Consider the following 1005292-nt stretch of genomic DNA (forward strand, 5'->3'; position numbering starts at 1 on the left):
GCCCCACAATGAAAAGTCTGGCGGTGGTGGAAGAAAGGGGGCCCTACAGGGCACCCCAGCCATTGGGATACATTCAGGGGGGGCACAACATGTGCCCCCTGTCTGTATTCCCCCAAAGTTCCAGCACGATATGGACATCACCGTCCATGCCGTGCTGGAACATTTTTGCCATTCCCATTGAAGTGCCTGTCTTCCAGGCACTGCCATGGTAAGGGCAAAAGACCGTCCGTCTTACACAAGTTCAACTCATAATAAGGTGGGCGGTCCTTGAGTGGCTTTGGCACAGCTGTGCCGGCAGAGAGCGGGCAAAGCTGCGCCAAAGTCATAATCAGGCCCTCAGTATGCATGTAAAAGCCTGCTTGAGACACTTGTCTTCTCATTACCGGCTGATTTACTTCCTACACACCTAGAATTCTCCAAGCCGCCTGCCAGCGAAAATAACATGGTACCCTCACAGGAGCTGTGTGACAACCTTGCCCACATCTTCCACAACAAGATCTCAGCCATATACAGAAACTTAAAATCCCGACCTACACCTACAGACTCCCTAGGCAGATACTCCACCACTGTAACTGACATGAACCACACACTGATGACCTCCTTTCCACCCAGGACACCACTTCCACCATCAAATCCATCCACTCGGGAGCTCCCACAGACCCATCCTCACACCACATCTTCAATCTCAGAAACCAAGGGATCGGCCATGAACTCACCACCATACTCAACAACTCTATTACTAATGCAAAATTTCACGATGCCCACAAACATGCTGAAGTCAGACCACAACTCAAAAAACCCTCCACAGACCCCAGCAAACTCAAACATTTCGGACCAATCTCCCTGCTCCCATTCCCAGCGAAGTTACTGGAAAAGATCATCAACAGTCAACTCATGGCACACCTGGAGCAAAAACTTGAATTTAACCCCATAAAATGATTTGCTTACTATTAGACCTGGCATCCTTGGGTGGTTTCCCCCTAACTTTTCGCCTTCAGACCTCTTTATCTACTGAGTTAGTTTTTACTAGGTAAGGACTCTGCGCTCTTTACCAAGGCTAACCTGTGCTAAAGTGCTTGTGCTCTCTGCAAATATAAAACATATACCATTGGCTTATGCCCAATTGTCATATTTAATTTACTTATAAGTCCCTAGTAAAGTGCACTACATGTGCCCAGGGCCTGTTAAATTCTACTAGTGGGCCCACATCACTGAATATGCAACCAAATTCAGTAACCCTTTAAACATGTATCAGGACTGCCATTGCAGAGCCTGTGTGTGCAGTTGTAACCTGACATGTCACCTCACTTCCGGTCACCGATACTGCAGTCATGGTGCTGACAGCGTACTCGCTACCTCAGGTATCCAGTTTGGATTTTCAATCCCCGGGCGTGATACGGGTCCTTCAAATCCAGCATGCCTTTTCAAACTCAGGAAAGCATTCACATTCGGCTCCATCTCAAGGTCCTTATTCTCGGACTGAAGTCATTTGAAGAACAGCTGGGACGGAAGTACAACTGGCAGAGAGATCATCAGCCAAGTTATTTTGGCAGAAGCACTGAAGAAGTTGTGGGGTATTTCCCCAGACAAAACGCATGTTGGCTGGGAAACCGTTCTGGATTAAAGAGAAAATACTACTCATGACCATTTGTCTCACTCTTTACTATATATATGCGATACTGTGTTGATACTGTATTCGTGTGCACAGACTAGCTGCTATTTGGCAAAAGTTACCATTTGCCAGGCCCAAACCTTCCCATTTAATACATATAAGAAATAATAATAATAATCCATATTTGTCACCCCTTAAGGTTTTAAGGCTCTGCAGGCCGTTGGGGAGATTATGTGCGCTATTTCCCAGAGTCACATGATACTAAGCTGCCCCCAGCACTGGGGATCGAACCGTGAGCTCCATACTCTGGAGTCAGCTGCTCTGGCCACAGCTGGTCCCGGACAGCTCCAAGGACCGGGTGCAGTGTATTTAAAAAGTTGGATACATACTTTTAACTTTGACATGCCCTGGTACTGAAAAACTCTTAAATTTGTTTTTCCCTACTGCAAGGCCTATCTCTAGCATAGGATAATATTGGTGTTGCCTTGTTACATTTTATAAGTGTAATTTCCAAACGGTAAGAGATGACTCTGGATTCCTAACTTAAACTCCTAACTGATGGTGAAGTCGGATTTTAAATTGCAATTCTGAAAATACCACTCTTAGAAAGTTGGCATGTTCTTGCCATAGCCCTTATTACGAGTTTGGCAGTCCAACTGACCGCAGAACCCATGGTTGCGGTCCACTGACTGCCAGACTTGTGGTCCGACCACCGCATTAGGACTCTGGCAGTTAGACCATCACGGAACTGCTGCTGCAGTGGCGCAGCAGTCTGAGGCCCCTAATATGCTGGTGGTGCAACTGCTGCACCGCCAAGCCCATGGGGGCTGCCAATGTAAAAGGTCCACCCCACCCATCCCCAATGCCTGGGCTTCTCCTCGTGCCACTCCAACCACCGCACGCAAATCTCTCCTTACTCCAGGCGATCTTCTCCATCGTGAATGGGACTCTTGGCACAAAACCTGAGAAGGAGAAACTTCAACCGAACTATTTTTGGACTGTATCTGACCTGCGCTCCATTGGGGCATGCCTGAATGTTTGAGACTGATGCAGTCCAGCTCGAGAAGATAGCTGCAGACAGCACCTCCTGCTTTTATGTGCCATACTGCAGTTTATTCTTTAAAAATTCATACCTTCAGTTCTATTGATTGGATGTTTCTCATTATGGTGTTGTTTCATTTATTAAATTAAGTTCAATATTTCTACCTTGATGTAGGATCTTTTTGTTTGGTGTTTTCACTCTTTTACTGTGTGAAATGTGGCACAAATACTTTAAACACTGCCTTTAAGTTAAGACTGACTGCTCTGTGCCAAACTACAAGGGAGTGAGCACAGGTTAATTTAGGGTTTGCCTGTGCCTCACTTTGACTAGGAGTGTGGTTGTTGCTTGACCAGGACTCTTACCCCAGTCAACCAGTTAACTGATTTATAACACCCACATTTAATATTAGACATTAAATCTGCTCTTCGGGCTTCCAAGGTAGTACATCTTGTCAAGAGAGTATACATTAGGCAGGTATTCTAAGATAAGATTTATTCCTGCCAAAATACAAATCACCATGTGGTCCAAGTGAAAAGGTACCCTTACGTTGAATTGCTATGGTCATACCATTTTCATGCTTTTATCAGCTGAGCTTTTATCATGAAACTAGTTGATTTTAGAAAATCAGCAACACCATACAGTTATTCCATAGAGACTAGGTAGTCTTTTTTGCAGTGACAGGTGTTTCTCAATGGGAAATTGGCACCCAAACCATGAAAAACACAAAACTAGTATTACGGTAATAATTGTATACTTATAACATACGTTAATATGCTCATAAATTCTAATGACACACAACCAATATACTCAGTACAAAAAACCCTACACAAAAAGGGAGAGTGTGGGTAGGGGGGGTCCGAGGGATAGGTTTAGAGACCAACTACAGTATAAATCCCCAGTCAACAAACATCATACCAAAAAATACTGTGGGTCTAAAAGTTCTGTGTGAAAACCTGATATATTCAATTGAGTGAAAACCATCTGGGGTATACCCAAAAAGGTTGAGTTCCCATCACCCACCAAGGTGGCTATTCATCATCTGGGAACTCTGAACTGAACCATAACAACCAACCACTTAGGTGATTATGGTGGTTGTATGGTAGTCCCAGTCGTGGGTGCCAAAGATAGGGTGATGGTTTGCAGTGCCAAGAATATAAAAAGGAAAAAGTGCTATTAAAAATGGCTATCAAAACACAAACAATTTTATTCTGGTGCTGTCTTGATGCCACTTTAAAAACAGTGCGTGGACAGCTTAACAAATAACTGTCAGAGTGTCGGTCTACATGTTTCGGCTAACGGACCAGGGAGTCCAAGCTCTCATCAGGACCAAATGCGCCACTGCAAAAACGTGTGAAAAAGGAAACTTATGTAAACTAATGATTGGGATGAGTTCCCAATACGACCTGATTGTTCTAGTACGTTTCCCTGGAGTTTTTGAGGGAAAGGAACCTGGTTACAATGGAAAAAAGAAAATCTACTCATTTCTGAACAATATCAGTATTAAACACAGAACACGGCTAGATATGATGTACTAGCGGCCATTCACACAATACTAGTAGATGTATTGTTTAAACAAAATGATGGTCATATCAATAAACTGCTTATGCACTTACCCGTCAGTTTTCGGGTATGTACCTCGCCCCGCCCGGCATCCGCTCAGGACAGGAGGCACCGCTCTATGAAGAAGAGAGTGTCAAAAAGTAAAATAGCCCCTAGGTAGTTTATCCTGTTTAGTTAAAGTGGGGGGAGGGAGAAAAAACTTCCACGTAGTGTCGTTTGAAAATGCAATTATGAAAGCATGGCAGAATCAAGCAATCTAGAGAAGTCTAATAAGACGATAAAGAAATATACATGTGTGTGTGTGCTGACGTATTTAAAAGTACACTTAGCCTCTTGCAGAAGATTGAGAGCGGGTCTATAATGCAAAAATAGGTATTGCAAATCCGCGTTCAGCCCCAGATTAGTGCAGCCGTAGTGCTCGATCATTCAGAAGAGCTAAGGTGGAAGAGGCTCAAGCTATGTCTACATAGGAGTGAAGGAGCGTGCAGTGTAGCGTGTAGGGCTCGCGCCTAACCAGCAGCTCGTCTATATAGAATAAATGAAATTTGAACATCAAAAATAGAGTATCAAAAATAGAGTATAGGACTCACCTCTCCGTCGGTACCCCGCTCTAGCAACTGAGCTGGAAGGGGAGGTGGCGGACCGACCGGGGGAGTTTCCTTATAAGCACCAATAAGCGTCCAGCATCGTCAGTTTCTACGGAACGCTCAAAGGTACGAAATAGCTCGTATGCTGTTTCCTCATTGGGAAACCTGGGTAATGTAGTTGTTTATGTGGTTACTGTATTCAACAGAGTACGGGAAGGATTTAGGCGACATATTGGAATGTCTGCCGATGAGGTCCGGCCAAGGTAACTGTTTCTAGCGAGCTAGTGCGCGACAAAGCGCCGGCCATGTGAAGGGCCCCTAAATATATTATTGTACGTTCTGTCATAATATCACACCCTGGATGTAAAACTAGTGTGATGTCACATAATCATCGATGGTAGAGATTAATAATGCCATGTGTGGTGTCAGTCTGAAACGTGTATCTTCGTGGTGTTATAATACCACATCATAGATGAAATACTCGTGTGTTATCACATATTCGTCAGAACTAGAGATTTAAAGAATTAAGATATTTAAAGAATTAAGATGCCATATGTAGTATTAGGAGATCCCTTTTGAAGAGGTTACTGACAGATTAGTCATAGTAGACACTGCAGTTTGAGTGAGTAGTGTCCTATTGGCTAAAATGGTAATGGTCTTAACATTTTAGGGTGCACAAAATGTTGATGTCTCACGGAATTACAGGGATGACCATGGGATATCATCGTTTAAACCCATTTGATCGCTCTTGAGTTTAAACACCCATTTCTGTTCTTTTATGAACAGAAATCTACTGATGTCTGTGACATGTGTGGGGATGAAAGGTTGTTCTAAGACCACCCATCTCAACTCCTCCGGTTTATGTTGCAGCGACAAAAAATGGTTGGTAAGTTTGGTAGCTTGTTTGTTCCGTCTAATGGTGCTCTTATGTTCGTTGATGCGCGTTTTGATCTTTCGTGTGGTCATGCCCACATATCGCAATGAACAAGGGCAGGTTATGAGGGAAATAACTCTTTCTGTATTGCAATTTGTGTGCTTTTTCAGGATCCATGGTGTATTAGTACCAATTTCAATGGTTTTGGTGGGCTGAGTTTGTGGACAAGCAGAGCACTGGCCGCATGGGAAATGTCCCTGTACTGGTGGTAAACTCCACAGGGTGTTGGTAGCAGTAGGGGGTTTCACCCGTGGTCTTGTATGTACTAGACTATCTCTGAGGTTGGTACCTCTTTTGAAGGAGAAAAGGGGAGGTGGTAAAACCTCATTCCCTATGTTTAATATCCGCCAGTGTTTCCTGATCGTTTTTTGTACATGGTTGGACCATGTGCTGAATGTATTGACAAAGGTAATTCTCGACAACGGTGGTTTTGGTACTGGAGGTTCTAGAAGTGCTCCCCGATGATTGTTGGTAGCTCTTTTCCAAGCACGTCTGACCAGATTTTTTGGGTATTGTCTTTCTTGTAGCTGATTGGATAGATCTACTGCATGACGATTGAAAGAAGTTAAATCAGAACAGTTTCTGCGAATGCGCAGGAACTGTCCAATGGGTAGATTTTCCCGGAGAGATCTTGGATGATGGCTTTGAAAACTCAAAAGAGAGTTTTTTGAGGAAGGTTTTCTGTATAGCTCACTCCCCAGTCTGCCCTGGTCAGGGCATATCACAATGTCTAGGAAAGGTAGTCGAGTTTTATCATAAGCTACCGTGAAACGCAAAAAATCGTTCTTCTCATTCAGCCATGCATGGAAATCTAGCAGAGAGGCAACAGGCCCATGCCAGACTACCAGAATATCATCAATGTACCTTCTCCATATCTTTATCTGGTCTCTAAATGGATTGGACTGTGTAAGTACATTGTTCTGTTCGAAGAGATGGACATACAGGTTGGCTAAGCTCGGCGCGAAAATACTGCCCATGGATGTACCTGAGACTTGTAAGTAAATCGTCTCCTCGAACCTGAAGAAGTTTTCCATCATGGCCAACCTGGCACACTCCATTATGAAATGGACCGGTGTGATGGTGTCGAGGTTTCTCATTTCTAGAAGACTCTCTATGGCTTCTAAGGTCTCCGTTTGTGGAATAGAGGTGTACAAGGATTCCACATCGAAGCTCACCAGTAGGTCCGATTCCGTGTCAAAGGTAATGTCTGGAAGCAGACGGAGGACGTCCTTGGTATCTTGCAGGTAACTAGGCATCTCCTTAACAAGCGGTCTCAGGAAAAAATCCACAAAAGTGGAAAGAGGTTCTAATAAAGAGCCTATACCTGATATAATCGGTCGCCCTGGGGGTGGTCTTTGCTTTTTATGTATCTTTGGTAAAACATAAAAATATGGCATAACCGGGTGTTTGGTAGTTAGGAAGTGGGATTCTTGTTCTGTGATCCAGCCAGCAGCTTGTGCATCATCTACGAGGGTTTTTATCTTTCTCGTGAGTCTGGGAGTAGGATCTTCAGTAAGCGGTTTGTATGCTGCAAAATCGTTGAGTTGTCTTAGGCATTCAGTGCGGTACGTCTCTGTGTCCAAGATGACAATTGCTCCGCCTTTATCTGCCGGTTTTATCGTGATGGAGTCGTCCTTCGTGAGAGCCATTAAGGCATGTTTGTCCTTCTTAGAAAGATTATGATAAACCTTGTTTTCTCTGGCATTGTAGGTGGTGATATCTTGGATCACTGCTTGTTCAAAGACTTTTACGCGATCTGGAACAAGATGGACTGGAGGGTTGAAAGTGGAGGCAATTTTCAGGCCTGTATTTTTGTCAGAAGAGTCATCTGCAGAAGTTGTGAGTTCTTTATCCTTAAAGAAAAAGTGGAGACGTATCTTCCTGAAGAATTTAGCCATTTCGCAGCGGAGTTGGAATGGATCTCCTTCGTTAGTCGGGACAAACCCCAAACCTTTGTTAAGGACTTGTTGTTCATTGGGTGTCAGAACTTTGGTACTTAAATTCACAACTAACTCGTGGTGCTCGTGCTTGTCCCCGGTTGTGGTTGTCCTTTCTTGCTGCGGGTATTCGGTTGTTGTGGTTCTTCCGTCTGCCAATGTACCTGTGGTTGCCCTCTCCTTCTGCCCCGATTTCGTCCACGGCCTGATCCTAAAAAAGGCGGTTGACCAAAGAATGTAGCCTGAGCTGGAAATGGAGGCGGTGGCTGGGTAAAGGGAGGTTGATAGCCCCATGGAGCGGGCGGCCACCAAGGTATTCCTTGTTGATAAGGGTTTGGCATATTTTGTCTGAAGTTAGGACGGGATTGTCCTCTACCTCTCCTTGGTGGTTGTGCATTGTTCTGGGAATCTGAGTCGGTAGAATAGGTATCTGACCCAGATGAGGAGTAGTTGGACCCGTATCTTCTGCCTTTTCTATTGTACTCAGGTGGAACGTACTGCTCACTGGTGTATGGATATACCTTTTCAAAGGAGAAGTGCGCTAAATCCTTTTTGAACTTGTCTATTTTAGTCAATAAGATCGAGTCTTTATGTTCTTTATTGGTTTTGTTTGTCTCTTCTATATTCCTTTTGAAGATGGCGCTCGAAATGGTGGTCTTGATCTGCCCTTCCAAAGTTTGAATCTCAATAAGTAAGGCATCTGCTACCCTTTTGGCCGTGTTAATGATAAGAATTAACCAATCGCGTGTGCAATATTTTATCTGATAGAAAGAGTCTGGGAGTGTTTGTCACTATTAGGCCCAACAACAGCGCCCCCATGGGCCTAATAGTGACAAACACTCCCAGACTCTTTCTATCAGATAAAATATTCCTCAAAGACTGGTCACTAATCGCGTGGCGTTGCACACGCGATTGGTTAATTCTTATCATTAACACGGCCAAAAGGGTAGCAGATGCCATACTTATTGAGATTCAAACTTTGGAAGGGCAGATCAAGACCACCATTTCGAGCGCCATCTTCAAAAGGAATATAGAAGAGACAAACAAAACCAATAAAGAACATAAAGACTCGATCTTATTGACTAAAATAGACAAGTTCAAAAAGGATTTAGCGCGCTTCTCCTTTGAAAAGGTGTATCCATACACCAGTGAGCAGTACGTTCCACCTGAGTACAATCGAAAAGGCAGAAGATACGGGTCCAACTACTCCTCATCTGGGTCAGATACCTATTCTACCGACTCAGATTCCCAGAACAATGCACAACCACCAAGGAGAGGTAGAGGACAATCCCGGCCTAACTTCAGACAAAATATGCCAAACCCTTATCAACAAGGAATACCTTGGTGGCCGCCCGCTCCATGGGGCTATCAACCTCCCTTTACCCAGCCACCGCCTCCATTTCCAGCTCAGGCTCCATTCTTTGGTCAACCGCCTTTTTTAGGATCAGGCCGTGGACGAAATCGGGGCAGAAGGAGAGGGCAACCACAGGTACATTGGCAGACGGAAGAACCACAACAACCGAATACCCGCAGCAAGAAAGGACAACCACAACCGGAGACAAGCACGAGCACAACGAGTTAGTTGTGAATTTAAGTACCAAAGTTCTGACACCCAATGAACAACAAGTCCTTAACAAAGGTTTGGGGTTTGTCCCGACTAACGAAGGAGATCCATTCCAACTCCGCTGCGAAATGGCTAAATTCTTCAGGAAGATACGTCTCCACTTTTTCTTTAAGGATAAAGAACTCACAACTTCTGCAGATGACTCTTCTGACAAAAATACAGGCCTGAAAATTGCCTCCACTTTCAACCCTCCAGTCCATCTTGTTCCAGATCGCGTAAAAGTCTTTGAACAAGCAGTGATCCAAGATATCACCACCTACAATGCCAGAGAAAACAAGGTTTATCATAATCTTTCTAAGAAGGACAAACATGCGTTAATGGCTCTCACGAAGGACGACTCCATCACAATAAAACCGGCAGATAAAGGCGGAGCAATTGTCATCTTGGACACAGAGACGTACCGCACTGAATGTCTAAGACAACTCAACGATCTTGCAGCATACAAACCGCTTACTGAAGATCCTACTCCCAGACTCACGAGAGAGATAAAAACCCTCGTAGATGATGCACAAGCTGCTGGCTGGATCACAGAACAAGAATCCCACTTCCTAACTACCAAACACCCGGTTATGCCATATTTTTATGTTTTACCAAAGATACATAAAAAGCAAAGACCACCCCCAGGGCGACCGATTATATCAGGTATAGGATCTTTATTAGAACCTCTCTCCACTTTTGTGGATTTTTTCCTGAGACCGCTTGTTAAGGAGATGCCTAGTTACCTGCAAGATACCAAGGACGTCCTCCGTCTGCTTCCAGACATTACCTTTGACACGGAATCGGACCTACTGGTGAGCTTCGATGTGGAATCCTTGTACACCTCTATTCCACAAACGGAGACCTTAGAAGCCATAGAGAGTCTTCTAGAAATGAGAAACCTCGACACCATCACACCGGTCCATTTCATAATGGAGTGTGCCAGGTTGGCCATGATGGAAAACTTCTTCAGGTTCGAGGAGACGATTTACTTACAAGTCTCAGGTACATCCATGGGCAGTATTTTCGCGCCGAGCTTAGCCATTTTTTTAGAACGATTTTTTGCGTTTCACGGTAGCTTATGATAAAACTCGACTACCTTTCCTAGACATTGTGATATGCCCTGACCAGGGCAGACTGGGGAGTGAGCTATACAGAAAACCTTCCTCAAAAAACTCTCTTTTGAGTTTTCAAAGCCATCATCCAAGATCTCTCTGGGAAAATCTACCCATTGGACAGTTCCTGCACATTCGCAGAAACTGTTCTGATTTAACTTCTTTCAATCGTCATGCAGTAGATCTATCCAATCAGCTACAAGAAAGACAATACCCAAAAAATCTGGTCAGACGTGCTTGGAAAAGAGCTACCAACAATCATCGGGGAGCACTTCTAGAACCTCCAGTACCAAAACCACCGTTGTCGAGAATGACCTTTGTCAATACATTCAGCACATGGTCCAACCATGTACAAAAAACGATCAGGAAACACTGGCGGATATTAAACATAGGGAATGAGGTTTTACCACCTCCCCTTTTCTCCTTCAAAAGAGGTACCAACCTCAGAGATAGTCTAGTACATACAAGACCACGGGTGAAACCCCCTACTGCTACCAACACCCTGTGGAGTTTACCACCAGTACAGGGACATTTCCCATACGGCCAGTGCTCTGCTTGTCCACAAACTCAGCCCACCAAAACCATTGAAATTGGTACTAATACACCATGGATCCTGAAAAAGCACACAAATTGCAATACAGAAAGAGTTATTTACCTCATAACCTGCCCTTGTTCATTGCGAGATGTGGGCATGACCACACGAAAGATCAAAACGCGCATCAACGAACATAAGAGCACCATTAGACGGAACAAACAAGCTACCAAACTTACCAACCATTTTTTGTCGCTGCGACATAAACCGGAGGAGTTGAGATGGGTGGTCTTAGAACAACCTTTCATCCCCACACATGTCACAGACATCAGTAGATTTCTGTTCATAAAAGAACAGAAATGGGTGTTTAAACTCAAGAGCGATCAAATGGGTTTAAACGATGATATCCCATGGTCATCCCTGTAATTCCGTGAGACATCAACATTTTGTGCACCCTAAAATGTTAAGACCATTACCATTTTAGCCAATAGGACACTACTCACTCAAACTGCAGTGTCTACTATGACTAATCTGTCGGTAACCTCTTCAAAAGGGATCTCCTAATACTACATATGGCATCTTAATTCTTTAAATATCTTAATTCTTTAAATCTCTAGTTCTGACGAATATGTGATAACACACGAGTATTTCATCTATGATGTGGTATTATAACACCACGAAGATACACGTTTCAGACTGACACCACACATGGCATTATTAATCTCTACCATCGATGATTATGTGACATCACACTAGTTTTACATCCAGGGTGTGATATTATGACAGAACGTACAATAATATATTTAGGGGCCCTTCACATGGCCGGCGCTTTGTCGCGCACTAGCTCGCTAGAAACAGTTACCTTGGCCAGACCTCATCGGCAGACATTCCAATATGTCGCCTAAATCCTTCCCGTACTCTGTTGAATACAGTAACCACATAAACAACTACATTACCCAGGTTTCCCAATGAGGAAACAGCATACGAGCTATTTCGTACCTTTGAGCGTTCCGTAGAAACTGACGATGCTCGACGCTCATTGGTGCTTATAAGGAAACTCCCCCGGTCGGTCCGCCACCTCCCCTTCCAGCTCAGTTGCTAGAGCGGGGTACCGACGGAGAGGTGAGTCCTATACTCTATTTTTGATACTCTATTTTTGATGTTCAAATTTCATTTATTCTATATAGACGAGCTGCTGGTTAGGCGCGAGCCCTACACGCTACACTGCACGCTCCTTCACTCCTATGTAGACATAGCTTGAGCCTCTTCCACCTTAGCTCTTCTGAATGATCGAGCACTACGGCTGCACTAATCTGGGGCTGAACGCGGATTTGCAATACCTATTTTTGCATTATAGACCCGCTCTCAATCTTCTGCAAGAGGCTAAGTGTACTTTTAAATACGTCAGCACACACACACATGTATATTTCTTTATCGTCTTATTAGACTTCTCTAGATTGCTTGATTCTGCCATGCTTTCATAATTGCATTTTCAAACGACACTACGTGGAAGTTTTTTCTCCCTCCCCCCACTTTAACTAAACAGGATAAACTACCTAGGGGCTATTTTACTTTTTGACACTCTCTTCTTCATAGAGCGGTGCCTCCTGTCCTGAGCGGATGCCGGGCGGGGCGAGGTACATACCCGAAAACTGACGGGTAAGTGCATAAGCAGTTTATTGATATGACCATCATTTTGTTTAAACAATACATCTACTAGTATTGTGTGAATGGCCGCTAGTACATCATATCTAGCCGTGTTCTGTGTTTAATACTGATATTGTTCAGAAATGAGTAGATTTTCTTTTCTCCATTGTAACCAGGTTCCTTTCCCTCAAAAACTCCAGGGAAACGTACTAGAACAATCAGGTCGTATTGGGAACTCATCCCAATCATTAGTTTACATAAGTTTCCTTTTTCACACGTTTTTGCAGTGGCGCATTTGGTCCTGATGAGAGCTTGGACTCCCTGGTCCGGTAGCCGAAACATGTAGACCGACACTCTGACAGTTATTTGTTAAGCTGTCCACGCACTGTTTTTAAAGTGGCATCAAGACAGCACCAGAATAAAATTGTTTGTGTTTTGATAGCCATTTTTAATAGCACTTTTTCCTTTTATATTCTTGGCACTGCAAACCATCACCCTATCTTTGGCACCCACGACTGGGACTACCATACAACCACCATAATCACCTAAGTGGTTGGTTGTTATGGTTCAGTTCAGAGTTCCCAGATGATGAATAGCCAACTTGGTGGGTGATGGGAACTCAACCTTTTTGGGTATACCCCAGATGGTTTTCACTCAATTGAATATATCAGGTTTTCACACAGAACTTTTAGACCCACAGTATTTTTTGGTATGATGACACAACCAATATATCCATAGAAAGCTCTATGCTGCTTCTGTTTTGCCTAAATCTAAATTGAAACTCCAGGGTTTTGCTTTAGTGGAAATAGGAAAAAGTAGTTTTTTCACCCCTCATAGCATTCTTATTCTTTTACCTACTTCTCTCTCCCAATTTGGTTATTTTTTCCCCCAGATAATTAGGACCTGGGTCTATTCTTTGTTTGTAGCCCTCATTGTTCCCTGTAATGCACACTAATACCGCTAGGTGCAAACACAACCATCCAAAAGATTATTGCACATTAGGGATGTACCCTCTGCAATACCTTATATGGTTTTTGTAAGACATAAATATCCAGAGGAATCATAGCGGTTTTCCTATTTTGGGTCTCTGAGAAAAAAAGGAGACATTCAATGTTAAGGTCATGTAACTCTGAAGTAGGGCAAGGCAGGGACTATTTATGCAACTCTACCGTTTTGATCTCCTAGAAAGCACTGGAGATTATACTGACTAGGTAGAAGTGTCACCTAGTTTAACATAGAAAATGTTTCACTTTTCTAAGGCTCACACTAATGGGTTGAGTATTCCTCTCAGATTTCTGCAGTTGCCAATAAGACGCAAATGGTCAAGTAAAGATTTGTAGCTGTGTAGTAGATTCAGTCTGTGGAGACTGTGGCAGGTTTATGGGCCTTCAACTGTAGAAGAGTGGACTGTTCACCGATGATAACAGTGCAGGTACAGTGGTATAGGTTTTTCAGACTGGACTATGAAGAAGAACTGAGTGGGATTAAAGCTGTCATAATATTTCTACAGTTTGTCTACTTCCCAAGTGAGAATGCTCAGAAGAGTACTGTTGCAATAGTAGGCTTTCCTTCTTTGTACTATGGATTGTGCAGTGCACATATTCTGAGCCCAGAAACTGATCATCATATTATTTCCATCCATGCCCAAGAAAAGGGGAAGTTTTGGCTGATCAGGTTGGCTTACAATTGTCTTTCTCTGCTCTACTCTTTGACGTTGTGTGGTGATACCTCACTGTGTACCCTCATTCTGATTTCTGATAGAAGATTCCCATGGGGAAAGGCATACTTCGAACTTTAAGACTTTTAAACATACATTTAATAATTAGGGACAGATTGGAAGTATTAATTGTGCTGGTGGTTGTCTGTCTTCTAGACGACTTACCACAAAGGACTGTACATTGGAAAACACCATGAAAATTCTAGCTGAGATTATATTATTTATTTATTTGTGCTTTTATACAATATGAATAAGACCTAGGACAGCTAGAAAGGTGTTTTACATAATTAAAAACACTTACAATAGGAAAAATCTGGAAAGAAAAGTAAGGCACATTTAGGGATTGGTGGACTGCACTCGGTTCTCCAGGACAATGGAGGCATGTACTTCTCTGTTCTGGCAGACTATATCTTACCATATTTTGAGATCTCCATTGGTCTGGTGTAGATGTGGAGATCTATGTGACTTCAAAGGAGCTGCTGTCATGGTAGCTCTTCTGAAGGCATTGTGAGTTTGCTAAGTGGCTGGCTGATCAGTCAAAACCTTTAGGTTTTTCAAAAACAAACTCCCACAGAGGGAGTTTGTTTTTAAAACCCCCAAAACTCTAATGTCCCTGATACCTTTAAGATTTCTCCCAGAGTCGGTGGAGGGGGAATTTTTTTTATTACTCTTTAGGACCACCAGGATTTTCCCTGTGGTCCTGAACAGGAGAAAGTTGTTAGCATGTCTGACCAGCCAACGTCCTAAGATTTCCTCTAGCGTAGCTGGAAGAAACAACGCTTCGGCTGACTCTAAGTAGAGATGGTGGACTATCAGTTTTCTGAATAAGTCTCCTTCACCAGGTTTGTGGCAGGTGAAGGTATTGTAACAGAGTACTCTTTTGGTGAAGTGCTAAATAATGCACAATGTCATTGATATAAGACAATTTTCAGGTCATTTTGAAATTCAGGATTTGTTCTGATGAGTAGAGGTGTGAAGTTCCATGCACTGAGAACACACTGGAAACGTATTTTTAAAAGTGTTGAAGGCTGGAGGAATGAAGATCTTTGTGCTCTTTGCAGATGAATTTAAAAAGGCTCCTTACTTCCAATGAGATCCATGTGAGACCAGTCAGAACTGGTGTGATATGATAAAACCTTCTGGTGCCAGTGACTATTCTATCAATTGCATAGAGTGCTTCCTTAAGAGTGGCGTTGTTGGGTATGCCAACTAGAAGAGAGTTACTGTAGTTAATGCTGGAGACACTATTTTATCAGATTATCTAAGATAAAGTACCTACTCAGGATTGGGTGTGGTGTTATCCTCAAGACTATGAGTCTATTGGACCTCACACTTTTCACAGGGTTATCCCCACACATTTTGCTTTCCTCCTATATTTTTTAAACCCTCTTTTTGTTGGCGTTAGGAGTCTGGGCACTTTACCACTGCCACTCCTTGATAAATTGCACGTGCTCTCCCCCTCACACATGGTATGATTGGTTCACACCTGTTTGGCATATTTAATTTACATGTACGTCCCATGTTCAGTGGTATCTCATATACCTAGGGCCTGTAAATTAAATGGTACTAGTGGGCCTGCAGCTCAGATTGTGTAAACTCCAGAAGCAGCCTTTCTAACCTGTCTCAGGCCACTGCCATTGCAGGCCCTAAGTGCGCAGTTTAATGCCACATTGACTTGGCATTTAAAACTACTTTCCAAGCCTTAAGCTCCCTTTTTACTACCTATAGATCACCCCTAATGTAGACCCTAAGTGCAGGGAAATAGGAGGACATGTGCCCTTATTGTGAGGCATATCCTGGTAGTGACAATCTGCCTATTTTGTTTCTCACTACTATGAGGCCTGCTCCTTCCATATGCTAACATTGGGATTTCCCTTATATACGTTTAAGTGGTAATTCGAGATCTGAAAGGAGTAGCGGTATCATGTTTGGTATGTTTAGAATGGTAGTGAAAAATCATGCTTACAGGTGTAAGTGGATTTTTTATTATTATTTTAGAAATGCCAAGCAGACATCCACTTTGGTGCCCCTCTCAAGGAATCCCCTGCGAGAGGGGTTTGCCTAGGACTGGTGTGTCCTCTTTGTGGATTGTGTTGCAAAGGCGTTGTGGGCACACGCGAGCCATGACTGCCTAAGAACAGTCCCCTACCCCCGGAGCCCAGTGCACATGGAGCACTGTGCACCGCTCCTGTCTACTTTTTCCAGAGCACATGAAGAGTGCTGTTTTCTGCTCCTCTCCCACGACCAGAGTCAAAAGAGGTCTCCTGTGTCCCTCTTGTCCCTCACTGGGATTGCACTGAAACAGCTGCACTGCATGTTCGCGGGCATCTGTTGGCTAAGAAGAAGGTGAGTGACTGAGTGAGGTCTCTTGGACTCCCCACACACTGGTGACAGGACCGTGGAGGCATTGTTGTGGTACCTGTATACGAGTGCCCTGCTTTGGGGCTTGACAACACATATTCCTTGATGGTGGCATTACGGGGTGAGTGCTCAATGGAGGCCCCCACGTGGAAACATGCCACATACTTTGGGGATTACTTGCCTAAATTACCGTAAAGCCCATATTTAGAGTGTGTGCATTTTCTCTCTTTTCTGTAACTCACCAGAAGGGGGCTCATTACATTCAGAAGTATTGTAACCAACTTAGTAGTAGCGCATGTGTTCATGTGTTCGGTAGTTATATATCATGGTGCAGGTGTTGCACTTGTACTGATGTGGTGATTCATGTGATTTATTACAATCTGCTGCATTTTCATGCCCAAATGTTTTTCGTTTTCATCTTGCATTGTCAGGATTCGGATAGCGTGCAGAGTATTGGTGACTCATGTGTACATCTTTGTAGTTGACTCAAAGAACCTGCGTGCTACCTGTCAAGTCCTTCATTTTCTGGTGTGGAGTACCCTTCAAGGTGAAGCATGTTCTGTATCCTCAGCTGCATGTATATATCATACAGGCATCGCTTAGCCCCACCAGTGACCTGGCCATCGATCGCCCTTTACACAAGTGTGCCAGTTCCTGTTATTTCAGTTTCAGCTGCAGCCCAAGCCTGTTCCTGCTATGTCTACAGTGCCTCAACAAGAAAGGTAATTATTCTACCTGAGTTTGTGTCTCCCGTGCAAAGTGAGATGTTTCTGTTTTCCGCAAGCCTTTTTTTCTGCAAGTTCCCTAAGTGCCACACACAATCAATATCATTTGGGACAAGTCTTCGTCTGTACACTGTGAAGTTTGCATCCACTACAATGTTTAAGTGCCTCAAGAACCCACGTAATTGGTGACTCCATGTGTTTGTCTCTCCTGTGCGGACTGAGGTGCTTATGTTTTGCGCAAACACCTGTTTTCTGCAAGTTCATCTCATCAACGGCTTTTATGGGGAATGTTAATGTTAATGTTGATGTTAGTGGTATTTGTAGAGCGCAACTGCTACCCGAAGGTGTCCTGGCACTGTGTGAAGGCCTGCTGTAGGCTGGAGGAGTATGAGAGTTTTAGAAAAAGTTTTTAATGCATTCCTGAAGGCCATGAGATTGGACATTTTTCTCATGGATAACGGAAGAGAATTCCAGGATTTAGCCGCATTAACAACTACGCTTCTGCCACCCCAGTTGGCTTTTTTTTACCCTAGGTACCCTCACTAGTTTTGCGTCCAAAGAGCGCAGTGCTCTGTTTGGTGTGTACCAGCAGAGACGTTGTTTTAGGAATTCAGGTCCGGTTCCCTGTAGAGCCTTAAAAACCAGACAGAGAGACTTAAATAGAGTCCATTTCCTGACTTGCAACCAGTGGAGCTTTTTTATTTTGGCTGAGATAGACTCATACTTTGGTGTGTCAGTAAGCAGCCTGGCCGCTGCCTTCTGCAAAATCTGTAGTTTATTCACTGATCCTTAGTGGATCGTGAGATAAACACTGTTGCAGTAGTCCAATCTGGACATTATAAGTGCAGTGACCACTGTTTGTTGTGCGTCTTTTTGAAGAAGTGGCATAATTTGTTTGCCAGATTTCAGGATATATGATGTTGATGATATAACTGTGTTGACCTGGTCCCTGAAACTTAATTTATCATCTATCCAGACTCCAAGATTTTTCGCCTTCCTAATGGGAGTCGGGCCAGCATTTAGGAGTCCAGAAAGTAGGGTCGTTGCCAAACAACACTACCTCAGTTTTCCCAGAGTTAAGTTTCAGGCAATTTTGGGCCATTCAACTCCCTACGGCTTGCATGCAGTCCTGCAACCTTGATGTTGTTTCCTGAACATCATCTGGTAGTAAGGTCACCACAAGTTGGGTATCATCCGCGTAGGAAGTCAGGGTGAACCCGAAGGACTCAATTAGGGGTGCTAGTGAAGATACATAAACATTAAAAAGTGTTGGGCTCAAAGATTAACCCTGCGGCACCCCACAGGGCAAGGAGAAGGATTCGGCTTCAAATTCACCGAAGGCCACTGTTTGCATTCTGTCAGCTAGAAACGATTTAATGAGCTTCCAAGCATTACCCCTGACTCCCAACTCATCCATTTGGTGCATCAGCAAGATATGATGGACCATGTTGAATGCTGCAGACAGGTCCAACATGATCAATATGGCCTTCCCCCCTTGGTCCAGGATGGTCCTGATCTCTTCTGTGGATTTCAGGAGTGCCGTTTCTGTACTGTGGCCCGCTCTAAACCCATATTGAGTTAAGGGCCTGGGAATCCTACAGAAATTTATTGAGTTGGGCATTCATATTTCTTTCAGTTATTTTTGCCGGGTGTGGAAGTCTGGATATTGGTCTAAAATTGTTAGGATCATTAGCGTCCAGGTTGGGTTTCTTCAGAAGGGGCAGTATTGATGCATGTTTCCAATCTTTGGGAAAGTATCCTTCTAGGTATATTGTAGTAATAATGGTAGTCAGTGTCCGAGAAACTGTCTCTGCTGCCATTTTTACTACAGTACATGGACAGGGATCATAAGGAGAGCCAGACTTCACTTCCTCCAGTAAATTATAGGTGTCTGACTCTGTTAAGGGTGCAAAGTTATTTAGCTGTGGTGCGTCGAAAAGTGATTTCATCTGGTCTTTAGCCAAATCGGTATCCATTTTGGGAGAGGAGACTGAGAAGGTTGAAAAAATACAATTAACTTAATCAAAAAAGAATTTAGCAATTTTATTACACAGCTCTTGGGTTGCTGAAATATTTTGTACACAGGGGTGTGCTAGGGAGTTTACTATTTTGAAAAGTTCCTTAGATTAGTTTTTGGCCGAGTAGATTTTTTTCGAAAAATAGTTTTGTTTTGCGCTTTTCAGCAACTGTTTGTAGTGTGCCAATCCAGCTTTGTGTTCCTTTTTGTCCTCATCTGTTCTATTGCTTCCTCCAGTTTCTTTCCTGGAGTTTGCAGGCCAACTTTTGGTCCCGCAATTCTTTGGAATATCAAGCGGAGGAAGTGTTTACTGTCGTGATAATTTACTGTCACGCAGAGTCCAAGTTGTAGCAACTGTGCTGGCATTTGTTTCACCAGCTTCTACATGTAAACTATTCACCAAATATGTACTTGGATCTCACTTTGTGCATTTTCCACTAGTAGCCCCTTTTGAAACTTTAGGGCTATTTCTAACCGCCGTGTTGCGATTCAAAAGTATGTATCGTGAGTCACTAGCAGAGCGTGCCCTTACCTCCTCCTTCGGTCTTGTGAAGTCTCTATGGCACCAAAGTGATGTCTTTTCCCTCTATTTAGTGATGTCTGCTGCTCTGGCACGCTTTGTTGCACAACAATGTCGGGAGCCACCCGGTGCAACGTAACGAACGTGCCGCCATCTTAGGGTGGCTCAAGCACTTTATGTTTCGTAGTGCTTTGCTTTTATTTCTACAAATGGTGCTGCCTCACTTTTGCTACCAATCTCGAGGACAACCCACAACGTAGTTTTCCTTTCTGGATGGACATGAGGAACTGTCGTCGTCGAGGGTTTCTGTTGATGAGACTCTCAGTTTCATCTTTCTTCTAGGTACTTTTGGAAAATTCCTTCTGGAGCCGTTTCCTGCACGTTTGGTTTTCAGAATGATTGTAACCACACACACACATCCATGGATCATTGGGGAAGAGATTGTTCTGGGTCTCTTTGCTTCAGTTTCCATTGTGGTAACACTGTAATGTGTATAATTTTGCTGTTGCCATGGCCTACGTTTTTTTTTTTTTGTCTAACATGTTCCAGGAGTGGTGCAATGTACGTGTGTTCACAGTGTAGCTTTACTCTTGTTGTTATTTGCTACCAACGCTAAAGCCAATTGTCTCAAAAGTCTTCTTATTTGTAACCCTGGGCGTAGTTCGTGAAGTAGCACTTCGCGAAGCTACGCAAAGTGCACTTCGCACTACGCGAGCTACGTGTAGTACTTCGCGAACTGCGTAGTACCCTGTTCGCACTGTGCAAGATGTCGTTTTCAATGATTGCACAGTGCGAACAAGCAACCGGCACTGTGCAATCATTGAAAACGGCATCTTGCACAGTGCGAGCTGTAGTTTTCTGCCGCTGGAGTAGATTTTTACTCGAGCGGCAGCTTTCTCAACGCAGACTGGTAGTTTCTAATCGCGAGCGGTCGCGAGCATACGCGACCACTCACAATGAGAAACCTGACCTCCTCGCATTGAGAATCTCGCCGGGAGATTTATTTTCCACGCTTACGATCGCCAACTTGATGTTGCTGATCGCGAACGAGGAAAAAGTCTCGCCGGGATGTCATTTTGCTTGCTCGCGGTCGCCAACTTGACATTGTGGACCGCGAGCAAGCAAAAAATGACCGCTGTACTACGCAACACTACGCTACGCGTGTTTGCACTGTGCTACGTGCAATTCGCGTAGTGCGAAGTAGCGCAAACTTCGCAAACTACGCGAGCATAGCGTAGTGCTTTGCCCAGGCTTACTTATTTGGTATATGCTGTTGCAAGTTATGACCTACCACAACTCGGGTGAGAGGTCACTCACCGGCGTCGGTTCCACTGTGATGAGTGATTTTATTTAGAGTAGTTGTGTAATGTTGTCATAATGCTTTACTGATGTGTGGCCATCACTTGCGATTCTTTACATGGGGATAAGTTTGTGTCATAGCACCGTCAGACATGTCCTTACATGGTTTGTGCCTTTTCTCCATTTTACATTACCGTTTGTCTCCTCCACATGGGGAAGTGTTATTGGGTTGTTCCCATATTTACATGTTTCTTAGGATAACCCAAGTACAGGGTTTGGTTATTGTTACGACCACTTACATATCCTAACGTTACATATACATTAGTTAACTACACCTAACCTCCTTTACGTTTCAGGGCAGGTCTCAAGCTTCAAGTACATTAGTTAACTACGTCTAACTTCCCTTGCATTTCAGGGCAGGTCTCACTCAAGCTTCAATTCAATTATTATGTATACTGTCTTCCCACACAGGATGTACAGTTTGGGTTTCTTTCCCTTTACTACAGTGCACAACAACAGACCATACTATGGGTCGTTTTACCCTACTTAGGGGTGTGTTGTATGGGTGGTTGTCCCATCACAACAGTGCACAACATTTGATCCTCTACCCGAGGTTGTCCCGGCACAAACGTTTTACGTGGTGTCATGTGGGTTTTGTCCCATCACTACAGCGCACAGTGTGAACTCTTTCACCACAACTTTTAACTCCTCAGGGTAGGAGTTAGTCATGGGTTCTAGTCTCTCCCATTTTCACATAGGTTGAGTACAATGTTACCCTCACACAGGGTGTATTTCTTTGATCTGAATACCAAGTGGTGTTTCCTTCAACTTTATGTTGTATTGTTTACGTTTTCCAGATTGGAATGCATCATCTTGTTTTCATTATATTGTCATTTCTATTTTAACGGGGAGTAATGAGGGATCTTATTTTAAATTTCTCTCATTTTTTCCTGTCTCCTCTTGCAGTTCAATTCTCCTCATGATGTATTTTATTCTGGCCATCTGTGGGTTCTGGACTCTATTCTTGTAGTCAGTTTTTCTCCATCTTTCTCTTACTGTTGTGCATTTTTTTTTGTCCATTGGAGGTATTTCCTTCTTCTTCTCTTTGTTAGTGTCTGGTTTTTGTTCTGTGGTTATTGTGTTGTGCTATGACTTGTCTCCTTTTATGCCTGCTTGGCCAGCAAGTATGTCTTGAGGTAGACATTTGTGCTTTCTCTTTTCGTTTCTGTTGTTGTGTTAGAAGGGAGGATGGTTAGCTCACCTGTTGCTTTTCTGTTTATCTGTTTCCTCACCTGTTGCTTCTCTGTTTATCTGTTTCCTCACCTGTTGCTTCCTCACCTGTTGTTTCTCTGTTTTCCTTCTTCATATCTTCGTGTTCTCTCTTTGTTGCTCTCTTCTCTTATTGATTTGTGATGTTTCTGATTTCCCCTTTGTCTATTCTCAATCTCGGTTTTTTCTTTCTGCTTACATTTTTTTTATATAGAAGAAAAGGGGATATGTAGTATCCTGGCTTTAATGTTATTATTGCCACCTCATGCTCTGCCAGTGGAATGTTCCTAATGTGATGTATCATAGAATGTTGGAGTCAGAAGTCACAGTTGAAAAGGGCTGAGCGGCAAGCTAGCTGCTCCTGGTGGGGCTAGATCTGGACTGATCATCATATCCTGTAACTAATTTCTAATAAACATCTTCATCTACATCTACCTGCGTGGACTCAGTTACTACATTTTATTATAATCTGTTGCATTTCATACCCTGAGGGTATAATGTACATCAGTTTGGTTCTTGCTGTGTCAGAATCAAGAGTACTGACCGAGTATGTGCATTATAGGCACAGTAGTTATGATTTATGTTGTTCGGTCTATGATTTATGACATAACATTTCCCATTGTAACAGTTGGAGGACCCCACCCATTTTAGTAATTCTCTCTACAGCGTTTGATGAGACACACCCCTTCTGCTTAGAGAACGTTTTTGAAAAGTTTTTTGCTTTGTACACATATCTTCTACTACACACAACATGCAATGATCATCTTGATCAATATTCATGGTCTGTACATTAGCCTTCCATGTGTGATCGCCATACATCTCAAACGTTACATCAAAAATCAAATGTGTGTTACACGATGCCCCTGGTGTGTGTGTGTGTGCACATTATTGTGCTGCCTTTCGGCCTGGGTATTGCTGGCCTGAAGGGGTATCATCAGCCACGGGTGGAGTGCACATCCTAGACAAACAGTGAACAGTAATGTATAAATTGGTATTGTTGTATTCTCTGTTGTCAGGCTTTACCAGTGTAGTAGTGTGTCATATCTGAGACTTTCAGATTCATGGTTGGCATGCATTGCTTAACTATAATGAACGTTATCGCTATTTATGACGTAGCTTCACTGCTGATCCTCCCTCCAGCTGAGCATATTCACATGTGTGTGCTTCGCGATAGCAACACTTTCAATAATACCGCACACCATTCACATGAGTGTCTGTGCATATCCACAACCTTGACAACGACATGTGATGTTGGCCATTCAATGTTTTCGACCAGCATCTCATTAGCGATAGCTGCCGCCCTCCCGGGATATGCTACATTAATGTAAATTGCGCATTCTGCAACGTCAAAACTGCAACAGAAACACACATAAGTACACTTCCTGGCCAGGCAGAAACTGAACAACGCCCAGGTCCCCGAAACTATTATTCACACCCCTACGCTCGCCTGGCATATGAATGCCCAGCCCACTTTGCGTACGTATAAATAGGATAACGACGACACCACATGTCCCAGTTCTTCTACGCTGCCTCAGGTGATATGGCCGCATCCACCTCGCATATCACAATGTGCAATAAAAAAAAGGGATCCATGAGGCATACACCATTGCTGCAATCAACACTGCACCTGAATTGTGAACACTGCTGCCCGTCATGTTTAGACACACAACAATGACAGCAGGTGAGCAGTGGGGCCTGGGTGCACAGGGGCTGGAATTGAGTGCGGTGCTGTGGGAGGAGTGGGGTGCATCAGCCTGGGTGCGCAGGTACAAACAAGCGATATTGCCCTCCTTAATAATGTGTTCTCTGACCTCATTCAGTCACATGTCTGTTTCATTTTAAGGACCTGCTGGACCGTACTGAGCCAGCAGGCAGCGCTGCCCTACAGACACATGTTGAGCGCAGTGCTGCGGGAGGGGTGGGGTGCATCACCCTGTGTGCAAAGGTGCAAAGAACCGATGTTACCCTGCGTACCGATGTGATTTCTGACCGCATTCAGTTACATCTCTGTCTCATTTTAAGGACCTGCTGAACTGTACTGTAGGCGTGAGCCAGCGGGCAGCACTGCCCCACAGACACGTGGCGTTGGCTTTTGGGGCACTGTAGTGAGCTGATTACTAAGTGTACATGCACACAGGCTTGCGCCATTGCATTACACACACGCACATTATACTTCTAGCATGCGCTCTGTTGCTTTGTATATGAACGTTGGCATATTGGCATATTCTCGTGCACTCAAGCTCCTCTTTAAACCACGATTACCACTAACAGTTCGAATATCGTACTTCAAGAAGGAAGGATGAACTCAACTGGTGTTCTCTATTAACGTTGAAAGAAACCTTCATTTACCTCAAGACATTTCCAACATTATATTTTTTCCCCCTTTTCAGACACTGGGTTAGTGGAGCCAAAATGGGCGGAGCGGGTGCTCACCCCGTGATGATGCCCTGGGCATTCTGACACCTTTCACCGTGGTATCAAGACACCGTCCCCGACCGGAGACCTGCTGGGCCACCCTGATAGCGGCACCCCGGAGTTGGAGCTCGCACCGGCACGTCCTTGGACACACCGGTTGTGGCAGGTGAGCAGTCAAGCCTCGGCACCCAGGAGCTGCAATTGAGCACAGTGCATGGGAAGGGGCTGGGGTGTAGGAGCCAGGGTGCACAGGTGCAGGCAAGCGATGTTGCCATAGATAATAATGTAATCTCTGGCCTCATTCATATTTCTGTTTCATTTTAAGGACTTGCTGGACCGCACTCTTTCTCACGGACTCCAGTGTACCAGACACATGGGTGATGGGAGGTGAACAGTGAGGGCTGGGTGCAGTAGGCCGGCGCTCTATCTCCTCCTCCCTCTGTTCTTTTCACTCTCCCTCCCCTTCTCCCTTCCATCCACTCCCTCTCTGTCCCATTCTCACTTTCCTCCTTTCATTCTCACTACCTTTCTTTTTCTCTTAGACATGGCACACAAACGTATGTTTTTTTGTTGTCTTGCAGGTTTTGTACGCTGCTTCCGGAGGAGTCCCACCCACTTCTTTCATGTTTTACTGTTGTTCTAATAAAGTTACATTTCCATTTATTTGTGTTGTGTTAATAAAAGTTATTTTTTTTTACCAATAAATAACTGAGTGTATGGCTCTTCTTTTTCTGACAACACTTGTCTGTAGTTTATTGTGAAAATCGGCGGTTGATAGTAGGTTATAAGGGAAATTTTGTTTAATTTTCCGGTGCACTTACCAAATATAAACCAACACACTATTACACAAATGAAGCCTGGGTAATTGTACAACCGCAAGTGTTCTATGAGTGTATCACTTTATACTACCATGAGTACTGCCCGTGTGATTTCAGAACCAATAAGGCACTGCCTAGGACCACCGAGGCTTCAAGGACTGGCGAGGCCCACCCTCCATATTTAAATAAAGCCCCAGAGGTTGCCGATCCCTGGTCTTGAGTTGGCCTCGAAGCTCCCCGAACAATTCGTAAATAATACCCGGGGAGGTGTCGATCCCCTAGTCTGCGAAACGTCTTTGTGCCCTCCCGCACCTAATTTACATGTGAGATTAAGATCCCCACTGCTGCAGAGATCCCGCAGTATAATAATAGGATCGGCCCCGGAACATTACCCACCAGTGTGCTCATTTAAATGAACGGGTGAGACCCCGCTTCATTTTTTTTCTCCATTTTTACCATCCAGTTCCGCTTATTGAAACAATACGAGGTTTTCCTCCTCTCGCTTCAACGAGGCAAACAAGAATTTACTATCACAGGGTGCAAGCAATGCTCCCGCCCTGTAATAGCAAACATAAATGTCCCGCGCTTGCACACCCCAGGACATTGTATGACCTGCGCCTGGGAGGTGGGCTCCATGGGACCATGATGCTTTGTTTAATAACTACAGAATTAGTATAAACGCATACTAACACTACTTGCACACGTGTGGTACAGCAACCAGAGTATAGTGAAGAGGCAGAGGAAGCCCAAAATCAAAAAAATATAAATCCTACCACAGGTAGGATCACATAGTTTGATCAGCCGACGACCCTGGGATGAGTAGAACAGATTCAACAAGAAAACGGGTATTCAGCACACGACCCTGGGATGAGTAGAAACAGATTCACCAAAAAAAGGGTCTTCAGCACAACGCAAGCAAGCGCAAAATCTTAGTGAGTGCTGCCTTCTTTTCACCTTCTCCCGCTCGTCGCCAAATTTATGTAGTGAACAGGAAGACAGCAGTGGATCCGATAAGTAGATTTATTACAGGAAAAGAAGACAGCTTGAACAGCCACCAACAGGACCAGACCCCAAGGCATCCGTCTTCTCCAGCACCATGTACAAACTCCCCAAGATTCCCCTCATGACAGCCCTACATTCTAACATTACATACTTACATTATAGTATCATTACATACTGACATTGTACTATGACTTACATTGAAATAGTACATAGAGCACATCACTTTACAGCAAGGAGCTCACAGGTTAATCCCCGAGTCTTCAGACCAGTAGGGGTGAGTAGTTCACTTCCACCCCCTGTATAGTATAAACGCGTACTAACACTACTTACAGTTATACTACAGGGGCCAGTATGCTACAGCGCCCACAGCCCATCACTTTACAACAATCCGCTCGGTTTGATCCGTGAATCTTCACACCGGTAGGCACAGTACTTTGCTTCCCACTTCCGGTATAGTATAAACGCACGGTAGAGCTCAGTAGTTCGCTTCCCACTCCCTGTATGGTATAAACGCCTACTAACGCTACTTCCACAGATATCCTACAAACACCAGAGCACATCACTTTACAGCAGTGACCGCCCGGTTTAGGCTCTAGGTTTCATTCCTGACTGTAGCACCATCTCATCTCAGCACCATGTCACTCTGAGCAACACCGCACTTTGAGACCGGTAGGTGTGACTACTTCGCTTCGCACTCCCCCACTGAGGTTGCAGTGCTCCTATCCTCCTGTTTCCTACTCTTTTCGCCCTTTTTCCCCCTTACTCGCTTCGACGGAATCACAAAATGGCGGCCAACATTTTCTAGTTCCAACCGCTTGCAGCGCTCGCAGCCAATAAGCAGCATGCTCGTGCTCGTACCGTCACAGCCAATCTGATGGCAGAATTCCCAAATATCGATATCTGTTAATTTCGATATTTCTCAAAAACTACTGAACCGATTTACACCAAATAAACAAAAGCGTGCTTTCTAGACTAAGCTCCTTCTCCCTGCCAAATTTGGGGTAATTCCGTTCACCTGTTCGACCTGTAGCCTTTTCTAAAGTTTCCTATGGAGAAAACATGTTTTGGGACCCCCCTTTTTTCTTAGCCCCCCTTGACGAAGCACCCCCAAACTTCCCACATAGGAGCTGATATGAACAAAGAATTTGTATGGTATATTTCATGAACATTCATCAAACGACGCCAAAGTTATAAGCAAAACAAAAAATGCCTTTCCTATGGAAACTTGGTCCTAACTAGAACTACCTACTGGTGACCGTCAGTAGGTTATATATATACATATATATAAAAAATAAAAAAATAAAAATATATATATATATATATTCATATAATTCTGTGTGAAGTCTCTTTTGTGATGCATTAATTAATTAAATATATTACTGATGTGAGTGTGTTGCGCAGTCACATTAAACATTGCCTCTGATGATAAGCCTGACTGCTCTACTCCAAGCTACCAGAGGGTGAGCACAGGTTGTCTTTGGTGTGTAACTAACTTGCCCTGATTAGAGTGGTGGGTTCTGCGTGGCTTAGGTGCATATCCTAGCCAACCAGAAACTCAATTTCTAACAGAGTCTATATGAAGTTTAAAGTAAAGATATGCATGTGTATAGATCTTTTGCCTAAAATTGAGAGAGAACGCTCTGGCTCATCTCCAAAATTAGCCCTCTTTTATAGCAAACTATACAGCAAAAATCATACAGCTTGAGGTGAGTAAAATGTTACATACACTCAGCAAATGACAATACAAAAAAAGTGCAACAATACCTAATGTTATCCACTAGATGAATAATGATTAGTCTCCTTTTGCCCTAATGTCATTGGATGTGACAGAAAATATCTAGTCACACATAAAGCAATAACAAACTTATGCAATAAATAGACCTGGCAGGAAGAACGTTAAACACTGACATTTGAGATGTATGGGTGGGGAGACAAAAATAGGAAAATGGGAAGCTCCTTCACCGTATGGCCACTTACCCGATGGCCAACCATATCAACACTGAGGTGATCGGTTCCAATGGAGCGATCCAGTGAGCTCCCATTGCGGTGGCCCAATGCCTCGCCACCTATTATGCTACTCTTTACTCTGCACAGCTAGACCTCCCTGTCACCCCAGAGGAAATCAACAATGCCATATCACGTATGGCTGCAGTTAAGACACCAGGGCCAGACGGACTCCCGCAGGAGTTCTATGCGTCCTATCGGGACTAAGGCTGGGTGTAGTGGGCGTAGTGGGGCTACGCGGAGCATCACAGAGTGGGGGCAAATCTACGCCCCCACCCGCACACTCCACATAGCCCCACTGCACGCCACCCGCCTCCCTCCTGCCCGCTTTTAAAATACATAAAGAAAAATCCTAAACTTTTAAAAAACAAGGTTTAAGTAATTTAAATAACTTACCTGAGCTTCGGCGTCCTGGGGCTCCCTCTTCCTTCTCTCGCCGATGACTTCCTTACAAATGCGCATGCGCGGCCGCCCACGCATGTGCATTTGTCGCAACAAATGCGCATGTGCTGGTGGCTGCGCATGCGCATTTGTGAGGAAGAAGTTGGCGAGAGAAGGGAGAGGGAGCCCCGGGACGCCGCAGCTCAGGTAAGTTATTTAAATTACTTAAACCTTGTTTTTTAAAAGTTTAGGATCATTGTTAATGTATTTTAAAAATGGGCGGGAGGGAGGCGGGTGGCGGGCAACTCGCTCCGCCGTGGGTGTGCGTAGCCTGCATGCCCTACGCCTACTGCACGGATCGCGAAGTAGGCAAAGCTACGCACACTCCGCGGCCGGAGTGTAGCGCTGTGCCCAGGGTTAATCAGGACACGCTGGTTCCCCACTTTCCAGAGGTGTATCAGGAGGCATCTGATCACGGCTTATTCCGTCCCGAGACGGATATGGCCACCATTGTGGTGATCCCTAAGTCTCAGCCTCCCTCAAAGCATTGCCCTGCCTACCGCCTCATCGCCCTCATTAATTTGGAGCTCAAAATATCCGCCTCTGTCCTAGCCAATCGCATATGACCGTACCTGGCAAAAATGGTCCACTCCAACCAGTGTGGATTTATGCCATCCCGGGGAACCAGACACTGCCTCAGACGTCTCGACCTCACTGTAGCGAATCGACAACAGCTGACCCCCAACTTCTCTCTCCTTCTTGTAGATGTTGAAAAAGCCTTCGACTCGGTGGATTGGCGATACCTGGAGGCGGTATTGATGGAAATGGGTTTTGGAGCCCTTTTCCGCGGCCTGGTCAAGGTGCTCTATTGTAAACCACGTGCCCAGGTACTAGTCAACGAAGCTCTGTCATGCCCCTTTCCCATCAGAAGAGGCACGAGGCAAGGATGCCCCCTTTCGCCCCTCCTCTTTGCGTTGGCGATGGAGCCCTTTGCCTGTCTTCTCCGATCTGACCAGCTCCTCATGGGATGGAGATGGCCCGGCTTGGAAGAACATAAGATCACCCTCTACGCTGACGACGTTCTGCTATTCTTAGCAGATCTAGCTCGGTCGGGACCCCGATGCCACCGGGCCTTGAATCTTTTCGAACGAACCTCCGGCCTTCAATTGAACTCGGCCAAATCCGTTCTGGTCCCCCTTCACCTCTCAAGAGAGTGTTTTGATTGGCAGTGGTCGATACCTCTTCGGCAACAGTCCTTCAAGTACCTGGGGATCTGGGTTGCCCTCCTCCCTGACCTCGCTTGGTCACTCAACGTAACCCCGCTAGTGAAACAGGTTCAGGCTGACCTCCTCAAATGGCAAACACTGTCATTGAACCCTGTGGGCAGAATACCTCTATTTAAAATGATGATCCTGCCCAGATTCCTTTATATGCTTCAGAATACACACCTCTCCTTCTCAAGGTCGTGGTTCCGGGAGCTGGACAGCATGGCCACCAAGTTCTTGTGGGGAGGTTGGAGGCCTAGGCTGGCCCTCACCCAGTGCCGGATCCAATCCTTTGATGGCGGCCTGGGGTTGACCAATCTCTACCTTTATTATTTAGCGACTTGGCTCTCCACCGTGAATGATTGGTTTAATGGTGGTTGGTCTGACCCGGCATACTGCTTGGAGCTACACACCCTAGGTTTGTCTAACATTCAGGGGATGCTGTATGGGAGCACCTTTTCCCAAACTCTGCCTGAGGTCACGCGCAGGGTGCTTTTGGCCTGGCGGGCTTCTCTGCATCACACCCACTGGTCAGATAAATTGACCCAACATGCCCCATTTTGGTGTGGCACATGGCTCTGGGAGGTTGCCAACCTCTCTGGTTTTAGAACATGGGATCTCATTGGCATTTCAGTATTGGGGGATGTCTGGGGTGGGAACCACATACGCACTTTTCAAGAATTGCAGACTCCCTCCACACTGCCCAGTTTTACTGTTACCTGCAGATACGCCATGCCCTCCACTCTCACATCTCAGGAGACACCTCCCTGCCCGAATATAGCCCGTCCGAAGCTCAGGTCATGACCGGCAACCTAGGGAATGGAGGGATCTCCCGTATCTATCGCTCCTTTACCAATAACACCCCCAACACACTATCACAACTCAGAGACAGATGGGAGGGTTGGCTTGGGTCCCTGGATGACGCCGATTGGAGGGACACATTGATGGCTCCCAAAACAGTCACAGCCTCAGCAAGGCTTCGCCTAGTTCAAATATACTATCTTTACACTGCCTATCCGACCCAATGCATCCTGTCCCCATTGCAGCCTCCCACAAGCTGACTTTTATCACATGGTATGGCTTTGCCCCACAATCACGCCCTACTGGAAGTCAGTAACAGGGGAACTCACTGAGGTCCTAGGCTGGGAGGTTCCCCTTAACCCAATGAATGTGCTTCTGGGTATCACTGAGAGGAAGGATGGCTCCAGAGCTGAAAAACTTTTTCTAAACACGGCAATGAAGGTGGCCAAATGGGACATTGTGGCCAACTGGATGAGCTCGGCTGCTCCCACCATGGCGCGCTGGCTCAGAGGGGTGGATTGGTGTGCTGCACAGGAGTGGCCCCTGTATGAGGCCAGAGGTTGCCCCAAGAAGTTTCATAGAATGTGGGGCAAATGGGTCGGGTGGTAGAAGACTAATATTTTCAATGAGCAACCAAAACTGGAATGTGTGTGACACTGTTTTTGCCTTGTCTATCAGCTCATTTATGCTGGTGTAATATTCTCTCATATTTGCCTTGCATGACTAAATGTACAAACAGCTGGTATTGTTATCTCTTGTTGGTCTCTCACAAAATCAATAAAATTGGTTATCAAAAAAGATTAAAGCTTGTGGGACTTCCTCAAAGAGGATAAGGAAGAGAAATTGCAAGTTTGATCACTTGAAAGCAGCTACTGAACTAATCACATAAGAAAGATTCCACTCAGAACTATTTGGATTTCCAGATTTTTTAGACAAGACGTGACTGACAGTATCGAAGGCTGGTGACTGTTCAAAAAGAATTAAAGGCACAAGTCATCTTGAATCTGAAAACGAAATGCATTATCTATAATTGTTAGGTTAGTGGTCGAAGAACTGCAGACTTCTCTCAAATCTTGCTGGATGTATTCATAAGTTTAGAGTCAGCACAGCTTTCTAAATGTTACTCAAGGAAGAGGAAGATGAATAGAAATGCAAGAAGTGCATCTATAAGATAGTATATAGGCTGTCAGGTACTTCTACTAACAAGGGGCAGAAGATGACCAGTTTTGACCAGAAGAGCGTCAGGGAATGGCTGGTGGCTTTAATGATATTATCAGGGATAGGGTCCATAAAGTGTAATTTGGGTTTGCTATAGAAATGTTATTGTTTATGTTTATAGGTATTTCTGAATTAGGAGTACGTTCAAAGTTGCTGCAATTGTCAGTTGAGTTTTTGAGGGAGATTTGTGCAGTGTGTTTCAATTTTTTTTATATTCTTTTTTAGTATCCTAGTCTGGCTTTTGGCTGAATTAATTTTGTGCCTCAAGAAGATTGCTTTTGATTAAAATACATGGGTCTTATACTCCTCACTTGCTTTGAGTAGTTCTTGATATTAAACTGGGAGCTTTTTGGACACTAGGTACATTCCATGGATCTAAGAGATTTGTTAAAAAAAAATTCAAACACCATTTACATGTTTTTATATATTTTTTTCAGTGTGAGTGACTGGAGGGTCAACTATTATCAATATCATGCCTTTGTTGTAATGTTTAGTAAGAATGTGTAGGTTAGTGTCATCTGGGGTATCTTGCAAACTAGAGGAGCTCCAGGCTGCAAGGGTTGGTACATCAAAGTCTTTAAAGGTTTGGACACATATTGTCAGACTAGCTTGTTGCTTATGGTATTGATTTGGAAAGGCAAAGTCAGAAATGTTCACACCTGTCCTCCGAGCTAGCTGTTTAGTTTCCAGAAAGCTGCCTTTAGTCGTCTGAAGGTCTCAAGTGGCTCGCTTTGAACGATTGGGAGAAGGAATTGCCACAGATCAGAGACAGTGGAGTCATTGGGATCCGTCCAGTTTAGATTAAAGTATCCCGGAAGTTTTTGTTTTTTCACAATGAGCTCCATCAGCTGTGGAGGAAACTGGAGGTGTTGCCTGGATGGTTGGAGATATGTGGATCTTTGTGTGGGCCTAGTTGGTAGTTTTCGTTTCCAGTGACAAATGTTCAATGGTGGAGAATGGTTCAGATTTCAGACTCTTGCACTGGAGAGAGATCCTGTGGATTACTGCTACACCCCCATATCCTGTGTCTTATCAATTGAGCTGAAGAGTCCAATACCCTGGAGAGAGGAGGAAGTGGATTACTGGTTGGAAAGATTCATTTAGCCAACCTTCAGTTAAGAATCAAAAGTTAGGCTGATTTCTGACAAACTTGTTAACAATCACTAGGGAGTGTTCAGCAACTGGTTAGCAGTTACGTTAGAGGCTGTTGAGGGAGGATAAGACAGTGTTTGTGAAGGTAACTGAAGATGCTGGGATTTCAATGAGCTTATTTGGGGTGGAGCCCTTGATGGATATGTGGGGTTGGGTCTTCCTGCTGTGTCAAGTCTAAAAGTAGGTCTTCAATATCTGTGGAAGTTGACATATGGAAATTCTATGTGTGTGATATTCAAACTTGCTCCAAGGGACAACATGGTATGGGCGTTTGGATAAAGGTATAGGGGAGTTTGCATTTGCGATTTTTTGACGCTGTCTTCTCGGATGGATACAGAAGATGGAATTAGTTTTGTATCTAAAGACAAAGACTCTTTGAGAGAAATTGACTGTTTAGGATTAATTAGGTCAGGAAAGGAGTTTAAATAAAACTAATGCAGAAATGGTGCTTATGTGCAGGAAAGGGTTGGGTGTTCGATGAACATGAGTGCTCAACCAAGGTGGGATAGGGGTAGGAGGTAGGTAGTCATGAGTGGACAAGTGCATCTAACCAGGTGTAGGTAGAGAAGAGTCAGCGTGCTAAAGGAAAGCAGTAGAGAGAAGTGGTGTGATGTCATTGGTAAGACTTGGAAGCTCATCTAGTGGAAGGCTGAATAGTTTTGCATGACCATTTGTGTGTGGTTGATCACGTTGTCTTTAAGGGTTGTAATATTGGGTTACAAGATCACATTGTCTACTGATTTGCAGTATCTGAAAGTGGGAAGCAAAATGTTTGAGGTTGATTTCCGATACATGGATCAAGATTTTAGCTTTGTTGTAGGTTATTTCAATGCTGCCTTGAACATGGGTGCGGCAGTAATGATGAGCCTCCTGCCATAGAGAATTCGGATTGTTTAAACCTTCAGAGAATTTCTGAAAGTTTTGGGTGGCGAGGTGATAATGATAAAAAATAGGATTTAATTTTTTTTTGCATCCTTTTTTGTAAAGCAGTAAAGATTATCAACAAGTGTTTTTGATTTGTTTTTTAGGAATATGTGTTTGAAGCTTTTAGATGCATTTTAAATTTAAATAGGCTGGAGGGTATGTCTTTTTAAAAGAGCGGGCATTTTCCTGTATTTGTGCATCTGAGGCTAGGTTTCGAAGCGTGATAAGTATACTCAAAGTAGAATGGTTAAAGAAAGATCAGTAGTCTGAAGAGGCAAAAAACATGAAGCCACAAATGTAGATTTAGACTGATTATATCTGGGATAAAGTCCCCTAATGTATAATATACGGATATTGCAACCCATCAAGGAATTCCATAATCATATAGAGGAATAATGGTGAAGGCCAAGTTCCTTTTTAAGGTCATGGAACTCTCAGGTGACTTGGAATATCCTTTTAACATATATGACAAACAATTATTTATATATATGGTCATACCATCACCCATTCCACAAACCACTAAGGTCCTGGTATCTTCCTCATTCACATTCATTATAGACAAGAAGAATAAAGACAACATCTGTACTGTAAATCTAATACTGCAAGATTGTGTAGAGACATATAGAGATTCTATCCTTCCTCCAAGTAACTAAACAATTTGCTATAAATATCTCCTTGCTGCTGATCACTTTTTATTTTTAGAAAAAAATACCAGAAAAAAGGAAAAGCAACTCCCTGTTTTCCTTGTTTAAACAGCTGATGCAATTATGCTCAGTGGCCTATATTTCACACTACCTGCTGAATTTAGCATTAGGCATTGTGCCGTCAGAACTCAACTGCAAAAATATATTACAGTTCAGCAGTTATATCATTTCTTTATTGCAGGTGACTAGAGATGTCACATGTTATAAAGAAATTAGAGACTGTCTTTTATAAAGAGATTGCAGATTCCTGTGTATTAAAAAGTGATTTCAACACTGAAATACTTGAACATTCAATAGAGGTGAACAATGGCTTATTGGTCAGTAAATTAAATAGAGCTTATTTCATACTACGATCACATTAAAGGCATTAGACCAATCATTCTGTACAACTGTATAGATAACATGACAGATAGTTTTGAAAACTTCAGAGGTAGAATGAATCTGCCTAATTGAGAAGATACAAATAGACTATATAAATTGATATAAGAATATCACAAAGTGGCTGGTAAAAGATAATGTGCACTTTTGTTTTGCTCAGTGTACATGACAAGTTTACATCTTAGAGGACTTCTAATACTTCCTTACTGTTAACAAGGTCTGGTTTAATAGCAATGTTTGTCCTGTGGGTCTTTATTTGTTTTGTTCGATTTGTACACATTATTATAGGTTTAGACTACAATAACAGTTGTTTGTTTCCCTAATGAATGCACGTTTTAGAATGTGTGCCCCAATTGGTTTGACTCTGACACACCAACCCAGGTAATAATGCAAGCAGACGATTTCATTTACTACTGGTATAGTTGACCCTCAAAGAGTGAACATATACTTACCTCTGTTTGGAGCAAAGAAAATGAACAGGTATCCAACGGTATTCCATGGTTCCTCACTCACACCTTACCTGAGGATGGTCGATTTTGGTGAAGACAGTGAGTCCTGCCAAATATTTAGAAGGTTGATGTTGACATCCCCCTCAGCAAGCCCCAAGAATTAGCACACACACAGAAACAAATGGATTCATTTATATCAGTTTTTAATGCATACCAAACTAGACAAAACTTATGTAGCAACATGTTTATCAAAAATCACAGCTACAATGGCAATAGCGAAATAAGAAAAGAGAGCATAATATAACTATATATTTCCTACATGGACCTAAATGTTAGTTGTTAGTAATAAGCCAATAGGAGATTTGAGATAAACAATCTACATTCCTGAGACCAAGGCTAAGTGCAGGCCAGATTGGGTCATCCCACATTGCATACTGGGCAAACCATTCTGCGTCTGGGGCGAATGGCAAATATCCTTGTAGGACTGACTCCTGATTTGGATCAGTACTCTTTGCGTGAACGGAGATCCCAATGCCCTATTTGTGTCGTTTTACCTTGGAATGTATGACAAAATACTTTTCTGCTCATGACTGGTAGTGTAGTTAGAAAATTTATAATAAATACACTTGTATGCAGGACCTATTATAGTAGTCTCATATATATTGATATTGAGAGAGTGCACATCATTTATGTAGCATATATAGAACATGTGAGCTATCATAAGTACTACTAATAAAAAAATAATCAAAACTTCATTATATAGCCAATTGCATTATGCAAAGCAGTATTTATCACTCAGAAGTCGGGCCTATGACACACAGTCCTAGCGCAACAGAAGTTACAATGTGCATACAACACAGACAGGTATATGGTGCTGCCTGCTTCCTAGGGTAACATAATTCTGTACAAGTCAATCCTTAACACCTGGAATCTTGTATGGTGTGTTAAACTGTCTAGGCATAGACGATTTGTAGGGTCTAAATGATATTTTGTGAATCAATTAGTTGGATGGGCTTGAATTGATGGTACTTCTTAGATTCATTGTCCAGCAAATACATATTTAGGCAATTTATTATACCAATTTATTAAACCATATTAATTTTCTTGAACCACTGGAAATTAACCTACAGCTTTGTTATCTCTTCCTTCCTGGGTGAGGTGGCCATTTCTTTGCTTTGTAGATGTCTGCATGTTTCATCCCAGTCCCGATGTACATTTATGATTACCTTTATGCAAGTGTCATAAAAGTGGAATATCTGGAATTATTGATAAATATATCACAAACATCTATCATTTCTTGTTTAAAGATTCATGTTTTACTTACTTAGCACATGGCACCAGTTTACTTTTTGTAGGGCTACCAATTATAGGTTGTAGGTAATGTCATGGTATCCAAATGTCTTTTAGCCATTTGCTCTGTGCAAGTTTTGGATATTAATGTTTCCTTTATCTTCTTTGACTGATGGAAATGCTTCGCATTTGATATTGTACAAATATATCATGCATTGGGGTAAAATTAATTTCGTAAGACATATAAGCTTTCTTTTTTATTTAATAGAGGAATATCAATTTAAATTTAAAAATGTAATGATTAATTTTCCAAGCCATCTCTCTGGGATGATTAAATAAATCATACTGATTTTCTTTACACACCATATGATCCTTTATGATTTATGAATAACAGACCGAGAATTCTGTCTCTACAAATGCGAATGGAGGTCATCAGTTTGATTATACAAAAATGATTTAAACAGTGAGTCCAAAATTGGCCTCTACTCGTCAGCTTACCACCCCAGGTATGTTGGTTGCAACCCCTGGCAATCCTGCATGATGACAGTGCAGATTCGTCCTCTTCAGGACATATGGTTGTGACACCTGCCTGAGATGATTTTAGGGAGTCACTCCACCAATGGACGGTGTGAGTTCTATGAACATGGGGAGTATTGAAATGGCTAGGAGGAGAGGGAGAAGTCAAAGGAAATAAATTATCTCATCTCTCTTAACGTGATTACATGATTAATATGATTGAATGGTAGGAATTACGGAGGGATGTGCTAGGACTGCAAGCAACACTTGGGCTTTTTGGAGCCACAAGACACATTTTTGAGAGGTGCATGAATTGCAAGCGAGGAATCAAAGAAATCCCCAATGTCTGCCATAATTCAAAATTGGTCTTTGCCCATGACAATTTGCACAGCAAATTCACTTTTAAAAAATCGCTGCGCACCCCCTAACATCTCCACAGAATGTCAGATGTAATTGATAAGAAATGTAACTCTCCTTGCCTGTCTCCTACCTCTTCTTTTACCGTTTGTTTCTGTCTTTTTCTGCCTGCCTCTCTCTTATTTTTCTCTATCGTCATGTGGGGTTAGGTAAACAAACTTGACATAATGTCTCAGTAAACTGATGTATAAGCTGCGCTTGGTACAACCTATGCTAACCCTGTAACAGAATTTCGAATGTGTTCTTGTATAAATTAAAAAATATGTTTAACAATTTACAGGGAAAAAAATCGCTGCACATCTCCGTCTCACTGTAGACCTACATCTGCAATGAATTACAGCTCCTCGGAATTGTAATAAGGCACCTGCTGCTTTTAATCCTTGTGAACTAGAATTTGTACTAAAATGTAATTCAAAAGGGAGCAACACTTGCAAGTTTGAACAGTTTGAATCCCAGCAAGGTCGACTCAGCCTTTTGTCCTCCAGGGTAAGGTAAAGTGAGTACAACTAAATTTCTTAAATAAGCATCAAGTGAACTACACATGCTTCACAATGGGGTGGTCAATGAATGGCAAATGCCTGACAGAGACTATGAAAAAGAAGCTTCTTTATATTATACTGTACGAAACTGGGTTATTGGTTGAGAGGGGTGGGAGTCCCACCTAGGCCACTGCCATAATCCTGGTCAGGTTGAACCACAAAAGTCACTCAATTAACCTGTGCTTAACCTTTTAGTAGCTTGGCACACATGCAAGTCAGGCTTAACTTAGAGGCACTGTGTAAAATGGGTGAGCAGCTGCGCTATTGTAGGTTGAAGATAGGTTTGACTGAGTCTGTGTATGTAAGGCTGAGGATGGCGGTAAAATATAATTTCTTGTCCAGATCAAATATGAGCAATACCCAACGACTATTGAATTTAGTAGTTATATCACATGAACCCAGTGAGACTTGTAATGCCCCAAATGAATGTGTTTTGAGTTTTTTCGCCTGCTAGGGGAATGAATACATGTAAAAGTCAATGAAAGGTCAAAAGAATGATCGTCGTTTTCAGAAAATAGGAGATAGCACATCTCAATTGCTATGAACTTCATAATAAGACATTTGATCACTGTCATCTCATCCTACAACAAGCAATAGGAGTCATTGATTCCCTGAAGCCTGTATCTGAGAATTCTCTCTGACGCTTGTAACATGTGGAGGAGCCAGCTTCATTAGCCTATTTCCATGATGTGACTTGCCGTCAGTTCAACTTGGCAAAGTTCACATTCTGTCCCTTCCAATAATGTCAAGTTAAATCCATATAATGTCGCTTCTTGTGATGTCATTCAAGGTCACTTCTGGTCCCCCTGGCGTCTGGCGAATCGATGTCCGTGTCATTTCTGTACCGTTATCTTTACCTTGCTTTAACAAACATTTTAAATGCATCTATTTTCCTTCAGACTTCTACAACACAGAAATTCAAATATTAATGAGCAAAAAACAGTGGGGCAGATTTATGAGCCCCTTGCGCCACTTTTGCGTCACTTTTCCCATGTTAAAAGTGACGCAAAAGTGGCGCAAGGGGCTCATAAATCTGCCCCAGTATATTTTTATGACGTGAAACTCAGTAGGTCAATCAATAACACGAACATCGCGGTGAATGTTGTCGGCGTTTCGCACTCAGCATTAGGATGTGTGATGATTTACAATCATACGCAAAATAACATGTTTTTCAGTTTCCTTTCGGTGTACGGAAGTAGCGCGCACATCTGAGCTTTGCATGGTTGCGTCACCTATTTCACCCATTGAACTTCGCCAGTTTTACTGCTGAACAAGTAGTGCTTGCCTGTAGCTGAGAAGAGAGAAAAAGTTAATACAATTCACATAAATTATACACCTCCAAGCATCTTAATAACTAAGGGTCGCCTCAGAACTAATACCTATGTCAAAGGCAAATTCAAGTCCATAAAATCTTTAAATGCTCAATGTAATCAGAGGTAGGCAAATAAATGCATACATTTATACGCTTGTTTATCATTGTCCCTTCATAGAATATACATTGTACAGAACATTAATAAAATTGGAGCCAAGGTTTTCCATTTCAGCTCGGAAAGGTCTACTTTTCTGCTGCGCATCCTCTTATACACTAAACTCTAGAAAGTGGATGCAAAATGAAATGCTCCAAATAATGTTGTTTTATCATGTCACTACGGAAATATACTAGTGATAAAGTATCCTTGCCCCTTGAGCATTGAGCATCAGTGGAAATAATAAAATGACGACAATAACATTTATAGTTTAATACCCCAGTTCTGTAGTTTGAATTTCAGAAAATGCTTGAGTAGACCTTTGTCATGAGTGACATATAACTCCGATTAGTTCACCTGCTGGTAATGACTTTACATAATGCTACTTAGTATTGTAAGGATGATATTAGCAATATTTTCCCAGAATAAACTATATAAACTATATAAAGTTACTGAACTGGGGGTAAACTAGCCCTATACAAGAAACAATAAAAGGTACCCAATTATTCGCATAGTCACTTGCCAAAGAAATTTTACAGGACAAATTGTTTTTTAATGTAGGAGTCAGACAACACAATCATAATCCTAGGGAGGAAAGAATATCAAAGTGATGAAGATGCACAGTCGCTGGTTGTGTGAATGCAGAATATTGTTGAAATGAGTAGAAGGGGTTTCTGGGACACAAGAGGTAAGATAGATATGGAGGGGGATGTGTGCATTCGTTTCAGAGGTAGCTAGGGCATGTGGCTTCTTGCAATAGAGTAAAAATAATTCTGGTTTCATAAGCACTCGTAACACAAAGCTTTATGTGTAGCTTTCTTTGGAGGTGAAGGTAGAGATGTGTGAACTCTATCCTATGACAAGGGTTTGAAGATGTTTGCTTTATTTATATAGAATAACCAAAGCGTCTATGTTAAAATATTTTGAATGGTAACATCTTAGGGTCTCATTACGATGTCGGGCAGAATGCCTCCGCCCGACCGTCAGAATCTTCCCAACCTTCTGACCAACTCGGGCGGTTTACATTCTGAATAGGCCTGGGCAAAAATTTCGTTCCGTTCGCGGAAATTGCGATAATTTGACATTTTTGCGTTCCGCGGAGAGCGCGAAAATGTCAAAAATTCCGGTTTCCGCAGCTTGGCGATAATTTGTTTCTTGCTCGCGCTGTAAAATAATACATTCTCGCGCGCGCGCGATCGCCTTACCTGAATCCCTGCGTTCGCCGACAAGTTTTTTTGATCCGGTCGCGTTCTCCATGAGATGTTGTATTGTTTTTAGCCATTTGCGCTGTCTCGCGACAGTTCGCGCCCGCAGTGACGTCATGCGTCGCGCGATCACGTCTTTCTTCTCGCGATCATGCACCGCGAGAACAACTCAAAACAAGATGGCCGCGCCCGCAAGCAACCACATGGGTAAGTTGGCGACCCGCAACCATGCAGAAAATCTCGCGAACATGCCGGAAAAAAACTTCCGCATCTTCGCGATATTTCTGCTTGTTTGCGATAATTTTAAACATTCTCGCGATAATTTGCGAAGGTTAATTCCGCAAATTCCGCCCACCCCTAATTCTGAACGCCCGATTATGATGTTCGTGGTAAGAACATAACCCGCCCAATCATTCTGACTTGGTGCCGACCGTCTCGCGGAGTATTCTTGTTGGTCGGAACCACACTGTAACTCTCTATGGACAGCGTTTATGCCGTCAGGATTGGGTTGTCGGTTTCCAAAAGCCTTTAAGCAGTGGCCTGTCCGACATGGAAAGGCTGTCAGAATTTGACTTTGGGGGCCCTGCCTCTGCGGCCTATGGTTGGTGGCCAAGGGGTTATCTATGGAACCCCCCTGTGAAACCCTGCGCTGACAGGCATGTACCATGGGGTGCCTGCCACAGGGTGCAGGGTTTTCCACACACACCCAATTTCCCTATAGGAGCCTGTGTTATGGCCGGTTCTCTGGCGTAACATGGGCTCCCATAGGAAACAATGGTGATCCGACCAAGCAGTGTTCGGTCGCATCGTAATCCAGCAGTTGGAACCTCTGACCACAAGTCGGTTGTTCCAAAATCCGACACAGTGTCGGGCGGGGGTTTTCCGCCCGATATCGTAATGAGCTCCTAAATCTAAATAAAGTAATGTGAACAGGAGATCTACTTATCTCCTGCTTGGACGCAGCGTAAGGAAGTTTGACATTTCCAACTAGGTTAGACTGGTACAGTTTATACAGCAGGAGAAGCTAAAACTCTCTAGAATGTACCTATTGGTCAATGGGATCTTTAATCTCCCAGATCATGGAGCACAGTAATCAACTCACTCATCCAGGCTGCGCAAAAGGTATATTTCATTAAGGACTGAACCGTAGAAATACATTATTACAGAGGCATAATTACGAGTTTAACTAGTGTAAATCTGATATTAGATATGACTTCCAGTTCCAAAAAATATAAGCAAGATACTGACTGTGCTCTTTGTATCACACGCTAATCCACATGTACAATTTGAAACAGTTTAAACATAACGTGCACAAAAACACACTGTACATTATGCATTTTTAGCAAAAGTAATAGTGTAGTTCTGTTCAGTACCTAATATAATTTAAATCATTTATATTGGACCCTATCTGAGATACGTATGGAAATATGTCTGGCTGAGTGAGGCAGGAGTCTTCCTCAATCGGTCTTCATGTTTGCAGATGCATGTGAGCTATTCACAGCAACATACCTTATTTCAAAAGTGGTCACTGAAGTTTGCAGCTAAACACTATTCTAAAACAGAGCACTACAGTGGATGAGACTTAATTATGGTGAATGTGATTTCAATTTCATGATGAGGGCTCACTCCACAGTAGAAGTCCAAAAAAGAGAGGTCTGAAAACAAGAAAAACTGGGAATTTTTTTAAGTGTCTGGTAGTCATCAATATCATGAACTTAAGCATACCAATGATTATGCTTTAGCTTTTAAAATGGGACTGCAATTTAACTCCTTCAAAAACAGAAATTGATGGACAGAATGCAGAACAATGTCATATATTCACCCCAGTACGGAAATCTTGGCCTAAATCCATCATTTTTTTGCTCACCATGCCATTCCAGTTTGAACCCAGCCATACGCAAATCAGTCTTGACCCTGTGCCTCATGGGAACAGTCCAGCCCAAACTGCCAATCCAGTTCCTCCTTGGACTGGAAAAAAGCATCCTAGGACTGGTTTCAGGCTTTCACCCCTCATCAGCCAGGATAGCGTCACTCAAGTGGCATGGAGAGCATGGGACCCACGTCTGGGCATACCCGTCCCACTCGGGGTGACAAATGCTAAAGCAACAATTGGTGGAAAGAATGCAGAACAATGTCATATATTCACCCCAGTACGGAAATCTTGGCCTAAATCCATCGTTTTTTTGCTCACCATGCCATTCCAGTTTGAACCCAGCCATACGCAAATCAGTCTTGACCCTGTGCCTCATGGGAACAGTCCAGCCCAAACTGCCAATCCAGTTCCTCCTTGGACTGGAAAAAAGCATCCTAGGACTGGTTTCAGGCTTTCACCCCTCATCAGCCAGGATAGCTTGACTCAAGTGGCATGGAGAGCATGGGATCCACGCCTGGGCATACCCGTCCCATTCGGGGTGACAAATGCTAAAACAACAATTGGTGGACAGAATGCAGAACAATGTCATACATTCACCCCAGTACAGAGATCTGGGCCTAAATCCATCGTTTCTTTGCTCACCATGCCATTTCAGTTTGAACCCAGCCATATGCAAATCAGTCTTGACCCGGTGCCTCATGGGAACAGTCCAGCCCAAACTGCCAGGCCAGGTGCCCCCTGGACTGTAAACAAGCATCCTAGGACCAGTTTTGGGTTTTCACCCCTCATCAGCCAGGATAGCTTGACTCCAGTGGCATGGAGAGCACGGGACCCACGTCTGGGTATACCCGTCCCACTCGGGGTGACTAATGCAAAAAAGACAATTGATGGACAGAATGCAGGATTTAACCCAGATCTCTTGACTGGGGGTGAATGTTTTGATTTGTTCTGCATTCTGTCCATCAATTGTGTGTCTTTTGCTTTCTCGCCTTAAGTGAGCTGGGTATGTCCAGACGTGGGTCCCGGGCTCACTGTGCCACTGGATTCAAAGTATTTGTGCAACACACACAGTAGCCCAATGAAAACACCACACAGGTTTAGAAAGATAGATAATATGTATCTGAGTTAAACAAGACCAAAATAACAAAAATCCAATCAGCAGAAGCAGAGAAAATAATTTTAAAGAATAAATGCAAAAACAGTGGTTATAAGTCAATAACGCTAAAATGTCACTTGAGGTCGTGAGGGGCCAGGGAAAATCTAAAGTTCAGGCTGACCGGAACGGAGGGCACTTCAGCTACAAGACTCATGCAGGTCCCGCTGAAACAGTACCTTGGATGGAGTAAAGCATCAACGCTAATGGCACAATGCGCCGGTCTTTTCCATGCAGTCAGGTCGCTGCATCACCATCGAGCTCCGTTGAAATACAGGCAGTGCGTCATTGTCGAGACATGCAGAGCATCATCGTCGGGCCACACACTGCAGAACCACTTTCATCAAACAGCTTCTGCATAGCCGTCGAAGCGCCATGCATCAGTTCTGACCAGTGCAGTGGTGATGATGCATCAGTTTTGTAGAAAATCAGCTGCAGAACCTACTTCTGAGGCCATGGACTGGAGGAGACACCTCAAGCAAGGGTAGAACTGGGAGTCAAATGCAGTTTGGCATGCCTCTGTCTAAATCTCATCTCTGGGCTGCTTCTTAGAAGTCAGCTCTGTCAAAGGGTAACAATGGGGCCATATCCTTTGACAAACCTCCTGTAGCACCCAGAATGCTCTGACCTCAGTTTGGGTTTTGGGGTCTTTCAGGTAATGTAAGTCTCTATCTTGGCATGGAGGAATTGCACCTCACCCCTGTCCACCAGGTGTTCCAAGTACACCACAGACCCCTAACCTATCTAGCACTTACTGGCCTTGATAGTCTGGCCTGCCTGTTGCAAAGCCTGAAGCACTGCCTGGAGGTGAAAAAGGTGGTCCTTCTAACTGCTATTGAAGACAGCTTTGTCATCCAGATAAGTAGCTGAGAAGACCTCTATGCCAGTGAGTACCTGGTTCACCAACCTCTGGAAGGTGGAAGGGGCCTTTTTTAGTACAAAGGGCATCACTCTAAGCTGATAGTGGCCCTCTGGAGGGAAAAAGACTGACCTCTCCTTGACACCGTCTGTTAGGGCGGTCTGCCAGTACTCTGATGTAAGATCAAAGGTACTTTGCAGTACGGGCAGCCCCTAACCTTTCAATAAGTTTGTCTGCCCTGGGGATGGGATAGGCATCAGTCTTTGGCACAGAATTTAGCCCTCTATAATATACACAGTACCTCACTTCAGGTGTGGGGTCCATTGGGGCAGCTTTTGGTACCCGAACCCCAGCAGTGGAGGGTTCTATCACCCCCAATTCCAACATCTAAGAGACATCATTCTTAATTCTGGCCCTCCCTTTATGGGACAACCTGGAAGATTGATTCTTAACTGGGAGGTTGTTCCTTGTGTTTAGACCATGGGTACACAGGTGGGTAGTCCCAGGAGTAAGAGAGAAAAGAGAAGGGTACTGCCCCAACACTTGGTGTCATTCACTCTCTTGTTCAGGTGCTAGGATGGAGGAAAGGATTACTCCTTCCAAAGAGCCATCCTTTTCCTTGGAGTACAAGAGGTCTGGGAGAGGTTCACTGTCCTCTTCCTCTTCTCCATTTGTCACAATAGGCATTGTGAGCTCAGACATCTCAAAGTGGGGTTTGAGGTGTCTGAGGTGAAGCACCCTGTGGGGTTGCCTGGGGTCTTTAGGTCCACCAGGAAGGTAGCCTCACCCTTCTTTTCAATCGGTATCCACAGGTTCCATAACCCACACTTTCTTCCCAGGCTGTAATACCACAGTGGTAGAGTGTTGGTCATACCAATCTTTCATCACAGCTTAGCCATCTGGCTTCTGAAGGCCAGCATGTAGCTCACTAAATCCTTCCTTCACCAGATTTGGGGGTCCCCTGACAGGGTGCCTGTACAAAAACTCAAAGGAGCTGAAGCCCACTCCCTTCTGTGGTACCTCCCTGGAAGCAAACAACATGCATTGTAAGAGGCTGTCCTATGTATTCCTCAAAGCCTTAGGCAGGATTCTAATCATGCCTTTCAAGGTGTTGTTGAATCGCGCAACAAGCCCATTGGTTTGTAGATGGTAAGAAGTGAGGAACATGTAACGTTACTCCATGTTATTTACACATTGTCTTCCTATTAGCAGACATTATGTTTGTGCCCCTGTCAGACACCAATTTGTTGTGGAAACCCACTCAGGGAAAAATCCCCATCAGGGCCTTGGCCACTGCAAGTGCAGTCATGGTCCTCAAAGGAATAGCCTCTGGGTACTGAGTTGCATGATCCACCAGGATGAGCCTCTTGCCTGAAGCAGTCTGGGGATCCATGGTCCCAAAAATCTTGATGGCAACAACTCTCAGTGGGTTGAGGGGGGGGGGGCTTATTCATTTGTCCTGTCTTCACACTAGCCTGGCAGGATACACAGGTCCTGCATAATACATCTGAGTAAGTCCTGACCTTGGGCCAAAAGAAATGTGGGACAAGCCTTGCAAAGGTCTTGTCTTGGCCCAACAGTCCTTCTAGGTGAATTCTGTGAGCCAGCTCTAGTAGGAAGGGACTGTAGCATTATGGGACCACCAGGGCCCTTGCTGTCCCTTGCAAAGAAGCCTTAGGCTCACTGTAAAGGAGGTTGCCCTGCTAGTAAATGTGATAACTACCACAGACATCACCTGCTGCTTGGGCTTTAGCCTGTTTCCTCATGGCCTCAAGGGTGGGACACTCCCTCTGTGTCCTACAGAACTCCTCCTTGGTGGGTCATCCTTCTATATGCTATCCAGCAAGTGTATGAAGGTCACCAAGGGAAGGAGTGCCTTCCTCAGTGGACTCCGGGGCAGTCACAGCATATGCCCCATCCACCTCACTAGGAACATACTCAGAGGCTAGTTTACCATACCCTCTGCCTTTTCCCTTTTTGTCATCCGGCTGGGCCAATGTTCTGTGTTCCAGAGCTTTTTGACTCCCATCCTGCGTAGCCATGGACCTTGTCGATGCACAGATTCAATCAGGTAACCTCAACATATCCAGGGAGGCACTCCCTGTCTCCAGGTGTAGGCCCGCTCTCCATCAAACCAAAGTTTTTGGAGAGCGAGGACTGCCGATGATGAAGCATGACACCTGGTGGTGTGTGAGGACAGTCCTTAACTTTTTGTGAGATGCCCTCACTCATCACTCTTAGTATTTTCTAGGTTTTAGTCACGCTATTTGGAGCATCTGCTGTTGTGATTTCATGCATTTGGAACTACCTGCTCTGGGGACACCAGCTGACTCCTCACCATAGTCATGTTGGCTTCTGTTTCCCTCAGAGTATCAACACCTTTCCCATTGATGGTGGCTCATTGCCAATACTTTTTAGTATTTGAGGAAACATGGATCTTAGGCGCTATCTCACTGTCACCCTGAGACACTAGGGTAACCCCACTAAACCCCCTCCCATTAACTACAATATTCTCCTCCCACAGCACTACAAGAGCAACTCCTGGATTATTTCTGCCAGCGGGAGGTGGTGCTCTTTTTGTACACCTGGGATGGCCCTGTAGTGTCCATTCTTATATCTCTCATAGCACTTGATGGGCTTGGGCTGCTGACCTTTGTCAGGGTAGTTTTTCTTCTGGTGGCCAGATTGGGAAAGAGAACTAGGCCTTTCTCCCTGTGAGTTGCTTTGGGGGCCTTTAAAGAACGCTGGGCCTGATTTAAATCTTGGCAGACGGGTTATTCAGTCAAAACTAAGTCTGGGTGTGAAACTCTGCTCCGCCGGTGGAGTTCACAGAGTTTTTATCACTCTGCACTCCACTTGGAGGGCAGAGTTTGACAAAAACTCTGACTACGCCGCATAGCGGAGTTTTACCGGCAACCACCACATTACAAATAAATAAAACTATAACGCCACAATGTCCCTACCTTCCTGATCTCAACACTTTCGCAAATTGCCATCACTCAAACTCCATAAAAACAGTAGAACGCTTACTGATTGTGCTTTGATTGGATTCTGTGTTAGATTTAGGCATACAGTTCCATGATAAGAGGGCGTGGCTTAAGGAAAGAGACACTCTTGCTCCAAATAATATCATTAGGTTTACTCACACCCAAATTCGCCGCTGCCTCACCCACAAAACATATCAGTGATTGTTGTGCTAGTGTGCCTATCTCTGGGCTGTAGTTGTAGCTCAGCCTACGTGAGTTCGGCCATGGCTATTTCCTTCTTGCAGCAGGTGCTTGTGTGCTCCATGTTAGTGCTCTGCGTGGGCCTGCTCATTCCAAGGTTGCTGGGAGGAAGCAGAAATCAACGGACCCCCGCTTCTGTCCCTGGTCGTCTCCAGCGCCCAAAAACTCAGGACCACCTTAGCCAGGCTTGCAGGTGAAGAACACTCCTAGAGGCTGCACCTGCTACTAGTTGTCTGTTAGTGTTACATGCTCTGGACTACATCTGGGGGGGCACTACAGAACATCTTTGAAAAACCTCTCTTGCAACACTGAAGGTGGGAATTGATATGATTTTTTGACCCACGAACCAAGAGTGAATTGGAGATGCGGGTGTAAGAGTGCTGGGGAAGGGAGTCCACAGGTGAGTCCTAGCCGTGCTGAGTGGGTTTACAGGTGGATTACCACCTTGCAGAAATCAAAATTATTTTCGGGGCAATGCCCTGCAAAGAAGTGCAGATTGCAGAACAGCAGCATTCCGTATTACACAACTGCAGTGCATACCATGCAGTGGACCTGGTTGGTCTGGTACCCCCACTCCGCAGCTGATGTTTTTTCGTATTGTTGAGCGCGGACTAAACTCCGCAACTGGGGTGAAATCCTGTTCATTGGCCTGGTTTACTTCACAGGAGGCATGGCTATATTTCCAGAAACTGTAAAATTGCTAATTTAAGTGAAAGTTAATGCAACTGCAGGCTCAATTAACTAGGGGTGGGTGAGTTCACCAACTCTGTGCACTTGTGGAACTCAATGGAATTCCACTGAGTTTTTATGCAACTCCGTGGAATTCTGCATAGTGCAACTCCGCAAGCTCCACCCACCCTTAGTCACAACTATGACATATATCCCATCTGCTGAAATATAAATCCCATAGGATGTAATAGGATTCATATTTCGGCAGAGGGGATATCTGGATTGCCTCTCAGAGAAACCTGACAGGCAAGATCTAATTCAGGCCCTCTGTCTACTTATCTCCCTACTCTTTCTTTTTTTGGGAACCCTGACCACCCTTTGGGGAATCCCCCCCAGATGCCTTCTTGGACACTCTGGTGCTGACCCAGGTGTCCACTTCCTCAGCAAGATTCCTGGGGCCAGTTAACTTGCTATCAACTAGTTGTTGGTGCAGCTCTGGAAAATAAATATTAAGCATATGCTCCTTCAAAGTCAAGTTTTACAGCCCTGAATAATCATCAACCTTGCTGCCCCTCAACCAGCCCTTCAGTGCCTTGCTAGCATAATCCAGGAAATCCACTCATACATGTGAAGAGATCCTGTGGTTGCCCCTGACTCTGAGCCTCAGTGGTTAGAGAAAACTTACTGTCTAGGATGGCCTTCATTGCAGTGTAGCATGTCTGGTCCTAGCCTCTAGTGTAAGGAGGGTGTCCCTCACCACCGTCGGCATATACATACCTCCACAAACTACTACCCCACAACTCCACTGCGACCTTGTGCACTCTCAAAGCCACTTCATAGATTGCAAACCATTTGTCTATGTCATCTCCCCCCACTTAACTGGGCACTAAATCCTTTGGGATCCTGGCTCCGGACTCACCAGTGACCACTGTCAGTATACTGCCATCATTACTGTTGCTGGACTCCACTTGTAGGGCTTTTATATCCAGCTCTCTGAGGTGTCGCTTATGGGACATCTTCCTCTCCTCCAGAATCAACCTTCTTTCCTCAAGAGCCTGTTCTTTCTCCAGTTTTAGTTTTGCAAGCTTTTCTTCCTGCTCTAACTTGGCAAGCTCCATTTTAAGTTTTTGCTCCACACTCCTGTCTGCTTGCTCCTCTGGGTCAGGCTCCTTGAGGAGACACTGATCTCTGCCCTGGTAACAACTACTGCCCCTGGGAAGTTGTGGGCCCCTTCCACATGTAGTTTCAGACCCATTGAAGATTCTAGAATCAGGTCACTCTACTCCTCAGTAATCTCCTGCTCTTCCTCTAAGATGTAATCCTCTGCATCCTGGGTCTATGTCCAGTCCCTCAAAGCTTTCTGCAGCTGGACTTGCTGGTAAAGCCCTGTGCAGAAACTTGAAAGTGCTTGCAGAAATCATTTTGCTGCTGCATAGTATAGCATTCTAACCTGGCCACCTCAAACTCTAATCCTGCAGGTGCAGCTTCTCCAGAGAAAGACAAAATTTAGCAAAAAAAGGCTAGAAAGGGTGAATTAAAACAGGCTTGAATTGGTTTTCAGAATAGAGTTGTAGTGAACACTGAATTACTATAAGGCATTGCACAAACACAAGTCATATCCTCACTGCTGAGCACCAATGTTAGAAATGGGGTCTCTAATTGGCAGAGGTTTGCATCCTATCCAAGTAGGGACAAAATCCTAGTCAGGGTACGCTAGATGCACACTTTAAATTAACCTGTGCTCACCCTCTGTTAGCTTGACACACAGCATGCAGGCCTAATTTAAGAGGCAATGTGTAAAGTATTAGTGTAATACACACACGCCCAGTAATACAATAAAAACACCACAACAAGTCTCCAAAAGGGTTTAGAAAAATTGAAGCTATTTATCTGAGTAAAACTAGACCAGAATGACAAAAATTAAATCAATAGAAGTCGAGATATTAATTTTCAAAGAATAAATGTAAAGACGGCAGTGCTTAGAAGTCAATAGCTCTAAAAGGTTACTTGAGATAACAAGGGATTGGGGAAATTCAAAGTTCAGGCCGACTGCAATGGAGATCAGGCCGGCTACAAGACTCATGCAGGTCCGGATGAAACACATCCTTGGAGGGAGCAAAGTGTTGACGCTAAGGACATAATGCATCGATCTTTTCCACTTAATTGGGTTCCTACACTGCCATTGAGCTCTGTTGAAATATAAGCAATGCGCTGTCTTTGAGCCTCTCACAGAGTTAATTTCAGGCTGCAGAGGCTGTAGAACCACTGTTATCAATTAGCTTCTGTGTCGGCGTTTAACGGTGATGCATCGGCCCTGACCGGCGCAGTGGTGACGATACATGTGTTTTGTAGAATTTCAGCAGCAGAGCCCACTACTGAAGCCCGGGACTAGAGGGGGCTTTTTGGCAAGGCTAGGACTCACAGATCGCAGAGTCCAGCAGCACAAGCAGGATTGTAGGAAGTCTTTTGTGGCTCGGAGACTTCAGTAAACAGGAGGTCAGCCAGCAAGCCCTTGGAGTCACTATGGGGTTCAAGTGAGAGTGGTCCAGTACTTGTCCTCATCAGGGCAGAGATCAGTAGGAAGCAGTGAGAGATGACTTTAAAACAGCTCCTTAAAGTGCACAGGTCCCTGTTTGTCCCAGCCATGTCTGCCAGGCTATCTCTGGGGGGTAATCAACCCTATGTGTAAGGACAGGACATAGCCTATTCAGATATAAGTGTGAGCTCCTTCCCCCACTTCCTGTCCAGAAAGGCTATCAGAATGCAGATGACTCCTCTTTAACACCCACCCTTCCTGTGTTTGTGGCTGTTTAGAGGGAATGCACAAAGTGTAGCTTTCACCCACCCAAGACGTGTATTGGAGAGAGGCTGCAGGCACACAGAGCAAAGTTAAAATCAGAGACATGCCCACTTTCTAAAAGTGGCATTTCTAAATTAGTAATGACAAATCCAACTTTACCACTAAATAGGTTTTATCATTAGCATTCTAAAGATATGGAACATGATTTAGCTACTCCTTCTAATCAGGAATTACAGCTTAAACGTGTTTTAAAGAATTCCCAATGCTTGCTTATGACAGAAGTAGGGCTCACAGTAGTGAAAACAGATATTGCTCTTTGTCATTACCAGGACATGTAAAACTTAAAAGTACATGTCCTACCTTTCAGGTACACAGCACCCTGCCCATAGGGATACCGAGAGACTACCTTAGGGGTGATATATGTGTAATAAAGGGGAAGTTTAAGGCTTGGAGTGTGTTTTTAAATGCCAAGTCAAGGTGGGAGTAAACTGCACATACTGGCCCTGCAATGGCAGGCCCAAGACAGATTTGAAAGGCTACTTATGTGGATGGCACAATAAGTGCTGCAGGCCCACTAGTAGCATTTAGGTTACAGTTGCTGGGTATAGGGTGTACCATTTTACAAGGAACTTACAAGTAAACTAGATATGCCAATCAGGTATATACCAATGTCTATAACCACACACTTAAAGAGGGCAAGAGGTATCTCTCTTCCTTTATTCCTCTCTAGGACTTATATATCACACACACAAGAAAAGTAAGAGGGAATTAATAACAGCACAAAAGAGTTAAAATTACCTAAGAAAGTGACCACATCATTTTATTCAGGGCCCATCTTTGGTAAGATTGAGAATTACTGGCCAGGGTGCAATTAAACTATAAGTATTTTTTGGGCCCTGCCACCTGTGTTCATCAACATGTTTCGGCCTTCTAATCACCCATTAAGGTCACTGACATTCATCAGGATAATGATCCCTATCTTATTTGACAACCATAATTTTTCCCCTCTAGCTTTTTATTGCCAAAGTGGGGCTACGGAATCACATTTTAGCCATACATGTCACTCGCAGGAACTTTCTTAGGAACAATCTGTAGAAATAAATCTTACCATTAGTTGCAAGCCTTCAGAGGGTAGGCTTCTGGTGAATTACCACATACTTGAAAGTGTTTCAATTCAATGTCTTATCATGGATTCATAAAGTGCACTGACACCCGATGGCAAGAGACCCGAAAGGGCAAATACCCTGGGTCATATGTGTTTGAATGTATGTTTGTGTCATTGTGTGTCCATTCACTGGGTGTCACCAGTAGGTAAATATAGTTACAACCATGTTTTCATAGGAAATGCATTTTTTGACTTTGCATATATCTTTGGAACCTTTTGACAAATCTTCATTAAATTTTCTCAAAAAAAGTGTGCAGGTGATTATTGATGCACTCCGAAGCACTGGATGGAATTACATCAAGTTTAGCAGAAAGGAAGATTTGATTATGCAGATCACACTCAGTATTTGGTGTGAATCTGTGCAATAGTTGTTGGAAAATATAAGAAGAAAATAAAGTTAGAGATATCTGTGGCCGTGATGACATTGCGAAAAATAACGAGCCTGGCATTGACAGGCAAAAAAGGCATTTTTTTAAAAATGCTGTGAATTCACAATATTTGTGAATTCAAGGGAAAGTTAAAAAAACACACACTTTGTACCACCCCTGGGCGGGCCAAGTCCCGGGGGCATACATTAAAAATAGGAGGGGGACACATGGGGCCCACATCTTAGTGCTTACCAAAGCCCCAGGGACTGCCACCTCCCAGGGGCACTGCTTATAATGTATACAGGCGGGTCCACTCAGAACACTCCGGGGACAACCACCTCCCTGGAGCAAAATATATAAAATTAATGCAAAGACACACATGGCCCCCCACAGCCCTGTGGACTGCCACCTCCCCAAGGCTGAAATAAATGAATGTAGGGGGTCAGTCGCAGACCCCTGGGGACCACCAACTCCCTGGGGCTAAATTAAATGTGGAGCCATTTATGCTGCTACCTCCTCAGGTGCCCACACTTGGGAGGTAGCTGTTTGCTTTGGCTTGGTGGGAGCTGGAGGCTCCCACCAAGCAAAATCAAACATAACTCTACTTTCTGCAAGCCAGAGCTGTTGAGCAGCTCTGGCTTGAGGAAGGCGGAGGTTTCATATGTTTCTCTGCATGCAAATATGCGTGCAGAGAAACAGATGAAAACATTACTCTGACAGACAGGGTGCTGCCTTTCAGCAGCCCTCTGCCTGTCACAGTAATGCTGGCTCCTGCAGGAGGCAGGGAGCTGGCAGGAACAGCTGGGACCTAGAGGTTCCCCCAACACATGTCACTTGATGCCCTAGGGGTAGAGAGAATAAAGAGGCCAGGGCTCCAGGGGATGAGGTCCCTGCTGCTGAAATCTGACCGAGGAGGGGGGCCCCCTCCCCATAGTATAATGGCCAGGCCCAGAGCGATGGGGTCTCCGGGGCCAAAACCGATCCAGGCAGAGGGGCCTCATGGCCCCCCTTTCCCTAATAACAATACATTTTTAAAACAGCATGACACAGTAGGATTGCTGATACAAGCCCCCCCCCTTTCTCCACCACTCTGCAACTGCACCTCCTGGCACATTACTGGTTGGGGGATGAAGTTTTCCTTGAGGCTGAGGGTCCTTGGGGGCCAAGAACCCCTCCCATTATATCCCAAACACAGTGGGATTGCTGAGAGCTCATCTGGTGCCCCAACCCCTTTCTCAACCACTCTGCACACATACCTCCTGGTGTACTACTGGTTGGGGGATTGAGTCCCCTTGGAAGCTGAGGGTCCTTGGGAGCCACCATCCTCTCATATTACCTCAAGTAAGTCCTACACAGCAGGATTGCAGAGAGCTTGTTGGAGGCGCGTTCCCTTTCTCACGACTCTGCAAATATGTCTCCTGGTGCACTACTTGTTGGGGCAAGACGTTCCCTTGGATGCTGAGGGTTCTTTGGGGCCAATAGCCCCTCCTGTTACCTCCAGTAAGCCCCACATAGAGGGATTGCTGAGAGCTTGTGGGAGGTCCTGCCCCCTTTCTCCACTAGTTAGGAAATAACATTTAAATTAACTTAGAAACTGGCTGTAAAAAACAAAGGTTACAGGGACATTATAACTGGGAAATAGAGTCAAATTAAACCTTAGAAATTCACAGAAAAAGCAAAAGATTACAGGAACGTTATAGTGAGGCTCACATTTCACTCATGTAAAACCATAGAAATTCAGCAGGTTACGCTAACTATAACTTATGCCCCCGAAATGCACTGAATATGACCTCACATATTACATCATTAATGGCATGGTCACTGATGGCATCTCAAATGACATTACTGATGAGATCTTCCACAGATCCATTGACACCCCCCTTATATCCCATACAATGTCTCATGCACCCACTCTGACACAACTACTAACATACCAATTCAGAAGCCCCTACAAACACTCACACACTACTCACTGATCCATACAGCCACTCAGACATCAGCTCACCCATAGCCACTAACACAACCACAAGCTCACATATACAGCCACTCATGCACTTACTCACTTACCAATACAGTGACTCACACAAAAAGAGACTTTCAAGATCCTGAAAGAACTTAGTCAAGTGAAGGAACAGAAGCCTTCCTTTTGTAGGGAAGACAGCAATACATTTCAAGCCTTCTTCACCTCTAAAGTAAAGGATCTTCTGACTGAAATCCAGCGTACCCCTACGCTCCCCTGCATTTTAGAACCAACACCCCAGGCCCCCTCTTTGATAAACCCCTCACCTCCTTCCCTGTGCTTACGCCTGATTCTCTGGCTCTACTTATAGGGTGTGTGAAATCAGGGTCACCTGCGGACCCTTGCCCCCCTAGGATCTTCAGGATGGCCTTTCCTGGTATCAAGGCCGAGATCCTTTCAATTCTCAACGCATCCCTAGAGACAAAACAAGTCCCCAAGGACTTCAAGGCGGCACGTGTGATTCCGCTCTTAAAAAAAGCGGGGGCCAATACTAAGAACCTGAAGAATTTCCGGCCGATCTCCCAGCTCCCATTTCTTTCAAAGGTTCTAGAACAGCATGTACTTCTCTCACTGTCACATCACCTGGAAGTCAATCATCTCTTGCAAACTAACCAGGCAGGCTTCCGGGCCCACCACAGCATGGAACTGGTTATGCTCTCGGTATTAGATGGATTAAGACTGAGGGCAGACACCAAAAAACCATGACCCTGATTCTGCTAGATCTATCCGTGGCATTTGACACAGTCAATCATGACTTACTCCTGTCACGGATATCTGATCTCGGAGTTCAGGGCAAGGCACTAGCATGGCTCACGTCCTTTCTGGGTGGCCGCTCCCAGAGAACACAACTGACTGACGCTGTATCCAACGTAGGCACACTTCCCTGGGGTTCCAGAGGGGTCGGCACTGTCACCCCTTCTGTTCAATGCCTATCTCCAACCTTTGATAGCCGCACTGAATCAGATGGAGTGCCAGATTTACAACTACGCCGATGATACCCAAATTATCATTCAGATTGATAATTCTCCAATCGCCCAGGCTAGAGTTCAGAACGTCCTCAAATTCACTGTCAACTGGATGACGGCCAACTCTCTAAAGATCAATCCAGATAAAACAGAGGTGCTGGCCATCAGCACTGAGGCCAACCCATGGAGCAATCTCTTCTGGCCTCAAGAACTAGGCAAATACCCAGAGCCGGCACAGGCTGTAAAAAGCCTGGGCTTGAACATCGATGCCAAGCTATCCATGACCCAACAGGTATCGCCAATAGTGGGCACTTGTATAGGCTTGCTGAGACAGCTACGCAAATTGACCCCCTTCTTACTTTTGATACCATTAGATTAGCTGTATCAGCACTAATTATATCAAGACTAGACCTTGGCAACTCCCTCTACCTCGGTCTCCCCGGAAAACTTCTGGCAAGATTGCAGATAGTTATGAATGATGCCGTTAGACTGATCTTTAAGGTACCCAGACAAACGCATGCCACGCCTCTCCTGCGCCAGCTGCACTGGCTCCCAATCTGACAGAGTATAAAATTTAAACGCCTCTGCATTGTACACAAAGCCATTTATGGCCAAGCCCCAAGATACATCAAAGACAGTCTAGCCAAATACAATCCAAGTAGAACTTTACGGTCATCAGAGGCCAGTCTGTTGGTCTGCCCTCGCTTTCGCTTGTCCTCCTTTGGAGGAAGGGCGTTCTCCTCTTGCATCCCCCAAATCTGGAACAAGTTGCCTGAGAATGTACGAAAGGAACATTCCCTGCTCCCGTTCAGGAAAAAGCATAAGACAGTACTCTTTCAGGAGGCTTGGGGCACGCGGTAACATGCGCCATCCCCCACCTGGACTAAGGCAGCACCCTCTCACAGCGCTTAGAGATCGCTTCACAAATTACAAATCCATTCTTAGAGACATAGAGACACACACCCACTCATACACCCATATGACCACTCACACTTTGAATCAGTCACCCACACAGCTACATACACACCTACTCTCTGACCCATACAGTCACTCACACAGCCACTCACTCACCCATACAGTTCCTCACACACCCGCTCAGTTACTCATACATATACTAACACATGTACTCACTCACCTATGCAGTCACTGAGACAAGCACAAACTCTACCATACAACCTCTTTCACACTCATAAACCCATACAGCCACTCACACATCCACTCACTCACCCATATATCCACTCACACACCCATTCATGCACCCATACAGCCACTCATATATCCTATCACTCACCCATACAGACACTTATGTGCCTGCTTAGTCACCCATTCAGCCACTCATGCACCCTCTCATTCACCATTTACAACCACTGACACACCTGCACACCCAGCCATACTGCCCCTTATTTACCCTCATATTTACCATTACAGCCACTTATACACCCACTCACTCACACATACAGATACTCACATAGCCACTCACGTACTCATAGACCCACTGACACACTCACTCACTCATACAAAAACACACACACACTCTTTCATGTATACAGTCTCTCCCATACCCACTCACTCTTCTATATACCACTTACACACCCACTTTCCTTAATATATATGTTTAACACTTTGTAACTTTTAGAAAACACTAGAAATCATTGGATGACGTGAACAGTGCTGTCATTTGAGATGCCATCAGTGATGTCATGAGTGATATCACTGGCCATTTCATGAGAGATGTTAAATATGAGGTCATAAGCAGTGCAGCTGAGGTAAGTATAACTGCTGAATTTCTATGGTTTTGTGCATGTGATATGTGAACCTAACTGTAATGTCCATGTAACTTGGTTATTTCAGTGAATGTCTCAGTTAAAAAATGTCTATTTCCTAACTATAACGTCCCTATAATCTTTGTTTTTTTCTGTGAATATTTGTCAGTGCTCAGAACTGTAGAGGATTACCTGAGAGGTCACCAGGACTACTGTGCTCCCTCCAAAAAGGTGGAGAGCAGAATGCTGCCTGGTCAGAGCAAATGTATCCTTCAATATCATGGGCTATGCACCAAAGCAAATGAGGGAATGCCCCCTCCAGATGGTACAGGAGCAAAATGTGTGACTGGGTGATCTTTTTTTAAAAAAAAGGGATAGCACAAGCATTTGTAACTTCTTCTGTAAGACAGACATGACCTTGGAACACAATGAATATGAACTGATGCTTTTTATGCCTCCAGATCACTTCTCTAATAAGGTCACAGGCTCCTAAGTAGTATGAGTCAGGTAGATTCAAGTTAAGATATAGATTTCATTTCCCTTTCAAGCATACATTCTGAGTGATGTAATCTGCCTATTAAGTTGAGTATGCATGGAAAAAATGAATCAGTTATTGTCTATAGCAGAACTGCTACCCAGTAAAGGGCATTCTTCCAGACCTGTATGTGTAACTTTAGAATACCCTAAATTCATCACTAACTCAGGGAAAGACTGAGAGTCCCCCAAACAAGCTAACTCTTTTTCATTATTGCTGTATATAAATTATCATAATATAACTACATACCTAGGTCAACAGCACGGCCATCAAAAACTGCAGCGGGCTGAAAAAATAAATAGAAAAATAAATGAATCATTATTGCACTGTGAAGCAGACACGTTCATGCTTGAATTGTTGGGCTTAGTGAACACAGGTGTGTGTCTAGACAGTTGCATTTCAGTTAAGGATTTGCGGCAGAGATTAAATAAGGGGGATAGAGATGTTTGGGCCAACACTTAGAGCCCGATTCAGAGTCTAGCCGACAGGGTACCTTGTCTGCCAAACCCTTGGTCCACCAGTCTCAGTTGGAGACAGATGGGATTTAAGTATTCTGCCAATGGAGCCCCAGTTGGCTCTGTCCACCTAATATTTCCTCCGAACTCTCGATGGAGTAGTGACCATCAGAGGAAGGGAATAACATTGTGTGCCCTATCTAGGGTGGACAGTGAAATGCCTTTTTTCCTGGCTATCACCACCAGGAAAAACTTAGCAGTAAGGGATATCAAAAACCATACAATGATCCCCATGCCCTTGGAGAAACCTCCCATGGCGTAAGGCTCATTCATTTTTGTTTTCCAACAACAAAACTTATTTTGTTTTGAAAAACAAAAAAGTATTGACAAGTTTTCCATCCATCATGGCTGACGGTACCATCCATCAAACTTTTACTACATTGAAAGGAATGTCAATGTAAACATGTGTCCATATTGCCGGCAGACAGGTCTAAATTTGACTTGCGGAAGTCCGTCTGGATGGCAGTGGTAATGGTCTCTGCCATCCTGATAGAGTAAACTCTATCCATAAAATTCTAAATTGGCCCTTTAGTGTTCATTGTTCAAATGCAGCAGATGGAGCTTGCACCATTTTAGCATATATCGCTGCCTTCTTAAAAGAAGGTTGATAAAATAAAGGTCAGTTAGTTTCTGGGGCACCTTGTTTTCCGATGCTATAATGGGCCTAGAATATCTAGCCAAATTTCTCCTTCTGTAATTGGACCAAGGTTGAGAATTTACCATTCTAAAGTCTAAAGATTTCATTCACATAGGTTTGCATTAGTGCCAACTAGCTATCCTGAAAATGCAAAACTTCTACAAATGTGGAAATTACCTGTTTATGCATTTGTTGCATAACAAGCCGGTGGAAGGTGTGATCAGACAGGAGCACATCAGCTTTTCTGCTATTTCTATTGGTCGGCGCAGTACATGATATCCGCTTTCATGAATCTGTTTGCGTATATACTGAACCTTGGAAATTTTAAGGAAGTGTACTCCATTTGGAAGGAAATTTGACTGCCAAGCAGGCCAACATCGTGTATTTTCTAAGGTTTTATTTCTGAGCAATATCAATTAAGTTGAGCTAGTAGCGTGGGATGTAGTAGCCTCTTAAACCGTTGCCTTTAACTGAAACATATCTTTTTGCTATTTATATGCTATCAGTTCTAATCTGCACTGATCTCTTCTGAGGCCTAGATGCTGCCAAGGTAGAAGATAAAGTGAGTCAAATGAAATGGATGTTGTAATTCTTGTGTACATGGGTTTTCCTATTTTACAATTGTTATAATGGGCAAATGTATGTGTAAGGGTTTCAAATGGATGATATTTCAATTTTTTAATGCATATGAAATGAGTGAAAGGTCACTTTCGATAACAGCTCCAGGATACGCATAACATAACTTGCAGTGTGCACAATTCTTGAAAATATTTCATCACAGGTTTTAATAAATCTGCCATTTTGTTCTTACAGGACATACATCGATTCTTCAATATTTCTAAATATAACAGTTTTTACACTATATGTTTCTTTTGACCTGTGATGGACAACCTAAAAATACTTGAGATTAACTTTTGTTCCTTACGATGATTCTAAAAATATTTTACTTATATTTTAAAAAGAAACAATACGATATATCCCTTTCTATCCGTTTATTAGGCATGAGGGATGTCTCCTCAGTTTCAAGTTTGAGTTGTCAATTTTCAAGTTTGAGTCATCAAGATACAGTTTGTATGGGGTGCCTAATCCTGACAGTATAAATCCTAGTATTTCAGAGTTCACAAGGAGGTAGGAATAAGGGGGAGAGATTCAGGCCACTTTCGAATGCAAAGAGTAATATTTGATGTATCAAATTCAAATTCCAAGTTTGTTTTTGTCCGTATTTGGAAGGAGGCTTGTTTAGGGCTTCCCTTCTAAATACTGAATGGTATTAGTATTTATTTACATTTTGCAGCTCAAATGAGGAGGCAACCTGGTTACAAACAGAAAGTGGTTCCCAAGGGGCCCCATCCCCTTTGTGGATGTTGAAAAAATATTTTTCAGGAGTAGGCAGTGGGCAAATGGACCACTCACTGCCTACTTTTAAAAAATAACAAGCATTTGCAATGCAATAGGTCTCACATTTGCGAGAGTTTTAGCTATTGGCATTGTAAATGACAATGCTTTTTATTTATCCGTTTTGATAATTACCACAAGAATCAAAGGCATTGTCATTTACAATGTCAATAGCTCAAACTCTTGTAAATGCGAGACCTATTTCATTTCAAAGAAGCAGCCGCCATTGTCCCGGGCTGCTTGGAAAGTGAAAGCATGCATGGCACGCTGAATGTTGCAGGAAAGCATGTCGTTCCTTCAGTGGGATAAAGTCATTAAAGAAAATAGTGCTTACAGACATACCATGTAACAGAAGTAAACGGGCCAGTCCTCATAGGAGGTTACAAATGAAAACAAGGTGGTACTAAGGAAGAACTAACAAGCCTATAACGAATCAAAAGCCAGCATTTACAAAGGAGAATGACACAAGCTAATGAAAAATATTGGCAGAGAGTGGGCGGAGCTTCAAGTCCATACTCGAATACAGCGTGCCTCGCAGAGCAGCGCATCATTGCCTAGACTCGACCTAAAAATATATTCAGGATGGAAAAATCAGTGCAACCAGCTTCAACAAGATTTGTAAAACATTATTGTTGTCGGAGCTGCCAGGCCCTCACCTTTGTAACAAACATTGGCAAAAAGCAAGAATATTTTTGGGCCTCAGAAAGCACACTTTGCCAGAGTAGTCCCTGGCACTGAACACAACTACTTTGTGTGCCGATGTGCTCCTTGCGGAAAAACAGTACGCTGCCATTCACAGTGAAGCCAGTCTATAGATAAATATAATTTTAATAAAAACAAGAGGTCTTGGTTAACTCGGGAATAAATTAGGGGCCCAATTTTGAAATAAAGTCACAAAAGTGCATCCATGGTATATGCCCTTGCATTATTACAGCTTTCGCAAATTCACAATTTACAAAAGTAGGCCAGGAAATCGAACTCCTAGAAAATATTTGTCAACTGCATCTTAGCACAGGGATTTTGTTCATGTGAAAATCTGCTAAGCATTTACAAGTTTACCTTCCCTCCAACCACTTTCTTCTCAACCGTGGAAGAAGTTTGTCTTCTGCCCTTGTCAGGAGTACATTTCTAACCTTTTTCAGTATGGGAAAAGATTCAAGAAGAGCCGGTGAAAACCAACAAAACATGCAAGTAAGTAAGTTTGCACAGATGCAAAAGCGTCTTCTAACCCTAGAACTACTGCTTAAAACTTACTCCAACCCCAGTACGTAAATATGTCGAAAAGTGGCAAAGTGCTGGAATTGCTAGAATTTAAACCCAATAATAGTGTGAGCCCTGGCATAATCAGAGAGGCTTTTAGCAAAGCTCGTATATAATGAGATTGCTGCCATAATGTTTTGTCTTTCTTTTTTATACAAGATTTATTAAGCAACTTGTCCCATGGACAAGTAGACATTATACTAAATTCCACACCCCTGAAGAGTTAAAATGCAATACCCAGATAACTATTAAGTTAGTTTAGCATACCGGTCACAGTTATTGACAGGCACCCCAAGAGTGGCCTCTCCTTCTAGGCTTCGCCCTCACAATACCAAGTGCACAATTTACTTATGTCTATATCGATTCTGCCTCTACAACAGATTTCTGGTGTCTGCGTTAACCAATATCTCCCCCAGCCACCCATAAGAGAGATTGCCTATTGCCAAATCCCTTTTAATGGCATTATCAGACCCTTTTGCTTTGCCTGTGGTATTCCACAACAGCAAGAAAAACAATGCTTGTTTGGAGAGGCAGAATAGCATCAGGGAAAACAACGATCCAGAGTGATGACATGAGAACATTCGCACCATACATGTTATCAGCAGCAGCCTTTTTTTCCTTTATTTTTTACTGTTCTAGGGCGATGGACGCAAATCTTGAAGCAGTATATTATATAAACACATATATAAATAATGCACAAAAGTGCATTAAAAGAAACAGTGGCTTGCTAGCAAATTGACCCATAGCCCCCTCCCCTGCCACCCCAAAACGGATGAAAAATAAATTTCCTCATGGATTGCTAAGTGAGGAATGGTTTTTTGGGGGTGAGGGGGTACAACTTAGAAGCAACAACGTTGTGGGGGAGTTAAAGGCTGAGAGGGATAGGAGAAGCAACACACGAGGGAGAGAGCAAGAACTCACAGGCACTCCCTTGGAATGCTGAAATAAAAATTAAATCAGTTTCCTGAATTTAAGAAGGGGAAAGCCTACAAGTCATTCAATCAAAATGGATGATAAAGAAGCTATGCTCGTGGGTAGAGACTAACACAGGATAAAGGAAATACCAGATAAAATGCAAACAAACTAAACTGACAGGAAAGCCACCTAACGGTAAGCATTGACCTCACCTAAAGCCCACTGCAAGTATTAATACTATCCCTAATGCCTTTGACTAATGAACACGGAGACAGACAAAACTCCAAATAACCTACATTTAAATTTTCCATCAGATGAGTCGTTCCACACGCAGCAAGACGCAAAGTAATAATGCAGTGGTTTTAAAAAGCTCTGCCCTTCAGGTTAGAATACTTTTGATATTTTGATAAGAGCCAGAGTCCTAAAATGAGGGATGGAGATGCCAATGCATCGCTCGTGGCAGTATCATGCACCAGTACCCTCTGATCACAGGCAGCTGGCCTCGCCCCCTCACAACGTTAGCAGACAAGTGAAAAAAGGTACAAGTACTAAGGCAGGTAACAATTTAGCACAGAGTTCGAAAGTTTCTAAAAAATAGTGCTACTTCTCAAGCTAATATTAGAAAAACCTCGTTATAGCTGTCTCACAGAATGCTATTGCAAAAAAAGAAAGTCTGGATAAAAGGGGAAAGCAGCGAGGCTGCAACAATTGTAAACAAGTGCTCACTGCAGAATGGTTCAGGTACTGGCAGCGACGCTCCGGGCTCCGGCGCAGTATGTGAATACACATTTGTAGCACAACTGAAGCCGTGTGTGTGTGTTGCTCAGGGTGATGGCATGCACTTATAGACAACGAGACAAATGGCAGAGAAAACAAGCACAAGGGTGCAAGAGCAAATTGGGCGCCGTGCTGAAACATAAAGCACGGCGCCCACGCATATAGCCGTGTGTTCCTGCAGGACGCCCCCTTGCAGCGGAATAGCAGTCTGCGACAGCAACAGGCGGAAAACAATAATTAAAAAGGAGTTTGCTCAAAGGAATTATGAATGATTGTGCAAGAAACCCGTGCTTGGCCGGTGCTGCTTAGCCTCAAACAGAAGTGAGGTATCGGCCGCCCAACGAGTTAGGAGGTAGGCAAAAAGAGCAATAGTGGTGTGAACCTATGGCAGCAGGAGGCGGGCTTACACTCAGTACGAGTGATTCCAAGAGGTCTTGCAGACAGCGCATGCATGCTGATGCTCGACCTAAAAATGGCAGTCTCATTTCTTTTTTTGTTTAAATGCATCCTGTTTTACTTTAAAGAAACTGTGTTGCATTTAAAGAAAAAAAATATTTATGTAAAAGCATTCAGAGACATGGTAGTCGGCTGACCTCAGCAGGCCACCATCCCTGTGATGGCTGCGAATCCAAGGGGGTCACAATATGCGCCCTGCCTCATTATTATTCATTAGGCCTGTCAAACTGCAGCCCACTAGAAATTGGTGATTTACAAACTGACCTATTAGTACATAGGTCGCTTTGCAAATTACCACATGGTCGAAAAAATATGGGTTGCAAATTGCGACCAGTATTTTGTGATGAGTTGGACGCCCATCGGGCCCTTATATTCTACAATGGTAATTTTTTGCTGCTGAGTCACTTAAGGCTGTACCCTGATTTGCCACCTCTGGCATTTGTTTGTCATAGTGTTGGACTTGGCCCTTCTGGCAGGTTCACCCCTGAAACTTTTTGCTTTTTATTGTGACCTGGTGTTAGTGATTTTTGGCTTCTGCGCACTTTACCACTGTGTCCCAGGGTAAAGTGCGTGCATGTAGTGAGGTTGGCCTGCCCTCCCATAGGAATGCATGGGGGAATGTATGTGTCCTGGTAGTTTCTGATGCATGGGGAGTGCAGGTGCGAGTTTGGTATGTGCGGACTCGTGTGATGAAATGCTGCGCGATGATGTGTGCGGCGTCAATGTACCTAGTGTGGAAGTGCCACTTCTAGAAGAAGGCATTTCTGTGTGCAGTGTGAGATGAGTGCCTTGTCTGGCGATTGGCTGGCTGAGGTCATGTGATGGGCTAGGGAATCCCCAGAGTCAGGAGGAGTCCCCCAGTGGTGAATGGGGAGATCAGCAGCCAGATGGGTGGGAGGAGTACACCTGGGACCTGAATAGGGCTGGGCTTTCCCCACACAATGCTGGCTCCGCCCCCTGTGGTGCGACTGATGACCCTGGCCTGTTCTGTGAATAGGGAGAGGGGCTGAGCAAAACCAAGTGCTCAGGAACCAGTTGTAACTGGTTCGCCCCTTCCCTGCACCTTGAGACAAAGGAAACCTGTGTATAAGAAGGGGCTGTGACCCCATGTAAAATGTTCTCTTCTGATCCTAACTTGAGGGGAGCCTGCTGCTGCTGGGCGCCAGGAGAGACCGCCACTGGGGACTGCCTCCCTGCTGGAGGGCCCTGTGAGCTGGCCCCTGGGCCCAGTCTTTGCCCCCCTGCATCTGAAGACTTTCCCTGGACCTTGCCTTATGGGGAGGAGCACCTCGTCTTCCCTTCTCAAGGAGCGCTTTACTGACCCAAGGAGCAGCGCTTCTAATTGCAGTGGCAGCCCGGAGCTGCGATCCTTTTCAAAAAGGGAATCCCCAGCGTGGAGATTCCCTCGCAACTCCAGTAATTTATGGCACGGGAGCGCACCCCGCGCTGCCTGCCGTTGTTATACCCCCTAGCGGGTGCCCACCCCGCCAGGGACCGTTCTGCGTAAAGGAAAGTGGGAGCCCACCCTGCATTTCTATTGCCTTTGGCGGGTGCCCACCCCGCTTATCTCTTTATTTAAATTGCGGGAGCCCACCCCGCATACTTGTGCCTGCCGCGGGTGCCTTCCCCGCCTTGTGTACTTAAAGAACGGGAGCCTACCCCGCATCTAGCCGGAGATCACCGCCGCGACCCGGAAGTGGAAGAAGTCCTGCCTGGTGGTGGGCGGAGTATTGGGACGCGCGGCTTGCCCGGAGCCTCACGGGTTTCCGGTCCGCCTTCCCCGTAGCTGGAGGAGAGGGAAGGCAAGTGCTGAACAAAGTCCCGGTCCCGAGGACGGGGACCGGGTTAAGCCAGGCGCGAGTGCGGTGCGGGGCTCCCAGGCTTGCAGAGAGCCCCGCGAGTGGTGCCGCCGACTGAGGAGGCCAAAAAAAATCCAGCAAACACCAGAGAGCGCGGGGCGCCGTCCCTTCGATCAGAGGGGCCTCTTCTGCGTGACCGAGCGGTCCCGGACCTGGCAGCGGGCCGCCCCACGGAGACGGCAGAGACCTCGGGAGCCTGGCTGCAGCGGACGGCTGCTGCCTACTTGCTCAGCCCCCAGGAGTGGTGAGTGGGGCTGAGCCTCTCTTCTTTCTCCCCTTTTACGTGTGTTAACCCGGCACAGCAGCGCCAGTGCCAGTTTTACGGGGGCATTTCTCTGAAGTAATAGAGTCCCAGAGTAGGACCCCCGGGGGCACATGGAGTGCACGCCCTCCCTGCTTGGGGCTCCTTGTTTTAAGGGCCAGAGGCACCCCGGGTGCCAGCCCCATTCTTTTCCTCAGGGGCATTCTCATTTGGAGTTCCAGACCAGGGCTCAGGGGGCACGCTGGTGCCCAAGCTCATTTTCCCAGCTGCCCAGCACTTAGTGGGCAGCTGCAACGTTTAGGTTGTGCCCCTGTGCCCTGTTGCTTACTCTGCGTTGGCAGCCCAGCCCTGACTCTGTGGACAAAGGGCGTTTGAGCCCCTGAAAGGCCAAGTTGGCCTGGGGACAGTTTTCCTGTGTTGTGCCCTCACCTAGGGTACATGGTTGTTTTTACCTGTGTACGTTTGCACAATGTGCATTGCCTTTATGCTATTGTTACTCCTAAACTGTGTTTATGCCTAGGAGATTGTTTTGCTAGTAGAAATTATGCTAGTGTGTTCATGGTTCCCTGCGTAATTTTTTCCTAAGGTAGTTAGGGTTGCGTAGGTGGAACTTACCTGTTACCAGTGGTTACTGGTTGTGCGCTAGATTTATTATTTGTTCTACCTTTCTACATTTACAATTTGGTGATTTGTGATAATTCTGACAGTGGTCCATGTGGCCCTGTCTTGTGTAAATAGTCCCCTGTAAATTCCGCCCAGTGCCAGTTGGCACAGTGTAAATTGTGTGAATATTATCTAATGTGTTTTGGTATAATACACAGGCTATTTTCATATAATACCTTGTGTGGAGTTTCTTTTGTGGTGGGCCTTGGGTGTTGTTGCTTGGTGCTCGCGCAAACGCTTTACACATTGCCTCCGGGATAAGCCTGACTGCTTGTGCCAAGCTACCAAGGGGGTGAGCAGGGGTTATCTTTGGCGTGTAACTCACCAGCCCTGACTAGAGTGGTGGTTTCTGCCTGGCTTTGGCGCAAGCCCTAGCCAACCAGAAATCCCATTTCTAACACATAGTATATACATTGATCATGAAAGGATAGATTTTAGTCACCTCATAAAAATGGGAATCCTTTATTTTCAAAACTTACAAAAGGATTGTTAGGCAAGTCAGCTAATTTTTCGTTTATCTTCGGATGACCCTCATTCGGTGCTGCATTCCTGAAACAGATGAAACAATGGTCCCAATAAATACATAAATAATGTTGATACAAATTGTTTTCTTGTTCTTTAAAATATAATACTTCATAACTGCTAATTAAACATTTAAAGATTCATTTATTGTCACGCTGTCACAATATAGCCATATGTATCAAGGGTTTAGTGCTGAAAATAGTTGTAAACCATTCAAAGGGTATCCACTCTCAAGTTGGCCTGGTAACTATTGGCAAAAGGAAAGGGGTTCCCAAGTAACTTATTATGTGTTCAGGAATGTATTCTGATTGGCTGTGATGTTATATAAACTAGCATTAACTCCAGAGTGCTAATAAACAGGCACATAACAATGCACCCCTGTTACAGCTGTCCTTCCAGCTGTCCTTCCATAGAAACCCATAAACAGGCGTAACCTCTATTTCAATCACCCAGCACGTTTACTGTTTACCTTGTTTTAGGAAGGAGAATTGATAAATGATTTAACTTTATTTCTCTTCATGTCAGTTTGAGATTTAGAATTTAGAATGACCCACCACAAATAGTCTATGTGCTTTTTCACTTGAAATAGTACATTAAGGCCAGATCTAATGACTTTGGCAATGCTTGTTTATCTGTTGGTATGTGACCCACCAGTCTTAGTAGAACCACTGGCCACCCTCCATATACAGTCTGTCTTGCAGGTATGTCTATGCCTGCACTGCATCTGCCAGTATGGTGGATACACTTAAGGCGATAACTTGTGCTTGGATCTGTTCAACATAGATTTCTATTTTCAGAAACAAATAGGAATTTGTTATAAACACAAACAAACAAAGAAACAATGGCTCTGGCACTCCAGGAGATTTCTCTAGGTGCAGCAGGGCAATTCATTTTTTATGTTTGTGCTTGAGCCCCATGCCTGCCATCAAATACACAGTCAGGGAAAATCAGTAATGAATAACTCACTCTATGTAGGTTGGAGTAACCACCACTGTTACTCAGCAGTCCTTTGTTTTGTTATGTTGTATTACATATTTTTTGAAAGAGCAACATTCACAGTAGTTTTTTAGTGCGATATTCGCAACAACTAGGGGCCATAAAAAACAAATAGACGATTCCAGGAAACAACTAACAATTAAGAAGCACAGTCTTTAGTGTCCTCAGAAAAAGCTGGAGGTTTGAAAGATTTCTTAACTCTAATGGAAAGGTATTTCAGAATGTTGCAGTGGTCACAGAAAATCCCTTTAGTTAAATGCTATAGCCTTAAACTTAGAAATGTGCAGCTCTCATTTGTTGTAAACTCACAAAGCACAAAGAGTCTTATAGGGCTCAAATATGGCTATCATGAAAACAGAGGAGGATGATGAACTGTTTAGCTGATTTTAACAAGAAATAGGGTATTCTTTACAAGCAGTCAATTTAAAGAATTAATAAAGGGGGTGATATGGTCTCTTTTCTTGTAACCAATAATAACATAACATGTGTTTTGTAAAGCACACGTTCACCCCAAACAGGGTATCTTGGCGCTGAGTAACAGATGTTTATTGTTACCCAACTCAATGGTACTCATTTTATCAACCTCAGATGGATGAAAGGCTGAGTGGACCCGCCGGGATTTGAGCTTGTGGCCATAAGGTCAAACACAGGCCCCTGCAATGCATGCATTAGTCCACTAAGCCACCAGACAGTCTTGAGTCGCATTCTGGAGCTTTCTATCCAGCCATGGTCTGTGTAGGTAAGAGCAGAGGGGCCAGGTGAGGGGGGAATCTCAACAGACGACGAGGGAAAATGTGTTATTTACTTAATTTTCCCTCATCATTGTCTGTTGAAATCCTCCACACCTGGCCCCACCGCCCAACTGCTTTTACCTGTACAGGCCGCAGCCGTTTTTGTCACTTTGTTTTTTACACTAAGATAGATTGTATTGCCAAAATCCAGCCATGCTTTTTTTCAAATATAAATTAAAGTATACAAAACTGATGGATAGAATGCTTGAATTAAATTAATCTTAGCCACTGGTAATTACTTGGCCCTCATACCAGTCCATTGTTACTTTGCACGCTATACCACTTCAGTTTGGACCCAGCCATATGCAAGTCAGTCTTGACCTTTCTCTATTGAGAACAATCCAGCCAGAACTGCCAATCCAGGTCCTCCCTGAACTGGAACACAAGCAACTTAGGACCAGTTTCCCCCTAGGTAGGGCTCATCATCCAGGTATAGCTTGGTTACAGTGACAGTGTGCACAGGAACCATGTCTGGACCAGATCTAAGTCAAAAGTTCAGGATGACCATAATGGAGCACAAGTCAGAGACAGGGAACATGTTCCTCTGGGTGGGAAGTTTACCATCTAATTTAGTTCAAGTCAATGAAAGGTGCCTCAGTCAGAACTTTGCTTGGTGAGAGACTGCAAGGAGATCATTGTTGGCACAAACAGCTGGTCATGGTGGGAGCTTCGCATTGAGGGAAAATGTGGGGTGATCGTTGTTGACACGAAAAGCACCTTGCGGTGAAGTCTGGAGTATGTAGCCATTGGCCGCCGTGAAAGACCTCTCACGTTCATGAAGTGACTGGGGAAAGTTCCTTTGTGATATGAAGAGGAGTACACTCTGACACCAGCCAAAAGTCCAAGATCTGAGGGCACCTCTTGCGGGTCAGTACTCACTCCAGAAGAGGCTAGTAGCAAGGTCCACACAGGTCTAGTTGGTGCTGGTCAGCCAGGCAGTTGAAGGAAAGACCTGTGGAAGCTTGCGGTATCCCTGTAGCTCAAACGGGAGTTCAGCCAACTGATCCTTGGAGTCATTTTTGGGGTCCTGGGTTCAAGGCAAGCAGGTCCATGCTTCAGATAATAGGACAGTCCTTCATATGAGTCTCCACAGCTCCAGAAGTGTTCTGATGAGACGTTCTTACGGAGACGCTTTTATCACTACTGCTAACTTTTGTGTGGGGATCACCATCTGCATCTTGTGGTCAGTTCTTCCCCTTTCTCTGTGTCTGGCTCCAATTTGTCTAGATTAACAAAGGGAAGGTAGGCTCAGGTGTGGCCTGCATTTGTCAGTGATGGGGGACGCATATTCAGAAGTCAGGAAGGAGGTAGTTACAGCCGTCAGACTTAGAACCCCAGGAAGGGCTGGGTACAACCCCACAGGCCACTCTGCTCAGGTGGAAAATACCCTCCACATGCCCAAGGCCCTTTTGTCCCCTGTCTGGAAGAAATACACACCACACCACAGGAGAGCCATTAGCAGTCATGTGATCTAGGCACTGGAGGAAAGGTTTAGGCAGAAAATGTCAACTTTCTAAAAGTGGCATTTTCAGAATAGTAATTTAAATTCAAATTTACCATTAAAGAGCATTTTAAATTATAATTCCCATGAGTCAAAGAAGTACTTCTCTCCCTGCTCCCAAATTGAAGTTAGCACTTAAGTGTAATAAGGTAACCCTGTATCCGTCTAGGAGAGAGCTAGCCTTGCTACAGTGAAAAAAAAACTTTGGGGACTTTCACTGCTAGGACATGTAAACCCTAAATACACATATCATACTTTTAAATGGCATGCACAATGCCCTGTAGGGTCTACCTTAGGGGTGTCTTATAAATATTAAAAAAGAAGGTTTAGGACTGGCAAACGTTTTTTTTTTTTGCTGGGTTGGAAAGATAGTATACAACTGTACTAAATGCTGCAGTGGGAGGCCTGGGGCATGTTTTACTTTACAGGCCCTAGGTACATGTAGTGCCATTTAGTTAGGACTTTCTAAGAAAATTAAATATGCCCGTTTAGTGTATACCAATTTTATCATGTTTGGAAGGGAGAACACAAGCACTTTACCACATGTTATCAGGAGTGAAGTACACAGAGTCCTAATGCCCATAAAGACAGGCTCAGCAAACAATAAGGAAGTGAAGGCACAAATTCCTTCTAGCTTTAAATGAATATCTAATTAGCCTGCTACACACTTCTATACTTAGCAAATTCTGCAGTTGACCACTGATCGATCAACCTATATTCAGCCGTTCTCCGCAGAATGGAACAAAAATGGAGACTGCAATATTCTTCTAAGCTCAAAACACAATATACAACTAAGCTTTCAAATTACATCCAAGAGATTAAGTCTTACAAAAGATATATAACAATTCCTGAATATGTACAGCCCCACATAAATCCAAAGAGCTTTTCATATTAATAGGGGAATTAATGTCACCTTTAGCACTACAAATCCCTATTCTTACTTCACAAGACCTATGTAAGCTGCTACAAAATTGATTTTTTGAAAATGAATGCTACATCCACTGACATCACTCAGGGATCCAAAGCACCTCCTATAATACCACCACCAGAAACATCAGAATCTTCTGAACCTAACAAGTTATTTCAGTTTACGGAAATCAGCTCCGAGGAACTAGAAAGAAAAAGTAGTTTGTAGCTGCTAGTCAGGCTCTCCTGTCAATCTTTGGCCAGATAACATAATGAAATTATTGTGCGCCATCATATAGTCATTTCCATTATCATTATTAAGCAACTTTTTGGTACATGGTTGTTGGAAATGACCATTGTTTGCATGGTTTACCCCTAGTTCTGTGCCTTCACTTACTTATTTTTTCCTTAACCTATTTTTGAGGGCATTATGAGTCTGCACATTTTGCCACTTCTAACCAGTGGAAAGTGCTTGGGCTATTTAAACATTGTAACATTGGTGTACACCCAATTGCCACATTCTATTTACTTGTAAGTCCCAAGTAAAGTGGCGCTACCTTTACCTAGGGCTAGTAAATTAAATGCTACGGGTTAGCGTGAAGCATTTAAACATCCACTTAAGCAGCCTTTTTAAACATGTTTCATGCCTGCCATTTCAGCCTGTGTGGGCAGTTTTAAACTTCCATTTTTACATGTCAAAAGAAACCTTTTACCAGGTCCAATACTTCCTTTTAAATGCATATAAGTCTTTAAGTTAGACCTTAAACAGTCCTTAAAGCCAGGTGCATTGTATTTAAATAGTTGGGCATGCACTTTAAAGTTTTATATTGTTCTGTAGTGAAGAACCTCTGAACTCACTTTTCACTAATGCAAGGCAAACCTCTCCCATAAGATAATGTTGGGTTACCTTATTACATTTGCTAAGTTTTAACTTGGTTCAGTGCAGGTGGGTAAGTCACGTTGGTGCCTGAGGAATTGTAATGTAAAACCCTCTTTTGCTGTGCCTGGTCCTCTCTGCCGGGTCACCCTCAAACCTTTTGCCTTCTCTCATTCTATTTTCTTTGCTGATCTCCTTTTTCCTAGTCTTAAGGCTCAGTACACTTTACCACTGCTAACCTGTGCTAACATGCTAATACGCCCCCCTAAAACATGTAAGAATTGGCTTATACCCAATCAGCACATTTAATTTACCTGTAAGTTCCTTGTAAAGTGGTACTACATTTACCCAGGGCCAGTTAATTAAATGCTAGCAGTTGGCCTGCAGCACTTATTGTGCCACCTACTAAAGTAGCCCTTTAAACATGTCTCAGGCCTGCCATTGCAGCCTCTGTGTGCAGTTTTAAATTGTCATTTTAACCTTGCAAAATAAACCTTTTGCCATGCTAGACCTTCCTTTTTAATACATATATGTCACCACTAGCGTAGGCTCTGGACAGCCCAGAGGGCCGAGTGCAGTGCATTTAAAAAGTAAGGCCAATACATTTAAGTTTTACATGTCCTGATAGTGGTCAATTGGTTTTTCACTACTGCAAGGCCTCCCTCTCCCATAGGATAACATTGGAGTTTCCTTATTGCATTTAATAAATTGTAACTTCCAAATGGGAACAGGTAACCAGTTCACGTTTAGTGTGTTTGGTATTGTAATGAAAAATCCTCTCTTGTTGTAAAATTGGATTTTAAATCGCAAATTTTAAAAATGCCACTTTTAGAAAGTTAGCATTTTCCTCACTTAGCCATTTAGTGCCTGCAGCCTGTTACTGGGTCACATGAATGGAGTATCTGACAGTTTGACTTTGTGTATTCCTCATAGACAGCAATGCACAAGAGGGCTGGTAGTGCTTGGATGGGCCATCGCTGGCAGGATGGGTGGGCATAGCTGGGCACACCCTTACTTACACCTAAATAGGCTGCTTCCTACCTCCACACAAAGGGCTTCATTCTCCTGACAGGACAGCTACTATGCTTGACTACTGCCCTGCTTGCCTACTGTCTTGCTGGACTGCTAGTTTGCTGGATTGCTGCTTTGCTGTCCTGCTGCCCCCTGCCTGAGTCAGAGGGATTGGACTTGCACCGGAACTCAGGACTCTCAGAGTGACTCTAGGGGCTAATCTGCTGGTCACCTTCTCAGAACCATAGGGACAAAACAGGCTCACAACCACCTGAATAAGCACCCAGATCCAGCTGGAGAAAGCCCTTGACCTCCAAGTGATGCACCTCAGGTCCCGGACAGTTGGTGTGGTCTCATTGGAGCTGAATTGAAGTTTGTGGGCTCTTTATGGCCGCAAACTGGCCCGTTGGATCCAGTCGCTCACGCTGCCCTCCAATGCGAAGTTCCATCAACCTAACCCTTCACGCTACAGCATGAACTACTCACAGAGAGTGCCATGGGTAAGCTCTGACCCGACTGCCACAGGATCTTTGTGCTACAGCGATGACCGTCCTCTACGCCAGGCCTGCTTTTTGCACTGCAACAATGACTGTTTGCGATGCTTCCCTGCTCCCCGCAGTCCCCTCTAACACAAACAGGACTCTTGGTGCTTGTTGGACCTGCCCATCTCTGCTTGATCACCCCCAAACCTTTTGTCTTTTTCCCTACACGTTTGCTGAATTTGTTTTTTTGTTTTATTTGCCTTAGCACTGTAACCAGTGCTAAAGCACTTGTGCTCACTCCCCTAAACATGACCACATTGAATTATACCCAATTGGCATATTTAATTTACTTATAAGTCTCTTTTAGAGGGGTATACCATGTACTCAGTACCTGTAAATTAAATGGTACCAGTGGGCCTGCAGCACTGATTGTGCCACCCACTTAAGTTGCACTCTAAACATGTGCCACGCCTGCCACTGCAGCCTGTATGCAGTTTTAAACTGCCATGTTGACTCTGAGTTAAAACCCTCTTCCCAAGCAAGCTGTAAAATCCCCCTTTATTATATATGTCACCCCTAAGGTAGGCCCTAAGACCTTGCAATTGAAAGTTTGGATATGTACTTTTTAGTTTTACATGTCCTAGTAGTGAAAAATGTATTAAGTCCTTTTCACTACTGTAAGGCTAACCCCTACCATTGGGTAACATTGGGGATTCCTTACTACATTTAATACGCTGTAATTTCCAATTGAGAGCAAATAGCCATCTCATGTTTGGTGTCTTTGGGATTTGATGATAAAGTTGGGTTTTTGATTACAATCTTGAAAATTCAAGTTTTGTAAAGTTGAAAATGTTTGCCCTTAGCCCCTTTATGCCTCCAGCTTGTCTTAGGTCACATGAAGGGGTGTAACTGACAGTTAGACTTAGTGTGTTCCTCTCCCACAGTCACACATAAGACAGATTAGGTGAATCTCAATGAGCCATCTGCTGGCAGGACGGGGGTGAAGTTGAGCACAGTCCCACTTGCAAATGAATAGGGAGTGCTCTACCTTCACACAAAGGACCTATCACATTCACATTGTCATTGCAGCCAGCTTTTAGCCATAGCAAGGGACTCTAGAAAACCCATGCACTTTAAAGCTACTGTCTTGAAGCTTCTCCCACATTCCAGAAGGAAGGCACCAGGCTATAAAACTAAGACCTTAGACACCAACACTTCAGTACACTTATGGAACTGTGAATACTCTTCCAGGAAGAAGGACTGTTATGCTGCTGAAAGGACTCCTCCTCTGATGGACTACTACACAGAAGGACTGGTGCCCTGCTGTGCTAACCTGCTGCCTGCTGCCCGCTTGCCTGGGTGAGGATTGGACCTGAATTTGTTGAACCCAGAACCATCAGGGTGACTCCAAGGGTGAGTTGGCTGGCCTCCTAATTCAAGCCTCAGGGACAGAGATTCCAACAATGTTCAACCCAGCGCCTGAACTCTACAATCTGTAAGCCTACCATGTCAAGTGGTGCCACCCCAATCCTGGACCCTTGGAAGCTGGCCTCTGTGAATTCAGCAGAACTGACACATCTCCTCTGCTGAACGGCGTAACCCCGAGCAGAACCGACGCATCACTGCTGCTGCTTGTATCGGTACCTGCATCACGTCCGCAACTTCCTCAGAACTGCCACTGTGCGACGCATCTTCAGCTCATGCCCTCACATCGCTCATTAATGGCAGTCTCAATGACAATTCTGGGCTCTGCATCGCAGTATCACCGCTCCCGGAACTGTCGCTTTGATCTGACTGCTCAACGCATCCTTGATGGGTGACTTTGCATCACAAACTCTCATCCTTGGGATCCTCAATAATGATGCAGGACCTCACCTAGCATCCTCATGGCAGTTGGTAACCAATGCATCACTTCAGCCACGTGAAGAATCTTTGACATGGATCCTCATGACGCTCCGCAAACCAGGATTGGTTGGCACTTTGTGCTTTTTGGTGCTATTTTCCCTAAAATCTTTAAAATTGCATATCTTCAGTTTTACTTCTTGGATTTTTGTTGTTTTGGTCTTCTTTTATTAAAAAAAATACTCTATTATCCTAATCTGGTGTGGCATCCTTTTTATGTGGTGTTTTCACTTTTTTACTGTTTGAAGTGTTGCACAAATACTTTAAACATTGTCTCTAAGTTAGGACTGAATGCTCTGTACCAGGCTACCAGGAGGTTGAGCAAATTTTAATTTAGGGTTGGCTTGTGAGTTCACCCTGGGCAGTATTGCGGCTACTGCTTGACCAGGGCTCCCACCGCAGTCAACCAACAACCTTATTTAATAACAGTGCTGGAATGAGAAGGTAACTTTACAGTGGGATTAACCTGGTCCCTGTATCTGACCCATGCTGCATCATGGTCAGCCGGTAATTGTGACTTTCTCCCAGTCTCGCATGACGAGATAGCCACAAGTGGCGCTTTGGACTTTTTGGCATTATTTACACTTACATTTTTAAAATTGCATATCCTGGGTTCAACTGATTGGATTTCTGTTGTTTTGGTCTTCATCTATTTACTAAATTGTGCTCTAATTTTCTAAAGAGGTGTAAGATTTTTCTTGCGTTGTGTTTTCACTTTATTACTGTTTGAAGTGCTGCATAAATACTTTACACATTGCCTTTAAGTCAAGCCTGGCAGCTCTGTTCCAGCCTATCCGAAGGTTGAGTAGATGGATTTAACCCAGATCTTTTGACTGGGGGTGAATGTTTAATTTGCTCTGTATTCCATCCATCATCTGTGTGACTTTTGCTTTCTCGCCCTAAGTGCATTGGGAATGTCCACACGTGGGTCTCTGGCTCACTGTGCCACTGGATTCAAACTAGCCTGGCTGATGGGGAGTGATACCCCGATGCCGGACTCAGTATGGCTGTTCCCAGTCCAGGGAGGACCTGGCTTGGCAGTTCGGGCTGAACTGTTCCCATGAGGCACAAGGTCAAGACTGATTTGCATATGGCTGGGTCAAAACTGGGGTGGCATGTGAGCAAAAGAATGGTGGATATAAACCATATCTTTTGGCTGGAGGTAAATGTTTGATTTGATCTGCATTCTGCCCATCATCTGCGTATCTTTTACTATTATAAAGTTGGCATTTTATTCCTGGATCACATGATTAGGTGTAGTTGGCAGTTGGCCTTTGTGTATTCCTCCTAATCAGCCACATAATAGAAGGTCTGGGTGTTGGCAGGATGGGCCATCATTGGCAGGATGGGGGGCAGAGCTGTCACTTACTGCACTTGCAATTGTAGTGCTATATGCATTTATATGCATTGTGAAATCATGTGGTGACCATTGACTCCATATGTTTTAATGTGGGATGTGCATTTGAAAGTGTGAGAGAGGAATGTACTGCTCTGTCTCTGAGTCAAACCACAGAGGCTTGGCTAGCTTCTGTCTTGACCTCGACACAGACTGGTACGGTCAGCCTTGGTTTACCAATAGATGAAGGGAGGGGGAATTTCTAGAAGCCTCTCTCTGTGTTATCAAAGGTATTAAAGACAGGAATGTTTGGCAATCAGACAGAAGCTCTTCTGGGTGTGGACACGTAGCCCAGGAGCATTCTTGCTGTCCGTTTGAGACTTCTGGATGACTGAAAAGGGCTTCCCCGTCTGCTCTCTATATTTAATTCTTTCATTTGGCAGTGCTTATTTCTTGCATTGGACATCCATTTTTATCTGAATGTGTTTTATTTCCTTGCATTTGACTTGTGAGTGTTCCATTATTATTGGATTACTTGAGAGTGTTTTATTATTACTTGTGCACATATATAAATGTAGATATATTAGCACGTTGTTTTACCTGTTTCATTTGACAACTGGGAAAATCTTTCTGTTAGAGAGTGATGTATTAATAAAATCCCCCGCTTTATTTTGAAACTGCCTTTTGAATGTTCATTTGCCTTGTTTTGTGAGTGCTGAGTCTCCTTTGCAAGTGTTTCTTCCTACTTTACTGAGTGCCTCATCTTGGGAGTGCTGAATTTCTTTTATTTGGGAGTGTAAAGCAAGAAAGCAATGCAATGGGGCTGCCTCAACATACACACAAAGGACTTCACAGTAGCCGATTGTACCCCCAAACAGACTGGCACCAGGGCAGGGAGGCAAGTAATTCTAGACACCTCTGTAGGAGGAAGCTCCAGAAGCTTCTCCCACTTTAAACTGGGCACCAGGAAAAAAGGGGTCCCTAAGACCCACTCTTCAGTGTGCAATCCTAAACCTGTGGGTACTACGGAAGAAGGACGCCCTGCTGCACTGCTCTTGAGGCCTGCCCTGCTTTCTGAGAAGGAAGACTGGACCTTCTGCAAAGGACTCCCTGCATCTGCCCAGCTGACCTGCAGCCTGGACCTGCAACTGGAAGTGCCTGAACCATGCTTGCCTCTGCTATTGTGAATTCCATGATCTCCATGAGGTGCCCCTTAAGTCCAGAATCCTTGGTGCTCTTCCTTGAAGAAAATGAGGAATCCTGAGGTTTTTACCTCTTTGCCACTGAAAAGGGCTAGATAATGCCAAAATCTTGATGTCCATGCCAATCACTAATGTGAAGCTCTAGTGTACCCAACTCTTTGCACTATAGCAACCACCAGCGATGACCAACAATGCAATATCTGTCCTTCAGGCTATAGCATCAACAGCCCATGGTGGCATCCAACATGAATCTCCAGCAACAACCGTCTGCAACGCCCTACAGGATCTGTGCACTACAGGGATGACCATTCATGACGCCCAGCCTGCTCTTCATGCTACTGAGAAGAACATCCGTAATGCTCTCACTGCTCCACGCGGTCTCCTCCACTGTGAACTGGACTCTTCGCGCTATACTTTGGAAGGTAAATCGTTCAGCAGGCCTAACCTGGTGCCTGTATTTGGCTTGTACTACACTATGGTATGCCTGAATTTGTGACTTTTATCTGGTCTCGTGCAACCAGATAATCATGATTGGTGCTAGTGATGCTTTGTGCTTTTAGGCGCTATGCTACCTTATATCTTAAAATTTGCACATAGCCAGGCTTACTGATTGCTGTTTTGTTTTGTATATAATGTAATTTTAGTCTATTTTTCAAAATTGGTGTGGGATTTTTCTTGTGTTGTGTTTTCACTTTAGTACTTGTCTTGATGTCTCTGAATTGGGCTTTTGGGCCAGATTCAGTACAGAATCTGCCTTGGCAGCAGTAATGGATAACATCAGAATGTCTGTGGACAATGGTCAAGCGGTACTTTTGGTGTTGCTTGACCTATCCGCGGCATTCAACACCATTTCTCACCGGCTCCTTCTCGGAAGACTCTGAGACATCGGACAACAAAGGAATGCAATAAAATGGTTGTCAAACTTTCTATCAGACTGAACCCAGACGATTAATCTGGGACCTTTCCGTTCATAGACTACTAGCGTGACCAAGGGAGTTCCTCAGGGCTCATGTTTGAGCCCAATTTTATTTAACATTTACTTCACCCCCTTGGCGGGATTACTGAGGAATCTAGGTTTCACTCCAATCTCCTATGCAGACGACACTCAGCTTCTACTCTCCCTTGATAAAATTAACCCCAATACTCATACCACCTTTTTGGTTTGCATGAAAGCAGTTGCGGATTGGATGGGTGACAACTTTCTTCAGCTTAATGCTGGAAAATCAGAGACTGTTCGGGGAAGCAATGTTAAGATGGACCCCTAGCTGGTGGCCTGAGGAATTGGGCCCAGTTCCTACTCCAAAAAAGGTGGTCAAAAATGTGGGTGTCCATTAGACCACAAACTAACATTGGGAGAGCATGTTACCTCCATTTAAGAGTCTTGTTTTTTTTCACACTCTTAGTCTTCTACGAAGAGCTTTCCCCTTTCTACCCTCTTCAACACTAAATGTTCTGATTCAGGCATTAGTGCTAAGCCGCCTGGACTACTGCAATGCTTTGCTGTTTTCAGGCAATGAAGCTTCCTTAAATAAACTGCAGCTAGTCCAGATCACGGCAGCCCGCCTAGTTGCCAACGCCTCTCCCAGAACGGCCTCTATACTCCTTTTACAACACCTGCATTGGCTTCCGGTGCGAAAACTGATTAAATTCAAGATCTGCTGTATGGTTCACAAATCTGTACATGAAATGGATCCTAGCTATCTCTCAGATAAACTCTCAAGGTATCTGCCCTCCAGGTCCCTTCGGTCAGGGTCCAAATCACTTTTTTTTACCCCGCGATTTAACAAAGAGCGTTTGGGCGGCAGAGCCTTTTCCCACCTTGCCCCCCTATACTGGAACCAACTCCCCACCCACTTACACCAATGCCCCGACTACCTGAAATTTAGAAAACTACTAAAAACCTCTCTGTTCTGAGTCTTCTTGGTTGATGACAGCAGTCATAGCGCCGAGATACCCCTGACGGGCTGATTCGGGCGCTTTACAAGCTAATGAATATCAAATATCAAATACTGTTTTTGTTCCACATAAGTGCTTTACACAATGCCTGACTTCTTTTGTGCAAATAAACCATGGGGTTAAGGATAGGTTAATTTAGTGACTTTTGTGGTTCTGCCTGAAAAATATTTTGGCTGTCTCTTGAGAAGGACTCACATCCCCCTCAACCAACAACCCAATTTCTCACAATAGGTTTGTGATATTTTACAGATTTAATGGCATCATTCTAGCTATTATATTCACCTTTCTCAGAACACGTGTGTCAATGAATTCTCTTTTTCAACTTCTCTGAGGTTGGGAAGGCAAACCAGTTGTTTCTAGTACTGTGCATGTGAAAAGGTATTTCTCGATTTCATAAGAATTGCAAATACAACCCAAGAACTAATTTTTTATCTACTGTTAGCTGAGCTAGGATTATTTTATTGAACTATGACCTTCATCACTTATAGTGGTTTTCACAATTGAATTTGATTTTACCTGTCTTAATAGTCTTCACTGATTATGCAACGAGAAGTAGCATTCGATGCTCTCATGCCTGCACTACAGGCTTATAAGTGGCCTCATTTTCTATTTTAATTTTGTTCTTTAATTCACCTAATAACGACACAAGTACATTTCTCATAAAATCCAGCAATTAGTCCTGTAACATCTGTGTGTTACTGCCATCTCAAGAATGAGAGATACTCTGGAACCCTATGGAGCTGATACTATGATATGCCAAGCCCTGTAACTTCCACATATTGTATTGAAATCAACCGAAGTATGCCAACATACTTAAAATTTTGATGTAATGAAAGTCATATACATCTCACTGCAAGATTTAAATGCCTCTATTCAATTTTTTCAAAATTATTGACTTTAAAAGGATTTCTTTTCAAAATGTATACATGCTTTATTCCAATCTACTCAATCTATCTTTTTTATTTATTCCTTTTTTATACCCCACCGTCTCTTACTCCCTGTAGTGTATCCTCCTTTTTACAGCCCATTGCTCTCCTACTTTTGTCATCACCTGTGCCCTCTAATACTTGTCTCCCAGTGATGACAGGTAATTCAAGCAGCAGGGTAGGTGGGCAGGTAGGCCATACACACACACATGCACACTCACTCACACACATGCGGGCACCTTTACCTACCATTATCAATCACAAACACATGCACGCATAACAACATGCACTTACATGTAGACATATATTCATACATACACACACACACCAATTTTTTCTTTTAAATAACACTCATCGTGGTGCAGCAGTGGTCTCAGATGGCAGGAGGGAATCCTCAGAAATTCTGAGGATTGAGACTGTTGCCTCCTCTCATTGTCTGATCTTCAGCCAATGACCGGAGCGGCATTACCTACTTCATCACAGAGTGGGTGGTGGTCAGTGAGACTGCTGACTTCATCCCACTCTATGATGTGCTTCTCTGATCGACACTTGGTCCTGGGAACTTTTGTGCTTAAAATTGAAGCACCCAGGTCTGAGCCTATCAGTGATGCTTCTCCTCATCATGAGGGGAAGGACCTTGAGAGTCTTTGCTGGGCTGAGGAGGTCATGCCCACATGGCTGTGACATTAGGAGACTGGCAAAACCTAGCTCAGGCAGCCAAGCGCCTTCACTTTCAGCACAAGTACAGCACCTGACTGCCTGACTTAAATATGAGAAGTGTCTGTCAGACTCAACTTTGCTTTACTCTTAACATTTGGAAAAAGGTGGTGGGTGAGGGCCCCTCTGCTCTTAAGGATGGGCCACCACTGTTATATTCTGGCACTGACATATGAGAGGTGGTGCAAGCACAATGCAGTTTAGCCAGCCAATTATTATTTTCTGATTTTTCTGATGAATCTGCCAGTTCTCCCTATATGTTAGCTAACTCAACAACAGTAATGACATTTATCTTGAGCAATAGGTTAACCATGCGAAAGGATGTCCATCGAAAACCCAATCCTTAGGTCTACACTTGATCTGTTATAAGACATGTACAGCTTGTTACAGAAAATACAAATAATGTGTTTGGTGTTTGCAATTAATGTTTTAGGTCAATATTCACAGTGCAAATAAATATGGTGTGCATTCTTACATCCAGAATAATGTTACCTGTTTTCTCTTACACTGAGGTTCGACATCAGGTCCCAGAAAGACTATAATGATCGAGTCATCAGGTGAACCTGTTAATAGCCAATTCCTGCCTATGAGATACAAAACACTTTAACATACTGTCTGTGGAAATATAATTTGATATTTGCATAACAGTTTCCCAGAAGCTTCAATCCTTTCTCCATAATTATACAGGTGCGTTCTTCTGGCTATTGAGGCCATCATAGCAAGTTCTAACTAAGGGCCATATTTCTTATGAATGGAAAATGTAACAAAGCTATAAAATGGCCGGCGCCATACCTGTTTCTGAACAGATGGCTGAAAATTAAGGTTGCATGAAGTTTTAAATATAATGTTAAAGAAATCTTCTATACAAAGATCAGACTCTATTGATATGTAACATACTTAATTCCAGTATTTGCCTTCTGAGAAGTATCCGACTGTGGATTCTTTCTGGATCCATGACATTGGGGAAAGAACTTTGCATATTTTGGAACACTATAAGGAGAAAAGTGACAAGGTATATGTGAAGAGTCAGCAATCATAAAACTAATTTTGTGTAACAACCATTAAAAACCTTAAAGAAATTTGCATATTCATTTGGCACATGTATATTTCATTCAATATAGAAAATCTCTAAATACATGAAAGACACTATGGAGTGATATTGAAAAAATACATTAAGGCCTATGTATTTACAGAAACTACATCATAAGCATCACCACTGCGCATACAATTCACAATATACATTATTGCTTTGCATCTGATTCACCAGCCACCATTCGCTGATCCATCCAGGACTATCTCGTAAGCTCACCGACAAGCAGACCATCTAATTGGAGAAAAAAGCATTGATGGATGTTCAGAAACAGTAGGCTGCTTCAAACAATGATGCAAGCATTAGGAGCCCTCAAATAAAAAGTGGACAAATCGAGGGTCTTATTTATGGAAGGCTTGTGCCATAGGAGTGTCACTTTTTCTGTCACTCCAATGACACAAATCACTATCCATATCTATGAGGCCACACAAAGCCACTTTGAGTGGCCTCATAGATATGGAGTAAGGCAAGGTAGCACAAGTCACTGTGCTGCCTTACTCTGCACCAGGAATGCATTTCATGGGCACTGCGGTGGGTTTTCCCATGCAACACCCATGGATTTTGACGCTTGACCCAGATTTACTTAATCATGTAACCCTGGGGCAGGACCAAAACCTTACTCCTCCTCAGTGAAGGCGTAACAAGGAGAAATATTTTTATTTCTCCTAATTTTTTCCTCTTTCCATATTCCCTACATTCTGCCGCACACATAAAAAGTAGAAAATGCCTCTCAGGATTGTCGTTTGCAGGAAGGTGCTCCTTCCTGCACAAAAACAATCCTGCATACAATTCAGATTCATCATGGTGCAAGGGTGACTGCATGGGCGCTAGGCAGACAATTGTGCACCAGCACAGGGGAAAAGGACAGAAATGCACTGTATTTCATAAATATGGTGCATTCCTGCCCTTTTACATTGGCTTAGGGCAGCACTTCAAGAAGACCTGCAGCACTGCCCTTGGCCAATTCCACATAAATGAGGCCCCTGCTGCTGTGTGGTCACTACATTGCTGAATTCCCTGAATTATCCATTTGAATTCCACTACAAGTTTAAAATGGACCATTATTTTCCAACTTGTATGCTATTCATTTTCAACTTACAAAGCTTAATGTATTGTGGATTGGGTCATTTTCTGTTCACTCAACTCAAATTATTTTTAAAAGCAAAATACATTTAATTTGTGCTAGTAGAACCATTAAAACTCAGGTGGAGAATGATAGTACATCAAACACAGGAGACAAATAATTTTCACAGTAAGAGACTGCTTGTGACCCCACAGATGCTGTTTTCTGACATGGGCTCTGCAAGAGGCACCCCCACACTTTCACAAGTTAGTGTTCTTGCACCATGCCTTAATGTAGGAGATCTATGAATCAATGTAAAGTTTATCTTGCTTTAATGGTATGGAGATTGTGCTGGGGCAGGAAAAGTGTAATTAAGGGAAAGGATAGACAACTAATAGGTATTGAGTGTGTGTGTGTGGATGATAGAGGTTTAGCTATCTAGCCGACCTAGCCTGGTCATGATTCACACTGGATAAAGACAGACTGCAGCCAAAAGCCGGATATAAGTCAGATAGAAGTGTATGTACTTTTTCCTTCCTCCCACCGTGGGTATCAAAAATTATACAGACGCATGATCTATATTAGGATTGCTTTTACACCTTTTCCTGTGTACCATTTTACCTCCCTCCATAGAATCAATTCTTGACAATAGGTAGAGGCCCTTGATTATTTTTCCCTATCTGTAAGCGTGTAAGACTAAGTGTAAGTGCAAGATAAGTTAATAAATGTTGATGGGTTGCCAACACCTTTTTTTATTACTAAATAGGGCCTAGCCTGCACCTCCTAAGGGATCAGTATATCAAATGATGTGTAATGTTGGAATGAGCACATGTATTTGGCTACAGGAATAGCATAGGGTATATGATGACACCAAAACAAGATGTATAGATCTTTATATACATATATATATATATATATATTCCTCTTCGATGACCCTTCTCCATGGGCTACAAAGGAGGCGCACACTAGGGGATTATACTCTTCTTAATTTATTTCAGCCACAAACAAAAAAACACCCGACAGACGTGTTTCGGCTACACGCCTTTGTCAATGTCGGTAAGGTCAACATTACCATTCGTTTTTAAAATTAAATAATAAACATAGAAAGTGGAAGCATTTCCTTTGCATTATCTATAGAAAGCAAAGAAAGGTTAGCAGTGTTTCATAGCAGAGCATAGTTTTCAATGGCGGCCATCTAATGATCTTTTATAAACCATACAATTCATTGACGCATGCCTGTTTTCTGCTATGCATTACTTGCTTATACATTGTGGGCATTTCTTTTATACTTCCTATATACAACTATTTACAAACTGTACCACTGATTATTCATTTTATATATATATATACTTCAGTGTACTGTAAATTATGCAAAGATTTTAGATAAAATTCGTGTCCACAAGTATTAGTTAATCAACAATGTGTATGATTGCCCTCCCTTACCTATATACAAGTGCGGTAAGTGCAGATTAGTTTTCCTTTCTTCAATAACCTTTTTGGATATTTATAAAAACCTTTGTTAAACGCTTTTATGAAATATGTATCCATAGTTCTTCCTCATTATTCAATCCTGATGGACTTTTAGTTTGCATCTCAATTATATATTTTGATTCTAACTTCCTCAGTTTCCTTATTCTGTCCCCACCCCCTTTCATCTTTGGGGATTTGATCGATACAGAAAAACTTTAGGAGGTTCTGATGGGTAAGTTGGACCTCGGTTCTTTATGGCACGCATGTGCTCGATAACCCCCTTTTTAGTTGGGTGAATGGTGCTTCCCACATAGTTAAGCTCACATGGCCAGGTCAAGCAGTATACAGCAAATTCTGTGTTGCAGTTCATACGTTTGTTAATTCTTCTCTTTATTATCCTGCCCGGAATAGTAAACTCCTTGACCTTTTTGCAGTTCTTGCATGCCTTGCAGTTCATGCATGGATAAAATCCTGTTACAGTGTCCTTCCTTATTGGATTTTTAGAAAAGTGGCTCCTCACTAATTGATCTTTCAGCACTGAACCTCTCCTGTAAGTTATCAGGGGGTTCTTCGATATGTGTGGTCCTACAATGATGTCTGATTTAAGAACCTTCCAATTTTTCTGAAAGATTTGGAAAACCTCTGAAGATTGAGCTGAGTATTCTGTTATCATCCTTATCTCGCCTTTCTTCTCCTGTTTCTCTTCTGAGGTATCTCTATCCCTTATTATCAGATTTTTTCTTTCTAAATGTCCTGCTTTTCTTTCTGCTCCTTTTAACACTCCTTCTTTATATCCTCTCTCTCTTAGTCTGTTGAAGACTTCATCATTTGGATTTGACAAATTCTTTATCTTTTGTGCAGTTTCTTTTCAACCTCACAAGTTCCCCGTATGGGACCCCCTTGATCATGCTATCGGGATGGAAGCTCTCAGCGTGTAACATGCTGTTTCCAGATTTTGGCTTCCGATAAAGTGTTGTCTCTATGCTGTTATCTTCTATGTTGACTAGTAAGTCTAAATAGGGTACTTGTGTGTCGCTAATCCACTCGGTGAATGTCAGATTGCATGTATTGTTGTTGAGGGCCGCCACATAGATTTCCGCCTCCTCTTGTGTCCCCTTCCAGATAATGAAGAGGTCATCTATGTAGCGAGCCCACAACACAATATTTTCCAGCCAGTTTTCATTGGCTCCTGCCCAGGCCATGTGCTTCTCCCACCAGCCCACGAATAAATTCAAGTAATTGGGGCGAAGCACATGCCCATCGCAAATCCCTGTTCCTGGGGATATAGCTCCCCTGAAAAAAGGAAAATTTTATTTTTCAGACAGAACGATGTTAGTTCTGCAAGCATGATGTGGTTGTGAATCACGCGCTCCAATTTGTGCAGTTCTAAACAGAGTTTCTAAAACTATTGATTTTAGTGGGCGTGCGAGGATGTGGCATCCTCTAAACCAAGGTGTCGTAGAATCAGTAAGGTAGCATATCCCTTCTTGGGAGATGTCCCTCCATACGCACTGCCGAAAATGCAAATGTTCAAAAGGAAATGTTTTTTCAAACTGATCAATAAAGTTTTGATGAATTGAAAAATAAGAATTATTCAAGCAATTCTTCGTAGATGTATCATATCCTCATTGTATTCATGAGTTATTTGAGATCCTTTGAAATGCATATGTTGAAAGGGTTATTCCTGGTTGGTGAATACATCATTTGAATGAAAGAACCCCAATGCATTTCGGGCAATGGACTTGCCCTTCGTCAGGGAGTGATTTTCTAAAGAAAATAAAATAAAGATAGACGACAATAAGGCGACCTGTGTCTTCAAGATGCTAAAAAAATATGTATAAACCCAATAAACACCGAAGTGTTTAGATAAAGATGAGAATGAACGTGTATTAATGAAATTATGTGAATCTTCCAAGGTTCAATGAAGAAAGGTGATCTATTAGTGAAGCGTGTCCCTTACGATAGAAATAAAAGTTGTGCAGAAAGTAATGTGCCGTTATAGAACGAATCAGGAAGACAGAGTGTTAATAGTTATAGGTTGTATTTTTTTCACAACAACTGATTCTTTTCTCAACTCTCCGGTACATGGGAAATTACGCAGCTCCCAGCTACGCATATCTTTTCATGCACAAATTTGAATTAGATCACATTCTTAATGTCACCATATGGCAAACACATTTAACAGCATTTTTTCGGTACATTGACGACACCTTTTTAATTTGGCATGGCCCTAAGACAACATTGATCGCAGCCATCGATCCATTACATTCTGTGAATGATCGATTGAAATTCACTTACAACATTGACAAAATTTCAGATTAACTTTTTGGATGTGTTAGTATTTGTCAAAGATCAAAATATTGAGACGACTTTATACAGGAAAAACACTGATCGTAACAATCTATTACACTTCAGCAGTTTTCATCCTCCAGCTTTAAAAGCTCATTTACCCTTTTCCCAGTTGTTGAAGATCAAGAGAATCATTTCTAATCCAGAATTAATTCCCAATAATATATTGGAGATGGAACAACGTTTTCACAGCAGAGGATATCCCATGAAACTCACATCTGCAGCCACAGAACGTGTCTTTTCAATTTCCAGAACTAAACTACTTACCTCTAAAGATCATGTAAAAGGTACATTAAGATCGTCATTTGTCACAAAATATTCCACCAAAAGCATTAGTCTCAAAAAAATCATATTAAAGTATTGGCCCATGCTTCAAGCAGAACCAGACTTCAAGGACACGTTTTTAGAGAAACCCCTTTTTGCATACAAACAAAGCAAAAATCTCATCAAAATTCTCAAACCATCGGTTCCGGCGGAATCTAATCCAGCATACAAGGGCACGGTACCCTGTCATAACTGTGGTAACTGCAACAACATTATTAAAGGCAACACCACACGTCATCCAACACAAGGTTATGACATCAAACTTTATACAACAGCCACTTATGATCCCATGAATCTGGTATATCTATTAAAATGTCCGTGTGGCTTGGTATACATTGGCAAAACTGAGAGGAAAATTAAAACAAGACTGAATGAACATAAAAGTAACATACGGAACAAGAATCCCAAGTCAGTTGTGGCCACACATTTCAACGATCACAATCACAACATCAGCCAACTACGTTTCCTAGTATGTGAAATTGTGGACATTAAAGAAGGAAGAGACAACAAAAAATATCTTCTGCAGAGAGAGACATTTTGGATCATAAAAATGAACTCGCTGGTGCCACACGGCTTGAATGACCGTGTTGAATACAGCTGTTTTCTATAACCATGATATTGCACGTCTTCCAGTATCCTTATAATCACTCCACTTTCAAATAACTATGTACTGTTTGCTTCATGATGTTACACTTGATGTTCTACTTTCTTTACTGTTTATTATCTTTATTTTTCACCTCTACTAACTACTGTTTCTTCCCATATTCTATTTTTTCACACTCACAATTTTTTTAATTCAGCCATTTGGCAACCGTCATAATAACCATGCACTATTTGCATTAATATTTACAATTATCCTTATGGACACCTTGATTTCTTTCTCCTTTTTATGATTTCACGAATTCTATTATTCCTCTCATATATTAGTTTATTTTCATTACGAACATTGTTTCCAATCATTTTTCATTTTAATTATGTATGTATTTATGTTTTACCCATTTTTTTCACTCTTCCTCTAAACTCTCATATTCACAGAGTCTCCGTCCTCTCCCAACTTCATATATCAATCATTGGTATTTAACCTTCGTTATGAAATGTTTTTCAAATCAATATCTTGCGACGTTTTTTCAAATTCACACACTACTTCATGAGATTTATTCACCTTTCTAAGATGTCTGCCATAGATCAATCTCAACAGCATCGACAACTCACACCTTTTTCTCTTTCTAACATCCACTTCCGTGTTCTTAACCGGCGACCGCGTCTTCTCTGGTGAACACATTCACTGCGGGAGACATGCGATCTACACTTTCTTCTTTTTAAGGTAATAACTGATATTTTTTTATCACTTTTCAGCACCGCTTTTAGTTATGATGCGTTTGTAACACTTTTGGATGATATTTTATATAGAATCACTTTCACAGCACGTTGCACCGCACTGTAACCGGAACACTATATCTCGTTTTTGATTTCATTCACGCTCTTTTTAATTTTTTTCATGCTCATTTTGGCAACACAGTAGGACTTCAACAAGTCACTGTGTATTCTATCACCTATAACTATTAACAGTCTGTCTTCCCGATTCATTCTATAACGGCACATTACTTTCTGTACAATTTTTATTTTTTATCGTAAGGGTCACGCTTCACTAATAGATCACCTTTCTTCATTGAACCTTGGAAGATTCACATAATTTCATTAATACACGTTCATTCTCATCTTTATCTAAACACTTAGGTGTTTATTGGGTTTATACATATTTTTTTAGCATCTTGAAGACACAGATCGCCTTATTGTCGTCTATCTTTATTTTCTTTTCTTTAGAAATTCACTCCCTGACGAAGGGCAAGTCCATTGCCCAAAATGCATTGGGGCTCTTTCATTCAAATGATGTATTCACCAACCAGGAATAACCCATTCAACATATGCATTTCAAAGGATCTCATATAACTCATGAATACAATGAGGATATGATAGTTCTACAAGCATAACATTGTGCTTGAAATATTTTGCATTCCATTTCTTTAAAAAGAACTCCATCACCCTCAATCCCTTGTCATGCTCTATACTCGTTTATATAGACTTGTCACGTCTAAAGTTATGAGCAGCATATCCGATTCCCATTGGATATCAGAGATAATGCGTAGAAAGTCCTTTGTGTCCTTGATGTAGGAGCTTAGATCTTTAACTAGTGGCTTTAAAAAACAATCTATGTATACAGAGGCATTTTCTAGCAGACTGTGAAGCAAGGACACAATTGGTCTACCTGGTGGATTTTTGTTACATTTATGCACTTTCGGCAGATGATAAAATGTTGGTATTTCTGGTGTCTCGCAATGCATAAATCTGAAATCCACATCTCCATGTATCTCTTTTTCCCGGCACTTTGTCAGAATTTCATGAAACTCGCCAATACTCTTCACATATGTGCTTCGAGTGACAGTTTTATAGCAGTTTTTGTCGGACAATTGTCTCCACGCTTCCTTTTGATATTGTTTTTTGTCCATCGGCACGACATTCCCTCCTTTGTCCGAGGGTTTTATAATTAAATCGTCATCATTTTTCAGGTCCATGATTGCCTTCCATTGATTCCTTAAGATGTTTTCTTTACTTAGATCAGGGCATCTGGCTTGTAGTTTTTAAGGTCACCTATGACCAGATCATGGAAGGTATCAATTGCGTTGTGTGCAGTTCCGGGGATAATGTGTGATTTGATTTTAATATTGCTGGCAGCTCCTACTTGTGTTATTCCAGCTTCCTCTAAACTTCTCGTTGTATCAATTTGACTCATCATATTTCCCTCAGATTCTAGTTCTCGTAATAATTGTGCAGTCCCAATATCAGCTCCAGTGAGAACATCCCCTGCCGCCTGAGCAGATTCAGATGAGGGTTTGGGTTTCGTAGGGTGCAGGAGGTGCAGTTTCATTAGTTTTATTTTCCTTATGTACTTGAACAGATCTATTCGTACATTTGCATATTCAAATTGTGTTGTGGGGCAGAAAGTGAGACCTAATTCGAGTACTTTTTCCTCTTCCGATGTTAAATGTCTCTTCGATAGATTCATAATTGTTTGCTTTTTAATCATTTTCTCTTTCCCCCATGTTTGATTTGTGTTGTCATCTGTTCTAATGTTGTTGCTTTTTCCTGTCCTACCCCTTCTTGTCCTCCATTTCCTCTTCCTCTTTGAGGTGGATGGATTATTGCTGCCGGTCGTTGTTTCACTTGCCTGATCAGCTGGTATTCTTGAAAAAAAGATGGAATTACTTCCTTATCTTTTCGTGCCGGTTGCTCCCCTTTGGATACTTCCACCTCCGACTCTGATGTCTCTCTGGAAGAGGCCTCCTGTGTTCTTTGTTGCATCAATTGTTTCCTAGGACCTTCAAATTTTTTGGCAAAAATTTGTATTTTTCCAGATTCATAGTCTTCCTCGTCCCAGAGGAACTTCGTTTGCTTACGATGTCTGATTACACTCTCGTAATCCATTGAGCGTTTCTTCATCCGTTGCTGTAGTTCGTCCTTCAGTTTGGTGTCTTTCTCCAAGGCTATTTCTCCTTCGATAGTTGTAATCTCCTCTAATAACTTCTGTCTGTCACTCCAGGCATATTTGATGAGTATTTTTACCATGCCTATGGTGGACTCATGCGTGTATTCAGACCATTCCTGTAGAAGCAAAGGGTCTGAGTTCTCGTAAGAGGGGGTTGTATAAATTCTGAGCCCCCTTGGTATCCGGTTGGCATCAAGGTACCGTTGCAGGGAGGTAGCCTCCCACCAATTTCTCGTTTCTTTTTCATACATATTTTCCAGCCTGTTGTACAAGGATTTTAGGTTATTTGATTTTGTTTGCACTCCCGTGCCAACTTTTAGTTCAGCCTTAGGTTTGCGTGCACTTTTGCAGAAAATACTTTCCTCTGCTTATTCCCTCACTCGGTCAGAAAACATACTCCTTTTCTCTTGTTCTTAATGGTGTCTTTCGCTACATTTTTTGGATTCTTCCCCCAACGTGTCTATCACTCTCGTCAATCTTCAAAAATCAGAAGAAAGAAAAAGGCGGCTCCGCTTACCGGTAGGATCCCTGCCGATCACCCCGTGTCCTCCGACTCGTAGCGCCCACCGTTTCTCCTCACACGGCCCCACGTCGCCCCTCCCTTCTCTCGATTCGTCTTCTCTTGCTGGAGTCTGCTTTACTTTGCAGGTCAAGACATGTGACGGAGTCAGCAGCAATATTCCAATTTTGCAATGCGTTCACCCGCTGCTTCTCTCACGACATGAGTGCAATCCTCCGCATTGGTGAAACGCAAACTCAATTCCTCTTTGATGACCCTCCTCCACGGGTCGCAAATGAGGTGCACACTAGGGGATTATACTCTTCTTAATTTATTTCAGCCCCAAACAAAAAAACACCTGACTGATGTGTTTCGGCTTCATGCCTTTATCAATGTCGGTAAGGTCAACTTTACCATTCGTTTTTAAAATTACATTATAAACATAGAAAGTGGAAGCATTTCATTTGCATGATGTATAGAAATCAAAGAAGGGTTAGCAGTGTTTCATAGCAGAGCATAGGTTTCAACGGTGGCCATCTTACGATGTTTTATAAACCATACAATTAATTGACGCATACATGTTTTCTGCTATGCATTACTTGCTTATACATTGTGGGCATTTCTTTTATACATCCTATACACAACTATTTATATACTGTACAACTGATTATTCATTTTATATATATATATACATAGGTGCAGCCCTGTGTGGGCAAAGGGTGTCCTCTATTTTTTCGTCAATAGTTATATGGATTGAAGTGTTTACTGTTTCGGTTATCATGCCCTGAATGGGCTATCTCCACTCCACCCTTCCATACTTCAGTGTACTGTAAATTATGTAAAGATTTTAGATATAAGTCATGTCCACAAGTATTAGTTAATCAACAATGTGTATGATTGCCCTCCCTTACCTATATACAAGTGCGGTAAGTGCAAATTAGTTTTCCTTTCTTCAATAACCTTTTTGGATATTTATAAAAACCTTTTTTAAATGCTTTTTTGGAATATGTATCCATAATTCTTCCTCGTTATTCAATCCTGACGGACTTTTAGTTTTCATCTCAATTATATATTTTGATTTTAACTTCCTCAGTTTCCTTATTCTGTCCCCACCCCTTTCATCTTTGGGGTTTTGATCGATACAGAAAAACTTTCTGATTAGATGGTTACAAATATGCCAAGCGATCTGCATGCCTGACAACCTAATGTTGGATACCTGCCTGACCCTCACTTAACCAGTTGTAATGACGTATAAAATACGAGGTTTGTGCGCTTGGGCCGCCAACATGGAGGAAGGTGTACTGCTGAAACGCGTTTGTTGTTTTGATTTTGTGACATTAAAATCCAAATGAGGATTTACCTCCTGGGAGGGCTGGTGTTTATTTGTTTGGAGCATGGAGGTTGTACGCAAGTCTGTCATAGTGTACCGAGCACCTGCTACTGAGTGCGTGGGCAAATGGCAGAAAGCGGAGCGTTGACATTGTAAAAAGCTCCCGCACCGCCCTATTGATGCACAGCTGACCGGCAGTGATAAGGATTTCCATCTGAAGATCTGACACCACGTCGAGTATGCGGTAAGAGCTTTAATTTACGATCACTGCTGGACACACGATTTGGAACTTGTATTTTCAACGGAGCATAGCGAAGGGGGAGAGCACCACATATCTCTGTGTATTAATGAAGTTTGAATGTACAGCGAAGTGGCCCGCCACGAAGCGGCCTCGGACATTTTCAGGACAAGAGCTGGGTCTCGTTCTGTCGGTAATGGAGTGACCTCCAGCCAATTGGAACGGCTGTATGAAAGAGAAATAATGAAGTGGTGGGAGACCACTTCCTTTCAACACTACACCAAAGTAAACAGGGTGCCCAGAGGACTGTAGATCTATCTGGTCCCGGATCCCAAGCTCCTAGATGAATGGGTGGAGTATATGGCAGGTTCCTCGAAAGGGATGCTGGTAATCCTTGTGAAGTTTGCTTGGAGTGACAGAAACAAGGCAGTGAAAGAAATAGAGGAAGCCGAAAAGAATATCACCGCTGAGTGTGAAAAATCAACACATGATAAATTATGGGCACAAATGAATAAGCGCCTGGAAAGCTACGAAGGTAAAATCAAGCAAAGGAAGCAACAGAAATGTGATCGGGATGCCAGGGACTATGAACAGGGTAGGATCCTCACCTTCGCCAGGAAATGCGATGCGCCTAGGAGAGACCTTAGAAACAACAAGTCCCACAAGGCTGCTGTAACAAGGGATACTTCGGAATCAGAAGTTTCCAACACAGAACAATCTGAAGAAGAGAGTGGGGGAGCAAAAGCAAGTGGTCCAGCACCGCCCCATTTTCACCAGTAGTTCAATCTTATTCAGCAGACCTGGCTACAGGGAGGCAAAGGAAGACCCCCGGAGCAATCAGCTACAGATAGACAAGAAGGGGCGAAGGGAAACCGACAAAAAAGTGGCACAGGCACTTGACCCAAACACAATCAGAAATTCAGGTAATAGAGAGTGAGGTGGATGAAGAAAATCTCACGATTATTAACCTGACACCAAAAGAATTGACACCGGTGGAAGAATCTGTCCTCAAACTAGGACTCACATTTTGTCCTACAAGCAGATTTGAATACGCCCAAACCAGGATAAATGTTTACAAATTCACGAGGAAGATTACATTATACAAGTTTTTCAAAATGAGAGGCTCTGCGTCCAGAACAAATGCCATCTCGACTCAGCTCACAGGAACTGACATTTTAAGCGGGCAAGATCTAGAAACGCTCGCAGTCATGGAGGAACTGGGAAATGTAGGGAGATAAAGAGATGAAACATCTCTAGAAGAGGTTTAACAAGAGGCAAACTTTGGGATAAAGCAGGAACGGTCACCGAGTACCTTTAGAACTACCTCTTATTTTTATCCACAGACCCCTACTGACACTATTGACATCTTCTGTGAATGAGTTAACCAAGATCTTCTAAAATTAAGAGAGAATGTGGTAAATTTAACTATAAGAAAAAGATCATCTGGTAACAAGTTATCTACCACCTGTACAGAGAGGGATACAAGGTATCACAGGTTTTTACCCTTGCGGTAAGTGCAAGGCATGCGCAAACTGTACCAAAGTCACAACATACACTATTGAAGGACCCAATACGTATTTCCAAATTTATTATCTGCAATACAGATTATGTCGTTTATTTCTTGGTATGCCCTTGTGGCTTGAGGTACATGGGCAGTACCGTACACCCAGCTAAGATTCGTGTCCTAGAGCACCAAAGAGCCATTCAGAATAATGATACTAGTTATCGCTAGACATTTCCAGTCATATCACAACAGCAATCGTAAGCTAGTTAAATATTTTTGTCTCGACCATGTGGCCCATGATCTCAGGGGAGGAGATAGAGAAAAGCGTCTACGAAGATTAGAATCGCGCTACATTCTTGACATGGTAACTAAAGCACCGACAGTGCTGAATATGGGGGAGGAACTGGGGGTACACTTGTAAATATATATAGCACTCTAGGTTGAAAAGGAGGTGAGGGTTCAGGGAGGGAGAGAGTGGTCATTTACACTGTCAGTGTAAAACATTAAGGACATGTGAGGACTTCAATACTTTTTATTTATAGAGGCACAGAGCCCATCCAGGTAACAATTATGATATTAATGAGCAACATAGCAATTTTGCCCATTCAGGGCACGCAAGCTTAACATTTGAGACGAAACGGAAACTGTAATACCGTAAAAGTCTGTGCGCGATGTGTTATGAAATTAGATTTGTGACATTGTTGCATTGGTCTTTTATGTTGCGATTTTCATGCAATGTAATGGTTTGTACTGTGATTTCATGGTTACAAATATGCCAAGTGATCTGCATGCCTGACAACCTAATGTCGGATACCTGCCTGACCCTCACTTAACCATTTGTAATGACGTATAAATTACGAGGTTTGTACGTGGCGGCCGCCAACACTGAGGAAGGCGTACCGCTGAAACGCGTTTGTTGTTTAGATTCTGTGCCATTAAAATCTGGATGAGGATTTACCCCCTGCTGGTGTTTATTTGTTTGGAGCATGTATATATATATATATATATATATATATATATATATCGAGGAATTTCGCCACAACCACTCCTGCAATCCAGCAATCTCAGAGAACGCAGGAATAGACGAAGACTGACCCAACTTGCGAGTGAGTAATATGATCTTTTTATTTAACTCACAACAGTGCCTGCATGACGCGTTTCAGCCTTCCAGAGGCCTTGATCACATGACACCCAGGCTTAGCAGAGTTGTATTTAAAGTGCTATAGTGCAAATGAAAAGTGTAAAACGATTGGCTAACGCGAGCATAGCATAGTAGACATGGAAGAAATATAGTATGTCAACAGACAAAGCTGTTCCACAATCGGTGAGTAACAACATCAAAATATAAGCACCTATAACATTTAGTTCCAATATCCTTAAGAACACGGAAAACACATATGATAAGTGAAATCCAATTCAAAGGTAAAACTAAAGGAGAACAGTTTAAAAATCATTTACATTAGAATTAAAATGAACTCCCATATGTGCAAGGTTTGGACAAAATTGTGCAGAGTTAGCAATTTGTGCAAATAATACCCAAGTGGGTAAAGTCCAGAAGATATTGGTAATCAATAAACATACAATCAAATAATCTATCCAAAATATTTGATAACAAGCCTATGTCAGTATGCTAATCTCAGTGCGATATAATGTGCAAAGTGCAAAAAGTGGTACAATAAAATTGTGTTAAAAAATGTAAATTCTGAATAATAACTGAATTTGGAGGCTGATCATTTCTTAAAACAGTAAAAAACCCTGGAAATCTTATGATGTCATGGTTTAAAGACAGGTATAAAAATCTTCACTAGAATTAAGACCCTGCGGTGTCTTGGTGTCTAATTCTAGTATGTATCGAGTTTCAAGTGCACGTAACAAGGACTCTCGGTTACCTCCCCATCTCAAAGGGAGCACTGCATCAATGACAAAGAATTTGAGCAATTCACTTCTATTGTCATGTCGTTCCTTGAAATGTCGTGCAACTGGGTAGGAAGAATCACTACCAATAATTGCCCAGATGTGCTGGAGTATCCGCTTGTGAACCTGCAGTTTAGTACTACAAACATATTGCAGGCCACACGGACACTCCAGCACATACACTGCAAAGTCTGTCTTACAGGTAAGCAGTTTGGTAATGGGTCGGGGGGTGTCACAAAATGGAATATGAAATTCCGCTTTGTTAGACCCATGTCTGCAAGCTTTGCAGCTAGAACATTTTTTAAAACCCTTGCTCGCCTGTAACCATGTTTTGTTAGAGCCGATTTCAGGACTGGACTTAACCAAAGAGTCACTCATAGAGCGCGCTTTCCTAAAAGTGATTACCGGATTAGTTGTCATCAGAACCCCAATGACAGGGTCATTGCATACCAAGCTCCAATTTTTCTTTAAGATTTTACGTAGAGCTTGGTGCTGACGATTGTAAGTCAAAATCAATCTGACAGGCTCTTTGGTTTGAACCACTGTATCAATAGGTACTTTCTTGCTCAAAACCTCACTTCTAGGAATACGATTGGCTTTCAGGATTGCATTATCAATCGTGACGGTTGAATAACCTCTTGCCAGAAATCGCAGTTTTCTAGCTTGTTGGGCTCTGAGACATTCCAACTCCGTGCTACAGATGCGCCTGATGCGCAACATCTTCCCATAGGGAATGCTACGTATGAGGTGCACTGTGTGGTGACTTGTGGCGTGCAACACGGTATTGCCCGCAGTGGGTTTCCTAAAAAGTCGTGTCACTAGTTTGTCATTGATGACAGCGATCTCCACATCCAAAAAAAACACAAGTTCCTGACTAATGTTGGGAGTGAAGTTTAGGTTCAGTATGTTTACATTGAGCAAATCGATGAAGTCAAGAGCTTGCTGTTTGGTACCCTGCCATATCAAAAAAATATCATCGATATAGCGAAACCATTGTACAACATGTTTGGTAAAAACATGTTGTACATGAAAAACAGGCCCCCATGGCAACACCTCTGACCTGTTGAAAATACTGGTTACCAAACATGAAAAAGTTGTTATGCAAGCAAAACGAAATCATGGCTAGTAACATTTTGTTGTCATTGGCTAAAACAATTGGTCTAGTGCCCAAATAATGAGTGATTGCTTTCAAACCATCTGTGTGGTGGATACTGGTGTCAAGAGCTGTCACATCAAGCGTTATCAACCAATATGAAGGGTCCCAAGTTATGTCTGCTAGTTTCCTTAGGAAATTGCCTGTATCTTGAACAAAGGACGGTAAGGCCCTGACATGCTCCTGCAAAAAAGAATCAATGTAAACAGACGTGTTCTCAAACAAACCATCACAAGACGAAATAATAGGCCTGCCAGGAGGCTTTTCAGTGTTCTTGTGAACTTTCGGGATGAAATAGATTACAGGAGTAACTGGGTAATCATTCTTAAGAAATTTGAGTTCATCCTGGCTCAATAGTCCTGTACTTCTCCAGGCGACCAAATGAGAGTAAAATTCATTTCATACTTTTTTCACCACAGCTGCATCACACCGTTTGCAGCACAAAGAATCATTAAGCTGACTGAAGGCTTCCTCTAGGTAGAGTTGCCGCGGCCACAGCACAACATTACCGCCCTTATCTGATTGGCGGATTATAATGTTGTCATTGGCCTGCAGTTTTTTAACAAGTTGGATGTAGCAACTGTTCTGCGCGGTGTATTTGAATTTTTCACGTAAAGTAGATGAATACAATTTCTTAATACCTGATATAGACAGTTCGTGAAAAATATCTATGTTATCATGCAGCATCAAAGGGGTGAAAGTTGATTTAGGTTTAAATTTGGTAAAGCCAGGCATATTTGGAACCAATTCATCATTCGTATAGCCAGAGCTGGGGACCTCATCGTATAATTGCTGTAGATCTTGCAATAATTCAAGGTCATTAACACAAAGTCCACTTGGCATTGCCACAGTTGGCACAGGTTGGAGTCTCGGAGCAGTACGGTTAAGCAAAAAGTACTTCTTTAGTTTCAACTTACGGGTGAATTTGTAGAGATCAATCCGTGTTTTAGAATACTTGAAATTACTTGTAGGGCTATATGAGAGACCTAGGTGGAGAATTTTGGTCTCAGCTTGGCTTAGTTGGATATCAGAGAGATTAAGAACTGACACAGAGCCACTTTGAAGATCCTCCACATATTGCTCATCTATTGTTTGTTCCATCTTTTGTTGTTCTTTCTTTTTGGCTTGGCGTTTTGAGCCTGCTTGTCGGCGTGCTCTGCGCTTTTGGTTGTTTCTTTTGCGCCGCTGGGATTTGGCCGCCTCGGTCTTAAGGTTTTGCACCGGTCTTGTCGCAATCAGTCCACCTCTTGCCCTAGGGAATATTTGGTAAACCCCAGATGCGATGTGTTTCTATTATGCTCACCATCAGACTCTCTGTCAGGTACCGAGCTAAGGTCCGATACTGAGGATGTTGCTTGTGGTGTATGTGTAACACTGGAACTTGGCTCAGATGTAGATTGTGCCAAAGGGGATCTGGAGGCTTTGATAGCATCAAACTTCCTAGCGAATGTAAAAATGCGACCCTGTTGGTAGTCAATTTTATCTCGCTGGAATTTGAACGCCTTGCGTTTTTTTATTATTTCCTCTTCTTTACGCAGTCGCAAAGTCATCACATCCCTGTATTTAGAACAGTCGACGAACTATCCAGGGCATGAATTTCCTTGTTGACCTCATCGATTTTATCCTGCAGTGCTGCACGGTCACTTTCAGCATACTTGACTAGGATGGTCACTAGCTTGCGAGAGGACTCCAAATTACATTCCGCCCATTCATTGGTCGTAACTTGGTGCCAGCATTATTCTGAGTCCACGGGGTATACGCCCCACCTCCAGATAACGACTCAAGGAGCGGTGCTCCCACCATTTGGCCTGTTCGGCCTTCATTAATTTTTCCAAGCGTCTAAAAATAACACGTGGACTAGATATTCCACTGTTTGTAATGTCTGTTTGTGTGATAGTTAATGACCCACTGGCCGGTGAGTCATCAAACATATCCATGGCCGCCTCCTCCCTGCTCCTCAAGGCATCTGCCGACATACTGCTGTGTATAATAAATCACGCGTGTGAACTCACGGGGTAAGAGGGCAAGACAGATAATCCAAATGCCCAAAACCCCAGCACTCCTTAATATATATATATAGTTAGGACCAAAGATTCCATAGGAAAAGTGTTTTTTGTTTTGCCAATAACTTAGGCGCCACTTGACAAATCTTAACAAAATGTAAAAAAAAAAACCTTTTTGGCTCAGCTGCTAATTTTTACATTTTGAACATGACTACAGCCTGAACTGCTAAACGGAATTACACCAAATTTGGCAGCACGCTAGATGTCCATCCAAAAAGCGTTCTTTTTGTTATTTGGGGTAAATCTGTTCAGTAGTTACAGAGATATTTAGGTTTAAAAAATATTGATATCTGGGAGCCCAACAGCCTACTGAAACCCTATTGAAATTTTATTGGCTGCCAACACTTCAACCAGGAAGTGATGGCAGTCATCTTGAGACTCGGTTAAACCGATTCCCACAAAAAATGTAAAAACAAGAGGACAGGGTAGAAACACCCTGACTCCCTAGGCCACAATGTAGTTCTGAAGTAAGATGTTATCCTTGAGTCACTCTATCGACCAGAGTAGTTCTGTATTGATCTCCCATTTTGATAGCTTCTACTTTGTTATGCTGATTTTTAGCCTGTACTGGCTGTTGAATTGTGGTTCAGACTCAGTCCCTCCACGCTTCCTTCATCAAATAATGCTCATGCCTCCAAGGTACGAGTCTTGTCTATTTTATTCATGCTGTTCCGTGGCTATAAGTGGTTTTCTGAGCTGTGCCCAATATTCAATGTGAAATAGTGATTATCAATGGACAGAACATATAACACTTACAAAGCTTCATTAATGAAAGATAGGACTTGCATCACACTGCCATTAACTGGATTGTTTGTTGCAAAAACATTTGTTCTGCCTATTTGATACAGCGTGAGCTACAACTGAAATGTACTCTGGCACTTGCATGCAGGCTTCCTCACATTTAAGTTCATTTTCTTATTTAACCATGGACTTTACCTATTATTTTTGCGTCTATGCTTAACCAAACATTTGTGCGTACAAGCAATGCATTGTAATATTTATGTGATTCTCATTTGTATGTTTATTTCATTTATGCAATGTAATAGTTTATTTTGTGGAACACAGTGGGCTCGATTCACAGAACTAACTTAAGACAAAATCCTAAACTTACTACCATTTTCGTATTCACAGAAGGCACTTACTCATTTTGGTATTCACAAAAGACACTTACTTTAGGACTCCTAAATGCCTTCTGTGAATACGGAAAGTCTTACAATTAGGATTTTGATCAGTTTAGCAGTCCTAAAGTTAGGACTCCTAACTTTACTACTACTAAACTAAGAAAAATCCTAATTTTAAGGCTTTCGGTATTCACAGAAGGCATTTAGGAGTCCTAAAGTTAGGAGTCCTAACTTTACTACTACTAAATTGAGAAAAATCCTAATTTTAAGACTTTCGGTATTCACAGAAGGCATTTATGAGTCCTAAAGTTACGAGTCCTAACTATACTACTACTACTAAACTGCGAAAAATCCTAATTTTAAGACTTTCGGTATTCACAGAAGGCATTTAGGAGTCCTAAAGTTAGGACTCCTAACTTCTGTGAATACCGAAATGAGTAAGTGCCTTCTGTGAATACCAAAATGGTAGTAAGTTTAGGATTTTGTCTTAAGTTAGTTCTGTGAATCGGGCCCAGTATGTTTACCATGTCCTTTTACAAAAATGGTGAATGGTGGTGATTGAAAGAAAATAGGCAGTTCACTTCAGAAATGCTGATAATGTGTTGGCCTTGACATCGTGGTATTAAAGATTCCACGCTGTGAGGAGTGCCCTGGATTCATTTCTTAAACTGCACTTGATGGGCACCCACGCATAAGGTGGACACGATCAGCATTTTCCTTATGGACGGAGGAGACCTGATATATATATATATGTGTGCAAGATATATTTATATATGTGTGTGTGTGTATGCATTTCTTCTTTGGAAGAGACTTTGGACATGCCCTGGTTATATTATTTACAAAGTACACAAGCAATAAAGGTGAAAATGATAAGGCCACCCCAGTGGGATGCATTTATTTAATGGGACTTGGCAGCTTGGGATTTAAAAACAGTCAGCACTGTTAAGAACAAGCTCCATAAATAATGTCTGCTTTGGAACTACCAGATAATAAGAAATAATTATTTCATTTTTCACATCTGCGGGCACTATCACTTAGATAATCTGCATGATAAATGTAGCACCCATTGGTGAGGTCATGGATGGTGTCCTCAAGAATAGATAAAGCAATCTGACCCTGGAGACAAGATTCACAACAGCATTTCAAAATGCACTCAATAATAAATACTGACTCAAAGAATTTGAGATCAGTAATTTAGAAAAAACATGAAGGTTTGTTAAAACGTTGACATGCAATACAAAAGGATTAAAGAAATATAGCAGCAGTCTCAATAATTGAGCCATTTGACATAAAAATCAATTGCCGTGAAGGCTTTCAGAGTTAATCCAATTGCAGTGGTAAGCAAAAGTAGAAAACTTGACTTAGTCCGAAATGTCCAGAAAATTGACAGAGAATCAAGCAGTATGCATAGTAGAGACCCCAAAAAATCTACCTTTTTGCCATATTTGAGGTTTTATATGGCCAAATTTAACATAGGAAAAATGGAAACTGCAATGTCAGCATGGTGCAAGCAAAAGTAACAATGTATAAACAAATAACATTTAAGCATTATAAAACATCATATACATCTAATATCCTAACTCTATCCCTCTACATAAACATTGATTCGTCCCTTCTGACCTTATGGCAGATGGGGCAGAGGTGCCAGAACAAACTAGTTACATAGACACTAAAAAGAGTCAGGAATGACTGCAGTACAGTGTGCTTGCGGTAAGAGCCTTGAAAAGTATCTGAAGGCTTCCCCCAGAGAGTTCTTGGAAAATAACACGTCATTACAAAACAAACTGTGCACTATTTGCTGCTTGTGGAGTCATTGAGACATATAAACACACAAGAAACATTTTAAAGTCAGCAACCATGTTTTTAAAGACAGAGTCATTAACATTAGGCCATAAAAACAGTTTTACACTTCATAGCTTTTATGTTTCAATTGCAAACATCTCATTATTAAGCGCAAAGAATTCAAATTAAAGAAAACTCCAACAGACGAAAGCGGTAGTTACTTGTTTACTAACAAAGAACCATGGCCAATACCACCGTTCAGTTGCCTGTTATCCTTCAGTACTGAGCCCTGTTATGACATCCCTGACCACCTGCCTATGGACTTGTCTCAGTTGCGATAGTGGAGGCGGAACAATCTGACAATTTTGTTCTTGGGCATCCCCTGACCTTGTTAGTGTCTCATACAGTTAATACGGTATTAACTAAAATAAAAACAGAACATCTTATGGTATAGATTGACAAGATATGAATTATAATTGCTGTCTGTTCCCAATACCAAACTACAGGGGTATAGTACCTTATATACTACCACATTGCTACATTTCAGGAATCATAAGAATCGCTGGCTATACATTGTGTAAACTTGTGCACAAGTTCTAGAATAATGTATGAAGCCATGAGCTGATCTTCAAGATACACATTTGGTGACAGAGATTTGTTTATTGAGAGATCATGTCAGGGAGATATGTAACATATATTGAAAAGAGTATGCCCAATGAATAGAGTAGTAGAAGGTGTCCGCTCAAGCAGCCAAATTAAGAGCCTTAATGAGAACCTCTTGTATTGCTTAAGGTTAAAGTGTAAATATATTTACTAACAGTTTATATTCCTTTGAAGTAGTTCACAAATTTAGTCAGCTAAGGGCACAGCAATGTGTTTTAATTAGGCCTGGGCAAAATTTCCATTCCGTTCGCGGAATTTGCGATAATTTGGCATTTCCGCGTTCCGCGGAGAGCGCGGAAATGTCAAAATTTCCGTATTCCGCAGCTTTGCGATAATTTGGTTCTTGATCGCGCTGTAAAATAATACATTCTCGCGCGCACGCGATCGCCTTACCTGAATCCCCGCGTTCGCCGACAACTTTTCCCGATCCGGTCGCGTTCTCCATGAGATGTTGTATTGTTTTAGCCATTTGCGCTGTCTCGCGACAGTTCGCGTCCGCAGTGACGTCATGCGTCGCGCGATCACGTCTTTTTTCTCGCGATCATGCACCGCGAGACAACTGAAAACAAGATGGCCGCGCCCGCGAGCAACCGCAGGGGTAAGTTAGCGACCCGCAACCATGCAAAAAATATCGCGAACGGGCGGGAAAAAAACTTCCGCATCTTCGCGATATTTCCGCTTGTTTGCGGAGATTTTTAACATTTTCGCGATAATTTGCGAAAGTCGCTTTCGCAAATTCCGCCCACCCCTAGTTTTAATATTAGGTGGTAAAAAAATCATTGGTTTACAGAGAAGGACATCCTGAGAACTCTAATATTGCTAGAGAGGGAGGCCCTAATGAAGTGAATAGCTCTCACAAAAGAAAATGAGGTGACCTAAATTAAATGCCAGTACTTGAAACACACAAACATACTGATTTCTTGCTACATGATCTGTCACAAGAAAATAAAACAGTAGAGGAGAAGGTAAGTGTTATAAAGAAGTAGGTCCATTCCATGTAATTTCTTTAAATGATTTATTCCAAGATAAGATGTTACAATAATAGAGCCCCACCAGGAGCAGCCTCCCTGCTGCTCAGCCCTTCCTCCAACTGACACTCTCTCTCATCCAGCATTCCACAACCAGCTCTCACACCAACATTCCACTCCACGGACACACAGGCTGAGCAGCAGGTTTAACACATCTCTGTTTCTTAATACAAATGAAAATAAACTGCAAAAGAATCACAATAAAATAGGTGCATGCATAAGGTGACAATAATAATTACATGCAAGAGAGGGGCAACATGCAAAATATTTAGATGGTGATATACATCTATACAAAATAGCAAAAGATTAATATTTGGAAGAAGTAAACAGGTGACACAATCCAGCAATTCTAACACTCACCACTTCTCCCTTTCCCATACAAACACAAAATCCACGCTCCCATAAAACCAAAGTTCTTTTCCTTAAAATCGTCGCCAAAATATGTTGTTGAGAAGTAGGTCCACTCCATGTAGTTTCTTTAAATGATGTATTCTAAGATAAGATGTTACAATAAGAGAACCACACCAGGAGCAGCCTCCCCGCTGCTCAGCCCTTCCTCCAAGTGACACTCTCTCTCATCCAACATTCCACAACCAGCTCTCACACCAACATTCCACTCCACAGAGACACAGGCTGAGCAGCAGGTATTACAGTAATATTGGAAAAAGAGAAATGATACAGAATGAAGAAGCGGAATGGACTGCTTGAGCAGGGGGATGGATTGCTCCTACAGTAACAAATATTTCCAGATTGTATTTTTTATCACCAGTGTCTCATTTATGGCTGGATGACAGGAGAGTGAGTTGGGCACCTGTGGCTCCCATTATGGCAGCTTCAGCGATCTACAGTTTCTGGCCTCCTAGTCGGAGTCAGAAGGCATTGTTAGTGGCAAGGGTAGTGGTGTCAGTACTGTGCAACATTTCCGGTGCTTCTAGTGTAGTTCGTGGTCGGAGGAGCAATACATGGTAGAAGTGACCAGTAGCACAAAGTGTTGGGCTGATTCGGAGGAGGAGTATGCTGGAGTCAGGCATGGTGAGGGCTGTGAAGGGTCAACCATGGCTCTATCTATCATCGTTGTTGGAGGGGTGAGACAAGTGCCAGTCCAGCGGCAACTTAAAGGAAAAACAGTTAAAAAGTACATCCTCACATTTGATGGCCTACAGAACTGTTGACACCTTCGGTGCTCAGGACGGCCCTCGGCCGTCCAACATCACGGTGGGCGTGTGTGGAGGACGGCCGGGGGCCGTCCAAACCCCGCCTGCTCATTAATTCTCCCACATAGCAGGAGAATGCACGCAGCGTCGAAAGGGTTATAATGATTTATGTGCCTGCCCAAGCGAGAAGAAACTCCCCTTTTTTTATCTTAAGGATTGGATATTTGGTTTGCCACTTCTGTTGAATGTTAATGTTACATTGATGAAAGTACTCTGGCAGGTAATGTAATCCAGGATCCATAGGTGTAGTTAAGTAGATTTATTCATAGTAAGTAGGATGGTAAAGAAGGCCCCACCGGGAGCAGCATCCAGCTGCTCAGCCCATCTCACTCAAACTGACCACACTTCAAACCATGCATCACGAACATTCCGATGACATCACACACACAGGCTGAGCAGCAGGGAATAGGAGAATACAAGAATACAAAACATCTCCCTCCTTTAAACAATGAAGACAAAAGAATACAGGAGAGAATAACACAGTAAGCCCTGACGATGACAAAGTCAGGATTTCAAACGAGTTATAACAAGAATATATGAATAATTATACATAAAATTTGAAATAGCAATACAGCACAAAATAAGAACTAAAACCGCGGTTAATAATTTAAAACGGTAACATTAATTGTATCACACCACCTAACAAAACAATGAAACCCATACAAGACATACAATCCAACACATCGATGCAAAAACCTCACATGACAACTCATCCGACAATAACCAAAAGTAAAAACATCACACGACACTACCATTCAACAGTTCAAGCTGACAAACAAGACATCACCTAACCACCATCCCTCATCCAAACCAAAAATACCCAAAATATCACAAGTCATGCCAGCTGGCCAGACCAGCACAAAAACGATAAACAGGTAACCGAAACAAAAAGGAATGGCGCCCCTCAGATTAACAAAGACAGAAATGTATCATTTCTTAAACTAAACACCAAAGCATGGGGAATAAGACTCCCCAAAACACTCAATGACTATTTAAACATATGCCAAAGCATAACACAACTTTAAAAGGGTATTTAACCCTTGAAACCAATGCCTAGGCCACACACTCTTTAAGGGGCACATGACTCCCCAGCGCTCTCAGGATTACTAACTCCCAGAAACGCACACCTAGACAACACTTAACACACTTTAAAAGGGTATTTTAACCCTTGAAACCAATGCCTAGGCTACACACACTTTAAGGGGCACATGACTCCCCAGCGCTCTCAGGATTCCTAACTCCCAGAAACGCACGCCTAGACAACACTTAACACACTTTAAAAGGGTATTTTAACCCTTGAAACCAATACCTAGGCCACACACTCTTTAAGGGGTACATGACTCCCCAGCGCTCTCAGGATTCCTAACTCCCAGAAACGCATGCCTAGACAACACTTAAAACACTTTAAAAGGGTATTTTAACTCTTGAAACCAATGCCTAGGCCACACACTCTTTAAGGGGTACATGACTCCCCAGCGCTCTCAGGATTCCTAACTCCCAAAAACGCACGCCTAGACAACACTTAAAACACTTTAAACGGGTATTTAACCCACGAACCCAACACCTAGGTAAAATCACTTTTAAAAGGGGTACATGACTCCCCAGCGCTCACGGGATACATGACACCCAGAACGCACACCTAGACAACACTTAATACACTTGAAAGGGTTTGTGACCCTTGAAATACACACCTAGGCAAACCACTTTAAGGGGTACATGACTCCCCAGCGCTCACAGGATACATGACTCCCTGAACGCACGCCTAGACTAAACATATGACCTGCTTTAAAAGGTATTTGACTCTTAAAACCAACACCTAGGCAAAACCACATTAAGGGGTACATGACTCCCCAACGCTCACGGGATACTTGACTCCCTGAACGCACGCCTAGACCAACCACTTCAAGGATTCAAAATGCATGCAAGCAAAATGAATAAAACCTATGAGTTCACGCACTTAGTAGATGTGAAAAGATAATAACATTGAAATTTCCAAAGAGAATAAGTAAATAAGATGACATGCAATACATCTTACAACAACTCATCAAGTATGGCAAACAAATGACCATAAAATTTGTATGCATAAGCAGACATACTAGCTCATTCACAGTAACCGTACAAAAAGCACATATCCAATGGATTGAAATAAATAGAATGGATAAAGTTGTGATGATAATACTGTAAGACTTAAACATGGCAACATAATAAAATAAAATAATAAATGTAGTCACCGTTGTCATCACTGAGAAAGCTGCACAAAAGAAAATCCCAACAGTACACAAGTTGAAATCAACTCATTAGGATCGATCCAAATCCACAAGATGGCAGTGTTGCCAAAAATTTGATAATGAAACGCCCAATAATACATCGATTTCCTTGCAGGGTGAAGAATAAAGGATCGGAGCAGTGCTCATTACAGTACCAATACAGTGCCATACATCGTAGCTGACACGGTTTAGCACGCTCAGGTGTGTTGATCACATCAACATTTCTCGGATGAAGTTCCAGATATTAGTCTTCAAGCGATGAAGTTTTTCCTTTTTTTTTTAAACTAAAGATGAATTACCTGACAGAAGTATGCAGCGCTCCTTTCAAATTAAATTTGTTCAAGTACGGACCTCGCAGTGACAAATCCGCAGCGGTTCGGCACACAACTCTGTGCTTCACAGATGGAAAACACAAGATGGCAGCACGTTGAATTGACGCCCGCCGGGTGGCTCCAGGCGCGTCCGTGGGTGACAACGTCAAACGGCAACGCGATGGAATTGCTGCGACGTCAGAGAAGTTCATGGACACGGTTGTTGTGAACAGGTAAGGGCGCGCGGAGAATGCTGAACCGTGCCTCCGTTTTGAAAAATTACACCATTGTGAAAGATTTTAACTGAGCATTACTTTCTCGAAACTCTCACAGTTTAAACACTTGGAGAACCTGAATAAAAACAGTCATAAGGTGTCAACACCGGTACCAGTAAAGCGTCTCCCAAATTTTTGCTTTGCTTGTCTGCGGCGAAATAATGAAGGAAAAAAAAAACTGCAACAATGCCCTATGTCGTTGAAACACACAATAAACGGACAGTTTAGACAGCAAAAATCGAATAAATCCAAGTGTGCTTCCAAGTGTGTACGCAGGTAATTTGTAGAAAAAGAAGTCAGGCAAAGCGATGTTTATGAGCCAGAATCCATTGATGAAGGAATAGTAAAACGCCCAAGACAAATGACATTAATGCAGGCTCTCTGACAACACGGCAGATAGAATAGGCATCCACTGTTTGACAAATATGAGTTTTAAACTCAGGATAACATCCTGCACAGCGTATTTTGGCATCTAGTATCGCTACAGTAGTAGATTTCAGACCACACTCTGTCAAACACTTATGGGATTTCTTTTTTTTTTTTGTTTGAAGTTGAAGATGTGAATAATCAAAACAGGTTACAATCCAATTGAGCCACACAACATCCAACGCCTAAAACATACCTCTGTAGGCTGTCTGTTATAAAAGACACCGGTGTGGCATCCAAGGCGTGGATTAGCTTTGTCTTCAAGCTCAGCTTGCTTCAGTTAGGCGCAGTTTCATCAGTTCCTTAGGTTTTCGCGTGGTTCTTTACTTCCAATCGTCGCCACTGTTACATTGATGAAAGTACTCTGGCAGGTAATGTAATCCAGGAGCCATAGGTGTAGTTAAGTAGATTTATTCATAGTAAGTAGGATGGTAAAGAAGGCCCCACCGGGAGCAGCATCCAGCTGCTCAGCCCATCTCACTCAAACTGACCACACTTCAAACCATGCATCACAAACATTCCGATGACATCACACACACAGGCTGAGCAGCAGGGAAAAGGAGAATACAAGAATACAACAGTTAAGACTCAAGCACTTTTTTGAAGTTCAATTGGGCTTTCTTTGGCTCCCCCTCCACAGGGTTAATCTGGCTCCATGTGTACTTTTTGTGTATATTTTCTGCACCCACTCCAGTTGCTGTAGATATGTTGAAGATAAAGCCCTCTCTGAAAATATCTTAGCTATATCAAGTCGCCTCCCTCTCCAGAGTTCAAGCCCAAATTCTACTGGTGTTAATCCAGTCAGACAGTCTTCAGGGCTAGCAGGAGATACTAAATTGCAACATTCTGAGGGGATGGAGACTGACAATAGGAATCCAGCTGGGGCAGGGAAAGAAAGAGGCAAACCTCTACAGTGGAGGCCTGCAATCGACAAATGGTACAAAAGGAAACAGCGACCCCGCAGCCTTTCGCTGGGGGCACAAGGAACTCAGAACAAAATTCCTAGGCAAAGGAGAAGGAGGACTTGCCTGATGAAAGAAGCAAGCTATGGTTGGGGAAGAGAACTCAGCTGTGTATGACAATAGGAGTGAACTATCATTGCTCTCTTTTAAGGAGAACTACAAAGGGGGGCAGGCTGTTTTACAGAATGAGACTGAATGTACAATTTTTCTAAGGTCTGCAAAAGGAGGGGGTAAGGACCCTTCATTATTTATGCTACCACAAATTGTCGCCGCATAGCGGACCCAGGCTGAAAAATGTAAAAAAGGACTGTCCAAGACCTAAGGAACAACTGGTTATCCCGGAGGAAGGAGCGAGACTCCCCTTGCTGAGCATGCCCATCATCAGAATTGTGTTGTGGGGGAAGACCGGGTGGGCAGTGTGTAGGAAGCCAATATATTGGCAACCACTAATGTAGATTTGCCAGGCTTGCACTTGGGTACCAAACCAATGGGCTTCCCACAGTCATCAGTCCCCCTCTCCCCCCAATCTCTCTCAGGGTTGGTCAATACGCCTATTTGGAAAGACCCCAAAGATCTGGAAGGCAAACAAATTGTGGCTTTTCTCCAGTTGGTCTTAATGGAAGTACAGGATATTAAACTAGCCCAAGCTGATCTCAAGAGTAAATTGAAAGCGAGAATCACTCTCACAGTTCTAATTTGTGTTTAGTAGGTATTCCAAGTTTTTCAGTGGCAAAGGCTAATGGAGATTTCCTGATGAAAGTGGGCAGGGCCTGAAGCTACTAGTTTTTAGTTATAGGAAGTATAGGAGGAATTAGCTGCACTTATCTCCAGGGAGACTCAGACACTATGCAATGCACTAGATGAGAGGGGAGACAGCCGACATGGGTGCCAAGGTATCACATCTAAACCATGTGGGAGGTTGAAATGACGTGACGTCGGGACAGGGCGCTTCATGGGGGTGGTGAGACTGGGGATGGTGGGGCATCAGGAAGTTTGGAGGCGGGGCATGGGGTCAGTGGTGTAACAAAAATTGTGGGGCCCCCTGCAAAGTACATGGAGGGGGGCCCTCATGCTCCGGACGCAGTCAGGGCTATGCACATTGCCAGAAGGGGCCCCTAGAGCTCGGGCCCCCCTGCACAGTGGTGGCTGCAGGTCTCTTGTTACGCCACTGGAGGGGGTAGATTTTGCACCTTGAGGGAAAGGAATGCCCCAAGTAAAAAAGAGGTGCATGAAATGTTGTTTTTTGCATAAAGTTTGAGAAGCAGGTTAAGAAGCCATGAAATATTGATTAGATCGAACGCAACATGTGCAGATGTGAACAGTACTCAGGACAAGTATACTGTTAGCACTTATACCACTTTATAGCAGTTAGACATGATCTATATGTAAAGCACTTTAAGGATGCGCTTTGAGGAAGGCTGTTTACTGTGAATGATATTCAAGACAAGTATATTGTTAATACTTACAGCACTTACAGCACTTAAAAATGGTTAGACATGGTCTATATGTAGTGCAGTTTATGGATGCACTTTGGAATAGACAGCTTACGGTCTTGTTTTGCTGCTTTGCAGCAAGGCACTTTGCTTCACAGTTTCCTTTTGCACATTCACTTTAGTATAGAATGAATTGACAGACGGTAGCTTCAAGATATTCTCTCTTAATGCCAGTGGGCTGGATAACAAGTGGAAAAGGCAAGCTATACAAGCATAGGTTCACTGGCACAATCCGACAATCATTGTATTGCAGGAGACACATATTCCTACCAGCAAATTGAATATGTTTAGCATGTTCAAAGCCTAGGCAGCTTACATGTGCTGTTCCTCTGTCGGGAGGCTAATAGAGTGGTGGCAATAAACATCAATAGGAATGCAAGAGTTAAAATTAATTTATTGCAGTCAGACTCCGAGGGTCGATGGTGTCGGGTGAATTGTTTGTTGGTGTGAGAGCTGGTTGTGGAATGTTGGATGAGAGAGAATGTCAGTTGGAGGAAGGACTGAACAGTAGGGAGGCTGCTCCTGGTGGGGCTCTCTTATTGTAACTTCTTATCTTGGAATAAATCATTTAGAGAAACTACACGGAATGAACCTACTTCTTTACAACATATTTTGGCGGCGATTTTAAGGGAAAGAACCTTGGTTTCCAATCTTACTGTAATACCTGCTGCTCAGCCTGTGTGTCTGTGGAGTGGAATGTTGGTGTGAGAGCTGGTTGTGGAATGTTGGATGAGAGAGAGTGTCAGTTGGGGAAAGGGTTGAGCAGCAGGGAGGCTGCCCTTGGTGGGGCTCTCTTATTGTAACATCTTATCTTGGAACAAATGATTTTAAAAAACTACATGGAATGAACCTACTTCTTTACAACATATTTTGGCGACAATTTTAAGGAAAAGAAACTTGGTTTTATGGGAGCATGGATTTTGTGTTTGTATGGGAAAGGGAGAGGTGGCGAGTGTTAGAATTGCTGGATTGCGTGACCTAATTACTTCTTCCAAATATTTATCTTTTCCTATTTTGTATACATGTATATCGCTATCTACATGTATTGCATGTTGCCCCTCTCTTGCATGTAATTATTATTGTCACCTTATGCATGCACCTATTTTATTGTGATTCTTTTGCAGTTTATTTTCATTTGTATTAAGAAACAGAGATGTGTTATACCTTCTGCTCAGCCTGTGTGTCTGTGGAGTGGAATGTTGGTGTGAGAGCTGGTTATGGAATGCTGGATGAGAGAGAGTGTCAGTTGGAGGAAGGGCTGAGCAGCAGGGAGGCTGCTCCTGGTGGGGCTCTCTTATTGTAACATCTTATCTTGTAATAAATCATTTAAAGAAACTACACATTATCTCTTATTAATAATGGTATGTGTATATGCCCCTGTAGAGGAGGACCCTAGTACAAAAACTCTTCCACTCTTTAGGGTAGATTGAAGGCAATATAATTCTGGGGGTTAGGGTCGGCTTTGATTTCCTACAAAGCCCAAGCCTTAACACCTCAACTAGAAATATGAGACAACATAAACCTCAAATAGCAAATATTTTTAATCTTACTCTAGCATGTATAACTAATTGATCCAGGGAGAGCAGCTTTCTTTGATAAAAGGAAGTTCTCTTGTTTTTCAAATTGATATTAAAATGCATCACATGTTGATTTTTTTCTGATCTCCCTTGCAATCAAGTTCAAATTTCTGACTATGCTTCCAAATGTTTTTTCCGACCAGTCATCACTAGAGTTGGAAGTTTGGGGGTTGTGATCGAAAATCTCAATCCCAAACATGGGTGTTTAATAAGGCTTATTGAGAGGGAGAGAAGTGGTTGGGTACTTGCAGAGTTAAGATTGAGAATTTTTTTGAGCAAAATAAAGGCACTGCTTCTGTGACCATCGTTTGGGATGATCTAAAAGCTTCTCTCTGAGCTTCCCTGAATACCAGGGATATATTTTGACTGAGATCTTGAAAAGCAGAGAAACCTTGTCTGGAATATCAAATTAATAATGAATAACAGAGATTTCTTAGAGTGGGGTCTCAAGAAAATGACTTTGGATGAGGCAAAATCAGTGCTTAAGGAGTACTACTGAACTAAATATCATGTTCAGAATTCTGACTATTTGCAGCAACTTTATGAAGAAAGAAATTATGCAGGGAGGTTATTGGCATGGCAGACCCAGGAGTGCTGTAGTAATAGAGCAAGCACTTTAATCAATTGCCTGAAGACAGGCACTACTATCACCTTTGATGACGAGATCAGTCAGATTTTTTGGGAGCACTTTAAAAATATGTATAGCACTCCTATTGACATAGATCCAGTGGGGTTGGATTCTATTTTAAATTATATTTTAATTCCAATGTTATCTGGGGATGATTGAGATTTTTGGATAATGTGTTCTCCCTTTAAGAACTGGTAAGGTAGAAGTTGTAAAGAGCATGCCTAGCGGCAAAGTGGGTGTGCCAGATAGATTTCCAACCAAATTTTACAACGTATTTGGGGATCTTTTAAATCCTGTGTTATTGGAGGTGGCTAACTTTATATTGAAAGGTGGATCACCCCATATTTTAACAGGGGCAATGTGGTGTATTTTCTAAAAAAAAGAATGATGCTTTAGATTCTAGTTCTTATCATACTGTTACACTACTCAATGTAGACTACAAAGTAATTATGAAAATATTTGCAAATGGGCTGAACAAACTGCCACTTTAGCTGATACATCAAGACCGGAATGGGTTCATTGCAGAGCATCAGCTTCATATCAACACTAATTATCAAATTGAACCTATTGATGTGTGTGTCACTAAACAGGTCTTGACAGAAATTTTTCTTTTAGATGCTGAAAAGGCATTTGATCATGTGGTCTGGGAAACGATCTTTTGGATGCTGGAGTGGTTTGATTTTATCTCTCAGACCACAATATTTATAAAGAGAATGTATATCAATGCTGAGGTATACTTAATTTTGAATGCATCTGAAGCAGGTATATTTAGAGATCTATGAGGAACTTGGCAGGGTCGCCCCCTCTGTGCTGTTCTCTTTATCACTTTATTGAGCTTCTAGCCCAGACTATTAGACAAGTTGTAGGCATTAAGGCACCTTTGTCTCAAATGTACAAAATTAAATTATACGTGTATAATGTAATGTTATTATTGGCACCTGAGAGCTCAGTGTGAGAGAGGGTGCTCGAGATCTTTACGGCCTTCAGTGTTTTAGGGGTTAGAAAGTTAATAAGGCTAAGACCAAGGTTATTCTCTAGTTGCCCAGTGGAAAAACGGCTGTCTGAGTTTAGGGCTTGTGAACATACCCAACCAAAATGCTACCTGGGTGAGTTTGTTACAGAAGATATAGGTGGGTTGTACAACTTGTATTATAAGCCCCTTTTAAATAAAGATAAAGCATTATTAAAAAGTGGATGATACTACCTCTTATGCTTCTGGGATGGGTAGCTCTTAGAATGATATCAGTTCTCCCTTAATATAATTTCTTGTTTGTCTCTGCCCCCTCTTTTCCGTACTCCCATTTTTAAAAAAATGCTGATTCTATGATTTCATAATTTTATGGACCAAAGGTAGTCCAAGAGTAGCCCGAGAGTACCCTTAGATGTTTTATATAGGAACACGGGGAAATGGGGGCTTGCCCTTCCTAACCTGAGATCATATTATTTTGCTAATTTTGCACAATTTGCTTTCAGATCTAGGAAATCTTGTCTGTTGTATAAACATCTGCATTATGATCTTATGGATATAATGACTTCAGACAACCTAATTTTTGATCCTATATGATTGTCAAACTCTCCTAAAAAAAACTTGATACAACACTCTTCAATTTTTAGTAGGAAAGTGCAATTTTTCAAAAGATTTAATCTCCTTTACATACATTTAGAGTCTATTATAGGGCATATCAATTGGGGGAATGGGACAACAATGGATGTAGCCACTATTCGAAACAAGCAAGCTAAAGGATTTGCTAAATTAGACAATTTACTGGTATGCGCTCAATGGAAAACTTGGGAGGTAATCAAACCTTCAATTACCAATAATAAAATCTGCCTCCTAACCTGAGATCATATTATTTTGCCAATTTTGCACAGTTTGCTTTCAGATCTAGAAAATCTTGAAGGTTGAAAAACATCTGCATTATGATCTTATGGATATAATGACTTCAGAGAACCTAATTTTTGATCCCCTATGATTGCCAAACTCTCCTAAAAAAGTTCGATACAACACTGTTCTATTTTTAGTAGGAAAGTGCAATTTTTCAAAAGATATAATCTCGTTTACATACATTTAGAGTCTATTATAGGGCATATTGATTGGTGAATGGGACAACAATGGATGTAGCCACTATTAGAAATTAGCAAGCTAAAGGATTTGCTAAATTAGACAATTTCCTGGTATGCGCTAAATGGAAAACATGGGAGGAAATAAAACCTTCAATTAGCAATAATAAAATCTGCCTTCAATGGTCATATAGGGCTATTAGTGGCTATCTGAGGAACATTGATCCCAAGGTCCTGTCGAGAAGAGGGAGTTAGCAGGAAATCTAATTTGTATTCCCCAGAAGAGCAAGGTAGGGTATGGTATAGATATCTGCTATCATATCAAAGTGGACATATATAGCCGGATCTCTGCAAAATGGCATGAGGAGGAAGGGATATTATTGATATGAGACTTCTGGTGTGCAATAAATGAATTTTCGAACACTGAGGGGCGCAGGTTTTTACAAAATGCAGTTTTTTTCAAAATGGCTAATTTATCAGACTCCTCAAGTCTTACGCAAAACATATAAGAATCATTTGAATCAATGCTTTAGACGTGATGTGATAGACAATGGAAATTGGTTTCTGTTAGAAATGGGGCTCTCTAGTTTTTCAGTGGCTTGCACCCTGTCCAAGTAGGGACCCTTAGTCTAGTCAGGGCAAGGGAGTCACTCACTCAAGATAACCCCTGCTCATCCCCTTGGTAGCTTGGCACAAGCAGTCAGGCTTATCTCAGAGGCAATGTAAGTATTTGTACAAGCACACAGAGTAACGCAGTGAAAACACTGCAAAATAACACCACACCAATTTAGAAAAATAAGCAATATTTATGTGAATAAAACAAGACCAAAATTACATAAATCCAACATACACAAGCACAGATATCACTTCTAAAAGGTTCAAAATTGTTCAGTCCACGAGAAACTATAGATGCGTTACTTTTATCACAAAATACCTGGGATGCTTCAAAGTCAAAGACGAAAACAGGCGCAAGGGAGGTGAGGTACCAGAAAAGTAAAGCGATGCATCAATTCACTATTCCCAGGGGAGGTGATGAATCGACTCCTTACTCCCATGGGAGGTGATGCGTTTATTCCTTATTATCAGGGGAGGTGATGTGTTGATTCCTTACTGCGAAGGGGAGTGATGCATTGATTCCTTAATGCGAGGTGATGCATCGATCTCCAGACATGCAGCCTCGGTTCCTTACTGCTGGGCTACGTCAATGAAGAACCTGGAGCTCAGGGATGATGTGTCAAAAATCCAGATGCGCTGGGTTGATGCAGCAACGGCAGAACAGGCACTGTGTCAATTTCCCACCCACAAACCATGTGATGTGTTGATTCTTTTAACCACACAGCAGGGCCCGCGTTTGAGTCAGAGAGTGCACCCCAAATGTTGGTGACATGGTGCTCAGGACTCAAATTATGTTGATCTTTTAGCTGCATGGCGGGAGCTTTACCAATTCTTCAGCCGCGCCACGGCTATGCTTTGGTTTTTCAACTGCACGCCGGTGCTTTATTGGGAAAAAACAAGCACAGAGAGTCGATGCATGGAGTTTCTTTCTTTATTAGCAGCCAAATCACCTCCAAGGGCCCAGAACTGGAGTTGGCACCACTTGGCAGGTCAAAACTCCCAGAAGAGGAGATCAGGGACTGCAGATGAAGTATTGGATTGCCCTGAGACTTCTTAACAGGAGGCAAACACACACAAGCCCTTGGAGAACCTTGGTAATCAGGATGTAGAAAGACAACTCAGAAGCAGCAAAGCACACAGTAAAGTTGCAGTCCCTCCTGACAGCTTCTCCAGCTCTTTTTCATGGCAGAATGTCCTCTTAGACGAGAAGTGTTCTGAAGGGATAGTGTCACGGCTCCAGTACTTATACCAGTTTCTGCCTTTGAAGTAGGCATACTTCAAAGCAGTCTTTGTAGTGCACAAGGCCCTGCCTTTCCCTGACCTCCAGATATACCACAGGGGGATAGAGAAAGCTTTGTGTGAGGACAGGCACAGCCCTATGCAGGTGTTTGTGACAACTCCTCCCACCACTCCTGGTGATGGTCCATCAGGATATGCAAGGCACACCTCAGCTCCATTTGTGTGACTGTCTAGAGTGACTGCACAACATCCCAACTGTCACTCTCCCTCAGGCATGGATTCCACAGGCAGGCAGGCAGGCAGACACACAGAATGGTAAAGCAAGAAAATATCCACTTTCTAAAAGTACCATTTTCAAACATGCAATACAAAAAACAACTTCACTAAAAGATGTATTTTTTAAATTGTGAGTTCAGGAACCCCAAACTCCAAATCGTTCTCTCTTCTCAATTGGAAGTTGCACTTGTAAGAGGTGGGGTCTTTCCCGTAAAATATCCTTCCCCTGTCTCCCTGAGGAAAGTGCCCAGAGAGAACCGTATCTAAAGTTACTTTCGGTAGTTGCTACAGAGAGGGAGGAGTACTTACTCTTTGCTCCCGTGGAATCCGGACCCCACAGGTTAGGGGTTATTCTTTAATAGTGACAGAAAACCAAACCCAATAATTAACAACCACCTAAGCGAAGATGAACCCACATGGGGCTTGTTCCCCTGTGATAGATGCATTCTTACAGTCTGCACTACACTCCCCCACATTAGAAGAGTTAACTGTGGTGTTAGTAGACTTGCAATCAGAAGTAGGGATGCTTAGAGCACAGAATCAACGTCTACAAACAGAACTAGTACATATTAAGACAAACCCTTTCCATGACATGAGAGCGCCAGGCCCTCCACAAAAGTATGAGAAAAGTTATATTCAACCCACTCATTTTACACTTCCTGCATCTGATACAACTACTCCTGTAGCAGGGGGAAAGATATACATCCCCTCAATCTCACAGTTCACACTCCCGGCCCGGTGCCTTTGGCAGTACCTGAACATTTTAATGGAGACAGCTCCAAGTATAGCATATTCATGAACCGGTGTCATCTCCAGTTTCTCTGCAAATATGCCTCCTTTCCAGATGATGCATCAAAGTTAGCTTTTATGATATCCTATCTGGTGGGTAATGCTGCCAGTTGGGCAGTGCCCTTGCTTGAAAATGACGACCATGTGTTATACGACTTCCGTTTGTTTAAAGAGAAGATGCGTAGTCTCTTCAGAAGACATATGCTCATGCAGGCAAGCGATAATGAACTTTTGAATCTTAAACAAGGATCCCGAGATCTACAAACTTATATTTCCAACTTTAATCGCCTAATATATGAAACGCATTGGCCAGGGGATAAGAGAACCTCCTTATTTTATCGGGGATTACCTGATGATCTTAAAGATCTTCTATCCCAAATGTTGCTCCTGAGGATTGTTCTGGATCTAGTGGTAAAATTGAATCATAAGCGAAAAGGTGAGTAAGGCTGCGGTGATTTTCCCCGTCTCTTAGGGTTGCGAGGGGAAAGAAAAGAGAGTAGAGAAAACAAAGACCGTATTGAGCCAACACAAATAGGTGGTATCAGAGGGCCTCTTTCTGTAGAAAAGAGAAGGAAGCTCAACCTCTGTCTCCATTGTGGAAAAGAGGATCATTATGCACGTGAATGTCCGGTCAAACCGAAAACTGGGCAAACGAATCTCGGCAGTCTGTGAAAGCTATGAGAAACCGACAGGAAACTAGCAGTCTTGAGGGAATATGAGATTGGTCCTTCAAGTAAAAAGGCTTATGAATATTTAGCGAACACAGTAGCCTATGTACCTAAACACTTTACCATACCAGTTACCTTGATCATCTCCTCTCAGTTAAGAAAAACCTTGCCTAGTCTTCTAGATCTCACGTTAGCTAAATCCTTAGGAATCCCCTTTGTGCGTAAGACTAATACGGAACCAGTGAGAGCTGTGGATGGCTCTGAACTATCCTCTGGATTAATTACTTACCAAACCTCAGACATCATCATGGTATGTGAAAATGATCACTCGAAAAGTCTTTGTTTTGACTTGATACGCCAAATTTAGGTGCTATCTTGGGAGTTCCCTGGTTTCAATCACATAACCCACATATCAATTGGGCTTCACGACAGGTCACCTTAAGATCTCAGCATTGCATGATATATTGCTATAAGGATGCAGTAGATTTTAAAACTCATATGTGTTGTGCAATGGGGAATCCTACTGAGATCCTTGCTATTCCACCCATGTATGAAGAATGCCGAGAAGTGTTTGAGGAAACCAAGGCTACTGTCTTACCCCCTCATCGGAGCTATGATTGTAGAATAGACCTGGTGCAGGGAGAAGAATTACCTGTGAGTTGCATCTGTGCCCTCACAGAACCAGAAACTGAGTACCTACAGAAATACATACAGGAGATGCTAGAGAAAGGCTTCATTAGACGTTCCAATTCCCCTGTGTTATCCCCTCTCTTCTTCATTCCCAAACGGGAAGGAGGTTTATGTGCTTGTCTGGACTATTGCGCACTTAATAAAGTGACTGTTACAAATAAATATCCCCTTCCACTCATCTCAGTTCTATTGGATCGAGTGAAGGGGGCCAAGGTGTTTACCAAGCTAAACCTCAGAGGGGCCTACCACTTCATCAGAGTGTATGAGGGAGACGAGTGGAAAACTGTGTTTCATACCAAATTTGACTTATACGGATATTGCATCATGACCTTTGGTCTTTGCAATGCCCTGGCCGCATTCCAATTCTTTGTTAACGAGATCTTAAGAGAATATCTAGATGTTTTTGTTATCGTGTACAAAGATGACATCTTAGTGAATTCCCAGTCTGAGGAAGAAAGCAGTGTGCACATAATAAAGATCCTACAGCAACTCAGAGAGAACTATTTATTTGCAAAATTAGGCCGATGCATGTTGCATGCATCACAGGTAGACTTTCTTGAATTTGTTATCTCCCCAGAAGGAGTCCATATGGATCCCAAGAAAACAGAGGCATTGATAAACTGGCCTAGTCCCAGTACAGTGAAAGAAGTACAGTCATTTATTGGCTTTGCAAACTTTTACCCGTAAGTTCATTGATCATTTCTCTGAAATAATCTCTCCCATCACTAAATTATTGCACAAAGGCAGTACATTTGTTTGGTCCAGTGCCGCCAAACAAGCCTTTTTGAATCTCATGGAACGATTTCCATCAGCTCCGAAAACATGCGGACAACACACAACCCTATTACGTAGAAGCTGATGCCTCTCAATATGGGGTAGGAGGTGTTTTATCCCAAAGAGACACGAAGACGGGATGTTTACATCCTGTTGCTTACTTCTCAAAAACACTCCTACCTGCGGAGCAGAACTACACCATTGGAGAACTCAAGTTATTAGCTATAATAAAGCTTGCCTTCCAGGAGTGGAGACATTATCTGTTAGGATCTCCACATACCATCACCATCTATTCCGATCACAGAAACCTACAGTTCTTTAGAGCAGCTCGAGCCCTCACTCCCAGACAAATGAGATGGGTTTTGTTTTTTAGTGAGTATGACTTTGTCATCACGTATCACCCGGGTGCTCAACAAGGCAAAACTGATGCCTTGGACAGATTGGGTAAAGAATATAAGGTCAACTCAGAACACTTTCTCACCCTCATACCAAGTCAAAAGATCTTAGGGTTAGGGAGCCCCAAAATAATATAGACAAAGGTCTTTTTTATCATGAGAAAAAATTGATTAGACCCACATCTGAATTACAATAACAAGTAATCCAATGGTGTCACCAAGGTTCATTGGCAGGTCATCCAGGGAGAGAGAAAACCCTGCTAACTTGTCAACGATGGTTTTGGTGGAGACATATGACTAAAGATGTACACACCTATGTCAATGTGTGTTCTATCTGTGCAAGACAGAAGGCATCACACTGTGCCCCTGCCGGTTTATTACATCCCTTATCCATTCCGCATATACCTTGGCACTCCGTTAGCATGGACTTCATAACCGACCTTCCACTAGCTCAGGGTTGCACAACTGTTTTTGTAGTGGTTGACATGCTTACTAAGATGGCTCATTTCCTACTATTGAAAAAGCTCCCCACAGCTAAAGAACTAGTGGAATTATTTATTGAACAAATAATAAATTTACATGGAATACCCTCTGTTATTGTGTCTGACAGAGGTACACAATTCGTGTCTAGGTTTTGGCAGGGCATTTGTACCGCACTAAACATAGACCACAGACTATCCACAGCATTTCACCCCCAAACTGATGAGCAAACAGAGAGAACAAATCAGACATTTGGAATGCATTTACTCTGCCTCTTGAGTACCATCATGAGGGATTGAGTTCAGGCCCTCCCCCTGGCTGAATTCGCATACAACAATACCACACACTCCTCCACTGGAGTGTCCCCCTTTTATTTTTCTAAAGGATACCATCCTAGATCCCTGCCCATACAAATACCATTGCAACTATCAGAGACACTAGCTGTCAAAGCACATCATGATACCTTAGTGGACATATGGAAAAAAGCTAACCAAGAACAACAACTTGCAAAGGAGGCCATGAAACAACAGGCTGATAAACACAGTCGTCCGGCTCCTGTCTATGAGGTAGGACAACAAGTGTGGTTGGCCGCAAGAAACCTAAGGTTAGCAGGTCCCAGAAAACTACAACATAAATACATAGGGCCACATTCCATAAAGAAAGTGATCTCTCCTGTCACCCTTAAACTAGAATTTCCAGAGGACATGCATATTCATCCTGTTTTCCACACTTCACTATTAAAGAGTTGTAATCCTTTTTCTGATCCTGAGAACCCACCTCCTCCTGTGATTGTAGAAGGGGAAATGGAACCTGAAGTAAAACGCTTCCTTGATTCACGTAGACACAAAGGCAAACTGAAGTATCTCATTGATTGGGTAGGTTATTCCCCTGAAGATAGATCGTGGGAACCTGCTGATCAAGTACACGTCCATGTCTTAGTGCATAGATTTCATGCTCTCCACGCTTCAAAATCCAGCCGGATAAATAGGCCTTTGGGTGGGAGAACTGTCAGACCCCGAGCGTCCTGCGCTGTAGTCTGGGATAAGCGCTGTCCCTTCAAGTGCATTTAATGTTTGAGGGAAGCAAGGTTCTTTTGCCTCTCTGATAGCAGTCCCCTAACTAAACAACTTCTTTTTCGTTCAGTATTGGGAATCTGCATTTGAGGACATTCTCTTGCCAGACGCATAAAAAAAAACTTGCAGGAGAAGGCCGTTGCTTAGCTTCTCGTTCCTGTTTGTGACCACGCCCTTTCCCATTGTGTTGGCTGAAATCTGAATACCCGCTTCCCTGCTTATTGAGTCTACACAGAATTTGATTCCGGTCAGCAGCGTCAGAATGAAACACTGCTGGATGTAATACCTCTCAAGGAGAATCCTTTTGCATGTGCGGAAATTTTTCACACGCTTCAAGGACAGCCTATGGCAGGCTAGAGCCCGCAAATTTTGTTTTCTGCTGTCCTGGAGATAGTCAAGCGAACATTACCTTTGAAAGCGCCGGAGCGCTACATACACTCGCAATGCTTTTTCTTTCAAAATCACTGGTGCGCTAGACTTTAGTGACATTACTTATATTAGCGCTACAGCTTGTTTGATTTATTTGTCAGTAGCACCTACATGCTACTATGTCTGAGAAATCTCGTTATTGAGCACAGGAGCGCTACCTCAATTTTTTTGGTTTGGGGTATTTTCCATTTTTGCACAGTTGCGCTACAATGCATTGGGAAAGTTAATTTATAGCGCTGGCTCATGATACCAATTACAGTGCTGTTATTTCAATATGGAGTGAATCAAACTCCTGGATACTTCTTCTTTCCACTATGCGTGGAGATAATCATGGTAAGTGAATCTTGGCTTGCTCATAAAAATGAATAAATGCACTTAGGTAACAAAAAGACAAAATAGGATAAAGCTTTGCGGGGTGTGGCCTGTTCTAATAGGTTCTCTTGTCTCTTTCTTTCTCTAGTTGGGGACTCAGACAACATGCTGCTTAACTTGTAAGAACATTTCCCGGCTGGTGAGGTCTTTCCCGTAAACTCTCCTTGCCCCTGTCTCCCTGAGGAAAGTGACCAGAGAGAACGGTATCTAAAGTTACTCTTGGTACCTGCTTCGGAGAGTTAGGAGGTCTCCGGCCCCAACAGGTTAGTGGTTATTCTGTAATAGTGACACCTATTTGTGGGCGGAGCCACAAGGAGCAACTGAACCGGAGCCTCGCGGGCTCCTCTGGCCACCGGAAGGAAGTGAGGACCTCCACCGTCGTACCGTGTTGCTGTGCAGGTGGGGTGGTAGACAAAACAGAAGTCAGGTGGTGGTTGCCTGGTTGTGTGTGAGGCCCGCGGCCATGAGCCACCCCGCACAGAAGGGAAGCTGACGTAGGCTTTGCTCCGTGTCCTGCCTTTCTTGATCTCCCCAGCAGGGCAGCTACATCAAGTGGTTACGGGCCAGGTGGGGTTGGCGTCAACCAAGGATACTGCTGAGACAGGAGGCGGGTGTCATCCCCCCACCTCCAATGGGAAGGCATGTACTGCAGAGCAGCCCGAACGTGGGCCTCTGCAGGCTTCCTTTTGGTCTCCCATTGTAGAGAGACATACTGATTGAGGGCATACGGGGAGAGGGGGCGCGGCTGGCCCTGTGGGCCAGGAGTAGTGGCTGGGCCCCTCCCCCAGGCTGGTGGCAGTTGCCCCTTCCTTCTTCGGGGCATAAAGGGAGAACATTTAAGGAGACCCACTCCTCACTAAGGAAGAGGAGTAGGGTTACTGATCCCCAAGTGGGAGAGAGCCACTCAGGATTACCGCATTTCTGGCTGTAGGCAGGCAAGTTGCCAAGAAGCCTACCAGGAAGGTGTGCAGAGATACCCACCCAGTGTGGTGATGGTAATATCAGAAGGGTATTCCTGTGATGTGTACAACTTACAAGTGTTCTTTGTACTGCATGGCTGATGATGTTGTGTGTGCTTAACCTCCTGTGAGGTTTACGCCAAAGAGGGGCCTTATGTACTTATGGTATTCTGGTATATATGCACAGCTGCAAGTGTTTCGTTTGGTGCACTGCTGATGATATGTCATGCCTAGAGGGGGTGTGCTCAGTGCACCCTTACCATTAGTTACTGGTGGTTCTCACAAACTGTAATATACATGATGATTATGACTGTTGCCCGATTGTCCTATTGGTGTAATACCTGTAAAGTCATGACAAGTGCGTGGTGGCACAGTGTATATATGTTATATGTTCTAATGTGTTTGATGGATAATACAAAGGCTATTTTTCTATAACCTTGTGTGGAGTTTCTTTGTGGTGTGCCTAGTGTGTCGCTGCTGTGTGAGTGTGTTGTGCAAACGATTTTCACATTGCCTCTGGGATAAGCCTGACTGCTCTGCCAAGCTACCAAGAGGGTGAGCAGGGGTTATCTTCAATGTGTAACTCCCTTGCCCTGACTAGAGTGGTGGTTTCTGCCTGGCTTAGGCACATGCCCTAGCCAACCAGAAATCCAATTTTTAACACATACCAAGACCTGCAATGTCAAATGAAAAGTTATGTATGATTGCATTGTTATGTAACCTCTGTCTACAATGGGTGATACTACACTTATTCAATGCTGAGGAACTGCATAGTATAAAGGAGTCTATTCATAAGTTACCATATCACTTGTGTAGGGATCGCTCCCATACAATTACACTAATCAGAAAACTAGCATCCCACATGCACTACACAGCACCCTTTTGCACAACACACGGTACCAGCAAATGACCACAGTTGGCTCCCAAACATCAGCCAGGTCATGGTATGTCTGTTCATTGATTGCGCATGCAGTAGGACGAGGCAGACTTTACATGTCTAAAGAGGTAGCCCCCTAAAAAGCAAAATGTCTCATTCACCTATATCTCCGCAGAATAAGGGCCAAAATCCAACCCAACAAGGTAGAACCACACAGGGTAGTAGTACATTTGACCTTATATATAACAAACCCAATTGCGTTATACCTCTTTACTGAACCTAATGATATCCTAGGCAAGCTGGACAGGATGCATTTTAAGGACACCACAGGGGAGGATACTGTTTGGCCCGGAGACTTCACAGAGAAAAGATTTTTGGAGGTAGAAAAACACCCTCCTCAATGCACAAAAGTGCCCATCCCTACATCCTTCTGTGGACCGAGGGAGGCCCTTAGTGTATCTAGGGTTGTCTTCTTTAACAACAAGCGGTACCCCAACATGGAATTCCTGTGTAGGGCCATCCAGCTCAAGGATAAAAAGGGGTATGTGACAATTAGAGAGGGGTAGACTGAAAGCATGATCAGCCAATGTCAGGAAATCTGGGCACCGAGGCAGGTGGATACACTTGGCGAGACGGGAAGGGAAAGGGCAACCCCTGATTGGACAGAAACTAACACAGTGTTATTTATGTTTCAGAGCTAAGAGAATGCTTCCAATGGGCACGAATGCTTACTACGGAGCGATATGCAATTTGGATATGCAATTTGGCCCCTCCACGCTGATGGATTACTATTGGCAATGCAGCAAGTTTTCCTATACTCAGCCCATTTCCGGATGGCACGGACTCTGTCCCCTGGTAAACATACACACATTGACCCTAATCATTCCCGGAGAAGAGCTAGCTGTACCAGCACCCGTTAAGGAAGAAAACAACTATGCTGCATCAAGCAAAGAGCCATGGACTATTTGCTGGGCTCAGTTCACAGATATTCCAGAAGAATTCAGACGGTTCAGAGATGCACAAGTATCAGCAGGAGGGTGTATACCCTTCCTTACCCTGTGCACAAAAGCTAATGCTCACTGGCTCCAAATTACCAGGTGGAAGATGCCTAACATGATGAACAGCATTGAGCTCAGCCTCAATTCTATCAAGGAAGACTTGCAAGCAATCCAACTCATGGTGATGCAGCATCAATATGTATTAGATATTAGATTAGATGGATTTAATGACTGTGATGGAGGGAGAGGCGTGTGCCAAAATCACTGTTGCTTGCTGCACCTTCATTCCAGGGAACGGCATGGACAATACAATGGAACATTAACACTTGACATCCAAGCATTGCCCCATTTACAAAGAGACATGCATGAGGAGGGAGGTGCCCCTGAGCAGGAGTGGTCTTTGAATTGAATCTCCTGACTCCCATGATGGCTCACTGGTTTGTGCAAATTGCTGTTGCCGGTATTCATTGTGTTTCTATTTGTATGTTGGTATGAACAATTGGGGATCACCTGTTGCACAAAAACTGTCCTCAAAAAGGTAAAAATGCAAGTAAACATGAAGATAGTGGTTGTCAAAAGCAAGCACAAAGATCAAAAGGCCCCAAGTCAAGTGACTGTCAAAAGGTATGAGTTAGATAGTGTAGTTGAAGAATCAACTAGAGGGGAGTACGTTAAAATGGAAAAGGTCAATGCTAATATGGAAAATGATATATTCATTTATAAGAACTAAATGGAGTCTTTATTGAAGAATTAACTCGTTGCGAACTCCACATCAACCCCAACTCTCAAATACATACTCAGGCAAGCTCTGAGATCTAGACCTGGGGTTACTGACCGATAGGCCACAGGTGGAATGGTGCTGAGCCGGCAGTTCAATCCCAGAGATAGGTGCAACGACATTTCAATGGTCAAGGGAGGTTGGCCCCAATCCAGCACACATGTCCAGAGGGGTTATTGGCACTCCCAAAATACCGGCACTCCCAAAATACCATAAAGTCACATGAGTTAGGAACATATAGCCAATCAGGACACATCACATGCAGCGATCACGCGCTCCCAGTGACAGACATCTGGACACGTTACCCACTGGTCACATTGTGTTCACGCAAGGTTGAGGCCCACCTGTATTTACCATTAGACAATTATTTTATGACTCCAAAGACAGCAACCTACATTCCTCTCCATATATGTATCAGCAGAAACCTTTATCACCTACGATGAACTGTATAAAAGAAGGCCACAGACTGATTGTACATTGAGTCAGTCCTCAGAACCTGTGCCTGTGACTGTTCTCCTGGTAGATATGTTTAATTAAATTAATTGTTCCTGTTTTAGCAAACAACTCTTGCCTTATCATTTAATCATTTCTATATATACCGTCCATGTCAAAGCTTAAATTATTGTGGTATAAGGAGTCAATTTTGTAGTCTTTGACGAATGCAGAAACAGGTTTTTTTTAATGTTTCCTGGGTTTGTAAATCTGTGGACAGAATTCAATTGACCTCCTCCACTTCTGCCTTTGGCAAATGTTGGAGAACACCGGGGCAGTGTGAGGGAAAAGTTCCATTGATTGACCAAAGGTATTCTTCATTGGGATTTCCAGTCCTACCCCAGTCAGTGTACCTAAGTTTTTGCCATGACTGTGTGTAATCATGAGGGGCCCGATTCACAGAATTAACTTAATAAGACAAAATCCTAAACTTACTACTTTTGGTATTCACAGAATGCACTTACTACTTTTGGTATTCACAGACTGCACTTACTACTTTTGGTATTCATAGAATGGATTTACGACTACTAACTTTACGTCCGCACTCGGGCCGGAAATTCTGGCCCGGAGGCGGAGCTTCCGGCCCAGAGGCAGAGCTTCCGGCCCGGAGGCGGAGCTTTCCGGCCCGGAGGTGGGGATTCCGGCCGGTGGCGGAGCTTTAGCCATGGCCGAAATCTCAACCTCCGGGCCAGAAGCTCTGCCTCTGGGCCAGAAGCTCCGCCTCCAGGCCAGAAGCCCCACCTCTGGGCCGGAAGCTCTGCCTCCAGGCCGGAATTTCCACCTCCCGGCCGGAATTTCCGTCCCGAGGGTGGACGTAAAGTTAGTAGTCGTAAATCCATTCTGTGAATACCAAAAGTGGTAAGTGCATTCTGTGAATACCAAAAGTAGTAAGTGCATTCTGTGAATACCAAAAGTAGTAAGTTTAGGATTTTGTCTTAAGTTAATTCTGTGAATCGGGCCCCAGGTCTGTAAGTTGGGAATCTGCAATGCTTTTAATCAAAGGCAGCAATTGATACCACTTTAATCCTCACTGGCCAACCCCAGTAATATCCACATTAGGCAGACCCAGGTATATTTCAATGCCACTGTTTCTAGCACACTCTCTGGCCCAAACCACAAAGCTATGACCCACAATCCACACTCTAACCATTTTCAAGAAAAGGAGGAGTAGCACACAAGGGAAGGCTTGCACTGAATAAGACAGTTTTCAGAAAGAAAGACTGTTGAAATGGTGTGCAGCATCTAATTTAAAAAAAGAAGATATTTAATTGGATGGTGTAATGATGCTGGTAGTAAGTAGATCTCTGATTGTTTCTGGAAAAATGTTATGCTATTTTGGATATGCTTAAATTTCCAAACAGTCAACCACACCTGCTACAGCTGACCTTCCGTGAAGCTATTATGCTACTCACAGAAAGTGTTGTGAACTTTTAACCTTCTGGTACAAAAGAGTGTTCCAAAAGGGGTTGCTATTGAAACTGAGCTAAAACAGTGTGGGAGGAAGGATTATGAAGAGACTGTACTTTCAAACATAAAAGACAACACCATTTTAAAATGGCTACTGTGTTTGCCTGCATCAGCCCCATCCCTAATTGTGCATAAAGAGGTGGAGTTCTTTTATCTGGAGGATCTTCTTTTAATGAAACCATTGTCGCTCTGGCTCTCCATTTGGATGAAAGAAGAAAGTAGCTTTACCAAACTGATTGTACTTGATTGTCTAAAACTGGATTATGCCTTTCGCATTCCATGGCTGGCCTATGTAGTTTACATGTTTAAGTTGGTGTTCCATTTGAAAGTGGGGGAGGAGCCAGCACAGGTATTAGCAATAATTAAGAGTTACATTAAAGCTCATTTCAGTCTGTATAGGTCTGAAGCTAGACTTCATGTAGAGTCAAAGAAGTTGATGGTGGCTATGTACATGTCAGCCAACACCAGTATGTTCTAACTAGATTTAGAAGCAGTATGATGCACCAATTCGTTCCATTTCCGAAGATGAATGCCTATACCCCTGACAAAACACATTGTCTCTGTGATAGAATGAGTAAGCAAAGCACACAGCACTTTATTTTATTATGTAATTATTTTAAGGAGCTGCAATGTCGATATTTGAAACCTATTTTTATTATGCAGAATATCAATGTATGTGTTTTAGTGTTGCCCTCTTTTTTTTAAAAGCTTTCCACCTAAGGAAAAGTATTTAGCTAGATTCTGTAGAGAGTATAGAATTGTTGTGTGATGACATCTTAAAGGATTTTATCATAGTATGAATTACATTACTTGAATTGCTTTTATTTGTATGCACCTTTATGGCAGTTTTTACTTGCCGAATGAAGTTCTTGAATTGAATTGACTAATTTAGCTACCTATATTCTTTTTTTAGAAACTACATACCCCCTTAGACTGGCAGTCTTATGATGACAGAGAGATTTACACATATACTGTTATATATAGATGACAGTTGTGTACACTAAACAAGTAGAGCCATTTTACAGACTATTACATACACTAACACTGATTAATACTGCCAGTGATCAATCCATAGATATACTTACATAACCATTTAGAGATCCATACAGTTACTAAGACAGGCAGTCATACACTGAGATAGTTACTTCCAAATCCAGTGAGATAGCCACAGAGACACTCATACAGTCAGTGAGATATATGCAGCTTGTCACTTATTTATAGAGTAACTCATAAACATGTTAATAAATTCATAGTGCATGATACACACTGCATAATTACTGCACTTATTCTACCAGTGTCAGAAAACTGCTCATGAATACAAAAGTGGTATAGCTAGACAAAAACAGACACAGCGAGGAAGACTACAAAAAGTATTCACAGACCCATGCAATCACATATATATCCACTAACATACTCACTGACACTTATACAGCCACTGACACACCCAGGCACACACTGATCCATACACTGAGACAGCCAGGCACACACAGATGCACACACTAACACACCCAGACGCACACTCATCCATATATTAACAGAGCCAGGCAGACACTGATGCATACACTTACAGAGCTAGGCACACAATTATACAAACACTGACACAGCTAGGCAGACACTCGTGCATACACTGACATACCCAGGCACATATACTGATACACTCAGGCACTCACTTACAGAATATATATAAATTAAAGAAATAAAAACATTTATGCCCCTTGGGCTATATTCCTGAAGGGAAGGATCCCCTGCCCAAGCCTCCAGAGGCCCCAGTGAGCACACCGGGGCCAAAATGTGTTTATATGGGGAGGGGTACCCCACGACCCCCCTCATTGATCCTCCAGAGGCCCCAATGAGCCCACCCCTGAGGGCCAATATTTGTTTATATGGTCAGGGGAACCATGTTACACCTCTCCCCAAGCCTCAAGAAGCACCAGGAAGCCAAACCCCGGGACTGAGATTTCAGAAAATTCGGAGAGGGACACGTGGTCCTACTTCTTGAGACTTAAAAGACCCCATGGAGCCCACCCCTGAGGCCAATTACTTTAAAGGCAGGAGCGATGTTCCCTTACTTTCCAGAACAAACCTTTTTGAAGCTGGATTACTCCCTTACTAGTACTTTGTGCCACTTTGTATAAATGGGGCATCACTTGAGAGGAACTTTGGCATCCAAGTGGAAAAACCCATGTTTTTGACACAAAGCTGTGTCTACTTAAATTGTGTAGCCAGCCTTTTCACAAAAATAAATAAAAGCCTCTCAGGTGCAAAGTTTGAGAAATATATTTATTTATTTCTCCAAACATCTCACACATTGCAATGTATGAAATGTTTGAAAAAATGTCTAGGCATTCTACACTTCCAGTACAAAACCTGTGCTAGACTACGCACACACCTCTGCACCACTGTGCAAAGTTGTGTGCTTGGCAGCTGATTTGTGTGCCAGTGCAGGTGAATAAAGCAGCAGCAGGTAATATTTTGTAAATATGGGCCTGCGTCGCCCTTTATTTCAGCAAATGTTCACCATTGTGTTAACACACTTGTACTTCCAGTTCAGTGATATCCACTCATACTGAGGGGGCCCCTGAATCAAATATAGGTAGAGAACAACAGGGGAAATCAGTTATACAATCAAGAGACAAGTTCTCTACCTGTACAATTCTATTCGTGCAAATAGTCACCAGTTCAGTGATAAACATTGTGCTAGGTTAATTCTATTCACTGTTCAGAGAGGTCTATGGTTCACACGTGGAGTAACTGCACGATGTGAACAGAGACAGGAATGTTTCAGGTTGGGCCTGAGTAGCCTCTCACTTCCCTGATGCTCTCTGAATGTTCAGCCTATCAGATTGATGCATCCATCCATATACTCGCTTAACCTTTCGTCCAGCCTCCCATACACCGGTGCACTCATTACTCCTCAAACATTCATGCATGCAGTCATATGGCCATGTCACTCAATTCATCATCCATCCATGCACATACTAAGCCCCCAACCGCTAACGTATTTTTACGTTAAACCAATCATACAGCCACACACCAACACGCACACTCACAAATCCATCGAGAATCATTTTGGCCTTTAAAATAGCCACACCGATGAGCTTTGCCAATGCGTGTTAAGTTTAGTAGTCTGAAGCAAGAAACCGGCTCAAAAATGTGTACTTGATTAAAAACATGTTTTTGCAAAGCTTGTATGATGTCTCGAGAAATGTTACCCTCTCCTTTGTCTCAAGATTGCCGACATAGGCAACTATGGTTAACCGCATGCATTCTTGCACTCCTATTGTCGTTCAACTATAGATGGTGTTTCCTGTTTTTCACGCCTCTAGGCAGACTTTGATTAATGTCAAATTCCAATGCCTTTCCTATGCTGCCTCATAACACTGAGATATATGAGCTTATCAGCATTAAGCCTTGATGGATGTCATTTAGGGGTTGCAATGGGTCTCCTCAGAGGTGGCAATCAGTGCCAGGAGCACAAGGGCAGCTTGCCATCGCTTGGGGCTTCACCTTCCTTGTTTTCTGTCAATTTTGTAGTACACTAATAGTGAACAATATTTTGTTATTCACTATTAGTGTAATATTTTATTATTCACTATTAGTGTACTAAAGAATGGAGTAGAATTAGCTGGAATATGACCCTGCTTGGCAGCAGAGGTAAGTAAAAAATGCTTTTAAATGCATGTTGTGTGCGTGCTTGTGGGTCAGTGTGTTTATGTGAGAATGAGTGTGTGTATGTGTACAAATGTGTGTGTGAATGAAAGTAAGGGTTAAAAGGAGTGTGGTGTCACTTCCGCTACCCCAGGCAATTTCGGGCCACATGTACGACCGTAATTTGCATTCGCAAACAGGAAATCGGCCCGTTTGTGACCTCATATTCGGTCTGCCCCATGTGCAAACCATATTTTACTAGTCGGGAACCTTTTACCGACTTGCAAAATAGGGTTTGTGACTCACTATTAGGAAGGGGTGTGCCAAGGGTGTCCCTTCCTAATAGCAACTCGCATTGTGATGTAAGATTGTTTTGCGGCTGCACTTGCGGTCGCAAAACACTCGCAGTTTACCACCTACTTCAAGTAGGTGGTAAACCACTTGCAAAAGGGAAGGGGAGAGTGTGGAATTTTTTTTAAGAGCAGGCAGTGGTGCCTACTCTTAAAAAATGAAACTGAAACGTTTAATTTGTCTTTTTTAAGTGCACCCCGTTTTTCTTTAAGGAAAACGGCCTGCATTTAAAAAAATACTGCTTTATTTAAAAAGCGGCAGGCCACCATCCCTGGGAGTGTTAGCCATTCCTAATGGGGTCGTAAATAGCACCTGCCTTGTGAATATTAATGAAGCAGGCAATTTGCGACCCAATTAGGAGTCACAAACAGAGTCTGAGACACAGTTGTAAATTACAATTTGCGAGTTGCAAATTGCGACACTCAAATTGTAAGGGTCGTACATCTGGCTCTTGGTGAATTGACTTTCGGGTAAGCCCAGACAAATACATGTGAATGACACCTATCTGGCACAGATGGACGTCGTACATTTATGAGGGTATGCTTTTCATTGGCTGTGCAAAGATGTTAACTGCTGTGAAAAAAATATAAAAACTCTCTTTTAATGATCTCGGGGAGCCTGGGTCGTTTGACATCAAGTGTCAACACAACAGTTGTCCGGATAAGCCGTGGACATCAGAGATATTTGTCTTATTACAGAAACAACTCAGCACAACAATAGTAATAGGGGAAGGGGAAGAACAGAAATAGATCTACTATGGCCCTGATTGTGGTTGCAGACCATCAAGGTTACGCTGTGAAGGAGAAAGTAGTCGTGTGAAAAATATGGTGCCAACATTTAAGAAAAATGACAAAACATCAAAATGTCCATATTTAAAACTGTGATATATCAGAATTGAAATAAACCGAGTGAGGATGCTGTTAGGGGACCGAGACTGAGTATAAGTCAGAGTGTAGCTAGACCATGAATATATGTCCGCTAGGGGAGTATTTTAGCCAGAAATCTAGGGACTAGTCATATTAGTCCAAGAGGTGATGCAACAATACTTTCAGAGAAGTAACTACTAGTGAAATGAAATGAACATATTTCCAAGCTGATGATTTTTAAAAGGAAGAGTTTCCTTGCGGCGAATCTCTGTAGAGTTCAGTGCCGTTCTATGGTACTCTGGTACAGTGCAAGTCATTTTCTTGTTTTTTAATTCTTAGGATCAATTGTCGAGTCTCAAATCCAGGCAGTGCTTATTTTGAACTGGTGGCTGCATGTGGTGCAAACCGGCACTCATTGATGGGGACCTGCTTGCATTCATCCTCAACAAACGTTTATCGGGAGGAGCCTAGCGCGCATCCAAGATGGTCGCGTGAGCACAGGGCTCCCCGGACCCTTGCTGCTCCTCGGAATTTATCCTGAATCTATCCTGACCCGGTTGATGGAATCTGGGAGACGAATGCTGGCTGAACACTAAACTCCTTTCGGAAATCAAATCGGACCTGGCAATCCGGAGTTATGGTGGTTTGAACTTTTGAGGCCCACCCTACGGCAGTGCCCGATGCGAGGGGTGATCTGTGGAGCCGGGGCGTAGTTGAACAACAACGGCAGCGGAGCGGTGCCAGTGGCCGTCACATCACTTTCGGTTTCACTTTTGGTCTTTGAGGGGCTGGACTGTGGACTTGCCTGGTGCGACTGGGCTTCCATTTTGCCTTCGCTTGATGCCGGTGGCTTCGTCTGCTGCCAGTGTGCTCATTGACGGTGGTCCCTTCGCTCCGCCATATTGCGGCCTGTGGTGCGACACACGTCTGCCTGGTCTGTGCCATCTCGACGCTTCCTCGGTGGTCCCCTTCGGCGATCGAGGTTCTCATGGGAGGCAGGGGAGACCCCGAGAGGCGTAAGACCAAGACATCCCTACGTGGGGGACCGGTCCCGACGAACAACATGGACCGCTACACTCAGGGTAAAGGATCCCCCGGGACAGCCAATGTCCCCCCGGATGACACCAGTGGTGGCCCGTCCGTTTCTCCGGATCTGTCCCTGCAGGACATCATGGGCGCCATTACGGGCATCAGAGAGACCATCGCTACACAGTACGAGGCCTTGGCCCGTAAAATCGACACGGTGGCCATTGACATTACCCTAATCCGGGCGGATCTCTCTAAGACCAACGAGAGGGTTCAATCGCTGGATGTGCGGACGTCCTCCCTTGGGACGGACGTGTCGGACCTGAAGGCCACTCTCGGCGATCTCAAGTCGGCCAATGATCTGATGGCCCGGCGGCTAGAAGACTTCGAGGGACGGGCCCGCCGCAATAACATCCGCGTCATAGGCGTTCCGGAGACCTCCGATAACCGCCCGGTTGACCTTCTGGTCGCGGAGCTCATCCTCGAACATCTTGCTCCCGCTGGCCTGAGTAAGTTTTTCGCTGTGGAGCGGGCCCATCGAGTTCCAGGTGGCCGGCCGCGACCGGGTGCCCCCCCGAGGCCTATCGTTGCGAGACTTTTCCACTACAGAGACCGAGACGCGATTCTGCAGGCCTCACGGGTTCATGGCCCGGTCCGACATGAGAACTCGTCCATTAACTTTTTCCTGGACTTCACCCAACTTGTCCAGAAACAGCGGATGGGCTTCCAGGGGGTGAAGCGGCGTCTCCGGGACCTCGGTCTCAAGTACTCTATGCTTTATCCTGCAAGGCTCCGAGTGGAACATGAAGATCGGACTACCTTTTTTGACTCTCCTGTGACTGTGAGTGACTGGCTGGATTCGCTGCCAGACCGGGGCGACCGGACTGGGCCCTCTGCCGGTACCGAGGGTGGTGGGTCTCCTTTGGAGTGACTTATGGTCCCGGACTCTGCCAGGTTGTGCTGTTCGGCTGGGTTCTACTTCTTTTGTGCATTTTGTTTCACTATGTTGTGTGTGGGGAGCGGGCGGGGACGGGTCCCCTCCCTCCTCCGGGGTCTTTTCGTAGAATGGGGTTTGTAGGGCGACAGGCACACTGCAAGTTGGGGTGGTTTGAACCGCAGGGGTGCAGGGTGGAGGGTGTTGGAGTTGGGGGGGGGTTGGTGGGTGGGTGGGGTTGTTTGCATTTGTGTTTTTTGTTTTCAAGGCGAAGTATTGGCTATGGTTCATCCTTGGGTGTTGAGCTCTTTGCTAGGGGGCCCTTGATCTACTGGATGGGATGGGGGGGGACGGGTTGAGACTGATGTCTTGGAACGTCAATGGATTGGGGGACCGTATCAAACGGGGTGTTGTGCTGCAATATCTGCGTCGTTTGACTCCTGATGTGGTGTTCTTACAGGAGACGCATCTGGTTGGCAACGTTTGTCGGGCTATGAACAGGGGGGGATATCGACTTGTGGCCCACTCTGGTTTCACCACTGGTTCGAGAGGGGTGGGCATTCTCTTGCGAGCTTCACTTCCGTTGGAGATCACCAGGGTGGTCCCAGACGATAGAGGGCGCTATGTGGCTCTGACTGGGAGGTGGGAGGGGCAGTCCCTTTCCTTGATCTCAGTCTATGTTCCCCCGGGCCTCCAGAACTCCACCTTCTCAGACTTGGGTCGTATGTTGCTTGGGCTTCCTGACAGTCTTCTGCTTATGGGTGGGGACTTTAATTCGGTTGTCTCGGGTGACCTGGACCGTCATCCGCCCAGGGCCCTCCCTGCTGCCCAGGCGTGGCTGGGCGGGCTCCTGGAGACCTTCGGTCTGGTGGACTGTTGGAGGTTAATGCATCCGGCACAGTGTCAGTACACCTTTCACTCTGGGGCCCATGGGAGTCTCTCCAGACTGGATTATTTCCTTATGCCCGCGGCCCAGGCTACTCGGATTCGAGAGGTCAAACACCTGGCCAGGGGTATTTCTGATCATTCCCCACTGTGGTTGCTTTTTGACACCGGGTCGCGGTCCGCTGGGCGGATCGCTCCTATTAACCCTTGGTACCTGCGAGACCCCAAGATCCGTGATAGCCTGATTAAGTCGATTGATCAATATTTTTCTGAGAATGAGGGGTCGGTATTGTCCTCGGTGTCCCTGTGGGAAGCTTTCAAAGCAGTGCTCCGCGGGCATGCCCTGTCCCAGATAGTGGAGGCCAAGAGGGTCAAGAGAGAGGCGGTTGTGACGCTGGAGACTGAAATATCAGGGCTGGAGGCAGCCTTGGAGGCGGGTGTCACCCCGGATGGGCTGCATGCCCTCAGCCTGAAGCAGTTTGAATATAAGTCTCTCGTCACTGATGCTGCCAAGACTATATATAGGGAGCAGCAGGGCAGGTTGTATGACGCCGGAGACAAGGCGGGTAGGCTGATTGCCTGGTTGGATAAGAAGGAGAGAGTGAATCGTGTGGTCCCGGAGCTTCGGGTGTCGGATGGAGTGTGTGTGACTGAGCCTGGTGAGATTGTTGAGTGTTTTGCTGACCACCTCCGTGCAGTGTACTCCCCGGTGTCCGAGAGAGATGAGGACGACTCTCGTCTTCTGCTTCGGGATCTTGCCCTGCCCGGCTTATCCGTCGATGACCGCGAGCTGATGGATGCCCCTTTGTCTGTCGAAGAGATTGCTACTGCGATTCGCTCCCTCCGCTCGGGCAAGGCTATGGGCCCCAACGGCCTGCGGATAAAATCGCGCCTTTCCTCCGTCATATGTTTCAGGAATCGCTCGAGAGGGGTTCCCTTCCTGACGACCAGCGTCTGGCTACTATAGTAGTGATTCCCAAGGAGGGTAAGCCACGTGACCGCTGTGCCTCCTATAGGCCTATTTCCCTGCTGAATGCCGAACCCAAAATCCTTGCTAAGGTCCTCGCTAATCGCTTGCTGAGCGTTATATGTGACTTGATACATCCGGATCAATGTGGCTTCATCCCACATCGTAATACCGCTCTTAACTTACGGCGTCTGCACGGCGTCCTTGCTAGGGCTGAGTACTTGGCTGAACCGGCCATATTGGTTTCCCTAGACGCCACGATGGCCTTTGACACCATTGAATGGCCATTTCTTTGGGCCGTCTTGGCGAAGTTTGGGTTTGGGGAGGGGCTGGGTGAAGCTCCTTTATGCTGGACCAATGGCTCAGGTGGTTGTCAATGGGCGGGTTTCTCGGCCTTTCGCTCTCGGGAGGGGAACTAGGCAGGGGTGCCCGTTGTCCCCGCTGCTCTTTGCTCTCGCCCTGGAGCCGCTCGCTGCCTGGCTCCGTTGGGAGCCCTCGATTAGAGGGCTCCGGTGGTCCCCGGGCTTCGAGGATCGGGTTTCGTTGTACGCGGATGATATTCTCTTGTATCTCACCTCACCGCGGAAGTCGCTCAATGTTCTCTTTGATGTCCTTACTTCCTTCGGGAAAAACTCGGGTCTGATAATCAACTGGTCCAAATCTTGTGTGTATCCTATCTCTGGTGGTTCTCCTCTCTTGCCGCCTCGGCTTCCGCTCCAAATATCTCAGTCCGGCTTTAAATACCTGGGGGTGTACGTTTCGTTGGATCCGGCGGTCCGCTATGAGCAGAATCTCCTGTCTCCACTTCGGCGTTTGAGGGCAGATACGGCTCGGTGGTGTAAGCTGCCCTTGTCTCTGCTTGGTCGCGCGGTGCTGTTTAAAATGATGTCCCTTCCCAGATTCCTTTATGCACTCCAGAACTTCTTCGATGTCATTCCTGCGGCCTACTTTAGGGAGGTGGAGAGTTTGCAGAGGAGACTGGTTTGGGACGGGCGATCGCGTATCGCGTTGGCCAAGCTGACTCTTTCCTGGTATGACGGGGGCATCGCGCTTCCTGATATTAGACGGTACTATTGGGCCTCCCAGCTGTCTGCCATTAACCATGCTACGTACGCTCCTGGTTTGAACCCGGGCATATGAGATGGATAAATTCCTGCTCCCCGGCGGTAACTATAACAGAGCGCTTTACTCGCGGTCTGCTGGTAGGGCCCTTACGGGCCCTACCAGGATTGCGGTCCGTGTATGGAAGGCGGCTAACGTGGCGATGGGCTGGAGTGAGCGTTTAACGTGCGCCACTCCTCTATTCGACCGCTTGGGAAACCTCTGGACAACGAAAGGCTTCGAGCGCTGGGATACAATCGGCATCAGCAGAGTGGGGGACCTGTGGGTTAAAGGTGCGGTTAAATCCTTTGCGGCGCTTCAGCGCGAGTATGAGCTTAGTGACAGAGAGTTCTTCCGTTATGCACAGGTTCGGCACGCCCTGCTTTCGGTCTTTGGGGAGGGGACCACGGTCCCTTCTTCTTCACCTCTCGAGGACCGCATACTCGACGGTCACGTCCCCGACAGTACTATTTCCCTGATTTACAAAAAACTGATAAACAATCGGACTGACCTCTTGGTGCGTCTTCGGGAGGCATGGACGGGAGATGGGGTGGAGCTGGACGATGAGGACTGGCAGACTGCACTGTCATCCCCTAAGGAGGTGGCCATCCCGGCCCGTCTCCGCCTGGTCCAGCTTAAGATTCTCCATCGTGTATATGTGACGGGCCCCCGCCTGGTCTCGATGGGGTTCTCAGACGACGGACTCTGTAAGCGTGGCTGCGGGCTCAGTGCTACTTTTCTCCATATCCTATGGGAATGCCGCGAGGTGGCGGAATACTGGCGCCGGGTGCATGATATTATGAGACGAGTCACCGGGGTCGCTCTGCTGCCGGAGGTGCGTCATTGTGTGCTGAATGTATGGGAGCCCAATGACTGCAATGCGGCTCAGGCTCGGTGGGCGGCCTTGGGGAACATGATTGCAAAGAGAGATATTGCGCAGCTTTGGGGTTCCCAGCGGCCTCCCACCGTGTCCATCTGGAAGGAAAACATGGACTGGTGCATGTTCAGGGAAAAAACGGTGTATGTGGCCCGTGGTAAACCGGGGGCTTGGGGGAAAATTTGGGGGCAGTGGAACGCGTATCGTGGGTCTATCTGTGCTCCCCCTTTGGTAGATACGTCCGGGGTTGCCTCGTCCCCCTGATCCTTGAGGGTTCCTTGTGCATCTCGTACTTCGGAGTACAGATTTGGTTCTCTCGTTTCCCCCCCCTCCCTCTCAGGTCTTCTTTTCTTGACCGCCCTTGGGTGGTTGGGTGTTGACTCCCCCGGCTGGTGTTCGCCGCCCTTCATAAGTCGTTTCGCCTTGTTTGTTGTATTTTTCCTTTTTTGTTGTTATTTATACTAAAAGTGTGTATTCTGATTTCCTTTATGTGCAGTCTGATTTACTGTGATAGTGCGGAGCCCCTGTGGGCTAGCCATTGTTTTCTGATATGCTGGAACACTTTGACTACTAGCGGCCGGCCCTGGTGGTTGTAGGCCCGTGTTTGTAACCCTTTTATGCACAATAAAATCTTTTCAAAAAAACAAAAAAAACACAAAAAAAAAAAACAAACGTTTATCAAGAGCACTAGAGAGAAAAACACAAAAGGAGGAAAGAAGGAGGAAGAATGCAGGGATAAAAAAGAACATGCATTAGAGACATATTCGAGGCAGGCAATGTCTGGTGGAGGATTAAAGAGACATGTGGTGAAATCAAGACTATGAAAATTCGTTTTCAGATCCCCCACCTTCGATTGCACCGGAGACATGAGAAAGAAGAGAAAATAATGACCAGTTAGCATCTCTTGCCAACTATGTTATTGATGAGTGATGCATCAAGCACATCTACATGCTTGCTTATTGTTTTGAGCAACTTCTCTCCTAACCTCCTGTTCAGAGGGCGTACAACTCTTTGCATCAATCAAATATTAATATTACATAATATATTGTGGAGAAGTGTGGCTCAATGGTTAGAGCGGCAGACCTCGATGCAGAGCACTGGTCCGGGACCAGAGTTCGATTCCCGTCGCGGCAGGGTCTCGGGCTATAAATTCCGCGGACTGGATATTCTCGCCTCAGTGCCTATTCTAATCATGGGTCCCACGCTGCAACTCTGGGCAATAGCTTGCTTAATCTCCACAACGGCCCCAACAGCGCTGGGATGCCTGGCCTCACCATGGGGGTGCCCAGGAGTGGACACCTCACATGGAAAGCCAGGAAGGGTTCCTTCAGCGGTATGAATACAGTGCTGAGATACCCGTAGTGGTGATTGGCGCTAAATAAATACCTATACATTTACATTGACTACATATTCCGCTCTCATTTGAGCCACCTGTATGTGTTCTATGTCTTGTCATGGTCACTACAAAATAAAGTGTTATTTCGTTATGGGTGGATTTATAAAAGGGTGTCTAATGTAGTTATTGAATCAGTCTAGTTTCACACAGTTCCTGGTGGCTGGCTTACCAGCAGCAAGCACACGTCCGACACATCAAAACTGCTTAGCATTTTTTTAAAATGCATAGCGTGCTTAGAATTTTCTCATGCGTGACTCACACAAATCAAAGATAGTAAAAAGATACTTGCAACACTGCTAATTTTCATTGTAAATCCCTACTCAAAGGAAATATTGTGACCTTTGTCTGTTTTGTGAGAAATAACTGCAGATTGCGACAGAAAAACTTTGCAACTTGACAGCTCTAATTTAAAATCTTTGTTGGTTCTATTGCATTGCGCACCCATACTAATTGTATGGTCTTTGTTGGTTTTGACATTGTTCAAGGATTTACGAGCTTATATATAATAAATTTTGAATCACAATTGATAATCTTTTATATCTTTTCTGGTAGAGTTAAAACAGTTATATGTAATGCCATTATAAAGATATATCAATAACAACATTCATAGTATTCGTAACATAACAATTTTAGATTATTTATTTGTGATTTATTAATTGGGGTGGATAGTTTCAGCCACAAGTAATAAAGTTACCTTCTTGTTAGTAGGCCTGGACGGTGAACTCTGCTCCGTTTGCGGAGTTTTGCGGAGCATGCAGAGTTCTGAAAAACTTTGCGAAGCATGCAGAATTCTGAAAAACTCCGCTCTGCGTGTCATAGTTTTTGCCTTGCTCACACTTGCCAACATCAAGAAAATACACCTCCCTGTGAGATTTCTCAAAGCGGGCGGTCAGATTACTCAATTCAGTCGGTCGCAGATGGTCGTGACCGCTTCTGTTGAGAAACCTTCAATTCGCATTGAGAAAGTTGCCGCTCCGGTAGAAAATCTACTTGAGAAGCAAGAAACGAAACAGCACACTCTTGCACTGTGCATGTGCCATTTGGGCTGATTTTACAGCCTGTGACAAACACCCGGCAATGAAAATCAATGCAAATGGCATGACCAAACACACTACTGCTAGTGGAACTCCGAATATCGTAGCAGAGTTGTTTGATCACTTCCCGGAACTCCACGAACTCCGCCCAGGCCTACTTATTAGGTCCAGTAAAATGTTTCAGTAAATTAAACATGAGCTGAACCCCTGGTAGTTTCGGGCATAAAGCAGACAGGCTTAACTTAACGAAAATGTGTAAAATGTAGGAGTACCAATACAGTTCAACTTTGACACGACACAATAAAAATCCGACTCTAGTCTATAAAAATAGAAAATAGTCCAATAAACAAAAGGGCACCTAAGTGACAAAAATCCAAAAAGGCGAATTGAAGACAAGAAATTTTAAAGAGTGCCAAGGAAAAGTAAAGCCCAAATAATAATCTATGGTTGTGTAGACCGGGTCCAAGCTGCAATGTCAGCCCTGTTGCGATGATGCCCAGGTCGGATAAACCTAAAAGCTTACTCCCAGTGAAAGTCTGTAGGCCAAAAAAGTTTGAAAAAGTTTCCACTAGTCTGGAGAAAAGTATTCAAAAGCTTTCAAACTTTCTTCTAATGTCTGAACGACCACTGCAGTATACGTTGATGGCTGACAAGACCTCAGTGGGGTGCTTGGACACACTTGCAAAGTTCAGTCTAAGTTCCAGTTGAAACTGGTCAGATGGGAATTACCAAACTAAGGCCTCTTGTAGCTTGTTGTACCACAGCAACCACACAGGAGGTCAGCCAACTGACCCATAGAGTCTACTACGTTGTCCTAGGTACAAGGGGGAGCAGGTTCAGTCCTTAATGGGTTCTCTCACGTGACAGACAGCAGGTCCAGTCCTCGGGGCATATTATCAAGAACAGCGTTAAAATTATCGTCGCTTTAGCGGCAGGAAATTGCTGCGAAAGCGGTGCTTGATAATATGGCCTTGAGAATTCCAATAGAAGCCCATGTTCTGGTTTGAACCTGGGCTTCTATTGTAATTCTCAAGGGCATATTATCAAGCCCATTATCGCCGCTTTAGCGGCAGTTTCCTGCAGCTAAAGCGGCGATAATTTGAACACCATTCTTGATAATATGCCCCCTCATCTATTCTGCTGCAGGTCCCAAAAACATTCTGTGGATGTGCCTTCGGGAGCACACTTAGCACCTACTAGTGGGTGTTGGTGACTCATGGGCGTTACCTAAAACAATGTGGTACAAGTAGTTCCTACCTTTCCAGTAGTTTCTGTTCACTACAAACAGGCTCAAAATGCCCAGTGCCAGGGCATTTTTAAGAAGGCAAAAGTCTTCGATCACAATAACATTTGGCTCTGAGAGCCGTGTGTGTGGGGGAGTGGGCAATGAAACCAGTCTACCAATAACTAACACTAAGATACAATCTTAAGCAGGCCCTGTATCCACAACAGGTGTGAGAGGAATGTGCAGAACAAAAGTAGGGTATTTCACCAACCAGGCAGAGTTGTCCTAGCATCTTGTGTTCTGCCTTTTATGTGTGTCAAAGTGTTACATGTGGCTCAAACAGATCTGTGGGCCAGGATTGCCAACAGGATGGCAGGGCCCCATCATAATGCTAAGCTCAAAGGAGTCAAACATGCCCATTCAGGTAGACCTGTCAATTAGAGTGACTTTCTGTGTAGCCCTTGGAAGAAAGTTCACATCTCTTTCACACCTTAATCAGGCCAAGTACAGGCTGTGAGAAGCTGTAAAGTTACTGCAAAATAATCTGCAAGAACTTCAAACAGGAAAAGGTCGCTTTTTAAAAGTTACTTTAACTCAATATTTATTAAAAGTCTGATCGCACCAATAAATTGGATTTTTATTTTACTAATAAATATAGTTTATTCAATGTTTTTCTAGCTGGTCCCATGCCTGAGAAACAGTAGTAGTATTTTAATCTGTATTCTGGTGCATAGGACAGCTACACCTGCCACTATGAACATAAACTTTAGGGCCTTTTAAGGTGTTGGCACTGTAGGTACATGTTTACATAAATTTTTCACGTTTCACTTTTAAATACCACGCACGCTACCTTATGGGCTACCAGGCCTATATGGGGGGGCTTTCTCATTAAAGGGCTGTTTTTACCCGTCATAAAGGTTATTTTAACAGGTTGCACAACAGGTTTAAATGGTTTAAACCGCAACCACCAGTTGAGATAGGCTTGAAGCCATGTTTTCCTTGTCACACAAGTGAATGGCACAATAAAGGCTTCAGATGTCATGTGATATTTAACTGCCTTTGCCATGCTTGCAATTTCTACACCATATACTATTGCTTTCCTGTCAAGATAAATATGCCAGTCTGGGATTAGCCAATCCCTACATGTTTTCAAGGTCAGCACACATACACTGGACACTAGACAGTAGTGCTACCCAGTGTTCAGGGGCTAAAAAACAGCAATACAATTCAACATAAAATGGGGTTAATCACTTCTCACACTATTTAAATAATTGTTTAGGGTGAAGCTGGAACATGAAAGTCAACAAATATGTAGCATTTCATAGCATTAAAAGCTCAAATACATTGGTATTACAGACTAACCATCAGATATTCCCTCACCACTAGGACCTGGCAGTTATTGCAGGTTTAATAAAAAACACTTTGTTAAAAAGCCTTCAAATAATGACACATTGTGGAGTACTTCTTGAAAGCATAAATATGCTTAAGTTCTTGCAGCTAGAAGTTGGGGTCCGAACGAGTAGAGTCCCACCAGTTGTGGGAGATTTATAGTTGTGCAATCAAAACCACAAAAAAGACAAAGTTATTGTGACTTATAATAGTGATTTCCAACATGACTGGTGATTTTTCAGGCAGGATTTGTCCAACAAGGGTGCAGGAGATTCTAACTAAACATGTTGCTAACATGGCATGAGGATAGGACAGGAAGCTAACATATGAACTGATACACATATTTAGACTACCAATGATGGCATAGGCTTGATGTGCTCATTTTGAAATTCCATCAAAGAATATTGCATAAAATAATGTGGAAGTTAAATATAAAACACCAGTCCGTATTTAGTCATAGAAGTGACATATTGTAACCCCAACAGGGACTTTCAGAAAGGGTTTCTGATTGATGAACGTGTGAAGCCTAAAGGACCATTTATTGGCCCAATCTGCAAGATTGTCTTCCATAGTACTAATGTAATTCTGATAAAAGAAGAACATCTTGAATAAGATATGTGTAAAGTCAAATAGATCACTGGTTTAGAAAAAGGACCGAAATCTGGATCAGTATATTGAAACTATTCTAAAATTTGTAAATATTTGAACAACTGAAAGAGTGGAATATTGAGTTTATCTTGAATCATCTAGAAGTATATAAAAGAGAATTTGCATCCTTTGGTTCGCCTGCTCCACAACATCCACTAGCATAGGACTCGGGTAGTAGAGAAGCTGACACACCATTCTACTTGATTCAGTTACCTAAAGGATTCCAAGTACGCACATCCCACGGGGACCCTGACCAACTAAGTCTAGGGATATCATATTGTAGAAACATATGTCCCCAAATAAGCGACCCATAGAGACTCAGAACTTATCCTACGAATAGAAGTGTTTACACTACTCACCTGATGGGACATATGTATCATAAATACTCAAAATATTGTCCTTAAGGAGCACATTAGGATTTTTTTAGCTGATGAGGCCCAGTAATAGTTCTGTAAATTAGGTAGCCCCCAACATCCTCTAATTAGAGGAAGCTGGAAAAACAAAGGGCCTGATTTAGACGTTGGCTGATGGGTTACTCTGTCACAACGGTGATGGATATTCCGTCTGCTAAAATATAAATCCCATAGGATATAATGGAATTTATATTTGGGTAGATGAGATATCCGTCACTGTTGTGACGGAGTAACCAATCCGCCAAGATCTAAATCAGGCCCAATGATTTTTGTGGGGCCATCTGAAGGAAACTAATACTGTAACTAGTCATTCAAGTCTCAAATATATTTTTGGGGTGTATTTCCAAACTCATCTAAGTCCCATTTCCAATGTGGAAAACGTCAGACTTGTTACATCAAAGGTTTGAAGTAGCACCCCTTCCAGGTCCATATTGGGGTGTAAGAGAAGGTCTCTCTCACAGTGAAAAATATTCTGCATTTTCACAAGGAGCTTAATTTCCCATTTGAAGGCTTTTCTGCTTTGTAGAACTTTGTAGGTAGGAATGTCACATACCTGGAACTCATACTAGTATGTCTTTCCAGGCTTACTGCTCGGAAGGTTTGTGAATCCCATAAAGTTGCAAATCTGCACCTGTACTTAAATGTAAATTTAAGGTGTGGAGTTACAAATTGTTCACAAATTGGGCTCATGATGATCAGTGGTTCTTCTGGTGTTTAATTCATTAGTAAAAATTAATTTTATTGGCAATTATTAATCTCATGATTAGACACAATCAAAAACAGTCGATTGTACCCTCGCAGTTAGTATTCACATCACAGTCTAGCAGAGTTATAGTCCATTGGCCCCATTCACAAAGGTAAACGCACACTTTTGCGTAAGTTTACTACTTTTCGGTATTCACAAAGATAATGTTAGACCAAAAGTCTAACTTTACTACTTTTAGGTATTCAAAAAGGTAAACTTAGACACATAGAGCGAACATGGGAGTAGGGCACTAGCAGTAAAAAAATATAAAAAAAGAATTTATGCCAACAAGAGTCTATGGACTATATTTTTTAGGGTGTTCATCTTTGCAAAATGTTGTGGGCTGATACCAATGCTGATATATAAGCCTATTAGCCAACGACTAAAGCCAGCTGATCCACTGTAGCTAATGACTGAAATGGGATGTCCAAACTTCCCTTCCTGTTTCTGTATGTATTTCTTTATGCATGAGCTAATGCTAGACATCTAAGGTCTGTAGACAAGACATGAATATTAGTAGGAAGATATGATCATGATACAGTCGGTCCCTACTGAACCGATTAGTTTTAAGGCCAGCATATGTAACCTTGAACACACTTTCATTTACAAGGCCCATCACCTTAAATGTCACTCTTTTATTATTGGGTAGTACATTCAAAGCATGCAAAATATGAGCCAAATGAGTAAGACCTAATACGATTTTGTCCGCCACATTCTGGATGATATGCAGTTTATCTGTAGGCTTTTATAGATGTCCAAGGTAGATAGCAAAAAAGTAATCCACTATGGAAGAAAGATAAACTTTTGTGATCATTACCTTGAGTGGAAAATTGAATAAGTGCAAGATCATTGTCAGTACATGCATATGATAGTAACAGGTGATGAGCAGGTCCCCTTGCCACAGTTTTCTGTCCAGCTTGCCTGCAGTTCACTACCCTCTGCCACCTGCCTACCTGCTGCTGTTCTCTGTTTGTGCCTCATTTGCTTGTTTTTCTGCTTTCTGTTTTGCATTTTCTGCACATTTTTTGCCCTTTGCTTAGGCTTTTCTCCACCAACCATTGGCCCTCCCTGTCTCCAGATCCTTCTTAATGGAGGCGCTACCCTCTGCTGCCTGTCTACCTGCTGGCCTCTGTGCTCCTATGCTTGTTTTTCTTCTCTTAGTTCTGCTGTTGTGCCTTTTTCTGCTTGTTTCTTGGCCCTCTGTTTTGACTTTTCTGCTCATTTTTCCGCCCTCTGTTTTGCCTTTTCTGCTAATTTTCTGCTCTCTGTTTTGCTTTTTCTCTTCATTTTTCTGCCATTTGTTTTGCCTTTTCTGCCCCTTACTTTGCCTTTTTCTGCTTGTTTCTTCCCTGTTCCTGCCATTTCCCTCTTCCCGCCGTTTTCCTCCACCCAACACCCAGTGACCCGCCCTCCCTAGGACCTACTTAACGGAGATCTCAGTGCAGCCACACCACCAGTACGCCAAAGTCAAGCCCATCTGCAGCCATCTGCCCCCGGATCAGGGCCGGCTCTAGGGCGATACGATCGGTGCTACCACACCGGGCGCTGACTTGGGGTGGGGGCGTCATTTTCATCTTTTTAAAAGCAGCTGATGCTGCATACATAATAAGCAGTTTTCCAGCATCAATAAAAGTGACAACTCCGGTGATTAATGTTCTTCCTGGAGATACCGGAGCTTTGTCTAGTGAGAGATTCAACTCCTTCAGAGCGCGGAGAGTTTCTTTGCCTGCTGCAAAGAACGTGTCCCATTCACATCACAAGGTGCATATAATATAAATAAATCAATGGGTTACCGCTATAGTCAGAGATCCTTTTGTTATTTCCAGTTTATACGTTAAAATCCTAATAGTGAGCTATTAACTGCCACCAAAGAGCTTTATGCAAACAGCAAGGAAGTATCGCTATATATTTTTTGCCCAGTCTTTCATTGTCCTAATATTGCAAAAGGGGCATCATTTGGGTAGAAATCAATTCTTATTATTAAAGAAAACCACTGATAATGGTGTTACATTTCTGAATTTGTGCTTTTTCAGTCCAATCACTCCTAAACTATACTACCTACCAGTATGGATTAAATGTGACTCTTACTCTTTGTAGGTCTCTGTCTTATGTAATATTTCCTACACACTGATTTACACACCGATGATTGGTTGTCTCTGTGCAATGTGTGTGTGATGTAAAGTGTATGCTGACTAAATCTAAGAGACAGTGGTTATGGAGACTTGAGGGCCACTGTCAAATGGTGGTAGTGAGGGAATCCGTAGCAGAGGTGGTCATTTGGGGGGGAGCGTCAACCAAAATTATCGCACAGGGCACCACTAGGGCTAAAGCTGGCCCTGCCCCGGATAACCCTGGGCGGTGAACTACGCTACGCTCACGGAGTTTGCGTAGTTTTGGTAAGTTTGTGGTTTGCGTAGAAAGCATAGTTACCGAATACTACACAATCTGCAATGTAGCGTAGTTGGTTTTCTTCTTCACGTGCTCAATATGCGTTCTCGCGCTCGCAGTAATGACTTTCCACGATTCTGCATTTGCCGACGAGCTTTCCTATCCGTTCGCGTGTGCCACGAGATTTGGAATCCGGCCGCACGATCCCGCGAGAGTGTGCGAACGCGAACACGTCATTCGGACGCGCCATCTGACTTCCGGCGGCAGTGTTGGTAAGATCGCGATCCCGAAAACGCAGAAATTGCAATCTGGCGAACAATATCTCTCGAGCATCATAAAACCTTCTCGAAAATGATCATTTTGCTCAAAAAAACTCCTCAGATTGTGATTTGGCTGTAGGAGTCCTTTTTTTTTAAACTTTTTTTTCCAAGAGGAAGGAAGTGTGTCTGAGTCTCCAACTTCCTGTTCCTGTCCAGCAGGCTCCTCCCAGTGCTTTGTCCATGTGCTATTCACTTTCATTTGGATTTGGAGCTGGAAGGATCACTTTTTGTGTCTGTCTGCTGCATCATATCATTGGATTGGATTTGAGGACTTTTGGATTTGATATTTTACAAGTAAGTTGGAAAATTGGTGTACTTTTTTGTTCGATTGGTGCTTGTTTGTACCTACATTTTTTGGGATTTTCATTGTTTTTAAAATGTATTGTTGTGGGTGGCCTGTAGTTTCAGTAGGGGCCTAGTTGTTTTTCTTTGATTGTAATTTCAGCCAGTAGCCCAAAAGGTACCCATGGGGGCATGTTTCTGTGGTGCCTGTTGAATTTAAACATCATGTAGGGCATCAATGGCATTGGATTGAATTGCTAAATGTGGTTTTTGGGGTGTATTTCACTTTTTGGGTGTGTGTTAATAAATAAATACCTCTGTTGGATGTGTGTGTGTGCTTGTTGTGTAACTTTCCAACCTTTCGTAGCCCTGTGGATTTTCGTTTTTGCATTTTTGTATTAAAGCTGTGTTGTTTAGCAGACATCCTTTGTCTGGTCATATATAGGCCTGCTTGAGTTCATTGCTTTCCATGGCCTGTTGTGACTGTGAGTGACCATGTGGCTTGGGGCCACTTTGTGGTGGTAGTTTAGTAGTGTGCTGCTTTTTCCATATAGGCCTGCATGTCTTTTCTTTGTTCCCCTTGGCTTATGTTTCTTGTTGTTGTGGTCTGGCCATGTGGGTGGCGGCCATTTTGTGAAGTCAGGCAGTGTACTTTTGCCATAGGCTTGCATTGTCTGTCTTCCATTTCTTTTTGTTGTGGGTGGCTAGCGGCCATTTTGTGGACCCATCCAGGCAGTGTGCTTTTGCCATAGGCCTGCATTCATTGTCTGTCTTCACTTTCTTGTTATTGTGGGTGGCCGGGCCATGTGGGTGGCGGCCATTTTGTGGAGCTAGGCAGTGTGCTTACTTTTGCCATAGGCTACCAAGCTTGTGGCCTCGTCTGCCAGTAGGCCCAGAGGTAGTCATTTTCGTTTTTGCATTTTTGTATTAAAGCTGTGTTGTTTAGCAGGCATCCTTTGTCTGGTCATATATAGGCCTGCTTGAGTTCATTGCTTTCCATGGCCTGTTGTGACTGTGAGTGACCATGTGGCTTGGGGCCACTTTGTGGTGGTAGTTTAGTAGTGTGCTGGTTTTTCCATATAGGCCTGCATGTCTTTTCTTTGTTCCCCTTGGCTTATGTTTCTTGTTGTTGTGGCCTGGCCATGTGGGTGGAGGCCATTTTGTGAAGTCAGGCAGTGTACTTTTGCCACAGGCTTGCATTGTCTGTCTTCCATTTCTTTTTGTTGTGGGTGGCTAGCGGCCATTTTGTGGAGCCATCCAGGCAGTGTGCTTTTGCCATAGGCCTGCATTCATTGTCTGTCTTCACTTTCTTGTTATTGTGGGTGGCCGGGCCATGTGGGTGGCAGCCATTTTGTGGAGCTAGGCAGTGTGCTTGCTTTTGCCATAGGCTTCCAAGCTTGTGGCCTAATCTGCCAGTAGGCCCAGAGGTAGTCATTATGGGTGCCTAAAAACTGTTTCTGTGTTGTCTGTTGAATTTTAACATCATTTATGGCATGGATGGCATTGGATTGAATTGCAAAATGTGGTTTTTGGGGTGGTATTTCATTTTTTGGGTGTGTGTTAAATAAATAGGCCTTTTCAGCCAGTAGGTAACCCTGAGCGTTCAGCTCACGGAGTTTTGGCAAGTACGCACTGCGCAACAGCACGGACTTACACTTTTTTTCTTCTTCACGTGCTCAATATGCGTGTTCGCGCGCCCGATAACGACTTTTTGTGAAGATCGCGGTGCTGAACAGACAGAATTTGCAATCTGGCGAAGAAAATCTCTCGAGCAGCATAAAACCTTCTCGAAAATGATGATTTTGTTCATTTTGCTCAAAAAACTCCTCAGGTTGTCATTTGGCTGTAGTTTTTTGAGCAAGGAGTAATTTTTCTTTTTTTGCAATTTTTTTAAAGAGAAAGGAAGTTCCCCAGAGTCTCCAACTTCCTGGTACTATCCTTTGTCCTCACTTTCTTGTTATTGTGGGTGGCCTGGCCATGTGGGTGGCGGCCATTTTGTGAAGCCAGGCATTGTGCTTTTCCCATAGGCCTGCATTGTGTGTCTTGTCGTTCTTTTCTTGTTAATGTGGGTGGCCTGGACTTGTGGTGGTGGCCATTTTGTGGGACCAGCCACTGTGCTTTTGCCATAGGCCTCCAAGCTTGTGACCTAGTCTGTCAGTAGGCCCAAAGGTACTCATCAATCATCATGGGTGCATGAAACAACAGTTTTTGTGTTGTCTGTTTAATTTAAACATCATTTAGGGCATGGATGGCATTGGATTGAACTGTAAAATGTGGTTTTTGGGGGGTTCACTTAGTTTTTGTGTGTGTGTTAGGCCTTTTCAGCCAGTAGGCCCAGAAGTACTCATGGGTGCATGAAACAACTGTTTCTGTGGTGTCTGTTGAATTTCATTTAGGGCATGGATGGCATTGGATTGAATTGCAAAATGGGGGTTTTTTGGGGTGTATTTCACTTTTTGGTTGTGTTAAATAAATGCATTTGTTGCATGTGCATGTGTTGTTGTTGTGGTTGTTGTGTAACTTTCCAACCTGTTTTTAGCCATGGGGATTTTCGTTTTTGCATTAAAGCTGTGTTGTTTATCAGGCATCCTTTGTCTGACCATATAGGCCTGCTTGAGTTCATTGTTTGCTGTGCCTTGTGCCTGTGAGTGACCATGTGGCTGGGGGCCATTTTGTGGTGGTAGTTAGTAGTGTGCTGTTTTTGCCACATAGACCTGCGTGTCTTTCCATTGTTCCTCTTGTTTTACTGCTTCCAAATCCATCCCCATTGCCAGCTGCAGCTCCCTGATGCTGCATCCATCCCACGTGATGCACAAATTTAGGCCAAACAGGCTCCACTACATTTTCTTTTTCTTCCTGAGTGTACACAGTACACCAGGAAAGCCCTGGCTTTGTTGTCAAAGTCTCATAAATGACTACACTGTTGTTGTTCACTGAGTTACTAAAATGTAATAATTGTGACCACCACACACTAAGTTATATATTATATATTATATTAGTTTGATTGTACTATTAGTAATTTAAGCACAACAAATTCCACGTTTGGATGATGTTCTTCTGGCTTTTTTGCTTTTAGGTGCACAAAAGACTGAGGAGGAGGTGTGTACTGCCAGACAGACGTCCTGCTGCTGTACACGACGTGACGTGTGACCTGACCAGACATCTCTGCAACTTGTGCAACTGAGTGCTGCTCACATCTGAAGAAGATGGCCCCAAAAGAAAGCAGGTACCAGGTCCTCCAGCACCAAGAATGTTGCTATTTAGAAGAAGGAACAGAAGAAGGAAGTGACACTTAAGTCTAGTGTGCCGCCCAAAACCATTTTTGGGAAACCAAAATTTACGCCTGCAGCAGCGGTGTCCGGGAGCAAGCTGGGGGCAGCACCTCTGCGTCAGTGGGCCCAACCCACCAACCCAGGCCCAAGGACATGAGCCTGAGATAAACTTATCGCTATCTCAAAGTAGTGCCCAATCAACGCAGGAGGAAACACAGCAGATAAGTGGTCAACAACAGCCACAACCACCACCCGCAATAGTAGTTGTTCCTCCCGAAGTAGGGGCAGTTCAGGAAATTGAGGCTCATGCAGAGGAAGAAGAAGAGGAAGCCATTCATCCATAAGATCCTTTGTCTTGCAAATCCCCAGCAAGGAAAAGGAGGGTTAGTCCATCAAGTTCTTCGCCAAGCACCCCTTCTGATGATCTAGATGCCACTTGGAAGCCACAAACTGAGTCTGAGAGGGAGACACGTCCCAAGATCAGGCTAGGGAAAAGGAAGGTTCCAGAAAGCCTTACACTTATGGAGGTCGATGTAGAACAGCAGGATGATGATGATGAGCCAGTCATCACGAACATCACTCCCGCCCCGAGGAGATGGAGACCAACATTATTACCCTATCCAAAATCGCTGCGCGGGAGGTTTCACACATACCTCCAACACAGGTAACACCAACACGACCTACAGCTTCCATATTTGTATTTGCAAAGACCCGGCAGCGACCTACATCCAGCACAACCACCACCTCAGTAGAAGTAGGTAGTGGTACTGCACAGAGTCAAATGCAACGCACATAATCCACTTCATTCGGCATTGGAAGTGGCACCTCCAGCAGGAGACAAAAGTTAAGCTCCCCAGTTTGGGACTTCTTTAAGGTTAGCAAAAAGGAAGAGAACATTGCTATATTCTCCATTTGTAATACCTCCGTTAGTCGGGGTAAGCTTGGTACAAACTATGGTACCGGAGGCCAAATTACCCATCTGAAAAAACACCACTTGATTGACTGGGAGGACCACCTTCGCAGCATAAAAACTACAGCCATTGGTGTTGGTGGGGATAAATGAGTAGAAGATCCGATCACTGTGGAAGAGGAAGGACAGGGAGACATTCCCTCTGGAAGTGGTACACAAAGTAGCCCTGGCCTCAGCAGTGCAGTGTTATCGCCCATACCCTTAGCAACATCACAGTGGCACAAGAGTAAGAGACAGCCTTAGACAGCAAGGAGTACCGCAATGAAAAAAAGTGCTTCGTTGAGCCTAACAGAAAGGATAACCATTCAGCCTACCATTCTCAGCATGTTTAGGGCGGAGGGGCAGTACGAACGCAACCACCCAATAGCACTTTTGTACAATGCGAAGCTGACTAAAATGTTAGCACTGGACCTTCTCCCTTTCTTTTGTTGAAGGGGTGGGTTTTCTGGAATTTGTGACAGTCATCTGCCCAAATGGCAGGTTCCCAGCCGCTACTATTTCGCCAGAGTTGATGTTCCAGCACTACATCACGATGTGTTGGAATTGCTTGGAAAAGCCTTGAAGCAGAGTGCTGTCCAGAGTATCCACCTGACAACAGACATGTTGACCAGTTGCCAAGCCACTGATTGCATGTGCATCACTGCACACTGGATCTCTTTTGTGGGGGTTAGAGAAAAGATATCTGCAGGTGTTGACACTGCTGAGATTTTTGTGCCACTCGCAAACATGCAACTGCAGCCATGTTTGCCATGGAGAAATCTCATACTGCTGCAAACATTTTGGATGAGTTTAACAGCAAGGTATTTGAGTGGCTGCGCCCCAAAGGGCTTAACATTGGTTTTGTTGCCACGGACAATGGCAGTAATGTAGTTAGGGCCATGAAAGATGGTGGCTATTTCAGGGTCCTGTGTTTGGCACACTGCATTATCATTGATGTTCAAGACTTTCTTAAAAATTAATACAAAGTAAGCAACTTACTGGCCACCTGCAGAAGAATATGCACACATTTCAGCCATTCTTTTAAAGCCCGGAAGCAGCTGAGGGTCATTCAACATGAGCATAAAATGCCAGTCAAAGCACTCATCCAGGAGGTGCCAACATGTTGGAACTCAACTTATTACATGCTTGATTGTCTGTTTGAGCAGTATATACCACTCAATGCTTATGTCATGCAAAGATTAGGGGATCCTACTGTGAGAGGCATGACCATTGAGATGAGCCAATGGGACCTCTTTAAATGCCTGACAGAGATGCTACTTCCTTTTGAGGTCTTCACACGTGAAGTCAGCAGGGAGGACTGTACTATGGGCCAAGCTATCCTATTGTTGCACATGCTAGAGCAACAGCTGAAGGAGGTGTCTGAAATGTACGCAGGTGTGGATGACAAATAAGACGCATATTATTTGGCGGACTCCTTAGCCGTTCGCTTATTTGAAAATACAAAGAGTCAAAATAACATTGTGTCACATCAACATTCCATTACTGCCACAATTTTGGATCCACGGTACAAAGTTTTTCTGAACAGTAAGGCAGTAATTCCTTTTTCGGAAGTGGATGTTGCCAAGTACAAAACTTTGATAGCTGAGGAAGCCACTGACTTCGAAAACGAGCGGCTGCCTCCCAGCAGTCACCAACAACACCACAAACATCAACAACAGCAATAACAGGATCATCACCAGCCACAGTACAATCGGCTACTGATTGGTTTCTACAACATGGGTATGGTAAGTCCAGTGGTGATGCACAGGCAAAAGAGGCCAGGCAAATCGGAGCTCCCCTGACGACTGAGCGTACGGTCCAGGCCTATCTGGATGACACAACAGAGGTCTTCATGGAACGAAACCCATTGGTGTATTGTTATGGGAAAAGAAGCCAATGGGCAGTGCTCAGCAGGCTGGCGATAAAGTATCTGGCTTTCCCTGTCGCACAGTATCTCTTCTGAGCATGTTTTCAGTGCTGCTGGTGCCATTGTAACTGCGAAAAGGACCAGTCTCTCGCCCAAAAGTGTGGAGAGGTTAACCATGATCAAAATGAATCAGCACTTTATACCACCAGAGTACAAAATACCTGAATCACAGCAGGAAGAGGAGAGCGACTTAGGTGACGGAAGTACTGTGTTAGATGACCTACTTCTGATTGAACCACCAGAATTTGAGGATGAGCTCCTCTTCCCTGAAAACTAGGCTTTCAAATTGTTACTTTCTTCCTTCCTTTATTTGTGCATGTCTCTGTCTTTCTGGTTTGAATCACAACAAATCCATCACCATCGTCTTTTCTTTTTATTTCCATATTGGAGTTGCACCTCTGTGCATTTAACTGTCCACTCCTCAGAGTCCTGTTCCATCTTCCTGACTCGCCCTAAATACATTTCCCTCAAGTCAGACATTGGATGGAGAATAGTACAAGAAATGTTGCCTCTAACAGTCCCTCCAGAAGAAGTGGAACATGACTATAGCTATCCTCCTTTTGTTTCCGAGCCGAAACTCATCACTGTCAGAACTAGGCTACCGCCGAGTCGGCAGGCATCAAAAGCTCATCAATGTCAGAACAGAAGGTACTTGGCAGAGAAAGACAAGACTCTTTGAAGAAACTTGCTGACATGTCACATTTCTGCAAAGTCAATTGACCAATGACCGCTACCCAGGCTGCGGCCCATCTCACAGCGCTGACCATGTGAACCAACTTCAACTGCGACAAAGTACCACAGATGAATAGGAAAACCAAAAAAGCACTGGCACTCAAAATGAATGTGGAGTAATGATAATGAGGCCACAGCCTCGGTAAAAAAACACACACCTGTCAGACTCAGAAGTACTAGGCATCTGACAGCCAAAGAGAAGAGCAAGACAGGTAATGATGGCATGCGTTGGATGCAGACTCAGAGGGATTGCTGTTTTTTGTGTTGATGACGTTGTGCATGATGCCATGAAGTCGAACTGTACTATTAATTAATCTACCAACTAAAAGTGACTCAAGTGACAGTCAATGTTTCCCTTCTTGTTGTTTAATAACCAAATTGTACTCCTACTACAGCAGGCCAATATCCGTTGCATTTTTTAATATGGAATATGGACTTAGTCGGAGTCGTACTCTGTACACTACAGACTGAGTTGGAGTTGGACAACATGTACAACACCATGATGATGAGATGACCATACTATCTTCGCAGTCAGTCAGTTGGATTGGAGATGATTGATGGAATAACTCAGGGCATTTCAAATCAAATGGCATAAAAGGTAAATAAGTCAACTCAACAGCCACAGCAGACCTACATGTCTGTGTAGTGGTGGAGTTGAGTTACGTAGTCACAAGTGTAGTAGTGGAGGTATGACTGACAGCCGTGTGTTGAGATCCAGTTACTTTGGAAAATGCTATGCTGCTCTATATGTGTCCTCCTGTAACTGTTTCTGGTGAATGCTGTAAACAGACTTGTTGTTTAATAACAAAATTGTACTTCTACTACAGGGCGATCCATTGGAAATTTGAATATGGACTCTGGACTCACTCGGTACACTACGGACTGAGTTGGACATGGACACCATGATCATGATGACCACATACTATACTCTTCGCAGTCAGTCAGTACTTAGGATTGGAGATGATTGATGGAATAACTGCGCTTCATGAAGTGGCATAAAAGGTAAACACAAGGCAACAAGATCCACAGAAGACCTACCTGTCCGTGTAGTGGTTTGAGTCGAGTGCAGTGGTATGACTCACAGCGGTTCATTGATTCAGTCACTTAATTTTGAAAATGCTAGGTTGCTGTATATGTGCTTTGTCTGGCTCTGTCAAAATTTAAGCTAAATGGAGGCTTGGTCACGGCCTGGTGCCGTGGGCCTGCTCTGTCCTGTTGTTGTTGTAGCTTAAAATGCTGTAAACAGAGTAGACATGATGTATCCATGCCGCCTCAGTCTGAAAGTGTTCTTCTCTTCTCTGTCTTGTTGCACTCCACTGTAATTGATGCATTTTTTTTATTCATTGATTTTTCAATATCCTATTTGTTTTTCCCTTTACACTTACAGGCCGACTTTTACCCTTTGCTATACTTGGAAAAACTACGCACACTTACCTTACCAATGAATCTACATCTGCCAGGCAGGCAGTGGCATCACCCAAGATTGATGGACAGAGGATCCATGGAATAGACTGAGGACCAAGAGGAATGCCGAGATGCAACTCCCCATTTTGACCATGATAACACAGTAACAGTATCAACTTTCATCATCTTTTATATAATTTGATTCATTTTTTGTCTTCAATCATTACTACCGTGTGTTGTTGTTATTATTAATTATGTTTGCTCTCTGCTTATAATTCATCCCTAGAGCTATTTTTAAGTTGTCTTTGCTATCTTAAAAAGTAAGCCCGGTACAACAGAACAGAACACAAACTGTATGTAATCCGTGTCTCTATGAGGGCAGACAGGCAAGGCAAATTGCATGATGTTAATATACTGATGCCCTGTACTATCTAATTGTCTAGTAGTAGTTAGTAAGTTTTACTTATCATTAACCATCAAGTTATCATCATGCATGCATTTCCTTTTTTCACCCTTAACAGATTTATGGATATGGTAGTCTACAAAGATTGTGTTTTCCTATGTTGTTTGTCCATGCGTACTGTTTTTCTTTGTCAACCATTCATCAAACCCTAACCCTCTCCCCCCGGGCTGTGTGATTATTTGAGGTGTGACTAAATTAATTTAAATGTACACCAATAATTGATTACCCGCTTGCTGGTGCGGAAGTGCTAAAAGCAACACTTATTCAATTTCAAGGAAGGGGGAGGATCTTCTTCTGCTTGCCCACCCATGAGGATCTGTATATTTGCGAGGTAACTTTTTTAACAAAGGAAACTCATCCATCATCATTAATTGTCGGCATCGATTGTCATCCTATTACACACAGCACTAAAGGTTACGCTTGTGTCGAGTGTAGGCCTTGTTGAGTGACTCGACACAACTACAGTTTCTAACTTGTTGTACTAGGTTATCCCCTCCACCATTAAGTTTTATTTACTTCACTCTACTACTCCTCCCAGAATCTCTCTCAGGCGACTGACTGTCTCCTTTTCTTTTTTTGTAAATGCTACTGCCAGTGTCTACTGCTATCACCACAACCATGGCATCTACATTCTCTTTAGAAACCCAACCTGCATTGTAATGCAGCCATTGCTGTGCCTAACTTAAACATCACTTAGCAAGAAAAGTGTCCACAAGGAACTTATTTAATTTAACAGATTTATCAATAAGGAGTACAAATTATACTCATAGTCGATTAAATCAAGAAGAAGGAACATAAAAAGAAGATTATTTCAATTGAAAGGTAAGAAATTCAGTAAATACTTAAGTAATCTGGAGAATTTATTTACTTCCGCCGAAGTAAATATAATTTATTTCATAGATCACAATTTTATCACAAAACAGTTTTTTCAGTATACTACAGGCACAAGTGAAAAAGGTGAAAAAGTGAACCCAGTGAGGTGATCATAGCCTATAAGGTGAAACTATTAAATCAAAAAGGTCATAAAAACAACAATGAGAGGCATTTGACAATATAATGAATCTTTCTTGCTCTCTCTTGGTTAGTGTCGATGACGTTTCAACCCACTCTGGATGGGGGGTCTCTTCAGGACAATTATCTGGGGGCTTAAAATAGGGGATTTGTAAGTCCCGGTAATCAAATAGAAACACTAATTATTGAATGTAAAACTCCAGGTTACCAATTTGCTTACCTATTGGTAATCTTGTATCTCCATAGTAAAGACACTGATCGAGTCAGGATAACAGGAAGCACTTAGTCATGTTCAATTGAGCCTATATTAAAAAGAATGATTTTAGGCAGCCTATTAATGCATAACGAATATGCAACCCTATCTATAGATTAATTCTATATTGTGGTTATGCTTCTGTCTCAGGGTTGTTATCAATCATTTGGTGAGTACTCAGATGGGCTAAACATACATTTGACGAAGGCTAAACGACTCCTCATCTGAAGGGAATTATTCAGAACCCTGGGAAAGTAAAAATTGAGCCCACAGTTAATTGTCGCATCCCAAAGTTCAGCACACTAATCTGCCAGAATTACTACAGATGAAAATAGCCCACCTTACATAAACTGGCCGTGAAATGAAAGTTCCTGCTCATGTTCCCGTTGTGAAAAGAGAAACAAACTATTAGTGTGATTATTCACTATCCCAAAGCCACACCGTGGACATTTTTGCTCTTTTCATGCAAAATGAGCTATTTTCGTGTGTATGGGACCACAGCTGGTGGTCAGCAGAACTTGGACAAGCACCCACACCTACCGACCATGAATGCAACCTAGGCATCATCCTCGGCAGCGAACTGACTATGAAACGGCAATTCAACAAAGTCACCTCCTCCTGCTTCCACACCCTTCGCACGCTACACAGAATCTTTTGATGGATCCTAGTCAACACTAGAAAGACCATAACTCAGGTCCTTGTCACCAGCCGCCTCGACTATGGCAAGGCTATCTACGAACGCATCTCCACCCAGCTCTTCAAAAGACTCAAGACCGTACAGAATGTTGCAGCCAGACTCATCCTGTATCTCCCCAAATAGACCCACATCACCTCCCACCACAAAAACCTCCACTGGCTCTCCATCGAGAAGAGATGCCAGTTCAAGATTCTCACACAGGTCCACAAATCTCTCCAGGACCAAGGACAGGTATACATCAACCAATGACTGAACTTCCACCTACCTGCAAGCCACCTGCGCTACTCCTCACTAGTCCGTGCACCTTCTGCATCAGTCACAGCTGCAGTGGGGGCTGCCCCTCCTATGTCACTGCCAAGACCTGGAACGACAAACCCTTCCATCTTCGAACAGTACCATCCCCGGCAGACTTCAGGAAGAAACTCAGACTTGGCTATTCTACAGAGATGTCGCACCCACAACATCCAGGTACCCCCAGGGGTTACAGTGCTTCACTATACAATGCTTATTGATTGATAGATTGAACTGCTCTGGTTTTCTCTTGTAATGTAAGAGTGTTACCGATTTTGACATCCAGGTTTTCATGGAATGTGTGGGACACAGAGCATATTACTCAATTCGAGCCCAAAGTCCATGTTATCATTTAATCTCTGTGTAATTTAAGATTTTTCTTGTACATCCAGACATTGATTGTAGAGAGGCAGTTGTGAAAATTGGCCTAAATAATAGTCACCTTTTCTCTATGGTACCTTGAATCCTTCTGGTCATTTGTTTGTGCTTTAGAACAATACATAGAAACACAAATTCTGGAATTTACCTGCTTTCTTTGATTGTTTACATACATTTTTCATTTATCTCAAAACATCAGGATATTAAAGCACAAGTGTCACGTCCAAAAGGTAGTTTAAGATATCAACAATTGCATTAATTTACAATTAAATAAAACATTCAGACAAAGCAGAACACTGACAAATATGGCACTGTACATGACATATTGAGAACAAATATTAACACATTTTTCTTTTACAATTTTTTTTTCACTAAAAGTAGAACTTACTCTTTTAGGAGTGCCCATGCCAGTGCATAGAGGCATAACAACAGAAGAAATCCTGTGATTGCTAATATTGCTGGAAACCAGTTATCAGGATTCCAAACATGGGCAAATTTAACCAGTACTGATGTAGTCACCTGTCAAAATAAGAAACAGTTTTAAATATGTGTATAGTGCTAGTTTCAATGACAAAAGATCACAATGAAACATTCATTCTTTTTGAATTATTAGAATCTGTATGCCAAAATAAACTGAGCAAGACAACTTGTTCTACTTAGATCCATAGAGTCTCAAATTAACTTGATTATTATCCAATATCTATGACTATGTAACTCTATGAGGTTAGGGTAGGTACCATCAATGTACAATAATGTGTTTCTGTTGGAAAGAATAAGCTATGCTGCACAATAAGAAACTACTTTATTTGTTATTGCATTTGTTAAAATATTTGATGTGACACTCTCTTGTTCTGACTGACAAGAGAGCCGATCAACACCAAAGAATTATGAAAATTATCAACGTGAAACCTCTAACATTTAGGTTCAGTAAGGAGGGAGGTATATGGGAATGCTGCCTGTATGTGCATAGGGTGATTCCCATTTGTGGGCATATTTGCACATTTTTCACACAACACAGGAAAGGAAGCAAAATTGCAGCACTGCGTTTGGGTAAAATGAGAGCATCAGAAATGTGTCATTTCAACTAAGATATGGTGCATTTCTGTTGCCTACTATCGCAAGCATACTGTGTGTTGTCTAACCCACAATGGATGGCGGTGCATGTGCTACACACAGGATTGTCTTTGTGCAGGAAAGAACACATTCCTGCTAAAAAAGATCCTTAACAGCATTTTCTTCCTTTATTCAGCAGGCATAGAAAGAGGAAGTAAGAAGGAGAAATAAAGATATTTCTCCTTGTAATGCCTAGTTCAGGGAGGCATAGCATTTTGACAAATTTTCTTGCCTACTAGCTTTAGTGTATCTGGGAATGCACCAAAATCTGTGGGTGGGTAAATGCAAACCCCCCATACACCACACATGGAATGCCTCCCTGACATAAAAGAATGGAGAACTGTGTTGTTTTACAGTGTATTCACTAAACCATGCAAAGCTACACAAAGAATATTTGCGTAGCTTAACACATTTCTAAAATGATTTGGCATAGGGGCTGCACTACATAAGTGATACACCAAGACGTAAAAACTTAGTAAGTCTGCCCTATGATATTCATGAGGGATATCTCGGATTCAACAACTCCTCTGCTCAACAAGACATGCTCGGGTAGGGGCATATTTACAGCTCCCTGCAACACTTTTGCGCCGCCGTTGTGTCACTATTTGTGATGCAGCGGCAGCGAAAACTATGCGTCACATTGCAGCCCATTTACAACGTGATGCATCTAGGGAGATGTGTCATGTTGTAAAGCAGTGCGCCACATTATACCTGCATCAGGTATAATGTATGCAGGGTGGGCTTTCCCATGCAAAAAGCCATGTAGAACTGACTCAGTGAAATTTACAACATTGCACTGCGTCTCTCTACGCCTTCACTGCGTCAAAATCCCGATGCCTGCTCAGACCAGGCATAAGGAATGACGCAAGGCTTTTTAAATGGGACTCACCTATCTGTTGTGGTGCATTGCTGGAGTTGCGTCACTGTCATGAGCAACTCCAGCAATGCGTCACTTTTGGGTCAACAGATGCATCAGAATTTCTGATACAGCTGTCACTCCTCGCACCATGGTGAGCCGTATTGTAAATAAGACACATCCATGGTGGCGCAAGGGTTTCATATGGAGGTTTCTTGTAAAACTGCCCCGTATTGTTTAAAGATTGACCTAGGCTCCATATGACAAGGAACTTGCTATCATGGCTGTGATTAGGTGGGCTTGGATGATGCAGAAGCGCTCTGTACATGACATCAAAAGGCAATGATGAATGTTTGAATTAATCCCCACCATTGCTAATTACTTATGGTCACATTGTAGTCCATCATCTTCTTTATTACTGTGCCAAAACAGACCTAGGCCAATGTAATGCAAACCAGTTTTAGTTCTGCACCAGTAGGAACAATCCAAATCGAACTGCCAGGCTGCTTTCAGTCTGAATTGGAGCAAAACTAACCCCAGGCCAGTCTGGGCCTTTATGGCCTAAATCATTGAAGTACAGATTGTGTACCAGGGGCCATATTTGTATGGCCAGTTGTGTTGCATTGGCACTACATGATGTGATGCATTCGCAATGCAAATCAAAATGAGATTTATGAAGCCACACAAGGACACTTTGCGTGGTCCTGAGTGGCTTCATAAATCTGGAGTAACGCACCTGTAGTGAAGTTCTCCATACAAGAGGTATTTTGTAAGTTGAAGTTTATTTTGAGAAAGCATTACACATCCATCACAATGGGGGCATAGGAGTAACTGACACTCTTCAAATGCAGCAGAGTGACATTGTCACATTCCATGATGTGTCAGACTATGCCCTTACACATCATCACACATCTCTCTTTTAATAAACAATTACAACTTGTTCTTTCCTTTTATCCCTGGCCTTAGCCTACCCCACCATCTTAGAACAATATATAGAACAGAAAACATGAAACAATGACTAAAAACAAAACAAAATAAATATACACAACTAAAACAATGCATACTAGTCCACTAAGTTTCTACAGTTTGTAACAAACAATTGCTATTTATTTGGTGCAACACTGGTGTGAGTACTCCTTCTTGCAGGATCATTCAATTCAACACGTTTCAACGTTTCTTTGGTGACTTTGGTAACATTATTGTGATTGCCAGGAATCAATGCTACATGAGTAGTGCTCCATCAATTCCTATCTGACACCTTTACTGAATTCTTCCTCAATTCATACACCTGAATAGGTTCTTTAAACTTAAATAATCCTTTCCCAACCATAATTGGATTTTTCACATGCACCCAATCTCCTATTTTCAATTTGCACTCTTTTGTTTTCTTTCCAGATCCAAGTTTTGCCATTTTTGCCAAACAAGTCAGAATAGACTTGTCTTCATCATGTCACCACCAATCTCCAACACTTCCTTCCTTTGGCATTAACTGGACCATCCAAAAAGAGCATTGTTCTGTTACAGCCTTCCTCCCTGTCATTAATACAAAGGGGTTTTTCCCAGTTAGAGTGTGAGGTGTAGTGTGGTGTGAGAAAACTATATCCTTGATTGCTTCTGCCACATTCATATTACTTCTGATTGTAGATTGTATACATTACACTAAAACTTTGTTAAAGACTGTCATTTTCCCATTGCTTTGCAGGCGGTGCAAAGGTGTACTCAAGTGTTTTATGGCACATATGTCTAAAAATTAAGTAATTTCTACAGAGGTAAATTGTACTTCATTATCCGTTAAAATTTCTCCTGGGATCCCGCCTCAACCAAACATTCTTTGAAAATATCTAATGACTTTTCTAGAAGTAGGTACGCAAACTGGTTCCACTTCAAACCCACCTAGACAAGTGGCCAATCATTACTACAAAATATCTCATGTAGCTGGGTAAAATCTGATATTGTCCTAAATTTTCCACATCAACATGTTGCCAAGCTTTACCTGGACATAAAGTTACTGATTCACTAGAACCTTCTGTTATCAAGAATGTATCACTTACTTTGCATTTCCCATAGTTTTTCACAACGCATGCAATCCCACCATCCATTCCTGGCCACCAAACATTTTCCCTAAATTTCCTTGTTGTCACTGTAGAACCTAGATGACCCAAAAGTGCCAATTCAATCATGCGCTGGCTATAGCAGGAAGGTGGGATCAAGTTGTCCTCATGCACCAGCACTCAGCCTTCCAAGGATAATTCTTCCACAACCTTCGAAAACATTTGCAAAACATAGGATAAGTTCTTTTCTTTTGGCCACCCAGACTTAACTAATGGGAAAACCCTTTTCAAAATTCAATCCCTCTCAATCGCATCAACCCAGTCTTAATTTTTACCGCACACACTGTCATCACCTACATGAGCAATCAAACGGCTTCACACTCCCATTCCAGATCATCAGAGTCTTCAATGGGAAGTATGGACAAACAGTCTGCCCTGGAATTCTTCTCTCCCGGGATATACTGTACTGTGAATGTATACTCCAACAATGTTGCTATTAATCTAGCGATTCTGGCTGTAGTGCATTTAATTTTCTTCCCAGAAATAATGTTTACTAAGGGGAAATGATCAGTCTTTAGAACAAATGGTCTTCACCACAGATAAGCTTTACATTTTTCTACACCCCACACACACACGTCAATAGATCTTTCCCAATTACGGAATATTTATGCTCTGCCTGATGTAACACCCTGGATGTGAATCCTACAGTGTGCTCATGATTACCCTTCATTTGGGAAAAACTACTACTAGTCCAAACTCACACGCATCCGCAGTAACAACTATTCTCCTTCCTTCTACAAATGGCTGCAAAGCTGGTGCATTAACAATTTCTTCTTTGATAGTTTTCAAAGTTTGCTTGCATATGTTGGACCACTCAAATTCTGCACCTTTCTTCTAAAGCATTCTAAAGGATTCAGTTAGATTTGCAAAGTTTCTCAAGAATTTGGTATAAAACTCACAGTGCCCTAAGAAAAACAGTAACTGTTATTTTTAGGAGCAGGGCATCCACAATGCTTTTTACATGGCAGTGTTTAGGTTTCACTGCCTGAATAGAAAATACATGACCTAAATACTCAATTTCTCTTGTTTTAAAAACACATGTGTCTTCCCGTATTATTGTTCCTTTGTTCTCAAGTACACTCAAGACTTTGCTTAATGCTTGATCATGTTCTGATTCACTGTCAAGACCATCAAAATGTCACCCTGTAATACTGCTACTTGTGAGAACTATTTGAACATGGTAGACATTAGTCTCTGAAAGACCGCAACCACAGAAGCTATGCCAAACTGCATTCTGCAGAATTGAAAAGTACCATCTGGAGTGACAAGAGCAGTCAGATGACATGAATTCTTATCCAGTTTGACTTGACGATAAGCTGCTCTTAAATCCAGTTTGGTAAACCAGCTAGAATGGCCAATTTTATTGATCAGGACTTCAACTCTTGGCCGTGGTAAATTGTCAACCCAGATGGCCCCATTGACACTTCTTAAGTCCACACACATCCTGAGTTCCCCTGACCTTTCCTTAGGTAAGACACGGGAGATACCCATAAGGTTCCCTCCACTTTCTCAATAATACTCTGCTCACACATATCTCTCAGCATCTCTGATAGATCTTTTCTTACACTCAAAGTTATATAACAGCTTGTGTTTACTTGCTTGGCTTTACCAGTGTAAGCAAAATCCGTAATCTTTCCTAACTTCTCCTGAAATACCTTTCAAATGCTCGCTCCCACAAATTCTCCACCTTAGTGACTAATTTTATTTAGTTGTTCTCAATGGTAACAGGCTAATCTGACCCAGGTCTTATAGTCATTTTAAATTCTACCTGATTAACTCGCCTTAGCGCATTGCTGCCTTTGCGTGCTATGACACTTTCCCTTTGATCGATTCCCCTAATGTCTCAATGATAGTCCAGAAATAACCCATCAAGCACACTCTACTGTTTTAAAAAGCCACCGTCAAAATGTCTGGAGATAAAAATTATTTTTTAGACCAAAAAGGATCAAATTTGTCTTGTGCAATAATAGTGATGTGGGCTCCTGTATCTACTAGGAGTTTAAATGTCTTTCCTTACATGACCACTACAATTTCAGGATCAGGAACATCAGCAGCTCCCTACTGGTTCTCACAATTCACACTTAAGACTAATTCCTTACAGTCATCATGTCCTCTCTATAATCCTTGTACTCCTCACTAAATACACAGCATACAGTACTACTCTTACCACCTCTGCAAACTTTGAAGAAATGTATTACTTTACCACACTTCTTGCACTGTTGACCATGTGCAGGACAGTACTTGAAAGTAGAAATGTGATTTGGAGAGCTGCATCAACAACTAGCCTTCCGTGGTTGAAACACTGGTACCCTAGGTTCACTCACATTCCTGATTTTCTTGTGTTCTGACGCAATCATCCATTTGTGCACTACAGCTCCTGACATTGACACTTTCTTGAACACTTCTTCTAAAAGTTTCACATCTTCACAAGATCTCTTTAAACTCTTAGCTATGTCTCTAGCCTTATCTTGAGATGGATTCTTACATGCAAGTAACTGCTCCAGTATTTTCTTTGAAGTTCATCTTACTACAAGCCGATCTCTAATTAACTGTAAAGTGAAATCATCAAATTCACACTTAGCTGCAAGGACGTTCAATGTGGTGACATAGGCATCTATACTTTCAGAAGGCTTTTGTATTCTAGTATAGTTATATAATTGAGCAAGGGCTGTATCAAATTCATCAAGTTCCTCCTCATCTGTGGGCTCATACTCGGGCAAATGATCAAAGACATTCTGGCCTTCTACCCTTAAATAGTAGTACATTGGGAAAAAAAATCGGGTTTAAACTTGTATGCATCAATCGCCCTTAAATAGGCCTTAAATGATCTTACCCACAATTTCCATTCCAATTGTGGTTCACCTGGTTCTTGCAGAAATGGTACAGGTGGAGATATGTTTTGCATACTGTATTTACTCAAAATAAAAAAAGGGTAAATGTAGAACAATGCACTGATATGTAATTTGTAATTAAAGCTGCTCATAACATGCAGAAGCATGTAAATTGCTGAAATCTGTAGAGACTGAATTTGCTCCAAATAATAGTGTGGCAACTGCTGATAAAAATGTGCTGAGGTTGAATTTGCCTAAAATAATAGCATGCAAATCGCTGAAATGAGCCTTTGCACATACACTAGCACACTTGTCCTTAACATTTACAGAAATAAAGCGTGTAAATTGCTGTAATGGAAGTTTCCAGAACCAAAGAGCCCACCAAATGCGATTGCCGTAAGTCCTTCATTTCTTTCCACTACTGGAACTGAAGTTTGCTGAGCCATACCCATGCAGCCGCAAGAAGTGAGCTGATTACAGCAGTAAGGAAAACAATTTTTCAAAGGGTTGAGTTTCTCTGTAATGCCAATGACACAGACTACGATGTAGCTAGACAACAGGCACTCTCGTGTAAACAAAGAGTAGATGGAAACGTACACGCGTCAGCCAGACTACACAGCAGCTACTCGCTATTAAATTACTCAGTGTGCAGCCATGAAATGTCTGTGCCCAGTGTGAAGCCGTTGACACTTGGGAATGCAGCTTATAACAAAACAAAGTCTTCTGATATGCTTTTAAAAGCGATGAAACTCTGAAGTCCAGGTTCAATACATAGTGCCATTATTGGCAACAACCCCACCCACAGTCTGAGCATGCATGACGGTGTGTCTGGCGCAAAGAGGATGCTGGAGAGGCAGAGGGAGGTATAAGTACCCTCCCATGACCTCTGTGTGCTGGAAGTGACGTGCCTAGAGCGCCAAGGTGAAGAAATCCTTCCCTGAGTCCAACCACCAGACCAGGAGCAGTGGTGTTTGTGCTCAAATGGCACTAAAGGGCTGCCCTTTTAGATGGTCCCCTGCGGGGGCCGCGGGCAGCAGCATTTAATTTAGCAGTGTGTCTCATCTCTGGCCCTGTTTTGAAATTCATCCAAACTTGCCGAAATACTGCATGCTGCTTCAGGAAGGCAATGGTCACTGCCCTCGCAGCTGCCTTTTGTCTAATGCAGTGAGTATTTTCCGCGCGTCACCACTTGTAGTGAAGTTCTCCACATGATAGTTATTGTGTAAGTTGAAGTTTATTTCGTGAAAGCATTACACGTCCATCACAATGAGGGCACAGGAATAACTGACACTCTTCGAATGCAGGCGAGTGACATTTTTGAATTCCATGATATGCAACACTCTGCCCTTACACATCATCACAGCAAGGCAGCGCAAATCACTGCATTGTGTTACTCTGCCCTGGGAGGGCATTCCATGGGCATTGCATTGGTGTTTCCATGCAACTCCAATGGATTTGGACACATTCCCAGATTTACCAGAACTGGTAAACCTGCGAATGTGCCAAAATGCTTAACCTTCCCAGGGTAGTTGTAATGAGGAGAAATATCTTTATTTTTTCTTTGTTACTTCCTCTTTCTATGCATGCTTCATTCTGAATTCTGCAGCATGTATAGAAAGAGGAATATGCCTCAGGGAATTCTCTTTGTGCAGGAAGGTGCCCAATCCTGCCCAAGAACAATGCTGAATGCAATATAGACACCATTGCTGTATTGTGCAAGGGTACCTGCATTGGAGTTAAGCAGCCCATTGTGTGCCAGCACAGGGGAAAGGACAGGAATGCGCTGTATAGGAATAAATATGGTGCATTCCCGCCCTTTCCCTGTGATGCAGCGCAGCACAGAAAGTTGACTTGCTGCACTGAGCTGCATCAATTTGCCATACATATGGCACTAAGGCACGGCATGCATAAATCAGGTATCTCAGCTTACCTGTTGCTTTTAAGACAAAAAACAAAAGAAAAAAGTCATATGTGGAATGAATTTGAGAATGTCAGTCACTGGTAAGTACTCATCCCCACCTTACAGACAATCATTCCTTTCTAGCTTTGTGACTACAGGTAGGGGGCAACTGTAGGACTAACCCCCCCACACTTTTTGCCAGACTACTGATGCCTTTTGACTTGATTACCCTGGGTCCCTGCCAATCAGGTTCCCAGGGCCAGTGTTCTTTCCCCAAAACAAACCCAATTGGCATCTCTGTCCACAGGTCAGCCCCTGGTAAATGGTACCACAGGTACCCAGGGCAACGTGACCAGAGAAGGCCTGTAAGGGCTGCAGCACTTATTGTTCCACCATTAAAGGTCCTGTACCATCACACTCACACACTGCCTTTGCAGGCTGCATGTTTTGATGCAGAACAAAGTGAAGAGTCGACATGGCATAGATCTCTGTGTGCCATGCCTACAACCCACTGCTCTGGCGTAGGTCAGTCACCCCTCTAGCTCGGTGCACTATACCAGTGGTGAGGGTACAGGTGCATGAGCCCTGTACCCCTACAGTGTCTAAGTCCTTTCTTGGACATTGTAAGTGCAGTGTTGCCATTAAGAGTATATGGTGCTGGGAGTTTGTCATTACGAACTCCACAGCACCATAATGGCTACACTGACAACTGAGAAGTTTGGTATCAAACTTCTAAGCACATTAAACCCACACTGATGCCAGTGTGGGATTTAATGAAAAATGCACACAGAGGGCATCTTAGAGATGCCCCCTGAAAATGAACCCACCACCTAGTGTCCAGGCTAAGTGGCTGCTTTCAGCTGCCACCACCAGACATGTTTCTGGATCCCTGGGTGTAGAGCCTGCTGCTCTCTGGGGCCTAAAACAATGCACATTTGGGGACAAGGTGCCAAGCCTTTCCCCCCGGATGGGCAGGGTTCACGAAGGGGAAGCTTCAAAGGCTTGCCGCCTTTGTGAGCTTCCCCAGGCCAATCGCTGCTTTCAGCAACTGGTCCCCACTGGTTCTGACCCCCACCTTGGGTGGGAGGACCTGAGGGAAAAACAAGTGAGGAAGAGAGGTGTGCCCACCTCTGCCAACTCCACCCCTCAGGTGGGGGAGGCGAGGTGAAGCATAACTCTCAGTCCACGCCATGGGAGGACTCGGCCAACCAGGGACAGGCTCATGCCCCCCACTGGAGGGTGGCATAATAGGGGGTGTACCCATCCCAGGAGGGGACCCATTGGTCCCTGCCCTTTACCTACCTGTAACGCCCCTAAATCTAGTATTTAGGGGCACCCTTGAACCTTGCTTCCTCAGATCCAGTCAAGAAACAAGAAGAAAAGAAGAAGATGGACCGAACAGTCGTGCAGCAGCTAACAAGAGGAAGACTTGGCCTTAGCCCTATGGGCCTGTCTCCCCCTTGAACCTGCTCTTGCGAAATCCCAGTGTGTCCTGCAGCCAGCAACCTCCAAAACCCTGGAGGACCTGCCTGCATTCACTTCCAAAGACTGCTTCTCCTGTGAACACTGGATTTGTTCGACTGCAACCTCTGGCAGCCGCCAGAGACCGCAAATCAGCCCCACTCTGCACCTGCCGTCCACAGCCCGAGCTCGAGTGGGCAAACACCCTGAGGAGGTCACCCCGGCGATCCTGAACCAAGATCCGGCGAACCCTGACCAGCCTCAAACCTTCAGCCGATGCCTGCAGCCTAAATCCAGAAGCACCTCTAACCGCGACCAGGAGCTGGTAAGAAAATCCGACCCGAAAAGGCACCCTTGCACCCGATGCCCCACAGCATTGTATGCCCAAACCGATGGTACCTAACCAACCTCTAACTTCCCAACTTACCTCTTGAAGTGATGGTTGCACCCAGAAGTCCTTCGTCTCCCTGCCTGCAGTGCTTTTGCAAACCAGAGGTTCTCCATTGGAAACAACAGGGCATCCGACATCAAAACAACACCCTGCACCCGGCCGCCCTAGTGCCGCTGAGGGAGCACCTTTGGTGCTAATTTGTTTTCCAATTTGCCCTGAGCTAAAGTCCAGGAGCTTTGCTCCCAAAACCCAGTGGCCTGCTTGCCACCAACCGGAGGCCCCCTATCCCATATTGGATAACGTTGGGCCTCAACACTCTGCACCTGGCCACCCTAGTGCTGCTCAGGGTGTAACAAGAGTGCATCACTGACCCTGGGGGACCCCTGAGTCTAACCCCAGAACCTCAACTCCAAACACCAATTACTTACCTAAAAACCAATAACCATATTTTCCTCCATTGTATAACATTGACAGTGTGGAGTTTTGAAACCTAAAGTAATTCTTTAAAATTGTACGATTTAACAAAAACGCTTTTACTCAGTCCCAGTGCTGCATCCAGGCATACAGCACTGAATAAGAAAAGTAATCCAAAAGCAACTTACCTGCTATTTTACTGAAAAGCCCATTCAAGTTTATGTACTGAATTTACAAGTGATTGCATTTCTCTGAAACAATACTGTAATTCAAACCATAGTACATTTACAATTGCAATTGAACTGTTTTACAATCAGCATTTACTACTGTAAAGTATTTATTGCTTACCTGTGCCAGGCTTGCTTAGTTCTAGAAATAAAATAACCCTCAAAATATTTTTATACAAAAACAATTGGTCTGAAGTTCAGTCTTTGAGTGTGTGAATTAATTTGCTGACTGAGTGTGTACAACAAATGCTCAACACTGTCCTCTGATACTGCCTTACTGCTCGACCACACTACCACAAATACAGAGTAAGGTTTCATCTAACCTTACCGCTGCCTACCATTGGGGTTCCACTGGACTCTGTGTACACTATACCTCACTTTGGTATATTATATACAGAGCCAACTTCTGAAAAAACCTTATGCACATAATTATTGGTTCTCCTCCAGCAGTAAAAGCCAGCAAATGAAAAATAATTCTTAGAAAATCATAGTGCCATTGCACAACCCGCCTAGTCACTGCCACTGTGAAGAAAAAGGGCTGTGGAGTATGTGTGTAACTATTTGCAGATGTGAATGGGTTATCTTCTAGTGGCATCGATGTACTAATTTTAGGAACCTTAGTTTAGTGCATTGGCACTTGGATACATGCCTAGAACATGAAAGAAGAAAACGGTGCCTGCATATCTATTTGAAGAAAATAATTCACTACCTGCAGCAGAAAACAGGAGGATGTTTTGCTTCAGCCACTCACTTGAATCTCAATGCTCATAACTTGTTCTAGGACTGATGATGTTAATTCAAATACCATTTGCACAATGGTAGTTGGTGCTTTGAAGACTGTCTGCTCTGAGAAGGTTGATACAGTGGACTGCAAATGTATTTAGTTAATTGGGTATTGATGGCCACCTGAAGCCCTATATTAAGCAGGCTGGGCCCTTAAATTGCTGTTAAGCCAAAAAGAGTTCAGCTGTGGTAAAAAATAAATGTCTGTCCAAGCACAGAGCAGTGGTGCGTGGCAATGATTTTGCTATGACAATTGAGAATGATGCAACTTAAAATAAACGTCTTCATTGCCCTCACCAGACAAAGAGTGTGCATTAAACCATTATTTTTCATACATTCTTTGATTCATATTATCGTGACCTTAGTGCCACCCACATGTTGAGAACCAGAAGTACATGTTTTAATTGGGCAGAAGTTGTGTGCTTCCACAAAAAAAGTGTTTTTGTACTCCACTGCAGCTGTGATCATTTTATTTATCCTGTTGGCTGAGGTTGAACTTTCACGGACACACACATAATGCTGTAAAAGTGTCTTAGATAACTAAACAGAGAATGCGCAATTGCCAAAAAATCCACGATCCGCGGCTTTGCGGAATTTTTTGCTTGTTTGCGCTTTCAAAATGCGTGTTCGCTAGATATTTCTCCCGGAGCACGCAAACAGCGTTTGCGAACAGGAAAAAAGCATTGCGAATGGGCGGAACCAGCAATTCCGCGTGTTCGCTGAACTTTTGTGTGCTCGCGGAGATTTTTACCGTTTCGCGGAGCTTAGCGTAGCGCGACTACGCAAATTCTGCCCACCCCTAAATGTTTGCTGTCCTAAAGTTGAGTTTTCGCTGCCTGGATAAATCAGGGAGTAGACTGCTGTACTCATCTCCTGTGATCTGCAAGATCATCTTAGTATGTGCAAAATTGCATAGCATCTGTCTAAAAACCAATGTGCTACGGGACAATAATACTAAAATCCCACATTAAGTGGAAGAGGATGATGAAAATGATGCAGACATAGTGCACACAGTTGCCGGTTGGTGGAGATGGGACCACATTTTTGCACTATTTACTTCTTAATAAAATGAAAAAGATGTCAATAATGACTCATACATTGTGTGGTGTGTGACAAGGTACTTATATAGTCATGCATATCTTCTTAACTGGATGTATGCCAGAATTGATTTTATTCCTTCTATTTTAAATTGTGATTTTTAATCTGCACTTTGCACTTAAATTAAGGGGGCTGAACAGTGCACAGCGACAGACTAGGTCAGTTCACCAGTCTTTACACATTGGCACGCTTGCTCGGTATTAAAAAGGGCCGATGACGCGACCGCGCAGCGGCGCCTGTAACCATGATCAGTAACACTGGGAATTGTAACTTTTGCTGCTACTGCGATTTTGCATATTTGAGGAGCTGTGTTCAAAGCTCCGGCGGGGGGGGGGGGGAGGCTCGGCATTAAAAAGGGCCGATGACGCGACCGCACACCGGACGCGTGCAGCGGGCGCATCGCTGGAACACCAAAGGCGTGCGTAAGGCAAGCCCGACTGCGCCCAGCTGGGGCCAGGCGCCAGAACCCCTGCCGGTTGTCTGAGAACTGAGTATGTTTACACCAAGGAGGTGCTCAACTCCTACGAAGGAACTCTTAAAAGTGAGTGTACACATTCTATGTCACTTGATAGTTTTACTAAGCGTTGCCACGCCTGTCATTTTAAATTGTGTCCCGCGCTTGTTCCCCCCCATAGATAAAATGCTTCTAGTAAATTGCTGCTCAATGACTAAACACTCACTGGAAATCTTCCTATTATTACAAGAAGAAAGCGTTGATGTACTTTTTTTAACAGAAACATGGTTAAATAAAGATGCTGACCCGTTAATTGTTCAAACCCTTCCACCGAGCCATGCCATACCAAGACTGGACCGTGTTTCAGGGAGAGGAGGAGGTCTTGCCATCGTTTATAAGGACAAATTAAATTGCCGCCTCGCCCTAAACCCACTACCTGATTGTGAAAGCATTTTTTAAATCTAGGTATCTCCCATGTCAGGACGTTCTCAGGGATCTTAGTCTATCGTCCCCAGGTTCATCAGGTACTTTTTGTAAGGATCTTCCTGATATCGTTGGCAATTTAGCTAGTTCCCTCCCTAATTTCACTTTGCTTGGGGATTTTAACTTTCACTTTGATGATTCTCTACTCCCCTCTGTAATGGAATTAGTAGAAGGGCTAGAGACGCTTCAACTTATTCAGTTAGTGAACAGTCCTACCCACTGTAAAGGCCATCTTCTCGACCCCAATTTTCCTGTCAAGGACCCTTTTCCGGTGCTTTGGTCAGACCATTATCTTATTCCTTTTTTATGGATAACACAGGAAGACACCACTCCAGTTGTGAGAACCAGCAAACTAGTACGGGTGTGGTCAAAACTACCTACTAAATCTTGGGTAACCACCTTGGAAGATACCAGGCCTGATTTTAAAACGAACCCAGCCATAGCAAATGATGACTTAAATAACGGGTTAACTAAGTCTCTTGATATTATTCTTCCAAAAAAACAGATCTACAACAAAGCTGGAGCTATTCCTAATGCCTGAACAAAGTAGGTCGCACACTGCTCGTCATACCCGCAAATTGCCCCATAGAACTCTGGATAATGTAGTAGCAACGGTGAGTACGCCTATGCCACGAGTGTGTCACTATAATGCCATCCCTGGACACGTGTTTCAAAGTAATTGCCTCTCGTCAGCAGGGAGCAGGTAGGTATTTGGGGTGCCAAGTAGACTGCCAAAATATGTAAAGGTAAAATACCTCTACCGGCGCGCAGGTGCGGAACCAAGGCTCGTCAGCCCAAATCGCTCGAGGGAGCTTAAATACATTAACAAAGTAGGTCGCACACTGATCGTCATACCCGCAAATTGCCCCATAGAACTCTGGATAATGTAGTAGCAACGGTGAGTACGCCTATGCCACGAGTGTGTCACTATAATGCCATCCCTGGACACGTGTTTCGAGGTAATTGCCTCTCGTCAGCAGGGAGCAGGTAGGTATGTGGGGTGCCAAGTAGACTGCCAAAATATTTAAAGGTAAAATACCTCTACCGGCGCGCAGGTGCGGAACCAAGGCTCGTCAGCCCAGATCGCTCGAGGGAGCTTAAATACATTAACAAAGTAGGTCGCACACTGCTCATCATACCCGCAAATTGCCCCATAGAACTCTGGATAATGTAGTAGCAACGGTGAGTACGCCTATGCCGTGAGAGGTACTTTACCTTTAATATTTTGGCAGTCTACTTGGCACCCCACATACCTACCTGCTCCCTGCTGACGAGAGGCAATTACCTCGAAACACGTGTCCAGGGATGGCATTATAGTGACATACTCGTGGCATAGGCGTACTCACCGTTGCCACTACATTATCCAGAGTTCTATGGGGCTATTTGCTGGTATGACGAGCAGTGTGCGACCTACTATGTTTATGTATTTAAGCTCCCTCGAGCGATTTGGGCTGACGAGCCTTGGTTCCGCACCTGTGCGCCGTGAGAGGTACTTTACCTTTAATATTTTGGCAGTCTACTTGGCACCCCACATACCTACCTGCTCCCTGCTGACGAGAGGCAATTACCTCGAAACACGTGTCCAGGGATGGTATTATAGTGACTGTTAGACCTGGCACCTTGGCGTGAGTTTCCCTTCCACTTTTTGATGGTGTGCCTCGATTGTTTTGCTGGTGTTGTCCGCTCAGGGCACTGCGCCACGGCTAATCCGTGCCGCAGTGCAAGTGCTCCCTAGGTAAAGTGTACCTGTAATTGATGTCCATGATTGGTTTATTGGATTCACTGTCAGTCCCCAGTAGAGTGCACCAGGGGTGCCAGGGCTTGTGAATGCCAATGCTGCTGGTGGGCTTGCAGCGCTGGTTGCGCCACCCACAGAAAGCGGCCTTGTAAAATGTGTCTAGGGTCTGCCACCGCAGACCCTGAGCGCGGTCCGGGACCGTCGCGCTGACTGTGCAAGTGCCCCCACTTGCCAGTCCCTAAACCTTCCCTTACCTACATATTAGCCACCCCTCTGGTAGGCCCAAGGGCAGGGTGCATTGTAGGCATAAGGTAGGACATGCCCTGATGTGTGTGGCATGTCTTAGTAGTGAATTACAGCCCTTTCCGTTTTTCACTATTGAAGGCTATCTGCTCTCCATAGGCCAGAATGGGCTGCTGGAGTCGCTACACGCTGTGACCCCAGTGGACTCATAGAGCATGGTAGAATGCCAAGTTTAGTATGCCTGAACTCAGAATAATAAAATACTTCTTGTAGCCAAGTTTATTTTAATATCCTGGGTTTGTAAATACTACTTTTAGAAAGTTAGTATTTACTGACCTGACCATCTCAGTCCGCCTCTGCTGTGTGTGTGTGTTCTGCCTAGCAACAGTAAGGAGCAGGGTTGGGGAATCCCCAGAGACAGGTTGGCTGCCATGTGGTGGGTAGAGAGGTGACACCTGGATGGGTGGGAGGAGTACACCTTGACTCTTGAATAGACCTGTGCTCTGCCACCACAAAGCCGGCGCCGCCCCCTGTGGAGCGGCTGATGTCTCTGCCCTGCTGCTGAAAGGAAAGAGCAGAGTCACCATAACAAAGTGCTCCAGAACTGGACTGAGCCAGGCCCAGGCCCCCTGGCGCTAAAGAACAAAAGAATCACGGTATAAAAGTAGGAGCCTGGCTCCTAAGAAATCAGAATCCTGTTTACCACAAAGAACCTCTGCCCGACTAGAAGGAGAAGAAGACACTGGAGGAGCTGGCCTGCTGCTTGCCTTGCTGAGAAAGGAGAGGAAGAGACTTACTGAAAAGACTTTGCTACTTTGTGCTTGAACATTCTCCAAGGGCTTGATCTGAGCTTGCCCCCTGAACTGAACCCCAGGACCAGTGGGTTCTCTGTGCTTTTGCTCGTCCTCCAATTCGAGCCGTGTGTGCATCCTGCTGGAAAGAGACTGCGCCCCTCATCGCCCCTCCTAGGGCCGTGACACTCAGAAGCTTGCCTGCCTCAAACCCGTGAGAGCCCCACTCTGTCCAGAGCCGCTCTCTGTCCCCGGGCCGGGCCGCCTGCATCCCTGTCACCGCCTGCTACTGGAGCGCGCTGACCGCGCTATCACCCCTCCCGCCGGAAGCCGTCCGACGACTGTGATCTACGCCGGGTCATCCAGCTGCACTGACCGTGCCCTGCGACCCCGCTTCGCTATCCCCGGACATCTCAGGCCGCGCCGCCCCCGCTGTGGAGACCCTCCGGCACCGCCGTGCTAAAGGGTCACTGGCCGCGCCTGCCTACGTGCCCACACCTGCTGATTGAGGACCCAAGAACACTTCCCAAGCTGAGAGTCGCACCGACCTGTGCCGACTCTCCACATCACGAAAGAAGTTCCAGTATCGGGCTCGGGGCCCACAACGCCTTATTTCCCCGTTCGCAGGAGCCGATCTCTGTGAGTACTGGAACCACAAGTAACATTTGCAAGAGACTACAAGGTCTCCATTTGAAGCTACGAACAAAGAACATTTGCCCGCTTTACAACCTGGTGGCCTAGCGAAAACGTTATTGGTCTTGTGATAAGACTGCTGAGATATATATACCTATTTTTACATAAAGAAGCGTATTTTTATATATACCCAAGTCTGGTGTCCGTTTCTGGGGGGATTGATGTATTTACTGTATGTATGATTGTAAGTGCTTAACCAACAACGCCTGAGGAATCGCCTTGGCTGCTCACGCCACGCACCTAGAGGGTGAGCAAGGGTCCTTCGCGAGGGGTTATCCTGCGCCCTGAAGTGGAGGAGAGGGTTCCTGCTTGACACAAGGGCAACCTTGCGCCAACCAGAGATCCCCGACTCTAACATTGGTGGCAGCGGTGGGATTTCGGATTTGCACTTGTAATTTGCATACAGTGAATTATTAATCACCAGAAAGTGAGAGCAGACCAAATAACGCAGCCACAGGTTTTCATTTTTGGAACTTTGTTGAGACATCTGCCATTACTGCAACCATGCCTGGCTCACTCTCTGCTGGAAGAGCGCTCTCTGTGATTTCTGGAATAGATGAGGTGGATTGGGAGAGACTGGAAGGCTACTCGATGGAGCAATTGAAAGGCTACAGTGTAAAATTCCGAGTCCCCCATGCTGGATTCAAGAGGAAGACCCAGTACACCAAGGCGCTGAGAGCCTGGAAGGAGTCAAGAGACCCACGGAATGCGGGGGACATCGTTCCACCCGACAACCTTGAGGAGCCCAGCAGAGTCCGGTCGCCAGAGGAGCTGGCAGACAGGGCAGCAGACAGGGCGCATGCAATGGAGATGGCAAAGTTGGCAGGACAAATGAAAATGGAAAAGCAGAAGTTGGCCCTGGAGGCGCAACAACGCCAAATGGATCATGATATAAGATTGAAGGAGTTGGAGCTGAAGGCGAAAAGTTTGGACACCGCTCCTTCTGGTGGCAGCACTCCACCGGTGCAGGTAGAGTCCAAGGTGTACATCCCCAAAGATGTAGTGAAGGAGTATTTTAGAAAGGATGACATAGGGCAGTGGTTTAGAGCCTACGAGGTGGCCATGTCCTCACACCGGGTCCCTGAGAAAGACTGGGGAGCGGGGTTGTGGGGAAGGTTCCTTGCTGAAGGGCGGGACACACTGTTAGATTTGCCCTTAGAAGTCCAGACCTCATACCCCCATATGAAGGAAGCTTTAATGACCAGGTATGGGTTAACTCCTGAGCTATATAGACAGAGTTTCAGGGAGACTAAGAAGATCCCTGAGAGTACGTATGTGGAGTATGTAACCTTTTTCTGCAGAGCACTGGATGGTTGGGTGAAGGGTAGCAAAGTGAATGATTATCAAGGGCTGCTTGATTTAATTGCATGGGAGCACTTGTCCAGTCAATGTTTTCCTGAGCTACGCCAGCACCTGATTGATAGCAAGCTGTCTAACCCGAGGAAGCTTGCTGAGGAGGCGGACCGCTGGCTCAGCACCAGGGTCCACAAGGGTCAAGTGGGAGACTCCGCCAAAGGTGGGCAGGGTCCCCAGCAGAAGAGTGGGGGGGACAGGGGTAAACAGAAAGGGTTCCAAAAAGGCCCCCAAAGTAATCCCCAAGGGAACCAGCAGAAGGGTTCTCAGCCTCCCCCACCCCCGCAGCAGAACGGGGCCCCGACAGGTAGACCTGTTCCAAAGGGGCCCTTCAATTGTTATAGGTGTGGTGACCCGGGTCACATTGCCTCTGATCCTAAGTGTCGCCTGTTTGGTAAGACCGCACCCACTGGTGCTCCACCCCGGCAAGTAGCTAGTGTTAACTTTGGGGAGGAGGTAGCAGTCCAGGAGGGTGGGGGTCCCGGGCAGATGACCCTAGTCTCGCTAAGAGACAGTGAGATGGTCCCCGAGACTTACTTGCCCTCTAACACTAAGAAATATGGGCAAGTAGTGACCATCAATGGAAAGAAGGTTGAGGCTCTTAGAGATACAGGAGCCAGCGTGACCTCGGTGAGGCAACACCTGGTGTCTCAAGAGCAGATTGTACCCAATGCCTACTGTAGGGTTGTCAATGCTGACAACATAGAGAGTCGTTGTCCAATGGCTCAAGTTCCCTTTGAGTGGGGGGAGGTCTCTGGTACTCTACAAGTCGCTGTGAGAACTGACATGCCTGTAGACTGTCTGCTAGGGAACGACCTGGAGAGCTCCCCTTGGGAAAAGGTGGAGAAGACCACGCATCTGAGGATGGTGGGTCTACCCGACTGGGCGTGCGTGACCACCTGGTCCATGGCAGCCAGTAGGGGTGTTGAGAGGGTCCTGGAGCCTGAGGGAGAGGTCCAGGAACCGGCCTTAGGGAGAAGGCACAGGAGGCGCGGGAAACCGGCCCCCGAAGTTCCCACGGCCCAGGAGGAAGTAGACCCTGAGGGGGATGCTCTGGAGCCTACCGGGGAACAGATTGCCGAACTGGGAGACCTGCCTGAGCTGACCCATTGGCAGCAAGAAGGAGGTCCCTCCAGGGAGGAATTCTGCAGGGAGCAGAAAGAATGCCCTTCTCTCGTGGGTAAGCGGCAGCAGGCTGCAGACCAGGCCAATGGTGTTCAGGCCAAAACACACTACGTGTACTGGGAGAGTGACCTCCTGTATTCCGAGCCTAAGGCTGCTGAACCTGGGTCAGCCCATGTGCTGGTGGTACCCCAGAAGTTCAGAACCTTCCTACTGGGGCTGGCTCATGATGTGCCTTTAGCAGGACATTTGGGGATGGACAAGACCTATGACAGGCTTGTCACCCACTTTTACTGGCCCCAAATGCATAAGAATTCAGATTCATACTGCCGAACCTGTCAGACTTGCCAGGCAAGTGGTAAGAGCGGAGGGAAGCACAAGGCTCCTCTGCAACCTTTCCCTGTGGTCGGTACGCCATTCCAACGAGTGGGTATTGATATTGTGGGGCCTCTGGACCCCAAGACAGCCCTGGGCAACAGGTTCATCCTGGTCTTGGTGGACCATGCCACCCGGTACCCTGAAGTCATCCCTCTGAGGACAGTGACAGCCCCCGTGGTGGGACGGGCACTGATGGGAATTTTCTCCCGAGTGGGATTCCCTCTAGAGGTGGTGAGCGACAGGGGGACCAATTTCATATCCACGTATATGAAATCCCTGTGGAAGGAGTGTGGGGTAACTTACAAGTTCACCACTCCTTACCACCCCCAAGGAAATGGGTTGGTTGAGAGATTCAACCGAACCCTCAAAGGCATGATCATGGGCCTGGACGGTCCAATGAGGCGTAAGTGGGACGTCCTCTTGCCATGCCTGCTCTTCGCTTACCGAGAGGTGCCACAGAAGTCTCTAGGGTTAAGCCCCTTTGAGCTTCTGTATGGTCACCCGGTAAGAGGACCTCTGAGTTTGGTAAAGGAAGGCTGGGAGCAATCTCCCAGGAAACCTCCCCAGAATGTATATAGTTACATGCTGACCTTCCGAAACCAGACTAGGCGTTTCAGGCAACTTGCTGAGGCAAATCTGGAAGCCAGCCAGGAGGAGATGGAGCGGTGGTACGACCGGAATGCCACTCTGGTAGAGCTTCAACCTGGACAAAAGGTGTGGGTCTTGGCCCCAGTGGAGCCTTGTGCACTTCAGGATAAGTGGACAGGACCATTTGAGGTTGTGGAGCGCAAAAGTCCTATCACCTACTTGGTGGACATGCGGTCTCCCAGGAACCCTTTGAGGGTCCTACATGTTAACCGCCTTAAGCCCCACTTAGAGAGGACCGAAGTGGGCATGCTGCTGGCCACTGATGATGGAATGGAAGAGGAGACCGAGCCTCTTCCTGACCTCTTAGTGGCCTCTGAGAAAGATGGGTCAGTGGATGGAGTTAACCTCTCACCCACCCTGACGCCCGAACAACAGGAAGATTGCCGCCACTTGCTGGGGCAGTTTCCCGATAGGTTCTCCCTGGTTCCTGGTGTCACAGATTGGTGCGTCCATGATGTGGACACAGGAGACAGCTTACCTGTGAAGCACAAGGCTTACAGGGTAACTGACAGGGTCAGAGCTTGCATTAAGGAGGAGGTCTCCAAAATGCTTGCGCTAGGGGTGGTTGAGTCCTCCAGCAGTCCTTGGTCCAGCCCCGTGGTCTTGGTCCCCAAAGCTGCTGTGCCGGGAGCCACACCTGAACTCCGGTTCTGTGTGGACTACAGAGCACTCAATTCAGTAACGAAGACTGACGCGCACCCCATCCCCAGAGCTGATGAGCTCATTGATCGGCTGGGGGCTGCCCGGTTCCTCAGCACGTTTGATTTAACGTCTGGGTACTGGCAGATCGCCTTGACCGATGGGGCCAAAGAGAGGTCAGCATTCTCTACTCCAGATGGGCACTTCCAGTTCCGAGTCATGCCATTTGGAATGAAGAATGCCCCTGCCACCTTTCAGAGGTTGGTCAACCAGGTACTGGTTGGGCTGGATGCGTTCAGTGCCGCCTACCTGGATGACATCGCAGTGTTCAGTGCCACCTGGCCCGAACACCTGCGCCACCTCTGGGAAGTGTTGATGGCTCTGCACCGAGCAGGCCTCACGATCAAGGCAAGCAAGTGCCAGATCGGGCAGGGTTCCGTGGTGTACTTGGGACACCAAGTGGGGAGTGGCAAGGTGGCACCCTTGCAACCCAAAATTGAGACTATCCTGGCTTGGGAACCCCCCAAGACGCAGACCGCAGTGAGGGCCTTCCTGGGGCTCACTGGGTACTACAGGAGGTTTGTCAAGGGCTATGGAACGATTGTTGCCCCCTTGACAGAGCTGACTTCCAAGAAGCAGCCCAGGAACGTGATTTGGACTGACACCTGTCAGAAAGCTTTCGACACCCTGAAGACTGCCATGTGCACGGCGCCCGTGCTCTTGCCCCCTGACTTCTCCAAGGAATTCCTAGTGCAGACAGACGCTTCAGAGCATGGTGTAGGGGCTGTTCTCTCACAGATGACTGAGGAGGGCTGGGACCAACCCGTAGCCTTCATCAGTAGGAGGTTACTTCCACGGGAAAGTAGGTGGAGTGCAATTGAGCGAGAAGCATTTGCTGTGGTCTGGGCGCTGAAGAAGCTAAGACCCTACTTGTTTGGGTCTCACTTCCGGGTTCAGACGGACCACAGGCCCCTCAGATGGTTGATGCAAATGAGGGGTGAGAACCCGAAGCTGTTGAGGTGGTCCATCTCCCTACAGGGTATGGACTTTACGGTGGAACACCGTCCTGGTACAGATCACGCCAACGCTGACGGTCTGTCCAGGTATTTCCGCCTTAGTGACGAGGAACCCCATGGGCAAGGGTAGTTCTCCCCACATTTCAGCTGGAGGGGACACGTGTTAGACCTGGCACCTTGGCGTGAGTTTCCCTTCCACTTTTTGATGGTGTGCCTCGATTGTTTTGCTGGTGTTGTCCGCTCAGGGCACTGCGCCACGGCTAATCCGTGCCGCAGTGCAAGTGCTCCCTAGGTAAAGTGTACCTGTAATTGATGTCCATGATTGGTTTATTGGATTCACTGTCAGTCCCCAGTAGAGTGCACCAGGGGTGCCAGGGCTTGTGAATGCCAATGCTGCTGGTGGGCTTGCAGCGCTGGTTGCGCCACCCACAGAAAGCGGCCTTGTAAAATGTGTCTAGGGTCTGCCACCGCAGACCCTGTGCGCGGTCCGGGACCGTCGCGCTGACTGTGCAAGTGCCCCCACTTGCCAGTCCCTAAACCTTCCCTTACCTACATATTAGCCACCCCTCTGGTAGGCCCAAGGGCAGGGTGCATTGTAGGCATAAGGTAGGACATGCCCTGATGTGTGTGGCATGTCTTAGTAGTGAATTACAGCCCTTTCCGTTTTTCACTATTGAAGGCTACCTGCTCTCCATAGGCCAGAATGGGCTGCTGGAGTCGCTACACGCTGTGACCCCAGTGGACTCATAGAGCATGGTAGAATGCCAAGTTTAGTATGCCTGAACTCAGAATAATAAAATACTTCTTCTAGCCAAGTTTATTTTAATATCCTGGGTTTGTAAATACTACTTTTAGAAAGTTAGTATTTACTGACCTGACCATCTCAGTCCGCCTCTGCTGTGTGTGTGTGTTCTGCCTAGCAACAGTAAGGAGCAGGGTTGGGGAATCCCCAGAGACAGGTTGGCTGCCAGGTGGTGGGTAGAGAGGTGACACCTGGATGGGTGGGAGGAGTACACCTTGACTCTTGAATAGACCTGTGCTCTGCCACCACAAAGCCAGCGCCGCCCCCTGTGGAGCGGCTGATGTCTCTGCCCTGCTGCTGAAAGGAAAGAGCAGAGTCACCATAACAAAGTGCTCCAGAACTGGACTGAGCCAGGCCCAGGCCCCCTGGCGCTAAAGAACAAAAGAATCATGGTATAAAAGTAGGAGCCTGGCTCCTAAGAAATCAGAATCCTGTTTACCACAAAGAACCTCTGCCCGACTAGAAGGAGAAGAAGACGCTGGAGGAGCTGGCCTGCTGCTTGCCTTGCTGAGAAAGGAGAGGAAGAGACTTACTGAAAAGACTTTGCTACTTTGTGCTTGAACATTCTCCAAGGGCTTGATCTGAGCTTGCCCCCTGAACTGAACCCCAGGACCAGTGGGTTCTCTGTGCTTTTGCTCGTCCTCCAATTCGAGCCGTGTGTGCATCCCGCTGGAAAGAGACTGCGCCCCTCATCGCCCCTCCTAGGGCCGTGACACTCAGAAGCTTGCCTGCCTCAAACCCGTGAGAGCCCCACTCCGTCCAGAGCCGCTCTCTGTCCCCGGGCCGGGCCGCCTGCATCCCTGTCACCGCCTGCTACTGGAGCACGCTGACCGCGCTATCACCCCTCCCGCCGGAAGCCGTCCGACGACTGTGATCTACGCCGGGTCATCCAGCTGCACTGACCGTGCCCTGCGACCCCGCTTCGCTATCCCCGGACATCTCAGGCCACGCTGCCCCCGCTGTGGAGACCCTCCGGCACCGCCGTGCTAAAGGGTCACTGGCCGCGCCTGCCTACGTGCCCACACCTGCTGATTGAGGACCCAAGAACACTTCCCAAGCTGAGAGTCGCACCGACCTGTGCCGACTCTCCACATCACGAAAGAAGTTCCAGTATCGGGCTCGGGGCCCGCAACGCCTTATTTCCCCGTTCGCAGGAGCCGATCTCTGTGAGTACTGGAACCACAAGTAACATTTGCAAGAGACTACAAGGTCTCCATTTGAAGCTACGAACAAAGAACATTTGCCCGCTTTACAACCTGGTGGCCTAGCGAAAAAGTTATTGGTCTTGTGATAAGACTGCTGAGATATATATACCTATTTTTACATAAAGAAGCGTATTTTTATATATACCCAAGTCTGGTGTCCGTTTCTGGGGGGATTGATGTATTTACTGTATGTATGATTGTAAGTGCTTAACCAACAACGCCTGAGGAATCGCCTTGGCTGCTCACGCCACGCACCTAGAGGGTGAGCAAGGGTCATTCGCGAGGGGTTATCCTGCGCCCTGACGTGGAGGAGAGGGTTCCTGCTTGACACAAGGGCAACCTTGCGCCAACCAGAGATCCCCGACTCTAACAGTGACATACTCGTGGCATAGGCGTACTCACCGTTGCCACTACATTATCCAGAGTTCTATGGGGCTATTTGCTATTATGACAAGCAGTGTGCGACCTACTATGTTTATGTATTTAAGCTCCCTCGAGCGATTTGGGCTGACGAGCCTTGGTTCCGCACCTGCGCGCCGTGAGAGGTACTTTACCTTTAATATTTTGGCAGTCTACTTGGCACCCCACATACCTACCTGCTCCCTGCTGACGAGAGGCAATTACCTCAAAACACGTGTCCAGGGATGGCATTATAGTGACATACTCGTGGCATAGGCGTACTCACCGTTGCCACTACATTATCCAGAGTTCTATGGGGCTATTTGCTGGTATGACGAGCAGTGTGCGACCTACTATGTTTATGTATTTAAGCTCCCTCGAGCGATTTGGGCTGACGAGCCTTGGTTCCGCACCTGTGCGCCGTGAGAGGTACTTTACCTTTAATATTTTGGCAGTCTACCTGGCACCCCACATACCTACCTGCTCCCTGCTGACGAGAGGCAATTACCTCGAAACACGTGTCCAGGGATGGCATTATAGTGACATACTCGTGGCATAGGCGTACTCACCGTTGCCACTACATTATCCAGAGTTCTATGGGGCTATTTGCTGGTATGACGAGCAGTGTGCGACCTACTATGTTTATGTATTTAAGCTCCCTCGAGCGATTTGGGCTGACGAGCCTTGGTTCCGCACCTGCGCGCCGTGAGAGGTACTTTACCTTTAATATTTTGGCAGTCTACTTGGCACCCCACATACCTACCTGCTCCCTGCTGACGAGAGGCAATTACCTCGAAACACGTGTCCAGGGATGGCATTATAGTGACATACTCGTGGCATAGGCGTACTCACCGTTGCCACTACATTATCCAGAGTTCTATGGGGCTATTTGCTGGTATGACGAGCAGTGTGCGACCTACCATGTTTATGTATTTAAGCTCCCTTGAGCGATTTGGGCTGACGAGCCTTGGTTCCGCACCTGCGCGCCGTGAGAGGTGAGAGGTACTTTACCTTTAATATTTTGGAAGTCTACTTGGCACCCCACACACCTACCTGCTCCCTGCTGACGAGAGGCAATTACCTCGAAACACGTGTCCAGGGATGGCATTATAGTGACATACTCGTGGCATAGGCGTACTCACCGTTGCCACTACATTATCCAGAGTTCTATGGGGCTATTTGCTGGTATGACGAGCAGTGTGCGACCTACTATGTTTATGTATTTAAGCTCCCTCGAGCGATTTGGGCTGACGAGCCTTGGTTCCGCACCTGCGCGCCATGAGAGGTACTTTACCTTTAATATTTTGGCAGTCTACTTGGCACCTCACATACCTACCTGCTCCCTGCTGACGAGAGGCAATTACCTCGAAACACGTGTCCAGGGATGGCATTATAGTGACATACTCGTGGCATAGGCGTACTCACCGTTGCCAATACATTATCCAGAGTTCTATGGGGCTATTTGCTGGTATGACGAGCAGTGTGCGACCTACTATGTTTATGTATTCCTAATGCCTGGTATACTCCTAAATTACCGGAGTTTAGACAGTCCAGCAAAAAGCTAGAAAGATACTGGAGAAAATTTCCCTCAGTAATCAACAAAGCTAAATATAGAGAGGCTATAAAGGTGTATAAAATAGAAATAAAAGATGCCTAAGCACTCTACTATGAAGAGAAAATCACTCTTGTGGCCAACTGTCCACCCAAAATGTTTCGGATTGCGAAATCACTTTTAACTCCTCCTCCGCCCCCATTGCTTTGGTGGATATTCTTTTACGCTGCAATTGAATTGCATAATTATTTATCGGATAAAATTCAAAGTATTTTTGACTCTTTTCCTCGATCGACATCCCCTCAAACTTCACCCCCATGGGATGTGATGGACCCAGATGTAGACGGTCGGCTGGAGGTTATCCCCCCCTTGAGCTTGACATTCCTTCAAGGGCTTCTTATTAATCTTAAATCAGGAGCACCATCAGATGCTGCTCCTCCTAATATTTTAAATGTAATTTCAGATACTGTATCCCCAGTTATCCTAAATGTGATAAATGCCTCGCTGGCATCAGGACTAGTGCCTCACCAATTGAAACAAGCTATGGTCAGAGCACTCCTTAAAACGCCCAACTTAGATCCTGAAGTGCTGGAAAACTACCGTCCGATTTCACTTTTACCAGGAATCGGAAAACTAACTGAAAAACATGTAAACAATAACTTATTGTCATTTCTGGAAAACCACAACCGTCTTCATTCTTCACAAACTGGGTTTAGACCACACCAAGGCACAGAAACTGCACTTTTAACAATGGTGGAAGAATTAGGACACATTTTGGATGAAGGGGGCTGTGCTGCTCTTATATTGTTAAACCTTAGCGCAGTCTTTGACACAGTAAACCACCATCTGCTAATTCAAAGACTTAGAAAGGCAGGAGTTGCAGGAACTGCATTAAAATGGTTACAGTCTTTTATAGAGGACAGATTGTTTATAGTCTTCGATGAAGAGACCACCTCAAAGCAAATGCCCCTTAGATGTGGGGTCCCTCAGGGTTCTTCCTTGAGCCCCACTCTATTCAATTTTTATATGAGTTCCCTAGCTGAAGTAGTAACACCTTTTGGCATTCAGATCATCACTTATGCTGATGATAACCAATTGGTGGTTTCACTTAATCAACAGGATGCCTCAGGTTCAGGACTAACCTTATGCCTTGAAAAAGTATTGAGCTGGATGGATAGCTCCGATTTAAAACTTAATGGAGCTAAGACCGAACTAACGCTCCTGGGTAACTCAAATGCGCGCAGCATCGACTCACTGTGGCCTACTTGTCTAGGGACACCTCCAGTCCCAAAAGAACAAATCAAAAGTCTAGGTGTTTGGCTGGATCGCAATCTTGATTTCAAAGAGCAGGCTTGTAAGGTTGCAGCCTGCTGCTTTGGGATTTTAAGAATGCTAAGAAGAATCCTTCCCTTGCTACCCTTCACCGCAAGAAGACTGCTAATCCAGGCATTGATTTTCTCACGCCTGGACTACGTAAATGCGTTATATTTGGGAGCTCCACTCACCACTACCAAAAAATTGCAGATAGTGCAAAATTGTGCTGCGTGAGTGCTTATGAATACTTCCAAGCGCATGTCAGCTAAGGCTGCGCTTGCAGCGTTGCACTGGCTCCCCGTTCAGGAGAGAATTCAGTTTAAGGCCCTGTGTATCTCACACAAAGTTCTCTCAGGAAAAGGCCCTCCCAGCATCAGCTCCATTTTACGACCTTATCGCTCTACAAGGTGTTTAAGGTCGGATAATAAACTATTAGCGGCAGTTCCTAAAATAAAAAGAAAACGTAGAGGAGGCCGTTCTTTCTCCTACAATCCTGCTAAATTAGGGAACCTGCGGGCCCCTAAGACTCGTTTTGAGCCTAACTATCTCTCCTTCCGAAAGCAACTAAAAATGTATCTGTTCGCTTAACTCTGCCTGCGGTTGAAGTCGCACTGCTATTAGCGCTGGGATGCCACCGGGTAGTCAGGTGCTCTAGAAATGTCTCTTAATAATAATAATAATAATAATAACGAATAATTTCTTGATTTCTGAGCTGTCTTAGAATGCCTCAACACTTCCACCTCCACCGTCAGCAAAAAATGGTGCAGCTGGTCCATGGTATCAAAGCAATGTTGGACCAACACCCTCAACTACCACCTACCCACCACCACCAAGGACACAGAACAAGCAGGTGACAACTTCACAAACTGTATTACAGCAAGCACTGATGTAGTCGTCTTGAGAAAACCTACCTGCCCCAAGAAATGAACATTACACCCCAACTTATTTACGGATGAACTAAAAACCAAGAAACACAACTGCAGACAGACAGAAAAAAGATAGCGTGCCAGTAAGATCCTCAAGGATCAAATACGCTTCAAAGCTGCCCTAAATGCTACCACCACCTCCTGAAGAACACCAAGAAGACCACCCATATCAATTACAGCTCCAACTGCAAGGAACTATTCATCATTGTCAAGAATTCACCACCCCTTCAGGAGCAGAAACCAACATCACACCGTCGCAGGAGCTCTTTGATGCCGTTGCAGACTTTTTTTCACAATAAAATTAATCTACCAAGATTTCTCACCCAGATCCCCTGCTGCAGACATCATCAACGTCCTCACAGAAACTGATGCCCTCCCACACCAGCTCAGCCTGTGTTACCCCCCTCACCGAGAAGGAAACAGCAACCATCATAATATCCATCCATCCCAGAGCCCACCCCACCATGCTTTCAACCTCGGCAATCAACTTATCAGCAAAGAACTCACCAAGGTACTCAACTCCTCAATCACCACAGCCCACTTCCCCCAGATTTGGAAACATGCTGATGTGAAGCCTGTGTTGAAGAAGCTATCTGCAGATCCAGGAGAACTGAAGCACTACTGTCCCATCTCTTTGCTCCCCTTCCCAGCCAAGGTCATCGAGAAGGCTATCAACATCCAGCTCACCAGACATCTGGAGAACTACAATCTCTTGGACCCCTCCCAATTCGACTTCAGAGAAAACCTCAGTACTGAGACAGATCCAGTCACAGCCACAGATGACATCCGAATGTTGCTAGACCAGGGAGAAACAGTGGCCCTCATCCTCCTTGACCTCTCAGCAGCTTTTGACACCGTATCCCACCACACATAGGGATACAAGGGGCAGCCCTCAAGTGGCTCACATCATACCTCACAGGAAGAACACAGAAAATCACCTGCCCTCCCTACTCCTCGCAACTTAAGAACATCACCTGTGGTGTATCTCACAGCTCATCCCTCAGCCTAAAACTCTTCAACACATACGTGACCCCCGGCGAACATTGTCAACAGCCACAGACTGAACATCATCTCCTATGCCGACTTCACCCAACTCATCCTCATAACAATCCAAGAACCGTCAAATACAAGATACAAAGATGCATGAAAGATGTTGGCAACTGGATGAACAACAACTGTCTCAAATTCAACACCGACAAGACAGAAGTACTCGTCTTCAGGAAAGGCAAGGACACACACTGGAACAACAAATGTTGGCCCCCGGAGCTAAGCCCAACCCTGATACCCACTGAACACGCCCTCAACCTTTGCATCATCCTTGACAGCCAGCTTTCCATGAAGAAGCAAATCTGCACTGTCTCCAGTGCCTGATTCCTCACGCTCAGAATGCTCAGGAACATTTTCAGATGGCTCCCAACCTACAACAGACAAAGTGCCATGCAGGCTCTCATCACCAGCAGACTTGACTACGACAATTCCCTCTACAGAGGAATAACAGCCCAACTAATGAAGGAACTCCAGACGATCCGAAGCACAGTGGTCAGAATCATCTTCGACCTCCCCAGATGGACGCACATAACCCCTTCCCTTTGGGAAACTTCACTGACTACCAGTCATAAAGAGATGCCAGTACAAGCTTTTCACCCACCCATGCAAGGCACTACACAACGAAGGACGTGCATGCCTCAACCATCGCTCGACCTTTCAACAGGCCACCAGGAAACTCAGATCTGGATCCCTCGCCCTAGCTGCCACTCGGCGCATTCCCTGGACAAAGAGCAGAGGTCGCTCCTTCTCCCATCTGGAGGCCAAGACCTGGAACAACCTCCCCTGCACCTCAGAGCTTCACCATCACTCCAGTAATTCAGGAAGGACCTCAAGACCTGGATATTCAACCAATAGGAGAACAGGCAGCATGATCCAACAGCACCTCGAGACCCTCACGCGTTAAGCAGCTTCGCTCTTCAAATCCTGACTGATTAATTGATTAAGCCGTTGACAAACATTAGGGCATATCACCAATAAAGAACAAATCAATGCAGCCAGCCAATGTAATGCAGTACTCTGCTTGAACGGGAGAGGACAGAATTGCCCTATATCTAAAAAGATATGGGGCATTCCTGTCCTACCTCTCTGAAGCTGTTTAGAGCAGCGCAGCAAGCTGTTTTGCAGTGTTAGGCTGCATCAGCGTGTGTGAAATGTGGATTATGATTTACAAATCTCCCAATAAGTCAGTCCCTGAAGCAATCTTCAAATTGATGTGTGTTTCACAAATGGATTAGTCTGCAGAATGGCAGCACTATGCTGGTATGAAATAGTTGTGGCAGATGCAATCACAGATCATGGGAGACATCTGTCATGACCAAAAGCATAGCTTTAGCACTAGATGTCAAAATGTCATTTGTAAAGATTGTATTCAACATGTGTGGGGAAACTCAAAACAGTACACATATAACACATTTCCAGTGCTGCTTGATATAAGGTCTGCATTTGCCAACACTTGATACAATACACATTTTCCATACTTTGCATAGCAATGTATGGAGGCTCAAAGGCCTATACCAAAACATAATAAACTACTGAAGTAACAATGCAATGCATTTATCTGAAAAGTATGACAAGGGAGATGTTTACTGACCATCACATCACTTCATGAATACAAAGATGTGTAATATGTGACGCGCGTATGCAAGAATGCGAGCAAGGTTGTGGACATACACAAATATTTTAAATATGCTGCAATGCTAGTGTTGGGTAGTATATTTTTCCTGAATGGTAAGAGTTGTGCATCCCTGCCCTGAGTGCACAACTGTATTGTTGTCTGGATCGCTAATGCTGGTATATTTCCATAGGGCAACATGGAATCTCTGTGTGCTGTGACATAGGCCTGTATCGTGAATTGCGGTCTTATTGGACCAGGAGGACCACCCAAAGACCCACCCTGATAGTTGTGGTACATAACTGCCTGTGCCAGGAATAAAACAAAGCAAGTGTGGGGGTGGCGGCATACCATGTAGCGATCAGTAGTAGTGAACGTGACCATTCAACCCTGAGACTCAGGAGTAAGTCCTACCGGCTCACTCACCTCTTTTGAAATTCTGCTGCTGTGTGTTCAACCACCCGTGCCCAACATCAGGTTGATCTGAAAGTGTGTGCATGATATGATCAGGTGCTGAATGTGCCCATGCAAAACATACACTACACATACGGTGAATTGTGGAACAGTGTGCACATGGTTGATGTGTGTGTCTGGTAGTGTGTGTTCAAAGTGACACACTCTAATACAGAGCCAAGGGATTTTAGTTTTGAACAGTGTGCGCAGACTGAGTGTTTGTGCTGCATGTCAGTATGCTTGTAGTGTCATAATACATGTGGTTTACACTACTGGTTACTGAGGGCCTGATTCACAAATGGCCTCCACTGTGACGGTGGAGGCCTTGCAGTCACGGTGGTGGTCCCTTTCTCTTGGAAGGACCTCTACAATGTGAAACTGCTGAACGGAGGTCCCACTACGAGTGCGGGACCTCACTTGTGACTGAGAGGCCTCTGCTGTGACTTCAGAGCCAGTTTGTGAATTTGGTCCTGAATGTGCTGTGACTGTACACTGAGTGCAGAAGTACCTGCACTGCTACATAATGTGGAGAACTTTGGGTTCCTCTGTTGGTAAGGTCATGGCTGTCTGGGTGAATATGAGATTTAGAGGAATCCCACTGGGTCAACTTTGATAGTTCAGCAAAGGTGCATGCTGGGTGTGACATACACTGGAGTATGAGAGAGCCAACCTGTCTCTGTGCTGCCATAAGTGTGTGTTGAATCAGTTATAGATCACAAGGAAGAGGTCAAACACATCTCAGTAAAAGAGAGATTGGGCTGAAAAGGAAAACAAAAAGAGTGGGGCAAAGGACCCAGGATCAACCTGTCTTTTTTGGCATTTTCGTTCAAAAAAACCTTTGCATGTACAATTAGGCAATATGTAGAAGAAATACAAAACAATTGGGTATGTAGTTCAGAGGGTAGTTGCACATGTCCAGGCTAAAGGCCCTATGGTGATAAACAGCTCCCATTAGATATGTCTTCAGGGTGTTACATTCAATGCCTATTTCTCACGTTATTCCTCAGGGGGCTTATGAATATTGCCACATAATAGATATCTCATTGCATCACAGTAAAACGTAATATAACATATTAATCAATCCATCAAATAAGGCATCCTGGGGTCAGTGGTCGAATTAGATGTTATAGGTTTTTACAATTATGTGTCAACTGCTGCTTTCTGACACATAGGGGTCTCTAGCGGTAACGTCAAGCTGAGGGAATGGTTTAAAATTTGACTGGGCTGTCTGCAACAGATCACTGAGTTTGCTTGAGGGAGGCTTGGGGTTCCCACTTGCAAATCCCTATTCTGAGTGTTACTAAGGAGAACTCTCCCCACTGCTTCCCCCTTTCCCGCCTATGCCCTCATCACCTCAGACCACAGTCCTGTGATTGGTTGATGCCTCATGTTTTGATTATCCTCTTTTATTAATGTACTTCTGCCCTGTCCCAGGAAGCAACAACATTTTCCTAATCTATCCCTTTAGTTCCTATTGCTGTCCGCCAGCGAAGGGCTATATGCCTTCTTGCTAGTACCAGATCTAGGTCAGCAAATGTAGTGCCCACTTTCTTGGCTTTAGGTTGTGGGAACAGGCCCAGGTGGCAGACCTCTGTCGGTACAGGGCAACAAGCATGCCAACACTTCATTTAGAATCTCTGTGCCAATAATCTTGCAGGCCTGGGCAGTCCCATACCATATGGGCAAATCCTACAGCCAGCATCCCGCACTTAGGGCACTGCTGTACCGTGGTCCCATACATGATGTTAAGTCTGTGGGAGTTTGATAGGTAATGTCAAAAAATTGGATTGTGTGAACTTAAATTTGGAATTCCTAGAGATGTTCTTTGGGCTGCTCAGGACTCTACCCCATACTGCATCAGTCATCTCCCTGCCCACCAAGTCTCCCCATTTCTCCTATATGTGTCCCAGGGGTGGTACGGTCACCTCCATGAGCACTCAATATAGGCATTTTACTAAGTGTCTTGCTGACCCAAGTGTCACCACCGCCTGTAGTATTGGGTCGGGTTCTCGTCTGCCTGCTCACCATATCGCACCAAAAGTCCCCAGCATTTGCATGGTAGTTTAAGAACTGGCCCGGGGCAAATCATATTGCATGAGAAATTCATCTAGGGGGATTAACTCTCCCTCCTAGTAACAGTCGTGGACCGTCAATATGCCCGCCGCCGTCCACTCTTGCAGTTGACCCGCCGTGAAAAGGGAGGAGGCATTGCCCCGCGGCAGGCCCACCAGGGGAAGGTCAGGTGCATAGAGGGGAGTCCCCTTTGTGCTTCAGAGGCATCTATTCCAGCATTTCAACACAACCTGCAATAGAGTCCCAGAATCTTTTATCAGAATCTTGGTGTTTAATAACTTTGCAAGCAACCTCTCTCTGGAGTCCACTCACGCCTCAGTGCCCAGTGTCTCCAGTCCCCTCCCCTCTTACCACTGAGCGAGCCACTGAAGTTGTGCTGCCAAATAGTACACTTCGAAGTCTGGGGCACCTAGACCACCCATCGCTGGGAACCTCCGCATCACTGCCAGCAAAACTCTGTGTCGCCCCTTCCCAAATCAGATCTCTTAGCCTCGAGTCCAGATGTCTAAACCACTTTTGAGGGATCACCACCAGAAGGTTAACAAAATATTATAGTAGCCTTGGGAGTCAGCCATGTTAGAGTTAACCTTATTTAGACAGTGCCACTCTGGCCATAACTGTTAATTTGAGGGAGCGCCAAAATTATATGCATTTTTTAAGAGAACACGTCGCTTGACCAAGATTACTCTCCATGAGGTCTGTCTGTTCATGGAACACTTGTATGCCCAGATATTTGAAGGAACAAGGGGCCCAGTTAATACCTGTCTGGAGTGTTTGTTCCGTGCCGAGGCAATGAAGGCGTAATCAGGAAAATATGCGTTTTGGATGTATTAATTCGGAGTCCTGTCAGGTTCTCAAATTGCCCTAGTATATTCATGGCATGGGTTATCCTCTGAGCACCCTTTCTCAGATATAGCAATGGGTCACCTGCTTATAGGGAAATTATATGTTCCTTCCCCTCAAGTATCAGCCCGTGTCTTGCCCCCACCTACCTGAACTGTTCTACAATGGTTCAATAGCCAAGGCAAACAATAGATGGGATAATGGGCAACTCTGCATTGTCCCTCTATGGATATCACAGGGGGCTGAGACAACTCCTCTCTTTCTGACTCTAGCTATGGGACAAGTGTAGAGCAACAGTACCCACCGAAGCCATCCGTCTCCTAGTCATTAGAAAGTCCAATCGCAGGAATTCAAATGCTTTCTCTAGATCCTGGATCAACCTTTTATTGCTAATATGACTGTGGCTGACATTCAGGTGTTTACCCTGGCAACTCATATGAATCTTGATGAGGGCGCAATCAGGTCTGAGTCCTGCCCTGCTGCCTGTTGTTTCCCGGGCTGGGTGATGATAAGGACTGCACATGTTTCCCTTGATCCCAGAGTGGCTTTAAGGGCAATCTGGCAGGCCTCCTCTTATGAAGTATCAGGGACATAAAAGTCTTCCAACCACCGTACTTCTGCACCTGGATTCTGCCATCCGTCAATCTGGCCTGTCAAGAGGTGCCACCCCAGTCCTGGACCCATGGAAGTGGGCCTAAGATGTTTGCTCCAGCAGAAGACAAGCATCTTCTATAAAACCAGCACATCACCTCTGTTGCATGGGTCAGAACCGGTGCATCACCTCTGTTGCGCGGGTCAAAACTGGAGCATTGCTGCCATTGCATGGCCCTTAGCGTTACCACATAAGTGCAACTGCACAGTGCACCACGCACTGTACATTTGTGTAAAAATGCTTCAGACAAATTGACACAAATGGGTGAATTGGCACCTGGCGAAGCTGGCAAATGAGGAGCACACCATCTCCCTAATGAAACATCGTTGGGTGAATGTCATGGCCCAGGAAGAAGATGTTGTGGACTATCTGGGATTGGAGATCGGAGGGCCAGTAGCTGCCCTGTAGCAATGTAGATAACTTTGCTAAGGTCCATATCAATGTCAACATTTATGTGCGATGTGTAGATGCCTTTTGGAGCACAAGGCAAATCAGAATGACTCTAGGTGGCATATGTATCGAACTATCGCACAAAGCAGCACACCTGGCATAAATGCCCTGTTGACTTAAGGAGAGCTAACACTCTTGACAATAAGTAATGCTAAGCACTTCTTTGTCCAAATGAGGGTAACCATAGAGCATGATCCAGGTCTAAAGAAGGTTTGGGCTTGTAAATGTATTAGGATAAAACATTTATTGCTGTTTTTCCTCAAACACTGCACAATATGTGACCTTATCCGCCCCATGGCTAGATTCTCACTGCAGATCATTATCCACATTGCATAAGGTTTTAGAAAAGTCTGTGTACCAAGGGACACATCTATCAAATCTTATGCAGCACAGCAAGTCACCTTCCTGCGCTGCGTGAAAGGGCAGGAATGTGTGGTATGAACAGTTTACAGTGGATTCTTGTCCTTTCCTACTGCTGGCACAATTTTGGTTGCCTAGTGGCAATCCTTGCACCCTTGCGGCATGGTGCAAGGAGCCTGTGATAAAGCTAGCCAGCAGTCCTTACAACATCAAATGCATGGGGCATGATTTTGACATATGATGTAAGACATTTCTGACCTTTCACCTCTTGTCCAATCAGTCCTTCGGGCTGACCAGCTGCATTCCATGGTTTGACAAAGTATGCAGATGTGTGTGTAAGTGTATTTAAATGTGTCATGACACTGGACTGTCATAGTGCTTAGTTAAGATTTGAAGTGCGCGCAGTTGCTCTACACTTAACGCAATGTTGTTTCCATTGTTGTTTTGCAGGTGGACATCGCTCATTAACCCAAGGCAAAGTTGATAGCTTTGAGGATACTGGTGTGGCAAGTAAGTGTCATGACTACATGGTTGTAGCTCTGCGACATGTGTTTTTGAACCATGATAGTTGTAATAGTGTGATGTGTATAGGGAGGTATACTACATCATCTGCCAACAAATCACTCAGTAATATCGGGCAAATGCAACATCACATGTCAACAGATGTTAAGAAAACAAGGAGGCATGTTCATGTAAATGTGGTGTCAGCATAGGTCTGGGGATGGTATACCAGTGACAATACCTGTGTGTCATGCCTAACAACACTTTGCATAAACACCCATTACAGTGTTACCAGGTTAGCAATCACATTACAATCACTGATAAACAGATAGATGCTGGAAATGTGCCAGTAACATCCTAACTTTGGTTGTATCCTGGAACAACCCCATAATAGGTGCAATTGGCATCTCCACATGTGTTGCCACAGGGGTATGAGTCATTTGTATGACATCTAAACATTACCTCAGTATTACCACTTTACCACTTACCTGAGGTATAGCTGTTGTTATCCTGTCTCAGGGGGTGACCATGTCAGGCCTAAGTAGAATGAAGTGGCAGTGACCCCATTACACTGATGCCCTGGAGGCTGCGTAGATGTAGGACTGCTCATTTATCAATTTAAGGTTTGCTTCATCACAATAGCTCTCCATCTATCTAATGCACATTTGCAAGGGCAGACATACACATGGCAGGGAACTTGCGCTGTGGCCTAGTAGTTGTACCATGGATGGTGGACAGAAGGAGATATACTCTGGATTTAACATATATTGGCATATCAATGCCATCCTCCTGGGCAGTATCTAACCTATGTGGCATTATTTGTCAAGTTGTCATGCAAAGCAACATGGCAAGACACCTTGCTGCACTTCATGAAAGGGAAAGGGCATGAATGCACTGTGGTTTAATGACACAGTGCATACTCGTCCTTTCCTACTGGTGTCACACTTTTGCCTGCCTAGCACCAACACATGCACCCTTGCATCATGGGATAAGGGGGCGTGCATTGTAGGCAAAATAGTTCCTGGGCAGGTAAGGACAGCTGCATGCATAAACACACTCCTGAGAGAATTTTGTCTATTTGAGTGCTGCAGAAAGCAGCACAGGGACAATGATGTAGCCGAAATGTGAAATCTGATTGTTTCACCTGGTTTAGGTTCCCCTGTAGACTTGATACATAATGACACATTTCCAGGTATAACACTGATGCTAAATATGTAAAGCTGTCAAAATAAGGGTGTTGATGCACCCTCCATCTATGCAATGGCTCCCTGCCGCAGAATAAAGCAAGTCAGAAATGTGAGCTGCCTTGTGTAACTAAGATTACTTAAGCGCCATGCAGAGCCACACAAGCTGCCATTGCTTACATTTACACATCTAACTTAAGATATGCCTTGAACTTTCCCCCCATGCATGATACAAGACCAACAGCAAAAGTGTACGTATCCAGCCCATGGGTATTATTTACCATTGATATCTCAAAATGAGCAGGGATCTCTTGTAATAGTTAAAGGCATGGTTCTATATTGTGCTAAATACATGTTTTATACATTTACACTAACCTTACTTGGGTTACTTTGATATATTGTACTTGGAGTAGTCATTGTAATGAATTAAGTTATATTGCACATTTCTATATATCAAGCATAGGTATACAATCGTTGACAGTGAAACCGTATGAGGACTAGCACCTAACCTACTATCACCAAATTTGTGTAAGGGATGGGAAATATCCCAGGGTTGTGTGCACACACTGTAAGCACCCACTGCCACTGTGCGGTCCAAACAAATGGACTTACAATGTCAAACAAAAAAACAGAGCAAGTGGTGCAGCACCTTGTAAACAATATCACACAAATATAGAAGCTGTGTCCAGAGTTGTTCTTAACATTGTCCTTTTTTATTTAGTAATTATTTAATTAGACATAGAAAATCTTTTTCAAGTTGATCAGCCAATGCGTTTCATCTAAGGCGCTCCTTGATATATAATGCCAAGATGTACTACGTATGAAGGAAGGTCAGTCTAAATATTGTTGTGGATTTGACAAGCGGATCGCCCCGTGTAGAGTTTTTAATGAGTACACAGTACCAGATCATAGAGGTATTTATTGGATTTCCAAAAAATGGACACATGTACTGAAACATCCGGTCAAACTCAAATACGGTGGGCCAGAGCAAGGGAATTAATAGTTCCACACCATAATACGTGTAGAGAAATTAGGAAAGCGATGTTGTCTCCTTCCCTGATCTTGGAAGGAGACAACCTCACGTTCCTATTTTCTCTACATGTATTATGGTGTGTATCTATTAATTCCCCAGCTCTGGCCCACCGCATTTGAGTGTGACCGGATGTTTCAGTACATGTGGACATTTTTGGGAAATCTGATAAATACCTCCATGATCTGGTACTGTGTACTCATTAAAAACGACACGGGCGATCCACTTGTTCAATCCCCAACAATATCAAGCATAGGTGTAGGTATGGTCAGGCACTTATGATTACACAACAATGTTAGTTATATTTTATGATATATGATGTACATATTAAACTTGCAAATCTCCTCAGTTATTCTTTAACAGCCACAAGCCAACACGTGTTTCGTCGCTACAAGGGAATGTTGTCCCACGACTTTTTCAAGGCTGTGTTACATAAGAGAATAATAAAAATCTAGTATATGTATTGTGAACAAATAAATGTTGTAAACAGTTAAAATCCACAACACTAAAGTGGTGGAAGAAACACCAAAGCGGGGTGTAAAGGATACTAGCAGTCTGTTGAAAACTATTTCCGTGGGAGATAAGTGCCATATATTAAACACATAATGTACCTCTGTGAATAAAAAACAGTAGGTCTATGATCCTAATGGAGATGGAGAGAGCCAATACATGTGCCTTTATTGAAATTAACTTGAACCTAATAGTCATTAATATGTGATGTTTACTAGCTCGTTGGATTTGGCGATAACGAGTGATGTGAAAAATCTAGGTGTTCGAATGGTCCAATATAAGTGATTTAGCGGGCTATCACTCGGTGAAACACTCGTGCTGTGCAGTGGTGCTACCACCGTGATTTGAGCATATTTAGATGAAAAACCATAGCTACCTAATTCCTGCTTTGAAAGTAGCATCTGAAAACATCAATATCAGTGATCAAAACAAACGTTCATTAAGCTGTTTAATGTATCATCTATTTATGAATAGCTGGAATATAATTAAAATGAAACGTACTTAATAAGCGGTGATAATTCCAAACCGCCAATGGTTTCTGGTGTGGCGGCGTCTCACGTATCAAAACGACTCTGGTATCCTGTCCCTGTGTTTTCAATCAACCTCTCAGTGCTGTAAGGATTAAGTGAGGTCCAAATATAAAAGTTGTTGGTAAATTGCCTTTATATATAACTAAAATTAGCCGTCTTCTGACAATTTAACTAACCTCATAATAATGAGGAAAGATTATACCATCGACCACTCACAAGATACGTGTTGTTTCTAAACTAGTGGTGTAGTATCTATGTGTACACAGAAATATAGCTATATCAATAACTTAAAACTAGCGTGTGTATCTCAAATGAAAAGTTTTATATTCACTATGTAAACTCTTATAAGTTAAATCATATTCCTCCTCGACTCTCTGTGTCGAGAGTAAACCACTCAGTTCGTCAAGTAAACCATACGTTTCCTCTAAAACTCATTAAGTTGATGTGCGATCAATAACTTAAGCGAAAAAGTTGTATCTATTGACAAAAATCGTATGTGAAGTCTAGGTTTCAATTTGAAGAGAGCTCACCTTATTCGACTGATGAGTAAGTCCCAACGTGACGCCTGCCCATAATTTATAATGCCGAGTGCGCTCATGCAAGTCGTGTCCCTTCTGTACTTAAAGTTAAACGCGGAACCGTGTGTTCACGTTTGTTCGTAAATCTCGTTCCAAATCTCTAAAGAGTGAATAGAGATAGGACTCAAAAGAATGTCAAATTCGGCAGCCATCTTAAGACGTACGAGAATGTCATATATGGTTCACTATTCCAATATTTAGACGTGATATAAGCCGAATAGAACGCATTTGTTGTGCCCGGTGAGAGTAAGTGGGTATTTTGAAGCCAACTGGTCTCTCCATCTATTAGACTCATTACATTAAGAAGCCTAAACGGTTGTCATTAAATCCAAAATTCCTGTGGATTATTAACAAAATGGTGTATACATCGTGCATTAATCGTATTGACAGCCACAAATGTAATTCATCTGAGAAAGGTAAAATGAAGATTACACATTGGAAATGACATTAATATAAAACATGTTTACAGTAGGTTACTCAGGAATAACAGCATTAGTCAGTGACATAGACTCAATATGTCTGTCTCCTGGGCTTGATAAAGTTATATTTGAATCATCCGGAGTTACAGATAAACTACGGAATAGAACATGTCCCGAGTAACCCGAGGGGGGGGAACAGGGAACTCACATTGAGACAGAAAGAGGCCCATTGGATTCTGAAATTGCACAGTGTGGAACAGGGTCTTAATATTGACCACGAACTACACTACTTTTTAGGCAGGTAACATTATACCTGATAACTTTTTCTGACTAGGTAACACTCGAACACCAAAAACCAGTACACCCCTACTAAATAGGAACAGATTCGCCATACAGAAACAACAGTTAATAATACCTAATAGGTACACTGTAGTTTATCTGTAACTCTGGATGATTCAAATATAACTTTATCAAGCCCAGGAGACAATATTTTTGAGCCATTTTGTACAGCAGCACGTCTGAAAGTAAAGAAAATAAGAATGCTATCAAGCAGCCAGCTCTGGTCTCATCATAGCTCTTTTTTTTCTTTACTTTAAGGTATGTTTCACAGCAGCCGGTGATGCTGTGTAATATGTCTAAAACAATTGAGAAAGACAATAGATCTTGTGTAGGCGAAACCTATTGGCTTTGCCAGTGCTTGTTTATTCTTCATGTTATATAGTTATTTTGGTGGACATAGTTATAGATATAGCGTAAGTTTAGGAATAGTTAAAGTTAGTTTTAGATAAGTAAGTACATTTTATGTAGTGATTTTTTGTAAATTTTCATTATGGTAGGTTTTTAAGTACGTGGGGGGTTGATGTTTTGTGTGGAAAAAACCCATTTATTTTTGTTAAGTTTAAAAGAAAAAATCAAATAATATATATTTTGTTTAGGCCTCTATGTGTAGTTAGTATAGGTTTAGGATGCATTTGATGTTAGTATTGTACTGAACTATGTGTATTTAGTGGGGAGGGGGTTGATGTGTATCTTGTCATGTGTCACTAGTGATCAAGATAGGTTACATTTTAGATTAGGAAGTACAGGTAAGTGTTAATGAGAGTTAGTGTAGGTTAGTTAGGGTTAGTTCCTTTTTTTAGATTTTAGGTTTTGTATGTAAATACATTATTCAGTGTTTTCTAGTTGGATGATATTTATTTGTCATGAGTTGGTACTATTGTGTCAGGTGAGTACATAATGTTTAACTTTTCTTGAGTACATTGTAGGAATTTGTTGCATTGCCAGAGGCTTCTGGATGGCTGTAGGGCTTCTTCACATTTGAGTTATGTATGGAAACATTTCCATAGTATGAACATTGTAAGTGGGGTTGAGTATTTGATTTTTCCACAAAGCACAACACAGGTAGTCTTCTTACTGTAGGGCCATGTGTGAAAGGGAGAGGGCAGATAAGTGTAGGATTTGACTACAGATTGCTTCTCCCTTGCTGTGCTGGCTTACAACGGCTGCTTAGTCCTATCACAGGCACCCTTCCACTATTATGCAAGGGGGTCTGTGTTGGCTGGTTGATACATGTGCAGGAAGTCACACCTGCTTGACTAAATTCATCATCTTTGGCATTTACTACTTACTAAGTGTAGCACATCATGCAGCTCAATTGGAAAATTACTAACAACAAATACTTTTGTCCCTATATCGCCCATTTAGCCCTCCCCTGGGGTGGTGCATCACTGTTACAGGTTATCTTGTCTGTCACTTTTCTAAAATAGTGTGTATAAATAACGTGTGGATGCACTTACACTCAACACATGTAAGCCCTCTCTGTTCCAGAGTTACATAATTTGGCAGTTTTAGCTGGTGTTGCGTTACTCAACATTTATCAGTATACACAGGGCAAGGCATGGTGCCCTTGCATGTCCTGGTTACTGTCATTCAAGGATTTGTGTTGCCTTGGGCATCCTTGTGGGTCGCAAGTACAATGCCGATCCATGAGGAAAATGGGCATGAGTATCTGGCTAGTATTGTTATAACCACCCAGATTTATGTACTGTTGAGTATGTTTTGTGTGAACAGGTTTTCACATTAGGTAAAGATGTTGTCATATTTGCTCTAATCTACTACATATATGTGGCTGAGTGCACCAGTGTTTTGGCCTAACGCCTCACACATCCCATTTGTAGGTGGTAAGTATGTGTGCCCTTTGCTCAAAATCTCATTGTGCATCTGTCAAGAAAATGCAGCTTGTTGATGCACTTTTATGTTACATTGGCAAACAACACATTGCTTTGCATGCCATTGCAATGGATGCACTTGGTGTAGATGCACATTGAAAGTCAGCATCTGCAATTGACTTTAGTTCACTCTTCCTCAGCTTCAAAAACTGTGGCTTAGGGTTTTAGAGTTACATATTATTATGTTGACTTTTAAGAAACTACCATGCAAAACTCGTAATGGCTTTAAAGAAAATAGTTTTAAATTACAGACGTTCAGATCCTCACATTAAAACATGTGAGTAGTTGATTTGTTATTGCTATCAACATGAATCCAAAATAATGATGTTTTGTGCTTATACAATGTATTTGTTTACACAAGTGAGTTCACGCTAACATGTGATTATTCTGATGAGTGAGGAGGAACAAATTGCCGTTAGTCAGTGTAGCATTTTTTTTTGGACCACAAGTGGACAAGATAAACTACGGCACAAACAAAAAGTACTGTACTGGGTTTCAAAGGTGGTATGATGTCCTACACAGGACAGTCAGAACAACTGGTATGGGGCACTCACAAATGTTTATAGGGAAGTTTTTCTTTGGAAATTGCGAATTGCACATCTTCCTCCTCTGATGAGTGTACTACCTCCCCCGGAAGTTCTTGAGTTACAATGGAAGGCATCTGAGTGAAGTCACTAGCCTCAGTCACACACACATCAGAGGCAGACACTCCCATTTTCCCACCAACATTTGTGAGTGCCAGTAAGGCAGCATGGTAGTCCCTGGCAAGGGTTTGTTTGTGTTGTAGGTGGTAAAGCAGGCAGCAGGATACTTCCTCTAAGTTACAAGATAGATTTATTAAGAACACAGCAGAGCGCACACCTCACCAGCTGACCAGACCATCAACTGACAAGAACTCTCCAACGGTACAAGGTAGAATACACACAGGTATTCTGGGAGGCTGGGGAGGTGGGAACATAAAGGAAGGTCTAAAGACCACAGGTGGCCATCTTGTGAGGAGCACAAGTATACTACACATCTTCCTCCTTCATAGGGAAAAGAAAATGAGGAAACAAAATACAAAAAGAAAGCTTAAAGCATAGTAAATAACAACACAAACATCATTAAAACATGGAGGAGGTCGGTGACCTCTTGGACGGCGACCTCTTGGACTTTCAGGTCACTAAGGCAACGATCACCATTACCTACTCCCCTTCAACTGATCAAACAGGGAGAGACAGACACAGTCAATCTGACTTAGTCCACCACTGCCTTCTGCTGGCAATCGTAGATAACTTGCTGAACAGATGCCTCCATGCTTTAAATTAGACATTTCAACTACAGACATTATAATCGTGTGTACTCTTCAAGATTTCTTGGTGCAAAACCGCTATGGATGTTTACAGAGGTCACACAAGTGAATCGTTGATCCAGCATGCTTCATCTTTATCCGGTTATTTGTGAGTCCCTTAGTGCCGATTCTGGTTCTCTTTCTCTGGTTCTTAAATCTGTGTCACGCTTTTTTTTTTCTCTCCAGGCTCTTTGTCTCAGTGCTACAGAGCTGGTTTGAATGTCTAAACGCAAATCATTCACAGACATGTCCTCATTGCAGGGGCACCTTTTTTTTTTTTAATACTCAATTAGTACCCACACCTCTTCTGTGTGCTTTCAAATTCAGGTTCCATTTTCCCCAAAATGTTCCTCAGCTTCGGTGGAGTGTTCATTGACTTAGGTCCTTTGTGTGTGCTGAAGATGTTGGCTTTGGGAGATAGATCATTGTCCTGCCAAACATTAGTAATTGTTGGATAAGATGGGCGGCACCGGATGGGGTCCTGCGCAATTTTTCTTTGACGCCTTCATCCACAAGGGAACTGTGGATCCGTGGAGGCTTTGGAGGGGTGAGTTCCTATTATCAGCTTCCAAAGCATGACCAGTGTCCTCTGACCAAAATGTACCCATCGCATCAGCGAGGCTGGTATGGATTCCATATGTTTGCAACAGCTGGATTCCATACATTTGCAACCGTCTTTCCAGCAACTGTGCAGTTGCCCGATGAAAAAGCTTATAGTGTTCCTTTATTTGCACTGGAGAATTCCGCGGTGTCTTCACATCTAGTACTACACGGTACACATCAAAATTTTCCGGTATTTCCCAGTTTCCAGCAAGATCTAGGTGTAATCTATTGGACAGGTTGCTCTTGTACTACCACCTGGATTTTGTGTAGTCGCTGCAGAAACTATTTTCACCGGATGTCACCTTCCTCTGCAATGCTCTCACAAAATGGACTCTGGGTTCTAAGGGCTCACAGTTCCCTGGGCACAGTTCCATGGGCTCACTGACCCGGTTCAATTTGCAAGATCTTTGTCTCCATCGTGGGCGCTCTGTACCAGTTCTGGTAGTTCCCGTAGTTTCTCGGTTCTGGACTCTCTGTGCTTTCACTGGTTCAAGAGTCTCTGGGCCTTTTGGCCTGGTTCAAGGCTCATTGTCTATTCGCTGGTTCTAGGCACCTTTCTTTTGCTTTTACAGATTTTAGCACTCTCCCTAGGACACCCTTTATATTTCCAGGTCTCACACCCTTTTTAGGGTGTTGTTGTGATCCTTTTCACTTGTACAAAAGACTGTGAACAGCTACATGACGTCCTACTTACTCTAGGTTTGGTACCAGGGTTGTAGGTTCTAAGATTTGGAGCCAGTTCTCTCACAGTCCAATTTGAAGTTCTGGACCAGGTGTCTTGGTTCTGGTTCTCTTTCTTCGGTTATGGACCTCTTTCTGTGGTTTGGCCTCTATATTTCTGTTTTTTTTGTGTGGACTATCTGTCTCACTACTGTGGGCTATAAGGTCAAGTTCTAGTCGCAGAACATTCATCCCGGTTCTGGGAACCTCCGTGTCACGATTTTCTGTTGTGGTACTGGAACTTTTGTCTTGGCTCTTCTGGAAACCTCTCTGTCACAAATCTGTGGACTATCTGTCTCAGTACTGTGGGCTGTAAGGCCCGGTTCTAGTCGGGGAACATTCATCCCGGTTCTGGGAACCTCGGTGTCACGATTTTCTGTCGTGGTACTGGAACTTTTGTCCTGGTTCTGGGAACCGCTCTGTCACGAATCTCTGTCGTGTTTTGGAACTTTTGTCCTGTGTCTGGGAACCGCTCTGTCACAAATCTCTGTCGTGTTTTGGAACTTTTGTCCTGGTTCTGGGAACCGCTCTGTCACAAATCTCTGTCATGGGTTGGAACTTTTGTCCTGGTTCTGGGACCTTAACCTTGGTTCTTCTGTGAACCCCTTTGTCATGATTCTTTGTAGTGGTTCTGGGACCGTAGTCCTGGTTCTTCTCAGAACCTGTCCGTCATGAATCTCCGTTGGGAATCTGGGACCTTAGTCCTGGTTCTTCTGGGAGCCCCTCTGTCACAAATCTGTGGACTATCTGTCTCAGTACTGTGGGCTGTAAGGCCCGGTTCTAGTCGGGGAACATTCATCCCGGTTCTGGGAACCTCGGTGTCACGATTTTCTGTCGTGGTACTGGAACTTTTGTCCTGGTTCTGGGAACCGCTCTGTCACGAATCTCTGTCGTGTTTTGGAACTTTTGTCCTGTGTCTGGGAACCGCTCTGTCACAAATCTCTGTCGTGTTTTGGAACTTTTGTCCTGGTTCTGGGAACCGCTCTGTCACAAATCTCTGTCATGGGTTGGAACTTTTGTCCTGGTTCTGGGACCTTAACCTTGGTTCTTCTGTGAACCCCTTTGTCATGATTCTTTGTAGTGGTTCTGGGACCGTAGTCCTGGTTCTTCTCAGAACCTGTCCGTCATGAATCTCCGTTGGGAATCTGGGACCTTAGTCCTGGTTCTTCTGGGAGCCCCTCTGTCACGATTTTTTTTTCCGTGGTTCTGGAACCTTAGTCCTGGTTCTACTAGGAACCTCTATGTCACGATTCTTTGTTGTGGTGCTGTTATCTTCGTCTTAGTTCTACTGGGAACCTCTGTCACGATTCTTCGTCGTGGTTCTGGGACATTTGTCCTGGTTCTTCTGGGAACCTCTCTGTCACGATCCCTTGTCGTGGCGCTGGGACCTTAGTCCTCTCCTAGGTCCTCTGACCTGCTTCTGGGCTTACTGTCCCGGTTCAGGGCTCTCTGTTCCAGTTTTGGAGTCTCTAGACTCTCTGCCACGGTTCTATACTTTCGCAGTTCTGGACTCTCTGTCCTGGTTCTGGACTCTCTGTCGTGCTTCTCTGTGCCAGTACTGGGAGTCGTTGGTAAACTGTTCTTGTGGGAGACGTGCAAACGAAAGGATTTTATATGTTTCCAGAACTTTACCATATTATAATTTTAAGGATGCATCTTTTATTTCTTCGATGTCCAGGAGATTGTGGGTGTCTCTTGTTTAACATTGGCATTCTTTCAGCACCCTCTTGTTGAATTGACTTGTTTTTAAAGCATTTTCCATTTTCCTTGCAGCAATAACCAATTCAACGGGTTTTTCCATTAGCGAATAGATAATATTGTGCTGTAATCTGTGCTGATCTTTGCTCAACAGAGGATGGTGACTGAAGAACAAACTCGAAATATTAAGGTCCAACTGATACAGAGACGTCCGGTCTCAAACACTGTTTATGATGCAGCTGTCTTGGTCAGATTTTATTGTCTTAATGTAATCAGTCTTTAAAGCTGGATGCAGACCAGGTACAAATGTACGCTTTTCGCTCTCGATACTCAAGTTTATTATGTTTATATTCAGCAGGTTTTATGTTGAGTAAAGTTTGCAACATTACTTCCTCCGCAACATGAAACCAACAGAATGCACTTTGTTTCATTTCTCTGGCTAGCACAAGCATCCGCTGATGATTCTGCACGCTCTGCACCCTGATCTTAATCAGAACTTGTGGAGTCTGTATGGGAAACCCATTGTCACACATAACATACTCTAAAACCCCACAAGATGGCACTCTTGTCCAAGATTTCACACTGTCACTGCTTTTAGGCACGCTTACTCGTGAAGTGTAACCCACATCAGTCAAATGTGATTCCTTTCTCACAAAACTTTTTCATTAATTGGAGAACCGGTAAGTTCGCAGCTTGTTTCCCATGTTCACAGATTATTTTCCTTTGATGGGAAAACCATAAGCGCAGGATGCATAGGCGAATGAACTTGAAAGTAAACTTTCTTAAGGCTGTAGAGATAGCGCACCACTAACTTGCCAGAATGGACTTTGTTTACTCTTTCTTCAAAATTCTACTCTGCGCAGACGGCATCCTCACAGGGATAAGCACGAGTCTGTTTAATGCATGCGCTTGCTTACCTTAACATCAGAGGAGCAGATTTACAATAACTGGCGCATCCCTGCATATTAGCAGGGATGTGCCAGTTATTGTACGTCACGGCTCCTCCACCATGGATGCGCCGCATTTACAATGCGGTGCAAGATGGGGCAAAAACTGACAGATTCGTGACGCATCTGTGCCGTAAAGGCAGTGCATTGCTGGAGTTGCGTCACAAGCGGGACGCAGCTCCAGCAAGGCTCTGGGGTGCCCTATCGTTACAATGCTGCGTCAATCCTTACGCCTGCTTCAAGCAGGCACAGGGTTTTGACGCAGCATGGGCTCAAAAGTGACTGAGTGAAATCTTGTAGATTTCACTCAGCCACTTTTAGGAGGCGTTCCAGCGACGGAACGCCTCCCCATGCACAGGAACGCCTACTTCTGGCGAAGGACTTTACAACGTGACGCATCTCCCAGATGCGTCACGTTGTAAATTCCCCTGCAGCATGGCGCCGATTTTGCGCCGCCGCTGAGTCACAAAAGTGACGCAACGGCTGCGTAAAGGAGGCGCAAGGGGCTTGTAAATCTGCCCCAGAGTTGTGTCTGCCTCACGACTTCAGGTTCAGGAACGGGCCGTAACTTACAGTGTTATTGGATGTATGTGCAGGCAGACCCCTTTCTCTCAGGCTCTCCGGCGTTGCGATCTCGTGCTGAAATATTGTTTGACGGTTTCCTTTTATGACTTGGCGGTAATGCGGAAGAAACTACACAAAATATGGCTGCTTTACATTATGCGCGATGACGTACTGAAAGTTCTTCTCCGGCCAGACGCTGGTCCTCCTGACACGTGCTGTATTTTCTTAATTATGGCACTGGTAACCAGGCAACAACAAGAAACGCTGGAAGGTCATGACGTGACATAGGACACGCTGCCTCTCTGCTCGCACCAACGGGAGATTCTACCACGTCATCAGAGCAGGGATGACAGCGCAGCATAAGGATCACTCTGGCCCAGCAACGGCAAGGCAGACTGAGTGGATCCTTCCACACAAGACAGGCAGAACAGAATAGGATTGCTCACCTGCGACTTGGCGGAGACGTCTCTTGGCATCAGACAGCCAACCCCTCATGAAGCAGTGTCAAAGTCATCCAGGTTAGTTTTTTCCTTCGTTTCATTTGTTTTTGGAATTACTTGCGGCTGATTTCTTCTTCTCTTGTTATTTCTTTTTTTAGTTGCGGGTGATATCTTCTAATTTTCAGGTGTTTATCAGGTTTCTAGTTTCTTTACCTCTTGTTGCTAGCCGCAATTGGGAGACCCGCATGGGTTCTTGTTGCGAGGTGTTGTTCGGGGCTGTGCTGTGCTTCCTCTCTGGTATGCCTCTCTGGTCTGGTCAGCCATCCTCGTCGCCAAAATGTTGTAGGTGGTAAAGCAGGCAGCAGGATACTTCCTCTAAGTTACAAGATAGATTTATTAAGAAAACAGCAGAGCGCACACCTCGCCAGCTGACCAGACCATCAACTGACAAGAGTGGAACTCTCCAACAGTACAAGGTAGAATGCACACAGGTATTCTGGGAGGCTGGGGAGGTGGGAACATAAAGGAAGGTCTAAAGACCACAGGTGGCCATCTTGTGAGGAGCACAAGTATACTACAGATTGCTAGCCAACAAAGCAATGATGTTGCTATTGAGGGCACTTGTTGATGCTATGAAGGAGTCAAGCTTGGCCTCCAGGGATTGGATGGATGCATTAATGGCCCCCAGTTGCCTGACAACTTCACTGGTGTCAGATGTAAATGGCTGGTGTTGTTGTTCCTTCTGCATTATGATACCAGTGTTGTTAGCTAGGGATTCATCAATCCCATAAAGCATAGAGTTGGTTTCTGTGATAGCCTTTGTCACCCCCTTATTAGGGCTAAGACACCTATAGAGTGCTTCAAATGTGCCTGCTATGGTCTCCATCCCCAACCGGACCTCATCAGACATTCGCTGCTGGAATCCTACCACTCGGCATTGAAAAGCAACCTAGGGGACCTCAGAGTACTCAGCTGTGATGTCAAAGATTGATGGTCCATGTTCAGTTTGTGCTGGTTCATCTGGAGACCTAACATTATCTGTCTTCCCTTGCCAGTACTGTAGGAGATGTTTCAAAAGTGTCCAGTAGCTCTTTGAAGGTGTGCTCATCCATGGGGGGCAAGATGGGGTACTCAACAGGTTGGGCATCACAGACAGACTGATCTGCAGGAGGGACTGTTTGTCCCTCTGGAAAGTAATATGTTACAAATATTCCATGTTTGAATATGACATACGTGATTTCTGAAACATTCAGACAGTATTTTTCTTTACTTTCAAGTACAGAGTGTCACACAATGCAACCCAGCTACACAGCTTGCTGCCCTGGTCTGCCAGAGAGAGCGAGTGCAGGAATGGGCCACATTTTACATGTTGCTGTACATTTCTGTTGTCTGCCTGCACTGATGCACATTTTTCTTCTTAGCACCACTGCAGAGACTATCCCACCATGTAGCAAGGATGACTGAATTTTCTCTAGCCATCAGTGTGCAGCCCAGCGCAGGTCAAGAGATGTACTTGACACCTCTGGCAATCATTATTTAGAACCACATCCTCTCTTACAATGATTACACCCAGATAATACAATAACTCTCAGGAGACACCAACAACAGTTGTTACATTATGCCATTGACCAACATGGCTAACTCTATGTGAGAAAAGCAGCTCATACTCAACCTGACAAGATAGAAGTGATGACATTCTGCAACATGTACTCACCCTGGTTGACCACATCACTAGGCCCAGAACTCTTTCCTTCCAACCACCCCAGACACCTGTTCATCATCCTAGAAACCTACCGCACCATGAGACTTCAAATTGCTACAATAAACTCTACCTGCTTTCACATTATTTGCATGGTCAGATTTCTTCATATGGCGCCCTCCTGATACGTCTGACCATCACCCAGGCCCTCGTCACATGTAGACTGTAGCACACCAATGCCCTCTACTAAAGCATCTCTGCATACCTACTACACAAGAGGTAAACTATACAACACACCACTGCCAGACTATTAATCAGCCTACCTTAATGCACGCACACCACACATCACCTCAGAAAAATACATTGCCTCCCCATTCAGGCACACTGCTAGTTCATGATGCACAGCCACACCTAGAAGGCACTACACTACCAGGGACCCACCTAGTTCACACACCATCTACGCTTCCACCAACCAATCATGAATCTCTGCTCTGCAACACTTGCCCTCACCAACACCCCCATATCCATATGAGCAAGACAGGAGGTAGGGAGTTTTCATACATGGCAGCCTTCACCTCCCCTAGCACTTCAAGTCAGCTGCGTTAAATATGTATTTTTTCTTTTATTTCGTTTTTGGAGTTTATATAGCACAAACTTGACCCGACGGTATCAGAGCGCTTTGCATGAGCAGCAGTTGAGTTACAGATGGACACATTCATCTTTTTGTTAGGCACAGAGAGATTAAGTGATCTGTCCAGAATCCCAGGATGTTGAGCTCCCTGTCAAGACCCGAACCCAGTTCCCCAGCTTCAAGGTCGACCGCTCTAGCCGTTTTGCCACATATACACCTGGCTCTTTGAGGAATACTACTCACAGCGCATGCACCACCAGAGCACCTGGAGAGTGGAGACCCTCTAGGGAGATACATTGACCATCTACAAAGCCAATTTGACTGAATATACATCACAGTACACTATTGGTTACCTGGCCCCAACCAAAGCACGATTGCGTCATGGTGAAGGGGGTCCTGCTTTGGCACTGGCATATCTGCCAAGTTTCCAACGTCCATGGATGATGTGATTCTCCAGTCCAGGTTTTCTACTTCGTATTCTGTGACTTGCAGTCGTGTTTTGTGATGACACTACAAGTCCCAGTACTGAAAGTAAATACCTTGACTGGGGCAGCACTTGACGCAAGGGTCAGGGAAACTTGGCAGGGTTGGACTGGGTTGGTAGAATTGGTCCTGCCCAAGGAAAGGACAGTTATGTGAAGGATGAGTTTACATGGGAGGCATTTCTGCCCTTTTCCTTTCACGCAAAGTGTGTTGCTGTGTTGCCCTGCATGACAATTTGCTAATATATGGTCTCTCGTTTTCACTCATCTTGTAGTTCTTGCTGGTCCTCTACTTCAGCACTGTCCTGCCATTCCACTCAAGCTACCAACTCTGTCGGATAAGGGATGCTAGCTGCTCCTCCAATGGATCCAACTCCTCCTGCGCATCAGGTCCTCCTCTGGTCCTCATGGCTGCCTTAAGGTTACTGGCTAATTTTTCCTTGGTCCTGCATTTGCAGTCAGGCCACATCTTCTTGCACTCCAGGATGGCCCTTTTTGTTTGTGCCACAAAGTGTGTTTTTCCACTATGGATTTCCAAATGGCATCCTTCCTCTCTAATGGCAATTTTAAGATGACAAATAGGAGATATCATTTTTTGTCACCTCACTTATAAATATCTGGTCCTCCTCCTCATTGAAGTTAGACTTCCTCTTCCTTTTCCTCTGGGATGATGGCAAGTCTTCTGGGTTGGGGTTGTAACCCTCCTGACTCCCTGAGGCTCTTTCCATGCTTCTCTGTTTTGAGGTATATTGCTGTATTGCTTTGTCACTTTTTCAAATGATCTTGCAATGCAGAGAACTCCTGGGTGGTGCAATGCTGACTTTTGACACATAAATGTGATTTACGAAACGCAAATCAACTTTGCGTCATGTAGGGATTACTTGCATTTTGGCAATTTATGCCATTGCCAACACCATTGCGTAGGAATTCCTGAAGCATCTTTGGCCCTTGCGTCATGGTGCGCCGTGCCATAAATACGGTGCATTCATTGGGCAGGGAAATGCCACAACACCACACAGATTTTTCTGGTGCAATGCTTCATTGTGCAGCATTGCGTCACTGATGGTAAATATGCCCGACAGTGTTTAATAGAGATGTGTATATTGAGCTAAACTTGGCTTGGATTCTTCGGGGCATATTATCAAGCACTGCGTTAAAAATATCAGCAGTTTTCTGCCGCTAAAGCGGCGATTATGGGCTTGATATTATGCCCTTGAGGATTCCTATAGAAGCCCATGTTCTGGTGTGAACATGGGCTTCTATTGGAATTCTCTGCGGCATATTATCAAGCCCATTATCGCCGCTTTAGCTATAGCTATAGATAATTTTAACGCCCCTTCATTCTTTAACTTTATGGTTATTTCATTGTGCTGGTACACGTAGCACTTCACACATTTTCCCTGTGGTTTGCCTTGTCGTTCCTCTCAAGCTATGAAAGGACGGTTACAGAATCTCATGATTTAAGGAACCTTATGGGGAACATTTACGTCTGTCGACTGGAGTGTGGGGCATAGAAAAAGCAGGTAACAAATTGGTGGATAGAGATACAGAAGCCACCTACTTTATCTACATGTGGTTCCACGTAGGTTTCAAAAAGAGAGGTGGGCAGGATGGCACGCCCGAAATAGTCTCACACATAGCTTCATGGAGGAAGTTTATCTGCTGTGTGATGTTGTTTGTAGAGGGGATCCAGTCTCCTTTGCACACAGTACATGTGTACTGTGCAGAGGTACTACTCCTCTATCAAGGAGAACTTTGGTAAGCAAGCTAAGAGCCATATATCAGGACTGACATTGCAATCAATCAATAAGATGTCATAGCCTCACGCTACAGCTATTTGTTGCCTGGGTGCCTTTTGACCCTTTTCTCTGTAGAGAAGGGAAAGCGTCATTTTACATTTTCATAATTAAATGCATTTGGAAGAAAAATGTACTCTAAATAACGTGTGCATATTCATCTTATAATTTTTTGTAAGTGACTGCATTTAACCATTATGAACAGCACCTGAGCTAATATGCTGTATAATTTAACGTTAGCTGCATTTCTGTTGCCATATTGACTGTCAGGTTTCCGACGTTAAAGGCTAAGAGGCCTGAACAATTAATTTCCATTGTTTCACAGGTTGTGTTTTTTTTTCTTTCCATTGCAGATGCTGTTTTTTCCAGATGACTTTGCTGGCTAGTGAATTGTTTTTTTGTTTTGCATTGGACAACTGATAGAGAATTTCTCATCTGAAGCAGAAGAAGATGCCAGGATGGGAGTGCGACTTGTGGTTAGAGTTGTGTAAGGAAATGCCTCTCTTTACATGCTCACCCTCACATTTTTGGACTGATGCTCCTGTTTTTTCGACTTTGAAAGTGCACTGAGGCCTACTAACTAGACCTCAGTGCCAATGTTCTGACCATATACAAATTACATGTTGAATTGGAAACACAACCAAGTATGTGCACCCAGAACATGTAAGTCAGAGTGTCCACTCAGGGCTGCAGCACTGTTTGTACCATCCTGTGTGTGTACAAAATGGCTCCCCACCAGCCACTCCAGATTGAAGGACTGTGTTTGCACTGTCAGTTCGGTTTTGCCATTCACACCAATGGCAAAGCCATCACATCCCAGAACAATATATATAATTCTACCCTAAAAGAGGCCTAGCGAGCCATATTGCAAGGAGCTGTATTTTGTTAAGTAAGACATATTGTAATCTGTTTGAACAGCAACAATTCCAAATTGTTTTTTCGTGGGTAAAATTAGTGGCCCCATTGGCTAATACAGGTACCCCGGTTGGAACCACAACCCGGTTAACTCCTGAACGGGACTACTTAACTGGTTCATGTAAGGCATCAGATTAATCATGACAATAAATCCAACCTGATGCCCAGGACGAATTTAACCCCACAATCAAAGTTTAGCAACTCTTAGAAAGTTGCCACTCTGTTCTCCAGCTAGCTCAGCAGCCTCACAAAAGGCCTGGCATAGGGTCAGCTTTCTGACAGCCTTGGGAGACGTGTGAATGACTCCCTAACACAGGAACAAAGACAGTTGCCAGAGAGTGAGGTGTCACCTCCTGCCCTAGGATGGCCACTCAAGGTGTTAGCCCAAAAGGCGAGCTTCAAATATAAAGGTGCCTTTGTAAGGAAAGTAGCATCGACACTCCTTAACAGGATGCCTTTTGTTCCTGCAGACAAATTGCAGACAGGATCAAGGAGGGAAAACTCGCCCCAAACCGGTTTTACTATAGGCATATAGCCCTCTGGTAGCCACACCTTCAGGGTCCATTACCAAGCTCCCCACGACCAAGGAAGGGTTGTGCCATCTTGAAAGGGGCAAGAATATGGCACTCTGGGCTAGACAGATGCCACACATCACAGAAACCTCAGGTTGGAGGGGTCCCAGTAGCCAATTGGCTAGTGACATCATGGTACCCTCAGGGCACGTTCCTGGGATAAATATGGCACCCATGGCACTCTGAATATCAGATCACACAGGAAACAGAGGCAGGACAGAAAAATGACAGCCCAGATGCCCTTCGACCTGCACATAGAGAGGCCGCACCGACAGAAGAACTGCTCCTGTTGCACTTTGAACTACCAAAGATTGGACTGTGCCTGTGCCCCCTGGCTCAGAGAAAAGTAGATTTCGGCCCCAACCTACAGCAGTGAAATCAAGGATCAGTTGGCTGAGCTCCTGGAACCAGCTCCAGGGAAACAAGAGTTAAAGTAGCCCAAACCAACCAAGGGGCATATTAGCAAGGGCTGGCGATATAATTATCGCCGCTTTAGCGTCCGTTTTTGGGCGAAAAGCGGCGATAATTATATCGCAATATCATCAAGGGCACGCTAGCGCGTGTTTCCTTGATGTAGAGCCCGTTTTTTCACAGCCTCGCCACGTATCGCTAATGAGATGCAAAAGAGGCGTGGCTGTGAAAACAACACATGTTAATATCGTGAAGGCAGCTTCGCGATATTGACAAGGAGGTGCAGCGATAAAAAAAATCGCGCTACCTCAGCCTTAACTCAGGAATTTAACATCTGTTAAATTCCTGACTGAGGCATTTTTTTAATGGGATATGGATTATGCTGATAGGACCACAGGGTCCTATCAGCAATGTTATCGCTGTTTTCAATGGAACATCGCTGGAAAACCAGCGATGTTCCATTGAAAACACCGCTATCACTGAAATATTATCGCCATAGCGCTATGCGTTGTAAATATAGCGTTATCATGGCGATAATATTCAGCGATAGCTGGCTATAATTTTTCTATCGCTATGATAATTATCGCTGGCCGTTGATAATATGCCCCCAAGTTGGTAGCCACTGTGTTAGTTTTGCCACTACTAGTCACCGGGCCCCAAAGAGGACAAATCCGAGATAGCTAAAAGTTGTACCTGAGTCTGCCTGACCCAGGAGTGCTATCCGAGTATGCAGTTAGTGCACCCGAGGGACCCTAGCCCCCACCTAACATTTTTGCTCCAATCATGGTGTAGATTGACCAGTAGCTGATCAGCTACTGCAATGTAGGGTATTCGAGGGTCCCCATTCTCTGCATCTAAGTTTGTCCCACTTCACCTGTGGACTGTGGACCGAGAAACATCCACAAAGACATCCCCATCTACCGCATCAAAACTGGAGCATCCTTTGAGCATCTTTTGCCTACATCTCTCAGCATTTGGACCCCTCCATTGGTGCCTATGGCGGTTTTCCTATAAAGTTTGAATATTACTTTAATAATGCTCTAGTGGGCAGGTAGCTTTCCAAAATATCCTCTCTGGCCGCCTTGACCTATGTCCTGTCAGAATTGTTCACACAACCCAGGCAGGAGTTTCCAAACTAACTGTTTCAAACTTAAAGTTTTTGTTGACCAATGAAAGTTTTCAGTTGTGTTTAAAAGTAATATTATTGTCTAAAATCTGTATCTCTGGAACCCTATAGTGGATTATGCTCATCAAGGTCTCTAAAAATTCATAGTGATGTAATCTATTTTTATAAATTGGTTTCCTCTTTCTTTTTCTCTGTTTTGACTTACTTATTTCATTGTGTGTTGCTGTTAAATGAGTTTCACCTAGTTCTTTTGCTAAGCCTTACTGCTCACAGCCACAGCTACCCAGGGTTGAGCTTGAGGTTAAGTAAATGAGCCTGACTGGACCCAAGGAATCCTCACAAGCTAGTTGTACCCAACAATGTGTCCACTATAACAACTCAGTTCAGTTCTCAAACTTGAGTCGATCTCTTATAAAACAGATCATAAAAGCATCAACTCATCTAATAGGTCATACAGTGTTAAAAATATCTGTGTGAAACCACAGTTTAAAACATTTAAGAAAAAAACGATTTAAAAAGAGAAATTTTCATAGGTGAACTCTACCAGTACAAATAATATTTAAAATCATGTATAGAGAAACCATACACAACATACAGTTGCGGTTACTAGGGCCCCCACCCCTTAAGTGCAAACATAGTTCCAATTTTCCATCAATTCAATTGGGAGAGTCTGAGTTCTTCTGCCTTCTCATGCATTCCCATGAAAACTGGCTACAGAGAAGCTCACAAAGGGATCATAAAGTGCTGTTAGGAAACACAATGCCACCCTGCATTGGGTATAATTATGGCGCCTTAAGATCGGGAGGATAAAAGGTTTCCTTTCAATATAATAAAACTTGCAAAAAAAACAGTATGTAAAGGGTCAATTGAGAAGATTGGTTGTCGCAGGGGCAGAGGGGCAAATCTGAGTGTTTGAACTTCCTCCCTGGAAGGGCTAACATCAGAGGGATATAGTTCAGGCGGAAGTGTAGTAAGATGAATCTGTAATGAGCTATATTAATGCATGAGAGATAAAAAAAGCCATCTCATACTCTTGTGGGGATGAGATTGTAAACAGGTACCACCCTTTGTTTTTGTGTTTTTTCCCTTCTAAGAAAGTCGGCCCTTTGAAGGTATAGCTCAATAATTTTCCTCCTCGAAACCTTCATACACAGTGCGGGGTCACTGAATAAAATACTCTGCCCTATTGCTATCAATTCGGCCTCTACATAGCAAAGCCATCTAATCCTGTTAATGTGGTCTAATTTCATGCAGCTAGCAATTATACGTTGTGTTAAATCAAAAGTGGACCTACGCCATATCGAAAGCCAAAGCAGGATTGGGGCCAATCTGATGTAGTCAAGCAAGTAGGATAACCCCTATTCCATATGTAGAGTGCAGTTAGATTGTGATTGGGGTAAGGATACCCGATTTTTTAAAAAGGTGTCTTCAATTTTCTGGAGAGGGTCAGCGTTAGCCACCCTCCACACTCCCGCACCATACTTCACCATTGCCTTTGTTTTGGCACAATAGATGTTTTTAATCGTGTCCAAAGGACTGGCTCCCAATTTCCTTGCAAAGCCCTTGATAGCCTGCAGGCTCTTTTTCATAGCAGAGGCTCTTCCCACAACCAGGTTTTTCTAGGAGTGGTTCTTGTCAAATAGGACCCCCAGATATGAGAAGGTGTCTACCACTTCGAGTTTCTTTGAGGCCAGCTGGAATTGGGGGTGTTTTTTCTCCTCTGCTGGCTAGGCCTGGGCAAAAATTTTGTTCCGTTCGTGGAAATTGCGATAATTTGACATTTTCGCGCTCCGCGGAGAGCGTGAAAATGTCAATATTTCCGCTTTCCGCAGCTTGGTGATAATTTGTTTCTTGCTCGCACTGTAAAATAATACATTCTCGCGTGCGCGCGATCGCCTTGCCTGAATCCCTGCGTTCGCCGACAAGTTTTCTTGATCCGATCGCGTTCTCCATGAGATGTTGGATTGTTTTTAGCCATTTGCGCTGTCTCGCGACAGTTCGCGCCCGCAGTGACGTCATGCGTCGCGCGATCACGTATTTCTTCTCGCGATCATGCACCGCGAGACAACTCAAAACAAGATGGCCGCGCCTGCGAGCAACCACATGGGTAAGTTGGCGACCCACAACCATGCAGAAAATCTCGCGAACATGCGGGAAAAAAAAATCCGCATCTTTGCGATATTTCCGCTTGTTTGCGATAATTTTAAACAGTTTCGCGATAATTTGCGAAAGTGGATTTCGCAAAATCCGCCCACCCCGACTTCTGGCACCTGCTATGACAATAAATGTTTTTACCACATTTAGTCTGAGATCTAGTGAATACATAAATGAGGCATATAATGTTATGAGAGACTGTAGGGCCACCCCTGTCCTGGCACTCAGGACTGCGTCATCTGCATACTCCAATATCGGTAATGGCTTGTTGTCAAAGATAGGGACGTCCCGGGGGGCTTGGGTCAGGGCGGCCTCTGCCCCATTAGTGTAGATGGAAAAAGGAAATGGGGCGAGGACACAGCCCTGCCTTACTCCCCTTTCGATTTTAAATGAGCGGGTACGTTCCCCATTTTCACCATACCGAACAGAAGAAGAAGCATTGGCGTAAAGCTGGCGGATGAAGCGGATTATTGGTGGGTCGACCCTCATCATTTTCAGCATAAGCCACAGCTTTGCTACGAAACACAATCAAAAGCCGCTGAGAGGTCCATAAACACCATATAGATTGTTCCCCCTTTCGCTTTTGTGTACTTGTCAATGCAGAGTGACAGATTTAAACATTGGTCTACTGTCCCCTTTCCCCTCTGGAACTCGTATTGTGCTTGAATCAGTATGTTATTTTCTTTGGCCCAGTTCTCCAATCTGGCTAATTGAAGCTGGCCCATAAGCTTTGCCGTGGTGTCCAGAAGGGAAATGGGGAGGTAATTCTTGGGGGAGCCCCTATCCCCCTTCTTATATATGGGGACAATTACACTCTGGTTTCAAGATGGTGGTGGACCCTTAACTACTATTTTGTTGAACACATTAGTTAATAAGGGGACCCACAAATCAGAGTTCTGCTGGAAAAGATCAATTGGAATCCCATCAGGGCCCGGGGCCTTCCCTGGTGGGCAAGACTTCAACCCTCTTCTAACTTCTGTTAGTGAAAATTCAAGAAAGCCCGCCGGCCTTTTGACAGGATCAACCAGAGCTAGAGGAGGAATATTTTTGAGGCCAAACATTCTTTCAAAATAAGTCACCCAGTCCTCCTCATCCACGTGAGACACCAATGAAGGATCCTTAGAGTCCTTAAAATAAGGGGCGTTTATAACTCTCCAAAAGTCCCTGCTGCTTCCCGAGGACGCGGTTTGCTCCAGGTCGCTCCAGGCCTTTTCCCTTATCTCCTTCTTTAATTTTTCCCTGGCCTGTTTGTAGTTACTACGCAGCAATTTAAGCTCTACAGGATTTCTACGTTGAGGTTTAAGAGCCTTCTCAAACGCTGCCCTAGCTGTCAAACATTCATGGTAAAACCAACCTCTTTTTGATTCAAATTCAGCAACTTGGTGCGAGTAAGTGCCGTTTTTATTTTCATGAGGAGTGCTATAAAATGGGTGACTAAGAGTGGGGACATGGTACCCTCAACCAGACAGAGTGTAATGTCTTACCTTACTTGCACTAATATTTTGTTGCCCTGATTCAGCTTCTCTACCTGACCCCATTTTAGCTGATATGCATTTTTCCTTAAAAACAATAAGTTATCTGCTAACTCTTAATGGACTTTTGCCTGACAAGGAAGATCTAAGGATCAGAGGAGGATGGCGTGGTCACTGAAAGGTGTAAAGGAATTTCCTAACTGGGCCACTTTAATAATTAATATGATAGAAATTAAGATAAAATCAATTGTTGATTCCTGGGCACCCGCCTAAAAGTTGTCCCTATCTGGCCATGTTTGATGATGATAATTATATCCAAGTTACTTTGGTACAGCAAATTATTCAGGGTATCTCCATACTCTTTATGCAAGAAATGAGTAAGGGGATTATTCTGGGGATCCATTAAAACACACACTTTAGAGTCAGAATATTTGCATAGGTGAGTGTTAAAATTGCCCTCCCAAATGATATGTGGTATGCCTATTTTCTTGGTTCGAGTAATTTTTCCTAGCTCCCTAATTAGGTCTTTGGATACTTTATTCATGTTTCGCCCAAATTCATTATTATAAACATTTACTAAGATCCACGGCCCTCGTTTTTCAATTCAAGGAAAAAGAACTGGAAGGGGGTACTTGGGGGGCCAGCCTGTTTAATTTGGACTGGAGTAGTATTGGAGAACAAGGTTAATAGTCCCCCCTTTGCTCTGCCTGATGAAGAGGGCGCTGCCGGAGTATGAAAAGTGCAAAAACCAGGGAAGAATACTGGCTCCTTGGCCCACGTCTCATGGAAACAAATAATCTCCATGGAGTGCCACACATTTAACCACTGTTCATTATCCACTTCAGAGGCAATTCCTGCCACGATCCAAGATGCTAATGTTATCTTATTATTGTTCTTACTACACTGGGTGGTGGCGATAGAAGGTATTGACTGTGTTCTATTTGGTTGACCAGCTGCTGTGGCTAGTTCACCAGGGAGCAATAATGGTCAGTCACGGGATTCTAAGTCATAAAGAGGAGCAAAACTGTTATATAGCCTTACCTCCTGGGGAACAATGGGGCCATCCACATATCTAATGGGGGGACAGCCTATGCTTTGCCCACTATTATTTCTTGGTCCTGGATTTATAACCTGTTTGTAAAAGTGGTGCAGTGGTAAGGGTGTGATTTTAGTACTTCCAGACGGACGTCTGCACAGGTTTGCTCACACAAGATGAGCCACCTGAATGCTGTTGAAATTTATGACCACGCAATTCCACCCAATTGACTTTGGGGAACTACCCACCCACCCAACTCTCCTGGCCATGATAATTTTGTTTGCCAGGTAATGGTTACTCATTTCCGAGTTCCTTAAGTTGTATGAAAGCCAATGGAGGTATTTGTCCATCAATTGTGATGTTGATTACAGCTGATTTTCCCGGAGGGGTGGAATGTTTGCCAGAACTAGTACCAGGTGAGAAGCCTCCGGAGGAAGATGTAGTACTATTGGGGTGTGGGCCTCTATATAGTCTTCATCAAGGGGGGCGGGGGGGGGGGGCGAATGCCACTTATACCAAGAGCCTGGTAAGATGTCCTTGAGATCTCCTCTGTTGGGTGTATTGACCCCGTGCCGTGGCTTGATGGTTTTGAGGCTCCCTCTGTGGATTTACATGACTGCTTGCTATGGAGGACGGTCCGTTTGCCCGAGTGTTCATGGTAGGTGTGTTGTGCCGTGGTGGTACAGTAGATCTAGCCACACTAGGGAGAATTGGAGATGCAACTCCGGGTATATGACAAGGATGCGCCCTGGAGGTTTCGACCAAAGAGTGGAGGGATATGTTGGATGTAGTTAGGCTAGCCAGCCGCTGTTCAATCTGGGTTAGCTTGGTTATAATTGGGTCCAAGAGTATCATCATTCTTTTACTTATTTATGTTCATAAATCCTCATTGAAAGAAGATTGTAGAGTCAGAGTATTTGAGTCTTTTCAGGTGTTCCACATGTCAATATGGGGGCTTTAGACTTTGTGGCGCGAGTGGGTTTAATGGCTTTAGTCTGTTTGATGATGCTGGCTGTACCAGCCCTACGCCGCTTTGCGGAGAAGACATTTTGAATGTCTGTTGGCACAGTAGAAGTTTGGGGGAGGACTCTGCATCCTATTCAGATTTAACAGGTACGGGGCTGGGTATAGGAAACGAGTCGTGTTGCCCAGAAGTATGATTGCCGGGATCTACCAGACAAGGAGGGCAGGCTTGTAAAGAGTCTTCCAAAGTTCCCCCAGAAGGTGACCTCGATGGAAAGAGAAGCAGCTCCATTGACAGGCGCCTTTGAGTAAGCTCAATTTCATGGGTGAGAAGAACACTGTCAGCTCGAGATAAAAATGCATCCAGCATTGCTACAGAACCTCCACCCGCCTTCTCCACAGGGCCTTTGCGCTTTCCCATACTATAGGAGCAAGCAAAGAGGAAAAATAGAAAACCAAACAATACCTTTTCAGGCGGCGCAGCTGTTAGAGGGGGGTTCCAGCCCAGCCTCCTCCGGACTCCAATGGACGTGGACGGGCCTGCCCTTGGCCCGGGCTGTGCACGGGCGCTGCCCAGGGGCGTCCCCGTGCGTGTCTCGGGCCGAGGGGCCGCGTTGACAATTTATGCTTGTGCAAAGAACACTGGGAGGCATAGTCCCTGGAACAGAGAGCCTGTTGCTGGGTGGAGTGGAGAGTGACGTCCCAGGTGAGCACTGCTGCAAGCGCTGCGGGGCTGCGTTGACAATTTATGCGTGCTCCTGAATGAAGAACACTGGGAGGCGTAGTCCCTGGAGCAGAGAGCCTGTTACTGGGTGGTGTGGAGAGTGAAGTCCCAAGTGAGCGCGGCTACAAGCTCTGCGGGCCGCGTTGACAATTTATGGGCGCTCCTACGCGAAGAACACTGGGAGGCGTAGTCCCTGGAGCAGAGAGTCTGTAGCTAGGTGGCGTGGAGAGTGAAGTCCCTGGTGAGCGCGGCTCATGGATATAGCTATGCTGCAAAAGAGGGGAGTTTACCTGCTTTCACAGTCTGGAGAAAGATGGTTGGTTCCTAGGAGCGAGGACAAGCTGAAATGATTCAAATAGCGTTTTTGTTGAATAATAACAGTGCATGTTCCTTCGACTTGACAAGGAGATGCTTGCTGACTTTAAACTGAGACAATCCAGCTCACCTCTGCTGATCTCCAATTCCCGAGTGCAATGGCTTAATGCCTAAGCATTCATATTCTCTCATCAGAGACATGTATTTAGTTTTGGCTTAAGCTTACACCTTATCTTATTTGCCTAACCAAATGCCCTTTCTTGACTTATCCTTCTTAATTTAGATTAACAGTTTCCTTTATGGAACATATTTGTATTTTATTTGTAATTCTGATTGATGTTCTTTTTGACCTTATATTGACTTCTGGGCCATCTATATCTGTCATAATGATGTTAAAATTTGAATACTTTATGAATTACTGACCTGAATTAATAGATTTTGTAAAAAAAAATCCTTTAAATCTTGTACAATTCTCCTTCTCATTTACTGTGCAGTGCCGTCCATCTTCCCTGTTTATAGAAACAAATGTAAGTGATTGCTCCCTGGCCTCTCTGATGAGAAAAGGTCCATAGGTGGCGGGGCTAGTATGATGATTACACCCAGCGTTTGAGATTTAAGAATCCTGCTCCATCAGAAATTACAATGTGTTTGTTGTCAATGGTGCAAGCGCCATCACATGTGAAACTTGAAATGGAATCTGAAAAACGACATCATATAGATGTCCATCATGAAGCACGATAGCTGTATCTCGAAGTCACCCTAATGACTCACCAGCCACCATCATCATTCTCCTCTTTAATGTCAACGAAGAGAGGGGAGGAGTCAGTAACCACGCTGCCAAAACGAACTCTACTCTTCAAAGACTTCTATAAATAATGTTGAAACGCGTGGGACAGTTGAATGTTTCCAAACACACCAACTTGATGCCTCAAGTCCAACCGTGCATAAAGTTAGCTTGTTGGGTGTTGATTTATGGGGTGGTTTTCAATCATTTGTTTTTCATATTTTCTGTAGATGACATTATCTGGATCTGAAACTAAACTAAATCCTCTATTTCTCCCGTAGGGGGGGGGGGGGGGAGGATGCAGCTTTGTATTAATACTATTCGTTCAAGAGGAGGTAGTAACTGCCTTTCTCCAGGATACCGGTATAGACTGGTCCTACTGGTGTAGGTAAACAAGGAAACGTAATGATACATGTTGTGAAGAGATGGCCTCCACCAATATTGGTCCATGGAAACAGCACAATTGGCATATCTCAGGTCAATAAAGCTGCACAACATTAGTGCCAGTTCCTGGGAAAGGTGCTATACCAGGGTAGCAACTGCTGGTTCTCTCATAGCACACAATTCTCTGCTGCCAATGGTCTCAGCAATATAGCCACAGGTAATCCTGATGACATTTTACTGCTATGAGTCGTTAATGCAGTGACTCTTGGCTCGTGTAAATGAATTATAACTTGGTCACTATTTTTACAGCGCTTCTGCTTGCACGTAAAACATTCTCTCATCCTGAAAGAGGCTGAGAAAACAACGGAGTAATATAAATTCACATTAACTTAATCTATTTTAAACCCGCTAGATGGCAGTAAAGTATAAATGTTTCATGCTTTACACTGAAAAATAACATACTCATCTGCGGGCGGCAGTTGAAGCAGTGTTTGCCCCAGTGTAAACGCTTTACTGCCCTATCAAGAAGCGATACTTTCTGAGCCAGTATTTTCAAATGTCAGGACTCTTTCTACATAACTGTAACTGAGACATGAGCTATTTCATGTTTGACGTCTAAGTCACATAGCTAGCTGCCAAGGTTCCAGATTGCTATGGGTGACAACTTCATAATTTCAGTGTAATTATGAGTGACATTCATTGACTATGAGTGACACGTTCTTGCGAGCACAAAATCAAGCAATGAAGACAAGGGAAACATATAAATATCAAAAATTAGATCCACTTGAGCAAGGAGAAACTCTAAGAAGATCGTAGAACTACTGCAGACTACTGCAAACGCCCGCGACGGCTGACTCATAATTAAAATGAAATTATGAAAACGTTACACATAGCAATCTGAAACCTTGGCAGCTATGGACATCTACAAAGCAGGTCACATGGCTCCGATAACAATTAACACCAAAAAGAGAAAGGACCTGCGTTTACACTGTAGCACCACTGGAGTGAAGCTGTGCAATAAGTGCCACTGACAAAACAAGACAATAGTTCAGTAGAGAACACAGATATGTACTGCAACATGCCCCACCAACGTAGAAGGGATATTGATGGGTGCACATGAGGCATTCAGAGGTGTGGTAGGCCTGAGCATCCCCAGAGCCTGCCCTGGTGCCCTGGCATAATTATCTCTAGTGTCACACAGTGTGTCTGCGTGATCCAGCGAGTGATAAGTTACACACTAAGCATAAATACACCAGATGACACTTCTGGCAAAGATTAAAATGTGTTTTCTTTCCATGGACAAAAAGTGAAAACATGCAAACAGCACAGACACAGAAATACTCTCCCAACTGCGACTGACCACGGGTTCAGCACCTCAATCCCAGTATTTACAATTGATTAGAGTCCTGTGCAATCCACCTTCGAGAGCTGCCGCATTTAGGTCTCACTGGAATCCAGACAGATAGGTTTACGATCATGGAGGGAGCACCAAGGATGAAGTCACACTATATTAGGTAAGTCTTTCCAGTTTCTTTTATTCTTCTTTAGTAACACAAATGATAGGACATCAGCCAACGCGTTTCGTTCCTTTCAAAGGAACTTCATGATGGCTAAATATTAAAGGTGAAAGGTTCCGAACTATCGAGTTATTAAAAGATGCGAGTGTGTATAGCATAGAAGGCCCCACAATAGGGGCGGGATTGTAGAAGACTCACAGCCAAAGTACTCTGTAAAGTCCTCGTACTGGTGGCAAATGCACCCTGCAGTGTCATAGTGTAAGCACAGAAACAGCATGATCTTAAGTCGGGTATTCTGTCCGCCCTGTATTGCTGTATGAAGCGCGCAGAACTGCAACTGTCAAAAGACCCCTGAATCCAACACCTCGCCCTCAGATTCAGACACACACAGGCAAGTGCAAAAGTAGTCTGTCCCGAGAGACAGTCATGACGCACGCTGATGAGTGGTAGTGGGGGTAGTATTGGTGGAGGTGGTGCTATTGGTTGTGGCGGTATTGGCATTGGTGGTGGTGGTATTGTATTGCTGGTGGTGGTACTGGTATTGGTGGTGGTGGTATTGGTATTGGTATTGTTGTTGGTGGCACTGGTATTGGTGGTGGTGGTATTGGTGATGGTATTGGTGATGGTGGTGGTATTGGTAGTGGAGTATTGGTGGTAGTGGTGGTATTGGTGGTGTTATTGGTGATGTTGGTGGTATTGGAGGTATTGGTGGTGGTGGTGGTATTATTGTTGGTGTAGGTGGTGGAATTGGTGGCATTAGTGGTGGTGGTGGTGGTGGTGGGGTATTGGTGGTGGTGGTGGTATTGGTGGTGGTGGTATTATAGTTGGTATTGGTGGTGGTGGTGGTATTGGTTGCAGTATTGGTGGTAATAGTGGTGGTGGTGGTATTGGTGGTGGTGGTATTAGTGGTGGTATTGATGGTGGTGGTGGTGGTATTGGTGGCAGTGATATTGGTGGTGGTGTTATTGGTGGTGGTATTGTTGGTATTAGTGGTGGCATTAGTGGTGGTATTGGTGGTGGTATTGGTGGTGGTATTGGTAGTGGTGGTGGTGGTATTGGTGCTGGTGCTATTGGTATTGGCGGTGGTGGTATTGGTGGTGGTGAAATTGGTGGTGGTATTGGTGGTGGTGGTATTAGTGGTGGTGGTGGTATTGGTGGTGGTGGAACTGGTATTGGTGGTGGTATTGGTGATGGTGGTATTGGTGGTGGTATTGGTATTGGTATTGGCGATGATATTGGTATTGGCGATGGTATTGGTATTGGTGGTATCATATTGGTGGTGGTATAGGTGGTGATATTGGTGGTGGGGTGGTACTGGTATTGGTGGTGGTATTGGTATTGGTGGAGGTGGTGGTATTGGTATTTGTGGTGGTATTGGTATTGGTATTGGTGGTACTGGTATAGTATTGGTGGTGGTGGTATTGGTGGTGGTATTGGTAGTGGTGGTATTGGTGGTGGTAGTGGTATTGGTGGTATTGTTGTTGGTATTGGAGGTGGTATTTGTGGTGGTATTGGTAGTGGTGTTATTGGTGATGGTGTTGGTGGTATTGGTGGTGGTCTTGTTAGTGGTGGAAGGGGTGGTATTGATGGTGGTGATGATTTTGGTGGTGGTGGTATTAATGGTGGTATTGGTGGTGGTGGTATTGGTGGTGTTGTTGGTATTGGTGGTGGTGATATTGGTGGTGGTAGTGGTGGTATTGGTGGTGGTGGTGGTATTGGTGTTGGTGGTGGTGGTATTGGTGGTGGTGGTGGTATTGGTGTTTGGTGGTGGTATTATTGGTGGTGATATTGGTGGTGGTATTTGTGGTGGTGGTATTGGGGTAGTATTGGTGGTATTGGTTGTGGTGGTGGTATTTGTATTGGTGGTGGTGGTATTGGTGGTGGTGGTATTGATGGTGGTGGTGGGGGGGTATTGGTCAATCAATCAATGACATGTTTTTTAAGCATGACTATTCAACCGTAAGGGTCTCAAGGTGCTGGGGAGGAGGGGACATGGAGGTTCCAGTCCCTCAAGGTGGGGTCTGGTGCAGAGCCAAGTTTTTAGGTTTCTTGTGAAGACAGGGAGTGATGTTGTCTGTCTGAGGTGGAGCGGTAGGGGGTTCCAGGCTCTGACTGCGAGGAAGGAGAAGGATCGGCCTCCCAATATGGTCTTTCTGGTGGGTAGAACCACAGCGCAGGAGAGCTGGGCTGATCGTAGGGTTCTTTGGGGTGCGTGAAAATTGAGTAGGCTGTTCAGATATGCTGGTCCAGTGTTTTGGAGGTTTTGTGTGAGTGGGTGAGGATCTTGAAGGGGATTCTAGTCTCGATGGGGAGCCAGTGGAGTGTGGGCAGGTGCTGGGTGATGTGGCAGTGTATTGGCAGGTTGTGGACCAGTCTTGAGGCGGCGTTCTGGATGTTTTGTAGCTTGCGGTGAAGTTTTTGTTTTTTACGGCGTAGAGTGCGTTGCCATAGTCGAGTCTGCTGGTGACGAGGGCGTGAGTGATGGTTTTTCTGTGCTCAAGAGGGATCCATTTGAAGGTCTTACGTAAGAGGCGGAGGGAGTAGAAGCAGGAGGATGCGACGGAGTTGATCCGGTGGTCCATTTTGAGCTTGGAGTCCAGGATAATTCCAATGTTGTGTGCGTGGTCCGTGGGGTGGTTTTGGGTTTTAAAACATAAATAAAAGGCATTGTCATTTAAAAAACTAACAGCTTAAACTCTTGCAAATGCGAGACCTATAGCATTGCAATAAAAGGCCTTCTCGACCGCTTGTTAGATTGCAAATATCAGAGGAAGAGACTGGCCTGCATCTTCTTCAAAGTAGTGATAAATAGTGCAGTGAAGAAGATGTGTAAGTGTTGTAAATGACACAGACACAAAGTGTGAAGTGAGAGTTACACATGATGTGAGCTATAAACACTAACAAAGCACTCCAACACCTTTCGCTCTTTGATTATACTGTCGTGGCTCAGGAGGAAGCGCGGGAGGCTGATTTCTGGCCTCTCCGTGATTTCAGTGTGCATTGTGGCATTGCGTAGTTGTCATTGCTATCTTTGGCTTAATAAAAAAAAAAACAGCTGTAGTAGGGACCTGGCTTCACCTCCTGGTGCATGGCGGGCTGTGCTTTATGGCAGGCATGGAGGGAGGGAGGGATGGGCTCGGCTGCAGCTCTGGCCTCGTACAGTGCCCCTGCTATTACTAGTGAGCAAGAGGTACTGAGGTGGTGGAATTGGTATTGGTGGTGGTGGTATTGGTGGTGGTATTGGTATTGGTGTTGGTGGTTTTGGAGGTGGTGGTATTGCTGGTGCTGGTATTGGTGGTGCTATTAGTGGTGGTGGTGGCATTGGTGGTATTGGTGGTGGTAGTATTGGTGGTGGTGGTGGTATTGGTAGCGGCGGTATTGTCATTGGTGGTGGTGGTATTGTATTGCTGGTGGTGGTATTGGTATTGGTGATGGTGGTACTGGCATTGGTGGTGGCGGTACTGGTATTGGTGGTCGTACTGGTATTGGTGGTATTGGTGGTGATATTGGGATTGGTGGTACTGGTATTGGTGGTGGTGGTATTGCTGATGGTATTGGTGGTGGGGTATTGGTGGTAGTGGTAGTATTGGTGGTGGTGATAGTGGTGGTATTGGTGGTAGTGGTATTGGTGGTGGTGGTATTGGTGTGGGGTATTGGTGGTGGCATTGGTGGTGGTGGAATTGGTGGTATTAGGGGTTGTGGTGATATTGGTGGTATTGGTGGTGCTGGAGGTGGTGGTATTGATGGTAGTGTTGGTATTGGTGGTGGTGGTGGTATTGGTGGTGGTGGCATTGGTGGTAGTGGGGGTATTATTGTTGGTGTTGGTATTGATGGTAGTAGTATTGGTGGCAGTATTGGTGGTATTAGTGGTGGTGGTATTGGTGGTGGTGGTATTAGTGGTGGTGGTGGTATTGGCGGTGGTATTGATGGTGGTGGTGGTATTGGTGGTGCTGGTGGTATTAGTGGTAGTATTAGTGGTGGTATTAGTGGTTGCATTGTTGGTGGTATTGGTGGTGATGATGTTGGTATTGGTGGTGGTGGTGGCATTGGTGGGGGTGGTATTGGTATTGGTGGTGGTGGTAATGGTGGTGGCTGGTATTGGTGGTGGTATTGCTGGTATTGGTGGTGGTGGTATTGGAAGTGGTGGTATTGCTGGTGCTGGTATTGGTAGTGGTATTGGTGGTGGTAGTATTGGTGGAGGTGGTGCTATTGGTTGTGGCGGTATTGGCATTGGTGGTGGTGGTATTGTATTGCTGGTGGTGGTACTGGTATTGGTGGTGGTGGTATTGGTATTGGTATTGTTGTTGGTGGCACTGGTATTGGTGGTGGTGGTATTGGTGATGGTATTGGTGATGGTGGTGGTATTGGTAGTGGAGTATTGGTGGTAGTGGTGGTATTGGTGGTGTTATTGGTGATGTTGGTGGTATTGGAGGTATTGGTGGTGGTATTATTGTTGGTGTAGGTGGTGGAATTGGTGGCATTAGTGGTGGTGGTGGTGGTGGTGGGGTATTGGTGGTGGTGGTGGTATTGGTGGTGGTGGTATTATAGTTGGTATTGGTGGTGGTGGTGGTATTGGTTGCAGTATTGGTGGTAATAGTGGTGGTGGTGGTATTGGTGGTGGTGGTATTAGTGGTGGTATTGATGGTGGTGGTGGTGGTATTGGTGGCAGTGATATTGGTGGTGGTGTTATTGGTGGTGGTATTGTTGGTATTAGTGGTGGCATTAGTGGTGGTATTGGTGGTGGTATTGGTGGTGGTATTGGTAGTGGTGGTGGTGGTATTGGTGCTGGTGCTATTGGTATTGGCGGTGGTGGTATTGGTGGTGGTGAAATTGGTGGTGGTATTGGTGGTGGTGGTATTAGTGGTGGTGGTGGTATTGGTGGTGGTGGAACTGGTATTGGTGGTGGTATTGGTGATGGTGGTATTGGTGGTGGTAATGGTATTGGTATTGGCGATGATATTGGTATTGGCGATGGTATTGGTATTGGTGGTATCATATTGGTGGTGGTATAGGTGGTGATATTGGTGGTGGGGTGGTACTGGTATTGGTGGTGGTATTGGTATTGGTGGAGGTGGTGGTATTGGTATTTGTGGTGGTATTGGTATTGGTATTGGTGGTACTGGTATAGTATTGGTGGTGGTGGTATTGGTGGTGGTATTGGTAGTGGTGGTATTGGTGGTGGTAGTGGTATTGGTGGTATTGTTGTTGGTATTGGAGGTGGTATTTGTGGTGGTATTGGTAGTGGTGTTATTGGTGATGGTGTTGGTGGTATTGGTGGTGGTCTTGTTAGTGGTGGAAGGGGTGGTATTGATGGTGGTGATGATTTTGGTGGTGGTGGTATTAATGGTGGTATTGGTGGTGGTGGTATTGGTGGTGTTGTTGGTATTGGTGGTGGTGATATTGGTGGTGGTATTGGTAGTGGTGGTATTGGTGGTGGTGGTGGTGGTATTGGTGTTGGTGGTGGTGGTATTGGTGGTGGTGGTGGTATTGGTGTTTGGTGGTGGTATTATTAGTGGTGATATTGGTGGTGGTATTTGTGGTGGTGGTATTGGGGTAGTATTGGTGGTATTGGTTGTGGTGGTGGTATTTGTATTGGTGGTGGTGGTATTGGTGGTGGTGGTATTGATGGTGGTGGTGGGGGGGTATTGGTCAATCAATCAATGACATGTTTTTTAAGCATGACTATTCAACCGTAAGGGTCTCAAGGTGCTGGGGAGGAGGGGACATGGAGGTTCCAGTCCCTCAAGGTGGGGTCTGGTGCAGAGCCAAGTTTTTAGGTTTCTTGTGAAGACAGGGAGTGATGTTGTCTGTCTGAGGTGGAGCGGTAGGGGGTTCCAGGCTCTGACTGCGAGGAAGGAGAAGGATCGGCCTCCCAATATGGTCTTTCTGGTGGGTAGAACCACAGCGCAGGAGAGCTGGGCTGATCGTAGGGTTCTTTGGGGTGCGTGAAAATTGAGTAGGCTGTTCAGATATGCTGGTCCAGTGTTTTGGAGGTTTTGTGTGAGTGGGTGAGGATCTTGAAGGGGATTTTAGTCTCGATGGGGAGCCAGTGGAGTGTGGGCAGGTGCTGGGTGATGTGGCAGTGTATTGGCAGGTTGTGGACCAGTCTTGAGGCGGCGTTCTGGATGTTTTGTAGCTTGCGGTGAAGTTTTTGTTTTTTACGGCGTAGAGTGCGTTGCCATAGTCGAGTCTGCTGGTGACGAGGGCGTGAGTGATGGTTTTTCTGTGCTCGAGAGGGATCCATTTGAAGGTCTTACGTAAGAGGCGGAGGGAGTAGAAGCAGGAGGATGCGACGGAGTTGATCTGGTGGTCCATTTTGAGCTTGGAGTCCAGGATAATTCCAATGTTGTGTGCGTGGTCCGTGGGGTGGTTTTGGGTTTTAAAACATAAATAAAAGGCATTGTCATTTAAAAAACTAACAGCTTAAACTCTTGCAAATGCGAGACCTATAGCATTGCAATAAAAGGCCTTCTCGACCGCTTGTTAGATTGCAAATATCAGAGAAAGAGACTGGCCTGCATCTTCTTCAAAGTAGTGATAAATAGTGCAGTGAAGAAGATGTGTAAGTGTTGTAAATGACACAGACACAAAGTGTGAAGTGAGAGTTACACATGATGTGAGCTATAAACACTAACAAAGCACTCCAACACCTTTCGCTCTTTGATTATACTGTCGTGGCTCAGGAGGAAGCGCGGGAGGCTGATTTCTGGCCTCTCCGTGATTTCAGTGTGCATTGTGGCATTGCGTAGTTGTCATTGCTATCTTTGGCTTAATAAAAAACACTCCAGCTGTAGTAGGGACCTGGCTTCACCTCCTGGTGCATGGCGGGCTGTGCTTTATGGCAGGCATGGAGGGAGGGAGGGATGGGCTCGGCTGCAGCTCTGGCCTCGTACAGTGCCCCTGCTATTACTAGTGAGCAAGAGGTACTGAGGTGGTGGAATTGGTATTGGTGGTGGTGGTATTGGTGGTGGTATTGGTATTGGTGTTGGTGGTTTTGGAGGTGGTGGTATTGCTGGTGCTGGTATTGGTGGTGCTATTAGTGGTGGTGGTGGCATTGGTGGTATTGGTGGTGGTAGTATTGGTGGAGGTGGTGGTATTGGTAGCGGCGGTATTGTCATTGGTGGTGGTGGTATTGTATTGCTGGTGGTGGTATTGGTATTGGTGGTGGTGGTACTGGCATTGGTGGTGGCGGTACTGGTATTGGTGGTCGTACTGGTATTGGTGGTATTGGTGGTGATATTGGGATTGGTGGTACTGGTATTGGTGGTGGTGGTATTGCTGATGGTATTGGTGGTGGGGTATTGGTGGTAGTGGTAGTATTGGTGGTGGTGATAGTGGTGGTATTGGTGGTAGTGGTATTGGTGGTGGTGGTATTGGTGTGGGGTATTGGTGGTGGCATTGGTGGTGGTGGAATTGGTGGTATTAGGGGTTGTGGTGATATTGGTGGTATTGGTGGTGCTGGAGGTGGTGGTATTGATGGTAGTGTTGGTATTGGTGGTGGTGGTGGTATTGGTGGTGGTGGCATTGGTGGTAGTGGGGGTATTATTGTTGGTGTTGGTATTGATGGTAGTAGTATTGGTGGCAGTATTAGTGGTATTAGTGGTGGTGGTATTGGTGGTGGTGGTATTAGTGGTGGTGGTGGTATTGGCGGTGGTATTGATGGTGGTGGTGGTATTGGTGGTGGTGGTGGTATTGGTGGTGGTATTGTTGGTGCTGGTGGTATTAGTGGTAGTATTAGTGGTGGCATTAGTGGTTGCATTGGTGGTGGTATTGGTGGTGATGATGTTGGTATTGGTGGTGGTGGTGGCATTGGTGGTGGTGGTATTGGTATTGGTGGTGGTGGTAATGGTGGTGGCTGGTATTGGTGGTGGTATTGCTGGTATTGGTGGTGGTGGTATTGGAAGTGGTGGTATTGCTGGTGCTGGTATTGGTAGTGGTATTGGTGGTGGTAGTATTGGTGGAGGTGGTGCTATTGGTTGTGGCGGTATTGGCATTGGTGGTGGTGGTATTGTATTGCTGGTGGTGGTACTGGTATTGGTGGTGGTGGTATTGGTATTGTTGTTGGTGGCACTGGTATTGGTGGTGGTGGTATTGGTGATGGTATTGGTGATGGTGGTGGTATTGGTAGTGGAGTATTGGTGGTAGTGGTGGTATTGGTGGTGTTATTGGTGATGTTGGTGGTATTGGAGGTATTGGTGGTGGTGGTGGTGGTATTATTGTTGGTGTAGGTGGTGGAATTGGTGGCATTAGTGGTGGTGGTGGTGGTGGTGGGGTATTGGTGGTGGTGGTGGTATTGGTGGTGGTGGTATTATAGTTGGTATTGGTGGTGGTGGTGGTATTGGTTGCAGTATTGGTGGTAATAGTGGTGGTGGTGGTATTGGTGGTGGTGGTATTAGTGGTGGTATTGATGGTGGTGGTGGTGGTATTGGTGGCAGTGATATTGGTGGTGGTGTTATTGGTGGTGGTATTGTTGGTATTAGTGGTGGTATTAGTGGTGGTATTGGTGGTGGTATTGGTGGTGGTATTGGTAGTGGTGGTGGTGGTATTGGTGCTGGTGCTATTGGTATTGGCGGTGGTGGTATTGGTGGTGGTGAAATTGGTGGTGGTATTGGTGGTGGTGGTATTAGTGGTGGTGGTGGTATTGGTGGTGGTGGAACTGGTATTGGTGGTGGTATTGGTGATGGTGGTATTGGTGGTGGTATTGGTATTGGCGATGATATTGGTATTGGCGATGGTATTGGTATTGGTGGTATCATATTGGTGGTGGTATAGGTGGTGATATTGGTGGTGGGGTGGTACTGGTATTGGTGGTGGTATTGGTATTGGTGGAGGTGGTGGTATTGGTATTTGTGGTGGTATTGGTATTGGTATTGGTGGTACTGGTATAGTATTGGTGGTGGTGGTATTGGTGGTGGTATTGGTAGTGGTGGTATTGGTGGTGGTAGTGGTATTGGTGGTATTGTTGTTGGTATTGGAGGTGGTATTTGTGGTGGTATTGGTAGTGGTGTTATTGGTGATGGTGTTGGTGGTATTGGTGGTGGTCTTGTTAGTGGTGGAAGGGGTGCTATTGATGGTGGTGATGATTTTGGTGGTGGTGGTATTAATGGTGGTATTGGTGGTGGTGGTATTGGTGGTGTTGTTGGTATTGGTGGTGGTGATATTGGTGGTGGTATTGGTAGTGGTGGTATTGGTGGTGGTGGTGGTATTGGTGTTGGTGGTGGTGGTATTGGTGGTGGTGGTGGTATTGGTGTTTGGTGGTGGTATTATTGGTGGTGATATTGGTGGTGGTATTTGTGGTGGTGGTATTGGGGTAGTATTGGTGGTATTGGTTGTGGTATTTGTATTGGTGGTGGTGGTATTGGTGGTGGTGGTATTGATGGTGGTGGTTGGGGGGGGTATTGGTCAATCAATCAATGACATGTTTTTTAAGCATGACTATTCAACCGTAAGGATCTCAAGGTGCTGGGGAGGAGGGGACATGGAGGTTCCAGTCCCTCAAGGTGGGGTCTGGTGCAGACTGAGCCAAGTTTTTAGGTTTCTTGTGAAGACAGGGAGTGATGTTGTCTGTCTGAGGTGGAGCGGTAGGGGGTTCCAGGCTCTGGCTGCGAGGAAGGAGAAGGATCGGCCTCCCAATATGGTCTTTCTGGTGGGTAGAACCACAGCGCAGGAGAGCTGGGCTGATCGTAGGGTTCTTTGGGGTGCGTGAAAATTGAGTAGGCTGTTCAGATATGCTGGTCCAGTGTTTTGGAGGTTTTGTGTGAGTGGGTGAGGATCTTGAAGGGGATTCTAGTCTCGATGGGGAGCCAGTGGAGTGTGGGCGGGTGCTGGGTGATGTGGCAGTGTATTGGCAGGTTGAGGACCAGTCTTGAGGCGGCGTTCTGGATGTTTTGTAGCTTGCGGTGAAGTTTTTGTTTTTTACGGCGTAGAGTGCGTTGCCATAGTCGAGTCTGCTGGTGACGAGGGCGTGAGTGATGGTTTTTCTGTGCTCGAGAGGGATCCATTTGAAGGTCTTACGTAAGAGGCGGAGGGAGTAGAAGCAGGAGGATGCGACGGAGTTGATCTGGTGGTCCATTTTGAGCTTTGAGTCCAGGATGATTCCAATGTTGTGTGCGTGGTCCGTGGGGCTGGGTGGTCTTCTGAGGGCGGGGGGCCACCAGGTACCGTTCTAGGCATCGGGGTGTGGGCCCATGATGAGTACTTCTGTTTTGTCGGTGTTGAGTTGTAAGCAGCTGCTTTTCATCCATTTCGCGACAGCTTCCAAGCCTCCTTGAAAGTTGTGTTTGGCTGCGTTGCGTTAGTTGGATAGGGAGAGAATGAGCTAGGGGCGAGCGGAGCCATGTAGATGTTGAAGAGCATTGGGCTGAGGGAGGACCCCTTGGGGACTCCACAGGTGGTTGGTGTAGGGTCCGAGAGGAAAGGAGGAAGTCTGACCCGTTGCGTTCTGCCTGAGAGGAAATAGTGGATCCAGTCGAGGGCCTTGTCCAGGATCCCTGTGTCGTGGAGTCTGTGTGTTATGATGCAGCGGTTGAAGGCCGCTGAGAGGTCAAGGAGGATGAGGGCCACTGTTTCTCCTTTGTCCAGTAGGGAGCGGATGTCGTCTGTTGCGGCGAGGAGGGCGGTTTCTGTGCTGTGGTTTTTTCTGAAGCTGGATAGGGACAAGTCAAGGATGTTGTGCTCTTCGATGAAGGTGGCGATTTGGCTGTTGATGGCTTTTTCGATGACTTTCGCTGGGAACAGGATCAGGAAGATGGGTCTGTAGTTTTTGAGGCCGGTGGGGACTGCCGAGAGCTTCTTCAGGAGGGAGTTGATCTTGGCTTGTTTCCAGTCATCGGGGAAAGAGGCGTTCGCCAGGGAGCAATTGATGGTGTGGAGGAGCATGGGTGCGATGGTGTTGGCGGCTCTGTTGAAGATGTGGTGGGGTAAGGGTCCGTGGGGGCCGCTGAGTGGATTGACTTCATCGTCTTCAGTGTGTCTTCAGTGGTGAGGGCTGTCCAGCTGTCAATCGTTGGCTTCAGGGTGTCGGGTTGCTTGTGAGGGTTCAGTGTGTTGGTTGTCTTAGTCGAAGTTGTCATAGATGTTGTTGATTTTGTGGTGGAAGAGCTGCTGAGTTTGTTGCAGAGGTCTTGTGAGGGAGGAATGTCAGTAGACCTGCTGGTGGGTTGGGCAAACTCCTTGATGATGTTGAAGAGTTATTTGCTGTTGTGTGCGTGTGTGGAGATTCTGTCTTCGATCGGTGGTGGTGGTATTGGTGGTGATGGTATTGGTGATGTTAGTGTTGGTGGGTTATTGGTGCTATTGGTGGTGGTATTTGAATTGATGGTGGTGGTATTGGTGGTGGTATTGGTGGTGTTGATGGTTGTTAGAAATGGGGTCTGAGGAAATTCAAATACGGCCCCATCTTTGCTTGTAACACCATTACGCTGTTGCCCTCACTCAGGCCCCTTCAACCTTCTTTGCATTTCTTTTACATTCTATACTGTTGCACATATTACACGACCTTTCCTGTTTCCCTGAGCTATAGTCCATTCTGAGACCCGGCTCGAAGCAACTAATTCCCCAGATAACCATCTATTGACCCTTGGTGACCGTTCTCAGCCTCTCCAGTTGTTTTACGAATCACCATCTTCAACACGCAAACACGTCCTGTCGTAAATTAATTTAACCAAGGAATGGCTATGCCACCTGACCTATAGGGTCGGGGAAAGAACACGACCTTAGGGAAGGAATTTCTATTACCCATTATCCTGTATCTTGTACAAAGAATGTTTTCTTGTGGATGATTTGTATTTTTATTGCACATTGTGGTGGTTGTTGCTTTAGGGGATTCAAGCGCTACAAAAGACTGTGAGCCACGGATTGAAGTGGCAGTCTCCTGAGAACCTACCACTGATGTACTTCTAGGACAACTGTACCTAGCTGCAGCTAATAAATTGAAGTTCCTATGCCAGAGTGTTCCGTGTCTCTGTAATTTGGAAGGCGAACTCAGAAGATTTTAGGCGTACCCTGCGCCGCCAGGCTTAATGAGCCCGGTTCTTCAATTTGGTGCCCTCTGTGAGGCTGCTTCAGAGGTCGTGGGTCCAGCCCGAGGATCGTGAGGAGCCCTGCAAGGAAATTCCGGAGGACGCGCACCACGTGATCGACCCCTGCATGTCCTAAGTGGACCGAAGGTTTTTTACCGTGTGGCTTCTCCCTCCCAACGGCTGAAAAGACCTGCTACCCTGACTGCAGCCACGCTTTGGCTCCCTTGGTAATTTGTATCGTGAGACATCAGACGGACCTCTGTTGGCATATGGAACCATCTGGTTAAGTTAAGTATAGTGGCCACTCCTTTGTCTTTGTTTTGTCTTTGTTCGACTTTTGTAAAAGCCGAAACCGAGGGGTGAGTGCAGTTTTTGTACTATAAAGTGATTAATTAACCCCTTGAAGTTTGTAAAGAAACTATTGTGGTAGCGATGCATGGTTTCAGTAAGTTTGGAAGATGGTTTTGTTGTAATCGCGATAGGACTTCCCGACTGGAGGACTCTTGTCCAATTCCTACGGCCGGAACTCCCACTTATGAAGTATATTCTAAACATGGTATTGGCCCCATAGCTTTTAATGAGGCATGGGTTCGCTATACTAGGAAAGATGGTGTTTTACGATGGCCACAGAACGGCAGTTTTGAGCTCAATATTTTAGATAATTTAGAGAACACTTTGTTTAAGCGAAAAGCCCGGCCGGCTATGTTTGACTCTTTTCGCCTATGGCGTAAGGAGGCCAAACAGAAAGAAATAAAACAAGCTAAAAGAGATAGGAGGGATATGTCTATTTTACAAGCTGCGCAACAGTTTAAAAATAACGAAACCGATCATGCGATTGAGGTCTCAGATAGGCAACATCGTATGGCGGTAGATAAATGTTATCCAGTGTTGCCAACTTCCCCTACGGAGAAAAATGAGGACCCTGAGAATGATCCTTTAATGTCCCATCTGTTGAGATTACCCCCACCCTATCCACAGGGAGCTAATGTACCTTTTGGATTACCGCCTGCCCCCGGAGCAAATGCACCTCTATTGTTAGCACCTGCCCCGCCTGTTCCGCCTGTTGTCCCACCTGTCGCTCCCCAATTGGTTCCTGCAACCCCACCACAGCTTTCTCCGGCATTACCGACCTCTCCCTTACCTTCGGCTCCCTTCGTAAATGTTACTCCCTCTTCTGCCCCGCCTAATATTCTGTCTCCTGTCCTAATGACGAATTCTCCCTCCGCTCGGAGGCGAATGATCGATACCGTTTCTGGCCTTTTGTCCCCTCTCTTTGGGACATTTCAAATTACCCCGGTTCCTCCTCGTAGACAAACTCGTAGTCAGCTCCCAGGTCCGGAGGAACGGGAAGTGCTAGATCTTCAAGCCCGAAGGTGGATCACGAATGGCCCCCAGTATAGTGTGCAAGATATTATGGTCACCTTTCAGCAGTGGGAGGCACCAACGCAGAGATATGTTTTTGATACTATGTGTAACATTTTAAGTCAAGAGTGGGAGGATATGGGATTGGGACGAGCCCCTCAGGGCCTGCTCGATGTACAGGCCGAGTTTGTTAAAGGGCTGATTGTGGGCGCAGAAGTTGAGGACGCGGTAGGAACGCTTGTCACTTTTAGAATGATGCTTGCCTGCCGGTCCTTGCCAAAACGTGATTCCTCCGTCAGGCGAAAATTAAAACACTATCCCATGAGTGAGGTTCCCCCAGTGTGGAGAGAGGAGGTTGCAGCTCAGGGTGCTAATCCTCTTATACCTGCTCACTTTCAACGTGTGTGGGTACACGTTCCTTGGAAACGATCAGAGGTATTGGCCCTTAAGCAGTCGTTACCGGACCCCCGTAAAAATCCTGCTGGGTACTACAAAGAGTTGTCCCAAACTGTCGATGCATGTATTATGAATTTGGCCGATACAGACATGCTAATGGGTAATGTGGTCCCACAACCGTTATGGGCTAGGATTCGGAAGGAGGACCATGTGAGGGAATTGGGGGGTGATTGGGCTGCCATACTCACCGCGGAGAGACTCCAAGTGGGTGGTGCCAAACCTGAGGCTCTAATTACAGAACTCCCAGCTAGGATCATTGCCTTACTGAAAACTATGATGCCCCCTCTGCGAGTTAATTGGGATAAGTTAGCAGCTTGTCAGCAGAAAGCGGATGAAAACGTCTCTGATTTCTTCACTCGTTTCGAGGAGACGTTCATCGATCATAGTGGTCAGGATATGAGCACGGAAGGTGGCCAACGATTGTTTGTAGACAAATTTGTGTCAAATTTGGTTCCGGAAATATCTAATAAGTTGAAGAATTCCGAAAGCGCGTGGGCGTTCTCCTCTTCGGCCCAAATATTGGCTACTGACCAGTATTATGAAAATAGGGATAAAGAGGAAAGAGAGAAACTTGATAAAAAGACCAAAGAGTTGAAAACAAAAGTTCTTTTGCAACAAGCTTATCCTCCTCGCCCTGCCCAACGTGAATATCAGCCGTCTCCACAATTCCAGAGACAGTTGCAGAGGTCTGGGCCTTTCGTTCCCCGACCCCACTGGGCCAAAATCAATGCACTTACTGTAAAGAAGAAGGCCATTTAAAGTATAATTGCCCGGTTTTGTTACAGCGCACGAGCGGTATTCCTGCGTCACGAGGCCAGGGTGGTTATCAGTCAGCACCAAGAGGTAGAGGACGAGGTACGCCGCCTAATAACCAACGTTCCATGCCCCCTGGAAACCCCACGAATTATTTTGATCAGCAAAATGTTCAGTCTACCAACTATTACAACAGTGATTACTATACTGAGGATGAGAGCTAGAATTCCCAACCTAGCTAGGACAGCCATGGACAAAGTACGGGAGTAGTATCAGTTCCAGTGGACCAAAGTGGGCCTTATGTTGATGTGGAAGCACTAGGTGTTACAGAGCCATTCCTATTAGACACTGGTGCAACAAAGAGCTCTATGATTCACTCTAAACTCCCTGGGGCACCTTTGTCTGGCTGTACAAATGTTTCTGTAGGCTTTTCTGGCGCCCCAGTTCAAAACCCAGTTTCATACCCTTTGCCCATTTCAATTGGTCCTTACAAATTGGAGGCCCCGCTCCTTTTAACAACTGGTTGTGGTGAAAATTTGTTGGGCTTGGCTTTATTGAAGAGATTGTATGCGACATTACACTGTTCCCCTTCTGGTGTACGTCTTACCTTAGGTAAGAAATTGACCTCACCGATGTACTTGTCTAAAGATCAGCTTCCCCCTGAATTACAATCTCTTCCAGCCACCCTCTGGGCCACCGGCCCCAATGATGTGGGCCTCCTGCGGATTCCTCCCTACATTGTAACACTCAAGCCTAATACTAAATTTCCTCGCATTTCACAGTATAAAATTTCAAGTGACGGCGAAAAAGCTCTTTTGACTATAGTTCATGATTTGGTACAAAAGGATGTGGTCGAAGAGACTAGAGGAAATGTATGCAATAGCCCTGTTCTGCCTGGTTTTAAACGAACCAACCCTTCCCAGCCACCTGTCTATCGTTTTGTGATTGGTCTCAGAGAGGTCAACAAAATTGTGGTACCTCAATTCCCTGTTGTACCGGATATTAAATGCCCTGCTGACAATGATACTAGCCTCAGCTTCCTGGTTTTCCGTCATTGACCTCAAAAATGCTTTTTTCAGCATTCCCATTGCTGAGGAAAGTAGGGATATTTTTGGCTTCTCCTTAGCAGGCCGAAGCTTCTGGTTCAAGCGGGCTCCTCAAGGCTATTGCGAGAGCCCCTCCATTTATAGTCAAGCATTGAAATCACAGCTCGATACTTTGTGTTTACCACCAGGGGCCACTCTCATTCAACATGTGGATGACCTGTTGGTTGCAGCAGATTCTGAAGACACTTGTAAAAAGGCTACCATTTCACTGTTACACCACTTATCTGACCACAACCACAAGGTTTCACCATCACAATTGCAATATTGCTGCCAAGAGGTTGCCTACCTAGGTCATCTCTTGTCAAAGGAGGGACGGCGATTGACCCCAGAACGTATCCAAGCAATTGCCCAAATGCCTATTCCATGTTCGCAAAAAGAGGTGCGTGCCTTTTTAGGTATTACCTCTTATTGTAGACAATGGATCCCCAATTTTTCACTTCTGGCAAAACCCTTGTTGGCACTCACACTTAAAGATACACCACACCCGCTTCCTTGGACTGCGGAATGTCAGAAAAGTTTCACTGATTTACGCACTGCCTTGTGCTCTGCCCCTGTGTTAGGTACTCCTGATTACAGTAAGCCTTTCACACTCTATGTTCATGAGAAAGAAGGTTACGCGTTATCAGTTTTAATGCAACAATTTGGGGACAAGCAACACCCCTGTGCCTATTTTTTGGCCATGTTAGATCCAGTGGCCAAGGCATTACCTAGCTGTTTGAGGGCTACAGCAGCAGCGGTAGTTTCCATTCGCCAGTCTGCTGGATTGGTATTAGATAATACCCTTATGGTCATGGAACCGCAGGCTGTAGACACCCTCCTAAATAGAACAAAGACCCAACACCTCACGAGTGCACACCTTTCGGGGTACGAATTGACACTCTTGGCTAGCCACATACACATTAAGCGATGTAATACCTTGAACCCGGCAACATTGCTGCCGATTCCAGTAGAAAATGACACTCAGGAGCAACACGACTGCTTCCTCCGCACGGAGGAAGAGACAAAAGGCAGAGTTGATTTAAAGAATACTCCACTCCCGGACCCGGATGGGACCTTATGGTTGGACGGTTCTTGTTTTAAGCTTCCCAATGGTGAAACGACCTCAGCCTATGCAGTCACTACCTTATACACTGTTGTAGAAACAGCGCGTATTATACATAACTCAGCCCAGGTAGCTGAATTGATAGCACTGACTAGAGCTTGTGTGTTGGCTGAAGGAAAAAGGGTGAATGTGTATACTGATAGTCAGTATGCGTTTGGAGTGGCCCATAGTTTTGGCCGCCTGTGGAAGGAAAGAGGGTTTCTCACATCCCATGGCACTAAGATACAGCATGGCCAATTGGTAAATAACCTCCTTGAATCACTCACCTTGCCCACTCAGATAGCGATTGTGAAGTGTAGTGCACAGAAGAAGATCACTGATGATGTAGGTCAAGGAAATGCTTTCGCAGACCACATAGCGAAAGAGACAGCTAGAGACACTACAAGCCACATGTATGTTGCGGGCTCTGCTAGATGGGTTGCACAAGGTGGGATGTGTGAGAATACTGTGGACAGTGTGAAAACGATCCAGGCAGAGGCCACAGAGAAAGAATTGAGTACGTGGAAAGAAAGTATAGGAAGATTGGATGTGACAGGGTGCTGGACAGACTTGTCAGAACATCAACGCTGGTTGTTACCAGATGCTTAAGTACTCCCAGTAGTTATCATGGTACATGGTCCAGCCCATATTAGCGCTAAAGGTATATGCAAGCTTCTGGCTCCGGTATGGAAGAATGTGGGGATCCCTAAATGTGCGGACAATCTGGTTAAGCATTGTAATGTATGCTTGATGCATAACCCGGGGAAGGGAACACCAACACCAGCAGCACACTTTGCTTCCCCAACTTACCCTTTTGAGGTTTTACAAATAGATTACATCCACATGGAACGATGTAACAATCTGAAGTATGTTCTTGTTGTGGTATGTGCCTTCTCCTGATGGGTAGAGGCCTATCCCCTGAAAGATAATACTGCTCTATCCACGGCAAAAGTCCTTTTGAAGGAGTTTCTGCCAAGATTTGGGTTACCGAGAATTATTTGGAGTGACAACGGAAGTGAATTTGTGGGTCAGATCATGCAGAAAGTATGTGCAGGCCTTGGCATCAAGCAAAAATTCCACGCAGCAAACCATCCTCAGTCAGCAGGTTTGGTGGAATGCTATAATGGCACCCTTAAGCTTAAACTGGCGAAAATACAAGCCAGCACGGGTCTTGCCTGGCCTGATGCCTTGCCCTTGGCTCTCTTATCCACCAGAACAACCACCCATTCCCGTATGGGACTTAGTCCTTATGAGGTTGTCTTTGGACGCCCTGCAAATGTTTGGGGAGTCCCAAGGCCAAGGAAATACTCAGAGATAGAGCATCCATTGTTGATTGACTATTTACATGATCTAACCACTAAGTTACGTGTCCTTCACCAACAGGTACAAGATACTTTGCCCCAGGCTTCAACTGATCCTGGTCACACCATACGGCTGGGAGACTGGGTCTGCGTCAAAAACTTCCAGAGGTCAAAGAACTTGGAACCTCGCTGGAGAGAACCTCGTCAGGTGCTACTGACGACGCGTACTGCAGTAAAGGTGGTCGGCAAAAAGAACTGGGTACATGGGGTACATTGCAAGAAAGTGACCCTTCCATTGCCTTATGATCAATGGGTTCATAAACGAATCAGTGACTCTGAAACCGGAAGAACACCAAGATTTGGACTATTCAGCGATGCACGCCTAGACATTGCCGGAGCAGGACAAGACGACGACGAGGTCCTCCAGACAGACGCGTACTGCAGTAAAGGTGGTCGGCAAAAAGAACTGGGTACATGGGGTACATTGCAAGAAAGTGACCCTTCCATTGCCTTATGATCAATGGGTTCATAAACGAATCAGTGACTCTGAAACCGGAAGAACACCAAGATTTGGACTATTCAGCGATGCACGCCTAGACATTGCCGGAGCAGGACAAGACGACGACGAGGTCCTCCAGACAGCTATACCACCGGCAGCGAAATAGGACACTACTAAACCGCGATTTGAGGCCCAGACTGAACAAAAATACCTCAATAGTGCTTCATTGACTTTGTCTTTATCCTGATTTCCACATGATTGCAGGGCCGTGATCGTAAGTCTCAGAATTGTGACCCAAGATGTGGCTCTAGGCCTGTGGGACTTGTAGGAAAGTATAAAAAACTACAGACAATCACAGCTGAGTGAAGCAACCTCCCGTCACGGGCAATATTTAGAGCTGGAAAGGACTGTTAACAAGGGAATGGACAAAATGCAAACAATGAGCACAAAGAATTATAAATTATTGCATAATCGTTTTATAGTGGTTTTAATAATATTGATTTTGATATGTATTATATTGTCTTGTATAGGATTGGGACTACACGTAATTTTTACACAGCCTACTCCCAAAGTTACGGTTGAAATGCATACACATGTCACTCTACCACCTCATGTTGAGTCAAGAAGGAGTGAATTCCGCAACAACATATTTGTTTCCATGCTACACCAACATCAATTGGCCACTAATGTGACGAATTGTTGGGTTTGTGGTCTTCTGCCAAGTTCGGTGAATACTGGAATGCCATACATTACCCTTCCTTTTTCATTTAATGGCTCTTGTAGTGCATGGTGGGAATTGAGTGCCAGTTGGGTATTTTCTGGAGATGGGGATACTCGAGAAGTAAGGAGCTTGGGAGTACATCTATACCATTTATGTTGGCGGGACAGAAAAAGGATATATGGGACGGATAGTGAGAAGTCAGAATATGCTGATCGCCAAACCAAATCTACGGATTTGTATTTTCTGCCCTCTAATAGAACCTCTCGAAAAGGACAAACTTTTCTAGTGGTACCTGGACAAACACCATTCTGTATTAGGAAAGGAGGGTTAGAATATAAAGGTACAAGCAATTCCCAAAATTGTGACATTGAATGGGACAGATTGGCCTCGCATGGTTCCCTCATGTAATACATACTTTGTGTGTGGAAATAAGGCTTAAACTTCTCTACCTGGTAATTGGAGAGGCACTTGTTATATCGCTTGGTTCTTGCCCCCTACATATATAGCAGATGCCAAGCATCATTTACAGAAAAGAGGGATGTCGTCTAACCAGGATACGTCAGGACAAGAAGTCGGGGATGTCTTGAAAGGACTCCTTCCATTCTGGGGCTCAATAGCCAACAGTAGAGACATAAGACAACTAATTTGAGTTGTAGAAGCCACTGTCAATGAAACAGCTGGAGCTTTGAGTAACATCACTGCAGAACTCGCTGCTGACCGCCTTGTCACGCTTCAGAACAGGATGGTATTAGATATCATCCTTGCTGACCGTGGGGGCGTATGCAGCTTGATCGGATCTAGCTGTTGCATTTTTATTCCAGACAAGCCATCTCTAAGCTACATAAGATCGCTGAGTCCGTTCACGAGGATGAAGGGAATTGGTCTCTGATGGGATGGTTTGGGGGACTACTGGCTACATGGGGATGGAAGATTCTTACCTTTGTCTGAGCGACTTTGGCTATTTTCTTCTCATGTTGCCTTTACCTACAATGTGGTCCAGCTATATGCGGACTCTGCGCCACTCTGTGTGTTCCAAATCCGGTATCACAGAAAGCAGCGAACACAAAGATAATGCTGCAACAACAGCTTGTAGATTTCATGGCTATTGAAGTCGATTCAGATTAACAAAAGCCTCTGGCTTCTTTGCCTGAGTAATGGCAAAAGGAGGGTCTGAGGAAAATTCAAATACGGCCCCATCTTTGCTTGTAACACCATTACGCTGTTGCCCTCACTCAGGCCCCTTCAACCTTCTTTGCGTTTCTTTTACATTCTATACTGTTGCACATATTACACGGCCTTTCCTGTTTCCCTGAGCTATAGTCCATTCTGAGACCCGGCTCGAAGCAACTAATTCCCCAGATAACCATCTATTGACCCTTGATGACCGTTCTCGGCCTCTCCAGTTGTTTTATGAATCACCATCTTCAACACGCAAACACGTCCTGTCGTAAATTAATTTAACCAAGGAATGGCTATGCACCTGACCTATAGGGTGGGGAAAGAACACGACCTTAGGGAAGGAATTTCTATTACCCATTACCCATTATCCTGTATGTTGTACAAAGAATGTTTTCTTGTGGATGATTTGTATTTTTATTGCACATTGTGGGGGTTGTTGCTTTAGGGGATTCAAGCGCTACAAAAGACTGTGAGCCATGGATTGAAGTGGCAGTCTCCTGAGAACCTACCACTGATGTACTTCTAGGACAACTGTACCTAGCTGCAGCTAATAAATTGAAGTTCCTATGCCAAACAGAGTGTTCCGTGTCTCTGTAATTTGGAAGGCGAACTCAGAAGATTTCAGGCGTACCCTGTGCCGCCAGGCTTAATGAGCCCGGTTCTTCAGGTCTCTAGTTGGCAGAGGTAGGTACCTTTGACCAAATAGGGACCCTTGCTAGTCAGGGTAAGGGGGATACACACTTTAGATAACACCAGCTCACCCCCTTGGTAGCTTGGGATGAGCAGACAGGCTTATCCCAAAGGCAATGTATAAAGTATTTGTACCAACACTCAGAGTAACACAGTGAAAACACCACAAATGGACACCACACCAGTTTAGAAAAATAAAGTATCTTTATCTAAACGATGCAAGACCAAAACGGCAAAAATCCAACATACACAGTTTAAAAATATGACTTTAAAAATGGTTTAAGAACTTGTACCATAGAAATCTGTGGGTGCGTGACTTTGCATCAAAGTACCTGGAGATGCGACAAAAGTTCCCAAGCCAAACAGCTGCAGCATCATAAAACAAAGAGATGCGACACTCCTGAGACCCTGGAGAGGCGATGCGACATCCCCGCTGCACCCAGCAGACGGGTTGCGTCGAGTCCGGTCCGTAGGGGGAGCGATCTGTTGAGTCTTCGTGCCAACTGCGGTTCGCAAGTGATGCGACAGGAAAGCATCTCGCAAAGGTACGATGCGTAGATCTTCGGGATGCAACAGCGATTGATGCTGTGGCGTTGCACGGCGCGGAGTCGGTCCTCTTCAGCCACGATCCCTCAATGCATCGGTTCTTTTATCGGCGACAGGTGCTGCAACGATCTTCGCAACGGCATGGCGATGCGATTGAAATCTTCTCACGCCGTTGAGATGCCCCAGTGAAACGTGCCGCAAGAAAAGCGATGCAATGGGTTCTGCAGTTCTTTTCATGCTTCTTCTTCTTCCAGCTCCCAAACAGCAGCAAACAACCTCCAAAGGCCCTACAACTGGGTCAGGCACAATAGGCAGGTCAGAACTCACACAGCAGAGTTTGGGGAGCTGGGGGTGGAGTCCTTTTGTTCCTGGGACTTCAAAACAGGAGGCCAGCTCTGCTCAGGCCTTTGGAGATCTTCTTCAAGCAGGGGACAAAGCACACAGCAAAGTCCTTCTTCTTCCCTTGGCAAAATAGCAACTGCAGGTTAGCCCCAGAACACACAGCAAGGGCAGTCCTTCTCTTTAGTTTCTTCAGCTTGTCTCCTTGGCAAAGGTTCCTTTTGAATTCCAGGAATGATCTAAAGTTCAGGGGTTTCAGCTCTCACATTTATACCCCAAAAGTCTTTGTTTTCTAGGTGTAAGGGGTCCTGGACCCAGTCCAAACCAGTTCTGGGTGCACTCTGCCAGTGCACAACGTATTCCTTTGTTAGTGTGGGCCAGGGCCAACAGACACCCCACAGGGGGTGGAGCCAGCATTGGGGAAGGCAGGCACAGCCCTATTCAGGCCCAGGTGCTACTCCTTCCACCACTCCAAATGCAGATCGGCCTATTCAGCCTAGTGCTGACTCACCCAGACACCCGAAGACACCCCATCCCCTGTCACTCTCAAGCCCAACAGTCAATCCACAAACAGGCAGAGGCATACAGGAAGGTTGAACAAGAAAATTGCCACTTTCTAAAAGTGCTATTTGCAAACACAGAATTTACCAACCATCTTTCCTAAAAGATGTATTATAAAATTCGAGTTCAGGGATACCAGACTCTATTATCTTACTCCTATGGGAAGATAGGCTTGTAAAACTGTTACACAACATTCACCATTTTGTCCTATGGGCAAGATAGCCTTTCAATAGTGAAAAACAACATTGGCAGTATTTCACTATCAGGACATGTTACACACACCAGTGCACCCTGCCCAGGGGGGTAGTTTGGACCTACCATAGGGGTGTCCTATGTGTAAGAAAAGGGAAGGGTAAGGCCTGGCATGTGGGTGCACTGGTCAGGTCAACAAGGCAGTTAACAAACTGCGCACAGGCATTGCGTGGCAGGCCTGAGACGTCTTTTCAGGGCTACTTATGTGGGTGGCACAATCAGTGCTGCAAGCCCACTAGTAGCATTTGAGTTACCAACCCTGGAACACTCAATGCACTTTACTAGGGACCTACTGGTAAGACAAATATGCCAATCATGGATAACCAATCACAATGACAATTTACCCAGGGAGCACTTGCACTTTAACACTGATCAGCAGTGTCAATGTGCCCAAAGCATCTAAACCAGCAAAAACTAAATCCAGCATAGCATCAAAAACACAGGAGGTAGAGGCAAAAAGTCAGAGACAACCACGCCAAGGATGCCAGGTCTAACAATGGTGGTGGTGTTGGTGGTGGTGTTGGTTATTGTATTGGCAGTGTTGGTATTGGTGGTAGTATTGGTGGTGGTGGTGTTGGTGTTGGTGTTATTGGTGGTGGTAGTGATATTGATGGTGGTGGTATTGGTGTTGGTGGTGGTATTGGTGGTGGTATTGGTGGTGGTAGTACTGTTGGTGGTATTGGTGGTAGTGGTATTTGTGGTGGTGGTATTGGTGGTGGTGGTGGTATCTATGGTATTGGTGGTGTTGATGGTGTAGGTGTGTTGGTGGTGGTATTGGTGGTGTTGGTGTTGGTGTTGGTATTGGCGGTGGTGGTGGTATTGGTGGTGGTTGTATTGGTGGTGGTGGCATTGGTGGAGGTGGTGGTATTGATGGTCGTGGTGTTGGTGGTGGTTGTGTTCTTAATAAAATAGGCTTTTGAAAACAACCCGTCAAGTGGCTTTAGTATAGATGACATATAACACAGATGTGCTGTTGTCAGCTTCAGCCCATTAGCACAGGATTATGCGCTACCTGGAATTCACATGACTTTCGCTAATCATTTCTAAATCCATTTTACTTGCTAAAAAAAACACAAGCGGTTTCAGCTGAAGCAGCGCATGTACGGCCTGAGAAAGAGAAACTCAATAAAGTAAACAGTGCTCACAGGCTAAATAACAGGTCCCGTGTAACAACCGAAGTAAAAGGGCCAGTTACCATGGGAAGGTACAAATGAAAACAAGGCCGTACTAAGGAGGGACTCACAAGCCTATTAACGAATCCAAAGGCAGCATTTGCAAAAGACAATGACACATGCCAATGAAAAATATGGGAGGAGAGTGGGCGCCGCTTAGCTCGCATACTCTACTACAGCAGTCTCACAGAGTGAGCAGTGCCTGCACATTGCCACTAGGCTCAACCTAAAAATGTAACACCAGCATAATTAAGTGAGCAGTCCCGGGGTCCGGTGGTCCGTCTGCTACTAATGTGAGTTCAGTTAACACTTACTTCCTCAAGTTAATAAACTAGGAGAGCAGCACTGTGTAGCAAACATAAACCGTTTATGTCATTTTAAAAATACAGACTCACTTACAGCATATATGCTTTGCTGGTTCACCCTTCAGCGGAGCCTCCCCTCCTGCTGCAGAGTACATCTTCCCGCCCTCTCCGTCAAGACTCCACCTCTGTACATGCTCTCTGAACAGATATCAACATTTCCAGTTAGATACTGTCAGAGTTATGACAAAGATTTCACTGCTCCACTCATACGAGGCTTTGTTGTGTGGGATTACCCACCCTGCATACATCCTACCTGACGCAGGTATAAAGTGGCATAGGGGTTCACAAGGTCATGCATATGCCTAGATGCATCCCTTTGTACAGAGTCTAGTTTGGCATCCAGGGTGTCTTCTGTCGCCTTCCACAATGGCCATTGACCCCCAGATGCTCGTTCCACTGACATGGAGGAGCTGCCAGGGTGTCGGCACAGTTGGAACTCCATCAGTGTAGTTTGTGAGCTGCGGTTCTGGCATCTGTAAGCGTTGGTGGAGTGGTGGTGCTGAGGGAGTCGCCAAAAAGTTCTATCATGGCCTTGATCTGGCTGCAGCAAGGGGGGCAATGATGGCGGTGGTGTATGGTGGGCATGATGTATGCTATGATGGTTGGTCCAGGAGAGTTTGGGGGTGTGGCTGTAGTTGAAGTTCCCGCTGGCAGAGAAGACTGGGTCGAGCGTGTGTCTAGCTATTTGGGTTGGTGCGGTGACTAACTGCTTGAGTCCAATGTTGGCAAGGTTCACCAGGAGTGTGGTGGTGTTCTGGTCACTGTGGTTCTCCAGGTGGAACTTGAGTTGTCTGACATCAGTGAATGGGGGTTCATGGCGGGGGTGCCTGTAGACGAGGGTGCCGTGGAGGGTGGGGGAGGGGTTGGTCCGGATCTGGAAGTGGAGGTGTTCCATGATAGCTGTGGGGTCATTACAGTGCGTGGTCTGTCCGAGTGTGCTTTTTTAGACAATGGCAAATCCTCCTCCTGGACAATCGTGGTGTTCGGTGTGGGTGAGATTGTTGCTGTTGTGGATGGTGATGGTGATATCCGGTCCGGAGCAGAGGTTCATCCAGGTTTCCGTGAACAAAGCGATGTCTGAAGAGGTGGCGTGGAGGAGGTCCCAGATTTCTGTTTTGTCTTTGTGGAGGGACCGCATGTTGAGGAGGATGCAGTTGAGCCGGTCAGCTGCACTATTGGTCGGCTGGGCGGCAGGAGGCCCTGGTGTACTGATTCGGCAGAAGGTACGTTTGCAGTTTGAGCAGGGCGCAAGGATTCTACAGTGATACTAGATGGCAGGTGGTGTGGAGTCCAGGGCTGAGGGCGAGGTGGGTGCTTGAGTCCTAGCGGTGGAGTGTACGAGAGGAAGTGTCCTTGTTGCTGGCCACGTTCCAGGTCCAGACGGACACAGATAGGCTTGCCTTTAGACCACCAGTGGTACGCACGCTGTGCATCATTAAGTAGTGCTGCGGGGGAGATAGGGAGCATGGGCAAGGACACTGAAGGGGTTGGGGACGTGGTGGGCGAGCAGGGATTGTAAATATATATTTTTTAAATCTTACCTCAAAGTCGGGTCCCTCGTCTTCTGTGCTCCTGCTCTCTTGAGTCTTCTTCAAGGAACAGGAAGCAGGCAGACAGGCTCCCACCCCTAAGCCAATCACAATGCTGCAATGCCGCATTGTGATTGTTCTTGAGCGCCGTGACAATGTGTTTTGCCAGGGGCTGGAGGGATGGGCATGTACTACATGCATGCTATAATGCAGCCTGCAGTGCAAACAGGGAAGTGCGCGTGACTGCTTTGGGAGGCCTGAGAGGGCCGACCAAACAGTCACTGCGCACTTGAGTGGACATGCCAATCCACCGCTGCCATTCTCTGTGAGTAGAGCAACCCCACCCAAACTCCTGCCCGCAAAGGAAACATAGCATGAGAATATCAGAAAGTTAGCATCATGTTATGTTTCCTCTTCTTGCACTGCTCAAAAGCAGTGGAACGATGTTCTTCCACCGTAGTGGAGGAGCCACCACTGGGGGTGCGTCACCCACAGGTGCTAGTCCTGGGCCCGACTCGACCCCAGGGCCTCCTCTGTTATGCGTCCCACATTCTCCTCACCTGGGCACTGACACTATGGTGCAATCTGCTGCACTCTCGACAAATCAGTGACTCAGCCAGCAGGAGCCTCAGCCAGGTGGGATTTCACAAGCCTGGGTACAGCAGTCACTGCCACATCAGCTGGGTAACCTCCCAATGCATGTGAAGCAACAGGGCCCCCTTATGTGCGAAGTTGCAACACTCCCACTACACAAGTTCGGCGCAGTTCAGGGGCCTCACCCTCCACAGCATCTGCCCAGTGCAACATCCTAGGGCCTGTGATGCAGAGAGGCACGGCCCACCATTGGTAAATCTCCCCCGTTCCCCCTGGGGTAGTGGTGGCGCGTGGTATGTGATGCAGACCTCCATACGTTGGTGCGGAGAAGTACCTCTACCATTAACAGCTCCAAGGGACAGCAGGTGGTCTTCTCACACAGGTCAGCAACTTCACCACCAGGTAAAGGCGATCACCGATGCTTCAATGTCTACTGCCACAGCCCAGCAACTCCACAGCACCTCCGCATCCCACTGTGGGTCCCAGACACAGGCCCAGCGAGGCCTCTGGGCCCTGAGGACTGTCTGCGCTTTCAAAGTTTTGGCTCCCATGGTGCTGCAAGGAGGGCACTATGAAAAGTGATGCATCACAGGTTTTTCCCAACAATGAGCCTCTTTTGTGTAGCCCTGATTCTGCATTTCCTCTTCCCCTGGGACTCTGGTTGGTCATCCTGGCAGTTGGGGGGTTTGGTGAGGTTGTTGATCAGTGCTGCACTTGTCCCTGCCTGCTCCATTCTGCATTCCATTGCTTTTCTTTTAGTTTTTTAATTGGAGGTTGACTTTTTGGCTGTTTTTGCCTCTAGAGGTGAAGTTCTGCTGACTAACATGAATTTTTCCCCGCAAATTGGCCTTCCATCAGTTTTTGCCCGCTAACATCAGAAATTCTATTGCCTTCATGCTAGTGTTAGCGGCAGTTTTCATCGCGGGTACCTGAAACTATCGCCATGTAGCAATACATCGCTAACAGGGCGATAGATTTTGGTGCTAGGCCACGTTAAGAAAACTGCAGCTAACTAAAGTTAATGCTAGTTAGCGGCAGTTCCTGTACATTGCCCCATTATAGCTTCACTAATCTTTGCCTCTTTTGATTTGGAAAGGCATTAACCCAAAATAATGTTGCTTCCACACATACTGGAATCTTGGGCCGATTGTAAGGAAGTTTTTTGGTTGGTGCTGCTACCTAGTCCTGGGCCATATTTAATGCCAAGTCACTCAGTGCAGCACACTGTGTGATGGGGAAAGTGCTAGAATGTGAATTATTTAAGTAAATATAGTGCATTCCTGCCTTTTTACCTGCGCTGCAGTGGAGGGCTGGCCGCAGCGGGCACCGGGCATTTTCCCAGTAGCCTGGCAGGGTGGGGGAGTGTTTTGGACCAGTAGGGGCCATTTTTGTAACAGAGCCCGTTTTGCAGCAGTGCTGCAAAATCTGTCCCCCTGTAACAAAAGCAGCAGCAGTGTTTCGTATCACCACTACCATTCACAACCCTCTGGCCGGTCAGACTTAATTGCCAGGGCCGGTCTGGATTCTCAGTCCGGCCGTGCTGCGCTGGTGCACTTCTGGCTGCCTAGCGCCAACGCCGGCACCCTTGCACAATGGTGCAAGGGTGCCTCTGTTTTAAGGAGGATTTTTTGTTTGCGGGAAGTGGCACCTCCATGAGCAAAAACTATCTCCTGAGGCTTTTTCCTGTTCCTATGTGTGCTGCAAAATAAATATCTGAAGATGCTCTGATTTGGCCCAGTATATTTCTTCGGCAATTCTTCAAATGAAAGTAGAGTGTGCCATGCTGCAAATTTGCCCTTCGGTCTTGAGTCATAGGTCCCACCAGAAGAATAAATAGCTAGAATGTACAGAGAGATGCCTATTTGTGACCCGGCAGAATATACAAATTGTAGCTGGGGATGTTACCATGTCTCCTTATGTTCAGCCGTATTTTGTGGAATACCATTAATGTTTTATATCAGGTATGTTTAAAGTAGGCAGTGCCAATGAGACCTTTTGGCAATATGATATCTAAACTACTGCCAAAGATCCCTTGCCAAGACTCCTGTAAGTCTAAACACGAAAAAAGAGATAAAATACACTTCAAAAGTGAAGGTAGCGAAATATTCCCACACCTACAAGAAAGCAGGAGGACCTTTATTGAACATTGTAATTTTCCGTGCTGCTAGATACACTTCTGCCATTTGGCTTTCAATAAAAACAAAAATGATTTGGGGAGAAAAAGTGCTCTAAACCTTAAAAGATACAGGTATCGAGGCAGAATAGCCATCTTAAAAATATTGCAACTACCAGTCACCCCCAAGTAGAACCGATCGCATTTACAAAAATATCTCAAGTGATTTTCCATGTAAAGAATCTTAGTTTAATGAGCTAATGTCTTTGCTTTTGACGGTACCTGAACTTCCACATATGTGATTGACTTAACTAAATGAGAATCTGGTAGTGGTGGAAGTATATTAGACACTACGGGGCTCATTACGATGTCTGGCGGACAGCCTCTGCCCGACACCGTCTTGGATTCAGGATCTACCGACGAACACTGTTCTGTCGGATTACCATTGTTTCCTGTGGAAGCTCGTGTTCTGCCCGACAACTGGCCATAATACAGGCTGCTATGGGGAAAGAGGGTGTTTTTTGCAGAAAACCCTGTCACAGGCACCCAACAGTGCCTGCCACACAGTGCAGGGTTTTACAGGGGGGTACATTGGGTAACCCCTTGGCTGCCAGCCGTAGGCCGTGGGTCCTAGGGGGCCCTGCCAGGGGCCCCCAAACTTACTTCCCGACAGCCTTTTCATATCAGACAGGCCGATGCAAAAGGCTGTTGGAAAGAAACATGATAATCCTGAGCGCGAAAACGCTGACTATAGGGGGTGTACGATATGGTTCCGACCGACACAAATGTACCGATTTGGAATCGTTGGGTGGTTTCAATTCCAACCTCGAACATCGTAATTGGACAGTTGGAATGAAAACTGACCTAGTCAGTCAGAAGGGCTCCAATACGGCTTTTTGCCCGACATCGTAATGAGCCCGTCAATGTGGTTTTGAAATATATTTAGTTTAAAACCCAAAACATCAACCAGATTGTAGCTAAAGCACAGTCAACAGAAGGTGAAACAAGAATGGGCATAACCAATACTTCTCACCTTTGAGACCTTATAAGTGTTTAGCCAGAGCTATTGGCTGTGCCAATGCGTTTAAGCTATGGTATAGAGCAGTGTGGCTGCTGTGAAGCATGCTAAAAAGTTATAATAACAAGTGTTTTTGTTATCTTATATATAACCAGACAGATATTATGTACATCTGACCGATCCTATTAAGAAAAGAATGACCATAAAAAATGTCTTCTAGTTTTTTTGTTTTTGCAATGCTGGCAAATTCTTCCTGCCTGTTTTAATGCTTGCTTGTTATAGCTATTTTTTTTTATGGAGCTGGGGGGACAAAACAGCGCTGGTAGTGAACTGGTGCTGCACGTGTGCTGAGGTGATGCACAGAGAGTGCTGCATTGGTGCTGCGATGGTGCTGTGCTGGGGCTGAATGATGCTGTGGTGGTGTTGTGGTGTTGTGGTGGTGCTCAGGTGCTGCTGAGTGATGCTCAGGTGATGCTACTGAGTTATGTAGAAGTGGTGCTGAGTGGAACTGACTGGTGCTGTGCTGATGCGGAGGTGGTGCTGAGTTGGTGTGACATACAATGTATAAATGCACACTTCTAATTCGCAAATTGCCAGGGTCCAAAAACGATAATAGCTCAGGACTCTCAAGGTATATGGTTCAGCCTATCACTTGTGCCTTACCTCAGACCCAATCATGGACCGCGCTGTAGAACGGTCATATTGGAAAAGTTGGATTTAAAGGTAATAGGCATGTATGCCTAGAGGAGCAAATTACTTTCAGTACACTGTGTCTTCTGTAAAACAAAAGTACAACTTTCGGTAATTAACATGAATCTGCTAACCTGAGCAGAGTCAGATTGCAATGCACGCGCCATTAGTCTGATTAATGACCACGGTGCGATTGTATCTAGCATTTCATCTTCCTCCAAGGAATACAAAACTACACGTTTTGCTGAGAGGACTTAAAGTGTTGTTACACGGTTTCCAGATGACAACATTCATACTGTAAGAGTTTCCGTGCCTTAGAGATGGCCAATAGCTGTCAAATAGATTTCTATCTTTTCTGTCGCTCTATACTGTCCCCTACTTATTGCCTGGCGCTCTAGTTGCTCGGTCACTGCGTGTATGATGCTAGTCCCTGCATTTCACTCAAACGGTTGAGGAGGGGGATACAGAGCTCAATTTTAATGCTCAAATCTGTAGTCTCACGGCGCTCAGTGGTGACGTTCGATGCTTGGTCGTTTGTCATTGCCAATGTCACCAGCGCCAGCTCTGTAAATGGACGCACGAGTGGTGTTGACGGGATAAGAGTTATGGGGCAGATTTATGTTGCACTTGCGCCACTTTTGCGCCGCAGTTGCGTCGCTTTTGTGACGCAGCAGCGGCGCAAATCCTGCGCCATGGTGCGGGGTATTTACAACGTGACGCATCTGGGAGATGCGTCATGTTGTAAAGCCCTGCGCCATATGTAGGCGTTCCAGGGCAGGTGGGGGCGTTCTGACGCAGGAACGCCTCCTAAAAGTGGCTGAGTGAAATCTACAAGATTTCACTCAGTCACTTTTAGGCCCATGCTGCGTCAAAACCCTGTGCCTGCTTGAAGCAGGCGTAAGGATTGATGCAGCATTGTAAAAATAGGGCCCCCCAGATCATTGCTGGAGCTGCGTCGCACTTGCGACGCAACTCCAGCAATGCGCCACTTTCCGGCACAGATGCGTCACGCATCTGTGCCGTTTTTGCCCCATGGTGCGCCGCATTATAAATGCGGCGCATCCATGGTGGCGCAGCTGTGGCGCATAATAACTGGCGCATCCCTGCTGATATGCAGGGATGCGCCAGTCGTCATAAATCTGCCCCTATGTATGTAGCACTGGGCATGCACTAGAATTGCTAGGGCGAGATCGCGGAAAATTCGTGTTTTAGTGTCTGTACAAGATAGGATTTGAATATGTCACTTTTTATTAGTCAATTGAAGCATACAACGATGATGCAGTGTGTCTACAGTAAAAAGCTAAAGGCGTAGTAGTAATGCTAGGATTGGAGGTTGTGAGCTGGGCTCGGGCCACAATGGGGGGCCTGCTGCATGCATGTAGCCAATGAAAAAAGGTGAAAAAAGTCCCTCAGCAGAAAGCAAAAAAAGCGGAATCAGAAAGGCCTGCAGAAATACTCCAGAGCACACAAAAAACATACAACAGATGATCCTGTAGACTCGATCTAATAAAATAAGCCAATAACCTAATTTATTTTATTTCAAGAGTTTTATTGATTTTTGTATAAAAAAAGGCAGTCATGAAACAACAGTACAAAACATGTGTTGCTATAATGAGGTCGAGCGAAAATGTAATACCTCTTTCCAATGTTAAAACAGGCAAAGCAAATTATAAAACAAATCATGAATTATAAAAGTAAAAAGAAACAAATGGAAATACAGCTGTTGACATGACAATTCTGTACGCAATCGTGTTAATATTCACATTCCTAGATAACAGACAGCATGATATACAAAGTCTCTGAGAGTACAAAGGATAATTATTGTCATGCAATCTGATGTTTTAAAAACATGGTGAAACAGATAATATTCAAACATGGACGAGGTATCAAGGTGGTATATGGGTATCTATTCTTATACCCAATGCCCGTCTATTTATTGTAGAGGTTTTAGTAAGTAGGAATGGGAACTAAGACACTATCTGCCAAGTGGTATTCCAATGGATGATAGAGACCTTCAGGGGGTGGGAGAAGTGTTTTTCTAGTTATTGAGCACCGACTTACAGGCCGCAATCAGTAAGATGTCTCTTAATAGACTGTCGTTAGCTGATCGGACCCATGGATCTAGGAAACCATGAATGAAGGAGATAAAGTCACGCTTCAGACGGACTTTGAATAAAGAACAAATAAAGGCATAAATGCGGTCACAGAAATGGGAGACAGCCCAGCAATAGAAGAGTAGTTGGTGGTAAGTCTCCGATCTCCTTATTGCAATTCCACCACGTTGGATCATCCCTAAGTGACATCTTGTGGAGGCATGAGAGTGTCCAGAATGCCCTACGTAGGAACAAATATCTAGTTTAGGATAGGGAAAGGGCAATTTTATGAGAAGGGTTTATCCAAACTAGAAATATGGTGAGTCTCTAGGCTCTTGATTTCTTGTTATAACCCTTAACGCTTGCTACTGTGTGCTTTATTCAGTATGGCTTGTATGTCAATTAGAGTGCCTCTAGTGGTTGCCTTAAGTGCGCCCCAGTATGTGGTGGGGAGACATCTACAGATGTATTGCCATTAATGTAGTTTAGGGTGGTGTTTTCGATAATGGCCTTAGATGCAGCATCTTCAATGGACTCGTCATTGAATCACCAGAACTTACACAAGAGCTTTGTGTGAACCCCTGTGAGGGACTGGGATATAAAAGAGTGATCGGAGATCAGACTAGAGAGGATATCTGTTTGGTTGATGAGGTGTGTGTGGATTGGCAATGAAGAGGTAGTCGATTCTTGAGTATGATTTGCGTGGGTTGGAAAAAAAGGTGCAGTGCCTGGTGTCAGGCTGTTGTAGTCTCCAGCAATTGTGTAGGTTGAAACTTGAGCATAAGTTGAAGAGAGATTTATGGGACCTTGGAGGCATGAAATACGTTTTTCTTTTGACTACCTATCCAAAGTAGTATCTAGGGGAAGAATAAAGTCACTACCCATGATGGTCAGGCCATCATCTGGAATATGGCATAGTGAGGCAGATAAGGAGTCCCAGAAATCTGTGTACGTCTATTGACATTGAGAACATGGAAGGAGTTGGTATTTTTGGAAAGTAGTGTGAGAATCCATCTTCCCTCATTGTCCATTGCACGTAAATCTACAGATAAACCAGACTTTCTGGCAATCAAGGTCACCACCCCCTTTCTCTTGTTTTTTGCGGCTGAGCACAGATGTCCACTGATCCAATTGTGCCCAAAGGAAGTCAACTCTTTATGACTAATTTAGTTTTTTTAATAAGATCATATCGGCTTTGAGTTTATATAGATAGATTTTAATTTTCTTGTGTTTGACCGGGAGATTGAGCCCTTTAACGTTTAGAGAGATCAACATCAGATTCTTGGAGAGGGAAGCGCTAGCTATATTGTAGGGATGTGTAGATGATTCGGAGATACATTTGCAGAGAGAAAAACTTGGCACCATATTGTACCCAGACGAGCGATGGCTGGCACATATCTACTAACACTAGTCCCATTGAAGTCATCCTCGTTGGGTACAAATGTACCTCTGTGATCCATACGGGGACCTGTGTAAAGGCTTACTGTTGCCAATGAGTGAACAAAGAGAGAACAGAAGGGTGGTTTGTCATGTCAGCAGACTTTAATAATACGGAAAAAAGAAAAACATTAAAATATATTACAATGAAGATACTGAAAAAAGCCCATCTGAAAAGTCCTACCTCCATCCCACCACCCACCCAGTGCCCCCTAATACTGAATGTGGGGGAGACGACAGTGGGGTAACATCCCAGCCATCACGGAAGTGATGTATCAGATATGATTGACTGGAAGAGTGGTCCTGTGATCTAGGAACAGACAGCTAATTACTATATAATACAGGGAAATCAAACAACTACTGGCTCACGTGTGAAATTCTAGGATGTATATCTAATTCTATAGAAGAATGGATAAAATGTAGCATATTAGTTAGGTACCATACTATAACCATGCCACATGTGCAGATAACTTAGTAACAATTGAAACAATTGTACCCGAGGTCCAAAAGCTATAAACAGCCTAGGGCAGTGAGTTATCCTGGCTATAACAGGCTGTGCGCAAGGGCCCTCTTTCACATAATACTCATCAATTGAGGGGGTATATCCAGGAGCGTTGACACTTAGAGACCAGCAGGGCACATAGTCACAATGTATTGCAATGAAAATACAACATATCATGAAGCAGATGACTGAAATAGACAGTACTACTCGGCAATATGGAAGACATCAATTCAGTTTTTAATGAGATAGGCCCGTGAGACAGGTGCACTGGTATCCCCATTTATAATAACAGCAGACCATCTTTAATTGTAGACCCACTCTCCTTAGGGCCCCTGTGACACATATGGTAACCAATAAACTGGAATGTGAGGGCAGTGCCTGGAGCACCAGTAGAGAAAAATAAAAAATAGCAAGGAAAATAGTAGAATTACTAATGACAGCGGAAAGCCCCCATGTGAAGGAGTGCCGGAGTAGTACATATGAGCGCTGGGCCGGCTTTAGCACTGGTGATGCCCGGTGCGACAATCATTTTTGGTGCCCCCCACACCCCATGACTACCTCCTCAAATTCTCTCACTACCACCAGGCTAAAGTGCGCCACATCTTTCCAGTCATAAGGTACTGCTAATCACAGCGCTCCCCCTGAGTTCAGTGCCCCCTCCACAGGTCTGCGCCCAGTGCGGCCGCACCAGACGCACTGCCAAAAAGCTGACCCTGTATGAGAGACAATCAGATTAAAGTTAACAAACAAAGGCCCAGATTCATTAGGTTTTATCATTGGGTTAGTATTACGTTTGTAACGCTAAACCGACACTAAACCTTTTTGGGGATTAACACATTAATGCTAATTGATATTAGCGTTGGTTTGTATGGAAACATAATGCAAAGCAGACCGAAGCACAGATTTGCATAACTTTCAGTCAAGGGGGAGTTACATGAGTGGTACATGAGCATTCCCATGGAACCATCCATGCCTTTCGACCCTAAACCCTATCTACTAACATTAGTAGACAGGATTTAGCATCAAAAATTACCGCCACAGAAAAGCAAGCGTGAAAAGGAGAAACATTGTCATTTCTCCTTTCTTTTCTGATTTTGAATGTGTGCTGCACAGTACAGCACACATACAAAGCAGGAAAAGGTTTTTCACTTGTCTAGCCTAGCACCAGGGCACTAAGGTGTGTGCTGTAAAAACCTATGGTAGGCTTGTATTCTAGCACTATGGCGCAAAGGTATGTGCCTGGAGCCCGGCAGCTGAAATCAGAGCCCGTGCTAGAGAGAGCCATACCTCTATGAATATGGAACTCTCCTGCTCTCTCCCTGTTACACAACGTAGCACAGCATTTTTGGCTGCTGTGCTCCATTACACCTTTGAGAATCTGGATCAAATAGAGTATAATTCCTGGGGACAGGGCTCAGTTTTTGTTCTTAGTGGAAGGTGTGTGTTGGGTTTCAATGTCTAGATCATCTCTTAAATTCAAGAAAGCTTGTAGGTCTTTATGATCAACAAAGATGTTGTGTTTCCCATAGCTCAGGACTCTAGATTATGCTGGACCAGCAAAGGGAAAAGGCTCTAAATAATTGATTGGGTCAAACTGTGAAACCCACTCCAGAACTTAAGAGGTTACAAATCAGGAGTAGTGGGTCCCACAAGTCATGAAATGCCAAAGCCTGTACCATTGGAGGTGGTATGCCCTTCCAGAAACACCATTTATTAAAAAATCTCATGTGCTATGTCATAAACATGCTAGTCATTTTTTATGCATTAGTGATTCCTGCACATTCAAAATCACTGCTGGAGGCTATGCTACAAGAATGTTACAGTAATGGCAAAAATTATTGGAAGCTTATCACTGTGGAAATTAAATTGGTTTTATGCCATGGGGTGCACCACCATTTTAAGGTCAGGCAAATTGGATTGGGACATTCATGTCATCCATTACTGTTCGTTGAGAGCCATTGGGGATCAAACATGCACAGAGTGGGAAAAGTAGGCAAGGCAGGCCTCAGGAAACTGACATCGGGTGTATTGATGGGTATGAAACCACTCTCACAAGACAAGAAAACGCAAAGTTGAACTACGTGGGGCTAGCGATGATATTTCTCCTGTCCTGCAGTCTATTCATGTGCACCGGTGTTCTCCAAGTCATGTCTGTCACCAGCACTCCATTTGGTGACCTGGAGACCACTGCAGTTGTGATCAACAGTCCATTTCGATGGGAGCAACTTACTTAAACTGCTATTCCCCACGCCTTCCAAGCCATGCCCCCCAATAACGGGATTTCTTGTGCAGATACAAGAGATGGGAAGGAATTATTGTGTCTTAACGTGTTGTCTGTTAAGTGCTCTCAATATAGGCTACAATGCAAAATACAAACAAAGTGACTTTTTAATCCACTATCTGATCTTGCTCTTCTACATGGTGCTTAGGATCTGGTTGAGACTACTAATCACCAGAAGAGACGAATGGGCATCTCACAGTGGGGTAAAGATGCATACTGCATTAGTGGAATTATCATAATCTGCTCATTCATGGTAAACAGCTTCTCATGAATGCAAATGAATTGATCAACTCCACACAGTCAGGGTAAGTTTGATACTCAATCTAAATTAACCTGTAATCACCCTCTGGTAGCTTGGCACACAACAATCAGGCTCAACTCAGGAGGTAATGTGTAAAGTATGTGTCCACACTTTAATTACAGTAACACAGTGAAAACACCACAAGACTCCACACCTGTTTTGAATAATAGAGTATATGTATTTGAGTAAAACAAGACCAAAACAACAAAGATCCAATCGATAGAACTTGAGACAGGAACTTTTAAAGATTAAATCCCAAAACAGTGCTTAGAGTTCAATGGTGCTAAAAGGTTACTTGAGGTCGCACTAGACTGGAGTAAATCCAAAGTTCCAGTCCGACCGTGATGGATGGCAGGCCTGCTACAAGACCCACGCAGAGCCAGCTGAAAAAGCTACCTTGGATGGAGCACGTGTTGGCTTCAAAAGACTGTTTGATTCATGCAGTCAGGTCAATGCGTCAAAGTCGAGCGTCGGATTAGGGTCCTGCATTTTTGTAGAACCCCTTATGATGCAGGCACTGTGTCATCATTAAGTCTCCCGGTCAGAACCTTGGATCGGTGCTGCACCATCAGCCAAACCTGCAGTCAAGTCCTGCATCATCACAGAGGCGCACAGGAATGTTTTCAGAAAAGCACTGCACTAGTTTTAATTGGCACAGAGGTGTCGATGAGTAAATTTTGGAGAAATCTACTGCCGAACCACCTTCTGGGGCCCAGGATTGGAGAGGCACCTCAAGCAAGAGAAGACTCATCGATGGCAGAGTCCAGCAACTGAAGCAGAGTTGAAGTCCCTAAGACTTCATGAACAGGGAGCACCCAGCAAGCCCTTGCAGAAACGTGGGTTCAAGGAGCTCAGGTCCAGTCTCTCTCCTACCCAAAAAGCAGCAGGCAGCAAGCCAACCCAGCAAAGAAGGTAGCAAAGTGGCAGTCCCTCCTACAGCACAGCAATCACCACTTCAACATAGCAAAGCAGAAGTGCCTCCTGCAGCACATCAGCACTTCTTTTAGGCACAATGTACTTGGTTCCATCAACGTTCTGATCAGTTGGTGTCAGGGGTCCAGTACCACATGTGCCTTTGAATTGGGGAGACTTCAAAGATGCCTTTAAAGATCACAAGGTTCCTGCCTTTCCTGCCCTGGCTCAAGTCTCACTACAGGGGTGTATGCATCTCTTTGTGTGGACACAGGCAGAGCCCCATTCAGGTGTAAGCGTAAGTGTAAACTCCTTCCTCCCAATGTACCTCGGTAAGGCCAATCAGCCTAGTGATGGATCATCAGGATGCAAATGTCACACCAAAACTCCCTTTGTCTGACTGCCTGAAGGGATTGTACAAAGACCTGCTGCCAACCAATCGAGGAGTGTATTCAAAGACTGGCAGAGGCGCAGATTGACTAAAGAAAGAGCATGCCAACTTTATAAAAGTGGCATTTTCAGACTTACAATTTAAAATCCAACTTCGCCATACGTTGTGATTTTAAATTGTGGGTCCAGGGATACCAAACTCCAAACCTCTATCTTTTCCCAATTGAAAATGACACTTGAAATATGTTTATGACAATACCAGTGTTAAACAATTGGAGCGAAAGGCCTTGCAATAGTGAAAAATACATTTTAAAATGTGATTTACCTGGACATGTAAAACTCAAAAATACATCAACAACCTTGTAGACCTGTCATCCTTAGAATTGTCTTGGCCCAACTTTTTGTCTGCTTACCTCTACTTTTTGCTCTATCTTTTTGTTAGCCTTAGGACTTCGCGACTGCTGACCAGCGCATGTGCTTCTCCCCTGAACATGGTGACATTGGTATAAACCTGATTGGCATATTCAGTTTACTCATACGTCCATTGTAAAGTGGAATACCATATAACAAGGGCCTGTAATCTAAATGCTACTAGTGGGTCTGCAGCACTGGTTCCACCTGCATAAGTAGCCTTTCAAACCTGTCTCAGACCTGCCTTTGCAAGGCCTACATGTGCACTTGCCAAGCCTTAAACCTCCCTTTTATTACAGTAGTGTCCTGTCTACAAACCAAGAACTGATTCACCCCCACAGATATCCTGGCAGACAGGATGAGTTGAAAGGGATCCTTGTTCACTTCAGAGCATTGAGTCTAATGCACATACTTCTTCAGCTTTTCAAATGTACCAAACTGCCAAAAATACTGTATTTTAAAGGAATGTGTTTACAATCGAATCTTAATAAGAAAGGCAAAGAATGAACATGCACAACTTCATTTATTGTTAATGTTTGTAGTATTGATGGTCTGGTGTTAGTGGTGCTGGTGACACTCTTGTTAATACCTTGGTGGTCATATTGGCGGTGGTTATATTGGTGATGAAATTGTATTGTGGTCAATGTATTGGCATTATTGGCATTGGTGGTATTAGGAGTAGTGGTGATGTTGTTGGTGGTATAGGTATTGGGATCTGTGGTGGTACTGGTGGTATTGGTAGTTGTACTGGCATTGCTGGAGGTCATGGTGATAGAGATAGTATTATTTAAATACACTCTCTGAGCACTCAACAAATTGCACTTGAGATTGTGGTATCAGTAGTTCTGTTCTTTATTTCAATATTTTGTAAACAAAACTTCATATTCAATGATGGAGTTATAGCAGACTTCTTCAGGGCTACAATTGTAAATAACGGATAGTATAAGGAAGGAGTACTGCATTTATAGATTCCATCAGCTGGGTAAGGGACCCAGTTCACGCCACATGTCTGAAAGGTTAATGTGTGGAATCTCAGGACCCTGTGCGAGGCTATTCTGAGATAAATGAGAAAGAATGAGAGGGGTTCCAGTCTACACTCATTCGTTAACCAGTAGGTGCTTCTTTATTAATCACCATTGGTGATTTTCACACTAATATGAAAGTGCCTGTGCCTCATAAAAAAAGCAGCGGTCACCCCACAAAATGCACGGTCGCGTGCATCACCCATGAGTTGCCACACAGTGTCAGACCGGACTCACCTTATGTAATCTTTATTTAGTCAAAACCATATCCTGCTTATCATTAAAAAAAAAGATATTCCTAGAAGTAAAACATAAATAGAAACATAAACATATTGTATTCCCACTGTCTATTTTCTATCTATTCATAAGAGACCTGTCATTTAAAGCATCTTTTACCTTTCAGGTGACTAGTAGGTATATATACGCTCTGTCTAAGCCCAATCCAACATATGTACATCTAAAAAACCTAGTATTATATATGTACCATTGTATCTGCATGGACAACATGTGTATTGAAATCAAATGTCTATCAGCAACTTATCTATTAAGAATAGTTAGTGTTATTGTTGGGGTTTGGTGGTGATGGTATATGTTGTGGTGGTGGTATCAGTGGTATACATGGTGGTGATATAGGCGATGGCACTGGTATTAATGTTGGGGATATTGATGGTGGTATTAGTTCTATTGGCAAGTGGTGCTATGAAGGTATTGGAGGTATTCGAGTTAGTGGTGGTGGTATTTTGGTGTGATATTGGTGGTTATGTGGTGCTGTTATTGGTGCTAGAAGCACTGATGGCTCTGTTGTATTGGTGGTGGTGCTGTTGGTGGCTGTGGTGTGGTATTGGTGGTTTTTTGGGTGAGAATAGTGTTGTGGTGGAATTGATGTCGATATTGGTATTGTTGGTAGTTATACATTTGAAATTGTAACTGGTGATAGTGCAGTATTAGTGTCGGTAGCACAGTGGTAATGGTATTCGTGATGGTAGTATTGGTGATAATTGTGCTAAAGGTGGTTGTTTTATTAGGGGTGGCATTGTTGGTAATAGTATTATTCTATTAATTGGTGGGATTTTTGTGGTGGTGATATTGTTGTATTTGTATGTATATTTATTTATTACGGGCAACATACATCAGACAAGTGTAGTTTCTAGGTGCAGTGATAAAACAATTTAAAAGAGATAGGAAGAGAGAATAGCAAGAAGTTGTGAGGGTTCTATGAAAAAGTCAAAGGAAAGATAACAGAAGATTACATATTATAAAAGGCCAGGTTCAAGGAATTATACAGAGTAAACCATGTTCAGTGGTAATGGAAGTTGAACTAATAGTAGTTCTGGTGTGCTGGTGGTATATGTGGTGGTGGTTTAGGTAGAGGTATTGGTCATATTGGTGTTAATTGCTGATGGTTATAGTGATGGTGGTAATGGGATGGAATGGTATTGGTGTTTTTGATCAAGTGCCCACATATTAACAAGTCTACATCTTGTACAGGCATCCTAATTGTTTATTTTGGACTGACCCTTAGATGGCTGTGCATTGTGATATACAAAAGCAAGTAGAAGGCCATTTTAAGGGGAGGATATTCCTTGAGTCACAACAACAGCTTTAGAATAGTGCCTGCTGCAGTTAAGAAAAAATGCATGTGTGAGATAATGAATTGAATGTGACAAACAGTGTGACATATTAGTCATATTTAATTTTAAAATTGTCCCTCATGCATTGGAATACCTCTGTGGTTGTCCCAAGGTGTGATTGAAAATGTCTAAAGCCAATGTTTGATAGAGTTGACCCAAAGCTCAATGTACCTAAATTGCAAGCAATAGGTCTTTGTTGGATTTAGCCCTTTTTGCAGGGCCATCCCAGAATTTTTTGCATTTCTCCTGTAATTTTTCTGACCTGTTGTTGTTGGTTTTATGAGTCTGGTCACTTTACCACTGGTGATCAGTGCTAACGTGCATGTGATCTCTCTTGGAAACTTGGTACGGTTGGTCTACACTTGTTTGGCATATTTGATTAACCTGTAAGTCCCTTGTACAATGGCATCCCACATACACAGGGCCTGTAAATTAAATGCTACTAGTGGGCTTGCAGCGCTGCTTGCGCCACCCACCGAAGTAGCCTTTCAAACCTGTCTCGGGCCTCTGCCACTGCTGAACCTGCATGTGCTGTTTACTGCCGCAGTGACATGGCATGTAAAGTGGTTGCCACATCTGAAACTCCCCTTTTACTACATATAAGTCACCCCTAAGGTAGGCCCTAGCTAGCCCTATGGGCAGGGTGCTATGTAAGTAAAAGGTAGGACATGTGCCTTAACTGTGTGGCATGTCCTGGTAGTGACAAACAGCCTATTTGGTTTCTCACTGCTGTGGGGCTGCCCTCCCATAAGTTTGCATTGGGGACTCCCTGTATGTGCTTCAGTGGTAATTTTTTATATGAGAGGGGTAGCATGACGATGTTAGGTATGTTTGGAATAGTAGTGATAAATCCTGATTATGTGTGAAAGCGGACTTGTCATTGCTATTTTAGAAATTTCACTTTTAGATGTGGGCATTTCTGTGTGCTTAGGAGTCTTTGTGCCCTGGCTAGATGTGTATTTACCGTCTGGTTTTAACTGACAGGGGAGAGAGGATGTATATTCACTCTAGACAGTCACAAGGGGGGAGAAGTGTGTCCTGCCTTTCCTGGTTGACTACGCTAGGCTGAATAAGCCTGGTCTGCATTTGGTGTGGAGGGAGGAGTTGCACCTGCACCTGAACAGGGCTGTGCCTAGTTTCCACAATGCTGTGTCCGCCCCCCTGTCGTGTGTCTGTGACCAGGGCTTGAATTGTGACTGGAGGTACTGTGCACTTCTAATACAGTGTTTTAAGTACCCCCCAGAACAAAGACATTCGGACTATAAGTACAGGGGCTGTGACCCAATGAAATCAGACACTGCGTGGGTCTGTAACAGATGCTGCTGGTTCTACAGACTGCCAGGAGGAACCGCCATTGGACTTGATTACTCAGAGTGCTGACCTGCTGCCTGTTGGGTGGAGAGAAGGACTGCCACTGTTGTTACATAGACCCTTGTGCTGGCCTGCCTGTACACTTTTGTTGGTACCCCCAGTGATCTCCCAGGGCTATGTGGCTTGCCCTGTGTGATTTGAAACAGTGTGTGGTGAGAGCTGTGCTTTTTGCCCTGTGATTTCCTTTTACAGCACATATGGTGCTGGAGGGTACTTCCCTTGTCACTCTCAGAGCCTAAAAGGGAAGCACTGCAACTTTGGCTGCTGAAAGGCCTCCCTGTGCCTCTAGCATAATGGGAATTGTGCATCTGTGGCATTTGGCTTGCAGTGTCGCCGCTGGTGCCGTCTCGGGGCTGATCCCCCACACGCTGCACCAGCAACGTGTGATAGGAGGATCCCCCAGTGGGAGCACGGTCATGTACAAATGAATTTTTGGAGTTGCCTGACAACCCCGATGAAGCCGGAGCTTTGCAGACCCCAGTGGCAGCAGCGTTAGTTCAGGCGGGGCTCACAACCACAGAAGGAACCAATCCGAAAGAGGGGGATTGCCAGGGGCCGTGCAGCCTGAACCCCAGAGCCCCAGCAATGCTGGACCTGGTAGCAGCACCCAGCTACCGAACCAGCGAGACTACACTCTATTGCAGAAGTGGCCGCAGGAGGAGCCGGCCTGTACCACGGAGAAGGAGACACCCGGGAGTTGTCTGAGGCCATAAGTAGCAAGGTGAGGCCTGGAGCCCTGCGAGGATTCAAGACCAGCGAGGCCAGGTACCTGGGTTTGTGCCGCCAGACCTCGTTCCCGTGGTGATGCAGACTTGCAGGCAGCTGTGTGAAAGCTCTAACAGAAGGGGAGGACCCAGAGAGGCCTCCACAGTTGCCTACCTTTTGTGTGTGGAGGGTCGGGGGCTATCGCAGGCAGCTGCTTCTGCTCACACAACAGGGGCACTTGTTCCATGTGGAGACATTGCGGGGTGGAGCCTCGATGGAGGTCCCCACCTAAGAAACACTCTGCACTTGTGATAAAGATGCTGCCCTTTGGGTAGCAGCCCCCTGCTCGCTCATGGGCAACTGCCGTGTGCTCGATCCCCGAAGGGGGACCCAGCGAGGTTGCTTCACAGAGATAGGCATTGTATGCTTCCTTGTTGGTACATACCTAGGGAGAGGGTGCCAAGGCCATAAAAGCCATGACTGAGGTCCAGTGCCCTCTGCCTTTTGTAGGAGTGCACCTTGCAATGTAGAGCATGAGTGCATGGATACTGTACCCTATGTTGACATGATGATATTGTGAGGACATGATTCCCTGATGTGATGTTGCCACTGTATGTCATGCCCTAATTATGATTTAGGTGTGACCTAAACTGCATGTTATGTGCCTGTGCATAGTTGGCTGCATGTTATGCCCTAAAATGTTATGTGCAGAAGCTGCAGGATAATTCCCAGTGATGGTGGATTTACAATGTGTGCTACTTGTGTTGTTATGACAATTGCCCGATTGGCAAAATGATTGTGTAATTTATGTGATGTCATGACAAGTGCCTAGTGGCACAGTGATTTCTGTCATTGTGCTCTAAAGTGTTTTATGAACAATACAAAGGATATTTTTATATAACCTTATGTGGAGTCTCTTTTTGTGTTGTGCCTAGTGTGTCACTGGTATGTGTGTGTGTGTTGCACACTCGCTTTACACATTGACTCTGGGATCATCCTGACTGCTCTGCCAAGCTACCAAGGGTGTGTGCAGGGGTTATTTGGGTGTGTAAGTCCCTTGCCCTGACTAGAGTGGTTGGTTCTGCCTAGCTTAGGTGCATACACTAGCAAACCAGAAACACAATTTCCAACATATATTGCAAGTAATTGGTCTTGCAGACAGCTGCACTGACAAACACTTAGAAACGTACTATGAAGTTATGACACCACCACTTTGAAAAAGGAGGAGAAATCACACTACACAACAAAAATGCAAAACCTCGTTATAGGTGCAGTCTTTTCAGTGCTGTTACACTTCAAAATTATTCATGCCCACTGGCACTGACAGGGTGTTATTATAAAAGAGATAAGGAACTCCTGGAAGCAAGTCGCAGTACTTGGACGAAAACAAAGAGACAGCATGACAGTGTCCAGGATAAAAATGTATATTGAAAAGGCTAAACAACTAATTAGACAAAGCCATCACAGTTTAGTGGAAAAGTATGGAAAATTGTAATGCTCAAAGCTATCTTTTGGAGTAAAAGTACATGGCCATGTACAGAAGCAAAAGATTCCTCCTGTGAAGTAAAGACTGAGAATTCACAGACTATTTGATAGTATATCATGATGTCAAATATTATCTGGTCGTACTTAAGCAAGTAATTGAAAGATAATTTGCAGAAGAAACAGTTGCTTTCTGAAAGAAAATGAGACATAGAGTTCTCTACAGATCTACACTTAATTGCAGATAAAACAAACAATACTGGAAAACTGGCAAGGGAGAAACATAGTACCTTATAGATTGAAATTGAAGTATGGGGGCAAAAGTCTTTATGACCAAAGTAATGAAGAGTTACTGTTTGCTATAAACCGAGAAGAACGTTTAGAACGTTTTTATGCAGTACAATATCAATCCGATTAACGAGAAGAGCGAGATGGTATGTCTCTCGCACCCCCCTGAACTGTCAATCATGCATACGAATGCAAAAAAGATTGTTCCTTTGAAACGCAAAGTCATTTCCTGGAACTAAACAAAATGACTTCTTTGAATTTTTTTAACAATTATTTTGTAAGATGTTCAACTGAAAACACTTGTCCAGAAAACAACACGTACAGGCACATTTTTACTGGATGCGGACTTCTGCACTGACTTCAAACTTTTGTTCGAGGGCAATAATTGTTGTTTAAAGAAAAGAAGAAAATTGAGTCTTTGGCAGACACTTACGGGTACTGTAGTTGCTGTGGTAGTGGTAGTGGGCTTAGTTGGCACTGTTGTTGTCCAGGGAGTTACATGCACTATCACGGTTGCTGTGCTCGTCAACCGAGTGGCCGCATTTCCCCCAAATTCGTCCGTCACTTCTATCAGTAGCTGGAAGACGGTGGGGTCTTGAATTCCGTCGAAGACATGGTACTGGAAATTCTGTCGTGTTGCCAAGAAAGGGGGCTCATCCCCCGTCCGCTGCAGTTTAAACCGCTGGATACCGTTCCCTACAACATGATTAATAGCAATAAAAATAAGCCACACAAGTAAGTGCTCTTTCTACATATCGTGTTCAAGCCCCTACAGGATTGCATTTCAAGAATAACACATTACAGCAGAAAGGTGTCCGCGCCTTTCAAAGAGTCTCACATAACAAATGAGGTGCGGGGGAACTGACGAGTTGAACATGGAGACTAACCTCCTGTCATGGCGTAGCTGAGCTGGCTGTTGGGCGAGTCCTTGTCCGAGCACTGCAGCTGAAGAAAGGGCGTCCCATCGGTCGAATATATCCTCTTCTCGTAACGTGCTGGATTGCAAACAGGTGGCTCGTCATTTACATTCTGTAAAAATACATAGAGGTTTAACGTATGGCCGATGGTATTCACTAGATAAATCTTCGGTACAACACTGTGCTCTTTTTTCTATCACGAGAGCAACACGACACTAAAGAAATCTAGAACACAAATCCATCTAAAATATGAGCGCTTCCTGCTTTTAATGACCTCGTGCTTTAGGATAACTGACAAGTTCACAGTTAATTTCCCTGATACGCTGTATGTTTAATGAGCCCTTCCCACTAACATTCCAAATCATATGCAGTGCTTCCAAACATTGCAAACACTGAGCTCAGAACTTTAATGACAACGGCGAAAAATAATTTTGGCTAGCCTGGTTTTGTGATAGTTTCACTTTCAACACAGGAAAAATATATGTAAAATAATATTACAGCACTAACTTGTAGAATCAGGTATTGTAATCAAACTAAGAAACAATCCATATGTTCTTATTCGATACATAACAGGTCTATTGTGCACTCCTATTTGAGAAACTAAATAACATCATGATTTAGTCACTCAGAGTCACTCAGTAACCCACGTCTGGACCGTCTTTCTTGGCTTCAATCATTCTTTTTTTTTTTTTTACATCTCCAGTAGACTGTCTTTGATAATGCACAGATATCCAGTTTCAAGGCAGCTTGGCATGCAACAGCGCTGTAACAATGCATACCATTACCCCGCAAGTTAAAACGACTTGCGGAGGAGGGAGAATGTGTTGGATTTAAAATCCAACACCTTCCCTACTGTCCGCACAGACTGGAGTTGGAATAGTAAATTATACTATTCCAAAATCCAGCCGCCCCCTCCACAAGTCGTCGTTATGGCTTGCGGGGTAATGGTATGAGTTGTTACAACATGAGCTTCTGCTGCCCTGGATTGCATCTATTGAGGTTGGCCATGGAACAAATTCTCTATCCGGGTATACTCATTAGTGCAGCAGCATTGGATCATGTCTTTCATGGTATTTTCAGTAGTGACATAAATATATGTCTGGATCCCTGTCTTTATTCTCTGAATGAAAAAATATCCATAGGCCAGCAAGGCTTGTCCTATATCATGTTCCAGGGCTACCACCACCTTTGAAAAGTTCATTCTCAAGTAAGATGATCACCAGGTTAGAAGCTCCCAGTATGCACCACACAGCAGTCAGATCTATCAACTGAGAGAGTTTCCACTAGAGACCTCTCACAAAATCCCTACTCGAGTCATTTGTGAGTGACATCTGATAGTTCCTGAGTACAAAGTTTCACTGTCATAGACAAGCAGCACAGCCAAAAGTAGTCAGTTTCTGGTTCCTTGTCAGTGCCAAGGGAGATCCTCACTGTATTTTCAACCTAGGTTACAGATTAATATCTTACCTTACTCCACAAACGAATCTTTCGACTCCCGTAATATATACACAGAGCAAGACTACGACTTGAGCTGGGCCTCACAAGACAATCCCTCTCTTGTGAAGCAGACACCTTGAAGTACTACTTAAGGGTACTAAAAGCCACGGACAATACTCTTAAAGCTCGCCTAAAAGAAACCTTCCCCAGTTCCGGGATCCCGTGGACTCGACAAATTGAAAAGGCCATAAGATCCCTACAAATTGATGAATCAACGTTAAAAGCAGACTCTATTCCCTCTGCAGTTTGGAAAAGGGCCACAAACAAGCAAGCAAGACAAATCTCCTACCAGATTGCCTTTCGGGCACTAAAATCGACTACTATCTTGCTTGCTTTGAATGAATCATACCTACCAGGGTTACCGCAACCATAACTTTTTGACAGCTTAAACATGTTGGCCTGCAGGAATATCATGTTTATGCGCCTCCTAGGCCTGCGAACCATTGCTTTTAACCGATGGGCCCCACATGGAGAGGAGGGGGCCTGCAGACTGTGCAATTACAGGTCCGAATCATGGCTTCATCTTTTGTGCTGCTATCCTGTCTTAGATGCCCCTAGAAGAGTTCGCCTAAAGCCATTATATCAAAAAGGGGGATTAACACATGCTTGAGGCATCTGCACTTTGCTTTACACGAACAGACACTCAAACGCTCGCAAGATCCGGAAAATACGTGGGAATCTTGGAAGACCTACTTTCTCCTCCTATCGCCTCTCCCAATCTGCTCCTCAAAAACCTATTACTGACTATTTCATAGTATGTCCTAGTGTTCTCTTACTATATTAAGTCATAATGTTAGTTTTATCTCTGATTTTAAAGTTTTTTTATTCGTAGTTAAGGCCACTGTGTAAGATTGCCTCATCTGAATAATGATTTTTAAATGTGATGTTCAGTTTGGCCTTGCTACTAAGGATGTAAAGACGTTTTGGAGGCATCTCCATTGCAATGGTTTTAACTAACTGTGCAAAGAAGCCAATAAATAAAATAACAAATGACTGTTCCATCCTTATTCAGAAGTAACATCTCTTCACAGAATCTCCTAAGTTGATAATGGTTCTAATTTGTTTTACCTGGAAATGATAAACAAAATTTAGACAAAACTAAAGTGTGGCTAGTTCTTCGATAGCTCTGCCATTCTTGGGGAGGCTCTGGCCTATCAGGAAATATACCCATTCTCTCATGGAAACAGTCCTCTTTCTGTATTTATTCATTTCCCAATCATTGTTTGCCATCTCATTGCTTTCTGTTCCCACTCTCTTCACTGATTGCATACAATCCTGCCCTTTATTATCGACTTCAATTGCTTCATTTCAGTGACACACATATACTTTATATCCTTTTCATCTGTGCCCCCGACTCCAACCTTCCCTTGGATTTTCAGTGACCATGATTGTTTCTGGAACTTTTCATCATTTCCCTGCAAGTTATAGGGAGATTCTGCCATTGAATTTAGTACAAGAATTTCATAATGAAGTCTATGCTACAATGTGGAAACCTCCAAAAAGCTTTAAAAAAGAGATTAGCAGTGGCGGCTCCTCCGGAATGTCGGAGGAGCATCGTCCCACAGCCTGGCTCAGAGCCAGTAAATGGAAAACAAAACAATGTTCTTGCATCATCTTATTTTGCATTTGCTTACTCTTAGCCAACACTGTAGGGAGGGGTGAGGTCTAGGCATGGGAGGGGGGAGGAGGAGTGCTACGTGCGCTCCACTCCATAAGTGCTCATGTGTGTTTGGCCGGCCATCTCAGGCCTACCAAAACACACATGCGCACTTAGGTTTTCTCCAGCCCAGCTGCATTGAGTGCCGGGCTGGAGAAACCACCACAGACTCCCTGGTCTGAGTAGGGTATGTTTTCAGCCTGCTCGAGACCAATCCCTACGTTGCTCTGCAGCCGGGGATGGATGGGAGTCTGTCTCTGGAGGCAGCCAGCAGCTAAATGTAAGATTAAAAAAATAAAAAAATCTATTATTTCTACCCCTCCCACATAGCTCCACCCACGCTCCCCCTCTGGCCCTTCCACCCATTTTTTGTGGCAGCCGCCACTGAGATTACATATTAATGGACAATGACATTTCATCTTATTTAAAATGTTCACATCCATTACACACCAAACTGTTCTATTAATGATTACGGTCATACTCCAAATTGTTTATTGGATCATCCAATTAGAATTTTTCCTTATTACCCTTTTTATATTCCATTCAGCACTAAAATATTTTTATGTAACTCACTGGAAATGGCTTCCTGTTCCACTCCATTTTCATTTCTAGAAAACTCTGAATCTCATTTTCTAGACTTCCTAACAAATGTATTCGGTTGCAGTTGATATACTCCTGGTGCATTTGGAGATTCTACTTACTTGACTTGAATCTCTATTAAGTTTGAAAAACCTGCACACTTTTTGTAAGCTAAATCATATTTCTCCATAAATTCTGCTCTTCATACAGGTACACAGCCTCTTTTACTAATAATACTCACACGATACACTATTCATTTTGTCATCTTCCATGCATATATTGAACAGTCAATAACATAAAATCTATCATTTTTTGTTAATCATTTCTAAATCATATTCTACCTGATTTTTAAAAAGCCTATCAGTATCCTATGTCATTCTTCATAATTAATGCTTACCTGAACATTGATGGTAACCACAGCAGTGCGCTTTAACTGCTGCAGTGGATCGGGCTCAATATCATTGTTGAGATCTGTTGCTTGGATACTTAAGGTGTACTGTGGCTGAGTCTCTCTGTCTATAGCATTTAACACCTTAATATTACCTATAACAGACACAAATATATTACTAATTAACAGATACACCTGTACGCGTTAAAATCGTATACACAGTTTATTTACTATTAATTGAGAGATATGTGACAATTTCACTTTTATGTTTGCTGTACAACCCAGAAAATAGATTTTGCATATGTCAGGCATTGTATCCTATGTCCAATAATCTTCACTATTTTGCTAAATTGGAGGGTTATTTTCTCTAAATTAAGCCTATCTACTCTGTGCAGTTGCTACCAGAAGTTGAGCTCAGGTTTAAAATATTGAAATCCAAATTAATAATCCATTTTCTTGCACATTCTAAATAGGAACAAAGACATAAAGGATTTCAGGCAGTCAGTATTAGCAAACATGCTTATTCTGCTCTAATAATTTTCATTCTTTTAATTAATTCATAATTCATGTTGTTCCCACATTACCCCCTATTCAGTATCTGCAAATTCTTGTGCTCACTTTCAAGTGTTGAAAAATGGGGAAGCTCGGAGATTTCTGCTCAGGAGAGCTGTGATATGGTTGAGGGTTCTGGCAGGCAGTACTTGAGATTACTTCAAAATAAGCACATAAATGCACACCCATTGGAGACGGCAGTGTAAGTCTGATTTGTCTCTCACAGCCCATTGGCAAAAATGATCATTAAAACTTACTGGGATAACCCATTTAAATGCCTTTTTTGCTAACTTTTGAAAATCTATCACATTTATTAACTGCTGCAGAATAGTTATTTTAGCCGAACTAAACCGTTTTTTATTTTAAAGTGTTCAGGAGCTCCAAACCTTCACAAACAAATACTTTTTTCTGGTTAGTATAAGTATTATTTTAAATCAGCTGTACACTATAAAATGCTGAATTTGGATTGTCTGACAACCGGTTGCTATCTACAAAGGAGATTCATAGGTCAAGCCTTTAATAAAGTATCAACCTACACATCAATACACCTCCTTTCTCCTAACAATTGCCTATGGAAGTTGCAGTATGTAATATAGAATTAGGAGCAAAATGTACTATTATTCTGGTTGCAAAAATCAGTTACAAGTTTCAACCAGTTTTTTTGCAACTAGGCTCTTATATACAAACAACCTTTTGTACTAATAGGTCAGTTCCCAGCATAATTAATAAAGACCTAGATTGGGTCTCAGTCTGAACTACCTAATCAACATTAAAAAGGTCAGCAAACCATCATACCTTTTATAGCTTTATAAAACATAGGGGCATATGTTCAAGGAAGTGGCAGAGTGAGGCGTTAGCCATCATGGCTTAACGCGTCACTACGCCACTTCAGAAACGCCAGGCTGCACAATATTTGTAACTAGATGGTGCAGCCTTGCATTTCAGCCTGCACTGGCGCTACACTTAGCAGTGTAGCGCCAACACAGGCACCCTTGGACCATAGTGCAAGGGTGTGTGCGTGCAGGGGAAAGATTGCCTATGTTCAGGAAGGTCCCCGTTCCTGTACATAAACAATCTTTAAATGCCATTTTGTCACTTCTCTGTGTTGTGCTTAATGTAGCAGACATGGAAGTCACAAAATGGCATTTTTTTAAAGATTGTGTATGTACAGGAAGGGGCACCTTCCTGTATATAAACAATCCAGGGCATTTTGCTTTTTCCATGTGTGCTGCACAAGGCAGCACACATGGAAAAAGCCAAAACGAGGAGAAATAATGCATTTCTCCAAGTTTCGCCAACTTAAGATCAGATTTTCCCTGGTCTTAATTTTGGAGCTGCCTCCTATTTACGCTGCACTTGTAAATAGGGGGCAGCGTCAAAGTCAATGGGTGTTGTAGTAGAACGCCCACCACAACACCCACTGCCCACCACTGGCACGCTAAGTATAGTGGCTTAACCCTGCCTTGTAAATAAGGCAATGCCCCTATCGCGACCACAAGGTCGTAAAAGTGACAGTAGGGGCTTGTACATATGCCCCATAGAACCTTCTTTTTTCAAAGCAGCTTCTCTTTGCTTTTGAAAAAATACATTTTCTTTTTTTAAAGTTGCAGTGAGAGTAGGCATTGGTCCTTTGGATTGTTTACCTCCATTTGTGAATGGCTTTCCTCTTCCTTGAGAAGGTACTAAAAGTTGAATGTTGTTTCAAACTCATTTAAATGTATTGGATACAAAGTTCATTAAATCGTTGCCCCTTACCGTTATCAGGTTCAATGTAAAACTTGGGAGGGGTTCCAAAATCATCTCCCATAATTGCATACTTCAGATTGTTAAATGGCCAGTCATCATCTGTGAATTTGACCGTCCCAACCAAAGTGTTCAATTCACTATTTTCCACCACGTTGAATATATTAGGTCCTGGTACGGGTGAAAAATCATTCACACGAGTCACTCTAACAATCACAGTCACTGTGCCTGTGAAAGAAATATAAAATAAATGTCACTGACATGCATATTGCTTTGTTCCAAGTTTTACCCTGCATTGACCATTTGACAAAAGTTAGAAAACCAATGTGTGGCCCACAGAGCATTGCTGCGCCTCTTCTAGTTCACAAGGACAGGAGACAATTCTGGTTTTCACCAAGGCAAATCAATGTGAAAGCTAGTATTGTTGGATATGGCTCCATCAGCCTGAGTGTCAGACTATAAATGTGATAATTCACTGCTGTGACATAGCAATGGTTGGTTACAGAGCTCACAGTTGCTACATCATAAAAGAGTTCCAGGCTGCTCTGGCTGAGCTCTGTGACAGCCAGTCAGAAGAGCACTGGAATTTAGGAGCACCGCTTTTGAAGGAATGAGAATGCACAGAGAAGGGTGGGGTGGATAACAGGAGGTCAGTTTTTAAAAAAACCAAATTGGGAGCAGAGAGAAGAGGTAATGTTATATATGCCTACCTTAGTAGTCATCTGCCACTGTGTAGCAGTAGAAAGCAGGGGTAGAGGATATTTTTTGGAGGGCATACAAAACATAAAATTATATATGGGTAAAATCGTGCCTAGAACATTAACATTAGTATCGCAGACAGAATGGCCAGTGACAAAATATCAAAAGGTAGGTTTGCATAGATTTTCTAAACCTAACTCCATATATATGAACCTTGACAAAATATATTTTCAATGCACATGCATGGGGAATTAAGAATAGTAAATCTATACTTCCTTAGAGCTCTTACCTTTCAATATTTTGCCCCTTGATAGTTTGTCCCTGATATTAGTGTACCACAATATTCTTGTACTTGAAATACAAGAGAACAATCAAACAACATCACTGTTACCAATGTATGATCCTATATGTTATACTACTGTCTTTAAGGTAACACATTCCATGCTTTATATCACTCTGCTCTCCTTGCATTGCTCATTTCCTTTAATGAACATTTGATGTTGGTTCATGTTAAGAGACATACTGTCTCAACAGTTGTTTTCCCTGATTAGAGCAACAACCCTAGTGACACAGGGTTTACTAATGGGTTGACAATGTGATCCAAAATGGCAAATGATAATGAGGCACTCAGTGAGTAATTACATACAATCACTATTCTTGGTAATTTTAAAATTAAATTATGCATACACCAGTAGCTGAACTCCATGACTTTACATCATTAGGTGCATATCTTCGGGGTTTGCCTTTGCAGGAATAATCCTATGAAATAGTATATTTTAATTCTGAAAACAATGTAGGACAGTCATAAATTATGTTGTAACGTGACCGCTAAAAAACAAGATTTACTTATTAGGCCTTTTAAATTTCCAAGTTCAAGTAAGGACAAAGGCTAAAGACAACAGGTAGCTAAAGTATGAAAAAACATATCTATGCACTCCCTGTTTTGTGTATTTGGTTTCTGCTATCCAGCTGTTCCCCTGACCGGATTCTTTTAGATTACTTTCTTGGTGGTCAGGGGGGGTCACCTGGTTCGGTCATGTTCTGCAATGAACAGTTTACTTTTTGGTAAGCTTCAATACTCTGAATTCCCTTTGCTCGCAGAAGTCAGTATATTAGGACAGAATCCAGGTCCAAACATAAGAACAGCCGGAAATTGTAAAGAAAAGGCCTCTTGCAGCTTTCTGTGTCCCTGTAACCACTGTGCACCTGCAAAGTGGGCCAGAATTTGCTAGTAGCCTCTTCCTAGCACCCTGGAAGTCTCTAGGTGCTCCCTCTCTGCCAAACTCTTGTGGTGACTTAGCAGTGTACACCTGTGGTTCCATTGGCACCAGGAAATAATTTGGAAGCTTTTGAAAACTTTTTCTCCCGTGCGGGTAACTATTGCGAATAGTTCACAACTGACATCAGACTGAATTTCATATCATCCCCCTGAAAGGCTCCAGCTTCATGAAAAAGACAACAAAGTCCCATTCTGTTTTGGGACTTAGCTTTTTTTTCAAGCAAAAACCTGAAAATGTCCAGGGCCTTTGTGGGACCAACATATGGCAGATATGGATTATGACTTTGAATTTTTTTTTAAGTTTTTGACTTCCTGACTTATACCAAGACTAATCTACTTGATGTATCTGATTAGGGCTCTAATGTGGTTAGCCTCAAATTGTGCCTAGGTCTTTGTCTACCGTGACCATTAACTACCATTGGTGCTTTGCACTTTTTAGTGCAATTTTCACGTAAATCATTACTAATTCATATCTCTAGTTCCCTTATTGGTTTTTTGTCACTTTGGTGTCATTTTGTTCATTACATTTTTCTCTATTTCTCTAATTTATTTTGGGATTTGTTTTGTTTGGTATTTTGACTTCCTTACTGTATTAGTAATCCATAAATACTTTACATATTGCCCTAAGTTAAGCCTGTCTGCGCTGTACCACAGTTGCCAGGAGGTTAAGCTCAGGACAATTTAGTGATGTTAAGGGTTCAGTCTGACATTAATTGCGAATATTTCTTAAGGTGGGTAGCCCCTCATCCCAAATAATAATGGAATTTCTTACATCCATCAAAAAGAAAACCTTCAGTGGTAAATGTTTAAGATCTATGTCAGCAAGGGGCTTAGAAGCCCTATGTACTTAGAGGAAATCCCACGGAAGGGTGGTCATTTTAGAAAGGGGGCTAGTTAATGAATACCCTTTCAGATGCCTTTTCTATGATGGCCTAAGGGGCTCTAACTGATTGTATTGCTGCCCACTGAACTTTCACTGTTTCATCAGCTAAACACATATTGATGCATCCTTGAAACACTGAAGGACCCACTTTGCTTCCTAGTCTAATAGACTCAAGAACTTATCATGGGAAACCACCTTGAAAAAGGGGACCAATGGTGATGACAATATTTCCTAGTAGAGAGCCTCCTGGATTTCTGTACCTGAAATGCAACTGAGGAGAGAGACCTAATCTTAGTAATCCCCTCCCCTCTCCAACGGCAATGCCATCAATCTCTTCTTCTGAAACATCGCAAAAGATATGATGGGAGAATGAATAGGACAATGATTAACTGGAAAGACCCATTTTAAGACTCTGAACATTATCCTGAGCAAAGAAAACAAACTCATCCTTGGCGAAAAGGGGCTTACTAATAGCAGCTCTGCCTTCTGCCTCTAAAAGCGAGCTAATAAACTGGCAATTAAAGGAAAAGGTAAGAAAGCATACATAAGTAGAGGGGGGCCTTTGACTTGTCAGAGTGTCCATTTCCCCAAATCACTCCTAAAACCTGTACAGGAACTTTAGTAACAAAGTAATATCTGCACTTCATCATCATCATAATCTTTATTCGATTTTATAGATAAAATCACAAAAGACAAAACATTTAATTTAAAAACAGCATATAGAATATCAGTATCAAAGTCATTCATGTTTGAAAACTCCCACCAGAAAAGGCACAAGAAAAAAACAGGTAAAAGGTGAATTAAACAACTGTAAAAAAAGTAAGGCTGACCTAACTTGGTTAAAATTAAGCGGTGATAGAATCGGGCGCATAAAATTGTGGCACAGGTAACTATATTTTGGGCAAAATATAACCACATGTAATGTGTCATTAATCGAGATGTTATCGCAGTTGGATGGGGGCAGGTCTGGGTATTTGAAATAACCCCGATTAAAAGGGACCAGTTGATGAAAGAAGTTTAACCTAAAATAGGTCAGCATAATCTGTGCACTTGCCAAAAGGTCTTACTGACGTAATCCTTACCTTTGGCAACTTCATTTGAATATATGAAAGGTCAGACAGAAGTGGTCAAAAGCAGGGAACACCCTGCCTTACTTGTCCATCACAGTATTATCCTTCCCCTGAAGGTGTGTCTCAGAGTGCAAGGTCAGATTAGTCTCTTCCGAACTGACTCTCTGATATATTTGGGCTTTTAGAGATTGAGAATGTGTCCCTGACTGATTGTTGAGGTAATGCTGTGTTACTTTATTGTCTGTCTTCACCATCGGAACCTGTTCTACAGAAGGTGAGAGAGGTGGAGAAGAGCTTAAATTCTGCTTTCATTTCCCTCCAATTTGAAAAATGGGTTCTCTCCTTTGGGAGTCATTTCACTTGTACTGTTGGTGATCCAAGGTGACACCACACACGATATTGCTTGTGTCTGTGGACATGACTAGTGGCGACGGCAGGGACAAGGAAATTCCATTGAGTTGAGCAAGTATGTTGAATTCATCCACCACTGTAGCTCTCCCCAAATGTAATTTGTTTCTAGAAGGTTCTCCAATTTCTGCAAAGCTGGATCCCATTATTCAGAAGATAATGTACTAGAGGACCCAAGTGAAAGTCCAAGATACTGGGACACTACAAGATGCTTGTTAAGGGAGAGACAAAAAGAGCAAAAAGAAATTTTGTAGAACATTGTTTTATACCCTGGACTTACCATGTGATATTGGACACAAAGCCACTCCCTTACTAAAACTATTGTCTCCTTTCCCAGACTGCACAGCAAAAATGTTAAATCTTAAATGGAGTAGGCTCACCATCCCCAAGAAAAGTCAAGCTTTGTAAGGACCTGGCAACCCAACTTTGTATGCTCTAGAATGATGACCTATGATGAGAACTAAACAAGCCATTATTTCAGAAAAAGATGCACTCAAATTCCCTGCCTCCAAGGAGAACCCCAAGTGGAGCCCGAAACTTTGTGAACACCCTTGAAGAAGATATTAAGCTGAAGGGGAGTACTTGCAATTGCCAATGATGACCTTCTACCCAGAACCATATACATGTATTGTTGCAGGGATTCTGTGTTTGCACAGAACTATGCACAGGAAACCAGGACCTCAGAGAATTGTGGTGTACCAGAAACTCCCCTCAGAACCAAGAACCCCATATCCGACTAGCTTAGTGTCCCATTCGTTAGCCTAGATCTAGCTAGGCGGTACCAATGTATAGACAAACCAGAACATGTGACTTAGATATTTCTCAGGAGTGGTGTGCATCCGAAATACCAGTTTGTACTTATTTATCAGTCCACAACAGAATAATACATACACGGTAAAGTTTAAAGAGTTTATTTTATAAACCTCACGTCCTAAGATGCAGTACTTTGGCTAACACTAGCAGACAAATGGTTAAGATCAAAACCATCAGCATTGTTACAATACCATACAGAATAAAAGGAGCAATCATAATATTAATGACAGTGGTATGCAGCCACACTCCTTTCTCTAGCAACTAATAAATTATTATTAGACTAATAGAAGGTCTCATAGGCTAACAGGGGGGACCCCATACCGTATAGATCAGCTTAGTAGAATCACATCAAAGGATCAGCTAGCTCTCTCATGCATCAGCTCTTCTGTTCGAATGAATGCTAAAACATTCTGTACTGTAATATTAAAGGCACTTGTCCTTCAGATGTTGGCAGCTGCATGTATGATATGTCTAAAAAGTGGTACGATCAATCTGAACACAACACTCTGCACCGTCTAGTGTCCTAGCCTTGTTCTTTACATGATGTACAGACGAAGGTCGCAGCACACTATTAAGAATGTTAAACAATAAACTGTTATCCTGTAAGGCAAAGTCGAGTAAGCATTTCTAAAATGAATAACATATAACAACAGTGCCGCGTGCAAAGCAGCAGAAACGGCAAGCTGGCTTTCCAACAGTTGACTCGGTTATGCTAACTTAGTGTTGTAAATAGGGAGTGGCTAACCCATATAACACCCCCCCCTTGATCGAATCACTAACCACTAGGGGCGCACTTAGCAAGAACGCAGAGTTCAAGTGATATAGAACAGAACCAAGAGCATGAACTATAAGTCCATATAAGGTAAGTGTAAAGTTCGAGAAAAAAATGGTGTAAAAAAATAGAAACGATGTCCCAGAGAAAAAAACATCAAAAAAAAAGTTTTTTCGATAAAAAAATTGACATCTATGGATGCATCCTGTCGTGACTATGTGAAACAGTCAATCCATCAAGGTATATGCACCATAAGTTGCAACAGCTTCCAAGAGGAAATCATTGGAGCTTTCCGCAAAAGTATCTGCCATCCAATTTAGTAGTGGAAAGGAACACACATGTTTCTCAATTATCGGAGCATCCAGCACCATAACAGGACAACTGTCAGCATCCTCGAGATAACTACGTTCAAGGAATTCAATAGCGGCCTCTCCGATATCCCAGTTACCAAGGACTCCTTGTGTAGCACCCAAAGCCATGAACCCAATTCCAGAACAAGCAAACTCATGATCCAGTAACGGACACATCAGTTCATCAAAATCCGGGTCAGGTGACACCAAGTTTGACAGACACAAGTCCAGAGCCCATTGGAAGGGACAATCTAGGCAATGAAAGACAGGCTGCACACAGGTAAAATAAGCAAACCGGAATGACAATCCATACTTGACGCTTAAGGTCGCCAGCGGTAAAGTGCCATAGTAATCAAGCATCTGGCTACGAAGATGTAGCAGGCGGAGCATTCTGTCTTGTAACCCCAGGCGTGCAGCCATAACGAAAAGCGCAGATCAACAAGAGGATCCCGGCCCCAAGAGCCAGTAGCAAGGGAAACCCTCCGTAGATACTTGAAAAAATAGAATGCAAAAACGCGGGGATCACACCAAAAATAGTTTGGAAAGAAGTCACGAGGCCTGAGCCGACAATTTAAAAAAAATGAACAAGGCCAGTCGTAGACGAAGCATTAAGGATAGTCTGTATCAATGTTCCAAAATGTAGGGGCAGGTCAGTATTTAAAAGAGCTTGCACTTCAGTGCGTGTGTTTGCTATGTGAAGAAGAAATGTTTCACGGGACGAAGTCAAAGAAACTTCTCTTTGAGACAAAAGAGCTCTTATTCTACTCATCCTGTTGAACTCTGCGTTCAAGGTCGGAATCGCCGGCCAGATGGATATATCGAGCCTGCCATGCGGGGGTGGGAAAAGGACGTTATTACAGCAAACTACCCTTTGTGAAACGGTGACTATGTACGGAATACCCACGAGCATCCCACAGCAAGCTTCATTATTTAAAAGCAAATAACTACCGTTGGCAAGCAGCTTAAAAGAAGACGTTATAACAGGCACCGGAATACCTTTTAGGACACAAGCTAAATTAGGAGCGTGTATATAGCAAGCGCCATGTAATTGTATATGTCTACAAACCACAGAATGATCAGGAGCAGAAGTACATTCTTCACCTTTCAAGTACACTTCCTTGCCATCTCTCACGCATCTATATGTGAAAGGAAGTGACCAAACTTCGTGCAGGAAGGCATTACCAAGCTGTTCATATCTGCCTATGGCATAAGGTTTCATGCACGAACTGAATTTCAACCTACTGAAAGGCAACGTGATCAATCCGTGTACAAGCCACACAGCCGAATTCAACTCAGCAATAGAAAAAGGTAATGGTTCTAGTTTTTCAATGTGCAGTAATGCGTAAGTTGCGTCTTTCATGGACATAAACTGCTGTTTAACGGTCAAATTAAAAGGAAGGAATAACGAAGACGTATTCATGTAATCCCAAGGGACTTTCCCTGCCTTTAACGTTTGCAAGGTCCATGCAAACTGCATAATTGAACGCAACTGATTCTGACCATGATATAACACAGACACTTCATCTTGCACAATGTCTACGACAGATGAAACAATATTATCTAATGTATAAATTCCAGAAGACAAGGTGTTAATACTATTATCTATAACAGCCAATACTTTTTCCATATTGGCCTGGTCAATAGCACGTAGCCTGGAAGCAGCTTCACTTTGCGATAATTTCCAAACTTCATTGTAAATAGCATAAACCCATCTCTTGGACCTGCCACTCGCAGGACCTTTAACAAAATCATTCAAATCTATTTTGTCATTTAACCGTGATAAATGAAGCTTAACTGAAGCTAATGTGGAATGTTGCAACCATGACTGGCATAACTTACCTACCGAGTAGGTAGTTACCGTGTGTGATGATGGAAAACGAGGGTCTACTCTCAATTGTGTATACCCTGGTGTCAAATTCAGAAACCGACGTTGACAGGAATCTGAACCCGTCTGCCACACCAACCATCCCTCAGGATCAATCGCTGAAATATTGAAGGTGGTGTTGGAGACTAGGGACTGCAACATAGTAAGGGACAGATCTGTGTGATTTGCCCAATTAGGATAAGCACCCAGATCCGGGATTGTGGGGGAATTCATTTTTTTAGATATAGCCAATCCAAAACAGGTGGTCTGAAAAATAGTTGAATTCAAAAATAACATATGATTTGGGATAAGACAGGCACGATGCAAAGCTTCTGTTCCCTGTACCTGCCACGGTTTAGTTCCCCAAACCGATTTAAGATCGATAGTAGCTTTCCAGAGGTCATAACCTCCAATAGCCAATTCATCCATAAAGGATTTGGAATATAATAATTTGGTGTGTGTCAGTCTAACCTTAGAAGCTGGCTCTACCGCCACCTTAAAATAAAAAGAATTAGGGTCAGACACACTAAAATCCGAAAAGTAAGTGAATTTTTTCACTAACGTGGCAGAACTGCCACTCATAGGGACAGGACAATGTTCCCACTGAGTGAAATTAACAAAATTTCGAAAGGTATTTGCCCTGTGTAGGAAATGTGTGCCATAATGTTGATAGCAAAATTGTTCATCATAATTTGCAGTATTTAAATACAAATCCTCAGCATCAAATGCAGCATAATATTTCAAATCAGAAAACAGTGTTTCTATCGCTTGCACATCCCAATCATCTGATCGGATGTTCTGTTTAACTACATCACCCATAGAAACACGAAAAACAGTTGGCACATTAATCACTTCGGTGGGACCATGAATTTGAAAGTTCACAGCATCCCAAGCAATTCCATCACGTACAGGCCAGGCGGTGATGTTCACAAAAGTCTGGTCCCTTTTCATGATGTGTGATGAGGAATGGGGGGCCAAAGTTCCATCAATTAATCGAATTGTAGATCGTTCATTCAGGTAGTGTCCATTTATCAATTTAAAAAACACTACCACAAAGCCAATGGACATGAACAAAAAAATACTTATTAGCACCAGCCAGATGTAAGTCCAAGGTGCAACCAAAAAATGTCTCTTGAACTAGGCAAAAAATTTAGAAATTTTGGAAGGGGCAGTGGAAGTCAATGACTCAGTTTCAAAGGAAGAATGTGACTGGGCAATTGTTGTTGAATGTAATAGAGGCAAAGGTACTTCTGTTGGATAAGCATACTCAGGATCATCAGGTAAACCACCAGCATTAGATGGCACAGAAGGACCAGTAACCGCAAGCTCAATGGAAACTTCAGGCAAGATGTTAGAGGGTGGCACCACAACAGAGTTTCTCAGCATTGAAGGGCAAGAAACTGAAGGTGTCATACTATGGAGAATCGGCCACCCGCTGTAGCTTGACATTGTCATCGAGATGTACCTGTTATCCTTGCGACCAGGAAGGGGAGGTAAAACAACTGTACGCGTACCCAGGACTCCAAGCACCGGGACCGGTGCACAATAAGAGGGGCCGAACTCCTTCTTGTTCTCCACCTTCTCACGGACCAGGTCACCAACTCGAGGTAGCCAGCTGACTACCGGAATCTGGAGCGCTGCTTCTGATGTAGAGGGTACGTGTCCTTTCGCTAGAGTGTCTCTGGCTTCTTGTAGATTCTGCAATACAGCACAGTGGTCATCTAGGTCAAAAGGGGCGGCTGCTGCCGCTAGACCATCAAGGTCCGGAACAAACATTCTTACTCCAAAGAGCATCATGTACAGGGTCCTCCCACCCAGAGACATTCTGGGGAGATTATTAAGTGCACGTTGTACGTCATACAAGCGGGAGAGCCAGTTCCGGCCTGTACCTAATACCCTCGCTGTCAAAGATTGCTTTAGGTCACGGTTCATCCGGAATGTAGGTACGACCGAAATTCAGAAAACCCAGCAATGATTGTAATTTTTTCAGCGTTGTAGGAGTACAAAGGCGTGCGCACTTCTCAAGGAAGTGCGGAGCCAAGCCGCGACCCTCACTATTGAGTTCGTACCCCAAGAACAACACTGTGAACTCTGCAATGTGGCACTTCGCAAAATTGAATTTGTATCCAAAGTCAGCAAACGTAGTAATTATGCCATCCACGCGAGCAAGGTGTGGGAGCAACTCATCGTCTGTTAGATAGATGTCATCGACATACGAGTATGCATCCGGGTCTATATACTCTAGGAGCGAGACCACTTGAGCAGCAAAGACCCCAGGGCTGTTCTTATAGCCCATAGGTAGCCTTTTGAACTTTCTTTGTTTACCGCCCGAGGTAAAAGCCGTCCACTCACTACTCTGAGGGGACAGGTTATGGCTATAAAAGCCATTGGAAATGTCAAGTGTGGTTTTAAACCGTTTTCTCACAAGACTATCGACGAGAGCCGAACTGTGAGTATTCTGTACCGCGCACGTCCGGCAGTGAGAGTTTAAGTGCCGGTAATCCAAAAATAGGCGGTACGACCCGTCAGGCTTCGTCACAGTGAATAAAGGGTTATTCATAGGGGACACACAAGTTTCAATTACTCCCTGATATTCCAGTTGTTCAAGGATAGTCGCGACGTGAGATCTAGCCTCGCGACGCATGGAATATTGGGGTTGAGGCTGGGGATCGGACCGCAACGGAATCGTATGGTCGGGAGAAATTTTATCCCAGCCCACTTGATTGCGATACAACGCAGGCGCTTGCACCTGCGCCCACTCCCCGGCCAACCTGTTAGTATGTTCCATAGGCACTGTGTGCCCAAAGGAGGGGAGGATCACCACCTCCCCTCTAGGAGCATCTAAAATGAAAGCCGGAGGCCAATCCTCTTCCGCTGACAGAATGTCATAAGAGGAGGACAAATTATCCCAAAAAACTACTCTAATTCTACCATGTATGTCACCCTCTATTTTAAGGATTATGTCAAACATCCTTCCTGGGGTTTTTCACGAGTATCAGCAGTTTCAACACTCACATATGTATCAGTTGCTGTCACCTCCAGATACGGACGCAGTGCTTGCCGCACTACTGTAACTTCCGCCACGCTGTCTAACACCGTTAGAGCCCATGTCCGGTTCTGAAGCAGTGTTCGTACCATCTGAGGCATATCTCGCAGTTAAAGCAGCAACCTTCTTTTTCTGAAATAGAGGTCTTTGACGCGCAGCGTCGTCCTGCTTGCCTTTTACATCAGTCTGACAGGGTTGCTCACGACCTTGAGCACCCCTTCCTCTTCCACGATCTCCGACACCGGATTGTGAAGCCGATGTTTCTTGTGAAGAACGAGGAGAGCGTTCAGAAACCTGAAATCTGTCAGGTGACTTAATATTAGAACGATAGCGCAAATCATATTTGCGTTCAGTAGTCGACTGAACTGGCGAGGCAGAACGTGACCTACACTTCTGTTGCTGCTTTCCCTATTTTTTGTTACGCCAACTTTCCTTCGGAAACTTGGGCTTTTCGTCTTTTGTAGACGAACTCACCTTAGTCTGCTGTACTACTTCAGGAATCTTAACGGTGGGTTTCACGCCTAAGGCGCTACGTCCCACCATTCTGTAGGCTTTTGCAATAATTTTTGCAAATTCCCTGGGCTTGTCGGCAGGAGCCACAAGTTCCAGCATATTGCCTACTTGGAACTGCAGAGCATCTCCTTTTAGGTTCCCCATCACCATGGAAGAAACCACATCGAAGCTGTCGACAAGCCTCATTCCCAATTCAATGGCCTCCTCTGCACCATGATTTTCCTGAACTTTCTTGATGACAGAGGGTAGTACTGACATAGACGGAGTGCCATAGCACTTCGAATAGGTCGCGGCAAAGACCGTGACCCAATTGTTACAATCAACAATATCAGGTACCAGATCTTTTGGTAAAGTAATGGTGAGTATCCTGTGTTTATCCACAGGAGAAGTGTTTGGAAACACGGCTTCCAGTTGATCAAACTTTTCAGCCAGTAAGGAAATTCATCCTTATTTTGGGGGCGCTTGCCTACAACCGCATTAACCATCACGGGACTAATGACCACAGCTCGGTGGTCAGTCGTGTGACCCGCAACAGCAGGTGCCCCCATCTGTACGTTGCGAGACACGTACTGCACTAAAGCCCTATGGACCGTAATCAGGGCAGTGTGCAGTACCCGTAAGTCTGCCACCCCAACCGTCATATAGTTTGGATGGGGTGTAAAACCGGCCAGCACCGTCCAATCAGCCCCTGCAATTGACAAAGGGCCAAGTCTTGGCGGTGCTACCGTATGGGGAAGGGTGCCATTAAACCAAATAGTATGCTGCCAGGCAGAAATAGGTATCTCTAGTGTCCTATACGGAGCATAAGCTGCTGGTACTTGTGTGGCAGTATATTCGTGGAACGTATCATCCTCATCCACTTCTGGAAAAGTCACCCAAGAGTAAAACAACTCATACGGGTGTGCTGCGTCAGCAGCTACCACAAAGACCACAGCCAGCCTGTCATCAGGCACCCCATACGTCCACAAATGCTGACATAGAGGAACCCTACTATGTGCGGCTATATTGACCGCCATTAGGAAACACTAAAGAATAACGACAAGTCTTACAGTAGCACTTGGGTTCAGTAAAAACTAATCTTTTTAATTGTCAAGCTTGAACGAACCTCTAGTCGAAACTCAGGTAGATTAAGCCGTCACTCCCGTCATCCAGAAACCAGAGTGAGGGCGTTGTGGACTAATAAAAGTACTACTAATGCGTATCAGAACTTAACCACGTTGGGCGCCATGTTGCAGGGATTCTGTGTTTGCACAGAACTATGCGCAGGAAACCAGGACCTCAGAGAATGGTGGTGTACCAGAGACTCCCCTCAGAACCAAGAACCCCATAACCGACTAGCTTAGTGTCCCATTCGTTAGCCTAGATCTAGCTAGGCGGTCCCAATGTATAGACAAACCAGAACATGCAACTTAGATATTTCTCAGGAGTGGTGTGCATCCGAAATACCAGTTTGTACTTATTTATCAGTCCACAACAGAATAATACAGACACGGTAAAGTTTAAAGAGTTTATTTTATAAACCTCGCGTCCTAAGATGCAGTACTTTGGCTAACACTAGCAGACAAATGGTTAAGATCAAAACCATCAGCATTGTTACAATACCATACAGAATAAAAGGAGCAATCATAATAATAATGACAGTGGTATGCAGCCACACTCCTTTCTCTAGCAACTAATACATTATTATTAGACTAATAGAAGGTCTCATAGGCTAACAGGGGGGACCCCATACCGTATAGATCAGCTTAGTAGAATCACATCAAAGGATCAGCTAGCTCTCTCATGCATCAGCTCTTCTGTTCGAATGAATGCTAAAACATTCTGTACTGTAATATTAAAGGCACTTGTCCTTCAGATGTTGGCAGCTGCATGTATGATATGTCTAAAAAGTGGTACGATCAATCTGAACACAACACTCTGCACCGTCTAGTGTCCTAGCCTTGTTCTTTACATGATGTACAGACGAAGGTCGCAGCACACTATTAAGAATGTTAAACAATAAACTGTTATCCTGTAAGGCAAAGTCGAGTAAGCATTTCTAAAATGAATAACATATAACAACAGTGTCGCGTGCAAAGCAGCAGAAACGGCAAGCTGGCTTTCCAACAGTTGACTCGGTTATGCTAACTTAGTGTTGTAAATAGGGAGTGGCTAACCCATATAATAGTATGATCAGATGGAAAAATGGTAGTATGAAGGTAAGGATCCCTGAGCTTCAATGCTGTTATCCACTCTCCTGGAATTATCAGTGGAACTATATGCTTCAATGTTTCAATTTTGAATTGAGATTTCCTTAGGAATCGGTTCAATTTCTTTAGATTCATAAGCCTGAGTCTTCCTGGTGACTTTTAAACCAGAAAACCACTTGAAGGGGAGGCTAGGGCGGTCAACCTCATATCTGGGGAACTGGGTTCGAGTCTCGGCAATGACGCTGACCATCCTGTGATTCTGGGCAAATCACTTAATCCCCCCGTGCCTAACAAAAAAAATGAATGTGTCCTCATGTAATGCAACTGGTGCTATGTAAAGTGCTCTGATACCCCATTCGGGTCAAGTTTACGCTATATGAAACTCTGTAAAAAAAAAAAAAAGGCCTGTCCTTCCCGTGATTTTGGCCAATGACAAATTGCATTCTTTGATAGGAGATCTGCATGCACTTGAGTTAATGCCAGATACGTGATTGGACTCTGCAAATAGGCCTCAATCTAGAGGAATCTCAATAAATTCCAAAGAAAATCCCTGACTTATTATTTGCCGTACCCAAGCATCTGACATATCTTCTTTCCTTAGCTGATGAAAAAATAAATAAGATGACCTTGTAATGGAATTTTTACATAGTCAGGATGTTTTCTTGGGCTTTAGAAGAGGAGGAGGAACTCTGGTGTCCTGGTTCCTAAATGGAAATTATTTGTTACTTTATTCATTCCTGTTTGAAATTGAAAATCTCTCTGTCACCTCTAAATTACCTGTGTGGAGTATCTGGCTTGATCTGAGCATTACATTTGAGCATTAAATAATTGAGTATGTTTCTTATTGTAAAAGCTCTCTGAAGTAGAATTTAAAGGAGATCATCAAACAACTTATTTCCAGAAATATGTAGTAGGCTGGGTTTCTGAGTACCCTTACCCTGCCAATCTTTGGGATAAATATTGCATTGAGCAGCAATATTGAAAACTATAGATAAAGCTGAATCTTTTAAACTGTCACTTGTAACATGTGACAGAAATTGTGCATGCATTTCCTCACTTCCAAAAAGGTCTGAACAGACAACGTCCTCCTGAATGGCTGCAGTTATGCTTAGAAGTCTTTAACAAGTCACTGTGATGCATAATCCACTCAAATTATGGTACTCTCAGACAGATTCACTCCAGAGAATCCTTTTTCAATGATGCCTTAACCTTACAGTCTACTAGGCCTGTCACTGACACGTCCTCAGAAATAGCAGTTGACTGCCCAGCCAGGTTAGCTATCACTGTCTTAACAGTTGAAGGTAATTCCATGTCCCCTTTAGCAAGAGGATATAAACTTATCAAACCTTTAGGAAGATCACCTTACTCTGGATTCTCCCATTCTTTTTGAAGAAGAACCGTGATCTCTTTAAAACAGCTAAACACAGTGGATGAAACTGAGGCTGCTGGCAATTCATCCTAAATAGGTTTCTGCACATTTTCTACCAAATGCTTAAAAAAGGTAGCAGATTCTGACGTCTGAATGAATTTACCTTTAGAAGCGGATTCAAGTGCTTGAAACTCCTTCAACTAATACTCAGGAGAGTACCAAGATGACACTAATGAAGTAGATGAAACATTTACTGAAGAAACGGAAGGAGAAGAAGAAAGAGAATAACAGCTACTGAAATTATTGTTTTATTTCTGAAGAACCTCAGGCAAAGAAGATGTCATATAATACATCTATTCTTCAGATATTTTGAATCCAGCAGGAGGCAGAAAAGGAACAGCATTTTATTGTGTGTTTCCTGTCATCAACATCATCCATAAAATAACTGCATTTCTTAAAGAAGTGTTTCCTGTGATCCATGTGAAAGCACAGAACATATCCACACAAACCTTATAAAAGCATCCCAAATTATATAGGTAAATGAAATGCTCCAATTCAGCACCCCTTTTTTTTCTAATTTAATCACTATCAACAGGCGTGCTTTTTTACATACAAAAGAAAGTTATCCTTAAACATAAATGTGTATTTAAACATATATAATAGGGGCTAAAAAAAACATTAAAAGACATTATTTACACTTTTTCCAAGGGAAAAATGTAAACCTTGAAAAAAATAGAAGGAAAAAGCCTGCTGCTGAATATATATGTATATATTACCAAGTGGGGGTTGCCACTAGTTTGTTATAGTTAGGCCAGAGTTTCCATAAGAAATGCACTTTTTGTGATGCTAATAACTTTTTTTTCATTTATTTACATTTTTGTTTATCGAGAACATCTGTGGATGCAGCAGGATATTACAGCGGAGCACTCTAATCTTCACATTAGAAGAGGAGCAAAAACTCCATACAGCCTGTGCATAACATCTTCTAGTGCAGGAGCCCATCATTGTCATGTCATACAGTTGTATACTTAATTCCGGGTTATAACATAAAGAGCTTCAAATAGAAAGAAAAAGAAACCATAGGGGAAATGGAAAAGGGGAGGAAAGGGGGGGGGGGGCTGACCTCCTCATGCTGTGCCATGCCGTCATTTTACTTCTAACAGCCATCAGTCTGGTCCATTTTCCTCAGATGTGTTCGGCAGCTAAAGGGGCAGGGGAGTGAGATCCAGTGTCATCTCTCGAACTCTGCCGCAGATAAGTCTGTAGCGGTTCCCAGATATCTCTGAGGCATGCTTGGACAGGCCTAAGGTCCCAGTAGACAGCTGTCTGTGGCAAAATGCTGCGTCTCCTCAGAGCCAGTCCTCCTCACGAGGAAGCTGGCAGCAGCCCCAGCACACCACAATATGTCGTTTAGCACGCAGCAAAAGCATGGACATTAATTTCCTGTTTCCTACGGGCACGGTACAGCATATCCCAGCAGCGTAATCAAGGAGTTGAGTTCCATGTGTAGATCTAACATTGCATCAATTACATGAAAGATATTTCCCCCGTAGTGACCAATGTCAGGGCAGTCCCAAGACAGGTGCAGGAAAGTTGCACTAGGGGCCAGGCACCTCAGATATAGTGCATCATCTATCAGGCCTACCTTGTGGAGCCATTCTGGTGTCCTATATAACCTGTGTAACAATTTAAAATGGATCAGATGCAGCCTATAGTTAGGGGACAATTCTCCAGCATGCAAACAGCTGAATACCCAATGTTCTTCTGAAACAGTTATGCCCCACTAGGACTTCCATTCCTGACGCACTTTAGGGGTACATACTGTCTCTGTGCGCTGCATTTCAAAGTAAAGTTGCGTGATCAATATGTGGGGAGAAGGGCTCATCAAAAAGCTTTCTATCACCTGAAACATGGGCGGTGCAGCTGGGAAGGATACAAAGCTGATGGGTAATGCGGCCTGGAGCTGGTAGTAGGTCATTCTGTCCAATACACTAATCTTTTCTCTCTCCTGGATCTATAAAGGCTCCTTTTGGGAACGCATCTCCCATTGTGTTAAGCTGGAGTCTCCTCAATCTAGCACAGGTCCCAGCATCTGCAGAGAACGGTAAGATGGGATGCCTGATTAGTGGTATAGAGGGGGGCTCACAGCACCTCCAGCCGCGCCCTCCAGCGCAGCTCATGCTAGGCCCACACAGTGCAACTGTGGTCTAGGTTGCGACCTGTAGAGAACTGCACTCAGCAGGTGTGGCACAGCTTGGTCATGTTCAGGTGCTGTGTGCACCATAACTTGCGTAGGGAAATCCAGATTGCGCCTGTGCACAGCAATAAAAAAGATCCGTGTCTGGTGCACCCATTCCGCCCTGCTCAAAGGGAAGTGTTAGGATTTCCCAAGAGGTCCTGGGTTGTTTCCCACCCCATGCCAATGTAATCATGTTCGACCGTTATCTACACCTAAAGTTACTTTTACGAGGAAGGGAAAGATTAATAGATAAAAAAAGAAATTTGGGTAGACTGACGATTTTGGCTATGGCCAGTCGGCCAGCCAGTGGCAAAGGCAATCCCATCCACTGCTTCAGTCAGCTCTCCAGCCATTCAATCAGTCGGCCATAGTTGAATTGCCATAGTTCTTCAACATCACGGCTTAACCAAATTCCCAGATAGTTCACTGGGCTGTCCGCCCAACATAGCGAGAATTCCAATTGGAACTGCTCCATGGCCTCCGTTAGCGGGAAGTTGACCGTCTTTGCCCAGTTGATGAATATGTCCGATAGCCCTCCAAGCCTGATGAATTCTGTAATCAGAGGATCCAAGTTCTCGGCCGGACGTTTTACATATAGTGTGACATCGTCTGCGTATAGGGAGACAAGTATCACCCGGGCGGGTGAAGGCCAGACCCCGGTGCTCATGATTCTGCCTGATGCGGGCCACCCGGGTTTACAGAGCCATAGAAAAAGAAAAGGGGATAGTGGGTATCCCTGCCTCGTTCCCTGGGAGACATGAAACGGAGGAGATATCACACCATTAACCTCGCAATGGGGATTGAATATAAGGGGGCAATCAATATAATGTATTTGAGAGAATCAAATGCCTTGGTGGCCTCCAGGAAAATAGCAGCCAACTGCAGCAAAGGGTCAGTCTCCTGCCTTGTTGCCATGAAGATGCATAAGCTGTGTGCCGTGGCCATACCTGGGATAAAGCCAGACTGGTCAGGTCGCATCACTCGGGGCAGCAAGGGAAAAAGCCTTGATGCAATAAGCTTTGCCAGAATTTTGTTGTCCAGATTATTCATGGATAGCGGCCTGTTAGATTCACACTTCTGTGGGTCTTTATCAAGTTTTAGGATTGTAATGATAAGCGCTTCACGAATCTGGGGAACCGGGTTTGACTCTCGGCAATGACGCTGAACATCCTGTGATTCTTGGCAAATCACTTAATCTCCTCGTGCCTAAAAAAAATAAATGTTTCCTCATGTAACGCAACTGGTGCTCTGTAAAGCGCTCTGATACCCAATACCTTCGGGTCAAGTTCACGCTATATAAAACCCCGAAAAAAAAAAAAAATGAGGTACGGAGCTAGTAATTTAGCATATTATTTATAAAATGCTGCCGATAGGCCATCCAGACCTGGGTCCTTATCTCCCAGCAAAGCGCAAATTACACTAATCCCCTCCTCTTCTGTGAATGGCTTGTCCAGATAGCTTTAGTGCCCATTCCCAAGCCAGAGCAGCTATATTGAGTCAAAAAAACTCACCAAGATCAGGGGGGACCCTCCATTGCTTCGCTTCATATAAAGAGGTTTAAAAAGAAATCATTTCCATCTGGACAGCTGCCTGACCTACCACTGTCTCATTTCCAGAAGTGCGTAGTTCCACGATATAATCAATCGCCCAGGGCTTCCTGTGGAGGCCCGCCAAAGTCTTACCCGCCCAATCTCCCTCTCCATATCTTCTAGCACTCGCCTCCCTGCCAAGAAAGTAAGTCTGACGCAAGGCCGCCTCTTATCTTGTCTCTGATGCGGCTCAGTATCTCTGCATTATTAATATTAAAAAATTCTCTCTCAAGACCTCGTATCTCTTCTTCAATTTGCTCAAGCTCTTCCTGCAGCAAGCGCAGTACTCCCCCCTGCTTTGCAATACAATCCCCCTGTATAACTGTCTTGAACGCATCCTATAGTATCAAAGGGGACTCAACTGTGCCCTCATTAAGAGCAAAGTATTCTATTATTGCAGCCCTGATGGTTTCCCGAAACGCCTGCTCCCACAGGGGACCGGGTGGAAGCCACCACCTGAACGCCCTACTTAGGTACTCTGACATGGAAAGGTCCACGAGTACTGGGGAGTGGTCTGATAGGGTTCTAGGTAAGTGCGCAACAGCAGAAGCCCATAAAGCCAGCCAGTAATCAATCCTCAACCAGAATGGGGCTGCAAAGGTCACACATGTGCCCTCCTCTCTATTTCCATTCCTGCACCACCAGATGTCTACTAGTTCATTGTCTACTATAATAGTATGGAGTTGTGCTACCGCTCTGGGATGAGGGTGCCGGGCATCACTCGACTAGTCCTTTCAAGGATCCAACATTACATTGTAATTCACACCCCACAGCATTGCACCAGGCCAGAGAGTGTCGATGAGCCTCCAAACCTCCGCAAAAAATTCCGGTTCATCTAGTTTAGGGCCGTAAAATGAGATCAGTCTGATTGGGTGCTCCCCAAGCATGCCTGCCAACATTACATACCTCTCCTGTGAATCCCATAAAGCCATTCGCATGTACCAAGGCAACCCCTTTCTGATGAGTATAGCCACGCCAACATGTAATTCGAATAGCAGGCCACATGTTTTTCACCAATTCGTCCCGCCCGTAAGCGTGCACAGGTATGTTCAGTCAAGTGCAGTTCCTGCAAGAAGCAAATGTCCGCCCCATGGTCATTCAAGTGTGCAGCCACTAATCTCGCCTTCTGCCTATCATTCAGGCCATGGACATTCCAGGTTATTGCTTTTAGTCGCATCATCACCATGATTCATACATCCATTCACTCAACATCAAACTCGTCCTCTCACTTGAGAATCCTCCCTGAGGAGTGTAAAAGTGAGAGGATGGCAGCTGAACAAGGGGGTGAAGGAAGAAAGGAATGGACAGAAATGTTACATCTCATCAGCACCCCAAATAAAGCCTACCCCTCTCCCACTGAAGCCTCCCAAACAGCCTGAATATAAGCCCCCAACAAAGCCATCTGTGGCAATCAGTGAAACAGTGAACAGGAATTATCCCTGAGGGGAACCACTAGGTGCCCAGCTCGTCCAAGCCAGAAGCAGCTGGGTGACTGGACCCTGGGTATGCAACTGGCTGAATATGCCCAACTGCCAGAAAAAGCAAACATCAACAGCCAGTCAGATAATAGAGAGATAAAAGGAGTGGGTATTCACGTTCCTGCAAGTCATAATTTTCCATCATGTAGTCGAAGATCCAGGACCCTGTCCATGGTGCTGCGTCATTCAGTCATTATCACTGATGAGGCTACAGTCCTCAGAGTCCTTCTCTGAACACGGAGTCGGCTTGGCTGGGTGGAGGTCTCATATGAATTGGCAGCCGCCTTTGGATCCATGAAGTGGGAGGTTTTGCCAGCATGAAATATGTACAATTTTGCGGGGTAGACTAGAGAATACTTGACATCCAGCTTTTGTAGAGATAGTTTGACCTGCATGAAGTCACTTCTCACTGCCTGTGCCTCCAGAGTGAAATCAGGGTAGAAGGACATATTGGTTCCTTGGTAAGTGACTGTTCGCTGGTCTCTCGCTAGCCTAAGTACACTAGCTCTATCCCGATAATTTTGTAGGCAGGTGATTATTGGTCTGGCAGGTGTCCCCAGCGGAGGCCTTGGTCTCAATGCCCTGTGTTCTCCCCCCCCTTTGCACACAGGTGACAGTGATTCCCCAAATAGAGCCCTCAGCATTTCTTCTACTTGGTCCTCGACCCTGGACATGGTGTGGACTCTGGGACCCTCACTATCCTCACGTTATTTCGCCTCGACCTAGCTTCCAAGTCCTCATTTTATTGTGAATTACCTCTAGGACTTTTTCCATGCTGAGCAGTTTGTCTCTTGTCGTGCTCCCCTCGTGCTCCTATGTGGAGGTGCATTGTTCTAGATGTCCAATGCATTCATCGTGACTAGTCACCTTCTCTTTCAATCAATAAAATCTGTCTGTTAGGGAGTCTATTTTATTATCAATGGCTGTTAGGGATTGCCTGAGATCTCTGAACATCTCCTGGATGTCTAGTTCTTGGTAGAACTAGCGTCAACGTTCTGCTTCCTGCTGACCCTGTTCCATGGGTGCCAGTCCCCTGGGTGGTTGCGCTGTACAAAAACCAGTTTGGACTCCGAGTGTCTGACTTCCTCATATTGGCGGTTCCCTCCCACACTCCCACGAAGCCGCTGCCCACCTTGCCCAGGAGTGCAAGGGGCTGGGGCCACTTTACTGGGCAGTGTCGAAGAATCTACTGCCAGCACAGCTTAGAGGGCACCACACCAGGACAGCAGTCCCCCTTCACTATGTCGCATATGCAACGACAGCCTAATCAATTTGGGACTGTGTCCCGCTTTACAGGCAGCATGGGGGGGTCCTCATGTATGCAGTTATCCCCTGTATTCACATGCAGGGGGTAAGTGAGCCGCTGCTTCACTCTCATGGGAGCAAGCTCACCGCTGGTGTTTCACAGTTGTGATGAATGGGGGGCAGGAGTCTGAGCACGTCCAGGTATGACAGTTCTGTTCAATATCCTCCAAGACCCACTCTCGGGTCCACCTGTTGGCCAAGTCTTTTCCACCAATCGGCCTCTGTACCACCAACTGCTGTGTCCTTTTTTGTGGGGCCCCAGGCAGCACCGCTTGACTTTTGCATTAGCCTAGGGCTCCGCCTTATCACAGGTCCCTCCGCCGCTCATGAGGCCCTGCCCCCAATGTCAGCGCGCTACCAAGACATCTTCTTCTTGGCTGCATCTCAGTCAGGCAGTGGCCAGCCTCTTATATATGAATCCGTGCCGTCTCTTTAAGCCGCTCTATACTGATGCTGCAGCAGCCCTGGGGGCTTCCTCACCTCCACCTCTGGCTTCCAGTTATTCGCTGGCAAGCTCTTTCACACTCCCTCGATGAGGCCTACTGCACCTCCCTTCCGGCCGCTGAGTCGATTTTACTCACAGTGCCGCCTGGCTTGCCTTTGCAGCAGTTCTCAGTTTCCCATTAATCACTTCTCACCTCTGGGGGGGGGCTGCACACCAATCCCAGCCCCTCGTGTCCACCTTCTGCTATCTGTTTTCACAGGAAGATTTACAGCTTAGGGCCCACTGTCCCGCACATCACAGTTCCTCTGTGCTGGGGCTGCAGGCCGTGCCGGCAGCTGGGTCCCGTTTTGTAGTCTATGCTCTGGCACTCACCATCTCAAGGCAGGATCCAAATGGTTGTTGAATCACCCCCTACTTGCTGATCTGTGTCGCTGCCGATTTGATGAGTGGATAAAGTGCGGATTACCCGTCTAGACTGAAGATCCTCACATAGTGGCAGCCATCTTGTAGCCGGGCTCTCTAGCGCCCCCGTAATGTTAATAACTTTGACACCATTTGACGAATCTCCATGAATCTGCCCAAATAGTTGCTACTGTTTGACTTACTTGTGGCTTAATAGTTTCAGGATGATCCATCAAGTGTGGTCCAGCAAAAAAGGGGTCAAAAAATCAAAATCCCCAAGGCTATAGCTAAAACTGTTGGTCATAATTACAAAAAATTTGGCCGAAAGGTTGTGATTTTTGTGATTTGGTGTAAATCCATTCAGAGTTTTTTGATAAATTAAAGTTCTACAAATATTTGTATAGCATGGCGGTTGGGTGAGTGAAAGGCTCGTGAGTCGTGAGAGGCTCGCTAGAGCTCAAATCAAAAAAACAGAGCTGTGTGATTAGTGGAGAGGCTTGTTTTCCCTGTCAGCCTTCTCGCTCCAGCGGAAGCAAGAGACTCACATAAGTTCCACTGGAGCGAACGTTCTGATTGACTGGCTGTTGAAGGTATAGAAATGAAATGGCAACCATTACTGTTTACTGTGAAAAATTGTATGTGTTGTGGGAATTAAGTAGTTAAGCTATATCAGAGGACAGGAGAGAGGCACCCTGTCCCCCTAGATGTGTAAAAGGAGGACTGTAAGGCATAACTACTGTGACGGAAACAAATGTATTATTGTTTTTTAATATTTGCGATCTCACAGGACTATCGCTGGATCGTGAAAGGTAAAAAGGAGTAGGTGAGTTCTCTACACATTCAACTAGGAGAAATTCATATTGTCACCCTAGTTATTGAGAAGAGATCTTAAGGCATAAGTACCGTGAAGAATAAAATGATAATTCTTTTTCAAAAAGTGTTGCGGTCTCGTGGGACTCTCTTAGGAATGTGAAAAGTAGAAAGGAGTAGGCGATTTCAGACTACCCTTTACTAAGCACACTTGTTACTGTAGCAAGCAGTCTTGAAATGATATTTATCAGAGTCTACTATTTATGCCCATCACCTTGGGAAGAGATCTGATCAGAGAATTAAGTCCCTTCGCAAACTCACCTATGCACACCCATCATCCAAGAGAGGGGTCTCAGTGGAGAGGCTAGTCCCTCCACACACACTACTATGCATGCTTATCACACTGTGAAGGGGTATTTTATTTCAGAGGATCGTCTCTTCTATGCCCTACTATGTGCACAAATTGTCCTGGGAAAAGCTGTCAGCAGAGAGGCCAGTCCTTCCACAAACCCTACTATGCATACCCGTCAGCCCAGAGAGATGTCTCAGCGGAGAGGCTATTCTGTCCACACACCCTACTATGCAAACCCATTATCTGAGAGCGAGGTTTAAGCAGTGAGGTCAGTCCCTACCCACACTCTGCTATGCACATTCATCATTGAAGAGAGGAGTCTCAGGGGAGATGCCAGTCCCTACCCATGCACTACTATGCACAACTGTCCTCCAAGAGGGTGGTCCCAGCTGTTTAGTTCATCCCTACACCCTTGCTTATCACACTGTGGAGAGGTGTCAGTGGAGAGGCTATTCTCTCTCCACATCCTACTATGCACACCCGTCAGAGAGGGGTATCAGTAGACAGGCTTGTCCCTTCCCTTGCCCTAATACACACATCCATCATCGAAGAGAGAGGTCTCAGTGAAGAGGCTTGTCCCTCTTCCCTGGCTTTAATGCACACCTATCATCCAACAGAGAGAGCACATATGATAGGCCTCTCCCTCTCTACACCCTTGTATGCACTTGTGTAACCTTGGGGAGGGGTCTTTGTAGGGAGGCCAGTCTCTCCCCATACCCTGCTATGAACACCCATCATCCAAGAGAGGGGTCTCAGTGGAGAGTCTAGTCCCTTCCCATTCACTACTAAGCACACCCGTCATCTATGACATATAGATTAGATGTCCAACCTTGCGAGACTCTCAGAGGCCAGTATTTGGGTGCTTCTGTTCCCGGGAGAGTCCCATAGGTGTCAATATTCCCCCAGAGAAGGGATTTATAATGTGAAACAATCACATAATGTAGGAGGAGGGTGGTTTTGACAAGAACTTATGTGATTATAGTGTATAGTGTTTAGTGTTTAGTTACACACATAATTGGATGTATTCTTTGATGTTGATAGGGAACATCCTGTTTCCTTCTGCAGTAAGGTGCACTCCATCTCACCTTTAGACACCTGGCATATCGGCATGGATAGTGTTATGATGAATAGAGCTCATGCCATAGTCACTAAGAAATGCAAAAATTGTTGTTTTAGTAGCATACTTCCGGGACTCCTCAATCTTATGACAAAAAAATCTTTTGACCATTGCCATTTTTGACTTTCAAATTGTTTAGGATATACAAAGGCTGTGGGAGGAAAGAGAGACATCAGTTGTGAAAAGATCTCCTTCATTTGTATTTCAAGAGCAACCCCTGTGATTGTGCCTAGGTCATTGCTACAACAGTGTTCTATCATCAGGTCTGAGAGCTCTCAATCCAAAATGCTCTCCACCATTGGTAACAATTGATGCCACTTCATACCTCTGTGACCAATCCATGTAATGTTCAAATGTGAAAATCCTAGATTTTTGTCAGTATCTCAATTAATGGCATATTATTTAGCCCAATTTATGAACTGTGTCACAAAATCCAGAGGCAATCCATGATGCAGTAAGGAGATGTCAGTCACAAGGGGAGTGCTCAGCAGAATGAGTAAGCTTCAGGAGGTCTATGGAGAAATATGAGGAGGAGAAAACATGGGAGGAATGCAAAAGTGTACATTTAAATGATAGATTTTTGACAGAAAATTAGGTTAGGTTGTGAGCAACTGGTGTTGCCATGCTTCAAAGTTACTGATTAAGTAGTATGAGCTTTACTATTTGGTGAGTTTGAAATTCAGCTATGACCTCACAAGAGTCTCGCAAGAGTTGTTACAAGCTTCTACAGGTGAAGCCCTTAGTGGAGCTTCGTACGATCCTGCAAGACTATTGCAAGAGTTGCATGGACATTTACTGAGTGACAATGCCGTGAGGTATTTTTACGATCATGGGAGAGCCTTATGAGTTGGACTGTCCAGGGAAATAATAAAGTTTGTGTAAGCATAGTGCTAGTTTCATTAACTGGTTAAAAGAACCCTAAAGCAATACTAATCAACTACAGGTTGTCAATGTTAATAACTAAGTTCAAATAAAAGCTCACAAAGATCATTAAATGGGATTAAGGGAATGTAGGACATGTACTATGGAAGAGATACATTTATTTTGTGAAGAATGCAAGAGTGTGTTTAATTTAAGGTCAAGCCATAGCTAATATTCCCTCTACAAATTTCAAAGCAAGATGTGATGTGTTTGGCTGGAAGGCCTGAAGGTTCAAATTCTCATGTCTGTTGCATAAACTGAAACACTTGAGATTGCCCTTAGTGGTTTGGAAGTGACACAAGTGTAATTCCTTTGACTTGTGCTCAGCAGAGTTCATTTGATTTTTGAGTAAAGGAGATTGGGGTATGCAGCTACCTTCAGCATACAGCTTAATTTGAAGGTAACAAAACATTTAGAGTAATTACTCTATGAAGTATGTGACTAAATAAACTAAATAATATAATATATGTAGAAACCCGTTTCCATATGTATGTTCATTATGACAGTACTAAGAATTTGAATAGTTAAAATATGATTGCTAAAGTCTTTACTATTAAAAGATTTTAAACAAATTATAAGAAATTAATATTGAAATTGTCATAATAATATTGTTGTTCTGGTGGTAATTGCCCATTTGTGTTTGTTGTCTGTATTTATTTTACTGTGTTAGTTACTGTTGAAAATTCATAACTTTTATAGGAGGTGCCATATATACATTGGGAGTGCTTGCTATTGAAACTTAGCTGAGTCTATCTTTGATATATTGTTGAGCTCAAACTTGGCTATTGAAATATTTGTGTATTGAATAATACCTATCTCTCAGGAGTGGTTAATGTATATTCCAACTATTGTACTTACTATATATGATTTCAGAGAATGGATGTCCTAAATACAGTCATAAAGTTTGTTCACTAATATAAAATGTGTTTGAAAGGGAGAGACTTCCTCACTCACCTAGGTATCAGTCAGTAGAAAAGTGTTAGCTAAGAGGTTATGTTGCCATAAAAATCAAGTATTCAGCCCATATAGAGTACTAAGATAAGGAGCTAATATATTAAAATATACTGTAGACATTGTATACTCTGTGATAATGGGAAAACCAAAGCATAGTGGTTCGGTTATACCATCCACGTATAGGGCCTTATTAGGGCCTTATTACGAGCTTTCCACGCTGGGACTGCCACCGCCGATACGGTGGTCCACGGGACCACCGTATCGGCGGTGGCAGTCCCAGCGTGGATAGCTCGATGGCCGGCCACCTTATTATGAGTTGGGTGGATTTGCTTAAGGAAGACCACCTCTGGACTGCCAAATTGCCAGCAGAACCCCCAACCACCGGGGTCACGATTGAGGAAAGGCATCCGCCATAAGGCGGTACAGGGGAGCTGCACCACCATGCATATTCTCAGTTGTCTGATCCACTAGCATACTGGGGTGGTCCAAACGCCTGATTCAAGTTGGCGGTGACAAAGGATTTGGGGTGTGTACTCTTCCCTTTCTTCTTCTTCCAGGCAGAGTCCTACGGTGAACAGATAGAATATCAAAGTACAACTATCGAGTCTCATGGATATCGTGTGAAGAATATTGAGGAAGTAGAATATACAGGTAAGGTATATCATTGTAAAAAAGATCAAAATTTGTGTAAGAAATATCAAATTTAAAAATATCAGTGTCAAAAATATAGTTGTTAATAATATTGACTCGTTAGTGATTTTCAATTTTTTTTAAATGTTAATAGTAGTTATTTTATATGTATAAATATTATTTTTAATGTTAAAATATAGGGGCTGATTAGGATGGCGGGGAGAACGCCACCGACAGGCTGGTGGTGGTGGTCTCCCCGCCATCCTAAGCAGCTTTTCAGCCCACCAGATTTTGATGGCGGGTGGTGTGTAGGCAGGCGGAAAGCCCGACTGCCACGCATGCGATGGGCTCCTTGAGCCCACCGGTGCAGCAGAGGGCCATCCAATCTCTAAAATGGTGGTGGTGCCTACCAGGCACCGTCGTAGGGATTAGGATGCTCCCTCACAGCCAGCTGTTTCATGCCGGTTCACCGGTCATGAAAAGGCTGGCAGGGATGGATATTGGGGGCCCATAGTGGGCCCCCCTTAAACCCTGGGTGATGCAATCGCCACAGTGGCGGTCTCATCTTAATTCCTATTGTTGAACTGTCATCTTGTTGGCGGATAATCCCAAATAGGAGACGATGGCAGACGGACTGAAGTCCATCAACCATTGTAATCAGGGCCATAGTTCTTTACTTTTTTTCTTATTTGTAGGAGTGGGATGTTGGGTTTATAGGGGATAAGGGTGGGGAATAATTTGAAACATAGTTGTTTAAAGTAATATATGTTTTTTTATTTTATATTTACTTTAATTAGGAGTGGGATGTTGGGTTTATAGGGGATAAGGGTGGGGAGTAATTTAAAATATTTTTGACTGAAATAATATATTTATTTTTTATTTTTGTAATTTATTATTTAAAATGTATTAATAAAGTATATGAAAAAGAGATTTTTTTTATAAATTTCAGTGTATTTTTTTTTGTTTTGAGGTGTTGTTATTTTTAGATATAATGTTTTTGAATTTACATATTTTATTTTAGTATTTTTTTTAAATTAATTTTTTATAATATTTGAAATGTATTATTTTATTTGTATGTATAAAATAGGATTACTTGTATTTTTTTTAATACATTTTCCAACGTCATGTAGTGGAGGTGCTGACATTAGTTCAATATTGAGAACTGTTGGTTTGGACGATTAATCTGTCGACGAAGACATCAAGCCTCTAAATGGCTTCTAGGAATATGATATAAAAAATTGCAGGTTTAAGTCGAATGAAGTCAGCGTCCGTACTTTTAGGAGGTGATATGTCCTCACATTAAACCATCCCCGGGGCAACAGGCAATGAATATTTTTGCTTCAGGATTTAAGCGTTTAGGGCATCCACGTTTACGGCAGCCGAGATCCCGAGGGAAAAACCTCTGACTACAGTTGTCAATATTGAACTAATGCCAGCACCTCCACTACATGACGTTGGAATTGAAGTTCTGTTTAGTACTTGTCGCCTTCTAAAAGACTTATCTTGTGTGCCCTGAGGAAGGAGCCTGTATAGGTTGTATAGGATCTCCGAAACGTGCGTTGGCACCTGTCTTGTGTTTCATTTTACAGTCATTGTTTTGTAATGTATTGCTTTTTGTCTAATATTATTGTCATTATTGTTCTTATTGTTTTTTGCTTTTTGCTTTCTGTATTGCATTGTGCTTTATTGCTATTTATTAATGTCATTATGATGTGTGGTGCTGATAATATGTTTCATTTCTGTCCTATTACTGTGATTTAATATGTATTATATGTAGTCTAAACAAAATGTAAAATGGACATTTTTATGTCTTTTAAAAAATAGAAAAATTATTTAATAAATGAATTGATCAAATTTTTGTACACAGTTGGACGTGGGCTTGACTTATTCTATGGACATATTGCCTAACATTGAAGTATATAGGTGTAGGAAGTTTAGTTTGTTTTGTTGAATAGTTTTATTTCCCTGATCTCTTCCTCACAAATCTAAAATATTCAGGGTCCCTCTGCTGTAGTCTGTCCATTTGCACCGAAACCGATGCGCATGAAGCAGAAGGTGAGAACAACAACCAGGGGCCAGGGGGGGGGGGGGGGGGTGAGGGTCAGGAAACATACCCCATACCCAAATCAAAACCTATAATATGGAGCCCATACATTACCACCAGGGTCTGGTCACTTGTCCAGCAACCCCTGCGTACCGCAACAACGGAAGTGGACGTGTACGGTGCGTTGCACACGCACCCGTACGGCACCAGTACAATTGGGATACGAGGCGTGCACACGCCACCAATGTGGGGGTACGGTGCGATACACACGCACCCGTACGGCACTATTAAAATTGGGGTACGAGGCATACACACGACATGAATGTGGGGGCACTGTGCGATACACACGCACCCGTACGGCACCAGTACAATTGGGATACGAGGTGTACACACGACATGAATGTGGGGGTACGGTGCGATACACACGCACCCGTACGGCACAAGTACATTTGGGATACGAGGCGTGCACACGCCACAAATGTGGGGGTACGGTCTGGCCCTGCATATTACCTTCATATTGGTGTGTGTGTAGGACCAGGCCAGCAGTGTACTGCTCCAAGAAGGTGGGTGGGTGGGTGGGTGCAGAGGATTCCCAGCAGTGGCCAGCCATATGGGGGTGGCTGCAGATCAATACCAGCAGTGTCCAGACATGTAGGGGTGGCTGTAGAAGACTCCCAGCAGTGGTCAGCCATATAGGGGTGGCTGTAGATGAATACCCACAGTGTCCAGCCATATGGGGGTGGCTGCAGATGAATTCCAGCAGTGGACAAACATATAGGGGTGGGTGCAGATGAATACCAGCAGTGTCCAGACATATGGGGGTGGCTGCAGAGGACTCCCAGCAATGGACAGAGATATGGGGAGGTGTACATCATTATCAGATGACCACACCTACATGGGGGTATGTACGCATCCCTAACTTTGGACTATGATGATAGTGCTATAACATCACATCACTGACAGCAGTGTCCCACTCCCAGGAGGATGGATGTCTTTCGCCCACAACATGACACACCACATGTGGGTGTGAGGACAAATAACACATGCATACCCACCCATGGCGGATGCAGCACAACACACACCCAGATAACATGCCACAAGACTGTATAGTCATGTAACTGCCTACAAAACTAAGAGAGCCAAAGGGAACACACACTGTCACGCACATCCCAGGACTGATAGGAATGTCCAGGTGCTGGTCCAGCCACCAAGATGTTGTCTCTTATGGAAGGAATAGGGTGGAATCCCCCTAGATACAATGCCCACAATTGTGAGTCAGGTGCCCAAATACCCTGCATAACAAGTACCATTTGTGTGGTAGGACATGATTACACACATGCATAGTGCTGAAAAGGGTGAATTTGTCCCTGAAGGCATTTCTACATACTCAAAACACAAGTACAGTGACTAGCAAGGATGGCACAGACGATTCCGCAGGAGACATCGGTGAGCAGGCATGGCCATTGTTGAAGGGATCCGTCACCAACAAAGGAAATGTTGACACAGGTCAACACAACAATTGTGCAACTGTTTGCAGGGAAGATGTCAGGTGCCACAGAGGAAGGAACACTCCTTGGGACAATGTCTAAAACTAAATGAACACACACTACCAATGATTCTTTGCAGAGATATTGTGATGGCACACAGATACCATGGTCCACCTCATGACCATCAGACAAAAACATTTCTCAAAACCCTAACACAGTGGTTCCCAAACTTTTGACTCCTGAGGACCCCCATTGAGTCACTACTGGAAGCCGGGGACCCCCAAGCAATTTGTAGGATTTAAATTTCAAACATTAAAACAGTAATTCGAAAAAAATAAACAAACGTGTGCACACAAAACAAATATTCAAATTACTAAGGATTTTAGGGGCATATTTACAAGTCCCTATCGCCATGGGAACGTCACTTTTTGCGATGTTCCTGTGGCAATAGGGGCTTTGCCTTATTTACAAGGCAGTGTTAAGCCACTTATTGTGGCTTAACGCTGCCTTGTAAATAAGGACCTCTTTCACGCAATGCTTAGCGTGAAAAAGGTGGGCAGTGGGAGTTGCAGTGGGCGTTTCACTCCAAAACCCATTGATTTTGACGCTGCCCTCTATTTACAAGGTCAACTTAAATAGGAGACAGCACCAGAATTAAGACCATGAAAAACCTAGTCTTAACTTGGAGAAATGAGGAGAAATGCCTTATTTCTCCTTGATTATTTATGTGCAGGATAGTGACCCTTCCTGCACAAACAATCTTTAATAAAAAAATTGTTTTGTAACTTCCATGTGTGCTGCATTATGCAGCACACATAGAAGTGACAAAAAGGCATTACAAAAGTGTTCATGTGCAGGAAGTGGGAACATAGCAGCATCAGGATAATGATAGACTGGGAATAAACATATGTGGCTAACTTTTACCATGCAGTTTGTAAGCAGCTCTTTGACAGTTTATAGGACACTGTGCTAGATTACAATTGTCCCTTATGAATTGCACTGTGACAAAAGAATCTCTGTGACAAAATCAGTAGCCCACTGACCTATGCACATAAAATACTGTTTTTTAAAATGTACACGTTCTTTGCAGTAGGCATATTAACCCTCTGTGTCACATTAGATAAGTCAAAGCTGCCACTAGACAAAACTCATCTCTCTCCAGCAGGTACGTTAATCACTGGCATTTTCTTGACACTTATAGTTGCTCGAAAACGGCTAGTTTTACAAGGAACTTTGCAGTGCTTCTAAAACTGCTGCCTGCGGACCCCCTGGGAATGTGCCACGGACCCCTGGGGGTCCTCGGACCCCAGTTTGGGAAACACTGCCCTAACACATTACCAGAACACCAACTCCAGGAGCCTCATCACCAACATCAAGTACCTGAAATGCAACAGTGTTGAAAGTAAAACAAAAGGCTTTATTCAGCACAAACAAATAATGTCAATAAATAGACTATCTACACAGGCCAATGGCCAGTCCATATGTAAAGTCCAAAGGGGGGACGTAAGGGATCGCGTCTACCCCTAGCTTGCCTGCACAAATGAACCTCCAGGTTCGTTGACCGGGGGGGCATCATCTGGGGCAGTACCAGGCACCGCAGGGACAGGAGGGGGAAGGGTAGGTGTGGTGGGTGCAGGGGTTGACGTCTTCACCACAGGGGGTGGGGCAGCGCTGAAGGTGGAGGCGAGCTCGGCGCTGCACACCGCTGCAAGTTTGTCCAGCCCAACACCTGCACCTGAGGATTCCCCTGGGTCAAGGGAGGGTGTGGTGGGCGAGGGATGGGGTGCAGTGCTCCTGGGGGAGGGGGTCGCCATGGTGGGGGACTCAACTCCCCTGCCCGGGGACTTCCTCGCCCACTTGCGGGGTGGTGGCTCAGCAGGGGCGAGGTCCAGCTCACCCAGAAAGAGGTGCTTGGGTGAGCGTTTGGCAGGGGAGCCAAGGGGAGTGGTTTTGGAGGGACAGGGTTGTGAGGACTGCGGACTGCGACTGTGGCTGTGAGTATGTTGTCTGTCCCCAGACCCTGTGGGTGTGCCTACATCCCCCTGAGTGTGCATGCCAGGAGGTGTGCGCTTCGCCTTACTTGGGGGTGTGCTGCCTGTGTCTGGTGGGGTGCGTGCTCGTGACTGTCTGGGTGTGCGTTGGACAGGTATGGGAGAGGGAAGTGTGGATGGGTCTGGGTTAGGAGGGGACGGAGTGCTGCAGGAGAGTAACTGCTGCCGTCAGGGAAGAGTCCATAGATCGCAGAATCCTGCTTTGGTCAGACATCGTTGCTAACATGCCCTCCATGAACGACACCATCTGTGTGAGCAGTTGAGTGTGGCCATGGAGGACATTCAGCACCGATGCCTGCCCAACCTGCAACTGCCGCAGTATGTCCACAGACTCTTCACTGAGGGCAGCAGGGGTGACAAGGGCAGGGGGTGCGGTGCCTGGGTCGAAGGAGACATGGTGGGCCTCTGCACGGACAGAAGGGACAGGAGCAACTGGGAGGGTGGTGATGGTAACGGAGGAGGCGGGGACAGATGTGGGGCTGCTGCCAGGTGGTGTAGCAGCCTCCGCCTCCTCGAGGAAGTCAGCGTCGGACCCGTCGGCGTCGTAGGTGGTATCGCCTCCAGACAGGTCCTCGGACTGACTACCCTCGCCCTCCGTGCCACTGTCTCCCTCTGACTCGACAGCAATGGTGGCACTGTCGCTGAGTCCCTCCTCCAGGTCCGTGCAGGTGTCTCCATAGGTTTCGGATGATGATGCTGTGGGCAAGGAGAAGAAACAGAAATGCATCAGTCACCTGTATACATCTGACACATGAGCACAAAAACAATAGGTCATAGTGCATATCAGGCAATGCATCATGAGTAACAGATAGATTACTCCGCACATTTGTAAGCCCTGTACTGCCCAGTTGGTAGACCCACTATGCCACTTGGACACAAGGAAAAAAGAACACACCAGGCCACAACTTGAATGAGAAATACACTGATAAGCCAGTGTCTGTGAACTGGTGAGCACAGCAATACAATGAAGTCATGCCACCTCTTGTTTACCCTGAAAGAAACAGTAGTAGTGCACCCAAGGTAAACTAACACACCTCAATACTCAAGGTGTTACCACACTCAGAGACCTGTAAGTACTTTGGAACAAAAAACGAAAAAATGTGGGTACCTTGGGACTCACAATACTTTACACAATCGACATGTATTGAATGTGGCAATTCGCCATTTCGTGAAAAGAACACTCATGTGCCTGCATGAAAGATGTCTCCCAAGGAAGTGCACACAAAACTACATTTACACTTTCATTGAAGAAGCTGGCACCTTTTCAAAGAAGCCACTGTTAGAAATAAATGGTGTTGCAGAAAGTCCATATACATGGGCCCACGGAGGTCTTGATGTCTTGACACTCGTTAGTTTGTATCACCAACAACAAAGGAGTTTCACAAAATCAAGACCACTGTGGGAACATGTATATGGATAATCTGCAACCCCATTTAATTCTAACAGTGGCTTCTTTGAAAAGGTGCCAGCGTCTTCCATGAAAGTGGAAATGTAGTTTGGTGTGCACTTCCTTGGGAGACATCCTTCATGCAGGCACATAAGTGTTCTTAACACAAATCATCAAATTACCACATTTAAAACATGAAGAACTGTTAACAAGTGCTGTGAGTGCCAAGGTACAATCATTTTTGACTAAAAACTTGAATTATGTCAGTTGTCACATGGCCATCCGTTACCTGATGACACAGTTGTCTACACATATGACCTACTGCCTGTCATGTGGAGTGGCACACATGTCCAAACCCAGGACAATGCATAAGCTAATGGGCCTGCAATTGTGTTGGAAAAAAGCATAGCTGTACTGTGGAAACACCCTCATGGCAAGCCAGAATGTCCACACAGATGTCAGCACATAAAGACCAAACTGCGTTGCATCTGAACTACACACAGGTGACAAAAATGTATGAGCTGGAATCATGTGTGGAAAAAAATGACACAGGCTGCAAAGCACGAACATTAAGCACTGGCCACCATCACAGGGGCACTGCACGGTGATTCTTTGTACAGCCAATTCTCACACACAGGTCAAACCTGGCAAGGAAAAATCAGCAGTGCCCATGTTGGCCTCTCCTGCACAACCCCCCCATACCTGAGTCAATGTGATTGATACAGATCAAGAAGTGACACCTCTTAATCAGGGTTACAAAAACTGTGCAGCAACAATTGCAAAATTGACCAAACATCACCTCGTGGGGCTGGCAACACATATTTGTGGCAAACAACCATCAACAGATTGTTGTGAATAGCCACACAGGCACTGTCCAGTGTGAGTATGCACAAGCCAAATGGTGTATCCCTGTCCAGTGGACACATGTAGCACACATTGGAAAAATACAACCTAGGCCAGGGAACAATGCCACAGAGGCAGACCTATGCTGAACCCACAGAGAATGGGCACAGTGTTGGATGACACACATGATTAGGAGGCCTGGGTGTCTCAGGGGACTGTAGTGGGCACACTGCTCCGTGGTCCTGGAATGAGCTGACTGTACCATGAGCAACCGTCATGGCACTATGCATATCTCCCACTCATGCACATCATGTCTGAGGCCACAACATTGGTCATGCATGCTGCAAGGGTGTTCAGTTGAAACCTCACACTCCTATGTTGAGACTCATCATCAGTGCCAACAAATATGGACCCCCAACATAGTGAACATGTCATAGCACAGGCAAGGTACCAACACATGTCACAGACCACCCTCCCACATGATGTGGAAAGCAATGTGCACTTTGATTTTCTGGCACCCAAGATGACCATGTGCAAATGTCACCATGGGACACATGTCAAAGAGGGGAAGGGATGATAAAGAGCACCAGGTGACATTGGGGAACAGAAAAGGCACAGCACATATAAACTCTGGGAGTGTATCCAGGCTACAGAGCACTTCAAAAAGCTGGTGACACATAACACAGCAAACAGCTATGTACCTACCCCCTCCTTTCTGCAGTCTCTCCTGTAACTGCCTATCGAGGTCAGGGAAGACCACTGCCAGGATACGGGTCATGTGGGAGGTCAGGCGTCGGCGCCAGCCATGGGGGCGAGGAGGGTCGATCCCCAGCTGGACCCGGGCGATCCGCCGGGTCCAGCACCGGGTATCCTGCCACCTTTTTCGGACCTGTGGTAGGCGCCGACTACGATCCCCCGCCGATCTCACGGCCCTGACGATGTCCCGCCAGATCAACCTCTTCTCGTAGGAAGTTACCTGTCAGGATGACCACGTGAGACAACATCACTACACCTGCTCCATGTCCCAGAGACACACATTTGAACATCTTTGATATGTTGAACAGGGCATAGGATGCTGACAGGAATTGCATCATTCTCAATGAGAAATTGGCCTGTGTGCAAGCCCCAATGCACTACATGGCATTGAAAGTCAACAGGTGGCATAAGGGTTGCGACAACACAACTCAATTATCATTGCACACACTGGGCAGCACATGCAACAGCAGGCTGTTGGACAGCACGTGCCGAGCAGTCACATGTCCCACTCCACTGACGCACCCTCAGCAGACTAGACAGACACACCCAGGCACAGATCACTCGCCTGTCACTGACAACAGCGGATACAGCCCTCACTCTGCACATGTGCCACTTGCCTGTGGGGTGTCACAGGTGTCATGCTAGCTCTGCAAGTCAGACACACAGCACGGCTTACTTGTCACATCAGATGGGGAGAGCTGTTGCCTCCTCCATGCAGCTCTGGTGCAACACTTCACATAGACACTCACACACATGACAAGGAACATTCACACACATCAATGTCCATGAGGTCATACACATCATTTGGACATTCTCACCACAGGTCCACTCAAGTCAGACACATCTGTGGGTACAGTCACCTGTCACACCGGGGGGACCACTGAATCACCTCAGGACAATAGGAAAAAAAGCCACCAAGGATTTGCCAGGCTGAATGTGTCATGCACTATGCAGTGAATGTCACAGTAAGCACAATGCAAGTGAGGAGTGCACACAGGAACTACATCATGCTCTGCATGAGAGACATAAGCATGTCCCCCCCCGGGACGCACTCTAAACCACATTGCATGTCTGTCACACCTGGACACAATGCCAGAAGTGACAGTCACACAACTGGTGCACAGTCAAAGGTAGTGTTTTACACCGCTTATGGCACCATTACAACAGTGATACGATTCGAACCGACACCATGAGTACGATGTGTACACACGCAATGAATGCAGGTGTACGCTTCATTTCACATAGCATGTCTGTCCCACCTGGACACAAAATTGACAGTCACACAACAGGTGCATAGGCAAAGGTAGTGGAGTCAGCACTCACCCGCTCCCCTGGTCTCCCATACAGCTTGGGGTACTGTGGGAGGAGGCAGTCCAGCAACGCCACATTCTCCACTAGGGTGAATGGCTGGGCCCTCTCCACAGTACGCGCCATGGTCCAGAGGAAGCGGAGACAGCAGCAGTGTGGTCGACTCGAAAGTTGTGCACGCAAGTGCCCTCTCATGGGTTCTGGCTGCCTTATATCTGTCTTGCAGAGGGGCATTCATTTAGAGGAGTACATAGTGATTGGTCAGACTCATTCACATCGTACGTTTCCTCCAATCCCTTTAAACATACACCAATAACACGCATTTGCATCGTTCCAATTTTGACCATCATGTCAAGTCAACAACCACTTTGCAACATTGTATTTTTTGGCCAACTGACTTTTCCAGGACACCTGATGGACACATTGCAACTGAAAACTCTGTATCCATGACAACCAGCATGCATTTTGGGCCTAATACTTGTCCCCTATGTAATTTTGAAATCCACACACATGTACGGTGCGTTTCACATGTACCCGTACCGCACCAGTACAATAGTGATATGAGGCGTACACACGCAATGAATGCGGGCGTACGGTGCGTTTCACACGATCGTGTATGGCACCATTACAATAGTGGTACGAGGCGTACACACGCCAGGAATGGAGGGCTATGAGTCGCACTAGGATGTCCAACAAGTACTTGTCATTGCATACTTTCATGTGCAGGCCCTAGGTGCGGCAGCCAGTGATATTGCACAGGTCATCTCATCTAGTTGCACAATTGATGTGTGATGACCTGTGGACACATGTCATGTGTGATGGGGCACTATGTGGCACACATCACCTTGACACTTGCCACATGTGTGTCTGTAGTCCAACTGTGTCATGCACAGCAGCAGTGGGATGGCACAGTCATCACAACCTGCACCTGTCTCCTGATGCCAGGGACAGGGACACTCTATCAACTGACATGTCACGATCAGCGTGCCCCTATGTGACTATGTCAGGTGTGTGTCATGTGTTCCCATGAGCTTGATGTTAGTGTTCTGTCAACTGCATCTGCTGTTGGTGCATCCAACATAGGTCTGTGTGGAGATGGGCATGGCACACATCTACGCACACCATGCCACATGTGGATTCCCACGGCTGTAGGGTTTGTGTGCATCGGACATCATATTTTCCCAGGCATACATGTCTGCATCGTCTCAATGGCTGTATTCTTTTGTTGTCACGTGTACCCCTTCATCGCAATGTGTTTGATATGTACATTTGACATTCCATGTGACCTGTGCGTGTGCCTTGCAGTCAGCTGTCTGGATGAGATGACATCCTTCCAATGCAGCTATGTGGATGTGTGTCACTCCGGTGATATCTCTGACTGTTTACTCAGACTGGCCCCCAGCTCATTTCAGTGCATGTCATGTAGACTTGACAATCAACAGGTGTATCTGGCTTTTCGTAGGAGTGCCAGCAAGCTGGCATATGTGTCCTGGATGTATTGCACATACCAGACTCCATAGTTACCTGATGTTTAGTAGCAGTTTAGCATGTGCTATGTACATTGACATTGATGTTGGCAGACTCTCAATCTTCATTATTCCAAACAATATCCTGCAGGGCATCGCCTGTCCCAACACCAATTCCAGACTTGGCTGCCATGAGGGAACGTGCCTGCATCCGACGTTACAGATTCACTCGACAGTTGATTGATGACTTGACAAGCTGGCACCACACCTCCAACCGTGACACAGGTATCCTACTGCGCTGACCCCCAAGATGAAGGTGATGGCAGCCCTACATTATTTTGCCACAGGTACGTTTCAATTGACCATAGCTGATGTTGGTGGGATGTCACAGACAATGTTCAGCCGTGTCCTGCGTGATGTTTTGGCAACCATGTTTGAGCACCTTAATGAATTCATCAAATGTCCTACTCCTGAGGAGTTGACAGATGTTAAGGGTGATTTCTATGCCCTGGGAAGGATGCCCCATGTCATTGGGTCCATTGATGGGACACATGTGGCTTTTGTACCACCACAGGCACAGGAGCAAGCCTATCGCAACCGAAAACATTACCACTCAATAAATGCCCTTGTGGTGTGTCTTGCTAACATGCTGATTTCTCATTTCTGTGCACGTTTTCCAGGATCAGCACACGATGCCTACATCATAAGGCATAGCAGGGTGCCACAAATGATGCTGCGGCTGCACATTGAACAAGCATGTCTTGTTGGTGGGTATACTCTGTTTGTCCTGTGTGTTGCGGTATCTTTGGCTCTTACGGCATCTCCTGACCCACTTATTTACATGATGTCTCCATGTAGGGGACTCTGGATATCCCAACATGCCATGGCTACTGACACCTCTCCGCAACCCAAGCACAGCTGCAGATCACCTGTACAACAATGCACACGGGCAGACCAGGCGAGTGATTGAGAGGACGTTTGGCGTCCTGAAGAGCCGATTCCGATGCCTTGACAAGACAGACGGTTCTCTCCCATATGCACCGGAGAAGGTCTGCAAAATCTTCATCGTGTGCTGCATGCTGCACAACATGGCAGTTGAGCAGGCAGTGCCACTCATCCTGGATCCGGATGAGCAGGAACATCCACCCGTGGAGGATCAAGGGCTTGGTCACGATGCAAGTGATGAGGAGGAGGAGGAGGATGATATCCGGAGTCAGCTCATACGCAACTTCTTCTCATAATGGTGAGTCACTGGGTATGAGTGTGCAAGCTTGTAGCATTGAGTGGCATGTGTTGCAATGTGTGTGTCCAGCTGACTGAATGCAAAGTGACTTTGATGTGTGTTCTGATGTGTCACTCGAGTGATGATGTCATGCCACACAGTTTTGCAGAGAGACTTTCTTTGAAATTTGCATGTGTCCAAAATTGTTCATTTTCATAACTGACCATGTGTGCGGCAAGAATTGTTTTAGGTGACTTCTTGTGTGTCTGTCATTCCCAGGTTTTTGCGCCTGTTGTCTGCTCGTGTCATCTTTGTCCTCCTGCTATTCCTCATGAGGATTGCAACGTGTGCTGAATCAGCGTTCCATGCACGGACATGTGGAAATGTCAGTTTGGGTATGGATTGCAGCAAGGCTTTTTGGTGGTGGTACGGGTTGGGAATGTGTTGGGAGTAGGGGTGGGCGGAATTTGCTTAATCGCGTTACGCAAATCTCCGCGAAACGGTAAAAAATCTCTGCGAACACGCAGAAATTCCGCGAACACGCGGAATTGCTTGTTCGCGATGCTTTTTTCCTGTTCAAAATCGCTGTTTGCATGCTCGGGGAGAAATATCTCGCAAACACGCATTTTGAGAACGCGTACAAGCAAAAAGTTCACGAAGTCGCGGAAAGCGAAATTTTGGGCAATTTTGCGTTTTCCGCAGAACGTGAAATTACCCAAATTCCGCAAATTCCGCGAACGGAATGGAATTTACCGCCCAGGCCTAGTTGGGACTGCTTCTGTGCATGTTGTGGTACCATGCATACATGTCTTCTCACCATGGAGCATATAACATGTAGCATCACTCCCATGACATGATAGTCACCCTTCTTGACAGTCATCTGTAGTGGAGTGTGGAGTCTGATGAAGGCATCAATGTGTGTAAACCTTGCCTCTGAAACATTGCGGATGCTACGGGTGGACATAGTGTGGGTCATCACAACAACAGGCTCTATGGGGAATTGAAGCCTCTCCGTGTGCAGCAGGATGTGTTTGGCTCATCCCCTTAACTTGTGTGCCAGTTCATTGGGATTTACAACATCCGTGTTGTGAAGGGGGGGGTCCAGCGTATGTCCCACATGTTATGTCAACTGACCTGTGAGTCTGTTCATATGGATGCATTTCCCTTTGTCCCACACAATGGAAAGTATAATTCCCAGGCAATAAATGAGACTTTCAGTTCGGACTGATAAAGTACAGAAATGAGTAAAGTAAACACGTAATAAAATTCACAAATTTAATACAAAAAGGCATATAAAGTCACATAATAAAATACAAGGTTTGATGTAAACATTATATAAAATTAAAATAAAATCTGTTTTTTCTCATGATATTAATCAACATATTATAGTGTGAATAGTGGCAAAGTAGAATTTCTTCACGATGCGCGTTTCGGCACAGGGTGCCTTCGTCAGGAGTAGCCACAACAAATTTGTGTTTTAATAAAGACAAGTTGTTCACGGATTTATAAGAGATGGGAAGCCACAAAGGTACTTGCACTATGTTGTAATTCCCCGTTTATTAAGATTGATCTACTGAGAATTAGATCAACATGGTTGTCTGATTTAGTGTTGGAAGGACGAGACTTCTCGCATTGAGATACATTTTATATAAATTGATAAAATCTCCGCGGTTAGATACGTGGCACATAAGAGATTGCTTAAGGTTAGCACTGCAACAACGATATTTGTTGATGAGTGTTGCGAGTCTGGTACAGACGGGACAAAAATGGTCTCAGTAATCGGATCACGATAAAAATCTCGATTATAAACGGTCCTGGAGCTGGCAAGAGTCGATGTAATGTAGTTCCCTTTGTGCCAGTTTGTCATGCCACAGGCAGTCATGTGCACATTGGATCACCATCAGTACAGGCAGACTCATTACTTGACTGTTATTTTCCGCAGAGCAATGTCACTGGCCATGGACATTGGCTCATGCAGCATGGCCTCTACACATATTTGATCCCTTTGTATGAGCTTGTGTAATAAAGGTGTTCACCACAATCTAAAGCGCCTCATCTCTGTCACTGCAGATCTCTTGCCACTTTGCATGCGTCATCTATGGCATAATTGTCAAAGATTGTGCATATGAGTGTATGTGTACTTCGGCAACATGCATGCAGTTCTTCTGGGCTAATAATCTCTATTGTGCATGAAGTACCTGGTTGTGTATTTATTTGTGCAGGTTGCTCCCCACAATGGGCCGGCAACGCCTGCTGACGGTGTGTCTCCTGTGCGCAGCTCGGCATTTTGTTGCCTGATCCTGTGGCCATCATTTTTGGTGATTGTTCATCCATTTTCTCGGAGTGACCCATGAGTAACCTGACACTCCTTCCTTTACATACACCTGTTGCACTGTGCCTTTCTGACCTCCTTGTCTTTGTGTGCTAGTTTTTGCCTAGTTTCTCACCCCTTCCGCCTGCTGCTGCCTTTCCTGCGGCACCGCCCCACTGAGTGCCCTGATTCTGCAACCCACACGCCTCCAAGATGCTCCTCCCTTCCTCCCTCCACCCATTCTTAATGCAGGCAGCAGCTTGTCTGTGCCACTGTTGCGCCAACGCCGTGCCAAAGGCAGGACCATCAGCGCCTGCAACGTACACAGTGCACGACCCTCTGGTCCTTGCATGACCCACGTCACACAACAGGCTCATGCTGCAGCCACCCTCTAAGCAATGTCCACCAGACAATCAACCACCTGCTATTAGGCAACCCCTAAGCGCACACACGACACCTTTGCATGCTGAGTGTGCAACTCCAACTGCCTACACAGCGCTGCCCCGCCTACCAGACCCTGTCAGAACAACCAGGTCATGTGCCTCCTACTCCACACCCGCTCCGTCCACCAGCACGCCATTGGACTCTGTTACCTCCTCAACACAACAGCCCCACACATCACCTTCATGACAGTAACCTGGATAAAAGCATCCTCAGCACACAACTTCTTCATTGCCATCTCAGACGGATACAAGATCACCCGCAGGGACGGCACCAACAATCCCAAAGGATGAATTGCAATTTATTCACCAGTACACCCTCAGAGTCACAAATCCGGTTTCACACCAACCCCCTGGCAACCCTCAGAGTAACACTCATCTACAGATCTCCAGGCCTACATCCACAATTCCGCTAAGCCATCAACACGTACATCTGCACGCACGCCCTCACCTCCACAGGCTACATGTGGCTGGGGGCCAGTAACTTCTGGCTGGAGGAGAACCACACCACCATCCATCATTGGTCCATCAACATTTGCATCCACGTCTCCGACATGCAACACACTCCCCCACACCCCGCTACGGATCCCCCAAAGATGCTTGATGTAAGTCACCACAGACAAGCTGTGTGGGACACTCGAACCAACACCACCGCCACACCCTGCAACCACACACACTGGATCAGAAACTGATCCAACAATCTTGCCACATTGACGAACTTTTCTGTGAAGCACAACAACGGTTAAACCACCTGGGAAAAGGCAGACCTACTGGACTCATACAGATCTAGCCGGACTCTTGTCAAACCTTGCAACACAAAGAACCATCAGTTACCTTACAGTCCTGGAAAACACCATACACAGCCATCACCATATCATCAGCAAGGACAAGTGGAGATCCGTCAGATAGGGCCAAGGCACCAAAACACACGACATCAAGGAGCTCATCAGCATTGTGAGTGAACTGCTTAAAAATCACCGACTTCCTGCGCGTGCACTGATTGTCAGTGTGCATGCGTTTGTAGAGGTCCTGAGGCGGAAGCCGGGACTGTTGAGTGAGTGAGGAGAAGAGTTTTAATAATTTTAAATTGCTTTTAAAGATTAATTTTAAAAGTGTCTTTGGATGGTATTGTACTGCTTTTTAGCGTAACGCTGTAATTTGGGGGCACGCTCACCTTATTTAGGCTTGAACGCTGCTTCTCCTGTTCCCGCGCTGCGAGCCTCCCTGCCCCATCTCAGCCAACCGGGAGCTGTCGGGGACTCGAGCGAGGGCCGCCATCTTTGGTGAGGAGGAGGCGAGCGGCACAGTGCTCGGCCCCTCCCACCCCTACTCCTTAAAAATCACCGACTTCCTGCGCGTGCACTGATTGTCAGTGTGCATGCGTTTGTAGAGGTCCTGAGGCGGAAGCCGGGACTGTTGAGTGAGTGAGGAGAAGAGTTTTAATAATTTTAAATTGCTTTTAAAGATTAATTTTAAAAGTGTCTTTGGATGGTATTGTACTGCTTTTTAGCGTAACGCTGTAATTTGGGGGCACGCTCACCTTATTTAGGCTTGAACGCTGCTTCTCCTGTTCCCGCGCTGCGAGCCTCCCTGCCCCATCTCAGCCAACCGGGAGCTGTCGGGGACTCGTGCGAGGGCCGCCATCTTTGGTGAGGAGGAGGCGAGCGGCACAGTGCTCGGCCACTCCCACCTCTACGGTTATAAATGAACCACATTCACAGGAAGCGCAGCGGACGAGCGCAGCGGGCGCGTCGACGGCGCGTCAAAGACGCGCCAAAGACAAGCCCGTCTGCGCCCGTCCGCGCCGGTACGGGTCTAGGGGCTATGAGCTCGGCCCCGCAACCCAGTGACAGTTTAGGCATACCGCGACTAATGTATACAAAAGACAAGCTAATGTCACTTAACACTAAAATCCGACAGGGCCATCCTCAATGTGCTAAAGTGGAGCCCTTTAACATCATGGGCCCACTCAGCTGCCGGATATGCAGATGGGATAACAAACCTAAAGACAACCCGACTCCAAGAAATCCTTCCAACCTTGACATATCCTGTATTTACCTGAATACACGATCTCTTCCCAAACACTCTATTGAACTTTGGGACACTTTATATCAAATACAACCGGACTTAGTGTTCCTCACGGAGACTTGGCTTGATACCCACAGCACTCCCGACATCGCAATGGCACTCCCCATAGGCTACAAAATCCTAAACCTCAACAGACCCAAAAAGAAGGGTGGAGGTGTAGCCATGCTATTTAAAGAAAAGTTCACTTGCACCCAAGAAGTGCCCACACAGGATAGCAATCATGAAGTAATGATTTATTCAGTCTCTTTAGGAACTTATCCACTGATGGGAGGAGCTATCATCTATAACCCTCCAGGAAGTACAGTAGAATTTAGCACGCAGCTTCTCTCTCAGATACTCCCTGCTTGCCTAAAACATAAAAATCTCCTAGTACTAGGAGACTTCAAGGTACACTTCGAGTCATATACCAATTCACTCACTAAGCATCTTGCAGATAATATGGGCATCCTACAACTAAAACAAATAGTCAACCAGGTTACACATAGAGCAGGACATAGATTGGACCTGATATTTACAAACATTGAGACCACAATTATTAACAACATTGTGCCTCTCACCTGGACTGATCATTTCAGGATTGACTTTAACATCAGCCTACCGATAAAAAATATGAGACCAATGATACAGACACCAGTTACAACTAGAAATTGGAAAAAATTCTCATTGGAGAAATTCCAACAGCATTTCCACTTTCACACTAATCCGGGCTTCGCAATAGAAGAAGAAATCAACGGTCTGCATAAAAGTATAGGAGACGCACTTGAACACTGTTCAACGAACGTTACTAAAACTAAACCCAGACGTACATTGTCGGAAAAATGGTATGGCCCATAAATGCACTATGTTGGAACATAAATGGAGGTTAAGTAAAACCACGAAGGACAGATCCATCTATAAGAAGGAATTGAAAGCCTATAACGCAGCCACACGGAAAGCAAAAAAAGACTTTTTCTCTCAGCAAATACTTGAACATAAACATTCCTCTAAACAACTCTTTAAAATTGTTAGAGAGCTCTGCATTCCCCCTAGTCTCACAACAAACCTGGTACCTTCACAGGAAGGATGTAATAAAATCAGCAATTTTTTCTTTGATAAAATCGATAAAATCTACTCATCCTTCTCAAGTCATGACTTGAATTCGACAGAGCATGATACGGACGCTGAGCCTTGCTTCTTGGCCAGATGCTCTGCCTTTGGCCCTTTTTCAGAGGAAGACGTAGCCAAAGTCATGTCAGAAATTAAATCGGGCTCTCCACTGGACTCGTGTCCATACCACATATTCCTACAATTAATTCCATTAATTGGTCCAATAGTGACGCAAGTTCTAAACCAGTCCCTAGACCAGGCGGTATTTCCTACTATTTGGAAAACAGCGGTAGTGACTCCTTTATTAAAAAAAGCAGGTGCGGACATAAACAATCCAGCTAACTACCGACCCATCTCACTACTGCCATACCTTTCAAAAGTGTTGGAGAAACTGGTGAACAGGCAATTGTCAAACTTTTTGGAAACTAATAATCTGCTTGATGCCTCGCAGACAGGATTTAGGTCCAATAACAGCACTGAGACAACCCTTTTGGCAGTACTGGATGACATCAGAACCCAGGTTGATGCGGGTAAAACGGTGGCACTGATATTGTTAGACTTATCAGCGGCTTTTGATACCGTATCCCACAACCTCCTATTAAGAATGTTAGCTGCAAAAGGAATACAGGGAAAAGCCCTGACTTGGCTAAATTCTTTTCTATCCGACAGATCGCAATCTGTCCGATTAGGCAGCTATACTTCTACCCCTCGAAAGATCAAGTTTGGGGTACCGCAGGGGGCATCACTAAGCCCAACGTTATTCAATGTTTATGTCTCATCGTTGGCCACCCTTAGGAAGAAGTGGGGCGTTAACATCTGTTCATATGCAGATGATACGCAACTAATGATTGCATTAGATGGCGATGATGGCTCTAAAAACAGACTGCTCAATTGCCTTTCCGAACTATCTAGTTGGATGCACAATCATTGCCTGAAACTAAATGCCGATAAATCGGAGATTCTACTGTTCGGTGGTTCCCAACAGCTCTGGGATGACACCTGGTGGCCCAACAGCCTTGGCACACCCCCCAAACCAACTCTGATGGCAAAGAATCTGGGAGTCCATATCGACAATGTATTGTCAATGAAAGACCATGTAACAATCACCTGTGGTAAAGGCTTTGCGATTCTGAAAATGCTACGAAGAGTATTTCCCTGGATTCCCCTGGAATGCAGAAAGATCCTGGTCCAGTCACTATTAATCAGTAGACTTGATTATGGGAATTCCCTGTTCGTTGGCATGGCAGACTATCTATTCTCAAAGCTTCAGATTGTTCAGAACGCGGCAGCAAAAGCCGTATGCAACAAAAAGAAATACGACTCCGCTACTAGCTGCCTAAAAACTCTGCACTGGCTGCCTATGAGAGAAAGGGCCTCTTTCAAAATTCTGTGCATCACTTATAGAGTATTACACGATACCGGACCGACCATCCTGAAAAATAGAGTCAATTTTTATGCTCCAAACAGAAATCTTAGATCTCAATTTACCGCAAGAGCAGCAGCCACCCGTATAAAGAAGGCTAGGGCGGGTGGCCGTGCCTTCTCACATCTGGCTGCAGACATGTGGAACAAACTACCAATTGACTTAAGACTGACCGACGATTACCTCATCTTTAGAAAGAAACTTAAAACCATGTTGTTCCCCAAAACTCACTAAACTAGTATTGACCCCTATGAACTCGCTGTATATTGTACAATCTTAGCGCCATGATATCCTTCGGGATGAATGCCAGCGCTTTAGAAATACTTTTACCATTACCATTACCAACTGACAGCAGCTCTCCATACAAAAGACACCCCACCCTTGCAAGGAAGAGCAAATCCCTTGCAACTTTCTACAACTGCAAGCTCATGGACATACACGACAGCCTTGGCACACTGAGGCAGACAGCACTATTATCCACGGGACAAACCCACCTCAGGTTCTGGACTCCCGTCAGCAGCAAAGACACCACCTGGCTCATGTACACCATCCACTCTGGCTCTCCATCAGGCCTCTTCCCACACAACATTTCAACCACATCATTCCCCATCCTTGAAGCCCACGTCCAGCACATCATGAATGTCTCCTTTGAGTTTGCCACATTCCATGGGAGATGGAGGCATGCAGAGACCCAGGCCCTTCTTAAACAACGGACGGTTGTACCGCAGGATCTCCTGGAACATCACCCTGCTTCCCTACCCAGCAAATGTCATCAAGAAGACACTCAATGAGCAGCTGACAAACGTCCTCCACACAAACACCTCCAGGCAACCGGCACCAGACCATCTTCCACAGTAATCACGCCAGTAGCTCACCAGCAAGGCCCAGGGAGTCGGCCTCCACCCTTCAGCATGTAGTACACTGGGGTCATCTGGCCCATGTCCCAGGGCTCATCTCTCAGCGTGACGATCTTCAATGTCTCCATGACCCCCCTCTCCACCATCACATGCGCACACAACCTCATCAGCATCTCGTATGCCATTGACACCCAGCTGCTCCTCACCCTCACCAAAGACCCAGCCATTGCCAGATCCAACCTTCAAGTAGGCATGAGGTCCGTTGACGAATGGCTGAACATCAGCCACCTGAGGCTGGACTTGGACAGGACTGAGGTCATCATCTGAGGATTGTCCCCTTACAGCTGGGTCAACTCCTTGTGTCCCACCGGCCTGGGCACAGCACCAGCACCCAGTGGCCACGCACGCAAGCTGGTTTTCATCATGGACTCCTCGCTCACAATTACCATGCAACTCAACACCATCTGTACCTCATGCTGCAACACCCTCCGCATACTGCAAATGATCCACAGATAGATACACTCCAAGGCAAGACTGACCGTCCCCCAGGTCCATGACACCAGCAGGGTCAACTACAGCACCGCCCTCTATGGAGGAACAACAGCCAAACTCCAGGAGAACTTGTCCACATCCAGGGTGCATCCGCACACCTCATCTTCAATATCCCCCGGCCCAGCCACATCACCGTCCACCTGAGATAGCTACAATGGCTCACTGTCTGCTGCAGGATCACCTTCAGACTCCTCACCCACACTCAGGAGGCAGTCCACAACCCCAGACCCAAAACCAACCTTGGACGTCTGTCATCCAACACCCCATTGGCCCAACTCCGTGCAGCCAACCTTGCCCTGGCCACCATTCATCACATCCACAGAACAACTGCATGCAGGAGATAGTTCTCCCACCTCGTCAAACAGACCTGGGACTCCCTCCCCGGACACCTCCACATGACCCATGACCTCTACGCCTTCATGATACTCTTCCAAATTGGTCTGTCCGAGCAGTATTGCAAGCCCCCCCTCAGCAGCTTGAGGCCATCACGGGTGAGTATTGGGCTCCATGTCTGTATTTGATGATACATTGTGACCCGTGTGTGTCCTCGACGGACTCAGATCCCAGTGTATGGATGGCTGGAGTTAGTTCCACACTCAGGCATACTTTAACATATCCCCACACGTATGTTGTGGACTCATGCTAAATGACTGCAACATCAAATTTCAATTTTTTTTTTTATTATAGGTCTGGGGCGTGATTTGTGCAAAACAAAAGGTGCAATACAGGGACCATAGAATCCAAAGTTTACAGGGGGAGATGGGATCCTTGGCATTTGAAGTCAGCAGAGTCCAGACCACAGTGTTTGCCATCATTGGTCAGACTGTGACCAGCAAGTCCATGTGGCAGAGAATGTCAGTCAATGAGGTGATGCTGTTGCACATGAAGGCCAGGTGCCAGGCCAGGTGACCTGGGAGATGTGGATGGCCCGCTGCCTCTCACGGTCTTTTCCGTGGACGACCCACCTTCCTCGGGGACCCTCAGATGCAGACCTTGACGATGCTTGGGACGCTCCGTCGGACGAATCCTCCTCCTCCTCCCTCCCTGTGGCTGGTGGTGGTCTTCGACTGGTGGCAGAGGGAGGGTTGCCCATGTTGTCGGCGATCCGATAGAGTGAATGGCTTATATCCCTTTGCACCGCCAGGAGCTCAGCCAGTCTTGCCTCCATCCGTCCTTGGTGTTCTTGTTGACTGGCGTGTTGCTCGGCCTGCTGGTTCTTCATCTCTGTGATGGTCCCCTTTATCTCTGTGAGGGTCCCCACTACCTGGCTGATCTCCCTTGTGTCATGCCGGTATGCGTCCATGATGTTGTGTATGTGTGACATACCGGTCCCTTCAGCTGGCTGGTCAGGTTCTCGCCTCTGCCTGCCTCCACTCCCACCACCCCTGCCCACACGAGCCTGGCCTGCCGTTGTGGGCACATCGGGTCTACGGGACCCTTGAGGGATGGCAGTGGTGGTGTTGTCTGCCTCCTCCTGGGTGCCCGGCGAACCTTGTCCCTCCTGGTCGGTCTGGCTCAGTTGTTCACTGCGGGCAGGGCTCCTCGGTGTCTCCTGGGATGTGGCAGGAATAGGGGTGGTGGTTGGCACTGATGTTCCTGAACCAGGTGCTGCAGGGGCTTGGACACCAGAGGGTCCAGGTCGGTCGGGGTCATCTGCGGAGTGTTGAGAGGCATCGCTGCCGGTGGGATCATGTTCCTCCCAAGCCTGGGACTGTGATTCTTCACCCCCATTGTTGGGGAGAGATTCCTCACGTTGCCTTGTGTGTGAGAGACAGACAATGTTAATGCTGTTTCATGCAACATCCATGTTTTATACACATTCTAGTTGGCACTGTTCCTCCAGGTAGTTGTACGTGCCTAGCATTCTCCTCAATGTTCACTTGTGGATGGGTATGTTGCAGTAGACAGATTGATATGTGCTCCTGAGTCTTTGACATGTTGATTTTTGGCTTGGATGCTTCTTCGGCTATGTATTGGTCTTGTTGTGTTACATGTCCATTGTGACAGTGGGTAACTCCATTGCCTGTCCCGGGGGTGTCTGCTTGTGTAAGGGGTGTGTGTGACAGGGCCTGCTGGTGGGTGTAGTGTGCTTTGGCACTGGGGCTCCCAGGTGATGTAGCTGTCCTCCCATGGAGCATGCTGCCATGACAGTGAGTGTGAGTTCCTATCCAAGATATTTGACCTTGTTGTCTTGGTGTTTGTGTTTGCACTGGTCACAGGAGGGCCTTGTGCTGCCTGCACCAGGGCCCAGTGTCAGCTATCTTGTCAGTACTTTCCCAGACCCTGTGCATTGAGCATGGTGCATGGGTATGTACCTGGGCCATATGGGATGAGGGCAATTGTGTCTGATTTGGAGTTTAACAATACGTTTTGTGACACCCACCCTCCCAGCATACCGGACATCCATTCTTGGGTTAGTGCTTCGTGTAGCATGGGACATAGCATGGCCTTGCTTTCTCAATGGGGCATACACATGTTAGTGGCATTAGCGTTGTATTTGACTGTGGTTCTGGTGGGTAAGAGCTTGGGGGTAGTTGCGTGCATTTTGTGTAGTTGGGGTGTGGATGCCATTACCCCCATGTTACATAAGTTGTTTGTGTACTCACCAGGCTCTGGAACTCCTTGAAGTCCATGTACTCCCACCGGCGGAAGCAGGGCCATCACCTTCTCCTCCCAGGGATGGAAATGTACTGGTCTGCGGGGCCCACCACCTACAGTGATGTTGCTCTGGGCATAGTCGTCATTCATTTTTCTCTTGACTGACCTCCGCAGATCGTACCACCTGGCTTGGCATTCAGTCCTGGTCCTTCTGATGGGTGCAACAGCATTCACTCTATCGACGATCCTCTGCCACAGGCGTGATTTTTCGCCTATGCTGGTCTGTCTGTCCAATATTCCAAACAGCTGTGGCTCGACTCTGATGACTTCATTAACAAGGATCTCCAGATCCTCCCTTGTGAACTTTGGATTCTTGTCTGTGGGCATGGTGTGGGGTGAGGGTGTGGATGGTTGTGGGTGTGTGGGTCTGAATGTGAAGGTGTGGGTCTGAATGTGAAGAGGGGGTATATGTGAAGGAGGTTGTGTGAAGGTGTATATGTTAAGGTGGATGGATGCAGTTGTTGGTGTGTGCTCTCTAGCTGCAGTGAGTCTGTTGCAAAGGCCCATGGCTTGTGTGTTTGGGCCCTTTTTATTGGTCCATTTGTGGGTGGGTCTCAGTTTGAATTTTTGGTGGGTGTGTTATAAGGGTTGGTTGTGAGTTAGCCCCTCTGTTTGCCTGTTTGTGTTAAATGGTAGCGGCAGTTTCAGTCGGTAACCTTTCAAGTATTGCCCGGCGGTAATCGCCTCTCATACCATTTAATGATTTGCCAATAAAAGAGGCAGGCGCCGGAGACTGGAAGGCAGGAAACAAAGTTTTATTCTCTCCGGAGGAGAACACATCAGATCAGACCCACAGGGAATCTTCTCGAGATGCTCTACTCACATCTCTGAGGCCTGGCCTCTTATACACAGGTTTATTGCTTTATTACAGGTTTATCATACATGGCACATTCTTGAGATCGCTTTGATACATGAAAGAACATCCTCAGAATCCCCGGCTCAGATCCGCCCCCACACATAGCTACAGTAGAAGTCCCCACCCCACCCACAGTAGGAGATGGCTATCACACAGCTGGACATTCCGCCAATTCCCGGGGGTGTGTGCGACTGGTCGGGTCTCAGGGGGTGGGGGGCCTTGATCTACTGTAATCCCTTTGATGTGGGGTGTTTCCCTTACAGTAGGGGCAATAAACTGCATCCGCAGAGCTAGGTGATGGCCTGGGATCGGTTCGAACAATCGGGCGCAGAGGAAGGGGGTTATCAAAGGGATGTATGACCATGTATGGGATGAAAGAAGGTGTCGGTCAGGCGTGGGATGTGGTTCCATGGCAGGGTCGCGCAGAAGGAGAGGGTTTATGGCCCATGTATGAGAGTGCGGGGGTGGCCGGCGCACGGGGGGGATGTTCGCAGCGCCAGAGGGACGTGCTGGCGATCGGCAATGAGGTCATGGTGCCTAAAATGGCCGTCGCGCATTTTCAGCATGCGGGCCTGAGAGGGGACAAGATGGCGTCGATTATGTTGACATTGCAAACCAGATTTTAACAGTCCTCCCTTTTCAACATATCTAGCCAGCTTGTCTAGCCGACATTCACCTTCGTTAACCTCTTAGCCATAATATCGTAAATGCTTTCATGCGTTCCTGTTTTAAAAGTACAGAGTTTTAGGACAGACAGGAACAATCTGACACAATTGTACATAGTTACATGTGGTTGATGTGACAGACGAAGAGGTAGCGTATACAAAATTACATCAGCTGCGTCATATGTCAGGCCCGGAGATAGGTGGAGGGAAGCTCGCTTGAACACAAATTTGATACCGTAAGAGGTGGTCCGGCAAGACAAGGAATAGTATGCACATTACTCAAGGCCTAGGCTTTGTGTGGATCAAACCAAACAGCATAGTCAGGTGTACGGCTGATGCTATACAATTGTCATTTATACCAAGCTAATGTTTCTTAGATATTAGTGTGTAGTTGGAAGTGACCGATAAAGGACCTTGGAAACTTGATTGGAAGATAGTCAATTCAAAAGTGGTTGGGAGAGGAATACAGCTCAACATGAGTTACAGTCAGGGAGGGGGGGGTTTATTCTTTCCAGTGTCTTATTGCATCGAGCCATCACTGGTAAGCTCTCATTGTTCTTCTTCTTTCGTTGGCACTGTTGAGCACCGGCGGTGGAGCTAAGGTCCAGCTCAAATCCAGGCTTTCGCGTTGCAGGGTGTGACCATTCTTTGCTCTTGGATCACAGTCCTGTTTTGTCCTGTCCCTTGACTGATCTTATCATAGGTACCTTGAGACGGAGTACCCGCTTCTCATTCTCCTTTTGTCAAGTCAAGTTCAAAATAGGGGTGCTTTGGAAGGCCGAGGGAAGAGGGGGTGGAGTGGGATCAGATCAAAAAGTGGGCCAAGGAGAGCAGAATCTTTCAGCACTGGGCCCATCAATCGGGCCCGACGGGTTGGGACTTCAGGCACGAGCTGATCAGCGAGCAGGGGGCTTCGGGATAGCCCTTCGTTCTATCGCTTTTCATGCTGAGAATGGTGCCTCGTTCCGCACCCTTTTGCTTCGTGGCTCCCCCTTGGTCGATGCCATAGGTGTTCCATGATCCGCAGCCAGGCTGTGCGTCACGTCCGACCCCTCTCTTCCGATGACTGCATGTTATCTTTGAATGAGTACAAGAAACAAAATCTTAGAGAGCTGGCAGGGAAGACATTTACGCACTTCATTCTCTCTCCCAACCACCGAGTAGTCGGGGAAATGTTTTATCGGTCGCTCTATGATGGATGTCTATTAACTCTTATGTCGGTGTATGTTACTAACTTATTAATCATTGCTGTGGTGCATGTTTTGTGGGTGTTCCTGCAAATATCCATCGTCTGGCCTGCTAGGTGTCCATTCCTGTACCTTATAATCGTTGCAGGAGGCCTGACATCTGTCAACTTTCTGGTCTATCAAAATTCGAACCGGCTTCTCCGGTAGAGACTCGTTCTTCTAACACAAGCTCTGTTAATTCACATTTTTCTCCTAGGACTGCTAAGTTTATGAAAAAGTGCGAGGTGCTACGGTCATGGGTTCGCAAATATCTATTTTGGGGAGGGACACAAGCTAAATATTTTTCTTGCTGGAGACAATAGTTAACCTTTATCAGTTCTAGGCGATGTATCTTTAAAAACAAGGTCATCAGCTGTATTGCTTAAAATATAACTAGGACAATTCTGGAAGGACGGGGTGTTTAGGCGCTCTATTTCTGTGCAATGGGCGGGGCGATTCTGAGCGGTGGAGGTGGTGTCGTTAGAGCTCTAAAACGAAAACCACTGACATATAGTCCCCGTGATGAGGGCCAGATTGGGAGACATCAGTCGTCTTACCTGTCCTTTCTTTCTCAGCCAGTTAAGTTCAACATTTTACAGAAAGGAGAGGTAGTAATGTGGTAAAATATGGTCGTTTTGCTTCTGTCAATTTGTTCGAACACTGTCGTGTTTAGGCCAATTATACATATACCGAGGAGGTACAGTGTCGTCATCTAATCAAAGGAGGGCAAGGGAGCCTTCAGCGAGGGAGAGAGAGAGAGAGAGAGAGAGAGAGAGAGAGAGAGAGAGAGAGAGAGAGAGAGAGAGAGAGAGAGAGAGAGAGACAAACGTGTACGATAATAGGCCACTTGGTGTACACATAACATAGAGCAGCACGGGTCAGTTTTTCGTACAAAAACACAAGCTGGGGGAAAACATATATTCAACGTTCACGTACACACAAATTCCGGACATATATTCAACGTTCACGTACACACAAATTCCGGATAGGGTGTAACAGTACATACATCAAGCACAGCAAGTTTCTGGTGTAAGTCACCCTCCAATTTACTAGCTTCCGGGAGAGGGAGAGTCGTTTTTTCAAACGAGGAGTTACCATATTCGGGCTTATTTTCCCATCCCCTTGATCGATAGACAAGTATTTCAGTCATACAAAGACGTTCTCTCCAGCGACCCAGGCATATGCAATACATACACATTCATACCGCTCAATCAGGGCACATACGCACAGTCATACCATACAGTTTTTCACGTTCCCAGTGATGGTCTGCACTCCACGCACCATCTCACAGCGCATGTCTATGTCTTTCCCTACATGGAGCATGGTGCGGTCTACGTCCACTCCATTCTTCAGTCGGAACTCCGATGTAACCTACAGAGAAGAAAAGAAGGGGGGGGAGGGCAGCATTCAAAGCACATCAGCGCGCATAAACACGAAAAAGTTCTACTTACCACGTACCAGACTAGCTGCAGGAACGTACAATACCACAGATCTTGACTATCCTTTTCGCATTTTTCTTTCTGTGTACTATATCCTTCTTTTCTACTATACCAAAATGCTCCATTTTATTCGTCTCCTAAATTCGGGTTCGGTCGCATATTATGGGACAAGGTACCGTACCTTGCATTCGGCAGATACCTTAAGCTATAGTCAACCATTTTCTAACAACTCTGAAAAAGACAGGCGTGATGGGTACAAATTTCATTAATCCAAAATTCAGGCAAAAAGAAAAAGGGTCTGCATTATCTGCCTTCTATTGCTTGGGAGTAACAGTCATTAAAAAACCTTTACCAACCTAGATGATTTGTTATGACGCTGATTCCGTAATTCCTTCAAAAAGCCCTTTATTTAAAACAATGTCAGTATACAAATACGGGCCTACAACCGCTACAGGCCGGCCACGGTGTGAGAGGCGTCGAGTATCATGAGCAACACTACCTTAACACGAAAAAAATAAAAAATGATAATAAAAATGGGGAGGACAGCATCAATAAGGTTGTTCGTATGCCCGATCAGTACCCTCCCCGTCCCTCCGCCCATCATGTGTGAAAATCGCATTCATATCCTTTTAACATAAATTTCAAGTAACCGAAACGCCATAAGGAGTTGTAGGCCCCTCCTACATCGGCGCCATTTTGGGGCGAGGTCGGGTGGGTCCAGTGTACAGTCTAAGTCCTTCCACTAACTAGCTGCCGGACCAGAATCCCTTTCGGCAGTTCGAGAACTTTCGTTAGCGCCAACGGAAAGAACAGACAGCATGAATCGTGATTCGGGGGTGGGGAAGCACAGTTTTTGTTCCTACCGGGTCATGTTGAGGTTCCACCGGAACTGATCCGAGCGGCTAGGCTACAGTGTCTCCTGATAATTCAAACAGAAGCTTGCGTCAGCATGGCGTCACCACGGTCTCGCAGCAATGCCGTGATCCGTTCTTAGGGCGGGACAGCAGGCGGGTCTCTCTGCCGACGCCTTGAATCAGTCTCTCTCACGGCACCAAAAGGAGGCAAGATGGCTGCCGCCCGGGGGCAAAGACAAGTTAATGTGGAATGATCGAGCAATAGCGGCGGTTGCCCCCACCGGAAGTCCGCGGGAGTCGAAGGCCAATGACTCCCGCAGAATCTGCAAAGCTGAGAGGGTGTTTTCAAGGGTGTGGCCCACTCCCGAGCAGGCAAGCTTCCGAGTTCCAAGGTAGCCCAGAGCCATCTTTTAGTGGACCAGGCCTGAATCTGAAGAGTCGACCGCCATTTTGAGAGTCCAGTGGCAGCAGCAGCTCTTCATTACAGCCACCGGGGTGGGTCCCCCCGATCACTTGGCTGCGGGGGCCCACTTCTTGCGTCGAACGCTAATGGCAATCTTGGTGCAGAAAGGAACCCGCGCCTGGGTGGTCGTCCGATAGGCGAGACGTAAATGGTTCCCCTGCTGCAGCTGGCCGGTGAGTGCAGGGGCGCCTACTCAGCTGGACGGCGAGTGAAATGGAAGGGGTGCCTTCTCAGCTGGTGAGCCTCCACCTGGGGAGGCGGGGGAGGCCCGTTCTCATCGCTTCCCCCCCGCCAGGGCACCCTTCGTTGTCGATCTGTGCAGCATAGTAGATTGGCAAGACCAGTAGACTTGTTGGACACCACCTCTTATGCCGTCCTGGTCTTGGCGCGTCGTGTAGCCTCCGGCCTATTCGCACAATATTCCACCACTGATGCCGCCTCACAGGCCGATGGACTTTGTGGGCCTTTTATAGCCCAAGCCGACTAAAAGACCGCCCAAAACAGGCCAATGTTGCTATTTCGAGGAAGGAGGGGCGAGGACTATGTCATGTGGACGTGAATGCCTTGGGATTTGCAGCAGGCTGTCATGTAAATAGTTAAAAAACGTGTTTTAGCATGTTTACCCTGTTGGAGTGTTGCATATACCTACAAGTTATTAAAACGTTTTAACCATACTACTTTGTTGGAGTGTTGTACATATTTGTAATCCGGCAACGAGCACAAGGACATTACTGCATAACCGGAAAACGACCTAGCCCAAGCGTGCGTGATCTAACCCAGTTCGGCAACGTCGATGGTGGGTATTAGCAGATTTCCATTTGTGCAGGATTTTGTCGTGTTTACTGGGCGGGGTGGGTGGTAGGGCAGACATGTTTAGGCAGCGAGAGCGATGGAGCCGAGCTACCTCGTGGCCATCTCGACCGTGAGCTTGGCTCCTTCCCCTAGTTTCATATTTTTCGCAAAGGGCTATTTCCTAGTGTTTCTTATTTTTGTAGGGTCAAAAGGATCCCATCAGTGGTCTACTGGTCTCTTTCGATTATTTTTGTTTCTCTATAGCGATTTTTATGCCCTAGTTTGTTGTAGGCTACAGCGTCTGATCCATATTTAGTAAATATGTCCTTATTAGGGGCACCTTCCAGTGGAGCCGGATGGTTCATCTCTAACAAGCGGTCCGGGCGGAACCAACTACCAATCAGTGGGGAGAAGATAGGCATGACGGGTAACAACGGTGACAAAGGTCTGCACTACCTATCTTTTCACTGCTTGCAAAGACTAGACAGAATATCTCTATTCCACGTTATTTGCAAGCAGAGAATACCTCCAAAGAACCAATATCGAACAACTAGTGTTCGGACAATCAATCAATCAATGGTGAGAAAAGAGATAAGCACGACGGGTTACAATGGGGGACAAAAGTCTGCGTTACTTATCCTTCACTGTCTGCAAAGACTTAGGCATAATATTTCTATTCTACGTTATTTGTAAACAGAGAATATCTCAAGAAGTACTATTCTTCAAAACAATCAATATTCGGTCAATCAATCAGTGGGGAGGAAAATAGGCGCGACAGATTACAATGCGGGACAAAAGTCCGCGCTACCTACCCTTCACTATCTGCAAAGGAAGAGAGAGTATTTCTACTCTTCCCCGTTTGTAGGCAGCGAATACCTCAAAAGGACAATCAATAAGCAATACTAGTATTTTCAATCAATTAGTCAATCATTTAGCAATTCGTCGTATTTCACGACCTTACCCGGACCGCGTGGACAGTTTTCTCGTCTTCCGCCTCCAGCGCCCGATCGTCCTCTATTCTCCGTTATTGCTGCGGCACTCCTGATGGTTCCCAGTCAGGACCGTAGATCACTCGAGAGAGGTCTGCTCGGAACCAGTGAAGTTCGGATGATCGGCTGCCAGACGAGGGTCTATCGGGCAGGAGCTCTTTCCGATCGTTGCAGTCGTTCACTCTGTCGTCGGGACCTCTCCCACTGGATCCACGTGTCGCTGATGGGCCCCACGCTTGGGACGCCAATTGTTAAATGGTAGCGGCAGTTTCAGTCGGTAACCTTTCAAGTATTGCCCGGCGGTAATCGCCTCTCATACCGCTCGATGATTTGCCAATAAAAGAGGCAGGCGCCGGAGACTGGAAGGCAGGAAACAAAGTTTTATTCTCTCCGGAGGAGAACACATCAGATCAGACTCACAGGGAATCTTCTCGAGATGCTCTACTCACATCTCTGAGGCCTGGCCTCTTATACACAGGTTTATTGCTTTATTACAGGTTTATCATACATGGCACATTCTTGAGATCGCTTTGATACATCAAAGAACATCCTCAGCATCCCCGGCTCAGATCCGCCCCCACACATAGCTACAGTAGAAGTCCCCACCCCACCCACAGTAGGAGATGGCTATCACACAGCTGGACATTCCGCCAATTCCCGGGGGTGTGTGTGACTGGTCGGGTCTCAGGGGGTGGGGGGCCTTGATCTACTGTAATCCCTTTGATGTGGGGTGTTTCCCTTACAGTAGGGGCAATAAACTGCATCCGCAGGGCTAGGTGATGGCCTGGGATCGGTTCGAACAATCGGGCGCAGAGGAAGGGGGTTATCAAAGGGATGTATGACCATGTATGGGATGAAAGAAGGTGTCGGTCAGGCGTGGGATGTGGTTCCATGGCAGGGTCGCACAGAAGGAGAGGGTTTATGGCCCATGTATGAGAGAGCGGGGGTGGCCGGCGCGCGGGGGGATGTTCGCAGCGCCAGAGGGACGCGCTGGCGATCGGCAATGAGGTCATGGTGCCTAAAATGGCCGTCGCGCGTTTTCAGCGTGCGGGCCTGAGAGGGGACAAGATGGCGTCGATTATGTTGACATTGCAAACCAGATTTTAACATTTGGATGTGGCCAGGTCAGTCATTTCCATGTTTTGTGCACTGTAGACGTGTTTTGTGGTGTTGTGCGAGTCGAATTGACCCTCCTTGTGCTGTTTTACAGTGTCCGTGGTTCAGTACGACTTGTTTCATTGTATTAGCTGGTGTTTTTGTGTGTGTCCGACTCGGTCATACGTGACGTTCTCCGTGGTACGAGTCGTACTCCGACACGTTCCCCGGGGTGCGAGTCGTACATGGGTACGAGTCGTACAGGCCTCGCCCCATGCGTTGTGTATGTACGGTGCATACCCCAACATCGAGTATGTACACACCGTACATATGCATGGGGGGGCCTGTACGGCTCATACCCCTGTACGACTCGCACCCCGGGAACAACTTATCCCGGGATACGAGTCGTACAAAGTTCGCTTCGTAGCGGGTAAAGTCTAGGGGTGGGCGGAATTTGCGAAATCCACTTTCGCAAATTATCGCGAAAATGTTAAAAATTATCGCAAACACGCGGAAATATCGTGAAGATGCAGAAGTTTTTTTCCCGCATGTTCGCAAGATTTTCTGCATGGTTGCGGCTCGCCAACTTACCCATGTGGTTGCTCGCGGGCGCGGCCATCTTGATTTCAGTTGTCTCGCGGTGAATGATCGCGAGAAGAAAGACGTGATCGCGCGACGCATGACATCACTGCGGGCACGAACTGTCGCGAGACAGTGCAAATGGCTAAAAACAATACAACATCTCATGGAGAACGCGACCGGATCAAGAAAACTTGTCGGCGAACGCAGGGATTGAGGTAAGGCGATCGCGCGCGCGCGAGAATGTATTATTTTACAGCGCGAGCAAGAAACAAATGATCGCCAAGCTGCGGAATGCGGAAATGTTGACATTTTTCCGCTTTCCGCGGAACGCGAAAATGTCAAATTATCGCAATTTCCGCGAACGGAATGAAATTTTAGCCCAGGCCTAGTAACGTCATTCCCCGTGTACGGGACGTTTTCCGTATGATTCGTAAATCGACAAGCCGGTCCGGATCGTAGTTGTATGGTCGGACAGTATTTTTACGATTCGTACGGAAAAGTGTCCGGGTCCGTCTCGTACAACTTTTCCCCATTCGATTCGTACGGATCAGGCCAATCCGTTTGTATTTTTCCCATACGAATCGTACTTCACGGGTCGGACGGGACTTGTATGATGCGGACAGAAAAAATTACGAGTCGTACGGAAATTAAAAATACAGGATCGGAATCGACCCCTTAGTTGTAAAAGTGAAAATAAAATTATGAAAAATGAAAAAAACTAATATTTTTTTAAAGGTATGATAAATGTTCCTTTTGAGTGGAAATGTATAATTTTTTATTTAAAACAAAGATTTTTTGAAAATAAAATTAATAATTTTTCAAATTCTAATTTATTATGTATATATATATATATATATGTATATTTTTAATTTTTAGATTCTTCCTCAGCATTTAGTTAATTGAGTGTAGGAATAATTAATCTTTATGTTTTATTATCCAGCATTTTCACTGACTATTAGTTTGAAGTTAGAATATTAATTTTTAATGGTTTATTATCCAGCGTTTTTCCTGATCTCAGTTAGGCGTCTATTAGGGTGGCATAACTGCCGGTCCAATTAGTATGCTCCGCAGTCGAAATCCGACCGCGGCGGTATGATCGCAGCATTTAACATTGCGGCGGTTACTGCTGCCAGCAGCACCACCGCAATGTCCAAAAAAGCTTGTCCAGCATATCCCTGCATTGCGTGGCAGACATTGCACAGTGCCTGTCACCTGGTACAGGGACATGTAGGGGGATACCATGGGTACCCCCCAGTGCACCCACACCCCCCAAACACATTGGTGGCCCACAATGGGCCCCCAGAGACATTCTCCGCATGCCTTTCCATGGCGGTTCCACCGCAGTGGAAAGGCTGGCTACCTTCGGCATCATAATCATGCCGGTGGAGCCTGACCCTGCACGGCCCCATTTTAGCGGTCCAGCTCTGCCCGCCAGGCAAGTGTGCAGACTGCTACTGGTGGAAACGTGGCGGGTGGGAAATCTCACCACTGCAGTCGTCACCGCCATGCTAATGGGACCGGCGGTTTTCTGGGTTGCGATCGCAGGTGTATGACCGCCGCCGACCTGGTGGTTGCCTCAGCCGGCCCGGTAGTGGCCATCCAAGCGCCATCCTAATAGACCCCTTAGTTTCGAGTTGGAATAGAAAATTTCATAGTTTTATTGTCCAGCACTTTCACTGAATTTATTAATTTTGGATTTGGAATAGTACATTTTTTTATTTTATTATACAGCACTTTCCTTGAGTTTAGTTAGTCTGGAGTTGGAATAGTATTTTTTTCGGTTTTATTATCCAGCACTTTCTCTGAGATTACTTAGGGGGTCATTACGATGGCAGACAGACTTCAGTCCATCCGCCATCATCGCAGATAAGGCAGAGGTCCCACATCTGAGATTACAATGCAGCCGCCGCCACCTGTCACAATGGTTAAAATGAAGGTTTTGCTTTTCCCTGCACTACTTGGCAGGCAACACGCAGTGCCTGCCACCTGGTGCAGGGAAATGTAGGGGGCACCTATAGTGCAAAATCCACCTGCCCCTGCACAAGGGGGTCCCGCAATGGGCCCCCAAAAGTATATCCCCGCCAGCCTTTCCATGGTGGTTGAACCGCGTGGACAGGCTGGCTGGGATCCAGCACACAAATCTGGTGGCCGGTGCCTGCCTGGCACCGCTATCATTCTGAGGAAGTGGGGTGGGTCAAACAGGCAATCGCAACGATTGCCTCTGTCGGACTCATAGCGGATGGGCTTTCCGCCCGCCAGCACACAGCCCACCATCACAATCAGGCGAGCGGTGAATGGCCTTACAATGACTGTGAACTCGCCACTGGCACCCTGCTGGTGGCAGGTTTACCGCCATCGTAATCAGGCCCTTAGTTTGGAATAGTCATTTTTTCTGTTTTATTATCCAGCACTTTCCCTGAGTTTAGTTAGTTTGGAGTTGGAATAGTAATTTTTTATGATTCGTTATCCTGCACTTTTCTTGAGTTTAGTTAGCTTGGAGTTAGAATAGTACATTTTTATGTTTTATTATCCAACACTTTCCCTGAGTTAAGTTAATTTGGAGTTTATGCATAAATTATATATAAATAATGAGACATATGTGAATTGATTATGTTATTAATTCTGTTCAAAATAAAGTGCATTTATTTTAGAAATTCACATTCTAATTTTTTTGGTTCATTTTAATTTTTAATTTTTTGTAAGTAATAAAAAATGTTTGCAATTTTTAATGTAAATCACAATACATTATAGAGTATAAAACATAACATTAATTTGAATGCATATTTATAAAATTACAAATATAATGTTTAATACATTTTGAAAATTTTTACTTTGTTATCACAACAAAATTATGCCACAGTAATAAAAGGTACATTCGTTTTGACATATATGTTTCATACATTTTAGATAATTGAATTTTTGTAATAAAATGATTTAATATGCATTTTACAAACTTATAGGGGGTGATTACAATGGCGGGCGGACTCAAGTCCACCTGCCATCGTAGCGGTGCTTGGGACCGCCTGCCTGTAAAGTGCAAGTCCCACACCCCACATTAAGATGCGACCGCCACCATGGCAGTCACATCTAGGCACTTTAACAATGTGCAAGTGCCATGCCGCACATTTCCCTGCCATGGAAAGGCTGGCTGAGGCCAGCATCGTAATGTGGCATACAGTGCATGCTAGGCACCGTCACCATTTCACAGATGCAGACTGCTTTGCCAAGCAATCGGAACAATTACCTGTGGCGGATCCGTGGTGGGCGGTCTTTACGCCTGCCACGGTTGAGGTCTGATTCCCCCGCCATCCTAATTTGGCGGGGGGAAATTGCTATCCGATTGCAGAGGGCCCACCACCGCACGGCTGGTGGGGCGGACCCTCCGCCATCGTAATCACCCTCATATTTTTTACACACATTTTTTGGGTTAATATTTAGTATATTAATTTAGTTATTTTTTATAAATTAATATATTAAATAATGTACATATGTTTCAAAATAATATTTTTGTAAAAGATATATTTTAGTTGTTAAACATTGTTATATTGTTTGTATATTAACAATATTATTTTGGTATTTTTATATTTTGAAAAGCAAATATATTACAAAACCATATATATTTTTAATATATATTCAATATTATATATTATATTTTGTGTTAATATAATATTTAATGTATTTAATATATATTTTAAATTTGTTGTACATATTTTCTATATTTTTCAATAAATTGTTTTATTATATAAAAATATATATTTATGTTTTTGTAATAATTTTTTCTAATTCGCCATTCTTGTCTATGGGGAGATGTTTTTCATTTTTATTTTCTATTTTTCTCACTTTTCTTTCTATCTAGTTCGTTTTAGGTCATTTTTTAAAGATGTAACCTTGCAGTTGGGAGCTGTGTTTAGTCGCTTAAGGTAAGTTTGTTTTATTTTTCTTTCAATGTAATTTTAGGGCGGGGAAGCTAGTACTAGTGTAGTTAGATTGGTTATAGTGTTAAATGTCAGTTTTTTGTGTAGTATAGTGTTGTTTTGGTAGTTTAGTGTTTGACTTTTTTTAAAGAGAATAATAATAATAATAATAATAATACAGAGTTTTATAAAGCGCGAACAGTTACCTCTCAAGGAGGTGTCCTGGCGCTGAACGCAAGCAGAAAAAACAAATACCGAAGTGCAAAACAGTAAATTAACGAGGTTGGGAGAAAAGCCAGGTTTTCAGCATTGATTTAATAGTGTTATACAGTGCTTCTTCTATGATATTTAATTGTGTTATGTTATATTAAATGTAATCAATGTATGTGGGTTTGTATGTGTTTATGTGGGAGGGTGTTGTATTTTTTATTTTTGCAGGTTTCCAGTTTTGATTCACTATGGAGGTAAAGATGCTTTTTTTTACAAAAAGTACAATGTATTTAGTTTTGAATTTTTCAGGTTTTTGATATTGAGATGATTGCGTCGTTTGAGCCTTTTTTCTGCAGATTTATTTATACATTTTTTTTAGCATTCCTTTTTTCATGGATTAGTATTTTGTTTGAAATTGTGTTGATTTGCACGTTTTTGAGCAAATATACACTGGTATAAAATGAAAGTCATTTTGAATTATAATGGGTGGGAAATGTTTTTTGTTAACATTTGTTTGCTTGTTTATTTATTTTTTAATAATTATATTATGTCATATATTTTGATATACATCTTTATTTATTAAATGACATAGGGGTGATTATGATGGCGGGCGGACTTAAGTCCATATGCCATCGTCCAGGGGATTGTAACCAACCACCAGGCGGGGATTCAGCATATTAATGTGGCAGGGGATGCAACATATTAATGTGGCAGATGGTGCCTGCTAGGCACCGCCACCATTCTAGGGATGCGGGGCGGGTCTGACAGGCAAACTTAATGATTGCCTCTGTTGGACCCGTGGCGGACGGGCTCTCTGCCCACCAGCACACCACCCACAATCCTTGTCTGGTGGGTGGGTAATGGCAGCCTGCCGGTGGCCGGTTCACCACCATCGTAATCAGGCCCATAGTTATAATTATCAGTTTCAAAATGAGTAGTAATATGTTGTTTGTACTAAGTTTAGGACATATTTTAGTTAGGGATTGTTCTAGCCTTAATTATTGGTAACTTTTTTGATGACTTCTATTAGTTTTTGGAGAGTTGGTTGTGCTTTTCCTATTGTGGCTTGGAAGGCATTATGCCATCCTTCTACTGCGTTATTTGTGCTAGGGTGCATTCATGCACATTCCACCGGGGGAAGTGTAATTTGGGTTGTCTTCGATGCCCTGATCTATTTAGTCTTCTTACACAGATGTCTTCAAAGTAGTCAATGGACTTTCGATCAGTAAATTATAGTGATTTGCTACTTTTTTTGTTGGTACATAGGCTAGGGCTAATATTTTTTTTTTATTTATTAAGCAAAGTTGCTGTTTGTTGCATATTCTATGCTTAGTGCCAGATTTTTATGCTGTTAGGAAGGCCTCCTAGCGGCATTTGCTCCATCCATATCGGGAACATGTCTTTCCAACCAAGGGCTCGATTATGATGCGGTTAGGAAAGCATTCCCACCTAGGGCCCGATTACGATGCAGTTAGGAACATATTCCACCATTGAAGTCAATGAGAGCCCAACCAAATCGTATCTGAAAGCATTCGGATGCATCATACTCGTTGGTTGGATTCTCCTAATCCTATTCGGTTTGAAACCATTCCCAAACCCATTCGGTCAGGAGGCTTTCCAAACCGCATCAGAATCGGGCCCTTAGTGTTGATTTTTGGAGATGTTTCCATATATTTTGGTTGAAATTATAATAGCAGTCATGTATTGCTGAATGTTGATATATTTTTTAGATTGTATGGATCATTGCTTGCTCGAAATCTATTATTATTTTTTGTGGGAAGAAGTTTTCTGTTTGTTGTTTAATTATTGTTAGTAGTTGTATATATGTTGTATTTTGTTTGTTAGGAAGTAGTGCATGTATGAAAGGGATGTTAGTTTCCTGATATTCGTCATGGATAGTATAAAGTTGATAAAATGGTTTAGGATAGAATTTAAATCTCCCATTCATCATCCATGTTTCACATTGTTTTAATTGTTGAGTGTTGGTGTTGGTAGCAAAGATGACAATTCTTTTCTCTTGGCTATTGTTGTCATAAAGAATGAATTTTACATCTTTGTGTATTACTGTGTATTCTGGTAGTATTTCGATTTCTGAGAATGTTTTGGGGGCGGTGGTGTTTGAGTAGTTCATCTTTTAGTTCTGACTATGAGGAGTTTTAGGGTTGGGATGGAAGGTAATTGCCTGGTTACATGTTCTGGAACATTTTGAAATGTTTCTCAGCTAGTTTGTTGTGAGTTGGTGCTTGCTTCTTTGATACTTTCTAGAACATCTCTAACCTCTATTTCTGTAGGGTTAGGGGGGTGGTTGTGTTCTCTAACATTAATTACAGTTGCTTCTATTGTCGTTGTTCTAACATAGCAAGAATTGGAATGTTATTTAGCACATTTCCAATGCGTTTTATTTTCAGTTCTTTTTTTTGTGTGTAACTGTATCCCATGTAGCATCATAGTAGTTTTCCTTTTTGTGAGGAAATGACCTTTGCCCCTTCTGTCATTTTCTTTGTGTTTCTGTGAATGTGTGTGTATGTGTGTATATATATATATGTCATCAGTGATGTCATTTGAGATGTCATCAGTGATGTCATCAGTGATGTCACTGACCATGTCATGAGTGATGTAATATGTGACGTCATTAGCAGTGCATTGCGGGGGTGCGAGTTATAGTTAGCTGAACAAACTATAACAGGGGAATTTCTAGGGTTTTGTACGAGGGAAATGTCCAGCTAACTATAACACCCCTGAAACCTATGGTTTTTTCAGTGAATTTCCAAGGTTTTTTAAATGCCAATTCCTAACTAAAACGCCCCTGAAACCTTTGGTTTTTTCAGTGAATTTCAAAGGTTTTTTAAATGCCAATTCCTAACTATAACCTGCATGAAACCTATGGTTTTTTCAGTGAAATTCAAAGGTTTTTTAAATGCTAATTCCTATCTATAATTTATCTCTGAAGATATCATGAAAAGCATTCTTTTTTTAAAGTAGGGTGCACATTAGTTTTGTGGAAAAGCATCTTTGTGATTGGTTAAGAAAAAGCAGTTTCAACGTGGAGTACATATCATAGGATAAAATTTGCTCAGCTCAACCACACCTGCTACTTGCATTTGGAACTTAAAACAATCATCAACTTTTAACCTGCATGTGTCGTTAAATGTTCAAGAAAATGTTACAAAAAAATCATAAAGTTTTAAAAAATTGATGAACTTTTAACCTGCACGTATTGTAGAATGTTCTAGAAAGTGTGTTGATAGAATCCGTTGCACTTCTGACTTCTATGTGTTGTTGAATATTAAAAAAACGGTTCATATGGAAAATTAAAAAGAAACCAATAGAGAAGTTTTGAAACCTAAAAGAATAAAGGAACTATTCTAATGTATTCTTTACATGTATTTATGAGTGCAGCAACACAATTATAGACACAACAGCACTAGGAAGAGGAAGAAGCAGGGAGTGGGGGGAGGGGGGAGATGGGCAGAATGGCACACATGCACAATTAAGTACAACACACATATAGACTAGTAATGGCCAAAATGAAACACACCAACAAGGAGCACAAGTCACACAACCTGCCAACATCACACCACTGAACGAGCATAGAAGTGAAAACCATGCTGCATTCATACAGAATGTGTACAAAGGCCAGTCGTTGGTGTTGTGGGATGTCTGCGACCGTGGCCATCATGGATGAGATGCCCAGCATGTGGCACATGGTCGAGTTCACTGTGTGTTATGTTGTCAAACGGCTGCTCCTCCCTCCCATGAGCCCCCACACTTTTGTACGGTGAGCTGTTGTATCTCGTGCACTCGTACGGCATGCCATTGTAATGCCTATTTGCGCATGCCCTGCTACAATCCAACAACAACATCACAGTGCTGTTTGGAGGTGGTGCATGCCACTTTACAACATCAACTGCTGCGGCTCTTGTAACAGGCCACACCAGAACACAGAGACACACTTACCGCACTTCTTGTACACGGACATGTCCGAGACACCCCGTTCCCCTTGCCGGATAGGCACACCCCTGCACCGACCTGTAAACCCCAGACCAGCACACGCCAGTTGTGCATGCAGGAGGATGCGTACATAGCTACACATCCATGCTCACTGCCAACGCTGAGGTGACAGCACACTATGATGTTGCAGGGCTCGTGCCTATCATGCTAAGACAATGACCACAGGGACACACTTACTAAGATGTGGGTTTGGGGGGCATTGGCGGTCCTGGAGTTGTTGAGATGAGTCTTCTGGCCCTCATGGGTATCCCTGTATCATGCTCATTGACTCTATGGCACCTGTGGGTGTTCTGGTGTGGCTCTTGGCTGTGTTCCCTTTCATGGTGCAGGTAGTTGTCCTGCTTAACACCAGCAGAAAGCAGGTGTTAAATCCCTGGTGCTAACGCGTCTTATCGCCGGAATTTGTTTCGCATTGCAATTGGTGTGAAAGTTGTGATGTGATTTTTTTCATGTGCACAACAATATACGAACTGAGCAGTGTATCTCGTCAAGATCCACCACCTGACGCACTATTCCCAATCAATATAAATACAATGAGATTTCTTAATAGATTTCGTGTGTACACTGTAAGTGCAGCCAATACCTCAGTGCAATACAATACAGGATTTTAGTATGTAGAATAAATCGCAAAGGTGCACCTCATGTCTTTTTGCACGGGAACGGCTACTCTCCATTTCCTTATCAGCACTTTAACGGAAGTAAAGATGAGATAAATCTAACACACTATTCAGAAGTTGGTGCAAACTGCAGATTTCATTAGAATTCCAGCGATAAGTGCCCCAAAATTTAACACCATGTTGGACTCCATCAAATAACAGTAATAAGAACAAGAAAGAGTCACACAGCAGTTAAGAGAACAACCAAAAACATTATTAATTTTTTTTTCAAACTTTATTTTTTATAATAATAAATATATAAACGATAAACTATTTTCAAACTTTATTTTTTTATTAACATAAATACAAACAATAAACTAATAAACAAAATGTAACAACAATAATACAAAACAACAAAGCGGAACACTCCTGTGGGAACCACGGATGTCGACGACAGACCTGGAAAATCAAAAAGATTGTTAAAAAAACAACAACATGGTATTCTCAACAAAATACCACATGAAACAAATCACAGATATATAAGCTAACAAAATTTTATATGTTTAACTTACAAAAACTGTAAATGTTGCCGCTTTAAAATATTTACTGAATGTGAGGAATTTTTTTTGCAGAAGGCACCACGCCCACAACGTTTTTCTTCAGTGGTGAAGAAATTTTTTACTTTTTCCAAGGGGCAAACAAAGACCAATGCCACCTTCTTCATTCGCAAGATTTGCCAAAGTGTTCTGTTATGAGGGGGTCCTAACAAAAAATACTCGTGCGGCACAGCAAGTATGATGAAACACCTAAGGACCCTTCATCCAAACAATCTTGCACGAGAAGAGTGCAAACAGATGAGAAACACTCCTGTTCTGTATCTGTAAAAAAGAATCGCAAATAAATGTATATTAATAACTTTCAAATTTATACTATTCCATTACTGTACACACACATTTTATATAAAGACTGACTAAGAAACTATAGCCCTGAACCACAAGTGTGACAATTGTTAAAACACTACATGCATAGTGCATATTACTTTGAAGCAGTTCATGCCCTAAAGCCTACCTCACTAAAAGACAACATGCTAACTGACTAAATGATTAAAGTACTATAAGGAGACACACTGGGTGAGTGACAGGGTGTTTGCTAGAAGAGTATAGATACTAACTAGGGAATTGAAGGTGTGAAACACAACTTTGTAGGGGATTAGAGGACTGCATTAATACTGCATAGGCATTTAAAGCAGTTCATGTGCTAAGGCCTGGCTCACTGCATGACTACTTGGGTACTGACTGAATGATTAGAGTACAGAAAGGAGAGTGCCTAGGTGAATTTATAAGTGCTAGGCTTTTCGCACAGGGAATGGATTAGTACTTGGTACTGAATGAGTCACTAGAGGAGTGCAAAGGCAGTCACAAGTGCTGGACTGTATGGATACTGACTAGGAAATTGAAAGTGTGAAAGACAAGTGTCTAGGTGGTTAGAAGACTGCATGCATAGTGCATAGGGGTTTGAAGCAGTCCATGTGCTAAGGCCTGGCTCAGTGTATGAATACTTAAGCACTGACTGAATGATTAGAGTACTGCAACAATAGTATCTTGGTGAATTTATAAGTGTTCGGGTTTTAGCACAGTGAATGGATTAGTACATGGTGCTGAATGGGTCACTAGAGGACTGCAAAGGGAGTGACAGGGTATTTCCTGGAAGTGTATGGCTACTGACTAGGGAATTGAAGGTGAGAAAGACAATTGTGTAGGTGGTTAGAGGACTGCATGCATAGTGGATAAGGGTTTGAAGCAGTCCATATACTAAGGCCTGGGTCACTGGATGAGTACTTGGGTACTGACTGAATGATTAGAGTACTGCAAGGAGAGTGCCTGGGTGAAATTATTAGGGTTTGGCGCAGTGAATGGATTAGTACATGATGCCGAATGGGTCACTAGAGGAGTGCAAATGGAATGACAGGGTGTTTGCTGGAAGTGAACGGATACTGACTGGGGAATTGAAGGTGTGAAAGACAAGTGTGTAGGTGCTTAGAGGACTGCATGCATAGTGGATAGGGGTTTGAAGAAGTCCATATGCTAAGACCTGGCTCTGTGCATGAATACCTAGGCAGTGACTGAATCATTAGAGTACTGGAAAGAGAGTGTCTTGGTGAATGTATAAGTGTTTGGGTTTTGGCACAGTGAATGGATTAGTACATGCTGTTGAATGGGTCTCTAGAGGACTGCAAAGGAAGTGACAGGATATTTCCTGGAAGTGTATGGATACTGACTAGGGAATTGAAGGTGTAAAAGACAAGTGTATAGTATGTTAGAACACTACATGCATACTGCATAGACATTTGAAGCAGTCTATTTGATACTTGGAAACTGACTAAATAATCAGACTACTTCTAGGACAGTGCTTAGGTTTTCAGTTCTGCCACAGTGAACAGAATAGTACATGGTGGGAAACATCCTTTACCACGCAACCATTACAACGCGGTATGGTTACATCGTGGTTTTAACAACAAAAGTCGTTACACCGACTTGCACTGGAGGGCACTCTAGACTAAGGAATAGTGTGAATTACTATCCCAACACCTTCCCTACTGTACGTAGACTGGAGTTGGAATAGTAATTCACACTATTCCTAAATCCAGCGCCCTCCAACGCAAGTCGATGTAACGACTTGCGTTGTCAAAACCGCGATGTAACATGCCGCGTTGTGATGGTACGCGTTGTATCATCATACATCCGTACATGGTACTGCACCTTAGTGTCAAACCCTGACTCATTTTATCAATGCATAAGCAAAGACTAGCTTCTAATGCTACTAAAACTTGACAACATGAGAGGTTTTAAATTAGTTATCTGTCAGCAAATACACGATGTTACCAAATGCTTCTCTCACAGTGGTTCCCAAATGCACACAGACTCACAGTGTGATTCTAGACAACAACCACTATACCTAGGAGTTTACCAAAAATCATTCACTACTGTGGAAGTGGTAAGCGAACTGCACACAATCTTCATATTTCAGGACTGCACTTTTATGTCAAAGCCTGACTCATATAATCAAAGCATAAGCAAAGACTGGCTTCTAATGCTACTAAAACTTCAAAATATGACCGGTTTTAAAACAGGTACATGTCAGCAAATACACGATGTTACCAAATGCTTCTCTCACAATCCTTACCCAAATGCACACAGACTCACAGTGTGATTCTAGACAAGCACCACTATCCCTATGAGTTTACCAAAACTCATTCACTACAGTGCAAGTGGTAAGGGAACTGCACACAATCTACATATTTCACAACTGCAATTTACTGTCAATGCCTGACTCATATAATGAAAGCATAAGCCATAACTGTCTTCTAATGCTACTAAAACTTGACAACATTACATGTTTTACAACACTTATCTGTCAGCAAATACATGATGTTACCAAACACTTCTCTCACAGTGGTTCCCAAATGCACACAGACTCACAGTGTGATTCTAGACAAACAACACTATCCCTAGGAGTTTAACAAAACTCATTCACTACAGTGGAAGTGGTAAAGGAACTGCACACACTCTACATATTTCATGACTACACTTTAATGTGAATGCCTGACTAATTTAATCAACACATAAGCAAAGACTGGCTTCTAATGCTACTAAAACTTGACAACATGACAGGTTTTAAAACAGTTATCTGTCAGTAAATACACGATGTTATCAAATGCTTCTCTCACAATCCATACCCAAAAGCACACAGACTCACAGTGTGATTTTAGACAATCAACACTATCCTAGGACTTTACCAAAACTCATTCACTACTGTGGAAGGGGTAAGGGGACTGCACACAATCTACATATTTAAGTACAGCACATCAGTGTCAAGGCATGACTCATTTAATCAACATATAAGCAAAGACTGGATTCTAATGCTACTAAAACTTCACAACATGACAGATTTTAAAACAGTTATCTGTCAGCAAATACATGATGTTACCAAATGATTCTCTCACACTGATCCCAAATACACACTAACTCACAGTGTGATTCTAGACATGCACCACTATCCCTAGGAGTTTACCAAAACTCATTCACTACAGTGCAACTGGTAAGGGAACTGCACACAATCTACATATTTCAGGACTGCACTTTTCTGTCAAAGCCTGACTCATTTAATCAAATCATAAGCCATAACTGTCTTCTAATGCTACTAAAACTTCACAACATGACAAGTTAAAACAGTTATCTGTCAGCAAATACACAATGTTACCAAATGCTTCTCTCACAGTGGTTCCCAAATGCACACAGACTCACTGTGTGATTCTAGACAAACAACACTATCCCTTGCACTATACCAAAACACATTTCTTCATCTAGAAGTAGTACTACATTTTAGTATAGAAACATAACATAACTCATTTCACAAATTCATAAACAATGACTGGTTTCTAATTCTACCAAAATATAAAAACTGCACAGTTATCTGTTTACAAACACATGAAAAACACAAATGCTTATCACAGAATGGTTTCTACATGCACATCCATTGTAGAGAAACAATGTACTCCCTACACTTTAGCAGTAAAAATACATTAGTCTGATTACAATCAAAATAGTCTACATACATCCCCTCACAATTAAATAACTCATCTTTCAAGTTCTTTTGTAGATTAGGAAGTTTATCAATCACTCACCATATTTTCTTTTACAGAATCTCTGCACTGTGCACCTCTCAGCAAAAGCAAAGAATGAAAAAGTTTCCCTTTCATTTTCCACACATATACATGTAAACATCAAATCACAATCCTTCGCACATAAACTCAAAAGCAAACACACATTTCTATTGGTTAAACATTTCAACCCTTTCCAACTGAAATACATTTCAACCCTTCTCCCAATCTGCCTTCTGCCTGTTACCATAGAAACAGGTCATGGAACACTGCACTGAGCTCACAGGTCACAAGTTCAGCACACAATGTTCCTACACAAGACAGGAAGTGTGCTTCACTTTTCAACATATCAGCTTATCATATATAATGTTCCTTACAATCTGTTTTTGTTAACCAATAAAAATCATACCTTTAAAAAACAGAAATATACACCCTACCTTTCAGTGTCATACAACCAATGATTTCTTGTCGTTTTTCAAAAAACGTTGCCGTGGATCCGCGCACCCACCGCGAGAGAATCCGTGCATCCAACGCGATAGGGTGCGCGCAACGTGCGTGCATTTCCCCGTGTTTTTTTTTAAAAAGGGGGCCCCAGGGGGTCCTTCTGGGACCCCCTAAGCCCCTCTAGAGGGTCAGAGTATTTTCACTCTGCCCCCTTTATATATTTTACACACTTATTCCCCTTGCTTCTTCAGCCTCGCTTCTACTGAGGCAGAAAATGGCCGCCAACAGTTCCTGGTTTCGAATGTAGAGAGACACTCGACAGCCAATTAGCATTCAGCGCGCGATCGGGAGGGTGCACGCTCGGTTCGGAGAGGGTGCGCGCTCGGTTCGGGGAGGGTGCGCTTACGGTGCGGGTACGGTCCGCAGATCCTCCGCGGCCATAGATATCACTAACTTTTTACCCTAATTTTCTCAGGAACTACTGAACAGATTCACACCATATATGCAAAAGGCAAGAGTCCGAACTGAGGACTACCTCTTTCCCAAATTTGGTGTCATTCCGTTCAGCGGTTCGGGCTGTAGCTGCGACAACAGATCCTATGGGAAATTGCATGGGGAAAACGTGTTTTGGGACCCCCCTTTTTTCTTGACCCCCGCTTGACGGATCACCGCAAAACTTTCAGGGTAGGAGCGGAGCAGAGCTGGCCAAAAGTTTGGAAAATTTTGCGAGGATTTGTCAACCGGCGCCAACGTTATTCCTAATAGAATGTTGCGGATTTCCTATGGAAAAAAGGTCCTAACTATAACTATCTACTGGCGACCGCCAGTAGATAATATATATATATATATATATATATATATATATATATATATATATATATATATATATATATATATATATATATATATATATATATATATATATATGTTAATTGCTACTTTTTGAGAAAAGTAAGCATTTAGGTACTCATATTACATTTTTTATTATAATTACATATATCTTGCTTTTTGTTGCCTTTTCAAAGTTTGTGGGTGATTTACTGGTTTCTTTTATTCTGTTGGTTGAAGAAAAAGCTGTTAGTTTTATTGAAGGGTTACACTTGATTTGTTGGTTTCATTTAGTTAGTGCCTGTTTATATTTATTTTTTTGGTTATAAAAAATACTTTCTATTTTTTGTTGATGTAATTTATTTCTCTGCTGTTGCTTTTGTACTGTAGCCCATAGAAGGGAATAAAATACAATTATTTGATAGTTATATTTTGTTTGTAGGAATTCTTTTTAGGTCTATTAAGTTAAGATTTAAAATTAGTTAAGATATATGCATACTTGGTTTTATGTATTTCATTAATGTTGATTTTGTTCTTTCTTTTGGGACAAAATGGTGGTTTGGGAATTTCTAGGTATATTTTTGGTCTAGTTTAGTAAAGAAATAATGGTTTAGTAGGTTTATTTGGTTAATTATTTTTTAGTTAATGTTATTTACTTATTTCATAAGTTTTGTTCTTACCTTTAATGAGAGCTTTTATGTTTAGTTGTATATGTAGGTCTTTTTCGTCGTGTTGTCTGTCTGGTAAAGTTTTGTCCTTCTGCAATGATTCTCTATTTCACTGAAATTTTTGAGCTAATTAATTGATTTCTTTTATAGTGTTTAATTAGTTAGAGTCGTCTATTGGTTTCTGTAATTGATGTTTAAATGTATTGGTTGGGATAGCGTCTGTTTGAATTTTTTGCCAGTTATAATTTGATTTGTATAAGTTTATTTGTATTTATTTAATGTGTCTTTTTATTTTGTTATAGTAATATAATTAAATAATATGTGGTAATAAATGTTGTATGTTATTTTTATGTTTGATAGTGGGAATTATTTTTATGTTGTAGTATTTGTGTCTTTATTTGAATTACATTTTTTAAGTTTATTAGTTTGTGTTTTAGTTTTCGTATTTGTGTCATTCATTTTTTAATGTGTGTTTTAATGTTTGAATCACGTTTTTTGTTTCTGTTTTTTTCAATTGTTGAACTATTTCCTTTTGATGTTTAAATGTTATTTTAATGTTGAGTTAATATGCATTTTAGCGATGTTTGTTTTGCCGATATTATGTGTATCAATATTTTTGTTGCATTATCTCTTATTTTTTCATATTTTTGTGTACTTTTTTTGTAGTCGATATTTTTGTAGTTGATAAATATTTTGATGATATTTGTTTTTGATATTTGTGTCATTTCAAACTCTCAGGTTTCGCCCTGTACATATGTGTTTTGCAGAGAGCGCAAGTTGTCAATAAACTGCAGCATACATGCTATAAAAAATTGTATGACGTAGACTCAAGGGTTTATAAAATTGTAAAATATTTAACCTGCACCCTGTTAAAATGTGTTCTGTCAGAGCTCTCACTAGAGAGGGTTCCCTTTCTAAAACCAATCGTATATCTGCTTTACTCAGACAAAAGGTCTTTATAGAGGGATGGGTTTCTTACTAAAACCTTCAACACTCAGGGAAGGGAAGGGAAGGATCAGCAGAGACATCCATGCTGTCATAAAAATGAATCATTTACCCTGTATAAAGTTATAAAAAAAGACACTCTTTCAATAAACAATGACATAGAGAGTCTCCACTCCCATAAACATTGATGAGAAATTGCTTCGTGTTTCTCTGGAGCTTTCTACACCGATCCTTTCTCTTTTTTGCTGTTCGCAAAGTGAACAAAATACCCTGTTCACTGTGGGAAAAAGTTCTCTCCAGAGAGATTGTTTTATTATGAAGCATTTCAAACCCAATTTTCACCCTCAAAAAAGGTCTCACTAGACAGGCTATGTTGTTATACGAAAGCAGCTTTCAACCTGTATACATTTATAAGAAAAGGATCTTTCATCAAACTCGACCATACAGAAACTTCACCCTTTCAAAGTGTATTAATAAAAGGGCTGGTGTTTCCATGGACCCCTTTATAGAGATTATTTGTCCTTGTCAGAGGTGTCAAAACAGAGATTGCTGTTTGTAAACTGACTCATACACCCTGTTGACTCTGAGAAAAGATTTGTGGAGACAGATGAATTCATTACTAAAGCCCTCCATACTCACCATTTACTGTGTAGAGAGCAGTCTGCAGAGATGATGTGCTGTCATAAAACTGAACCATTCTCTCTGTATAGATTTGTAGGAGAAGGAGTTACTCTTTCATCAAACTCTGCCACAGTATCTCAAACCAGTTTAAATATGTTATGGTTTAGTGTGTGTCTAACACCTAGTGCATTAACCCTTTACTCTGCTCAGAGGTGTCAATAGAGACCCTCATGTGTATAAACCCATAAATACACCATGTTGCATCAGAGGAGACACTTTGTACAGGGCTGAATTACTCACTAAAGCCTTTTACACCCAGCCTTTAATTTCTAAAGACCTATTATTAGAGAGGGAATATCGTGATAGAAGTGACCCATATATTCCGAACAGAATTGTGTTACAAAGGTTTACTTTTACATCCAACTTTACTATCCTCAATCTGCACTCTGTTAGAATGTACAGAGGGCCTACTGTTTCTATGAGACCTTTTACACACACCTTGCACTATGTTCAGAGATATCCATAGAGAGCTTGCCCTTTGTAAGCCCATACAATACAACATATGATACTAGCTCTCATTAGGGGGTCATTAGGATGGTGGGCGGACTTTGTCCGCCCGCCATACTCTCGGGGAATGGGACCGCCCGCCATCGGCTCGGGGGTCCCTTTGGTGGTATTAGGATGCACCCGACACACTGACGGGCATATCCTGCATACTTGACATTGCGGCGGGCGGTGCTCTCAGCACCGCCCGCCACAATGCCAAGAAGGCATTTCATGCACTTCCATGCACAACATGGCCATGTTGTGCATGGAACTGCAGGGGGTACCATAGGTACCCCCATGTGCACCCCCCACCCCCCAGAATCCCTGGGGGCCCGCTACAGGCCCCCAATGTGAAAAACCGCCTGCTTTTTCTTGGCTACAACGGGCACGTCCCCGCCTGCATAGTAATATGGTTGGCTGTGTCTACCAGACACCGCCACCATATAAACTGCTTTTCCACCCAGTAGGCAATCGGGCTGATTGCATACCGGTGGAAAACCGGCGGACGGTCTTCCAGTCCGGCGGGGTCCCCCCCACCTAAGTAATAGCAGGGGGAAATTTGTAGCGGGCGGAAGTTTTTTGCGGGCAGATCGCCACCACCTACGGGCGGTGACGATCTGCCCATTATCCTAATGAGCCCCATAGTCTCTGCTAAGAATCAGTAGAAGGACTTTGGTTACACATTAGTATAAGATAATATGTCTGTGTTATCAAATTATATCATACAGAATGTATAGCATGTTGAAATGTATTAGCACAGGGCCTAGTTTTTCTCTTACTATTGGTACACAGACTGTCTATTTTTCACAGAGTAATCACAAGAGAGGATGGCCTTACTGTAGTGGACCAAACGCCCTGTTTGCTCAGAGAAAAATATTTTTACAGAGGGATACATTTCTCTGCAGAGCCTCTCACATCTAGCCTTAACCTTAAATAGATGTCTTGCAAGACAGACAATGTTTTCGTTAAGAAAACATTGTCTTAAAATGTAACATTATAAGGACTAATGTTTCCAAGGACCCTTCTATAGAGATTTGTTATCCTTTTCAGAGGTGTCAGTAGAGAAACTGCTGTTTGTAAAGTGAGATAGATACCCAGTTCACTCTTAGAAACGATCTCTAGAGACAGATGGTTTACTTATTAAAGCATTTCACACCTACCGTTTACCCTGTAGAAACGTGTCAGAATAGATGGTGCACTGTTATAAAACTGAACCATTCACTCTGAATAGACCTGTTTGATTAGAAGTTACTCCTTCCTGAAACTTAACCACACTCAATCTGTTCCCTTTTTACATATGCTAGCAGAGGGTCTCGTTTTTTCCTAAATCCTTATACTCTAACCCTTTCCTCTGTCCACAGGTTTCAATAGAGACCCTGCTGTCTGTAAACCCATTATTATACCATGTTATCTCAGAGGAGACACATTTGTACAGGGTTAAATTACTCACCAAAGCCTTGTAGACACAGACTTCAACCTCTACAGACCATTAATAGAAAGGGAATGTAGGATAGAAATGAGCTTGCTCTTCGTAAACCCATACAACACAACAGAAACATTTGCCTAGGTTTTTCTACACAAACCATTAGGTCTCTGAAAAGGATCAGTAGAGTGACTGCTGTTACATGGCCAAGGCTGGACTCGGGACTTAAAACAGCCCTGGCAAAAATTATAAATTCATCACCCATGTGCAGACATGCTAATGCGTGCTAGAACCAGAGCAGCTCTTTTGAAGTTGCCTCCGGGATCGCGTAACGTGCACCATCACTCCAAGGGTCAAAACCAACCTCCTGGGGCTCCAGACTCCCAGGAGATTGCCCACTTGCTGGCTGGCCAGTCCCCCATGCATGGTAGTATAAGATGAGATCTCTGTTTTATCAAAGTTTAAAATACAGAATGTATAGGATGTTGAAATATACTAGCGCAAGAACTAGTTTTTCTGCTAATATTTGTACACAAACTGTCTATTGTTCTCAGAGGAACCACTAGAGAGGGTGGCCTTACTGTAATGAACCAAGCATCCTATTCACTCAGAGAAAAATATCTTTAGAGAGGTCCCATCAGACAGGCAATGTTTTCATAAAAAACACATGTATCCTGCATACTCTTATAAGAAGAGTAGCAGCTCTTTTATCAAACTCTACCATACAGAATCCGCACCCTTTTAAAATGTAATAATATAAGGGCTTGTGTTTCCATGGATCCTTCTGCAGAGATTCTTTATCCTTTTCAAAGGCGTCAAAAGAAAGTTTGCTGTTTGTAAAGTGAGATATACATCCTATTCACTTTGAGAAAAGATTTCTAGAGACAGATGGCTTGTTTATTAAAGCCCTTCACACCCAAGTGGAGGTGTCAGAAGAGATTGTGTGTTGTTATAAAACTGAACCATTTACTCTTTATAGACGTGTATGAGATGGAGTTACTCCTTCATATATCTTTACCACACACAATCTGTACACTGTTTACAAATGCTAGCAGAGGGGCTAGTGTTTTTCTAAATCCTTATACACTAATCCTTTACTCTGTTCATGGGTATCAGTAGAGATACTATTTGGAAATCTATTAATACACCATGTTCTTTCAGAGGAGTCACCTTTGTACAGTTCTGAATCACTCACTAAAGCCTTTTACACTCAGCATTTAACCTCTACAAACCTATTAGTAGAGAGAGAATGGTTGGCTACGCAAACCATTTACTCTATATAGAATTGTATTACAATTGTTTACTTTTACATCCAAATTTAATTATCCTAAATGTTCACTCTGTTAAAATGTAGTAGATGAGGACCTAGTGTTTCTTTGACATCTTTAAAACACACCATTTATTCTGTTTAGAGATATCAGTAGACAGGTTGCTGTTTGTAAACCCATATAACAAAGCAGGTACGACTTCTTTAAGTTGTTCTACAGGAACCATTAGGTCTCTGCTAAGGATCAGTAGTATACAATAGGATCTCTGTTTCATCAAAGTCTATCATGCAGAATGTATAGCATGTTGAAAAATATTAGCAGAGGGTCTAGTTTTTCTGTAAATATTTGTACACAGACAGTTTTTTTTTCTCAGAGTAATCTCTAGAGAGGGTGGCCTTACAGTAGTGAACCAAAAACCCTGTTGACGCAGAGAAAACACATTTACAGAGGGATAACTTCCTCTATAAAGCCGTTCACATCCAGCCTTCAACCTGAAGAAAGGTCTCACTAGACAGGCAATGTTGTCATAACGAAGCATTTACCTTGTATACACTTACAAGAAAAAAAACCCCTCTTTCATCAATCTCTACCAAACAGAATCTATACCCTCCTCAAATTTGATAATAGAAGGACAAGCGTTTCAAAGGACCCTTCTACACAGATCCTTCATCCTTTTCAGAAGTATCAATAGAGAAATTGCTGTTTGTAAACTGAGTGATACACCTAGCTCACTCTGAGAAAGGATCTGTAGAGACAGATGGCTTCATTACTAAAGCCCTTTACACTCACAAAAGGTTTTTTAGAGGGATGAGAGCCTCAGTAAAGCCAGTCACACCCAGTCTTCATGTTGCAGAGAGATCTCTCCAGAGAGACCATGCTGTCATAAAAACCATCCACTTTTGTCATCAACCTGTACCATACAGAATCCACATTTGCTTCAAATGTGATAATAAAAGTGCTAGTGTTTATCTAACTTATTCTACACAAACATTTGAGTCTGTATAAAAGTGTCAATAAGAATTGTGTTCTTAGTAAATTGAACCATACAATAATCTGATATTATTGTAAAAGGTCTGTGAGAAGCAGAAAAAAATATAATGTGTCTTTCATTGTCTCTTTAGGGCTCGTAGTCGATTAAAGATGCAAATGAAAGAGCAGAAGAACTTAAAACACAGCTACTACAAAGAAGTCTCCAAACATGGTACACAGGAAGGAAAAAAGAAAAAAAAGAAAAAAAACACAATGCAAAGTTCCTTCTGCAGGTGTAACTCGTAATAAAAAACCTATACTTTTTCAAAACAATATGAAGCTAGAGAAGGAGAGGATAAACTGGACATATTCATGAAGAAAAATTTCCCAAATCTTTGTCAGACGTTCTTCTGTAGAAGAATGGTGCATAATATGAGGAGCATGACGACAATGAAAATGAGAAAATCAGCGCAGCAGCAGAACAAGTTGAGACTTTAGTAGATAAGGCCTTTCAGTTATTTATTCTCATCTCATTTTGAAGAGAATGAGATGTTTATATAAGCTGGTTAATTCACTCAAAAGGTGTCATCAAAAGGTTCAAATTAGTAAAACAAATCTTTGCACTATTTTTCAGGTAGAGTAGAAACACACTTACAGTACTAAGGCCATTTTTCGTGATGAAAGCTACTTACAGGAAAATGAGTTAGTGTTTGCAATTTACAAAGATGCTTTTGCCTATGAAATAAATGAAGTTACATCAATTGAAAAAGAAAAATTATTGTGTATAAATGTAGAAGATGAACTAACTAATGAAGTATTAGGTCAACGTCCTTGACAATCAGTTTTTGAATGAAAGTGTAGAAAAGTATGCAACATAAGACAATAGTCTATTGACAAACTTAGGGGTATATTCACAAGAACGTGTGATAACTACCGCAAGAGTAGCCTAAGGCAACTCTCAACATCGCAGCCTATCGTGGTAAAATATCGCTGTGCCAACCAAGTGTTCACAGCATGGCGGTAGCATGCGATAGTCACCAGATAATGCGTCAAATGTCAGCGCCAAAAATCAACGCCACACCGCAGAAATGCGAAACGCGAATGCAAAAAATCATACGATGAGGCCAATCGCTGTACAAAAAGTAGCGAAAACCTGCCACAGGCTTGCAAATCCCATGCGTCTGGCGGGAGAATGCACCACAGAAACAGCGCACCAGAAACAAGCCAAAGCCCGTAGCAACATGGATGCACCCTGACCCAGCGCAGAGGCCAACGTGAACCCCACAACCCCCAAAGACCACCAGCAAGGAACAACGGGGATGGGGACGGCCGAGGAGAAGAGGTAGAGGAAGATGGGGTGCAGTCCGCAGCAAAACCAGATCAGCGTCACGGAGGTGACAGAACACTACCAGCAACTGACCCACAAATAGACCAGCTGGAATGCAGTCGGAGTGCCGAGGAGGCCAATCGAGGAGGTCAAGAGGTGCTGGCATGATGTGACAACCTAAACCAGGCACAAACCCGCTGCCAGCAGGATGGCTGTATGGGGACAGGAGGTGACAGTCCTGCACCACAGGAGGAGCTGGAGGAAACCGAGGTCACAGTCATCAGTGTGGAGACGGTGCAAGAAGTAGGGAGTATGGACACAGCTCGAGAGGACCTGACACAACATCAACAGGGTGAGTAACGACCAGGGACTAGGAGGACGGGGGAGATGGGCACAGTGGCACACATGCACAAGGAGGTGTAGCACACTGCACACCGACAACTACCCTGGATCTTGTCCCTTATCCTCTTGGCACACTGCAGCACACACACATAGCAAGAACAGCACACCCACATTGACAACAACGTGGTACAATGCCAAAGCCGACACTGCAGAACAGAGGACACAACTGGCTCCGCACAGGCACAGAAACATGCCAACTACATCTGACAGAGCACGAAACCGTAAAATGGAAATGTACGCGTATGACCTCACATCCGTCATGTAGTCCAAATGTACACTGTCCCGCAGCAGCAGTCAGCACCTCCCAAACAGTCACAATGTACCTTGTCATACAGTCTGCATGTAACCGAGAACAATGCACCAACATACATGTCAACACAATGTCAACATGCATCTCCCCTTCACATTGCAGAGGGACACACAACACCTCCAGCAGAGCACAGTAGACAACACATCTATGATGCCAGAGAGGACCACCACACCTTCAACACTGGCACCCTAAAACAGCCCATGGACATCCCACGCAACCCACCACCAGGACCCGGGCAGCCAAGCTACTTAGAGGAGAACACAGAGCCTGCAACAGACCACACAGCAGGGAGCATCCGCAAGAACAGCTGGCTCACAACACTTCACCCACCCACACATGGCACCCCAATGTCATGTGTCAGCACGCCAAAAGGAGGTGGCCCAACAGGTGTGGCAGGGGTCCGAACCCATGGAAGGTGAACTAGATCACATACGTTTGTGTCAATTACCCTTCAGGGACCACCTACACCCCACAAAGGAGACCCACACTGCCACAGGGACACATGCAGATGCACATTCACAGTACACAACCACACCCAGGGTCATGCTCATATCAGTCACACACCCACATTGGCCCTCTGTATGACTGCCCAGGCCACTCCCCTTACAAATTGAGTGGGTTACAACAAAGCTACATGTTCATGCTCAAACCTGATGCCTGCGGTGACATGCCTGTATCCGCTGTACACAGCACAAGGTAATGTCGTAGGACCCTAGGCCCCCATGCACACAACAAGACCACAGGGACACACACAGACATGATGTTGAACTAGCTACCGGCACGTGCACCCGGCCCCTTTTTTGGGAGGGCCACATGTACAGTGATACCTGTGCTGGATGTGTGTGGGGTGGGCCCTCAGGGAGTTGTAGGTGCTGGCAACAAATACAACAGTTAACACAATGAATACGGAAACAGACAACACCAGCATCACAGGGACAACTGTAGAGCATCATGGAGGTAGCCTGAGCAAGTCCAGAGGACACACAATGAGCAAACAGAAGTGTCCGTGAGTTGCAGCGCACTGAGGTCTGGGCATTGCAGCTGAGCGTGCCCATGTGAAGAAAAAGTCTCGGATTGTGTCCCTTCTAGATATTACTGATGCAGATGCAGTGGGGTGAGTTACACCTGCATCATCTTCCTCATCAGCGTCCCAGAACTCCCACACTGCTTGTGGTGACATCGCAGCGCAACCTCTACAGAGCACAAATCTCAATCCGTAACGGACGATGGCTTGCGGTGCACTGAGTCAGTGGCACCTGGAGTGCCGAGCAGGGTATCAGTCTGATGATGGCATCCACACAGGTTTGAGCAACTCCGTAAGTCTGTCAGGACCACTGTTTCGACTCTGGCAGATGGTGATTGCCGGTGGTGGCATGTGACGTCTGGGCTGGTCAGGACTCGATTTGGTGTGTGAGGCCTGGTGGACCGCAGTTGAGGCCACAGGCAGCGGACAGCGCAGACACATGGCGTTGATCACCCTAAGGCCATCGCCTCAGAGGCCACCCAATATCTCAGAAGGTTGGATCCCGGACCTGACCAGCACAAAGTTAGTGGCCTTGGATGCACAGCGGCTGGCACAGGCACCCTGCCATGGGATGGTGACTTCCAGTGCACTGAGGTAGGGCGACGCACAGTGACTGGGTCCTCATCAATGTCGAAGGTGAATGTGGTGGAGTCTTGAGGTGGACAGAGGAAGGTGTCCTCCAGGGCATGATGCGGAAGGTCTGATGTTATCCGGAAGCAGCAAATGGTGGAGTGGAATGCGATAGCCTCGTTTTCACCACCAATTCGGTATCAGCTACATGAGGAGGAGAACTAGCCCATAGTCCATAGATTCAGATGCCACAAATGTACGACCAGAGAGTGTCCATGAATGTCGGGGAACAGATTTAGTGGTACCAGTGCTGAGAGGGGATGTAGTCTGCGAAGATGCCGGTACACTGATATGAACTCCGCCATCGCTAAGTCAGGACTCTGTGACCTACTGGACCGTAGTGTAGGCCGGAGGCAGCGGTCAGCATTGGCCCACACCCACCTGTCGTTAGCTCACGATGCACAGAGTTACTGACACCAGGGCAGTTGTCGGTAGTGTTCGATCACCTCCGTAACGATGATCCTATTCCATCTGGACTGCAATGCGTCGTCCACTTGCGCCTCACCTTGCATGGGATGATATGTTACTGCCTTTGAATAATCGATGTTCAGTTCCAGTTCTGTGGCCTACTCTTGCGCAGCGTTGGTCGAGTGCAGTAGTCTGCGTAGGCCCACAGACACAGGTGGTTGTAATGGTATGCACAGACTTGGTGGCACCACATTCAAGGGAGTATAGTGACATGAACCCTGCCTTAAATAATGGCCACTGCCATGGTGTAATCAAGACTCAGTTCCAAATGTGTGATCTACTTGAGGCCGGAGGCGGCAGTAGAGTACGTCAACAAGAAAGGTCTAAAGCAGACTTGTGTTGTTGAGGCCATGATGGTCTGAGAGGCTGCCAAGGTCATGGGCCTCGGGCTTGGAGCTTGCACAGGCACGTGGTTGCCCTCCTTGACACACGCCGGTGTCAGCAGGTGATCAGTGTGGCCTGGCTGTGGCTGTGCAGGGGCGGGGCTGACGGGTTCGGGTTGCAGTGGGCCGAGGTACGGCAGACACACAGGATCGCAGGCAACTCCGCTCATGAGGACGGTGTCGGCCTCATGGCATGGTGAGAGGAGCCGCCTGGCAAAGGCGTTGGGCTTTCCGGAAGAGGACCACGCCCAGAGCTACATGCTGTTTATTCACACCCCTATGCTGGCCTGGCATATGCCAGGCTATACCACTCTGCTCATGCTTACGGGGGGACGTAACTGGCAACATTTCTGCAAACCCTCCCACTGGCCGGGGTGACATGGTTGCGTCCACTGTCCACTACACTCCATACACCAGCGGTGTATGTCGCCATGGATATGGGTGTGTTCGGCATACTGCGGTCTGTCCAGCACATCTTTGCCACTCTTGGCATTGTGTGCTTTCCCAGTCATGGTTTGCCTGCATCCTTCACACATGCCTGGTTGCCACCTCTCCCCACATTCGGCTAGTGTGTGGATGAGGTGCCTTGCCATTGAGGGCTCATGTTCACGGCTTGCCCAGGTTACTAATGTGAGTTATGTTGTGTCTGGTGGGTGGGCATGTTGTTTGGCATGTTGGTTTTTATTTTGTGACATGTGCATTGCCAGAGTTGTGAGTTGCATAGTTGTGGAGTTGAGGTGAGTGGGTGTTCATTTGGAACTTGCCAAGGGGCAGTGCATTTCCCTTGGTGCCATCCTGGGGAAGCTGGTTGCTGCTAGACTGTTGGAGGATGGAGGAATCGTGCACAGTGGCTGGGTATTTGGAGGCAAGATTGGTGGAGGTTCCACTGTGTTCGGTTGTTTCCTGCACATTGATGTGAGGCGTGTGCTTTCTGTTGTGGTGGCTGTGTGCTGTGTCGGCAGGGTGCACAGTGAGGTGTGCTGTGGATTGCCCCGACATGTGCTTGCATCCAGCTATGGCGTATGGGCCTTGCTTGGTGTCCAGCGGATCCTGCGCATTGTGTTGGACGTATAGGGACTGGGATGACAGGCTGATGGTGATGTCCAGGTCAGGTGTGAGGGACTTGGATGTGGCTGGCTGTGTGTCTTCTCCGGCTGTGGTGGCTGTTGGTTGGGGGAATCAGAGGCCAACAGGTGCAGCACAGCCAGCAGCTTTGTGCGGGGTATGATGTTGGTTGTCCGTTGTGTTAGTGCCGTCAGCCTGTTGGGCATTGTTGGTCAGGATGCGTACGATGGTTGTCCTTTTGAGCCTGTGGTGGGCAATGACATTGTCTGGTGTTGGGTCTGTGTGGCTGGTGCATTTCCTGGGGGTCCGCTGTCTTTGACTGCGCTGCCTGTTTGGTGGTCCTGGGGGGGTGCTCAGGGTGGGTGTTGGGGTGCTGGGGTGGTGGTGGTGGGTGTTGCGGCCCTCTTGTGTGTCCGGCCCACATGACCAGTGGATCCATGGCATCTGTTGCCCTTCAGATGTGGCTGTGGTCTGAGCTCCATTTTGTGTTGTGGTCTGACTTTGCACCAGGTCAGAGCAGGTGTTATTTTCCTGCTGCTAACGCGCCTTATCGTCTGTTTTGTGTTGTTATCGCAATTCTGGCTGGTCGTTGTGAATGTTGTGGAGTGGTGTTGTCACGGCTTAGGGCACGGGAACGCCCACTCTGCATCTCATTAGCAATAGTTGCGCGGGTCTTCTATGGCGATATTTTTTGCGCCTGCTATCGCGGGTAAACTGGTGCTGTGGGCTGTTAACACCAGCTTGTGAATGGGGCAATCGATTTATAGCAACTTTGGCTGCGATAAAGTGCAGTTAACTCAGCGTTAGACTCTTCTTAAACAAATACAGATGAGGAAATGTGAAACAAAAAATTTAACTATTGCAATGCTCTGATCTTTGTTAAGTTAGGAGACTGACAACCCTTCAAGGACATTAATTGTCTCGCTCATCACAATAGATTTGTGACAGTACTTTCCATCACATACGGATACTGTCTGTGCACCACATAAATGTTGGCGGATGGTGTTCTTGTGGGCTTCGTGGTTCTCCGGTGTTTTTTTCTACAGTTTTCGGCAGGTTTGCGTCTAGGTCTGGAGGTCTGCGGTGAACCAGCTGGCATTCTTGTTGGTGCATCTGTTGGAGGGTTTCTTGAATGGGGTGAGAGTGTTGGTACAGTCGTCGATCCAGCGTCTGAGGTTGCTGGCGGCCTTGTCGGGGTCGATGGGGACAGCGGGTGGGCTTCGGGCGAGGACGCCATTTAGCTGGTCTTCGTTGATTTTTCTCCAGCTGTGGCGGGGGATCTGTGGAGTGCGGTGGTGTGTGGTGGGTTTCCGAAAGGTGAAGTGGATGCAGCGATGGTCGGTCCAGTGGAATTCGGTGGTGCGGCTGAAAGAGACGTGGGAGCTTGTGGAGAAGATGGAGTCGAGCGTGTGGCCGGCGGAATGGGTGGGCGTTGTGACGAGCTGACTGAGTCCGAGGTTGGTGAGGTTGTCAATCAGGGTGGTGGAGGTGGTGTCGTTGTTGTTTTCGAGGTGGAAGTTCAGGTCTCCGAGGAGGATGTAGTCTGTGGAGGCGAGGGCATGCGCGCTGACGAAGTCGGCAATGGAGTTGCTGAACTGAGGACGGGGTCTGGGGGTCTGTAGACGAGAGATCCTCTGAGGGTGGTGTTGGAGTCGGTGTAGATGCGGAAGTGTAGGTTTCGGTGGTGCTGAGAGTGTCGTCAGAGTTGATCGAGACCTTGAGGGTGTTCTTGTGGATGATGGCGATTCCTCCTCCTACTCCATTGGTGCGGTCTTTGTGGGTGATCTTGTAGCTGTCCAGGATGGCTATGGCGATGTCGGGTGCCGAGGAGTCATTCATCCAGGTCTCTGTTAGGAAGGCGACGTCTGGGGCGGTTGAGTCGAGTAGGTCCCAGAGTTCAACGCATGTTTGTGGGCCGAGCGGGTGTTTGAGAAGGATGCATCTGAGGTGGTTGCGTTCTTTCATGGTGGGTGGGTTGGTGGATCAGATGCTGGTGAAGCTGCAGTTCCGGCAGCAGAAGGTTCCATGGGTGCGCTTCAGGGTGGCCAGGAAGCAGGTGTGTGATCGTCTGGTGTTGAGTGCGTGAAGGGTGCTGGCATCATAGCGGACCGGCGCAGAGGGGCTTGCCTGAGGCACGCCAGCGGCGCACCCGCTGAGTGCAGCCGCGCAGCAGCTCCCATATAAGGGGATGTGGGAGGGAGGAGCAGCTGGGAGGTGGGAGCGGGGCAGCGAAGTGGTGAGCAGGGGGGGCGGGGACGCAGCGGCAGGGAAACGGAAGGAAAAATGGGAGGAGAGCAGGCAGAGGGGCAAGCACAAGAGGCACAAAAGTCAGAAAACGGGCCAAGGAACAAGGGCAAAAAAGGCAAGAGGGGCAAAGTACAGGGCACAGAAGGCAAAAAGGGCAAATCACAACACAAAGGGCACAAGAATCAAGGCAGAAGGAAAGTTACCAGGCGAACGAGGCAGAGGGGCCTCGAGTTACAGAAGTGGCAGAGAACGGGAGCGAGCAAGAGACATGTGCACACAGGTGGTGCTGTGCGGCGTGGACGAGCGACCTGCCTGTGGACAGAGTCAAGGGTCGCTCTCCTCACTGTGCAGCGGCCGCCATATAAGGTGAGGTGGGAGGGAGGAGCAGCTTGGAGGCGTGATTGGGGCAGCGAATGGGTGAGCAGGCTGGCGGGACGCAGGGGTTGCAGCGGCAGGGAAATGGCGGGAAAACGGGCAGAGAGCAGGCAGAGGGGCAAGCACAAGGGGCCCAAAAGTCAGAAAACGGGGCAAGACACAAGGGCACAAAAGGCAAGAGGGGCAAAGTACAGGGCACAGAAGGCAAAAAGGGCAGATCACAACACAAAGGGCACAAGAATCAAGGCACAAGGAAAATTACCATGCGAATGAGGCAGAGGGGCCTCGAATTACAGGAGCGACAGTGAGCAGGAGAGACGTGCACACAGGTGGTGCTGTGCGGCATGGGGGAGCGACCTGCCTGTGGACAGGGTTGACCGGCCTGGGAGCTGCACCGACACCCACCGACCATGCTCGCAACCTGGGGTTCATCCTCGACTCAATGCTCTCCATGACCAAGCAAGTCAACGCCGTCTCCTCTTCCTGCTTCAACACCCTCCGCATGCTCCGCAAGATCTACAGGAGGATCCCCACCAACACAAGAAGAAGGGTCACCCAGGCCCTCATCAGCAGCAGGCTGGACTACGGAAACACCCTCTACGCGGGAGCACCGGCCAAACTGCTGAAAAGACTACAACGCATACAGAACGCCTCCGCCCGGCTGATCCTCGAGATCCCTCGACACAGCCACATCACACCCCACCTGAGAGACCTGCACTGGCTTCCATCCAACAAGAGGATCACCTTCAAGCTCCTCACCCACGCACAAAAGGAACTCCACGACACAGGACCAGCATACCTCAACAGCCGACTCACCTTCTACACCCCAAACTGCCAGCTCCGCTCCACTGACCTCACTCTCGCCACTGTCCCCTGCATCCGAAGAATGACCTCCGGTGGCAGATCATTCTCCCACCTCGCCGCCAAGACCTGGAGCACCCTCCCCATCCTCCTACGACAGACCCAGGTCCTGCTAACCTTCAGGAGGCTACTCAAGACCTGGTTATTCGAGTAGTAGCAGCACCCCCACCAGTTCCTTGAGACCCTCACGGGTGAGTAGTGTGCTTTATAAGTGCCATGATTGATTGATTGATGCCCTCATGTGCCTACTTTGAACTATGGACTGGCCTCTGGACTTGCTCTTGTCTACTTTTGATGCCTATCTGGGTAATATGTAGTACAGACAGTTACTCCTGTTATTTGCTTTGTCAGTGTCCTTGCTTAATAAAAACTTTTCTGCATGCGTATGGTTTCATGTGACACATGCTCTGTATGCCACTTTAACATTGCCAATGGCTTGTTTCACTTTTTCAGAGTTTGCCAGAGGTGACAGGCACTTCAGTTTTTCTTGACTCTGAGGCTTGGGGTGCAATGATGGTTGTTTGTGATGATCTACTGTTATCCTAATCATTCTTTGGTCAGGTTTCTAAATTGTACACGTCATGTTAGGATGCACTACCAGCACAGAGCGGAATTCTATCCACAGGATTACAGACAGGCTGGCCAGGGTCCATCATGTCTGTGTGATCTTTCTTGATGTGTGAACAGCAGTGTCGATGTATGGTCATCTTGTGATGGCCTGTCTTCCTAGTCACATGGGTACATTTGAATGTGTGCACTTGAGCTATCATGAAGTGTGAAGGGGGTGACTTTGTCAGTAGTGTTGATGTGTGTGTGCCCCTGTAATGCCAACTGCACACATGTATGACCCAGGAGCTGTGTGCCTGTTTGTTTAAATTGTCAGCCCTGTACTTGTGATTGTGTTCACATGTAGGAGTTGTTGGTTGTACACTGTGCAGTGTGTTGGTGTGTCCTTGCACTCCTGGGGGACACCTACTTGTTGTTGCTGCCAGTTGTGAGTATGTAGTACGTAGAGTGTGTGACTACTAAGTCTGTGTTGTGTTTTGCTGATCAGCCATGTGTCTTGTTACTGTTTGTGCTCACTGCGCAGACCTGCTCAGCCACACTAACATTATTTGTGATGTTTCTCATGCATTGCTGTCACTTGACCCATTTTTGGCTCCAGTATGGTATGTGGGATGTGGAGTCATACCATCCCCTATCTGTGCTTCTGATGCCTACCCATTGTGAGTGCCTTCTCTATGTGTTTGTGTACAGTACACTACTGACATGTCCACTAATGACGTACACACCACTTCAATCTTATGTCACCTACCCCTTGGGTTGCCAGTGTTTGAGCCTTCCCACCACTTCATTAGTTACACTTTGCGTTGTGGTGCTGATCTGTGCACAGGACCAATGTGCCACTCAGGACAGTTTCCCAATTAGTTATGTGTGATTTTCTTGTACTGGTTTGCATTTATGGTTGCTCATGTGCAGTGCAACTGCTTGTGCTGCACAGTCCTCTGGACATGTTGTTTGCACCTGGGTGTCCCCGAGTTGTGCATCTGTGGGTGTTGGGTAAGCTGTATGTGTGTTTGTTGGGGTACTGCTACCCTTCCTGAGTGTGATGTTGTCTGTGTGCTGTGCTGATTTGTGTTGTGGGAGTACACGGTGTGGCACTGGGAAGTGTGTGCTACTGATTTGGTTGGTGTGCACACACTGCTTGGTGTGCATGCAGTGTTGTCAGTGTATGTTGCCTTGTACTTGCCTGGTGTGCATCCCCCTGATGTCCAGCTGGGTTTGCTATGTGATGGATTGGCATGTGCATCTGTAGTGTTTTTGTTGTGAATGTATGCAGTGTTTGGGCTGTGTTGGCTCTTTCTGCTCACAGAGTGTGTGATGTTCTATTTGCATGACATTGTGTGTGAGTTGTTTGTGCATTGTGATACATTCTGATGTGTGTTGCAAGTGTAGTGTGCATTACTTGTATGTCTGTCACAAGCAGCAAGGTGTATTATTGTTACTGGGCTTGTTTTGAGTGCACAATAGTGCTATGTCCTCCTATCTTTGACCTGTCACTTGTCAGGATTGTGCATGTGCATGCTTGTGGTACACTATGACACAATGTTGACTTGATGGGTGGTGTGGTGTCTCTGTCTGTGTTAGCTTATTGTCCTATTGATCACAGTTTGTGTTCCTGATTGTTTTGAGATGATGCAACTCTTGTTTGTATTGGGGTATGGTGTTTGTGCATTGGTCTTGAGTGGCAATGTTGTGTACTCCCAGCCGCGGCCCGTGGAGGGAGTTCCGTGGGGCGGTAAGGCGGGGCGGGGGAGGGGCAGGGTGGGGGGTTCTAAAAACCGGAATATGGATAATTGCAGATAAGTAAACAATTAAATAAATAAAATGAATTTCGTAGCGCGCGCTGCATCGTATTTTGTGACAATTCTTGGCCCTGTGAGCTTGCTCCATGCTGTAAATTCAGCGCAAATGACACCATTTGGCATGCCAGAGGGCACTCCTTCTTTCTTAAGCTCTAGTAGGTTTTCTACTTGAGCAGCAGCTTTCTCAACGCAGTGGTGAACTGCCTCAACTGCCCCTGTTGAGAAAATTTCACCAGGTGGCATTCTAGCACCTGAAAATCGTGGTAGGGGATGTAAATTCTCACTCACCAACTTAATGTTAGTGTGCCGTCCGCAAGAATAAACTCTGCTGTGCAGCGGTTGGCAGAGTTTTGCAGGATCTACACGTTGCAAGCATAGCACGGAGTGGGCAAAACTGTGCAAACTTCTCCGGCAGAGAAGAGTTTATCACCAACCAATAAACTGCAGTACTTCTGTCCATCTCTACCTTAGAAATTCACAAAAAAACAAAGGTTAAAGTACCAATATAGTTAGGTGTGAGAAAAATATTTGTTTTACTTTAAAAAAAATAAACCTTTGAAATTCACTGAAAAAAAACAAAGGTTAAAGTAACATTATAGTTTGGTGTAATAAAAATAACTGTTTTTGTTTCAAGAAATCCCTAGAAATTCACTGAAATAAACTAAGGTTAAAGTGGCGTTAAAGTTATGTGAATATGTCAGTTACAACATTATCATTGATGACATCACTGATGACACCAGCCAATGAGTGTGTTAGTTTGCTTTATAGTCATAGTGGCAAGTCGCTACTATATTACATTTCTACCTAATTTTCTACAGCCTGTGTCCAACATTGCTTACAAAACGCATATGGGCCTAATGCATCATAGGTGTGTAGACGTATTGAACACATTATAAATCATGTATGTTTTAATTTGAGATGTCATCAGTGATGTCATAAATGATGTCATAGACCATGTCGTGAGTGCTATACTATGTGAGGTCAAAAGTGGTGTATAGCTGGGGCGCAAGTTATATCTAGCTCTGCTAGCTAGAACTGGTGAATTTCTGTGTTTTTTTGGTTTAGAATGTTAATGTTGTCACTGACATATTCACCTAACATCACTTTAACTGTTGTTTTTTGTGAATTTCTAAAGCTTTTTTTAAGAAAAGCAGATCTTTTTATAACATCTAACTATAATGTTTCTTTAGCTTTTGTTTTTTTCAGTGAATTTATAAGGTTTGTTTGCGAGTCCTACATAATCGTCAAAGATGCTGTCGATGAGGGGCTTGCTATGCAAAGGCCTGCATCGAGGATGCATTGTGCAGCAGCAGCTTCAAAAGGAGACTGTGGGCTGTGATGGGAAGCATCGCCTTGCACCGTTTTGAAAGCAGAGCTGTGAGGAGATGTGTCTCAGGACCACAGCATGGCTGGCAGAGCACCTTCAAGTCCACTTCCAAGGGTCCAGGACCTGAGCGGCACCACTTGGGGAGCAACACTCACAACTCGTAGAGTCCAGGGTCCAACTTTCTAAAAGTTACTTTTTCAGACTGGTGACTTAAAATCTGACTTTACCATTCAAGAGGGTTTTGAAAACAATTCCATAAACACCAATCTCAATATTCCTACATGCTCCAAATTGAAAGTTATCGCTTATTAGATGCAATAAGGGAACCCAGTGCTGTCCTATGGGGATGCAGGCCTTGCAGTAGTGAAAAATAAGTTTTTCACTACTAGGACATGCAAAAGTTAAAAGTACTTGCCCAACCTTTTGAAAACATGCTCTGTGGGCTTTTTAGGGCCTACCAAGTGGTGATTTATGCACATCAAAATGTATGTTTAGCCCTGCAAATTGTTTATTTTGCAGGCCTGAGACATGTTTAAAAGGCTATTTAAAGTGGGTTTGCACTATCAGTCCTGCAGGCCCACTAGTACCATTTAATTCACGGGCCCTGGGTATAGGTAGTACCACTTTACTAGGGACAAACAAGTAAATTAAAATATGCCAATTGAGTGGAAGCCAATGTTACCATGTTTAATGGAGAGAGCACAATCACTTTAGCACTGGTTAGCAGTGAGTCACAAAACGAAGTCAGCAAAAAAAAGAGAGTGAAGGCAAACATTTTGAGGATGACCCTGCAGAGAGGGCCAAGTTCAACAATGTAGTATAACAATACATGCAATTACCTTGAGGCATTTGGCCATGAGAATTTGGAATATTAAACCAATGATAGATGCAATTGTAATTTTCCTGAAGAACTGCAAATACATGATGTAAGGGACTGAATATCAGACATCTGCGAATATTACAGAAAAGGAACACTTCTGAAAGTCCGTAATGCTGGTTTATTGCACAGAGCCAAGGCCATACTTATTTGCATGCAATTATTCATTATTTATTAGACTTCAGTGATTTCATAGGTTCAGACATTTACTTGTACTGAAAATAGTGGGTGGTCTGTCTAGTAGCTGAGAAAGACCAGGTTTACCAATAGCTGTGTGAGACTGACCCTTCTTTTGAAGCACTGCCTTACTGGGGCCTGGTATCCCATGATGGACAAGGGCCTGAGTGCTTCTGCTGAACGAGCTTCATGGTGCAGAATGATAACATGGCACTTACTTGTCAGTGAAGGTTCTCCCTGGTCGGAAACTTTTATTAACAACGTGTGCTTAAACTGCATCCCAGAAAATATCAAACTGTCATAATCCAGCCCATGGGGCCCTATCTGGAAGAAAACAGGAAGATGTAAAGACACAGTGCACTCGATCCTTTTGTCATTCAGATTATAAATGTTTCACATGGACTGTCTACACTAATAGGGCCACAGTAATTGTAATGCCTGAGATGCTTAACTTAAATATTAACTTAAATATATGAACCTTATGTTGAACATTTGATATAGCTAAAGAACAGTTTATCATGTGATAAGTCCTCCACACATTTGGACCCACTGTCAATGACAAAGGTAGAAAGCACAGATGAACAAGAACCTGAAAGGGTGCAATAAATGGTCAAGAAGAGTCCAGTGGCCGATGAAAGACGGATGAGGGAGAATCAGGACTGCACCGCCTTTGTATCCGGCACACCGGCATGCGATAGTGCGGCTGGGGAATTCAGAACTAAAGTTCGGGCACCGCCACGTATTATTTTACAAATAAAGCACTGAATGGATACAATGCCTGCGAGTGGCTGCGCATGATTTAAATTCACTCTCTTTTTGCTATGAAAAACTTTGATTGTGTGAGATTATAGAAGCAAATTGAAGTTTGGAACTGTCTATTTGTGGAACTCTGAAACTAATATTACATGTTAGCTAACATGCGCTAGAGACTGTGCATTACTCTATGAATGAGAAAACCAAAAAAAGGTAAAGAGCATTCAGAAACACACCGAATGAAGGGTGTGCACGTAATGACATAGGGTTTTGTTATGACTACGGCGGTCCATGGGACCGCCATAGTCACGTTGGTGGTCCGACCACTGTCACACTGTGGGACCGCCCACTGTATTATAAGTTAGTCAGTCGGACCACCACTGAACGACTGCTACCACCGCAGATGAAGGATTCTGGGGCAGTCTGGCAGCGGCTCAGGGCCAAAATATGCTGCCGGTGCTACAGCGGCACTGCTCAGCATACTCCTCACTGCCAACCTTATCTTGGCGGGTGTCTCGCCATGAAAAGGGTGGCGGTGAGGCACCAAAGGGGGCACTGCAGGTCCCCCTTGTGCCTCTGTGTATGGGGGTACATGGAGGGAGCCACATGTTGTGCCCCCATGTAGTTTTGCGCCCCCAATTCCTGCACAGGAAGGAATGAACAACATGGTGCATTCCTTCCCTTTCAGGAAGGTGCACTGTCGGTCCCTTGGCGGTGCTGTTTAAGGCTCACAATGAGCCTTTAAACAGCACCGCCGTGGGACCACCACGCTGCCCACCAGACAATAATATTACTTCTAATATGTTGGTGGGTAAGTTTTGGAGGCCCTGGAGCGGAGCTGTGGTGTGCCACCCGCTCCTGGACTGCGGAAACTCATACTATGGCCCATTATAGATAAACATAATTTAACACCACATACTACCACTCCTCAGCAGATTAACCATGTAACTTTTACATCAACTGTAAATGCAAACCAACATGTGGGATTATTCTGAGCACCTACTTTACACTTTGAAATGCTTAACCATGATATTCAGTTATAGCAACACAGTTTGAAAGACAACTCATTAACCTATTAAGAAAAAACTCCAGAAGGCTGTCTTTTACTTCAAGACCTACTCACATATTTTTTGTTTGTGTTCATCGTGCAATAGGTGATATTTTTCTTTTAGCTTTCATAATTATTTCTCTTCGAAGCATCTGTATTTACTCCGAGTTTTAATTATTAGAGAGTATTTTTATATAGAGCTTCTTGCCACTCTTTTGCTGTTTTCTTTGTGCTTTAAATACTTTCACACAGCGTATAGAACTCAATTTATCAACCCTGGAAAGATGAAAGGGTAAGATCCAAACTCGTGCACTCCAGAAGACTCCATTTGGCCAGGGTGAGCGTTCAGATTGCTGAGCCATCCAGCCGGTATATTTTTGTAAACACACCAATGAGTACAACTTGTCACCACAGAGCATACTGAAGTAGAAAATGTCCAAGGGCGGGGTAACGTTTGTAGGAAAGCAGTTCGAATTCAGACAAAAGTGAAGGACGTCCCTGTATCTAACATACTACAATTACTGTTAAGTGCTCGGTCTTTCAATGCATGGCTGAATTGTTCTGCATTTAAAGGATTCCTTAACTTTAGATAGCCTCTACTTCTGCCCTCCATACAGGTTCAAGTGTGTCCAGAGTTTGGGACTGTAAACTCCTAGAGAGCAACCAACATGATTTTGCTTTTAAAGGATTTGCTGTTGAATCTGCTGAGAGGTAGTAAAATCTATAGTCTTGGTAGGAATGTAAAGAGGTGCCTGTTTTGTTCCCTTATGACTACATAATGCAGAGAGTTCAAGGTTTAAACTAAACTCCATCAGGAGGCATGGAGGTTTTCAGGCATGGTATTGTGTGGTCGTATTCCCTCATGTTTCAAATGAGCCTATTTGTCCCTTAAATGTCAGGAAGGATCTTTGAAGTTTGTTAGGTGTATTGTAAGTGGACAGAAACTCGCCATCATCCACTATTTGATTAGTTATTAACTGTTTTATTCGATGGTGGAGAAAACTCTCGATTTTACGGCTCTTTCATTACCAGCTGGGAAATATATATTTTTGGAATGAATCAAGTCTTTTTTCGTAATTGGTGTGATTCACTGAATCACGTTGGTATTACCATGATTATAATCAGCCCTTGGGACCCACTTCTTCATACAATTATATGAAACTTTCTGCAATGTGTCGCGTTAATTTAGACTACAGAATCATTTAAAAATGTGTCGAAGTAGACCATCCAGTGCAAGCCAGTGTATGTACCCTGTTTCACCCACCTTTCTCTTCCCAGGTCTCATTTAACCCCTTCGGTGCTCATGACGGAATGGTTCCGTCATGACCCACGGTTGAGCTGTGCTCATGACGGAACCATTCCGTCATGACCACACCCACGCAAGATTCCGTCAGCACAGCGGCGGAATCTGCGCAGCATCGAAGGGGTTAAAGATGGAGTACCCGCTGTGTATCCAACAGCAGAGCATCTGCTGGCTTTTCTGCTGGAAATCATTTGCTTGCAGCCTATTCATCAGAGGATCATCCTTTTTAAAGTGGGCCATTGGTACTGCTTTTTAGGTTTCACCTGCACAGCGCTTGCTCTGTGCGTGAGAGATCTCTTATATTTTAATAAATCTTAAGAGGGGGCTTTTATCAGTTCTCATGGCCGGATTACTGTGTTCATTAGCTTTTGCATGGAACTTTTTTTTGCTAACTTCCCCTGGCTGCGCGCATTTACGATACTTCTACTAAAGCTGTTGACACTGTTTCAGCCCCATTCACTCTCAAGATAAGATCTCTTCCCACGGAATGCTGGAATGCTTGCTTTTTATTACCTAGATGTGTAAAGCAGATGCTTTAGCCTTAGAACATTTGTGGCATTTTCTATTCCTGCCTCAGTACCTTTCTTTGCACTTTGTAGATATTATCGGATTCATTTTTTCAACTTAATCCATTTGATCATTATGATCAAATTTCATTTTTTTTTTTTTTAACAAATCTTTATTGGATTTTTAACTTATTTTACATAACCCAACCCCCCCCACCACCCATCAGCTTACAGGCGTTACAATTTGTTTGTATACATATACATTTAACAAAAGAAAATTACATCATAACTTTATTTAATCTTGGTTGTTCAATACCTTCTAACCAAATTCTAAGTGGATCCCAGATAGCTAGACCTTTCTTTTTTTATTTAAGCCCTTACATTTGTATATAGCTATTTCAAAACTATAAGTTGCAAGTAAGCGAGCCCTCCATTGTTGAAATGAAGGTGGTTGTGGGTCTAACCAAGCTGACGCTAAACAAATTCTCAATATTGACAATGCAACAAATATAAATCCCCTTATTTGAGTTGGTCGAGAATCCCCTTCCACGCCCAAAACTATTTCTGCTGTTGTTATTTCAATATCTTTTTTGAGGATTTTAGAAAAAAAGATCGAAATGTCCCGTCTAATGGTATAAAGTTCTTTGCACGTAGCAAACATATGTATTAAGTCCACTTCGGGGAGTGCACATCTTGGACATTTCGTCCCCTTACTCTTGCTCCATTTTGCAATCTTTTTGGGGGTGTAATATAACTGAAAAAAGGTCTTGTAAAATTGTGCTTGCAGTTTGGTTGAAATTAAAATAGATTGCGAGAGGTTAAATGCAGTTTGAATAGAGTTTTCGGAGATTTCTAGTTTGTCCTGCCATATCTGAAAGTGTTTATCAAGATCGTCAGGTAAATTAATAATTAAATTATTGTAAATTTCGCCAATTTTAATTGTATTACTCTTTATAATCATATCTATTATCTGTATTATCTGGAAAGCTATGTTGCCACCCCCTTTTTTCAACAGAAAGTCTCTTACTTGCAGATACTTATAAAAATCGCGATGTTCTAGTAGAAATTTATTCTTTAATAATTCAAATGTTTTAAGCCCAGATAAATTGAAAAATAAGCCAAGTTTAGTGATTCCTAGCATAACCCAATGTTTCATACATGAGTCTGAAAAAATTGCGGGAAGATTTTGATTACCGTAGATAGTCGTATAATATGGAACTCTACCAATCCCCAATATTTTGCGTATGTTACCCCATACGTAATAAATTCCTTTAAGGGTTTTAAACCGAATCTTTTTGAAATGACAGTCATAGGTCAAACGCCAAAGATGATCTCCCGTTGCGGCCACGAGAATAAGTTCTTGTGGGGTTGGGACCCTTCCTACAGCATTTAAAGCGGGATTTGGGATTAGAAGCATTCTGCTATAATTAAGTGTACTAGCCCACCAGTATGCTTTAGAATTGGGTAGGGCAAGTCCACCTCTATCTTTGGGTAAATTAATAAATTTCATGGCTCTTCGTGGTCTGCTGTACCCCCAGATAAAATGAGAAAAGATATGATCCAGTTCTGTAAATATATGCTGATCAAAAATTAAACAAATGCTTCTAAAAAAATATAAAAATTTAGGAAAAAATACCATTTTAATTAAGTTGCTCCTTCCAAAAATTGTTAAATGTAACCAAGTTGTTAAGATTAGCGGTGATATTTACCCCTAGGTAGGTCGCATTTTCAACAATCCTTGCATCAACACAATTAATTTGTTTATTAATAACTATTTGAGTTTTGTTTTGGTTTAGTTTATAACCTGAAACTTCACCGAAATGATTAGCCTCTATTTCAATTAAATTTATAGCATCACTAGGGTTGGTTATGGTTAGGGCGATGTCATCAGCGTAGGCTAATGTTTTGGTGTCTCCATGAGGGGTCCTCACTGGTATTATTGCTAAGTTTAATTCTAGTCTCCGAATAAAGGGATCTATGAAAATAGCGAAAAGCAATGGGGAGCAGGGACAACCCTGCCTCGTTCCTCTCGTCACTTTAAAGTTTTCGGATATATCCCCATTTATCACCACTGCTGCTTTTGGGTTAAGATACATCATACGGGTTGCTTTGATAAAATTTTCCCCAATTCCACTCTTTGACATGGCTGTCCATAGATATTGCCAGGAGACCCTATCAAACGCTTTTTCGGCATCTAATAATATCAGTACCATAGGGTCTCCTGCCACCTCAGTCATGTCAAAGAGTGTAATGACTCTCTGTATGTGATCAATGGTAGATCTGCCAGGAACAAATCCATGTTGCCGAACCGATATAATTTTATGTATGAGTGGGGCAATCCGACTGGCGAGTATTTTAGAGTAAATTTTGGAATCGTTGTTAATTAGGGTGATTGGACGATCAGCCCCAAGCTCAGTTGGATCTTTGTTTTTCTTTGGAAATAAAATTATTTTTGCTAGTGCCCAAGATCTTGGTGGCTGTCCACCATTAAAGACCTGGGTCATCAACATTATAAGTATCTCTTTTAGCTGTTTACGGAATCTGGCATAAAATTCAGAGGGAATTCCATCAAGCCCACTTGCTTTACCCGAGGGAAGACTGTTAATGGATAGTAATATTTCGATCCATTGCAGAGCCTCAGCCAAGCTGTCTCTGTCGGTTTGGGAAAGCTAAGTCCATATAACCGTATCCAAATAGTCATCAATTTGAGATTGATTTTTATAAGTTTCTGTGTAAAGATCAGAATAATATTTTTTAAAACAATCTCTAATTTCTTTGGGATCTTGGGTGAGGCCATTAATAGGATCAATAATTTCTTTAATAGTACTATCCGTATGTTCCTGTCTGGCCCGAATTGCAAGATGATGGCCAATATTTTTCCCAACCTAATAATTGTTTTGTTTGTTTTGGGTGGCTTTACTGATTGCTTTATTGGAGAACACTTCTACAATTGGATTTTTAGTAATGGCAACATCTCTGATTGCCTCTTCAATGTTAATATTATCCCGAATTGCCATAATAAGCTCTTCCTCTTTTTTAGCTAATTCGTTTTGTAGGTTTTTTAGTTTTAATTTTTCCTCTTGATTATTTTTAATAGAAAATCTCAGGGTTTCTCCTCTGATTCCCGCCTTAAGGGTATCCCAAACAATTTCCAGCGATGCACTGCCAAGATTATTTTCTAAAAATTCGGGGATCCAATTCTCTATAACCTTACAGTATTCTTCATTCAACAAAAGAGCCCTTTCAAAAGTCCATCTATTGTGTTTTGATTCTATTTTACCAGTATCAAGACATATGGTTAGTGGGTTATGGTCGGAAAGTATCTTAGGTAGTCGTTCTATGGAGCTATGTGTGGCTATGTTGTGTGATGCAAATATATAATCCAGCCTTGCAAACTTAAAGTGTGGATTTGAGAAACAAGTATATCCTTGGTTGTTTGGGTACTTCAGTTGCCAGCAATCAGATAATCCATGTGTGTTACATAGTTCTTCAAGGGCTCTGAAAACTTTCGGTTTTCGACCTAGATACTTAAATTTATTATGCCCCAGTGCCCAATTTAAAGGAAGATTTAAGTTAAAGTCGCCACATACAATAAATGGTAGTGGCCAATGGGCCAGTTCGTTAGATAGAAATTCTAAAGGACCTGGGTCATCATCAACACACCCATATACCGAGCAGATAGTTAGTTTTTTCCCCCACCATAATTACATTCGGTAATTGCCCATAGACCGGATTTATCTGCGATTGATTTACCAAATTGGAGACCCCCGCTACGGGCTAAAATTGCAACTCCCCGTGTTTTATTGCTCTGAGTTGTAGCCGTAATCACTTTATATACAAGGGTTTTTAAGACTACAATTTGGGACCTTTCAACATGAGTTTCCTGGAGGCAGACAATGTCTGCCCCTATTGAATTAAGACCTATAGCTGTTCTCTGTCTTTTATTTGGATCATTTAGGCCACATATATTAATGGTTAAAATTTTAATTTTACTCATTTTAAAGCTTTAAGCGTACCAATTTACCTAGCCAAATCAATACGCCTGTAAGCCCTCCCCATCTCACTGCCCCAAACCCCTTAAAACAAATTGAAATTGAGTGTGTAAATGTAGAAGAAAAAACCCGTGCCCCCTTCCCCACCCCCCATTCCCACCCCCCGATTCCCCTAAAGGGGAGGCTATGTGGTTCAGCTTGAACCAGATTGTGGGCATCATTGCGGTCAGAGGGCAGCAGACGGCGGCTGACCTGACATATATCGTTATTTCCCTTAATATCCCTGTGTATGTTTATGTGCTCCCCTCCTTCTTTGTTATTTATGTCTTACTAGTATTAACAATCCCATTATATCTAACTAAATTCAGATTAGATAGTTTATAGGAAATTACGGTTATTTTTTGGATTTGTTTTTATCTGGGATTGTAATTTCTCTTGAATAAGCTTCAGCTTGAATCTCACTCGTAAAGCTTCTTGTATTGCCGTTAAAGATAATCTTTAACCGTGCAGGATTCTGTAGGTAAACAGTAGCGCCGATGCGTTCAAACGGTGTGAATAATTGTCTCATCCTCCACCTTCTTTCGACAGTAGCATGGGCAAAATATGGTCTACAAAAGAACATAAAGTCTTTAAATTCTCTTTTTTTTGTCGGGCGTGCAAGATCAAAAATAGCTTCACGTAACAAAAAATTGCCGAAGTTGACAAGGAACGCTCGTGGCTATTGTGTTGAAGGCTGCGTTCGCTTGGGGGGTATCAAGGGAAAGCGATGGGCCAGATGAATTTCCTTGTTAAAATCCCACATTTGTAGCTCCGGAAATGATTCTTTTAGTAGTGTGATTATAAAGCCCCTTGGATCATGTCCCTCAGAATTCTCAGGAATCCCAAAAAAACTTAAATTATTTCATCTGGCTCTGTTTTCTTGATCTTCAACGTTCACCATTAGGTCTTTAATTGTGCCTTCCTGTTCTTTCCCATGTGTTTGTAGATTACAGACATCTTTTTCCAGATTTCCCTTGCGTGTTTCAACAGAAGCCATTCTGTCCGAGATCTCTAAACAGGTTTGTCCAACTTTTTGTGATATCTTGAAATCAATCAAGAATTTTCATAAAGATGTCAAACATGATAATAAGAAAAACCACGTAGCTATTCAGAAACTTCAATGTGCATTATGATAAAATTTCAAATGTTGTAATAAATATTTCAAGTTAAAAATAAGTTAATAATCAAGAGCTATGCTATATTTTGCTACTCAAGAGGCTGCCACAAGTGCAGTTACCTTGCAGCCAACAAGGTCATGAGTTGAATGGTGAAGCAGGTGCAGCAGCACCGGGCCCAAATTTGTGAGAACTCCACTAAAACACATAATTTTGCAATATTCGACTACTAAACAGGCAGTCACAGTTGCAGTTACCTTGCAGATAAAGGGGACTTGATTTCAATGGTGCAGCAGGTGCAGTGGCACTGGGGCCAAAAGCTCTAGGGAACCCACAAAACCCAGATTATGGCTAAAATGTCAAACTAAACAGGCAGTCACAAGTGCAGTTACCTTGCAGACAATGGGGTCTAGATTACAATGGTGCAGCAAGTTCAGTGACACCAGGAACAAAAGCTCTAGGCACCCCACTAAACACCCAAAATTGTTTTATTTTACTACTAAACAGGCAGTCACAAATGCAGTTGGCTTGCAGGCACTAGGGGCATGATTTGAATGGTGCAGCAGGTGCAGTGGCAAGGGGCCCAAACGTTGTTAGAACTCCTCTAAACACATAATATTGCTATTATATCAATTATTTCTTTTATTTCCCTCTTTCATTTCATTTTTAAAAATGTTGCTATTACTTACCCACACTATACCATTTGCACTATATATTGCCTTTTTGTGCATAAACAAGTCAGAACACTTAACAGACTTTCTGTAACGTATATTATACAACTACAAAGCAATCTACAACTAACAAAAAATACAGCTTATTATTAATCACATAGGCAAAACCTAATGAATTTTTCAATGCTTGTTCCTTTTTGTGATCGATGGGACAGGCAATTTGGTCATGTACAGGAACAAAAGGACTCTAAGTGCTTGATGAAAATACCAGTGCCATGGTGATTGATTGTTGTTTTTCAGAAAGAACACCATGCATGTAGGGCCTGTTTTATAAAGCAAATACAATATGGTCTGGACACCATGGCATGCCGGTTCGCTAGCAGTACTCTTGATGTTCAAACAATCAAAGGTGAGGTCAGTGCCACAGCAGCATAGTGGCAGATGGTATGCCAATATGAAAATGAGTCCTTTGATTTCCTCCAGCATCCAGAAATGTTAAGTTTTCAAATAGTTTACTAGGTCCTCAACTCCTTTCTTAAAGGTGAACCCTGCAATGTCCCAGAAGATGATCTTACCAGTTTCCTAATCAACACTTGCTAATTCTGTTCACATTGTAATATTAGACTGTGTTGCAATTTTGTAACTTGGGATCATTTTCTTTGAGACATGTTGAGACTTGCTGGCTTGCTTATGATTCTGGAAATCACCATTAAACAGCTATTATTTGGTCTAGTGATGCTTCCTTATTTGTAAGAAAGTGACTTAATAATTAGGGTGGATGGCAGTCCACCACAAGAAATAGGGGGGTCAATCACCCAGTGGCAAACGGGACCGCCCGCAAGAGGTGCGGTGGTCCCGCGATGGCAATTAGGATGCCACCGCCACGGTGGCAGTGGCATCCCACATATATTGCATTGCGGCAGGCGGTACTGTAAGCAGCCCCGCCACAATGCAATATATGCATGTTGTTCATGCACAACCACGTGCTGCCTGCAACTTTGTCCATGCCAATGTTGGGGGGTCACAAGTGCAGCCCCCCACCCCCTGGGTGCCCGAAGCGAAAACCGCATGCCTTTCCATGGCAGAGAAAGGCATTGAAAATGGCACATGCTAATATGGATGGCGGTGCCTGCAAGCCACCGCCACCATATTATGGGCTTTTCCGCCCAGTAGGCAATCTTTCCGTCTGCCGCGGTACCCCCTGCCATGCTAGTGTGGCGGGGGTAAAAGGCTGTCAGGTAAGGTGTGTTGGCGGGTGGATCGCCACCGCCAGTTGGGCGGTGGTGATCCGCCTACCAAGCTAATGGGCCCTAAAGTCTCAAATCTGTTAAATCCAGGCATACGTCCAGGCAAACGTTTCAATAATTTAAACCTGAACTCAACCCCTATTAGCTATGACGCAAATCAGACAGACTTAACTTTCTGAAAATATGTAGAGCATTTCGAAGTGCTATACAATTAAAAAGTCAAAAATATGATACAATAGAAATGCCACTGCAATTCATAAAAAATAGAGATGAATGTAACAAACCAAATGCCACCAAAACAACAAAACACCCATATGAGGAATTGGTGATATGGCTTTTCAAAGAAGAGAAAACATACCAAAAACGTAAAACACCAATAGAAGGGAATGTTCACGTGTGTACAGGAACTACATGCGATTTCCGGATGAAAACATTGGAGCATGGGTCAAATACGCGAAACAGGTTGGAACTGTCAAAGATGTTACCTTCTTACTTGTTTCTGATATGAATGTTTACATTTAACAGTGGGACAAGGTTGCAGACTACATCTAAGTAAGCCGACCTGAAGCTGGATAGCTGTTGGACCTGGTCCAGCTGAAGTGGTTAATTTAGGCAGGAAATAGGAAAAGTTACCATTTCACACCCAGGAGAATTCCTCTCTCTGGTCGAATACTTTTGGCTCCTTTGCCTGATCAAGATTCCTAAGTTCAGACCTTCTCTCTTTTTTGGAGCTTAGTATCCTCCAGAGGGGCAAGACTACAGCCTATTTCCAGAAAGGTTGCTCCGAAGTCAGATCAGCTCGTCACAAGGGATTGCTAAACAGGTTTTTGAGTTGCTAAAAGTTCAGAGCAAGACCCACTTGATCTGCTTGCCCAGCAAGGTTTTGCCTTGCTTGAATTGGACTGGGAGGTTATCCCCAGTCCTCCTGTGGTCTGAAAGTACAAACTTTTTCTAAGTCCAAATTGTATCAGAGATTCCAGGATAAATCCTTCGAGACACCACTAAGGCTCCCAGGACATCAGATACAGCACTTAAGGTTCAGGATTCACTCTAACAGATGCCATCCGCAGGATCCAGTCCTCTTCCAGTTGCAACTGCCACTGGCCAATTCAGAAAAAAAGCCTTTTGCAGATTGCTGCGTCCCTGTAGCTACACAGGAGGACATCCAACTGCTCATTAGAATCCACTTCTTTGCCCTGGCTACAAGTGGAAGCCCAGCCCTCCAGGTCTCCTCAGGGGTCTAAAATTGCAAGTGCAGTCCTTCCTCTGTTCTTTCACAGGTCCAGAAAGTGTTTTGAGCAGCTGGTGGTGAGGTTCACTTTTTCATGATTTAGTAGCCAGTGGCTGGAGTGACTTATGGGCACTTCCTATCCAATGGAGAACAAGTTAATTGGAAAACTTTACCAACTTTAAGAGCACATCCTGTTTGCCTTACTGCCAACCATCCCAGAGCACAGTATTCTAAGTGAAATCAAAAATGGCACAATCCTTCTTGCCTTTGGAGGGAGCTTCCTTGCCAGTCAAAGGTTTTCTTGGGGAAATGAGCTACACTTCTAAGCTATTCATACTGTTTCTGGGCCCAGCTCACCTTCCCACCAAGCTGATGCTTAACTGACAACTGTAGATATAAAGATCAAAGGCTTCCTCTTCCTAGGTATCCCCTTACGCTAAAGTATGAATGGACAGGATTCACCTCTGTCTCCTTCAAGTTAATGAAGTTCCTGGAATCCCCCTGCTGTCCTTCATGAGCTGATATGGATCACCTGCCCCACATCGAGTCCAACTGTGACCTGGCCTAAGTAATTGTCCTGCTCTGGGGCATTTTTCATACCTCCTTAAAGTCAAGCACTGACATGACAGCTGAAAGCAGGCTAATGTAAATGAGCTTTTAGAAGCTACAGGCAGTGAAAATGTAACTTTTTAATGGACTCACTTCCTAAATGTTTATTCAAAATCCAACTATACCATTACATTTGATTTTAATAAATATTTTATTTTTAAGTTGAACTGTTTTTCTAGCTTGTCCAAAACCTGAGATAGCAGAATTAATATTTAAATCTGTACTCCAGTTTTTAGCCAGCATGAGCCTTTCGCATTGAAAATACCTTTTGGGGGCTCATCACTGTAGAGACATGACAACATAGAATTTCCACATATACCAATTTTAAATACCATGCACTCTATCTTGTGGGATACACGGCCTACATAAAAGTGATCAGTATTTAAAAGGAAGGTTTTGCCTGGTTAAAAATATTATTTTGCTTGGTTGGGCAGCTGGTTTAAACTACAGCAGTTATGCTACCATTGTAGTTCCAATGGATGGCACTATAAGTAATGCAGTTTAGGTAACATCTCACAATTTATGCCATGGGTATAATTCCTTCTCCATATACTATGAACTTACAGGAGAATTAAATAAGCAAATTTGGGATTAGCTACTTTTTATGCATTTGTCAGAGCACATACTCCAGGCACTAGACAGCAGAACTCCAGTGGCCACAGTCTAAAAATCAGCAATAAAGTCAGCAAAAAATGGGGATGACAGCACAAAAAGGGGAATTTTCTCACATTATTTTTTATATTTAAGGTCTTATTGCTTGCCTATTTCAATAACTAATGGCCTTAATAAATTCATCATTGCTCATCTGCAGTGCAAAATTATTTTTTTTATCCCTTCTTATCACATTCTACATTTTTAAATATGAGACCTTGCTTCAATTTCCTTTCTGTCATCCTTTTTGGATTTAGGCAGCGTTTCCCAGGAAGGCGAGGTTCATTTTGTTGCAGGAAATGGAAGGCTTGTTCTTTTAAACACTTTTCGTCATAAGATAATTTCTGCTTTCTCAATACTTATGTTAAGGATTACATTTTCATGAAGACTGGTAGCAAGGATTGGCCACAGCCTGATAGAACAATTCCCACATTTTTTCCCACATCCTTTATTTTGCATACCTCAATTGATACTGCCAGACTACTATTGCTTCACCAATTTTCTTTGTGGACCAGTATCCGGCTGCATTTTCTGGAGGTCGTGTGCTTGCTACTACAATGAAATTAGCTTGACTCACATATAGAAACACTCTGCTGATGGCCACAGATAAATATACTTAGTTCACAGTTTCCATTGGAAAAGCTTTTTTTGATTTGCTAACAACTTTGGCGGCACTGTTTGATGAATCTGCAGTAAATTTTCTCCAAAAAAATTCATCTGCCTCAGCTTTTTCCTGGAAAGATATCTGCTGATCCATAAAGAGGGGCGGGAAATAAGGGGTGGGGTGACAACACATTGATTTAACATGTTAATTTCCATAGGAAATATATCCGTTTCATGCAGAAAGAACTGCCAAAGTGAAGTACACATAATTAGGCAAACAAATACACCTTTTCTCGAAGAGCATGCTTTTTATGATTCGGTGTAAATCTGTTTAGCCATTTTTGAAAGATATGGGTTTAAAGAGGTGCTCAGGTTGCACTTGAAGGGGTTAAAAAGATAGCTATATCTGGCAGTTGTTCACATCAGAATCCTGCAGTATCCACATTTTTTAAATAGGACCCTATAATTGGATGAGAGAGCTTTTTTTCCATTGGCCATTCCACAATTACAAGACTCAGTCTCTGTGTCCTGAAATTGCTTTTAAAATTGGAGCATAAAGGGGTGGGGTAGGAGAGGAGGGTCCAGAGGGACCCACAGGGGCCAAAATGAAATAAAAATCATATATTGTTCAGGGAAGCTTTCATAGTAAATATTAATGTGGGCTGGATGTCAACGGGGAGTGGGGAATTGGGAGTTGGGTATAGGGCAAAGGCCAAGCACAGAAGAGGTTGACCCACCAGTAGGATTAGCCTCAGGGCCTTGCTGTGAACCAGGCCCTGCGGCTACCCACTGCGTTTAGTCAAGATTGTGGATTTCAGAGGTTTGGCCACCTGCAATGGGGTCCTGCGGCCAAACCCTCGAGAAGTCCATGCATAATGGGGATGGCCAACCTAAGCGCCGTTCAGCATAGGCCCTGGCCAAGGACCAGAACATTCTGGTCACATCAACTATACTCAGGCAAACACCATGTGCTGTAGGGGAGTTGGCTGAATATGATCAAAATAACCAGATGTATACTGAAAAAACACAGTTTAATGTAACGTTATAGATAGATATGGAAACCACATCTGAGCATACATTAAACAACTCTAAATATTTCTTTAAAGAACTACATTTAAAGTGACATTATGTTTAGGTGTTTAAATAAGATAAGAAAATATGTTTACAAATCAAAAACACTGAAATTCTCAAGTTATGCTTTACTGAGTTAACTTGTGCTCCTACCATGCACTGCTTATGATCTCACATATTACTTCACACATGGCGGGTTAATTGACATCACTGGTGACATCACTGATGACATTTCAAATTACATTGTTGATGACGCACCAAATGCAATACTCTTGTTGTCACCCTTAATTAAGCAGATGCTGTTACAAATATTGTAAATCATCTTACTGATCACACTTACTACCTTTGATGATTATTTGAGGATGTAGATACACACCCCACATAAAAATTATTTTTTACTGGAGGTGGGGGCAGGGGCTCCCTGAGTCCTGATATAGCAGTCACAACATTTTCGTTCAATGGTGTGGCAGCCAATCAAATCCTTTTGAAGAATATGCAGACATTGATATGTCTAAACTTTTCCGTGTGTTCACCTCTTCATTCCAATCTAAGCTATTCTTTAAATGCTCATTTCTTGAAAACTAAAAAACTAATTAACACCAAACCAATCAAACACATTTCCTTGAGTAAAGCTCAACATGTATGTCAAATTTGATGTAATTTGTTTTTTCTGTACCGAAAAACAAAGATGACCATGAAAACGAAAATGGGAAATAAAGCTTTTGGGACACACCTCCCTCCCCCTCCTTCCTGACCTTGACCTACACAAAACGTACCATTGACCAATCAAATCTGGATTTTTTAGGCACAACTAATCACCCGTGAGGGTATCCAAGCATTGAGAGAGAATGAGGTATGTAGGTGGGAGGTTGTTCCAGAACATCACAGCGAGGTAGGTGAAGGAGCGTCCACCACTGTTGCTGTGGCAAATGCGGGGGGTGTAGGTGAGGCAGAGGGAGGAGGAGATCAGGTGTCTGGAAGGAAGGTGGAAGTTTAGTCGGTAGTTGATGTAAGCAGGTCCCTGGTTGTGGAGGACTTTGAAGGTGTGGCTCAGCATCCTGAACTCGCATGTCTTCTGAGTGGGGAGCCAGTGGAGCTTCTTGAGGTGGAGAGAGATGTGGGTCTGTTTAGGGATGTCAAGGATGAGTCTGGCTGGTAAATTCTGGATAGGTTGCAGTCTCTTGGGGGGTGAGGTGATTTCTATGTAGTGTCCATTGCCATAGTCTAGTTGGCTGGTGAAAAGGGCTTGTGTGACGGTCCATCTGGGGTCGATGGGGTACCACCTGAAAATCTTGCATAGCATTCGTAGGGTGAGGAAGCAGGTGGATGAGATTGTGTTGGTCTGTCTTTTCATTGTGAGTTTGCTGTCCAGGATGTTGCTGAGGTTGCGGGTGTGGTTGGTTCGAGTGTGTTAGGGTCCTAGTTTAGGGGGCCACCAGGGGGCCACCAGGTGTCATTCCATTAGAGGTGTTGTTCACAAAGATCAGCGCTTCTGTCATGTCTGTGTTGAGTTTTAGGCAGTTGTCTCTCATCCAGTCAGTGATGCCCATCATGCACCTGTGGAAGCATGTCAGAGGGGTCTTCTGATAGTGAGAGGATGAGTTGGGTATTGTCTGCATAGTATAGGATGTTCAATCCATGCGATCTGATGAAGTTGGCGAGGGGAGTCATGTAGGTGTTGAACAGGTTAGGGCTGAGGGATAAACTTGATGGATCCCGCAGATGGTGTTCTTGCATTCCAAGGTGAAGGGAGAAATGTGGATTCTCTGGGTTCTTCCAGTGAGGAAGGAGGAGATCTACTTGAGGTCGTCTTCTTGGATTCCATGAATAGTCCAAAGTGGCTTTTGCTATGGAAACTCTGATCTAAGTATAATGATATTGCCACTGTAACTGGTCCCTTCCTGAATCCTACTAAGGGATTGAAATAATGATGGAAAGAGACTGTTGGCATTGTGGAGAGTTTGGGTAGGGCTCTTGCAGCCTTACCACATTTTTCAAAGCCTGTGATGCTTTCTCTGCTTTTATCTCTTGCTCAAGGTATGTCCAAATCAGTTAGTAATACCATTTCTCATAACTTGGCTCAAGGTGAACATGGTAAGCAATATACATTTCTCCTCCTTTGTGTGCTCCATTGCATTATCCAGCATTAGCGCTTGGCATTTCTTATACCTTATCATATCCTTTGCGCTTTCAGAGTCAGTGTCAGTGCTTTACTTTAGCCCTCTGACAGGGCTTGCCAGAGCTATTAACTCAGAGCTCGAATATCCCTTTGGTGCTTCAGAGGGATCCACAGGCTAGTAGGTCTTCTTTTGGCCATGTGACACTTCTCTCACATTCCCCCTTTAACCCATGTTCTCAGCTTTTAAGCCATTCTAGAAGTTCTAGGACATGGCTGGGCAGATTACTTGTCTGTCCTACAAACCTAACTCTTTTAGTTCTTGTTTTATCTCAGTGGAGGAAGAGAAAACATTCATACAGTTCTTCCTTCATTGTTTACAAAGTACAGTCTTGTGCCTTACAAATGGGAACTCAAAGAAGTACAACAATGCAAATAATGATTTCTATACTATTCTAGTGATTGCTCTGCCTTTTAACAAGCAAACATGCAACATAATGATACCTGAGCATCAATATCTTCATCTCCTTTACTGCACCATGCATCCACTCCTTCTTCCGGCGAGTATACCACTGACATTCCTTCCCTGCAGCCCCAGCTTACCTCTAACTTGGCCAATTAGTTTCCCTAATGGTAACAGTTGATGAAGATGCAATCTCGCGAAGCAGAGAGAGGCATAGGCCAAATATGATTAAGAATACAACCCTGCATATAATGTTTGTCTCTCTCAGCACATTCTTCTCTTCTTCCTCTCCATTCTAGTACAACTCACACGTTTTGTGTGAGAGACAAATAGTTGCTGCAGGGTAGATGTAACTAGTAGAGGAGGGTATAAGGAGAACAAAACAAGATGAATATAGACACAAAAAACTAAAAGGGAAAGGTGCCACCGTGTGCTTAATTTGAAACAGAATGAGTGCTAGTACCGAATCCCTGCTCAGAAGCCTGCGGTGGGTGCAATTAAACATTGGCGTGCCAAATACCAAGGCTGCGTCTTTAATCCACCTGATGCCTCTGTAATTCGCTACCAGACATTCTGTGCCTCTTTAGCTCACACATGAAGGTTTCTGACTTTCTGCTCCCTCACTTCGTGGCAATTTTTCTGTATTTTTATCCCTCGTCTTTACAATTTGGATGTCCCCCCCCCTCCGTTTTGCTTTTAGTGAATATCTTATGCAGAAAAGTAAGTGCTGGTCCCTCAAAGTAAGTGCCAGTGGTCCCCACCAGCAACTACCGGCTCAAATTAAGCTCTGGCACCATCACGAAAGAAATTGACCCAGCCTTAACGCTGAGTACTTAAAATAGTCTGCATTGAAAGAATTGTGTTGTTTACTTGTAACATTCAAATGTGCAGGGGTGGAAAGCAGCATAAATAAATACATTAGTTTGTGTATTTTGAACAATACCGATTTGCGTACTGGCAAACAATGCAATCTACATTGCGGAGATCATATATGTTCTTGATGCTGCACTTTGAATTCACTTGGTTAAAACATCGTCCTTTTAGAAATGCTCCTATATAGGACTATGCAGTCATCTAGATTTGGCTGGGAACCCTCTGGAAACCGTGTGAGTACGGTACATGGCATGCCAATTATCACACATAATAAAGGTACTGAGAAGCGGAGCCATCGCATTTTATGCATCACCCATGAAAAGATGGTTCCAAATATTTATTAATAATATGTGAACGTCAACATGGTAACAAAAATTACTCACAGTTACTTCATTGCCGACGAGTTGAAATTTGCCAGCAGAGTAGTCATCAGTATCCATGGCATAGCTTAGAACATTATTAGGAGCCAAGATGTCATCATCCCAACATTTTAGGTGTAGCAAAGAGGTATTAACTGGCGTTGTTTCAGGAAGTTGAATGCTACATGAATTTCATAAGGGAAAAGAAGTGTAGTTGACATTGATACATTATGTTTAAAGTATGTTTATGTTAACTGCAAGTGAAAGGTATCACATTTAGTTTTTTTTTTTTTTTTTTTAAATAGATCTTTATTGACATTGTTCGAAAAGCAATCCAGCCCCCCACGTCCCTGCTCCGGTGCCCCGGTGGACAGGTCATTTTACAATCAATTTAATACAAATCAAATGAGAAAAACAACATTGAACTCATCTAATTACACAGAAGGTAAAATTAATAAAGTTGGCCCAAAAAAACACTACTACAACTATCTTTACCAGAAGCTATATAAAAGAGCGCCCCTATCCCGCAGCCATCGTAGAGATCCATCCCAAAAAAGGAGCCCACACCCAAAGCCCCCTTTTGCTGGCGCCCTTGCCTTTCTGTAGGTATCTCAGTAGGATACATGGCCACATAACCATTGCTGAGCCACCGGCAGAGAGTGATCCTACCACAGTCTTAAAGCCATCATTGCAATACACACGAATGCCTGTGCCTGGTGAGGGACTGCCTCACTGTCATCCCCGAGTTAAATAAGTTGTGGATTCACTTCTATTACTTATCCTAGTCAACCCTCCCAAAACTCCATTATATCCCCCGTCAGTCCCCCCAGGGATGGACCAAATCGGCAACGAGGACAATGCGCATTTTTTGTTTCCCCATTTCGCTATTTTCTCCGGAGTAGATATAGCTTGTAAGGGATGAGGCAGTAGAAATGGATGCTCCCATCGGGATACTTTATAAGTTGCTTAACGAGTCAATGCCACCAGTCGATATGGACAAGCAGGAAACTGGGTGGCAAGAGAAGGTTTGCTAGCAAAAGATACATTCCTCGAGTCCCGGAACTTAATTCAGACTACTTTAATTTCCACAAATTTGCAAGTCCAGCATTTTAAAACCTGAAAGGTATCAAATTTAGATGGAGAACAATATATTTGTCTTTGTCATGCAGACGCAAGTAGGTACATGTTTTCAATATGCCACTACCAATCTCAGGTAAATTTCTAGCGCTGATAAACATTTATATTTTCTATACTGTTCAATAGAGTCAGAAATATTGGTTAGGTTTTTTGACAGTGGCGGCCGCATCGGAATGTGTATAACTTTGATTGCATCTGTTTTCCTTGCAAGCACCCTTTTAATATACTCTACACATGCATTTGGTCAGGCAGCGTTGCGGTAATCAAGCCATGATTCACTGGATATAACTGAAGTGGAATGTGAACTACTCACACAATGGAATAATCCTCACATCTGGGAACATTGTCATTCAAGTCCAGAAGGGAGAAGGTCAGCTGTGCCTGCACAGAATGCACTCTGTCCTTGTCATATGCTTGGACTCGCACCACCCTTATAGGAGGGACACTGCGATCTTCATAGTCCAGTGGGAAAGACAATGAAATGTCTCCTGTATCTTCATGATGCAAAGGGAAGAAACACACGGTTATGCATATTTAATGTTATGTTATAGCAAATGCATTTCATTGAGAACATACTTCAGGACACAAATAAAAACAGCTCTGAAATCATGATCCATACCACCACACGGCTCAAGTCAGTGAAGATAACTCCAGTATGATAGTCTTCTTGGCTGATGTGGCTGTAGTGTGAGTTCAAGCGCACGAGAATTATACTGAAAGGAACCTATGAAACTATGTTAAACTTAATATTTAGCTTAACCCCCACATAGAATGTTATAACGTTATGCTGGATTTTTAGGTTCAAACTAGATGAGAAGAGTATGCTTACTGTGTTGTCTATAAAACTGATGCAAGAGTGAGATTTTAAACATTTTCTGCCATGATGAAATTTAGACCTTTGTACTAGTATTTATTAGTAATTGTGAAATTATTATTCTGGAATATTAATAATATGATCTTTGTTTATGCTTTTTGTTACACTCAGATTGATGGCCCCCGCCCGCTCTGCTTTGACCGACCGCATCATTATGTGGCAGTCGGAAAGCAGCCCCCGATGTTGGACAGACACTACCAGAGGTGATCCGCCCAACTTCATAATCGGGCCCATAGTTACTATAGCCATCTAGTGTGAACTTAAAAATACAGCATCATTTTATAACATTCTTTGTGGGGGTTAAGCGAAATATTAAGTCTAACATAATTTCATAGGTTCCTTTCAGTATAATGCTCATACCAGCCTCAAATCTGCTGAAACATTTTGATGGCATGAATTGGTTTTGCATATATGTGTTCCAATTCATACACCATTTTAAGCATATTAGTATATTGATTATATGATGGTTTTTTGTATTCTTCTATTGAGAAATGTTTACTGATACACCCACTATGAATGATAAAAACAACCAGTGGTGTACCACTTTGGGAGCTGCCCTGTAAAACAATAAAAATGGGCAAGGAATTACATTAAATTCCAAAATGTTAATTATAAATTGGACAACCTGTTTCCAAACAATTTGCAGGACTTAGCAGGTCCAAATGATATGGACCCAGTATCCTGGGTTTTGGCATCTTGATTACATATTAATATAGAGGGACCTATTTATGAGAATGTCACGCAGTGCAGTGCAGTAAGCAACCTTTCTGCGCTGCACTGCATAACAGGTAAAGGGCAGGAATGCACCGTATTTAATGCAATAATGAACATACCTGGCTTTTCCCCTTAGCTGACTCCCTTTTGGCAGCCTAGCACCAATGCTGGCACCCTTGAACCATGGTGCAAGGGTGGCCTGCGTTTCATGCAGGATTGTTTTTGTGCAGGAAGGGACATCTTCCTGCTCAAAAACAATCCTGAGAGGCAAATTCATCTTCCATCTGTGCTGCAGAAAGCAGCACACACAGAAAGCGGATGTAACAAGGAGAAATAAAGATAATTTTCCTTATTACACCTCACCTGAAAAGGAGTATCTATTTGGCGCATTCCCAAGTCTACCAGGTCTGGTAAATCTGGGAATGCGTCAAAAACATGGGAGCTGCATGGGAACACCCATACAATGCCCATGGAACGCCTTCCTAGGGCAGAGTAAGGCAAATCAATGATTTGGGCTGCGTTGCCTTACTTAAGATGTATGGAGCACCTCAGGGCCACACAAATTGGCCTTGCGCGCCTTCATAAATCATATGTAAGGTTCGCATCGCTCTTGCACCACATTGCATAGTGCAAGAGCGATGCAAACCAGCTCATGACTATTTGTGCAAGTAAACCAGAGTGTAATAAGCCACGTATTGTGCATACAACTGCATACTTCTGAAATTTGCACCCCTGACAGTGTTAAACTGTATTCACATGCTTCATTCAAGATATTGGGATTAATTATTAAACCTGTAGTTATTGCCATTTTCCTTTCATTTCTTCAAAATAAGGGTAGAATGTCATCCTTCTTTTTTTAATATATGTGACCCAGAGTCTGATTCTTAAAGTCGGGGCACATTTTTTAAGTAAATGGGATACAATATTTCTGGAATTCTTTATTTGTTGGGAGGGGGGTAGTTACATAATAAACTGCAAACTTTCAATCTTCATAATCTAATTTGAAGCTAAGTGTGAGCAGAGGTGTTTCAGAATCGACTTCTGGTATCCATAAGAGATGAAATACGCCAGCATACAAGGATCCGCCCTCGACTGGACCAGATCATTCCTCACCAGCAGAAGCCAAAGGATCAGACTGCCACCCTTCCTCTCCGAACCCACGGAAATCAACTGCGGGGTCCCACAGGGGTCATCACTCAGCCCAAACCTCTTCAACATCTACATGCCCCCCCTCGCCACCATCATCTGACAACAGAGCCTCAGCATAGTATCCTATGCTGATGACACCCACCTCATCCTCGCCCACCACCACCACCAGACTCAACTTCCAGGAAGGAATGCAGGACATCGCAGCCTGGATGAGCAATAGCTGCCTAAAGCTTAACTCGGAGAACACAGTAGTCCACCCCATCGGCATGGAACAACACCTGGTTGCTCACTGCACTCGGCAGCCCCCCGACGTAGACGAACCACCCCAGAAACCTCAGCATCGTACTCGACTTCTCCCTCTCCATGAATCAACAGGTCAACGCCGTCGCCTCCAGCTGCTTCAACACCCTCCGCAAGACTTTCAAATGGATCACATTGAGTCAAGGAAGACAGTCACCCACGCTCTCATCACCAGCAGGTTGGACTATGGAAATGCCCTCTATGCCGGCATAAACTAGTCTCTACTCCGCAAGCTCCAGACTATAGAGAACACTGCCGCCTGACTTGTCCTCGACATCACTCGACCCGAGCACATCAACCAATACCTACGGAGGCCCCACTGGCTCCCCGTCAAGAAGAAAGCCACCTTCAAGATACTCACCCACGCCTACAAATGCCTACACAACACTGGACCCCAATACCCTGAACACCTTCAGGAAGACTCTCAAGACCTGGCTCTTCGGCTGAATGGAACTGCGCCTTGAGACCCTCACGGGTGAGTAGCGCGCTTACAAATCCCTGATTGATTGATTGATTGAAGGTTGAAATAGCTGTTGCTGTCTGATATATAGAACATTAATTGTGTGATACCTTATCACCTTATCACGTTTGGATTTCAGTGTCATTGTTTGCAAATGGATGCATAAAGATTCCCCCTTTATGTTATTAAGAAAATAATTATCAAATATTGCAGAGTTGGATACATTTCAAAATTATGTGTGTGCTATAGCTAAAAACAAAAAGTAGTTCCTGTAATCTAGTATGGCTAGCTCCTCGTCATCCCTTATACAAATAAGTTGTTTATACCTATTCTACCTTGATGTTTGTGCTGTAGAAAGCTGGTTCTTAATGTTTTTGATTTCTTGGAGATTTTTTTCAAATATTATGCATGGTGTGGCAATGTACTGTGGAGCTGATTGGTCTATGACCTAAGAAGGTCAGAATGTGGCATGGATTCCAGTGTGGAATCAGAAGGGCTATCGTGGGGGTTCTGTAAGTGGGAGTTGGAGATGAGCTGTTGGTGGATGAGGTGCCAATAAATCCACTTGCTTAATTACTTGACCTGCCTCCTACTTATTCATATCCTTGAGGACACTACATTTATTTGGCGACGAGCGGGAGTAAAGGCACCTCAACATCGACTGGGCACTAACCTTTAGAAGGTGTCTGCGTGGATTCTGGAGCTGTTTCTCATCATCTCTGGTCGTGAGGAGGCGCAGGTGGAGGCCTATCTGAGTGGCGTTGCTCCGGGTACGACACAGCGAATTTCTTCGTGGAGAGGAATTTTTTCGGCAGGAGGAGAACAGCTGGTGGTATCGAGAGCGCGAGACCGCTCTGTTACATGGATTAATTTTCAAGGCCGTGAGCGCGAGGCTTCTGCGTGCTTGCAAGGGAGTTGCCAAGGGAGACGCGAGGCTTCTGTGCTCCGTGATGCATTCAAGGCCGTGAGCGCGAGCGTTGCCAAGGGAGACGCGACGCTTCTACGCTCCGTGATATGCTTCGTCTTTCAAGGCTTTGATCGCGAGAGTTACCAAGGGAGGTGCGAGGCTTCTGCGCATGTGCCAGTAATTCCCAGATGGAGGCTTGGATGTAGCCAATGAGAACCTCGTTGGGGGCCATTTTGAGTCGTTGGGAAGATTACAATGCACTTGTGAGGAAACACGGTGTTTGGAAAAGGCAGAACTTTGTGCCCATTTCTTTTGGAACCTGTGGGAATCTGCATAGTATTCATACTTCATTGGAAGTGTGTTTATGTGAGCCAGCTGGTCATAATTACTTAAACATTTTATGAAAATTTTGGATGGGTTAGTGCTACCAAAGGTGGAACTGGTCGCTTGTTTAAAAAAAAAAAGGAAAATTTGTTTTTTTTTCATTTTATTTTTCTTTCTCTCTTCCTTTTATTTTTTAGAGTGTTCTGATTTGTTGTTCATTTTTCTAGGCTTGCAAATATTTAAGATTTAAAAGAGTTTATTGACATGCAGAATGTAACACAACCACCGTTTTTTCTAACTAGTCCAGGTGAGCCGAATGTAAAATGGCAGAAATGGAAAAAGATTTTTACGAATTATGCGAGGGTTTGTGGCACGAATCTCAGTGCCGAACGCAAGCATTCGTTATTGTTGCATTGCCTTGGGGGTGAAGGTCAGGAAGTTCTAGAACATTTACCTGAGTTAAGTGCTTCCGAACAAAGGAACCTCAATGAGTATGAAATATGTATTGAACAATTGGACCGTCATTACCTCCCAAGGCTGAGCACGATAATGGAGAGGTATCATTTTGGTCTAAGGGGGCAGAAAAAAGAGGAGTCGGTTGAGGAGTACGTTTCGGCTCTGAGGAAGCTTGCTTCTTCATGCAAATTTGGTTCTGCTGTGGAGGAGAGGATTAGGGATCAGTTTGTGTTGAGGTGTGCGCATGATGATATCAGGAAAGAGCTCTGGTTGAAGGATGAACCTCCACTCGAGGAAGTTATTACTATTGCCAAGCAAGTTGAGCACATGAGGAAGTGTGTGGATGAGTTGAATGAAGAAAAGTGTAAAAGTGAAGAAAAGAGTAAAAGTACTGTGGTTGAAAATAAAATAGAAGAAGTGGTATGTCAAGTACAAAAGAGGGAGGTTAAGGGAAAAGATACTAGTATATCTATGCCTAGCAATGTAATCAGTTCTCCTGTTGGAGGAAAACCTGTGTGTTTTAGATGTGGACGTTTTGGACATTTTGCTAACTCACCTTATTGTCCGGGACTGAGAGCCATCTGCAACATGTGTGGTCGGAAAGGGCATTTCGCTAAATGTTGCAAGGGTAAAGGCAATAAAGATAACAGTGTAACTGCAAGAAATCAGCCTGAAGTAAAGGTTGTCACATTTCAAGTTGATGCAAGTATAAGTGATCACCCTTCTCATGTAGTAGATATAGAAGGGGTACCCCTTAATTTTAAGTTTGATTCCTGTTCGCACCTGACAATTATTGGAGAGGATGTTTTTATGCAACATTTTGTCAATAAGGTGAAATATTTCAAGAATGATCTTTCTCCCATGGGGTATGGTGGTTTACCTATAAAAATGTCTGGATATTTTGTGGCCACCATTGAACTTTGTGGGAAGATGATTGCGGGGAAGATATATGTTGCTAAGCGGGGTGATTCTCTTATGGGTTGGCCTCATCAACGTCTATTGGGGGTATGGTTAAACCCAAATGCCTCTCCACAGGTTCAGGTACAAGCGGTTGGGGATACCTCTCTCAAGTTTGTAGAACAGTTTGCTGACATATTTAAGGATACTTTGGGGTGTCTTAAGGGATACAAACACCACATCAAAGTGAGAGTAGGAGCGGTACCTGTAGTGGCAAAAGTAAGGAGGATTCCGTTGAATGAACAAGCTGGTGTTCAGAAGGAGATAGATAAGTTGGTGAAAGCAGGCATAATTGTACCGGTTGAAGCCACAGAGTGGTTGGCTCCAATAGTCGTGGCCAAGAAGGCCACTGGCGAAATTCGACTTTGCATTGACTTGAGGGCATTGAACAAAGAAGTCATAGTGGATAAGTTTCCCTTACCGAACATTGATGAGATGGTTGGTACGTTGGGTGGGGCGAAGTTCTTTTCAACTCTTGATCTGGCCTCAGCGTACCATCAAGTTGTGTTAGATGATTCCTCCCAGGATCTCACGGCTTTTGTTACCCCTATGGGTACTTTTAAATTTTGTAGAATGCCGTTCGGGCTTGTGTCGGCGGCTTCTGTGTTTCAACGAATAATGTCACACATTATCAGAGGTCTAAGTGGAGTTAAATGCTATCAGGATGACCTTTTGATTTTTGGAAACACCTTACATGAGCATGATTGTCGGGTTTTGGCTGTCTTGCAACGTCTAAGGGAAGCGGGTCTTACTCTTAGGAAAGATAAGTGTAGATTTGGGTTGCAGGAGGTAAATTATCTTGGACATTGTATAACTGGACATGGAATTTTTCCCAAGAAGGAATTGGTAGAATCCATCATGAATGTTTCTGTGCCGGTTAACAAGGAAGAATTGCTTTCTTTTCTTGGTATGGTAGAGTTTTACGGTAAATTTATCCCTGGTTATGCAAGTAAAACTCATGCTTTGAGGAAATTGACTGTAAAAAATGCAGAGTTTTTGTGGTCAAGTGAGTGCGAGGAGGAGTTCCTTTTGATCAAGAAGGAGTTGAGTAAAGCGCCAGCTCTTCATGCGTTTGTGCCTAGTGATCCGACGGTTATTATGACGGATGCTAGTGAAAAAGGGTTGGGGGCAGTGCTGCTTCAGAAGAAGGATGGAGTGGATTGCTTGATTGCTTGTACTTCAAGGTGCCTAAGAGGGTCTGAAAGGGGTTATTCAGTTATAGAGAAGGAGTCTCTAGCTATATTTTGGGCTTTAAGGAAGTTTAAAAATCTGGTGTGGGGTGTAAAGGTCTGTGTTTTGTCGGACCATAAGCCCTTAAAGGAGGTGTTTTCTAAGAAAGGTCTGGACTCCATTTCTTCAAGAATAAGGAAATGGATTATTTCTTTACAAGAATTTAATTTTGTAGTTGATTACATTCCAGGTGTGGTCAATAGGTCTGCTGACTGTCTTTCTAGGTTGGTTGATCTTAAAGGGAGCAATGAGGAGGATGGTGAGGATGATAATGAGGTGGTTAATGTCTGTGAAATCACGGATGGTACTGTTACCCAAGAGGATTGGAATACGGAGATCAAAAAGGATGATGAAATTTCAAGAGTGATGGTGATGTTGAGGGAAGGTAAACGGTTGGAGAAACCGTGGAGTTTAGTTTCTGATGAGCTTTCTGTGGTGGACGGCTTACTTTCGAGGGGCACGAGGTTGGTCCCGCCGTTGGGTATTAGAGAGAAATTGCTCAGTTTTGCCCATATTGGTCATCTTGGGATTGTCAAGACTAAGGAACTGTTGAGGTTGCAGTTTTGGTGGCCTGGCATGGATATGGAGATAGAGAGGTTGGTTCGAGAATGTCCTGAATGCTGTGCTAGTGATAAGATTTTGAAGACTAAACAAACCCCAATGGTGTGCAGGAAGTTGCCTGATCATCCTTGGGATGAGGTTTCTATTGACATTGTTGGTCCTTTGCATGGGGTTTGTGACACTCCATATCTAATAGTGGTTCTGGACTTATACTCTAGGTGGGTTGAGGTAGGTGCTGTTAGGGATGTGTCTACGGTGTGTGTCATCAGGTTTTTGCAAGAAATTTTCAACAGAGAAAGCTTTCCTAACAGTATCCTTTCGGACAATGGACCTCAGTTTACCTCTGGTGAGTTCAAAGATTTTATGGTGAGATGCGGTATTCAACATAAAAGGTGTGCCATATATCATCCTGAAGCTAATGGTGCAATAGAAAGGGTCAACAAGACTCTTAAGGAGAGTATTCAGTTGGCAAGAGCTAGTGGGTTGAATTGGAAGGAATCTCTTCAAGATAGAATTTTGGCTTACCGGGTGTCCCCTCATTCAACTACTGGGAGATCTCCTTTTGAGTTATTTAAAGGGAGAGTACCTAATACTTTGTTGTGTCCTGGTTGGATGAAGTTAAACAAAGGTTTTGTTGATAATCAGGTGGGGAGATGGAGGGATAGAGAGATAGAGAAGCAGTCTTTGAGGAAATGTTATGTTGATGATAAGAAAGGTGCCCAATTTCAGGTGGTGAAGGTTGGGGATTTGGTTAAGATAAGAGCCCCTGTGGGGTGTCAACCTTGGTCGAAATATACTAATGTAAGACCTGTGGTTAAGGTGTTCAACAACGCGGTTAAAACAAGTGATGGCAGGATTTGGAACAAGAGTCGTGTTGTTGTGGTTAATCCTGTTGTTTCTGTTGGTCAAGCAGATAGCGACAGGTTAATCTCCGGTCCTGGGTCCTCTGTTCCTTTGTCCTCTGGTTCTAATTTGCCTGGGGTCTTGAGGGGCATCCGGGAAAGAAGTCAAAGGGTGCGCAGACTTCCTCTGTATATGAAGGACTATGTTAGGTCATAAGTTGGTTCTGTTGAGTGTGGGGAGGCTCATTTGCATATACATATGTCACATGTTAATGTTTTACTGTGAAGTTTTTCTGTTCATTTTAGTAGCATGTTACTCTCTATCTTGATTCTGTGTGATACTTTCTTTTGTTTATTACCTTTTGCAATTTTGTTATTATTATTGTTGAGGGGGAAGATGTGTGGCAATGTACTGTGGAGCTGATTGGTCTATGACCTAAGAAGGTCAGAATGTGGCATGGATTCCAGTGTGGAATCAGAAGGGCTATCGTGGGGGTTCTGTAAGTGGGAGTTGGAGATGAGCTGTTGGTGGATGAGGTGCCAATAAATCCACTTGCTTAATTACTTGACCTGCCTCCTACTTATTCATATCCTTGAGGACACTACACATGGTAATGCAGATAAAAAATGTTAAATGAAAGAACATTTATCTTAATGAATGACTCCCTCACAATATTGGTCAGAGACATATTGCTCCATCTTTCTACCAAAAGTTTACTTTTTAATGAAGGGGTGTGTTAGACCTGGCATCATTGGCATGAGTCTCTCCTCCATTTTTTTCTGTTTGCCTCCTCTGTTTACGATGTTTTTGCTGGATTATTGCTTTGGGCACTGTGCCACTGCTGATCAGTGCCACAGTGCAAGTGCTCCCTATGTTAAATTGTTACATTGATTGGTGTTACCATGATTGGCTTGGTTGACTTACTGTTCAGACCCTAGTCTAGTGCACTGCGGGTGCCAAGGGCGTGTAAGTTAACTGCTGCTGGTGGGCTTGCAGCACTGGTTGTGCCACCCACGGAAGCAGCGTGTGAAATGTGTCTCAGGCCTGCCACCGCAGCGCCTGCGTGCAGTCCCTGACTGCCATGTCGACTTGGCAAGGAAACCTACTTGCCAGTCTCTAAACCTTCACTTTGCCACATTTCAGACACCTCTATGGTAGGCCCTAGGGCAGGGTGCATTGTTGGTAAAAGGTAGGTCATGCCCTGATGTGTGTGGCATGACCTAATAGTGAATTACAGCCCTTTTCGTTTTTCACTATTGAAGGGCTACCTGCCTCCAATAGGCCAGACTGGGCAGACTGATTATTAACTCCATTATAATCTATCTGACTCAGGGAGCATGGTAGCAAGTCGAGTTTAGTATCCCTGAACTCAGAATTTAATAACACACCCTTTAGGATGGATGGTTTTTAAATTCTATGTTTGAAAATAGCACTTTTAGAAAGTGGCTATTTTCTTGTCCAACTATCTACCGGTCTCTGCTGGTTTGGTGTGTGTGTCAGGGGCTGGGTGGCTCCAGAGGTCTGAATGAGTCAGTGTGGGGTGAATGGGGCGTTTACACATAGAGTGAGGGAAGAGTAGCCTGCCCTGCCTGACACAATACTGGCTCCGCCTCCTGCTGGGCGACTGATAGCCCTGCTCCTGCCAGTGACAATACTGGCTCCGCCTCCTGCTGGGCGGCTGAGGACCCTGCCCTGCTCAGTGAATAGGCCAGGTGCCTCTGCCTGGCAACACCCACAACAAACCTGAGATGGTGGGAATTTCCCTGCTTGGACAAAGGGAACAAAGGAGAAATGGGGTATAAGAGAAGGACCCCTGAACCAAGAACTCAGATCACTTCTGACAAGGAAACCTGTACCAAGGACAAGAAGCCTGCTGATCTAAGGACTTGCCTCCCCTTTCTGCCAGAGTGCTGTTTTGCTGTGGAGGAACCTGAAAGCTGCTTCTTTATTTTTGCCAAGGAACAAGGAGAGAGGAACTTGGTGTGTACTCTCTGAACACTTGCTAGGAAATCTCCAAGGACTGGAAGAGTGCCAGTCTCCTGTTGAAGTCACAGGGCCAAAGGACTTCACCATCTACTGAATTGCTGAATTGCTGGAAAGTGTTGTTTCCAGTACACAAGGGAAAATCTGCAGTCTCGACGCCAGCAGCAACGCCAGTGAGCAGTGGGTATCGGCCCCGGCTCCCAGTGACCCCGTCTCGACGCCGGTATCGACGCCAGTGAGGAGTGAGTATCGGCTCTACCTCCAAGCGACCCCGTCCTGACGCCGCTGCTGATCGCATCGACTCGACGCCCTTCTCGACGCCGTGAGCGCTGCTCCGGCCCGACATCCCTCGACGCCGCTGCGGATTGACCCGACTCCGAGGCACGATCGACGCCGACATCTCGACGCCGTGGAGCCTCGTTTTCTTCGTTTCTCAAGGTACTGTACTTGTGGGGTCTGTTGCGACTCCAGGCTCGACGTAGCGCTCCTCGCGGTCAACGCCGAACCTTGGGAATCTTGTAGACTCGACGTCGTGTGACTCCTGTGGTGGTTACATTGTTGCCAAAGAACTGTGCTCAGAAGAACACTTTGCTAAAGAACTATTTGCCAAGAAGAAACCTTATTTGAACTATTAATTTTCCTTCCAAAGAGTATTTATTAAGACTGTGGTATATTTTTGTCGTTATTTGGTCTTGTGCTAAACCTTATATAAAGATCCTATTTTTATAATAACTTCTGTGTCATGTCCATCTGTAGTGTATTCACTTTATTACTGTATGTGGTCATAAATGCTTAACACACTGCCTCTGAGATAAGCCTGTCTGCTCTGCCAAGCTACCAAGGGGGTAGCAGGGGTTATCTGAGTGTGTAATCCCCTTTCCCTGACTAGAGTTGGTTGGTCCCTATTTGTCAGAAGTGTATACATCTGCCAACTAGAGACCGCCGGTTCTAACAGGGTGCAAATCAGATTATACAAATAGTTATAAATTTCTGAAACCCTAATAGTGAGGTATCTTATTGGTTACCTGTTCATGACTGTTGCGCAGTGGGAGACACAGACTACTTTTAGGTTTGTACTATTTCAGAGAATGTGATTTGCACATGCTTAGTTGATTATTCTACCTGTTTATGAGTTTTGGGAAGTGGTTGCCACACACACACGTGGTTAATGTGCTGTCTGTAAAAGTCTAAATATACATTATATTGCACAATATCCATAGCAAGCTTAAAGTCATAATTCCCAGTACTACAATTACTTTGGCTTTTGCACCTGTTAGCGATCTTTATGTGTAACTTCTAGACCATTGGTTGCAATCACAGCAAGTGATCCATGGTATAATGCACCGGATAACGTGATTTCTGTCTAATATGTAACCATATGTAAAAAAAAAAGAAAAAGGTTTCAATCCTAGTAAAGTAACTCTGTTGGCATTCAGACTTCCTGCAGAACACTTTGTGCCTGATTATGAGTTTCGGCAGTGCGGGGGTGGGTGGTACTTGTCCGCACCACCAAGACTTGCCATCGCACGCCCGCCAGATTACAAGTTATTTGTAGTCTGGTGGGTGAGCAGCGTGGCGTTCCCATGGCAGTGCCTCTTTCAAAGCCCACGGTGCCTTTGGAACAGGCACCGCAATGGGAACGCTTTGCAAGGTTTCTGCATGGCATTGACTCAAACTCATGTTAGGCCCCCCTGTGTGCATTCACAAGAGGAGGAGGCAATAGGGTCCCTCTAGCAGTGGTGGCCAGCATATTTCGCTGGTGGTGAGACAGGGGCTCGCATGGGGGGAGTCACGCAGGGGGTGTGCAATATAAATTTTGTTTTAAAAAAACAATAAACTTACCTTGCCGCTGGTTCCTGCATCCCTGCTCCTGCTCTCCTCATCGTACTCGGGGAACAGGAAGCACAGTCAGGCCCACTGAACAATCACAATGCTGCAATGTAGCATTGTGATTGGTCTGAGCGTCCTGGCTGGACCCTCAGCTAGGGAATGGGGGTCTGGGCATGTTCTCCACGCAGGCTGTAATGCAGCCTGCAAGAAGTACAGGGAAATTACACATGACTGTTTCTACTTCCCACTTCTCAAAAGCAGTGGGGCAATGCTTCTCCACCATAGAGGAGAAGCTGCCACTGCCCTCTAGTGCCCTCTTTGTTTCCTCTCAGCCAGGGTTGACATGGAGTAGAAATCTCCATGTCACCACTGGTGGAGAAGAAACTCCTAATGTAGTTGACGGGACCAAGACGGTCCCGCCAAGCATATTGCGGCCTCTGACTGCCGCGCCACCTCCAGGGAATGGCGATTCCCTGGCAGCCTCAGCAGTACCAGGGCACTCCAAATGCCCAACACACAATGGGGCAGTTGGACCACCGGTGCTGCAGTGACTGGACTGCCACCACCATGCCACCACTCATCTGGTAGTCCTCGAGCTGCCAAACCCATAATTTGCCATTTTGAAGCACTTTGTATGTAACACGAAATGAATATGCTCCAATCCCAGAAGGCCAGATATGGGGAATGGGACCTAATTTTACAGGATTCACACATGCAGCTCTGCAGCAAGTTCATGTATGGCAGCTCCATGGAAAGATGTACCTGCTTACAGACAAATCAGATAACAACAACTGTACTTACTGCAGATATTTGCGACAGTTCGTTCTGGGTTAAATTCCTAATATTCTAGCTATGTTTAATGCATCTGCTGCATATAGCTGTGAGTCTACTTTTAAAACTAAAATGAAGATTTTTCATTCAAATAGTACGCTTGCAACAGAGTTCTTAGCTTGCAGATTAAAGGCCTCGAGCCTAGTAACAGAGCAAGCTCATTCATGCACGTCTGCAGCTTTCTTCTTACACCATACAGGCAATATACTCCTAGGTCGGAATTGTATTTATTTGTACACTGACTCTTCTGTAGAGATACATCTTTATATTGTGAAAAGCAGTTTGATAGCTCTCACGAAAAGCAGTTTTCTATTTGTTGTGTAATGACTAAAAACTGCAAGCGCCCTTTATATAGAATCCCCCCTCCTCAGCCTGCCTCATGGCTTCACCCCAACCGCTTTGAGGTATTGTCAGGTTTAACAGACATTGACTGACTATCACCAGATTTACATAACCCAGATAACCCAAGTGAGTTGATAGGGATACATGTGTTACCTAGGGAAATACACTGCCCAGTAAGTAGAATAGAAGGAATTAGTAAGGGGTCACACTACTCGGTGGACAACATATGCACTTTTCCGTACACATCTATTAGTGATGAGAGGCGGTCGACTGTGGATGACCAAACAGGCCCCTCTATCTTATTAGATCTAGGCAGGAGAGGGACTGGTTTAGATCCTGTAAACCTAGTAACAGGGAGAAACAAGGAAGAAGGCAGCGCATTACTAGACCTTTGAAAAATTATTTCCTGGAATATCGTGGGCATCTCCTCAAAACTTGAGTATGAGAGTTGGCTAAAGTATGTAAAGTTCTTCGATATGATCAGTATCCAGGAAACATGGGCGAGGGAAAATATTGAACTGGATGGTTACTGTTTCCTTAATGTGCATGCAATCGCCTCGCCTGCCGGAAGAGCGAAAGGAGGCCTGGCGACTTTGATCTCTGTAAAGTATGGGTCTATTAATGTCAAATCTGTAGTTGGCTCACCGTGGTACCAATTGATTTTGATTTCAAATTTGCTACAGGTAAAAATTATTTTAATTAACTGGTACTATAATGTCTTCAATTCAAATAAATGTGACATCATTGTAAATCTCAAAGAGGTAATTGAGAAAACTGTGGGAATGTGGCAACCCCTGTGCTTCAATTGGGTCGGAGATTTTAACTGCACTCTGTGCAGGCACCGTGCAGAAAAAATATGAGTGTTAACAGATACTGAGGGTCAACCCTTAACCCATTTCTTACATACTCCACAGGGAGAGGCCTTAAATTATATTATCGTCGCAAATGATTTGTGTTTTATGGATACACTGGTTAGCAATCCTGAAACTCCCTATCCCACTTACATGGGTAGAGGAAAGGGAAGTGTTATTGATTTTATGTTAATATCTAAAAACTCGGCCTTTTTGGTAGATGGTTTTGAGGTGGAGCCAAACAACGCTAGCGACCACAATCCGCTCATTGCTTCTTTATAAGTAGCTGCTCAAGGAAAGGAAGGTGATGGTCCCCCCTTCACTACAGTTCAAATCAAGGTTTGAGAATAAAATGGAATAAGATAAACTCCATTCAATTTGAGGAGAAAATGGTTAAGGCAAATTTAGATAAGATCTTGAAATGCCTTGATCATGACTCCCCCCCCCCCCGATATGGCTGCGCATGGATTGCAGGAAATTTGTAGAGATGTAGCAAATAATGTGACAAGCTCGCTGGCATCAAGGGAACTAAAGGGCACCAAATGGTTTGATGCCAAGTGCACAAGGGCCCAAAAGGACCTAAAGAAGGCTTTGCATACCAGCCCACGAGATGGAGCTCTTATTAGGAACGCAAGGCAGTCCTATAAGCTTATAGTCACACAGAGGAAACAGGATCTAAGAAAAAAGGCTTGGGAGGACCTAGAGAGACCAGGTGCACTAAGGGACTCTAAAAGATTTTGGGAGATAATAAATCGGCCCCTGTTCTCTGAGGAATCAAGGGCCATGGATATTTTAATACTAGGCAATATGTGGGAATCCCATTACACTAAAATATTTAATCTGAATGGTATTACTAATCAGGAAACAAGTCAGGAGGTCCCACTTAACAAATTATCGGCTGAACTTCTGAGCACCTTGCTCCTTGTGAGCGAGGTGGAGGAGGCTCTCAAAAAAGGCATTTCTCTAAAAGCTCAAGGTCCGGATGGGGTGCCCCTCGATTTATTTAAGAGTAACCTTCAACTTTGGGCGCCACTTCTCACAAATGTCTTCAGAACCGTAATAACTGGCCCAATCCCAGTATCATGGAAAGAGGCCATAGTGGTCCCTGTGTAATAAAAGGGAAAGAAGGAATATCCTGCTTGTTATAGCCCCATTTCTCTAATTGACGCTATGGTCAAGGTGTTAGGGAGGGTGATCTTAGCGCGACTTGAGACATGGGCAGACTCTGAAGGAATGATATCCCAAACCCAATATGGATTTCGAAAAGGCATGGGGAAAAACGAACAATCCCTAAACCTTGCACTGATCATGGGCAAGTACATGAAGGCAAGGCAGGGGTCCTTACACCTTGCCTTCATGCACTTGTCCAGTGCTTTTGACACTGTCAATAGGGGTAAATTGTGGGCCATGATGGGGGCCATGGGCTTTGAGGAACCCCTGGTCACTTTATTACGTAGGCTGCATGCATCCACTACATTGTCCATACGATATGGTCCAGGGGGCGAAAGAACGGGGCCCATTGTCTCCATGGAGGGAGTATGTCAGGGGTGTATATTGGCCCTCTTCCTCTTGTACACTAACGGCTTCTAATCTGCCCTGAAAGACCAGGAGTTAGATCTGCCAAGAATAAGGGGGAAGCCAACCCCGTTGTTGTCATATGTGGATGACACAGTTTTAATGGCCTTAACTGCTAACAACTTACAGAAGTCATTGAATATTTTTTATAAATGCATGATAGCTCTGGACCTAAAGGTACATTTTAATAAATCTTATATCATGGTCTGTGGCCCTAGTCAGACCAAATCAAGAAAGTTTATGTTAAACCATAAGAAAATAGACAAGGTTTCAAATTTGAACTATTTGGGTAATGTTTGTAATGACAAATTCAATTGGGAACAGCTTATTACATCCAGGGTGCAGAATACTAGCTGTGCAGTGGAGGGTCTCTTCTGCTTTGTGAGTAAATTGGGCCATAAGCCGGTAGTGGAATTGATAACTTTATATAGATTAAATTGTTTGCCTGTTGCCACTTATGGGGCGGGAGTATGGGGATACTACAAAAACTCAAAACTCCAAATATTAGAGAATACATTTCTAAGTAGACTACTGATGATTCCCCAAAGCACACCTTCAAGATTTTGCCACACTGAGGTAGGGGTTGACTTCATTGCGGATCGGATTAACATTGCCCCACTAATCCTCTGGGCAAAAGTTTGGTTATCAGAAGATTTAATGTTAACAATAGAGATTATCAGGGAATGCATGATGTTGGATAATGCCAAGGCCATTCCATAGCTCAGCTATGTAAAGGGGAAATTCAAAGAAATAGGCCTTGGGCATTATTATGACAATCCAGACAACATAGACCCAAACGTGAAACAAATCATTAAAAATGCATATCGTAATGAGCATGATAAACCCAGTAGGATAGTAGGGCTGCAACCCTACATCAACCAGCGCTCTTTGTACCCCCAATTTTACCTGTCTTTTTACCATTAATGCACATTTTTGATTTTTCTTGACCAGATTTCCTCTTTGCACTTTGCACTTTTTAATGGCCTTTCCTAAGCAGGCCGGTTGGTGCAATAACCTCTCTCCCTGCCCGTGTGACAATTCAACAAAACAAAGCACCTTGCACCTTATTCTATTCTGCGCACTTTATAGGGAACCTATGGCCCGGTTCCTTCTTCCTTTTTTTAAAAAAGCTCATCCTTGCAACTATCAGTAGGGTTTTAATCTTTTACTATCCTTATCGAATGAAGCAATTTGCACTGTAGTTATAAATTTTATCAGGAATGCTTTTGTAATAATTGAAACGGTATGAATCATAAACAAACTGACATCTCATGCTTATATTTGTAGATTTTTAAAGTTCTGTATTTTAATGATTTTATGAGAAATTGTGGTTTATCTGAGTCAAATGATATTTTATTGTATTAATTCAAGACAAAATATTTGCATATATTGTATATGAATGTCTTACTTTTATGGTTTATTTAACCCAAATAAAGTTATTTGAATGACTAAAAAGTAAATTTGAATAAGCGAAGTAGGTGGCAGGGGCAAAAAAGTAAAATGATTTCTTACTCTTGATCCAAAGGGAAAAAAAACCTTCTTCTTTAAGGATGAGGTATATTGATTCAAGATAATGGAAAATAGAGTTGTCATATATGTCCAATAAGAGGCTGTTGTTATCTGTATTCTTCTAAGGTGAGGAGCACATTTAGATTATGACTGAGATGTAGCATATCTGACATGAGCTACACCCAGTCAATAGAGGTCCACCATTTCACGTTTCAAGTTCATTCATGCATATTGGTAAATCATCTAGTTGGCAGAAATAACCAAGAGCAGTGGCGTAGCTGGGTTGCAATGGGCCTTGATACAAGCATAGTAATTGGACCACCTCAATAGGTCACCCTAGTAAAGTTTCCACTAGGGTGATATCTCAGGCTGCCAGCTTCCCCTAACTCTAATTAACCTTATTCGGCAAAGTTTGCATCTGCCATAGCAAAATTCACTACCATTCTCATAAACACACAATTGTAATTCAACTTCCTGCAAGGCATTTCTCTAAGTTAAAGTCATAACCGTGGGAGGCAGCAAGATGGCGGCTGGTCAGACAGCCGAGTGAGCAGGACCTCCGAGGCTCCCCTGTCAGCGATCCCAGCTAATGTGCTAATGTGCTAGGAAGGAGATCAACTATCCCTGAATAAAGAACTGTGATGCTTTGGCGGCTGGTCCTGCTTCGGCAAAAAGCTCCGCGACCTCCGTGTAATACCGGCAGTCTGTTTCGTGCCCTGTATTGGAAGTATCCGGCGCCGTGGTCAGCTGTGATCGGCATGGCGCCCAAAGCTCCCCCTAAGGTCGCCAAGTCTCGCCAGCCTGCGGGTGGCCCTAGCAGTCCGGTAAAAGGCATCAAGAAACCCCCGGCAAACAGCAACCTGAAGGAACCGACGCCTAAACCAGCTCGAGCGAAATCAGACTTGCATCCACTCTTCAAGCCGCAGCGTTTAAAGGATGAAGGTAAATCTTTAAATGTACCCGTGCTCACCGCTGCGGCAGCGGCAGCGAACGCATCCCTGGTGTTGGATGTCAGTCCCGGATTGATTCCATCCCTATCGGAGGGGGCTGTGGGCCGCGAGTCGGGACAGAGTGTTGTTGATGGTGGCAGATGCATTCTGGGCCCTGTAGTTTTGCCGCCTAGTTCTGTGTCTACGCCAGAGAAAAATGGACACAGCAATATCTGTAGTATAACCAGTCAGGCGTGTGCCATTTCTTCCGTAATTAACTGCTCTGAATTCATAAGGGAGTCTGATGTGGTCGATAAATTTTATTCAATGTCTGACCCTTCAGTCTCATCTGACGACGGCAGTCTGGATAAAAATCCACCTGATGGGGATAGTGAAAGTGTTTCTTCTCTCGAGGATGAGAATCAGACGGAGGAAACGGAGGATACAACAACTAACGAGCCTGGCACAATTCGGAAAGTTAAGATAAAAGGGCATCTGGGGGATCCCTCAGCTAATAATATAAAAGAGTCATTAGTGTGGGACTACTCGTTTACTGGCAGTGCTGCTGATTTTACTAATGAACAAATGGCTGCTAGATCAGGTCCCAGCATGGAGCAGGAGGCTCCTAAGGAAGTTACCCTTCACTCTATATACCAGCTCATCATGGCGCATAGATCAGAGACTAGGGCGGAGAGCTTAAGGGCGCAGAGTGCTTGTCGCAAACTACAGAACTCAATTAAAAGGGTCGCCAAAACGTGTGCTGACATCGCGGCCAGGACGTGTGAGGTTGAGGAGCGGGTGTCAAAACTGGAGGATGAGCTGAGCGCGCAGAGAGGGGCTACTGAGAGCCTGAAAAGTCAGAGGGAGGACGTCACTTGGAAGCTCACTGATCTTGAAAATCGAATGAGAAGGAATAACCTTCGCGTCCTTGGTATTCCGGAAGGACTTGAATCATCAGATGTGCGTCAGTTTGTGGCAGAACTATTCACTGAAGCTTTTCCGGATTTAAAGAGCTGGGTCTGGGACTCTGAAATACAAAGGGCCCATCGCTTCCCCTTTAAAGTCCGACAGCAGCCAAATCAAGATAGTGTACCACCCCGTGCCATATTGATTTCTTTTAATCATTTTTTGGCTCGTGAAGCAGTCTATAATGCAGCTAGGCCCAATCGGAAAAGAAGGGGAAAGGGTCAAGAATTTTTCGTTAGGCCAGATTTCTGCCAGGCCACAGTTGAGCGAAGGTGGCAGCTTCGCTCACTAATGCCTTTGTTTCAGGCGAAAGGTGTGCAAGTTTTTTTGCTGAATCCGTCTAAACTAAAAATATTGCATCAAGGAAAGCAATTGTTTTTTTCATCCGAAATCTTGGCCAAAGAATTTCTAAACACATTATAATTAGCTGGTGTGCTCTGTGAGGTCGCGAGATTCGTGCCCTCAGGTTAATAAGTGATGTTGTGAATATCATTATTCCCTTTCCCCTTTGTTTTTTTTTTTTTTCTTTTCTTTTTCTTACTTGTTGGGGTTTTTTTTTGTTCTTTTTTTTTGGGATTCTTACAGGGGAGCTTTTTCCTGCTCCACATCACTAGGGACCCTTTGGTCCTTTTGCTGTGTTTAGGGGGATGGGGCGGGGATGGGGAGGGGGCTTGCCTAGGGCGGCCTTGGGGGGGGAGGGAGAGGTGGGGGGGGGGAGGGGGAGGGGGAGGGGGAGGAAAAACACAATTTTTTGTTTGGCTTAAACGATGGAAGTTTAATATGTTTTTGCAAGTTCGGTACAGTTAGATGTGTGCAAGGTCTTTCTTTAAACTGTTATTTGAATTCTGAATTTAGCAGGTTTATTGCTGTCTTTGGTCCTGATCAAAGAATTAGATCTAGATTACTATGCCTTTACATAAAACTGATGGAAGCAATAATATGTAATTATGGCTAGCCCCTATCTCCGCATAGCTACTATTAATATATGTGGCCTTAATGATAAGAATAAAAGAAGAAGGGCACAAGAAGACTTTAAATTTTTTGGTGCTGATCTATTATGTCTACAAGAGACCCATATATCTAATAAAGATTGTAGCCTGCTAGATACTATGGGATTTAAGAGGCTAGCATATACTACTCAGGACTGCAGGACAAAAGGAGTTGCCGTGCTATCAAGGAATAATAGTCTGGTCTGTGACCGTAAAAGTGTGGATAAATTGGGTAGATGGATACTTATGGTCATTAAGGCTGGGTCTGGCCAATTCACACTGGGTTCAGTCTACTCTTCGGTATTAGATGATCCCTCAGTACTGAGATACCTATCCAGTGAGCTTCCGTCTTGGCCAGAGCCGTATATACTGTGTGGCGATTTTAATATTAATGGGGCTGAAACGGTAGGCAATACTGGAACTAGTGATCGTAAACCACAAGTACGCAGGGCACTAAATGGTTTAATAACAGACATGGGGCTAATTGATGTCTGGCCTAAATTAAGGGGCAAGGATCCAGGCTTCACTTATTATTCATCCCCGCATCAAAAATGTGCCAGACTGGACTACTTTTTGGTTTCACCATCACTTGTTAAAGCCGCAAAAATTGAACTACTCCCGAGGGTTTTATCTGATCACAATCCACTGATTTTTGAATTTTCTGTTAACTGTATGGCAAATAAACACAAAAAATGGTCATTTGAAAGGGCTATTTTACTAGATCAAGATTATAAGATTTATATGAGAAGCAGGATGGATGAATTTTTTAGTATTAACAAGGGAACGGCATCTTCAGGTATGGTTTGGGACACATTTAAGGCCTGGATCCGTGGGGAGACCATTAGCTATGGAGCGGATAGTAGGAAGAGATATACGGATCAGGTGAAGGGTCATTATCAGAAATTGTCTCAACTTGAGTCTGATCTAATAACAAAAATAAGAGGCAAAAGTGAAACTACTGAAGTTTTAGATTTAATCATGGTGACCAAATCAACTTTAAATGATATTTATTTAAGCAAGTCGGCCGGTTTATATCTGGTCAAACAGCAGGAATGCTATGAATATAGCGAATCTGTTGGGCGACTGCTTGCGGTTAGGACCAGACAACAAATTTCTGCCTGCCATATAAGTCAAATAAAAAATATGAACGGTGCTCTGGTCACTGATGAGGGTGAGATTAGAAATTCCTTTAAAGATTTTTATAGAGCCTTGTATTCTGCAGAAGTGGTCCCAAGTGAGGGCTGGGATCCTCTGCTCCTACCTAGAGTTAAACTGGCAGACGAGGAGGCGCCTCTCCTCGATGTGGAATTTACAGATCAAGAACTCCAGGAGGCATTATCTGATCTACCATCATCTAAGGCTGCCGGCACTGATGCTATACCTGTGGAATTTTATAAAACCTTTTCTAAGGAGCTGGGAGCGGAGCTTCTTGACCTCTTTAATTCCATAAAGAGGGGAGACGTCCCACCGCCCTCATGGGGATCGGCAAATATTGTTATATTCTTAAAAAAAGACAAGGACCCGCTAAATATGGGCTCCTATAGACCTATAACACTTCTAAACAGTGACGCTAAGCTATATTCTAAGATTCTCGCTTCCCGTCTCAACAAAGTTATGCCGCGGTTGGTCTCCCGGTGGCAGCATGGATTCATACATGGAAGGGGGACAGAGGATCACATAAGAAGACTTATTACAGTACTTGATGCTTCTGATGTCTTAAAACTCCCAGTAGCCGTGGCTTTCTTAGATGCCGAAAAGGCATTTGATCGGGTCTCTTGGAGCTATCTATAAAAATGCCTTAAAGCTAACAATTTTGGGGAAGGCTTTATCAGGGCAATGCAGGTTCTGTATTATAAACCATCAGCGCAGGTACAGATCATGGGAGTCTCCTCTGAAACGTTTCCCATAGAACGAGGGACAAGACAAGGCTGTCCATCTTCCCCCTTGCTATATGCGTTGTATATGGATCCATTTCTCAGGGCTTTAGAAACTTCTGAGCATATTTCTCCCTTTAGAATAAACCATATGGACATCAAAATCTTGGCATATGCTGACGACGTCGCCGTTGTTACGTCGGACCTGTCCTCTGCACTGCCTGAAGTCGAAATGTTGGCTGGGAAGTTCGGTCAAATTTCTGGCTATAGGCTTAATAGGGATAAAACCCAGATCTTAGTTAACAAATATATGACTTTTGTAGATGATAGAATAGTGGAGGAGGCGGTATATCTCGGAATACGTGTCAGGGCTAAAATTGAGGAGATAGTTGATGTAAACATAACCCCTGTATTACATAAAATCAAGAAGGATATGGGCCGATGGGACAATTTGAAACTCTCTATTATTGGAAGATGCAACTTGGTTAAAATGGTAGTTTTACCGAAATTACTATATATTTTTCGCACAATACCCTTAGAAATGCATAATAGATGGTTTCAGTTGATCGAGCGCGAGATAGCAAGATTCATCTGCTCATATAGAAAAACGCGTCGCGCAAATCGTTTTTTAGCCCTACCAATTGAAAGAGGTGGACTTGGACTACCAAATTTCAGATTATATTATATGGCTGCGTCACTTAAATATTATTGGCCCCTGTTTCGACCCCTAGATAACAGGAATATGCTACCTAATGCTTTGCCTACCATATATGAGATGCTAATGGGCCCGGGAGTACGGGGATGCTTTTTAAAAATGTACGAGCCCAGCTATTACAAAAGAACTCGATTTAAGATTCTGGTCACCGCATATCAAATCTGGACTAGGGTTAGAAATAAATTAGGCATGGGCAGGTTTAGTCGATACACTCCATTTGTCGACAATAGTCAGGTCCCCGAAATATTGCTGGATCGATATTTTGACCGGTGGCTACAGGCCGGAGTCCGTAATGTAGCAGACCTGCTGGATGGAGACCAGCTAGCCTCATTTGATGTACTTAAAAGAAGACTTAATCTTACTAATAGCGACTTTTTTAAGTTTCTACAAGTAATGGATTTCATCACTAAGAAAACCGGAGGTACCATAGGGCTTACCGCTATCCCGCTGTTAGATACTATCACTGCCCGTGACCCTCCTACAATCTCGAGGCTCTATGAGATACTTATGGATGGGGTACCTGACGATATTGAAAAGCAATCCAACAAATGGCAGGAAAGACTTGAGGTTACCGACTCTTGCCTGGAAAATGCCATTGTGTTAGCTAATACTGTATTGTCTACAGCTAATCTACGTGCACAGTGTTTTAAAACATTTTTTGATCTCTATATCTCTCCCGCTAAAATCATTAAGTGGGGTGGCTCTGAGGGTATTCACTGTTTCAGATGCCAAACTTTGGGCGCAGATTTGGTGCATATTTTTTCCACATGCCCGGAGCTTGATAAACTTAGGTTGGAGATTGTCTCTTTTCTGCAATATGTTCTCAATAGGAGGATACTGTTATCTCCCCAACTTATGTTATTGGGGGTATCTGTACCAGAGGACGACTGTAAGGAGTTTCTGTTTATTTCAATGTCTATACTTAGACTATGTATTGCCTCTTCGTGGCTTGATCCACAACCTCCAACATTTGGGCAATGGAAAATGCGTTTGCTACATGTATTTCATTTGGAGAAAGCCCTTTATGCTAAAAAGGGGAAAAGAGGGAGGATCAAGGGCTTAACGATCTGGAAACCACTCAGTGATTGGGCAAATAATTTAAATAGTAATAGTTAATTATGGATAAACCTGCTTAAATGTATCTGAAATGGTTTATATTGTCCACATCTATTGTTTGTGTGTATTTGCATTCTAAGTAAGGCTGTAATTGTGTTTTTCCTTCAATAAAGGTGTTGAAAACTAAAAAAAAAAATAAAAAAAAATAAAGCCATAACCGTAAAAAGCATTTCCAAAGCCAAAAGGTTTGGCCCTTGCATTCACACAATGACATAATATATAGGGACCCAAAACTCATACTGCTGCCCTCATATATGCACTGCATTTGCACATCTTACACGGCACATAAATCCCAGAATTTAGCCCTGTTGAGGCAAAGTTTATGATGGCTGCACTAGGAACTAGTGATATCTCCCAGATATACTGCACACTAGTCATCAATGCCCCCCATACACTGAGACACCTTAGAATCTCCAGGGTTCACTGACAAAATATCGCCTCCTAAAATATCGTGCTACAAAAATATCAGGACATGAATATTGAAATCAAAAATATCGTCATCTTATACTGATAATGGTAAGTACAAAAATAGCGGAAAAATCATATTGCTGTAAATAACAATATTAATTTAATAAAAATATAATATATTTATGGTCTGATTTCGGAGGCTTTCTGACCAACATCGTAGGTTTGAATGCCAACCTCCATATTGCAATGACGGCGGTCGGAGTCCAAACCGGCCGAGGAATTGGACTTGGTCCCGACAGGCTCAAGGAGCCTGTCAGCCAGCCGGAAGAGCCTCATAATCCCTAATGGACAGCATTTCCACAGTTGGGATTTGATGGCGCTTTCTGACAGCAGTTCCATGTCGACCTTTTTGATGTGGAAAGTTGTAAAATGTACTATACCCACTCCAGCCAATGCAAGAGTATGGAAAGTTTTGGATTGTGGGGAGGGTAAAATGTACCATTCCCACTCCAGCCAATGCAACAGTAGGGAAAGTGTTGGATTGCAGATGGGTAAAATTTACTACTCCCAGTACAGTCAGTTCAATAATAGGGAAAGTCTTGGATTACAGAGGTGTAAAATTAACTATTATTAATTAATTATTCCCACTCCAGTCAGAGCAACAGAAGGGTAAGTGTTGGATTGTGGAGGGGTAAAAAGTATTATTCCCACTCCAGTCAGTGCACCATTAGAAATACAAACTAATTCACTTCAACATAACAACATCTTTTAAAAAAAGCAGTAAATTAGAAAAAGAAATAAGTTGAAAAAATAAATATAAATATATATTTTAAATAAATACGTAGTACATTATCAAATACATTTAATAAATTACTACAAATATTATAATAACTAAAATACAAAACTATACTCAAAATAATAACAACTAATAAATACAATATTATTTACATTTAAAAAACACAACACAAGTAAAGCATTCAATAATAAATAACATAACAAAAAAATAATTACCTATTTTTAAATTTGTTAATACTTAAGTAGCTTTCTACCCTATATTTCAATAAAGTACACAGCACATATCTAAAAGTCTTTATTAAAATAATATTATGTACACATGTTAAATAATGCAGTATTAGTTAAAATATTAATAATAATTATTTATGCCTAAAATAATTGTAGCTACTTAGCAACACACCCTTATACACATATAAATCGACACACACCAAGGTGCCGATTCCGATCCTGTAAAACCCGTGTACAAACGGTCGTTCGGAAAACTGAAGCCAGAGCGCGCAAGTACAATCCGTACCGCTCATCCGAAAAGACAAGCGCATGGAAAAGGCTCCGTACGGAGCGAACTTTGTACGAGCCCTACTCCGAGTACACTTGTGCCCGGGGTACGAGTCGGACGGACCCCCCAGCCTCCCACCCCTCCTGCGTACATCCGCACCGTACCCCCCACCCCCCCGTATGTACGGACCGTACCCCCCACCCCGGCGTATGTCTGGACCGTACCCCAGGCATACCCCAATCCTCGCGTATGTACAGACCGTACCCCAGGCGTACCCCAATCCTCGCGTATGTACGGACCGTACATACGTGAGGATTGGGGTACGCCTGGGGTACGGTACAGACATACGCGGGTGGGGGGTATGCCTGGGGTACGGTGCAGACATACGTGGGTGGGGGTACGGTTGGGGTACGGTGCGGACATACGCGGGGGGGTAGGAGGTACGGTCCGTACATACCGGGGGTGGGGGTACGGTCCGTACATATGCAATGTTGGGGTACACACCGTACATGATGATACGTACGATGTGGGTGATGGCGTGAATGTTGCGTAGCGGGCCCCCTTTGTACGAGCCCTACTCCGAGTACACTTGTGCCCGGGGTACGAGTCGTACGGCCCCCCCAGCCTCCCACCCCTCCCGCGTACGTCCGCACCGTACCCCCAACCCCCCATATGTACGGACCGTACCCCCCACCCCCCGCGTATGTCCGGACCATACCCCAGGCGTACCCCAATCCTCGCGTATGTCCGGACCGTACCCCAGGCATACCCCAATCCTTGCGTATGTACGGACCGTACCCCAGGCGTACCCCAATCCTCGCGTATGTACGGACCGTACATACGCGAGGATTGGGGTACGCCTGGGGAATGGTGCGGACATACGTGGGTGTGGGGTATGCCTGGGGTACGGTGCAGACATACGCGGGTGGGGGTACGGTTGGGGTACGGTGCGGACATACGCGGGGGTGTGGGGTACGGTCCGTACATACGGGGGTGGGGGGTATGGTCCGTACATATGCAATGTTGGGGTATGCACCATACATGATGACACGTACGATGTGGGTGATGGCGTGTACGTCATGTAGCAGGCCCCCTTTTCCTCATTCATCGCGGCGTACTTAGCTTTTCCGGCACTTTTTGGCTCCCGTAAAAATATAGCCGTGCGGAGTGCTGTGGGTACGAATCGTACTTGCTGGTCCGTAAAACGCTGCCTGACTCCGTGCGGACGTCGCGTACGTGCTGTCCAGGATCGGAATTGTATGTATTTTTTAGCCGTACGGTGTTTTTTACGATTCGTACGGAAATGGTATTTCTGTACGAATCGTACTTGCTGGTTTGTACGGTGGAATTCCCGGGTACGAGTCGTACGGAGAAAACGCTCCATACAACCATTTGTACCCGGGTTTTACAGGATCGGAATCGGCACCTAAATGTCTGTAAACTATATTAATCACTTCGATAATTTCAAAATCGCTATTACTTACCTTAAATAGATATTCATGACAACGATATTCTTGCAGACAATATTTCCATATCAAGATATTTTGGACACGATATTTTGGTAGCACAATATTTTTATTTCGATATTTTGTTTGAATAACATCCTCCAGACTCCGACTGATACAAACATACTACCTCTACTGGGTATATCTGACCGTCTGCTTAAGGCAGGTCTCCTTGCAAGCCCCCAATGGTCTCGCTGCTCCGAGGCCCCTGCAAACTTTTACCACATGGTTTGGTCTTGCTTCATCATAATACGATACTGGGAAGCTGTAGCTACGGAACTTTCAGAAGTGCTGGGATGGGAATTGGAACTTTCTCCACTGCTTTTATTGTTGGGGTGCTTGATGGAGTGCGAGGCACACAAGCGAACCGGGCTCTACTGGGTATGGCCATTATGGTGGCCAAATTGATATAGCATCCCACTGGAAGGTTTCTGAGCCTCCTACGTTATCTCAGTGGTGATGCTGGGTGGACTGGTGATCCTATTAAGAGAAGCCAGGATATGATGTGAGAGTTACCCCGCAAAATACGACAGGATATGGAACAAGTGGTGGGGGCATTGGGAGTGGACGCACTGTAATAAGTCTGGCGCTGCATTGATTATTTAGCTGCTATGTGAGGTCTTTTGGGTGCTGTAATACATGCTTCATTTAGTGCAGGTCATAGTGATTGTGACATGCTAGTTAATCTGGATGTGACTTTTTGTATTATACTGAAATCATTTAAAACATTTATTAAAAAAAGAATAAGCAGCAATTTTTCAGACATTACTGACATTTGACCTCAGTCTTTGAACACACAGCAAATGTGCCGATTTAAAAACAAAATGTAATAATGCATTTATTGCTCTCTCACGTTTGGAGCACCAGCATAGGTATTTTGGGGATGCATCAACACCTATCTTCACACTCACGTCCAATGCCTAGGGGCCCTCCCAGGGCTCAAAGGGCTGTTGCAGTTGGGCCCCCTCCTACCTCTGGGTCCCGGTGCATTGCGCTGGCTGCACAACTGGTAAATATGGTCTGACCAAGAGGCAACACGTAGCCCTTTATAAATATCAAAATAATTCATTATAAATTGGCTAGACCCATAGTTCATGAATAACTGAGAGCAAACACACACAAATGTTCACTGTTATGGGAGTTGTAACTGTGAGTCATGACATTAGACAGTCTTCTTTATTGGACCAGACATTCCATATCATCATAGTCCTAAAGGTCCTGGATGAGACTGTTGTGGCATATAAGATTCCTCTAATGGGTGCCAGTGTGGAGACTGGGAGCCCATGGCATGGAGCAGAGCATTACCATTCTTCCAACTGTGGTGCTGCTGCTCTCCTTTATATTAGACCTGCATATAATGTACTCAGGTGCCTCAGTAGCAGCAGGTGTACTTACTCTACAACTCCATTTAAAGGTGAGTGCAAATTGGTACTCTGCTCCACTGCAGCAGCAGGACTACATCATTCACATGTACCAGTGAAAGATAATAGCAGCAAACTGCTCTGAAGTCTCTTCAGCAGCAGAAGCATACCTTCTACAGTTCTAGTGAAGGTCAAGAGTGACAAGCTGTGTCTGTGCAGCAATAGGAGGCCTCTCTCCACAGCTCAACATTTGGGGTGAGAGCGGTACGACAATCTGGATAGCCTCCACTCTCACTCTTGCACTGCACATCTGATTTTTTATTTGGTAAGTCATGCTACAGGTTTCACAAACATTCCAAATAAGGCCCCATCATCCATTCAATCACTCATACATCATACCAAGCATTCACTTAAGCCCTGACTACAATGTCAGATGGACGAGCGTCCAACCATCATCATAGAAGAAATGCACTGCCTGACAAGGAGCCGGTGGTCCTGCTTCCACTATTACAATGTGACCGTGGTCGGAAAGTGTATTTTTACTATTGCGTCTTGTGCTATGGGCTGCAACACAAGCCGCAACAGTAAAAATACACTTTTAAAACATCCATGCGCTGTGTGGCAGGCACCATGCGGTCCACACCACACAATGCATGGATGTTTGGGGGCATCACAGGGGCCCCCAAAGTCACTTTCCAACAGCCTTTCCATGTCGGAAAGGCCAACATTGAAAGGGTGTGGGAAACGGACATCATAATCCCAACAGCGGTGCCTGAGCATGCACCTCCGCCATTTGGGGATTATTTGTCCCATCAATGACCCGTTGGACTCCTTGAGGCCATCGGAAGCTCAGCCGAATTCCCCTGCGGGTTTCCCTCCGACCGCCAGTATCATAATACGGTAGTTGGATGGGAACCTATCATGTTGGGCGGAAATTCTCCGACGATCTGTCTGATGACTTTCTGCCCAACATCATAATCAGGCCCATAGTCTTCTATACAGACCTTCCCTCAATCAGTCATCCAGCCGTTCATTTACACAATACATTCATCCAACCATTAGCTCGTTCACCGACTGGATAACCAATTTCACTTACAAAAAGCCAGACCTTTTGGCTTTTTCACTGATTTTTATGTGGGTTGTCCTGTGTAAAGCACCTTGTCATTTTGAGGCACGCCTCAAATTCCATCTCAACTTTTCTTGCATTCTATAAAATAGATATATTTTATGTGTATCTTGTCCTCCAACCTACACTTAAAAGGAAAACATGTATAAAGTATAAATTTTGCTTACCTTCATTAATTGAAAAACCTTTGTAATTTTCCATGAATTCATAGCGTACTATGTCATCTATGTCACGATCAGTTGCTCGTAATTGATATATCACTTTTCCTGCTGGTAGATTTTCTGCAAATGTGATTCGATTTGCCGGTATAGTCCTTTTGCAATACAAGAGTAGAAAATATGTTAAGGACTCTAATAAAAAAAAAATATTGAACAGTCAAAAATCAGTCCCTGAAATGATGTGTCACGAACAACAGAATAAAATGACGACTCAACCATGGATCTACTGATAGAAACATGAAACACTGAACAAAAATTGACACATTCCTATAGATCATGGAATGCAGATGTCTTGTTTGCTTACAATACACAGCAGTGGAAACATGCTACATTACAAAAGCACAATGATACTTCCTCCCAAGCTTCTAACCTCTTACATAGTCCAGCGTTCAAACTCATGCTAAGAAGACGAGCCCAAATAAACACTTGTGCACCTACCATGTGGTAGCAGTTGTCACAAGCATCTAACACACGACATTCTCCTGGGAGGTATGCCAAGGAATGTACAAAGTTTTCATTCATCCTTATATCAAATAGCAGTACATCATCATGTCTTGCACACATGTACATACATTTATGCACATGATGTTTCCACGTAGCCTATTTGCACTCAACGCTAAGTCACGCTTGGGCTGCAAGACTAAAACATATAAATGCAGACATAGGGCCCGATTCACAGAACTAACTTAAGACAAAATCCTAAACTTGCTACAATTTAGTCATTTTGGTATTCACAGAAGGCACTCACTCATTTCGGTATTCACAGAAGGTACTTACTCATCAATGAGTACGTGCCTTCTGTGAATACCAAAATGAGTGAGTGCCTTCTGTGAATACCAAAATGAGTAAATGTTAGTAAGTTTAGGAAGTGCCTTCTGTGAATACCAAAATGGTAGTAAGTTTAGGATTAAGTTAGTTCTATGAATCGGGCCCTTTATGATGAACTAAAGTAACTAACTGCGTGTGAAAATTCTATATTACATGATTTAAACCTTATTTAGACACGGCTTCCCCAAGGTTAATGCAATTAACAACTTTCATTCTGTCCATGCTTTACAAATTTCTGCCACTAATAGAAATATGCAGTCAAGTGGACATGACTAGATATTTAATAAAGTCAAAATTTGATGGCTGCAATGTCGTACATACAAGCATTTGAGTACAAAGAATACGAATTCAGGCAATAGAACTACTACTCACCTTGAACAGAAAGGGTCATATTGCACCTGAACTAAAACACTCCATTGCCTTCCTGACAGATGAATGACTAATGTTAAGTCTCTATGCACTATGTTCCATGCACATCTGCTACAACAGGGTCCTTCATTACATATTGACTAAAATACCTCAAATTTACAATAATGCATACCGCTTGACAACAAACACCATGTATAAATTTGAATTGAGCCTTGCATAGCAACCACGCATTGTCGACCATTGCCCCGCATACTGGCTCCCAACCGCAACAATTGCTGAATGTACACAGGCATGACTACTTAAATGCCCTGAGCTAAATGTACTAATGCATGAGTATTTAAATGTCCTGAAGATAATACCCCTATTTTTTCCAAGGGATCGAAACGCCGTCAACAATCTGCATACCATATGCATATAATATATTGTAAAGTCTATTGTGCAATGGTGTCCCCACGTTACTTAAGTCTTCTATATTTAATGTTATGCAGACAAGCCTCCTTGCCTGAACTCTTCCCTAATTGTTGTTTGTCTAATTGTGTTAGTAGGACACTGGCTGTGTCCCACTTGAATTTTTCTGTGTACCTTATGTCATATATCTATTGAATATTAAATTCTGTCCGGCTGGACAAAGAATATAGCGCCTATTTAGAATATATTTATTATCATCAGTATACAAAACTGTCTAGGGACCCCTGTCTTTAGAAACACCTGATAGACAGCAAGCTCACATGCCCTAGGGAGCTTGCAAAGGAGGCATGTTGATGTCACAGAGCTAGGGTTCAAAAGAAGGTACCTGAGAGTGTCTGCTAGAAGGATGGTTCAGTTTTCCACAGCAAAATGTGGGAGATGTTCAGGGAGACACAGACAGGTCCAAGAGTAAGGCGGGGGAAAGCGTTCCCACTCACCTTCTGAGAATTCAGGAGGAGGTTCTAGTAGGGTTAGAAATGGGGCCCAAGTTGCCCCATTTCCAACCCCATCCTTTAAGTGTTCTCAGGACAAAAGCAGAGGGACTCTGTCTGTTCCAATAAACTAACTATTGGTGGGAACTTTAATGGGGTGGCCAATATGGCCTTAGGATAGGTAGTGCCCAGGAGCATAGGGTAGAGCATGTTCTGGTGTCCCTTAGCTGGGAGCTAAATTACAAGGGTAAACGTGTGATCCCTGAGATTGGAATTCTTGTCATTTTTGTGTCATTTTATTTATTTACATACACTCTATTATTCTAAATTGGTTTGGGAGTTTTCTTGTGTTGTGTTTTGACTTTTTTCCGCTCGAGTCCTGTGTTAACATTTACACATTACTTTTAAGTTAAGCCTAACTGCTCTGTGCTATAGATACCAAGGGGTTGAGCTGAGGTTAATTTAGTGACTTTAAGTGTTCTCTCAGACAAAAGACGGCAGTTTTTATTTCAGGTTAGTATTCACACCCATTCAACTAATACCCTAATTTCTTACTGTCTACAGATGGGAATGTACTGGTTTCAACTGACACCCATCACAACATGTAGCCTGGACCAACATTAATGATAATATTAACTCATCTGCCAAGGAAGGTAAAACCCATAAAAGACAATGACCAGACCTTTATGGCACTTCTTGAGAAATTTTCCATGATATCCTGATATGCCTCCAGCTACATTGGACATGAACATTCATTACAAGAACCTATAACAGCTTCAACAATGATCTTCAAATAGTAGAAAATATCCACAGTCCTGTCATATTTCGCTCAGCAAAGCCAATTCCCTTCAGATCATGGTACAGAGATGAACTACCTAACAGCAAATGAGTCAGCAATGGTCAGGAAAAGAAGTGATGAACACAGTCAGACAAAGATCTAATGACTTGGAAAGTTCTGTGCACTGCCAATAGTTGGTGTATCACAAAGGCCAAAGTTGAATATTATATGGTCATCAGCTGGGAAGTCTCCACCTGTGTGCAAGCTGATCAAATAACATGTAAACTCGTTGATGACTCCTCCACGAAAACAATCAAAAACAAAGTAGATGTCAAGTATTTATTTTTCCAAATATAATATTGACAAGGTCAGCCGGCACCTTAACAAAACACCGCTGTCTGACATCACCAGGTGTATCCCACCATTCACAGGACCCATGTTGTCCACAATAAAATCAAAAGCACTGGCAAACACCTAAGACTACCAGTCTGGGTTTAAACCCCAGTGCACCACAGAGACAATAACTACTGAGACAGTTACTGTCTTTCTATATATCTACAACAATAGTGTACCCTACCTCCTTGTTCTGTTTGACATTTCTACAACATTTAACAGAAGTGATCCTCACACCCACATGACATATGACATCTCTACTGAACTTTAAATGCATAATCCTACAATGTTTCAAAGTACATCCTGAGAACAATGCCCATCTGATCCAGATGTGTTTGTCCACATGCGAGCACATGACTATCTACTTTAGCATCCAGAAGGCCTCATCCTTTCAGCAGACAAGTTCATAAAGCATTTGGAGTTCATGGGAGTCCTGCTGGCTGACAATAATGTGAAGAGACCCAAGTATCTGCAGCGTACAGACACATTAAAATTCACAATTGTTGTGATGACAGGCAGCATTAATGAAAATGCACATCCCTCTGTGTCATTGATCATCTGAAAGAATGCCTAACAGCACCTACGTTTAGATATCTGGGGTGTACCTCCTATTGCACCCCATCAAAACAGAATCTGTCTTCATTGACAGTGACTGCCAACAACAAAAACTGCAAAACTGGCTGTTCTTTAATCTTGATAACTGTACCTGTCAACTCATTGAGATCATCAAAGCATTCCTACATTGACACTAATGTTAGATTATGGCCTGACATCAAACACAAGAGAAAGACTGCTTACATCAATTGAACTACTCCAAAGAGTGAGGTCCTTTCCAGGAAGAGTAGACCAAATGGGTCTTCAATGCTCTTGCCCTTTACAATCTAGATACAGACAACACTCTACTAGCTGATATCCCTCATAGTCACTTGAATTTAGTGAAGAGCATGCTCTTGGCAGTATAAAGCCTGATTCAAGCACAAAAGGAAAAACAACAGTTGATGGACAGAATGCAGAACAATGTCGTACATTCACCCCAGTAACGAGATCTGGGCCTAAATCCATTGTTTTTTTGCTCACCATTCCATTCCAGTTTGAACCCAGCCACATGCAAATCAGTCTTGACCCTGTGCCTCATTGGAGCAGTCCAGCCCGAACTGCCAAGCCAGGTCCTCCCTGGACTAAAAACAAGCATCCTAGGACCGGTTTCTGGGTTTCACCCCTCTTCAGCCAGGATAGCTTGATTCCAGTGGCATGGAGAGCACGGGACCCACGTCTGGGCATACCCTTCCCACTCGGGGTGACAAATGCAAAAACAACAGTTGATGGACAGAATGTAGAACAATGTCATACATTCACCCCAGTACAGAGATCTGGGCCTAAATCCATCATTTTTTTGCTCACCATGCCATTCCAGTTTGAAACCAGCCATATGCAAATCAGTCTTGACCCTGTGCCTCATGGGAACAGTCCAGCCCGAACTGCCAAGCCAGGTTCTCCCTGGACTAGAAACAAGCATCCTAGGACCAGTTTTGGCGTTTCACCCCTCTTCAGCCAGGATAGCTTGATTCCAGTGGCATGGAGAGCACGGGACCCACGTCTGGGCATACTCTTCCCACTCGGGGTGACAAATGCAAAAACAACAGTTGATGGACAGAATGCAGAACAATGTCATACATTCACCCCAGTACAGAGATCTGGGCCTAAATCCATTGTTCTTTTGCTCACCATGCCATTCCAGTTTGAACCCAGCCATATGCAAATCAGCCTTGACCCTGTGCCTCATGGGAACAGTCCAGCCTGAACTGCCAAGCCAGGTCCTCCCTGGACTAGAAACAAGAATCCTAGGACCGGTTTTGGGGTTTCACCCCCCTTCAGCCAGGATAGCTTGATTCCAGTGGCATGGAGAGCACGGGACCCACGTCTGGGCATACCCTTCCCACTAGGGGTGACAAATGCAAAACCAACAGTTGATGGAGAGAATGCAGAACAATGTCATACATTCACCCCAGTACAGAGATCTGGGCCTAAATCCATCGTTTTTTTTCTCACCATGCCATTCCAGTTTGAACCCAGCCATATGCAAATCAGTCTTGACCCTGTGCCTCATGGGAACAGTCCAGCCCGAACTGCCAAGCCAAGTCCTCCCTGGACTAGAAACAAGCATCCTTGGACTGGTTTTGGGGTTTCACCCCTCTTCAGCCAGGATAGCTTGACTCAGTGGCATGGAAAGCACGGGACCCACGTCTGGGTATACCCTTCTCACTAGGGGTGAGAAATGCAAAACCAACAGTTGACGGACAGAATGCAGAATAATGTCAAACATGTACCCCAGTACAGAGATCTGGGCCTAAATCCTTAGTTTTTTTACTCATCATGCCATTCCAGTTTGAACCCAGCCATATGCAAATCAGTCTTGACCCTGTGCCTCATGGGAACCACTCTTCAGCCAGGATAGCTTTATTCCAGTGGCATGGAGAGCACGGGACCCACGTCTGGTCATACCCTTCCCACTCGGGTGATGAGGGCTGAGAGCCCGAAACCGGTCCTAGGATGCTTGTTTCCAATAACAAAAAAAAAATTCCCATGAGGCACAGGGAAAAGGCTGATATTAGGCCTGGGCTAAATTTCCATTCCGCTCGCGGAAATTGCGATAATTTGACATTTTCGCGTTTGCGGAGAGCGCGAAAATGTAAACATTTCCGCATTCCACAGCTTAGCGATAATTTGTTTCTTGCTCGCGCTGTAAAATAATACATTCTCGCGCGCGTGCGATCGCCTTACCTGAATCCCCGCGTTCGCCGACAAGTTTTCCCGATCTGGTCGCGTTCTCCACGAGATGTTGGATTGTTGGTAGCCATTTGCGCTGTCTCGCGACAGTTCGCGCCCACAGTAACGTCATGCGTCGCGCGATCACGTCTTTCTTCTCAAGATGGCCTTGCCCGTGAGCAACCGAATGGGTAAGTTGGCGAGCCGCGACCACGCAGAAAATACAGCGAACGGGCGGGAAAAAAACTTCCGCATCTTCGCGATATTTCTGGGTGTTTGCGGAGATTTTTAACATTTTCGTGATAATTTGCGAAAGTCACTTTCGCAAATTCCGCCCACCCCTAGCTGATATGCATATGGCCAGGTCACTGGGGTGGCATGCTGAGCAAAAGATTGATGGATTTAACCAAGATCTCTTGACTGGGGGTGAATGTTTTGATTTGTTCAGCATTTCATCCATCAATTGTGAGTATTTTGCTTTTTCGTCCTAAGTGTGCCGGGTATGCCCAGAAGTGGGTCCTGGGCTCACTGTGCCACTGGAATCAAGTTATCCTGGCTGATGATTGCTGAAAGCCTGAAACCGGTCCTAGGATGCTTGTTTCCGGTCCAGGGAGAACCTGGCATGGCAGTTTGGGATGGACTGTTCCCATGAGGCACAGGGTCAAGGCTGATTTGCATATGGCCAGGTCTAAACTGGGTTAGCATGGTGAGCAAAAGAATGATGGATTTAACCCAGATCTCTTGACTGGGGGGAATGTTTTGATTTGTTCAGCATTCCGTCCATCAATTGTGAGTCTTTTTCAAGCGCAAAAGGATCACACACAGTCATCATAGTACTTGATTTAATGTAGTAGTCCATCAGTTCGATTTTCAAGACTTGTTGAGGCAGACAAATGTGGCACCTCATTGTACCATGCATCCAAGACCAAGCCCTTTATTGCAGTATGCACAATACATAGCAGTAGCTTTGCTACACTAGACCTCAGCAATTGCAGGAAGGAGAAGATGAAACAACTAGTATTTTGTTCTATTCTTCTTAGATTTCAAATACTTTTCAATCTGGATCTGCCAAGCAGCATTGGTTCTCTCTAATAGTCCACAAAGAGCTAAAAGTTCATCTTTTCATGTAACTCATTATGAGAAATTAGGTTGCTGGTCGGGAGGGGGGAAGAAGTGAGTATTTCTCAAGCACCAACCACAAATGCTTGTCAGAGAGAGTCACAAAAGTCACTAAATTAACCTGCGCTTAACCCTCTGGGTAAAGTATATATATATATATGCCAAATAAACCCGCAATATTCAGAACACAGAACTGGAGTGGCTCGTCTTTTCTACATACACTTGTGGAAATTTTTTTGTGCGTATATATATATATATATATTTCCTACTGGCGGTCGCCAGTAGGTAGATATAGTTAGGACCTATTTTCCATAGGAAATCCACAACATTCTATTTAGAATAACGTTGGCGCCGATTGACGAATCTTCGCGAAAGTTTCCAAACTTTTGGCCAGCTCCGGTCCGCTCCTATCCTGAGAATTTCACGGTGATTCATGAAGCGGGGGCCGAGAAAAAAGGGGGATCCCAAAAAGCGTTTTCCTAATGCATTTTCCCATAGGACCTTTTGACGCAGCTACAGCCCGAACTGCTGAACGGAATTACACCAAATTTGGCGAAGAAGTAGTCCTCAGTTCAGACTTGTGCCTTTTGCTTAAATGGTGTAAATCCGTTCAGTAGTTCCTGAGAAAATTAGAGGTATATCTATACATATATATCTATGGCCTCGGAGGCTCCGCGCACCCTCCCCGCACCCTCCTGAGCACGAGCTGTATTATAATTGGCTGTCAACACTCCAAATCAGGAAGTGTTGGCAACCATCTTGTGCCTCGGTAGAACCGAGGCACAAGAAACCTAAACAATAAACGCGAAAAACGCGAAAAGGGGGCAGGGTAGAAACACCCTGACTCCCTAGGCCTGCTCAGGGGGTCCCGCAAGGAACCCCAGGGCCAAAACAAAGCATTTTTTTAAAAAACAAATCGGCGAGATTCGCGCACCCAGCACAAATTTCGGCAAAAAAAAAAAAAAAAGAAGCACGGGGCTCCCGCGCTTCTTTGGTAATCCCGGGGGCAGAATTAAAAAGAGAAGTGTGGGGGGGTCCCAATCCCCCCACACTGCCTCGGGGACCACCACCACCCAGGGCTCCAAGATAGTATCGGCGGGGTCTCGCAGCCCCTCCAGCCCCGGGGACAGCCACCCCCCGGGGCTTGAAATATTTTGGGATGGGGGTCTCTCAGAACCCCCCCTAGCCCTGGGGACCTCCACCCCGGGACAACTTTTCAATGTGGGAGGCTTGAATAGGCCCTGGGGACCTGCACCCCCAAGGCCGGCTCCTGTAGTGTCCCGGGGTGCCCACCCCCGGGACACTGCTGTTTGCAATGACAGGGCGGGAGCCTCGCGGCTCCCGCCCTGTCATTGCAAACTGCTTTGCTTCATTGAAGCGAGAGCAGGAAAACCTGCTCTCGCTTCAATGAAGCAAAGCTGATTGCTTTTCCACATGGGGAGCAGCATGTTAGCTGCTCCCCATGTGGAAAAGCAATGCCGGCTCCCGCAGGATGCAGGGAGCCGGCTGGGACGTGGGATATTGGGGAACCCCCACGACCCCCAACGGAGGCCAGGCCCTGGGGGATGGTGTCCCCGGAGCCATAAGTGGCCTGGGAGGGAGGCCACGCGGCCCCCCTCCCCAATTTATTTTTAAAAAAAAGAAAAAAAACAAGGGCAGACCCCAGGGGATGGGGTCCCCGGGGCCTTAAAGTTGGCAGAGGAGGGGGCTACGCAACCCCCCTCCATAAAAAATTGTAATTTTTTTTTAAAAAGGGCCATGCAAATTATGGCATCAGGAGGGGGGCCACGCGGCCCCCTTCCCGATTTGTTTTTTTATATAAATAAAAATTGGGGGCAGGCCCTGGGGGGATAGGGTCCCCAGGGCCAAAAAAATTGAAAAAGAGGGGGGCTGCCCCCTTCTAAAAAAGAGAAGAAGAAAAAAACGACCGGGATCGGGCCAGAGGCCACGCCCCCTCCTTACACCGCTCTGCAAACATGCCCCCTGGAGCGTTTGCTGAGGGGGAACTAATTCCCCTTGAATGCTGGGGGTCCCTGGGGGCCAACTAACCCACCAGGAACCTCCAGTATGCGGTGCAGAGAGGTGTAATGAGGCCACGCCCCTTTTTACACCTCTCTGCAATGCAGCTCCGTGGCACTTACTGGAGGTACCTGGTGGCCTAGTTGGCCGCCAGGGGACCTCAGGATTCAAGGGGACTTAATCCCCCAACTTAAAACGCACCACAGGGCGCGTTTGCACAGTAGTGAAGGTAGGGGGCGGGGCCTGAGGTGATACTGTGCAAACACGCCCTGTGGCATGTTTTAAGTTGGGGAATTCATCCCTCTTCAATCCAGAGGTCCCCTAGGGGAAAAATAGCCCACCAGGTACCTCCAGTAAGCGCCACGGAGCTGCTTTGCAGAGTGTTGTAAAAAGGGGCGTGGCCTCTGAACACCTCTCTGCAATGCAGCTCCCTGGCGCATACTGGAGGTACCCGGTGGGCTAGTTGGCCGCCAGGGGACCTCAGGATTCAAGGGGACTTAATCCCCCAACTTAAAACACGCCACGGGGCGCGTTTGCACAGTGGTGAAGGTAGGGGGCGGGGCCAGAGGCGATATGTGTGCAAACACGCCCTGTGGCACGTTTTAAGTTGGGGAATTAATTCCTCTTCAATCCAGAGGTCACCTAGGGGCCAACTATCCCACCAGGTACCTCCAGTAAGCGCCACGGAGCTGCATTGCAGAGTGATGTAAAAAGGGACGTGGCCTCTGAACACCTCTCTGCAACGCAGCTCCCTGGCGCATACTGGAGGTACCTGGTGGGCTAGTTGGCCCCCAGGGGACCTCTGGATTGAAGAGGAATTAATTCCCCAACTTAAAACACGCCACAGGACGTGTTTGCACACGTCACCTCAGGCCCCGCCCCCTTTCTTCACCATTGTACAAATATTCCTCTAAAATCAGCCGAACTACGAATTCCGATTTACTCACCTGTTATCAGGAGAGAACCCAGTGCTGCATCTTTTAGACCAGCACTGACTCTGAAAAGTAATTCTAAGATTACTTACCAGTAACTTGTATCTCCTTCCATAGGAATCCATTGTGTGGTTTTCACCAGAAAAGTTTCTAAGTGTCCAATTTTGAAACGTACAAATATTCCTCTAAAATCAGCCGAACTACGAATTCCGATTTACTCACCTGTTATCAAGAGAGAACCCAGTGCTGCATCTTTTAGACCAGCCCTGACCCTGAAAAGTAATTTTAAGCGTACTTACCAGTAACTTGTATTTCCTTCCATAGGAAATCCATTGTGTGGTTTTCACCAGAAAAGTTTCTAAGTGTCCAATTTTGAAACATACAAATATTCCTCTAAAATCAGACGAACTACGAATTCCGATTTACTCACCTGTTATCAGGAGAGAACTCAGGGCTGCATCTTTTAGCCAAGCACTGACCCTGAAAAGTAATTCTAAGCGTACTTACCAGTAACTTGTATTTCCTTCCATAGGAATCCATTGTGTGGTTTTCACCAGAAAAGTTTATGTGTCCATTTTTGAAACTTACAAATATTCCTCTAAAATCAGTTGAACTACAAATTCGATTTACTCACCTGTTATCAGGAGAGAACCCAGGGCTGCATCTTTAAGCCCTACACTGACCTTGAAAAGTAATTCTAAGCGTACTTACCAGTAACTTGTATTTCCTTCCATAGGAATCCATTGTGTGTTTTTCACCAGAAAAGTTTCCAATTTTGAAACGTACAAATATTCCTCTAAAATCAGCCGAACTACGAATTCCGATTTTGTGTGGTTTTCACCAGAAAAGTTTCTAAGTGTCTATTTTCACAAACTAAAAATTTCCCTAAAAAATCGTCAGTATGTCTTAAACACATTCTTTCAAATGTTTACAGGAGATTGGCCAGTGCTGGATCCAGGATCCACCACTGAGTAAGAAAAAGGAACGATAACACTAATTAGGATAACATTGGTGATTCCATGTGAAAAATTTTCTGTGTCAACTTTTAAAATACAATAATATTCCTTACAAATCACTACTGTAACCAAAAGGCTTTTACTCAACTGTTTACAGGAGAGGTCCACGGACTGAATCTAGGAATCAGTCCTGTGGTTAGAAAAGTAATCCATAAAGTAACTAATTGCATTTGACTAGAAATTCACATTGAGCTCAATGTTGTATTGTGTTTGAAATTGTGTTGCCCATTGCAACAACTGTGACTACTGTACTTAAAAGTCTATTGCCTATTTGCAAAGTATTTAAACTAAAGTAATTCATTCTGAGAAAGTATATTTTGTATTGTAATGTATAATGTAATTAAAAAAATTAAGTATCTAAAAATAAACAGTTTATAAAATGTAGTAAATCAGTATAACAATTATTACATTAAAAACTGTCATTTACAAAACCTTTGAAATTGACTGAAAAAACCATAGGTTTCAAGCCTGATATAGTTAGGAATTAGCATTTAAAAAACCTGTGAAATTCACTGAAAAAACCATAGGTTTCAGGCCTGATATAGTTGGGAATTAGCACTTAAAAAACCTTTGAAATTCACTGAAAAAACCATAGGTTTTAGGCCTGATATAGTTAGGAATTAGCATTTAAAAAACAATAGGTTTTAGGGGTGTTGTAGTTAGCTGGACATTTCACTCGTACAAAACCATTGAAATTCCCCCGTTATAGTTAGTTCAGCTAACTATAACTCGCGCGACCGCAATCCACTGCTGATGATGTCACATATTACATCAGTCATGACATGGTCAGTGACATCACTCATGACATCACTGATGACATCTCAAATGACATCACTGATGACATCACTGATGACATCATCCAGTGAATATGTGTCTTTCTGAAAAATACACATTTTTTATATATGTATATCTAAAGGTTAATGGAAGAATAAAGGGGTAAATAAGTCTAATGGATGTTTTTGTTCCGTAAAATTAATTGTATAACTGACTTATTAACAGTATCGTAGTGAATACAGTGATGTAATATGTGACGTCATCAGCAGTGGATTGCGGTCGTGCGAGTTATAGTTAGCTGAACTAACTATAACGGGGGAATTTCAATGGTTTTGTACGAGTGAAATGTCCAGCTAACTATAACATGCGTGAAACCTATGGTTTTTTCAGTGAATTTGCAAGGTTTTTGAAATGCTAATTCCTAACTATAATGTGTGTGAAACCTAGGGTTTTTTCAGTGAATTTGCAAGGTTTTCTAAATGCTAATTCCTACCTAACTATAACGTGTGTGAAACCTATGGTTTTTTTCATTGAATTTGCAAGGTTTTTAAATGCTAATTTCTAACTGTAACGTGTGTGAAACCTATGGTTTTTTAGTGAATTTGTAAGGTTTTTTAAATGCTAATTTATGTATGTATTATTATATTTTTTATATATTTATTTTACAATAAACTACCTATGTATATAGTTATAGATTGACTGTATCCTGTAATATGGAATGGCTCAGCTCTTTTTTTTTGAATTTGGATAAAGTTGAACAGCATAGTTAATATCTTCTATAAACTTATAAACAGTTTAAAATGTTATTTTTTTTTAAGGGTTTTTCACGGTGCGCGATTTTTGGAAAAAAAATAAAATGTTTTTTTCACCCTTCGGGGTCCTTCAGGGACCCCCTAACAAAGGCTAGGGGGTCAGGAACTCTCTACCCTGTCCCCTTTTCACGTTCTCCACCTTTCTTTTTCACTGTCACACACAAAATGGCTTCCGACACTTCCTGATTTCGACCGATTAGAATGTTGACTGACATCTAACCACCAATCAGAATTACGCTCGCGGACATTTGGTGCGCGCACCGTGCGCGCACCGTGCGCGCATATAGATATTTATGTACTTTTAACTGCAATTTTCTCAGGAACTACTGAACAGATTGACACCATATATGCAAAAGGCACATGCCTGACCTGAGGACTACCTCTTTGCCAAATTTCAAGTAAGTCTGTTCAGCCGTTCAGGCTGTACCTTCAACTAAAGGTCCTATGGGAAAATGCATGGGGAAAACGCGTTTTGGGACCCCCCTTTTTTCTCAGCCCCCGCTTGACGAATCACCCCGAGAGTTTCAGGGTAGGAGCTGAGCGGAGCGCCCCATTAGTTTCAATGCTCCTAGACTTGCTCACCTCTTCAGTAAAGTCCAGCACTCGGGGGGTCGCTTTACAGTTCTTTATTCAGCCACACAAGAAAACAGACGCGTTTCGGAAATTCCTTCGTCAGTGTTTACATTCATCGCTGTGTTACGGCATTTTTTAAAGTTACGTGCACGTGATTAGATCAATGTCATCGACAGTCAAGATACTTCACTTAACCTTAACTTGCTCATAGATGCAGTCCAGTAGGCAAAAAGTACCACAATGGCCAACAAAGTGATGTGACCCATTCTTTTCCTAGGATCAGACTTCTGTCTCCAACCCAAGGAACATCCTGCCCATAAGGACAACAATCAACTGAGGCCATTGACAGCTGTCAGTGTCAAGAGCTAGACCTCAGGCCATCCCTGGTCCTTTGCCCTTGGAGGTTTCTCAGAGGGGGTGGAGCAGTCCAAGGTGTTAGGCACCCTTTTTCTACTCTCATGTAGTCAAGGGGTGGTATCCTGAAACTGGCCCTTCAACACATGGACTTGCCCTGGGGCTGACCAGGTGATGGAAGTGGGTGTTCCTCCCCCTGCCCCTCTATCTGGACCTCTGTACCGTCCCTGTGGGAGTAGTACTCCCCAGAAACATGAGCTTTCAGGGCACCCTGGGTAGCCACCCCACTCAATTCGGCTAACAGCGGTGATAAGTCATCACCCTGAATGCAATCAATGGGCATCTGAGGACCTCCTACCCATGAGAAGCTCCCACCAGGGATGATTTCTAAGGACAGAGTTTGCCTGCTTGGGTCCTAACTGGGAACACTCAAAGCAGCAGGTTTGGAAATGAGACACCCTTGGCGACAGCCCACCAGAACCTTTATTTCTCCTCTTAGCAGGGGCATGAGAACACTTTCCCTCCCACTCTATTCTGGGACCTATCTGGGTCAATGTGGACCTCCCTCTCACTGTGCAGGGAGGAACCTGAACCATCCCCTTGCAGTCCCCCAAGGCACATTCAAGATACTTCACTTAACCTTAACTTGCTCATAGATGCAGTCCAGTAGGCAAAAAGTACCACAATGGCCAACAAAGTGATGTGACCCATTCTTTTCCTAGGATCAGACTTCTGTCTCCAACCCAAGGAACATCCTGCCCATAAGGACAACAACCAACTGAGGCCATTGACAGCTGTCAGTGTCAAGAGCTAGACCTCAGGCCATCCCTGGTCCTTTGACCTTGGAGGTTTCTCAGAGGGGGTGGAGCAGTCCAAGGTGTTAGGCACCCTTTTTCCACTCTCATGTAGTCAAGGGGTGGTATCCTGAAACTAGCCCTTCAACACATGGACTTGCCCTGGGGCTGACCAGGTGATGGAAGTGGGTGTTCCTCCCCCTGCCCCTCTATCTGGACCTCTGGACCGTCCCTGTGGGAGTAGTACTCCCCAGAAACATGAGCTTTCAGGGCACCCTGGGTAGCCACCCCACTCAATTCGGCTAACAGTGGTGATAAGTCATCACCCTGAATGCAATCAATGGGCATCTGAGGACCTCCTACCCATGAGAAGCTCCCACCAGGGATGATTTCTAAGGAAAGAGTTTGCCTGCTTGGGTCCTAACTGGGAACACTCAAAGCAGCAGGTTTGGAAATGAGACACCCTTGGCGACAGCCCACCAGAACCTTTATTTCTCCTCTTAGCAGGGGCATGAGAACACTTTCCCTCCCACTCTATTCTGGGACCTATCTGGGTCAATGTGGACCTCCCTCTCACTGTGCAGGGAGGAACCTGAACCATCCCCTTTCAGTCCCCCAAGGCACATTCTTAGGCCCTCTCGTACTAGTCCAGAGATCTGCTTCCCTTGCAAGTTCCCTGGGTCAATAAGCTTGCAGTCAGTCAGGTGCTGGCATAGCAATGACTGAACATGTGCTCTCTGGCAACCAAATTGTACAGCTCTACATGAGTATTTACCTCCCTACCCTTCATACAAACGTCCAGCATCCTACAAAAGAAGTCCATGAAATCCACCCAGGACTGTAGGGGCAACCTCTGACTGTCCCTAAACTTCTGCCTCTAGTTTTCAGGGGTGAGACTATATTTCTTGATAAGTATGTCCCTAATGATTCGATACAGATGGAGTGGAAATTTCACTGTAATTTCTAAGTGCAAAACATCATTACCTCTTGTTTTCCGCTCAAAGGGGATGGAACTTTGCCAATGTATTATCACCAATAAGGATTATTTTCATGAACATGAAAAATCAAATGCAAATCAATATTTTAGGCAATAATGAGAGTTGTGAGTAGATTTAAAAGGATTTATTTTCTAATCAAAAGTTAAGGTTCTCTGACTCTTTATTCATTAGTCAAATATCAATCAGGTTACAGAATTGAAAAATAGGAAAAAATAGAATAAATACAAAACATACTATAGATTGCATACAAAGTACCCCATAAAGGAAGAAATCTGATTTCTAATGGATAATGAGGCATAGAATGTCAGTCAGGACTCATAAAGCGTTTCAGGAAAAATATAATTGCAAGAGTGAGTAAGCTAAAACAACAATAGCAAAAATCTCCCATAAAGAGAAATAAAATGCACAGGACAAACAAGACTTTGCAAAACAGTTAGTAAAATCAAAAAACTTAGGGGGATATTCACAAGAACGTGTGATAACTACCGCAAGAGTAGCGTAACACAACTTCCAATATCGCAGCCCATCGCGGGAAAATAACCCCGTGTCAACTTGGAATTCACAACAAGGCAGTACCATGCGATAGTCCGCCGACACCACGGACAATGTCAGCGATACAACCACCACCACGGTGATAAAAACACAGGGCCCGATTCACAGAACTAACTTAAGACAAAATCCTAAACTTACTACCATTTTGGTATTCACAGAAGGCACTTACTCATTTTGGTATTCACAGAAGGCACTTACTCATTTCGGTATTCACAGAAGTTAGGAGTCCTAGCTTTAGGACTCCTAAATGCCTTCTGTGAATACCGAAAGTCTTAAAATTAGGATTTTTATTAGTTTAGTAGTAGTAAAGTTAGGACTCCTAACTTTAGGACTCCTAAATGCCTTCTGTGAATACCGAAAGTCTTAAAATTAGGATTTTTCTCAATTTAGTAGTAGTAAAGTTAGGACTCCTAAATGCCGTCTGTGAATACCGAAAGTCTGAACATTAGGATTTTTCTCAGTTTAGTAGTAGTAAAGTTAGGATTCCTAACTTTAGGACTCCATGTTCTGGTGTGAACATTGGCTTCTATGGGAATTCTCCAGGGCATATTATCAAGCCCATTTGTGCCGCTTTAGCGGTAGTTTTCTGCCGCTAAACCGGCGATAATTTTAACACCGTCCTTGATAATATGCCCCTTAATTTCACAAAGGTATAGACAGAAAAATCCCTACTAAAATTAGTATGTTCATTATCACTTGTTATTACGAAAGCTGAGCATGTAACAATTGTACCTCTATTTCTAAGGCAACACAAGTTTTGTCTGTAATCAGATCATATATACCCAAGCTCAAATGTTTAGTGCAGAGTTCTGTAAGTAGCTTCTTGGAACGGTTAGTTTCCTCTAAAATATGTAACTAAATCCAATAGAACAGATCTCTTCTTCTTTCTACTTCTTTCTCTTGCATCTGTGTTTTCTCTTTTCAGCTCTTGACAGTTCTCAGGTTTTGATTCAGCATTTCTCCAGCTTGCCATCAAGATGGCTCATACAGTTCAAGCCTTGCATTACACAATTCATTCAATGTAGCATTCTGTACTTCTTCCATGCAATTTGACCACTCAGGTGCTGTAAAACTCTGTTAGAGCACTATCAATTCTTTGCACGTTTTCAAACCAAGCCTTTCACTTTTTTCTTCACTTTGTTCAGATTCAGACATTTCAACTATGAGTGCAAATATTTTCCAGGGGGCTACTGTAGACGTTTTGGATACCCTTTTAGCCAGCTTTTTTCTACCTCCACTCGTAGGCTCCCAGCACTAATTCCTTCTTCCTATGCTGCAACTGACTCATTCACCCTTTTGACACCGCTTTCATCTGAGTCAGTTTCCACTTTTTGCTTTTCCAGTGCCACTTTAGTTTGATCTAGTGCTTTTTCACACTCTATGTGTTCCCTTACAGCTTGACTGACCCTCTTCTGTGGACTTTTGACCACTGCTTGCATCTCTTCTTGAAGAGGAGCTGTTTAATGAAGGGGACACGGGACTATACGTGTATGAGAGGCATGCACCCAATTTGGAAGGCCACCACATTTCACAACAGTTATTGCCAGGATCACTTGGAACATGCTTTTCAATCTTGGTTCCAGCCAAATCTTCAGATTCTGCAATTTGTTCACAACTTTTCTCATATCAAGGTTTTGGCACTGTCCACTATGCAAATCTTGTGTAGCAGCTGCAATATGGTGAGAAACTAAATGCTCCACATCAGCCAATCCTTCACAGCAATTTCTAGTCTTCTCATCTGTGGTTTTCACAAGTGCATTTGCATGTACATTTTCAAGCCACTTCACTGATACTGCGACACAGTCTTTTGCAAAGCGAGACTCCGTGCCGTCTTTGTGTAACACCACTTCAGGCAGATAGCTACAATCAAATCCTTGTCCAATCTGTGGTTCTGCACACATCATGTTTGAGACCTCATTATGATCTGATTTCAGGGAAACTGACAATCTATACCTGGACATCAGTTTTTGCAATAACACATTTGCTACTATGCATTTTTCTCAAAATCTGTTCTGATTCAACCTTGCTGTCTGCCTCTAAAACATTTTCTTGAGCCTCTTTTAATTCTTTCCAAGTGTAAGTCATTAACATTAGCATTAGATAAAAAATGTAATTGAATGCATACGCTAACAAGACACAATATTGTACAGCTGAATTAGCATTTCTCTCTCCCATGACAATAGTGACTCCCATTTGAACAGTCATACTGCATGTTAAAGTAAGGGCAATCAATTTCGAAGTTTGGGCTGAGGTAACTACTGAAAGCCATGAAGCTTTGACAACGTAATTTATAGGGAGCACAGCATGTGATGCTCCTAATGTGGCATTGCTACCTCTCAAACATGGGCCATCTACAAAATGGACATTGTTGGCCTCAATCAGAAGTTCATCATTGAAGTCTAACCTTGGTTTCATGCATAAATTCATGACATCTAGACACTCAGGTTCGGTTTCATCACTAACAATTTTATTTGCTGGCAGTATGCTCAATTCATTTCTTGGTCACAGTATTTTCCCAAAACAACTCCAAAAAGGAACGAACCATTTCAGTAATTGGACATTTCATCATTATATTCTCACTCTTTTTATGACTGACATCTACCACAGCTACTAAGTTAAGGCAGCTGGGCATTTCTGTGACGTTGGGGTCCAGGGTCATTGGGAAATACGTCACAGACTTTTGATCATCTTCATGTTTCTGAACAGGCACTGAGAGTGCACAGCCCTCCCTCTCACTGCACATTAGTGTATTTTCTTTTAAATAAACTTACATCCCTAGTGTCGGGGTGTGACACTTTTTCTCTTTCAACTCTAGGAATGCTTTTGTTCAATTGTTGTCCAATGGAAGCGGATCAGACACATCCTTGTCTGTCAGCCTCAGTAAAGGCTTAGCCACTAGGGAAAGGTTTGGTATCCACTCTCTACAGCAGTCCACCATTCCCCATAGCATCCTGACTTCTTTCTTAATTTGAGGTGGATTCATCTGGTGAATTACTTCCACCCTTTCTGGTGACACCTTTCTAGCTCCTTTTCCAATTATGTTTCCCAGTCTTTCATCTTCTTTTTGACAGTACTCCTGAATATTCTCATGCAATGGCACAATGACATGAGTTTGACAAAATCAATAACAGTAAGCCATTCTTCAGCATGTGGAATATAAGAAAATATGTTGGCTGGATTTGGTACCATAGGACAACATAGAACAGTTATGCTACTAATCTCCTGCACTATTCTGTTCTTTTCATTTAGTTCTGTAAACCTGTGATCAGAAAGTTACATACACTTTCAATCAATTCCATCAAAAATCCTTTACTCAGTTTATCTCCAATTATGGGGGAAATTTCTGCAACTGATGGTGTTTTTAAATACATGTAAACTTGTTTTAATTTGACTAAGACTTGTTCTTCACATTTTATTAATCTGACTTCTTTTTCTGTGAACCCCCTTACTTCTGTATTCTCTTGGTTTTCCAAATAAGAGGGTCATTTTTCAAATGTCATTTCTGAAAACAATGCTACAGCTGTCTCTTGTTGGGCCATTTTAAACTGTACATCATCATCAGGAATCTGATATTTAACATCATCTGGTGTACAGTAATCTGTGCTGTTTAATTTGCAAAACAAATATTCTCCTGTCATGCCTGAGTCACAAACAACAAATTGATACCTTTCTCAAATGGATCTATTTTTGCTGCAACCTTCTCTAAAACTAGGTTTGTAATTTCTCTGTTTAAAACTCCTACAACTAAGTCTGGACCTTCCACTGTTTTCACAATGGACTTGGTAATTTCAGAATTATTAGAGCTAAAACTCTCATTTTCAAATACAGCAATCTGTTGGAATGGGTTCTGATTTTGTTTTTGTAAAGAATTCACACTTGCTCTGGACAACTGATTTAAATTAATTTGAGCATTTTCCATATTTTGTGGGACATTCTGAGCTTAAAAACACCTGTCATTGGAACCTGTTTCTGAACTGACATTTGCTGAGCTGGAACATTTTGCACCTGCATTTCTCCCTGTGTTTGCGCATTTCCATTAACTGCATCAGGTTTAAATTTACATTTCTTCTTCCAATGCTCAAATCTGTTACAAAGATGGTAAAAGGACACTGTTTCTAGAATTGTGACATCAATACCTGAATTTGCACAAACCAAAACACATCTACCTCTAGTCTTTGTAACACCAAATTTTGCTTAAGCACCTTTTATTTCTGCTTGTGAAACAACACATTGTAACTCAATTTCATTCCCTGCAAACAACTGATTCTGAAAACGTTTCTGAGCAAACTCCCTCTGTACGATCATAGGTTTTCCTGAAACTCTTTCTATTTCATTCCTTGTCCAGCACTATAGTACCCTTCATCCTTCAGAATCCCATCTATCAGCTTTCTTTGCAAACAAACCAATATTTGCTGCACATGCACACTGATCTCATCAGAGAACATTAATCCAATACCCAACTGAGTCAAAAAGAATCTCATGCCAGTGGCTTAAGGACATTCTTTCCCACTGTGTTACGGAAACACTAGACACAGACTTTCATAAAACTCATGAACCAATTCTTTTAGCTCTTGTGTTCTTCTTTTAAACTGTACCCAATTAATATCTTTTGCTGGCACTCAGCCCTTCAGAAAAGTAAGCACTACTTTCTTTTTCTCCATGACAATAGAAAATGATGGTATTTTCATGCAAACATTTTTCATTGTCTCCTCACCTGGCCCTTGCACAACAACTTTAGATTCAAACTACAATTCAGTCTGCATGGCAGTGTCAAAGAACATTTTCAAATTAATACACAACTCCTTTAGAATTTCAACAAATCCATCAACTTACCAGCTACCAGCTACCAAAGCATAGGCTTGTCTCTCAACTTTAGGAAAGTGTTCAGAAAAGCTGTAAGTTCACTTTTGTTCCGTGGCACATGAACATGCACTTCTCCCACCATTTCCCTCAATAAGTAAGAAAAAGCTTCTCCCTCATCCTTTTTATTATTTTCCTCAACAAGGTCTGGTGGTTTGTTTTTCTTATCTAGTTTCCTTGCTAGGTCTGGTGGTTTCTTTTTCTTCTTTCTCAAACCCATTGTATTTGAAAATATATTTCATTATTACTGAAATGTGCAATTGCATTCCACATTGTCTCATTTGCTTCATCATTCATATATACCCTGAAACTTTTCTGAAATGTAAAACTTCCTGAAACATCAATTTCATATTTTTGAGCCAAATCAGTCAGTCTATCATGTGTAGTTACTGCACATGTAGTTTCTTTACTCAGGGAAATTAATTATTTTTTCTGACACTGGTGTTCACACTTTCATGATTTAAACAGCAGGGACTGTTAATTACTTCATGTTCAGATTTTAAATTTGAAACATTAAGCTGTCTTTTTGGGGTCTGTGTTTATTTGTTCCCCCATGCTCAATCTTTTTAATCACTGCTGCTTCCTCAAAGCAGGTTTGAAAAATCCCATTTCCAAATATTTTCGTTTTTTCCTGGGCTGTTGGTGTTTTAAAGACCATTTCTCCCCCACACTTGAACTGTCTGGGGTAGTTTCTGTTCAATAATCTGTGAATTCTGAGTTTCTGAAATACACCTTGACATATTTACTCCTTCTGCAGCTCTTTGACCTATCTGAGTAGGGACCATATTAATTAAGAACATCACAATTTGTCTAGGCATTGTCTATGCATCTGCAGTGTGAAGTATTGGTACTGAATCAGTCATAATTGAAGCAGTAACACCTGGAGATATCACTGTCTGTGCTGGATCAACAGACGGTGGGACAATTTGAAATGTCTGCACAGTTCACTCAATCTGTATTTCTCTTGGTTCAACAGAAGCAGTAGCCACAGTAGTGCTTACTGGTACAATATTATCAGTATTTGTAGTGGGGACCACATAAAGTGGTGGATACTTAGTTAATAATGCATCCATTATTTCATCACATGAATCATTATTCATTTGAAGCTTTTTGTCATCATTAATTCCCTTCTCCTGTAGCTGATCTTTTTCCTTTTTGTCATCTCTTACTTTGTCTCTGGCTGTCTTTTCCCACATGCTTAAAGCTTCAAACTGCGCAGCTCTACATGGTGTCTTTATTTCACATAACACTTCCCTTAATTTGTCAATAATTTGCAATTCAAAAGTACCGTCTTTTGGAAATCTCAAAGGGCCCTCTTTTTTAGTATTCTTACACCATTGGTGAACCCACATACATGAATTTTGTCCCACATTGGTAGACATAAAATGCACAGGTGTTCCTTCAGGAGCATCAGCAATTAAAAACAAATTTTCACCTTACCTCCCAACAGTTTCTTAAAACCTTTAAACAATTTCATTCCTGCAATAGTTCAATACAATTTATTTGATCCATTCCAGTCACAGTTGACAATTTCAGTCAGTTTAACTCCTACCACTGACCCTCCCTTTACAAAATTACACAGCACTGTAAAACAAAAAATTTCTAGCTAGATTCTTATTAAAAACGACACAAAACAGTGCCTTTGTCTGCTCCACTAGTAAAAGAAAGTTCAATTGCTCAAAGATTTCTTTTGCTTTCAGTAAAATAAAGACTAGTACCACTCTACCCTCAAACAAGTGAGAAGAGGTCTTGCTACTCCTCTAGGGATAAGGCCAAAGTTTCAAAAGAGGACTTTTTATTTAAAAGAAGTCTTGGTATTCCCCTGGGGATAAAATCAGAGTTTCAGATGCAGACTTTACACTATTACATACACTCTCCTTACAACAGAGTAAGTCGCTAAAATAACATCAACAACCTTTCACCACTTGATATTACAACAGCAGACAAAGAACTTCCAGTGTAGTATTTCTCTACACTTTGACTTTCAGCGTGGTTTCTCCCCACACTATGACTACCACATGTGATCTTAGGCAACTTCTTACCCGTACTTTCAAACTACAAAAAAAAGAAAACACTAACATTTCATATTAGTAACAAAAATCATTAATTCTGTCCCATAAATTACCAATTTAATCAATAAAACCATCAAGTCAAAATGAACAAAATTTCATGATCAGTCAAAACCCGCCTATTTTTTCAACACTCCTAATAATACCTTCAAGCACATTAACAACAATTCACAACCCTATTGATACTCACACCACTCCAGCAATCGCCTTCTTGCATTACCTTCCAGTATCGTTTTGCCAGTCTTCAAGATCTGAGCATTTGAACCAGGAATCAAGACTTCTGGACATTTATCTAACTTGAGCAATTATGTTGTAGTGCTATTTAGGCATTAAGCTAAACTATGCTCCTTTAGCTGATGGTGTTTAACCATAACTCTGCTACAAAACTGATGGAGCGGAAATTTCATGGTAATTTCTCAATGCAAAACATCATTACCTCTTGTTTTCTGTTTAAAGGGGATGGAACTTTGCCACTGTGTTATCACCAATGAGGAGACTTTGCATAAACATGAAAAATCAAATGCAAATAAATATTTAAGTCAATAATGAGAGTTGTGAGTAGTTTTAAAATGATTTATTTTCTAATCAAAAGTCAAGGTTCTCTGACTCTTTATTCATTCGTCAAATATCAATCAGGTGACAGAATTGAAAAATAGGAACAAATAGAATTAATACGAAACATACTATAGATTGCATACAAAATAGCCCATAAAGGAAGAAATCCCTATTTCTAATGGATAGTGATTCATAGAATGTCAGTCAGGACTCATTAAGAGTTTCAGGAAAAATATAATTGCAAGAGTGAATAAGCTAAAACAATAATAGCAAACATCTCCCATAAAGAGAAATAAAATGTATAAGACAAATAAGTCTTTGCAAAGCCAGTTAGTCAAAGCATAAAACTTAGAGTTTTAGCATCTAAACCTATCCTGTTCTCTCAGCTGATTCTCTCTGGCTTCGCCCTGTTCATCTCTGCCTCTCTGTCTCAGAAGCTGCCCAAATGAGTCCCCCTTCCTTCTGCAGAACTAAAAAAAAAAAGTGTCTCTTTCTGCTAGCGTCCGGCTAAAAAAATAAGGAAAAAGGCCCCCACACCTCAGCTAGCAACCAATATTTCTAACAAAAATACACATGACTTGGTCTTCATACTTTGTCCAATTGAAGTTTCAGAATACATCTACACCCCATAGGCTGACTGGACACGTCATCAATCAGGCGAGTTCTTGTAACCCATTTGAGTCTTGTGCTAAATGGCTTCATCTCTTACCCTCCTAAAAACAATTACATTTTCTCCAACAAAAAGTATTAATTATGCGGAAACAGAGAATACATACTATAAGAAAAATGTGTGCTTTGCAATTTTCACTCTACGTTATGAAGTGAAGTAAGCATTGTCTAAACAATCTTCATGGAGATAAAAGTATGCTACAAGCGAAGGTCTTTTCATGAAGAGACAGAAACAGGATGAGTAAATGATAAGAAAGGTCTTTTCATGAAGCTGGGAAGAACAGAGAGGAAGAGCATTCCTTTTTATCTCAAGACCGTGTACTTTGAGCCTTCCAAAGCAAACTAAATCACGAGCTATGTAGCTGAGCTTCTCTACACTGTAAAATGTGTGTTAATTCAAATATATTCTACTTCTGAAAGTTTCAAAACACATTTTATAAATTAAATGCACATTCTATAGTGAGGTCAAATCTAAACTAAACACAATTAAACAACCATTAATTAAATAATTGCGCATGGTTTTACATGATTCATTAAGCATCTGAGCAGGCATCATTCATGTTTTCACTTTCACCAAAACTGTGCATGCCATTTTAAAAACGCAGTTTATGTCTGAAACTTAAAGCAGCTTTTTTGTCATACAGTAATACATAAATCTTATAGGTGAAATCTGAGCTCCATCAATACCTTACACTATCACCTTTCCCTAGGGCCAACAGTACATCTCTTCCTTCACAAGGAATGTTCCCCTTATCTATATCATCTCCCATAACAAAGTTAGGCACCAGTTCCTAGTATTTGGACCCTCCTGTCTCCATTGGACACTGCACGGTCGCTGCCATCATTACTGTTGGACTCCAAGGCTTCTTTGAGCTTCAGATCCTGCTCCTTTAGACTCATTTCATGTGCCAATAGCATTTTTCTCTCTTCCAAATCTCTCTATGCCTCAGCCTTCTCATTTACCGAGGCTCTTTCTGCCTCAGCTTTTCTCCCTTATGCAGCAGTCTGGCTAACGGCAGCTTTAGGTCCCTATTATCTTGCCTGTCCCTCAACTCTTTTGGAGACAGGTTTTGAGACGATACACTGCTTTAAGCAGGAGATCCAGCAGAGACCCCAATATCTGTGGGCCCCCCTCTCTATCCTGGGGCCATTGTCAAGTCATTTGCTTTCTCCTCCTCAATATTCTAAGGGTCATCTCCCTCTTGGTCCTATGTTGGATCTTTCCACCAACACGCTACCTCAAAATCATACAGGGCTTCCTGGATATCCTGTTTAGTGGACACATTCATCACAGTCAGCCTTCTCTCCTTGTAGAACTCCTTGAGCTCCCTCAGATTGTAGTATGATAGGCATTGGAATCCATTTCCATTTTGGCAAGGTATCACATGTACACCATCAAAAACTCTCAAATGCATAAAGGTAGGGCAGGAATTACATTTGGACAAATTACCATTTGAGGGAAAAAAGAGAATTTAGAAAGAGGATGAATTTGGGTTCAAATTACTTATACATGGATTTTAGTTTAACAGCAAATCTTTGAATGGCACTGCACAAACACAAATACTGGATCCCACCACTGCCGTCAATGTGAGAAATGGGGTTGTTGTTTGGGGGTGGGTAGGACCTTCTTAAGCAACAGTCACAATCCGTGTCAGGGTGAACAACAAAAGTCAGTAAATTGACCTGTGTTCATTCCTTCGGTAGCTTGGCACAAAAATTGGCAGGCTTAACTTAGTCTTTCCAGCACATAAATAGTAATAATGTGACAACACAATGCAAGGAACACCCCACACCAATTTAGAAAAAATATAGTACAATTTAATAAATATAATGACACCAAAACAACTATAATCCAACCAGTCAAAATGGAGAAATGCAATTTTAGAAATTAAGATAAAAGTAGTGTCAATAGGCAAAAAGCTCCAACTGAGGCTATCTTGTTACACTGAACTGGGTCAAAGTCACAAGTTCAGGCCGACTTCGAGGGTGCGCAGGCCAGGCATAAGACCAAGTTTGGTCCACTGAGGATTGTAACTTATGTCCTTGGGGTGCAGTCTGCACGGCATTGCTTTGCAGGGCTTTGTGTCGCTTTGCACCAGATTTGGTAGAACCTTCAGTCAGGCTGGTACTGCAGTCTTAACTCCACTTGCAAGGGTCCAGGAGTGGAGGGGCACCACATGGAGGGTCATGACTCACTCAGGTTGTGTCCAGGTTCAGGTTCAAGATGGGTGAAGCCTCTTCTGACCAAGAGGCCCTGATCAGGAGGCCAGCAAAAAAACACTTGGAGTCACTTGGTAGTCCTGGGTGCAAGCAGAAGAGCAGGTCTCAAGCCACAGGATACTCCTCTGATTTCACACAACAGGCTCAAGGCAACAGGTGAGTCCTCATGGTGCAGCAGGGTAGCCCTCTGCAGAGCACAATAAGCCACAAACAGCAGGGCAGTCCTCTAATAGTCCTTCTGCAGGTCCAGAAGTAAACTGAAGAGCTGGCCGAGGGATTTTATTTTAATACCTGGTAGACCCCTTTGACATGGGGGCAGCTTCTGCAGTCTCCCCCCACCCGCCACAGAACTGTCTGGAATTTCTTTCGTTCCTGCCCTGGTCCCAGATTGTCTGGGGGTACAATGACGAAGTATGATGCCCTTTTGCGAGTGTGCTGAGACAGTCCCTTTGAAGTACAAGCGTGGTAGATGACTGCTCCCCCCCCCATCCTGCCTAGATGGGTCATTCTACCAACATCTGGTCTCCCTATTGTGTGACTGTCTAGAAGGAATACATAAAGGCCAACTGTCATTCACACTAGTCATGTGACCCAGGAGAAGGCTGTGGCCACCAAATGGTTAGGACAAACAAATACCAACTTTCTGAAAGTGGTATATTCAGAATTGTGACTTAAAATTCGGATTTGCCATTAAAGGGGATATTATATTGCAATTCTTTAGAGAACAAACTAGACATTTCTACCTACTCCCAATCACATTTATTAATTATTAAATGCAATAAGGTATTTCAATGTTTCCTAAGGGTGAGGTATGCCTTGCAGTATGAAAAACTAATTTAAAAATGTTCACTACCAGTTCATGTAAAACTTAAAAGTACATATCCACATTTTTAGATACATTGTACCCTGCCCTATGGGCTGTTTAGGACCAACTCTAGGGGTAACCTATATGTATTCAAAAGGAAGGTTTAGGCATGTCAATGGGTTTATTTTGCCAGGTCTAAATAGAAGTTTAACCCCTTCGCTGCAAGGCCTTTTCTCCCCTGTGCTAAGCCTTTTTTTGGCTATTGGGGTGGGGGGGTTCACGCTTAGGCCCCTGTAACTTTTTGACCACATAAGGTATCCATGCCAAATTTGCGTCCTTCTCTTCCAACATTCTGGGGATTCTAAAGGTACCCAGGGTTTGTGGATTCCTCTGGAGGGGACCCAGACATTTGCCAAAATACAGCTAAATTCAGGTTTTTGGGAGAAATATGGGAAAAAGTGCTCCAAATGAAAGCGTCTGGGTTTTTCCCTACAAATGGTATCAAATAAGGGTTTCTTTATAGAAACTAACAGTTAAATATAGGAAAAATTGAAAATTAGTTGAAAAAAACAGTCTTTTGTGTCAACGTTTTCACCTGTAACTTCTTCTAATTACGACAGCTCTTTGAAAGCTATATACAGTTACATCCACTGGACCTTACTGGTTGTGGGGATATATTGGACTTGTGGGTTCATCAAGAACCTGATGAACCCAGAGCCAAAAACTGAGCAGCAACTTGCAATGGTTTTTTATTATGTACCGGGTATATAGCAATTATTCTGGGAAAATGTATACATGGAAAAGACGGTATGAAAGACACCTATGTATTTCTAAAATGAGAACAAAAAATAGAGTTTTGAAAAAGTAGATATTTGCACATTTCCAAAATTGGGAATACTCATACTAGCATAAGAATTATAGATCATTTTTCAAAATTACTTCTTTTTTTACACATTGTCTTTCATTTGTAAGGCAGGAATGCATCAAAAGTCAATAGGTAATAATAGTTGCTTTACAAATCTGAATTACCCCAAGTATCCCGATAAAAATGGTACCTCACTTGTGTGGGTAGGCATAGTGCCCACGACAGGAAACGGCTCAAAACGCAATGTGAACACACCACATTTTCACAATGAAAAATTACCCTTTTTTTTTGCAAAGTGCCTAGCTGTAGTTTTTTAACCCTAGCTCTGCTGGCACCTAGGGAAACCTAGCAAACCTATACATTTTTTAAAGCTACACACCCAGGGGCATCCAGGATGGGGTGACTTGACTGCCTCTCACCAGGTTCTGTTATCCATAATCCCTTGCAAACCTAAAAAGTTGTCCAAAAAAACACATTTTCGTCACATTTATGTGGTGGAAAGTACTGGAATATGCGTGGATCCACAAATTTCCACCAACCCCACATTCCCCAAAGTCCTCTGAGAAAAATAGTGCCTCACTTGTTCGGGTAGGACTGGTGCCCGCGACAGGAAATGGCGCAAAACACAACGTGGACACATCACAATTTCACAGTGAAAAATGACCCTTTTTTGGCAAAGTGCCGAGCTGTAGTTTTTGAACCCTAGCTCTGCCGGCACCTAGGGAAACCTAGCAAACCTATACATTTTTTAAAACTAGACACCAAGGGGAATCTAGGATGGGGTGACTTGACTGGCTCTCACCAGGTTCTGTTACCCAGAATCCCTTGCAAACCTAAAAAATTATCAAAAAAAACAAATTTACCTCTCATTTCTATGGTGGAAAGTTCTGGAATCTGTGTGGATCCACATATTTCCACCCACCCCGAGTTTCCCAAAGTCTTTTAAGAACAATTGTACATTACTTGCATGGGTGGGTCAAGTACCTGCGAAAGGCAAGGGCCCCAAAACTATTGAGGCGACCTATCACAAACCAACCTGGTTTTGCAAGGGGAGTCCCAAACCCACACATTTATGAAACCCGGGGCATTTTTGTGGCATCACCGGGCTGACACAAATTTCCTATCACCCAGTGTTCCCCCAGGTCTCCCGATAACAATGGTGCCTCACTCGTGTGGGAGGCCCAAGTACCCGTGACAGGCAAGGGCCCAAAACTTATTGAGGCAACATCAAAATTCCCTATCACAAAACCCTAATTAAAATTTGTCCAAAAAAATCCGGGGGGGGAGATTGGGGCTACTGCCCCATCTGCCCCCAGGTGGGGCAGGAAGGCTGTCATTTTTGTGGGGGATGGGGGTGGGGGCATGGGCATGCCTGTTTTGGGCAGCCCCCGCCCTAATTCAAATTTGCCCCAAAAAGATCCCTGGCGTCAATTGGGCTTTCTGCTCCCCGAAGGGGTAGATTAGGGGCCAATGCCCCATCTGCCCCCCAGGGCAGAAAGGCTGTAATGGTGGTGGGGTGGGGGCATTGGTGTGCCAGTTTTGGGCAGCCCCCACCCTAAAATAAATTGTGCAAAAAAAAAATCCCTGGTGTCAAGTGGGCTCTCTGCCCCAGAAGGGGGGCTACTGCCCCATCTGCGCCCCGGGGGGCAGAACGGCTATAATGGTGGCGGGGTGGGGGACTGGGCGTGCCCGTTTAGGGTAGTCCCCACCCTAAAAAAAATCATGCAAAAAAAAATCCCTTGCGTTTAGTGGGCTTTCTGCCCCCCAGGGGGGCAGAAAGGCTGTAATGGTGGCGGCATTGGCGTGCCTGTTTTGGGCAGCACCCACTGGGGAGGGGTACCATTAGAAAAGGGAGATACTCCCCTTTCCAATGATACCTCTCTCATCTTTCTACGTGCTCAGGGGGCTGAGATAGCCCCCTGAGCACGTAGAAAGTGAAACTGAAATGAGCCTTAAGACTCCTTTCAGTTTCGGTTTCTGTGCAATGACGACAGCGCGAAGTGAGCGCTGATCGTCATAGCACAGAAACCAGGGAGGGGGCCTCGGGAGCTGGGGAAGCTCTTTCCCAGCTCCCGAGGTCACAGGGGAGTAATAAAAATCCCTCTGCTGTCTGCAGCAGCGGGATTTCATGCCCCTGGTCTCATGACGGAATGGTTCCGTCATGAGCACAGGGGCACCGATGCTCATGACAGAACCATTCAACATGAGCATCGAAGGGCTTAACGCTGCACAAACAGGATGCAATGGCAGACCTGAGATATGTGTAAAGGGGTACTTAAGTGGGCAGCACAATGAGTGTTGCAGGCCCACTAGTAGCATTTAATTTACAGGCTCTGGGTACATGTCGTGGCACTTGACTAGGGACTTGTAAGTAAATTAAATGTGCCAATTGGGTGTACGTCAACTTTACAATGTCTAAAGAAAAGAGCACAAGCACTTTAGCACTGGTTAGCAGTGGCAACGTCCACAGAGTCCTAAAAGTTAATATATAACAGGTTTAGAAAACAGGGGAGGCAGGTTGAAGGGAAAACATTGGGGGTTGACCCTGCAGAGAGGGCCAGGTCCAATACTCATTATAAAAGGAATAATAAACTGGATGTTAGACATTCCTGAAAATATCTCACCTCCCAACCCTCATTTCACCTCCTGCTTAGCTGCCCCCTTTCTGTCCCACCCTCAAACAAGCATTATACGAACATCCTTCACCTTGCCACATAAATCATGACCCATAATTATGTCTTCCAAAGATCTTAATTTTCTCCGCCCTTGGTACACAAATTTTTCTCTCGCTAGGTTTACCTTGCATGTCCGAGACAATTCTTTTGGCTGGTTGAGTTGCGCATGGATCATTCACATAATATCTAAGTAGCACCAATCGTTAACAATATTTGATGTTATTAACATTGACTGAATAGCACTTTGTATTTGTGTGCTTCAATGGGTGCCATTCATATCAATATTATATCAATATATGCATGTAAAGGAAGGGAACATTGAGCTAAAATGCCTAAAATACAACAAATATATTGAAGGAATACTTTTTGATTGAAGACAAAAGATTCTTATGTCTAAGATGTAATCAGTTCCTGATTTGGAGTTGTAATGAGTGCCATTACTAAGTCGACCTAGGAAACACATTGACTGCCAGTGAACTAGGAGAACAACTGTATATGATTTTCATATTTGAAAACCTGCTTTTCTGAGGAAAACCTGTCTAAGAATGCAGTTATCTTACAGGTAAAAATCAAAATGTTTATATTTTTAGTTTAATAAAACATAATTTTCTGAAAATATATTGGAATAGCAAGTGATTATGTAAGGTATAGTTTACATGAAAGTTTCAATGCTATTTTCATTATGAGGTGCTTAAAACCATATTTGTACTTAATATATAGTGGCATTTAAAGGAAACTAAGGAAGGTACAGGGACACTATGGAACCTATTCAATTGTTTACTTCTTGTAGGCACACATTTAAAATCTGCAAGTAAATAAAAGCCAGATGTGTATCTAAAGGAAATGGTAATTCAATAGAGCATCAACCTAACACAAATTCCCATTGTGTGTGTCTTTGCCCAATGGGCATTGAGAATGCATACCTTTTTCTCCTTTCTTGAAGATTGGAGGGGCTATTTTGCTAGAACTTTCTCAAGCCAAAATATCATGATCTACACATGCACATGCATCTCTGCGCTTTTAATCTATGGATCTTCAACGGTGAGTGAACATGTGATACTGGGCCCTGTTTCTATGAGCAATTGTGCAATATTTTTCTAATAACAATATATATAAAAATAATCCCTCATAAACTAATGGGATAGGGTAAATCACCAAGCAACTGAACGCGTATGTCCACATGGTAGGAACTCCAGTAAGAAAAGAAGGGTTGAAAAAATGGCAAAATCACCATACAAAAAAATATCAAAAAGTACTAAATTATTATATGGGCTTACTACAAAAAAGATTCATCAAGATTATGTTATTTTAAAATATAACAAAAACAATGTATCCCTCTTATGACTATATTTTCATATATCTTGTGAAACATCTTAAATATACATTCTGTTGTCTACAAATCAATGCACACCATATTCAACCAGGGTAAACTCAATAGTGTCTTAAGAGTAAATTTAAAAAAATCATTGATGCATTGTTTTGGTTGTATTGATCTATTTTTTCCAATTCCTGAGGACAGACAATTTTCATAACTATGCTAGCAAAAAACTCCAATGACATGTCAAAATATTTTCAAAACTGAATGAGAAGTTGTAGATCTTAATTAAGTGAATAAACTTTAGTCTTAGGTGGGTCCCTAAAACCAGTACAACCACAATTCTGCTCTCGGAAATTGTGCAATTTAAAAATTTAAATCAAACCGCCATGAATTCCATCATGAGGTAGTCAATCTATATTTTCTGTGCAAATTGAATGATTGTATGTAGCAAATAAAATAAATTAGTAATTTTAGGAATTTCGTCTTTATACAACTTAATAAACTGTAAATTGTTCCACTGACCATTATGTAGAAATGTCATGAGCTTGTGTGAATTAGCACAGAAATGTATGTTGTTTTGATTTAGATTGCACTCAGGGTTGCCACCTGACCAGTTTTCTACCAGCACCACCTGTATTTTATTGCCCAGAAATAAGCACAATCACCTAAAGCTGTTTTTTTAGCCCTTATCTGTACATACTGCAAACAACAAATATACATAGAAAGCACTTGTATTGTGTTCTAGAGCTGTGTTTACAAGCCCTGACTAATATTTAAAGTAAACAAAGGCAGGAAAGTCGTGTTACAAATGAATACATGCAAATTTGTTTAAAGTCAAAGCTAGTATCATGGCCAGGCCTTTGCAGACTCTAAAAATAAAACGAGTGGCTGGTATTTTCTCTTGGAACGTTAGCAACCCTAATTGCACCACAATTGGGGTTTCAACTGTTATTGCCACACACTTCCCATTGTGGGTATATCATTTCAGTATTTTACATTTGCTTGGTAATAGAATTTACCATTCAGTATCTCTTGCTTGCCATGATCACATTCTGAACTCTGGGAATCTAACTAACCCTTTAGTACTCCTAGGCTATGCCCACTTCTCAAAGGTGCTAACCCTGCATGTTGCTGTGTTCCCAAGGACCAGTCCACTATACTTGGCCAGTGAAGGCCACCCATTATCAAAAATGGATGAATATTATTTACACTCTATTGAACCCCACAAACAATTGGTAAAACTACTATCAAGAAACATGCAGTCTCTGACACTCACACCATATCCTACTCACACTATCACTGACACAATTCATTCTTCATCTTCAGATAAACACATTGGTTGGGAAACAAGGAGCAAATAGGAAGCAGGAGTGTAATTAAGAATAAACTGCCAATATAATTATGCAACAAAGTGAAAATACATCAAGACCAACTGAGCTTTTGCTACCAGAATTAAATGTAATATTTTTATAAAATAAATGGGCTGAGGCACACCCATTGCATAGCGGCGCCTAGAACTGCCCAAATGTGATCAATATGAATTGGTTGGGGAGGTTGATATGAACTGCAAAACCAAAATTGCATTGGAAGACAACATGTAGTTGGGGCGTCAATGTTGGTTTCTCATTAACCACATTTACCAATCGATGTAAAGAGAAATGAGCAGATAATGTGCATAATATCACAAATAGTGTTATTGTAAATGCTGAGGTCTCCAGGTTCAGCAACAGAAATTGCTTGTAGATCACATCTATGGCCAAATATCAACTTCAGTGTTGATTGAATGTGTCTCCTAATTGTGCATGCTGCACCCATTGTTAATGGAAAAGAAGCAATGTGTATCTGAATGAAACATGCAAATTCATCCTGAGTTTTTACATAAAACATAGAATTCCATGTTCAACATGGCAGCAATCAGTAAATCACATATATTTATTAAGCACTTACGTAAAGACCGGTTCTTCATCATTTATATTCACAATGTTGAAGGTGAGGGTTCCAGTGCAAGACTTGGAGTCAGCTTTTGTATTGGTTGCAGAAACAACCATTTTAAAAATCTAGGGTGCAGTAAAAAATACCAGAAAAAATTACAATTATTTCTGGTAGACTATTTCAGACAGTACTAAACATTAAATGGTTTATCAATTCAATCTACTTTTGAAGATTTTATTCATTGAATGAGATTATTTGTGTTAATTTAACCACATACTATAATGCAGATACACCAGACAAAAACTGAGAAACATAAAAAAATATTCAAATACGACAGTAACATTATTGTGTCACAATAAGTGATTCAAGCCTTTGAGAAATGATTCAAGCCTATCAGATTCTTATCTTGGTAAAAGAAATAGCGATTTTAAATAGAATATATTAAATGACACTAACTTCATTGGGCTTTATATATTTGAAGGCTATGGTGGAAGGAGATGCTCTTGCAGCATTAACTCATCCAATTAAAAATGGAGGCTTACTACTGGATTATGTTGCAGTCTCATATCCACCTTTTTCACAAGTACAAAATATACATGTAATGCAGATGGCTCTAAGCACCCATTAAATCATGATATTGAGCCTCAAATCTCCACCAGCCACACTTGCTCAAATCTATTGCAATCATGAGAATTTAGGGCCCGATTACGATGGCAGATGTATTTCAGTCTTTCCGCTATTGTTTTGCATTTGAGACTGCATGCCTACAAGATGGCAGTCTCACAGGGCTAATTATGATGCGCCCACCACTGTGGCGGTCACATTGCCCATGTTTTGTATTGCTGCGGGTTCTGCGCTCTGTAGCACCCACAGCAATACAAAACAGACACCTCACACATATCCCTGCACTAATGTTGCAGGGATATGTAGGTCCTGTGTCTGTGGGCCAGGAAGTAAGGGGACCCGCTAGGGGCCCCCAATGTCCCTTTCCGCCAGGCTTTTTGAAAGGGCCAGCAGAAAGGAACATCGTAATGCCTACGGTGGTGCCTGGTAGGCACCGCCACCATTGTTGGCATTACTCTGCCTCCAATTAACCAACGGGCTCCTTGAGCCTCTTGGACCCATGGCGTTCAGTCTTTCCGACCACCACATAGCCGCCCGCCATTCAAATTTGGCGGCCCTTGAAGTTGTTGAAAATGGCAGAATGACTGCCACCGACAGCCTGTCGTAGGCGGTCTCCCCGCCATTGTAACCAGGCCCATTAATATTTAAAGATAAACAAAGACTTTCTTTGAAACAAATCCCAGATGCCTTATTACTGCAGGACCTTTCCGCATTTCTAAATCATGATAAGTATAGGAACACCATGGACTCTCTACAATTGGTTAATTGCTTTTTGGATACCATTTCAAATCTGAAGGTAACCAAAGCTGAAATGTGCAAACTAAGACAAAACATATGAACTGCAATCCTGATTCTGCCACACCTGAAATAAAAACTTGCAATTGTCCAGCAAATAAATTACTAAGTAGACAAAATGTAGTAAAAAACATGCTACTATAAACATAAGAAATGAAAGCACTAAAATGTCAACTTAAATGACATAAACAAGAAATAATAGATACATGTTGAGATAACATCTGGTATTCCTTGGACAGGGCTGCCTACTCTTCAAATGATAGAATATTCTGGCATATCATATCAAATATTTTCAAGGCACCACTTAAAAAGCCTTTATTTCAATACTTAAAACAAACTCAAGAATATATTTCAGAGTTATACTCCTGTAACAGAATGTCTCAGATACAATTAAAAATGCTGCCCTCCACGAGTAAACCATGGCTCATACACATTCTCCAGTATATATGTGGTCTAATTATAGAAGCATCTGAAACCAAAGCAAAATCCCCCAGTGGTATATTTATATTAAATTTAGATTATGAAGCAGAAAAATGAGGCAAGCATTTAGCGCCACTTTTTACATTTTGTTTACCTGAATCCTAGAATGGCAGCATAACCATACCAAACCATAAAAAGTCTCCTTATCTGAACAAAAAAACTATAAATGCATTGGGTTGCTAGATGTAAATGACATGTTGTCATTGTTTTATAACACCTTCAAGGTTGTGGTTAAAAGGAAAAATACTTCCAATAAATTGTGTTTTATAAAGATGGCTCCGTTATAAATAATATCTCAGCATTCCATCTATTTTTGGAGAAATATGTGATCAGAAACTACTCAGACACATTATGCAGCCTTTATTTATTTCTCTACCAAAATTGTTAAGATCGACAGAAACAGCATATGGCAAGAACTATCTGCGTCTGAATTAGTCACTAAATATTCTAACTTTATTATATTCAAATACTTAGACATAAGTCATGACTTTGGATAGGCTACGAATGTCGGTTTATTTAAACTATTATCACCCATATTGGTACAAAACAAGGTAGCCTTTTAGATTCTTGTTGTTTTCTTTAAATATTTTGGATCTATCCAAAGTTTTAGCTACTGTCTATATATTTCCTCCAACCATTGGAAAGAAAACTACTTACATAATTCACTAAGCTGATTACGCCTTGATATTTTACCAAACACTTATTGGGTTTCAACTAGAGCTATATTCTCTCCATTTCTTGCTTGTGAACATTATCTCAAGATAAATTGGAAAAATAAAAAATACTCTGACTTTTCAGCGTACTGAAAACAGGTTCAATTTCACACTTGGGTACAAAAAGACTGGAAAAAGATAAGTCTTACACAAAATTTGGAGTTGTTAAAACATATAATATTAATGTTAATCTCTATAGCTGCTGCTTGGAAGCTAAAAGGATACTACAGATGACAGGCATAAGAAAATTACAATACTTTAATAAAAAACATATTTAGCATATGTGTCAAAGATAGCCCTTCACACCACTTGATATCATTGAAATATATTTATTTCTCAAATACATAATTCTAAATAAAGTAGAAGGAAAAATGTTGAGATCATTATTTCCTATCTGATGTAGCATTCATATTTACATAATCCATCTACTATCCAGCCTAATAGCTTTTGCTTTTAAAGCTACAAATTTGGCAATGCTAAACTTGAGTCACTCAAAAGAGCGATGAAAAATTAATTTGATTTGATAAGTGTTATGAAAATAACCTTGTTAAAAGTCCTAACTACGTTTCCTACCTTTAAAGATTATTACATAAAAAGGATTTGTTTACCCTTCCAAAAATAATTGTAATTCTTTATTAAGAAACTTTCTAATCCAAATAATTACTTACTGATGTGGAAAATCTTAGTTTTATAAATTTGTCTGCTGCTCTTCCAAATTGAAAAAATAATCTAATCTCACTTATTTGTCATATTTAAGTACAAATTACCTGCCATTACAAACTAATATTTCAAAATGGTTTAAGGTGAATAATGTAGAAACAGTTTGGACTTTATGCTAGACGTCCTTGGTATCTGAATTGTGCTCTGTTTGTATGTCCTGAATTAGTCAATCTAAGGTGTTGATTTTTAAAAAGGATATTTCTGTTTCACACTGAAGGAAGGCTGTTGATGCTGTAACGTTTGTTTTGTACCATAAAACCCCATCTCTAATTACTAAATACCGTATTTACATGCATGTAGTAATGTTTGCTGCCTATAATATTGCAAGTTTATTAAACAAATAAAGAACCTGAAAACTTGAACTTGTCACCAAATAATCAAGGTTGATGACAGTGAAATTATGCCTTATGAACAATTACTGGATCATAATATAATTGCATTTTCCTGTCTGGATTGATCAAGCAAAACTTTAAAACAATGGCAAACCTCCTGGTCTATACAAGACTTAATAAATCAAATGAATGGTAAATAACATTTCAGGAAATTCCTAATGAGATGTGCTTTTGTTTCATTTTGAATAAATCGTTTTTGTTCCCACAGATATAAGAAAAGTATTTTGAAATTGTTTTTTTACCATCTACTGAGGTTTCAAAAATTAATTCCTCTTTTGTCAATGGATTGTCCTGAGATCGTATTTTAGGCCAATAATTGTTTTCACTGGTGTATGGTAGCTGTCTTTAATTTAGTTTGCCATTCCTTCACATATTCTGATTGTAATATTGCAAATGTTTCTTCACATCTTATTTTAGATGTGCATCAACAACCTCAAGTAATACCCAAATGTTTGTGCAGGACTGCCTCCCTTTCACCATGCACGTTATTACCAAAGAGCTTTTGTATGTGTCATTGTGCAATAAATGTAAGGTATGGCCCAGGATATCATTGACAGGTTATCATCTGACATGAATATCAAGCCCTAAATATTGTGTACAAGAATATATCCCCACACTGGAGATAATAGTCAGAAAATTCCATGATAGCATTTTGATAAACAATATTTAGGACACAATATGTGAACAAACTTCTGATCTTCTGGTCCTTCCTAGCACACACAAAGTACACATACAAAAAAGAGTACATGCACAAATGCCACCGGCAAACCTGATCATCGCATAATGATTACACAAGCTTCAAGCAAAAATAAGAACGGTTTTGACTCAGTTCAAACGGTGAGTGCTACATGAACAAACCTTAGCAAAGACATAAACCGGGATGTGGATTGAGAGTGAATTTAATTTTTGATCATCAGTTATATGACAGAGGTGGGGGCAAAAGGACGTTAAAGAGGAGACCTCTGAAGCACGTTTGCTCCTTCTGTCTTCTGAGTGCTGCAGCACTTTGTCCTTTCGAAAGATACCCTTGAGCAACTTCATTCAGAGCAAGGGAAACCTCTGCCCTCATTAGCAATCGAAGGCAAGAGCAAGGGCATATGGCTTCACTTCTGAAACGGTATTCTCTCCCTGGCATGCCTACATTGTGGGGTGAAGAGCAGGATGTGCGGGGTGTTGGGCAACCATTGAATGATTCACCTGTTTAAAGACAGGTTTTCCCTGGTCTTAATTTTGGCGCTGCCTCCTATTTACCCTGACCTTGTAAATAGGAGGCAGCATCAAAATCAATGGTTGTTGCGATGGAACGCCCACGGCAAAACCCATTGCCCGCCCCATTCATGCTAAATAATGCGTGAAAGGGTGCTTTATTTATTTTAAGTGGCTTAACGCTGCCTTGTAAGTAAGGCATGGCCCATGTCGGCCTTCACAACATCACTGAAAGTGACTTTGTGGTGGCAAAAGGAGCTTGTAAATATGCCCCCTGGTCTTAAACAGGCCAAATGCTTTATTTCTCCTCGTTTTTGCTGTTTCCATGTGTGCAGCCTTGTGCAGCACACATAGAAACAGCAAATTGTCTATGAATGTTTATGTGCAGGAAGGTCCCCCTTCCTTCTCATAACCAATCATTTAAAATATGCCGTTTTGCAATTCAATGTGTGCTGCATTAAGCAGCACACACATAAGTTACAAACCAGCATTTAAAGATTGTTTATGTGCAGGAAGAGTGACCTTCCTGTACATAAACAATCTTCCCCTGCACACAGACACCCTTGCACTATAGTGCAAGGGTGCCTGCGTTGGCGCTAGGCAGGTGAAAGTTAGCACCAGCGCAGGGGCAAATGCAGGGCTGCACCATATTCTTGTGAATATGGTGCAGCCCTGCGTTTTTAGTGTGGTGAAGCCTGTCGTTAGCCTTCTAGGCTTAAGGGCATGCTTCGCCACTTTCATTGTAAATATGCCCCAATGAGTGCTCAGAAGGCAGGTCATCTAAAAATTGAAGTTAGTAATGATGCAAGCCAATAGATAGCTATACTTCTGGCACCTCTCACACAATATCGTCTGTTCATTGTTCACTTCTGGACAGGTTAAGCTTGTATGTGCACCCAATTACCTGGAACACTGATACACTGAAAAATTTGAAAAATCAATCAATAAACTTAACTGCAACATTTATTACGCCAGCAATATCATTATTTCTGAATTATGAATGTCATACTTGGGGCAAACAGAAATGCAATCTTAAAGTAGAATTTAGCCAATTTGTTTCTTACTTTAGGATTTCTTTCATAGTCTAAAGCAACATTCGATGTGGAAATGACACCAGAATCTTCATCCAGGTTAAAATAAGTGTCGGTATCCTTTGACCAGGCTGGTACCTGAAACTAAACAATAAGGAATTCGTGACAGGTAAATTCGCTTGGGTAAATAAATAGCACACACACCCAACAGAGTAAAGAACAATCTAGACTGTCGGAAATACTGACTTCCAGCATGTCCCACTCATTTCAAATAATAAAGAAGCCAGAAGAATAAAATGTTTATGTCGTGAAATGTTGAAACCTGTCTGTAAAAGGTAGGTAATGTACTGAAATCTCTTATAATTAAATGCCAGGAGAAAACAATGAAGCACTGGTCATCCACTTTCTCCCATTCGTCTGTCACTGACCTGAGGTTCAGTTGAAGTTAAACTTAAATGACCAGCGAAATAGTACATTTCTGAGACGTTCCGTGAATGTTATGTATTCTCTGCTTTCAAACATGGATCTGGGTAGTTCGAGGTGCACAGGATTCATCATCGCAATGCTTGTTGCCATTTTGAGAGGACACAGGATCTGATATGAGGCGGCTGATGGGTGATTCCAGGAGTGCATGTAAGGGGGGGGGGGGGGGGGGTCCAGTTTTGCAGGCACGCAGGGACTTTGTTCCAGATGGCATCGTGCATGTTGTGTTTTTTAGTTTGCGTCAACACTCCACAAGGAACGAGTACATTAAATTCAGGGCTTGTTTCACAGTACCAGTCTTCTACAGGTATTTCCAGACATCTTGTGAGCAAAGTCTGTTGAGCAGTTTACATGTGGTAAAGCACTTTTTCAAATCATCTGGAGATTCATGATGAGACTTACGACCGCAGTATTGTTTTGGATAGCAAACAAAAGATGTGCCTGAAAAACGATTCCCAAATAATAACTTTTCTATGAGGTGGAGAGTGTAGGGCTCAGATGAAACGACTAGCTGAACATATTAACTGTGGGGCGTGTCCCACTTTCCTCCAGTAAAATATCTAAAGGCTCGCTGTGTTCAGGCACAGAAGGCTTTCTTTCTTTTACTATTTGATATCATTTTGGCATTCGTTTATAAGACCTAACTCTCTAAATAGGTTTTGCAAGACAAGATGTCGATGCGCTGCTGTTCAAGCACTGAATCATGCAGTAGATATGCAACAAGACAGAGAAGAGTTAATGTTGGGGCTCTCAAAGAGGCACCGTACATATGGCAGTTGCAATAGACAATAAGCACTGGCAAAACCAATATGTCTGACCTTGGCAGCCTGGAGCTATGTTTTTACTGTTTTTTTTTTTTTATCAATGAGCTTTTTAGACGTTATTATTATACTTAAGAATGTAGAACAAACAGAAAAAACTGAAAAAGGAAAACAAATTTTCAAGTCAAGTCAAAGATAGCTTTATTCGATAACGGGTATCTTAAAAGGAATAACATTCATACAATCATCAATAAAAATACGAGTTATCAGATAAGCAACAATTAAAAGAAAATATGCAATCCATAAAAACAATAAATTCTTATTTCCAGAAGATTGTGGGGGGCAAACTATTACAAATAAAAACTTGGTACAAGAATAAAATTAATTATATTCCAGCTTATATGCATAATGGTATATAAAGTGACAGTGCAATAAAAATAAACATACCAATAGGCCACAGGATAATATAAATATAGAGACATGATAATTCATTAAAGTGTCACACGTAGGGATTTAAACCTTACTATTCAAGCGCGGCCAAGGTACTTGGCTACGCCACAGGCAAAGAGGGTCCTTGCGTCCGATTTCAGAATGTGCAAAGCATCATGGGTGCCCAGTTGGCTACAAATTGGTTTGAGCCATCTTGTTCTAGCCTTTTTATAAGCAGGGCAAGCAAACATGAGAAGGGCCACACTTTCAGTTGGCACCTTACAGCAGGGGCAGTCCGCTGTTGTCTGATGTGGGGTGCTCCACTCTCGTACCGGGAGTGAGCCTATCCTAAACTGAATATAAAGTGCCCTGTCTTGCGGCGTCTGGATAAAATCTAAATAAGGTTCTAAAAGTATGCGCTGCTTGTGAAGATAAAATTCTTCTGTGAGCCTTCCTAATCTCAAATTGCTAAACTCTTGGGCATCTACCCATGCCCAATATCGCTTTTTGGGCTCAGCCTTGCTAGGTGGGGTTTGGGTATCCCACGACTCCTTGAGGCTAAGCGCAAAAAGTGTTTTTTTTAGATTAAGCAACCAACTGATTTTTTGGCTGCCATTTAGGGCCATTAAGTCTGTGAGCGCGGAGGCGTAGCTGGCAAGCTCGGGGGTCCGTCGCAGGCGGGCCCAAAATTACAAGGGACGCAGCTTGCCTATGTTTTTAAAAGAGCGCCTACCTATGTCACTCATCAGGGGTTTTAATGGTACCTTGCTGGGGAGCATCACTAGATCTCTTAAGAATTTTGTTCCCAAAGGGGTAACCAACACATCAAAGAATTAATACAAACATATATCTTTACTTAAGCAGCAAATATAGAAAAACTAAAACGGTGCTCACATAATTACACAAAAGACAACACTAATGAAGTGATATACAGTGTATACAGAAAGACAATGGCAGAGGGAGACAACATTTCAAAACCAAATAAGTCCATCAAATAACAGGAACAAATAGCTACGACCAATGCTTTCTCCTAAATATGCCAAAGACAGGCGTTAATGGCGTTTTGACTTATAATGATTTCTAGGACATCATCAGGACAAAGAAATAATTAAAAGAGCATCCAATCCAAACAATCTGGAGTCCTATTTTTAGAATCCAAGAAGGACATACTCAAAACAGCAAAAGAGACCTCATAGATACATCCTCAGAAGTCCAACCAAAACAGTAGGTCATAAATAGGGTCCGATGTGTCTAATTTCAAACACACCCGCTCGCGATTCTGGGCGAAAAGCTCCCGAAAACTGCTGGACAAGTCAGCCGATCTGTGAAACGCTCCCCCTTAATGCTAGCAAGCATATACCAGAAACATGTAAAAATGCAGCCACCAAAAATTGTCTGACATGCTTAGACTAAAAAATAAAACACAAAAAGTTCACTGATGTGCCCATTTCACTAGTGATACATTTGTAAATAACAAACCTTTCATTCCCTCCATTCATTTTATTATTATTATTATTATTATTATTATTATTTGTAAAGCAAACAAGACTAAATTGCCACCTAACGAAGGACAAATATAATGGAAGCCAAATAACCCTTGGAATCTTTTGCTGGGTCCTGGGTTCAAGGTAAGAAGGTCCAGTCCTCTTTCAGGTTCTTCAGACAGCAGGGAAGTCCTTCTTCTGATTCTTCACATGTCCTGAAGTATTCTGAGGAGAGGTCTGTGGGGTCCACATTACTGCCCATATACCGGTCTTGGATTGCTTGTGTTCTGATTCAGAGAGGACCTTACTTGGCAGTTCAGTCTGGCCTGTTCCTATTGGAGCAGGGTCAAGACTGATTTGCATATGGCTGGGGCTAATCTGAGGTGGCATGGTGGGCCAAAGAATGATGGGTTGAAATGCTACCCCAAGTGATTGCCAGTGATTGACTCTACTGCCCAGGAGGATTCATAATTCCTTAAGGGATGAAACATCTTGGCTGACCAAAACTTTAATCATTTGTACTGTGGAAGAAACTATAAATAAATAGCAACTACAATAAAGAACTGGGAGAACAACCAATTTCTGGACTCAGGACACTTCTTGGGTTTATGATATATGTTAGAAATTGGGATTCTGTTTGGCAGAGGTATATACACCCTGTCCAAGCAGGAACCACCACTGTAGTCAGGGTAAGCTAGATAAACACTCTGTGCCAATCACCCTCTGGCAGATTGGCACAGAGCAGGCAGGCTTATCTAAAGAGGCAATGCATAAAGTAACTGTTAGACCTGGCCCTTTTTACAGGTTTAACCCCAAACCTTTTGCCTCCGATTTTTCTGACCCTGTTTTTGTTGGGTATAGGAATTTTAGAAAGTGGGCATTTTCTTAATTTACCATTATGTGCGCCTCCGGCTGTGTGTGTATTCAGCATATGGGGTTTGAATGACAGGAGCTGGAATGTACATTCACTCTATACAGTCACTAGGGAGGTTGAGGTGTGCCCTGCCTGGCCTGGGTGACTCATTGTAGGGCTGAATAGAGCTGTCTGCATTTAGAGTGGTGAGAGGAGTTTTGCTTGCCCCTGACTAGGTTGTGTCTCCTTTTTCACAATGCTGTCTCTGCCACCTGTAGCCATGATGCACCAGGGAGGAGAGGACTGGTTTGGACTGGGTTCAGAGACCATTGCCACAAATAGAACAATTACATTTTGGGGTATAAGTATTACACCTAAAACCCCAGGGCTTTAGATGACTTCAAGGAACAAGAGGACCCTGCCCAGAAAAAGAGAGGGAGGGCTGTGTGAGCAGTGCTGGGCTGGCCTGCAGTTGCTGCTTTTTGCTACAAGTCCAGCGCGGGGGAGTATTTTTACTCCTGCTGGAATCCACATTGGAGTGCTGTGCTTGAGGACAATGTAAGCCCTCTGAGCAAAGAAAACTAGCATGTGTGGAGAGCTATTATTGGCAGTTACATTTTCAGTGCATAGGGAGAGTGGCTTAATCACGCCCCAGTCGTGTGGATCTGAGCGCTACTGATTTAGAAAGGAGGCCGGTGTTTGTCCTGGTGTGGCTCCTCCCGCCCCCCGTCAGGGCCGGACTGGCCATGGCGGGCACTGGACATTTACCCGGTGGGCCGCCAGGGTGGGGGACGGCTTGGTCCCCTGGGGAGCCGTTTTTGTTACCGGGGCCGGCAATATCAGCCCCCTGTAACAAAATCGGCCGAAATTGGCCCTTGCAATCAGCTCGGCCCGAGCAGTTTGCCAGGGCTGATTTCAGCTCTCAGTCCGGCCCAGCCCCCCGTCAGCAGGGGACTGTCACATACATGGCTGAGGAGAAGAGTCTCTGCCAGGTAAAGGCGCCTGGCGACTGGCTGTCGGAAACCCCCGCCTACTTCAGTCACCAGGATCCCCGTGTGACATCCCCACCAGGAAGTTTGTCGAAACACAGCAACGTCTAAGGCTGCACTGCAAGCCAGCACAACCAAAGTGGAAGTGGACGAGCTCTGCTGATGTCCTGCTCTGAGCGGGGCCAGGAAAAGGTGACCTGTGAGGGCTCAAGGCCATGGAACTCCATCGCACCTGGGGGCGGGCTGCCTTGCTTTGTCCCAGCGGCACAGCAGTATTGCGGGCAGCCACATAGTATCATTTGGTATGTTGGGAAACCCAGCGAGGTCTCTCCATCACTTTGGGAGACGTACCTCAAGCTCTGTGGCAGCATTTATCCCAGGGCCGTCCACACGTTCCTGGGTGGCCCCGTTGCCAAAGCCTTGTTAAACAGCAGTCCAGGAGGCCCTGGAACGTCCCGGACACACTGCATTGGTGGCAGCAGCTGCTCTGCCCATGTTAATCCAGATCTTGGGGTATTTGTTGGAATTTACCAGACAGGCCGAACCTCGATGGAGGCCCCACTCTCCTCTGTTGTGTTCAAAATTGCCAGGTTGTCACCACTAGGCGCGCTGGTATTTCTGCGGCCTACCATTCATAAGCCCAGTGTCGCAGGGGCTCATGTAATGGGCTTGTCAGGATATTTTTTTATAACAAGTGCAACCTTGCAAGTGTTTACTTTTTGGGCACTAACGTTTAGGATCTTTGAAACTTGTGAATATTTACTTTATTTCACTAATTGTTGTGTTTATGACAATTGCCTAATGGCAAAGTCATTTATGAACTATGTGATGTCATGACAATCGAAATAAAGAGAGGGGAGGGGGGATATGGCTAGGTTCGTCCTCCTAGGTACTTGTAAAACAAAAAAAGATCCGACATAAGGGATCAGAGAACCTAGCTAGATGGGAATGGAGGGGTCGACTTAGTGAGTAAGACGCACCTCAAATAGAGAAAAGAAAATACTTTTCTTGAGTCCCCTCACTCACCAAAGGTTTCCCCTAGGTGACATGCTTCATCATTGGGGCCATCCCAAGCTTCTACTGCTTGGGGCGTGCTGCGACTTGCGACAGTTACGTAGGAGCACTATTTAGTGAAGACTATGTGTAGTGCAGTGAAGGGGGAGTGGTGTAGGTTGATTAAAAATTACCTAGCTAGTGAGCGTAAATGAGTTTATTCTTGCTCCTAGTTGGTAAAGGATAAAAAGGGGGTTTAATCAAAGGGAGGAATTAGGTAATATTATGCTAATAGTCCCTAATATTGATGGTCAACAAGTTTTGAGGTTGTCCCCTAAACCTCTTCTTCAGGACCGCATGGGGACCAGCCCCATGTGTACCACTCCGTGCAAAGACCTGTAATAAAGTGATAAGGTAAGAGATAATAATAAACGTGCACTTCAGTGTCAGCGTAAATCAATTACATACGGTTAGATTGAACACGTAGTATTTAGTAGTAAATCAAAATTAGCCTCATGGTCTGCCAGGGTGGAGGAGCCTAAATAACCTTGACTCGGCTTGCCTCCGTCAACTTGACCTAATGGTTCCCATCGGCGGACCGCATCTGACAATCACCTAGTGGTGAAGTGGTTTATTGGATTTGTGGTCTAATGTGTTTTAAGTATAATACAAAGGATATTTTTATATAACCTTCTGTGGAGTCTCTTTTTGTGGTGTGCCTAGTGTGTCACTGGGGCAGATGTGTGTTGCGCTAACATGTTCCACATTGCCTCTGGGATAAGCCTGACTGCTCTGCCAAGCTACAAAGGGTGATCAAGGGTTATCTTGTGTGGGTAACTCCCTTACTCTGACTAGAGTGGTGGGTTCTACCTGGCGTAGGTGTATACTCTAGCCTACCGGAAATCGCATTTCTAACAATAACACATTGAAAACCCCACAACAAAAACTCCACACAGGTTTAGAAAATTTGAGAATATTTTTATGAGAAAATCAAGTCCAAAATGACAAAAATCCAATAAGTATCACCGGAGTTATGAATTGTTAAAGAATAAACCAAAAATAGTGTCCAGAAGTCAATAGCGCTGAAAGGTTACTTGAGTTCGCCCTAGACAAGGGTAAATCCAAAGTTCAGGCCGACCGCGATTGAGGGCACTCTGGCAACAGGACTTATACAGGTCCCTCTGACAAAGTGCCTTGGGTGGAGAAAAGCGTTGACATTGAGGACTTGAGGTGAGGAGTTGAGGAAGCGATTCGTTGTTGTCGATCCCGTGGATAGAGGCGAGTGTCGGTGCCGATCTGTGCCGTCAATGGAAGCTTTATCGATTAACCCCTGTCTGATGCAGGCAGTGTGTCATCCGCCAGCTGCACTATCTGTCGTCGTCGAGCTGCACCGGCTGTGGTCATTGAGACGCCGCTGCTTCAGCGTCAAAGGGTGTTGCATTGGTTCTGATCAGCACAAAGTCTCTCCTGCATCAACGTTGATGTAGGAAAAGCTGTACAAACCCACTTCTTAGACCCTGGTCTGTGGGAGGCAGCTCAGGCAAGAGTAGGGCTCAGAGATGGCAGAGTCCAGCAGCAGCAGCAGAATTGCAGGAAGTCTTTTTTGAGCCTGAGACTGTAGCAAACAGGAGAGAAGACAGCAATCCCTTGGAGTCATTCTGGGTTCAAATGAGATGGGTCCAGTCCTTGTCCTCAGCAGGGCAGAGATCAGCAGGCAGCATGGTATCTTAGCACAGCAGTGAAGCAGTTCTTTACAATAGTCAGTCGAGCAGAGTGACAGTCCTTGTAAAACAGCAGTCCTTACTCCTGGCAGAGTTCCTCCCAAGTTGAGTAGTGTACTGTCTTGGTAGAGTCAAAGCCCCAGTACATGTACCCAAATGTACCTTTGAAGTGGGGCTGACTTCAAAGCAGCTCCTTGAAGTGCAGAGGTGCCCTTTAATCCTAGCCCTGTCTGCCAGGCTATCTTTGGGGGGGTGTAATCAGTCCTTTGTGTGGGGAAAGAACACAGCCTATTCAGATGTAAGTGTAAGCACCCTCCCCGTTACTGTCCAGGACGGCTATCAGAATGCAGGTGAGTCCTCTGTTACATCCACCCTTCCTGTGTTTGAGTCTGTATAGAGGGAATGCACAAAGTTTAGCTGTCACGCAGCCCAGATGTATATTGGAGACAGGCTGCAGGCACACTAAGCTAAGTGAAGGGCAAAGAAATGTCCCCTTTCTAAAAGTGGCATTTCTAAGATAGTAATGTTAAATCCAACTTTACCACTAAAGATCATTTCCAATAACTATTCCAAAGATATGACCCATGATGTAGTTACACCTTTCTAATCAGGAATTACAGCTTAAATTGCTTTAAAGGAATTCCCAATGCTAGCCTAGGAGAGGAGTAGACCTCACAGTAGTGAAACATAAAACGTAAATCTACACGTCCTACCTTTTAGTTAAATGGCTACCTAGGGCCTACCTTAAGGGTGACATGTGTAATAAAAGGGGAGTTTATGGTTTGGCAAGTAATTTTAAATGACAAGCAGAAGTGGCAGGAGACTACACACCCATGCCCTGCAATGGCAGGCCAGAGATAGATCTGAAAGGCTACTAGGTTGTGTAGGTGGCACTATCAGTGCTGCAGGCCCACTAGTAACATTTCAATTACAGGCCCTGGGTATATGGTATTCCACTTGACAAGGGACATAAAAAATGCCAAAGATTGTAAAACAATTATACATCTGTAATTGCCAAAGTTATGATGTATAGGACATTTCAATATGGCGCTGAGGGTAAAATGAACGAATTGGTCCTTTGTTTATGTTGCTAACAGGAAATGTGGTCATATGTAAACATAAAATATGTCCGTTTCTGGCGCGCCCTCATACCATCGAGGAAGGCGCTTGCCGAAACGCGTCTGGTACGTTGTGAGTCAGAATACATTTATTGACTCTCCCCCGTGAGTGCTGTGTCTTTCCTGAAGTGAGAGGAGGCGTGTAGCGATAATATATATATATATATATTCACTTAAAAAACCATAGGTTTCACACATGTTATAGTTAGCTGGACATTTCACTCATAAAAAACCAATGAAATTCCCCCGTTATAGTTACTGCAGGCAACTATAACTCACGCGACCGTAATCCTCTGCTGATGCTAATACTGTATTTAGACACTTATTTACCCATGTCTTCTTCCATTAATCTTTAGCTATACATATATTACAAATATTTATTTTTCAGAAAGACACATATGTCATCAGTGATGTAATATCTGACGTCGTCAGCAGAGGATTGCGGTCGCATGAGTTATAGTTGCCTGCAGTAACTATAACGGGGGAATTTCATTGGTTTTTTATGAGTGAAATGTCCAGCTAACTATAACATGTGTGAAACCTATGGTTTTTTAAGTGAATTTGCAAGGTTTTTTAAATGCTAATTCCTAACTATAACGAGTGTGAAACCTATGGTTTTTTCAGTGAATTTGTACGGTTTTTTAAATGCTAATTTATTTATGTATTATTTTTTTTATATATTTATTTTACAATAAACTACGTATTAAAAATTATTATTTTTTTTTTTTTTGGTTTTCACCCTGCGAATTATTTTTTTTTTGTAAAAAAAAAATTTTGTTTTTGTGTTTTTCAGGGTGCGCGCACTGTGCGCGCACCCCCGCGATTTTTAAAAAAAAATAATATTTTTTTTTGCCTTCGGGGTCCTTCAGGGACCCCCTGACAAAGGCTAGGGGGTCAGGAACTCTCTACCCTGCCCCCTTTTCACGTTCGCCACCTTCCTTTTTCACTCTCGCACTGAAAACAAACAAAATGGCGGCCGACACTTCCTGATTTCGACCGATTCGAACGTTGACTAACATGTAACCACCAATCAGAATTACGCTCGCGCACGTTAGGGTGCTCGCACGGTGCGCGCACCCTGCGCGCATATAGATATATATATGCTTTTAAATGCTATTTTCTCCGGAAATACTGAACAGATTTACACCAGACCTGCAAAAGGCACTTCCTTGACCTTATGGCTACCTCTCTGCCAAATTTCAAGTAATTCTGTTCAGCCGTTCGGGCTGTAGCTGTGTCTAAAGGTCCTATGGAAAAATGCATGGGAAAAACGCGTTTTGGGACCCCCCTTTTATCTCAGCCCCCGCTTGACGAATCCCCCCGAGACTTTCAGGGTAGGAGCGGAGCGTAGCGCCCCACCTATTTTGAAACATTCGCGAGGATTCGTCGACCGGCGCCAAAGTTATTCAAAATAGAATGTTGCGGATTTCCTATGGAAACGTGGTCCTAACTATAACTACCTACTGGCGACCGCCAGTAGGTAATATATATATATATATATATATATATATATATACCTATATATATATTTTTTTTCACTGAAAAAACCACAGGTTTCAGGGACGCTATAGTTAGTTGGGCATTCCACTCGTACAAAACCAGAGAAATTGGGCCGTTATAGTTAGTTCAGCTAACTATAACTCGCGCCCCCGCAATGCACTGCTGATGACGTCACATATTACATCATTCATGACATGGTCCGTGGCGCTTACTGGAGGTACCTGTTGGGCTAGTTGGCCCCCAGGGACCCTCAGTATTCCAGGGGATTTAATTACCCAACATACAACGTGCCAGGGGGAGCATTTGCAGACTGGTGCAGGGAGGGGGTGGGCCTCTGGAGAGATGCCGTCTTTTTTTGTCTATTTTCATTTTTAGAAGGGGAGCTGCATAAAATATATATATAAATATATATATATATATATATATATATATATATATATATATACAGATATATTTTGTTTTCACTGAAAAAACGAAAGGTTACAGGGACATTATACTTATGCTGTGATTGCACTTGGACAAAACCAGTGAATAGCTGTATAGGTGAGTGACATGCTGTGTGAGTGGCTATATTGGTGAGTGAGTGGGTGTGTCTGTGGGTGTATGGGTGGGTGAGTTATAGTGAGTTATAGTGTAAGTGTGTCTATCAGTGGGTAAGTGGGTGTGTAGTGACTGTATAGGTGAGTGAGTGGGTGTCTGAATGTCTGTATGAGTAAGTGACTGGGTGAGTAAGTGGATTTATGGGTGGGTGAGTGGCTATTTGAGTAGGTGTTTCGTTAAGTGACTTTGTGTGTGAGTGACTGTATTGATCCACACGCCACATTTGGGCGAGCCGGATGGGTTATTGCAGAGCAGGCACTTATAGGAGTGCTTTACTGGGCGTAGTGGCCTGCCCCTTCCTTCTTTACACTACCCTCATCTTTGGGGACACTGCTGCTTGCTATTTGCAGTCCATTAGTGATGTCTGGATCTCAAGGAGAGACACTGCCTAAATGATACACAGTGCCAGTGATCAATTTTGGAAGCCCTGTTTCACGGACCATTTTGAGTGACACTTCATGTATGCTGTATATTTGAGCTTCTTGAGTGAATATTGTTGGGTCTATGGAGACCTACAAATGCAACTAGGAATATGCAGTTTTCTCAAAAAAAGTTGGAATACACCATTCAGTAAACCTAAGCAAGAATTTGTCTACTTCGACTTATTACCTATGCATTCAAAGTGCGAGTTTATCAGGGAATAATTGATGGCATGGATAACACAGATATCAGCATAGACACAAAGCTGAGAGGAAATGTAAATGGAGCCCTTAAGATGTCCATGAGGATGAAACACATTGGCTTTTGTTACTGGTTTTAAGAAACTAATAAAAGAAGAGGAATATGAACAAATGATCTGTCATCCGAATTTTCTATTGAAGATTTTGAATTATATGTACCTTGTTTATGAAATACTGAAACATTGTGCTGAACTATTAAGAACACAAAAAAATATGGGGGCTGAACCATTACATTTTGCCATATATATATATATATATATATATATATATATATATATATATATATATATATATATATATATATATATATATATATATATATATACATATATTGCGTCATGTGATCAAGTCCCCCAGGAGGGATGAAACGCGTAATGGCCGTCTTGTCTGTCTGAAATCGGTGAATAAAGTAGATATTCGACAAGAATCCCGTGGTCCGTGCTCCCTTTACTCGGCTGGTGTGGAACTATTCGAATGAGGAGAGTGTTTGCTGATATATATATATATATATTCACTGAAAAAAACCATAGGTTTCAGGGGTGTTATAGTTAGCTGGACTTTTCACTTGTACAAAACCATTGAAATTCCCCCGTTATAGTTAGTTCAGCTAACTATTACTCGCGCGCCTGCAATGCACTGCTGATGACGTCACATATTACATCACTCATGACATGGTCAGTGACATCACTCATGACATCACTGATGACATCTCAAATGACATCACTGATGACATCAACCAGTGAATGTGTGTTTTTCTGAAAATTAAATATGTTTTATATATGTATATCTCAAGGTCGATGGAAGAATAAATGGGTATATACGTGTCTAAATGGATGATTTGTTTTTGAAAAATTGATTGTGTAACTGACTGATTAAGTGTATCATAGTGAATACATGGCTTAGTGAGTAATGTTTAAATATGTAAATATCTGTATCAGTCTCTCACTTTGTGTATAAGTGGCTGCATGGGTTGGTGAGTAGCTACATGGGTGTCTATATAGGTTATTAGTTGATTTTTTGAGTATCAGTCTGAGTGTCTGCATGGTTCGGTGGGGGGTATTACGTAGTGCATAGGTGCATGAATGAGTGACTCACTGTTTGTATGTGTTGAAGACAGCATGTGTGCAGGACTGTATGGGTGGATGAGTGTGTGTAAGGGTGTGTTAGTGAGTGAATGACGGTCTCAATAGTGTCTTTATGAGTAACTACATATGTTTTAAACTAGTATATGTGACTATTGGTGTATATAAGTGAGTATATGTGAGAGTGAGAGATTGAAAGAGTTCCTGTATGAATAAGTATGTGTTTCTATAAGTGATTGTTTAAAAGACTAAGTATGTGTAAGTTTCCGTAGAAGTAAGTGTGGTGGTGTGTGTATAACTGTATATGCAAGTAAATGTATGTTTGATTCTTTATTAGCATGAGTGACTATGTGTGTGGAGAGGTGTGGCTCACTGGTTAGAGGCGGCCGACCCGTAAGCAGAGAATCGGCCAGGGACCAGGGTTCAATTCCCGACGCTGCAGGGTTGTGGACCAGGGTCTAAACGGACTCGATAATTCTCGCCTCGGTACCTACTCTAACCAGGAACACACTCGGCAACTCTGGGCATTAAGCTTGCCTCATCTCTACAACGGCCCCCCACAGACGCCGGGGATGCCTGGTTTCACCTTGGAGATACCCAGAAAGGGACCATCTCACAGGGAAAACCAGGACGGGTTCCCCAGCGGTCTTCAGCGCCAGGATACTCCATGGAGTCACAGTGCGCTTTACAAGTACACCCACATTTACATTTACATTTGTGAGTAACTCTATGGATGAGTGGCATTGTGTAACAGGATGTATAGGTGTATGAGTACATATGATGAGTGAGTACATGTATGAGTGACTGTATAGGACTGTTGGTGAATGAGTGGATGTGTATGTGGATCTTAGAATTACTGAAGAAGTTGTTGTAACTGGTATTGGTATGTCCATTGTTTTGAACATTTTAGTCTCTATTTTTGAATGTGTGTATCAATGGTTATATTAGGGTGAGAGGAGGTCTGCCACTCTATCACAAGGATGATGTCATCAGTGATATCATCAGTGATGTCATTTGAGATGTCATCAGTGATGTCATGAGTGATGTCACTGACCATGTCATGAGTGATGTAATATGTGACGTCATCAGCAGTGCATTGCAGGCGCGCGAGTTATAGTTAGCTGAACTAACTATAACGGGGGAATTTCAATGGTTTTGTACAAGTGAAAAGTCCAGCTAACTATAACACCCCTGAAACCTATGGTTTTTTCAGTGAATTTCTGAGGTTTTTTAAATGCTAATTCCTAACTATAACGTGCCTGAAACCTATGGTTTTTTCTGTGAATTTCAAAGGTTTTTTAAATGCTAATTTCTAAATATGCCTACAGAGATAGGACATGTGAAGAAAGAAGAAAAAATGCACAGAAAGAAAAAAAAGAAGTGCAGAAAGAAGCAACAGAAGTCCTCAAAGACGAAGAAAAGTGCAGGAAGAAGGATAACATGCAGAAAGAACAAAAAGAAGAGCAGAAAGAAGCCTTGTTGCAAAATCATCCTGTACCCTCAACTTTTTCAGACAGATACTGGTGGTAACTGAGTCTGAATAACCAGTCCTAGAGCCAGTGCTATGTTAAAAGACACTTAGAATACAGTGAAAACACCTACATACACTAGGGAACATTATGCGTTGGGGTCCCCCTGTGATTAGCATGACCTCCTCTGAAAGCCCCTAGTATATAATAGGGCAGGGGGATTAAACCTACCTCTTAAAACAGGCCACAGGGCGTTTTTGCACACGTTAACTCAGGCCCCGTCCCCTCCCTTCACCACTGTGTAAACACGCCCTGTGTCCGTTTTTAGTTGGGAGATTAAGTTCATTTGAATCCTGAGGGTCCCTAGGGTCCAACTAGCCCACTAGGTACCTCCAGTAAGTGCCACAGAGCTGCGTTGCAGAGAGGTGTAAAAAGTGGTACGGCCTGGACCACCTCTCCGCAATGCAGCTCAGTGGTGCTTACTGGAAGCACTTGGTGGGCTAGTTAGCCCCAGGGGCCCTCAGTATTGAAGGGAAATTATATCCCCAATTTAAAACGTGCCATAGTGCGTGTTTGCACACGTCACCTCAGGCCCCGCCCCTCCCTTCACCACTGTGAAAACGCGCCCTGTGGCTGTTCTAAGTTGAGAGATTAAGTCCCTTGAATCCTAAGGGTCCCTAGGGTCAAACTAGACCACTAGGTACCTCCAGTAAGCACCACAGAGCTGCGTTACAGAGAGGTGTAAAAAGGGGCTTGGCCTCAAACACCTGTCTGCAGTGCAGCTCCCTGGCGCATACTGGAGATGCCTGTTGGGCTAATTGGCCCTCAGGGACCTTCAGTATTGAAGAGGAATTAATTCCCCAACTTACAACTCGCCAGGGGGCGCGTTTGCAGAGTGCTTCAAGGAGGGGGCGTGGCCTCCGGCGCGATGCCAGTCTTTTATTTATTTTAATTTTTTAAGAAGGGGGGCTGTGTGGTTCCCCTTCTTATTCTAATTTATTGGCCCTGATGACCCCATCCCCCAGGGCCTGTCTCCTAATTATATTTTTTTGACCCCAATCCCCAGGGCCGGCCACTGTTTTTTATTATTTTTAAAAAATATATATTTATAGACACACCTAGGACATGCTGGACAAACCGTACGTACCTATCACCATGACGATTTGCGTGATATTCATTAAAAGGCGACTATGCATACAATGAATCCACGTGGAATGCATTTACACCACTAGTGAAACTCTGACATGTCTGATGCCCTACCGTGCCTAATCCCGGTAGATACCCTTGTCGTTTATTTATACAAACATGGGTAGCTATTGACGGGCACATTTAATACACATGCACACCAAGCCATTCAAAGGGGATTCAACAAGAATTCGACCAAAACTATGCAAGAAACCCCCCTCACGGTTAATAAAACACACATCCACTGCCAGATGTGTAAGACTTTTTATTTTACTCTCTGGAAAGGGGACGAACATCACTTGAGAGTCACAGCACGCTCCTGGCAGAGCCCAATGCTGTGTTACACCCACCATTGCCTGCTGAGTGCCACACACCTCTGTGTTGTATTCCACTAGCTAGTGCATATGCTATGACACTCTCTAGCCCATGTGCACTGTAACACCACCACGTGAATATGTCTTGCCACACTTGTCTTCGCACGGGTTATATTGCCCCATCTAACGTGCCTTCCTCGATGCCTATGTTATAACGCACAGTGCTATGCTATACATATTACAATCTGGGATCCATATCTGTGTGACAGTGCATATGCAACGTTACACTCCCCAGCACATATTTTATATTACAACTTTAGAGACTAGTTAGGTTACACAACACTGCCCTGTGCATATTACACTCCAAGGCGCATATCGCATAGCACGCGCTAGTGCCTGTGCTATCTTGCGCTCTCCAATGAATCTGTCATTGCGCACAATGTATTGCATATTATATTTCACGCCCGGTTCATCTTATATCACACTTTTTGGTGCATAGTTTATACCATACACTATATCTAGTTTTCATTTTCAATCGTGCTCTCAGGACTATGTTCTATATAACACTGTGTTCACCTAACCTTTTCACGGGCATTACATTTTGCGATAGGGGGTGGAGGGTCAGGGGGTGTTTCTGCCAAGTGAGCCCGGAGTCACAGTCACAAACGTCCTCTTCTTCCTGAATAAAAGTGAGATTAGGCTGCATACTTGTTCATATTTTAAGTAGTTCGCACAGACACACGTTTTAAAAACAATAAAGTTCCTAATACCCGCCTTCTCTGAACAGTTAGCTTGCTGCCACATCCCCCTCCTCCCTATCCTCTGTTTAGTGAATCCATGGACTAGCCTCCTCCCTCCTGCCATGCATGGTCTGATGTGCTGCCACTGCCCTCAATTTAGTATGATGTACCAGTCCACTCCTCCTGCCCTCCATTGCCCAATTCTATGCCCCATCATTGACCTCCTGCTTAAACTCTGTGCTTAGCTTGCTGCCCCTATTCTCCTTCCCCCTGCCCTCCGATGTCTTTGTGCATGTCCCTGCTCCATCCTTTTTGCCCACCATGTTCCATGGACCTGCCACTCCTATCTACTCTGAGTGTTCTGTTGAGCTGCCACTCCCCTCCCACCTGCCTAGCATTGTCAGATGACTGTAACCTGTCCCTGCCACCTCCACCCTGCCTGTCCACATGCCATGCCCCATCCTCTTCCTCCTGTCCTACATGGTCCATTGTACTGCCACACCCTTCTGCCCTCCCTGGTCTGTTGTGCTGCAACTGCTCCTCCTGCCTGCCCCGTGCGGTCTGTTGTGAGGCCCCTTCCCCTGAACTTTCTTGTCTGTGCACAGGTCCTGACCCTCCCTTCTATCCTCCATCGTCCTTTGTGCATGCTCCTGCACCCTCCTTCTTGCCCATCATAGCCATTGTGCTGCCACTAACTCTCCCACTTGCCATGCATGGTCTTCTGTGCTGCCATGGCCCCACCCACCTTCCCTGTGTGGTCAGTTAGCTGCCCCTGACCCCCTCCCACCTTCCCTCTATGGTCTGTGTGTATGCCATCACATTCTCACTGTTGCTCTTCATGGTGTGTCTTGCTTCTAGTGCCCATCCTGCCTGACCTCCATGGCTATCTTACTGCTCCTGCCCTGCCCCCTTTCCCCCAGCCCTCTGTTTACATGTGCAGACCCCTACACCCTCCCTCCTGGCTTGTCTGTTCCATTGTAATGCCCCTGATCCGTCCCTCCTGCCCTTTATGGTCTGTTATGCTGCAGCTTTCTCCCCTGTCTGTCCATTATGGTCAGCTAGCTACCATTGCCTCTTGCCCCTCTGTTCTCTGTTGTCCATGTGCATGGTCCTGTCCCCTCCCTCTTGCTTTCTATGGATTGTAGTGCCGCACTCCCGTCCCACATGCCCTGTGTGGTGTATTGTGCTGCTGCAAACCCTGATGTCTGCCCTGCAGGGTCAGTTTGGTGCACCTCTCCATGTCCCTCCTGTCCTCTGTTATCCAAGTCCATGTCCCTACCCCATTTCCTTCCATGATCCAATGTACCATACTTGCGAACATTTTGAACTTGGTAAGAGGGAGATTTTGAAATAAAACTGGGGTATTGATTTTCCCCTTTGAGTTACATTGAAAAAGAGGAGATTGTAGACAGGAGACAGATCAAATAAAGCCCATTTGAGCTTAAAGACATTGGACGTTTCCTGCCTGAATCGGGTCTGTTGGCATGTATGGTTGTACTACCATTGCCTCTTCCTTCTGCCCACAATGGTCTATTACATTGCCACAGCCTCTCTTGCAAGTCCTGTATTGTTGGTTTGTTGCCCCTGCCCCCCTTTCCACTGCCCTCCATAGTCTGTTGTGCTGCCACGGCACTTCCTGCCTGCTCAGTGTGGTTAAATTGTTGCCTTTGCACCCTCCTACCTGCCTTCAATTTTCAGAGTCCGTGCCCCTGGCCTCTGCCTCTCAACAGTATCCTAATGAACAACTAGATTGCTAACATTCTATATTTATTACAAAAGTGTGGAACGCCTGACGTCATCTTGATGTAATCAAAACTGTAATACCTAGAGCATTTCCTTTAGAAATTACATATATGAGAGGGTCTTATTGGCATCACAATTATGGTTAGTGCTCTAAAAGACTAAAATAAGGACATATTTTCTGAGTTTTCAAATAGCGACAAAGCACTTTTAAATTATTTGTTATCTTTATATTTTTTTATCCAGTTGACCACTTGATTAAATGTGGCTCTTAGGGGAGAGGATGTGGTGTTACTTCCAGAACTGCAGACTTTGCAACTGGGGAACCAGGTTGGAGTTTCTGCTTCAGCTCGACATTCTGTGATTCTGGTCAAATCACTTAGTCTCCCCATGTCTACAACCAAAATTAATTTGTTCTTGTGTGATGTAACCAATGCTCATGTAAAGCACTCCAATACCTGACAAGTCTGCACTATATAACACTGCAAAAACACAAAATAATAAGTGTTTTGCACACTTCTGTCATTGGGCTATATTTGGGCTACATCTGGGTGATTTTGGGCTACATTTGGGCTCTTTTGTCTCCGGTGGCCATCTTGAGAGATTTATTTGTTATGAAGTTTCCTAATTTCCTCATGTACTGCAGTCTCCTCAGTAGGAAATGCTTTCAGTTTTTTACTTTGTTTCCATCATGACGGTATTCAGATATGTCACACATTTGCCATACATTCTGAATGTTAGCACTCTAGTTGCTCATTAGATCACTGTAGTAAAACTACTGTTCACCATAGAAGTCTGCTCCTGGTATTAAAAGTGCATGTTTCAGTCTGCATGTCAGAATTTTTGAATGAAATAGAAGAGGATTTGAGAAGTCACTCAAAATGTGCCCTCGTTTTCTTTCTTCAGCATTAATCATAATTTCTATGGCAAAATGAACCTCCTCATTGTGTTCCTTTTTAAATTAAATGTTTTAAGTGTTACCAGTTTATTCCAATCAAGATGGCTTCAGGTGTGCCATACTTTTGTCATAATGAAGACAGTAAGCGCTCTAGTTGTTTTTAAGAACACTCTGGGACATTCTGTCATTGGGCTATACTTGGGCTACATCTGGGTGATATTTGGGCTACATTTGGGCTCTTTTGTCTCTGGTGGCCATCTTGGGAGACTTATTTGTTATGAAGTTTCCTGATTTCCTCATTTACTGCAGTCTCCTCAGTAGGAAATACTTTCAGTGTTTTACTTTGATTCCATCAAGAAGGCATTCAGATGTGTCACACATTTGCCATAAATTCAGAATGTTAGCACTCTTTTTGCTCATTAGATCACTGTAGTAAAGCTACTGCTCACCAGGGAAAACTGCTGCTGGTATTGAAAGTGCATGTTTCAGTCTGCATGTCAGAATTTTTTAATGAAATAGAAGAGGATTTGAGATGTCACTCAAAATGTGGCCTAATTTTTCTTTCTGCAGCACTAATCATACTTTTTTTGGAAAAATGAACCCCCTCATTTTTTCCTTTTTAAATTAAATGTTTTAAGAGTTACCACTTTAATCCAAGCAAGATGGCTTCAGGTGTGCCATACGTTCATCATAAGTAGGACTGTTAGTGCTCTAGTTGTTCTTTGGAACACTCTCGGAAGCTGCAGTAGAACACAAAGGAATCAACTGACAGTCTCTGCCCTTGTTGGATGTATATGTTTTACTGAGAATGTCAGACTTCATTCTCACATGACTGAGAAAGATAATGTGAATTTACAGAAAATAAGCTCTCAGTTTAGTTCACCTTCCAAACCTCTGTGGGAAAAGCATGAGAAAATATTTTTCTCTCAATCATGATATCCCAGCAGAAGAAGGCTTTTTCACATGGTGAAATCACCTTAGAACATACCACAATTCCTAAAATGAGTATGGTACCATCAATAAATGATTTATAATGTAACTAAAGTCTTAAAACCTTCTATTAACTGCAATGCTTTTTAATGAGGTGCTATCATGTATATTGGTCCCAAGATGGCTGCCAACACTTCTTGGATGAAGTGCTGACAGCCAATCAGATCTCAGGATGAGATGTGTGGTTAGGCTCCGCCCACATATATATATGATTTTACTTTTGATTTTCTCAGGAACTACTGAACAGATTGACTCCATATATGCAAAAGGCACATCCCTGAGCTGAGGACTACCTCTCTGCCAAATTTCAAGTAATTCCGTTCAGCCGTTCGGGCTGTACCTTGGACTAAAAAGCCACGTTTTCAGAAACTGCTGAAAACGTGGCTTTTCACCCAACCCCGCTAGCTCTCCCTTTCTGGCCTCCAGGTCAACTATGTTCTCCTAGCGCCGGGACACTTCCTAGCGAGGTAGCTGTTCGCGCTTTATAAAATGCAGTATTATTATTATTATTATTATTATTATTATTAAAGGTCCCTATGCAAAATTGCATGGGGAAAACACGTTTTGGGACCCCCCTTTTTTCTCAACCCCCGCTTGACGAATCCCCCCGAGACTTTCAGGGTAGGAGCGGAGCGGAGCGCCCCACCTATTTTGAAAATTTTGCGAGGATTCGTCAACCGGCGCCAAAGTTATTCCAAATAGAATGTTGCGGATTTCCTATGGAAACACGGTCCTAACTATAACTATCTACTGGCGACCACCAGTAGATAATGTATATATGTATATATATATCCCATGCTTGCAGTCTCAAAGAATCTGTGTCCACGGAAAGCAGAAACCACGCAGATCCAAAGTCAGGCACAATAGATGTTAATTTATTTTAAAGCCGAGTCTTCACAAATATCTGACGCGTTTCGGGCATCCGCCCTTGCTCACAGACAATCAGTAAAATAAAATGAGCCCATTTTATACATCAAGGCTTTCAATTGGCTGCATTTTTTTCACCATTTTTTTACACCATGTGACATTTAGAAAGTGAAGACACATTACTCAAACTTAGACAGTCTGTTTTCCAAACAATTCATATTGGACCACTTTAAACATGTTGTGCAACTAAATAACAGGTTAAAATCCAAAAACATCAGGCGCAAATAATATATATGTTATAACATAATAATTATGCAAAACATATATGAATACAAATCATTATTTAGTATAAAATACATAGAACTCCATAATCAGTATTTCAATGATATCCAATCTTAATTGACCGTGCAAATAACGCAATAAAGTGCAAATATTTTAGATTAAAATTCAATATATATACAAATAATGTGCAAATTACGCAATAGTATAAACACAAAAAATTGTGCAAATAATGCAAAATTGTCAATAATTCAATATATTTTTTGGATATAAATACCAAATCATGGAGATAAAGATGCAAAAAATGTATAAGCGCATATAATGCAGTTAGCATATTAAGATAATGATTATATTGTGCTGAAAAACGCCTGAGAGTTGAGATATATAAAAAATGTTATAAAGCATTGTGAGTGAACTCACTATTATTAATTGTATGGTCTAGACAGACATATCAAAGAGTCTATGTCTAATGAATGAAGTGAAAAAAACACATTTATATATTCCTATATCATGTAATTAAACACATTAGGAAAAATAAAATTGTAAATATAAAGAAAAAATGGGATCAAAATTGGAAATTCATAACATATATGCGTGGAAGCAGGCAGGGCAATACACTCCATAGAAATCTTACCAAATATAATACATAATACGAGGTTAAAGAAATACATGTAGATCCTCAGTTGTATTAAGCCCATTAGGGAATCTGCTGTCTAGTTTTAAAATAAATTCAGATTCTAATCTTCTAAGCATTTTGTCACGGTCACCCCCTCTTTTGGTTTTAGGAACTGAGGCAATTACAAAATAATTAAGGCATTGTAAATTGTTATTGTGACAAGCCTTGAAATGCCTCGCCACCGGATACGATGCATCATTGTTTACAATGGCACGTAAATGCTGAAGAATCCTAACATGTACTGGTTGCCGGGTACTCCCGACATATCTAAGATCACAGGTACAAGTTAGTACATAGATAGCGAATTCAGTTTTACAATTGAATGATCTACGTATATCAAATGGATCTGGGCTGAATGGTGTGCAATACTGGTTGGTGTTTTTACCAAATTTGCACGCTCTACATGTAGAGCAGCGCTTGAACCCCGGCCGGGATTTCAACCACTCTTCTTGTTTTCTGAGCTCGGGAAACTCATGGCAAACTTGGGTCCTTAAGGAGGGTCCCCTCCTGTATGTAATTGTTGGCCCATCCGGTAATCTAGGTTTTAAGACCAAATCAGTTTTTAGTATCGGCCATCGTTCTTGAATAATGGACCTGATTTGTCTCGCCTGTTTGCTATAGGCTATAATGAGCCTGGGGGTCTGGCTGTTATTAGCAGAGTCATTATCAACAGAAACATTAGGTGTTGTTAATAATAGTGACTCCCGAGTTCTGGCTTCCATTTTAATAACTGCATCCCTCAAAATAGATTCCCTATAGCCTCTTTGCCTAAATCTTTCCAGAGCTTCAGTAGTACACATTTTAAGATCATCGGCTTCACTACAGATCCGTATGAGCCTCAATAATTCTCCAAACGGAATATTATCGATAACATGTCTAGGGTGTGCACTGCTGGCATGAAGAATATTATTTCCAGCAGTATTTTTTCGATAAAGTTTAGTGGCCAAATGATTCTGATGTACAAATACTTTACCATCTAAAAAATCAGCTTCACACTCACTGATGGAAGAGGTGAATCTAAGATTTTGCTGATTAATGTTAAGTGCAGTGACAAAATTGGTCGCACTGGCAAAATCACCACGCCATAAGATAAAAACATCATCAATAAATCGCATCCAAAGTACCACATGTTCTTTGTACATATCATGGTGTGTTAGTCTGAGGACATGCTCCTCCCACCAGCCTACATGTAAACATGCATAGCTGGGAGAGAAGCATGCCCCCATCGCCACACCACGCTTCTGAATGTAAATATCATTTCCAAACAGAAAAAAGTTGTTATTAAGACACCAGCTGGTAAGTTCCATCAGTAATTTGGTATGATTATAACAATTAATCGGCCTCTTGCCCAGGAAAAATTCCAAGGCCTTTAGTCCAGATGCATGGTCAATACTTGTATAAAGCGATTCGATATATAAGGTGATAAATAGCATATCATCGCTCCAACCAGCATCTTTAATTTTACCAATGAAGTCCCCAGTATCTCTAATGTAAGTAGGAAGACCCTTTACCAGATCCTGCAGGAAGTAGTCGATATATTCAGTCACATGTTCCGCTACTCCTGCAATGGCAGAGATAATAGGTCTCCCAGGCACTGGAACAACTTGTTTGTGGACCTTGGGTAAAAGATATAATTTTGGTAGTAAAGGATGCTCAACATGTAGAAACTCAAATTCCTGTTTGGAAATCATGCCTTCGCTTTTCCATTTCATCAAAAGTTTTTTCAGGACTTCTCTGGCTTCATTGAAATCCTTGATGGTACTCTTGGAATAGCATGATGGATTGTTGAGCTGATTCATTGCTTCCCTGATGTAGGCTTCCTGCGGCCAGATAACCACGTTACCTCCTTTGTCAGCAGTGGCCACAATAATCCTATAATCATCACTCAATTTTTTGGTTAACAATGCATAATCCTTTTCATGCTGGCTTTTATATCTTTTTTTGTGTTTAATCCTATGGTGTAGCTTTTTAAGATCATCTACAATTATATCTTGAAAAACATCAATAGAGTCCCTAGGCATTGTGGGGATAAATTTCGATTTAGGCTTGAACGGACTCAGGTTGGCTCCTAATTGTTCAACCGAGGCCATTCTAAGCTCCTCCTGAGTTGAAGTCGTATCAAGAATAATCGTATCATTAGTAGCCAGTTGATGTATTGTCAAAAAGGTTTTGGTGTCTCTCGCATGTAGATTCAAGGGGTTTCTTACAACAGCAGTGTCAATGGTTGAATCCTTTTCATTCTCATTATGACCCTCCTTGACACAAAAGAACTTTTTCAATTTGAGTTTTCTGATGTAAAGATAAATATCAACTCTCGTTTTTGTATAGTTGAAGTCTGAAACCGGACAGTATGTTAATCCAAGGCTTAGAAGTTGTTTCTTGGCTTCAGTAAGGGTGACTGTGGATAAATTTATAATTTCATTATTTATTCGCCAATATTGCTTTTTTTGTTTTTTGGGCGATTTTATGCTTTTTCCGACGTTCACTCCTCCTTTTATTACATCTTGTTCTTTTTGCTGCTGAGTCTTTGGTGGTGGTTTGGTTCGTGGTCGAAGTGTTTGGAGCCTGTCCGACACTAAAAAATCCACCTCTTCTCCTAAGTCTAAAACAATGGCATTGGGGTCCCATGTGTTGCAACATATATATATATATTATACATATATACATATATATATATATACATATATGTATATATCAATTTCTAAGTTAATTCTTATAGGATATTTTGAGAAAAGATGGAGAGAAAACAGCTGAATGGAATTGCACCAAATTGTATAGAAAGTTAGAACTTATCTCAGAAAACGTGCTTTTCTTGATTTGATGTAAAACCGTTCAGCTATTTTTGAGAATTTCACACTGAAGGAAGTGCTTGTGATGGCTTGGAAACAGTTAAAAATAAATATAGCTGGACACTTGATCCTTGAAGTTCTCAAGCACCACAGGAGTACATTTCTAATGACCCCCAGGACTTCATGGGAGGCACTTACAGGGTGGCTGGCACAAGCCAAACAATAGGGTCCAATCGAGGTCCAGTTACCATCATTCAGCGGGTAGTTGCAGATAAAGGCCTCTTGGAGCCGGTTGTGTCCCTGCAGCTTTATCAGGAGGTCAGCTCTAGGACCCTTGGAGTCCACTTCTATGGCCTGGGTACAAGCGAAAAATCAGGTCCAGTCCTTCAGTGCTCTTCTTAGGTTGCAGACAACACGTTCCGTTCACGTTTGATCTTCCTTAGGTCCGGGAGTGCTGGTGGTACCAAATGTATGCCTGGTACAAGCTAGTGCATGGGAATGACCCCTGAAATGCCCTAATCAATGGGTTGGTTTCCTGGACTAACGCTACCCACTTTTGGCATTTTCAAGATGCCAATGGTTTTAGACCACACTAATCTTTGGCTCTGAGGACTGGGGTGTATGGAGGAGTGTACGTTGGTGATCCTGTTGTCTTCCCACATCTAACACTAAACTCCAGTTTTAGACAGTCCGATTGCTGCAACAAACTCAGCGTCAGAAGTCTGATAAAATAAAAACTAAGCATTCCGTGTTTACACACAAAGTATTTTGGCACAGTTTCCTTTGTTTGACGTGCACCCCAAATGCTATATTTAACAATAGCAAACCTGTCAAACAGGCTGTGGCACTGTAATGCCAAATGAAGCCCACTGTGGCTGGAGCCTGACTGGCTGGGTAGACAACAGAAGGGTCCTGTTCAAGTGTCAGATAACATCTGCATGCGCCAAGGGAGGCCTGCACTCTAAGGGTCATAAGCCCCAGCAGACCTGTCAAGGACAATGTGAATTTCAAGTAGGACATGACACTTGAAGGACCAAGAGGATCCTCCAAGTCCCCTGACTAAATATTGTATCAGGTTCAGAAAGGTCATCTATGTCCACTCAGGTCAGTCTATTGTTTGCTCCTAGGAGCAGTTCACAGCTCACTCAGAAAGGGCATATTTCCTAAAATTTCTGACATCTCTTCTGTATAGTTCTGGGTAGCAAGCTACCTAAGGCAAATTAATTTCCTCCAAGACTAGGCTCCCATCACATGGATGAATTGCAGTATTCCGCTTATGTAATTATAGTTATAGTCAAAGTTGAGGCTTCGGCTTTTGAAGTCTAATTAAATCCGTAAAAAAGATTTCCTTTTTATTTGCATTTTCAAAGCAGGAAAATAAAATGAATTGTAAAAGACGAGATTAAAAGTGCAATTATAATTAACAGGATCATCAAACATCACTGGCTGTTCTGCCCTCGTAAAATCAGAACAATGATCCGATGATAAATAATAGAAATCACCAATGATAGTTTTTGGCCGTGCTAATGTCATAGGCTGTCCTCACTCATTCGCCCTGATTATTTATATGAGTAGCAAGTATATTGGAATGAGGTTTGAGGATGGGGCAATCCCACCTAGCAACCCTAAAACTAAAGTTGTGTTTTGTGGCTTAAGAAGGATCTACTTCAATCTTGAATTCCCTTCTCTCAACTCCTTCCGTTTTATGATTTCAGTCCTGTAATTATTTACACTCAATTCACTTTTCCAGATGCGCTGGTAAGCTGGTTTACCCATCCATATCGCAAAGTATTTAAGCTTCCACAATCTTGTGTTCGGTCACATTTAAGGAAGAATTCAATATACCACTGCAAAACTTGAGTTTAATGTGGATATTTTTCAATAGATGCTTTCGTTTTCGTTTTGCCCTGGGCGTCTCAGGAAAGGCCTTAAGCTGGTCCCAAATAAATTGTGTTTACCTTTGGGCCAATACCTTGTCTTCTTTTTATCTGTAACATTGACCAGTTTACAGTGAAATTGTTTTGGACGTTTCCATTACGTCTAAACATTTTCAAGATGGTGTTGAAGACGCAAATAAAGCAGCTTTCCCGGGACCTGGAATGGGACGATTAAAATGGAAGGTTTTTTCCCCCTCATATATAGTTACAACTTTGGTTCCGTCTCTATTTATATATGTCAATCCATGTCCCGACTGGTCAAGGGTTATTTCCGAGATAACTATCTTTGAATTCAGATTGGGCTGGAAAAGCTTTGCATTTTCGAATGGACACCACAGATTGTGTAACTCTAAATGAGAAACACCTGTTCATTTGAAGTGAACTTGTCCAGCCCTGGGTTCGATTAGAAAGACATATTAAAACTGACGTATATGAAGCTGGATTAAGAACCAGTCTGTCAGCTAGCACATTTACATTAAGCTTCCTATACTCGATAATGGCAGCGCGATTCGTTAAGTTAACGGATTTCACTGGTTTTTGTTTGGCTAATTGTTCTTTCATTAAATGATGGATTTTAGACTCTTTCAAATTGTGTGATGTTTACTAACCTTGGTTTTTGCGTTGTTTCTACTTTTATTCTAGTTTTTGCATTCTAATATATCATTCATAAGAACTGCTGGTGGGCCTTTGTATTGTTGATGATTTCAATTAATGAAACAATTACATAATTGTATGTGAATTTAAAGGGATGAAATTCTGGAACAGCATGTTTCAGTGTTACCTTCATTTTGAAAAGATATATCAAGTCTTGGATATTCTTTAGCCACAAACATGATAGCATCGCCACATTATGTAGGTTTTCTGAATACTCTCTTAAGTATACTGCATTGCCAAAAGTTTAGGGACACATTTTCCGTGTTTCTCCTTTGGAGAAGAGCACATGAATGGTCCTAATTGAACACATTTAAGGGAATGCGGTTCCATCAGGAAAGCAAGACGTAAGGGTGCCAGAGTGCAATCTCACTAAGCTACCATCATGCGTGATTGCTGAATCCGTTCTTTCTTGGAACTCCAGTACAGATACTTTTCTACCTGTCTAAACACCGGAGATAAAACGTATATTGTGTATCAAAGATATATCTTATCTTCAATCAGTTTTATGGGTCTTAAAATGTTATGTGATAGCCCCAAGATGCCTCTGTGGTGTATATTAGCGCAAAATAAGTATGCCATTCATTCATTTCTTCATTCATTCAATATATCTCTAAAATGCTGTGCCAGTGCAGCTGATAATGCCAATATTCATGAATGGACATATTATTTTGGATCTCAAAAATTTGGGGCTGATTTAAAGTTTGGCAGAGAGGATATTCCATCACAGCTGCGATAGAGAACCCTCTCTCTTTCACTGTCGGCCCTCCCCCCTCTTTTATAGGAGCCCAGACCGAATGGATGGTGACGACGGAGCCTACCCTGGCTCTGCCACTGGCATACTCCTCTGACAGCCCGACTCAGTACAGCCCATCATAAGTTAGCTTTCCGACCACCTGCCCTATTTAGATTTGGGATAAGATTGCGTATTCTTTTCTATCAGTAACCAGCGGGTAAAATCTGGTGGAAAGCGACAGTGGAAAACCAAGTAATGACCTTCACACCATAAGAGAAAACTCTTATGCTGTGGTGGACACTAGTTTTACTTTTTCCAAAAACAAATTCCTACTATGGGAGGTTTGTTTATGGAAAAAGTAAAACTTTGTAAAAGTTTGACAGCATTCGGTCCTGTTAGACAGAGTCATCTGACAAACCTTTACAGCATTAACAGGAACGTCTGTGATGACGTTTCCTTTCATTGTTTAGAGTTGTGTGCAGGGCTGATGGACAACTAAATATGGTGGGTGGAGGGCACTCGGATGGCGGGGACAATGTCCTTTGTTATCTTGACAAAGAAGCCTCCAACTACCATACCCTAAATTAGCTCTGTTATCTGTAATGGATTTTGCCTTAAGGAAATTCAATAATGTTCTATAAATTGATTGCATTATTCTCTTCAAGGACGTCACAGATAATCACAGAGGTGAATACAGTCTATGAATTGTATAATTGTAATGAGTGGACCTGGAAACATACAATGAGGGCATGACCAAAACTGTGCAACTACTGTGAGAGGATTATTGAGTGCATAAATTGTTGGATTTGCGCTCTTTCTTGATCTTATCTGAAGAAAACTGTGAGAACCATCGGACACATTATGAAAGACAATAATTGTGAATTGTATTTACTTGATCTGAATGACAAAATCATTCTGTGGATGTCTGAAAATGAACTCAAATTAGGAAAAGAAGTGATGATGCACAAAAGTAAAACCTTAATATCCAACACCCTTCTATGGTGAACAGATTGAAGCCAATGCACCTCACCAAGCAACCTCAGAAGAATAGTTAGCTATTTCTAGGATGCATATGTCACCAAGAAACACCACACACATATCTAAATAGTACTGTGCAGACTTCACATAGACTCATACACACCCAAACCAAGTCCAACAACCAATAATTGGCTTTCATCAGTTATATAGCAGCATTTTTAACCCAATGTTATCTATCATTTAACAACAATGTACCAAAGTTACCTATTTGGAGTATGATGAATACAGAGGATGGCCATAGCATTGGCTGTGAAATTAACAACCAGTGATGAAAACCAAAAGAAAACGTAAACATTTTTCGTTTTCCCCAGTCATACAATACACATATAGCACTTCAAAGACCTTTACCTTGATCAAACATGGTTAAATCATGATATTCCAAGAACTGTACATAAAGGGACTCAGTTCAGGAAAGCACTAAGGTTCCATACTAATGACAGAAAGTACTATACCAGTACCAGTCACATCCAACTCATATTTAGGGGCATTGGGGCTATCCCCCCGTCCCATTTTGCAGAATTGTAAATGCTGATATTTGAAAATAAACTAAACTAAGATAAAAGATTATTGCCTGGCTGCTTGCCATGAGTGAAGATCAGACAGCTAGGCACTGTGCTGTAGTAGTACCACAGAATTGACAGGGTTTACTCATGAACAGCCGAGGTATTCTAATAGAAAGCATGTCATCTTCCTTACCTGTCTCCACCTACTCCACCCACCTACTCCAAGTGACACCTACAGAACACAGCCTGGGTATTTCTATCCCAGGTTTTCTGAGGCTGCATTGGGTGAATGTAAACAGGTGATAGAATGAAACTGGATGTGCGTAATGTAGATGGACAATCGTGAGTGGATTGGTGGATGAAAGTTGAAGGTTAGTGAGTGGGTGAATGTGAGTGGATGAATGTGGGTGGATAGATCAATGTGAGCAAACAGGGCTATAAAGGAATCAGTGGCTGGATGTAATTGAATAGGATAGGTTTAGAGTGACAGTAATTTACAGCACTCTGATGGGATTGAAACGTGACTCAGATCACTATAAAGCCTCAGTCAGTGGATCAATTAATGTTAATTGAGTAATGGGTGGAAGCGAATGCATGGGCTCCTGAACTCTGAATGGCATAATGCCTCAGTCAGCAAGTGAATTAATGGTAATTGAGTAAGTGCACCTGAACTCTACATGACTGAATGTGACTTGTTTACTTCGGTATGCAGTCTAAAGCAAAATAATGACTTATATCCCCACTCCCACTTTTTATTCCACCACTCACGACTGGTAACATGACAGTAGCAAATATTACATAATCTTGTTGTCCAGAGAATAGCTTGTTGGCTATTGTTTCATGGAAAGTGTGCCGTCATTAGAGAAGAGAATGAAGAAGAAATGAATATGGAGAACACATTTTCAAATTACAATTTAGCTAAACTAATGACATATCATTGAAAAGCAATTTTTCTTATTTTTCCTTATGATCTGATCACAGATCTAAACATAGGCTATTATCTATTGGATTATGGAAAGTGCACCTTCATTAAATAGAGAATAAAGAACAAATGACTACTGAGAAGATGTTATATTTGAAGAAATAATCAGTTTGATATGAAAGACGTCTATTAATGTGTAATTATAGCTTAGCTAAACTAACGAGAGATAATTGCTAAAAAGTATTGGTTACGTTTTCTGGACCTCATAAACCCACCCTCATATGCACCCTAGAGTCTCAAATGGGATTCACCCCCATTGTCTTTCACTAGTTCTCCTCATACCTTTATAACCAGCACCAGTTTGTTGATATGGGCACCTCACAGTCACAAATGATCCCTATTACAAATGGAGACCCCTAGGGTTTCATACTGCCTCCTGTCATCGTCAACCTTTACATAAAGTTACTTGGTGCTCTACTCCCAATTAGCAGCATCAAAATTCACAATTATGCCAATGAAACCCTCTACTTTAAAATCTTATCTGCTTCAGACATCCAAGTCCTCAAACAATGTTAACACAACATCGAGATCGGGATATCCAATGTCTACCCGAAGCTCAACTCAACCAATACAGAATTCCTATTATTTGTTAAGAACAAAAACAAGATACAATACAAACCTGACTTAATGACATGAACCTTGATTGCATTGTGCTCCAACTTTTACCGAATGCCAAGTCACTAGGATTCATTCTGGACACCAACCTCATCCCCAAGAAACATGCTGCCAAAAAAAATGATTCCCAGGTTCCAGCTCTCTCTTCTAAAGACAGTCAAACATTTTCTTCCAGAAAGTAACTTCAGAGATGCTGTTCAAGCCCTCATAGCACTCCTTGGGGGCATCCTACAGCCTCAACAGGTCTAATCCGGGGCTGAATAAATTTACAAAACCATCATGACTATTTTGCAAGCATGCTCTCCATCTTTGGTGGTTCTCTTCACACCTATAGCCATTTGTAATTTTCAGTCGGTTTTAAGGGCCTTTAAAATGACCCATCAAACCATATTAGACTAAGAAGTGTAAAAAGAAAGTCCTTTCCTTCTATACATCAAGGATCTTGAACAACATCCCCATATCCATCAGCAACACCCCACCACTGCTCCAATTTAGGAAGGAGTTGAAGACTCGCCAGTTTAAAGAACAGTACATCACAGTGAATTAACATCCACAACCCAGGTTTCTCTCATCTTACGCATTAACTTTACGCTTGTCTTTGACCACGTACTGTACTCGGCTGACTTGTGGCTAGGTTCTCACTATAGAAATGCCACAAATATACATACATAAATACGTGTCTCCTTGTTTGCCTCTCAGTTACTTGACATATATTTAAAAGTTTGATAACTAAACACAAATGTGATTATTCTTAATGTTACACATTTGAGTTACTTACTTTTACATCGTCTCCTTCATCTGGGTCTTTCGCAAGAATTGTGTAGACAACTTTCTTTACAGGAAACGTTTCAGGTATCATAAGAGAAATTCCTAAGATGCAAAAAGATTGAAATAAGCAAATGTAGTAGCCCCAGACTTTATATTTATGGAATTTGGAGATGTGTATAGCTCTACTATGTTATTTCCCACCCAATTCACAGGATGCAGTGTGAAAGCATTTAAAATCAAGGAAATATGTGTAATGTCATTTTGCTAGTAGGAAAGAACAATTAGGTCGTTCTCATTTGGCTACTGCTGAACGTGGATAGCTCCCTGGAACTGGAGGATGTTAACACAGAACGGGAGCAGAGGTAGATTTTTAAAAGGACTCAGATTTGGATATTTTATCTTGGTTTCTTAGAACAATAAAAAATGCATTTTCTCAAAAAAATAGGGGGAAAAAGTAGACACTTAGAACAATCAGAATGCAACAACATTTTAAAGAGCCTGCTCACAAGCAACCAGACCTCGAAGGGCATATTTACAAGGGATACTTCCACCAGAACGTCACTTTTAGCGACATGCTGGTGGAGATATGCCCTTCTCCATATTTACAAAGAGGCATGAAACCACTTTTGTAGCTTAATGCTGCCTGATAAATAAGGCCCCTTTACACACATCACTTGCAAGGGGTGTGCAATGGGTGTTGCTGTGGGCGTTTCACTGCAACGCCTATTGGTTTTGACCCTGCCCCAGATTGACAAGGAGGTGTAAATCTGAGGCTGTGCTAAAAATACTTTTATTTCTTCTCATTTTTGCATTTTCTATGTAGAAAGAGCAAAATGCAATCAGTGATTTTTATGTGCACAACGGTGTCCATTCTTGCACATAAACAATCATTAAATAATTACGATTTGCTACTTTTACGTGTGCTGCATGCACATGTAGAAGTAACAAATCGCAATTAGTGATTCTTTATGTGCAGGAAGGGATACCTTTCTGCACATAAACAATCATTCCCTTCAACTCAGGCTCCCTTGCACTATGGTGCAAGGGTGCCTGCATTGGCGCTAGGCAGCTAAATTTAGCTCCAGTGCTAGGGAAAACACAGGGGTGCGCCATATTCTTGTGATACACACAGCCTTGCATTTTGAAAACGTCTGAGCGCAGCACTGTCAAATTTGGCATAGCCCCACGCTCCAATATTTTCTCGTAAATATGCCCCCTAGTGTTTCTGTGCTAAGCCAAGATACGTAGTTTTCATTTGCAGCATGACATCCACTTGTTGACTATGTTGTTCTTTAGTATTCCTTTCTAGTACTTGTGCAGTTCTTACTCTGCCTTGCATATGAGTAAGGCATTTAGGCCGCATTGCATGCCTAAGACAGTGGTGCATGATTGTGTTCTGGAGATGAAGCAGAAATACAGTCATGGGTGGTTAATATATTTGCCTTTGAAAAACAAACAAAATATTCTCAGTTGAAGAGACAGTTCCAGTAAAATAAAAGACAGCCTTTTAGGGCCACAGTGATAAGGAAAAAACATAGATCGTATGACATTGGAAGTGATTTACTTCTTGGGAATAACAATTTTGCATTTTAATATTGCAATCTCTGCTGTATACACTGAAACTCTGCTCACAACAATTACATGTGAAGTTGGGAGAACTAGCCTTCGCAGTTGCTGGACCAGAGCCTCTAGATATCTTATCCAGGCATAATGCCATCAACAAGATAAAAACAATGAAGTCTATATACAAGCTTCTTTGTAACCCTCTTGTGCCATGTAGCATGGTGTAAGAGCAGCACAAATGAAAAATTAGACTTATGAAGCCACACAAGGCCACCTTGCATGGCTCTGAGTGGCTTCATAAATCTCGAGTAATGCAACGCAGTGTAAATCGCTGCATTGCATTTCTCTGAACCAGGGAGGCGTTTCCATTGGTGTTGCATGGGTGTTCCCATGCAACATCCATGGATTTTAAACCATTCCTAGACTTGCCAGAAGCTGCAGACCTGGGAATGCACCAATACCCTGCGCTTGCCCGGTGAGGCGTAACAAGGAGAAATATCTTTATATCTCCTTGTTTTATCTCTCTTTCTATGTGTGTTGCATTCTGCAGCACACGTAGAAAGAATGCCTCAGGGTATTGTTTTTTCTGCAGGAAGGTGCCCAATGTTTAGTCTTCAAAGCAATAGGATGAACAGAATTTTTTTGCTATATCTTATAAGAGGGGGAAGCACAGACAGAGAGACATAGATGTGTATAAATGTATTGAAAGTGATGAACTTTAGACATTGATTATAATAGCACATTTTTATTAAAGTAGTTAAGTCATGGGAATAACAGTAAAGCACATGGAAAAACAACAATATTACAATTTAGAAAGTTCACATTTCAGATAAAAAGAGAATATAAGCAGATAAAGTGAAAAAAAAAATCTCTAAAAATGTAAACATAAGAATCGCTTTTTCACATGGGCATATTAGTGAGGCTGAGGTCTATGTGTAAGATGATTTTGTCAAAGCCTGCTTAGATACTGAAATTATAATTGTATTTATATAATGTTTACTACCCCTGACGTTGTGTCAAAGTGCTTTTTGGGAAGTAGCACATTACCCGGATCCCAAAAAGATTAGTGGAGGATTAGTATAGGGAAATAGGAGTTAATTTGAGCTGTGGACATGCACGTCTGTTGTATTGAATACGAAAATGGAAGGAAAGACGAGGGAAGAGTCTAGAAAGTGTTAGTTGGGAGATCATAGTAGTAAGATGAGGTTTGTGATGAGTAAAAGGAGAGATGAAGGAGGGGAAGAGTCTCTAGAAAGGGTTTAGGGAGATCATGTAGTAAAATGATGTTTTGGATGAGCCAACAGAGGCTTACATAAGGGAAGAATATTGAAAGGATTGTTTGGGAGATCATAGTAGAGAACTAAGGTGTGGGGTCAGCCAAGGAGGTAAGAGTCTAAAAAGGGTTATTTTGGAGATTATAGTAGTAGAATGAGGTTTGGAATAAGTCAGACAGAGGAGGTTGAGGATATATTGAGAGAAGTATAGGGTGAGACAGAGTACTGCATTGGAGAGAGTCAAAGCTTTTTTATATTTTGTTCTACCAGAAGTAAAGTAATAAATATACAAATACTAACTACACAGAAAGGGTATACATGTATAAGGAACATAATATATCAAGATATAAAATTGTACTGCATAATCTCAGACTTTCAAGTGGTGCTGTACTTCAAGCTAATTTATTTGTGTATTTTTATAACTCAATTTTTAATATTATTATTTCTTCATTTCAGTTTTATCTTTACTCAATATTTCAATAGTGAAGCACTTGTCGATAAACTAGTCATGATATTTACATATTGTGATAGATAAATAAAGCAGAGACCCATAGCATCTAATCAAAGAACTTACTAAAAAACTATTCCAAGACATATAAACATGTTGAGCATAGAAAAATATATGTGTAAACCATATTTACTAGTTATCTATGTTGTGAACATTTACTGCTGTAAAATGTTTGATCTGATGCTCTGTATAGACTTGTTATCCTTCGTCTGAACATTTACTGTTGTAAAGCGCTCTGATACCTTCGGGTCTAGCTCAGTGCTTAATTTGTAAAATATGAGCTCCGGGGGCTCAAATGTTTGTCGGAGGCCACACCCACTTCTGTCAGCTCCACCCACTTACTCTATTGGTCCCCCCACATCCTTAAGTGGCCCTGCTGAATTTTAGCAAGGGAGCCTTCTGACTGATGCAAATAAGTGAATATAACATCTGCGCCTAGACAATTCACTTCATATTGTGTTATGACTGGTTTAAATATTAAAACCATAAAACGTGATAACTTGTTTTATAGTGCTTGATAACAGTGGACTTTGTCACTAATAAAGCACTGTAACTACTAAGTGTTACTATTCAGTGGATCTACTTCAGAAGGATGAATGACTAAGTGTGACACTTGCAGATTATACACACACATATATGCACCCATCTCGACAGGTAGAGCATATCTTACTGAGCTATCTTCACACGGAAGGGGTCTCAGTCACAGTTCAGGCATGTAACTTATGTTTCACTAGTTAAACACTGTGTCACACCGTGACATACGTTCTGTGAATGTGGTGATGTAGGAAAGAGAGGAGGTGAAGGAGGTGTGCGTTTAGAAAGAAAAAGAAGCAGTCTTAGAGACAACTGTGTAGACAACAGGAGTTTTTAACAATAAATTGATACACAAAAAAGGAAATATGTAAGTGAGATAGTAGGAGAGGGAATGTCGAAAGATCAAACCTTTTGAGGAAAATGACAAGGTGAATGCAAGCTAAGGAATGAGAAAAAAGTGATGACACCTTTACTCAGTCCTTTCCCTTAACCCCTTCCCCGCTCATGACGGAACCGTTCCGTCATGAGCCACGGTTGGCGTGTGCTCATGACGGAACGGTTCCGTCATGACAATCCTGTTGGCGGCCGCTCCGCCTGCGCGGCGCTGTTTCCCCGCCTGTGCGGGGCGACAACGCAAATGGGCGGAGTCATGACGGAACCGTTCCGTCATGAGCACAGCTCAACTGTGGCTCATGACGGAGCGGCTCCGTCATGAGCACAGGCCCACCGCGCTGCCCCCCTGCCCCCCCCAGCGCTGCAGCGGAATGTCCGCAGCAGCGAAGGGGTTAAGTATGTTTAACTGAGCATGAGTAAAACTTGGAAAGGAGCACTTCTATTTCCAACATAAGAACCGTTCCTCTACCTTTTTTCAATAATAAATACTTTGTTCCATTACACTTCTACTAGAAGGAAAAGTATAGACTGTCAGGAAGCCACGGGACTTCATAGGGCTATATTTTCCTCATGTTCCATCAAGCAAACAAAGCAATATCTGTATATGTATTAGTTGTTAATTGTCACAGGAGGGACAAAGGGCCAACTTTCTGTCCTTGCCCCCATTTTTGACACAGGTAAGGTGACCAGATAGTCAAGACTACATTCATCAACATGGAAAAGAATTTAACAAGGTTTGCAAACCTAAGATCTGCATTTTTCTGGTAATAACACAGGGAAAGTTAATGCATATTTTACACACAGTCATTTGTGTAGCATATACTGCGTAGTAATTGAGTTGTTTGTCCCTCTGAGTTGTGTCCAGGCATTACAAGGGCGCAGGCCCACTGTTCAAAAAGGACTCTTAAGCAGTGCATTCTGGGCTGGAAACAAAAACAAAAAACAACTTAAATGTAGATAAACTGTGTCAGAATACCAGGACAATCTGGACCATATGACTACAGCATCAGAAGGACTTGCAGGCAAAGGCAATCAGGTGACTCTATCCAGTGCTTAATTTGTAAAAGAAATGAGTGCGAGTGCCCCCAGCTGTGCTACAAAGGCCTCCAGTGTTGCTATTAAATGTCTACGCACTGAATACCAAGGCTGCGTACTCCAGAATTCATCTCGGGATTCTTTAATCTATTCCCAGACACTACTTGCTTTTTTAACTCACTGTTGTTGGTACCCGCATTCTCCCTTGCCTACTTTTTACATATTTATTTTACTTCTCCTTTCCGGTTTGTATGTTTTTCACCTCGCTTGCTCTCACCAGGAGATGCTCTGTCAAGATCTAATGAGGAAAAGCAAGTGCCAGGTTCAAATTAAGCATTATTATTTCACAGGAATATAACTTCCCCGTCCCCCCCGCTACAACAGATCATATTTATCAGGTTATGTTGGAAATCTAGTTCAAGTGCACTGCCTACATCTTCCAGAATACATTAATTTGCTGAACAAGAAAGAAGACTGGAACAGGAATTGAGATTTCACGGTGCCATGCAGTCAATGGGGACACAAGCTTCCAGGTCACATAAAAAAATTGAGGGTTTCAATATTCTATATTCTTTATCAAGCTCTTCGAGATGACAGAATATGCCCCAAGAAAGAAACAAACTCGAGAATGTGCTCTACATTACTCAAGGGCTCTGTTAGCACTGACTGCATGAAAAAGCAAAATTGAACTAAAACCAAACATTAGAAAAAGAAAACACATGTAACACCAACACTATCAGTTACGTAAAGAACTTCAAATAGGTATATGGGTATTAGTTTTTTTTCCTCCGTGGGCGACAGGAAAATGGGTGACAGACAAGATGTATCCTGCAAATTCTTGGGGTGCCACTGCAGCGTGTGGTTAAACAACAGAACTGCTTTACTGGGGACGTTGAAGGGAGGGCAATATTACTGATTTCCTATCCCGCCCTGCCGTTTTATCAAGCAACTAAAGCAAATGTTCTTCTTTTCCATTTCCATGCTGCCCACTTGCCCAGGGTCACTATGAATCCTGCTTGTAGCTCTGACACACACACTCTCCCCTTCCCGGGCCCAAGCGCTCCACTAGGCCAGAGCAGCCAGTCTGTGCTATGGTCTCACCTTCCCACCAGCCATGCGGGGGGCTCGATGCTTACTTTGTGGGACCACCCTAAGGAGGAGAGGAGACTGCCAGCGAAGCAAAGCAGGCAGAGACAGATGACCAGTGACATGCCAGCTCCTGAGGGCCACTGGGGAGATCAGGTATTAAAATACCGAAATATATCCGAAAGAGATAAAACATGGCACGAAACAGCACTTCAAATGCAGGTCAAAGAATACAAACAGAAAAGGGTTAAGGCCCTGCCCTTCCAGCCTTCTGACCCAGGGGATTGCACAGTGTGCGTGGCGCAGGCGGCATGATTGCTCCTCAGACTCGTAATCGGTCGTTCATACCAAGTTTACCAAGCACCACGGTGGCTACTTCAAATAATAGTGCAGTTGACGTTGTGCTGAAGTGCTGGTGCGTCGTGACTCGTCTGTGCGCCGGAGGGTAGAATTTAAAAAAAGGTTACGCACACTGCCACGGCTGCCACGGCCTATCAGAACCAAATCTAGCCCTATCAGTGGCACACCCACCGGTAACTCTGACTTCACTGAAGTCAAATTGGCATGGATTTATTATCAGCTCAGCAGCAGTCTTTACCTGGGGACTCGATGGATTGTGAACTCTGCAGTCAATTCTATTTTTGTGACGCATGATGTGCAGTTATTGATATGTGTTGGCACTCAGGCGTAGACCCGGCCCTGATAAATAAGTGCCGGTGCTAAGCACCGGAAAGCACCAGCACAAATTAAGCACTGGTCTAGCTGGAGCTATATAAAACTCTCTCAGATAAATAGATAAACAGAGAGAAAACATTCAGATGCCTGTAATTCAATGTCCAGCACATCTACCCCATCAGGATTAACGCATTCACCCATCTGTTGGCAATTATGCCTTTACTGAGGAATTCAGTGAATTTGCAAGTGACTGATCCTCACAAAGTGGTCCACTGATTCTTCTAGGAGACGTTAACCTTCACTGGGGTTCCTCGGAAGACCCAGCTGCCAACCAGCTTGCCATATTTCTCTCCGGTAATGTTGCCACACAACATAACTCTAAACAAACACACTCCATAAGCTCCACACCTGACCTTATTATTTCCAAAGACGACCTGCTCACAGCAGCTGATCCTATTCCAGTGGACTGGTCTGACCATTCCCTCACCCCTTTCTCCCTTCACCTCTGTCATATAGCAGCTGCTTCTGCCGATACATCTTCACTGATGGCCTGCACTGCTATGCTAGGCCTTTATTTGCCTCTGTCCATTCACCGGTTTATACTCTTACTATATGCCCACATGCTATTATATGTCTGTATGCTTTCTTGCTCTTTTTACAGCAACACTGCTAGATTATGCACACATGGCTATCTAAGTTGGCATGCCCTACCGTAGCTATCTCAGAGCAGTATAGCCCATATATCCTGCTGTCCATTGTATACCCTGTTGCAATATATCTGTGATTACTCCATGTGGCTGTATCTACTCCATATGTAACTCCTACAGCTACAACTGATAATAGTATACATCTATGTGTATGGTTGCTGTAAATTTGCGCTTACTTCATGTATTTATAGCTTCCCCTTTTGTAGCTCGGATAACTGTTTTTCTACCAGTTATGTTAAGCACATTGATACCTTTGGTTGAGTATGCGATATGCAAAACTCTAAACTAAAATAAAACAGATGGTACCTAGAGACAGTTAAAGAGATATGAGAGATAACTGAGAGGTAGAGTGCATAGAGAGAAACATGTATAGATAGAGAGTGAGCGAGAGATAGAAAGAGAGAGAGATATTTGGGATAGAGATAGGAGGAGGGGTTGAGTGGTAGTATGGGGAAAGAATATATAGGGCTATAGAGAGAATAGGAGTAGCAGCGCAGAGGGCAGAGGGACAGCTGGGGTAGTGAACTAGATGGTATTTATAGATAAGGGATATAAAAAAAGATGTATAGAGGATATAGAGAATGTGTTTATTAATGTAAACGAAGTGGCATGGAGTGGTATTTAGTGTTGGTTTAGTTGTAAGAATGAGAAGTATAATGTAGCTTGTTTGAGTGGTGTAATATGAAAATGAAATTGAGATTTAAATGTTATAAAAGGGTAGAGATAGTAAAGATAATTTAGGGATAGAAAAAGATACTATAGATAAAGAAATACATAGATGCACGAGGTAAGGAGCTATAGAGTCATACAGAGAAAGAGGCCAGAAGTGTTAAGGGGAGAGGAAAAGTAAGTATAGAGAGGTAGAATGTGGTAATAGATAAGGTATACAGAATTTATTACAATAGAGATATTGCAATATAATGGATGAATGAAATATAATTTGAAATACAAAGTTTGTGGTCTGCTTTTTAGTATTATAGAGAGAGAAGAAGTTTAAAGAGGGAGAGATAGTAACACGATTTAAGGTCACAAAAAGATAGAATGTAGAAAGATGTCGATGATTAGGGGAATCGAGATATAGGGAAATAGAGCTAAAAGAGTATAAGCAAGGAGGTTAGAGGGACAGTAGGAACAGATAATTAGGGGGTGCAATAGGTAAGGGAAATAGATTTTTTTTTACTGATGATATTTGGAAAGAGTGCAAATAAAAAGTGGCATACGTTAATAGAATTTTTAAGAGAAGAGCGAGACATGTAGCAGAGAGAGAGGATGTATAGCGTGTGAAGGGATTTAGAGAGGGTTAGAGAGAAATGGAGAAATAATTGTGCTTTGAGAGGCAGAGTGAAGTTAGTGAGATCAGATATAAGGTTAGAGACATTTAGAAGAAGAGATGAGTAATAGAAACAGGTTGAGAGTGATGGAGAGTGAACTGAGAGCCAGATTAAAAATAGACTGTGTGGCCCATTGAGGCAGTGTGGGAGAGGATGAGGAGAGAAAGTTTGCGGTACAGTAGGATGTTTGCAGGTCCAGGCCTTAGAGATGTTAACTGGGCTGGTGATAGAAATAAACCACAAATTGGTTCCACACATGAGTTATTTTATTTGATCTTTTTGAACTAGCAGTTATAGCACAACTTGTACACACAGTCCCATTTCAACTACCCTGGGAGATTACTGTAAAAATTAGTACAGCAAGTAAACAAATGTGTACATCTATTTTTAAATATTACCCCATTTTAAATGTTTTTAATGTAAGTAAGATAGATCAAAGGGTTTAGTAATCTTGTTTCTAAAATCCCTTTCTTGTACACCTTGACACTGTAAAAGAATACTGAAAAAACTAATAGTATTTGCTATTAAATCTGGAAAAGAAAAACAGCAGAAAGTCTGTTAGACCTCGCCATTTTTGCAGGTTTATCCCCAAACTTTTAGTCTTTTGCCTCCTATTTTTCTGACCTTTTTTCGTTGGCTATAGGATGCTGGGCATATTACCAATGCTGATCAGTGCTAATGTGCACATGCTCTCTGTGTAAATTGTGATTATAATTGGATATCCATGATTGGTATATTTGATTTACTGGTAAGTCCCTAGTGAAGTGCATAGTGTTGCCAGGGCTTGTAAATCAAATGCTACTAGAGGGCTTCCAGCACTGGTTGTGCCACCCACATGAGTAGCCCTGTAAATGTACCTCAGACCTGCCACTTTAGTTTCTGCATGCTGTTGCAAACTGCAATGTTGACCTGGCAAGTGCACCCACTTGCCAGGCCCTAACCTTCCCTTTCCTTACATGGTAGGCCCAAGGTATCCCCAATGGTATGGTGCATAGTATGTGAAAGGTAGGACATGTACTGGTGTGTGTTACATGTCCTTATAGTGAAAGACTGTGAATGTCTTTTTTCACTATTGAAAGGCAGTCTGTCCCATAGGCTATCACAGGGGCTATACTGTAACCTTTTTACATGTGTAACATTCAATTAGTACAAGATAGAAAAATGGAGTTTAGACTCTCTGAACTCAGAATTTATTAACACACCTTTTAGTTAAGGTGGTTTTTAAATTGTGTGTTTGAAAATGCTACTTTTAGAAACATAGGAATTTTCTTACTTTACTATTCTGTGTGCCTCTGATTGTTTGTATATTCAGCATCTGGTTTTGGATTGACAGGAGCTGGGGATGTGTATTCACTCTAGACTGTCACTGGGGGGTGTTGAGGCGTGCCTTGCCTTGCTTGGTTGACTTATCAGTGGGCTGAATAGACCTGGTCTGCATTTAGAGTGGTGGGAGGAGTTTTGCTTGCATCTGAATAGGCTGTGTCTCCTTTGCACAATGCTGTCTCTGCCTCCTGTGGTCATGCTACACCAGGGAGGACAGGACTGGTTTGGACTGGGTTCAGATACCCTTGCCACAAAGAGAACTATGACAAAATGGGTAGACGTATGAGACATAAAACCCCAGTATTTTATATTACTTCAAGAAACAAGAGGACCCTGCCAAGAAGAAGAGCAGAAGGACTGTGTGAGAAGCACTGCCTTTTATGATTGAGTTGCTCTGCAGTTGCTGCTTCTGTCTGTGGTGGAAGAAAAGGACTGACACTTTTTGCCTTGCTCTGGTTTCTTACCTGTGAAGAATCTCCAAGGGCTTGTGTGTATTTGCATCAAGACATCAAGGAAAGTTCCTTGCCATATCTAAGAAAAGTTAACCTGCCTGGGAGGACTGCTGGGGAAATTGTGTGTGGAGTGCTGCCCCTGACTTGTGTGGGGGAGGACAGCCTGCATTGGTTGATCCTGCCTGAAGCAGAGAAAGGACTGGACTGTCCTTATATTGTTTTGTTTCACACGAAGTAAGTGTGTGTGAAGCACTTTATTTTCACAAACTCCGCTGAAGTGGCCCCATGCAGTGGAGAACAGACTTGAGGAGTGGTTGCCTGGCATCAGCCAGGAAGGTTGTGCCGAGAATTGAAGCCTGGGTGCGGTCCCCATCAAGTTTCCATGGCAACCAGAGAGCCACAACAGAGACCGCCCGATGTGGAAGAAAAAAGTCCCAGGCAGGAGCCTTCCCTGCCTTGCCTCGCAACACTGGCACAAAGGGTGGCAGGGCCCACCCACTGGAGGTAGCTGGAGCCTCACAGGCCCCAACACACTGCTTCCTGCCTCGGGAAACAAGAGAAGGGTGCACATCAGCGGTGGGGTTTGTCGTGGACACTAGGGTGGGACCAAGCATGGTCCCGTGAGTTTGGGCCTACGGGGGGCATTGCTGGCCCCCTCCACTGGAGTGGAGTGACTAGGTCCCCACTGCATTTGTGGCAGCGGCTGAACCCATGTCTCCTGGCCACGGTCCCATTGCGGACCCTCGAGGCATTTCTGTTGGATTATCAAATCGCCTTGGCCGGTATCAGCTGCACCGTGCGGTCTGGGCAGCTAAACTTCCCTAAGTTTTTGCATGTCGGGGACTGAGTAAGGTGTACCGCCCCCCACAGTGTGTGCATCCTCCCCTTACCCTTGTGGCATACCGGAAGGAGGTGCTGAAGGGTCATAATTGCCTCCCCAGTCCCGTGGGGCCATAGCTGAAATGAGGAGTGTTGTTTCAGCACGAAGGCAATTACCATAGTTACTGGGGTAGGTGTGCAGATGTTCCCGTCACTGGCAAGTTGTGGAAACTTACAACCTAACACCAACTAACACCAACTAGCCGCACAGGCATGATGTGCCCCATAACATGATCAGGGGGTTCAGTGTACTACATGTGATGTTGTCACTATTGCATAATTGTCAAAGTGATTTGTGGTTCATGTAACTGTTTTATATACAGTATATGAGATATTTTTATATAACCTTGTGTAGAGTCTTTTTTGTGGTGTGCCTATGTGTCACTGGTGTGTGTGTGTGTGTTGCGCAAACACTCTGCACATTGCCTCTGGGATAAGCCTGACTGCTCTGCCAATCTACCAAGGGGGTGAGCGGGGGTTATCTTGGGTGTGTAACTCGCTTATCCTGACTAGAGTGGTGATTGCTGCCTGGCTTGGGTGCATACCCTAGCCAACCAGAAACCCCATTTCCATCAATGTTACACATTTCTAATCGCAAACATTCCAACCAGAAGGAAATATACATTTAGAAGTGGTGTGTATGGAAAACATTTAATGAATACTCTAGCATGAATTTCCACTGTGTTAGAAATTATGGCAAACAATTCAGAGAGGCTTACCAGCAGAGAAACTAGGGTCACAGATCGGTGGTTCATCAACATTTAAGACAGCAATGGTTAAAGTGTAGGAGGCTGTATTGGTGGCATCATTATCTGTAGCCTCAATCAATAATGGGTAGGCTTTAGGATTATCAGGATTATCAAAGTCCAACTCCTTCAGAAGAGTTATGGTTCCTATATCTGATTTAAGAAATTAAAGTTAACACTGGATTATAACAAAAATTAACATTTGAAAAGAAACAAACACAATACATTAAATAATGTGTGGTTGAAAGAAATTTCACAAGGCATGTGATACATTTGCAGATTTGCAGAGTGATAATTTAGAATATACAGTAGATTTTTTAGTTCAATGCAGCATCATTGTGAAGCATTAAGTAAGAGACTCAGTGATGACATGATTCTTGTCCTGCTTAAAGATTCCTATTCACAGGTAATTCTGTCTTTTTATTGACTCCTCACCTACTGAGCTTTGTGCAATGGAACTGACTGTTCATAAACTTAGCAAAGAGGATCTTTTAGGATAGGTGTCAGGAGCAGAGAGTCATATCATGTGATATAGTAATCTAAGCACCACATTTTCTAGTCCCAGTCTATAATGTGTATTGGTGTTCAAGCTGCCCATGTGCAGACATGAAGTTGTAGGAGCTGAGGGGGGGAGAGTGAGTTCAGCATGTCATGAAAGTGTTTTAGCAGTACTGCAATCCCATTCTTGGTAATGCCTTACATATTAAATAAAAAAAGAATGGCCAATAGAGTTTACTACCTGAAATGAGTTTAGTGGGCAACTAACCCTCCTATCGTTCAAATAAGGCAGCGAAAGGCAGAGAGAGGGTATGGTATGGTGCTGACTCAAAGGGATGTCTTCGCACTGTTGCCCTGAAGATTTAATGAGCTGGTGCTGAAAATGGTGCTTCTTCCAGACTTCCAAAGTGCAGATATGAGTTGGGCCCCATTCCTGCTTGTTCTGCTACTAAAAGATGACACACTATCAGTAAACCCCCTGATGGCAGCGCTATAGAAGGGGGAATGGGGATCATATGGACCCCTGCAGACATCACCTTGCAGGCAGGTACAGTCACTCACTGCATCTGCCTGTAAGGATATCTCTCCCCCTCTTGAAATTGCAGGTGGGTTGCCACTGCTGGGGCCCAATTTTCTGGTATCCATTTATCTCAAGAACCCACTCTGGTCGACTGGACCTTTTTACTTGCCTAATAGCGTGGAGGGAGCAAACACAATTATCAAAGAATACTTTCCGCAAATTGACACAATTGAAGACTCGAAAGTCAATTTCTATTTCTCTCGGGATTTTTCTATCAAGAAAAACATCTGCAGATACAAGCACCTTAGCACTAGGCTCAACAGGTAAATGGGTACTAATACAAATGCCACTCTACGAAGAATCCGCTTACGACTGAATATAAACAAAAGTACAGCTTCTAAAAGCATGAGGTAGATAACTACCAAGCTAATGTCGATATTAGGAATCATTAAACCAAAGCATTTCTGTCCCTACTCTATGCTAGATGACATCCCTGCTTACCATTCCCTTAAGACCCAAGAAATCCTAAAAAGGTGTCAGAACTGAACTTCCTAAGAAGTCTTTACTTGGAGAGCTTGATCTAAAACACACTCCTTCTAGCTCCTCGCCTACCTCTTCTCTGCTCAACCCTCGGGGCGCTGTCCCTAATACGAAACCCCAAAACACAGAACACGCCCTCCGGCACACCTCCTCAACCAGGTCTTCTTCCAGTAATTTTCCATCCAGCTCCGTCCATCTTCCATCGTCCATCAGCTTGGCCTTGAGTCCCAGACACCGTCGGCACTAGGAGTTGCGATTGGCACATTCCAATGCACTCCCATGTCTGGCTTCCTCCATAATTCAACTGTTAGACAAAGACCTTTTTACTAAATGTAAATGTGCAGATATTTATATAGCGCAAATCACCAACCGGTCTCTAAGCGCTTGCTTAAGGAACCCGTCCTGGTATTCCCCTGTGAGATAACCCAGCAGAGCATCCACAAGGTGAAAGCCAGGCATCCCGCCGCGAGGGGCCATTGTGGAGATTAAGCAAGCTATTGCCCAGAGTCGCAGAGTGTGAACCCATGGATCGAGTATGCACTGGAGCGAGAATTATCGAGTCCATGGACAATTTATGGACTCAAGACCCAGCCGAGCTGGGAATTGAACCCTGGTCACGGGCTGACCTCTGCTTCCAGGTCTGCCTACTCTAACCAGTGAGCCACACTTCTCCACAAGAACGAACCAACTGTCCTTGCACCTGCGGTGAGATCATGGGATGGAGAAATACTTTGCATCTTTTAACTCTCCGATTTACTGCAGCCCAAAACCTCTACTAGAATAAATCACTTGCGGCCTACCACATTCAGCTAACATAAGAAATACCAGGCCTTTCTCTTCAACGATATATGTGACTTCGGGCCTCTACTAGGTTAAACACACTATTAAATTACATTCTAACATTAGTGCTTTTACTTTCACATACGTGGATAAACGACATACATGAATTAATTCAATCAGGTTACACGTTTAGTTCTAATACTTTGCATTAAACAGAAACTTATCATTATGCATTTTGCTAAATACATTCAATATGTGTTTTCGCGTCTCCTAACGCTTCTACATTGCGACATAGCTGATACATTTCTTAATACATTTCGCACAACATAACTAAAGATACATTCATTATATGCGGGTGCCAACTAACAGTGAATATGATGCACCCCTACAATTTTCAAACTTTTAGGCGCTACATTACCTCCTACACAGTGAAGCAAGGAACAGCTGCTTCAAATGCACTCCATTTTTCACATGAATGCGCTGCCCCTAGGGCAGCATAGCTTCGCTCCTGCCATAGGGCTAGTGCATTCAATATAATAGGGTGCATTTTCCGTTTGCGCCTGGTGCACATGTTTTAAGGTGCACCGTGGCACAAACCACAAAAGTATGCCCTATGTGTAATAGGGCCCCTAAAGAGAAAGTGCAGGCAATGTGGGCAAATGATCCCAGGCACCGCTATTGAATAGGCTCTGGTAGCAAATGGTTATCCAGTAAGCCACTTCTTCTCCGTTCAAGATTGTTAAGGATTGCTGCCACTTTTGCCTACAATTGAGGAGTGTAAAGGAAGGCCTATAACAACAGTTCCACCATGTTTTGCAGGCACCAGCAACCTCTTAATATAGAAATAGAAGATTAGCATATGACGGATTGAATTCAGAGGCTAATGATAGGAACAACCCGTACAGGGGAGTAAGGATGGGTACGGCATTCACACCTGTTCCCTTGGTACGTTGAGCATTTGCTCCTGAGGACCGGAAAAAATTAGCGGGTCCCCCATCAGGAGAGGTTGAATTTTAACCCAAATCTCATTTAAGAAAACAACTCAGAGAGGTTTAACAAGATTTTGGTGAGCAAAACAAGGGGAATACAAACACAGGTATATTATCTGGCAAGAGTATGAGACAATTTTGATTATAGCCCTACGCAATGCTTGTAATTAGCTGCTGAGCGTGCGATGAGGGGCTTCCTTTTATACGCATCCTTTATGGATGAGCAGCAGTGTGCCTTAGTGTTTGTTTGAGAAATTGACAGAGTAGGAACTTTAACAATATTATTTCGATATAATGATAGGACAGCAAGTATATGATTCATTGACACTGGAATTTCCATCTTTTTAGAAATAAAAGATTTTCTTGATAGACATGATTAGTGGACCAATGGATTGAAGTAACTCTACTCCAACAGTCCTTTATTTGGAAAAGAAAAAAGAAAAGAATTAATTAAAAAAGGTAATTGATATTATTGAAGCATCCAATCAATTAGTGAGCTTATGGTTAAACAACTATTAATATAAATAAAAATATAAAAATGTACTTTTCTTTCAGATTCTCATTTTCCAAAATATCGGCCCTAGATAACACAGGATTACAGGCTGGCAGGTAATTAGGACATTTGGTCTTGATATAGTTTTTCAATCTTTTCAGAATAATTGGTTAATTCCAATACGACTCTACTGAATGACTTTTGTCCTTTGACACGATTGTGCAAGGATCTCTGAGCATCTACATTTGTGGATGTACCGTTCAACTGAAAAGGTACAAACATAGATCAATAGAATATTAATTTAGAACAAAACGAAATAGAAGTATTATAGGACTGTATGCTTCTAAAGGGTTTTTATATGAACTATTTTGCATGAATGGGTTGCTTGTATAGTCACCAGGAGAACAACACTGTCTTATCGAAAACCTTTCAATGTGTAGGATTGCCCCCCTTGTGTTTATTGATTGTTGGAACACACGTAGTTTGATAGATATGTCCTTACAAAGATAAATGATGTTTGATTTTTGTGTTTGCATTAATTTTGGTTTTTGTATATGTATAGATAATGTATAAATTATAATTGTCTCTTTATGCTGATATTTTATCATTTGATTTAGATTGAAAGTACACTCCACGGGAGAATGTAATAATTGTCCTGAAGAAGGTGGTCTTTTATCTTTTGACTTCGACTGAAATGCGTCTACACAAGGTTTAGAAGGCAGACTATAGATTGTAGTGATATCTGTTTTCCGAACAATCAAGTATTTGAACATCTGTCTAGGAGAACAGTTGATCCGGATCTAATGTCTTCCTATTCTAGTGGATAAGAAAACAACTTTCTTACATGTTCTCCCCACTTTTTTAGTGTTTAGTATTTATTGTATAGAACATTAATTTGTGTTTTTAACTTTTTTAACTTTGTTGTATAATTCTTGCTATTGTGTCGACAAAATGTTGTCGAATTTTAATAAAATACATTGATATAGTTCATGTGAATACCTGACCGGGTCCAGGCTCTGGTGTCTTGTTCTGGTGACTGATTGTTTTTTTATATGTGAGTTATTGTGTGGAATTGTATATGTGCCGAAAGGGGGACATTTTTCTTGACTCCAAGAGTATGAGTGCACAAAAGATGGCTATGGCATTCATTAAGGCCTAGTTGTTGCACGGAAATTCCAATTTTAAATGAGAGCTATGGAGAAAGGCTTGAAGACGACTTGGAAGAGGACCTTAAGGGTCTTTGAAATGACCTGCGGCCCAAACTGAATAGCCTGAGAAAATATGTTGGTTCATTAGACACTAGAATTCCGACATGGAGACTAAGACTGATCAACACAGCTCAGATGTCACCAATTTTACATTAGAACTGGGGGTGCTATGCAACACCACTGCCACAGCCCTCTCAAAATGCAAATAACTCAGAATTTGCTTCTGCTGGGAAGACAACATGATTAGTGGACGTACAGATGGAACAAAAGGCAGCAACTTAGAGTTGTTCTTGGTAGGTGTGTTCTGCTCACCTATGGGGGGCTTGCATGCTGCAGTCCGATTGGATAATGTTCAGCGGGTCGGTCCAAGGAAGCCAATCAATGATTTACTGCCATCTGAGGAAGTGAAGCTGAGTAAGTTACTAGACGAATCTGCACCGATGAGTCTGCAGAGCCTGTTGGGGATGGTGGTGCTGTTGGTTGGCAGCATGAGCAGACCGGAGCGAGCAGGCGGAACAAGGCAGGTGAAGAGGTGGCGAGGCAACAAAAGCAAGCGACGGTATAGCGGTATGGTGGCGGCAAAGGTAGAAAGACTGCAATCACAGCCACGTGGGATCCTATCCAGGGTGAGATAGATCTAGTGCATCCACCTCTGCTTGTGCACACCTCCCATGGTGAACAGCACTTGCCCGTACGCACAGCCCCCACCAGACCCTGTCTCTTAACAGCCTTTCCCACCAGTTAGTGCTGCACACTTCACCTCCCAGTCGCCTCCGAGTTGCCACTCTGCAAAATTAATAGCAGCTGCAACATCCACGATCTCTGCAGCCCTAGCCACCCACTTGAAGCCAAGTCCAGCTGAATTCATAAACAGAGGGCGAGCACAGCAGTTGTGGTTGGCTGCTTCTAAGTGTTGGCCTCCACTGCAGAAGCAGCCCAGCTAGTACTGGGTGCAGCTTGCTGGGCACGGTGCATCCCACTCACTCCTGTAGGCAAGCAGCAAACATCAAGACTCAGGTCTACAGGATTCTGAAAGCCAGCTCAACGCACTGGCATAAAGCATAAAGCTATCCCTGGAAAAAGGGGCACAAGAGGAAAACCTATAACAACCTACACTGACTACCAAGCTTGTTGTGAACTGTTCTTCAATCAGGGTTGAGAGAAGGGCCGTGACTTATTTAAACTCTTGTCAATACAATGAGGTCAGGAAAGACAAGGGTGCAACTCTCTCCCAACCCAAGGGGGCTAAATCACAGCAAGAAAGCTCAAGTAAACAAACAGAATCTAAATGAGGAGATTATGCCAGCCTCTCCCAATCAAGCAATACAAGATATCCCAAGTGGATGTTGGAGGCGAGGAGCCCAGATCAAGAGCCTCTCCACTCATCTCTCACAACCCAAAATGTATATGAAATTCTTCTTTCTTAAGGATCCAGGTGCCACCATTTACTCCTCAAGCAGTGGGGTATGCGATTTGCAGGATCCCATCAAGCCCATGCATACACTCATTCAGCCAACGACAACACTATTCAAGAATCCAATCCAAACAGGGAAAGTGGAAGCAGAAGAGGCATGCAAGCATTCTGCAACCAGCAAAATTGAAGAGGGTTTAGCAAAAGAGAGAGTTCTGTCTGCCTCATCCACACCCACACCTAGTCCCATACCCCATCTTTCTATGAGAAACAATGAGCTGCAGGTAGCATCGCCCGCGAGAAGCAACCAAGAGCTGAAGCCACTTCAGGCCAGTTGCTCCCCCCAACTAGAGACCATTACATACAGCTTGGACTCTTGCTCAGAACCATACACTGAAAATGAGTTCACCTACACACTGGCACTAAGCAAAGCGGAATCACAGGAACCAGAGAATGGTCCACCTGCCCAAAACACCAATTCACTGCCCAAAAGCTTGTCGCAGATCCTCCAGAATTCGCCAAGGAGCAGTTTAGGCTGCTGGGTCAAGGGCATACTAATACGTGCAGGAGGGCATAGCCACAGGAACTGCCGGAGGGAAACCAGGACAACCAGGGAGATATTTTATATTTAGACTCATAGGAGTGGGGCAATCTGGGGGCATCCTACTCCCTGGGTGCCACCCGTGGGTCCTCACAAAGAGTACCCCAAACCAATACAACCTCGCCAGAGGAAGCAAATCTGGCTGTAGGTCTCAGCTGCAGGGCACACCAAAACGTTAAACATGTCCAAGCTATGTCAAGAACTACCAATGTGTGGGACACCCTGCTAAGCACCATGCAATGGACGGTAGATTCGCTACAATACCAGTACAAGATGAACCTACAGCTGGACTTCCTTAATACCCTGGCATTATATGTAGGTGGGATTGATGAAAAACTGGGAAACCTTAAATCACTAATAATCCGAGCCCAAACAAAGGCAAACCTAACATGTGGCTGCGGGCCATTTGTGGATTAACTGTCATCCCTTCCATTAATGCTGTCCAACTTATTTAACAACTTGAAAAAGGAGTCTGTGGGTAACAAGGAGGTTGTAAGTGCAAATCGGGAACAAAATCGCCGGCACCAAAAAAATCAGCTGGATATCTAGGGAATCTCCCTCCACCAATCCTCCACTTCAGCAAACTGAGAATACCCAACCCCAAAATGCCAAAAAAAGGTGTCAAATCAGGAGGAAAGGATGTTATAAAAGACCAATCACCAGCACGGCTGGAGTTTACCCCCTCTTTTGCCACACACAAGGAGATGTGGATGAAACTAAACCTAGCCTAATCACTCACACAGCAGCATCTAATAGTGATCAAAAATGGGTTTTCCCCCAGGCAACATCAATAGCCAAAGCAGAAGGTTCCATAGGAGATACAAGAGATGTGTTTGTTTTTAAGGAGCCCCGGGTATCCCACCAAGACCAAAAAACACTCCAACAAACGAGACAGCAATCGAGCAAGCATAATCCTCAGAGAGACCCTAATAGACATCTGCCACCGGCTAATACCAGCATAGCTACAAACAACATAGCTCCAATTCTGCAGGTACCAAATCACATGAGCTGGGGGATAGTGATGGCAGACAATAAAAACTCCAGTACTGGCCCCCTACAATTGCAAGACAATATAAGGAGACAAGTGAAGGGAGAAGAAGTTACAGAAGCCCCCCACTAGCTATTAGAATGTCTCAGACCACAACAGGCTAAAAACCCCAATCCAGCATACGTCCAATCACACCTTGACGACAGGGTACAGAACGATAAAATATCCAACAGGCACCAAGGTGAGGAAGTTCATCAACGGGGGACCCAGTCTGGACAGCAGTCAGAGCCTTGTGCCCTGCTCCTTATACCAGAGTTCGAAACAAAAGGGAACTGCGATATCCTAAACAGAGGCAATATTCTCCACTTACTTGCAACAATTTCTGCTCTAAAGGGCATAAAGCAACTGACCTGCTTGCAATAGAGTTCATCAGGACACACTCACATTAAGGAAGATAAATCACCAAACGTACGTGGAGGTCTTCACTCCTCGCCAAACAGGTTCTGCTAAACGAAAGTGAAGCGTTCAAGCCTTGGGGGATAAGTATTTCACCTTATCGTAAAGTAGGATTTCCCCTTACCTTGCTTGGAAAAATGATGAATAAAAACATTAACTGCAGAGGAATTACCCATTCAGTCTTAAGGGGAGCATGGAGTCAATCACCATCAAGGAAGCAGGGGTACACATACTGCTCCACTTACCCCAGAGAATAATCACATCAATTGCCCGCATATTCAGTCTATCAGCAGGTTTATAGCACTATTAATGGGTGCAAACAATGACATACTGTACAACAGGATGGTGGTATAAGCAGACCAAATCAACATTTTGGCTTTGCTCATGGAACATCAGTGATCTTAAAAGCAAGGTAGCTGACGCAGAGTTTGTATCATACATAAGATCACAAAATATAGTGCTGCTACAGGGAACATAGATGTCCATACCATATCAACTACAGGGCTTCACATGTTTTCACACACCCACAATTAGAAAAGCAAAATGTGGGTGTCTCTCAGGTTGGCTGGCAAGTTATGTATCTGTTACAAGTATATCCAGCACAAAGGAAATCCCTTCTGCCTCACCTTTGGTCAACACAATCAAGACCTCCTTCAACATCAAAGGGAAAAACAAGGAGGTGATAATTTTCAATGCCTACATAAACCCAAAATGGAAAACCAAAGACGCCAGGCACTTGCTGGACGATCTCTTGAAATGTATGAGTGAATAGGAGATTCCAAATCTCATTCTCTCAGGAGATCTCAATCTTCATCTTTTGGGATCCTAGTCTGCAGAAGAGTTTGTGGCTCAGTTGTCTGCATGGAATATTCCCAACCAAAAGAGAAGCCTGCATGGCAGAGCAAGTAAAATGTCCAGGTGCTTGTTGGAAGACCTAGAACACATACATTTTCGGGTACTAAATAGCAGATTCCCAGAAGACTCTCCACCAGAAGCTTCATTCTACACTGAGAGCGCATCTTCTACATTAGACTGCACTCTGGTCTCCCTTTCCCTTTTCCACGGCGTGGTTTTGTTCTTCCTCGGTGACAAGGGGGATAGCGACCACTGGCCTTATGAGGTACTCCTGCAGGCCAGTGTACCATCATTTTAACTCATAACAGGGGGATCCAGCTACAACTATACAATTAACCTCAAAAGAAAAAAAGTCTCACTATCAAACACTGAGGAATTCCTTCAGGCAACAAAGCTTCTGCTGCATAACTGCTATGAACAAAAAACAACCTTGCCAGCAAATGAGAAATGTTCATTGTCAAGTTACCAAGTGCATACTCTTCAAAAACTATGCATACATTGCCCCATGAAGTGTGGGAAGCAGGATGGATACTCAGTGTACAGCGGCGCCAGTTAACGACAGTAAACAAAATCTATCAACAAGGCCCTCAGACTACTGAGACACAATCCTGGAGACCCAACCCTCAAGCTTTCTCTACGCCAACAAAGATCTAAGCTGAAAAAAATGAAATCGGACTTCAAGAGATCTAGAGATGAAGAATTCTTGGCCAAGCTGCTCCATGACTCCAAAACCAACAACAGCAAGTGCTTTAGGAGACTTGTGAACAAAGCAATGCGCCAGCTACACAGAGGAGTGTCATTGCATATTTCTGAGGAGACTTGGGCTCACTACTTGAAGTCTTACTTCCACCAACAGTCAAGGACCATCCGGGAGAGCAAAATGTTTGACCCTATCTTAACCAGAAAGCAACAGAGCAAAGACCCTCCGGCACCATCACACTATACCAGGATGAAGACAGGCCAACTTGTTTAGTTATAATTGAACATCAGATCTCCGAGGACAAAAAAGAGGGAGCACCAGGACCAAATGAAATTTCACATGCCCTTTTTAAAGAAGACGCAGACTTTTGGGCGAATGTGCTAGACCTGATCTTCTGCCAAATCAGGCAAATGGGCCAACTTCCAGCTTCATGGAAGAGCTCCATCAGTTCTCCAATCCACAAATCAGGTGACAAAACACCTATGAAAAACTACCGCCTCATTGCATTGCTTGACATCGAGGTGAAATATTTCGCAGGCTCCCTACTAGCCGAGCTTAAAGATTGGGCCGTGGAACAGCAAGTTATTCCATTCAGTCAGTCAGGGTTCTACAAAGTAATTAGGACAACAACTAACAACTTAACCATATCACTCTTGATGGACATGACCAAGGCAACCAAACATGCAATTCATTTCTGCTTCATAGACTTCAAAGCAGCATTCGACAACATAGAGCGGGCAAGGCTGGGGAAGAAACTAGCAGGCTGGATAATTCCTCATGCTCTCCTAGAAATGCTAAAATACCTACACACTGGAACCTCGGTGCAGGTGAAACTAGGCGATGGCACACACATTTCTAGGCGTATCCCTATGACTAACAGGCTTAAACAGGGTTGCGTGCTCGCTCCAACCCTGTTCAATCTCTATATGTCAGATTTGACACAACCCTTAAATTCATGCAATGCACACTCTCCAAGAATTGCTGGTAAGGCCTTGTCCAGCATCCTATATGCGGATGACGTAGTTCTGATTAGACACACGCAAGTAGGCATGCAGCACCTTCTGAACGCACTACAGGGCTATGCCACAGAAAATGTCCTGGAAGTAAACCTTTATTAAAACGAAAACTATGTCAATAAAAAGGACTCTAAAAGGATACCATGCCTGGCATTTGGGGAATGTTGAAATTCAGAATGAATTCAAACTACAAACATCTAGGTATAAACATTGACAATGGTTACCAATTTGTCAGTCAGCATGAAACAATCAGAAGAAAAGTATTGGCCTTAGCAACATCACAGAATCATCTAAAATCCAAGCTGAAAGGCCTCAGGCTCTCTCCTCTACTTTAGGTTGCTCTATCCAAAATCGTGCCTACCATCTCACATGGAAACAAAGCTTTGAGAGGAAATGACTCTAAAACCCTAGACAGCACTATCACCAGAGCCTATAGAATTCTGTTCAACATACCAACTTATACCTCGGTGGCTCAGATAAGACTGGAATTCAAGCTAACAAAACAGCATCCAGCAAGAGGGGATACCTACCTAACCTGCTGGCACAAAATCATGAATGCCCCCTCGAACACTTTAAACCATCAACTCTGGAAGGAGTTACAGCATAGATCAACATTGTCAGCCAGAAACTACTTAAAAAGCAGTCTTGCAATGACAGGTTATCCCCAACTTTGGGATCCTCCACCCACCCACGCACTTTTCAAAAATGTAGTGCGAAAGACCATTAGAGCTTCTCTCCAATAGATGATAAAGCCGCCTTTGCAAAAAGAAGCCACGCATGGATGACCATCAAAGGCTACAAAACACTTAGCCTGAAAATGTATTTCAGCCTGGTTTATTCGAGGAACACGAAAGAAAAACTCCTGAAACATCGATTAGGAAAACTTCCAGCTATCCTGCATCTCCCACCATGGCTGATGGGGCTAACCACAACTACTGGTCACTGGTGTAGGAATGGAACGGACATGGCACACCTGATCTGAACCTGTATTCATTTAAAGCAAGAAAGGCCTTTGAATACTCCAACCAGAATTCAACCTCTGCAGGATTCGTATGCGGAGACAAGCAGTGATAGCATGCTTCAAATCAGACGATCCCCAGCTGAATTGCAAGCTGGTGAAAATTCTATCCCAGGCAGAAAACAAACTGGAAAGAGCTTCCCGGCTGGCCCATAATGAAGGACTATGTAACCCAACTAGAACTAGATTAAGATGACTGTATGGGCCCCACAAATCTTAAATTTTAAATCATTTTGTATATTGTGCCTATTAACCTTTTTAATGAACTTTTACTGAACTGAATGATTTTACAGAACTGAATTGTGTAAACGGTTTCAATTAACCTTTATACAATAAAGGCTAATTACTTACTTACTTGTGGGACACCCCCGCGCCGCACGGCCACCTGCTGCTGCGTGTGCCCCTTGCTTCCTTGTGCCTCGCTGCTGCCTCGTTCCGGACTGCCGCCGCTGCGGTTGTTTTGACCTTTGTTTAACGCGAATTTGTGCCTGATTGTCTTTAACCCGTTTTTTTCCCTTGTTTTGACCATCTTTGTGCCTGTTTCGCTGTATTCCGTTTCCCCGTGTTTTGCCTCCTTCCCTGGTTGCCCGCCGCCCTCCGCCCTCCCTTCCCGCCAAACGCCGCTTTTCCCCGCCCTTTCTTGTATTCTGTACCCTCCCCGCTCCCGCCTCCCAGCTGCTCCGCCCACCCGCGCACTTCGCCTCAAATGGCGACCGTGCGAACGCGCAGCGGTCACGCGCAGCGGGCGCGCCGATTGTGCGCCGAAGGCGCGCCAAAGGTAAGCCCGTCTGCGCCCGTCCGCGACCGGATCGCGACCAGCGCCAGGACCCCTGGCCCACGAGGACCCCGACCGACCCGCCTGACGTACTCCGCCGCCACCCTCACCGCACTCAACACCGGCCGACTCCCTGATTGCCACCAAGCCACTCCAGAACGCACCCACGGACCCTTCAGCTGCCACGCCTGCAAGTTCTCCAGCACCCGGACCAGCCCCGTACCAGCACCCGCCAAGTCGAATACCAGCAGCACCCACCTCAAGTGCATCCTGCTCAACACCCGCTCCGTCCACAGACACGCCATCGAACTCTGGAACCTCCTAGACGCCACAGCCCCTGACGTTGCCTTCCTCACGGAGACCTGGATGAACGCCTCTTCAGCTCCCGACATCGCCATCGCTATCCCAGAGGGCTACAAGATCGTCCGGAGGGACCGAAACGCCAACCAGATGGGAGGAGGCATCGCCATCATCCACAGGAACACCATCCGTCTCACGACCAGCACCGACAACACCCTGACCACCGCCGAACACCTGCATTTCCAGATCCACACCGACCCGAAGACCACCCTCAGAGGCACCCTGATCTACCGACCCCCTGGACCACGCACGCAATTCAGCGAGGACATCGCCGACTTCGTCAGCCCGCATGCCCTCCCCTCCGCTGACTACATCCTCCTGGGAGACCTCAACTTCCATCTGGAGAACAACAACGACCACAACACCAGCGCCCTGCTCGACAACCTCGCCAACCTGGGACTCAAGCAACTGGTGTCCACCCCCACCCACCTCGCCGGACACACACTCGACGCCGTCTTCTCATCCAGCACAGACATCGACTTCAGCCACGCCACAGAGCTTCATTGGACGGACCACAGCTGCGTCCACTTCACCTTCAAGAGAACGACGACCCACCAACACCAGCAACACACCGCCCGCAGAAGCTGGAACAAGATCACAGCAGACCAGCTCGCAACCTCCCTGAGCCAACACCCTCCGGCCAGCTCAGCGAACCCCAGCCAGGCCGCCGATAACATCACGAAGTGGATCAGCAACTGCGCGGACGAGCTCGCCCCGCTGAGGACCCCGCCCAACAGACCCGGCAGCAAGAAGGCCCCATGGTTCACCGACGAACTCAAGAGCTCCAAGAAGAACTGCCGAGCCCTCGAGAAAGTCTGGAAAAGGGACCCGACACCGGACAACAGGACCTCCTACAAACTGGCCACCCGGAAACACCACCAGCTGATCCGCGCCGCCAAAAGAACAGCATTCAAGGACCGGCTGGACAACAACGCACACAACAGCAAGGAACTCTTCAACATCGTGAAAGAGCTCTCCAACCCCAACGCAGGAAACAACGACATCACCCCATCACAAGACCTCTGCAACTCCCTCGCCTCATACTTCCACAACAAGATCACGGACATACACAGCAGTTTCAACAACCAACCAACGCACACCACGGCCGACCAGCCACCCCCCCCCACCACCACCCTCCACGCCTGGACCCCGATCAGCACAGAAGACACCATCCGCACGATGAACTCCATCCACTCCGGATCACCAACCGACCCCTGCCCTCACCACGTCTTCAACAAGGCCGACGCTGTCATCGCACCCCACCTGAGAGACATCATCAACACATCCTTCGACACCGCCATCTTCCCTGAAAGCTGGAAACACGCCGAACTCAGCGCTCTACTCAAGAAACCAACAGCGGACCCCACCGACCTCAAGAACTACCGCCCCATCTCGCTTCTCCCGTTTCCAGCCAAAGTCATCGAGAAGACCGTCAACAAGCAGATGGCCGCCTTCCTCGAGACGAACGGATCCCTCGACCCCTCACAGTCCGGCTTCCGAGCCAAACACAGCACCGAGACCGCCCTCATCGCCGCCACAGATGACATCCGAGCCCTGATGGACAACGGAGAAACAGCGGCCCTCATCCTCCTAGACCTCTCCGCGGCATTCGACACGGTCTGCCACCGCACCCTAATACGGCGCCTCAGCAACATCGGAATCCAGGACAAGGCGCTGGAATGGATCATCTCCTTCCTCAACGGAAGAACACAGCGAGTCCGCCTACCACCGTACAAGTCAGAGGCCTCCGAAGTCATCTGCGGCGTCCCCCAAGGATCATCCCTGAGCCCCACCCTCTTCAACGTCTACATGAGCCCCCTCGCGGCCATCGTACGCAAACACCACCTCAGCATCATCTCCTACGCCGACGACACACAGCTGATCCTCTCCCTGACCAACGACCCCGCCGCCGCCAGAGCCAACCTGCACGAAGGGATGAAAGAGGTAGCCGAGTGGATGACGACCAGCCGCCTGAAACTGAACTCGGACAAGACGGAAGTCCTCATCCTGGGCCCTTCACCCTCCGCCTGGGACGACTCCTGGTGGCCCCCCGCCCTGGGCACCGCACCCAAACCAACTGACCATGCACGAAACCTGGGCTTCATCCTGGACTCCTCCCTCTCCATGACCAGACAAGTCAACAGCGTCTCCTCGGCGTGCTTCAACATCCTACGCATGCTACGGAAGATCTTCTGGTGGATCCCCACAGAGACCAGGAAGACCGTCACCCAGGCCCTCGTCACCAGCCGACTGGACTACGGCAACGCCCTCTACGCCGGGACCACCGCCAAGCTCCAGAAGAGACTCCAGCGGATCCAAAACGCCTCAGCCAGACTCATCCTCGACATCCCACGATCCAGCCACATCTCCGGACATCTGAGAGGCCTTCACTGGCTCCCCGTCAACAAGAGAATCACATTCCGCCTCCTCACCCACGCACACAAAGCCCTACACGACCAAGGCCCGAGCTACCTCAACAGCCGAGTCAACTTCTACGCTCCCAAACGCCACCTCCGATCAGCTAACCACGCCCTCGCCGCTGTCCCCCGCATCCGAAGAGCGACTACAGGAGGAAGATCCTTCTCCTACCTGGCCGCCAAGACCTGGAACTCCCTCCCGTCCGACCTGCGCCTGACCCAAGACCACCTCTCCTTCAGGAAGAAGCTGAAGACCTGGCTGTTCGAGCAGTAGCGGCACCACCCCTCCCCAGCGCCTTGAGACCCTACGGGTATGTAGCGCGCTCTATAAGTGTCACTGATTGATTGATTGATTGATTGATTGATTGATTGATTGATTGATTGATTGATTGATTGATTGATTGATACTTACAATCAATTATCAGAAGAGGCATCTTGGTCAAATTTCACTATATTTCGGGCAGGAGAAAGTTCTGAGGGCAGCGACAGACAAGGATGAAATCTTTCTTCAGAACTTCTCCTGCCAATTATACCAGGATACCTGAATGGCAATGCTTCTGAAATGAATAGCTTTTATACCAGTCACAAATGAACTGAGAGAGTAGGAAATCCCCTACAAATGGGCATTTGTATTCAGGATCATGTTTGAGAAAAAAAAACCAGTTAATTTTATGGACAGTGAGGAACATCCCTCCAACAGGGGTGTTTCCTAGAGCCTCAAAGATAGGGGAGGTAGGTAGTGCCTCTCAAGCAACCCAGTGGTCCCAGGAATTGACCATATGCTGGGTCTGATGGCTTAGTGGATGAATGCAACCATTCTAAGAATATGCGTTTGATACAATGGTCACAGATTTAAATTCCAAGTCTACTGATTCTGCTGATATTGATAACATAACTACCATCAAGTTGAGTAACAATAAACATTTCTTATCCATCTTTAGCACCAAGAAACTTCTTAGGGGTGAATGTGTGCTCTAGAAATAAACATGTGATACTATGTTATGTTGTGGAGGCAGCCTCCTTTATAGACACTCTGTCTTGACTGCACCTCAAGGATTCCTGGAGACCACATCTTAATTTTCTCGTATCCCTGAGAAGTAAGAGTTCAGAGGGGCACTTTGATTACTGTTGGGTAGTTTACCTACATTATATCCTGATTATACTGACTACACATGGATGATGTAGAGTTGCTGGACCCGCGGACCTCAAGGACTATGGCAGGTGCAATAAGGAACAGAAGCAGGGAAGAGGTAGGATGGGGATTTCTGAAACCACTACCGATAAGGACAGAGGTTGACCATAGATGCTCAACTAAACTGTAGCAGCAATATCATACTTTTAAACCAACAACCTGAGTTTCCCTTTGGAGGGGGCATCTGCTTTTGATTGTTATGTTTGTTAGATACTGGATTCTATTGGGGGTTTATGGAGCAGAAAGTGAAATCCCAAACTGGGCAATCCAATTGCTCATCCAACTTGTCGTGGGCAATGAGGAGATGGATTTCCTGCTAACTCCTTATGCGGGTGTGTCGTATTGGTGGTTGGTTGGAAAATACGATTTCAGAGCAGTCTACTGCAGGCCAATGATGCAAATAATCTCCTTAAATATAAATGGCTTTGTCTCACCAGTTAACAGGATAGCAATTTGAAAACCATTGGCAGAAACCCAACCACACATCATATGCTTGCAGAATACACAGCTAAACCACAATGACAAACATAAAAGGAGGCATAGATATTACCCTGCAGCACTATACTCTTCTTTGGGGACACAAAACACAATTAGGAGGCCATTTTCATATATCAGATTATTAATTTGAATTTAAATAACACTAAGAAACTTAAAGAAAGGTAGATTCTTGATGGTGAAATGCATTACTTTGGCCACAATGTATTCCCAGAATATAGAGCACTGTAATATTGATACTGGGGAAGGAACCCCAGAGTTGCAGTTGTTGCAAACCCATCATCCTGCTCAATGCGGATGTTAAATTATCTATAAAAATATTGGTCACCTGGCAAGACAAGCTATTACCACACTTAGTGCATCTAGACCCATCTGCATTTACTAGAGAAGGACAAATGCACGGTAATATGTGGCTCTAGTCCACCTAGAATCAACAGAAAAAGTATGTCTCAGCAATACTGGTTTAGCTAAATGCAGAGAAAGCCTTCTTTAATGTTCTGGTCATTTATAAATATTGTACACAAAAGTAAGGTTAAGAAGTCGGGTATTACAGCTATATATCTGGAGGGATGAGGCTGGGCTGCCCATTGTTGATACCACTATTTGCTGCCAACAAAGAATCTATGGCTTACATCATAGAGGATGCAGAGGACATATAGGGAACCGATACACAGAAACAGGCCCTCTTCGTGGATTATGTCATCCTAGCCATGGGAGATCCAGCTTCCTTCTTAGTAAGGTCCATTCGGGAGCTGATCAAATTTGAAGAGATTACAGGCTATAAATTCAACATGGGGAAATCCGACATCCTGAATCTAACCCTTGCTAAATGTGATGTATTGATTCTGCATCACCTATAACATTTTTCACAGGCTCACACCCACACTAAATACATAGGTATTAAAATTACTTCCAAGCTAACAGATCTTTATAGGGTCAATTATGAGCCATATTTCAATAAGCTTCAGAGAGATCTGTTCAGACAAAATCAATGCAGTTAAACCGATTATCCTCTGTTGGGTTTTCTACCTATTACAGGCATTGGCAACAGAAATAGAATCCACATTTTAAGGCCCTTCAGGCATCAGTAAACCCATTCTTATGGAACAGTTCATGCCCTTAGAACTCTTCTGACTAGTACAATTTAGCAAACAACAAGGAGACTAGCCCAGTCCAACTTGAAGACATGCTACCAGGCTTTCCAATTAGGAATTGTGGTAATATTGTCCCAGAAAGAGAAAGACAAGCCCTAGGTTCATATGGAAAGGGCAGTGATGATGCGATCCTTATAGGATATTGTAGGAAAAGGGGAGTATTATGTAGTGTGGTGGTTAGTCCTCACCATGTAATACTATCACAATACCCCAAAGATGGTCTTTGGATTCACACTACTAAATCCTTAGCTCAGTCCTGGTGGAGTACCAAAGAGCAGTCAAGCTTTACTGGAAGAACATGTGTTAAGCATTTCAGAATACCAACATGGATGATTAGTAATCGATATGACTCAAGAGAAATCCGACACCAATTTATCAAAATAAAGTGTATTTCTATCTTAATTTAGACACCAAAACAAATGGAATTGCATACATACAGCCAGAGTTACAGTTTTTGGAAGTAATAGAAAATCAATGCAAAATAATAAAGTGGAAATTTAGGGGAAAATCATTTAACCCGCAGTCTAAAAAATGACCAGCTTTTACAAAGCAGTCACTACCGCAACATCACCACATGTCACTTTAACCAGAAAGCTGTTACAATAACTTGCTGTAGGAGGTGGGTTGTTGGCCTGCCGTTGGATTTTTAAGTCCAACCCCTTCCCTACTGGTGCACAAACTAGAGTTGGAATAGTAATTGATACTATTCCAAAGTCCAGTGCCCCCTAAAGCAAGACATTGTAATGACTTGCGTGGTAAAGTAACGTGTGGTAATCTCGCAGTCGAGGTAGTGAAGGCATGCATGGTAAGTGCATGCGGAGTTCCATCATACAACTGAAAATTTGACATTTTGATTAATGGGAAAAACCAATAGTGACAATCGGTCACTAGCAGGTCGAGTTGAGTTGTACCTGTGCAGGATAAAGGTGATGCGGGTCCTAGGACCAAGACACAATAGTGAGTTTAATTTTACCTGACCTGTGGAGCCCAGGTGCAGAGTTGTCCTGGCTGTCCATGGTGCTGAACAAGAGCAGAGGTGCTGTTTTTACCACTGTAACAATGCTACGGGGAAAAAGATGCCAAAAGACAACAATGGAGTGGTTGCTGACATCGGTCGAAGGCTGGGTAAAAGTCCCTCTTAATGCCGCATCGAGTAAAGGAGTTAATCACTAGTGACCAAAAAGCCTTGGCAGCGGTAAGTTGAGCAGAAAGTAACTTCGATGTTCAGTGGCTCAGCGGAATGTGGTAGCTGCCTGTAACAGGACTACAGTTCCCACAATTCACTAGATCATCTAGATTAGGACTATCCATATGTTGGCCCGATTGCCAGGGATTCATCAGGACTGTTTTACATGCAGTTTGCAGGGGACTAGTGGCACTTTTCCAGTGGAGTCTGAGGGTGTTACAGGCTTCCTAAGGGATCCCTCTGTCTGGGGGAACTGAGAGATAGCCTAGGATGAGTTTCAATCATGCAAAAACAAGCCTTTCTAAACTCTTCCCTCTGACTCTTCCCCTCCACATCCCTTTTTACTCATCCAAAGCCTACTCCTACTGCAATGACCGCCAAAACAAAAAAAGTCTAAATCCTTCACTCCTCTATCCCTCCACTATCCATTTCTAATCAAAATAGCAGACTACCATGTTCACTCATCAGGGTAGCAAGCACTATATAAATGCAAACCTTTTTCCCTCTTCTATCGCTGCGCTACTCTTCTCTATCCAAATAATTGAATAACATTTCCACCACTCAAATTACTTTCATATTTTACTATACTAATTCACCACTAATCCTTTACGGATTCCAGAGTAGTGTCCTACTAGCCAAAAAAGCACTTCAACACCCCATCATGGGTAACCAGTGCTATACAAATGCAAACCATTTTTCCCTGTTCTATCCTTCCGCTATCCTTCTGAATCCAAATAACTGACTAACCTATCCACCACTCAAACTACTTTCATATGTCACTATACTAATTCAGCACATCCTTTATGGGTACTGAAGTAGAATGCTACTCGGCGAAAAAGCCCTTTGACGCCTCATCAGGGGTAGTAAGCGCGGTATAGATGCAATTACAATACAATGCAATTACAATACAATTCCAAGATCGTTGCCACAATTGCAGGGTAGCCCTCTTTTGCGTGTTGAAAATCTTGCTGTTGCAATCACGGAACTTGAAGCAGGGTCTAGTTTTTACCATATAGTGCCCCAGGCCCATTCTGTCTACATCTGAAGCATAATAGTCACAATTGTCCCTGCCAGCCCACAGACAGGGTTGTGTTAAAATTTTCCACACCTCATTGAGCGTCTAGGAGGAAGTAGGCCCCTTGCCCTCCTGTATAGTCAGATATACATCTTTCTGAACATCAAGATGTAGCAATAACAGGTTGTGTCTGTCATTTAGAAGAACAAAATTGGCCAAGAGTAGGAGTGGGGGCCAACTGGGCCAACTGGGACTTTCCACAGCTTTAGAAATTACAAGTGATCTCAAACCGTTTGTATTCTTCTGCTTTCTTGAAAAGTTTCCGAGAAGTGATGCAAATCATTTTCGATAAATGTTCAATTTCATTATGATTTAAAGTCAAACATTAAGTGACCCTTTGGTAAACTTTTGTAATGGAAGTGTCACTTCTATGTTCCTAATATTTCCGATAAGTGACCAATGTGCGTCATGTTCTGCGGTCAAAGCATCTGCTAATGTCGGGATTCGGTGGTCAATAGTTCCTCATTAAAAGAGTATAAATGATCTGCTCTTCAGTCCATTCGACGGATTACCTCACACAAATGAACCCTTGGGTCATGACATGTGTGTGTGCCCCCTCAGCTATCTTCTCTAGCATCTTCTCTAGCATCTTTGGCTGAGGCTATAATGCCTATTATATTTTGAAATTGTCTCTTTCTCTCTCCTCTGCATTGCCGTGATTTTTAAACTTACAAAATTGCATGATTTACTTTTTCATCTAGGAAGGTGTCTCTGAAACTTGTTATCTTCTAGATTAAACAATGCTATTTTTGATTAACAATGTGCCTTTGACATTTATTGTTTAAAATTGTTCTTTAATAAAGTGCCCCTCTGACTAAGTTCCTGCATTTCACACATGTGTCTTATTATTATAGATAGCACATTTATAGGGTGAAAAGATCACCCTGCAAAAGACTCTTCTTCTGCCCTCTTCAATGCAGGTTGTTCAGGCCTGAGGTTCTAGTGTCCCTCAGATCTTAGATTTAGGGTTGGAGAGATAGTTGGCAATGGGCAGCTAGTCCCTGCTGCTAGTACCTCGCTCAGGTAAATTCATCCGAAGGATATAGTTCACCTTTTCTTCCCAGAACCTTCTATTCTGCAACTTCGAAAGATGGCAGAAATGTAATTTGAGTGTACAGACCAGGCTACTCACCCTGGAAGTGTGGCTTGCCTTCTGGGAGTGTATACCTCCTTGACTAACTATTTTCCTGCCTGTCCGGGTGCAAATGTGCCTGAGGCAGGGGAAGGGCTGTTTCCTCCAATGGGTGTCAGCCCTGATGCATCTCAGAGGCGGTGTCACCTTTAAAGCTCACTGCTTCGATCTGCCACTTCCCTAGTCTGCTTGGGAGCAGGGAGGTGTGGCCTCCTTCCTGCCCACGCTTTTGTTCTCGACTCCTGGGAGTGATCACACTGCCTGGAAGGAGGACAGAACCTGTCTTGGTGGCAGCAGGCTTGTCAGCCAGAGCTCAGAGAAGCTGAAGCAACAAGGTGGGCATGCCACATCACCCATTGCACAAGACTCTTGTGAGGGGTGAGAAGGCACATTGCTTGATACTAAACATAACATATTTCAGGGGTACTATAAAGGAGCCGCCAACCTCGAGAATGCCCAGGTGGCAGTCCATGTTATCATATGGACTGCTAACACTTATATTAGTTTCCAATGACAAATGCCACTAGTGGCATTTATATAGGCTTGCACATATATGTCCTCGCCCTTAATATAATACATCATGCCTCCTGGGCTTAGAAGTCCTTCCTTAGGGGTGCCTGACATATACTGAAAATATTGTATTGACTGTGCCGCACATGGTGAGGGCACAGTTGAGTTCAAGCAGTTTTTCACTGCTCCTGCAGTCTGCAATAGTAGGCCAGCTGTCAGTAGTTTACTTGGGTCACTCAAGGTGGCGCAAACTGTGCTGCAGCCCTGGGGACCACTTTACCGTCTAAGCCCTGGGTACCCCTGGTACCACATACTAGGAACTTATAAGAGGATAAAGTCTTTACCAATTTGGGATTACCAAGTTGAACATAAAGTTTTTGGGAGAAAGCAGACTCTGTTGCACATCAGAATCATAACCATCAGCATTTTGAGCAAAAAGTGTGGGGTGAAAATTCAAAAATGGCACTTTCCTGCACATATCAGATGGATGCACAAACAACTCAGGCCACTGAATACCTGCTTCAGTCTGCTGGTGCACACAAGCAACAAGCTGGCACTCAAGCAATAACTCACTACTTTTATGTCTCCATATACCCTGGTTCACTTCAACTCAGACCTCCCACCTGCGTTAAGACATGTCCCCTTTGATAAATGGCAACTGGGAGTTGTAGACTTATATCAGACCTACGTAAGGGCACTATTAGGACATTTACCAAACATAAGCATGACTTCCTACTGGATGAATCAGAAAGACTCCACTATGCTCAATTAAGGCACTAGGTGATGCACCTTGAGATTAAAATAGCGGCCACTTGAGACAAGATAATGTTTGGAAAGACTGTTCTTCCTAACCTCATTGAGTGCGCTAATATCTAAATTATACATTATTCTGGAGATATAAGCCAAATTTATCAGTCAAATTGGCAAAAGGGGCATGTAAAGTAGGAAGGGAAATTTCTTTAAAGGAATGGTTGGTCCACTGGAGGGATATGCATCCTACATCTGTGTGTCTACGAAACAAAGAAATCCATTATTACATTTGATAAAATTGGGACTAGAACCCTACTAAATTACATACAATTTCCCTTTCATTAAGCTGAACAGACTGCGGTCAAATGGAAGCGTCATGCCTATATTTTGGGAATGCCCAAATGTGAAACCCTTTTAGAAAGAGTATTCAGTGGCACGTAAAGAGGTTATGGCAAAACCCATCCCCAAAGCCCAGAAGTGATGTTACAGGGATTATGCATGAAGGAGAGGGAAAGGATATTGAAAGCTGGTAGACTGTTGAAATCACAGTGCCTGAGTGGCAGCTAAACAGGCAAATTCCTTCTGGTGGAAGTTAAAAGACCCATCTTCATTATCGCAGTGGTACAGTAGCTTATGGCAAATCTTAGCTACGCAACATCAAGGAGGAACATATGAAATGTGACGCGGTTTGGAAAGCCCTATTTATAATACATGTTTTAAAGGACACCTTGTGTGGCATCCTCACAATGGCTGAGGGACATGTATCTTTTGTAAGATGGTGAAGAAGGATTGACTGGATGTGGTCAACTTTGGGATGGGTGTGCTAAATAGTACAAAGTATAGAGAGCTACCATGGAAGCCACGATGGAGTCATTAACATTAAATAAAGATACAGAATGGATCACCACCTTGAGGGTGGAGGAGGATTGGTTGTCTGTAGGTGTAGGAAGGGGGCATTAGTTGCTACACATACAGACGTCTGTGAGAAGCCGTACCCACACACCGTAGAGTATGTATTTGGAACTCTGTTTCTTTTGATGTCTGCTTTATATTTGGAAACGTTAATACAAATGTGGTTTATTTACTTTAGAAAGACAGAGCGAGCACAAAAGGGGGTGTTAATGAGTTTTAATGATTAATGGCTGAGAAGTCTGAAAGTTACAGGCATCGCCTTATTTTTCTGTCATATTTGAACACAAGAAGGAATACATGTAGGATTGCATAACGGAGTTGCAATCCATAATGTGACTACATGATTCTGAATAGAAGCCTTTGCCTCGTTCTCAGAGACCAACACTCTGGCACAGATGACTCTCGGAGTCAGCACTGGAATCTCTTCGGGGCATGACCTTAGGAATGGCACAGGCCTTTTGAAGTTTCTTTCCATGTGCTCAACAAATTCTTCCAGTCACGAGGTTCTTTCTGATACAGTGAGGCAAACACTTAAAGAACACAATGCAAAGTGAGGGAGAAATCTTAGCACCACCATGCATTTAGTTGTGCCTATTGAAGAACCAAAGAAATGAATTCCTAAGAGCAGACAATAAAATCTATGGTTTATTTAAATCAAATTAAAAACGCGTACGATTAAATTGGACAATTATAACACCGATAATTACTGTGTGAAAAAGCATTCCCTTTGCAAGGGCTGCTCTATAACTAGTTCATATAGTTGGTTAGCGCATTTTAACATTTTGATATATTTAAATGTATGTATATTTTTTAAAGAAAACTCAATGATCAATGCCGTCTATTTACTCATATGTGGTGGAGTTTCCTTTGTTTGCTTCTTCAGAAGTGTTCTATTATAAATATGTGGAATAAATAGCCCTTTCAGGTATGAAGGGATCTCCTATGAGTCAATAAAATCATCTCAATAACTTTAACAGAGGCAGAACAGTCTTAATGCGTGAACAGCGTTCCAGCTGACATTTGGGTTCATTTAACTTCAGTTCGCTATTCAGGACACATCATGGAAAACCCTGGGATCTGCCCAACTGCACATAGAAACTGGACGTGTTAAACTTACCAGGGTCGAGTCCAAACACTGGCGTCGGAAGGGAAAACGAGTAGGTGATTTTAGATCCAGCATCTCTGTCAGTGGCTGTCACTGCAGCTATAGTAGAGCCAACAGGTGCATTTTCAAACCCTTCGACGGTATCTCTCGGGTACTTCCTACTGTGAGAATAAAAACACGCATTAAACTATGGGTATGAGACACAACAATGCTATTTGTCAATGCTATGTTCCTAAAATTACAACGTATAAGCCTCCAATAAAAGATTTTGTGGAATAAATCAAATCAATTATTTCTATTGAAAGATGGACTTGCTCTGGGGAATGATTAAATACTGTGCGATATTAGTGAAATAGACAGATTATATATATCAGCACTTGCACTAAATAATGTGACCTGCTAATTTGGAATGCTTTTAATGACTCCCTTCATAATTTTCCTAATTATCATCTATCAAAAATCCCGTACGATAAGGATATTCACAATGGCTGCTTCCTCTCTCTTGCTCATTCGTTTTTTTCATTTGGGAATGGATTACAAGAAACTTTCCTCTGCACTGGTGTTCTGTTTTAGGTACATTTCTTTTCATAAGTGCTTTCTCGCTGTAGCTAATCGTAGACAAGCACATTAGTCATGCCACACACCCTTTTAAACACAACTTTTGATGTCACTTGTGTATTTACCATATACAGTTATTCTGGGCCTCAAATCTCTAGGCATACGAAGGTACGTCTTTATATAGAAAACAAACGCTAAGAAGACTTACGAAGACATTGCTCTTTATAACTGTTTCCTAGGTGACACCACAGACATGTACCACATTGGAATAAATATCTTAGAAGTGCTTACACAAACGCAGGAGGCTCGTCGTTCACATCGTTGATGCTGACAGTCAGCATCCCTTCACAGAAACCACCGCTCTTGTCTGTTACTCTAATTTTTAGCTGGAAAGTCTACAAAATTAAAAAGTCGAACAAGAACAACCTGAGTAAAAACTACAAACTGGCAAAAGGAATGTTCGCTGTCCTCAGGAAAAGTGACAAATGATACAGTGTGACAATGCTTAGAGATGATATTGTGCCAGTTGGCAAGTAGTGGACACAAGAAATATGTAAAGTCTGATCATTTGTAATTCTCCTCTGAAAACATGTCAGTATCATAGCAGGACAAGCTGGTCGTAGTTGTGTCATTTCTCATTACATGCAACTTGCACACGTTTGCTATTTTCTCATGAAAAGGTGTCATAAATCATTGCTTTGTCATAAAATCCCTTTGATGTTATCTCTGCTCTATCAATACTTTTATGTTTGCATCATGTATCATTCACCATTGGTAGGCTTTTAGGGCACGCTTATCACATCACGTGGGTGTTTACTTAGGGATGGTGCTCCAAGGAGGAGGGAGCTGTCAGTCATCCATCTCCTAACATGAGCGAGTGGGTGCCGTGATTTGGAGTGGCTAGCATGCTAGTAGTGATGCTTCCATTTGGAGGTTTTCTTGTGACCTACCAACCCTGCCCTTGCAGATGTGATTTATGTTATTGGTTGTTTCAAAGTTGGAGTTTAGGTCTTAAGAATCTCCATCATAAGTCATGCATGATTGTATAAATGAGACCATAAGTTATTGCTGCCGGATTGGCTGGATTTAGTTTCCACTTATAGAAAATACGTCAATGCATGATATATATGTCGGGTGCATTGTTAAAGAGTGTGGAAGAGCTGTTGAATTCTCTTTCTGAACTACAATATTTTGGTGTTCAAGAGTTTTATCATTCTCACCAGTCATACCTTGCTCTCCCTGTGCTAATTTCTCCTTTCTTCAAGGAACCCCTTACGGTTTGAATTTATATTTGGATGTTATAACAGAAGAAAAAAGAAAAAAGGTCAAATTGTAGGAGTTGTGTGAAGTAACACAATGTAAGATAAGTTAATAGGTTTGTGTCATAATTGAAGAAACTAAAAATATGCTTAGGATATAGCACAAGGGTTAGTGTTCAGAGGACCCCTAAGTGGAGTCTGATTTCTTGCACTAACTCTTGTTTGATATTTTCTTGAGGACCCACACCCCAAAACTCTCTAAATTATCCTTTTCTGAATCAGAGCAATTATCCAAAGTCCAATTTCACTTTATGGAGAGTAGAAGAGTAAATTTGATGGTGGTTTTCCCAAGTAGGTTTTGGGAATGTGGAAGCAAGCTACAAATAACTTATTGAGGGGGTGGGGAACATGCTTGTGCTAATTGTAGTGAAACTGCAACAAATGATGGACGGAATGCTGAATGATTCAAACATTCTCCCCCAGTCAAGAGATCTAGGTTCAATCCATCGTTCTTTTGCCCATTACACCACCACAGTTTGGATTCATCCATATGCAAATCAGTCCATTTTCCGCCCACCATATTACAATGGCGGGCGGCACTGTGGCGGTCGGAGTTTCCGACCACCACGCATCTGACGGTCCGCCTTGAACCCGCAGGTGCTGCTGAGGCCCTCGCATTCCCTTAATTGGCGGCGGTGCCTGCCAGGCATCGCCATTGGGATTATGATGGTACATCCCCACAAGCCTTTCCATGGAGGTTCTCCCGCCATGGAAAGGCTGGCAGGGATGGCCTTTGAGGGCCCGTAGCGGGCCCCACTTTCAATCAGGCACTTTTGTTTTTGTGTCGTGGGCCCCCTACATTTCCCTGCACCATGTGGCAGGCACAGCATTGTGCCTGCCATGTAGTGCAGGGAAATGTATAAAGTGAATTTATAACATTGCTGTGGGTGCTGCAGCCAGCAGCACCCGCAGCAATGTTAAGTATGGCACTTGCGGCCGCCACCTGTGGGACCACCGCCGTGTAGGCGGGCGGTCCCACTCCCCGAGACGATGGCAGACGGACTGCAATCCGTCCGCCATTGTAATCAGCTCCAGAGTATCTGCCCTGGCAGAAGGAGTCTGCCTTACCATTAGAACTTCAAGGATACTGTTTAAAAATTCAATTTGCACCAATAATTATTTGACAGGAGTTCCAGGTACAGCAGAACTGTCTCTCTCTCTGTCAGTTGCCTCTCCTGCTACTAAGGATTTACCTCAGGGGGAGTGGTGGAAAATGTTTTCTTTGGCAGTCCTGAGAATTCATGTGGGTGTTCCTTGGTGTGACAGATATCGTATTTCTAATTGAAATCTACCTCTGTATGACATTTATGTCATCTCTGGTATTTTTAGGCACAGCACCCTCTTTTCCCTGACCCCTGTGTATCTCTGACCAAGTACATATTTATCTCATTTTGTCATCAGTGTTTGAACTAATTCGCTCTTGGTTTCTAAGTCAATGGAATGGAAGCAAATGTACACTTTGAAGTCAGAATAGGAAAATGTTTATGTGGACTGGCAGGCTGCACAAAGTGAGAAGTAAAACCATTTCCCAAAAGACTGATCCATTTGAACGTTTATATTACTTTTCTTTCCTAGTAGCTGCTCATCCCATAGTCCCATCTGCTCCATTATTATTGCATTGGCTGAAATCCCAAATATTATTTTTGCATGCATTCTATTGGTGCATAATATGGTGCCAAATTGCTCTACACTGCTGAAAAATGTATGTAATCTCTATTTTAAAGTCTATGGGAAACATCATAATTACGAGTAGGGTGATGTTTCATCAAGCCAAAACTGCTGGAAATTAAAAAGGAAAGGCCCTGTATTTATTAGGCTATGAGGAGTTTGGGCAAGTAAACACAAAAGCACCTTCCTGCACAAAAACAATACTGAGAGGTCTATTCCTCTTTCTATGTGTGCTGTAGAATGCAGCAAACATAGAAAGGTGAAATAAAGAGAAGAAATAAACATAGTTCTCCTCGATATGCCAACCCTGAGAAGGCATATCTTTTTGCATCATTCCCAGGTCTACCGGTGATGGCCAATCTGGGAATGCATCAAAATCAATCGGAGATGCATAGGTACACCCACGAAACGCCTATAGAATGACTTCCCAAGGCAGAGTAACACAATTCAGAGATTTACGCTGCATTGCCTTACTCCAAACTTATGAAGCCTCTCAGGACCATGCAAAGTGACCTTGCATGACTTCATAAATCTCATTTTGGAGTTGCATTGTGCATGCACCATATCGCGTGGTGAAAGTGCGATGCAACTCCTGTCCCTTTATATTTACTGGTATTAGGGCTCTATGGACTTTTGATATTGCTCTTCAGTGCCACAAATTGAATGCTCGGGCCCTAAAATGGAATTGGTAAAATTAATTTCATCCAATCAATATATTTAACTTTCCTGTAAGGCCACAGTACAGGGTGAAGAAAATGCTAGAATGGCATGAAGTTAAATGTTATGTGGGCTGCAGTGTGTATTTACATCAGCCACATATATGGCAACAATAATTGTCTGGCAGGAGCTGTGGCTGGGCTGCAGTGCAAATGACTATTACAAACACAGCCAGGACAGAGCCTTTGCAAAGTAAGTAAAACCACAAGACATGATGACAATTTGAACAATACTTACTTAAGTACAACAGTGGCTGCAGGCCTAAAAGATATTTCACTGTGTAGGTTCAGCTCCATTTTCAAAAAGATTAAAATGCTTAATTATATATCTCTGCCTGAAAACATGGTAGCAATATCATACAAAGTTATTTCTTACTCAATTTTTAAAATCTGATTTAATGAATTAGATTTTTGATCATTTATAACTTTAAAAATATGTGCCTTTAACTGTTTGAGACATAACTGGCTTAAAGCCAATTCTGCTACTCATCAACCATTCAGAGTTGGAATGCAAATCCTTGAATGGGAGATTTACTGACCATGATTCACAAGACATTGGCCTGCCTCTGATCCCAAGAAGGACATAGTTGTATTGCCTGCTGACCACTTAGCAAAGGATTAGGTCTATGGAGTGGATAGGAATAGATGTCATAACAATAGGCTTACACAATAATTCCTCTGTCTATTTGGAGATGCAAAGCTGGGCTTCTCTACTTCCTTCCCGGTCCCTCCTGGACAGTCAGGCTCCAATCTGAAGGGGCAAAAGAAAAAGTCTGGGTTGCTTCAATTGAGCAGAGAGTTCATCTAAATAGGGGTTAGGCCAAAAAGCTAAAGACAACCCTGTCTGGTGGTAGAAGGGTTCTACGTCATGGAAACAGGGGCTCATTGTTTCTTGGTAATTTTACAGTTAAGCAAAGAGATAGTGCCACAAAATTAGGTAAAGAACTGTGAGGAAATAAGTAGGATTGGATGACAGAATTTCTTCAGTTACTAGCACAGGATAAATATGGCACCTCAGACACCAACTCCTGAAAGCATTTGAGACCTGGGAAGACTCCTCTTGAAGAAGTAGACCTAGCTGAAGACAAAAAGCAGAAGGTCTCCTAGCTCAAAGAGGGTCCAGATGATCCCAGAGGCATGGGCACTACAGGAGACCTGGCTGGTGAGAAACATGGCGCCCGGTGCTTAATTTGTAAGCAACTTAGTGCCGGGGCACTCGACAGGAGGGCACTAGAGCGTGCACCATCCGTTGCCTGTGGCAGCACTGCCAATGACAGCACAAACACACTACTAATCATCACTCTCTTAAAGATGTGACCATTCATACTATTACAGCCCCCCAAAGCTACAAAAATGGCTTTGATTGCAAAAACTACTAATTGGAAATTAAAATTTAAATAATAAACAGAAGTTGTTGTGCTTGTACCAAAATTGGCAGACCTGGTGCTGACAATTAAGTGCCGGTGCTGAGCACCAGAAAGCACCGGCACAAATTAAGCACTGATGTTGTGTAGAAGTCTTTTGTTAGGAACTAAGTGGTTCAGGACTGACCTGAAGAAACTTTCTGAGCAACTGGAGAAAAGTGAGACTTAGTGGTCCATTAGGATGGAGGGTGGATATCCTCCGCAGGGCGGGCAATAGCAACCACCGGACCGGCGGCGGACATCCGCCCGCATTTAAGCCCTGAACACCGCTGGTCCGATTAGCATTTCGGTCGTGACCGCAGCAGTGTGATTTTCTGCCCACCACTTTTCTGCCGGTTGCAGTTTGCCTGCTTGCCTGATATGCGGAGCTGGACCACTACAATTTTGGCGGATAAGGGACACGCACAACTGGCACGATCATGATGCCGGCGGTAGCCAGCTTTCCGCGGTGGTGGAACCTCCATGGAAAGACTTGCGGAAAATGTCTCTGGGGGTCCATTGCGGACCCCCAATGTGTTGAGGGAGTGTGTGGGTGAACTGGGGGGCACCCAAGGTACCCCTACATGTCCCTGTACCAGGTGGCAGGCACTGTGCAGTGCCTGCAACACAGTGCAGGGACATGCAGGACATGCTTGTTTGGACATCGCGGCGGTGCGCAGCACCGCCCGCCACAATGTTAACACCACCATCCGACCGCCGTGGTCGGATTTCCACTGTGGAGCATAATAATTGGACCAGCGGTTTTCCCGCGGTCCTGGCGGGCAGTGTTTTCCAGCTACCATGGCGGTCGGAGTGATTTTCCAACCGCCATGTAATAGACCCCTTAGTACTTTTTCCACCTCTGGAAAACCAGGACTTGGTGCTACAGCTTTCCCAGGAAGGTTGCACTCCAAACAGGCATGGAAATCAGGTTTGTCTCATTCAAAGATTGTTGCTGCACTGCAAACACATGCAGTCCAACAACGCTGTTAAAGTATCAAGCCCTGTGAAGCCCTCCCCAACTTCAGCTTCCCGTTTTGCTACGCTGGGGGATTCTGATTCCTAAAAAGTGGCATGTTCCGAAGGTAAAACCTGAGGAAGCAAATCTATCTGTCCAGGGGGCTTGAACTGGGGAGCCTTTTGATTTTTATTTTTTTAAAGAATTGGAAATGTTTGTGGACATTCTGCACCTACGTTTTGAAACAATGATTAGGAATACTAAATACATATGCATGAGAGATAATTTGGTATGCCTTTTGGTATAGTTATCCTTAGTTGATAAAGAACTTCTTTATAAAGGAGAAAATAACACTTGCAAGAGCGAGAAGGGATTCTGCCCACTATGAATGATAAAAATAGCACTGCCTTTCACTACTTTTTAGTCTTTTCCTCTTATTTTGTCTTGAGGATCTGACTTGGGAAGGGAGATAGACTAGTTTTACCACCGGAGCTGACCCTGCAGGTTCCATTTGGCCGACTGCGTTGAGGCAGTGGTTACATCATTGGATTCGGGACAGACATTAAATAAATAGTGCCCTTTCCGGAGTAAAGAGTCTTCTGCTCAAGCCTCATTGTTTGGTTTTCCTATTAACAAAGTACTGATTACTAATTTGCTTTATGTGTGGAAATCTAGGGGCAGATTTACAAGCCCCTTGTGCCACTTTTGCGTCACTTTTAACATGGGAAAAGTGATGCAAAAGTGGGGTAAGTGGCTTGTAAATCTGCCCCCTAGAATCCACCCTGCTGGCCTGAATGCTTGAAGTATCAAAAAGGGTCTAGGAGGTCCCAGGGCGTACTCTTTGTCCAGTTGGATCTACTCACCATTGTTCTTGTTGGTCGGACTGCTCAATCCTCATTTACCTTTCTCCATTTTACAATGCATTCTTCTCGATCAGACAGTGTTTGTGAACCTTTCAGGTTTTTGATATCTTGTTAACTATTCTACTGCTCGACAGTGACTGCAATGGATCATTGATATAATATCGACAACAGCAATATCGACCTACCAGAATATCGTGTCAAGAATATCGATGGACAGAATATCGACATCCCATCTTTAAAAAGGTAAGTACAAAAATATCGAAACCAAAATATCGTTGTTTAAAATATTGTTGTATAAAATATTGCTTTTTTAAATGTCTTAAAAATAATATAAAATTAACTAAATACTACATATAATTAATAAAAACATAGTTACAATGTTTTTAAATGTTAAAAATGATAAAAAATAAATATAAAATTAAAATAAATAAACATACATATTTAAATATATATATATTTTCACTTAAAAAACAATAGTTTTCAGGCACGTTATAGTTAGGAATTAGCATTTAAAAAACCTTAGAAATTCACAGAAATAAACAAAGGTTTTCAGGGGTGTTATAGTTAGCTGGTACAAAACCATTGAAATTCCTCCATTATAGTTAGTTCAGCTAACTATAACTCGCGCCCCCGCAATGCACTGCTGATGACGTCACATATTACATCACTCATGACATGGTCAGTGACATCACTCATGACATCACTGATGACATCATCCAGTGTCTGTGTGTTTATGTAAAGTTTAAATATGTTTATTATATATAGGGAAAGGCATATTGAAGAATGAGTGGGTGTATAAGTGTGTGAATGGATGATTTTGTAGGTGTGTGACTATAAGTGAGTGATTAAAAGTATCTTACTGAATGCATGGGTTAGTGACTAAACTGTGTGAATGTCTGTATCAGTCTGTCTGTTGCTGTGTAAGTGGCTGCATGGGTTTGCAAATAGCTACATGAGTCTCTATATGGGTTATAGATTGGTTGGCTGAGTATCTGTATGGGTGCCTGAGTGTTTGTGTGGGTGGGGCGTGTGTGACTCTGTGCATAGATGTGTGACTGGGTGATTCACTGGTGAATGGTTTCAAGAGTGCATCTGTGATGGACTGTGTGGGTGGGTGAGTGTGTGTATGGTTGTGTTAGTGAGCGAATGCATATTTCAGTGGTACATGTGTGAGTAGCTACAGATGTGAAAGGCAGTATATATGTGTGTTGGCTTACATAAATGGCTATAAGTGAGAGTGTGTGATTGTGAGAGTGGCTGTATGGATGAGTGTGTGCTTGTATCATTGATTGTATAAGAGCGTAAGAATGTGCTAGTTTTTGTATGAGTAATTGAGCTGGTGTGTGTATAACTGTATAGGTGAGTGAATGGCAGTGTAATTAATTATGTGCATGACTGAGTAGGTGTATGAGTACCTCTGTGGATGAGTGGCAGTGTGTGAGTGTCTATATAAGTGTATGAGTGTATATGATAGTCCTGTACTGAGTGACCATAAATATGAGTGACTGTATGGGTGAGTTAGTGGATGGGTGTGTAGACCTAAGAATCAGTAAGTGGGTATGTAGTTATTGGTGTTGGAGTTTCTCTGGTTTTGAGAATGGCAGTCTGTAATTTAGAGTAGGTGTATCAACGGTTATATTGGGGTGTGAGAAGATGCATCAAATTATCACATGGATGATGTCATCAGTGATGTCATTTGAGATGTCATCAGTGATGTCATCAGTGCTGTCACTGACCATGTCATGAGTGATGTAATATGTGATGTCATCAGCAGTGCATTGCGGGGGCGCCAGTTATAGTTAGCTGAACGAACTATAAGGGGGGAATTTCAATGGTTTTGTACGAGTGAAATGTCCAGCTAACTATAACACCCCTGAAACCTATGTTTTTTCTGTGAATTTCTAAGGTTTTTAAAATGCTATTCCTAACTATAACATGCCTGAAACCTATGGTGTTTTAAGTGAATTTCAAAGGTTTTTTAAATTCTAATTTCTATCTATGCCTACAGAGATAGGACATGTGAAGAAAGAAGAAAAAACACACAGAAAGAAGAAAAAGAAATGCAGAAAGAAGCTACAGAAGTCCTCAAAGACAAAGAAAACTGCCAGAAGAAGGAAGACGTGCAGAAATAACAAACAGAGGAGGAGAAAGAGTCTTTGTTGCAAAATCATCATGTACCCTCAACTTTTTCACATGGGTACCGGTGGTAACTGACACTGACTAACCAGTCCTAGAGCCATTGCCATGCTAAAAGACACTTAGAATACAGTTAAAACACCTACATACACAAGGGAACACTATGCGTTGGGATACCCCTGTTATTAGCATGACCTCCTCTGTAAGCCTCTAGTATATAATAGGGCAGGGGTATTAAAACTACCTCTTAAAACGCGCCACAGGGCGCATTTGCACACTGGTGAAGGGGGGGGCTGAGCTGACGTGTGCAAACACACCCTATGGCCGTTTTAATTTGGGGGATAAAGTCCCCTTGAATCCTGAGTGTCCCTTGGGTACAACTAGCCCATCAGGTATCTCTAGTTAGCACCACAGAGCTGCCTTGCATAGAAAATGGGCATGGCCTGGACCACCTCTCTGCAACGCAGCACAGTGGTGCTTACTGGAAGCACCTGGTGGACTAGTTGGCCCCCATGGGCCCTCAGGATTGAAGGGGAATTATTTCCCCAACTTAAAACGTGCCATGGGCGTGTTTGCACACGTCACCTCAGGCCCCGTCCCCTCCCTTTCACACTGTGTAAACACGCCCTGTGGCCATTTTAAGTTGCGAGATTAACTCCCCTTGAATCCTGAGGCTCCCTAAGGGCAAATTACCCCACTAGGTACCTCCAGCAAGCACCATTGCATAGAGGTGTAATAAGGGGCACAGCCTGCACCACCTCTCTGCAACGCAGCGCAGTGGCACTTACTGGAAGCACCTAGTGGGCTAGTTGGCCTCCAGGGTCCCTTCGGATTGAAGGGGAATTATTTCCCCAACATAAAACGTGCCACAGGGCGTGTTTGCACATGTCACCTCAGGCCCCGTCCCCTTCCTTCACCACTGTGTAAACCCGCCATGTGGCCATTCTAAGTTGAGAGATTAAGTCCCCTTGAATCCTAAGTGTCCCTATGGCCAAACTACCCCACTAGGTACCTCCAGTAAGCGCCACAGAGCTGCGTACCAGAGAGATGTAAAAAGGGGTGTGGCCTCTGAACACCTGTCTGCAGCGCAGCTCCCTGGCGCATACTGGAGATACCTGTTGGGCTAGTTGGCCCTCAGGGACCCTCAGTATTAAAAGAGTGTTAATCCCCCAACTTAAAATGCGCCACGGGGCGCGTTTACACAGTGGTGAAGGAAGGAGGCGTGGCCTGAAGTGACATGTCTGCAAACACACCCTGTGGGGCAGTTTAAGGTGGGAAATTAATTCCTCCTCAATCCTGAGGGTCCCTGGGGGCCAACTAGCTCACCAGGTACCTCCAGTATGCGCCAGAGAGCTGCCTTGCAGAGAGGGTTAAAATTACTATTCCCACTCCAGTCATTTAACCAATAGTAAAAGTGTTGGATAGCGGGTGGGTAAAAATTACTGTTCCTACTCCAGCAAGTGCAACAGTAGAGAAAGTGTTGGATAGGGGGTGGGAATAATTTACTATTCCCACTGCACAAATACAACTGTGGGAAAGTGTTGGATAGCGGAGGGGGATACTTTATTATTCCCACTCCTGCAAAATAAATAATATAAATTACCAAATAATTAATTTTTCAAAAATAATTTACCTCCTAGCATATTCCCCTATAAACAACATCACCAATATTGTTAAATATTACACAATTAACATAATTAATTAACAATTAATTAATTTACTAATAACAAGTAACAGACAATTTGAAAACCATCAAAAAATAAATTAGTTCACACAAATAACACTATAAAATAACTTTAAATAAATATTATACAGAAAAATGAATAGAAATGTTATAATAATTAAATTACTTCTCACCCTACTCCTCTATCAACCCACAACCCGCCCCTAAAACAATTACACAATTAACATATTTACCAATTAAATATTAATAGTTAATATCTAATTAATAACTAATTAATAAAATGTTATAACACAATTAACAATATAAAATATAAATTACACAAATATTATGTAATAACAAAATTAATTAATTAATTATAATTAAATTACTTCCCACCCTACTCCCCTATCAACCCTCAACCCGCCCCTAAACAATTACACAATTAACATATTTACCAATCAATTATTAATCATTAATAACCAATTAATTATTAATTAACACAAATTAATTAACATAATTAGCAATATAAAATATTAAATACAAAAATAGTAATTAATACAATTATTATTTAATTAATTTCAATTAAATTTCTTCCCACCCTATTTAATTATTAATAACTTCTAAAATATTTATACAAATATATTATAATGAAATAACTTCCCACCCTATTCCCCTATAAACCCACAATACGCTACGGAACTAAAATACGCAAAAATTAATTAACATAAAATAAATTATTTCAAAAAAATTCTAACATACATTAAATAATTAGATATACTATGAACACATATACTAACATATTTTGGTATATCGATATTTAAATATATTTAAAATATATTTAAATATTTAAATAATTATGACTGCATACCAACTGCAATGTGCTGTTTTGTGTTTTCATGAATATATCGGTGTTTGCAACCCTCTGCAGACTGCAAATGATGTTCAATGTGTAATCAGAAACTCTGGTTACATCACTGTAGTGTAATTACATTATTATTGTCTTGTGTATTGCAATCTGTGTGTTTTTTTATTATTTCAGAATTTATTTTTTTCTGTGAATGTGTGTATATATTTTCAGATAACAGAAAAGTGTATCTTAATAAAAATTCACATTCATGGCTAGATTTCTCGAAACCTATTTAACTGTGATAGGTGTCTGGTACTGCACCTAGACAAACTGCAACAAATCGTTTTTGAGCTGAAATCTAACAGCTCACTCCATATCTCCCTTAAGTGAAAATTTGTTTTAGAAACATGTTTTTTCATTGTAAAGTACCCACCGGGCTAATTAGTGGAGGACTCTCGTTTTTACATCACTTGTGTCTTTCAGCAACTACAGTGATTGGGGAAATTGATGGATAGATTGGTAGACATCTCAATCAATCAATGAATCAGGGGTTTATAAAGTGCACTACTCACCCGTGTGGGTCTCAAGGTGCTAGCGGGGGGTGCAGCTCCAGATCAGTAGAAAAGCCGGGTCTTGAGGTCCTTCCTGAAAATGTGCAGGGTCGGGGAGCTTCTGATGTTCACTGGGAGCTCGTTTCAGGTCTTGGCTGCGATGTCGGAGAAGGCTCTCCCACCTGCTCTGTTTCTGCGTATGCATGGGCTGTCTGCCAGGGCTAGGTCGGCGGAGTGGAGGTTCCTCCTGGGTATGTGGAAGGAGACTCTCTCGTTGAGGTATTCGGGTCCAATGTTGTGGAGGGATTTGTAGGCCTGGGTGAGGAGTTTGAAAGTAACCCTCTTCTCGACGGGGAGCCAGTGGAGGTCTCGTAGGTGTTGGGTCATGTGTTTGTGACACGGAGTCCCGAGGACGAGTCTGGCTGCAGAGTTCTGGATGGTTTGGAGTTTTTGTAGGAGAGTTCTGTTGATTCCGGCGTAGAGGGCATTGCCATAGTCCAGTCTGCTGGTTATGAGTGCGTGGGCGACCGTCTTTCTGCATTCGGGGGTGATCCATTTGAAGGTCTTGCGAAGGATGCACAGGCAGTTGAAACTGGTGGAAGCGACAGCGTTGATCTGGAGGGTCATGGAGAGGGAGGAGTCGAGGATGATGCTGAGGTTTCGTGTGTAGTCTGTAGGGGTGGTTGGACTCCCTAGGGCAGGGTGCCACCAGGTGTTGTCCCAGGCGGAGGTGTATGGTCCGAGGATGAGGACCTCGGTTTTCTCGGAGTTGAGCTTCAAGCAGCTGTCCTTCATTCAGGCTGTGACATCCTTCATTTCTTCCTGGAAGCAGAGCCTGGTGTTCTCAGGATTTTTCGTTAGCAAAAGGATGAGCTGGGTGTTGTCGGCGTAGGATACTATGCTGAGCCCTTGCTGTCTGACGATGGCGGCAAGGGGGGCCATACAGATTTTGAAGAGCGTGGGACTGAGCGATGATCCTTGGGGTACTCCGCAATTGACCTCTGTGGGTTTGGAGAGGAAGGGGGGGAGTCTGACCCTCTGGGTTCTGCCAGAGAGAAAGGATAGGATCCAGTCTCACAGCACAGATCACTTAAACAGTGGAAAATGCTGTTGGAGTTATTGTTTGTTCCATTGTACGCACTCACAAAGTGTGTAGCCACAGTAGATGTTCCCAAAGTAAGTAATTAACTTGCTTTTTCCCCAACACAATACTTTATTTATTGCCCTTCTACCCATTTTGTTGTTGCCTCTGTCACAGTCGCTAATTTGATTTTATATTGTGGATTTGCATATCTGCAATGTCTGTCAGCCAACATAGCACTTTGCAAATCAAACAAAAACGCGGCTCCCGATATTCTCCCCTGGATCCTAATACACAAGCGTGCACACTTCAAACTCCTCACCCACAAGTACAAAGCACTTCACAACACAGGACCTGCCTAATTGAACAGTTGCATACAATTCCACCACCCTTCAGGCACCTCTTTTCTGCCGGACTCTCTCTAGTACACACCTCACACGTTCACAAAAGGAGGTGCCTTCTCATGCATGCTCCTAAAGCCTGAAACGATCTTCTACAACACATCAGAGCCTCATCCTCCCTTCTTGAAATCCACAAGAAGCTGAAGACCTGGCTCTTTGAGTATGCCTCACGAGGTCAGCTTCACACAACCTGGATACCCTCATTGGTGATAGTGCACTATAAAAAGACACTACATATTGTCACATCACATAACAGTATACATTTGGGATACACAAATCGCATAACAGATCACAAGATACATTGTACGTCAAGTTTAGAAATACATGTTACAGTAGTTAAAGTAAAAATGTCTTGATGAACAACATTTATTTCAAAATGACCAGAATGGCAAGAAAATACTCAGGTAGGTGCTACAAGGCCTCTTTGTTTGAGGATGTTGGGAGAGAGAAAGCAATTAAGGAGAAAATAAGAAGCAACAATTGAACAAAATGAACGTTATCTCATTCTTCAAATTAAAAACAGAAAGAGGAGGCATTTCTGATTTTGGGAGTGCAGACAGAAAATTATTGATTTAGGGTTTGTTTCTTTAAATAAATTCTCCTCTTCTGCATAGGAAGAACTGGAGCCACACTGCAGTTTTGTTTTTCATTGAAGATGGTGAGGTGATTAAATGTGTAAAATGTAGTGAAACGCCTAGCCATTTTATCAGTGTGTCTGCCCATTTTGGGAATATAGGTAAAAGGGAACCGGAGTGTCTTCTTTGACCTTGGGTAAGTTTATGTGTAAAGAACAGTTGTTTCATGGCCATAGTTATCACAATCATTGTTCAAATACATTAAGTGATTATTTTATTCAATGGTATATAAAAAATATTCAAAACAATGTGAAGGCGCAGAGGATTTGTGGTCAGGGCCAGACTGGGAACCACAACCGTCCCTGGCAAAGTGCTCGGCCCCCACCCCCCACCCCCTGGCGGGGAAGGGGGACTGCCACCGAGCTCTTTGCCAGGGCCGGTTTTCGGCCGATTTTGTTACAGGGCCGATTTTGCAGCTATGCAAAAACGGCCCTATAACCGTCCCCCACCCGTTCGGTGGGGGGGATTGCCCGGTGCCCGCTATGGCCAGTCCGTAGCTCGGTGCTCTGATACAAGTTGGGTCCATAGAACTTGTTGATGACATTTTGATCATTTTGACACATAAAACAATCTTTTAATCTGCATTAACGATTAAAACCTGCTATGATATTTTACGAAATTTCATCTAAGTCCTAACGTAAGCGCTGACCAGACCAAATCCAATTCTTTCACCCGAGCTGTGCTCCATCGCAGTCGGACATACTTTTTTACTTTGACCTGATCTTGTGCAACTAGATGTACCCTGTTGATGCTTCATCTTTTAGGTGCTAGTTTTTATTTTAAACTTTAACAGATTCATAACTCTGATTCTACTGGTTGGAGCTTTGAAGTTTGGTGTAAAATAATTTATTAAAATGTACTCTATTTTTCTAAAATGTGGGTATTTTCTTTTGTTGTGTTTCCACTTTATTATTGTTTGAGTGCTGCAAAAATACTTTACACATTGCTTCTACGTTATTCCTGACTGCTTTTGTGCCAAGCTACCAGAGGTTTAAGCATAGGTTCATTTAGTGACTTTTTTGGTCTAGTCTCACAGGGATTGCGGTGGTGGCTTGACCAGGGTTAAAATCCTAGACAACCAATAACCCAATTTCTCAAAAAGGTTCCTTCGGTGAATGGAGCCTGGAAGGTGACAAAAATAGCCAGCTATTCCACTCTTTATTCCTACCATTTGCAGACCTGTGTTGATAATGAGATGTTATGTTAAAGGCAAATTCTAAAGTGCACGTTCACCAGATGGTCTCTTGGCACTAGGTTGCTGATGCGGCCTCGATCCACAGTTATTGGTAAACCTGTTTTGAAAAGCCATGTCTTCAGGAGTTGTCTAAATGTAGTGTAGTTAGAAGTGGACCTAAGATCCAATGGCAGGGTATTCCATGCTCAAGGGGCAGTGACAGAGAACCTACGTCCACCAGTCCTCTGTTTTTTGCATGGAGGGATCACCAGATAATATAGGTGGCTGGATCTCAGTTCTCTGGTGGAGCATAATTTCATAATCTGAGATTTAACTAAAGCAGGACAGTTCAAATATAAGGCCTTATAGACCATACAGTACACCTTGAACATTGTTCTCTGCACGACTGGCAACCAGTGGAGGTCCTTAGTCACCTGGGAGATGTGGCCATATTTGGGCAGGTAATATATCAACTGGGCGGCCTGGTTTTGGATTAAATGGAGCCTGCACATAAGGACTTTGGGAAGACTGAAGTAGAGAGAGTTGGCATAGTCAATTCTGGACATGACTAGGTGTATTATTGCTTGGGTCAAGGCCTCCCTAGTGTGGAATTTCTTTATCTTTTTTATGCGCCGAAGTTGGCAAAAGCTTGCAGATGTCACTGTTCCTACCTGCTGCTTAAATGATAACTCCTCATCAATGATGACCCTGAGGCTTTTTACCCCCTTTTTAGGAGCGGGAGGGGGACCCATCCCGCTGGGCCAAAATGAGGGGATCCAATGGTCCACCTTACTTTTTCTAATAACTATTTCTGTTTTGTCAGAGTTCAACTTCAAATGAATCTCGGATGAACAGCATGGTGTCCTGAAATTGTTGTCTAGATGTGGGGCTATCATTAATCATGAATAACAATTGCATATCGTTGCCATAGTTAAAAAATGTAATTTTCTTGTTCTAAAGGAAATTGACCAAAGGGCGAGTATAGAGATTGAAAAGGTGATGAGAAAGAGGAACCTTGTGGTACCCCTCAATTCAGTTGTACCTCTGTTGAAACAAAAGGGGTTAGGCTAAACGATTGGAATCTCTCACTCAGAAAATAAATTATCCAGTTCAAAGCTAATTCCGGAACACCTGTGGCCCTGAACCAGTCAGCCAAAATGATATAGGCGACTGTGTCAAAAGCCGCAGACAGGTCGAGTAGCACCAAAGGTTGAGTATTGCCGTTATCGGCTTCCTTATGCATGTCATCTACTACTGACGTAATCACTGCCTCTGTGGAGTGTGCCGGCTTAAATCCCACTTGACTTGAGTCCAGGAACTCTGATTGTTCCATAAAAGAGCAAAGATGGCGAGCTACATGAGCCTCAAGTAGTTTTGCTAGAGATGGTAAGAGGGAGACAGGGGGAAGGTTTTCATATCCGTGGGATCTGCTCCAATGGGATACGTGCAATAATCGCTCTTTTCAAAGATCTGGAAACCAACTCAGAGTTGATGGATTGATTCAGGAGTGACAGTACAAGGTCTGCAAAGAGGGTGCATACTGCCCTTAGGACCTATGGGGGGCAAATACAATTTGGTGATCCTGACTTAACTTTTGTCAGTAAATTGACTAGGTCCTCTTGCAATACATTGGGAAAGCAAGAGATCGTGTGACTATTTCCATCGCCTAATGGTAAGTTATTGTGTACGGGGGTGTAAGGAATGCAATTTTTAATAGACTCAATCTTTTTCACAAAGAAGGCATTGAGAGAGTCACACAAATTGTAAGTAGGAATGACGGAAAGAGTGACTCTATCTTGGTTGGATAGACCTGAAACCATCTAAAAGATCTCTTTAGATTTATTAGAGGCATTCATAATTTTGCCTGTAAAAACTCATTGTAGTTTGCTGTTGGACTCGGCCCTTTTTGCAGTGTTATCCCTGAACTTTTTGCCTTCCTCCTACCTTTTGTTTTACATGGTGTTGGTGGTTTTAATACTCTGGGCACTTTAGCACTGCTGTTCAGTGTAAAGAGTGTTTGCTCTCTGTGGTAAACATGGTAAGAATGGTCTACAATTGTTTGGCATACTTAATTTACCTGTCAGTCCCTTGTAAAGTGGTATCTCAGATACCCGGGGCCGGTAAATTAAATGCTACTGGTGGGCTTGCAGCACTGATTACGCCACCCACCAAAATAGCCTTTCAAACCCATCTCAGGCCTCTGCCATTGCAGGGCATGTGCGCGCAGTGTTACTGCTGCTGTGACGTGGCACCTAAAGTATGTGCCATGTCTGTGACCCCCCTTTTACTGCATGCCAGTCACCCCTAGGGTAGGCCCTAGGTAGCCTTATGGACAGGGTGCATTGTAGGTAGAGTGTAGGACATGTACCTTAAGTGTGTGACTTGTCCTGGTAGTGACAAACAGCCATTTTGGTTTCTCACTGCTGTGAGACTCCCCTCCCATAGAAATGCATTGGGGATTCCCTGACAAGTGTTTCAGTGGTTATACCTAATATGAGAGGAGCAGCGTGGTCAAGTTTAGTATGGTTAGAATAGTAATAATAAATGCTGTGCAATGTTGTGCACGGATTTCTTATCACTATTTAATAAATGCCACTTCTAGAAGTTGGAATTTCTGGGTGCTATGTGACTGCCTGCCTGATGTGGATTGCATGTCTGACCCTGAATATGTCTGTGCCTGCCTAGGTGAATGCTGGCTCCTCCCCTCTGTGATGTATCTGATGACAGAGCCCCAACCTGACAAAGGAGGGTGGGAGCCCTGAACCAGTTGAGGCAGGATTTCCCCAAGCCCTGTGCCAGGGTAGACAAAGAAAATGTTCTATAAATATTGGGGCTGTGACCCCATGTAAGGTGGTGCTTCGTGTGCTTCTTGGTGACTTGGGGACTTGCCGCTGCTGGGCTCCAGGAGGAACCGCCACGAGGGACTGCCTCCCTGCTGGAGGGCCCAGTGAGCTGGCCTGCCTGGGCCCAGCTGTGCCCCTCTACATTTCTGGCATCTAGCGCCTCGTGATTGCTCTGACCTTCCACTCCCAGGACAGGGAGAGTGCTGGGGCTCCGCAGCATTGAGCTGTGCCCTATCTAGAGGGAATCCCGACGTGGGGAATTCCCCGCAAGGAGGCCTGGGAAGCGAGAGCCCATCCCGCTGTTTTGTGCTTCAGAAAGCGGGACCCTACCCCGATGTTGATGCCTTCTTTTTAGCGGTAGCCTACCCCACGTTTTGGGATACCATTGGGAGCGGGTGCCCAGCCCGCAGTTGTGTCCTTGTGAAGAGCGGGGCCCACCCCGCATTTGTTGTTTCTTTTTTGGCTGGAGCATAAGCCCCCACTTTGCCCCAAAGAGGAGAAGCCGCCGCTCCGAGATCAACCCGAAGCCAGGCGGCCGTGCCTGGTTGTTGGCAGGGCTAATGTTCAGCCACCCAACCGAAGCGGGCCGGGAAGAGGAAGCTGCTGAGGCCACCAATTGCAGCGTGGATGCAGAGGAAGTCAGGCAAGTGATGCCTGGTCATGAGTGGGGCTTCCGTGAGGTGGGGAGAGCCGCGCATGCTGCCGAGAGTGAGCACAGAAAGGTTTAAGGCAGAGACTTCGCTTCACGCATGTTTGTCCCTGAGGGACCTGTCCAGCGAGCCTTGTGTGCTGCACCATGAGGTAGCGGACCGCTGCAGTTCAGCGAATTATCCTTGAAGGTTGGTGGAGAAGGCTCGAGCTCCAGACCACAAGACAGAGGAGTATAGGAGCCTGAACCCTCGGTGGTGGGACAACTGCCACGGAACTCGCTCAGCCCCCAAGGAATGGTGAGTGGGGCTGAGCCTCTGTGCCTTTGGGGCTTTCTGGCTGATGAGCTCCGATCGCTGTGAGGGTGGAAGCACTACCCCTTCTGGGCCGGTGCAGAAGAGGGGGAGCAAGGTGTCAGCTTCCCTCCTGACTCGGGGTCCGAGACTGCCAGGGGTACTTTTGTGTTGCCCTGAGTTAGGGGCACAGATTGGTGCTCGCAGCTGCCCTGCTGGGTCGCGGGCAGTTGCTTAAAGAGCACTCAGAGTAGGGAATGCCCTGACTTTGGAGGACTAAGGGCATTGAGGACAGCCCAGACTGGCCCCCGAGGAAGGCCAGTGGGCCTGGGGTCATTTTGTGCATTAGTGTGGCCTAATAGGTTTATGCTAGGTGTACCTGTGCCAGTGATTACAGGTTGTTTCTTCCAAATGTGGGATATAATGTATTTATGCCGGTGAACAGCCATTAGTACGCGGCTATTACACTGCATACCATTACTTCGCAAGCGTTACACTGCATGCGATGTAACAACGCGTAGCCTTTACTACGCAAGTTGTTACATCGCATGCGTTGTAATGCTATCCCACAGTGCGATGACTGAAAAAGGCTGGGGATGCACGTTTTCAGTAACGGCGTCAATGTTCGATGTCCAAAACATGGCTGAAACGAGAGACAGGCGCAAGCTGTACCAGATAGAGAATTCCGGGCTGTCATTAAAATGCTGGTTGTTAACAACCACAATTAGAGCAGGCCGCGTATCAATTATTATTTGTCTGGGATGTGAACTTGCTAAGCGTTAAAGGAAGTGATGCAGCCTGCATTGCGGTCTCCTCTCTTCAGCTAATTGGTAGTGTTCTAATGACTTCATCAACCCAGGATCAATCGGCCAATGGCGAACAGCTCTCTGCCAGTTAATATGTAGAGAACGTGTAATGCGATTATGCCTGGCTCCAAAACAGTGCTCAAAACAGTGCGATGCATTTGCCTTCGTGAAACAGGCCCCTGTATCATGACTTTTATATTACAGTCAAAAACACTGATCAATTAATGAACAACGAGTGTAAAAAGCATTAAGGTGATCCATGTCGCTACTATTTATATTTCAGATGCTCTACTTAACCTTGAATTCCCTAAGAGTGTTTGTTATTTCCGGGATGTTGTGTTACCCTGTATTTTGCAGGCAGCATATAACTCTTGTGTAATGCATACTTGGAACTGATTCGCCTCCAGGTGTTTAAAATGGCTTAAAGCAATGTGAGTTTCTCAAAGTGCCTGACAGTGGATCAAAAAGGTGTTCAGAAATTAAATGCTTGCTCTTCCCATCCTTGGCCTCTCAGAGCAGTGGTCATTGCATGCCAGATGCAGTTGTGTGGGTATGGAGGCAGATATGTGAATTTCGTTTTTTTAGGGTTAGGCCACGCCCTTAATGATATAGGCAACAACCTTTTAGGCACCCTCCAATTTTTTCATCCCGCTTAAACCCCGACTCTTTAATCCTTAACAGACGATCCCTGCCGCTTTATTTCACTACTGCAGGTTTCTCTCTTTGCGAGGGTTTTTTCACTCTTTCTCTTTCTCCTCTGTCTTTCCGCTTTGTGTAATTGGTGTGTATGTCTTTTTCACCTGGCGTCCTCATGCATCCCGAAGGTCGCCCCCTCCCTTCCCCACCTTAGCATGTTGTGGAGCCCTGGGCGAGGTGTGGTGGGCCGGGACACACCAGAGGGATTCCCGGCGCCCGTGCGTGTTTGTTCGAAACAGTCCCTGTCTTGGCCCTGTGCAGGTGTCGGTGGAGGCTGTCCAACAGTCGCTGTTCTGTGAACCAGTCCCTGGATATTTCCTGGCAGGGGTCCTGAAAGGAGAATGAGCGGAAAAAGATAGGAGGGATGCCAGCACGGAGCTATCAACGAATATGACTCATTACAATGCAAACATGCGCACTAAAAACTTCCGTAGTAATGGTATTTGTGAAGTATAAACTTCGTACTAAAAGCATGCGAACTATTCGTTTGCGTAGTAACGAGTCATATTTGTTTATGCCTATGATGATGCTTAATGCGTTTATGCCTAATGCTTTTTCCTTAGGTGTGCCCGCTGAGAGTGGGTATGGTGGGGCACTGTTGCTAATGATTTATGCACAATGTGGTTATCCCAGATGTGATGCCTAAAGTATTGATGCCTAATGTGATGATGCACAGTAATGGTGCATTGGTATCCAGATGTATGTGCATAAGATATTAACCTGTGCCATGTGGTGTTGTTGATGCCTAAATGTGGTTTCATAATATGGTTCTTACCTAATGTGATGGATGCATAATGTGTTTATGCTAGATGTGCCTTACCAGTAGTTACTGGTTGTTTTATCTCTTACTACTGATCCTAATTGTTCTGACAGTGGCCCGATTGGCCCTGTCATGTTTATAATCCTCTGTAAATTATGACCTGGTGCCAGTTGGCACAGTGTATATGTGTGATTATGATTCTAATGTGTTTTGGATAATACAAAGGCTACTTTTATATAACCTTGTGTGGAGTTAATTTTGTGGTGTGTCTAGTGTGTTGCTGCTGTGTGTGTGTGTTATGGAAACGCTTTACACATTGCCTCTGGGTCAAGCCTGACTGCTCATGCCAAGCTACTAAGGGTGTGAGCAGGGGTTATCGTCAGCATGTAAATACCTTGCCCTGACTAGAGTGGTGGTTTCTGCCTGGCTTTGGTGCAAGCCTTAGCCAACCAGAAATCTTATTTCTAACATTTGCCTTAAGAGAGTTTTATAAATGTTAAGCTTGTCGGAGATTAGTTTTGCCAGTTTCAGATAACCATTTATTGGCCTCATATGCTCTTGACGATCCAGTTCTATGGAGTGGAGCACGGTCATTGCTGGCCTCCCTCAGCCAGCTTGTGATTTTGTGCTCATAAACTTCAATATCCTCCTTAGGTCCAGTCAGAGACTTTCTTAGTTCCTGGCAGAAGGCTGTCAGGTTGACCTGGGACGTTTCTTGAAATATTAGCTGGTCCGGTAGGGGGGCTGTTAGATCTGAGGGTCTCTAGTTGGCAGAGGTAGGTACCTTTGGCCAAATAGGAACCCTTGCTTCTAGTCAGGGTAAGGGGGAAACCCACTGTTGATAACCCCTGCTCACCCCCTTGGTAGCTTGGCACGAGCAGTCAGGCTTATCCCAGAGGCAATGGGTAAAGTGTTTGCGCAACACACACACACAGCAGCAACACACTAGGCACACCACAAAAGAAACTCCACACAAGGATATATAAAAAATAGCCTTTGTATTGTCATAAACACATTAGAAACATAATCACACATTTACACTGTGCCAACTGGCACGGGCAAAATTCACAGGGGATTATATACAGGACCGAGCCAATCGGGCCACGGTCAGAACCATAAAAATGCAGGTAAATAAGTGCAAAACACAACCAGTAACTACTGGTACCATAATGACCTAAGCATTGTCATATTAGCATAAACCCACATTAGGCCCGAATCTCATCAGCATAACCATCATTAGGCATAAACCAGGGTGCATAATTCACATTGGACACATAATACCTATCAGGCAGGAACTCAGTAGTGCACCGCAGGAACACCACTGCCAGGTGCATACATCACCTGAGGGCCTTGCGCCCTCCCACCATCCTACCTATGACCCCAGGCCAACTGTCCTTCTCTAGGGCTCACATGCCCTCTGTCCAGAATGTCAGGGCGTTGAGCTGCCACCTGCAGCTAAAACCAAAAGTGTGCTGGCACCACTGTGCCTCCTCAATATACTATGGCCTAAACGGTGCAGCTGTCCACTAATTGCTGGGCAGCTGTGATCCTCACTGGCCCTCCTGAGCAAATGGGTAAAACACTGCAGCTGCCTGCACTGGTGCGGCGCAGCTGGGGACAAAGAACATGGGCCCAGGCACGACTGTGCCCTCTGGGCCACACTGGGCTCTCCAAGTCACTCTGCCCCCATTGTGGCAGCTGCCTGCGCTTTCGCAGGACAGCTGGGATCAGCCGACACTGGGAGGGCATGGGCACTACTGGCCCTCGGGGATTTTATGGGCCTCTGAAACAAACATGCCCTCTCGTTGGAGCCACATGGCTCTTGAAGCACAACATGCCCAATGTTGGATCGACCCGCAACGGCGGGACCGCTCATGCAATTGGCACCTGCACTGTGCCTCATATGCAGGGGGTGACACGGGCCCCTCTGGGCCCTCGCCAACCATGTGCCCCCTCGTTGGAGCCACATGGGCTCTGAAACTGGCAGCTCTGGGCCTCATGGGAGCAACTGCGGGGCACGCGCCGATAGTGTGCCTCAACACACCCCCCTAGGCTCAACTCACTGGACTTTGCGCGTCTCCCTCGCTGGGGAGGCCTCATCCGGTCCACAGCTTCTCCTGCACGCGGGGCAAAGGCCGACTCCGTCCCCTTCTTGCTGTGGAGACTTCAACAGTGGGAGCCCTCGAGGCTCTCAGGCCTCTCTGCTTCATTTCACTTCACCCGGGCCACCTCCTGGGACTGCGTGGCTCCCGAACCTCATACACGTGGGGCTTCCCTTTCCTCCCAGAAGCCCTGCCCTCGGACAGGCACAACTTGGCCTGACTTCCGGGTCGCGCTCAGCAGTGGTCCGGAGAAGGTTTTTTAGCGGCTGGGGCCGCAGCGGTGATCCCTCCATATTGCGGGGTGGGCACCCGCAATAAAAGTAAATGCATAAGCGGGGTGGGCACCCGCGATTCCCCCGGTTTGGGGGAACCCCTCGCGCCAGGGTTTCCTCCAGGGAATGGCACACAGCACAGCGTCGCACTGCAGTCCTGCGGGGTGGGCTCCTGCTTCAAATAAGCAGCACAGGGGGAATCCCACACGCCAGGATTCCATCACAGCCTCACGCCGCAGGGGAACCAGCTCCTCTCTCCTGGCAAAGAAGGTACAGCGCTCTCAAGTTGCAAAAATGCAGCAAAAGTCTACTTCAAGGGAGAACTAGTCCCAGCAAAGGTTCTGACTATTAAAAAGAAAAGAGAATAGGTCCATGGAGATCAAGGGGGCAATGCAGGGCCCAGGGAGGCAAACCCTCATGGCAGCCCCCCCAGGCCACAGCAGCAGCACGCCCCTTCAGGAACAGCACCAAAGTACAGAGCAGCTTCATGGGGTCACAGCCCCTACATTTATATTACACCATCTCTTTGTCTGCGCCAGCGGAGGGCTTGGGGAACCAGCAAAAACTGGTTCAGGGGGTAATTGGAGCACTTTGTTTACAATGCTTCTCTGCCCCTTTGTCAGGTGGGGGCTCGTCATCAGACACACCACAGGGGGATGGAGCCAGCATTCACTAGGGCAGGCACACTCCCATTCAGGGAGCAGGGACTTCTCCTACCACTACTCAAAATGCAGATGTTCCATTCAGCCTAGCGCTGACTCACCCTGCCCCTCCTGGAGCCACACACAACTCCCAGCCCCTGTCACTCAGAAGCCAGACATGCAATTCGCATCAGGCAGTCAGATACAAAGCACACAGAAATGCCAACTTCAAAAAGTGGCATTTTTAAAATAGTTATAATAAATCTGCGCACACCACTGCGTAGCATTTATTATTACTATTTCAAACATACCAAACTTGACCACGCTTCGCCTCTCATACCAGAAATAACACTTATCCCCAATGCATTCCTATGGGAGGACAAGCCAATCTCACCACACGTACACAGAGAGCGTACACACTTTACACTGGACCACAGTGCTAAAGTGCCCAGATGCCTAAAACCACCAACACCATGTCACAGACAAGGCAAAAAGTTTAGGGGTGAACCTGCCAAAAAGGGCCAAGTCCAACAGGGGCTATTCGAATTAGGCAGGAACACTGAGAAGGAAATCAGATGATGGTCAGACAAACCACATGGGGCTATACTCAAATCTCTCACAGAGAATCTGGTGGTCCAAATCTGATCCAAAATGTGTCCTTTGATGTGAGTTGGAAGGTTTACTAGTTGTTCCAGGTTTAACTCCCTAAGGGCATTGGTGAGATCAATAGCTTGCTGCCCCCCCCCTTTCCTCATTAGCCTAGTAATTGAAGTCTCTTATGATAAGGACATTAGCATTATCTATGATTAAAGGTGCAATAGATTCTGCAAGGGCCTGAGAGAATTCCTCCATGTAGTTTGGAGATGAATATAACAGTACAAATGTAAGGGACGAGGTCGGAGGCTCCAGGTGGATGACTAAATTCTCCACCAAGGGTAAATCTAGAGAGGTCATTTTAGCAAATCAGTGATCTTTCTTAATAATGGCTGCAATGCCCCCCCCCCCAGATACATAAAGCTAAGAGATTGCTTGGCACTGCTAGCTAAAATGCAGAGACTACCTGAGTAATGAATTGAAATTTTGAATGTTCAGTATTCCAGGGGTTTTGAATGAAATACTTTTTCACATGCTACACTATTTCAAGAACCAAACACTGCTAGTCTCTATCTCCCCTTATCTTATCCTATCTTATCTTATGGGTCCCCTGTGTGTGGGACTTTAGGTATACGATTCTTTAAGCTAAACCCCTGCTTTGCGTGTCTTTTTTTAGTAACAACAGGTCTACCATACTTGCGTGGCAGACCTTCCAATATGGATACATTTCCCCCCAGGTAGCTCCTTCCATGTACAGGCCATTTCAATGTTTACAATGGCAGTGTGCATGTTTATTTAAACTGGGTTGCCTGGCTGCAGCTGGTGTTGACTCACAGCTGCATCCACCACAAAAGCGGTCTGTTCTACTATCCTTAATAATGTCCCTAACTTTTGTGATGATAGCACGCTACCTCCACATTAAGAGAATCATTATGATGGCCGGCTGTCAGACTGTCGGCAGACTGCCTGATGATTATGCATCGGTCCGACTGCTGTATTTGGATATGACTACCGGGCTAGTGGTCAGAAAGTCACCAGTACCACCGCCACAGCATGGCTCAGTCATTTAGAAGAGCCGCAGCAGATGCCGCCGTGGGTCAGCGCCTTCTGCATGTCTGTGCACCGCATGCTATGCACCATGTTGTGCATGGCAAATCATTTATAAAAATATACTCTATTTTTCTAAATTGTGGGGATTTTCTTGTGTTGTGTTTCAACTTTATTATTGTTTATGTGCTGCAAACATACTTTATACATTGCGCCTAAGTTAAACCTGACTGATTTTGTGCCAAGCTACCAGAGGGTTATGCATAGGTTAATTTAGTGATCTTTGTGGTCCACTCTGACAGGGATTGTAGCGGTGGCTCGATCAGGGTTAGAACCCTGGTCAACCAATAAGTTAATAACCCAATTTCACACAAATGTAGTCTTCAGTGAATGGAGCGTGGAAGGTGTCTATAATGGCCAGCTATACCACTCTGTATTCCTACTGCTTGCAGTCCTGTGTTGATAATGAGATACATAAAACTACAAGATTGTTTGGCACTGCAAGCTAAAATACAGTGACTACCTGAGTAACAAATTGAAATTTCGAATGTTCAGTATTCCAGGGGTTTTGAATCAAATACTGTTTAACATGCTACAATTTTCCAAGGGCCAAACACTGCTAGTCTCTATCTCCCCTTATCCTGTGGGTCCCCTGTGTGAGGGACTTTAAGTATGCGATCCTTCAAGCTTAACCCCTTCTTTGAGTGTCTATTTTTAGTAACAACAGGTCTGCCATACTGGCATGGCAGACTTTACACTATGGACAAATTTTCCCCCAAGTGGCTCCTTTTATGTACATGCCATTTCAATGTTCAAAATGACAGTGGGCATGTTTATTTAAATTAGGTAGCCTGACTGCAGCTGGTGTGGCCCAGGAGCTGCCTCCACCACAGTAGCAGTCTGGCTTATTACCCTTAAATAGTGTCCCTACCTTCCGTGCTGATAGCACGCTGCCTCCACATTAAGGGCATCATCATGATGCCGGGTGTTTGGACCGCTGGCCGCAATTGCAGCCGTCGGGAGACCACCTGATGAGCATGCAGTGGCATGACCACCTTATTTGGATATGGTGGTTGGAAAGTCAGTAGTCCCACCACAGCAGCATGGCTCGGACATTTAGAAGGGCCGCAACAGATGCTGCCATGGTGTAGCGCTTTCTGCATGTCCGTGCATCATGTGCTATACATCATGTTGTGAATGGCACTACATGTGTCCCCAGGTACACTTTTCATTGGCCCACAATAGACGGGCCTTGTTTGCCCCCCACCGCCCCCATCTCTGTCTAACAACCTTTTCCTGGTGGGATTCCTGCCATGAAAAGGCTGTTGGAAAAGGATATTGTAATCCCAAAGGCAGTGTCTTCTTCGGCACTGCCGCCATGCTACGATGCTGCTCTGACTGCCTCCCCATCGGGATCTCTGAATCCAGACAGACTGCCACCAATGGCCTGTTGGTGATCCGACTGCCCAACATCCTAATCAAGCTCTAAGTTATTGATCAGTGGTGGCAAAAGGGGCATGCAGTTCTGTCTGAATCTTCTCTCCCAAACTTCAGTTCAGCAATACTGAGACTGCCAAAAACATTACAGGTAAGGAAATTAATTCAAAATTATTTATTGTGTGCAACCTGTATTATAAAATATCGTCTGCCTGTCCTTTGTATTTATTAACTGCACACAACTTTAAAAAGTTTTCCAATTAGGTTAAATATAGTTTTTTGCACGGGAAGGGTGAATAATCGTTTCGTTTATTTATTATTTCAATATTTTAAAAAACATGCACTGTAAGAACAACTCAATAAAAACATTAGAACAGCAATCTATCAATAAATTCACGAAGAAACATTTAAATACAAAGACAATAAAATGCTAGAAATGTGTCTTTTCATCGAAGGCATGCTACCTAAAATTGAAACACTTGAAGGGAAGTAGTCTAGTACACATTCTATGCTAAACATCAATCACACACCATTTTACTTTGGGGCAAGAGTATATGGAGCTAGGCAGCCTGACTGTACTCTAGCCTCAGCAGAAGAGAGCAGCAACACCATACCTTAGTAGATATGGCATTCGGGTCCTCTCTCCCAGTTTGGTTGCTGCTCTGTCTTATGCTACTAATCTGGATTAAGGTGTCACAAAGGCAAGCACAGGCCTCTAAAGGAGGAGAAAAGGTTATTACATGTTATGTTCACCTCTGATAACCCCTAAATGACACCCGTCTGTGCAGTCATGGTGGTGGAGGATGCCATATCCTAAGATCTTTGTTGGTACTTGTAGAGAAGGTAGCTCTCATAATCTAAATTTTTGCTCCTAAATAGAGACTCATGAAAGAGCTTACTTAAACACTAAGGGCAACTAGGTCAACATCTGATTCTGCAGTGGGAACCAATACAATTAACAACACTGAGGGTGTGCTTAGCATTCACCAACACCAGAAACCGATGATTAACCATGTTGAGGTGATTTGCATGAATTTGCATGAATCACGTAATTTGATTGGCGTGCTGGCTTCCAGATGATGATGATTCAAACATGTGCTGTAGTTTCAGGAGGAACTCATGTTGTGTCTTAGAGCTGTCAGCTACTCGTGGTAAGATCCGATGACGCAACAGGTACGTTTGTTATGAACAAATTGGAGAGATGTAATTAGACTCGCTCATAAAATAGTGTGTTTGGTGAGAAACATATTATGTATAGAAATGTATTTGAAGAGACTATGTTCACTTGACGATTAAAACATTTTTCAATTATACGGTTGTATTCTTTCACTACTTCACATATGCTTCCTCAGATACAAATAAGTTACGTTGTCAACAATGCAGTTTGCTTCACCAGGAGATGTCAGCAAGAAATTTGGAAGAATTATTGAATGTCATTTGGAAAGTTTATCATTATGCAGCACGTGTGTTTGTGTGTGAGACCACAAATCTTTCTTCATCAGTTCACCCAGTAAGTGGGCAATTTTGCATATATAGGGTATCTAAAGGTATTTTATGTCTCATGTTTATGTGCCTGTGTTGAAAGGGTATGTGAAAGAGAATAAAAAAGTTTCTGTTAGATATTTAGTCTACTGAAGAAAGAAGTGCACATACCAGACACGTTTTGCGACACATGCTGGTATATCTATGAGGAGTTTTCGTTCAATTAAAGATAGATATAGAAAGCATTAGACATGAGAGAATCAGGGACCTATGTTGCTCACTCTGAGAGCAGCAACACCATACCTTAGTAGATATGGCATTCGGGTCCTCTCTCCCAGTTTGGTTGCTGCTCTGTCTTATGCTACTAATCTGGATTAAGGTGTCACAAAGGCAAGCACAGGCCTCTAAAGGAGGAGAAAAGGTTATTACATGTTATGTTCACCTCTGATAACCCCTAAATGACACCCGTCTGTGCAGTCATGGTGGTGGAGGATGCCATATCCTAAGATCTTTGTTGGTACTTGTAGAGAAGGTAGCTCTCATAATCTAAATTTTTGCTCCTAAATAGAGACTCATGAAAGAGCTTACTTAAACACTAAGGGCAACTAGGTCAACATCTGACTCTGCAGTGGGAACCAATACAATTAACAACACTGAGGGTGTGCTTAGCATTCACCAACACCAGAAACCGATGATTAACCATGTTGAGGTGATTTGCATGAATTTGCATGAATCACGTAATTTGATTGGCGTGCTGGCTTCCAGATGATGATGATTCAAACATGTGCTGTAGTTTCAGGAGGAACTCATGTTGTGTCTTAGAGCTGTCAGCTACTCGTGGTAAGATCCGATGACGCAACAGGTACGTTTGTTATGAACAAATTGGAGAGATGTAATTAGACTCGCTCATAAAATAGTGTGTTTGGTGAGAAACATATTATGTATAGAAATGTATTTGAAGAGACTATGTTCACTTGACGATTAAAACATTTTTCAATTATACGGTTGTATTCTTTCACTACTTCACATATGCTTCCTCAGATACAAATAAGTTACGTTGTCAACAATGCAGTTTGCTTCACCAGGAGATGTCAGCAAGAAATTTGGAAGAATTATTGAATGTCATTTGGAAAGTTTATCATTATGCAGCACGTGTGTTTGTGTGTGAGACCACAAATCTTTCTTCATCAGTTCACCCAGTAAGTGGGCAATTTTGCATATATAGGGTATCTAAAGGTATTTTATGTCTCATGTTTTTGTGCCTGTGTTGAAAGGGTATGTGAAAGAGAATAAAAAAGTTTCTGTTAGATATTTAGTCTACTGAAGAAAGAAGTGCACATACCAGACACGTTTTGCGACACATGCTGGTATATCTATGAAGAGTTTTCGTTCAATTAAAGATAGATATAGAAAGCATTAGACATGAGAGAATCAGGGACCTATGTTGCTCACTCTGAGAGCAGCAACACCATACCTTAGTAGATATGGCATTCGGGTCCTCTCTCCCAGTTTGGTTGCTGCTCTGTCTTATGCTACTAATCTGGATTAAGGTGTCACAAAGGCAAGCACAGGCCTCTAAAGGAGGAGAAAAGGTTATTACATGTTATGTTCACCTCTGATAACCCCTAAATGACACCCGTCTGTGCAGTCATGGTGGTGGAGGATGCCATATCCTAAGATCTTTGTTGGTACTTGTAGAGAAGGTAGCTCTCATAATCTAAATTTTTGCTCCTAAATAGAGACTCATGAAAGAGTTTACTTAAACACTAAGGGCAACTAGGTCAACATCTGACTCTGCAGTGGGAACCAATACAATTAACAACACTGAGGGTGTGCTTAGCATTCACCAACACCAGAAACCGATGATTAACCATGTTGAGGTGATTTGCATGAATTTGCATGAATCACGTAATTTGATTGGCGTGCTGGCTTCCAGATGATGATGATTCAAACATGTGCTGTAGTTTCAGGAGGAACTCATGTTGTGTCTTAGAGCTGTCAGCTACTCGTGGTAAGATCCGATGACGCAACAGGTACGTTTGTTATGAACAAATTGGAGAGATGTAATTAGACTCGCTCATAAAATAGTGTGTTTGGTGAGAAACATATTATGTATAGAAATGTATTTGAAGAGACTATGTTCACTTGACGATTAAAACATTTTTCAATTATACGGTTGTATTCTTTCACTACTTCACATATGCTTCCTCAGATACAAATAAGTTACGTTGTCAACAATGCAGTTTGCTTCACCAGGAGATGTCAGCAAGAAATTTGGAAGAATTATTGAATGTCATTTGGAAAGTTTATCATTATGCAGCACGTGTGTTTGTGTGTGAGACCACAAATCTTTCTTCATCAGTTCACCCAGTAAGTGGGCAATTTTGCATATATAGGGTATCTAAAGGTATTTTATGTCTCATGTTTTTGTGCCTGTGTTGAAAGGGTATGTGAAAGAGAATAAAAAAGTTTCTGTTAGATATTTAGTCTACTGAAGAAAGAAGTGCACATACCAGACACGTTTTGCGACACATGCTGGTATATCTATGAGGAGTTTTCGTTCAATTAAAGATAGATATAGAAAGCATTAGACATGAGAGAATCAGGGACCTATGTTGCTCACTCTGGTTCAGCAGCTTGGCAGGTGATGTTTAGCTCTCTGCATGTGGTACGCAAGGAAATGGGAGAGTGGGAAACCCAGGCTCTAAATAAACGATAGATTAAACCCTGCATAGCTGCAAGCTTTCTATTCACATATGTGTTCGCATCTCTTACTGCATATGTCCTTGCATTTATCAATGAAAGTCCATTGTCTGTGTGTGTGTGACTTTAAGTGACACATTAAGTAGAAAAAGTAGTTATGCTTTTGTAATTAGATAAATATCTGAAATGCCCACTTCTGTGGAATGTAATAGTCTTGATACTGTCTGAAATCAGCCAAAGTGCTCCAGATGTCCTTATGGCAGGTGGATATATAAAATATTCTTTAACTGTATATCTTTGGGTGCGGTTCTGGTGAAAGGTTTTGGACCAGGATAGGTGAAGAGTAACAGTCACAACCTGTCCAAAATAAATAAGCAGAACAACATTCAAAGCCTGTCTCCTGCTGAGGTTCCTGACATTTTCAAATGTGGACCAATCCTAATAGACTCTAAATGGCTTGCTGTCCTTGTACTGAGAGTGTGTTGAGCTCCACACATGAGCTCCGCACACTTCCAAAGATGAGCCAGGGAGGTGAAGGAGCTTTGTTCTGCCTGTGGTAGTGGGCAAGCCAAGGGTCTGGTGTAGAGCTGGGAGGTGATTAAAAATCCTATCTCTGCAGGAGGCACTAAAACTGGAGGAGAATCTATCAATGGTACTTCCTTCACCATACTATATCTATGGTCAAGGAAGAGCCACTGGGGAGTTTTCCTCCTAATGAAGCTACTTTTAGAAACCGGAACATTCTCCATTACAACCCATGCCTAATTCAGGCCACATAAACTACTGTCTCCCATGTGGCCTGAGATGGTGCCTCACAGGCAATATCCACACTGTTCTTATTGTTTCAGACCAGGAAAATCTTGACTTTATTCTCCTCTTTCCATCCTTCACTTTGGAACTTCTTCTTCTGTATCTCTTCCTTTGTCAGCCCCCTCCTCTCCTCTCCAGTCCGCATCCCACACACCTTTTTTCTCTTTATCCCCCTTGACTAATATTTACCTCTCCTATTTCTCTCATTCTACCTTTCCTTTCTTCATGATACTCTTCTTGGCTCTACTTCCTATAAGCCTCCATCTCTATTTTTCTAGCTCTGCTGTCCTCCCTCTTCAATCTTTCCTCTTCTTTCAGCCCTACAAAATCCCACCCCTCTTGTCTTCCTTCTTTACCCACCCAGTGCCCTTTTTCTGTTGTCCCTCTCTCTGCTCCTTTGGCCTCTCTTCCTATTCTTATCTACTCTTCCTGTCCCCAAATCAAGCATACTAAAGAATAACTCTTAAAATACCAGGGGTGCTAGGTGTTATGCTAACTGAACCTTCCATCATAATGGTAAACAAGAAACTAAGACATTCTTAGGCAGGAAAGTGAAGCTGGTTTGAGTCACAGAAAAATACGGTGAACACTTTCTGCTGAGACCCATTTACTGTTTGCATACTTCATTGTTATGCACAATATCATCCTTATTATACAACCTCTTATTTATGTTTTCAGGTAACCAGATATACATTTTTAAACAGAGGAAGTGTCCAAAATTAATTCTGAGCGATGATAAAATAATCAGGTGTGCATTTTGATGTGACAGAGACTGTGTAATGCATCCCATCCCGAAAGCAGCTGGCTGCTCCTAAACCCAGCCCCTGCCTGCAGCGGTGAGAGGATCTTGTAAAATCCAATTTAAAAAGTCCCCTTACTCAGCATTGCTCCCCCTAGCCCTTTGAACATGTGAGGACCCTTGCAGGCAACACAACACACACAATGCATGCAACATAACAAATGACAGTGTCATTCTTTGTGGATAAAATATGATGCATGTTTAGTGATTGCACGGACTAGGGGGCATATTATCAAGTCAGGCGATAAAATTATCGCCGCTTTAGCGGCAGTTTTCTGCCGCTAAAACGGCGATAATGGGCTTGATAATATGCTCTATGGAATTCCAATTGAAGCCCATGTTAAATGTGAAGGACATCTAGCATGGGCTTCAATTGGAATTCCATAGAGCATATTATCAAGCCCATTATCGCTGTTTTAGCGGTAGTTTTCTGCCGCTAAAGCGGCGATAATTTTATCGCCTGGCTTGATAATATGCCCCTAGGTTAGTTCCTTCAACAGCTGTAGTAATTGACCAGGATTCAGATAATTTTGATTAAGTTATTTAATGGTTACATGGATGAGGAGCCAGCCTGAAACAGCCAGCTCCAACAGACTCCCAACACAAGAATGAATCTTAACATTCCACAGTTACTAAGCATAGCATTGGCTTCTTAAAGAGGACACAACATACAATGTAATATTGATAATACAACCTAATATATAAACACACTTAGTTACTACAACAGGCAACATTCATACTGAGAAAGATAGAGCTGTCCTGGTCGTGTTTTCAGCACCAACGCACTTAGGGGCATATTATCAAGGTCCGGCGTTAAAATTATCGCCGCTTTATCGGCAGAAAACTGCCTCTAAAGCGGCGATAATTGTCTTGATAATATACCGATGTGAATTCCCTAAGAAGCCCATGTTCTGGTGTCAACATGGCCTTCTATGGGAATTCACATCGGCATATTATCAAGCCCGCTTTCGCCGCTTTAGCGGCAGTTTTCTGCCGATAAAGCGGCGATAATTTTAACGCTGGACCTTGATAATATGCCCCTTAGATTATTCACAGCTCATTCACCTCCAGTGAGTTGCCGCCCTACTCTTTACTTTTGTGTCATGCTCCTGACACGTCAGAAGGAGTCACTTGAGTCCGAAGTTCCCTTTCTCTCCATGGCTTGGACAGGTCAGCATGCAGTAGTGAGGAGACCACAAGGTGGAAGGAAGAATTACCCTGAAAAAAGAGTGCACATCTTTGGAACGATTCACTTACGCACAACACCAGGATAACCATCAGGACACTGCAGGAAACTGGTAGAAAGCAGGACAGATGCCCATACGTTTTACCCTGGCAAGCAGCTAACCTGCCTTGGACCCTGGGCAGGGCCAGCAGCAACTAAATGTTGTACTGTTAGTTGAAATGCTCAGAATCAGTGCTGGCAAATAATGTCTAGAGGTTAGGCGCACGTAAGACAGATTTGTGATGCTTGGAATACTGTGACATGAAATTTCAGAAAGGTATTGCGGTAACAGTAACCCATGTGCAGTAGGCTAACCCCTGATGAGTGGCATTTAGCAGAGTTGCTCCTGACGCCCAGCCTGCCCACTTGATATCCAAGTGCTTTACTGATTCACTGATGAAGAGAACATGCTGTGTCAGTGTACATAGATGATGTGAATGCTGTGTTGTACAATGATCTGTAATTTCACTGCCTAAAGAGTACAAGCCCTGGAAAAATCTTTATATTCTTGCCATAGAAAGCATATGGAGTTGCATTGAAAGTTAATTTACTTCAAGCAGTCAATCTGCCCTCTTCGTCTGTACAACAGGCAGTGCCTAGTAGCGAATAAAAGTAGCAAATAAGCATTGCAAAAATTATTGTTCTTTGGAGGCCTTATTGACTAACTCTGTTTTATATTCAAAGGCAGTCGGATGGTAAACCAATTAGAAGGAAATGACAGAAATTAAAGAAGGTGAAAAGGGCAAAGTGGGAAAGGCACATGTTCCTTAAGAGGAGGTCGGGTGCCACGGACACCTACAGCCTAACCACAAGAAAGCAAAATATGGCCCTCCTGCTCAAAAGAATCAAAACCAGACCAAAAGCCCAAACGATGCTAACAAGACAAAGATATAGGGGGTAGAAGTGTAAGAGTTTAGATAAGAGCAGATGTCCTAGGGAATAGACCAGGAGAGCAGATGGGTTGGAGACCCTTTGTACTAGGGCAGAGATAGAGGTAAAACGTGTTAAGACATAGTTATATGTAGTGATTGTAGAGTAAATGTATTGATGAATGGTAATGGGTATAGCTAAGGGTAAAATTACAATTGGGGGTAGATGTAGTATGGTGTGATGTGGATGAGATTAGAGATACTAGGAATAGACAGGCATAGAGGATCTAGCGTATAGGTAGGAGTAGAGGTGCTGGTATATAGGCGAGGGCATGAGGTACCAGGGCACAGTGATGGATAGAGGTACTAGGGTATAGCTAAGGGTAATGGCACATGGGTATATTCAGGAGTAGAGGTTATATGGTGTAAGCAGTGATAAAAGCATCACTATAGGTGAGTGTAAAGTTTGTATGGTCTAATCAGAGGTTACAGTAGTAAGGCACAGGTAGAGTTAATAGGTAAGTTGTACTAATAGACAGGATAGTATACTAGGGTATTGGCAGAAGTAATGGTACCAGCCTGTAGGTAGAAGTAGTTGGATATAAGAAGGTGTAGATGTACTAGAAACTTACTAGGGTATTGGCATAGATGACAGACCTTTCACAATAAAGGCATTTGCCAAGATGAATTCAACATTTGAAGAATAAAATGAATGTGAGCAAACAGTAGAAAAAACTTAATGGAGACAATGTCTTCATAACAGATTTACTTATCTATGTTTCTCTCCGGAATCCTTTATTTGTAATTGGGGTAGGTGATATATATATCTATAATTTATAAACTAGATGTATTTTAAAATTGCTTTATTATTTAATATGTAGTTTGTTAGTAAGCTAAAGGTCTCCATCTATAATGTGTTTTAATCAAAACGAAAGCAAGACTGCTCTAGAAATTACATAACATGGTTGCAATACTCACAAATCAAGTAAAGGGGAGGAGTGCCGTGGGCGGAAGTGTTGGTGTTTCCATGCATCCAAGCATGGATTCTCACTCATTCAAAGATTTCCTAACACTGGTAGACTTGGGAATGCATTCGAGTTGTACGCCTCCCCACCAAAGGTGCAATGAGGACAAATATCTTTAGTTATTCTCATTGTTTCCTCTTTCAATGTGTGCTGCAATGTGCAGCACACATAAGAAGAGGAAAATGCCTCCGAGGGTTGTTCTTGGGCAAAAGGTGTCGCTTTCTACTCAGAATCAATCCTGCCTACAATGCAGGCCCCCTAGAAAGGGTGCCTGTGTTTGGCACTAAGCAGCACACCATGCACCAGCCCAGGCTTTGAGCAGGAATGTGCTGTATATGTTAAATACGGCTCATTCTAACCTTGCTGCTTTGCCCTGCATGAAAATCAGATAACGCTGCCCCTAGATTCGCAAATAGGAAGGATTGTGAAATGGGCATCCCCCCTTCTATCTCTGAGCAGAATACGAATCAATGGCTTATAACCCCAACTGTGGTTCCAAACATCTTACCCTGTGGCAATCATGACAGCGGCCTCAGAGGAAGCACTTAGTAGGGCCACTGTCTGATATCCTCAATGTCTATCTATTTAAAGCGGTTATGTGGGGAGAGCACTCCGGTATTGAACCAATTTTATCAATAGTTCTCCGTTAGTAAAAACAGCGGTGCTACAGTTATGTAGGAGTTTGTCCTCTCCTACTGTGATAGAGACCAGATATTGACAGGATGAGAGCCTGTGTATAACTGTGCACTGTTCACAAAGTGTCTAATCTGACACTATACAATTTTTGAAAGCATAATGTGTTTAATTTTCAACACAGAAACAAGACATTCTCTAGAACTTTTCACAATATTTGGATGTAAAACAGCGAGTAAAGATATTGCGGTTTGTACCAAAACAAATTCATGTCATGTATGCATAAAGAACTCGGTTACATACAGGAATCATGTGTAACATTACTTCAATTTACATGTAATGAACATTTGATAATGCAACAAAATTACAACACAACAGAAATGTAAATGCCCAATGCATTTCGGAACCAGCCGGTTCCTTCGTCAGGGGCCAATCTGAAAAATAAAGAGTAAACCATTTTGCTGGTGAGTGCAATTTGCTTAGGGCTCAATCTCTAGAACTCTAATGATGAACAAGTGTGTCTCAAAAAGAGTTACCTGTTCGTGTGTGCTATTAAATGTGCTCTGAAAAAGATAAAGATGTGACCAAGTCAGCAACAACTGGGGCTGTAAGGTGTACGTGAAAGATGACAGCAGATAATTGCCAAATTCACGCTTACCTGTTTATGAGGAACCTCGTGATTCTGAAAATGTAAAGAACGAACCATGTGGGGTTAATGAAGCTAACAGAACCTGGGATGAAATAAGTGTGCTCAATTATATTGGTTCCCGAGGAGATAAAATCTTACCTCTGACGAGATGCTTTTAGGAGCTGTGTGGAGAATAAATGGAAGATATCAACAAAACGTGCCGTGTGAAATAAATGGAGCTAACGGGAATTACGATTTGTGCAGTATTCACAATTTACGAGCGTTTCCAAACAGGTAAAAATCTTACCTCTAGAAAGATGTTTAATGAGCTGCGGAGAAAGTAAAGAAAGCGAGGTTTTAGAATCAACGCGTGACCGAAGTTAACGGATAGCTCGGCCACCGCAAATACCAGTGGCGGAAACCTTACCTAAAAGGTACTTCGGGACAAGAGTAACCGACGATTCTCCTCACGGGATAGATGGGTACAAAAAGTCAAATTTGAGGATGCTATTTCAAGGTAGAAACCGGAACACAAACCGGAAGTGCTCGACATAGACAGCGGACAATTGTGGGACAGATGCAATCAGCTAAGTGTTTCTAACTAAACGGACGCACGGAAGCGCTATCTTGGAACGGAGTCAAAAGACTTCCAGGAGAATTAGCAGATACACCAGGGTTCATGAGATGCTATAGTTATAGAAATGGAAATAGTAGGAGAAGAAAAGCAAAATCCTCAGAGAAAAGTATGCATCGTTTACGATTGTAGACACGCAGTCGGAAAAGCAAGCAGAAAGTCTAAGAAGCTGACATTCCTGCCTAGAACTTGTAAACAAATTGCACAATTTCGGTTCAAAGAGAAACTGCAGTATACGAAGAACTGGGAATTCAGCCTCTACGGTTGAGCCTAAACCTCGTGTTATACGAGACGAACATATAAGGAGTGTGGGTGTAAGGCGGACACTTGTGTGTGAGTCAGGATAGATAGGTATCGGGGGAAACGAAGGGGTTACCTGTGGCTTAAAAATAGTGCGCTGGGTGGTGATAAGTGTGTATCATGGTGTAGGTATTTTAGTTGTGCTGAAGTGCTTGTCACTTGCCTGAAATATGTGAAGTCACCTAGGGCTTCTCAAGCTGGTCGATAAGCTCGTAATTAAATGAAACATGACATGTCTAACCTGTCATTAAGACCAGTTGGTGCCATGGTGTCCAAAAGTTTGATCCAAAAGATTTCCCTTTGTAGGAGTCTCAGGTGGGTATTGACTCCTTGTTGTTGCTCCACATGTTCGATTATTTGGAATCTGAGTTGTGATATAGAGTGGCATGCTTCGTGCCAGTGGGACGCCAGAGGTGAATTTTTGCTCTGAGTTCTGATGCGACTTTTGTGTTCTGTAAGTCGTGTTTTCATTTTCCTTTGGGTTTTTCCAATATATAGTTTACCGCACGGGCATTTAATCCCGTAGATTACATTTGTGGTGTTGCAATCACTGGTGTGTCGGAGCAGAACATCCTTGCCCGTGGTGGGATGTTTTAAGATATTTCCTGGGATGATGTTATTACAATGCGAACAGTTTTGACATTTCAAAGTTCCTTTGTTGGTGCGGATGATGTGGGGTTTCTTCGTAGAAGATATTAGTTCACGAAGATTTTGACCCCTAGTGTAGGCATGCAGAGGCAATTCGCGGAAGATGTTATTGAAATCCGTTTCGTTGGATAGTAGTTCCCAGCGTTTATTAATGATTCTTTTGATAGCAGTGGAACTGGTCGAGTATTTAGATAAAAACACTATGTTTGATTTGTTTGTTTTTCTGACAGATGTGAGTAATTCTCCACGTGATTTTGCCATCGCTCTTTGTGCACAAGAATCAATAATAGTGAGAGGGTACCCCCGTTCCTGGTATTTTTCTTTGTATTCATTAATCTTAGCTGTACTGTCAGATGTGTCTGAGCAGATACGTTTGATCCGAATGAACTGGGAGTAAGGTAGATTGTTGATGAGGTTATTGGGGTGGAAGCTGGAGAATTGTAGCGCATTGTTGCGATCTGTGGGTTTGGTCTAGACTGTAGTGGTTAATCCATGTCCATCTGAATTTTTGTTGATGGTGACGTCAAGATATTGGATGGTCTGTGTGTCGATTTTGTGGGTGAATTGAATCCTGGGATTGTGGGAATTTAGAGTGGTTATCATTTGTTCGAGGAGTTGCTGTGAGTTAGTCCAAACCAAAAAGATGTCATCAATGTATCGGCAGTATGTGTAGATGTTTGACCACCACTGGGGAATGTCCATGATATACTCCTGTTCGAACATAGCCATGAAGATGTTGGCGTACGATGGGGCCCCCGGAAAACCCATAGAGGTTCCCGAGAGTTGAGCGTAGAATCGTTCGTTCCATTTGAAGTAGCTGTGATGAAGGCAAAAGTGTAGTAGTTGTAAAATGAAAACTTTTTCTGTGTCAATGTCTTCGCGTTGGAGAAGGGCCCATTCAACTGCCTACATACCTGTGGAGTGAGGAATAGAAGTGTAGAGAGCCACCACGTCGATGGTGCACAATAGCCAGGTGGATTGGATTTTGGGTTGAATCAGCTCAAGTTTCTTGAGGAAGTCTGTGGTATCCTTGGTGTATGACCACCAGTTCTGCACAAACTTTTGCAGGTAATGATCCAGATATTTGCCCACGGTGTCAAAAATTGAACCGCATCCTGAAACAATAGGTCTGAAAGGTGGTTGCTGTAAATTTTTATGTATTTTAGGTAACATGTAGAGATGAGGTCTGCGCGGATCTGGTGTAGTGAGGAACTGTCTGGTCTGTTCATCGATCCACCCTAAATCATATGCTTTTTTCAGGATGTCTTGTAAGATGGTGTCAAGTTGTGATGTTGGATCGGTTTGTAATGGTAAATATATAGATTGATCATTCACGTGATTGTTGACTTGTTGTAAGTAGAACTCTGTGTCCATTATGACAATTGCTCCTCCCTTGTCAGCGGGTTGGATGGTGATGTCTGGGTTATTTGCAAGGGTTCTCAGTGTGATTCTTTCTTTATTCGTCAGGTTCTGGTGTGTGTTCGAGCGAAGAGTCAAATTTTGTATGTCCTTTTTGACCATGATCTCAAATGTGTCCAGCATCTTGTGGGACACTGGGGCTTGGAAAGTACTGCGAGGCTTAAATTTCGTCAGTTTACCGGTTTCTGGGGTTGCATCTGTGGCCACAATGTTAGAAAAATAGTGACGTAAGCGTAATGTCCGCATAAACTTGTACAGTGCAACATCAATTTCCAATTGGTTAGCATGACTGGTTGGAACAAAAGACAAGCCTCTATTCAAAACTGCTTTTTGGTGGGGTGTGATGTTAACTGATGAAATATTTATAATCAGGGAATGTTCTTCCCGCTGCGTAGCGATTTTCCTGCCCTTTCCTCGCCTGGTCTTGTTGTTGCACTTTGTGTCTCTGGTTGTAAGGCTGGTGGTATTCCTTGGTCCGGGGCCGGGGACAAAAAAGACACCGAGCTCGTTTTATCGGCTTGTTCAGTAGCATCCTTGGTTGGAGTTTGTAAGTTAGAGGACGAGGTTCCCGGCTGCACTGGTATTCTAGATGTAGAAATGTCCTTATCTGAGACCAAACTTTCCTCTGATGAATGCGTGTTTGGTTTACGAGGTTCAAATCTTTTGCGTGCATATATTTCGGCCCAGGTGTAAACCTCGTTTAACTTGTAGTCGATAGTGTCTCTTTTGTACTTCCTTAGTTTCCCCTCTTGTAATTCTCTACTGTACTTGTCTAGTTTTATGTTCAAGCCCTCTAGATTAATTCTCCAAGTGTCATGTTCTAACCTAGTCTGAAGTTCCTCTTTCAGTGTGTTAATTTCTTGTTCGAGATCCTTGATGGTTTTGGAGAGCTCCTCGATGATAAGAAGAATCAGGTCAAGGGAGCATTTGTTGAGGATTGAGAACCATTTGTTCATGAAGGTGGGGTTCAGGTGGAAACGGAATAGCATGGGTCTTATTGAAAGTCGTAGTCCTCTGGGGATCCGTTTGGCTTTGTGATACTGTACTAGTGTGGAAGCATGAAGTTGTTGGTTGAGTTGACGTCTGGTTAGATATTCAAGTTGCTTGAGTTGTTGCGAGATCGAGCCACTGTGTGTGTCCATGTTTTTTGCTTCCTGAATTAAGGAATAAATTTCAGATGCTTGATCTGTGGTATAAACCAAAGTAGTTGCTCTGTTGTCTGTTATGTTCGTTATGGATTCAAACGACATTTTTAGTTCGGGTGGGTGCTTCTCCTTGGTGGACAAAAAAACTGGTGAAACAGCGGTTATGTGGGGAGAGCACTCCGGTATTGAACCAATTTTATCAATAGTTCTCCGTTAGTAAAAACAGCGGTGCTACAGTTATGTAGGAGTTTGTCCTCTCCTACTGTGATAGAGACCAGATATTGACAGGATGAGAGCCTGTGTATAACTGTGCACTGTTCACAAAGTGTCTAATCTGACACTATACAATTTTTGAAAGCATAATGTGTTTAATTTTCAACACAGAAACAAGACATTCTCTAGAACTTTTCACAATATTTGGATGTAAAACAGCGAGTAAAGATATTGCGGTTTGTACCAAAACAAATTCATGTCATGTATGCATAAAGAACTCGGTTACATACAGGAATCATGTGTAACATTACTTCAATTTACATGTAATGAACATTTGATAATGCAACAAAATTACAACACAACAGAAATGTAAATGCCCAATGCATTTCGGAACCAGCCGGTTCCTTCGTCAGGGGCCAATCTGAAAAATAAAGAGTAAACCATTTTGCTGGTGAGTGCAATTTGCTTAGGGCTCAATCTCTAGAACTCTAATGATGAACAAGCGTGTCTCAAAAAGAGTTACCTGTTCGTGTGTGCTATTAAATGTGCTCTGAAAAAGATAAAGATGTGACCAAGTCAGCAACAACTGGGGCTGTAAGGTGTACGTGAAAGATGACAGCAGATAATTGCCAAATCCATGCTTACCTGTTTATGAGGAACCTCGTGATTCTGAAAATGTAAAGAACGAACCATGTGGGGTTAATGAAGCTAACAGAACCTGGGATGAAATAAGTGTGCTCAATTATATTGGTTCCCGAGGAGATAAAATCTTACCTCTGACGAGATGCTTTTAGGAGCTGTGTGGAGAATAAATGGAAGATATCAACAAAACGTGCCGTGTGAAATAAATGGAGCTAACGGGAATTACGATTTGTGCAGTATTCACAATTTACGAGCGTTTCCAAACAGGTAAAAATCTTACCTCTAGAAAGATGTTTAATGAGCTGCGGAGAAAGTAAAGAAAGCGAGGTTTTAGAATCAACGCGTGACCGAAGTTAACGGATAGCTCGGCCACCGCAAATACCAGTGGCGGAAACCTTACCTAAAAGGTACTTCGGGACAAGAGTAACCGACGATTCTCCTCACGGGATAGATGGGTACAAAAAGTCAAATTTGAGGATGCTATTTCAAGGTAGAAACCGGAACACAAACCGGAAGTGCTCGACATAGACAGCGGACAATTGGGGACAGATGCAATCAGCTAAGTGTTTCAAACTAAACGGACGCACGGAAGCGCCATCTTGGAACGGAGTCAAAAGACTTCCAGGAGAATTAGCAGATACACCAGGGTTCATGAGATGCTATAGTTATAGAAATGGAAATAGTAGGAGAAGAAAAGCAAAATCCTCAGAGAAAAGTATGCATCGTTTACGATTGTAGACACGCAGTCGGAAAAGCAAGCAGAAAGTCTAAGAAGCTGACATTCCTGCCTAGAACTTGTAAACAAATTGCACAATTTCGGTTCAAAGAGAAACTGCAGTATACGAAGAACTGGGAATTCAGCCTCTACGGTTGAGACTAAACCTCGTGTTATACGAGACGAACATATAAGGAGTGTGGGTGTAAGGCGGACACTTGTGTGTGAGTCAGGATAGATAGGTATCGGGGGAAACGAAGGGGTTACCTGTGGCTTAAAAATAGTGCGCTGGGTGGTGATAAGTGTGTATCATGGTGTAGGTATTTTAGTTGTGCTGAAGTGCTTGTCACTTGCCTGAAATATGTGAAGTCACCTAGGGCTTCTCAAGCTGGTCGATAAGCTCGTAATTAAATGAAACATGACATGTCTAACCTGTCATTAAGACCAGTTGGTGCCATGGTGTCCAAAAGTTTGATCCAAAAGATCTCCCTTTGTAGGAGTCTCAGGTGGGTATTGACTCCTTGTTGTTGCTCCACATGTTCGATTATTTGGAATCTGAGTTGTGATATAGAGTGGCATGCTTCGTGCCAGTGGGACGCCGGAGGTGACGGGGGTACCCTCTCACTATTATTGATTCTTGTGCACAAAGAGCGATGGCAAAATCACGTGGAGAATTACTCACATCTGTCAGAAAAACAAACAAATCAAACATAGTGTTTTTATCTAAATACTCGACCAGTTCCACTGCTATCAAAAGAATCATTAATAAACGCTGGGAACTACTATCCAACGAAACGGATTTCAATAACATCTTCCGCGAATTGCCTCTGCATGCCTACACTAGGGGTCAAAATCTTCGTGAACTAATATCTTCTACGAAGAAACCCCACATCATCCGCACCAACAAAGGAACTTTGAAATGTCAAAACTGTTCGCATTGTAATAACATCATCCCAGGAAATATCTTAAAACATCCCACCACGGGCAAGGATGTTCTGCTCCGACACACCAGTGATTGCAACACCACAAATGTAATCTACGGGATTAAATGCCCGTGCGGTAAACTATATATTGGAAAAACCCAACGGAAAATGAAAACACGACTTACAGAACACAAAAGTCGCATCAGAACTCAGAGCAAAAATTCACCTCTGGCGTCCCACTGGCACGAAGCATGCCACTCTATATCACAACTCAGATTCCAAATAATCGAACATGTGGAGCAACAACAAGGAGTCAATACCCACCTGAGACTCCTACAAAGGGAGATCTTTTGGATCAAACTTTTGGGCACCATGGCACCAACTGGTCTTAATGACAGGTTAGACATGTCATGTTTCATTTAATTACGAGCTTATCGACCAGCTTGAGAAGCCCTAGGTGACTTCACATATTTCAGGCAAGTGACAAGCACTTCAGCACAACTAAAATACCTACACCATGATACACACTTATCACCACCCAGCGCACTCTTTTTAAGCCACAGGTAACCCCTTTGTTTCCCCCAATACCTATCTATCCTGACTCACACACAAGTGTCCGCCTTACACCCACACTCCTTATATGTTCGTCTCGTATAACACAAGGTTTAGTCTCAACCGTAGAGGCTGAATTCCCAGTTCTTCGTATACTGCAGTTTCTCTTTGAACCGAAATTGTGCAATTTGTTTACAAGTTCTAGGCAGGAATGTCAGCTTCTTAGACTTTCTGCTTGCTTTTCCGACTGCGTGTCTACAATCGTAAACGATGCATACTTTTCTCTGAGGATTTTGCTTTTCTTCTCCTACTATTTCCATTTCTATAACTATAGCATCTCATGAACCCTGGTGTATCTGCTAATTCTCCTGGAAGTCTTTTGACTCCGTTCCAAGATGTCGCTTCCGTGCGTCCGTTTAGTTAGAAACACTTAGCTGATTGCATCTGTCCCCAATTGTCCGCTGTCTATGTCGAGCACTTCCGGTTTGTGTTCCGGTTTCTACCTTGAAATAGCATCCTCAAATTTGACTTTTTGTACCCATCTATCCCGTGAGGAGAATCATCGGTTACTCTTGTCCCGAAGTACCTTTTAGGTAAGGTTTCCGCCACTGGTATTTGCGGTGGCCGAGCTATCCGTTAACTTCGGTCACGCGTTGATTCTAATACCTCGCTTTCTTTACTTTCTCCGCAGCTCATTAAACATCTTTCTAGAGGTAAGATTTTTACCTGTTTGGAAACGCTCGTAAATTGTGAATACTGCACAAATCGTAATTCCCGTTAGCTCCATTTATTTCACACGGCACGTTTTGTTGATATCTTCCATTTATTCTCCACACAGCTCCTAAAAGCATCTCGTCAGAGGTAAGATTTTATCTCCTCAGGAACCAATATAATTGAGCACACTTATTTCATCCCAGGTTCTGTTAGCTTCATTAACCCCACATGGTTCGTTCTTTACATTTTCAGAATCACAAGGTTCCTCATAAACAGGTAAGCGTGAATTTGGCAATTATCTGCTGTCATCTTTCACATACACCTTACAGCCCCAGTTGTTGCTGACTTGGTCACATCTTTATCTTTTTCAGAGCACATTTAATAGCACACACGAACAGGTAACTCTTTTTGAGACACGCTTGTTCATCATTAGAGTTCTAGAGATTGAGCCCTAAGCAAATTGCACTCACCAGCAAAATGGTTTACTCTTTATTTTTCAGATTGGCCCCTGACGAAGGAACCGGCTGGTTCGGAAATGCATTGGGCATTTACATTTCTGTTGTGTTGTAATTTTGTTGCATTATCAAATGTTCATTACATGTAAATTGAAGTAATGTTACACATGATTCCTCTATGTAACCGAGTTCTTTATGCATACATGACATGAATTTGTTTTGGTACAAACCGCAATATCTTTACTCGCTGTTTTACATCCAAATATTGTGAAAAGTTCTAGAGAATGTCTTGTTTCTGTGTTGAAAATTAAACACATTATGCTTTCAAAAATTTTATAGTGTCAGATTAGACACTTTGTGAACAGTGCACAGTTATACACAGGCTCTCATCCTGTCAATATCTGGTCTCTATCACAGTAGGAGAGGACAAACTCCTACATAACTGTAGCACCGCTGTTTTTACTAACGGAGAACTATTGATAAAATTGGTTCAATACCGGAGTGCTCTCCCCACATAACCGCTGTTTCACCAGTTTTTTTGTCCACCAAGGAGAAGCACCCACCCGAACTAAAAATGTCGTTTGAATCCATAACGAACATAACAGACAACAGAGCAACTACTTTGGTTTATACCACAGATCAAGCATCTGAAATGTATTCCTTAATTCAGGAAGTAAAAAACATGGACACACACAGTGGCTCCATCTCGCAACAACTCAAGCAACTTGAATATCTAACCAGACGTCAACTCAACCAACAACTTCATGCTTCCACACTAGTACAGTATCACAAAGCCAAACGGATCCCCAGAGGACTACGACTTTCAATAAGACCCATGCTATTCCGTTTCCACCTGAACCCCACCTTCATGAACAAATGGTTCTCAATCCTCAACAAATGCTCCCTTGACCTGATTCTTCTTATCATCGAGGAGCTCTCCAAAACCATCAAGGATCTCGAACAAGAAATTAACACACTGAAAGAGGAACTTCAGACTAGGTTAGAACATGACACTTGGAGAATTAATCTAGAGGGCTTGAACATAAAACTAGACAAGTACAGTAGAGAATTACAAGAGGGGAAACTAAGGAAGTACAAAAGAGACACTATCGACTACAAGTTAAACGAGGTTTACACCTGGGCCGAAATATATGCACGCAAAAGATTTGAACCTCGTAAACCAAACACGCATTCATCAGAGGAAAGTTTGGTCTCAGATAAGGACATTGCTACATCTAGAATACCAGTGCAGCCGGGAACCTCGTCCTCTAACTTACAAACTCCAACCAAGGATGCTACTGAACAAGCCGATAAAACGAGCTCGGTGTCTTTTTTGTCCCAGGCCCCGGACCAAGGAATACCACCAGCCTTACAACCAGAGACACAAAGTGCAACAACAAGACCAGGCGAGGAAAGGGCAGGAAAATCGCTACGCAGCGGGAAGAACATTCCCTGATTATAAATATTTCATCAGTTAACATCACACCCCACCAAAAAGCAGTTTTGAATAGAGGCTTGTCTTTTGTTCCAACCAGTCATGCTAACCAATTGGAAATTGATGTTGCACTGTACAAGTTTATGCGGACATTACGCTTACGTCACTATTTTTCTAACATTGTGGCCACAGATGCAACCCCAGAAACCGGTAAACTGACGAAATTTAGCCTTACAGTACTTTCCAAGCCCCAGTGTCCCACAAGATGCTGGACACATTTGAGATCATGGTCAAAAAGGACATACAAAATTTGACTCTTCGCTCGAACACACACCAGAACCTGACGAATAAAGAAAGAATCACACTGAGAACCCTTGCAAATAACCCAGACATCACCATCCAACCCGCTGACAAGGGAGGAGCAATTGTCATAATGGACACAGAGTTCTACTTACAACAAGTCAACAATCACGTGAATGATCAATCTATATATTTACCATTACAAACCGATCCAACATCACAACTTGACACCATCTTACAAGACATCCTGAAAAAAGCATATGATTTAGGGTGGATTGATGAACAGACCAGACAGTTCCTCACCACACCAGATCCGCGCAGACCTCATCTCTACATGTTACCTAAAATACATAAAAATTTACAGCAACCACCTTTCAGACCTATTGTTTCAGGATGCGGTTCAATTTTTGACACCGTGGGCAAATATCTGGATCATTACCTGCAAAAGTTTGTGCAGAACTGGTGGTCATACACCAAGGATACCACAGACTTCCTCAAGAAACTTGAGCTGATTCAACCCAACATCCAATCCACCTGGCTATTGTGCACCATCGACGTGGTGGCTCTCTACACTTCTATTCCTCACTCCACAGGTATGGAGGCAGTTGAATGGGCCCTTCTCCAACGCGAAGACATTGACACAGAAAAAGTTTTCATTTTACAACTACTACACTTTTGCCTTCATCACAGCTACTTCAAATGGAACGAACGATTCTACGCTCAACTCTCGGGAACCTCTATGGGTTTTCCGGGGGCCCCATCGTACGCCAACATCTTCATGGCTATGTTCGAACAGGAGTATATCATGGACATTCCCCAGTGGTGGTCAAACATCTACACATACTGCCGATACATTGATGACATCTTTTTGGTTTGGACTAACTCACAGCAACTCCTCGAACAAATGATAACCACTCTAAATTCCCACAATCCCAGGATTCAATTCACCCACAAAATCGACACACAGACCATCCAATATCTTGACGTCACCATCAACAAAAATTCAGATGGACATGGACTAACCACTACAGTCTATACCAAACCCACAGATCGCAACAATGCGCTACAATTCTCCAGCTTCCACCCCAATAACCTCATCAACAATCTACCTTACTCCCAGTTCATTCGGATCAAACGTATCTGCTCGGACACATCTGACAGTACAGCTAAGATTAATGAATACAAAGAAAAATACCAGGAACGGGGGTACCCTCTCACTATTATTGATTCTTGTGCACAAAGAGCGATGGCAAAATCACGTGGAGAATTACTCACATCTGTCAGAAAAATAAACAAATCAAACATAGTGTTTTTATCTAAATACTCGACCAGTTCCACTGCTATCAAAAGAATCATTAATAAACGCTGGGAACTACTATCCAACGAAACGGATTTCAATAACATCTTCCGCGAATTGCCTCTGCATGCCTACACTAGGGGTCAAAATCTTCGTGAACTAATATCTTCTACGAAGAAACCCCACATCATCCGCACCAACAAAGGAACTTTGAAATGTCAAAACTGTTCGCATTGTAATAACATCATCCCAGGAAATATCTTAAAACATCCCACCACGGGCAAGGATGTTCTGCTCCGACACACCAGTGATTGCAACACCACAAATGTAATCTACGGGATTAAATGCCCGTGCGGTAAACTATATATTGGAAAAACCCAACGGAAAATGAAAACACGACTTACAGAACACAAAAGTCGCATCAGAACTCAGAGCAAAAATTCACCTCTGGCGTCCCACTGGCACGAAGCATGCCACTCTATATCACAACTCAGATTCCAAATAATCGAACATGTGGAGCAACAACAAGGAGTCAATACCCACCTGAGACTCCTACAAAGGGAGATCTTTTGGATCAAACTTTTGGGCACCATGGCACCAACTGGTCTTAATGACAGGTTAGACATGTCATGTTTCATTTAATTACGAGCTTATCGACCAGCTTGAGAAGCCCTAGGTGACTTCACATATTTCAGGCAAGTGACAAGCACTTCAGCACAACTAAAATACCTACACCATGATACACACTTATCACCACCCAGCGCACTATTTTTAAGCCACAGGTAACCCCTTCGTTTCCCCCGATACCTATCTATCCTGACTCACACACAAGTGTCCGCCTTACACCCACACTCCTTATATGTTCGTCTCGTATAACACGAGGTTTAGGCTCAACCGTAGAGGCTGAATTCCCAGTTCTTCGTATACTGCAGTTTCTCTTTGAACCGAAATTGTGCAATTTGTTTACAAGTTCTAGGCAGGAATGTCAGCTTCTTAGACTTTCTGCTTGCTTTTCCGACTGCGTGTCTACAATCGTAAACGATGCATACTTTTCTCTGAGGATTTTGCTTTTCTTCTCCTACTATTTCCATTTCTATAACTATAGCATCTCATGAACCCTGGTGTATCTGCTAATTCTCCTGGAAGTCTTTTGACTCCGTTCCATGATGGCGCTTCCGTGCGTCCGTTTAGTTAGAAACACTTAGCTGATTGCATCTGTCCCCAATTGTCCGCTGTCTATGTCGAGCACTTCCGGTTTGTGTTCCGGTTTCTACCTTGAAATAGCATCCTCAAATTTGACTTTTTGTACCCATCTATCCCGTGAGGAGAATCGTCGGTTACTCTTGTCCCGAAGTACCTTTTAGGTAAGGTTTCCGCCACTGGTATTTGCGGTGGCCGAGCTATCCGTTAACTTCGGTCACGCGTTGATTCTAAAACCTCGCTTTCTTTACTTTCTCCGCAGCTCATTAAACATCTTTCTAGAGGTAAGATTTTTACCTGTTTGGAAACGCTCGTAAATTGTGAATACTGCACAAATCGTAATTCCCGTTAGCTCCATTTATTTCACACGGCACGTTTTGTTGATATCTTCCATTTATTCTCCACACAGCTCCTAAAAGCATCTCGTCAGAGGTAAGATTTTATCTCCTCGGGAACCAATATAATTGAGCACACTTATTTCATCCCAGGTTCTGTTAGCTTCATTAACCCCACATGGTTCGTTCTTTACATTTTCAGAATCACGAGGTTCCTCATAAACAGGTAAGCGTGAATTTGGCAATTATCTGCTGTCATCTTTCACGTACACCTTACAGCCCCAGTTGTTGCTGACTTGGTCACATCTTTATCTTTTTCAGAGCACATTTAATAGCACACACGAACAGGTAACTCTTTTTGAGACACGCTTGTTCATCATTAGAGTTCTAGAGATTGAGCCCTAAGCAAATTGCACTCACCAGCAAAATGGTTTACTCTTTATTTTTCAGATTGGCCCCTGACGAAGGAACCGGCTGGTTCCGAAATGCATTGGGCATTTACATTTCTGTTGTGTTGTAATTTTTTGCATTATCAAATGTTCATTACATGTAAATTGAAGTAATGTTACACATGATTCCTGTATGTAACCGAGTTCTTTATGCATACATGACATGAATTTGTTTTGGTACAAACCGCAATATCTTTACTCGCTGTTTTACATCCAAATATTGTGAAAAGTTCTAGAGAATGTCTTGTTTCTGTGTTGAAAATTAAACACATTATGCTTTCAAAAATTGTATAGTGTCAGATTAGACACTTTGTGAACAGTGCACAGTTATACACAGGCTCTCATCCTGTCAATATCTGGTATCTATTTAAAGCAGCACCAGCCCCTTAATGACATTGACTGCCTTTAAAGAAACAAGCACTGGCTTTACCTATCGGATGGGGGTGCGTGTGGGAATAACAGGAGGGGAGGATGTCTGTTAATGTGTGGTTAATATAGGGTGGAAGAACAGTTCTGGGTTAGACTAAATGGCAGCAAGGCCAAGTCGATTAATAAGTACCAAGTTGAGTGCCAATGCTGCACAAGGCTTTTGCCTACTCTTATTTTGACTGTGTGTTGAATTAAACAATCACATAGTAGACTCCTTTTTCGGTCAGATTTAATCAAAGAGGTAACTCAATTACATCATATTTTTCTTTTACATTTTTCAACAACTCATGATCTCTTCATAAAAAAACCACACCGTGTTTTGAACAATAATTTTGTGACACAATATAAGAACAAATTTATAAGATTTCGACACCTTCCAAAAAACAATTTTAAACAAAAAGACATTCAGCTCTTCAACATTCATACCCATACACACCCATTCATATTCTTCAATAAATATACAAAACTAAGTGAACACTGTGTCAAATGACACGTGAAGGCCATCCAGAAAGGTTATTTATACTTTCGTTGCCTATACTCTTTCTTTTCTTGAAAATAGATTTTTAAGATGAACGATTGGCCTTTGCTCGTAAGGTCTACGCGTTTCGGAACCCGTATCTTGTTGGGAACCTCATCAGGACCAATGTGCTGAAATAAATGAACAGAAAATTGTTTACCCAATGTCCTATCTCTTAAAAACTGAGGTGGTTGCGCTATATTTAGTGTTCTCACCTGCACATTCGATGCAGTCAATGCCTCACAGGGGACGTGTTTAGCCGTCTACCTCGAACTGTTGAGCCCGAATTATTCTGTCAAACCAAACAATGTACAAGATGTAATCAAATCTGGCCTACCTTAACATGCAACAACAGATAAAACTCTCTCTACGTCAGAAGTCAGTCTGTCAAACTAATATGGCGCTTACTTGAAGTGTGCGTCAAGGTGAGAGAATCTCGGGGGTCTTTGTTAGTTCTTTCCGACTCCTCGGTGTGACTTATAGTCTTGGCACCGGCCGTTTGTTTTAAAAAAATCACTCCAAAGTTTGCCGGTCGTATTCGTACCGCTGTGTGTCAAAAAGAAAGCGGAACTCATAAACATGGATTCTTGGTTGTTATTTGTGTCTGCAGCAATGCTGGTGGTTCGAATCTCACCTTAATGTAACGAATTTCCCGCGTCTCGTTGGGATTCTGTGGCTTCGCTGCTCTGCTCGGTGTCCGTTCTCGTGAAGGAGTATTCATGAATGATTGGCGCGTTACGTGAAGACGTAACGTCAGTCTGAGTGCTTCTGGGAAATGTAGTTCTTATGAGCTGGTGGCCTCTTTTTTTGTTTTTTTGTACAACAAAACTTTGTTTTGTCCGACAAAAGGAGGACGGTGATATTTTGTATGGATCGCTGAAGAATTCTTTTTTATAAATTGCAAATTACCAATTGGATTCCTCTTGTTATGACAGGTCAATTATTTAGTTTTTGAAAAGGTTGAAGTGTATTATTTGCCAGGCGGATGAACATGGCACATCTGAGCTGTGACCAATCAGGCCCGAAGCTGTGGCAGGTGACCCTCACAGTTCTTTGGGTTCAGTTTGTCTTTATATTTAATATCTTGATTATGTAAACTTACATACTCGGTGGAGATTCCCGGAAGGTCTTATAGATGTCATAGTGATTTGAATCAGCGCTTTAGAGTATGTCATCTAGTCGTTGTCACCTTCCTTCCTGATCTCTAATTCTATAGGTTGAAAATTTCGGAGAGTTCGTTTAGTCCGTCAACTGACGTGTTGAATTTGATGATCAACATTGCTTCCCGTCTCAATAGTTTTGAGTCCAGGTCCCCACCTCTTGCGTCCTTTTCGACTTTGGAAATGATGGTCCATCTCAGCTCTCTTTCTGTATGGTTTTTCGAGGACCAGTGATTGACAAGTGGTGCATTAGCAATGTGTTTGCGAATTCTTGATTTGTGTTGTTGGATCCTCTGTCTGATTTCTTGATTGGTCTTACCGATGTACAACTTCATGCATGGGCATAGTATTCCATATACCACGAATTTCGATTTGCAATTTGAAAACGTTACATGTTTCCAGTTGATGCCATTGTGTGAGAAAAAATCACCCTCGATGGTTGACTCGCAGCATGTGCAGGTGCCACATTTGTGGTGCCCTTGTATGGGAGGTAAGCTGAGGAAGCTTCTGATTGTAGCATTTTTGGTTCTGGGCATGGCTGCCCGTACAATTTGGTTGGCGATACTTTTGTCCTTTTTGAAGGCAAATAGAGGAGTTTCTTTTAGTAACGGATGCGTTGGCATCAACTGGAAACATGTAACGTTTTCAAATTGCAAATCGAAATTCGTGGTATATGGAATACTATGCCCATGCATGAAGTTGTACATCGGTAAGACCAATCAAGAAATCAGACAGAGGATCCAACAACACAAATCAAGAATTCGCAAACACATTGCTAATGCACCACTTGTCAATCACTGGTCCTCGAAAAACCATACAGAAAGAGAGCTGAGATGGACCATCATTTCCAAAGTCGAAAAGGACGCGAGAGGTGGGGACCTGGACTCAAAACTATTGAGACGGGAAGCAATGTTGATCATCAAATTCAACACGTCAGTTGACGGACTAAACGAACTCTCCGAAATTTTCAACCTATAGAATTAGAGATCAGGAAGGAAGGTGACAACGACTAGATGACATACTCTAAAGCGCTGATTCAAATCACTATGACATCTATAAGACCTTCCGGGAATCTCCACCGAGTATGTAAGTTTACATAATCAAGATATAAAGACAAACTGAACCCAAAGAACTGTGAGGGTCACCTGCCACAGCTTCGGGCCTGATTGGTCACAGCTCAGATGTGCCATGTTCATCCGCCTGGCAAATAATACACTTCAACCTTTTCAAAAACTAAATAATTGACCTGTCATAACAAGAGGAATCCAATTGGTAATTTGCAATTTATAAAAAAGAATTCTTCAGCGATCCATACAAAATATCACCGTCCTCCTTTTGTCGGACAAAACAAAGTTTTGTTGTACAAAAAAACAAAAAAAGAGGCCACCAGCTCATAAGAACTACATTTCCCAGAAGCACTCAGACTGACGTTACGTCTTCACGTAACGCGCCAATCATTCATGAATACTCCTTCACGAGAACGGACACCGAGCAGAGCAGCGAAGCCACAGAATCCCAACGAGACGCGGGAAATTCGTTACATTAAGGTGAGATTCGAACCACCAGCATTGCTGCAGATACAAATAACAACCAAGAATCCATGTTTATGAGTTCCGCTTTCTTTTTGACACACAGCGGTACGAATACGACCGGCAAACTTTGGAGTGATTTTTTTAAAACAAACGGCCGGTGCCAAGACTATAAGTCACACCGAGGAGTCGGAAAGAACTAACAAAGACCCCCGAGATTCTCTCACCTTGACGCACACTTCAAGTAAGCGCCATATTAGTTTGACAGACTGACTTCTGACGTAGAGAGAGTTTTATCTGTTGTTGCATGTTAAGGTAGGCCAGATTTGATTACATCTTGTACATTGTTTGGTTTGACAGAATAATTCGGGCTCAACAGTTCGAGGTAGACGGCTAAACACGTCCCCTGTGAGGCATTGACTGCATCGAAGTTGCAGGTGAGAACACTAAATATAGCGCAACCACCTCAGTTTTTAAGAGATAGGACATTGGGTAAACAATTTTCTGTTCATTTATTTCAGCACATTGGTCCTGATGAGGTTCCCAACAAGATACGGGTTCCGAAACGCGTAGACCTTACGAGCAAAGGCCAATCGTTCATCTTAAAAATCTATTTTCAAGAAAAGAAAGAGTATAGGCAACGAAAGTATAAATAACCTTTCTGGATGGCCTTCACGTGTCATTTGACACAGTGTTCACTTAGTTTTGTATATTTATTGAAGAATATGAATGGGTGTGTATGGGTATGAATGTTGAAGAGCTGAATGTCTTTTTGTTTAAAATTGTTTTTTGGAAGGTGTCGAAATCTTATAAATTTGTTCTTATATTGTGTCACAAAATTATTGTTCAAAACACGGTGTGGTTTTTTTATGAAGAGATCATGAGTTGTTGAAAAATGTAAAAGAAAAATATGATGTAATTGAGTTACCTCTTTGATTAAATCTGACCGAAAAAGGAGTCTACTATGTGATTGTTTAATTCAACACACAGTCAAAATAAGAGTAGGCAAAAGCCTTGTGCAGCATTGGCACTCAACTTGGTACTTGTTAATATAGGGTGGCACCAAAAAAGTAAATGAGAATGTTTTTGTGCAATCTTGTCTCTAAATTCTCTGAATCAATACAGCTAGCTCATGGATAAATGGAGGAGTCACATAAATCTGGATTCAATGTGATCTGATGCAGGCACTAAGGCCATCAAGCTATTTTACCCAGGTATGGAATGAAAACAGAGGGAGAATTCGGATGCAGTGGCAGGGGGCTTCTTTTTTAATTTGGTCTTTTGTCCATTGCAGTACAGCAAAAGGCTCTAACAAACTGTTCTGAATCGGATGGGAAGAGAGGAAGAAAGAAAGACTGCTTTTCTGTAATTACAATTACACTTAAAATGCATCATGATTATGCTTTTTTCCCACCGGTCAGCACATCCACCCCGTACCTCTCCTGCATAAGACAAAACAGATGGCTCCAGCTTCTCACTTGCTCAACACTTTGGAATGTATGGCCCAGTTAGGGTAAACTCCAAGAAAAAAACAAGAGGTTTTCAGGCTTTACAGTAGGGGTGGGCGGAATTTGCGTAGTCGCGCTACGCAGAAATCCCTCAACCACGCAGAATTGGTTGTTCGTGATGCTTTTTTCCTGTTCGTGAACGCTGCTTGTGTGCTCGGGGGAAATATCTCGCGAACACGCATTTTGAGAACGCACGGAACCAAATTTACCACCCAGGCCTACTTTACAGACAACAAACAAACACAAAAAGCACCAAATAATTAAAATAGCTTTAAAAAGCCTAACATGTGGCAACCAGAATGAAAAGTAATAGCTTTAAAAAGCCTTACAGATGTTGGTAGAAATAAAGCTTTACCGTTGACACACAAACACAGAAGGAAAATACATAATTGCATACAGAAAGCAAATAAAGTTGACACGGTGCATACAAAAATTAAAGAAATATTAATAAATAGCTTTGAAAAGCAGTTACCTACAAAGAGGTTTTAAAACTATACAGATGACACATGACCAAGGCTATGCTTCCAGAAACACTTGCAGAAAGCAAAAAAAGAATAGTGCCAAAAATGAACCTACAAGCAAAAAAGTATAATTCAACAAGTAATTGGGCTATGCTCTGTAAAAGGGAACAGCGCATGAAAAAGAGGGACATTTGCAAGAGAATGACCCCATACAAGCAAGGATTTACAAATTGTGCTCGAAATAACAAATGAAGATTTAAAAAGACATGGGTGGGGTGTAAGACCGCAGAGTGTATATAATATGTGTCAAAGAAAAGTATCCCATTTGGAAGTCCAGATGCAGGGGTGGAGGTCTGTGATCCCTTGCAGCAACTAAATACCTGCATTACCATCCACTCACCGGGATCCCAAACTGAGACCTGCCCACTGAATATTAATTTGTCAGATCATTACGCAACCCCCTGCGAATCGTAAATTTTCTTAATTATCTATTAGTACATAATTTGGTTAAAAAAAAGCAGATTACAGCCACAATCTGTGTGTAATTTGCAATCAGTTTTTGCAAATTTTATTTCTATACATGAGGCACTATATCTTTTGCAAAATAATAACGTTATTACAAAGGAAACTTTGCCAATTGCAAAATACAAACTATGTTATTAAAATGTTAAAGGAAGAACTAGAAATAATTCAGGTCTTACATGATATCCTTCTTCAAAATCTAGTGGATTTGCAGATGTCCTCGAGACCACACCATTTGTGGAGTCCACAGAAAAGAATTCCCCATCCGGTAACGGAGCAGAAGTTTCACTTTGCAATGTATACTGCAGAGAAAAAAATGCACTGTCATTTTTGTGTGCAGTTGAGCTCGTAACACTATGTAATTACAGAAGAATGAAGATTTGAGTGTAATACATTTCCTTTTACAATAGTATAAAGTAGAAGAAAAGTTATGCAGCAAGATGATTTTGACAGGGATAAAATTATTTTACGTTATGAAGCTATAGCACTGTAGTCTGTAATTGTCAGCTTTTAGCATGCTATAGTAAATACAGGCTTAGCCTCTTCCAAAGTATTGTTTAATAGGTCCAATTTGAATTAAATTCATTGCCACAAACACCAGAAGTCAGGCATTAGCCAAGACTTTTCTTAAAAAAAAATCTCATATATATATATATTCACTGAAAAAACCGTAGGTTTCACACACGTTATAGTTAGGAATTATCATTTACAAAACCTTGCAAATTCACTTAAAAAACCATAGGTTTCACACATGTTATAGTTAGCTGTACATTTCACTCGTAAAAAAACCAATGAAATTCCACGTTATAGTTAGATCAGGTAACTATAACTTGCGCGCCCACAATAAACTGCTGATGACGTCACATAGTACATCACTCATGACATGGTCAGTGACATCCCTCATGACATCAATGATGACATCTGAAATTACACATTGTGGATTGCGGTCGCGCAAGTTATAGTTAGTTCCTCTAAAACCAGCTGAACTACGAATTCCGATTTACTCACGTGTTATCAGGAGAGAACCCAGTGCTGCATCTTTTAGCCCAGCACTGACCCTGAAAAGTAATTCTAAGCATACTTACCAGTAACTTGTATTTCCTTCCATAGGAATCCATTGTGTGGTTTTCAGCAGAAAAGTTTCTAAGTGTCCATTTTTGAAACGTACAAATATTCCTCTAAAATCAGTCGAACTACGAATTCCGATTTACTCACCTGTTATCAGGAGAGAACCCAGGGCTGCATCTTTTAGCCTAGCACTGACACTGAAAAGTAATTCTAAGCGTACTTATCAGTAACTTCCATTTCCTTCCATAGGAATCCATTGTGTGGTTTTCACCAGAAAAGTTTCTGTGTCCAATTTTGAAACATACAAATATTCCTCTAAAACCAGCTGAACTATGAATTCCGATTTACTCACGTGTTATCAGGAGAGAACCCAGTGCTGCATCTTTTAGCCCAGCACTGACCCTGAAAAGTAATTCTAAGCGTACTTACCAGTAACTTGTATTTCCTTCCATAGGAATCCATTGTGTGGTTTTCAGCAGAAATGTTTCTAAGTGTCCATTTTTGAAACGTACAAATATTCCTCTAAAATCAGTCGAACTACGAATTCCGATTTACTCACCTGTTATCAGGAGAGAACCCAGGGCTGCATCTTTTAGCCTAGCACTGACACTGAAAAGTAATTCTAAGCGTACTTATCAGTAACTTCTATTTCCTTCCATAGGAATCCATTGTGTGGTTTTCACCAGAAAAGTTTCTGTGTCCAATTTTGAAACATACAAATATTCCTCTAAAATCAGCCGAAGTACAAATTTCGATTTACTCACCTGTTATCAGGAGAGAACCCAGTGCTGCATCTTTTAGCCCAGCACTGGCCCTGAAAAGTAATTCTAAGCATACTTACCAGTAACTTGTATTTCCTTCCATAGGAATCCATTGTGTGGTTTTCAGCAGAAAATTTTCGAAGTGTCCATTTTTGAAACGTACAAATATTCCTCTAAAATCAGCCGAACTACGAATTCCAATTTACTCACCTGTTATCAGGAGAGAAACCAGTGCTGCATCTTTTAGCCCAGCACTGACCCTGAAAAGTAATTCTAAGCGTACTTACCAGTAACTTGTATTTCCTTTCATAGGAATCCATTGTGTGGTTTTCACCAGAAAAGTTTCTAAGTGTCTATTTTCACAAACTAAAAATATTCCTAAAAAATCGTCTGTATGACTTAAACACATTCTTTCAACTGTTTACAGGAGGTCGGCCAGTGCTGGATCCAGGATCCACCACTGAGTAAGAAAAAGTAACGATAACACTACTTACCTGCTAAGTGAATTTTCTGCCATAGGATAACATTGGTGATTCTATGTGTTAACTTTTAAAATACAATAATATTCCTTAAAAATAACTACTGTAACCAAAACGCTTTTACTCAACTGTTTACAGGGGATGTCCAAGGAGTGAATCTATGATCCAGTCCTGTGGTTAGAAAAGTAATCCATAAAGTAACTAATTGCATTTAACTAGAAATTCACATTGAGCTCAATGTTGCTTTGTGTTTGAAATTGTGTTGCCCATTGCAACAACTTGCCTATTTGCCAAGTATTTAAACTAAAGTAATTCATTCTGAGGAAGTATATTTTGTATTGTAATGAATAATGTAATTATAATGTAATTAAAAAAATATATCTAGAAATAAATAGTTTAAAAAATGTAGTAAATAGGTATCAAAAAAATCAGTATAACAATTAATACATTAAAAATTGTCATTTACAAAACCTTTGAAATTCACTGAAAAAACCATAGATTTCAGGCCTGATAAAGTTAGGAATTAGCATTTAAAAAACCTTTGAAATTCACAGAAAAAACCATAGGTTTCAAGCCTGATATAGTTAGGAAGTAGCATTTAAAAAAACCTTAGAAATTCACTGAAAAAACAATAGGTTTTAGGGGTGTTATAGTTAGCTGGACATTTCACTCGAACAAAACCATTGAAATTCCTCCGATATAGTTAGTTGCACTAACTACATCTCGTGCGCCCGCAATCCACTGCTGATGATATCACATATTACATCATTCATGACATGGTCAGTGATATCACTGATGACATCTCAAATGACATCACTGATGACATCACTGATGGCATCATCCACGTGACAATCAGATACACCTCATCATACACTAGTATAACCTTTCATCACTCACTGTAAAATACAGAGTGCCAGATTTAAAACCATTGACACACCAATACAAGTTTCTAAACACCCACTCAGTGATTCCTAGATTTATACACACATCAATCAATCAATCAATCAATCACATTTATAAAGCGCGCTACTCACCCGCGAGGGTCTCAAGGCGCTGGGGGGGTTGGGGGAGGGGTGCCGCTACTGCTCGAAAAGTGAGGTCTTGAGGTGCCTCCTGAAGGAGAGATGGTCCTGGGTCATACGTAGGTGGGTTGGGAGGGAGTTCCACGTCTTGGCCGCCAGGTAGGAGAAGGATCTTCCTCCGGTGGTGGTTCTGCGAATCCGTGGGACCGTGGCGAGGGCGAGGCTGGCGGAGCGGAGCTGGCGGGTAGGTGTGTAGAATGTGAGGCGGGTTTTGAGGTATTCGGGGCCCATGTCGTGGAGAGCCTTGTGTGCATGGGTGAGGAGTCTGAAGGTGATCCTCTTGCTGACGGGGAGCCAGTGCAGGTCTCTCAGGTGGGCTGAGATGTGGCTGTGTCGGGGGATGTCCAGGATGAGTCGGGCAGATGCGTTCTGTATTCGCTGGAGTTTTTTCGGAAGTTTGGCGGTGGTCCCGGCGTAGAGGGCGTTCCCGTAGTCCAGACGGCTGGTGACGAGGGCCTGGGTAACCATCTTCCTGGTTCCGGTGGGTATCCATCGGAAGATCTTACGGAGCATGCGGAGGGTGTTGAAGCAGGAGGATGTAACGGCGTTGACTTGTTTGGTCATTGTGAGGGAGGAGTCAAGGATGAATCCCAGGTTGTGTGCGTGGTCCGTGGGCTTGGGGGCGGTTCCCAGGGCGGGGTTCCACCAGGAGTCATCCCAGGCGGAGGGGGATGGACCGAGGATGAGGACTTCCGTCTTGTCTGAGTTCAGTTTCAGACGGCTGAGCTTCATCCAATCTGCGATGTCTTTCATTCCTTCCAGGAAGCTGGCTTTGGTTGTGGCGGGGTCGTTGGTGAGGGAGAGGATCAGTTGGGTGTCGTTGGCGTAGGAGATGATGTTGATGTTGTGTTTGCGTGCGATGGCTGCGAGGGGGCTCATGTAGACATTGAAGAGGGTTGGGCTGAGCGAGGATCCTTGGGGTACGCCGCAGATGATCTTGGTGGGCGCTGCGAGGAAGGGCGGGAGACGGACTCTCTGGGTTCTGTCGGCGAGGAAGTAGGTGAGCCATTCCAGAGCCTCCCCTTGGACCCCGGCGCGGTGGAGACGGGTTGACAGAGTGCGGTGGCAGACGGTGTCGAATGCGGCCAACAGGTCGAGGAGGATGAGGGCGGCCGTTTCACCGTTGTCCAGCCGGGCTCTGATGTTGTCGGTGGCTGCGATGAGGGCGGTCTCGGTGCTGTGGTTCGCTCGGAATCCGGACTGTGATGGGTCGAGGGAGTCGTTTGTCTCGAGGAAGGTGGTCAGCTGTTTGTTGACGGTCTTCTTGATGACTTTGGCTGGGAAGGGGAGGAGCGAGATGGGGGTGAAGTTCTTGAGGTCTGTGGGATCCGCGGTGGGTTTTTTCAGGAGGGCGCTGATCTCCGCATGCTTCCAGCTCTCTGGGAAGGTGGCGGATGTGAAGGAGTTGTTGATGATGTCCCGGAGTTGGGGTGTGATGATGGAGTCGGCTTTATTGAAGATGTGGTTTGGGCAGGGGTCCGTTGGGGAGCCGGAGTGGATGGAGTTCATCGTGTGGGTGGTGTCTTCTGTGCTGACGGGGTTCCAGGTGCAGAGGGTGGTGGTGGGGGCATAGACTTGGTGGGAGGGTGCGTGGTGTGGGTGCTGAAGCTGTCGTGGATGTCGGCGATCTTGCGGTGGAAGAATGTTGCGAGTGAGTCGCAGAGGTCTTGTGATGGTGTGATGTCGTTGTTCCTGGCGCTGGGGTTGGAGAGCTCTTTGACTATGCTGAAGAGTTTCTTGCTGTTGTGAGAGTTGTTGTCCAATCGGTCTCTGAAAGCTGCCCTTTTGGTGGTGCGGATCAGCTGGTGATGTTTGCGGATGGCGGTCTTGAGGGCTGTCATGTTTCCTGATGACTGGTCGTTGCGCCAAGTTTGCTCGAGGGTACGGCAGGATTTTTTGGAGTCTTTGAGATCGTTGGTGAACCATGAGGCTTTCTTGCTGTCAGAGTTGCTGGGGGGGTTCTTCATCTAATCACTTACCTCATACATGCTGTGAATGATCAATAGAACACTATCACTTATACACCTATATCGACATTACACACCAGCACACATCCTAATCACTTATGAAGTCATCCTACTCACTTATGCAAACAATGGATCATACTTATTTTTACTTAGCTATACACTTATAAAAACACCACTTCATCTATTCATATAGATAATAAATCATACTTAGTGTGTTATAAAAACACTATTACAAGTAAACAGTTATCCATACAGTCACTCATACAATCACTGAGTCATATATATACTTATTTATATACAACAACTGACACATACACTGGCTTTTATTTTCCTAGTTTGTTGGACATGTACCATTGAGACATATATTGGCTCATCACCACACCCATAAAGATATTCACTCACCCAAACAACTGTTATAACGTAGTTTTAAATTCATATACCTACTGAATCAACTATTCACACATCTTTGGGCAGTCACACACCCCCCACCGAACCACACACACATTCACTCTCCCATACAAATACTCAGTTAACTACTCAAAAAATAATATAGACTTTCACGTAGCTAGTAACCAACTGGTGTAGCAGTTTACACAACAACTTACAAAGTGATACAGATATTCACACAGTTTAGTCACTATCCAATATATTTAGTGAGACACTATAAATTAGTCAAGTAAACAGTCAATCACACTGCTACTAAATCCTCCATCCAGATATTTATATTTATTTATCCACTCATTCTTCAATGCAAATTGCTATATATACATAACACATATTTAAATAACGAACCAAACCACATTCACTGGATGATGTCATCATTGATGTCATCAGGGATGTCATTTGAGATGTCATCAGTGATGTCACTGACCATGTCATGAATGATGTAATATGTGACATCATCTGCAGTGGATTGCGGGCGCGCGAGATGTAGTTAGTACAACTAACAATATCGGAGGAATTTCAATGGTTTTGTTCGAGTGAAATGTCCAGCTAACTATAACACCCCTAAAACCTATTGTTTTTTCAGTGAATTTCTAAGGTTTTTTAAATGCTAATTCCTAACTATATCAGGCCTGAAACCTATGTTTTTTTCTGTATATATATATATATATATGCTCCCATGTTGTCCTACCTGACTTGAGGATGCACTGGAGGGCTTGAAATCGAGGAATAAATAGCTGCATCCTCGCAGAACCCACTGCAGGGTAAGGATTGCATCAAAAAACACTACAGATACCAGCATGCTTTAAATCAAACTCACCTGTGTAGCCCACCAGAGGGCAATGAAACCTTTTCAACATGAGGATAAAAGTGTGCTTTGGATGTCTCTGTGCAGTTGCAGGCAACCTATGATTAAGGTGCAAAGGGTCTACGAAACGCGCCAGGGCAGAAATATTCATTATGCAACATGCCGGTTTCCCTAAATAAAGAACTCTGAAGAACTTGCCTGCAGTGGAGTTAAGTCAGGGCAACATGGGAGCATATAAATATATACATACAGACATACATATACATACAAACATACATATCTTTATATATATCACTGAAAAAAACATAGGTTTCATTGGCGTTATAGTTAGCTGGACTTTTCACTCATACAAAACCATTGAAATTCCCCCGTTATAGTTAGTTCAGCTAACTATAACTCGCGCGCCCGCAATGCACTGCTGATGACGTCACATATTACATCACTCATGACATGGTCAGTGACATCACTCATGACATCACTGATGACATCTCAAATGACATCACTGATGACATCATCCAGTGAATGTGTGTTTTTCTGAAAATTACATATGTTTTATATATGTATATCTCACGGTCGATGGAAGAATAAATGGGTATATAAGTGTCTAAATGGATGATTTGTTTTTGAAAAATTGATTGTATAACTGACTGATTAAGTGTATCTTAGTGAATAAATGGCTTAGTGAGTAATGTTTAAATGTGTAAATATCTGTATCAGTCTCTCACTTTGTGTATAAGTGGCTGCATTATTATTAGTTGGTTTTTTGAGTATCAGTATGAGTGTCTGAGTGTCTGTATGGTTCGGTGGGGGGTATTATGTAGTGCATAGGTGCATGAATGAGTGACTCACTGTTTGTATGTGTTGAAGACAGCATGTGTGCAGGACTGTATGGGTGGATGAGTGTGTGCATGGGTGTGATAGTGAGTGATAGACTGTCTCAATAGTGTCTTTATGAGTAACTACATATGTTTTAAACTAGTATATGTGACTATTGGTGTATATAAGTGAGTATATGTGAGAGTGAGAGATTGAAAGAGTTCCTGTATGAATAAGTATGTGTTTCTATAAGTGATTGTTTAAAAGACTAAGTATGTGTAAGTTTCTGTAGAAGTAAGTGTGGTGGTGTGTGTATAACTGTATATGCAAGTAAATGGATGTTTGATTCTTTATTAGCATGAGTGACTATGTGTGTGAGTAACTCTATGGATGAGTGGCGTTGTGTAACAGGACTGTATAGGACTGTTGGTGAATGAGTGGTTGTGTATGTGGATCTTAGAATTACTGAATAGGTTGTTGTAACTGGTATTGGTATGTCCATTGTTTTGAACATTGAAGTTTCTATTTTTGAATGTGTGTATCAAAGGTTATATTAGGGGAAGAGGAGGTCTGCCACTCTATCACAAGGATGATGTCATCAGTGATGTCATTAGTGATGTCATTTGAGATGTCATCAGTGATGTCATGAGTGATGTCACTGACCATGTCATGAGTGATGTAATATGTGACGAATATATAACTTTTCTTCGCATGCGTTTACTTCGCATGCCGTTACTACGCGGCCGTTAGTACGACCGCGTTGTTACTTAGCATACCTTTACTTCGCAATTCGGAACTACAAATTGCAGTAAGGGGGTGCTGGATGTTGGAATAGTATAATTTACTATTCCAACTCCAGTCTATGCGGACACTAGGGAAGGTGTTGGATTTTAAATCCAACACCTTCCCCCCCTTACTGCAATTCGTAGTTCCGAATTGCGAAGTAAAGGTATGCTAACTAACAACGCGGTCGTACTAACGACCGCGTAGTAACGGCATGCGAAGTAACGCATGCTAAGTAAACGCCGCTTCCCATATGTGACGTCATCAGCAGTGCATTGCGGGCGCGCGAGTTATAGTTAGCTGAACTAACTATAACGGGGGAATTTTAATGGTTTTGTACGAGTGAAAAGTCCAGCTAACTATAACGCCACTGAAACCTATGGTTTTTTCAGTGAATTTCTAAGGTTTTTTAAATGCTAATTCCTAACTATAACGTGCCTGAAACCTATGGTTTTTTCAGTGAATTTCAAAGGTTTTTTAAATGCTAATTTCTAACTATGCCTACAGAGATAGGACATGTGAAGAAAGAAGAAAAAACACACAGAAAGAAAAAAAAGAAATGCAGAAAGAAGCAACAGAAGTCCTCAAAGACGAAGAAAAGTGCAGGAAGAAGGATAACGTGCAGAAAGAACAAACAGAAGAGCAGAAAGAAGCCTTGTTGCAAAATCATCCTGTACCCTCAACTTTTTCAGACGGATACTGTTGGTAACTGAGTCTGACTAACCAGTCCTAGAGCCAGTGCTATGTTAAAAGATACTCAGAATACAGTGAAAACACCTACATACACTAGGGAACACTATGCGTTGGGGTCCCCCTGTGATCAGCATGACCTCCTCTGTAAGCCCCCAGTATATAATAGGGCAGGGGATTAAAACTACCTCTTAAAACGCGCCACAGGGCGTGTTTGCACACGACACCTCATGCCCCGTCCCCTCACTTCCCCACTGTGTAAACACGCTCTGTGGCCATTTTAAGTTGGGAAATTAAGTCCCCTAGAATCCTGAGGGTCCCTAGGGTCCAACTAGATCACTAGGTACCTCCAGTAAGCGCCACAGAGCTGCGTTGCAGAGAGATGTAAAAAGGGGCACGGCCTAGACCACCTCTTTGCAACGCAGTGGACTGGTGCTTACTGGAAGCACCTGGTGGGCTAGTTGGCCCCCAGGGTCCCTCAGGATTGAAGGGGAATTATTTCCCCAACTTAAAACGCGCCACAGGGCTTGTTTGCACACGTTAACTCAGGCCCCGTCCCCTTCCTTCACCACTGTGTAAACACGCCCTGTGGCCATTTTAAGTTGGGAGATTAAGTTCATTTGAATCCTGAGGGTCCCTAGGGTCCAACTAGCCCACTAGGTACCTCCAGTATGCGCCACAGAGCTGCGTTGTAGAGAGGTGTAAAAAGTGGCATGGCCTGGACCACCTCTCTGCAACGCAGCTCAGTGGCGCTTACTGGAAGCACCTGGTGGGCTAGTTAGCCCCCAGGGGCCCTCAGGATTGAAGGGGAATTATTTCCCCAACTTAAAACGCGCCACAGGGCTTGTTTGCACACGTTAACTCAGGCCCCGTCCCCTCCCTTCAGCACTGTGTAAACACGCCCTGTGGCCGTTTTTAGTTGGGAGATTAAGTTAATTTGAATCCTGAGGGTCCCTAGGGTCCAACTAGCCCACTAGGTACCTCCAGTATGCGCCACAGAGCTGCGTTGCAGAGAGGTGTAAAAAGAGGCACGGCCTGGACCACCTCTCTGCAACGCAGCTCAGTGGCGCTTACTGGAAGCACCCGGTGGGCTAGTTAGCCCCCAGGGGCCCTCAAGATTGAAGGGGAATTATTTCCCCAACTTAAAACGCGCCACAGGGCGTGTTTGCACACGCCACCTCAGGCCCCGTCCCCTTCCTTCCCCAATGTGTAAACATGCCCTGTGGCTGTTTTTTATGTTGGGAGATTAAGTCCTCTTGAATCCTGAGGATCCCTTGGGGCAAAATAGCCTACTAGGTACGTCCAGTAAGCGCCATTGCAGAGAGGTGTAAAAAGGGGCACGGCCTGCACCACCTCTCTGCAACGCGCACTGGTTATATTGCCCCATCCAACGTGCCTTCCTCGATGTGTGTGTTATAACGCACAGCGCTATGCCATACATATTACAATCTGGGATCCATATCTTTGTCACACTGCATATGCAACCTTACACTCCCTAGCACATATTTTATATTACAACTTTAGAGACTAGTTATGTTACACAACACTGCCCTGTGCATATTACACTCCAAGGCGCATATCGCATAGCACGCGCTAATGCCTGTGCTATCTCGCGCTCTCCAATGAATCTGTCATTGCGCACAATGTATTGCATATTATATTTCACGCCCGGTTCATCTTATATCACACTTTTTGGTGCATAGTTTACACCATATACTACATCTAGTTTTCATTTTCAATCGTGCTCTCAGGACTATGTTCTATATAACACTGCGTCCACCTACCCTTTTCACGGGCATTACATTTTGCGATGGGTGTGGAGGGTCAGGGGGTGTTTCTGCCAAGTGAGCCCGGAGTCACAGTCACAAATGTCCTCTTCTTCCTGAATAAAAGTGAGATTATGCTGCATACTTGTTCATATTTTAAGTAGTTCGCACAGACACACATTTTAAAAACAATCAAGTTCCTAATACCCACCTTCTCTGAACAGTTAGCTTGCTGCCCCATCAACCTCCTCCCTATCCTCTGTTGTCTGAATCCATGGACTACCCTCCTCCCTCCTGCCATGCATGGTCTGATGTGCTGCCACTGCCCTCAATTTAGCATGATGTACCAGTCCACTCCTCCTGCCCTTCATGTCCCAATTCTATGGCCCATCATTGACCTCCTGCTTAGCCTCTGTGCTTAGCTTGCTGCCCCTATTCTCCTTCCCCCTGCCCTCCGATGTCTTTGTGCATGCCCCTGCTCCATCCTTTGTGCCCACTATGTTCCATGGACCTGCCACTCCTATCTACTCTGAGTGTGCTGTTGAGCTGCCACCCCCCTCCCACCTGCCTAGCATTGTTAGATGACTGTAACCTGTCCCTGCCACCTCCACCCTGCCTGTCCACATGCCATGCCCCTATCCCCTTCCTCCTGCCCTCCATGGTCCATTTTACTGCCACACCCTTCTGCCCTCCCTGATCTGTTGTGCTGCAACTGCTCCTCCTGCCTGCCCCACGCGGTCTGTTGTGAGGCCCCTTCCCCTGAACTCTCTTGTCTGTGCCAAGGTCCTGACCCTCCCTTCTATCCTCCATGGTCCTTTGTGCATGCCCCTGCACCCTCCTTCTTGCCCATCATAGCCATTGTGCTGCCACTAACCCTCCCGCTTGCCATGCATGGTCTTCTGTGCTGCCATGGCCCCTCCCACCTTCCCTGTGTGGTCAGCGAGCTGCCCCTGACCCCCTCCCACCTTCCCTCCATGGTCTGTATGTGTATGCCACCATAGTCTCATTGTTGCTCTCCATGGTGTGTCTTGTTTCTAGTGCCCATCCTGCCTGACCTCCATGGTCATCTTGCTGCCCCTGCCCTGCCACCTTGCCCCCAGCCCTCTGTTTCCATGTGCAGACCCCCTATTCCCTCCCTCCTGGCTTGTCTGTTCCATTGTAATGCCCCTGATCCGTCCCTCCTGCCCTTTATGGTCTGTTATGCTGCAGCTTTCTCTCCTGTCTGTCCATTATGGTCAGCTAGCTACCATTGCCTCTTTCCCATCTGTTCTCTGTTGTCCATGTGCATGGTCCTGTCCCCTCCCTATTGCTTTCTATGGATTGTTGTGCTGCACTCCCGTCCCGCATGTAGGGTCAGTTTGGTGCACCTCTCCATGTCCCTCCTGTCCTCCGTTATCCGAGTCCATGTCCCTACCCCAATTCCTCCTGCCTACCATGATTCAATGTACCATACTTGCGAACATTTTGAACTTGGTAAGAGGGAGATTTTGAAAAAAAACTGGGGTATTGATTTTCCCCTTTGAGTTACATTGAAAAAGAGGAGATTGTAGACAGGAGACAGATCAAATAAAGCCCATTTGAGCTTAAAAACATTGGACGTTTCTTGGCTGAAACAGGTCTGTTGGCATGTATGGTTGTACTACCACTGCCTCTTCCTTCTGCCCACAATGGTCTATTATATTGCCACAGCCTCTCTTGCCAGTCCTGTATTGTTGGTTTGTTGCCCCTGCCCCCCTTTCAACTGCCCTCCATAGTCTGTTGTGCTGCCACTGCCCTTCCTGCCTGCCCAGTGTGGTCAAATTGTTGCCTCTGCACTCTCCTACCTGCCTTCAATTTTCAGAGTCCGTGCCCCTGGCCTCTGCCTCTCAACAGTATCCCAATGAACAACTAGATTGCTAACATTCTATATTTATTACAAAAGTGTGGAACGCCTGACATGATCTTGATGTAATCAAAACTGTAATACCTAGAGTATTTCCTTTAGAAATTACATATATGAGAGGGTCTTATTTGCATCAAAATTATGGTTAGTGCTCTAAAAAACTAAAATTAGGACATATTTTCTGAGTTTTCAAATAGCGACAAAGAACTTTTAAATTATTTGTAATCTTTATGTTTTTTTATCCAGTTGACCACTTGATTAAATGTTGCACCTTGGCGAGAGGATGTGGTGTTCCTTCCAGAGCTGCAGACTTTGCAACTGGGGAACCAGGTTGGAGTTTCTGCTTCAGCTCAACATTCTGTGATTGTGGTCAAATCACTTAATCTCCCCATGTCTACAACCAAAATGAATTTGATCTTGTGTGATGTAACCAATGCTCATGTAAAGCATTCCAATACCTGACAAGTCTGCACTATATAAAACTCTGCACCATAAATTGTTGTTTATGTACAAATGCTTTTCTCAACACCCTTGCTCATTGCACTCCCAACTCCCCTCTCTGCATGCCTTGTTTTTAATTTTCTTTTTGCGTGCGTGCGCACACAACTCACGGTGGCGGCCGCACGTCTTGCTCACAATCACTTTCACGTGCACCATTTGCTTGTTGTGAAAGTTCCTAGATTTCTGTAACAAATGACCCTGTTTGTAATACACCTATTCAGAGAGTCACATTAATTTTTAACTCGAGAGGCTCTTTGAGCAGCAGAAGTTCTATCTGTTTATGCGGCCAGCATCGGAACATTAATCTCACGGAGCATTGAACTTTATTAATGGCGCCATGATAATGCCCGCATTATAACACACGCACAAAGTCTTCATGATCCTGTGGGAATGCACGAGCCCTCAGTAATACTTATTTCAATTTTTGTTTAGTGCCAACTCGCCCTAAATACATTGGAGCGCTTTACATGAGCACCAGTTACGTTTCACAGGGATACATTCATTTTGGGTGGGCAGGGGGAGATTAAGTGATTTGCCCAGGATCACAAGATGTTTTTTTGCCGGTTTATGACCCGAAGCTATTGGAGCTCTTTACATGAGCATCAGGTACGTTACACAAGGACAGATGTTGCGCAGGCGTTATTTCTACCCTTCCCCCAGTGCTCCCGCATTGCAATCATTGTGCTTGTGCTTATTATGTTACAAATGACCGAGGTAAGGCTGACATTCTCCTTGCATGCAAAGGATCTCGTCTGACAGCCTTTTTTTCACTAATGAAGGAGCTTTGTGAAATCTCCACTAATGAAGATCCTCCGGCACAATTAAAATCACAACCAGTAGCTGTGAAGGGAAACACAAAACAAAAGGCATTACTAAACACTTTAACGTACAAGATATATTTGCACGCAAAATATGTTTTATAATATTCGCTTGTAAGCAGAGAACAGTTCGATTTATACCATGGACACTTCTCACCCAACACCAGACACAGAAGATTACCTTTTGTTACCACGGCTGCCATCTGGACGGCAAAATGTCCAGATTTCTTAAATCGAGAGAAATTCGATGTTTATGCAGCTGATCAAAATATGGAAACAACCGTTTGTTCCATAAGAGAAAGCATTATTTTCAGTTTGGAGAATTGGCAGTGCCCATGCTACACAGAAGGCATTCTTTGTAGTAGTTGTTCTTTAACCGCGGCTTAGCTTGAATGTTATCCAATTAAAGAAACCACGTGTAGAGTTTAAAGGGTTGGGACGGGAGGTGCCTCATGTCTCCTGTTACGCTGCAAAAGAACATGAATTGGGCTGCTGCTGGCACCAGCAGCAAAGGCTAGATAGAACGTCTGTTCTGTTGCCATAATGCATACTAAGCACGGTTTAGCTTTTGTGTTTCAGATTAGCCATGCCAGGCAAGTAGAACATTATACCGGCACCAGGAAGGAGAGGAGGGTTAAGTAATGGAACAATTCACACTTTGCCTGTTGAAGAACCTGTTTTTATTATTATCGCGTTTCCACTGACGTGGTTTCATTTTATCTACTTTTCACGTCCAATCTTTTCTAGACTGCTGTAATTTAAACAAGCATTGACATAGCCAATAGGTGTCGCTTTTGGGACCTTATAAGTGTTTAGCCATGCAACACTTGATGTTGTTGCACAAAGGATATTGTGCTGGATAACTAAACACTTATAAGGTCCCAAAAGCGAGACCTATTGGCTATGCCAATGCTTGTTAATGAAATAGAAGAGGATTTGAGAAGTCACTCAAAATGTGCCCTAATTTTTTCTTTCTTCAGCACTAATCATAATTTCTATGGCAAAATGAACCCCCTTATTGTGTTCCTTTTTAAATTAAATGTTTTAAGTGTTACCAGTTTATTCCAATCAAGATGGCTTCAGGTGTGCCATACTTTTGTCATAAGTAAGACTGTTAGCGCTCTAGTTGTTCTTTAGAACACTCTGGGAAGCTGCAGTAGAACACAAAGGAATCAACTGACAGTCTCTGCCCTTGTTGGATGTACATGTTTTACTGAGAATGTCAGACTTCATTCTCACATGACTGAGAAAGATAATGTGACTTTACAGAAAATATGCTCTCAGTTAGCTTATAGATCACCTTCCAAACCTCTGTGGGAAAAGCATGAGAAAATAGTTTTCTCTCAAACATGATTCATGTTATCACAGCAGAATGCTTTTTCACATGGTAAAATAACCTTAGAACACATCACAATTCCTAAAATGAGTATGGTACCATCAACAAATGATTTATAATGTAACTAAAGTCTTAAAACCTTCTATTAACTGCAATGCTTTTTAATGAGGTGTTATCATGTATATTGGTCCCAAGATGGCTGCCAACACTTCTTGGATGAAGTGCTGACAGCCAATCAGATCTCACGATGAGATGTGTGGTTAGGCTCCGCCCAGATATATATGCGATTTTACTTTTGATTTTCTCAGGAACTACTGAACGGATTTACACCATTTAAGCAAAAGGCACATGCCTGACCTGAGGACTACCTCTTTGCCAAATTTCAAGTAATTCTGTTCAGCCGTTCGGGCTGTACCTTCGACTAAAGGTCCTATGGGAAAATGCATGGGGAAAACGCGTTTTGGGACTCCCCTTTTCTCTCAGCCCCCGCTTGACGAATCACCCCGAGACTTTTAGGGTAGGAGCTGAGCGGAGCGCCCCATTCGTTTTGAAAATTGCACGAAGATAAGTCAACCGGCGCCAAAGATATTCAAAATAGAATTTTCAGATTTCCTATGGGAACTCGGTCCTAACTATAACAATCTACTGGCGACCGCCAGTAGATAATATATATATATATATATATTCACTGAAAAAACCATAGGTTTCAGGGGCGTTATAGTTAGCTGGACTTTTCACTCGTACAAAACCATAGAAATTCCCCCGTTATAGTTAGTTCAGCTAACTATAACTCGCGCGCCCGCAATGCACTTTTGATGACGTCACATATTACATCACTCATGACATGGTCAGTGACATCACTCATGACATCACTGATGACATCTCAAATGACATCACTGATGACATCACTGATGACATCATCCAGTGAATGTGTGTTTTTCTGAAAATTACATATGTTTTATATATGTATATCTCAACGTCGATGGAAGAATAAATGGGTATATAAGTGTCTAAATGGATGATTTGTTTTTGAAAAATTGATTGTATAACTGACTGATTAAGTGTATCTTAGTGAATACATGGCTTAGTGAGTAATGTTTAAATATGTAAATATCTGTATCAGTCTTTCACTTTGTGTATAAGTGGCTGCATGGGTTAGTGAGTAGCTACATGAGTGTCTATATAGGTTATTAGTTGGTTTTTTGAGTATCAGTATAAGTGTCTGATGTCTGTATGGTTCGGTGGGGGGTATTATGTAGTGCATAGGAGCATGAATGAGTGACTCACTGTTTGTATGTGTTGAAGACAGCATGTGTGCAGGACTGTATGGGTGGATGAGTGTGTGCATGGGTGTGTTAGTGAGTGAATGACTGTCTCAAAAGTGTCTCTATGAGTAACTACATATGTTTTAAACTAGTATATGTGACTATTGGTGTATATAAGTGAGTATATGTGAGAGTGAGAGATTGAAAGAGTTCCTGTATGAATAAGTATGTGTTTCTATAAGTGATTGTTAAAACGACTAAGTATGTGTAAGTTTCTGTAGAAGTAAGTGTGGTGGTGTGTGTATAACTGAATATGCAGGTAAACGGATGTTTGATTCTTTATTAGCATGAGTGACTATGTGTGTGAGTAACTTTATGGATGAGTGGCGTTGTGTAACAGGATGTATAGGTGTATAAGTACATAAGATGAGTGAGTACATGTATGAGTGACTATATAGGACTGTTGGTGAATGAGTGGATGTGGATCGTACAATTACTGAATAGGTTGTTGTAACTGGTATTGGTATGTCCATTGTTTTGAACATTTTAATTTCTATTTTTGAATGTGTGTATCAAAGGTTATATTAGGGGGAGAGGAGGTCTGCCACTCTATCACAAGGATGATGTCATCAGTGATGTCATCAGTGATGTCATGAGTGATGTCACTGTTTTTTTAAATGCTAATTCCTAACTATAACGTGCCTGAAACCTATGGTTTTTTCAGTGAATTTCAAAGGTTTTTTAAATGCTAATTTCTAGCTAAGCCTACAGAGATAGGACATGTGAAGAAAGAAAAAAAAACGCACAGAAAGAAAAAAGAAATGCAGAAAGAAGCAACAGAAGTCCTCAAAGACGAAGAAAAGTGCAGGAAGAAGTATAACGTGCAGAAAGAACAAACAGAAGAGCAGAAACAAGCCTTGTTGCAAAATCATCCTGTACCCTCAACTTTTTCAGACGGATACTGGTGGTAACTGAGTCTGACTAAACAGTCCTAGAGCCAGTGCTATGTTAAAAGACACTCAGAATACAGTGAAAACACCTACATACACTAGGGCACACTCTGTGTTGGGGTCCCCCTGTGATTAGCATGACCTCCTCTGTAAGCCCCTAGTATATAATAGGGCAGGGGATTAAAACTACCTCTTAAAACACACCACAGGGCGTGTTTGAACACGTCACCTCATGCCCCGTCCTCTCCCTTCCCCACTGTGTAAACACGCCCTGTAGCCGCTTTAAGTTGCGAGATTAAGTCGCCTTGAATCCTGAGGGTCCCTAGGGTCCAACTAGACCACTAGGTACCTCCAGTAAGCGCCACAGAGCTGCGTTGCAGAGAGGTATAAAAAGTGGCACGGCCTGCACTACCTCTCTGCTACGCAGAGCAGTGGTGCTTACTGGAAGCACCTGGTGGGCTAGTTGGACCCCAGGGTCCCTCAGGATTGAAAGGGAATTATTTCCCCAACTTAAAAAAGCACCACAGGGCCTGTGGGCGTTCTGAGTTGAGAGATTAAGTCCCCTTGAATCCTAAGGGTCCCTAGGGTCAAACTAGCCCACTAGGTACCTCCAGTAAGCGCCACAGAGCTGCGTTGCATGGAGGTGTAAAAAGGGGCGTGGCCTCGGAACACTTGTCTGCAACGCAGCTCCCTGGCGCATACTGGAGATACCTGTTGGGCTAGTTGGCCCTCAGGGACCCTCAGTATTGAAGGGGAATTAATTCCTCAACTTACAACTGGCCAGGGGGCGCGTTTGCAGAGTGCTGCAAGGAGGGGGCGTGGCCTCCGGCACGATGCCGGTCTTTTATTTATTTATTTTTAAGAAGGAGGGCTGTGTGGCCCCCTTTCTTTTTCTAATTTATTAGCCCTGGGGACCCCATCCCCCAGGGCCTGCACCCTATTTTTTTTTGTTGAAAAAAATTAATTTGGCCCTCCCAAGGCCTTATTTGGCCCTGGGGACCCCAACCCCCAGGTCATGGCCTTATTTAATTTTTTTATTCTTTAGGAGGGGGGCTGTGTTGCCCCCCTCCTCAGGCCACTTTTGGCCCCTGGGACCCCATCCTTTTTTTTATTTAAAAAAATATATATATATTTATAGAAACACCTAGGACATGCTGGACAAACCGTATGTACCTATCACCATGACGATTTGCGTGATATTCATTAAAAGGTGACTATGCATACAATGAATCCACGTAGAATGTCTTCACACCGCTAGTGAAGCTCTGACATGTCTGACACCCTACCGTGCGTAATCCCGGCGCCCCCGCTGGTGGGTACTCTCCTAGTAGACACCCTTGTTGTTTATTTATACAAACATGGGTAGCTATTGACGGGCACATTTAATACACATGCACACCAAGCCATTCAAAGGGGATTCGACAAAAATTCGACCAAACTATGCAAGAAGCCCCCTCACGGTTAATAAAACACACATCCACTTATACTTTTTATTTTACTCTATTTTACTCTCTGGAAAGGAGACAAACCTCACTTGAGAGTCACAGCGTGCTCCTGGCTGAGCCCAATGCTGTGTTACACCCACCAGTGCCCGCCGAGTGCCACACACCTCTGTTTTGTATTCCACCAGCAAGTGCGTATGCTATGACACTCTCTAGCCCATGTGCACTGTAACACCACCCCGTGAATATGTCATGCCACACTTGCCTTCGCACAGGTTATATTGCCCCATCTAACGTGCCTTCCTCGATGCCTATGTTGCAAAGCACAGCGCTATGCCATACATATTACAATCTGGGATCCATATCTTTGTCACAGTGCATATGCAATGTTACACTACCCAGCACATATTTTATATTACAACTTTAGAGACTACTTAGGTTACACAACACTGCCCTGTGCATATTACACTCCAAGGCGCATATCACATAGCAAGCGCTAGTGCCTGTGCTATCTCGCGCTCTCCAATAAATCTGTCATTGCGCACAATGTATTGCATATTATATTTCACGCCCCGGTTCATCTTATATCACACTTTTTGGTGCATAGTTTATACCATATACTATATCTAGTTTTCATTTTCAATCGTGCTCTCAGGACTATGTTCTATAGAACACTGCATCCACCTACCCGTTTCACGGGCATTACATTTTGCGATGGGGGGTGGAGGGTCAGGGGATGTTTCTGCCAAGTGAGCCCGGAGTCACAGTCCCAAACGTCCTCTTCTTCCTGAATAAAAGTGAGATTATGCTGCATACTTGTTCATATATTAAGTAGTTCGCACAGACACACATTTTAAAAACAATAAAGTTCCTAATACCCAACTTCTATGAACAGTTAGCTTGCTGCCCCATCCACCTCCTCCCTATCCTCTGTTGTCTGAATCCATGGACTAGCCTCCTCCCTCCTGCCATGCATGGTCTGATGTGCTGCCACTGCCCTGCATTTAGCATGATGTACCAGTCCACTCATCCTGCCCTCCATTGCCCAATTCTATGGCCCATCATTGACCTCCCGCTTAGCCTCTGTGCTTTGCTTGCTGCCCCTATTCTCCTTCCCCCTGCCCTCCGATGTCTTTGAGCATGCCCCTGCTCCATCCTTTTTGACCACCATGTTCCATGGACCTGCCACTCCTATCTACTCTGAGTGTTCTGTTGAGCTGCCACTCCCCTACCACCTGCCTAGCATTGTCAGATGACTGTAACCTGTCCCTGCCACCTCCACCCTGCCTGTCCACATGCCATGCCCCTATCCCCTTCCTCCTGTCCTCCATGGTCCATTTTACTGCCACACCCTTCTGCCCTCCCTGGTCTGTTGTGCTGCAACTGCTCCTCCTGCCTGCCCCGCGCGGTCTGTTGTGAGGCCCCTTCCCCTGAACTCTCTTGTCTGTGCCCAGGTCCTGACCCTCCCTTCTATCCTCCATGGTCCTTTGTGCATGCCCCTGCACCCTCCTTCTTGCCCATCATAGCCATTGTGCTGCCACTAACCCTCCCGCTTGCTATGCATGGTCTTCTGTGCTGCCATGGCCCCTCCCACCTTCCCTGTGTGGTCAGCTAGCTGCTCCTGACCCCCTCCCACCTTCCCTCCATGGTCTGTGTGTATGCCATCAAAGTCTCACTGTTGCTCTCCATGGTGTGTCTTGTTTCTAGTGCCCATCCTGCCTGACCTCCATGGTCATCTTGCTGCTCCTGCCCTGCCCCCTTGCCCCCAGCCCTCTGTTTCCATGTGCAGACCCCTATTCCCTCCCTCCTGGCTTGTCGGTTCCATTGTAATGCCCCTATCCGTCCCTCCTGCCCTTTATGGTCTGTTATGCTGCAGCTTTCTCTCCTGTCTGTCCATTATGGTCAGCTAGCTACCATTGCCTCTTTCCCCTCTGTTGTCTGTTGTCCATGTGCATGGTCCTGTCCCCTCCCTATTGCTTTCTATGGATTGTTATCCTGCACTCCCGTCCCGCATGCCCTGTGTGGTGTATTGTGCTGCTGCAAACCCTGATGCCTGCCCTGTAGGGTCAGTTTGGTGCACCTCTCAATGTCCCTCCTGTCCTCTGTTATCCAAGTCCATGTCCCTACCCCAATTCCTCCTGCCTACCATGATCCAATGTACCATACTTGCGAACATTTTGAACTTGGTAAGAGAGAGATTTTGAAATAAAACTGGGGTATTGATTTTCCCCTTTGAGTTACATTGCAAAAGAGAAGATTGTAGACAGGAAACAGATCAAGTAAAGCCCATTTGAGCTTAAAAACATTGGACGTTTCCTGGCTGAAACAGGTCTGTTGGCATGTATGGTTGTATGACCACTGCCTCTTCCTTCTGCCCACAATGGTCTATTATATTGCCACAGCCTCTCTTGCCAGTCCTGTATTGTTGGTTTGTTGCCCCTGCCCCCCTTTCCACTGCCCTCCATAGTCTGTTGTGCTGCCACTGCCCTTCCTGCCTGCCTATTGTGGTCAAATTGTTGCCTCTGCACTCTCCTACCTGCCTTCAATTTTCAGAGTCCGTGCCCCTGGCCTCTGCCTCTCAACAGTATTCCAATGAACAACTAGATTGCTAACATTCTATATTTATTACAAAAGTGTGGAATGCCTGACGTCATCTTGATGTAATCAAAACTGTAATGCCTAGAGCATTTCCTTTAGAAATTACATATATGAGAGGGTCTTATTTGCATCAAAATTATGGTTAGTGCTCTAAAAAACTAAAATGAGGACATATTTTCTTAGTTTTCAAATAGGGACAAAGAACTTTTAAATTATATGTAATCTTAGTTTTTTTATCCAGTTGACCACTTGATTAAATGTTGCATCCAAGGGGAGAGGGTGTGGTGTTACTTCCAGAGCTGCAGACTTTGCAACTGGGGAACCAGGTTGGAGTTTCTGCTTCAGCTCAACATTCTGTGATTCTGGTCAAATCACTTAATCTCCCCATGTCTACAACCAAAATGAATTTGATCTTGTGTGATGTAAGCAATGTTCATGTAAAGCACTCCAATACCAGACAAGTCTGCACTATATAAAACTGCAAATACACAAAAAATAAGTGTTTTGCACACTTCTGTCCTTGGGTTACATTTGGGCTACATCTGGGTGATATTTGGGCTACATTTGGGCTCTTTTGTCTCTGGTGGCCATTTTAGGAGATTTATTTGTTATGAAGTTTCCTAATTTCCTCATTTACTGCAGTCTCCTCAATAGGAAATATTCAGATATGTCACACATTTGCCATCAATTCTGAATGTTAGCACTCTAGTTGCTCATTAGATCACTGTTGTAAAGCTACTGCTCACCACAAAAGTCTGCTGCTGGTATTAAAAGTGCATGTTTCAGTCTGCATGTCAGAATGTTTTTATGAAATAAAAGAGGATTTCAGAAGTCAAAATGTGCCCTAGTTTTTCTTTCTGCAGCACTAATCATAATTTATATGGCAAAATGAACCCCCTCATTTTGTTCCTTTGTAAACTAAATGTTTTAAGTGTTAACACTTTATTCCAATCAAGATGGCTTCAGGTGTGCCATACTTTTGTCATAAGTAATACTGATAGCGCTCTAGTTGTTCTTAAGAACACTCTGGGACATTCTGTCATTGGGCTATACTTGGGCTACATCTGGGTGATATTTGGGCTACATTTGGGCTCTTTTGTCTCTGGTGGCCGTCTTGGGAGATTTATTTGTTATGAAGTTTCCTAATTTCCTCATTTACTGCAGTCTCCTCAGTAGGAAATACTTTTAGTTTTTTACTTTGATTCCATCAAGAAGGCATTCAGATGTGTCACAAATTTTCCATAAATTCTGAATGTTAGCTCTCTAGTTGCTCATTAGATCACTGTAGTAAAGCTACTGCTCACCAGGCAAGTCTGCTGCTGGTATTCAAAGTGCATGTTTCAGTCTGCATGTCAGAATGTTTTTATGAAATAAAAGAGGATTTCAGAAGTCAAAATGTGCCCTAGTTTTTCTTTCTGCAGCACTAATCATAATTTATATGGCAAAATGAACCCCCTCATTTTGTTCCTTTGTAAATTAAATGTTTTAAGTGTTACCACTTTATTCCAATCAAGATGGCTTCAGGTGTGCCATACTTTTGTCATAAGTTAGACTGTTAGCGCTCTAGTTGTTCTTTAGAGCACTCTGGGAAGCTGCAGTAGAACACAAAGGAATCTACTGACAGTCTCTGACCTTGTTGGATGTTCATGTTTTACTGAGAATGTCAGACTTCATTCTTACATGAATGAGAAAGATAATGTGAATTTACAGAAAATATGCTCTAATGAGGAACTAGAGTGCTACCATTCAGAATTTATGGCAAATGTGTCACATCTGAATGCCTTCTTGATGGAACCAAAGTAAACAAGCATTGAAAATGCAATAGGTCTCGCCCTCGTTTAAGTTAAAGAAATTCTGTTTGTAATTAGGTGGCTTTTTAGCTTTGCTTTTATTAGTGTTTTTCAAAATTTCATGTACATAACATGCATATATGTATATGTATGCATGCATTTATATTTGTATTTATATAGATATGCAGATTATATATGTTTATATATGTATGTATATGCGATTCTGCTGCTTACTCCTCTCCCTCGTCCTCGGGATACAAAAGCAGGCACGGACCACGATTCAGTGCAAATTTGTTTATTGCTTGCTCAGTCGGCCATGACGCGTTTCGGTCCCTCCTGGACCTTGATCACATGACAACGCTACTAGGCTTCAACCTCCATTTTGTAGTTACAGAAAGTGCAAAGTGCAAAGTGCAAAGTACAGCATGGAAAGCGACAAAATACTTCCGATTCATTACCAGTCGGAATAATGGTGACGTGAGAATATAGCTATTATGTATTGTTTTACACTGGACATAGAAAAAATCGATCTGGTACCAGTATGGAAATTGCTATTGGATGCTTAAATGCTCGTAGTTGTAGCAATTTAAAAAAACCTTGAAAAACATATTAATGACTAATCGCATCATAGTGTAAACAAAGCTTTTTGCTTAAAGGTTCTCAACATGACTCTAAAATTTCATAAAAACAAACATATAACAATATTCATCTACAAATTCCAATAAGATGTAAAAAGTGTCATTTTTAAAAAACGTAACAGCATAAATGCAACATAACATCCTTGTATGTACAAATGACATATGAAATCGAAAAATTCCTGAACTGTCGCTTAACCCCACGTTGCTGTTAATAAAACATAGTGTGAATTTATGGCAAATGTGTCACATCTGAATGCCTTCTTGATGGAACCAAAGTAAACAAGCATTGAAAATGCAATAGGTCTCGCCCTCGTTTAAGTTAAAGCAATTCTGTTTGTAATTAGGTGGCTTTTTAGCTTTGCTTTTATTAGTGTTTTTCAAAATTTCATGTACATAACATGCATATATGTATATGTATGCATGCATTTATATTTGTATTTATATAGATATGCAGATTATATATATGTTTATATATGTATGTATATATATACATACACATACATATATAAATGCATATGCATATATGTACATATGTGTGCGTGTAGAGAGAGGTAGAGAGGTAGAGGTGTAGAGGTAGAGACGTAGAGGTAGAGAGGTAGAGGTAGAGAGGTAGAGAGTAGTAGAGGGAGAGGTAGAGAAAGGTAGAGAGTAAAGGATGAGTAATAGAGAGTAGAGAGAGAGTAGTAGAGAGTAGTAGAGAGAGTAGCAGAGAGTGAGTAGGACAGAGTAGTAGAGTGAGTAGTAGAGAGTGAATAGTAGAGAGTAGTAGAGAGTGAGAAGTAGAGAGTAGTAGAGAGTGAGTAGTAGAGGGAGTAGTAGAGAGTAGTAGAGTGAGTAGTAGAGAGTAGTAGAGAGTGAGTATTAGAGAGTGAGTAGTAGAGAGTAGTAGAGAGTGAGTAGTGGAGACTGAGTAGCAGAGAGAGAGTAGTAGAGAATGAGTAGTAGAGTGAGTAGTAGAGAGTAGTAGGGAGAGTAGTAGAGAATGAGTAGTAGAGAGTAGTAGAGAGTGAGTAGTAGAGAGTAGTACAGAGTGAGTAGTAGAGAGTGATTAGTAGAGAGTAGTGGAGTAGTAGAGAGTGAGTATTAGAGTGAGTAGTAGGGAGCAGTAGAGAGTGAGTAGTAGAGTGAGTAGTAGAGTGAGTAGTAGAGAGCAAGTAGTAGAGAGTGTGTAGTAGAGAGAGAGAGTAGTAGAGAGTAGTAGAGAGTGAGTAGTAGAGAGTGAGTAGTAGAGAGAGTAGTAGAGAGTAGTAGAGAGTGAGTAGCAGAGAGAGTAGTAGAGAGTAGTAGAGTGAGTAGTAGAGAGTGAGTAGTAGAGAGAGTAGTAGAGAGTAGTAGAGAGTGAGTAGTAGAGAGAGTAGTAGAGAGTAGTAGAGAGTGAGTAGTGGAGACTGAGTAGCAGAGAGAGAGTAGTAGAGAATGAGTAGTAGAGTGAGTAGTAGAGAGTAGTAGGGAGAGTAGTAGAGAATGAGTAGTAGAGAGTAGTAGAGAGTGAGTAGTAGAGAGTAGTACAGAGTGAGTAGTAGAGAGTGATTAGTAGAGAGTAGTGGAGTAGTAGAGAGTGAGTATTAGAGTGAGTAGTAGGGAGCAGTAGAGAGTGAGTAGTAGAGTGAGTAGTAGAGTGAGTAGTAGAGAGCAAGTAGTAGAGAGTGTGTAGTAGAGAGAGAGAGTAGTAGAGAGTAGTAGAGAGTGAGTAGTAGAGAGTGAGTAGTAGAGAGAGTAGTAGAGAGTAGTAGAGAGTGAGTAGCAGAGAGAGTAGTAGAGAGTAGTAGAGTGAGTAGTAGAGAGTGAGTAGTAGAGAGAGTAGTAGAGAGTAGTAGAGAGTGAGTAGTAGAGAGAGTAGTAGAGAGTAGTAGAGAGTGAGTAGTAGAGAGAGAGTAGTAGAGAGTAGTAGAGAGTGAGTAGTAGAGAGTGAGTAGTAGAGAGAGTAGTAGAGAGTAATAGAGTAGTAGAGAGTGAGTAGTAGAGAGTAGTAGAGAGTGAGTAGCAGAGAGAGTAGTAGAGAGTAGTAGAGTGAGTAGTAGAGAGTGAGTAGTAGAGAGAGAGAGTAGTAGAGAGTGAGTGGTAGAGAGTAGTAGAGTGAGTGGTGGAGAGTAGTAGAGAGTGAGTAGTAGAGAGTAGTAGAGAGGAGTAGAGTAGTAGAGAGTGAGTAGTAGAGAGTAGTAGAGTGAGTAGTAGAGAGGGAGTAGTAGAGAGAGAGTAGTAGAGAGTAGTAGAGAGTGAGTATCAGAGTAGTAGAGAGTGAGTGGTAGAGAGTAGTAGAGAGTAGTAGAGAGTGAGTAGTAGAGAGTGAGTAGTAGAGAGTAGTAGTAGAGTGTAGTAGAGTACTAGAGAGTAGTAGACAGTGAGTAGTAGAGAGTGAGTAGTAGAAAGTAGTAGCGAGTGAGTAGTAGAGAGTGAGTAGTTTAATTTAAAAGGAACACAATGAGGAGGTTCATTTTGCCATAGAAATTATGATTAGTGAGGAAAAAAGAAAAATTAGGGCACATTTTGAGTGACTTCTCAAATCCTCTTCTATTTCATTAAAAAATTCTGCCATGCAGACTGAAACATGCACTTTCAATACCAGCAGTAACTTTACTACAGTGATCTAATGAGCAACTAGAGTCCTACCATTCAGAATTTATGGAAAATGTGTGACACATCTGAATGCCTTCTTGATGGAATCAAAGTAAACAGGCATTGAAAATGCAATAGGTCTCGCCCTCGTTTAAGTTAAAGCAATTCTGTTTGGAATTAGGTGGCTTTTTAGCTTTGCTTGTATTAGAGTTTTTCAAACTTTCATATACATACCATGCATATGTATGCATATATGTATATGTATATGTTTGCATGGATTTATATTTATATAGATATGCAGATTATATTTATATGTATATATACACATACATATATATAAATGCATATGCATATATATGCATATATATATGTGCACATGTGTGCATGTACAGAAAGGTAGAGAGGTAGAGGTGTATAGGTAGAGGTGTAGAGGTAGAGAGGTAGAGGTAGAGAGGTAGAGAGTAGTAGAGAGAGAGGTAGAGAGGTAGAGAGTAGAGAGCGAGTAATAGAGAGTAGAGAGTGAGTAGTAGAGAGTAGTAGAGAAAGTATCAGAGAGTGAGTAGTAGAGAGTAGTAGAGTGAGTAGTAGAGAGTGAGTAGTAGAGAGTGAGTAGTAGAGAGTGAGTAGTTGAGAGTAGTAGAGAGTGAGTAGTAGAGTGAGTAGTAGAAAGTAGTAGAGAGTAGTAGAGAGTGAGTAGAAGAGAGTAGTAGAGAGTGAGTAGCAGAGTGAGTAGTAGAGAGTAGTAGAGAGAGAGTAGTAGAGAGTGAGTAGTAGAGAGTAGTAGAGAGTGAGTAGTAGAGAGTGGTAGAGAGTGAGTAGCAGAGTGAGTAGTAGAGAATAGTAGAGAGAGAGTAGTAGAGAGTGAGTAGTAGAGAGTGGTAGAGAGAGTAGTAGAGAGTGAGTAGTAGAGAGTGAGTAGTAGAGAGAGAGTAGTAGAGAGTAGTAGAGTAGTAGAGCGTGAGTAGTAGAGAGTGAGTAGTAGAGAGTAGTGGAGTAGTAGAGAGTGAGTAGTAGAGAGTAGTAGAGAGTGAGTATTAGAGTGAGTACTAGAGAGTAGTAGAGAGCGAGTAGCAGAGAGCAAGTAGTAGAGAGTGTGTAGTAGAGAGTGAGTAGTAGAGAGCGAGTAGTAGAGAGAGTAGTAGAGAGTGAGAAGTAGAGAGAGTAGTAGAGTAGTAGAGAGTGAGTAGTAGAGTGAGTAGTAGAGAGTAGATGAGAGCGAGTAGTAGAGAATCAGTAGTGGAGAGTGAGCAGTAGAGAGTAGTAGAGAGTGAGTAGTAGAGAGTGAGTAGTACAGAGTGAGTAGTAGAGAGTAGTAGAGTGAGTAGTAGAGAGTGAGTAGTAGAGAGAGAGTAGTAGAGAGTGAGTAGTAGAGTAGTAGAGAGTGAGTGGTAGAGAGTAGGAGTAAAGAGTAGTAGAGTAGTAGAGAGTGAGTAGTAGAGAGTGAGTAGCAGAGAGAGTAGTAGAGAGTAGTAGAGAGTGAGTAGTAGAGAGTGAGTAGTAGAGAGTAGTAGAGAGCGAGTAGTAGAGAGTGAGTAGTGGAGAGTGAGTAGTAGAGAGCAAGTAGTAGAGAGTGAGTAGTAGAGAGTGAATAGTAGAGAGTGAGTAGTAGAGAGAGTAGTAGAGAGTGATTAGTATAGAGTAGTAGATTGAGTAGTAGAGAGTGAGTAGTAGAGAGTAGTAGAGAGTAGTAGAGAGAGAGTAGTAGAGAGTGAGTAGTAGAGAGAGAGTAATAGAGTAGTAGAGAGTGAGTGCTAGAGAGCAGCAGAGAGTAGTAGAGTGAGTAGTAGAGAGTAGTAGAGAGTGAGTAGTAGAGAGTGAATAGTAGAGAGTGAGTAGTAGAGAGAGAGTAGTAGAGAGTGAGTAGTAGAGAGTAGTAGAGAGTGAGTAGTAGAGAGTGGTAGAGAGTGAGTAGCAGAGTGAGTAGTAGAGAATAGTAGAGAGAGAGTAGTAGAGAGTGAGTAGTAGAGAGTGGTAGAGAGAGTAGTAGAGAGTGAGTAGTAGAGAGTAAGTAGTAGAGAGAGAGTAGTAGAGAGTAGTAGAGTAGTAGAGCGTGAGTAGTAGAGAGTGAGTAGTAGAGAGTAGTGGAGTAGTAGAGAGTGAGTAGTGGAGAGTAGTAGAGAGTGAGTATTAGAGTGAGTACTAGAGAGTAGTAGAGAGCGAGTAGCAGAGAGCAAGTAGTAGAGAGTGTGTAGTAGAGAGTGAGTAGTAGAGAGTGAGTAGTAGAGAGAGTAGTAGAGAGTGAGAAGTAGAGAGAGTAGTAGAGTCGTAGAGAGTGAGTAGTAGAGTTAGTAGTAGAGAGTAGTTGAGAGCGAGTAGTAGAGAATCAGTAGTGGAGAGTGAGCAGTAGAGAGTAGTAGAGAGTGAGTAGTAGAGAGTGAGTAGTACAGAGTGAGTAATAGAGAGTAGTAGAGTGAGTAGTAGAGAGTGAGTAGTAGAGAGAGAGTAGTAGAGAGTGAGTAGTAGAGTAGTAGAGAGTGAGTGGTAGAGAGTAGGAGAGAGTAGTAGAGTGAGTAGTAGAGAATAGTAGAGAGTGAGTAGTAGAGCGAGTAGTAGAGAGTAGTAGAGTAGTAGAGAGTGAGTAGTAGAGAGTGAGTAGCAGAGAGAGTAGTAGAGAGTAGTAGAGAGTGAGTAGTAGAGAGTGAGTAGTAGAGAGTAGTAGAGAGCGAGTAGTAGAGAGTGAGTAGTGGAGAGTGAGTAGTAGAGACCAAGTAGTAGAGAGTGAGTAGTAGAGAGTGAATAGTAGAGAGTGAGTAGTAGAGAGAGAGTAGTAGAGAGTGAGTAGTATAGAGTAGTAGAGTGAGTAGTAGAGAGTGAGTAGTAGAGAGTAGTAGAGAGTAGTAGAGAGAGAGTAGTAGAGAGTGAGTAGTAGAGAGAGAGTAGTAGAGTAGTAGAGAGTGAGTGCTAGAGAGCAGCAGAGAGTAGTAGAGTGAGTAGTAGAGAGTAGTAGAGAGTGAGTAGTAGAGAGTGAATAGTAGAGAGTGAGTAGTAGAGAGAGAGTAGTAGAGAGTGTAGTAGAGAGTGAGTAGTAGAGAGTAGTAGCGAGTGAGTAGTAGAGAGTAGTAGAGAGTGAGTAGTAGAGTAGTAGAGAGTGAGTGGTAGAGAGTAGTAGAAAGTAGTAGAGTGAGTAGTAGAGAGTGAGTAGTAGAGAGTGAATAGTAGAGAGTAGTAGAGAGTGAGTAGTAGAGAGTAGTAGAGCGTGAGTAGTAGAGAGTGAGTAGTAGAGAGTGAGTAGTAGAGAGTAGTAGTGAGTGAGTAGTAGAGAGTGAGTAGTAGAGTAGTAGAGAGTGAGTAGTTGAGAGTGAGTAGTAGAGAGTGAGTAGTAGAGAGTAGTAGAGTAGTAGAGAGTGAGTAGTAGAGAGTGAGTAGTAGAGAGTGAGTAGTAGAGAGAGAGTAGTAGAGTAGTGGAGAGTCAGTAGTAGAGTAGTAGAGAGTAGTCAGTCAGTGTCAGTCAATGTCAGTCAATGTCAGTCAGTCAGTGTCAGTCAGTCTGTCAGTGTCAGTCAATCAGTGTCAGTCAATCAGTGTCAGTCAGTCAGTGTCAGTCAATCAGTGTCAGTCAGTCAGTGTCAGTCAGTGTCAATCAGTGTCAGTCAGTGTCAATCAGTCAGTGTCAGTCAGTCAGTGTCAGTCAGTCAGTGCCAGCTAGAGCAGCTCTGCTGACCTGGTTCTCTGGCTCTAAAGCAGCTCTGCTGACCTGGTTCTCTCTCTCTAAAGCAGCTCTGCTGACCTGGTTTCTCTGGCTCTACAGCAGGTCTGCTGACCTGGTTCTCTGGCTCTAGAGCAGCTCTTCTGACCTAGGGGCAGATTTACGAGCCCCTTGCGTCACTTATGCGTCACTTTTCCCATGTTAAAAGTGACGGAAAAGAGGCGCAAGAGGCTTGTAAATCTGCCCTCTAGTTCTTATGCTACAGAGCAGCTCTGCTGATCTAGTTCTCTGGCTCTACAACAGCTCTGCAGACCTGGTTCTCTGGCTCTAAAGCAGCTCCGTTGACCCAGTTCTATGGCTCTGAAACAGTTCTGCTGACATGGTTCACTGGCTCTATAGAAGCTCTGCTGACCTCGTTCTCTCCCTCTAAAGCAGCTCTACTGACCTGGTTTCTCTGGCTCTGCAGCAGCTCTGCTGACCTGGTTCTCTGGCTCTAGAGCAGCTCTGTTGACCTGGTTCTTAGGCTCTAGACCAGCTCTACTGACCTGGTTCTCTGGCTCTAAAGCATCTCTGCTACCCTGGTTCTATGGCTCTAAAGCAGCTCTGCTGATTTGGTTCTCTGGCTCTAGAGTAGCTCTGCTGACCTGGTTCTCTGGCTCTAAAGCAGCTCTGCTAACCTGGTTCTCTGGCTCTAAAGCAGCTCTGCTGGCCTGGTTCTCTGGCTCTAAAGCAGCTCTGCTGACCTGGTTCTCTCCCTCTAAAGCAGCTCTGCTGACCTGGTTTCTCTGGCTCTACAGCAGCTCTGCTGACCTGGTTCTCTGACTCTAGAGCAGCTCTGCTGACCTAGTTCTTAGGCTCTAGAGCAGCTCTGCTGACCTGGTTCTCTGGCTCTACAGCAGCACTGCTGACCTGGTTTTCTGCACTCACGACGCGCGCACCCGACTTCGCGAAAATATATTTAAAAATAATATAAGTTTCTTATAAGTACAAATATATTATTTTGATGAATATCTTACATAATCTCTTGCCTTAATATGTATATTAAAGACACATACATATCATTTTGGAACATACATTTTTTGTGATGTCACTGACCATGTCATGAATGATGCAATATGTGACATCATCAGTAGTGCATTGTGGGCGCATGAGTTATAGCTAGCAGAACTAACTATAACGGAGGAATTTCTATGGTTTTGTACGAGTGAAATGGGCAGCTAACTATAACACCCCTGAAACCTATGTTTTTTTCTGTGAATATATATATATATATATATATATATATATATATATATATATATATATATATATATATCCAAAACGCTGCTTTTCGAAAATGACGAAAAGAAATCCAGGACTCCCAGGAATGCTGTATTCAAAATTTTAATCCAGGCAAAATCGTAGCCTTAACCAATGCGTTTCGCAATAAAGCTTATTCACGGTATTGCAGCCATAATATATTTATTTCTTTCTCAAAAAGTTACCTATGTATATAGTTATAGATTACCTTTATCCTTTAATTTGGAATGGCTCTGCTTTTTTAAAAAAAGATTGTATAAAGTTGAACAGCATAGTTAATATCTTCTATTAACTTATAAACACTTTAATTCTTTATTTATTTTTTTAAAGGGTTTTTACTGTGCGCGCTCGGTGTGCGCATGGTGATTGCTACGTCATCGTACGCGCTCGGTGCTGTGCGCGTACGTACTTTCTCCACATACGCATGCGTACGTCGTGCATACTCCGCGCGCTACTTTTGCGCATGCGCGCGTGCTGCGTACGCGCTCGGTGCGCGCACTACGTACGCATGAGTACGTTCTTTGTGTACGCATGCGCGCGTCATACGTTCGCGCATGTGCGCGTGCTCCGCGCATGCGCCGTGCTCGCATCCAGCGCGCACGGTAAGTCATGTGATTAACAAAGAACACTTTTCATTGGTTCATAGTACTTTCACTTCCATATTCTTCCAACACCACACCCAGGCAAGTCATGTGATTAAGAACGAACTCTTTTCATTGGTTCATAGTACTTTCACTTCCAGATTCTTCCAACACCACACCCAGGCAAGTCATGTGATTAGGAAACAACACTTTTCATTGGTTCATAGTAGTTTCAGTTCCAGATTCTTCCAATAACACACCCACTCCCCTCATTATTACTTCTGATTCCCTGGGAGAAGGAGCTGATCTGTTTTTGTGATACAATGGCAGAGCAGCAGCCATCTTCTAGTAGTGATCAGGAGACTCTTGTGCCACAGAGGCAGAGGAAGCAGAAAGACTCTTTCATATGGCAGTTTTTCACTTTTCCTGAGGGGCAGAAGAAGGTAAATGCTCCCAAAGTCACCTGCATTATTTGTAAGCGGACCTTATCACGTGGAAATGCTAATAAGAAATACTCTTTTAGTATTCACACGATGTTAAGGCACGTTGAAGGAGTACATCCTGTGGCTTTTGCTCGAGCCGCTAGTGAAAACTCTCCAGCAGCTCAGCCGAGCACATCCGCAGCAGCTCAGCCGAGCACATCATTGGCAGCTCAGCCGAGCACTTCATCTGCGGTGGCGCCTTCACCTACTTCTTTACCTCTGGATATACGCCCTGCTTTTCGGAGGCTGTATACACGGTGCATTGACTGTCATGCTCTTATTTCTCTTGGTGAAACCAGTATTGATCTCATTGAGAGGAAGATAGAGCAGCACTCATGCACCCGGCCATAGTTTTTTTAATGTTTTCGTTTTTCTGTTCCTCTGTCCCTACATTAACACAAGGGCTCTTTTTAGAGCCACCTAAAATCTAAACACAAAAACTTGTTTTTAAAACTTTTTTTCGTTTTTTTTTACCGTGCGCGCACGGTTTTAAAAAAAATAAAAAATTAATCGTTTTTTTCAACCTTTGTGATCCTTCAGAGACTCCCTGACAAAGACTAGGGGGTCAGGAAGTCTCTACCCTGCCCCCTTTCCATGTTCTCCACCTTTGTTTTAAATTAAATGGATTACATTTCCTAAATTTACTTTCAAGATCTGGAAAAAAAGGAAAAAAGTATTAATATTCAACAATACACTTTCTTAAACAGTACATGTTTTTTCATATTTAACAAAGCAATTTTTTGCCCTTTTTTTGCTGTTTTCAGAATGTATTGAATTTCACTTCAAATAGTGATATCAATTGTTTTCATCATTTAACAGCGGGCAAAAAAAAAAAACCAATCTGAAAGATTGTTTAAAAAAAGCCCTGAATCTCTTCTCACTAAAACAGACCTTGATAGAAATGTCACAAATATATTAAAAATATCTTCTAAGAACAATAACTATTTGCAATAAATAACGTCTGTAAATCTTGCTGCTTAAGTACGTACACCAAAATAATATCTGTCAAAGAAGTCCACAATAGAAACAGTTACCTTTCCATGAGGCCAAATGGTAATTTTAAAATCCTTTTTAATTGAAATATCCAATGGTAATCCTATAAAATTGAAATAATGGTTTCTTCAGATGCTGGAATTTGTATCTAAAATTTTGGTTTTAGAAAAATTAAGTAACAATTTGGTAAATCATAAGGCAAACGTTGCTTGAAAATCAATTGAGAATCATTACACAGTGTCCATCCTTTTTCACATTTAAGATAAACTGTGTAATGACCAGAAGTTATAGAACGTCCATCATGAAAAATTATTGCAACTGCAACAAACGTTTTACCTGATATTGATAATTGATTTCCTACAAACTTCTTTAGTAACGTTTCTAATTTAGTTACATCTGCTCTACAACGTTGCATCATTAAAATTACATACTGTCCATATTTATTTAAAAATAATGTTGATAACATGTCTGATTTACATTGAGAACATTCCATGTTGTGATTAGCATCTTTAACTAATTTACTAAAAGTCACTGATTTACTCTCTGGTAATGTTAAATATATGAACCTTTCAGAATCAACATTACTGCTGCATGTGTTCATACAGTTTTCACAACAATGTTCCCATTTATATGAGACACCAAATATATTTTCTATTTCTACCCCTTCATCTTCCAGTACCATAGGCATATAAATTAAAAATTCCTGTGCATCTTGCTGGACATCTTGTGTAAACTGTGTACATCCAGAACATACATCAAGATTTCTAACATCAAAAGCACTTTCTATTTTAGTTTTATCATTACTCAGCTTCTCATAACGGAGACTCAGCAGAGAACAGAATCTTTTTCCATGATTTAGTATTATCTGCTCTTGCAAAATTTCAAGATTAAATACAACATTCAGCACTACATTTGCGTAGCAGTTGACACCAGAGCTATTTTCAAAATGACAACCAACAACCTCTTCAACACTGTCCTTTTTCTTTTTGCTTGCAGTCACATCACTCTCTTTTTGTTTTCTCTTCTGTACATTCTCATTACAGATATTCTCAAATTTCCTTTTCCGGCAAACAACACGTTTTTCAAACACAGGATACTGACCTAAATGAGGAGCATAGCTTCTTCTTAATTTATTATACTCCTTTACACAGTTTGCATCAGCACTAACTTTTGAGTCATCAAAGTCTATCATGAATAAACCAGATATTTTTTTCACGTGTGACAAAGCAACATATGCCATACCTTCTTTAAACACACTAGATCCAATGTTTACAAAAGCACTATCTACAGTTAATCCTTAAGATTTGTGAATGGTTACAGCATATGCTAGAGAAAACAGAAACTGCTTCCTACGTACATATAAGTCTATCACAAGCAAGAAGCGAACTGAACAACGACAAATGTCTTTAACCTCCTCAATCTGATCAAATTTTATTTTTAAAAATTCAATTCCATCTTTTTTCTGGTACTTTACAAAACCCACAACTTTACCCATAGCTCCGTTCACTAAACCTTTTTCTACATCCAAATTCCGTCTTAAAATTACTCGACAGTTCATACATACATAAAGATTCTTTTCCAATCCAGCTGTTTTCGATATGTTTTTCTCTAGAGAATCCAATTTAGTTGTCAATTTGCTTGTCAATATAATAGTTATTCCTTCATGCTGTATTTTATCCACAGCTTTCAGTTTTACAATGTCTTCATTTTCCAATTTCAAAAGTTCTTGATTGAATATAGAGCATTCATGTAGTGTTGGCATTAAGCAGATTACAGTATTTTTTTCAGCAATTTTCTTGTATATTTTCTCTGGAACTATTTGTTCTTTTGGAAACACATTACAAGCAATCGACTCTGTAAAGCTTTTCTGCCATGTTCTGTGAGTAGTCCAATTCTGATATCTTTGAGAATATTTGCATAATCCTCATCATTGGCTTGCCTCATATTGGTAATGAGTTCTTTATACTCAAAGTATGTTCAAATATTCACATTACCTATACTTCCTATACTTCCTAACGACTTTTTCGTGTCTTCATATGTAAGTGTATGGAATACTGGTTGTCCTTTAACTGGAGTGAGCTGCAAAAGATCCCCAAAAACTATGACGTGTTTTCCTCCAAATAAGACGTCATAGTCTGTCTTTAGAATTTGCTGCATTCTTAAATGCACAAAGGCAAGCATTAAGTTTAATACCATGCTTACCTCATCAATAATGAGTACTTTCATTTTCTTCAATACTCTTGGAACTTCAAAACATGCTTCTCCTGTTAGCTTGTGGTATTGTATTTTGTTCTCATGCTCTACTGGTAACATTAGCAAACGATGTAAGGTAACTCCTTTTATGTTATACGCTCCTAACCCAGTTGGAGCAGTAACAACACAAGACAAAGTTGAATCCATTTTGTTCTGTAGGTAGCTTCTAATTACTTTAATTAAGAAACTTTTTCCAGTTCCTGCTTGTCCACTCACATACATTCTGATTGGTTTAAAAGGTGTGCATGAGCACTCTTTTTTTTCATGTAGTAATTCGTGATAAATTTTTTTCTGACTTCCTCATAAATTTGTTGTTGTTCATCATTCAGTTGTTGTTCCATATTTGGTAAGTTTATTAAATCTTCCTGAGCTTGATTCATAGCTGTTTCCACTTCAGTCATGGCTATTGCAGCTTCATTTTCTACGATTGGTTGTCCTAGAGGATCTTGACTGAACGTCCCAGAACTTTGACTGTTTTGAGAACTGTCTCTAGCTACTTCAGCTGCAATTGTTGCTTCTTGTTCAATTTCTTCATTTAACATTTGAACATAAGTTGTGAAAGTACTGCATTCTATGGTATCTTTGCAAGCATTAAAGGAATCTTCATAGCTCTGAAAATCTCCAAGTGATTCATCCTCTGAACGCCATGGTTTAAACAGCTGTAAAAGTGCTAAGTAGTAAAATTCCTTTTTGTCAGTAGTGTCGCAACTCAGCTTCCTGTGATTAATCAAACTTCCTTTTGTTTGCTTCACCAAACATCCTTCCTCACCAGTGACTTTATATTTTCCATTGTTGATGTCTTCTGTGGCATTCCGTTTAAAAATGTAGTTCTGCAGTACTTCATAGAGACACATGTTCTCAAGATGATGACTTCTTTGTGGGTAACATGTGTCCAACATGTTTGTTCTTAAAATGTCTGTACTTTCTGGTTCGTACTCAGCTAAATATTCAATTTCTCGAATAGATTTCAGTACCCGATTTCGCATTCCTGTAAGGCCTAAACTTACCCAAATTATTCTTCTGGATTTGGAGTACAGACTTGCAGATGATAACCTATCTGAACATTCGTATAATCCAATTTCTCGATGCGATAACATCTTTAAACTGAAACTGTATAGCTTTTTACTGACAGTCTTCTCGTGAGAAATCTCTTCCCACATTTCTTTCAATTCCTTTTTCTCAGATTTTGTGATGTAAGATGTGACATACCGAGCAACAGCAATAGAATTGTCAGCTACATATTGAATATCCATGTTAGCATTCCACATGGATAAAATGACTGGGTTGTAGTCATTTATGTATTTCGACTCTTCTTTTCTTCTTAGGATGTATGTATTTTTCGGCGATTTCCTTGTAATAGTATGCCGCACAGCTGACATAAAACTGTTTATTCTTCCTTTTGAAAGAACAGGTAGTGGAAATCCAATTCGACATTTTGTGTAGAATTTATCTTTACTCTTGTACTTTCGTCGACAGTATTTTGCACACCGATGACTTTGGAAACGTAAAACTTGCTCTTTTAAGTTTTTTTCTTCTGTGCTTTTAGGAATAGCACATGTTGCAAATTCTTCAATAAAAGATAAAACTGCTTCATCAGCATCTGTTCCAAATTAGGGTGCATCCTTGATCCACAACAGTATATGAATATGTGGAGCACCTCTTGCTTGGTACTCTTTTCACCAAAAGAAATCCACAACTTCTCCAAGAGGTGGAATTTTTTTATTGCAGATGAAGGACATCATAGCCTCAAATCTATGATTGAAATATCTGCAAAAATTAACCGGATCCAATGAGCACAATTCTCCTGCTGTCTTGTATTGGATGTTTTCAATATTTGAATTTGCCTCTCGAAGAAAATCCAGTAAATCATCCCAAGCGTACTCTGCACAGCTTAGGGTAAGGAACCATGTAGGAGTTCCTAAATTCCGTAACATACATTTCAATTCTCCATGGCGTCGGTACCAATATTCATTAGTCCCACGCTGACAAGCCATGAGATTATTCAATTGAGATTCCAAATGATCATCTCGCTGTTGCACTTTGTTCATAAAATCCTTTGCAGACACATTATGTAGATGTACTCCAGTTTTCAAAATGTGATTTACTGCATAAGATAGTGCAGACAAGCCACTTTCAAATAAAAGATGGAACAAATAAGGAATACTTTGACGAAATCTTGGATCTTCTGCATATAATCTTGTAGTCCGATACTCAGAAGCAGGAATCTGTACTGGACGTTCATCATATCATCCACCTTTTCCTGTAGGAAACAGCTGGGGAAAACAACGAGCTTCCAAGCTCTCCTCCCATACACTCACGGGAGTTCCTTGTTCTTTTTTCATCTGAAACAGATCAATAGCGTTTCCCATAACTTCTTTAGAATGAAGAGGATGTATGCTGAAATGTTCATAAATTTCTTCTTCTTTTGACTTATCCACTTTTTCAATTTGCCCAGTTGGTATTCCTGTGTCTGCTAGTAATTCTTCTTCATCTTCATCCATATAAATTGTTTCATACCATTTATTATTTCTTTTCAAATATAAATTTGCTCTTTGTACTTTTCGTTCATCTACCAGCTCCTGCCAAATTTTCTTATTCTTTGTAGGCACAACATTAACCAGAATAACTAATGGTTCAGTTTCAAAACTATCTGCATCAATTGTTTCCATATTTTTTTTCAAATCCAATGGCAAATAGACAACTCTTCCTTTTAAACCTCTTTGTAAATCCGAAGGAGGTAATTTACCTGTTTTGGGCTCCATACGCACTATGGTCTGAAACGGATGGACACATTGAATGAGTATAGACTCATACGTATTTAAATCAGAAAGTTCTCCAGGAATATCAACCAATTCTAAATTATTATGTACAGCTCTCTCTGGCATTCTATTGTCTTCTAACTTGTTATAACAGTATTTACCAATACGCTGATCTTCACCCAAATCAAAACAATTTTCCAGAAATATATATGTTGCAAAATCCTTCCACTTATAATTATCTTCATTTTCACTTTTTTTATAGAGATCAACATTCCTTGTTTGAATTTTATAATGACTTCTCCGGCAACAAATACAAGTAATATTTGGTGTTTCATTAGAGATGATAGTAAATTTTGTCATTTGATCTTCAAAATTTTTACTAACAGTGGGTTCTACGTTCTCTTCCACATTTTCCTCAATAACTGTGTAATTTCCTTCACTTTCTTGCTCTGGACGAAAGTAACAAAACTGAATATCATCAGTAACCTTCACTACATCTGATACAGATCCACGGAACAGAGCATTATTCAACTCATTTAACTTTAGTGCTGGACTTTTAGCAAAATACAATGTTCTCACAAACTTTCTCATTTCAGTATGATGAACAACCAGCATCCTAAAATGGTGAAAAACACTTTGACAAACTTTCCTAGATAGACAAGCCAGAAAATGTCCTTGCAAACCAGTATTCTCTCTCACTCTGCATGGATCTAGTCTTTGAAGCACCTTAATCTTCTGTTTAACACTCTTTTTACTATATTCTCTTAGAAAGTCACGTAATTTATCAATAGATTCCTGTCGCACAGTGCAAATACTACTACAAGTCCAAGTGTACACTGGGGCTTTAGGACGTCTCCCCATAACCTCATCAGCTAACACTTCTTCCTCATTTCTTGGAACCATTTTCTCCTTTTCCATTACACAACCATCTTTAACTTCATAAGCTAGACCATTGGTGTCAACTGCATGCAACAAACTATTACTTTGAAGATAACTCTCTTCATTAAAAAATGGTTCAGTACTTGAACTAGGCTTCCATTCTCCTAAGAACACTTTACAAAAGTTATTTTTTTTCACTACTCTTTTCCTTTTGCTTTGTGACTTCATTGCTTTGACTAATTTTTCTAATCTACGCATCCTGTTCAAAATTAAAATGAATAGTTTTCTTTTTATTTCCAAAGCCTTTGCAACAATTGTTTCAATATATTTCTTGTTTTTTATAAAATTTGGTTTTCTTCTTATATTTTTTCACATCCTTTAGCAAATTTAACATCACTCTCCTCTGAAACATTTTTCGACGAATGTTTTTAAAATCTATTTTTCGTGTCAAGTCACTCTTTCTTACTTCTGATTCTACATTAGCTTTTAGTATTTTCTGTCGTTGTTTTGTACTTGAAACACTATTTGCAGTGGATTTATTTTTAACATTTTTTCTTTGTTTGAAGATATTTTGTAAAAAAATCCTTAGTCTGCTTACCAGAAGACTTTTTCTTCTTTCCAACATGACGTTCTTCACCTGATTTTTTTTGTCCAGTTGTCTTCAAATATAGATGTTGTTGCTGTTCTTTTCTCTTTCTTGACTTTATAGGCATCTTTAATTAATTTCACTGTTGTTCAGCAATACCTGAAAGAAACAAAAAAAAAAATACCTTTATGTAATTTTAATACATTATGATTTTTAATTTGAGCTTTTCAAATCCTATCATATGAGCTGTCCCTTTCCTACAACTGCAAGTCTGACAGAACAAAACCAACACGTATTAAATCTCTAACATCAATTCCTGTGTGCACACAGACTCATGGTGTGAGTCTAGGCACAAAACGATTTTTGTTTGGCAATTTCAAAGCACATTTACTACTGTGGTAGAGTAAGTGATAATTACTATGGCAGCCTGACACATTTTCCTTATATTTTAGAGAGGCAGAAAAGAGCACATGTCCTAACAGCTACTTGAGACCATCAGCATGTGTTACAGGGTGAGTGATTAGAGTAGAGCAAAGGAAATGAGCCTTGGTGACGTTGAAGGTGTCAGCATTACACACTGCTATCTGAAATACTGCACAGAGCTGAGTAGTAAGCATGGGAATGCAGGAGAAGCACCTGCCTGTGTGCTAAGAGCGTGCTTCTAGAGACTGTGTATTGTCAGGTGCAAGAGAGATCTGCATGGACGCTTGCACAACTGCATGAAGACTGCTAAGATGTATGTAAGAGTACATGTGTGGTAAGGGTTAATTGGAGTTTTGAACATGTAGGATCTACCTCACCCATTGCGGGAGTGGAAGGAAAATGTACCATGCTAATTTTAAATGTGCTGGGTGATACCAGTACACCTTAAATTATGGTGAAGACATACTCCATAATATCTGACATGTTCAAGGCACTTAAATATCTTCCTTAACATAAAATGTCTAACACAACTTTAAAAGTGGAAGGAAAATGTACCATGCTAATTTCAAATGTGTTAGCATTTGCCTCTAATTTGTGAGAGAGTATTTTCTGCTGAATGCAAGCCATCACATTTCAAGAAAACAAGCTGCCCCTTTCCTGCGAGTGCAAGTCTAACAGAGCAAGAGCAACACGAATTAAATCTCTGAGAAGAATTCTTGTGTGCAGACAGACTCATGGTGTGATTCTAGGCACAAAACAGTAGTGCTGGGTGATACAAGTACACCTTAACTTATGGTGAAGACATACTCCATAATATCTGACATGTTCAAGGCACTTAAATATCTTCCAAAACATAGAATGTCTAACACAACTTTAAAAGTGGAAGGAAAATGTACCATGCTAATTTCAAATGTGTTAGCATTTGCCTCTCATTTGTGAGAGAGTGTTTTCTGATGAATGCAAACCATCACATTTCAAGAAAACAAGCTGCCCCTTTCCTGCGAGTGCAAGTCTCACAGAGCAAGAGCAACACGAATTAAATCTCTGAGAAGAATTCTTGTGTGCAGACAGACTCATGGTGTGATTCTAGGCACAAAACAGTACTGCTGGGTGATACCAGTACACCTTAACTTGTGGTGAAGACATACTCCATAATATCTGACATGTTCAAGGCACTTAAATATCTTCCAAAGCATAAAATGTCTAACACAACTTTAAAAGTGGAAGGAAAATGTACCATGCTAATTTCAAATGTGTTAGCATTTGCCTCTTATTTGTGAGAGAGTGATTTCTGATGAATGCTAACCATCACAGTTCAAGAAAACAAGCTGCCCCTTTCCTGTGAGTGCAAGTCTAACAGAGCAAGAGCAACACGAATTAAATCTCTGAGAACAATTCCTGTGTGCAGACAGACTCATGGTGTGATTCTAGGCACAAAACAGTACTGCTGGGTGATACCAGTACACTTTAACTTAATGGTGAAGACATACTCCATAATATCTGACATGTTCAAGGCACTTAAATATCTTCCAAAACATAAAATGTCAAACACAACTTTAAAAGTGGAAGGAAAATGTACCATGCTAATTTCAAATGTGTTAGCATTTGCCTCTCATTTGTGAGAGAGTGTTTTCTGCTGAATGCTAACCATCACAGTTCAAGAAAACAAGCTGCCCCTTTCCTGCGAGTGCAAGTCTAACAGAGCAAGAGCAACACAAATTTAATCTCTGAGAACAATTCCCGTGTGCAGACAGACTCATGGTGTTATTCTAGCCACAAAACAGTACTGCTGGGTGATACCAGTACACCTTAACTTATGGTGAAGATATACTCCTTATTATCTGACATGTTCAAGGCACTTAAATATCTTCCAAAACATAAAATGTCAAACACAATTTTAAAAGTGGAAGGAAAATGTACCATGCTAATTTCAAATGTGTTAGCATTTGCCTCGATTTGTGAGAGAGTGATTTCTGCTGAAGTCTAACCATCACAGTTCAAGAAAACAAGCTGCCCCTTTCCTGCGAGTGCAAGTCTAACAGAGCAAGAACAACACAAATTAAATCTCTGAGAACAATTCCTGTGTGCAGACAGACTCATGGTGTGATTCTAGGCACAAAACAGTACTGCTGGGAGATACCAGTACACCTTAACTCATGGTGAAGACATACTCCATAATATCTGACATGTTCAAGGCACTTAAATATCTTCCAAAACATAAAATGTCAAACAGAATTTTAAAAGTGGAAGGAAAATGTACCATGCTAATTTCAAATGTGCTAGCATTTGCCTCTCATTTGTGAGAGAGTGATTTCTGCTGAATGCTAACCATCACAGTTCAAGAAAACAAGCTGCCCCTTTCCTGCGAGTGCAAGTCTCACAGAGCAAGAGCAACACAAATTAAATCTCTGAGAAGAATTCTTGTGTGCAGACAGACTCATGGTGTGATTCTAGGCACAAAACAGTACTGCTGGGTGATACTAGTACACCTTAACTTATGGTGAAGACATACTCCATAATATCTGACATGTTCAAGGCACTTAAATATCTTCCAAAACATAAAATGTCTAACACAACTTTAAAAGTGGAAGGAAAATGTACCATGCTAATTTCAAATGTTAGCATTTGCCTCTTATTTGTGAGAGAGTGATTTCTGCTGAATGCTAACCATCACAGTTCAAGAAAACAAGCTGCCCCTTTCCTGTGAGTGCAAGTCTAACAGAGCAAGAGCAACACAAATTAAATCTCTGAGAACAATTCCTGTGTGCAGACAGACTCATGGTGTGATTCTAGGCACAGAACAGTACTGCTGGGTGATACCAGTACACTTTAACTTAATGGTGAAGACATACTCCATAATATCTGACATGTTCAAGGCACTTAAATATCTTCCAAAACATAAAATGTCAAACACAACTTTAAAAGTGGAAGGAAAATGTACCATGCTAATTTCAAATGTGTTAGCATTTGCCTCTCATTTGTGAGAGAGTGTTTTCTGCTGAATGCTAACCATCACAGTTCAAGAAAACAAGCTGCCCCTTTCCTGCGAGTGCAAGTCTAACAGAGCAAGAGCCACACAAATTTAATCTCTGAGAACAATTCCTGTGTGCAGACAGACTCATGGTGTTATTCTAGGCACAAAACAGTACTGCTGGGTGATACCAGTACACCTTAACTTATGGTGAAGATATACTCCTTATTATCTGACATGTTCAAGGCACTTAAATATCTTCCAAAACATAAAATGTCAAACACAATTTTAAAAGTGGAAGGAAAATGTACCATGCTAATTTCAAATGTATTAGCATTTGCCTCAATTTGTGAGAGAGTGATTTCTGCTGAAGTCTAACCATCACAGTTCAAGAAAACAAGCTGCCCCTTTCCTGCGAGTGCAAGTCTAACAGAGCAAGAGCAACACAAATTAAATCTCTGAGAACAATTCCTGTGTGCAGACAGACTCATGGTGTGATTCTAGGCACAAAACAGTACTGCTGGGAGATACCAGTACACCTTAACTTATGGTGAAGACATACTCCATAATATCTGACATGTTCAAGGCACTTAAATATCTTCCCAAACATAAAATGTCAAACAGAATTTTAAAAGTGGAAGGAAAATGTACCATGCTAATTTCAAATGTGTTAGCATTTGCCTCTCATTTGTGAGAGAGTGATTTCTGCTGAATGCTAACCATCACAGTTCAAGAAAACAAGCTGCCCCTTTCCTGCGAGTGCAAGTCTAACAGAGCAAGAGCAACACGAATTAAATCTCTGAGAACAATTCCTGTGTGCAGACAGACTCATGGTGTGATTCTAGGCACAAACAGTATTGCTGGGTGTTACCAGAACACCTTAAATTATGGTGAAGACATACTCCATAATATCTTACAAGTTCAAGGCAGTTAAATATCTTCCTCAACATAAAATGTAAAACACAACTTTAAAAGTGGGAGGAAAATGTACCATGCTATTTTCAAATGTGTTAGCATTTGCCTCGATTTGTGAGAGAGTGATTTCTGCTGAATGCTAACCATCACAGTTCAAGAAAACAAGCTGCCCCTTTCCTGCGAGTGCAAGTCTAACAGAGCAAGAGCAACACAAATTAAATCTCTGAGAACAATTCCTGTGTGCAGACAGACTCATGGTGTGATTCTAGGCACAAAACAGTATTGCTGGGTGATACCAGAACACCTTAAATTATGGTGAAGACATACTCCATAATATCGTACAAGTTCAAGGCAGTTAAATATCTTCCTTAACATAAAATGTAAAACACAGCTTTAAAAGAAGAATCACATTTCTTTTATTTATATCAAAATACACCACATACATCCCCTCTCAAATTCCTAACTCACCTTTAAAAGTAGTTAGTTGAGAAAGAAATGTGGCACTAACACAGCAGATTATCAGAGCCAGAATCTCTGAACTGTACACCTCTCAGCAGAACCAGTAAATGGCAATGTTTCCCTCTCTTTTTTCCCACATATACATGTTAACTTCAAATCACAGTGTTTCCCACATATTTTCAAATGGAAACACACATTTCTATTGGTTGCAAATTTCAACCCTTTCCAAATGATCCCTACCCCCAACATTACTTCTGCCTGCTACCATAGCAACAGGTCATGGAACACTGGTGTGAGCAGAGAGGTCAGAAGTTCAGCACACAATGTTTCAAATCCAAAGAGCAAGAGTGCTTGACTTTTCAAACCTAACAGCAAATCCAAACTAATGTTCTGTTAGAACACATTTTTCACAACCAATACAAAACATGCTTTTATAATTGTAAACATACAGCCTAGTTTTTAGTGTAGAATGGTTTGAAACAGCCAATGAGTTCTTTTCATTAAAAAAAGTATGTATGCCTCCATTTTACAACTATCTTTCATTTCATATTGCCATTCTAATGAAAGACACCTTCTGAGTGCATCCAGATCTCCTTGGAAGATGTTCACAGTGTGGATTATAGGTCACAGCTATGTTTTCTGGTGTGAAAAGTTTGCAGAAAAAAGAGGTATTGTGAAAGACCTTGCTTTGCCAAATGTAGACATTAAATGGATTGGTCAGAGAGGGTTAAAGTGGCACCAATTAATGCCTTTGGTGAAAACCTTTCTACATCTCCCACAGCCTAACCTTATTATTGTGCACTGTGGTGGAAATGACCTAGGCACTTTAACTGGGGTAGGTCGGGAAATGCTTATTAAGGACACCTTTGTGCAATTGATGTCACTTTTTCCACAAACTGCCTTTGTATATTCTAATATATGCCAAAGGCAAAAGTGGAACCGGTCCAACCAACATTGTCTGCAGATTGACAAAGCAAGAAAGCACGTCAATAAGTCTGTTTCTGCTTTCCTCAGAGACTATGGTATGGGTTCTATATACCACAACAACTTGTGTTACAACATGCATGGCATTTATAGAGGAGATGGTGTATATTTCAATGATGAAGGGAACAGAGTCTTCCTCTTGAACTTTAGACTCTGCATCGGTACTTACTTGTAGGTACCAAAAAACACTCAATAAACACAACGGCTCTTTTTAGAGCCACCTAATATCTAAACACCTAATTTTCTTTTTTAAATCTTTTTTTTAAAAATATTTTTTCCGTGCACGCATGGTGCGCGCACCCCGCGATTTAAAAAAAAAAATGTAAATCTTTTTTTTGGCCTTTCGGGGTCCCACTGTGACCCCCTGACAAAGGCTAGGGGGACAGGAACTCCCTACCCTGCCCCCTGTTCACGTTCTTCACCTTTCCTTTTCAGTGTGACAGACAAAATGGCGGCCTACACTTCCTGATTTCGACCGATTCGAAGGTTTCCAGACAACCAATCAGAATTTCGCTCGCGCACGTTAGGGTGCGTGCACCGTGCGCTTACGGTGCGCGCACGGTACGCGCTTATAGATATTTATACGCTTTTAAATGCTATTTTCTCAGGAACTACTAAACAGATTGACACCAGACCTGCAAAAGGCACTTCCCTGACCTGAGGACTACCTCTCTTTCAAATTTCTTGTAATTCTGTTCAGCCGTTCGGGCTGTACCTTCGACTAAAGGTCCTATGGAAAAATGCATCGGGAAAACGCGTTTTGGGACCCCCCTTTTCTCTCGGCCCCCGCTTGACGAATCCCCCAAGACTTTCAGGGTAGGAGCTGAGAGGTGCGCCCCATTAGTTTTGAAAAATTCGCAAGGATTCGTCAACCGGCGCCAAAGTCATTCAAAATAGAATTTTGAGATTTCCTATGGAAACACGGTCCTAACTATAACTATCTACTGGCGACCGCCAGTAGATAATATATATATATATATTATATATATATATTATCTACTGGCGGTCGCCAGTAGATAGTTATAGTTAGGACCGTGTTTCCATAGGAAATCTCAAAATTCTATTTTGAATAACTTTGACGCCGGTCGACGAATCCTCACGAAATTTTCAAAACTAATGGGGCGCTACGCTCCGCTCCTACCCTGAAAGTCTCGGGGGGATTCGTCAAGCGGGGGCTGAGGAAAAAGGGGGGTCCCAAAACGCATTTTCCCCATGCATTTTCCTATAGGACCTTTAGTCCGAGCTACAGCCCGAACGGCTGAACAGAATTACTTGAAATTTGGCAGAGAGGTAGTCCTCAGGTCAAGGATGTGCCTTTTGTAGGTCTGGTGTAAATCTGTTCAGTAGGTCCTGAGAAAATAGCATGTAAATCAATATATATATCTGTAAGCGCGCTCCGTGCGCTTACCGTAAGCTTACTGTACGCGTACGGTGCCGTGCGCAAGCTCAATTCTGATTGGTGGTTACATGACTGTAAACATTCGAATCGGTCGAAATCAGGAAGTGTCGGCCGCCATTTTCTGTCTCTCGCACTGAGAAACAAAGGTGGGGAACGTGAAAAGGGGGCAACGAAGAGAGTTGCAGACCCCCTAGTGTTTGTCAGGGGGTCCAAGAAGGACCCAAAAGTACGAAAAATACATTTAATAATTTAAAAAAAAAATCGCGGAGTGCGCGTACGGTAAGCTTACCGTACGCGCACGGCAAAAAAAAAAAAAAAAAAAAAGAAGAAGTAACAATCACATTTATTAAATAAATTAAAGGACCCACAAGGGAGAAAAAACCAAATGTTACTTTGTAAAAAAAGGCGAGGGGCACACGGCATGGACAGCGCAACGTGGGCGCTCGGTGCGCGAAGCGCACCGTGCGCGCAGGGTGTGCGCACAGTGACAAACCAGAAAAAAACAAAAAAAAAAAAACATAACTTAGCATTTAAAAAAACGTACAAATTCACTGAAAAAACCATAGGTTTCACACACGTTATAGTTAGGAATTATCATTTACAAAACCTTGCAAATTCACTTAAAAAATCCATAGGTTTCACACATGTTATAGTTAGCTGTACATTTCTCTCGTAAAAAACCAATGAAATTCCACGTTATAGTTAGATCAGGTAACTATAACTTGCGCGACCGCAATCCACAATGTGTAATTTCAGATGTCATCATTGATGTCATGAGTGATGTCACTGACCATGTCATGAGTGATGTAATATGTGACGTCATGAGCAGTTTATTGTGGGCGCGCAAGTTATAGTTACCTGATCTAACTATAACGTGGAATTTCATTGGTTTTTTACGAGTGAAATGTACAGCTAACTATAACATGTGTGAAACCTATGTTTTTTTAAGTAAATATATATATATATATATATATATATATATATATATATATATATATATATATATTCACTGAAAAACCATAGGTTTCACACACGTTATAGTTAGGAATTAGCATTTATAAAACCTTGCAAATTCACTGAAAAAACCATAGGTTTCACACATGTTATAGTTAGCTGGACATTTCACTCGTAAAAAACCAATGAAATTCCCCCGTTATAGTTAGTTCAGCTAACTATAACTCGCACGCCCGCAATCCACTGCTGATGACGTCACATATTACATCACTCATGACATGGTCAGTGACATCACTCATGACATCACTGATGACATCTCAAATGACATCACTGATGACATCACTGTCTCATAAATGGATTATGTGGCACCAATTTGATACTGTTTTATTAGCGATATTTTTATCCTATTTATCAACAGTTTTTATAATGTGGTACACTTTTTATCCATCACCAGTGTTGATTTGTAAATATATTTATATATGTATTTGCTTTAATATCATGCTCAATTTCATAATTTGAACTAACCAATTTAGGTTGTTTCATTTGTATTCATACAGAAATGTTGCACAAACAATCAAGCAATTTTTTGATGCATTTAAGATAGTTATGATGATTGTTCAAAGTGATTTCACGTAATCTGTCTTTTTACAAGTCTGTTGCCTGTGTCTATGATCATGTGACACAGGAAGTAAACTCACCTTGCATATTTAAATTGTATTGGCAGCCTGTTGCCAGTGTGTGATCAAGGGCCCGGCTGTGCCCGAAACGCGTCACTGAGTGAAGGAGCAGAATACAATCTTCCTGCCAGTAATCGGGGTCCGTTTTCCTCTGTTCGCCGCTGCTGCTGCTGCCGCTGTCCTGCAGCGGAGGTTCGAGGAGTTCAAGTAATTGCATTTGATATTGCGGAAGTAGGTTGCTTCTGGTAACGGGCCCCCTCCCTTCGAGTTGGCAGCCGTCCACACCCAACACTTGAAGAGAAATTCCGGAGAGGAATATTTGACGGCAGCCCCCTGCAGCAGCTGAAATCGGTGACACCAACCGCGGGACGTCGGAGGTCGGGTCGGAGGACTCGCCATTACGTGGTTCCTGTTGGTGAGTTACTCGGCATTGGTGCGCAGGTGATTCAATAACGGCAGTGTATGCGTGGGCGGCGGACGCCAACCACATTTTAAATTACCTTCACTCGAGAGCATGTCTGCCAATACAGACAGAGAACGAGAAGCAGCGGCAGATGTATTGTTTGGGAATCTGCCAATTGTAACTGCAGGCGCAAGAAGCATGCACGATAATGTAGTAGATGCTGACAAAGATGTCAAAGGCCTATTGAAAAATTTAGAGAAAAAAATGAGGAGTGAGACTACCAAATGGTGGGAGCACAAATCCCTTACCAAATACGAAGAAGCAGGCAGAGTCCCTCGTGGACTCAGAATTCTATTAGCACCCAGTTTTGAGGAGCCTAACCCGGAGATGCTCAAGGAATGGGGTGAGAGCAATCTGATCGCTTCAATGAACCTTGTGAAAATTCTGATTAAATATGCAGCCATTGACAGACAAAAATTACTCAAAGATATGGAGCAAATCAATGAGGAATTGGCTAAATCTGAATTAAAGGAGTACATCACTAAAACCAGTTCAGAAATAGCTGAGAGACTTTTAAAACATGAGGATAAAATCAAGAAACGCAAAGTGTTTAAATTTGCTCGTGATTTAATGGATTATCAACAAGGGCAAATATACACATTTGCGAGAAAATTCGAACATGCCAAAAAACTACGCTTTGAAGACAGACGTGTTGGCAAGATTCCTCAGCCCGCCCACATGGATATGAATAAAGATAATGAAGCCTCAGGGACAGATGGCGAATCCCTAACAAGCGATTCTGGCTCTGAAGGAGACATCTTGGCCAGAAACATGGATGGAGGTGTTTTGAGCCTGGGAGAAGAGGTTGATTTTTTAGTTATCGACAGGCGCCACACGTTGAGACCGAGGAATCGGAACAATCAACCAAACGAAAGAAAAGAAATGCCAGAAGAAAAGCAAGACGGAAATGCCGGAAAAATAACACAAAAGAAAAAACAACAATGACAGAGAAAGAGGCGATAATAGAACAAACTATAATCAATTTGTCCAGTGTCGAACTTTCTACAGCAGAAAAACAGCTTCTTTCCCTAGGACTCAGCTTCTGTCCCGAGAGTTCTTTCAATTACGCCAATACCAGGATTGATATTTTTTGTTTCATTGGCAAACTTAAATTTAAAAAAAAAATTACGGTGAAAACTGGTTTGGAAAAGTGCCAAACAATGCAAGACAGTTTTCCTGGAAGCTCTGTAGGATTACAAGCTGTAGCCATGTCGACTCTTCTGACTATGCAAGAATTGAGTAATGGAGAATCTGCATCACAACCTGGCACAGAAGATGGTATCAACACCCAGAGCAGATTACACAATGCAGGAATCACTCAAATTGGAGCGGGAATCACGCCGTTTAAACCTAAGAGCACCTTCATTCCTATGATGCCCAAAGACTCAGTGGATATATTCCATGACCGTGTAATAGATGATATCAAAAAATTGTATATACAGTCTAAGAAGAAACCGAAGAATGCATCTTTCGTGAACAACCAATATGACCGACTTATGACCAAATTGGGTAAGAATAATGAAATCATCATCAACGCATCTGATAAAGGTGGCAATATTGTACTCTGGCCAAAAAGGGAGTATATTACTGAAGCAAAGAGACAATTGAATAATCAGGAATGCTATGGGAAATCAAACCTCAAAGAGTACAACCATGCCAAAGAATCACTAAGGAAACAATTGCTACAATACAAAAGGGAGGGTCTTATTTCTGCATCTGAATATACATTTTTAGACATTGACTTCCCTGTGATACCTACGTTGTACTTGATTCCAAAGGTGCATAAATCAACCCAACCAGTATCAGGAAGACCAATTATTTCGGCCATCAATAGTGTCAGTGAACACATTTCCCAGTACATTGACTTTTTTCTACAAGATTTTGTGAAAAAACTTCCCAGCTACATAAAAGACACTGGAGATTTTTTAAATAAGATTAAAGACATCACATGGGAGACGAATTTTCTACTGATTGCTTTAGACATTGAATCGCTATATACAAGCATCAATCATACGGATGGTCTTAATGCTGTTAATCATTTCCTTGACTCCAGGGGTGGTGAATTTTTCCTTCACAACAGAATGCTAATGAATTTGATAAATTGGTGTCTGAATAACAACTTTTTTTTGTTTGGGAATGACATTTTTAAACAGCAGAGAGGCGTGGCTATGGAATCCTGTTTCTCCCCCAGCTATGCTTGTTTACATGTTGGCTGGTGGGAGGAACAGGTCCTAAAAAAACAACATCGGGAAATTTTTAATAACCATGTGGTATATTGGCTACGCTATATTGATGATGTTTTTCTGATTTGGAGAGGAGATGAGGAGAGTGCAATTAATTTTATTTCTACCATCAATCACAACTGTATGAATTTGCATTTCACCTCACAAATCAGTACGACTACAATTGAGTTTTTAGATGTTAGAGTGCTGATTGAAAATAGTAAACTTGAAACAACTTTATTCAGAAAGTCCACAGCAGGCAACAGCACCCTACATGCTAACAGTAGTCATCCCAAGCATTTGATAGAGAGTATTCCGTTTGGTGAAATACTGCGGATCAAACGTATCTGCAGTACGGCGGAACAATTTGACAAGTGCACTAATGATGTCTTATACAGATTAAGACAAAGAGGGTACAGTGATAAAATTCTGAACCGTGCCCTGGTAAAGTCCCAAGACAGACCTAGAGATACACTGTTACATAAGACAGTCAAAATGACTGACGAAACTGAAGTTGACTCATGCCCAAGGTTAATCACAACATACAGTAGACAGGAGAGAAAAATCAAATCCATTATCAAGAAAAATTGGCCTATTGTACTCACAGATGGGGTACTGGGACCACGTCTCCCCAATATTCCTACTATCACTTTCAGAAGAGCAAAGTCAATGAGGAGTCAGCTAGTAAAAAGCTGCCCAGAGACAGGAATCACTGGCAAGTGGCTTAAACCAAGAAAAGGTTTTTTCAAGTGTTCCTCGTGTCGTGCGTGCAAGTTTGGTGTCAATACCACTCATTACACCACCCCATTTTCAGAGGAAAAATATACCATTCAAGGGAATTATAACTGCCGCACTGAGTTTGCTGTGTATGTTCTGACGTGCACCTGTGGCTTGCGTTACGTCGGAAGTACCAAGCTACAGGTGCACGTCAGAATCTTACAGCATATCCGGGCTATAGTCAACAATGATTCATCTTACCCTGTAGCCAGACATTTTAAACGAGAACATGACAACGATTTGAGCTGCCTCTCGTACTTTGTAATTAATGCGATTCCCCCACTAAGAAGGGGTGGAAATAAAGAAAAGAAACTAAGACAATTAGAATCTCGCATCATTCTGGAACTGGATAGTAAAGCACCACATGGGCTAAATACAACAGAAGATTTGCACAATTTATTATAGAAATATGTGGTTGTTCGCCCTGTACTACTGTGTCGACCAAATCTGAGATCTGTTATTTTACACTCTGTGCACTGATGTCTTTTAGTCACCTCCCTATTTTTTAGACATCTACTCCTTCCCGATATTTTTCGGGGACCAAAATTGTTCTTAGGAGTAAACAATGGGTTATTTTTTGTCTGTATCAGAGACTCATTATAAAACTTTAGCTGCTTCTGCACATTTTGCACATTTCTTGGCTTTTTAGATGTTTTAGGGATTTTTTAGGGGTTTACTTATAGTTGATATTCCTTTTCTAATAAGAGATGAATTTTGAGGAAAGGATATAGTTTGCTATATTTTGCACATAGTTTGTAGCACTTTATATTTATTTCAGATGATGTATCAAGACATGCAACAACAACAATCAGGCCATAACCACATCATTACAAGCATTTAGGCTGTTATGTATGACTTAAGCTGGCTCATAAATGGATTATGTGGCACCAATTTGATACTGTTTTATTAGCGATATTTTTATCCTATTTATTAACAGTTTTTATAATGTGGTACACTTTTTATCCATTACCAGTGTTGATTTGTAAATATATTTATATATGTATTTGCTTTAATATCATGCTCAATTTCATAATTTGAACTAACCAATTTAGGTTGTTTCATTTGTATTCATACAGAAATGTTGCACAAACAATTAAATGCAATTTTGATGCATTTAGGATAGTTATGATGATTGTTCAAAGTGATTTCACGTAATCTGTCTTTTTACAAGTCTGTTGCCCGTGTCTATGATCATGTGACACAGGAAGTAAACTCACCTTGCATATTTAAATTGTATTGGCAGCCTGTTGCCAGTGTGTGATCAAGGGCCCGGCTGTGCCCGAAACGTGTCACTGAGTGAAGGAGCAGAATAAAATCTTCCTGCCAGTAATCGGGGTCTGTTTTCCTCTGTTCGCCGCTGCTGCTGCTGCCGCTGTCCTGCAGCGGAGGTTCGAGGAGTTCAAGTAATTGCATATATATATATATATATATATATATATATATATATATATATATAATATAAAAAAATTATAAATATATAAAATAAATATATTTATATATATGTTTATATATTTATATATATATATATATATATATATATATATATTCACTGAAAAAACCATAGGTTTCACACATGTTATAGTTAGCGGAAATTTTACTGATAAAAAACCAGTGAAATTGCCCCGTTATAGTTAGTGCTGGCAACTATAACTCACGCGACCGCAATCCTCTGCTGATGCTAATACTGTATTTAGACACTTATTTGCCCATGTCTTCTTCCATACATTTTTAGCTATACATATATTACAAATATTTTTTTTTCATAAAGACACATATGTCATCAGCAGAAGATTGCGGTCGCGTGAGTTATAGTTGCCAGCACTAACTATAACGGGGCAATTTCACTGGTTTTTTATCAGTAAAATTTTCGCTAACTATAACATGTGTGAAACCTATGGTTTTTTCAGTGAATTTGCAAGGTTTTTTAAATGCTAATTCCTAACTATAACGTGTGTGAAACCTATGGTTTTTTCAGTGAATTTGTACGGTTTTTTAAATGCTAAGTTACTTTACGCCATTCGAGGCGTGCGCGCCCACTTAACGCAGTTCGTTCCGTGCACGGTTTTTATCAACTTTAATAAGCCCTGTACATTTGGTGGCCTTCGGCCACCAAAAGCACAGGGGGTGGGGTCAATGTGGATAGTGTTTTTTTTATTTCGATTTTATAATTTCATGTTGCCAAAATTTAGTTTTTTTTACCTATTAATAAGCCCTGTACATTTGGTAGCCTACGGCCACCAAAAGCACAGGGGGTGAGGTAAGTGTGGAAAGTGTTTTTTTTTTTTTGTTTTTTTTTACCGTACGCTTACGGTAAGCGTACGGTAAGCTTACTCGGCGAAATTGCCGAAAAAAAAATAAAACCGTTTTTGCTCTTGGGGGATGTTTGGGGACTCCCTCAACATGACTATGTGGGAGGGAGTTGTCAAAACAGCCCCGTAACATGTTTTTGGCCATCTTGTTTGATAAACAACACTCAGTGCGAGAGACAAAATGGCGGCCGCCGCTTCCTGGTTTCGGCCGATTCGAATGTTTACTAAGATCTAAGAGCCAATCAGAATCGCGCTCGCGCACGCCACCGTACGCTTACGGTAAGCGTACGGTAAGCGTACCGTAAGCGGGCTCAGATATATATATTGATTTAAAGGCTATTTTCTCAGAATCTACTGAACAGATTTACACCAAACCTACAAAAGGCACTTCCTTGACCTAGGGACTACCTCTCTGCCAAATTTCTAGTAATTCTGTTCAGCCGTTCGGGCTGTAGCTCGTTCTAAAGGTCCTATGGAAAAATGCATGGGAAAAACGTGTTTTGGGACCCCCCTTTTATCTCAGCCCCCGCTTGACGAATCCCCCCGAGACTATCAGGGTAGGAGCGGAGCGTAGCGCCCCACCTATTTTGAGAAATTCGCGAGGATTCATCGACCGGCGCCAAAGTTATTCAAAATAGAATGTTGAGGTTTTCCTATGGAAAAGGGGTCCTAACTATAACTACCTACTGGCGACCGCCAGTAGGTAATATATATATATATATATATATGTATATGTATATGTATATGTATATATATATATATATATATAAAACCTACTGGCAATCGACAATAGGTAGTTATAGTAAGGACCTCGTTTCTATTGGAAAAGTGTTTTTGTTTTGCTAATAACATTGGCACCTTTTGATAAATCGTATTAAACTAATTTGCCAGTCACTTTAGCTTGTGTCTTGAAAGTTTCAGGGGCAAGAAAAGGGGGCGGTCCCAAAATTTATTTTCCCCATGTTAATTCCCATAGACGTTCTGAACACAACTACAGCCTGAACCGCTGAACAGAGTTACAGGAATTTTGGCAGAAAGGTGGAACTTGGTCCATAGAAGTGTGTTTTGGTAGCTTGGTCTTTATCAGTTCAATAGTTTTAGAGATAACGACTGAAATCCAAATTTGTATATCCTGGGACGTGGACCTTCTGCGGTTCCAAAAGTCCCCGTACTGTAATCTGATTGGCTGCCAACACTTCCTGGTTCTATGGGACTGGACTTCAGCTGTGCCCCCATTTAAAAATATTAGAAGAAAGGGTCAGGGTAGGAATACTCTGAGCCCCTAAATGCGGTGGTGGGTTAATCCGTGACTTTGTGGCAACATTGAAACAAAAACAAGTGCAGTCTTTTGAGCTTGTTTTGAATTGAGCCCCTGGGTGGGCTAGGTCCCTGGGACATTATTTTTTTTTAAACGAGTGGGTGCACTGGCCCCTCTCCTAAGCTCTTAGAGCCCCAGGGACCACCACCTTCTCGGGGCCTTATTTAGACATGTGCTATCCAAGAAGGAATTCCCACCTAGAAGACATGGGCCTTTATGAAGCACTTAAACACTACAGATACAAAAGGAATGTAATAGAAAACCGAGAAGAAGGGAAATATGCTGTGGTTGGATGTGACGGTTGTTTGGTGAGAGGTGCAAAAGAAAATCTAATTAACCACAGGAAACTTTGTTGCTAAACTCCAGACAGAAGTGAGTTTTTCTATTTGGCACTTCTACAACTCTTCAAGCCTTGTGCTCAATCGGAATTACTTGGAGACTATGACTCCTACGAAGATCCTTTCAGTGCTGTGAAAGGCTGCATTCTGTGATCAGTCATCATTGCTAAATGATGAGATTCAACAGGGGTAAAAAATTGCTGCTGAGATAGCTAAGGAGAGCTCACAAAGCAGTCAAAGTTCTTTACCACGAGTCGATATCCTCTTGGACAACCAATTACTGAAAAGCAAGCTGCAATAGTAATGAATAAGGTGGAATCTGTAATGGAACAAGCAAGACAGCAAAGTGTTGATTTCGAACAGTTAGTTGGACAACTGAACGACTGTATATGGAGGTAAAAGTTCTCACCGCTTACCTACAGAGGACTACAGAATCAAATTTATTGCGTGTAGTAACAGCACCCACAGGATTTCCTGCACACAGCATTAAAGGAATTACTCTATATTGTCTATTAATGCTACCTGTTGAACATGACAATAAATTCCAATACCAAAAGTTATCCAGTGAAGCTTGTCATGAGTATTTAAGAGTGTTGAAGAAACTGAAGCTTTTGATCATTGATGAGGTGAGCACGGTCTCAAACTTAATGCTTGTCTTCAAACACTTGAGAATGCAACAGATTTTAAAAACTGAGTATGATGTGCTGTTTGGGGGAAAGCAGTTAATTGTCTTCGGTGATGAACTGCAACTTACCCCTGTCACAGTACAGCCTGTTTTCACAAGACTTCAACATGTTGAAACTCAGAATCCTTTGGAAAGTATTGGCAATGTAATTATCTGGCTAAACTTCAAATTCAAGAACCTACTGAGGAATATGAGTCAAGCATCCAACATGGAATATGGAAATATTCTGAAGAACATTAGAGTAGGAGTTCTGGCAAAGGAGGGGAAATGTACCGTAGAAAGTCGACTAGTCAACAAACCTTTATCCTCTAAGAACACAACAGCAGAGCTAATGTTAAATTTCACTGATGGAGGCCTATTTATAGTGTGTTTAATGCCTACACTTCAAGAGTGCTCCAACTTTAATGAATAATTACTAAAACTGGATAAAAAAGATATTTTAACTGTTAGAATTGGGGGTCTCTAGTTGGCAGAGGTAGGTACCATTGACTAAATAGGGACCCTTACTTCTAGTCAGGGTAAAGGGGTACACACTGTTGATAACTCCTGCTCACCCCCTTGGTAGCTTGGCACGAGCAGACAGGCTTATCCCCAAGGCAATGTGTAAAGTATTTGCATCAACACCCACAATAACACTGTGAAACACCACAAAGGGACACCACACAGGTAATTATCAAAAATAGATTCTTTATATATAAATGAGGCAAGACCAAATATCAATAGCAAAGCCAACATACACACTGATCTCTTGTAGCCCAAAACAACAATGTCTTGTAGTGTTCTCTTGATTTATAGTTCAATTGTCATCCAAAAAGCACAATCCCAACAAGGGGGGCTCAATTAAAAATAATTCAGGCAGTCTCTGTGTCCCGGTACTGCAAAACACACAAGATGATGGACGGAATGTTGCACAATGGCAAAACATTCACACCCAGTTACAGATCTGGGTTTAATCCATTGTTATTTTGCTCACCACGCCACCCCAGTTCAGACATGGCCATATGCAAATCAGTCTTGACCCTGTGCCTCACGGGAACAGTCCAGCCCGAACTGCCAAGCCATGTCTTCCCTGGACCGGAATCAAGCATCCTAGGACCGGTTTCAGGGTTTCACCCCTCTTCAGCGAGGATAGCTTAACTCCAGTGGCGTAGTGAGCACAGGACCCACGTCTGGGCATACCCTTCCCACATAGGGTGAACAGCAAAACACACAAGATGATGGACAGAATGTTGCACAATGGCAAAACATTCACCCCCAGTCACAGATCTGGGTTTAATCCATTGTTATTTTGCTCACCACGCCACCCCAGTTCAGACATGGCCATATGCAAATCAGTCTTCACCCTGTGCCTCATGGGAACAGTCCAGCCCGAACTGCCAAGCCGTGTCTTCCCTGGACCGGAATCAAGCTTCCTAGGACTGGTTTCAGGGTTTCACCCCTCTTCAGCCAGGATAGCTTAACTCCAGTGGCGTAGTGAGCACGGGACCCACGTCTGGGCATACCCTTCCCACATAGGGTGAACAGCAAAACACACAAGATGATGGACGGAATGTTGCACAATGGCAAAACATTCACCCCCAGTCACAGATCTGGGTTTAATCTATCTGAGTCCCGGTACTGCAGCAAGTATGGCAATGCTGCTTGTGATTTTTTTTTAAAACGGGACTCCAACCTTTACTTAAGCCCCCGCTGTCCCCTCTCTCCAGATCACCTGCTACTGCGGCCAAACCCAGCCAGGCAACCAGCGCCCCACACAGCCCACCAGCAGTGCCCTCCGTGAGCACTGTGGTAGGCGCTAACTTCCGCAAGGGACCGGAGCCAGTTACCTGCTAGGCGAGCACGGGGCAGTCCGGGAGTTTCAAAAAGGCTTCCCGGCGAGGCAGGCTCCTTCTTCTTTACGCTCCCCGGCCTCCGGTGCAGCTCTCCACTCCCTTGCAGAAGCGTGGGGAAGCCCTCGAGGCTGGACAAATGGCAGCGAGGTGCAATGATGACGCTGCGGGACTCTTGAGCGGGCGGCACCAATGGGAGCGCGGCACACTGATGATGCTGTGGGACTCCCGGGCGGCTGGAACCAATCCCAGCGCTGCCCTTCGATGACGAGGAGGGAATCCCTGGTAGCTGGGGCCAATACCAGCGCGGCAAAGCGGTGATGTCGCAGACCTCGGGCCAGCGGCGAAGTGTTACGCGGCTCTCCTCTCCACGGCGAACCCGGCCTCGGGCTATTTAGCTCGAGATGCGGCGGTGAACACAAAAGGGAAGATTGCACAGCACGCTTGGCAACCGGTGGTGAAAAGATACCGGCCCTCAGCGCGTACTACTCCTCCCGGGTGCTTTCCTTGTGTGCCGACTGCACAACGAAGGACAGACCACCCACAGGCACCGACTGTGCACCCCAACACGCACTCAGCTTGCAGTAAAAGATGTTTCTGGGAATCTTGGTATCCCTGTGTTGCCAACAGTAGGCCAGCTCTTCTCAGGCCCTTGGAGACTCTAGTCAGACACAGCACACAGCAAAGTCTTGGTTTCAAGCAGATGGGGGGAATCACAGCACACAGCAAAGTCCCCTTCTTCTCTAATATAGTTGAATCAGCAAAACAGCAGGTCAGCCCCATAGCACACAGCAAGGGCAATCTTCCTTCTTAGTTTCTCCAGCTGTTCTTCTTCCGGCAGAGGTTCCTCTTGATTGTAGAAGTCTGCAATTCAGGGGTTTGGGGTCCTGTACCTATACCCCAAAAAGTCTTTGTTCCCTTTGTGCAGGAGGGCTCTGAGCCCAGCGAAAACCAGTTCTGGGTGGATTCTGTCAGTGGACACCTTCTTCCTTTGAGAGAGAAGGGCAGGGTTGTCAGCCGCTCAGCAGGAGGTGGAGCCAGCATTGTGGAAGGCAGGCACAGCCCTATCCAGGTCCCAGTTGCAACTCCTGACGCTACTCCAAATGCAGATAGCTCCATTCAGCCCTGGGCTGACTCACCCTGCCTCCTGGAATTTCCCAGCCCTGTCACTCAAACTCCAGACAGCCAATTCACAAACGGGCAGAAACACACAGAAAGGTTAGACAAGAAAACAGCCACTTTGTAAAAAGTGCTGTTTTCAAACACAGGATTTAAAAACCATCCTTCCTAAAAGATGTGTTATTAAATTCTGAGTTCAGGGATACCAGACTTTTATTTTCTATCTTGCTCCTATGGGAAGATATGAAGGTAAACCTTATACACAGCATTCCCCATTGTAGCCTACGGGCAAGATAGCCTTTCAATTGTGAAAAACTAATATGGCTGTAATTCACTACCAGAGCATGTCACCCACACTAGTACATGATCTACCTTTCACATACACTGCACCCTGCCCAGGGGGGTACCTAGGGCCTTCCATAGGGGTGCCCAATGTATATATAAAGGGAAGGGTTAGGCCTGGCCAGTGTGGACACTGGTCAGGGCAGCATGGCAGTTAGCAACTGCACCCAGGCATCGTGGTGGCACGCCTCAGACACCATTTTAGGTAGGGGTGGGTGGTATTTGCGAAATTCACTTTCGCAAATTATCGCGAATATGTTAAAAATCTCCGCAAACACGCGGAAATATCGCGAAGATGCGGAAGTTTTTATCCTGCCCGTTCGCGGTATTTTCTGCGTGGTCGTGGCTCGCCAACTCACCCATGCGGTTGCTTGCGGGTGCGGCCATCTTGTTTTCACTTGTCTCGCAGTGCATGATCGCGAGAAGAAAGATGTGATTGCGCAACGCATGACGTTAGTGCGGGCGCGAACTGTTGCGAGACAGCGCAAATGGCTACCAACAATCCAACATCTCGTGGAGAACGCGATCGGATCGGGAAAACTTGTCGGCGAACGCGGGGATTCAGGTAAGGCGATCGCGCGCACGCGAGAATGTATTATTTTACAGCGCGAGCAAGAAACAAATTATCGCTAAGCTATGGAATGCGGAAATTTTGACATTTTCGCGCTTTCCGCGGAACGCGAAAATGCCAAATTATCGCAATTTCCGCGAACGTAACGGAATTTTGGCCCAGGCCTAATTTTAGGGCTACTCATGTGGGTGGCACAATCAGTGCTGCAGGCCCACTAGTAGCATTTGAATCACCAACCCTGGCACACTTCGTGCACTTTACTAGGGACTTCCTGGTAACACAAATATGCCAATCATGGATATCCAATTACAATAACAATTTACCTACGGAGGACTTGCACTTTGACACTGATCAGCAGTTGCAAAGTGCCCAAAGCATCTAAACCAGCAAAAACGAAATCTAGCACAGCGTCAAAAATACAGGAGGTAGAGGCAAAAAGTCAGGGGAAACCACGCCAAAGATGCCAGGTCTAACATTAACAGTTCCAGCCATTGACAAAATGGAACACCAGGGAGCAGCACGACTGCTAAGTGGAAAGCTACAAGCAAAAATTGATTAATTGGAGAAATCTGTGTTCCAGACTGCTGGATTAGAAAAGTGTTTTGACGTATGCAAAAAGAGTAATTTTGAGTAGAAATATAAGTGTTGAGGACGGATTAGTAGATGGTGCAATGGGAACTGTTATTGATTTTATTAATTTTCCTAATGGGGATGAGGTTGAATACCCCCTCCCAGTTTTAAATATTATGTTGGCCCCCAGGAGAGGTGATGGTCCACGGGGGGTCTGCGTGGACCCACTTTAATTGTTTTATTTTGCCCTGGAGAGGTGGTGTTCCTCAGGGTTCAAGGAGCCTAATGGATGGGGTTCTGTGCTGCGCCCCTCTGATATTTAAATAATACCCCAATGAGATGGTGGTCCCCAAGCAATTAAAGAGCCACAGGAGTGAGGCCGCATGTGTTAAATGGTAGCGGCAGTCGTAGTCGATAACCTTTCAAGTATTGCCCGGCGGTAATCGCCTCTTATACCATTCGATGCTAAACCAATAAAGAGGCAGGCGCCGGAGACTGGAAGGCAGGAAACAAAGTTATATTCCGTCGGAGTGGAACACATCAGATCAGACAGCGAAGTATCGTCACGAGGTGCTCTAACTGCATCTCTGAGGCCTGGCCTCTTATACACAGGTTTATGACTTTATTGCAGGTTTATCATACATGGCACATTCTTGAGATTGTCTTGATACATGAAAGAACATCCTCGGAATCCCCACTTCGAGCTCGTTCCCACACATATCTACAGTGGAAGTCCCCACCCCACCCACAGTAGGAGATGGCTATCACACAGCTGGACATTCCGCCAATTCCCGGGGGTGTGAGCGACCGGTCGGGTCTCAGGGGGTGGGGGGCCTTGATCTACTGTAATCCCTTTGATGTGGGGTATTTCCCTTACAGTAGGGGCAATAAACTGCATCCACAGGGCTAGGTGATGGCCTGGGATCGGTTCGGACAATGGGGCGCAGAGGAAGGGGGTTATCAAAGAGATGCATGACCATGTATGGGATGTCGGTCAGGCGTGGGATGTGATTCCATGGCAGGGTCGCGCAGAAGGAGAGGGTTTATGGCCCGTGTATGAGAGAGCGGGGGTGGCCGGCGCGCGGGGGAATGCTTGCAGCGCCAGGGGGACGCGCTGGCGATCGGCAATGAGCAGGGAGAGACCAGGGTGCCTAAAAATGGTTGCCGTGTGCTTTCCTGTGTGTCGCACTGGGGAGAGGCAAGATGGCGCAGATAATGTTCAGTTGTAAACTAAATTTCCACAGTCCTCCCTTTTAACATATCTCGCCAGCTTGCCTGGCCGACATTCACCTTCGTTAACCCTTTAGCTATAATACCGTAAATGTTTTTCATGCATTCCTTAAAAGTACAGAGTCTTTAGGACAGGCAGGAGCAATCTGACACAATTGTACATAGTTACATGTAGTTGATGAAATAGGGGAGGAGCTAGTGCATACAAAATGACATCAGCTGCGCCGCATGTCAGACCCAGAGATAGGAGGAGGGGAGCTTGTTTGAGCACAAACATGATACCGTAAAGCAAAAATGTTTCTGGCAAAACAAGGGATATTTCGTACATTACTTAAGGCCCAGACTTCGTGTGGATCAAAAATAGTCAGCATAGTCATGTGCACGGCTGGTGTTATACAAATGTCATTATACAAAGTTAGAGTTTCTTAACTTATCAGTGTACAGTTGGAAGTGACTGATGCAATATCATGAAAACTCGATTGGAAGATAGTCAATATAAAAAGGTGGTTGGGAGAGGAATTCAACTTAACATGAGTTACAGTCATGGAAGGGAGTTCTTCTTTCCAGTGTCCTATTATAATGAGCCATCACTGGTAAGCTCTTATTGTTCTTCTTCTTTTGTTGGCACTGTTGAGCACCGGCGGTGGAGCTAAGGTCCAGCTCAAATCCAAGTTTTCACGTAGCAGGGTGTGACCATTCGTTGTTCTCGGATCACAGTCCTGTTCCCTAACACATTTTATCATAGGTACCTTGTGACGGGGTACCCGCATTTTGTTCTTCTGTAGTTAAGTCAAATTCAAAATCCATATAAAAGAGAGAGAGAGAGGGGGTGGAGTGGGATCGGATCAAAAAGCGGACCAAGGAGAGCAGAATCTTTCAGCACTGGGCCCATCAATCGGGCCCGACGGGTTGGGACTTCAGGCACGCTGGTCAGCGAGCAGGGGGCCTCGAGATAGCCCTTCGTTCTATCGCTTATCATGCTGATAATGGTGCCTCGTCTCACGCCCTTTTTGCTTCGTTGCTTCCCCCTTGGTCGATGCCATAGATGTTCCATGGTCCGCAGCCAGGCTGTGCGTCACGTCCGACCCCTCTCTTCCGATGGCCTCAGGTTATCTTTGAATGAGTACAAGAAACAAAATCTTAGAGAGTTGGCAGGGAAGACATTTACACACTTCATCCTCTCTCCCAACCACCGGGTAGTTGGGGAAATGCTTTTATCGGTTGCTGTATGATTGATGTCTATTAACTCTTATGTCAGTGTGTGTTACTAATTTATTATCATTGCTGTGGTGCAGGTTTCTGTGGGTGTTCCTGTCCATCGTCTGGCCTGCTAGGTGTCGATTCCTGTGCCCTATAATCGTTGCAGGAAGCCTGACATCTGTCAACTTTCTGGTCTATCAAAAATTCGAACCGGCTTCTCCAGTAGAGACTCGTTCATCTTAACACAAGTTCTGTTAATACACATTTTCCTCCGAGGACTGCTAAGTTTATGAAAAAAGTGCGAGGTGCTACTGTCATGGGTTCACAGGTATCTATTTCGGGGAGGGACATAAGCTAAACATTTTTCTTGCTGGAGACAATAGGTAACCCTCATCAGCTTAGGCGATGTACCTTTAGAAAATAAAGTCATCAGCTGTTTTGTTCGGAATACTCTGGGACGGCTTAGTACAGAGCTGGGGTGATTCTGGGAGGACGGGGTGCTTGGACATTTTAGTTCGGAACAATTGGGCGGGGGCAGTTCTGGGCGGTGGAGATGGTGTTGTTAAAGTTCTAAAAACGAAAACCACTGACATATAGTCCCCGTGATGAGGGCCAAATTGGGAGACATCAGTCGTCTTACCTGTCCTTTCTTTCTCAGCCAATTAAGTTCAACATTTGCAGAAAGGAGAGGTAGTAACGTGGTACAGTCGTTTTTGTTTCTGTCAATTTGTTCGAACACCGCCGCGTTTGAGGCCAATTATACACATACTGAGGAGGTATGTGTCGTTAATTTATTCAAAAAGAAAGAGGGCAAGAAAGCCTTCAGCGAGGGAGGGAGAGAGAGTAAGAGAGAGAGAGAGAGAGAGAGAGAGAGAGAGAGAGAGAGAGAGAGAGAGAGAGAGAGTGAGAGAGAGAGAGAGAGACGTGCGCATCAAGTAGGCTATTTGGCATACGTACGACACAAAACGAGAGAGAGAGACATGTGTACGATAATAGGCTACTTGGTGTACACACAACATGGAGTAGCATGGGTCAGTTCTATGTAAGAAAACACAAGCGGGGGAAAGACATAAATTCGGTGATCACGTACACACAAATACCGGATAGGGCGTGACAGTACATACATCAAGTGCAGAAACTTAAGACGGAGACACAGGGCTACGTTGAGTATGGGGACCTCTCCTTTCCTGTCCTCTTTCCTATGCATGCTGCGTATTTTCAGTATTTTTGTAGTTTATCTTGGGGAAGGGGTGTCGGACCTTTTACTCCCCTCCCTTTGATCGATAGACAAGCACTTCAATCATACGAGGACGCTCTCTTCAAGCGACCCAAGCATGAAATGCATACACATTCATACCGTGTAATCGTAGCACACCCGCACAATCATACCATACAGTTTTTCATGTTCCCAATGGTGGTCTGCACTTTGCGCACTATCCCACAATGTTTGTCTATGTTTTTCCTATATTGAACACGGTGCGGTCCATGTCCACTCCATTCTTCAGTCGGAACTTCGTCGTGACCTATAGAGAGGGAAAAGAGAGGGGGGATGTGCAGTATTCAAAGTACATTAGCGCGCGTAGACACGAAAAAGTTCTACTTACCACGTACCAGGCTAGCCGCAGGGGCGGGTAATACCACAGACTTATTATTCTTTTCTTCCGAAACAAAGATGCTCTATTTCATTCATCTCCTAAATTCGGGTTCCCTGGTCGTATATGTATTTCTCAATCGGTCGTATATTATGGTGCAGGATACCATACCTTGCATTCGGCATATACCTTAAGCTATAGTCGACCATTTTCTGACAACTCTTGGAAAAAGACAGGTGTGACGGGTACAAATTCCGTTAATCAAAAAGATTCAGGCTAATGGGGGTCTGCATTATCTGTTTTCTATTGCTTGGGAGTAACAATCATTTATTAAAAAAAAAACCTTTACCAACCTAGATGATTTGTCATGACACTGATTCCGTCATTCCTTTAAGAAGCCCTTTATTTAAAACAATGTCAGTATACAAATACGGGCCTACAACCGTTCAGGCCGGCCACGGTGTGAGAGGCGTCTAGGCGCCATTTTGGGGCGAGGTCGGGTGGGTCCATTGTACAGTCTAAGTCTTTCCACTAACTAGCCGCCGGACCAGAATCCCCTTCGGTAGTTCGAGAACTTTTCGTCAGCGTCAGCTTGCGTCAGCATGGCGTCACCGCGGTCTTGTAGTGATGCCGTGGTCCGTCCTTGGGGCGGGACAGCAGGCGGGTTCTTCCGCTGTCGCCCTGAATCAGTCTTTCTTTTACGGCACCAAACAGAGGCAAGATGGCTGCCGCCCGGGGCAAGGACAAGTTAACGTGGAATAATCAAGCAAAATAGCGGCGATTGTCCCCACCGGAGGCCCACGGGAGTCGAATGTCAATGACTCCCGCAGAACCTGCAAAGCTGAGAGGGTGTTTTTCAAGGGGTGGGGCCCACGCCCGAGCAGACAAGCCTCCGAGTCCAGGGCTGTCTCACGGTGGGCTAGGCCTGGATCCGAAGAACCGACCGCCGGAGTCCAAAGGCAGCAGCAGCAGCAGCTCTTCGTTACAGCCACCGGGGTGGGTCCACCGATCACTCTGCTGCGGGGACCCACCTCTCGAATTAAACGCTAATGGCAATCTTAGTGGATCCGTGCCTGAGTGGCTACCCGGCAGGCAAGACTTGAATGGCTGTCCCGTTGCAGCCGGTCGGTGAGTGCAGGGGTGCCCACTCATCTGGACGGCGAGTGAAATGGCTGGGTGCAACTCAGCTGGCCGGTGAAAGAAACGGCGGGGTGCAACTCAGCTGGCCGGCGAGTGAAATGGCAGGGTGCAACTCAGCTGGCCGGCGAGTAAAATGGCAGGGTGCAACTCAGATGGCCGGCGAGTAAAATGGCTGGGGTGCCCTCATCTGCTGGCGAGCCTCCACCTGGGGAGGCGGGGGAGGCCCGTCCGCGTCGCTTCCCCCCTGCCAGGGCACCCTTCGCTGCCGGTCGAAGCAAAGAACGGGAAGACCAATACAACATGGTGGACTCCACCTTGGCGCTGCCAGGGCCTCGGCGCTGCATGTAGCCTCCGGCCTATTCGCACAATCATCCACCACTGATGTCGATGGATTTTTGCATGGCTTTTATAGCCCAAAGCCGACTAAAATGACTGCCCAAAACAGGCCAATGTTGCAACTTCGAGGAAGGAGAGGCGAGGACAGTGTCACGCGGACATAAATGCTTTGGGATGGAGGTTGCAGCAGACTGTCATGTAAATAGTTGTTTAAAACGTGTTTTAACTTGTTCACCCTGTCGGAATGTTGTTATACCTATAAGTTATTAAAATGTTTTAATCATACTACTTTGTTGGAGTGTTGTACATATTTGCAATCTAGCAACGAGCACAAGGATGTTACTGTGTAATCGGAAAATGGCATAGTCCAATTGTGCGTGATTCTAGTCCAGTTCGGTGACGTCGATGGTGGGTATCAGCAGGCTTCCGGTTGTGCGGGATTTTTGTCGTGTTTACTGGGCGGGGTGGGTGGTAGGGCAGACATGTTTAGGCAGCGAGAGCGACGGAGCCGAGCTACCTCGTGGCCGTCTTGACCGTGAGCTTGGCTCCTTCCCCTAGTTTCATAAATCCCACAAAAGGGCTATTTCCTATTGTTTCTTTAGTTTTGTAGGGTCAAAAAGGATCCCACCAGTGGCCACTGACTCTCGGGGTCCCCCTTTGTATATTTTATGCCATAGCTTGCTATAAGCTACGGCGACTAGTTCATACTTAGTGAACATGTCCTTATTAGGGGTGCCTTCCAGTGGAGCCGGATGGTTCACCTCTAATAAGCGGTCCGGGCAGAACCAACTACCAATCAGTGGGGAGAAGATAGGCATGACGGGTTACAACGGGGACAAAAGTCAGCACTACCTATCTTTTCACTGCTTGCAAAGACTAGACAGAATATCTCTATTCCTCGTTATTTGTAAGCAGAGAATACCTCCAAAGAACCAATATCGAACAACTAGTGTTCGGACAATCAATCAATCAATGGGGAGATAAAGATAGGCACGACGGGTTACAATGGGGACAAAAGTCTGCGTTACCTACCCTTCACTATTTGCAAAGACTAGACAGAATATTTCTATTCTACGTTATTTGCAAACAGAGAATATCTCAAAGAGCACTATTCTTCAAAAACAATCAATGTTCGGACAATCAATCAGTGGGGAGATAAAGATAGGCACGACGGGTTACAACGGGGACAAAAGTCTGCGTTACCTACCCTTCACTATCTGCAAAGGGAGAGAGAGAGAGTATTTCTACTCCTCCCCGTTTGTAGACAGCGAATATCTCAAAGAGAACAATCAATAAGCAATACTAGTATTTTTCAATCAATCAATCAATCGTTTCGCAATTTGTCGTGTTTCACGACCTTACCCGGACCGCGTGGACAGTTTCTCGTCTTCCGCCTCCAGCGCCCGATCGTCCTCTACTCTCCGTATTTGCCGCGGCACTCCTGATGGTTCCCAGTCAGGACCATAGATCACTCGAGAGAGGTCTGCTCGGAACCAGTGAAGTTCGGATGATCGGCTGCCAGACGAGGGTCTATCAGGCAGGAGCTCTCCCGATCGTTGCAGTCGTTCACTCTGTCGTCGGGATCTCTCCCACTGGATCCAGGTGTCGCTGATGGGCCCCACGCTTGGGACGCCAATTGTTAAATGGTAGCGGCAGTCGTAGTCGATAACCTTTCAAGTATTGCCCGGCGGTAATCGCCTCTTATACCATTTGATGCTAAACCAATAAAGAGGCAGGCGCCGGAGACTGGAAGGCAGGAAACAAAGTTTTATTCCGTCGGAGTGGAACACATCAGATCAGACAGCGAAGTATCGTCACGAGGTGCTCTAACTGCATCTCTGAGGCCTGGCCTCTTATACACAGGTTTATGACTTTATTGCAGGTTTATCATACATGGCACATTCTTGAGATTGTCTTGATACATGAAAGAACATCCTCGGAATCCCCACTTCGAGCTCGTTCCCACACATATCTACAGTGGAAGTCCCCACCCCACCCACAGTAGGAGATGGCTATCACACAGCTGGACATTCCGCCAATTCCCGGGGGTGTGTGCGACCGGTCGGGTCTCAGGGGGTGGGGGGCCTTGATCTACTGTAATCCCTTTGATGTGGGGTGTTTCCCTTACAGTAGGGGCAATAAACTGCATCCGCAGGGCTAGGTGATGGCCTGGGATCGGTTCGGACAATGGGGCGCAGAGGAAGGGGGTTATCAAAGAGATGCATGACCATGTATGGGATGTCGGTCAGGCGTGGGATGTGGTTCCATGGCAGGGTCGCGCAGAAGGAGAGGGTTTATGGCCTGTGTATGAGAGAGCGGGGGTGGCCGGCGCGCGGGGGAATGCTTGCAGCGCCAGGGGGACGCGCTGGCGATCGGCAGTGAGCAGGGAGAGACCAGGGTGCCTAAAAATGGTTGCCGTGTGCTTTCCTGTGTGTCGCGCTGGGGAGAGGCAAGATGGCGCAGATAATGTTCAGTTGTAAACTAAATTTCCACACATGCACCTCCTCCTTTTCTTTTTTATACCCCCGGCACCTGAGGGCTATACAGTAAACAAGTACAGGAGTCCATGCTTTTTTAATATTTTGCCACATATGTGCAACTCTGTTGTGAAATTGCTGCTAATGTTTTCTTATAATGCTTTTTTCCCCTGGTGGTGTCCCTAAGTGACCCTAGGATCAAAACTAGTGGGTCAGGGTATTCCTACTGTGCCCCCTTTTCTTTTTTTTTAATTCTTTTTTGGGACTCGGCTGAAGGCCAGTCCCAAGATGGCTTTGAACACTTCCTGGTTGAAGTGTTAGCAGCCAATTAGATCTCTGCACGAGATCAGGAGTGTTCGCAGAGGATTTGCATCCCTAGATATACAAATTTGGATTTCTTTTAATAACTCTAAAACTACTGAACAGATTTGCACCAAAAAAAACAAAAAGCATTCTTTCTGGCTCAAGAGATAGCTTTCTGCGAAATTTGGTGTAACTTTGTCCAGTGGTTTGGGCTGTAGTCGTGTCTAAAATTCTTATCGGAATTATCATGGGAAACGTACTTTTTTTGAATCCCCCTTTTTTCTCGGACCCAGCTTGACGGATCACCCTGAAACTTGCAATGCACAACTAGAATCACTGGAGCACTTTTCTTGGAAAATTTTGGGACTGTTCATCAAACCGCAGCAAAGAGATTGGCAGGTCAACAAACACTGTCCCTATGGATGCTAGGTCCTAACTATAACTATCTATAACTACCTACTGGTAGTATATTATCTACTAGCAGTCGCCAGTAGGTAGTTATAGTTAGGGCCATGTTTCCATAGAAAAAGCGTGCTTTGACTTGTCTATATCTTTGGCGCAGCTTGGCAAATCTTCACTAGATTTTCCACAAAAAGTGTCATAGTCAGTCTTGTTGTGCATGGAATGTTTTGAGGTGATCTTTCAAGTGGGGGTGTCAAAAGTGTTATTTCCCATAGGACCTTTACACGCGACTACAGCCCGAACTGCTGAATAGAATTACCTCAAATTTGGCAGAAAGTTAGGTTTTGGTTCGCAGACTAGCCTTTTTGTTATTTCGTGTGAATCTGTTCAGTAGATGTTGAGAAATTTAAAAGTGACTAGTTAGTGATATCTGAGGCCGTAAATATTTTGCAATGATTTCATGATTAATTATGAATGCATGCACCAACAGGAATGTCTGTTTGGCTGGCCACAACCTGTAGAGAAAGATGAACGCGCCATTTTATAGACCGGGGAATGATTTGTTTGGCTGAAAATTCCAGACAATTCAGGAAATTCCAGACAAAGCTGACATAGGGGGTTAGGGTAAAAGTACTCTAACCCCATATTTGATAAATGGGGGTGTTAATGACACAAGTTATGTGTCGAATATTGATTTGTTTTTGCCACATGTGAGATTCGTGAATACGCTGTGAACATCAGCGTGGCCCCAGTGTAACGTCGCGATGACATCGTGACGTCTTCATAAAAATTGGTGAGAAAAATAAAACAAAATAAATATATACACACCTACTGTCAGTTTTACTAAGACGCTGACTCACTCACTGACAGATACTCACATTTGCAGTGACAGACCCAGTCAGAGACTCATACAGCCACTCAAAGTCCCAGTCCAACACTAATGCAACCACTCACACACTCACTCATTCACTCACTCACCGACCCGCTCAGAGAATCATGCACCCATTCACTGACACATTCAGTCACACACCCACTCACAGACCCACTCAGAGACTTATGCAACCAGTCAAAGATACACTCAGACGCTCACACACCCAGTCACAGATCCACTTGGACACTGAAGCACCCACTCAGAGACGCATGCACCCACTCACAGACCCACTCAAGAACTCATGTATTCCCTCATTTACCCACTGATTATTTTTTTCCAGTTTTATACAGCACAAACTAAACCCGAAGGAATTGGTGAGCTTTACATGAACACCAGTTGCTTTTAATAAGGGCATTTTTCAACGCGGGCAGTCACAGTAGGTCACTACCATTCATGTTGAGAAACCTGCCATTTGCGTTGCCTGTGGTGCCGTTTATGCTGATTTAACAGTGCAGGAGAAACTCCCGGAGCTAAAAATCAGCAAGAGAGCAGCGCAACTTACTTACTGCACTCTGATGCTTGCTGAACTCCTCGGAGGGCAGCAGAGTTTTTTCAGCACTTTGCAGAGTTCCACGTATCAGAACTCTGCGAAGTCCGCAACGCGCTTATATTTATAATGCTTCAATTATCGTTTTGAAATCACGATTATTTAACCACGTCACATGTGCCACTTCATGTGCCTACCGCGCGTTCAACTAATTGCCTTGGATCTACGGACACCTTTCATGCGTGTCTATTATTTAATAGTAGTACTCTTACAATGAGTTTTGACATGGAATTAAGTGCCAAACCATATTCTAGAACGAAACTCGCACAAGTGAGCACACCGAGTACCAAAAGTCGTCAAACACATAAAATTCAGTATCAATCTGATTGTATGTGAAGTTCTATTTACACGAATAGGCTTCTCCTTCCCACAAAGAACAAATCATAATAGATCTAAATGAAAATATTAATCAAACCAGCATGCTTGCTATAACACTCTATTTTCTGTTTAGAGACAGGAGAGGCAGAGTTGTCGCTGTGTCTGCCATAAAAAGACCTTTTAAGTCAAACAAGTGACCGGCTCCTGTCATAAGAACACGATTGTTTCCTCTAGATGTCGCTGCAGGCATTCAAAAATTATTCAGCAAGCTTAAGGCGTCCAATGGAGTAGAAAGTCCAATGGAGTAGAAAGTATAAGAAAAGTTTTAAATAAGGTTTGATGATGAAGGAGTTAGTTTAATGGTGGCTTAAACTGAATCAGCACATACATTCTGTAAGATATTCATTCGATAAACTAATTGTCTCAGCATGTCATGTGATAGTTTATTTTCAATTAAGAAACTTTCACGCAGATTGAAATCGAACTGCAGTTACCAAATGTATATCTAAGAAACAAAGACACTTACTGTGAGTACATCACCAATGTCCTGGTCTCTGGCATCCACAGAATAGAAAGGGAGGAGCATGGGATAATTCTCATCAATGGATTTAAGAGCTGTGAAAAAAAATAATATTACATTTTTTGAGCTCAACCTAAACAACGGTGTGTTGAGATGTTCATTAGTTACTTGTATATCAATTATAGATTAGTATTTGAAACATATCAATGCAAATATATATATATGTTTATCAGTAAAATAGTGATTCTAAAACCAATTAAAACAGTAAATTTGTCCCTCTGTATTTCTTCATGCTTTCGTGGGTTTATAGGTTTCTGTAGTGCAATACTGCAAAGAAAAATCTCTATAAGCTTTAAAGGTGCAGTAAGGAGACAGTAGTGCATTTCCATATTTATTTGTGGTTTGAGAAGTGCACACAAGTTACTTTGTACATTGGAGCACTTTCAGAACTAAACAGTATGTCCAAGTGCCCTTTCACCCGTGAGCCGCCCACCCAACACCCAAGATTCTCCCTCCTCTCAAAGAGCACTTTTGGGCACTGAAGGTGAAGGCGGAGCCCCATAATTCTCCGCAGTGGCCTCGCCTGTCTTCCATCTTGTGACAGGATTTCTGTCTGCAGGAACAGCACCTGTCCGTGGTGCCGTCTGTACCTCCCATCCTGCAAGTGTCGCTGACTGCCATTGAACCTGCCATTGACTGCCATTGAACCTGAGGTATGCATTTTTAAATTTAAAAAAAGTATATTCTTCTAATATTTTTACATGTTTCACTTTAGCCCAATAGATTATACTTGTACTGAATGATCTGTATTAGAATTGATAGTGAACCACAACCCCTTGTGTCCTGACAATGATATTGTTAGTGAATAAAAAGGCAAGTCAGAAGTCTAGTACCTCCTGTAGAAGCCTGGTATGGCAGGAACAACGTGGTCTATTGAACCATTAACCTCAAGTGTGATGCTCATGGATAAGGAGGTACAATGAAGAAAGGTAATTGCCCAAGGTCACCCAATTTGGTGAAGCTAGGATTGAAGCCAGGTTTCCCAATAATTTTTTTCAGTTACTAGATTATTTTGAGCCAGGTCTGGTGGCTCAGAGGACTAATGGAGCTGGGTCTGGTGGCTCAGTGGACTAATGCATCCATTACAGGGACTTGTGTTTGACCTCATGGTCACACGTTCAAATCCCGGCGGGTCCACTCAGCCTTTCTTTTATCTGAGATCGATAAAATAAGTACCACTGAGTTGGGTAACAATAAACATCTTTATTCAGTACCAAGATGCCTCCGGGTGACCGTGTGCTTTACAAATACACATGTTAAGAATTGCCTTCTGCCAAGACAACAATTTTATTAGTGACCCAAGAGGGCAAGACAGTTTAATTGTGCTTCCTATCTTTCACCTTTATTGTCGATATAGAAAGAGCAACATTCAAAGTATTAAACAATATGACAAACGCATTTTCGTTTAGTGTGATTTTAACTGAATTATTTCAAGGTGTTCTCAAATGTGATGATCATGGAAAAGGAGCCACAGTGAAGAAAGGTAAGTGCCGAAAGTCACACAGTTTGGTCAAGCTGAAACGGCGGGATTTGAACTAGGTACTTTGGTCCTTGTACTTAGTTTTCACCCTGGTGCCCTGAAAAGCCTCTGACTGGCCTTTGCAAATGTGTGTAGCCTCCAGATCAGACTTCATCCCATTCCATTGCTAGGACCTGAGCTCCACTTTAGGCAGTTCAATGACCCTGGTGGTAGTGGATGGTCTAAAGGAGAGAGAAAGCATATGGTGGGTACACGACAATGCAACAATACTCCAGTCAGAGAGACCCAGTGATTTGGGGAGTTTTACTTGTAATTGAAAGACGTGGCAGTCTCAGCAGTTTGGTATTTCACACAGGAACATTCATCTACCGTAAGGTGAGATCAGTGTCAAATGTTTCACTATTATGGATAACCTGCAGCTTCAGCAAGTAATTGTGGCCAGTGGAAGGAGATCTCTTTCCTCTTATCGTTTTCCAAATATATTTCCTTTTTGGCTCTTTTAAGCACATGAAGTTCTCCTTTATATAACAGTAACATATTTGAGGCACTGTTTCTATTTACCAGTGTCAGATTGATTTGACTGTGTTTGGGGGCGTATTTATAAGCGCAGATAGGGATGCCTAATTATTTACTTGTTATAGATTAGATTTAGATGTTGGAAAAGCACGGTGAACATTATGGGCCTTGTTAGACCTGGTACCATTGGCGTGAGTCTACCTTCCATATTTTGCTGTTGTCTCCTCTGTTTTAGATATGTTTTGCTAATTTTAGATGCTTTGGGCACTGTGCCACTGCTATTCAGTGCTACAGTGCAAGTGCTCCCTATGTTAAATTGTTGTAATGAATTAGTGAGTCCATGATTGGCTTATTTGATTTACTTGTCAGACCCTAGTACAGTGCACCATGTGTGCCCAGGGCTTGTAAATCAAATGCTGTTGGTGGGCTTGCAGCACCCACTTACCAGTCCCTAAACCTTCCCTTTTCTACATGTTAGCCACCCCTAAGGTAGGCCCAAGGGCATGGTGCATTGTATGTAAAAGGTAGGACATGCCCTGATGCGTGTGGCATGTCCTGATAGTGCATTACAGCCATTTTCGTTTTTCACTATTGCAAGGCTAACTGTCCCCATAGGCCAGAATGGGCAGTTTGATTATAACATCTCATAATCCTAAATTTACCAAGGAACATAGTAGAACAACGAATTTTGTATGCCTGAACTCAGATTGATAAAATACATCTTTTAGTAGACTTGGTTTTAACATACTGGTGCCGATTCCGATCCTGGAGAAACCGGGTACGAACCGTCGGACGGAGGGTTTTCTCCGTCCGACTCGTACCCGGTTGTAAAACTTTACAAACATGCAAGTACGATTCGCACGGAAACACTATTTCCGTACGCTTCGTACAAAACACCAACCGAGGAAAATAAACATACAAATGACATCCGGAAAAGCGCCGACGTGACGTCGGGACGCATGCAGCCTGCGTTCCACGAACCAGGAAGTACGATTCGCACCGACGTCATCCTGCACGGAGAATATTTTCCGGCACTCAAAAACTGCCGGGAAATCAGGACGACGCGCACAAGGAGCACCTGTACGCGACGGACAGACATGGACCCGAACCTACGTGTCATCCCGGCCCTCATAGAAGTCGACCTCCTCTACAGGTACCGACGCAGACGCCGCAAAAGGTCAGAACAACACCCAGGGGCAAAGGGGGGGGGGGCAGGGGCAGGCCACAAAACCCCCACCCAAGTCACACAGCACACAGCACACTTGCCCTGGACATACCTGACCTCCAGGCCCTGGTCACTTCGAGGGGGTGGGGGCGTGTCCAGCAATGCCAGCGTCCGCCAAAACGGAAGTGGGCGACGACGCGAACAGGCAACACAACAATACAGGTACGTACCGTACCCACGCCTTAAGAGCGTGGGTACGAGTCGTACCATGCCCATACCCACGTCCCCCCAACAATGGCGGTACGGCCCATACCCATGTGCCAAAGGCCTGGGTACGGGCCGCACAAGCATTCCACAGCGTGGGCATGGGTACGTACGGACCGTACCCTCACCCGCGTATGTATGGAGCGTACCCCCACCCCAACAGTGTATGTACGGACCGTACCCCCACTCACGTATGTATGGAGCGTACCCCCACCCCAACAGTGTATGTATGGACCGTACCCTCACCCGCGTATGTATGGAGCGTACCCCCACCCCAACAGTGTATGTACGGACCGTACCCCCACCCGCGTATGTATGGAGCGTACCCCCACCCCAACAGTGTATGTACGGACCATACCCCCACCCGCGTATGTATGGAGCGTACCCCCACCCCAACAGTGTATGTACGGACCGTACCCCCACCCGTGTATGTACACCAGTGTATGTACGAACCGTACCCCCACCCGCGTATGTATGGAGCGTACCCCCACCCCAACAGTGTATGTACGGACCGTACCCCCACCCGTGTATGTACACCAGTGTATGTACGAACCGTACCCCCACCCGCGTATGTATGGAGTGTACCCCCACCCCAACAGTGCATGTACGGACCGAACCCCCACCCTCGTATGTATGGAGCGTACCCCCACCCCAACAGTGTATGTACGGACCGTACCCCCACCCGCGTATGTATGGAGCGTACCCCCACCCCAACAGTGTTTGTACGGACCGTACCCCCACCGCGTATGTATGGAGCTTACCCCCACCCCAACAGTGTATGTACGGACCGTACCCTCACCCGCGTATGTATGGAGCGTACCCCCACCCCAACAGTGTATGTACGGACCGTACCCCCACCCGTGTATGTACACCAGTGTATGTACGAACCGTACCCCCACCCGCGTATGTATGGAGCGTACCCCCACCCCAACAGTGTATGTACGGACCGTACCCCCACCCGTGTATGTACACCAGTGTATGTACGAACCGTACCCCCACCCGCGTATGTATGGAGCGTACCCCCACCCCAACAGTGCATGTACGGACCGAACCCCCACCCTCGTATGTATGGAGCGTACCCCCACCCCAACAGTGTATGTACGGACCGTACCACCACCCGCGTATGTATGGAGCGTACCCCCACCCCAACAGTGTATGTACAGACCGTACCCCCACCGCGTATGTATGGAGCTTACCCCCACCCCAACAGTGTATGTACGGACCGTACCCTCACCCGCGTATGTATGGAGCGTACCCCCACCCCAACAGTGTATGTACGGACCGTACCCCCACCCGCGTATGTATGGAGCGTACCCCCACCCCAACAGTGTATGTACGGACCGTACCCCCACCCGCGTATGTATGGAGCGTACCCCCACCCCAACAGTGTATGTACGGACCGTACCCCCACCCGTGTATGTATGGAGCGTACCCCCACCCCAACAGTGTATGTACGGACCGTACCCCCACCCGTGTATGTATGGAGCGTACATGGCCAGACGCAGGAGGGGTGGGTGTAGAGTCCTCCCAGCAGTGCCCAGACACAGGTGGGGTGTGTGCAGAGTCCTCCCAGCAGTGCCCAGACGCAGGAGGGGTGGGTGTAGAGTCCTCCCAGCAGTGCCCAGACACAGGAGGGGTGGGTGCCTATCACTCCCAGCAGTGCCCAGACACAGGAGGGGTGTGTGCAGAGTCCTCCCAGCAGTGCCCAGATGCAGGAGGGGTGGGTGTAGAGTCCTCCCAGCAGTGCCCAGACACAGGAGGGGTGGGTGCCTATCACTCCCAGCAGTGCCCAGACACAGGAGGGGTGTGTGCAGAGTCCTCCCAGCAGTGCCCAGACACAGGAGGGGTGGGTGCAGAGTCCTCCCAGCAGTGCCCAGACACAGGAGGGGTGTGTGCAGAGTCCTCCCAGCAGTGCCCAGACGCAGGAGGGGTGGGTGTAGAGTCCTCCCAGCAGTGCCCAGACGCAGGAGGGTGGGTGCCTATCACTCCCAGCAGTGCCCAGACACAGGAGGGGTGGGTGCAGAGTCCTCCCAGCAGTGCCCAGACACAGGAGGGGTGTGTGCAGAGTCCTCCCAGCAGTGCCCAGACACAGGAGGGGTGGGTGTAGAGTCCTCCCAGCAGTGCCCAGACACAGGAGGGGTGGGTGCAGAGTCCTCCCAGCAGTGCCCAGACACAGGAGGGGTGTGTGCAGAGTCCTCCCAGCAGTGTCCAGACACAGGAGGGGTGGATGTAGAGTCCTCCCAGCAGTGCCCAGACACAGGAGGGGTGGGTGCAGAGTCCTCCAAGCAGTGCCCAGACACAGGAGGGGTGTGTGCAGAGTCCTCCCAGCAGTGCCCAGACACAGGAGGGGTGGGTGTAGAGTCCTCCCAGCAGTGCCCATGGAACGCAAAGGGTGGAGTAGCCACAGATACAATGCCCATAAATGTCAGTCAGGTGCACAAAGACCCTGCAGTACATGTACCACATGAGTGCGAGGCTGGGAGTACACACATGCATAGCGCCTAAAAGAGAACATGTCCACATGAAGTCATGTCAACAGTCTACATACACAAGTACAGTGACCACCAAGGATGCCACGAATGATACAGGTGGAGACATCGCTCAGCATGCATGTGCAAAGTTGAAGGAGTCCATCACACACACAGCTGATGTAGACACAGCTCAGCACCACATAGTGGAAACACCCTGCAGGGAAGATGTCAGGTTACACAGAGGAAGGAACACACCTTGGGACGATGTCACCATGCAGTAACTGCTTACATGAACAAAGTAATTTAGCCAACAGCTTGTGATGGCACACAGATACCAGGGTCCACCCTATGACCAGCACAAGACTACATTTCCCACACACCCAACACATTATCACCACCCAAAATCATGGAGCAGGTCCACCAACAGCAATACCAGATAAACAGTAGTGTTCCATGGAAAAAACAAATTGCTTTATTCAGCAGGATGTAAGTAATAATCATCATAAATGTCAATATATACAAGGCCCATAGGGCAGTCCATGACTCAAATCCGGATGGGGGACACAGTGGTACGTGTGTCACCTAGCTTGCCTGCACAGTCAGACTCCTTTGTCTTCCACGGGGGGGGGCATCATGTTGGGGGAAAGGACCAGGCACCGCAGGGACAGGAGGGGCAAGGGTAGGTGTTGTGGGTGCAGGGACGGACGACTCCAACATAGGGGGTGGGGCAGCGCCAAAGGTGGATTGGAGCACGGCGCTGCACACTACTGCCAGGTCGCTCAGCGTCTCCCCTGCACCCGAAGGAACTACAGGCCCCAAGGACGGGGGGGGTCACAGGGATGGGTCGCAGCGCTACCTGGGGAGGGTGTGGACAGGGGGGGGACTCAACCACCCTGACCGGGGACTCTTTTGACCGCTTGCGGGGTGGTGTCACTGTGGGGCTCAGGGACAGAGCGGCCATGGAGGAGTCCTTGCTGGATTTGTGGCCAGGAGAGCTGAGGGGAGTGGATTTGGAGGGAGTGGATTTTGCAGAATGTGGACTCCCACTCTGGCTGCGTGTCTTACGTTTGCCCCCCGACCCAGTGAGTGTGCCTACTTCACCCTGTGTGTGCGTGCCAGGAGGTGTGTGCTTGTCCTTCCCTGCTGGTGTGGTGCCTGTGCCTGGTGGGGTGTGTGCATGCTGACGTCTGGGTGTACGTGGGACAGGCATGGGAGTGGGAAGTGTGGATGGGGCATGGGTAGGGGGTGGGACGAAGTGCTGCAGCAGACCCACTGCTGCAGTCAGTGTTGAGTCAATAGACCGCAGCAAGTTGCGTTGGTCAGCCTGCGATGCTGAAATGCCCTCCAAGTATGCCTCCATGTTGTTGAACACTTGGCTGTGGCCATGGAGGACATTAAGCATCGCAGCCTGACCAAGCTGCAACTGCCGCAGGATGTCCACAGCCATGGCATTGGCAGCAGCAGTGGAGACAGGGGCAGGGGGTGCGGTGCCTGGCAGGAAGGAGACACGTGGTGACCTAGTACGCCAGGAAGGGACACGAGCAAGTGGGAGGCCGGTGATGGCAATGGAGGGGGCGCGGAGAGATGTTGTGCTGCTGTCAGCTGTTGGAGCAGCCTCCGCCCCCTCGGAGAGCTCAGCCTCGGACCCGTCAGCTTCATATTCTGTGGTGGCAGTGGACAGGTCCTCCGGCTCACTCCCCTCGGCCTCAGTTCCACTCGATGTGCCAGCTAAGATGTCACTGCTGGCACTTGTGCCCGGTCCCTCCGCACGGTCCGTGCCGGTGTCTCCATTCATGTCCCCCGACGACGCTGTGGGCAAGGTGAATAAACAGGAATTAATCAGACACCTGTATACATATGTCACATGAGTCAAATCTACATAGGTTACAGTGCATAGCCTGAAAAGAAAGATGAGTAACATCTACAATACAAGGTACATATATAGGCCCTGCAACACACAGTTGGTTCACCCACCATGCCACTGAGAAACTATGGAGAGCATGACACATTTGCAAATGACATGATATGGATTTGGACAGAGGAGCCAGGCTCTGGGGACTATCCAGCACTGCATCTGCACCACACAGCGTTGCCGTAACTAGGGATGAGCAGGGACCATCTCCATGAACTTGAGGCACATGCTGCAAAGGTAATACTTAAAGACATGCTCAACATGAATGGGTCACTGCACCTTGAGTGTATGACCAGACAAACATCACACACTGGCCAGACCGAGCAATGAGATTTCAGGTGTCGACATGTAGGCCTTGCCCGCACCAACCACCCCCTACATGAGACAATTTGATGAGACACAGGAAGCACTTGCATCTCTTAGTCTGGGAGAAATATACATGGGCTGCCAGAAACCCATATTGGACCCAAAATACCCCATACGATCTCATTTACAAATGGCCATCATCAGATAATTGTAACAAGACACACAGGCACTGGCCACCGTGAGTATGAACGAGGAAAATTAGGTCAGGCTGTACAGTGGACACTTGTAGAACACATTACGTAAATATACATGGTGCCAGGGGACAATGGCACAGAGCACATCCTTTGCTGTAGACACTGAGAGTGTCCACATATTGTGATGACACACATGATACCTAGCAAAATATGCCCCAGGGGACAGTAGTGGCCACAATATTCCATGGTCCTGAATGGTAAAGACTGCAACACAGGCCACCATCCCTGCACTCTGCGTATCGCACACTCATGCACATCATGTCACAGGCCACAACATAGGACATGCTTGCTGTAAGGCATTACACTTCAGAGACATACTCCTATGTCTGGACTCAGCATCAGTGCCAATTGACATGGACCCCACAAGTACTGAACTGGACAGGGCACAGGCAAGGTCCCAAAACCTGTTACACACCACCCCCACACATGATGCTGCAAGCATTGGTCACGTGGATAAACTGCCAGCCCAGATGACCTTGTGAAAGAGTGACTACACACAGACCAGGGAACACATGGCAAGGAGGGGAAGGGAGGAAGGACAGCATCGCTATACTGTGGGTGACAGGACCTGCACCTCACATTTAAACACTGGCAGTGTATCCATGCAACTGCGCACTTACAAATGCTAGTGACACACAACAAACACACATGTACCTACCCCCTTCCTGCTGCTGCTTCTCCCGTAAGCGCCTGTCCATGTCAGGAAAGACCACCGCCAGCACACGCTTGTGGATGTGGGTCAGACGGCGACGCCCATGGTTCTTAGGGCCCACAGGTGAGTCCCCCAGCAGGACCTGTGCGATCCTCCACGTCCAGCACCGGATATCCTGGCAGCGTTTTCTCACCTGGGCCAGGCGCCGCTTGCGACCATCCGTCCTCCTCACGGCACTGACGGCGTCCCTCCAGATCTGCTCCTTGGCGCCTACCTGTGGGGTTGAAAAAGTGAGACTACATCAATACACCTGCCACATGTCACAGAGACACACATTAGAACAATTTTGCTGGTTTCAACAAGGCATAGTATGCAGCCAAAGCATTGCACCTTTGTCATAGGGACATTTTTCTCTGTGTAAGGGCAAATAGACCACGTGCCATTGAAAGTACACAGGTGGCATGAGGGGTACGACACTATAAATGATCCAGACTCACACTGTGCATCAGAAGGTACACCAGGATTATGTGCAGCACCTCAAAGCAGTCACATGCCACAGGCCACTGACGCTACCTCAGCAGAGTACACAGACACACACAGGCACAGGACATTCACCTGCCATTGCAAAATGCAGCTACAAACCTCACTCTGCACATGTGCCACTAGACTGGGGGGGCTCACAGGTGTGGGGCTGGCTCTGCACGTTAGACACACAGCACTGCTCCCTGCTCACATCAGATGGGCAGGGTATATCCATCCCTCATGCAGCTGGGGTGCTACACTCCACATATGCACCCACCCACATGACAGGGGACTCACACACACACCGATGTCCAGGGTACGAACACATCATGTGGACACTCTCAGCACAGGTACACTGAACAAACACACATCTGTGGGCACAGTCACCTGTCACACTGGGGTGACCACAGAATCACATGAGAACTGTAGAAGCAACATTCCCAGGAGGATTAGACAGGCAGAATGTGGCATGCACCATGCAGTGATTGTCACAGTAAACACAATGCAAGTGAGGATGGCAGACATGCACCACAGCATGCTCTGGCTGGGAGACATCAGGCATTCCCCCCCCCCTGGGACCCAATCTACAGTACAATGCATGTGTGTCACACCTGGACACAATGCCAGAAGTCCCAGTCACAAAAAAGGGACACAGTCTGTGCTAGTGGACTCAGCACTCACCTGAAACCCTGGTCGGCCATACAGCATGGGGTACTGTGGGAGGATCACATCCAGCAATGCCAGATTCTCCTCCAGGGTGAAAGGCTGGGCCCTCTCCACAGACCTTGACATGGTGCCAGGGAATCACGAGCAGCAGCAGTGTTGTTGAATCAAAAGATGTGCAGGCAAGTGCTCTCTCATGGGACCTGGCTGCCTTATATCTGCCTTGCTGGCCTGTTTCATGCACAGGAGTACAGAGTGATTGGTCACTCACATTTGCATCCTATGTTTCCTCCAATCCATTTAAACCTACCTCTGTGAGGGGGTTAGATTTTAGAATTCAGCATGATGTCATTTCAACAACAACTTTGCAACAAAGTAGATTATTTCAAACCGACTTTTGCAGGCCACCTCATTCAACACATTCAAAGTTTAAACTCGGTCTCCATGGCAACCAGCATGCATCTCTGGCTTCATACTTGTCCCTCATGTGTCCCCTATGAAATTGTGAGATTCACACACAGGTACGGTGCATTCCGGGGCCCTAGGGCACCCCAAATGCATAGCTACGGGCCGTACAGGCGTGTGTACGGTCCGTATCACTATGGGTACGCATACGCGAGCAAACCCATAGTGATACGGACCGTACACACGCGTGTACGCTCACTATCACTATGGGTGTGCTCGCGTATGCGTACCCATAGTGATACAGACCGTACACACGTGTGTACGCTCACTATCACTATGGGTGTGCTCGCGTATGCGTACCCATAATGATACGGACCGTACACACGCGTGTACGCTCACTATCACTATGGGTAGGCCTACGGCAGCACTCCCATAGTGATAGGGAACGTACACACGGCCTCAGAGCGAATGTACGGTGCCTTTCACACATAACAGTGGTGACAGGCAGCACACAGAAAGGAATAGAGCTGACATACTTGTCTATGCATGGACATCAAGGCATTGTCTGTGCAGTACTACATGTGTGGGGCACAGGTGTGAAAGGCTGTGATGTGGCACATTACTCCTTGTGAAGGCAATAGATGTATGATGAGATGTGTACAGATGTTATGTGTGATGGTGCACTATGTGCCAGACATGCCCTTCACTCCTTTGACATGTGTGCATGTCGTACAGAACACTTGAGATAAGCGTCACTGGCATGGCACAGTCAACAACACACGCAAGTGTCCCCTGATGCCCGCTACAGGGGTTACCACACCTGACATGTGACTACCCACGTTGCACGATGTGACTATGTCATGTATGTGTGGTGTGTTCCCATTAGCTTGATGTTGGTGTTCCCTCAAATGCATCTGCAGTTGCTGCAACCAACATGTGTCTGTGTGTAGATGGCCATGGCACACTGTTACGCACACCAGGCCACATGTGGTATCGGATGTAAGGTGTGTATGTATGCAGGGGACACGGAGTAGCGTAACAAGGACCTGTCTGCATACTCACAATGTATGTGTGATCAGTCATGACATGTACACCTTCATGGCAAGGTGTGTGGGCTGTCCTAGTGTTATGTCATGTGACCTGTGGCTCTAGTGTTCCGCTACCGGTCTCTGCAATCAACATCCTACATCTGCTGATATGTTGATGTATGTCACTCCTGTATTGCGTCTGGCTGTTCACTTACACTGGGACACAGCTAGTCCCATGCCATGGGATGTGGAGGTTCACAATCCCCGTGTGTAGCTGGTTCTTGGTAGGAGTGTCACCTTGCAGCCATACGTGTCCAGGGCATGTAGCACATACCTGACTCCGTATGTAGCATATGTATATTGACAGATTAACATGTGCTCAGTACATATAAATTCCCCAACCAATTCCGGACTTGGCTGACATGCGGGAGAATGACTGTATGCGCTGCTACCGCTTCCCCCAACCGTTGATTGAGGAGTTGACGGCAAGGCTGGCACCACACCTGCAACCGCTGCACAGGTATCCTACGGCACTGACACCCAAGCTGAAGGTAATGGCAGCCCTACATTTTTTTGCCACGGGTACCTTTCAACATACCATAGCTCATGTTGGTGGCATGTCCCAGACCATGTTCAGCCATGTGCTGCTTGATATTTTAGAGGCCATGTTGCTTCACCTGGATGAGTTTATACATTTCCCAACTCCTGAACAGTTGACAGGTGTCAAGCGTGGATTCTATGCCCTGGAAGGGATGCCCCATGTCATTGGGTCCATAGATGGGACACATGTGGCTTTGGGACCACCACAGGCACAAGAGGTAGCGTACAGGAATCGCAAGCACTCCCACTCCATCAATGCCCTTGTGGTGTGTCTGTCCAACATGGTGATTTCACATGTCTGTGCTCGTTTTCCAGGATCAGCACACGATGCCTACATCATGAGGCGTAGCAGGGTGCCTGAAATGATGACGCAGCTGCGCAATGATCGAGCATGTGTTGTTGGTGGGTACACTCTGTCTGTCCTGTATTTTGCGTAGACTTCCTGCCCGACTGCTTCTCCTCTCCTACTTTTGTCCATGTGGTTTCCATGTAGGGGACGCTGGCTATCCCAACATGCCATGGCTGATCACACCTCTCCGCAACCCCAGCACGCCGGCCCAGCTCTGCTACAACACCGCCCATGGCCGGACAAGGCGAGTGATAGAGAGGACATTTGGCCTCCTGAAGAGCCAATTCAGGTGCCTACACAAGACCGGCGGCGCCCTCCCATATGCCCCGGTGAAGGTCTGCAAAATCTTCATGGTCTGCTGCATGCTGCACAACATGGCAGTTGAGAAAGCTGTGCCACTCATCCTGGATCAAGATGATCAGGACCATCCACCCGTGGAGGACGAAGGGCTTGGCAATGGGGCTAGTGATGTGGAGGATGTGGAGCCGCAAGAGGACATCCGGAGTCAGCTCATACGCGACTTCTTTGCTTAGTGGTGAGTACCAGTGTCTGAGTGTGCACGCATTGGTCCTTGTGTGGCATGTGTTGCAATGTGTGTGTCCATCTGCATGTATGCCACGTGAGTCAGAGGTGTGTGTGGATGTGTCACTCGAGTGATGGTGCCAGTGATGAGTGTATTTCCGCAGTCATAATTGTGACCTAGCATGTTGTCATCCTTATATGTGTCGAGTACATGCACATGCAAGTGGATGAGCTTTTTGTGGCTGACTTCTTGTGTGTCTCTCATCCCCAGGTACTTGCGCATGCCGTCTGCTGGTTGCATTGTTGTGGCACTGCTATTCCTCATGGACACGTCATCGTGTGCTGACTCAGCGTTACACGCACGGACAAGTTTGGAAGTCTCCTTAGTATAAGGGATGCATCAGGAGTGTATTGGGTGTGGCAGTTGTTTACGATGTGTGCACACTGCCCCTGTCGATGTTTGGTTCCTCTGCAGACATGTTGCATCACCATGGGACACATGATATGTAGCTGGATTCACCTGAATAGATGGTCAGACTTGTTGACAGTCATCTGTAATGGGATAGTGGATTGTGATGAAGGCATCAATGTGTGTAACACTGCCCTCGGACACATACGGTTTGCATTGGCTTGACATGGTGTGGGACTTCCACATCAGAGGATCAATGGTGTATGGCAGCCTCTCCGTGAGCAGCAGGGGGTGTTTAGCTGTTACCCGACACTTGTGTGCCAGTTCCATGGATATCAAGCATTTGTGGTGCAGAAGGGGGGTGCCAGTGTTGGACCCACATGTTACTCCACATGACCTGTGTATGTGTACTCCGAGTTGCCTCTGCATTCCGGAATACATGACTAATAAAGGTGTCCCTATGCCTCCAAGGTGCCTCTTCTCAGTCAATGCTGGTGTGTTGCCACGGTGCATACGGCATGTCTGGCATGGTTCTCAGTGATAGTGGCTATGTGTCTATGTGTAGAGTAGCAAGATGCAAGCTGTTTGTCTGGGATTAGACTCTGTATTGTGCATGATGTCCATGACTGTGTGGGTATTGTGACATGTGCCATCCCCATGCATCCAACGTTGGCCAGGCCACCATTCTCTGCATCCACCTGACTCAAGCTTGCAGGACATGGTTCTGCCACCTGTCTACACATACCTGGGTGCCCCCCAGGACACTCCACATGATCCCTGACCTCTGCGCATGACTGTTGCTGTACTCAATATGTCTGTCGGCACGGTTGTGCGGCCACCCCCTCAGCTGGTTGGGCCCATCACGGGTGTGTATGGTGCTCCATGTCTGTCTTGCCTAATACATTGTGACCCATGTGTGTCCTGTGCCAGACTCAGGCCCCAGGGTATGGATGGTTAAAGTCATATGAGAACTCAGGCATGGTTAGACTTTACAAGACACATGTAATGTAATAATGCAAAATGTAGGCATCATCTCTTGATCGTGTAAGTTTTTATTTGTGTTGGGGTACGTGTTGGGGGGCGGGGTATGACAAGAGGGGCTTTCCGGGTGTGTGGAATCCAAAGTTCACTGGGGGAGTTGGTATCCTTGCCATTGGAAATCATCAGAGTCCAAGCCACAGTGTTCGTCAACATTGGTCAGACAGTGACCATCAAGTCCATGTGGCAGAGAATGTCATTTGCTGATGTGCTGCTGTTGGGCCAGTGGGACAGGTGCCAGGCCAGGTGTCCTGGGAGATGGTGCTGTTGCGCCGACCCTCACGGTCTTTTCCGTGGACGACCCGCCCTCCTGCGGGAACCCTCAGAAGCAGGCCGTGACGATGCTTGGGATGCTCCGTCAGATGTATCCTCCTCCTCCTGATCCCTCCCTGTGGGTGGTGATGTTCTTCGCCTGGTGGCACAGGGAGGGTTGCCCATGTTGTCGGCTATCCAACGGAGTGAACGGTTAATTCCCGTGAGCACCGTCACGAGCTCAGCCTGTCTGTCCTCCATCCGTCCTTGGTGTCGCTGTTGACAGGCATGTTGCTCCGCATGTTGCTGGGCCTGCTGGGTCTTGATCTCCTCGAGGGTCCCCTTCATCTCATTGAGGGTGGACACAACCTGGCTCATGCCCTTGGTGTCCTGCCGGTATGTGTCCAGGATGTTTCTTACATGGGAATATACCGGTTCCGCAGCCAACTGGTCAGGCTCGCGCCTCTGCCGTCCTCCACTCCCACCACCCCTGCCCACTTGCGCCTGGCCTGCCCTTGTGGGCACATCGGGTCTCCGGGACCCCTGAGGGGTGGCATTTGCGTTGTCGCCTGCCTCCTCCTGGGTGCCCGGTACACCGTGTCCCTCCTGGTCATCCTGGCTGCATTGTGGTGGTGGGGAAGGGATCCTGGGTGTCTCCTGGGATGTGGCAGGAGTGGGGGTGGCGGTTGGCCCAGTTGTACCTGACGCAGGTGCTGCAGGTGGTTGGACACCAGAGGGGCCAGATTGGTCGGGGTCGTCCACAGAGTGGTGAGAGTCGTCGCTGCCAGTGGGATCGTCATCCCGCAGAGACAGGTCCTGTGAGTCTTCCCCCCCAGTGTTTGGGGGTGATCCACGACGTTGACCTGTGTGTGAGAGAGACAATGTTATTTTTGTTCCATGCAACATCCATGTTTCATTCATTTCAAACTTGGCACATTTCCTCTGGGTATTTGGATATGTCTTGCATTCCACTCACAGTGCACTTGTGCATGGGTATGTCCCTTGGCCACAGCTCTTGAGACTTTACCTATGTGTGACACAGTCTTACTTGCTGCGTCAATTGTAACTGCAGTCAGCAGTGGAGTGAGCAGGTGTGGTGAGCCATGCATTGGCGCCTTCCGTGTTGCACTGTACGTGGGCAAATGGAGTTGTTCCACACACTTATATAATGCAGGCAGCTGGCGTTGTGCTCGTGCACAGGTTGACACATGGCCCAGTGTTTTGCCATGGAGAAGAGAGGGGGATTCAGGCACTGGCCACCCTTGTCTACATGCACGCAGTCCACCTGCTGACGAGCAGACATTCCCACACCACCCAAGGCTGAATTGGTCTCCCTGTGTCTCCCTTTTTCACTCCCTCTCTGTCCCCCTCTCCCTGCCTCCCTGTGTCAGCCTCCTCCCTCTGTCCGTCTCCCTGTGTCTCCCTCCCTCTCTCTCCCTCCCTCTGTGTGTCACCCTCTGTCACCTCAGCCCAGCTTCCTAGGCACACACTGTTTGCAGATCTTTGAATGGCCCTTGGCTTGTTCATGTGAGTTTGTTTCTGATCTCTAGGCACCCATTGGGTGTAGTGTCTGTGTATGCGCTGCTGCTGTGGTGGTGTGTGCTGCCACTCTTTCACAGTGTTGGCTGTTCATTAGCTGCTGTCATGTGCAAAAAGTGCCTTCACCCCCATGTCTTCATGCAAGGCGTCCGCCATTTGCAGGCAAGTCTTTCCTGTGTGGGGACACACTGTTTGTCTGGCTGTGACCTAGGCCATATGGGCTGAGGGCATTTTTGTCTGCTTCTGAGTTGCACTATGTGATTTTTGAGGACCACACTCCCGTCATCCGGGTTACCGTGTCTTGTGTTGGTGTTTTCTGTGGCCTGTGACTTGGCATTGTCTAGCTGGGTGCATGGGGCATGGTGGTGCTAGTGACATGTGCGTGTTTATGGAGTGTGGTTGAGTCATGCGATAGCTTTAGGGTGATTGCGTGCATGATTGTGAGTTTGGTTGTGGATGACGTTTCCCCCATGTGAGGTGAGTTGTTTGTGTACTCACCAGGCTCTCGGAGTCCTTCTACTCCCTCCACTGCCACCACCGGCAGCATGGCCATCACCTTCTCCTCCCAGGGATGGTATTGTGCGCGTCTGCGGGGCGGCCCTCCTCCAGTGGTGTTGGCCGGGTTGTGGTCGTCGGTCATTTTGCGGCGAACCGTCCTCCGCAGATCGTACCACCTGGCTTGGCATTCATGCCTGGTCCTTCTGGTGGACCCAACAGCATTCACAGCATCGACAATCGTCTGCCACATGGCTGATTTTTCGGAAATTCTGGTCTGTCTGACCAATGTTCCGAAGAGGTGTGGCTCGACTCTGATGATTTCGTCGACAAGGACCTCCAACTCTCGGCTAGTGAACTTTGGATTCTTGTTAGTGGGCATGGTGAGGGGTGTGGGTGTGGATGGTTGTGGGGGGTGTGGGTATGGATGGTTGTGGGTGTGTGGGTGTGGTTGTGCAGGTGTGTGTGTGAATGTGATGAGGGGGTGTTTGTGAAGGTGGTTGTGTGAAGGTGTGCAGGTGTAAGGTGTAGTGGAGGTTGTAGTATGGTGCAGTTGTTTCTCTGGGTGGTCTGGCAGCAGTGGGTCTGTTGCAAAGGATCATGGTTTGTGTGTGTTGGGCCTTTTTATTGGTCCATTGGTGGGTGTGGCTGTGTTTGAACTTTGGGTGGGTGTGTTATAAGGAGTGGTTGTGTTTTGGGCTTCTGTTTGGGAGTTTGGCAGTTGCAGGTCAGTGAATAGGTTGTATTTGTGCTTGTTGGACATGTTTTGTGGCTTGGTGCGATTCGAATGGAGTCTTCTTGTGTTGTTTTGCTTTGTCCTGGTTGTGTACGTGTGTTTTTAGCGTCTGTACGGTGCGTACATTGGCCATTTTGTTGTACAGTGCTGTCCTTGTATCTGGCTTGGTACGACTCTTACATGCGCGATGTTGGGTGAGGGTGCTGGCGTTGGGGCCTGGGGTGCGCTCCGTACTTAGACTGGTGGGGTGTGTGTTCGCTCCGTACATACACGGGTGGGGGTACGGTCCGTACATACGCGGGTGGGGGTACGGGCCGTACATACACTGTTGGGGTGGGGGTACGCTCCATACATACGCGAGTGTGGGTACGGTCCGTACATACACTGTTGGGGTGGGGGTACGCTCCATACATACGCGGGTGTAGGTACGGTCCGTACATACACTGTTGGGGTGGGGGTACGCTCCATACATACGCGGGTGGGGGTACGGTTCGTACATACACTGGTGTACATACACGGGTGGGGGTACGGTCCATACATACACTGTTGGGGTGGGGGTACGCTCCATACATACGCGGGTGGGGGTACGGTCCGTACATACACTGTTGGGGTGGGGGTACGCTCCATACATACGCGGGTGGGGGTACGGTCCGTACATACACTGTTGGGGTGGGGGTACGCTCCATACATATGCGGGTGAGGGTACGGTCCGTACATACACTGTTGGGGTGGGGGTACGCTCCATACATACGCGGGTGGGGGTACGGTCCGTACATCCACTGTTGGGGTGGGGGTACGCTCCATACATACACGCGTGGGGGTACGGGCCGTACGTACACGGCTGTATATACACGGGTGGGTGTACGGTCCGTAAGTACGGGGGTGTACATGCACGGGTGGGGGTTCGACGCATACATACGAGGGCTGGGGGGTGGTTCGGCGCGTACATACGGGGGCTTGGGGGGGTGTTCGGCGCGTATTTGGGCACATGTCTCCATGGTTGCCATGGGAGTTCGGTGCAGACGGTGTTTTTTCCATCCGGTTGTAACATCGGACGCACGGGATGGATCGTACTTGCGCGGTCGAACTTCACTTTTCACATTTTTGGATGGTAAATCGTCCGGGGACGTGTCGGACACATTTTTCGACCCGAGGACGTGTGGGGAATTATTCCCAATGCGATTCGTATGGACTTTTTCCCATGCGAATCGTACTTGGCAGTTTGTACGGCACTTGTACGATTCGTACGGTAAAAAGACCGGATACGAGTCGTACGGGGACATTTTTTCCAGGATCGGAATCGGCACCACTGTGTTTGAAAATACCACTTTTAGAAAATAGGTGTTTTCTTACCTAACCATCCAGCCTGCCTCTGCTAGGTTGTGTGTTGCATGGCTGGTTTGTGAGTGACAAGGGCTTGGGAGGCTCCAGGAGACTGGATGAGTCAGCACAAGGCTGAATAGATCTATCTGCATTGGGAGGGGTGGGAGGAGTAGCCCCTGGGCCTGAATAGGGCTGTGCCTGCCTTCCACAATGCTGGCTCCACCTCCTGTGGTGCGTCTGATGACCCTGGCCCACACTGACAAAGGAAGAAGTTGTGCACTGGCAGAATGCACCCAGAACTGGTTTGGAGTAGGTACAGGACCCTCTGCCTCCAGAGGACAAAGGATTTATTGGTATAAATATTGGGGCTCAGACCCCAGGACTTTAGATCACTTCTGGGAATCAAGACTAACCTTTTGCCAAGGAGAAAAATCAGAGAATCTGCAGGAGTTTTTGACTGCCCCTGTGCCAGTGTTTAATTGCTGGGGTTGGCCTGCTGTGGTTTCTTTATTGCCAAGGAAAGGAGAAAGACTTTTATTTACAACTTTCATCATCTTGAACTGTGCTTGCCTCCTGGTGAAGTCTCAGGGAATTCTGTCTGCAGAAGACTGCATGTTGCTGAGAGCTGGAAGGTGGAAGCTTGATTCAACGAGAAGAGGCATGTTGCATCCGCAGCTGTTGCCATCGCATCATCGGAGAAGCGTGTCTCCGCCGCAGAGGTTGTCGTCACATCACCGGAGAAGCGTGTCTCCATCGCAGCTGTTGGTCGTCGCATCACTGGAGAAGCATGTCGCCGCCGCAAGGGTCGCTGTCGCATCACCGGAGAAGCGTGTCGCAGGGCCTGTCAGGGCTCCAAAGTTACAGAGTTCACCGCACAGCCGCCGGGCATGCACGCATCGTCTTCACATTGTCACATCGCATCAAGGGCGCCATCTTATCGCATAGCACCGGATCATCGCAATGCACGAGGCGCCATCTTGTCGCATCGTAAAGGGAACACACCCAAGATCATCGCATCACATCCTCTCCGGTAAGGAGCTGACGCATCGCCTACTTTGCGTAAGCACAGTGGAACAGAAGCATCGCCTCCCCAGAAGCAAGGAACAGACGCATCGTCCTCCCTGCAAAACATTTGTTTGTTTTGCTTTACGCATTCCAGGTACTTTTGTGAGAAATGTGTTGCATTTACCATCAACTTGAGCTAAGCTATTTCTACCATCTAAAAGCCTATTTTAACTACAGTATTGTGGATTTTTGTCGTTTTGGTCTTGTGTTAAATCTATATAAAGAATACTTATTTTTATAAAACCTGGGTGGTGTCCATCTGCAGTGTTTTTGCTGTATTGGTCAAAGGTACCTACCTCTGCCAACTAGAGACTCCCAGTTCTAACAGGCCTTTAAGGAATCCATATAACACACAGGCAGACGACTTTTCTCTTTTCTAATTCTTACCAGTTTTCAATAAAAAGAGGCAGATAGATACGAGTTGTTCTAGGAGAAACCTAAAATCCGGTGTTATAGATCACTGAAAGGCCCAGGACAAGTAGGTTTCCTTTGCTAACTATGTCATAGTAGTATTGACTTCTGGGTCAGTTTGTGGTTGCGTGAAAGAAGATTTACTAACATTTGCATTGTGGTTCATTTCTTTATAAAGCAGCGCAATGCAAAATGTATTTTGGAATTTACTAAGCCATGCAAAGCCTGATTTATGTGGCTTTGTGTGGCTAAGAAAAAAGTAACACAACTCAGCGCATATCCCTGCCTTGCTTTCCGTTGCTTTGGAGAGTATATCCATTAGTGGAGCATGGGCGTTCAATGCATCCACCCATAGATTATGATGCAAAACCATATAGAGGCAATACATCTGTGTGTGTGCCAAACTGGTGCAGCTACCCGAGATAGGCGTAATGAGGGGAAATGTCTTCATTTCTTCATTTACTTCTTTGTATCTTTGCTGCATTGTGCAGCATGCACAAAAAGTGGAATGTGCCTCTAAGGATTGTTTTTGTGCAGGATTGGCTATGTGTCAGCACAAATGTGAGATATCTTGGGCTTAAAATACTTGAGTAGGTGTTTGCAGAGTATTAGGACAGCCTGTGGGAAGATCCTTTTGTGCAGGGCTGTTACAGTTTTTTTGTTATGTAAAATTGAGTGAAAATAGAAGGACAATATTTACGACTAAAAAACTTGGCAGATAATGATTTTTCCCATGATCTGATACAAGCAGGAAACTTAGGGGTATATTTACAGGAATTGTGGCGCATAGCAGCAAGTTACCATGCTGCGCTGCCCTGCATCAAAGGGAAACTGCAGGAATGCGCTGGTGCAGTTTCGGCAGCCAAGTTACAATACAGGCATCTTTGTGCCATGGTGGAAGGGTGCCTGTTTTGTAGGCAGGATTGTTTTTGTGCAGAAAGGGGCACCTTCCTGCACAAAAGCAATCCATATGGTCATTTAAACGAGGAGAAATAAAGATATTTTTCCTTGTTCAGCCTTACCTGGGAGGCTTATCTTTTTGGAGCATTCTCATGTTTCAATAAGAGCGTTTCAAGTCAAGGAGTACCTGAACAACCTGCATGCACTGCTAAGTGTATGTAACATGTAGCATGTTACGATGTCACCCATATAACAATTATTCCAACTTCTACACAATTTTATTCTCAAAATAGAATGTATTTTTCATGTGTTGATGTTGACATAACATAAATCAGTTTCAAAAATCCTATTAGCATTTATAACATTAACCCCTTCGCTGCTGCGGACATTCCGCTGCAGCGCTGGGGGGGGCAGGGGGGCAGCGCGGCGGGCCTGTGCTCATGACGGAGCCGCTCCGTCATGAGCCACAGTTGAGCTGTGCTCATGACGGAACGGTTCCGTCATGACTCCGCCCATTTGCGTTGTCGCCCCGCACAGGCGGGGAAACAGCGCCGCGCAGGCGGAGCGGCCGCCGACAGGATTGTCATGACGGAACCGTTCCGTCATGAGCACACGGCAACCGTGGCTCATGACGGAACGGTTCCGTCATGAGCAGGGAAGGGGTTAATGTTTTTAAATAAAGATAACAAACAATATTGTGTTATCAATTGTTATTGATTCTGCTTCAACTGTGAGTTCCACATTGATGTTTGCGTTACCCTTGCCCTATGCACTTCGGATCCCATGGTCTCTTCTTCAGGGGCCAGTGTATTGAAAACAAACAAAAATGATCCAAATGATTTTTAAACTTGCTAAGTCCCCAAGGAGACCACAAATTGACACAATCCCTCAATCCACTTGAGAATTCACCATGCTTGAACCTGGTACTGTGCTCACGCCCAACCCAGCAATTTGATTGACACATAACTGCCTGTGTGCCTCATGGAAAATAAACTGAAAAATTGTTAATACAATAAGAACCACTATCAAACCAAAACAGTTAGAAGCGCAACCATGGCTGGCCTATCACCACACCACACACCTTTCCAAATTGCAACATAATGCTGAAATGTGCTTACACAGAATGTGGAAAAAGGGATGTCTCCTGAAAGATTAACACTATCTTGTTATTGTCAGAACCAAAAAATGTTGAACCAATACAAAATGTGTATCCTGTGTTAAACGCACTATTAACATACCTCAGGGGTAATCACATTCACAAAATTCTGCATAAGCGTCTTTACAATTAGCAATGGTTCATGTCCGGCCGCACTAAAGCACCACTGTTAGGGAGTACCAGAATATTATCAACTATCAGCTGCCTAAGCCCTATATTTAAGCTTCAACTCAACACCTCCCCTTCCTCAGTCACCGCATACCTGCAAGCCTGCTCCGTAACCTCCTGCCCATTGGGACCACCATACTGCGCCAACTGAAAATCCACTCCCATTTCCGAACTGAATAAATGCATTGTGTGGACCGCATCTTTCCCGTATCGAAAAAGACGATGGACTACCAACGAGCATACTAACCCTAGTCCATATGTCAGCCATCTTTAGGTGATATTACCACAAAACAGTGATATTTCGATCTCGTAACCAAACTGAAACTCATCTCTTCCATGTGTCAGAAGAGACGACAGACTAACAGCGGGCGTATTGGCATTAATGCATATGGCAGCCATCTTTTAATAATATTATCACAAAGCAGTGAATTGTTAATGAAGAAACCAATCTGTATCGCTTCTCCTAACACAAATCCAAAACAACTCAAATGCATTTTAGCTAATCAATGCCAAAGGCTGTCACAAATGTGGTCACAAGGAATAGAAATGGACCACATTATAGTACCTCTTCCATGCTGAGAATGTGTCCTGTACAGAGTTTTCTGTTTTACCAGGTTTGGTAAATCTGGGAATGCATCAAAAACCATGGGATTTGCTTGGGAACAGCAATGAAACACTTCCCTTGCGCACAGTAATGCAACAAACCGATTTGCGCTGCATTACTCCATATTTCTGAAGACATTCAAAGCCAAGCAATGTGGTTTTCTTAAATATGACTTCGAGGTTTGTGTCGTGAATGTACCACATTATGTGGTGCAAGCATGATGCAAAGCTCTCATAAATATGGCCCTTAAGGTATTCTTTCTTGATGGACTTTCATTCAGTGACCTTGCTATATATAATTTGTGACCACCTCCCTTGTTTGAATAGAATATCATTGATGTTGGAATCAAGATGTAATTTCCTGCTTTGTGTGATGTTTTGTACTAGTCAGGTAGGCTGGGGCAAGAACAAACACACATAATATACACATGGGACGACTTCAAAAAGCTCTTTATATGTGTAGGTTTAGCTTACAAATGTGAATATCGTACTTTTGACATTAAATAACATTGATTAATGCCCATAAAAAGCATTTACTTTTACAAAGATGTCTTCACTAGTAAATTTACTTTTGGGGGAATAGTAGATGTTGCAGAGTGAAAAAGCCCAAAATGTTTATGCACACCTGTGAGAAAGTAATCATTTTGTCTCTGATCAACCCCATATTTTTGACTGTACTGGAGGTAACTGAGTCTGACTATGCTTTGGGCTCTGCTAATCAGGCCCAAGGCCAGTGCTCTGTTTAAAAGGTATATGGTAATTAGGTGTAATTACAATTGTTACCGACAACCTACCTGTAAGTCCCTAGTATATCATAGGACATGTAGGTTTAGAGGCCCAGCAGATTTGATTCACTTAAGTGTGCACTGCTGTGTTTCCTGCTGTCATTTTAAAAGTCAGTCCTGCTTTGCAAGCTGCTTTTAAATTGAAATTATATGAAAATTCGACTTTGTAGTTTAAAGGTACTTCCAAAGTATTAAACTATCTTAGTTTTTCCCCATTGTAACATTTTAGCTCCGAGGGCTAACAAGGAAATACAGCAAAACAGTATAACTATTTACAGGCGTGAGCTAAAATAATATTTCAGGACTTAAAAGATTAGTCATGATAAATCCCAAAACTTGCCACTTTTGAGTTTATCATAACTAGTACAGTAAATAAGTTATAGAACATTTGATTCTGTGAACCAGAATCCAGCCTTCTAGCAGCCTCTCCTGATTGGCCTGCCTTGACAGGTTATCCAAATTGCTCTGTTGAGGTGATAAGTTGCCTGCGCAGAGACAAAGGATATCTGGTGAGAGAGATCTGCAGGTGCAGAGAACAGGCCAGGAAGGAGGCTGGGTAAACATACTGGTCTTCAAAGAAACAGGACAGTAAGGATGCAAGCCAGGCCTGCCCAGTCTACCTGTAGAATCCAGCCAGATGGGAGCCCCAGGAATGGACTTTGCAGAAGGTCTGGAAAGGGAGTGTTAAGGGAAATGTGCCACACCAGTAGGTTTGCTTAGCCAAATCTTAACCCCAAGGAGAACAGTTCTCCATCGTGAATTTTAAATAAAGTACTTTGCTTTGTGGGACAAGAACATGCCACACTTTGGAGGAAGCTGTCATACTTCTGGGTGGCACTCTGTAACCCATTGGACAGGGGTACCCCCCGCTTGTTGCCCCAGAACACTGGATAAATATGTGGACCATGGCCTACACCAAGCGGACTGCACTCTGAATGACTCAACCTGCTCCACACTTAGGAACTTCATCCTTAAGGACTTTGCCTTGCTACCAAAAGAGAAGGAGTAGACTCCTTGAAATAAACAAGTTAAAAGAGCTCCGCCTGCATCATTTCCAGCAAGAAATACCTAGCTGACAACCTTCAGCTGGAATTTAATGGATTTGGACAGGTGCATTGTGGGAACTGTAGTCCCAACTTCTGAGGAACAACTCAGAGACTCTGGAACCTTGGATTTTGTTTGCAGACTCTTTAAACCCTCAAAAGTAACCTCAGGAAGCACCTCTTGAAGTTCTGAACATTTTTGAGAACATTTCTGAAAAAACGCCGTAAAGTGATTGACCCAATGTAGAGAGTCAAGCCGACTACGTCAAACTGCGTCCCGGTCTGGATTTCAGGTTCACCCCCCTGAAATCCCCAGAGCTCAAGCCTTTCTGGAGTTGAACCAATCCGACAAAGCCGCTGCAAATCAGGCCTGTTGGAGAGGCCCGCTCAACATCAAGAGAGGTTTCAAAGTGCAAAGGTAAAATTTTGACCAAGGCCTCCCGTTTAGTGTATCTGACCAGGGCTCTATCGCGGTCGACCCCAAACTTTGAGTTTGTCCAAGTCAAGCATGACAAGATGCCCCAATTTTGTGCAATTGTTTTTTAAGCACTAGTGTTTATTCTTTCAAAAATCATATCTCTGATTCCCTACATAGGATTTCTGTCGTTTTGATGTCATTTTTATCATAAAAGTATTTCGTAGTTTTATAAATTGGTGTTGGATTTTTTGTGTGTGCTGTGTCTTACTTATTTAATGTATTGGTGTTATTAAATGCTCTACACATGTCTCCTAAGCTAATCCTGCTTGGACGCAGTCAGGTACCAAGGGTTGAGCAAGGGAATAAGTTATTAAGGCTGACTGGGCCTTATATTCTGTTGATGGCCATATTGCTAGTGGTAGGTACAAACTTACCCCTGCTAATAATCCACCTTCCAACAACATCCACATTTCTGCTGTCAGTAGCAGGAGTAAAATACTTTCCAGTGTGGGTAAGGATTACACTCCCTTCCCCCCCTACCCAAAACAAATCAAGAGGTTGCAGGAAAGGAGGTTTCTCTATGTGAAGAACAAATTGCAAGAATTCTGGGGGTGATTACGATGGTGGGAGGCCCGCCACCGCCAGCCATCTGACAGCAATTTTCCCTCACCAAATTACAATGGCGGTGGGAATTGCCTTCGGACCGTGGTGGTCGCAAAGACCACCCGCCACACTTCCGCCACAGGCAATCGTACCGATTGCCTGGTGGAGCAGTCACCATCTGTAAAATGGTGGCAAATTACAATGCCATTGAAAGACTGGCGGGTATTGGTTTCGGGGGCCTGTTGCAGCCCCCCCTTGTGTTGGGGAGGTGATAGTGCCCTGGGGGGTACCCATTGTACCCTCCTACATTTCCCTGCACTAAGTGGCAGGCACCACCTGCTACCTGACATGTAGTGCAGGGAAACCCACGACATGCTGTTTAAGCATTGTGGCGGGTGCTGTAGCCAGCAGCACCCAACGCAATGTTAACCTAGCATGATGCGACCGCCACGGTGGCAGTCGCATCATAATACGTGGTGTGGGACCGTAGCCTTAGAGGCGGCTAGTCCCAAGCACCGCTACGATGGCGGGCAGACTCCAGTCCACCCACCGTTGTAATCACTCCCTCTGTTTTGAAAACACAGCTTCCTAGGGATATTCCTGGGAACCTTCTTGATTTGTGAAAAAAATAGGATAAACGTAGAAAAAAACCTTCTGAAGGAAATTTCCAATCTGAAGCACACATAGAATGACAAAAATGTCTCTGAATATTGTTTTTTGTGCAGGTCCACCGATCAACTCTGTACTTTGAAGGGAACCAATCTCTTGCATCTGTGGGAATTTTCTCCCAGGGTTTTGGGGTCATTCTCATTTTTTTCCATATCCCTCAGCATTTTTTCATGGTGGCAAAAGACAGAAAAAGGGAAAATACATTACATAGTCCACCGTAAATAGGGTAGGCAGTGAAAGGCCTTCCTTCTAAAGTACATGACTCCATGGAGAAAAATTCTGTCAATGAGCCAAATGGAGCTATGTTGATGGAAAACATATAAGGTCCACCATACCTAAACAAGGTGGGTGGACAAAAGGTTTGGTGGGCAGGCTATTCTGTCACATTTGTAATGGAGTACCCTGTTTGACAAATTCTAAATCAGGCACTTAGTTGCAATGGTATTGCTGTTCTGGAGCATGCAGTTCATGAAAACGTATGTATCAGAACCCCTGTCAGATGGCTATGGGGAAGCGGAGCTAATGAGCCCAATCGTATTGTCGGAGGCATTTTATTCCTGATGTCTCAGGGCCCGGCTTACCATGAGCTCAGACCAAGGGAGCCAAGTACCCCTTCAGCACATGCCTGTTGTTATTCCCCAGTTATGTGAGCTAACATTTAAACTAGGCAGATGGTGATTTAAATTTACAAAAAATAAGAGTGACCCATATGTCCTTGCAAACTGGGTGTTGCTAATCAGAAAAAAAACAGTGATCACAAGGAACTCATTTATAAAAAAATTATACGAACTCTGCAAGACAGTGTTACTAGCTTGAATAAATCAGAAAAACAAAGATAATTTTAAGTTAGGACCTTAATTGAATTCAGTCAGTCAAATAGTCTTAGAAAACGATTTCAGAGAGCCCACATGACAATGTCTCAAAAGCCGTACTCACTTCAGCCGAAATGAGTATACTTTATTTTACAGTTATAAGAAGCATACAACTTTCCATAGGAGTATTTTAAATATTTAAGCTAGTAAGCAGTTTATCCGTGACTTAGTGAACCCCAGTGAAGTGACCATAACCTAACAGTGCTGTACAAATACGTGAAAGAATGGGAAATGGTTATTAGTAGTAGAAGCAGGGGAGCTCTTCACAATTATGGTATAGTATTTGTATATATAATTTTTCTTTAGCTCTCCCTTTTTATTAGTCGACGGCGTTTCGACCCTCTTGCGGTACGAGGTCTCTTCAGGACAGGAATTCTGGGGACAAGATGTAGCACAGGGGTTGTGCCGATTGTGGATACCTTCTGGGCAAAATCAGGTAATTTCAGGTAGTCCAGAAGGGAGGGTCCAGGAGGTAATGTCAGCAGTCCAAGGGTGACAAATGTGCCGGTCTGGGTATTGATTTCAATACTTTCTTCAAGAATTCGTTCTAGTGTCGGTGGTGAGTAATTAATTTACAGAGTTCCAAACGTCACAGATCCTTTGTGACAGCACAGCGCTTTGTGATAATCAGGTAAAAAAACTCAGATGGAGGTCTGGACCGCCATTTGAAGCGCGACGCCGTCACAAAATAATAGTGACGGTGAGAACACAGTAATTGAATTACTGACTCCAGGTTTTTTACCTGATCGGCTCTGTGGTCAGGGTGGCATGCTTCACGGCACTGCTCCGGTCACACAGTAAGTCTTCCTGATTCTGGTGGCAGCTCCTGGGTGCTCTTGTATTTGGGTAGTTGAATTGACACACACTGCCTCAGGGCGAGGGCCCTTTCACTTTACCAAAGCCCCACTCCTGGCATACCGGGAGCTACAAACAGTGGCACACAGGGCAACAGTTCAGGTTGCAGCATTTAGCCCTTAGTCCACAGTCCTGGTCATAACATGCAGAACTCGTGCCAAGCTCCCCAACGTTGATGGACAGCTTTAATTTGACGATTTAGGAGTCTGTAACTCCTCTTTTTATAATCCATTTCCAGACACAAATGTGTTTCAGTGTCTTTGAAGTTTGTGCCCTTAGGGCTTACCACTTTGAAATGCCAATTGCACTGCTGTGTTCTTCTTTCAGGACAGACTCCAATCTTGACACCACCAAACACATGCCATGGGAGAGATTAGAATTTCAAATAAAAAGTTCACTAAAGCGCTCTAGGCCTACTCTTAAGGATTCCCTTATTAGCCCCATCTCCAGGCCTCCTTTGTCCAGTGACCTCTTTCAGAATCAAAGAGCCCCTTTTGAAGTATCCTGATAAGCTTGTCTCTTCCTTCTTCCAGTGTGTGACCCACCCAGCTCTCAGGAAGGCAGCAATCCAAAATATGCCGAGTGGAATCCTCTACATCTCTACATCCACATGTTCCTCCAGCCAGCCATAGGAATCTCAATCCAGACCCACAGGCCTCATGCACTGTACCACACACAGGCTCTTGCACAACCTTAGCGCTGCACACAGATCTGCATGTAGAATTCCATGTGCTGCTGCCCAAAGTACACATACATTTCAGAACGCCATGTAAAAACTTGCATGCAGGCCTCCATGCACAGCTGTCACAGAATACATCCATAACAGTGCACCATGTAAAGACACTCATGCAGGAATTCATGTACTGATGTCATGGGTAGACATACATAATAGCGTACCATCTAAAGACATAAGCGCAAGCCACAATGCACTGCTGCTGCTCGCAAATATACATAACAGTGCACTATGCAACAAGTGCACTCTTTCAGTCCTCTATCCATTCTGTGGGAGGCCAGGGGTGATCTAAACACTAGGGGCCCGATTCACAGAACTAATTTAAGACAAAATTCTAAACTTACTACTTTTGGTATTCACAGAAGTTAGGATTTTGTCTTAAGTTTGTCTTAAGACAAACTTAAGACAGACTTAAGACAGACTTAAGACAGACTTAAGACAAACTTAAGACAGACTTAAGACAGACTTAAGACAAACTTAAAACAGACTTAAGACAGACTTAAGACAGACTTAAGACAGACTTAAGACAGACTTAAGTTAGGATTTTGTCTTAAGTTTCTCTTAAGTCTCTCTTAAGTCTGTCTTAAGTTTGTCTTAAGTTTGTCTTAAGTCTGTCTTAAGTTTGTCTTAAGTTTGTCTTAAGTCTGTCTTAAGTCTGTCTTAAGTTTGTCTTAAGACAAACTTAAGACAGACGCCACTCTCATGGAGGAGGTAAACTGGCCTGCCATGCTACTGATTACTCATTAAAAAACGGTATGCTGCCACCAATTGTGCTCAGGCTACTTAGCTCTTGTAAGGGCTGTAGCCCTTCACCACTATGAGATTAGCACATTGTACACCTCTCCCGCTCTAACCAGACTGTTGAGGACTAGCTGAAGTGCAGCTCTGCTACTTGGAACATCTACCCAATAAGATGAGCTGTATGCTGTAACAAAAACATGAATACTAGTCAAGGGTAAATCTGTTAACATTTACGCTGACTCACATTATGCTTTGTAGTTCTTATTTGTGGCCAACTGTGGAAGTATCACGGATTAATAACAGAAGCAAGGCACCTTATTGAAAATGGTCCTTTAGTAAGGGGCTTTTTGAAAGCAAAACTATTACACATCAGTATAGCGGTAATAAAATGTGAAGCATACACAGGAGCTAATATTAAGTTAGCCATTAAGTTAGCCAAAGGTAATGCCATCGCTGACACAGCAAAAAAAGAGAGCATGTTACAGCCAGTGCAGAAGGGACTAATGAATAAAGCATTCCAAAAATACAGCTCATTCATAGGCAATTGTTGCAAGCTAATGTAAAGGAAGCACAATGGTTTGCAACACCAGATGAACATAGAGGTTGGATGGATGATGGATGTGAGCCGAGTAATGAAGAGAGTGTGGGCCTACCAGGGTGAGATGCCTGTGTCCCCACACAGTATGTGCCTTACCCTTACAAGACTGGAGCAGGGACCCTCTGTTATTGCACAAGGTAGGATGAATGCTGGCTTCCCAGTGAATTGATTGAAATATTTGGTGGTGTGGGTGGATACGTTTTCAAAATGAATGAAGGTGTGTCCAACAGGGAAGAATGATGCAGCAGCTGGGGCACAGTGATTCAGGAAAGACATCTCTCCAAGGTTAGGGGTCCACCAGGGCATACATAGCGATAGAGGAGAACACTTAGTGACTACATTTAGGCAAAAGATGCTGTTTTGGGAATAAAGTATAACATGCATACCCCATACCACCCTCCAACGTTGAAGCCAGGAGGAGTAAAATGAGCGCCAAACTAAAAAAAATAGATTATTAGTAAAGGCAACTGATGGAACAGGCCTGAAATGGCCTGATGCTTTGACTTTAGAACTGACTGCCTGCAATAGGGGAAAAGACTTCTAAAGCAACTATGGAAACATGGTCATGGTGAGAAAAATAAAAGCTGTTCCTCTTAGTTCTAGGTGGACTGGACCACAGATGGTGAGCCATCACCATGAATGGCTCAAGGGGACAAGATGCAGGACAGCACCCTAATGCCTGAGAGGACGGTACTAGAAATTGATGAACATCTGTCACCAGAGGACCTGCACAACAGTCAAGGAGAGGACAGACCAGGCCATTTCTACGATCCATGATGAGGGCCCATCATACAGTGCCAGAGGGATGTGACATCAAGTGATGCTGTTGAGTGAAGTACACAACTCAGTCTCGAAGGAAGGTGATTGTCTGCACCTGCAGAAAAATAGACGGAAGAGGACAACGCAGGGCAGGTCTGTAAAACCGGCCCTGAACAAGACGACTGCGGACCAGGAGGAGAAGCAGATGATCGCTCACTGCGTGCCTTTAAATTACTGACACTTGCAGAAAGTGCCCGGGAACTGAGTGACTAAAGGGACACTGTAGCCTTATGCATTGCATAGAGCAAACAAAATTTGTTGGACACTTAATTATGAGTATGCTGCCTGTATCACGACAGCCTGCTGATATAATAATGCACACAGGAAGTAATATGAATTGAATACTAGCATATCATTGAGTTCATGTTCACAAATAATGATTTCATCAGGATGAATCAATGTGACAATATATGCATTTTATGCAAACACTGTGCAATGCCATCCAAAGATATGTAACTAATGTTTCCTTCATATATACATATAGATATATCTATATATTTTGGTGGTACACTAATGAAGGATAGGACTATTCAAAAGGGGGGATTGTTGAAAAAAAAATATATATGCCCTTATAAATTCATGTTTATGCACTTCAAAGATATCATGCTATTTAACACAAACATGAGGCCTGGAGCTACAAAGGGCTTCCTATCTGACCTTGACTGGACACGCTTCAACAGCTATTCTGAACCACCCTAGAGGTCACTTTGCTTGTCCTGGCTTCATGATAGTTTCCTTATCTGGTTGTGCAAGTTGCTTACACAGTGCCGAGTCAGCCTTTCTGGTCTGCCCATATCTAGTTGTTTATAATTGGCATAGTGCAGATCTTGCACATCCCTGTTAGCCATATTTGGCTTGGTGCCTTATTCTAGTTCAGCTGACATGGCATTACTAAATGTATATAGCACCCAAAAACCAGTCACTCTGGGAAGAAGCAGTCTGAGAGCCCCTAAGGCAGGAGACCTGACTTCTTCCTTGCTAATTACCAATGATGCCTGAATTTGGTACCAATAAATACATTTCACTCTGTTTCTGAGCAAACCTGCCATGTCTGGTGAGTTTCATTCATTTGCTCTTGTGAGCTTGCCAGTATTTCCCTATCACAGACCACAATCTAGGAGAAAAGAGGCAGGAGACCTGACTTATTCCTTGCTAATTACCAATGATGCCTGAATTTGGTACCAATAAATACATTTCACTCTATTTCTGAGCAAACATGCCATGTCTGGAGAGTTTCATTCATTTGCTCTTGTGAGCTTGCCAGTATTTCCCTATCACAGACCACAATCTAGGAGAAAAGACTCGGTCATGGCACAAATGCATTATCCATGTTCGCCAATGACCACAATTTATTAACAATGATCTTGATATCACAGTAGATGGGGCACCCATGGCAGAGATTGACATCTGTAACCATGCATGGAAATTTTCCGTCCAAACGGTATTGAAAAGGACACATGATTAATACACCCTTTGAATTTACCTCAAGATTACAGGTATAGCTAATAAAGGTAATACCAATGATGATTGTGGTGAATGTGTGAACAAATAACTCTCAATTTACACTGTCGCTATAGGATGCTTGGAAAAGTGGGACCCAATCATATGACCTAGAGACAAGGATATACATAGGCACAAGAGGTTGAGAACCTTCTGGAGGACATTATGGCAATTGTATGGCTTCACTGTTTAGGGTGACTGCTACAAAGGGGCCAATAACAATGTCGGTGGTAAAGCCTCCGCCCTTAGGTTGGAGCCTTTACAACCGGCATCGTCGGTTTCAATTCTGACCAGCTGATTACGATACCACTGGTCGGAATTTAAACCGGACAGTAATTTCGATAGGCTCAAGGAGCCCGTACGCCTGTCAGAACCGGCCAGTAATCCAAATGGACGGCGGTTTACGCCGCTTGGATTACCATGCACGTTTTGCGGCAGGATTTCCATGGCAGCCTTTCCGACATGGAAACCATGTCGGAAAGTGTGTTTCGTGCCCTCTGGTTCGGGCCTCTGTTAATCCCTGCACACCGTGGCAGGCACCTTTACAACAAGAAATAAGATTTTTCTTTAGCATACATCATCAAACATACACTTATGAGACTCCTATCACGTCTAGTTAGACTAGTTCTTCTTGGTTGAATACATTACTCCAGGGGATAAGGACTAGTCCTCTCATCCTCTCTCTCACTTTGATACATAATAATTCCAAGCAGCGCACAGCTGTGAGAGCGTACATTCCATTTTAGCCATGGGGAGAACCCAGGCCTACAATACACTGAAAACGACGTTAGTGAAATTCTCGCAGACCCCTCTTTTCTGGCAGATTTTAACATCTCCAACACCATAGCCCAAACTACTGACTGGGACACCCTCACAGAGAAAAAATGCAACCGCATAAGAACTATCCTACATGGCCTCATCTTAACAGAATACTTACGCACCAACACAGCCCCACGTGGACTTCTTGTTACAAATGCCCCCAGAATCTTCCTGGAGGATGCCACCTTCAGGAAGGACTGGGCCCAGATCGCCTGGCATTGCATCAGGGACTGGCTGATGCTCATCATTATAACCGCCAAACGATTATCTGATGCCATGATAATTGACATTCAAGCCACAGAAAGCCATTTCAAAACCACCATAACGGGATTCAAGAAAAAACTGGATGAACAAAACAAAGAGATGCCAGAATACAAAGAGTACTTAACCCAAGCCAAAATAACAAAATTCCAAAAAGACCTGAAGAAGTTTTCCTATGTTAAGACATACCCGTACACAGAAGACAACTATGTAGCACCAAACAAAACAGATAAATCCAGTGAAACATCAGGAGACAGCAGCTCAATATCCAGCGACTCAAGCGCAGGATCCTCAAAGTCAAGGGGCAGGGGGCGCCAACAACGTTGGCAACAACCATGGCATGGACCATCACAAGGACATTATTTTGGACCCTCACCCTTTGCCCCCCCTTAAAAACCGTACTTCAGCTGGCCCCTGATGTACCAATTCGGACCACCCACATTCTTCCAAGGCAATCCTAGACCACCTTTTTTAGGACAGGGCTGCAGATCTCGGGGCCGGAGGCGAAGCAACCAACAAGTACACTGGGAAGCAGAAGAAGAACCAGTCAGTGCCAATACCCGGAACAAAACATGGGAACCACAACCCGGACCAAGCGGACATCTCTGGGATCCCAAGACGAACAGGCACCTGCAGGACCCAACATGGAAATGACCCCCACACTAGTATTCAACCTGTCCAGCACCCCACTAACCCCTAAAGTGCTAAAGAGAAGAACGTACTCAACAAAAGACTCTAGTTTGTCCCCACTACCAGACTGGACAAGTTCCAGCTCCATATGGAACTAGCTGATTTCTTTAGGAAACTCAAACTTAAGGCCGTTTTTGAGAAACACCAAATGATGGACGATAACACCAACACCAACGAGACGGGGTTCAAACTCAAATCCACCTTCATACTCCCTCCCGCTACTGTCCCAGTAGAAATCATCACTTTTAAACAGGCAGTCTACCATGAAGTTGAACAAATGGAAACCACAGGATCTTTCAATAACCTATCAAAGTTGGACTGAGAGATCATCAAGAATCTGCAAGACAATCCCGCATTCGTTATCAAACCTGCCGACAAAGGTGGAGGAATCGTTCTACAGGATAGAACAGATTATGACAAGGAATGCCGCAGACTCCTTAGTGATGAACGGAACTGTAGACATCTCAGAAATGACCCCACCAAGACATTACAAGCATCCATCAGAAATCTAGTGGAGCAAGCAGAGGGCAAACAACATATCTCCAAACAAGAGGCAGACTACCTATGCACAAAGAACATCATGGTACCATATTTTTACACAGTGCCAAAGGTCCACAAAGAAACAAGACCCCCGCCAGGACGCCCTATTGTGTCTGGCATCAGCTCGCTACTGGAACCCCTTTCCAGGTATTGTGATTTTTTCTTAAATCCTTTGGTACAGAAGACACCCACAGACATCAAGGACACCAAGCATTTACTGAACATCATTAAAGACTTGAGTTTTGACCCAACGAGCCAACTCCTGGTGGGACTAGACATAGAGAGCATTTATACAAGTCTCCCTCATAACGCCACCTTACAAGTACTGCATGACATTTTGGTGGAAACACCTTGGGAATTCCATACACCAAGAGAGTTCATCCTGGAATGCGCAAAATTCGTCCTCAAGGAAAATTACTTTGAATATGAGGGGGAATTCTACCTACAGACCTACGGTACATCCATGGGGAATGTTTTTGTCCCCAGTATGGCAGGACTTTATGTCCACCACTTTGAACAGACACATTTAACCTCCACAACCAACCCATATCTTCTATAATCCAAATATGGCGTCGCTACATAGACGACATCTTCATGATCTGGGAAGGTACTCCCGCTACCCTATCGTCATTCCTCTCCTGTGGCGTAATGAAAGAGACCCATACCTTCGCTTTACAAGCCCATCAAGCCCCAATACCCTGGCATTTCTGGATCTCAACAGAACAGCTGAGGCGGGTACACTCAACACCAACACGTACTACAAGCCTACACCCAGGAACTCGCTCCTCTGGTTTGAGATCTTCCACCCGAGGACCCTTAGAGAAAATCTTCCATTTGGGCAATTCCTACGCATCCGCAGGAATTGCAGCCAGATCAGGGACTACAATGAACAATCTACTGCCCTTGCCTCCGAACTACAGGATCGCGGTTACCCATGGAAAATCACCCAGAAAACCAAAAAGTGAGCCCGCAACCAAAACCGCAAAGCTCTTCTGGAAGACATCATATGCGAAGCATCCAGGCCTCCCATGACCTGCGTTACAACCTACAATGTAGCTTCAAAGCAAGTATCCAACATCATCTGAAAAAACTGGCAAATCATCAATTCAGGCACCAGAAGTTGAGAACTACCTCTCTTCGCTTTTAAAATGAACAGCAGCCTAAAAGACCGTCTTGTGACAACACGCCCCAGTACACAACAAAGACCCGCCCCCGATACCGTCCTCACCACATGGGGCCTTCCTAAAATAACTGGACACTACCCATGTAATGATTGCAGTGTGTGCCGCCTGACACGCACATCCAAGACACTTTCACTGGAGCCGGGCAAGACCTGCAAACAACCACAACACACCAACTGTAATTCTATGAACGTAGTGTACCTCATCGAGTGCCCATGTGGCCTACGCTACGTGGGCATGACCACTCACAAGGACAGGACAAGAATTGTAGAACACTGCAGCACAATACGGTGTAAGAAAAACATAAGCCGTCTCACTGATCACTATCTACAACAAGGACATACACCTAATGATATGTCTTGAACAGTGATCGAACAGTTCAACCAGACCATTCTGAACAATGAAAAATTCCTACTGACCAAGGAACTACGATGGAATTACCGATTATCCACCCAGCTCCATGGTCTCAATGACTCCATTCCATGGCATAGCCTGAATTCCTGAGTGGACACAAGTCAGACTTCCTGTGTCCTTTTCCTTAAACCTGGAACCCCTCTGATTATGTTACTCAGAGCCTGCTATCACATTACCATTTTAACCCCATAGGTTCAACAATAACCGTACCTATGGATATCAGCATAGCAATCTCTGCCTAATATCACCACGATAGGGCCCTCCACGGCCTCAATAATCCTCCCCCACCTCGCTCAGCGAGTCTAGACATCCAATAGCACGTAAGCAGCACATTTATCAGTACATCGGCACGCTATAACCATGGTTCTCCAATGTGATTGCACACGTCTGTAGAGCCTGAATCTCTGCTTCATTACTTTAAACATGGCAGAGCACCAATTCTCTATGCTTGCTAATATTTCCATGACAACCGACAACTCTGGTCTCACGCCATGCCCCACAGACCATACAATAGGCTACGCCTACACCGCGTCATCAATGCAGGCATTTCTCCGTAGCAATCGGCCACACTGGCCCTACGTCATCAGTGCAGGCCCCGAGTACACACCAGGCCCGCTTTCTATTTGCTCTTTTTCCCCGATAGACGCTACTCGCCTCTCTCACTGATTGAACACACCGTGCCAACAACGAGAGGTATTTAACACATCCACGAACCCGGCTCCATTATCGTCGGAGTTCCGCAGCAGCAACTACAGGTTGACAGGAGGGTCCTGAGCTTGGAGGAAACTCCAACCAACATCGTAATAGGCCCCAAAGGGTAGTATTTGTCTCATATCCAACTTGCTAGTCAAATGACATATCTACATGAAAACTAAAGGCTATGCATTTAATTTTAGCCAGATGGGTTATGAAAACAAATTACCACAAAAGGGTAAAACTTCCTAAAAGACTAATATAGGTTTTCTCTGAACTTTGCAGTTTGATATGTTTTGTTAATATCTGTTCACTGGCCTTGTAGACCTTTCTTTGATTATTGATCATCAAATGTCTCTACAAAATTGTTTTCGTTTTTGCTTCCTATTATGTATGATCTATGATCTAACAGATCAGTTCATCTGTGTAAGAAAAGATGTCGGAATTCATGCAAGCCATGCCATAGTGAACTCATATGTCTCCAGGTCTTAGAAATGTCTTAAGTTGGCAGGTTCCCCTGGGTGCCATCCAACTCAGCACCCAAATGCCACAGGCATCTCCATGGAAGATTCTCTATTAGCATTTTCTGATGTCTAGAGTGTGGATCCCTGCTGATACCCACCGATGCACAATAACCCCTCAATGAGAAGACCTTGAGGAACACAGATTTGTGCAAACTCTTGGGAGGAAAGACTGAAAGAAACTGACATGTTTTGGGCAAATATAGTGAGAATTTGGCAAATGTCTTGTTCAGTGGAGTGTGCCAGCCAACCAGTCAGGGTGAGGATGGTCAGGCACCCACAGATAGAATCCATTTGATCTTTAGATGTTGCAAATATGTTGGTGTGGTATGCTTCAATACAGTTCAGAGTTGATGTCTGTGACTAAACAAAAAAGTACCCTAAAAAGGGGTTACGCTGACATCTGCTTTCTAAATTTCCAAAATGCACTACACTCAATACACTGCCTGGTAGAACCTAGACGTTAGAGATAGCTCATGTATGTCTAGTACACCATGATTAGGGGGCCAGAGAAGTTAGCTGTCAAGCCTTTTTGGAGTTATGTTCCTGCATGATGTAGGCTGGAGGGAACATCATGTTTTGGAAAACAAATTGCTGATAATCTGACAAATGTCATGTTCACAGTGCTCTACTGGCTTGCCATTCATGAAAAGGGAGATCTGTAGTGCACCAATAGACTCCTTCGTTTTATACAGAATTAGAACATGTATAGCTTTTATAGATTCCATACAGTCCTGAATTTGTTATCTGTCATCAAATGAACAGTGCATCATATACAGTGACTCTACCACACTTTTGAGATCTACATTAATATTACGTAATAAATTGTGCAAACAACATTCCAGAGGTAACCCAGACATATTTGGGATTGTTAGCCTCCGGACATTCAGGACAACGTTCCTATTGTTAAAAATCTCTGCTTTTTGTTCATCCATTTTAGAAATGCATCAAAATAAATTAACATCTCGCCATATTTTCCAATATACCTTCAGACTGCAATAAGATCTTGAAGTGGGATATGCATTAATGGATAGCCCTTAATGTGCCGTAAATGAACATTTGGGATGTAGTTTTATGAAAGCATTGGACCAGTGGAAATCACAAAAACATGACTTCAACTGATGCAATACTTGATAGACTAGTCCCTGTGTCCTGATCCCCTTGCTGCCTCTGCTGCCTTGCCTTGATTTGTTCCTTGGTGTTTTGGTTTGTCTTGCCCTTAGTGCACTCAATATGTCTGATTTTTTTCAGTGCTTGTTTTGCCTGATTGATGTTTCTATTGCACTGCCTGGTTTCTTCCCAATGCCTGCTCCATTCCTGCTCTTTATTTTCCCTTTTGAAAGCCTCCCACAGCCTCCCAGCAACTCTACCTCCTACTTAATGGAGGTCGCATCGCAGCCACGCAGTGGGCGCGCCGCCGGTGCAACAAAGGCAAGCCCATCTGCACCTTTGCGAGCTTGGACAATGCCCAGCACCAGAAACCCTGACCCTCTAGGCCAGCCACAGATACTCTGCCTCAGAGCTCAGGGCCCCTGCTTCTGCAATGCTATAACCCAATTAATCACCCCACTCACCATCAACTTCAAGATCTATATCTTCCTCAGTGACATTAACTTCCACCCTGACAACCCCAAAGATGTAAACTCCACCAAACTCCTGAAAACATGAGCAACGTCGGCCTCACCCAACTGGTCACCAATCACAGACACAATGCAGGACATATGCTTGACCCAATCTTCATGGCCAGCGACAGAGTCAAGTACAGTCATGCCACTGAACTGACTTTAACGACCCCACTATCATCCACTTCACCGTTGCAGCATTACCATGGACCACCACCATCCCCCAGCTTCTCCCACCACAGCTGGAACAAAGTGAAGGAGACCCAATGGGTGGATGCTCGCATCACCACCCAGACCTACCCTGCAACCAACCTTGAACAGGTTGTCCAGATTTTCTCTGGCTGGATCATAAGTGCACCAACAGAGTGGCCCCCATCAAGCTAACTAAGAACAGCAGATCCACCAAACAAGCCAGTTGGTATACACCAGAACTCAGGAATAAAAAATGCTACTGCAAGTCAGCCCTCAGCAAATAACACCAATGCCTAAAATAAACGAAAAAGAGGCACCCTGGTGGACTGCATCAAAGCAAGGAACACTTCAGCTTCATAAGAGAGTTCTCAACCCCTTCAGCCACTGAAAACAAAATCTCCCTTCCCAGGACCTGTGCAACACCCTGGAAGACTACTTCCACAGCAAGATATCCACCATCTACAGTAACTTTGAACCCCAACCCACTGACCTTTACAAACTCATCACACCGACTGATGCCACCCACAACCACCCACTCACCGCATGGGAACAGCTCACCACTCAGAGCATCACAGCCACCATGAACTCCATCCACTGTGTAGCACCCATGGACCCCTACCCATACCACTGCTTCAACCTTGAGAGCAAGGAAATCAGCGCAAACTCATCTCCATTCTTAACGCATCGACGGATGGAAACATGCAAAGGTCATACCCATCTTCATGAAAACTTCTGCCAACCCCAGTGAACTCAAAAACTACTGCCCCATCTCTCTGCTCCCATTCCCCACCAAAGTCCTTGAGAAGACTATCACACCTGGAGAAAAACTACCTACTGGACACCTCCCAATATGGTTTCTGCTGCAACCAAAGTACAGAGACTGCTCTGATCGCTGCCACCAATGACATCAGAACCCTCCTTGACAGGGGGAAACAGTGGCCCTGATCCTCCTCGACCGCTCAGCAGTGTTTGATACTCTATCCCACCACACACTCATCAAGAGACTTCACCACTTCGGGATCCAGGCAGATGCCCTCAAGTGGATCGCATCCTTCCTCACAGGATGAACCCAGAGAATCCGCCTACCACCCTTCACCTCAGAACCCAAGAGCACCATCCATGGCATCCCTCAAGGTTCATCCCTCAACCCCACCCTGTTCAACACTGACATGACGCCCCTGGCTAACATCGTCAACATCATATCCTATGCAGACGACACCCAGCTCATCCTCTCGCTCTCAGAATATCCCTCCATCACTGAGACCAGCTTCAAAAACTTCATGACGAGTTTCGCCCACTGAATGAAGACCAACTGCCTGAAGATCAACATGAACAAGAGCGAAATGCTGATTTTTGGGAACAACACCTCCCCGTGGAATGACACCTGGTGGCCCTCACTTCTCAGACCCTCACCAACACTGACAGAACACGCTCACAACCTGAGCATCATCCTGGATAGCAAACTTACCATGAAATGTCAGATCAACGCAGTCTCCTCTATCTGCTTCCACACCCTCCGTATGCTCCATAGGATCTTCAGATGGTTTCCTGTCAGCAGCAGGAAAACTGTCGTTTCAAGCCCTAGTTACCAGCCAGCTGGACTACGGCAATGGACTATATGCAGGAATCACCACCTAACTCCTGGAGAGACTCCAGACGATTCAGAACTCAGCTGCCAGATTTATTCTCGACCGCCCCAAACTGAACTAAATCACCACCCACCGCAGGAACCTCCACTGACTCCCCATCCAGAAAAGATGCCAATTCAAGAAGCTGACACATGCCTGCAAACCCCTACATGACCAAGGACCAGCACGCATCAACCAACTTACACCAACCCTCCAGACACCTGCGCTTTCCTTCCTTTGCCATCACACACACTCTCTGCATCCTCTGTAGCTACAGTGGAGGATATTCCTCCTCCTACCTCATGGTCAAGTCCTGGACCGTCCTTCCCCTTCACCTCTAAACATCTTCCTTTCTTCTGTAATTTAGAAGGGGACTCAAAATCTAGCTTTTTGAACTATCCCTGCAAGTACCTAGCGCCTGGATAGCCTTGTGGGGGAGTAGAGGTGCTTTATAATTCGAGTTGATTGATTGATTGACTAATGTTCATCGCAAAATATAGTTTATGTTAGAAAGTAGCCATACATGAATGCAAAGTAGGTCTGCGCTCTACTTTGTACTACTTTGAGTTAGGGAGGAGTCCAATTGGTGGTGCATGTGTCTTTGCATGCAACAAGCCATGGATTTTTACATGAATCCCTACATTTGTAGACGGGTTTGTGCCAGAAATGTATGCCTCCTTGAGGTAGGCATAAAGAAAGAGAAACATTTTGTTTTCTCCAAACATTTCCAACTTTGCATGTGTGCTGCACTGTACAATACATGAGCACATTGGTAAACGTTTGTAATTCAATTTAAGCATGTTTTTTTTTAGTGGAGGAATAGCCTTCTCTTACTAAACCTATACTGGACTCACACAGACACCTTTGCAACTTTGGTGACATATCTATTGGCTGAGTGTAACATCGCCTTTGGCAGGTAGAGAGATTCTTGACGGGCACCTGTTACAGTAACATTCCAAAAGTCTAGCCTGGAGATGTCTAGGGCTTGCACAGCAGATACTAGAAGGTTCAGGGAGATTGGAAACTTGCTTATTTTGAGAGAGAGGAGGAAGAAATTTCCAAACATGGACAATGTCCCATATCATTCATTATCTTTGAGGTTCAGTAGAACAATCATAAACATAAATCAATATAATGTACTCATTTAATGCAGAGTAAATGTGTTATATTCTAATAAAATGTATGGAACCCTGGGAACTTACACAACTGGCTTGTCCTGTGGCTTTCCATTCATTTCTAAAATTCTCCTAATTCAGGAGCGACCAACCTTCCTATCAAGTTTTGCAAATAATCTGTGATAAAACTATTTAGTACCCAAAAATTAATTGTAAAATGCTATCTATAGAAATCCACTTGTCACTCTTCTAGTACTCAGGGTGGTTAAAACGGATGGGGAGAGGCTGTGGCCTAATGGCTAGAGTAGTCAACTTGAAGCTGGGAAACAGGACTAGCGTTTCAGCAGGAATAATCCACATCTTGCGATTCTGGGCAAATTGCTTAATCTCGCCTACCAAAATGAATGTGTCCGTCTGTAACGCAACCGGTGCTCATGTAAAGCGCTCTGATACCTCCGGGTCGAGTCTGCGCTATATACATCTCCCCAAAAGACTGAAAGAAAGAACCATTATTTCTTCGGGGGTAATCAAGGGACATATTTACAAGGGCTTTATCTCCGCTTTTTTGACTTTTAAAGCCAAAAAAGCAGAGATAAAACTATCGCCCAATTAACAAGAGGGTGTTAACATGCATTAGTGCATGTTAGCACCCTTTTACCCAACGCCTCCCTTTGCATCTCCAATGAGATGCAAAGTGGGCGTTACTGGGCGTAACCAAGATGGACTACCTTGCAAATATCGCTGATGTTCACATCGTGATATTTACAAGGCAGCCCAAACGATTTTAGCAGATGTTAGATTTTGGCAAAAACAGCTGTTTTCGCCAAAATCTAACGTCTGCTAAAATCCTGATTTAGCCATCCCTAACATAAGAGGTGGATTATGCTGATACGGCCCTGTGGGTCGTATCAGCAAGGTTATCACCGTTTTGCAAGGAACACCGCTGAAACACCAGCGATGTTCCCTGCAAAACGGCGATAACCTCGCTATCTCTGGAATTTTTATCGCCCTGGAGAAACGCGTTGTTAATAACGTGCTACCAGGGCGATAAATTCCAGAGATAGCCTGCAATAATATTATCATCGCTGGCCGTTGATAATATGCCCCCAAATGAGGCTGTCAATCTAAAGTCCTGCTCAATATTTACATATGGAAAACATTTTGGTGTGATGAGACTCACCTGTTCCAGCGGCAAACTCTGCATTGAAACATTCAGGGGCTTCTTCTTCATCCACAATATTGACGACAAGAATTGCTCTGGCCACAGCGACGTCTGCCGCATCTCTCGACTCGACCACCAGCTCATATCTGCGGCCATCGGATTCATAGTCAAAGGTCTTCCTTGTTCTTATTGTCCCACTGACTAGAGGTGAAACGAAGCACACGCGACCTTACAATACAATTTACAGCAACATCGAGACACCCTGGACTGGGAGGAACATCTGTAAATCTGTGACTATTGAAAACTCCAGTGAGGGCAGGCCCTAAAGGGCGTGGACACAATTTCTAGCCTCTGCTTTCTTATGTGTGTTTTACAAAGAACAACGTTGTGCACTAAATTAACACAGTGTTTGCGGACAAGATTTGGCTACTTCGACTATTAAAATAAACATAATTAACTGTGCACGATAGTCACAGCCAAGTGAATGTTTATTATCTGTCGTTTATTAAACTATCCCTATTATCCTCGTAGTATAAAATGTCATGAACATGTACTCACGTGCATCAATTGAAAATTCATCTGGAGTCCCTGATATGACATACACCGTCCCAGCAGCGGGAACATCGCGGTCATCGGCCGTGACGATGACTTCATTGGGGGGTCTGTTCTCAGTCACAAACACTGGGTTTGCGGTAAACAGTAGACGGGCGTCATTCTTGCTGATCACTGGGAAGGAAACATGTACATATTTATCCCACGAACTCGAAAATAACTCTGACACAATAAAACATGTTGCCAGGAGCATTGAAGACATAGATTAGATGGACACAACAGCGCCAGTTTGGATCTAATCACAGAAACTTGGGGGCATATCAACAAGGGCTTTATCTCTGCTTTTTTGGCTTTAAAAGCCAAAAAAGGAGAGATAAAACTAGCGCCCTATCAACAACAGGGTGCTAACATGCAAATTTTAAAGGTTAGCACCCTTTTACTCTACGCTTCCCCTTGCATCTCTAATGAGATGCAAAGGGGGCGTTCCAGAGTAAAATAATAGGAGAAATGTCGCTAAGTGACATTTCTCCTATTATCAAGAATGTCGCTAACCCTGTTAGAGACAAAAAAAAGCAGCGCTAACCGCGGTTAACGCTGATTTTTTACATCTGGTATTTTTCTGACTTAGCCATGATATCCTATGGAAGGAGGAAATCATGGCTAAATTTTCCTGTCCCTATCAACAAGGTAACGTGAGATTATCGCTGGGTTTCCAGCGATAATCTCACGTTAGCCTGTTAGCATGAGGATTTTTATCGCTATTGAGATAAGCGTTGCTAATAGCACGCTATCTCAGCGATAAAAATTCACGCTAGCCGGCGATAATTATCCTAGCGCTAAGTGCGCTTAGAGATAATTATCGCCGGTTGTTGTTGATATGCCCCATATTGCGGATTTAATTACTGAAACGTTTCAGCTGGCTCTAAAATAATGTATTTAACATCTCAAGGGATGTCCTCGAGAAGTGTGGCGCTTACTCATAACGACTGTGGGCAATATCCAAAGCGTTTATTTGGGGGCATTCCGTGCGAAAATCAGCACTTTTACAAAGCACATGTCGTGCCCCAGATTCAGCATCTGGTGGGGAGTATTTTGAACTCACATAGTTTTCCCAGTTCATGTTCCCTTTTAAGTTACTTGTGAAAAAAAGCCAAGTAAGGGGTGCACGCACACAAAATATTCATGAGCTGCTGCTGGCATGGAGTCAGAGTACCAGAGAAAAGAATTAAGCAAGACATGAACTCATGCGTAACATGCTCGAGATTACTGGTGCCAACTAACAACATCAAGCTAAAACTACACATAAGAAACATCAGAAGTTTCACAGGAGACAGGCAAGGCCATAACGGTTAACTCTGCAACATAAGGGTCCAGTATTAAAAGGCCTCTCAGAGGCCCCTGCAGCAGTGGCTTTTGTAAAATACAAAGGTCACAAGTTCAGAATTGGTTGGAGAACATGTATCTTGTCTTATTGTTTTAAAAAAACGTCTGTTTACATTCCCAGGCTCAAAGGCACATCTGTTATTGGCTCCAGATGGTTGAAATAGTGATTTTGTCCTGTCCCCATTCAAATCTGCAACCTACGGGATATACACAAAGTTTGGAGAAAGTTTATTAGCTATCAATAAAGCAGCTATCAAAGGTAGAAGATGTCAGCCACATTGATCTTCTTTGGTCTTGCATATGGTGTACCAGAAAAATCAAATTTCTTCTCCATCTGTTAACGACCTGCCTTTATTTGAAACACATCACAGACACATCTCTGCAACAGATTAACAAACTGAGCTATTTTACTGGACTTAGAAAGTGTTTGATACGTGTACATACACATCTAAGCAGTACTGAACATTATGGAATTTGGTATTAAACCGGAAAACCTCGTGAACTTTAAATTACACACAAATCTTAAAAGCTATACAGTTAACCCATTTAGTTATCTCAATAATATTCTGACATGAGACCTCAAGCATAGATATATTATTCTGAAGCTCGTGCCTTAGGCGAACACGCTCTATTTATTACAGTGACTAAAACATGCGAACTGCCGGTAGCAAATACACCCATTGATTCACGTCCAAAATTAGAACAGGATGGGAACAGAATGGAACCTAGAGGTAATTTATTGCTGAAGCCTCAGCACACGTAAATAATATATGTCTCGTTGTCAAATTCATACATAAAATATGAGTACATAAAGAAATTCAAATAACAGAGTACAATCTTCTTCTTGTCTTCTTTATTAAGACGAGTTCTGGTGAGGTATCGATATTACAGCCATTCACAGCCAACACGTGTTTCGTCGCATCGGGAGTGTACTCCCACGACTTCCTCAAGGCTGTGCAAATAAACAGAAAGATGCCAGCTCGGCCCGACTTTTTGCTCATCATTCCCCTTATGGGTTCCTATCTTTCTTTTGGAAATTTTACTTTTCCAGCACGCAATTATTCACTGTGTTTGGGATCACAATTCCAAACGTAATGTTAATTACTGTGGATTTTAATTACTGTATTAACTTTCACGGTATGAGCTGGCATCTTTCAGTTTATTTGCACAGCCTTGAGGAAGTCGTGGGAGTACACTCCCGATGCGACGAAACACGTGTTGGCTGTGAATGGCTGTAATATCGATACCTCACCAGAACTCGTCTTAATAAAGAAGACAAGAAGAAGATTGTACTCTGTTATTTGAATTTCTTTATGTACTCATATTTTATGTATGAATTTGACAACGAGACATATATTATTTACGTGTGCTGAGGCTTCAGCAATAAGTTACGTTAAGCTCCGGCTTACATCTGTAGAGTGTGTGGTGTCTCTACGCCTTTCAGCACCGTCGTATTAGAGAACTAAAAATACTTGTGCACTTTCTCTGTAGCGCCATATACCTATGACACATACCACAGACCTGCTAAAGGAACCTAGAGGTAACATAAAGTGTGTCTAGAAGAGGGTGTATTACTCACAAAACTATACTAAAGGGATTTGAGCCTTCTATCTGACGTTTGCACATAGCCCTACTTGGTAGACTTCTTGTCCGCATAAAAACAATTGAAGCAAGAGCTATGCAGATAATGAACAGGGGACTGTGACAAAAAAAATGTCTCTGCTGTTATTTTGTTGGTATGGGAACCTGTAACTGTTTTCTTGCTGGTTACACACAGTGTAACGTGGGTTGTTGGCTGAGGGGGTCAAACCTTACTCAAATAGCCATATCAAGGTGAACCACTGAAAGTCATTAAATTAACCTGTGCTCAACCCTCTGGTAGCTTGACACAAAAGCAGTCAGGCTCATTTAGAGGCAAAGTGTAAAAAATGTATGCAGCACACAAACGGAAATAAAGTGAAAACACAACACAAGAAAAATCCCACGCCAATTTAGAAAAATAGAGCAAAATGTAGTAAATCATTTCACACCAACATGACAAAAATCCAATCAGTAGTACCAGAGATAAGCAATTTGAAAGAGTTAATGTAAGTATAGTGTCTAAAATCACAAAGCACCACTCGTGGTTATCTGGTTGTACGAAAACGGGTGAAAGTCATAAATCCAGGCCAAACACGATGGAACGCAGGCCCTAAGTAGGGACCAGGTTAATCCAGCTAAAACAGTTATCTTCTTAAGTCCGGCACGAAGTGTGCAGTTCACGGAAGAGAAGGCTGTGAGGACAGGTAGAGCATCGCAGATGGTCATCACTTTAGGGCGAAAATCCTATCAGGTATAACAGATCATCATTGCTTTAAGCTTCATATTGGTGGTCACCGCGGCTCTTGATGCTGAAGCACAACGTTCAGCTCTTGCATTGCTGGTCGTGACTGGTGGTCACTGTAGCACGAAGAGTCATATTTACCAGAGCTTTGTGTCGAGGTATGCATGGGCGGAAAGATATTAATGCGAACTGGCCGGTTCATGTTCATGAAGTGCCCAAAATTCATGAATTCTCCTTTTCTTCCATGGGGAGCTCAACAAATGCCATAACAAGGATTCAGAGCCTGAGAAACACCTCTTGAGGATCAGCAACTCACTCCAGCAGAGGCCAGCAGGGCATGGGCAAGTCCAGGTACAGGTCCAGTCAGGTCCAGTGCAGCATGTCCGCTGGGCAGTTGCAGGGAGGTCTCTGGAGCTTGGTATGTCCATGCAGCTTAGAAAAACAGGCCATTCAGATTACCATTGGAGTTGTTTTAGCCTGGGATGAAGGAAGCAGGCCATGTTGTCATTCTCAGACACCAGGGTAGGTCTACAACATGTCCAGTTGCAGGTCCAGAGCAGCAGGCCAGCTGGACAGTCCTTCTTCTGTAGCGTCCACAGGTCCTGGAGTGTACAAAAGAGTGGGTCTGAGGTTCCCAGTTTCATACCTGGTGCAAGCTTTAAAGTGGAAGAAATTTCTGGAGTTTTCCTTCCACAAAAGTATCTGGAATATCCTGCCCCCATTTTCTGGTCCCAGGATGTATGAAGTCATGATTGCCTAGTGTAACGTTCTTTGTGTATGTGCTGAGGCAATGTCTTTGAAGTGCGAGTGGGGCTGCGCACAGCTCTGCATCTCCCAACCTGCCAGAGTGGCCAATCCTGCCACCATTCATCCCCCTCTATTGTGTGGTTCTCTGGGACAAATACAAAAAGGTCAACTGATAACTACACCTGTTCATGTGATCCAAGAATAGGCAGCAGGTACCAAATGGTTAGACCAAGAAAATGGCAACTTTCTAAAAGTGGCATTTTTCAGAATTGCGCTTAAAACCCGATTTAACAAGAGGATTTTAAATATCGATTTTCACTCACCAAACATGACATTTCCACCTGCTCCAAACACAATTTAGCACTTATTAAATGTAATACGGTAACTCAATGTTATCCTATGGTAGAGGGAAGCCTCACAGTAGTGAAAAACACATTTGTGATTTTTTTCACTACCGGGACACGTAAAACTTAAAAATACATGTCCCACTTTTTAAACACACTGCATGCCTAAAACATGGTTAGTAGGCTATTTAGGTGAATGGCACAATAACTGGTGCAGGCCCACTTATAGCATTTAATTTACTGGTGATGGGTATGTTGTATACCACTTTTCAAGGGACTTAGAAGTAAATTAAAAGGCCAATCAGCTGTAAGCTATTGTTACCATGGTTTAGAGAGGGAACATAAGCACTTTAGCATTGGCTACAAGTGGTAAAGTGTACAGAGTCCTAAGGCCAACATAAAAGACCTTAAAAAAAAATGGGGGGGCAGGCAAAAGGTTTGAGAGAAAGACCACCATAAGGCTGGCAAATCTCACACAGGCTTTGAACATTATGAAGCTTGGTAAAGACTGGTGGAGATTGAAACTCATTGGATTAAGAAGAGTCCGTCTCTGTGTGTTTTGACAATAATTACATTGATCTTCCTTTGAATGTAGTCGTCCTTGAAATATAAATTACAGATATTATATTAAGGAATGGCAATCCACAAATAGCAGTGGATGAAAACAGTTGATTGCTGTGTTTGCCACCATGGAAAAAAAACAATAAAAAGGTCACTTCTTGTTGCTAGGATGCATTTGGTGTAATGCAATATATGTGAAAATAAACCGGCTTTGGATACCGGGATGGACATGCAGCATTTTGTTACTGTAGCTGATATATATATATATATATTACCTACTGGCGGTCGCCAGTAGGTAGTTATAGTTAGGACCGTGTTTCCATAGGAAATCCGCAACATTCTATTTTGAATAACTTTGGCGCAGATTGACGAATCATGGCGAAATTTTCAAAATAGGTGGGGCGCTCCGCTCCGCTCCTACCCTAAAAGTCTCGGTAGGATTCGTCAAGCAGGGGCTGAGAAAAAGGGGGGGTCCCAAAACGTGTTTTCCCCATGCATTTTTCCATAGGACCTTTAGTCCAAGCTATAGCCCGAACGGCTGAACAGAATTACTTGAAATTTGGCAGAGAGGTGGTCCTCAGGTCAGGGATGTGCCTTTTGTAGGTCTGGTGTAAATGTGTTCAGTATTTGCTGAGAAAATAGCATTTAAATCAATATATATATCTATAGGCGCGCTCCGAGAGCGTACGGTAAGCTTACCGTACGCGCACGCTGCCATGCGCGAGGTTAATTCTGATTGGTGGTTACATGACTGTAAACATTCGAATCGGACGAAATCAGGAAGTGTCGGCCTCCATTTTGTGTGTCTCACACTGATAAACAAAGGAGGAGAACGTGGAAAGGAAGCAACGAAGAGAGTTGCAGACCCCCTAGCGTTTGTCAGGGGGTCCAAGAAGGTCATAAAAGTATGAAAAAGACATTTACATTTTTTTTAAAAAAATCGTACGGTAGAAAATAAAAAAAAAAGAAGAAAAAAACAAATTTAAGTGTTAAGATATTAGGGGGCTCTAAAAAGAGCCGTTGTGTTCATTGAGTGTTTTTTGGTACCTACAAGTAAGTACCGATGCAGAGTCTAAAGTTGGATGGCGATAAGCTGCTGAAGGAAAAATAAAGAAATTTGTGAACTCATTTGGCGTCCGTGCTCCAATCTTTGGTAATAAGTTGCAGAAGGGAGTGGAGAAATGCAGAATATATATATATGAAAAAACCATAGGTTTCACACATGTTATAGTTAGCTGGACATTTCACTCGTACAAAACCATTGAAATTCCCCCGTTATAGTTAGTTCAGCTAACTATAACTCGCGCAACCGCAATCCACTGCTGATGACGTCACATATTACATCACTCATGACATGCTCAGTGACATCACTCATGACATCACTCATGACATCTCAAATGACATAACTGATGACATCACTGATGACATCATCCTTGTGTAAGAGTGGCAGACCTCCTCTTATCCTAATATAAACTTTGATACACACATTGAAAAATACAAACTAAAGTTTTGAAAACTATAGAGATACCAATACCAGTTAGAACAACCTATTCAGTAATTCCAAAATCTACATACGCATCCACTCATTCATCAACACTTCTATATAATCACTGATACATGTACTCAGTCATCATATGTACTCATACACCTATACATCCTGTTACACACCTACACTCATACATAGAGTTACTCACACACATAGTCACACATGCAAATAAACATCCATTTACTTGCATATACAGCTATACACACACCACTACACTTACTTCTACAGAAACGTACACATACTTACTCTATAAAACAATCACTTATAGAAACACATACTTATTATACAGGAACTCTTCCAATCTCTCACTCTCATTTATCCTCACTTATATACATCAATACTCACAAATACTAGTTTGAAACATATGGACTTACTCATAAAGACACTATTGAGACAGTCATTCACTCTCTTACTCACCCATACACACACTCATCCACCCATACTGTCCTGCTCACATACTGTCTTCAAAACACATACAAACAGTGAGTCACTCATTCATGCATCTATACGCTAAGTAACATCCCCCACTGAAACATACAGACACTCATACTGATGCTCTAAAAATGAACTAATAACCCATATACACACTCATGTAGCTACTCACCAACCCATGCAGCCACTTATACACAAAGTGAGACACTGATACAGATATTTAAATATTTAAACATTACTCACTAATACTTGTATTCACTAAGATACTGTTAATAAGTCAGTTATACAATTAATTCTACAAAAAAAAATCCATTTAGACACTTATTTACCCATTTATTCTTCCATTAACCTTTAGATATACATATATAAAAAATATTTATTTTTCAGAAAGACACATATTCACTGGATGATGTCATCATTGATGTCATTTGAGATGTCATCAGTGATGTCATGAGTGATGTCACTGAGAATGTCATGAGTGATGTAATATGTGACGTCATCAGCAGTGGATTGCGGTTGCGCGAGTTATAGTTAGCTGAACTAACTATAACGGGGGAATTTCAATGGTTTTGTACAAGTGAAATGTCCAGCTAACTATAACATGTGTGAAACCTATGGTTTTTTCAGTGAATATATATATATATATATATATATATATATATATATATATATTCACTGAAAAAACCATAGGCTTCAGGGGTGTTATAGTTAGCTGGACTTTTCACTTGTACAAAACCATTGAAATTCCCCCGTTATAGTTAGTTCAGCTAACTATAACTCGCGCGCCCGCAATGCACTGCTGATGACGTCACATATTACATCACTCATGACATGGTCAGTGACATCACTCATGACATCACTGATGACATCTCAAATGACATCACTGATGACATCACTGATGACATCATCCAGTGAATGTGTGTTTTTCTGAAAATTAAATGTTTTATATATGTATATCTCAAGGTTGATGGAAGAATAAATGGGTATATAAGTGTCTAAATGGATGATTTGTTTTTGAAAAATTGATTGTGTAACTGACTGATTAAGTGTATCATAGTGAATACATGGCTTAGTGAGTAATGTTTAAATATGTAAATATCTGTATCAGTCTCTCACTTTGTGTATAAGTGGCTGCATGGGTTGGTGAGTAGCTACATGGGTGTCTATATAGGTTATTAGTTGGTTTTTTGAGTATCAGTCTGAGTGTCTGCATGGTTCGGTGGGGGGTATTACGTAGTGCATAGGTGCATGAATGAGTGACTCACTGTTTGTATGTGTTGAATACAGCATGTGTGCAGGAATGTATGGGTGGATGAGTGTGTGTATGGGTGTGTTAGTGAGTAAATGACTGTCTCAATAGTGTCTTTATGGGTAACTACATATGTTTGAAACTAGTATATGTGACTATTGGTGTATATATGTGAGTATATGTGAGAGTGAGAGATTGAAAGAGTTCCTGTATGAATAAGTATGTGTTTCTATAAGTGATTGTTTAAAAGACTAAGTATGTGTAAGTTTCCGTAGAAGTAAGTGTGGTGGTGTGTGTATAACTGTATATGCAAGTAAATGTATGTTTGATTCTTTATTAGCATGAGTGACTATGTCTGTGAGTAACTCTATGGATGAGTGGCATTGTGTAACAGGATGTATAGGTGTATGAGTACATATGATGAGTGAGTACATGTATGAGTGACTGTATAGGACTGTCGGTGAATGAGTGGATGTGTATGTGGATCTTAGAATTACTGAAGAGGTTGTTGTAACTGGTATTGGTATGTCCATTGTTTTGAAAATGTTAGTCTCTATTTTTGAATGTGTGTATCAAAGATTATATTAGGGGGAGAGGAGGTCTGCCACTCTATCACAAGGATGATGTCATCAGTGATGTCATTTGAGATGTCATCAGTGATGTCATGAGTGATGTCACTGACCATGTCATGAGTGATGTAATATGTGACGTCATCAGCAGTGCATTGCAGGCGCGCGAGTTATAGTTAGCTGAACTAACTATAACGGGGGAATTTCAATGGTTTTGTACAAGTGAAAAGTCCAGCTAACTATAACACCCCTGAAACCTATGGTTTTTTCCGTGAATTTCTGAGGTTTTTTAAATGCTAATTCCTAACTATAACGTGCCTGAAACCTATGGTTTTTTCTGTGAATTTCAAAGGTTTTTTAAATGCTAATTTCTAACTATGCCTACAGAGATAGGACATGTGAAGAAAGAAGAAAAAATGCACAGAAAGAAACAAAAGAAATGCAGAAAGAAGCAACAGAAGTCCTCAATACGAAGATAAGTGCAGGAAGAAGGATAACGTGCAGAAAGAACAAAAAGAAGAGCAGAAAGAAGCCTTGTTGCAAAATCATCCTGTACCCTCAACTTTTTCAGACGGATACTGGTGGTAACTGAGTCTGACTAACCAGTCCTAGAGCCAGTGCTATGTTAAAAGACACTTAGAATACAGTGAAAACACCTACATACACTAGGGAACATTATGCGTAGGGGTCCCCCTGTGATTAGCATGAGCTCCTCTGTAAGCCCCTAGTATATAATAGGGCATGGGGATTAAAACTACCTCTTAAAACAGGCCACAGGGCGTTTTTGCACACGTTAACTCAGGCCCCGTCCCCTTCCTTCACCACTGTGTAAACACACCCTGTGTCCATTTTTAGTTGGGAGATTAAGTTCATTTGAATCCTGAGGGTCTCTAGGGTCCAACTAGCCCACTAGATACCTCCAGTAAGTGCCACAGTGCTGCGTTGCAGAGAGGTGTAAAAAGTGGCACGGCCTGGACCACCTCTCTGCAATGCAGCTCAGTGGCGCTTACTGGAAGCACTTGGTGGGCTAGTTAGCCCCCAGGGGCCCTCAGTATTGAAGGGAAATTATACCCCAATTTAAAACGTGCCATAGTGCGTGTTTGCACACGTCACCTCAGGCCCCGTCCCCTCCCTTCACCACTGTGTAAACGCGCCCTGTGGCTGTTCTAAGTTGAGAGATTAAGTCCCCTTGAATCCTAAGGGTCCCTAGGGTCAAACTAGACCACTAGGTACCTCCAGTAAGCGCCACAGAGCTGCGTTGCAGAGAGGTGTAAAACGGGGCTTGGCCTCAGAACACCTGTCTGCAGCGCAGCTCCCTGGCGCATACTGGAGATGCCTGTTGGGGGCGCATTTGCAGAGTGCTGCATGGAGGGGGCATGGCCTCCGGCACGATGCCAGTCTTTTATTTATTTTAATTTTTTAAGAAGGGGGCTGTGTGGTTCCCCTTCTTATTCTAATTTATTGGCCCTGATGACCCCATCCCCCAGGGCCTGTCTCCTAATTATATTTTTTTGACCCCAATCCCAAGGGCCGGCCACTGTTTTTTATTATTTTTAAAAAATATTTATTTATAGACACACCTAGGACATGCTGGACAAACCGTACGTACCTATCACCATGACGATTTGCGTGATATTCATTAAAAGGCGACTATGCATGCAATGAATCCACGTGGAATGTATTTAAACCACTAGTGAAGCTCTGACATGTCTGATGCCCTACCGTGCCTAATCCCTGTAGACACCCTTGTCATTTATTTATACAAACATGGGTAGCTATTGACGGGCACATTTAATACACATGCACACCAAGCCATTCAAAGGGGATTCAACAAAAATTCAACCAAAACTATGCAAGAAACCCCCTCACGGTTAATAAAACACACATCCACTGCCGGATGTGTAATACTTTTTATTTTACTCTCTGGAAAGGGGACGAACATCACTTGAGAGTCACAGCGCGCTCCTGACATAGCCCAATGCTGTGTTACACCCACCATTGCCTGCCGAGTGCCACACACCTCTGTGTTGTATTCCACTGGCTAGTGGATATGCTATGACACTCTCTAGCCCATGTGCACTGTAACACCACCCCGTGAATATGTCATGCCACACTTGTCTTCGCACGGGTTATATTGCCCCATCTAACGTGCCTTCCTCGATGCCTATGTTATAACGCACAGTGCGATGCCATACATATTACAATCTGGGATCCATATCTTTGTCACAGTGCATATGCAACGTTACACTCCCCAGCACATATTTTATATTACAACTTTAGAGACTAGTTAGGTTACACAACACTGCCCTGTGCATATTACACTCCAAGGCGCATATCGCATAGCACGCGCTAGTGCCTGTGCTATCTCGTGCTCTCCAATGAATCTGTCATTGCGCACAATGTATTGCATATTATATTTCACACCCGGTTCATCTTATATCACACTTTTTGGTGCATAGTTTATACCATACACTATATCTAGTTTTCATTTTCATTCGTGCTCTCAGGACTATGTTCTATATAACACTGTGTTCACCTATCCTTTTCACGGGCATTACATTTTGCGATAGGGGGTGGAGGATCAGGGGGTGTTTCTGCCAAGGGAGCCCGTAGTCACAGTCACAAACGTCCTCTTCTTCCCGAATAAAAGTGAGATTATGCTGCATACTTGTTCATATTTTAAGTAGTTCGCACAGACACAATGTTTTAAAAACAATAAAGTTCATAATACCCGCCTTCTCTGAACAGTTAGCTTGCTGCCCCATCCCCCTCCTCCCTATCCTCTGTTGTGTGAATCCATGGACTAGCCTCCTCCCTCCTGCCTTGCATGGTCTGATGTGCTGCCACTGCCCTCAATTTAGTATGATGTACCAGTCCACTCCTCCTGCCCTCCATTGCCCAATTCTATGCCCCATCATTGACCTCCTGCTTAAACTCTGTGCTTAGCTTGCTGCCCCTATTCTCCTTCCCCCTGCTCTCCGATGTCTTTGTGCATGCCCCTGCTCCATCCTTTTTGCCCACCATGTCCCATGGACCTGCCACTCCTATCTACGCTGAGTGTTCTGTTGAGCTGCCACTCCCCTCCCACCTGCCTAGCATTGTCAGATGACTGTAACCTGTCCCTGCCACCTCCACCCTACTTGTCCACATTCCATGCCCCTATCCTCTTCCTCCTGTCCTACATGGTCCATTGTACTGCCACACCCTTCTGCCCTCCCTGGTCTGTTGTGCTGCAACTGCTCCTCCTGCCTGCCCCGTGTGGTCTGTTATGAGGCCCCTTCCCCTGAACTTTCTTGTCTGTGCACAGGTCCTGACCCTCCCTTCTATCCTCCATCGTCCTTTGTGCATGCCCCTGCACCCTCCTTCTTGCCCATCATAGCCATTGTGCTGCCACTAACCCTCCCACTTGCCATGCATGGTCTTCTGTGCTGCCATGGCCCCTCCCACCTTCCCAGTGTGGTCAGTTAGCTGCCCCTGACCCCCTCCCACCTTCCCTCCATGGTCTGTGTGTTTGGCATCACAGTCTCACTGTTGCTCTTCATGGTGTGTCTTGCTTCTAGTGCCCATCCTGCCTGACCTCCATGGCTATCTTGCTGCTCCTGCCCTGCCCCCTTGCCCCCAGCCCTCTGTTTACATGTGCAGACCCCTACTCCCTCCCTCCTGGCTTGTCTGTTCCATTGTAATGCCCCTGATCCGTCCCTCCTGCCCTTTATGGTCTGTTATGCTGCAGCTTTCTCTCCTGTCTGTCCATTATGGTCAGCTAGCTACCATTGCCTCTTGCCCCTCTGTTCTCTGTTGTCCATGTGCATGGTCCTGTCCCCTCCCTCTTGCTTTCTATGGATTGTTGTGCTGCACTCCCGTCCTGCATGCCCTGTGTGGTGTATTGTGCTGCTGCAAACCCTGATGCCTGCCCTGCAGGGTCAGTTTGGTGCACCTCTCCATGTCCCTCCTGTCCTCTGTTATCCAAGTCCATGTCCCTATCCCATTTCCTTCCATGATCCAATGTACCATACTTGCGAACATTTTGAACTTGGTAAGAGGGAGATTTTTAAAAAAACTGGGGTATTGGTTTTCCCCTTTGAGTTACATTGAAAAAGAGGATATTGTAGACAGGAGACAGATCAAATAAAGCCCATTTGAGCTTAAAAACATTGGACGTGGCCTGGCTGAATCGGGTCTGTTGGCATGTATGGTTGTACTACCATTGCCTCTTCCGTCTGCCCACAATGGTCTATTACATTGCCACAGCCTCTCTTGCAAGTCCTGTATTGTTGGTTTGTTGCCCCTGCCCCCCTTTCCACTGCCCTCCATAGTCTGTTGTGCTTCCACGGCCCTTCCTGCCTGCTCAGTGTGGTTAAATTGTTGCCTTTGCACCCTCCTACCTGCCTTCAATTTTCAGAGTCCGTGCCCCTGGCCTCTGCCTCTCAACAGTATCCTAATGAACAACTAGATTGCTAACATTCTATATTTATTACAAAAGTGTGGAACGCCTGACGTCATCTTGATGTAATCAAAACTGTAATACCTAGAGCATTTCCTTTAGAAATTACATATATGAGAGGGTCTTATTGGCAACCAAAGTATGGTTAGTGCTCTAAAAGACTAAAATAAGGACATATTTTCTGAGTTTTCAAATAGCGACAAAGCACTTTTAAATTATTTGTTATCTTTATGTTTTTTTATCCAGTTGACCACTTGATTAAATGTTGCACTTAGGGGAGAGGATGTGGTGTTACTTCCAGAACTGCAGACTTTGCAACTGGGGAACCAGGTTGAAGTTTCTGCTTATGCTCGGCATTCTGTGATTGTGGTCAAATTACTTAGTCTCCCCATGTCTACAACCAAAATGAATTTGTTCTTGTGTGATGTAACCAATGCTCATGTAAAGCACTCCAATACCTGACAAGTCTGCACTATATAACACTGCAAAAACACAAAATAATAAGTGTTTTGCACACTTCTGTCATTGGGCTATATTTGGGCTACATCTGGGTGATTTTGGGCTACATTTGGGCTCTTTTGTCTCCGGTGGCCATCTTGGGAGATTTATTTGTTATGAAGTTTCCTAATTTCCTCATGTACTGCAGTCTCCTCAGTAGGAAATGCTTTCAGTTTTTTACTTTGATTCCATCATGAAGGTATTCAGATATGTCACACATTTGCCATAAATTCTGAATGTTAGCACTCTAGTTGCTCATTAGATCACTGTAGTAAAACTACTGTTCACCATGGAAGTCTGCTCCTGGTATTAAAAGTGCATGTTTCAGTCTGCATGTCAGAATTTTTTAATGAAATAGAAGAGGATTTGAGAAGTCACTCAAAATGTGCCCTCATTTTCTTTCTTCAGCATTAATCATAATCTCTATGGCAAAATGAACCCCCTCATTGTGTTCCTTTTTAAATTAAATGTTTTAAGTGTTACCAGTTTATTCCAATCAAGATGGCTTCAGGTGTGCCATACTTTTGTCATAATGAAGACAGTTAAGCGCTCTAGTTGTTTTTAAGAACATTCTGGGACATTCTGTCATTGGGCTATACTTGGGCTACATCTGGGTGATATTTGGGCTACATTTGGGCACTTTTGTCTCTGGTGGCCATCTTGGGAGTGTTTTGCACACTTCTGTCATTGGGCTATATTTGGGCTACATCTGGGTGATTTTGGGCTACATTTGGGCTCTTTTGTCTCCGGTGGCCAACTTGGGAGACTTATTTGTTATGAAGTTTCCTAATTTCCTCATTTACTGCAGTCTCCTCAGTAGGAAATACTTTCAGTTTTTTACTTTGATTCCATCAAGAAGGCATTCAGATGTGTCACACATTTGCCATAAATTCAGAATGTTAGCACTCTTTTTGCTCATTAGATCACTGTAGTAAAGCTACTGCTCACCAGGGAAAACTGCTGCTGGTATTGAAAGTGCATGTTTCAGTCTGCATGTCAGAATTTTTTAATGAAATAGAAGAGGATTTGAGAAGTCACTCAAAATGTTGTAACACTAATTTTTCTTTCTGCAGCACTAATCATACTTTTTATGGAAAAATGAACCCCCTCATTACCACTTTAATCCAAGCAAGATGGCTTCAGGTGTGCCATACGTTTATCATAAGTAGGACTGTTAGCGCTCTAGTAGTTCTTTGGAACACTCTGGGAAGCTGCAGTAGAACACAAAGGAATCAACTGACAGTATCTGCCCTTGTTGGATGTACATGTTTTACTGAGAATGTCAGACTTCATTCTCACATGACTAAGAAAGATAATGTGAAATTACAGAAAATAAGCTCTCAGTTTAGCTTATAGATCACCTTCCAAACCTCTGTGGTAAAAGCATGAGAAAATATTTTTCTCTCAATCATTATATCCCAGCAGAAGGCTTTTTCACATGGTGAAATCACCTTAGAACATACCACAATTCCTAAAATGAGTATGGTACCATCAACAAATGATTTATAATGTAACTAAAGTCTTAAAACCTTCTATTAACTGCAATGCTTTTTAATGAGGTGCTATCATGTATATTGGTCCCAAGATGGCTGCCAACACTTCTTGGATGAAGTGCTGACAGCCAATCAGATCTCAGGATGAGATGTGTGGTTAGGCTCCGCCCACATATATATATGCTTTTAAATGCTATTTTCTCAGGAAATACTGAACAGATTTACACCAGACCTGCAAAAGGCACTTCCTTGACCTTATGGCTACCTCTCTGCCAAATTTCAAGTAATTCTGTTCAGCCGTTCGGGCTGTAGCTGTGTCTAAAGTTCCTATGGAAAAATGCATGGGGAAAAAGTGTTTTGGGACCCCCCTTTTTTCTCGGCCCCTGCTTGACGAATCACCCCGAGACTTTCAGGTTAGAAGCTGAACGGAGCGCCCCATTAGTTTTGAAAATTTTGCGAGGATTCGTCAACCGGCGCCAAAGTTATTCAAAATAGAATTTTGAGATTTCCTATGGAAACTAGGTTGTAACTATAACTATCTACTGGCGACCGCCAGTAGATAATATATATATATATATATATATATATATATATATATATATATATATATATATATATATATATATATATATATATATATATATACACACATATATATGTATGTGTGTATATATATATATATATATATGCACTGAAAAAACCATAGGTTTCAGGGGTGTTATAGTTAGCTGGACATTTCCCTCGTACAAAACCCTAGAAATTCCCCTGTTATTGTTAGTTCAGCTAACTATAACTCGCGCCCCCGCAATGCACTGCTGATGACGTCAGGCTCGCTCTATGAGCAACATGCTGGTCAAGAGCAGTCCTGAACTTAAGAGCAACACAGGTAATTGGCTGCAAGCCAGCAAGGGATTCATTAAATGCTCCGCTTGCAAGGCTTGTTCCCTAGGTAAAAGTATGACTACCTACATCTCTCCATTTTCCAGCACTCCCTGCAAAATTCTTTAAAAACTTACATGCAGGACCGATTTTGCAGTATATGTGCTGGAGTGTACGTGTGGCCTGCAATATGTTGGGAGTACCAAATTGCAGGCGCATAAACGTATACTCCAGCACATGAGAGCTATTACAAATCATGACGCAGCATACCCAGTAGCCAGGCACTTCGGTGACAAACACAACAGTAACCTAGAGGACCTTAGCTACTTTGTCATCGACACAATACCTCCACTTAGACGTGGAGGTGACAGGGAAGCTATGCTCAGAAGATTGGAGACAAGGTACATTCTTGAGCTTGACTCTAAAGTACCTAATGGGTTAAACTCGAGTGAGGATTTCTATACCTGGCTCTGATTTCATTTTGTTGCTTACATGTTCTGGAATCTTCAATTGTTAATATGAATAAGAAGTATCCCTCCTGAGTTTTTGGTTACAATGATAGCAATGTCCATCTGTCTTTCATATATTATATATCTTTTTCATTTTACTTTTTATGTTTCCTCCTCTACACAAGTCACCACTATGTCACATAGAAAATACATTTTTTCTATTATGATCGCACTGACACTTTGAACATAATTACGCGTACATGGCCTCGCTAATTCTTTTTGACTAAATTGGTATTAGGTATGATTGAGTAGAGTCATAACCGGATTTATCCAGCTATATATGTCTACTCGTGCAGTCAGTGGATAACCAAGGATGCCTTTGTAAACCACACGTTGTAATTTTTTATATTATTGATGGAGTGATCCACTGTAGGCTTTTTTATTCATGCCTTTGTCGTGTGTGCACACAATTTTGGGGTCCATGTTTTATTTATTTATTTATATGGACCTCTGGCATGGGCATTCACAAAAACAAAAACAAAAATTGTTGGTTATCTCCATGGACTGATTACACTGTACATATTGTCCTGATTTTTTTGACCTAATCAATTTTTTATATATATTTTATATATCTTAACACCTTAATGGCCTGTTTTCTTTCCCTCCCTTAATCTTTCTTTTGCTGCTTTATATGATCCTGTATTTTACACTCATTGGATGGCATAGAAAGTTAATTAGAGGAAGAATGAAACAATGTTTACAATTGTTTGCGTAATTTGCACAGATGTATTTTACATGGTGTGTTATTCTGTCTTCTATGTTCATTGTTATGATGTCATGATCAACCTTTGCACTTGCACTTTAAAAGCTCAGGCTTCCCGAGACAGCGTCATGTGATCAAGGCCTCTGGAAGGCCGAAACACATCATGGCGGCTATTGGGTTTTGGATTGAATAAAAACCACTAGCACTTACTTCTGGGTCCGTGTTCGTCTCTTGTGCATACATGTTGTGCTATTGTTGAGGCGATTCCTTGTGGCATATATATATATATATATATACACACATATATATGTATGTGTATATATATATATATATGCACTGAAAAAACCATAGGTTTCAGGGGTGTTATAGTTAGCTGGACATTTCCCTCGTACAAAACCCTAGAAATTCCCCTGTTATTGTTAGTTCAGCTAACTATAACTCGCGCCCCCGCAATGCACTGCTGATGACGTCACATATTACATCACTCATGATGTAATATGTGAGGCTGGAGGCCCATAGGAATCAATGGGAAGGTATGCCTCATTACCGATTCGGTAAATACTGATTCGGTAATGGGGGGAGCATATACAAGGGTGGCAGGGTGTCACATTGACACCCTGTTGCACCCCTGAATCTTGCATGTGTGCACATGTGGCGCACATACATGCCCTAAGGGCATGTATGTCTGCCACATGGCACTCTTAAATCAGCAAAATATTGCTTTTTGCAAGGTATTCGTTATTTATCACCAACTTGTATTTGGTGGTAAATAACAAATTCTTATTACTGATTTTCACTCTTTAGAGTGCTCCCTACATTGCATTTCTGGATTCGGTATTTACCGAATCGGTATTTTACCGATTTCTTAATTTCCGATTCGGTAAATACCGAATCCAGAAATCAGCCCCCTACATAGCAAATGCCTGAATACCGGTCGGTAACGGGATATTTACTGAATTTCGGCCGTTACCGACCGGTATTTAGCTTCCTACATGAGGCCCTAAAAGACTACATGCTAACTGACTAAATGATTACAGTACTATAAGGAGACACACTGGGTGAGTGACAGAGTGTTTGCTAGAAGAGTATGAATACTAACTAGCGAATTGAAGGTGTGAAAGACAACTGTGTAGGTGATTAGAGGCCTGCATCAATACTGCATATGCATTTAAAACAGTCCATGTGCTAAGGCCTGGCTCACTGCATGACTACTTGGGTACTGACTGAATGATTAGAGTACAGCAAGGAGAGTGCCTAGGCGAATTTATAAGTGCTAGGATTTTCGCACAGGTAATGGATTAGTACTTGGTTCTGAATGAGTCACTAGAGGAGTGCAAAGGCAGTCACAAGTGCTGGACTGTATGGATACTGACTAGGAAATTGAAAGTGTGAAAGACAAGTGTCTAGGTGGTTAGAAGACTGCATGCATAGTGCATAGGGGTTTGAAGCAGTCCATGGGCTAAGGCCTGGCTCAGTGTATGAATACTTAGGCACTGACTGAATGATTAGAGTACTGCAAAGATAGTATCTTGGTGAATTTATAAGTGTTTGGGTTTTAGCACAGTGAATGGATTAGTACATGGTGCTGAATGGGTCACTAGAGGACTGCAAAGGGAGTGACAAGGTATTTCCTGGAAGTGTATGGATACTGACTAGGGAATTGAAGGTGAGAAAGACAATTGTGTAGGTGGTTAGAGGACTGCATGCATAGTGGATAAGGGTTTGAAGCAGTCCATATACTAAGGCCTGGGTCACTGGATGAGTACTTGGGTACTGACTGAAAGATTAGAGTACTGCAAGGAGAGTGCCTGGGTGAATTTATTAGGGTTTGGCGCAGTGAATGGATTAGTACATGATGCTGAATGGGTCACTAGAGGAGTGCAAATGGAGTGACAGGGTGTTTGCTGGAAGTGAACGGATACTGACTGGGGAATTGAAGGTGTGAAAGACAAGTGTGTAGGTGCTTAGAGGACTGCATGCATAGTGGATAGGGGTTTGAAGAAGTCCATATGCTAAGACCTGGCTCTGTGCATGAATACCTAGGCAGTGACTGAATCATTAGAGTACTGGAAAGAGTGTCTTGGTGAATTTATAAGTGTTTGGGTTTTGGCACAGTGAATGGATTAGTACATGCTGTTGAATGGGTCTCTAGAGGACTGCAAAGGAAGTGACAGGATATTTCCTGGAAGTGTATGGATACTGACTAGGGAATTGAATGTGTAAAAGACAAGTGTATAGTATGTTAGAACACTACATGCATACTGCATAGACATTTGAAGCAGTCTATTTGGTACTTAGAAACTGACTAAATAATCAGACTACTTCTAGGACAGAGCTTAGATAAAACTTTAAAATTTTCAGTTCTGCCACAGTGAACATAATAGTACATGGTACTGCACCTTAGTGTCAAACCCTGACTCATTTTATCAATGCATAAGCAAAGACTAGCTTCTAATGCTACTAAAACTTGACAACATGAGAGGTTTTAAATTAGTTATCTGTCAGCAAATACACGGTGTTACCAAATGTCTCTCTCACAATGGTTCTCAAATGCACACAGACTCACAGTGTGATTCTAGACAAGCACCACTATCCCTAGGAGTTTACCAAAACTCATTCACTACAGTGGAAGTGGTAAGCGAACTGCACACAATCTTCATATTTCAGGACTGTACTTTTATGCAAAGCCTGACTCATATAATCAAAGCATAAGCAAAGACTGGCTTCTATTGCAACTAAAACTTCACAACATGACCGGTTTTAAAACAGGTATATGTCAGCAAATACACGATGTTACCAAATGCTTCTCTCACAATCCTTACCCAAATGCACACAGACTCACAGTGTGATTTTAGACAAGCAACACTATCCTAGGAGTTTACCAAAATTCATTCACTACTCTGGAAGAGTTAATGGTACTGCACACAATCTACATATTTAAGTACACCACATCAGTGTCAAAGCATGACTCATTTAATCAACGCATAAGCAAAGACTGGATTCTAATCCTACTAAAACTTCACAACATGACACGTTTTAAAACAGTTATCTATCAGCAAATACATGATGTTACCAAATGCTTCTCTCACAGTGATCCCAAATACACACTAACTCACAGTGTGATTCTACACAAGCACCACTATCCCTATGAGTTTACCAAAACTCATTCACTACATTGCAAGTGGTAAGGGAACTGCACACAATCTACATATTTCACAACTGCAATTTACTGTCAATGCCTGACTCATATAATGAAAGCATAAGCCATAACTGTCTTCTAATGCTACTAAGACATGACAACATAACATGTTTTACAACCCTTATCTGTCAGCAAATACACAATGTTACCAAACACTTCTCTCACAGTGGTTCCCAAATGCACACAGACTCACAGTGTGATTCTAGATAAACAACACTATCCCTAGGAGTTTACCAAAACTCATTCACTACAGTGGAAGTGGTAAAGGAACTGCATACAATCTACATATTTCACAATTACACTTTAATGTCAATGCCTGACTAATTTAATCAACGCATAAGCAAAGACTGGCTTCTAATGCTACTAAAACATGACAACATGACAGGTTTTAAAACAGTTATCTGTCAGTAAATACACAATGCTACCAAATGCTTCTCTCACAATCCTTACCCAAATGCACACAGACTCACAGTGTGATTTTAGACAATCAACACTATCTTAGGACTGTACCAAAACTCATTCACTACTGTGGAATGGGTAAGGGGACTGCACACAATCTATATATTTAAGTACAGCACATCAGTGTCAAGGCATGACTCATTTAATCAACATATAAGCAAAGACTGGATTCTAATGCTACTAAAACTTCACAACATGACAGATTTTAAAACAGTTATCTGTCAACAAATACATGATGTTACCAAATGATTCTCTCACACTGATCCCAAATACACACTAACTCCCAGTGTGATTCTAGACAAGCACCACTATCCCTATGATTTTTACAAAACTCATTCACTACTCTCGAAGAGTTAATGGTACTGCACACAATCTACATATTTAAGTACACCACATCAGTGTCAAAGCATGACTCATTTAATCAACGCATAAGCAAAGACTGGATTCTAATGCTACTAAAACTTGACAACATGACAAGTTTTAAAACAGTTCTCTGTCATCAAATACAAGATGTTACCAAACGCTTCTTTCACAGTGGTTCCCAAATGCACACAGACTCACAGTGTGATTCTAGACAAGCACCACTATCCCTAGGAGTTTACCAAAACTAATTCACTACACTGGAAGTGATAAGGGAACTGCACACAATCTACATATTTCACGACTGCACTTTACTGTCAATGCCTGACTCATGTAATCAACACATAAGCAAAGACTGGCTGCTACTAAAACTTGACAACATGACCGGTTTTAAAAGAGCTCTCTGTCAGAAAATAAACAATGTTACCCAATCCTTCTCTCACAGTGGTTCCCAAATGCACACACACTCACAGTGTGATTCTAGACAAGCACCACTATCCCTTGCACTATACCAAAACACATTTCTTCATCTACAAGGAGTACTACATTTTACTGCAGAAACATAACTCATTTCACAAATTCATAAACAATGCTTGTTTTCTAATTCTACCAAAATATATAAAACTGCATAGTTATCTGTCTACAAACACATGAAAAAAACAAATCCTTATCACAAAATGGTTTCCACATGCACACACACTGTCAATAAGATTGTAGAGAAAAAAAAAGTACTCCCTACACTTTAGCAGGAAAAATACATTAGTCTGATTAAAATCAAAATAGTCTACATACATCCCCTCACAATTAAAGAACTCATCTTTCAAGTTGTTTTGTAGATTAAGAAGTATATCAGTCACTCACCATATTTTCTTTTACAGAATCTCTGCACTGTGCACCTCTCAGCAAAAGCAAAAAATGAAAAAGTTTCCCTTTCATTTTCCACACATATACATGTAAACATCAAATCACAATCCTTCGCACATAAACTCAAAAGCAAACACACATTTCTATTGGTTAAACATTTCAACCCTTTCCAACTGAAATACATTTCAACCCTTCCCCCAATCTGCCTTCTGCCTGTTACCATAGAAACAGCTCATGGAACACTGCATTGAGCTCACAGGTCACAAGTTCAGCACACAATGTTCCTACACAAGGCAGGAAGTGTGCTTGACTTTTCAACATATCAGCTTATGATATATAATGTTCCTTACAATCTGTTTTTGTTAACCAATAACAATCATACCTTTAAAAAACAAAAATATACACCCTACCTTTCAGTGTAGAAAGTTGTTATACAACCAATGATTTCTTGTCATTTTTCAAAAAACGTTGCCGTGGATCCGCGCACCCACCGCGAGAGAATCCGTGTGTCCAACGCGATAGGATGCGCGCACCGTGCGCGCATTTCGCCGCTTTTAAAAAAAAAAAAAAAGGGGGGCCACAGGGAGTCCTTCTGGGACCCCCTAAGCAGATCTAGAGGGTCAGAGTATTTCCACTCTGCCCCCTTTATACCTTTTACACACTTATTCCCCTTCCATCTTCAGCCTCGCTTCTACCGAGGCAGAAAATGTCCGCCTACAGTTCCTGGTTTCGAATGTAGAGAGACGCTCGACAGCCAATTAGCATTCAGTGCGCGATCGTGAGGGTGCGCGCTCGGTTCGGGGAGGGTGCGCTTACGGTGCGGGTATGGTCCGCGGATCCTCCGCGGCCATAGATATCACTAACTTTTTTACCCTAATTTTCTCAGGAACAACTGAACAGATTCACACCAAATATGCAAAAGGCACAAGTCCGAACTGAGGACTACCTCTTTCCCAAATTTGGTCTCATTCCGTTCAGCGGTTCGGGCTGTAGCTGCGACAACAGATCCTATGGGAAATTGCATGGGGAAAACGCGTTTTGGGACCCCCCTTTTTCTCGGCCCCTGCTTGACGAATCACCACAAACCTTTCAGGGTAGGAGCGGAGCGGAGCTGGCCAAAGGTTTCGAAAATTTCACGAAGATTCGTCAATCGGCGCCAAAGATATTCCCAATAGAATGTTGCGGATTTCCTATGGAAAATAGGTCCTAACTATAACTATCTACTGGTGACCGCCAGAAGATAATATATATATATATATGTATTTATATTCACTGAAATAACATAGCATTTACAAAAAACTTAGAAATTCACTGAAAAACATATAGGTTTCAGGGACGTTATAGCTAGTTGGACATTTCTCTTGTACAAAACCATAGAAATTGCCCCATTATAGTTAATTCAGCTAACTATAACTCGCGCACCAGAAATGCTCTTCTGATGACGTCACATATTACATCATTCATGACATGGTCAGTGACATCACGATGACATCACAGATGACATCTCAAATGACATAACTGATGACATCATCCAGTGACTGTGTGTTTCTGTAAAGTATAAATATGTTGTATATATGTATGCCAAGGTGTATTGAAGAATGAGTGGGTGTATAAGTGTGTGGATGGAGGTCTTTGTAGGTGCGTGATTGATTGTATAAGTGAGCGATTAAACGTGTCTTACTGAATGCATGGGTTAGTGACTAAACTGTGTAAATGTCTGTATCAGTCTGTCTGTTGTTGTGTAAGCTGATACATGGGTGGGTCAGTAGCTACATGAGTGTCTATATGGGCTATTGATTGTTTGCCTGAGTATTTGCATGGGTGCCTGAGTGTGTTTGTGGTTGGGTGGGAGGTGTGTGACTCTGTGCATAGATATGTGAGTGGTTGATTCACTGGGTGTATGGGTTTAAGAGTGCATGTGCAACAGCTGTTTGGGTGGGTGAGTGTTTGTATGGGTGTGTTGGTGAGAGAATGGATGTCTCAGTGATACATGTCCAAGTAAGTACATATATAAAAGGCAGTGTATGTCAGAGTTTGAGTATATAAATTACTATACAAGAGAGTCAGTGATTGTGAGAGTCGCTGTATGGATGATTGTGTACTTGTACAGTGATTGTATAAGACAGTAAGTATGCGTTTGTTTCTGTTTGAATAAGTGATGTGGTGTGTGTATAACTGTATGGGTCAGTAAATGGAAGTGCAATTGATTCTTTGCATGACTGACTAGCTGTGTGAGTAACTCCATGGATGAGTGGTGGTGTGTGAGTGTCTGTATAGTTATATGACTGCTTATGATAGTGTTGTATTGATGTGTGACTCCATGTATGAGTGACTTTATGGGTGAATGAGTGGATGTGTGCATAGACATTGGAATCAGTGCATGCGTAAGTAGTAACTGGTATTGGTGTGTCGATGGTCTCAAAAATGGTAGTCTGTATTTTACAGTGGGTGTATCAAAAGTTAGGGATGTCATCAGTGATTTAATCAGTGATGTCACTCACCATGTCATGAATGATGTAATATGTGACATCATCAGAAGTGCACTGCGGGTGCACGAGTTGGGCAATTTCTATGGTTTTGTACGAGAGAAATGACCAACTAACAATAATGTCTCTGAATCCTATGGTTTTTTTCAGTGAATTTCAATGTTTTTTTAAATGCTAATTTCTAACTATAACCTCCCTGAAACCTATGTTTTTTTCAGTGAATTTCAATGGTTTTTTAAACAAAAATTTCTAATTATAATGTGCCTCAATCCTATGATTTTTGTAATTAATTTTTAAGGTTTTATACATGCTAATTTCTAACTATGACATCCTGATTAAGTCCCCTTGAATCCTAAAGGTCCCTGGTGGTCAAGTAGCCCACCAGGTACCTCCAATAAGCACCACAGAGCTGCGTTGCAGTGAGGTGTTCCTAGGCCATGCCCCTTTTTACACCACGCTGCAAGCACGGCTTCTGGCGTACTGCTGCGTGGTGTAAAAAGGGGCATAACCTAGGAACACTTCGCTGCAACGCAGCTCTGTGGCGCTTACTGGAGGTACCTGGTGGGCTACTTGGCCCCATCCCCAGGGCCAACCAGCCATTTATTTTCCTTCTGCCAGGCCACCTCGGGCCCCAGGGACCCCATCCCCCAGGGCCTGGCCTTTTCGTTGGGGACCGTGGAGGGAGCCCCAATTTCCCCACAGTCCCGCCGGCTCCCCACCTCCTGCAGGAGCCGGCATTGCTTTTCCACACAGGGAGCTGCTGACATGCAGCTCCCCTTGTGGAAAAGCAATCTAGTTTGGATTTTGGAATGGAGAGCAGGAAACCTGCTCTCGCTTCCAAAATTCAAACCAGTGTTTGCTATGGAAGGGCGGGAGCTGCATGGCTCCCGCCCTGCCATAGCAAACAGCAGTGTCCTGGGGTGGGCACCCGGGACACTGCAGGAGCTGGCCCTGGGGGGTGGCGGTCCCCAGGGCCATGAAGGGCACCAGGTGGGGGGCCACGCAGCCCCCCTCCCAACGTGTTTGAAGCCCCGGGGAGGTGGTGGTCCCCAGGGCGTGTGGGGCACTTGTGCCCTTCCCACACATTTGTTTATTGTTTTTAAACTGAGCCCCGAGGAGGTGGCAGTCCCCGGGGCATGTGTCAGAGATCGAGCCCCCCGCACATCTGTTTTAATTAAATTAACAGCCTCTGGGTGGTTGTCTCTGGGGCTGTGGGGGAATGTGTGCCCCCCCGCAACTCATAAATGAAGCCCCAGGGAGGTGGCAGTCCCCAGTGCAGCATGGGGGATTGGGACCCCCCACGCATTCTTTTCAGTGCCCCCAGGACCGGGCCCACCTGGGGCTTAAATACAATGAAGCACGGGAGTTCGCACTTAATTTTTTTAAAACGTTCTCGGCTGGATTCACGACCCCAGTGCAAATTCGGACAATGTTTTAGAAAAAAATGCTTTTTTTGATCCTGGGGGTCCTTGTATCACCCTCTGAGCAGGCCTACGGGGTCAGGGTGTTTCTATCCTGCCCACTTTTCTGGTTTGGAGTGTTGGCAGCCAATTAGAATGAAGCTCGTGGTCGGGATGGTTCACGAACCCACCGCGGCCATAGATATCGAAACTTTTTCTTTCCTTAATTTCGCAGGAACTACTGAATGTATTTACACCATTTAACAAAAAGGGATCTTTCTGAACCAAGGGCTACATTTTTGCCAAATTTGGTGTAATTCCTTCAGCAGTTCGGGCTGTAGCTTTGTCTAAAGATTCCTATGGAAAATTATATGGGGAAAACGTGTTTTGTGACCCCCTTTTTTCTCAGCCCCCGCTTGGCGAATCTCCCCAAAACTTTCATGATAGGAGCTGACCGGAGCTGATCACTAGCTTTGAAAATTTCGCGAAGATTCGTCAACTGGTGCCAAAGTTATTGGGAAAACAAAAAATGCTTTTCCTATGGAAACAAGGTCCTAACTATAACTACCTACTGGTAATTATATATGTATTTTTATATATATATATATATATATATATATATATATATATATATATCAAACCAACAGAGTTCCCTCTTGTGGAAGAGCCAACACCAGGTAGGTTACTTTCAATCTTTATTGTGCACGAAGGCTGCGCACACGGGACAAAAGGTATCATGCAAAATTCATATGCCCAAGCCAGACGCGTTTCAAGTCAAAAGACCCTTCTTCAATGGTTGTCGGCATCAAAATATCGAAGCACTGATTCCTGTGCAGCCTATATGCTCCATACGCCACAGTGGGCGTGGCCTGCAGGCTCTCTGGTCAATGTAGTTGCACTGGGTTTTCTCAAGTGAGTCCGTGTTGCGATATTTGTTTCAAAATCATAAACATCACAGTGGATTGACGATCACCTTAAAATCATCATGTGGCATTCTTACTCCTTCATGCTCGAAAGCTACCAGCCTCAGCGGAAATGTCAAGTGAACATCACCTTGGGAGCGCTTTGTTCTCAGCTGGGCTCTTCCGCGACCGAGGAGGCCGCTAAACACCAAACCAACAGAGTTCCCTCTTGTGGAAGAGCCAACACCAGGTAGGTTACTTTCAATCTTTATTGTGCACGAAGGCTGCGCACACGGGACAAAAGGTATCATGCAAAATTCATATGCCCAAGCCAGACGCGTTTCAAGTCAAAAGACCCTTCTTCAATGGTTGTCGGCATCAAAATATCGAAGCACTGATTCCTGTGCAGCCTATATGCTCCATACGCCACAGTGGGCGTGGCCTGCAGGCTCTCTGGTCAATGTAGTTGCACTGGGTTTTCTCAAGTGAGTCCGTGTTGCGATATTTGTTTCAAAATCATAAACATCACAGTGGATTGACGATCACCTTAAAATCATCATGTGGCATTCTTACTCCTTCATGCTCGAAAGCTACCAGCCTCAGCGGAAATGTCAAGTGAACATCACCTTGGGAGCGCTTTGTTCTCAGCTGGGCTCTTCCGCGACCGAGGAGGCCGCTAAACACCAAACCAACAGAGTTCCCTCTTGTGGAAGAGCCAACACCAGGTAGGTTACTTTCAATCTTTATTGTGCACGAAGGCTGCGCACACGGGACAAAAGGTATCATGCAAAATTCATATGCCCAAGCCAGACGCGTTTCAAGTCAAAAGACCCTTCTTCAATGGTTGTCGGCATCAAAATATCGAAGCACTGATTCCTGTGCAGCCTATATGCTCCATACGCCACAGTGGGCGTGGCCTGCAGGCTCTCTGGTCAATGTAGTTGCACTGGGTTTTCTCAAGTGAGTCCGTGTTGCGATATTTGTTTCAAAATCATAAACATCACAGTGGATTGACGATCACCTTAAAATCATCATGTGGCATTCTTACTCCTTCATGCTCGAAAGCTACCAGCCTCAGCGGAAATGTCAAGTGAACATCACCTTGGGAGCGCTTTGTTCTCAGCTGGGCTCTTCCGTGACCGAGGAGGCCGCTAAACACCAAACCAACAGAGCTCCCTCTTGTGGAAGAGCCAACACCAGGTAGGTTACTTTCAATCTTTATTGTGCACGAAGGCTGCGCACACGGGACAAAAGGTATCATGCAAAATTCATATGCCCAAGCCAGACGCGTTTCAAGTCAAAAGACCCTTCTTCAATGGTTGTCGGCATCAAAATATCGAAGCACTGATTCCTGTGCAGCCTATATGCTCCATACGCCACAGTGGGCGTGGCCTGCAGGCTCTCTGGTCAATGTAGTTGCACTGGGTTTTCTCAAGTGAGTCCGTGTTGCGATATTTGTTTCAAAATCATAAACATCACAGTGGATTGACGATCACCTTAAAATCATCATGTGGCATTCTTACTCCTTCATGCTCGAAAGCTACCAGCCTCAGCGGAAATGTCAAGTGAACATCACCTTGGGAGCGCTTTGTTCTCAGCTGGGCTCTTCCGCGACCGAGGAGGCCGCTAAACACCAAACCAACAGAGTTCCCTCTTGTGGAAGAGCCAACACCAGGTAGGTTACTTTCAATCTTTATTGTGCACGAAGGCTGCGCACACGGGACAAAAGGTATCATGCAAAATTCATATGCCCAAGCCAGACGCGTTTCAAGTCAAAAGACCCTTCTTCAATGGTTGTCGGCATCAAAATATCGAAGCACTGATTCCTGTGCAGCCTATATGCTCCATACGCCACAGTGGGCGTGGCCTGCAGGCTCTCTGGTCAATGTAGTTGCACTGGGTTTTCTCAAGTGAGTCCGTGTTGCGATATTTGTTTCAAAATCATAAACATCACAGTGGATTGACGATCACCTTAAAATCATCATGTGGCATTCTTACTCCTTCATGCTCGAAAGCTACCAGCCTCAGCGGAAATGTCAAGTGAACATCACCTTGGGAGCGCTTTGTTCTCAGCTGGGCTCTTCCGCGACCGAGGAGGCCGCTAAACACCAAACCAACAGAGCTCCCTCTTGTGGAAGAGCCAACACCAGGTAGGTTACTTTCAATCTTTATTGTGCACGAAGGCTGCGCACACGGGACAAAAGGTATCATGCAAAATTCATATGCCCAAGCCAGACGCGTTTCAAGTCAAAAGACCCTTCTTCAATGGTTGTCGGCATCAAAATATCGAAGCACTGATTCCTGTGCAGCCTATATGCTCCATACGCCACAGTGGGTGTGGCCTGCAGGCTCTCTGGTCAATGTAGTTGCACTGGGTTTTCTCAAGTGAGTCCGTGTTGCGATATTTGTTTCAAAATCATAAACATCACAGTGGATTGACGATCACCTTAAAATCATCATGTGGCATTCTTACTCCTTCATGCTCGAAAGCTACCAGCCTCAGCGGAAATGTCAAGTGAACATCACCTTGGGAGCGCTTTGTTCTCAGCTGGGCTCTTCCGCGACCGAGGAGGCCGCTAAACACCAAACCAACAGAGTTCCCTCTTGTGGAAGAGCCACCACCAGGTAGGTTACTTTCAATCTTTATTGTGCACGAAGGCTGCGCACACGGGACAAAAGGTATCATGCAAAATTCATATGCCCAAGCCAGACGCGTTTCAAGTCAAAAGACCCTTCTTCAATGGTTGTCGGCATCAAAATATCGAAGCACTGATTCCTGTGCAGCCTATATGCTCCATACGCCACAGTGGGCGTGGCCTGCAGGCTCTCTGGTCAATGTAGTTGCACTGGGTTTTCTCAAGTGAGTCCGTGTTGCGATATTTGTTTCAAAATCATAAACATCACAGTGGATTGACGATCACCTTAAAATCATCATGTGGCATTCTTACTCCTTCATGCTCGAAAGCTACCAGCCTCAGCGGAAATGTCAAGTGAACATCACCTTGGGAGCGCTTTGTTCTCAGCTGGGCTCTTCCGCGACCGAGGAGGCCGCTAAACACCAAACCAACAGAGTTCCCTCTTGTGGAAGAGCCAACACCAGGTAGGTTACTTTCAATCTTTATTGTGCACGAAGGCTGCGCACATGGGACAAAAGGTATCATGCAAAATTCATATGCCCAAGCCAGACGCGTTTCAAGTCAAAAGACCCTTCTTCAATGGTTGTCGGCATCAAAATATCGAAGCACTGATTCCTGTGCAGCCTATATGCTCCATACGCCACAGTGGGCGTGGCCTGCAGGCTCTCTGGTCAATGTAGTTGCACTGGGTTTTCTCAAGTGAGTCCGTGTTGCGATATTTGTTTCAAAATCATAAACATCACAGTGGATTGACGATCACCTTAAAATCATCATGTGGCATTCTTACTCCTTCATGCTCGAAAGCTACCAGCCTCAGCGGAAATGTCAAGTGAACATCACCTTGGGAGCGCTTTGTTCTCAGCTGGGCTCTTCCGCGACCGAGGAGGCCGCTAAACACCAAACCAACAGAGTTCCCTCTTGTGGAAGAGCCAACACCAGGTAGGTTACTTTCAATCTTTATTGTGCACGAAGGCTGCGCACACGGGACAAAAGGTATCATGCAAAATTCATATGCCCAAGCCAGACGCGTTTCAAGTCAAAAGACCCTTCTTCAATGGTTGTCGGCATCAAAATATCGAAGCACTGATTCCTGTGCAGCCTATATGCTCCATACGCCACAGTGGGCGTGGCCTGCAGGCTCTCTGGTCAAAGTAGTTGCACTGGGTTTTCTCAAGTGAGTCCGTGTTGCGATATTTGTTTCAAAATCATAAACATCACAGTGGATTGACGATCACCTTAAAATCATCATGTGGCATTCTTACTCCTTCATGCTCGAAAGCTACCAGCCTCAGCGGAAATGTCAAGTGAACATCACCTTGGGAGCGCTTTGTTCTCAGCTGGGCTCTTCCGCGACCGAGGAGGCCGCTAATGATGTTTATGATTTTGAAACAAATATCGCAACACGGACTCACTTGAGAAAACCCAGTGCAACTACATTGACCAGAGAGCCTGCAGGCTACGCCCACTGTGGCGTATGGAGCATATAGGCTGCACAGGAATCAGTGCTTCGATATTTTGATGCCGACAACCATTGAAGAAGGGTCTTTTGACTTGAAACGCGTCTGGCTTGGGCATATGAATTTTGCATGATATCTTTTGTCCCGTGTGCGCAGCCTTCGTGCACAATAAAGATTGAAAGTAACCTACCTGGTGTTGGCTCTTCCACAAGAGGGAACTCTGTTGGTTTGGTGTTTAGCGGCCTTCTCGGTCGCGGAAGAGCCCAGCTGAGAACAAAGCGCTCCCAAGGTGATGTTCACTTGACATTTCCGCTGAGGCTGGTAGCTTTCGAGCATGAAGGAGTAAGAATGCCACATGATGATTTTAAGGTGATCGTCAATCCACTGTGATGTTTATGATTTTGAAACAAATATCGCAACATGGACTCACTTGAGAAAACCCAGTGCAACTACATTGACCAGAGAGCCTGCAGGCCACGCCCACTGTGGCGTATGGAGCATATAGGCTGCACAGGAATCAGTGCTTCGATATTTTGATGCCGACAACCATTGAAGAAGGGTCTTTTGACTTGAAACGCGTCTGGCTTGGGCATATGAATTTTGCATGATACCTTTTGTCCCGTGTGCGCAGCCTTCGTGCACAATAAAGATTGAAAGTAACCTACCTGGTGTTGGCTCTTCCACAAGAGGGAACTCTGTTGGTTTGGTGTTTAGCGGCCTCCTCGGTCGCGGAAGAGCCCAGCTGAGAACAAAGCGCTCCCAAGGTGATGTTCACTTGACATTTCCGCTGAGGCTGGTAGCTTTCGAGCATGAAGGAGTAAGAATGCCACATGATGATTTTAAGGTGATCGTCAATCCACTGTGATGTTTATGATTTTGAAACAAATATCGCAACACGGACTCACTTGAGAAAACCCAGTGCAACTACATTGACCAGAGAGCCTGCAGGCCACGCCCACTGTGGCGTATGGAGCATATAGGCTGCACAGGAATCAGTGCTTCGATATTTTGATGCCGACAACCATTGAAGAAGGGTCTTTTGACTTGAAACGCGTCTGGCTTGGGCATATGAATTTTGCATGATACCTTTTGTCCCATGTGCGCAGCCTTCGTGCACAATAAAGATTGAAAGTAACCTACCTGGTGTTGGCTCTTCCACAAGAGGGAACTCTGTTGGTTTGGTGTTTAGCGGCCTCCTCGGTCGCGGAAGAGCCCAGCTGAGAACAAAGCGCTCCCAAGGTGATGTTCACTTGACATTTCCGCTGAGGCTGGTAGCTTTCGAGCATGAAGGAGTAAGAATGCCACATGATGATTTTAAGGTGATCGTCAATCCACTGTGATGTTTATGATTTTGAAACAAATATCGCAACACGGACTCACTTGAGAAAACCCAGTGCAACTACATTGACCAGAGAGCCTGCAGGCCACGCCCACTGTGGCGTATGGAGCATATAGGCTGCACAGGAATCAGTGCTTCGATATTTTGATGCCGACAACCATTGAAGAAGGGTCTTTTGACTTGAAACGCGTCTGGCTTGGGCATATGAATTTTGCATGATACCTTTTGTCCCGTGTGCGCAGCCTTCGTGCACAATAAAGATTGAAAGTAACCTACCTGGTGTTGGCTCTTCCACAAGAGGGAACTCTGTTGGTTTGATATATATATATATATATATATATATATATATATATATATATATATATATATATATATATATATACATATATATATATATATATGTATATATATATATATATGTATATATATATCCAAGAAACTTTCCAAATGTGCAGTCGCGCACAACAACAGGAATGGACAACTCCAATCGCCAATGCTTACAAATCGTCAATATACGATACGTGCTCAGTCCATGACGCATTTCGAGCCACTCGGCCCTTGCTCACATGACCGCGTTACGTGCATAACAGTGAATTTAAAGGGAAAACACCTACCATCACCTAATTACAACGGTACGGCATTCCTATAAAGACTGAAAAAATACTATTGAGTACTAATTTATTTCTTGAATGTAATATATATATATAACTTTATTTTCAAAATGAACAATCGAACTCTGATTCCTTCACTCGCCTCAAGAGTTTTGGATCAAGCAGCTACCTATTCATAGGCATTTAATGATGGAACACAGAGGCACCAACTCCCGTATTATCACTGCATGTGATTGTGAGACCTGGCTTTTACATCAGGGTTATCCCCATCTTTTTTGCTTAGTGGCCTTCTGTTTCTGACCTGTGCTTGTTGGTTTTATGACTCTGGGCACTTTACCACTGCTGATCAGTGCTAAAGTGCATATGCTCTCCCTGTAAATTGTATGTCTGGATTGGTGTTTACATAATTGGCTGATTTGATTTACTAGTCAGTTCCTAGTTCAGTGCACTTTTTGTGCCCAGGGCCTGTAAATCAAATGCTGCTAGTGGGCCTGCAGCACTGATTGTACCACCCACATAAGCAGCCCGTAAATGTAAATCAGGCCTGCCATTGCAGAGCCTGTGTGCAGTCTAGTACTGCTATGTCGATTTGGCAAGTGCACCCACTTGCCAGTTCCTAACCTCCCCTTTTCTTACATGTTAGTCACCCCTAAGGTAGGCCCAAGGTACCCCTGTGGGCAGGGTTCAGTGTATTTGAAAGGTAAGACATGCCCTGGTGTTGAGGCATGTCCTGATAGTGAAATACTGCCAATTTCGTTTTTCACTATTGCAAGGCTACCTATTCCCATAGGATAGAAAGGGGAGTTTGCTTATTACATCTTATAAGCATAACTTCCCCTGTGAATCAGATAGGAAAACAAACTTTAGTATGCCTGAACTCAGACTGTTAAAATGCATCTTTCAGTGAGGGAGATTTTTACATTCTGTGTTTGAAAATACCACTTTTAGAAAGTAGTTATATTCTTGCTTAGACATCCATTATGCGTCTGCTAGAATGTGTATTGACTGTCTGGCTTTGGAGTGACAGGGGCTGGGGATGTGCAGTGGCCCCAGAGAGTCTGGATGAGTCAGCGCTAGGCTGAATAGACCAGGGCTGCATATAGAGTGGTGGGAGGAGATTTGCCTTGCACCTGAATGAGCCTGGTCTGCCCTGAACAATGATGGCTCCTCCCCCCTGTGGTGTGTCTGGAGCCAGGGCTTACACTGACAATTGCGGTTGCTGTGCACTTGCAAAGTGCCCCCCAGAACTGGTTTTGACTGAGCATAAGGCTTCTCTGCCACCAGAGAACAAATTACATTGCTGTATAAAAAGAGTGGCCCAGACCCCAGAATTTTAGATCACTGCTAGTTGGGGGTGTCCTAGTTGTAGGACACCCCCGCACGGCCACCAGCTGCTGCGTGTGCCCCCTTGCCTTGCCTGCCCGTTGCCTGCCTCGCTGCTGCCGCGTGACCACGCCCCCTCCTCCGAGCGGTGTGGTCCGTGCTCGCCTGCTGGTGTAACTCTGTTATTGTTTTCATTGTTTTTGTTTTTGTCGTTCCTTAGTGCCTGTTTAGTATTTCTCCGATCATATTAGCGTTTTCCTTCCTGTTTGCCCCCTGGTGTAACTCTGTTATTGTTTTCTTTGTTTTGCTTTTGTCGTTCCTTAGTGCCAGTTTAGAATTTTTCCGATCGTATTAGCGTTTTCCTTCCTGTTTGCCCCTTGTCTCGCCGCCCTTCGTACTCCCTCCCCGCTTCCCGCCACCGCCGCTAACCCCGCCCCTTTTCCCTTCTGTACCCTCCCCGCTCCCGCCTCCCAGCTGCTCCGCCCCCCCGCGCACTTGGCCATATATGGCGACCGTGCGACGCAGGTGAGTGTGACCTAGTTGTAGGACACCCCCGCGCCGCACGGCCACCAGCTGCTGCGTGTGCCCCCTTGCCTTGCCTGTCCGTTGCCTGCCTCGCTGCTGCCGCGTGACAACGCCCCCTCCTCTGAGCGGCGGGGTCCGTGCTCACCTGCTGGTGTAACTCTGTTATTGTTTTCATTGTTTTTGTTTTTGTCGTTCCTTAGTGCCTGTTTAGTATTTCTCCGATCGTATTAGCGTTTTCCTTCCTGTTTGCCCCCTGGTGTAACTCTGTTATTGTTTTCTTTGTTTTGCTTTTGTCGTTCCTTAGTGCCAGTTTAGAATTTTTCCGATCGTATTAGCATTTTCCTTCCTGTTTGCCCCTTGTCTCGCCGCCCTTCGTACTCCCTCCCCGCTTCCCGCCACCGCCGCTAACCCCGCCCCTTTTCCCTTCTGTACCCTCCCCGCTCCCGCCTCCCAGCTGCTCCGCCCCCCCGCGCACTTGGCCACATATGGCGACCGTGCGACGCAGGTGAGTGTGACCTAGTTGTAGGACACCCCCGCGCCGCACGGCCACCAGCTGCTGCGTGTGCCCCCTTGCCTTGCCTGTCCGTTGCCTGCCTCGCTGCTGCCGCGTGACCACGCCCCCTCCTCCGAGCAGCGTGGTCCGTGCTCGCCTGCTGGTGTAACTCTGTTATTGTTTTCATTGTTTTTGTTTTTGTCGTTCCTTAGTGCCTGTTTAGTATTTCTCCGATCGTATTAGCGTTTTCCTTCCTGTTTGCCCCCTGGTGTAACTCTGTTATTGTTTTCTTTGTTTTGCTTTTGTCGTTCCTTAGTGCCAGTTTAGAATTTTTCCGATCGTATTAGCGTTTTCCTTCCTGTTTGCCCCTTGTCTCGCCGCCCTTCGTACTCCCTCCCCGCTTCCCGCCACCGCCGCTAACCCCGCCCCTTTTCCCTTCTGTACCCTCCCCGCTCCCGCCTCCCAGCTGCTCCGCCCCCCCGCGCACTTCGCCATATATGGCGACCGTGCGAACGCGCAGCGGTCACGCGCAGCGGGCGCGCCAATTGTGCGCCGAAGGCGCGCCAAAGGTAAGCCCGTCTGCGCCCGTCCGCGCCTGGACCGCGCCCAGTGCCAGGACCCCTGGCCCTCGAGGACCCCGACCGACCCACCTGACGTACACCGCCGCCACCCTCATCGCACTCAACACCGGCCGAGTCCCGGGATGCTACCGAGCCACCCCACGACGCGTCCACGGACCCTTCAGCTGCAACACCTGCAAGTTCACCTGCATCCGGACCTGCCCGACACCAGCACCTGCCAAGCCGAACACCAGCAGCAACCACCTCAAGTGCATCCTGCTCAACACCCGCTCCGTCCACAGACACGCCATCGAACTCTGGAACCTCCTAGACACCACAGCCCCTGACGTTGCCTTCATCACGGAGACCTGGATGAACGCCTCCTCAGCGCCCGACATCGCCATCGCCATCCCAGAAGGCTACAAGATCACCCGGAGGGACCGCAACGCCAACCAGGTGGGAGGTGGCATCGCCATCATCCACAGGAACACCATCCGCATCACGACCAGCACCGACAACACCCCACCCTCCGCCGAACACCTACATTTCCAGATCCACACCGACCCGAAGACCACCCTCAGAGGCACCCTGATCTACCGACCTCCAGGACCACGCACTCAATTCAGCGAGGACATCGCCGACTTCGTCAGCCCGCACGCCCTCCCCTCCGCCGACTACATCCTCCTGGGAGACTTCAACTTCCACCTGGAGAACAACAACGACTGCAACACCAGCACCCTGCTCGACAACCTCGCCAACCTTGGACTCAAGCAGCTGGTGTCCACCCCCACCCACCTCGCCGGACACACACTCGACGCCATCTTCTCATCCAGCAAAGACATCGCCTTCAGCCACGCCACAGAACTCCACTGGACGGATCACAGATGCATCCACTTCACCTTCAGAAGAACGACGACCCACCACCACCAGCAACAGGCTGCCCTAAGAAGCTGGAACAAGATCACAGCCGACCAGCTCACCGCTTCCCTGAGCCAGCACCCTCCGACCAGCTCAGCGAACCCCAGCCAGGCCGCCGACAACCTCTCGAAGTGGATCAGCAAATGCGCAGACGAACTCGCCCCTCTGAGGATCCCGCCCAGCAGACCCGGCAGTAAGAGAGCCCCATGGTTCACCGACGAACTCAAGAGCTCCAAGAAGAACTGCCGAGCCCTCGAGAAAGCCTGGAGAAAGGAACCCACGCCGGACAACAGGACCACCCTCAAGCTCGCCACCCGGAAACACCACCAACTGATCCGCACCGCCAAGAAAACGGCTTTCAAGAACCGACTGGACAACAACGCACACAACTGCAAGGAACTCTTCAACATCGTGAAAGAGCTCTCCAACCCCAACGCCGGAAACAACGACATCACCCCATCGCAAGACCTCTGCAACTCCCTCGCCTCCTACTTCCACAACAAGATCGCGGACATACACAACAGCTTCAGCACTCAACCGACGCACGCCACGACCGCAGCAAAGCCGCCCACCACCACCCTCCGCGCCTGGACCCCGGTCAACACCGAAGACACCGTCCGCATGATGAACTCCGTCCACTCCGGATCGCCGACCGACCCCTGCCCTCACCACGCCTTCAACAAAGCCGACGCTGTCATCGCACCCCACCTGCGGGACATTATCAACACCTCATTCGACACCGCCACCTTCCCCGAGAGCTGGAAGCATGCCGAACTCAGCGCTCTACTCAAGAAACCTACAGCAGACCCCACCGAACTCAAGAATTACCGCCCCATCTCTCTACTCCCGTTTCCAGCCAAAGTCATCGAGAAGACCGTCAACAAACAGCTGGCCGCCTTCCTTGAGACGAATGGATCCCTCGACCCATCTCAGTCCGGATTCCGTGCCAACCACAGCACCGAGACCGCCCTCATCGCCGCCACCGACGACATCCGAGCCCTGATGGACAACGGAGAAACAGCGGCCCTCATCCTCCTAGACCTCTCCGCGGCTTTCGACACGGTCTGCCACCGCACCCTAGTGCAGCGCCTCAGCAACGTCGGAATCCAGGAGAAGGCACTGGAATGGATCGTCTCCTTCCTCGACGGAAGAACACAGAGAGTCCGCCTACCACCGTACAAGTCAGAGGCCACCGAAGTCATCTGCGGCGTCCCTCAAGGATCCTCGCTGAGCCCTACTCTCTTCAACGTCTACATGAGCCCCCTCGCGGCCATCGCACGCCAACACAACCTCAACATAATCTCCTACGCCGACGACACCCAGCTGATCCTCTCCCTGACCAACGACCCCGCCACCGCCAGAGCCAACCTGCACGAAGGGATGAAAGAGGTAGCCGAGTGGATGACGACGAGCCGCCTGAAACTGAACTCAGACAAGACGGAGGTCCTCATCCTGGGCTCCTCGCCCTCCGCCTGGGACGACTCCTGGTGGCCCCCCGCCCTGGGCACCGCACCCAAACCGACGAACCACGCACGCAACCTGGGCTTCATCCTGGACTCCTCCCTCTCCATGACCAGGCAAGTCAACGCCGTCTCCTCGTCGTGCTTCAACATCCTGCGCATGCTTCGGAAGATCTTCTGGTGGATCCCCACGGAGACCAGGAAGACCGTCACCCAGGCCCTCGTCACCAGCCGACTGGACTTTGGCAACGCACTCTACGCCGGAACCACCGCCAAGATCCAGAAGAGACTCCAGCGCATCCAGAACGCCTCAGCCAGACTCATCCTCGACATCCCACGACACAGCCACATCTCCGGACACCTTAGAGACCTGCACTGGCTCCCGGTCAACAAGAGAATCACCTTCCGTCTCCTTACCCACGCACACAAAGCTCTCCACGATCAAGGCCCGGGCTACCTCAACAACCGCATCAACTTCTACGCTCCCAAACGCCACCTCCGATCTGCCAGCCACGCCCTCGCCGCCGTCCCACGCATCCGTAGAACCACTACAGGAGGAAGGTCCTTCTCCTACCTGGCCGCCAAGACCTGGAACTCCCTCCCGGCCGACCTGCGCCTGACCCAAGACCACCTCTCCTTCAGGAAGAAGCTCAAGACCTGGCTGTTCGAGCAGTAGCGGCACCCCCACACCCCCCCCCCCAAGCGCCTTGAGACCCTACGGGTAGGTAGTGCGCTCTATAAATGTTTTTGATTGATTGATTGATTGACTGCTGAACTAAGGAGCCTGCCAGGAAGAAGGACCAGGAAAGCTGGAGGAGGAGTACTGCCCCAGTGCTGTGTTCTGTTGGGGTTGGCCTGCAGTGGTTGCTCTGTCTTGGGCAGGAAAAGGACTGGACTATACTTTCGTCATCCTGCTGTTAGAGGTTTCTCCACGGGCTTGACGTAGAGCTTGCCTCCTGTTGGAAGTTTCTCGGATAGAAAATACTTCAAAGATCACTCCTGGGAATCAAGAGGAACCTTTGCCAAGGAGAAGAGCTGGAGAAACTGAGGAGGAATACTGCCCCTGTGCTGTTTGCTATCTGGGGTTGGCCTGCAGAGGCTACTTTCTGGCAATGGAAAGGGAAAATGACTTTGCTGTGTGCTGTGTCCCCTGCTTGAGGAAGATCTCCAAGGGCTTGAAACTGAGCTTGCCTCCTGTTCTGAAGTCTCAGGGACACAAAGTCTTCACCACCAGCTCCCCTGAACTTTATTGCTGAGAGTTATGACCTGACAAGCTGTGCCTGTAGCTGTTCTGGGCCTCTGGAGGTTGTTTTGACTGTTGTGAGCTGGAAAAGCAAGGCAACAATGAGAAGCGTGATGCATCTGCACCTGTTTCCAATGCATCTCTGAAGAAATCGTCGCAACACCTTCCTGTGGCTCGAGGAATCGCAGCACTCCGCATCGAGTGCACCGTTCTTCAAAGTCCGAGATGATGCATCGATTCTGATGCAAGCCCTGCTGTGCAGCTGCAAGAACCCATGCATTATCCTGAATCGTCACATCGAAGTGCCAGGTCTGTCACATTGTTGGGAGACCCAGTAAGAAACCAAATCATTACCTCCACACACAATAAGAAACCGATACATCATCTCTTCTCTGGTAAGGAATCAATACATCACCTCCCCACCACAGCAATAAGAAACCAACACATCATCTTCCCCGGAGCAAGGAATTGACGCATCACCTTTCCTGAGTGTAAGGATCTGAAGCATCACCTTCCCTGCGACCTTTTTTGTTTGTGTGCGAGACGCATTCAAGGTACTTCATGTGAAAAGTATTGCATCTGCAATGTGCTTTGAACTGAACTATTTCTACCATTTGAAAGTCATATTTTTATTACTGTATTATGAATTTTTGTCATTTTGCTCTTGTTTGGTTTAGATAAAGAGTACTTATTTTTCTAAACTGGTGTGGTGTCCATTTGTAATGTTTTCACTGTATTACTGTTTGTGTACACAAATGCTTTACACACTGCCTCTAAGATAAGCCTGTCTGCTCGTGCCAAGCTAGCAAGGGGGTGAGCAGGGGTTATTTTAGAGGTGTATCCCCCTTATCCTGACTAGGAAGAAGGGTCCCTACTTGGACAATGGTGCAAACCATTGCCAACTAGAGACCCCCATTTCAAATTATTTGAAAGTGATTAGTATATTCACCCTCTATAGGGGACCTCCCAGGTGGTTTCAATTGTGAAGGCATGCTAAGATTTGTAGTGCAGCACAATTATCTCCCTCCAGTGGGTACTGTGTTTAACCAGTTAGTTTTCATGAATGTTCATAGCCCTCCAGTGGGCTACAGAGCGTGCTCCAATTTTCATTGTAAAATCCTACTCACAAGCTCTGCATAGTTCAAAGCCCTGCGACCCTTTTCCCATTCATCGGTGGTGCAGTCCTCCATGGCCAGACTCCCGTGAATATTGTTTACAAAGTTGTCCTGAATGTAAGGATGCACTCGATAACAGATGAATTGTCCAAGTCCTTTATTTTCAAAATCAATACTCGCACTCCAATTTCTTCCCTCGCCTGACGTGTTTCGGAGTGAGTAGCTCCTTATTCATAGGCATTTAATGATGAAACACAGAGGCACCAACTCCTGTATTATCACTGCATGTGATTAATATACTCGCCCTCTAGTGGGGACCTCCTAAGTGTTTTCAATCATGAAGGTACACTTAGACTTGTAGTGCACAAAAATATCATTTGACCAATCTTCATGATATGTTCCCCAAAAAATGTGAAGGTAGGTTTCGGTTGTATGGAGAGTTTGGGGTGTGAAATAAGGAAGCATTTGTAATGTTAATTCCCACAGCTACAGCCTGGACCGATGAACTGACTTACAACAAACTTATCAGGGAGATGTTGGTTCAAGGAAGTGCCTTTTGTCTATTTATTGTAAATCCAATCTGTAGGTTTTGTGAAATTTAAGCAGAAAATCATAGTGATATCTCAGGTTGCGGATACTTTACGGCAGAGTAATCATAAATGCACAGCCAATGGGAATGCTCTGATTGACTGGATAGTCCTTGAACAGAAAGCCGCGGCTGCCATTCTATTGATCAGGAACAGTTCCCGGGGCTGAAAATGTACCATGTTTCAGAAATGGGAGTGCTGGTGATACAAGTTATGTGCCCAAAATGGATTCATTTCATCACTTGCAATGTTTGGGACAACGCCGAGACCACCAGCGCGACCCTCCATGTACTGCCGCGGGAACATTGCGAATAACACAAAGTCACAGCGAAGATTGGCGGGAATATAAAAAAATATATCAGTGAATCATTAATACGCATTGTTATTGAGATTTTGGGATTCTGATAAATTGTTTGATAGTTATTTATATAGTAAGTTATCTACTGTCATGGTTAGAATTAATTATATAGTGATCCTTTTTTAATGTAGTGGTGGCTATTCAATTCCTACTTTTGCTTCCCTCATTCGCGACGTAACCGCACTTTGGTCATCGCGATCTCTGGCTTCACCGCAAAAATAGGTTTTGGGGATGGTCTTTATAGAAACTCTCTAGGAAACATGACTTAGAGAATACTGTAAGAAACCCCATGTGTATAAAATCCTGTAATATGTGTGGATATATGTGTTTTAGACTTTATGGAAAAGGCTCGATTGTCGCGGTTCACAACGTCACCTAGACGTACCGAATCACATTGAAAATGGAAAACAGGTCTGAATGATGGTTTTTAAAGAAACTTAGTACAAAACTTTGTGTTTTAACATACTTTGAAAGAAGTATGTATGCAGTAATATGTGTAGTGAGATATTCAGAATGATTTTTTTACATATTATTTTTGGATGTGTTGGTGGTCATTGAGTGTCCGCTTTTGTTTTCCATTTACACAACGTATTCACAACGACTGTGACATCATCGTGAAGATTGTCAAAAAGTAAAACAAACCTTTAGAAATTAATTCACAGTATCTCAGGTACTAGGGTGGCTCTAACAAGAGCTGTTGTGTTGGTTGTGTGTATATGGCTGCTACACATAAGACCAGATGCAGAGTTTCAGGTTACTTAGAAACACCCTATTGCCTTCGTCTGTAAAGTGCAGTCCATCATTTCTATAAATTCCATGCATGTAAAAACGCTGGCAGTTATTATAGATACAGCCCATGCGATGGACTCTAAGGAATTCACCCACATTTTTATGAACAAGTTTCCTGTCTTTATCAATCCGTGGCCAGAATTGATTTGACACTTCCATTTCTGTCTTTAGCATATATTAGAGTACACTGAGACAGTCTACAATGGTTTTATCCAAAGCCAGCAACAGATGAAACTTTAACCCTCTCTGGCCAAAACAAGTAATCTCCACATTTGTCAAACCCAAGTCCCTTTCAATACCTCTCTTTTTTGCAGCCTCTTTAGCCCAATAGATATAGCTGCAGCCCACAATCCTAAGCATTTTGAAGTGAAGGAGTGATAGTAGTTAGGTGAAGGCTGGAGCTGAATGACGTAGTTTTCCAAAGGAAAAGCAGTAAAAATGGAGGTATTAAAAAAAAAAGATATATTTTATTGCATGCTGTCATCCTTCTTTCCCTCCTCTTTGTCCTTTCATAGTGTCTGGTTCTCTGCTGTTCAGCCAATCTCTGTGATGTCATGTACTGTTCTATCTGTGTAGGTTTATGTGGATTTGCCAGTTATATTGGAGGCCAAGCAGCAGGGCAGGTGCTCCTGGTGGGGTCTTTATTGGAGCCTTTACTGGAACCTAGATTACTACCCTATCTATTTGCTGTACCTGATTATTTATTACCAAGAATAAACATACATCCTGACACAGCAACTAATGAGTCATCTTTCGTTTATTGGATGTTACACTGGTGACGATTGTAGAAACGAAACTACGAGTGACAAAACTATGGAAAAGTAACTGCTTAAGAAACTAAGAGGAACTGAATTGCATCCATTGCCAACGCTTTCAATGCCCCACCGGTGTCTATAACATCAGACAGCCTACAGAAGAAAGTTGAGCGTTGGCATGTTACTTGGAACATGTGAAAAGTCTGCCTTCGCATCGGATGTTTATTGAAGTTTATATGATCTGATACTTGATTCCTGCAGATAACAAACAGATTACCGATTTTAATCTTTGGGGATTCAATGTTACGAGCTTGAAGCCCTGCTGAAGTGTTTAGCACTTTTATTTGCCTCGTACCAGTTTTTAAATGACTGAGAGTAAGATCGTTATTCTTTTTGGACGGTGCTGCCATCAGGGATTTGCCTTGTACCAGTTTTTTAAATGACTGAGAGTGAGATCATTATTCTGTTTAGAAGGTGCTGTAATCAGACCTGTGGAACTGTAAATTGTTTAGAATTCGGCTGTTTGGGAGTGCAACTGAGGGGAACCTGTCTATACCCATGAAAAGGCCTCCCGCTAATGAAGTTGGGATGTCTTGCACCGCTATTTGTACTTTCACTATGTTGGCAGCAAGTACATTTTCGTTTTGTCCAATTTTGCTATGTATTGTTGCTGTGCACACAGTGACAGTTTAACAGTATTTTTTTAAATGCTGGCACGAGCCCCCCCCCCAAAGCGTGTGCATTCTTAGCAACTTTGCTGTCTTACAGTCCTCTCACGTCCTGAATGCCACGCTGGATGCTTGCTCCTATACGCTGCTTACACAGACATGCCGTGAGCCATCCGGCCGGATGTCTAAAAAGTGCAGCCGTTTTGTAATTGGCACGTTTGTTCTCTTTTGAGACACACCTTCCACTCTGCCAACCACGTTTCCTGCCAATCTCGTTCTTGAAGGATAATTGTAATTATTTCAAATTGAAGCACTCTGTTTTAGAACTTCTACCAGAGTGTTTGTGGTGCAACTGGACTTGCCGTTTTCAAAGATCCATCTTCAGTCTTATTTCATGAACTTCCATCGGAACGTCGTTGGATTCGAGTTATCTGGGGATCGGAGCCTTCTGCACCGCTGTGCTGGAGTTGATGACTGCCTGTATAACGAATAGGTTACCGGTGTTTTCATTCACGCTTCATTCTACAACTCAGAAAGGAAGTTGCCTCCGATAATTAGACTGCGGTGACCACTTTTATAATTTTAACTTGTTCTGTTTTGAACTTTTGTGATCTGCTCTATTGCTTAGTTACTAAGTTGGGCAGTGTGCTGTTTGCGGTACAATTTTGCGTGTGGGATCTGCTTTTTGCAACTTTATGCGAGTTATAGTGTGTGTTTTAGTTATGGTGTTCCTTTATGCTCAACGTTTGTCTTTCTGGTGTTGATTTATAGATGTACTCTATGCTGTTATTCGCTAGACCTTTCTGAGGTGTTCATTCAGATTTTGTTCACTGAATTTAACCAAAACTGTGCTCTAGATTATTAGAGGTGTTTATTCCTATATTATGGGTTTTGCCACCCTTGTGCTCAATTTTTATTGAGGTGCTCATTTATGTTTATTCTTGCCATTATTTGTGGAAGCGTTCAATTCTGTTATGCTTGCTGGAGCCATTTATATGCTCAACTTTTGTTGAGGAGCTCAGTTTTATTGGTGATTATTTGTTATGAACCACTTAGGTGCTCTATTTTGTTAGAGGTGTTCAAATTTAATTTTCAAGTTTTGTTTATATTTTGCAATACTGAACCATTGTTGCTCAAAATGTATTGAGGTGTTCAGTTTCTCTGTTTTAGTGATGAATGAGTGGGTTTGTCATGTGGTGCACATTAACCACGTTCCTTTATTCTTTTGTTGTTTTCTGGTGTATTTAACCTCTTTTCCTTATTATTGCGAAGAAGGTTATTTGTGTGTGTGTTTGGTGTTCTGTTATGTTATCCTTTTGCTCCTCTACTTGCTTTTATCTCTTCCTCATTGTTTCTGTTAAGGGGAAAGGTGTGTTGCATCCTTCTTTCCCTCCTCTTTGTCCTTTCTTAGTGTTTGGTTCTCTGCTGCTCAGCCAGCCTCTGTGATGTCATGTACTGTTCTGTCTGTGTAAGTTTATGTGGAGTTGTCAGTTATCTTGGAGGCTGAGCAGCAGGGCAGCTGCTTCTGGTGGGGACTTCATTGGAGCCTTTAGTGGAACCTGGATTATTACCCTATCTATATGCTGTACCTGATTATTTTTACCAAAAATAAACATACATCCTTACACAGCAATTAAGGACTCATCTTTTATTTATTGGATGTTACAGCTGTCAGCATGAAAGTAAATAAAATTAGGTAGTGTGTTGGGGGCCTTAGCAAGAAAGTCTTATTATTGGCTGGAGTTTAAAAAAAGAAATGTAATACTGACATGGATATGCTTTTGAATCTTCTGTGAGTAAAGAGCACCTGCTGTATCTTATTTGGAAGTAGCATGTTCCTTCTAGAATGTGCTGGGAACTTGTGATCTACTGGTTTCACTGGGTTGCTAGGTACACTGAGCTAAGAGTGTATGCGGGAAGGGTGTTAAAGAGACAGAATATTTTGTTTAAAGTTGAGGAGTGATGACACAATTTAATTAATGGAAAGCTTTAATTTCCAACTCAGGGCTGTGTAGTAAACTGTTGTGTAATATTTAAAATTTAAAAAACGAAGATAGATATAGGTTCTCCCAATTTTTCATGATTACACCTTGATGATCGCAAAAATATGTCAACAGGAACCTCGTTTTGAAGGGGAAAAGGGTTGACAGATGCTAACCATTTACAAGTGGAGATTCAGTAATCTAAAAGGAAAGACATGCTTTCATTAGCTGCCTTTCTCATGATGATAGAGTGGAGAGTTGAAGAGGTTGCCATTTTAGAGGGTGGTGTACCATTATTGTGCTTTGCTTTTACAAATCTTAACAGTCTCAAAACTATCCAGAAAGCTAAAACAACAATATAATCTACAAACTCAATTCACTGGCATGTATATAACTTTTTAATTAGATAAAAAATGTACATTTGTAATGAAGATGTATATGGGAGTTTGATTAAAAAGAGTATCTAAGGAAACTTAAAACCTTCTTCCCAAAGGTCAACTTAAAGATTGTGGTACAAGCCCTAGTGTTGCCAAAATTGGATTATGGAAGCACCGATCTATGTGGACTTCCCAAATACAAGCTGGCCCCGCTGAGGGCATCTCTTAACGCTGCAGCCAGGCTGGTCTCTGGAACAAAAAGAAATAACCACATTTCTCCGACCTTAAAAGCATTGAACTGGCTACCATGCAAGGCAAGAATACAACTAAAGATCGCCTGCAAGACTCATAAAGCCCTTCATATCAACACCCCCAGTTACTTAGCACAAAAGCTAGAGGTTTCGGGAGGTTGCAGACATTTGCGATGTGTGTGCTCACTACTACTGAAAGCACAGTCCTTCCACAAAAAGAGAACATGCTGCAGAGAAATCTCAGGTATCACACCAAAGGTTTGGAACTCCTTACCACCAGATGTACGCAGGATCTCTTCCTCCATCAAAAAAGGAGTGAAAATGCTTCTAATGCACAAACTCACATCCTAAGATTTTAATTCATACTTTTCTGTTTTCAACAAATGTAATCTTATCTACCACTGTCTACCTCTTAAATTGAATGTATGTATATTACCTCCTCAAACATCTAATGTATCCGAATGGTGTAATGTAAAGCGCTCTGATACCCTCTAGGGTCATGTTTGTGCTATAGAAAAATGCATAAATAAATAAATCACAGTGATGTGAAAAAATATATCAGATGAACTGTATCTGGCAGAGGGTATGTGTACCATGAGCAATGCCTTTAACAAAAATTTTTTAAATGTGTAAGCATTATGTGCAGAATAGATACATCTATATTATTTGCATTCTGGGAGTTGTGGTAGTTTTAGTCACGTTATTAACAGGAGTATTGTAGTCATGAATAAAGCATAAGAAAATGGGCTGTGCCAGTATATATATTATAAAGTGATAATACTTGTTAGTAAGCCTGGGCAAAGCACTATGCTAGGCTCGCGTAGTTTGTGAAGTTTGCGCTACTTCGGACTACGCTTCTCATTGCGAGTCGTTGCGTATGCTTGCGACTGCTCGCGATGAGAAACTACCAGTCCGTGTTGAGAAAGCTGCTGCTCGAGTAGAAATCTACTCGAGAGGCAGAAAACGACTGCTTGCACTGTGCAAGATGCAGTTTGCACTGATTGCACAGTGCGGACAAGCATCCGGCACAGTGCAATCAGTATGAACAGCATCTTGCACAGTGCACTATGCAGTTTGTGAAGCTACACGTAGCTTGCGTAGGGCAAAGTGCACTTCGCGTAGCGCTACTTCGCAAACTACGCCCAGGGTTACTTGTTAGGTATGTATTAGGAAGTGTTTGTCAATGTGGTTTTTAACTTATATGATCGGTATGCATATTTTTAGAGTGTGAGATATGGTATATGCATGTAATGTTGAGACTCTTGAGATTACTTAAACATGTAGAGAACTATATATTTTTGGAAAAATGGCCTGACGGTGTATATCTTTTATGAAATCACATATATGTTTATACAGCTATCTATTTTCATTAAGGCTGTAGAAAATGTCATGTATTGAGTGAGGGTTGTTCATTTCTTTCGAAATGCTCAGTTTAACATTTGGTCTGGTAATAGCAAAGAATGTCGTTTGAGTGTTTGTGTGCTAGCTTCACTTGGCATGTAAAGTTTCTTTAAGACATTCTGAATATTTGTTTTAAAGACACAATAAATATTTGCGAAATGATGTAGGTGTGCCATTAGGAAAAGGTTTTGTGCTTTCAAAAGGTGAGAATTGTTGTTTTCAGTTTTAGAAACGTGTTGGTGCATGTGGACGCTGAGTAACAGAGCAATGTATACTCTTAGAGAGCCATGTATGCAGTTATTTATCAAGTGTGATATCTAGACTTATCCAATCACCCAAGCAATACACATGCACTCTTCCGATCATGTAGGCACTAATTATGTACTCATTGTACTACATAGGCAACACCCATGCGCTCAAACATTCACCCCGATAGTAGCAATATAGTTATTTGAATACACAGGCACAAACTATGCAGATATGGGACCATGGATGTAGTTCATACATACTCAGGGAATCATTAAGGCACTATGTATATTCTAAGGGAATTACTTACGCACTATCTATGCATTCATCCAATCATCCAGGGTATTTTGTTGTAGTCAACCACAAACAGATAATTTTATAAGTTGAATTGAGGACTATGTACTCTTTTAGAACCATCTGGTGACTTATATAAATAGCCTGTCATACACTGTTTGCATGTACTGAGAAGAATTAGAGAGATATATGCTCTGTTACAGATTAATGTGCAGATTGTTATATGCAGTGTTTCTCAAAATATAAATCTGACACATCTAAGTAGAAAAGATCTGAATCACTAAATCTTTAGTGACATAATGGTAGATAGGCACAGAAAGCTCTTATGTTGTGTTTTCAGATTTAGAGTATTGAGACACTGTATGTACTTTTAAACTGTGGTTGATGTTTATTTTAAAATGTACTACAAAGGGCATAAAGTGGTCTTTTACCATGTATATGTGAGAACTGAAATATGGTGCAGCTGTGTTGTGGGAGAGGGGGCTATAATAATAAAAGGTAAGTAATATATTAAGATTTGTGTTTTCGGTTGGGATTGGTACAATGAATGAAGAGGTTGTAGTTATGTCGGTAGGTTCATTTGTAGATTTGAAACTGCAACATAACGTAAAAACTATTTTTGTATCATGTGTAATCCAGTAGTAAAGTAGCTGGTACATTGGCTAGATAAAAATTCAAATGTAGTTTTTTTTTGTTTTTTAGAGGACTATATCTGCATAATTACAGACAGATTGCCTACAAAAGCTCAGAGGGAATAAGAACAGAAGCAAGTTCAGTATATATGCAGAACTGAGACTCAAAAGGGTCAAAATGAAGAAAAAGTGGTGAATGAAAAAAAAAGCTATTGGTAGAAAAAAAAAACTAATTTTTTTAAGTATATGTGGACATTTCAAAAGATTATGAAATAATGAATATAGGATCCAAACTATGAGAAAGAGATAACAATGGACAAAATCTATATAGCAAGAATAAGAAAGAATGTAATAAAGATGTGTACACCTTAACCAGGAGACAGAAGCAGTTTCAGGAAATCAGAGTTAGGTTGTTTCATATTAGTAGTTATAAATCTACTGAGAAATATTAAGAAGTATAGAAGAAGGAGACATGCAGTGAAACAGAAAGAACGAGTTGAGAGAGTAGTTGATAAGGCCTTTGCTTTGGAGGTGAAGGCTTTTATTTTGATTATAAATAGAATGAAGGCTCTTGGCAAAATGGTGTTGTACTTGAGGAGACAAAACCAGAAAAAAGGATTACTGAATAGAAGTAACTTTTGTACAGTTTTTAGTGGAGAATACATACATTGTTCTAATGCAGAGTCCTTCTTTAATGAGGAAAGCTGTGTCTGGCATAATAGATTAGTTCATACTATTGATTACATAGAACAATGTTATGTAATGAAAAATGGCACTCCTATAGCGAAATATAGAACAAGTTATTGGAAAACAGGTACAGGGAAGGCAGAGTAAGGCGCCTGTAGAGAAATGGAATTGTAGTAGTGTTTGTAGTATTTGACAGCAATCCATTGATTTATTAAGAAAATGTCTACATATCTTTCTAAGGTGAAGTTTAAATCAGAAAATAACTACGTTATAAGGATTGGATCCTTGCAAGATTAGAAAGCATACAAACTTGCAGGAACAATCAGTAGCTTGTTTATCAAACAAAGTGTGCCAAAGCACCTTTCACCATTTCAAGATGTTAGCTGTACACCACCCAACAATGCAAACATTAGGTAGGAGGCTGTACTGTCCAAAACCTCCCAAATAATGTTTAGGAGAAATGAATAGAGCACTTTTGCATGGTACTGTGGCAGCCTTAAAAAAGGTCTGTGGTGATGTGTAGTTTTGTTTCTTTGGTCCTGAGCAGGAATCTAGGGAAAATGCAGAGTTGTTAAGAGGAAGAGATGCAGAACAGGACAAATGTATTACAGTTGATAGTTTTAAAGAGGAGATTACAAAACTTAACACAGTGTGGTCTAAAAAAAACCATGCACTTACTAGAAGATTTTAACACAGGGGCCCGATTCCGATCTCTCTCGGAAACCCTACTGCCGACTTGGTCTAGTAGAGCTTTACAAACAACTCATATTCCTGCGCTCCGCACGGCCGAGTATGATGCTAGTACGCGCTGATGAGCTCGGGTCGCTCGGACCCTCATTGAAGTCAATGGGAGCCTGTTGCACGTTGCGTACATAGGCTTCTATTGAGATATAAGAATGTTGCAGAAAAGGGTGCCCCCTATCTTGGTTATGCACCAGTGCCCTCCGCACCGTACATGCATGTGTAAAGGGACCCTTGTGTCCACCCTGTGTCAGAGTCGTAGGGCTTCGGGTAAAGGGGGTCCTGCTACGGCCCCCGAAGTCCCCTTCCTGAAGCTTTTGTGAGTTGAAGGCTTTGTGTCAATCTGGCTGCTCGACGAGCGCATCGTACTTGGTCGCTCAGAAATCGGACCCATTGCACTGCACGAGTCGACCAAGTTGTAGTCGTCCGGAGGGCTTCGCTATCGGGAACGAGTCACTCGGAGAACAAGGCGATATTCACACTATACTCTCTCGCTCGCTCGTACGGCAGGACAAGCCTGTTGGAAATTACGCTCATGATTCGGACTCGCTCCTGATGGATGCCATCAGGAGCCCTTCCGAGCTAGATCAGATTTTGGCCCAGACTGTTGACATATTTAAAAGGTGAAAAACTAAATAATGATAACTGGCAAAAGTTAGCTGTGTATTTATTTGTAGAGGAACACTTTAACTTGTCTATTCTCAAGCTATATGTAAGAAGTTTTACAATAAATTAAAATGAACAACACATAGATATTAGATAACCATTTTGTAAGATAATAAAATGTCTGCCGATGTAGAAAAACTAGGAAGGGTCAAAAAGACAAAAAAAACAACATTTATGATTCTTTGTAGCATTGCGAAGGGCCATATATGGACTGCTCTCCAGCACTCACTACAACTCCACACTCCATGCAATATGCTGCAATCTGGGAAAACTGTGGAGCCAAATCTTGAAGTTGAGATTGGACCTCTGAATGGACTCTGTGCACCAGTGTTGCTGTGGCTGTTATTGAAGTTGAGGGTCCTTCAGCCTTGAGTTGCTTTCTTGGTGCTCTTACACTATTGCTTTAGTATGTATATAGATGGTAAGGCATGGACATAGTCATTAAAGAATATTTTTTTATTTGTACTCCTAGACAATGTCTTATCACATATGCTGCATTGAGCAAATCTGCTCTCTACGAAGAAAAATGCATTTTTGATGTAGTTAGTTCGACAAATGTATACAAAAGGGGAAAATATGTCTATATATCGGTTTTACACTTTGTAAAAAACACCCGGTATTCGCAGTGTGTCCTTGGCAATGGCACTCATAGAATCATACAGGCACTACCTGTGCAATCATCAAGGATGTCCTTTCTACACCACTCTGCAAACGCGCCACCTGGTATAGTACTAGTTAGGGGATGAAGTCCCCTTGGCTATTGATGGTATTTGGGGACCAACTACCCCTTCTGTTACCTCCAGCAAGTTCCACACAGTCAGTTTGCTAAGATGTCTTCGGATGCCACGTCCCCTTTCTGCACCACTATGCAAACACGTCTCCTGGCTCACTACTGGTTGAGAAATTAAGTTCTCTTGGATGCTAAAGGACCTTAGGACCAAGAAGCCCTCCTGGTACTTTCTGTAAGTCGTAAACAGTAGACTTTCTGAGAGCTGGTCAGAGGCCCCGCCCCCTTTCCACACCATTCTGAAAACACCATTGTTACTTAAATAACCCTAGAATTTCACTCAAAAAAACAGTGGTTACAGACAATTTATAGTTAGGAATTAGCATTCAAAAAACCTTAGAAATCCAGTGAGGAAACTAAAGGTTACAGGGCTGTTATCTTTAGGAAATAGATTAAAAAAAAATCTTAGATATTCACTGAAAAAAACAAAGATTACAGGGACATTATAGTTAGGCTCAGATTTCACATACACAAAACGAGAGAAATTTAGCAGTGAAAGTTAGCTGAGCTAACTATAAGTTGTGCCATGCACTGCTTATGACCTCACATATTACATCACTCATGACATGGTCAGTGACTTCACTGATGACATCTTTTTTTTCTTGAATACATATACTCCTGGGCCTCCGCCATGAGTGAGGAGGCCCTCAGTGAACCTGGCCTAGTGTATTCAACTTGGTAGGTACACTACATTAACTATAACTCGCCACTCTACCATGCACTGTTTTCTAACAAAAGACGTGATTTGCGATTTCAGAACTATTGTTGTAAATACTTTTATTTTAGATGCTGTAGGTGATATCATAAAAAAGGGTATAAGCAATGCATGTTGAAGTCTTGACTTCTAGTTACTATATATATATATATATATATAAATATGTATAAATTACCTACTGGCGGTCGCCAGTAGGTAGTTATAGTTAGGACCCTCTTTCCATAGGAAAACCGTAACATTCTATTTGGAATAACTTTGGCGCCGGTCGACGAATCCTCGCGAAATTTTCAAAACTAATGGGGCGCTATGCTCCGCTCCTACCCTGAAAGTCTCTGGGGGATTCGTCAAGCGGGGGCTGAGATAAAAGGGGGGTCCCAAAACGCGTTTTTCCTATGCATTTTTCCATAGGACCTTTAGTCCGAGCTACAGCCCGAACGGCTGAACTGAATTACTTGAAATTTGGCAGAGAGGTAGTCCTCAGGTCAAGGAAGTGCCTTTTGTAGGTTTGGTGTAAATCTGTTCAGTAGATTCTGAGAAAATAGCCTTTAAATCAATATATATATCTGAGCCAGCGTACGGTGCGCTTACGGTGCGCTTACCGTACGCGTACGGTGGCGTGCGCGAGCGCGATTCTGATTGGCCCTTAGATCTTAGTAAACATTCGAATCGGTCGAAACCAGGAAGCGGCGGCCACCATTTTCTCTCTCGCACTCTGACAGGGGGTTGAAAAACAAAGTGCAAATCATGTAAAGGGGCTGTTTACACAGCTCCCAAGCACCTAGCCATGTCGAGGGAGTCCCCAACGATCCCCCAAGTGAAAAAAGGCAATTTTAATTTTTTCGAAAATTTCGCCGATTACGCTTACCGTACGCGTACGGTAAGAAATAATAAAAAATATATATATATATCCACATTCTCCCCACCCCGTGTGCAAAAGGTGCCCGAAGGGCACCTTTTGTGCATGCCTCATCAGAGATAAACAAAACATATATTTTACCTGTCACAACGATGCTCATCATATGACCTCCATGTGCGCACGGTGCGCGAAGCGCATCGTGCGTCCATGGCCCATCTAGCGTAACGTGGGCACGCGGTGCGCGAAGCGCACCTCGTGCTCACTGTGCGCGCACGGTGCGCGAAGCGCACCGTCCGCGCACGGAACGAACTGCGTTAAGTGGGCGCGCACGCCACAAATGGCGTAAAGTAACTTAGCATTTAAAAAACCGTACAAATTCACTGAAAAAACCATAGGTTTCACACACGTTATAGTTAGGAATTAGCATTTAAAAAACCTTGCAAATTCACTGAAAAAACCATAGGTTTCACACATGTTATAGTTAGCTGTACATTTCACTCGTAAAAAACCAATGAAATTCCCCCGTTATAGTTAGTGCAGACAACTATAACTCACGCGACCGCAATCCTCTGCTGATGCTAATACTGTATTTAGACACTTATTTGCCCATGTCTTCTTCCATTAAATTTTAGCTATACATATATTACAAATATTTTTTTTTCATAAAGAAACATATGTCATCAGCAGAGGATTGCGGTCGCGTGAGTTATAGTTGCCTGCACTAACTATAACGGGGGAATTTCATTGGTTTTTTACGAGTGAAATGTACAGCTAACTATAACATGTGTGAAACCTATGGTTTTTTCAGTGAATTTGCAAGGTTTTTTAAATGCTAATTCCTAACTATAACTTGCGCGACCGCAATCCACAATGTGTAATTTCAGGTGTCATCATTGATGTCATGAGTGATGTCACTGACCATGTCATGAGTGATGTAATATGTGACGTCATCAGCAGTTTATTGTGGGCGCGCAAGTTATAGTTACCTGATCTAACTATAACGTGGAATTTCATTGGTTTTTTACGAGTGAAATGTACAGCTAACTATAACATGTGTGAAACCTATGGTTTTTTAAGTGAATATATATATATATATATATATATATATATATATATATATATATATATATATATATATATATAGTGAGCAAGCCTGCTGGGCAGGCGAAACGCGTCTGACATTAACAGCTGACAAAAAACGAGATTGACTGAACGACACGGCGTCGACTCTCCTTCATTGTACCTATATCTATATATATCTATATTCACAGAAAAACCCATAGGTTTCAGGGGTGTTATAGTTAGCTGCCCATTTCACTCATACAAAACCATAGAAATTCCTCCGTTATAGTTAGTTCTGCTAACTATAACTCACGCGCCCGCAATGCACTATGGTCTACTACTCTCTACTACTCCCTCTGTACTACTCACTCTGTACTACTCACTCTCTACTTGCTCACTCTCCACTACTCATTCTCTACTACTCGCTCTCAACTACTCTCTACTACTCACTCTACTACTCACTCTCTACTACTCTACTACTCGCTCTACTTCTCACTCTCTACTACTCTCTCTCTATTACTCACTCTCTACTACTCTCTACTACTCACTCTCTATTACACACTCTCTACTACTTGCTCTCTGCTACTCACTCTCTACTACTCTCTAGTACTCACTCTGCTACTCACTCTCTACTACTCTCTACTACTCACTCTCTACTACTCCACTACTCTCTACTACTCACTCTCTACTACTCTACTACTCTATCTCTACTACTCACTCTCTACTACTCACTCTCTACTACTCTCTACTACTCACTCTCTACTACTCTCTCTCTACTAGTCTCTACTACTCACTCTCTACTACTTTCTACTACTCACTCTCTACTACTCTCTCTCTACTACTCCTCACTCTGCTACTCACTCTCTACTACTCTCTACTACTCTCTCTCTCTGCTACTCACTCTCTACTACTCTCTACTACTCACTCTTCTACTTTCTCTCTACTACTCTCTACTACTCACTCTCTACTACTCACTCTGCTACTCACTCTCTACTACTCTCTACTACTCACTCTCTAATACTCACTCTCTACTACTCACTCTATACTACTCACTCTACTACTCTCTACTACTCACTCTCTGATACTTTCTCTACTCACTCTCTACTACTCACTCTGCTACTCACTCTCTACTACTCTCTACTACTCACTCTCTACTACTCACTCTCTACTACTCACTCTCTACTACTCACTCTACTACTCTACTGTTCTTTAAAACACTCTGGGACATTCTGTCATTGGGCGATACTTGGGCTACATCTCGGTGATATTTGTGCTACATTTGGGCTCTTTTGTCGCTGGTGCCCATCTTGGGAGACTTATCTGTTTTGAAGTTTCCTAATTTCCTCATTTACAACAGTCTCCTCAGTAGGAAATACTTCCAGGTTTTTTTACTTTCATTCCATCAAGAAGGCATTCAGATGTGTCACACATTTGCCATAAATTCGGAATGTTAGCACTCTAGTTGCTTATTAGATCACTGTAGTAAAGCTACTGCTCACCAGGGAAGTCTTCTGCTGGTATTGAAAGTGCATGTTTCAGTCTACATGTCAGAATTTTTTAATGAAATAGAAGAGGATTTGAGAAGTCACTCAAAATGTGCCCTAATTTTCTTTCTTCCGCACTAATCATAATTTCCATGGCAAAATGAACCTCCTCATTGTGTTCCTTTTAAATTAAACTACTCACTCTCTACTACTCACTCGCTACTACTCACTCTACTACTCTCTACTACTCACTCTCTGATACTTTCTCTACTACCCTCTACTACTCTCTACTACTCACTCTCTACTCTCTATTACTCGTTCTCTACTCTCTACCTCTCTACCTCTCTCTACCTCTCTCTCTACTACTCACGCTCTACTACTCACTCTCTACTATTCTCTACTACTCACTTTACTACTCTCTCCTACTCTCTACCACTCACTCTCTACTACTCCCTCTGTACTACTCACTCTGTACTACTCACTCTCTACTTGCTCACTCTCCACTACTCATTCTCTACTACTCGCTCTCAACTACTCTCTACTACTCACTCTCTACTACTCACCCTACTACTCTCTACTACTCACTCTCCACTACTCTCTACTACTCCCTCTGTACTACTCACTCTGTACTACTCACTCTCTACTTGCTCACTCTCCACTACTCATTCTCTACTACTCGCTCTCAACTACTCTCTACTACTCACTCTCTACTACTCTACTACTCTCTCTACTTCTCACTCTCTACTACTCTCTCTCTATTACTCACTCTCTACTACTCTCTACTACTCACTCTCTATTACACACTCTCTACTACTTGCTCTCTGCTACTCGCTCTCTACTACTCTCTAGTACTCACTCTGCTACTCACTCTCTACTACTCTCTACTACTCACTCTCTACTACTCCACTACTCTCTACTACTCACTCTCTACTACTCTACTACTCTATCTCTACTACTCACTCTCTACTACTCACTCTCTACTACTCTCTACTACTCACTCTCTACTACTCTCTACTACTCACTCTCTACTACTCTCTCTCTACTAGTCTCTACTACTCACTCTCTACTACTTTCTACTACTCACTCTCTACTACTCTCTCTCTACTACTCCTCACTCTGCTACTCACTCTCTACTACTCTCTACTACTCTCTCTCTCTGCTACTCACTCTCTACTACTCTCTACTACTCACTCTTCTACTTTCTCTCTACTACTCTCTACTACTCACTCTCTACTACTCACTCTGCTACTCACTCTCTACTACTCTCTACTACTCACTCTCTAATACTCACTCTCTACTACTCACTCTCTACTACTCACTTTACTACTCTCTACTACTCACTCTCTGATACTTTCTCTACTACCCTCTACAACTCTCTACTACTCACTCTCTACTCTCTATTACTCATTCTCTACTCTCTACCTCTCTACCTCTCTCTGCCTCTCTCTCTACTACTCTCTTCCTCTCTCTCTCTACCTCTACACCTCTACCTATACACCTCTACCTCTCTACCTCTCTGTACATGCACACATAAGCACATATATATGCATATATATGCATATGCATTTATATATATGTATATGTATATATATATATATATATATATATATATACATATATAAACATATAAATATAATCTGCATATCTATATAAATATAAATGCATGCAAACATATAGATATACATATATGCATACATATGCATGGTATGTACATGAAAGTTTGAAAAACTCTAATACAAGCAAAGCTAAAAAGCCACCTAATTACAAACAGAATTGCTTTAACTTAAACAAGGGTGAGACCTATTGCATTTTCAATGCTTGTTTACGTTGATTCCATCAAGAAGACATTCAGATGTGTCACACATTTTCCATAAACTCTGAATGGTAGCACTCTAATTGCTCATTAGATCACTGTAGTAAAGCTACTGCTCACCAGGGAAGTCTGCTGCTGGTATTCAAAGTGCATGTTTCAGTCTGCATGTCAGAATTTTTTAATGAAATGGAAGAGGATTTGAGAAGTCAAAATGTGCCCTAATCTTTCTTTCTGCAGCACTAATCATAATTTCTATGGCAAAATGAACCCCCTCATTTTGTTCATTTGCAAATTAAATGTTTTAAGTGTTACCACTTTATTCCAATCAAGATGGCATCGGTTGTGCCATACTTTTGTCATAAGTAAGACTCTTAGCGCTCTAGTTGTTCTTTAAAACACTCTGGGACATTCTGTCATTGGGCGATACTTGGGCTACATCTCGGTGATATTTGTGCTACATTTGGGCTCTTTTGTCGCTGGTGCCCATCTTGGGAGACTTATTTGTTTTGAAGATTCCTAATTTCCTCATTTACAACAGTCTCCTCAGTAGGAAATACTTCCAGGTTTTTTTACTTTCATTCCATCAAGAAGGCATTCAGATGTGTCACACATTTGCCATAAATTCGGAATGTTAGCACTCTAGTTGCTTATTAGACCACTGTAGTAAAGCTACTGCTCACCAGGGAAGTCTGCTGCTGGTATTGAAAGTGCATGTTTCAGTCTACATGTCAGAATTTTTTAATGAAATAGAAGAGGATTTGAGAAGTCACTTAAAATGTGCCCTAATTTTCTTTCTTCTGCACTAATCATAATTTCTATGGCAAAATGAACCTCCTCATTGTGTTCCTTTTAAATTAAACTACTCACTCTCTACTACTCACTCGCTACTACTTTCTACTACTCTCTACTACTACTCTACTACTCACTCTCTACTACTCACTCTCTACTAGTCTCTACTACTCATTCTACTGCTCTGTACTACTCTCTACCACTCACTCACTACTACTCTACTACTCACTCTCTACGACTCTCTCTCTACTACTCCCTCTCTACTACTCACTCTACTACTCTCTACTCACTCACTCTCTACTACTCTAATACTCTCTACTACTCTCTACTACACACTCTCTACTACTCACTCTCAACTACTCACTCTCTACTACTCTCTCTACTACTCACTCTCTAATATTCTCTACTACTCACTCTACTACTCTCTACTACTCTCTACCACTCACTCTCTACTACTCTACTACTCACTCTCTACTACTCTGTACTACTCTCTCTCTACTACTCACTCTCTACTACTCTACTACTCACTCTCCACTACTCACTCTGTACTTCTCGCTCTCTACTACTCTCTACTACTCACTCTACTACTCACTCTCTACTACTTTACTACTCTCTACTACTCTCTCTGCTACTCACTCTCTACTACTCTCTACTACTCACTCTCTACTACTCACTCTCTACTACTCTACTACTCTCTCTACTTCTCACTCTCTACTACTCTCTCTCTATTACTCACTCTCTACTACTCACTCTACTACTCACTCTCTACTACTCTACTACTCTCTACTACTCTCTCTGCTACTCACTCTCTACTACTCTCTAGTACTCACTCTACTACTCACTCTCTACTACTCTCTACTACTCACTCTCTACTACTCACTCTCTACTACTCTACTACTCTCTCTCTACTACTCACTCTCTACTACTCACTCTCTACTACTCTCTACTACTCACTCTCTACTACGCTCTACTACTCACTCTCTACTACTCTCTCTCTACTACTCTCTACTACTCACTCAGCTACTCACTCTCTACTACTCTCTACTACTCTCTCTCTGCTACTCACTCTCTACTACTCTCTACTACTCACTCTCTACTACTCTCTCTCTACTAGTCTCTACTACTCACTCTCTACTACTCTCTACTTCTCTGTACTACTCACTCTGCTACTCACTCTCTACTACTCACTTTCTAATACTCACTCTCTACTACTCACTCTCTACTACTCACTCTACTACTCTCTACTAATCACTCTCTGATACTTTCTCTACTACCCTCTACTGCTCTCTACTACTCACTCTCTATTCTCTATGACTCGCTCTCTACTCTTTACCTCTCTACCTCTCGCTACGTCTCTCTCTACTACTCTCTACCTCTCTACCTCTACCTCTCTACCTCTACACCTCTACCTATACACCTCTACCTCTCTACCTCTCTGTACATGCAGACATGAGCACATATATATGCATATATATGCATATGCATTTATATATATGTAGGTGTATATAAATACATATATAAACATATAAATATAATCTGCATATCTATATAAATATAAATGTATGCAAACATATACATATACATATATGCATACATATGCATGGTATGTACATTAAAGTCTGAAAAACTCTAATACAAGCAAAGCTAAAAAGCCACCTAATTACAAACAGAATTGCTTTAACTTAATCGAGGGTGAGACCTATTGCATTTTCAATGCTTGTTTACGTTGATTCCATCAAGAAGGCATTCAGATGTGTCACACATTTTCCATAAATTCTGAATGGTAGCACTCTAGTTGCTCATTAGATCACTGTAGTAAAGCTACTGCTCACCAGGGAAGTCTGCTGCTGGTATTCAAAGTGCATGTTTCAGTCTGCATGTCAGAATTATTTAATGAAATGGAAGAGGATTTGAGAAGTCAAAATGTGCCCTAATCTTTCTTTCTGCTGCACTAATCATAATTTCTATGGCAAAATTAACCCCCTCATTTTGTTCATTTGCAAATTAAATGTTTTAAGTGTTACCACTTTATTCCAATCAAGATGGCATCAGGTGTGCCATACTTTTGTCATAAGTAAGACTGTTAGCGCTCTAGTTGTTCTTTAAAACAATCTGGGACATTCTGTCATTGGGCAATACTTGGGCTACATCTCGGTGATGTTTGTGCTACATTTGGTCTCTTTTGTCTCTGTTGGTCATCCTGGAAGACCTATTTGTTTTGAAGTTTCCTAATTTCCTCATTTACAACTGTCTCCTCAGTAGGAAATACTTTCAGGTTTTTTTACTTTCATTCCATCAAGAAGGCATTCCGATGTGTCACACATTTGCCATACATTCGGAATGTTAGCACTCTAGTTTCTTATTAGATCACTGTAGTAAAGCTACTGCTCACCAGGGAAGTCTGCTGCTGGTATTGAAAGTGCATGTTTCAGTCTGCATGTCAGAATTTTTTAATGAAATAGAAGAGGATTTGAGAAGTCACTCAAAATGTGCCCTAATTTCCGCACTAATCATAATTTCTATGGCAAAATGAACCTCCTCATTGTTTTCCTTTTAAATTAAACTACTCACTCTCTACTACTCACTCGCTACTACTTTCTACTACTCACTCTCTACTACTCTCTCTCTACTACTCTCTACTACTCTCTACTACTACTCTACTACCCACTCTCTACTACTCACTCTCTTCTACTCTCTACTACTCACTCTACTGCTCTCTACTACTCTCTACCACTCACTCTCTACTACTCTACTACTCACTCTACTACTTTCTACTACTCACTCTCTACTACTCACTCTCTACTACTCTACTACTCTCTACTACCCTCTACTACTCACTCTCTACTACTCACTCTCAACTACTCACTCTCTACTACTCTTTCTACTACTCACTCTCTACTACTCTCTACTACTCACTCTACTACTCTCTACTACTCTCTACCACTCACTCTCTACTACTCTACTACTCACTCTCTGCTACTCTCTACTACTCTCTCTCTACTACTCACTCTCTACTACTCACTCTACTACTCTCTACTACTCTCTCCTACTACTCACTCTCTACTACTCACTTTCTACTACTCTACTACTCACTATCCACTACTCACTCTCTCCTACTCACTCTCTACTACTCTCTACTACTCACTCTACTACTCACTCTCTACTACTCTACTACTACTCTCTCTGCTACTCACTCTCTACTACTCTCTACTACTCACTCTCTACTACTCACTCTCTACTACACACTCTCTACTACTAGCTCTCTACTACTCACTCTACTACTCACTCTACCACTCACTCTCTACTACTCCCTACTACTCACTCTACTACTCACTCTCTACTACTCTCTACTACTCACTCTCTACTTCTCCACTAATCACTCTCTACTACTCACTCTGTACTACTCTCAACTACTCACTCTCTACTACTCTCTAATACTCACTCTCTACTACTCTCTCTCTACTACTCACTACTACAGTAGTAGTTGCTCATTAGATCACTGTAGTAAAGCTACTGCTCACCAGGGAAGTCTGCTGCTGGTATTGAAAGTGCATGTTTCAGTCTGCATGTCAGAATTTTTTAATGAAATAGAAGAGGATTTGAGAAGTCACTCAAAATGTGCCCTAATTTTCTTTTTTCCGCACTAATCATAATTTCTATGGCAAAATGAACCTCCTCATTGTGTTCCTTTTAAATTAAACTACTCACCCTCTACTACCTTCTACTACTCTCTACTACTACTCTACTACTCACTCTCTACTACTTACTCTCTACTACTCTCTACTACTCATTCTACTGCTCTGTACTACTTTCTAGCACTCACTCTCTACTACTCTACTACTCACTGTCTACTACTCTCTACTACTCACTTTCTAATACTCACTCTCTACTACTCACTCTCTACTACTCACTCTACTACTCTCTACTAATCACTCTCTGATACTTTCTCTACTACCCTCTACTGCTCTCTACTACTCACTCTCTATTCTCTATGACTCGCTCTCTACTCTCTACCTCTCTACCTCTCGCTACGTCTCTCTCTACTACTCTCTCACTCTCTACCTCTCTACCTCTACACCTCTACCTATACACCTCTACCTCTCTACCTCTCTGTACATGCAGACATGAGCACATATATATGCATATGCATTTATATATATGTAGGTGTATATATATACATATATAAACATATAAATATAATCTGCATATCTATATAAATATAAATGTATGCAAACATATACATATACATATATGCATACATATGCATGGTATGTACATTAAAGTCTGAAAAACTCTAATACAAGCAAAGCTAAAAAGCCACCTAATTACAAACAGAATTGCTTTAACTTAATCGAGGGTGAGACCTATTGCATTTTCAATGCTTGTTTACGTTGATTCCATCAAGAAGGCATTCAGAAGTGTCACACATTTGCCATAAATTCTGAATGGTAGCACTCTAGTTGCTCATTAGATCACTGTAGTAAAGCTACTGCTCACCAGGGAAGTCTGCTGCTGGTATTCAAAGTGCATGTTTCAGTCTGCATGTCAGAATTATTTAATGAAATGGAAGAGGATTTGAGAAGTCAAAATGTGCCCTAATCTTTCTTTCTGCTGCACTAATCATAATTTCTATGGCAAAATGAACACCCTCATTTTGTTCATTTGCAAATTAAATGTTTTAAGTGTTACCACTTTATTCCAATCAAGATGGCATCAGGTGTGCCATACGTTTGTCATAAGGAAGACTGTTAGCGCTCTAGTTGTTCTTTAAAACAATCTGGGACATTCTGTCATTGGGCTATACTTGGGCTACATCTCGGTGATGTTTGTGCTACATTTGGGCTCTTTTGTCTCTGTTGGTCATCCTGGAAGACTTATTTGTTTTGAAGTTTCCTAATTTCCTCATTTACAACTGTCTCCTCAGTAGGAAATACTTTCAGGTTTTTTTACTTTCATTCCATCAAGAAGGCATTCAGATGTTTCACACATTTGCCATAAATTCGGAATGTTAGCACTCTAGTTGCTTATTAGATCACTGTAGTAAAGCTACTGCTCACCAGGGAAGTCTGCTGCTGGTATTGAAAGTGCATGTTTCAGTCTGCATGTCAGAATTTTTTTATGAAATAGAAGAGGATTTGAGAAGTCACTCAAAATGTGCCTACTACTCTCTACTACTCTCTCTCTACTACTCACTCTCTACTACTCACTCTACTACTCTCTACTACTCTCTCTCTACTACTCACTCTCTACTACTCACTCTCTACTACTCTACTACTCACTCTCCACTACTCACTCTCTACTACTCACTCTCTACCACTCTCTACTACTCACTCTACTACTCACTCTCTACTACTCTACTACTACTCTCTCTGCTACTCACTCTCTACTACTCTCTACTACTCACTCTCTACTACTCTACTACTCTCTACTACTCTCTCTACTACTCACTCTCTACTACTCACTCTCTACTACTCACTCTCTACTACTCTCTCTCTACTACACACTCTCTACTACTAGCTCTCTACTACTCACTCTACTACTCACTCTACTACTCACTCTCTACTACTCCCTACTACTCACTCTACTACTCACTCTCTACTACTCTCTACTACTCACTCTCTACTTCTCCACTAATCACTCTCTACTTCTCACTCTGTACTACTCTCTACTACTCACTCTCTACTACTCTCTAATACTCACTCTCTACTACTCTCTCTCTACTACTCACTACTACAGTAGTAGTTGCTCACTAGATCACTGTAGTTAAGCTACTGCTCACCAGGGAAGTCTGCTGCTGGTATTGAAAGTGCATGTTTCAGAAAAATATATAATGTTATTTAATGAATAAAATATTTATAAATAAATAGTTAAAAACTGTAGAAAAGCAGTACAAAAAAATAGGTATAACTACTATCACACTTAAAAATTAGCATTTAAAAAACCTTTGAAATTCACTGAAAAAAAACATAGGTTTCAGAGACGTTATAGTTAGAAATTAGCATTTAATTTAAAACCTTAGAAATTCACAGAAAAAACATAGGTTTCAGGGGGGTTATAGTTAGCTGGCCATTTCACTCGTACAAAACCATAGAAATTCCTCCTTTATAGTTAGTTCTGCTAACTATAACTCGCGCGCCCGCAATGCACTGCTGATGATGTCACATATTGCATCATTCATGACATGGTCAGTGACATCACTGATGACATCTCAAATGACATCACTGATGACATCATCCATGTGACAATCTGATACACCTCATGATACACTAGTATCACCTTTCATCACTCACTGTAAAATACAGAGTACCATATTTGAAACCATTGACACACCAATACCAGTTACTACATACCCACTCACTGATTCCTAAGTCTACACACACAACTACCCATTCAACAACAGAATCATTTATACATGTAGTCACTAATTAATACAACACTATCTAATGCACTTATACACATATGTGGACATTGACACATCAGCAGTCATCTTAGTCGGTTATGCAGTCATCCTACTCACTCATGAAAAAAATTAATCACACATTTACTCACTTACACAATTATCCAACAACACCTCATTCATTCAAACACATAGTAACTCTTAGTTATTATGTTAAAAAATCACCATTACAATTATACACTCATTCATATAGTTACTCTCACAATCACTGACTCTTACAAATACTTATTTATATACACCAACTCTCACATACAATGCCTTTTATTTTTTTACTTTGTTGAAGATGTACAACTAAAACATATATTCGCTCACCAACAAACAAATAAATACACTCAGTCACCCAAACAACTGTTTCCACATGCACTCTTAAACCTATACACTTAGTCAATCAACCATTCATACATCTACGCATAGAGTTACACACACCCCATCCAACCACACACAAACTCAGTGTCCCATACAAATACTCACCCAACTAATTAATAACTGATATACACACTCATGTAGTTAGTGACCAACTGATGCAGCATGTTATACAACAACAGAGACAGTGCTGCACACATTCACATAGTTTAGTTACTAATCCATGTATTAAGTGAGACACTTTTAATTACTCACTTAAACAGACAGTCAGACAGCTACTAAATCCTGCATCCAGACAGTTATATATCCACTCAATCTTCAATACAGATTGGTATATAAATAATACATATTTAAATTTCAAACTAAACCACATTCACTGGATTATGTCATCAGTGATGTCATTTGAGTGGTCATCAGTGATGTCATCAGTGATGTCACTGACCATGTCATGAATGATGCAATATGTGACATCATCAGCAGTGCATTGCGGGCGCGCGAGTTATAGTTAGCAGAACTAACTATAACGGCGGAATTTCTATGGTTTTGTACGAGTGAAATGGCCAGCTAACTATAACACCCCTGAAACCTATGTTTTTTTCTGTGAATATATATATATATATATATATATATATATATATATATATATATATATAATTATATATATATCAATATCACAACACCCCTACTCCACTCAGGAAGAAGGCACACACACGAGGGCTGCAAGGTGAAGGCTTCTTTATTTCATGGGGCCTCCCTAGACCCCACAACTGAAGTGAGGCGTTTCAGCTGCCTGCGCAGCCATTCTCAATCTGCGTGAATATATATATATATATATATATATATATATATATATATATATATATATATATATATATATACCACAGGACACACGCACCTCTCCGCAGCGTGAAACAGGCCACACCAACCGTGCTTGTTGCAGTCATTTATTTGAGGCAGAAAAGGCATAACGCGTTTCAACTCCAATGAGTCTTAATCATATGCAGGCATTCGAACGGTGGGATCGTCAGCTTTAAAAAGAAAAAAGATGTAACTTTAAACATTGAAAAGGGACTAATGCCCTCAAGTTGAATTTAAAGTGGCAGTTGGCATTCAAATAAAACAGGTTTCTTTAGCTCAGAGATGAACAAAGCACACATTGTTCATTATTCAGTTCCGGTTGAAAGCCTAGAAAATAAAGTATTTTCAATCAATGTCTTTCATCTCTGCTTAATTCATTTTGCTTTTCCATATATATATATATATATATATATATATATATATATATATATATATATATATATATAAATCACCAAAGATCCTTCATCTGCTCGTAGAGTTAACAGCGCTTCTTCCGCCACAAAGGATTCACGAACCACTAAAACTGCAGGCAAATCAAATTTTTATTGCTGTTTCCTGATTACGCGTCTTGGGCACCACTTGCCCTTGTTCACACAACCAGATTGTAAAAAACACATTTTTTTATACAATGCATTCACCACGTGATAGAACTCCATCAATAGATATAGAATAAAAATATATATATACACGAATGTAGGAACACACAGTCTTTCCTTTGTATCTTGTATCTTTTCTCTTTCACTTTATATTATTTCTGTTTCTTTTCTTTTTTTCTTTTCTTGATCACTGTTGTGTCCATATCAGATATATACTGTGATCCTCATAAATGTCATAGTCCATGTGTAGGTCATAGGTTCCAGATAATATCTTTTTAGCCGGTTAAATACATTGTTTCACTCGATGATTCCATTTTCATCTACAATACTGGAGAGTATAAATACAATATAAATACACAGATAAATATATATATATATATATATATATATATTCACTGAAAAAAACCATAGGTTTCTAGGACGTTACAGTTAGAAATTAGCATTTAAAAAACCTTAGAAATTCACTGAAAAAACCACAGGTTTCATGGACGTTATAGTTAGTTGGACATTTCAGTCATACAAAACCAGAAAAATGTGGCTGTTATAGTTAGTTGAGGTAACTATAACTCGCGCCCCCGCAATACACTGCTGATGCCGTCACATATTACATCTCTCATGACATGGTCAGTGAGATCGCAGTTGACATCACTCATGACATCTCAAATGACATCACTGATGACATCATCCACGTGATAATCTGATGCACCTCCACACAACCTAATATAACCTTTGATACACCCACTCTAAAATACAGACTACCATTTTTGAAACCAAAGACACACCAATACCAGCTACTACATACCCACTCACTGATTCCTAGGTCTACACATACACACATCTACTCATTCACCCATAAAGTCACTCATACATGCAGTCCATCATGAATACAGTACTATCATATGCACTCATACACCTATACAGACACTCACATACCACCACTCACCCATAGAGTTACTCACATACATAATCAGTCATACAAAGAATCAATCACACTCCCATTTACTCACCTACACAAGTATTCACACACCACCTCACTTATTTATAGAAATACTAGCAAGCACATACTTATTCTCTTATACAATCACTGACACAAACACACACTCATCGATACAGCCACTCTCACAATCACTCACTCTCACATATAGTCATTTATATAGTCTGACACTCACATATACTGCCTTTCACATATGTAGTTCCTCACACATGTACCCCTAAGACATCTAAACACTCACTAAAACACCCATACACACACTCACCCACCCATTCAGCCCTTCACAGATGCACACTTGAACCCATACACACAGTGAATCACCTACTCACACATCTATGCACAACGTCACCCACCTCCACCCACCCACACAGACACTCAGGCACCCATACAGATACTCAGACAATCAATCAATAACCCATATAGACACTCATATAGCTAATTACCAACCCATGCAGCTGCTTACACACCAACTTACAGACTGATACAGACATTCACACAGTTTAGTCACTAACCCATGCATTCAGTAAGACATGTTTAGTCACTCACTTATACAGTCAGTCACCCACCTCCTAAATCATCCATACAGACACTCATACACCCACTCATTCTTCAATACCCCTTGGCATATGTATATAAAACATATTTAAACTTTTTAGAAACACTCAGTCACTGGATGATATCATAAGTGATGTCATTAGTGATGTAATTTGAGATGTCATGAGTGATGTCATCAGTGATGTCTCTGACCATGTCATGAGGGATGTCATATGTGACATCATCAGCAGTCTATTGCGGGGGCGTGCGTTATAGTTACCTCAACTAACTATAACGGCCGAATTTCTCTGGTTTTGTACGACTGATATGTCCAACTAACTATAACGTCCCTGAAACCTGTGTTTTTTTTCAGTGAATATATATATATATATATATATATGGTGCAGTTGGATGAATCTTTGCAAAATTTTCAAAACTAATGGGATGCCCTGGTTAGCCCCTGTCTTGAAAGTTTTGGGGTGATTTGTCAAGTGGGGCCGAGAGAAAAGGGGGGTCCCAAAACGCATTTTCTCCATGTTAATTTCCATAGGAAACTTTAGACAAAGCTACAGCCCAAACTGCTGAACCAAATTACACCAAATTTGGCGAAAAGGTAGCTCTTGGTTCAGAAAGCATTCTTTGTTTAATGGTGTAAATCCTGAGAAATTCAAAAATAAATAAAAAAATCAAAATTCAGGCGGAGCCTAATCACACATCTCATCATGAGATCTGATTGGCTGTTAGCACTTCATACAGGAAGTTCTGGCAGCCATCTTTGGACCAATATACATGATAGCACCCCATTAAAATGCATTGCAGTTAATAGAAGGTTTTGAGGGTCACCAAAAGGAGAATGTGTAAAGGGTGATAACAGACTTAAGTTACATTATAATTCATTTGTTGGTGGTACCATCCTAAGTTTGGGAATTGTGGTGTGTTCTAAGATGATTTTACCCTGTAAAAAAGCCTTCTGCTGGGATATCATGAATCATGTTTGAGAGAAAACTGTTTTATCATGCTTTTCCCATAGAGCTTTGGAAGGTGCTCCAGATGCTAAAATGAGAGCATATTTTCTGCAAATTCACATCATCTTTCTCAGTCATGTGAGAATGAAGTCTGACATTCTCAGTAAAACATGTACATCCAACAAGGGCAGGGACTGTCAGTTGAGTCCTTTTTGTTCTACTGCAGCTTCCCAGAGTGTTCTAAAGAACAACTAGAGCTCTAACAGTCTTATTTATGACAAAAGTAAGGCACACCTGAAGCCATCTAGAGTTGGATATACTGGTCAATCAATCAATCAATCAAAGTATTTATATAGCGCACTACTCACCCAGAGGGTCTCAAGGCGCTAGGGGAGGGGGGTCCGCTACTGCTCGAACAGCCAGGTCTTGAGTTGCTTCCTGAAGGCGAGGTGGTCCTGGGTCAGGTGGAGGTGGGTCGGGAGGGAGTTCCACGTCCTGTCGGCGAGGAAGGAGAAGGACCGTCCCCCTGTGGTGGCTCTTCGGATGCGGGGGACAGTGGCGAGGGCGTGGCCGGTCGATCGAAGCTGGCGTTTGGGAGCGTAGAAGTTGAGGCGGCTGTTGAGGTATCCTGGGCCTTGGTTGTGTAGGGCTTTGTGTGCGTGGGTGAGGAGACGGAAGGTGATTCTCTTGGTGACCGGGAGCCAGTGCAGGTCTCTCAGGTGTCCGGAGATGTGGCTGTGACGGGGGATGTCCAGGATGAGTCGTGCTGAGGCGTTCTGGATCCGCTGAAGTCTTTTCTGGAGTTTGGCGGTGGTTCCGGCGTAGAGGGAGTTGCCGTAGTCCAGACGGCTGGTGACGAGGGCCTGGGTGACCGTCTTCCTGGTCTCGGTGGGGATCCACCGGAAGATCTTTCGTAGCATGCGCAGGATGTTGAAGCACGACGAGGAGACGGCGTTGACTTGTCTGGTCATGGAGAGGGTGGAGTCCAGGATGAAGCCCAGGTTGCATGCGTGCGTGGTCTGTTGGTTTGGGTGCGCTGCCTAGGGCGGGGGGCCACCAGGAGTCGTCCCAGGCGGAGGGTGAGGATCCCAGGATGAGGACTTCCGTCTTGTCTGAGTTCAGTTTCAGGCGGCTGTTCTTCATCCATTCGGCTACCTCTTTCATCCCTTCGTGGAGGTTGGCTCTGGCGGTGGCGGGGTCGTTGGTGAGGGAGAGAATCAGCTGGGTGTCGTCGGCGTAGGAGATGATGTTGAGGTTGTGCTGGCGTGAGATGTCTGCAAGGGGGCTCATGTACATGTTGAAGAGGGTTGGACTGAGCGAGGAGCCTTGAGGAATGCCGCAGATGACTTCGGTGGCTTCAGATCTGAACGGGGGAGGCGGACTCTCTGTGTCCTTCCGGCGAGGAAGGAGATGATCCACTCCAGTGCCTTCTCCTGGATTCCGATGTTGCTGAGTCGCTGCACTAGTGTACGGTGGCAGACAGTGTCGAAGGCCGCGGAGAGGTCTAGGAGGATGAGGGCCGCTGTTTCTCCGTTGTCAAGCAGAGCTCGGATGTCATCGGTGGCTGCGATTAGGGCGGTCTCGGTGCTGTGGTTGGCCCGTAACACTTAAAACATTTAATTTAAAAAGGAACAAAATACGGGGGTTCATTTTGCCATTGAAATTATGATTAGTGCTGCCGAAAGAAAAATTAGGACACACTTTGAGTAACTTCTCAAATCCTCTTCTATTTCATTAAAAAATTCTGACAATTCTGATTCTGAAAATCCAGTTAACTTCCTGGTGAGCAGTAGCTTTACTACAGTGATCTAATGAGCAACTAGGCTGAATTTATGTCAAATGTGTTACACATCTGAATGCCTTCTTGATTGAATCAAAGTAAAAAACTGAAAGCATTTCCTACTGAGGAGACTGCAGTAAATGAGGAAATTAGGAAACTTCATAACAAATAAGTCTCCCAAGATGGCCACCAGAGAAAAGAGAGCCCAATTGTAGCAAAAATATCACCCAGCTGTATCCCACATATAGCCCAATGACAGAAGTGTGCAAAACACTTTCTATTTTTGCTTTTTTGCAGTTTTATATAGTGCAGACTGGTCAGGTATTAGAGTATTGCATCTCACTTGGACCCCATATTGCGTATTTTGCACGAAGTACTTTAGATTGATCTTGCAAAACATTTACCTGCTGGTTTTCAATAATTCACATTGTATTGTATTAAGAATTTACTGTTTTTATGTTCACTTTTATGACCTATGTTTCTAAATCAGATCGAAAAAAGTTTATTTAATTGAAGTCTCCCAAGATGGCCAACAGACAAACAGGAGCCCAAATGTAGCACAAATATCACCCAGATGTAGCCCGCTTATAGCTTAATGACAGAAGTGTGGAAAACTGAAAGTATTCCACAAAAAGGTGGTGCACTATCAGTGAACGTTTTGATGGCCACCTGCTGGAGGAGGGGAAAGGGGGTCCTAAGGACCCCCAAGACATCCCCTTGTAGGCAGGTGAAGTCATTTACTGTACTGCCTAGAAAGGGATCTCTAATTCCCTCTTTAAAGTGCAGGTTGGTTGCTTCCGGTGCAGTGAAACATGGAGTGGCTTTGAAGCAGTCACTCTGTATTTCACTTGAATGCAATCTCCCCAGTGCAGCATGAGTTTGTGGCTGCCCTGAGGGCAGTGCATTCACTCTAATAAGGTGCACTTTCCCTTTTTAAAGGTGCACCGTGGTGCAAACAGGAAAAGTCAGCCCTATGTGTACTAGGGTCTCTGATGATGATAGAAAAATGTAATGCACCTTCCGAGCAGGAAAGACTGCTGGAATATTGAATGCTACATTATTGAAACAGAATTCAGAATGCCCATTTAGTATCTTAGTGGCCCCTTCTATTCTTTCTGACTGAACTGATTTGGGACAGAGAAAGGGACATAGGATCAGTTTAGTTAGAAAGAAGAACTTAGCCTTGCACTGCACTACTAGGGGATGTGGACAGTGGACAGTCAGAGTGCCACTGACCCAAAGTAATAGCAGACCCCATGTGCCATTAAACCGCCCTTTGGCACTTTGTTGTGTGGGTGGCCAGAGAGGAAGGGGCAGGGCACGCCAGAATACGGACCAAACATGGCCGATGTATTCACCTTGGATCACTCGCAGCAGGGGTAGAATGCCCTTGTCAGCGATATAGTAGTTAATTTGTCTGATCACCAATTTACTAGTGGGGAGCTCCAGGTTTTGATTAAAGGCCTGGGGCTCGTACCCACACCTAGACATGACAATTTCAAATTCAGGATGGAATTTTTTGAATTAATGAGAAAAATCAAACTAATAAAGTTCTTTGCTGATAAGAATCAGGGTCCACCTACATTTTTTTCAACAAACCTACATTGTGCTTCACAATTTTGCCCCCCCCATCTCCTCTACAGGGCCTGAAGTTCAAGTCTTTGTACAACGGGTGCTTCAAGACATTGCTATTTTAGAACAATCTGAGAGGCAGCATATTTTTAACAACATGAGTGGTGAGGACTGGCAAGCAATCAAATCCCTACAGGAGAATGAGTTGTTGACTATAAAATCTGCTGACAAGGGTGGTGCGGTGGTGGTGATGAATACGGACTATGAGGTAGAGGTTTTGAGATTACTGCGCCAGAATTATCAACCGCTGGCACATGACCCAACTAGGGACCTCCAGGACCTGATCCTTAAGTTGGTGACTAGTGCAAAAGAAAAGAAGTGGATTACATATAAGGAAGCAGACTTCCTTGTAAATCCTAAACCTAGGACGCCGGCATTTTACATCTTGCTGAAAATCCATAAAGTACAGCGGCCTCCCCAGGTCACCCGATAATATCAGGTATACAATCAGTTTTAGAGCCGTTGTTCCAGTTTGCGGACTTTTTTCTAAGAGCGTCTGTTATAACCCAAGCCTTCTATGTCCAAGATACCACTGACGTTTTAAACATCTTGGACATGTTTGAATACAACCCTGAACACCAGTTTCTGGTAACAATAGATATTGAATCTCTTTATACCACATACCCCAAGACGCAACGCTGGTGGCAGCAGCGCAGGCGCTTGGGGCCAGTGTGTGGAGGTAGCCCTGAATAAAAATGTATTTGCCTACAAGAACCAGTTGTATCTACAGGTGTCTGGTACATCGATGGGGGCAACTTTTGCACCCAGCCTGGCCTGCAATTATGTTGGCTTTTTTGAGGAAAACTTTATCTATCATACCTCTAACCCCTTCCAGAATAACATCTCCCTCTGGAAGAGGTTCATCGATGACATGATATGTATTTGGACTGGACCTGAGAGTGACCTGTTAAATTGTCTGACATTTTCCTGGACAATGGGTCGGCATACTGCCACCTACCTAGATTTGGACATCATTGCAGTGAACAATAGACTTCACACCTTTGTCCATCAAAAACTTACTGACAGAATCTCTCTTTTACACTACCGCTCATTTCATCCCAGGGCACTGCGTGACAATCTGCCCGTTGGGAACTGTACATCTGCACAGAAGTATGTGGAACAATCCACAGAGTTGATGGTTAAATTTGAGAATAGAACTTACCCAAACAAGGTCGTGAGAAGAGCTCGCAAGAGAGCTCTCAACACCCCCCGCGCTGCCCTATTGGAGAGAAATGTGAGGAAGAAGGGGAATTGTCAGTGGTCACTACTTTTGACCCTTTGTCAATGAAAATCTGTCAAATTATCAAAAAATATTGGTCATTGCTGAGCACGAGGGAATTTAAGATGCCACAGCCCAGGTTTGCTTTTAGAAGAGCAACAAACCTGCAAGATCGACTGGTCCACACTCGCCCTATCCAAGGGATAAAGGACTCTGGGATTACATCGAGACGCTATCCTTGTGGGGAGTGTGCTCAGTATGTGAATTAACAAAAACAACTAAAAGTGTGCAGTTGGCCAATGGTAAAACATGACACCTGAATAAATTCAGTAATTTTAACACTTCCAATGTAGGTCTGTGGCCTGCACTTTATCGAACTAACATCCCGTAAAGTGAAAATAAGGATTCAAGAACATGTAAACAGCTGGGGCCCAGCCATCTCTTGCTTGCCAAACCCCTAAATAGCCCATGACTGAGTGCATTTGTGTCCTTGGTGTCAGTTGTGGTTGCTGCCATGTAGAGACATATGGTTGGTTGGTGCACTATATAGCAAATCATCCAGTAAGACTCACGGGTCTGGTGAAATATCGAAACAAAAATTGTACTGACCAATGATGTATTCTGGCGCTATTTGTAATAATTTTTAATAACTTTTATTGTTTCTGCATGTTTAATTTTGAGTATACATACAGCTTTACCTCCTTATGAGCATTGTTATCATTGGTCATAGATCAATTTGATACCGTTTAAAAATGGCGCCCGTATTTCCTCATACCGGAATATCCGGCATCCACAGGAAACTAGTGGGTGTGGTCCTGTCTGAGGCGGGAGGTGAGGGCTACTCAAATTGAGCGTTTCGACACTGAGATGGTGTGCGGAGTATGAGCCAGGCGCAAGATTGGTACCGGTAAGAATGCGTGTGACTTTGCATTAGTATCTGCATTTGGGATTGAATACAAGTGATAAGATACGAGAAAAGTTCCATGGGGTGTACTTTTCTTGCTGCTAGCAACTCACGAACATCTGCATTTTATTGAATGTACCCACGAGGTTGTTGGAACATTAAACAAACTTGTTGGAAGAAGAGAGTGAAAGAGAAACTTTTAATTCTTTAAGTGCAACATGTGGTGGGCCCTATAACTGACATATTGAATGTATTTACAGGTTGACAACCAGCAATCCTGGGTGTGCGCAGGGGTGGTGTGATATACTATTGCAGAAACACACGCACGCCCAAGAGGTGGGTTGCCGGTAGGTTCATTGAGGGCAATCACCCGGTAAATATATTATGACCACTGAACAATTTTTTTAAATAATACGCTGAAATGCATAGTAATATTTTAAATGTGTTGGGCCCGATTCACAGAACAAACTTAAGACTAAATCCTAAACTTAGTACCATTCTGATATTCACAGAATGCACTTAGTACTTCTGGTATTCACAGAATGAACTTACTACTTTTGCTATTCACAGAATGAACTTAGTACTTTTGCTATTCACAGAATGGATTTACGACTCCTAAACTTACGTCCGCACTCGGGCCGGAAATTCCGGCCCGGAGGCGGAGCTTCCGGCCCGGAGGCGGGGCTTCCGGGCCGGAGGCGGAGCTTCCGGCCCAGAGGTGGAGATTTCAGCCATAGCTAAATCGGCCGGAATCCCCACTTCCGGGCCAGAAGCTCCGCCTCCGGCCCGGAAGCTCCGCCTCCGGGCCGGAAGCTCCGCCTCCGGGCCGGAAGCCCCGCCTCCGGGCCGGAAGCTCCGCCTCCGGGCCGGAATTTCCGGCCCGAGTGCGGACGTAAGTTTAGGAGTCGTAAATCCATTCTGTGAATAGCAAAAGTACTAAGTTCATTCTGTGAATAGCAAAAGTAGTAAGTTCATTCTGTGAATACCAGAAGTACTAAGTGCATTCTGTGAATATCAGAATGGTACTAAGTTTAGGATTTAGTCTTAAGTTTGTTCTGTGAATCGGGCCCCCTGAGTTGTCCTAATTGTGTGGCATTTGTCTGAGCTTTGTCTGTTTGTCTATTTCCCCAGGCTCATGATGAAACACTAGTGTGGTGAAGACTGACCCCGAGCCCTGACAAAATTGCTGCAAGGTACTTTGGCAATGAAACATGTTGGCCTTCCCTAACTGAAGTGGTTTGCAACATTGTGTGTGTTTTTACAGTTCTTTTTTAAACTGTGTAGGCCCAGGGCATCTATTAAAATTGGAATTGTCACCAGTAGGTCCTTTCTCATTTTTCAGCTTGGAGAAGCGACAAATTTCTTTTTCTTTTCACTATGGGGTCACAGTGGGATAGCACATGACAAGTGCTTGCGGTGCATCCCTCTACACAGCACTAGGTTTTCCTTGTTTCACATGTTTACACTGATTTCATTTTTTCGGTCTTGAAAGTTACCAATGATGATAAAGACGTGAGCATACTGGTGAGTACCTACCAGCAGCTCCATTGGTGGTGCTTACGTGAGGTACTTTCATACCTTCACACACCTTTTTTTCCCAATGTGCACTTATATTGGGGATTTAAGTGGGGTTGATAGACAAACGTTTCTTAAAATTGGACAGTAAAACCCAGTTTTGAGTAGCATTTTTTGAAGCTATGTGCCAGTACGACAGTTGAGTACCTTGCCTGTGGGTTTTTGAAAATACCAAAATCAGAGCAGGTCCTTGTTGAAATATTGTCACTTTGTTGATGGGCCTGCAAGATAAGACTATGTGCAAGAAGAGGGCATATGCCATGAACATCAGTGGGTGCATGATAATCCATGCCATGGGTGTTGATATTCTAAACTGGGCTGCATGAGACATGATGGCAATTGATCGGAGAGGAAGCGGCTATACAACATTCTTGAAATCCCTCCCTGGCTCCTCCTATATTACACAAAATAAAGAAGTATAATAAAAAATAGAATTGACTGTGCGATCTTGTGATGTGATCACCTGCAGGGTATTAGCTGCAATGCATGAGAAGAACTAGGTAAGGGCAATGCTAACATCCAGTCAATGCTGCGGACTGATCCAAAATATTATAGACAGCCCCTTGAACAAAATGTCTAAAAGGGGCTTGCCCATTTAACCAGTTGCTGATATGGGCCCCTTTTTGTATGTTCTTCATGTAGTAGCTGTACATGTATAAGCAATAGCTGCTTTTTTCGCATGAAGCTCTTGGAATAAAATGTCTACCATTTTAAGATTATCATTTGTATGTGCTAGTGCTTAACTTCCTAATCTGATCGAGATTGGACTATGGAAATGCCATGTACTATCAAACACACACAAGGTGATGGAAGGATGCTTGCAATAAGTCTAACCACCGGCAGTTGCTCGGGTTGCATTCCAACCCAGCGTTCTTTTGTCCATCATGCTACCTCAGATTAGAACCAACCATATGCAAATCGGTCTTGACCCTGCTCCAATAGGAACAATCCAGCATAAACTGCCAAGCCAGGTCCTTTCTGAACCAGAAATACAAGCAACCCAGGAATAATTGTATCCTGATTGGAGCTCTTTGACATCCCCGCATAACCATCCTCCCCTGCCCCCATGACCTATTTAAGGTATCTTTAATCACCATCAATCATCCTAACCTATCCTATCTTGGACACAGTCTCGGCATGTGTCATCTCTTCACAGTATGCACCTACAGCAAGCTGTGCTGTCTCTCTCCCTGCACTCATCTAGATCAGCATACACTCCTGGCAGTCATGTCCAAGTACATATTCTGCCCCAATCCGAGGAATCTTAAATATACACCAAATCTCCCTGACATCATGCATCTATTTATTAATTTATTACATTTTGCAAAGAGTTTGGTTACTGGCCTTAGGTACGAGAAACCAACCGGTTTCAAATAAACCCCAGAATACAAAGTCAGAAGCTGATTTTCTGAATTATGCCCTTGGTATACAAACCAGGGGAGAGGTTTCTACCTATGGGCCATCAAAGGTTGAAAAAGGCTGATACCAGCTAGTGAGGTTTTATGATAGTTAATGCTTTCATAAACGTTGGTAGTGCAAAATAGAATTTATATATTTATAGAGGTATAAAAGAACAAGTTTGGAAATTCACTAACATTCAAAGTAGACTGGTTAGAAAGCTGTGACTGTCATAGTTTCAAAGCATACCACTGGGAAGGTCATGTGACTTTTGCTGTCTTACCAACATGGAGTTATACATAAGACATAACTCTGCATTGTGGAAAAGGGGGCCGATTGTGCCAATTTCATATTTCTTTTTATTTCCCCTAACTCATCCCATACAACATTACAACCCTATAATGATAAGTGGTGATCTATCCCTTTTCCACCATGGAAATTAAGTTACTCCAGCCTTTTGCTAGAGAAATTTTCTGTCTCCAAGGGGGCAAGTGACGGGACATGAGATTGGGAATACCAATAAACTCTCACGTTTGTGGGCATTCACAGACCGTCAAGGGAAACCATGTTCTGAACCTCACACTTAGCAACACTTGCATCGGATTTACTACTCAGTAATTGGATACAGCTTAGGTGTACAATCGGTTGATGTATTTTGTTATTCAAGTAGATGTTGTGTTACATAGGATTGGCAATTTAACTGGCCGTGTTGTGATGTCAGTCCAAGGGGGTCCATACAGCATATATATTTAACCTACATTTTTAGTTAAGTGTAAATTCTACCTGTCACAGATACATTGCCTGTTTACTACATATGGAATGTGTGGTTATTTTCATTTTTTGCCAAAACAGAAACAGCCGCCACCAACAATGTTCATCAGCACTCATTGTATTTGTTCCAAAATGTCACCTTTCAAAACAGAGACTAAAAGTAAGCATGAGGAAGCTTTTACTCTCGGCTTTGTCTTAGTGATCCAGATTCTATGCATATTTGAATACATAGTGATCTATGACAATGGAGAAATATAATACACTATCACTACTCATACTGGCAATAGAAAACAGCTATAAAATGCAGTAATCTGAGTGCTGCTCCATTTTTGCTCGGTATGCTAAATTGAAAGACTGAAATGGCATTGTAATTAAAACAGTGTTGCTCAAGTGGTACCTGTAGTTGGACAGAACTGGTCGTGCTCTTTTTCGTTCGCTTCCTCTGTCGGATGGCAGCAAGCCTATATCATAACGATATATGGATGCTAAACGTATCCCATTTAAGCAGCATTCTTCAAAATAGGGCCTTCATGCACAAACGAAATCCGAAATCTGAGCCTTCAGGTTTCCTTACATTGATGCAGAGTTATAACTTGTGGAATTCAGAAAAGTTTTCTACGTTACATCTGTAAACCTGTGACAGTTGCATTCATAAATGGTGTGGACATCTCCAAGCACAAGTAAGGGAAGAGTGGCTAGTTGAATGTGATGTGTGTTTGTGAACGCCCACAAAGATATACCTTTGTTGATCTTCACAAACTGGTCTCTCTTCACAAACTGGTCTCTCAGACCCCTTCCCACCCTGGAAAGTGTTCTGAAACCAATGTCACTGAATTAGAAAGGTGGCTTTGCACTCATAAAGAACGGTATTTGTGCATGTATTGATTTACATGGGTAAATATTTGAGACTCAGGACCAAAATTAATTTAAAATGAATTTAGAATTCTGTATCTGAGTACATGCATCTCTGAGCCATATTTGAGTTCTGTTCTGTTCTACCCACATTCATATGGGATTATTTTTGTAAAGTTCAGAAGCTGGAAGTTTGCCCATCATGCATTCAATATTCACTAAAAATTATCCAGTGCATTGGACGTGGAGTTCCTATATAATGCATACCTACACATATTGCCAACACCAACAGCCTGGCTTTAGCAGATGTATCAAATAGAGGTTCAAGAGTGTTGGATCTCTGCCAGAGTTTTCCTGATAATCACAGACAGACTTCACTAGCTCACTATATGTATACATTTTTTTCTATATAAACATCCTAACAATCAGGCATGGATACAGCATGCCATGATCTATCTTGGACAGTGCTAAACTAAAGCATTCCACTCCATTTTTAGGTCTCGCGAGCCAAAGGCTCGAAGAGACATTTTATATGTGGGATTTTCAAAGTGCTACCCACACTTTTGGCTGGCCTAAACCTTGAGTGCACGAGAACACAAGCATGTGCACAGCTGCTCCTCTGCTAATTGCATTCCCCCCTCCCTTCTCACCCAGTCCTTTGATGCTCTGCTCAATTACTTTCACTTTCGCGCTTTGACCTTTGCATTCCCCCCTCCCTTCTCACCCAGCCCTTGAAACAAGCAGCAGGCACTTAAATGACCTATGGGGCCCCAATAATGCTAAACACTACGAAAATCAGATAGAAATCTGTACAAACCGAAAATCAGATAGAAATCTGTACAAACCAACACGAGTCACATGCCATGTGTGTAACATAATTCCACTCCTCCCTACATGACTCCACTCCACACAATGGCATTCCACATCACACAATTGCACTCCAAGTTACACATCTGCCCTTCATGCCACACAATTGCTCTCCCTGCTGCACAATTCCATGTCTCACAATTCGACTCCACATCACAGAATCCCACGCAACCAAGTTCCACGCTACGTAGTTCAACTCCACACCACATAATTTCATGCCATATATTACCCCTCCAAGTCACATAATTCCACTCCACCTCTTTTCAATCCACTCCATACCACATCATTTCACCCCATGCAACATAATTTCCATGCAACACAATTCCACATCTCAGAATACCGCTCAGGCCACAAATATCCACTCACAAAATTCCATGCCACATAATTCTACTCCATAACACATAATTCCACTTCAGTGCACAACATATAAATCCACATCATGACACATACTATGCCACATAATTTCACTCCCTACAACATAATTCCACTCTGTGTCACTTAATGCATCTTCCCTTTCGTGCCACATGATTCAGATCAACATATTTCCCCTCAACTCAATTCCTTGCCATGCGACACAATTGCACGTCACGTACAGCCATGCCACATTATTCTACTATATGCCACACACTTTCAGTCCAAACCACATAATTCCACACCACGTCACATAATTCCACTCCACATCAGTTAATCCCACTCCACACAATTGCACACCATGTCACTCTGTGGCACTCATCACAATTCCATGTCTCAAAATTACACTCCATGGCACACAATTGCACGCCATACAATTTCAGACCACACAATTCCATGCCAAAGAAAACAGCACCACTTAAAGCCAATCCATGGCATGTAATGCCATGCCACACAATTCAAATCAACATAATTCGGCTCCATGCAACATAATTCCACGGCACGTAATTCCACTCAACACCACACAATTCATTACCATGTCACAGAATTCCACTCCATGCTATGATTACAACTCCACTCAGTGAAACTCGATGTCACCCAATTGCACTCCACATCACACAATTGCATTTCACGCCACACAATTCCACGTTGCACAATTCCACTCCATGCAACACAATTCTGCACCACACAATTCAACTCCATGCCACCTAAGTGCACTACACCCTCATATTTCCTATCCAAGCCACATAATTCCACTCCATGTCGGATAATTCCAATCCTCTCAATGCCGCACAATACCATGCCAAAAAATTCCATGCAACACAATTCTTCTCCACATTATTTCACACCACCTAATTCTACTCTGCACCACATAATTATGCAACAGAATTCTACTATATGCAACACACTTTCACTCAACACCACATAATTCTACACCACGTAACATAATTCCACTCCACAACACTTCATCCCACTCAACACAATTGCACTCCGTGTCACACAGTGGCACTCCTCACAATTCCATGTCTCAAAAATTCACTCCATGGCACACAATTGCACGCCATACAATTTCACACCACACAATTCCATGCAAAAAAAATTTGCGCCACTTAAAGCCAATCCATGGCATGTAATGCCATGCCACACAATTCAAATCGACATGATTTTGGTTCCATGCCACATAATTCCACGGCACGTAATTCCACTCAACACCACACAATTCATTACCATGTCACATAATTCCACTCCAGGCTATATGGTTTCCACTCCACTCAGTGACACTCCATGTCACCCTATTGCACTCCACATCACACAATTGCATTTCACGACACACAATTCCACGGTGCACAATTCCACTCCAGGAAACACAATTTCACTCCATGCAACACAATTCGGCACCACACTATTCAACTCCATGCCACCGAAGGGCACTCCACCCTCATATTTCCAATCCAAGCCACATAATTCCACTCCATGTCGCATAATTCCAATCCTCTCAATGCCGCACAATACCATGCAACACAACTCTTCTCCACATACTTTCACGCCACCTAATTCTACTCTACACCACATAATTCCACTAGTCAACACCCCACAATTCCATGCCACACAATTCAACTCCAGCCCACACAATTTCACTCCATGCAACATCACGACTCCACATCATGCAACATAATTCCACTCCATGAGACATAATTCCACTCCATACCACGTAATTTCACATTGGACCACACTGTACCACCTAAATTTAAGATCCCCAAACCAAACTAATTTCAGACCACACAATTCCACACCAGACAATTCCATGCCACACCATTCCATGTCACATCTCATAATTCTACTCCACAGAGCATAATTCCACTCCTTGCCACCTAATTCTATGCCACACCACTTGATTTCACACCATGTCACATAAATCCACTTCACGGCACTTAATTCCTCTCTGCACAATTGCACACCACGTCACATACTTGTAGTTCACGCCACACAGTAACATGCCTATCTCAGTGAATGCAAACAAATTCCACTACACATAATTCCATGCAAAATAAAGTGCTCTCCACTTCTCATAAATCCACACCACATAATTCCATTCCATGGCACAGAATTGCATGCCACATAATTGCATACCACACCCCATAATTCCACATCACATCACATAATTCAACTCCACCCCCATACTTCCTCTCCGCAGAATTGCACTCCATGTCACACAATTGCATACCACGCCACACAATTCCATGTCTCACAATTTCCCTCAACACCCCACAATTGGAGGACACACCAAACAAATCCACACCAATTCCATGCCACAACACATAATTAGACTCCATGGAACGTAATTCCATGCCGCATAATTCCACTCCACTATTAATGAATCCACTCAATTACATAATTCCACTTAGCGGGACATAATTAAAGTCCACCACATAATATCATTCAAGCCCACATATTTACACTCCATTCCATGACACATACTTCCATTCCTCTCAACACAATTCCATGACACACAATTCCATTCCACACAATTACACTCCACACCATATAATCCTACTCCACGCCATGCCAACTAAATCCACACCACATCCCTTAATTCCACACCATGCCACATAATTTAAATCCAGGGAACATAATTCATTTCCATACAATTGCAGTCTATGCCACACCACGCCAAACAATTCCACATCTCACAATTCAGCTCCATGCCACACAGTTCCAAGACACTCAACATACTTTAATGCCACATAATTTCACCCCACACGGCAAAATTTCACTCTGCATATTTCCACTCTACTTGACAACACGTATTTCTACTCTCCAGCTTTCTCTCTATCCCTCTCTTAAACCCTCTTTCTCTGCTCACAGTATACCTGTCTCTCTACCCATCGCTCTCTATACTCACACTCTATTCCTCTCTGTACCCCTAGCTCTAAACCTCTCTCTCCAGCTTTCTCTCTATCCCTCTCTTAAACCCTCTTTCTCTACACCTCTTAACCCTGTCATCATGCCAGCTGCAGTTATAGAAAACATCCTGTAAAACATAACACCTCCTCTAGGTCAGCCAAAAGGGTGTCTACATCTCTCTGTATCAGCAGGAGTTAATCAATGGAAAAACGTTAAAATATTTTATCTAGGGGACGTGTCTCAAAGATTGTTTATTATTTGCCAGGAGGGGTATGTCATGGGGAGAGTGGACACGCAAGAATGTACCCATGTTCTGCCGGGTAACTGGAAAGAGGCTCTTGCCAGGGGTGAGACGGAGAACACAGAGCCTGTTCCTCGGATTGACTCCCCCTCCCTTCTCTCCTGCCAGCTGCAGTTATATAAAACATCCTGTCAAACAGCACCCCTCCTCTAGGTCAGCCAAAAGGGTATCCACATCTATCTGTATTAGCTGGAGTTAATCAATGGAAATACGCTGAAATATTTTAGCTAGGGAACGTGTCTCAAATATTATTTATTATTTGCCAGGAGGGGTATGTCATGGGGTGAGTGGACACGCATGAATGTACCCATGTTCTGCAGGGTAACTGGAAAGAGGCTCTTGACAGGGGTGAAAGACGTGAGTGCTGCAGGGCACACTGGCCACAGCTGACGGACCCCTGTGCTGATAAGAGATCGCATTGAAGCAAGGCCGACATGCAGGCCCTGCTAAGAAACTTTAGCCGTGACCAGTGACATATACACAGCCATAAATAAGTGACAAGGCAATCGGCAAGCTGACCTTTGCTAATTTTTGCCGCTGCCTCCCTTCCTCCACAACCACCCTCCACCCCCCAAACCCCATTGCTTCTTTACGAAGCCTCTGTCTGGATTGATCTCTCATGGAGTCTGCCATTTACAATAAAAAATTATTTAGTTACAAGAACATTTGGGTAAACTGTCCAAGGAACATAGAGGCGTGTCAAAAGACGCAGAGACAGCAGAGAGAGCCATCCTGCATGCTTAATGCTTTGGCAGGCATCAGTTTCCAACTTGATGCGAACTTCACTCAACTGCACACACACACACGCACTCACACATTCACACACACGCATTCATTTCTACTTTTATTTGTTCTGCAAAGAAAGTTTAGCCGTGAGTAGGTAGATATACACAGACATACATCAGTGCCAAGGCGATCGGCCAGCTGCCCCGTGATACTTTTCTCAGCTGCCTTCCCTCCTCCACAACCATCCCCCCCCACCACCCCCAAAACCCCATTGCTCTCTGCCTCAATGTAAACATGCACGCGCTCTATATATTTACAAAGAACAAGCATGGGAGGTTTTAGTCTGGACGAAACTCTGGGTAACCTGGAGACAAGGCAAACTTTTCAGAATAATTATTCCTCCTCCACAAGCGCATGAAGCCGGATTCTACAGCTCCTTCCTCTCTGCTGGGAACAGACAACAGGCGCCACTGTGCCACACGGCAGACAGAATTACTTTCACTTTCGCGCTTTGACCTTTGCATTCCCCCCTCCCTTCTCACCCAGCCCTTTGATGCTCTGCTCGCATCTCCCTCCTCCCTGGGCCTTAAGGGAGACAGAGACATCCTCCTTAATTGCTGTTTCCCCTCTGAGCCCGAGAACACATCGGGTCCTGTTGATCAACTCTGAACTCCGATACATTGCTCTCAAGTGACCGTATGTCAGAGGAAACATGCAGCAGGCACTTAAATGACCTATGGGGCCCCAATAATGCGAAACGCTACGAAAATCAGATAGAAATCTGTACAAACCAACACGAGTCACATGCCATGTGTGTCACATAATTCCACTCCTCCCTACATGACTCCACTCCACACAATGGCATTCCACATCACACAATTGCACTCCAAGTTACACATCTGCCCTTCATGCCACACAATTGCTCTCCATGCTGCACAATTCCATGTCTCACAATTCGACTCCACATCACAGAATCCCACGCAACCAAGTTCCACGCAACGTAATTCAACTCCACACCACATAATTTCATGCCATATATTACCCCTTCAAGTCACATAATTCCACTCCACCTCTTTTCAATCCACTCCATACCACATCATTTCACCCCATGCCACAAAATTTCCATGCAACACAATTCAACATCTCATCATTCCACTCGTGCCACAAATTGCCACTCACACAATTCCATGCCACATAATTCTAGTCCATACCACATAATTCCACTTCAGTGCACAACATATAAATCCACATCATGCCACATGCTATGCCACATTATTTCACTCCCTACAACATAATTCCACTCTGTGTCACATAATGCCTCTTCCCTTTCGTGCCGCATAATTCAGATCAACATATTTCCACTCAAATCAATTCATTGCCATGCGGCACAATTGCACATCACGTAAATCCATGCCACATATTTGTACTATATGCCACACACTTTCACTCCACACCACATAATTCCACACCACGTCACATAATTCCACTCCACATCACTTAATCCCACTCCACACAATTGCACTCCATGTCACACAGTGGAACTCCTCACAATTCAATGTCTCAAAAGTTCACTCCATGGCACAGAATTGCACGCCATACAATTTCACACCACACAATGGCATTCCACATCACACATTTGCACTCCAAGTTACACATCTGCCCTTCATGCAACACAATTGCTCTCCCTGCTGCACAATTCCATGTCTCACAATTCGACTCCACATCACAGAATCCCACGCAACCAAGTTCCACGCAACGTAGTTCAACTCCACAACACATAATTTCATGCCATATATTACCCCTCCAAGTCACATAATTCCACTCCACCTCTTTTCAATCCACTCCATACCACATCATTTCACCCCATGCAACATAATTTCCATGCAACACAATTACACATCTCAGAATTCCACTCAGGCCACAAATTTCCACTCACACAATTCCATGCCACATTTTTCTACTCCATACCACATAATTCCACTTCAGTGCACAACATATAAATCCACATCATGCCACATACTATGCCACATAATTTCAGCCCCTACAACATAATGGCTATCTGTGTCACATTATGCCTCTTCCCTTTCGTGCCACATAATTCTGATCAACATATTTCCCCTCAACTCAATTCCTTGCCATGCGAAACAATTGCACATCACGTACATCCATGCCACATTATTCTACTATATGCCACACACTTACAGTCCAAACCACATAATGCCACACCACCACACATAATTCCACTCCACATCAGTTAATCCCACTTCACACAATTGCACTCCATGTCACACTGTGGCACTCATCACAATTCCATGTCTCAAAATTACACTCCATGGCACACAATTGCACGCCATACAATTTCACACCACACAATTCCATGCCAAAAAAACAGCACCACTTAAAGCCAATCCATGGCATGTAATGCCATGCCACACAATTCAAATCAACATAATTCGGCTCCATGCCACATAATTCCACGGCACGTAATTCCACTCAACACCACACAATTCATTACCATGTCACATAATTCCACTCCATGCTATAATTAGCACTCCACTCAGTGACACTCCATGTCACCCAATTGCACTCCACATCACACAATTGCATTTCACGCCACACAATTCCACGTTGCACAATTCCACTCCATGCAACACAATTCTGCACCACACAATTCAACTCCATGCCACCTAAGTGCACTCCACCCTCATATTTCCAATCCAAGCAACATAATTCCACTCCATGTCGCATAATTCCAATCCTCTCAATGCCGCACAATACCATGTCAAACAATTCCATGCAACACAATTCTTCTCCACAATTTTTCACGCCACCTAATTCTACTCTACACCACATAATTATGCGACAGAATTCTACTATATGCCACACACTTTCACTCAACACCACATAATTCCACACCACGTCACATAATTCCACTCCACAACACTTAATCCCACTCAACACAATTGCACTCCATGTCACGCAGTGGCACTCCTCACAATACCATGTCTCAAAATTTCACTCCATGGCACACAATTGCACGCCATACAATTTCACACCACACAATTCCATGCAAAAAAAATTTGCACCACTTGAAGCCAATCCACTCTGGATTGACTTCATGCTTCCTGACAGCCAGGCCTTTTAAAACCTTTTATGGGGCTCATGTCGTCAATGTAATCCAGAAACCCTTCACAAGTTTATGAGGACACCCAGGGGCTTATTTACAAGCCCCTTGCACCACCTGGAAGTCACCTTTTCCCATTAAAAGTGATGCACCGGTGGTGTGAGGGGCTTGCAAATAAGCCCCCTAGTACCATCTAAGTTTCCCCAGTCTTACCGAACAAATATGCCAAAAGCAGGTTTTTTTTTCGACAAAGCAAAGTAGTCTACCTCAGCTCCTTTCTGGAAACTTTTGGGGTGATCTTGATCTGTCAAGTAGGGCCCAAGAAAAAGGGATGGGGTTCCACTGTACTTACCCCCTCATACAATTTCCAGAGGGGAAAATTGGACCGCAACACAGCACAAGCATTTTAAATGCAATAGGTCTTGCCTTCCATTAAGTTAAAGCCATTTGCTTTGCTATATAATACCATTAGCAAAGCAAATGACTTTAACTTAATCAAAGGCAAAACCTATTGCATTTTCAATGCTTGTTTGTTTTTAGATTCATTTAGCGCGAATTCGGCCCTAAGGTATTGTAGCGCTTCTTATAATCACGAGTTACATTATTGCGTTATTACATAATGCGTACAATCATCGTTCACCGGAAAGTTCGGCAGAACAGATATTCTAGCTGCTACTAAATTGATACATTTTCCATAGCAATACAAAACAACTGGTCATAGGGTCTGAGGGAATTTTAAAGACCTGCACAGACAAATCCCCAAATCACTTGAATCAACACAAAAAAGAGTCTGCGGGTCTAAGCCAAACATTCAAAAGGAAAGAAATGACAGGTCAGCACATTCAAAAATGAAAAGAGTCCTCATAAAGAGGGCCAAGTCCCATCACCCACCGAAGTGGCATGCTTCATCATCTGGGACCTCCCATAACTGCACCTGGTGTAGTTATAGAGCTGCTACTCCTTTGTTTACTGTAATAAGGAGGAGCTCCGGGATGTTTTGATTCCTGTAATTGGGAGGGTAGATAAACTCAGACTGAGAAAGCTGTCAAAAGTGTGGTGAATCTAAATGCAGTGTGTAAAAAAAGGTGGTTTAAAATTGATCATCATTGGAAAGTAAATTTTATTCTGTATCCAATGACACCAAACTAAAACAGCAGAAATTGTAAAGGGAGCGTGTCCACAAACGTTATAGGGCCACACCCTCGTGGGTCAACATGTTTCAGCCAACCTGTGTCTACCCAATGACTATGGCTTTCGTCAGGACCAAAAGGTAACACTACTGCAAGATCGTGAGTGACTAAAGAGTGAAATAAAAGAAGAACGATACAACCTACAGAAGTACCTACTTATCCATGGATATGTGGCACCGTAGTGATGTACTTAATCACCTAAAGGTAAAACAGAAACAATAATACATGAATATGCTGAACAAAACTATTCTTTTTCCTTTAAACTGATACAAATGTCTCGTACATAAACATTTGTCAAGCGTGTAGACTGCGTAGTCTCCTTACCCGCAAAAAGTCGGGGATGCGCCTACACTCCTGGTTACAACTCAGGGCGTGAGGCAACGCTCTAGAAGACAAAGAGAAAGGGAGAAAAAACTAGCTGATGCCAATTACAGCAGAAAAGGATATATTCAACTGTATGTGCACCAAGCTGTATAACTCTAAAGACTTAAAAACCCATCTACAGACAAAGATGTGTTAAATGACTCCAGGGTGGACTAAGCCATGCTGCTATTAGGATGGAAAGTGGATTAACCAGTGCCGTATAGCAGGCATGTCAATGACAAAACTGCTGATAAAGTTAAACACATCGGACACGGGTGTCTCTAAGCTCCATCTTCATGGTAGAATCAAATGCTAGTAAAGCATGTCCATTACAAAGATGCTAACAAAGTAACACACATTAATCACGGGTGGCTCTAAGCCCTATCCTTTATGGTAAAATCAAGTTCAAAGTCCAAATGCGTGTGTACTGAAGTATAGGGAGCTGGCCTACCTGTCCGTCGTTACCCCGGACTTTCTTCCTGGTTGTAACGAGCGTGACGGGGGCCTCGTAAGCCTGCCTTTCAACTATGTGACGCGCGGGACAGCGAGCCAATCAACGCGCGAAGGCGTGATGACGTGGAGCGTGCCCCGAGCGTGCGTGTATGTTGCAAAGCTTCATGGGAATCGTAGTTTGGGCAAGGTTCGGGGGCGCTCGTAACCCGAGCGATGTAATGCCTCGAGCAAGGAGTCTCGTTAAGGGATACCATCTCTGCCCCACATTACACCGTTCTAAGCAGCAAGCCCTGAACTATACTTATTGTGTTGACTGACCAGGATGTCCAAACAGATTAGGTTAAGACGAAGGTGCAAAGCGTGCAAAATGTAGTTAGAGCTATGAGCAACGCGCTCATAGCCTAAATGCAAAAAAGTTTTTTATGGTAAATTGCACACACAAATGGAGTTGCGATATGGTCTACCATATCAAGTTCATGCAGTTAAAAACGTTGTTATTGTTGCATACCTTGAACTACAGAGTCACAATGTTGCACAGCCCTCAAGTTGGTATTTACTCAGAAAACCGGGGAGATTCCCACTGCGGGCGAATATTACAGAAGATGTTACCAGGGAAGCCCCATAGCCTAAATGCCTCAAACAGAGGTATCTCTGGAAGATGCAAACTCGGCCCCATGTTTCTCCATATGTGGTAGTACGACCAGGGGAACAGACTAATACGGTGTAGCTGCGGGTAGACAAGGTGAGTGCGTCTTGAGTTTATTGATAATGACAGTCACCAAACTCTAGTCGTCACGCAAGAGAATATCTTTCTCACTGCTAAAATATTGTATGCTAGGGATAATGTCACAAAGGATGGGATGAGTTAAAACAATATCCTAGACAACTCTGACTAGAGCACCACTCGATCAAATTAGAGATGCTTTTCAGACTGGTGTGTTATATTTGGAGACTCAACACAGGACACGACCCAGTACCAACAGATTGGGCTCAGACCCTAGAGTATTATAACGAAGTCCAGGGAATTGACTCGTTTAGCCCTGTCGTGTCACTTCTGAGTATAAAAACCCAGCGTTGCTCCTTTCTGAACAGGAAAGTGGATATGTCGGTTATGTGGGGTGGGATGAAAGGTTGTTCTAAAATCGTCCACCTAACGTCCTCCGGACTGTGCTTGTGTTCCACAAAGTGTCTGGTCATGCGGGTTGCCTGTCTTTGACATCTGATGGTACTTTTATGTTCCATAATCCTAAGTTTCACCTTCCTGGTGGTCATGCCCACGTACCTCAAGTTGCAGGGGCAAGTGATCAAATAGATAACCCTCTCACTGTTACAGTTGGTATGTTTGATCTGCCTCCAGGGTTTGTTGGTCCCGATGTCTACTTCTGTAGTGTGTCTAGTGTAAGGGCAGGCAGCACAATTGCCACATGCATGATGGCCTTGAACAGGAGGCAAATTCCACAGGGTGTTAGTCTTGGTGATCGATCTGTTCTTAGGGCGCGTGTGTACTAATGTGTCCCGCAGGTTAGTACTCCTCTTGAACGAAAAAAGCGGGGGACTAAGATGTATCTGTCCCACATTCAAAATGCGCCAGTTTTTTCGTATGATTTTTTGTAGTTGATTAGAATGGGTACTGAACGTCTGCACACATGTCAATCTGTCCAGCGTTGCCTTAGGTACAGATGGTTCTAATAGGGCATCGCGATTATTATTGCTGGCCCGCTTGTATGATTGTTTGATCAATTTCGCAGGGTACTGCCTAGCCCTTAAATTCTTCGCAAGGACGTCAGCATGCTCTCTGAACTTCTCAGTGTCAGTGCAGTTCCTTCGCAGTCGAAGAAATTGCCCAAATGGTAAACCGGACCTGAGTGATTTGGGGTGGAAACTGTCGTAAGACAAGAGAGAGTTCCTGGCCATGGGCTTAGTATACAGCTCACTCCCTAGTCCGTTAGCTGTTGGGAAGATGAGAAGGTCAAGGAATGGTAGGCTCAGTTTGCTTGCTTCCATGGTGAAATTGAGGAAGGAATTTTGTTCATTGAGCCACAGATGAAAGGTCTCTAGAACTTCAGAGTCACCTCGCCATATGACGAAAATATCATCAATATAGCGTTTCCATGTGACTATGTAGTCACGGAAAGGGTTATCAGTACACAGAACACATTGTTGTTCGAACAAGTGTACATATAGATTCGCCAGGCTGGGAGCAAAAACACTGCCCATAGATGTACCAGATGTTTGAAGGTACAACTGATGTTCGAACTGAAAAAAATTTTCAGTCATAGCCAGCCTGGCACACTCCATAATGAATCCCACTGGCGAACTAAACCCAGTACTGTTTTCTTCAAGGAGCCCTCTGATAGCTTCGAGAGTCTCCATCTGAGGGATGCAGGTATATAGAGATTCTACGTCAAAGCTGACGAGAAAATCCGTGTCAATGTTGAAGTCTAGATCTGGAAGAAGTTGTAAGACTTCCTTGGTATCCTGCAAGTATGTCGGCATGGTTTTGACCAAAGGTCTAAGAAAAACATCCACAAACGTTGAGAGGGGTTCAAGTAAAGAGCCCAACCCGGAGATGATCGGTCTCCCGGGTGGTGGGCGTTGGGTCTTGTGGATTTTGGGCAAAACGTAGAAGTACGGGGTGACCGGATGTTCAGTCACCAAAAATTCAGCCTCTCGTGACGAAATCCAACCTTCTAGTTTAGCCTCATGGACAAGTTCCGAAATTTCTTTTTTAATGCGCAGTGTGGGATCTTGGTTGAGGATTTTGTAAAATCTCTCATTACTGAGCTGTCTTAAACATTCTGTCTTGTAGTCAAGAGCATCTAGGATCACAATCGCCCCTCCCTTGTCGGCAGGTTTGATGATAATTGTAGAGTTCCTGGACAAAGAGGACAGAGCCTGCTTCTCTAGGTTAGGTAGATTGTGATACTGATGAGTTGGTTTATTCATCATGGCAGAGGTTTCTTTCGTGACCGCTGTCTCGAAGGCAAGAACCTGAGCTGGCAAGGCATGTGTAGGTGGGTTGAATGTGGATTTATTTCTGAGGCCACTATCCGTCACACCATCTGCCAGAGTAGTGTCTTCGTGGCTCTTGTCATGGAAGAAAAAATGCAATCTTATTTTTCGAAAGAACTTGGCTAGTTCACATTGGAGAGTGAACGGATCACCCGTGTTGGTCGGGACAAAGCCCAAACCTCTGTTGAGGACCTTCTCTTCCATGGCGGTTAAGGTGTAAGAACTAAGATTGACCACTAGCTGCTGCTGGGTCCCGCCCCTGCTGGGCCCTTCGCCGAGCTGCGGAGGTGCCGTGGTGATGTAGGTAGAGGTGGGCTCCAATGGACCCTCGTTTGGTTTGGGGTTTGCTGGCCTCTTCTTCGTCCCCTCGAACGACCCCGGCCCTGGCCTAAAAAAGGCTGGTTGTAAAAGAACTGTGGGGGGGGATTGAAAGGCATCATATTCGGCGGAAAAGGGGGATTGGGATATTGCCATGGTGGAGGTTGCCACCATTGTGGTTGTTGATTCCCTCGCCAGTTGCGCCTAGAATTACTGCCTCTACCTCTGTTGCGTGTTGACTCCTGTGTGGTGGAATCTGAGTCGCTAGACCAATCTTCTGATCCAGAGGAAGAGTAGTTAGAGCCAAAACGTCTACCTTTTCTATTGAACTCAGGTGGTACATAGTTCTCTTGTGTGTAGGGATAGACGCGTTCAAAGGAAAATTTGGCCAAGTCTTTCTTGAATTTTTCTATCTTGGCTGACAGTATGCCATCTCGAAAGTCTTTATTAGACTTGTTGTTATCATCGAGATTCTTTTTGTAGATGGAATGGGACAAAGTTGTCTTAATCTGTCCTTCTAGTACTTGAATCTCGATCATGATAGCGTCGGCGATGCGTTTGGCAGTGCTAATGATCAAAATAAGCCAATCGCGAGTGCAACGCCACGCTATCAGGGCCCAATCCTTGAGAAAGACTTTATCCTGCAAGAAGAGGCGGGATGTGTTGGTAACGATTAGGCCAGTAGGTGCGCAATTCCCCCGCAAATACTCTGTCATGATGGCACCATGGATGCTGGTACGAGTGTGCGATTTCTTCAAAATGAGAAGTTTCGCCCAGTCGTCACCCGTTGCCACTGCCGGATTGTCTGTAATTTCTAGGATACTTGGAGTGGTAGTCAATATGAGGCGGGCCATCTCATCATCAAAAGCCAAACCCGTGAGTTCTGTCATGTTGCTAAAGGGGAGTCAAACAAACACAACTAGTCTGTAAAAAGGCTGTAGCACACCTATCAAGATGGATAACTAAAGAGAAACACACCAGCACTACTGGGTGTATGACGTACATGAAGACCCGCAGCCGAAGCTGCACACAATAGCAATACAAAACAACTGGTCATAGGGTCTGAGGGAATTTTAAAGACCTGCACAGACAAATCCCCAAATCACTTGAATCAACACAAAAAAGAGTCTGCGGGTCTAAGCCAAACATTCAAAAGGAAAGAAATGACAGGTCAGCACATTCAAAAATGAAAAGAGTCCTCATAAAGAGGGCCAAGTCCCATCACCCACCGAAGTGGCATGCTTCATCATCTACACCAGGTGCAGTTATGGGAGGTCCCAGATGATGAAGCATGCCACATTTTCCATAGCGCCAAAAAGCTGGGAAATAGTGAGTTCAATAAATATCCAATAATCAGAACCACTGGAATTATGTGATTCTGCGGCGGCAGTGTTGTATGCACAATAATACATTTGCCGCATAAACCACACAATCCATCATCTACTGCATAATCTCCAGATTTTAATACAAAAAAATGTGTTTTCTGAAAACGCAGCGACCCATGTTGCCACGCAGTGGAAGGCCCTATGCAAAGGTTGACTGGTCATGTTCCTATTACTCTTTTTTGGTGTTAAACTGGTACTACTGAGGTGAAACCTTTGACCAGATTGTGTTAACATGAAAAAAATATGAAGCAATACTATCACAAAATGTTCCTCAATAGGTCACATAACTTGCCTTATCTTGCTGCATAATGAGGTCGACCCTGCCACATAATTTGGTCCTCCCCTGCGCACAATTCCATTGGCCCGGCCAATAACCTAACCTGGTACATTAACCTGGCCAGAACTGAAATAACCAAACAACCAAAGTATGCCCCAATGTGACCTAAAATAATCTATACTATTTTAACATTGTCCAATGCACACTGAACTTACTTAAAAATGGCATAAAATAAGAAAAACAAGCACTGGCAAAGCCAATAGGTCTCACTTTTGAACGGAGTTACAGACTTGTTGCAGATGCTAAATAGCATGAGAGAAAACAAATCTGATCAAAGCATGATGATGTACACATACAACACCAAAAATGCACATGCATATGTCATGACGTGGAGGCCATTCTGGCTTAGACTCCAGCATGATGACATATGTTTGTTCCTGCATCACTACACGAGTACGGTGTGCGTCATGAAGCGGCAGATAAACATAAAGTCAACAAATCACAAGTAATATGCTGACCCAAAGCCATCTTTACATATTGGTTTTGTGCACAACAGAACCTTCAACAACAAGAATTTGCAATGCAATCGGTCTCGCATTTGCGAGAGTTTGAGCTATTAGCATTGTAAATGACAGTGCCATTTATTTATGTTTTACAAAAACCAAACTTAAATAAAAAGCATTGTCATTTACAATGCCAATAGCTCAAACTCGTATAAATGCGAGACCTATTGCATTGCAAATGCTTGTTACTATTAATTTGTGATGGGGTTGCGCCACTTCTGTGGTGCAACCCCGTTGCAAAATTCCTTTGGGAATTTACTAAATCAAGCAAAGCAATTTTGCGTTGGTTTGCTTGGTTTCGTAAACAAAAAGTATTACTTTGCGTTAGGTAGGTTTTACATGGGTGGAGCATGTATTTGATGCAAACCCAGATTTGGAAAGCCTTGTAAACTTGGGTTTCTGTCAAAATGGTGTTCCTACAATGAGAAATATTTGTATTTCTTTTTCTTACTTCCTCTTTTCGTGTGCACTATATTCTGCAGCACCCATAGAAAGGTACAAATTCCTCTGTGGATTGTTTTTGGGCACAAAGGTATCCATTCCTGCACAAAACCAAACCTGCCCTTAATGCCGGCACCTTTGCACCACGGTGCAACGGTGCTTGTGTTGGCGCTAGTCAACGCACAGTAGAGATCAGAAATGCTCCATATATTGAAACATGGAGCATTCCTGATCCAGCCCTTTCAGGCAATGTAGCTAGCAAGTTTCCTTGCTGTGCCCGTTTGCCTGAAATAATAGCAAATTTGCCACTATGTTTTCATGCCGACAAAAGATTATCAAAATATTTCACATTTTACAGTACGTGCAAAACTGTGCAGAACCTCTTTATTACCGAAAACTGCATTCACTGTCGCTAATGCTTAAAAGTAGTGATGCTGTGAATCAATTTCTGCAAAATAGTCCACAGTGCGTAAAGTCCACCCAAATCAAACAAATTAATAATTAAATATTTTAATACTGAAATCGCAAGAAGGGAAGTTTATATATTTCAAATCCACATTGAACATAGGCAATTGCAATTCCTTTACAATGTATGCAGTGTTTCGGCTTAACAGTAGTTCTCTTAGGATATGCCATTATGTATGTACAAAACAAATTTGCAAAAATGAGCTACTGACAACACCGAAGCTTCTGACTTTCGGCACCATTCCTGTACTAAACATATTTCACAAAGCTGTAAACCTTCCGCTCCTTTAACGACATTTCCATGTCTGTAAAATACACACTTCACGTTGCTCTAACAAATAACGCAATAAATCTAAAGGTACCTGTGAAGAGTGAGAGTACAAGGAAGACCGCAGTCCTACGAGCCATTATGAAAGGTGTTGGAGGGCCTGTCGCCGAGTTTGCTTTAGCAAGCTGCGGTCATGTTGTAGTTGCTTCTTGGCTCGAGTCATACTGCGCATTTCACGTATTTATAGAGTCTGCAGAGGAAGTGTGCACCCTTGGCAAGATTCTGTTTACTAAAAGTGTTGCTATGTTCCTTCTAGTGCCCAACTTTTCAATGGTTGGCTTTGCCCTGAAGAGAAAACAATTCATCACGCCTTACACTTAACGGATTACTCGCTTTACTTGTTCTCAAGTATGCGTGACATGTTTGCCTTTCAAATGATTATAATTTGGGATATAACCTTCCATACATTTCCTAATTTTAGGACTCCTATCAAACGGCAAAAGCAAAAAATGAATGTTTTCTTTTTCCAATCGTTGTGCCAGAATTGGACTAGGATAAAATACAGTCCCGTGTAGCAGAAATAGAAATGGCCCACGTTCAAAAATCGTAATTTGAGACTCTTCCTGGTACAATGTTTTAGTGGTACTTGGGTAATGTTCATGCTGGAAAATGTGTTTCACGTAGTACATTTTAAAGCAGAGAAGACTGTAAACAGTGCACAAAACTGGACAGGATTGTAATATATCTTTATTAGGGTTATTGAAATTACTCATTATAGGGCATTTAGGGTAAATTAGTATCAAATGATATATTTTAAGATCAAAAAGAGAAAGAGAGAGATATCATGAGAAAGAGAAAGAGACCGGAGAGAATGTGTGTATGTATGTGTGCTCGTGCACATTGGTATACATATATGAGTGTCTTTGTGTGTCACTTGACTCCAGGTTACTTGCTGAGTGTATTATTCAACTGCTCTTCTCATATGCTTCAGCTTTATCAGTGATTCTAGACTAAAACTTAAACAAGCATTGACAAAGTTGATAAGTCTGGCTTGTTTTAGATGTATGTGTTCTTTGTTGTAATGGTCACAAGTCATTTGAATATGCTAAAATACCGACAAAAACCAAATACCATTACATGTACACACACACACACACACACACATACATACAGAAAACACATACGGTGGTAGCTGTAGACACTAATGTATTACAGTTAGAGGCATTCCTTAATTCATGGAATTGAATTGTGTATATGGATGAATGGAAGGTTGGAGGGATATACAACATTGGGTGGTTTGATGGTGTGGTTGTACATCTGGATGGACGAATGCTTAGTTGTGATTTGATGTTTATTGCAAGGCTGGAGTTGAATGGATATGCAGTTGTGTGAGGGTGAGAAGGAGGGGTGGGTGGATAGATGATATCAATAGTATGTAAGAGGAGACGTAATTGGGAGTAACAATAGGTACAAGTAGGAGTCAATGCAAAAGTACGCATAGGCCTAGGCATACGTAGGATAAAGAGTAACCAGGATTAGTAAGTAGCAGTATGTAGGAATGAGAAAGAGTATGACTAAGCAGGTACGGTTCATTTAAAGTATGTTAAAGTAAAAGAAGGAAAAGGTAGAAGGAAAGACTGGTATGAGTAGGTGTGTGAGTAAATGCATTTGGAAGTAGGTATGCATAGATGTAAGTAATATGGACTAGGAGAGTTAAGGACACTTGTACATCTATTCATATACTTTGTTGACTTTTCCATGGCTTTCAATAAAGTTATCAGACATAAGCTATGGCTGAAAATACGAGCTTGGGGAACAGAGAACACTCTCACACATCTGTGAATTGAGTTTCATGCAAACAAGTAAATACAAGTTAAACTAACCCGTGGTAAAGGCCTAACTCAAAGTATTGCCACCTATATTGTAGGGGTGGGCGGAACTCCTGTGACTGCCCTCTTTGGAAAATCTCACCGGATGTACTCCTAGTGACCGAAAATAACTCTAGGGGACACCGAATCTCGCTTGCACTCACCAACATACCTTTTTTAGCACACGTGCAAGAAAAAGTTCCACCATGCGGCAATTGTCGGAATTTGGCAGAAACTCTGTGTTATAATAGTAACTCAGAGTTACCAAAATTCCGCCAATTCTGCTGGCAGAATGGAATATTTCACCCACCCTTGGTATAATGGCCTGAAGCTGTAAGGTCTCCTAACTCCCCTTTTTATTTACCCTTTATATTGCTGACCTGAGTACAATTAGCAATAATAACGATGGCGACTAACCCAAATTTACGCTGATGATTTTGACATAATATCATCAACACAAATTGGCCTCCAGTGACATCTAACACATTTAGGAGAATACTGTTTTGAAAACGTATTATGAATAATTCATAATAATCAAAAAAAATGTTGTTTGGAAGGTCAAAATCGAGATACATTTGGAAATTGGATAAGAAAATTGATGAAGTGACAGAGTATTCTTATCTGGGCCTAACATGTGACTGAACATTAAACCGGTCCTCTCACAAAGCACTGATTGCAAATAGATTAATCATAACATAGCTATTTTGCACGTTATAGATTTGAATGAAGGAGTAGCAATTGGACTTACTCTCACCGTTCTAGCTGTGAAAGCCTGTTCTGTTCTTTTATATGAAGGAATTCTTTGTTTTATTAAAAAAAATTACGTTTTTGAATACTATTTTTATCAAAATTATCTGACAAGCTTTCAATCTGAGAAATTCCACACCTCAATTTAATATCAGGTGTGAATTTTCATCCTAGAGTCCGATGTATGGCCACAGAAACGGAGTTGAATTATTTTTTTATAACTATAATTTGCCCACAATCCTGGTTTTAGTTTAACTCTGAAAACAGCAAAAGAAATATGACAGCTGTCTGCTCTGAATCTGATAAGGACAAACTAGCAAAGCTTACACACAACATTTGAGAATAATACATATAAAAGCCAATTTTATCAAGATTCTAATCATAGATCCTTGAGCAAACCAATTCGTTGTTTGATGATTTTACCCAATCAGGTTTTTTAAACAAATTGACTCAAGTGCAAATTGAGTTTTATATTTTTGCTATTTGTACAAGTGTGTGTCTCATATTGTATTCTATCTTATTGTATTGGTTGTTAACTTACATCAATAATAACATTTTACCTACCTGTGTGTATCTATGGAATATTATTTCAGCTGGTGAGTCTGCAGGCATGTTATCTGCACCAACACATATTGAAACCTCACATCCCCAACACTACATGCAAGAGGATAGTACATATTTTTTAAAAGAGAGTTGAATGGAACACATTTTCACACATTCAATGACTGCTGATTATGAAAGAAACCAATGGGCTCAATTAGAGTTTGGCTGTTTCTGCTGCCCCACCAAACTCGCGGTTTCCTCACCTCATTTAGAGGTGGGAGAGCTCTGCTGTTTCCACAAGTGAAACAACGTGACCTACCTGCAGAAATACTAAAATTGACATCCCTTTCTAAGTTGAAGCCTGTGTTCTTGCCTTCTGTTATTTTAATTTGAGTACTGTCCCCTCGCCACTGTCTACTTTAATTATTTACTGTCTTATTTAATTATTGTCCCCTCACCACTGTCTACTTTTTTACCTGCGCTACTGCCCATGTTTTTCCCGCCGCTGCTGACCCTGCGGCCCCGCCCCTACTCAGACCCGCTCCCGTCTCCTGACCTGTGCTCCAGCCCCCCTCCCCTACTTATGGCATCCTCTGTGCGGTCGTGCTGCGGGCGTGCCGCTGGCACGCCTAAGGAAAGCCTGTGTGCGCCCGTCCGTGCCTGGACCGTGCCCAGCATCAGGCCCCCGGCCCCCATGTGCGCCACGACACCCGACTCCGATACAACTCCAACATCCTCCACGCACTCAACGCCAGCCGACCCTCCACCTGCTTCCAGGCCACTCCGAAGCTCAACCCATGGAACCTTCACCTGCCGAAACTGCAGCTACACCAGCCAGCGCACACCGGCACATCCTGCCCATCCCTCCGAAGCAGACCACAACAGTCTCAGATGCATACTAATCAACACCCGCTCAGTCCACAAGCACTCCGTCGAACTCTGGGACCTTCTCGATTCATCCTCCTCGGATGTCGCCTTCCTGATGGAGACCTGGATGAACACCTCCTCGGCACACGACATAGCCATAGCCATCCCGGACGGCTACAAGATCGCCCGCAGGGACCGAAACTACAAACTAGGAGGAGGAATCGCCATCGTCCACAGGAACACCATCAGAATCTCGACCAACACCGAAGACTCGCTCAGCATGGCCCAACACCTACACTTCCAGATCCACGTCGATCACAACACCACCCTCAGAGGACCCCTAGGACCCCAACCACAGATCAGCGACTCCATCGCAGACCTCATCAGCACGCACGCCCTCGCCTCCACAGACTACATTCTCCTCGGAAACCTGAACGTCCACCTCGAATGCCGACGACAGGAACTCCACAACCCTGATCGACAACCTAGCCAACCTCGGACTCAAACAGCTTGTCTCAACGCTCACCCACTCCACCGGACACACGCTCGAACCCATCTTCTCCACCAACAACCAAGTCACCGTCAGCCACATCACCGAACTCCACTGGAGCGACCACCACTGCATCCACTTCTCCTTCGAAAAACACACTGTGCACATCCAACTGCAACAAATCCCACACCGCAGCTGAAACAAAGTCACCAGAGACCAGCTCCTCACCACCCTCGCCCGAGACCCTCCATCCGAGCCCTCTGACACCAACGCAGCAGCCCACGACTTCAGACAATGGATCGTCAACTGCGCCAACACCCTCGCTCCTATCAGGCGCACCGACACAAGAGCCATCTGGTTCAACGCAGGCCTCCAGACTTCCAAACTAACCTGCCGAAGAATCGAGAAGCAGTGGTGTCAAGACCAGACACCAGACAACCACGCAGACCTCAAAAACACCAGACGCAAACACCACAAACTCATCCGATCCACCAAAAGGACCTCCTTCAAGGAACGCATCAACAACAACACACATAACAGCACAGAGCTCTTCAGCATCGTGAAAGAACTCACCTCCCACAGCTAAAGCATGAACGACATCCCGCCGTCGCAAGAACTCTGGCCACCTTCTTCCACCGCAAGATCGCAGACATCCACAACAGCTTCGACACCCAGTCATCGACCTAACCCTGGGCGTATTTCGCGTAGTAGTGCTTCGTGTAGCTATGCAAAGTGCACTTCGCACTACACGAGATACGCGTAGCACTACGCAAACTGCATGGTGCACTGTTTGCGATGATTGCACATTGACGGATGCTTGTCCGCACTGTGCAATCATTGAAAACGGCATCTTGCACAGTGCGAGCTGTCGTTTTCTGCTGCTCGAGTAGATTTTTACTCGAGCGGCAGCTTTCTCAACATGGACTGGTAGTTTGTCATCGGGAGCGGTCGCGAGCATACGCGACCACTCGCAATGAGAAACCTGACCTCCCAGCGTTGAGAATCTCGCCGGGAGGTTCATTTTCCACATTCTCAATCGGCAACTTGATGTTGCTGATCGCGAACGAGGAAAAATTCTCGCCGGGATGTCATTTTGCTCGCTCGCGGTCGCCAACTTGACATTGAGGACCGTGAGCGAGCAAAAAATGCCAACTACGCTACACGTTTTTGCACTGTGATACGTGCAATTCGCGTAGCACAAAGTAGCACAAACTACGCATACTACTCGAGTGTAACGTAGTTGTCCACCCAGGGTTACCGATGACAGATGTGGGTACCCCCGACTCAACACCCACCAAACACACTGACCTACTGCTCTCCTGGAACCACGTCAATGACAAAGACACCATCAAAATCATGAAAACCATCCACTCCAGCTCTCCTTCCAAACCCTGCCCCACCACATCTTCAACAAAGTAAGCTCCATCAATGCACCCCAACTCCAAAGGATCATCAACAGCTCCTTCGAGACAGCCACCTTTCCGGAGAGCTAGAAACACGCCGAGATCAACGCCCTTCTCAAGAAACCCAAGGTGGACCCAATGGACCTCAAGAACTTTCCGATCTATCTCCCTGCTCCCGTTCCCAGCTAAAGTAATTGAGAAGACCGCCAACAGACAATTAACCCACTTCCTGGAGGAGAACAGCATCCTGGACCCCTCCCAATCTGGCTTCCACAACAATCACAGCACCAAAACCACCCTCATCACTGCCACCCACGACATCATGACCCTGCTGGACAATGGCAAAACCGCGGCCCTCATCCTCCTGGACCTCTCGGCCGCCTTCGACACCGTCTCCCACCACACCCTACGCACACCTCCACAACGCAGGGATCCACGACAAAACCCTGAACTGGATCACCTCCTTCCTCACCAGCTGAACTCAGAGAGTCCGTCTCCCCCCATTCAGATCCGAAGCCACCACAATCACCTGCGGCGTACCCCAAGGATCATCCCTCAGCCCGACCCTGTTCATCACCTACTTGGCCCCACTTGCCAACATCGTCCGAGCGCACCATCTCAACATCATCTCATACGCCAAATCCAACCTCACGAGGGAATGAAAGCCGTCGCAGAGTGGATGAAGACCAGCCATCTGAAACTGAACTCTGACAAGACGGAGGTCCTCATCCTTGGCTCCACCCCCTCTAAATCGGATGACTCCTGGTGGCCGGCCACGCTGGGAGCTCCCCCAACACCCACCAACCACGCATGCAACCTGGGTATATCCTGGACTCAACGCTCTCCATCACCCAGCAAGTCAACGCTGTCTCCTCATCCTGTTTCAACACCCTCCGCATGCTCCACAAGATCTAGAAATGGATCCCCACCGAAACCAGAAGGACAGTCACCCAAGCCCTTGTCAGCAGCAGGCTGGACTACGGCAACACCCTCTATGCGGGTACCACGGCCAAACTCCAGAAAAGACTCCAACACATTCAAAACGCCTCCGCACGCCTCATCCTCGGAATCCCTCGCCAGAGCTACATCACCGCCCACCTGAGAGACCTGCACTGGCTCCCGGTCAACAAGAGGATCACCTTCAAGCTCCTCACCCACACCCACAAAGCACTCCACAATGCCGTACCAGCATACTGAACGACCCCCGGCGGCAGATCATTCTCCCACCTCGTCACCAAGACTTCAACACCCTCCCGATCCACCTGCGACAGACCCAGGACCTGCTGACTTTCAGGAGACTTCTTAAGACCTGGCTGTTCAATCAGTAGCTGCTTCACCCCTCTCCCCCGGAGCCTTATTATTATTATTATTATTATATTTGTATTGCGCACGAATCATCTCCCAAGGGATCTCTCGGTGCCTGTGGAGGCAGGCTTCGACGGCCCCAGCAGCTCAGTTGAATAGCCAGGTCTTTAAATGCTTCTTAAAGATGGTTAGATCTGTGCAAGAGCGCAAATCTAGGGGCAACAGATTCCAGTGTTTGGGTGCCAGATAGGAGAAAGCACACCCACCCATCTTCACTTTCCTGATTCTTGGCATTTGGAGAAGCTTTTGGCCGGTAGATCTTAGGCAACGGGCCGGAGAGTAGCAAACCAGCTTATTTGTAAGATATACCGGACCCTGTCTGACCCGAGCCTTGAGAGCTAGGCAGAGAAGTTTAAAAAGAGCCCTCTTTCTGATCGGCAGCCAATGTAAATCTCTCAAAAGCGGGGCGGATGGCGTGAGTGGCGGTTTATGCAGAGCAAAACGTGCCGCCGTGTTTTGCACGACTTGTAACCTCGACAATAGATCCTCCCTCACTCCCACTAGGAAAGCATTCCCATAATCCAGTCTACTGACTAGCAGTGACTGGATCAAAACCCTTCTAGCAGAGAGAGGAACCCACAGGAAAATCTTCTTCAAGGTGCGCATCAGGCCAAAACATTTTCCTGTTAAAGTTTTAACATGTTGTTCCATTGATAAATTGTTATCTATTGTCACGCCCAGATTTTTTACCCATTTTCTGGGGAGGGGGGAGAGCCTAATGCTTCTGGCCACCATTCATCTGTCCATAGTTCCTCTGCCTTACCAAACAGTAGAATCTCTGTCTTGTTGGAATTAAGTTGGAGATAGTTGTTTTTCATCCAACTGGAGATTTTAATCATGCAGCTCTTGAATCTCTCTCTGGTCAGCAAATGGTCCTTTTCTACGGGGATTAACACCTGAGTGTCGGCCGCATAGGAGATGGTTTGAAAACCACAGGATTCTATAATGGTAGCCAGTGAAGCCACACAGATGTTAAACAATGTGGGGCTCAAAATAGAACCCTGCGGCACCCCCTTCTCCACCACTGCGGTCTGAGAGGCAAAAGCGTCTATCTGTACACACTGGTATCTATCTGACAGAAAACTCCGCAACCACTCCCATGCCCCGCCAATGACATCTATTCAAAAGAATTCTGTGAGAGATGGTGTCAAAGGCTGCCGACAGATCAAGTAGGACCAGCACGGTCGGAGTCCCCCCATCCAGTAAGAGCCTGATGGTATCTGTTACCTCCACCAGTGTGGACTCCGTGCTATAGCCAGCCCAGAAACCCGACTGCGAGGGATCTAACAGGCCGTGCTGATCCAAATGATCCGACAGTTGGCGGTTTCTCAGCGTCTCCATGATTTTGGAGCATCCTGGGAGGAGCGAGATGGGTCTATAATTCTGCAGATCGGCACAGTCTAACGATGGTTTCTTAGGCAGATGTTTAATGAAGACCTTTTTCCAGCTGGCCGGAAAAGAGGATGTCGCTAGTGACAGATTACAGACTTCCGTTATTGGGTTTACAAGCTCTATAGCTAAGTCCGACAGCACATACGGGGGGCTATATCAGACGGAGAGCCTGACTTCAAGCCTTTCAATAATGGTAACACCTGTTCCCTGGTGATGGTTTGCGAACGTCTCCAATCTCACCGGCGAAGAGCTCACAGTGTGATGACTTTCTTCCCAGTTTTCTGGTAGCGGCTCAAAGGAGTCATAAATACTGTCTATTTTATTTTTAAAATGACTCGCAAGCTTATCGCAAAATTCCTGAGTGGAAGGGCAGGAGGAGTTGGTTACACTCGGGGCTGTGAATTCCTTTAGGATCCTAAACAGTTATTTAGAGGACCCCTTTGCCCCCTCTATGCGAGTGGCCAGGAAAGTTCTTCTTGCCATATTGCAATTATTAAGGTACCTCCTATGGGCAATGTTATATGCCAGTCTATCGGTATCCGTTTTTGTTTTCCTCCACTTTCTTTCCTTTACCCTACATGCAGCCTTCTCAGTCTTTAGGTTGTCCGAATACCAATGGGCTGGGCATTTTTTATCGTGTATTGTGACTGATTTGATTGGGGCAATCTTGTCAAAGGTCATTATGACCTCTAACTCTAGTTTGTCTAGAGCTAAATTAATGTCCTGGCATTCACTAAACTGAGGAGGAGAAAATAATGTACTAAATCTATTAGGTGTGACCTTCCTCCATTGTCTGCGCAGCACTTTCCGCCCTTGCGATTTTTCCGAACCTTTCGGAGCTGAAAAAGAAAAACTCAGAGCCCTATGGTCCGACCAGCTCACTACTAAAGGAGGTTCTGTGAACAAGCTAGGGATATTGGTGAAGATATTATCTGCTGTATGGGTTGGGCCGACTACTCTGGGCAGTAACTCTAATGATTCCATGGCTGCAGTGTCGGTATTAAAATTCATATCAAAGTGAAAATTAAAATCTCCTAGGAGGAAGAAATCCTTCAATTACAGGACATGTGGGGCAAGAATTTCTAATAAAGATGCACAGAAACCCTTCTTGTTTTCCCCCGGAGAGTGGTACACGACCGCTCCTGTTACTTTATGATCATGTGCCAGTTCAATAGATACAATCATCAGCTCCATCATGGGAGATGAAGTTGTATTTAACACCTTTATATTTACCCCAGAGCGGAACGCAATAGCCAATCCCCACCTCGTTTTCCTATTCTGTCCAACCTTAATACCTTGTAGTCCGGAGGAAAGGCAATAGCTAGAGACGGGGCCGAATGTGTATGTAACCACGTCTCAGTAAAAAAACATATCTCCGGTTTGCAATCTTCCAAAAGATCCCAAATTTCTGTGGCATGTTTGGAAATGGATCTGGCATTGATGTATAACCCTTTACAGATGTTATCTGCCCTTAAGCCTTTATTAGTGTCCTCCCCCTGGGTCATATTCCTAATCCCTTGCTGCCCAACCGGCCCATTCTTATTCCTGGGTCCCCCTGCCCTCTGGGGCTGGCTAACTGGCCATTGACAACGGGGGTGGCAGTTTTTAAGAACTCTAGGATCTAAGCATAACCTACCATCACATTCCCCACAGCGGCTCGGTGTCCCCAGTTCAAGCAGCTTTTCCCTGGAATACATTAGAGGTGACATTGTTGATGGACATGGGTATTATCCAAATTTCTGGCTGCTGGCGGCGTCCAAGCGCGGACGGGCGCAGGCGGGCTTGCCTTGTGCGCAGCCGCTGCGCACGTCTGCTGCATGCCCGCAAATAGCATGCTTTTGAATGACTCGGCGGTGGATCACTAGAGCGCTGACTTTCACAAGATGGCACCCGCTAGTGTCCTGCTCGAACCGGGTTACCTCTCTCCACTCAATCGGTCATGGAAAGACCGTGGTGAACCGGAGAGCCCCGTATTACAGCTACCCACCGATGCGTCCCCCAGAATGAAGGAGAAACAGTAAGGTCGTTCGCCCCCAGTATTCAAACCCCCCTTCTCAAGTCCCCCCACATATATAAATGAGAATGTTGTTTAAAATAACACAGGTAATAGATTTAAAAGACTCAAAGATACTGGTGCCAATTACTTATACTGCAGGAAAACGAAGCCCGCAGCTCCACTGCGCGCCCGCAATTAGCGTGCTTTTGAATGACTCGGCGGTGGATCACTAGAGCGCTGACTTTCACAAGATGTCGCCCGCTAGTGTCCTGCTCAAACCGGGTTACCTCTCTCCACTCAATCGGTCATGGAAAGACCGTGGTGGACTAGAGAGCCCCGTATCACAGCTACCCACCGATGCGTCCCTCAGAATGAAGGAGAAACAGTAAGGTCGTTCGCCCCCAGTATTCAAACCCCCCTTCTCAATTCCCCCCACATATATAAATGAGAATGTTGTTTAAAATAACACAGGTAATAGATTTAAAACACTCAAAGATACTGGTGCCAATTACTTATACTGCAGGAAAACGAAGCCCGCAGCTGTTCGATCAGTAGCTGCTTCACCCCTCTCCCCCGGAGCCTTGAGATCCTCACAGGTGAGTAGCACGCTCTATAAATGTTTTTATTGATTGATTGATTGATTGATTGAAGCTACCAGACAGCTGCATCGGCGGGGTTCTCCTCAAGACCTGGAACCGAGTGAGCGAAAACAAAAAAAGGAAAAGGTGCTCATGTGAAGAAATTGTCATTGATTGTGTCCCTTCGAGATATTCCTGCTGCAGCTGCAGTGTGGTGTCTTACACCCCAAAAAATGCCTCCAGTAGATTCATCCAGGTAAAGGTAACTTTCTTAAAGTTACATTTTGACCATATTTATTAAAGGTCTTCATCATTTGATTAGATTTCCATTAGATATGACAATACATCTTTAACTGTTAATACTCTTCTACAAGGACCGAATGAGCCTAGTGAGTATCATCGTTGGTCAACGGGATATCTGGACATGCCCAACGTAGTCTGAAGAGTACCATGGAGACATAATCATAGGACCCATTGATTGTTATATAGATTTTTGAATAATTGTATAACTCCCTAGGATTAGGCCCCTGCCCACTTTAGCAAAAAGTTTCAGAATGCTGTCTTTTTTCTGCCACAAGCTCTAGTCAGGTCCATCTTAGATGTCTCAAAGAGCGAAGCCAGCCAGTCTGAATGCAAGAGGGGTGTGGGTTCTATCCATCGCTTACATATTTGCCTCCTAGCTAACAATCTAGCATAAAATCGGATGGATCTAGCTAGTCCTGTAACTTGTTTAGAAAAACCAAACATTATCAAGCCCAAGTTTCTTTGGATTGGAAGGCTTAAAATATCCACTAGAGACTTTCCAACTCCTTCCCAAAAAACTGCTATAACCGGATAGTCCTAAAACATGTGTACATCTGATGCTCCAGCCAAGCCACATTTTCTACAGCTAACTGGAGACCCCCTAGACATTTTAGTCGGCTCAATAGAGATAGATAGGCCCTGTGTGCAGTGAACAGGCGGTTTCTTTTCAGCCAAGCTGGTTTTACGATGTCAAAAACGATCTTGAAAGAAGTTAGCCACAGACAGTCCCTCTGTTCATTTGGTAAGGATTTGCCCCACAGTTCTTCGGCCAGTTTAAATTCTCCATCTACAACCTCCTCAATGGTCCAATACCAAAAAGAGACCTCTCTCCTCCCAACTGGCCTAGCCATTAGCTGGTGTTCGAAGGTGTCGCCACTATCAATGAAAGTTTTCAAAGATTGCTGGGTTTGAGCCCAACTCCGCAGCTGAAGATACCTAAACCTTGAGAGACCGACTCTGACCCTTTCCCTAAGTTGTACCCATGAAATAAGTGTATCCTCATTGGCCAAGTCCCCCTAAACCATCAGACCAGCTTCTCTAAGGGATAGATCTTGGCTATTGCATATGCCTGCGTGAGCTTAGTGCAGACCCAAGTGCCGGTGTGGAGAGACATGATGGCTGCCAGGAGTTTCCTCGGTATACCCCACTTTGCAAGTTTTGCCCACAGAATGTTGCTGTCAATACCATCAAAAGCAGCGCTGTAGTCGACAAAGCAGGTGTATAGGGGGGAAGTATCGTGCCCTCTATTGCCTTGGTTGCCAGATATGATAATGCAATGGCGTTATCCATTGTTGATGAGTTCGGCCGAAAACCTGTCTGGTACTGCGGTATGATTTGGTTATCTGTTATCCATGCCTCTAGCTCTTTTAGGAGCACTTTTGCATATGCCTTCCAGTCAACATCTAGTAATGCGATTAGTCTATAGTTCCCCGGCTTTGGAACATCTTCTTTCTTATATATGGGTTGGAGGATAGATCCTTTCCATGAGCCTGGTACTCCTGAAGAGTTGTAACAATGATTGAAAAGGCTACACACGTGGGGACCCAGAAATCTTGATCTTCGTTGAAGACACTTCCTGGTAGCCCATTTGGTCCTGGTGCCGCGTCCTTCCTAATTCCCTTCAATACGATCAATGCTTCTTTTTCTGTGGTGACGAGATCTTCAGTCTCATTTTCATCGGAGTGATAGCCTTCAGCCTCCATGGTTTTTTCCCTGGACTTGTCTAGATCGACATATAGCCTTCTGGCATAGGCTGCCCATTCATTGGTGGGTACAGCATTGTGTACATAGCTTACCGTTGAGACCATTGACATGACTCCAAAATTCCCTGCTCTTACTGGGAGCAAGCAATGAATGAATTTGTTTCCATTTATCATCTGTGATGGTTTGTTTCAACTGCCAGACAGTTTTTTTGTGCAATCTTCTTGTAGTTTTCAGATCTAATTTTGTCCGTGAGCATTTTTCTCTCCTATACTGTTGCTCTGCCAGACGACACAGCTTTTTGCTCTCTTTGAATTCTTTGAAATCATAGAAATTGGCTGGCCCGTTTCTGCTACATTTTCCTTTATGTGCCGATTGTCTACCAGAGGTCAGTGTATTAGATAACGAGGCAATGATTTCCGAGCAACTTTTCTGTGGGCTGGTTATGCGTATGGCCTGTTTCAAAATATTGTATCTCACTTGGCTTATTGGACCCCATTTTATGCGTTTTATCGGTGCTGTATCTATGTATGAATGAAGCTTTTTGCCCGCAGTTAGGTGTTCGACATGCAACATTGCACTTATGTTGACAAGGATAGATAATGGATGGTGGCCGCTCGCAGTGGTGTGCGTCACCTTGTATTCTTCGCACCTCCTCATTAAAATCTGGCTCAGAAAGATGTAGTCAATTGTGGAGATGCTTTTGAATGTTGGTTGTTGTCTCATATTTGGCTGCCCCACTTGATTCACGGACTCCAGGTTAAATTCGTTGATGCAGGCTTCCATGATGTTCCGACCTTTATCTCCTTGACGTCTATCCGCGTGGCAGAGGTCTCTCATATTGATGTCCCCGGTGATGATGCATTTGTGGCCCGGGTTTTCGTAGAGATATTCTCTGATTAGACCAGTTACCATCCTTGTGTTTGCTGTTTTTACCCTATTTTTTGCATTGATGTAGAGGTTAATTACTGCAATTGTGATTGGAATATCCTCTAATTTTATTCCCTTGATTGTGACGATCTGGACGTCGGGGGAATTCGTGGGCCATTCCTCAATTGGGACTTGCAAGTTTCATTCTACAAAGATCGATACCCCATCGATCGGTCTTACGAAGATGTTTTTCTTCTCGACCAACATATGTATTGCCTGGAAGCCTTTAATGGGGTGTGATGTTACCGTCCATGTTTCCTGTAAGCATAGGATATCTCCTGTTTTGAGCAAATTCATGGCTTCCTTATTTGCTGAGGACGATTTGAGGCCTGCCACGTTCCAGCTTATTAATCTGAGGTTAGTTCTTATTCTTGCTTCTTGTATGCTAGGGATATGTCCTCCCGTTGGTGTGCAGAGCCGTTGAGATCCAGGCCCAATCTTCTGAAATGGTGTCCTAGGTGGCTCTTGTCTCCACGCATTGTCTGATAGCAAAGTAGGCACTGTTGCATGCAGGATTGTATTTGTGGAGGAAGCAGCACCTTCCTTCATAGAAACAATCCTAGGAGGCATTTTCCTCTTTGGAAACAGGAAAAAACAAGGAGAAATAAATGTATTTCTTCTTGTTACGCCTCACCTTGTGAGGTGTATGGATTTGCCACTTCCCCAGGTTAACATCCCTTTGTAAATCTGGGGCAGTATCAAAGTCAATAGGTGTTGCATGGATAACCCACTGCAACGCCCATGGAACGCCTTCCGGATGCAGTGTAAGGCAACTCATCGATTTGCCATATGTCGCCTTTCTCGTGATTTATGAGGCCACTGAAAGCCATGCAGGGTGGCCTTGCGCGGCTTCATAAGTCGAAATAAGAGCCCCGCGTCACAGATGTACCCCTTTATGTGGTTCAAAAGTGATGCAGGGTTCTCATAAATAAGCCCCATATTATCATTACAATTTTTTTTTTTTAAACGGAAACAAGGTAGCGTTAATGAAATGTAGAGAGGGAATAGTATAATGTTGAAAGGCGATTCTACCAATGTCAGTGCAAATCACGAAGGGACATCAATTAAAACACTCAACAGCCCTCTAGCGGCCATTAGCATTTACTACACGCCTGATGCTGGCAACCACGTCTTTCTTATGCTAGACCACGTTTGATCTATAAAACTACAACCGTTTGCTTAATTAAAATATGTACATTTCATTTACAAATATTTTCTTCACTTACAGCTATGATCGAAGATAACTCTTTGGGTCTAAAAGTCGAATGCAACAATAAATTGGACATCTTTAATGTCACTTATAAAAAAATAATAAATAAAACAATGGTTGTACAAACTGCACATCTTTACTATGCTCTATAGTGCCTAACTGACTAATGGAACTTTCCTACGAAAGATTTACTGAATTGCTTTTCCTCTTACAATTGTTAGACGTGATGACGTGATACATGATGATTTAATAGTATCCCTAGAAGGTCATTTTCAATACAGGACAGAGTTCAAAATGTCAGTGAGTCACGAGGCTGAGGCTTCTTATGGGTCATATATTCGGTGCATGCTTTGTGGTGTGACTCAGTGATGTAGTCTGAGACACAATAGAAAATAATTCCAGCTCACCAGACCCTATTTCCCTTGGGCACCGTTTAGTAAATAATTCCGAGTTACTCATGCGTGTCACGTCTAGATATTTTTGGGAAAGGAAACCCCCGTTCTGAGTAGGTTTTCAAAGCGTTTCTCCCACTCTTAGTTTAACCAAACACTTTAATGTTTTTCTTTTCCTTTTGTGTACTCTCTAAAGATGGGTCAACGTGGATAATTCATGCATTGGCCATCTCTTACTATGTCCTCAGACGAGAGCACCTGTACTTCCCAGGCCAACTTATTCATTATTATGGTGTTTCAACACTTTGTGAACCCGAAACTACAGTGTCCAGTCTGATTGAGCATGGGAGGGGGCATTTGTGGAGCTTTTTACTGTCGCCATTAGGTGAGAAGCGGCAGGTCCAATGCTTTCATTTCGTTTTTGCTGGCAATGAGAAGACATGGGGTAAAAGAGTGTCAACAAGGTTGCTGGATTACTGGATGTCACTCCACCCCAGTAAAACTATTATCGAAGTTACAGGAAGTGTGACAGTAACACCGCATACCTAAGGTCATTTTTCCTGTCTAAATAGCCTTTTGGTGAGAACATGGGAAGTGACTGAAGTAACAACACTACCACTAGCTATTCCTATATCCTGTCCATCATTCGAACCCTCTTGAGGCAAATTAGTGAACAACTTCATATTCCGCACCACAGTCAAGTGCTTCATTTTACGATGAATATTGAGTTCGATTATTATTTTTGATGGTACAAAAATCTTGTTTTTTTGGGTTAATAAAAACCATAACAATATTACTGCAAAATACAGACATAGAAAATATAATAAGTAATTAAAAACAAGTTTTCATAAAACATCACAGTCTCACCAGAGACTGAAGTCTTCCTAAATCGTTAGTGAGAAAAAGAAATCATGACGATATCACAGTTCCAAGGGGCATATCAACAAGGGCCTTATCTCTGTTTTTTTGGCTTTAAAAGCCAAAAAAGCAGAGATAAAAATAGCGCCCTATCAACAACAGGGTGCTAACACGCAAATTTGCACGTTAGCACCCTTTTACTCTACGCTTCGCCTTGCATCTCTAATGAGATGCAAAGGGGGCGTTCCAGAGTAAAATAATAGGAGAAATGTCTCTAAGCGACATTTCTCCCATTATCAAGAATGTCGCTAACCCTGTTAGAGACAAAAAAAGCAGCGCTAACCGCGGTTAACGCTGCTTTTTTACGTCTGCTAATTTTCAGACTTAGCCATGATATCCTATGGAAGGAGGATATCATGGCTAAGTTTGCCTGTCCCTATCAACAAGGTAACGTGTGATTATCGCTGGGTTTCCAGCGATAATCTCACGTTAGCCTGTTAGCGTGTAGATTTTTATCGCTATTGAGATAAGCGTTGCTAATAGCATGCTATCTCAGCGATAAAAATTCACGCTAGCCGGCGATAATTATCCTCACGCTAAGAGCGCTGAGCGATAATTATCGCCGGTTGTTGTTGATATGCCCCCATGAGATTAACGGATATAAAATTGCCATAACATGAGTCTGCCAGACCCTTCATTCCTGTACCGTCCACTGATCTTGTTCACAACCACCTTGCACATAGTTGCCTATCACGTCATTCCGATAAAGATTGCATTGCTTTTTCATATAGAATCATATTTTTCATCATTTTACAGTTAAGCTGAGGGCCCTTTTATTATTGTATCCCTGCATGAGTATATGCCCCCTAACATTAAAGCTTTTTATCAATGACACATATGCTTTTTTTTAAAGGGGGCATATGCAGATTAAATGAATAAAATCCTCCCTCTCATATCCACATAATCTACAGGATTTAGGGCCACTGTATTTCCAGGATGTTTGGTCTGACAAGGAGGGTAATAGGCCACATCGGAGTGCCATCAGCTTTCGGTTAGTAGATCTGTTTTCATCATCTAAATAAGAGTGCATTTTAGCAGCTTCATTTACAACTTGTCGAAATACAGGAAAGGACAGATCCTTATTAACAATGATATCTTTTTAAAATTTATTAAATAATCTTTCGATTCCCACTTTTGTTAAACTGAGCACATTTATTAAATAGTCTTTGGATTCCCACTTTTGTTAAACTGAGCAATACTACACCATCTTCATAAGAAAGTAGTGACAATCTTAAAGGGCCCAGACGGGGTGGATCAGAATTTACCTGGTCAAGTCTTTGAGACAAGTTGGCCATGAACAAATTAAACAGGCCAAAAAATAGCCTTGTTTGAGACCTATTTCCATAAAGATTGTACTTGATAATCTTGTACCGTCAGCCACTTTAACATGAATCCACGTATGTTTGTAGATTTGGTTCAATGGCACAAAATATTCTAGCTGGGAGGCTCCACTTCCTTAGTTTCCTCCACAGAATCCCCCGGTCTATGCCATTGAATGCTGCTTCAAAGTCTATGAAGCAGAGGTGCAGCTTTTTCCGAAGGATGTTTGTACTTGTCTGCTCTTAGGGTAACAGCAAGGATATTCATGGTTGCTCCAAACCCTCTTTGCAACCCTGTCTGAATGACTGGAATCAGGTTGTTCGTGTTTGACCACTCTATAAGATCCTCTAAAATTAGCAACACATAGTATTTTGCTTCAGAATCTATTACCATTATGAGCCTATAGTTGGCAGTCCAGGACTGATCTCCTCTCTTTAAACCGGGTTAATTATCCACCCTCTTCAGCTCATTGGGAACAAGACTGTTAGTTCAACTTCCTTGTATTGCGCTGATAGCAGATTTGCCCAATATTTAGGATTTAGTTTAAAAATAGCCTGCGGGATTCCATTTGGCCACAGTGCTCCATCTCTTCGCCCTGCTGTTATTACCTTAGCAACCTTGTTAGGAGATTAATACTGGACCTAATGCCCAGGTGGACAGTCCAGAGTAATGCAGAGATTACTATTACCATTTCTTTTGGTTCTGCTAATATCTTTTGTTGCAGTTGTTTATCTTCTGTTGCAGTTGTTTTCTTTAAGTTCCTGTTTTCATAAAAGGCACTAAGCTTAGTGTAGTGGAGACCCTTTCCTTTGTAGATTGACTCATACATTCAGCTCACACGAGGCTCATGAAGCCTGCGCCGTCAGTGAATGTCTCTGTCAGATGGACGGCCCAAGCTTCCTCTGGTGCGCTTGAGTTGAGTGTTATCCTGGGATCTGTCATTTACAACTCTCATTCCTAGATATTCCAGGACAGCGACTAGCATTTGCCCTTTGGTATTGGGCCATTTTGATGTAGGGCCATACTGCTGTTGCAATGCCTAAATTGCATTTTCTGCTGTTAAATGTTCATCTTCATCCGGGGTATAAATTAATTTTGTATTGAAATCACCTGTAACAATTATCTCATATGTTGGGTTTGTAAACCTTACTTCTGTTATCAAGGAGATTCATTTTGTAAATAGAACAGTCTCTTCCTTTGCAGTAGGGTGTGCATAGACATTGAACAGCAAAACTGCCATTGTAGATTGATTATGCCTAGTACTGAACTTAATTATTTGTAGAGCAGAGTCTGAGGAAGAAAGCAGCTCCGAGGTGATGTTTAATGTTTTCGATACATAAACTGTGAGCCCCCCCTTGGGTCTCCCAAACCGCAGTGATCATGGTGAAGTGTATCGCCAACCAAGTGCATAGGCTTTATTAACAAGGTATCTTATAGGGCGATGATCTCATATTTCCGCTAGATCAGTGAGGAGGCACCATCTGAGAGTAGTTTTTACACCTGCAATGTTCAAAGAAAGGAGGTTTAGTGATACACCCTGTGGCTGCCTAGGCTGTTCCCTCGGGAGTCACACTTTTTTTGGTGTGTATAAGGCTGATGCTAGCTATTTCCACTGGTTCTAGCTTAGATCACTAGACGGGGGTGGTATGGTGAGCAAATGAATGATGGATTTAACCCAAATCTCTTGACTAGGGGTGAATGTTTCATTTGTTCCACATTCAGTCCATCATTTGTGTGTCTTCTGCTTTCTCGCCCTCAGTGCACCAGGTATGCCCAGGCGTGGGCCCAAGGCTCACTGTGCCACTGGATTCAAGCCAGCCTGGTTGATGAGGGGTGATACCCCGAAACCAGTAGCAGGATGCTTGTTTATGGGCCAGGGAGGACTTGGCTTGACAATTCGGGCTGGACTGCTCCCATGAGGAGTAGGGTTCAAGACTGATTTGCACATGGCTGGGTCTAAACTGAGGTGACATTGTGAGCAAAAGAACGATGGATTTAACCCAGATCTCTTTACTGGGGCTGAACGTTTGATTTGTTCCACATTCTAGCCACCATGTGTGTGTCTTTTGACTCCTTTTGCAGGGAATATGTTGTAGTTAATGAGGAGCAGCAGTGCGTCTTCAAAGTGTTTTTTTACTGGTTTGTTTTTAGCACTGTTCAACCCCTAGGGGTATTCTCTCTTTGCATTTTGATGTTAACAACTATTGTTTCACCTCGGATGTTATTATTTAAGTAGTTATCCTGCTCACCCGGTGGGCGACTTCAAGTGATTTCTTGTTATAACAGTTGTTTAGTAACGTGATTAACCAGCCACAGGCTGATTGTCCTCAGGTGATTTCTCTTCCATTGTTTGATAATCGGGAAGGATATTCATGTGCAGAATTAGGTTCACTTTGTTGTTTTTCTCGTATTTCACGGGACACAGGCCTTTCTGGACCTGATTCCTGAGTATTTTGCCAGCAGTTCTTAAGCTGCCTTCTTCTGTCAGGGCCGACTTCAGTCGAGTTGGGTGGAGACATTTTCAGGTAGCTTAGAGACGTTACCAATCATATCTACAGTTGTTTGTAATGCATCTAATGAGTCTGATATAGTTACTTCTCCTCCATTGCAATGCCCATATGGAAATTCGTGGAGGTGTTTGCAATAGCAACTTATCTTTTTTTCTGCTGTGCACAAAAAATGGGAGACAGTCTATTGCTACCAGGTGCTTCTTCTTTCACTATGTACTGATGGTTATTCCTTGCTTTTCTAGCATGATTTTTCTGTCTCTGGTTTGTACATGAGCCATAGGCTCTGTAGTAGTGAGTCAATTACCCTCTCTCTTATAATGAACCATATTCAGGCTTTTGGTAGAAACAAAGAGTTCTTTTTATTTGTGAGGTCAATGAACATGAGTAATCAAATGAACATGGACAGCCAACACGTGTTTCGCCCCCTAGGCTCAAGCTAAAACCTAGAATACAAAATACCGGACGGTCCTCTGTATGTATTACTTTGTACTGAACAACTTTTTCTCCCCCTGATCCCCTCCTAATATGCTTAGTCTGTTGTAACTTCCGTTATTGTACATATATATATTGTTTCGTGCAGAGGCTGGTATACCTGTATTATACAAGTAACCTTTGAAAGAATGAGGAGATAATGAAGAAATCATGACAAAATTGAGATGTTACATACGGAAAGTAATTTGAAAGCACATTTCCAGGTAAAAGCCTGACCGCATTCATTTGCCTTAACCAAAGCTCTCTGGTATTGGACTTTATACTTCACCAATTTTAACTAACCTTCTCTAGCGCAGCATTTCTCTCTTTGCATAGGTTGCCATGTCACTCTATACGTGACCCTCTATAAGAACTGGATTTATTTTGACATATGCTAAGCACTATCAAGCCCTAATACCCACTAAATCGATGAGTAATACTAAAAAACAATAACCTGCTCACAATAATTTGGAAGAGACTAGTCACACTCATACTTACCTATGGACACGGGTTTTTTCAACATCACGCTTTTAATCTTTTTTCTAAAAAAACCTCTATTCACAGGGAGTGGTCACATTAACTTCTTTCAGCTCATTAAATAACTTCCCCTAGGATTTACTCCTTTTTGTTTTTTCTTCCCTTGTCTTCGTACAGCCTTGAGAAAGCCCCGGCCCCAACTGAGCCTAGGGGGCGAAACACGTGTTGGCTGTCCATGTTCATTTGATTACTCATGTTCATTGACCTCACAAATAAAAAGAACTCTTTGTTTCTACCAAAAGCCTGAATATGGTTCATTATAAGAGAGAGGGTAATTGACTCACTACTACAAAGACTTATGAATGTTTAAGGCCATAGAGGTCCAGTGCCTTGAGTCTATTCCCTCGAGAATATATTTCATCTAAATTGAGCAATACTCTCCAGGACCTGGGATCCTAGGGCCTCAGAACTCTAAATCATGAGCCATAGGCTCATTCTGTCCCACATAATTCTCGGATATCTGATCGATTGACTGCGAAGCAACCTGTGTCTTCTGATTATTAAGATTTTCTCCTGTATTACTTGGCTGCTAGTTTGTCTCCGAACTATGATGTTTTTCTTCTGTTGATACTTGGGGTCAATTACTAAGGGCCATATGTATGAAGCAGTTTCGCGATCGCAAACACTGCAAATCGCAAAACAACGGTGTTTGCGATCGCAAAACACTGCTTCCCTATGTAAGAGACACATTCTGTACACAAAATTGCTAATCGCTAAATATGCGATTAGCAATTTCGCGATTCCCACACATTAGCGATTATATTGGAAACTCGCAAAATGTGACTCAACAATTGCGAAAATCGCTATTGCTGACCTCGCACTTAGCGAATTCGCAAAACGGAATGTATGAAAAAATCGCAATTAGCGATTTGATTAAATTCTGTATTTAGAGAATCGCTATTACCACCAAGTATGAGCAGGTGGTAACGAGGTGCAAACTATTCAAGGCAGCCCACAATGCAACAGATGCCTTCCACAATGGCTGGGCTGCATGTGATAGCCAGGAGGCTGCGACTCAGAGCTGCTGCACAGAGAAGGAGATGCCAGGAAAGGATCTTTAGAGCATGCATAACCCTGTTCCAGCGGTCTGAGGAGGAGATACATACAAACTACAGGCTGGATGAGGAGAGCATCCTGGATTTAATTGATGAGCTCAAACCTTTTCTTGAACACCCCACACGTAGGACACACATCATCCCCACCGACATCCAGGTCCTGACCTCACTGCACCTCTTGGCATCAGGTAGCTTCCAGGGGGTGATAGCCACAGCACGAGGGGTCTCCCAGAGTGTATTGTTGCATTTTTTCCACGCGTTCCTTGATGCCATGGTACAGAGGCTGCCTCACCACATATACTTCCCCACAGGCACTAGACTAGACGAAGCAGGACTTCTACCAAATTGCCCAGTTTCCCCACGTCATTGGATGCATAGATGGGACACATGTCGCCATATCTCTCCCCTCCCAGCACGAGTATGTGTTCAGGAATAGGAAATCATACCATTCCCTGAACATACAGGTGGTGTGTAATGCCAAACACATTATCACCAACATCTTTGCAAAATACCCAGGCAGCACGCATGACGCATTCATCTTCCGCCACAGTGGTATACACCACAGACTCACAAATGGGGAGTTTGGTGAGGGATACCTACTAGGTAATTGCATGTGTGCAAACGACAGACTAGTAAAGGACAGCATTGCCAGTACAGTGTTTAACCATATTTCTCCCACCCCACAGGTGACAGTGCGTATGCGGTCTGGGAATTTATACTGACACCGATCCTGAATCCTGCCAACGCTGCTGAGCGGAGGTACAACAGTGCCCACATAGTAACCAGAGGCACCATCAAACGGACCTTCTGGATTCTCAAGAGCAGATTCAGATGCCTACATAAGAGTGGAGGGGCACTCCAATACAGCCCCCAGACCTGCTGCAAGATAGTGGTAGCATGTGCCATGCTGCATAACATCGCCACCAGGAAAGGCACAACGGTGGAGCTCTGTGAATCTGATTAATCAGAAGAGGAGGGCCCAGTGCAAGGACGCATGCCAGCCGGTGCAATTGGTGCAGCTGCTGGGCGCCAGAGGCGTGAAGAGGTCACACAGAACTATTTCTAGGTAAGAAAATAGGACATAATGCGATATATCAATTAGGAGACTGTGTTTTAGTTCCTTAAATGCAGGATTAATATCGTCACACAGCCTGTGTAGCACACAATGTTATGTCCAATTAGCAGCACATGTTCAGATCACAGTGCGAAGGAACAATCTGGCCCAAGTGTCCGTGTGCACTGGGTTGATTCACCCATTTCCTTGTACAAGTCTGTGCACCCCAACTGCGGTGCAGTCGTCCCGTGGCCCCTAGCTGTGGGTGCACAGTGCCCTCCTCACCTGTCCCAGAAGCCCCTCTGTGACACACACTACGGCACCTATCCGGGGGTGGTGGGGGTGTAATGCTGCTCCTTGTAGATTGTGCGTCCTCGTCTGTTGGAGTGAGGACTCCTGCGCCAGTCGTGCGAGCTGCACGCAGCTCATCCACAGCACATGTCACCTGTACGAGGACCCTTGCCACGTCCTGGCTGTAGTGTGCCACCTCACGCTGCATACTGATGCTGCGCCTTGACATCACATTGGTTGCTGAGGTGAGGCGGTTGACGGCCCTGGTGTAGAGGTCTAGGCGCTGCATCTCCCTGAGCCTAGCAGGACAATCCGTCCTTAGTTCAGCGCAGAGTGCCTCCAGGGCACGTGTCATGCCCATGAAGCCAGCCCTGATTTGTCTCCGAACTGCCCTGATATTTCTCGCCTGCAGGTGCCGAACCTCCAACATTTGCCCCTCCAACCCTCTGAAGACTGTATCCTCTCCTGTGTCCGCTGAACCGGTGGATGCACGTGCCCTACGCCTTGATGAAATTGGCAGGATTGCATCTGCACGTGCTCGAGCACGGTGTCGTGGCTCTGACGGTCCAGGGACTGGTTGGACATCGCCATCAGTGTCCTGGGCTTCATCCTCCAGCGGGGGCAATGGTGGCACTGCATGCCTCCTGCTGCGTTGCTGATGGATTACTGGGCTGCCCTCCTCCTACATTCCCTCCTCCTCCTCTAGCCCTGTTGCCTCTGCTTCAGAGGATTCTTCCTCGCCTCCACTGGATGTTCCCTGTGTTTCAGATGGTGCTGTGGACGTAAATGCACACATTAATTTTCTGTCCTGACTTGCATCTGACATGCATTAAAATTCCCTGTTTGGAGTTGCATGGGTCCTGTCTATCTGTATTTTACCTTTCATGATGTGCACATACTGTTTGGGACTGGCTGGGTGTCAATGCTCCACTGTTATGTGCATGTGACTACATTTCCCATAATGCATTGCTGTGTGTGCTTGTGTACCTGCAATGGACCTTTTGTTCTGTCGTGCCCCTGGGTCTCTCCTGGGGTGTGGGAGTAGTAGGGGGGTATCAGGGGTGTGATGGCATGCTTCTTACCTTGTCTTGGTTCTGGGGGGTCGGAGCTGTCCAGGTCGGTGACACCCATTACGCTCTCTGGATGAAGAGTCCCCTCCAACATTTCCTCCAGCGGTGTTGAGGCGGTGGCAGTAGAGGTCCCACCACCAGTCTTCTTGGCTTGCTCCAACCTTTGTGCAACCTTCTCCTTGGAGCGCTTGCGCAGGTCGTACCAGCGCTTCCTGAGGTCTTGAACGCTTCTGTGGGTGACGCCAATTGCATTAACTTTGCGCTGGATATCCGCCCAAATCCTCCAGGTGCAGCATGGGTAGTCACACTTCCTGGTTGTGATGTCATCATGCAGCACCTGAGTTTCCGATCCCGTATTTTGCAAAATTCGCAATTTTGCGTTTTTTTTGTAATAAGGAATCGCAATTTCGGTTCTCGCAATGAAAATAGCGATTTTTAAGGAATCGCTATTTTTTTCGATTGTTTCAGTACATACCGTTTTGCGAATCTCAATTTGCGATTCGGAAAATATTGCAAATTGAGATTCGCTAAACGGGTGTTTGATACATATGGCCCAAAGCTCCTTGGTACGACTGCCAGTATTAGGAATCAACTTGCATGCTTTTCTTTCATTTATAATGCTAGCAGTTAAAATAGCAGGTATAGTGCTTAACTTGTCAATAATAGGGCCACATGCACAGTTTGTTTATTCTGGAGGATTTATTTCTTGTACCCTTGTTATAAAATCTGTTAATTTTTCTACTTTCACATTTATACTGGTAATGTGGGAAGCCACCAAACTCATAGGATTAAACTGGATGTCCAGCTTATCTGACTGCATATTCAGTGCCGTAATTGATGTCTGGTCCCGCATCTACTCGTGTCTCCCAGGTTCCTTGATCCACTGAACCAATATCTCTCCTCTCTGACCCTCCACGTCTTTCCCTTGCCACACACCCACTGGACCAGGGCTCTAGGACAGTCATGGCTAGTCAGAATTTAGAGGGTGGGTGAATTGGACCAGGATGGGTGAGGGGTCAGTTCCATCGACCTTTCAGCAGGACAGGACAGATACATGGCCAGTTAATGGCCAGATGCCCAAGCCCATAGTACACAGTCGCCAGACACTACCAGCGGATCAGGGCCGGGCTCCAGGCCCGAGCGGTTCAGCACCAGGTGGCTTATTCCAGGCTCGAACAGCTACCCTCCGTTCCTCCACTTCTCCATTTGCCAAATTGAACCAAGCAGAGGCATGAGAGGGGGAGGTCCAGGGGGAGAGCTTGGCCCGCTGATGGCCCACTGAAGGCCAGTGGAGGACCGCTGTGTACCTCCATATACCTCGCCGTGGAGCATAACTCTGCTGAACCACACCTTCCACAAACATGCAGACGTAGCACTCGTAAACCAACCAATGACTTTGATTTGTTGTCATTCAGTGTGTTCTTTTTTCTACCTTTCTAACCACGATCCTGTTTTGTCAGGAACAAGTGCAGTGATTTGAATGTCATTGGAAATTTTTTATGCTGAAGTCACTCAGAGTTATCCCAGCACAGTTAACATGCTACTCTGTGCCATGGAAGAGACAAATCAGCGAAAAGTAATATTAACGCTCTCCAGCTACACATATATACATGTTTCAGAGGAACATTTTGTGCATCTTTGGGTATTACAGAAGTGCTTGGAAGTCATGCTGAGTTGGCGAAACTCTTTATTGTTTGTAAACCAGTGCTCTATGTTACTTTACTCTTTGTCTTCGAGTTTCCCAAAGAATGGAATGGAGCTCCCTGCCATTGTCATGCATACCTCCTCAATAGGCCGACTAGAACATCTCTATATCTGGGACAAAATATTCTGGGGCATTAACCAAACAATACCTTTTTTCTAGTTACATTCCATGTCTTGTCCTCTGCAAGTCTTCACAGCTTCTTGCATTATATACTTCATGGTAGCCTGTGGGAACACAATTGCAGGGACATCAGCCGTATGTCTGTTCTGTTACATGTTTAACCTTTTCCCGATCCAGAAACAGCTGCCCTTTTCTTAGCCAGATTCTTGAATAGGCTGTTGATCCTTTCAGCCTTCTCTTTGGGTTGAACATATTCTTTAGGAATGCAATCAAATATCTGCCTCTCCATATTTTCTTTTTGGCTTGAATAATCGCACAAAACTAATGGGCTCGAGTGTCTGCTGACTCCATCCTCCAGACTTACTCATAAATGCCAATGTAGGAAAAGGCAGAAATAAAAGGGTGCATTACTTTAAGTCTGGATATCCTCTATACAGACATTCATTATGTCTCACAATACTCTGGAGTGCTACATGAGAAACGTTATGAGTCAGTAATTTGAACTTGAACAATATCACTTTTTCAAAATATTGACATTCATCACACTTAGGGGTCTATTAGGATGGCGGGTGGACTCCAGTCTGCCTGCCACCCTAGTGGTGCTGGGTCCGGCGGCCAGTGGTGCGGCGGTCCCGCTGTGCCAATTAGGATTCGACCGCCACCATGGCGGTCACATCCTGTATATTTAACATTGTGGCGGGCAGTGCTGTATTCAGCACCCGCCACAATGTTAAAAGGGCATGTTCTGGATTTGCATGCACAACGTGACAGGTACCGTGTGGTGCCTGCCACCTTGTGCATTTGTGCATGCAAATGTCAGGGGGTACCATGGGTACCCCCCAAGTGCAGCCACTCATCCCCAACCCCCTGGGGGCCCGCAACATACCCCCAAAGGCATTCTCCACATGCCTCTCCATGGCAGAGTCTCCACCATGGAAAGGCATGAGACCGCCATCATCGTAATATGGATGGTGGTGCCTGGAAGGCACCGCCACCATATTGCAGGTCTTTTCCACCTGGTAGGCAATCAGGTGGATTGCCTACCGGCGGAAAACTGGTGGACGGTCTTTCCATCCGCCTGGGTACCCACCGCCATCGTAATATGGTAGGGGGAAATGTTAGGCGGGCGGATGGAAATGGCGGGCGGATCGCCACCGCCATACAGGCGGTGGCGATCCACCCGCCATCCTAATAGACCCCTTAGTTTTTCCATCTTCTCCCGTTGAGTACTTATTCATCATGTCTTATCACTCGGATATGAATTGACCTTAATGAAATTGAAAGACAAGAGGCATTTGACAAAACAGGAACAAGTTAGTTTAATTAAACGCAGCAGCCAGGAGAGTATCGACAAAATGCATATAAAGCAAGTCTCTCCTTGTACAAAGTTTTGGCCGACGACATATACATCTCATGAGGTACAATAAACAATTTCAGCATTCTTGAAAAAGCATCTCAGTCAAAAATTAACAGGTATGGGAATCTGATAATGACATAGATGGCTCTTGACCTTGGAGTGAGCGTGCACAGGCTAGTATGTATGTGTCCAGATGTCTGGTGTGGTGAGTGCATGATCACTACAGGTGTGACTGTGGTACTTGATTGGCCTATTTGTGGTGCAACTGTCTATCTGTGGCATCAATTATGGTTTCCCCGTGGGTGCACGGTTCCCTTTGGGCTAAGTGATATCCATCCTGCGACCTGTTACTCGATGTGCTTGTGTTGGAGTCCCAAGACCTGTCTGACCACATATCTTTGACTTGGGGTTGATGGGGAGGTCAACATGGGTGAATCCAACAGCAAAGATACGAGTTCATTAGAACTTCTGAAAATAAAATGCCAGTCATTGATATAATTTTTACCGACATTCTCAGCATTGTTCATACAGTTGTTACAGCGTACTTTGATACTGTCTTTACTGATATTGACATAGTTACGCTTGCCTAGAACATGGCGTACATTAACATCGATACTGCCAGTATCAACACTTGTGTGCAGGCGTAGAATATTACATACATTGACATTGCAATTATGGGTTTTGACAATGTAATGCAGGCACAGGTTATGGCATACATTGACATTGCAATTATTAGTATTACCGCTGTCGGGTCTGCACATATCATAGTATTCACTGACTGAATTCACCCATTCCAACAGCAGTATGCAGTAGTAGCTGGCATGACTCTCTCATTGCGGCTGGGAGGGGGAGGTGCTGCGGGTGCGAGGTAGCTTTAGAGAAATAGAACAACAAAAATTACAAACTTACCTTACCGCTGTTCCCACTGCCATGTCTCTGCTCCTTGCTCATTCTCTCACCTTGTGTTGTGGGACAGAAAGCCAGGAACAACAGCAAGGCTCACCTGACCAATCACAACACTGTAATGTAGCCACATGATTGGTTTTGACCGTCCTGGTGGGACGCTCCACCAGGGAATAGGAGCCTGTGTTTTTTTATTCCATGCAGGCTGCATTACAGCCTGCATGCAAAAGGGGTAAAGTGCACATGACTGGTTTGGGCAACCCGATGGGGCCGACCAAACAGTCACTGCACACTTTTAGGAGTGGGCAAACCACTCATCTCCTGCCCTGGTCCGCGTGAGCAGAGCAACCCCGCCCACCAAGGAAGTAAACATAAAATGATAATAACAAAAAGTTATTATCATTTTATGTTTCATTTCCTCACACTGCTCAAAACAGTGGGGAAATGCTCCTCCACCATTGCGGAGGAGCCGCTTCTGAGTCTTAGTCAGTTTTTTGGAGGTGTTCTGAGCCTTGAGGAGAATGAAACTAAAATTAAATCTGATACTGTAGAACTATCAGTCAGATATTTGTTTCTGCAATTCTGTCTGGAGCTCTGATGGAAAAGTTTTGAAACGTTTTTAAGCTTTCTTCTGGTGCCCAAACAACCACAGGAGCACACTTCTAGGGCTCTCCAAGCCCACAAGGAAAGGCACATAGATACTCTCAGGGTATCTGGCAGTGGCCAAAAGATAAAACCAGTCCAGGTTCAGTTGCCACTGCCCATCTGGACTCTTCAGGGATATGCCTTCTTGTTCCTTATTGTGTGTTTGTATCGACATCGGACGGCAGCCAGCTGACCCTGGGAGTCCATATCGTCACCTGCGATCAGCCTGTGTTGCATTGTCGATCGAGCATATTCGAGTGGTGCATGGATGTCTGCCTATCCAACAAAACGGTAGATGAAATGGATTTTGGCACACGACCAGGAGTGTCACTGTGATACACGTTCATGGGATGCCTTGCTACTTGGCATACATGCTGGCAGCTGGACCTGGGAGATTGCACAAATCCTTGTGTGCAGTGACCTCATTGAACCGCTCCCCTATTGGGCTGTAGCGCTAATTCTAGGGGACAACCTCCCCTTCGGCCAGTTTCTCAGGATTAAGCGTAATTGTACATTGAAAACTGAATATATGCATCACACGAACAACTTGCTTGAGAAACTGAAGATGTGAGGGAATTGGAGGAAACTTCTCAAACATGCCATGAAACACGCATGGTGTACACCAGGAGAAATACTTTTACAAAGAAAAGAAAAAACAACACCAAATGACTGGTATGTGTGACTACGTTCTGCCCTCGCACCAACTTCCTAAAAAAGGGGATCAATCAAAACTGGCACCTGGTCCAGAAGGTACATAACTCCTTCACTAGACCATTGATTGCCTTGAAAAATGACAAAAGCGTTGGTAACTTAATCAGCCGTGCAGCTGTACCCAAATCAACCAACAGGAGTACCTTAAGGGCACAACTTAGTCTACCTCCCATTGTTGGACACCATAAATGTTGCACATGTGTTTGCTGCCCACAAACGATTGAGGGATTACTCTTTTCATTCAAAGATATCAAATGGAAACATGATGCCTTTTCGAACTGTAAAACAAAAAATGTAGTTTAAGGCATTATGTGCCCATGTCCAAAACTTTACATTAGTAAGACTAACCAGGAAGCATGTCAGCGAATAATACAACATATGTCAAGGATTTGCAAAAAACACAGCTAATGCACTGTTAGTCAACCATTGGACAACACATAATCACAATGTACACAAGCTCAAGTGGAGTGTGTTGTCAAAAATCGAAAAAGACCACTAGGTGGAGACATGGAAAGAACATTATTGCAAAGAGAAGCAATGTTAATTATTAAATGTAACACCGCTGTAGATGGGCTGAATGAGCTATCTGAAATCTACAACTTATGATATATTCCTACGTAGCGCCACTGCGATACCGCGCTGTCTGTGAGAACTAGACCAGAAGTGTTAGTAACTGTTCTTCCATCCAACCTGGACAATCATTCCAACTAGATGTGGACACCTCAGAAGTGTGCCATTTCCGGTACACATACCTAGTTATATTGCACTTGTGCTCAGTAGGCACACACACACTCATAAGTGCCCTCGCCATTGTGACATGGTTCTGGTAAAAGAAGCCATCCATGTAACAAAGTTTTTGGACCACGAGAAACATTGTGACAACCTTTTATGGACCAATCATCATGGACAAACTATACACATATGTAGTTGTATTGCACTTGTGCTCAGTAGGCACATACACTCAGAAGTGCCCTCGCCATTCTGCCATGGTTCGAGTGAAGGGTGCCATCCCTGTAACAAAGGTTTTAGACCACGATAAACATTGTGACAACCCTTCATGGACCAATTATCATGATTCGAAACAAGCCAGGTAAAGCTATATACATATTTAGTTTGAAATGCATGGCACGCTTTTTTCACTCTGTCCGTGATAACTGGTTCCAAGCAGATACTGGGACTGAAATGATCCCTGGTTTTTGTCTGATGTCCAAAATAGTCGCTAGGGCAAAGAGAACAATAAAGCTTATGGAAGATTCAGATGCGGTTCCGCATCATCAAATTATGGGCACAGCTTTTTCGTCATAAATAGGCCAACACGAGGGAACCTGGAAGCGGCCACATCGCGGTGAATGAGAGACGCGAGCGACGCTTTGAAGAGCAACGGCTTTCCAGAAGTAGGTTTAAGGTATGTGGACCTCGGATTCTTCCTCCCTTCTGGCAATAAATGGTTGTTGCCGACATCAGATTTAAAGAGCTCTTTTCTCTGTTTGCCTTTTTAGGTCTCGCTGAGACAGCGAAAGCTGTCTCTTTGAGACATTTTGTAAGTGGGTTTTCAAAGTGCTTCCCCTGGCATAAAGCTACAGTGCACGAGGCGTGCACGCGCGCAAAGCAGCCATATGGCTTCACGCCGCTCTCCCTCGTAGCCCCTCTCCGCCCCCTTCCCTGCTGCTATTTCACACCAGTTTTCATCAGAACTCCCGCTTCTCTCCCCCACCCCCCCGCCATCGCGTCTTGCGCGTCCAATGCTTCTTCATTCTCCCCACCCCCCCATCGCGTTTTGCGCGGCCAATGCTTGTTCATTCTGTTTCATGTAACACGTACTGGGAAATTCTGCTCCGCTGTCTGCGAGCCAATTCCTTAACCACTGGGAGTCGAGTCCCCCCCCCCCCATCAGTGGGTCCCTCCCCTCCACGGCGCCTCACCTGACATACTTTGCTGGGCGCACTCGGCTCCGGCACAGACTTTCAATTCTGGCTCCAGTGGTAGTGCTATTGTCTGCTTCCCTCTCCTTCACCGCACGTACTGGGAAATTCTGCTCCGCTGGCTGCGAGCCAATTCCTTAACCACTGGGAGTCGAGTCCCCCCCCCATCAGTGGGCCCCTCCCCTCCACGGCACCTCGCCTGATGTACTTTGCGGGGCGCACTAGGCTCCGGCACAGACTTTCAATTCTGGCTCCAGTGGTAGTGCTATTGTCTGCTTCCCTCTCCTTCACCGAGTCGTGGATTAGAGCATAAGAACATATGGGCTTCACCTCACCGACAAAAAAATATAATCAGGTTTAAATTTGTCTTCACGGTGACTTTATATCAAGACCCTCCGTCCGCCGCTATCGCCAGGTCCAGGTTAGAAAAAAGACGCAAAAAAAATACCATAGTTTTAACTGTGTTTGCTTTGCGCGCGTAGCTTTTCTGCACGTCTTAAACATATATTTTTTTGAACCGCCAAGGAGAGCGCACGTCCTTACCTTAGCTGTTTGAGACCACATAATTACTCATTTGCTGCTACTTATAATAGCGGGGTTTTGTTTACCACTTAATAGGACACTACTACGCTTTCTAGGCACTGTAAATACTGGGTATATTTATAAACCACTTTTTACCTACCTCGCAAGGACTGAGGTTCCATTAGCATGTAAATCACTAGTAATTGGTCTTCTGCTTGGGCCGGAACGCTCCCGGCTGCGCTGCCGACTTTGGTGCAGGACACCAGGGTTCGAGCCTCGAGGTCCCGTCCACGTCCTGTGATCCTGGGCAAATCACTTCATCTCCCCGTGCCTGAATGTGTAATGTAAATACGGTGCTCATGTACAGCGCTCCAATACCTTCGGGTCGAGTTCGCGCTATATAAAAGATGCAGAAAAAATAAATGACACAATGTGACCAGTTCGAAAAGCTTTGCTGTTTTTCCATGGGGGTCTCGCAGTCCTGATGGGACAGGGCCCTCTCACAAAGGTTATAAGCGAGAACTTTCAACGAAGTCCTGTGCTTGATACTGTCTTCAATGTGAGCGAGAATGGCTTGGATTCACCATCAGGTCAGAGTCGGATACCAAATTACAGGTTCTACTAGTGGGACGAAAAAACTCCAGATATTCGAGTGGATGATGACTTGTGCTTAAAGGCAGGAACATTTATTTTGCTCTAATTTTATAACTTTTGTGCTGATCCAAGTAAACTTGGAGATCGAACAGTAAATTAGCCCTTAATAGAAGTCAGTGGCTGGTCGCCACCGTGTAAGGGGGAGGGGCGGGCGTGTGCTTGTAAGAGACCACGGAAAACATAAGTGCACAAAGACAATGGACGTTCCGGAGTATGTGGCAGGCCCACTGGTGTAAGATTATGCGGTTAAGTTACATTGGCACCACATGTGTGGGTTTTAAGACCACAATCGTCTCGAAGTACAAACGCAAAGTATTCACTGTTGGCTCTGAGGCATGCTTGAAGGGTACATGCGCATCACAATATGTGGAGGTTACATGGCTGCTGCAGGCCTTGTGGTATTTACAGGCCTCTGCTGCAGAGCAGCCGGAGGAACAGACAAGAGCCGTGCGCAGTCTGCAGCCAGGACACCTTGTATAGCAGGCCTGTCTGGGACTCAAGGCAACCACTTAACTCTTCCTCCTGTCCCTAATAAAGTCACCAATCACCAGAGTCGCTCTGTCAACCCTGCGCGAGGTGACGTGCACGAAACGTCCGCCGCAACCTCCTAGATTAGCAATTAGGCGATGCAAGTCTATCTATCCTGCATAAAACTTGAAGCCCAGACATGAGCCTCCTTCAAAAAAGAAGTAAAAATGCATCTAATTAACAAATTCACATCCTAAGACTTTAAATCATACGTGACTGTTAGCAACATAATCCTGTCTACCACTGTCTACCTCTTTTGTATTGAATGTCGATTATTGAATGTATGTATATTACCCCCCAACCATCTAACGTTTCTGAACGGTGTAATGCAAAGCACTCTGATACCCTCTAGGATCATGTTCGCGCTATATAAAACTTTGTAAACTGTATAGGAGAGGTTGACAAATCAATATTGTCACACAAATGCATATTATACCTCCTTCAACCATTTCAGAATTCCTTGCCAAAACTTTTGTGTTGCATGTTAAAATGAATATATACTGTGCTTAGTGCTGCTGAGTCAGCTGCCAGAACCACTGACAATTACTGACATGCGAGTTTGTACTCATCGTGAAAAGCATGTGTGTGTTGAGCATTAAGCGGAGCGTTGTGTTTTGCTAGTGTAATATTACTTAAGCAATGCTTCCAAATGCTTCCAAACATACACAGACACAGTGGGTGGCGGGAGATCATTGCGCACAGTCTTCTTCATAACAATGCCTTGGCGTGTGAGGACCTCTGCGCCTGTTTCTGACTCCTGTTTTTACTTCTACTGTTTGTTTGAACCATTCTCCGGTCGAGTTATCCACAGGTAGCCTGCTGTCTGCAAAGGAGCTATAACACGATGCTGCCATGCTCCTCAGCGTCAAACTCTGCTGTATATGAATGCATGTTTTGTACATGTCCAGTTATGGTATTTTGGTAGTCTTGAAGTCTTTGAAGTGAAAGTAGGCTGCTGGGCCACTGCAGAGGTCAGGTATGGACAGCTTAGAAAACATTGCAAGAATGCATAAACACAAATCCAACTGCAAAATCATCTCGAAGTACAAACGCAAAGTATTCACTGTTGGCTCTGAGGCATGCTTGAAGGGTACATGCGCATCACAATATGTGGAGGTTACATGGCTGCTGCAGGCCTTGTGGTATTTACAGGCCTCTGCTACAGAGCAGCGGGAGGAACAGACAAGAGCCGTGCGCAGTCTGCAGCCAGGACACCTTGTATAGCAGGCCTGTCTGGGACTCAAGGCAAACACTTAACTCTTCCTCCTGTCCCTGATAAAGTCACCAATCACCAGAGTCGCTCTGTCAGCCCTGCGTGAGGTGACGTGCATGAAACGTCCGCCGCAACCTCCGAAATTAGCAATTAGGCGATGCAAGTCTATCTATCCTGCATACAACTTGAAGCCCAGACATGAGCCTCCTTCAAAAAAGAAGTAAAAATGAATCTAATTAACAAATTCACATACTAAGACTTTAAATCATACGTGACTGTTAGCAACATAATCCTATCTACCACTGTCTACCTCTTTTGTATTGAATGTCGATTATTGAATGTATGTATATTACCCCCCAACCATCTAACGTTTCTGAACGGTGTAATGCAAAGCACTCTGATACCCTCTAGGATCATGTTCGCGCTATATAAAACTTTATAAACTGTATAGGAGAGGTTGACAAATCAATATTGTCACACAAATGCATATTATACCTCCTTCAACCATTTCGGAATTCCTTGCCAAAACTTTTGTGTTGCATGTTAAAATGAATATATACTGTGCTTAGTGCTGCTGAGTCAGCTGCAAGAACCACTGACAATTACTGATGTACTAATTTGTACTCATCGCGAAAAGCATGTGTGTGTTGAGCATTAAGCGGAGCGTTGTGTTTTGCTAGTGTAATATTACTTAAGCAATGCTTCCAAATGCTTCCAAACATACACAGACACAGTGGGTGGCGGGAGATCATTACGCACAGTCTTCTTCATAACAATGCCTTGGCGTGTGAGGACCTCTGCGCCTGTTTCTGACTCCTGTTTTTACTTCTACTGTTTGTTTGAACCATTCTCCGGTCCAGTTATCCACAGGTAGCCTGCTGGCTGCAAAGGAGCTATAACACGATGCTGCCATGCTCCTCAGCGTCAAACTCTGCTGTATATGAATGCATGTTTTGTACATGTCCAGTTATGGTATTTTGGTAGTCTTGTAGTCTTTGAAGTGAAAGTAGGCTGCTAGGCCACTGCAGAGGTCAGGTTTGGACAGCTTAGAAAACATTGCAAGAATGCATAAACACAAATCCAACTGCAGTGCCGAGCCTTTTCAAAGTATGTTATAAAAACAGAATTATGAGAGCGACTTTTTATGGCTTGAAAAAAATGTATTTCTAGTTACAGGCTTCTTTTTCTGACATTCTGTGTAATTAGCTCTCACTGTTCGCAAGCTGCTAATCGCACATCAGCAGACAGTCTTCCACCTCGTGCACAAATCTCAGGTTATTTCAAAATTCATGGGATTCAACGTACGAGGGTTCAGCCAAGGGTAGCGGGGCCGTTCAGCTGTGGGTTGCTGATTCATAACTAACTCTTGGTTTGCCATCCTTGGAAGGCTGAGAGTGTCTTGCCAAGACTGGAACTCATGATACGCCGATGTCAGCAGTGAGCGTTAACTCCTTGCATAAACTGGCTGTCAGGTGCAGAACACTTTGTGTAACAAGTCAAGAAAGGTGCATCTCACTCCCAGAATGCATTGCTTATTCGGTAAAGGCCCCTGACATGGAATAATCTGGTGAGGCTGCCTTTTTAATCACTTGTGATGATTTGATGCACACACTAGTGACAATTGAGAGAAAACTAAAATTAACTTTGCTCGCTTATGCAGTGTTCTAATGTCACATTTGTATTCCCTTTTCTCTTCATAGAGTACTCTTATTTGAATGTTTTCCCTTCCTGCTGCCACCTTGTGGCAGTATTGAATATTATTACTCTTGCCTGGATTGTAAAGGTATACCCGTAGAAGTGCAGGTAAGTGCTGGAAAAGCAGGCCGGATGTTTGTGAATAGCCACAAATGTGTCTCACTCACCCTTTTCCACTGCATTGCCTTTAACTCGGTGTTGGCATTACCCTGAGAAGGCTTGTCTACTAATCTTAGTGTCACGTACAAATGTAAAGGTTGCCCGTACATTGTGTGACATGTTTTTGCCTGATCACCCGATCACAAACTTTTTTAATAAATAGAAAGGCAACGTAGCACACCAGGATAGTGTAATGATACCCTAATTTAACCAATTTCTTGGGTATTGTCCATAGATTATCAAGTTCATATAAAGATGCACATCATTGTCCAGTCTTGATAAAGTTGTTGTGTTGAATTCGTTTATTGTTAAACAAGTAGGTGTCCAATGTTCAGAACGCAGCCACAGGGCTTTCTCAAGGCTTAAATGGTACGCAATATTGGTTGCACCTTAGGTAATTTCTGATAATGTTTGTCTTGTACAGTAAAGTCTAATGTGATCATTTCCAACAGGTAATAATATGCCAATATGCCGAATAATCCAAGTAATGGCGCTCCTATTTCCGTAATTATCCAAAAGAAATCGCATTGGGACCAGTATCCGTCCTCTCTCGTAACCAAATATTTTATTGTCATCCGTTAATGGATGCCAGTGTTTATTCAAAATTTTGAATAAGTCAGTACTGACGATCGAGTATGGTGTGATGAATCTGATTAATCTTTTTTTACATGTCTGTTTCTTAATTTTAGCATGGCCTGTTAGTAAGTGTGATCTGTCCATTTTATTGACAGTATAGCGTGCCTTTTTAATCACTGCATTGTTATAGCCTCTGGCCATAAATCTCCTTTCGACTGCATTTAGTTCGTCATCTACTATATATTTATGTCACTACAGTTTCTTTTTATTCTTATCATTTCCCTCAAAGGGATAGATTTGATTTGTGAAGGAGAGTGTGCACTTTTGGCATGAAGCACTGCATTACATGCCGTATCCTTTCTGAAAGGTCTGGATTGTAGTTTATCATTCTCAACTACAATAGTGATGTCGAGAAAATTTATGTGGGAGATACTTTCCGTTTTGGTAAAAGTTAAATTAAAGGGATTGTTGTTGAGGTAGAGAAAAAATTCTTCTAACATCTCTTTTGTACCGGCCCAGAACATTAAAATGTCGTCAATGTATCTCCCTAGAAATAGTACGTTTTCCATTAGTGTACTGGGACCCTTCCTCCAAAGGTGAGTAAGCTCAAAGTATCCCATATAAAGGTTCGCAAAGGAGGGCAAAAATTTCGCCCCCATTGCTACGCCTCTAATTTGACGATACCAGTTGTCATTGTTTAGAAAAATATTATTATTTAGGACAAATTCAATTAATTCAAGTAGCATCACTGTGTGTTCGAAAAACTGTATTGGTCGTGATTCACACCATGTCTTGAACAATCATGAAATAAATTTATTGAGCAAAGGATTGAGCTTCTGTCCCAGTGCTTTGCCTAATTTTACATCTTTACATGTCAGCTGCTTCAAATTTGTGAGGAAAATAAAACTATTCAAATTTTTTCAAGATAAACATAAACTGCCCAGTACAGCAAATGACGACATGAGCACAGAGGCTATGCCTTCAATTAGGGACATCAAAGACGTACAATTACTGTTATCAATGGGTGAGTGTGACGACATTCCTACATTACAGGAGGTGGCATCAGATCTAGATTTAAATACATTTGCTAGTATTGACAGTGGTCTAAGACACAAATCTAGATTCACTCCACAAATGTCGGGCTATAACCTAATTGACAAATTCCTACACAATGTGTTTGATGACCTATATAAAATGGAAGACAAGACGCTTACTAAACGAATACATCGGTCACAAAATCTCTCGATGGAAGAAAAACAGGCATTATTAAGTCTCAGGAACGATCACTCCCTTGTCATCCGAGAGGCTGACAAGGGAGGGAATGTAGTACTTATGAACAAATCTGACTACATGGCAGAAATAGATAGACAACTGAGTGATGTCACGACATACAGACATTTAGATCATAACCCGCTTGCCATCACTAAAGAAACAATACATAACAAAATAGTGTATTGGAAAGATAGATGCCTGATTTCAGATATTGAATTCAGATATCTATATAATGATACACCCACCATACCATGTATATACGTTCTACCTAAGATTCACAAAACAGGAGATTTCCCCCCAGGTAGGCCCATCATTTCTGGGATTGGATCCCCGACGGAGAGAATCTCGGAATATATGGACTCCTACCTACAGCCATTAGTGGTGAACTTACCATCTTTCATCAAAGACACAACAGATGTACTGAGTAAGATCGCGGTTGTCGACTGGGTGGAGGGACACTATTTGGTTACACTTGATGTGTGTTCCCTCTACACCAGTATACCTGGTGATTTGGGAATGCTGGCAGTACAATACTTTTTGGAATCACGACCAATACAGTTTTTCGAACACACAGTGATGCTACTTGAATTAATTCAATTGGTCCTAAATATATTGACGACATTTTAATGTTCTGGGCCGGTACAAAAGAGATGTTAGAAGAATTTTTTCTCTAACTCAACAACAATCCCTTTAATTTAACTTTTACCAAAACGGAAAGTATCTCCCACATAAATTTTCTCGACATCACTATTGTAGTTGAGAATGATAAACTACAATCCAGACCTTTCAGAAAGGATACGGCATGTAATGCAGTGCTTCATGCCAAAAGTGCACACCCTCCTTCACAAATCAAATCTATCCCTTTGGGGGAAATGATAAGAATAAAAAGAAACTGTAGTGATATAAATATACTAGATGACGAACTAAATGCAGTCGAAAGGAGATTTATGGCCAGAGGCTATAACAATGCAGTGATTAAAAAGGCACGCTATACTGTCAATAAAATGGACAGATCACACTTACTAACAGGCCATGCTAAAATTAAGAAACAGAGATGTAAAAAAAGATTAATCAGATTCATCCCACCATACTCGATCGTCAGTACTGACTTATTCAAAATTTTGAATAAACACTGGCATCTATTAACGGATGACAATAAAATATTTGGTTACGAGAGAGGACGGATACTGGTCCCAATGCGATTTCTTTTGGATAATTACGGAAATAGGAGCGTCATTACTTGGATTATTCGGCATATTGGCATATTATTACCTGTTGGAAATTATCACATTAGACTTTACTGTACAAGACAAACATTATCAGAAATCACCTAAGGTGCAACCAATATTGCGTACCATTTAAGCCTTGAGAAAGCCCTGTGGCTGCGTTCTGAACATTGGACACCTACTTGTTTAACAATAAACGAATTCAACACAACAACTTTATCAAGACTGGACAATGATGTGCATCTTTATATGAACTTGATAATCTATGGACAATACCCAAGAAATTGGTTAAATTAGGGTATCATTACACTATCCTGGTGTGCTACGTTGCCTTTCTATTTGTTTGAAAATCTTTGGATTATTTGTAGTCGCAAAGATAATTAATACTCTTAGTGGATGAGTATTCGGCTTCATGTCAGCACCCATTATTACTATTTGTAATTGTTACTGTTTGTTGGCATTACCTATGTACACCAAATGATGTGCAGATCCTTTTAGCATATGAACCAGGTTGTTTCGCATACAAACTATTTTAATGTAGACATTCCAAACATGGACAGGCAGATAGAAGTTGCCAGCATTGACAGGACAAAAAACAACCTCAAGACATTATTTATTGTTAATACTTTTTTAATATGGTCATTCAGTTGTACATAATGCTTTCTTGGTCATAATCAAGGTAACTAAAATGTTTTTGACACTTCTTTATTATAACTTTTCAGCATGATGCAGACTTCTGACAGCACAGCTTAAAGACACAGGCAAAGTCAATATCTCTAGCTAAACACTTATAAGGTCCCAAAGGCGAGACCTATTGGCTATGCCAATGCTTGTTTAGATTGAGATGTCAGTTACCTTCCAAACGGGCACATGTGTGCCAAAGACACATAATGCCTTAAAAAAGGTAAAGACAAAGACTTGCTTAGTTTTAATGTCAGCACATTAGTAAAATTAGATCCCTCCTGGTTTCGCGTTGTGACTCTTTGTGTTCAGCCCATCCCTTCAGTTTCATTTAACACACATGAATCGCAATTGCCCCGATTCCCTGTAAATACGTATATTTGTCTTTCACATTAGATCCAAACAACAGAACTCTCCTAGTCTCGTCTTGCATGCCGTAAAAAAATTAAACTAAAGAGACAGCATGGCGGAACATAAGACACCTTCTTTTTTGATTGACTACCCTTGCTTCTTTCCCCAGTTTGAAGAATAAATGCAAAGCACCACCTCCACCACAAACAAGCGTGTTTTTGAAGATTTCCTTTGGGAGACTTTGTCCTGCAAGTTGGGAAATGGCACAAGTAAGTGCTTTAAGCACAGAAGTTTCTGACAGTATGAGCTCGTTTAAATCTGGATACATAGTTATACAGTCCTTCTCCCCGCTTCCTTTCTTCTCTTTTTTTCTCTTTCTCTTTATTATTCTAGAGTAATCATCTCAAGTAAAAGTGGCACAGACACTGTGGTGCAAGATAACCCACAGAAGGTAACTATGAATCTTGAGACATAGGTTTGGAGTGTTTGCATAAATGAAGGGATGGATGGTAACACAAGCACCTTTTTCTTTTTTTGTTTTAGCTCACTCGGTTCCAGGTCCTGAGGAGAACCCCGCCCAAGGCCCAACAGGGGTTTGAAACTCTTTGACCTGTTGTACCTGTCCAAACTAGCGAATTAGAACATTTTATATCAGGCTAACCCCTCTTTTTTTTATTTGTTTAAAAGAATCTGAAACTTGATGGATACTAGCATCATGGGTGCCTGAATATTATTCAGTTTGGTCAGTGCCCTATACGGGGTTGTGTGTTCTAGAAAATTTAAAAAAATTGGGTTCTAAAATATTTTACCAAACCTCTCTTCTGGGGTTCTTTTTCTTTTTCTGTCCTTTTTCTGTATATCCTTTTCATTTATGATATTCTTTTATGTGCTAAAAGTAGGGAACCTGAGCTTGCACATCTAATAATTAATTTTTCTTCCTGCTCATTTTCCTTGTAAAATGTGATGTTTAGTGTTGTATCATATATGTGAGTTATGTTTAATCTTATATATGTGTTGAATTTTGTATGTGGTCTATGTGAAATGGTTTAACTGTTCATTGAATTGTAACATGATATGATAAAGTTTTGATGAAATTGAATTCAAATTGTTTACAACACAAAAAATAAAAAAATTGTTTTTTTCAGTCACTATGAGTGTCACGTTCAATTGGTCCAAAGAATTAATATAGTGAACAATCAGTACTGGCAATCACGTTGTTGTTAGAGTATTTCAAGATTGGCCTAACCTTGCTGATTAGGGCCAGAACACTCTATTGTTCATAATAAGTGGGCCTGCAGCACTTATTATACTACCCACTTACATAGCCCTCTAACCCTGGCACAGGCCGGCCATTTCAGAGTCTGTGTGTTCAGTTTACACTGCCATTTTGACCTGGCAAGATTAACCTCTTGATCGTTACTTTTTGTGGATATAGGTCACCCCTAAAGTAGGTTGGGGACAACTCACAGGGCAAGGTGCAATGTATTTAAAAGGCAGGGCATGTACTTTTAAGTTTTACATGTCCTGGTAAACTCTCAAATTTGTTTTTCACTACTCCAAGGCCTAGTACTCCCATAGGCTGGCATTGGGTTTACCTTATTACATATTTTAAGTGTAATTCCCAATTGTGAAGAAATAGATTTTCTATGTTTGGCATCTTTGGAATCATAATTTAAAATCAAAACTTATGGTGAAGTTGGATTTTAAATTGCAGTTTAAAAAATGCTACTTTTAGAAAGTTGGTATTTTCTTGCCCTAGCAATTTGATGCCTGCTGACTGTCTCCAATACACGTCTGGGGAGGATGACAGCTGGGCTTTGTATATTCCCCCTAGACAGTCACACACAAGCAAAGCACCTGAAATCCACATACAAAGGGCTGCATACCCCACTGTAATGAGTCGGAAGCCAGGGCAAGAAGGTAGGATCTTTGTGCACTTCAAAGATCTGTCTTTGAAGTCTCTCCCACTTCAAAGGCAAAACTTAGTATAAGTACTGGACTTCTGACACCACCATTTATGTAGACTTCTGGACTTGTGAAGCATCACCCAGGAAGAAGGACTGATGTGCTGCTGAATGACTGCCACTCTGCTGGACTACTGCTTTGCCAGATTCCGGCCTTTCTGTGCTGCCCTGCTGCCTGCTTCTTATCCAGGAAGGGTACTTCCTGGATGAGAAGTACTGGACCTGCATCACTTGAATCCAGAGTGACTCCTAGGTCTAGTAGGATGGCCACCTGATCTGAACTCTTAGGTACATAAAAGACTTCCAACTTACCTGCTTTTGTACTTGGACTCTGATGTCTGGCAGTCTGCCCTGCCAAGTGGCGCTACCCGAGTCCTGCACCCTTGAAAGTGAGGCCTAAGTGACATGCTTCAGTCCTGTTGCATGGATCAGAACTGCCGCATGAGCCCCTGCAGAGTGGATCATAACAAGCACATAGCTCCTGTTGTGTCAATCAGAATCAGTGCATCGGTCCTGTTTCATGACCAGAATCGGTGCAACCCCCTCACTGTGTGGTATTGGCACTGATGCATCGTCTTCGGAATCACCATGGCACAAGATCACCGCATCACCTTCTTCAGCACCCTCAATGATGACACCGAATATCCACATTGCACTTTTCGTTCATCAAAGTAAATGCATCATCGCTGCTGCGCAGATCAGGACTTGCACATCATCACCACTGTGTTGATCAACACTGGCTGATTGCTTCGGCCTGCATATTTGATGTTGACGCAGCCAGGATCAAGGAACTTTTGTTCTGCGGGCCTCACTGGGTCCCTGAATCCAGGCCGCGCACCATCGCTGTCAGCCTGAACTTTTGACTTTATACCGGCACAGTGTGACCAGACATCCCAAGTAAGTGGTAATTGCTTCTAAGCGCTTTTGTACAGTTTATTCTTTATAAATTCATATCTCAAGTTCTACTTATTGGATTTATGTCATTTGTTTTATTTATTAGATTAAGTTCTATTTGTCTAACGTGATGTGAAATGTTTTTGTGTGGTGTTTCCACACTGCCTCTAAGTCTAAGTTAAGCCTGACTGCTCTGTCCTCAGCTACCGGAGGGTGAGCACAGGTTAAATTGGGGTTTGCCTGCTTCTTATCCTGACTAGGATCGTGGTTGCTTCTTGACTAAGGCTGATCAACCAGTCAACCGACAACCCAATTCTAACATTGTCTTTGAGCAACACTTCTCAGAAAAAGGTGATCATTACTGCATATATTACTTATTGGGGGCTGTAGCATTTACAGGAGCATAGACGAGCTCCAAATTAGCAATGGAAGAGGTGAAGCTACTGACATATGAAATGTCAGTGAAAATGTTGGAACAATGTGTTGCACTGCGTGTAAATGTTGTATTGGAATGCCATACATTTTTCACTCAAATTCAGAAACCAACAGAGAGACTGGTTGGCGCCAGTTTTTTTGGCCCACCAAGGATAGTGGAAAAGCCATCAGGATGTGTGTGGATCTTTGTGATCTTAACAAACCTATTAATGTAAATCATCAGTCACTGTCTAACATATCAGAGATTCTCACAATGCTCAGTGGCGCCAATGTGTTGGACCTTTCTTCAGCGTATCATCAAGTGATGCTGTATAAGGATTTGAGACATTTGGCGTCCTTCGTGACACCTCTGGGAGCTTGCAGGTTTGTCAAATCATTTGATGAATTGCAGGAAGAATTTGGGCTCAACCGTACCCAGTTTTGTAATACTCACAATTGCGATACATTTGTTTGAGCCCTCCAAGTCACAGAAAGGTTATGGACCTTGCATTACCATGGAGAGTTCTATACCTCGGTGCCATTTGTGGCTACCGATCAGTTTCACTTGCTGTCAGACATCAGGGTGTGGGTTTCTGCTAGTTTACCAGGCAATGGACATTCCTGCCCCAACAGTAATGCTACACATTGGTGACTTGCAATAGGCTTAAACTTGGGGATACTTTATTTCATAAGTTTCTTGTTATGTCGAATCATAGTTCATTGAAAAAGTATTTCTCAACCTGATATGACTTGGCCTAAACTACAAGCTTTTTTCCTTTGAAATGCATGTTAGGAACAAGTAGTAAAGAAAAAAACAACATAATAAAAAATTCCCAGACCACACTCAAAATATAAGGGAACTTTTTTCCCACTAAAAACATCACACAAAATTGATTAAAATCAGATTAAGGGAGCCTGATATATAAATTCAATAATTGTACTTGACCACGGCTTAGAAAATATTTTCAGGTTACCAGGATGGTCTAAGTGTGGATAGACCAAGCGGGTCACACAAGTAAAACATTTAATCATGCACCATAGTATATTTTCTGGAAATCAAAAGGTCGTCCAGAAAATAGACTATTTTCCTATAGACATCCAAAGTAGCAAGGCAGGGTGCAATATCAGCCAAGGATCCCTCCAATTCAGATATGGTGAGCCTGCATCCTCACTGAAACTGTTCATTTTGGTGCCAAAAAAATAAAGAGGGACAGAGCTGGATTTGGTACCTGCTGAGATTACTGTGCCACTGGGGTAGATTTGTCGAACCCCAAGTTTGACCTTCTGAATGTGCCTTGCAAAATCTTCCGGTGGTAAAAAGCAGAATGCTGTAGCAATGCTAAAGCCTTGTTTTTGATGACAGGATGTTCTGAACAGGATAAACCTGGAAATTGTGTCTGTCATGGTCTTGCCTTTAATTTGTTGCCTCATCACCTAAGGTGTCCTTTTCCACCAAAGTTAAAAAATAATGACTAACTCTGACTTATCTGGAGGTACAGGAAAAGCTCATTTTAGCCTCTCACACAGCTCACAGTCTTTTAGTGACGCTCTTAAGGGGCAACAAGGGCTCTGGCTTAGTCCAGAACAGTATGCTCCCAATAGTAATCTCAATCCTCTCAAAGGGAAATCCCTTTGTTAGCCTCTTTTGTCTCTGACGCTAACAGGAAGTCTTCCAACTGACTAGGGTGTGTAAAATAGTTTTTTTAATGAAATTTCATGAAACTCTATGGAATGATGCCTTTGGATTGAAATTCGGTGTGCCAAACTCTCACATAAATCAGGAGCGTTCAAAGGTCCAGTTGTTTTTTGAGAGGCTGGTGGTGGAAAGTCTGGTTTATAATGCATACTAGATAGTTATTGGAGACTCCCTAGGTCAATCCAGAAATGCTTCCCACAACATTCATACATTTTCAGTAGTCTCTGTTTGCAACTCTGCAAACTGTTTCAGAGGTCCCTACTCTGAAGTCTTTTAAAATGTCAAGACTGCTGTCCCTCTGTCCACAGCTCCTGTAACTAATCTAGGACAGAGGAGAGCCTGAAACTTCTTTGTGTGCACACATGGACTCCATACATCACTGATTAGCACAAATCACCGAGCCTCACAGTGACTCATCAGTGTCTACTTAGGAAAGAACAAAACATCAGGAATTTGTTTGGAGATAAGGCAAAGCTCCTATTCAGGGAAAGTGAAGGATTTATATGAGGCTTATACTTATGAGGATAAACTAATTATTGTGTAACTGCATACTAACCTATACATCAGTCTCACCAGACACAACAGATTAAGAGGCAACTGCCAGTGGGCAAACCTGCCTCCTCTCCTTCTCTTCCTAATATCCTTTCCATTGCCCTTCTTTGTTTCCTGTATTTTGTTTAGGGTAGGCAAAGAGGAGAAGGAAAGTTGGGAGTGATCAGTATATTGCCTCTTCAAATGTCAAAAGACAATGACAGCCCTGTAATGGGCATTTCTGCAGACATTCTGAAAATACCTGGTGTTGGAAATAGCCCTTTCTGCAGGGTCACCCTTAAAATCTTTGCCTTCCTTCTTCTCTTTTTGCTGAATTCATTTTTGTTGACTTTAGGACTCTGGGCACTTTACCACTGCTGACCAGTGCTAAAGTGAATGAGCTCTCTCTCTAAAACATAGTAGCATTGGCTTATCTACAATTGGCATATTTAATTTACTTATAAGTCCCTAGTTAAGTGCAGTACATGTGCACAGGGCCAGTAAGTTAAATGCTACTAGTGGGTCTGCAGCACTGAGTGTGCCACCCACTTCAGCAGCCCTTTCAACATGTCTCTGTTCTGCTACTGGAGAACCTCTGTGTGCATTTTAAAGTGGCATTTCAGCCTGGCATGTTAACCTATTTGTCAGGTGCAAACCTTCCAAATACCTAGACAGCCCTAAGGGCAGGGTGAAGTGTATTTAAAAAGTAGGACAATTACTTTTAAGTTTTACATGTCCCGATCGTTTTTCGCTACTACAAGGCCTATCTCTCCCATAGATCAATATTGGGATTACCTTATTGTATCTAATAAGTGAAATTTCCTAGTGGGACAATTTAAAAATTTCGAGTTTGGTGTCTCTGGACACACAATTTAAAACCGTAACTTACGGTGAAGTTGAGATTTAAAAAGTCTGAAAATGCAATTTTTAGAAAGCTGGTATTTTCTTACTTTAACCATTCTGTACCTCTGCCTGTCTCTGAATACATGTCTGGGTTGGTTGACAGCTGGGCTTTGTGCATTTCGCTCTAGACAGTCCCACACAAAGGGAGCTGTGGTGTCACATTCACAACATGATGGCCCATCGCCAGGCTGATGGGCCTTCCTGGGCTATATTAAGAGGGAGGAGCTGTCACTTGCAGCTGAAAAGGGCGGTGCCTGTCCCACACAAAACACTGCACACCCCCCTGTAGCGAGTCTGGTTCCAGGGCAGGAAAGGTAGGGACCTTGTGTTATCCAAAGGCCTCTTTGAAGTCTCCCCCACTTCAAAGGCACAATTGGGTATAGGTACTGTCACTCTGGTGGACTCTGGTAGATTTGCTTGATTACTGCTCTGCTGTTCCACCCTGCTCTCTGCTGCCCCTTGCCTGGTGGTCAGAAGGACTGGACTTGAATCTCTACATCCCCAGAACAAAGTGACTCCAAGGGCCTGCTGGCTTGCCTCCTGTTCCGAAGTCTCAGGGACATCAAGGACTTCCTTAAACTCAGCTTCAGCTTATAAAAATATGAGAAGCAAACAAACAGCAAATCTTTGAGACCAATCTGAAATACATTGTGTTCAGTGTTCTTTGAGTTAATGTCTCAGGTGATGTTCATAATGAGTTAACACTTGCCAAACCACTTTCTCTCCTCACCTCATTAACAGTAATCCTGGAAATCCTTCTACCTTGTAGTGTTGTAACGTCAGCTTAACTTGTTTGAAACAGATTAACGGCTACATTTATCTAGATGTAACACAGCTCAGCAAAGCAAGTCACTTGCTGCGCTTTGTTACAGGGAAATGGAAGGAATGCCCTGTTTCACAATGGGTTCCTAGCACCAACAATGGGTTCCTAGCATCAACTCAGTCACCCTTGCACCAAAGACTGTCTGCATTAATGCAGGATTGGTTTTGTACAGTAGGAGGACCTTCCTGCATAAAAACAAGCCACTGTGGCATTTTCCTCTATCCAATGTGCTAAGAAATGCAGCACACATATGAAGAAGAAATAACAAGGAGAAATAAAGATATTTTGTGCCTATCCAGGTCTAGAAGTAATGGTAAATCTGGGAATGCATCAAAATCCATGAGAGTTTTGTGAGAACACCCACGCAATGCCAATGGAATGAATCACTGGGGCAGAGTAACGGAACACAGCAATTTGCGCTGCATTGTGCTACTCCTGATTTATCAAGCCACATAGGGCCACGCAAAGTGGCCTAGAGCGGTTTCATAAATTGCATTATGGGGTTGCGTTGTGCATGCACCATGTTAAATGATGAAAAAGCGACATAAACCCCTAATAAATAGGGCCGTAAATCTTAGTTATATGTCTATTCAAAAACAGTGCTGGACTTTCTCCTCTCTGCAGGGTCATACCCAAAGATTTTGCCTTCATCCTCCTATGTTCTGAACCAATTTTCCTTGGCTTTGAGGACTCAGTGTACTTTCCCACTGTTAACCAATGCTAAAATGTGTGTGCGCTCTTCTCTAAACATGGTCAAATAGGCCTCAGGCCTGGCAGTGCAGCCTGTGTGTGTAATTTTAAATTACCATTTCCACCTGGTTAACTAAACCTTTTGCCAGACCTAAACCTTCCTTTTTAATACAGATAAGTTAACCCTAGGTTAGACCCTAAACAGCCCATAGAGCAGGATGCAGTGTATTTAAAAAGCTGGGCATGTTCTTCCAACTTTTACATGTGCTGGTAGTAAAAATCTCTTAAATTTGTTTTTCACTGCTATAGGCCTACCTCTCATAGGATAACATTGGGTTATCTTATTACATTTAATAAGTAATACTTTCAATTGGGAGCAGGTAGGAATGTTGAGTTTGGTGGCTAAAGAAGCGAAATTTAAAATGCTCTTTAATGGTAAAGTCAGATTTTAAATCACGATTCTGAAAATGCCACTTTAAGAAATTTGGTATTTTCTTGTCTCTACTATTTAGTGCCTGCAATCTGTATCCCGGACCACATGACTAGGTGTAGCTGACAGTTGGTCTTTGTCAATTGCTCCTAGACAGGGAGACAAAGAGGTAATAGGTGTTGGCAGAATGGACCATCTCAGACTTGATGGGGGTTGCGCTGACACCAACCACACTTACATACTGCAAAAAGTCTGCCATAGCACACTCACAAAGGGTTTCACACTAGTTTATTGTGCCCCCAGGCAAGCTAGGGCCACACAGGTAATTCCCTGACAATTCTGGGAGTAAAGCCCTCTAGAAACTTCTACTAGTTGCAGGATGAATATTGTATACTCAAACCCAACTCTCCAGTGCAGTTCTGCTGCTAGAACAACTTCTTCTTTGCTGCCCTGCTTCCTGAGTGAGAAGCACAGGACTTGCATCTTGAACCCAGGATGACCAGAGTGACACCAAGGGCTAATTGTCTGTCCTCCTGATCAGAGCTTCAGGGACAGAAAAGTCTACACCAACTTGAATTCAGCACCAGAGTCTGTCTGCTGTGAATCTTGCCACCATTGATGTCACTGAGTCCTGGACCCGTGGAAGTGGGGCGAAGGTGTTCTGCCAGCCAAGCTGTGGTCTGAGCAGAACCAATGCAGTGCCTTGCGTCGAGACCACTGCTGTGCAAAACATCCCCTCTGATGCAGGACCTCGCAGCTCCTCAGTACCGCTTGCTGCGCAATGCATCCTCGGCAAAGGATGTCACATTGCAGCTATGAAGCTCCTCGCAACTGTCACTGCTTAACACATCCTCAACGCAGGTCTTCACATCCCAGACCCAAATCACTGCCCTGTAACATATCCTCGACACAGGATTTATGGTACTTTGTTCAGCAGGCTTAACTTGGTCCCTGTAGCAGACCCGCACTCTACTGCAGTCAGCCTAAACTTGTGACTTTATCCAGGTCTGGAGCAACCAGATAACCACAGTTGGCACTTTGTGCTTTTAAGCACTACCTTTACTTGAATATTTAAAATTACATGCCTCTGGTTCTACAGATTGGATTTTTGCTATTTTCGTGTCAAACTATTTATTTAAGTTTACTCCATTTTTCTACATTTTTGTTAGATTTTTCTTCTGTTGTGTTTTCACTTTATTTCTGCTTGTGTGCTACATAAATAGTTTACACATTTCCTCTAAATTAAGTCTGAATGATTTTAGGCCAAGCTACCAAACGGTTGAGCACAAGTTAGTCTGAAGTTTGCTTTGGAGTTTGCTTGTGCTTTAACCTGACAACACTGAGTAGGGTTTCACCTCCTCAACCAGTAACCCACTTCCCTACAAACAGCACCCTCATAATGAGTCCTAGCAACATCTCTTGTTACCAAGCACATGCCTATAGTCTACCTCAGAGGTCTCACTCGTACCTTTCATCACAGATTTTCAGGGTATATGGACCTTGAAGCCTTTAAAACCTATACAGGGACTTCTATTACAAATCCTTCCTTTACAATACGAGTCTGTTTTGCTATTTCTAAAGCACAAACTGAAACAATTAAAGTGAGTTTATTAATCTTGTAGAGATGAATGCAAGTACACAAACATCTGTCATTCTAACTTTGTGGCTTTTGCTTATTCCTCTCAACAGCTTTGTGGTCTGGTATCATGATATCTCACTGACTGCCACCCGCTGGCTCATTGAAAGGTGGCTTCCAATTCCCAGACATTTGATCTGCTTGATTTTTCAACAAAGCAGTGGTTTTGTGGGTGAGGAAATGTTTTCAGGGCGAGTGATCTCACTGATATCTATGGAAGCATTTCAATTGTTAGGGGAATGAAGATGAGTTCAAGAAAATTGAAATCCTCCAAAAGAGACCAAGATGAGAGATATGCCATAGCTCTCTGTTTTAGCCTACTGTCAACTCAGATGCTTTGTTGGCCTCAATCAGGATGAGAACCTGCCCAAATGACATAACGTGCATTGGTAAAGCACATGTTCACTCAGAAAGGTATCTTGGCACTGAATAATAGATGTTTATTGTTACCCAACTCAATGGTACTCATTGTATTGACCTCAGAAGGATGAAAGGCTAAGGGACCTGCTGGGATTTGAACCTGTGACCATGAGATCAAACACAGGGCCCTACAGTGAATGCATTATTCCACTAAGACACTAGACCTGGCATAAATAAGTGAGTCAATAGTGTCGCTTTTTATAATGTCTCACTTATTTGGACAGGTTCACAACCTGGTTGTGACCAATGCCAACACAGCATCTGAGTTGACAGTAGGCTAAAAAAGAGAGCTATGACATATCTCTCAGCTCACCCTCATTGCAGGATGTCAATTTCCTTGAACTCATCTTCTGAACCAGGCATAATGAACAAGATGAAGATTCTCATCAATAACCTGGCATGCTCTGTATTGCACCCTTTCTGCACCCCATTTCCTGCCCTCCCACTAACTCAGGCAGTCACCAAAGAACCAGCTCTTTCTATATACAGACCTAAAATTCTAGAGCTGGGGTTGAAAAAGTTGATTATGAGTTGTTTGATGAAAAGTACAGCGTTTGAGACTAAATATGCCACGAGGATTTACGAAGCAAAGAATTTGGAAGCTAGACAGTGTTTTTTTCTGTCAATATCGATGTACCAGCCTACCTGAATTGTCTCACTACCTTTCAAGTGTGGTACTACAGCTAGTGAAATTGTGAAATTGTTTATGTGAAATCAGATTTATTTCATTTAAGAAGCTTTCTCACATTGTGACTTGAAGCTGTTCATTTTGCAACCTATATATTATTAAAAAAAGAATAGTTTTATAGTTTTTTTTTAAGTTCTGGTTGTTGATAGCATAGCTGTCAAACAGATATCTTGCTACAGTATACAGTGAACAAGTTTTATGTCTGCCTATTTTATCCGCTGCCCTGCCTCTTTCAGCCGTCGGCTCGATACCTTGGTAATTAAGTCTTCTTCACCCAGCCAAAAAAAACATTCATCTCTAACGCAATGTTGTTGACTGTTTAGTTGTATCGTTCCACCTCCAATTGAGGGCGTGCATTGAAATGGAGAAGAAACTACTTTAGCGCTCTCTGTCCGTGTGCTCTTGTGGACTCACTCCAATATGTTTCGCTCTAATGTGCAAACACTGCATTCCTCAGTACATAAAAGCCAGACCTGCTGTCTTTCCTAATCTTGTTTAAACTGATACCGCTATTTAACTGTGTGAAGAACTTGATAATATGTGTAGTTGATCGTGTATTTTGTGTGCATGCTCTAGTTCTTACACTACGTTTCCAAAACCCCTCAGCTTTCTTCAGATGTCCTCATGTGTTTGTTTGTTATAAAACATGGTGTGTGTTTTGCACAATATATTAGAAGCGTGCCTACTTCAGAAGCCGAATGTGCAAAAATGAGGGAAATGCGCATAAAATACAAAAAATACCAGAGCAAACTCTGTTAGGAGCTTCCTTTCTCTGATTGTGCCATGTTTGGCTCAATCCACAGCCACGCTATTTAACCTTGGATTTTTGACTCAAAGCCTAAACAAGCCAGGGAATTAGGCACAATTGTGTTTATCTAATCTTGGAACAGAGTCTGTTCACTTGCAATATTCTCTGTCAAATATGTTTCAACCCATTAAGTAGTCTGCCCTTCCTGACAACCATCATTTAGCCATCAAATTACGAAAATCCTGCGATTTTGAGAGTGCATAAAGGGATTAACCCGAGGCTTAGTAGTTTAATTGTAGTGATAGTTTAAATTTGCAGGTAGCAGCTCCCACTCTACAAAGAGCGCCTGCTAGTAATTGATCACTGCAAATGTCTTCGTTTACTAGATTCTGCAGCCTGACCTTTTCTGTGCAGTCATTATTAACATCTGGAAGTTTTCTACTCCTCTAAATCCCAGAACAGTAAATCTTTCAGACAAACATTTAAAAGTATGTAGTGAAACAAAGGGCAGCCTCTGCTTTCTGCATGTATAAAAACAACCTGGCCTGTAACATACATTTAAATTGATGTAGGAAAGACATCACTGCCATTGTTGTATAAAGGCGAACATAAAGCCAGCAGAGCCCTTTATTACTGCACACTTAAAACATAATTATAGCTCACAAGTGCACGTGTGCAAAATTGACCTATTACATTTTCAAAATTTTTGCCTAGAGAAGTACTTTATATTTGTATCTGTTCCATCGTATAGCTTACACATCTGTGTTTCACATTTATTGGAGTATACGGAGAGGCCGCATCATTCTCAGCACATGTTTGAAGAGGAACCTTCCGTGAACTGATTTTGGTTTTAAGTCTATTAAGTAGAGAGTTAACAAAGACCAATAAGCACGGATGATTCGAAGAAAAAACAGTAAGGCGCCGGCATGTTATGTGAAACTTGTCTACGTATACCATAATATTATGTAATATTATTTTCAGTTTTTTTACGGGGACTTCGCCTGGTGCATAACTGCCTCATTATGGAAGCGTTAAGCCAGTATTATAAAAACACCTTTACAGACAAAAGTGAGTTGCCCATCACAAGAGCCCGCGGCCAGAGTGGAGGTTGCCCCTGCAGCCCCGCAGTGCAGGCAGATAAGGGCAGGGCTGCACGTCAAGGAAGGAAGCAATTAAAGCGACAGTGTGAGGCCAGTGGCTGCACACTAAGAAACATGGAAGAAGCTGGGAGTCGGAGCGGTTGCCCTCCCCAAGACACTGCTGAGGCCTGGTGTGCACCACTGCGTGGCCCGTGAGGGTGGAAAGAGTGCCGCCGGGGAAGGTGGAACCAAGATAGTGACCCGGCTGGGCAGAGGTCGTAGACTAGAATGTGTAGCGGTGGCAGTGCCAACTAGAGGCCGCTCGAAGCTGCCACAGCCGCACAGAGAAAAAGAAAGTGCAGTGGGTGAGAAGGGGCATGATAAGACCCGGCAGGTCTCCTGCAGTGTGTGTTCGGTGGGCGGCCTTCCGATATGGTTCCCCGCCTGCGGGAGTAGAGAGCGCGTGGCCGGCAGGATTCAGGGGGCAGACCTGGCTGAGCCCGGTACTTTGCTGGTAAGGCAGATGCGGCAGGCGAAGAAGTATGGGGATGCCTTTGCTGCAATATTAAGGAGCAGCGGCCCTGGCTCCCAGTCCAGAGGAGGGAAGTACCAACAAGGAGCCAAAGTGGGAAGCCTTCCCACACCAGCGGCTCCACACAGCTTGCAGATGTAGAGAAACTGCAGCCATGGTGAAGAGTGTGAGAAATGGTGACAGCGCCACCTACAGATTGTGGGAGGCACCGTGGCCTGTCCAAAAAAAAGAAACAATGTTTGCAAGGGGCAGTGCAAGGGAAATGCACAGCAGCACAGGGACAGCTGCTGTGGTTTCAAGTTGATGGGGTTAAGTGCAACTGCCTAAACTGAAGTGGCAGACTCTCTAAGTCTCTCATGCTAGGTGTTTACAAAAGTCGATATCCTCAGTCAGGAGGTGAGCGCTGAAGGGTACTTTAAATAGGAAGGCTGCCAGGACCTGTGAAGGAGATTTGCAGTGACGCCTAGTAGCCAAGGGTGGTCACTGCAGCAGTAAGGACATGGGAGGTTACCCACCTGTACGGCAGGTGTGGTACAGGGCAAAAAGTGCACTGCATGTGCGCCCAGTGGTGAAAGGACGCCACCGCAAGTGGAAAACTTGAGTGCACAAGGCACCAGAAGTACCCTCAGTTGACGGACGAAGGACTCACCGTCAAAAGCATGCCAAAGACAGACACAGAGAGGATGATCGTCCGGGCTGGAGCCTAAGAGTGAGCACCCTGCAAGGAAGAGGGCCCAGGCGGTCACAAGGGGTAACAAATCCCGTGAAGCTGGCTCAAGTGGAGGCTGCAAAGAGAGAGCCATGTCAGCATGGTATTGAGGCTCCCAGAGCGTGTCCTTAAGAGAGGAGACCTCCGTGAGGTCAAAGAGAGAGCCTACGGGTGGTCTGAGAAGACGACCGATGAGAGGTCAGCATTAATGACCAGGAAAGGTCAGAGAGCGTGACCAGCAAAAGGTCAGAGAAGATGACCTGCAAGTGGTCAGAAATGATGACCGAGGAGAGGTCAGAGAAGGTGACCTGTCAGAGACCTGCCAGCGGTCAGAGAAGAGATGACCTGCCAGAGGTCAGAGAAGAGATGACCAGCCAGAGGTCAGAGAAGAGATGACCAGCCAGAGGTCAGAGAAGAGATGACCTGCCAGAAGTCAGAGAAGAGATGACCAGTGAGAGGTCTGACAGGATTGACTGGAAGTCAAAGTATGAAGGCCTTGGAGAGGTCATGAAAGGAAGAAGGTCGCAACGACAGATCTGGTCACCAGACAAGGAGAATACATTGTACTAGGGGTAGGACATGGCCAGGGAGACCCATGTGAAGTACACGTCACATGGAGAGGCCTGGTCAGCGAAGATGAGTAAGACAAGATGGGACCAGACCAAGTTGCAAAGTGAAAGAACAAGGAAAAGGAAATTATGGGGCATGAGGCCACCGCAGAAGAAGAGAAAAGAAGAAGAGAAAAGAAAGAAGAGAAGATTGTGTGATCAGATGTCTGGCACACCAGAAGATAAAGAAGACGACTGAGTGCAAGAACATCCGGAGTGGAGCACAGTACCTTGGTAACATCGGTGGCACCATGAGAGGCTGGCTTTCCAGAAGTTTTTGGTTACACCAAGAGAACCTGGCACCTGCAGATGTGAGCAAGCTGGACCATTGGTAAAATCCACCTTTAGGGTTGCTCTGGACACTGGATTGTGGACCTGCTTGGACATCCTGAGTGACCTTGGATGTGAGGTCTAGAAGAGGATTCAACCACACTACAACAGACAGTGGAGATCTAGGGGCAAGGGCCTCAGGGATGGCCGGTAATGGCTGGGTTTTCCCAAAGACCAGCCTATCAATGCCAGTGCACCAGAGTCTGGATGGCAGGAGTAATCCTATCCAGAAACAGCTACCCTTCAGGTGGAGCGAGCGACTTGAAGGTGGAACTCGTAGCGCATCCTCCACGAACCTAGAGGGTGGCATTGGAGTGACACAGCGAAGTACACCCAGTCCAGTGGAAGCATGGTGAAGAGGGCCTCTGGGACATCCCATGAGAGGGGAAAACCCAGGAGAGTGGCATCCTGGTGAGAGAAGGATGTCTGTAACTATTCCGCCACTCAGTAGCTGGAGGCATTGTTGCCACGGCGATGATTAAACAACAACCAAGATGTCGTCCATCATCGGAGGCTTGATGTTCATGGAGCCAGGAAGTATTTTGTGAAAATTTAACATATGACAGATTTACGATCACTCCACCTGCACCGCCACAGAGAACTATATATAGAGAGAGAGAGACTTTGGGTGTCAACTCCCATGCCTTAAGTCCACGGAGGACCAGACCCATGGTGCACCAGTGAACTGTGCCAAATAGAACTGGTGGTTCTAGCTGCAGTTGTACCATCGTCCTGTTATGAAAGCAGCTGAATAGAGTCAGTGGAAGATTTCTATTCTTGTTTTATTCTCTCCCCAGGTTGGACTTTGTTGTCCTAGTTTGTGGAGGGATGTAGCAACCTGCTGGTCACTGTTGTAGTATTTCCTTGTACCAGCCACTCCCCGAGGGCTGGCTTACACTCAACCCCACACCCCCAACACCCTGATAATAAAAGGGGCTGGGCGTACGTGCCCTGGGACAGTTCTACCAATCATAATGTAGTGTCAGTGTCCTGATTCTATATGCATGAGAGCCTAGGGCCCCACTTGGACCACAGCAGGTGCCAGACAGCGAAATTTCACAGTAAGCCTGAAGACAGAGGACCTTGCGCAAGTCATATCTTTGCAGCCTGACAGGTAGATCCCATGTAGCAGTTGGATAGGACTGAGGGGGCTGGACAAAGGAGGTGGGTGCGGTAGAAGCAAGGTGCTCCTAACTGTGCCAACAAATGAGGTAGATATTTGAATAACTCTTGCAGCCTCCCCAGAGAAGAGGTGATTGATAATGGAGATGCAACCCCAGGAGTCCAGGAGATCCTATGAGATGTTTCCATTGTCTGGCCTATGGTGGGCTTGGGTGCAGGCCAGTAAAGGTCTTATTTGCCCCAGTGAAGGAGTTCCGTTGGACAGTTGTGTCCCAGAGCTCCTAATCATCTTCCACCTCACTACATCTGACATATTTTTCTTTTCATTCGGGTTTCTTTAAAAAAATCTGAACTGTTCGTATGAAATTTTTTATGGTTCCTTACTTTCAATCTTGCTAAATCTCACAGTTTATGAACTGCTTTACTCAAGTTCCTGGTATTGACGAGGTCTATATTTTTTGGACTTGTGATTGTGACGTCATGGTGTCTCTTCCATAACCAGAAGATGATGTGATAAGTAGATTCTGAGCAAGCTATTAACTATGACTTGCTTTCAGTGATCTTTTTTCAAACAATTAAAAATAACTGCCTAGTAAGAATAACAGTGGGCAAAAATAAAACTGTTTCCGCACCATTGGTGAGAACTAGGAAATGTTGCCTAGAAATATTCTCTGATTAGGCCTGCTCAATCCTATTTCAGTTCATTCCCCCGGAGGGCCTGACCAGGAGCATACTGGACACGTAATTTCATGGGGTGGAAAACTGATAAGCAGCACAAGTCCCACTTCCCCCACTTATATTAGTGGTTCCTCAATATGTTTACGCTATGCATAGTTATAATTACCTCTAATATGTAGAGTGAAGATGTACAAGCCAGGTCTGGTGGCTCAGTGGACTATTGCGTCCATTGCAGGGGCCTGTGTTCGACATCACGGTCACAGGTTCAAATCTTGGTGGGTCCACTCAGCCTTTCATCCATTTGAGGTCAATAAAATGAGCACCATTGAGTTGGGTAACAATGAACATCTGTTATTCAGCGCCAAGAGACCTCTGGGTGAACGTGCACAATACTTATGTTATGTGATTTGCTTTTTGTAAGGAATAAATACCTCTGTGATTGCAAGTGTATTGAATGCCACCTTAGAGTTCCATGACCATTTTAAGGATCTTCCAGTGTATTTGCCTTTCCTTTATAATCAGTGGTTCTGGGTGGTTAATGTTATGTGTTACTTTACTGATAGGTCATGAAGCAAGTCGATGACTTTTTGGAATTCTGTTGTGAAGATGCTTATGTGATGCCCTGATCAAAGATAACTGCATTTGAAACACCTCCCTCGTCAGACATTTTACTGTCTCCGATATGTGCATAAAAATATAAATAACAATCTACATTAGACTAGAAAATAGAGGTGACCAATCTCCACAAAAGGTGTACCTATGGTGTTTAAAGTTAAGATCTTTAAACAAGGAATATCACAGACATCTTCAAAAGGCTGCCTACTTTGGTATTGGGTGTTATTATTCATGAATATGTAGAACATCTGGATGGTTAGCAATGTTGAGTGATTCAGAACACTTCCAGTACATGGGAGGTATGATTTGGATGAAGCAAATCTTATTAATAAGTTTGATGTGGAACATGATATAAAAGTGAGATTTCCCGACCTAGGCCATAAAAAGCTCCTGAGGAATCAATTATTTGTAGGTCAAGATACAGATAAAGAGGAAGTGGGTAGTGGAAAAAAACCCTGATGCATGTTAAGGCAACCTTTGTAACTGCAAAGTACTACATATTCATAATTCTATGATGCATCGTAAAACCATTCCATCAGCTGGCATAAAACAATCATAAATTCAGAAGTAGGTGCACTTTTGGATTGGAGTATGTTAAGGAAAACCCTCAAAAGTAGCAAGGATGTAGGGTAAGGGTTCTCACCAAAAAAGAAAATGTGCTCTCTCTTGAGTAAAAATAGGCTATAAAAAAGGGGTAAACACATTTGAATCTTGAGCCTAAATGTGGACTGCCTAGCTTAAGTTATGTGCTCTTTGGCATGATCTCTGGAATTAAAATATTCCCTTAACTTAGCTTTAGGTTTTGTGAATAAATACAATGAGATTGAAATCTACTACTGGAGCTTTCAGTAGTTTTTTGAATGGGTCCTAAAATATTTCAACAATTTATATTTTTTACAATTCACAATTTATTTATGTGTTGTACTGAACATTTTAAACATCTTTTTACTTCTTTTATTTTACTTCAAAGCAATTTTGCCTTTTGATTGTTAGTAAGATGTATCAAAACCAAGAACTAAGAGCAAATTCTGATAGTTATGGATAATAGAGTCGTATATTTTAGGACAGTTCTGTCTTTCAGATTAGTGAGTTCTGTAACATGGCATTGGTTTGCTGCCATGGTGAGTTTATGTAAAATACTGTTATATAACATATTATTGATGTCAATTAGCTCAAATCTGTAATGTGGCACCTAGTAAACACTAAGGCAATGCCAAGGTATTTAAGTCCATTTCTAAGAACACACAAGATCCTAAAATTGCTATTTCTTATGTGAAGCTGAAGGGGAGAGACACTTCTTGTGGTCAGGTCTAATCACATCAACAAATATAAGTGCAGTTTATTACAAAGATCCAAACTAAGCCTGTAATCCCCAATTCTAATTTCCTCACAAATGTGACACTTTAAAAGACAGTAATTCAGGGTCGTTTGAGACCCGCGAACCAGAATTACTCAGAATTTCCTAGCCATTACGCAAAATCTACTGTGGGATTTACAAGGCATATCAAACCTGATTTCCATGGCTTTGTAAAAAAACAAGCATTGGCATAGCCAATAGGTCTCGCCTTTGTGACCTTATAAGTGTTTAGTTATCCATCACAATATCCTTGGTGCAACAACATCAAGTGTTGCATGTGTAAACACTTATAAGGATCCAAAGGCAAGACCTATTGGCTATGCCAATTCTTGTTTTGAAGTTGCAGCTAGTGATTTTTGAAAAGTGGTGGGCCGTAATACTTACCCAGAAGTGTAGCGAATAAAGAGCCTGACATCTTCAGTAGTGGTGGGGCTCTTCGCGCTACATCTACCCTTCGCTCAGTGTCGAATGAGTTTCTCGGTAAGGAGTGAGTGATCCTGCCACGTACAAGGTACCAAGTGAGCATTTCCATCGTGTCTGTCGGCCTGGCTCCCTTGTGCTGACACAATGGCATCTTCCTTTCACCTTGTCCTATTCTGCACGCTTGCTTACTCATTCAGTGTCTTTTGCTTACTATGATGTTTTCTAAAATATATTATTTTAGCTGTAATGCCTTCAATTATTTTACACTCGCACACATTTCAGAATGTCCACGCCCTCTAGCGGCTGACGAAGAAAATGAACTGCTGATCTGAGCTCTTTCATAGTTGGCTTGGTTAATTCTCTTTTGTGGTTGAATTGAGGATATGCATGCATTATGGTAAGTGTTAAGGTATTTTTTAATGGGAGGAAAAGAAAGAATAAGATGTGTACAACTAAAACTGAACCATAATCATTGTTCAACTATGCAAGTATAAAGTAAGAGGAAAAGAGTATACTTATTTCAAATCACCGCATTGTGAGCACTGCGTACATTAATTACTGCGGAATCTTACTTGTGGTTCAAAGGAAAAACTGAAAAATAGGTTAAACTGGTCTTTGTGCATTTAGTTTAAAGGAAGCCTGATTCTTAATAATATACTACAACGGAACGTGAAAAACAGCACTTGACAGTTTGAATTTTCTATTGCACGAAAAACTCAAAATGCCTTTGTTCTAGTTTGTTCCTTTGAAACAGCACATTTTGTTACAAAAATAGTAGAATGTGCATCTTTAAGAAGCATATGACGTCGCACAGGAACGGCGCAAGTTGTTTTAATCACTGACCTTCTTTAAAGTACATTTAAACAAATCGGTACGTACAAATAATAATAAAAAATATCTTTCCTTGAGTGCTGCGCAATATGTAGAAATATGTGACCCATTGATGACTACAAAAGATAAAATGTGGTAAAACGGGAGGTAGTCGATAAGCCCGAATTTAAGTGGCCCTGGAGACCTCCACATTAGCGTCTTGTGGGTGATGTCTAAATTAGATGGCAGTCAGGTATGTGTGCACGAGGCTGGTCATTAGAGAGGCCTGACAGCGGAGACTGCTGCAAGGGGGAATGTGCGTCGGATAAAAATGAGCTTGAATGACAGGCAACTCTACCAAGCACTGACTAATGGTTTAAATTCAAGCACACGAGTGGCAAAACATCTGTTTTGAATTATCACGCACGTGTCTGGGCACGATAGTTCAAAACAGATGGTGCCTGTGCGGGTAACCGCAAGCAATAGGGCGTGGCCAGAGCAAAGGTGGGACATGCACCCACCTTTGCCCAATTGCTTGCTGTCTTTCTTAGAAAGACGCACACAAAGGCCAATAGCCTCTGACCAAAAACAAACCACACACAGAAGCGCATAGTCAGATTTAGAAGCCCCCTTACAAAAAGACTCGCAGGGCAGCGCACGCGCGCTGGCTCAGGCGAGCCCTAAAAAAAAGGTCAAGCAAGGCAGAGCCCAGTGCAGCCTAGCACTACCTTGAGTCAGGTAGGGGTTACATGGGTGGAGCATGGGTGTTCCTGTGCATCCACCATGCATTTGAAGCAAAACCCATATTTAACCAAGATTAGTAAACATTGATGTGCACCGAAATATCTTTATTTCTCCTTGTTACTTCCTCTTTGCATGTATGATGCCTCAAAGGATAGCTTTTGTGCAAGAAATTATATAGCTTTCTGCACAAAACTCACCTGACCACAACTCAGGCCACCTTGCGTCAATACACAAGGGTGCCAGCATTTGTACTGGACAACCACAAACCCACTAGTGCTATGAGAGAGCAGAGCTGCACAATATCGTTATAAATATGATGCAATTCTGCTCTCTCCCATTCATCTAACTGCCCGAGTTTTGAAACCATTTAAATGGAGAGGATCATGCTTCAAAGAAACAAGATTTCGGCTGCTCCCAAATATGAAGGTCAAGACCGTTCATTATGAATTAAAATCATTTAGAAATATAGAAATAGCACTCCTGAGTATAACATATTATGATTCTCATAACTTTTAGTTAGATCATGATACTTGGAATGGAACCAATGGTCAACCATGTGATAAAATAATCAAATATGTGAATGAGACTGGCAAAAAAAGAACTGTTTGGGGTATTTGCACAGTGCCGTAGACCGCATGTTTCCTCTGTGAGTACCTCTGTCGTTGCATGATGATGTGTCAAATTACTATTGCACTTTCTAATAGAGACATGATTAGGGAAAATAGATTAAACTGCCCAACTTACCCGCAGTAGAAAAATACTGCAATAAAATTCATAATTTCCATTGAATTGTGTATAACCCAGAAGCGAAAGCAGAGCTGATTTTTAGTTTCACCAAGGTTAGCCTCTGGCTTCATGCTTAAAACAAATATGGAAAACCTTACATAGTTAAAATATAAGTACAAACATAGAATAATTGAAGAAAGCAATTATAAACTGATGAGATGCAACATGTGCAATCAAACATAAGAAAAGCACACTTTAGATGCCTTTAAATTCGCATCGAAAATTGGAGACGATGTGTACAGTTTTGTTTTATAAAGGTTTAACTCAACTTTGAAACTGTAGGATAGAATTACACAGAGCTATTGTATGAACGTAGTTCATAGCCATTGCATTGAGTATACATTTGACAATGTTTTATAATTTAGATACATTTACCACAACTATAGGCAGCCTATATCTAGTTAGCCTGGCAAAACCTACTGTCCTTTGTCATGCTCTTTTCACCTTAGTGACCCGAGTGCTATACATGCTCACTATGAACTTCAGTGAAAAAAGTTCACTAAAAGCAAGGTTAGCTATGATATAGTTCTTAAACTGATGGAATCATAACTAAGGAAACTGAATGCATCACAATTACAGTGAGGAGGGGTCTGTGGCTAACCGAGACAATGCTACCACTCATCTCTATTCCTCTATACCACTAGAAGTGTTGGAGATACTTTGATAAGCAAACACCCATGGTTGATAGTAGATGTGTGGTTTATTATGTAATAGCTGTATAAAGAACATAACTTGTGACTTCATTAAGGGCCTTTCTATATGGGTTTCCCTTGGACAGGAATCTGCAACAATAGTTGTTTACATTGATTACAGGGTGATTAATCTATCCGGAGATCTACCTGACTCATTGGCGAGTTGCATTGAGGCTTAAGAACTTTAATACGTCACAAGGCACAGGCAGTAAATTATTTCAAAATTTGAGTCATGGATCATTGCTGACCCTATGTGAGAATGAGGTGTTCCATGACGTTTTTGAACTAAATTCGTCATTTGGATTTTTTTTAATTGTACGTGCATCTTGTTGAGTGTATTGGCTTATTTAGTAAACATGTTTAAAGACATTTAATCCAAGCTTTTGGAGACTTTATGTCAACAATTTGAGGTTTCAGAAGAGCAGAGGATTGTTATTATTAGTTTGCTTTGGCCAACTACCAGTTAGCTAGAGGGAACCTGGAATACTATGGAAAAACACGAGTGAATGTGTAGTTTTTGACTGAATCTATTTTAATTTTTTAGTGTTGTTTCACTGTCCATCGCTGCCTGGTCCGCAGATGTGATATACTATACTGGTGGTGACAAATTTGAAATAAAGCTATATGAACTGATTAATTATCTTTTAAAAGCAGCTTTGGTTTTTATTATATACTTGTCTAAATTGTCTTTTTTACTGTTCAAGAAGTGAGTTTCTTGTGATTGTCATACTTTTCTATAAAGCACTCAAACCTACAATAAGCTATAGGAAAACGCCAACGTGTTTAAGGTTTAGTATTACTTTGGTTTCACAAAATAAAATAGGCAGATTTAGCATACCACTTAAACCACCATGATAATGGCATCTAGCGTGGATTTTTATCGCTGAGATAGCGTGCTATTAGCAACGCTTATCTCAAAAGCGATAAAAATCCTAGCACTAACTGCCAAACGTGAGATTATCGCTGGAAACCCAGCGATAATCCCACGAAGTTTGGCGATAGCTTGCTGATAGGGCCTCACATACTTAGCCATGATATCCACCTTCCATAGGATATCATGGCTAAGTCAGTTTCAAAGCAGGCGTAAGGAAAGTAGCGATAACAGAGGTTATCGCTACTTTTCTTGTTGCTATTCAGGTTTGCGTGAGGCTTGATAATAGGAGAAATGTCGCTTAGCGACATTTCTCCCATTATCTTGGGGAGGAACACCCACTTTGCATCTCATTAGAGAAGCAAAGATGGGCGTTAGGAATTAAGGCACTAAGGCAAGATTTCACGCGATAGCGTGACCTTGCTAATATAGCGATAAAATTATCACTGCTTTTCAGCCGAAAACGGCCGCAAAAGCGGCGATAATTTTATATCGCCACCTTGTAGATATGCCCCTAGGTAACTAAACTTTCAAGAGCAGTGAAGTAACAATCTATTAGTGCAGAAATGCAACATTCATTCCACCAGCTTATTACAGTATTACAGATAATCTATATGACAACAAAAATATAAATCTGTTAATGTCCAAATATTTGTTCATGAATATCAACAGTAGAACGTAGATAAACCAACATATCACCTCATTTGTTTGTCTGCTACCTATCAGATAATTATTCCTTATCCATTGATTCTCGTCATCTTTATAGAACATGGACACATCACCTGCAAAACATCCTCTTTAAATGAGCCAAATTTGATATTATCACCGAAAGGGCAGGATTGTGCGAACTCTGGAAATTCCCCCAACCCCCAAAAGAAACTACAAACTTTACATTTAGGACTTTTTTTGCACAACACTGTTAGGTATCATAATCACACAAACGTTATCTTTAACTGAACAAGCAAAATATAGTGACACGTGAAAATCCAAAAACGTTGACATGTCTTGTGCCTCTCTCTTATCCCTTTCAAGTCTAGAAAAACACTCCCAGACATAATTTAATTTTACTTATTATATATGGGACAATTATGGGGGCGTGGCCGTGCCGCGAGCTGAGATGGCCGCGCGGTGTTGAAGCTCCGCCGTCGGCCCAGCACAATCACGTATGTCCCCAGCATCCTGACACGAGAAATGGACAGCGGGCGCTGCCGCTACACCCCCTGACCCCCCCCAGAGCACGGCCCAATGACGGTTGGGCCACGATTTCGTCGTCGGCGGCCTGGAGAACGATCGTACCTGGTGGCCTGCGGATACAAGATGGCGGCCTAGATCGGCGATCCGGAGCGGCTTTCGGAGCGGCGGCGGCCGGCACGGAGACAGGTACCTTGAGAGGGCTACAGGGGGGGGTTTGGACATCTGGGCGTGGTCTGGACGGGGTCTGCCTTGCCTCCCCCACTGCTGCTGGTACGGGGCCAGCCGGGTGCTCGACAGTAGACCGGCGCCGCCGGGGCGGCTTCGCTCGCTTTCCTCCCTCGGATCCCTCGCTGTTTCGGACGCGCGGGGTCGGGGGTGGGAGCGGGGCGGCCTGCTCGTGGTGGAGGGGGGCGGGCTGACTCCCGGTTTGGACCGGGCGCTTGGGTCGCTCCTGCCCCGTACTCCGGGCCTTTCTCTGGGGGCGCCTTGTGATCCATGTGCCGGTCGGCCTGGCCTCCTTGACCCTGCGCTTTGGCCTCCTGTTGCACGGCGGAATCCGATGGGCCTACACAGTTGAGAGCGGCGTGATCTCCTGCACCCTTGCCCGTTGGGGAAGTTGAGGTGCCACACAGAGGATCCCTAGTCCGGCCCAGAGGGGGATCTCCGGGCGGCCTGCCCTGCACACTACAGCGACCCTCATCCGAGGCTCCGTGGGGTCGGGGCAAGCTTTGTACTGCGGGGGTGGCTGTTGCATCTGGAGACCCGCGCTGAGTGGTTGTGGACTGGGCTTCCTGGCTGATCTGGCGCCATTTCGACATGTAGCCCACGCTGAACCATAGAGGGCTGGCTGGAGTCCAGTCGTATGTGCTGGAGCATGGATCGTAGGGACCAGAAGCAGAAAACGCTGTCGTTCGAAAAGCTGGCTGAGCACTCATCGGAGAGGCCCCCCCGACATGGCGGCACAGGGCGGGGGCATGCCCGGTGGGTTGGCGGCTCGTGCCCCGTCTCCAGACTGGTTGCAAGAGATGAGAGCTGGGTTTAGATCCATAGATAGTCGCTTTGACTCCTTGGACAACACGCTGGAAACAATGGGTGCCAAGATTCAGGCCCATGATCGGCGACTGGATGAAGCGGAGGCCAGGATTTCAGCCATTGAGGATGGCGCTGCACAGGAAACCAAGCGAATAGATAGAATGGAACGCATATTGAAAGAAGTGGCCATTAAGAACGAGGACCTAGAATCGCGCAGTCGTCACAATAATGTACGTATTACTGGGGTCCCGGAGTCCACTGCGACGGGCCGGCTGGACGTGTTTGTGGAAAAACTGTTGACTGACATCTTTGGGAGAGACTCCTTCACATCGGGCTTTGTGCTTGAGAGGGCACATCGCTCCCTGGGGCCACGGCCTCAGCCGGGACTCCCGCCTCGCCTGCTGATAGCCCGCATCATGAACTTCCGGGACCGTGACACTGCTCTACGTCTAGCCAGGGAGAAGGGAGAAATATCTTGGCAAGGTTCAAAGCTCTCATTCTACCCTGACTTCACTGCTATAGTTCAAGAGGCCCGTCAGAAATACGCGGGAGCAAAGGCTGCGCTCCGCAATCTCAGCCTGAAATACGGCATGCTCTACCCGGCGCGGCTGCGGGTTGAGGTTGATGGCCGGGTTAGGTTCTTTTACAATCCTACTGAGGTGCAGGACTTCTGTCGCGCATACAGGCCGAATAAAAGCCCTCTACGGGGGGCGGAGGTGCTCAGTCCCCCCCACATAGTGGATCGGCAGCCAGCCAGGATTTGTTCACGGGCTCTGGGGTTGGGTGAGGTGGTGCCTATGTCTGAGCTTTGCTTATCTCATTTATTGCAGGATGGGGACTATGGACGATTTTTTGTTAAACTGTTCTGCCTTGCTGGGTTGATGTCGGGTCGTTGCCACCCCCCATTGGTGGAAACCGCTGGGAATCATATTGGCCATGATGCTCCGTTTATTACTGTTTTACTGCAACTGTCGAGTCTGTTTGGAGCTCCTTTTTTTGTTTACAGGTTTGGGATCGCATCACTTTTTTGTGGTATGGCTGGGCGGGGGGAGGTGGGTTGGGGCAGGTTGTTTAGATCTCAGAAACATTTATTGGTGTGAACTTAACTTGATACTAAATGTTGGTGCTGGTGTCCCCTGGGTCCCTCTGCTTTGTCTGATGTTTAGATGGCTCGTATAGGCTTGACTGAGAACCCCATAAACTTATCATTAATGTCTTGGAACGTCAGGGGCCTTAATAATCAACGCAAATGCAGACAAGTGATACATTATCTGAATCGACATCAAGTGGATGTTGCCTTTGTCCAAGAGACGCACTTACACTCCACCAATAACGCCCGATTTGCGGCGTCCTGGGGCACACACAGGTACTTTGCCAATTTTAGTAACTGTACTAGAGGTGCGGCAGTGCTGATTCACAAGAGAGTCCCGTTTCATTTCCAGCAGTTTATTGGGGACAGGGAAGGGTGCTACTGCATAGTGAGAGGGGTGATGATGGGACACGGGGTCATCCTGGTGTGTGTGTATGCTCCCAACACTGACTCCCCGGACTTCTTCCACGCGCTTGCCGCCCAGCTCGCGACCCTGGAGCCGGCTATGCTCCTGATGGGCGGCGACTTCAACCTATTGCTAGATGTGGGTTTGGACAGTACCTCTGAGGCCGCTGACTCTAAGCCCAGGGCGCGGCGCGCCCTCGGAGAACTCTGTCGCCAATTTTCCCTGATTGACATATGGCGCAAACGCAACCCAGACACCACCAACTACACACATTTCTCTGGCCAACACAACACCTGGACTAGGATTGACTACTGGCTTCTTTCCCCGGGTCTATTCCCCTGGTTCCGGGCTTTGAAGACTTTCCCAAGAACATATTCAGACCACTTTCCGGTTTTACTGTGCTTGGATGTTCCTCGCCCTGAAGGTTTTGAGCGACAATGGCGATTCCCTGGTAGGGCGCTATTGGACGACCTATTCTGTCACGAGGTCACTGAGGCGATTGAGGACTATTTTGCGCTCAACACCGGCTCGGTGGATTCTTGGGCCATGCTCTGGGAGGGGTTTAAGGCATACATCAGGGGGGTTTGCATAGCGAAGCATGCTGGGGTCTTAAAGGCGTTGCGCACGACGCTCACTCAGCTGGAGGTGCAGTTAGAATCGATATATGCGGAGGCACGACATGCAGCGTCAGACGACGTGTTTGCTAGGTGGCTGCGCCTCCTGTCCGAATACAGGGAGGCTGCGGATAGAGAGATCCTATATCTAGGCAAATACCACACTGCACGCCGCTACGGTGGGGGAGACCTGCCGGGGCGCACGTTGGCGCAGGCTTTGCGACCGCCGTACATTAAGTCCTTCATAGCTGGGGTTCAGGGCGAAGACGGAGGGCTCCGTACAACACCCTCTGAGATTAGGGATGAGTTCCTGGCCTACTTCTCGGCACAATATACGCGGGACGACTACCTATCTGAAATCGCGCTAGTGTTTCTGGAAAAGGGCATGCAGGAATTCATGGCGGAACCCATAACGGTGACTGAGGTTAGAGGGGCGATTAAAGTATTGCGGAGCTCCTCGGCCCCGGGCCTCGACGGCTTGTCAGGTGATTTTTATAAGTCATTTTCGGACCTGCTGGCACCCAAACTTATCGAGGTGTACGCTGAGGCCCTGGAGCGACACTCCCGCACACTCTTAGCGAGGAAGTCATTGTTCTGCTTCCAAAACCGAACAAAGACCCGGCGTTATGCGGATCCTACAGGCCCCTTTCACTATTGAATATTGATTATAAGATTCTCGCCAAAATAGTGGCCAACAGACTGTCACAGTTGATGGAGTTTATTATTTCAACTGCTCAGTCTGGCTTCATACCCCACCGCTCGACTTAATTGAACTTTCGGACTTTATTTACAGCATTGCATAGAATAAACCCTGACACACCCGTGGCGGCTATTCTCCTCGACACTGAAAAAGCCTTTGACTCATTAGAATGGCCTTTTTTCCTATCCGTAATGCAGCGAATGGGCATGCCGGCTGGCTTTAATTGCCACCACGCGGCTCTTATATAGTCGTCCCACGGCGCGACTACGTATTAATGGCACCTTGTCTCTGCCCAGCATAGCCCGGCCCAAAGACATCTGGGGCCCATACAAAACATACATCGCGAATCTGCCGAGCTCCTCCCAATCACACTCCAACTCAGGAATAGGGCCCACAGGGGTTTGTTAGGACTTGCAGTGGATAAGCGGTGCGATCGGGTGGGCCTTGGGGTGGATGTGACACTACGGGTTCCTTCACTTCGGGTATAGAAATATGGATATTGCATGGGTTTGATATGGCAAATCTGAATGTTGGGCTCTAATGAAACAGAAGGATATGGAGAGGGTCAGTGCTGCATTGTTGTCTCGCATGGGTTCTGACGGGTTGTATTGCTGTGATGAAGAACACGATGTTGCTGCCTGGAGCCAGGCTCTCGTATTGTTCAAGGGCAGGGGGACATTATTATCGAAATGTACTTTTCACACTCAAGATGATTATAATCAGTGCAGAGATCTCTTTATTGTTTGTTTACAAACTATAAATAAAGTTTAAAAAAAAATAAAAAATATATGGGACAATTATTAGAAGTAGCTTCAACCACATGCCCTTTGAGGGACATTAGCTAACCAACTCACCATCCCTCACCTTGAAAACTCATGAGTTGAAGCGCAAGAGATTTCTCATACTTATCAGTGTTAAATGTGAACTGCATTAGCATTGTAGAACCAAATAAATCCTGTTGCTGCCTTCTTACTTTCCATCTCTAAAGTGTTCATCCTATCCCCTCAGATCCTCCTTTCATAACATTTCAAGTCACGGTGCTCTCCTCACTTTCTTTCAAGAAAGAAGTTTCACAGAAACCCTGAATTTACTCATCAGTTTATTTACTCTTAACTTAATTTGAACTCCAAGAATAGAAGTTTGCCAAAGCTAAATCAATTCTCAACAGCAAAAATCTATTAAACAGTCTTTCTCTCCTAGATGTTACTGTTTATTCCGGAATGTTGTCTCTCATCCATCTCAATGCCTCTTTGTGCAGAACTGAATGTTTAGGTATTGATATGTGCACCTACGTATTTCATATTGTGGAACTATGATAATGTGAACTCTTTAGGGGCCTCATGTAGGTAGCCAAATACCGGTCGGTAACGGCCGATTTTCGGTAAATATGCCGTTACCGACCGGTATACAGACAAGTGAGATGTAGGAGTCCAAAAACCACTTTTCGGTAAATATGAGGCGGTAAATACCGATTCATAGTTACCGAATACATAATTAACGAATCGGTAAACATGAAGTGGTAAATATGAAGTGGAAATAATCAAAATGACATGTAGGAGCACTCGGTAAATAAGAAATCCAGGAAAATCAGTAAATAAGAGTCGGTAATTAACACGGAAGGAAAGCAGGTGGTAACCAACAGCAGTGCAGCTCAGCAATCCCAAAATGCAACAGCGTGGACAGCCTGGCAGCCATGCACGTCATTGCAATGCGCCTACGTCTACAGGCAGCAGGACTGAGGGTTTGGCGACGGAAGGAACGCATCCACAGACAGCGCATCACACTATTCCAGCTGACTGATGCAGAGATACATGAGAGGTACAGGCTACACCCCGAAACCATCATGGACTTAAGCAGGGACCTACACCCTCTCCTGGACCAGCCAATAAGAAGGGCGCACGCCATACCCCCACATGTGCAGGTGCTCTGCAGCCCACATCTGCTGGCATCCGGCATTTCGCAGGTGGTGACAGCTGCGGTGGGTGGTGTATCCCAGAGTTGCCTGTCCCGTTCCTTCAGGAATTCATTCCCCCATTACATTGGCTGCATTGATGGGACACACATCCCACTCTGTCCACCAGCTGACACAGAGCACATCTACAGGATCAGGAAGTCCACCCACTCCATCAATGTGCATACCGAATGGAATGTTATTGTGAATGGTCCCGTGGGTGGCAGAACCAAAAGGTGCGCGTATGCTATTTACAACGAGGTCTGCAAGTTGTCGCACAGTGAGGCGGCCTCCAGACTGAGAGCCATTGACCAAGCGAACATGGAGAAGGCCTAAGCCGTTATAGATATTAGCACTAGCACTCTCACTCCTAGGATTCATGCATGAGACAATGGGCACATGCAAGTACACGGCGCATGCAATGTACAAGCCCCGATTTCGGCGTGCGTCCTACGAGGTATCCCAGTGCCTGTGATTACACCTTCTTTCGCTGTGCTTGCAAACGGTATTCATTTAAATATGATAAATGATGTTTGCTGCGGGATGTGAGTGGTAATCCCGTACATAACTGTCTCGCATGAAGTTGTCTGCTGCAATACTGTTCTCATTCCACCCCCGCATGGGCGGCGGGATGTTTCCATCTGACCTTCGATTCCAACCTTGAAAGCAGAGTCCAACTAGTTGAGCAGAATAGAGCGCCATTGTCCCACAAACAGGTGCCTCTGACTTCCCTCGTGAAATATTTGTCCTTCACGTTGCTACTACGCGCACTGAGGAACAGGCGCTTCTGAATACTGACCTCCCCCTGCATTTCGGCTCTTTGATCCAATGTATTATCAATGCCTCGTCCACGACCGGCCGGGCTCAATTTGTGTGAACATGTGGGGCTCGGGTCTCGTGACCTCCTTCCACACTATTATTTGTGTAATTTCGGCATTTTACATTCACTGTTGCCGAGCATCTTTGGAGGTGTTCCGCTGCATCTGGCGCTGGTGGAAGGTGTGCTGCTTTAACTTTTCATACTACGGAATGGCTGCTCCTTCTGTGCCACACGAGCGCCTGTCCCGTCTGCATCTTCTTCGTGATAGGATGCTTGACTTCTATGGTACTTTGCCATTGGCGACTTTGAGCCTGGCTTATGGATTATCCTTCAGGTATTCCTACTTCACCTGCGTACAACCTGTATTGCACTGCCTGGATTGTCCCTTTGAATGGCCTCTGGATTTGTGCTTGACCAACATGCTGTCTCCGGTGCCGGATTTCGATCGACTGATGCGGCCCTTAGTGTCTCACGAGTTGTCCTGTTATGGTGTCCGGATCATGGAGTGTGGAGCGGCGCTTGGTATCCTGGGTAATTGGGACATCTCAGCGGCAGCCTACGACTTCTTGTCCATGAGCTATTTGGGGGAACATTCCGGGTGCCCTCAGATTGTGCTAGAGGCTCCGTTGTTTGGAGCACACGTATGTTCCTTTTCTTTACTCAATTGGATGGCTGAGACTTTTAGTGGCCCTGAAAACGATTGGCTGTTGGAAGCCGTGGCCACATATGCTGCCTATACATTCATGGATTGACTGGATAGTCGTCCATTGCGCCTGTGCTACTGGACAGCACCCTGGCGCGACATTCATTTCTTTTATTTCTCGTTTTTCTCTTCCTGATGGTCTGCTTGAGTTGTTTACTATATATGCATTGTGTTTTTTACAATTGTATGCTGCAATTAATTGGACTGTAGGACTTTGGCGCTGCATTGGTTATGCCCTGTCCTGCTCTGACCAAACTGAACTCTGCTTTCTCTCTTTTCTTGCCTATTACATATTGCTTCGCTCAAGGGGGCGTGTAGCGAGTTCTCCCTGCATACGAACATGCATTGTTCAGTTGGCATGACCGCGTTGAATGTTATGTAGCCATATTTGTGTCTTTGCACACGACACTGCGTTTACATGTTCTTTCTTGAATAAACTGATGACTCGAAAATTCCTTCAGACGAGTGCATTATGTTGTTCCCATCCCAAGCACTGCGCAGCGACCTTGGTCTGTACATGCTGTGACACACAGTCTGGAATTTTACACAATGCATGTTTTCCACTCTGGGTTGTTCGACCCACGATTTAGCCATGGCACACGCGCAGCTGCACATACCTGAAAGTTGGTGCTTTTAATATCACAGACATCATGTTTATTATTCAGACCGAAGGCGAGCCTTCCTGCGAGGAGACTCCTGATGCTCCTGTGATGTGATTTCACTGAGCTGATCTTTGAGGTAGGGGGTCCCCTATTCAAGCCTGAGAGACCTTCTATGATGGCATGATTGTGATATTGGCTACTTGGTTAAGGGTAGGTGGTAGTATCCTCGGTATTTTCCGAATCGCTAAATACCACCTCGGTATTTACCGATTCGGTGGATTCCACCTCGGTATTTACCGAATCGGTGGATTCCACCTCGGTATTTACCGATTCGGTGTATTCCGATTCGTAATTACCGAATGTTACCGAATCGGTAACTGTTACCGAATTTTTACCTACATATAACTTACCGATTCTAATTTACCGATTCGGTACGGCTCGGTATTTACGAACCGGTAAAATTTATTTACCTACATGAGGCCCTGAGTGTTTTGTATAGTACTTATCTGTGGCCAGTTTCACATTATATAAAATGTAAAAAATAAAGTGATATATATTAATTGAAAGAAGAGCTCTCCTCATCATCTTCATGATCATTTCCCTCTTATTCTAACCTTCATTCTTCGACTCTTTTTTGCATAACTTTCCTCATCCTCTTTGGAATGCAGAATAGTAATTGTCAACAAGCCCTAATGCAATTCCCTTAATACAAGATAACTCTATTCCACATGTCGGTGGTAGTAGTGTTTCATCATCCAGGGGTTTCAACAACTTTTTGAAGCCTTTCACATTGTATGTACAATAATGACTGAATAAACTATGTTTCTGTTTATTATCTACCAGACCTAGGGCCCAATTTAATTTTTCCACCCGGGCGACAAGGTAAATTACTCGATTCCCCTGACGGAGATTGCAAAGTAGGATCTGCTTTCATTGTTACCCCCACTTTGTACTGATGTAATTTTGTTTTCTGATAGTCTGACTGGGCTCCTTCTAATCAGGACCCTGTCACTGTGCTCTCTCCCTAAATTGGACTATGGTAAGTACTTTAGTACCTTCCTAATTGGCTACTGGCGTACCCTTCTATGTCCCTAGTATATGGTACTAAGGTACCCAGGGCAAAGGTACACCAGGAGTCCCCAAGTGCTGCAGCATGCATTATGCCACCCATGAGAGACCACTCAAGCTGTGACTACAGGCCTGCCGATGCAGCCTGTGTTAGCTGGTGCAAGCGTTACTCATAACAAACATAGGTTTCCATATATCTGAGGTCACTGCACTTAAAATCTATAAGTCACCCCTAAGGCAGGCCTTCCAATCCTGAAGGCAGGGTGCTTGGTTATAAGTGTGAGGGTGCCCTGCACGTGACGTTTGCAGGTTAGCGGTCTAGTGTTGCTGAGCCTGTCAAGTATAAATAGTGAGACTCTTGCTCCCAGGCCCTTTGACATTCGCGGCGAGTCAGGCTGCGTGTTATTGCGCTGTTGTGGATGCTGTTTGTTATTATTTATGTCTTTTGTTGCAGTTAACCTTATTTTAACTGAGCACGCTGAAAAAGCATTTTAAAACGAACACTACTCTGTACTCACCTGTACTTTCATCCCCTCGTGACCCCGTTCCGCCCCGGCTTGTGCCGTTTGTGCGGAGGGTCAGTTCGAGGAGCGTCACTTCCGCTCGTGACACCACTTCCGCCCTGCACGTGACGTTTGCAGGTTAGAGGTCTAGTGTTCCCTCGCCCCCTAGTATTTAATGGCAGTATGGAGGAAGCGCAGCGGACGAGCGCAGCGGGAGCGCCGACTTCGCGCCGAAGTCGCGCACAAGTCAAGCCCGTCTGCGCCAGTCCGCGGCCGACCGGGCCCAGGGCCCTGCCATAATGCCCAATTTTACTCATATTCCTCCTCCGAGCTCCTGAGACTCAAATCCACAGGACCTATACCTGCTCGAGCTGCTAGTATGGCCCAGGCATGTGGCATTTTTGTTCCCTCTGGTTGTCCGATACTTGGTTCTCCCCCCAATCCTTCTCCTTCTACACAGCAGACCACCTCCTCATTACTCATCTACTACCTCAACACCCGCTCACTTATATGTAATCAGCTTGAGATTTTTCAGTTATTGCACCAGAGTTCTATTGATGTTCTCCTTTTAACTGAAACCTGGATCTCAGAAACTTCGGCTCCTGATATCCTTGCAGCAATCCCTTCGGGATATTACATTATTCAAGCTAATCGGCCTGCAGGGAAGATCGGTGGTGGGGTGGCAGCTATCATCCGCTCGACCCACACCTTCTCAGAGATTGCCGTAACTCCGCTTCCCAATACTGATTATCTGGCTTTAAAATTTTCCTCTCCCAAGTTATCTTTTGCTTGTATTCTTGTTTACAGACCGCCTGATCATATGCCCCTTTTCCCTAAACTTTTCAGCGACTCTATCGCCCTACTAGCTATCAGCTATGCGAATATTATAATAATTGGCGACTTTAACTATTGGCCTTCGGACACTCATGAAAGCCAATCATCACTGGAATTCACAGACTTATTAAAAGGAATGAATCTTTCTCAATTCATTCACACTCCTACCCACCGCAAAGGTCACATATTGGACCAGGTCTGGATGTCTGACCTCGACATATCTCCTCCTTTGGTCTTTCCCTGTTCCTGGTCTGATCATTACTTTATTTCTTTTGTCCTTCACTTACACACTATATGTCCTCCCCCCCGGATTAAGAATTTTAGAGCCCGGAACTGGAACAGAGCGGATCTGGCTGAATTCTATGCCTCACTAGCCTCCACTGTACCTACCCCGTCGACTTCACTTACAGCTCAGTCTGACAACCTCGATACCTGGTTACGTCAGGCCAGCGACAAAGTCGCCCCCTTTAAGTACATCAAAGTTAAGCGCCCTCATGACGCCCAACGCTGGTTCTCGGACCAACTGAAAGCGGAGAAACTCGCCTTGCGGCAATTTGAACGCCGCTGGCGTTGCCATTATGACCCTCAACTAAAACTAGCTTACACTGAGGCGTTGAAGCTGTATAAATTATCGATCTTGGCAGCCAAAACGACATATTATTCTAAACTCATTTTGGATTCCAACAACAATTCCAAAACCATCTTTTCTGTTGTTAATGAGTTATCTCTGCCGGATAGGGTCACTCCCCAGCCTTTGCCGACTCAATCTCTCTGCGACTCACTTAACTCGTACTTCATAGACAAGATCATCACAATAAAAAACAACATTCCGACCCCGGCATCCCCCATTCCGCCCCCCCTCCCCCCAAAAAACACTAATTCCTTGTCTAGATTCCCCCCTATCTCTTCACAAGAATTTATCTCTCTTCTTTTTAAAGTCAAATCAGGCTCCCCCAACGATTGTTGTCCCCCTCAGATTCTGAGAGAAGCCTTCCTAACATGCCCAGGCCCTCCCCTTGCTCTTCTCAATAACTCTCTTGCTACTGGGGAGGTCCCTCTCTCCTTTAAGCAAGCATCTATCGTTCCCATTTTAAAAAAACCTAATACTGATCCCCTTACACTCAGCAATTACAGACCCATCTCCCTTCTCCCCTACTTGGGAAAAATTTTGGAGACCTATGTCACCCGCTGTTTGAGCTCATTCATTGAGGAATCTGGTTTCTTGGACTCTCAGCAGGCGGGCTTCAGACCCCTCCACTCCACCGAGGCGGTCATAGTAGCAGTCATGGATACCCTCAGGAAGGGTGCCGACAATAACACCTCTCAGGCCCTTGTCCTGTTGGACCTCTCGGCGGCTTTTGACACGGTCGATCATACCATTCTGATCGACCGTGTCCACAATGCCGGCATTCAGGGAGTGGCCCTTGACTGGCTCAGATCCTTTCTTCATCAGCGATCACAGTCCGTCCATCTCTCCTCTTTCTCTGCCCCTTACACCTCTCTCCCTTGCGGCGTCCCACAGGGCTCTGCATTATCCCCTCTCCTCTTTAATTTGTATCTCCAACCTTTCCTAGTTTCCCTCCGTGATTCGCCAGTTACTAGTTTCAACTATGCTGACGACCTTCAGTTGATTTTCCCTATTGACTCCTCCCCGTCCTCCTGTCTTAATTTTCAGTCGACTATGTTGTCCATTGCGGAATGGATGTATCATAGTCACTTGAAGCTGAACCCTACTAAGACTGAGCTTGTCTTGGTTGGCAGCTCCAACCATCCTTGGAACTCCTCATTTTGGCCTCTATCCCTGGGGACCGCTCCGGTCCCTGTGCGCTCAGTCAAAAGCCTGGGGGTGATCATCTCTGATGATCTTTCAATGAAGCCACAAATCAACGCGGTCACCTCAGCCTGCTTTTTCCATCTTAGGCGGGTTCGTAAGATCAATAGGTTTCTTACTAAAGAAGCCCTGACCTTAGTTGTTATGGCACTCATCACTTCCAGGCTTGACTACGCCAACTTACTATATGCCGGTCTCCCGGCTTGTCATCTTCACCGTTTACAGCTAGTGCAGAATCAAGCTGCCCGCCTGATTTTTCACCAGCCGAAATTCCAACATGTCACTCCCCTCCTTTACAGTCTTCATTGGCTTCCTATTTCCAAACGATGTATTTTCAAGATGGCATGTTCTACCTTCAAGGCCCTCTCACAGGCTGCCCCGGCCTTCATCTCCTCTAACCTGTCCCGTTATACCCCTTCCAGAACCCTTCGATCCTCCTCTCTTAACCTTCTTGAGATTCCCAAGTATACAAGGAAAAAGCATGGTGGCCTCTCCTTTTCTGTTTTGGCCCCTTCTACCTGGAACGCTCTGCCATTAGCTCTTCGCATCTGCCCTAAGACTTCTGAAAACCTCGCTCTTCCAATCTGCATACGGCTAATTATCTCATCCTGGCTTTCTGTTATTTGTCATTTAGCGCCAAGAAACCGATGGTGAAAGTGCGCGGTATAAATATTTTTAACATAACATAACATAACGTGCCCTGCATGAGCAGGACACCCCCTACAAACCCAGGATGCCATTCTCCAGGCTTTGTAAGTGTGGTGAGCCATTTTACACATATAGTGGACATCAAGTCAATTAAGAGATGTCTAAATATATATTGGCTGCACCAAAACTGGTCATGTTTGGTAGCAAACATGTTGGAATCCTACTCCAATACTGATTCCACTGTTAGATGTAGGATCCTATGTACTGGGGTGCTCCCCTAGGGAGCCCCCAGTAATCCCGGTACCAGCCTTTCAGGGTCTAACAGCAAGCTGGTGCTGCTGCAGACCACAAACATGATTTTTCATCCTGCTGCTGAGCCAGGCTCGAACAAGGGAAGGTTAAACAATAGGTTTCCTGTCACAGGAAGGTGTGACCACCTCCCAGATAGGATTTAGTGTGTTGGGTTGGGGTTGGGGTGCTTGCCAGCACCACCAGACTGCTTTGAAGGGCAAATTTGCCGCCCTACTTGCATACTCCACTTGAAACCAGCTCAGGGAGCCATTGGCTCCCGCTCTGGCATGAAATTGGACAGAGGACATGGGAGTATCCTCCCCTCTGTCCAGTCCCTCCTCTGGGAGGGACCCCTTAATCGTCCCAACCCTTTCCTTTGGGTACTAAAGGGTTTGCCTGTGGGTGGCTCCTTGGATTCATCATGGGACAAGATTCATATCTGAAACCACTTCTACTTCTACCCCCTGGGCACTTTGGATTCTTTAGGCTTCGCTTTGGAAACCGAGACTGCATCTGGGAGGACGTCTGCTGCTCCTGGTCTCATTGTCCTGACGGTTTTATGCTTTGTTTGTGCTTCATCCAGGTTCTTCGACACCCAAAGGAATCTCCCTTGGGGTATAGGAGTCACACCCTGCATCTGTAGGCACTGCAACAAAGCATACCGGTCTTCACCTCCTGATGGCCTCCAGACTTTGAAAGGTCCAGTAACACGGGTGGTGGTTCTCCACCTCCCCCAAGGCCTGCACCATCTTCTCACTAAGTTTGAGCCCTATCCTTTGTCAGAATTGCTGGAACAGCACCCCTGTGCACTGTGTTGACTTGCCATTGCCAAGGCCTGTTGACTCTCTTCTTCCGAGATCTTCAGGCTCCAAAAAGCTGCAGCATCCAGCATCTCTTCCTGCCAAGATATTCATCCTCACCGCATCCTCTTCACCGTTGGCCTGCATCTTTGCTGAGCTGCTTGAGGTCTTCTTGCGACTCATGTGCCTTTGGCCTGTGGGTCCTCTTGAGAGTCTCCTTTAGCTCCAGTGGGCTCCCCTGCTTGCTTGGCCCTGCTCTGACTCTCCTGCACTTGGTGAGTCCCTCAGGCCTTGCTGGTCCCAACACTTCACCTTCTTTGTTTTCCCCTTCTGTTGCTGATGCCAAGGCTTGATGGTGCTCCAGCCATACACCAACCCCCTGGCCCCGACTTCCAATGTGGGACAGATTGTGAATGGCTCCTGGTCTTCCACAGCATCGCCTGGTCCTCACAGTTGTAGCAACAAGGTCACCATCAACTTCCCTGCATAACATAACATAACATAACATAAAATAACATAACATAACATAACATAACATAACATAACATAACATAACATAACATAACATAACATAACATAACATAACATAACATAACATAACATCTTCCGTCATCAGTGGTCTTTGGTCTTCCGTACCTCCTGGTCACTCCTGAATGGCATACACTCTGTCCCCTCTGCTTGCAGATACTTCTCTTCAAGAATCCATCTCCATTGCGGTCTACAGCGGTTTCCGACGTCACTTCGCACCTATGCAGCCAGCTTCCCTGGTGTAGGTATCCTGGTTCCTGAGGTATCCACAGGTGGGGTGACTCTCTAACTTTCCATCTTCCACTTGGTTTCTTAAGGTTCCTCTGGGAAGGGTCCCTCTTCTTGAAAACTGCAACCGCGACTTCGCCATTGACTTGCATTGAGTACATGGTTGTGTTTTCACTCGGCACACGGCATCCGTGGGGTTCCTGGGTACTTGCCTAGGGTGGTTCCTTGGGTCCCCAGCTCTTCTAAGTCTTCTGGGCCAAGTCTCGACTTTGGTCACAATTCGCATTCCACTTTATTAGTATATGGTTTTGTCTCCCCCTGGAGACTACTGTGTATTTATGCTACTCACCTGTTCTCCTTTTGAAATATTGTGTGTTTGTGTTTATATCTCAGGGTATACGATATGCCAATGTGTTAGTGAGTGTGCATAATAAATATTACCATTTTTCTAACTACACTGTGTGGTTTGTTTTTGTTTAACCTACACTACATGATTAGTACTGGTTAAACAAGCTGCTTAACACTCCTTCTGGACTAAGCCTGGAGGCTGTTCTCCACAGCTACCTCTTAGAGAGATTTCTATGATTGACTAAAGCCACTAAAATCACCATAAGGGTTGTCTGGATTAGTGCAGGGTGCTTCACTCAAATAAGTGTGCACCATATAGTAAGCCAGCCTCCTACAGAGATGCTGCACATCTAATTTATAAATGACCACTATGCTGGTAGTCATGGCGGTTCCTGTCAATGCTTTTTGCAGTTGGGTGCAGGGCACCATCAACATGACAGAGCCTTGCACTAAACTGGTTTCTTTTAAAATGTCAAACAGAAATTCTGAAAGTGTCAGTTAAAAAAATAATGCCCCATCGCCCTGGGAGACATCTCCCATGGTGAAGGGGGCAATGTTTGTTTTGTACTACCCCTTACCGCCAGGGTTTTCCTGGTGGTAACGGACAGCAAACAAATTGCTATTTGTCCACCCGTCCTATTTGGGCAGACAGACATGTAGCCAATTCTCCGAAGGACCTTATTCCATCTGGCCATTGTAGAAGCTTGGTATGGCGGTGATGATGTAGTACCCCTGTTACCAAACCTATTGACCACATGCATATAAAGTGAGCGGGTGGAACCACTATGTTGGTGGGAAGTGAACTCTTTCACAGTTGCAATGGAGTTGCCTCTCTGGCAACATATAAATCGACCACCTAGATGTGAATACTGCAGAAAGGGCTGCTTTTAATCTTATTACCTACTCTGCTCATTCTGCCAGACTTAAGTGCATATTTATGAGCTGCTTGCACCACCGAAGGGGCACTTTTTGTGATGCTTGGGTAGGGCAACCAAAAAATCCTATTTCTGAGGCCACTTGATGCCACTTTGCATGGCCTTGAATAGCTTCATAAATATAAAGTAAGGCAAGGCAACGCAAATTGCTGCATTGCCTTACTATGCACTAGGGGGGCATTCAATGGGTGTTTAAGTGGGTTTTCCCGTGCAACACCCATGGATTGTGGCTCTTCTCCAGATTTACAATATCATGAATACCTGAGGATGCACCAAAACCTTAAATGCCCCCATGGGAGGCGCAACGAGGAGAAATAATCTTTATTTCTCCTTGTTTTTAGGTCTCTCCTGGCATAGGCTGCGCGAATGCGCAGGCTCGTTGGCGAGATTTAGTGTTAACAGGGTATTTTCTGTAAGGGGCTTTAAGCCCCTTAAGCACCTCTTTTCCATTGGCTGGTGTCACCGTGTATGCTAAACGGTGGCCAGCCATTGGAAAAGAGGTGTCGGTGACGTATTTGCTTGGCTTTCTGAGCCGTCCCATTTGGACGGCCTGGCCTGCTTTGCGTTCGTCGCAAAAGGTTTCTTATCTTTATGGGGCCAAACACATGGCCCCATAAAGACAAGAAACCTTTTAGCAGCCGAGAAAGCCAAGCAAATACGTCCCCCCCCTTTTCAGGTTGAGCAATAGCCCTGGAGGAGGAGGGTGAGTGTGTGACATGTGCAGCGTTCACAGGAAATGTACCTCCTCTTCTCCGTAAGAATGCCGGTGGAAGAAGTCCAGGGGAAAGTGGGTCAGCAGGCGGGCGGGTGCTGTGGGCTGCCAAGACTACATTTCCCTGCATGCTCTCGACGCGCAGATATGGAGCAGTGTGGTAGTGGGCGCAAACAAGATGCAGTGTGGGAATGCGGGTAGACATGGTGCAGTGCGCTCAGACATGGTGCAGTGTGGCAGTGAGGGCAGTTATGACCCAGTGAGGCAGTATGTGCAGACAAGGCACAATGTGGCATTGCGCGCAGGCATGGCCAAGTGGCAATACCTGCAGACATGGCGCAGTGTTGTAATGCGCACCACAGGGCTCCAGTGCCGCCACTCATACACTACTCCCTGTAAATGATTCACACTCATCTCCCCGACCCCACAGAGGATAGTTAAAAGTATTTTTTTTTTGCTGCGCTCACCTGGGTATAAAGTAGAGGGTTAAAGCCCCCTCCCACCGGGTATTTCATAAAGACCCCCCTCACCATCGGGCAATTCCGCCCTACACCACCCTGGCACTGCACACACTTGTCAAGCCCCCTCCCTCCCGCTTACGCCCTCGCCCCAGAACAGGCTATTAACGGCCTCTTGGTGGGGGTGTCACAGCCCAGCATCAGCGCCTTGAAATAAATAGAAGCTCCTCTCACCTCCCAGGTGCAGCAGCGTCATAGCTCGGCCCTGTCCGCTCCCTTCTCTGACAGTGGTCCAGCCTGTCTGTAACCTGGGAGATGGGGCAGGGCAAAGGAATAACGGGTCAGGGGGGGAGGACGGGATGGGGGCTTCATGCCCAGCTTCAGCCCTTCCAAACTCCCTCATCCAATCGAAAGGCACATATTTATGCAAATGTTTTTATAGCCCTGCGAACACTGTCCAACAATAGCAAATGCCTGTGGAAAATTCAGCAAAACAGAATGTACACTGTGACGTTCCAGCTTGACGTGTGTAGCACTTCTTAATACTGGGCATTGGCGTGTCCTTAAGCACTGTACACTCAATTTCGGCAGATAAGGGAACTGAAGGTCTGTGCCAGGAAGATGAAATGCACAGGATCACACATTTTGGACAGTACTGACGCAGAGATTCGAGTTCACCGTTACCCTGCTTTCACAGATCACCGCTCGGCCATTCGAGGGCATCTCGGCGCACCAGACCCATGGTTTAATATGGAACATTTTTTAAGTGAGAAACCGGGCATTGTATTTACTTTGCACAAGTCCTAAATCCCTTTAAGAGTGTGGTTTAAAGAGTGCTGCTTGTTGCCTGCGGGAACCAACCTGAGGGATGTGGGGGCACAAATGAGCGGGGCACAGTGATCGGAATCTGTCTTCACCCCTGTCCGCCCACTCTCTAGCCTGGATCAGGCACCCTGGAACTTGGAATACGAGTTTCATTGTTTCCGCTGCCCATGTGCTGGACTCTGCAGCAATGCACATCGCTGTCACTGTGCCCAATACATAGTTTAGGAGGACTAAAGCATATGGAGATAAGACGATCTGTCCAGGATCACATGTTTGTGTAACACCCGGGATTAGAACTATCGCCACTGGGTTAAAAAATAAGCATTTCACCCATCAGATCACACAGGCAACGCTCTACCCACTTCTTCTCCGTTGTAAATACTTTCATCGCCCACCCTCTCCTGTGTAAAGTCTCTGCCCCCTTCCTGGCACTTAGAATAATTCTGCAGCGACCAGCCCCGTCCTTCCCTGCCTCCGCAGAGAAGGACTCACCTTCCTCGGGCAGCTCCTAGCTCCGGAATAGCCCGCTATGTGCAGCTCGGGCTCCAGGAGTTATTTCCAGTCGAAAAATTTGTCAGTTAAAAGAAGCATTTGCAATGCAATAGGTCTCGCATTATTAAAGATTGAGCTATTGGTGTTGCATTATTTAGCAATGCCAATAGCTCAAACTTAAATAATGCGAGACCTATTGCATTGCAAATGCTTGTTCCTATTTCCATGAGTGTTGCATTATGCAGCACACATGGAAAGTGGAAAAAGACTCCCAGGATTAATTGTGTGCAGGAAGGTGCCCCTTCCTGACCCCCAAAAATCCTATCGACAACACAGGCAAACTTGCATTATGGTGCAAGGGTGCCTGCATTGACGCTAGGCTTCCAAAATGGTGCTAGCGCACGGGGAAAGGACAGAAATACACCGTATTAGATAAATATGGTGCATTCCTGTCATTTCACTTTGATGTAGGGCAGCGCATCAAGGTGACTTGTTGCACTGCCCGATGCCAAATTTCCATGAATCTGCCCCTTAGTGCTCAGATCATAGTGTGTGGTGAAGATGGCGGATGTCATACATGGTTGTTTATTTATCACAGGAATACTCAGTCTGACATTTGCGTCTGCAATATTGATCAGACAGAGAGTGTAGCCAGCTGGAAAGTGGCAAGAATCGGTGAAAGACACTCAAAGAGAGGTCTCATGTTTGAGACAAAGGCATATCAGACATAGTCAAATATCACTAATTCCATTAGTAAGTACTGTATAATAAGCCTTTATGCACTTCACATGCCAATGTAAATATCACATGAGAGAAACACAACAGTTTAGCACTCTGCTACGCAGTAATCAATAAATGGAGTACAATGTATTTTCATATTTGATAATATTGCTGTAAAGGATAAATAAAACAACCACAATTTCTGTGTAATCCATATAAAATACCACCATTTCAAAAAACACTTTAAAATAATAATGCAGAGGTTCTGAGAAAACTGCTTGGTTTAAACATATATAAATATATATTTGATCATGATGTTTTTCTTGTATGCCTTCTACGTTTTAGAAAACTAATAAAGCTTCAGAATTAACGTTGATCTTTAACCAGTGCACAATAATTCGTTTTAGTGTGTGACTAATGCAGTCAAGCTTGACACTAGGAATTTCGTGTGGGAGGCATAGTTGAGTCATAATTGATTCCTTCTCTAGCCAAATTAGTCTTACATGTGTAGGTAAATATAGACAGAGGCCTACAAAATGAGAAGAGATATTTTTAATGTGTCATAACAAGGCTGCATACATTGCTGAATGTTTAGCAGAAGTAAGTGAAGACACTCCAATCCTCGTCTGCAAAAAATATTTTTTTCTGCTGCGGACAAAATATAGATTCCAAAAACAAATTAACAAAACTAAAAATGATCTGCCATTAACTGCTACGAATAAATACGTGGGGGCAGATTTACAAGCCCCTTGCGTGACTTTGCGCTGCAGTTGAGTCACTTTTTTGACGCAACAGTGGCGCAAACAATTCGGCCTATTTACAGCGTGACACATCTAGGGAGATGCGTCACGTTGTAAAGCCCTGCGTCACATTATACCTTTGTCAAGTATAATGTATGCAGGGTGGGCATTCCCACGCAGGAAGGCCTCGTAAATGTGACTCAGTGAAATCTACAGGATTTCACTGTGCCACTTTTAGGATGCCACTGCGTCAAAACCTTAAGCCTGCTTCAAGCAGGTGTAAGTAGTGAAGCAGTGCGGTGAGAATAGGCCTCAACACGCATTGCTGGAGTTGCGTCGTGCTTGCGACACGACTCCAGCAATGTGTGACTTTTCCGCCAAACAGATCTGTCAATGCTTGCGCCATAGTGCGCCGCATTGTGGCGCAAGGGTTGCTAAGGGTGGCGCAGGGAAAGTGACGCATCTGTACAGATGCGTCACTTTCTTGTAAACATGCCCCTCTGTTTTTTAAATACATAGGGGCAGATTTATAAGCGCCTTGCGCCACTTTTACGCCGCCGTTGCGTCACTTATGTGACGCAGTGGCAGCGCAAAACCAGCGCCAGGCTGCGGGGTATTTACAACGTGACGCATCTGGGAGATGCGTCACGTTGTAAAGCCCTGCGCCAGAAGTAGGCGTTCCAGTGAAGGGGGGGGCGTTCCGTCGCAGGAACGCCTCCTAAAAGTGGCTGAGTGAAATCTACAAGATTTCATTCAGTCACTTTTGAGCCCATGCTGCGTCAAAACCCTGCGCCTGCTTGAAGCAGGCGTAAGGATTGACGCAGCATTGTGGAGATAGGGCACCCCAGAGCCTTGCTGGAGCTACGTCGCGCTTGCGACGCAACTCCAGCAATGCGCCACTTTTACGGCACAGATGCGTGACGCATCTGTGCCGTTTTTGCCCCATGGTGCGCCGCATTATAAATGCGGCGCATCCATGATGGCGGAGCTGGGGCGCAAAATAACTGGCGCATCCCTGCTGATATGCAGGGATGCGTCAGTTATTATAAATATGCCCCATATAATTTATGCAAGTAACTTAATCTGTGGAACAAATATATGTGTGTGATCAAGAAAATGTTCCATCTGCAGTTGACTTCACATCCCTTGCACCCGGAGTTTATTGTGCTGTTTTAGGAATTGATGAAAGTACTGAAATATGATTTATAAAGCGTTAAACAACTGTCCAAAGTTGTCTATTCGCCAGGATAACTGTTTGTTTATAGATGGTGTAGATAGGTGGTGTAGATGAGGGAAGATTATTGTAGAAACCAGGATTTATGTTCCTTTCTGAAGGAAAGGTGGTTAGTAATTGTCTTAAGGCAATGAGGCATAGATTAGCTGGAAGGTAGGAGAAGCCTGTACCTCCTTGACTCTTATTTTACTGATGTTCAGAACGGATATATGGTTTAAGGAGGCAAATCTGAGCAATGTTGTGAGCTGGTATTTGTACAAGGCAGATCAAGGTTATTTAGGCAATGTGGTAAGGCAGAGTGTCTTAAATAGGATGCTCTTGCAGACAGGTAGACTTAGACAGTGTAGGTCTTTTAGATGACTAGAGCTGGGCACAGTTTTAGGAAGACAGATGACTAGTCCTGCCACTGTCTTTTGAATAAATTTGAGGCACTGAATACAGTGTTGTTGAAGTCCTAGATAAAAGGTGTTCCTGTGGTCCAGGCATGAGATAATAAGGGCCTGTACCACCATGTTCTGATAATTTTCTGGAAGACGCAGGAGTATATTGCATAACTGTATGCTAATCAACAGACAGGCGGAGGTAACCTTGTTTATTTTGGCCTGGAAAGAAGGACAATTGTTGGTCAAAGATTATGCTCATAATTTTGACTGAGCTAACTGAGGTAGGCTGGGAACCCAGGCATCTAAGTCACCAAGATGAGGACCACACAAAGTTCAGCTTTCCTTGGTGAAGTAACCTTTTCTTTCCATTGCGTGAATCTATTCTAGGAAAGTATTTTGGATGGTCTCTCAGTCACCAGTGACATTATTAATATTATAATAGTGTTATAATAAGGGTGTCATACACATGAGAATACAACCTGATCCTGAAAGATCTTACAATATCTCCCAGACAAGAGATATAGATATTAAACAACATTGGGCTTCAGGATGAATCCTGTGGGACACTGCAGATGACTCAGAAGGGAAGTGATTGAAAAGGAGGGCTGCAGAGGAGTTGAGTCTCGGATCCTGAGATTACTTAGACTAGAAAGGAGAGTTGAGTAGCAGACCATGTCAATGGCCGCTGAAAGATTGAGCAGGAGAAAAGCCAAGGAGCCAACCTTGATGAGAATCATCCTAAGGTCATCAGAGATGGCAACAATGGCAGTTTCAATGCAGAATCCTTCTCTGATCTCAGATTGATTGATGCCTTGAAGCTGGTAAATATCTAGGTAGGGGGAGAGTTGCATATTCACTTGCTTTTTTCTGATTTAAGCTGGGAGTGGAAGGAAGCAATTGGGCCCGTAGTTGTGCAGGACCGTACGGGATGATTGCAGAGGAAAAAGAGAATTGCACTGATCGGTGACGATACGAACATTTTCTTCTCTAGCTAGAACCAGGATGTGAAGGGGACAGGGATCAAATGGGGAGCGAGATTTCACCACCTTTTGATTATTTAAGACTGTCAAAACTTCTAATGGGGAGAAATTGTCAAATGTTGGATCGGTAGTGTAGGAAATCGCAAACCAAAGGAAATGATGGACGGAGTGTTGAACATTGCAAGCACTCACCCCCAGTCAACTGATCTGGGTTTAATCCATCACCGTTCTTTAGCCCACTCTGCCACCCTAGTTCAGACATGGCCATATGCAAATCAGTCTGACCCTGTGCCTCATGGGAACAGTCCAGCCCGAACTGCCAAGCCATGTCTTCCCTGGACCGGAAACAAGCTTCCTAGGACCGGTTTCTGGCATTTCAGCCGTCTTCAGCCAGGCTTGCTTGAATCCAGTGGCAAAGTGAGCAAGGGACTCACGTCTGAGCATACCCTGCCAACTTATGGCGAACAAAGCAAAACCAAAGGAAATGATGGACGGAGTGTTGAACATTGCAAGCACTCACCCCCAGTCAACTGATCTGGGTTTAATCCATCACCGTTCTTTAGCCCACTCTGCCACCCAGTTCAGACATGGCCATATGCAAATCAGTCTGACCCTGTGCCTCATGGGAACAGTCCAGCCTGAACTACCAAGCCATGTCTTCCCTGGACCGGAAACAAGCTTCCTAGGACCGGTTTCTGGCATTTCAGCCGTCTTCAGCCAGGCTTGCTTGAATCCAGTGGCAAAGTGAGCAAGGGACTCACGTCTGAGCATACCCTGCCAACTTATGGCGAACAAAGCAAAACCAAAGGAAATGATGGACGGAGTGTTGAACATTGCAAGCACTCACCCCCAGTCAACTGATCTGGGTTTAATCCATCACCGTTCTTTAGCCCACTCTGCCACCCCAGTTCAGACATGGCCATATGCAAATCAGTCTGACCCTGTGCCTCATGGGAACAGTCCAGCCCGAACTGCCAAGCCATGTCTTCCCTGGACCGGAAACAAGCTTCCTAGGACCGGTTTCTGGCATTTCAGCCGTCTTCAGCCAGGCTTGCTTGAATCCAGTGGCAAAGTGAGCAAGGGACTCACGTCTGAGCATACCCTGCCAACTTATGGCGAACAAAGCAAAACCAAAGGAAATGATGGACGGAGTGTTGAACTGGGGGTGAGTGCTTGCAATGTTCAACACTCCGTCCATCATTTCCTTTGGTTTTGCAGTGTAGGAAATCGGCCATTTCTATAAGGTCATTATGGATTTTTTACCTTTTGCTGAACCTATTATTTTTGCTGGCTTTAGAATTCTTTGCAGTTTAACCCTGCTAACCAGTGATACTGTGGCTTTGCCCCACTCCCCAGTTTAAACATGGTTAACTGAGCATACTTTTACATGGTATATTTAACTTGCATATACATCCCTAATGTATGGTATAAAATGTAGCCAAGTGCCTCTAATTTAAATGCCACTAGTGAACTATATCAATGATTGGGCCATACACTATAGCTGTAATGCAAACATGACTTCAGGCCTTCCACTGTAGCGTGACGGTACAAGTGCAACACATACACTGCTACCTGTCAACATAAGCCTGTATTGACAGGTAAAAATCTTTCTTTTAAAAATAATAGGTCACCCCTATGTAGGACCTGTAGCCCACAAGGCAAGGTGCAAGCTATTTAAACATAGGAAATGTAGAAATTCAAAGTTAACATGTCCTTCCAGGGATTAGCCACCAAAGCTACTTCACTGTAGGAAGGCTGGCTTGCCCATAGGGAAACACTTGGAAGCAATATTAAATACTAATCCTGTATTTCAGGAAAGGGACCAGCTAGAAAAAAAATTATCCCACTATTTTTAGGTCGAGCGTAGGCCAGCGTGCAAGCGCTGCTCTGTGAAGATCTGTGGTAGTTCAATTGTAGGTAGAGTACGGAGGAGAAGCAACGCCTGTATTTTACATTGGCTTGTGTCTTTGTCCTTCATAAATGCTGATGTCTGATTCCTTAGTAGGCTTGTTTGTCCTTCCTTCCTATGGTCATGTCGTCATTTTTAACCTCCCATGGCTACTGGCCCCTTTACTTCGCTTGTTACGCGGTACGTGTTATTTCATTTTGTAAGCACGGTTTTCTTCATTGACTTTCTTTTAATGCAAGCACAACGTGCTTTGCTTACTCAGCGCGCTATGCGCGCTCTTACTTTTTAAGCAGCCGGAACAATGGCGGCCACGCCATAGGTCTCGCATTTAAATGCGAGACCTATTGCATTGCAAATATTTTTTAAACATGTTAGAGCAACCCCCACATTGGCTTGGGCGTATGCATTTTGGTATAGCGTTGTGATATACATCAGGCACTTGATAAATAAAGACCGTTCGACAGGCGCAGTTAGTTAAAAAGAACTTGCAACTTAATACCCTGTGTCCGTGTCTCATTTAGAGCGAGCACGCGGGCGCCATTCTCCACCCATAACTGGCACAAGTGACTTAGCTCTCCCTGGTGGCTAAAAGTGGATGAGACTAACTCTGACTGCAGGCGAGGAGACCTGAGGACAGAGGATGGGGGAAATGCATGCCATATGTGATGGGACTTTACTGCGGTAATGGGACTACCCCTGGGACATGGAATGTCTTTAATCACGAGCTCATTTGAAAGCGTGCCCATTGCCACAGCTGACGTGTCAGCCCCCGGGGTCAGTGAGTGACATACCAAGAGTGGCATGAGCTTGGGCAAGCTTGGGAAACTCACTCTCCTTGCCTCCCTGTTAAAAGACATAATGACGATAGAAAGTAACATAAGAAACACCACTCGGGTACAGTGCATGGACTTCCAAGAACATGGGGGTGGGGGCAGCGTCTCTATTACATAGACAGGCTGTAGCTTCCCTTACACAGATGGCACAAGGCTTCCCCTGAACACCAAAGTTGGGGGTGAAGGGGCGCTATCCAAGCCGCAGGTCGCCCTTCGGATCCCCGTGTTCACTTTTGCAATGCAAGAGCCACGCCAATAGTAAACAGGGAGGGTCTGCTTCATGTCAATGCGTGACACGAAAATGCTCTTGTTTTTTTGCAGATTTATATAGCGCAAACTCGACCCCACAGTATTGGAGCGTTTTACATGAGAGCCAGTTGCAATGCACAAGGACGCATTTTAAGGAGATGTAAATTGCAAATATGTGTGATGCATACACACTGAGCCCTGTCTCATTTGCACTATTTTGAATAATCTCTCAGGCCTCCCTATATTTGTAGCACAAGGTGCTCCTCCCCTTACTGGGTTTGTGCAACAAAAATATACCAGTGCATGGTAAAATTATTAATGATGTGATTACCAGTCAACGTAAATTTATCCAGTGTTACATCTTAATTTCTAGCAATGTACTTTTGATATTAATTCTGAATAACTAGTCTTTTTTTAAAACAGTTTTGTTTTGGACAAACACATATTGATCTCGATATTACAGAAAGGTATACTGTCATCTAGTTAGTGGACGGAGGGAGCCACATAGAGTTTCATTACTTTTTATGCAGTTGTATGTTTTTGCGCAAGATGCCTGCAATTTTACATCAAAAGGATAACTGTGTTTTTTTTCTTAAGGTAGCTCGGTGGGTTTGTGCTTTTGGTACCTCACCCGGCAGGTCACTGATACAAATTTCGGACAGGCCCACTACGACTATCATCTGTCAGGGGTTGATAGAATGAGTTTTATTAGATTGGGCAACAGTGTCAGCAAGTTCTACTTTAAACCGGTTTAACAATACTTCTAGACTTCCTGTTGATACAATTTCAGAACCACACGATGAAAGATTAGAAATCTTTTTAATGTTCTATATTAATATTTCCTGGAGGTTTTCTCACCTTTTTTTTTGCACTCACGGTTGTCGGACTATTTGGTGTAATTTTATTATATGTTCACACTAGGCTGGATAACACGTCCATTTGCTGCGCTTCCAGGCAGTGTCAACAGCCCCATTACCTTAAAGTAAACACATTTCTTCAGTTAGATTAATGCACGCTTCTCTGCGAGGAAGTGGAGGCGTGTTAAGGTCTGTTTACCCTTACAGTGCAAAGTAAATGTGTTTTGGAAAGGAAACCTCTGCCCGTGCCAAACACATATGTATTCATGTTCTCTCTTTGTGTGTCTGTCCCCTCCATTTCACACGACAGGCTACCCATGTATCTGTCTTTCGATATGTCTGTCTAGCTTGTCTTTTCCTTCCTATTTCCAGTGCTTTTATACATGGGTGCATTCAGTGCTTGAAATTGGCCGGTGCTGTCCCATGCGCAGTAACAGCACTTTTTTATTTTGAGAGGGAGAGTACCTGCACTTCAAGAAACACGTAATACTTGGGTGGCGTGGCTTAGCCAGCTGCAAAATGGCCGCACTCCGAGTTAGCCTTGCCGGCCAACCTTGTTATCCGCCATTATCCTGCGGACTTAGGTGGTGCTGACCCTTCACTTTCGACGATCCCGACTCCCTGCTTCGCGGGGCTCTAATCGACCCCTTTGCGAGCGCCTACACCTTCAGCTACATTGAGTTATCATCAGACGCCTCCGGCCTTGCGCGTGGCTACCGGGCCTGTTGGGCGGCGCGTGGCCGGAGGCTGCATCGCTCTGCTGCGGGGCTGGAGGACTGCCTATGCTGCATTGCTGTGGCTTGAGTGCCTCATTGCTGAATCCTGTTGGCCAGCGGCAATGTTGACCCGGTAAGGCAGTGCGGTGCAAGTGGCGGTCTGCGGCGGGGTTGGGGGTGAGAGTGTTGCACCGCGGGGCCTGAGGCCGCACTCCTGGCTGGAGAGTGTCTGCATACGCCGCACCTGCCTCACTGCCCTTTCCTGCACATTTGGGGCCCTGCGAGGTGGGCGACATGCCTCCCGCACTTCCCCGCTGCTCGCCATCCCCCACGGCTGTGAGTCCCCCGCTGTGGCCTTGCTGTCTCGCTCATCGCCCCTGGGTTACATACCTGCATCCTGCTTCCCAAGTGGGCCCAGCTTGAGCTGGCCTCTTGCCTTCTCCAGCAGGCCGCGCTGGCTCGCCCCGACTTCTGGGCCCTCTCCTGCCGGTCCCGCCGCCTGCGACTTGTTCTCCTGATGCCACCACCCCGTAGGGGGATCCGTGACTGTAGCTCCTTTCATCTCCTTTGGGTGGCTTATCTTGGGGGTGCCCGCTTCCAGTACCGCATCATCTAACCTCCTGGAGTGCTCAGGCTGCCCGGTGCCCGGCCTGGCGAGGCCCCCACATACAGGCCTTGCTCTTGTTGGCCTGTGATTCCAGGCTGCCCCTTTACACCCTTCTGCTTCCTGCCTGTGGCCTTGTTCCAGCTACGCCTGCTCACTGCTTTTGCCCCCAGCTGCCATGCCTCATGGCCGTCCCCCCCTCATCATAAATAGCCTTTCTGCTTCTGTATCCTAGTGGGGCCGGTGGCGGGCTCGGCTGGCTGAGGCGGCCTGATCATGGGGAAGGCAGACCCCAAACAGCCCAAGCTGGCCTTTGACCAGCGCAGACAGACCCAGCAGGAGGGGGCTGCTTTGAACACAGGAGATCCTGCTGCCCAGTCTGACCGTGTTCCATCATGGGAGGATGATCATAAGGCCATCATGTTGGATGTGAAGGCTACTGTCTCCGGTATCGCTACCCAGCTTGACCAGCTATCTGCTGGTTTGGACACTGTCAAGGGGGGCTCCCATGACTCGCAGCTTGCCCATGTGGAGGCAAGGATCTCGGACACCATGACTGGAGATGGCCAAAGGCTCCTTCAGATGGACAAAGTCCTGGAACTTATCAAGAATAAAAATGAGGCTTTGGAGGCGCACGCCCTTGGAGCAACCTCCGTATTACGGGCGTGCCCGAATCCTCCAACATCACTAAAATGGGGGACTTTATTGAGCAGCTCCTTTGTGATCTTTTTGGCGATGTTCTGTCTCCTATCTTCATAGTCGAGCGGGCCCACCTCTCCCTTGGACCATGGCCAGCCCATGGCATGCCTGCTGGTCCAATCATTGCCAAATTGCTAAACTATCGGGATCGGCATGTGGTCCTCCGAGCTGCCAGGGATAAAGGCGAAATCCGTCATCAGAGGAACTCACTTGCCTTCTATCCTGACTACATGTTGACGGTATAGGCCGCCCAACGTGAGTTCCTACCGGCCAACCGGCATCTCCAGAAGCACAAAGTCTCCTACTCCTCGGCCTATCCAGCCAAACTGCGAGTTAAAAATGGTTCTCACATGCATGTATTCACCGAACCGAAAGCTGCCCTGGCCTACGCAAAGAAATTGGACAAGCAGCAGCGCTCTTCTCCATCTAGCTCCCAGCAGGTGGATGGCGGTGGCATGAGCAACAATGACTGATCATGGTCTCCACTGTTGATGTTCTTGCTCTGTAATTTGCCTGATCTGATGCTTTCGTTATTACAGCTTGATTGTTCTGTGCCCATGTAGCCGCACGTGTTCTTCTTCTTATGTTTTGCCCGCATATTTACGGACTGTTGGTTTCAGGTTGCGGCTACGGGGCTCTTGTGACCCCTCCTGTCATTGCTCTGCCTTGCTCCTGCTCTGCGCAGCTGCTGTGGGTCCCCAGCTATCAATGCCCGCTACCTTTTATGTACAGTTGTGATATTCCCCTGGTGCTATGGAGTTTTTATTGCTCCGTTTTGTATTGATTACTGTTGTCCACTCTTATCCAAGGTTTGGCCACCCTGTCTTTGTGGAGGGGGGGGTATGCCTGGCAGAATCATGCCCCTTTGGGATGATTCCCTATTGTGTCTGTGCTTTTTCCCTTCCAAGTTGGGTTTTCCCTCAGGGGGGATTGGGGGCTCAACCTAATTGGGGGGTTGGAGTAGGTGGTGGGATGGGGGGACTTTGTTTTTTTTTGGATGGTGCCTCTCACCGGAGGGCTGTTCATTTTATTTCTTGGTTTTGTTCTTTGGCATGTACCATACTATGCATCACATTGCATTCTGCACAACTTGACAGATATTGCTTCTTTTTCCTTGACCCTTTTGGCACTGACCATCTTGCACTCACACTTCCCCTTCAATGTCTGACATCACGTTCTGGACTTGAAACGTTAGGGGTCTAAATGATCACCGCAAGGCACATCTCATGCATGCTCACCTCATACGCCACCGGGTGGATATTTGTTTCCTACAGGAAACTCACCTACTTCCAGCCACTGCCTCCAGATTGCATTTGCGACACTCGGGTGAGACCCACTTGGCCCTCCACTCTAACTTTTCTTGTGGTGTTTCCATCCTCCTTCACAGGGGGCTCCCCTGGCACACTACTCAATCCTTTATTGACCCTGCAGGTCGATATGGTATTTTACAGGGGTCCCTTCTCACTGAACCTTTAATATTAGCTAGGATCCATGGCCCTAATATCGATAACCCCGAATTTCTTATCAATGTCTGGCAACTCATTTCCTCCCTGGGACCTTGCCCTCTTCTCTTTGATGATTTTACCATTGCACCTTCCTCACACTTGACCGTTCCGGTCCACGCACACAGCACCTTCAGGCCACCTCCTTCCTTCACTCTATCATTTCTGATCACTCTTTGCTTGATGTGCGGAGACATGCTAACCTGGATCGGGGTGAGAGCAGGTGCATGTCTGGCTCGTGGGAGTGCTGGTCCCGCTTGGACCTTTGGCTTGCCACTCGTGACGTCTCCTCCTGGGTCACATCCATAGATCACATGGCCCGCACCCTCTCCGATCACGCTCCGGTGCAGTTGCTCCCATCGACCATGCGCCGGATGTTTGCCTGGAGACTGCCCCCGAATGTGCTCCATGATGCCATCTTCCGACAAGAGATCCGCACTGCCATAGTCAATTACTTCGAGCTCAATGTGGAGTCTCCTTCCACCCTCTGCGAGGGCTTTAAGGTTGTCATCCGGGGTGAGTGTATTTCTAAACAATCTGGGGTGCTGCGATTTCATCGTGGCACGCTCGAGCGTCTTGAAACTGAAATCAAAACTCTGGACCATCAACAATCCCTTGATCCGCAACCTGAAACCATAGCACAGATCTGAGAGAAAATCTCCAAATTTCACGAGGGGGCCGGTAGAGAACTAGCGTTTTTAGGTAAAGTGGCGAGGGATTGCCGTTATGGCGAGGGCAATTGGCCCAGCAAGACCTTGGCTAACCTGCTCAGGCACCCACATACATCTTCTTACATAACCGCTCTACAGGATGGTTCTTCCAATAGAACTACTTCCCCCTCAGAGATCATTGCCCCTTCTCTGCCTTTTATACCCAACTTTACTCTGCTGAAGTGGCACCCTCTTGCGAGCCCCTCGATCACTACTTTAATACCCTTGAACTTCTATGGTTAGATAATGAGCATCAGGAGTACTTGGATGAGCCGTTCACTCAAGAGGAGATTTCTGCAGTTATATCCGGCCTCCCAGGGACAAGGCCCAGGTTCCGATGACCTCACCCCGGCCTTCTATAAAGAGTTTGCACCCCTCCTGGTTCCGCATCTCGCCGCCATGTACAACGACTCACTTGAACAAGGGTGCTTCCCCCCTTCTCTTTGGGAAGCCATGCTCACTCTTCTACTTAAGCCCGACAAGTCCCCCGAGCTGTGCGATTCGTACCGCCCCCTGTCCCTTATCAATATTGATAATAAAATGTATGCCAAACTGTTGGCCACTCGTCTTCTTCCCCTAATGTCCTTGAACGCACGCCCGGACCAATCTGGTTGTATTCCCGGACGCGCCACTTCCCAAAATCTTTTGACCATTTTTGCTGTTCTTCACCAGATCAACCCTTCTCTGCCCGCTGTAGCTGCACTTCTTGATGCCACTAAGGCCTTTGACACCCTAGAAGGGCCTTTCCTCTTCTATCTCCTCCCTCGTCTGGGCTTTACTCCGGATTTTGTGCACAAAGTCCAGCTTCTATGTACCCTCCCCACTGCTTGTATCAGAATCAATGGGCAAGTGACAGAGTCATTTTCCATTTCGAGGGGGACCAGGCAGGGGTTCCCCATTTCCCCTATGCTTTTTGCCATTGCTATGGAACCTCTCGTCGCCCGGCTTCGACAACACCACACTCAGCGTGGTATCAGCTTCGTGGCCCGTACTCTGGTTGTATCCATGTATGCGGACGATGTCACACTCTATATCCGCAACCCTCAGGACAATCTTGGCCCTATGATGAGAGAGGTCTACGGTTCAGCAGCCTATCCAGCATACAAGTCAACTGGAGCAAATCCATTATTTTTCCCCTGACTGGTGCTACCAAACCTTTCACCCCCGATTATCCATTCATCCGGAGTGTCTGGCCCCACCAGATACATTGGTATCTGGCTCAGTCGTGATGTGGACGAGCTTTGGTGATCAAATTTCGGCCGTGCTGTTGATTGGTTGGAGTCCAAGTTACCTGTGTGGCAAAAACTTCCCTTGTCGCTTGCGGGACGCATTGCTATTGCAAAAATGGTAGTCCTTCCGAAATGTTTATACCTCTCTTTAAATGTCCCACTTCCGCTTGCCTCGCACTTCCTTCACACCTTGAAATCACACATCATTGCTATGGTCCGGGCTGGCCATCAACCCCGAATTGCTTACAACATTCTCACGCTTCCCCTGTCTCTCGGGGGGATGGACACTCCAGATTTTCGATTGTACGCGCTGTGTGCCCAAGCCAGTTTTCTCCACTTCTGGCTGCACCCTACCCCCTTCCAACCCCACGTTGCTGATGAGGCTGACCTTGCAGCCCCTTGGCCTCTCCAGACTGCGCTCTTCGTCACACCCAGGCCCCCGCGTGGCGAGGTCGACACTGTCGAGTGCCTGCATTGGGCCTGGGACAGACTCCGGAAACATGCTGGCATCTCTACACTTCACGCTCCCTCTACAGCGTTGGCTCACAATCTGGTATTTCCTCCTTTACAGATGTCCGGCTGCGCTCTTAGGCCTTACCACCTTTGCTGACATCTATCCTAACGACACCTTCTTTGGCCTACCCGGTGATGCGGGGCCTCTGGATCGACTTCTCTACTACCAGATTTGTGCAACCTGTAAGGACATCAACCCCACATTTCCTCTGGTCCCCCCGGTGCTGGCTTCCCTCAAGTTAGTTCATACCTCTAGCTCCCCTCGTAAATTGGTCACCTGGCTCTATGGTCATTCGCTTGCTGCCACCCCTGCAAGTACCGATAGGTTTCGCACCGCGTGGAGCTCGGACCTTGGTCAGGACCTCCCCCGCGACGTTTGGCTGTACTGTTGCAATCAGATTGAGCATTTGTCTCCTAACTATCATTTGCTGCTCATACATTTTAAATATATGCATAAGCTCTACCGCACTCCTGTTTCACTTCATAGAATTGGGCTCCTCAACAGCGATAGATGTATGCGCTGCTCTGCCCCCGCTGCTGACTTCTCGCTTCTGGCCTGGCAGCATCCTAAGGTCTCTGCCTACTGGCTGGCTGTGTGCGAGACCATCAGCAACATCACACTAGAGCGTGTCACCCCTGATCCGTTGGTATGTCTCCTTGGCTATGTCAAACAAGTTTCCAACATTAACCGCAAACTCACCGCCATGCTCCTGGTCCTTGCCAAATGCAGTGTCGCTTCACTGGGGGTGCAAATCGGTGCCCACTGTAGCCGGCTGGTTGGACGACGCTGCTCATTGTCAAATGCTACTGGGTGAATTTTGGGACTTAATGCCTGCTGCTAGCTGACCCCCGGACATCTGGGCCCCTCTTGTTTCTTATTTTCATCGTACACAGGCTACTGACAGCCCCTCACCCTACTCCCCCATTGGCGATACATCAGCTGCTATGAACGTACTGCTGCTGAATTCTCCCCATCTCCCTCTCTCTCTAGTCCCCTGAACACTGCACTTTAATTTCCACCTGGCTCTTTGTACTTGGAATGTGCCACTCTTTGATGTATGTTATATTTTATTAGGTTATATTATGAAGAAATGCTGTAACCTTAAATTAAATTTGTCTTTCATTTCGTATGTATGGCATCATGCTCCTTTTTGTTTTCCTATTTTGTTTATTTTTTGGAAAATCAATAAACAATGTTTAAAAAAAGAAAAAAAATCACGTAATACTTTTAATTGGAGAGTAGCGGCACTCCTCAGAACCAAGCAGGCACTCTGTTACAGAGTTCCTGCACTTCTATTTTTCTACTTTTGGCACTGGGTGCAGGTGCAATAACCATGTATTTTGGATTGCCGCAGCCAGTTTTGCTATCAAGAGTTAATTGGGCAAAGCACAAAGAGACAACTAAATACTGTTCATACTCTTTATAAGTAAGAATAACATCACACTGTATTCATCTTTTTGTTTCTCACCTTTTCTGTCTTGAGTCTCTTACTCACACAGATCCCATGACTTTCTGACTCACCTGTTAGCCTTGCACTATGAGTGCTTCATGGCAGAAAGCAGCATTTTCCAGAACTGTGACTATGGTAAAGTTTTAGCACGTCTTCGCCATGTGAATGATCTCTTGGCGCTCAGACATCACACGACAAACCTACTGAGCATCCCACTACTACTTCTTTATTCTGTGACAGCTGTGACATAATATTTCTGTAAGTGGTAATTTACAAAACAGACTTGGAGAGATGCACAGACTTGTGCTGTGCCGGTTTGTTTCCTTTGATTACCCGTGCTCAGGTCCCTGTTTCATAAAGGTGTTCTGAGCACTGTAATGGGTCATCTAAGCCTAAGTGTCAGTACGAAGAGAAGCTTCACCCACTCCCCCTGCCCTTATTTTTCATTGGCTTGTGTGTTTGGCCTTTGTAAATGCTGTCTTCTGATTGATTATGAGGTCTGTTAGTCCCACCTTAGTATGGCCATGTCATCATTTGTAACCTCCCATTTCTACTGGCCCCTTTACGTGGTTGTTACACGATACGAACACATGGAAAAACAGTAGTGACCTTATATTTACTGAGTCTCGTGCACACTACACAGACACACAACGTATATATTTAAGAAGATCGCAACACCTTTCAGCCAATTAAGTAACTCTCCCCTCTCCGACAATGACAAAACACTGAATTGAGCCACACTAACTAAAATGAGTTATTCCACGCCGCTCACGGTGGTAACAATCCTTCTAGAAATACTGACCTCTATGGTGACCCCTTTCTTGAACTCAAGTAATTCTTTCATACTTTTGCACTATTTAAAGCACCCGTGTGTGTGGGAGTGCAAGTGCAACCTTTGCCCGGAGGGCTCTCTAAGAGCCAAAGCTACCTTACCTGATGCAAGCAGAAGTGCAACACTAGGTGAGGAGGAAGGTGCCGGAAGCAGTTTTTGTTGTTTGTGAACCTTAGACATAAGGTCGATACTCCCCCAAGAACCCTGCCACCCAGCAACCTTCATTGGCCAACTAGAGGCGAAGGTATCCCTAATACAGCAAATTACAGGCATTCACTGACGACTATCTCCAGCATGATCGGAATGCTGTGGGTACGCCGATGCGGAGATCCTGCTTTGGATGGAACTACTCCCCTGCACGTGCCTGCGCTGCCGCAGAGCTGACCAGAGCTATCGAGATACTCCACGCCAGGGACATCCGTGCTCTGCATTTCATCAAAAATTGTAAGCGCAAGCCTATTGTTTTTATTTTTTGATGGAAATGCTCGAGGGTGGAGGGGTTGGCGTTCGACTCAGGAGCTGCTGATCTCGCCGTCCCATATCTCTGGTACATTGCTGGGGAAAGGAAGTGTGGTGTAGCTTTAGCTGTCATCTGCTGAGTTCTAACTTTTTCCAGGAACATGCGCAAGGATCTTTCCTGTGCTTTGTCTCTGCTTTCTGGGACTTATAGTCTTGTTTTATGTCATTATAAAATCAGGACTACAAGATCCAGAATCCAAAGTTAGGAACCTGGGCTAGGTGAGCTTGTCACACACAGACCGGGGAAATGTGAGAGCTCAGCATCACAATAGTTTTCGTGAGGGTGATTTTACGCCTGTCGCCGATTTCTTCAATCTACAGCTATAAGATTGCCGTGTCTTACAGTTGCACCTTTCTCTTTACATACGTATTGTCTACAGTTACTACCAGGGCTTTAAGTGGGATGAAAAAACTGGATGGGAGGGGGTGTCTCTCAAAGGGGCATGGCCGATGTAAGTATGACGTGGCTCAAAAACACCTAAGCTAACAAGCATTTGCATGCAATAGGTCTCGCAATTACGCAAGTTTGAGCTATTGGCATTGTAAATGACTATGCCTTTTTTTTGTTTTGCTTTTTAAAACATAAATAAACGGCATTGTCATTTACAATGCCAATAGCTTGAACTTGTGTAAATGTGAGACCTATTGCATTGCAAATGCGTGTTTAATAGTTATTAGAAATCCAATTCAATGGTGAAGTCAGATTTTTGATAAATATTAAGGAACAGTAACTTTTAGAAACCTACCTTTCATCTGCCTGAACTGTCAGGAGGATAATTAACATAAGCTTCTTCCAGTTCACAGACAGTGATTAACCTTGAATAGGTGTGAATAGGTGTGAAATGCCCTCTATGAGCAAACCTGAATGAGCAGATATGACTCCTCCTCCACAGTATGATTGCTCCTCCACAGAATATGCAACGTCGGGGCTGTGAGCATGCTTTTTGACACTACAGTGTCAAATCCTGATCAACAGGTCTGCTGGACTTATATATAACTCTTGGGACACACTTGAAAGGGGAGAGATTATGATACCAAGAAAATTCTTGTGGATCCACAGTGTGGTTGCTAAAGGACTCTGCATTTGTCCTACCAGATGTCTGTCTTTGGGTTTATTGTGGGTACAGTTGCTGCCTTAAACTGGTTTTCAATGTAAGATGTAGGTGGATGCTAGGATTACTATATGATACTCCCCTCACACACTCCTGCCATCAGAGCCCACATTTAGCATTTCACATTTTGAAAATGCCCAGAGTGTTGACCTCGGGAACTTTTACCCCATTGGTTAGGGCATGTCCAGGTGTCATTCCCCCCCTAATTCCAGGCACAAATGTGGTACCTCTAGGCATCCACTTCAGAACACTTCTGGACCTGCAGTAGTTCAGAAGAGAACAGGAAATACTGCCTGTGGCCTGAGAGAAGCCTGAAGGACTGGAACCTTTTTACCCAGGATGCTGAAGTGGACTTCAAGGGTCAGTTGGCTGACCTCTTTAAGCTGCTGGGCCATAACATGCATCAAGAAGGGATTTTTTCTGGAGATACCCAACTGACCAGAGGCAACTGGAACTAGAGTGGACTCTGCCTGTCATGAGTTTCTCATTTGAGGTCCTGAGGGGTGGGGGTTTAGAAATAAACTCCTGTAGTGGATTGGTACTTAAAATACTAAGTCAGGCCAAATGTCTTTCACCAGGATGAACCTGGTTGGTGTATCCAGCCTGCTCTCCATTGCGGTCTGCCTCACATAGGTCCAGGTGTACCATGACCTTTCGTATTGGCTCTTTTTGCTTATTGACTCTATTACTACTTAACACTTTCAGAATTCATATTTTTGGCTCCCCGTATTGGAAGTTTGGCATTATGGTGTCATTTTGGTTCTTACATTTTACATTCGTTTTCTAATTTGATTTGGCATTTTTATTATCTTGTATTTCAAATGTATTACTGTTTTGATATTGAATAAATGCTTTACACGTTCCCCTAAGTTAAGTCTGTCTGCTCTGTGCCATAGCTACTGGTGTTTGAGCTCAGGGTAAAGTACTGAATTTGAGACTCACCCTGTATTCCTTGAGATGGGTAGTCACTGACCCCAAATAATATTCCAGTTTCTCACAGGACTTCTCCAAGCTTACAACTATAACTACTTTGTAACACCCATGCCGTTTGGTTTCTTGTTTTGTGTTGTAGGGAGAAGACTAACACTTAATTTCTTTCTTACAGTGTGCATACTTAAATACCTATATCAGTGTTCTTCAATCTGTGGGGCGCGCCACCTTTCCAGGGGGGGCGCGCCACCTTTCCAGGGGGGGCACGCACTCCACACGAAAATCTGATCGCTGATATTCGGCCGTAACGGAGGTTTTGAAAACAGCGGGATGGCAACCCTCACACCTTCAGCCCTTGAGCTGTTAAGAGGTGCTTGAAGGTGACTGAGAGGGAGGGGCTGCAGCTTCAGGCGCAGGGGCATCTATTCAGATGCAAACAGCCCTGAATGCGTCTCTGCAATTTAGAGGGGCCTCACACATTCCCTTTCTGCCCAGGGCCCCAAACATCCTAGAACCGGCCCTGATTACCCCGAGGCAGCACGTGGTTCTCTTCACAGAGCTTAATTACTGTCACTAAATTGTAAGCAAACCTCGGTTCTGCAAACATGCAGTCTATAATTGGAATAAAATAAAGAAATGGCACAATCGCACCCACACTGATTAAACAAAGTATGGAGGACAATCAGTTAAATCAGTTATCTTGGAGTATCTCCTTTAAGTACTGTACATCACAGTGGGGGATGGCAAAACTAACATTTTGGAAAGAGAGCCTGTCTTCTCGTTGTCTTTTCCTGGAGGGGGTGAGGAGCCCTACCCCTCCCTGGAATACTTGAAAACTGCATGCCCACCCCGGTGCCCACCCTGGTGGATCCTGTCCAAGTCCTGGAATGGCTCCTGCAGCGAGGGTGAAGTTCTTGATAGGCCTCTTCTCAAAAAGGCTCAGCTCAAAATTAATATGAAAAGGTGGGCGAGTGAGTAAGTGAAGGGATGGGTGGATGGCTGGATGAATTAGTGAAAGGGTGAATGGATGAATGAAAGATTAAATAGATGGAGAATGAGAGAGGATGGATGGATTGATGAGTGAGTGGAAGGATGGATGAGAGAAAAGGTAAATAGCTGAATGTATGGGTGGAAGGGTAGCTGGATGGGTAAAAGGGTGGATGGATGAGTGAAAGGATGGATGAGTGAAAGGATGGATGAGTGAAAGGATGGATGAGTGAAAAGGTGGATGATGAGTGAGTGGGTGGATGGATGAGTGAAATGTTGGATGGATTGATGAATTGATAAGTGCAAGGGTGAATGGATGGAAGGATGAGTGAAAGGGTGGATGTAAGGATGGATGAGTAAGTGAAAGGGAGGGTAGATGGACAAAAGGATGAATAGATGAGTGAAGGAGTGAAAGGATAGATGGATGAGAGAAAGGATGGATGAGTGATAGGGTCAATGGCTGGATTAGTGAGTGGATGAGTAGATGGATGGGTGGGTGGATGGATGGATAGAAGGAAGGATGGCTAAGTGAAAGGGTCGATAGAGAGGGAAAGGGAGGTTGGATGGATGACTGAAAGGGAGGGTGGGTGGAAGGATGAGTGACTGGGTGGATGGATGAGTAAGTGAAAGGATGGCTGGATGGGTGAAAGGGTAAATGGCTGGATGGATGAGTGAATGGATGGGTAGAAGAGTGAATGGATGAGTGTACAGATGGATAGGGTGAATGGGTGGATGGATGGATGATGGATGAGTGAAAGGATGGATGAAGGAATGGTTGAGTGAAATGATAGATGGAAGGATACGTGATGGATAGGTTTGCAAATAATTTAATATGTTTGGATTTGGCTGGGCTTACTTATATACTATGGCGTGACCTCCTCTGATGTGTCTGTAAAACGTTCCTATTGTCCTGAAGTTTTGTCCTGAATTTTGACCTTCTGTCCTGAATTTGTGTCCTGAATTTTGACCCTTTGTCCTGAATTTTTACACTCACCGTTGGCAGTAGCAAAAATCCATCCACAGATTGACCGTCTCTGTGGTGAAAAACAGGCACACCTGTCACATTAATGTTGGTGGTGTTATTATCAATCTGTCATGTGTAAAACAGAGCATCCTAGTAAAAACAATTTGCACACATTTTATCTTGGAACATTTTGTTTGTTTTGAGCTGTGTAATAAGCCTGTCATTAACCACACCCACTCACAAATCTACAGTTCACTAAACTCCCATTGCGTTGAACATTATTTGCCGGATATGGCCCGGGATATGCGGGTGGCAGTCAATTATGTAGTGTACAAGATTCCAGAAATTTCTGTCAGGTGGTGGGGGGGCCCGACATTTCAAAAAATTCAGTTGGGGGGCTCAACCTACAAAAGTTTGAAGACCTCTGACCTATATTATAGTGATGTTCTTGTTGACCCTATGCATCATGTAGATTGTCTGTTTCTGGTTTTCTTATTAACTGGTGTTTTATCATGAAGGGCTAGGTTACAGTCAACCAAAGGCATCTCAGAGATGTCAGAGATGTCTTCGAATACTCAGGGTTTGCCCATTTGAGCCATCACAGCATGCCTCAATCTTTATACTGCCATTAGGAAGGCAGTGGAATATTTTTTGGCTCTCTCTACTAGCAACATCATGTGGTGATGACCTTGTTCTAATGCTGCTTGTTGATTTAACAGGCCCATATAAATCCTGCACGTGGAACAAGGATAAAGTCTTTAGGTGTTCCGGAAGAACTTTACTGGGTTTTTCAACTGTCAATCCAGGAAGTGTTTTTTAGAAATTGGGTAGCTGATTGGAAAAGATATATACCCTGTCCAAGCAGGAACTACAATCCTAGTCAGTGTAAGTCAGATATACACCCTCAATTAGCCTGTCCTCAATCTCTGGTAGCTTGGCGCAGAGCAGTCAGGCTTAACTTAAACACTTAAAACAGTGAAAACACCAAAAAGGCACCACACCTGGTTAGGAACATAGAGCATAACTTAATGAGCATAACAAGATCAAAATGACAAAAATCCAATATGTAGAACTTGAGATAAGAATCTTTGAAGAATTAGATGGAAATTGTGCAGAAAAACGCAAAGCGTCAACTGTGGTTATCTGCTTGCATCAGACCGGGGCAAAGTCACTTCAGGCTGACTGAGATAGAGCGTGGGCCAGACCTTCTCTCTAGATTGCTACCTTGCCTCAAAATCTCATCATGCAAGAAAAAAATCAAAGGTGGCACATCCTTCTCTGTTGAAGTAGCCAAACTATGGAACTGTTTACCCCCAAACATAAGATCCATAGATAACTACCTATCTTCAGAAGACTACTCAAGAGTTGGCTCTTCCCCGCATAACCGCCCTACTTAACCCGTTCAGTGCTCATGACGAGCTCAGCTCAGAATAACTGCCGCGGCCCGCCCAGGCGCGATTAATTCCCACTAGGCAATAACAATGTCCACAAGGAACTTATTAGAAAAAGCGTATTTACAATGAGGAGTACAAATTATATACTCATAACCGAATTAATCAGAAAATCACACCATGATTTAAATAAAATTCGAAATAGTAACCTGGACAGTGATTTACTTCAGCCGAAGTAAAATTAGTTTATTTTACAATTTAACAATTTATTTATAGAAAACAATTAGGTTCAGATTTTTCCAAATACTAATAGCACATTTATAGAAGTGAAAAGAGTGAACCCAGTGCAGTGATCATAGCCTTCAAAGTGAAGATTTAGTGAAAAGGAATTCAAGGAAGGTCTTAAAAACAACGAGAGGCATCCATAAATAGCCCAGGCGCGATTAATTCCCTGCCTGTGCGGGAGAAATAATCAGTGGGCGGGGTCGTGACGAGCTCAGCTCGTCATGAGCACAGCTCCACTGTGAGTCATGACGAGCTTAGCTCGTCACGAGCACAGCGGTGCCGCAGCCCTCCCTCCCCAGCACCGCGGGGGAATTACTCCCGCAGGGAAGGGGTTAAACCTAAATATACAGCATATCCCTCTGTATATAAGCATTGATTTGGACTGTTGATGTGTACCTACATATGTGTATTGCTTTGTATAAATGTGTAAAATAATTATTTCTATAAATATATAAATATTGATTAGTTCTGCTTAAAGAATGTACATAATACTTATGGTTATATTAGTCTATATTTCACATGTATATAAGTCACTATATAAATAAGTACAATTTCAGCATAACTATTTACAATTGCTTCACTACTGAATCACAAAAAAATAACAAAGAACAGAAAGTCAGAGTTTATTAAATACTCCTTAAATCTACATATATTACCTTCCTTATCCATATATACCTTCCATGTACTTATGTATCTTTATATTCATAACTTTAGTTCTAATTCAGCATCTCCAATGCACTACCCTTTTTCTCACCCTATACCTCTCTCAATATATCCTCCACCTCCACTCTCTGACTTATCTCAAACCTCATTCTCCTACTCTCGCCAATACACTAGCCTATTTCTCACCCTATACCTCTCTCAATATATCCTCTACTTCCATCATCTGACTCATCCCAAACCCCATTCTACTACTATGACCCCCAAAATAACCCTTTCTACACTCTTCACTCCTCTACCCCTACTTGCATAATCTCATACCTCTTTTACTATTCAGATCTCCCAAACAAGCCTTTCTAAACCCTTCCCTCTAACTCTGCCCCCTCCATTTCCCCTTTACTCATCCCAAACCTCCTCCTACTTCTATTAGCTCTAAAGAAAAAACACTTTCTAGACCCATCCCTCTTTTATACCTCCACTATCCTTATCAATCCAACTAACAGACTAGCATGTTCACCACTCAAATTAATTTCATATTTCCCTATACTAATTCCCCACTAATCCTGTTTTGTACCGGAGTAGCTTGCTATCCGCCAAAAAGCTCTTCAACACCTCATCAGGGGTAGCAAGAGCTATTTGAATGCAGACCCTTCCCTTTCCCATCTGTTCACTATTCTTTTTCAAAGCAAATAACAAACTCACATGTCCACTGCTACAATTAGTTTCATATCTCCCTATACTAATTCACCACTAATCAATTTTGGGTTCTGGAGTAGCGTGCTACTCACTGAAAAAGCGGTTTGGTGCCTTGTCAGTGGTAATAAGCGCTATATAAATGCAATTACAATTTCCTTAAATCCTGATGCACAGTCCTTGCAGCGTTGCTTTCACCTGGAGTCGGTTCTGAGAAAACCACAGAAGGCAGAGCACCATAAGGAGGAGAGGATGCCAGCCATCCCTCCTAATCCAGACAGAGTCCACAACGTATGAGGCAATTTTCTCCAAGCACACAGAAAGTTGACTGAGGTCACGGTTTCAGAAGTTCTTTATTCTGATATCTATGCTGCTGCCCATATGTCAACATGTTTTCCGTCTACAACTGTTTGAGTCACAGCAGACTTCATCAGGGTAAGTACATCTAAAATGTAAGCGTATCAGAGAATCAGGAGGAGTTATCTCCCATTAAGGGCCAGTTGCCGTCACCCAAGTTTTGTGACTTATTTACCTCATAAAGTAGTGATTTCAGTCGTGATAGAATTATCCATGCTTCTAAGTTGTTTAAAACTATTCCAGAGTGATCTCAGTTACCACAGTGTTCATGTCCAGTTAAACTAAGTAATGTGACTTGCAGTAATTGAGCATGCAAGATAATTCACATGCAGTTTCATAAAAAATTAGTGCATAATAGTTTTTGGGGGAGTGAAGTGCTCATACTCACTGGGTCTATTAAGGACAATAATAATACGTCATCCAAGTTAGGCTTGATAATATTTAGCAAACAATCTGTAAGCATGATATTTTGTATTATAAAATAGACTACCCAAAGACTGGTCTTAACGTGATGCATAACATGGTTCTGTGGCCGGCTCTTTACCTTATGTCTGGAGTCTAATATCTTAAATCCAGGTAATGAGTATCTATAAATTGAAAGAAATAGAGAGGGTTCCATGATCAATCATTCAAATATCAAGATCTCATTAAAAACCAGTAACATATAAAATTCTGTTGCTAACTTATCCCTAAAAAATATTTATTACTATACCACATAGCATCTCTGAGGACCTAAAAATTGCAATTGATTGTTATTTTTTGAAAATTATAAGTGAGAAGCGAGTACCCGTAACCGAAAATCGTTATTGACACAATCAAAGCGTGATGGTGTCATTAGTTCAAAGTAAGGACAGCCTGACCGGGATACATCCGGCTGGTATGGAGCTTCAAATTACAATTATCTATGAAGCGAAACAAGTAAATGGTCTGAAACAAGCGACTACCGTGATCCGGTAAACAAAACAGTTATTGTCATGATTAATGTTTGACCGGCAAAGTAAAACCCATAACATGATCAGTAGCCAAAACTAAACGTACTTCAAATACAAGGGTGTAACTCGAAATGGGTCACCGACAAAATTTCAACATCATTCCTATTCTATACTACAAATCCAGCCCACAAATGATCAATTACGTTTCAACTTACTGTTATTCTCGTATGTGTGTATGGTGAAGAGTTGGTCCCCTGAGTACGCGTGGCCAATATCGGTGTGGTGAATGGTCGCCATCTTGGTTGCTTATATAGACAAAAGAAAGTGACGAGGTCCCTCAAAGACCACGTTCACTCATATGGATCAACTTTGGTGGCCTTCTTAAAGAGGTGTAATATCCCCTCCTCGAAATCCATTATCTGTTTATAAGCTGTAGAGCAACCTCATTCTCTATAGATGTTCCTCTTGCTGATTCGTATGTGTATCTAGCCGGCATCGCTCACAGCATGAAGCCACTTTTTCTTTTAATACATATCCATTAGTATTATCCTAGTTACATATAACACAGGACAAATAACACACAACACAAACTACGGCGGCCATATCAGTGTTCCCAAGAACAAGTGCAAAATATTGGGTAGTCCAAGTACTTTGCCAACTCTCGTGAGTAAAATTAGACTGTATCTATTCATTTAAGGTCATTTATGCAGATATTTTGTGAGTATTTGTGATTAGTTTGTTGCCAAATCTATCTTATGTTTACAAATATGTGCATAGTGAGGTAAGGTCAGAGGGAGAGAAGGAAATAAACAAATTGTATGATCAGACCTCTAGGCTAAGAAGTCTGTTGTATATGTATGCCACTTAGAATTTCCACATTGCAGTACATATTTACATTGGCCTAATGCAACAAGCATTATTACAGTTTTCACAGTAATTACCAAATAGTTTGCCATCTTTACCTACAATTTTTACCTATGTTATACATCTAACATGATGACATACCAAATTTCTCACATTTGATTTCATTACAAGAACGGAGGCAACATTATGCATAATACATTTAATGCAGTCTCCAAGCAGCCGCATACATCACGAAGTACAAGGTTCTAGAAAACAACAATAGGAACATATAAAAGGCAAGAGCCAACAACAATCTGCCTCTTTTAAATGCAGCTCTGAGCAGATAAGTTCAACTTTTATACTTGCTCTTAACTGTCTTATTTGTACCATTTTAGAGTGTTTTATTCGGTATGCGGGATTAACCCCCCCACTCTCTTCTACCTCGATACCGATCTCCAATTTACGGAGATCTCCCTTTTCCCTCCTTTCCCTCCCTCTCCCTTTGACCAGAGATTTACTTCCCCTTGCATCTACCCCGATCTGATAACTGGCGTCGGTCGCGTCATACGTTTTTAATCATCTATTTCTTTTCTTGCTGGAATTGTTACCTGTTTTTATTTCCATGTACCACTGTCAATGGGTTACCGTTACTCACAACTTAAGCTAAATTTCAAAGATCCTTCCTGAGAAAAAGCCTGTGTTGGGGAGACACATCCCCCCTCCGATGTGAGCTGCAGGCTCTAGCACGCCTCTGCATCGCGTCAGCCATTAAACAAAGGCACCTTGGCACCCTAGGCGCTACATCCGCGCATTACCAAACGCTTTTCCTCACCGTATCCACGAGCCTCTAGCTGATTGTGTATTACAATCGCGCTTGAGGCATTGAGTTTCCATGGAGATTGGCGGCAGCTGATCGCTCGAGCACTTTAGCGTCAGTTGCTCGATTCAAGATCGCGATCGACAGCTGCCAACCTCGCTGGACCCACAAGTTATTAATTCAGCTATACATAAAAAAATTTAAAAAAGGAGATTTTTAAAAGTAAACCTGTTTTGTGCCATCAGGCCTCTGAATCTGTAAAGCTTCGACCTACAAGCTTTAAGTCTTCCCCTTTAGAGTGGCTTGTCCCCCTTTATAAGGCACTCACCCACAGTCACAGATCTGGGTTGAATCCATCATCATTCTTTAGCTCACTTTGCCACCCCAGTTCAGACATAGCTATATGTAAATCAGTCTTGACCCTGTGCCTCATGGGAACAGTCCAGCCTGAACTGCCAAGCCATGTCTTCCCTGGACCATAAACTAGCATCCTGGGACCGGTTTTGGGCTAACAGCCCTCATCAGCCAGACTAGCTTGAATTCAGTGGCAAAGTGAGCAAGGGACCCACGTCTGGGCATACCCTGCCTACTTAGGGCGACCAAAGCAAACACAAGGAAATGATGGACGGAGTGCTGACATTTTTCAAACACTCACCCCTAGTCACAGATCTGGGTTGAATCCATCATCATTCTTTAGCTCACTTTGCCACCCCAGTTCAGACACAGCTATATGAAAATCAGTCTTGAACCTGTGCCTCATGGGAACAGTCCAGCCCAAACTGCCAGGCCATGTCTTCCCTGGACCGGAAACAAGGACCTGACTTGGCAGTTCAGTCTGGACTGTTCCCATGAGGCACAGGGTCAAGACTGATTTACATATGGCTGGGGTCAAACTGGAATGGCATGGTGAGTAAAAAAACGATGGATTTAAGCCCAGATCTCTGTACTGGGGTGAATGTATGACATTGTTCTGCATTCTGTCCATCAATTGTTGTTTTTGCATTTGTCACCCTGAGTGGGACGGGTATGACCAGACATGGGTCCCGTGCTCTCCATGCCACTGGAATCAAGCTATCCTGGCTGAAGAGGGGTGAAACCCTGAAACCGGTCCTAGGATGCTTGTTTCCAGTACGGTCTGGACTGTTCCCATGAGGCACAGGGTCAAGACTGATTGGCATATGGCTGGGGTCAAACTGGAATGGAATGGTGAGCAAAAAAACGATGGATTTAGGCTCAGATCTCTGTACTGGGGTGAATGTATGACATTGTTCTGCATTCTGTCCATCAACTGTTGTTTTTGCATTGATTCAGACAACACCATTGCCCCATCCCTAGCATGGACAATGAGACCTTCAAAAAAATGATCCATAAGGAAATGAGGTCGTGCATGCTTGAGACCTTGAGTCAAGTTATGACTTCAAAGAGGTCCTTCCCTACCGAGGAGGACGACTTTACAGGGAACCAAGATTACCACTCCTCTGACGACCTCATTGAAATAAGGGGGAAAAGATGAAATGAAAATAAAAATATCGAACAACCAATCCCCAAGAGCACAATGGGAGGTCCTAGCACCTCAACTAACTTGGGAGGTCTTAGCAGCCCAACAATTAATGGAGGCCCTCGCGCCTCAAACTCCCTGGGTGTCCTTAGCGGCATGACCTATCCTGGTGTCCCTAGCAGCACAAAGCATCATGGTGCTCAATATGAAATGGGAGCTAATGATTTACAAGACGATGAGTCTTCAGACATACCTGACAAATATGTGCTTGACTTGAATGAGGACGACCAAGAATTTTACAGCCAACCGACGGAGGAACTCCCTTCCTCTTCCAAAGACAGTATCCTCAACCCCTTGGGGGAAGAAATGTTCTCCTCACTTAACCTCAAACATCCGAGAGGCTCGGAGTGGTGGCCTCAGGACCATGTGGCCAAATTCATGCAGAAATGGCTAAGAAACTCGCTAGAGAAAGACACTTGTAATATACTCAGAGCCGAGTGCTGAAGATCCTCAATTCAGGACAAGACCTGCCAAACCCCTAACCTGGACCCAGACATAATAAAATTCCTCTTTAACCTCTGCAGGGATCTGAGAAAAGGGATGGAAAGATCTCTCAAAGTGTGTCAGGACCGTCTCCTCGACGTCCTGGGAACTTTAGCGAGGAGCCACGTGAATGGCATACCCCTGGATACAGATTTAATCAGGGGATGGAGCCAGAGAGCTTTCATACTGCTGGGCAATGCCAACCTGAAGGCTGAGAGGCGAAGAGTCTTATTGACAAAAATTAATCCCAAACTGAGTGACATGGCGGATAGAGAACCCTCTCAAAACCCCAAAGGGTTACTCTTCGGAGAAGACCTTATAAAATCTTTTGGAAAGTACATTTCCACACTCACAGCCTTGGATAATGCCCAACAAAACATGAAGCGTGTTTTTAACCCTAAACTTTTTGGTCAGGCCTGAGGCTACGGAAGAGGCTACCAACCCAACAATCCTCCCTAATTCTACCCCCAGAGAGGGAGAGGCCCTCGCAACAGAGGGTTTAGAACATGTGGATTCACCATCAACAACAACCCACAAAGTGAGTACTCTACCTCTTCTTCCTTCCCCTTCTTTCCCCCAAAAGGTGAGAGGCAGACTCAAATTCTTCTATCGGAATTGGAAATTAATTACTCAAGACCAATGGGTACTGAACACTGTCAAAGGCTACATGATAGATTTTATAGAAACTCCTACACAAACTTCTTTCCGGCTCAATACCAGAATTTTTCTTAGAATCAGATACGTCCCTTCATGGCTGGTCAGCTTGCCTGCTCGATTATAATACGGGCGGTATCTGGTCGCAAGAGGAATCCTCTCACCACATAAACTACTTGGAACTAACAGCTGGCATTTACTCATTGATGAGCTACAAACATTCTATCCAGGGAAGATCGGTCATTTTAAAGATGGACAACATGTCTGCGGTAGCCTATATAAATCGTCTGGGAGCAGGGATCGACTGGGAGCCAAAACCAAGCTCTTTGCCAGGGCCGGTTTTCGGCCGATTTTGTTACAGGGTCGTTTTTTCAGCGTTTTTTCGGGTGGGGGCCCAAAACCAGCCCCCACCCATGTGGCGCACCGAGGGATTGCCCGGTGCCCGCTACGGACAGTCCGGCCCTGTCTGGGAGGTACCAAATCTGCGGACCTTTCGAACTTAGCCAAAAAACTTTGGATGTTCTGCCTGGACCACAAGATTGCTCTCAGAGCGGAATACCTCCCAGGGAAAACTAATATCTCAGCAGATTGGAACTCGAGGTTCCATTTAGATCACAGCGATTGGAAGCTCAGGGTCCGATTCACAGAACTAACTTAAGACAAAATCCTAAACTTACAACCATTTTCGTATTCACAGAAGGCACTTACTCATTTTGGTATTCACAAGACTGTGCTGTGCTTGGCTGCTGCGAAAGGAAAAAATTCCCAATTAATTACACTGATCCACCTCTGTGATTTGTTCCCATCTGCACTTTAACAAACTCCAGGTCACCAAGCACTTTGCCTTTGTTTTTTATATGCTGTTCTTAACCATTTTTACAACCTTTTTACATGTATTTATGATCAATTGTTGCTTTTTATTGTCTAACTTGATCCTTTTTTTTATCACTGTATGTTGTGCTTTTATGATATTTTTTTATCGAATAAAGCTACTTACCTACCTACCTACCTACCTATGCACAAGACACTTACTCACTTCGGTATTCACAGAAGTTAGGAGTCCTAACTTTAGGACTCCTAAATGCCTTCTGTGAATACCGAAAGCCTTAAAATTAGGATTTTTCTCAATTTAGGAGTCCTAAAGTTAGGACTCCTAGCTTTACTACTACTAAACTGAGAAAAATCCTAATTTTAAGGCTTTCGGTATTCATAGAAGGCATTTAGGAGTCCTAAAGTTAGGAGTCCTAACTTTCCTACTACTAAATTGAGAAAAATCCTATTTTTAAGACTTTCGTTATTCGCAGAAAGCATTTAGGAGTCCTAAAGTTAGCAGTCCTAACTATACTACTACTAAACTGAGAAAAATCCTAATTTTAAGGCTTTCGGTATTCACAGAAGGCATTTAGGAGTCCTAAAGTCAGGAGTCCTAACTTTACTACTACTAAATTGAGAAAAATCCTAATTTTAAGACTTTCGGTATTCACAGAAGACATTTAGGAGTCCTAAAGTTAGGAGTCCTAACTATACTACTACTAAACTGAGAAAAATCCTAATTTTAAGACTTTCGGTATTCACAGAAGGCATTTTGGAGTCCTAAAGTTAGGACTCCTAACTTCTGTGAATACCGAAATGAGTAAGTGCCTTCTGTGAATACCAAAATGAGTAAGTGCCTTCTGTGAATACCAAAATGGTAGTAAGTTTAGGATTTTGTCTTAAGTTAGTTCTGTGAATCGGGCCCTCAATGTTTCCGTATTCAGATGTCTCAACAAGATTTGGGGACTCCTAGAAATAGACCTCTTTGGGCCATATGTAGGTAGCATCACATTTACCGACTCATAAATACCGAATTTTACCGATTCGGTATTTATGAATCGGTAAATGTGATGTAGGTAATGATTCGGTAAATTTTACCGAATCGGAAAAATTTGGTAAATATGAATCGGTATTTACCGATTCGGTAATGGGGCATACCTTCCCTTGATTCCTATGGGCCTGGCGGCCCATAGGAATCAATGGGAAGGCAGTCACCATTACCAATTCGGTAAATACAGATTCGGTAATGGGGGGAGCATATACAAGGGTGGCAGGGTGACACCCTGTTGCACCCCTGATTCTTGCATGTGTGCACATGTGGCACACATACATGCCCCAAGGGCATGTATGTCTGCCACATGGCACTCTTACATCTGCAAAATATTGCATTTTGCAAGGTATTCGTTATTTATCACCAACCTGTATTTGGTGGTAAATAACGAATTCTTAAATCTAATTTGCACTCTTGAGAGTGCTCCCTACATTCAGGATTCGGTATTTACCGAATCGGTATTTTACCGATTCGGTAATTTACCGAATCCTGAATTATGCCTCCTACATCCCAAATAGCTAAATACCAGTCGGTAACGGGATATTTACCGAATTTCGGCCGTTACCGACCGGTATTTAGCTACCTACATGAGGCCCTTTGAGAGCAGACTAACTTTGCAGGTGGAAAAATACTTCAGTTGGATTCCCGACCCAAGTGCTCTGGCAGTGAACGCCTTTCTCCAGTCTTGGAAAGGAGTCAAAGCATACGCTTTCCATTATGAAAGGTTACCTGAAAAGAGAGAAAGATATAAGCATATCCAGTAAGGACAGAATGACAAGCAAAGCACAATGCAACCTAATCAATATGATGTTATAAATAAGACAACTAAATCTTGAATCAATAGAAAACATTTTCCATCAAAGGTATTAGAGATGATTTGCAAAAAATATATATAATGAAGCCTTAGCCTTTCAAGGGAAGGGATGGGTGGGATAATGTTAGCCTCTGTGTCTTTAATGAAATCCAGATTCTCTAGTCATGGTAATTGTAGAATCGCAATTTCATTACAAGAACGGAGGCTACATTATGCATGTTGGTAGCTTTATAAGACTACATCAGACATGTGTTCGATTGGTATGCAGTAATGTGGTGCGAAAGTGCTAGCATTAGACCAGTCGGCCGCTTTAAGAATATCGTCCAACTTACCACCAGACCAGAAAGATTTACTGGCCATAGCAACTCTGAGTGAGTGAGCTTGGCATTTTTTTTAATCCATTTTAGAGTTAATACATCACAAAGTAAAGCTCTTGAATACTCATATGTAACATTGGCAACAAGGCTAGATAGATTTGCCTCTTTTAAATGCAATAAAAGTCAGAGTTCAAGTATTATGAAAAAGATAAGCTTCTTCTAAGGAACTGGTGAAATCCAAAGGAACAAAAAATACAATGCCGAGACTTGCTTGGAGGGAAGATGAGGAAATCTTAGAACTCCAGGTGAGATCCTGCATCTTGTGGAGGAACCAATTACGTTGAATTATCTGAAAAAGGATAAATTATAAAATATTTGCACTAATAAGCCCTATGAAAAGGGAGAAAATTAAGGGTATTAAATAACTGAGATGTTACCTTATTATACATCCCTTTTTAATATTTTTTTATTCTAATCTTCAAGCAAATGCAATAAAGTAAATTACAATAAGTTAATAACAAGCCCACTCCTGGGAGGGAAGGGTTGGGATAATGTTAGCCTCCATGTCTTTAATGAAATTCAGATTCTCTGGTCATGGTAATAGGAGACCGGAGGCTACCATTATGCATGTTAGTAGTCGAGTAAAACTACATCAGACATATGTTTTACAGGTTTGCAGTAATGTTTTGCAAAGGTATAGGAACTGGACCAGGTGGCCATCTTAAGAATATCATCTAACTTACCTCCTTTCCAAAAAGATTGGCTAGCCATAGCGCCGCTTAAAGAATGTGCTTGAAATCTTTAAGGTCAACGCCTGCCATTTGCATTGCTAATTTAACCCATGTAGCTGTAGAGGAAGAGGAGACGGGTTTGAAGTGTTTGACAAAGGAAATAAGAAGCTTGTTTACACCAGCAGTGCAGTGTTTATTCATCCTTGCATCATACTCCTTCATACCGTCTACAACGCATAACTTTGGGCAAGCATCAAACCTAGGGTAAAAAATCATGTCAGACATGGTTTTAGTTCTTTTGATAATTTGAAATCTGACACCGAAGGCGTCATATGATCTATTGGTTATTTCTAGTGCTTTGACATCTGAAACCCTACAACAGGATATTAGACAGAGGAGAGACGCTAGTTTAATACAAAGTTTTTTTATTATCTAGCAGATTATTATTTGGCCAGTTGCAAAATAGGTCAAGTAATAATTTTATGTCCCATAGTGTTTCGTATTTAGGTTTAGGATTACTTTTAAGCCTGATGCTTTTCATAACTATGCATATTATGGAATTGTTACCAATAGATCTACCATTTAAAAGGGAATGACCTGCAGAAATGGCTGATCTATTGCAGTTAATTGATCTATAAGTAAGACCTCTTTCAAATTGTTCGACAAGAAAGTTGGCTACATGTACGATAGGAGACTCCTCAGAATCCACGTTCCTTTCCAAGCACCAATGAACCCATCTTTTCCAGATACCATTGTATCTATAGTATGTACCAGTACCCAGGATTCTTGGAGGAGAGAAGAAGCCTGCGCCGAAAGGTCAGAGATTTCATTGGCTCGCCTGACACTTTCCAGGCAAGAAGTTTCAAAGTCCCGTTCTGAAGAAGGGGATGTTCTAAACCGTCTATGTCTCTTGAGAGGCCTGGTGAAGCTGGGAGAAGAACGGGTATTTCGTAAGTTAATTCCAAGGTCGTTGGAAACCAAGATTGGGACAGCCTAAAGGGTGTTATTAGGACTATTGAAAATTGTTTCATTCTCAATTTCTGCAGGCGTGTTGGATCATTGCAAAGGGGGGGAAAGCATATCCCTGAATTCCTTTCCAAGGCTGAAGGAAGGCATTCACTGCCAGAGAAGTATTTGCATAGTTGGCAGGTCAGCCTGCTCACAAATAGGTCTACTTCTAAGGGACCCCAAAGGTAATCTAGTTTTTTTCACACATTTGTGTTCAGTTTCCAGTCGGTGTGATCTACTAGGATTCTGGAATTCAAGTGCCCACAAACATTGTTTTGTCCTGGTAGGCATGTTGCTCTTAACAATATTTTTTGTTCTAGGCAGAACATCCAAAGCTTTTTTGCTAGGTTGGAGGGGTCTGGTGACTTGGTGCCCCCAGGCAATTTATGCAGGCTACGGCTGACATGTTGTCCATCTTGAGAATGACCGACCTCCCTTGAAGGGATTGCTTGAAACTCAAAAGGGCATGAAGCCCGGCGATTAACTCCTAAAAATGTATGTGGTTCGTATTCTCCAAAAGGACCATGAGCCTCCCGTGTTTTGATTCTGAACGCAAGCACCCCAGGCATGAAGGCTGGCATCTGATTCCAGGACAAATTCCAGGGAAATGTCAAATATGGCTTTGCCATTCCATGCATCCAGATTTTCTAAACACCAGGTCAGTTCTGTCTTGGCTTCCAAATCTAGGTGAATTTTGTCTCCGTACCAAAGGCCAGACCGGAGAGCTCTGCCTTTCAGCCTTGGAAGAGCCAGATAGTGTAAAGGACCCGGGAAAATAGCTTGGATTGACGATTAGAGGAGGCCCAGGAGTCTGCCTAGTTCTCTTAAGGTTAACAGATCGAGTTACAGGACATGACGTATCTCCTTTCGAATTTTGGACATCTTTTTCGGGGGAAGTAGCAGCATAGACTTCACGGTGTCCACTGTGAAGCCCTGGAACTCTAGGGACCTCAAAGGAGTCATGATTGATTTTTCTTTGTTTATAATAAAACCTGTACTCTCTATTAAGTTTATGGTAGTATTCAAATCTTTTATAATTTGAGAATGGTCTTGAGACATGAGGAGAATGTCGTCTAGATGGATTATAAGGCGGATACCTCTCTCCCTCAGAACTGAGGTAATGGGCTTCATAACTTTGGTGAAGCACCAGGTGGCAGAGGATACACCAAAGGGAAGTGCTTGGAGCTGGTATAGGTGATTGTTCCAGGCAAATTGGAGAAAGGACTGGGATTCTTGCGCCATTGGAATTGTAAAGTAGTTGTCTTTTAGGTCTAGTTTCACTAACCAGTCTTTTTCTAAAAGCATGTCCATGAGGAGATGGATACGTTCCATCTTGAAATGTCTGTAGGTGAGAGATTTGTCCAGTTCTCTGAGATTTATTACCGGTCTCCACCCTTTGTCCTTCTTCTCCACCAGGAAAATATTGCGCAGGAAATTCTGGCATTTCCAGGGGACAGCTACAATTGCTCCCTTCACCAACATAGAGTGTATTTCCTCTGCTACGATAGTACATTGTTCTTGGGTTAGATTTAACACTCTGGGTGTTGTAACTTGTTTGGGTTTTTCTATAAAATCTATTTTGAAACACAGGACAGTCTGTAGAACCCAAGGGTCTTGTGTAATTTGTTCCTAGGTGTGTAAAAAGTGTTTTATGCGACCCCCCACTTTCCCTGTTGAAACGGAAGGATGAGGTGAAAAGTTACTTACTTGGTGTATTGGAGGAGTTCTGACCTCGCTTCTGAAGCCTCTTGAACAGAAGGGTCTTCCTCTCTGAGGGCTGAAGCTGGGATTGGATTGGTAGGGACGACCAAAACCCTGTTGTCTGTAGAAGGGTCTTTGGTAGGGACGGCCGGTAGAGCGACCCCTTCTGCCGGCCCTGGCAAAAACACTCGGGTTAAAAACTATGCGCATGTTAGTTTGCGCCTTATACAGTGCAGTGAATGTTGCCAAGTATTTGCCTAATGCCTTGATCATCTTCTCCCCAAAAAGAAGTCAGTTTGGGGGGGGCGCTAGGAGGCGCAAGTGTGGAATGGCTACCTTGTGGTGAAGCTCCTACAGCCCGATGGCCAAATCCATCCAATTATCCTGCTCCAATGCCTCGGAAGAGCTGAAAAGCGTAGGGACAAGGTAGCCGAAACCTCGCTGCAACACACAGGCAAGACTTAAGTCCAGCGGTGCTGTGGGGCACCCGTGATTAGTGGCGGGAGCTGCGCCCGACAGGTGTCTCCGTTCGGCTGGAAGCTGACCCCGGGGACGCGGAGCTATGACAGGCCGCGGCACCCACGTGGGGTGTAGGCCGCAGTCGCACAGCTCCAGAGACAAGCCCCGGCCCTGCGGACCCCAGAGGGGGGACGCGGGTTCTATGACGCAGCGCTGAGTGAGGAGAGAGGACGGCGAGTGAGCGCTGCGCCCTGGGGCTCCGGATCGTGCCCCCCCCATTGCCTGGCAGCTGAAGCGCCGTACCGCTGCGAGGCATGTGGCGGGAATGAAAGAGCCCCGTAAGAGGCCCGCCTGGCAACGCGGACACTGCTGGCAATAGCGGGAGAAAGCGCCGGGGCTGTGACCCGGGTGGACTGCTGTGAGCGGAGTACGCAAGAGCCGGCGCCTTGCCGGGTTGTGGCGCTGATAGGCCCTACAGCTACAAAATCGTGAGTGGCCAACGATTGCATCATTGAGCCCAGTAGCGCGGGGCCCCTCAGGGGAAATGCCTGGTGATTGTTGCGGCTGTAGGGGTCTGGAAGGTGCAGCTTGACTCGGGAGTGATCAGCACCCAGATTGGGGGGGCCTACCGCGACTCTACAGACTAGGCCTGAGCTGGGAGATTACAGGGTCAAGATCTCCTCTCCATAAAGGACTAAGAAAAGCCATAACGCTGCTGCCTGTATGCGATCCCATGGGTCATAGAGAACCTGCTGCCTGCTGTTCCTGGATGGTACCTGCTCTCCTGCTGGCCACAGCGGACGCCTTTTGATAACTTTGCGGAGGGTGCCATTGGGCATAGCCACGGTGCGAGGTTTACGGAGAGGTGTCTCCCCAGGGGGAATCCTGTATTACACAGAGACGGAGATCTTGCGGAACAGACAGCACGCGTCCGGCGACCTACAGAGAGGTAATCGCATGCAGTAGAAAGAAGTGAGAGTGTCTGCTCACTGCGTGGGGGATGAAAGAAAGCGTCTTAGGATCCTACCCTGACAGTCACTGTGTTGGTCGAAGCGGACAGTAGCACAGGGTGAAGTGCTCGCCACCAGGGACATTGGGGAGGACGAGCAGCATCCCCCTGTCTTTGCTGGACAGCGTCATCAGTGACCCTCTTGAAGCAGCTGAGGATCTACTAGGGCTGTGGCGCAGCCAGTGCGGAGACATATCCTCCGGGATGTCTGCTAGCGGGGGCAGAATGGGAAAGCCAGATGCCAGGCAGTCTCGACTGCAATTTGCAGCAAAAAAAATCGTCCAAGGCGCCTACTGAGGGAGACATGGAAGCCACGGAGCCGGGATCCCGGGCTTCGTCAACGGAGAAGGATGTTGATATGAAAACCATCATGCTGGAGGTGCGTCAGGGCATAGCCACAATCGCAGGCAAAATGAACGATATGAATATGCGGATGGAGAGCATTGTGCATAAATTAGATGGCCATGAGAACCGTCTCAAGGAAGCAGAGAAGCGTATCTCCGACTCAGAGAATGCTGCCGTGCGAGTCCAGGACTCAGTGGCTCAGATGGACAAACTGCTAAAAGTCATCGCTGCCAAAGCTGAGGACATGGAGGCGAGAAGTCGTCGCAACAACCTGCGCCTACTAGGAATACCCAAAAGTACCAACACAGGTACGATGGAACTCTATGTAGAAAAGCTACTGCTCGCAGCGATAGGGGCAGAATCCTTCTCTCCTCAGTTCGTGGTGGAGAGAGCGCACCGTTCGTTGGGGCCTCGACCTCCGGTGGGGGGCAAACCGCTTCCTATCATAGCCCGCCTCCTTAGTTATAGGGATTGGGATGTGGCTCTTCGGATTGCGCGGGAGAAGAAGCAGCTTCATTATGACGGAGTGAACTTCACTCTTTACCCGGACTTTACTGCTGCAGTCCAGGAGGATAGATGGAAATTCCTCCCTGTGAAACAAAAATTGAGGCAGGCGCAAATAGATTACGCTTTGCTGTACCCGGCTCGCCTTCGCATAACATACCAAGGAAAACAAACTTTCTGCACAAAGCCGCAGCAGGCTGAGGAGTTCCTGATGCAACTGAAAAGACGCACCAAGACGGTACATGCCGCAGAGCACCCAAGCTCGCCCACCACGTTGGATATTGACTGATCATGGCATCCTGAGACGTGCAGTTGTTAACACGTTAGTAGATGGGGACACTCCCAGCGGCCTCAGGCTGGGGGGGCCTACTCTTGCTCTTTTGATTTCATAGTTTTTAGGTATGTTATGAGCTGGGCATTGGAGAACATACATTGGTAACATTGGACACCCCTGCTCCCTCTGGGTGGTGCGACGAGTCACTTGCACCTATGGGGATGTAGGGGATACTTGTGAGCTTCCTGGTGACACACCCCACTAGGGAGAACCCCTTGGGAGTTTGCTTTTGTTTTAGTTTACCCTTACTAAGAGGTGGATGTTCACCCTGTTAACTCGGGATACCTGTAGCTGGGAGGGGGGAGGGACGGGATGTACTGGCATGATTGGGATGCTTCAGTGGGAGGGGGGAGGCGGGATGGGGAGTGGGGATTCGCTGCAGCTCTTTGTGATGTTTTTTGCTGAACAGCTACGTCAATGCACAAAATGACAATGGGAGACTTCTGTAGCTTCACGTATAGACCCTCTTAATGCTGATGGAAACTGTGAGAAATAAGATGGCTATTGACTATGTGGGGGTCCTATCCTGGAATGTGAGGGGGATGGGGGATCCTCGGAAGAGGAGACGAATAATATCCTATCTAGATCGTCACAAAGTCAGCATAGCATTCTTTTGTAAGCTAACAGTATATGTTTTCATGTAATGGATCGGTCTGGCCCTCCCTGTCAGTCCCCAGTTATTAGTCACTCCCAGGGAGCTCAGGTTAGAATATTGGTGCTCCATCCTGACAGAAGGAGAGTGGATGATCAGAAATAAAGAAGCTTGTACTCACCTGCTTTGGAGTCTGCAGTTCTTTCTACTTTATAACACAGGCGACGAGCTGTGGAGGGGGCAGCTGATCATCTCCCCTTTGTTATCTCTCCATCATGTAGTCTTGATGCTGCTCTCCAGGAACTGGAACTGCTGGATGTTAAGTCCTCTTTACAGTTGCGGGGGGTGCGCTGTTACCACCCTACACTTTGGTTCCTGTGAGATCCTGGACCTCTGGCGTACCTGTGTGGGGTGTTCGCGCCGTTAATGCCTTCAGCCGAGTGTGGAGTCACTGGCGTCAAGGGAGCAGTCTGTGAGGTGCCATTGGGGTTTTCAACGTCTTCACCCTGAATTGATTGTCACTGGCTTCGGGTGCGGTTAATTGCCGTTCCGTGTGGTCCAAGGAGTGGTTGACGTTGTTAAGCCTTATCATCATCTGTTCTGCCTGGATAAGTGTCAGCATTGGTGAGTCGCCACCGTGAAAGCCATCAGCCAACGTGACTTTAACTGGATCTGGCAGCGTTATGAGGAGCAGAGCCGTGAAGTGCCGTGGAGCTACTGGCTCGTTGTGAAACCTCCACATCGCCTGCCGGTACTCTTACTAGTTCTGTCTGTAGCCGAGGCGAGTCTGTGCATTAAGTCTCTTCGGTTGCAGTTTTGCCGCTGCCCTATTCCATATAGAGTCTCCGTATCTAGGGCCTTCTCGGACTCTCCAGAGGGGTGCATTCTGTGGAAAATATATCTCCTCAGCGTCGGCGCTCCAACTCAAGAGGGCCGGCAGTGTCCTCTCTTCAGCTTCCTTCCGGCAGTCGGAGGTCCTGCGCCTCAACCACTAGAGGGCCGTGCTTACTCCGCGTCCCTTGATTTCTTCGTACTTCTGGCGGTCCAACACCTTAGGGCCGGGTTTTACCCAGATCCACGGAGCATTTCCCAGGTTGTCGGAGCTACAGCGCCCCAACCACGTGAGGGCCGTGCCGGTACCGATCTTCAACAAGTCCTGTCAGCTGCTTTCCGGGGAACCTTGTAGTGGAGGTGGCCGAGGCCAGGCTGTGCGTGCCAAGCATTCGTCGCAAGAAAATACCGGCATTGCTGGGTGCGGTGCGCTGTCCTCATAAGCCGTCCTAAGGGAATTCTGTGGTGACCTTTACAAGTAAGACCTTTGTGTGCAGTGACCGTCAGTGGGTGTCAGTCTGTGTGGTCTGATGCACTCGTACATGCTCACACGCTGGGTAATGACTGAAAAGCTTCAAAGGAGTTGATTCTACCGTTTCTTTCAAGTTCCTTGGCATGTAAGACCCTTGTGTGTAGTGGGTACCATTGGGGGTCAGTTCTGCATTCTGAGGTACTCGTACAGGGTCACATGCTGGACTACGACTGAATATCTTCAAAGGAGCTGAGTCAAGTTTCGTTGAGACTCAATTTCATGCATGTGTTCTTTGAATCCTGTGTTCCAGGGTGGGTTATACTCTAAAGGGGGTTGCATTCAGTAGCCAAGTCACAGATTATACGGGTGGGTGTAGTACTATCCCCATTATGGGCACCCCAGGTATTAACCAGCCACCGTCTTTTCTTAATGAGTGTGGTGATCCGGAGATTCACTGGAAAGATTGGACAAAATTATTTGAGTCTTATCTTATTGCAATGGGGGGGAGAAATTCTCAGCTGTCCGTAAACAACACATACTGTTGCATAATTTGGGCGTGCATGGACGTAAAGTGTATGAAACCCTACCTGAACCTGAAGTGGATAATGATGATGATTTTGATATATACGATGTTACTCTTTTAAAGTTAGAGTCCCATTTTGGAGACAAAGTTAATGTGGTTCTGGAACGACATAAATTCTTTAGCAGAGTGCAAGGGAAGAGTGAGTCCATCAACAACTATATTGCAGCCTTAAGAGGTCTCACTCAGTTATGTGAATTTGGGGATCTTAATGACTCGCTCATTTGAGATCAACTTGTCAGATGCACGAACAATAGCAGGGTTCAAGAGAAACTACTAGCGAAAAATCCCATGCTTAGGGAGGCTATCGCGATTGCACAATCTATTGAACATACTGCTAAATGTGTAAAGGAGACGAAGGTTAAAGAAGAGGTAGTCGCCGTAGTATAGGCGGAGGCTAGTAATAAGGAGGTACACAAGATATCTGACAAGTGGGGCAATAAAGAGATTACTACGGTAAAACATAGTAAGGAGGGGCATGGTCTGAAATGTTTTAGATGCGGTAGCAGCAACCATCTTGCAAACAATCCTGTGTGTACTGCACGTAGTGTTTTATGTAAGAAATGTAACAGGAGAGGGCACCTGGCACGAGTGTGTAGAGATGGCGTGAATAACACTGTCAATGTGGTCAACACTCAGGAAGAACCTCAGGCTAGATTTGTGTTTCAGGTGAAAGACAGTGATACAGGGTCAAAGCCGAACAATCCCAAGTGTGTTGTTTTATTTGATAATAAACCGCTAGAGGTGTTTGCTGATTCATGCTCACCTTTTACGTTGATAAATGTCAAAGACTTTGAGGAATCTCTAAGGGGTTGTAAAATGATGTTAAGTGCTCCTGATACATCTCCGGAGGGTTATACGAAAGATCCCATTCCTTTGGTTGGCATAGTAAACAGTCACATAAACTTTAAAGGAAGGTCCACGGTGGGCAAGGTGTATGTAGTAGAACATGGGGCTAACATATTAGGATGGCAACACCAGAAAGAGCTGGGGATCATTCTGGATCCAAATGATAAGAACCAAGTACTTCTAGTCAATATTCCTGATAGTAACAAGCACCTGCAGGATGCATATCCGAATTTGTTCACCGAGAAACTAGGCAAGTTACGTGACTTTCAACACAGAATTAAAGTCAGGCAAGGTGCCAAACCCGTGGTACACAAAACACGTCCTGTACCTTTTCGCCTTAGAGAAATGCTCAAAGCGGAGTTGGACAAACTATGTGAGATAGGTGTCATTCAACCCATTGAGGCCACAGAGTGGCTCGCCCCATTAGTTCTTGCATCCAAGGGCAATGGACAAGGCATTCGTCTGTGTGTGGATCTCCGCTCACTTAACGACAATATTTGGGGGGAGAGGTTTCCTCTTCCCAATATAAATGAAATGTTAAGTACAATGGAGAAGGCATGTTTTTTTTCGGTCATTGATTTATCCATGGCCTATCATCAGGTCGAACTGCACCCTGAGTTGAGACCCTTAACAGCTTTTAGTTCACCTTTTGGGGCATATATGTTCAGAAGAATGCCGTTTGGTCTCGCCTCAGCGGCTTCCATTTTTCAAAAAATAATGCAACAAGTTCTGCATGGGGTCAAAAACACACTCTATTTCCAGGATGACATACTGATGTATGGGTCTACAGAAGAAGAGCATGACATGACCCTCAATACGGTGTGTCACAAACTCTCAGAAGCAGGGTTAACAGTTCGACTGGATAAGTGGTGTAAGATTAAAGTTACATCGGTCGACTATTTAGGCCATACCATATCCAAAGAGGGCTTTAGGCCTAAATGCAGCCTAATCCAAGCTGTTAAGGATGCCCCACACCCATCGAACAAAGAGGAACTTAAATCGTTCTTGGGTTTAGTGGAGTATATGTCCAAGTTCGTAAGGAATTTTTCTGATTTGTGTGAGGGTTACGTGAGCTTCTCAAGAAGAATACAATATTTGAATGGGAAGAAAGACACAGGGAGATGTTTGAAGTGATTAAACGTCGCATTTTAGAGTCTCCGGCCCTTGGCACTTTTGACCCCAAAAAGAAAACAGTATTAACTACTGATGCATCTAACAAAGGGTTATGTGCCATGCTTTCTCAGAAAGGTGATGGGGAAGAGACAGTCATCGGGTTTGCATCCCGCACCCTGAGCTCATCAGAGCGTAATTACTCAGTTATTGAGAGGGAGGCATTGGCATGTTTTTGGGCTGTGCATCATTTCAAATTTTTTCTGTGGGGCACAAAATTTGTTATACACACGGACCACAAACCGTTGACTTTCATGTTTTCACCCAAACATGCTCAGAGTATGTCTCCTCGGATAAGTAAATGGGTCCTAGGTTTGGAAAATTACTGTTTTAAAGTGGAGTATTTACCAGGTCCAGAAAATGTGATTGCTGACTATTTATCTAGGTCACCCCTGATAGGCGATCAAAGTGAAGAATTGCTAGATGTCCTCATATACCCCATCCATCTTACCTCTCTAACTAATGATGAGTGGGATAAGGGAATGAAGGAGGATATAGCCATGGAGACATTAAAAGAATTCATCATTAAGGGATGGCCAGAAAAGATTTCTGATGTTCCTGACAGTATCAGAGACTTTTGGGAAGTGAGACTAGAGCTATTCCTTGGCTCTGGTCGCATACACCAGAGTGATAAAATCATTCCGCCCATGGGTATGAGGAATAAAATAATTGATCTAGCCCATGAGGGGCATTTGGGCAGGAGTCTCACAAAAAACAAGGTAAGGAGCTGTTATTGGTTTCCTAGAATGGATTCCATGATTGAAGTAAAAGTTAAGGAGTGTGTCAGCTGTGCCAGAAGTGATAAGAGTAAAATTCCACACAAAGCTCCTTTGGCCCCCGTCAGTGTTCCAATGACTCCATGGACCAAACTGGCCATGGACATCATTGGTCCCATGGAAATGCTGGGTCCGCAGAAGAGGTTCATGTTCGTTCTGGTGGACTACACCTCTCATTGGGTCAATTTCAAATTTACAGCATCTACTACAACTAACAGTCTCATTTCCTTTTTGAATAACATCTTTGTCTATGAAGGTATTCCGGCTACTCTTGTCACAGACAATGGGGTGCAGTTTGTTTCTGAGACAATGAAGGCGTTCATGGAAGAACTTAATATAAGGCATGAGAAGACTGCACTCTATTGTCCGAAAGCCAATGGCTTAGTTGAGAGAGTGAATCGGATGGTGAAGGAACGCATTCAACTAGCTATCACGAATGGGTTCAATGTAGAAGACTCATTAAGAGCGTGGTTGTGGGCGTACCACACCGCTCCCAATGTTGTTACTGGAGTATCTCCTTTTGTGTTCCTGAGAGGGAGGGAGCCTGGTACCAAAATGTATCCGAGATGGTTGGGAAGTGGGAAAAGTGTTTGTCCTGATCTATGCCAGAGCAAAGAGAAAGTAGAGTGTCATCAACAGAAGTACAAAGTTTGGTATGATGTCAAACATGGTGTCAAAAATGTGGATTTTGAGTCAGACACTCCGGTGAGGGTCAAGAAACCAACTCATGTGCCACCGGGGTTGAGCAAGTATGGGGCCTCCATACGTGTGGACAAGTCTGGTAAGAACGTAGTTCGTCTGGAAAATGGCCAGACATGGAGTAAGGATAGAATTGTGAACGAATCGTGAACAGAGGTGTATTTTGAGTAAGTAAATTAATGTGAACTACAGGAAACTCAATTTACACCGCAGAGCCATATCCAATTTGCAGGGAAGTGGGCAGCTTATCGGCTGTTCTTATTAAAAAACATCTTCCCTTTTCACCCCATGGGGAGCTGATAGACTCACAGGGCAGATATGCAATTGTATGGGGCAGGCTAGGAACTGACACGGTGATGCTGGTGAACTGCTATGGCCCGAATGTTGACACGCCTGAGTTCTTTACAGTTTTGTGGGGCAAGATCTTGGCGCTGGACACCACACACATCATCTGGGGTGGGGACTTTAACATAGCCTTTAACCCATGCATAGATCGGTCTGCAGCACTACCCCATCATTATAACCGTTCGCAGGCCACGATGTGAGATATCATGGATGAGGGAGGGCTGATAGATGCCTGGCGACACATGTATCTGTGCTTCACAGAAGGTATGCACTTTGTCACGCGCGCGGTGTCGTGGGCTTGACTTGACTATTGCTTGATATCCAAGGGTCTGGCACCAGGTATTGGGGCAGTGGCTCACTTACCACGCACATATTCTGATCACTCGCCGGTGCACCTGCAGCTTGATTTGTTAGGGGCTGGTCTGCTGAGACGTGTATGGCGACTACAGCCCACAGCTTTATTGGATGCAGTGTTTCATGCTGAATTAGAGGAGGAGATTAGAAGCTTCTTTCAGAGGAATAAAGGCAAAGTCAACTCAGTGGAAATGATCTGGGAAGCATTTAAAGTCACGATTAGGGGTATATGTCTCTCGAAAGGCTTTGGATTGTTGCGGGACATTCGGGGGCGACTTCAGCGGCTGGAAAGAGAATTGAAGGCCCTGGAGGAACTAATGGCTGCGGGAAGCGGAGAGTATGCGTCCGCTCAATTTAGGGACAAACTATCGGATTATATTGACACAGCAAATCGAGAAGCCAGGTTTTTAGGGAAATATTGGCAGGCCCGGAGGTACGGGGAGGGCGAGCGACTCGGGAAGGCCCTGGCGCAAATAATTCGGAAACCTAAATTCTCTACCTATGTCCTTGAAATTGTTGTTCCGGCTGGCAACACGCATCAAAATGCGGTGGATATCCAAGCTGCCTTTGCCGACCACTTCACTGCGCTGTACACCACACAGCGCAAGGACCCTTTGGAGCTTGAGTCGTTTTTGGGCGACGTTGCATTAGAATGGCTGGAGGATCATCATCGCGAGTTTCTTTGCGCCCGTTCGAGTTAGACGAGGTACGCGAAGCCATTATGCTGCAGAAATCTGGCAGTGCTCCGGGCCATGATGGCCTCCCGGCTGAATTCTATAAAACCTACATAGATATCATGGCCCCTGTATTGAAAGTGCTATACAAGGAGTCCCTGGAGTGCGGTTCGCTCCCCCCCTCTATGAGGGAGGTCTTAATAATATCTATTTTGAAGCTGGGCAAGGAGCCCCAGTACTGTACTTCCTACAGGCCGTTGTCGCTCTTAAATTGCGACACCAAAATATTGGCGAAGCTTGTTGCAAATCCAGTTCTCCTGCTGCTTGATAAACTAGTCTTGCCCGACCAGGCTGGCTTCGTCCCTGGAAGGGCGACCTCGCATAATCTTCGTACGCTTTTTTCAATAATCCAGAATGTGCCGCCCGATCTTCCCCTGACTGCGATATTTTTAGACGCCACAAAGGCGTTTGACTCCGTTGAGTGGGACTATCTATTTGCTATACTGCTTCGAATGGGCTTCCCCCCGGGTTTTGTGTCATGGGTGCAGCTACTATATCACCAGCCCTCTGCTAGAGTGCTGACAGGGCGCTCCGTTGCCCACTGCGACAAATACTAATCTCACTCTACGCGGATGATCTGACGCTGTATGTGAGAGACCCCCAGTGTAACCTGAACCCTATATTACGGGAATTCATAGTCTTTGGAAAACTCTCTGGAATTCAAATTAACTGGGAAAAATCGCAAATTTTTCCCCTGACACCGGCAGTCGTTAAATTTCCCCTAGATTATCCGATTGCATGGTGCGACTCGGAGCTGCGATACTTAGGAGTCTGGGTGTCTGGAGACCGCGAAGAGATGATTCGCCTAAACTATGGGACAGCCATACAACGCCTAACGGATAACGTCACGCGCTGGATCGCCCTGCCCCTATCAATGGCGGGCACAGCCTCATTAATTAAAATGGTGGTCCTACGCAGTTTCTATATCTTTTTCTGAACGTTCCGTATCACCCGAGGCAATTCTTTTTTAAAACATTACGTACAGAACTTACGCGACTTTTCTGGGGCGGTAAAACGGCACGGGTCCGATGGACGGTGCTGGTGAGACTGGCAGCACAAGGGGGATTTGATATTCTGGACTTTGAACTGTATCATGAATGTGCCCAGGCTCACTACGCATACTATTGGGTGCATCCACCGGCGTGCATGCCGCAGGTTGCGGCGGAACACTGGCTAGCGGACCCTATTTCATTGGACGGAATGCTATATACACAATACCGCCCTCGAAGTCTTGAGCTCTCCACACTTACGGGTACAGTGGGTGCATGGCAATATATTATGAAAGTTCTAGGGGTCTCCACCCTGTACTCCCCGGCCCTGCCTCTGTCGTACCATCCACAACTCTCCCTGTTACAGGGAGACGGATTTAGGAAACTATGCACTCACGTACACAGACGAACTTGGGGGGACCTCTTTTGTAATGGGAACTTCTGCACATCAGCCCCATTTTTTGGCGACATACAACCTACCCATTTAGACTTGTTTTTATATGTGAGACTGCGACAGGGGGTGCAAGCAATATTTCCAAGCTTCCCAAAGGAGCCGCTGGCCCTCAAACCGTTGCACCAGATGCTGCAGAGCACGAGCCCGGGGCATATGGTATCCAATCTGTACCGAATGATAAGAACGGAGTGTGAGCACTCTCATAGCGCTGCGCGAGCGCACTGGACGGCTGAGTTGGTCAGAGATATTACGGACGAACAATGGCAATATTGTTGTCTGCAAACTGCGGAGATTTCGGGCAGCGCCAGACTGCGTATAACTCATTATAAATATCTGCAGCGTATGTACTTCACCCCAGTTAGGCTGCATCGCTTTGGGCTGCGAGACACTGATAGATGTGACAGGTGTGGCAGAGCCGAGGCGGGATTCCTGCACTTGGCGTGGGAATGCCTGATGGTGCTGGAATATTGGGAACAGATTTTTGCGGCTATTTCCGAAATGATAGACTTACCAATGGTGTGCGACCCCCTAGTTGCGCTTCTAGGCTACACTAAGCAAATCCCCAAAGCAAATCGTCGCCTGGTTACACTCTCATTGGTACTCGCAAAGCGGAGTGTTGCATGCAGATGGGGCAGGGGACGGGCCCCTAAATTTAAGGAGTGGCTGGGGGATGTGGTGTACTGCCAGGACCAAATGCTAATATATGCGGAGACGCTGCCCCATCCATCGAAGCCAAAGGACATATGGGATCCTCTTAAACAGTACTTACTGGCCCGCGCCGCATGCTCTCCTCCGCGTGGTTCCGCAGCTGCAGAAGATGATGGTGGGACTCCCCCCCCTGCTGTAGAACCTTGTGGGCTGGAGATGGCAGAGTGGTGGGTGCTCTGGTTGTAGCGGAAGGGATTTCATAGGGGTAGAGGTACAGCTCACACTATTTAAGGTATTATGTGCTTGCTGACAATTTACATGTACATCTAGGATCCACTGCGATCAAGGACTACAGTGTGCTTTGTAATATCTGTGACACTTACATAATTGCACAGGATGGATTGTTCCCCCCCAGGATATGACTGTTCTTACTCCTGAACATTTGAGAACTGAAGTCCATAAACTCGGAAATGTACTGCTACATATCTATCCACTTCAATGTATGCGTACTGTTCTGACTATATAATGAATGTGCTGTTCTTAATCTGAAAATATAAATAAAGTTTAAAAAAAAAAAAAAGAAGTCCGTTTGGGTTGACAGAGGGTTCCTTTGGGCCATGTCACAGAGTTTTGGGTCAATTTTTGATAGGGCACCTTTTTTTCTTTCGGTGTTAATTGTTGCATTAGCGTTGCGGAGGAGGATTAGTGTCCTCTAGCTCCAAGCCCTCATCAAATCGATGTTTGGTGAAGAGCCGTTAATATGACTCTCTTCAATTAAATCAATCATTCTGAACAAGGGACCTACCATATGGAGCATGCAGTCTTGGCAGGTTTTGAGGGAGCACTCCATCCCCTTTCTAGTGTCCCTGTCCAGTTTAAATAAGAACCTAATAAGTTTGGGGTCCAGGTTTGGAGTGAGACAAATTTTATCTTGGACCATAAGTCTTGGGCATTCGGCTTTAAGGATATTCCTTGTGTTCAAGTGGGTTTCTTATCCACCTCTTGATAAACTTGGGCACGTGTTTTGAGGCCACCATTGGGAGCTCCTAGGGTGTTGAATGTTGTAAGGCGAGAAAACTTCCTCACCCGGGGGATCAATTACTATTTTCTTAGAGGAACAGGGGAGTTCGTCCTCTGAGAGAGCAAAATTGGGGTCATTATCATCCTTGTCCAGGTCAAGGATGTATTCGTCCAAGGATTCTGTTGTTCCTTGATCATCATCAATTAAGTGGGGGTCAGATAGAGCACTTGGATAAAGTGAGCCGCTTAGGGCGTCCGGATAGGTTGTGCCACTATGGACACCAGCTATTTTTGGGGGGCGTAGGCCTCCCTTAGTGTGTGAGGCGCTTAGTCCTCCTTTATGGTGTGAGGGGCGTAAGCCTCCCAATAAGTTTGAGGTGCTCAGTGTGCTCAATGTGCTCGTTCAATCTAAATTGTTGCTTTTCCTTGATCGTTTACTCCCACATTTAGTTAAATTGTCAATGTGCACTCCATGGAGAGCATTGGGGTTGGAAGATTCAGGTAGGGGTCTCTTTCCGGCAACAATTTGACTTTAAGTCTCCCTCATGCATGTGCGCATTTCTTTTTGTATAATTGTTTTAATAATTTCCTCATTAGGGTTGGGAGTAGGGGCCTGGGCTTGTGAATCGTCTGATTCAATGTCAGACATAGTAAAAAATGTAATTGAATCATTGAAACGCTAAGAAGCAATATGGATTTTACGTTTGAAAGCAGTAGACCAGAGACTCAATATTGATCGTGAGCTACACCGTTTTTTGGGTGACTGATAAACAAGAAACATACACACTGGCTCCGATTATATCCTTTTCCCTTTCTTGAATTGGAAATCAAATGTGAGAAAATTGGTATCTCGTCATGTTAGATGTATAACATATTGTTAGAACCGGCGGTCTCTAGTTGGCAGAGGTATACACTTCTGACAAATAGGGACCAACCAACTCTAGTCAGGGAAAGGGGATTACACACTCAGATAACCCCTGCTACCCCCTTGGTAGCTTGGCAGAGCAGACAGGCTTATCTCAGAGGCGGTGTGTTAAGCATTTATGACCACATACAGTAATAAAGTGAATACACTACAGATGGACACGACACAGAAGTTATTATAAAAATAGTATTTTTATATAAGGCTTAGCACAAGACCAAATAACGACAAAAATATACCACAGTCTTAATAAATACTCTTTGGAAGAAAAAATAATAGTTCAAGTAAGGTTTCTTCTTGGCAAATAGTTCTTTAGCAAAGTATTCTTCTGAGCACAGTTCTTTGGCAACAATGTAACCCCCACAGGAGTCACACGACGTCGAGTCTACAAGATTCCCAAGGTTCGGCGTCGACCGCGAGGAGCGCTACGTCGAGCCTGGAGTTGCAACAGACCCCACAAGTACAGTACCTTGAGAAACGAAGAAAACGATGATCCACGGCGTCGAGATCGGCGTCGAGGTCGTGCCTCGGAGTCGGGTCAATCCGCAGCGGCGTCGAGGGATGTCGGGCCGGAGCAGCGCTCACGGCGTCGAGAAGGGCGTCGAGTCGATGCGATCAGCAGCGGCGTCGGGACGGGGTCGCTTGGAGGTAGAGCCGATACTCACTCCTCACTGGCGTCGATACCGGCGTCGAGACGGGGTCACTTGGAGCCGGGGCCGATACCCACTGCTCACTGGCGTTGCTGCTGGCGTCGATCGGGCCCGGCGGCCGGCGTCGAAGGCTCGGGACACTGGAGCCGTTACTCACGGTGTCGAGCTGGATTCGGCGGCGTCGGCGGCGTCGAGACTGCAGATTTCCCCTTGTGTACTGGAAACAACACTTTCCAGCAATTCAGCAAATGGTGAAGTCCTTTGGCCCTGTGACTTCAGCAGGAGACTGGCACTCTTCCAGTCCTTGGAGATTTCCTAGCAAGTGTTCAGAGAGTACACACCAAGTTCCTCTCTCCTTGTTCCTTGGCAAAAATAAAGAAGCAGCTTTCAGGTTCCTCCACAGCAAAACAGCACTCTGGCAGAAAGGGGAGGCAAGTCCTTAGATCAGCAGGCTTCTTGTCCTTGGTATAGGTTTCCTTGTCAGAAGTGATCTGAGTCCTTGGTTCAGGGGTCCTTCTCTTATACCCCTTTTTCCCTTTGTTCCCTTTGTCCAAGCAGGGCGATTCCCACCATCTCAGGTTTGTTGTGGGTGTTGCCAGGCAGAGGCACCTGGCCTATTCACTGGGCAGGGCAGAGTCCTCAGCCGCCCAGCAGGAGGCGGAGCCAGTATTGTCACTGGTAGGAGCAGGGCTATCAGTCGCCCAGCAGGAGGCGGGGCCAGTATTGTGTCAGGCAGGGCAGGCTACTCTTCCCTCACTCTACGTGTAAACGCCCCATTCACCCCACACTGACTCACTCAGACCTCTGGAGCCACTCAGCCCCTGACACACACACCAAACCAGCAGAGACCGGTAGATAGTTGGACAAGAAAATAGCCACTTTCTAAAAGTGCTATTTTCAAACATAGAATTTAAAAACCATCCATCCTAAAGGGTGTGTTATTAAATTCTGAGTTCAGGGATACTAAACTCGACTTGCTACCATGCTCCCTGAGTCAGATAGATTATAATGGAGTTAATAATCAGTCTGCCCAGTCTGGCCTATTGGAGGCAGGTAGCCCTTCAATAGTGAAAAACGAAAATGGCTGTAATTCACTATTAGGTCATGCCACACACATCAGGGCATGACCTACCTTTTACCAACAATGCACCCTGCCCTAGGGCCTACCATAGAGGTGTCTGAAAGGTGGCAAAGTGAAGGTTTAGAGACTGGCAAGTAGGTTTCCTTACCAAGTCGACATGGCAGTCAGGGACTGCACGCAGGCGCCGCGGTGGCAGGCCTGAGACACATTTTGCACGCTGCTTCTGTGGGTGGCACAACCAGTGCTGCAAGCCCACCAGCAGCAGTTAACTTACACGCCCTTGGCACGCGCAGTGCACTAGACTAGGGTCTGAACAGTAAGTCAACCAAGCCAATCATGGTAACACCAATCAACGTAACAATTTAGCATAGGGAGCACTTGCACTGTGGCACTGATCAGCAGTGGCACAGTGCCCAAAGCAATAATCCAGCAAAAACATCGTAAACAGAGGAGGCAAACAGAAAAAAATGGAGGAGAGACTCATGCCAATGATGCCAGGTCTAACACGTGTCCCCTCCAGCTGAAATGTGGGGAGAACTACCCTTCACCCAGGGAGTCCTCATCACTAAGGCGGAAAAATCTGGACAGACCATCAGCATTGGCGTGATCTGTACCAGGGCGGTGTTCCACCGTAAAGTCCATCCCCTGTAGGGAAATGGACCACCTCAACAGCTTTGGGTTCTCACCCCTCATCTGCATTAACCATCTGAGGGGCCTGTGGTCCGTCTGAACCCGGAAGTGAGACCCAAACAAGTAGGGTCTTAGCTTCTTCAGCGCCCAGACCACAGCAAATGCCTCACGCTCTATCGCACTCCACCTTTGTTCCCTGGGAAGTAACCTCCGGCTGATGAAGGCTACAGGTAAGTCTCGGCCCTCCTCATTCATCTGTGCTAGAACAGCCCCCACACCATGCTCTGAAGCGTCCGTCTGGACAATGAATTCTTTTGAAAAGTCGGGTGCCTGGAGGACCGGTGCTGTACACATTGCAGTTTTCAGGGTGTCAAAGGCTTTCTGACAGGCGTCAGTCCAGATCACAAGTCTCGGCTGCTTCCTGGAAGTCAGCGAGGTCAAGGGGTGCACAATGTTGCCATACCCCTTGACGAACCTCCTGTAGTAACCCGTGAGACCCAAGAAGGCTCTCACCTGAGTCTGGGTTTTGGGCGGTTCCCAAGCCAGGATGGTATCTATCTTGGGTTGCAGGGGGGCCACCTTGCCGCTCCCTACTTGGTGCCCCAAGTACACCACTGAACCCTGCCCAATCTGGCACTTACTAGCCTTGATTGTGAGGCCTGCTCTGCGCAGGGCCAACAACACTTCCTGGAGGTGGCGCAAGTGTTCCTCCCAGCTGGCGCTGAACACTGCTATATCGTCCAGGTAGGCGGCGCTGAAATCTTCCAGCCCGGCCAATACCTGGTTAACCAACCTCTGGAATGTGGCAGGGGCATTCTTCATCCCAAAGGGCATCACACGGAACTGGTAGTGCCCATCTGGTGTGGAGAATGCAGACCTCTCTTTTGCCCCATCAGTCAAGGCGATCTGCCAGTACCCAGACGTTAGATCAAACGTACTAAGGTACCGGGCAGCCCCCAACCGATCGATGAGCTCATCAGCTCTGGGGATGGGGTGCGCGTCAGTCTTGGTGACCGAATTGAGTCCTCGGTAATCCACACAGAACCGAAGTTCTGGTGAAGCACCAGGCGCTGCAGCCTTTGGGACCAAGACCACTGGGCTGGCCCAAGGACTGCTAGAGGACTCAACCACCCCTAAGGCAAACATCTTGGAGACCTCCTCCTTGATGTATGCTCTGACCTTGTCAGTCACCCTGTAGGCCTTGTGCCTCACAGGAGTGCTGTCCCCAGTGTCCACATCATGGACACACCACTGAGTGACACCAGGGATCAAGGAGAACAGATCAGGGAATTGTACCAACAGATGGCGACAATCTTGCTGCTGCTCAGGGGTCAGTGTGTCAGAGAGGACAACACCATCCACTGACCCATCTTTTTCTTTTGCACACAGGAGGTCAGGAAGAGGCTCACTCTCCTCCTCCATCCCAGCATCTGTGGCAAGGAGCATGCCCACTTCGGACCTTTCTAAGTGGGGCTTTAACCGGTTGACATGCAGGACCCTTAAGGGGTTCCTGGGAGATTTCAAGTCCACCAAGTAGGTGACATCGCTCTTTTTCTCCACAACCTCAAATGGTCCGGTCCACCTGTCCTTGAGCGCACAAGGTTCCACAGGGGCCATGACCCAAACTTTCTGACCAGGTTGAAGCTCAACCAGAGTGGCATTCTGATCGTACCACCGCTTCATCTCTTCCTGGCTGGCCTCCAGATTTGCCTGAGCAAGATCTCTGAAGCGCCGAGTCTGGTTCCTAAAGGCCAGCATGTAACTATATACATCCTGGGGAGGTTTCCTGGGAGATTGCTCCCAGCCTTCTTTAACCAGACTCAAAGGTCCTCTTACCGGGTGACCATACAAAAGCTCAAAGGGGCTGAACCCTAGAGACTTCTGTGGCACCTCACGGTAAGCAAACAGCAGGCATGGCAAGAGGACGTCCCATTTACGCCTCATTGGTTCTTCAAGACCCATGATCATGCCTTTTAGGGTCCGGTTGAATCTCTCAACCAGCCCATTACCTTGAGGGTGGTAAGGAGTGGTAAACTTGTAGGTTACCCCACACTCCTTCCACAGAGACTTCATATAATTCGAAATGAAGTTGGTGCCTCGGTCTGACACCACCTCTCTGGGGAACCCCATGCGGGAGAAAACACCCATCAGTGCCCGTCCCACCACGGGGGCCGTCACTGTTCGGAGAGGGATGGCTTCCGGGTACCGGGTGGCATGGTCCACCAAGACCAGGATAAACCTGTTGCCCATGGCTGTCTTGGGGTCCAGTGGCCCCACAATGTCAATTCCCACTCGCTCAAAGGGGGTACGGACGACGGGAAAAGGTTGGAGGGGAGCCTTCTGCTTCCGCCCACTTTTCCCACTTGCCTGGCAAGTTTGACATGTCCTACAATGGATATCTGAATCCCTTCTCATCTGGGGCCAATAAAAATGGGTGACAAGCCGGTCATAGGTCTTGTCCTGCCCCAGATGTCCAGCTAACGGAACGTCATGAGCCAACCCCAGTAGGAAGGCTCTGAAGCGCTGGGGTACCACCAGCACACGGGCTGACCCAGGTTCAGCAGCCTTAGGCTCGCTATACAGGAGGTCGTTCTCCCAGTAGACCCAATGTGATCCTGACTGGTCACCTGTCGTTTGGGCTGAGGCCTGCTGCCTCATACCCACAAGAGAAGGGCACACTTTCTGTTCAGCACAAAATTCCTCCCTGGAGGGACCACCATCCTGCTGCCAATGGGTCAGCTCGGGCAGGTCTCCCAGTTCGGCCACTTGTTCTCCTGTCGGTTCCAGGGCATCCCCCTCAGGGTCTGCTCCCTCCTGGACCGCGGGAACGATGGGGGACGGTTTCCCGCGCCCCCTGCCTCTTCTCTTCACGGTTGGGACCTGGGCCATACTTTCAGGCTCCGGGCCCCCATCAACACCCTTACTGACTGACATGGACCGGGTGGTCGCACACACCCACTCAGGCAGACCCAACATTTCCAGATGCGCTTTTCTCTCCACCTTAGCCCAAGGGGAGTCCTCCAAATCATTGCCCAAGAGACAATCAACAGGCATGGCGGGCCTCACAGCAACCTGAAGAGTACCTGAGACCCCCCCCCACTCAAAGGGAACTTGAGCTACCTCACACTGACTCTGTGAGTTGTCAGCAGCTACAACGGGGTAGAATGCATGAGGGACCACCTGCTCTCTGGACACCAAGTGACACTTGACAGCTGTCACACTCGCTCCGGTGTCTCTGAGAGCTTCCACCCTATGGCCATTAATGGTCACCCACTGCCTATATTTCTTAGTGTTACTAGGCAGAGGGGTTGGAGGGACCATTTCCACGTCTCCTAAAGAGACCAGGGACATTTCTGCGGGACCCCACCCACCGGGGGCACCCATCTCCTCCCCTCCCAGGGCTACACTCGCTACCTGACGAGGGGGTGCACGCGGCGGTGCATTCGAATCCTTCATGGGACACTGGGGATCATAATAACGGTGTCCCACCTGCTTACAGGCATAGCAGGTCATGGGGCCCCTGTGAACAGGTTTACCTGTCGGGGCCTCTGGTTTCTTTACAGGGGAGGCTGGGAACCCTTCCCTTGGTTCCCTTGGGGACTACTTTGGGGCCCTTTCTGAAACTCCCTCTGTTTACCCCTGTCCCCCCCACTCTTCTGCTGGGGACCCTGCCCACCTTTGGCTGAGTCTCCCACTGGACCCTTGTGGACCCTGGTACTGACCCAGCGGTCCGCCTCCTCAGCAAGTTTTCTAGGGTTAGATAGCTTGCTGTCAACAAGGTGCTGGCGTAGCTCTGGAAAACAGTTATTAGACAAGTGCTCCCAAGCAAACAAATCATAAAGAGCATCATAACTATCAACCTTGCTACCCTTTATCCAACCATCCATGGTTCTGCAGAAAAAAGACACATATTCAACCCACGTAGTACCAGGCAACTTCTTACATTCTCTAAAGGTTTGTCTGTACTTTTCTGGAGTTAAGCCATATCTCAGCATTAAAGCATCTTTCATATGAGTATAAGACATCCTATCCTCAGCAGGAAGGCTCAACAAGGTATCTCTCCCCTCGTTTGTAAAGCGGCTCCACAACCCCGTTCCCCAATCCTTCTCAGGGACCCGGTGGGCCAACAATGCTAACTCATATGCTTTAAACCATTGGCTAATATCTTCATTCTTACTGTAATCTTTGATCACATCCTTAGGAAAATAAAACCTACTTTCTGCAGGCACGGATGGAGTGCTGCCACCAGAGGGATTCAACTCTAAACTCTTAGTTTTAAGCTCCATCTCCCTCACCATCTTCTCACGTTCAAACGCTAATTTCTCTCTCTCAAAATCTAATCTTTTGCTCTCCATTTCAGCTTCTCTCTTGCTTCTTGCATTCTCTAATTCCAACTGCCCTCCTAATTTAAGTTTTGCCATTTCTAACTTGTACCCCCTCTCCTTCTCCCTGTCTTCTAATTCTTCGGGGGAAAGGCTCCTAGAGGACGCACTACTGCCTGGAGATGACACTGGCCCACCTGTGGGCTCTTCCTCTTCCTCTTCTTCTTCCTCTTCCGGTACCACCACCGGATCAGAGGGATTTCTGGCCTCTAACCAGGCCTTCAGCGCTTTGAGGAAGCCCTCTTTCTTTGAGACACCTGTGGTAGGAACTTTAAACTGCTTGCAAAATCCTTTTAGATCTTTTAGCGTGTAGGAATCTATCTTCTCCTTATCGAATTCCCCCACAACATTCTCCACAGGTGTAGCAGCTCCGGCATTCTCCATGGTCAAAACTGGCAGTGTTTAAGAAAATAAGCTCCAGGAAAGCGGAGAACAAAAATAGGCAATCCTACCAACCAGACTGTGGCTGCGTTATGGTCTGCTTTCACTATGTAGCGTACACTAGTCACTGCACATGAGTCATAAATGCAAAGTTCAATCCTCACCGCTGACCACCAATGTTAGAACCGGCGGTCTCTAGTTGGCAGAGGTATACACTTCTGACAAATAGGGACCAACCAACTCTAGTCAGGGAAAGGGGATTACACACTCAGATAACCCCTGCTACCCCCTTGGTAGCTTGGCAGAGCAGACAGGCTTATCTCAGAGGCGGTGTGTTAAGCATTTATGACCACATACAGTAATAAAGTGAATACACTACAGATGGACACGACACAGAAGTTATTATAAAAATAGTATTTTTATATAAGGCTTAGCACAAGACCAAATAACGACAAAAATATACCACAGTCTTAATAAATACTCTTTGGAAGAAAAAATAATAGTTCAAGTAAGGTTTCTTCTTGGCAAATAGTTCTTTAGCAAAGTATTCTTCTGAGCACAGTTCTTTGGCAACAATGTAACCCCCACAGGAGTCACACGACGTCGAGTCTACAAGATTCCCAAGGTTCGGCGTCGACCGCGAGGAGCGCTACGTCGAGCCTGGAGTTGCAACAGACCCCACAAGTACAGTACCTTGAGAAACGAAGAAAACGATGATCCACGGCGTCGAGATCGGCGTCGAGGTCGTGCCTCGGAGTCGGGTCAATCCGCAGCGGCGTCGAGGGATGTCGGGCCGGAGCAGCGCTCACGGCGTCGAGAAGGGCGTCGAGTCGATGCGATCAGCAGCGGCGTCGGGACGGGGTCGCTTGGAGGTAGAGCCGATACTCACTCCTCACTGGCGTCGATACCGGCGTCGAGACGGGGTCACTTGGAGCCGGGGCCGATACCCACTGCTCACTGGCGTTGCTGCTGGCGTCGATCGGGCCCGGCGGCCGGCGTCGAAGGCTCGGGACACTGGAGCCGTTACTCACGGTGTCGAGCTGGATTCGGCGGCGTCGGCGGCGTCGAGACTGCAGATTTCCCCTTGTGTACTGGAAACAACACTTTCCAGCAATTCAGCAAATGGTGAAGTCCTTTGGCCCTGTGACTTCAGCAGGAGACTGGCACTCTTCCAGTCCTTGGAGATTTCCTAGCAAGTGTTCAGAGAGTACACACCAAGTTCCTCTCTCCTTGTTCCTTGGCAAAAATAAAGAAGCAGCTTTCAGGTTCCTCCACAGCAAAACAGCACTCTGGCAGAAAGGGGAGGCAAGTCCTTAGATCAGCAGGCTTCTTGTCCTTGGTACAGGTTTCCTTGTCAGAAGTGATCTGAGTCCTTGGTTCAGGGGTCCTTCTCTTATACCCCTTTTTCCCTTTGTTCCCTTTGTCCAAGCAGGGCGATTCCCACCATCTCAGGTTTGTTGTGGGTGTTGCCAGGCAGAGGCACCTGGCCTATTCACTGGGCAGGGCAGAGTCCTCAGCCGCCCAGCAGGAGGCGGAGCCAGTATTGTCACTGGTAGGAGCAGGGCTATCAGTCGCCCAGCAGGAGGCGGGGCCAGTATTGTGTCAGGCAGGGCAGGCTACTCTTCCCTCACTCTACGTGTAAACGCCCCATTCACCCCACACTGACTCACTCAGACCTCTGGAGCCACTCAGCCCCTGACACACACACCAAACCAGCAGAGACCGGTAGATAGTTGGACAAGAAAATAGCCACTTTCTAAAAGTGCTATTTTCAAACATAGAATTTAAAAACCATCCATCCTAAAGGGTGTGTTATTAAATTCTGAGTTCAGGGATACTAAACTCGACTTGCTACCATGCTCCCTGAGTCAGATAGATTATAATGGAGTTAATAATCAGTCTGCCCAGTCTGGCCTATTGGAGGCAGGTAGCCCTTCAATAGTGAAAAACGAAAATGGCTGTAATTCACTATTAGGTCATGCCACACACATCAGGGCATGACCTACCTTTTACCAACAATGCACCCTGCCCTAGGGCCTACCATAGAGGTGTCTGAAAGGTGGCAAAGTGAAGGTTTAGAGACTGGCAAGTAGGTTTCCTTACCAAGTCGACATGGCAGTCAGGGACTGCACGCAGGCGCCGCGGTGGCAGGCCTGAGACACATTTTGCACGCTGCTTCTGTGGGTGGCACAACCAGTGCTGCAAGCCCACCAGCAGCAGTTAACTTACACGCCCTTGGCACGCGCAGTGCACTAGACTAGGGTCTGAACAGTAAGTCAACCAAGCCAATCATGGTAACACCAATCAACGTAACAATTTAGCATAGGGAGCACTTGCACTGTGGCACTGATCAGCAGTGGCACAGTGCCCAAAGCAATAATCCAGCAAAAACATCGTAAACAGAGGAGGCAAACAGAAAAAAATGGAGGAGAGACTCATGCCAATGATGCCAGGTCTAACACATATGTAAAAAAAAATCTTTTAAAGTATACTGTACTGACCTATAGGAATATGGAATGCCATCCGTTGATAACATAAATGTATACATTGTAGGTAAAGATGGCAAACTATTTGGTAATTACTGTGAAAACTGTAATAATGCTTGTTGCATTAGACCAATGTAAATATGTACTGCAATGTAGAAATTCTAAGTGGCATAGATATACAACAGACTTCTTAGCCTGGAGGTCTGATCATACAATTTGTTTATTTCCTTCTCTCCCTCCAACCTTACCTTACTATGCACATATTTGTAAACTTAAGATAGATTTGGCAACAAACTAATTGCAACTACTCACAAAATATCTGCACAAATGATCTTAGATGACTAGATACAGTACAATTGTACTCACAAAAGTTGGCAAAGTACTTGGACTACCCAATCTTTTGTAGATGTTCTTGGGAACACTAATATGGCTGCTGTAGTTTGTGTTGTATGTTATTTGTCCTCCGTTATATGTAACTAGGATAATACTACCAGATATGTATTAAAAGATAATAGGGCTTCAAGCCATGAGTGATGCCGGCTAGATACACATACGTATCAGCAAGAGGAACATCTATAGAGAATGAGGTTGCGCTACAGTTTATAAACGGATAATGGATTTTGAGGGGGGAATATTACACCTCTTTACGATGGCTGACAAAGTTGATCCATACGAGTGGACGCGGTCTTTGAGGGACCTCGTCACTTTCTTTTGTCTATATCAGCAACCAAGATGGCGATCATTCACCACGCCGATACTGGCCACGAATACTCAGCGGACCAACTCTTCGCCCTACACAAATGCGAGAATAATAGTAAGTAGAAGCGTAATTGATAATGTGTGGGCTGGCTTATTCGTATGGAATAGGAATGATGTTCAAATATTGTTGGTGACCCGTTTCGAGTTACACCCTTGTATTTGAAGTACGTTTAGTTTTGGCTACTGATAATGTTATGGGTTTTACTTTGCCAGTCAAACTTTAATAATGTCAATAACTGTTTTGTTTACTGGATCATGGTAGTCGCTTGTTTCAGACCAGTTACTTGTTGCGCTTCATAGATAATTGTAATTTGAAGCTCCATACCAGCCAGACGTTTTCCCCTCAGGCTTTCCTTACTTTGAACTAATGACACCACCACGCTTTGATCGTGTCAATAACGATTTTCGGTTACCGGTTCACGCTTCTCGCTTATAATATTTAAAAAATAAAAAACAATTGCAATTTTTAGGTCCTCAAAGATGCTATGTGGTATAATAATAAATATTTTTTGGGGATGTTAGCAATATAATTTTATATGTTACTGGTTTTGACTGAAATCATGATATTTGCATGATTGATGATAGAACCCTCCCTATTTCTTTCAACGTATAGATACTCATTACCTAGATTTAAGATATTAGACTCCAGACATAAGGTAAAGAGCCGGCCTCAGAACCATGTTATGCATCACGTTAAGACCAGTCTTTGGGTAGTCCATTTTATAATACAGAATATCATTCTTACAGATTGTTTACTAAATATTATCAAGCCTAATTTGGATGATGTAATATTATCCTTAATAGACCCAGTGAGTATGAGAGCTTCACTTCCCCACAAACTATTGTGAACGATTTTTTTATGACACTGCATGTGAATTCTCTTGCATGCTCAAGTCCTGCATATCACAGGGCTTAGTTTAACTGAACATGAACACCATGGTAACTGAGATCACTCTGGAATACTTTTAAACAACTCCGAAGCATGGATCATTTTATCACGACTGAATTCACTACTACTTTATGAGGTAAATAAGTCACAAAACTTGGGTGATGGGAACGGAGCCTTAATAGGAGATAACTCCTCCTGATTCTCTGATATACTTACATTTTAGATGTACTTGCTGTGATGAAGTCTGCTGTGACTCAAACAGTTGTAGCTGAAACACGTGTTGGCATATGGGCAGCAACAAAGATATCAGAATAAAGAACTTCTGAAACCACGACCTCAGTCTACTTTTACTGTGCGCTTGGAGAAAATGACCTCTAAATTGTTGGTGATGAATATCCTAATTGGAATCCATCCTCTCTATCACAGAGGTCTTGATTTCTGGGCACGGAGTTGATTCATTTGTTACACATTCTGCACATGTGCTGTTAATAATGGAGTCAAATAATGGTTCCATCATTCTTGGGCTAGGCTGCATATCTTGAAACTCTCTTGAATGATCTAAAGAAGTATTCCTAGTCCATCTTTAGGCGGTAAAACAGAAGAAGGCTCTTTGTAGTTCATTTGTGATGTGGCAATGGCATCTGTGAGTAATGCCGTTGCTTCTTGGTTTTTCTACTGGCAAATGACACTCTCTCTGCACCTTTGTTACCTATTGGAAACTCTGTCTATTATCCTGTACTTACTGCTGATGCAAATGCATAGCCTAGTTGAGCTGTCGCAGCCCCTTCACCAATTTTTGTATGATACTTTAATCTTCTATAATACAACATCTGCTATAACTGTCCAAAAAAGGACAGGTTCACACTGCAAGTGGAATCCTGCAATTATGTTTTTCAGTTAAATATAGTAGGGAAAATGTGTCCAATGATGTTCATTTCATATCCTATCCACATTTAGATATAGATATTTTGTCCAAAGTATTTTGGACTGTAAGTGGTCACAGGAGCATTATCCTCCAAACCCTGTTTATTAGCAGGCTCTTTTTCCTGGGGCCGAGCATTTTTATAATATCCTTTGGTGAATATTGAAATACATCAGATTGTGGGTGTAGAAATTCAACTTCCAGTTCCTTAAAGGATTCCTTTCACCATAGCCCAGATAAGGTTCATGCTTCTAAAATGGACACAAAATGAACTCCAATTGCCCTGAAATAGTGAGAAAAGGATTTTCTGCAGGGTGCTGCTTGGGTGTTAGTAGGAATCAAGATGAGAATTTCTCCCTGTTCCTACTCTTCATTATACCTTACACACCTTGTCTTGTGGATAATCCCCGTACTTTTTCCATGGAGCTTTATACTGATGGGACATGAGAAGTCTGGGGGGGGGAGCTAAATGCTCTGTCTCTGTACTCCATTGCAACTGTACATGAAACTGGGATTTCTGTCCCTGACTTTTCCTACTTTAAATCAAGGTCCATGGTCCCTCTTCTCTTGGCACCCTGTTATACTGGCCATCGGCCTTATGCATGGGCACTCTGAAGGAGGCTCCAAGGTTTTTCTTCAGTCTTTGCAGTTTGGGATTGCTCACTTCCCATCACTTCTCTATGTTACACCATCCAACCAAGAGCGAGTGGCATCTTTGAGCATGGACATGTGATTTGGCTCCTTGAGGCTTTGTAACTTCTGCACTCTGGTGATTTCTCCCCACCAGCACCATTTCTTGGCATTTTGGTAACATAGTGAAGGATGCATGGCTGTCTCAAAACATTTTCTTGTTTGTTTTCTTTTCAACAAACAAATGAAAAGCTTGTCTTCCAGTTATCTGAAAGTCATGCAGTGCATGTTGCTACTCTCTCACTCATATTTTCAGCCTTTGGCAATCTTATTGCTACCTAAACAGACATCTTGTGTCTTGTAATTATGTGCAGCAAAACTTAAACTTCTGCACCAGATTTTCACAATGAATCAGGTAGGTGGAGGAGGGGCGTGGCCTAGGTGGCGGATTTGTTCTGAGGATGCTGCTAGACCTACTCCCCTATCTGGCTTCATCCTGAAGCCTAGGTCTCTGTATAAGCCCCACAAAATCTTCGTATGGGGAGCCCACTACACCCCAGTTGAGGTCAGAACCATGAATGACATGGGAAAGCTGTCCCGCGGCAACACCAGTGGCGGCCAGATGACAGCTATGGAGCCAAACAAGATGGTGGCCGCATGACGGCTGGAAGCGGGGCCAGCAGCTTGGGAGCAGATGCCACAGTGCAAGCATCGATGGCCTTTTGGGTGAGCACAGCCCTAGAGTGAATGGCCTGGGAGCGCCAACAGTCGGGGTGTAGACTGCCCATCAAGTGTGCTGGCCTGGTGCTATAGTTGTCAAGGAGACCCCAGGGTGAGACAGGAGCTGGGAGTGTGGCACTTGGGCATGAAGTTCTCATCCGCAGGGAACCCTCCCTGGAGAGCAGTACAGAGAAGACTGTTGCCACACAGGCCTATGGACTGGGGTGCTCAGCCCTCAGGGCTGTGGGAGACCAGCAGCATGAGGAGCTCCAGCCAGATGCTAGTGCGAGCACTCCTTGTGACTCCAGGGGATGGGCGGGCCAAGGAGGTTGGTCTCCTGCACCCTCGACTTGGTTCTGGACAGACCAGATACGTAGGCTTGGCCCTTCTGTGGGGGGGGCAGGCGAAGCAGACCAGGGCTATACTCCGGAGCCTGACCTTGGAGAAGGTGCGATCTATGGGCAACAGAAAGAAGCTCCAGAGGCGCTAAAGCTGGCAAGAGGGACTAACAACCTCATAGACCTGTGATGAGCTCCAAATATGTGCTGGCCAGTGGTGGCTTTTGCAGGCCAGGAGCCTTAGAGGCTTGTGCTGCCTCCCTGTGGTATGGTTCTTGAGGTAAGAGGGCCTGGCAGCCTAGATACCCTGCCTGAGACTGAAGTCATTATCATGCTTCCCATGTGTTATACCCTTTGTCGCAGATTGACTGCTGCCACATCTACATGAACAGGAAGGTCTTATGAACCTGGGGCTGGAGCAGCCCACACAGATAAGGGTGAGCCATCACCTCTGCCAGCTGCCTTTAGTGACAGATGGAATCTCAGTGGACTAACAGGCTGAGGGCTGAAGACTGGGTCCCTGCACCGCCCATTGAGCTGGCATGGGGAAAGACAAGAAATCACTGCTACATACCCAGCATAAAATAGCCAAATACACTACTCCTCCTCAGATCCCCAGGTTTGAATGCTGAATCCCCCCTGGCCCAAGGTCACCTGGATTCTATAGAAGTAGACAAATGTTTGCAGCCGATCCAAAGAATGGAGAAGGGGAAGTGGATGTCAGCATCCTTTGTCAGCATCTCTGCAATTTGTGAGTTTCAACCTTGGAAAATGAAGTGGTGGACCTGCAGGTGAAAGTGACCAGCTTGTTATCCACTACCCATGTGCTGGAGACCGGGCAGAGGATGTTGAGAATAAATCCCAGCACAATAACTTTAGACTTTGTGGAATTTCCTGAGGGATCCCAAATCCACAAATGTTTCAGGAGAACTAGATCAAATCTTGGATCCATGGTTTGTGGTTAAGCATGGACATCGATCTCTTGCACTGCACCCCCTGCCAGGAGCAACTCTCGCCCCTTTATCGCTCAAATATTAAACTATCGAGCTAGGGATGGTATAGTGCATGTGAGGTGCAACCACAGAACACTGCACTTCCAGTCTGCCCATATCATGATATTTTCAGATTACACCAGACTGATTCAGAAGCATCTCAAATCATTTGATGCCGTCAAAGTAAAGGTACGAGAATTATCCATTCAATATATGCTAGTCTCTTCAGAAAAGCTAAAGGTGGTCTACAGCTCCAAAGCCCACTTTTTCAATACCCCGGAATGGGCCATGGAGAGACAGGAACTTCGCTATCACAACCCCCAGGCTTCAGAGTTGGAGGAAATTTGCCATCAGAACCCAGCGACTCACGGCTGCCTAAACCGTGACAAATGTAGAAATACCAAAGAGGGTGTAGACAGTGAAGGCTCTCCCCAGACATCTCATCACTGATCATAGCCAGTCCCAAGTTTCCAAGATCCATGCACCCTGCCCCCTGGAGTCCCACACTGATATGGATGACATGCATTTGACCGCTTCAGGGGGGAGGCTCTCCCAAAGTGACTATGACGAGAAACCTAAAATCATTTCATCACTGGTTGCTTCATGTGATCTCCAACTGGACATGACATGTCAATCATACACTATAGACATCAGCTTTTTGAGGAGGGCTCTACAAGAGACAAGGCATTTGATCCTGATTAGGAGAAGATCCGCATCTAATGTTCTGTATTGTATTATGTAGTGTTTGTTTTGTTGGGGTGGTAAGGGGCGACAGATGCATCTGTTGTGGAAGTGTGGAAATGGGGAGTTTGTGGTAATGATGGAGCTTATAGTTTTTGCATGTTTTAGTTCTTTATATTTAGATGTCTGTATTTGCAGCTGCACCCACACATTAGGTACATCCACATCTACCCTGGTATTGCGGCTGAGCAAGAGCTTATTCACCTCACTAACCTATGGTTCCCCTTGCTAACTTCCAAGTCATGCCTTGGAATTGTAATGGCCTTATTGACCGTATATAGCGCATAGCTTTCATCTGCCATGCTAAGTGACTCGCACCGGAGATACTGTTAATTCAAGAAACACACCTCCTCTGCTCTAACTGGCCCTTCTTTTGTAGATTTGGTTTTCCATGCACATTTCACCAGGGGATCCAGTGGGGTGTCCATTTGCCTACGCAAATACTTCCCGCTTTTGATGACGTACACCTTGTGAGACCCAAGTCGTTGTGTAGGAATCACAGGCTTGTTCGAGGGAAGACTATACAACATCCTAAGAATTTATGTACTACCCAAACTGCAGGCACTGGCCCTAGATACCCTTATGGAGGTCACGGCAGGCCTATTGAATGGTGTCACGATATGTGGGGGTGATTTTAATGCAACTACAGATCCTTCGGGGGACTCATCGGGACACCCTACAAGACAAGACATTGACAAGTCTAGAGGCTTGGGATTGGGGATGGCCTCCCTGGGCCTCTGCAATGTTTGGAGTGTTTGGCACCCACAAGGGAGGATGTACAAACACACTTCCAACTCTGCAAAAGCTCTATCAGGTATAGACCTCATACTTCTTCCATGCCACTGATCTGCCCTGTACGACAGCAGCCGATCTCCTCCCTAGAGGTATTTCTGACTATTCTCCAGTCACTTTTTGGATCAGGCCCCAAATTACTGAAAGCGACCGGTTTGACACATCGTGCTTGGTTCCTAGTAGATGAGGGGTTCACAGAACATTTGGCCTCCAATCTCATTTTGCAGTAAGTGAAGGGACGATGGAAGCAGTTGGCATGCTCTGGGCAGCCAGTAAGGCTACGATTAGGGGACTGGCCAAAGCATACCTTGAGCGCATTGATAGAGAAAAATGTATTCAACTAGCTAAACTAGAAACTTGTATTCTCGAGCTGAAGGCGAAATGCTCCTCAGACCCTTCACAGCTACTCATTAGGCAACTTGTGCTTGATAGAGCTTCATTACAGCAGGTCGCGCAGAATGAAGTGCATCAGTGAATGAGGGCATCTACAAGCTGGGTATATGAATGTGGAAATAGAAGTGGAAAACTCCTGTGGGTGCTGGGTGCCAAACTAATTCCATAGATTACCTATCGAACGGGAGCCAAATTCGCACCTCTGCTGAAATAGCAGAGACATTTGCAGACTATTATTGTCACCAGTATGCTGACCACCCACGGCCAGAATGGGAACAGGATAATCGGCTCCAAACTGAGACAACCCTCTTACAATTAATGTGGTCCCAATGGCCGACTATGCCGGCCCTTTAACTGCTGAGGAAATAGGGTTGGAAATACAGGATATGCAAATAGGCAAGTACCCTTGCGCTGATGAGTTTCCTCTTGAATATTGCTGTAAATCTCTAGACATTGTCTCCTCACAATTAATCAAAGTTTAAACTGAATACAGGATATGCAAATAGGCAAGTACCCTTGCACTGATGAGTTCCCTCTTGAATATTGCTGTAAATTTCTAGACATTGTCTCCTCACAATTAATCAAAGTTTAAACTGAAGTGGCTGGGAGAGGTTTCTTCCCACCCGAACTGGACTTGGCCACCATTGTTATACTACCCAAAAGCGGGTCAATGCTCAACCTACCGTTCAATTTCCCTTATAAACACCAACATGGAAATATTTGCCAAAGCTCTTGCAAATAGACTTTGAGGAGTGCTGGAGACCCTCATACACCCAGATCAATCTGGCTTTATGCCTTGCTGGAGCACGAGGCACTGCATCCCTAGCCTGAGCCCATACATTGCCTATTTCCTAAACACTGCTTGCTAGTCGACTGTGAAAAGGCCTTCATCACAGTTGACTGATTCCACTTGGGCTGAGTTCTTCAATGTATGGGATTTGGATCGAGATATCGCAGGTATGTCAAACTCCTCTATCTAGAACCCTCGGCACAGGTCCTCATAAATTGAGTAGCTTTGCATCACTCTCTGATTAGGCGAGATACCAGACAGAGGTAACCGCTGTTGCTCCATCTTTTTGTCTTATCTATAGAACCCCTATCCATGATAATCTGTTGTAACGCCGAAGTGCAGGGTTGGAAATGGCCTGAATTTCAAGAGGACAGGACAGCTCTGTACGAGGATGATGTACTCCTTTTTCTCTCCAACCCTCGAGTCTCTGTGCCCAGGGTGTTGGAAATCCTTACGGTGTACGAAGAGGCCTGGCAGACCTCTTCCCATCTGTCGCCTGAGTTTTAAGTAGTTAGGGATTCACATATCAGCAATGCTAGGTTTTAAGCACAGTCTTAACCCGTTGTGTGCTCATGATGAGTCCAGCTCGTCATGAGGCACAGTGGAGCTGTGCTCATGATGACCTGGGGTCGTCATATCAGTCGGGCTCCACCCACGCACGATTGATTCTCCGCTTGTGCGGGAGAATCAATCAGTGGGCGGAGTCATGACGAAGGGGTTAATCTCCTTCTTCTCTTTAACAAAACCAAAACAGACCTTCAGAGTTGGTCTAAACTCCCTCTAAACATATTGGTACACTGTGCCCTAGTGAAATGATGGTACAGCACCATTTCCTGTATGTATTACAGAATTTGCCATTTCACATCCTTAATTCTTGGTTTACTGGGGTGGCATCCCTGGTCCAGTCCTTCCTTTGGCGAGGTCGATCTCCATGTTTTGCACTGGATAGGTGCTGTAGATCAGTCTATGAAGGATGTTCCATTACTGGACTTCTCAATTCCTAGTCTTAATGACTGGATGACTGGAGGAGTGGAGTGACCCAGCATACTGGCTAGAATTGGACACTCCGGGCCTTAATAAGGTGTTGGTATGGCAGCCCCATTCCATTGTCCAGTCAGAAGGTTACCAAGATGGTTCTTTTGGTCTGGCGGGCAGGATAAAAACTGATGCAGCAACCCCATTTCTGTAATGGCCAGTGGCTGTACCAGACTGCCTGGCTGGAGGGCTTAGGGAAATGGGACAGAATAGTGATTACCACTCTGGAGTACTTTTGGAGTAGCTCCCATATAAAATAATTCCAAGACCTACAGTTCCAAGTTCGCCTGTCCCACATACAATTTCATAAATACTTGCAGCTCCAGCATGCCCTGGTTACCTACCAACCACAAATCTTATTTTTGCAGGACTTCAGTCCTATGGAGACCAAGCTATTGATGGGCTCCCTTTAACGGGGTGGCGTCTCCCAGATATAGTGCTCATTGGTCCACAATGCCCCTGACACTTTCACGAACGTTAGACATAAGTGGGAACGATGTTTTGGTACCCTGGAGGATACTGAATCAAGAGAAGCATGTATAGCCAACAGAGAAATCGCGATCTCCTCCCGGATGCGGCTGGTTCAGCTGAATTATCTACATATGACGTACCACACACCACAACATCTCTGGCATGCAGGTATCCTTGCTGCAACCACTGCAGGTTTGTGGGAGCGAACTGTTTCTACATGGTGTGTCCACACGTTGCTACCTACTAGCAAAGGATAGCTACCATCCATACAGAGGTGTTGAAGAACCAAGGGGCATATTATCAAGACAGGTGATAAAATTATCGCATCTTTAGTGGCAGAAAACTGCTGCTAAAACGGCGATAATGGGCTTGATAATATGCTCTATGAAATTCCAATTGAAGCTCAGGTTAGATGTCCTTCACATCTAACACGGGCTTCTATTGGAATTCCATAGAGCATATTACCAAGCCCATTATCGCCGTTTTAGCAGCAGTTTTCTGCCGCTAAAGCGACGATAATTTTATATCCTGTCTTGATAATATGCCCCCAATTTGATTATTGCCTAGATCGGCTTTGCTGGGTCTCCTGGAGGACTTGGGTCTACAAGGGGGGACCGAACACTGGTGGGTATGGCAACAGTCATTGCTAAATGAGATATTACCCGTAGGTGAAACTCTCTCGACCTGCCCGCCATGTCTGACTGGATGGGAGGTATGGATTTTTGCACCAAGAAGGAAGAACTGGTATATGAGGTGAGAGACTGTCATACAAAGCATCAGAAGATCTGGGGGAGATGATGGGAATTTTATGAACTGATGAATATCTTGGGAAATGTACTACGTAATACTGAAGCTTGTTGGGAGATATGTGAATATATTCCTTTTAAAACCAATAAAATGTGAATATACAAAAATGTATCAGGTAGGTGGAGACATACATTATTAGTCTTGGAAAAGTGTGGCAACCGTGGAATGGCTGAGCTTGTCTTGTAATTGGTTTGTCTGAAAAGCTCTTGTAAATTCATGTCTTTGGAGTGTGGGTGAAAGTATGTGCCCTACTTCTCCATCCTTCTGCAGGTGGAATCCAGAAATGTGAGTACATAAATATTGAATCTTTGCTGTTTGAATGTCTCGCCTTGTCTGTTCTCATGATCCAACACCCATGTCTGGTGTAGCAGGAAGATTAAGCTGACCCATGTGAAGGGGACTCGCAATAGTGGGCAGACCCTTCCCAAAATACAGCTCAGCCTGAGTTATCTGTGCCTGTTGCATGAGCCATGAAGGATCACAAACAGGTGACTTTTGATACCCTCTTTAACCATCACTCTCACTGCTCAGTGCTGCCACCAAGCACCAAGGAGCGCCCATGATTGCACAGGTCTCAGTCTGACCTCTTTGGCGTCTCACTGAATTTATCCTTGCCCCTATGTTTGAATGGATGTTCTCGCTCCTGTAAACCTCCGTTCAAGTTTCATTGGCCATGTGTGATGTTTAATTATTGTTTAATAAGAAGGATCACCCACCACTGCACTGCCTCAGTCTTTTCAACCTTTGCTTTATCTGCTTTGGATTGTTAGGAAAGGGAAAGTGCCCAATGCTATGTTACAGCCCAGACCTGATCCACACCAAGCAAATTCTACATTCCAACTACCTGTGTTTTTCCTTTTTCTAAGTGTGTGCGTGAATGTGTGTGCATGTGTGGTTTTTGATTGAGTATTGCTGCCAATGATAGGCTGTGTGTGTGAGTGCACGCTTGCGTGCGTGCATGTATGTGTGTCTGTGTCACTTGCACAGCCGGTTCCCATCGTTTATGGTATGCAAAAAGAGAATCCACTGCCCATACCCATGTCGAACATGTTCTCTGTTTATTATTGCAGTTCAAGAAAAAACAATGCATTCCCTTCAAAAGGCTGGAAATTCGAGTCTGAGTGTTGTGAGGTTTTCTCAGTAGTCAGTAGATGTACACTTCGACAGGTCCACCAAACGAAGCCCTGCATTGTCCCTATTGTGGCATAAATGCTATTAGTGCCAATCTCATGCCTCCATTATTTTGGGATCTGGCTTCTTTTACGAATGATTTGGTGTTTCCTAAAGATGGTTAGTGGGTCCATTTATGACACCTCTCAGATGGGAACTGACAACTACCTTAACACAATCGGAAGGTAGACTGACTCTGATAGGAAGCTTGAATGAAACATTTACTCTTGAGGTGTAGAAAGATCTCAATTTGACAATGTGGCTAGACTACAAAGAATGTTCAGAAAATTGGTTCAAGCTTCACAGGCAAGAGACAAACCTCTAACCTTCCTTACGTTTACGTTTTCAAATCAATTCTAAAGCCGATCCTACAGATTAAATCTTAAATTACAATTAATACCATAACTTTAAATCCAATGAAACCATCAGTGAGACACCAGGACGGCTAAAATCTGATGTTAGGAACGAAAATAATTAGAAATACAATTAAAGTTTGACCACATATTTTGAAATGCAAACTTGTGTGTCTGAATGAATGTCACAGACACTCTTGGCTTCCTTCTGACGTCACCTCCCACGCGCTGATCCTAAAGGACAACATTGGAGACATTCCATTGCTAACCTGTTCTATTCATTTGCACAAAGGGCAGTCAAGCCTGTTTGAATACTGTACACATAAGCCTTTCTACATTCACCTCGTAATTTCCAAACGTATAGTACAATCTAGACACTTACTCTTAAGTGGCTGTAGTCATTTGATCAACGGCGAGGCCGCTGGCTAATTATCAATAGCTTCCTGTCATCGTTCAGCCTGGACGTTTAATCAGTTAATCTCCTCTGTGTTTGTCCTCTGCAGGTCGCTGTTTAAAGCCAGGGTGTTAGAGATTCTCCTTTCATTCTTCTGGGGTTGATAAAATGGGCGTCATTATGTTGGGTAACATTCCCTTCTTGTGTTAAGGAGCGTGGGTTCCACACGCTTTTATCTCTGATAAAAGAATTCGACATTTTAATCTTTATTATATTTCGTGCTCTGCATATAATGTAACCAAGTGATTCTGTTGATTTGGATAAACTGTCCACCTATTGCGTTGGTCTGTGCTGCCAGCCCACAGGCCCTCTCTGACAGCTCCTTTATCCAAACCTCTCCCAGCCCTCAGCCACAACTCCTCTCTCCTGCTCCCTCGAGTACAGACTGAAGAACACGTACAAACTCCCACCTTTAATTGGGTGCTCGACAAAAAAGCCAAAATCAAAACTAAAACCTAGAATTGCAGTTAATGTTCACAGGGAAGCGATATTTTATACCTATTGTGAAAACTGCCCAGACCTTACCTGAACTTCTGTTTCCCTAGTCAATCTTACAGATCTACATTCATAAATATTTGAAGTACATCCAAAGCTCTATGCATCCCTTAGTGTCCTACTGCCCTAAATAGTCTATAACGTGGGGCTCACAATTTGTCTCTGTCCAGCCAGGATTTCTTCAGGCTGATTTTTAAATTCCCGAGAATTACAAGTGATCCAGAAAGAAAACTGAGACGTGTGGATCGACTGCTAGTTCTCCTATTCCCAGAGTGTGAATCAAATCTGAACAAGCATTAGTAAATGCATTAGGTTTCGCCTATGTAATTAATAATAGGCTTTTTTTATGTAAGTTGTAGCTTGCTGAGTAGTTGTACAATAAAAGTTACAGAAAGTCTGTTAAAGTGTTTTGACTTGTTCACGTACAGAAAGGCAATATATTGTGCTGTTACTAGTGGCATTATAAAGTAAGGAGATTGGGTAAATGATGGAGGACAAAGATAAAAAAAAAAACATGTACCTGATCAGTATGCTTGAAATTGATGCAGCTATGGGGAGAATATGTAAAGAGTGGACAAAAGAACATACAAGTACAGCGTAAGCCCTGCTTATGCAAATCCAAAAAGCAAGCTTACAAAAACTAGATCAACAGGTGTTTTTTTGGTTATTGTCCAGTGTTGAGATAAACGAATGAAAATTAAATACAGATTTTTCTTATTACGTTTTTTCTATTTCACACTGCACATTTTTTATTTTATTGCGAACAAACTTAAACATAAAACTCTTAAACAATAATGAGCATATAGTAAATATTTTTTTTTTTTTCAAAAACCTTTATTAAGAATCAAAGGTATACAGCAGAGAGCCTACAACCCTTATGGGCCGGCCGCGGTAATTACTTGCATATGTCTCGAAGCACACAGCCCATATGCCGTCAACCCGGAGGTACGGCGGCGTTGAAGGATACCGGTGTACCAAGGTGTAGCTAGTATGTGGCAAATCTAGTGTCCTTCAGAATGTCCACCAAGATATGGGCAGAGTGCCCCAAGTTGCATTACAGTGCCAAGCAATCGAACTAACAAACTTAACAAACTCCCCCCCCTCCCTCCCCTTAGCTACCGGTCCACACCACACTTGTCTCCCGTGTCCAAGGCTCGGGGCTGCAGCCGCCACCCCCCTCCCAACACCCTAACCGCACCAGCAGGATACTAGACATCTCCGGGTTCTTCCTGCGCGATGGCGGGTGGTTCACAAATGCCGCCCCTGAAATCGTTCCACTTGGTCCATACCTCAACCCATTTACTAGGGCACCCTCTCGCAACATACACAGTTCTTTCCTGCAGCATGCACCAGTCCATATCATTGGCCCAATCTGATAGTTTTGGTGGAACAGCGCTTCCCCAGAGCCTAGCTACGTTCCTCTTCGCAACCATTTGGCCAAGTGTGACCCAGAGCCTCCCTTTTGGCGGCAGGTCGGTTGGTTCCCATATATTAAGGATGCATCTTTTAGCCTCAGGGCGAATCTCCACCTCCCACACCTCCTCCATACACCGCACCACTCTTCTCCAGTACCTCTGAATCTTCGGGCAGCCCCACAGTATGTGGAAAAACGTTCCTGTGTGCCCACAACCCTTCCTGCAGCGTGCTGTGTCCGCCCTCCCCATCATGTGTAGTCTCGTGCAAGAGATGTAAACTCTATGTAGGATCTTCAGCTGAATGAGCCGCAATCGGGCCGATATCGCGACTTCCCGTGGGGAGGCCAGGGCGTAGAGCCACTCCTCGTCATCTATCTCCAACCCTTCCGCGACCCATTTTGCTTTTAGGGGGAGAAGCACATCTGGGGGGTTATTGATAAGTTTTTTGTAGGTGAGGGAGATGGCGTGTTCCGCGAGATGCCCGTCCAGCAGCCTATCTTCGAGGGGGGAGGCGGGCGGCAGCTTGGCCTCCGGTGGGATATTGGCCTGCAGGGAGTGACTTATCTGCAAGTACCTATAGTGTTCAGTATCTGCCAGTTCGTATGCTTCTTTCATTTGGGCGAAAGTGCGGACCCCCGTAGGCCCCCAGATGTCTTTGATCTGGGAGATGCCAATCAGGTCCCAGTTACGGAACCCCTTGGTGCGCCTGAGATTGCCAAGTGCTTCGGAGGCCCAGAGTGGCGTGGCCATCGTGAGGACGCCAGACCAGCCGAGTTTCTTCTGTGCGATATGCCATATCTGCACCGAGTGGAGCGTCGGACCGGTGAGTCCGCGTGCCCCTCTTTTAGAATAGAGTGCTATGTCATAATTCCCGCCGGGAAGCAACCACCTATCCATACCATACGCTGGGTCGTTCCCGTCCCCGTAGGTCCCTTGGTTAATCGCGGACAGGTGAGCCGCCCAATAGTATTTACGGATGTCGGGGAGAGCTATTCCGCCATCGTACCACCCCAGCGTGAGCTTAGCCAGCGAGATACGCGGCGTCCCGGCCCAGAGGAGGGAGCGTACCGCGGTCTCGATCGCCAGAAAGTAGCCGTTCGGGACCAGGTCTGGATAGTTTTGCAGCGCGTAGAGGAAGCGCGGGAGCGATAACATCTTAAAAAGCGCTGCTCGGCCCAGCAATGACAGTGGGAGGTTTTGCCAGGATTTCGCCTCCCTCTGGAGCCGGAGCAGCGGCGGTCTGAGGTTGTGCTCGTACAGCAGGGTCTTATTGGTGGTGACATACACTCCGAGATATTTAAACCCATCCTTTGCCATCCGAATAGGACAGGAGGCAGGGAGTCTGGGAGGGTCCCCGTGCAAGACGTAGAGGTGCGATTTAGCCCAGTTAACTCTGAACCCTGAGTTGCGACCAAAGCTAGCCAGTATGTCCAGCGCCGCTATCATGGAGCCACGCGGCTTAGAGAGGTAAAGAAGTATGTCATCCGCATACAGTGATATTTTATCCTCCCACCCCTCCGCCCATGCTATGCCCTGCACAGTGGCAACCTGTCTTATCCAGGCCGCAAGCGGCTCCAGAGAGAGGGCGAAAAGAAGTGGCGAAAGGGGGCAGCCCTGTCGAGTCCCTCTGGCTAGCGCGAAGACTTCTGACACCTTGTTGTTTACCAGCACCTGCGCCAGGGGTTCCGCGTACAATAAGCGCACCCACTCGATGAAGCGAGGCCCGAAACCCAACTTTCGTAAGACTGCGAACATATACGGCCATTCCAAGGTGTCGAAGGCCATGGTGGCATCCAGTGAGACCACCACCGCGTCCTCCTGAAGCCTATGACATTGCCCTAGCACCCGTGGAGTCTCCTGATATTTAGGGCCGTGTTTCGGCGAGGCATGAACCCCGATTGGTCGGGGTGTATTAGTGAGGCTAGCACCAGCCTGAGCCTATTGGCCAACGTTTTCGCCAGTATTTTGGGCTCAGCGTTGAGGAGCGAAATGGGCCTGTATGAGGCACATAAGTCTTTAGGTTTTCCCTCTTTCGGAAGCGCTACAATGGTCGCTATGCGCTGATCCCGGGGCAGCAGCCCCATTTCCCTGCTACGGTCGAACATGGATTTAAGGTGCTTACTAATGACGTCTGGCTGGAGCTTGTAGAGCTCAATGGGAATTCCGTTTGGACCGTGTGCCTTGCCCGGGCGGAGGTCCCCAATCGCCCGCTGTAGCTCCGCCTCAGTGAGAGGGCTATCCAAAGCTCCCCGGTCTGCGTCTGAGAGAGTGGGCAGACGTATGTCAACAAGGAGGTCAATAGAGTCCTCCTCTGGCCGGTCCGATTCCCGCCTATAGACCTGCTGATAGTGAGCAGCAAACTGTTGTACTATCTCCCGCGGCTCCGTAATCACTCTCCCGTCTTCAGCGCGCAGCTCAGGCACTACCCGACCGGCACGTTGCTTCCGCTCAAGCCAAGCAATGAGTTTCCCAGCTTTATCGCCTTGGTCATAGATCCTGCCAATTTTGTGCCGCATCACCACCTGGGCTTCGTGGGTCGCCAGCGCTCTGTATTCCGCAGCCTTAAGCTGCAGCTTGTGCCGAACCTCCCGGTCCCCGCTAGCCGATGCCTCCCTTTCCAGTTCTTCCAGTTGCGCCTCTAATGTCATGACCTGCTGGGTTCGGTCCCTCCGTCGAGCCGCTATGGCCGACAGCACCTCACCTCGCGCCACGGGTTTAAATGCCTCCCACAGGGTGACCGGGGAGTCCACCGACCCCTCATTCTCTGTGAAGTAATGCGATATGGAGGTGGAAACATGTTTCCTAGTAACCTCATGTTTCAGGTGCCAGGCATTTATTGGTGCAATGCAGCCCTCTCGCCTACTTCCGAACACAATGTGGGCAAGGACCGGCGAATGGTCAGAGATGCCGCGAGGGAGGAGTACAGCCTCCAGCACCTCCATCTCATGTTGCAGCAGGGTAAGGATGTGGTCAAGCCGCGAGAAGGAGTGATGTGCCCCAGAGAAAAAACTAAATTGATTTTCGGTGGGGTGGAGCATGCGCCATATGTCAGTAAGTCCAAAGGACTCTAGAAAGTCCGCCATCCACCTCTGCCCCTGTGGCAGTTCTCTAGGGGGCTGCCTGTCGCGCGATCCCGATACTACTGCATTAAAGTCCCCTCCTAGCACCAGCTGCCCCTCAGGAAGCGAAAAGAGAAATGCGCCCAGGTCTGCAAAGGCCCCGGTCTGGAGGCCCGGGGGGACATAGACTGAGAGTAGATTGAGCGTCCGGCCCTCCCAACGCCCCGACACCGCCGTGAAGCGCCCCTGCGGATCAGTCTTGGTGAGGTCTATGTGAAGAGGCAGCGAGCGGCGCAAGAGGACCCCCACTCCCCTCGACCCCGTGGTGAAACCTGAGTGCGCCGCTAGCGCGTAGCCATATCTGTTTAAGGCCTGACAAACATTCCCCAGCAAATGCGTTTCTTGCAATAGCACCACATCTGGCTGGTGTCGTTTGAGAAATTGTAATAGTATAGTACGTTTTAGTCTATCCCCCAATCCATTGACATTCCAGCTGAGGATCTTCAAACTCTTTTCCCATCTCTTAGCCATTGTGTCGTCTCAAAAAGGTGCCAAGTCCCACCACCCCGGCATCATAGGTGTCGACAAAATTTGTGTGACCGTACAAACTCCCCAACTCCCCCCCCTCCCTGGGTCCCCCCCCAACATGGCAAGACAAGTAATGTACAACGAGGCCAGTAAACCAGTCCAGCCACCCCCTCCCTCCCGTGTCTGACCCCAACATCCCTACCCCCTCCTGCAAAAACAAACCCCCCCTCCCTGCCCCCTGCTCCGTGGGTTCCGAACTACCCACCACCCCAATTAGCAGAGCGCCTGTCGCCCAACCCTGCCCCGGTGAACCCACCGGGAAACTGTACTTGGGAAGTTCGTGGGCCAGCCCCTCCTGGCCGCCCGTCCGTGGTGCTCAGTTCGTTCAGTCCCCGAGGCCTGGTGCCAAACGGAACTGGAGCCGGCCCCCAAAAGGACTTGCAACCACAGCGCCCCAGGGCCAATTAATTTCAAAGTGAGGGCACATATGTTATACGTTACTGTCCGATGCCTTCATGGTGTCAGGTGTCTTGGCTTCGACGCGGCGTTCCGTCTCCCAGCGAGTCCCAACGGGGACTGTTCGACCTGGACCGCCAGGACCGCTGACTCAGCTCGCCACCCTCCGGGCGTCCTGCCGCCGACTCTCGATCTGTGGCTGGAGGGCCCGCGTTGCGCCACCGCTCATTTTCGCGCCGTGAACCCTGAGCCGCCTCTCCGGCATCCAGCCATTCCTGTACAGCCTCCGGTGAGTTGAAGAAGAGGGAGCAGCCGTCAGCAATAATTTTCAGTTTGGCGGGAAAGAACATCATGTATTTGATGCCACGATCTCGCAGCGCCGCCTTGACCCCCTGGAAGGAGCGCCTCTCCCGCTGGACCTGGAGCGTGAAGTCAGGAAAGAATCGGACCGTTGCCCCTTCGTACTTTAGATCGCCCTGTTGTCTCGCCGCCTGGAGGATTGCGTCCCGGTCGCGAAAGTTCAGGATTTTCGCTATGATCGTCCGTGGCATAGCCCCAGGTTTGGGTCGTGGGACAGGGGCTCTATGTGCCCTCTCGATCGTGAAGAACTTAGAGAGACGTTTGGGTTTCAGGTGCCTGAGGATCAGGTCCTCAAGGAAGAGCTCCATACAGTCCCCTTCAAGCCCCTCCGCCACACCAACGACGCGGACATTGCTTCTCCGGGCCCTACCTTCCTGATTGTCCAGGCGCAGGGCCATCAGGCGGTGTTGTTGCACTAGCTCATTTACCCGACCCTCGAGCCTCTTCTCCGAGTCCTGCAGTGCCTTGATATCGACTTCATTGGCTTTGGAGCGGTCCGAGGTTTTCCCGAGGTCGGTGCGGAGCAGATTCACTTCAATAGTGATTTTGTCCATCTTTGTTTCGAGCGTCGTGCCCAGGGTTTGAATAGCGGCCATGATGGACTGCAAGGACGGTTCCGCCGGGCCTGCGGCCTCCTTCGTGGCCCCTTCCGTCTGGGGCGGCACCCTGGTCACCGTGTACTGGTCAAGTTTGTTGGCCTGAGTCGCGGCGCCGCCCTTGGGCCTCATGGTGGCCCCCTGGTAAGTACCAGCGTCCTCCGGTGTGTCCCTGGCTCTCTCAAGGCCAATGTGGAAGGAGGCCTTCGTCGCACTCAGGTAGATTCGCGATTGGGCGCGGCCGCGACGCCCCACTCACCGGCTCCCAGGCGGCAACCGTCCCCGGCCGCAATCAGCAGCCTCCACCCGGCGTCTGTGCTGGGTAGTCCTCGGCAACAGCCCCGACCGGGCCCTGTCACCCCGCTCCTGCGGCTGGATATGGCGCCCTCTCCGCACCAGCCTCGATCGCGGTGTCGTGTCCCTCACTACTGCTGGTCGCCGGATCAATCGCCGCACACGCGGCCGCGTCCCTCCGCGCCGGCGCCCCTCCGCTCAGGTCACCAAGCAGGCCGCGCGCCGGGGCCTCGAGTCTCGCCCTCGGCCGTCGCGGAGCTCCAAGGCCGATGCGTCCTGCTGCCGCCGTCCGTCGCGGCCGATCTCCCGGGCGGTGCGGTTCTTTCCGGCGGTCGCCGAGCGGCTCTATGGGGGCACCAGATCAAGGGGATCCGGGGGGAAGCTCAGGGCGCTCCCCTCCGTGCGGATTATGGCCGGATTTCAAAGAACACCAACGGCCCCGGCGGAGCTCCGGGATCAAGCGGCCATTTCCCAAGGCGCCTGGCCACGCCCCCATATAGTAAATATTTGCACTTCCAATGTCTTTGGAATTGTGTTACTTATGGTTTACAATTTTTCTTTATTTATACAGTACACTGGCATTTTCAATTATTGTGCTATATACTTTCAAGTTTGTATATTGTAACAAATACCATATTGTTTTTCAAAGCATTTGTTATGATAAGTCCTGGTGCCACCGCACCTTATAAATCATTGAAACTATGACCCTAGTGCCTTCTAGATAACTGCACTTTTCCTGTTTTAAGAGTGTGCATTTGGTGCAGTTGCTGTACTTTATTTTATGTAACCGAAAATACAGGAGGCTGTTCAAATTACTGTGGACAACAGTATTCCAAAATAATAGATCCCTGCTGAAAAAAGAAAAGCAGCACAATCCCCATACAGTCACCAAACACGCTTGCTCAAAAAGACAAAATGTCACACAAAGCGACAACAATGCCCGGCAGTTGCAATTTTCGAATTCACTGCTCTTGAAACTATACAGCTTCCTTAACCGGCCGTGCTCCGCGTATGCAAAAAGGTAGAGCATACCTTTTTGCATACGCGGAGCACGGACCCTGTGGTTTTGACCATATCTCACGATCAAGGCCATCGTACCTTGTATTCTCTACCTCCAAATCATACAAATACTGAGGTTTTGTCAATATTGAGATTTTAGACATTTGACCATATAATCACAGAAAAGAAAAAAATGGGAAAACTTTAACTCGTGTTGGATTTTTTAAGTATTATTCGCGAGCCTTGAAGAAGTCCCGTAGGGACGAAACGCATCGCGTCGGCTATGAATTGGCTATGAACTGTATGCTGTATTTTTAAATCAAAAAATTTGAACTACCAAATAAAGAAAAATTCATCATCAAGACTACGAAGTTTATCGTGAATCTTTGGGGATACAACACATATCTGTTTGTTCATTGATTCTGACAAATATTTTTGTCTATAATATTTGCATTTAAGTTGTGTGCTGAGCTACTTCTGTCTTGTCCATCATGGAGGGGGTCTGTCGAAGAGCCAGGTTCTGAGGTTTCTTGTGAAGATGGGAAGCGATGTTGTCTGTCTGAGGTGGAGCGGAAGGCCGTTCCAGGCCTTGGCCGCAAGGAAGGAGAAGGAGCGGCCTCCCGATCTGGGTTTTCTAGGGCGAAGGACCACGGCGTAGGAGAGCTGAGCTGATTGTAGGGTCCTTTGGGGTGCGTGGAATTTGAGTCTGCTGTTCAGGTATCTGGTCTGGTGTCGTGGAGGGCCTTGTGTGCCTGGGTGAGTATCTTGAAGGTGACTCTAGCCTTGATGGGGAGCCTGTGGAGTGTGCGCAGATGCTGGGAGATGTGGCAGTGTCTTGACAGGTTGAGGACCAGACTTTCAGCAGCGTTCTGGATGTTCTGTAGCTTGCAGGTGAGGTTTGTGTTTGTTCCGGCATAGAGTGCGTTGCCGTAGTCGAGTTGGCTGGTGACCAGGGAGTGAGTGACAGTCTTCCTTTGTTCGAGGGGGATCCATTTGAAGGTCTTGCATAGGAGGCGGAGGGTGGGGATGCAGGAGGATGAGACGGAGTAGATCTAGCGGTCCATTTTGTGCTCGAAGTCCAGGGTGATTCCTAGGTTGCGTGGGGGTAGGTGGGTTTCCGAGGGCGGGGGGCCACCAGGTGTCGTTCCAGGCGTCGGAGTTTGGGCCCATGATGAGTACATCTGTCTTGTTGGTGTTTAGTTGTAGGCAGATGTTTTTCATCCATTTGGTGACAGCTTCCATGGCTTCTCGAAAGTTGTGTCTGGCGGTGTTGGGTTCGTTGGATAGGGAAAGGAGGAGTTGGGTGTTGTCTGCATATGACACAATGTTGAGTCTGTAGGTTCTGACGATGGGGGCGAGCAGAGCCATGTAGATGTTGAAGAGCGTGGGGCTGAGGGAGGACCCCTGAGGGACTCCACAGGTGGTTAGTGTAGGGTCTGAGAGGAAAGGGGGACGTCTGACTCGCTGCGTTCTGCCGGAGAGGAAGGGGCGGATCCAGTTGAGGGCCTTGTCCTGGATCCCTGCAAGGCCACTGACTCATTGTCAGTGAAATTGCTCCCCCACCCTCGCAGCTCCTATTCTACTACTATTCTATTAGTGGAAGGGTTCTCAATGGATTTTATTGTAACCTTCTCATTTATAGTTCAGTGTGACCAGGCTATGAACTTGCCTATATATTGGTTTTCTCCACATACTTGTTGCTGGAAAGCATTTGAATTACTTATTTCCTTCAGTGTAAAGAAATATCTTAGATTTGGTTTTGCAATAGCTAGTTGCCCTGCGCCGGGCTCTATCCCACCAGCCCCCAGACTTATCTACTGCTGACTGTAGTCCCATTATTTGGTGTGCACGTTCTTTAGCTTAATTTGCTCTAAAGGTGATGACCCTCCTGCTCACTGTGGTGTTGAAGGCCTCCCATACAGCAAACAGGGGTTCGTATTCCTGTTTTTTTTTAAAATAGGGGTCTCTAGTTGGCAGAGGTAGGTACCATTGTCCAGATAGGGACCCTTGCTTCTAGTCAGGGTAATGGGGATACACACTTTAGGTAACCCCTGCTCACCCCCTGGGTAGCTTTCCATGAGTACTCAAAACATACACAGTAATACAGTGATAACACCACAAATGGACACCACACCAGTTTAGAAAAAAAAGTATCTTTATCTAAACTCAACAAGACCAGAACGACAAAAATCCAACATACATGTAATAAGAATATTACTTTTCAAAGGTTTCAAACAACTGGGTCCATAGAAAACTATGGATGTGTGATTTCTCACAAAGTACCTGAAGATGCGTCAAAATTCACAAAGCAAAACAGCCGCTGAGAGGGGAACCGTAGAAAAACAAAGAGACGTGTCAATTCCTGAAATCATGGGGAGGTGATGCAACAGTTCTGCTGCATGCAAGAGAAGTGATGCGTTGAATCCGGTCTGTAGGGGGAAGTGATGCATCGATTCCGAGACGGTTCTGCTCTGCGGGTGAAGCGTCGGGAAAACTTGCCGCACAGGTACAGTGCGTGGAAATCCGGGATGCGTCGGCAATCAATGAGGCGGCGTCGAGCAGCGCTGTGTCTGTTTCTCCAGCTGCGATCCCTCGATGTGTCGGTTTTTGCAACAGTGACAGGCACTGTGTCAGTTTTGGCATTGGCGCAGCAGCATGGACATTCATTTCGCACATCTTGCTGCGTCGGAAAAACAGCCGCAAGAAGAGCGATGCAACGTTTACATCAGGTCTTTGGCTTTCTTCCAGTTCCCAGCAGCAAGCACAACCTCCAGGGGCCCAGAACTGGAACAGGCACCTCCTGGCAGTCAGAACTCTCAGAGGCAGAATTCAGGGGAGCTGGGGGTGAAGTCTTTGTGTCCCTGAGACTTCAGAACAGGAGGCCAGCACACACAGGCCCTTGAAAATCTTCTTCAAGCAGGTTTAAAGCAAAGTTCCAGTTTTTGTCCTCTCCTTGGCAGAAACAGCAATTGCAGACCAACCCAACACAGCACACAGCAAAGGGGCAGTACTCCTCCTCGCAGCTCTTCAGCTCTTCTCCTTGGCAAAGGTTCCTCTTGAGTCAAGAAGTGATCTAAAGTTCTGGGATTATATGTCTAATACTTATACCCCAAAATGTCTTGGTTATCTTTGTGTAAGGGTCTCTGAGCCCAGTTCAAACCAGTTCTGTCCCCACTGGTGCAGTATGACCACAGGGGGTGGAGACAGCATTGTGTAAGGGAGACAGGCCCTATTCAGGTACAAGGAAATCTCCTCCCACTACTCTAAATTCAGCCAAGGTGTATTCAGCCCAGCTCGGAGTCATCCAAGAAGGGCCAGGCACACCTCAACCCCCCCCCCCAGTGGCTTTCTACAGTTAATGCGCATCCACAGCCCCTGTCACTCCAAAACCAGACAGTTAATGCACAAACAGGCAGAGGCACATAGAATGGTCAAACAAGAAAATGCCTACTTTCTAAAAGTGGCATTTTCAAACACACAATTTAAAAACAATCTTTACCAAAAGATGTGTTATTAAATTTTGAGTTCGGAGAGCCTAAACTTTATTTCCTCTATCTTGTCCCAATGGGAAGTTATACTTGTAATATGTTACAAAGCATTTCCCGTTCTATCCTATCGGGCAAGATAGCCTTTCAATAGTGAGAAACGAAAGTAGAAGTATTTCACTATCAGGACATGTCACACACACCAATATGTGCCCTACCTTTAACATGCACTGCACCCTGTCCGGTGGGAACCTTGGGCCTACCATAGGGGTGCCCCGCATGTAAGATAAGGGAAGGTTAGGGCCTGGCAAGTGGATGCACTGGCCAAGTCGACATGGCAGTTAAAAACTGCACACAGATACTGAGGTGGCAGGTCTGAGATACCTTTTCAGGGCTGTGTATGTTGGTGGCACAATCAGTGCTGCAGACCCATTTGTAGCATTTGATTTACAGGCCCTGGCACACTTCACTGCACTTCACTAGGGATGTACCAGTGAATCAAATATGCCAATCAGGGAGAACCAATTGCAACCACAATTTACACAGGGAGCACTTGCACTTTGACACTGATCAGCAGTGGCAAAGTGGCCAAAGCATCTAAGCTAGCAAAAATGAAATCCAGCACAGCATCAAAAATAAAGAAGGTAGAGGAAAAAAGTCAGGGGAAACCACACCAAAGATGCCAAGCCTAACACTGTTGATAATAAAAAAAACTCTGTAATGAACCCACTCATTTCGGCTTTCCACTTTGGATTTGACAACAGAGATCTGCCATGGTGCCACCTCTGTGTATCTCTTCTAGCTGATCATAGGTCCACCAAAATGGAAACCACTGAGTGATCAGAAAAGGCATTTCTCCAAGTGTCTATTTGCACCCTGCTGATTGCCCGAGAGACTAAATAAAATCTAGGCAGGAAGCAGTTCTAAGCCAGTGTGAGAAGCAAGAATATTGTGGAAAGCCTATGTGAGCTTCTTGCCAAGGCTCTACCAGCATCAATCATTTTTTTAGTTTTCGGTTTCATCTACTTTTTTGCTTTGTTAGGAGTATCGATAGCCAGGTCCTGAATGTAATGAAAACCCCAACTCAATGGGCCAACTGACCCCAAAGTTATATTGTGGATCTGTGAAAGCGAGTCTACATCAGGGCTGACTGGACCGTAATAGTTGACTAAGTTTAAACACATTTCCTTCACAGCAGCTTTCCCCCATTGCCATGTACTTTGAGGATCTCGAATCACGTCTTGGACAGCCAAAGAATCCTTTGATCCAAATAGATTACTGCCCCCCTTACTGCGGCTTGAGCTCATGCAAAGAATGCCTGAGAGTATTCATGGGGAACACAAATCTTTGGAGTATTACTCTTGAGTAGGTCTCCTGTGAAAAAATGCTGATTAATAATGCCATTAGCATTACAAGAAAGTATCCAGGCCTTCCAACACCTCAAGAGAAATTACAAGAAAGTATCCTAACCTTCAACATCTCAAGAGAAATAGTACATACAGTCTCCTTTCTTAGGTACCTTTGCACCCATCATTGCTAAGGTGCCCACCTACGTTTGTTGCCACCGCCTTAGGGATAGGGGCAGTGCCCAAATCCATCAGCCACCAATCTGAGGACCAGAGTATATTAGCATTACCAAAGAGCATAATCTTAGTCTTTCCAGCTTTTAGATAGAGGTAGTTATCCATCATCCATGAAGAAATAGCTTTCATGACCGCCGAAAAATGAGATTTTGTGGTTAAGGAACTTTTGTTAAAAGATAAGAGAAGTTGCGTATCATCCGCATAGGAGATGGCGATAAAAGCAAAATCTCTAAGAATCTTTGCAAGGGGGGCTACATATATGCTGAAAAGCATGGGGCTACCCTGTGGCTCTCCCTTTGGTAAGGTCCACAATGCAGGACCGAAAGGACCTAAATTGATGACCTGCATGTGGTGCGTTAGGGAGCTTTTAAACCTTTGAGAGGCGCGTACACAAATTCCAATCTCCTCCAGTCTTCGCAACAGGGTTTGGTGAGACACTGTATCAAAAGCTGCAGATAAATCCAGCAGCACCAACAAAACAGCTTGATTATTATCCAGAGAAGATCTAATGTGATCTGATACCGCTATCAGTGCCGACTCCGAGGGGGCGTGGCTTGGCAGCCGACGGGCATGGACGCGTGAGCGACGAGCTCCGCATCCAGCCCAAACATTAATCCTGCACCGAGAGTCCCCCCGGCGGTCTGAAGCTCCCGGAGCGCTTCCCCTGCCACCTCGGGATCCCAGGAGCAGTCGGGGGGGGTGGAGCGCGGCGGAGAGGGCTGGCGCGGTGCCGGCGACGTGACGGAGGCGGCCGGCCATCGGCCATGTTGAGCGGCCTGTGAGGGGACGGGCAGCAGCGGCCCACAGTGCCTGAGGGGCCGGCCGGAAGTGCAGCTGAATCGGCTGCGGGCACCGGAAGTGCCGGTCTAGCCATGGCGATCGGTGGGACACTGCAGAGTCCGCCTTCTATGCGGAGCCCGGGACGGGGAACCCTGCGAACACACTGAGCTAACGGCGGTGGCCGCGCGGAGGTGAGACGGCGACACAGTGGACGGCGCTGAACGTGTGCCGGGAGCGGAGGGCCTGGAGCTGAAGTGGAGGCAGTAGGGCCCTGTGTGTTAGGTGGACAAGCGAGAGGGGTGACCGGCGCTGTGAAATCCTCGAAGGTGGTGGCTTGGCTTGCCGCAGGTAGCGGACTCGAGGGCCTGGCTGCTGGATGGTGCACACCTTGGTGCGACGGCCCCAGAGCTCCCCGGAGGACAGCGGTGGGGGTCAGCCGGTACTCCCGGCCACAGCGGAGCTGACGGCTTTGAAGAGTGATGGGGGCCGCTCCCGTCGGGGCACCCAGTGAGTGACAGGAGTGCGCCAGAGCCCTTGTTGCCCGGAGGCGAGGGGGAGCAGGTCCCTGAGGCCGGCGAGGGGGCGCATTCCCCGCAGACTCGTGGAGCGGGCCTGGAGGCCGATTGGGGAGGGGCCCCCTGACGAGCTGCCTGGCTGGAGAATTGGGCAAGCCGAGACCCAAGCTGGGGGGGAACACAGCGGAGTCGGCGGGAGACTCTACCGGTGGCCGAAAGGACGGCGCCGGCACTGACTCGGCGGCGGACCTGCAACAGCGACAGCTCGACCAAATCCTGCAGGCCATAGCGGACACGAAAACGGCGCTGCAAACAGATATCGCTCAGGTGTCGTCGGATCTGGGGATGCTCCGAGCGGACCACAGGAAGCTGGTGGACAGGGTCAAGACCTCGGAGGACAGGATGGACCTGGTGGAGCCAGCGCAGAAGGTATTGGAGGGTCAGACGGCGGATCTTTTGCGGCGGGTGGTGACTCTGGAAAAGAGGGCCGAGGATGCTGAAGGGCGCAACCGCCGCAATAACATTCGCGTAGTCGGGCTGCCTGAAAAGATTGAAGGAGGAGATATGCTCACCTATCTGGAGACCTGGCTACAGGAGGTGGTGGCGCCCGAGGGACTCACGCGCTTTTTCACGCTGGAGAGAGCGCACAGGGTTCCGGCCCGTCCCCCAGACCCGGGCCGCCCGCCTCGGCCGGTGGTGGCCCGCCTGCTGCATTATAAGGACCGGGATATCATCCTTCAGAGGGCCAGGGCCTCAGGACCCCATCAGGTGGAGAACGCTCAGGTATCTATTTACCCGGATTACCCCATGGAGGTCCAACGCAGACGCACCTCATTCCAGGCGGTGAAGAGGGCGCTGCGGGAAGAGGGGCTGCAGTACTCTTTGTTGTTCCCGGCCCGCCTCCGAGTTGTGATGGATGGGGCAACTTCCTTCTCCACTGACCCAGCGGCGGCCTGGAGTTGGCTAGAGTCGGCCCGGACCCAAGCGGCGGCGCATGCTGCTGAGGAGGGGCCGCAGGGTACCCCGACGAAGGCCCGTCGCAACAGACGCAACAAGGTGAGGACAGCGGGGGCCCGATCACCGGGTGCGTCCCAGACGGCTCTGGAGAGGCGAGCGGCACTGCGGGCGGTATCGGTGATTTCCGGGGCCACGGCCTCTCAGCCCAGTGAGGATTCGGGCTCCAGGAAGGACACAGAGGACTCCCACTTGGACGGTGTTGTCGACGAAGCGGAGGGGCTGCCGGATGTTACCCCGGGGACGGCAGATGAACTGTTGGACGCTTGAAGGTTTGGGGAGTGCCTGGGCCATGAACTGAGGGACATGGGCAGGGAGGACCGGGTGTGTGGAGAGAAGGAGGATGGGCCGGGCTTGATGGGGCTCGGGGAGGGTCTGGTGCCTGATGGGGTCCACGGCTGGAGATTATTGAGGGGTCCTGGGGGTGGGGACGGGGGGAGCCTACGGGGAGTGGAGCGCTGGGGGAGGATTGGCGGACTCTGGGCGTGGATGCTCTGGGGAAGACTGCCGTCAACCCGTCAGGCGTAGAGCCACCACCTCAACCTCACGGACATAGTGAGACTCTGGTGGCTACCAGAGTGTTTGGTTTCTGTTTGGGGTATTCTTTGGATGGGTGACTGTGGTTTAGAACCTGTTCTGGGGAAGGGAGGGGAATCAGGGAGTTGGGATGTTTTGGGGTTCCACGGGGTTGTCAGTGTGCCTAGGAGGGGTGAGAAGAGATGGTTAGTTCAGCGATGGGATGGGGACCCCCCCTGAATTGAGAATTGTGACTTGGAACGTGAGGGGGCTCACCTCTATGGTGAAGAGGCATAAGGTCCACACCTACTTAGTGCGGAGAGGGGTTCAGGTAGCCTTCCTTCAAGAGACCCACTTAGACAAAGAGGAGGGGAAGGCATTGCAGAGGCGCTGGCGGGGTCAAATGTACTACACCACCTTCTCGAGGTTCGCCCGGGGGGCCCTGATCTGGGTGAGAGCAGGTGTCCCTTTTCAACCCTTGATGACGTTGGTGGACCCAGAGAGCAGGTTTGTGGCAGTGCAGGGGCAGCTGGACGGGAGGGACTTGAGCATGTGCAGTGTCTATGCCACTAATATGGACCAGGCTGCGTTCTTCTCCAGGCTGTCGGGGCAGTTGGCGGCGTACCTGACGGGGCCGGTGGTGCTGGGGGGGGACTTTAACTCGGTGACTGATGTGGAGCTGGACAGGTCCCACCCACCCCTGGCGCAGTCGGTGGTGCGTCGGGTGGCCAATAGCCGACGTAGCTGGCAGACTACTTGGGGTCTGGTAGACACTTGGCGTACTCATCACCCGCTGGACAGGGATTACTCCTTCTATTCTGCCCCTCATGAGCTGTATGTCCGATTGGATGGTATACTGTGTTCCCCGGACGTCCAATTGCGGATGCGGCATAGCGAATATCTAGCTAAAACTCTCTCGGACCATAACCCCTGTATGGGGGTGCTGCAGTGGTCCAGGCAACGGCAAGTTATCCCCACGTGGCGTCTTAACCCCCTGCTTCTGGAGGACCCGGTCTTCCGGGCTGAGGTTAGTGACTGAATAAAACAATATTTCGAGCGGAACTCGGGTACGACGGTAAGCCGGGCGACGGAATGGGACGCGTTCAAGGCGGTCGTCCGGGGGGTTTGTATATCGTCCACGGCCGGAGTACGGAAGATTTTATTGAAGGAGGTGGACGGGGCGGAGGCCCGGCTGCGGGCGGCTGAACAGGCGCATCAGGCGGGGACTGGCGAGTTGGCTGCTGTTGCCGAGGCACGTGAGGGTGTGGCGGTGCAGGTGGAGAAGCTCCGCTGTTTTGACCATAAAAGCTACTTAATGCGAGCCCACGCGGACCGGGATAAGGTGGGATCCCTTCTGGCGTGGTTGGCGAACCCGGCGGCCCGGGGGGAACCGATACATTCCTTGGTTGAAGCGGGGGGTGCCCCGGTTTACTCCCAGATGGGGATAAATCAGCGGTTTGCCGGATATTACGCTGGGCTGTACGACAGCACTATGGAGGGGGAGCCTGAAGGCCTGGCGGGCTTCTTGCTGGAGGCCCGCCTTCCTCGGCTGGACCCGGAGATTGGGAAAGAGCTTGGTGGTGCCATATCGCTGGGCGAGATTCGCGCGGCGATTAGGCACATGGCCCGTCGGAAAACCCCGGGGGCGGACGGGTTGCCGGTCGAGTTCTTTGCGGCGTTTCCGGATCTGTTAGCGCCGCAGTTGCAGGTCCTATACAGCGAGGCCTGGCGGCGTGGGTGCTTGCCCGCCTCAGCTCGAGAGGCGATTGTGATACCCTTATTGAAGCCCGGAGAGGAGGCTGACGCGCGCACGGCGTATCGGCCGCTCTCCATGTTGGCGGTGGACTATAAAATATTGAGTAAGATATTGGCGTCGCGCCTTTTGAGTCATATGACCGCCTTAATCCACCCGGATCAGGCGGGCTTTATTCCCCGACGCAGCACGGCCAATTCCGTACGACGGTTGTTGCGAGTGATGGAAATGGACCGGGAAGTCTTCCCGGAGGCCTGCACGCTGTCGGTCGACATAGAAAAGGCCTTTGATAGTGTGGAATGGCCCTATTTATACCGAGTGCTGCGGGAGTTCAGCTTGGGGGAGGACTTCGTACGCTGGACCACGTTGCTTTATAGCGATGCTACGGCCCGAGTGAAGACGGGGGCCACCGTATCGGCCTCCTACCGTGTGCGGAGGGGGACGAGGCAGGGGTGTTCCCTCTCCCCCCTGTTGTTTGCACTGGCCATCGAACCACTGGCGGCTCATGCCCGACGAGGGGGCGCTTATGTGGGAGTTTCCCTGCGGGAGGATACGCACTATATCTCCCTCTATGCAGATGATCTGCTGATGTTTCTGGCGGATGCGGAGAGAGCGCTGGAAGGAGCGGTCGCTCTCTTGGAGGAGTTTGGTCGGCTGTCTGGGCTTAAGTCAACTGGGGTAAGACGTGTTTGTTCCCGTTGTCGCAGGGGGGACGGCCCCCGCGGGAGTTGGGCAATATCCGATGAGAGAGTAGCTGTCTTCGTTATCTGGGGGTTAACATCTACCACACCCAGGCTGATCTGCTGGAAGGGAATGTTGGTAGGTCACTTCGAGGCCTACGGGGTAGCACGGGGTTTTGGAGTTCGCTCCCACTCTCGTGTGCTGGGAGAGTGGCGCTCCTGAAAATGGTGGCGCTGCCACGGCTTCTTTACTATTTTCGCACCCTTCCTATATGGATCCCGGCGTCGTTTTTCGCGAGGCTGCGGGTATTAGCCACGGGCTTCATCTGGGGCTCAGGCAGGCGTCGAGTGGCGCTGACCACCTTGCGGCGACCCAGGGCAGAGGGAGGCTTGGCGGCGCCGGATTTTGAGTGGTACTACTTGGTGGCCCAGCTCCAATGGCTCACGCAGGCGGTAGCCAGGGAGTACAGGGGCCCGGAAGGCCCTCAGGGCAGACTAATACCGCGCCATGTGCTGGCCTTTATAGTCCTTCACCAGAGATTAGACCTTGCCCAGCTCACCTTGGAGGAACGTACCCTCCGGTTATGCTGGAACAGATGCCAGAGGAGGGCCACCATAGTCCACCCCTATGCCCCGGAGATCCCCCTGGGGATGTGTACGGCGTTCCCGCACGGGGGAGATTGGTCGGGATTAGCGGTCTGGGAGGAACTGGGGGTGCAGATGGTGGGGGACTTATTTAGAGAGGGAGTACTGCTGCCTTTTCAGGACTTGCAGGACTCTTACGGGCTCCCGCGGGGAGACTTCCTGCTCCATGCGGCCCTGGTGGCGAGCCTCCAGCGGCATTGGAACATGGGGCTATCGGAGCCGCAGACTGCCGCGGGTTGCCAGTATGTAGTGATGGCGGCGGGGACGGCTAAGGCCATCACTTGCCTCTATCGCCGGTTGTCGACGGAGAGACTCCTCCCCCTGGGCGCTCTGAGGGAAAAGTGGGCAGCGGACCTTGGAAAGGAGATCCCTGAATCCACGTGGAACACGCTGGTGCGGAGGGCCTGGAAGGGAACGAGGAATGCCCGGTTCCAATTAGTCCAGTTTTTTACGTTACACAGGGCATACCTGACGCCGGCCAAAATACTGCGATATTTCGGGGGTGCGCACTCCCCGTGCCCGCGGTGCGGGGTAGATGGGGCAGACTTTCGGCACATGTTTTGGTCCTGTACGCAGTTGGGTGACTACTGGGAAGCAGTGGTGGATTGTTTGAACCAGGTCACTGATCGCTCCATTGCCCCGGATATGGGGACCTGTTTGTTGCTTTGGTTCCCCCACACTCGCCGCACGAAGGTTACTAGCAAATTTTATGATCTGGGGTTGATAATGGCCAAGAGGGAACTGACACTGCACTGGAAATCCCGGGGGGGACCTAACTTCTTGCGCTGGAGATCGGCGTTGGTGCGCTGGGCGGGAGCCGAGGGCACCCTTCGGGTGCAACTGGCCCTCCGGAGAGATGACGAAAAGGCGCTGGCGACGGCCCGGGCATGGGAAGCACTGGTGGTAGACCTTCAGGGGTTGATGTCCGAGGCTGGGGCTGAGGAGTGCGGGTCTGACGGGCAGGAGGCAGTGGGGAGCGGGGAGTAGAAGAGGCGAGAAGGTGGGCACTGACCGCCTACACTTTTGGCTGGGCTAGCTGGCAGGTTCTGTTGGGTTAGGGAGTGGTTGGGCTCCTGGATTTTATTGACTAGGGAGGGGGGCACGTCGGAAGCGGGTACGGAGTAGGGGAAGGGGGCACACTGACAGGGGGTGGGGGGAGGGGGGTAGGAGACCGGGAGGGAAGGTTGAGCCATCTTCAGGAGAGTGGGGGATGCTGATACATGTTTGGTATTTCCTGGACGGGGGGGGATGGCGAGATGATTGATGTTTTGTTGAGTTGGAAAACAATAAAAATGTTTCAACAAAAAAAAAATCAGTGCCGACTCCGTGCTGTACATAGGTCTAAAGCGCGACTGTGAAGGGTCTAAACAACCAGTATACTCTTTGTGTTCTGTAAGTTTTTTTATTGATGTATCCTTCCAATCATTTGCTCATCAGAGGGAGAAGGGAAATAGGACTGAAGTTAGAAAGAACCAATGCAGATAGATCGGTCTTTTTACGAATTGGGATTACCTGATCTGCCTTCCACTCAAGGGGAAGTTGGCCCCACTCAGTGATAGATTTAATATAGCGCAGCTGGAATGAGCAAGCTGAGCCAATAGCAATGCAGCAATCTTAGCTGGTATGATGTCAAGAGGCAACCCAAACTTAGCAGATTTCAGCATTTACTCCACTGCCTCTACTTGAAAAGGAGTAAAACTTTCTAAAGAAAGAGCATTTTTGATATTTATAGGGGGGAGAAAGGAAGATTCTTTTGGGATATCATTGGCTCTAAGTAGTTTGTCACAAATTAGATTTATTTTGTCTTCCAAGTAGTTAGCGATATCATCGCATAGTGCTTGTGAGGGGGGTAGTGCTATCATCAGCTGCAGTAGGATTAGTGACGGGTTTTGAGAATTTTGTAAAGCTCTTTAGAAGAATTCCCCACTTGACAAAGTTGGGAGGCAATATCCGCTTTGCAAGCTTTTTTCATGTTTCTATGATAAAGTGCTAGAGCGACTTTATAGGTATCTCTCTCTATCATATTCTGCGATGAACAACAGTGTCTCTCCAGTTGTTTACAAACTGACTTCTCTTTACGTAGCTCCGGTGAATACCAAGTCATAATCCATTTCTGAGTGGTTTTGTATTGTTTTAAAGGAGCAATACAGTCAATAGCAGATTTTAACACCCGTGATAATTCTCAAAACTTTAATTAATATCCCTTAGTTCCACTCTCAACAGAGTCCTGAACTCTTTTTTGAAAGTGTCCGGAGTAATGTGATACCATTGTCTCTTAAAACTGTGTGAGGTGGTGCCATAAGAAATATCCACAAGGGTTCTAGTTATCCCAAAGTCAATTAAGGCGTGGTCTGACCACATTACCTGGCGAGTAGCCTTGGAATGTAAATTAGGAGAATTGGTTCAAATTAGATCCAACGATTGGCCAGCAGAATGTGAAGGGCCCACATTGGTCTTTTCCAGGCCTCAGAAGGCCAAATCAGACAAGAACGGAACAGCTTCCCAATTGGAGCTGTGTTCGCTATGTGTGTTAAAATCCCCCAATAAGACAATGTGTTTGGAGGAAATAGCATGAATAGAAATTAGATCCAACAGTTTGAGGGTAAAATCCTGAAGAGATCCTGGGGGACGAAACAGTAACACACCATTCCAAAACTCCTGAGGTGAGAATTCAATTTTAAAGATAAATATCTCTAATTTGTCCTCAATGCGGGACTCAATATTAGATACTTTTATTGACTATTATATATTATTGCAATACCATCACCCATCCTACCATCCCTATCAGTCCTTAAAATATGATAATTTTCAGGGAGGGCCAAGGTGATGGCGGGTGTAGAGGTGGGTTTGAGCCAGGTCTCAGTAAGAAAACCCAGATCAGGAGTTTCCAAGGATAGCAAATCCCATATTGGGATGTCATGTTTAGGAAGGGATCATACATTGCAGAGGAAACACTTCCAGGCCAGAGTGTATTCAGGGGGAAGGTTAGTGACTGAGAGCAGGGGCTTCTCATAAGCTAAAAGGAGATCCACCTTAGGAGGAGCTGATTTTAAAACTACCTCCTGCCCCTGAATAAGGCTCTGGAATTGACAATGTAAGCAAGAAAATGGGCCCTCCAAGGCATAAAAGTTGCTGCACATTTCACTAGCAACCGAGTTCCCAGATGTAGATCTAAAACTGAGTTCCTCACCTGAATAAACATATCTTAATGTAGCAGTGGTAACTGGGGAAAAAGACGCAGGGGTCCAGCTCCTTGTGACCGCCAAGCTTGGGTGAGTACAGACAGGCTTGCCTTTGACACACCTGCCGAGACTGGCGCAGCAGCATTAAACATCCTACCACTTATACACATGGTCTCAAACAAAAAAAATCCTACTTAGTCTCATGAATCATTTATCATGATCTAACTACTTCAAACGTTTGTTCGCTGCTGAATCGATTCTAAAATGTAAAACTGTCCCTTCACAAGAACTTTCAGTTTTGATTGTTACACCATATCTGCCTGAATGCCTTGTTTCTTAAAAGGTTCTAGCATAGATTTGAACTCCCAGTAGCGCTGAGCTGCCATTGCTGACATATAGGAAAAAAATTAAATCAGAACTTGTCTGGTGTCTGGAATCCCTTTTGCTTAATGGCAGCCAATAGAATTGATTCTTTTCTATGAAAGTCTCCAAAGTTGACCAACAAGGTGAGAGGGGATTTAGCATTTACTGGCTGATGAAATGGACTGCGCTGAGCCCTCATGATCAACTACTGATCCGAGCTAGGGGTGCAGCTTATGAAGACATGGCTTTAAATTAAGTCAGCGACAAATTTTATGGCATCTTTTCCCACCTCCTGCCCTTCTGGAATGCCTGTGAAGTTTACTTTGAGCGCTGAGAGTGATTTTCAAACTCATCAACCTTCAATTGATTTCTGCTTCACATGCAATAATTAAATTAAATTATGGGCATTTTCTAGATCCAATATGTGTTGTTATGCTTGTCTAAGTCTCGCATTTAGTTGTAGGATATTGTTGTCAATGGTCCCAGGGTGTATCTGGACCTCCCTGTGAGCCATATGTTGTTCATTTTTCATTACACATACTTCCTCTAAGATCACTTGAAGAGCCTCTCCCAGCTGAATTTCATTACCTGGAATTACTACGGTGATTCCTCTTGTTTTGCTCTGGACACACTCATGAGCTTGGGAGGTCTGACGAATGATGGCAGTATGAGATGCTAACCTTTCTTTTAGCGTGCTCACGGCTTGTAGCAACTGGGGTGCTTGATCCCTTACTGGAGCCAGGGGAGCCAGAGAAGCCAGCTCTGTCATTCCTGCCACCAAAGCCATAGTCATTCATGTTTCCCTGCCATCCCCAACTGATAATGTTGTACCTTTAGAACAAAATAGGGTGTAAGTCGGCTTCTCACTGGGTCTCGGGTTCACCAATGTCTGGCTATCATCAAGATCATAATCCTGTATCTGCATGGAAAAGAAAGGAAATGAAGGGCCCAGCATGATTCTCTTGAGAAAGAAGTCTACAAACTTTCCATATCTAAATATAAATCCCTTCTGGTTAAGGAAAAGACGGCATACTACACTTCACAAATTGAATCCTCTAAAAACTCTGCGAAAGAACTATACCAGGTAATAAACAAAATAACCAAACAACTTGATAGGAAAGAAGGCTGGGTCAATCAATCTTTCTGTGCTACTATTGTTCAGCACTTCAGAAAAAAATGTATCACATTTTTCATCTGTTTAAGCATTCCAAAGACATTAACCTGCCAGTGATCCAAAACAGGATGGACCGCCATTCAGATAGTGACTCCCCATTGGTGGCTTTAGACACCTTCTCCCCAGTCACAATAGCGCAAATTGAGGATCTTATTCAGACTACCAAATTCAGATCACCTGGTGATCCATGCCCTCCCTTAGTGCTTAAGCCCATTTCAAACCCCATAGCCACTAAACTGACTGCTATTTTCAATTCCATGTTCACCTCAGTATTTGAAAAAGGGCCTCCATTCTTCCGCTCCTAAAAGAACCTAAAGTTGATCCAGAAGATCAGCCTAATTATCGTTCCCATCTCCAGACTCCCCTTTCCCTTCAAAATAATCAAAAAGATCATGACTACTCAATTGAATCAGTTTATAAAAGAAAATAACTAAATCGATCCCACTAAATTTAGGTTCAGGTCAGAATATAGCACTGAGACAGCCCTCTTTAAGGCCATTGATAAACTAAAGTGCATCCTTGACAATGGCAGATTGGCCGCATTGATCTTACTAGATCTATCAGCGGCCTTTGATACGGTGGACCACTCCACCTTGGTCCACCATTTGGAAGTGATTGGCATAAAAAATCTAGCCTTAAAATTACTTACATCGTTCCTTACTGATAGAGAAAATGTGCTCAAATGAGACACTTTCTCGTCTAAATCCCTTTCTTTGCCCTGTGAAGTGCCACAGGGTTCATCGCTCAGCCCTACTCTCTTTAATATTTTCATAGCCGAACTGGCCCCTCTTATTCAAGCATTTGGCTTCTCGCTCACATCTTATGTGGATGACACGCAGATTGTGCTTTCCGCTTCTAAAAACTCCAACGTCACTAGCCATTGAATCCAGAATTGGTTGAGACAAATAAGCACCTGGATGAGCATGCACTGACTTAAGCTTAATTCTGAAAAGACTGAGGTAATCTTGTTCGGAAATAATCCCAACTTCTGGTCACGCTACCAAAAAATCCAAGAGTCTTGGGGTCATACTGGATGATAAATTAAATCTTGGTATGCAAATCAGCACAGCTATTTCATCCTCATACAATACTCTCAGAATCCTCAAGAAAATATTAAATATCCTTCCCATCAGTGCCAGGATGATGGACGTTTCCACCTTAATACCATCTAAATTAGACTATGGTAACAGTTTATAAAATTGACTGCTGGCTTAATATGTTAACAAACTTAAAGTTCTACAGGACTAAGCAGCAAGACTTCTGCTGGGACTGCCCAAGCATCATTCAGTCTCACTTGCCATAAAAGATCTTCACTGGCTGAAAGTAAAGAATATGATCAAATTTACATCTCTCTGCCTTACCTATAAGGCCCTCCATGACTAGGGACCATTCTTTCTGAGGAAAGATTTCTCATGGTACATTGCCACCAGACATCTTGGATCAATGGGGTCTTTTAAAATAAACACTGTTAGTTACAAAAAATCTAAATGGGGAGAAAGCAGCTTCCTGGTAGGAGCAACAAACAATGGAATCTCTTCCCTTTTCACAATAGATCAGCTCCGTCCCTCCTACAATTCAAAAAATCTCTAAAAACCTAGCTCTTGACCCAGTAGTTTTCCTTTACTCACTTGCTCTGTTTTCTGATTACCGGCAAGACATATATAGTTTGCGCTCTACAAGTTTTTTGTAACATAACATAACATCAAGTCATGCCCTGCGAGAAGAGTTGCCCCTTGCACTGGGGGAGTTTTGGGAGATAGAGCCAATTAATGGCCATCTGCACTGTCAAGCCCCTCAGCTGATGTTTCGCTGAGTGTCTGATAGCATCTCACACTACACGCTAGGTCCGGTGAAACACCATCTATCGTGCTCAAATTTGTCTGCTTTTTTGGGCTTTCACCACTTTGGCCATTTTCAAAAACTTTCCTGGTGTGCAATCTCTCCCAGTAGCCTCACGTACTGTGTGCCGCTTCAAAAAGTCGGGAGTGGAGAGGCAATTCCTTTAGTATGCAGTAGTTTTCTTTTTTTATCTTTTCTTTCCTCTCTCTCCCCTTCTTCTTCTTTTATTGATCATTTTTAAGATGAGCCTTCTGTGAGCTTCTTGAGACTATTATCCTCACATGATTGCCAAATGAAAGAATCTTTACCCAGCTGTTTATCAAAGGGAAAAGAGGGGGACCATGCACCAGCAACCCGCATCCGCACCTGGGAGGGCCACCTCCGCCACCACCCTAGCACCACACCTCACTCGAGGGATGCCTAGCACACTCCTTTTCAAGTTATTCTCCTCTCTTCAGCCTTCTCCTTAGTCGACAATGCAAAAAGAACTATTGCTGGACAGAATGCAGAACAATGTCATACATTCACCACAGTACAGAGATCTGGGCCTAAATCCATCGGTTTTTTGCTCACCATGCCATTCCAGCTTGGACCCAGCCATATGCAAATCTTTCTTGACCCTGCGCCCAATGGGAACAGTCCAGCCCGAACTGCCAGGCCAGGTCCTCCCTGGACTAGAAACAAGCATCCTAGGACCGGTTATGGGGTTTCACCCCTCTTCAGCCAGGATAGCTTGATTCCAGTGGCATGGAGAGCACAGGACCCACGTCTGAGCATACCCGTCCCACTCGGGGTGACAATTGCAAAAAGAACTATTGATAGACAGAATGCAGAACAATGTCATCCAGTCACCCCAGTATAGAGATCTGGGCCTAAATCCATCGGTTTTTGCTCACCATGCAATTCCAGCTTGGACCCAGCCATATGCAAATCAGTCTTGACCCTGCGCCCAATGGGAACAGTCCAGCCCGAACTGCCAGGCCAGGTCCTCCCTGGACTAGAAACAAGCATGATAGGACCGGTTATGGGGTTTCACCCCTCTTCAGCCAGGATAGCTTGATTCCAGTGGCATGGAGAGCACGGGACCCACGTCTGAGCATACCCGTCCCACTCGGGGTGACAAATGCAAAAAGAACTATTGATGGACAGAATGCAGAACAATGTCATCCCTAGCACCACACCTCACTCGAGGGATGCCTAGCACACTCCTTTTCAAGTTATTCTCCTCTCTTCAGCCTTCTCCTTAGTCGACAATGTAAAAAGAACTATTGCTGGACAGAATGCAGAACAATGTCATACATTCACCACAGTACAGAGATCTGGGCCTAAATCCATCGTTTTTTTGCTCACCATGCCATTCCAGTTTGGACCCAGCCATATGCAAATCGATCATGACCTTGCACCCAATGGGAACAGTCCAGCCCGAACTGCCAGGCCAGGTCCTCCCTGGACTAGAAACAAGATTCCTAGGACCGGTTTCGGGGTTTCACCCCTCTTCAGCCAGGATAGCTTGATTCCAGTGGCATAGAGACCACGGGACCCACGTCTGAGGATACCCGTCCCACTCGGGGTGACAAATGCAAAAAGAACTATTGATGGACAGAATGCAGAAGAATATCATCCAGTCACCCCAGTTCAGAGATCTGGGCCTAAATCCATCGTTTTTTTGCTCACCATGCCATTCCAGTTTGGACCCCGCCATCTGCAAATCTTTCTTGACCCTGCACCCAATGGGAACAGTCCAGCCAGAACTGCCAGGCAAGGTCCTACAGGGACTAGAAACAAGCATCCTAGGAACGGTTTCGGGGTTCCACGCCTCTTCAGCCAGGATAGCTTGATTCCAGTGGCATGGAGAACAAGGGACCCACGTCTGAGCATACCCGTCCCACTCAGGGTGACAAATGCAAAAAGAACTGTTGATGGACAGAATGCAGAACAATGTCATACATTCACCTCAGTACAGAGATCTGGGCCTAAATCCATTGTTTTTTTGCTCACCGTGCCATTCCAGTTTGGACCCAGCCATATGCAAATCAGTCTTGACCCTGCACCCAATGGGAACAGTCCAACCCGAACTGCCAGGCCAGGTCCTCCCTGGACTAGAAACAAGCATCCTAGGACCGGTTTCAGGTTTTCACTCCTCTTCAGCCAGGATAGCTTGATTCAAGTGGCATGGAGAGCACGGAACCCACGTCTGAGCATACACGTACCACTTGGGGTGACAAATGCATAAATAACTATTGATGGACAGAATGCAGAACAATATCATCCAGTCACCCCAGTTCAGAGATCTGGGCCTTAATCCATCGTTTATTTGCTCACCATGCCATTCCAGTTTGGACCCAGCCATATGGAAATCTTTCTTGACCCTGCGCCCAATGGCAACAGTCCAGCCCGAACTGCCAGGCCAGGTCCTCCCTGGACTATAAACAAGCATCCTAGGACCGGTTTCGGGGTTTCACCCCTCTTCAGCCAGGATAGCTTGATTCCATTGGCATGGAGAGCATGGGACCCACGTCTGAGCATACCCGTCCCACTCAGGGTGACAAATGCAAAAAGAACTATTGATGGACAGAATGCAGAACAATGTCATCCAGTCACCCCAGTACAGAGATCTGGGCCTAAATCCATCGGTTTTTTGCTCACCATGCCATTCCAGCTTGGACCCAGCCATATACAAATCAGTCTTGACCCTGCGCCTAATGGGAACAGTCCAGCCCGAACTGCCAGGCCAGGTCCTCCCTGGACTAGAAACAAGCATCCTAGGACTGGTTATGGGGTTTCACCCCTCTTTAGCCAGGATAGCTTGATTCCAGTGGCATGGAGAGCACGGGACCCACATCTGAGCATACCCGTCCCACTCGGGGTGACAGATGCAAAAAGAACTATTGATGGACAGAATGCAGAACAATGTCATGCATTCACCCCAGTACAGAGATCTGGGCCTAAATCCATTGTTTTTTTGCTCACCATGCCATTCCAGTTTGGTCCCAGCCATATGCAAATCGGTCATGACCCTGCACCCTATGGGAACAGTCCAGCCCGAACTGCCAGGCCAGGTCCTCCTTGGACTAGAAACAAGCATCCTAGGACCGGTTTCGGTGTTTCACCCCTCTTCAGCCAGGATAGCTTGATTCCAGTGGCATGGAGAGCACGGGACCCATGTCTGAGCATACCCATCCCACTCAGGGTGACAAATGCAAAAAGAACTGTTGATGGACAGAATGCAGAACAATGTCATACATTCACCCCAGTACAGAGATCTGGGCCTAAATCCATTATTTTTTTGCTCACCGTGCCATTCCAGTTTGGACCCAGCCATGTGCAAATCAGTCTTGAAACTGCGACCAATGGAAACAGTCCAGCCTGAACTGCCAGGCCAGGTCCTCCCTGGACTAGAAACAAGCATCCTAGGACCGGTTTCAAGGTTTCACCTCTCTTCAGCCAGGATAGCTTGATTCCAGTAGCATGGAGAGCACGGGACCCACGTCTGAGCATACCCGTCCCACAATTGTTCTGCATTCTGTCCATCAATTGTGTGTCTTTTGCTTTCTCCACAGTCAACATCTTGCTGTGCTGTTAGCAATAAAACCGAGCATGCTCCTTTTTGGTTGTCACTGAGCATCCTGCCAGCGGGGTTGCACTTCTTATTTCTGTCCTGTTCTTCTGAGCCCCCGGGATGCTCACGGATTGCCACTCCCTGGATGTGCCATTAGACAAGTGAGCAGCAGCATCCCAGGAAGCGACCTCTCGGTGGGTTGCATGACTGGAGTGCTTGCGCCATCTAGCGGAACAATATCATAAAAAATGTAAGAATCAGTTACATGTTCGACCCACTAAAGCAGAGTTAAACACGCATATTTTACATGCATGCAGCCAGGGGAAGATAAGTATTGGTAAACAGTAATGGCTGTGCAGTCTTAAAGTAAGAAACAAACTTCCACAACTTTTGGGCCCGGTACCACTGCACTTGCTGTACCATTCAAATCATGACCCTAGTGCCAGCAAGATAACTGCACTTGTGACTGCCTGTTTAGTTATAAAATAAGCAATAATCGGTGTTTAGAGGGGTGCCTAGAGCTTTTGGTCCCAGTGCCACAGCGCCTGCTGCACCATTGAATTAATGACCCTAGTGCCTACAAGATAACTTCACTCATGACAGCCAGTTAAGTAGTAAATTATAGTAATAGTTGGTGTTTAGAGGAGTTATGGCAACATTTGGCCGCGATGTCGCTGCACCTGTTGTGCCATTCAAATCATGGTCCTGTTGCCTGCAAGGTAACTGCACTTGTGACTGCCTGTTTAGTAGTAAAAGATAGCAATATTAGGTGTTTAGTGGTGTGCCTAGTGCTTTTGATCACGATGTCAGCGCAACTGCTGCACCATTGTAATCATGACCCTAGTGCCTGCTAGATAACTTCACTTGTCTGTTTAGTAGTACAATTTTGCAATAATCTGTGTTTAGTGGGGTACCGAGTGCTTTTGCTCCTGGTGCCATGCATCTGCTACACCATTTAAACCAAGCCCTGTTTAACTGTAAGCTAACTGCAATTGTGACTGCCTGTTTAGTATTAACATATAGCAACATTGGGTGTTTAGAGGAGTTCTAACAACTTTTGGGCCTGGTGCCACTGCACCTGCTGTACCTTTCAAAACATGACTCTATTGCCTACAAGATAACTGCACTTCTGACTGCCTGTTTAGTAGCAAAATATAGCAATATTTGGTTCCTAGAGCTTTGGGCCTCAGTGTAACTGCACTTGCTGCACCATTGAAATCATGACCCTAGTGTCTACAAGGGAACTGCACTTGTGACTGACCTGTTTAGTAGTTAAATATAGCAATATTTCGGGTTAAGAGGAGATATGACAACTTTTGGCCTGTTGCCTCTGCACCTGCTGCACCATTCAAATTATGACCCTATTGCCTGAAAGGTAACTGCATTTGTGACTGCCTGTTTAGTAGCAAAATATAGCAATATTAGGTGTTAAGTGGTGTGCCTAGAGCATTTGGTCCTGGTGTCAGTGCACCTGCTGCACCATTCAAATCATGACCCTAGAGCATGCAAGGTAACTGCCCTTGTGACTGCCTGTTTAGTTGTAAAATAAACAATAATCTGTGTTTAGAGGGGTGACTAGAGCTTTTGGTCCCAGTGCCACACCACCTGCTGCACTATTGAATCCATGACCCTATGCCTGCTAGATAACTGCACTTATGAAGACCTGTTTAGTAGTCAAATTTAGCAATAATCTATGTTTCGTGGGGTCCCTAGACTTTTGAACACGGTGCCACTACATCTACTGCACCTTTCAAATCGGGCCCCTTTTAATAGCATGGTAACTGCAATTGTGACTGCTTGTTTAGTAGTAAAATATAGCAACAGTAGGTTCTTAGAGGAGAGAGGAGTTATGACAACTTTTGGGTACGGTTCTACTGCACCTGCTGCACCATTCAAATCATGACCCTAGTGCCTGCAAGATAACTGTATTTGTGACTGCCTGTTTAGTAGTAAAATATAGCAATATTTGGTGTTTAGAGGAGTTATGACAACTTTTGGGCCTGGTGGCAGTGCACCTGCTGCATCCTGCAAATCATGACCATATAGCCTACAAGTAAACAGCACGAGTGACTGCCTGTTTAGCAGTAAGATATATAGCAATATTAGGTGTTTAGAGGGAAAGATAACAAAATGTAAACAGTAACCAGTTTGCACTGTTAACCAAAAGAAAAAAAGGTTTGAACCACCAACGTGGATGGGAATGAGTAGTTAGGCCACAGGAAACTGATAAGAGAGACACATGCTACAACTAATAGAAATGGAAAAAAGCAAACTGGAAAGCATACGGACCAATAAAAAGTGAAGGCAGGATGTAAGTTCCTGTTAAGATATATTAACAGGCATTTGCAATGCAATCGGTCTCGCCTTTGGGACCTTATATGTATTTGGCTATGCAGCACATTAGCCTGGGTGCTGAATCATCTACTGTTCTTTAACATGGAGGGAAAGTAATCACAAAACTGCGTGACAGGCCAGGTATGGGAACACATGGAGAAAAATATTGCCTTTCATCGGGAAATGGTAAAGTCCAAAGCTCTGTTTTTAATATGAAAACAGGGTCTTTGGTGGCCACATCAATGAAAATCCAAGATTTGAAAAAAATATTATTGTCTACGGGTGCTCATGGAAGACGATTTCTATGGACTGGAATCTAGAGAATGCTAAAGTGATTCTGATATTTTACGGACCTCTCCTGGTCGTTTTCTATCAAGAAAGTCAAATACAGGCAGTTGAACAGAAAGAAAAGTCCCTAAGCGGAAGCAGACAAGTCCTAGGGCTGATCTCCAGAGCCCAGAAAGTACATACACATATAAGTATATACTAAAGTATATACTAAAGTATATACAAGAGGTCTCGAATGCTCGACTTAAAAACAAAAGATTTCACAAGCACAGTGCAAGCGCTGTGAAGGCGAAACCCAAAAAGGTACTCTTTAGAGGTGTATCCCTTCCCTAGAAAAACAAGAAATAGTTGTTGAAATGGATTTGGTCCTAAGAAGGAGTCCTAGAAGGATGTGAATGCTAGTAACCAAACACATGCTACCTGTGGCAGGTACCAGGTGCAGAAATCGGGAACTAACTCTATCGTTAGGACTAAAAATTTATGACACACATTTTAAAAACCAACTTCACTAAAAGATGAATTTTAAATTGTAAGTTCTGGGACCCCAAACTCCAAATCTCAATCTCTTCCCAATTTGAAAATACACTATTAAGAGGTTACAAGGCAACTCCAATGATAACAAATGGGAGAGATAGTCCTTGCATTAGTGAAAAAGAAAATTAGCAGTATTTCACTATCAGTAAATGTACAACACACCAGTATCTGTCCTACCTTTCAAATACACTGCACCCTGCCCATGGGGCAACCTTGGTACTTCCTTAGGGGGGGCTTAACATGTTGTAAAAGGGAAAGATTAGACCTGACAAATATTTACAGCTACACGGCGCCGGGAGAGACGACTGGTCGGAGACAAGCCCACCTTGATGAACGTGTGACTATAGGGAGCTGTCCTCGGTCCCCCGTCACTTCAAGCATTGCTTTTAATGAAACTCAGAATCTCACTGGGAGTAAGTTACTCAACTTACTAGACTTGAGCATTTGCTCAGATTGTGACTACACTCTACTCCACAATTAAGAAAGTAGGGAAAGTGTCTAAGGGATCTATTTTTCGTAGTCCTGATGAAAGCTGGGGACATCGCGTAAGCCAGCTGAAACATGTCGATAGTTTGAAGATTGGAGGGGTAGGTGGTTCATTAAAGCCCACAATACCACCATCCACTGGTTTTTGAATGACCTTTTAATCTAACCAGGGAGTCCATCATTAAAGGCTTTTCTTGGCGATCCCTTGGTCAGTGTAAGGTATTTTCTCTGCTCCCTTCTTTTGATCCCGCACTGTTTTTCTATTAGTTTGTTACGTCTTCCCCTCCCTATTGCTCCACTTCCAGCGTTGGCTTGCACGGAGTTGTGTTATCAGCTCTATGATGAAGCATGCCACAGATTTCTGTGGGTGAGGGCAGTATTAAAAACGTGTGTGTTTTTTCCTCTATATCACAGCGACATTACTTGTGCAACCCCATTTCTATGTGTGAGTAGAGTTGTATCTTAGGAGGTCAGAGTGGGGCATTTCCTCCTACCCCTTATATACTGTGTGTACCATGTCGATCTGGCAAATTTGCACTTGCCAGATCGACATGGTAGTTTAAAACTTCGCAGATAGACATTGCAGTCTGAGACATGATTGCAGGGCTACTCATGTGGATGGCACAAAGAGTGGTGGTGTAGCACTAATAGCACGTGATTTACAAACCCTGGGCACACACAGTGCACTTTACTTGAGGCATACTAGTAAATCAAATATGCCAATCATGGATAAACCAATCACAATTATAATTTAGATAGGGAGCATATGCACTTTAGCACTGGTTAGCAGTGGTAAAGTGCACAGACTCCAAAAGCTAACAAAAACCGGTCAGAAGAAATAGGAGGAAGATGGAAAAGTGTTGGGGATAACCCTGCAAAAAGGGCCATGTCCAACACAACTCCCTTCCAGCATAAAGCCAGGGTAGACCAATCAATACCTTAATGGACTTACCTGCTTAGGTTGATAGAAACTGGCCCTGGTCCTCAACAGCAGGGGAACGTTCAATTTTTATGCCTTTCTGGGCCAAGTTGGATCCCTCTCTCCATACTCTAAGAGCCCTCTAGGCTAGCCCATGGGGGATCCTTCTCCTCACCTGTGGATCCCATCTGTGCAGCACCTAACCTTAATCTGCTCACAGATATATCCCAGTAGGCAGCCAGTACCACCATGGCCCATTCCACCCTCAGGGTATGACTCCTGTCCCCAACCCAAAGGCAACTCTGCCCACCAGGAAAGCAACACACAGTGGCCACTGACAGATGTAAGTGACATGAGCCTGCCCTCAGGATGTCCAGAGCTCTTCCTCCCATGAGTGCAGGGGTGGTATCCTGAGACTGGTCCTTAAGTTCAGGGTCCGTTCTATTAGGCTGGACAGGAGACAGGGGTGGGTTCTCCCTCACCCTCTCCCCTCTCCCAGGGCCCTGTACCCTCCTTGTGGGATTGGTATCCCAGATTCCAGGACTGTCAGGGAGCATGCGGCAAGCGTCCTTCACAATGCTCCCACCAGTTCAGGGGTGCTGTCCTTCTAATGGTCTCACAACTGACGGTCTGTACCCTGAGGTTGAGCAGGTGCCTGGCAAGCCAGGAATTCCAGGGGAGTACTCCTACCCCCCAAGGGAAATGCATACTTCATGTTTGGCATGAGAGTCTGCCTGGCACTGGTCTTCCAACCCTTGTCCATCTGACAGAGCATCAAGACCCCCTGACAAGGAGTGGCGGCACCAGAGTCATTCTTGGGGTCTCTAACATCAGAGTTGGCCCTTGACCCTCTTGTTTTTCCATTGGGGACTGTCTCCCCCTCTCACCCATCCATCTGGACCTCTACACCCACCTCTCTGGAGTGGTGCTGCCAGACACCAGAGTTGGTGGGACGCTTTTGACTGCCACCCCCCCACAAGTTGTCCTGACACTATGATGTCCCAATCAACGGGTGTCCTCCCTGTACAGAGTTCGGGTTGGACTGCTCCCATGGGGAGCAATATTCAAGACTGATTTGCATATGGCTGGGTCTAAACTGGAATGGCATGGAGAGCAAAAAAAGATGGGTTTAGGCTCAGATCTCTGTAGTGTGTTGAATGTTTGACATTGTTCAGCATTCTGTCCATCAATTGTTCTTTTTGCATATCGTACATATACACTTCTTGAAATTCGTCTTACAGTTTGGGAACACCAAACTTGGTTTAATGCCACCCTTCCCCATATGCCTGGACTGTTTGCATGGGACCCCTTAGTATTGGGGGGGGGGCGCGTGACTGGCACTGATGGGGTATCCACTATATCCTGATTTAGGTAATTTGAATGTGGTACAAACTTGTGCTTTGTATAATGTCTTTTTGATCCTATATTGATGTCTTACACAGTATTTTTCACTAACTTTACTATCTGATCCAGTTGCCTTCAGTGCCTGTCATCAGTACTGTAATTGTTCATACTGTTATGGGCAAATGACCTACAGGCCGTGAAGAAATACCATTTTGGATAGCCCAAAAACTGATCAACTTGAAGCTGTGCTTCCCATTACGGGACCCCAAGACAAGCACAGAAGTCTCACCATGTGCTTACCCACTGAACTGGTTCCAGCTGACTGCAACACCTGGGGGACTATTTTTGCTACCGTCTACACTCTTTGCAATGGCACTCCCTTGGTGGCTATTCTACCAAATGTTCTCAAACAGATACAGAATGAACATGGGGCAGGTTCTGCCCTCGATTTGGGAATGAAACTTGTGGGTAAATTTCCCATTGTCTCCGAAATTATTCTTTCTAATGTTAAGGGTGAAGCAGCGTCTTTGGCTACATCCCAGCAACTTGCCGCGGCTGTAGTAGCCAACCCCAAACTCGAGTTACCTGTCTTTATTGCTAAATATATACGTCTCTAGGATGGGAATCAGACCTTCAATACCACCACTTGGCAAGCCTAGTTTTGACAATGATGCCAGACCAGCCCGTGAGTTTGCTAAAAAAACAACATAGATGCTCTCCACCCCCAGGGCCCTCTGAAAGACAATATAATTTCCATGATTGCACTAAAATAAACACTCCGACAGGTATCAGCCACCTGATACACGTTCTGCTCATTCCTTTCAGGACTGGTCGGACGAACAGTACAACAGAGGAGGGCGATCTGATCACAGACAAGAAGAGCATACGATACTGAAAAGGGAGACCCAAAGCTCGTCTGACATGAAGATAAAGAAGGAGGATAGGCTTCCTCCATATAAACCCTCTTTCCAGAAAAAGATAGTTGAAGCTTTAACTGCAAAATATGCCACAGACTGTGAGAATCCTCCTCCTGAACAGGCGTTGGGCAGTGACTGTCCTTGACAGCGTGCAATAGTACACTGGAATATCTGCATTTTTCTGGTAGTGAAAACAACGGAAACCTTTATTACTGGGGAAATCGCAGACACCTGCATAGACCACCGTAATACTGACTTGTCCAGCACTTCCCTTTTCTATCAGTACCTAGCATTTTCTTTTTCTGTTTTTCTGAGTTCTGAAGGATCGCAGTGGCAGCATGCAGCACTTTACAACAAGTCTTAATAAATGTATATAAATAAATTATACAGAACCTCCATCATATCTGTAGTTTCATGTCCTTTAGATATGACTGCAAAATGAAAGTGGACGTAAAGGAGATATATAATAGTAAAGGCAATGAAGATGTTGATTACACAGAGAAAAACATGTTTGTATTAAAAAAAATGTAATAGGAAATGTGTTTACATTTACGGTAGCAAATGTTTAAATATGCCAGAACTTTTCAAGTTGATTATCAAATTACAGATATTGAAATTGAAAATATTGTATTGTTTTCTCATTCTGTCTCTCTGAAAACAAATATAAAAAACAAATATACACATTTGATCCATCTTTCCTCAAATAAAGGATGGAACAATTAAGTATCATTATTGTGCCAGTTAGCAGTCAAACCTTCCTATGAAATATACCCTTTTACAACATGTTTGAAGTTGTGTGTCCCTGTAGATAACCCCACTGTTGAAACCATGCCAGTAATTGTAAAACAGATTGCAAAAATGTGTGTGGTGTGTCTTTGTTTAAACAGCTGCTTTCTTTCAAATGGGCACTGACCTCAGCAATACCAAAATTCTAAATGTGGTTTGAAATATAAAAAATCTGCTATCTTGAATTGTAAAAGCCATTCAAAAGATCCCAGGCTACCTCATAAAAAGAAAAAAGACCTAATGTATCTATAAACATCTTAGTTTGCTAGAACATCTTGGACTTCTCTCTGCAGTCTAAAAATGTATTTAGAGTGGTTCAAACCCATCAATAATGCTAGCAAGAGGAACTGGTGCTATTCACCGCTTAAAAATGCATTGCGTTCATTATAGGAATTGTGAGAAGGTTTGCCCTGCAGCAGCAAAGTTAAGTAAAACAATCAAAAGACTGCAGTTAATAGAACCCCTGGAATGCAGCAGTACAGCAGGACAACGCTTTCCCTAGACCGCAAAACATGGCACTTGCTTACACGTCTCCTGGACACAAGAAACGTTTCTTATTTCGCATGATGAAAAAGAGAAAATCATGGAAAATGGTTGCAACATGAACAAGCATTGGCAAAGCCAATAATTGTCGCCGGTTGCCCCTTTTGAATTTATCAGTGAGGGAGGTAAGGTGATTGTGTTGGGTACCGCATATGAGGGAGAGAGCAACACAGAGCCTGGGTTTGTTTTCCAGTCTCCTAACTATATTCTGCAACTTACTGGTGATATAACCACCATTGGATTATGTCAAATGATATTCCATTAATGCAATCATTTGTCCATGTCTCCTCCCATTTTCTTGTTTTCTCCTCCCTTATATACTCTTTATGTTGGATTCACATCACACAAGTAATATTTTCTACACTTTGATAACTAAGCAATGCTTTTTGTTATGATAACAGCATATTGGAGGATACACTAAGACATATTGTTCAATTATGTTGCATTGCTGCATTGATAAAGTCTGCAAGAATATAACATGGGTTGACTGCCCCAGAATTTTCCTTGTATGTGGCTGTTCATATGCTACCCCAGAGTTTTCCTGTACTTGGCTGTCCATATCACCAACTCTACATTTTAAACAAGTTCCTGGAGATTATTACATTTGTTTTAAGAACATTCACTTCATGCCTAGGAGTAGGACTGTTCCTTGCTGATTGCTTACTGTTCACTTTGGTACCCTTTATATTGCCTGCTCCAACCCTTCTGTGTCTTAGGCCTTGATGGGTTTAAAATATGTATTCCTTATCTCTGCCTAGTGAAATGCTAGAAACATGCTTCAGAGGTATTTCCTACTTAATTTTCAAATTTTAATGTAATGGAGAAATCCGATTTTTGATGCAGGAAGTGGGAAGAAAACATTTTTTTAAATGTCCTTTAGGGTGCCTGAGGCAGAATTGCTTAAAACACTTCTGCCACTCATATCACCTCCAGAGCTAGAATACACATCCTTAACTGGGATAATGTGACATGGCTCAGATGACAATTGCATGTCTTCATAGCCTTCAAGAGTATATTAGACTTTACTGCTAGCTATTTAGCCATAAGCTGCTCTTAGCTATCAGTTGTCCGAACTAAGGGCAGCTGTAGTACAACCTTTTTTGATGCCAAGCAGTGCTTTTCTTATTTATTGCCACACAGCAAGGCTTCAGTCATCGTAGGAAAGAGAACCAGTTTGGTCAGGGAGGAGGAGGTCTAAAACAATCATAGGTGTGTTTAAGGAGCTGAAGACAGTCCTGCATGGAGATAAATGGATTCTGCCATCTTGACATAGGGGCTCCTTGGTAATTTTACAGTAAGGCAAATACAGATGGTGTAAAAAAGGTGGGATGACTACAAGAAAATATTTAGATTGGTTGGTAGAATTTCTTTAATAACTGCTAGTGCTAAGGATTAATCTGGCTCCTCAACTGCCAACTCCTCAGAACACTCCACCTGAAAAGGGAAGCCCTGCTGGAGACTACTCCTGATTCTGGAATCCTCATGGAAGAAGAGAGTCATTCGATGACTGAATAACGTAAGGGTTCTAGGACTCCTGCTTATGATGGATGGAAATCGCTCTCCAAGGGCAAAATGGTTGGCCCCCTGTTCGCATGCTTTAATGCCACAAAACACAGAAGGACTACCGATCCAAGAGGGCCCTGCTGACCACAGACTTCTGTACTCTACAGACCACCAGGCTTTTAGCAAAACCTGGTTCATAGAAGCCTACACTTAGGAGCTAAAGTCAGCAGGACTGGTAATGAGGGACTGTTTCAACACCTGGAAGAATTTGAGACATAGTTTTTTTCTTCATCTCCAGAGAACTGAACCAGGTTTCTCCAAATTGTAACTGAAAACTTGTTCAGCTAGACTTTATCTTGTTTGCTATCTGGCTTCTTGGAGCGCTGCTGGGCTATGGCTTCCCCTTTGCCCAGCTAAAGGATTTTGACTTCAAGAAAAGTGACAAAAAGTCTAATTTACAATTTTGGCAGATACTCCTCCACAAACTTAACAAATAACTTATCCCACAAACTGATAATCTGCCCACTCTATTTACAGTCAGGCAGACCATCAGGGTTCTTTCGGTCGTGCTACCATTGTCTCTGCTGGTGGGAACCTTACACATAAGGCCCTGCAGACTAAGGGTCATCAGTGTAAGTACATCAGACCTTCTGGACCACCAATAAAATACTGGTAGCTTCTGAGAAACATGGCAGCTTAACATGGAGGATAGTTTGGTGCTGTTTTGACACAGTGACTTTTTTCCTAAAGCAGTTCTTGCTCCCACATCCAGCAAACATCAACCCACAGTCGTCACCAGTTTTGTGTCTCAGACACTGCTCTATAGAAGTGATAGCTGCAAGGCAGTTTGGGCCATGTTGCTGCCCGCTATGTAGAGCTGTGTTGTCCCTTTCTCGGTCCTTCTCAAATGACATTGTGAGGCAGTTGGATGATATCATTAAAAGCCGCAGAGCAGACGAATCTGTGAGCACCATGGAAGCAAGGATTGAATGGGCCAGAGGAGAGACCATATTTTACCCTGTACTCTTTACACCAACCAGTCTTTACAATAAGGTTTGTACCCCGCGTGTAACGTTATCACGCTTTACTTCAGCATGCAAGTCATTACAATGACTTGCTGAAGGAGGCGTTTTGTTGTAGTGCTGTTGGACTTTTAAATCCAACCACCCCTACTGTTGCGCAGACTGGACTTGGAATAGTAATGTATACTATACTATTCCAAAGTCCAGCACCCCCTAAAGCAAATCAGGGTAACAACTTGCATGCTAAAGTAATGCATGGCAATGTCACATGCGGGGTACTGACTGTGTTGTAAAAGAGTGGGGGATAAATGCCTACAGGGTTCCATCATACAACCATCTGGCGAGGGCCATAGGCATACAGGGAAGAAACTAATGCTACTGACTTGGACAGAATTATCAGAACTCCAAACAAAAACTAATGGACTGTGTTCTTAAACTCTTAACTGAGTTAAATTGCATTAACAGCATCTTGATGCATTTATATCACAACAATTAGCTGGATACCAATTTGGGTATTCAGGATACATCTCAGGGGTGTCAGTGTAACATTTAAAGAAAGCAAGCTGGATTCATCTTGTTGAGCAGCAGTAGTAAGGCACCAGAAGGTGCAAGCAGAGGCAATTTGGGACTTTCCGCACGGCAGAATTGAAAATGCTCAACATATGCTACATACTAGCTATACACTATAGATGCAGCTGAGACAGGGAGGACATGATTGCTGTGCTGTAACCTCATCTCTGCCAGTCAGAGCCCACTGAAGTTGTAAGACAAGAGCTACCAATTCCTCAGTCATCAATATTCAAACCTAACAGTCCCCCTCTTGAATAATTCTGACAAGGCTAGCATGGCTTCAGAAAATCCTACAGAATCTGAGAGCTCTTTGGCCACTAATTCATCTAGCCAATGTATCGAACAGATGTTTAAAAGCAATCAGGAGGTTCAAAAGTCCGAGAAACACCAACAATGGGGGATATAACTATAAAGATCTATGCCTGGGATTGGTAGCTGATCAATTTTATCGCAGGATAGCACAAGATGGATTCCAGCATTCTCCATTTGGTGGGACAGACCCAGCTAACTAACAGTCCATGTGATCAGAAACTCAAACTTTTATCTAAAAAATGTGAATACCTTGAGAGCTGGTCCAGTCGCTCATGCATGCGTATTACTGCGATCTCAGAGGAGCTGAGCTTGGTCAACCTGACCAGAATAAATGTCTTACACAACTACTGATGTATACCCTGGAGAGCGAACGTAAAGATATCTCCAATGAGGCTCTATCAATTGCTAGGGACCATCAAATCTCAGCTTGTATATCAAAAACAGGTTCAAGACCACAATTATATCTTACTTTTAGGACTTTCGGATGAAGGAAATGGTTTTAACCATCGGAAGATAAAGGAAGGTGCATATTTTCCAATAAGGGATTACCTTTCCCATACTTATCATTAGAATGCAATGCACTCATGAAAATGAAGTGGGAGGAATTAATTAGTGTATTTAATATTCCTAAGTTTTCTGTTATAAGGTTCACTTATGTTTGATTTAGTCGATAATCACTTGTAACACTCGGAAAATAAATGAATTGACACAGTCAACACAAAACATACTTTTATATAAAGCTTGCTAAGATAGCATTGTGTAAGATTAAGGATTCAACCTGTTGAAGATGTACTTTAACCACAGCCGATAGAATCCATATGTTTATTATTTGTCCTGTCCAAAGGCATTTTGGGGACAGTGTGTTTCCCACATTTTTCCCATTCTTGATCCAGTACAAAATCAAATTTAATCCAGTACTAATTATGATTGGATTTGTCAACTACATACAAAATCCATTTGCTTTTCTTGCAATGGTAGTTGCATGTTTGCTTTTAGCACATAACTGTAAGGAAAACCCGATCAGAGCACATCTAAGATATAGATCATTTTGGAAAACTTATAAATAAATGCAAACCTAATGAAAGATTCAAGTACATCTGGGGGTGTATTCAGGTAGCGGAGTTGATAAGCTGTTAGAGGATCACTCTAGCCCTTGACA

General features: G+C 44.2%; 1 protein-coding gene across 1 annotated transcript; it reads right to left on the reverse strand.

Annotated features, from left to right (window-relative positions):
• Positions 1-39853: 39853 nt before the first annotated feature.
• On the reverse strand, positions 39854-807711 carry LOC146855235 (cadherin-related family member 4-like). Its single transcript, XM_085650585.1, has 24 exons — positions 807590-807711; positions 710572-710739; positions 710032-710214; positions 666282-666370; positions 594216-594338; positions 537098-537201; positions 536261-536409; positions 511086-511265; positions 498617-498708; positions 466770-466880; positions 460791-460900; positions 426781-426926; positions 396951-397131; positions 395525-395681; positions 377069-377174; positions 281484-281699; positions 279186-279331; positions 275026-275167; positions 274572-274834; positions 162660-162790; positions 83577-83669; positions 68034-68103; positions 59065-59101; positions 39854-40038 (listed from the first exon to the last, which is right to left on the reverse strand). Exons 1-24 carry the CDS (start codon positions 807633-807635, stop codon positions 39980-39982), a joined length of 3102 nt encoding a protein of 1033 aa, XP_085506711.1. The 5' UTR covers positions 807636-807711; the 3' UTR covers positions 39854-39979.
• Positions 807712-1005292: the final 197581 nt, after the last annotated feature.

The sequence above is a fragment of the Triturus cristatus genome, chromosome 4_1 (assembly GCF_964204655.1).
Source record: "Triturus cristatus chromosome 4_1, aTriCri1.1, whole genome shotgun sequence".
In the NCBI taxonomy this organism is placed as follows: domain Eukaryota; kingdom Metazoa; phylum Chordata; class Amphibia; order Caudata; family Salamandridae; genus Triturus; species Triturus cristatus.

Bases quoted from the DNA above. Each gene is read 5' to 3' on its own strand.
- LOC146855235 (XM_085650585.1), bottom strand. From the start codon at position 807,635: ATGGCTCGTAGGACTGCGGTCTTCCTTGTACTCTCACTCTTCACAG. The intron at 536,410-537,097 runs GTAAGCACTTCT...TTATTCTCACAG, and splicing joins GACGAGCCTCCTGCGTTTGT to TAGGAAGTACCCGAGAGATA. The intron at 40,039-59,064 runs GTATGTAGTTAT...CTCTCTTCTCAG, and splicing joins TGGCCGTGCTGTTGACCTAG to CTACAGGCAAGCACTACTTG.